The sequence below is a fragment of the Homo sapiens genome, chromosome 7, assembly GCF_000001405.40.
Source record: "Homo sapiens chromosome 7, GRCh38.p14 Primary Assembly".
NCBI classification, from domain to species: domain Eukaryota; kingdom Metazoa; phylum Chordata; class Mammalia; order Primates; family Hominidae; genus Homo; species Homo sapiens.
In genome coordinates this window covers 88,383,028-89,536,460 of record NC_000007.14, presented here as the reverse complement: position 1 = coordinate 89,536,460, position 1,153,433 = coordinate 88,383,028, and the positions used below count along the sequence as shown (strand labels likewise).

At 35.5% G+C, this 1,153,433-nt stretch overlaps 2 protein-coding genes, 2 long non-coding RNA genes, 1 other non-coding gene and 7 pseudogenes across 18 annotated transcripts, besides 8 other annotated features; 7 read left to right on the top strand and 5 right to left on the bottom strand.

Annotated features, from left to right (window-relative positions):
* Window positions 1-39,542: 39,542 nt before the first annotated feature.
* LOC105375387 (uncharacterized) lies at window positions 39,543-92,531 on the bottom strand. Of its 14 annotated transcripts, NR_187924.1 has the most exons (8): window positions 92,404-92,531; window positions 66,802-66,858; window positions 61,418-61,566; window positions 45,848-46,341; window positions 45,637-45,753; window positions 44,751-44,826; window positions 41,728-42,348; window positions 39,543-39,827 (listed from the first exon to the last, which is right to left on the bottom strand). It is a non-coding gene; the product is annotated as an uncharacterized LOC105375387 (long non-coding RNA). The 14 variants fall into 14 exon arrangements; NR_187919.1 differs by lacking the exon at window positions 45,637-45,753 and having other exon boundaries at window positions 41,728-42,225; NR_187922.1 differs by lacking the exon at window positions 45,637-45,753 and having other exon boundaries at window positions 41,728-42,225; window positions 46,187-46,341.
* Window positions 147,005-147,201: a silencer, noted in NCBI's record as "fragment chr7:89018574-89018770 (GRCh37/hg19 assembly coordinates)". NCBI's record gives its function as "represses an EF-1alpha promoter that drives an FKBP-Casp9 reporter gene in an ReSE screen in K562 erythroleukemia cells {active_cell/tissue: K562}" and the evidence as "EXISTENCE:reporter gene assay evidence [ECO:0000049][PMID:32094911]".
* Window positions 197,933-776,761, bottom strand: ZNF804B (zinc finger protein 804B). Its single transcript, NM_181646.5, has 4 exons — window positions 776,377-776,761; window positions 318,166-318,306; window positions 208,987-209,117; window positions 197,933-203,098 (listed from the first exon to the last, which is right to left on the bottom strand). The coding sequence occupies exons 1-4, from the start codon at window positions 776,482-776,484 to the stop codon at window positions 199,429-199,431; spliced, it is 4,050 nt and encodes a 1,349-aa protein (NP_857597.1). The 5' UTR covers window positions 776,485-776,761; the 3' UTR covers window positions 197,933-199,428.
* Window positions 432,279-432,971: an enhancer, noted in NCBI's record as "OCT4-NANOG hESC enhancer chr7:88732804-88733496 (GRCh37/hg19 assembly coordinates)". NCBI's record gives its function as "activates a minimal SCP1, AML or CMV promoter by ChIP-STARR-seq in naive H9 embryonic stem cells {active_cell/tissue: H9 hESC(naive)}" and the evidence as "EXISTENCE:reporter gene assay evidence [ECO:0000049][PMID:30033119]".
* Window positions 440,392-440,554: a silencer, noted in NCBI's record as "fragment chr7:88725221-88725383 (GRCh37/hg19 assembly coordinates)". NCBI's record gives its function as "represses an EF-1alpha promoter that drives an FKBP-Casp9 reporter gene in an ReSE screen in K562 erythroleukemia cells {active_cell/tissue: K562}" and the evidence as "EXISTENCE:reporter gene assay evidence [ECO:0000049][PMID:32094911]".
* Window positions 740,724-742,355, top strand: TEX47 (testis expressed 47). The gene is made up of 2 exons (NM_152706.4): window positions 740,724-740,821; window positions 741,415-742,355. The coding sequence occupies exon 2, from the start codon at window positions 741,519-741,521 to the stop codon at window positions 742,278-742,280; it is 762 nt and encodes a 253-aa protein (NP_689919.1). The 5' UTR covers window positions 740,724-740,821; window positions 741,415-741,518; the 3' UTR covers window positions 742,281-742,355.
* Window positions 776,071-776,615: an enhancer, noted in NCBI's record as "H3K4me1 hESC enhancer chr7:88389160-88389704 (GRCh37/hg19 assembly coordinates)". NCBI's record gives its function as "activates a minimal SCP1, AML or CMV promoter by ChIP-STARR-seq in naive H9 embryonic stem cells {active_cell/tissue: H9 hESC(naive)}" and the evidence as "EXISTENCE:reporter gene assay evidence [ECO:0000049][PMID:30033119]".
* Window positions 786,767-786,991, bottom strand: COX6A1P7 (COX6A1 pseudogene 7; annotated as a pseudogene).
* On the bottom strand, window positions 792,264-855,290 carry LOC107986816 (uncharacterized). Its single transcript, XR_001745261.2, has 3 exons — window positions 854,914-855,290; window positions 839,663-839,708; window positions 792,264-794,444 (listed from the first exon to the last, which is right to left on the bottom strand). It is a non-coding gene; the product is annotated as an uncharacterized LOC107986816 (long non-coding RNA).
* Window positions 855,291-895,838: 40,548 nt separating this feature from the next.
* EEF1A1P28 (eukaryotic translation elongation factor 1 alpha 1 pseudogene 28) lies at window positions 895,839-897,509 on the bottom strand (annotated as a pseudogene).
* Window positions 900,577-901,569: an enhancer, noted in NCBI's record as "OCT4-NANOG hESC enhancer chr7:88264206-88265198 (GRCh37/hg19 assembly coordinates)". NCBI's record gives its function as "activates a minimal SCP1, AML or CMV promoter by ChIP-STARR-seq in primed H9 embryonic stem cells {active_cell/tissue: H9 hESC(primed)}" and the evidence as "EXISTENCE:reporter gene assay evidence [ECO:0000049][PMID:30033119]".
* On the top strand, window positions 925,792-926,220 carry SLC66A2P1 (SLC66A2 pseudogene 1; annotated as a pseudogene).
* Window positions 936,514-937,054: an enhancer, noted in NCBI's record as "NANOG hESC enhancer chr7:88228721-88229261 (GRCh37/hg19 assembly coordinates)". NCBI's record gives its function as "activates a minimal SCP1, AML or CMV promoter by ChIP-STARR-seq in naive H9 embryonic stem cells {active_cell/tissue: H9 hESC(naive)}" and the evidence as "EXISTENCE:reporter gene assay evidence [ECO:0000049][PMID:30033119]".
* KPNA2P2 (karyopherin subunit alpha 2 pseudogene 2) lies at window positions 970,055-971,987 on the top strand (annotated as a pseudogene).
* Window positions 989,413-989,707: an enhancer, noted in NCBI's record as "tiled region #5591; K562 Activating DNase matched - State 12:CtcfO, and HepG2 Activating non-DNase unmatched - State 12:CtcfO". NCBI's record gives its function as "activates a minimal TATA promoter and a strong SV40 promoter by Sharpr-MPRA in K562 cells, with weak activation in HepG2 cells {active_cell/tissue: HepG2 | K562}" and the evidence as "EXISTENCE:reporter gene assay evidence [ECO:0000049][PMID:27701403]".
* Window positions 995,085-996,284: an enhancer, noted in NCBI's record as "CDK7 strongly-dependent group 2 enhancer chr7:88169492-88170691 (GRCh37/hg19 assembly coordinates)". NCBI's record gives its function as "activates an origin of replication core promoter dependent on BRD2, BRD4, P300/CBP, MED14 and CDK7 cofactors, with strong dependence on CDK7, by STARR-seq in HCT116 cells {active_cell/tissue: HCT116}" and the evidence as "EXISTENCE:reporter gene assay evidence [ECO:0000049][PMID:35650434]".
* On the top strand, window positions 1,022,712-1,022,954 carry PET117P1 (PET117 pseudogene 1; annotated as a pseudogene).
* LOC100419447 (lysine acetyltransferase 14 pseudogene) lies at window positions 1,023,074-1,024,432 on the top strand (annotated as a pseudogene).
* On the top strand, window positions 1,087,230-1,087,369 carry LOC124900238 (small nucleolar RNA SNORA67). The gene has a single exon (XR_007060653.1). It is a non-coding gene; the product is annotated as a small nucleolar RNA SNORA67 (small nucleolar RNA).
* EIF4A1P13 (eukaryotic translation initiation factor 4A1 pseudogene 13) lies at window positions 1,087,443-1,087,873 on the top strand (annotated as a pseudogene).
* The last annotated feature ends 65,560 nt before the right edge of the window (window positions 1,087,874-1,153,433 follow it).

Below are 1,153,433 nucleotides of genomic sequence, written 5' to 3'. Positions count from 1 at the left end.
ACTAAAAGTAAGATGATTTCTAACAGGAGTCATCATGGCAGACAAGATTCTACAGGCAGAGAGGGCAGGCTGAGATTTGACTAATGGTGAAATTCAGATGTTGATAATTAATCATTTTTTCTAGTGTTGCTGAGGCTTCTCTTGTGTCAAACACTGGTTACAGCTTTTACAAGGCACTCAGTTTAATGAAGAACCAAAGGGCAACTGTAGCGCCATGTTTTGTTTTGGAAATTTTGATTATTTGGGTACGTTATACAAAACGTTTCCGTCAACTGATGAGTTAAAATATCACATCTAACCTCTTTGGTCACATTAGGCTCAAGACAAGAGGGGAACAAGACTTCATAGCCTCTCTTTCAATTAAGTGATATCTTCATAGCACTCCCAAATGCTTGGGCAGCTAAACGAAAACATCTTCAGCATTCACTCTTTCTCCAAATTGCGTTTTCTGTGAAAGCAAGACAAATGAAAGACATATTTTCTTAACTACCATATGCTGCTCAGAGCACCACAGTTTGTGAATTTTTAAGTGAAAATGGAAATTGTTTTTATTTCCCTGATTTTTATTTGCATGTTTCATGCCCCAAACCGGTGTGTCTTATGATCAAATGTGACAGATAGAAGTAGTAACCCATTTAAGAGTGACATATTGTGTTACACTCAGCACATCTCTAGTTTAGAGAAATAAAGAACAAAATATGCAAACAGAGGAGGGAAGACTATCATTTATCTTCATTTTCCCCCATAACCAAGTTAAAATAAAGGTAAAGCTACATGCTATGACTCCAAATATGATTCAAAATAAATAAATTAACAGGGTTAGTTTTCTTTTCCTGAATACTCTACCTCAACTTACTAAACTTCTCTTCTGAACACCCTCTATGAAAAACAAAGAGAAATGAAGAAGCCACACAAAATAGTAGAGAAAATAGAAATAGTCTCATTTAAAAATCTGATTTGTGTTTTCATCTGTGAAAAACAAATTGCCTTTTAGTTTAATTTCTTTATACAGAGGTTCAGAGGCATCATTTAAGTTACTTGGAATTATATCAAATACTGCTGACCAGTTCAGCTTACAGACTCATTTGATTATATTTGACTCCTAAATCTGTATTCAAATACATCGTTTTCATTTCTATGAGAAAGAAAAGGAGATTCATTGTTCCACATTCTTTGTTGTATCTAAAATTAGGTTTTGGGGGGGATATTATGTTTCTTCATAAATAAATGCATGCAGAAATAAAAACTTCTTTGTTCTTATCTTGGAAGATTGGAATATAATGCAATTTTGCCTTTTGCATTTTAAAACAGTTTTAATAGGACATCTTGCACTGAGTTCCCTTGAAATAAGTTTCTGAGATGAGCATTTGATACAGGTGGTGTTTTGGGGAAGGTAATCTCAGAATGATCAGTAGAGAGATGAAGAAAGCAAAATGCAGAAGGGGAAACAAATACAAGCCTATGTAACTGAGTTGGCCGTGACTATGAGCAACTAGTACTGTCAAGCAGAAAATTCTGAGAAGTCTTATAAAATATCTATTAAAACTATGTACTCAGGTGATAAAAGACAAAAACATCTGACCATTATTTCCTGTACTCTGTGGATCAAAGCTGGCACTGAAAGTGTTAATTACTCTGGACTTTCTGCATGTTTTTATATGAGTGCTGATCAGGATGCTACAGGGTTTCATTTACAACAGTGTCAGAGAAGTTTCATAGCAGAAATCAAGAGGTCCCCATTGTGTTCTGCGGCAAGGATCTGCTTATCACTTTGTAAAATACATCTTTTTGAGGGGTTCTCCAGAAGCTCCCTCCAGCATCTTATGCATGACGGCTAAGGCTAGTATCATGACATCCACTTGGTCATATTGTCTTAGTGATAGAGAAACTGTTACCCCAGTCTAGACCTGTGGCCTGAACTTGGAACTATAAAGCAGTATCTTCTGAACACTACTTTAGACTAGTAGAGTTCCATGTCACCCATTAATATAGGAGTCTGCAAGCTATGGCCCATGTTCTAAATCTGGTCTGCCACCTGTTTTATTTTTAAGTAAAACGTTATTGGAACACAACCACGCTAATTTGTAACGGAATACTTCCAAAATTCCACTTTTAAGCATTTCCCTGTACTCCTGCCTCCTCCTCATTTTTCTATTAATTCAGCTGGACAAATTTACTATTTTCTTTTCTGTTATCAATCATTAGTTTCATCTTCCAATTAAAATTCCAGTTCAAGATCTGGTGTTTCATCAAAATTATTAGGAAAATCCTTATTTCTTGACATTTCCCCTTCTTATTCACCTAGCTGAACTGCAAATCTATTTAATCCAACACTTCTTCTATACTACACTTATATGTGAAAAGTTGAATTTTGCTGTAGAAAATTATTCAATCAGGTTACACGAATTATCTTTCCATTTATACCCACACAGCTGAAATGGGTAATCAACATATTCAGACAATTTTTTACATTTCCCCAATAAGTGAGAATTCCCATTCCCAGGGACAACAATTGTATTTTTCTTCTCTCTTCCAACCTCTCCAATCCCCTAGCTACTCTCAGATGAGATCTTCACCTCATATTTGCTTATCAAGATATAGACAGGAATGATTTAATCTTCCTGTAAACAAACCTATAACCTACCGAATTTGTAACGCACATGCTCTGTTTCTCTTCCTGACACTACAAAGAAGTGTCTGTGGTCCTACTAAAGGCCAATCCTGTACTTGTGACCCAGATTTTCACCCTCCTTCCTTCCTAAATATTTCAGTCTTTCTTGACCCGTCCTTTCTCTCTCACACCAACAATTTTTCTGCTATACTGAATAATTAAACCAATGTGCTTTGGTATCTCAAATCTTGCAAGAAAAAAACAATGCATTTTAATCTAAAAATCTCCACTGTTTATGCTACATTTTATTCCAGCATTTGCCTTTTTTTCTCACCTTTTCACAGAATAATTTAAAAGTAATCTATCTTGCCATCTCTTTGTCCTCATCTCCCATTTTCTTTCAAATTCTCTTTGATCAGGCTTTTGTCCTCTATGCTTTGCTGAAGTTGCATTAAATTCCCTAGTGTTCTGCCTGCTTCTTTGTTGAATTTCACACAGTTGACAACTACCTGATTCCTGACTTTTTCTTGCTTTTTCTGTGATAGTACATTTCTTGTTTTTTTTTCTTAACTTTTTGAACCTTTTATTTCTTGGTTGTAAGCTCTATTTTATTACTTCTCTAAAACGTTTTTCTATTTAATCTTAGTTGTATTGCTTAAAATACTATAAATTGGGTGAAGAGTTCCAAACATATGTCCTCTTGTCTAACTTTTCTGCTGAGCTCCAAATTCATAAACCCAGCTGTCACTTGAATGATTAATAGGCATCTCAAGTTAAACATGTCTAAAATAGAACTTTTTGATTTGTGCCTCTCACCTCATAATGTGATTTTCCATCAATCTTTCCTATTTCAGCAAAAAGTACTATTATTCACTCAGTTTCTCAAGACAAAAGAACAAGGACCCTGTCATCATTCTTAATACCTTTCTTTCCCTTACTACCACTACACACACACACACACACACACACACACACACACACACACTTAATCCAGTGCTACATCATGCCAGGTCTACGTCTAATATACATGCCAAATTTTATCACATTTTAACTTCTTGTTTGTAAGTGCCTAATTATCATGTTGAAGCTTATGAGCCCTTGGATGGGTATAATTTTATTGGACATTTTTCAATTGTCTTAGGACATTTTATGCTTGTATAGAGAATCTCGAGGCCAATTTGATTTCTCTTCCTTGTAAGTGATTTGCTTGTCATACCTGGATGCCTTTAAAATGTTTTTATTTTTTATTTATTTTTATTTTATTGTTTTGAGACAGAGTCTCACTCTGTCACCCAGGCTGGAGTGCAGTGGCCTGATCTCGGCTCACTGCAAACTTTGCCTCCTGAGTTCAAGCGATTCTCCTGCCTCAGCCTCCTGAGTAGCTGGGATTACAGGTACCACCATCACGCCTGGCTAATTTTTGTATTTTTAGTAGAGATGGGGTTTTACTATGTTGGCCAGGTTGGTCTCGAACTCCTGACCTCAGGTGATCCACCCACCTTGGCCTCCCAAAGTGCTGGAATTACAGGTGTGAGCCACCACGCCCGGCTGAAAATGTTTATCTTAAAATTTAAATACTTAATGAAACTACGTCACTGTGCTGATTTTTGTAATCAGAAATGAAGTCTGGTCATGTCAGTCTACATAATAAAAAATATAAATATCAACAGAGCACATATCAACTATATTGTTGGAGGCTAAGTTATTTGTCATATTTTTAGCCAGTCATGGACTCACTTTGAGTTTATTCAAGCCAACTAAATATTAAATAAGGTCAATGTCCTCCAAGGAGATACAAGGGAAACCCACTCTTCTAACTATGACAGGAAATTGGAGAAAGATTTAGCTGCCATTCACCAGTTAAGAAGAAATCAGCTAAAATTTTAACACGTTCTTAAAGGCCATGTTTAGAACAGCTGGGGAACCTAGGGGAAAAAAAAGAGTTTTCACTCACTTGCAAGCTCTTCCTCAGCGTCCTCAGATTGGGACAAGGCAGAAGATCTAAAAAGCTCATAGAAATGCTGAGGTGCTTGGCAGTTTTGAAAGTGACAGATCAAAAACTTGTACTCTTTCCTGGATTTACCATTTATACAAAGAAAATTCTTACCCAGCTGGAAGAGGAGGAACAAAACTTTTTACTATCAGGGCACAGGCAAAAAATCCATTTGTGCAAGAGAGACATATAAGCAAAATGCATCTACAGGAGAGGTGTGGGACCAGTTTTTTTCCCTGGAAGCTACATTTATAATCCACTGAAATTGAGATATAAAGCTCCTGTTCAAGATCAACCACAGATACAAACTCAGTTTGGATGCCAGTAGAAGAAAGGCCAGAAATGCTAAACATGCCTAACTTTAGAGGTATAGGTTCTTAGGACCTGCCTAAGACAGAAGCTGGACAAAGACAACAGAGAAAATCTATCTTGCCTAAAACAAAAGCCTAGCATTGAGAAAGAAACAGCATCAGTCTAACACTGAGGGAGGATGTGGAGACTCTTAGCTGTAGCACAGGACTGAAGGAACTGTTGAAAGCTCAGAGTAAGCATAAATGTTGAGAGGATTCTCTAGCTTGCCAAACACGCACTAAGAACAAAGTAACAGGCAGACCACCACTGAAGCAATTTGAATCATGATAAAAAATAAAACTCAAACCAAACTCAACTGGCTACGTTAATCCAAAGCTTATACTAGATGCCTGATGATACAAGAGTTGTGCCTATCAATGAGCAGAAACTCTATCTTTACCAGCTTCTACTCTTCACTACATAATATCCAGCATTCCATAAAAAATTATGAAACATGTAAAGCAAGCAAATAAAATGTGATTTATTTTCAACAAATAAGTAATCACCAAGACCAAAAAAGGGTGAGCAGTCAAAGACTTTAGAATAACTATGATTAACATGTTAAAGAATTTATTGGAAAAAGAGGACAGCATTTGTTAACAGATAAACAAGGAGTTTTGGCAGAGAGACTAAAACTGTAGAATAAAGTCAAATGAAAATGCTAGAAATAAAAGCTAGAAACGCTTTTAGAAAATGCGAGAAATAAAATATCAATATCATTGATAGAGAATTCATGCAGTGGGATTATTAGAAGAATGAACAAAGCTAAAGAATCAGGAAACTTTAATTTTGATCAATAAAAATCCCCAAAATGAAACAAAAGAGAAAAAATAATGAAAAGACCAGAGCATCCAAGAGTCATGACATCAGACTTTTTATCAGAAATTATGCAAACCAGGCCTAAACTGCTGAAAGAAGAAACAACCAGTCAACTTCAAATTCTATTTTTCCATCAAAAAATCATGAAAAATAAAATGAAGGCAAAATAAAATGAAGGCAAAATAAAGGCTGTTAGAAAAAAGTTAAAAAAAAATACCAGCAAAATTGAGCTACAAGAAACATTATTCTTCAGGCAAAAGATAAAAATTTGGATCTGCACAAATAGAAGAAGTGTGCCTAGTAATGGTAAAATGAGAGTAATTATAAAATACTTTTTTTCTTTCATTACTTATTTTAAAAGACAATCATCAAGCAAAAAGTACTATCTTGTGATGCTTATAACATATAAAATTCAAATGTATTACAAACAGTATAAAGGATAACTTGGAGGAGTTAGAGTATATTGTTGCAAGGTTTTAATAATATGTGTGAAATTATATCATATTGTTTGAAAGTAGACTGTTATATTAAAGTTGTATACTTTAAGTGTTAATGAAACTAAAACATTCTAAACAAGTAAACCTAATAAGCTAGTAGGGAAAAATGTGTAATCATAAAAATAATCATTTTTGTGTGTTTCAAAACAAGGAGTAAAATAAAACAAAAATGATGGGAAAAGCAAGAACATCTAGAAAGATGACAGATTTAAATTCAATCATATTAATAACTATTAAAAAACTATATAGGTTTATGTTATGTGAAACTATGTGAAATATTCTAAATTGCCAATAGAAAAAAGTTTGGAAGATTAGATTCAAAAGCCAGAAATTCGATACTTTTAAAAGAAATCTGCTTTTAATATATAAACATATATATGTTAAAATTATAATGATTAAAAATGCCATATAATACAAACAGTTATCAGAAGAAAGATAGGCTATATTACTATCAAAACAAACTCTGAACAAACAATATTAGCAGAGGTAAATGAAAACTTACAATGATAATGAAAGCAATTCCTTAAAAAGATTTAATAATTTTATGCCTACATGTACATTTCCTTCAAAACTATATGAAGAAACTGACAGAACAGAGAGAAAAATCAGACAAGTTTGCAATTACATGTAGAGACTTCATGACCTCTCTCCTAAAGACACAAAGACATTAAGAATATATGAGACTTGAACAACATAATCAATCAACTTGACATACTTGAACAGTCCACCAAACAGCAGAAGACACATTCTCTTCAACCACACATGAAACATTCACCAGGAGACTATATTTTCTACCTTAACATAAACTAACAGATATAAAGAATTGAAAACCAAATGAGTAAACTAGAGTACATAATGAAAAGATGTTGGAAATATTTCCCAAACACTTAGAAAATAAAAATACACTTCTCAATAACTTTGGGTCAAAGAGAAAGTCACAAGGGAAATTGGTAAATACATTGGATTGAATAAAATTTTAAAAATATATAAAAATATGTAAAGTGGAGGTATAGGATTCGAAAGAAAATTTATACATTACATCCTTATATTAGGATAATAGGGAAAATGTCAAAGTGAATCTAACCCTGCATCTCAAGGAATTAGTAATTGAACAGAAAAGTAAGCTCAATGGAAGCAGGAGGAAGAAAATAAAAATTAGAGCAAACATGAATATAAATATTAAAATAAAAAAATTTGTAAAGAAATATTAATAAAAGATGTGTACAGAAAATATAAAGAACTATTACAATTTACCAAGGAGAACATAAACACACAATAAGAAAAAATGGAAAAAGATTTGAACAGACACACTAGCGAAGACATAGACAGCTAATAAACATGTAAAATTACTCAATATCATTACTTATTATGGAAATTAAAATTGAAACTATACTGAGATATCACTTCATATCTAATAGAATGGCTATAAAATGAAAATAAATTCAACAATTCCAACTTCTGGGAATGATGAGGTGCAGTGAGCATCCTCTTATGGATTGGGAGAAATGCAAAACAACATAACCACTTTGGAAAACAGTTTTTGTAATATTATAAGAAGTTAAACACACTCCTATCATATGATTTAGCAATCTTACATCTAGGAATATAATGTTCCTCCAAGAGAAAATTTCTCTAAGAGAAATGAAATCGATTTCCATTCAAAAACTGTTTGTAAACATTTATAGCAGCTTCATTCATAATTGCCAGAATCTGGAGAGAAACCAAAGGTCCATCAACTGTTGAATGGATAATCAAATTGGGGTACAGTTGAATAATGGAGTAATATTCAGCAAATAAGAAATAACTACAAATACATGTATGACATGTTAGTTAAATAGTTGACATGTATGACATGACATTGATGAATTTGAATGGCATTAAATTAAAAAAAAAGTCAAATCCAGAAAGCTATATACTGTAAGATTCTGATATGGTTTGGCTCTGTGTCCCCACTCAAATCTCATCTTGTAGATCCCATAATTCCTACCTGTTATGGGAGGGACCCTGTGGGAGATAATTGAATCATGAGGTCGGGTCTTTCCCATACTGTTCTCCTGATAGTGAGTAAGTCTCAGGAGATCTAATGATTTTAAAAATGAGAGTCTCCATGAAAAAGCTCTCCTTCTGCCTGCTGCCATCCATGTAAGACGTGACTTGCTCCTCCTTGCCTTCTGTCATGATTGTGAGGCCTCCCCAGCATGTAAAACTGTAAGTCCAATAAACCACTTTCTTTTGTAAATTCCTCAGTCTTGGGTATGTCTTTATTAGCAGCATGAAAATGGACTAATACAGATTCCATTTATATAACATTCTGGAAAACATAAAACTATAGCATCTCACCACAAAAACATAACAAACAAACCAAAAAACCACGTGGGGTACTGGATATGTTAATTTCCTTGATTTAGCCATTCCACAATGTGTGTGTTTGTGTGTGTGTGTATATATATATATATATATATATATATATATATATATATATATATACACACACACACACACAAACATACAATATCACATCACCATAAATATATGCTATTTTCGTTTGTCAATTTAGGAAAACTAATACTTTCAAAGAAACAAAAACTTTCAAGGGAAAAGAAATCATATCTGAGGTTGCTAGGAGCTGGAAGTAGGGGAAGGAAATGATTACCAACTGGCATTTGATAACCGTTTGGGAAAATGAAAATGAAAATACATATCTTCATTTTGGTGGTAGTTATGCAAATGTATTTGTGTGTCAAAACTCTTAAGGCTGTACACTTACATAGGTGAATTGTACTCCATGTAAAGAAATTACCTATATGAAAAAAGCAATAGAAAATGGGAGAATGTAGGTGGTAGATACAGAGGATTACTGCAAATTTTTTTCCACTTTGTTCTATATTTGAAAGTTTTTATCTAAAACATTGAAAATTTGGAAAAAACAATTTATTTTTCAAAAACAAAAATCTCTATGTTAAGACCAGGTGTAAAAACTTATTAACAAAGGCAAAAATAAATAAATTTAGCATAAACAAATTGCACAGTGTATTAATCATTTTCCACTCAGGGTCATGTGAGCAATTAAGGAACTCTAAATAAAATATTATATTATAAATACAAACATGTCAACACATTATAACAATAACAATAATGTTATAAATATTAATATATTCATAAAACTCACATTTGTTTAACTTAGAGTTTTATGTAGTATACTTTCCATATATGATCCCTTTTGATTTATGTTAACTAGTAGTTTAGGTAAATGACATTACATTATAGATGCAGGAACTAAGACACAGAGCAATTAAGCAATTTGCCTTAGGCGTCTAATGCAGAAACTGTAATTTCAAATCTCATATCACTGGTTGTATATCTTCTTTTACCAAAGGATAATAGATATATAGAAAAATGATTATCTTGAAATATATATGAGAAAAGTGATATATAAAGGTGCATCTCAGTGAATTACTAAACACCTGTGTAACTAGAACTGCGATCAAGGAAGAGATTATCCCCAAAACACCAAAAATAACTTACTTTTAAAAGGGGAACCAGATTAGGAAATAAATTTTTATAAAACATTTAATTTTGTGGTATTATACAAAATATGTACAGTCTTCTCTTTAAGGGTTCTTTAAATACTCAACTATTTCACAACATTTAAAATATGGTTTTGTTAATACAATTTTTTTATGCACACAGCTTTGTAGGAACATAGATTTAGGTAGACTACTATAAAAATATTCCCAAGATAACAACAATCGGTAGTCACCATTTATATGCTTAGTATGTCTATATAGAAAGGTCAAAGTATTAATTGCTTTTAGCCATAAATGATTTTAGAATGCATATAACTAATGGGATTCACATCACTGGTGACAAACACAAACAATTCTTAAGACATTTGTCAAACATGACCAAGATGGCCTTAAAGTTCCCCTTAGTTTAACTGTAAACTGGTTTCTTTTTTTTTTTTTTTAATACTTTAAGTTTTAGGGTACATGTGCACAATGTGCAGGTTTGTTACATATGTATACATGTGCCATGTTGGTGTGCTGTACCCATTAGCTTGTCATTTACATTAGATATATCTCCTAATGCTATCCCTCCCCCCTCCCCCCACCCGGCAACAGGCCCCAGGGTATGGTGTTCCCCTTCCTGTGTCCATGTGTTCTCATTGTTCAATTCCCACCTACAAGTAACAACATGCGGTGTTTGGTTTTTTTGTTCTTGCGATAGTTTGCTGAGAATAATGGTTTCCAGCTTCATCCATGTCCCTACAAAGGACATGAACTCATCATTTTTTATGGCTGCATAGTATTCCATGGTGTATATGTGCCACATTTTCTTAATACAGTCTATCATTGTTGGACATTTGGGTTGGTTCCAACTCTTGGCTATTGTGAATAGTGCCGCAGTAAACATACATGTGCATGTGTCTCTATAGCAGCATGATTTATAATCCTTTGGGTATATACCCAGTAATGGGATGGCTGGGTCAAATGGTATTTCTAGTTCTAGATCCCTGAGGAATCGCCACACTGACTTCCACAATGGTTGAACTAGTTTACAGTCCCACCAACAGTGTAAAAATGTTCCTATTTCTCCACTCCTCTCCAGCACCTGTTGTTTCCTGACTTTTTAATGATCGCCATTCTGACTGGTGTGAGATGGTATCTCATTGTGGTTTTGATTTGCATTTCTCTGATGGCCAGTGATGATGAGCATTTTTTCATGTGTCTTTTGGCTGCATAAATGTCTTCTTTTGAGAAATGTCTGTTCATATCCTTTGCCCAGTTGTTGATGGGGTTGTTTGTTGATTTCTTGTAAATTTGTTTGAGTTCTTTGTAGACTCTGAATATTAGCTCTTTCTCAGATGAGTAGATTGCAAAAATGTTCTCCCATTCTGTAGGTTGCCTGTTCACTCTGATGGTAGTTTATTTTGCTGTGCAGAAGCTCTTTAATTTAATTAGATCCCATTTGTCAATTTTGGCTTTTGTTGCCATTGCTTTTGGTGTTTTAGACATGAAGTCCATGCCCATGCCTATGTCCTGAATGGTATTGCCTAGGTTTTCTTCTAGGGTTTTTATGGTTTTAGGTCTAATGTTTAAGTCTTTAATCCATCTTGAATTAATTTTTATATAAGGTGTAAGGAAGGGATCCAGTTCCAGCTTTCTACATATGGCTAGCTAGTTTTCCCAGCACCATTTGTTAGGTAGGGAATCCTTTCCCCATTTCTTGTTTTTGTCAGGTTTGTCAAAGATCAGATGGTTGTAGATGTGTGACATTATTTCTTAGTCCTCTGTTCTGTTCCATTGGTCTATATCTGTGTCTTGGTACCAGTACCATGCTGTTTTGGTTACTGTACCCTTGTAGCATAGTTTGAAGTCAGGTAGCATGATGTCTCCAGCTTTGTTCTTTTGGCTTAGGATTGTCTTGGCAATGCAGGCTGTTTTTTGGTTCCATGTGAACTTTAAAGTAGTTTTTTCCAATTCTGTGAAGAAAGTCATTGGTAGCTTGATGGGGATGGCATTGAATCTATAAATTACCTTGGGCAGTATGGCCATTTTCACAATATTGATTCTTCCTATCCATGAGCATGGAATGTTCTTCCATTTGTTTGTATCCTCTTTTATTTCATTGAGCAGTGGTTTGTAATTCTCCTTGAAGAGGTCCTTCACATCCCTTGTAAGTTCGATTCCTAGGTATTTTATTCTCTTTGAAGCAATTGTGAATGGGAGTTCACTCATGACTTGGCTCTCTGTTTGTCTGTTATTGGCGTATAAGAATGCTTGTGATTTTTGCACATTGATTTTGTATCCTGAGACTTTGCTGAAGTTGCTTATCAGCTTAAGGAGACTTTGGGCTGAGACGATGGGGTTTGCTAGATATACAATCATGCCATCTGCAAACAAGGACAATTTGACTTCCTCTTTTCCTAACTGAATACCCTTTATTTCCTTCTCCTGCCTGATTGCCCTGGCCAGAAGTTCCAACACTATGTTGAATAGGAGTGATGAGAGAGGGCATCCCTGTCTTGTGCCAGTTTTCAAAGGGAATGCTTCCAGTTTTTGCCCATTCAGTATGATATTGGCTGTGGGTTTGCCATAGATAGCTCTTATTATTTTGAGATACGTCCCATCAATCCCTAATTTATTGAGAGTTTTTAGCATGAAGGGCTGTTGAATTTTGTCAAAGGCCTTCTCTGCATCTATTGAGATAATCATGTGGTTTTTGTCATTGGTTCTGTTTATATGCTGGATTACATTTATTGATTTTCATATGTTGAACCAGCCTTGCATCCCAGGGATGAAGCCCACTTAATCATGGTGGATAAGCTTTTTGATGTGTTGCTGGATTCGGTATGCCAGTATTTTATTGAGGATTTTTGCATCGATGTTCATCAGGGATATTGATCTAAAATTCTCTTTTTTTATTGTGGATCCAGCCAAACTGAGCTTCATAAGTGAGGGAGAAAAAAAAATCCTTTACAGACAAGCAAATGCTGAGAGATTTTGTCACCATCAGGCCTGCCCTACAAGAGCTCCTGAAGGAAGCACCAAATATGGAAATGAACAACCGGTACCAGCCACTGCAAAAACATGCCGAATTGTAAAGACCATCGAGACTAGGAAGAAACTGCATCAAGTAACGAGCAAAATAACCAGCTAACATCATAATGACAGGAGCAAATTCACACATAACAATATGAACCTTAAATGTAAATGGGCTAAATGCTCCAATTAAAAGACGCAGACTGGCAAATTGGATAAAGAGTCAAGACCCATCAGTGTGCTGTATTCAGGAAACCCATCTCATGTGCAATGACACACGCAGGCTCAAAATAAAGGGATTGAGGAAGATCTACCAAGCAAATGGAAAACAAAAAAAGGCAGGGGTTGCAATCCTAGTTTCTGATAAAACAGACTTTAAACCAATAAAGATCAAAAGAGACAAAGAAGGGCATTTCATAATGGTAAAGAGATCAATTCAACAAGAAGAACTAACTACCCTAAATATATATGCACCCAATACAGGAGCATCCAGATTCATAAAGCACATCCTTAGAGACCTACAAAGAGACTTAGACTCCCACACAATAATAATGGGAGACTTTAACACCCCACTGTCAACATTAGACAGATCCACGAGACAGAAAGTTAACAAGAATATCCAGGAATTGAACTCAGCTCTGCACCAAGCAAACCTAATAGATATCTACAGAACTCTCCATCCCAAATCAACAGAATATACATTCTTCTCAGCACCACATCACACTTATTCCAAAATTGACCACATAGTTGGAAATAAAGCACACTCCTCAGCAAATGTAAAAGAACAGAAATTATAACAAACTGTCTCTCAGACCACAGTGCAATCAAACTAGAACTCAGGATTCAGAAACTCACTCAAAACCGCTCAACTACATGGAAACTGAACAACCTGCTCCTGAATGATACTGGGTACAAAACGAAATGAAGGCCGAAATAAAGATGTTCTTTGAAACCAATGAGAACAAAGATACAACATACCAGAGTCTCTGGGACACATTTAAAGCAGTGTGTAGAGGGAAATTTATAGCACTAAATGCCCACAAGAGAAAGCAGGAAAGATCTAAAATTGACACCCTAACATCACAATTAAAATAACTAGAGAAGCAAGGGCAAATACATTCAAAAGCTAGCAGAAGGCAAGAAATACTAAGATCAGACAAGCACAAGGAGACAGAGACACAAAAAACCCTTCAAAAAATCAATGAATCCAGGAGCTCGTTTTTTGAAAAGATCAACAAAATTGATAGACCACTAGCAAGACTAATAAAGAAGAAAAGAGAGAAGAATCAAATAGATGCAATAAAAAATGATAAAGGGGATATCACCACCGATCCCACAAAAATACAGACTACCATCAGAGAATACTATAAACACCTCTACGCAAATAAACTAGAAAATCTAGAAGAAATGGATAAATTCCTGGACACATACACCCTCCCAAGACTAAACCAGGAAGAAGTTGAATGTCTGAATAGACCAATAACAAACTCTGAAATTGAGGCAATAATTAGTAGCTTACCAACCAAAAAAAGTCCAGGACCAGACGGATTCACAGACGAATTCTACCAGAGGTACAAGAGGAGCTGGTACCATTCCTTCTGAAACTATTCCACTCAATGGAAAAAGAGGGAATCCTCCCTAACTCATTTTATGAGGCCAGCATCATCCTGATACCAAAGCCTGGCATAAACTGGTTTCTTTCTGACTTTAGGTCCCTGATCTCCCTTTTTTAGAGTATTTACTTTAGAAAATCTGAAATTGTAAATTCTTTCTCTGTCCCTTTGAGAAGCAAATCTTTGCTGGGCTCTTGTGTGTTTTACAAATCAGGAATTTCTTTCTCAAGGATCTGGGAGCCATTTCTTTCAAATATAATCATTAAGAAAGATAGAGCCTCCATACCTGTTTCTGTGAAAGGGTAGAAGCCTAACTTTGATAATACAATTAGCAAACACAGGTGGCCTAATCACAATGACCAACACTGCTTCCGCAAGGTCCTCCAGCACTTTTCCCCTAGATCACCTCAATGCTTAAAGGCTCTCCTATCTTTTGTTTTAGAAGGGTTCAGTTCAGTCTGTCTACCCTATTGCAGTAGTCTTGACTCCTATTGCAATAGTCTTGAGTAGAGTTTTCCTTACCTGCTAACTACCTAAAGAGAACTTTTTCTCTGATAAGCGCCTACTATACTCTAGGTAATAAGCCACAGTCTCACATCCTGGATCTGTTTAGCTAGACACCTAGGCAAATATAAATTAAGGTGATAAGTTTAAGGTTCACATTTACAAATGTGCTATTAAAAAGAGCAGAGGGAGGAATTTCTTTTTTCCTGAAGTGAGAAAGGATTTAGGGAAGTTATACAGATTAGAAAACAAAATTGAATCATGAAGAACAAGGAAGAAATATCCTAATATACATCATATGAAGACAATTCTAGGCAAATGAAACTATGAATGACAATATGTGCAGAGTTCATAATACATTTGGGGAATGTTAAGAAGTCAAGAGTTATTGTAACATAGTATACATTTGTTGTTTGATGAAAGAAATGAGAGTTGGAGTAGCTGGGAAGATTGCCTATTATTAAGTTATGAAAATGATTACAAGTAATTTTAAGTAATTTGGGTTCCAGGAACTGGGAAGTCAGTAGAAGTACAGTATGTAAAAAAGTGACCAGATGTGTGCTTTTGAATATTACTAGGCTAGCAGAGTAGGATTAATTTGCTGGTAAACTGGATCTCCAGCAGGCGATGGGGAGAAGGAAAAGCACAGATTTGTAGAATTTACAGATTTCTCTGGTGTAAACACTCCCACTGTGGCTGATTTCAAATTGCCAATTGTTTAATAACCAGATTTCAGAATTCCTGAATTTTAACAATTGTAATTTTATGAGCCGGTACAGCTTGTTCTAAAACACCACTGGTAGTAGAGGAAGAGAATAAGTTTTGTCTAGGTGAGATAGATGAAGTTACAGACTCATAAAACAACTGTGAATGTGGGTAGGAGGAAACCAAATCAAAACACATTTCAGAAGTAAAGCTGACAGTTCATGTTAGAAATACTATTCATATTATAAAGAGGCTTCACTTTAAGGGTCTTTTAAATGGTCAGCTATTTACAGTTCAATTAATGTGTGTCAGAGATCAAGTAATGTTCCCATGGTTATCCACCTTGTCAGTGGCAGAGCCTGGATTTGAATCCAATCTGCTTATTCCAGAGTCCCATATATAGGTTTAGGCGCTCATCTCAGATTCATCTGGAAAATGAACCTAATGAGATTGTTCTAATGATAATGCGTATATCCAAAGCATTTAGAACAATTTTGACACCTATAAACACTTATGAAATTGCAGCTATATTATTAATATTGTAATTACCATTATCCTTGTTTTTACCACAATTGTCATTATATCTGATTGAATAGGTTAGGGGGGTTATGACACAATAAATCATGAGCTCCTAGTATAAAAAGCAATTTTCTATGCTAAAAAGTTTACAATTGGGGGAAAATAATACATTTAAAATGCTGTGGGTTTTGAATTGTATTTCTTAATCTTTTTTCTCCTAGTATAAACTAAGTCTTATAAATGAAACTATGTGACATAGAATATCAGCTTCCTTTATATCATCACAGCATGGGATAGGCTTGCTAGGTGATGATAAGCTCATCAAATATTCCTCTATGTTAAAAGCTAAGATATTGGCCCTGTAAACTTTAAACCTTATTCTTCCTTGTCCTGATAAAATCAGGAGTAGAATTAAATTTTGAATTATGCTAGTAGTGACTTGTAATCCTCAAGTAGCTAAAACCTCTGTTTTTCAAGGAATATTTCACAAAGGAGGCTGACATCAGTCTCTAGCCAAGCTTTGACCACTGAAGATGATATAACTTGTGCATATTGCACACCATTGGATTTTGGCATCTGTGTAAAGCGTTAGCTTTTCTTCTAGTGAGATAAAAACCTTTTAATCTATTCACAGAGCAAGAATCTTTTGGGCCACAGCTTTATAGCCTCTACTGTTTTGGACCTACAGATAAATCACTCATAAGATAGAAAATTTAACAGAAAATTTTGGACTCTAAAATAGGCTGCAAACTATTTAATTTTAAAAATTCAATAACTGCTATCAAACACACATGATGAAGATGAATGTATCTCCTGCAATTTTCTCAGTTGGCACACCAGAGAATACCTGAAAGACAAGGTCACTAGAGCTGGGACTGTGTTCACACTTTTGAATTTAAAGTCTTTGATAAAAAAAAATCTTTACTCAAAATTGAAACATATATTCATGAACAAGTATTAGCACATAATAAAGCAATGTTGCTGACTCTGGGCAATTTGTAGAAATATCCAATGCAAATCAATGCCAAAGGATGCATGTCACGTTAGTTATTGTGGGAAAATAGCTTCATTACATAATTACACTCCTTTTACATTGGTACTTGTGTTTAATATTTATTATTATTTGTCACCCAAAGTGTCAGCCTTGGCATAACCATTCACACCGTGAAAACAAAGAGCACATAATTGTTTGTTTTGACAAAAAGTATACATATTACAGTCTTTATAATAAAATTAAAACTGTGTTCTGCATGTGAGCACAAAGGGAGTTTGCAACTGAAGTGTGATGCTTCAAAGGAAAATCTATGTAAATTCTGGCACAGAGGACAGTTGAATTTCTTCTCTAGGCCAACTCTTATGTGGTAAATGCAAATACTTTCCCTATCTTTGTGTGAACTTTGATTATGCTTGTTTAAAATAAAAGGGGGATTCACATTATAAGAAATCGTATGAGGTATAATTTTATATTCTCTTTGGAATCTCTCTTCCTCTAACTGCCCGAAATTGAAATTTTAACTCCAAACCAGTGGAGGTAATGGAATCACACACACTGGTATAACTCTTCATACCTCCTGGGTATGAATCTTGTGTGCACCACAAGGGAGTGGATTGTGGTAGAGATAGATTTGAAAATATAGTGAATTAATAGAAAATTTGAGATACGGTAAGTCCAACAGATCAGAAAACAATTGCCATTGAAAAGATAGTTTATTACTCACAGTTTCTTAAAGCAGGAGGTGTGTTACGTCATGGGGGGAATACATCAGAGGTTGGTCATGCAGCAGAGGGATGGGAAGGAGCTTTAAGGCAGAGGACTTTATTATTGTTTTGGTGGGAAAGAATAGGTGAGACAGCATAAATAGATTTAGGATTGGCTGGTTAAAATAATTTCAGTGGGCTCTAGAACAAAGGAGGTATTTCTAGTTGTCCAGTTCCCTTGCTGTGGGGGTGATTAGAGCAGATGTGAGAGTACAATAAATGAGGTGATCGAGAGTGAACTCTGGAGTAGCTGGTTTGTATTTGAAAAGTGCCCTCCCAGAAGGAGGAAGGGAGGGGTGAGGAGTGAGGTAGGAAGCCAAAGCAAGGTGATTTAGACATACTATTGGATTGTCCAGAACAAAGAGTCTTCTGGACACTAGCATAGGGCAGATGTTAAATTATCAAGTTTACAGAAGCTACAAATAGTTAATACAAGAGAGGGATGATTTACTATAATACAACTAAAGCATTTAACATGTAGTGGGTGCTGTTGGTGGCTGATCTGGACTTCCTTCACAGAGTTGTTAAGTCAGCATTTAATGCTGTGAGGACTGGATGCTAGGAGCTCACAGCTTTGTCATTCTCTGGAAGATTGCCCTAGGCCAGTGGTTCTCAAACTTCAAGATACATCAGAGTCACCTGGAGAGCCTATGCAATCACAAATCGGTTGGCCCCACTTCCAGAGTTTCTGATGTAGTATGTGTCATGTCTTACAAATTCTCAGGTGATGCTGACCCTGCTGGTCTTGGGACCACACATTAATAACAACTGGTCTAGATTGACAGAAATCACCTTCCCCGGAGATTCTTGAGGGGTTACACCCTCCTGGGTCAATGACTGTACAAGTCTTGCCACCTTGCCTTAAATCAGGGCACTCTGTGGAGCTATTCATTCTCCAGAGATCCCCTGGGACCAGGGTGTGGCTAGACTGTCACTGACTCCTCACCAAGTTGCTTCCTCTATCCAGTACTGCTTCCAACTTCACCAAGTTGCTTTCCCTATCCAGGACTGCTTCCCTACTGCCTATTGGGTTTCTCCTTAGTAAATTACCTGTGCAACATACACCCTTCTGTTTCTGATTTTAGAAAACTCAGGCTACGTAACATATTTTTACCAAAATTATGTTCTTATTACTGCAACTACTCCAAGAATTACTTTACTATTTTAGAGTTTTGTTTAGTCTCAATATTCCTATTGATTCTCAGACACAGCAATGGTTTTGAGAGTGGTCAGTAGTAAATAAAATGCACCAAATGAAAATTATGTATAGCAAAATATATATATATAATAAAAAATTAAGGCAATGGGCTATGTATTTGGAGAGTTGAATGGGAAAAGGGGTCTTAATTAGTTTTCTTTGCCAAGAATATTTAGTGTCTATTCACTGTTGGTGTTGTTCTTATAAGGCAAGTTAAAAAGAAATTATCCTGCCTTTCACCACTTTAGATTATAATGTGTTATCTGAAAACAAATTTACATTTTGTGAGGAGGTGACAAATTCATTCAGTGAGTATCACGGGCAATATTTTGGCATCTAAATTAGCTCCCATAGCTGATTTGTTTCCATTAATAAAATGTAATTAAATCATATGCATGAATGAATAAATAAATTAGTATACATTTAATAATATACATATGTCGCACATTGGGCTCTCCACTTTCTCATACTTTAATTATTTAATCTTCATGAGGAAGGGCTCCAAACGAGTTTCCTGAAAACAAAAGAAATTCTGCAAATTTTTAAAACTAGGGTAAAGAAACTTGGTAAATAGCTCAAATTCATGTAGAATTGCTATTTTCCTTTCAATAATATAATACTGTTAGGCAATTTCCATGAATTAACATATTATTGAAAAATGATTAACGTCATGCCTGCCACTGATTTTGACAAAACACTACAGATTATAGGTCTATCTCTACCTCACACTATTCCAAGCTTTGAAACAGAACTTACTACATTTTAATTCTGATTCTGGTAGGAAAAAAGACAAGTAATTTTTATTTGCACTTTCTTATTAGAGATGAGAACATATGATGAATGAGACGAATAGTGTGAAAAAAATTTGATTAGAGTTTCTTAAATCACTATTAAAGAAAATTTATTACATAAATTGTCACAAACCCAGGAACCTGATTAAAAACAGATAGTTTTGTGTTTTAGTCTCATCTGACTTTTGCGTGAGGCAATATGTTGTCATGAAAAGAACGAAATACACATGATTTCAAATTCTAGTTTTCCCACTAAACATCTGTGTGATCTAAATTAAGTTATAGTAGCTCTGGGTCTTTTAAAATCCTCATCTTTAAGTTGGTGATGATTATGCCTATCTTGATAGTATGGTTGGGAAGATAAATGAAGTAATTTACGTAAATTTGTATACCGCATGGCCAGAATGTTGAAGGCTCACAAAAATATTGATTTTCTCCACTTTTAATTCTATACCCACCTCCTTCTCTTTCTGAACACATATTCTGTGCTCCAGTTAAACTAAGATACTACCACCTCTAAACACATCTGGTATTATTCAGCTTATCTGCTTCTTTATACCTCCTACTGTTCATCTTATTTGGTTTTCTCTCTATTTCATCCAGCCTTTATAAACCAGATTTCCTTAATCTCTAATGAAGTGAGATTTCTTCCTCCTATGTCTGTCCAAAGACACAACTCTCATGACTTTGAACGTGTTTTGCCATGCATTATTCTTGCACACACATTATTTCTTTGATATTATCTAGTGTGATGTTTTATTCTGCCTACAGTAGGTGCTTATCACATGCATCCCCAAAGTTATCACAATAAATAACTTAGTAACTATTTGAATGGTTATAGCTTTTTCTGCCTCCCACCATATATTATAAGCTCTTGAAAAGTACTATGCATTTTATCTTTCTATTTCTGTGCCCCACTTCGATGGTATATTCCTGTTCGTATATAAGAGTTATGCAATAAATTTTTACAACAATATATAGAATTTTCTATTTTACAGGCATATACAAGAGGGCTTCAAAAAGCTCATGACAAAATAAAAGTAAAAGATAAGTATAAAAATAAACTTTATTTTTCAATATAAACTCCAAAATAAAAGATAAGCATAAAACGTAAACTTTATTTTTCAATATAAACTCCATCAGAGTAATACACATTTATAAGTGATGATACCAGCCATTTAGTGCATCTCTAAAGAACTGAGGATCCTGGGAAGTTAACTATGTCAATGCTGTCTTTTTGACATTATTAACTAAAGAAAGACAGATGCCCTTTAAAGATTGCTTAACATCAGGAACCAAAAAGAAATCAGAAGGAGCCAAATCAGAATGGTGACGTGGTTGCCTAATGATTTCCCGTAGGAACTCTTGCAAAATTACCCTTGTTTGCTGAGAGGAATTAGCAGAAGCATTGCTGTGGTGGACAAAGACTCTCTGGCGAGACTGTCCTGGACATTTTTCTGCTAAAGCTTTGGCTAACTTTCTCAAAACACCCTCATAATAAGCAGATGTTACCATTCTTTGGTCCTTCAGAAAGTCAACAAGAAAATGCCTTGAGTATCACACAAAATAAACAGTGCTGTGACCTTTGTTCCTGACCAGGCTACTTTTGCTGTGACTGGACCATGTCCACCTCTTGGTAGCCATTGCTTTGATTGTGTTTTGTCTTCAGGATCATACTGGTAAAGCCATATTTTATCTCCTGTTACAATTCTTGAAAGAAACACTTTAGGATCTTTATCCTACTTGTTTAAAATTTCCATTGAAAACTCTGCTCTTGTCTACAGTTGATCTGGGTACAATGGTTTTGGTACACATTCAGTGGAAATTTTGCTCAGCTTTAATTTTTCAGTCACAATTGTGTAAGCTAAAACAATGGAGATGTCTATGATATTGGCTATTGTTTCTGCCATGAATTGCCAGTCCTATTCAATTTGAGAACAGACAAATATTTTTTTCTTGCAAATAGATGTGGATGGTTTGCCACTGTAGGCTTCATCTTCAACATCATCTCAACCCATCTTAAAATAAGTTTCTATAAACTGCTGATTTATATGGGGCATTGTTCCCATAAACTTTTTGTAAAGAATCCATGAATTCACCATTCATCCACTCAAGCTTCACCATACATTTGATGTTTGTTCTTGCTTCAATTTTAGCATATTAAGGTTGCTCTTATAGGGGCTCTTTTCAAATTGATGTGTTATTCTTCTTAGTATCTCAAACTATATTCTATTCAGACATGTCATAATAAGTTAGCAGGAGTTTATTTTGGTGCAAAAAATGGAAATCCATACATACTTTTTTCATAATACACATTTTCCACAAACATTTTGAAGATCGCTTATATGTCCAAGCCTATGGTTTATTCTGCCAAAGAAATTTTCATATGTTTAATGATTTAATAATTAACATTAGTGACTGTAATCTGAAAAAGGGACATTTGATAACATATCTTCAAGCAATGATTGGACAGCTCTTATTATCCTCTATCTTCTCTGTGAGATAGTCATACATGTAGTTTATGAGGCCATAGGTTATTAAATCCCCAAAAGGTAACTTATAAGCTACAGTCAGGTGGAGTTAGAAGCACCCATCAAGTCATTGAAGTTAGTGTTCCCAGGCACCTTCATCTTAACTTGTAACACTTTTACCTTTCTCTTGAACTTATTCAACCTCTGTAGCTACCCTTGCTGACTTTTGCTTAGTAGATTTGACTGTACTTCCCTGTGCTTCTCACTATGACTTGTCATCCTCATTTGGATCTTTGGATTACTTTTTCACTCCAGAGTGAGATTATTGTATTTTGACCCTCGTTGATAACCAATGCCATATTGTTTTCCATTCATCTTTTTTAGTACTTATAATACACTAGCCTGACTAGTCAATTCATCTGAGCATTATAGCCAGAAGTAATTTTTTAATGAAAATTACCCTGTAAAAATATGGATGTGAAAGATTTATCTTTTCTTTTCCCAGCCACAACAAGACTTATACTAGGTTACTTGTGTCTTTGTCATCATTTTACCACTTTATTTTATTTATTGTGTCTGCAACATTGGAGATGAGGAGTACACTTTTCAATAGACATCCTAGGGAGCAGGAACTGTAAGATTGTCTAGGGTTTCCCCAGGTCTTCATAGGCAATAAATCTAGAAACCAATTCACAAGGAAAATTTGAATCTTCATTTGCCATGTAGAAGCCATGAAGAAACGCCTGCATAAACATTTTGTAAACATGCAAACTATGGTTGTGTTTCATAAATCACCTATTGAGAAGTCATAGGAAATGGCAAGCAAGGTTCCCAAAACTTGAAGCAGGAACTCCTCTAATAGTATTAAGTAGCAAATGGGAAACATGTGTGGACAGGTAACAGATCTCACCTCTTGGCAGAAATATGAAAGAAAGTGTGTCTTTTTTTTAGTAATATGAAGCGTATTAAATTTCTCAATACAGATACTGACTCCAAAAGACCACACATTTTATAGCTGGAGAATATGGTAAAAACAAGTTGTTCACAAGTGTTAAATGGAGAGTTGAATCATATAACCCAATATTTTAAGCAAAACAAAATGGATTTACTCAAATAAAATATGTTAGTGGATTACGTTAACATGGCCTAGGCAAAACAAAGGACAAGGCCAAGGTTGTAGAAAAAAATCTCTGAAATGGGATGAGAGGGCAGAGAGAAGAAGGAGATGATGCAGTCATACTCAGAGATAAATTACATAGCCTTTGCATAGAACAAATCTGGGCATACCAGGAAAACATCACCAAAGAAAAGAAAACAAAGAGTCCCTGTTAGACAAACACACACACACACACACACACACACACACACACACACACACACACACCAACTTCAACAAAGTGACCCATTTCCAATTTTGGGTATTCTATGAGCATGACGCCAAATATTCCAGATGGTTTTGCTTCCATTGGTCTGCTTAGCTTTGGCTTTGTAGTCAGATTGTCTGGGTTTCATTTGGCCTTGTCATTCTTCTAATAAAAATATATACTCTAATCCCTGAAATGCAAATTGTTTTCATGGTCATTGGGGAAACATACCCTGCAGACTATTTTTTTTATTTCATCTAATTAGAAATCACTTTCTCTGTAGCAATAAATGTGATGTTTGGATAAAAATAATTCTGTGAGATATGTAATTTAAAGTTATATTTATGTTATAATTTAGAAATGTAATTCCATTTTTAAATAAAAAAGCTGTCTGGCTCTTTATTGAAATACATTTTAACTTTGTGAATTTATGGGTCTTACAGACAAGGCTTGAGTAATACATAAAAATTGGACTTCACAATTTGTTTAAAATTTAAAATCAAGATGCATTTTGCTTTCATCTCAAGCATTAGTAGAGGAGGTGAGAAACATAATTTTCTTAACTCTGAAGTCCAATTCCATGGCTAATCAAGGTTGATTGATTGGAGATGTCAAAAAGAGTGGCAGCTGATATCCTCCAGTCTGCTGACCTTGCGTTTCAGAAGACAGATTAAGCCAGGCTGTCTCTTTCTAAATTCAAATGGATTGGGGGAAAAAAAAATCTTTGTGCCTTGATCCATTATGGGTCTTGTGCTTAATTGATCTTTGACTCATTACTGCAGCTGAACAATTTAGTGTCACTGACATGAATACTTGTTTACAAAATGGTAAACCAGGGTAATTGTTCATCCTCAACTTTGAAACAGAGTAACAACTTAATAACCTAATGAAAACAAACTGCAAGAAAATTATAAAACAGTCCCCAATCCAGCAGTATCCTATTTATTTATCTCCATTTAAAAATTACTGGTAGCAGGAATGAGTTGCAAATATTGGTATTCTCCATATCCATATACTTCACATATTTTGCTGATAATTTTTCAATATTTAATTTAGGCAGGAATATCAGCTTGTTACAATGCAAAACAACTCCTGTATATGACAAATGTACAATGACTATATACTGCTAACTACTTTTTGATAAAATAATGAGTTGTTTACTACTTCCAGTTACATAACAATTTTGGATAGCTGTATAGTTTACATTCACTTCCAAGGCCAATTTTCATTATAAGAGCAATTATTAAATATTTGAAGATACAATTTTGTTGCAAAATTACCATGAACAAAAGTTTTTTTCTAGCATGTGCCATAATTTTCTTTATTTCTAGTAAATTGAAAGTAATCATTAACATTTTATCAAGATATGTTTTAGTTGTGAAATTTATAAGAATAGTTTAAATGTATTGCTTGATAAATAACAGAGTAAGTTTTCATTTGATGGATTTATAATCAGAGCATAACACAGATAATCCCCAGTTTATAATGGATTGACTTTGAATTGTTCTATTTCATGATGGTGCAAAAGTGGTATTTATTCAGTAGAAACTGTATTTCAAATTTTGAATTTTGATCTTTCCCCAGGCTAGGGATATGTGGTACGATATTCTTAAGATGCTACGCAGCAGTTGTGAGCCTCAGCTCCCAGTCAGCTACAGTCATGAGCGTAAACAACTGACACTGTACAATGTACTGTGTCATGAGATGATTTTGCTCGACTGTAGGCTACTAAGTGTTCTGGGCACATTTACAGTAGGTGAGGCTAAGCTATTGTGTTTGGTGGTTTAGGTGTATTAAATACATTTTTATTTACAATATTTCAACTTATAATGGGTTTATTGGGATGTAAACCCACTGTAATTCAAGGAACATCTGTATATTTATCCTCCCTTTATGAAGTATTATATGTGATGATAAACATACAGATAATATACCATGGGAATTTATCCTTCTTCTCAAATATCATATGTAGGAACTCATTAATTTGTTGCCTACTTATTATTTTCGATTAGGAAAATAAATTTTCTCTTAAGAAATTCTCAAGAATCCTTAAGTATTCAAATAATTAAATATGGTAATGGTAATGGAGAAAGAGACAAGAGACAGTGAGAAACAGAGAAAGAGAGAAATATCTCTAACCTGTGTTTGTGCTGTGTTGTATAGTCATCTTATTAAATTTCATTGGATCTAAAAGAATTAGATCTAAAAGAAATAGATCCAAAAGAATTAGATCCAATAAAATTTGTATACAAATTACAAAATGCACTATTATTTTATGTACCAGCATTAAAAACTCTGCCAATTAAATTGTGACACAATCTGAAGACACCAGTATTACAAGATGCATGCTGATATCAGTGATGTAAATGTGGAAAACAAAGGCCATCTTAGACTAGATGAACTGTGGTCACTTCTTATTGGAGGTAACACTACCTCACACTCCCCAAAATGATTCCTGCAGCCAAAGTGAATATGAACAAAAAAACACTATCCTGATTTTCCTCTTATTTTACTCATGACTTAGTCTCCTTTCATGAATCAGCCTCTTCACTTAGCATTTCTGACTAACTGCTCCAAAGTTAAACCCTTAGACTTCACTTCTCTGTCTACTCTCACCCCATAACTGATTTTACTTAATCTCATAGATTTAAATATCACCTATATGGTAGATGGATGAATCTTCAATTTGCAGCTTCATCCTGAACCTCTCTCGGATCTGTATATCCAACTGCCAATGTAATAATTCTACTGCATGTCTACAAGGCATTCATAATTCTAGACCTAATATAGAACTCTTAGTTGCTGCCATCCCTTAAGTTCTCCTGATTTCAGCATGTAGCACCAGCCATCCAGCTGTTTAGAGAAATTTAAGAGCTTTTCTGGATTGTTTTCTCAAGCCCCACGTTCACTTTTCTTAGATCTAACTTCAAAATTGTTCAAAATTGGTAAATTTTTAACCCCCTTGACAATCTTACCCTAGTCTTAAATACCTTCAGTTCGTTCCAACACTTGTCTTGAACTCCCAACTGGTTGCTCTACTTCTGTATTTTCTCACATTCTTCACAGTGAAGCCAAAGGGATATGTCTACAGAGTAAATCTGATCATGTTCTTTTCCTGCTCAGATGTTTTCTTTAGCTTCTAATCAAACTTAGAAAAGTATATGAATATATTTTTTTTTATTTTATGGCCATGAAGTTCTACATTATATCTGGCTCATGGTTACCTATTAATACTATTTTACACACACACACACACACACACACACTCTCTCTCTCTCTCTCTCTCTCTCCCCCTCTCCCTATAACCCCACTAGACTTGGATCTGCTCATAGAACTTGATTTTATCTTACCACTCCATAGCCATACCACTGACTAACATATAATGGATGCCCAATAAATACTGATGATTAACTGAATAAATGAATGGATGGATAAAACAGGAAAATGCTTTGTAAATACCAACCCATTGCCATCTCTCTTTCCACTACTTTTCTGTTATTTTGGACCTGGTAGAATAAAGAGTGGAAATATGTCTGCTGTTGGATCTAGGAATGCTGGAAGTTTATAAAGATGAAAGGCTTTTGGTGTCTGTCCAAGAATACAGACATTTTGGTAAAGAACTGACGAGACTATTGGTGTTTTTAGGTCAGCATTGTTAACTTTAATATAATGGTCAGTTAGAATATAAGCTTTTTAAAGTCCCTGACTAACATTAAAAACAAGGCATTCCTAATATCAAGCACTCTTCAGAGTGTGCTTTCCCCTTGTTTGTCATTCTGACAATTCTGAAGTTAATAATCTGCCACATATCAAGCACTAAGGCGGGGAAGTGTCTACCAGACATTCAAGGAGATTGCTGTCCTGACTGCTGAACCTAAGGCTAGGAATTTGGTGTCAAGGCTCTTCATTGCTGCCTGGCTGTTAGGCTTGTGAACAGCAGAATAACTGTTGTTGCTGAAATTCATCACAGGATACTCTTTCCAAAACTTACACTGAGGTAGTCAGTGAAATCGGTCTCCGTAGGGCAGAGGGTCATCTGTCATTTTGAAACAAGCTTGTGTGGGCTCTGAGGCTCTGAAACAGTTTCTTTAATATGAAATATTTATGTGAGAATGGGGATTGAGTTTGACTTTGGGCCTGTGGAGCACATTATGGCACTATTTTTGCTGAAAGGCAGAATGTCGGGTGGTAGATAAAGCAGCCCAGGATTCTGAATCTGTTCTAGTCATGTGATTTTCTGTCCTCACGATTCCCATTTGTTACTGTGTGCTCCTTCTGCACTGCTGTGAGTTTGTCACCCTCTAATCTTAAGGGGATTACTAGCAAATGCACTGCCAATGGAGAGATACCAATTATAAAGGATTTGTGTGATGAAATGACCATCTTTTCTCCTTGGTAGGAATTATGTCTTTTAATAGTTCTGTGTTTTTAAGAAAATTTTATATTGAAAACTGTGGTCTATTTTTAAATCCTTTACTTTAGGTGGAGATGAGGATTCTGAAAGTTTGAGGATGTAGGTGGAACTAATAACCCTAGCTCAGGATAGCTGAATAACTCATTTAGTCTCAGGATATGTTAGTCAAGAAAGAGAAAACATTACATTCTAAGAATTTTGTTAGTTATTACAAGGAGACCAAATAATAAACATTAGTGGAAGGATTTGTTTAGCAGAAATGAGATGGCTAGTCAGGATCATTCCTCAGAACATTTAGGAAGTTCTAGGCTGATAATGAACTTAAAGTAATTGTAAAAGGAACTATATCTAACAAATAAACACTTTCTCATTTGAAACTTAGGGATAATCATGGAATAATGGATAATTCACAAAATTATTGTGAAAACTTAAAAGAGAAAACACATATAAAAGTACCCAGCAGATTGTGAATAGTAAAGCAATATTCAAAAGTTACATTTTTGTTACTTTTATTGAGTGTATTAGAACCTTAATTATTGCCATAGCATCCAAAGGCATGTTGAACTTCAACTTGAGAAGAAAATAGCTAATTAATTGGACACTTATTTGGATTTAGAGCATCAAGCATAGTCTGTATCTACAAGTATCTATCATCTGTCTATCTATCTATCTATCTATCATATATCTATTCATCCATTAATCCATTTATTTCTCTATCTTCCTGAAGTATATACAGAGATATTTCTTTAGCTGTTTCTTGTTGAAATATAGTAAGAGATATGTGGTCAAGAATTGGTATATGATCTAAAGAGAGAAATGCACTTTAGGTAAGGCCACATGATAAGATTTAATAACTTAATATCAGGATGTGTTTAGAATAGAGAACACTTATTTAGGTAAATGTCTCTAGGAGACACTGGTGGCCTGTAGCAATACTTTCCAACTATGTTTCTATTAAGGGATACATGTAAAAATGACGATATGTATATGGCCCACAGGTCTAAAGAATGAGGTTTCTCGCAGATAAAGACAACTGGCTAGATGATTAATGGCACATAAACTCTGCCTGGCAGCCTAAAACCTGAGGAGATAAAATTATTGGAACACACTGCTCAGAGATCTCTAGCTTTAGGTCTGGAAACCATCAGATTGTGCGATTTCACTTACTAGCTTGGGAAAGTGACTGAATCTCTCTGAATATTTATTCCCATGTGTGTAAGATTAGGATAATAATCTTTTCCTTTAGGTACTCTATATCATCTATATGAGGTTCAAATAACATGGTACCTGTGAAAGATTATAATAAAGTAAAATATTATATAAATATTTGATATTAATACCAAAATAATATGGGGTTTTGCTTATTTTTTAAAGTTTAGATGCAATTGAGCAAGTTGGAGTAGTAACTGTACTTAAAAATAAACAAGTTGTATATGGAAAGTGGTAAAATCATATTGGACAGGATGAAAATTAAAGAAAATGAGCATAATTTTATTAATATGTTTGTTGTTGCAATTACCATCATTCAAGTGAGATGAAATTTTGCTTTTCAAAACAGAAGAAGAATGTTTTCCCACATATGGAAACATAAAATTTCTGCTCTTTCTTAGCCATATTATCTTTAAATGTCTAGGTCTCTGAAATGGTATTGCCTAGGTTTTCTTCTAGGGTTTCTATGGTTTTAGGTCTAACATGTAAGTCTTGAAACCATCTTGAATCAATTTTTGTATAAGGTGTAAGGAAGGGATCCAGTTTCAGCTTTCCACATATGGCTAGCCAGTTTTCCCAGCACCATTTATTAAATAGAAAATCCTTTCCCCATTGCTTGTTTTTGTCAGATTTGTCAAAGATCAGATAGTTGTAGATATGGGGCATTATTTCTGAGGGCTCTGTTCTGTTCCATTGATCTATATCTCTGTTTCGGTACCAGTACCATGCTGTTTTGGTTACTGTAACCTTGTAGTATAGTTTGAAGTCAGGTAGTGTGATGCCTCCAGCTTTGTTCTTTTGGCTTAGGATTGACTTGGCGATGCGGGCTCTTTGTTGGTTCCATATGAACTTTAAAGTAGTTTTTTCCGATTCTGTGAAGAAAGTCATTGGTAGCTTGATGGGGATGGCATTGAATCTATAAATTACCTTGGGCAGTATGGCCATTTTCACGATATTGATTCTTCCTACCCATGAGCATGGAATGTTCTTCTATTTGTTTGTATCCTCTTTTATTTCCTTGAGCAGTGGTTTGTAGTTCTCCTTGAAGAGGTCCTTCACATCCCTTTTAAGTTCGATTCCTAGATATTTTATTCTCTTTGAAGCAATTGTGAATGGGAGTTCACTCATGATTTGGCTCTCTGTTTGTCTGTTGTTGGTGTATAAGAATGCTTGTGATTTTTGTACATTGATTTTATATCCTGAGACTGCTGAAGTTGCTTATCAGTTTAAGGATATTTTGGGCTGAGACATTAGGGTTTTCTAGATATACAATCATGTCATCTGCAAACAGGGACAATTTGACTTCCTCTTTTCCTAATTGAATACCCTTTATTTCCTTCTCCTGCCTAATTGCCCTGGCCAGAACTTCCAACACTGTGTTGAATAGGAGTGGTGAGAGAGGGCATCCCTGTCTTATGCCAGTTTTCAAAGGGAATGCTTCCAGTTTTTGCCTATTCAGTATGATATTGGCTGTGGGTTTGTCATAGATAGCTCATATTATTTTGAGATACATCCCATCAATACCTAATTTATTGAGAGTTTTTAGCATGAAGCATTGTTGAATTTTGTCAAAGGCCTTTTCTGCATCTATTGAGATAATCATGTGGTTTTTGTCTTTGGTTCTGTTTATATGCTGGATTACATTTACTGATTTGCGTATGTTGAACCAGCCTTGCATCCCAGGGATGAAGCCCACTTGATCATGGTGGATAAGCTTTTTGATGTGCTGCTGGATTCGGTTTGCCAGTATTTCATTGAGGATTTTTGCATCCATGTACAATAGCAAAGACTTGGAACCAACCCAAATGTCCAACAACGATAGACTGGATTAAGAAAATGTGGCACATATACACCATGGAATACTATGCAGCCATAAAAAATGATGAGTTCATGTCCTTTGTAGGGACATGGATGAAACCGGAAACCATCATTCTCAGCAAACTATCGCAAAGACAAAAAACCAGACACTGCATGTTCTCACTCATAGGTGGGAATTGAACAATGAGAACACTTGGACACAGGAAGGGGAACATCACACTCCGGGGACTGTTGTGGGGTGGGGGGAGGGGGAGGGATAGCATTAGGAGATATACCTAATGCTAAATGACGAGTTAATGGGTGCAGCATACCAACATGGCACATGTATACATATGTAACAAACCTGCACATTGTGCACATGTACCCTAAAACTTAAAGTATAATAATAATAAAATTTTAAAAAAAGAGGCAACTGATTAGGGAAAAGGACTTACATGTACAACGGTGGAGGAAATTCATACATAATATTTAGATTAACCCAATTTCTAATTGTTAAAATAGAAATAAATGGTTAAGGATAATTCAGCAAATGAAGAAAATTAACAGCAATAAGGTGAAAAACTAACAGAATAGCTAATTCAAAAGACCAAAAATTACAAAGGTAACTCAGGAATTAGAAGAGAATTTAAAAATTATGATTGATATGTAAAGACAAATTTATAAAGTAAGAATCAAATGCTATAAACAGGCAACATTTAGAGACCAGGAAAAAGCCCTTTGAAATAAAAGAAATACACACACATAACACATATACCCAAATATAAGTCTGGCAGAATGCAAAATTCAAAAACTGAGAGAAAAGAGATAAAAATTCATAGAAAATTAATCCAGGAGGTTGTTTTTGATTTTACAGACTCATAGGTGGAAGGGAATTGCCTTGTCTTAGATGAGACTTTAGACTGTGGGTTTTTGCGTTAATGCTGAAATGAGTTATGACTTTAGGGGACTGTTAGGAAGCCATCTTTTGAAATGTGAGGACGTGAGATTTGGGAGGGGCCAGGGGCGGAATGATATGGTTTGGCTGTGTCCCTACCCAAATCTCATCCTGACTTTTAGCTCCAATAATTCCCACATGTGTGGGAGAGACCTGGTGGAAGGTAATTGAATCATGGGGGTTGGTTTTTCCCATGCTGTTCTCATGATAGTGAATAAGTCTCACAATATCTGATGGTTTTATAAAGGGGAGCTCCCCTGCACTTCTTCTGTACACCATGTAAGACATGACTTTTCTCCTTCTTTGCCTTCTGCCATGATTGTGAGGACTCCCCAGCCATGTGGAACTATGAACCAATTAAACCTCTTTCCTTCATAAATAAATTTTTAAAAGAAGAAAATACATTAATAAAAATATCAGAAAAATGGATAAAAATATTTCATAATAAATATTTGAATTAATTTCTCATTGTTGAAGAAAGTAAAAAATCATTAGATTGCATAGCCCTCCAAGGGCCTATAGAAAAAAAATGAAGAAAGGCCCATATATTGATAAACCTTCTAAACTTTCAGTGGAAAAAGTTTTAAAAAATTCCAAGAGATTGTAAAAATGTTTCCAGAGAAAAATGACATGTCACTAATAAATGTACAACTATTCAAGTAGCACTAGACTTTGATCACTAATGTAGTATGAGTGAGGACAAAGAAGCAGTGTCTTCTAAGTTTTAATAGAAAATAATTGTATACCAGTATTTCCAGCCACTCAGCATTAAAGTTTCACAGCACAATACAGTCATTTTTCAGACAAGAAAATAGAAATGTTATCTGAGTCATTCTTTCTAAGAAATTTATTTGTGGCTGTACTCCAGCAAACATGATGGGAGAAACTAAGAGGAACATGTGCAATAGTGCAGTTGTTCTAGGAATGCCAAGAAAAGTATTCAAGAATGATGGCTCTGGAATGGGCCTAGAATGAAAGAGACATGAATAACAACAACAAGTAAAAATAATATATAACACTAATTACAGCATATTTTGTGGAAGTCACTGATCTAAGTACATTAGAAGTCACTGTTCTAAGTATACTCATATAAACTGAATCCCTCTCATCAGTCCCAACAGTAGGATTACTATTATTACCATTGTACAATGGGGAAATCAAGACACACGCATAATTCAATGACTTTCCCAAGTCGTGGCACTGAATTCAAGCCCAGACAATTTGGTTTCTGTGTCTGTAGGCAGTCAGTGGTTCTGAAAAAAAAAGAAAGCCTTTAACAAGATTGAGATAAAATCTATTCAACCCGAAAAATTTTGGTGATGTGATTAGAAGATAAATGCTTCTTCTTTCATAGAAATAAGATAATTCGATCACACAGGGGACAAAAAAACAGTCGTGGTATTTGAATGAAGGAGAATATAATTTGACATATTGTTGGTATGTACACAGCCTTCAAAGGAAATTGATTATTGGTTTCTGGGTTGGCTTGAGAAATCAACGACAGTTTATCTCAATCCTTTCCTACCTCTTCTGCTTTTTCAAAAAACCAAGTTAAGCCATCTTTGCACAAATGATTTAAAATTGAAACAAGTCTTATTTATTTTGGTGTTTTGAACATAAAGATAAAAATAAAATGCCCCAAATGTCACATTGAATCTTCATCCTTACTCTCAAGGTAAGAGCTTTTCTTGAGAATTTTTATCTCAGTATGAATGCTTTGGGAAATAAAATTAATAGTCATTCCTCCTGGACTATGGTTAGTCAGATTCTGGCCACTGTTTTGACTGAGTAGCTTATTCTTGAGTGAGAAGTTGTAAGGGATAGGGATGGGTCTCCATGAACCAACTTAATGGGGCAAGCTGTGCCTTCAGAGACAAGCTTCCTACTTCCTTTTCTTAGAGTGCGCTAAGGTGCGTAATTCCCCAACAAACCACAGTCCTCTCCAGTGCTGCAGAAACAAGCCAGTTCCTGATTTCCTTTCTTCCGGTACTACCATACCAGAAAGGGAAGACAGGATCAGAAGCATGGGTGGGGTGCTTATATTTTATGTTTTTTTGTTTGTTTGTTTGCTCCCGAAACCCAGTCTGAGGAGGGAGCATCCCATTTTTCTTAACTGCCTTTTCTGTTTTATGGAGACACGTGTAGTTGTAGCAGAAGTCAAAACAGTGTATCTGGATTTGATTATTTTATGGCTATTTTGTGTAATTTTATATAAAATACACAATATAAACACTAGAGTACTGAGTCTTGGTTGTAACAGTATTATCATTTTAAAAAAATTATCTGGTTCACGTTGGTGCTTGAATAAAAAATAAATAAATAAAATAAAATAAAAATTAGTCTTGATTATTTTATTTAACTTCATGGTCTTAATCCCCTTGTGTTTAAAATGGTGATAATGCCTGTTCTACCAGCTCAAAATGTAGTTATGAGGATGACTTAATTTGTTTGCAAATGCTTTTTTTTTTTTTTTTGAGACGGAGTCTTGCTCTTTCGCCCGGGCCCGAGTTCAGTGGTGCTATCTCGGCTCACTGCAAGCTCCGCCTCCCAGGTTCATGCCATTCTCCTGCCTCAGCCTCCCGAATAGCTGGTACTACAGGCGCCCGCCACCGCGCCCGGCTAATTTTTTGTATTTTTAGTAGAGACGGTGTTTCACTGTGTTAGCCAGGATGGTCGCGATCTCCTGACCTTGTGATCCGCCCGCCTCGGCCTCCCAAAGTGCTGGGATTACAGGCGTGAGCCACTGTGCCTGGCTGCAAATGCTTTTTATAATGCTAAGCACTATATAAAAATAAGTTTCAATATTTTATCAGTATATTGGGGTGTAACATTTCTTTTGAAATTTTGATTTTTAGATGTTAGGTCTTCTGATGCCTCTAAGACTGGGAGCTATGGTACTTAGGAGGGAAAGGAAAGTGTTTTGAAATGGTGTTAATTATCTATATTCTGTACTAGTAAAAAAGTTTGATTTTTGTATAACAATTTAAGTGAAAATGGTTAACTTCCACTGTTATCAGCTTACTTTTACATCGGTAGTCCCCAGTCTCTTTGCAATGGATTTGGTAAATTGAGTGAGTAGAGATCTAATTCTTGAGTACTGGAATAATTCCAGGCGCTAAGATAACTTGAATGCTCTCTTTTTCTATGAAGCATCTTTCTAAATTATTCCAGGGGCAATTTAGAGCACATACTGGATTCAGAAAGTGATCCAGGTTAAGTTGTTTAGTGAATGGTGAAATGCTTTTCCTTGTTTTAAAAGCTTGAAATATCCTAGTTCCTCAGCCTTCCTTACTCAAGCCTGATGGTCAATTTCTCTTTTTATAGTTTCTAGTCTCTAAGGACCCAATGATGCTTGTATTCCTTTCATTGAAAATGTTAACCCAGTTCCTCTAAGTATTATCCTATAAACTGCTCTTTTCTCCACATTTTCTATTTTTATTCACTTCAGGGAACAAACACTATGTGTTTTTCAACATACATTCCTATGGCTTTTTCATTATGAGTTGATGAAAGTTTCAGATAGATTCTTTTTTATTCAATATATTACTCTGTCATCAGAACTTAATTTCATTATAGTAGTAATGAGGGGCAACTGAACATTTTTCCTTGGATATCTACTATACAAATGTAATGCAGAATTCAGTAGAAGACTGAATAGAATATATAAATAAACTCATATATTTAAGACTAATCAGAATAAGGTTTTCCTGTTATAGATTGTCCACATTTATAAATATATTTGCATATAAATGATTTTCGATAAGACTCTTTAATTGCACTATATAATTTTCCAAATTAACTTACGTTATTTTTCAATTGTTTCTTATGTTTCAGCATTACTAAGGTGGGGTATGGGTGTGTGTATGTGTATGTAGGCGCCCTTTGAAATATTATTGTTTAGTCTCTGCCATCAAAACAGGAACAGGAATGTGATATTATTTTCAGCTAAAATAATTTATATTAGAGTTATATTATTTTCACAAATGGATAAATGTGTCACATTCAAAAGTCTCAGTTATTATACATCCAAGAAAGGAAGCAGTGGTCACAAGGGGAAGTTATTGTGCAATGTTGTCAGCCATTTATTTTATCAGATGTCTTTAAAATGCCTATCAGTTCCATTTGCTTGTCTGCATGCAGAGCTCATGCATATAGTTGTGCCTCTCTGGTGGTCAATTTTGTTCGAAGGTTATACATTTCCTTTGTAAGTCTACTCTCCTTACCTGTTTCCTATTATCTTTGTGTGACTGATAAGGTCTGTTACATTTTTATCCCTAATAACATTAGAAATAAATGATTTAATTCACATCAATGAATTTCTTATTGGAATACATTAGATAAGCAACTCTCTAAGGGAAAGTGACTTGTACATTTAATTGAATCTGATAAAGAAGTTGCAAAATACATTTGCCAAATTAATTTATTTCTCTATTATTAATTCCCTACTTCCTCACAAATATATCCGTTGCAAGTTAAAACAAAGGACACAAAATCAAAGAGACATTAAAACAAGCGTTAAATAATAAGCCAATAGCATGTCCTCTTCCTAAGGTGCATAGGTGTGTTATAGAAAAATAGCTTAAAGAGAATACATGATAACATTAACAATAGTTATTTCTGTACCATAGTTATGTTGATAATTCTAATTTTCTTCTCCATAAATTCTACATTAAAAATACTCAGCAACAAGTACTGAAGACTTTTATGATCAAGATAATAGTTTTAAAAATTAATGCTTTCTTAAATTTAAATTTTCAATAAAAAATTATTTGAAAACAAAAGCTTACATAAATGCAACCAAAAAAACATGGCTGCATAAAATCCCTGGTGCCTCCAACTACAAAAATCACAGAAATCATAGCGTGTCTATTTTTTAATTTTGTTTTACTTTCATTTTAAGTTCAGGGGTACAAGTGCAGGTTTGTTACATGGATAAACTTCTGTCATGGTGGTTTTTTATACAGATTGTTTCATCACCCAGGGATTAAGCCTAGTACCCATCAATTATTTTTCCTGATCCCCTCCCTTCTGCACCCTCCATGCTCAGATAGGCTCCCAGTGTGTGTTGTACCCCTCTATGTGTCCATGAGTTCTCATCATTTAGCTCCTTTTTATAAGACAGAACATGCGGTATTTGGTTTTCTGTTCCTTTGTTAGTTTGCTAAGGATAATGCCCTCTAGCTCCATCCATGTCCCTGCTCAGACAATGCAACTATTTTTTTTAACACACGAATAGTTGGGTTCCCAAAATGTTAAATTATTTTTCTGTTGTTTTAGTGGTGAAATCTAGGATTTCTAACCTCTCTACAAAATGTTTTAAACAATAAAATCTTCCTCTTTTCAGGAAGAGATACTTTTGGAAATACCATTACACCTTAAAAAAGGTTAAGAAAAAAATTCATAATTTATATCTTACCTGTTATTTCTTTATTTCTTTTTCTTCTTGATTTTCATGCTCAAATAAAAATATCCATATTTGTCTCCACCATAACAGAGAACAATATAGAAAAGAGAGAAATCGCACTGAATAAATTATCAATTCTTCAACTATTCTTACCCACTTACCTCTCTAGTTAAGCAGCTTTCCAAGTTGTTTCCAGCTGTTTGAAATAACTGGCAATAATTAAGTAACGCTGGTAATACGGGAGGTAAAACCTATGTTGCTATGATCCTGAGAAAGAAGAGGTAGTTTAACTTTCTTTAATTGCTGGTTGCAGCTTTCTTAAAGCTGGAATTGTTAAGTCCCATCTTATTTTCATTTGAAGAGAGCTCGCCAGGGTAAAAAACCAACCCGAAGCAAGAAGTAGCAACGAGAGCCAGAGTTAGAGTTAAACTCCTGATAGTATCATTTAACTACCTGAATCAACATATGCTCAGAACATGTACACTCCTGAGAGTTTCATTTACTGATCCTACACATTTCACATTTAGAGTTAAGTTCATAAAAGGGATTTTGTTTTGTTTTCATCATTTATTTTTTTAAAAATCTTAACTAATACAGGGATCTTGTCAACTTCTGTATTAGTTTTCTAGGGTTGCTGAAACAATGTGCCACAAACTGGGTGGCATACAACATAAATTTATTGTCTCACAGTTCTGGAGGCTAGAATTAAGCAATCAAGGTGTCAGCAGGATTGGGTCCTTTGGAACATCGTGAGGAAGAATCTGTTCCGTGCCTCTCATCTAGCTTCTGGAGGTTTCCTGGCAATCTTTGTGTTCCTGGGCTAGTAGGAGCATCACTTCAATCTCTGCCTCTCTCTTCACATGCATTGTCTCTTTGTGTGAATCTGTCTCCAAATTTCCCCTTTTTATTGGTTTAAAGCCCACCCCAATGGTCTCATTTTAACTTGCTTATCTCTGTAAATACCCTGCCTCTGAATAAGGTCACATTTTGAGATACTGGGAGTTAGGACTTCAACATGTGAATTTTGGAGGGGTGCAATTCAACACATAGCAGCTCCAATCTGAGATCCAACTGAGCTACTGATATTTCTAACCTTCAAAGAAGTATGGTCCAGAGACTAGAATTGGAATTTCAATATCCGGATATAAGAGGTAATTACCTTCTACTCTGTCACATATTCAAGAGTGACTGATTCTGTTACCCTGAGGGTTCCTCTCTTGCTTTTTGTTTATAACTCTGTTTCTCATTCCCATGTTGGCTCCTCTCTGTTCACTGTCCCTTGCCACAGAAATGTGGCTCTCCTGGCATCATGGGATGCAGGTAGGTATAGCGTGTATGTGAGTTTTGGGACACAGTGCTTGGTGAACTTTAGCTACTTGCCCACCTGAGGCAGCTATTCTGCTTTGGGGCCCACCAACTGCCTTTGTATCATGAGTATGGGCTTTCTTAGAAATCAGTCCTCTCTACCAAAAGTACTATTTCAAACTCTAATTCTTCTGCTAATGTCATCACCTTTTGGTAATTAGAGTAAGTTTGATGATCTCTTTCTTCTCTGAACTTTCATCAAGGGTGACTTTGTGCTTCCCATGTGAACCATCCCTCATTCCTGTCCCCCAAGCAAATGAGTCTGCCATTTTGCAGTCAGAGTTGCTTGCTTGCCACACCAGCAATTTCTCAGCCATCTGTCTGAGGGCAAAATGGGTCCACTGGATTCCATTGTCACTCACAATCTGATTACAGGAACTAATATATATTTTATTAGTGGAACATACACTTTCCTTCCTTAACTGTTCTACTTTGAATTTCCCATCTTTCCAAAGCTCATATAGACTAACCTTGTGTACATACAATCAATTAAAACCTTGAGTAAGGGTAATAGTGTGGTTTTGTCAGAGACTGCAAAACACTTTAAAGATACTGCCTTTTTAGTCCACAAGAAGTCCTCATGAAGGATATACTATTGTTTGTATGTTTTGGATGGAGAAATAAGTAACATTTTTGAGTAATTACTATAAACTAGGCACAGCTTCATGTATTAAATATGCATTAATTTATTTAAACCTTACAAATAGCTTATGAAGTAGTTATCTCATTCAGTTAGGATCTTTGCAGGAAAAGAATGGCTCAAAATAAGATAATACAGAGACTATGACAAAGAAACAATGCTGAGGCACCTAGATCAGCAATTTTGTTAAGCTATTGCACCCTGAGAGCCAAAGGGACTGAGAGAGAAGATATGTGATGAAGCCAGCGTTGGAGCCATGATGTGGGGGTCAGTTGGCAGGTGCTGTAGTCCAGAAAGGTTGAAGATGCTATCAAAGACAAGAAGGAGAAAAGAAAAGCAAATTATCTCTCTGAAAAACTGATTCTTGATGTTACGCACATCATTTCTGCTTACATCCCATTGACTAGAACTTAGCCTTGGTCCCATGCCTAGATGCAAGAGCTCCTGAGGAATTTAAATTCCATTGCTAATTATCAGTAGTCATGTACCTAAATGAAATCTGGGGAGAAATTATACTGGAGGACCAAGGGGAGCTGTTGACATACTACTCATTCAAGGAAACTGAAAATAGGGTGTGGTAGAATCTGGCACTAACTGGCTTTATCAATTTGGGAATCTATTAATCTCTCACTTTTAAAGTTTATTATTTAAAACAACAATTTTCATTCATTTACAATGATGCTTGATACCAACTATTTGCTGATTTAATAGCTTTGAGAAAAGTGAGTAGAGTTTAGTACTGAAATCTAATTTCTATGTACCAAAATGTGCTACTTAAGTGTCTGTCCTTAAGGATTAGAGGCAAATGTCTTTTATAAAAATGCCTTTAGGATTCCTGTCTGTCATGGTACATGAATAATTTAGTTTGATGAGGTTTGGATTCAGCATCAATCAATATCTACGGAATGAACATCACGTTTTGTGTGTTCATATGTTGGTTAAAGTCTCAGGATTCAGACAATTGCTAACACCATTAGGAGAGCAGTAGTTTTCAAAGTGTGGTCCTCTGACCAGAAGCATCAGCAAATTTTTGGGCTGAATTAGATCTTCTGGTGTTGAAACCAGGGAACTCTTTTAATAACTTTTCAAGGTGTTTCATAAACGTGTTAAAAATAGAACTACTGGCCTAGACCAGTAGTCTATAGTGACTTGAACTTATAGAGCCTCAGTTCCATCCTTTCTCAGAAACAATAACTGTAACTACATTTTAGAGTTATTTGGAGAGTTAAACAGTGTAACAAAGGTAAAGCGTTTAATAAGGCCTGGCAAAGAGTAAAGGCACAATAAATATTAGCAGCTTGCTTTTTTTTTCTTTTTACAATTAGTAGTCTTTGATCTATTATTTTTTATAGGAAATATGCAATGAAAAATATTGGGTAAAATTTTTATGAATAATGATTTAGAATTCAGAAACTATGCCTTCTAAGTATACTCCTGTATAATTTTTTTTAACTCTTACTTTAGATTTTAGGTACATGTGCAGGTTTGTTATATAGGTAAATGTTTGTCATGAGGTTTTGTTGTACAGATTATTTCCTCACCCAGGTACTAAGCTGATACCGTTTGACTCTTTGTCCCCCCGGTAAATTTCATGTTGAATTGTAATCCTCAGTGTTGGGGGAAGGATCTGGTGGGACGTGATTGGATCATGCGGACAGTTTCCCCTTGTTGTTTTTGTGATAGTGAGTTCTCATGAGATCTGGTTGTTTGAAAGTGTGTAGCACTTTCCCCTTTGTTTTGCTCTCTCTTTCTCCTGCTGCCACGTGAAGACTTGCTTGCTTCCCCTAGCCCTTCTGCCATGATTTTAAGATTCCTGAGGTCTCCCCAGCCATGCCTCCTGTACATGTACAGCCTGCAGAAGTGTGAGTCAATTAAACCTCTTTTCTCTGTAAATTACCCAGTCTCAGGCATGTCTTTATAGCAGTATGAGAAGGGACTAATACATAAGCCAATTACCCAACAGTTATTTTTTCTGATCCTTTCCCTCCTCCTACCTTCCACCCTCAAGTAGGCCACAGTGTCTGTTGTTACTTTGTGTTCATAAATTCTCATCATTTAGTTCCCACTTATAAGTGAAAACATGCACTATTTGCTTTTCTGTTCCTTTGTTAGTTTGCAAAGGATGATGGTCTCCAGCTCCATCCATGTTCCCACAAAATATCTCATTCTTTTTTATGGCTGCACAGTATTGCATGGTGTATACGTACCATATTTTCTTTATCCGATCTGTCATTGATGAGCATTTAGGTTGATTCCATGTCTTTGCTATTGTAAATAGTGCTACAATGAAAATTTGCATGCGTGTGTGTTTATAGTAGAGTGACTTATATTCCTCTGAGTATATACCCAGTAATGGGATTGCTGAGTCCAATGGTAGTTCTTTTTTAGCTCTTTGAGGAATTGACATATTGCTTTACACAATAGTTGAACTAATTTACACTCCCACCAACAGTGTATAAGTGTTCCCTTTTCTCTGCAACCTCGCCAGCATCTGTTATTTTTTGAGTTTTTAATAATAGCCATTCTGACTGGTGTGAGATGGTCTCTCATTGTGATTTTCATTTGCATTTCTCTAATGATCAGTGATATTGAGCTTTTTTTCACATGCTTGTTGGCCATGTGTATATCTTCTTTAGAAAAGTGTACGTTCATGTCCAGGTCCAGACCTCCAAGGTCTATTCTTATTAAGTAAGAAAAGGAAGTATCTGTTCAGGAGACAATAAAATGTAGTTGTTACAGCCCCAGAAGCAATATTGCCTTGACTCAAATCTCAGCTCAACTCAGATCTGGGAAAGTTGCTAATCCTCTTCCTTTCTGTGTTTCTGCATCTGCATAGTAAGCATAATAAACAAAGTTCCTTCTATCATAGAGCTGTCGTTAGCACAGATAGTTAAGATAGTTGCTTTCACAAAAAAAAATTTAATTTAAATGTTATCCTTCACAAAATAAAATTTGAATTTAAATCTACTATTATTCCCAGGCAATTATGCTTGAAGAAAAAGTGTTTGATGCATTTATTCCAGTACATTATTGCACATACAATAAATTCATTTCTTTCTTCTAATATTTATTTCAATAATTCTATCTTGTTCTTTCCCTTAAGAAAAACTCTCCCCGCTCCCCACTTCATAAAACAATTCTTCAAAACATACACTTTTTGTAATTGTTTACTTTCAATTAGCTCCTAAGCACCTCTCCCAGGTGAATTAAAGCTGAGGAAGAATAAAATAGAGAGACTTTAAATAATTATAAATAAAAATGTATGTCTGGTCATGTTAAAGGCTCAGAATAATCCTTAAATATTCCTTTAAAGTCTACTTAATTTTTTTCCACAGGTAATATGTACTTTTCTATAAATATAAGCTTTCTATGCTGAAGAAAATCAGGGTGTATACCTACATAAAATACTTTTCTGAACCCTAAAGCCAATTTAACATTTCATGTCACTTTTAAAGTTTTTCTCACTTCAACTAGAGCCAATCATGTTGTCTGGGATGTTTGGTAATTGAGTTTCTCAAGGAATATGTGACACATTGTGATGTACTGTAAAAGGATTTCAGAGTTATCCATTCCCAGACCCTTCATAATCCACTAAAAATACATTTCAGTGTCCCCTGACTGTGCCTCAGGAGGCCCTACCAACCTCATATTTCTTAATCTGATCTTATTTTCTGGTCATCAAGTTGATTTCTCAGTGACTGGCAGCACTAGGTCTTCTTGAATAGCCTCATGCCTATAAATCTTTATCTCTATTTTTAAAATTTTACTCCCAGTCTATGTTGATCTTAACGCCTAAATTTTTATCACTTGTAGCCTGAATTACAGGTGACCTTTTCAATGCTATCGGTCAAGTTTCCACTTAATAAGGCTGGAATGGCCCTTGTCATTTATAAAATGAAAAATGAGCAGTTCTGAATGAAAAGTGTGGGATAGAAGGAATAGAAATACACAGAAGGAGGGAGAGGGAGAGAAAAAGAGGACAGAACAAAACAGTGCTGAAGAAGTTGAGGGCCTCACTGCCTGTATATTTTCCCTTCATGTTTAATCTATTCTGTTCCCTGTTTTAAATGAAAGATTGTTCACCATTTCTGGAAAAATAGGCAATTAGAATCCCATAACAAGCTGCTGTGAATAAACTAAATATTTTATATGGTGAATTAACTATTAGGAGAAAGAAACTCAACAATTTTACTACTGGCCTAAGTGTGTCTTTTTATAATAATAAAAAATGAATCACTTACAATTTTGTATTTTCTCTGTAATTTTAAAAAATACTTTTGGAAAGAATTTATGTATAACAGTGCTTCAAAGAAGGTGGGTATTTCCTTTTACAAAATATTTTCTGTCTAGTACCCAACCCTAATTGAACAGAACAAATGTAATTATGATGCTGGAGAGCACGTGATCAACATCCATCTTATACAAACTAGGCTTTTCTTTTTAAGTGATCACCTTCTCTCATCCTGATTCTCTGATAAATATGTCAGTTATGAAGTTCATTGTTCAACACGCATGTATGTAGCAGGCATTTCCGCAAGTCTATGGCAACTGTTAAAAGAATAAACCACAGATTTCACTGTCTAAAATTTGGGTTCAAAAGAAATAGACACATAGCTAAAATGGATGTTCACCTGGGGAGAGTGATACTTTGACTTGTTTCTTTAACTGTTTGTTATTGTATAAACCTCCTATATAATTCAGAGTATTCCAATAACATGAAACAAATGCTAGATTAAAATAATGACAACAAATACAATTTGGAAAGAAAACAGATTGCTGCCTGTGTGTGAATCAAATAGAACAAGCAATTGGATCACTATGCATCTAAGGAATTCAATTTGAATTCTTGGTAATTTTAGATAGGAAGGTTGATTTTGAACAGACTTAATGGAGTGATAAATATAGAAAAGTGATACATAGTATGATGTGTGTGTAAGAGCCCTAGCAATGACCCTATCCTGCCCCACCTCCACCAGTCATTACTAGATTGACTCTTTTGTGCAGTCTGGAAATGAAGTTAGTTTATGATTCTATTCAATGGGCATTTATTGAGCAACTACTGTATAATCTAGGTATAGTTAAGCCTTCTAGATTAATACAAATATATTATAAAGTAGCTATCTAACTTAAGTTCCAATTTGTAGCAGTTGTCGAGGAAAATGACATTGGTAAAACAAATAATATATTTTCCTTTGTTAAATAGTACAGTGTATAAAATATTAAAAATTACCTCAGAGCTTCCTGACATGAAAGAAGTTAGAGCAATATTATTCAAACCATGTTCCAAGGTATCTCAGTAAGAGAATCTGTCAGAAAAAATGTTCATGGTGAAATATGGATCATGGAAAATGCTGAATACTGTAATATCGTCTTGGAAATTCTGCATGTGCATTCACATAGTAAAGGCTTTGAGAATTGCTCCAGATAATCTTTTTATATTTGTTACTTAAACTCCTGGTACCTACATGCTTTATATGAATTGCAAAGCAATTCTTCAATTCCAAACAAAAGTATCTACTGTTTTCTGTGATGCCTTGAATAATTAATCAAGACTACATAAGCACAAGATAGGAGATATATACATACACATACACACACCAAAGAAAATGCCCATTATTAAGAAGTATGAATAAAAGATACACTGCCAATTCAACCATGGTACATGCTTTCTTATCACAGGTATTTTACTTTATAATTACTGAAAGATACATTTTCATGGAATTTCATCGCATAATACTTCTGTGCTTTTATTTTATTTTTTTTTGAGACAGAGTCTCGCTCTGTCGCCCAGGCTGGAGTGCAGTGGCGCGATCTCGACTCACTGCAAGCTCCGCCTCCCGGGTTCATGCCATTCTCCTGCCTCAGCCTCCTGAGTAGCTGGGACTACAGGCACCCGCCACCACGCATGGGTAATTAATTTTTTGTATTTTTAGTAGAGATGGGGTTTCACCGTGTTAGCCAGGATGGTCTCGATCTCCTGACCTCGTGATCCACCCGCCTCGGCCTCCCAAAGCTGTGCATTTATAAAACTACAAACTATACATGCAATAAATTGGTTAAGATATTCCTGAATAATTATTTATATTTCGGGTTTGAACTTTGAAATCTCTTTTTACCAGGTTCACAGGGGGAAACTGGAGAATGGAAGCTATATGTGAAGGAAGGCTAGGCAGAAAGCTTGAAGGAAATTGGATTTTGATGGCTCCTTAAGACCAATCATGGTTTGCTAACTTCTGTAGAAGAATAAAATAAACTGATTAGTAATTTAGGCCACCATTTGCCAGGCTATTTCTTGTAGAAAAATACAATCCTAGTGGATATACTTGCCATTCTGTGTTCCATGCCCTTGCAGGAGTGTGACTTGTTCAGTGTTTCTTTCAGCTATTAAATTAAGGCAGTGAGTTAGATTTGAATGTGATGCAGGTATTCAGATATGCAAGGAAACAGTAAGAACAAGCTTTCTAGTGTGATCACCATTTTTCACACATGGATGAATATGAGTGTAGTTAAATCAAAAGTGAGATGAGACCCTGAATCTTGAGTCCATTTCAGAAGAGTGATACGGTGCACATAAACTTGACATTCCAAAAGAAACAATTCCATGATAACTTTGGCTCTAACTCTTGATGTCAGAGAGAGACTTAACCATCTGTCATCTCAACAAACCAGAGTGTTCAGAGAGGTAGACTTTGTATGGCCTATTTCTCTGTGCTTCTTAGCCTCCCGTTGACAGCAGCATAGGAGTGAGGGATCTTAGGGTTTCTTGAGGTTAAAATACAGCTGAAGCATCATTGCGGGAGTGTCCCATCAGATTAGAGGAACTTTAAAAAATAAAGGAAAGTGTAAATTATTTTATTGTGAGTTTAAATTCTTGAAATATTTTATATTCTCCATCAGATTATTGTTGTCATAAAATAGCCATAATTCCTTAGAAAATTCTTATATTTTAGGAAATTTTGACATACTACTTCATGTTTGCACTTTTCCTTTGCAAATGAATCTTTGGGTCCCTCATTTGTTAGGTACTACTGGGTTCAGTAACTGTCACATTCTTTAATGTCATGTGCCCATTTTTCTTATGGTATTTATCATATTCTAAACTTATCAGGTTTATTTCTATGCTTGTTTAATGTTTGTTTCTGACAACTAGAATGCTCATTTTATAAGAGCAGAAAATTCATCTAACTTGTTCATCCCTGATTTCCCAAATATTATCATGTAGTAGGTTGAGAATGTGTTTGTTGAATAAATGAAGGTATGAATTATTAAGGAAAAATAAAAGGATTATAGTAATTTCAAGACTAAACGTACATCTTTAAAAGTATTGTGAAATGACTTGAAACATTACCTGATATCCTGACCTGCCTGGTATTATAAAAGCTCATAGAATCATACTGGCAAAATAAATGAAAATTTCCTGCTAAGTGACCACTGAAATCTTTGAATATGCCTTTTTTTAGATGTTCTAAATGTTGTTGTAATAATACTTTCAATTCTTCTATGTAGTTTCAAGAAACTTATTAAGTTACCTGGGTTTAGTGAAGAGAAGAATATTGCTACAATGGCCAAATATATCTCAGCTACAATGCTACATGCACAAAGAAACTTAAAGAATTACAAATGACAGTACAGCAGAAAATACTGGTTAACTGATTTTTTTTTTCCAAAAATGATCTGAAACCATGGATTGTCCTTTGCAGAAGTCTTCAAATTTATCATACAACTTTTTAATAAAATAGCTTTAGTCTTATTTGAAAACCCATGGTTTTCTGACAAGTTCCAAAGATAAAACATCTATTCAAGCTAGAATTGCAAAAATAAATGTAATTTTACAGTCTACATATAACCACAGATACAAAAACATTAACCAAGAAAGAATTGCTCCTTTGTTAGAAAGAAAATTGCAATTATTCATTAAAGTTAGTTAACAGAAACTTATTTTTGTGTTCCTCTATCTAACTGAGACTTATGGCTTATATATTGATTTCCATGTGGATATTTTAGGGAAGATAATTTCTCCACTCATACAACTTGGACAATCATTTTGCAAAATTAATGAGACCTTTTAAAAATGGGAATCCAAATAATTTAGCAAACTCTAATATCTGATCACTACATACTTTCTGTTATTTTTAAAGTTTCCCAACTACCACAATCATCAGTTGACAATATTTGGAAAGATTAATATAAATTATTATTCTTTTTGAGTTGCTTTTTTTGAACTTCAGTCAGTGTTAGACTTTTATATAGTGCTTATAGTAAATATAAACTGTTTTTTCATGCCGTATTTTCATTGGCATCTGTATCTGTTTAATAATCCAATTTGCTGGATGCTGAATGGCTTAAAAATATATTACTAACAACAGTTCGGCCAATGAACCTGAAATTGTCGCCATTAAAGTGCACCTTTGACATTGAGTTATAGTGTTTCCCTGAGTCATGTGTTAAAATCCCAGCATACAGCTTTGGGAAGGATAACCTTTTAAACTAATGTTCAGAAAATTATGGCCCACAAGCCAAACATAACCCATTGCCTATTTTTGTACATAAAGCTTTAATGGAACACATTAAAGAGAGGCACATGCAGCACTAGCCATCTCAAAGGTAAAAGTGAGGAGGAAGAGTTGAAATCAATAACAGTGGACCAAAAATTAACTTCTACTACTAAATCAATCATTTTGCCAATCACAGCAAAAAATAAAGGGGTAAAATTTGAAAAAAAAAAGTGAATTTTTAAATGAGTTTCTATGTGAGTCACTATAAATTTCCATGGCTGTTTAATAATTCCCTAGTTTAGCACAAAGTTCATAGGATTACACATATTTTGAGCTTTAGTTGATCCAGCAAAAACAGTCTTGCAAAGAAGTACAAATTCACACTGCAAGCAGCAGTATGTGAGACTATTTTTCATCTTTTTCATTTTAACATTTTTAGGGTATAGTAGGTATGCTACCATGGTTTTGATTTGCATTTCCCTAATGACTAATATCTTTAAGGACCTTTTTAAATGTGCATTGATTATTTGGATATCATTGGGGATGTAAAAGATCATTTACATTTTTTTCTTTGGCTTGACTTTTGTTTCTGATTGATTTGCGAGAATATTTGTGTGTTTTTTCTTTGTACTGCAAATATCTTCTCTCACTCTCTGACTTGCCTTTTCACTCTTTTAATGGTGTCTTTTGATTGACCGAAGTTTGTAATTTTAATTACATTCCATGTGTTCCATGTTTATGCTGGATACTTTTCACATTCTTTTCAAGAAATATTTACTCTGTAGTGATGGAGTTTTAAATGATCCACTAGACAGAAGTTAGTAAGGATACAGAAAATCTCAAAAACAAGTAATAAGTTCATCTGACTCAGTAGTATAGAACCCTATACCAAATGATGAGATAAAACATACTTTTTAAAAGCAGATCTTCTTTGGGTCTCTTTCATAATAGCTAGGTAAGCACAGCCAATACCAATCAATATGTGCCAATATTGTTTTTATTTTCAAATACTTCTTGTAGTGCTACAAGTTTATTAGATACATGTTTAAGCAAGTTATAGCACATAACAGCTTCATAAGTGTTGCTCATGTGTAACATGGATTGTCACCTTTCTCACCACTAGGACTCTAATATTACCCCACATCCACCACATTAGCATTGGCTGATAATCCTGCAGTTACAAAAACACCCAAACTCTCACTGGGTTAGTGAAAATATATTTCATGCTACTGCCACATGCCAATGCAATTAAGCATTGTGTCACAGTCGTTATAGAGACAAGGGATACAGGCAATATAAGCTTCATCACAACTGAGAAGATCTAGAAACACTTGTTAAATAGCATTGCTGACTACTATGTATGTGTAACACTTGGAAAACTTTCCCAAGTAACAGGTTACATGACATATCGTAAGAAATATTCAAGAAACTGGATCACATAGAATTATATGCCTGGGGTAGTTTTGTTTGGGTTGCATCTGTTTGGTGATCTCTGACCTGCCTGTACCTGGATATGTATATCATTCTGTAGGTTTAGAAAGATTTTTGTTACTATTTCTTTGAATAAGCTTTCTACTCCTTGTTCTTTCTCACCTCACTCTTGAAAGACAATGACTCAGATTTGCTCTTCTGGGATTATTTTCTGTATCTCATAGGCATTCTTCCTTCCTTTTCTTTCTTTTTTTTTTCTCCTCTGTATGTTGTCAAATAGCCTATCTTCAATCTCACTGATTATTTTTGATCAATTCTGCTGTTGAGACCTTTTGATGAGTTTTTCATTTCAGCCAATGTTTTCCTCATTTCCAAGATTCTGTTTGTTTGTTTTAATTATTTCAACCTCTTTGTTAAATTTTTCTGATAAATTGCTTTTGTGCTTTATCTTGGAGTTTGCTGAGTTTCCTCAAAACTGTTATTTTGAATTATTGATCTAAGAGTTCTTATATTGCTGTCTCATTGGGTTGGTCACTGGCTCCTGGCTTTGTCCATTTGGGAAGGTCATAATTCCTTGTTTGCTGTTGTTTCTAATGGACACCTGTTTCTAATGGACACATGTTGTTTATGTCTTTGCACTGAAGGATTAGTTATGTATTCCCAGCTTTCCTGTCTGGGTTAGTTTGGCCTTTCTAGTCTATGTATGTTTAGAGTATCTATGCAGTTTGACTGTTGATTTCCCTTATTCCTAATTTGCTGCCTCCTTCTTGGCACTACATGGTGCCCTAATTTCAAGTTTGCCTCAGCTTTTACAAAAGTTTGATGTGCCATTTGTCCTGAATTGGGGTCGGGGGTAGGAACCCAAAGGGGATTCCCTGGCTGTGTAGAGAGGCTGGTTAGGGGTTCATGCCAAGTGTTGCACTACCTCTTTGATTTGGCATCTCCTTTGTCTGAGCTGGAGAGCAGTGCCCATGTTTTGTGCACTGGGACTGCTAACCCCACCTCCACTGTCTATTTCCAGCAGCCTTTTAGGGGTTCCTCTCCCTAAAGGCACTCAAGTTGCTTTAAGTGGGTTGAAGAAAAAACAGCTTTTCTGTGTAGGAACCCAAGATGATGGGGAAACCAGCTGTCTGCTGCAACATCGCATTTTCCAGAGATAGTGACTCCAGGAGAACTTTTCTGTGAAGTGCCTGATAGTTTGGAGGAAGCATGTAGCACATGGAAAAGTCCATTTCTTCTACCCTCCCCATGCAGTTTACTTCCCTGTGGCTCAAGGATTATCACAGCCTCAGTTTTGAGTTCTGGAGTACTGGTGGTGATAATTTTGGCACTGGACAGGATTTTGTTTTGTTTTGTTTTCTGTGGGGAGGGTGAAAGCAGATTACTTCTACTTCACCATTTTGTTGTTGTTGTTGTTGTTGTCATTGTTGGTTTGAGACACAGTCTCGCTCTGTCACTCTGGCTGGAGTGCAGTGGTGCGATCTTAGCTCACTTTAACCTCTGCTTCCCATGATCAAGCGATTCTCGTGCCTCAGCTTCTCAAGTAGATGGGATTACAGGCGTGCACCACGATGGGCCAGCTAATTTTTTTTTTTTTTAATTTTTAGTAGAGACAGAGTTTTGCCATGTTGGCCAGGGTGGTCTCGAACTCCTGGCCTCAAGTGATCTGCCAGCCTCAGCCTCCCAAAGGGCTGGCATTACAGGTGTGAGCCACCACACAAGACCCAACTCCACCATTTTGGTGACATCACTCTCTTGGGTCACAAAGAAGTAATCAAAGTTTAGTTATATTTAAAAGTTAGAAATTAATAGAAAGTTAACACACACTTCCCAATGTATTTGGGTTAAAATATAATCAGGTATAATCTTCCAAAAAATTCACAGACCAGATAAGGAGTTATATTAATAATAAAGATTAAAATACATTTTGAACTAATAACAATGAAAATACAATGTGTCCAAATTTGTTAAATGTGTATAAAGCAATAGTTTCACAAAACTGGCATGAAATGCTTACATCAGAAAAAAATAAATATTGAATATTTCTTGAAGTTTTCCAACTCAAGAAATTAGAAGAAAATAGAGAAGGTAAAGAAGATAAACAAATAAAACAAAGTTAAAGAGCAAGAGGTAATTAAATAGAAACTTTAAAATAGAGATTAAAGACACCAAAATATTTTATTTTAAAATAACTCAAAATGTTGGCAAAATTGACCAAGTAACAAGGTTAATTAGTAACTGAATAATTACCAAGTAATTTCATAAGTGTGAAAAGCAAAATTGAAAATTTATAGAAAAAACAGAAGTGAAAAATATTTGTTAGATGTTAGGGGAGAGAAATAATTTTTAAAAAAATAACAGGAAAAACAAACCAAATTTAAAAAGATTTACAACTAAGATTACATTAAAATGAAAACTTTTATATGATGTAATGCACAATTAAAGTGAAAAGAAAAGCTGAAAAGCACAATACTAAAATAATTCATTTCAATAATTTACAGATACCTTTGGAATCAGTAAGAAAATAAAAACAACCCAAGGAAAAACTGGGCAAAATTATGAAAATGTAATGCACGTAGGAGTAAACTAAATTCCGTAATACTCAAAAAGATGCTAAACCTCAGCAGTAATCATGGAAATGTAATTAAAACTAAAATGGAATACAATTTCATATTATCTCAATTGGCAAGTGTACTAGATCCAATAACACCAAGGGAGATCATGGGTAAAAAGGAACCAAGCAATTACATTAAGTATGAATCATGAAGAACCTCTTGTACAAATGCACAAGCTTACAAACAGAAACAAGATCATTACCAAATTAGTTTGTAATAGAATAAAAATCAAAAAGACATATGCATGAAAATGGGTAAACATGCTATGAAATACTCTATGAAAACGGACAAATAAACATGCAATAAACTACTAAATAGTTAAAATAGATGAATTATAACTACTGAAAAAAACATGAATAGAACTCAAAAAAATTTATGTAAAAATAAAAAAGAAGAAAGAACATGATACTAATATGTTAAAATATATGCATATTTAAACTCTTTAAACAGTACTTTATATTATTTATGGATACATACAAATCTGGTAAAACACAAAAGCATGCCTGGGAATGATAGTACCATTTTCAGAGTGGAACTTAAGTTGAAGGCAATCATATGAAGGGTTGGAAAGCTGACCCTAGCATTTCTAAGATTTTATTTTAAAAGAAAAACAGAGATATGAATCAAATATGGCAGTGTTATAATTTATTCAATTAACTCTCAGTGGTATTTAATTAGATGTTAGTTTTATTATTTTCATATTGTATATATTTTATAGTTTAAAATATTAAATATTAGTTTATGATAAAAAATCAGAATTAATGATAAAATACGTATCTAAATTTTCAAAATTTTCATACTACTATTCAGTCTCATTCTTGGTGACCTATATTCTAAAAATATTTATCAGAAAAAAGAAGCAAAGCATGAAGAGAATATATATGTATTTCTTGAAAGTCTAAATGTAGCAGCATAAATTTTAAGCCACCTATTTGTTCCACAGAAGAGAAACAGTTAACTAAATTATGATACAGGTATATAAATACAATGGATCATTGTGCACTCTTTTTTGTTAAAGCAATGTGAAAATAGAAAATATTTAACACATAATCCTTTTAGCTTGAATTTTACTTTTTTCTATGGATACATGATACTTGTACATGTTTATGGGGTACATGTGATATTTTGTTACATGCATATAATGTATAATGATCAAGTCAGGGTATTTAGGATATCAGTCACCCTGAGCACTTAGCACTTTTATGTGTTGGGAACATTTAAAATCTCTTCTAGCTATTTTGAAATGTGTAATATGTTGTAATTATAGTTATCCTGTTGTACTATTGAACATTAGAACTTATTCCTTCTATTTAACTGTATGTCGGCATCCATTTTCCTACCTTTTTTCATCCCCCCATCACCACACCCTTTCTATCCACAGGTAAATGTCATTCTACACTCTACCTCCATGAGAACAAACTTTTTTAGATCTCACATATGAGTGAGAACAAGCAATATTTGTCTTCTGTGCCTGGCATGTTTCACTAAACACAATGACCTCCAGTTCTATTCCTATTACTGCAAATCACTGGATTTCATTCTTTTTATGGCCAAATAGTATTCCATTGTAAATATATGCCACATTTTCTTTATTCATTCATCAGATGATGGACACTTAAGTAGATTCCATATCTTTGCTGTTATGAATAGTGCTGCAAGAAACATGGGAGTGCCTGTAGCTCTTTGATGCACTGACTTCATTTCCTTTGGATAAACATCCAGTAGTGGGATTGTTGAATCATATGGTAGTTTTATTTGTAGTTTTTTGAGAAATCTATGTACTGTTTTCCATAATAGTTGTGTTAATTTACATTCCCATCAACAGTGCATAAGAGTTCCCATTTCTCTGTATTCTTGCCGGAATCTGTTATTTTTTTTTCTGATAATAGCCATTCTAACTGTGGTGTAATTCTATCTCACTGTGGTTTTGATTTGCATTTCCCTGATGACTAGTGATGCTGATCATTTTTTCATGTACTTGTTGGCCATTTGTATGTCTTCTTTTGAACAATGCTTATTGCAACCCTTTGCCCGCTTTTTAATGGGATTATTTACTTTTTTTGGTGTTGCATTGAGTTCCTTGTATATTCCGGATATAGTCCCTTGTTGGATGAATATAATCTTACTAAAAGTATAAAATTTTGTGATTGCAACTATATGAAGCTATAAATCCATGTAGACAAAATGAAAACAATTGTGTTTCAATTCAGAAGTAATAAGTTAAAAATCATTTGAAAATTAATACTTGAGAATGCAGGGAAATTATAAAGCAGATACACATGATACAAAAACAGATGAAAATATCAACATTACAATGGAATATGGGTCTTTGTACTGAGTGGTACCAATCAAATTTTGGAAATGGATTCTGATGCTTTGCTTCTCTAAATTTTGATTCTAGCAGGAAAAAAATGAAGCAAAGTTCTTATCAGATATTATTTGGTACTTATTTTATGGTTACAAGAAATGTAATGATTACCAGGAAATATCCTGCAACTACAAATGAAGGCAAATGGAATATTCGTTGCAGGGCAATGATAATCCAATGTTGAGAGATGGAAATGAGGAAGTGTTTGAATTCCAAAGCTGATCTAGTTCCAAGGCGTAATACACATTGAGGTCTTGTGGCAAAATCTGCCATAAAATTTGCTGCCATTCTTTCTAGCACAGTGTGTTCCACAGAGCATATTGAGGCCTCCTTTATTCTGGACTTTCCATTGTAAACACAAGTGCCCAATAATATAATAATCTTTACCTTCCTACAGGAAGAACAAGTTATTTGACTTCCTGCCCACATTCTCATTAAATGCTGAAAATTTGTCAGAGTACTCTCTGGTACAATGATTTCTATTGCTATATTCAGAGTGAAAACAAACCTTTTCATATATATATATGAAAACAAACCTTTTCATATATATATATATATGAAAACAAACCTTTTCATATATATATATATGAAAACAAACCTTTTCATATATATATATATATGAAAACAAACCTTTTCATATATATATATATGAAAACAAACCTTTTCATATATATATATATGAAAACAAACCTTTTCATATATATATATATATATATGAAAACAAACCTTTTCATATATATATATATATATATATAATACTTTAAGTTCTAGGGTACATGTGCACAACGTGCAATTTTGTTACATCTGTATACATGTGCCATGTTGGTGTGCTGCACCCATTAACTCGTCATTTACAAAGAAACTCAAAGGATAAAGTTAAGTTTAAAGTGGAGTTAAAATTGATATGTCTCACAAATGTTTTCGTTATTTCAAATGTACAAAATATAAAAGCTGAAGAAAGTCAATAAAATTAAAGAAACTATGAAATTGATTTGATTTTACACAATTCCAAGTGGTAGCTTTAAATAAGCCTCCCTGTTTCAAATAAATTGCCTTGAGCAGAGCTCTTTATAAAGTAATGTGCCATTTACCAAAAGCTTGTCTTAGTGTTCTGCTCAGTGAATACCTTCCATTAAGGTTGGACCAATTACAGAGTACAAATGCTGTTTCAATTTTTTTATTTCCTGCAGACACAAAGGTCAAATGTCTGAGAAACTCTTAGGTGGACTGAGTTTTCATTTTGTTCCAAATGAGACTGTATAATTTCTTGGGATGCTCCTAGTTCTTAGAGAAGGGTTTTGAAGCTCATGACACATTCATCCATTTTCAGGCTAGAGTTGAACAAGAGACGGATTAGTTATAGGGATTTTTTGCATGATATAGCAACTCTTGAACTAGTGGCATGTTGTTAGTAACAAATAAATTTCCCAGTACAAATTGTTGGTTTTGTTTCAATTTGCAAAATTAATTTATAAGAGCAGTAGGTGGATAATGTCTACCTCTTTGCTTATTAATTACACAGCTGATACATTAATTTTTATTGATAGATTTTCAGTACCGTTTTATACTAATTGCACTAGATGCTGTTGCTTTTGATGTCTCTTTGGCTACAGTCTTTCTGACCAGAATATTTTATAGTATTCTGAGCATATTTCTATGGTGATTTCATGCATCCAGTGAATACCGGATTTCTATTTCCTATTTCAATACCAACTTCACCGTCTTGAAATGATCAACTTTTTATAAATTGTATCTGAGGGGAGACAAAATAATGAATAAAAGAGTCAATACATTTAACATTCTTTAGTAGAGGTTAACATCTCTATTAAGATGTAATCCCCAAGAGGTTAACATACAAATATAACTAGCGCAGCAAGAGTAGAGACACATTAAGTGAACTCTGCTACAGTTGGCTATTTTTCTACTACTGGTCTATTTTTTCACTTATTTTGTACATACAAACTCAGTGTTCTTGTCAGCAATGAATAGATACTTAATTATTCAATACATTTCACATTTGAGTGAGTTCAAGTTAACTTGACTGCCAACTTCTAAAGATGATAACTTTGCAAAGGCCCTTGAGAAATATGATTTAAAATGCTGTACTGTTCTATGGGTAAAAATGTGATTTCAGTCAACCCTCTCTTCCTGTTCCTAGTTAAGTAAGTAGAGTGATGACAGAGATAATCTATAACATCAGGGATATTCCTGTGTCATACAGGTTTGACTTGAAGAATACTGAATTTTCTAAAGCAAATTTATTTTCTGGTTTGGCTTGGTTGAAGTTAACATTCAAATGTGTTGGTTTTCCCTTGGAGAGTAAAACTTGAAATATGTTTCCATGGAAAGTGGAATTTGAACTATGTTGGGTGCCAGGGTAAATGAGCCTGGAATTGCTGTATGGTGTAGCTCACTGGTCAAAATATTGATGGTCTGTATTGACTTATAATGGATAAAAAACTATATGAGCGTGGCTTTTCTAAATCCATTACATGCAAATAATGTGCATTAATTTCATTTTTCTTAATTCATTTTAAAGCACTTTTGAGGTTATGTCAGTTGAACTTTTCAATAAATTATGAGGCCTTAACATAGACCATTATAAAAAGAAACAATTTGAGAAAAATTTTAATATATATAATAGCCATAAAAAATCCACTTTTTGCTTATAATAATGCCACTTTTTTCTTCTAAAGAGTTGTTCCAAAGATGATACTAGTAATGCTTAGCAAATTTACAGCACTTTTAACATTTCATGTACTCTCAGAGTTTTATAATCTGCATATATAGTTTGTCTTTAGTCCTACATTTGGTATAAAACTTACTTTAAATAAAAAGTATAATTAATTGATATGTGACCAACCAATCTGTGAACCTATACATCTTCAGTTCCTTGACTTCAGAATCAATTGTTATTTTCTTGATTCCCTCTTTAAGGGCTGCCTTCAACTTTTCCTCTTTGAGGAAATAACTTTAAAAAGAAATGATAAGGGCCAGGGCAAAAAAAGTATCTAGGACTACGGTAAATAGTGGAATTTCTCCCATGTAATTTATATACAAAAAATACAAGGGGTTATACACTTGGGTTCTTCTAGTTACCTTTAGACTCTCAGTCTTTTAGGGTTATTCTTTTTTCATGATTATCATGTTATATTCTCAGGGTATGTTCTAAACTTTATTCATTTTCACAAACAATTTATCTCTGGTTTAATGATATCTTTTATTGAAATCATTGGTATACATCCACCTGGTGGTATTTATTAATAATATTTGTATCTACATTATTACTTAAGTTTAAGACAGTCTTTATTCTGGGTTTCGCAGTCCAGGTAAAATATTATTTTTCATTAAACCACTCCATTTTGTACATTTTTAAATGATTTTTCTTTTATTTTAGTAATTTTTCTATTCTTTAAATTTAAACTTTCTCTATGGATCCCAAAATTTTAATGTTTATTTTTCTTCCCTATTATCAGTCATCATTTACTAAGGAAAATATAGCCACTACCAGAATTATGATAATAGGTTATTTAATGTAGGAACCAGAACTTATGAAGTGGGAAAAGGTGGGAAAACAAAGGTCTGTAAGCCAGCACCACAGAACTGGAGAAGCAATCACTCAATCACTGATGTCAACCAGAAGCCAGATTTGGTGATGAAGCCCAAGAAGGCATTATGCCTGCCTGCCATGACCATACGGTGAGAGCTCATAGAGAAGTCTGTTAAGTCAAGTCATGCATTTGACTGCCACAGGAACAAGGGCCTTTTTTTTTCACTGCTATCTTCTAAATGTTGTGAATTTCTCTGATTGGCAAACCAACCCAAAACCATACAGGGGAGGTGATTCTGGGAAATGTAGTTCCCAGCCTTAGAAGGGGTTTATGGAGGTGCCACGTTTACAACTGACAATCCAGCTTTCAGAAAAAGAACAACATAGGCAACATACAAACACAAAACAAGTGAGAAATGTACAAGTATTTTCTTATTTGTTTTGGGATATATTCGTGGGCATTACTAAGGTCATCCAAATTTATGAAATATCAATTATGAAGTTAATCTTTATTCTGTATATTTGTAATAACCAATTAGATAATAACCAATTGTTCACAACATACTTTTATAGTTTAATGTGATTTGGAGAATTAATAAACTGATAATTCAACACCAAGACCCAAATTCAATGGTAATAGTCAGATAAGTAATAGTCAGAAAAGACAAATATTTATTTTGATATTAAAATGAGTGCTAAAAATATTTCCCAAGTAGGGAACCTGGACTTCTATCCTGATCTGACAGTTAGGAGACCTATGGAGTTAATATAATTATGAGGCTAATTGAATACATAATGCCCATGTCATATAAAAATAAATAGTTTGATCCTCCCTATTGATAGGGACAGAGAAGGACAAAATTGCCAACACAATATCAAGTACTAGGATATGTGTTGATTTGCTGTAGTAAAGTTATCACATCTAGTACAGTAGCTACGATTGGGGCATGACCTAGGTAATATATAGTAGATTACTGCCATCTGAATTTTGCAAATATTAAATCGGTAATTTGAATAGAGACATGGTAGAGACCAACTACCTTGCATCTTTTAATGCTTTTTACATTTTGAGACAGGGTCTCATTCTATCACCCAGGCTGGAGTGAAGTGACAAGATCATGGCTCACTGCAGCCTCAACTTTCAGGTTCAAGTGATCCTTCCACCTCAGCCTCCCAGGTAGCTGGGACTACAGGCACATGACACCATGCCAGGTATTTTAAAAAAATTTTTGTAGAGATGGGGTCTCACTGTGTTGCCCAGGCTGGTCTCGAACTCCTCCCCTCAAGCAATCCTTCCCTCTTGGCCTCCCAAATTGTTGGGATTACAAGTATGAGACATTGTGCAAAGCTGCCTTCAATTCTTTTAATAGTGATGCTAATTTCTGCAACTACTCAAAGTATGCAATATTGCTCCTAATTTATTCTCTGTGACCAGTGAATATATAGGAAGTAATTTTAGGATCTTTTATTTGACTATTCCTACCATATTCAAGTCAGCTAACCAATACAAGATATGAGAATCCTTCCAGATGGTGGTATATATATTCCAATTATGCATTCAAGGACAAGAGGAGTAACACCATGGTTTTCCATGGACCTGCTGGACCAACTGTCAGAATGACTTGAAAAACTCCATTTGTCACCTGTTATTCATAAACTCCATTCTAGCAACAGAACTGAGAGGGATTTTTGTTTGCTGTTGGATTGATTGATTGGCTTTTGTTTGAAGATTTGTTTGGTTCCATTCTATCTTTCTTGGCGCATGACAGTCTCTAGCAATCCTTAAAAACTTCAGTAATCCATTCTTCCCACTTGGTGGTTACCCTGGGAAATGCCTGTACTCACTTTGGGGAAAACTGGAGGACTATTTCTTTCATAAATACTTGTGGTGGCACAGTAGGGTCCTCCCTCAAGTGTTGTAGGCTTCCTTTCAATCAGTGGGCCTTGGTCTCTAAACTGACTTAAGTATTCAAAAGAGTGGGAGCCTATAATTTTTCACTGCAGGACTGTTAACTTTCTTCTTGCCAGACCTTGACCATTTTGTTACACAAATGGAAGGATATCCTTGCCAGATGTCTATCTGTCAAACTCCTAGGAACATCATGATTGATTAACCATCATCTTATCTCCTGTAGGAAAAAAACATTATTGCCTGAAGTAATTACGCCTTCCTTGCTTCTCACAGCTATGTTCTGCTCTTCGGGCTATGCTTTCCTGGAATCCCATTATCCCTATTGATATTAAATACCCTAATTCCGTGGCAGTCCCTCCTCCTGCCTCTGGACTGCAGAGGTCAGTCATCACTGAAATTCTCAAAGTTCAGATGCTTCCCTCGTCAAGGCATTCCCTACCACCTTAATTTTTTTTTTAAGTATCTTCTGGACCTACTGGACCTACAGATAGAAAGATTGATTCTTCTTAGTTATTACAGAGTAGATTCATTCTGAATTTACTCATCTACTAAAATCTGAGACTTTCTTCAATACAATGTCAAAGAATTTATATCATCTCTATGTCATTTGCTCTAGATTGTTATACCCAGGCTTCAAGAAGCGATTCCAGAAAATTATGTCCAGTTACAGATATTTTTGCCAACATTTCAATCCTAAGTCATAGGTGAATACCTTCTTGTCGATGAATTTTTTTCTATTTAATTTCCACATTTTCATCTCTTGTTATAACACCTTCAGGATCCATGAGCATTCATTTCAATCTGTGTGTGCTAGTTCATATTTTCCAGGCTTCCTCTTTCTTTGACATTTAGAGAATTGTCTTTCAGCCTACATGGGATGTGCTGAAACCTGATTCTGGTTAGCCTGGAGACAATAAGTGTTGGTGGAGTGAGAAGAAGAGCAACATTTTATTTGATATCTACCTCAAATGAGGTCTTTGTGTGGTCTACTGGCAAAAAGGAGGCTCCGATAAGTGGTAAGGAACTGCCTCTGCCAGCCAGGAGGGGTAAGAGGAACTTGGAGATTCCATAGTCTTTGGCTCTTCTACTCAAATATTTCCATTCTAATCAATTTTCCTATTATGATCCTGGCATTGACATCAGAGATGCTTCCGATTTCATATCTACTGAGGATATGACACCCTTATGCTTATAATCTGGAGTTAAGTTTAAGCATTTTCTGCTATGCAGCTGCAGCATATTAGAATCTCGTTTAAACTGCAGAAGATCTCTGGCTTTCACAGCATCTTTTATGCAGCTGCATCGATCCTATTATTTTATTTTGCTAGATCTCTGATGTCATTAAAATAGGCATCTGAAATTACAATCTTCATAAGTATCATTGTCTCCACAGTGATCAAATGATGTACCCATTTGATTTCCCCAAGCCTTGTTCACAATTAACCATAGGCCAGTGTTTAACAATTGTGGTACCACTGCATGTCAAGTTATTATCATCTTCACTTTGTTATTGTCATCTCACTTACCAACAGACAGGTGAGCAATCCAATAATAAAATCTCACTCTGAAGATCTGCATTTGTGGGATACTCTTGGAGCAAACTGTCTTGGTCCAGATTTCTTAAAATTTACAGCCTGATTAAAGATTGTGAGTGGCTTTATTTGGAAATGCAGTACTGGGAAAAAGGAAATGAAATGAAAGGAAAGGAAAAAGTGAGGCAAGGCAGAGCAGAAGAGAAAATACAAATTGATACATTATCCAACTGGCCACAGCTTCAAAAATATAACACAGCCAGTTTCAAGGTCATAAGGCTCATTTTTCGGACAGGATGTATAAGCCCACCCCATCTTGAACAGTTTCACAGGCAGCGAAAATGAAAGGGATTAATTGTTCATTCTTTTGTCTATCTCTGGTTCACTACAGTGTATTATCTTTCCCAGGCTTCTAGGTTCTGTTACCCAGGCCTTTACTTGGGTAAACCAGATTGCGTGAGGTGATTTTTCACCTGAGTCAGGAAGAGTTAGAGGAGACAAGAGCCTCTGTGAATCTGACCAAGTTGTGCTTTGTGCATCTCACTGAGGCATGTACAAAAGAGAACACACCAAAGTCCATCCTTTACCCTGGAAGAGACTGAGAAAGAGATGTTAGGAGAAAAAGTGAAGAAAGTAGTAACAAGGTCACTTGGTTGGTCCAAGATTTTGGAGACAGGCAAAACTGAGATATCTTGAGAGGCATATAAACTTGCTTCAGTTCATTATCTATTTTTGAAATCTCCTTACTTTCATTTTTAACCTCTTTTACTGTCTATATTTCTGCAAATCATTGAATCATGTTTTAATGAAACTGGACATATAACCCGAATTCAAAGTGTCTTGCATTTGTAGGAGTTTTTTGAGCTAATTAACATATGAACTATCCACAACTTATTTTTTTATGCTGAGAACACTTAAAACCTACTCTCTTAGCAATTTTCAAGACTACAATACATTGATATTAACCATAGTCACCATATTGTACAATAGATTTCATTAATTTATTCCTCCTGTCTAACTTAAATTTTGTGTCCTTTGACCAATATCTCCCTAATTCCCATCCCCAAGATGTCTTGAATTTGGAGAAAATTAATTATGAAGTAAATTTAGAACATCTTAGTTGAAGATACCTGATATATAAGATGAAATTTCAAAGCTTAAGGTCGGAGTGAAAAGTATGAATTTAAGAGTTACAAGTTGTAATGTGGGTATGCAACTGATAGCATAGAAAGAGAAGGGAAAACTGCCAAGGGCTGAAAAGTCTATATTTTACTGACTACAGATGTATGGATTTGACAGAGGGCTTCTCATCCAACCTTCATCAGTTTTCCCATTAATGAAACCTAAGAGTAAAGGAGAAGAAGCAATTTTTCAAGCTACATAGACCTGAAGATTAGAAGTGAAACTAACATTTGACTAGCAGTTAAGGAAACACTTCCACAAATATTATTTTATTTAATTCTTACTACGGCCCTAAAAGAAAAGTATTAGTGTAGTTGGTAATATGTATTTCCTCTAAAAATTTCCATTCCAACTGCCTTCTAGGTGGAGAATTTGGAAATTTAAAAACTAACTTTCAAGATTTCCTTAATCTGGACCGTTGTATATAAATTAACTTTCACAAATTAGTTATACTGGTTTGAGATTAAAAGGTCACAAATGTGATGGAGCCCATTCTCTTGGTCTCTTGGTGATATGGTTGCTGGCTAGCACAAATGTAGGGATCGGGAAATTTCGGGATAACTATAGTGACTGGTTTGATCCAGGGCCTGATGAGTAATTGGGGGTGGCAATTTTCTGACCTCAGATTTGTAGCTCTATTGGACATAGCCTAGAAATCAATAGTCAAATCAGTTATTTAAGATTCTACAATTTTGCTTTCCCAAATATTCTGTACAGTCTCTATTAAATCCCTTCTGCCTGAATATTGACATAATATCTCATATTTAGTTTAACTTCTTCCTATGTTGGGATAATTGTAGACACATGGAATGGTAAGAAATAATACAAAGCAAGCCTTTGTACCCTTTAAACAGTCCCCCCAACCATGGTAATATCTTGCAAATTATAGTACAATATCTCAACTGGGATATTAATATTGAAACAGTCAAGATACAGGACATTTACATCATCACAAAGATCCCTCATTTTGCTTTTTTATAATTACACCCAATCCCCTTACACTCTGTTTCTTAACCCCTGACAACCACTAATATGTTCCATATTTCTATAATTTTTTCATTGCAGGATGGTTATTGTATTCATTGGCTAGGGCTTCCATAACAAAGTACCACAGACTTGGTGGCTTAAACAAGAGAAATTTATGCCCTCATAGTTCTAGAGCCTAGAAGTCCAAGTTCAAGGTGTTGGCAGGAATTTTTTTTTCCCTGAAGCCTTCTCTTTGACTGTTAGATGCCTATCTTCTCCTGGTGTCTTCACATAGTCTTGCCACTGTGTGTGTGTGTGTCCTAATCACCTCTTATTTTAAAGACACCAGGCATATTAGCTTAGGACCCACCTTAATGACCTATTACCTTACTAATCTCTTTAAAGACCTTGTGTCCAAATATAGTCACATTCTGAGGTACTAGAATTAAGATTTAAGCATACAAAATTTGAAGAAACATATTAAGTCCATAACAGTTTTTAAATGGAATCATTTAGTATGAAACCTTTGGGGATTAACTGTTTTTCACTCACCATAATTCTCTGGAGGTTCATTGAGCTCATTGTGTGTATCAATAGTTTGTTCTTTTTGGTGCTAAGCAGTATTTCATGATAAAGATATCCAAGTTTCCTTAACAATTCACTCTTTGAAGATCATCTGGGTCCTTTCTAGTTTTTAACTATTTTGAATAAAACTAATAAACGTTCATGTACATGTTTTTGTATGAATGTCAGTTTTTTTTTTTTCTATGGAAAATTGCTCAAGAGTACAATTGCTGGGTTATATGGTAGTTCTATGTGAGGTTTTTTAAAAAAATTTCAAAATGCTTCTTAGAGTAATTGAACCATTTATATTCTTACAAGTAATTTAGGAGTGACCTAGTTTCTCTGTGTCCTCACCAGCATTTGGTGTTGTCACTTTTTTCTCTTAGCCATTCTGATAGATGTATAGTGATACCTACTGTGATTTACATTTGCATTTCCCTGAAGGCTAATGATGTTGAATAGCTTTTCATGTGCTTATTTTCCATTTGTAAATGCCTTTTGGTGAAATGCCTCTGCCTGTGATTGCTCGTTTTCTAATCAGATTGTTTATTTCTTTATTGTTCAGTTTGAGAGTTTTTATAAATTCTAGATACTTGTTGTTAGATATATTGTTTTCAAATACTTTCTCCTGGTCTGTAGCTTGTCTTTTCATCCTCTTGGCAGCTTTTTGCAGACCAAAATTTTTCATTTCAATGAATTCCAACGTATCAGTTTTTCCTGTTACTATCATGCTTTTGGTTTAAAATCTAAGAGTTCTTTGCCTAACTCTACATTCTGAAGACGTTCTTTATCCAATTCTTCTAAGAGTCTTAATTTCGCTTTTTACACTTAAGTTTGTGATCTATTATGTGTTAATTTTTGTGTACAGTGTAAGATTTGATTATTTTGGTCTATGGAGTTGTGTGTCCAATTGCTTCACTATTATTTGTTGAAAGAGTTATCCTTCCTCATTGAATCGCTTTTGCACCTTTGTCAAAAATCAGTTGGGTAGATTTGTGGGTGTCTGTTTCTTGGTTCTCTATTCTGTTCCGTTGATCTATATAACTATTCTTCTACCACAGTCACATAGTACTGATTACTATACCTATATGTTAAATCTTGAAACCAGAGAAACAGATTCCTTCCATTTTATTATTCTTTTTCAAAATTGATTTAGCTATTCTATATATCTTGTCTATATCTACAAAAAATATAGAATTTTGGTAAGAAGTTTTTTATACCTGTATATTAACTCGGCAAAAATTCATGCTTGCTATGTTGAGCCTTCTAGCCCATAAATATGGTATGTCTCCTCTTCATTTACTTAGCTCTTTCTTTTTTGATTTTTTTAATAAAGTATTTTTAGTTTTCAGGATACAGTTACTATAAATTATTGTTAAATATACTTGTAAGTCATTTTTTTAGAAGTTATAAAAGATATTGTATTTTCAATTTTGGTATCCACGTTTGTTGCTAGTAGATAGGAATATAATTGATTTTTGAATTTTATCTCGTGTCATGTGACCTTGCTAAACTGATTAATTCTAGAATTTTTAGATTGAATTTAAATTTTTACATTGACAATCATGTCATCTGCAAATAAAACACTTTCATTTTCCCTTTCTGATCTGCATGCCCTTAATTTTTATTTTCTTGCCTTAATCCACTAGCTACAATTTCTAGTGCTTATTGAATAAAAATTCTGAGAGCATATATACTTGCCTTGTTACAGATCTTAGGAGGAAATGTTTCAAACTTTCACCATTGAAGGAAAATGTTAGATGTAGGATTTCTGTAGGTGCTGCTTATCAAACTGAAGATTTTTCTACATCAATTGATATGTTTTTTAAAATTAGCTAATTAATGTGGTGGACTATATTGATTATCAAATATTGACCTTGTTTTGCATCCCTGGAATGAACTTCACTTGGCTATGGTGTATAACATTTTTATATTGTTAAATTGTATGTGCTAATAGTTTTAGTACTTTGTGTGTATTTCAAAAAAGGGCCCATTTCATCTATTTTGTCCAATTTATGTGCATAGAGTTTTTCATATCTTCTTGATGTTTGCAGGAATTATAGTGATATTCCTGTTTCATTCATGATATTTGTACTTTGTTTTCTCTGTTTCTCTTTTTCTTTCTCTGTTGTGCTACATATTTGTCAGTTTTATTGATGTTTTGCAAAGAACCAGATCTTTGTTGTATTGGTTTTCTCTATTGTTTTTCTGTTTTCTATTTCATTTATTTCTGCTCGTATCTTTATTATTTCTCCAATTCTACTTGGTTTGGATTTATTTTGCTTTTCTTTTTCTAGATACTTGAAGTACGAACTTAGAATATTTCCTTTTTCTATTTCATGCATTTAATGCTGTAGATTTTTCACTCAACACTACTTGAGATGTGTTCCACAAATATTGATATATTTTCTTTTATATGCAGTACAATGCATTTTTATATCTGACCTGAAACATAGTCTTTATGAATTACTTAGAAGTGTGTTGTTTAGCTAAAATGATGTTTATTAAATGAATATATTAATCTGCAGCTACTATGCCTTAGATGAAACTATGTACCTGACTATGGAACATCAAGTAATTACGCAACTAAAGTTGTCATCCTGTGGGTAACAGACTTGCTAACTTGTAAGTTATGAACAGGTGTTCTACATTCCTTTGACACTTACCTCTTTTGCACTGATGCTTCTATCTTGCTTCACACCTGTAGTCTCATGGGGGTTTCCCTACAACATAATTAAAGTGAAGAAAAATGCTCAGGCCTGGTTTACAGAAATGTAAGCATGATATGATGATACTAACTGGAGTTAATCTGTTATTCATTATAGTTCCACTAAAGGGTGATTTTTAAGAATAAGGGTAAAGAAAAATCCTTCCAGTGACTAGATCTATGAGGGGTGCACTTCAACATCCACTTTATATGAAAAGAGAAACAGTCATAGATAAAGATATGCACTTATTCCTAGGAAATAATATCTTGGATATTTAATCAGGCATCTGAAAAAAAATCTGATACATTAAAGGAAAGTAGGCCAGGAGACTAGCAGCCCAAGAGCAAACTTATTTTACTGAGTTGGGAAAGTGACTTTGACCAGGGATACCTACAGTTACAACTGCACCATGGGGGAAGACAAGAATAGACCTGGAGCCTAAGTGATTAACTAGACTGTCTTATGGTATTTCCATGACCAATGAAAATTGTGAATAGATATTGGCACAACAACAAATCATACTTCTCTGAGTTTGAATTTAATATCTAGGTCACTCCAGAAAGCAAGCAAACCATATGAGGGAAGATGATGGCTAAGGATGAAGGAAATCTTGACACCATGGCTAGCTGCTGCATTGCAGACTATAGTTTCAGTTTGCTAAAGTTTGTTAAGATTTTTAAAGAGGTTGAACCTGCATGTTCCCTTTTATGGAAGATATGATACCATCCTGTTCTTATATAAGATCCAGATATCATAAGAGGATGCAAGCAGAAAGGCACAAGGGATGAACTGTACCAGCCTCAGTTTATCTGCCTCTTTAAGCCTCTGCCTTTTGCTTATTGGAGAATATAGCATGCCACTGCCTTTATTTTCCCTTCTGACACTATTTACTGCTAAAGCTTGTTTGGAGGTAAGAAGTGGAATGTACCAACCAGAGTCCCTCTTGGTATCACCATAGTGGGCCACCGCAACTCTAACACCGAAGTCTCACCCAGAGGAACACACACAAGTTCTGTTCCTGTCCAAAGCTTTCTGACCTAGAGGAAGACATCCAGCCTTAGGGAGTGACATACAGCTTTTCCAGCAATTGCCTGGACAGGGAAAGGAAGAAAATCCAGGAAAGCAAGAACTTTAACGCCCATGGGGAGAATAAAAACGAGGGACCGGAGACTTTAAGAATCTGGAAAGTGAATGTCTTTTCCATCCTCCTCCTGATGGACTATACTGAAGCAACGTGATTCTACGTGTCTTTTCTGGAAGACACTGCTTTTGGCAAACAGCCAGCTGTGTTTTCTAACTCCATGGCCAGGTTTGTATCACACTCCCAAATACTTTTACTTTCCCGTCTTCTAACCTCACTTCCTTTTCCTTCCTAACTAACTCCTCTGGCCTGGAATTTTACCTCTCAATAAACCCTTTGCATATAAGCTTTTCCTCATGTTCTATTTTCCAAGCTAACGCTGGGCAAAAAGTAAAATATAGTAACAAAATTAGTATGAAGTAAAATAGGAAATGTAAAATAAGGATATTGAATTTATGAAACAAAATACATATGTATTTTCCATATAAATATTGGAGGTCTACATTCTGGAAGCCAGCATAAAGAAGGAAAAACACAATTCTTGAATAATTCACAAGTCTAGTAACAAAGAGAATGATCAGAATTAAATTACTCTGCGAAGTGACAACACTTTGGACAATTCTGGACTTCTTAAATGACAGAAAATACCTTGTCTTAATCAATGTGTTAATATTTATGAGGTCCTAGTACTACTAAGTAATCCTGAAATGTTTCCAATTATTGTCATGGAGATTGGAAAATAATCCAGGTAGTATGCCAGGTGCTGTAGTACATGCTATGTTCTGACGAAACAAAGCTTGCCATCCAAAACGTCTATAAACAAACGTGTGTTTGTGTGTGTGTCGGGGGTGTGTGTATAAGATAGAATAGCATAGTTTCTAACACAGGTAAACTGGGAATTTAGAGGGCGCACAGAGAATAAATTAGTTACTTCTACAACAGAACAGCAGGGAAAAAAAAAAACATTTAAGTATAGTGCATATGGAAACTTAAAAAAAAGTGTAACAACTATCATGTGAGGTGTGCAACCATGAAACCTTATGGAAGATTTGAGCAACTCAAAGTTGGACCTTTGGGGTCTAGAATATGACTGAATATGAGTGGTGAGTGATGATGTTTAGTAGGTAAACATAAGGCAGATTGATAGACTGCACAGAACCATTCATAGCATGTAAAAGTTTTAGTTCTCCTGTTGAGAAATGGGAGGGGTAAGATATAACATTTAATAGGAAAAGGGAGGGCACATTGCATAGGACCATTTATACCATGAAAGGGTCTGTACTTTCCTGTTAGGAATCATCGAGGGACCCGAAACAGTAATGTAACATATATTTCATTTTAGAAAAATCATGGTGTCACTAATATTAAGGATATAAATGGTTTTGGAAAAAACAAAACAGGCAAAACTAGAGGTGAGAAATCACTTTGTACTTTATTATGACAATCAAGTCAAGTCAGGAGGCAACAGAAGCTTGAGTTAAGGCACAGCAAGAGCTGTAGAAAGGAACTGCTAAGAGAGATAGCAGGTAGAAATTATGGAGGGAAGTGTAGCACTACGTGGATGCAAAAGAGAATCCAAATATGATGATGATTATCATCATAAAAAATTATAGAAAGCTAACTTTTTGTAGGTATTGCATTAAGCACTTTTCATGAACCCATATATTTATGTTTGATTTATGTTTACTGATCAGCAAGATAGCAGTACCATTCATAGTAATTCAGTAAATTTAGGAAAAACAAGTTTATAGGACAAATGCACACAGTGGATACTCTTCTACTTTTTGATTTGAAAAATGCATTCACAACAGAAAGCCCCCTCTTTTTTTGTAAAATAAAGGTACTATAATCATAATAAATATTATAATGTGAGGCTATGCTATTATTGGCCTAAGGTGTTCAAATTTGGGTTCATGATGGCAATTCCAGTCATTGCGACTGAATATTTTCAATTTGTTTTTTGCTAAAATTCTATTAAAGCAATAAGTTAAAAACTTAATATTAGGGAGGGAGCCAAGATGGCCAGATAGGAACAGCTCTGGTCTACAGCTCCCAGAGTGAGCTACACAGAAGACTGGTGATTTCTGCATTTCCATCTGACATACCGGGTTCATCTTACTAGGGAGTGCCAGAAAGCGGGTGCAGGACAGTGGGTGCAGCGCACCGTGGGCGAGCCGAAGCAGGGCGAGGCATTGCCTCACTCGGGAAGCGCAAGGGGTCAGGGAGTTCCCTTTCCTAGTCAAACAAAGGGGTGACAGATGGCACCTGGAAAATCGGGTCACTCCCACCCGAATACTGCAATTTTCCAACAGCCTTAAAAAAATGGCGCACCAGGAGATTATATCCTGCACCTAGCTCGGAGGGTCCTATGCCCACAGAGTCTCGATGATTGCTAGCACAGCAGTCTGAGATCAAACTGCAAGGCAGCAGCGAGGCTGGTGGAGGGGCGCCTGCCATTGCCCAGGCTTGCTTAGGTAAACAAAGCGGCCGGGAAGCTCGAAATGGGTGGAACCCACCACAGCTCAAGGAGGCCTGCCTGCCTCTGTAGGCTCCACCTCTGGGGGCAGGGCACAGACAGAAAAACAAAAAGACAGCAGTAACCTCTGCAGACTTAAATGTCCCTGTCTGACAGCTTTGAAGAGAGTAGTGGCTCTCCCAGCATGCAGGTGGAGATCTGAGAACCGGAAGACTGCCTCCTCAAGTGGGTCTCTGACCCCCGAGCAGCCTAACTGGGAGGCACCCCCCAGTAGGGGCAGACTAACACCTCACACGGCCCGGTAATCCTCTGAGACAAAAATTCCAAAGGACCAATCAGGCAGCAGCAATTGCGGTTCACGAAAAGCCACTGTTCCACAGCCACTGCTGTTCTACAGCCACCACTGTTCTACAGCCACTGCTGCAGATACCCAGGCAAACAGGGTCTGGAGTGGACCTCTAGCAAACTCCAACAGACCTGCAGCTGAGGGTCCTGTCTGTTAGAAGGAAAACTAACAAACAGAAAGGACATCCACACCAAAAACCCATCTGTACGTCACCATCATCAAAGACCAAAAGTAGATAAAACCACAAAGATGGGGAAAAAACAGAGCAGAAAAACTGGAAACTCTAAAAAGCAGAGTGCCTCTCCTCCAAAGGAATGCAGTTCCTCACCAGCACTGGAACAAAGCTGGATGGAGAATGACTTTCACGAGTTGAGAGAAGAAGGCTTCAGACGATCAAACTACTCCAAGCTACAGGAAGAAATTCAAACCAATGGCAAAGAATTTAAAACCTTTGAAAAAAAATTAGACAAATGTATAACTAGAATAACCAATGCAGAGAAGTACTTAAAGGAGCTGATGGAGCTGAAAGCCAAGGCTAGAGAACTACGTGAAAAATGCAGAAGCCTCAGGAGCCGACGCGATCAACTGGAAGAAAGGGTATCAGTGATGGAAGATGAAATGAATGAAACGAAGCGAGAAGGGAAGTTTAGAGAAAAAAGAATAAAAAGAAACGAACAAACTCTCAAAGAAATATGGGACTATGTGAGAAGACCAAATCTGCGTCTGATTGGTGTACCTGAAAGTGATGGGGAGAATGGAACCAAGTTGGAAAACACTCTGCAGGATATTATCCAGGAGAACTTCCCCAATCTAGCAAGGCAGGCCAACATTCAGATTCAGGAAATACAGAGAACGCCACAAAGATACTCCTCAAGAAGAGCAACTCCAAGACACAGAATTGTCAGATTCACCAAAGTTGAAATGAAGGAAAAAACGTTAAGGGCAGCCAGAGAGAAAGGTCGGGTTACCCACAAAGGGAGGCTCATCAGACTAACAGCTGATCTCTTGGCAGAAACTCTACAAGCGAGAAGAGAGGGGGGGCCAATATTCAACATTCTTAAAGAAAAGAATTTTCACCCCAGAATTTCATATCCAGCCAAACCAGGCTTCATAAGTGAAGGAGAAATAAAATACTTTACAGACAAGCAAATGCTGAGAGATTTGTCACCACCAGGCCTGCCCTACAAGAGCTCCTGAAGGAAGCACTAAACGTGGAAAGGAACAAATGGCACCAGCCACTGCAAAAACATGCCAAATTGTAAAGACCATCAAGGCTAGGAAGAAACCGCATCAACTAACGAGCAAAATAACCAGCTAACGTCATAATGACAGGATCAAATTCACACATAACAATATTAACTTTAAATGTAAATGGGCTAAATGCTCCAATTAAAAGACAAAGACTGGCAAATTGGATAGAGTCAAGACCCATCAGTGTGCTGTATTCAGGAAACCCATCTCACGGGCAGAGACACATATAAGCTCAAAATAAAGGGATGGAGGAAGATCTACCAAGCAAATGGAAAACAAAAAAAGGCAGGGGTTGCAATCCTAGTCTCTGATAAAACAGACTTTAAACCAACCAAGATCAAAAGAGACAAAGAAGGCCATTACATAATGGTAAAGGGATCAATTCAACAAGAGGAGCTAACTATCCTAAATATATATGCACCCAATACAGGAGCACCCAGATTCATAAAGCAAGTCCTGAGTGACCTACAAAGAGACTTAGACTCCCACACAATAATAATGGGAGACTTTAACACCCCATTGTCAACATTAGACAGATCAACGAGACAGAAAGTTAACAAAGATACACAGGAATTGAACTCAGCTCTGCACCAAGCGGACCTAATAGACAACTACAGAACTCTCCACCCCAAATCAACAGAATATACATTTTTTTCAGCACCACACCACACCTATTCCAAAATTGACCAAATAGTTGGAAGTAAAGCAAAGCACTCCTCAGCAAATGTAAAAGAACAGAAATTATAACAAACTGTCTCTCAGACCACAGTGCAATCAAACTAGAACTCAGGATTCAGAAACTCACTCAAAACCGCTCAACTACATGGAAACTGAACAACCTGCTCCTGAATGACTACTGGGTACATAACGAAATGAAGGCAGAAATAAAGATGTTCTTTGAAACCAATGAGAACAAAGACACAACATACCAGAATCTCTGGGACGCATTCAAAGCAGTGTGTAGAGGGAAATTTATAGCACTAAATGCCCACAAGAGAAAGCAGGAAAGATCCAAAATTGACACCCTAACATCACAATTAAAAGAACTAGAAAAGCAAGGGCAAACACATTCAAAAGCTAGCAGAAGGCAAGAAATAACTAAAATCAGAGCAGAACTGAAGGAAATAGAGACACAAAAAACCCTTCAAAAAATTAATGAATCCAGGAGCTGGTTTTTTGAAAAGATCAACAAAATTGATAGACCGCTAGCAAGACTAATGAAGAAAAGAGAGAAGAATCAAATAGACACAATAAAAAGTGATAAAGGGGATATCACCATATCACCACTGATCCCACAGAAATACAAACTACCATCAGAGAATACTACAAACATCTCTACGCAAATAAACTAGAAAATCTAAAGCCCTCAGAAATAACGCCGCATATCTACAACTATCTGATCTTTGACAAACCTGACAAAAACAAGCAATAGGGAAAGGATTCCCTATTTAATAAATGGTGCTGGGAAAACTGGCTAGCCATATGTAGAAAGCTGAAACTGGATCCCTTCCTTACACCTTATACAAAAATCAATTCAAGATGGATTAAAGACTTAATCGTTAGACCTAAAACCATAAAAACCCTGGAAGAAAACCTAGGCATTACCATTCAGGACATAGGCATGGGCAAGGACTTCATGTCTAAAACACCAAAAGCAATGGCAAAAAAAGACAAGATTGACAAATGGGATCTAATTAAACTAAAGAGCTTCTGCACAGCAAAAGAAACTACCATCAGAGTGAACAGGCAACCTACAGAATGGAAGAAAATTTTCACAACCTACTTATCTGACAAAGGGCTAATATCCAGAATCTACAATGAACTCAAACAAATTTACAAGAAAAAAACAAACAACCCCATCAAAAAGTGGGCAAAGGATATGAACAGACACTTCTCCAAACAAGACATTTATGCAGCCAAAAAACACATGAAAAAATGCTCATCATCACTGGCCATCAGAGAAATGCAAATGAAAACCACAATGAGATACCATCTCACACCAGTTAGAATGGCAATCATTAAAAAGTCAGGAAACAACAGGTGCTGGAGAGGATGTGGAGAAATAGGAACACTTTTACACTGTTGGTGGGACTGTAAACTAGTTCAACCATTGTGGAAGTCAGTGTGGTGATTCCTCAGGGATCTAGAACTGGAAATACCATTTGACCCAGCCATCCCATTACTGGGTATATGCCCAAAGGACTACAAATCATGCTGCTATAAAGACACAGGCACACTTATGTTTATTGCAGCATTATTCACAATAGCAAAGACTTGGAACCAACCCAAATGTCCAACAATGACAGACTGGATTAAGAAAATGTGGCACATATACACCATGGAATACTATGCAGCCATAAAAAAATGATGAGTTCATGTCCTTTGTAGGGACATGGATGAAATTGCAAATCATCATTGTCAGTAAACTATCTCAAGAACAAAAAACCAAACACCGCATATTCTCACTCATAGGTGGGAATTGAACAATGAGATCACATGGACACAGGAAGGGGAATATCACACTCTGGGGACTGTGGTGGGGTGGGGGGAGGGGGGAGGGATAGCATCAGGAGATATACCTAATGCTAGATGACGAGTTAGTGGGTGCAGCGCACCAGCATGGCACATGTATACATATGTAACTAACCTGCACAATGTGCACATGTACCCTAAAACTTAAAGTATAAAAAGAAAAAGAAAATCTAGAAGAAATGGATAAATTCCTTGACACATACACCCTCCCAAGACTAAACCAAGAAGAAGTTGAATCTCTGAATAGACCAATAACAGGCTCTGAAATTGTGGCAATAATCAATAGCTTACCAACCAAAAAGAGTCCAGGACCAGATGGATTCACAGCCACATTCTACCAGAGGTACAAGGAGGAGCTGGTACCATTCCTTCTGAAACTATTCCAATCAATAGAAAAAACCTCCTTTTATGAGGCCAGCATCATCCTGATACCAAAGCCTGGCAGAGACACAACCAAAAAAGAGAATTTTAGACCAATATCCTTGATGAACATTGATGCAAAAATCCTCAATAAAATAATGGCAAACCGAATCCAGCAGCACATCAAAAAGCTTATCCACCATGATCAAGTGGGCTTCATCCCTGGGATGCAAGGCTGGTTCAACATACGCAAATCAATAAATGTAATCCAGCATATAAACAGAACCAAAGACAAAAACCACATGATATCTCAATAGATGCAGAAAAGGCCTTTGACAAAATTCAACAACCCTTCATGCTAAAAACTCTCAATAAATTAGGTATTGATGGGATGTATCTCAAAATAATATGAGCTATCTATGACAAACCCCCAGCCAATATCATACTGAATGGGCAAAAACTGGAAGCATTCCCTTTGAAAACTGGCATAAGACAGGGATGCCCTCTCTCACCACTCCTATTCAACATAATGTTGGAAGTTCTGGCCAGGGTAATTAGGCAGGAGAAGGAAATAAAGGGTATTCAATTAGGAATAGAGGAAGTCAAATTGTCCCTGTTTGCAGATGACATGATTGTATGTCTAGAAAACCCCATTTTCTCAGCCCAAAATCTCCTTAAACTGATAAGCAACTTCAGCAAAGTCTCAGGATACAAAATCAATGTGCAAAAATCACAAGCATTCTTCTACACCAATAACAGACAAACAGAAAGCCAAATCATGAGTGAACTCCCATTCACAATTGCTTCAAAGAGAATAAAATACCTAGGAATCCAACTTACAAGGGATGTGAAGGAGCTCTTCAAGGAGAACTACAAACCACTGCTCAAAGGAATAAAAGAGGATACAAACAAATGGAAGAACATTCCATGCTCATGGGTTGGAAGAATCAATATCATGAAAATGGCCATGCTGCCCAAGGTAATTTATAGATTCAACGCCATCCCCATCAAGCTACCAATGACTTTCTTCACAGAATTGGAAAAAGTACTTTAAAGTTCATATGGAACCAAGAAAGAGCCCACATTGCCAAGTCAATCCTAAGCCAAAAGAACAAAGCTGGAGGCATCATGCTACCTGACTTCAAACTATACTACAAGGGTACGGTAACCAAAACAGCATGGTACTGGTACCAAAACAGAGATATAGACCAATGGAACAGAACAGAGCCCTCAGAAATAATGCCCCATATCTACAACTATCTGATCTTTGACAAATCTGACAAAAACAAGCAATGGGGAAAGGAATCCCTATTTAATAAATGGTGCTGGGAAAACTGGCTAGCCATATGTAGAAAGCTGAAACTGGATCCCTTCCTTACACCTTATATAAAAATTAATTCAAGACGGATTAAAGACTTACATGTTAGACCTAAAACCATACAAACCCTAGAAGGAAACCTAGGCAATACCATTCAGGACATAGGCACGGGCAAGGACTTCATCTCTAAAACACCAAAAGCAATGGCAACAAAAGCCAAAATTGACAAATGGGATCTAATTAAACTAAAGAGCTTCTGCACAGCAAAAGAAAAGAAACTACCATCAGAGTGAACAGGCAACCTATAAAATGGGAGAAAATTTTTGCAACCTACTCATCTGACAAAGGGCTAATATCCAGAATCTACAATGAACTCAAACAAATTTACGAGAAAAAAACAAACAACCCCATCAAGAAGTGAGCAAAGGATATGAACAGACACTTCTCAAAAGAAGACATTTATGCAGCCAAAAAACACATGAAAAAATGCTCATCATCACTGGCCATCAGAGAAATGCAAATCAAAACCGCAATGAGATACCATCTCACACCAGTTAGAATGGCGATCATTAAAAAGTCAGGAAACAACAGGTGATGCAGAGGATGTGGAGAAATAGGAACACTCTTACACTGTTGGTGGGACTGTAAACTAGTTGAATCATTGTGGAAGTCAGTGTGGTGATTCCTCAGGGATCTAGAACTAGAAATGCCATTTGACCCAGCCATCCCATTACTGGGTATATACCAAAGGACTATAAATCATGCTGCTATAAAGACACATGTACATGTATGTTTCTTGCGGCACTATTCACAATAGCAAAGACTTGGAACCAACCCAAATGTCCAACAACGATAGGCTGGATTAAGAAAATGTGGCATATATACACCATGGAATACTATGCAGCCATAAAAAATGATGAGTTTATGTCCTTTGTAGGGACATGGATGAAACTGGAAATCATCATTCTCAGCAAACTATCGCAAAGACAAAAAACCAAACACCACATGTTCTCACTCATAGGTGGGAATTGAACAACGAGAACACATGGACACAGGAAGGGGAACATCACACACCGGGGACTGTTGTGGGGTGGGCGGAGGGGGGAGGGATAGCATTAGGAGATATACCTAATGCTAAATGACGTGTTAATGGGTGCAGCACACCAACATGGCACATGTATACATATGTAAGAATCCTGCACATTGTGCACATGTACCCTAAAACTTAAAGTATAATAATAATAAAATTAAATTAAATTAAAAAAAACAAACTTAATATTGTGCATTTTGAATTTGAAGCTATAGCAAAACTACTGCAACATTCTATCCCAACAGACATGGAAGACATTTATTGAGGATATTATGTAGGTTTTCTCCCTTTTTATAAATCGAAGTATAGCTTTGGATTAGAATAAACTGCTATGTAGCCGCTGTGTCTTATTAGACTTGTGATTTTTGCTTAAATAAGCTATTCTTTTTATCTTACTTTCCTTATTTCTTTGATTTAACAACTCATTAGCAGGTCACTCACTGTTGTACCCACTAAACTTTTCATTTAAATTTACCAGTCAGTTTGTTATGAAAATATGAGCTACTATAAGGCATCCTCACTGGGTGGGTAGCACTGCTTAATTGTGCAAAGCATGGATTCAGTCTTCTTGAAAGTACTTCTGCTCTGTCTATGATCAGTGGCTATTTTTTCCAGGTAAATTTTATTTGTATCTTTAACACATGAAGATGTTGAGTGCAGTGCATCCATTTTGTGAATTTATTTCTGAAATTCTCATGACCTTGACTGAGGACAAGCAGAGAGCTTTTACAAATAATACTCTGCCTTCATCTATAAAGTTCTGGAGAGAAGAGAAAGTGTCCTGTGGAGTCCTTGGGAATTAATTATACACTCACCGCTGGGATCTTAGCCATTCCCTTGCTGGCTGTTAGCTTTCATAGATGACCAGACTCTCCTAATATGGGCAAGTAGTCACTGGGATTATGATATCCATGTGGAAGTCTGTGCTAGTATTCCAACCACAAGTGACCAATTATCACACGTTGTTATTTTACCTGACTAAATCAATCACACAAGCATTACATTGCTTTTCTAGTAACAACCAGTTCACGGAATTTACTGAAGGCAAACTGTGAATTAGCCACTCGGTGTTCCTCCGGGCAGACAGTCCAGAGAAAATGAGGAGGTTTCCAAGGGAAAGCTCATATTGTAAATTGTCAGGTATTAAAAAGAAAAATATAAGGTTGAAGTCAATTACCCCTGACAACTTCTGACTAGCAACATTTTGGCTTTATACTGACTAGACATTGTCAAATGTAAATTATCCTGTTTATATTTTAAAAATACAGACAGCTTGTCTATTGGATTACTACACTTAAGCAGCTAAAATATTTACAGACATAGAAATTGTATTTCTTGTAAACAACTATTATCTCTCTTGAGCAACCTAATCCCATGTTTTAACCTATTTTGAGGAGGTAATTAGCTACCTCTTTATTCCCAAATTGAAAATAGTTAATAAGATTTTCTTCATCAAATGATTGTCATAAATTATTTGAATAAAACCCCCCAACTCCATATATACTTTAGCTTTTATTTTTATTAAACCATACTAAACATTTCATCAACATTTTTGTTTTAACCAAGAATGTCTGACTTATTAAAAAGTAGTTTTTCTGAAGAACCATTAATTTTTCTCTGGATTTATAATGATAGATAGAAAAAGAAAGATAAAGTGATCTTTTTTTGCTTGCACTACTGTATAAAAATTGCCTTGTGTAGTAGATACAGCTTAAATAACTAATTGCAGCTGGTTACTTATGCAGGCTGAGTTTTTGTTTTAATCAATGAGAATTTGGTTACAATAACAAGAAGCATTGTGCTCCTGCTAAGGAAAAATTTATGTCTTTGGAAGTGGCATGTCATGGAGCACCATCTTGTACACTGTGTTGGGATTCTGTTTTCCTAAATCTACAGCAATAATCCTGCTACATGTCAGCAAGAAACATTAGAGATCATACTCACAAGGTACTTTCCAGACACAAATTGAGAAGAAAATATTGAAATAAGTAAATCAACCTGCTTTTCCCTTAAGTGAACAATAGGGTGGAAAAAATCTGGGAAGAGGAGGGAATCAATGTACATTTGTTAATAATGACCCCTTATAAAATATTTACTTGTTTTAACTTTTTAGCTTAGGATAATAATAACTCCTAATAAATCTACCCAGCGTAGAGATTAATTTTCCTGGTTATGAGGCAGAGTTTCTGGTTTTGTTAAGAAGTCAATTACATTTTCTATAATGTGTGCATTAAAATAATAGACTTCTCATATTGTAGCTCTATTGTAGCTCTATAGTAAGTACATTTTAATTATATTTTATTCAGGTTTATAAAAGTATAATTAAAATATATGCTATAGTAGACAGAGTCTTAATTCTCAACATATCATTATTGGGTTGAGATACAACAGAAGCTGAGTCAGCAGAAGAGTTTTATTTTGTATGCATCTTTTGGAATGTTTCATAATATTGTGATATCTAAAAACAGGCAACAAGGACACTTAGAAGCAGGAGTAGAAATTTTAGAGGCCAAAATAGTCGCATCTATTGGCTAAATGCAGCTAGACTTTTTATATCACATTGGCCAGTGATATTGAGGTATCATTTTCTATTAAACCTGTATAATTTATTTTAAAGATATATTGTTTGCTTTTCAAGCTATACCATTATGTCACCGATACTCTTATTTTAACAAGTATTAATATGTTGGGACTCCATGTATCTTTGAAATAGCCCCAAACAGGTACTTTTTCAATAGTCCAAGAAAATACCTTTTTTATTTTCTTAAATTATAAGGTTCTAATACAAAATCCAGTAAGAACTGAGCTGTAAAAACTTACAGGACAATATGAGTTATCTAAGTCAAGTAGTCATACACAGAGGGGCCAGAAAAAGCATGTTGTACCTTTTTTAGTAGTGGAAGGGAGTAACACATGATGCTGTTTTACAAAATCATTGTTTTACAATAATCTAGAAAGCCACTTCTTCATTCATCAGTAGGGCCTTTCTGTTGGATTCTGTATGAAGATCAGTGTTTCTGAAATCCCAACCAATTATTTTACTCTTTTCAAGTTTCAACAGTGTTTTTAATGCCTATAGACCTAGGTTCTTGGTGTTCATAGCAAAGAAAGGGTGGGGGGTGGCAGGTTACATATAAGATGAAGTTATTTGCAACTTTTGGTATTCTATCTATTTATCCATCTGTCTATGTATCTATGATCAGGTCACTGAATAAGAGGCAGAAGAAAATCAGAGATTTTGTGAAGGATTTGACTGGCTTTTTTAAATAAAAACTTTGTGCTTGAGGTGTTATGATATATGATATAAATGTGACAAGAGATTTGTAAACAGATCTGGTGTCAATTTTATGAGCTAACATGAAATACCATGAATTTGAGATAGAGCAAAGGGAATTGTGCCAACATTACTCATTATCATAGTTCATAATCCACTTACATTTGTAAAAATATAAGAATTTTCAATGAAAATAATGCTTCAAATATTTTGTAGTAATCAAATCCCATTATGTTTATGGAAGTGATATGTAAATTATAAAGTCATTTATGCATTTTGGTTGTTATTAAGCCTATAATATGGTAAGGAGGCAGTGGTTTGACCAGCTGACTATTTGTCTCACCTAGGGAGGGGTAACAACATACTGACTTGGGGCCAGCCTCCAAATTTAGATGGGAATGGCTTGGGATGCAGCTGGACATCAGATCTCTAGGTAATTCTAATGTGCATTTAGGATGAGAAGCCTATTTTGAGTATGCAATATGTCTAAGTAATTTACCTATATTATTTCTAATCCTTTTAATGACTAGGAGTAATTATTAATATCATGAGGGACTTGAAAATCGAGAAGTTAAAAATAAATTCCAAGTTTGTAAATGGTTAAATACGAAACCAGGATTTGATCCCAAGTATATTTGCCTTCATACATAGCCCTGGCGTTTTGACTATATCATACAACATATGTGATAATAAAACAATGTACATAAGAGAACTTATGTTTTCTGGATGAAAATAAATATAAAAGATTTCTAAAGGCAGGCCTTTGTTAAACATTTTAGGATGGTGTGAAATGCTCAATAATTATGGAAAGTCATTTGTAAAAATCTATAAAAAGATTATCTTATAATAACAATAATTGCATGCTTCCCTTATGATGATCCACTCCCAGGCACTGCATTTGTGCTATTTCATTTACTTGTCACAGCAACTTTAAGAGACAGATGCTACTATTATTATTTTGCAAAATGAAAATATTTTACAAAAAATGCTTGGAGGGTTACCCAACTACCTGAAGAATACAGACAATCAATGGTAGAACTTGATTCAAACCCATCAGTTGGAGTCTGACCCTATTCTTTTTTAAAGAAGTATTTTGTATTTATGGACCTGTCCTAAGGAAGTAATACTGAATAAAAAATAAGCTATGTGCATAAACATACTTACTGCAATTTCTTTCTTAATGGTAAAAAAGTGGAAAAAAACATTTAACAACAGTGCAATAGTCAAGTAAATTATGGTAGATAATTGCTGTGGAATATTATGTACCTATTGTGAACAATGTTTACAACAATTAAAAATATAAACAAGTGTGGCCAGGCACGGTGGCTCACACCTGTAATCCCAGCACTTTGGGAGGCCGAGGCAGATGGATCAGGGGGTCAGGAGATTGAGACCATCCTGACTAACACAGTGAAACCCCGTCTCTACTAAAAATACAAAATATAAGCCAGATGTGGTGGCGGGCGCCTGTAGTCCCAGCTACTGGGGAGGCAGAGGCAGGAGAATGGCGTGGACCCGCGAGGCGGAGCTTGCAGTGAGCCGAGATAGCGCCACTGCACTCCAGCCTGGGCTACAGAGCCAGACTTCATCTCAAAAAAAAAAAATTATATATATATGTGTGTGTATATATACACGTATATATATGTATATATACATATATACGTATGTATGTATTTTTTTACATATATACACGTGTATATATGTATATATGTATATATACATATATACATATATACGTATATACGTGTGTATATACGTATATATACACATGTGTATATATGTATATATACTATATACATATATATATATACGCGCACACACACACACACAAATGTTTATTAGGTCACCTCTAGTTCTGCATAGTATGTAGGAAACTATTAAAATAGTGTCTTCTTCACTTGCAACAAGAAAAATCTAGATAATTGGTGGAATCATAACTTTTTTTGAGCCCATCAGAGAGCTGAGGCTAGTAAACCTGAATCATGTTTAAAGATTCCAAAGATGGACAAACCCCTCTTAGGAGAGACAAGACATGCAATATGTCTGACCTTTGACAAAGCATGGGAGAGAGTGTTGGCTGCCTTACTAATCACTAAGAAGATACTGACCAACCTTTTAATGGATTTTAAAAGGCCAAATGGGTGCTGATTTGTTCTGGAGCCCCAAAAGAAGGGTAGTTCAAACTCACTTGAAAGCATTTCTTTATGTGTATATACTATGTTCTCATTTAGTACAATGTATGCAATGCATGATACTGGTAAAAGCTTACTAATTTGGGTTTTGCTGTAATTGGATTGATGGGTGATAAGAGAAGGGAATCTGTTTAAATGAATTAGGCATACATTTTACCTATCATTAACATTATTGTCTATTATATTATGTGAATTATAGAATTTTTTTGATTTTGGCATTAGCTGTTAATAGATATTATGCCAACTTCAGGTAGCGGAATTAGGGTACCTGCCTTGTCAAAGAAAGAATATTGACTATTGTTTAAACTATTTTTTTCTAAATTCACCTGGAATAGAATTTGAGATTCCATAAATACCTGTAAATATGTACATTCTAGGTTCCCTGATTTCATATTTTGTAATAAATTTTTTCAGTTCACAAGGAAAACAGTCATACAGTAAGTGAAATGATTGTTTACTATTTTAATTGCAACATGCAAGTTGTGATTTGGCTCCATAACCAGCTAATTATCCATTGAATTAATTCTGGAACTCCTTAGTGAATTTCAAAGAACTGCCGTATCATTTTTCAAATATGTCACTTCTTTAGTGGTGAGTGAAATCATTTTACATAACATTTAGCACTAAAGCCTTTCTTTCAGGAAGGCTAAAATGAGCCCCTCCCCCCTTCCCTGGTTTTATTACATTTATATGATACAAAGGAGAGGTGTATATACAGAAATAGATCCCCCAAAAGGAAAATCTCTCTCTTTTTCTCTCTTTCCCTGGTTCTTTCTCTCTGGTTCTCTCTCGCTCTCTCTCTCTCTCTCTCTCACACACACACACACACACACATATGCTCACACACTATTGTATCAGCATTTTTTTTGAACTAAAGCTTCCTTAACACAAATTTCAAACAATAGCTTTTTTCTGCCATCCATATTCAATATTTAGAGATGGTGAGATGTAGCAAAATCCAATGACAGTAAGTTTAGTTCTTCACACTCATTGCATCAGGGAGACAGGTTTGAATTAATTTTGACTGGTATGAAATAAATCTTCAGAATAAAATGGAATTGACTGTGCCTGTGTTTTCACAAGTCTTTTTAGGATGAAATTTGACATTTTTCCCTCTCCTGGGGGTGGCAGTTTACTTACTGCTGGTTATTATTGCTGTTTAATGAAACTTAGAGTTTTCAAATAGAGAAACTAATTACTATTATTATTTCAAGAGATTTTCATTTTCCCCTCCATTTCCCTCCCCCCTCCACACTCCATCCCTTATGTGCAATGTGGGAGAATAGAGTTACATTCATTTGCATTGAATAGCAGGCTCTGGCCATAAGGTATTTCATAAAGTACAAAGTAATTGAAAAGAGTGTTAAGTTTACAGTTTCTCAGGAACCTAGGACCCCTTTCTAACCTAAAAACTAGGATCAAGCTCAGAGAAATATATCAATGACATGAGTCTTCCCTTCTGGGTTCTCAGATGACTCTTTAACTAGCAGAAACTAAATACATCCTGTGTTTCTTTGAGCTGACAATTTAAATTCTAATTCTGGCTACTCATCTTTGAAGAAACAGGAGGCACCCAGCTAGATCCCTGCACATAATTGGACCTAAGTCAGTTTCTGCCTGTAATTATGTCCCTGAAGTCAGATGGTTTAAACCTGAGCAGGGCCATGTTTTTGGCTTCTTTGCTGGATGCTTTTATTTTTGGAATAAAAAATGTTGTCAAATTTCTGGGAGATATATATATATATATATATATAATATATATATATATATATAATGTTATATATACTATATATGTTATATATAATGTTATATATACTATATATCATGTTATATATACTATATATCATGTTATATATACTATATATCATGTTATATATAGTATATATAACAAATATATTTAAAACATAAATATAATTAATATTTAAAACTTGGCTGTTAAACCGTAATAATTGGTAAATTGGAATCAGACATAAGAGATGTGATGATAAACATAGAAAAATATAAGTTAAACCAATAAAAACCATTCCTACTATTGGAAACAAGCTATTATTGGAAAAAAATGACCACAGGACTTAATTAGTATCTACATTATATAGACTAGAAAACCATGCTGAAAATATATACTTGGAACAGTAGGCTGAAGACTTTTGATGTGAGCTGGAGAGTACTCAAGCCTAGCAATTAATTTTGTTAATATTAAGTTACACTGTTAAACATGGGTAGCCATTCCCCACCAGCAGAGATGCCACACGCCTGCTTTAATTTATTCTTACAGTCTTAGAGAAGAATTTTGATGAAGCCCCAGGATAACCTTTTCTCCATGTCACTTGGAAAATTCCACAAATGGGAATAAATCATATAATAAAATAAGGGAAAGTGTGTCAAGCTGGGGAGATGAAGGGAGGGAGGCAAGACAGGTAATGAGCAGCATACAGTTTAGGGGACAGAGGAAAAGAGAGAGAAAGAGAGAATGAAGGTGGCATATTGTCTTAAAATTCTAGCAAGATGGATTGGCATGTTTTCCTCTTAGTTTTTGTTCTAGTCATTGCCCTTACTTTAACAACCACTGAGTACTCATTAAGACATGTTTTCCACTCTGTGGAGTTCAGATATACTTCTTTAATTTTAGTTTAAGAAAATCTAAGAATCTAATCTCTTCTAAATAATGGGGACTAGGAGTATTTCTTTTTAGCTTTTTTTTTTTTTTTTTTTTTTTTTTGAGACAGAATCTCCCTTTGTCGCCCAGGCTGGAGTGCAGTGGCGTGATCTCCGCTCACTGCAAGCCCCGCCTCCTGGGTTCACGCCATTCTCCTGCCTCAGCCTCCCGAGTAGCTGGGACTACAGGCGCCCGCCACCACGCCCAGCTAATTGTTTGTATTTTTAGTAGAGACAGGGTTTCACCATGTTAGCCAGGATGGTCTCGATCTCCTGACCTCGTGATCCACCCGCCTCGGCCTCCCAAAGTTCTGGAATTACAGGCATGAGCCACCGCGCCTGGCAACTGTGAGTATTTCAACTCCAATACACATTATGTCACAGCCTATCTCAATATATGGTCAGTGCACTAACCTGAAGGGAAATAACATGACTTAATTTCTGCTTATTCTGAGAGTTTTCTAGATCGGTGGTCTTACAGCCCTATTTTTATTCACATTATGGATATCTATATCTATATCTGTATCTATATCTATACCATCTATATCTCTATAAACCAGGGGCAGGGCCATGTTTTTGGCTTCATAACCAGCTAATTATCCATTGAATTAATTCTGGAAATCCTTAGTGTGTGTGTGAGTGTGTGTGTGTGTGTGTGTGTGTGTATGGGTGTGTGTGTGTATGTTTTCTTTTTTCACATCAACTTTTAAGTTCCAGGGTACATGTGCAGGATGTGCACGTTTATTACATAGGTAAACGTGTGCCACAGTTATTTACTGCACAGACCAACCCATCACCCAGGTATTAAGCCCCACACCCATTAGCTGTTCTTCCCGGTATTCTCCCTCCCCCTGCTCCCCACAACAGGCCCCAGTGTGTGTTGTTCTGCCCCATGTGTCCATGTATTCTCATCGTTCATCTCCCACTACAGTCTTATTTTTATCTTTAAAAAAATCTTAAATAAAGGGCATTCATTTAGGAAAAGAGGAAGTCAAATTGTCCCTGTTTGCAGATGACATGATTGTATATCTAGAAAACCCCATTGTCTCAGCCCAAAATCTCCTTAAACTGATAAGCAACTTCAGCAAAGTCTCAGGATACAAAATCAATGTGCAAAAATCACAAGCATTCTTCTACACCAATAACAGACAAACAGAAAGCCAAATCATGAGTGAACTCCCATTGACAATTGCTTCAAAGAGAATAAAACAGCTAGGAATCCAACTTACAAGGGATGTGAAGGACCTCTTCAAGGAGAACTACAAACCACTGCTCAATGAAATAAAAGAGGATACAAACAAATGGAAGAACATTCCATACTCATGGGTAGGAAGAATCACTATCGTGAAAATGGCCATACTGCTGAAGGTAATTTATAGATTTAATGCCATCCCTATCAAGCTACCAATGACTTTCTTCACAGAATTGGCAAAAACTACTTTAAAGTTCATATGGAACCAACAAAGAGCCCGCATTGCCAAGTCAATCCTAAGCCAAAAGAACAAAGCTGGAGGCATCACGCTACCTGACTTCAAACTATACTACAAGGCTACAGTAACCAAAACAGCATGGTACTGGTACCAAAACAGAGATATAGATCAATGGAACAGAACAGAGCCCTCAGAAATAATGCCCCATATCTACAACTATCTGATCTTTGACAAATCTGACAAAAACAAGCAATGGGGAAAGGATTTTCTATTTAATAAATGGTGCTGGGAAAACTGGCTAGCCATATGTGGAAAGCTGAAACTGGATCCCTTCCTTACACCTTATACAAAAATTGATTCAAGATGGTTTCAAGACTTACATGTTAGACCTAAAACCATAGAAACCCTAGAAGAAAACCTAGGCAATACCATTCAGGACATAGGCATGGGCAAGGACTTCATGTCTAAAACACCAAAAGCAATGGCAACAAAAGCCAAAATTGACAAATGGGATCTAATTAAACTAAAGAGCTTCTGCACAGCAAAATAAACCACCATCAGAGTGAACAGGCAACATACAGAATGGGAGAAAATTTTTGCAACCTACTCATCTGACAAAGGGCTAATATTCAGAATCTACAATGAGCTCACTCAAACAAATTTACAAGAAAAAAACAAACAACCCCATCAAAAAGTGGGTGAAGGATATGAACAGACACTTCTCAAAAGAAGACATTTATGCAGCCAAAAAACACATGAAAAAATGCTCATCATCACTGGCCATCAGAGAAATGCAAATCAAAACCACAATGAGATACCATCTCACACCAGTTAGAATGGCGATCATTAAAAAGTCAGGAAACAACAGGTGATGCAGAGGATGTGGAGAAATAGGAACACTCTTACACTGTTGGTGGGACTGTAAACTAGTTGAATCATTGTGGAAGTCAGTGTGGTGATTCCTCAGGGATCTAGAACTAGAAATGCCATTTGACCCAGCCATCCCATTACTGGGTATATACCAAAGGACTATAAATCATGCTGCTATAAAGACACATGCACATGTATGTTTCTTGCGGCATTATTCACTACAGCAAAGACTTGGAACCAACCCAAATGTCCAACAACGATAGGCTGGATTAAGAAAATGTGGCATATATACACCATGGAATACTATGCAGCCATAAAAAATGATGAGTTCATGTCCTCTGTAGGGACATGGATGAAGCTGGAAACCATCATCCTCAGCAAACTATTGCAAGGACAAAAAACCAAACACCACATGTTCTCACTCATAGGCGGGAATTGAACAATGAGAACACATGGACACAGGAAGGGAAACATCACACACCGGGGACTGTTGTGGGGTGGGGGGAGGGGGGAGGGATAGCATTAGGAGATATACCTAATGCTAAATGACGAGTTAATTGGTGCAGCACACCAACATGGCCCATGTATACATATGTAACAAACCTGCACATTGTGCAAATGTACCCTAAAACTTAAAGTATTAAAAAAAAAAATCTTATCCAAGGGGCCGGGCATGCTGGCTCATGCCTGTAAACCCAGCAACTGGGGAGGCCGAGGCAGGCAAATCACTTGAGCTCAGAAGTTTGAGACCAGCCTGGGCAATATGTCAAAACCCCATCTCTGGAAAAAAAAAAAAAAAGAAAACTTTCCAAGGGCATTCTGGTTACCTCTAAAAATACTGAATCTCTTCTGCATCCTATTATTTCTCCTCAAAAAGAAATATAAGATAAATCATTGTTGTCATATTCTAAATTAAGCAATGGATATCAATAACCACTTAGCCTGTTTTGACTTATTACCTATTTATGTTTTTAGCCACACAATCTAAGCCATATTAAGTCTAAGTCATGTAAAGTCTTTCCATTTGAAACACAAAATTTATGAGACACTACTCTTGATGTTTCATATTTTTACATGAGTAACTTTACATGAATAAGGAAAATGTCTTTTTCAACAACGTGAATTTTAGATAAGACTTTGCACTGAATGTGTTTATATTGAACTTTGAGGTAAACAAGAAGGATTAAAGTTTTCTGGAAGGCAGAATATATCAGACACTGAATCATCAACAGTTTGGACTGATAACTGTAAAGGTCCAACATAAGAAATGAAATAAAGCTTGTGAGCCAAAATTTTTCTTGGAATTTAACCATTTATTAAAGATATTAACCATTTGCCAAAGTATACAAAAATATTAGTGTGGCAAATGTGTGTAGTTAGGTTTTCAAACTAGACTATATTATCCATCAAAACTCAGACCCAAAGTAATTGTTTTACTTCCTTATTTTCCAGATTTACTCTAAAAAAAAATGGTTTTAATAAAAGTTTTGTCACTTGTATAGTGGTACAAGTTGGTGAAACAGTATTTGGAAAGCTTTTCAAATTTAATAAATGGAAAAAAAGAGAGGGAAGTTGTGATATAAATCTAAACAAAATGGTTTTGAAGAGGCTGGAAAAATAAATCCAATACAGGTGAAATTAGTTGTTCTGAAATCTGCTAACAAATGAACTGTACTTGAGGCTTTGACCTTTGGACTGACCCTGTGGCCAAACCATAAGCCATTTTTATATTGTGCCCCCATTTGGATCAGTACTATCTCATAAAAACAAGTATATTATTCTTCTGTGGGTACCTTGGATGCAGGGCTGGCATAAATCAAATTTCCTGTGGTTTCTGATCCTCTTTTCAAATCAAATTCTTAGGTGATAAAATATAAAATGACCTCTTTGTCCATTTGAGCTGGGCTGGAGAGAAACTTGACATTCTCTTGTCTGCACAGATCCTAAGCTATACCATCCAGGTGGCACGGCACTGGAGGAGAGCCTTGTTGCAGCTAAAACCTCACATACCAGAAGATATTTACTTTTGTTTTATAAAATTTGCAGTTGGAATAATTATGGCTCAGGATATGTAATAATTTCCTACCTCTCATTGGCTGGAAGGTTACTTAGGCCATGATAAGCCTTCCACATTTCAGAGAAGGAAGAAACTCTAAACACTGAAAATATCTGATAGTCATTCTGCAAGAGGTGCATTATACAAAGCAATGCATAATATGTTTATATCTATGGTAATACACAAGGTTCCTTTTAATGTATTTGAGATTTTTCAAGAGTGCCAGGCCATCCCATTTAGGACAGCCAACATCAGCATTGTCCTTGCCTGAATGGATCATTCAAGTCTGCAGAAGTTTTGTTTTATTGTCTCTTCATACATGTCTGTAGTGGATACTCTGGGTATAACCCAACTCTCATTTCAAGGAAAGACTTGGTGTCCCAGTTGCTGGGAGTGCTGACAGTAGACAGCTTTCAGATGTCAGCACTTCAGGGAATTGTCTCAGCTTCAGAAAGCCACTTTCCGCGAGGTTATGTCCTTCCTGGGATGGCTCACGTGCAGTCTAGACAACTCTGGATGGCCATTCTAACTCAAGAACTGCCCAGGCTGACACTGATATTGGGACTGCAGGTAGCTTCACTTCCTACTCTGCCCAATCCTGCTTTCTTCCCTTCCCTTCCACAAGTGTTAGTGGATGCTCAACTGTGTGCTCAACTGTTTTCAAATCTGCTTGCTCAAAAAAAACCCCAACCTATGGCAGTATCTTGCCATAGTTTTTATTCACTTCAAGGCCCTTGGGCAAAGATGAACTTTGACAAGAAAATTATTACAACTTCTGGATGGGATATCAACCTGAGCATACCTGTCTAAGTACTTCTACCCAGTGCCTTAAGATGATTCAAATAATGTCCAGTAAGATATAAAACTAAGAGAAAACACTCATCATAGGTAGATTCTAGAGATAAGTGACAAGTACATATTATTAGCTTAATATAGAATAATAGAAATGTAATCATGATCCAGAAATGCAGGGCAGATTCAGTATTAGAAAATGAAACACTACTAATATCCAGAGTAACATATCAAAAGAGAAATATGATATGATTATATTACAGATGCAGAAAAGCATTAAACATAATTTTACATTGATTTTTAATTTAAACAATCATAAATGAGAAACAGAAACAAAGTTTCTTAATTTGATAAAATATATTTACTAGGATCCTAAAGAAAACATCTGACATAATTGTAGAGCATTTAACTTATTAAAGTTAGAAGCAAGTCAATTGTATTAGTTTTCTATTGCTGCATAACAAATTATTACAAACTTAATAGCTTAAAACAGTATTTGTTAACTCACAGTTCTATGACCAAATACATTGGATTGAAGATTTACATCTAAAAAAAACCTCATTCTTGTCCATCAGAAATAACCAAGTTATACTATAGTAGATGGAAAATATACAATAATTAAAAAATATTAACTGGGAAATAACTAGAACAAAATGTTATTTATGAACATAAATATCTGTATGATTTGGGACATATTATTTTTAATGAGAAGAACATTCAATATTGAAAAGATAATTAGCTACAAATTATTTACATATTTATGAAAGAAGAAGGAAATCTTCAGTTATTTATGGAACATGAATCAATAATTTTAAAATTTATATAGAGAATTTAAGTTCAAACATTATGAAAGAATGGACCCAAACCAACAGACTTCTCTTCTTTTCTGGGAAGAATATAGTATAAACCATATCTTTAAAAAATTAAATACATTGCTGAGCTAGAAAGAAAAAAAATGAAAATTTTCAGGTGCCAGTAATAAAGCTTAAGTACAACCAGATGCTGCTGCAACCCAATGGGATGTTTATCCTAGCTATAACCATTAATGCCTGTAGAAAAGGTTAACATACAACTATAAGTAATAATTTTCTACATATATTGCAGACAATTAAAATTATAATTTCAGTATAAACCTACTTTAAATAGCAAAAAACCACCAAAGAGAGTATTTTTAAATATATATATATCTACAAAGCTTTTATGGGAAAAATTAAACAACTTTTTGAAGGTCATAAAAATGAACTAAAGATGAATAAATATCCTATGGTGAGGAATACTGATATCATAAATACCTTTTTAATGTCATTACAAAACTCAAACTGATGCAATGCTAATAGGCAGAATTATAAGGATTAAGTAGCCAAAAAAAATTTTAAGACAAAAAAAAAATAAGAGCACAGAAAAATTTGCTGAACAGAACTTCAAGGCTTGCTATAAAGTTTATGCTAAATAAAATAACAGTTTTGGCACAAAAATAGAGAAAGCAATGGAACAGAAAAGAATATCTAAAATTATATAGACAAAAACTTCAAGATGAAAATAATATACATTATTCATCTGAAGAATGTTTAGTTATTTGGATATGCATGTGAAAGATGATAGAACAGATTCATCATATAATATATGTACAGTAACCAACCAAAAAAAGAAAACACAGCTAAACATTTAGAATGATAATAGCTAACATAGCATGCTGAATGTTGTACTAACTCTTCCATTTTGTTAACACGTGTAAACCTCAGAACAATTCTGTGAGGTAAGTATTATTAATATCGTCATTTCTATCTTTTTTGTCATTACAGACAAAGGCACTGAAACACCAAGTTGACTAACTTACCTGATTCTTCAAAAGCAATGAGGTGATTTTGAAAGAAACAGACTGGCTCCAGAACCTATGTGCTTAATCACTGTATACACAGAACTATCCCCACTAGTGTATTCTCCCAGTAGACATAGCAGAATACATTTGTGACATCATAATAAGAAAAGGTTCCTTAGGAAAGGCACTAACACTTGAAACAATGAGGGAAAATATAGATATGTATCAAAAATTTAAACAACTATGTAACAAAAGACTACAGATTCAAGTGAATGAGAAGCCTCAGACTTTTAAGTATGACCTTTTATCAAGTAAAATGACAAGTTTATGAAGAACTCCCACAATGAAAAAAAGATGACGCTTACAAAGAAAAAATAAGTAGATAATTTTAAAGGGAGGAAAAAAGAGTCCTTGATAGATGTATGAGTATTACAGCACCACAAAGGGAATTACAAATCAACCGTTAATGAGATACAATTTTATACTCATCAAATTATCTAAAAAATGTATAAACTAATAAAACTAAGTATATAGCCAAGGAGATGGGGAAATAGATCATTGCATATTACAGGCAGTTGAAAACAAACATTGGAGTCTATTCTGGAGAGCAATTCTACATTAGCTAGTAATGCTTAAATATGCATACCTGATTATCTAATAATTCTGTTCCTTGGAATAGACCTGTACTCTCTAAATATGGTAGACACCAGCCACATGTAGCTATTTAAATTATGTTTATTTAAAATTTATAAAATTTGGTGTTTTAGACATGAAGTCCTTGCCCATGCCTATGTCCTGAATGGTATTCCTAGGTTTTCTTCTAGGGTTTTTATGGTTTTAGGTCTAACATTTAAGTCTTTAATCCATCTTGAATTAATTTTTGTATAAGGTGTAAGGAAGGGATCCAGTTTCAGCTTTCTACACATGGCTAGCCAGTTTTCCCAGTACCATTTATTAAATAGGGATTCCTTTCCCCATTCTTGTTTTTGTCAGGTTTGTCAAAGATCAGATGGTTGTAGATGTGTGGTATTATTTCTGAGGGCTCTGTTCTGTTCCATTGGTCTATATCTCTGTTTTGGTACCAGTACCATGCTTTTTTTGGTTACTGTAGCCTTGTAGTATAGTTTGAAGTCAGGTAGCATGATGCCTCCAGCTTTGTTCTTTTGGCTTAGGATTGTCTTGGCAATGTGGGCTCTTTTTTGGTTCCATATGAACTTTAAAGTAGTTTTTTTCCAATTCTGTGAAGAAAGACTTTGGTAGCTTGATGGGGATGGCATTGAATCTACAAATTACCTTTGGCGGTATGGCCATTTTCACAATATTGATTCTTCCTACCCATGAGCATGGAATGTTCTTCCATTTGTTTGTGTCCTCTTTTATTTCATTGAGCAGTGGTTTATAGTTCTCCCTGAAGAGGTCCTTCACATCCCTTGTAAGTTGGATTCGTAGGTATTTTATTCTCTTTGAAGCAGTTGTGAATGGGAGTTCACTCATGATTTGGCTGTTTGTCTGTTATTAGTGTATAAGAATGCTTGTGATTTTTGCACATTGATTTTGTATCGTGAGACTCTGCTGAAGTTGCTTATCAGCTTAAGGAGATTTTGGGCTGAGACGATGGGGTTTTCTAGATATACAATCATGTCATCTGCAAACAGGGACAATTTGACTTCCTCTTTTCCTAATTGAATAAAAGCCAAAATTGACAAATGGGATCTAATTAAACTAAAGAGCTTCTGCACAGCGAAAGAAACCTGCTTCATCAGAGTGAACAGGCAACCTACAGAATGGGAGAAAATTTTTGCAATCTACTCATCTGACAAAGGGCTAATATCCAGAAACTATAAAGAACTCAAACAAATTTACAAGAAAAAAACAAACAACCCCATCAAAAAGTGGGCGAAGGATATGAACAGACACTTCTCAAAAGGAGACATTTATGCAGCCAAAAGACACATGAAAAAATGCTCATCATCACTGGCCATCAGAGAAATGCAAATCAAAACCACAATGAGATACCATCTCACACCAGTTAGAATGGCGATCATTAAAAAGTCAGGAAACAACAGGTGCTGGGGAGGATGTGGAGAAATAGGAACACTTTTACAGTGTTGGTGGGACTGTAAACTGGTTTAACCATTGTGGAAGACAGTGTGGCAATTCCTCAAGGATCTAGAACTAGAAATACCATTTGACCCAGCCATCCCATTACTGGGTATATACCCAAAGGATTATAAATCATGCTGCTATAAAGACACTTGCACACATTATGTTTATTGCAGCACTATTCACAATAGCAAAGACTTGGAACCAACCCAAATGTCCAACAATGATAGACGGGATCAAGAAAATGTGGCACATATACACCATGGAATACTATACAGCCATAAAAAATGATGAGTTCATGTCCTTTGTAGGAACATGGATGAAGCTGGAAACCATCATTCTCAGCAAACTGTCGCAAGGACAAAAAACCAAACACCCCATGTTCTCACTCATAGGTGGGAATTGAACAATGAGAACACCTGGACACAGGAGGGGAACATCACACACCCGGGCCTGTCGTGGGGTGGGGGGAGGGGGGAGGGATAACTTTAGGAGATATACCTAATGTTAAATGATGAGTTAATGGGTGCAGCACACCAACATGGCACATGTATACATATGTAACAACCTGCATGTTGTGCACATGTAACCTAGAACTTAGAGTATAATGAAAAATAATAATAAAATTAAAAATGTAGTTATTCAGTCTCACTACCCATATTTCTTTTTTTTTTTTTTTTTTTTTTTTTTTTGAGACGGAGTCTTGCTCTGTCGCCCAGGCTGGAGTGCAGTGGCGGGATCTCGGCTCACTGCAAGCTCCGCCTCCCGGGTTCACGCCATTCTCCTGCCTCAGCCTCCCAAGTAGCTGGGACTACAGGCGCCCGCCACTACGCCCGGCTAATTTTTTGTATTTTTAGTAGAGACGGGGTTTCACCGTTTTAGCCGGGATGGTCTCGATCTCCTGACCTCGTGATCCGCCCGCCTCGGCCTCCCAAAGTGCTGGGATTACAGGCGTGAGCCACCGCGCCCGGCCTCACTACCCATATTTCAAGAGCTCAGGAAGCCACCTGTGCCTAATGGAAACCATATTGAACAGCACAGATCATAGAACAGTCCCATTATCACAGAAAATTCCTATTAGACTGGTATGGACCTTGAAGAAACTCTAATACATGTGTTTCAGAAAATTAATAAAATGTTGCATATTGTGGCTCTGGTTGTGATTACCAAAACAAACAAATAAATAACACAAAACAAAAAACAAGAAAGGAAAGAAAGGAAATTATCTAACTGTTTATCATATATAATAGATAAATTAAGATGTATTTATAATAGCGTATATGTTAAAATCAATTAATTAGATCTGTATATGAACATAAATAAATCTTGAAAAGTATCATTTTTGAAAACAGAGTTATTTGCACACTATGATACTGTTTAGCAGAATTTTTTAGAAGTAATATTAGCTTTATTGCTTTATGCCTGTGGTTAAAGTGTGAGGTGAATACACAGTAAATTTATAGCAGTGAAATCTCTGGGAATAAGAGGACAAGGGGAGGGTGGAGTGAGGACAGGTTTGTGGTTCTTTGATTTTATTTAAAATGCTTTAATCTTACAAAAATTAACTAATGGCATTATAAGGATTTTTTTTTTAATTTTTGGTGGTGGGACCATTAGTATAACATTAATTATTCTTTGTATTTGTACAAACTTTTAAAATAATAAACATAATATTGATTTTATAATTACAAAGAACCACAATAAAAAGAGGATTTCTGCTTCCTCTTAGGCTGGAGAAGTTTTCAAATGAGAATTTCTCCTCCCCTACTAATGAGAATAAGCCAACTAAAAAAAAAATACTTGTTTTTTCTTCTAAGGTCATCAGAGAGCAGAGTTTGCAAAAAAAAAAAAAAAAGAATGAACTAAATACCAAAAATGACTATCTCTACTCTATAAAAGAATGGACACAGGATGGCTTTCATGCTTGGCTGGTTACCTGAAAGAGAATTAAGTTGCAATAGATAACAAGAAAATGTAGATGATATAATTGTCTGTATAGAATATCCTAAATAATTTACCAAAAAATAATCATAATTACTAGGTGAATTTAGCAGTCTTAAAATACCAAATAAATATAAAAATATATTGTTTTTCTATATAGTAACAATGAATAATTGGGAAATGTAATAAAATTACAATATGAAAATACTTTCTAAAACCATAACGTGATTAGACATTTACCAAATGTCTACTTGTCTACCAAATGTCTCTCTACTTTTATACTGAAAAGTGGGAAACATTGTTGAGAGAAATTACAGAAGACCTAAACAAATACAGATACATATCACACTCATGTATTGGAAGACACAATTAAATCTAACTCCTCAAGTTGGGGTAGAGATTTAGTACAATCCATATCAAAATCCTAGCTTGCTTGTTTTTTGTAAAAATGGACAAGATGGTCTGTAAAACATACAGAAATATAAAAAGACTAGAATAGCCAAAACAATCTTGAAATGGAGGAACTGAGTTCGAGTACTTACTATATCTGAATTTTATTATTACAATAAAGCCACAGGAATGAAGACAGGATATAGGCTCATAATTGTTGGGATGAAAAAGAGACAGAGACAAGGGGGTGGGAGGCATGGCTCCACAGCAACACAGGTTTATTGGAGGAAGATGCTTGCAGAGGGGGACAACAGCGAGTGCCAAAGCCCAAGCCCCACTTATAGACGAGGGCAGTTATAGGTCTGGATGGGTAGGGGAGTGTTGCAAAATGGGACGGGGTGGTGTGGGTAGCTGCTGCTAAGAGAGAAATTTCCCATGGTCAGGCACTTAGTCCTGGGACCTGCCCAACAGGATGTTTCTCATGGCCCAGACCCAGTGGAATTTTTCACTCTGTCCAGGGTGTGTAAAATGGCGGGGTCTACAAGATGGCACAGGTTGGGCTAACATTCCTGTCCTTTACTTTAGTATAAAAGGAAGGGGACATGGCTGCTTCCTGCTGAATAGGGGCATTGTAATCAGGGTTCAGGTTTTAAAGTGGTAGGTGTTTGATTTCAGAGTCGCTTTCCTGGAGGCTCTGACAATGGACTTGGTGGAGGAGGAGGACAGTATCAATACATTTCTGGGTGATTGCCTGGATAAGAGAGTTCAGTCTTTGGGAGATGAAGTGAGATATAACATTAAGTATGCACTGGCCAATTGTTAGTCACAGAAGGAAAAAGATTAGGGGCCCAAAGAAAAGGGCAACCCACATCATCCATTTTAGAAGGGATTACCCTTGCCACTAGAAGTCTCTGACTTGACGTTGGATTTCTGTGGCCCTATCAAGGAGCCTGCGGGCTGCGTCATGAACAATGGCAGATTCATTAACATAAAAGCAGCATTCTTCTTGGAGATATATACATGTGTCCCCTTTCTCAGCGGCTAGTAGGTCTAGGGCTCACCAGTGGATTGCCAATTCCACATGTGGCCTTCAGTCATCCGGTGTCCCCCTCAAGGCAGGCACCTTGGCCAGCTCCCTAATCAAACCAAAAAGCTCTATACCACCACCTGTCTGCAAGTAGTCCTTGAGCTGGAACAGCTGGGTGAGACTGGGTCAAGCAGCATCATCCTGCCCCCATTTTCTGGAATTGCTGCTTTGGGGACAATTGCCTCCACAAAGTTAACAGCACTTCATTGGGTTGCCTATCAATTTTCTCTCTGGCAACCCCAGCCAAAATTAAATCAACCCATATCTGCATGTGGGTAACCTGCTGGCGCCCCTTCTTGTTCCATGAGGTGGTCCCCTGCAGAAGTGGTGCTTTCCCCTTTTTTATGGCACATACCCCCAGTCCTGCCAATGGCCCTCTGCTTCCCTGAGGGCTGCCATGGCAGTAGTCACCTCATGTATGTGACGCCCCACATATGGAGTGAGGACAGCAGCCCCTAATTCACATTCCAAGCTGTGTATCCGGGCCTCCAGGTGTCCTGCTTGTGTCTGGAAATCCCTTACCTGTACTGCATCCCACAGGGACTGAGCATGCACTTCCTGTATCACAGTCAAAAATGCCCATCCAACTCTGCTGGCAAAGGCGTGCTCCTTCTCAGTGCTCTATGCTTCCAGGTGCTTCAGTGCCTTCTCTATACTCACAGGGGACCCATCCACCACCACCCATGTTTTCACCAGAGCCCATCCTAGCAGCATGGCTCTGTATCCTGATGACTACATCAATTGTCAGGTTCCAATCCGAGCTGGGGCCTGAGAGGAGCTGGTGGACAGGTGGCAGGTAGCTGAAAGTACACTCGAGGGACTGTAGGCAGTTGGGACATGGCTTTATTCTGTCTCTCTCCTACAGAGTCAGCAGTGCAGTTATATTTCTCACAGACAAAAGAGACTCAAAGCCAGATATGAGCTCACACAAACAGGTTACATTAAATGGCTACATAAATCTGATTACATAGAGCAGGGGTTTATGCACCTGCACTCGAAACCTGCTGTGTCATGCTGTACCAGATATCTGCCTCAGCCTACTCCTGACTGAAGCACAACCATTTTCCTTATACCCTCTTGGACATTTTTCTTATTCTCCCATATTGAAAAGTTACCTTCAAGGACAGCTCTGGTGAGTGACTGATAAAGTATGTTAGTGGGGGAAGGAGTGAAGGAAGTGTGATTTTGTAAAAAGGAAATAATGGGTTTTGTCCATTAACAGCCATTGTGAGTTGGAAGAAGGGCTAGGCAGGAGGAAGCATGAGAGAGAGGAGTTATTGCATTCCCTCCAGTGGATTTCCTCAACCTGAGTACATGTGAGTCTCGCCTACAGAGAGAGGTGGGGAGGAGATGGAAGAAGTGGGTGCCAAGATGGAAGGGGGGGTTGCAGAAAATCGCAGTGGATTTTTGAAGGCTGAGGAAGATCCTGTTCAGTGATTTATTTGGTGATTTTGATGATCCTGACATGGGTTGAAAGTGAGGGTAAAGTTGTACAGGGATGGAGGTAGACTGCCCACCAGAGTCCCATGGTTGGGGTTGGAGAAAGATCTGCAAAAGCAGAGGGGGACCTGAACTGTGAGTGATGTCTGGGTGGAAATGAAACTTCCAGTGGGTGGTCTGAGGGAATTTGCCTGTATTAGGGATAGACCAGGAGTAAGGAGTCATAGGAGGGTAACGGCCCTGAGTTTAGAGTTTTGAAAAGAAAAAAATGTCTGTGGGGGGAAGGTGTTTAGATGGCCGAGGGTATAAAAAGTTTCAGAAAATGGAACAGCCTTATATATGAGGTGCAGGGTCATGCTAGACTGAGTCCAGGTGTGTAAGTCTGTGGGGATGGCAGGAAAACTGTTGGGTTTGTGTGGATAAGCATATTCAGCAACTAGAGGAGAGGGGAGACTGGGCTTGGCTGAGGAGGTAGTGCATTAGGTTGGCAAAGGGTGCTCAACTGTCAAAGGTTGTGGGTGGGGACTTAGAGCATCTCACAAACAAAGAAGACAAAGGGAGCAAAGGGAGATTTGAGTAGGAGTGAAATTTTGGAAGGTGATTTGCAACCATAGCTTCTGGATTAGTGTGAGAAATTGAAGTGGACTGTTTCAGGACATGGGAAAGGGGTACCAGGAAAGATCTGAAACAAGTTATCAAATGAAAGATTTAAAATTGGAGATGGAAAGTGTTATGGGCCAGGGCCTTTAGGGCTGACAACCTCTGGAATTCTTGTTAAGTGCAGTGATTTGAGGGAGGAAGAATATCTTTGGGTTAAGGAAATTTTTGGATGTGGGTCTGGTGCTCTTTTTAGTTTGGAATGGTGTATCCATTGTGGAAAAGATGCTAGATTTGCCACCATGGAAATACCTAGGATAACTTGGTGAGGACCCATTTACTTAGTTTGGAGAAGGGAGGAGGAGTCTGCAATCCAGACTCAGTCCCCTGGTTGCAGGGAGGGGGAGGAGTATTCAGAGGATCAGCCTTCAGGCTTGGGCAAGTAAGTGTTAGCGTAGTGTTTTATTAGATGTTTAATGAAGTGTAATGCTGGCCAAGTATCCCATATAGACAGAAGGGGAATAGAGAGAGATTCTGGAGGATAAAGGGGTGTCTGTACATGAGTTCAAATGGGCTTAGGCTGAGGGGCTTGCAGGGAATGGCTTGTAAATACATGAGGGCCAATGGGAGAAGTGAAGTCCAGGCCATCTTAACCTCTAGGGAGAGTTTGGTCAGTTGCTGCTTTAAAAGGGCATTGGCCGGTGCAACTTTACCTGAAGATTGGAGGTGGTAGGGGATATGGAAGACTCATTTGATGTTTAGAGCCTCTACCAGCTGTTGGTTAACCTATGAAACAAATGCTGACCTGTTGTCTGGCTGGGTGGAAGAGGGGAGTTCAAACTGGGGAATAATATGAGTGAAGAGAATAGAACTGATAGTGTGTGCCTTTTTGGTGGTAGTAGGAAAACATTTTGTTTATCCAGTGGATGTATTTACTATTGTCAGAAGATACTGGACCAGTTTTACAGGGGGCATGTGGGTGAAGTTGATTTGTCAGTCCTGTTCTGGCAGGTGTACTTGGGCCTGGTGTGTGGGGAAAGGAGGGGCCTCATGGTTCCCTGAGGGGGAAGTTTGAGTGCAAATGGAACAGACCTTAGTAATACCTTTGAGATTGGCAGCCATGGTGGGACAATGTATGTAAGTTTTTAAGAGCTGGAGTAGGGGGCACTAAGTGGCATGGAATGCTCGTGTACATATGAGAGAACAGAGGGTTCCTGGGACTTGGGCAGGAGAATTTTGTTATTGAGATAGAATTCTCCTTCCTGAATGGCGCCAGCCTGGGAGAGTGAGGTTTGTTCCTCCTGGGTATATACAGGGTGTATGCTGGGAAAAAAATGGATAGTAGTCAGGGGATTTTAAGAGCTGCCTGCTAGGCTACGAATCCACCAAGGTGTTCCTCTTAGCAATGGTGTTTGTAGCCCGTTGATGTTCTTTGTAATGGATAATGGCAATCTCTAGTGGTAGTTTAGCTGCCTCCAGCAGCTTACCTATTAGCCTGCCATTTACTATTGGGGTTCCTTTGGTGGTCAGAAAACCTCTTTCCTGCCAGATTAGGACATGGGAATGTAGCATGTAGTATGCATACTTAGAGTCGGTGTATATATTAACCCTCTTTCCTTTTGCTAGGGTGAGAGCCCTGGTTAGGGCAACTAGTTCTACTTGTTGGGAGGTGGTATGGGATGGGAGGAGATTGGACTCCAAGAGTCCATTTTTTTTGTCAGTGATGGTGTAGTCTACTCAGGATGTGGTTCCTTAAAAGCACTTCCATTAATAAGCCATGTAGGTGTCCCAGGTTAGGGGTTTCTTCTACGTGTTGGAAAGGGAAAGAAAGGGAATCTAAAAGGTCCAAGCAAGAGTGAGACAGTTCAGAGTTGGAGGTACTCATAGGAAGGAGGGTGGCCAGGTTGAGAGATTTGCATCTTTGGAAGGCGACTAAAGATTGATTATGAGTAAGGCATGTATTTGCTGTAGGCAGGATGGCAGTAGGGAAAGGAGGGAGTGATGGCTCATGAGTTCCTGTAGGTTATGAGAGGATGCAACAGTAAGGTGTTAGTAGATGTTTAGTTTTTGTGCTTCTGAGGCCAGCAGCATGGCCACATCCAAAATCCTTAAACAGGATGGCCAACCTTGGATGACAGAGTCCGGTTATGTTGAGAGGTATGTAGTGGCTTGCAGGACATTGCCATATGTCTGACAGAGTAGCCCAAGAGCAAGCCCTTGGTTGGAATAAGCATACAGAGTAAAGGGCTTGGTGGGGTTGAGTAGTCCCAGTGCTGGGGCCATTAAAAGAGCATTTTTTCAGTTTTTTTGAAATGGGAGTTAATGGGGCAAGCTGGGTCCAGGGTTTTTAGGATGGACCCACATGATGCCATGTAGAGTGGCTTGGTCAGTAAGCTGAAGATGGGAATTCACAGCTGGACGGATCCCACGAGGCCTAAGAAGGAGAAGAGGTTTTTCTTTGTATGAGGAAGGGACATATCCCAAATTAGCTTTTTGTCAGGTTGGTATGGCCTGAGATTGAGGGGTGTAAACCAAAAATAAAATTCTAAGGCCCCCCAACCATCTAAATGGACTTCCTCTTCAGTCAAGACTCTTAAACTTTAACCTGAAAGACTGGTTCAAGCCATGAAGGGAAGTGGGGTTCAGACATGCCTCATTATACTTCTCTGGCATTAACATCAACACAGACTTTAAGTCTGATAAGAAACATCTTACAGCCTGTTCTCTCTGAAGCCTGCTAGCTAAAAGCTTCATCTGTAAGATAAGACTTTGGTCTCCACAACCTCTTATTGCAACCCAAACATTCCTTTCTACTGATCCCAGGTCTTTAGACAAACTCAACCAATTGTCAACCAGAAAATGTTTAAATATACCTATAGCCTGGAAGCCCCTGCTTTGAGTTGTCCCGCCTTTCTGTACCAAATCAATGTATTTATTAAATGTACTTGATTGATGTCTCATGTCTCCCTAAAATGCATAAAACCAAGCTACACCCCAACCACCTTGGGCACATGTCGTCAGGACTTCCTGAGACTGTGTCAGTGGCATGTGTCCTCAACCTTGGCAAAATAAACTTCCTAAATTAACTGAGACCTGTCTCAGATTTTCTGGATCTACAGGGGTTAGGATGAGTCCAATGTAGGTGACCTGGGTTTAGGCCACCTGAGCTTTTGTAGGTGAGACCTAATATCCATGAGTATGTTGAAAGTTTAGAAGTTGAATGGGTGTTGGATAGATAGATTAAGGGAGGGGCTACAGAGAAGGGTTGGTTATTGATGTATTGGAGGAAGGTTCTAGAAGCATATTTTATGAAAATATGTGACAAATAATTTTTATTCAGAGTACTAAAAACTACTATAAAAGAGGTAATATATAGACCAAGAAGCCACTAAATAAATGGGAAAAATTTAAGTAGATATTTTACAAAAGAAGTTACGTAAATGGTCAATAACCACACGGAAGAGTGCTTAACATCATTAGCAATCAGAGAAAGGCAAATTAAAACTATACTGAGCCACTAAGCACACTTACTAAAATGATTCCAGTTAAAAAGCCTGACATTAGATGTTGGAGAGGATGTGAAACAGCCAGAACTCATACTTTGTTGATGAAAATGTAAAGCAATGCAATTTGGGAAACTCTTAGGCAGTTTCTTAACAGTTTAAACTTACATTTTCTCTTATGACCCAATTCTGTTCCTGAGGATTCATCTCCCAAACATAAAAATGTAAGTTTATAAAACAAAAGCGTTATACACGAATGTTCCTAGCAGCCTCATGCATAATAACCCCCAACTGGAGAAACCACAGCTATCTATCAACCAACAGATATAGTCACACTGTGGCATACTACTCACTAATACAAAGGCATAAAATACTGGTATAAATAGCATCACGAATAAATCTCAAAAACATCAAGCTGTGTAAATTAACCCAGAAAGAAAAGAGCACACACATCCTGTATAAATCTATGCATATGCATTTCTGGAATAAATGGAATTAGTCATAATGGTGGAAATAAATCAGCAGTTGTTTCTATGAAGCTGGAGTTTGGAAGAAAGCACATGAGAAGGAACTTCCTAGGATGATGAGAATATTCTACAACTAGAGAGGGATAGGGATTGCATGGACTCACACATTTGTTGAAACTTCTTGAAATGCCACTTAAGATCCCTGCATTTTACTGTTAGTTAATTCAACCTGCTGAAGCAAAAATGGCTCTGGAGAAAGGTAAAGAGGCAACGAAGAGTTTATTGAACACTATTGTTGAAGGGGAGTGAAACCAGAACTGAGTCTGAACTCAATTCAGCTGAAACCAACAGCAGGATTATTAGTAGCCGAGGTGAAGGAGGATATTTCAGGCCATTTGTGTAAACTTGTATCTTCAGACAGGAAGTAGTTTTACAAATTGGAACACGGCTCCCTCTAGTTAGCTTTCATAGACACTGGAAGATAGGGGCACTATCATTCTTGATAATCACATTTCAAAGGGATGGCTCCCACTTCTTCGAAAAAGACAGTCCTGGATAAGAGGCTAAAAAGCCTCTTAAATTTACATCTCAAAGGGAAGAGAAAGGATTTTCCATTGAAAGTTTTCTAAAGTAAATGCTATAAGGAAAGAGAGGCTGGGTGGGCCTAGCTAGAGAAGGAAGAAGCCTGTCTAAAGCATGGTCCAGCTGAAGACATTAAGTTTGTCCTGGTCATGCTTCAACAAAGAGTCACTTATTTACTAAAAAATAAAATTTTGGACAAGCACAGCAAAAAACAATAGAATACTTTAGGCAAAAGTAAATGCTGCATGTATTTGACTGGAAACAATGAACCTGCCGTTTAATCTTATGGATATCTGCCATTAAAGTTTATCACAGGTCATGACTGGGGTGATCTCAGAAATTTGCTGACTTTTTGGAAGAATAAATTTTGAATATTTACTCAGTGCCTGATGTTGGATATACAGTGAACAGAACAAATGAGTTCCTTGCTCTCAGAGAACTAACATTCAAATGGAGAGAAAGATGGGCCATAAGTAAATCAAATAAATATAACATTCTATTAATATTAGAACAGATAAATATGGCATTCTAGTATCAGACAGTTATGTTCAATTACTGAGAAGAAATAGTGATATACTGGTTACTGACAAAGCTGAGAGTCAGTAGGGGGATCCTTCAAGAGAAAATAAAGTTTGACTTGATACCTGATATGGTTTGGCTGTGTCCCCACCCAAATTTCACCTTGAATTGTAATAATCCCCACAAGTCAAGGGTGAGGCCAGGTGGAGACAACTGAATCATGGGGGAGGCTTCTCCACACTGTTCTCATGGTAGTGAATAAATCTCATGAGATCTGATGGTTTTATAATTGGGAGTTTCCCTGCACAAGCTCTCTTGCCTGCTGCTGTGTAAGAGGTGATTTTGCTCCTCATTTGCCTTCAGCCATAATTGTGGGGCCTCCCCAGCCATGTGGAACTTTGAGTCAACTAAACTTCTTTCCTTTATAAATTACCCAGCCTTGGATATGTCTTTATTAGCAGTGTGGGAACAGACTAATACAATACCTGAATGAAAAATGTAAATTTAGAGCATTTATGCAAAGAAGAAATGTACAAATACTCTGAGGGAAGAAGGAGCTTGGCTTCTGATGGACTAGAAAGAATACTAGTTTGTTTGAAAGTCAGTGAACAAAGCAAAATGTGAGACAAATTAGATCAAGAAAGTGGCAGTGGCCTAGAACATAAACATATATGTTCCAAACAGATCCCTTTAGCTGGCCTTTAGGGAATATGCTTTAACAGGTCAAGAATGAAAACAAGGAGTTCGTTTAGGAGACAAATGTAGTAAATCATACAAACAATGATAAGGGAGGTAGAATAATACAATCCAATAAACTAACTATATGGGAGAGGGAGTGCTGGCAGCATGAAGGTAGTAGAGAAGAAAAGAGTCAAAGCTATCCACTACATTTTTGGGCTGCAAAAGTGTTGATAAAGGTCTCATGAACTGAAAATTTGGTAGGGAATCAAAGAACAGTAGCTCCGGACAGGTAGAATGTATCAAAAATTCTGTCTGAGGCATGTTCAAGTTCGATATGCCCATTACACATCCCAGTAGGTATCCTGAGTAGGAATTACACATAGTTGGAACTCAGGAGAATGTGATTAAAGGCCACAGTAAATGCAATCTAACTTGTTCAGTTGACACCGGACAACAAGGAAGTTTTCACGAATAGTTTTGTATCTCTGTATTGTTCCTACCATAAAATGAAATAAATGATGAGGTATTATCTGTCCTTTTCTTTTCTCCCGTTGCTAACACTATGAAAAGTTAGTTGTGTGTGTGTGTGTGTGTGTGTGTCTGTGTGTGTGCGTATGTTTTGGAGGGATGGAGTCTAAGATTTTAATGAGGATACAAAGGTATTTTTAAGTAGATACATTGCAATGCAAATGTTCTGAACCTCATTTCAATAATGTCTTTACGTACAACAAACTTGCTGAAATGCCGTATCTACAAACTTAACTTACTCAAATGTCACATTCATAAAATGAAAGGGTCCATTGTACACTCATCCCAAACACCAAGTAATTGGAAACATTTGCTATTTTTCTTATAAATGTGAGGTGGATGAAAGGGATGGAATTATTCTTATGTTCAGGTTTTATAAACATATAGTCGAGACTCGGAAGTCCATTTCTATGAAGTATATATTATTGGAATAAAACCTAAATTACTTTTAACCCTTTTTCCAAGACAGCCTAGACTTTTGCCTCTGCTTTGTAAGGCAATCTTAAACAGGCATGCTGGGAGTCTATCTAAATAACATTATGAAAAATTCTAATAAAAGGCTTAAGGATGACTTTTCTTTTGACTGTGAACAATATTTTATATTGAGTAATAGTTGAATAAAATAAAAGCATCTAATATTTTACAATGTAACTAGAATGTATTGGTTCTTTTGCTGGTGTGTTCTTCTAAAACAGCTTCCAGAAATGTATTCCCTGTGCCTGGATACCACGGTTTCTCCTTCTTTTTCTAATGGAAAAAAAAAAAAAAAAAAACCCAGCAGGGTCTACAAAATTCTGTATCCCTTATTCTTGTCAAGCTTTAGCCTATTGAAACATCTGAACATTTTCATTAGAGCAGGGATTTTCTTGACACTATAGTCAAATATCTATTAGCATTTCTATTTAAAAGTGCTTATGCCCAGGATTCATAAATTTAGGTCCTAGACATATTTTGGCACATGCTTAGTAAGAGACACTCCTAGTTTTCGTCAGATGTTTCCATCTGGCTATGAACTTTTCGATGCTAAATACAGTGAACAAGCTGTAATTATGTGTTATGCTCAATTCATTATACATCTTCCTTTTGAAACATTAAGCAACAAAACAATGTGCTTTCTCAAAGGAACTTGCCATCTGCATTTTGCACTTCAAGCTGGGAAGAGTGAACGTAAAAGGTAATGTGATGATAATGAAAATGAGAGTTGTTACAGACCTAATAAATTACCCAAATTATTCTCTGCTATTTTTGCATTGCTCCCTTATACATCATCTTTAGAACTCTTTAGACCAGGGAAGATATGGGTGCACGCAACCAGGGAACAGAAGGAGCCATAAAACTCAGCTTCACTCTCCTGCTTTCTTGCTTTGCACCTTTTCCTCTTTCGTTTTTCCCTTTGGCTATTTCTGTGATTTCTTTCTCTTCTCTCTCCTTTCTTCCCCAAGCAGAAGACTGCGTGTTTTTAGGAGGGTCGGGGGCAATAATTATTGTTCTATTTTTCACCATTACTTGAAGTCCTGGATCATGAGTGGTGGTGATTTACAGCTCTGTTTTTGTTCCTAAACTGTTTATTATCTTGCTGTAGCCAAAAAATCCACATATCTGGAAATAATTTTCAATGGTGAAAAACTTCATCTTTACATTTCGACTGATTTCGAATCAGTCCCCTTAATAACAAATGTGCAGCATGCAGCTCTTTTTCTAGTTTTCCCTTTGGAAAATAAGGTTTGAAAATTCTGGGTTTTGCTATTGACATACATTACAGAAATAGTTGAGAAGTGATTTTCAGTTTTCTCCCACAATTTCAGTTCTTTTGCCCATGAAGTTGTCAATTGTAAGTCATTTCTTTATTTTGCAAATTTACTAATAATTTGATTAATAAGGCTTAGGGACTTTACCAGCATAGATGCCTGAACTGTAGTTCTAACTTTTAGCCTTGTTTCTGTATGTTATTAGAAAGCATTTTTTTTTGAATTTATGAGTTTTCATCATGTGCAATGTCGGTAGATCTGTTTCCTATACTTTCCTGGAACATAATGTTATAAACAGTTTTGCTGCAGATAGAGTGGTAGGAGCAAGTAGCGCTGAGGTCATTTCTCAAATTTCAAAATATAATACTCTTACACACTTAATCTTCAGCTTCCAGCTGTCTCTTATCTTGCCAACCAGCCAACTTTATTGTTCTTGGAGCAGAAAAGCCAGCTTTCATAACAATACACATTCTTATTTTGTCATCTAAGAATTACCTACTTGCCTACATCTATTGATATTTGAAGCCAAGCTTACGAACACAGTGAACTCCTTCCTCCCTGCCCCAGATATATATGATTTAAAAAATTTTAAAGATTTTAAGAATAAGATCTTGCTATGTGTAATAAGAAATACATTAAGATCCTCAGCTGAATTTCTTGTTTTCACTGGACTATTTTATATCTCCCTTTGCTAAGTACAAATATGTACTTACTGAAGTAGTAAAGACCTTTAATTTAATAAGTGGTGGTTTGTGAGGCAATGATTAAAATCCATGAAGGGGCCGGGCATGGTGGCTCATGCCTGTAATCCCAGCACTTTGGGAGGCTGAGGTGGGTAGATCACCTGAGGACAGGAGTTCAAGACCACCCTGGCCAACACGGAGAAACCCTGTCTCTACTAAAAATACAAAATTAGCTGGGCGTGGTGGCACATGCCTGTAATCCCAGCTACTTGGGAGGCTGAGGCAGGAGAATCCCTTGAACCAGGGAGGCGGAGGTTGCAGTGAGCTGAGATCGCGCCATTGCACTTTAGCCTGGGCAACAAAAGCGAAACTCTGCCTCAAAAAAAAAAAAAAAAAAAAAAAAAATTCCATGAAGGAACAACTTATGAACTCAGCTATACAAGGTGAGAGACTGGCAGAACTTTTTATTCCGTTCACAACCCCGATGACCAAAACAAAATCTTGTCCAGCCAGGATAAAATGAAGAAACTGACAGTAACAAGCAGATGGCAAAGAAAACGACCTTTAGCTGCCCTCATTGCTCAATGGCATAAGACACACCCACCAGTGCCATGACAGTTTACAAATGCCATGGCAATGGCCCAAAAGTTACTACCATTTTCCAAGGCAACAACCCAGAAATGACTGCTCCTTTCTTAGAAAGTTTTAAGTAACCCGTTCCCCAATTTGCATTGACCCACCCATTAATTTGCACATAATTGAAAGTGGATTTACAGGAGTTAAGTACAGTTGCCAAGAGCCCATACATTAGCAAATCTGGGTGCATTGCCTATGAGTTAGCCCTGCTCTGCAAAGAGCAGTACCATTCAAAAAAGATTGCTGTCTAACTCCGCCAGCAGCTTGCCCTTGAATTCCTTCCTGGGTGAAGCCAAGAACTCTTTTGGGCTAAACCCCAATTTTGGGGCTTGCCTGTCCTGAAACAATACATCTGAAACAGAGAGGTAATGGAATTATCTTTCATAAAGGTCTCTATGCCATACATTCCAAAAGACCAAGAATTCTACAAGTTAGGTAGGGGTGACATCTAAAAAGTTTCATAGCAAATAATTGCTTTATTTCCAACCAATTTCCTCTATATATTATACCTGTAAATAACTGTTTTTCAAACAAAATTATATTATTTTTGCTACAAATAATCCATTAAGAGAAATAAAGTCATAGTCCTTTTCTATAGTATTAACTAGGCTTAATTTATTTATCAAATAAAATTATATTGTGATAATGAATATGACATAAAAATATATATATTATATATTTATATGCCTGTGATTACACTTTCTTCTGAGTTTGTGGCATAATTACCAGATGAGACTTATATATACAAAAGGGATAGATTATAAATAATAATTTCACATTTTTACATATATAAATATTCTACTGTTACAAGTACTTGGAGTGAGCAATTGTGCATTCTCTAAGTTCTCTTGCTTGAAAGTTTTAAATGTGAAGTTCAGGTGAAAAAACAATTATTGGTTGTGAAGTCATCCAAAGATCAAATATAGTAGGACTTTTACTTACATTCATCTTCTAATTATATATTAAGGCAGTATATAAAGTAAAAACGTATAAGCTTATACCATATTAACTGTTTTTTTTTTTCCCAGAATATTACTGGCAAGTAGGAAAGACAACTAATTGGATTCCATTTTACTACCCTTTCTCTTTCTATCTGATGGACATAATAATATTATTCAAATTATTAAGAGGCTGGCCGTAAGATATAAATACTAGCAAAGTAAATAATAGTTCATACATGGAATTACAAGGAGTTTAACCACTGAGTACAAAACCCAGGAGATCCAACTTATAAATTATATATAATTTAAATAATTTATATAAAAACCATTTTATAGGTTTTCTGTCTTCAAATTCTGTTCATTCTACTTCTGTAGTATTCATATATGTTTCCTTTTTATATCCTTCCAGTACAGAGTTTATTCTTTTATTTCTCATGGATGAATTATTTCATTAGTTTTTAACCTAGACACCCTTCTCGTATGTTCTTGCCATTTCCATTTCTTTACTACCATCAATATGATCTTTCTAAAAGAGGATTCTGGTTTAGATGATTTCACTACTTAAAAAAAAAAAAGGAAAGAAAAGAAAAGAGAAAACATTTTCATCTTCCCCACTAACTCTTGACTAAAGTCTAAACATCTTAGTAAAGGCATTTAAGAGCTCTTTGCAATATCCATTTCATATGTAAACTTTTCATTAAACACTTCTGCAGTCATGATTTGTTACACTCGAGTACTAATTTTATTCCTTATTTAGCATTTGGATTCGATTTGCACTTTACTTTTGTCAAATATCATAGTACTTTGTATTATCACCACTTCAGTTATTACATATCATACCCCATAAATAAAAACTATTTAGGGATAGATGCCACTGTAACTGCTAAATTACATATTGAAGTTACTAAAAATGTGACTGAATTTTAATTGATTTAATTAAGTAGATATATGTGGGTTTTGTGTTTGTGTGTATATGTATATATATACTATGAGTTTATGTACGTATACATACACACGAATGCCAATTGATGAGATGAAAAATTTCATCTTTGTAACTTTACCTTCACTATTCTGTATTACTTCCCAGCATTGGATTTCTGAAATGGGTCTCAATTAACTAAAATGAAGTTATCAGTAGGACTGCTTTTCTTCTGTGAAAGAATCCAAACAGCTTTTTCTTTTTCAGTTTATAGAGGTTGCCCATATTCCTTGCCTATTGATCACTTTTGTATATCAAAATTGGGCCAAGCCCTTTTTATGCCACAGTCTCTCCCTTCCACTTCCCTATTCCAGTATTAAGGACCCTGTAATTAATTAAATAAGATAATCTCCCTATTTTCAGGTCAACTCATTATTAACCTCAACTTCATCTGCAACATAATGTAATCCCCTTTATCATGTACGTTCTCAGATCCTGTGGATTAGGCTGTGGATATCTTTGGGTATGGCATTATTTGGCCAACCACAAATATTATCACTTTACCTTACATTTATATGGTCTAAATATTCCAATTAAAATGCAGAGATTGTCATATTGGCTTTAAAAAAAAAAGCAAGACCAAAAGTATTCTGTCTATAGAACAATCCCCTTTAAGCATAAAAATATAGAAAGTTTAAAAATTAAAAATAACATATGCAAATACTATTGAAAAGAGAGCTGGAAGACTATATTAATATCACACAAAGCATATTTCAAAATGACTTTTATAAGGGATAAAGAGATGGCCAGGCACAGTGGCTCATGCCTGTAATCCCAGCACGTTGGGAGGCTGAGGCGGGCAGATCGCCTGAGCTCAGGAGTTCAAGATGAGCCTGACCAACACAGTGAAACTCTATCTCTACTAAAAATACAAAAATTAGCTGGGTATGGTGGCCCATGTCTGTAGTCCCAGCCACTTGGGAGGCTGAGGCATGGAATCACTTGAGTCCCAGAGGTAGAGGTTGCAATGAGGCAAGATCTTGCCATTGCACTTCAGCCTGGGTGACAGAGAAAGAGCAAGACTCTGTCAAAAAAAAAAAAAAGGGGATAAAGAAAAATTTTAATTTTATAGTGATAAAGGGTCTATCTGGAGAAGACATAAAAATATCAAATATGCATGGAACCAATAACAAAACATTGAAGTACTTATAGAACTTTAAAGACTGATAGAACTAAAAGGAAAAAATGGACAAACCAAATATATATTGTACTCCTTTTGCAGTAATTGATAAGACAGAAAAAGTAAATAGAAAATCTCTAACGATATAGAAGCCTTGAACATCAATATCAACCAAATTATTCAAATTGATATTTATAAAGAACTCTATCAAATGAGAGAAAAGATAGTCTTTCCAAGTGTACATGGAGCAAAGGGATAGGCCATCTCCTGTACCACAAAAGAAGCCCCCAAAACGTTACAAATGGAAATAATACAAAGTATGTTATACGAATGTAATGGAATTGAACTATACATCAAAAAATAGAAGGACAACTGGAAAATCCCCGAATGTTTGGCAAGGTCACAAAATAAATAAGTCACCACAGAAACAATCCCAAATAAATGAAAACATATGTCCACACAAAGAGGTATACCCAACTCTTCCTAACATTCATAGCAGAGAGAAAAAATTGTACCATAAACTAGATGTTATGCATTTTCTCCGCTTCTCTGATATAATCTTTTCAAATGCTTTTTTTTTTTGCATATTACAATGAACCAAAAGATGATACTATTTCCTTTGAAAATTTCTTCCAACTGGAACTATACAATTTAATCTAATTTTTAAAAAATGTGTTTGTTCATGGATTGTGTTTTATTTGCTCTTTTGTTTTTATTTTTGACCTACAGATGTCAGCTTCACAGATTTGGTGTTCCAGTAACTTCTGGCTCAAATCCCCCATGGCAAATTAAAAGCCATTCTTGTCCTCATCAATAAATTGCTTATATCTCCTCAAGGTCTTTATCATGTTTGCTAAGAAAGGAAAATCATGTTTCTTTTAGATGGCCTGTGAAAACTGAAGGCAATTTGGAAGGCATTTTTAAATTCCGTGGAGCCACTGGAGAAATGTTTACAGGAATGATAACTTAAAATTCCTCAGTGGTAAGGTAGGAACTGAGCTTCCATTCTTCCATTTTGTTTTTAGTTGTCGTGTGTTCACCCAGAGCTATTTTTAAGCTGCTTTAAGCTTTTTATTATTTGGAAAGTTATAATTTCCTTGTTATTTAAATGAGGCTGCATTACCATTTAGACTCTAATAGTGGATTTATTTCATGATTTCTTTTTTCTTTTGGGAAATTGTGAATTCTTTAACCCTTTCATTAGTCTTTCACACATAGACTGGTGAAACTCCATATTAAATGACTGCAGTTTCAATAATTAATGTACAAGGATTTCAAAATGCTTTATAATTTAAAATATACACACTTACATATATATTGCCACTACCAGCACCATCACAAACAAGAACCAAATACCTTGGGTTTTGAAAGCTGATGGAATTGAATTGTTCATTCAATATTTGCTATGTGTTAGTATGAAGAAAAACTATTGTTTTTCTTCCTTTCTCAATGTTTTATGGGTTTCTTCGGAATAAATAACACATTTTAAAACTCTTTTGAAAAAATTAACAAATTGTTGCCAATTTATGAAATAAACAAACTAGAAAAGTGATCTTTTTTCTTTTTTCTTTTTTACTTGGAGACAAAGTCTCGTTCTGTCACCCAGGCTGGAGTGCAATGGCACCATCTCAGCTCACTGCAACCTTCACCTCTCAGGCTGAAGCCATCCTCCCACCTCAGCCTCCCAGATACCTGGGACCACAGGCATGCACCACCATGCTTAGGTAATTTTTTTGTTTTTTTTGAGACAGAGTTTCACTTTGTCACCCAGGCTGGAGTGCAGTAGTGTGATGGCAGCTCACTGTAACCTCAGCTTCCTGCGTTCAAGTGATCCTTCTGTCTCAGTCTCCAAGCAGCTTAACTATAGGCATGCACAACCACGCCCACCTAATTTTTGTATATTTTGTAGATACAGAGTTTTGCCATGTTGGCCAGGCTGGTCTTGAACTCCTGAGCTCAAGCCATCCTCCTGCCTCAGTCTCCCAAAATGCTTAGATTACAGGAGTGAGCCATCGTGCCTAGCCTGATTTTTCTTTTCTGTTGAATTTCTTTATATCTGATTTTGTGTGGATTTCTGAAAAGAAGTATTCAACTAAAGGAATACCCTCTTGCATTATTAAATGTGGGAATGTCTATGTTCTCAGCCTCTACCATTTTCTGTACAGGGCTCATAGGGCCACAAGCTGGATGAGACACACACACACACACACACACACACACTAACACACTAACACACATGCAAACATGATATATTTCTTCCATCTAAGGCTTGAGATCCCTTACTCAGGGATCCTTTACAAAATCCTTGTTGCAATATCCTTATACTACTCCTTATGCTATCTGTAACTCTCAATTCCCTAGTTAGAAACATGACCCCAAATACCAGTATTTCTGGAATGGCAATATAGAGAGGTATAAAAGACTGCTGGCAGTCTTTTCAAGAGAGCAGAGTTTGATTGGAGGACATCTAAAGTTTCTGAGAGTATTTGGAAAGGTCTAATCTGGAGTGGAAACGAACACTAAAATAGAGTCCCAAGGAACCTGGAAACAAACTTTAATTGTTATCAAATTTGGCCAAGATGAAGTGCTTAAATACCACACTACCTAAAACGTATTCAGGAGTGGAGCCATCTCTGCCTCCTCCTTTCTTTCTCCTCCTCCTCTTCCCCTTCCTCCTCCTCTATTTTATTTTTTTGAGACAGAGTCTCGCTCTGTCGCCCAGGCTGGAGTGCAGTGGCGCCATCTTGGCTCACTGCAAGCTCCGCCTCCTGGCTTCATGCCATCCTCCTGTCCCAGCCTCCCGAGTAGCTGGGACTACAGGTGCCCGCCACCAAGCCCGGCTAATTTTTGTGTAGTTTTAGTAGAGATGAGGTTTCACCGTGTTAGCCAGGATGGTCTCCATCTTCTGACCTCGTGATCCGCCCGCCTCGGCCTCCCAAAGTGCTGGGATTACAGGCGTGAGCCACCGCGCCCAGCCCTTCCTCCTATTTTTATTTCAGGAAGAAGCATCATGCTATCTGGAGGTATGAGTAGAAATAGAGTAGCAGATCTTTCTCTATTCATTTCAAATGCAAGTTGTGATGGTTTTTAATGAAATATATCTTTGCAAGAAAACTTTTACACATTAACAATAATTATAGTTATCACTTATTGAATATCTATCATTCTGCATTAGTTATTTTGATGAGCCAAATTAAACATTTCAACAATTCTTCCAGTTAAATATTAGTGTATCCATTTTAAGGTTAAGGAAACCAAGGATTAGAGAGGTTGTATAACTCATTGAAGCTGCATAGCAAGTTCAGGATTCAAATTCAGGTACTTCTCTCTCTAATGCCATATTTTTCCACTTTAATATTTTACCTACTTTTTCTCAACAAGTAGAAGACAGGGTTATTTTATTTTCTGTACTGAAAGTATATATTTTACTAGGGAGTTAGGTGTTAGTATTTTCGTTCTGTCAATATGTTGGAATGAGTGTTGACCAGTGACACTCGAGAAATCTCTCATCATTCACAGAAGTCCTTGTGCTTTAACATTCAAGATAAAATTTTAGCATTTTCTTTTACTATGCTTGAATGTCAATGGCCTATGTAATCCAGATAAAGGGAAATTAGGATACCAAAGCATTATAGATAAAGCACTTTAAATTTTTGAAAGAATGAGGAACTATTTTACTTGAGAGAATACTCCTTTCTGGTTAGAAGAGGTGGTATGTGAAACTTACTGAAGTGATGAGTCCTTTTTTCATCTGTCTGTATTAAAATAACTAACTTGAGATTAATATTATCAATTTTGTTTGACCAGTTTTATACTTTAAAGTAGAAATAATTGCACTCTTGGTAATATGTTACTATTATGTTTCTGTCTAATTATATTGGGTTATAAGGAAAGCCTTACATGAAGAAGAGGGGTAAGAAAAGGAAAACAGAGACAAGGATGATGAAAAAGAAAAAGCAGCAGCTATAACTGTCTTATTTAATGGGGTTGTATTTTTTTCCTTTTTTTCTTTTTGAAGATCTGAGTACCATGTAGAAGATGCTGACTCCTGGACCACATTTAGGTTCATCTTATTTGCAAGAATCAATATTCTTATAGAAGGAAGAAATCTGGGCTTGGGCAGTCTCGGGTGAGTGGCAGCCAAGTTGTGAATCACCTGAAGTCCTAACTCCAGACATTCCCTTGGCCTTTCACTGCTTATCTCCTTGTTCCATTGTACAAGGATTATATAGGAGAAGGAAATGAAAGCCTTCGTCAGTTAACCCAAATATCTAAAAATGAGTGACTGATCACTGAATATTGTTTTGATTTTGTCTGAGTGTGAAGGATAGATGATATATATTTAACAGTGAATTTGATAAAAACAGAATATGAGCATTACCTCCAGTTTTAGCCCAAATCTTTAAAGAGCTTAGCATTTCCAATTCCCATCCTTACAATAAGAAATAGTTAAAGAAACTTAAAATTGATGGCTTGTCTTGGACCCGTCAGAGAACTGATATTACAGGGCAAACTGTCACCTTAAAATCTAGAAATACAAGCAAATTCAGAGTTGCAGAGAACTGCTTACCTGGAGTAGAAGCCTCTGGGGCCATAAACTAGTAGGAAAACTTAAGAGGTAATTTTGAAAACTTCTGGATCCTGAATGTGGGAAATCCTTAGAGTTGGAAAGTCCTGGGGTTCCTGTCTTAGGGAATGTTACCTCAGAGAACCTCACCTTGTTCCCATGATGAAGAAAAAAAAAAAGGTTTCCTCCTGTCTCTGGCAAGAACAGAGGAATAGCAATCATTGTAAAATATGCCCAGTGCATTATCTGTAACAAAGGTCTATCCTCCGGGAGAAAGACTTTACCAGAGCCTTGTCTAAACTTGGAAATGACATTCTTTTCATGCTAGCACCTTCTAGCAGTCTTGTCTTACATAAATGGCACAGAGGAGGGAAAGATATATCATGAGAAAAATACTTGTGAAGGTCACAGCTCAGAGACACAGGCCCACTAAAAGAATGAGATTTCATGTGAGATTATAATGTGCTTTTCCTACCCCATACCTGACCATTATTAGGTCAGGGCTTCAGTTAATAACTGAAGGGGATTACATCTGAAATTATTACAACATGCAGAATCTGTCTGAAGAAGACTTAGGGAATCCCAAAGTCAAAAAAATAAACACAAATAAGAGTACTGCAGGAATATAAAGGACTATGGCATCTAAAACTATAACAAACATTGAACACAGCCCAACTCCTACCCAGATTAATATAAATCCTGACATTAAAGGCTGATATACCTCAGTTCTGTTAACTGATACAAGTTGGACTTTAAACCAAAAATTATAAGACATTTTAAAGGGCCAAAAAAAGTATTTAAAGCCACAGTAAGCAGCAGAAACAGTCATCTGAGGAAAGAGACAGATGTTGGAATCATCAGAGGATTTTTTTAAAATAATTAAGATGTTAAGAACTCATGGAAAAAAGTAGTCAACATTCAATAACAGATAGTTATGTAAGCAGAGACACACACAAACTCTAAGAGAGCATTTTGTAGCCATTCTGAAGGTGCAGGATTCACTCTCAGTCAATATTTAATTCAGATGTTGAGACTGAGGATGTGAAACCCACTCCAAAAGAGCTTAAAAAATTATTACTTACAGAATTCAAGTTTTTGTGGACAATGGGGTGCAGGCCTCCCAAGTAGGTCCGCAATGGTTTATGGGAGAAAGGAAAGGAGACTGCCTTTGGGTTTTGCTTGTGGTTAGAAAGTGAGATTGAGGTGAGAGTTCCTGTGTGCAAGCAGAGGGTTGTATGGTTTGGATCTCCTGTAAGCACCAAAGCAGAAAGCACCCAGGCTTTCTTATTAGCTTGCTCAGATGTGGAACAAAAGACATACAGAGGAGTAAGACTTAGAAGTTATCAGAAGTCAAACACTAAAAAAAAAAAAAAAAAAAAAAAAAAAAAAAAAAAAAAAAAAAAAAAAAAAAAATAGAGTCAGAATTCTTAATACAAAGGGTTCAAAATAAATTTTAAAAATCAAAAACATTACAGTGATTTAAGAACGACTTTGGGCTGGGTGTGGTGGCTCATGGCCTATAATCCCAGCACTTTGGGAGGCCGAGGCGGGTGGATCACTTGAGGTCAGAAGTTCGAGACCAGCCTGATCAACATGGTGAAAACCTGTCTCTACTAAAAAAAAAAAAAATACAAAATTAGCCAGGCGTGGTGGCATGCACTGGTAATCCCAGCTACTTGGGAGGCTGAGGCAGGAGAATCACTGGAACCTAGGAGGTGGAGGTTGCAGTGAGCCGAGATCACACCATTGCACTCCAACCTGGGCAACAAGAGTAAAACTCCATCTCAGTGAATCAGTCCACTGGATACAACCAAGGGAAGAAACAGTGAACTTGAAGATATATCAATAGAAACTTCTGAATGCAAAGAAGAGAATAAAACTGAACACCCAAGAACTGTGGGGATAATTACAAAAGGTAAATGAAAATGTAATTGGAATGCCAGGGGGGAGAAGAAAGAGAGGCAAAAGCAGACAAAATAGTTGAAGTAATAATGGTCAAGAGCATTCAAAATTAATGACATACACAAAACCATAGATCCAGGAAGCTCAAGGAAAACCAAGCAGGATAAATTCCAAAAATATTACACCTAAGGATAACATATTCTCACTTCAGAAAACTAAGATAATAAGAAAATCTTGAAATAAATTAGACAGGGAAAATAACCACTGTACCTAGCAAAGAACAAGGAGTTACAGTGAGAAACACAGCATGGTGATTCCATTCAAGCAGGAAGAGAGAATAGTGAATATTTAAAATTTTAAAAAACCTCCCAAACAGAAATTCTGTATCCAGCAAACTTAACCTTCTCCTTCAACAGTGAAGCAGAAATAAAGACTTTCAGACAAACAAAAACTGAGAAAATACACCATCAAAAGACCTGTCGGCAAAAAAATTTTAAAAGAGGTTCTTCAGGGAAAAGGAAAATTATATCCATCAGGAACTTGGATCTCCATTAAAAAGAAAAGAATATCAGAAAAGGAATAAATAATGATTAAATAAAATCATTTATTTTTCTTCTTAATCTAAAAGATAACCTTTTTTAAAGTAACAGTAATAATGTGTTGGGTGATTATAGTATACAAATCAGTGAATGAGTAACAGAAATATCATCAGCAATGGGAGGAATTAGAATTTTCTGTCATATATAATATGTCATGTATATGTCATATATATGTATACATCTGTATACATAAACATACCTATGTAAGACATATGTATACATACCTATGTATATATAAGCATACATATAAGACATATGCATAAATACATATATGCATACATATATGTCTGTATGATGTATATGTGGCATATGTATATATGACAAAATAATCTATACATACATATATGTGTATATGTAGATAATTTGCATATGTATACATATTTGTATATGTATATGTAGAAAGAATTTTATATAGATATACACATATATACACACATATACATATATAAATAAACATAGGCATTACACATTAAGTCATATAGTGTCATTTGAAAATACACTTTACTGGTTAAAAAATGTATATTGAAACTCTAGAACAATCAATGTAAAATTTAAAAGGAAGTATCATTGACATGCTAATAGAGGAGATAAAGTGGAATTATATAAAATGCTGAATTAAAGCTAGAGAAAGCAGAAAAGTGGTGGAGGGGAAAGAACAACTGCCAAAAAAGAGAAAACAGCTACATATATGGAGAATATTGAGCCAACTATATCAAGAGTCACTTTAAATGTCGATGATCTAAATATGCCAGTTTTAAATAAAGATTTTCAGTATGGATTTAAAGAAAAACAGACAAAAAATATGTTGTCTACAAGAAACAGTTTAATATAAGGATTCCAATAGCTTAAAGGTAAACTGAGGAAGAAATTTATAACACTAATCAAAAGTATCTGAAGTAGTTATATTAATTTCAAACAAAGCAGATTTCAGAACAAGAAAATCATCCACAATAACATAGATATGATATATGTTAAAGGGGTGAATTCTCTAGGACAATATAATAGTCCCAAATGTGTAGGCACCTAATAACAGAGCAGCAAAATATATAAGGCAAAAACTGCAAAGAGAATTAGGCATGTCTCCTATTAGAGTTGGAGATTCAATACTCTTCTTTCAGTAGACAATAGATCCAGCAGATAGAAAATCATTGAGAATATAGATGAATTGAATAGCCCCATCAATTAATTTAATCTAATCGACAATTTTAGAATATTCCATGTAACAATAGCAAAATACACATAGTTTGAAAGATTATATGAATAATTTACCAGGATATACTATGTTCTGGGCCATAAAATACATATTAAAACTGAAAAAGAATAGAAATAATAGAAAGTATCTCACACTACAGTAGAGTTGAACTAGAAATAAAAAAATAGTAACACTGCAAATGTTTACAAGTTTAACATCATATATCCAAGTAACCTATAAGTCAAAAAAGTAGATTCAACAAAAATTTAGAAATATTTTGAACTGAGTAAAATACAAATACAACTTACCAAAATGTATGGGATATAGTTAAAGCAGGGGTATGACAGAAATTTTTAATACTAAATGCATATATAAGAAAGTAAGAAATATCTAAATCAGTAATTTTAATCCATATTTCACATAGAAAACTATAGAAAGAAGGTCAATTTAAGCCCAAAACAAAGAGAAGAAATAAAAGTTAGAGCAGAAATCCATAACATTTTAAACAGTAAAACACTAGGGACAATCAAGTTAACCAAAAGGTGCCTCTATGAAAATATTTTTAAAAATCAATAAATGTCTAGCTAAGGTAACCAGGGTAATTGGAATATCTATCACCTCAAGCGTTTATCACTTCTTTGTGTTAGAAACTTTCCAATTCTACTTTTTTAGTTATTTTGAAATATACAATGTGCTATTGTTAACTTTAGTTGTCCTGTTGTGCTATCAAACATTAGATTTAGTTGCTTCTACCTAACTGTATCTTTGTGCTCATCAACCTTCCCCTCTATATTCCCCATGCCCTACTACCCTTCCCAGCTGCTGGTAACCATCATTCTACTCTCTATCTCCATGAGTTCAGTTTTTTTTGGCTCTCACATATGAGTGAGAACATGTAATATTTGTCTTTCTGTGCTTGGTTTATTTCATTTAACACAATGTCCTCCAGTTCCATCCATGTGCCAGCAAATTACAGGGTTTCATTATTTTTTATGTCTAAGTAGTATTACATTGTCTAAATGTACCACTTTTTCTTTCTCCATTCATCCACTGATGGACACTTAGGCTGATTTCATATCTTGAAAACTCACAATTTTTATATTAGATGAAATGGACTTATTCTTTGGAAGATACAAACCACCAAGGTTTATAGAAAGAGAATGAGAAAATATAAATGGGCTTATATCTACTTAGAAAACTGAATCAATAATTAATAACTTTCTAAAAGAAAAATCACCATACTGTCTCATCTTTGTGGGCTTTATGGTGATTTTTCTTTTGGGAAGTTGTTAATTATTCATTCAGTTTTTAAAGTATGGTACGTTTACACAATGGAATACTATGCAGCCATTAAAAAAGAACAGGATCACGTCCTTTGCAAGGACATGGGTGGAGCTGGAGGCCATTATCCTTAGCAAACTAACATAGGAACAGAAAACCAAATACCACAAGTTCTCACCTATAAGTGGGAGCTAAATGGTGAGAACACATGGACACATAGAGTGGAAAGAACAACACACACTGGGGCCTTTTGATGGTGAGGTGGAAGGTGGGAGGAGGGGGAGGATCAGGAAAAATAACTAATGGTACTAGGCTTAATACCTGGGTGATGAAATATTCTGTACAACAAACTGTCATGACACAACTTTACCTATGTAACAAACCTGCACTTGTACCCCTGAACTTAAAATAACAGTTAAAAACAAAATCAGCATACTCATATGGCTTTGGTGGTTAATTCTACCAAATACTTGAATAAGACATGCTACCAATTCTTCACAATTTTTGGCAGTAAATAGAAGCAAAGGGAACACTTTCTAACTCCTTGTTATAAGGGCAACATTATCCTAATAAAAGCTAATAAAGACATTACAAGAAAGGAAAATTATAGAACAGTATGTCTTATGAACATATACAAAATATTATCAACAAATCACATCCAAAAAGATACAAAAATAATTTTACTCCACAACTAAATGGAGTTTATTCCAGGTTTAATACTGAAAAAAACTCAATGTAATTTTCCATATCAACAGGCTTAATGGTGAGAAAATATTCTCTTTTCACCTAAGATCAGTAATAAGGCAAGGATGCATTCCCTTACGACTCCTACCCAATGTCATAGTGGAAGTCCTATCTACTGAAGTAAGACAAGAAAAAAGAAATAAAAGACATAACATTTAGAAAGGAAAATATAAAATTATCTTTGTTGGCATATGACATAATTGTCTATGCATCTACAAAAACTTCTGGAACTAATGAGTGCGTGTGGTAAACTGACCTAGTGAAAGGTCAACATATAAGATTCAATTGCTTGCCTATACACCAGCAGCAAAATATGAGAACTTGAAACTAAAAGGAAGAAAATTTAAATAGCACCAAAACTTTGAAATCTTGTCGTATAAAATTAAAATATATATAGCTTTCTATATGCAGAAAGCTATAAAACACTGACAAAATAAATCCAAGAAGACCTAAATATTTGAGATATATTTCATATTTGTAGATAGGTAGAATATAAAATGATGTGGCCACTTTGGGAAACAATCTGGCAGTTCCTCAAATGGTTCAACATAGAGTTACCATATGATCCAGTTATATATTCTACTCCTAGTTACATATCCATAAGAAATATAAATGTATGTCCTCACAAATACTTTTACATGAATGTCCATAGCAACATTATTTATAACAGGCAAAAAGTGGATATAATCCAAATAATCATCAACTAATTAATAAAATATGGTTGGCCATAAAATGAAATATTATTTAGAGACAAAAGTAAATGAGTTCTCAAGTTATGAAAAGACATGGATGCATGTTAAGTACATGTTGCTAAGTGAAAGAGCTAGTCTGAAAAAGCTGCATACTAGATGGGACCAATTATATGGCACTGTAGAGAAGGCAAAACTAAATAAATTATATCCAGTCAGTTGTTGCCAGAGGTTCAGATGGGAGTTAAGATGGTTGAAAAGATAAAAAACTAAATTTTATGGAAACTGAATTTATTCTGTGTTATGTTCTTACGGCAAATACATGAAACTATGAATTTATAAAAACCCATAGAATTTAAAATGCAAAGAGTGAGCTTTAATATATGACAATTTAAAAAAACACTATTTTCAGGAGGTATGGGGGAATCCCAGGATGAGATGTAAAATGTGATAAAATAATATGCCTAGTACAAAAGTATAATGCAGCCTTACTTAAGGGGATTGGAAGAAAACGTGGCAACCTAAGTAATTTTGTAAATGAGTAGAGGCTGTGAAACTAAAGGCAGAAGTAACTGTACATAGACATTATAATTTTGTTGATAAAGTTGTTCCTATGGGGGTATGGGTTAATGATTTTTGTATTGCTCCTGTGCACACTGGAATTGAGGAGAACAAATGGATGGTGGACACTGGGAGTCAGATTTCTCTCTGCTGGAATGAAGCCATACTGACAGAAATAAAAAATGGATTAATAGAAGCATAGATTACTAATACATAAATAGATAAATAGGGGAAAGTGACAGAATAAATCTACCTAGGTATTATTCTGCCTTAAGGAGGTGGAACGTGACTCCTCTCCTCTCAAGCGTGGGTTATGCATAGTGACTTCCTTTCAAAGAGTACTACATGGAAAGGGGAGGAAAAATGACCTTACAGTGGAGAAACCTAAAAAACATTATGGCACATCAGTGATTAAGGTCAACATTAACAGTTGTAAATCATCCCTTTAGCATCTATCTTAGATATGATATGATGACGGTGGCACTTTATGTCTATGATATTCTTCCCCAAACCCTAACTCCAGTCTAATCATGAGTAAAAACATCAGAAAAATTGCAGTAGAGGGGCATCCTTCAAAATATCTGATAAGTACTCCTCAAAATCGTCAAGGTTATCAAAACCAAAAAAAAAAAGTCTGAAAAACTGTCACAGTTAAGATGAACATAAAGAGACTTGGCAACTATGTGTCATAGGGTATCCTAGATAGAATCCTGGAACAGAAAAAGGACATTGGGTAAAAACTAAGGCTATCTGAATAGAGTATGGGCTTTAGTTAATACTTATGTATCAATGTAAGCTAATTTTCCTTCATTCCATCTTTCAGTTAACTAATTTTAACCAATGTAGCATAATATTGTAAGATATTCATAATAGGGAAAGCTGGGTGTGGGATATATGAGAAGTACTCTATTATATCTATCATAAAAATTATATCAGAACATGTTAGATATTCCAGTTTTACTTAATGATATGTATGATATGTATATATGTTCCTAAACTGCAATCGTGTATGAAGAAAACAACTAAATATGATATAGTATTAAAATATTAATAAATTATGTTGTCATTTTCTGAATTAAAGTTTAAATATTGACTGTTTAAATTTTGATATATGGGGAAAGATTGTTTATATTAATTTTTACTTTGTTCAAAATAATATATTTTCTACTTTCTTTGTACAAATACATATTTTCTGTGTGAAATAGTAAAAATACTTGTTTCTTGTTCTTTATTTTGCAATAAATGATGTTGTAGACAAGGCCAGCTTCATGATTGCATGTCCTTTGCAATTGCACAAGTCCCTGAACTTAGAAGGCCTCGCACTTGGTGTAATGCTCTGCTATCACTGTCTCAGCTGATCCTGGTTAAAAAATGACTAAAACCCTTATGACTATCCTTGAAAGTATAAGAGTCCAGGGCCAAAAATCTGCAATGAAAACAAAAAAGATCTATATTCACTTTATTATATGTCATTATGCATGCTTCTAAGGATATCCAGTCTTTAACCCAGTAATCATTTGTTCTATCTCTAAAATTGTAAGTTCAGATAATTTTCGAAAAGGGACAAGAAAAGTACATAATACTTTGTAAAAATAAGAGCTTTCCTCATACCCCTTCACCCCTAGCTTTGAAGGACAATACCAAGGACTACCGCTTTACAAGCTCTCCTGTAGCCAAATATTCCCAAGTTGCACAAATTGGCAGTCTAACAGCTAATTTTCCCATATCCCACAGAAACATTATTTCAGAGATTTGTATCATCAGCATAGACTATGTCATATGAGTTCTCCATTACAAGTTGCTAGTTTGGCTTCATTTAGAATGAAATGTCTAATATCTCAAATCATTAAAAGTCAAACATATTATCTGATGTAATGATAAAACTTATCAATCCAGAAAAAATATACTATTAGCTCTCCAATACTATATATTTTCACCCTTCCAGTTCCCTTTTCTACCAGTTTCCTCCTCCAGGCCTTCTTGGCTTTCTTCCTAATTAATTACAGCCTTAGCACTGCTAGAGACCATAGAGCCTGATAAACAGCATTAATTGAAAACAATTATTGTTACAAATGAGGACTTGATGAATAGACCCATAAAGTTTCTGTCCTCTTCAAAGTCTGCCCAGATAGGCCTCAAAGTGTGGGGAGTTAATGCTTATGTGGCCGACATTGCTCAATGAGACACAGGAAATAAGGAATATGCAATAGTTGAATTGCTTGAACTTTCTCTTGATGTGTCCTCTCAACCTCACCACTACTCCCTCACATATACAAAACAGACTGTTTTGAGAAGTGGAGGTTCTAGACTGAATTGAATCCCTCCCCCACAAATTCATATTATGAAGCTCTAACCTCCAATATGACTGTATTTGGAGACAGGGACTTTAAGGAGGCAATGAAGGCTAAATGAGGTCACAAAGGTGGGGCTTTAGTCCCATATGATTGGTGTCCTCATAGAAAGAAAAAGACACTAGGGATGCACACACTCAGAGGAAAGGCCATGTGAGAACACAGTGAGAAGGTGGCCATCTGCAAGCCAAGGAGAGAGCCTCGGGAGAAATCAAACCTGCTGACATCTTGATCTTGGACTTCCAGCCTTCAGAGCTGTGACAAAATAAACTTCTGTTGTTGAAGCCATCTAGTCAGTGGTATTTTCTTTTGGCAGCCTAAGCAGACTACTACATGGGGGTTTTATGCTGTGTCTCTGGATATGTTCCCTGTGAACATATCAGCTGTTCACATCTGAACCAACCAGCTGTTTTTCTGGTGATGCTGTCAACTCCATTAGACACCTTTTGTATTTACTCTTCCTCTTTGTTTCACTTCCCTCTTTGCTCTTATTCTTTTCCTCAGGCTCTGTGTTTGAGGAAATCCTAGACTAGTTCTAGACAGCACACATCCTTCAGGAGGGTATTTTGGAATTGGATTCCCTGCCTGTTTGAAGGCAAAAGCAATCACAAAGCTCATGGTAAGTCGGGGAGGATAATAATTTTTGGTGTTCAGAGATATCATAATTATTCACACCTTGAGCTGGGGTTAATTGGAATGGAGTACAGGTAAGTAAAGTGCTGGAATACAAGCAGCTGCTACATTGATCATTATGGGGACAATAATAACTGAGCTTTTAGTAATGTTGGAAACTTTGAGAAAGATAAAAATGACAGTCTAACAACAGCTGTTTTCTATGAAAACCAAAGAGTCTTTATGGGAGCTTTCAAGGAGTTGTTTGTTTATATATTGTTCCTCTGGTAGATTGTGCTAAAGATCAAGTCTCAGATCTGAACATAGAATGGGAAAATTGTAGAGGAGATGAAAGGTGTCCTCTTAGTAAGTTTCCTACATCAAACTAGGGCCTTGATAGAGAAAGAGTGAGACCCTAAAACCTGGGGTAGTTGTGTTTAGATAAATGAACCTGGGAATATCAACTTACTAAATTTTCTTTAATCTTCTTGGTCAGTAGAGACAGCCCTAAAACAACTTGTCATAGGAGAACAGCTTGCCGTTTTCTAGGGACTGTCTACCGAATTGACCTAAGTAGGAGTGTAAAAAGATAATGTTTGTTCTCAAAATAATCAGTCCCCAATATCCCTCATTGGCCCCAGGACCAAATGAGGGGCCAATGATCAAATCTCCTCACAATCCAAAAAGAGAAGAATAGACTTTGCTTTGGGGAGAAAAAACTTAAACAGCAAAGAAATGAAATGCCTGATTAGTATATGGCAGCAGTAACCAGGGAAACATGTGAGGAAATGGATCTAACTGAAGGTTATGAAGCAGGAATGTAAGGCTGGATAAGTTTGTTATTACACAATGGAGGGATAGTAGAGTATGTTCTTATCCTAGGGTATTCACCAATGTGTCTTTTGGTTCTTCTATGACCATTGATAATTGTGAGTGAAATATTTCAGCAGCCACAGCCCAACAAAGGCAAGGCAAGGAAGGCCTCAAATACATTAAGAAAAAAGAAGTTGAATCTCTGAATAGACCAAAAACAGGCTCTGAAATTCAGGAAATAATTGATAGCTTACCAACCAAAAAAAGTCCAGGACCAGACGGATTCACAGCTGAATTCTACCAGAGGTACAAGGAGGAGCTGGTACCATTCCTTCTGAAACCATTCCAATCAATAGAAAAAGAAGGAATCCTCCCTAACTTATTTTATGAGGCCAGCATCATCCTGATACCAAAGCTGGGCAGAGACACAACAAAAAAAGAGAATTTTAGACCAATATCCCTGATGAACATCAATGCAAAAATCCTCAATAAAATACTGGCAAACTGAATCCAGCAACACATAAAAAAGCTTATCCACATGATCAAGTGGGCTTCATCCCTGGGATGCAGGGCTGGTTCAACATATGCAAATCAGTAAATGTAATCCAGCATATAAAGAGAACCAAAGACAAAAACCACATGATTATCTCAAAAGATGCAGAAAAGGCCTTTCACAAAATTCAACAGCCCTTCATGCTAAAAACTCTCAATAAATTAGGGATTGATGGGACGTATCTCAAAATAATAAGAGCTATCTATGACAAACCCACAGCCAATATCATACTGAATGGGCAAAAACTGGAAACATTCCCTCTGAAAACTGGCACAAGACAGGGATGCCCTCTCTCACCACTCCTATTCAACATAATGTTGGAAGTTCTGGCCAGGGCAATCAGGCAGGAGAAAGAAATAAAGGTATTCATTAGGAAAAGAGGAAGTCAAATTGTCCCTGTTTGCAGATGACATGATTGTATATCTAGAAAACCCCATTGTGTAAGCCCAAAATCTCCTTAAGCTGATAAGCAACTTCAGCAAAGTCTCAGGATACAAAATCAAAGTGCAAAAATCACAAGCATTCTTATACACCAATAACAGACAAACAGAGAGCCAAATCATGAGTGAATTCCCATTCACAATTGCTTCAGAGAGAATAAAAATACCTAGGAATCCAACTTACAAGGGATGTGAAGGAGCTCTTCAAGGAGAACTACAAACCACTGCTCAATGAAATAAAAGAGGATACAAACAAATTGAAGAACATTCCATGCTCATGGATAGGAAGAATCAATATCATGAAAATGGCCATACTGCTCAAGGTGATTTATAGATTCAATGCCATCCCCATCAAGTTACCAATGACTTTCTTCAGAGAATTGGAAAAAACTACTTTAAAGTTCATACGGAACCAACAAAGAGCCCGCATTGCCAAGTCAATCCTAAGCCAAAAGAACAAAGCTGGAGGCATCATGCTACCTGACTTCAAACTATACTACAAGGCTACAGTAACCAAAACAGCATGGTACTGGTACCAAAACAGAGATATAGACCAATGGAACAGAACAGAGCCCTCAGAAATAATACCACACACCTACAACTATCTGATCTTTGACAAACCTGACAGAAACAAGAAATGGGGAAAGGATTCCCTACCTAACAAATGGTGCTGGGAAAACTGGCTAGCCATGTGTAGAAAGCTGAAACTGGATCCCTTCCTTACACCTTATACAAAAATTAATTCAAGATGGATTAAAGACTTAAACGTTAGACCTAATACCATACAAACCCTAGAAGAAAACCTAGGCAATACCATTGAAGACATAGGCATGGGCAAGGACTTCATGTCTTAAACACCAAAAGCAATGGCAACAAAAGCCAAAATTGACAAATGGGATCTAATTAAATGAAAGAGCTTCTGCACAGCAAAAGAAACTACCATCAGAGTGAACAGGCAACCTACAGAATGGGAGAAAATTTTTGCAATCTACTCATCTGACAAAAAGCTAATATTCAGAATCTACAATGAACTCCAACAAATTTACAAGAAAAAAACAAACAACCCCATCAAGAAGTGGGCAAAGGATATGAACAGACACTTCTCAAAAGAAGACATTTATGCAGCCAAAAGACACATGAAAAAATGCTCACCATCACTGGCCATCAGAGAAATGCAAATCAAAACCACAATGAGATACCATCTCACACCAGTTAGAATGGCGATCATTAAAAAGTCAGGCAACAACAGGTGCTGGAGAGGATGTGGAGAAATAGGATCACTTTTTCACTGTTGGTGGGACTGTAAACTAGTTCAACCATTGTGGAAGACAGTGTGGCCATTCCTCAGGGATATAGAACTAGAAATACCATTTGACCCAGCCATCCCATTACTGGGTATATACCCAAAGAATTATAAATCATGCTGCTATAAAGACATATGCACACATATGTTTATTGTGGCACTATTCACAATAGCAAAGACTTGGAACCAACCCAAATGTCCACCAATGATAGACTGGATTAAGAAAATGTGGCACATATACACCATGGAATACTGTGCAGCCATAAAAAATGATGAGTTCATGTCCTTTGTACGGACATGGATGAAGCTGGAAACCATCATTCTCAGCAAACTATCGCAAGGACAGAAAACCAAACACTGCATGTTCTCACTCATAGGTGGGAATTGAACAATGAGAACACTCGGACACAGGAAAGGGAACATCACACACCAGGGCCTGTCAGGGAGTGGGGGGCAGGGGGAGGGATAGCATTAGGAGATATACCTAATGTAAATGACGAGTTAATGGGTGCAGCACACCAACATGGCACATGTATACATATGTAACAAACCTGCACGTTGTGCACATGTACCCTAGAACTTAAAGTATAATAAACAAAAAAGAAAGAAAGATACGTCATCTCCTGACCTGCTGAAGGGCTGAGAGGGAGTGAGGGGAATCTAGGGAGTCTGAGTGAAGAAGAATGATGAGAAACATCTATTCTGTACCACCTGCAATAGTTTGAACATGGCTTGGTTTCTAGTCCTCTTTAGTTTTTTTTAGGAGATTGCAACTAATTATCACCTTGAAGAATTAGATTTGCACCTCCCCTCCTAGGCAAGAATTGAATGCAAAGTGTTCTTATGTGAGATCTGAAGATCACTAAAGAGTGAGAGCGAAAATGAGTTTCTGCCCTCTGATTCTACCTGACTTCCCCTGACCCTCAGGACTTGGCAGATTGCTTTCCTTCCTGGCCCGAATGGCATTAGGAATGACTGATGAAATTACTTCAACCATAAAGCTTAGGTTATTGCCACTGCTGTCATCACCACCACCATCAAAACAGATGAAATATCCCCCAACCAGCATACACACACATTTACACACATACTTGGAGGAGTCCACAGAACCACATACTGACTTCACTGGACCACTGGAACCCTCATTTCTTCCACAGCTGCCTAGGGAACCCAGGAAACACAACCTGCAGCTACAGGACAGTTAACCTATGAGCTTGCCTTTTACCAGTAGGAAAAATGGACAAAAAAGAACCAGTAATTCACTAGCCTTCCTTCCCTACTTACTTCAGCATCCAATAGATCAATGCAATGGACTTTCACAGTTTCTCTGGAAACAACTCACAACTTACAGCTATCAACTGTACTGCCTCTTGAAGCTGTGGTCTGAATGGTAGCAAACCAATGGGTATTTTCTCTCCTTCCATTATAGTCTCTCTTTCTTTTATCATTGATGTTTACTTCCAGGGATTGTTTTCTCATCTACCCTATTAAACCTTCAGGTTATAAGTTTTTGCCTCAGAAACTTTTCCTTCTTTCCTTCCCTCCGTCCCTCCCCTCCCCCTTCCCTCTCTCCCCTTCCCCCTCCCTCCCTCTCTCCCCTTTCCCCCACCCTCCCTTCCCTCCGTCCCTCCCTCCCTTCCTCCCTTCCTTCGTTCCTTCTTGCTTGCTTTTGACAGCAGTGTCCAAAATTTATTCTATCAGAGATTTATTTATATTTATGCAAACACTTCACGTTTGCAGATAAGTTTCAGCAGAAATGTATCTTGACACAGTATGAAAAAGTTAATTTGAGGGTTCAACTTCATTTTCTTCCTTTCTAGTTAAAATAGAGTTTATGTGAAGAAAGGAGCCATTGACTGAAACATTCTGGTCAAAACCTGTTGATAGACCTCTCTACTTTCTCTTCAGAATAAGTAGCAGCTATGGTGGATAGTATTACTTGTAGAAAGAAAAAACATATTTTAGAGTGAAAAAAGAAGATTCAACTCACACAAAGAATGGGAAAAATACTGAGTTAAATAAAACAAATTCTTTTTACAAGTCAAAGGAAATTTTTTTTCTTCTGCCGTCAATAAAACCATTGTGCTGTTATATACATTGTTTTACTGTGTGTTTTATTTGCCTGATGTTATCTTTCTTGTTCATCTGGTATTAACCCCATACTAATTGCCTTCTATAGCAAGGGTCCCCAACCCTTAGGCTGCAAGACTGAAAATGGTCCGTGGCTTGTTAGAAACCGGGTCACACAGCAAGAGATGAGGGGTGGGCAAGGGAGCATTACTGCCTGAGCTCTACTTCCTGTCAGATCAGCTGTGGCATTAGATTCTCATAGAAGCACAAACCCTATTATGAACTGTGCATGCCTGGGATCTAGGTTGTGTGCTCCTTATGAGCCAAAAAGTTTGGGGACCATGGACTGCTGTTCTATAGGATAGGAATTACAGCATACTGAAACATCCCCCTATAATTACAGAATAAACTGACTTACACCGTTCACCACATTTATTTTTGTCTTCGATTTCTAATTTTATTTTTAAACAAAAACGTATGAAAAAGCTCAACATCACTGATCTGTAGAGAAATACAAATCCAAACCCCAGTGAGGTACCATCTAACACCAGTCAGAAAGACTATCATATAAAAGTCAAAAAATAACAGATGCTGGCAAGGTTGTGGAGGAAAAAAGACCACTTATTCACTGTTGGTGGGAGTGTAAATTAGTTCAGTCATTGTGGAAGACAGTGTGGTGATTCCTCAAAGACCTAAAGATAGAAATACCATTTGACCTAGCAATCCTATTACTGGGTATATGCCCAAAGGAATATAAATCATACTATCATAAAGTCACATGCACATGTACGTTTACTGCATCACTATTCACGATAGCAAAGACATGGAATCAAACTAAATGATAGACTGGATAAAGAAAATAAAGACTGGATAAAGAAAATGTGGTCCATACACATCATGGAATAATATGCAGCCATAAAAAAGAGTGGGATCACATCCTTTGCAGGCCATTACCCTTAGCAAACTAACACAGGAACAGAGAACCAAATACTGCATGTTCTCACTTACAAGTGCAAACTAACACAGGAACAGAGAACCAAATACTGCATGTTCTCACTTACAAGTGCAAACTAACACAAGAACAGAAAACAAAATACTGCATATTCTCACTTACAAGTGAGAACTAAATCATGAGAACACGTGGACATGTAGAGGGGAACAACACATACCGTGGCCTTTCGGAGGGTGGAGGGTGAGAGGAGGGAGAGATCAGGAAACATAACTAATGGATACTAGGCTTAATACCTGGGTGATTAAATAATTTGTACAACAAAGCCCTATGACACAAATTTACCTATGTAACAAACCCACACTTGTAACCCTGAACTTAAAATAAAATTTAAAAAAATAATAAAAAGCTGGAATTGGAAAGAAAAGCAACAACAACAACAAAAGCCTAGTGGTTTAAAAATGTGCTGACACAGTTCTTCACGATTCCAAAATACATGGTATTTCTTTAAAAATAGAAGTAATACTCTAGTGCTTTTACTAATCCATTTAAAATCTGCTTAAGCCCATTTCTTACTGTATTTTAAGCATTTTTTTGTGACAAGAAATTAGTGAACACAATTCAGAATAATTACAGCCATATGAAATACAATTCACAATAACAATCAGATGTGGTTTTCTAGGGTCCAGGACAACACATTCTTCTTCCAGTCTTGGCCTGGCCAATATTAAATCAATGTGAAGCTGTCATTGGAAATATGTGATGTAGTTAGAACAATGCAAATTCATTCATAATACCATTTTATTTATTTCTCAGTAGTCATCAGTTCTTGGCTTTATCTAGTTAGTACATTTTAAGTTTTATTGTATTGATATATTTTCAGTCTGTTTTCTGATAAGGTATATATCCTGATATAGTTGTCTATATAATTATAGACACAGATCTGTATCACACCTATATATTTACTGATATAGAATATATATGTTCTCTTACATGTAAATTTTTCTTAATGATTTCTTTCCAAAAATTTTAAAGTTTTTTCTGTCATTAGAGTATAAGTGAGATATTAATCCATGTCAGTTTAATTTCAAGGAGGCTGGTTTTTAAGAAAGATGAATTGGATGATTATTAAAATAAAAAAACTATAGAACTTGCAAAAGGCAAGATATTATTGTTTTCTGTGTATACACAGATGATGAAAGTCTAATGAAAGACTTGTGAAATTTCATAGCTGAAAAGGACTTTAGATACCATTCTAATATAGATCATTTTATTTTATATAAAAGATATTGAGGGCTAGAAATGTGAGTAGGAGTCAGGTTTAGATCCAGGGTTGCTAGTTCATTTTTCCTAGTTATTGCTTTGATCAAGTTCATATGCATGCATTTTTATTGTCAAAAGTTAAAAATAAGATGAGAAAGAGCAAGAGGCTTATTTCACAGAAACTGAGAAATTTGATTTGTTCTTGGTGGACAGCCACAATTAGAGTAAGTTGAAGTAAACAACATTTTTTTGTGTGTCAGCATGTATTACAAACATTTAAATAAAACGCAAGCTCAAGCGGGAAGATAGAACAGAGGAATTTTTGGAAGTGTGGAGGAGTAAACAGTGCTTCTGGCTGACACCGAAAATAGGCCTCACATCTATTCTGCACTAATGATTATTTGGTAACTGAGTAAAAACATTTTCAGCTATTAGGTAATATCAGTATATATCCGTTTATCAGGCAAGATTATTGCTCAATGCTAAAGCCAAGAAACTCTAGGTTTTGAAGGTGTTTGGACTGTGTAAGGAACTTTTGGACAATATAATTTAAGCTGTTTGTTCAAGTACCTTCTCCTATTTTTTTCCACAGCATTAGTTTCCAGAAGTAAGTTAAAGAGCAAGTGATAAGGTCAAAGCTTAGTGAAAAGCTTTGCAGGGTGTTTCATATTATTTTCATGAGCACTGCCATGTAATTCCCTTGAGTGGGTGCTTTGCAAATTTCGGATACTTCTCTTAACTTTTTAAAGTCCCTTAATCAAACTGTGGCCATCTCTGTCTGGCATGGGCAAATTTATTTTCTCCTGGCCATGAAGCTGAGGAAGCTTCTAACATTTTATCCTAATTTAAAACCCATGCAGTATACACTGTGACTATTGCCCAGTTTGAGAGCTGTCTAAATGCAGAGTGGATAGTGACACACATCCTGAAAAATGTAGGCAAAGGAATAATCTTAACAATTGGCTCCTCACTCATTCCTCAGGGTCCAGAGCATACTCTTCCTGTGAGCTAAGCTATCCAAGTGGCAATTTGTTTTGAAATCTATCCATCCTACAAAATGGATGAATGGAAATGATTAGTTGAATTTGTTTAGAAAACACATTTAAAACCATTGCTTTGTGCTAGCTGGGTCAACAAAGCCATATAATATTGCCATGGTTGTTCCTCTCTTTTCACCTGAGACTGTTCTCAATTTCCTCCCCAGCAAGAGAACTCTAACATGGCACCAATCCTTGAAATGACAGTTATTTATTCACTTTTTGGCACTAACCCTTTAGGAGAGAAGACTTTGTCTAGTCAGGCCATTTGCAGCTCTACACAAATTTTTCTGTTGATGATAAAGTAAAATTGTCTTCAATAAATGTCTAAATGTCAGTAAAATTTCAAATAGCAGATTACTGACTCTATTTTCACATAGAGCATTAGACAGTATCCATTTTTGCCTAAGTCGTGGCAAAACTAATTTTGTTCCCCTCATTTATTTAAACGACCATGGGTGGTGGTATCAAGCTGACCAACTGCATGCTTGTCCTTCAGTTTTCACACAGAGCAGCTGTTGTTAGTTACTGCATACTCAATAAACTGGTGCAGAGGGTGACTCTACTTTTAAAATCCAGACTCACAGGATAGCCTGAAATCAAACATTATATGTTCTTTTTTCCCAGAATGCCAGCACCCTGGTGGGAAAATGTTTAAATCACTGTATAAATTCAGAAGCTATAATTATTTCCTAATCAAGAGCAAAAAGTGGGAACTGAATGTAGTATCTGTGTTCTTTTTGTTAGAGAGTAAATATTCACCAAATTTAAACCCCAAGAACATTTGTCAGCCTAGCAACTATCCTCAATTCCTGGCACAAACCAATAGGGAGGTTGATTGATCAAAAATAGGACCCACAATACTGATTGCTGAGAGATCTCAAAATAGAGATATGAAATGATAAAATCCTACTGTGTTCTCAGAAGGCCGATGAAAAATTCGCTGGCCTGAAACCTTATAAACACTGCATATTTTAGCACCACTATCCTTTGAATACTTCAGAGGGAGCCTCTTTTCTGAACTCAACACCTTTGAAATAATTCCTTTAACTGAGAGCAGTTAAACCTAGGAGGATATTTAATGCCCAGAATAGCTACTGAAATGTCTGGCACTGGTAGGGAATTGGAGGATCAAATAACTTATATATTTCTTATAGAAAAGAAAATAAATAACACTTTAAATTTAAGTGGGATTTATTTGAACTGATAATACATTTAGACCTATATGTAAAGCAAGGTCTTAATCATTTCATGCAGAAGCACTAGCAATAAATGTTTTGAGTAAAGACCATATCCTTTCCTTAGGCCTTCTAGTTTGATGTTCTTGCTGTTCATGTTTTAGTTAGATATAAAAGAGCTAATAATATACAGGGATATCTGAATGTGGTTGATATGTAGGTTTGTGAGAAAAAAAGATGTTCATATATTGACTTTTATCAGTACTAAAATAACATAATTACTGAAGTAAATAATATATCAGTTGCCTCTTATATGCTATATGATAGGGATTATTATTTCCATTCTACAAAGGAAGTTGAAGAAACTGAATCTGTGGCCCAAGGCCATAGTGGTAGTTAAGCAGAGGAGGCAGAATTTGAACCAGTACATGTAATGATTCCAGTACACTGAAAATACTGCATTGCAAAATAAGCTCACTGATTTATGCTTTGTTAGCAAAATGAAACACGAATCAGCCATTCCCGGTGGATACTCATATACACAGGCCTCTAGGTTCAACACCAATACTTCCCTACTGTTCTTTTGCTGAGGAATTGTGTTCGTATTCTGAGCTTTTTTTTTGTCTGTTAAAGTAGTACATAACCTTCACTAAGTCCTCCTTGCACTAGTAATGTTCTCCATTTGCTGCCTATTAACTGTGAAAAAATCTACTAATCACACTATTTCACTGAAGATTCTTTTCATTTGTCCTCTCTCACATATTTCCTACTGCACTGAAATATTCAACAAATTTGTCTTTTGGCATTAAATTTTAATTTCTTACATTTCTGATTGTGACCTCTTTTCTACACACATCATTGTGTAACCCTTCTGATCCCTATTTTTGGTACCTTTATTTATCAGTTTCTAGCTGGCTGTAGTTCTAGATGGCCAACACATCTCCAAATATGTATTTCCTAGTTTGTTCTGGAGTGGTGTGACCTTGATGTTAGCTTCTGAGCTTTTCCAGTCACTGGTACTTTCTAAAACTCTATGATGTTTACATAAACGTACCTACTAGCTATCTTAAAAGCCAATTATCTTGAGTTTATTTCCATCCTACTGTCAGGTAAAAGAGGCAGGTTGTTTTATTCTTGTTGGCTTTTATATCTCCAGGTGCTTTGGAGAGATAGGAAGCACTAAAGAAGGTGAGATGCTAAATTCAACAAACTCAAAACCTGTGAATTTATCAAGAGACATGAAGCTTTCAGGATATGATATAGAGACTCTCAGAGAGGTTTCTTGGTAAACCAGTCTTTTATTTTTGTCACTGTAGTTAGTTAGCATAAATGTTATTCCAAGCATCTTTTTCTCCTTTCCCTTCTGGCTCTTTAGCTATGCTGTGAAACAAACTGGATATCGAAAGATAAAAAATTAAATGTAATAAAGAAAGGAAATTAACATATTTGTTGCATGACTTATGGAAAGCTTCTTAGTGCCTTAGAAATGCTGCATTATCCGGTGTATCACCTGAGGTCAGGAGTTCGAGACCAGCCTGGCCAACATGGTGAAACTCCGTCTCTACAAAAATACAAAAATTAGCCGGGCATGATGGCGGGTGCCTGTAATCCTAGCTACTTGGGAGGCTGAGGCAGGAGAATTGCTTGAACTTGGGAGGCAGAGGTTGCAGTGAGCCGAGATCGTGCCATTGCACTCCAGCCTGGGATACAGAGAAAGACTCCATCTCAAAAAAAAAAAAAAAAAAAAAGTTGCCTTATTTAATTTGATATATATAACAATTTTGTGTGTTAAGTTTTATTTTTTCTAATTTTACAAATAGGAAACTAGAGTGAGGAATATTTAAGTAACTTTCACCATGATCACATGAGCAATAAGGGGCAGAACAAAATTTGAATCCAGGACTGAGTGACTTGAAGGTCTGTACTCTTTCACTAGACCACACTTATTTTAAATAGGCAAGTGCATCTTTATAAATTAATTTAAATTTTTATTCTAGTCAGCCAAAGGAGAGAATGAAATCATGTCTTGTGCAGTAAGATGGACGGAACTAGAGGCCAGTTTCTTAAGTAAAATAACTCAGAAATAGAAAGTCAAATACTTCATGCTGTTACTTATAAATGGGAGTTAACAATGGGTACACATGGACACACAGAGTGGAATAAGAGACATTGGAGACTACAAAAGGTGGGAGGGGAGGATGTGGGGGAAGATTGAAAAATCACCTGTTGGGGACAATGTTCACTATTCAGGTGATGAGTACACGAAAAGCCCAGACTTCACTGCTACACAATGTACACATGTAATAAATCTGCACTTCTATTCACTAAATGTATAAAACTAAAAAAGAGGAAATGTTTATCTAAAAAAAACTGACTCATTTTTCTGAATGTATGTTGCTTAACAATATAGTTCTTAAACTTTTTAACTTAGTTTACCTAATTGCAAAAGATACCGTACAAATAAGAGGTTGGGAAACTTAATCTAAATTGTCCACAAATTTAAACTATCCTTAGGGACTCACGTAATAACTTTCAAATTCCTGCAAAATCAGCATTCTACTATGTTTCTCTTTATTTTAATATAAAACTATTTTTAAATTATGTTAATAAAAAGCCACAAAACTAAATGTTCTAACTTGTCACTTTGATTAATGAGCATTATATTATTAGGTTGATTCTAAGGATTTTGTAAAACAGGCTGAATACTCACCATATCTATCTATCTATCTATCTATCTATCTATCTATCTACCTACCTACCTATCTATCTATCTACCTACCTACCTACCTATCTATCTATCTAACAATCAACCAATCACCTATCTATGCTATGGTCTACAATGATCTACATAATTCTGACCCCTAGCTATCCCTCAGACCTAATTTTATCTAAATTTATCTGGACTTAGTCCAGCCACATTAACTTTCTTGCTGTTCTTCAGATATTCTAAGCAAAGTCCCACCTCAGCAACTTTGCATTTAAGTGTTCTCTGCTAGATAGCTAACTCCCTATCTCCGTGGCTAACTCCCTCTTCTCTGTCACATCTCACTTAGTTTTAAATGCTATCTTCTCTGGGAGGTCTGCCCTTGCCTTTTAAAATGGTATCCCCTCATTCACTATCCATCCTCTTTTTGAAAAAATGTCTGGTACTGATCAGTTTAAGAATTCATCAGTTTGCCCTCCTAGAATGCCAGCCAATGAGGTCAGAAACTTTTTTTCACTTTTTATATGATTCAGAGTTGTTAATTGCAGAAACACATAGGTATCACAGAAAGTAATAAATTTATTAAAAGCTGAAACTTTGCTTATGGACTCTCCAAAGGGCAAGATCATTAGACTTGGAGGCTAAGCCACCAGGAACCTCACAGTAGGGATGCTCTAATAAAGATCCCACCTCTGTTGCCAGGGGAGTCAGATAACCACAGTTTATATACTGATCACTTGCTGCTTCGGGAACTCCAACTTCTCAGCTACTGGCAATGACTCCACAGCTAAAACATTTAGAAAAATGTCCCTTTCAGTGTTTTCTTCCTCTAGTTGTTCCTTCTGGACAAAAGTCTTGGGTGAGTTCATCTGTTTAGCAAATTGTAAGTGACATACACGAGCCCTAGATGAAGAGCGTCTAGAAGAGCAAGTTGCAGACTTCTAATTTGAGAAGAGCAGCTCTGACCTAGGAAATCCATCTCCTAAACATAAGGAAGCTCTTCAGAACATGCCGCATAGTAAAAAAATTAAGGCAAATGTCCATGTCACCACTGCATTTTCAGCACCTGAAGCAGTGCCAGACACACTTTAAGCATTTTGTAATAGTTGCTAATTGAATGAATGAATATATCATATTCATGTTTCAGGTAATGTATTTTCTTCACTTTGTTGTCACAATATTTTGAGGGCTGAATTTACATATATTTCTGGTTTCATACAGCAATAGTATTTTCCAGTATTTTGGAGCTCCAAAGTGCCATTAAGAATGGAAAAGCAGTATTTTCCAGATTTCTGTTGTTAACTGCTTATTTAGGTACACTCTTTTGGTGAGTTCAGATGAACTACTCCCTATGATGGCTGAAGTGTGCCTTCATCTGCCAATTGGGTTCTTTCACCAACTCAGGGAAACCTGAGTCAAAGGTCTTTTCAGTGTAGAAAAATGACTACTGATTCCTGTAGTTTATTTTACATCAATATTCTGAGCAGGTCAACAGTTTCCTTTATAAATTCTTTGCTGACACATATGTTTTGATATTCATAATTTTCAGACATTACAATGTTAGTAGAGTACATACACCATAAATTATATAAATTCTCAGTAGGGTCTAGGGAAGTGCCCTGTACTCAAACTAATAACTATCTCTGTAAGGAAACATATAACAATATATCATACTAAGTTTGATAAAGTAAGATAAAAGCTGTAAATAGCCACACATCTGTTTATATCAGGTCTTGTTTCCAAATAAGTTATAAAACTGTTTTGGTTTTTCAGAAGTTTTTGGACTCTGGAATTAATAATGAGATTATAGACCTATAATCTTATCAAATATCAATGACTGAAGACACTTGTTCATTGTTGCTGTGATCAAATTTCCTCATTCAACTTTCAATGTATTTTTAAGGCTCTAATTTTGACATGGACATTACACATATTTACTTTGTTTTGCCTTTTGATTGGGAATGTTCAGCCCAGAAAAATAAGTCAATAAATTTGTATGTATTTTCTATACTGACTTACTTACTTTTTTTTTTTTTTTTTTTTTTTTAGAGAGTCTTGTTCTGTCCTGGGCTGGAGTGCAGTGGTGTGATCTCAGTTCACTGCAATCTCCACCTCTGAGGTTCAAGTGATTCTCCTGCCTCAGTGTCCTGAGTAGCTGGGATTACAGGTGTGCACCACCATGCCCGGCATATTTTTGCATTAGTAGAGAAAGCATTTCACCATGTTGGCGAGGCTGGTCTCAAACCCCTGACTTCAAGTGATCCACCCACCTTGGCCTCCCAAAGTGCTGGGATTAAAGGCATGAGCCACCACACCCAGGCTATACTTACTTTACTCTTCATAAATGTAAAACTCATGTCTTACTAAAGCTTCCAACTACATTCCACAATTTCCAGATTGACTATTTCTGTTGTACTTTACTAGCTCCTCATGAATGCCTAATTTAAAACATCAGCACATACATTTCTTCATATCTACTCAGATTCTTACATTGCTATAATCTACTATTTTAAGATATTTGAATTTCTGTTTTTTCAATACTGACCAATGTATACAGTTGACACATAATTTAAAGAGATTATTTTAAAAATAGCATTCCTCAAATAAGGTAATTTTTAAAGTGGAAGGATGAACAGTAAACCATTCTTGTGCCTGATCACTGCCCATCCAGCCAGAATCTACTCAAACAACAGTGATAGTGTTCTGGACATATGTTTATAGGATAATATTATTTGACAAGAATTGCACATCACACATAGTCATTAATGAAGATTTTCTTTAAAATACATATGAATATCCAATTTTAATAGATAGAGATTGGAAACATCCCTGGACCTCATCACTCAAATTGTACTCTTTATTTACAGCAAGTTTTGACAAAATGTATTGAACAATGTTCTCTCCTGTTTTCTGATATCTGTAAAGTATAGTTCTGTATTCACAGGATACCAATTTAATTTCCATGATAGACTTTGCATCTAATATTTTTAAACTATCAATAGTGCAACAGATATTATAATTTTTCCTACACTAAGTCCTAGCTTTCACACTGGGAAAAGCTAATTTAAAAGGCTCCCAAGATAATGTTGGTGGCTAAATGAGATTTCTAGCTTTACTTACACTTTTACTAATATTAATGTTTTATAATTAAAAATTAATAGCTTTTTCGTAGATTTCAGAAATTTTGTAAGTAATATTTTTAGAAGGAGATGGATTCATAGCATTAAAAAAAAACTTTTGCCAAAATTCTCAAATAACTGTTCTTCAGGAATAATGTACTATTTGACAATAGTTATTGAAGAGTAGAGGGAAAGACATTAAAGGGAATTTTTCCTTAATTCTACCACCATGCTCTACAATATTCATGAATTCAGATTATCCAACTGTCTTAGTCTATTTAGCGTTTCTATAAAGGAATAACTGAGGTTGAGTAATTTATAGAGAAGGGATTTACTAGGCCTACAGCTTTGCGGGCTGTACAAGAAGCACGGCACCAGCATCTGCTTCTGATGAAGGCTGCAGGCTGCTTCCACTTGTGGTAGCAGGAAAGGGAGAGCTGGGATGTGCAGAGTTCACATGAGAGAGGATGTAAGAAGCGGGGGGAGGTGGCAGATTCTTTTTAAAAATCAACTTTCTTGGGAACTAATAAAAAGAGAACTCATTACTGCAAGGATGGCACCAAGCCGTTCATGAGGGAATGGCTGTCCCCATGAGCCGAAACACCTCCCATTAGGTCCCACCTTCAACATTGAGGACCAAAGTTTAACATGAAGTTTGCGGGGACAAACTCCATGGTATCGCACTTACACAGGCCAAAATATCCTATCGCTAATACCATCCATTGTCCTGAACAAAAATATGTAAAAAGCATAGAAAGATACAAAACACACTAAAGGTTTTTGTTGTCTTGATTGAAGGAGGCCCCTCAACACTAATAATTAGAATTGTCCCTTTGTTCCCGAGAATTTTGTGCACTCCACTGCTGAGCAACACTGAAAACTTGAAGAGTGCTAAAAAGTTCTGGCAGGCTGGACAAATGTGCCTTTCTTTTGTAAAGTGAGAGAAGAGTAATTTTGAAAAGAGAAAGGGAAATGGAAAATGAACAAGAGACCTGGACTGTAGCTATATCTTTTAGGAAGGAGTAAAAATGGAAATTAGAATCCACTGATTAATTATCTTAATATTTATGGCTATGTTGTTCTTTGAAAAGTTTTAGTGTAACCCATAGTCTGTGTACCCTATTTTAAGACTATTTATCCTTCTTCTAACTCCATCTCTTCTCACACCACACTGGAGTCTATTCTTAAGTGCCCTAATTTGAGAATCCTGGATTTATAGTTTTGGTATTCATGAAGTTTATTTTTGGACTATCTAGAAGGGCTTGTTAGGTGTGTGTAATTCATACACATGGGGTCACACTCTTTTTAAAATTTAAAATAAAATGAAATGGATCAAGACTCCAAACTGTGGGTTTATAAAACCCTGGCTCCTTCTTGGCCTGATACCCTCTTCCCACTCCTACGTAGTTATTCCCTTGCCTCTCTTCAAAGGCAAATCAAATCCTACAAGAGTCCTTCTTCCCTTCTCAGACTGTTGCTGGCGATCTACCATGTTGTTGAGGCTTTTTTTTCCCCCATGAGTCTACCGGGTTGTCCCAAGAAGCTAAAAATTCCCCAACTTTAATCATTGTAACTCAACTATCTCTTTATCCTTCATTCTAGCTATGAGGATGGGCATCTGTCACATTTGACATTCAAAAAGACCGTCTATAAATTTTCCTAAAGAAAAAGAGTTGTCTTTTGAAATGGAGTTCTTACATAAACATATTCTCTAAACCTGATGCTCAAAAGTCATCTTCATATTGTTTTCCTTTATGTCTCTTGAGTCATCATATTTTGTTTTATTAACTGAAATGATACAGATCCTATTTTCCAGAGCATCTTCCTTTCTTGCTATATTTTAAATAATGTCTTTTTTATATGGATTATTTTTATAAATATTCTAAAAATTTAACCATACAAAAGCCCATAGCAAAGGGCTTTTTTTTCCTCCTTGATGAATATTGTGATGTTCAGAACATTTAGTTTTATTTTCCATGGAAATTGTACACTGGCTAGTGAGTTTAATTGCATATCCTTTAGTCTCAAAGATTTTTTTCCCCAATTTTAAACAATTAAAAACTAAAATGATAGTTTGGTTATTTCTGAATACATTTAAAGACCCATTATAGGAAGTAAATATTGGAACATAATAATTATTTTAATTAGCTATGAAATATAGAGGGTCTAAATCCAAATATATATTATATACACACACACACATATATAATTAAAGCCTGCACATTTAATATGTTAATTACCATCTAATAGTGTTGCTTATTAACATTTGATTTTAAATACTTTTCTGGTGAGTATTTCAACACTCACTCCTTGTAACTTAGGAGATAATTTTAAAATTACCAACACCTGAGCCCAGCCCTCAGCGATTCTGAATTAGTTGGTGTTAGATGGGTCCTAGTGTTTGCTTTCTCGTTTTTTTTTTTGTCTTGTATCTAACATGCCATATAGTTGAAAAAAACAATTGTAAAGTGAAGTTAATGTTTCCATTTTACTTCCCAATATGGTAACGTCTAAATTACTTACTTAACTTTCAAATTCTAAATTCTTTACTTAACTATTATTAGTGTAATATTCCATTTTCATGCTGCTGATAAAGACATACCCAAGACTAGGCAATTTACAAAAGAGAGACGTTTAATTGAACTTACGGATCCACATGGCTGGGGAAGCCTCACAATCATGGCAGAAGGCAAGGAGGAGCAAGTCACATCTTATGTGGATGGCGGCAGGCAATAAATGAGAGCTTGTGTAGGGAAACTCCCATTTTAAAGTCGTCAGATCTCGTGAGACTCATTCACTATCCAGAGAACAGTGCAGGAAAGACCTGCCCCCATAATTCAATCACCTCCCACCTGGCCCTCTGATAACACATGGAAATTGTAGGGGTTATAATTCAAGATGAGATTTGGGTGTGGACACAGGCAAACGCTATCAACTAGTTTCTAGGATAACAACAATCTCATCCTTCCTCATCCCATCTTTAACTCATGTTCCAGTATGTGCACTTATGATCTGAATCTTACATAAAAATTGCTAAGTGGAAAATTCCAACTTGCTTCAAGGAAATATTAGATGCAACTAAATATTGATAAATTCCAAACTATGGAATATATAATATATATTGCCTCTGAATAATACTGAAGCATGGCATTTCTGTCTCTTTTAACAAAGAACAAATCTTAGAAAGGAGAGAAAAAAAAGACAAAAAAAAACCAGCACCACTCTTACCCTAACATGATGTTGCGAGGAGAAGAAAATAATAGGTATGGTTTTTAAAAAAATTGGTCAGTCATCTAAAATAGTGTTTTCTATTCATAAACAGTGAAGTAGAATTATAGCTCCGCCCAAATTATTCGCAACGCCATGCCTTGTCATTCCATCTCATATCAAACTCTAAATGTTAAATCCCTTCTTTTTATTTCTAGAGGGAATTTGAACTCTAAGGTTTAAATCCCTCCTAGTACTGAAAAGACATTGGATTGAACTTTTTGGGAGATAATGCCCTGTGTGAACCCTAAAACCAGAAACTAGGTGCCCTCTGCCAGCAATTTGAAAAGGAAGACATCAGAACTAAAATGCCATACAAGTTGCTGCAGACTGTGAGGACATAATAAAACATAAGAACAGTTTTGGAAGGGATAACAGTGAAATTATCGCAGAATTGAGCAGTAGTATTAAAACTAGCCTATAGCAATATTTTTGTGATATATTTTCTTAAATATTAGCTATAAATTATTACATCTAAACTTAAATGATGTTCTATCATACACATCTGGGAATTTGCATCTGTTATACAACTCTTTCGAGAATCATAGCTATTCATATAAGTTGTTCTAGTTAATTAACTTTAATTTCTGTAGAATTATTTATTTATTGATGCAATGCACATAAACTGATAGATGTGTATACATGGGAGTTTGTGACAGTATTTTATCTACGTTTGTGGATGTCTTATTTTTACATAATAAAAAGCTAAAAGTAAAATGCAATATATACAATGTTCCCATAGATGATTAAAAGAAAAAACATATATCCTTTTAAAAATTAGAAATAATGAACAATTCCTGAAACCACATTAACCAAAATTGAATCAGGAGAAACAAAAAGACTAAATAGTCCTAAAATTATTAACAAAATTGAAACAGCAATTGGTAATTCTTCTGTAGGGGAAAATTTCAGACTGAGATGGTTTTTAGAGTGAGTTCAATATATAGTAACATAATGTAATACATATGTCAAAATATACATAAGCTATTCCAGGAAAAAATAAACAAAAACCCCTCCTAATTTATTTTATGGGATATTTTTATCTTTAACACCAAACTCAAAGCCAAATGAGAAAAGACTAATAAAGACTGTTTTTATTATACATACATAATATATATGTAAGAATATACATAAAAATTATTTAAAGATTAACAAGTAATATACAAAAGTATACTACAATATTATGACTTAAGTCTTATTCTAGCATTATAATGCTGTCTACAGAACATAAAAATGGAAGTCACAATAACAGTCTAAATAACACATTAATAGAGTTTTAAAATATTCTTTTTTAATAAAAATATGAAGTAAATAAGTCAAATAAAAAATTTTAATCTGAAAAAGAATACCCCCAGGAAAACTCCTACAACAAATATAACTTCAGTGGTGAATTTGTAAATGCTATTGTTAAAATAAGGAGAAAGATAAAACTGACTTATGGTTTTCATTCAACAACTTATTAGAGGTATTCACCATCATATTAAGACAAAAGAATACACAAGAAGAGACAAAGTACATCTGTGTTTGAAATAGAAAATAAAACTCATTTTTCAGTCTGTATTTTAAAAACCTAATTTAACCTCTATAAAAAAATTTAGGCCCCAGCATTTTGGGGGGCAGAGGCAGGCGGATCACCTGAGGTTGGGAGTTTGAGACCAGCCTGACCAACATGGAGAAACCCCGTCTCTACTAAAAACACAAAATTAGCTGGACGTGGTGGCGCATGCCTGTAATCCCAGCTACTTGGGAGGCTGAGGCAAGAGAATCGCTTGAACCGGGGAGGCAGAGGTTGCTGTGAGCAGAGATCGCGCCATTTCACTCCAGCCTGGGCAACAAGAGTGAAACTCCATCTCAAAAATAAATAAATAAATAAAAATTATCATTTACAACAGCAACAAATACAAAATGAACTTAAGAAACACACTAGCAAAATGTATGCAAGAATTGTATATACAAAATTACAAATATTCTTAAAGGCAATTAAATAAGACCTACACAACTAAAGAGATAAACAATATTTGTGGAAAAGAAGTCTCAATGTAAAAAATTTTCAGTTTCTCCCAAATTGGTATGCTGATTTAACATCCCCCTAAATAGGGTATTTTTTATAGCTGTGCAAGTAAATTTAACCCAGTTCCAAGATACTCTCAGTGAAGAAGACCAGGTGAATAGATTGAGATACAAAATATTGACACATTGTAAAATAATAATTAAGACATTTTGTATAGGAATGGCAAAAAACATACAGACTATAAATTTCATGAGTTAATATGTTTTTAGCACTTATTGTATTCTAATTTTGTTTGAAAGTTTAGTGATACAGCAACAATAGAGCAAATAAAACTCTATTCTTATGGAGATGTGGTATAGCTGAGGGAAAATAAATCAATGAGATGAATAACTAAAACATATAATACATCAGTAGTGATAATTGCTACAGAGAAAAATTATCCAAGAAAGGTACATAGAAAGCTTATCTGTGATTGTGTGAAGGGTAGAGTATAATTATAGGAAAATAAGTAAAGTCCTCATTGGGAAGGTGGCAGTGGAGTCAAAAGCTAATAGAAATGATAAATGACAAGAGACTCTGATGTATTAACAATGGGCATCAGTGGGGAAATGACTATTTAATAAATGGTTCTGAGACAATTTTAACAATATAAAAGGTGGCATCCGTTTTTGATTTTATATAACACTTTAAAAAATGCAATTGAATTAAAGACTTAAATATGAATGACAAAACTTCAAAGTGTAAGGAAACAAATATAGAATATATACTTAAATATTAGAATAGAGAAAGAACTAAAAAATTAGACCTACAAAATATCAAACTCTAAAACAGATCATTCACCAACTTGACTACATTAAAATGATTTGAAAATACCGTAAGCCACAAACTTGGAGAATATATTTTAAAATGTTTTTTATTGAAGGAGAATTAGTATTCAAAATACATAAAAATAACATACAAATTAATAAGAAATCAACATTAATAGAAGCAATTTAATAAGAAAAGGACCTTGTTTTTACCCACTAAAAGGTTATGAACTGAGGAGTGATGCGGACTGAAGCGTGCTTTACAAGAACTTGCTGGTTGGTTGCTTTTTTGAGCACTGATTCCAGGAGAGTCAGAGTGGCATCAGTTCAATTTCTTGGGAAATGTCTAACACTGGATATGCCAAGCAGAGTTAGGACAACGAAAAATGTCCCATTAGGCTTTGCTTTGATATCTCTTTTTAAAAGAGATCTCTCTTACTGAAAGAGGAAGACCAATCTGCGGGAATCACTTATTTCAGGTGCTATAACCAACAATAATGTCCTTCACTTGTTTCAAAAAGGTCCAGGGACTGCAGGTGAGACCGGGAATAGCAACGGATATAATTAGGAAATAAACTGCACATATTCTAGAAAAGTACACATTCGATTGGTTGTTGTGCTATCATATTATGCAAAAACCTTAAGACTAATATAGGGCATTAACCCACAGTGAAGAGGACAGTATGTGTTTAGGACACCCATTTTGTTTCTAATGGGTATACTGCAGGGGATAAAATAGTTACAATCAAGGATAAATATAATAATGTGATTCAATAGAGGGTATTTTACTGTTCTTAATGTATGCATTCTTTTCCTGATCCATATACTAGCAAACCACGTCAGAATGGAGTGCAGTAATATTTTCTCTTTAAAAACAAAACCTTTTGAATCAATGTGAAATCAACATTTAGGTGAGAAACTACAGTGCGATGCTGATATTTTGGCCAGTCACTACTGCTGATTAGTGATGTTATAAGGCTTATTTTAAAAATAGCTTCTCAGGCTTTCTCTACAGCCTAATCTTTACAAATCACTGATGATTATGTTTCCCTGAAATTCCCTGATTGCTGTCTGAGCTTCCTTTCTTCAACCATAGCCCATCCAACTTTTACTACAGTTTAAGGCTCTATTCATTTCCATTGTCTTTATAATATTGTGTATTTACGTGAGTTTGTGTGTGTGTGTTTGTGTGTGTGAGAAAGAGAAATTGTCATCTATTATACATGCTTTACTTGTAAACACACAGCTTCTTTCTATTTTAAACGTAATTCTTACTGGTTGAGAATTTATCTTCCTGCTTATTTTTTAAATAATAAGTATTCATATTTCCCCTTATAAGATTAGAATTTCTCTCAATATCTTTTGCGTGAAAAGATATGAACTCCATCCCTATGTAGTCCAAACAAAGGCAAAAGGAGCAGTGATGATACAAGTCAGGAAGGGAATTTTCTGTGAAGGATGAACTAAAAATAAGAATGAGAACCCTCTCTTAAATCATGAAAATGTTCTATATCTTGCTTTGGGTAGTGGCCACATGGGTGTATATGATTGTAAAACTCCTTGAGATAAACAGTTAATACCTGTACATTCTGATGAAGGTAAATTCTACTTTAATAAACAATAAATATTAGTTATTTCCCCTGATCATCCTTCTGCTTCTCAATCCCTGTCTATTTAGATCACATAATCACTTCTTCAGTGTCTCTGCTATTTTAAACACATCACTGGTCTCTGTCTCCTTCAGATACACGTTTAATACGTGGCAGGTACAAAAAATAATAAGTGGATAATTTAAAAGTTATTATCAGGTACCAAAGTTATGCTAAAAAATCAAGGGTTAGTATTGAATCTTCAAAAAACATTTCTTAAAATGAATGCCATTGCATATGGAAATAAAAATCAGCAGAGGAGAAATCATTTTGTATCAATTGTATGGGAATGTCTGAAGAATCACCTTGTTATCTACAAAAGGCTATATAAACATTGCCAATCTCTGTTAGAAATGCCTAATTTTGTTGGTGGCCAATGAGAGAGGAGGTCCTCAAGAAGTTTCCTCAAATTCTATTTATGTCTGTATCTATAGATTTGTGTTTTTTTCTGTGTCTATATCTATATAAAAGATTTATAAATAATAATAGACACTTCAGAGTTCTAAAAAAAATAGGCATTAAATGTTATGGTATAAAGATAGGAATGAGTGGCTGAGATAGACCAGAAGTCAAGGCCATTGGAGAACAGGAGGACAAGGAACTGGAAGACCAAGTTATTGGAAATATTTTCTAAAAATGTGGAAAAGATTTGGAGAAAAGGGTGCAAGTATCTTTGATGTTAGAGGGTTTGGATTCTAAAGAAGTGGTTATTCTTTGGATCTCATGACACTTACAATTTTTCCAGATGAATAAATAAAACTATTCATAGCAATGTATGTCTGCTAGGAACAGCTAACTGTGACAAATCATCACATTATAATGAGTGACAGCTAAAGTCACCAAGGAATGAATTGTCAAAGTTTTGTAGGAAATTGTGCCAAAGTGGGTAGTCAGTGTGAGAGTTACGGGATGATAGAGATAAAATGAGATGAAAAGAAATGAGAAGCAAGATAGACATCTATCTTTGGGCTCAGTGAGACAGAATATGTGAAAGATAAAACAGCTTCCATGTGAAAATTTTTTTTTCAGTGGGTAGTGCCTCAGAAGAAAATCAGGTTACAGTTAAAAAAAGTTACTGTGAAAATCATTCAGAAAAAAAAAATGTCAGAGAAACATAGCATTATGCTGATTATATCCTCCGAGTACTAAGGGCACAGTAGAAGCATTAGAAATCTCAGGAGGGGTATGGAATAAAAGCAGATAAGGTAATACTGGAGCCCTATTGGGAAGAGAATCTGGAAGGGAATGATGTGGGAATTTGGGACGTCTTGTGGTGCCATGATATTTGTCAAGAAAATTGTGGTGATAAGACTGAGTTTGGGAGAACATTTGATACTGACAATGTTCTAAGAGGCAGGATATAAACAGATGATCAAGCAATCACAAAGATCATATTATCAAATCAGATTCACATGAATAAGGTAAGGTAATGTCAGAATTTTGATTTGCTACATAATTCAAGGATACATTCTATCAAGACACACAAGCAAAGCAAAGGGAGGTTTGAGACATCAAGGATAGCCTCCCAAATCTTTGTCATATCAGGCCTATACTCTGGGCCAGAATATTACATTTAGTCTCTATTGAACTATGTGAGCTAACTCATGGAGTAAGGAGTGTTTAAGTTATAAGACATATTCATTTTATAGTTAGATAGCTACACAGCTTATATGACATTGTATTAGTCCATTTTCATGCTGCTGATAAAAACATACCCAAGACTGGCCAATTTACAAAAGAAAGAGGTTTATTGGACTTATAGTTCCACATAGCTTGGAAGGCCTCACAATCATGGTGGAAGGCAAGGAGGAGCAAGTCACATCTTACATGGATGGTAGCAGGCAAAGAGAGAGCTTGTACAGAGAAACTCCCAATTTAAAAACCATCAGATCTTGTGAGACCCATTCACTATCACAAGAACAGCACGAGAAACACCTGCACTCATGATTCAATCATCTCCCACTGTGTCCATCCCACAACACATGGGGATTATGGGAGCTACAAGATGAGATTTGGGTGAGGACATAGAGTCAAACCAAATAATTCTGCCCAGCCTCTCCCAAATCTCATATCCTCATATTTCAAAACCAATCATGTCATACCCACAGTCCCCCAAAGTATCAACTCATTTCAGCATTAACTCAAAAGTCCACAGTCCAAAGTCTCATTAGAGACAAGGCAATTCCCTTCCACATATGAGCCTATAAAATTAAAAGCAAGTTAGTTACTTCCTAGATACAATGAGGGTACAGGCATTGGGTAAATACAGCCATTCCAAGTGGGAGAAATTGGGCAAAACAAAGGGGCTACAAGCCCTATGCAAGTCCATAATCCAGTGGGGCTGTCAAATCTTAAAGGTCCAAAATGATCTCCTTTGACTCCAGGTCTCATATCCAGGTCACACTGATGCATGAAGTGGGTTCCCATAGTCTTGCGCAGCTCTACCCCTGTGGCTTTGCAGTGCACAGCCTCCCTCCCAGCTACTTTCTTGGGCTGGCATTGAGTGTCTGCGGCTTTTCCAGGTGCATGGTGTAAGCTGTCAGTAGATCTACCATTCTGGGATCTGGAGAATGGTGGCCCTCTTCTCACAGCTTCACTAGGCGGTGCCCCAGTAGGGACTCTGTGGTGGCTGCCACTTCACATTTCCCTTCTGCACTGACCTAGCAGAGAGTCTCCATGAGGAGCCTGCTCCTACAGCAAACTGCTGCCCAGGCATCCAGGTGTTTCCATATATCCTCTGAAATCTTGTCAGAGGTTCCCAAACCTTAATTCTTGACTTCTGTGCACTTGCAGGCTCAAGACCATGTGGAAGCCTCCAAGGCTTGAGGCTTGCACCCTTTGAAGCCATGACCTGAGCTCTACATTGGCCCCTTTCAGCTACTGGCTGGAGAGGCTGGGACACAGAGCACCAAGTCCCTAGGCTGCACACATCATAGGGACCCTGGGCATGGCCCACAAAAACACTTTTTCCTCCTAGGCCTCTGGGCCTGTGATACGAGGAGCTGCCTCAAAGGTCCCTGACATGCCCTGGAGACATATTCCCCATTGTCTTGGGGATTAACATTCCACTTCTTGTTACTTATGCAAATTTCTGAAGCAGGCTTGGATTTTTGCCTCAGAAAATGGGATTTGCTTTTCTATTGCATTGTCAGGCTGCAAATTTTCCAAACTTTTATGTTCTGTTTTTCTTTTGAAACTCAATGCCTTTAATAGCACCCAAGTCATCTCTTGAATGCTTTGCTGCTTAGAAATTTCTTCCACCAGATACCCTAAATCATCTCTCTCAAGTTCAAAGTTCCACAAATCTCTAGGGCAGGGGCAAAATGTCACCAGTCTCTTTGCTAAAACATAACAAGAGTCACCTTTGCTTCAGTTCCCATCAAGTTTCTCATTTCCATCTGAGACCAACTCAGCCTGGACTTTATTGTCCATTTTGCTAATCTGCATTTTGGGCAAAGCCATTCAGCAAGTCTCTAGGATGTTCCAAACAGTCCCACATTTTCTTGTCTTCTTCTGAGACCTCCAAACTCTTCCAACCTCTGCTTGTTACTCAGTTCCAAAGTCGTTTCTATATTTTCAGGTATCTTATCAAAGGCACTCCACTTCTAGTACCAATTGATTGTATTAGTTTGTTTTCTCACCACTGATAAAGACAAACCTGAGACTGGCTAATTTACAAAAGAAGGAGGTTTATTGGATTTACAGTTTCACATGGCTTGGGAGGCCTCACAATTATAGCAGAAGGCAAGGAGGAGCAAGTTACATCTTACATGGATGGCAGCAGGCAAAGAGAGAGCTTATACAGAGAAGCTCCTGTTTTTAAAACCATCAGATCTCGTGAGACCCATTCACTATCACCAGAACAACACAGGAAAGACCCGCCCTCATGATTCAATCATCTGCCACTGGGTCCCTCCACAACACATGGGGATTACAAGATGAGCTACAAGATGAGATTTGGGTGGGAATACAGAGCCAAACCATATCAGACATTTTCCATGGAGTCATGCCTGCTGAATCCACAGGTTCTATATTTGTTTACTATAAGCAATCTTAATCCAGGATTCTCTTAATAAAACCTTTCTATAGATAAAGGCTCTTCTCTTAGCAAACACAAATAGTCTATATATCAGGAAGTCCAATTACCATCAAATTTATAAGGAAATTAATCTGAGTCATCTGCTTTTTTTTTTTCTTTCCCAGAGAAATGAGAAAGAAATTAATCATAGGCAGCAGCTTTAATGCTTTCCTCTATTTTCATTTTCTGGACACTTTTTAAATTTCAACTTTCATGCCTGGTTATTATTTTGCAAATAAAGATAAATTACAAACAAATATTTGAGAATGTGTCTAATAATCACAATATAACTTCAAAATAATATCAACCCACAAGCATCATTTGACAGCTTCTGATTTTGAGATGCAAAGACTATAATGTACTTCCTGCCTATAATCAAGTTATCAATGATGATTTGCATTATATTTTTTAGGGGGATAATCTAATTTTGCATCAACTCAATTTTAAGCTTTTTTATTTTTATTTCTTTACAACCCCCTCTCCCCTTGTAGTGCTTTTGATAGTTTATTAAAAACAGCTTTTAATGACAAGTTGTCACTGACATGAATTATAGAAGTACTGATAAAATTTTGGAGAATGACAGTGTTGTATTTTGATGAATATATAGAATTGATGGAAGAAAGTTTTTCTACTAAGTCAGTATTTTCAATATTTTACAAAGTTGTTAAATGTGGTTGAAATATTGGAAAAATATCTAATTTTTGAGAATGATTTCATATTCTGGTTAAATTATGTTTACATAGTTGCTTTTTGGATTCTCTCTTTGATTGAAAATATATATATATGTGTGGCTATACATATGCAAATATGCTAGATTATAGCAAGTCCTATTAAAACTTGTGTTTACCTTATCTTAGTTATTGTATTACCATAGGCATAGCTCAATAAGACAAAAGACAATAAAACAAAGGTAGTCACTTATTTTAGTGATTTATACATTATGATATGATAAATACACACTTGAGTTGTACTTAATAGCATAAAAACACATCTTTACTCTGAAACATTAATTTCTTGCTCCTGCCAACACACACACACACACACACACACACACACACACACGTATGCACTCATCAAAATATTTTCCTTAAAAAATACATTTTTATATATAATATTACCATAATTCTACTTTAAAAATCACATCTTCACTTAAATTTCTCACATAAAAAGAATATCCACATAACTTCAAGATATTACATAAAAATGCAGAATATCAAAGAATGAATGAAGGGGTATATAAATATTTTGAAGACTACAAGTAGGAAAAATCTGAGTTTTCATTTTGATTTTGACACTGGACAGTTGTTTTGTGACAATCAATTCCTACATCTTTTTGAGTCTCAGGGTTTTGTTGCTGTTGTTGTGTTTTATTTTGTTTTGCATTTTTATCTCCAGGTTGAGAGACTTGAACAAATTTGCTATGATTGCCTCAAACACTAATATTCTGTATTTTGTTAACCTGGGAAATACTTCAGCTGATGCAAAGGCACAAGTGGGGTTAAGAATATTCTAGTTACATAGCTACTGTCCTGTGGGGCCTTCTGACCAGCACCTTAAATGGCCTTTTGTAGTCTTAGTCATTTAGGTTTGTATTCTGTGGGTTAAAATAAAGTAAAATGAGTGCTTTCTGGATTCTCTTTTTGACTGAATGTGTATATGCGTGTATATATGTTTGCAGATGTGCTAGGTTATAGCATGTACAACTCAAGTTTGTATTTATCTTATTGTAGTGTATACATCACTAAAATAATAGCATCATTTGTCTTATTGAACTATTCCTATGGTGATACAGTAGCTAAGATAAGGTAAATACAAGTTTTAAGAGCAACAAAATAAAATTAAGTGCTTTTAAAATACAAATGTACCTGAGATCACTATGAGTTGTATGAGTCTCTCAGCTTTCTTCTTTAGAAAGATTTTAACAGGAGAAGGGGAAAGAGACCCTAGAGTTTCTGGACACTTAAAGAACACATGGGAAAAAGAGATGACTGCTAATCAGAAAGGCAGAAAATAAATTTTTTCCCCAAGAACACATGGGAAAAAGAGATGACTGCTAATCAGAACGGCAGAAAATAACTTATTTCCCATTGGACACGTTTTAGTAGGATTTCAGAGGGTGCTGATATTTAGCAAGACTTAGCTATTATCTGTGGCTGTACGGCTGCTGCCCTTGACCCTCAATGACCCACAATTCAAACTGAGAAATTATCTGGTTAACTGTAAGTAGCAATTTCATCTTAGAAGAAATATCTGATCTGTAGATATTTAGAACTCCTTCCAACCATTAGGTGATTGTAATTCCTTTTGTTCAAGCAAAATCCCATATGTGTCATCTACTCCAAGCCCAGACAATCGTTTATTCTCTCATTATACTCCAAAATGAAGACTACATTCAGCAGATAATACATTAGTGATATGATATCCTGTACCCTGAAGAACTCCCTCAATGTGGAAGATTTCTGCTATCTTATGCAGAGCACACTGAACCAGTGGAAATTTAACTTGCTCAGCCCTAATGATAGAATGTTAATGGGAGAAAAATGTTAAATTTCTCATTGTCTCTGCATTCTGGCTAAAGGGTTGATGTACACTGCAGAGAGCTAATCAAATGAAAATAGAACAATAAAAGCAATATAAATTTTGGCAAAGTCCTATTGAAGTTTTTTGGTATTTACTTAGAATTCATAACAATATAATTTAGAAGAAAGCATATTTTTAAAATTTCTTTTCTGGAAACTTTTAGAAACTCATTTTCAGCCAGCTGAACTGTCTAGGCAAATGTTTCCTTGCAAGATAAGAGATCATACAGAGGCCTGCAACGTTCTAAAGATTATACTTTTGTGACATTGCCCAGAATCTTACATGTACTTCAAAAGTATTTTTGAGATAATCTTGTAAGATATTTGAATATAGGAAGCCCTTTCATGACATCCTGCTGAAATACTTCCTGGGATGAGGAATTCATCACCTTGCAAGACAATCCATTTTGTTTTTAGACAGAATTTAGCATTTTGAATTATAATTAGAGCCATGTTTTTTAACATAAAACTAAGTCGTTTTTTAATTTATTTATTTTTTCTCATTTAAGCCCCAGTTTTTCCCATGGCAATTATGGATTTTTTTATACTACTTGACTCCACTGATTTTTTTTTTCTCTTCTTGGATAAAGATCTCTATTTCTTTAACTAATAAACAGGCTTTTCAGAACCTCACATTTTTTACTTCCCTTCCTCTTGACATAGGCATGTTGGCCCACAACTCTAGAAAACATAGCCTCTAGAAATACAGGCTCTAGAAAAGGTTTCAGAAGTGTTCAGCATTGTGTAGAGCGCAATAAAGTGTATCAAGTCAATTTGTTAGAAGACACGTATTGATGGTTCTTATAAGATGGTTCTTATAAACATTCCACTGTGGAATGTTTACCAGGCTATTTCTGCTTCTCATTTCAAGCTATCATGCTTTTCTTTGATTTGCATTCCTGCTCCTCTCCAAGGGCCTCTAAGAATGAACAGCCTTTGAGATGGTGTATCTGATTTTCATAAGCAAGTGACGCTCACCGGAACCCAGTGCTTAACTGCTATACTCCTATTGCAGTTAGTGCTTCAGACCCTACTTTTCTGCGGGAAAAGCAAGGTGCTAAACCCAGAGAAAATGACCATAACTAAACTGGATACTTCTTGAAGCTCTGCCCTTGGGCTGTAGTGAAAAGATAAGTTGCCTGGGAATCTGAAACCTAGGGTTCTTGTTTGATGGTAACTGTACTTTCAGAAACATATTGCTTTTTACACCATTTCGGCTCTTAACTGATTTCAGATAATCTTGTTTCTCCTTGTCACTCAAGCCTAGAGGTATGATAACTTTTTACTGTTCCTAGTCTTGTACCTTGTTGGTTCCTTTAACACCTTCCTTCACCTCTCTTCAGCAACTTCTTATTTGTTTTCAGACAGATCCTGATAGCCTCTATAAGCCACAGTTTTATCATCTATAAAATGGGATAACAATAGTACTTACTTTATAGGATTGCCCCAAGTATTAGTAAAATAATAACATAAACATTTGGCATAGAACCTGGCAAATGTGTAATAAATGTAAAATATTAGTATTATTATCATGGATCATTTATACAGGTTATGATGTAATATTTTAGCAATGAAAAACTTTGTTGGATAATCTGCATGGTCCTTTTAGCACAACAATGTGTTTTATACCTCACCTCTGATTCTTGCCCAACAAAATATTTAACTCAACTCTCAAGGCCAAATACAGTACTTAGTGGTGAATGTTAGTTAATGCTAAAATTATAAATGTTGAGAAAAAATATCATTTTATATTTTTAGAAAATTTAATATGAATAACTAGACAGATTTATACTAATGTTTCCTGGAAAAGCAGGGTGTAAAGTCAGTGGATTTCTAAGCAGAAACCTTGCAGGCCAGAAAGGAGTGTGATGGTATATTCAAAGTGCTAAAAGAAAAAACCTCCAACCAAGAATATTATACCTGACAAAATCATTCTTAAAAAAAAAATAGGAGATATAAAAAACTTACCACAAAACAAAAGCTAAGGATGTTCATCAGTACTAGACTTGTCCTGTAAGAAATGCTAAAGGAAGTTATTTTCTGGTCATTTTCACAATATTGATTCTACCCCTCTATATTTGTGGCATCTGTGATTTCTTTCAGCCATGTTTCATAGGTTTTCTTGTACAGATTTTTTACATCCTTGGCTAAGTATGGTACTAAGTTTGTTTGTTTGTTTGTTTTTGCAGCCTTTGTAAAATGGATAGATTTCTCGATTTGATACTCAGCTTTGTCACTGTTGGTATAAAGCAGTGCTACTTGTTTGTGTGCATTGGTTTTGTACCCTGAGACTTTACTGAATTTGTTTATCAGATCTAGGAGCTTTTCGGATGAATCTTTTGAGTTTTCTAGGTATACAATCATATCATTGGTGAACAGTGACAGTTTCATTTCCTCTTTTCCAATGTGGATGCCCTTTATTTCTCTCTCTTGTCTGATTGCTCTCGCCAGGACTTCCAGTACTATGTTGAATAGAAGTGGTGAAAGTGGGCATCCTTGTCTTATTCCAGTTCTAAGGGAAATGCTTTCAACTTTCCCCCATTCAGTATTATCTTGGCTGTGGGTTTGTCACAGATGGCTTTTATTACTTTCAGGAATGTCCCTTCTATTCCTATTTTGTTGAGGGTCTTTATCATAAAAAGATGCTGGATTTTATCAAGTTATTTTTCTGCTTCTATTGAGATGATAATGATTTTTGTTTATAATTTTGTTTATGTGATATGTCACATAAACACAATTATTGACTTGTATATGCTAAACCATCCCTGCATTCCTGGTATGAAACCCACTTAATAATGATGTATTATCCTTTTGATATGCTGTTGGATTCAGTTAGCTAGTATTTTGTTGAGGATTTTTGTATCCATGTTCATCAGGGATATTGACAGCCTGCATAACTAAAGCAATTCTAAGCAAAAAGAACAAATTTGGAGGCATTAAATTAACTGACTTCACACTACAAGGCTATAGTTACCAAAACAGCATGGTACTGGTATAGAAATAGGCATGAAGGCCAATGGAACAGAACAGAGAATCAATTAAAAAAATCCAAATACTTACAGCCCACTGATCTTTGACAAAGCCTGCAAAAACATAAGTCGGGAAAAGGATATCCTGTTCAACAAATGGGGCTGGGAAACAGGCAAGCCACATGTAGAAGAATGAAACTGGATTCTCATCTCTTAACTAATATAAAAATCAGCTACAGCTGGATCAAAGACTCAAATCTAAGACCCAAAACCATAAATATTCTAGACGATAACATCAGAAAAACTCTTCTAGACATTGGCTTAGGCAAAGAATTCATGAACAATAACCCAAAAGCAAATGCAATAAAAATAAAAATAAATAAATGGGAACTAATTAAACTGGAAAGCTTCAGTGCAGCAAAAGAAATAATCAGCAGGGTAAACAGAAAACCTACAGAGTGGGAGAAAATATTCACAAACTGCATCTAACAAAGGATTAATATCCAGAATCTACAGGAACTCAAACAGATCAGCAAGAAAAAGACAAGTAATCCCATGAAAGAGTGGGCAAAGGACATGAATAGACAATTCTCAAAAGAGGATATACAATAGCCAACAAACACATGAAAAAATGCTCAGTATCACTAATTATCAGAGAAATACAAATTAAAACCACAATGAGATACTACCTTACTCCTGCAAGAATAGCCATAATTAAAAAGTCAAAAAATAATAGATGTTGGTGTGGATGTGGTGAAAAGGGAACACTTTTATACTGCTGGTGAGAATGTAAACTACTACAACCACTGTGGAAAACAGTATGGAGTACCTTCTATAACTAACAGTAGTACTACCATTCAATCCAGCAATCCCACTGCTGGGTATCTGCCTAAGGATTAAAAAAATCATTATATGAAAAAGATACACACACACACGTTTATAGCAGCATGATTCACAGTTGGAAAAATATGGAACCAACCTAAGTGCCCATTAACTAGCGAGTGGAATAAAATGTGAGATAGATATATGTGTGTGTGTGTGTGTGTGTGTGTGTGTGTATGTATATATATGTGTGCGTGTGTGTGTGTGTGTGTGTGTGTATATATATATATATATATATATATAGCCCATGGAGTACTACTTAGTCATAGAAAGGAACAAAATAATGTTTTTTGCAGCAACCTGGATGGAGCTGGAGGACATTATTCTAAGTGAAGTAACTGAGGAATGGAAAAGCAAATATCATATATGTTCTCACTTATAAGAGGAAGCTAATCTGTGAGGATACAAAGCCATAAGAATGATATAGTGGACTTTGGAGACTTGGAGGGGAAGGGTAGGAGGGGGTTGAGGAATAAAAGACTACACATTGGGTACAGTGTACAATGCTCAGATGATATGTTGCACCAAAATCCCAGAAATCGCCACTAAAGAACTTATCTATGTAACCGAAAAACCACCTGTACACTAAAAACTATGGAAATGAAAAATTAAATTAAATTTAAAGAATTAAGCTTGTCAGTGGTAGGGAAAGTAATCTGAAATCAATAAATTTTCCACATAAACTATGGGAACAGAGGAAAGGAAAATAGTTGCAAATCTAAAATTGAAGCAACATCTCTCTGATGTGGTTTATCTGGCATAAAAATGAATCAAAATAACAGATAATGTTAACATTTAACTGCGTTATTACTCTATTGCCCTGAGCTGCTCTATGTTGTTTTTAAGTAACGTGTACTTTTAGGAAGGTATTGTATCATACAAAATCATTCTATGGACACATTGGCCATGAGGTTGTGGCAAGTATTTTAGGGAACACAGAGCATTTAGAGGAAACCTGAGCCCTGAAGTATGAAGAATACAACTGGCTGGGTGTGGTGGCTCAGGGCTGTAATCTCACCACTTTGGGAGTCCGAGGCGGGTGGATCATCTGAGGTCAGGAGTTCGAAACCAGCCTGGCTAACATAGTGAAACCCTGTTTCTACTAAAAATACAAAAATTAGCCACGCGTGGTGGCACATGTTTGTAATCCCAGCTATTTGGGAAGCTGAGGCAGGAGAATCGCTTGAACCCAGAAGGCAGAGGTTGCAGTGGGCCAAGATCGCACCACTGCACTCCAACCTAGGCAACAGAGCAAAACTGCATCTCAATAAATGAATGAATAAATAAATAAATAAATAAATAAATAAATAAATAAATACGTATAAATAGAAGAAAAATAATACAACTAGCTTGAGAGTTCAAAGTACTTTGCCAGGTCTATAAAGCATTTCTACAAGGTTCTTAAAAGGGATTGACATTTTTCTTAGCATATGGTCTCTCTATGGTTCAAACTTTGGGAGATAACATTCTATATATGAGAAGAATATGAAAATCTCCCTTTCTTTGAGACAGCCCAATATATGATAATACTGAATTGTTCAGATGCTTTAAGGTGTGCCTACTTTTGTAGAAAGCTAACTTCAGAGTTTATCTCAAAAGCAAACTTCTTTATATCTTCAGGTTACATTCCATTACTTTTGAGCAAAGGTTATTGTGGAACTTATGGAGCAAGAGGGAAGTAAAGTGTAATCATTGGAAAAAGTTGTCAAGTAAGAGTGAGTTTCCGAGCATGGACATCTATAACTTTTTAGGTCATACCATAAAAGGTATGAGCAAAGAAAATATTTCTCCCCTCTGTCAAGTAAAGGCCAATTTTTAATTTGCAATATATGATTATGATTTGAGGATAGTCAATGAAAAAAGACACACTAAAATGTTATATGTTTTTTCGTGTAAAAAATAGATGAATTGTGAAACTGATAATAGAAAAATATTAGAATTTCTATGAAAAGAGCATGTGATAGATCCAGATTTTATGGCTAGGAAGCTGTACTCTGGCATACTCTGTCATTCAGTAAACTAAATGGCATTATATTATTATAAGAGTGTGTATTGTCTGGAAATTGACAGTAGTAAAGGATTGTTTGATTTTGAAAAAGATAAATTGGATCAAGCATCAAATTCTATGCTTATCAAATTTAATTATTTGAAACTATAATATTTATTTCAGTTCAACAGACATTTACAAGGAAATTAATATATTCCAGGCACTGTGTAGATATTTTAAGCTTAAAATATTTTTATTACAAAAGTGATATGGTAAATTCATCTTACCAGATAGTGAACTCATGCTGAAATCTCCCTCACCTGCATGTAACCTGAAAAAGCCCAGATAAACATTAAGCTAAGTGATATACAGGCAAGCTCCTGAAGAGGAAGAGGAATTCACAGTGGACTGAAGCTGTAAGGCATGCCTGACAAGTGATATTGCATGGGTAAGCCAAGTGCTTGCCATAGACAAGGCTATTTCAAAAGGCTGCACAGTCCCACGGGGGAACACTGAATAGTCCAACCACTGCAGGTCACTCCACTATAGCCACAGAAGAAACAGATGCAGCTTCCCAAAGACAGGCCAGATCGGGTTCGTAGAAATTGAGAGAAAGAGCATCTGAGAAAGACCAATATGACAGAACCACAACAATAAGGAGATCTTACATAGAAAAAAGGTAGTTACTAGTAAAACAGAAAAGCACTTTAAATTGATTATATGAAGCAATGAAAGGAATCAGCACTGTTAAGTAAAAACAAGATGCTATGAAACAAAAACTGAGGACAATAAAATAAAACAAATTAGAGATATAATAAATTAAGAATTTAATTGTTGAATTGAAAACAAAACAACTAGATGAAGAGCAGATTATATAGAGTTAAAAAAATAAATTAGAGAACTAAAAGCTCAAATTAAGAAATGTTTCCTGAATCAAGGGAAACAAAGTTAGAAATAATTTTTCAAAAGAGCAGAAAATTATGGAGAAAATTATAAGTGGTTATTTGAAAAGAATAACAACTTAGAAAATTTGTAATTTAATCAAAGAGAGAAATAAAAAGACACCAGGAGTGATTAAAAAGAAAAAAGTAATTAAACATTGGTAGATTAAAGAACAAAAATTATAGGAGTGCAATACCAGTATAATTGTACCGTTTAAATTGAAAACCTAGATAAAGTGGACAAACTTCTAGGGACTTAATACTAAAAATCATCAAAAACATTTAAAATATCATTCAAAGTTATATACTACTCAACATTCACACACACACATACAAATGATCAAAAGTTGAAATATCTTTATAAACATTTTCAAGATAAAGGTAACTATTGTCCTATATGAATGTTAGAGCAAAAAATTAGATAGATGACTAACCAATTGATTTTACAGGGTATTTTTTTTAACCAAAGCCCTAAGACCAAAAGAGACAAAAATTGAACAAAATAAAATGTATGATTTATTTCTTCAACTCTAAGTAAAGAAAATAAGCAAATTCAAGAAATAAAGTAATAAAATTCAACAAGATTACTACATACATGATCAACAATAAAATTCCATTATGTTTATATAGAAGAGCAGTAACCAATTAAAACTTGCAGTAGAAAATTATTACATGTCATAATAACAAAAGAAACTAATGTGTTTAGGAATATCATGACAAAAAGTGGTGCAAGATTATTCTGAAGACAATCTACAAAGATTTATAAAAACACAGAAAAACTTTGAACTCTACAGCTACGCTATTGTGAGGATGAAAGATTCAGCTCTATACAGATATCAATTTCCTTTAAGTCACGCTATATCTCCAAAATAATACCTTTCAAATTCCCAACATAATTTCTTTTCTTTTCTTTTCTTTTTTTTTTTTTGAGACAGAGTCTCCCTCTGTCACCCAGGCTGGAGTGCAGTGCAGTGGCTCGATCTCGGCTCACTGCAACCTCCGCCTCCCAGGTTCAAGCGATTCTCCCGCCTCAGCTTCCCAAGTAGCTGGGATCACAGGCCCATGCCAATACGCCTGGCTAATTTTTTTTATTTTTAGTAGAGACAGGGTTTCACCATGCTGGCCAACCTAGTCTTGAACTCCGGACCTCAGGTGATCCGCCAGCCTCAGCCTCTGAAAGTACTGAGATTACAGACATGAGCCACTGCTCCCGGCTCTCCCAACATAATTTCTGTGATACTTCACAAGCTAATTATAAAGTTAATTGGAAGAATAAATATGTACATACAATCAAGGCAATTATTTTAAAGCATGAGTTTGGGTTGACATAAAATCATACATCATATAAAAATGAAGTATAAAAATGAAGATATGAAGCTTTAAATCCATAGAGTGTTAGAGAATAACTAAATGAATGAAATGCTGCCAAGATGGCATTTGCTATCAATATGGAGTGTATATTTCATGAATATTCATAAACAATCACTCATAGGCATATTCGTAATCTGTATTCATATTAATATATATAGCATCTCTATCATATACTCCGACAACTTGCCTTGTTTCACTTATTAAAAAATACTCTCTGTTTTTCTGTACCCAGAGTTCTATTTCATTATTTTTGATGACAGTGTAATATTTAATCTCATTATACAACTTTATAATAAATAATTTCATTACTTATGTTCAGTTATGTTATTTCAGTGTAAAACCTTGTTCACAACCTTTTCATTCACATTAGGATATGAATGAGAAAAATTCCCTGAAGCGGAACTTCTGGGTCAAAGTATATGCACATTTAAGTTATGACAGAGAGTGTTACATTTTCTTTACAGAAGGTTATTTACAATCCTACTAGCAATATTTATAATAGTATCTATCATCAGTCTTTTTTGTTGTTTTTTTACTTTTTGCCTTCTGGCTATTAAATTATGATACGAAAACTCTATTTTAATGTTAGGTTCACTCATATGTTTTGTTTAAAATACCTACAAGAAGGGTATTAGGAATACGTCCTTATATTAAGCAGCAAAGTAGTTCCTAACAAAAGTTTGTTAAACAGTGTCTACTTTTTCCACTGCTATGAAACTCTATCACACTTATGTGCTAGACAGTCTTATAATTTTGGGTTATACCATAAACCTGACTTGTTTTCTAGTACCAAACATTAATATTGTGAAGTTTCATTTCATATATTTTAAAAACAGGGCTACAATATCCTCTTCATTCCCACATTCATTACCAGATTTCTTTCAAAGTACATTTTACATTTGTGTGTGTGTGTGTGACTGCTTTATTTTTTTAATTTTATTGATTGATTGATTGATTTTTTTGATCTGGAGTTTGGCTTTTGTCGCCCAGGCTGGAGTGCAGTGGCAGATCTCAGCTCACTACAGCCTCCGCCTCTCAGGTTCAAGCGATTCTCCTGCCTCAGCTTCCCAAGTAGCAGGGATTACAGGCGCCTGCCGCCAAGCCCGGCTAAATTTTTGGATTTTCAGTAGAGACGGGGTTTCGCCATGTTGGCCAGGCTGGTCTCAACCTCAGATCATCCACCCGCCTCGGCCTCCCAAAGTGCTGGGATTACAGGCATGAGCCACCGCGCCCAGCCGTGACTGCTTTATAAATAATTGACGTAATCATATTGCTCTTTCTGCCTAAGAAAAGCATGCCTCTCAATTTCCTCAAGATGCCTTTGGTACACTTCAGTAGAGTTTTAAATTTTTCCTGATATGGGTATTGAAATTTTTGTTCACTTTATCCTGAGGTATATGTTTAGCAATGCAAATGTCATAACTATTCATAATATTTTCTAAATTATTATAATTTTCAGAAAGGAAACCTGTGGATTTAAACATGTTAATCTTTAACCAATTAAATAACTAATTCTCATTTAGTTCTGATGGCTATTTGATGCTCTTGGATTCAATGTGTATAAAATCATATTTCTGGCAAATAAAACTGTTTAAATCTTATTTTCCAATATTTGTGCCTTTTATTTAATTCTACGTTGAAATTTATTTGGCCAGTACTTCTATAACAATGTTAAATATCGTAAAGAAAATAGATATTTTTTTCTTATTCCTGAATTGATGGAAATATTCCAATGTTTGACTATTAAAAAAATAATGCTGGCTTTAGGAATAAATGTAAAAACACAAACATACATACTAGTAAAGGAAGTATACACTGTTTATATTTCACGTGTTTGTTAATGAAGGAGGAGTGTTGAGTTTATCAAAAAGAACAAATTGTTTAAAAGTACCGGGCAGTAACTACTGAATTATCTTTCAAAAAAAAAAAAGAAGGTGAGTTTGGCTGGAGGGAAGGACAAATACAAGGCTGGTAAAAACTGAAAAAAAGGAAGTCATAGGCAGAACCTTTTAAAAGTGTATTAACTAGGGTTATGATTTTACCTGTTTTCAAGCATTTGGAGGGTTTCAAATACAAGAGTGATATAACCACCTAATATATAAAAAAAATCACTCTGCTTGCCATGAGAAAATGATAATGGTGGTGACGGGTTTATGCAAGAACAGAAGCAATGAGACTGGTGACCCTAATAATGCAGGCAACATATGAGTGGATTGGACTAGGTAGTAATAGTGGAGATGGATACATTGAATAGACTGGGTCACATTTTAATGGGAGAGCTTACTGAACCTGATGCCATCAATGTAGAAGGTGAGAAAAGTCACTCAAGAAAACCTGGAATTTTGGCTAACACAATTGAGTGGATTTTGGTGCCTTTTACTGAGATGAGTAAAATGGTAGAAGTAACAGCTTTGAGATTTATGAATTTGAGATTTCTCATTTCCATCTTAATAAGACTAAGATGCCAAGTAAACTCTCTCAGTGAACATAACAAGTAGAAGGTTGATATAGTTGTCTAGGCTTTGAGAGGGTGATCAGGATGGGAAATAAGAATTTGGGAGACATTTGCTCATAAACAGGATTTCAAGCCATGAGACTGGGTAAAGCTGCTTAGAAATGCACATAAAAAAGAAAAAAAATTCAGGGAAGATTCTTGAAACAGTAAAATTGTACAGGTTAATAAGAGGGACTAGGAAAGGAAACTGAAATATAGCCAGTGATGATAAGTAGGAGAATTATAACTGAAAAGAAATACATTTTTAAGAAAGAAAATTGAGAACTCTATTTCACTTCAGAACAGAGAAATTAGTCCTGAACCATCACTTTTGCTGAGGAAACTAGGAAAGGCATACAAAACCAAAAACAAGGCATTGGAGAGCTCCTGAGACACGAGATCTCATGAGTTAAAGTAATGGAGAGAAAAATCTGCAGAGAGGTAAGCTAGCATTCTGTGTGTTACCTTACCCTTCAGGGAATTTGTTGATTTTGGAATGGGTCATGAGTCAGAGGGACAAGGCTAAGGGGGAAAAAAGCCAGTAGAGCATGTGAAAATCTCTTGAAACTGGTGAGATAAAAAAATGGAGTTTGGAATTCCCAGTTTGCTAGAAGTTTGAGGGTGAATATATTGGTGAGTAGAGATGAACAACAAATTGAACATTATTCTTGTATATCCCCCATCAGGACATTTAAGACATTCTGAAACTTTGCAGAAGGTGACTAACATGCTAAAAGCAGAAAGATATTGAAAAACAGAATAAAGATTTTGGCAAGCTCATAGTGTTAAAATTTAAAATAATCTTGTCAATTTTTGCAAAAAAGCAAGTTGAGATTTTGATAGGCATTGCATTGAATCTGCAGATCAATTTGAGGAGTATTACCATCTTCTATTAAGATTTCTTGGCCGGGCGCAGTGGCTCATGCCTGTAATCCAAGAACTTTGGGCGGCTGAGGGGGGTGGATCACCTGAGGTCAGGAGTTCGAGAACAGCTTAATCAACTTGGTGAAACCTTGTTTCTACTAAAAATACAAAAATTAGCTGTGCGCGGTCGTGGGCACCTATAATCCCAGCTACTCGGGAGGCTGAGGCAGAACAATTGCATGAACCTGGGAGGTGAAGGTTGCAGTGAGCTGCTGAGATCATGCCATTGCACTCCAGCCTGGGCAACAAGAGCAAAACTTCGTCTCAAAAAAAAAAAAAACAAAAACTTACCTTTCTTATCTATAAGCATGGGATGTTTTTCCTTTTTTGATCTTATTAAGTTTCTTTAAATAATGTATAATTTTGGCATACAATTCTTTCACTTCTTATGTTTATTTTATTTCTAAGTTTTTATTTTAATATTATTATAAATGAGGTGTTTCTTTAATTTTATTCTCAGATTTTTCACTGCTAGCATGTAGAAATACAATTGATTTTGTTCATCTTGTATCATATAATCTTACTATCCTCCTTTATTAGGGGTAGTAGTGTGTGTGTGTGTGTGTCTGCGTGTCTGTGTGATTTCTTAGAAGTTTCTTTATACCAAATGATGCCATCTGTCAATAAAAATAGTGCTGTGGTTTGAATGTCCCCTCCAAGATTAATGTTGAAATTTCATTGCCATTGTGATATTAAGAGGTGAGTCCTTTAAGAAGGGGATTAGATCATAAGGGCAGCCCTTATGAATGAATTAATGTCATTACTGTTATCAGGGAGGGGGTTAGTTATCATAAAAGTGAGTTCATAAGAAAAAGGATGACTTTGGCCCTCTTTCTCTTTCTGTCTCATGCATTCAGTAGCTCTTCCATCTTCTGTCATTGGAATGACACAGCAATATGGCCCTCACCAGATGACAAGCAGATGCTGGTTCCATGCCTCTGGACTTTCCAGCCTCCAAAATTGTGAGCCAGATACATTTCTTTTCTTTATAAATTTCTCAGTCTCAGATGTTGTAGAAACACAAAACAAATGAAGACATAGTTTTACTTCTTCTTTTCCAATGTGTATGGTTTTTATTTATTTTCTTGCTTAATATCTCTGGCTAGAATCACAGTGTAGTGTTGAATAGAAGCAGTCAGTATGGACATCCTTATTTTCTTCTCGATTTTAGAAGAATATATTCAATTTTTCCCCATTAAGTATGATGTTATCTGTGGGTTTTTTTTCATGTGCCCTTTATCAGCTTCAGGAAGTTTCCTTCTATTCTTAAGTTGTTGAGTATTATCATGAAAGTATATTAGATTTTGTGAATGCTTCTCCTATTTCTACTATGATGATAATGTGATTTTTTGTCCTTTATTTTATTAACATGGTACATCATTTTCACTGATTTTCAGATGTTAAACCAGTCTTACATTCCTGGGCTATATCTCACTTGGTCATGGTGTATAATCTCTTTTTGTATGTTTCTGGAGTCAAGTTGCTATATTTTATTGAAAATTTTTGCATCTATGTTCATAAGTCATATTGGTCTATAGTTTTCCTTTCTAGTGGTACCTTTGCCTGACTTGATAATCAGGCTAACACTAGCCTTCTAGAATAAAGAGAAAGTTTTCCTTCGCTCTTGTTTTTTGGAAGAGTTTGTGAAGTGTAGGTATTACTTTTTTAAGTATTTGTAGATTATAGTAAAGCCTGAATTTTGATATGTGTGTGTGTGCGTGCGAAGTTTTTAAATCCCAAGAGAACTATTGTACAGCAAGAATACTATAATTCATGATAGTGCATTGTATTCTTGAAAAATCTAAAAAGAATGTTGTGTGCTATTATCATAAAAATGATTACTATGTGAGGTAATGTACTTGTTAATTAGCTAGGTTTAACCACTCCACAATTTATATATACCTTCAAAAATGTTGTAAATAATTAAAAAACAATGTTATTTGTCAATTTAAAAAAATAAATTTTAAAATAAATTACTAATTTACTCTAATTACTAGTTATAGGTCTTTTCAGATTTTGTATTTGTTCTTGTATCAGTTTTAGTAGTTTGTGTCCTCCTAGGAATTTAACCATTTTATCTAAGTTATCAAATTTGTTGACTTACAGTATTCTCTTATAATCCTTTTTGTTTCTTTAAATTAGGTCATGGTGTTGAAGATGTATAAATTTTGTTGAGGCCCTGACAAGGAAGAGGATCCCATATACATTCCAGTTTTCAGTTGGGATTCTTAGTGAGGGAACAAGAGAATATCCAGGCTTACACAAATGCCAACTCACATTCAAGACAATTCAGTATGGTTGGATGTTAAAAATGTTTGTCCCTAACTCAGGCATCCAAAGAGAAGACAGGATAAAAATAAATTTTACTTTACTAAAAATTACTCTGGAAAGATAAATCATGCAAAGTATCTATACTTTTTAATAGTTTTAAGAAATTGAAAAAAATTACTGAGTCTAAGAAATATATCTGAAAGAAAAGCAGACAATAGTAACAAACATATAAATAACCCAGTTTTTGGTGATAATCTGTCTTGGGTTTTAAAGTTAATATGATAAGATATTCAAGAAAATATATGATATATGAATAATTTTACCACAGAGATAGAATCTATTTTAAAATTCCAATTCCAATTCTGGAACAGAAAAATCCAACAATGGATAGTAAGATATCAACAACTTAATGTAAGTATTTACCATGGCAAGACAAGAGAGTTAGAATTAATGAACTAGAAGACGGGCCAGCAGAAAACATTCGGGCTGTAGCTTAAAGAATAAAAGTATGGAAAATACAGATAAGAATAGAAATTCATATATATATATATATATATATATATATATATATATATATATTCCAAAAGAGAAGAGCAGAATCAGCAGAAGCAAGATTTTATGTAGTACTGACCAATCATTTTCAAAAATAAGTAAAAGGCATTGAGGCACATATTCAAGAAGTCTTATGAAACCCAAGCAGAATAAATTCAAAGTAAAAGATCTAGGCACACTTTAGGAAAACCGCTAAAGCAGAAAACAGAGAAAATCTTAGAAGTATTCAGAAGAAACACACACACACACACACACACAAACACACACACATACACAAACACACCACACATCCCCCACTAACCACAAAGGAAAAGATTGATAAGTTGGTTTACATTAAAACAAAAGTATTCATTAAAAGACAGCATTAAGGGAATGAAAATGGGAACCACTGAGTAAGAGAAAATAATTGCAATTCACTTATTTCATAAAGGATTCATATGCAGAATATATAATTCCTGGAGTCTATAAGAAAAACCTAGTCACATGATTAAAAGTGGACAAAAGACCTGTTAGGGACTTTAAAACAAGGACACGTAAGTGAACATTAACAGTTTTAAAAAAGTACAAAACGTAATTTGTCATCAGGGAATTGCAAATTTAAACTACAATAAAATGCATAAATCAATCAATCAGTGACTGAAAACAGCAACTGGTGGTGAAGATGTAGATCAAGCGGAACTCTCATACACTACCTGTGAAAACTGTAAATTGACAGGCCAGGCACGGTGGCTCATGCCTGTAATCCCAGCACTTTGGGAGGCCGAGGCAGGCAGATCACCTGAGGTCAGGAGTTCGAGACCAGCCTTAACACGGAGAAACCCTGTCTCTACTAAAAATACAAAATTAGCCAGACATGGTGGTGCATGCCTGTAATCCCAGCTACCCAGGAGGCTGAGGCAGGAGAATTGCTTGAACCTGGGAGGTAGAGGCTGCGGTGAGCCAAGATCGCACCATTGCACTCCAGCCTGGGCAACAAGAGTGAAACTCCGTCTCAAAAAAAAAAAAGAAACAAACAAAAAAAGAAAACTGTAAATTGACATAACCGGTCTGAAAAACTGTTTGGCAGTATCTAATAAAGATTAACATATGCATATCATGTGACCTGACTTTATACTCCTAGGCATATACCCAGCAGAAATGCATACATATTTGTACCAAAAGACAAGTACAAAAATGTGCAGAGATTGATTCTTCTCACTAGCCACAAACTGTAAAGAAACCAAATAACCATCAACCAAAGAATATGCAAACTGTATTATATTCATATAAGGGAATACTAAACAGCTCTGTAAAATAATAAACTATTTCTACACGGGGGCCACGGGCAAATCTCATAAACCCAAACTTGAGGGAATTAATCCAAATACAACAGAGTTGTGTTATTTCATTTATATAAAGTTAAACATCATGCAAAATTTCAGCAGGAATTAATGATTATGAGAGGGAGGTCCAGGATTAGGTTTCTGTGGTGCCGAAAATATTTTATACCTCAATATCTTGATCTATGTGATAATTACATGGGTATCTTCAATTTGTAAAAATTTATGTTGATCTGTTTATATTTACAACATGGAGTTTTCTGCAGCTTTATATTTTATAATTTATTATTTTAATAAAAATTACAGAAGTTTCAACTATATATTGCACCTAGTCAAGCAACATAGCAACATTTAAATGGTGATTTACATTTAGCATCAATTTTTGTTGTCATTCAGCCATTTGAAAGAAGTGGTGAGAATGGATACACTTTTGGAATAAAGTGACGACAGATGTGATTCTGAAATTAGGTAAAGTGATGTAACTGGATATGAATGAAGTCAATTGTAAATGGAATAGAAGCATCCACAGAGTGCATGGAATTATCAACTAAAGACAGTTAACTAAGGCTCAAGATATGGGGAAGGTATCCTTAAGGAGATGATGTGTAACTTTATCTTGAAGATAAAGTAAGATTTAGCAAACAGAGGAAGTAAGAAGGTAGAATAAGCAAGGTGGGCATTTTGGGCAGCATGAGTAGAGGCAAGCAATTGTCTCTACTATAAACAGTTAGTACTGATACATTATTAAGCGAGAATTAAGCAAGGCACTAGCAATAGAGAATGTTAAAAGCAAGGTTTAGAAGGTTGGTCTTCTTCAGTTGATTCTTGAGAGCTACTAACTGTTTATTAGTAGTGGAGAGTTACCATCAGATCTGCCTTTTAAATATACTCTGCAGAATTGAAGGGGAGGTCAGATGAGGGCCATCTGATAAAAATAAGATGTGGGGACACATTATTACAATTTTTCCTTAAGTTTTACTGCAAGTAATATAGAGAAGTCATAAGAGATAAAAACAGCACCCAACTCTTGAATTAAAAAAAAAGATGATCTTGCTCAGAGTGACTTTTTTTTCTGACATTTGCCAGAGGTTGCAGTTGGCACTGATATATCTGGTTTTCTACTTGTCCAGTGGCATGTATTTGCAAATTGTATGTGACCATCAGCATCTAACACATTAGGTACTGAATAATTATATTGTTGATTTGTTGTGGTTGCTACACAGGATTGAGAGTATGGCATGGATCCATGTAATCGTTATTTTTTTGCCTTTCCTCTGTGTGAAATTAATTGGACTATGTGGAAATTCAATTCTCAACTTAGTCTTAGAGAACCCTTTTTATCATCTCTGCAGGAATCTCGTTTTAAGCTTTTTAAACATACTTTCATGATCTTAATGTGATTATCATTATCCTAATCATTATTATTATCCCTTATTAAGTTTTTGGAATACAAGGGCATACCATCTCAAGACAGGAAGTCTTTAAATAGCCTTTACTATTTATTAACTGCAATAATTACAGTAAATTCTGAATTATGAGGCTTTTTATATTGTCTGGGTTAAAATGCTTAGGTGCTTTGGTTAGTAGTTGTCTTCATTTATACAGAGATGTGCTGATAACCTTAAGCCACCAAAAAGCAACAACGAACAATACTAATAGCTGAGTTCGGAAATATGTATAATCTATCAAGTTTAACAGGTCTTAAAGGATAGATTTACTTTAGCTTAAAACATGTTTATAGTTTAAACAGCTAATATATTGTACAAATAAATAAAAATTAAAGCAATATCAGCAAAACCATATAGAAATTACATGTATGTGTGTGTATATATATATATATATATATATATATATATATATATATATATATATATATATACACAAACACCCACACAGCCACACATACATTTAAAACATCTTATTTTTAGTCTTTCTGACCCAGGATCTCTCTTTTCAGTTCCAGACTGCATGTTGCCACAAACATAATTTCTCTGAGGCCCAATTCTGGACCTCTGTTCTCCCATAGCTGAAAAAATTCCAGTAGATCCGTTTTGTCCACCAGAAATGCCTTGGTATTACAAGCCCTTTACTTGTATCAGTAAGGTGGCCACACAGTTACTCTTGGCCAAGAGCTATTCTAGGTGCTGCTGATCTAGCAGTGAAAAAAAAGGAGGTGAATGGAAAGAGTGTATACGTTATGGCGTAGAGAGATGGCAACAATTAAGAAAAAAATACCAATATTGATTCTTCCTACACATGAGCATGGAATGTTCTTCTATTTGTTTGTATCCTCTTTTATTTCGTTGAGCCGTGGTTTGTAGTTGTCCCGGTCCTTCACATCCCTTGTAAGTTGGATTCCTAGGTATTTTATTCTCTTTGAAGCAATTGTGAATGGGAGTTCACTCATGATTTGGCTCTCTGTTTGTCTGTTATTGGTGTATAAGAATGCTTGTGATTTTTGCACATTGATTTTGTATCCTGAAACTTTGCTGAAATTCCTTATCAGCTTAAGGAGATTTTGGGCTGAGATGATGGGGTTTTCCAGATACACAATCATGTCATCTGCAAACAGGGACAATTTGATGTCCTCTTTTCCTAATTGCATACCCTTTATTTCCTTCTCCTGCCTGATTGCCCTGGCCAGAACTTCCAACACTATGTTGAATAGGAGTGGTGAGAGAGGGCATCCCTGTCTTGTGCCAGTTTTCAAAGGGAATACTTCCAGTTTTTGCACATTCAGTATGATATTGTGAAAATGGCCATAGTGCCCAAGGTAATTTATAGATTCAATGCCATCCCCATCAAGCTACCAATGACTTTCTTCACAGAATTGGAAAAAATACTTTAAAGTTCATATGGAAAGAAAAGAGAGCCCACATTGCCAAGTCAATCCTAAGCCAGAACAACAAAGATGGAGGCATCATGCTACCTGACTTCAAACTATACTACAAGGCTACGGTAACCAAAACAGCATGGTACTGGTACCAAAACAGAGATATAGAACAATGGAACAGAACAGAGCCCTCAGAAATAATACCACACATCTACAACTATCAGATCTTTGACAAACCTGACAAAAACAAGAAATGGGGAAAGGATTCCCTATTTAATAAATGGTGCTGGGAAAACTGGCTAGCCATATGTAGAAAGCTGAAACTGGATCCCTTCCTTACACCTTATATAAAAATTAATTCAAGATGGATTAAAGACTTAAATGTTAGACCTAAAACCATACAAACCCTAGAAGAAAACCTTGGCAATACCATTCAGGACATAGGCATGGGCAAGGACTTCATGTCTAAAACACCAAAAGCAATGGCAACAAAAGCCAAAATTGACAAATGTGATCTAATTAAACTAAAGAGCTTCTGCACAGCAAAAGAAACTACCATCAGAGTGAACAGGCAGCCTACAAAATGGGAGAAAATTTTTGCAATCTACTCACCTGACAAAAGGCTAATATCCAGAATCTATAATGAACTCCCACAAATTTACAAGAAAAAAACAAACAACCCCTTCAACAAGTGGGCAAAGGATATGAACAGACACTTCTCAAAAGAAGACATTTATGCAGCCAAAAGACACATGAAAAAATGCTCATCATCACTGGCCATCAGAGAAATGCAAATCAAAACCACAGTAAGATACCATCTCACACCAGTTAGAATGGCAATCATTAAAAAGTCAGGCAACAACAGGTGCTGGAGAGGATGTGGAGAAATAGGAACACTTTTACACATTGATGGGACTGTAAACTAGTTCAACTATTGTGGAAGTCAGTGTGGTGATTCCTCAGGGATCTAGAACTGGGAATACCATTTGACCCAGCCATCTCATTACTGGGTATATACCCAAAGGATTATAAATCATGCTGCTATAAAGATACGTGCACATGTATCTTTATTGCAGCACTATTCACAATAGCAAAGACTTGGAACCAACCCAAATGTCCAAGAATGATAGACTGGATTAAGGAAATGTGGCACATATACACCATGGCATACTATGCAGCCATAAAAAATGATGAGTTCATGTCCTTTGTAGGGACATGGATGAAGCTGGAAACCATCATTCTCAGCAAACTGTCACAAGGATAAAAAACCAAATGCCACATGTTCTCACTCATAGGTGGGAATTGAACAATGAGAACACTTGGACACAGGAAGGGAAACATCACACACTGGGGCCTGTTGTGGGGTGGGGGGAGGGGGGAGGGGGGAGGGATAGCATTAGGAGATACACCTAATGTTAAATGACAAGTTAATGGGTGCAGCATACCAACATGGCACATGTATACATATGCAACAAACCTGCACGTTGTGCACATGTACCCTAAAACTTAAAGTATAATTTAAAAAAAGAAAAAAATACCATTAGTTCTATGAAGACTATAGAATAGGCTAATGTTTCATAATGACATAGGAGGTAATTTAAATAGATAGTCAAGGAAGGATCTCTGAGGAGAGAACATTTGAGTTGTATCTGTAATTGTAAAATAAAAAATCAGTCATGCAATAATGTAGATAAATATCATTCCAAAAAGAAGAAACAGCAAAGACACTGATATGGGATGACTTCACTACATCAAGGAAAAAAAAAAGAAAAGCAGATTGGTCTCACCCAAACCTATCTGTTCACACATCAATTCTTCTTTCACAGAATACCCCAACCTCCAACTGAAAGATGTTTCTCGCCTTTCTCTAAATGTGTTGTGTGTTTTTTCTCTCAGGAGTTTACTCATGAGCATCTTCCATTATCGACAATGATGCCTGTCCCTGCACTGGGAAGCTCTCTCTGTTTTTACAATTCAGTGGAACCTGACATCAATCAGAAAAAAACATACAGTGCCTCTAGCAAGTGTTTGGACTGAATTATGTGTCAGGATCCTCATATTAGTGAGCTTGAATGAAAGTCCCTCCCCCTCCAAAAGAAAATAGTGTAGCACTGAAGAAGTAATAGAAATGTGGACACTTCCATGGTTCTTCCAATGTTAAGATTGTGCCCATGGCTCACTTGAGGGAGTCCACTAAGTAGAGCACGCAGGTGAAGGCATGTCAAGCCTGCATTCTGGAAGTAGGGGATGCAGCAGAGCTAATCAGTGAGTATGCTCGAAGTAAAAAATCTTCTCATTGCTATGATTTTCCAGAGCCTATGAATGGTAAGGATTGCATTTAAGGAAAGGTGGTATATCAAGATTCTTTATATTCACATGCTGTATATAATGTGTTGCTTCTTGTGTATTTCCGTATATGTAACCTATTTCTGTCACTTCATTTTGGAATAAATAAAATAAGGTAATGTTAGATTTTAATTTTTCCCAGATGTGCTTGGGGGTCTTAATTGAGGAGAGTTCACCCAAAGTGTGACTCATGGTTCCCTGATAAGGGCAGTAAATGATCACAAGAGGTGGAGTGTTTTCTTTTCCTAAGCACGTGCCATTTTCTTATACCATTCATTCATTCATTCATTTGATAAATAATGAGGGCTCCCTATGTGCCAAAGTCTATAATATTTTCCAGAGATACAATGGTGAGCAAAACAAGCGGTAGACTGCTGTCTTTATTTTAGATGACAAAGATATTTAAGAATGTGATCTCATGTCTCATTATAATTCTCTATATTACCTGTTCATTCATTCCTTTGGCAAAAAAAATAAAATAAAATATATAGTTTGAGAATGTCTGAATAACGAAAAAGGAAGAGCCAGAGTGAATGTATACCTGCATTCAGATCCTGTGAAAAAAATCCTAGGGAGAGTTGCAGTCTTGAAAGAGCTGCAGATTGTTGGCTAACAGAAAAGCTGAGCTATTCTTTCACAATGCAAGAAAATTTTGGGTCAGAAACAAGGACAGGTCTCCTGAACTATATTTTAGCTCAGGAAGGCCATAGAAGAAGAGAAATCTAATCACACATAAAAACCCTAGAACCCTAGATTCTTAGGCACTTTATTGATACTCCTGTTGGAGGTACATCTTAACACTCAGAGAAAATTTACTTAGGAAAAATGATTTTGTAATCAAAGAATGAAACATTTGGGTAATTTGTTTAGTGTGCAGAAAGATAACTTCCAACAAAGTTATGGAGCTTTTTGCTTTATTTCTAGGTTTCTAGTCTTGATGAGTTAGTGTAATTCCACTGTCATTTTAAGTAGAGAAATATCAAAAAAAAAAAAAAAAAACTACACAGCACTTGACCTGAAAAGCGAAGTCTCTTTATGATTAAATAGTTTATGATATTACCCTTTGTCAACACAAATGAAGTACTTCATATGGCATGTATATTTCAATACTGTTTTCTGTTAACTAAGCTTGAGAATGCAGAGTATGCTTTGTTACAAATTATAATTTCTTGATCTTTATGTATAGAGATCTAAGTATAAGAAATCCTCATGGAAAACAATTCATATGGTAGGGGGACAGGTTGAACACTTGTTAAAGGCAAGAAGTAGAGGGAAGTGGGGGATAGTTGTGAGAAGGCTTGATTGCAGTTGCTGCAAGCCTGACTCTGGATGAGGGAAGGATTCGTCTGGGCATCAGTGAGTCTGAGGATGCCACAGGGGCTGTTGCATCTTTTATATGAGGACATTTCCTGTTTTTAGTGGCATCCGTGATTATTTGGGGCTCCTGAATATTTCTGAGGGGTGTGATTCCTAGGGCTGCCCCCATTGCAATTCTGTCATTTTTCATTGCATATAAAGACAAAACATCAGCTCTTATTTTATGGTCTTCTAAGTCATATCATCCTGTGGTAAGCAGTTGTGGTTTTGAAGGTAGAAGTTTTTCTTTGAAAAAAGTTATTGGTATTTTAACTGGAGTCAGGTAGTTCAGATATTGGTCTCTATCATTGCCTCATTTTCTGGGAGTACTTACTTCACTTGCACTTCAACATGTAACCCAAATGCTAACATGTGCTCTTATTCTGCAACTGGTGGAGTTTGCATTTATTTCCAAATTTACTACAAAATTATCCAAATTCTTGCATAATTTATACCTAGTTACCTGTTTTGCTGAAGTCTCTGATAGAAAATTTCAGAAGCCTTACCACTCACAGGCTTACTATAGATAAGATAGTGATACTGATATCTTATGTTTGAATAGGATTTTATGATCTGCAAAGCGTTTCTGTATTATTTTACATCAGATACATAAAAATCCAGAGAAAAGAAGATATTATTTTACTCATTTTGCAGATAAGAAGCTAAGGTTCAGAAATGTTAAGTGTTCAAGTAACATAATTACTTAAAATTACTCAAAATGACACTGAATTCTCACCATTTACATGAGCTATACCTTCACCCTAATGTGGGCAGACCACATCAGATCCCTAATGACAATATAACAAGCTATATACTTCTCCATTGGGAGATCAAAACGGGGACATCTATGCCTACACCCCTCAAATACTCAGTTGCAGCATGTCATGAGGAGTCTAAGATTTCATGGGTCCCCCTACTCCCACTGTACCCAACCCAGGCAGAAGGCCAAGGCATGGTCAGCACACCGTTATCAGATTAGTCACAGGTAAATGCTGACACCTGGACCAGGAATTCTGCATTGTTGCCTCCAGGAAGCAGTTTAAATGGAGGTTTGGCAAGTCTTTTAAAATTGATTTCTAAAAATTAAATACTTTTGGATCACCTACAATGTCCCAGGAATTATGCTAGGTGCTACAGAGCTATAGACAAGAGGATGTGGCCTCTATCCTGGAAGGGCCTACAGTTTAGGAAATGAGGCCAACATGTGAACTTTGAAACTGGATACTAGCTTGGCATTACTCCAGTGAGGACAACGAGACAGTCAGAGGCATAAAGACAGCAAAAGTAAGAGTAAAGATTAATGAGAGTAATAAGCAGTTGAACTTTCATGCCATTGTATCTACAAATTTGCTGCTACAAGTATTGCTGCTGTGACTAGATGCTGTTGAATTCCCAAAGCCTGTGTACTCTCTCTTCTTAAAGTTTAAAATGTGAGATTTTATTTTCATATTAAGAAATAAAACTTAAGGAGGCCAATATGGCATACATTTCAGATTCCCAAGAAACCTGATATAACTTAGCTTTAATTTCAGAGCTAAAGTGTTTTTAATGATAAAATTAGACTACCTAGAAAACAAATTCAGAATTGACTGAGTTCAAACAGGGAAAGTTCACAGCAACCTCCACCTGATTGATGTTAAAGAAATGCCAATGGTTCAGGAGGAAGAAATAAAACTGAAAATGGAAATGCATCATTAGGTTTTTTAACAAAAGCCTGGTGGGACTTGCCACATTTAATTTTAAGTGACAAGTACTGAAGGACAGTTTTTCACCTAGAACCTTCTTCCTGACGACCATGCTCCATAGGGCAAAGACAAAGACGCATGGGTCTCCTGCAGAGCATTGCTTCATCAGCCTCATCTCCAGATCTCCACTTGCTTTTGACCCCATACCTCTCAGCTTCTTTTTGGGCTTTGGGCCATGAAGGAATTTCAGTGCCTGGTATTGAGTAGGGGAACTATTCCCTTAGATACTAGGCAGAAGCATTGCAAGGCAATATTTGAGCCAGAAGAGTACATTCCTTTGGAGCTCAGATACTTGCCTGTGGGTATCTTTAACTTAGAAAGCTTTCTCAAAAAGTCAGACCTATTGATTCTAAGACTCAGTGAGTTTAGAATTTTCCCCTGCGAATGAAGAATTCAAAGCAAATTGGTGGAAAACACATATCAAAATAGAAGTGTCATGATTTCTATTTATTTGTATTTCAACTTTGTAATGTAGCAATAATGTGGGAGTTAGAGGCAAAGAGGTCCAGGGTATCAAAGCTACTTCTCTAGGGCATCAAGGACTACAATAAGGCTGTGTCATTATTACTTTTTGGTTCATATAATGCAGTGTTTTTTATCATATTAAATTTTCAAATTAAGAACCCACATCTATCATCTAGCTATATCTATCTATCATCTATCTATCTATCTATCTATCTATCTATCTATCTATCTAATCTATATCTATCATCTATCTGTCTATGTTGATATGTCTTACATCAAGTTGATATAAGTAATGTATTCATTTCGTTATGAAGAATATAATAGAAACTTCTGGCTGAAGGTGGAATCAGACAAACTTTGTCAAAAGATTCTGAATTTTTTTTTTTTTTTGAAACAAAGTCTCGCTCTGTCACCCAGGCTGGAATGCAGTGGCACAAATCTTGGCTCACTGCAAACTTCACCTCCTGGGTGCAAGCAAATCTCCTTCCTCAGCCTCCCGAGTAGCTGGGATTACAGCGCAAGCCACCACACCAGGCTAATTTTTGTATTTTTAGTAGAGATGGGGTTTCGCCATGTTGGCCAGGCTGGTCTTGAACTCCTGACCTCAGGTGATCCGTTCCCTCGTCCTCCCAAAGTGCTGGGATTACAGTCTCACTGTGCCCAGTGAGTTAATCCCACTGTGCCCAGCCTCTCTCTGAAATTTTAAGTGTACTGAAATCTATAGGATTAAACAGGAGGAGCCTAAGACATACAGAAGCAAAATAAAACCTCAGAGGTAAGCTTCACTATAAGGGAGGAAAAGTCTGGACTTGTGCTTAACACTCTATACCAGCCATGTATTAGGGCAGAAGTAGTTTGGGCTCTGCCTTGCAAGTACCTGGTGATGTCATCCTAGGCATCTTGTTGAGAAAACAGCTGTGTGTGTGTGTGTGTGTGTGTGCGTGTGCTTGTGTGCACGCATGCACATGCATGTGTACACCTGCACATGTGTGGATGAAAGCTGTGATAGCTGGGGTTCAGGTAATTTTTGCTGTAGGATGTTACTGACTGAGTTTGACACTAGAGTTACTCACAGAATCCTGGGAGAATCAGCAGAGCTTCACATCAGCACCGTGGTGACAGCAAGATGGCACTGGGACTGCAGTGATGCTGTACTAAATATGGGGCATTGCTTCTTGCTATAATGGTTTAATCAGTAACCCAGGATTCCAATTTGGTCATGGTGGCCCTGGAAGTAATCAAGACCAACAGACAGGAGGTCACTATTGCATCAACTGGCTTTAAAGAATATCCTTGAAATCCCAATCTCTTAGCAGACAGTTTTCAGTACAAAGGAGGAATGAAACGCTGATCTTTGTAAAGAACCCTGGGGAACCATGGGAGAATTTGCAAAGAGCAACTGCAGAGGGAAAAGAGTGTACCTCCCATTGACCTGGGAAATATTGTCATTTGATCATGTTGTGAATTTGTGCTGTGTTACAGATTGAGATCCGAGGCTATGGCAGTTCCTCTATGGTATAGACTGAATGTTTGTGTGCCCCCACCCCCACATTCACATGTTGAAGCCCTAATCACACATGTGACAGTATTTGGAGAGGGGCCTTTGGGAGATGATTAGAGTTAAATGATGTCATGAGGGTGGGGCCCTCATGTAGCGTCTGTAAAGGAGAGACACCAGAGAGTTTGTTCTCTCTCTGTCTTTCTGTGGGTGTGTACAAAGAGGTCATTTGAGCAGTGAGATACCAGTGCCTGCCTACAAGCCAAGAGAAGAGATCTCAGAATAAAACCTACTTTTTGGGAACTTTGATCTTGGACTTCTCGGCCTCTAGCACTGTAAGAAATAAATTTATGTTGTTTAAGCCACCCAATGTATAGTATTTTGTTATAGCAGCTTGAACTGATTAAATCACTCTAGAAAAAAAAAAGGCAAATCTTTACCTTATTTAGGCAAATGGAATTAATAAAACTAACTGCAAAGCACTCTAAGCTTAGCTCTGAGTTTCTCTTTTTGTTTCCCTAGAAAGTGGCTGACTACCAATTGTCATTTTCATAAATTATTATAACTTGTTACAAAATTATACCAAATTTGAATGTTTTGAAATGTTCATGAGAAAAGTTTAGCCTATGTACATTTGGAAGCATGGTAAATTGATTATTGTCACTGATTTATAATGTCTAATGCCCTTTGCTGTAAATCTGTTTTGAAAATGATTTTATTATCATCATTGATTATCATTTTAAATAATTGTTTACATTATAAACGCTAATGAATAAAAAATACAACTAAACAGTATTTTTTATAGGTTCGGAGAAACTTTGGAATATCTAAATGCTGATTTGTTTTTACAATCAGATCACAAGCAGCATAAGTGAACAAAACACAATATTAATGCAGACCGTTGCTTAAGCCCTGTTTTAACATTCTGCTCTGCTTTCCTGAGTCTATAATATTTCATGTAATTAGTCAATCATTTATCAGTCTTGGCAAAGATTAATAACAACTGGAGACTGTGCTTGCTCTGGGAATTATTATTTATGTTCTATATCTCTTGATTAATAGTTAATTCTAAACAAAAAATAATTTAAACATTGCTGTTGTCTTTGGAATTTATTGTGATACATTCAACAGCATAAGGGATGATCTGGGTATTATTTGAGATAGATTAAAAGGCAGAGAGAGGGAACAAAGGGTAAATGCTAAACTGGTACCTCAGCAGAGGGGGTGATGGAACTCTAGCATTGCAGAGAGGAGATAGTGTAGAAGAGACTCAAGCATCAGGTCGTTTGGTGGTCATTAAGTATTCTCTGTCTCCCATTGAAGGGAGCATAATTGAAAGATGGGCCCAGCTGATATACTAGGAAATCCAGGGATATGTTTGATTAGAGGCCATGCCTCCCACCAGGTGCTCATAGCCAATGATTAAATACAACAGGGAGTCTAGGCGAGGCCTTATTTAAGGAAATATAAGATTCCAATAATGAATGGCTTTGGCTCAAGTGCTCCCCATTAGCTTTGTGGAAACAGTCTTAGAGTTGCACAACTTCTCCTACTCAACTTTCCTTGCTTTTTTCTTTCTTTTACGGGAATTATACCTACATCTTTGTCTGATAATTCTCCTGATCCCTTCTAACTCCCTCCTGGTGATTTTTCCTCACAGATGTTTTCTCCAAGAAATCCTTTATACATGTAATTACCAATCTGGCATCTGCTTCTCAGGTGACAAGCACAGGTGGAAAGATAGAAATCAATAAAATAATTTTTAATAAGATTGTATGATCCTTGTGGATATTAATACTTTGGATAGTAAGTTGCCCAATTAGAGATTTTCTGCAAAATAATAAAGGCTGAATCTCCAGGACATATCAGGATGCTATTTTATATATTCATAGCAGTGTGCAGTATGAAGAAGCAGGTGTGTTTAGGGCCTGGTTACTTGGGACAGTTCAGGAAAGCAGGAGTTCTGTTCTTATCTTACACTAAAGTCCATAGACTAAGCCCAAAGACAGGAAAAAAATGAGTGAGTGAATCTATCTAAGGTGGCAGTGAGGGGCATGGCTTTTTCCTTTTAGAAAAATCCAAACTGTGGGTTTTTCCTTCCCATTTTTATTATCTTGTCATAGTATATTGCTTTCAAATGAAAGATATACTTTAAAATATGCTTTTAAATTGGTATGCTGCTTAATCAAACCATTAGCCAATACGACTACACCTCCATATGTACCAAACACTTTTACAAAATGCTAACTATAACCTCCTAAGGTAGAACCTACGTTTATTACTCTCATTTAGATGAGGAAATGGAAGTTAACAAAGGTCAAGTAGTTTCCCAAGTATCCATAGCTGGTAAAGGATGGAGCTGGAATCTGAAATCAGATAGTATCAGTCCAAAGGTTTTGTTCTTTACTCGATAGCACTGCCTGTTAGGAGGCATACTTTCTAAGATAAAAAATTTGGAGGTCAAAACAAATTAGAATTTTTCAACTATCACCTCTTATTTTATTTTAGTCACATTGTGTGTAAATCATCCAAGACATTCATTATTATTTATAGGTTCTTATAGCACCTGTAGTCTCGTTGCTCCCTAGAGATACTGAAGGGACACTTTTCTGACAGCAAATGTCCACTTGGCATAGGTCACTCAGTCTTAAAATCAGTAAGGACTTGACCTGAATATGTATCTTTTAACGTGAATATAAGCTATTAGCATGTTATGCTAACTTATGTGACCTTAAGCAGGTTTTTATTTTGTCCAAAGTCATTCTTTTAAAAATAATACCCAAATGAACCAGAATGAAGAGAAAGCAAAACTGCATGTTTGTAAAAATACTGGACTAAAAAGCCAGAAGTCTCTTAACTAATCTAAAACTTTGTTTAGTTCAAACTATTTTTTTAAAAAAGAATCTCTATTTTTCTATTACCTTTATGCCTGGTTGAAAACAAGCCTGTATGAAAAACAAAAACAAAAAAATGAAATAAAAACAACACTGTGTGTGTGTGTGTGTGTGTGTGTGTGTGTGTTTACAGAATTCTAAATAAAAAAGTAAAATATATGCAAAAGAAATGATAGAAACATTTTGGCATTAGCTAAAATGTATTCAGACACTTAAAATGTGCACACTTTCTTTGGGGAAAAATTTTAGTATGAAAGTTCATTGCCTTAATTTTTTAATGGAAGTTAACAAAGGTCAAATAGTTTTCCAAGTATCCAAAAGCTTTAAATAATAATGAATGTCTTGGATGATTTATACATTTTTGCCTTGATTTTTGATATATTTCATACTCCTACCAATTTTTGTTTTATTGATCAAACTGTGGGAATATCTACATTTCATTATAAGAATGCACCACTTTCCTAGAAATCAGAGGTGAAACCTAATTCTTAATGCTTCTCCATCCTCTCCTGGTCTTCAGTTGTATTCCACACTTAGAGTATTGGTTCCCAGGCATAACAGTTCTGAAATGATGATTCAGGGCAACATTCTGCCAAGAATATGCCTTTTCCCAGGATAGGTCACATACTGCAAAGTGTACAAAGTGTAGTTGTGACATTCTAAGTGATCATTTTGGTGATTTTTTTTCTTTTCTTATTTCAAGAATGATAAAGCTTCTGTTGAAAGGGAATTCAGCTGATTATATATGCTAAGTTGTTGGGAATGTAAAGTAAAAGAAAGCATGATAACCATAAGCAGTTGATCAATTATAAATATGTAATTTCATAGGTCAATTGAACATCACCAAGCACCTAAAGGTAAGGACTTTTATAAAGCCTGTGCTTGTCTATTTTGTAGACTTTTGAAGCAAATCTGCAAGATGAGGAATTATACAATGAAATAGACTATCTCTCATTGAACTGGCAGGTGCGGTATGGAAAATTCAGTAATGAGTGCAATGTTTAAGAAACTGCTGTGCAACAGGACAGTGCTAGGTATTTATTATTTTATAGTTTTCTAAGGTAATATTTTGAAACCAAAGGACAAGAAGTGTCAGAAGAAAGAGGGGTGAGGGTCAGAGGATGAATAACTGACCTGCTATAAAATAGAGCCTGGATCATGCTCTTAGCACAACATTCCCTTAGAAAACCCTGGGATTCTGAAATTACACATTTCCATTTTCTCAGGACCAGCAAACATCATTTCCCCACCCCCCTTTTTTAATCACATGATATGGGTCAAGAGAAGGAGAAAGAAAAGCAAGTGTTAAGGCTTGGGATAAGAAGCCAGAAACAATAAGAAAAAGAGCAAGCACAATCTTAAACATTTTGGTTTTCATTCACTCAGAAGAAGAAACAAATATTTAAATTTGCCAGAATCAGAACTACAATTTCACCTGTGAAAAAGAGAGACTTTTAGTCGTGATAGGCAAGTAGGGTATTTCACTGAAGGAAAGGATTTTAATAAAATAATCAGCATTGAATTGTTATGGACTACTTCCTGCAAGGACTTGATAGGGCAGCAAAGCATATGAAAAATTAAGAATGAAATATTAAACTATTAGTATTGCATTTTCTCCTCTTCTTCCACAGACATGCTGTATTTCCCAGCCTCCCTTGCGCTTAGATGGGTCCACCTGACTGAGATCTAGTCAATGGAATGTGAGCTGAAATTACTTCTAGGCTTAAACCATATTAAATGTTTTATATTTTTTCCCATTCCTCTCCTGCATGTCCTCTTGCTCCCCACTTCCTTCCCCACCTCTGTTCAGTTGAATTAAAGATGACACTCAAGAAAGCATTGGGAGCCAGAATTTGAAGACGAAGAACACCTATCAGCCTGCTGGCTTCAAGAGACTTGTGGATTTATTTATTCATTCAGTGCTTCTATTACAAATACATTTTAATAAATTTTATTTTTAAAATAGTCACTTATTGAGTTTGCACTATTATAATTTCTGGAATCTATTGGCTATGACAGATAGCTGAACATTCAGTACAGTGAGTCAGTTAGCTTAGATTGTACAGAAATCTGGAAGTAAACTTTCCATTCTTTTGTCAGCAAAAGATCAGCCAAAAAATTTTTAAGTGATTATAAATGTAATAGTTGTTTCTAGAAAATGAGATTTTAGCCTTTGGTTGGAATAAGTGGGAAAGGCTATATATTACATTGTAATGAAGAACACAGACCTTTTATTCTTTTTTTAATGTCAGAACTACCACTCACTAGATGTTTCCTTAAAACAGACAACTGGGAAAATGGCCATATGGAAACATTTTATAGAACTGTTTTAATGGTTAAATAAAAAGTACTAAGTAAAAAATGACCAATGCTTATTATATGGACATTATATTTATCAGTCATGAGAAAACCTGAACTTTTAATGATAATTACAATATCTAACACTTACACAGTGTTTATTACATATGGTTACTATTCTAAGCATTATTTAATTCTCATAACTCTATGAGATGTTGCAATTTTTTACACCAATTACCCAGAGGTTGTGATAAGCTTCACAGGTTAAAGACACAATCCTTCACAAGACTACCTTTACTTCAGACACCAGCTGAAAGTTCAAGGGTCCAAAGGCCATCTTTATTTCTGACCAACTGGCAACAAATCTGGGGATTCCTACTACCCCTTCAGGCTCAATTCACGACAAACAACTCACAGAACTCACTAAAGTACTATACATTTGATGACAATGTTAGTACAGCAAAAAGGATACAAATCGGAACCAGCTAAAAGAAGAGTTGCATAGAACAACCTCTAAGAGGATTCGAAATGCAAAGCTTCCATTGTTCTCTTCCTGGAGTCATGACACAGAGTGTTAACAACCAAGGAAGCACACCAGAACATTGTATGCATAGGTTATGTCAGGGCTTAATTACATAGGCACAATTGATTAAATTCTTGCCCATGTCACTCAACCTCCATTTCTCCTCTCCCCTCTCTGGAGGTTGGGCTGATATCATCTGGCTCAAAGCCACAACTCGCTAACCACATGTTGTCTTTTTGGCACGGCCGGCTTCCATCCTGAGTAATCTCATTACTTTAAACTGTCTAGGAGCAGACCATGGGTCACCTCATAAGGATAAACTATCAAGGCTAACCACAAATATCAAAGACACACATATCACTCAGGGAAGTCCTAGAATTTAGAGACTACCTTCTAGAAACCCAGGACATAGGCCAGCCAAATTTCTTATTCCAAGGGTTTAGAGGCTACAATTCCAGTCAAATTCCTTATTATACAGATTGTACTATCATTATATACATCTTTAAATAAAGAAACTGAGGCTGTGAGAGGTTAACTGATTTGCCTCAGGTCACACATCTAGAAAATGAAAGGGGGTTTGAAACTGAGTAGTTCAGTTCTAAGGTCCATCATCTAAGTTATCACTAACGCTCTTAACTTTTGCCATCAATCTAAATCTGGATGGCACAGTATTATAGTTAAGAGTTAAATTTCTTTATTCAATACCAGCTTACACTGGCAAATTCATTTGTATTCCTGGGACACACTTTAGAAAATTCATTGTTTATAAAAATGAAAGCACAATATTAGATTCAGTCATTCATTCAGTAAGTCAAACAGGGTGTCTACAAGATTGTAGTTGCTGTTCTTGGCCCCAGATGATCTCTAAATTCTCTCCTAATTATAAGATTCTATGACTTTCTACTATATGGGAACAGCATTTTTACCATTATTGATATCTTTGAAAGAACTAGTTAGCATTTATTGTTAGTATAATTTTTTCTTTCTAAAGGAAATATGTGTAATACAATGACAAGAGACAAGATCCTACAGGAAGATATTTGATTCCTAGACAGGCAATTAGACATTTCGATGGGGTATAAAGTGTAGGTATGCAAGTTTAGGAGTAAAATTGTGAAGCATAATGATTAAGGCTTATTTGTAGTCCATTAAAGAACAAGAGCTATAAACTCCCACACACATTCTTATTTTACATAGATTCCGAAAGATATTGACAGATAATTCAAAAAGTAGAAACTATAACTATTTTTTAACTTACAAAGGACAAAAGAACATACCAAAGTCTTTTTAAATCTTCAATCATTATATAATTATGGTATAATTATAGTATAGCTAGAATAATAATAATAGGATGATGATTATAATGATAATGATAGGAGAAGGAAGAGTTGAATGAATTATAGCACATTACTGTTTTTGATATGGTTTTTGATATATTTATATTTATGACCTTGATAAAACTCATTGGAAAGCAATTTGGTAATATATACAAAACATTAATATGTGTGTTTTGATCTCCTTTTCCAAGAACCAATCATATATCAGTAATGATAAGAAGAAAAAATACCACATCTACAAAAATGTTCATTGAAGCATTCTTTATATTTGCAAAAAGCTGGGGGAAAGTCTAAATAACAATAACATGGGGAATGGTTATGTAAATTATAGTATATACACTCCATGCACTTTTCTTCCTAATTCAAAATGCTAATTAAGAAACAATGTAGCAAGAAGGAAAATGTTATAATAGTAAGTTAAAAAAAAAAGGAGGATGCAAAATGACAAGTACACCACTGTTCTAGATCTTGACAATCCTGGCATAGCCAATTAAATGTTTATCATTTTTGTGGGGGAAAGTAGATGAGACAAATAGATTGTGACCATTTCTCTTTAACCTGCTAGTCAACTATGATTGCTATGTTTTTCCTGATATGTCTGTACATCTTGACTGAGGAAACATGAATAACATTGAAAAGTTTTGGATAAGCTCACTCCTCTATGAAAATATTTAAGCTCTTATCTCTCTGAAATCTTCATTAATGACACGCCTCTCAAATTGGCACATGAACTCATTTTCTCTTAATAGAACACTATCATACATCAGATCTCAAGTTGACAAAGTAACTGTGTGGTTACAAACACTCAATTTATAAGAATTTGACTCCTTGTCACAGCTAGTTACTAAATTCTAGTGCAACTACCACCCATGCAACCTCAGTAGGCAGAATAAAATTCACACTAGTCAGGGTTCAGGATGCATTTGTTTCTTTATATTTTTCACAATTATTGTGAAAACTCAATTCCAACAGGATTGGCATGTGAGAAAAATTGATGAGGGCAGAATATCTAAGGAGCAGAAGGAGAACAGGCATGCCCAAGAGGGCCAGTGTAATCCTTCAAGGACATGCCAGAAATCAGCCTGAAGCACTGAAACATCTATATATATAAGTGGTGACAACCAACCCCATGCTGCCATCAAGAATGGGACAGCTCAATTTGAAATAAGAAACCAAGGCCAGGCAGTGCTGCAATTCAGAGTCTGGCTTTCCAAGGAGAAACACTTGATATCATCCCCAAAGATACATTTTTCTGTGTAACAACAATCCAAAAAGCTTCATTTATTAGACAGCCTCACTTATTGATAATTAATTTATTTATCATTTGCAAAGATAATCAATTAGAAATCAAGAAGTAACATTTCTCATATAGTTTAGATTTTCATATGGGATGATTTTACAGTTTTCATTCTGCTCCTAGACGGAGAAAAAAGGAATTGTGCTATTGTTTAAGTCAGTGGGGGAAAAAAAAGAAATAACTAGGATAACAGAAAACAAAAAGCCCAGTAAATAATTATTGATTGTGGGATTTAGGAAAATGGCTTCACATCAAAGAGACATGAAACAGTCACACTTTAATAAATACAGCAACTAGTTAGACAATGGCAGCAAACCCTGAGGAGCCTATCCTTTTGATGAAATGGAATTTCCCTGTAGATTTTGCCAAAAGCTAGAGGTTTTCCTCACACCTAACTGCCTTCCTAAAACAGAGAACTCAGATGACTACTGCACTTGTCATTCTCTGAAATCATTTTTTTCTTTTTGAACATGCATTAATTACTGATGACTACAATGTTGCATTCATATCTTCGTAAATATGCCATCGTCTCTCCTATAACCATATATTGCATTTTAAATTATTCAATAGCAACACATTTTGAAGCAGTGCAATTACGGAATTCCAGGCTCAAAGTCAAAATAGGCTTAACATGGCGAACATTAGGGTAAATTTTATAACTATTCTCTACAGGCCATTCAAAATAGATGAATTTCTTTAAACTCATCATTCTTCTTTAGTGGAGCAACCAAACAAACATGCATCATTGCCCAGATAATCATCACTATCTTATACCATTTCATGTAGAAGAATAAGCATAGATTTCATAATAAAACAGATTTTGGAACAAATATAGGCTCTTCCATTATGTGTAGATGGCCATTGGCTTCTTCAGCACTTACTAATTTTGATCACATCTTTTGCTTATTTATTTTGTTCTTTTTCTTACCCCTCCACTAAAATGGAAGCTCGGTAAGAGCAGAAATTTTAGATAGTTTATTTACTGCTATATTTGTGCCTTGCATGCAGTAGCTACGTAATGTATATTAGTTTTGCTCTCTCTCCTTCCACCATGTGGCAGACATGCTTGCTTCCCCTTCACCCTTCCACCATGATTTTAAGTTTCCTGAGGCTTCCCAAGCCATGCTTCCTGTATAGCCTTGGAACTGTGTATATCTGTAAACATCTTTTCTTTGTAAATGACTCAGTCTCAGGTAGTTCTTTATAGCAGTATGAAACAGAATAATACAATTTCCCAAGCAACTATTTGGGGAGTTAGGGGTTTAAAGAACAGAGAGTTACATCCCAGTTATTTCCTAATTGCCTATTTTTAGAATATATTTTCTTTAAGTCTTGGAAATATGGAAGAAATATTTTTGCCCACAAACTATGAATAAAATATAACAAAAGACAAAAGCATCTGTTAAAATATCCTGATAATGAATGAAGCAATTCCATGAATAGGTATCAGAGTTTGCTTCCTCTTCTGAAGATGTCATGCTGTATCCCAGACAAATAATTGAAATCCTGTGTCTTTGAAATCTCTTTCTGATAAACAAAATATAAAGAAAACATTTAACTTGTAAGGTGTTTGACTGATGATTCTTTATAAAGTATAGTATTCTCTTGAGTGTGCCAGTCTGCTGAGTGGTTTCATTTATTTATTTATTGCTAAGCACCTTCAGAAAGTTCTGCTATGTTTCCTCTCTAGAATTCAAAGTATTAATAAAGTGATATTTGGGAAATGACTCAAGTCTACCAGTAAATGTAGTAAAAGAAAACAACCTCAGGAGTATGTGTTGGGTTGGGCACAGTGGCTCACACCTGTAATTCCAGCACTTTGGGATGAAGAGCTCAGAGGATAATTTAGGCAGGGGTTTGCAGCCAGCCTGAGCAACCTAGTGAGACCCCTGTCTCAACAAAAAAATTTAAAAAATTAGCCAGAGTGTGGTGGCATGTGCCTGTAGTCCCAGCTACTCTGGAGGATGAGGCAGGAATATTGCTTGAGCCCAGGAATTTGAGGCTGCAGTGAGCTATGATGGTGCCACTGCATTCCAGCCTAGGTGACAGAGTGAGGTCCTGTCTCTTAAAAAAATTTAAAAAAAGAGTATGCGACAGTCATTTTCTATTGGTGCAAAAATTTTTATGATGAGCCAAAAAATGACACAGAGTGAACAAAGGCAGAAGGCTCACACATTATGAAGAGCAGGCTCTGAGTATAGAGACCATAGATTACCATTTGCTCCTTTGTCTTAGTGTAATTATTAATATAATCTACTTTCGGCCGGGCGCGGTGGCTTACGCCTGTAATCCCAGCACTTTGGGAGGCCGAGGCGGGCGGATCACGAGGTCAGGAGATCGAGACCACGGTGAAACCCCGTCTCTACTAAAAATACAAAAAATTAGCCGGGCGCAGTGGCGGGCGCCTGTAGTCCCAGCTACTCGGGAGGCTGAGGCAGGAGAATGGCGTGAACCCGGAAGGCGGAGCTTGCAGTGAGCGGAGATCGCGCCACAGCACTCCCGCCTGGGCGACAGAACGAGACTCCGTCTCAAAAAAAAAAAAAAAAAAAAAAAAAAAAAAATATATATATATATATATATATATATATATATAAAATCTACTTTCATTTTCAGGAGAAACTTATTTTTCTCCTCAGGGGGAATCCAGGAATATAGCTAGTGGGGAGGACATAAACAGTATTTGGCTCATATTAGGTACTCAATAAATGGTGACAATTTTATTAAGAAAGGACAGTTTCTGTCATGACTCCACCAACAATGTAGGTATGCACATGTGTGCATGTAGTTGTGTGTGGATGTGTATGTATTGTGTGAAAAGATACTTTTTTATTACATAGCAGAATTCTAATAAATGATCTAGCATAAAAGTAGGGAATCTAGGCTGGAAGTGTAGGGCAGCAGGTGACTGGCCTCTGAAACATTTATCTACTGAAAACTCAAACTCTACCACTAGTTGAGAGTGCATTGCAAAGTTCTGCTCCATTGAAATGCACAGGTAGTGACAGCTCATTCAATTAAAACACTAAAGTAAGGAGATTTAGGATTTGGTTAAAGCTTATTGAAGGGTAAAGGGAAGGATAAGGATAGATGTAATTCAAGAACAAGGGAGTATCTAGTGGTTATTTCTAACAACACCTGGTTCTGATATTTTGCACAAATATCAGAGTAGCATCCAGGTACTCTGGAGTGCAAAGATTAAGAAAGTAAAGATGAATGGGAGTTGTATGAAATGTCATTTTCCCACAACATTGGTCATGCTTGATTAAAGAGATTTCCTAGTGAGTTGAGTCCTATTGAGACTAACAACTTACTGGGGTTTCTTTTAATTAAAGTATCTCTAGAGTTCATATGAAAGTTATAATAAATGTGTAGAATGCTACCATATTATATGATATTACCAGCTAGAGAATACATTCCTGAGACTATTTATGAAGCTTTGTTAGAACATTGCAAAGCATTAGTTCACATTTTTAAAAGCAAATAAAAAGAAACAGATTTTACAGTATATGTATATATATGATAGGTTTCAACAAAGAATACATCCATAGAATTTTTAAAGTTATATTTATTTTCAGCTTGAGGAAACAGCTTATTTTAATAACACTAAAATTTTAAGAAATAGTCTAAGAAATCCCAGCCTTTAAATATATAATATAAATACATACAGTAATAAATAAAATGATAAATGCACTTTAATTCAGCAGTGTAAAACACAGAATATTTCCACACCATTTTGCATTTGAGTTTGTTCTTATATTTTGGTATGCTTTTTGTTAGAAATACATGACTAACACTCCTATATCATTAAGCTTTTTATCGAAAAAAATATTATTGCATTGAACTACAGTCCAAGTAATTTATTGAATAACCTAAAAAAGCTGCTTTGCATGTACAATAGTGCAATTTACTTAGCCACAGTATAGTTTAAAAAGACAATTTATACAGAAAATGCAACATAAAATTATTGGTTTATGTGTCATATTGCCAGAGGATCACCAAGTTTAATTACAAATTTAGTACTTTAAATAGAATTGAGTAAGATGGGAATTTGCTTTAAACAGCTATACGACTAATTTACATTGTCAACTATTTTATCTCACATATGGAAGGAACTAACAATTTTGCTTGGGGATAAGAAACCTCTTCTTGAAGTTGTTGTTTCAATATGTGAATATGTTTTAAAAAACACTATTTTCAACAAAGATCAAGATGTACAATTAAAGACTAAAGAGTATATTTATTAAAAACACACACAGATTCACACTCACATGTGCACTCATACATATTTTAAGTTTTCCAATTTGCCTGATTTTATTTTAATGCTTCTCACAAGATATTCTTACTCTTGCTATTTAAGAAAAATGGGGGGTTGCAAAAAGAGGAAGTGACTTTGAGAAAATAATTTTAAAAGTGGATTGGGAGCTCTCCCCCCTATATATAGCTCCATAGAATGAAAATGACCCTTTGGCTTCTCTTTCTAATATTGGCTTATTCTAAACCTAACCCATTCAGCTGCTGCTTCCATTTTAATATAGCTTAATCCAAAGATACAACAATCACTTTCAATGTCTACCTAATAGAAGAAGTGGATAATATTTTTGCTGGAATGAAATGATAACCTTTGAAAATCCTCTAGACCCAGGCTTATTGGCACGAGAACTAGTATTTTAGTAGGAAATGCTCATCTTATTGAAGTGGTTTCAGTCTGAAACACAAAAGGCAACTATCTGTTTTCCTGACTATTGTGTGGAACTAGCCACTCACATGCTTTTTAATAATGTTTCTATTTGCCAATGAGAGCACATTTTCCTTCAGAATTTCATCTAATTTAAAGAATCAAAACTAAACCTTTTCATGAGCTTTGCTGAGCCAGAGATGAGCATTAGGTCCATTTTGCCCCTGAGTATCTTATCTGCATACATTGATATGTAAGATTTAGATCTTTTAAATTGTGTTTTTACAAAACTGGATATGACATTTACATGTTTTTTTCAGAATGTTAACTATGTTTCTGAAAACTCAGAAACTGAAAACGTGGAGAACTTTTTAGGAATGATTAAGAAATGTGCTACTGATTTGAGATGATCAGCAGTACTATTTCACCACTAAAGAGTTAAACATCCACACATCCTGGGGAGGGGATCTGGACGTTTCATTCATATACATCTAGGACACTTGAATACCAATCGGTATCCTAATGGGTAGAGCCATCTCCATATCTCCAATTATTGTATCAAATGATTTGAAATGTATAATGTTTTAGGATCAACTTAAAAGTATGGTGGTAAAATTCAGAAAGCTCTGTTGCTGCCAGCATTTTGAGCTGTGTAAGTAATAACTTCATGCACTAAGGAGATAGTCAGATTCAGCAATATAATCTTGAGTAATTGTACTGGTTAAGTGTTTCATTTAACAGAAACGTTTTACAGAATTAGTTTCTTTAAGTGTATTTCCATTTAGAGATAACAGAGAGATTCCATTAAGTCCTGGCAGAAACTAAAGAAAAGGAGTCACTGTAAAATCCATTTTCGGGAAGTGAAACAAATTTCAAGGGATTATTTTATAAAATGTCTACCTAAGCAAAAACTCTGGGAATTGGAGACTTTTTAAATCATTCTCTATATTCTAATCACTTCCAATATTTCATTTATAACGTCTTAAAGATGAACCTTAAGTTTACCTTTGCATTTTTATAGGCCCATTGTATTTTTTTTCTTGCTGAATTTGGCAGGCAATTATTAAGAAGATGAACATTCCCAAATTTTCAGTGCTTCATACAAAGCATTTATTTCATTTACCTCGAATCCAATGATGCTATCTGATGCTAGACTGGTTCATAATCTGTAAGAAAGACATATAGATAGATAAATGTGTGTTTGTGCATGCATGTGTGTGTACTTGTGTGGAAAGATTTCACAGCCTTTCTTAAGCATTTAGAGCTTAAGACAGATTTTTTAAAAACTGCCTCCATGAGCCACTTGTGAAACAGTAATCCCATAAAGAAAATTAACCTGTAAATATCAGGCAATAGTCATAAAATAAATTTAATGCTAAAAGTCACCTGTCAAATAATTATGTAAATGGAAGGAAACACTGCTAAAAATACAATCCATCACAGTGACAATTTTTTTAAAATCGAACTATTTTAGGGTTCAATATATATTAAAATTTTTTTTTTCCCAAAGTGTGTTTATCTCAAGGTAAAATGGAAAATAAAACAGTGTTTCAGCCTACAGTTACTGATTTGGGGGGAAGTAAGTTGCATAATTGCATCTTTCCTCACGTGATGCCACAACTTTTCCAATTTCTCACCCTGGAGTACAAATTATCTTTTATTTAAAGGGAGATGTTTGCTTTCCACATAGTCCAAATTAGTTTGTCCAGTGAACACCTCATCACTGTTAATACAAGATGGAATAGTCACTTCCATGTCATCCGTTCATATCAATCTGTCTTTGTTAGTCAAAATTAAGTGCTCAGTAGAGGTGCTCGGGTCTAACCTTCTGAGAGTTTAAATTGTCACCAAGGCAATTATAAAAATCAATCAAGTGGTCAGTGTTTTTTATAATAGGACATCTAGTGAGTTTCCATGATTACTCTATCTTGGCTCTGCATCAGCTTTGTAATTTGCTTTAGGAAATAATTATCCACAGGACTTAAAAAATCTGCTAGACCATTTGTCATCCATTTTATAAGAAATATTTCGTTTGTCTTGCTTCTTTTTGGATTTACTCAATGTTCATCAGTGATCTTTTATAATCATTTTTATGGAATTCCATGCAAGTATAGCTCCTTGCTATTTGATGGTTTTTCTTCATTTCTCCATTCATTTTAAATTTAGATTCTGTCAGTGTTATGTACCAGTCAGAACTCTCATCTCACAAGTTTCTAGTGATATCTTGGGAACTGCAGTTTTTCTTTCTGTTAAAATTTCAAATTTACTTTATCTCCTTTTATTCTTTTTCTTCCCTCCACCCTTTCTTTCTCTTTCTCTCTCACCAGTCTCTCCTGAATCAACGATGTCCTTTCCTACTGTTTACCAAGTATTTAGTATTTAACCTTTCTATTTCATTTTCCTTATCTGTAATGAGGAATGATAATACTGATTTCAAAATACAGTTGTGAAAATTAAAGAAGATAATGCAAACAAGTGGATAGGGTAACTGTACCTGAATCACAACAAGCCTTAAATATAGCTATCTTCCTTTTGCAGCCAAGGCTGAAGAAGACATCCTCTAATCTTCTAGTGGTAGAGGAGTTTGCATCTTCGTATAGACAGCATTAGATAAATGATTACCTCCATTTCTGTTAAGTTTGATTTTCTCTGAAACTCATGCTTAAGAACATAAAATAATAAACCTAACTGTAGGATTATGCACCAATATAGATGTATGAAATGCAAATTTTGGCGGCCAAAAACCATTTTGAATGAATGTTTGAAATTATTTGCAACATTACATGGATGGTGAATTTATTCATCATTATTCATTGTTTCATAAATATCTAGTACAATTGAATAAAACACACCAGATATTTAATAAGATATCCTCAATAAACATGTAAAAACACTGACATTTTCAAACCTTTACCTCTATCCTTATACATGTATTGGCTGAACGTAGTAAAATTTTTGAGTAGAAGAATAATAAACAATATTTTAGTTCCTGTTATATTTGACAGATTGACCAATATATTTAAAAGGTTATTCTGAGCACGTTTTATTTTTGAGTTTGCATTATCAAATACTAATGATAGTTTGTATATGTTTTTATACAAAAGTTAAACATTCTTAGTTTTAGATTTTGCTGATTCTTACAATTACAAAATTATCTTGACATAGATTTGTGTGAAATGAAGATAATTTATTTTTCACAGAAACTCAAAAGTATAATCTATAAAGATTGTTTTTCATTAAAATGTAATTTTCAACCTAAATTAATCAGAAAATGTCTTGTTCTTATTTCCTATGAAAATACAGTAACAGACTACATTAATTGAAAACTTAGTCAATAGTTAACGACATAAATTACTTTAAATAATTGCTTCATTTCACTGACCTTTTATTATCTAACAAATAAGCCAAATCAACACTCATTCATTCACACAACAAATACTTAGAACGCAGGGTGCCATATTTCATTTGATTTTTCTTTTTAATTTTAATGCTCTGCTTGAATGTTTTCTGTTGCTATTTTATAACATTATGCGAGAACCCATCCAAAACAAATCTTTAACTCTTTCCCTCTTCCCTCTACGCTTTCATAAAATTATTCAAATTTGCCTATTATTTTGGCAAGCTAAAAAATTATTAAAATGCTCTTGTTTTAGTATTAGCAATTCAGATCATATTTATATATTTGTCACATTTTGAATTGGCAGCAATATTTTAAATCTTATAATTGACAGACTTCTTTAAATGTATGATTTTATAGGTAGTGACAATTAAAAAAATTATCCACAGGAGGGGCTTTAACACTTATTAGTTCAAGTGTGTGGACACATTTAAGGCCTCTTTCACTTCATTTAGCTGTTGCATCTGGCTAGAGCAAGAATGATGGCAAAAATCTTGACCTTGGAATACTGGTTGGATTAAAGGATTCAAGTGGATGATAGAAGTTGTGGCTGGATTTAAGTGAGGACCAAACAATGTAGGAATAAATGCTGTAGGGGGCAGAGGCTGAAGTGTTATGTGAGATGGGTGGAAGGGGGTAGCAGCTACTAAATGCAGGGGATGACCTGCTAAGAAAGTGGGGTGTGCAGGGATAATGGTTGGAGTCAGAGTCGAAAATGAAATAGGACTGAAATGTGCCTGTGAAAGAGGATGTAGATGAGCAATAGGGAGGTGACTGCTATGAGAACTTAAGGAAGCAGAAACAGCAAAATGCTGCAGGAACGTGTGGTGGATGGTGGTGATAGAAGTGTGCTGGTGAACTGGAACTGTCTGTACGGTTGAGGCCGGAGAGAAGGCAGTAGGCCCTGCAGCAGGCAAAACTCGAAGATGCTTTGATAGGAGTTGCTTCTGCATATGCTGCTGGGCTTGTAGCTGTAGGATCTTATATTTATCTATTTCGTCAGGAGAAAATGTTATGGGCTGTTGAATTAAAGGGGGAGAGATAGATTTATGACACATTTCTAATCCGTCTTCGACTTTGTCAGGTTTCTGCATAGTTCTGTCATAGTAAGAGTTTATATTTCCCTCTACATGATTTATATGCATGCTTACATCCTGTAAGTCTAGATTTATTTGGTCTTCTTGGGTCTCTGTTGAATCAGTCACACCAGTATATTTATTAGACGGAAAAGCACCAGGGAATTCATTTGGTACTGGGTCACAGCTTTGAATAAAAGGTTGGATTTCACTAATTAAAGGTTTTGATTGTTCTTTTGTTGTTGCATCCCTTTTTATGTTTAGTGACTGAGACTCTGTTACTAGGTGAATTATACCTTTAGAAAGATGGTTATCACAATCAGTGTCTGCTAAAATTGTAAAATTATTTGTGTGTGAACTTTTGCTTTTGTCTTTCTCCGTAGTCCTTGGAATTGCACTGTCTTGATCATTTCTGCTCTCACTTGCATACTGTATTTTTTCAGACAAAGGCAATGCTTGTCTGTTACAGCCTGATGGTGCAAGTTGAATTGTGCATGGGACTTGCGAAGGAGCCTCTAATTCACTTTTACAACTGTTTGAAGAGATCTCAACATTACTTGATTGTTCTTGACATTTCTTGGCTTGTACTCTTTCTAAAAGGATTTTTGCTGTTAGAGGGGTCCTCTCTCCTTCTGCAGTGTTTGATTCTGTGGTTTCTGAAGGGCCACTGGAACAGTTCTTTAGAAGGCAGCTGATATTCCCGGAGTTACACTTCATGGGCCTGACTTTTCCCAGATCACAAATGTGAGGGCTGCCCAAAGACTCTTGATTTCTCTTGCTTTTATTCAAGTAATACATTTTCTCTATTGAGTAAGAGTCCAATCTGTCGTGCTGAGTTCCCTGGCAATTAGGTGGTTTTTTACTGCTTCCAGTACAGGAAATCTGTGAGTTAGAATCACAATAGATGATTCTCGTAGATTTTAGCCCTGAAAATTGTTGTTGATTTTTGCCCAGTTTTTGTCTTTCTCTGCAGTGACAATATCTACGTTTTGAGTATTTTTCATTTTTAAATGATTCCCACAATTTGCAGTTCCTCTCTTTCTGTGGTTCAGACTGCATTTGGCTGCTCTTTGTTATATCATCAGACAAGTAGAAGCAGTTGTGCTTTAGACATTTCCGTTTGTGCCTTTCAACTGAGTGGTGTTCTCTTTTATGGAAGCAGAGCAAATTACCTCTGCTATTACCATTGAATCTATGACTTGAACAAGTACTTCTCAAGCTAGACATGCTGCTAGGGGATGTGTCCAAAGAGGAAGAATATCTACTCAAACATGACTGTGGAGAGTATCTCTTGTATCTTTGGTTTCCACATCCGGAAACCTTGCTGGTCATGCTGATGTGGTTACTCTTCAAAATTACACTGAAGTCTTTCCCATGGTCACTGTGACCCCCTACTGTACAAGGACTGGACTTGCAGTTGAATTGTCTTTCATCTTCAAATTCCAAATGAGGACTGCAGGGAATCAATTTATGCTTTTTAAACCTAGAGATGTAGGAAGGAAAAGATAGGTCCTCATCTATATCATTTAGAACTGCCTTTCTGCAGCCTTGCCAATGGGCCCTTGAAGCTTCCTTAAGTTTGTTCTCACTACTATTATTCTTTCCAGCACAATCCTTTAGAGATGTGTTGAGGTAAAGAGGCACTTTAGGATTTTTCATTTCCAAATCATTTGCACTGAAAGTATATTCACTCTTATTTGGCTCAGAATCACTGTAGTCCAAATTATATTTCCTCTGGAATTTTTCCCAATCCGGATTAGCTATCATCGTCTTTGGTTTCGGATATTGATAATCTTCTTGGATCAATTTTTGTTGGTCTTCAGTTAAACCTGAGACTTGGCTCTCTCTTTTAGTCTTCAATTCCAAGGGCTTCTTACCCAATTCTGTTTTTAAGTCCTCTAGATTGTGGTCTTCCTTTGTGTTCCGAGAAAGCTTAAAATCAAAATACAGTGGGTTGCAGCCATAAGAGATACAGGGTTCTGTTTTTGTAAAGAGCAGAAGTTCCGTAGGCCATTGAAGAGTGGTGTGGCCATCCTTGCTTTGAACGTGGAGAAAAGGTAGTGGTTTAGATGCCACATTATGGGTACATGCTTCTTTTACAAGTCTTTGAACATTTTTGCTAACTCTTTCTGTTTTATCTAAAGATTTTTCTCTGTTCTCTATTCTGGAATTTGGATTCAGATGCACTGTACTCTTTTGTTCACTTGGCTCCAGTGATGAAAACTCATCCAGGCATTCAGATATCCTGGCATCACTATGGTTGTAAATGTTTGGTGGGCTGAAGGAAGCATTTGCTTGGCATGGGTGATTAACACAATTTTCTAAAGTGTTCTTCAATGTATTTCTAGTTTCTTTTTCTCTGCTGGTAGGAGTAAAATCTACATCTGAAAGATGAATGTTAGATTTAGAGAATGAAGCATGAATGCCAATTGAATCTTCTAGTGTCTCATCAATAGAGTCGTGTTTGTCTTGCAAAATTTTAGAGTTTATGGAGATGGTATTGTGTAAAACACTTTCCAGATGGCTTGGTGAGATATTTACCTCTTTTTCCTTGGTAAGGTGTGTATCTTTATTTGCAAACCTGCAGCACTTGCACTTATCTGCAGTTTGTTTTGTTTTATAAATGGGTGACTTGTTACAATCATGGGTTTCTTCTGTGTTCTCACTGAAAACTGATGCTGAAGATTCTAATTTTAGGTGCACTTTTTTGGAAAAAGTAAATGATACTCCTGTTCTGTGATTTGCATTGCTGAGATCTGAAGATGTTTGCAGTACCTGATTTCCAAACAAACAACGCCTGTCTGATTGTAATTGGTGTCGATTTGGCATGGTGGACCGCTGTTTATCGGATATGATTCTGGGGAGATTTTTTCCTTTAAGGAGAAGAGCACTCTTCATGCATGATACCTTTCTGCCATTCTTAATGGGGAAAATTCCTTGCTGGAGTTGCTTTTCTATGGCTACCCTGGGGGCTTTGTATGCTGGTCCATTTCCAGAAACACTGTAAATACAATAAATATTTAAATGATTAAGAGATTAGCTTTGGAATCATATCTACATATGAACATTTCATAGTGTTTCTAAGATGAGTTATTTTACATTTTATGAGCTACATCTTCTAAAACATAACCTTTTGTTGTCCTTATATAGCTTAGCATAAATTGTATAGTGGCTATTTCTAAAATGAATTGTTTACATGTAGTATTTTGCAATTACCAAAAAGCAATAGCAAGTGAATTATCTTATGCTACTGCTTCTAAAGCATTTACATCACAATATATGTCCTATAGAATCTATCAATCTTTGGAATACAGATTTAACATGATTTCACTAATAGTTTTCCAATCAGTGCATTCACATTAAATAAGAAATTAAATAGAATTAAAAGCCACTTTAAAAATATAAAAATTTTTTTAAATTTGCTTTTATGTGCTATTTCTAACATTTTATAATGTTTAGCTCCTTGGGTTTAAAATTCCCTCATATTCACTTACTTTTGAAACACAGTGGTAAGTTCTTTCTTTATGACTTGTCAGTAATTTGACTAATTATAATAAATGCATAATAAAATAAGACATATGTACAATCTATCTAAATACCTTCAATGATTTTGAAATCTTTTCTTCTGCTTCTTACTCACCAAAATATTTTTTCTACCATTTCTGCATTATATGTTTTATCTTTTAAAGGTCTCAAAAGGTTATTTGTTCTACTGAGCTTCATTAGCAATTCATACAGAAGATTGAAAATATCAACATATATAAGAGATAAAATTCTTTAGATTAAAATTATATGCCCTTTAACAGTCTATCTATATACCCTCTACTATAAAAGAAGGCTTCACTGGAAAGAAGACAATACAAATCACATCATTTTTCTTATTGTTTGCTTTGAACTGGCATTCTTTTTCTTGTTCCATATACTTGGATGTGTTTGTTTGCTTATTTCTAATTTTGATTTTTATTTTACTTTCCTCTAGTCATTTGTTGCTTGAATATAAAATACTAAGCCAACTGGTATCTCTTCCATATGTTGCTCAAGTTCTAATGTAGAGTAGTGCTTTCTGAGTCCTTGTCTAACAAATTCTTGTTGGTTTCTTTTACCATTCTTTGGCAAATCAGCATCGAACTCTAGAGTCATCACATTCCTTTTGTCCACCAAATTTCATGTACTTTGCTTCATTGTCTCTAGATGAATCATATTATAGACATATTGAATTAGCTTCCCTTTATTTATCTTTGAGATGAATCTGCTTGTGTGCTTGTATGCTTTTCCCTTCTTATAAAGTGTAAAAATATAAATATATATAATTCATTAGATTTGTTACATAAAGAGTATATATACATGTATATTAATATATACATATATGTATGTATAACATTTTAATAGAACATAGTTAAGGTTGATTAATTTGGGTGAATTTTTGTTCTTGGGCACTTTCAATTTAACTTTCTTCAGTTCAGATACATTTTTTTCCCTTGATTTATCTGATTATTGCTTCCTTTGGAATTTATGTTTTAAAATCATTGGCTCTCCTGAATATATCCTTTAGGTATTGATATTTATCTCAGTACTTTATTCTGTCTTCAGTCTTTTTCTATAGTTCAGGGAGAATTTCTTTGATTTTATTTCTATTTTACTGACTCAGTTTTTTTTACAATATTCAATCTGTTTACAAATTATGACCATATGGATTTTAACTTGCAAACACTAATTTTAGCCACCATTTAGCTTTTAATGATTTTAGAACGTCTCCTCTTCATGAATGGCTGTAATTTTAGAATTACAGAGTTCCTTTAAATCTTGTAAAAAACTAAATTTAGACGTTTTTAAAAGCTGTATTATCTTCCTTACAGTAACTCTTTCATAACGGAAAGTTCTTATTCATCACATTAATCTCCTTTTATTGAGTAAATTTTTGATGTTCATTAGGCATATTTAATAAAATGAATAGTGAGGAGCATTCTAAGATAGTATATGAGTTACTGAATGTTTCTTTCAAGCATAAAAGTAAATAAGGAGCGTAGAGACTTTATTACAACATTATTGGCCTTTGAAAGTGCCTCCAGCCTGCAGATAGAAGGAAGTGATCCAGAAACAGCTGCAGCATTCAACTTTGCCTTGGTACCAAAGAGATTATTTTCCATATTTGTAGCCACAATTTGGATTAAGTAGGAACTATACTTCTGGATTAAGTTAATCTTCTCCAGAAGCTTCAATCGATCTGACATTATCACCTGTATGAAACACAGTTGAAATTATTCCACAAGTCTAGTGTATGGATACTATTGTTCTTCCTTTCCCAATTCCATTATTATGCAGTTATTTTAGTATTTATTATATCATGTTAAATATATTATATATATACTTTTCTTAATAATAATTTTGCTGATTATCCTGACACTGTTTTATTCATTTTCTTGCTTTATGTTAATCTAAATGTTCTTTTCTGTACTGCTGTTTTATTTTACCATGTAGCTCTCTAATATGCAAGCTTCTTCTTTTTACATTCTTTTAAATATTTTAAAATTTCTTTGCTCTTATTGTTTTTCTAATACAATGTTCTCTAGCTTCTTGTCCTTAATTCTAGTTCTCATTTTCCAATTTAAACTGCATTTATAATTACAGATTTTTCACAAGTTTTAACATTTTGTCCTTATTGTTAATCTTTGACACTTCTTACTTTTATTCTTTAAACTTTTTATCTTGTTGCTTTATAAATTTTAATTTGCTTTTTCTTAAATCAAAGTTATTCTTATTATTTTGGAAAATCCTGTTTTTATCTTTGTGGGGTTTTAAATTCTACTATTTTAATACAAGTTTGGGTATTATAACATTATTAAAGCTTTAACTTTTTCTAGGTTTATTGAGATATAACTGGAAAAAAATTGTATATATTCAAGGTATACAATGTGATCATTTGATGTATGCAAACAAATTAATTTGTGCATCTATCATACACGTAGTTACCATTTTGTGTGAGATAAGGGCACTAGATTCACTCTCTTGGCAAATTTCAAGTAAACAATACGGTATTATTAGCTAAGATAATCATGCTCTACATTAGATCCTCAAAACTTATTCATCTTACATCGGAAAGTTTATAAACTTTGAACAATACCTTCACATTTCTCCCACCAGCCCGCCCCTTGAAACCACAGTTGCATTCTCAATGAAACTTCAATTTTTATAGTTTTCTCCACATTTAATATTTCCCTCACTTCTTTGGAACTTTCTTTAGTTTTGAAAATATATTCTTACTTATATTAAAATAATGGTTAATAAAGTGTCTGTAGAGTTTGGTTTTTAATTCTTATTGATGGATTTTCCATTCAAATTGTTCTCCAAAAATTCTAATACTCTGCAGCTTAACAAATGCACATTTTGATTCTCTCCTGTTCAAAAAGCATCCTTACCAAACAGAAAGAAAAACATATCAAAACAACATGATTTTTTAAAATGGTGTCATTCTTTCGTGTTCCATTTTCCAGCTCTTATATGAAAAACTTCATATAAGAGCTAGATAACGTGGAACATTAAGAAATGACACCACTTAAAAAATTCATAGTCTCAGAATCAGTGGCCCTAAAATTTTTAAATTTTGGAAAAATTTCCATATTAAGATGTACTAAAACTTACATACATAAGAAGTTCACATACAGAGAGGGACTAAACCCTCAGCCCCATATAATAACTGCTATTGCTGAGGAAACAGGTTGGCTGGAACTAGTTAAGAGACGGTCAAATTTGATGACCCTTTATAAGATCTGTTACCATTTTTTTGCCATCATTTTATGCACTACCAGTAAATTCACCTCTCTTCTCCCAAAGGGTCACAGAAGAATTGTGTTACCTGGATCATCCTATTCAGAAGCCCTCATTATGAGGAAAAAGGACAAAGAAAAGATTGTCCAGGAGAAGGGTAATGCCAGTGATTTTTTCTTTTTATTTTATTTTTAACTTTCACTTGTCAATTCACCTACTAAAATAAAGTATTTAATAATTCTGTTAAGTGACTTTCCTTCAACCATGAGTCTGTTTAAGCAGAGAGAGCAATTGGCTAAGAGGCAGGTGATGGGCAGTAGACGATAAAAAAAAATTATTTTCCTAGTTTCAGGCTCTATATCTAGAAAGCTGAACACTTGTCTTTTCCATAACAATACGGGCACATTGTGACCTAGAGAGTTTGCCTATTTTATCAAATCACCAAAAGGAGTGGTTAGGTTTGTGTTTGTTTAGTGAATAAGGCTTCCAGAGGGACAGCTGAAACTTAATAGAGTGGACCTTTTTATTTGAAAGAAACTTAATGGGTAGCTCTAGCAAACTTGGAACTTCTAAATAAACCATCATCATCACCATCATTATCATCATCAGCATCATTATCATCATCAGCATCATTATCATCATCACCATCACCATGACCACTGCCATCAGCAAGGCACCTCTGATTCTTTGTTATTTACTCCAGAGGAAAATATAGAATGGGTAAGCAGAAATGTAGAAGTGTGACAACTTTCATAATAACAAACAACCAAAATTATATTTGTTAAGACTATTTAGATTTACTGTTGTGCCCTTAAGGGACCTGTCTAAAGACGTATATCTATGTTAGAACTTGTACCATTTGTTATGATCTGACTTACTGCATCTCCTTATTAATCACAGGAATTAACACTTTCCCTAGATTTTTTCCTGCATGCTACCCTAACAACAATAGAACTTTTCCTTCTAAGCCCTATTTTGGCAAGGACTGAGTTCTCATTAACAGTATGTTTGCACAACATATTGTAAGTCCCTCATTGTGTTGGCTGTAGAAAGCTCAGTACCAAATGTATGCGTTGCTTCTAGAGTTGTATAAGACCCCAGAGCATGCATTTTTGTATTAACCTTACTTCTGGCTACATGTTGTACCTTTATTTTGTCTTCATATGAAATTTCTCATTTCTTGTTAATATGATTATCTTTTATGTATTTTCATAAATTAATTAGATTATTCTAAAAGTTATAAATAAATACATGCAAGCTGAATATTAATTGCATTTTTACTCATAATTGGTCCTACAAAAATAAATGTTTCCTTAAAATTACCTTTTAAGTCTAATATTTTGTGGTAACTAATTGAGCCACTCACTCCTGTTTATTATATATTACTTTCCATTTAAGCAATAGGTGTTTAAATTCTGGCACAGAGGCATAAGTTTCACAATTCACTAGGTTGCTGTCAAACACATTAATTAGCTACATTAGTGTTTTACATTATGATTCATATGAACACAAATCACAATCCACAAATTTAATTGCATTCCAGGTAACAACTTTGAAACATCCAGTGGTTCCAAGCTTTGGTAAAACTGCTATTTTTCAGCTACAAGAATGTATTAGTATAAAACTTGTTATATTATAATTATCAATTTAAATGGCACTGTGTGGTAAATTTAACTGCATTAATTACATCTTGTTTGTCAGCCAGACAATGATCGTGTTATTTGTACTAGACACAGGTGTGTACACGGAAATGTTCAGAAGACTTATTCCCCACCCCCTAAGATATATTGTTAATTATGGTTTTTAAAATTATTATTACAAAATTTAAAAAATATATTAAGAAGTGATATTAATCCATTTAGTCAACTGGATAGAATAAATGCTAATGTATTTGAATCATTCTGGGATCATTTCATTATAGAGTACATTAAATTAACAATATTAGGAAAGAAAAATATCAAAGGCCAAAAGTTATTAATTTATGTATGTTTAACTATATTTGCCCTTCAGACATATCTATTAGTTAGTTATTATTTGTTTACATTGTTACAGTAGATTTGCCTTTAAAATTTCCCCATAGGTTGACGAGAGTTTTGAAGCATCCCAGACACCTTTAATTCTTACCATTCAGATTGCTGCCTTAACTCAGCCAGCTGATGAAGTCGTTTAAGTGCTTTTTCTTGTTTTTTCTCATCTTTCCATGACTTAGAAGCTACATTTCGAGCAAATTCCCGTTGCTTTAATTCTTTCAGTCTCTTGAAAAAGAAGAAAAACCAAAAAGGTACTATAAATAAATAATATATTCTTTTCCATCCACAAGGCTCCTTATTATTCTTTATCCTAAGTGCAGAGGTGACTTTCTGGGCAGAAAGAGTAAAAGTATCTTCTCCATTGTTGCTATTCTCTGCTCCAAGACACATTTAGCAGATAAATGTGTTGTCAACCAGGTTATTTTTCCAAGCTTGTCACAGTCACTGCAAAGCTGGGCCCCAGGCCTCGCTGGTATCACCCTGGCTATGCAAGTATAATAATCTGTGTGCTTATAAAAACACAAATGGGAAAAACATGCAATATATGAATGAGTATGAAGGGAGGCAGGTTATGAGATGCATGTTCTTCCACCCACCTGCCCCTCACTTGTAAAAGTGATGCTATTAAATACACTGGGTGGAATAAGCTTGTTTCAGGAAAGAGCATCTGTTACTGTGAAAGATTTGGTTCAAAGCTCTAAATGTGATTTTGAATTCATTTTTCTGGATGGAGATATTTATCAAATACATATTTCTATATTGTATCCAGGAAGACAGAAAAAAATGAGTCAGGGATTTAAACTCAGAATAGAGGCATGGCCCTGCTTGATTTAAATTCACTCACCACTTATTTTAATTAATATTTTCTCTAAAACAATTGACTTACATGCAAGTAAGACCTCTTCTTAAGAATCTGCCACTAAGCACAGCTAATGATATTGAATGAACTGAGAAACAGCCAAAATCAAATGAACCTCTTGAAGTTTGGGGCTTAATCCTGAATTGGAAGTGTATTTAAAGATTATCCTCTTAACTCATACAAAGTGATTTTAAACAGTCTAAAATCTGTATCTGTTGAAATTATTTTCACTTCCCATATCAAGTATAAGAGATGTTTCCCAGGTATGGAGAAAACTACATAGTTATCATGTGACGTAATAATACTGGAGCCGACTGTTACTCACTTGCAGAGCAAGGGCCAAAACCTTTCATTAGCTTCATTCTTTAAATGAAACATGCTCATGGTAGACAGTGGTGAGATAACTACATCTAAGCTAAGGATTTGAAGAAGAAGGCAGATCGGTCTTTCAAAGAGAGAATATTCTCAGCACAAAGAACAAGAACCTCACGGAATTAGAAACAGCTACAGGGAGAACAGTGGACTCAACCTGAATTCAATTTTTGACAAATAATTCAAATCCTTCTAAAAATAGAAAATTTCAAGAAATATAATTATGCTCTATATGTTATCAGAAAAAAAAGATCAATAGTTCTCTGGAAATTATAAACAACAGATGATCTGAGCATTAAAGCGTGGATAGCCTTGGTCAGAAGACAGGAAGAAAGGCTTATAAAATCCTTATTGCTACGTACCCTGCTACTCACTTCCTCGGACCCTATGTACTTGAAAGCCTATTTCTTAGAGTGAAGCCTTGTCTTACAAGCAAAGACCTTTTGGAAATTGTCCTAAATGATTTAAGAACAAACATAAACTATAGTACAACTGTGTCAGAGAGAGAAAATTGCTATTTTGGAAAAAAAGGAGAGGGTTTTTTTAATACTCTGTTAGTACTGAATATAAATACCCCATATTATACTTATTTAATATTAGGTATTACCAGCACACAAAACTTGTATAATAAAGAGAAGGAAATTGATTCATTTACTCACAACAATTGACACTTGACTCATTTTTGGAATCCTGTTTGAAAATTTGGGGTACCTCTGTTTCTTTTATTAGCCTTCTAGATTCCAGGACTATACTTTTATTTTTGAGTTACAGAAATGATTGAGAATTCTGTATTGTTTATCTAACAACAAATATTGTTAATTGCTACTATGTTAATCCTTATTATTCTTACTATGAAGTGTAAAAATGTACAAATCAACAAATCAATTTTTTTTTCCCTTCAAGGAAGACAGACAAGTGCTTACACTTCTGTAAGATAGTGTTGAGTTTCTTAATAAGGGTGTACACAATGTGCTTTGGAAATATACAGGAATAGTTAAAAGATTAATTGTGTTTAGGAAGTTTGCAAAGTTAAAATGTTTTTAAGGAACACAGAAAACTGGAAGAAGAGATTTTGTTTAAAGACATCTAGCCACAAATTTGGTTTAGTCAGTGCTGAGTGCTCAAGTTTAAGTAGAGAAAAAAAAACCCAGAGATCTGCTGCAAGTTTTCAGTGTACTGAACAATGCATCTCTGTGAGGAAACTGTTCCAGTTTAGGAAAAAAAAATCATCTGAAACAGTTTAAGAAAAACAGTGTCTAGCATTCATATAAAGCCAGGAATAGTGGCTGTTTTCACTAACAAAACTGGAAAAAAATGACAGGATATTGAATAGATAATTCAGAAAAGTCATGCATCAGTAGAGGATAATTAGTCATAGATTCAGCACTACTTTGGAGTTGCTTTAAAAAAATCATAAAAGCAGGAAATAAAAGTATAAAACTGACTCCACATAACTAGCTGAATCATAGTACCAAACACTGGGATATGTATTGCAATACAAAAAAAAATAGCCAACAGAAATGAGAAAAATTAATATTTTGTATCCAATCAAATATTATCAGGATGTAATAGCAGTTGAAACTGGTCTGTAAGTTAAAGAAAAATATACTATGAACTCTACAGCAGCCATTAAAATGATAAAGTGTTTTAGCCAGGAGGACAACAAAGGAGATAAAAGAAAATCATTAAATGTACTCAGTGCAAGAAAATGCAAAAAAAAAAAAAAAAAAGTAAGAAGGTAAGGTAGACTGGACAATTATAAAATAAATAACAAGATAATAAATAAAATTTAAACATAATAATAATATATTAAATGTAAATGGTCTAAACACCAAAATTAAAAGACAGAGAGTATTCATTTGGATAAAAGCGTGAGGTCAACTCTGTTGACTACACAAACAAGCTTTTTTAAAAATGAGGACAAAATGAGTCAAAAGAAAAGAATGTAAGAACACATATTATGTCAACACTTGTCAAAAGAAAGCTAGGGGGGCCATATCACTGTAAGACAGATTAGATCTCAGAGCAAAGATATTTTACCAGGAATAAGAAAGGTTTCTTCATAATGATGATGGAGCATTAAAATACACAAAGTGAAAATGGATACCCACTGCATGGAGGAAAAAATGGACAATTATTATAGAATATTTCAACGTCTTGCTATTAAACATCAACAAAATACTAATTGCAAATCCAATACTTACGGAAAACGTTACACCAAAGTGATTGTATCTCTTATAAAAGACCCTTCCAAAAGTGTCTTTGTATGATGAAAAGAGGACTATCAATCACTGGACAGATGGGGAGGACTTCTAAGAATCCAGAGGCCAAATTTTGCCAGCCTCATGTTTTGGCTTAGCCCAAATTTCTATTTTTCTCCCCTTGTTCTGACAAGAACTCATTTACTTCAGCCATGGCACATACAATGATTGTCAGTAACCTTCCTCCATTTAAAGAGAACATAATCCATTTGGAAGGAAAATGTTCTTTGAGGGTGTGTAATGAATCAGCTCTTATTGAGAACAGACAGCACATGGCATACATATTTCAGAAAAAAATGCTACTTTACACATTTACACACAATAATGGGAAAACAAATAGGGTATTGTGCAAAGCGGGTGGTAAAGAGTGAATCTGCTTTATTACCTTACAGTCTAGGTAATAAACAAAGAGGTAACATAGGTAAGATTAGAACAATACCTTGCATTCTTATCCTTTAATGATAAAGGTAGATGGCCATATAGTAAAGAAAACTAAGCAACATAATTATGATACAAGTGTGTTATATTATTAAATACATTTTTGCATCTATTAAAAGGATCACATTATTAATTTCCCTTTATGTAGTGAATAACTTCTATGCATTTTATTGTGTTAAACTTCACATTCATAGGATAAATATTGCTTGGTTTTTATATTAACATTTTGAAATATTGATGAATTTGATTTGCTAACATTCATTATGAACTTTGCATCTATGTTCATGTGTGATATTGGTCTGTATTATCTTTCAAAGTTCTTGTGTCATTCTAGTGTGGTTTTAGTCAATTCAGTTTGCTATAATAGAATACCACAGACTGGGTGGCTTAGCTAACAAACATTTATTTCTAACAGTTCTGAAAGCTGGGAAGTTCAAGATCAAGTTGCCTGCAGACAGATCCAGTGTCTAGTTATGAAATTCTTCCTGGTTTGCAGATGGACATCTTTTTGTTATATCCTCACATGGCCTAGGCCAGAGAGAAGAGGCAAGCTCTCTTGTCTTATTTGTAAGGGCACTAATCCCACTCACGAAGGCTACGCCCTCATGTCCAATCACCTCCCAAAGAGTCTACTTACTTCATAATACTATTATATTGGGGTTTGAGGGAACATAAACTTATGGTCTATAACAAATACCATGGTAATAATGGCCTCATAAAATGAGTTAGAGAATGTTTTATCCTCTATTTTCTAAAAGACTGTGCATACAATTAATATTACATATTCCTAAAATACTAGAGTCACCACTGAAGCCATGTTTTCCTGGAGTATTTTTTCTGGTTGTTGTCGGAACTTGTTAAATCATGAATTCAGTTTATGCAAGATATATAAGACAAAATAGATTTTTTATTCTTTTCTGAGTGAGTTTTGGTAATGTGTTTCTTTCAAGATTGTTTCACATTTTATTTAAATTAGCTTTTTAATTGTCAAAACATTGTTCCAAAAATTTTCTTTTTATTCTTTTGATATTTGAAGCATCTAATGCAATGTTACCTCATTTAAACCTGATATTGGCAATCTGTGTATTCTATATTATTCACCAGTCTTTCTAGTGATTATTAATTTTATTAATATTTTAAAGGAACCAGATATTATTTAGTAGTATGCTTTCAATAACATCTAAATATTCACACATTTTCTGGATATCTTATTGTTACTAATTTCTATTTTAATACAATTTTGGTCAGAGAACATATTCTGCATGATGTCAGGTCTTGGACAGTTTCATAAATGTTTTTAAGATAGTTGTAGAAACGTTTATACTGACTCAGCCTATGGTCTATCTTGGCAAATATACCATGTGCACTTGAAAGCAGAAAATATTTATTCTGTTTGCTGTATTTCAAGTTCTATAAATATCATTATGTCAAGCGGTTAACAGTTTTGCTTAAATCATGTATTACCTTACGGAAATTTGTGCCTACTTGTTTTATCAATTACTAGTGAAAAGATATAAAATTCTGCACTTACATTTTGTGATTGGTCCATAGTTCCCTTTGTTTCCATCAATCTTTACTACGTGTTTTTGAGAACTTTCGCATCAGATGCATACATATTCAGGAATTTAGAATTGCTATATCTTGTTATTTAGTTAACTTTTTATAACTATGAAATATCCCACTTTTCATCTCAAAATACTCTTTCCTTTGAAGTCTACTTTGTCTGATATTAGTACTGTCATATCTCTTTTCTATTACTTAGTGTTGGTATGGTATATCATTTTTTATTCATTTAATTTAAAACAGATTGTGTCTTTAAAATGTATTTATTTTAAAAGCCATTTATTTGGATCTTGTGTTTTTATTCATTCAGGATTTTTTTCCTTTTAATTTAGGTATTTATTTACCTTTAATGTAATTATTTCAATGTTTGTATTTCTGTATACCATCTGTATACTTAAAATACCATCTGTATACTTGGTGAATCTGCTCTTTTCTCTCTTTTCTCTTTTTTCTATATGCTTTTTAGTAGATCTAACATTTGTAGAATTCTGTTTTATCTTTTCTATTGATTATTTAGTTACGTCTACCTATGTCACTTTCATAGTTGCACTAGACATTAAAATATGTAACATAAAATTATTATTATTATTATTTTTTGAGATGGGGTCTCGCTCTGTTGCCCAAGCTGGAGTACAGTGGTGCAATCTCAGCTCACTGAAAGCTCCACCTCTCGGGTTCATGCCATTCTCCTGTCTCAGCCTCCTGAGTAGCTGGGACTACAGGCACCTGCCACCACGCCTGGCTAATTTTTGTATTTTTAGTAGAGACGGGGTTTCATCTTGTTAGCCAGGACAGTCTCGATCTCCTGACCTCGTGATCCGCCCGCCTCAGCCTCCCAAAGTGCTGGGATTACAGGCGTGAGCCAACGTGCCTGGCCGCATCATAAATTTATTACAGTTTATGTTAAAATTCTATAATATGATCCATTTAAAATAATATTAATGTATATTTTCAACTAATACTCTTCAATATGTCATGTTTTGGTGTCATATACTTCATTTCAGTATACATGGTAAACTATTTCTTATTATTTTACTTGATGCATTCAAAAATCATATGTTAAGAATACTTTTAAAGGAACTTTTGTATTTCCTAACATATTTACTCTGTCTTGTTTTATTTATACATTTTTGTATGAGTTCTTCATCTTACCTACTTTTTAGGAAACATATTTTTTGGATATGTATTTCTAGTTTCTTTTTTAATTGAAGCACTTTAAAAACATCATTTAGTTGCATGCTTTTTCTAAAATGTCTGCTATCTTCTTATTATTGCTTTCTTGTATGTAAAGTTTCTTTTTTATCCCCTTGGTTGGATTAAAGATTTTCTCTTTATTTTTTATAAGTTTGACTATGGTGTACCTTGGCATGTTTTTCATTATATCTGTCCTTTTAGGGATACTCTGAGCTTCTGGAATCTGTAGTTTTGTATCTTTTATTAATTTTGGTAAATCCTCAAATAGTATCTTTTCCATTTTTTTCTACCTCATGCTCTCTTATCCTTCTTGCACTCCAATAGTGTATATGCTAAATGATTTTATACTGTGCTAAATATCACAAGTGCTCCATTACAGTTATTTGGCACTGTTTTTTTGTGTGTGTTTTTATTTAGTTAGGTTATAAGCATGGATTCAAGTTCATTGATTATTTCCTCTCCTATATCTAGTCAGCAGATAAGACTATCAGAAAAATTCTTTATCTTTGATACCATGTTTTTAGTTTCTAGCATTTTTATTTATTCTTTTTTATAGTACTTTAAAAATTTTTCATTTTTGTTGTATATCATTACTTTTTCCACTAAATCCTTTAATATATTATTATTTGTTAAAGTTTCTGATAATTCTAACATGTAGGCTATTTGTTTTTATTTATTCATTTATTTATATTTTAAGTTCTGGGGTACATGTGCAGAATGTGTAGTTTTGTTACATAGATATACACATGCCATGGTGGTTTGCTGCACCCATCAACCCATCACCTACATTAGGTATTTCCCCTAATGCTATCCCTCCCCTAGCCCCCCACCCCATTTCTGAATCTAGTTGTATTGACTATTATACCTCTTGATGATGAGCAATATGTTCTTGACTTATATGTGCCAAATAATTTTTAAATTAAATACTGAACATTGTTTGTAGATGAACAGTACAGATTAATGCATATAATATTTATACCCAGAAACAGACATGCTTCTTTTTCTGTGAGCCCTCAAGTACGAGTGTTGGGCTAACTCAATCTCTAGTTGAGCTGCATTTGGTCTTTGTTGCTTTATTTAAGATCAGTGTCCACAGCCTTCAAGTACCTGATTTGCATATAGACACTACCTTATCATTAGTTCTCTACACTAATACTTCAGCTGGCCCTGTGTGCGTGCATCACAGAAGTACTTTCTATCAGTATTCTTCTATCTCAGAAGTACATTGCTACTGTGTAGTACTTGCTAAAAGTCCTAGAGTATGTGTTTGTGTGAAGTTTTGTTTCAATGTGTATGTTTTCACGCGTAAACAGGCTCTGTGCACCTGTGACTTGGACACAGGAGTAGAGCTATATCTTTCTCAGTGCTCTTGTCTACCAGCGGCAGACAGCTGCCTCTTGGTACTCTGTGCAGTTCCATGTATGGGAGGGGTTTTCAGTTGCCCATAAAGTTTTTGGATGAGGGTTTTTGAGTTTTTGGTTTTACAATGCCAATATTCATCACAAAACATTTATTATTGATAGTGAATGGCGTGAATATAACAGTATTTATGGTAAAGGAGAAGTTGTGTAAGCCAAAATTCCCTTAATTTTTTAAAATTAATTAATTAATTATTTATTTTTGAGATGGAGTGTTGGGAGCAAGCCCCCCCAAATCTGGCCATAAACTGGCCCCAAGACTGGCCATAAATAAAATCTCTGCAGCACTATAGCCTGTCCATAATGGCCCTAATGCCCAAGCTGGAAGGTTGTGGGTTTACAGGAACGAGGGCAAGGAACACCTGGCCTGCCCAGGGCGGAAAACCACTTAAAGGCATTCTTAAGCCACAGACAATTAGCATGAGCGATCTGTGTCTTAAGGGCGTGTTCCTGCTTCAATTAAGTCGGCCCATCCCTTCGTTTCCCTTAAGGAATACTTATAGTTAATTTAATATCTATAGAAACAATGCTAATGACTGGTTTGCTGTTAATAAATATGTGGGTAAATCTCTGTTCGGGGCTGTCAGCTCTGAAGGCTGTGAGACCCCTGATTTCCCACTTCACACCTCTATATTTCTGTGCGTGTGTCTTTAATTCCTCTAGCGCCGCTGGGTTAGAGTCTCTCCGAATGAGCTGGTCTCAGCAATGGAGTCTTGCTCTGTCACCCAGGCTGGAATGCAGTGGCACCATCTCAGGTCACTGCAACCTCTGCCTCCGAGTTCAAGCAATTCTCCTGCCTCAGTCTCCCAGGTAGCTGGGATTACAGGTGCTCGCCACCACACGCGGTTAATTTTTGTATTTTCAGTAGACACAGGGTTTCGCCATGTTGGCCAGTCTGGTCTCAAACTCCTGACCTCAGGTGATCTGCCCACCTTGACCTCTCAAAGTGCTGGGATTATAGGTGTAAGCCATTGTGCCTGGCTAAAATTGCCTTTATATTGACAAAAATGCCTTGTTTGACTTTTAATCATAAATACTATTCCAGTAAAAAGGTACATCTTTTCTCCTTTTTGTCTTTTTGTTTGCATGATCACTATTAGAAGTTAAAATGAGATAGCTCTTAAGTAATCAAAGGAAAAAAGCAAAAGAGAGAAAATCAACATGCCACAGTCTAGACAATTCCACATAGCACTGTTGCCCCAAGATTGTTTGCCTCCTCCTCTTTCCATTCCTATTAGCCCCTGCCACCCAAACTCCAAATTTGCTAGAATGTAGGTTCACCGAATGATGGAGCTGAATTACAAGAGAAATAATTTATAATCAGTAGAAGTTAAGTTAAAAATACAAAAATGTGGAGAGAGCTGTCCTTCTCTTTTAATCACCATAAATGAGGTTTATTAATATTGAAGAGTGTTCTTTGATGACTGATCCCTGATCTAGGCCTTGGCTTTTTAAACTGTTGCTGATTAAGATGTAATATAATTCTGTTGAATCTGCTACATAATACTTTTTGATGCTCTTCTCTTCAAATAGGTTATTTTCTTACTAGGAAAAAAAATATGTTGCATCCCTTGAATTAATGTTGAAGAAATTTTGCATGCTCTAAAAGTTCATTTTATCTTCCCTTCACAAGCATGCTCTGTCTATACTGGTTGGCCAGAGCAGAGCAGCTGAGAGTTTTGGGTTGTTCTGGTGATAATACTGGAGAATTGTGGCATATGGATCAGTAAAGACTGGATGAGACTTATGCACTTGAACTTTCCTGCCACCTCTTCAGCAGCTTTCTAATTATGTTGAGTGGTGACCTTGCAGAACTCTGAGTTCCTTTCCTCTACTCTAGCCAGCTGCTCTTTGCAAAATGCATCCGTTTCTTTATCACTCCATCTGTCTTTTCCAGCTTCTTAGCCAGGTGCTTTGTCTTAGAATATTCCTCCTTACTTGATATTCTCTCTCATAGAAAAGCTCTAGTTAACTGCTCATTGGCAGTAGCCCTCACTTAGTCCAGTTCTTTGCTTCGCATTTAGTCATATTGGGTGCAGGCTCACCCTGCACCTACACCCCAGAGGAAATCACTCTCAATTTTTCTGCTCTTTTCCCAGAAGCATACACTTCTTCCTAGTCATTGCAGACTTTACACCATGTGCATGTTTTCCACCCCTTCACTTAGTAACAGATGACTTCTGCCTCATGGTTCAACCTATAATCAAGAGTATAGGCAGGAGAAAACCTTTGTCTTCTTCTCTGTACAAGTTCTGGAATACAAATAGAATTCTTGTCCCTCCCACTGTGGCTAATGACCTCCTACCTCACTCTCAGGCAGAATCTAAATCATAAGAAGACTTCTTTTGGCTCTCTTGTTTCAGCCTTAGTCTTAGTCTCTGTATACCTATGCCCTGGGGTTGGGCTTTCTCAATAGTCCTGACCTCCCTCCATTGTAGATAACATTTCTCTGTACTTGCTGCTAGGCTGAAAGTAAAGGGAGTGTTTGCTGGCCCCTCTTTAAGTGACAAAAGATCTTTGCCTTTAAACTCATGCAGAATCCAGAATGTGGGAGGGTTTTCCTTGTTTTTCCTGTTTCACACTCAAACTTAGGCAGACTTCTCCTGTTTGCAGTACAAAGGGTCTTTTTCATGCCTCCGTGCTGCTCAGAATCTTCATGAGCTCTCTTTTAAGTAAAGACCACATAAAAGAGTGGGTTGTGTGGATGAGTGCAGACTTGCCTGTGGAAGGATTTCTTCTCAACTAGTCCATCATTAGCCTTTCATTTCATTAGTTTACATTACAACCTCAGCTTTCTGATGGTCTTTACAAAATTTAGGTTTTGTAGAACATCTAGCATGTTCTTGCTGTGATGAGAGGTGATCTTTTGTTGTGATTTTCCATAACCTAAGTGGAAGACTCAGCTTACATATCTTAATTTCCCTTCCTTTTTCTGCGTTTGTGGCTTTTCCCTTTATTTTTGCAATCTCCCCAAAAAAGTGTGTACTTGCCTGTGGCCCAAGGGTTGGGGACCCCGGGTATATTTGATATTATGATATTATCATATTATGATAAAGGGAGCCCTTTTACATTGGTCCACAAAATTTATAGGTTGCCATTTCCTGATTAGATTTTGTCAGCATTGTGACTTAAATGCCAGGATGATGAGGGTCAGAGATAGCAGTACATTTAGGGAAACTGAAAAGAGGAAAATTCTTTTAGAATTTTATTAGGGTTCAAGTATGCTTCCTCATAATGTTAGGAAGAACACAGCTTCATTTTTATATTTCCCTTCAACATATTAATCTTGCTAACCCCTATCCAGAACCACCTTTGTAACACAGAGATCCACTGATTAAGAACATCTTAATGGGCATGAAGACCAACAGAATTAATATTAAGTCACATGCTTAGTTTTGTTTGGAAAATATTTTAATATTTTTTGGTGATACCCACATGCATACACAGACACACACACACAATTGTACAGAGGTATTTCTTATTTTCTGGTTCTACATAATTCCTACAATGCAGACAATAAATATGAGTTAGCCAGTTCTCCTAGGAATTTTAGTGTTTTCACAAGACAAAGAAATTATCATTATATAGCACATATTTTTACCAGTGATGATCAGGCCCCAGTTAGTTCCCCAAACTGATAAAATTCTGCCAGCGCAGGATCAATTGGTAAGTCTTCTGACTTTAAATAACTTGACATGATCAGCTTGTGTGTGTGTGTGTGTTTGTGTGTGTGTGTATTTAGAGCCATGTGTCTATTCAGATACTTTTTTAGCAGTGACTCATTTAAAAGGATGATGAGACTGTTTTCACCATCAAGATGACAAAACTCCATCAGAGCTAAATTTTCTGCTAAAATCAATAAAATCAATGTATATAATATAAAAATCAACAATATATAATAAGCACAAAACTAAAACAATGCTATATTTAATTATTATCTTCTCTTCTTGGATGTATCAATATTTTAAAAAGAAAAGCTTACTAACTTCAGATTCCTAAACTACTTAGCATCTGTAATCAAATGCAGAGGTATAATTTATAGATAATCATTTATAAACTTTTTCAAAAACTACTAGAACAATAATCACTTGCTTACCTTGATATGGTTTGGATCTATGTCAACCCAAATCTTATGTTGAATTATAATCCCCAGTGGTGGAGCTGCGGCCTCGTGTGAAGTGACTGCATCATGGGGGCAGTTCCTCATGAATGGCTTAGAACCATCAACTTGGTGCTGTCCTCATCATAGTGAGTGAGTTCTCATGAGACATGATTGTATAAAAGTGTGTAGCACCTCCGCCCCGCCTTGCTCTCGCTCTCACCATGTGACATGCCTGCTCCCCATTCGTCTTCCACAATGATTGTAAGTTTCCTGAGGCTGCCCCAGAAGCCAAGCAGATGCCAGCATCATACTTCCTGTGCAGTCTGCAGAACTGTAAGCCAATTAAACCTCTTTTCTTTATAAATTATCCAGCCTCAGGTATTTCTTTATAGCAATGCAAGATGGACTAATACACACCTGTTCACCAGTAGGAACTTGGTGAACAGGTTAGAGCAGTTAAGAGCTTGAAGTTTTCTGGAAGTGGAAGTGAGGAAGACAGAGAGTAGCAACTAACAACAGGGAGAATAAAACAATTTCCAGAGTTATTTGGACAGGAGACAAGACAGTGTAAGTATTAAGAAAACCATCCCAAATCAGGCAGATCCGAGTTTATATTTTGTTTCTGTCACTTACTAACCTTGAGCCTCTTGCAAAGTTACTCAGTTTTCTCTAGATTTAGTTACACATTTGTAACTTAGCAAACTATCAGTGTCTACCTTGTGGAATTCTTGGGATTATTATTTAAGTTTGGAAAAGTAAATCGTTTGCATAGCACCTGATATGTAGCAAATGCTCAGTATGTATGAATTATAATCATGTTAAAATATAAGGAATGGTCAGATTTTGTGGAACTTTGTGAAGCAGGATGTGCAAAGAATGCTTGACTCAACCAGCAGTGGGATTCCATTGAGAGTATTTAATTCATGTTCTTATTGAAAGCAGACTGAGTGGCTTTCATCTGGACAGTATGACTGGTAGGTGTAGTTTTTTTGCAAAGGAGAAGTCGAAAAAAAGGAAGTATGTTGGGCATACTTCTACCTTGCCACACTTTAGATTTGAGCCTAAGAATTTAAGGTTGTCAGTTGTCTATGGTCAATTTTATGTAAGAAATGGTCTTTCTTGTCTTAAATAATTTATGTGTTTAATCCAAACATCTATAATTTCCATAAATCCAAGATTTCATGTCACTTTAGAGTAAAATTATAAAATTTGAATTAAAATGTGATTTGTTATCAGGGTTTTCTTTGATAAATTTTTTTTGAATTGTGCTGTTGGGTATTAATACTACACAAAATTTATATTAATCACAGAAGGGGGAAAAACTGGATTTCTTATATTTCCTAGAGGGAAATAGGGAAATAGAGGTATGTAAAGTAAAAGACATGTCCAAGCATCTAATTCATGTCTTTAGATTTTTTTAAAGGGACTTAAAGAGAAACGACAAAGCAGATAGGCTTCATAGTTCTGGAGAGTAGTTACCTTCCATAACCTCTACCCAGATCAAAAACAATGCAATAAAGGACAGTTGCAGAGGTCAAGGAAAAGAAAGGGAAGGTGGTCTTCACATATCCTCTCCACTTTTCACAATGCATTTGATTTTCTCTCAGCAAGAGGTAAACTAAAATTTATAGAAACATATTTGTAAAAATATATTTATGAAGTATCTGGAATTTAATTTTCTTCTTGAGTTCATTTTAAAAACACAAACTAAAAAATCTTTATTCCCCTACCTGCCAGCAAGAATGCTTTGCATGTGTACTGCAAGCAGAATTCAGCTGTGAATAAATAAGTGAAGAATCAAATTGATCAGGCCAGTAAGTCTCTATGTGTTAGGAATAGTAATATTTTCAATATCATTGCTTACCAGTCCAAACATGCATGTAAACATCTGTCTATTCCAGTAACCACTTTCTTTCAACTTCACTGAAGCAGAACACACATGTGAAGTGAATTCACTGAAGTATGTCTAATTTTTTCTTTTAAATAGAATAACTCCTTCCATCTCTGCACATTTCATCTACAGATCCCAGGATAATTTCCATGTGTTAATGTTTTTCTTTAGTTCAGAGTAAAACGCCAAGGCAAAAGGTCAAAATTATTAACCTAATTTTAAAGATGAAGAAACAAACACATAGAAGGTTAAGTGACTTGATCCACACCAAATGAGAGACCAGAAAAAGGACTGTGACTTGAAAACAGACTATCTAATCTTCCTAAGAGTAAGGAAAAATAAGCAGAGTTTATGCAGAATCCTGGACATTTATAACAGTGTCATTTTGTGGATTCAAAAGTCCAGCCTGTTCTGAAATCAAGCAGTAGCTCACTGTTAGAAAGTGTTTTTATCAAATGATTTGGAAGACATTTACAGATCACTAACAATAATCTAGAACAGGATAAGTTGTAATTTGAATAACACTACAATCAAAATAAAATAATTAAATTCTATTAAAAAGTCTACTATTTCCCAGATGAATTCTCATGATTAAAATGGGACTTTCTTTATTTTCTGCCTCTTTGCATGTCATTATCTTTTTTTTTTTTTCTTTTCTTGATAAGGTGTTGCTATGTTACCCAGGCTGGCCTCAGGCAATCTTCCTTCTTCAGCCTTCCTAGTAGCTGGGACTACAGGCATGCATCACAGCACCCAGCTGCATGCCATTATTTTTTATGTGTTCTGGTTGCAATACAAACACATAGTGAAATGGGCTAAAGTATTTTTAAAAGATCTCCCATGTTAGAAGCTACAGTTTGGGCTACTAACCAGGATGAGTTTCCTGACATTGCTGGAATAAATGCATCCAAGCATACTTTCTCTGATGTGACTCTTGCTCTAAGGACCAATTGTGCCACAAGCAAGCTAAAAGAATGAGTGAGAAGAAATTACTCTGGTGTGCACATCTTAATCCTCTTCCTTGGAAGTGTTGAGTTAAATTGGTTATGATAATTCCTGGAGGATTCGTTCGACATGTGCTAGAATGTGAATTGCTGGATGCTATGTTTAATTGCTGATGGTCAGCCATTTGTGCTTGGACAATCAGGACATAAAGATTGCTTGTCAGAGTTTAACTGGCTGAGCCCAATGTTCTGGAGCGATACAGCCAGGCCTACAGACACCGCTGTTGGTTTAATGTTAGTTTGAGGATATTTCTAGATTTTAGGAGAAGCTGAAAATGTGGTGCGTGAAAGAAAAAATTCTTTATAACTCAGAGTGGACTAGAGTCACCTCCCTGGCTGAGGGAGTGGCATATGGTAAGGTGTTGAAGGTATGTGCCCCAGGCAAGCCACACCATTCCTTTTCAAGGCTCAGGATCATCTGAGAAATTCTTAAATGGCAAATGGGTAGCTCTAGTTTCCCACTACCTCTGAGGCATTACCGAGATCCTTTCATCTTTTAGCTATTGTGGCCAAGATCCAAGTCAGCTGTGGTACAAAGCATGAACTTTTATCTGGTTTTAATTACAAGGTTTATTTAATTTCTACCCATGGCATATCCAAAGTTAAACTTTGTAGTGTCATTGTAACCCATATTATATCAGACATGAATATAACCAATACTATATCAACATAAATATCTCTATTGATTATTGTTCTGAAATGCATTCCTAAGAAGTGCCTTGGTGATGAGTAAGTGGATAATTGCTTTTCCAACTGAGTTAGTAGTAGTAGTCACAGGGCTTTTAATTGCCATGTTCATAGCATGATAAGAACATACATGTGATAGTGCAATAATATTAATTCCCATGAAGTATCTACAGAGAGTGTGTTCAGGTTTGGAAATATCCAGCACTTCTGTAATGAACAAATAAAAATTCAGTAATGGAAGATTATGTCTTGACTAAATATTTGATTAGACTAATATTTACTAATAAGGCTTCAGAAGAAATAATTTGGCATTCCATCACAGTCTATACCATGGAGAATAAATTCAATGTGAGAAAAAAAAAGGAAAGATTCCAGAACAGAAAAATTCAGACACTTTCTCATGCAGCAGCATTTCAAAATTATCACCATTTCTTTGAGACGAAGTGGAGAGTGTTTGAATGTTACGTATATTCTCTATAGTCTAGTATATAATCTACCTTTTAAATTCCTTACAGTTAATATTTGAAAAGTATTCGTTATTTTAAAACAAAGTACTCAAATAAATTTCTCAAATCTCTGACTGTCAGAAATACTTCCAAGCATTATAATGTAGAGTTAAGAGAATCAGTAAGGATTTTTTTGTGTGTGAGGTTCATTTCTACCTCTATTGCTTCAAGTCACGTGTGGACAAGACCAAGGTCTTAAGGGAATCTTTATTTATTTATTTGTAAAGATCAGGAGAATTAGTCATGCTTCTTGTGGGAAAGAAATGCATTTGCACTAGGCCCCAAAAATTAAAAAAAAAAAAATCTTAAGAGAATCCTTTAGCAAACCTCTGCTCTCCCAGAAGATTGTGTGGTTCCTGACATGAAGCCGTCTTTATTTGGCAGGCTGTTACCTGCTCTGCAGCAATCTTTCCCTGCTGTGCAGCTCCTTCATGGTCACAACCTCCCTGCTCAGTTCATAAAAAGGACTTGACCTACTGCACTCTGACCTAGCTATCTAGCTGTTTTCTTAAGAGCAATGTCTTGTATTTCAATATCTTGTACAACCTAACATTTTATTGATTTTTAAGAGCTTTTTCAATTTCTGTTTCATCCTCCCACTCTTTTATACTCTAGTTTAGGGTCAGCGATGCCTGCTGCTGAGAATATTGCAGACAGAAGTATTTAGTTTGAACATACCTGCAAAGTAAGAGCACCTTAGCACAGTGAAAGGGTTTTTGCAATTTCCTTAATTTCCTACCTAAATCTTCTGAAATAGAACTCTCTTTGAAAAAATAACTATTAAAATAGAAGCAGGAAGAGAAACATGAAATTAATGAAATTAGACTCTGGTGTAAAATTGAATTTTAGATCATGTTCATCTTATATAAAATAGAGACACTATTTTAAATCTAAAGATAGTATTGAGTTGAGCTATACATATCAGAATCTTGGCTTCAGTGGCTTAATCAAATAAGGTTTCTTTTACTCCTAACCAAGAATCTATATTCAATCACACCATGATACTTACACCTCCTCAAGGGAGTCCACAGCTCAGTCTTCTCCCAGTTTTCAGTTTCCTCCAACTTAAACATGTGGCTTTATCCTCAAGGTCACAATATGCCTGAGAAATGTCAAGCATCAGAACTGCATTCCATGAAGGCAGGAAGAAGGGCTCAGAGCAAAAGCTGACTCTTTTTTTTTTTTTTTGCCTTAAAAACAACAGCTTTGGAAGTCAACCTGAGTAGACTTCCACTCTCACACGACTTGTTAGAAGAACTTCACTTGCTATTGATATTTAAGTAAGAAATGTGAGACATCCAGGTTTTTAGCCAGCTATATGGCCATCCCTCAAAATAAATATGTGTTTTGTCCGTGAGGAGAGAGAGTGGAATGGACATTGATTAAGTGACCAGCATTGTCTGCCCTACTAAAATTATTAAATGATGCCAGAAGGAAGGGTTACAGTTGTTAGTGTTCAACCAAGCATACTGCTTCTTTTTTTTTTTTTTTTTTTTTTTTTTTTTTTTTTTTTTGAGACAGGGTCTCACTCTGTAGCCCAGGCTGGAGTGCAGTGGCACAATCTCGGCTCATTGTAACCTCCGCCTGCATGGTTCAAGCGATTCTTCTGCCTCAGCCTCCCAAGTAGCTGGGACTACAGGTGTGTGCCACCACACCCGACTAATTTTTGTATTTTTAGTAGAGATGGGGTTTTACCATATTGGCCAGGCTAGTCTCCAACTCCTGACATTGTGATCTGCCTGCTTTGGCTTCCCAAAGTGCTGGGATTACAGGCATGAGCCACCATGCCTGGCCTCTGCATATTGCTTCTTTAAAATCTAAAACTCCTCTCCACATAGTTTAAGTCACTGAACTGCCAAATAAAATACAGATAAGTTTCTAGATCATTTTACTCTACATCCTTAGTTAAAAATTACTAATTCTCACTACACAGCCATAAAAATGAATGAAATCACGCCCTTTGCAGCAACATGGATGCAGCTGGAGGCCCTCATCCTAAGTGAATTAACGCAGAAACAGAAAGCCAAATACCACATGTTCTGTTTTCACTTATAAGCAGGAGCTAAACATTGGGTACACATGGACACAGAGATGGGAACAATAGACACTGGGATTTCAAAGTGGGGAAGGAAGGGAAGGGGGCAAGGGTTAAATAACTACCTATCAGGTACTATGTTCACTACTTGGATGATGGGATCATTAGAAACCTAAACCTCAGTATCAGGCAATATACTTATGTAGCAAACCTGCACATGTACCCCCTGATTCTAAAATAAAAGTTAAATAAATAAATAAAATTACTAATTCTCTCAAAAGAAGTTTTAGGATTAGTTTCTTCTTAGGCATGTTGTGTTACAGGTAGGAGTCAGCAAACTAAGACCCATGGGCCAAATCTGGCCTTCAGCCTCCTTTTGTAAATAAATATAAAAACAGCCACTTCTACTTTTTTACATAAGGCTACTTTCAGACTGTATTGGCAGAGTTGAATCCTTGCCACAGGAACTGTATGAGCTGCAAAACTGAAAATATTTACTATCTGAGCCTTTCCAAGATGTTTGCCAACAATGGGTAGAGAAACACCCTGTTCTTGTTAGTTCAGGATGAGGGAGGTGGTTAGTTCCACATTTGTATACCTTATGGGAGAATTTCCCTGAGTGATATCCATGTGAATGGAAAACTAGAAGAGCAGATGGTGGTAAAAGAAAGAGGTAATTATATTTGCAGAAAAATATCAGTATTATTTAACTGTTAGTAATATATTTGAGTCTCTAGAATGCAAAAATACCAGTGCATATAGGGAATAACTGGGAATTCCTATTAGGATGTTGACTTAGCCTTTATATTCCCAACTTCCTTCAGGAGTCTAACTGAATCAAATTTGACTTTGTTATCAAAACAAGCCCTGAATATTCTCACTGAATAGGATCTCACAGAACTATTAAATGCACAACTAATTTTCAGAACTCAAAATAATGAACCATCTCTTATTTCATGCATTTCACTAGTATTGCTCACAGAAAACAGCATGAGGCAGTTGAGAGATTCATCGTCTTTTCTAATGCCTTACCTATTTTTGCATGAAGGTACTGCAGAACAAACAAATAAGGAAAATATAGTTCTGTCAAGAGCGTTCAAATATTCCAAGAGTAAGGAGCATTGTATTTGAAAAATACTCAGAAGACTCACTTTTTTTCTTGCAAGTGAAACTGATCAGAAGTCTTTTAAAAATACTTTTATTCTGTGTTTGTTTTTCAAAAGTACAACTCTATTTATTAAGCACATTTGGGAAACTATTGTCATATGCCTCCCTACTAATTGCAAGAACCTGGGAATCTAAGGTTTTAGCTGAGTATATACTTGAGGAAAAAAGGTTATTAGGCAAGGCTGTGCAAGCATCTTTTCCTTTAAATCAACTCTTGAGTTATCTGTGTTCCTAAATAAACTGGGTTGTATTTTCAGAGTGGAATTTCTTTTTAAATTTCTCATTTTCTGAACTATAAAAACAAATGTTTCTATAAGTTTATATTAGTTATTTTCTCAATAATTAGTGCCTCATGTAAAGGCAAATAACGTGACTGGAAATGTATTGTTTTTAAAATTAAAATTATTTGAATAAAACTTTACATATATAGCTCTTACTGCTCAAAAATAAGATTTTATATACTGTTTCTTTTAGTTAATGCAAAATCTCTTGAAAAGATACTCTAAATGAATGAATTGCCACTAGAATCAAATTTATAATTTAAGTGGCAATATATTTCATAAATACGTGGGAAGAGCTGCATTGTTCCAATATTGGCCATTCTCAGATTTTCCAGTAAAGTATGAAATTCAAGGAGAATATAAACATGTGTGCATTTATGCAAATTTAGAATGTTTATATAAAACTTGGATAGTGTTTAACTGACTTAATAATTTCATGAATGCAATTAACCACTTTAAAATATTATTTTAAAAGGACATTTTGGATTATGTCTATACTTTTTCTAATATTCTATGCATGGTTCATTGTGTGCTTTATATCTTCAAATATTTATTATGTAAAACTTTTAGTTTGAAATGCAGAGGCACTAAGAAAGTTTCCTTAGATTTATTCTGACTTTTAAAAATAAAATAATGTTACTTATAAAGAAATTTAATGGAAACATTAGAGGCTTCATGTTTTTCTCTCATTAAACTAAGTCATAATGTTTTTATACAACCTAGTATCATTGAGTGTATGAAGAAACAAGCACATTCATTTACTCTTGGGAGTGTAAACAGATGCATGCAGTCCTTTTAGAGGGTAATTTGGCAATAGCAATTACATTTCTATATGTATCATCATCCTCATTCTGCAGTTCCACATCTAAAAATGCATCTCTCACCTATCATTACACATCTGAACAATGGCTGTTCCTTGTAATAGTGATGGAACTAAGTTTGGGGGCAAAATGTCTGTATAATTCCTAAATCTGTGTTCTAAACCGCTACTGAAGTTGCCTGTGATTGCTTCTTTTGGGGAATGATATACAAGTTATAACCATTTCTATAAACTGTATTTTCTTCATTCATTTTTATGTATCTTCCCTACACCCAGTCCTAAAATTAGCTTAAGTTAACAAAGAAAGTCAACTACATAACTTTTGCTGTTTTTGTTGCCTTCGGAAATATTTGAGTATAGAGCAGAATTCATCAAACTCAGTGCTAAAGTATCAGTGGCCCCCAAAATTTTACTTCTCAAGGCCAGACTCACATAATTTCACAGCTTTCAATACTTCTAGAAAAAATAAAATAAAAGACACGATCAGTTGAGATGACAATGTTTTAAGCAACTAAAATTGAAAATTCAATATTATGTGTCAAAGCAAAAATAATGATTGCAGGTGTTGAGTTTTAATAAGAGCAGAGTGAGACACAGGCACGGTCATGCATGGAATCCTTGACTTTGTGAAAATATCATGGGCCTCTTTCTGTTTCCTTCCTTATGAAGTATTTGACCTGCTTTCACATTCAAATCTCAGAAAACTATTATGAATACACAACGATAATGGGATAAGATATTTCGTTAATATGATTATGCAATTAACTGTAATTTGTAATTCAGGTAAAAATCATCTTCTTTGATCTCTGAATTGTTTGCTGATTGGATACAAATTGTGCTTGGAGATGAAATCTGTTTGGGTAAGTCAGCTGTTTGGTGATACTTAATGGTGCTCTTTATATATCCCTTATTTTGTTTAGTCTATTTTAAAACAAAATTCCTAAACTGTATTAACTACACTAATTCAAAATTGGGACAATTATTACATCTATTAAAAATGATAATTTCAGAAAGCCATACATTTTAATTTTCCTAAACAAAGCAATCTAACCTTTAGTATCTTTACAAAGTATCAGAATAAAAATGGCTACCATAAAAAGTACACATCTTTATTCAATGTACATAGATGTAAATCTATGGATGAATAAATGTCATTGGATCTTCAAATAAATATGTGTATCAAAAAATATCCTCTTTCAAAAATTAATACCAGAAGTATAGGGAAAAAAAAGAATTTACAAAATAATCTGCTGAAGATTGATATTTTATCATTATATGTTTTTATTTCCCTTGTGGATGTATAACATTTATGTTTATCACATTTATTATAATGATAAAAAATTGGAAACTATCCAGAATATTTCAACTATAGGAAATTTGTTATTCAAATTATAATGCAGTCATTTAATAAAAGACATGCTACAAACAACAACAACAACAACAAACTATGTTGAGGAAGAACACCTAATTACCTTGGAAATGGACACTATGACAGAGACACTACCTACTCAAAATTACACCAGCCTCTTTTCTACTTTGTTAACACATTTTTTCTTTCAAACTATATGATGTAGTAATTTCTTGATCTCAGAAGTGCATGTGACCCTCATCTTGTCATGGTTATAATAAAATCCTACAATTTTGCCAAAAGAAAATCATAACAGACTCTGCTTTCATGTTCAAAATCAAATTGACTGGTGGCCACTGTTTCTCCTTAACGTGTATCAAAATATTTAATAATAATAATGATATAAGAGCAAACATATAAAGCTAGGATGACTTCAAAGTACTATGTACAAGGCACATTAAAAGTGCAAGTTCTCTATTAGTATTAATCCCTTTAATCTCCACAAGAAAACTATGACATAAATGCTGTTAGAATCATTCTCATTACACAGTGGAGGCACAGACACTTAAAGGCATAACCAGGCAGCCAGCCCACTTTAGAGAGTGGCTCTAACCAGCCATGCTATTCTGTCTCTAATGCAAGTCCGTCTTGCATACCAAAGGAGAGAAAATCTTTCTAGGTGAAAATATTTTATTCTTTTTTCAATTTTGAATTTTGTACTTCTTCTCAGAACCTCTTTTTTCTCTTTTATAAGCAGGAAAATGAGACCCAGGTAAGATTAAGACCGTCTTTTGCCAAATGCTACTCTATAAATCAGTAGCCAGTGGGGACTTGGACTTAGATGGGAGGTCTGTGCTTTAGAAAGAAATCTATTAGCTGCTAAGTCTCTGGGACTGACACTATACTGCCATGACATAGCTGACTGTTTGAATTTAGCAGGTTCTCCTAAAATACAATCATTGTAATCTATTAAGAGATAAGTTTGAAGACAAACACTTTAACAACATTGAACTTCAGTTCCTCTTTAGCTTTTTTAGCTAACAAAAATTTTCTTATGTCTACACAGATAGACACACACATACACACACACACATACACACACATACCCACACATCCTCTGCACTTCTATTTTACCATAGATATAATCCTTGTAATGTAAAAGACAAAACTGCACCAGATAAGTTAAACAAGCAAGGAAGGCTTCATTCAAGACTATTACAATAAAGGAGAGAGACTATTGAAATAGGGGAGAGAAATTGAACTCAACCCCATTGAACTAAGGCAGGTAATTTTTAAAGGCAGGAGTGAACTAATGGAAAAATACTGGAGGATGTTTTGGGAGAAGTCCATCAGTGAGATTAGGTCATCTGTGCTTGTCAATTGTTGCTTATTAAAGTTAGGTTCCTATGGTCCCACAGAGACTGGGAGACAATGATCCTATGTCCTTCCATGATTATATTTCAAAGGGATGACTCCCAGGACTTTGGGAAAGACATTTGTGGATTATAGAATGTTTACATTTCAAAGAGGCAGATAAATAATTTATAATTAAAAGTTTTCATTAAAAAGTGCTCTAAAAAGGGAGGTCAAGTCAAGGTCCTATAGTCCGGAATAAACCTGTCTAAAGTTCACTTAAGCTGAGGGCAAATTAAGTCTGTCTTGGTTAGTAGAGCCTTGGAAAATATATGTGTACCAGCAGAAATAATTGAAAATGTTTCTTATCTTTATTAACAAAGATCCCTGTTAAAATATTGGAGTTTGCCCTTTCAATGTTTATGCATAATTAATTTATAAATATAATTTTTGTCACAGATGCAGTTTTATAGTCTTTTTCATCTAATTCTTATTGAAGCCAGGAAAAAAGTAAAATCAGATGAAAATCTGTCCATAATGATTACTACAATGAAATACCACCAATAGCCCACATGAATTGTAAGATTTTCACATGTCAGATATAATGCCAAAACTTTTGCTTAAATAGCTTGATTTAATTTTTCCCAAACTCTGTGAGTACTATTTGCATCTACATCCTGATGTTTAAGATAAGAAAACTGAGGCTAAGAGATGTTGGATAACTTGCTCAGAATTATACAAGTAGCAATTAATTTTACAGAATTTATTTGAGGTCCAAGCTGCTTGACTCCTGAGCCCTAGCTGGTAACCTCTGCAATCTATTTTCTCTGATTAACTTTTTGTGTACCTTTTAACACATCATTACTCTCCCTTGGAATCACGACATTGCCATCTTCACAGGACCAATAATTTTAAATTATATTTCAAAATAGTTATATTTTCTAGTCTACATAAATTGAAGTTTCAAAAAATACAACTATGAAAGCTTTGAAATATCCATTTGAGATTTAGAATGTGAAATTTAGAATGTCTTCATGCCAGCAATATACAAATATCTGCCTTCTCCTTGGTTAATAAGTGAAATGTCTGGAATACAACACAGCTTCAAAGAAGCTATTATTTACTAGAAGAAGATCTCAATCCAGAAACATCTTGGCTTTTTCCAAATGTATGAGACACACTCATATGTAAAGCCAGTTTTGATACTTACTACACTTTGGTTTAATATAGTAATTCCCAGCCCAGGATCTCAGAGAAAATCTCAAGGATTTTTATAAAACACTACCAACGTTTTCAAAGAAAATTAATTTAAATTTACTTTTAAATCAGCTTGATTTTGTGCCTGAATAGTATTGTGTTAAATTCTAGACTGTGAGCAATGGTAAAACCAATTTATTGCCATCAGGTTGTTACTGCTGCTCTGTGTTAGGCACTGACCTAGATGAAGATGGAAAAGATATTCATGCAGCTACAGTGCTTGAAGGGAATGGAGATAGGCATGTGGCCTCTTACAAAGATGGTTTATGTGTTAGTAACAAAATCTACTAAAACTGAAGATAATTTCATGGAAGACTATAGGCTATTTCACCAAAAGACCTGGCAGGAAGTGTAGCTAGATTGCAAAATGGACTGACACCAGGAACAAGGAAGCTATGAATTGAAATTATTTTATCTGTCAATAAAGGACTGCATGGTCTCCCATCTCTCCTTCTCTGTGATCAACTATATCATTCTTCTGTCTCTTTCTCTCTCTCTCTCTAGCATAACTTCCTCTATTTTATAATGCATTAGATCTGAACATGGCCATTCCAAGCTCTAGGTTAACATTGCCCAAGATGACATATTCTCAGGCTCTGATTTCTAAGTAATGGAGGAAAAGAATGTACCTGAAACAACTAACACCAAGGGTCCATCCATGTCCCCGATAGCTGTGACAGGGTTGGAGAGAGCTGAGGCTTAACTCTCATGTAGAGTTCAGAGAGCTGAGGCTTAACTCTAATACAGGTACAAGCAATGTGAAAGGAGGGTATAAATCTTTATCTAAGAATTGGATATGGGACAAAAAAAATTATCATATATTTGGTATACACACAATCTTATTGCACAGCAGAATGTGGAAAGAATGATGCAACAGATGTAGACAATTGGTTATGATAATGAACATGTAAGACATTGTTTGTGCTTATGTATATATGTCTCATAATATATATAACAGCAATGGGAATATATAACATCACATTCAAGTTGATAGTTCAAGCTGATGCCATGGGTTTTTCATATAAAGTCATAGCATTTAAAGTGAACCTTAATAAAGATATTGATACCTATCATTTGTTCGGTGCTTAATTTATGTCAAACAATGTTATAAAATGTGTTGCAGGTAAGATCTTATTTAATTTTTAGTGCAACATCATAAAGTAGATACTCTCATCTTCCCCATCTCAGAGAAAGGGAAACTGGTCCTTAGGCTAAGAACTTGCTGGGGTCACGCATCTATTAAGTGACAGAGGCAGAATTCTCACCTATGATTCTTTAACTGCAAAGCTAATTTTCTTAACTACTATGCATTACTCTCATTCCAAGCTCTAAGGGTAGTAGAATTTTGTTTTAGAGATACGATATTAATATGTCCTGTGAAAGACTGCAAGAGTAAAGACAAAATAATGATAAAATTCTGGAGGATTCAAGGAATACTAACTAGCTATTTTTAGCTGAAACATTGCATTCATGAGGAAAAGAAAAGAGAAATGAAGCCTGAAAGATAAACCTAGTCCTGAGTATAGTGGGCTATAAAAACTATATTAAGCAGAAAAGAAAATTAATTGAAATGGTTCTTGAGGAAATTGTGATGGTGGTGCATAGGGTTCACAGGGTGAGTTTGGAAGAGAAAATAATGAGTCACATCAGCAAGAAAGCTATTGCATTGTCCTGTCAAGATCAACGACTGCAGGCCACTTTATTTAGTTGATATAAATAATAAGCATGTTTCAGCCATCCATGAATAAACTTGTTTATCAAGGAGATCAGCTAAACTCTAAAAAATAAGACGAAAAGCTGTCAAAATAAGTGTGTGGTAAGTTTAAGGTATCTATCAGAATTTTTTGTTGATGCATTGTTACTGTTGCGGAAAAAAAGAGAACCACCACCAAAAAAAAAAAAAAAAAAAAAAACACGCTTGAAAAATTCCAATCTCTGAAATTCTCTACATAAATATAAGAGGATTTTTATCAACTCCCTATTCCTCAGCAAGTTCTGTTTAGCTCATCCCCTAAGTTATATATTAGTAGCTTTTATCCCTGTGCAATGCTTACACCTACCCAAGCCATCATTATTTTCTTCCTGGATGCCACCTACTGCTAGAGAGATCTAGCAGATCTCTCAGCTGCCAATTTCACCCTCCTCCACTTCTATCCACTGTTTACAATACAAACAGAGCAATCTCTTCAAAACTTTTTTCAGATTAAGCCTTTTGCCTGATTAAAGCTTATTAGTGGCTTAGAAATGATCTTAGACTAAAATCCAAGGTCTTTGGAATGGTCTGTGATATCACACATGATTTAGGCACTCAGTATATACCTCTCCAGTTTCATCTTCTGTCATTCTCTCTACTCTGCCTCTCTCTCCATTCCAATGCTCTCCAGCTATGCTGACTTTTTTCTATGACTCAAATATGCCATAATCTTCCCCAGTTCAGGACTTCTGCCCTTTCTAGACCACTCATATTTCTCCTTAGAAGGCTGTTTTCTCATCTTCAGAATCCAATATCATGCTGTCAGAGGCTTACCTTCACCACTAATTAAAAATAGCTCTAACTTTTTCCTCTACTCAGTAGTACATCACAGGAAGAGTAGTCATTAAGTGCATGAAGTATAAAAGCTGCTGTAGAGTGTTCCAGGTTAAAAAAAAAAGAGGGCATACACAAAGATTCACATGGAAGAGAAGGACATTTATAAGGCTAGAAAATGGTTATAAATGGAGTAGGGGTGCAAAATAGGGGAAGGTAAGAGATGAGACAGAAATAACTTGAATTATGAAGGGCTTTTAAGCCAACATAAAGAGGTTAGGCTTTATTTTGAACTATACAGTGGTATGAGAAGGAAGACAATGGAATGTCTCATACAGCAGAGTGACATGGCCGTAACTGTACTTTATAAAGATGAAAGGTAGTAGCGTAGATAAAGTGGGCAAGACTGGAGGCAAAGAAATAATCAAGCAGGAGATGGTGATGTGCTGATCTAAAATGAGAGGCAACATGGAGCTAGCTGGGGAATACTTAAGCAGCAGAATTAATTGTTGGGAAATTATCTAGCAATTAGGGATCTATTTGCACTTTTGACACTTCTATTACCAAGACAAATCATTTATTTCAGTAAGATGTTTTCCTTTGGCTAAGGCAATTAGTGGTTTAATTAAACAAGTAGTTCTATTTTTATAGAATAAGAAGGTCCTAATATATGTATGTTAAATACTGTAAATAAACTGATACATTTTAAGAGCTAAATGGGAGAAAGCAGTTAACCCTCAGTCTCTTAGGACAAATAAAACAAAATATTACTTCAAAACTGGGAATTTTAGAGCAGTGAGTCACGTCAGACGTGTTTAATCCACAAAGAAAACTAGATATTCCCAAAGTGAGTAAATTGCTGAAAAGCACTCTGAATAAGCCAGCTGAGTTTTGTTGTTGTTGTTGTGGATATTTTTCTTTTAACTTGTATTTGAAGGTTTAAAACTGTGATATTTCACTTCAGAAATGCCTTTAGTTGGCATATATGAATAAAACTGAAATAGTAATCAGAATCCTAGAGAGGAGAAAAAAGCAAGTATTTTCATTATAAACATCAATAGAATTTCAACTGTCAAACAAGCAAATAAAAAATAAGAACTTTTATTTTGAATTGCAATCTAGCAACATAGATTTTTTATATGCAAAATAACATGTTACAGATAACTGACATTTGGGCTGTGTGACCTGATAATAGGACATAACATAGAATTCCTAGAGTAATACATGAATAGTTGGTCAAATAGACCATCTTCCTTGAATATCAATTCTCTTAGTTAAGTTTGTGATTAAAAACTGAAAAGCAGACAGTTTGCTCATAAAATCTTGCACATGAGTTTAAAATGCTAGCAATCTATATATATGGTAGTTCTTAAGCTTTGGAAAACAAAGAGGTGAAAAGAAGGATGGAATATCTATTATGAAAGTTGAGAAGTCTGACTGGAATTCTTAATAAGAAGTAGGTGTGGTATCTGAGAAAAATGGGCCATAAAGGTCTCCAAGTTAAGTCCAAAATTCACTTTATTAGTCACTCTGAAATTATCGCAACCCTGAGACAATCCATTTTCTAATTTTTTTTTTCACATCGATCCATTTTGCCTGTTCTTTAGAACTGGCAACTTTCACACATAGCTGGTAGGGATGTAATATGGATCAACCACTTTGAAAAAGGTTTTGCCAGGTTTTAGTAAAATTGAACATATATTTACCTTATGATATAGTGATTCTGTTTCTATTTACTAAAAATATATATATGAAAATACATATGCACCAAATATAATAAAATTTGTACAAAAAGTTACAAAGAAGCTTTTTCGTAACAGTCTAAACAGCTGTCAACACAGGAATAAGTTATTTTTGCCATATATAGATAATTAATTATTGCTTTGTAATACAAGGTATGAACAACAGATACATGCAAAGACACAGATGTATTATCACATAGTCATTATGCTGAACTAAAAAAGCCAAACATAAAATAGCATATACTACGTAATCCCACTTTTGAGGAGAACAGAGATGTCCTGTATATTAATAGTAGTGCTGATTATAGAAATAGAGGGAACATCACACACCAGGGCCTGTTGTGGGGTGGGGGCTAGGGGAGGGAGAGCATTAGGAGAAATACCTAATGTAGATGATGGGTTGATGGGTGCAGCAAACCACCATGGCACGTGTATACCTATGTAATAAACCTGCACGTTCTGCACATGTAACCTAGAACTTAAAGTATATATATATATATATATATATATATATATATATATATATACACACACACACACACTATATAGATATATATACACACTATATATATATGAAATATATATATATACTATATATATGATATATATATATATATTTATATGAAATAGAGGCCTTTGTCAACTCTCTAAATATGTGTAGTTCACTGAATGGAAATTTTACCTGAAGAAAAAGAAACTGCAGACATATGGGCATAGGTTAACAGTGTTCTAGATTAGAGGAACTAAAAAAAAAAAAAAATTAAGTAAATGTAATGCCTGATCCTAGATTAGATCCTAGACCCAGGAAACAATATCTCTAAAGAATATTATTGATACAGTTTATGGAATTTGAATATGGGGATTAAAAATAGTGCTATCTAAATTTCCCAACTTTGGAATTGCTCTGTGTTTATGTAAAATAATGTCCTTACTCTTCAAAAGTGCACATGAATATTTAGGCTTAAAGGTCTCCAATATCCTCTCAAATGGTTAGAAAAAATATTACATCCATATCTTCATAGAGAGTAATACAGAATATAGAGAAAATATAAATAACTGGTGAATCTAGGGATATATGAGAGTTCTTTGTACTATTTCTGTAAATCTGAAACTACATCAAAAGGAAAGGTACCCTACCCCCAAATAAAGTGATAAATGCTCAGAAATGTCAAAGTTCTGCAGCATATTTAATTTGGGCCTCAACTCTTTCAAAAAATATATTACGATTTACCTATCATAGATATAGCAACATAGGCTTCTGTGGACTATGTACATTTGTCTCCAGTACGTTTGTCTCCAGAACTGATGTATGACTAAAATGAATGCTTCATTTTTGGAGAATAACTTTTAAGAATGATGGTTATTATTTAGCATAGTTAATAGTAAGCAATTCTTATCTATTTAGACAGCAAGACCAGTTGCCTCTGGTAATAACTTTTAGACCCTAAAGAGAAAACATTTCATCAACATAAAAACACACATATTTTTAAGTTTGCTACTCCGGGACAGCATGTGTCCAATTAATTGAACTTAGTAGGAAGCCATTAAAAAGGAGCTAAAAAAGGAGAATTAAAACATAGTTTTAGTACATGCTACTTGAAATTGTGACCTGGTCAGGCAGAACACATCTACCTATACTAATTAAGATAGTTTTATATGATTTAGTATTCATGAAAGCATTTACAGCTGAGGGGCTATGTTAAGCTTATATTTCTTGACCGCTCAATTTTGTACACATAATTATTGGTTAGTGCAAAGCAATAAAAACTATAAGTAGTCATATTTGACTCAGTTGATTTCTTAACAAAATGAGTATAAAAGAAGTCAATATTAAAATAGTTGACATGAAAACCATGCTCTTCTCATTTAAGGAAGTGGACTCTGAGACACAGGCCAGCAGCTCATTAAGGAGAAAGCTATCAGAAAGTGTTACAGAATTACCTATTAAGTTCTCTGTTTTACAGTTTAGGGAGAGGAAAGGTGGCTGGCTCTTTTTAAAAATTTAGCAGGCTACATGCTGAGACTCTACATTAAAGAACTTACGTTAATAGTTAATTGGAGTGGATAATTTGTCAAGTATTGGGGTCTACTACACACAACAATTCAAAAGTTTAGTCTGGTTTAGGACGCTGAGATCTCCTATGTATTTTGTAGGAAAATGAGCTCTGAAAGGAATCAGTAATGAGCCTTGTAGAAAAACCTACAATTTATGAGAAAACGACAGTCATCTTATTCTTTAGAGCCAGGGAAAATGTGGCTCTCAAAAGTAGAAGGAGTTCTGTCCTCCCAAAGACTCTCTAACAAGACATAACTTAAATAAGGATATCCATCATATATCCTAGTTTTTAGAACTAATAGCCAAGCAGAAAGCTTCATAACACCAAAAATTATATGAAAATAAAGAGGTCAAACATTTTATTTTAAAATTACATATCTATAAATCTAGATAAATTAAGAATCATCAATAGATAGAGATTTTTTTCCTGTATAATCGAATTTTGCAATATTAACTGATTTATTTAACAAGGAAGTTTAGTGTTTTAGAAGAGCCTATTTTATTTATGTATTTATGTATGTACATATGTATTTATTTTTGTTTCAATAGCTTTTAGGTACAAGTGGTTTTGGTTACATGGATGAATTATATAGTGATGAATTCTGACATTTTAGTGTACCTATCACCCAAGTAGTGCACATTGTATCTAATGTGTAGTTTTTTATCCGTTCCCTCTTCCACCCTACTCCTTCCGAGTCTCTAAAGTCCATTATACCACTCTGTATGCCTTTGCGTATTCAAAGCTTAGCTCCCACTTATAAGTGAGAACAGTTTGTGGTTTTCCACTCATGTGTTACTTTACTTAGAATAGTGTCCTCCAGCTCCATCCACATTGCTGCAAAATACATTGTTTTGTTCCTTTTAATGGCTCAACAGTATTCCAAAGTGTATATATACCACATTTTCTTTATCTACCCATTAGTTGATGGGTACTTAGATTGACTTCACATTAAAGGGGCCTATTTTAATCTAAATAAGTCAAATATATTTTTAGGACCTTGAGATCGATTCAAATTTGCAGACTGTGTACATAATCTGTATTTTTCAATATGCCCCAAATCAAATAAAATGAGAACAAAGTATAATTTATAAAATATAAATTATTGATAACTGTGAAAAACAAACACAAAAGAGTACCATTAGCAGATTGATTGTTTTGATCATTTCAGGAATAAGAGAAACTGATGGAAACAAAAAGAGATTTGGAGAAAAACCATTCAGCATAAAATAGGAGTATAAAGCATTTGCACGAAAAGATGGTCTTCATGGTGAGAAAAATTACCAGGGAATATGCAAAGTAAGAGTCAACAAGAAAGCTTTGAGGCAATCTGAAAGGTGAGTCACTGCAGAATTGCATTTTGAGCAACTGTACTACATAGCATCTTGTACTGAGCAGTGGGCAGCAGTGATATTTTCTCCTACAACAAATATAGGGTGCACGCACTGAGACCAGAGAAATATAAAAATGGGCCCAGATAATTACTCTCAGAAGAAGCAAGAAACCCTCACTGTCAAAATAAAAACTATCAGAATCCCCAGATAATAATACATTAATACATTCAGGGTGCTCATATAATTGCAGAGGCAGGAAAGGTATATTGAACTACCACCCAAAGAATAGGCAGCAGGAATTCTCAAATACAAAAATTATATACTGCCAAGAATTGGCAAGCAGTTGAGGAAAACTAGTATCATGAAAGTCCTCACACAAAGAACATGAGGAAACAGAGTAAGTAAACACATAAATATTATAATTAATGTCCTTAGATATATGAAAGTGAATCCCCATTAATTGGAAAAACCAAAATAAGTAATGAAAATTGTGTGAAAGGAAAAAATGTAGATAGAACCGAATGTCAGAATGAATGGAGCTAAAGAGTAAAACTAGGAATTCTCCCAGAACTTAAAAAATTAACATATACATTAATATATATGAAAAATAGTATAAAGAATTAAGACATGAAACTAAGGCCCTAAAATTTTAATATCAGTGAATTAAGAGTGATAAAAGGAAATAACAGAGACAGGAAAATAATTATCAAAGAATTAACAGGAGAAAATTGATCAGAACAGAAGGGAAGCATTGAGGAGACCCAGCAGGTATAGAGAAGCATTTTTTTAAAAAAAAAGTAACAAGAGATAAAAGCAATTAGACATATTTCAAGTGAGATTTCAGAACATAGGTGAGAAAAATTCTAAACTCTCTGAAAAAAACACTGAACAAACAAACCCAACTGATCTCTTATAGAGCAAGAATTAGTGTCATTATATTTCTCATTATCGAAACTGGTTACTGGGCTACAATGAAGCAGTATCATTCTGAGGGAAAATCATTTTGAATCTCAAATTTTGTACTTGGCTAAATTAGCATTTACATGTGAGGGTAAAATATAACTATTTACAAAGACATTTGGCATTACAGAGTTTAAAGTTTAAAGTTTAAAGAGTTTATGGTTTTTACCTAAAATGCAGAAATCTGATAAGGTCACTGTGCTCACCAACCATAAGAAAAGGCTAGAAGATCTACTGAATCGTAACTACTTTTCTTGAATGCATCAAAGAGTTGCAGTGTCAGGAAAACCAATTAACCCAAAATCTAAGGAGAGAGAAGAACCTCCAAGAAGAGAAAGAATGTGAGCCTTGACTCACTTAAGGCAGACTACCAAATGATGACAGAGTTGCCATAGAAATGGGTAGGACAATTTCAGCTAAAAGAATGTTGGTACAAACTTTTAACAAAACCGGAAAACAATTTTAATTAAAATTAACTAATAGTGTGTAAATTAAAACAAATGGAAAAATATTGCATGTGATCTCAAAATAAGAGGTGGAGATTGCAAAATGCAATTGAGCTTCTCATGTTTCCATTTCTGCATTCTTTTTTTTTTTCTTTTTTTTTGAGACGGAGTCTCACTCTGTCGCCCAGGCTGGAGTGCAGTGGCACAATCTCGGCTCACTGCAAGCTCCGCCTCCTGGGTTCACGCCATTCTCCTGCCTCAGCCTCCCTCCCAAGTAGCTGGGACTACAGGTGCCTGCCACCAGGCCTGGCTAATTTTTTTGTATTTTTAGTAGAGATGGGGTTTCACCATATTAGCCAGGATGGTCTCGATCTCCTGACCTCGTGATCTGCCTGCCTACACCTCCCAAAGTGCTGGGATTACAGGTGTGAGACACCACGCCTGGCCCATTTCTGCATTATTACTGATGGAGGATATAAATATCTAGTAATTCCAGACATTGAAAGAAAACAGTTTATTTATTTAAAAATTTACTTTTATTTTATTTTTAATTGGGACAAATAACAATTGTATAACTTTTGGAGTAAATGTCATATTTTCATACATGTATATATGGTGGAATTATCAAATCAATCTAATTAACGTATCCATCACCTCAAATACTCATCTTTTTTGTGGTGAGAACATTTGACCATACTTATTAATAACGTATTATACATTTCAAAAAAGCTAAAAGAAAAGTGTATAATTAAACATGTTGGCTAAATACTGTGGGTAACTGTAGAATGAATAGAAAAAATGATATATAACTTCCAAATCATTAAAAAAAATTAAAACATTCAAAAGTTCAGAAGATAAAAAATGACCTCCAGAAAAATGTAACAAATGTAAAGCATGAAACAATAGAGTAGAAATAACTACAGATGTATATAATCACAGGACTCATGCTTTTAATTATAACTATGAAATATCCTTCCATTTATTTAAGTCTCTAAATTTTTCTCACCACTGTTTTATAGTTTTAAGTGTGGGGTCCTAGATACCTTTGGTTAAATTTGTTCCTGAGTTTTTAGGTTTTTTGATGCTATTTCAGATGTTACAAAAAAAAGTCCAGTTGTTTATTACTAATATATAAAAATACAATTAATTTTTATTATGTTGACCTTTCATCCAATTATTTCATTACATTAAGATAATTTTAACAATTTGTAGAATGTAAATAACATTTACATTCGATGTTATTGGTAAGTAAGGATTCACTAGTGCCATTTTTTAATTTGTTTTCTGGTTGTTTTGTGGTCTTCGTTCTTTACTTCTTTTTTTGTCTATTTTCAGTGAAGGTGATTTTTTCTCATGGTATGATTTAATTTCTTGCTTTCTATTTTTTGTGTATTTGTTGTATGTTTGTAGATTTGAAGTTACCATGAGGCTTGCAAATACTGTATTATAAAATATTATTTTAAGCTGATAAAAATGTAACACTGCATAAACAAACAAATGAACAAGCAAAAAGAAAACTAATAAAAATTCTACACCTTAACTTTGTCTCCTGCTTTGTAACTTTTTTGTTTCTATTTATATCTTATTGTACTATGTCTTGAAAAGTTGTTGTAGCTATTATTTTTGATTCATTCAACTTTTTGTCTTTCTACTTAAGATGAGAGTAGTTTATACACCACAGTTGCAGTGTTAAAATAGTCTGTGTTTCTCTGTGTACTTACTGTTACCAGTGAGTTTTATACCTTCACATGATTTCTTATTGCTCATTAACATCCATTTATTTCAGTTTGAAAAAGTTCCTTTATTATTTCTTGTAGGACAGACAGGTATGGTGTTGGTAATATCCCTCAGCTTTTGTTTGTCTGGGAAAGTCCTTATTTCTCTTTCATTTTTGAAGAATTTTTTTCACTAGGAATTTTTTACTCTTTTAGGATGAAAGTATTTTGTTTTTCTTTCAGCACTTTAAATATCTTATGCCTGTCTTTCTCGTCATGTAAGGTTTCCCTAAAAAGTCTTCTGCCAATCATATTAGAACTCCATTGTATGTTACTTGTTTCTTTTCTCTTGCTGCTTTTAGGATCCTTTCCTTATCCTTGACCTTTGGGAGTTTGATTGTTAAATGCCTTGAGATAGTCTTCTTTGGGTAAAACCTGTTTGGTATTGTATAACTTTCTTGTACTTCGATATTAATATCTTTCTCTAGGATTAGGAAGTTCTCTATTATTACCCATTTGAATAAACTTTCTACCCTAATCCCTCTCTCTCTTTCCTCTTTAAGTCCAATCACTTTTAGACTTGCCCCTCTGAGGCTATTTTATAGATTTTGTAAGTGTGCTTCATCCTTTTTTATTCTTTTTTCTTTTGTGTCCTCTGTGTATTTTTAAATAACCTGTCTTCAAGTTCACTAATTCTTTCTTCTGTTTGATCAATTCTGATATTAAAAGACTGATCCATTCTTCAGTACATTAATTGCATTTTTCAACTAAAGAATTTCTGCTTAATTCTTTATAATTATTTCAATCTCTTTGTTAAATTTTCCTTATAGAATTCTGAATTCCTTCTCTGTGTTATGAATGTCTATGAGTTTACTAAAAACAACTATTTTAAATTCTCTGTCTGAAAAGTCACATATCACTGTTTCAATATGATTGGTTTCTGTCTTATTTAGTTTGTTTGGTGAGGTGATATTTTCTAGATGGTGTCAATGCTTGTGGATATTTGTCAGTGTCTGGGCATTGAAGGGTTGGGTACTCATTGTATTCTTCACAGTCTGGACTTCTTCATACCTGCCCTTCTTGGGAAGATTTTTCAGGTATTTGACAGGACTTGGGTGTTGTGATCTAAGCTGTATCTGTATTAGGTGGGACTCCAAGCCCAGTAACACTGTGGTTCTTGCAGACCTATAGAGGTACTGCCACAGTAGTCTTGGATAAAATCTAGAAAAATTCTCTGGATTACCAGTTAGAGACTCTTGATTTCTTCCATTATGTTCTTCCAAAAAAACAGAGTCTCTCTGTGGTGAGTCACTTGTAGCTGGGTTGGAGTGACTGTAGTACCCCTGTGGCCACTGGGACTCTACTAGGTCTTACTTGAAGCCAGCACAGCACTGGGTCTTACCCAAGGCTCACTGTAACTACTACCCAACTATCACCTATATTCATTCAAGGCTCTCAGAAGTGATGCCATCCAGGAGCCAGGGACTGGTCAGAAACTTTAGAAAATTATCTAGTGTTCTGTTGTACCGTGGCTGAGCTGGCACTCAAACCACAAGACACAGTCCTTCCCCCTTTTACCTCTCCTTTCTACAGTCAAAGGAGCCTCTACTACCAAAGGTGTAATGGCTACCACCACTACAGACCCCCGGGGAGTACTGCCAGGCTACTGATGATGTTCAGTTAAGACCAAAGGGCTCTTTAGTCAGCTTGTGGTGAATACTGCCAGGCCTGGGACCCACCTTTCAGTGAATTGGGCTGCTCTCTGGCTCCAGGAAGGCCCAGAAAATGCCATCAAAGAGTCAAAGCTTGAAATCGGGGACCCCAAGAGCCCACTTTTGCTATACTCCATTGTGGCTGGGATGGTGCCTAAGGTGCAAGACAGTGTTCCCTTTGCTTTTCCTTCTGCTTTTCTCAAGCAGAAGTTCTCTCTCACTGTAGCCATCAGATCTTGGAATGTGCTGGGTCTCACCTGAAGCCAGCACATCTCAGAGTCTCATCAAAGGTTTTTGATACTAACTGGGTATTGCTGCCTGTTATTCCGTGCCCATGTGCTCTTTAGTTAGGAAGTGATAGATCCTCCTGAAACTGGTTCCTCCCTTTCAAGGCAGCAGATTTCCTTCTGGCCTAGGGTATGTCTAGAAATGTCATCATCCCAGTTAGGGACTGGAAGGGTGGCCTCACAATCCTGACCGGTGTCCAATCCTACTTTGGCTGAATTGGTATCCAAGATGCAAGACAAAGTCCTCTTTACTCTTCTCTCTCCCTTCCTCAAGTGAAAGGAAGAAATCTCTCTTGGATCCACAAGCTGTGCTGCCTGGGATTGGGAAAGGGATGGTGCAAATGCTTTCTTAGCCACCTGTCTGGTATCTTAGTAGGTCATATGTCCCCCAAGTCCACTGGCTCTGAGCTCAGCTCAGCACTAGGCCTTGCCTAAGAGTTGGAGTCTTTGTGGCCTAGACTACTTTTTAAGTTTATTTAGTGCCACAGAGTACTTTAGCCCATGGTGACAAGGCTTGCAGCAACTCAAGTTCCCACCACTGAGATGAGTGATTCCCCTTCGTGTAGGGCTGGTCTAAATGCTCCCTCCATGAATGGGCACCAGCTGAGTTCAGCTGGGTTTTGCTTTTTGCTATGACAGGGCAGCACTGAGCTTAATGCAATGTCTCTCAATGACTGCACTCTCCCTCTCTCAAGTACACAGATTCTCTCTGTACCACATGGCTGCTGCTAGGGGTGGGAAAGGGGTGGCATTAGCAATTTAAGACTACCTTTTCTATCCTCTTCAGTACCTCTTTCAGGGATATTAATTTAAAACCAGATACTGTGAGTGCTCACCTGATTTTTATTCTTAAGAAGGTTTTTTGTTGTTGTTGTTTGTTGGTTTTTTTTTGCGTAGACAGTTGTTGAATTTGGTGTTCCTATGGGGCAGACGATCAACGGAGCCTTCTATTTGGCCATCTTGCTGCACTCCTCCTCCATTATATTTAACGTAACGACAACTGCAGTTGAGTTTATGGCTACTACTTTGCTAATATTTAAAATTTCTTCTACCTGTTTTGTTTCTTCATTCTTCATTTCTTACCATTGTAATAGATTAACCAAATCATTTTATCGTTACATTTTACCTCCTCTATTTTCTTTTAATTTGTGTCTTGTTTCATTATTCTTTTAGTATTCACACTAGAGATTAAAGTATGCACTCTTAACTTATTATGGTCTACCATATGTTAGCATTTTTATCACTTCTAAAAACAATGCAAGAAACTTTTAATAATATTTTGCTTTTCCATAATGAAACTCTATTTCTTCTCATTGACCTATTATTATCATACTTTAGAGATACAAAAATATATTTTATTGTTCCTTCTTCAAAAGTCAATCATCTTTTATATTTACCAATATATTTACCCTTTCTGATGTTCTTCGCTTTTTTCTACATGTTCATGCATCTACATGCCATAATTAACCTTTATCCTGAATCATTCCCTTTAGTATTTTTATGCACATGTGGGCTGCCGAAAATCCCTTCAGTCTTATTTTTTTGTTTTCTTGAAATGTAATTATTTTTACAATATTTTTGAAGGATTCATCTGAGTGTCAAATTATGGTTGACAATTATTTGTTCTTTCAACATTTTAAAGATGTGTTTCCATTATTTTATGTTTACTGCTAGAAAGTAAGCCAAAAGCTTTATTGTTGATTATTGCATCGTTAAAAGTAACCTGTCTTATAAGGTCTTCTCTTTTTCGTAGATCTTGTCAGCTGTGTTCTTTTGTGCTTAGTTGTAGTTTTTGCTGTATTTATTGTTTTGATGGTTTGCTTAGTTGCTTGAATCCATGAGATAATATATTTTATCAGATTTGAAAAATTCTCAGCTACTATTTCTTCAGATATTAATTCTGTCCCTTTCTCTCTCTTCTTTCTTTCTGGAACTCCTTATATATCTGTTAGATCTTCTGACTGTGTTCTACCCACATTTTCATATTCTTATCGGTTCTTTCCATTTTTTTCTCTTTATGCGTCACAATAAACATTTTCTATTTAAATACAGTATTCTTACCTTCTGCTGTGTAAATTACTACACTTTCATACATAGATTTTACTCATATTTTTCTTTTTTCAACTCATTAAGCATAATTATTTTGAAGCCCTTATCTGTTAACTGTAATATCTAGATCATCTTTGGTTGTATTCTTTGCATATCTAGTAATTTTGATGGTATGCTGAACATTGTAATGATATACTGTACAGGCTCTGGATATTTATCTTTTGCTAGAAAGTGGTATGTGGTTTTTTTTTTCCTGAAAATCTATTAAATTATCTGAAATACTTTGATGCTGTTGAGACTTAGTTTTAGGCTTTGTTAGGGAAAGCTTATTTTAGCATTGTTCTTACTGCTAGATATTTGATCTTATTTCAAGATTTTTTTTCTGAGTTTGCACATAAATGCCCAGTGTTCACTGAGGTTTCTCCCTTTGGCTGGATCCAAATTTTAGTGTCTCCTCAGCATTGTGTAACTTTTACTCATTTCTCAGCCTCCTAGTCTGACTGTTTTATCTAGTACTATGGAATCTCACTACATTTGTGAGCAACTCAAAAGTTAGCCAAGGCCTGAGGGAAATATCTATCCTATCCAGTCTTCTAGAGTTTTCTTTAGGTGCCCCCAACAAATAGTTTATCCGTTAACCATTAGTTTATTTAATAGTCCAGAAATTTACTATTAGTCTCTGACACCCTGCAAGATTGTTGCTGCTAGAGTTAGCTTTATTTTTTGGCACCACAACCTTCAGAAAATGACTTCAGGGAGAAAATCTGAGAAAATTTGAGATTCATGTCACTTACCTCCTTTCTCACAAAGACAATAGCCTTGAGCTCTCTAATGTCTGAATACATACATACGTGTGTGTGCACGTGTATGTATACATATGTATATATATAGTTGGCCATGGAAAAATGCAGGGGTTAGGGGTACCAACCCCATGCTGAGTATAACTTCTGATTCCCCAAAAACATAACTACTAATAGCCTACTCTTTACCAGAAGCCTTACAAATAATATAAACATTCATTAACACATATTTTGTATGTCATATATAGTATGTATTATATTCTTAAAGCTGGAAAAATAAACTGTTATCAAGAAAATTATAAGAAAAATAAAATATATTTACTATTCATTAAGTGGAAGTGGATCACCATAAAAATCTTCATCCTCATTGTGTCCATATTGAGTAGGCTGAGAAGGAGGAAAAGGAGGGGTCGGCATTGCTATCTCAATGTGACAGAGGCAAAAGAAGTGGAGAAGGTGGAAGGGGAGGCAGGAGAGACCGGAACACCTAGTGTAAATTTATGGAAATACATTGTATTTCTGTCTATATTTTGCTTTCTCAATTGCTCTAAAAAATATTTTTATTTAGTATCAATATTTCTGCCATTTTCTTTAGTTTCAATGCTCATATGATAGAAGGGCCCATGTCACAAAAGTGGTCTTGAATAATCAGAGCCCTTCAGACAGATTGTCTAAGGTCATTCTTTTTCTGGCACTGCTTCTTCTATGTCTTCTTCCTCATTGTCCAGCATTAGCTTGGAAGCATTCATCTTCAGCAAGTTGTCTTCTGTTAACTCCTCTCATTGGTATCTGTTAGCTATTGAATTTCCCCAGGATCGATATCTTGAAAACCTCACCGACTCCGTATTTTGCCATATTCACAGTCTATTTTGTCATTTCTTGACTGGCTCTGTTGTAAATCCTATGAAGTCATGCACAATATTTCAGCAGTTTTCTCCAGTAGTAATTAATTGTTTCAGGCTTGGTGGCTTTCACAGCTTTTTCTATAACAATGATGGCATCTTCAATGATATAATTCTTTCAGACTTTCATGTTGTTCTCACTTTCAGGTTTATCTTTCATACTGTTGACAGCTTTTTTCTTTTCTTCTTCTTCTTCTTTTCTTTTGAGACAGAATTGCACTTTGTCCTTTCCATAGAGGATTGTGTGTAATGAGCCTTAAAGTCCTAATGATAAAGTCCTAAAGTCCCGATTTAGAGGCTACAGAAGAGACACTGTATTTGAGGACAAGCAGACCACCTCAACACCTTAGTTGCTGAATTCATGGGATTCTGGGAAGCCAGGGGCATTTTTCAACATCAAAAGAACTTTAGAAATGTAGTCTCTTAGTGGAAACACCTTCCTGACTTCAGGGAGAAAACACTGATTGAACCAATCCAGAAAAAGTGTTCATTAAGTGGAATTGGATCATCATAAAAATCTTCATCCTCATTGTGCCCATATTGAGTAGGCTGAGGAGAAGGAAGAAGAAGAGGGATTGGTATTGCTGTCTCAGGGTGACAGAGGCAAAAGAGGTGGAGGCTTTGTCCAGGTTTTCTTGTAAAACAAAAACTGGCAGCTGGTGTCTATCTTTTCTTTCAAGACTTGAGGTTTAAAAGCATTGTGGATAAGGGAAGTCCTGATTACAAACCCAACTGCATTTGCACAGAAAAGTAAACTTATTCCTTCTTATCTTAAATTCTGGTACTCATTTCTCTTTCTTACTAATAATTGTCCTTTGTGGCTTTTTTTTTCTAAAATAGGGCACTTTTGTCTGAATTAAAAATCTGTTCAGGCAGATATCCCTTCTCTTCAATAATCATTTTATTTTCTTCTTCTTCTTCTTCTTCTTCTTCTTCTTTTTTTTTTTTTTTTTTTTTTTTTTGAGACAGAGTCTCGCTCTCTCGCCCAGGCTGGAGTGCAGTGGCATGATCTCGGCTCACTGCAAGCTCTGCCTCCCAGGTTCATGCCATTCTCCTGCCTCAGCCTCCCAAGTAGCTAGGACTACAGGCACCCGCCACCATGCCCAGCTAATTTTTTTGTATTTTTAGTAGAGACGGGGTTTCATCGTGTTAGTCAGGATGGTCTCGATCTCCTGACCTCATGATCCACCCGCCTCGGGCTCCCAAAGTGCTGGGATTACAGGCGTGAGCCACCGTGCCCAGCCTATTTTCTTCTTTTATTTTTTTGTGACAGGGTCTTGCTCTGTTGCCCAAGCTTGAGTACAGTCACATGATCACAGCTCACTGCAGCCTCAACCTCCAGGACTCAAGCTATCCTCCTGCCTCAGCCTTCCAAATAGTTGGGACTATAGGAGTGCACCACCATGCCTGGCTATTTTTTTTAAATTTAAATTTAAATTTTTTTATTTAGTGGAGACAGGGTCTCACTACATTACTCAGACTAACCTTGCTCTCCTGGGCTCAAGTAATCCTCCTGCCTCCGCCTCTCAAAGTGCTGAGATTACAGGTATGAGCTGCCATGCCCTGCCTCCAATTATTTTCTTAATGGCCCCTCAGAACTCATCTGCTGCCACTTGGTTGCCAGAAGCCATTTGTCCTGATATCTTGATTTTTTTTTTAATCAAAAATGTTTCTAAAATTATCACACCATCCTTTGTTAGCATTAAATTAGCTAGCTTTAGATCTTTCACCTTACTTTTGCTTGAAGTCATCATATAATAACTTTATTTTTTTTCCAAATCCTGTTAGAGTCTACAGATGTGCCTTTCTTATAGCAATCCTGCCCCCACATAAAAGTTGCACTTTCCAGAGGAGATAAAAATGGTAGTTCACAAAAACTGCAAGGTTTCTCCAGCTGATGAGGTAGCTGCAATGATGGCTTTGTGAGTTTCCTTTTCTTTCTTTCTTTTTTTACAGCGGTCCTTATGCTGTGTTCATTTATCATCAAATAGTGGGCAACCACGCTGCAGACCTCAATCTATGGTACATGTCAAGCAATTCAAATTTTTCCTATAATATCATGATTTTTCCTTTGCAGAGCACTTTTGGCATCACTAGTGCTACTTCATATGGGTCCCATGGTTACTCAAGGTACAGCACTGAACACAATAAAAATATGTGAGAACTGAGAGATATCGTTTTTTACTGCAATAGGCAATTGGAGAGATGAACTTCCCACATGAAGATGATCAGCATCACAAGGCATTTTTAAGTGGATACTTACAATATTTGTGCTCACTGCAATAGCAACAGGAAGTTGCTATAAAATTATTACAGCAATATAGTATGTACTACGGTCACTTTTATTCAGTTATGATTTAATAATGCATCTTTGTGTTTGTTTACATTTACCTCAACTGTGAATGGGGCTATGTATGGTCTGTGTGTGTACATTTTGATAAATTTTTACATTTTATAACAGATTTGTGTATATTTTATGGCAGTAAATGATAAAATAGACAAGTATCTCCTTGTATTTTATGCATTTATGACATATCTAACTTTTTCTTAACCTTTTTGATATTTCTAAGTTACATAGTATGTCTGAGACTTGAAGTTTTTTAAACCATCAAAAGTCTCCAAAAATGTTTCAATAAATTTACTGAAAAAAATCTATGTATAAGTGGCCCCATGCAATGCTAATCTATGCTACCTAGGGTCAACTGTATATGTATGTATATATAGGATAATTTGTATAAATTCATAATATTAGGGAATTTTTAGTTAATAAAATTAAAAATATAAAATAATAAAAACAATTATAATTTCTGGTCTAGATGATATATTATAAGCTGAAATCATGACACAACACTCTGATTTAAACACATGGCAAAGCCGAGTACAATGTGAATATAAATAGTAACAACAAAAAGTGACACAGCAGGGATCAAATGAAATAAATAGCCCTGCAGATTATATAGACAGGTTCTTGCTGTGTCACCCAGGCTGGAGTGCAGTGGCTCATTTGTAGTCCACACACTATAAATACATCAGAAACACAAAGCAAGATATAGTGTTAATGGGCTCTAATACACATACACATTTATAGTTTTTTTACTGCAAGCATACGTGTGATACCAAGTATTATGTGATCATTGGAACCACCTGATGCTTAACTGTTTTTTACAAAACTTTCATCTCTTTTTTTAATGCTTCTCAATACCACATTTTAATTTATTAATATTTCCTTCAGTAGTGTCAGTTTTAGAGATTCTTCTTGAATATTTTAATTTTCTTTTTTTATAAAATAATTTTTATGACAACATTGGGATTACTTTCAGGACCTTCTGTTGTTAATTTATCGAATGTTTAAAGTATCCTGAACATATTTCAAATTTTTGTCTTTTCAGAGTATGAATTCATTATGGAGACAATTAATTTTATTTAATTTCATGTTCTGATTGGTTTTCTTAGCTGTATCTCTTATTGTATTAATTTCCTATGGCTGATATAACATATCACTACAAACTTGGTAGCTTAAAACAACAGAAATTTATTCTTTCAAAGTTCTGGCAGCCAGGATTATAAAATTAGTTTCACTGGGCTCAAATCAAGATATTGGCAGGGCCACGCTTCCTTCAGAGGGTCTAGGGGAAACTCTGGGTCTTGCCTCTTAGAGGTTCTGGTGGCTGCTGGCATTCCCTGGCTTGTGACTGCATCACTCCAGTGTCTGCCTCCATGATCGCACCAGAAAAGAGGCTCTTCTGTGTATCATCAAATATCCCTCTGCCTCTTATTATAAGGACATATTTTACTTTATTTACAACCCCCTTGAATCCAGGTTAATCGTACCCCCTCAAGACACACATTTTGATCACAGCAGCAAAGACCATTTTTCCAAATAAGATAGCATATACAGATTGCAGAGATTAGGACCTCCTGTTTAAGAGGAGAGGGGGTATTATTCAGCCCATCACATTTATTATTTGATTTCTTACTTGTTTTGGCATTTTATTTTGAGGTTCACGTTGAGTGGAAAGTCTTTTTTTGCTGTTGTTGTTTTGTTATTTTTGTCAACTTTTTTAAAATAAGTTTTTAAATTACCTGTCCTTGGGGCCTCCATCCAAATCATGTCTTAGGTAGTAATTAGCCTCTCTGTGTTGATGATATTTGCAATACCATAGGCACATGTGTCATTTCATAGTCATGAATTTGGTAGCTTCCATAGGCTGGGATCTGGTTAAAAGCAGTAACCAGATTTGTGCTTTGCCACTGTTTAAGTTACATTTTTTTTTTTTTTTTTTTTAGACGGAGTCTCGCTCTGTCGCCCAGGCTGGAGTGCAGTGGCGGGATCTCGGCTCACTGCAAGCTCCGCCTCCCAGGTTCACACCATTCTCCTGCCTCAGCCTCCCAAGTAGCTGGGACTACAGGCGCCCGCCACCACGCCCGGCTAATTTTTTGTATTTTTAGTAGAGACGGGGTTTCACCGTTTTAGCCGGGATGGTTTCGATCTCCTGACCTCGTGATCCGCCCGCCTCGGCCTCCCAAAAGGTTACATTGTTTTAGGCTCTCTTCTTTCTACTGTGGGAAAGCCTACCCCAGGGCCACATGTTAAGCTGAGACTTTTGGACTCTGTCTGAGTGGATTATATTTATTATCCTTTACTTTACAATTCTGGAAGTACTTTTGCTTGCTTTTAGATCCAGAGCCCATTAATACTATATCTTACTTTGGGTTTCTTACCTGTTTATAGTCTATAGACAATGATCCAACCACTACACTTCAGTCTGGGCAACACAGAAAGACCTTGTTTATAAAGTCTACAGAGATATTTATTTCATTTTGATTCTTGCCATGGCACTTTTTGTTGTTATCCATATTCATATTATACTTGACTTTGCCATATGCTTCAAGCAGAGAGTTGTGTAGTAATCTAGGCTTATAAACATCATATAGAGCAGAAACGATAGTTGTTTTTATTATTTTACATTTTTAATTGTATTATCTAAAAAACTCCTAATTTTATGAATTTTTACAAATCATCCTAAATTATTCTGGTTGAAATAAATTCATGTTAATATCAGACATATAATTTCTTATGGGTTCTACTGCAATGTAGCACTAGTTAGTAACCTTTAAATGTTTTCACATCATTTGAGAAAATGCTGATGAAAATGCAGTTCTTCAAAATTTGTAAGACTCTCTCATAAAATAATTAATACAGAGCTATTGGTTTTTTCTCCCCTGGGAGCCAAAATAAAAGATTATTAATTAATATTTTAAACCCAACTTTGATAATAAATTTATAACCATGCCAACTTATCATCTATAGCAATCATAATTATATACAGGTCTTAAAGAAGAATACCTTAAAGTAATGCATTCCACAATATAAATCCATGAACAACAGGATATATGATATGACTACCTTTTCAGAATACAATTATGCTGTTAAATTTTCAACATCAATCATGAAGTGAAAGAATGGTGCAGATGGTCATGATATTTTTGAAATTTACTACAAAACACTGATGGTAGAACAAAGATTAGACTTAATGTTACAGACATTAAAATATAAACATCTTGAAAAAAACTCCTTTATAAAATGAGTTAGGGAGGATTCCCTCTTTTTCTATTGATTGGAATAGTTTCAGAAGGAATGGTACCAGTTCCTCCTTATACCTCTGGTAGAATTCGGCTGTGAATCCATCTGGTCCTGGACTCTTTTTGATTGGTAAGCCATTGATTATTGCCACAATTTCAGCTACTGTTATTGGTCTATTCAGAGATTCAACTTCTTCCTGGTTTAGTCTTGGGAGAGTGTATGTGTCGAGGAATTTATCCATTTCTTCTAGATTTTCTAGTTTATTTGCATAGAGGTGTTTGTAGAATTATCTGATGGTAGTTTGTATTTCTGTGGGATCGGTGGTGATATCCCCTTTATCATTTTTTATTGCGTCTATTTGATTCTTCTCTTTTTCTTCATTAGTCTTGCTAGCGGTCTATCAATTTTGTTGATCCTTTCAAAAAACCAGCTCCTGGATTCATTAATTTTTTGAAGGGTTTTTTGTGTCTCTATTTCCTTCAGTTCTGCTCTGATTTTAGTTATTTCTTGCCTACTGCTAGCTTTTGAATGTGTTTGCTCTTGCTTTTCTAGTTCTTTTAATTGTGATGTTAGAGTGTCAATTTTGGATCTTTCCTGCTTCCTCTTGTGGACATTTAGTGCTATAAATTTCTCTCTACACACTGCTTTGAATGTGTCCCAGAGATTCTGGTATGTTGTGTCTTTGTTCTCATTGGTTTCAAAGAACATCTTTATTTCTGCCTTCATTTCGTTATGTACCCAGTAGTCTTTCAGGAGCAGGTTGTTCAGTTTCCATGTGGTTAAGTGGTTTTGAGTGAGTTTCTTAATCCCGAGTTCTAGTTTGATTGCACTGTGGTCTGAGAGATAGTTTGTTATAATTTCTGTTCTTTTACATTTGCTGAGGACAGCTTTACTTCCAACTATGTGGTCAATTTTGGAATAGGTGTGGTGTGGTGTTGAAAAAAATGTATATTCTGTTGATTTGGGGTGGAGAGTTCTGTAGATGTCTATTAGGTCTGCTTGGTGCAGAGCTGAGTTCAATTCCTGGGTATCCTATGAGGCCCGCATCACCCTGATACCAAAGCCTGGCAGAGACACAACCAAAAAAGAGAATTTTAGACCAATATCCTTGATGAACATTGATGCAAAAATCCTCAATAAAATACTGGCAAACCGAATCCAGCAGCACATCAAAAAGCTTACCCACCATGATCAAGTGGGCTTCATCCCTGGGATGCAAGGCTGGTTCAACATATGAAAATCAATAAACGTAATCCAGCATATAAACAGAACCAATGACAAAAACCACAAGATTATCTCAATAGATGCAGAAAAGGCCTTTGACAAAATTCAACAACGCTTCATGCTAAAAACTCTCAATAAATTAGGTATTGATGGGACGTATTTCAAAATAATAAGAGCTATCTATGACAAACCCACAGCCAATATCATACTGAATGGGCAAAAACTGGAAGCATTCCCTTTGAAAACTGGCACAAGACAGGGATGCCCTCTCTCACCACTCCTATTCAACATAGTGTTGGAAATTCTGGCCAGGGCAATTAGGCAGGAGAAGGAAATAAAGGGTATTCAATTAGGAAAAGAGGAAGTCAAATTGTCCCTGTTTGCAGACAACATGATTGTATATCTAGAAAACCCCACTGTCTCAGCCCAAAATCTCCTTAAGCTGATAAGCAACTTCAGCAAAGTCTCAGGATACAAAATCAATGTGCAAAAATCACAAGCATTCTTATACACCAATAACAGACAAACAGAAAGCCAAATCATGAGTGAACTCCCATTCACAATTGCTTCAAAGAGAATAAAATACCTAGGAATCCACCTTACAAGGGATGTGAAGGACCTCTTCAAGGAGAACTACAAACCACTGCTCAATGAAATTAAAGAGGATACAAACAAATGGAAGAACATTCCATGCTCATGGATAGGAAGAATCAATATCGTGAAAATGGCCATACTGCCCAAGGTAATTTACAGATTCAATGCCATCCCCATCAAGCTACCAATGACTTTCTTCACAGAATTGGAAAATACTACTTTAAAGTTCATATGGAACCAAAAAAGAGCCTGCATCGCCAAGTCAATCCTAAGCCAAAAGAACAAAGCTGGAGGCATCATGCTACCTGACTTCAAACTATACTACAAGGCTACAGTAACCAAAACAGCATGGTACTGGTACCAAAACAGAGATATAGATCAATGGAACAGAACAGAGCCCTCAGAAATAACGCCACATATCTACAACTATCTGATCTTTGACAAACCTGAGAAAAACAAGCAATGGGGAAAGGATTCCTTATTTAATAAATGGTGCTGGGAAAACTAGCTAGCCATATGTAGAAAGCTGAAACTGGATCCCTTCCTTACACCTTATACAAAAATCAATTCAAGATGCATTAAAGACTGAAACGTTAGACCTAAAACCATAAAAACCCTAGAAGAAAACCTAGGCATTACCATTCAGGACATAGGCACGGGCAAGGACTTCATGTCTAAAACACCGAAAGCAATGGCAACAAAAGCCAAAATTGACAAATGGGATCTAATTAAACTAAAGAGCTTCTGCACAGCAAAAGAAACTACCAGCAGAGTGAACAGGCAACCTACAAAATGGGAGAAATTTTTCACAACCTACTCATCTGACAAAGGGTTAATATCCAGAATCTATAATGAACTCCAACAAATTTACAAGAAAAAAACAAACAACCCCATCAAAAAGTGGGCAAAGGATATGAACAGACACTTCTGAAAAGAAGACATTTATGCAGCCAAGAAACATATGAAAAAATGCTCACCATCACTGGCCATCAGAGAAATGCAAATCAAAACCACAATGAGATATCATCTTACACCAGTTAGAATGGCAATCATTACAAAGTCAGGAAACAACAGGTGCTGGAGAGGATGTGGAGAAATAAGAACACTTTTACACTGTTGGTGGGACTGTAAACTAGTTCAACCATTGTGGAAGTCAGTGTGGCGACTCTTCATGGACCTAGAACTAGAAATACCATTTGACCCAGCCATCCCATTACTGGGTATATACCCAAAGGATTATAAATCATGCTGCTATAAAGACACATGCACACGTATGTTTATTTCGGCACTATTAACAGTAGCAAAGACTTGGAACCAACACAAATGTCCAAAAATGATAGATGGGATTAAGAAAATGTGGCACATATACACCATGGAATACTATGCAGCCATAAAAAATGATGAGTTCATGTCCTTTGTAGGGACATGGATGAAATTGGAAATCATCATTCTCAGTAAAGTATCGGAAGAACAAAAAACCAAACACCGCATATTCTCACTCATAGGTGGGAATTAAACAATGAGAACACCTGGACACAGGAAGGGGAACATCACACTCTGGGGACTGTTGTGGGGTGGGGGTAGGGGGGAGGGGGGAGGGGGGAGGGGGGAGGGATAGCATTGGGAGATATACCTAATGCTAGATGACAAGTTAGTGGGTGCAGCGCACCAGCATGTCACATGTATAAATATGTAACTAACCTGCACATTGTGCACATGTACCCTAAAACTTAAAGTATAATAATAAAAAAAAGAAAAAAAAAAGAAAAAAACTCCTTTAGATGTTTTTGATGGTAGATCTTAGCATCAGATATGACTAATAAGCTAAATATACTCACAAATGTTTGTTTATTGGTGCATTAGCTCTGCATTTGAGGAATTTCTCTTCTGTGTGTATGTAAAATTTTGTATCTATATATAACATTTTATATTTATGTGTTTATATATTTTATATTTTTGTATATATTTATATATAATAAATATTTGTATACATAATAAACTGAAAATGTCTATTAAATTTGACAACAGACCAAAGTTGCTTCAAATCACTTGAGTGTACATTTCTGTGTGCTAATGCTAGCAAATTCCAGATGTACACCTATAGCCCAAAAGACACAAACATATACACTAAAACACAGACATAATATTTTTCAGAAGGAGGGAAAAAACAACTTGTGAACACTTCTTGGTGATATACAGTATACTGTCTACATTGTTTAGTAGATTAAAGTGATAAAAAGACTACAGAATACCTCTAGAGTCATACTAAGTACAAATATATGATTAAGTTTAAAATGATATAGTTGACAAACATTTTAATGCTAGGAAATTAATTTTAATGTTATTTAAAATGTAGTCAAATATCCATTAAAGAGGTATTGTGATTATTAACAAATATACTTTCAAAGAAAGCAAAACTCAATTACATTTACTGAATTTTTTATGATTTTATTTTGATTGTCACAGACATAGTTAAATGTTCCCTTTGAAACATGCATAAAATAGCATTTTAAAATATATTTTCAATTTATCTCATAATTTATCTCAGAAGTCCACTGTAGTCTCCCAAATAAACACATATTATATTGTACATTTGAAATTATTTTTGTTTATATTTTAGTGAACCCCTTATAAAACAAAGTATAGTCTCTGAGACTTTTTATTCTGAACCAGTGTAACACTAAACTTATATATACTACATGTGTGTATATCCAAGGGGTCTTTTACCTATATAACTGCACATGGAGTAATTTTTATTTTAAGTTCCAGGGTACATGTGCAGGATGTGCAGGTTTGTTCCATAGGTAACCACGTGCCATGGTGTTTTGTTGCACCTATCAACCCATCACCTAAGTACTAAGCCCAGCATGCATTACCTATTTTTCCTGATGCTCTCCCTACCCTCACACCCTTGCCACAGGCCACAGTGTGTGTTATTTTCTCTCCCTGTGTCCATGTGTTCTCATTTTTCATCTCCCACTTATACATGAAAATATATGGTGTTTGGTTTTCTGTTCCTGTGTTAGTTTGCTAAGGATAATGGCTTCCAGATCCATTCGTGTCCCTGCAAAGAACACGCTCTCATTCCTTTTTATGGCTGCATAGTATTCCATGGTGTTTATGTACCACATTTTTTTATCTAGTCTATCACTGATGGGCGTTTGGGTTGATTCCATGTCTTTGCAAATCCAAGAGGTTTTGCACTTTAGAATGCCTAGTAGGTGCAGGTAACATTTCTAGGCGATGGGGATATATTCATAAGTGGGATAAAGAAAAGTCTTTATCCTCCTATAGCTCACTTTCTTGTAGGGAGAAAATAAAAAGTTCATAAGTAAAATATCTAGCATAACACAATAAAATCTACTTAAAATGGTTGGAAATGAGAAATGTGAAATGGCAAAGAAAGAGATTGCAAATTTAATAGGTATAAAAGACTATATTAAGAAAGATGGAATTGGATCAGAGATCTGAAATAGAGAGGGGAATAAACTGTGTAGATATCTGTGGCCAGAATGTTCAAGCCAAAGAGAACTACAAGTGCAAGAGCCTGGAGGACAGAGTAGCTAGAAGGTTGATGTGTCTAGCCAGCACTGGATTCAAAGAAAGCAGCAGGAAGCACCAGATCATTATCCATTTTGATTTCTACTTTGAGTGATATGGAAAAGAGCTGGAGGGTTTTGACCCAATCATAAGAATAAGTTGACTACTCTTTTGGGAATAGATTAAAAGTGAGATGTACAAGGGCAGAAGCAGGTAGATTGGTTATAAAGCTATTACAGTATTTCTGGGTGTTAACAAGGTGATTGGAAATTGCTAAATTTTTAAAGTAGAGAAACATGTTTTCCTGATTTCATGTGTAATGAGAAAGAAAAAGAGAAGATGGAGTTTTTGGCCAGAGAAGCTGGAAGGCTGAACTTTCCACTTCCTTGGAATGGAAAGACTTGAAGAAAAACAGGTTTTTGAGAAGAAAGATCAAGAGTAAGGTCTAGATAATTTTCAGATGCCTATTAGACGTCCAAATACAGATGCAAGTCTGTTGACTTACATAAAATCTGGAATCAGGAGACAAATTCATTTCAGAGCTACACATTTGAGAGTTTTCTATTCTCTGTCTCACTGAGAACAGAAGAGATTACTAAGGATAAATAAGGATAGAAGTGAGAGGACACCATGGCTTGAGCCCAAGAACACTTCCAATATTTGGAGGATGGGAGATGTGAAGGAATCCACAGTGAGACTGAAAAAGAGTGGTTAGCAACAATGGAGGAAAGTCAGGGTAGAGTGATGTCCTACAAGGGAAACCTGAATAAGTAAATGAGAAGGGAAGAACTGCAAGTGGAAGAGTTGATATAAGACTCTAGATGGATACACAAACTTTTTCATAATATTAGACTGCAGTTAAAAGAGATAAGTACAAAAGTAAGCAGGTCAGTTACATGGTGTTGGGAGTTTGGGGAACATGTCTTCTAAGGATCATTATGTGTATTTTCTCACTTAAATAGGAAAAATGTCACCAGTTAAGAATGAAGCAGGGAGTAAGAAAATGTGGCACATATACACCATGGAATACTATGCAGCCATAAAAAATGATGAGTTCATGTCCTTTGTAGGGACATGGATGAAATTGGAAATCATCATTCTCAGTAAACTATCACAAGAACAAAAAACCAAACACCGCATATTCTCACTCATAGGTGGGAATTGAACAATGAGATCGCATGGACACAGGAAGGGGAATATCACACTCTGGGGACTGTGGTGGGGTGGGGGGAGGGGGGAGGGATAGCACTGGGAGATATACCTAATGCTAGATGACGAGTTAGTGGGTGCAGCGCACCAGCATGGCACATGTATACATATGTAACTAACCTGCACAATGTGCACATGTACCCTAAAACTTAAAGTATAATAAAAAAAAAGAAAAAGAAAATAAAATAAAATAAAAAGAAAAAAAAAAGAATGAAGCAGGGAGATAGTGCTGCCGATTTTGGTAGAGATGAGAGGTTGTGGAATAGTCATCAGTCACAGGGGAAGAGTGCATTAAGAATGGATTTTTAGTATGTCTACTCTTTGTGGCCAAGACGCGAATTTGAAAGACTGTTATCTGAAACAGAAAAAGCAGAATGTGGCTACTGACTTGAGAAAAAGAAAAAAATCTCTTATTGAGATTAATGTGTAACATTATTGATGCAGAAAAATAACTTTTCCAAACATGTAAACTCATTTTATCGTTATTTAGAGAAATGCCAAAGCCTTGTTTTGTTTATTGGAAATGCTGATGGCCTAGGAAATGAGAATTAAATTGAAGTTTGGGAGCAAATTTAAATCTACCACTCAGGAGATCTGCCATGCAATGGCACATCAATAAAACATTAAGTATTTGAGCTCTTAATATGTGCTAGACATCAAGGTGATAGTTATAAAACAAGCTTCATAAATATAAAATAATACTCCAGAAATAATGAATTGGGTCCCATTTGTTTCTTCAATTGTGTCATACTTTGCAAATGGAAAATATTAAACTGAGCATGTTGTTTGTAAGCTTCTAGCAGTAAATATTTATAAGTTGGCTATAACTGAATAAAATTTTAATATTTAATTAGAACTTGACCACTTTAAGTAATTTTAACTTGAAAATTAATTGTAACAAAATAAAACATTTAACCAACAACTCCACCTAGCTATTTGGTCTACCTTTCATCTATAACCCTTGAGATGTCATTAGAAATGCTGATGAAACCATTTTTTTGAAAGAAAGAAAGCTTATTGTCTTCCTTTCATTTAGCTTGGCATGGTTTTCATTTTGATGACCCTATTGTCTACTGTTGCCTCTTTGTAGTGAGTAGCATGAGGTCATTGCTTTAGTCTGTCTTTTGAAGTTAATTTTTTGTTTCAGAATCTGGTTTTAGTAAAAAATCCTCAAAACTACTTTTGAAGGGTTGTGCATTTTTATGATGACATAGTGCTTAGGTTTGTTATAAAAATTGATTACATGTTTTTATAATTATCTATATGTGAGAAGTAGTCTTTTAATCAGTTAAAGCATTTTTGAAGATTACAAAAAACAACTGTTTATTTTTAAAACTGCAGCTACATAGCATTTGAAAATCAATGTAATAGTATTTTTTTTTCCGTGCATTACAAACACTGTGAGAAAACAAGAGGGCAGTATAAAGGCAACATTTGTCCCAAAGCTGGGGAATAGGTAGACAGAATTGGAGTTGGCCTTTCCAATGTTCTGTCTAAGACAGTTAATTAAACGCTTGTTTTGTTTTCCTGATCTGATGGTAGGTGGTGTATACATTGTTTCTTTTAAGAAAACTTTCCACCTATAAATCTATAAGAGGGAAAAAGATGAAGATTAAAGCATTTTTTCCCTTCTCCAACTCTCTGAGACTTGCTGTGCTACAAATAAAGCTCAAAAGATCATTTTTAAAAGTGACAGGAACATAAAGGGGTAGCGGGAAAACTTAGTTATTTTGTGAAATGTACTGAAAGTCATATTTTGAGAATGTATCTGTTGTTTAGAACCCTGCATTTCACTTCAATTACCTTTGTTTTGATTTATTAAGAACAACTTTCTAATGATTTTCCCATAGTATTTTTGGCTCCTGTTCTATCTGTGTTTTATGGAACAAGTTCACTACGTTAGGCTAATTAAGACATAAATTTTAATTAATCAATTTTAACAAAACCTTCTTGAATTTGCCTGTGAAGTACTCAAGGCATAAATTATGATTCCAATTTAGAAAATGTAAAACAAAAATAAATTAAGTATGATCAAATTTATTCATACATGCAACACATATTTATTGACCATTTGCTATGTGCTAGGTGCTTTCTTGGTCCTATGGCTTAGAAGACTGAGATCAAATTCAATAAAAAAGGGTGCTGCTAGTAGAAAGAACAATATGAGCGCAGATACTGAAGCATTAAGGAGAATGATATGTTGGGAGAATGGCAAATTTCTCAGTGTGGTTGAAATATGGAATGTGAAATTGCAAGACTATTGAGAAAAAATGAGAATAATTTAAAAATTTCATACTAAGAATTTTGAACCTTATGTTGTAAGCTAAAAAGACACAATGAAGGTTTTTAAAAAATCCTTAACTTCCTAAAAGACAAATTTTTTCATGTAGAAAAATAAATCAAATATGATACAGGGGATATCACCACCGATCCCACAGAAATACAAACTACCATTAGAGAATACTAAAAACACCTCTACGCAAATAAACTAGAAAATCTAGAAGAAATGGATAAATTTCTGGACACATACAGCCTCCCAAGACTAAACCAGGAAGAAGTTGAATCCCTGAATAGACCAGTAACAGGCTCTGAAATTGAGGCAATAATTAATAGCTTATCAACCAAAAAAAGTCCAGGACCAGACGGATTCACAGCCGAATTCTACCAGAGGTACAAAGAGGAGCTGGTACCATTCCTTCTGAAACTATTCCAATCAATAGGAACAGAGGGAATCCTCCCTAACTCATTTTATGAGGCCAGCATCATCCTCATACCAAAGCCTGGCAGAGACACAACAACAAAAAAAAGAATTTTAGACCAATATCCCTGATGAACATCGATGCAAAAATCCTCAATAAAATACTGGCAAACTGAATCCAGCAACATATCAAAAAGCTTATCCACCATGATCAAGTGGGCTTCATCCCTGGGATGCAAGGCTGGTTGAACATATGCAAATCAATAAACGTAATCCAGCATATAAACAGAACCAAAGACAAAAACCACATGATTATCTCAATAGATGCAGAAAAGGCCTTTGACAAAATTCAACAGCCCTTCATGCTAAAAACTCTCAATAAATTAGGTACTGATGGGATGTATCTCAAAATAATAAGAGCTATTTATGACAAACCCACAACCAGTATCATACTGAATAAGCAAAAACTGGAAGCATTCCCTTTGAAAACTGGCACAAGACAGGGATGCTCTCTCTCACCACACCTGTTCAACATAGTGTTGGAAGTTCTAGCCAGGACAATCAGGCAGGAGAAAGAAATAAAGGGTATTCAATTAGGAAAAGAGGAAGTCAAATTGTCCCTGTTTGCAGATGACATGATTGTATATCTAGAAAACCCCATTGTCTCAGCCCAAAATCTCCTTAAGCTGACAAGCAACTTCAGCAAAGTCTCAGGATACAAAATCAATGTACAAAATTCACAAGCATTCTTATATACCAATAACAGACAAACAGAGAGCCAAATCATGAGTGAACTCCCATTCACAATTTCTTCAAACATACTAAAATATCTAGGAATCCAACTTACAATGGAGGTGAAGGACCTCTTCAAGAAGAACTACAAACCATTGCTCAACGAAATAAAAGAGGACACAAACAAATGGAAAAATAGTCCATGCTCATGGATAGGAAGAATCAATATCATGAAAATGGCCATATTGCCCAAGGTAATTTATAGATTCAATGCCATCCCCATCAAGCTACCAATGACTGTCTTCACAGAATTGGAAAATACTACTTTAAAGTTCATAGGGAACCAAAAAGGAGCCCTCATTGCCAAGTCAATCCTAAGCCAAAAGGGCAAAGCTGGAGGCATCAGACTACCTGACTTCAAACTATACTACAAGGCTACAGTAACCAAAACAGCATGATACTGGTACCAAAACAGAAATATAGACCAATGGGACAGAACAGAGCCCTCAAAAATAATAACACCCATCTACAACCATCTGCTCTTTGACAAACCTGACAAAAACAAGAAATGAGGAAAGGATTCCCTATTTAATAAATGGTGCTGGGGAAACTGGCTAGCCATATGTAGGAAGCTGAAAGTGGATCCCTTCCTTACACCTTATACAAAAATTAATTCAAGATGGATTAAAGACTTAAATGTTTAGACCTAAAACCATACAAACCCTAGAAGAAAACCTAGGCAATACCATTCAGGACATAGGCATGGGCAAGGACTTCATGTCTAGAACACCAAAAGCAATGGCAGCAAAAGCCAAAACTGATGAATGGGATCTAATTAATCTAAAGAGTTTCTGCACAGCAAAAGAAACTACCATCAGAGTGAACAGGCAACCCACAAAATGGAAGAAAATTTTTGCAATCTACTCATCTGACAAAGGGCTAATATCCAGAATCTACAAAGAACTCAAACAAATTTACAAGAAAAAAACAAACAACCCCATCAAAAAGTGGGCAAAGGATATGAACAGACACTTCTCAAAAGAAGACATTTAGGCAGCCAACAGACACATGAAAACTTACTCATCATCACCGGCCATCAGAGAAATGCAAATCAAAACCACAATGAGATACCATCTCACACCAGTTAGAATGGTGATCATTACAAAGTCAGGAAACAACAGGTGCTGGAGAGGATGTGGAGAAATAGGAACACTTTTACACTATTGGTGGGACTGTAAACTAGTTCAACCATTGTGGAAGTCAGTGTGGCGATTCCTCATGGACCTAGAACTAGAAATACCATTTGACCCAGCCATCCCATTACTGGGTATATACCCAAAGGATTATAAATCATGCTGCTATAAAGACACATGCACATATATGTTTACTGTGGCACTATTCACAACAGCAAAGACTTGGAACTAACCCAAATGTCCACCAATGACAGACTGGATTAAGAAAATGTGGCACATATACACCATGGAATACTATGCAGCCATAAAAAAGGATGAGTTCATGTCCTTTGTAGGGACATGGATGAAGCTGGAAACCATCATTCTCAGCAAACTATCACAAGGACAAAAAACCAAACACAACATGTTCTCACTCATAGGTGGGAATTGAACAATGAGAACACATGGACACAGGAAGGGGAACATCACACACCAGAGCCTGTTGTGGGGTAGGGGGAAGGGGGAGGGATAGTATTAGGAGATGTACCTAATGTAAATGACGAGTTAATGGGTGCAGTACACCAACATGGCACATGTATACATATATAACAAACCTGCATGTTGTGCACATGTACCCTAGAACTTAAAGTATAATAAACAAAGAAGAAAACATGTTAATTTGAAAAAATAAATTTTTCTATTACCAAAAAATAAAAAATAAAAAAGAACAATCTAGGCAAGGCACTGAATGCCAACCAGATGTTGACAAAACATTTGGATTTCATTTGAATTAAGGTAATTGCTTGAAAAATAATAGGCACCATCTGCCTGATCTGAGTCTTCTCTTTATACAGCACTTGTCTAAAGAGTGTACTTAAATTAAAAATTTACTAAGTGTTTATATGTATGAGGAAAGCTTATCCCTTCCAGAGAATACTATGAAAATTCCTCTGGTAAAGAAAAGAAGCATTCACTCTGTGAAGTGAATCTCTTGCCCCAGATCTGATGGGTACACATCCCCATTTTCACATACTGGATTTGCTTTAAAGCCAGGTACTCACACCCGAGCTGCGTGAAGGAAAAATGTTGAATCCCATTACAAGACTCTTAAATTTGCGCTCTGTTTTATTAAAAAGAAAATGTCTACTTGAAAAAAAAAGAAAAATAAATCAAATAGCTTTGTGCCTTGCTGCCTGGAATAGAAAAGAATGAAGACTGCAGACTGTTAAAAAGCTGTTGGAATAGTTTAAGAAAGATCTCGTCATGAAATGTTTGCAATGTTGTTGGAAAGCAGAGAAGAGACTCTAAAGAAGTCTAACATAGGTGGGATTTGTTGGGATGCTGAATGTACACATGAGAAAGAGGAAAGCCAATATTGACTGACTTCCCTAGATGTTTTAAAAAAGAATTGTTAAAATCGTTGAATATGATAAAAACATAGAAAGAGGAGGAATCTGGAAGTGATTATTAAAAATTGGATTTGTGAGATATTGTGATTTGTGTGTGTCTGTTGATAGGGAGTTGGAAATACAGCATTGAATAATGTCAAAGACAATGTAATCAAGTACTATGAAGAAAGAAAAGTAGTCATTACTTTTAGTAAGAATGCTGTTTTTAATAAACATAGGAGAAAGATACTCATTAGACTTTTGGTCCAAAAGGTTCATCACAGCAACATGTGTAGGAAGAGCAAAGTGAAATGTGGGCAGCCTTTAGATTACCAAAGAGAGATTATTTCCAGAAAAGATATAATTAAATAGAGAGTAATATATTGAAGACAGTGAATTTCATTATCCTAAAGTGCAATCTGTATTTTCAGCTACCTATCACCAGACATACAGAAACCCCACAATATGTCACAAATCAGATTTTTAATCTCTCCAAATTCTCTTCCTCTTTTATGTTTCTATCCTACCCAAGGTACTTTCTATGTTAAGAAACAAATATATTTAGAGGACACCTATTGCTTCACTATTCAGCATTTCTTCTCTTATTCAAATGAAAAAGCAAAAACATCCTTCTATTAGAAAATGACTCCTTCCTTGCTACCGATTTCAGCAGTAGTTCAAGAACTTAAGAACCATTAACTGACTGTGGACAACCAGAAGTCCTGTCTTCTGCAATGCCTGGCTTGTAGGATAAGGTCTGAAGACATCTATGGTCACTCCAGGTCCCATATATAACTAGACCATATTTGGTGGAAATAAGTTTGATCAACACATAGAGGGAAGTAGAGTGAAGAGATGAAAGAAAAAAATGTTATCATCTGAGCCCATGGATGCAGTCATGTTTAAAACTAATTATTGCTTTGGTCTTTTCAAATTTGTGAACCAATAAATTTCCACACTTACAAATTTGATTTGTCACTTGCAACCACCAGAATCCTGATAACATAGGCTGATATCAAATAGCTACTATAAAAGGTGTAGAATATACAAAACAGAGAAATTACAATGGATAGAGCAAGTTCACAAAGGAGAGAGGGAATCCAGTCACTAGCAGGTGGGAAATATAGCCTTGGAAAGAAGAAAGAAGCATTTCATATTTTGAGGGAATGGGTTAAAAAGGTGAAACAAAGGATCAATATCAACAAATGAAAAGGAGGGAATATAAGGACATAAAATGTGGTTTAAATCAAGGTCTGCAGAATGATAAAATAACCAGTTGGTCAAATCACTCCAAACAGTGAACTCCTCAATTCTCAGGGAAGTCCTTTTTCTAATAAATAATGTTCCCAATTTAGTAGCACAGAATTATCTAAATTGATTCACAAAATATTGGTACAACTTAGTGTATGCAATTTCAGTTTAACTTCTTTCCATTGCCAACACTCCCAAAGACACACACACACACAAACACAGACACACAAACATTAGTACTAAGTTTTTGGAGCCATTTCCTCACTTTTTTGATTTCCTGAAAAGGATAAATAATTATTTTTATGATATACCTGATAAAATCTCTACTTATTACAATGCCAATATTTTTGGAACCAAATAAAGAAACATAAAGAGAAAGCATATGTGGATAAAATGACCAATGAAGTACAAAGTCCGATTTCACAGAGGGAAATAGAGCATACTTTGAAGTTAAATGAAAGATCAATGTTAGGATAACATATGTGAGAAGGCTATTCATGCAAGAGGAACTTTGGAATTACTTGAACTGTACTTGCCACTTTGGTTTTTATATGAAAAACTGTATCTTACAGGAAATCATATTATAGTTTATTAAAAGTATATCTTTAAAACTGGAAACAATCATTGATAGGTGAGCCTCCTATAGTTCCTACCTAGATATATTTATTTATAGTCAATGCTGCTACTTGGAAATTTGAGTCCATATTATTTATAATATATATTAATATCAGGCAGTACAGTCACTCAAAATTTTGAAATGCAAATATGACCTTTATCATGAAGAATGGTTCTTTTTTCATAGCTGGCTGATGATGAGAAAAGAGAAAAAATAAGTAAACCTTGGTGCTAGACTAGTAATATCAGAAATAGCAACAGCAGGGGTGTTAGGGCAGCTGTTCTGGTGGCTTGTTAAAGTCAAATAGGCAAGCTGCTCAGAAGAAGAATGGAAATGGCCCTGTTCTGGAGGTCAGTGAAAGTCCCAAATGACATCTTAAAAATCTATTTGCAAACCTCAAATTCTCTGATAAATTATGTGAAGAAAAAAAATCTAAGCCTAGGCAATAGCAGAATACTTTCATTAATTGTACTCATGGTTGTAGAGAATACTATCACTTCTTCAATTAGCTGAGCTGTCTGCCATGAAGTCGAGTGACCAGAGGTCTCTCCCTAAAAGAACTGCAATATGGAAACTTACTATGAAGCCCTAGTGAAAATTAATGTGGCTGCACCCACTGCAGGGATGATTTCTATCCATGCCTGGGACTATTGCCAGGGGTCAAGAAACACACAGATGGTGGGTGACACTGCAGGCAGAAGATATATTACTGCTGTTACTACCATTCTTAATTAAAATAGAGAAATAATCTGTATTTTCACAACATGTTTCTATTTTTTTGAATAATTGTTATTGTTTTAAACTGCGTCATTTTATTTTGAGATTACCCTGTAAGGGAAGTGTTTAAAAATAAATTTAAATGGAATTTGTAAAGTTCCACAATGCCAGAAAGAATGAGATTTTACTATCCTTCTGTATTATCTTAGATAAAGATTATTTAACTTGGCACAAATGGCTTTAACTAATTTGAGTCCAATCTAAATTTCTCTCATCAACTACAAACTTCCCTCTATGCAAATTAAATTATGGAGTTCTATTAGTATCCCCTAAGTTCCACTTGACTCCTCTCTGACTTTGTTCTTCCTGCCTAAAGCATCCTTTTTGTGCTTATCTGTTTATTTACTAAAATATCCCAAATCAAGTGTGTGCCTGTGCACGTGCATGTGTGCGCGCGCGCACGCGCACACACACACACACACACACACACACACTGACTTAACCTGTGAACTTTATAATCTAAGATCATGGATAACACATTCAGAGCTAGATGCTTCACTTTTCTTCACCCTTGCCATTTCATCTATCATCAATTGTGGAAGTCTTTCCTCTCACTCTAGAGGTGATCACACTATCTTTCTCAACTTTGTACTCTTGGCAGCCCCTACAAATCAATGGCACATGGTGATTGAGATAAAAACTATTTATCATTCTAGATCCAATTTTACATGATATACAGCAGAATAAAATGATTGCTTAAATCACATACAAAGATATGATATAAGAGAACACAAAAAGGACTTCTAGATAATAACAATATTCTGTTTCAGTTGTTTGAATGAAGAATCTGTTGACTAAAAAAGGTAATACAGAGTAACAAGTCTGAAGTCAGGATGAGAAGATGTCAAAAATAAAGATTAAAGTGTCCTTGGGACATCCTAATGGAGATGTGCCAGTGAGAGTTGGATGTTCAATATTGAAGCCCAAAGTGAGTTCTAAATTATGAGAATATATTTGAGAGTCTCCAGTATATCAAATAAAGATAAAATCATGAGTATGAATGTGGTCACCTTGAGATCACACAATGTAGCAAGAAGTGAGGGACAAAGGCAGAACCTTGGATTATACTCCTGATATTTAACAGGCACTGGGGAGAGAAAGAAACCTATGTGTGAGATTGGGAAGAAACAGTCAATCAGAAGAAACAGAAGAAGAGGGTAAACAGAGATTGAAGGGTGGTGTGCAATGGCCGGAGTCAAATATCAAAGTGAGGGCAATTGATATAAGCAAAGGAAATGTGTACAGGCTTTGGCAATGTGAAGGACCTTGGTACTGTTAGCTTTCAGTGGCATATTAGCCTCAAGAGAAAGACTGTATTAGTTTGAGATATGTGATACAGACAGGACGGTGTGTGCTGGCTGCTCTCCCTCAACGATTGGCTGTAAAATGAAGACAGAATCCAGAGCAGAAGTTGAAGGGTGATTTGTTAAACCTGCAGGATTTTTTATTTCAAAGAGGCTTGGCTCTGTTCACATGTAAAAGGAAAATGTCTACCAGATTACAAAGACGTTTGTTGGTAAAGCAGAGGCAGAAATGGCAGAGGTTCCCTAACACAAATGTAACTTTGAACAGTAGGTGGGATGTGGAAGGTAGGTATGGTTGTGGATATAAACATGTTTGTAAGTGACAAGGAGGAAATTAAGGAAGGTTTTATGTACTGTCTTAATATTTTCTGTGAAATGAGAGACAATATTTTCTGCTAAAATTGTGTATTAATAGAAGAAGATACCTTTATTAATTTCCTAGGACTTCCATTAAAAATTACCACAAACTTGGTTAATTGAAACAAGAGAAATTTATTATTTCATAGCCCGGCAGCCAGAAGTCCAAAATCAAAATGTCAGCAGGGCTACACTTCCTCTAAAATCTTAAAGTTGAATCCCTCCCTGCCTCTTCCAGCTCCAGTGGTTAATGGAGTTCCTTGGCTTGTGACCACATAACTCCCATCTTTGCCTCTATCTTTACATGATCTTCTGTTCCTTCTCCCTGTGTGTTTCAGGTGAGGACATTTATCACTAACTTTAGGGTCCACCCAGATAATCGAGGATGACCTGATTTCCAGATTCTAAACTTAATGACACCTGCATAAGTCACCTTAAAAAAAAAAAAGGTCACATTCACAGGTTCGTGTGGTTAGAACATATCTTTTTGAAGGTCACTATTGAATTCTATTTCAACATAGCAGACTTGAATACATTAGGCAATTTTCTCCTTCTGCATCAAATTCATAGACATTATTTTGTCATATATAAAAATAAGTCATAGCTCCACTAAAAACAAAAAGTCACTCTAGATGCGCTACAGAGTCTAGAGAATCCTGAGAAACAACAAGCAGCGGAAAAAAGCCATATCAAAGCACAACTTTAAAATAAAACATTAACTGGTCTGTGCTGGTAGGGCGTGGAACCAGTGAATAAGATGCTAAGGATCAACGACCAGAATTATTAGCATGGTCTCACAGCTGGAGTAGTCAGGTAAGTTAACCTTGGCAAACAACAATGGAAAAGTCCCGAGGTAGGAATATTAACTGAAGGAGGTCAGGAAGACGGAGGCATAATGTGTCCCGAATGGCTCACAACATTTGGTTGCAAGTGCCCATACTCAGAAAAACAGCTGCCAAGGGATGCCACTTTCTCACAGTCACTAACGAAGTATCCAAGCCACATTTCAGCTCACACCCATCTCCCTGAATGAAAAGAGGAGATAGTCGTACAGGACAACTAAGCTACAAAGTGCACAAGAAAGCAGCAAATATCAGAACCATGACAGAGACACTTACAGGTGTTGAAAGAGTTAGCAAAAAGTGTGTTTCGTAAAATGTCCAAAATATGTCCAAATATCTGGAGAGAGATTAGGAAGATATTATACCTATATAAGACTAAGCAATTGTACAATAAGAAATTATTAGAGATTTTTGAAATATAAAAGTATAATGATTGAGATTGTAACAAAAAACTAAGCAAACTCTAATTATATAGACTAAAAAAGAAAGGTGGACACAGCTATTGGGCACACAAATATTCTGGAGCACCAAGCCTAGTAGCTCATAATGCAATTCCAAATGTTATACAGACAGAAAGTATGAAAGAGGAATGGAAAAAAAGATAAAAAGATTTACACCTCTATATAAAAGTAATCATTATAATAAGAGCAAGCACTTACATAATACTTAAAATATACTGAGCACTGTCTGAGCACTTTACATATATTCATTTACTTACTCATCGCAGCAAGCCTTTGAGGAAGAGAAAGTAATTAACTTACCCATGGTCATATAGCTAATAAATAGAGAAGCCAGGAATTGGACCTGAGGCTCAAGAGGGCATGCTCTTAACCATTATGCTAAACTGCCAGAGCAAGAAAATAATGAGCATGGGCCAGAGGCATAATTGAAATTGAATAAATGATAGTAGAGAAACTCCCATGACTGACGAAAGACATGAAACTTCCCTGAGAGAAAAAACTATTAAAAAATAAAACAAACCAAAATTACACTTGATCCAGCTCTACTTGATAGATTCTTTTTCTCCTTTAAGGGTTCCAGGTCAATCAACGAAGTTGAAAAAGGGGGAAATATGAGTGTTTTGGAAGTTCACAAGGTATTTTCATTTCCTTAAAAGACTTTCTAAAGCTCCCTCTTTAAAATTAGAGTTCATTAAGGTAGAGTACGTAAGTTCTAGAGTTGTACTTTCCAAAAATATTTCTAATTAATCAACATAAAAACAAATACAAGCATTATAATAAACCCAGAAAGTGAGAAGGATTCTGATGAAAAGCGGATTCAAATGACTAAGCTATATAATAACACACCTCATGGAAAATAAAGTCAGGCACTGCATAACAATGTTTCAGTTGATGCACACTGCATGTACAACAATGGTCCCATAATACTGTACTTTACTATACCTTCTCTATGTTTAGATAATCAACATTTAGATATGTTTAGATACACAAATACTTACCATTGTGTTACAATTGCCTGCAATATTCAGTGCAATGACATGTGGTACAGGTTTTTAGCCTAGGGATAACAGGCTATACCATATAGATTAGGTGTGTAGTAGGCTATACCATCTAGGTTTTTTAAGTGCAGTTTTTGGTGTTCCCACAATGATGAAACTGCCTAACAACACATTTCTCAGAACATATGCATGTCTTTAAAAAGATGCATGACTGTATGTGTACTATTGACCCTTGAACAACACAGATTTGGACTGCACAGGTCACTTATGCACAGTATTTTTTCAATAACTATATAAGAAACATTTGGGGAGACTTTGGACAATTTGAAAAAACTTGAAGACAAATATATATAAAATATAGGTCAAAAAATATCAAAAATTAAGAAAAAGGTATGTCATGTTGCACAAAATACATGTATATACTAGTCTGCTTTATCATTTACCACTAAAAATATCACAAGTCTATTACAAAAAGTTAAAATTTATCAAAACTTATACATACAAATGGATTATTCATGGCTCTATTACAGTTCAGAGAAATGCAAATGAAGATACAGATGCAATAGTAAAGCATAACTGCATAAAATTAACTATAGTACTTACTCTATTGCTGTAATAATTTTATAGTCACCTCCTGTTGCTATTGCCTTGAGCTGAAGTGTTTTATCTGCTTAAAATGCCCTTGTAACAGTACTCATTTCAATTGAGCAGTTCCTGTCTACAGTAAATTGCATATAGCAGTAAAAGGTAAACTATCATGGTTTTCTCATATTTTTATTGTGCTTAGTGCAAATGCCATAAACCTTGAAGAACAACATCGAACCCATATGAAGTGCCACTAGTGATGCTGGAAGTGTTCCCAAGAAGCAGAGAAAACTCATGACATTGCAAGAAAAAGTTGAATTGCTTGATACGATACAGCTGTAGCTGCCTACTTTTACAAGATAAATGAATCCAACATAAGAACCATGGTAAAGACAGAATAAGAAATTCATGAAGTTGTCATTGCAGTTATACCAACAGACACAAAATCTTACTGTTTTTGTGAAATACTTGTTTTACCGTTTACTGAAAACATAGCTTTTATGTGGCTTCAGGATTGGTATAAGAAAAGCATGCCTATAAATTCTAATGTGATTTGAGAAAAAATGAAGTCATTATGTGAAAACTTAAATCAAAAGGACAGTGAAGGATATAAAGCAAAGGATGGTTTGATGATTATAGAAATAGCTTTAGGCTTTACAAAATGTCAAGACAGCAGGGGAAACAACTTTTGCAGACCAAGCAGCAGCAAAATTCCCAGATCCCATTAAGAAAATCATTGAGGGGAAAGTATATCTACCTAAATAGGTTTTTAACAAGGAAAAAAGTACCTTATTCAAAAAAAAAAGTGCCACAAAGGACATTTATTAGTAAGGAAGAGAAGTGAGCATTAGTATTTAAGACAAGAAGGGATAGGCTAACTTTACTGTTTACTGTAAATGCACTTGGGTTTATTATTAGGACTGCCCTTACCTATAAAGCTGCTAACCCCAGAACGATGAAAGGAAAAAAATAAGCACCAGCTGGCAGTCTTCGTTGTACCACAAGAAAGCCTGGACAATGAGAATTCTGGATTAATTTCACTGATGCTTTGTCCATGAAGACACAAGCCCCAGTAAGGGGCTGCCTTTCTTGCTTTTCTTCCTTTCCTTCCTTTCTTTCTTTCTCTCCCTCTCTCCCTCTCTCCCTCTCTCTCTCTCTTTTTATTTTTTTGACGGAGTTTCGCTTTGTCGCCCAGGTTGGAATGCAGTGGTGTGATCTCAGGTCACTACAATCTCCACCTCCTGGGTTGCATTCAAGCAATTCTCCTGTCTCAGGCTCCCGAGTAGCTGGGATTACAGGCATCTGCCACCATGCCTGGCTAATTTTTGTATTTTTATTAGAGACAGGGTTTCACCATGTTGACCATGGTCTTGAATTCCTGACTTCAGGTGATCTGCCTGCCTCGACCTCCCAAAGTGCTGGGATCCAATACAGGACTGCCTTTCTAACATTCTTTTGCTATTGGACAATGCCCCTAGCACCCAGAACTTCATGAGCTCAACATTGAAGGCAATGACTTAGTCTACTTGCTAAATCAGGGGGTCATTAGGACGCTTAAGGCTCATTACACATGGCATTCTATGGAAAGTCTTGTCAATGCAATAGAAGAGAACCCTGATAGAGAATACATCATGAAAGTCTGGAAGGATTATACCATTGAAGATGCCATCATTGTTATAGAAAAAGCTGTGAAAGTCATCAAGTCTGAAACAATAAATTACTGCTGGAGAAAACTGTACCCAGGTATTATGCGTGACATCACAGGATTTACAACAGAGCCAATCAAGGAAATCATAAAAGAGATTGTGGATGTGGCAAAAACCAAAAACAAAACTAAATCAACCACAACAATAAAACAGTTGGGGTGCAAGGTTACAAGATATGGATCTTAGAAAAAGTAGAGCCAATAGACACCACACTAAAGGAATTAACAAAAGATGATGAGGGAAATTAAGGCTTCTGAACCACAGCTAGATGATGAGGAAGAAGACATCAAATAAGCAGTGCCAGAAAACAAAACTGACGTTAGACAATCTGGTAGAAGGGTTCTGATTATTTAAGACTACTTTTGACTTATCTTATGACATGAACCCTTCTATGATATGGGCAAATTTTGGAGAAAGGATTGGTAACTGTAGAAACATTTTTTTAGAAATGAAAAAGCAAAAAAAAAATCAGACAGAAATTATGATGTATTTTTGTAAAATTACAGTGAGTATGTTTGCCTCTCCTGCCTCCTCTTCCACCTCCTTCACTATTTCATCCTATTTCCTTCTCAGCCTACTCAATGTGAAGATGAGGAAGATGAAAACCTTTATAATGATCCAATTTGACTTAATAGTCAATATATTTTTTCTTTCCTATGATTTTAATAAAATATTGTCTCTCTAGCTTACTTTATTGTAAGAATACAGTACATAATACATTTACAAAATATGTGTTAACTGTTTATGTTATTGTTAAGGCTTGTGGTCAACAGTAGACTTTTAATGGCTAAGTTTTTGAGGAGTTAAAAGTTATACATGGATGTCTGACTGGAAGAGAGGTTGGTTTCCCTAACCCCCATTTGTTCAAGGGTAAATTGTATATCTATTGCTACCATCTTCACCTGTTTTTGATTCTACAATTACAGAGCATTGCAGCTTATGGAATAACCATTTATTCAACTATATGGCTTTTCCTAAATTATTTTGTTATAATTCAACTATGTAACCAAAATTAAGCTGCCATGCTATTATTACACATAGCCACACTGACACAGTTAAATTTTCATTATTCATTAGACTAGCAGAGCAGGATTCTGAGCAATTAAGGGGGTGAAAAATATACACAGTTGCTCCTGGTATCTTCAGAGGATTAGTTCCAGGATCCCTATGGTTACCAAAATCTGCAGATGCTCAAGTTCCTTACTTAAATTGGTGTAGTATTTTCAGATAGCCTATACACATCCTCTAGTATACTTTAAATCATCTCCAGATATTTATAATACCTAATAAAATGTAAAGTTTATATAAATAGTTGTTATACTATATTTTATTTATATTATTTTTATTGTTGCATTATTTTTATTGTATTTTTTTCCAAATATGTTCAGTCTTCAGTTTGTTGAATCCACAGATGTGGAACCAATGAATATGAAGGGCCAATCATATTTTGATGACATATTATACAAGGTTGGCAAATTTGGATGGGGTGACTTTATGAGATATCAATATCTGTATAATGCACCTGAAAACATGTAAAACTTCTCACTGGAAAAAAAAGAGTGATTACAGGAACAGAAAACCAAATGTCACATGTTCTCACATATAAGTGGGAGCTAAACATAGAGTACATAGGAACACAAGAAGGGAATAACAGAAACCAGAGCCAACTTGATGGAGAGTTGGAGGAAGGTGAGAATAAAACAACTACCTATTAGGTACTATGCTCATTACCTGAGTAGTGAAATAATCTGCAAACCAAAGCCCTACAACATGCAATTTACTTCTATAACAAACCTGCACATGTATCCCTTAACCTAAAATAAAAGTTAAAAATATATATATACAATTATAAATATATGCCAATTATTCATTTAAAAGAGTGATTAAATACAAAGAGTAGTGACTCCTTTTATATGTAAAGGACATTACTATTAGCATAATTTCATGTAAACATTATGTAATACAACATGATCTGGGCATTGGATAGATAATGCATTAAATTAGGACTCAGAGATTAAGCTTATAAGAAATAAAAGCAAAACAAGAACTGAAATTTTGTGATTTCTATCACAGTATTCTTTCTAGTGCATTATAAAATATAGTATTTTATGAAGGAACAACCATGCAGAACTTTACATATAATATGCTATATTCAAAGCATATTTTAAAAAATTCGTGGAAGGATAATCTCTAATTTCCTTCAGAAATTGACTCCAGTATTTAGTCACTACAAAACTGAGGGACACTTCTCCAGCTACAGGAGAAACTCCATCCTATAGTTCAGTATAATAAGTGTGTTTTTAATTAAACTCAGCACAGATGATGAGAAAAAAAATCCCAAAATTTGTTCTTTAATGAGCCATTTTACAGGGTAGTAACACACTAGGAGCAGCAGTAACTTGTCTAACTCAATCACCTGGCTCACAATGGCATTTTAAGTTTCATATACATGTTCTCTTTTTTAAAAAAGTTTTAATTCTTATATCTATCATAAATGAAAAGTATTAAACATATGTAGTTTAGAGAATAATTGTAAACACACCTGAATAATCGCCACCAGATGTTATGAAAGTGAATGTCACCAGCTGCTAGTGCCATAAAGGCCTCTGTTGTAGCCAGCTGCACCATCCTCCTCCTCCAGAGGAAATTATAATTCTGAAGAGTATGGAAAACACTCACTTAACTTTCATGTAATTTTTCCACCTATGAGCAAGCCTAGATGTGTTGTTTCATATGTTTTGGATATTTATGCAAATGAAATAATATCCTATGCATCCTTGAGTTGGCTTGTTTGCTGAGTATTATGTTTTTAAGCTTCATCTATTTGGATGTGATAGTGATAGAATGTTTATTTTAAGTGCTTTACAGTATTTGAATGTATAACTAGTCCACTTTTTTTTTTTTTTGACAGTCTTGCTCTGTTGCCTAGGCTGGCATACAGCGGCCCAAACACAGCTCACTGCAGCCTCAATCTTCTGGGCTGAAGCAATCCTTCTACCCCAGTCTCCCATGTAGCTGGGACCACAGGCACATACCAGCATGCCCAGCTTGCATATATATATTTAGCACCTTGCTATTTTTCCCAGGCTGGTCTTCAATTCCTGGGCTTAAGCAATCCTTTCGCCTCAGCCTTCCAAAGTGCTGGGATTACAGGCTTGAGCCACTGTGCCCAGCAGCCAGACCCTTTTAATGGCTTATTTGAGTGGTTTCCAATTTTTTACTATTATAAACAGTTTTGATAAGAATAGAATATTGTAAAAGTCTCTTGGTACAAATGTGAAAGTGTTACTATAGTCTACGTACATGATTATGAATTTGCTTGGTCACAAAGCAGACCCATGCTAAATTATTTTAAGAAAAATAAAGTGTTTCTTATCATTAAAATCATCCCAGCACACTAGTATTGAACAAATACTAATGTGCTTTTAATACTTTTTGCAATCAGGTCATTATGTTTTGGAATTGGGTTTTGGTTTTAATTTGCAGTTTGCTAATTAGTATTAAGCTTAAGCATTAAAAAAATTATGAGCAATTTATATTACCCCCTCTGCAAAATGCCTATTTTTATCTTTTACTCACTTTTATGAATCTTTTTTTACTGATTTATGGTCTGAATACTAGTTCTCTGACAGTTGTAAATATTAGAAACACTTTTTTACAGATTATTACTTATATTTCCCTCTCTGTAAAGTTTTTGGTTTTTTTGTATCATTTAAATTATCGTTTTCCTTAGGCTATCTGCTTTTTATGATTTTATTAAAAAATTATTTCCTCCACTACAATTATAAAGATATTTTCCTATACTCTTGCAGATAAGTCTTTAATCTACATGATATTTATTTGTGTACAGTATGATGTAGGAGTCCAATTTTATTTTATTGTTCAAATAGATGACTATGTTTTCCAGTATTATTAATGAAATGGGCTCTCTTTTCCCACACTAACCAGCAACGCCCACTGGGCTGTAAATCCAATTTGCATCCATGAATGGAATAGTTTCAAGGCTGCTATTTTGTCCCATTTTTTTACTTGTCTATCTCTTCCTCACCACTGTTCTGTTTTAATCACTATAATATGGTTTTGCTGTGTGTGCCCAACAAAATCTCACCTCGAATTGTAATCCCCATAATCCCCATGTGTCAAGGGCAGGACCAGGGGAGGTGACTGGATCACGGGGGCAGTTTCTCCCGTGCTGTTCTCATAATAGCGAGTGAGTCTTATGAAATCTGAGGGTTTTGTAAGCGTCTGGCATTTCCCCTGCTTGCACTCACTCTGTTCTGCCACCCCTGTGAAGAAGGCGCCTACTTCTCCTCTTCCTTCCTCCATGACTGTAAGTTTCCTGAGGCCTCCCAGCAATGTGGAACTGTGAGTCAATTAAATCTGTCTCCTTTATAAAGTAGCCAGTCTCAGTTATTTCTTCATAGCAGTGTGAGAACAGATTAATATATTACAATACTTCAAACAAAAAGTCCCCTCTTTATTTTTCTTCTTTAACAGTCCTGGCTGAGCGTGGTGGCTCATGCCTGTAATCCCAGCACTTTGGGAGGCCAAGGTGGGTGGATTGCCTGGGGTCAGGAGTTCCCAACCAGCTTGGCCAACATGGTGAAACCCCGTCTCTACTAAAAATACAAAAATTAGTTGGGTGTGGTGGCGGGCGCCTGTAATCCCAGCTACTGGGGACGCTGAGGCAGGAGAATTGCTTGAACCTGGGAGGCGGAGGCTGCAATGAGCCAAGATTGTGCCACCACACTCCAGCCTGGGCCCCAGAGTGAGATTCTGACTCAAAAAAAAAAAATAATAAAAATAAAAATAAAAATAAATAGTGTCCTGGCTGTTTTCATCCTTTATATGGAGTAAATTTTCCACATTCCACAGGAAATCCTGGTGGGATTTTTATTTGAAGGAGTATTTTAAGTTAAGGGACTATCCATGCATTTATATTACTGAAATTTTCTAAGAATGTGTTGTGGGTTTTTTTTTTAATTTAGGTATTCTTTAATATCCTTCCATAAAATTGTATGTAGTCTTCTTCCTAAAGGATTTACTCATCTTATGGTAGTTTAATTATTAGGCATTTCATATTTTTGATGTTATTGTAATTTTCTTTTAATACAATTATATTCTGCAAGTGATTTTTACTGTTATCTAAAAATGCGGTTTTCTTCTGAATATTAATATTTATCTAGTAACATGACTAAATTATTAATTCTAATAATCAGTAAGTTTATGTTTTGTAGATATAGTGACAGCATTGTTTCTTCCTTTCTGATTATTAAACATTTTAATCCTATCTCACCGCACTAGCTAGAACCGTCAATGCAATGTTAAATAGAAATTGTGATAACAGAAACTTTCCACTGACTTGTTTCTTGTTCACAATTTTAAAAGAAGGTTTCAACATGTGCCATTAATAACATATTCATTGTATTTTAGTAGAAATCATTTACTATGCTAGGGGAGTTCCCTTCTTTTTTAGTTTCCTAAGGTTTTCATTCTGAATGGATATTGAATATTAATTTTTCCCCTCCATCTAAAGTAGGAATAATGAGGTGAACTACATTCATCCATTTTCTAGTATAAACGGGGTTTGCATTCTTTGGAGAAATTCAGCTTAGATTATACCTATATATTTTTATTTTTTAAATTGATGGATTGAGATGCAAATAACGTATTTACTATTTTTGTATCTGTTAATGACTAGGTGGGCCTGTAATATACATTTTTTATTTTTTATAATCTTCTGTTTCTGTCGTCTTTCTTTTTAAAATGGTCTGCAGAATTTTGTGTAATATTAGAATTACCTGAAAATCTTACCTTGAAACCATCTGGAACTGGTGTTTACACAATGAGAGGATTTTAAAAGAAATTTCAGTTATTTTGATTCTGACTGAACCATTAAGGTTTACTATTTCTTCTGGAATCAGTTTCGGTGAAATCAATTTTTATGAGAATGTATTCATTTCATATATATGTTTACATGAATAAAGTTTTTCCTAATACTCTTTTATTAGCTGCATAACATCAATAGCATCTCTACTTATACCTATATTGTCTTTCATATTAATGTACTTTTGGCTGATGCCTCTTTATTAATTTAACAAGGCATGTTTTTAGTTTATAAAAATTGCCTTCTTTTGACTCCATTGATCTTCTGTTTCAATTTTTATTAGTTTTTACATTTTAGTTTTTTATGCTTAAATTACTCTCTTGTTTATAAAAATACTTAAATTTTAAGTTGGATACTTAGCTTTAACTTTTAGCATTATTTCTGTTCTAAAGCAAGCTCTTAAAACTAGAATACCTATAAGTATTACCTTAGCTATATCCCAGAAGTTTTGAAAAGCAGCATTTTCATATTTATTTAATTATAGATTTTTTTCTGTCCTTATTTATGTTAACTTTTTCTTTTTAATAATGTCAACTTTCATCTTAGATATAGTGGGTACACATGCAGGTTTGTTACCTGGGAATATCTGACACATGAGGTTTGGGATCGATAGATTCCCGTCACCCAGTTACTGAGCATAGTAACCAATAGTTTTTGAAAAATTGTCCCCCTCCTTCCCCAGTATTTCCAGTGTCTATGGTTGCCATCTTTATGTCCATGTGTAACTAGTATTTAGCTCCCAATTGTAAGTGCAAACACGAGGCATCTGATTTTCTGCTTCTGTGCTAATTCGTTTAGGATAATGGTCTCCAGCTGCATTCATGTTGCTGCAAAGAACAAGATTTCATTCTTTTATATGGCTGCATAGTATTCTATGGTGTATATGTACTACATTGTCTTTACCCAATCCACCATTGATGAACATCTAGATTGATTCCATGTCTTCTCTATTGTGAATAGTGCTGTGATGAACAAATGGGTGCATGTGTCTATTTGGTAGAATGATTTCTTTTCTTTGGGACATCCACCCACTAATGGGATTGCTGGATCAAATGGTAGTCCTGTTTTAAGTTCTAGGGAAATGTCCAAACTTCTTTCCACTGTAGTTGAACTAATTTATGTTCCAACACTGTATATGCATTCCCTTTTTTCCACAGCCTCTCAAGCATCTACTGTTTTCTGTTTGTTTGCTTTTTACTTTTAATAATAGCCATTCTGACTGATGTGAGATGGTATCTCATTGTGGTTTTGATATTTTTTCATATGTTTGCTGGCTGCTTATAAATCTTCTTTTGGGAATTGTCTGTTCATGTCTTTTGCACACTTTTTAAGGGGGTTATTTGTTTATGTTTTTTCAGTTATTTAAGTTTTTTATAGATTCTCGACATTAGACCTTTGTTGGATGCACAGTTTGCGAATACTTTCTCTCATTCTGTATGTTGTCTGTGTACTCTTATTGATAGGTTCTTTTGCTGTGCAGAAGCTCTTGAGTTAAATAGATCCCATTTGTCAAATGTTGTTTTTGTTGCAATTGATTTTAGGACTTAGTCATAGATTATTTCTGAAGGCCGGCATCCAGAATGCCATTTCTTAGGTTCTCTTCTAGGATTTTTATAGTTTGAGGTCTTACATTTAAATCTTTAATACATCTTGACTTAATTTTTGTATGGTAAAAGGTAGGGGTCCAGTTTCATTCCTCTACATATGGCTGGCCACGTATCCCACCACCATTTATTGACTAGAGAGTCCTTTCCCCATTGCTTGTTTTTGTTGACCTTGTCAAAGATCAGATGGTTATAGGTGTGCAGCTTCATTTCTGGGTTCTCCATTGTGTTCCATTGGTCTTTCTATTTTTGTAATAGAAAGTACAGTAACCAATACCATACCGTTTTGGTTACTGTAGCCTTATGGTATGGTTTGAAGAGCTATTTTGGCTTTTTATGGTTCCATATGAATTTTAGAATAGTTTTTTTCTAGCTCTGTGAAAAATAACATTGGTAGCTTGATAGAAATAGCATTGAATCTGTACATTGCTTTGGGCAGTATGGATTTTTAATGATATTGGTACTTCCAGTCTATGAGCATGGAATGATTTTCTATTTGTTTGTATTACCTATGCTTTCTTTCAGCAGTATTTTGTAGATGTCTTGTTTCTTTCACTTCCTTGGTTAGATGTATTCCTAGTTGTTTTTTAATTTGTTTTTTGTTTTGTGGCTATTGTAAATGAAATTGTGTTTTTGATTTGGGTCTCACCTTGAATATTATTGGTGTATAGAAGTGCTGTTAATTTATGTACATTCATTTTGTATCCTGAAACTTTGCTGCTGTCATTTATGTGTTCCAAGAACCTTTTTGTAGAGTCTTTAGAGTTTTGTAGCTATAGAATCATATTATCAGCAAAAAGAGATGGTTTGACTTCTTCTTTACTTCTTTGGATGCCTTTTATTTCTTTATCTTGCCTGATTATTCTGGGAAGGACTTCCAGTACTATGTTGAATAAGAGTGGTGAGAGTGGGCATTCTTGCCTTGTTCCAGTTCTCAAGGGGGAATGCCTCTAGTTTTTGCCCATTCACTATGATGTTGGCTATGGGTTTGTCATAGATGGCTCTTATTATTTTGAGGTACAATCTTTTGATGCCTAGTTCCTTGAATGTTTTTAACATGAAGACATGTTAGATTTTGTCAAAAGCTTTTTCTCACGTCTATTGAGATGATCATATTTTTTGTTTTTCATTCTGTTTATGTGGTGAATCACATTTATTGATTTGCATATGTTGAACCAGCAGTGAATCTTAGGAATGAAGCCTATTTGATCATGCTGAATTAACATTTTGATGTGCTGCTGGATTCACTGTGCTAGTATTTTGTTGAGAAATTTTTGTGTCTGTGTTCATCAGGGATATTGGTCTGTAGTTTTGTTTTCTTGCTGTGTCTTTGCCAAGTTTTGGTATCGGGGGATGCTGGTTTTGTAGAATGAGTTAGGGAGGAGTCCCTCCTCCTTGATTTTCTGGAATAGTTTCAGGAAGATTAGTACCAGCTCTTATTTGTATGTCTGGTAGAATTCTGCTGTGAATCCATCTGATCCAGGGCTTTTTTTAGTTGGTAGATTTTTTCTTTTTATTTCTGATTCCATTTCAGAACATGATATTGGTTTGTTAAGGGTTTCAATTTCTTCCTGATTCAATCTAGGGAGATTGTGTGATTCCAAGAATTTATTCATTTTCTCTAGATTTCCTAATTTGTGTGTATGGGAGTGTTCATAACAATATCTGAGGGTCTTTGGTATCTGTGGAATCAATTGTAACATCACGTTTGTCATTTCCGATTGTGCTTATTTGGATCTTCTCTCTTTTTACCTATATTTTTTTTTAATGAAACAAAATCTTGCTCTGTCACCCAGGCTGGAGTGCAGTGGCGTGATCTCAGCTCAATGCAACCTCTGCCTCCTGGGTTCAAGCAGTTCTCTCCCTCAGCCTCCTGAGTAGCTGGGATTACAGGCACCCGCCAACACACCTGGCTAATTTTTTTGTATTTTCAGTAGAGATAGGGTTTCACCATCTTGGCCTGGCTGGTCTTGAACTCCTCAACTTGTGATTCACCAGCCTCGGCCTCCCAAAGTGCTGGGATTACTGGTGTGAACCACCACAGCTGGCCTACCTATGTTAGTCTAGTTAGCAGTCTATCAATCCTACTTATTCTTCAGAGACCCAACTTTTGGTTTCATAAATTATTTGGGTAGATTTTGGGGTCTCAATTTCATTCACTTCTGGTGTGATTTTAGTTATTTTTTTTCTTCAGCTACCTTAGGAGTTAGTTTGTTCTTGTTTTTTATTTCCTGTAGGTGCGATGTTTGATTGTTAATTTGAGGTATTTCTAACTTTTTTGTGGTAGGCATTTAGCACTGTAAATTTCCCTCTTAATACTGCTTTTGCTGCATCCCAGAGATTTTTAGTATATTGTATCTGTGTTTTCATTTATTTCAAATAATTTTTTTTAATTTCTGCCTTAGTTTTGTTATTTACCCAAAAGTCATTGAGTAGCAAGGTGTTTAATTTCCATGTAATTTTGTAGTTTTGAGAGATCTTCCTGTTATTGATTTCTGTTTTTATTCCCCTTTGGTTCAAGAGTATGTTTGGTATGATTTTGATTTTTTGAACAATTTGTTAAAACTGCTATATGGCTGAACATGTGGTCAACCTTGGTGTATGATCTATGTGCAGGTGAGAATAATGTATATTCTGTGGTTGATGTGTAGAGTGTTCTGTACATATATATTAGGTCCAACTGGCCAATTGTTAAATTTAAACTGAGAATTTGTTAGTTCCTTGCCTAATGCTGTCAGCGGAGTGTTCAAGTCCCCCACTGTTATTGTGTGGCTATCTACATCTTTCCATAGGTCTAGAAGTACTTGTTTTATGAATCTGGGTGTTCCAATGTTAGGTGAGTATATATTTAGGATAGTTAAGTCTTCTTGTTGTGTCAAACACTTTATTATGTAATGCCCTTCTTTGTCCTTTTTTTTTTTTTTTTACTGTTATTGGTTTAAAATCTGATTTGTTTCATATAAGAATAGCTACCCTGCCTTTTTTTGTGTGTTCTGTTCTTATGATGCTTCTTTTTCCAATCCTTTACTTTGACAGTATAGGTGCTGCTACTGTGAGGTGGTTGTCTTGAAGAGAGCAGATACATGGATCTTCTGTGTGCTTTTTTTAAATTCAGCTTACCACTCTATGACTTTCAAGGGGGGCATTTAGCCTACATTCAAGATTAATATTGATACGTGAGGTTGATCCTGTCGTGAGTTTTTAGTTGGTTGCTTTGTAGTTTCAATTGTGTGTTTGCTTTATAGGGGCTGTGGGCTAGGTACTTAAGTGTATTTTTGTGGTAGCAGGTATTGTACTTTTGTTTCTCTATTTAGAACTCCCTTATGTATTACTTGTAAGAATAATCTAGTGATTATAAATTGCCTTACTTCTTGCTTTTCTGAAAAAGATTTTATTTCTCCTTTGCTTAAGAAGCTTAGTTTGGGAGGATATGAAATTCTTGGCTGGAATTTCATTAATTCCTTCTTTCTTTCTTTTTTCTTTTTTTTTCAAAGAATGCTGAAAATAGGCCTCCAAACTCTCCTGGTTTGTAAGGCTTCTGCTGAGAACTCTCACTGTTAGCCTGATAGTGTTCCCTTTGTACATAATTTGACCTTTTTCTCTAACTACTTTTAAGATTTTTTCTTTAGCATTCACCGTGAACAGACTGGTGACTACATGCCTTGGTGTTGTTCGTTTTGTATAGTATCTCACAGATGTTCTCTGGATTTCTTGTATCTTGCTGTCTACTGTGTAGCAAGATTAGGAAAAATTCTCTTGAAGTATTCCCTTATGTATGTTTTCTAGGTTGTTCATCTTTTCTCTATCTCTTTCAGGAATGCCAGGAATTCATAGATTTGGTTGCTTTACATCATCCCATATTTCTTGAAGACTTTGTTCATTGTTTTTAAAACTTTTTTTTTCTTTATTTTGGTTTAACTGGCTTACTCCAAAAGACCAGTCTGCAAGCTCTGAAATTCTTACTTTGGCTTGGTTCAGTCTATTGATAAAGCTTTCCATTGTATTTTGAAATTCCTTTAAGTGAGTTTTTCAATTCCAGAAGATCTGATTAATTTTTCTTTAATATGCTTATCTCTTCTTTCCTTTCCTGAATTGCATTAGAAATTCCTTTGTGTTGCTTTTCAACCTTGTCTTGGATCTTGTTGAGCTTCCTTGTAATCCATGCTTTGAATTCCTTGTGTCATTTCTGAGTTTTCATTTTGGTTAGGGATGTGGCTGAAGAGCTATTGTGATCCTTTGGTGTTGCTACATTCAGATATTTCATGGTGCCTTAATTTTTGCACTGGTTCCTTGTCATCTGGAGACTAGGACTTCTAATTTTTGTAATTATATTCCTGTGGGTAGATTTTTTTTCTTTTTCTTTATTTCTCTGTAATATTATTATTATTTTTTTATTTCCCTTTCCCTTTACCCATCCCTGGTTATGTGATTGTAGACAATGTTGGGTAGGTTGTTTTGGTTTTACTTCTATAGCCTTATGCGCTTCTGTCAGCAGTTGAATATTGGGCTCTGTGGTTGGACCTACCAGCCAGTAGATGGTGCTTATAGTTAAGAGCTAGCTGCGACCAACACAGCTCGGTATACACCTGATCCTTGTTTAATGGCAGAAGCCCTCTGTTGCCTCAGGCAATGGCCTGATTTGTGGAGTGCACAATGGCCTGAACACCCTACTCATCCCTGGAGGGGTGGGGGCCCTGATAAACAAGGCTAGACCAGGCAGGTCCAGTTTCTGTTCTCCTGATGTCAGGCACAGACATCAGTGTCAAAGGAGAATCCACTGGGCAGCCACCAAGTGCCCAGAGGTGTGCCTAGGTGTGTGGAACTAGGAAATCTCCTCAGCCCTGAGTTCTCTGCACAGGTAGGAGGGAAGCCTAAACTCCTAATCCAGGAGAGTGGGTGCTCCAGATGTCTGGAGATCTGTGCAGGCATGTAGTGGAGAGGAGCCCCCTGCACCAAGATCTCCTCACAGGAATGGTGGGGCAACTCAGGCTGCTGAACCAGGCAAGCAGGTGGTCTGAATTCCTGGAGATTTGCCTGGACATGAAGCAGAGATGGCACCCATGCATACAGATCTCTGCACAGGAAGGGTGGGGCAGCTCAGGTTGCCAATCTGCTCAAGTATATGCTTTTAATATCTGGAGATATGCCTAAGTATGGAGTAGAGAGGGTCCTATTGCACCACAATCTATGCCCATAAAGGGTGGGACAGTTCAGGCTGCTTATCCAGGTGAGTGGTTGCTCAGAATGTCTGGAGATCTGCCTGGGTGGGCAGCAGAGAGGACCCTACTGCATCATGATCTATTGCCAGGAAGAATGAAATGGCTCAGGCTGCTGAACCAAGTGAGCAGGTGCTCAAATGCCTGGAGATCTCACTGGGTATAAAACACAGAGGAGCTCCTTACACCAGGATCTCTGCACAGGAAATGTGGGGCAGGTCAGGCTGCTAATCCAGATGAGTAGCTGCTTCAAATGCCTGGAAATCTGAGAGGGCCCTGCTGCACCACAGTCTATGTCCATGAAGTGTGAGGAGGCTTAAGCTGCTGGTCCAGGCAAGCAGGTGTTCCAAATGCCTAGACTTCTGCCTTGTGATGGAAAAGAAAGAGGCCTGCTGCACCATGATCTCAGGGTAGCAGCTGGGGCACTGAAAAATGACAGTTCCAGGTTGACAAACTGCTCCTGGCTGCAAGTCTTATTGTTCAGGAGAAACTGCAGCTGTCATATATCTCCTCTTGTCCCACAGTGGGGAGCACAATTCCAGCACCTGCTGCTGAGACACTTTCTATTGTTCTAGTTGTGGAGGTCTGTACCCTGGTCCACAGCAGGTACTTCTATCTCTGCCCCAAGACTAAAATGCCCAAGTGGCCACATTGCGGAGTCACCACAAAATGGCTGACTTTGTGTGCACCCAGGTTATAATGACATCCTGCTCTCGGTCTCAGGTCTGGGAAAATGTCTGCAGCTTTTCCCAGTGTTTATTCCTCACAGCACCTCCAAGCCTCTCCCCAAGTTAGCTCCATGGCTTGAGTGAAACAAAGGGCTCTCCCTCTCCCTGGGTTACTTAGATCCTCAGTGGAAAGTTGAGTCACAGAAGGAGGCTGTCTGCCTTTCTCGTGTGCTAGGGTTTCACTCACTTTTAACAGCTGGATGCTGTCACAGGGGCTTTTTGCTCATGTTCTCCTTCCCAGGATTTAGGGTGTCCTTCATTATTCTGGTGGATTCCCATTGTCTTTCTTGAATCAAACCTCACAGAGTTAATATTTATGCACTGTTCCTATTTCAAAGCAGCTGAAGCATGCTAAAAGCCTCTAATCCACCATCTTGGAAAAATAAAATATCTTAATTTCCATCATTATTTTTGATATTTTCTTTGATTCATGAAATTTTAGGTGTAATTCTTACAATTTCCAAGTATGTAAAATTTCCTACTTAAAACTTATTGGTTTCTGATTTAATTTCATTGTGTTCAAATACTGGCCACTTGAAACTCTTCTGCTATTTAAACGGCTATAATTTTTACATTTTATTATTTTCCCTTAGCTAGTTAAGAGCAGTATGTCTATTATTCCTTTTTCATATTTTTCCAACCAAAGTCTCTGTGAGAAATTCTGTGAAATTTCTTCAAGTCTATTTTTTAGGCCACAGCTTATTATTCATTGATGTTTCTTTCTCATTTTAATTTATATTTTTCAATCCTAGAAGTTTATTTTTTGTTTTCTAAATATTTCTGAGTTTTTATTTACTTGCTTGTATTTTCAAGCTTCTCATTTATTAAAATCTCCTAGTCATAGTTATGTTTGTAATTTTGGTTGTAATATTTTCAGTATGTTAACATCTTTGTGGGTACGATTTTGATGTTTGTATTAATCTCTTATTAATCACACCTTATTCCTGTTGCACTTTGTGAATTTTGTCCATGAGATTTTTATTTTTCTTAGAACTTTAACTTGAGTATTATGTGATGTCATAGTTTAATTTGTCATTCCTCTAGGAAACATTTGCCTCTTGCCAGTGTAAGTTGCCTGACACAATTTTAAAATAAGTAAATTTGAGATTGTTCACATCATAAAGATTGTGAATTATACTAAAACTCTGCTGAGAACTTAATTCTCAGATTGATTGTTTTTTCACATTCCCTTAGCACTATGGATGATGGACAAGGTTCTTTGTAATGTTTTGATCCATACTTTGTCACACCTTAGTTTTGCACCATCTCCTTTGAAGCTGAGGATGTAAACCTTATGTCCGGGGTTTATCTTCTTAGACTCTATAGCTTGGGCATTCCCCAGTATTTATCTTTTGTCTCCAGGTGCTATGAAGCTGTTTTTTAAAAGATGAAGTTTTCTAGGATAATACAAAATTCTTTAAGTGATAGCCATCTTCAATCCTCACTTTTCACTCAGAGTTACAGCTTTTTTATTATTTTCGATTTTGCATACCTTTTATTTTTGTGCAATTTCAGCAATGGATTTTTACTTTATTCAGTGTTATCTTTAGAGGGTTATCTAGCAAAACATATCTGAAAAGGAAGTGTTTATGTGATTTTTCAAATATACTAATATTTTAAAACTCGTAATATTAAAGTATACAATGTTTGCAAAGCATGAGGCAAAGTGCTTCACATGTAGTAAGTTTTGAAACATTTCATCTATATATAATCATCATAATTCAGAAGTGGTTCACATTGAATTCTTTGTCATAAGCTGTATAGCAAATTCTGAGAGATAAACAAACATTACTCCAGATTTCCCAACTGTTGAATACCACAATTTTACAATGTTGAAAACAGCATTATAAATGTGCAGACTTGGTGTTAGATTTACATTATCTACATAATTAAAAGTTTCATTAAATAATATTGTCAGTTCTGATTTTTCTCCTCTAAACCACATTATACAAAAATGAAAATGAAGGAATTTTAAAGGGGTAGTAAAATAGAAGCTGTAATCCTTTTTCCTCTCATGTTATTATATAATGGATGTGTTAAAGCTAGTTAAAATGCAAACACTTTCCAATTTACATCTTATGTATTTGGAAATATAAAAGCTGCTCTGACATTTTATACTGAATAAATTTGCTTTTGAAGCATTGATCCTTGGTTTACATTTATAGTGTTTATTTACCACATGAACTTTTGACTCCTAAGTAAATACATATTGTATGTTCAAAAGTGATAAGAAATTGAAGTTAATAAAAAAAAACAAAACAAAACAAAATATGACTTTCCCCCTTCTTTATCTTAACACAATAGATAAGACTGCTTTCCAAACTTCGCTGGAAAATATTTCAGAAATAGTCCTTTGTTTATGTTTCCTTAAATAATCATATTACTAGGTTAATCAGTATTTTAAAAATGTACACAACATTCTTTCCTACTAGGTAGGGTTACCAGATAAAGGAGGCCCAGTCACATATGAATTTCAGATGAATAATGATTATTTTTGAGTATAAGTATATCCCATGCAATATTTTGAACACTCAATATTAAAAACTATTTGGTTCTTCTCAACTCAAATACAGCTGAGAATGGTGCATTCTGGTCTGATAAAAATAGCAACACTACAAATATGCCAAAATACTATAATTTTATAATATGTATACCTAGAGAGAAGCCCCATTATTTCTTTCTATTTTATCTGAAGTGCCAGTAAATTATATCCTCGTGTTTTCTTAACTCTTCAGCTTGCCCCAAATGACTAATTTTCTTATTTGTAACTGCCTGATTTCATTTATGTTTTAGTTACATATTTATGTTTACTCATAAAGGCCATTTTTTTGCAGTATCAAGAGTAATGATAGGACTTCTTTTAATTAACAAATAATTTTATAGAAGACCAAGTGATTATATAAGAAGATTAATGTTAAGTAGGGAAAATACTATCAGATTGTATTTTGTAAAATCTTCCAATGCCAGCAGATAGGATTCTCAGGCATTCTTGTCAGCATCCATTAAAAAGAAAACAAGAATCTACTCCTATGTAACATTGTGATAGCCAACTCTTCCAACATATATGAAAATTTTGATTTTTGGAAGACTAGTTTTCCTCCTACAGCACTGCTATACTATATAGTGATTTAATTGGTAAGTAAAACACATTATTCAACCTTTTATTAAACTAATATGCTTTGTATTCCAACATTTAGAAGATCAATACATTATAAATTAGGTGATAAATTATGACAAATATAACAAAATGAAATAAATGTAATTTTATATTACATATGCTTTGGAAAAAGTATGCATTTTGATATCTAGTTTCTTTGCTTTTACTTAAGCAGAAATTGAGTCAAATCCTAATACTGTATTATTTTAAGTTATCTTTTTTTTTCAATGTATAATATGACCTAAAGGCTTCTTTGTGTCTAAAGTAAAAAATATTCACAGATCAACCATTAGCAAGTTAAATGTTGTCCACACATTAGAAACAGGAGAATATGGTTAATTACATGATAACATAAAAGTAGGGGTGGTAAATGAGAAATAGTCAGCTGTGTCTATTTGAGGCAGTGGAATAATACATATTCCATAACTATTTATTAGGTTGGTACAAAAGTAATTACAATTTTTGCAATTAAAAGTAATTTTAATATATAGGGGAAAAAAGCAAGGTAAAAAAGCAAAATCAATTGAGATGTACCAATTTATTCAATTAAAATTTAGATTCAATTAAAGCCACTTTAAGGCCTAACAATAGCTTACTTCTTTCCAACAGTATTTATAAATTTAATCCATTCATCTAACAGTTGAGTGTCAGTATGCATAAACATTGTTCTAGGTGTTGAGTTGCAATAATAAATAACCCAGCCTCATCAATTAAGGATCTTGCTAATGAGATAAATAAGTTAACAGTTCAGGAGATTATGCACTTTGATTGAAATAAATATTAAAAGCTATGGCAACTTAGAGTAAAAGTAACTAAAAGCTTTGGAGGATGAGGTCAAGCTTTGTAGAAGACCTGTAAATTAAGTTTTACAGGATAAGTAGGAAAAGCCTGGAGAAGAGAAGTTGGTGGAAAGTGTGAAAGATCATAGCATATTGTTCCTTTAAGAGAAAAAAAAAAAAAAGAAAAAGGTAGACTCTTCCAATAACCATTCATTGAACATTACCCTGTAGTGTTTGTAGTGATTAAAATAGGACTGCAGAAAAAAAAAAAAAGACTATTCTCACTGCGTGAAAATGTGTGACTAGCAATGGAGTTGCAGGCATAAAAGAAAAATGTGTGAACTCTTCATATGCAACCCTCAGATTTATCACATTGGTGACCACTGGCATGGCTCTGTCCATGCAGTAAAAAATAGCTCATTCTATTGAGATATAGAGGGAGCAAAATTATATTTGGGAGAAAGTACTCAGAGGTTAAAGACAGCATTTATTTTAACTAGGTACAATAGTATTAGAGTACCTATTATGAATCAGGTTCTGCACATTTATTTAATTCTGCCAAAACTCAAGTGTTGTCACTACTTCATAAATCAGAGAGCTATAGCTTCAAGGAAATTAGTGAGACAGACTCTGAAACAAAGATTTGAGGGTAAATAGTGTATTTCAGGGGGCCAGGAAACACTGGCAGGGAGTAGAGGTAGTGGTTCAGAGAAGGAAAAAAGCACCAACAAAGGTTGTTATGAAATCAGCTACCTGGAGTGAATAATTGAAGCTTCATCTCATGGAAAAGTACTGGAACTTGGGATAAAACCTATGCTTCAGAATTCTCCTGTTTATAAAGGGAATGGAATGTTTATATTCAGTAGGGTTATTTGTTAGGGATTTGGGGGAGTAAAGTTGTATTAAGTCCAGCCTCATATCTCTTCTACGTAAGAGCAGAATGGCCTTCAGTGGTTTTAGGAAGTAAAACAACAGTAAAAACAAAAACGAATGCCTCAGACACAGAGACAGAGATGTAGGTACTGACAGTTGGGAGAAAGTTAGAGGACACTTGAAAGGCTTGAGTAATACAGACACGGCAGTGCCAGCATCTGCTACAGACACTGTAGAGTTTGGAATAGCAATTAAAAGTTAAACAAAGAATAAAGCATGGCTAGAAATGGACTAAAGTGGGGTGAGCCTATTGTGTCTTTTAAACAATAAACCAAGCATACTTTGGAATAATGAAGGCCTATCTTCTGAAAACCAGTGGGTAAAGCAATTATAAAATAGAATGAAATAGGAAAATTTTAAGTACTCAGCAAGAAATTATGCTCTGCTCCCATGGGTTGAAACTATGGTCTAGTATTTATACTCAGTGTAGAGAGCCAAGGAAGATGAAGATAAAAGTGGAAAAAAATGCAAGGTAAAGAAGAAAAATCAATTGAGATGCACTAAATATAAAATGAAGAATATAAGCAGAAAATATAGGAACTATGTCGATTATAAATCAAGCAAGAGGTCAAGTAAGGAGGGAATTCATTTCTAAATCATAAATAGTAGAGGTTATTTAGGGAGAGGTGAGATACATTGACAACTATGTAATGATTTTTCACTTAGAATATATAAGAATTATGTTAGCAGTACAAAACGCTCATTTTACAGAAAAAAAAGAGAAAGAGAGAAAAAAAAACTTTCACCTCAGCATGGGATTTACATGAACAAACCCACGCAAAGCTCACATAACCAAAAGGGAATCTGATAGACATAGCCTTTCTATTGCAGTATCAGACCTAACCCACAAGAGTTTGAGGAAGCTAAAGTACTTATTCAAGCTAGAAATACAGGCTAGGTTCTGTTACTACTGACTAGCAAAATGACTTTGAAAATTATTAAATATCTGTAGAACTCAGTTTCCTACTTATAAAATGACAATTTGAATATGATTATTTGTAAGTTATTGTCTGAAAAATAAATCATGCTTCTCTTTTAAAAATACTAGTAGTAACTAGAAATCAAGACATTTTATTCAAAATATTTACAATTAATTAATTATTATTTTATCCTAATTTAATGTGCAATACATAACTCACAAGAATAGAGAATTTATTTTAATTGAGAAGTTAGATACCATTAATGACATAAGAATGTATTTGCCCAATATTAAACACTCAGTTGAATTATAAGAGACCATATATAATACAGTTATTTCAATGAAACACTAGATTTTTCAATGAAAGTTTCAAAACTAATGTAATAAAAATGTCAATCTATTAAATTTTATATATATATATAAAGAAAAATGACATAATATAGACAGAAAGTCCACATTGTTAAAAGTGAGTAAAATTATAGGCGAAACTTCTATTCCCCACTCAATGTATCTGTAGATATAAATAAACTAATCTACATATGGGAACCCTCATAGATAAATGGGTCTATCGATGTGACCAAACACAGAATCAGTCATTCAAAAACAGCTGATTTATCCAAATATTTTTAAGTAGCTTAATTTTATATTCAATTGATAAGTTCCTTACATGTTCAGAAGCACAGTAAACTGGCCAGTGATATACATTTAAGGTATTCTAAATAGCTGGATTTAGAAAAGTTGAAGGGCTGTGCTGTTCTGAGGACATATGAAGGGCTGAAAACCCATGAGAAAAAGCTGAAGAAAAAGCAGGAATGAAGATTTAAGAGCGACTTGAACTCTGGGGTATCAGGCCCTCTCTCAAGGCATATTGCCAATTCAAAGAGAGGGAGAAGAGTTCAGAAATGATGTTGTGGTTGCCATCTCATTTCCTGATTGGCAGTTCTGCATATGTGTGTGCCCTCTGCTGACCCACACACCTGTCCCATTCAGTTTGGGCATCCTCAGATTTGACAGACTCTGTCCTGCACAAACCAGTCCCTTATCATGCCTACAGTTTCAACTAAATTTTTGTACTCACTCTTATAAGATTCCAGGCCTCTAGGGCTCCCTGAACTAGCATTACATTTAGACCCAAGTGAACCCAAATGACAATAGCTATTTTTAAAAACATAAAACTCCTTGTTGTAGAGAAGTGATTAGATTTATGGTGTGTGGCACCAGAAGACAAAATCATAGATATTAAGAGTAGATATTACAAGAAGGTAGACTTGAAGCTCAATGGAAAAGATATTTTCCAACAACTGAAGCTTTAATAATTGAGGATCCTCCTGCAATAGTCTGGAAAGTCAGGTCTGCCACCTTGACCTAGCCTCAACAACACCCAGGGCATCTTCATTTCCCTAACAGCCCTAACTCCACTGGGTCTAATTTCTAACCTTTGATCAACATCACTAGTTCCTTAATGTGTGCTTCTGGCCTTCTGAGAACCACTGGAATAAGGCAGACATTGTATTAACTACTCAACACAAATCTAAACCAGCATGATACGTACAAGCTTTATTTGCCCCTTGGCAATATTTCTGTTCAGTTTATAGAGATTCTCTAGTTGAGTGGTTTTTGGGATTTTTTAACTGCACCCCACAGAAAATATCCTTTTTATTTCATGACCCAGGATACACATACATATAAATTTAACTGCAACAAAATTTCACAAAACAAATTTGCTCTTACAAAATGCAGTGGGATGTAATATTGTCTGTTTCAGCCTATTTTATTTTTGAACATTACTAGTTGCAACCCACTAAAATGATTCAATGACTCCATAATGAGTCATGACCCACTCACAGATCACAACCCTTAGTTTAGAAAACTAGTAGTTTCATGAATTTAGGGATGATGTTCATCAGATGTAGTTTCATAAATTTAGGGATTATGTTCATCAGATGATTCATAAAATCAACATCAGACATCAGTTTTCTCATCTTCCTCTCTCCATTTCAAAATATACATTTCTATAAACATTCCCTCATTAATGCCCTTGTTCTCAGAGTTCTGCCCCTCCTCCTTTCCATGTCTGCTTTACTTGTGCTTTGATCTAATTCCACTTTGCCTACTGAAAACCCCTTGCTCTATTATCCTCCCTCTCCTTACCTGCATTCATTCGTGCATTTTGAATCTTTTTTGCCTTACTTGATTCTTCCCATCTGCAGACAGATATGCTCAGATCTCTAGTATTTGTGAGAGGGGCAATTATTTTCTTAACTTGTCATTTGTCAATTAACAGTTTCTTCTTTGTGAAACTTGGTAAATGGTTTTAAACTCTTTATTCTTATTAGAGTACTTTTGTGTTTATTATCTCTCTGTCTGGATTGTGAGTATCTGGAATAAAGCAATTGTATATGACAGATCTTTGGTGTGTAATTTTCCCATAGCATATAGAGAAGTGCTGGCAGCAATCACCTTGCACCGAATAGTTGGAATAGTTATAAAACTTCATGACAGGCAGTTCCTATGGTCCAGTTTCTCTGGAGCACACCCAGCTGTGAACCTAAGATTGACAGTTCTGACTCAGGCTTGGAAGCCATTGACTACCCCACTACAGCTTCTCTGAACTGTACTTATTCCTGCACCTTCTGCCTAGAGCTAACATACTACACAAATGAATTTGTTTAGAAAATCAAGATAAGAAAAATAAAGTTATATTTGTTTAGGAACTTATGAAGTACTTTAACATGCTTCATCTGAACTCATCATCATCATCACATCAACATTTTCAAGTGGATGGGACAGATCTATGAGCCTCAGATAGATCACACCTAAGGAAACTGAAGGTATTCAGTAAGGATGAATGATGTGACAGAAACCAGAAAACTAAAAAGTGATTGGACTAGGGCTCAAATCTAAGTCTTCTAACTGAAAACATGGCCTTTTCACTGTATCAGGCTATTTCCACAGTAATGAGTCAACCATATTTTCTTCTAATCAGCTAACTATATACACATATTTTGAAAATTACAAGGCCTGAAAAAACATCAAGCTATAAATGTTATTGTTATTCATGTTTACATTATACCTTATATTTTTAGAACTTCTAAGTTTCTTCACAATTTTTTTTTCTTCTGGGTGAGATATGTGTTATTATCGTAATTTTCACATGAATATTAAAACTAAGAAACACAATGTGACATTACTAAATTCTAAGTGTTTATTAATGGTGGAGTCATAGCTTTAGACTTTGGGTTGCTATTCTGCCTACTTTTCCATACTACCTTCATGTCATTAGCAATGTATTAATCTTTCCTAATGTTTCACATGTAAAATCTGAAAAATAAATTTAAACTTTAAAATTATATTAATTAGAAAACAATAGTCTAACCCCAAAAACAAGACTTCCAGATTCTAAAATTACTTGTCAGAATATTTTTATGGAATTGCAAAAAGAATACAGCGAGATGAGCCATGTTCATTTCCTTATATAAAAGCACCATCTATTAAATCTAAGAGAATGATTTCATAAAACTTAAATTATGTATGCTAATCTCAATTTATTCTCTCAAACATAAACATAATTTTAAATCTCACTATGGTTTGGGATTCTGAACTCTTTGTATTTTACCATGAATTTAATATGACTAATGTGAATTTCTAATTACACTAAATGACCAGGTGAATGTCACATGTGCATCAGATAAATTGGAAAGTTCTAATTTTAATTGCCTTGAGAATTATTTCTTTTCTCTATATATGTATGAATGGAACTTTGCTGTCCATTAATGATTTTCATATTGATCTTATTTTCTCTTATTTTAATCACCATGGGGAATTTTGTAATTTTCATAACAGTTGGCTCAATATGTTAGATTTACATGTATACTTATCTTACATGCTCTCCTCTTCTCACCTCACCGCTCTAGGAATCATTACATATGCTCAAGAGTCTACTGGTTTCCAAATGAAATCTGGATATCTAGTTACCGTGCATATGGAAGCTTCCTAAAGACTAGAGACATGTCTTACTTCAGTTTTCTCCTCAAATCACATTAGGCAGATCTTTGCAAATGGTAGGAGCTAAATAAATGTTGATTGAATTTAATCAAATATGGAGGCCAAGTAATGATAAAAATTTACCTGCTGAGGTCATTGACAAATATTATTACACCTACTAAGCATTATAACTTGATGTGTATTTGAGAAGCTACAAAAATTTGGGAGCCAACTTTGAAAACAGATATATGGTTTCCCCCACAAAACATACATAAAGAATGTGGTTTTGATACAAAATTTGTTTAAAATTTTCTTTTTATCTTATTTTAATGTTAATAGACTTTATTCTTTTGATACACATTTATTTACTACCTATTTCTAAATATTTGTTCTGAGTACAAAGACATTGTGGGAAGCATTCAAATAAGAGTATTTCATTTCAGTTTAGTCAATTGTTACATTCCTCAGAAAAAAAAAAAATTGGGGCCTAAATTAATATGGTCATCAGGTTTTGCCCACAGAAGGCAAATATATTTCAGCCTCAAACAGTTTTTTAAAAAACTGTCCTAAAGAATAGGTGACCATCACTGCTATTATTATAGCCAATTAAGTTCTTTTTTTCAAATATATATCTGGATCCAGGATGTTTTTGCAAAGGGCAGCTTTTATACTGCTCAAATTTAACACACATTAGTTATTCAAAATTGAATCTCAAATGTATTCCAGTTTCCTTAATTGTGTTTGAAACATATGGAATTATTTTAAGTGGAGGGTAACTCAGATTTTTGATATGGATTTAGTCCATGTGTACCACCATGGACCATTGTGTCCCACCATTACTTCGTGTGAAGTTCTCTTTTCGTTTACTTCCATTTAGCTTTTGACTTTATGGAGAAGACTTGACAATAATTTAATATGTGAAAGTGCAATATACACCTGCATCTGCTAATACCTAATGGTTTTATAAGGTTCTTTAAGATTCAGATATTTCTATATTTCTCTGGAAAAAATAAACAGAAATTTCTAGTTGAGTGAGGAAAGGTTTGATTATATTTTTACTTTTTTGTTTTGTCATTTTATGATATTGGATAAACTGGAAAACTGATGCTCTCATAGAGAATAAAAAGATAAGGAGACAATTACATGCAGATTAAAAATAAAAATAAAAAATATATTTTTACTATAGAAGTATTTATTGGATTAAGCACTGCATTGAGAGAGTTTATGATGGTGTAATAGTCCAAATTCTCCAGAGAGAGAGAACCAATAAGAAATAAGAGAGAGGGTTTATTAGGGAAATGAACTCACAGAGTCAGGGAAATTTCATGAGAGGCCATCTGCAAGGTGGAGAACCAGAGAAGCCAGTGGCATGGATCAGTCCTAGTCTGAAAGCTTTAGAATCAGGAAAGACAACAGTGCATCTCCCAGTCTGAGGCTGAACACCCGAGAGACCCCAGGAGGCTGCTAATTCAAGTCACATAATTCAAGAGCCAAAGAACCTGGAGTCTGATGTCCAAGGAAAGGAGGAGAAAGGTGTTTCCTTATGGAATGGGGAGAGAGAAATGGGAGTGGGGAGAGACGAGGAAACAGAAAGAGAAACAGACAGAAACCCCTCGCTTTCATCTGCTTGTTTCTATTGGTCCTGTATGACACACCAATTTCCTCTGGAAATGCCCTCACTGACATACCCAAAAACAATGCTTCACCAGCCATCTTGGCATCCCTCTAGCCAGTCATACTGACACTTAATATTAACCATCACAGGTGGTATTTAATTTCATGGAAATCTTATATAGTAGGTATCATTTACTATTCAAAGAGGTTAAGTAGATTATACCTAAAGTTAGAATCTAGTTTGATATTAAGAGTGGGTAAAGACTCTGGGTATGGAGTAGTAGTCAATTTAATACACTTCCTCCCATTTAGCTAGCTATTATGAAAGAAAAGGGGGTTGACCACAATAAAAAAAAAAAGAAAAGGGAATATCACAGAAGTATAATTCAAAAGAAACAGATCATTTAACATATATACACCTCAACAATTAATTGCCATATCTTTAATACCTCTACTTAAAAACAAGCTCATTATATTAGCTAGGCTTATCTTGGATTATAAGTCAAAAAATTATATTGAGTTAAAACTCCTAATGATTACTTACTTACATGGCTTTTTGGCTAAGTTGAAGAATTAGCTCCCTTTTGCAAACAGGTATGACATTATGTCTAAAATTAATAGATTCACACTCCATTGTGGAAAATGCTAAGGCTTTTACTCTATGCACTGGAGTAGACACAAAACTACTTCTTAAGAAAAAACTGGCAGGGAGCAATGGCCACACATGTGATCCCAGCACTTTGGGAGGCCGAGGCAGGCGGATCACCTGAAGTCAGCCTGACCAACATGGAGAAACCCTGTCTCTACTAAAAATACAAAATTAGCTGGGCATGGTGGCATGTGCCTGTAATCCCAGCTACTCAGGAGGCTGAGGCAGGAGAATCACTTGAACCCAGGAGGCAGAGGGTGCAGTGAGCCAAGATCACACCATTGCACTCCGGCCTGGGCAACAAGAGTGAAAGTCCATCTCAAAAAAAAAAAGAGAAGAAAAAAAGTTAGCTCTCTTTTTCAGTGTTCCTCCAGCCTACCCCTCAAACTGAAGCCCACCCCCACATTGAGGTAGGCTTATTTGGCCTTCATTTATTTCATAATATGGCCAAACCATGTAAGTACACCTTTAAAATGCAAACAAAATGGCTATAATCAATACTTCTCAAGAAAATATCAAATTCATGATTGTAAAATATTTATCAAAAGAGGATTTCATAAAAAATACATTATATATTTATTTTTCTGTTCAGAGTTACTTTCTAAGTCAGACAACCACATGTCTGTGTGCTCTGGCACAATTTTATTGGTTCCCCATAGAATTACTTTAAGAAACTCATTATTATATTAACAGTTACTCTAAGGGTTCAGGTTTGGTTAAAAGCAAATAAACCTTTAAAAAAGAATAAATTGGCCAGGCACGGTGGCTCACGCCTGTAATCCCAGCACTCTGGGAGGCCGAGGCGGATGGATCACGAGGTCAGGAGATGGAGACCATCCTGGCTAACACGGGGAAACCCCGTCTCTACTAAAAATACAAAAAAAAAAATTAGCCAGGCGTGGTGGCGGGCGCCTGTAGTCCCAGCTACTCGGGAGGCTGAGGCAGGAAAATGGCGTGAACCCGGGAGGCGGAGCTTGCAGTGAGTGGAGATCGCGCCACTGCACTCCAGCCTGGGCGACAGAGCGAGACTCCATCTCAAAAATAAATTAATAAAAATAAATAAATTACACACAAAATAAGGAGAAAGTATATTATACATATCAAAAGAGAAATCAGAAATCAATGGCAAGTAGATTTTTAAAAAGAAAATAAATGAAAACAGATTTTGTTTGTAAAGATTACTAATGTTCATAAACCTTTAGCTAGACTTACTGAGAAAAATAGAGAAGACAGGCGTCACCAAAGCAAATAATGTAGGGGATATTAGATAGGGTATATTAAAAGTATTATGATAAAATATTGCATATAATTTTATGCCAACAAGTTTTTGACAACATACATGAACTGGACAATACCTACACAAAGACAGAAATTGCCAAAATCGAGCCAAGAAGAAATAGAATGATCTCAATAAATTTTCAGTAAGTAAAGAAAAGAGTACCTAAAAGTAGCTTCACTGGTAAATTCTATTAAACATTTAAAGAATGAATAATAACTCTACAGAAACTCAGGAATTGGAAGAGCAAGAAACATTTCCCACTCATTTCTAATTCTAGTATTCGATACCAGAGCCACACACATATCTCAAGAAAGTGAACTATATTTCTCTCAAGAACAGAAACACAAAAATCCTTAACAAATCATCATCAATTTTAAATCCTATAAATTATAAAAAAGATGTTATCCACCATGAGTGAGATTTACTCCAGAAATGCAAGGTTGAATTAATATCCAAAAATTCAATTAATATCTTATACCACATTAACAGAATAAAGAGCAAGCACCACGCATTCATCTCAGTAGATGCAAAAAAAAGCATCTGGCTAAACGGAAGCCCGTTTATAATTTCAAAATAAATAAAACACCCTCTCAATAAACTAGGAGTAAAAAAAATGCTTTCATTCTCATAAAGGGTTTCTATTAAAAACTTATAACTAACATCATACTCAATGTCAAAAGAATTATCTCTACCTACGATTCAGAACACAAAAGTGGCCATTTCTGCATCTTTTATTCAACACCACATTGGAATTCTGTGCAAGAAAGAACATAAGTGCAGGCATATAGCTCAAAAAGAAAGAAGTAAGACTGGCTTTATTTGTAGATGACATGTTCTTATATACATAAAATCCTAAAAGTCTAACAAAAAAGATGCTAGAACTAACAACCAAGTTGAACAAAATTACAGGATCGATATAAAATAGTAATATTAATATAAAAAATCTATTGGATATTCATGTAGTGGCAACAAACAGAAAGTCAAATTAAAATTCCCTTTCAAATAGCATAAAAATCACTAAAATATGTGTCATATTTAACAAGAAAAAATGTGTAAAATAAAAACTACACAAGATTTCTGCAATAAATTAAAGGCAATTTAAGTAAACAGAGACATATATGTATAAATTGGGAGACTCAATATGGTTAAGGATTAAAATTCCATCAAATTAATCTAAATTTAGTGCAATTCCTATCAAAATCCAAATAGGTTTGCTTTAGAAATTGCAAACAGAATCCAAAAGTTATATCAAAATTCAAATGACTTAGAATCGCTATGACAATTGTTAAAAACAAGAGCAAATTTGGAGAACTCATACTATCTAATTTCAAAACTTGCTATAAAGTTACAGCAAATAAGATAGCGTGGTAATGGCATAAGCATAAACATATAAGTCAAAGTAATGAAATAGAGAATCTAGAAATAAACTTATACATTTATGAATAATAATCTTCAAACAGTGCTTCCAAAGTAAATCCATGAGACACAAATAGCATTTTCCTCAAGTTATGTTGGAACAACTGGATATCTATAAGAAAAAAATTGAACTTGGGCCCTTGCCTCACATCATGCACAAAAATTAATACTCAAAATTAGATCATAGACCTATATTAGGAAACTAAAATTATAAAATATTCAGAGAAATATAAAAATACTTTGCAATTCTGGGAGAAAATATTTATACACCTTGTATCTCATAAAGGATTTGCATTCAAAATATATGAAGAACTGTAAAAATTCTTAAACAATAAGGCAAGCAACCAAGTTAGAAAAATTAGCACAATTTGTGAATAGAAACTTCACCAAAGAAGATATGTAAATGTTAAATAAGCAAATGAAAATATGTTGCATATTATTAGTTTTTGGAGGAATCAAAACAAATCACAGTGAGATACCACTACACACATACTATAATGATTGAATAATGTACAGTTAGGAAAAGGCCTGTAGCTTCTTTTAGAAAATCAGATGTATGTGGATGTCCAGGTGTTTCAGCACCATTTGTTCAACAGAATATCTTCTCCATGGAATTACCTTTACTTCTTTGTCAAAGAGCAAGAGTTGACTATATTAGTGCATGTCTATTTCTGGGATTTCTACTCTGCTCTGTTGATCTATTGATCTATTCTCTTGACGATACCATACCGTCTTATTTACTTATTTACATACTTAGTTTTATAGTACTTTTTGAAACTGGATCGTGTTAGCTCACCAACTTTAGTTTTCTCCTTTAATATTCAGATAATCTGTTTTCTTCTTGTATGAGTTTGGATAGATTGTGTCTTTTAAGAAATTAACATTTCATCAAAGTTATCAAATTTGGGGGGACAGAGTCACTTATACTATTTCTTTATTATCCTAACTCGCTCATTCTCTCTCTCTCTCTCTCCCCCTCCCCATGTCTATCTCTCTCCTTAGTTAACCTGATTAAAGATACATTAACTGTATCTTTTTAAGAGAGTCAGCTTTTAGTTTCATTGATTTTCACCATTGGTTCTTATTTTTAGTGTTATTGATTTCTGCTCTAATTTTTATCTCTTCTGTTTACTTTGAATTTAATTTGCTGTTCTTTTTGCAGTTTTTTTGGTAAGATCTTAGATTATCAATTTTTGATATTTCTTTTTTCAATATAACATTCAACACTATAATTTTTTCTAAGCACTCTTTGCCGCATTCCACAAATTTTACTAAGACATATTTTCATTTTCATTTGGCTTGAAATATTTGTACTTTTTTGATATTTATTTAATTCGTGTGTTTTTAATCTCCAAGGGTTTTGTGAGTTTCCAAATATTTATTACAGGTGTCTAGTTTAATTACATTGTGATTTGAGAGCATATTTTGTATGATTTTTTATTTAAAAACTTTTAATGTGTATTTTTTAATCATAATTTAGTCTTTCTTGGTGAATGTTTTACGTGAGTTGGAGACGAATGTATACTCTTATGCTGTTGGATGAAGTATTCTATAGATATAAGTTAGATCCAATTGATTGATGTAACTGTTCAGTTCAACTATGTTCTTACTGATTTTATGCCTGCTAGATGTGTCAGTTACTGACAAACAGGTATTGGTATCTCCAAGTAAAATAGTGGATTCATCTGTTTCTCTTTGCATTTCTATCAGGTTTTGCATCACATATTTTCATGCTCTGTTGTGAGTTGAATACATACACATAAAAGATTATGTCTTCTTGGAGACATAATTCCTTTATCATTATGCAATGTTCCTCTTTATCTCTGAAAATTTTGCTTCTTGCTCAACTCAGCTTTGCCTGAAATTAATGCTGCTCTTCCAGCTAGTATTCACGGTGCATGTTTCTCTATTAGTTTTCTTTTAATCGGTCTTTATATTTGAAGTGGGTTTCTTGTAGACATCTCAGAGTTGAGTCTTTTTTGTGAACTATTGAGAGGTGACAGCGTGCTGGCAGTCCTCACAGCCCTCGCTCACTCTCAGCGCCTCCTCTGCCTGGGCTTCCACTTTGGCGGCACTTGAGGAGCCCTTCAGCCCGCCGCTGCACAGTGAGAGCCCCTTCCTGGGCTGGCCAAGGCCGGAGCTGGGTCCCTCAGCTTGCGGGGAGGTGTGGAGGGAGAGGCGCGGGCGGGAACCGGGTCTGTGCGTGGTGCTTGCGTGCCAGCGCGAGTTCCAGGTGGGCGTGGGCTCCGCGGGCCCCACACTCGGAGCAGCCGGCCGGCCCCGCCGGCACTGGGCAGTGAGGGGCCTAGCACCTGGGCCAGCAGCTGCTGTGCTCAATTTCTCCCCCGGCCTTAGCTGCCTTCCCGCGGGGCAGGGCTCCGGACCTGCAGTCTGCCATGCCTGAGCCTCCCCCTACCTGCTCCGTGCGCCCCTGTGCCGCCGGAGCCTCCCCAACGAGTGCCACCCCCTGCTCCATAGCGCCCAGTCCCATCGACCACCCAAGGGCTGAGGAGTGTGGGCGCATGGTGCAGGACTGGCAGGCAGCTCCACCTGCACCCCGGTGTGGGATCCACTGGGTGAAGCCAGCTGGGCTCCTGAGTCTGGTGGGGACATGAAGAATCTTTATGTCTAGCTCAGGGATTGTAAATACACCAATCAGCACTCTGTAACTAGCTCAAGGTTTGTAAACACACCAATCAGCACCCTGTGTCTAGCTCAGGGTTTGTGAATGCACCAATCGACACTCTGTATCTAGCTACTCTGGTAGGGACTTGGAGAACCTTTGTGTGGACACTCTGTATCTAGCTACTCTGGTGGGGAGGTGGAGAACCTATGTGTCTAGCTCAGGGATTGTAAACACACCAATCAGCGCCCTGCTAAAACAGACCACTCGGCTCTACCAATCAGCAGGATGTGGGTGGGGCCAGATAAGAGAATAAAAGCAGGCTGCCTGAGCCAGCAGTGGCAACCTGCTGGGGTCCCCTTCCACACTGTGGAAGCTTTGTTCTTGCGCTCTTTGCAATAAATCCTGCTGCTGCTCACTCTTTGGGTACACACTGCCTTTATGAGCTGTAACACTCACTGCGAAGGTCTGCAGCTTCACTCCTGAGCCAGAGAGACCACGTACCCACCAGAAGGAAGAAACTCCAAACACATCCGAACATCAGAAGGAACAAACTCCAGACGTGCCACCTTAAGAGCTGTAACACTCACCGCGAGGGTCTGCAGCTTCATTCTTGAAGTCAGTGAGACCAAGAACCCGCCAATTCTGGACACACTATGACAGTCTTTGTCTTTTAATTGTGTATTCAGATTTTGAAAGAAAACAGAGAAATAGATTGTAGAGGAAGATATTATCAAAGAAATAATATTAAAATACCACTTTTCTAAAACAAATGACATATTTTTTTCCCTGTTGAGAGATCTCATGGAATGCCCTGCACAATAACTGGAAAGCCATCCAAAGGCAAGTTGTTCTAGACTGTTAATGTGTTAGGAGTATTTGGAACACTAAATGGCCCTATTTCCCAAACTTTCCATTTGGCATTCCCTCTGTGTGGAACACTCTCTCTCTCTCAGAGAGATGGCTCTATGGGTTGCTCCTTCATATCCTTTAGGCCCTTGTTCATAATTGCTGTTTAATTAAGGTCTTTACTAAAACCCCTAATGAAAATGCTATTTACCCCACTGTATTCTCTGTACACTTCAATCCTTTATTTTTCTCCATAGCATGTAGAACATCTGATATCCTATATATTTTTTCATATTTTATATGTTCACTTTCTTTTTTATACACTCTCTATAATGTTAGCTCCATGAGGATGGAGATGATTGTCTGGTTCACTCCATAATGAATCTCCAGCATTTGGAATGGTGCTGGGCATACAGAAGGCACTAGACCAATTTTTGTTGTAGGAAGAGATGATGAAAAGTTTAAAGGTTTCCTGAAAGGAACAATTAGGATACAAGATGGCATATAGCTTCTCAACAATAAAACTGAAAGTTACAACTCAGTTTGAAAATAAATCAACTGCGAGGGTAGAATAAACACATTTACTGATAGACAAGGATCCCCAAATTTTATCTCATATGTATCCTTTGTTAGGAAGCCCTAGAGGATAGGTTCCACCAAAATCAGGAAATAAAGAAAACATAGCCATGGGATCAAGGAAACAAGAAGTGTAATCCAGGATAGAAGCAAAAGCATTTACAAAATAATGGTGAAAATAAGTCCTAGAACAATAGCTATGCATCTGACCTGATGAACAAATTGTCAGGATTGGAGCAGAAAGACGGAGGCCTTTACTATATATGTGTAAGGGAAGAGGGAGAAAGGACTAATTGATTATCTGACTTATGTGATGTTTTTAATGAAACTTTGTTCTTATATATGGTATATAATTCAGGAAAGAATGAGTAATAGGCAGTGATGCAAAATTGATGAAATATAAGAGTCAAGCAATTTCTAACTCCAGGAAGAAGATATACTCATAAAGTCATCATAGTATGTTATGAAGCTCAGTTGGAAAAATATTTACAAGTCACAATAATGTAAATTCCGAGTATTTATTTAACAACACAATAAAATATAGATCTCTATGGACTTATGAGATATAACATTAAGTGAAAATATATGAAGACTATTATGTATAGCATAACCACATTTTATGTTGTTACATCATAGTTTGTGATTGGATAGTAAACATTTAGAGACTTATCTGAAAAGATGTGAACCAAATTATTATTAAATAATTTTAAATATTTTTCTACACTTCTGTATTTCTTGATTTTTAACATAAATTATCTAATAATAACTTTTAAGAATTACATTTTACATCATCTATTTTTAGTAGACCCAAAACATTAAGTTTAATTCTAGCATATTATTCCAGTTTAAGTCCACCATAATTTAGCCACTCTCTCTTCATTGTATGTTTAGATTGTTTCTAGTATTTTTCTAGTTTAAATATCCTTATACATAAATATTTGAAATTCATCTGATTATTTTCCTAGGATACTTACCAAATGGAACTGTTAGTAAGAAAAATTTAAATTTAAGCCTTTTCATAATAATCAAAAGTGGAACGCTGAAGAATTAAGACAATTTATACTCTCATAAGCAATGTTTTCTCACACCTTGTCAACACCGGGTGGTATGATTCTTTTTTTCACGCTTGACATATTTACCTTTTAAAATCTCTTCAAATTTGTATTAGTTGATTACTAGTTATGCAAAACATGTGTTCACATTTTGTAATCCATTGACAATTTTTAGAATCTATCCCTTTCTCTTCCCTCATTGTCATTGTTATAAAGACTCCTATTGTCTCTCTTGAACTCTTGAACGCTTATCTCATCACAGAGCCAAGCTCTCCTTCTTGTGTACCAACATAAACTGCTTTTAGGATTATTTTTCTAAATCACAAATCTAGTCATATCATTTGCTTGCTTAAAAGTCCTTGAAGATTAGCAATTTTCCACAAAGTCAAGTCTGAACATACTGGGGTGGCACACCTTGTCAACAATAATATGGGATCAAATATTTTCTTAAATTATAAAAATGTCATTTCATGACACCTTTTGTTCAATAATCATAAATAACTTGAGATTAGGCACCCCATATGTTTACCACAGTATTTACTCTGTTCACTTAAGAAATGATTAGTCAATGATAGGTCAATGTATTGACATAGGACAGAGTGAAATGGTCTACTCTAAAAACCAAGTTATTCAGCTACTTTTTCATTTAAAAAAAATCTACTGAATGTTACTATGTGCCAGAAATTGCTCTAAGTTCTAGAGACACAGTGGCTAATAGAACCATGCCCTTCCCTTTATAAGGTTAATAGCTGGGAGTGGAGTATGAGGACAAAATTTAAAAAGTAATTTTTTTTCTTTTTAAAGAATAATAAGCAGTTTTCTGCTGGTCTATCAACTCTTTCAAAAAACCAAACAAAACACAGAAAGCCCTGACTTGTAGTGTTTGTAGATATCCTATTATGGCTGATTTCAATCTACCAATAGTTAAACAACCAGCTCACAAAGTTCTTGAATATTGAACAGCTGGCTCTGGCCATTACAAGGTACACCCCCACTGATAGTGGCAACAGGACATTAGAACTGGAAAATTGGTAACTGACTACTTAAGGTAAAAGGGAAATGTCCTACTGAAGAGGTGACATCTAAGCTGAGACACAAATGAAGAGAACGAGAACACTGAAGGTCAGATAGAAGAATTTTCCAGACAGAGGGAACAGTCAGCTATAGCCAGTGTCATAAGGTAGAAGGAAACTACTTGATATATCTGGAAGTCAGAAGGAGCCAGAATGCAGAATTTTTAATATATTTTTCAGTAAGGAGAACCTTGAGAGCAAAAAGCCTCTTGGCTAAGATACAGACAGTAATTTGGGAGAGTTAAATAGGAGCAGGAAGCTAAGATCACCTTTGGTTCTTTTGTCTTATACTTCTCTGCTAATAAAGGTTGCAACTACTGCTGGGTGATTCCAGGATACACACACACACACACTCATACACACACACACACACACACACACACACACACACACACATACTTTGCCAGAAATATTGGTTTACAGAATGCAAAATGGAACAGGAGAGAGTATTATTTTATGGTACTGAAGGTATTCATTCCAGGCACTCCAGTCTTTATTTCTTCAATGTTGCTGACCCTACCACTCATCTACACTTTGACATTTTGTTAGCACTTTTAGAGGACTAATAACTTAAACATACTATATATCACTTGGGCAGTATTTGGGGAAAATATAAATCAAATTGCAGAAACAAAAAAAGGGAATTAGATTAAATTCTTTTAGCAATTTTGGGGTATTTTCCTCTTAAGGTCAAGATGACAATGGTAGTTCTGTTTTGATATGTTATCCAGAGCAAGTAGAGATGGGGTGAATCCAAAACAGTATTTTAAACAATGAATCCGTTGGAGTTCAAATCCAGGGCTTGACAAGTGAACAGCTCCTTCTGGGTAAAAATAAATCCTATTGTGAAGCAAATGGAGATTAGAAGGATGAAGCGTCACATGTGGAGGGTTTCAAAGTGGATTTGTTTTTTATTATTAAAGATATTTTTTATGGGTTAATTGTACAGGGATCTGGCTCATTTGTTTTTTCAAAATTGAGATGAGTCAGAATGTCCCTGGGGCAGGAGAGAGTTCTGCTGCATGTGAGGATGTGTATTATTCATCCCAGTAATACATTTGCAGCTAACAATCTTGAGAAAGGGATTATGACTTCTAGGTAGTCTCACAAGGAATTAGCTGTTATTGACATGTTACCTATATTAATAGTTACAGTTCTGTCTTTATCTAAGTGATTATAATTTGTATACACATTCAAACTGCATTAGGAATAATACTCAACATTTACACAGAATTTTAAGAAGTTCAAGGCAATAGCTAAGATATTGAGTTGTTTCCAAAAACGTGAGCTATATATAGAGTGGCTTGTCAAAGCTAGAAATTCATTATTTTTCCTCACTGAAGAAATTTAAAAAATCAGGTGTGTTATTGATGAGCTGCCTTTCTCTACAAATAATACTTAAGAAAATATCTTAATTTTTTTTTTGGAGACAGGTCTCACTGTGTTGCCCATAGTGGAGTGCCATGAGGCAAAAATAAATAAATAAATAAATAAATAAATAATCTTAATTTTTATTCAAATTATAGAAAAATATTTTTAAAGCTCCAATGGAATTCATTTAAATATATGTATCACATACTCTTTTACTTTATTTCTTGAAGTTGTGTGTTGACTTACTCGTCTAGAATTACAATATAACCATGAAAATATAATCTTTGTGATAAAATAAACACATGATGCTGACAGACGATAATAACAAATGCTTCAGAAATTACTTATTAAGCGGTGGGATCCTGAGTAATTATACATGAATGAAGGAAAAGCAGAGAAGAGTATTCATAGATTATTTCGTTATCAGATCTAAGATGTTCTATTGATGAGTAATAGAATGGATTTCATGAGCATTTGGATTTACTTCTAAGTGTACCAAAAAGAGCATATTTTTGGAAGGTCAACAGAAGAAGCCAGCTAGTTCATCTGAATCTACATGGAAAGTAAAATTATGGCAACTGTTCACGTTACTCAGGCCAAAAAATAGCCAAATTTCCACCACCACCATTATAATCATTATCATAATCAAGAAGAGCTCTTAAAGAAGAAAGAACCAAATGGACAGATTTAGCTTTGAAATTTGAAAAAATATATACTTTTGCATGATTTACTTCAGTGTAACTCAGCTTCATCCAAAATTGAGGTAATTTTCAAAATATTTTGGGCTAAAATAAATCTTTAAATGGAAGTATTTCAATATTATCCAAGAAAGCAGTCTAACAAAGTTTATAGCAAATTTAATTATTCCAATGTTTTTTAAAGTGGGAAGCGTATACAAAAATTCTCAATAATATTAATAGATTTCAAGCAAAAGGTATTTTTAAAATTCTGTGTTAAATTAGTTTACCATGAAATCTCAGCTATTTTAATATCCCATATAAGTTGTCAATTTCTGCATTAAATATGCAGAAGTATGTGTTGAAAAAGAGACACAAGACAAGAGGGCACTTCAGGGAGAGAGAAGATAATGATCCAAGATGAGCATGTGGGAAAGCATAAGACATGTTTGAAGAAACTGTAAGGAAATTCTGGATTTGCAGAAGATAAATCTGGAAACGGAGTCAAGAGCCAGATTGTGGATTTGAATAGCATGATAAGCAGTTCAGACCCTTTCCAAAATCAGTCATCAAGCACTAAAGATTTCCTAGGAAAAGAGTGATCATATAAATGGGATAGTTTGAAAAGACTTATCTGGTCATAAGTGGATGGATTGGTGTGGAACAGGAAAAATACTGGAGGTGGGGAGTCCAGTTTGAAGACCTCAGCAATAATTTAGAAGTGAGATTAATTATGATGGTGGAAATGAGAATGCAAAATGAAAAATGAGGACAAGATGCACTGCAAAAAGCAGAGGTAAATAGGATGCAGTTTCAAAGATTTCTAAAGTGATCCCCAAGATAGTGATGATGGCCTTAAGCAGCCATAGTGAATCATTTGCTTCTTCATAGATTACGCTTTTTAACTGCCCCCATGCCTTGATAATAGGTTTTCTACCATATAGGACCTATTATTCTTGAGTACACAGTTAGCTTCTATTCAGTCTTTAAGAAATCCAGCTCATTTATCTTCTCTTCTTTCTGGAATCAGTTTTGTGTGCTCTCTTTTAAGTGTCCTACGTATAAAATTTTTACAACACTTAAATTAATGTATCACAAGATCTACTGATTTGTCTTCTCCTCATTTAGATTACCAGCTCCCTGAAGGTGGAAGCCAAATGTGTCGCTTTTTCACAATGGACACAGTAGCACACAGTAGAAACCGAATCATTGTTTAATGAAGGAGAATACCCAGGAAAGTTAGAATGACAGAAAGTCAATAAACAAATGAAACAAGCAAATAAATGAAAGATGGAAGTGTGCATATAGATAGAATAGAATAGAATAGAATAGAATAGAATAGAATAGAATAGAATAGAATAGAATAGAAATATTGAGGAAGGTTGTTTATCAACATGTTAGATAGCTAATAGAAATAAGATTGAAGAAAATGATAAAAAAACAAATTGATTAGGCAGGATTCCAGAGTACACGGGATGCTGTGGCATGCAGACCTGATATGGAAGATTCACCCCAGGTAGTTCAATACTTCCTACAGTTCTCAAAAGATGCCTCATGCTCTTCGATTTTCTCACCTTAGCTTCTATTCCCACTGACAAGAATGCCATCTCACCTTGATCCTCTATTTTAACATCCATTTATACGTGTGTAAGGCACAAATCAAATTCCACTGTTGCATGAGACCTTTCCTGGTCTTTTATTTCTCCAAATCCCTGAATAAATTTTTCTTAATATTCAGCCTGAAAGCCACCTGCATAAAATCCCACAGGCGGTGGTGCTTATAAGAAGTTTCTCTTTACAGACGTAATCTATCTAATATATGTAGCAGGGGTAAAAGAATTTGAATCATCATTTTATAAATACAAATAAAGATATTTGAGCAAATGATCATTGATGTCTACGAAATCATTAGTGAGAAAAAAGCCAGTGGAAACTTAATGATAAATGGATCAATAATCTGATAGTACCTCAACTCACTCATCAAACTTAAGATTATAAAAAGAGAGACAACCAGACATTATATGCCTCCTTATGGAAGGACACAAAATACCCTCTAATATATTCTTGCCATGAAAAAAATATGTCTGAATTTGGCCAAATCTCTATCCATAAAAACCAGTGAAAAGGAAACCAAGGAAAATGTTGAAAGATAACAGTGAGTAGAATTTTGCATAATCCCAAATGTGAAAAGGAACTGCAAAATGTACAATTTTAAAAGAGATGGAAAAACCTATAGATTAAAATATACCAAAATAAACTTCAAGACATGCCAACCAAAAGTGTGGATATTTAGGGATCCTAATTTCAATGAACTCAAATTTACAAATCATTTATAAGACCACTAAGGTAACAAGAGCACTAACTGGTATTTAAAAATTTACTGTTGATTTTTAGGTTAGATAATAATCAAAGCATCAATTTTAAAGCATGACCATATATCTTGAAATACTTTTAGATAAAATGATATACCATCTGGCACTTGCTTCAAAATAATGTAACAATGGTGGAGGTGTGGTGAGCGATGATGGTATAAATCAAGCAAGATTGATTATCATTGAAGTTGGGTGATAGCCATTAGTTCACATTTATATACGTTTGAAATTTTTCATTTTCAATTCATTTTAAAATATAGATTGCTAGATCCTATCTCAGAATTATTGAACTAGAATATCTGAGGAAGATTCTGTGAATCTGAACAATTAACATATTCTGAGGTCATTGTTATGCACACTAGGATTTGGGAATTACAATCCTAAAACAGTTTATCTCATTATCTTGCCCTTGTCAGAGAAACGAAGCCAACTATATACATATATCTTACGTTTAGGGATAAAAGCTGTGTCTTCGTCAGGCTGGCATTTCCCAAGGATATATATATATACACACATATATATGTGCGTATATATATATGTATATACACACATATATGTGTGCGTATATATATGTATATACACACATATATATGTGCGTATATATATGTATATACACATATATGTGCGTATATATGTATATATGCACATATATGTGCGTATATATATGTATACACACATATATGTGCATATACATATATGCACACATATGTATATACATATATATGCACACATATATGTATATACATATATATGCACACATATATGTATATACATATATATGCACACACATATATACATATATACACACATATACTACATATACACACATATATACATATATATACATATATATTTAGTATACACTCAATATAATGCTAGTGATGTCTGACGAAAGATTTATTTTTGTTTAATCTGAATAAATATTTGAGATAGAGTATACAAGACTTACCCACACATTCCAACATGCCAGGTCCATTTGGTATCAGGAATGTGTACCTTGTTACAGCTGTTAGCAATAATCTTTGGCCACATGAAATTTTTTTTCTCAGTCGGTGGTATTTAACATTCCTAAATTGCCAGTATCGCCATACCTCAATCAGCAAGGATAACATCTAACCAGATGAGAACAATAGCCTCTTCCTTCACATTTGGAGAGTAGGTAATTTAGGCAGCCATATGTAGTATATCCACACTAATAATATAGATGCCCATATGATCTTTCAAGTAAATAAACTGAAATGTTTTCACCTGTGATTACCCCTAGGCTTTTCCCTTTTGGATTTTTTGTTTGCCTGTTTTCAATGTTTCATTTATTAAATAACAACTTTGACTTTCTTAAGAGAGTATGCTTAGGAAAATGTAATCTTTTATTGAGAATTGCTTTCCCAAAGACCTAATATTTCCTATAACTTAGAATCCTTGAAAGATGTAGACTATAATAGATTCTGTAATAGATTCTGTCCTAATACTAGTCCAGGATTCTAAATCTGTCACTAACTAGTTAAGTAACTTTGAATAAGACATTATTTTTCCTGGGTCCTGGTTTCCCTACATACAGTTGACCCTTGAACAAAGATGTAGACTATAATAATAGATTCTGTCCTAGTACTAGTCCAGGATTCTAAATCTGTCACTAACTAGTTAAGTAACTTTGAATAAGACATTATTTTTCCTGGGTCCTGGTTTCCCTACATACAGTTGACCTTTGAACTGAATGGGTCCACTTACATGTGGATTTTCTTTGACCTCTGCCACCCCTGAGACAGCAAGACCAACTCCTCCTCTTTCTCTTCCTCCCCAGCCTACTCATCATGAAGACAATGAAGATGAAGACCTTTATGATGATCCACTTCCACTTAATGAATAGTAACAATATTTTCTATTCCTTATTTTCTTAATAACATTTTCTTTTCTCTGGCTTACTTTATTGTAATAATATAGTATATAATACATGTAACATATATAAAACATGCATTAATGGATTGTTTATGTTACAGTAAACTTCTTCCTGGTCAACAGTAGGCTATTAGTAAATTTCTGAGGGAATTAAAAATCATATGCAGATTTTTAACTGCAAAAGTTATATGTGGATTTTTGACTGACATTCCTAACCACTGTGTTGTTTAAGGGTTAACTGAATATAATTCTAAAATAAATATGTCAGTCTACTCTCAGATTATCTCTAAGTTTACCTCCAGCTTTATAGTAGTTCTAGGAAAAAATGACTTTGGATAACATTTAAACACAAAACACAACCTTTCCAGGGGGGAAAAAAGACATAAAATGTTCTTACCTCACAGTCTTATATGGCAGTAAATAAGGTCAAATTCATACAGTTCTGTTCTGAAGGTATAAATACAGGAATATGAAGGACTTTTCCCACTTTGCCTTACCTGCTTATGAGCATGGTCATAAGAATTAATATGATTGTCAAACTCCTGGTGTTTGTGATACTGCTTGTCACATAATTCACAGTAAAAGTTTGCCTTTACATCTTCCAGGGCCTTTGCTGTGGACTTCTTTTCTGCAAAATCCTTTAAGAAAAAATACATAAATGTTGGTTAGACTTCTCTCTAATAGCATAACCAGATCTCGTATTAATCAAGGTGGTATTTAACTTAAAGAAATATGACGGAGCACATTGTTTTCTGGGAATTCATGACACTGTGAGAATAACTTTTAGTTTTGCATCATCCCTAACTTATCAACTGACATATCATGATTTCTAAAGTAGCCCTGGTCTGGAGCTTGGTTTTTCCTCATCCTTCTTCTTGCCACCCATTTCTAGGTTGTGATTGTGCCTATTACCAAGCACATCACTGGCCATTCTTCTTTATATCCTCCATAGCCCTCTGTTTTTCTGATATTATCCCTTAAATTTTAGTGTCCTATGCAATTCTATCTTCAGCCAAATGATTTATCCATTTCATATGCTCTCCCATGGGTGTCCCCATTCACACTATAGATAGAGCCTGATGTATCCATTATGTTCAACATTGCCAAAGCCTCCTCCACAAGCATCAGTTCCTGCTGCACATTACCAATGGGTTTATGTCCATGTTCTTCAAAATATTCTCCTGAAAATTTGTAGTATGCTCCACTTAAAACAGTTTTGGCTACATAATTCTCCTGCTTAAAATCCTCTTTTGATTATAGAATCTCTTTGATTATAGAATAATAGTGGCAAATGTTTACTGAGTATAAACTATGCACAAGGTGTATGAATTATCTCATCATTCCTCACAACAACCCTATGAGTAAGGTTCTATTTTAGTCTGCATTATAGATGCATCAACCAGTGCTTAGAGAGATTACACACTCATGGGCTCCAAGTTAACAAGCGGAGAAGGAATTTGAATTCAAACAACCTATGCCTGGCTCCTTTGTTAGTAAACAGCTGTGATTTGCTATATTCCTTTAAAGCCAACCTTCTCAATATACCAGAAAAACTTCTTACCTTGCCTGTATCATATTTTATCAAACCCTGCTTCTATATTTTCCTCTTTAATTCTATTACCAGATATGTCACATAGCATTAAATTATCTGTTTTCATGTCTATTTATTCCACCAATTTTTTGAGGGAAGAAGCTATTTTATTCATTTTTGTTACACAATACTAAACAACATGTTGTCTAGCCCAGAATATGTGCTACTTAATATGCACTACGCAAATTAATGGATAATCATGGTTTATATATTTATGCCTCATACCATTCTATAACTTCTGCTCTATTATCCCAATACCAAATAAAAGAGTGACTGGCACTTTGAGAATACCAAGTAAATATGTATAAAGAATGAATGAACAAACTAAAGAATGGATTTTATCTTTGTTTCTCCAAAACGACTACCCTCAATAGAAAGAAATCGGGTCATAAGTGTACATCATAGGCAAATAGCTGACCAGAAAAGAAAGTAAGCAGAAATAATTTACGCATATTTTCAGAATGGGGTGAAGTAATGGGACAATTAATTTAGACGTGTGTAACATAATGATTTAAGCCCAAATATAAGAGGGTAAAACACATGGCAAAAAGAAAGAAGGGAATGATACCATTAACTAACAGCACAACTAGACCAAGTATATGGATTGCCTACCTAAGAGAGTTAAAGTAAGAATTTGGTTACATTCTAGAATAATGGAGGATATAAAAAATTAGTGGACAGGCTGTAGCCAGTAATGAGAATGGAGACTGATTTCAAGGTCAAAACCCAGTTGTTGAAAGAACTAGGAAAATTGCCAGCTGATACAATCACTATTGAGAAGTGAGACGGGAATACAGCATTGAGATGGTGCTAAATCCCTTGATTTAGTAGACTTAGAATCAAGGGAAACCATTATTTCTCCACTCTTTCTCACTAAGTTATTTTTCTTTTTTTGAGATGGAGTTTCACTCTGTCGTGCAGGCTGGAGTGCAATGGCGCGATCTCGGCTCACCGCGACCTCCCCCTCCCGGAGTTCAAGCGATTCTCCCGTCTCAGCCCCTCCAGCAGCTGGGATTATAGGCGCGCGCCACCGCGCCCAGCTACGTTTTTTTGTATTTTTAGTAGAGACGGGGTTTCACCATGTTAGCTAGGCTGGTCTCAAACTCCTCACCTCAGATGATCCACCTGCCGCGGCCTCCCAAAGCACTGGCATTATAGGCGTGAGCCACTACGCCCAGCCGGTATTTATTTATTTATTTTTCATGTCCTTTCTTAGTATAATCACAGGGACTGGATTGAAACTAGGGATTCCTTTGTTTTAATCATAGTTCTTATTTATTTATTTATTTATTTATTTATTTATTTATTTATTTATTTAGAGACGGAGTCTCTCTCTGTTGCCCAGGCTGGAGTGCAGTGGCGTGATCTCGGCTGACTGTAAGCTCCACCTCCCGTTTTCACGCCATTCTCCTGCCTCAGCCTCCCGCAGTAGCTTGCACTACAGGAGCCCGCTGCCACGCCCGGCTAATTTTTTGTATTTTTAGTAGAGGCGGGATTTCACCGTGTTAGCCAGGATGGTCTTGATCTCCGGACCTCGTGATGCGCCCGCCTCGGCTTCCCAAAGTGCTAGGATTACAGGCGCGAGCCACCGCCCCCGGCCTAATCATAGTTCTTCTTTCTTCCTTATGACAGCAGCCTTAGAAAACTGACAATGTTCTTAGACATTGGTCAACACTGCCTTAGTGCTCAAAAATACCTTAGCCTCATGAGCTGGTGTAGGGGAACAACTGAAAATTCAGGATAGATTTGAGGCTAAAAATGTATTTTTATATTCTTTCAGATTATGTAGGTGATTTTATGACAGTAGTTCAATGGTCAAGAGTGAATGTTTACCTTCATCTAAACATTCTATATTTCTAAAACGTTCTTTAAGTATCATATTGATGATTCTTAATTCAAAATTTTACAATTTTAAGACAGCTTCACCAAAATTTAAGTTTAATACCATCTTTTTCTGAACACTTATATTTTACAAGGTCGTTAGACTAAACTACATATCACATTTCTTGCTTCATTATTCTTGCCAGGAAATTATGCAGATATTCTTATCTTTCTTACCTCTAAGGTGCTAATGACAATCTCCAGGGCATATTCTGGCCTCTTTATTAAGAGAGAAAGAGTGAACAGGAGGAGTATAAATTCTACCACAAAACATACAAACATAGACTGAATTATAAGGATAGAAATCTCTATTATTTTTCAAAAGAGGCAACTGATATTTAGTAATTTCATGTTTTGTATAAAATCTAATGGCTAGGTAATGGTAAAGGGGGGCATGCTTTTCACTGTCTCCATGCTACCTCATCCATCCAACGATCTATCCACACATGTAACCATCCATTCATTCAACTGTTTATTAAGTATTCATATATTCAAGAATCTCTTATTTAGCAACTTCTAAATGTCAATTTCTTACTGGGTCTTACACTCATTAGTTTACAGTTTAATGGGAAAGAATTACATGTAAAGAGGTAAAAACTATAAGTTGTGATAGAGTGATAATCACAAATTGCTATTAAGGGTTACCTAGATCAGACTACTTAAGAATAATTAGAAGTTAATGTCTCTCTCACATAGCATTATATACACATTATTAGCACACACTATTTCTTGGCTTTTTGTTGAATGACAGGATACTTTTACTGAAAAAATAGGCCTGAAGGTAAATAAGACGATTTACTCTCTGAAATAATTACACAATCTTTAAATATATTTAGAGATGAAGTGTCATATATGAAAGGAGTAAAAAATGATGACCTATTCTCAGTATCAGTAAAGTTTTAAAATAAAGAAAGAATTATAGATACAAGATTTGATATATAATGAATTCATTCATTTGCCAGTTATTTAAATTTCCCTTCTTACAGTTTGCCTAGAGGAAGAGGTTTTGAAAGCTTATCTGACAGAAAAAAAATGTATGACATAAAAGAAAGCTTCTTGTTAATCACTCTCAATGATTCATTAAAGGTTGAAAATAAATTACAAATTGAATATTGAATATGACAGTTATCTTAACAAGAGTCATTTTTAAAACATTCGGTAATGCCAATGGGCATTTTTTGTTGTCATTCAGTATGAATTCTGTAGTATTTAATTACTTTTTATAATTAATGTTTTGGGTACAAGGAGAGAATATGTACTTTTTCACACCAAAAATTTTACATTAATGCGTAAAACACGTATGTTTTTTAAAGTGGCTAGTGTTGACTAGAGTAATGCACTTAGAAATATGAATGTTTGCTATCAAATTGTTACTATTATTGTAATTATTACACATTAACTCCTCATGAACTACATTGTAAACTAGAAATGTGCCAAGCACTTCACACTTGTTCACCCACTTAATCTTCACAATAACCCTATGAAGTATGTTCTATTATTATCTCATTTAAAGATATGGAAAATAAGGCACAAACATGTTTAGAAATTCATTCACTGGATTAAAGCTCAGATCTGCCTGACTTCAGAGGCGTGATTCACCATACTCAAGGCTGTTCCAATTGCTAAGCATTTATCCAGATGCCATATAACTCCAGGCTGTCTCCGCTAACTCATTTGTGGGTTTGGGATGATATGGAGCAGTTAACTCCCAGGAAGAGTGAGAGAACTAATTATAATTTTAAAAATGCATAATGCTCTTGAAGCTGAGAGATGGGTACTAGGAAAATGCAAGGTAGTAGTCTTGTTGCATTGGTTGTGAATATGTGCTCTGATTATGGAAAAGAAAGGGAAGAAATCAATTGCTGTTCTTCATAGCTCCTTATGGGTAATACCAGCACAGAGCTGTGAGAATTGAATTCATATTCTTTGCATGAAAGCCCACATTTGACCCTTCACTGTTATGTGTAAGAGATTGCTTTAAGAATTCTAATATTCTCTAACTCGTTCTATTATATTAGCCCCAAATGAAATCCTACTTCAAAGAGAGTGAATTTTCCCCTCTTCCAATCAAGTGGCTGCTGCTGAGTCAGAACACTCTTTTGGCATCCATCATCTTTCTGCATCTCTGTAACAGCTTGGATAACAGAAAACTTGCTTTGGAGGTTTCATTTACTTATTTATTCTGTTTTTATAATAGGAAAAAAAAATCTTTGTCTTTGAGACCTGACTAGCTTGAATGTCAGCCTCTGTCTTACAGAAGTTCAAACTCTACAGGTTTCAGTTATCTCAGAATAGATTAAGGGGGATAATAATAAGTAGCTTACAAGATTGTTGTGAAGAAAAAATTGGATAATTTTTAGGGAAGTACTAAGTATACCACATGGCAAATATAGGTGATGGGGCTCAGAATATGCCACCCCAAAATATGACTGTAGGAAACCTAACTATGCCACTCCAGTATGCCTCCTTAGCATAAGGATAATTGTGAACTAGTTATTTTAAGAAATTATAGACACAGGAGAAGGTTTGAAAAGTTACCTACCCTTTTCTAGATAAATTTACACCTATAAAGGAAATCTTTACTTGTAAAGGTGTCTCCTAAGACACCTAAGACAACCTAAGAGAGGGCTAGCTCTAAATTACTAGAGACTCTTAATCAATGGAAAAGGCATAGATTTAAATCTGCATAACAAACACTTTCCTGTTTTGTAGTAGCACTTTTCATGGGTCTTAACCTGACCTTTCACTGCGTACTTACCTTACCTTTCACTGCGTACTTCTTTGTTTTGGAGAATGATGATATTTAAGCCTGAAGTCTAAGACAATTGTTTGAAATTTAGTCTATAAGTTTATTTATTTCTCCAGGTTATCTCCCATGTGCACAAGAGGTATACATGTTATCAAACTTCTGTTTCTTATCTTGTTAATTTGTCTTTTGTTACAGGAAGTCACAGCAGAACGCTTGAGAAGAAGAAAATTATTTTTCTTCCCCTATATAGGTACTCAATGTTTGGATGTTCTGCAGTCTGTTTGTGTGTGTGTGTGTGTGTGTGTGTGTGTGTGTGTGTATCACTGAATGCATGTGACACTATAAAATTATTTTTCACAAAATACTATTTTCCCCTGAGTCTACAAAGCAAATTCCTGATGGAAATTTGGGCAGGTGAGAGGAATTTTTATCACCTTTAGTCCACTATCTCATACAAAGCTAGCAAATTTACAAAGAGAATAAAATACCTAGGAATACAGCTAACAAGGGAAGTGAGGGACCTCTTCAAGGAGGACTACAAACCACTGGTCAAGTAACTCAGAGAGGACACAAACAAATGGAAAAACATTCCATGCTCATGGATAGGAAAAATCAATGTCATGAAAATGGCCATACTGCTCAAAGTAATTTACAAATTCAGTGCTGTTCCCATTAAACTACCATGGACATTCTTCACAGAATTAGAAGAAACTATTGTAAAATTCATATAGATTCAAAAAAGAGCTTGTGTAGCAATGACAATCCTAAGCTAAAAGAACAAAGCTGGAGTCATCATGCTACTGGACTTCAAAGTATACTACAAGGCTACAGTAACCAAAACAGTATGGTACTGGTATAAAAACAGGCACATAGACCCATGGAACAGAATAGAGAACTCAGAAATAAGACCACAAATCTACAACCATCTGATCTTCAATGAACCTGACAAAAACAAGTAATTGGGAAAGGACTGGGAGAACTGGCCAGCCATATGCAGAAAATTGAAACTGGACCCCTTCCTTTCACCTTATACAAAAATTAACTCAATATGGATTAAGGACTTATATATAAAACCCAAAACAACAAAAATCCTAGAAGAAAATCTAGGCAATAGCATTCAAGACACAGGCACAGGCAAAGATTTCATGATGAAATTGCCAAAAACAATTGCAACAAAAGCAAAAATTGACAAATGGGATCTAATCAGAGAGCTTCTGCACAGCAAACAAACAAACAACAACAACAACAAAAAACCCACTATCATCAGAGAAAACAGGCAGCCTAAAGAGTGGGAGAAAATTTTTGCAATCTATCCATCTGACAAAAGTCTAATATCCAGAATCTACAAATAACTTAAACGAATTAACAAGAAAAAAACAAACAACCCTATTAAAAAGTGGGCAAAGGGCATGAACAGACACTCCTCAAAAGAAGACATTCATGTGGCCAATAAACATATGAATGAAAGCTCAACATCACTGATCATTAGAGAAATGCAAGTCAAAACCACAATGAAATACCATCTCTCACCAGTCAGAATGGAGATGCTTAAAAAGTCAAGAAACAACAGTTGCTGTCAAGGTTGCAGAGAAATAGGAATACTTTTACACTGTTGGTGGGAATGTAAATTAGCAACCATTGTGGAAAACAGTGTAGTAATTCATCAAAGATCTAGAACTAGAAATACCATTTGATCCAGCAATCCCATTACTGGGTATATACCCAAAGGAATATAAGTCATTCTATTACAGAAATACACGCATACCATGTTCATTGCAGCACTATTCACAATCGCAAAGACATGGAATCAACTCAAATGCCCATCAGTGATAGACTGGATAAAGAAAATGTGGTACATAGACACCATGGAATACTATGCAGCCATGAAAATGAATGAGATCATGTCCTTTGCAGGGACATGGATGGAGTGGAAGCCATTATCCTCAGCAAACTAATGCAGGAACAGAAAACCAAATGTCACATGTTCTTACTTATAAGTGGGAGCTGAATGATGAGAACACATGGACACAGGGAGGAGAGCAACACATACTGGGGCTTCTCCAGGGGTTGGGTGGGGGATGGGAGTGCATTAGGATAAACAGCTGATGTATGCTGGGCTTAATACCTAGGTGATGGGTTAATAGGTGCAGCAAACCACCATGGCACACGTTTACCTATGTAACAAACCTGCACATCCTGCGCATGTACCCAGGAACGTAAAATAAAAATAAAAATAAAGCTAGCAAATTTAATTTTCTTTGCATAATTAGGGTTTTCAGGAGTTTTTAATCTCTGTTTTTTTTACTTTTACCTATTTAAGAATTCCAAACATAGTCAAGAGAGCATAATATGTACTTAATTAACATTAATATTACTAATGTTGATTTCTCCAAAGTTATGATTGATTTCTTTCTTTTTTTTTTTTTGATATGAAGTCTCACTCTCACCCAGGCTGGGGTACAGTGGCATGATCTCAGCTCACTAAAACCTCTGCTTCCCGGTTCAAGCGATTCTCCTGCCTCAGCCTCCTGAGTAGCTGGGACTACAGGTGCATGCCACCACGCTCAGCTAATTTTTGTATTTTTAGTAGAGATGGGGTTTCACCATGTTGACCAGGCTGTTCTAGAACTCCTGACCTCAGGTGATCCACCTGCCTCAGCCTCCCAAAGTGTTGAGATTACAGGTGTGAGCCACCGTGCTGGGCTGATTGACTTCTTTTGTAAAAAGGATAGTCTTTGCATTCCACAACATCTAACATGGTACTTATTACTTAGAAAAACTCAGTAACTATTTATTGAAAAGTGAAATTAATAATAATAATAAAAAGGCAGAGAATGCTTTTCTCTTACACACATAGACAGTATGGCCTACCCTGGCAACACAATTCATATCACGGAGAATTAGACTGTTGGAATAATGTTAGAGTAGGTAGGTAAGTATAATTCCAAACACATGGTAGTTTTAGACTTTTAGAACAATCTTTTTTATGTAGATTCTGAGATCTATGTTGCATATTGAAGAGTTTTCCTAAAGTAATGGAGAGTGGCAATTGCACACAAATCCATAATCAGAACTGCAGATTCTTGTTTTCCAATGCTGTTCCCATTTTACCATAATCAATTGTTTTTCTTATAGTTCAGTGTGAACCAACTATCCATTAGCCAGACTTGGAATGAGACATAAACAAAATTTGACTTTTCCATCAATGCCCAGGTAAGGTGTGATGTCAGCCACTAACTAGTTTTGAAAGGGATTTTTTTCTCCTCCTATTAATGATTCATCAAAGATGCCCACATTAAAAGATAAATAAAAGCACATTAAACATGTGAAATTGTCTCTCGGTGGCGTTCCCTAGGGACAACTCAGCATTGTTTCTAATTTGGAAAGAATGACAAATTTCTGACTTACAGGCAGGATGCCAGACTGTTGACTACATTTCTGTACATGAAGAAACAATTAAATATTTAAAGTTTGCTTAAATAATTGCCTATTTTGGAGATGTTTCTTAACTGACTGCAATTGAACAGGGATTATTATTATTATTATTATTTTATTTTTTTGAGAAAGAGTCTCACTCTGTCGCCCAGGCTGGAGTGCAGTGGCGCGATCTCAGCTCACTGCAAGCTCCGCCTCCCAGGTTCAAGTGATTCTCCTGCCTCAGCCTCCCGAATAGCTGGTACTACACGGGCCTGCCAGCTCGCCCGGCTAATTTTTTGTATTTTCAGTACAGACGGGGTTTCACCGTGTTAGCCAGGATGGTCTCGATCTCCTGACCTTGTGATCCACCCACCTCGGCCTCTCAAAGTGCTGGGATTACAGGCGTGAGCCACCGTGCCCAGTCTAAACAGGGATTATTTTTTAGGAACACATGCATTTCTGTTAGGACCACAGTTATCAACGTTGGCCACCACCAATTTCATCTTCCTCAGCATGAATTAATATACAGTTCCTCCACCAGAAAAACAAGTTAGAAAGGAAATAAGGAAGTGCAGGTGAATCCAAAGATAATCATAACAGCAGCTACTGCTTTATTGCTTAATCGCTTAATCATGCTTATCTGTCTAATGGAAGGAAAAAGAGGGAAGATATAATTTCCAGATTTCTTAATGATCAGATACAGATGCTACATTGCACAAGTTTATAAAGGCTGTAGATTGTTTTGCAGAGTTGCTTAACAACCAATAAAACAGGGCTAGGCGCGGTGGCTCATGCCTGTAATCCCAGCACTCTGGGAGGCCAAGGCGGGTGGATCACGAGGTCAGGAGATTGAGACCATCCTGGCTAACATGGTGAAACACCGTCTCTATTAAAAATACAAAAAAATTAGCCAGGCGTGGTGGCTGGCACCTGTAGTCCCAGCTACTCGGGAGGCTGAGGCAGGAGAACGGCATGAACCTGGGAGGCAGAGCTTGCAGTGAGCCGAGATTGTGCCACTGCACTCCAGCCTGGACGACAGAGAGAGACTCTGTCTCAAAAAAAAAAAAAAAAACCCAATAAAATAGTAAATATAACACACATAAACCAATGAACTTTTGCTGACACAACGCAGTATTAGCCCACCAAAATGGAAAGACTATCAGTTTCTCTAATACAGAACATATCAGCGCTCACCAGTAAAATCAGACAATATCCTTGAGTGAGGAAGGAAAAAGAGTGACTAAAAAATATGCATATTAAGCCTGAGTCGGGAAAACGCTTGAAGCAATTAAATTACAGTGAATTCTTGACCTAGAGTTTATGTTTACCAAATGTCTATTAAAGAATACATGAATTAATAAATGTAGTGACTGAAAGAACGAATACATTTGACTGATTGATTGATTTATTTTTATCCAGTTATTTAATATGCTAAAGGGGAGAGAACTGGAATTCCTGAAATATATATGGTGGTATAAAAACTCATATAACTGTAAAACACAAAGACTGAGTCTTAATGTAAACTGTAGATTTTGCTAATAATAATGTATAAATACGGGTTCATCAACTACAATATACTAACTGATATTGTTTGGCTCTATGTCCCCACCCAAATCTCACCTTGAATTGTAATAATCCCCATGTATCATGGGAGGGACTCAGTGGGAAGTAATCAAGTCACTGGGGGTGGGTTTTTTCCTGTGCTGTTCTCATGATAGTGAATAAGTCTCATGAGATCTGATGGTTTTATAAAAGGGAGTTCCCCTGAACATGCCCTCTTGCCTGCAGGCATGTGAGATGTGACCTTGCTCCTCATTAACCTCCTGTCATGATTGTGAGGCCTCCCCAGCCATGTGGAACTGTGAGTCAATTAAACTGCTTTCCTCTGTAAATTACCCAGTCTTAGGTATGTCTTTATTAGCAGCATGATAGCAGACTAATACAGTAAACTGGTACTAGTAGAGTGGGGTGCTGCTGTAAAGATACCCAAAAATGTGGAGGCCACTTTGGAACTGGGTAACAGGCAGAAGTTCAAATAATTTGGAGGGCTCAGAAGAAAACAGGAAAATATGGGAAAGTATGGAACTTTCTAGAGACTTGTTGAATGGCTTTGACCAAAATGCTGACAGCAACATGGACAATAAAGCCCAGGCTGAGGGTCTCAGATGGAGATGAGGAACTCATTGGGAACTGGAGCAATGGTGACTCTTGTTATGTTTTAGCAAAGAGACTGGCAGCACTTTGCTCCTGCCATAGGGATTTGTGAAACTTTGAACTTGAGAGAGATGATTTAGGGCATCTGGCAGAAGAAATTTCTAAGCAGCAACCCATTCAAAAGCTGACTTGGGTGCTGTTAAAAGTATTCATTTTTGTGGGTTTGTTTGTTTTTTGTTTTGTTTTTTGAGATGGAGTTTTGTTCTTGTGACCCAGGCTGGAGTGCAATGGCGTGATCTCAGCTCACTGCAACTTCCACCTCCTGGGTTCAAGCAATTCTCCTGCCTCAGCCTCCTGAGTAGCTAGGATCACAGGCACCAGCCACCATGCCTGACTAATTTTTGTATTTTTAGTAGAGACAGGGTTTCACCACATTGGCCAGGCTGGTCTCGAACTCCTGACCTCAGGTGATCCACTCTCCTCGGCCTCCCAAAGCGTTGGGATTACAGGCATGAGCCACCGTGCCTGGCCAGCATTCAGTTTTATGTATTCACAAATACATAGTTTGGAAATGGAGCTTATGTTTACAAGGGAAGCAAAGCATAAAAGTTCAGAAAATTTGCAGCCTGATAATTCAATAGAAAATAAAACCCCATTTTCTGGGAAGAAATTCAAGCTGGCTGCAGAAATTTGCATAAGTAATGAGATGCAAAATGTTAATCGCCAAGCCATGGGAAAAACCTCTCCAGGGCATGTCAGATACCTTCATGGCAGCCCCTCTCATCACAGGCCCAAAGACCTAGGAGGGAAAAATGGTTTTATGGGCCGGGCCCAAGCCCCTCTTCCAGTGTGCAGTCTTGGGACTTGGTGTCTTGTGTCCCAGCTGCTCCAGCCATGGCTAAAAGTGGACAAAGTACAGCTCAGGTCATGGCTTTAGAGGGTGTAAGCCCCAAGCCTTGGCAGCTTCCACGTGGTATTAAGCCTGCAGATGCACAGAAGTCAAGAATTGAGATTTGGGAACCTCCGCCTAGATTTCAGAGGATGTATGGAAATGCCTGTATGTCCAGGTAGAAGTTTGCTGCAGGGGTGGGGCCTTGTGGAGAACCTCTGCTAGGGCAATGAAGAAGGGAAATGTGGGATTTGAGCCCCCCACATAGAATCCCCACTGGGAAACTGCCTAGTGGAGCTGTGAGAAGAGGGCCACCATCCTCCAGACCCCAGAATAGTAGATCCACCAACAGCTTGCACTGTGTGCCTGGAAAAGCTGCAGACACTCAATGTCTGCCCATGAAAACAGCCAGGAGGGGGAATGTACCCTGCAAAGTCACAGGGAAGGAGCTGCCCAAGATCATGGGAACCCACCTTTGGCATCACTGTGACCTGGATGTGAGACATGAGGTCAAAGGAGATCATTTTGGAGCTTTAAGATTTGACAGCCCCACTGGATTTTGGACTTGCATGGGGCCTAAACCCCCTTTGTTTTCTCCAATTTCTCCCATTTGGAATGAATGTATTTAACCATTGCCTGTACCCACTTTGTATCTAGGAAGTAACTAAGTTGCTTTTGATTTTACAGGATCATAGGTGAAAGGGACTTGCCTTTTCTCAGATGAGACTTTGGATTTGAACTTTTGGGTTAATGCTGGAATGAGTTAAGACTTTGAGGGGCAGTGGAAGGCATAATTGGTTTTGAAATGTGAGGACATGAGATTTGGGAGGAACCAGGGGCAGAATGATATAGTTTGGCTCTGTGTCCCCACCCAAATCTCACCTTGAATTATAATAATCCCCATGTGTCATTGGAGGGACCTGGTGGGAGGTGATTGAATCATGGAGGGTAGGTTTTTCCTGTGCTGTTCTCGTGATAGTGAATATAAATTATGAGATCAGATGGTTTTATAAATGGGAGTTCTCCTGCACATGCGCTCTTGCCTGCTGCCATGTAAGACATGACCTTGCTCCTCATTCGCCTTTCGTCATGATTGTGAGGTCTCCCCAGCCATGTGGACCTGTGAGTCAATTAAGCCTCTTTCCTTTATAAATCATCCAGTCTTGGGTATGTCTTTGTTAGCAGCATAAGAACAGTCTAATACACTAACTCACCACACAATGCCAAATAATAATAAGAGAAACTATTTAGGGTTGGGCAGAGTGTATAGGAACTATGTGTACTTGCTTTTTCTAATTAGCAGACTATATTTTTAGAACAGTGTTCTAAAAATAAAAGTATTCAACAAAGTCACATTTTAATAGTCCTACCTTCATTGAACTCAGAAAACAATGTATGGTATAAGAATAATCAAATCCATGCCACATGATGACTACAGCTGCACTGCAGGCATGCAGAATAACAAACATGAGACTTACTTTGCATGAAGAGATTTTGAGACTCTCAGTTCCCCTCCATCATATCCCATGAGACCAACCCTTTGCAACCCTCCGGAAAAGCAGGACCTACTGAGTGATCATGTTTACAATCATTAGGTCCACTGGAAATTCAAGGGTAAAATCTTTATGATTGGAAGAAAGATTTTGGAATGTGTCTACTGTGTGGGTGTGTGAAACATGATAAGAAAATGAGTTTTCTTCCTCCAGACTCACAATGCTGTTCCATTTATAAAGGTAGTAATTACCACCTCATCAATTCAGCCCACAGGTAGGTATAACTGTAATGAATATAGACATATTGCATTCATCTAAATTGAATACATTTAAATGAATATATCTATTGTGCATTAGACAGGAAGTACTTTCGTTTAGCCATTACTCCTGATGTAGCTACTTATTGTAAAAATGCAATTAATAGCATCTGACATTTCATTTTCTAATATAAGAAAAGTCAATGAAAAACGTTGGACAACTAAGTTTTCTGGAAAGTTGCTAGTGATACCTGCTCAGTTACAAACCATTTTTCTTTTAATTTAAAATTTGTGAGAGTCATCTATGAGAGAAATGACCATTAAACAATGCTGATCTAGCCACTGCTTCACCTTTCCTTGGGAATTGATTGCAAATATGTTCCCTTCAAATAGATTCAGTGAATTTCAAGTAAGATTTCCTCCTCTGAACTTCTTAAATTGTTCTGGTATTAATCTCTGCTGTGTTTATGTTCTACATGTGCTAAACACAGGCCTGCAAACTCCTAAGATGACATATTAAAATAGTATAAAGCCAATGGCTTTGCTTTTAAGAAAAAGCAAGTCAGATGAATTACAAAACACCAAGGACATCTCTCTATTCTCCTGAACGTCTGCTATTATGTCTAATAATAAGTCTGCTGCTTGGTTTACTTGTTCTGTACCAGAGATGTTTAAAAAGTGATTGTGTTCACAAAGGCACACCATTATTTCAAACTGGCGGCTCCAGGCTTCTATCTGTTGAAATTCTAGTGGGTAATTTAATTTCAAACTTAGAGAATACTAGAAATTGTGAAAAAAATTATGCTTTACAGAAGCTCTATGTCTTAAATCTAAAATACTAACTTTAAGCTGAGAAAATGTGCCAAAGTGAGAAAAAAATTTAAAAAATGCTAGTTTACTTTGAGAGAAAGATATTTACAAGGGCCAAAAGAGCCGCTATAAACTACTTATGCTTGTCTATTAAATAGTCTTCGCATACAACTGCAAAACTTGGATAAGTGACGTCAGAAAACCTCAAAAAGAAGTTCTGTACATCAGTTTATGCACATATACCTGCATTTATGAGAACTAACTAAAAATGCTTGTGAGCTGGAGTCAGAAAGCCTAATTATCTGGAAACTGGGGCCAATGTTTATCTGTATTCTAATGGCAGCGCTGATGGTGTAGCCCACCCATACTGTGGCAAACAGCCTACATTTGTCCAAGATTGTCACAGCTGCTTCAGCTCTTGGAGAATCCATACTTACTGTTACCACTGGTGTCAACTCAACAAGCCATACTGAGTTGGGCTCCAATCTATTCTGTATGTGCATTTGTGTGAGTATGTACATGTGTGTGTATGTGTGTGTGTGTGCTGTGTAGAGAACTAGTCTAAAAAGAGACGTATTGTAGCTACAATACGTCTAGAATACGTCTAGCTACAATACGTCTATTGTAGCTACAATACGAATAGAAGTTGTGGGCCCATTGTAAAAAAGTAAAATAGAAAGTTAGAATAATCACACAGGTAGGTAATTGGAAGCAATCTCCACAATCTTTTAAGAAAATTAATCCAGGAAAAGTTCTTTGGCTTGTCAAACGTTTATGCAAGATGATAAATAGCAGATCTGGAATGAGAATTCAAGTCCTGACTCCTGTCTTTGAGACCAATGGCAGAGCAATTAATTCAGGAGGGTCTATTTCCTCATCTGGAAAATGAGGTTGGTCTAAGGAATAGAATTTTTGTGTCTCTAAAACTCAAGACATATACATGGATCTCTGGAATCTTTAAAATGTAGATGTAGAATTTTTTTCTTTCTTCAAACCATGTAATCAAAATCAAAGTCTATTTAACAACATATTTAGAAATAACATTCATATTCTTGGGATGCCATAGATAAAAGTTTTCTGTTTCAAGCCATCTCCTAGAGAAGACAGAATCATCCCCAATAGAGACCTCCTCTTTCCTTTATCCCCCTAAGCTTTAAAAAATGCATTTAGAGTTTTGCTAGTCCATAGATCACTAGTTGTAGCTATAATAAATTCAGCACTGAACTTAGCCAGTTCTAAAAACTGGTTTTAGAAAGGAGGAAGCTACACCTTTCTCTGATATAGGAGGGATGTCTAACATGAAAGGAAAACATCAAATCAAAAGATAAAAGAATTCACACCTAAAATTATTTTTAAAATTGTCTTCACATTTCTATGGTGCTCTTGAAAGAGCCTGGTTTAGGGTAGGGATTTAGTTATGATATGAATGCTTGGATGAGTTACTGTGCCATTTTACTGTGCATGATAATAATACACAATCCCTATTTTCAAGAAACTCACAGACCACCTGCAAGGATAGGATTAATTCATAAGATACAAAGGACAACATAAAGGGTACAAAATCGTATGTTAGGCATTTAAAGTACTGTGTGTATTTAGAGAAAGGAAATAGTCATGCTGCTCTGGAACACAGGTACATACCTAAGCAGAATAAGCCTCATTAAGTTACAATTTTATAATGGGTCTAAATTAATAGGCTTGAATTTGACTCTTAGATATATAAGAAATGAATGACACTTGATGAGATTTTTAATTCTGGGGCTTAAGAAGGTGACCAAAGTATTCCTGAGAAATAATAAACCTACATTTGGTAATGAGAATGATACAGATTTTACTCCATGTATTAATAAAGAGGAAGTCATACAAACTTTAGAGAGTATATTATTACTATCTCCCATTTTCTCTTTTATTACAGCTGGTCACTATTTCTGACCAGTAGCTTAGGTAGTAGTTATGATCCTTTTCATATTATTCCACTACATGCTCCTTTTGATTATTTTCCCAGCACTTCTTTCTTGGACTTTCTGCTTCTTGGAAGTCTCGGCTTTTGGTGGACCAATCAACCAAGTAGTGTACAATATATCTAATAGGTAATATTTCATCCCTCACTCTCCTTCCAATGCTGACACTTTTGGAGTCTCCAGTGTCTGTTATTCCATTTTGTATGTCCTGAGTTCACTTCGAATTGGTCAAAGCACAAGTAAGTGATTTTAAAAATTGATTTCTATAGAATCTTTTGCTTCTGTCCATTATGCTATAAAAAATCCTAATTCTGGAATTTGTCAGCTTACATGCTCTGTTACTACTCTGGGTTGGAATCTGTGTCCTCATTAGTGGTTATATTTATCAGCAAATCTCTATTCTGTGAAACTGCAGTGATGGCAGGGAACATTTACACTCTTTTTAGTAGAAAATGTCTCTTCTGTAATATAAAATGAAAAAAATAACTTTCATTGATAAGAAACAACTATATCTTAAAAAATCTAAATAAATACGATGAAGCTTTCCCTAAGAGTGTCAGCAAAAGCTCAGATAAGAATCTGCCTCTTCATTAGTTGCATGCCTGAATATCACTATGGTTTCACACTGGAATGCCCATGTAGGGAGGAATGCCAAGTGAAAGAAAAAAGGGGAAGTAAAACATACATGAGAAGTATGATGAAAACATGGAGATAGAAAGAGAAAACAGATGCCTCAGGTGGGCAAAAGAATCCAGATTTCCCTTGTGACCAAAGGGTAAAAAAGAAAATGAATGGAGGAAAGAATCAGGGTTGCGGTGCTGTAAAGTACAATTTAAAAATCATATGTTGGCGGTGGACAGAAGAAAGAAACCATAAATGATTTCCTCAGTCCTAGATAATTTTTTAGCCAAAGGCTATTTGTGTGGGAGTGGGGGACATATTTCTTCTAAGATTGTTCATGATTTGAAATTTATTGGTAGAAACTTGAAAGTATAGGAAGGTCAACAATATTTACATCTATGGGCATCAATATTTTGTTGTATCAATCTTCACCTTGACATTCTCTGGGTCTGATCAAAATCATCAGTGCTCCTTGGTAAGAAGTTTGTCGTCATGAGACATTTTTCAGGAGTCTAAGTATTTGTAGTAAATTTAAGAGGAGATTTATGATCTCAGCTGGAGATTCTACAAACCAGGACAGGAATCCTAAGGGTGGAAATAAATTCACCAACTATGTATTAAACTCTTACTGTGTTAGGGGCTATAGGAATTGTATATGACTTGGAAGGTATTGTCCCTATATTAAATAATGTATAGTTAACTAATAGAGATAAAACTTGAGAAACGAAGGAAGCATGTTACATCTAATTAAGAGTAAAGAGCATTTGGGTTGTACAGAGATTGGGACAAAAGTCTTTTAATCCAAGCTCAACCATATGCAAACTCAATGATCTTCAGTGCATCACTTAACCTCTATAAAATGAGGATAACAATATCACTCTCACAGAATGGTTCTAATGATTAAATAAGTTCAAACATGAAAAGCACAAGGCACAGTTCTGAGCACCACACAAAGGTGAACAAATACATTTTTAAATATATATATGTATATTATAGATGTATTTATATCTATATATGTGTATATATAACATATACACACATATTGTATAATATACACATATACCTATATATTATACATATATTATATAATATACTACATATATAATGTATACATATATTATATATACACACACACATATATGGATGTTTATATGTATATGTATGTGTGTATATGTATATAAAATGTCATAAATTCTGAGGAAGTGACAAAAATAGAAAGATGCCAGTAGGAATAATATCTAGGAACATCTGAGTTTTGAAACTAGTTATTAAAAATGAAAAGGCAGTACATCCTTGTGGTTAGGAGTATCGTTCTGGAGTCAGCCTGAGTTTAAATCAGAGCTTCGGTTTCTCATGGGTGTGGGGCACTCAGCAATTTGATCTGTTTTGTCATCTGTTAAATGAATGTGTAAGTGTAACTAACACATCAGGCCAATATATTGATTATAGAAACAATTCAAGTAAATACTTAGTATAGTAAAAGCCTTATATTTCTATTATGCTGTTAATTTGTTCATATTTCCTAAGTTTTGTTTTGGGTTATTTTGTCTTTTTCAGATTTTAACAGCAATATAAAAACATGACATTAGATTTGAATGTGCTGTACTGTAATAATTTTTTAAAAATTGGCAGGTTAGAGTAGAAGAGTCTGGTTTGGGAATGGAGTCTTGCAGGAGTTTTGAGGATTGCCCTGAAGAATGCTGACTCCAGTGGGAAAGGGAAAGCCTGGCCTCCCATAACTGGCACCCAAACAATGTAAGTAAAGAATGGGCCCACAAAGCCTAATAAAAAGGATTTCTTCCCACAAGGAAGAGATGTAGTTATCTGTACCCAACTGAGTGATACACTATATGGATAACAAGTTTTTCTTCCAGTGGGGCCAGTCTTTGTGCTGCAAACTAAGAGAGGGAAGAAAAAATCCTGTGCAAGCAGAAGCCTCAGCCAGACACTTAATCATGGCCTTTTAGGGACACCAGTGCCCTTTATTGCTGACTTTTTTACTTCTAAACTCCTTATGGCTCCATATTCCCGATAAGTTACTTGTTAGAAATAATGTTCTTTGCATTAAACATACATTTTCCTTACTGAAAACAGGCTCTGCTTTCTGCTACAGATGGTGAGCTAGCATCCTGACATGACCTTTTGCTACTGTGTCTTTTGGATTTCTGCCTTTGGCTGGAGTACACATGGACTAGGTTTTTTGTTTTTCTGTACTTGTTTTTGTTATTGATAGAAAGCTTTATATATTTTCTATTGTATTCTTACTACTTTATAAAAAAGCAGTTATTTAAAATTTTATCAATTTATAACAGATAAATCTACTCAAAGATGAACAATAAATAATGTTTAATCACTCTGTAATTACATGTATTAACTTTTATTGCATTTACAGTGAAAATATTCCTTGAGTAGTGACAGGTAACCTCAAGGTCACATTATTTTTTATTTAGTATAAAACACACTAGCTTATAGTGTTTTTCACTAATTGCAATGTGATCTAATTGATTCTATAATGCTTTCATTAGAAGAAAATATGTAGTCTTACAAACGCTATTAATATTATTGTAAACATAAATAGTGAGCATGAACATGCAAGGTGATTAGAAATTACTTTGGGCTTTATGCATTTACTATAAATAGTAAAATGAAAGGTATCAATTTATAACATTTCTAACTAAAAGAATGTCTAGATTCACACCAATTATTTTGCCTGTTTAATAGTTAAAAGCTTTAAAAATTACATATGACTCCATATGTGTGAGTAGCATTTCCATAAACTATCCCCATTTTAACCTATATGCCTTAAATCATATCATTAGTTGATCAAGCTAGTATTGCAATAAAAATATGTATTTGCAAAGATTTAATAATCTATTTGCAAAGGTTTAATAATCCGTTTGTTTGCTAATCCTATTGTTCATTTAGTGAATATTTTCATGAAAACTTGGACATTCTAAGGTCAGTGTTCTACTCATCAATATTTAATGGCCAGATCTGTATGTGGAAACATACTAATAAGGTGTCATTATTTAAATAACTTTTAGTAATGTCTAAGCATCCAATTTGCTACTCAATTGAAGAATAATTTATTCACATAGAAATGAGGTATTTCTTCAGTATTCAAAACTAAAGTGTACAAAAATGTCAACTATCTTTAACTAAAGATATCTTTAACTCTATATAACGAAACTAAATCTAAATCCACTAACCTGTGCATATACTATTATAACAAGAAAAGGAAAAATCAAGAATCTAAGCGTGCTGTTAAGAGAAAAATATAAATTCTAATGAGTAACCGAGTGACATAGATTGAATCAAGATCTAAGATTCCTGGTTTTCTCATAATTAAAATTTCAAAAGTGCTTCTCTTTTTATTTTCATGTAGCAGTTACAAAAAAGTAGATAATATGAAAACTCTTATAGTATATACAAAATATTATAATCAAACAGCCAATGGAAGAAAAGAGGAAGAAAAATGAAAGGATTTTTATGCAGACTACATTACTTAGTGGAAGACAATTTGCAAAAGGAAGCCATCAACAAAGGCAGAGCTGGTAGTGTCACTTTTATTTTCACATATTTTGCATCTGCTTTTTATTTTCTTCCTGTCAGATTTTTGTGGCAACGCATATTGTCCCTGGAAAAACTTTTAAAACTGCTGCAGTCAGGCACTGAGGCCTTTTTGTTCTGTTCCGTTTTGTTTTGTTTTAGGTGTTAGTAGTTGAAAGATATAAAGATAATTTTTTTTCTTCAGCTTTTATTTTAAGTTCAGGGCTATCTCTGCAGGATGTGCAGGATTGTTACATAGGTAAATGTGTGACACAGTGGTTTGCTGCACAAATCATCCCATCACCTAGGTATTAAGATTGCTGGGTCAAATAGTATTTCTGCCACTAGCTCTTTGAGGAATCACCACAGTCTCCCATAATGGTTGAACTAATTTACACTCCCACCAACAGTGTAAAAGCATTCCTATTTCTCTGCAAACTTGCCAGCATCTGTTGTTTTTTGACTTTTTACTAATAGCCATTCTGATTGGCGTGAGATGCTCTCTCATTGTAGATTTGATCTGCATTTTTATAATGATCAGTGATGTTGAGCTTTTTTTCATATGTTTGTTGATCGTACATATGTCTTATTTTGAGAAGTGTCTATTCATGTCCTTTGCCCATTTTTTAATAGGGTTTTTTTCCTGTTATTTTGTTTAAGTTCCTTGTAGATGCTGGATATTACCCTTTTTTGGATGGATAGATTGCAAAAATGTTCTCCCATTTTGTAGGTTGTCTGTTCACTCTGATGATAGTTTCTTTTGCTATACAGAAGCTCTTTAGTTTAATTAGATCCCATTTGTCAATTTTTGCTTTTGTTGCAATTGCTTTTGGCATCTCTCTCATGAAATCTTTGCCTCTGCCTATGTCAGATGTTATTGCCTAGATTTTCTCCTGGGTTTTTATGGTTTTGGGTTTTACATTTAAGTCTTTAATCCATCTCGAGTTAATTTTTGTATAAGGTGTAAGGAGGGGGTCCAGATACAATTTTCTGCATATGGCTAGCCAGCTTTCCCAGCACCATTTATTAAATAGGAGTCCTTTCCCTATTGCTTATCACTGTCAGGTTTGTCAAAGATCTCATGGTTGTAGGTGTGTGGTCTTATTTCCGAATTCTCTATTCTGTTCCATTGGTCTACGTGTTGTCAAAGATCAGATGGTTTTAAGTGTGTGGCCTTATTTCCAAAGTTTCTATTCTATTTCATTGGCCTATGGGTCTGTTTTAATACTGGTATCATGCTCTTTTGGTTATTGTAGTCTTGAAGTATAGTTTGAAGTCAGGTGGTGTGGTGCCTCCAGCTTTGTTCTTTACACTTAGGATTGTATTGGCTATTCAGGCTCTTTTTTTGGTTCCATATGAATTCTAAGATAGTTTTTTCTAATTCTGTGAAGAATGTCGATGGTAGTTTAATGGGAATAGCTTCAAATCTATAAATTACTTTGGGCAGTATGGCCATTTTCATGATGTTGATTCTTCTTATTCATGAGCATGGAATAATTTTCCATTTGCCTGTGTCCTCTCTGATTTTTTGAGCAGTGGTTTATAGTTCTCTTTCAAGAGGTCCTTCACTTCTCTTGTAAATTATATTTCTAGGTATTTTCTTCTTTTTTTTAAGCAATTGTGAATGGGAGTTCTTTCATGATTTGGCTCTCTGCTTGCCTACTGTAGGTGTATAGAAATGCTAGAAATTTTTGCACATTGATTTTGCATCCTAAGATTTGCTGAAGTTTCTTATCAGCTTAAGAAGCTTTTGGTTTGTAGTTCTCCTTGAAGAGGTCCTTCACATCCCCTGTAAGTTGGATTCCTAGGTATTTTATTCTCTTTGAAGCAATTGTGAATGGGAGTTCACTCATGATTTGGCTCTCTGTTTGTCTGTTATTGGTGTATAAGAATGCTTGTGATTTTTGTACATTGATTTTGTATCCTGAGACTTTGCTGAAGTTGCTTATCAGCTTAAGGAGATTTTGGGCTGAGACAATGGGGTTTTCTAGATATACAATCATGTCATCTGCAAACAGGGACAATTTGACTTCCTCTTTTCCTAATTGAATACCCTTTATTTCCTTCTCCTGCCTAATTGCCCTGGCCAGAACTTCCAACACTATGTTGAATAGGAATGGTGAGAGAGGGCATCCCTGTCTTGTGCCAGTTTTCAAAGGGAATGCTTCCAGTTTTTGCCCATTCAGTATGATATTGGCTGTGGGTTTGTCATAGATAGCTCTTATTATTTTGAGATATGTCCCATCAATACCTAATTTATTGAGAGTTTTTAGCATGAAGGTTGTTGAATTTTGTCAAAGGCCTTTTCTGCATCTATTGAGATAATCATGTGGTTTTTGTCTTTGGTTCTGTTTATATGCTGGATTACATTTATTGATTTGCATATATTGAACCAGCCTTGCATCCCAGGGATGAAGCCCACTTGATCATGGTGGAAATAAAAGAGGATACAAACAAATGGAAGAACATTCCATGCTCATGGGTAGGAAGAATCAATATCATGAAAATGGCCATACTGCCCAAGGTAATTTATAGATTCAATGCCATCCCCATCAAGCAACCAATGACTTTCTTCACAGAATTGGAAAAAACTACTTTAAAGTTCATATGGAAGCAAAAAAGAGCCCGCATCGCCAAGTCAATCCTAAGCCAAAAGAACAAAGCTGGAGGCATCACACTACCTGACTTCAAACTATACTACAAGGCTACAGTAACCAAAACAGCATGGTACTGGTACCAAAACAGAGATATAGATCAATGGAACAGGACAGAGCCCTCAGAAATAACACCGCATATCTACAACTATCTGATCTTTGACAAACCTGAGAAAAACAAGCAATGGGGAAAGGATTCCTTATTTAATAAATGATGCTGGGAAAACTGGCTAGCCATATATAGAAAGCTGAAACTGGATCCCTTCCTTACACCTTATACAAAAATTAATTCAAGATGGATTAAAGACTTAAATGTTAGATCTAAAATCATAAAAACCCTAGAAGAAAACCTAGGCATTACCATTCAGGACATAGGCATGGGCAAGGACTTCATGTCTAAAACACCAAAAGCAATGGCAACAAAAGCCAAAATTGACAAATGGGATCTAATTAAACTAAAGAGCTTCTGCACAGCAAAAGAAATACCATCAGAGTGAACAGGCAACCTACAAAATGGGAGAAAATTTTCGCAACCTACTTATCCGACAAAGGGCTAATATCCAGAATCTACAATGAACTCAAACAAATTTACAAGAAAAAAACAAACAACCCCATCAAAAAGTGGGCAAAGGACAAGAACAGACACTTCTGAAAAGAAGACATTTATGCAGCCAAAAAACATATGAAAAAATGCTCACCATCACTGGCCATCAGAGAAATGCAAATCAAAACCACAATGAGATACCATCTCACACTAGTTAGAATGGCAATCATTAAAAAGTCAGGAAACAACAGGTGCTGGAGAGGATGTGGAGAAAAAGGAACTCTTTTACACTGTTGGTGGGACTGTAAACTAGTTCAACCATTGTGGAAGTCAGTGTGGCGATTCCTCAGGGATCTAGAACTAGAAATACCATTTGACCCAGCCATCCCGTTACTGGGCATATACCCAAAGGACTATAAATCATGCTGCTATAAAGACACATGCACACGTATGTTTATTGTGGCACTATTCACAATAGCAAAGACTTGGAATCAACCCAAATGTCCAACAGTGATAGACTGGATTAAGAAAACGTGGCACATATACACCATGGAATACTATGCAGCCATAAAAAATGATGAGTTCATGTCCTTTGTAGGAACATGGATGAAGCTGGAAACCATCATTCTCAGCAAACTATCACAAGGACAAAAAACCAAACACAACATGTTATCACTCATAGGTGGGAATTGAACAATGAGAACAAATGGACACATGAAGGGGAACATCACACTCTGGGGACTGTTGTGGGGTGGGGGGAGGGGTGAGGGATAGCATTAGGATGTATACCTAATGCTAAATGACGAGTTAATGGGTGCAGCACACCAGCATGGCACATGTATACATGTGTAACTAACCTGCACATTGTGCACACGTACCCTAAAACTTAAAGTATAATAATACGAATAAAAAAAAATAAAGATAGAAAGTAGACTATAAAAAAAAAAAACGAAGCTTTTGGGCTGAGATGATAGGGTTTTCTAGATATAGGATCATGTTATTTGCAAACAAAGATGGTTTGACTTCCTCTCTTCCTGTTTAGAAGCCCTTTATTTCTTTCTCTTGCCTGATTTCCCTGTCCAGGACTTCCAATACTATGCTGAATAGGAGTGGTGAAAGAGGGCATCCCTGTCTTTTGCCAGTTTTCAAGGTGAATGTTCCCAGCTTTTGCCCATTCAGTATGATATTGGCTGTGGGTTTGCCATGTATGGCTCTTATTATTTTAAGGCATGTTCCTTCAATACCTAGTTTATTGAGTTTTTAACATGAAAGGATGTTGAATTTTTTTGAAGGCCATTTCTGCATCTATTGAGATAATCATGTGGTTAGTTTGTAGTTCTGTTTATGTGATTAATCATGTTTATTTATTTATGAATGTTGAACTAACCTTGCATCCTGGGATAAATACTATTTGATCATGGTGGATAGGCTTTTTGATGTGCTGCTGGATTTGGTTTTCTAGTATTTTGTTGAGGATGTTTGCATTGATATTCATCATGGACACTGGCTTGAAGTTTTCTTTTTTTGTTGTGTCCCTGCTAGGTATGGTGTCAGAATGATGATGGCCTCATAGAATGAATTGGGTAGGAGTCCTTCCTTCCCAATTTTCTGGAATAGTTTCAGTATAAATGGTAATGGTAATATACATCTGGTAGTTTCAAAAACAATAAGTCGCTATAGGTTACTTTGCATTTCATAAGATTTTATATAAATGGAATCATAGAACATGCACTATATTTGTCTGACTTCACTTAGCTTTTTTTTTTAGTTTAATCCATTTTGTGCATATCAGTTCTTCATTTCCATTGTTGAATGGCATTCTATTGTATGGACATACCACCGTTTTTTATCCATTCCCCTGTGGATGGGTAATTAGCTTGTTTTCAGTGGTACTTTGAACTCAGGGAGGGGTGGAAGGGAAAGAAGCGGTACAGGGGTAAAGGGGGTGAAAAGAGAGAAGGAAGGAATTTTAAAAAGGCATTAGATAACTCTCAAGGGTGATAGATACATTAAACTATCTTGATTTTAGTGATGCATGGATGCATACATTTGTCACAACTGGTTAAACTGTGCACTTTAAATATGTGTAGTGTATTATATCTCAACAAACTGTTAACAGTTAATGATAAGTCTAATTTATTTTTCATCCTCCTAATAAGAATCCTTAAGCTCCCATTTTTAGAAAAGTTCTAGACAGATATTATCTCATACATAACAGGATCAATTTTTTTTAGAGTTTATAATTATTTCTTATTTCATTCAAAAAATGAAAATTATATTCATAGTTTTTGTAAATTATACCTTTCTGTAAGCAAAGTATAATTTAACATGTAAGCTATTCTTACGGGATGAACTGCTAAAACATCCAGTTTACATTTCTCTCTCTGCCACCTATCACACTTTGACATTTCTGCTTTCTACATAATGTCCTCAGGCAATTAATTTTCTCCGTTTTCATACAGGCTGTTTGTCCTGGTGGTAAATTTTATTTTTGCTTTATGGTGGTGGTAATGAATGTTTAATTTCATGATGCAAATACCACTGAATGTCATTCAAATACTTTTTTAAAATATAGATTTCATGATTCATTACAGAGAGATTAAAATATTGCTAAAGTTATAACAACTGCTTCAGTGGGTAAGACAGTTAATCGATACCCTCTAGTCATAACCTTAAAAGTTGATGAGTTATTCAGAATTTAGTTGATAGCAAACTCAATAATTTGTGGGCTATTTCTTACACTCTATCAGGGTTTATGAGGCCTTAAAAGCATTCAGATGGCAATTTTGTGTTATTAAAGATAATTTCTTGCACCTTATGGCCACTTATCAGTTGCTGCTGAGCTAATCAACAATCATATTGAAATTAATCATATTGTCCTTGTTTGCATATTTCATAGATTCATAATGAATGCTGGAAATTAAATATATTGACAAATATTTATTTTATAATTTCAAAATTTACTTTTCTTAAATATATGTGATAATTTTGTCTTTTATATGAATACTTTACATAGCTAGTTTTTAATTTATGTTGTTCTTGAAGACTTGTTTCTATTTAGTTTGGGTATTTGTTTTAGATTCTCTGTTTAGGAAACATTTTTATTTCCTAAATCGAATGTATAACTTTAAAAATTCATTCGTATGAAGAAAATGCAACACAGGCAGAACTCGGAGATATCATTGGTTCAGTTGCAGATCACTGAAAATAAAGCAAACATTGCAATGAAGCAAGTCACATGTATTTGTTGGTTTCCTGTGCACATAAAAGTTCTATTTACAGTATCCTATAGTCTATTATGTGTGCAATAGCATTACTTCCATAAAGCAAGGTACCTGGCATAATTTTAAAATATTTTATTGCTAAAAAATGCTAACAATCATCTGAGCCTTCAGCGAGTAAAAATCTTTTTGCTGAGGGAGGGTCTTCTTGCCTTGATGTTGATTTCTGCTGACTGATCAGGGTGGTGATTGCCAAAGGTTGGGGTATCTGTGGCAATTTCTTAAAATTAGATAATAATACAGTTGACAATTTTGATTTACTCTTCCTTTCATGAAAAGTTCCTCTGGAGCATGCAGTGCTGTTTGATAGCAGTTTGCCCACAGTAGAACTTCTTTCGAATTTGGAGTGAAACCTCTCAAAACCTGCAGCTGCGTTATCAACTAAGTTTATGTAATATTCTAAATTATTTGTTGTCATTTGAACAATGTTCATAGCACCTTCACCAGAAGTAGATTCATTTCAGGCATGTCAAGAAACCACTTTCTTTGCTCATTCATAAGAAGCAACTCCTTGTCTGTTAAAATTTTATTAAGAAATCACAATAATTCAGTCATATCTTCAGGCCCCTATTTTAATTCTAGTTTTCTTGCTTTTTTTTTTTTTTTAAGACGGAGTTTTGCTCTTGTTGCCCAGGCTGGAGTGAAATGGCACGATCTCGGCTCACTGCAGCCTCTGCTTCCCAGGTTCAAGTGATTATCCTGCCTCAGCCTACTGAGTAGCTGGGATTACAGGTGTGCGCCACTATGCCCGGCTAATTTTTGTATTTTTAGTAAAGATAGGGTTTCGTCACCGCGCCTGGCTGTTTTCTTGCTATTAAAACCATATCTGCAGTGATTTCCTCCACTGAAGTTTTGAACCCCTCAAAGTCGTTTATGAGGGCTGGAAACAACTTATTTAAACTTCTGTTAATATTGATATTTCAACCTCTTTCTATGAAACATGAATATTCTTAATGGCATCTAGAATAATTAATTCTTTGGAGAAGGTGTTCAATTTACCTTTCCCGGATCCATCAAAGAAATCACTATCTATGGCATTATAAATTTATGAAATGTATTTCATTAAATAGTAGGGCTTGATAGTTGAAATTACATAGGCTACAGAGTGGATGTTGTGTTAGCAAGCATAAAAACATTAATTTTAAGAAAGAAAAAAATTTATCTGAGGAATTCCAACCATTTGGAATTATCAGTCCCAGAGAGAAATGGGAATGAGGCAGCAGTCACAATCTGCTTCCCCGCTTGAAGCTGCTTGCTGTATGCACTCTAGACTGTCACCACAAATAGCTGTAAATTAACCTAAGAATGCCACATGCTGGACACTGTGGCCCATACACTCTAGTTCACAATGTATAGATAATCACTAATCATTGTCATTTCTGTAAACCGATGAGGATTCCTAAAAAATAACTTTGTATCAGCCCGCTCATTGTCTTTTTTGCCTCTAAAAACCTGCTTGTAACAAAGGCCAAATGGGGCTCATACCACAAGGTTACTTGGATCGAGGCTTCCGAGCAGCTGCCTCATCTTGGTTCAAGTAAACTACCTAAAATTATATTTTGTGCCTTGGCTTCTTCTTTTAGGTCAACAGTCTCCTTATACATCTTCATCAGAGCTCTTGGGTGAATAGGTACATTGTCAATGGGCAGAAACACTTTGAAATTAATCTTTTTTTTTCTGAGTAATAGGGCTCAACAGTGGGCTTAAAGTATTCAGTAAGCCATGATGTAAAATGTTGTGTTGTCTTCCATGCTTTGTTGTTGCATTTATAGAGCACAGTCAGAATAGATTTAGCATAATTATCAAGAGTCTGGGATTTTCTGAATGGTAAATGAATGCTGGCTTCAACTTAAAGTCACCAGCCACATTATCCCCTGTTAGGAATTCTTCTCTTTAGCTATGAAAGTTGTATATGGTATCTTCTTCCAATAGAAGCCTCTTTCATCTGCCATTGAAAACCGGTTGCCTGGTATAGCCACCTTCATCAGTGATCTTAGCTAGATATTCTGGATCACTTGCTGCAGTTTCTACATCATCACCTTGTAACTTTAATGTTATAGAGATGGCTTCTTTCTTTAAACCTCATGAACTACCCTCTCCTAGCTTCAATCTTTTCTTCTACAGCTTCCTCACCTCTCCTAGCTTTCACAGAATTAAAGAGAGTTAAGGCCTTGCTCTGGATTAGGCTTTTGCTTAAGGGAATGTTGTGACTGATTTGATCTTCTCTTTAGTCCACTCAAACTTTCTCCATATTAGCAATAAAGCTGTTTTGCTTTTTCATCATTCGTGTGTTCACTGGAGTAGCACTGTTAATTTTCTTTGAAAACTTTTCCTTTGCATTCAGAACTTTGCTAACTGTTTGATTCAAGTGGCCACGCTTTCAGCATATCTCAGCTTTTGCCATGCCTTCCTGACTAAGCTTAATAATTTCTAGCTTTTGCTTTGAAGTGAGAGAACTATGACTTTCCTATTTCTTAAACACTTAGAGGTCATTGCAGGATTAAAAATCGACGTAATTTCAATATTATTGTGTCTCAGGGAATAGGGAGGGCCAAGGAGAAGGAGAGAGATAGGGGAACTGCTGCTCAGTGAAGCAGTCAGAACACTTACAACATTTATTGGTTAAGTTCACAGTTCTATATGAACATGGTTCTTGGTGCCTCCAAACAATTACAATATAAACATCAAAGATCACTGATCATGGATCAGCATAACAAATAGAATAATAATGAAAGGGTTTGAAATATTGTAAGAATTACCGAAGTGTAACACAGAGACAAGAAGTGAGCACAGGCTGTCGGGAGAATGGCACATGTAGACTTGTTTGATGCGGCATTGCCACAAACCTTCAATTTGTCAATTTGTAAAAAAAAAGAAAAAAAATGCAGTATCTGAGAAACACAGTAAAATGAAACACAATCAAATGACTTTCCCAACCCACACAAGCAAATGTGGTATAAGTCCTGTTTTCAGGTAGGAGATCAAGGAGACTTCTGGTCTATATCTGGCCTTACTACCAGCTAGAAGTGATGACTTCCTTCATTCACAATTTTCCTACCTCTAAAAGAGGGGTTTGGTTAATTGACAAGTTTCTTTTGAACTCTAACACAGTGTCATTAACTTTTGTTACTTTGGAACAAGATCCTTACATGTCAAAGTTATGTTTGAGGAGAAAAAGAAGTCAGTTAATATAATATTTTTGACAATAAAATATGAAAGTGAGACAAGAATTCGAGGGAAAGGAATCTGAATATTCAGGCTCACTAGTTTCCACAATGATTTACTCAGTAGAAAAAATGAATACTCACTTGCTTCTCCAAACTTTGCCACTGCAGACAAAGTCCAAGACACAAGAAGAGATTACAGTAAATTTTATGTCTCACATTAATATCTCCCACATTTCTTTAATCTAATAATTTGTGCCAAAAGACATCTGATTTACAATTATAGTTTGAATGTGTGAAAACCACTTGTTCAGACTGTTTTTACTTTATTTTGGTTTTCTGCATGGTTTGTTTGTTTGGAGCTCCCTTAGTTTCTACTCATTCAAGATAAGTGACTAAAATGTAATGATTTTACTGATGTACTTTCCCATTTGCAATCGACTGGTGAGAAAGAATATGATCCATCAAAATTTGTACAAAAGAAAATATATTCTCTTTCATTTAAATGAGTTTCTATGTTAGAAACAAAAGAAAAAGATTTGGAAACTGAGGGGGTCAATTCCAACCACTAAGGGCTAAAGTTAATTCCCTGCCAAGTGTTTTGCTTTCAAATGTAGAGCCCCACATAGCAACATTCCAAGTCTAGTGTTAAAGATTAAGCCAATCTCTAAAAAAATCAAAGGACTCTGATATTTGTGCTCTTGCAAATAAAATGCTGAGAGTAAATTTGGAATTACATTCCAAGACAGTCATCAAGGTTGACAGAATATATCAGATATTGATGGAAAGATTTAGATTAGAAAGGCAGGGGCTAGAAAAGTGGTTTGCCTGTGGAGGTCCCCGTGTTGTTTCCTCAGGGAGATTACATTGCAAAGGGCTCTTATTATTTTCAAAGTGAGCAGAAGAAAAATGATTTTCTCAGTTCCCCAAAAATGCAACACAACTGCTATATCATATTACTCCAGGCTCATGTAGGTGAACAAGTATTTTGTTTTCTTTTTCTAAACATCTTTTTAAAATCAAGAACAGATTACTATTGCAGAAGGAGTGAAAGTCATTTATTTCAAAACCAGGTGGCTGAAAGAGGGTTTACCAGGAACTATTCCTCAGACACGAACAAAGTTGTTTGCCCTTTTATATACAAAAGAAGATTGTAAAAAAAAAAAGTAACACTTAAAAGCAATGCAAATACAGGGGAAAATAAAATCTGAAAGTATTCATACTTAAGTGTTTAGTTTTGGCTACATGCATTTGGCCACATGACAGAAATTGCTTTATTTCTTTCTGTTTTCACCTTTTTTTCTGCTAATATGGGGCTAGTTCTTATAAAATACTATCATATAAATCTTACTATATCAAACAAGCAAAGACTTTTTCTATACAAAATAAAAAAGGTGTTATATCTTCTTATTCACCCAAAGCCTAACTTTTAGGTAGGTCAGAGCAAACTTGCTTTTAAAAATGCATCCATTTTATTTTATTTTTTTAGATAGAATAGGAATTAGTCTTTTAGCTATACTGTGTATAATATTTCTAAGATAGTCTCATTTGTGTTAGGGATAATTTGTTTTATAAATACTTTCTTTTTATTTGTGCATAAATGGTGTTCTTATAATTTCTATTTACAAAATTATTTTATCACTAATAAAATTGATAATATGTACATATTCTTTCTGATTGTTAATTTTTCATATTTTTCTTCCTAAGAGTTAACTTTTCACTATATAAGTATCAACTTCAAATGGTCAGTTTTTCCTGTCAATATCTGTGTGCAGCCATAATAGATTTTAATATAAGAACGTATTATTCTACATGACTTCCACAGTTTTGGATGCACTAAGTCTTATATAAGGACTAACTTTTTAAAATTGTGTCTTTTTTTTTTCTTTTTTTCTTATTGAGACAGGGTCTCAGTCTGTTGCTGGAATGCAGTCAGTAGTCTGAGGCTGGAGTGCAGTGGTGTGATTTTGGCTCACTGCAACCTCCGTCTCCAGGATTCACGCGATTTTCATGCTTCAGCTTCCCAAGTAGCTGGGATTACAGGCAGAAGCCACCACATCTGGCTAATTTGTGTATTTTTAGTAAGACAGGTTTTCACCATGTTGGCCAGGCTTGTCTCTAACTCCCAACCTCAGTTGATCCACCTGCCTCGTCCTTTCAAAGTGCGGGGATTACAAGCATGAGCCACCGCGCCCGACCAGATCCTGTCTTTTCAATACGTCGTTTTAGTAGCTTACTTTGAGACTTGAAGACGAACTTTCTCTCACTTTCACTATTTACTGGACTAACTGTTTTATAAATGGGTAAGTCTAAGGTACACAGAAAAGGTTCAGAGTTACTATGGCACAGGGGTGTTCTCTCTGTTCCCACTGTTTTATAGGAACAGTGAAACTTCATGGTCACTCCATGCTTTTCCTGCTTCTCTGGAAGAATGTTTACTTCAAGAAATATTTTGTATCTTCTATGCGTAAGACTTCTGTGTTAGGTACTATATCCAAACTACATTTTTCCTTCAAAGTCCAAATCAAGTTTATAGCTTCAGCCATGTGTTTAATGGACTCCTTGTCCCAAACTCTCTTTCACTTTCTGAAATCGATCTGTTCACATATATGGTAAGCTGTAATTACATTTGTGTATCATTCTCTAATTGCTATCTTTAAATATGCTTTATTTTGCTCATTATTTTGTAAAATTGAGAAGATTCTTTCTGCTACTTATTTTGTATCCCTTAGAGTCCATAATTCAATAATGGATACTTATCATTGATCAATACTTGTCAGTCTAAGTCATTAGCTAAGTCACTGTTGACTTAAGACCTGTCTAAGCCAAGTCACTGTTAAATCCACATAAATATATTAAAATTTTCTCCCAGATTTTCTGGAACAGTCAAATATTCTGTCTAGTTGCCCATAGGAATATACACGTTTTTGTCAAAATGTACATTTCAATTAGTTTTGGCAAATATGTTAATTATAATATGGATATTAAATTGGTATCTAAGTTCATACATAACTTGTGGGTTGTTCCAAATATAGCTCTCTAGAGTAACTTGAGTCACTTCCTAAAAATGATAAAAGGTGGATAGAATAACTTGCATAAAGATAACACAGAGTGATAGAAACAACAGAAATCAGTGATCAAATCCATTTCTGTAGTAAAGGGAGAGAATTATGAGTATTCCTTAAATAAAAGAGAAACATATGCACTAAATTATTATTAATAAATAGAAAGCATGAAATCACATGAACACGAAACTGATAAAGAACTTAACAAGAGAAAGAACTGACATTTAAAGTTAACTTACGCTATCATAAATACTACAGACTACATTGTTAACCATTTTTTCTTCTCTAAGAGAAGGCTGAGGGGAAATAACCTGTGATCCTACACATGCCATTTATTCTTTTTCTAACTGTTGCATAATCTATAAGATGAATCTAGAACCTGGATTCCATAAGCTGCTGGACTTGGTTTGCAGATTTCTGAATTATTCATCAGATGAAAATCTAGAAATGTATTTAAATTAGATCAGATCAGAGGACATTGCTTTGATTAAAATATGTGTGTGTGAGATTGCAGTCCTACCACTCCATAAGTTTGTCCATAGTACTCCACAACATGTCTGCACAGTGTCAATGCTCAAGTAGGCCATCTCTAAGGGCTCCTTACATCACAAACTAAATGATTCCATCATTCTATTCTGATTTAATTTGGAGCCGGCCTCCATATGTCTAATCTTAGACCAGACCAGCCTTTGCATGTTAGAGAGCCAAGAAGCTGTTTGCCTGTTTACTGGTGTTTGCTTGGTTCCACAGTGACATCAGCTTATAAAAAGGCTAACTCTATAAAAGACTGAAATTAAGGACCCACAAAAAGATTTTCCAGCGCTTGTCATTTCTGCTGGATTCTGAATGACTCATGCCTCCCGACAAGATCCTGAATTTGGAAGCTGTATATTCAAATGCCAGAAGGATTTAGACGTGAATGTGCAGACAGACGCATAAATAAAATGACTGTCACTGACTTCATATTTTTCTTCATAAAATGAGTGCTGTGATTCTGGCTAATCTTGTCACAGCCATTGTGCCATAAAAGAAGGTATTATTTGAAAATTAAAATCATTCAACTTTTTATACACATCTAAGATTTGCTCTACCTGAACTTGTGGATGTACTTAGGAATGCAGTATTTGAAGCTAAGGGGAAAAATGTTTAGGCACATTGGAAAGAAATCTACAGCATTTCTCCCTGAGAGAAAGAACAAATAATTTTTAAAAGAAAATGATTTTTGCAGACTTTTTAATATCAGTATTTATCCTTACTTTTCTCCTGCATAGATGAACAGACCAAATTCGATTACTTCTTTGGCGTTTTTAGGATCTTTTTTTTTACTCTCTAGTTTAATTTAAATATAATTACCATAAAATGAATACCATTTAGGTCACTTATCTAATGAACAACATACAAATGTTTAATTTCTCCAGGATCTGGCTTCGGTACACTTTTTGGTCTGTTCCTCAGGGTGCTCCCATACATAGCTTATGTTCCTGTCAAGGTTTATGACTCATTATTACTATTAATACCCATTTTTTTTCTCCACTGCACCTTGTTCTAACTCTTCTTCCAGGAATGCTATCCTCCTATTGCCACATGTTTATATTTTAGCCAACATGAAAGGCTCAACTTATTAGCCTTCTCCGGTCACTTTTGCCAAAACTAATTTTTACCAGACATGAGCCCCCATTGTATTTTATTCTTTACATATAACCTGTATCAATTTCTTAATTTCTTCCTTGCATTTATGCCTTGTCTTTAGTATAAATTTATTGAAAACACAGATAATGCATTCATTCCAGTATCTTGCTAGAATTTAACAAATTTTCTGGTGCAGAGTAGACATGCAATGCACTCATATATGTTTTTGAAAAAATATCTTCCCCTAAGAAATGGGCAAAGTAACTCTAGATGTAACCAAAGTACAATCCTGTGCAGAAGCAGATGATTGGCGCTCAAATCAGAGTATATGAATCAGCAATAAAAACATTCCATTCAATTCTAATAATTTCCAGAGAATAATAATTTTCCATAACCATTGCACAGCTCTATACTACCTACTGTTACAGTAATGGAGAGAAGAAACTCAGCTCCTTTTTGAGTTCTCTGGAGTAATGGGCAAGTTTATTTTGTACAAGGTCATCAAGAAAAAGTGAACTTAATTGTTCTTCTTTTATGTAATTTCAAAATTGTGCTTCTGATAATTAATTAGAAAACACATTCCCTCAAGAGTGTTGGTCAACAGCAAGAGGGAAATATTAATGGGGTTTTTATTATCATGGGATTATCAAGGACAGTAGCTACAACTGTGTTAGTCTTCCCTCTCCATGTTTTGATATATATTGAACTAAATTTTTCTATTGTCACATATCTTTTTATGAACAGGAAAATATGCTGTATTAGCAGAATTTTGATTGCTGAAAAGGTCAAATTCAAATTAGCTTAGTCTTCGGAATAAGTGCTTTAACATATCTCTAAGTGTCTTTTACATGGCATCTCAATTTTAGACGCATAAATTATATCCACAATACTATGCTTCTTGAAAACAGAATGAATAAAAATTAGTGATTTAATATCTATGATTAGGTAGCATACCTCTTTGTAATAGCACTTTAAAGAAAGGGTAATTTCCTATTTGATACTGTTTGAATTAAATGTCATCTGCTCAATGTTAATTTGCTGCAGTTTCCATTTCAATTAGTTGTCAATTCAGAAAGATTACAGGTTGAAATATTAAAGCATTCTATTGGTCTGGTTCAAAATAGAGAATAAACTGGTATATAAAGGGTCTCTTAGGATGTTGCTCTTAGCACACAAATTTTTTAAAGTGCATATTTTATTACAACATAAATTATACACAATAAGGGAACAAATCATAAGATCAGTGAGTTTTCATGAAGTAAACACATCCTTATAGCCAGCAACCCGATCAATAGAACTTTAAGGGAGTAGGCAAAACAAGATGGCTAAATAGAATCCTTTAGTGATTTTTAACCCCTATAGGAATAGCAAATTGAGCAACTATCCTCACAAAAAATAACTTCATAAGAATTGAAAACAAGGTGAGCAATCACAGTACCTGGTTTTAACATGATATCAAGGAAAGAGCCACTGAAGAAAGACAGTCTTGAATTGTGGAGACCACCCCTCCCCCATTCCGCAGAAGTGTCTGCATGGCACGAAGAAATAATCTGTGTGCTTGGGGAAGGGAGACTGCAGGGACCGTGGGACATTGCATTGGAACTCAGTGCTGCTCTATTATAGCGCAAGCAACACAAGGCATAATTTGGCCTGCACTCATGGTGGCAGCATTTAGACTAGCCCTAGCCAGAGAGGAATTGTCCATCCCAGAAGTCAGAACATAAGTTATGGCTAGCCCCGTCAACATGGGCTAAAGTGCGCTGGGGTCCTACGTAAATTTGAAAGAATGTCTAAGCCACAAGGAATGCAATTCCTAGGCAAGTCCTGGTGCCATGCTGGGCTTGCAGTCAGTGGACTTGGGGTTCACACAACCCAGTGAGACACCAACTGGGGCAGCCAAGGGAGTGCTTATGTTACCCCATCCCCAACCCTAGATAGTGCAGCTCACAGTTTAGGAAGAGACTCTTTCCTTCCACTTGAGGAAAAGATAGGGGAGAATAAGGAGGACATTACCTTTCAACTTGGATACTAGCTCAGCCACAGTAGAGTAGGGTACCAGGCAGAGTTTTAAGGCCCCCATTTCAGACCAATACCCACAGAGGGAGCATTCAGGCCAGCACTAGCCAGAGGGTGACTCCCCATCTCACTTGTCAGAACCTGAGTTCCAGTTAGCCTCATTACCACAGGCTAAAGCACTCTGGTGTCCTAAATAAACACAAAAGGCATTCTAGATCACAAGGAATGCAATTCCTGGGCAAGTCTTGGTGCTGTCCTCTGTTCACAGGGCACATGACCTAGTGAGACACCAGCCAGGGCAGCCAGGAGAGTGCTTGCATCACCCTTTCCCTAACCCCAGGCAGTGCAGCTAACATTTCCAGGAGAGACTATTTTCTTCCACTTGAGCAGAGGAAGGAGAGGAGTAAAGAAGTCTTTGTCATACAACTTGGATAACAGCTTAGCTACAGTAAAATAAAGCACCAAGCAGAGTCCTGAAACCCCCATTGTAGGCTTAGCTCTTGGACAACATTTCTAGACACACCTTGAGCCAGGAGGGAGCCCATTGCCTTGAAAGAAAGGACCCAGTTCTTTCTTGGGTCTTGAATATGCATTATCAGGATTCAGGCAGTACCCACCATTGGCCTGGGGTGGGCGTGAACATGGGGCAAGACTCACTCTGCTTGATGAAAGGAAACAGAAGAGTAAAAAGGACTTAGTCTTTCAATTTGGGTATAAGTTCAGCTGCAGCAAACTAAAGCACCAAGTAAATTCCTAATGTTCCTGACTTCAGGCCCTAGCTATCAGACAGCATTTCTAGACCAACCCTGGGCCAGAAAGGAACCTGTTGCCCTGCAGAGAAAGACACAACCCTGGCTGGCTTTACCATCTGCTATCTAAAGAGCCCTTGGACCTTGAATAAATCTCAATGGTAGCTAAGCAATAGTCAACACAGGCTTTGGGTGAGACTCAGTACTGTGCTGACGTCAAGTCTGGCCCAGCATGGTCCCAGTGTGGTGGACACAGGGACTCCTGTTTCACTCCTCCCCAAACTCCAGGCAGGATAGCATGGAGAAAGAGACTCAGTTAGTTTAGGAAAAGGTAAGGGAAGAGGACAAGAGACTCTGAATGATAATCTGGGTAATTCTCCAGGATAGTAGCCAAGATGACCAGGGAAGTATCTCTACAAGTCAATAAGAGTCACAGTGTTACTGGGCTTGGGGCACCCTCTAATGCAGATGTGGCTGCAGAGACCAAACTTAGATCACAACACACAATTCCCTTTGAATATTTGGAAAGTCTTCTAAAGAAACACGTGTACAAACAAGCCCAGACTGTGATGAGGACAACAAATACATAAGTCGTCAATGCCCACACATTGATGAACACCCACAAGCATCAAGATCATCCAGAAAATCATGACCTCACAAAACAAACCAAGTAAGGCACCAGTGACTAATCCTGGAGTGTCAGAAATATGTGACCTTTCAGGCAGATAAGTTAAAATAGCTGTTTTAAGAAAGTTAAACAAAATTCAAGATACCACAGATTAGGAATTAATTATATGAGATAAATTTAACAGAAAGATTTAAATACTTTTAAAAAATCAACCAAATTCTGGAGCTGAAAAATTTAATTGCTATACTGAAGAATGCATCAGAGTCTCTCAATAGCAGATTTTTTTTTTAACAGAAGAAAGAAATAGTGAGCTTAAAGACAGTCGGAGGAGACAAAAAAAGAATATAAAAGAATTCAACATGCCTACGAATGTAGGAAGTAGCCTCAAAAGGGCAAATCTAAGTTATTGGCCTTACAGTGGAAGTAGAGAGATTGGAGTAGAAAGTTTATTCAAAGAGATAATAACAGAGAACTTCTCAAACCTAGAGAAAGATATCAATATCCAAGTACAAGAAGGTTATTAAATACCATGCAGATTTAACCCAAATAAAACTACCTCAAAACATTTAGTAATCAAGCTCCCAAAGGCCAAGGATAAAGAAAGAATCCTAAAAGTGACAAAAGAAACAAATACATACAAAGAAGTTCCAAAATATCTGACAACAGACTTATCAATAGAAACCTTACAGGTTAGGAGAGTGGCATGACATATTTTAAATGCTGAAGGAAAAAATATTTTCTCTTAGAATCAATTGTTCCAGAAAAATATCCTTCAAACATGAAGGAGAGATAAAGACTTTCCCAGACGAACAAAAGGTGAAGGATTTTATAAACAGGAGACCTGTTCTGCAGGAAATGCTAAAGAGAGCTATTCAATATGAAAGAAACAGATGTTAATAAGCAATAAGAAATCTTTTAAATGCAAAAAGCTCACTGGGAATAGTAAGCACAAAGAAAAATATGAATATTATAACACCGTAATTGTGGTATCTAAACTTCTCATATCTTGAGTAGAAAGACTTAAAGATGAAATGATCAAAAATAATAACTGTGACAACTTTTCAAGATATAAACAGTATAATAAGACACAAAAAGAAACAAAAGTCAAAAAGTGGAAAGATGAAGTTAAAGTGTAGAGTTTTTATTAGTTTTCACTTTGCATGTTTTATTGTTTGTTTTTGCAATCAGTGTCACCATCAGTTTAAAATGATGGGTTATAAGAAGTAATTTGCAAGCTTCATAGTCCTCTCAAATTTTAAAAACTACAACAGATACACAAAAAATAAAAATCAAGAAATTAAAATATAGCACTATAAAAAATAAATTTTATAAGAAGGAAGGAAGAAAGGAAGGAAAAGAAACCACAAAACCACCAGAAAAAAAAAATGGCAGGAGTAAATCCTTGCTTATCGATAATAACCTCAAATGTAAATGGATGAAACTACCCAATCAAAAGACATAGAGTATGTAAATGGATGAAATGCAATCCCAACAATCTGCTGCCTACAAGAAATATACTTCACCTATAGAGACACACAAAGACTAAAAATGAAAGAATAGAAAAAGATACTTCATGCAAATAGAAGCCACAAAGCAGGAGCAGCTATATTTATAGCAAATAAAATAAATTTCAAGACAACAAACAAAAAAGGAGACAAAAATGTCATTAAATATTGATAAAGGGGTCAATTCATCAAGAGGATATAGTAATTATAAACATAAAGCAAATATTTGTTTTTTGTTCTTTTTTTTTTTTGAGACAGAGTCTCGCTCTGTCACCCAGGCTGGAGTGCAGTGGCGCTGTGTCGGCTCACTGTAAGCTCTGCCTCCCAGGTTCATGCCATTCTCTTGACCTCGTGATCCGCCCGCCTTGGCCTCCAAAAGTGCTGGGATTACAGGCGTGAGCAACGCACCTGGCCAATATAAAGCAAATATTATTAGAGCCAAAGAGAGAGACCTCAACACAATAATAGCTGGAGAATTCAACACCCCATTTTCATCATTGAACAGATCACCTAGACAGATAATCAACAAAGAAACCTAAGACTTATTCTGCAGTATTGACCAAATGGACCTAATAGATGTCTATATAACATGTCATTCAATGGCTGCAGAATACACATTGTCCTCAGCACATGTAAAATTCTTAAGGATATAACATATTTGGCCACAAAACGAGCATTAAAACATTCGAAAAAATGGAAATCACATCAAGTATCTAATCACAAGGGAATAAAACTACAAATCAGTAACAAGAGGAACTTCAGAAACTATACAAACGCATGGTAATTGAACAATATGCTTCTAAAAGACCAGTGAGCCAATGAAGAAATTAAGAAGAAAAATTTTTAAAGTGTCTTAAATGAAAATGAAAACACAACACACCAATACCTGTGAGATACAGCTAAGGTAGTACTAAGAGGAAAGTTTATGTTTTAGCTATAAGTGCTTATGTCAAAAAAGAAGATAAACTTCAAATAAACAACCTAATGATGCATCTTAAATAACTAAAAAAGCAAAAGCAAACTATTCCCAAAATTAGTAGAGAAAATATAAATCAGAGCAGAAATAAATTCGAACAAAAAATACAAAATATCAATGAAATGAAGTTTCTTCTTGAAAAGATAAGCAAAATAAACAAAAGCTTAGCCAGACTAACAAAAAAAGGAGAAGACTGAAGTAAATAAAATCAGACAGGAAAAAGGAGATATTACAACTAATGCCACAGAAATTCAAATAATCATTACAGACTACTATGAGCAACTATATGCCAGTTAATTTGAAAACCTAGAAGAAATGGCCAAATTCTACATACATACAACCTACCAAGATTGAACCATGAAGATATTCAAAACCTGAGAAGATGAATAACAAATAATGAGATCAAGGCTGTAATAAAAAGTCTCCCACCAAGGAAAAACTTGGGATCATATAACTTCACAGCTGAATTACACCAAACTTTTAAAGAACTAATACCAATCCTACTCAAACTATTCCAAAAAATAGAGAAAAATGAAATACTTCCAAACTTGTTCAGTGAGGCTAGTATTACCCTAATACCAAAACCAGGCAAGGAAACATGAAAAAAAAAAAAAAAAAGAAAGAAAGAAAGAAAGAAAAAAAAGAAAAGAAAGAAAACCACAGGCCAATATTTCTGATAAACACTGATGCAAAAATCCTCAAAAAAATATTTTTTAAAAATAAATTCAACAACACATTAAAAAGATCATTCATCATGACCAAGTGAGATTTATTCCAATCACGCAAAGATGGTTTAACATATGCAAGTCAGTCAATGTGCTACATCATATCAACAGAATGAAAAACACAATCATATGATCACTTCAACTGATACTGACAAGACATTTCATAAAATTCAACCTCTCTTCATGATTAAAAACAAATCCCTCAAAAAACTGGGTATGGAATGAACATACCTCTACACAATAAAAGCTGTATATGACAGACCCATATACAGACCATACACCCATATACCATGATACCCATTCATGGTATCATGAATGGGGAGAAACTGAAAGCCTTTCCTCTAAGATCTAGAGCACAACATGGAGGCTCACTTTCAGCACTGTTATTCAACATCATACTGGAAGTCCTAATTAGAGCAATTAGACATGAGAAAGAAATTGAGAGCCTCCAAACTTGATAGGAAGTCAAATTATCCTTGTTTTCAGATGATATGATCTTATATTTGGGAAAAATCTAAGTAATCTACCAGAAACTATTAGAACTAATCAACAAATTCATTAAAGATGCTGGATACAAAGTCATTATAGAAAAATTGGTAGCATTTAAATGTGAACAATATGAAAAAGAAATCAAGAAAGTAATCTAATTTACAAAAGCTATAAACAAAATAAAATACCTAGGAATACATTTAACCAAATAAGTGAAAGATTGCTACAATAAAAATTATAAAATATTGATGAAAAATATTGAAAAGGACACAGAAAGTGAAAAGATATTTTATGCTCATGGATTGGAAGAGTTAATATTGTTAAAATGTGCATACTACCAAAAGCAATCTACACATTGAATGCATCCCTGCCAAAATACCAATGAACTTCTTCACAGAAATAGCAACAGTCATCCTAAAATGTATATGGAATCACAGAGCTAGAATAGCCAAAGCTATCCTGAGCAAAAAGAACAAAACTGGAAGAATCACATTACCTAGCTTCAAATTATCTTACTGAAATATAGCAACCAAAAGAGCATGGTACTGACATAAAAACACATAGACCAATGAAATAGAATGGAGCACCCGGAAAAAAATATCCCTACATCTACAATGAACTCATTTTCGACAAAGGTGCCAAGAACATACATTAGGGAAAGGACAGTCTTCAATAAATGGTGCTGAGAAAATTGGATATCCATATGCAGAAGAATAAAACTAGGCCCCTATTGCTCATCATATGAAAAAATCAAAACAAAATGAATTAAAGACTTAAATTAAGACCTCCAACCATAAAAATATGAAAAGAAAACTTTGGGGAAACTCTCCAGGTCATTAGTCTGGGCAAAGATTTATTGAGCACAGGCAACCAAAGCAAACATGGATAAATAAGATCACATCAACTTAAAAAGCTTCTGCATGGCAAAGGAAACAATCAACAAAGTGAAGAAACAATGCACAAAATGAGGGAAAATATTTGCAAACTATCCATCTGACAAGAATTTAATAAGTAGAATATATAAGGAGCTCAAACAACTCAATAGAAAAATAATGTTTCAATTTAAAAATTGGCAAAATATCTGAATAGACATTTCTCAAAAGTAGACATAAACATGGCATACAGGTATGTAAAAAGGCACTCTACATCCTTGAACATCATAGGAATGCAAATCAAAACTAAAATGAGTTATAATGTCACCCTAGTTATGTGTTTTTTATACAAAAGACAGGCAATAACAAATGTTGGCAAAGATATGGAAAAGGAAACCCTCATACCCTGTTGGTGGGTATGTAAATTAGTACAGCTACTATGGAGAGTACTATGGAGGTTCCTCAAAAAAGCAAAAATAGAACTACCATAAGATCCAGCAATCTAACTTTTAAGTATATACCCAGAAGAAAGTAAATGAGTATGTTGAAGAGATACCTATACTCCCATGTTTATTGCAGCACTATTCACAGTAAGCAAAATTTGGAATTAACTTGTGTGTCCATCAACAGAGAGATAAAGAAAATGTGGTACATATGCACAATGGAGTACTATTCAGCCATAAAAAAGGAAAGGGATGACATCCTGTCATTTTCAACAACATAGATGGAACTGTAGAATATATTAAGTGAAATAAATAAGGCACACAAAAACAAATTTTGCATGCTCTCACTCATTTGTGGGAGCCAAAAATTAAAACAATTAAACTCAGGGAGATGGAGAGTAGAAGGATGGTTACCAGAGGCTGGGAAGGGTAGTGAGTGGTGGGATGAGAGTAAGTGGAGATTGTTAATGGGCAGAAAAGTATATAGTTAGATGGAATAAATAAGACCTAGTACTTGATAGCACAAAAAGTTGTGTACATTCAACATTGATCTCTTATACATTTTAAAAGAACTAAAACAGTATAATCGGAATGTCTGTAACACAAAGAAATGATAAATGCTTGAGGCGATGGATCCTTACTTACCCTGATGTAATTACTACACATTGAATGCCTGTAACAAAATATCTCACATACCCCATAAATATATATACCTACTAAGTACCTGTAAAAATTAAAAATATAAATAAAAATATCATTTGAACATTAAAAAAGATAAATAGAATATTGTTAGAGTTCTGTAATATCCATCATGCTGTGTCACAGTCCCTTTTCATCATAAGAATCACTACTCTAACTTTTCATCCCACTATAGGCCAATTTTGCTTGTGTTGATTAGATATACAGCTAGATGATGGATGGATGGATGGATGGATAAATGGATGGATGATAAATGGATGGATAGACAGAAGACAGATAACAGGTGGATTCATCAGCATATGTGTCTGGTTTCTTTTGCTCACATTTATGGTTTTCAGAGCCATTCATATGACCGCCTGTGACAATATTTTATTCATTTCACTCTGATACAGTATTCTATTTTAGAAATATAGCACTATTTATTTATCCATTTCATTCTTGAAGCACATTCAGGTTAATTCTAGTTTGAAACTAAATTGAACAAAACTGCAATAAATATTCTTTAACTTGTTTTCTAAAGTGGGATTGCTGAGTCATAGGGTACACATAGGATCAGCTTTATTAAATATTTGATGTATAGATTTAACATAATTATTTTCATACTTATGTGATATTCTAAAATCTAAAATAATTTAACTTATTTAAATTACTCAAATATTAAAATTCAGGTAAATATAAAAAAACAGCTACCTCTATAACAATTAATAAATACAGAGAAGAGAGGAACTTATTGTGGAATGGTGTAGGCTGGATTATAAAATAATAAAAGCTCATAATGTTGAATCTAACTTTATAAGGAGAGCCAGACACATGTTTCACATAGTCAGGGATTAACTTTTTGAGTCAAAGAGGTATTACCATTAATTTTAGGTCCTTTGTTAAATAATGTGAAACAGAAAGGTTCAAAGGATTAATTCATACCCCAGGAGGGCCCATGCAGCAGCCTCAAATTGTAATCATTGCCTTGAATTATCGTCTCTCAAAGCCCTGGTTTTCTTTGGTACCACTAGACATACTATACTCCTTACCTTCTGTTGAATGCGTTTTCACCAAGCACTGTGATATAATTAGCTCTACTTATTAAAGTTTATTCCTTTTGAGGGAGGTGAGAATGAAATATACACTACTAGTGGATCAAAATGTTTACTTAAATTTTTATTCTAGTCAAAGACCAATTCCAAAGCTAAGATCATGTTTTATTACTTCAAAATGAGATGGAGAAAACGAAGATTCAAATGATTTAAATTTCAAATTATAAGTGAGATACAATTCCCTGAATTTTGCTTAACCATAATAAACTCTGGTTATTTATAAATACCTATATTTCAATTTTCAAGTTCTACAAGGGTATATTAAGAACATTAAATTTGTTACATTGCTATAAAACATGTCAGAAAGAAATTTTTAGTTTACTGTATTCAGGAAGGAGAAAAAGTGGCTGTACAGTTAGTAAAACACTTGACAAGGCAAAAGAAAATAATTTCATAGGCGAGAAGAATCAACAAGGAGTATGGTAAATGACCTCCTGTGTATAGATTAACTTGACCGACATAGCCACAATCACTCTCAACATTTTTGCTTAACTGAATTGCTTAACTAGGATATCTTGCTAAACATTTTGAAAGGTAGATTATACTAACTGCTGTCATTTTCTCACTTCCCATTTACTCTTTTACTACTGCAAACTGGTGCCCTCTTCCATCTTTTGCTTGAACTATTCTCTTGAATGTTGTCAAAAAGTCATATTTTACAAATCAAATGACATATTCTAAATCCTCATCCAGATATTCTAGAATGTTCTCTGTTTCTTCAATTGGTCTCTGAGTGTCATAGTTACTAGTTCACAACTTATTATGCTTCCTTCCTTTGTCTGATTTTATTATATAGTGCCATGAACTCAAAGTGCCCTTTCAGCTACAGGGTTTGATGAGACCATGACATCTTTTGCCAGTCACCCCTTACTTTAGGTCAATTATACAACAAGTCAATTTCTGTAAGTGTCAGGGACTATATTTCAAATAGATCCTTTTGTGATTTCAAAATCCTATTGTTTGGCATCTCAGAGTTCCCCCAAGTCTAAAATAACTCAATTATTAATTAGAGACAGCAATGTCTTTCAGGATTAAGATCTCAGACTTCAAAATAAGATGATCCAGGCTCGGATCACATTTGCCAACACTAGCTATTGGAATTTGAACAAATTAATCCCCCAAAGCCCTAGTCTCTTAATCTATAAAAATATGGAGCTGCCCACACATGGGGATCACACCTGTAATCCCAGCACTTTGGGAGGCCAAGGCAGGCGGATCACTTGAGGTCAGGAGTTCGAGACCAGCCTGGCCAACATGGTGAAACCCATTTTCTACTAAAACTACAAAAATTAGCCAGGTGTGGTGGCACAAGGTTGTAGTCCCAGCTACTCCGGAGGCTGAGGCAGAAGAAATGCTTGAACCCGGGAGGCAGAGATTGCAGTGAGCTAAGACAGCGCCACTGCACTCCAGCCTGGGTGACAGAGGAAGACTCTGTCGAAGAAGAAGAAGAAGGAGAAGGAGAAGGAGAAGGAGAAGAAGAAGAAGAAGAAGAAGAGGAAGAAGAGGAAGAAGAGGAAGAAGAGGAAGAGGAGGAAGAAGAAGAAGAAGAAGAAGAAGAAGAAGAAGAAGAAGAAGAAGAAGAAGAAGAAGAAGAAGAAGAAGCAGCAGCAGCATTATTTGTGCCTACTTCATTGAGTTACTACAAGGAACAAATAAGGTAATAGACATAAATGCCCTAATGAATACTTTGAACCCCAAATAATTTATTACTGCTGTTGTTGCATTTTTAAATAGAAATTCACACCATAACCACATGTTATAAATTGACCGGAAACCACAGTTCAGTTAAGGCTAGAGGCAGACCAGCCTTATTGGTCATTCATATAAACACTTTTTTTCCTGGTGCATTTTGTTCCATAGTGTTAATCCTACCAAGAATAAGCCCAGGATTTGATCATGCCAGATTTTTCTGGGTAAATAATGCAAGGCCAGGAGATGTTTGTTTTGGGGCTGAGAGGTGAAAGATGAGTAAAAAAATGGTTGGGTTTCTGAATGAGCAAAGTATTGTTGAAGCAGAGGAAACCCATCTGCGAAGTGTGAAGGCAGAACAGAGATAACTTGGGAAAGCCCATTGGCAGTGTGCTGCTGGTGGTGGCACCTGTAGGGGAGAAAGTGTTGAAGCAGAGCTGAGTGTTCTCTTTTGCTTCAAACAATATAATGGGGATTATGTGACTTTTTCTTTACAAACCTACCACCAAGGCAAGGACCTCAGGGAAAACCAAATAAACAAGCACATAAAAGGCAACAAGAAAACAAGAAAAAATTCAGCCTCAGTAAGAGATTGTGTTACAAAGCTTGATTCTACTGGAGACTCACAAATCCTTCTACTGAAGGGGGTAGACTGTCCAATACTTCTCCCTACAACTCCCTCAACTTCAATATTCCCAGCTCACTCCAGATATAAACTAAAAGAAAGAAACCTTTACTTTTTCACATTTCATAGGTTTATTAACAAAGATTTACCCATGCTCAGGGAGGTCTAGAAGCAGTTTGTCATTTGTGTTTACTATTGCAAAGAACAAGGCCGTAGTTTCTGCATCTACAAAGGCAATGGATTGACACTTTCATTGGTTAGGTAAATCAATTTGGGCCATGACATAAAACTTAAAGTATCACTGTGGCCTAAATGAGATAAAATATCCATTTTTCCCTATTTTGAAATGAATAGTAAAATTTTGGATTTCTGGTCATACCCAATTTCAACTTGAAATGTGTTTTCATACAAAATTTATCAAAGAAAATAAAGTGTTTAGTGACTTCATTTTAAAATCAGTAAATGCATGCCTTCTAAATAACTATTCCACAGATCTGCACAGTCTGGGGTCTAAGTGTCCAAACAGAATGTTGAAGTATATTTGAAGTGTATTAAAAGTTGGTTTCTTATTTTATCCAAGGCCTTCGAAATTTTTCAGTAAAATCTCTCTTAACTTATCACTAAATAACTGACTTGCAGGCTTACCAATAGCTTCTTATTTCTCTGTAAACCATAGTATCTAGAGCTCGGATGAGGTGACAGGTATACCATCCTTGGGCACTTGAGCACTTGACTTCCCACCATCCAAACCTGTATGCTTATAAGAATATATATTTCTTCCCCAACCTGTTTGTGGCAGTTATACTTGTTACTTCTAATTATATAAGTTAATTGAATATTTTTTTACTGATAAAATATTTTTGAAATGAAAGAGCTATTTCTATGAAAACTAGGTTCAGTGCTTTCGAAAGGCTCAGGAATAGATATTATCGAATTATGTATGAGAACAATGACCTTAGACTATTGAAGAAATAGTATAAATCTAGAAAGATTTTACATTCCTATTGAGAGACAGGACTAGCTGGATTTCCTAGGCCGACTAAGAATTCCTAAGCCTAGCTGGGGAAGGTGACCACACCTAACTTTAAACACAGGGCTTGTAACTCAGCTCACACCCGACCAATCAGGTAGTAAAGAGGGCTCACTAAAATACAAATTAGGCTAAAAGCAGGAGGTAAAGAAATAGTCAAATCATATATTGCCTGAGAGCACAGGTGGAGGGACAATGATTGGGATATAAATCTCAGGCATTCGAGCCGCGAGTGGCAACCCCCTTGGGTCCCCTATGGGAGCTCTGTTTTCACTCTATTAAATCTTGCAAGTGTACACTGTTCAGGTCCGTGTTTGTTCCAGCTCGAGCTGAGGTTTCGTTCACTGTCCACCACTGCTGTTCCCCACCATCACAGACCTGCCATTGACTTTCACTCCTCCGGATGGGGCAGGGTGTCCACTGTGCTCCCAATCCAGCTAAAGGTTCGCAATTGTTCCTGCAAGGCTAAGTGCCCGGGTTCGTCCTGATTGAGCTGAACACTAGTCACTGGGTTCCACGGTTCTCTTCTTTGACCCATGGCTTCTAATAGAGCTATAACACTCACCACATGGCCCAAGGTTCCATTCCTTGGAATCTGTGAGGCCAAGAACCCCAGGTCAGAGAACAAAAGGCTTCCTGCCATCTTGGGAGTGGCCCGCCCCCATCTTGGGAGCTCCAAGAACAAAGACTGGCCTGTAACAATATAGCTTCACAAGTATCAATTAAGTTCTCACTGTACTTTGAAGAACCCAAATTAGTAGTTATTGTTGATGAATAAGGATATGTTTTATGCAAGAAAAGACAATGTGCAACTCCACTTTGAGCATGAGCAGGCCCGTGCAAAAAAAAAAAAAAAAAAAAAAAGTATTCAGCTCTACTACAAGGGATTCAGGGATAGTCTTAAGTTAAAATGGTTAGCTCTGTGTGTATCATCTTACAATTTCTTTAAGCTTTAAGGGGTTACTTTTTACTAACCAACTGACCACAAGTCCTAATAGCATTAGCTAGAAAGGTTTTCATTGCCCATTAGGACTTTTGAGGCACACAGCAAGAAATATAAAGTTTGCTCTTAAACACCTAAAATAAATAAAAATTAAGTATCTTAGTACAACTACAGCTGAATCCTTTTACTTTTTCCCTCCTTCAGTTTAGCTCACAGATATGCTAAAATAATGCAGTGGAACAGTTTGTATATATATCTACATATATAGATATATATATATACACACACACAGTACACACACATATGCACAAACACACTAAAAAGACTTCATGTAGCTTTAAGTTATTTTAGTACCATTGATTTGTGTTTTCTTAACAGGAGTTACTACTGAAAAAGCTTATGATAATCAGTTTATAAATACTATAAAGGCTACAAAGAGAAATACAGAAGAAAAATGCCCGTTCTGAGAAAGAGTACTGGGATAGTTATTTTCTTTTCTCTGTGGATAAGGCTTTCTTTGCTAACAAGACAGTTAGTGTCCCTAATCATTTCATTGAATAGAAACAAGCTTAAATATATATTATTGGTACTTAAAGTCAACTACAATGTACTATTTCTGTTGAAATAGATATTGTATGATATTATTAAATCTTCATATCTATGCTTTAATGATTATTTTGCTTTACTGCTATTGCCACAGAAGGTCTTATTTTGTGGTTTCTTTAGTTTCCATTTAAGATATAATAAAAGATGAGGTTACTTATATAATAAGGAACTTTATGACAAGTTATATAACTTAACAATCACCATTTGGACCTCTCATTTTTCTGTTTGAGATTTTAGCTTAGTTTAATAATAGCTACCATAATTTGCAGTTTCACCTGAGCTGGAATACACAGAGTTCAAACTCTAAGACATTTTTACTGCAGTATTTTTCTTTTATTCTCCTTATAAAAATCATTAATTCTAGAAACTATTTTCCCAATTGTTCACAATCCTTTAAAAGCGTTATAGAAAGTACACCCTGCTTATATTCCAACTTCATTTTTCAAGAATTGGTTGCTTTGTTCAAAATACAGTTGACTCCTGAACAACACTAGTTTGAACTGCGAGAGTTCACTTATACAGGGATTATTTATTTATTTATTTATTTATTTATAAGACACTGTCTTGCTGTTTTCGGCCCGGAGTGGAATGCAATGGCACGATCGTGGCTCACTGCAACCTCCACCTCCCGGGTTCCAGCAATTCTCCTGCCTCAGCCTCCCAAGTAGCTGAGATTACAGACACCTGCCACCACGCCCGGCTAATTTTTTTTTTTTTAATTTTTAGCAGAGACAGAGTTTCACCATGTTGGCCAGGCTGGTCTCGAACTCTTGACCTCAGGTGATCCACCCATCTCAGCCTCCCATACATGAATTATTTTCTAGAAATATACTGGAAAGTTCTTTGGAAATTTGTGGCAATTCAAAAAAACTAGCAGACAAACCACATAGTCTAAGAATATATATAAAAAGGAAAAAGGTATGTCATAAATGCATTAAAAAATGCAAAAAATTAGTCTATTTTATCATTTAAAATATACACAAATCTATTATAAAAAGTTAAAATTTATGAAAACTCATTCACACAAATACCGACCCTACCTGGTACCATTCAGTCCAGAGAAATATAACCAAATGTAAAGATGCAGTATTAATTCATAACTGGATAAAACATAACTGTGGTACGTACATACTGCTGTAATAATTTCATAACCCTCTCCTACTACTATTGTGGTGAGCTCAAATATTACAAGAATCTGTTAATCATCTCCACTTGGGAAGTTCATCTCTCCAATAAATTGTGTATGGAAGTAAAAAGTGATCTTTCCACTTTTCACATACTTTTCGTCATGTTTAGTGCAATACCATAAACCTTAAATAACGCTATGGGACTTACATAAAGCACCAGTAGTGATGCTCAAAGTACTCTCAAAAATCAGAGAAAAGTCATGATATTACAAGAAAAAGTTGAATTGCTTGATATGTACCATGGATTAAAGTCTGCAGCTGTGGTTGCCTACTATTGCAGACAGACAATTCGTCTTGCAAACAGACAACACAAACTTAAGGTGTTGATAAATATACTAGAGTATTTCCTTATGATCTTCTTACTAACATTTTTCCTAGCTCACTTTATTGTATGAATACAGTATGTGATACACATAACATATAAAATATGTGTTAATATATTGTTATTGGTAAAACTTCCTGTCAACAGCAGGTTATTAGTAGTTACGTTTTAAAATTATACCTGGATTTTCGACTGTGCAGGGGTTTGGTGCCCCTAACTCCCACATTGCTCAAAGGTTAAATGTACAACTTGGTGATTAAGTTCTATATTTTCTTGAAGCACAGGAATTCACTTTATGTTGGAATCCCAATGCATAAAAATGAATATTCAATAAAATAATTGCACACTAAGCAGTCTAACTTGAAGGCATTGCATTTGTGGACGCCAGGGGACAGGACACCAATCTAGAAAGTCTTTTTCACAATTGTGGAAAATATGGTGACATTCTGAAATTATTTCTTTAACAGAAAATAGCCACCAGTAATATAAAACTTATATACAAATAAAATGTCATTTTCAAGGTATAAATTAAAATGTTTTGTAAAACTTTCCCAAAACACATTCTGATAACAAACACATGGTATGATATACAATAGGTCAACATTGAGATGCAGTGATTCTGTTTAGAAACTCTCTCATTTCTTTTCTGAAAGCATCTAACAGCATAATTGTATGTTTGGCTTGTTTTACTTCCTAGTTCCTAAGAAAAGTTGAACCAAGTTGAAGTTGCCTTTTAATTCTGGTTCCCGGAGTCTAAACTAGATACAGTACTTCATAATCACACTCTTTAAACCAAATCTTCCGTTTGAAGTGCAGGAGTTCTTTACAGACTGTGTATATAAAGACATTTAATTTTACGTACAGTGTGTTTATTAATTTTAGCATGACATGGGTTTGCACATATGTCTTCCCTTAAGTTACATGCTAAAACTCCTATCTTAAGGGATTCTGCCTTCCAAAAAATTATTCATATATACATTTTTTGACAAATGTGCCAAAAAAGCTTTCTCATTTGTTCTTGGTTTCTCCCATTCTGCTTTGCAATTTTCTTATGTTTTTCTTTTTTGTGAAATACAATTTTATCATTTTATTCATCAATTCAATTTAACCTGCTTGCATATATCACCTTCTGAAGTCATTCTTTGTGTATCCTCTATCTTTTGTATAAACCCCAGACATATCACCATCTGTATAGTTCATGTCTCATCAGCAGAACACTTGAAATTCAGAGATAGCTGAGTGGTAAATGTAATACCCCAATTATGCTTAAAATTTCAGACTGTAAGAATGGCAGAAAAGCACTACAAAAGTCAAATTGATTTCTTTTTTTAGCCATACAGTTGTAGCATGAAGCAGAATAATCAGTTTGGAACACCAGCTCTGAATATGATAGACCAAGATTTGAATCCCGAAAGTTCTACGCAACAGCCTTGTGATAATGGGTAAGTTATTATCTCTTAATGAATCACATTTTCTTCATATTTTAAAGTAACACAGAAATGTATACCTTGAAATGACATGTGCCTCATATGGCTGTTCTGAGGATTAAATAACACAACATATGTAAAATATATGGTATAGAGCAAGACAAATAAAAAACACCAAATACATTTGTGCTATTATTATCCTTAATCTCATTATTTAGCCTAGAGACAATGGTACTGATATCTAAAAGTTTACAGATATTATTTTAATGCTTCAGACAGCAACATAATGTTATGCTGTGTATCTAATACATCCAAATTATATGATTACAACATGAAAGAAGAAATTTTAGAAAGTTCTTAATCAAAATGGTAAAGATAAAGCTAAGTTTGGTATTGAGTAAACACATGGGAACATATTTTCAGTATTGTTTAAAGACATGGTGGACAGTGTTATCAGTAAGTAACATTATCATCAAGAATAATAAAAACCACGGATTTTGTACCTATTGTGTCCCTGTGCCAACCATCAAAATAAGAGCTTCATGTAAACTCCTGAGTTCTTCTCCCTGTGAGCTGACCATTCATTCTATGGCAACCGACACAGAATTGTCTAGCATTTTGATTGCTTTACAAAATACCAATCCACCTAAGTTTATTTACTGACTTTCCCCCCAGTTTTCCACGATAGTTTCTTTCAAAATAAAAAGAAACAAGGCACTTGTGAGAACATATGGGTCCTGATGTATAACTACAATTGGCTGAGTTTAGTGTTTCTCAAATTACTGTCCTGGACACATAGGACATCTTGTGACACTTCACAAGATGGTAATAGTCAAGAAAGGGGTATTTTTGATCAGGTTTTCTTAATATAGTAATTCTAGGAGTCACTTACATGCTAATAAGGTTATTCTATAGTAGAATATGTAGTGTTATCAAAGCTCATTTTATAACAAAATGAGTATTTTCGGTGGTACATTTTAAAACCCTTGAAGAATGCTTGAAGAAGCATTATTTGAGAGATAGTAATTTAGGTGTAGAAAAAAAAATCCTTTCAAACTAACAAAATGTAAAAATGGTCATTCCCTTGCGTAAAAATATCAGCTTATATTTGCCAACCTATCTAGTGGGAAGGAATGGAGGGAGGAGAGGAAGAAGAAAGAAACAAAGGAAGAAAAATGAAAAGGGGAAGGAAATAAGAAGAAAGGGAGAGAAGAGGAAAATAGATCTAATTCATTTAAAGGACGACACCTGCATTTAGAATTATTGTCTCTTTTCAACTGAAGATCTATGCAGAAAATGTTTATGAAGCAGGTATAGGTTCAACACACTGCTCTACTATCCACTTCAACTTTAGTCATTGAAAATTCATAAATTATTAAAAATACATTTTTTTTTGCTAAAAGTGACCAATGCTGTTTCCGTTATAACTGCTTTTGACTAGACTTATTACTGATAACCCAGAAGTGATAGAAATCAAACAGATAAGCAAAGGAAAAAAAGATAACACTAAATGAAATGGAAACATTAGAGTTAACTCTCCTATTTTTCATAAAACACATAATAAGCCATTGCATTTGGCTGATTCTTTAATAATTTATCTGTTCTGAAGGCAAAAAATTGATAAATTAAGCCCTTTACTTCTCACCCCCACCAAAAAATCAAAAGAAGAAAGGAATAACAGAAACAAGGTTTCACAATTCAAAAAGTGACATTCAACAAACAAAACTTGTAAGTTAAAAAATACTGAGCTTTAACTATAAAGCTTTTACATGAAGCTCTTATTTTGGTGGTTGGCATAGGGACACAATAGGTACAAAATCCGTGGTTTTTATTATTCTTGATGATAATGTTACTTACTGGTAACACTCTCCATCATGTCTTTAAACAATACTGAAAATATGTTCCCATGTGTTTACTCAATACCAAACTTGGCTTTATCTTTACCATTTTGATTAAGAACTTTCTAAAAAAATCTGTGGCTTTAACTATAAAAGTTCTGGATTAAGAAAATGTGGCACATATACACCATGGAATTCTATGCAGCCATAAAAAATGATGAGTTCATGTCCTTTGTAGGGACATGGATGAAATTGGAAATCATCATTCTCAGTAAACTATCGGAAGAACAAAAAACCGAACACCACATATTCTCACTCATAGTGAATATGAGAATTCATAGGTGGGAATTGAACAATGAGAACACATGGACACAGGAAGGGGAACATCACACTCTGGGGACTGTTGTGGGGTGGGGGGAGGGGGGAGGGATGGCATTGGGAGATATACCTAATGCTAGATGACGAGTTAGTGGGTGCAGCGCACCAGCATGGCACATGTATACATATGTAACTAACCTGCACATTGTGCACATGTACCCTAAAACTTAAAGTATAATAATAATAATAATAAAAGAATATTTAAAGCCCATAAATATAAAAAGATGCCCAACCTATTAAAAAAAAAAAGTTCAACCCAACAAATGCTTTTGCTGGTAGCTGTGGTTTCACTTTAGGAACAAAATTAAAGGTATTAGTAAATGAGAAGTATTAGGATTATTTTCCCAAACAATTGGGAATTTTATTTCAGATCTACCTTACATTGCATTGAATCAACAAATGAACTATATTTTTCTAGATTCTATTTTTGGGTCAAAAGCTATTTAGGAATTTGACTTTGGTTAGACAGATAAAATGCATTTGGAAAAACTACACAGTTAGATGGTATCTTCATAGTCATTTTCAATCCCAATATTTAAAGTTTTGTATTTGTTTATGAGATGAAATCATGATAAATCTTCAGAACTCATTGGGGAATTGAATGTTTTTAAAAAAAGTAAAAGAAAGTGGGCTAGGGAGATGTGTATCTATACTTGTTAAAAAATGGTGACCAGCTGTAGCAAATTATATTCCCATTCAATAAGACTTCCCCCCGCCCCTGAAAAGGGATGTTGTCCACATGCTACAGACTGAAATATACAGATACTAATCTTAAACTAGAGAGTGAAGAATATTATTAGCTTTTCAAAGATGACATATCATATGACAAATCCTAAATATGTTCCTCTTATTCATCACATTACTCATTCATTATCTGTGTAGATCATTATCAACATGCTGTTTATGACAAATCATATATAATAAATGTGGATAAAATTTACTATCTCATATTGCTACAGAAACTACCCCTAAAAATCACTATGATATTGCATTTTCTAGATCAGAAAAAGTATTACAAATAACAAACATATGAGTGAATGTTTTGATAATATTTATCCAAACTGGAATATATAATGTCAACTTTAACCAGATATTAGGATATTTTACCAATTCTCCATAAAAAGCAAGAAATTCTTTACAAAAACTTGCCTATTAAGGCCAGGTGTGGTGGTTCATGCCTTGTAATTCCAGCACTTTGGGAGGCTAAGGTGGGAGGATCGCTTGAGCCCAGGACTTTGAGACCAGTCTGGGTAACATAATGAAACCCCATCTCTGTAAAAGATACATATAAAATGAAGCCAACAGAACATTACCTGGGTGACATGATCTCAATAGTCTACAGTATATATTCCACTTTCACCACTTCCAAGTTAAATAGTAGTAAAATCAGGAATAGTTTATATTACATAAGCCATTATTTCATGTGGATTAGTTTATTCCAATGGGGAAGTGGTTTTTAATATAAAACTGTAGACTATTGAGATCATGTAACATAGGTAATGTTCTGTTGGCTTCATTTTCAAAGCTTAGCACCAAATCTAGTATATATAAGTTCAAGAAGAGTGTAAAGAGGACTTCCTCTAGATGCATCCTGCTGGGTTTTAGAGACTGCTTTACTTCAGAAATCATAATGTGCTACTAATCAGAGTAGGCTTGCCCAGTGTGCTTTCACAGGCTGCGGAGGTTTCTCTGCACAGTTGTAGGAGTCAGCTCTCAGTTCTCAGATAGAGATCTCTAGCCCTTCTTCTCTTGGTGAAGAGAATCCTAACCACAAGGCAATCTCTCCAGGAAAGGTGGTTGGAGTCCCACAAGGATATGGTGTCCTGGGAAAATGTTCAGCTCCAAGGGGCACAAGAGACTGGAAGGATCTGGAAATTGCAGTGTTTGGACACAGCACAAAATATCTGAATTCTAGTTTTAATTCTGCTACTTATCAGCTATGTGAATTTCAGCTTGTTAATTCCATTTCTTCAGTCTCTGTTTAGTCAACTAGTAAATGGGAATAATGACGCAGAATGTTGACAAAGACTAGATGATATGATGTTCTTAGCATGAAGAGGGGATTTAGTTCAGAAGCCAGATTAGTAGTTATAGAAATAATGACTATTTTAGGAGATATAATAATAAAGAAGATAATAACAACCACAAAAGTCCCAAATGGTTATTATTTTAAACCTATGATAAATGTCTTTGTTTTTCCTTATCAGTGTCTTACAGCTTTGGTCTGCTCATTCACATGAAATATGGTAGAGCTTTTTTGAAATATTAGGTGTACTCTATTTTATGATCCTGTGTTATTTAGTGATTACTAATCAGCTTAAATGTTAATTTCGTTTAGTGACATTGGTGCTAAAGAACTAAATTGATCTTTTCATGGCTGGAACAATGTATTTAGTTAAGGTTACTTAGACAACTTGGAAGTATACATAAGGTTTTGAAACCATCACAGAGCATCATTTTTAAGCATTCCCCAAGGTGTCATCACATACGGTTATTCATCGCCACATCCCTGAGCATGTCAAATTTTATTAGTGTGACATGATGGAATGTGACAGGAAAGACACTATTGAGCCTGATTTATTGCACACAGGCACAGATGTAGAGTGTAAACAAAAATATCATGTGAAGCATGGTCTCAAAGTACAGTTGCCAAAATGATAGGTTTTCTTGGCCAAATTAAAATAGAATAATTAATTATCAATTAATAACTTCCTCTGAAGTATGTTTAACAATGGAATATTCTAAATGATATGGCTTACCTTGGAATTACTATTGTTCAAGTCTATCAAGATTAAGAGAGAGTGATGAGTAGATATAAATGCTGCAACATCATTCCATCATACACAAATGTTCTTATATCATCGCTCAGCTAGACGTATCTCTACACCACATATTAGTGTGAGTGGACTCTTCTTTCCTTTGGGAGCTCAGAAAGTGTTCCAGTGGCCTTGTACAAAGGATAGGTGTCCAAAGACTTTCCCAAATATTTTATATCCCCTAAATTGGTCTTCATTCTTTAACCTTCCCTAGACGAAAGCAGGACTGTAGACCATAGATGCGGAGTTATTTTACCCTTGATGTTTTCCTCTTGAATGATAATTGAGTGAGAGCTGTGTATCTTATTTCAAATTGGTGAGCAAAATTCTGTGCCTATAGTTACAGATTTAATGTGTTAAATATTGGAAGAAAGAGTTCATTGATGAACTATTATCAGATGTTAACTCATGAAGTTAGTGAAAATGACTAAAGATTTGTTGTAATAGGAACCTCCATATGATACATGCCCACTCTGTTCCATGCTTTACCTTCACCATCTCCTTTAACTTAATTCTCCCTGCTCTCTTCTCTGTAGCATTTAATCTAATCACCATTTTACATGTGAAGTAACTGGGGCTCAGCCTGATTAGGTAATGTGTCCAAGATCATAGTACTAAAAAAAGTAAAGCCAAGCATGAATCCAGTTCTATTTCTAAAGCCCTTGCTCAATTCACTTTAACAGGGTCTCTTTAACACTACAGAGGTCTGTGAGCCAAAGGATCTCCAAATACCCTCGTCAAGTTTCAGTAGACACTAGCCCAACCTACCCCAGATTTAGGATGGAGAGTAGGGCAGAATGAGCTTGTAGATTTGAATGAAAAACTAAATAACTAATTAGTTCATCTTTTATTTTGCAACTACTCATTAAGATACTTTTTTGTACAAAGAATCATCCAGGAGATTGAGAATAGAGAGATGACTTAGTAAATTCACTCCTCTCAAGGTACTAGGGAGCCTGTAGGACCTCATCTTCAGAATAATAACTCAGAAATTTATAGTGGAATCTAGGCATGTGAAATTCAGTTGTTTAAAATTCCTCAAGTTATTCTGGGAATTACCAAGTTTGGGGACAATCTCTGTATTATATGATATGAAAAATATTTTCTCAAACTATTGATGAGGTTCACAATAGAGAGAGGTTCAATTTTTGGGGGGATCTTAATAAATGGAACATTTTAACTGTCTTAAAATGACTATCAATGTGATAGGTAAAGAAAGGTACAAGTCAAGTCACAAAAGGGAATTTTTAATAGAAAGAAAGTTTGTGCAAAGACCTGGAGGATGAAAAGTTGGGCTGGAAAGAGAAGTAAGAAGTGCAGGAGATGCCCTTAGGAAAATAGTTTGGGGTCATACACTAACTTACATACTTTAATGAGTATAAACTATAATTCATCGAGAAAAACTAGGTATTTAAGCAAGATGAAGAAGATTTGTATTCTATTCCATTAAGTTGGTGGCAGTTAAAATAAAAATAAATTAGGTAAGGGTGAAGCAGATACACCAGTTAGAAAACAAGAGCAATAATCAAGGTCAGAGAAGGTGGGAGCAGGAATTGACACAATGGTCCTGAGACCGGAAAAGAGAAAATGATCTGAGAAGTATTTCAGAGATGAAGCTAACGGGATATGGTCAGGGAATGGGTGTGGAGGGCTAAGGGAGGAAGAGGACTAAAGAGCACTCTGAGAATTTTAGCTGGGAAGATTATACGGAGGGCAGTGCCATTAATTTAAAGAGAATGCAGTCTGATGTTTGCATTAAGAAGATAAGAAAGTCAGTGACAAATCTTTTTCATTGAAGAACTTCAGAACATTTAGTAGATGTTTGAACCAGAATCTGGAGCTGAAGAGAGTTTGAGGCCAGAGCCAAGAAAGTGATTCAAACCAGAATCATGTTATGAGATTGTTGAGATGCATCCTTTTGTTAAGCCCCAATTTAAGGTTAGGGTTAAGTTGGTTTCATTGCCATGAAAAAAAACAGCGCTTATGAGGCTTCCTGAAATTAACATACATATTCCAAAACATTAGAAGAATAGGCTATTACTTTACAATAATTGTATTTTATGCTGTGAGTCATTAAACCAAGTATATTTGAGCAAGAAATTATTTGCTCAACTTACGGTATTAACTTTCAGTACATTTTCCACTTTAGTTTCAATTACTTATTTTCAGACTTTTTTGAAAGCAATTTTTCAAATCAAAACTGCTTTCCTGGCAGAGAATTCTAGTACAGGTCACAGTCACACACCTGACCTGTCTTTTACCTTCTCTAAATAAGTGTGCACAAACCAAAAAAAAGATGGAAAAACATTTGAACTAGACACTAGAAAAGATTTGGATGTGTACTTACAGATCTTTCTCTGTAATAACTCTATAATAAAATTCACTTTTGGACTGGCTTTTCAAAACTCAGAGAAAGATGACTGCTCAAGATAATTAGTCCACTGTGTTTAATGAATCCCTTTAAAATTGCAGTCACTGGACTGGAAACCTGATCACTTTTATAAAATCAAAGAATATGTTCATCAAAAGACTTTATCATTTTGATGAAAAAAAATAATGTGCCATTATATTGGTAGATGACAATATGTTCACCAAAGATGTGTCCTAGTACATGTTTTACAACTTATAAAAAGAAAAATGATAGCTACAACAATCAAAAGCTTTCTCTCTAATTGTGGATGAAAAATGATAGTTGAGAAAGATGAATCACTAATTAGCTTAGGAGACCTTGACATTTTCTTTTGTTAAATAGGATGTGTTAATTAATTTATATTTCAGATAACATGATTTTGGTTTAAAGTGACTTTACAGAATAAGAGAAATATTGAACCTAACTATGTCCAACCTAAATGTATCCCATATTCACAGGAAGCTACCCTAGGCATTTGTTTTAAGCAAATCTTATTTTACTGCTGACTTAAATATAAACAGTATCACCAATAGAGAGCCTGTACCAAAAAAGATTTTCTTACTATTTCTCCTGCATCTGTGGCAGTCTCGAGTAAATGAGGGTGATTTCAAGTGGCAGGTGTGTTGGAAAGGAAGAGATAAGCGAAAAGGGTAGACCCCACAACTCCTTCTCCCTCCTCCTTCCTCCCTCACTGGTTATCAAGTTCCGAATCTTTCTTAATGCAGCAATTAAATATTCAGTAATTGCCATCTTTGAAAAAGAAATGTAAGAAACACCTTGATAGGTGTTGTTCTTTGTATATCTAGGCGCCAGCATTCACAATTCTGTCATTATCTTCCAAACATACAGACACTTCAAAATAAAATATATTTTTAAATTTTTGCATTAGAGAAATGGTGCAAAAGCAACCATTTAATTAGAGAAACCAATAAAAATAACAAAAATTGCTCCAGAGATAGTCAGTTTCTGTAAATATATAGATAGAAAAAAAAAAGTTCATGCTTTTCTGAGCACCTGCTATGTTCCTGGCATTTTCACATACTTATCTCATTTTACACTCCCAGCAATTTTCAGAGTTCTATATTATTTCCATGTTGTAGTTGTAAAGTGAATTATTAGGACTGCAGTATTGATGTACACAAACGTTACAATGGAAGTAACACTGAAATAAAGCTGAGTAAATTCCTTCTGAGAAAGAGGTGGTCGGCCAGGTGCAGTGGCTCAGGCCTGTAATCCCAGCACTTTGGGAGCCCAAGGCAGGTGGATCACCAGAGGTCGGGAGTTTGAGATCAGCCAGACCAACATGGAGAAACCCCGTCTCTACTAAAAATACAAAAAATTTGCCAGGTGTGATGGCTCATGGCTGTAATCCCAGCTACTCGGGAGGCTGAGGCAGGAGAATTGCTTGAACCTGGGAGGTGGAGGTTGTGGGGAGCCAAGATTGTGCCACTGCACTCCAGCCTGGGCAACAAGAGTGAAACTCCATGAAAGAAGGAAAGAAGGAAAGAGAGAAAGAGAGAAAGAAAGAAAGGAAAGAGAGAAAGAGAGAAAGAAAGAAAGAAAGAAAGAAAGAAAGAAAGAAAGAAAGAAAGAAAGAAAGGAAAGAGAGAAAGAAAGAAAGAAAGAAGGAAAGGAAGGAAGGAAAGAGAGAGAGACAGAGGAGGGAAGGTAGGAAGGGAGAGAAAGGGAAAGCAAGGGAAAGAAAGAGAAAGAAAGAAAGAAGAAAGAGAGAGAAGGAAGGAGGAAGAAAGGGGTGGTCAAGGAATTTTTTAGAAAAGACAATATTTAAACAAAGTGCTGGGAAGAAAAAAAGCAAATGTTCCTATTGAGAGGAAGGCATTCTAGAGAAAGATAATAGAATGGGCAATGATATAAAGACACAACAACTCAACAGAGTTTGTTATCTTCCGAAAACTGGTAAGAATTCAGGGTGCTTGAAGTTCAAACTGCAAGGCGGGACAGAGTGAAAGGAAGGCACAGAGCCAGATAATGAAGGGCCCCCATTTGCCATGATACATACCTGATTCAGGAGAAAATGGACCAAAACAATGAAAGAGAACAAAATTATTAGTTTTGTGTTTTAGAAGCCTTACTGACAGCAGAGTACAGGACAGATCTGAGGATATAAGGTTTGAAGCTGAGAGACCAGGTAGGAGTCCATTGCAATTATCCAGGTGAGAGAGATGGTAAGATGTTGAGCGAAGAGAACAGCATGGGTTTTTAGGTGAAAGATGAGATATTATGGATGAGAAATCATATCATTTATAAAATTAGAGGCTGTTCGAAAGTGGAACATTCAGCAAAGGGAAAAATCTGAGCTAACTCCTTTTTTCTTGTTGGATGATAAAATGGCTCTGTTGGATTTATCCAGTGTGAAGTAACATGCAGCAGCCAGCCAGTGATATCAAACCAAAAACTGAGTAGATATTAACAGTTATAAACCCCAAGAGAGAAATCTGAAACAATTTATCAACAAATAGGTAGTTTTTGAAAGCATCAGGGTGGAGCCGGTGACTCTAGAAGAAACATACAATAAGATATATGGATTTTTTAAATAGAATATTTTTTAATTTTTAATTTTTTGTGTACATAGTTGGTACATACATTGATGGAGCATATCACATTTTTCATATAGGCATGTAATATGTAATAATCGCATCATGGGAAATGGGTATCCATCCTCTCAAGCATTTATCCTTTGTGTTACAAAAAATCCTGTAACACAATTACAGGATTTTTTAAATGTATATTTATACTATTGTAGTTATTTTTAAATGTATATTGATTATTGACTATATTTACTCTGATGTGCTATCAAATAGTAGGTCTTATTCATTCTCTCTTACTATTTGTTTGGTACACATTAACCATCCCGACTTTTCCCTCCCAGCCCCCCATTACTCTCCCTAGCCTCTGGTAACCATCCTTTTACTCATTATGTCCATGAGGTCAATTGCTTTGATTTTTAGATCCTACAAATAAGTGAGAACATGTGATGTTTGTCTTTCTGTGGGTAGCTTATTTCACTTAACATAATGATCTCCAGTTCCATCCATGTTGTTGCAAATGACAGGATCTCATTGTTTTTTATGGCTGAATAGTACTCCATTGTGTGTAAGTACCACATTTTCTTTATCCATTCATCTGTTTATGGAGACAGGTTGCTTCCAAATGTTGGCTATTGTAAACAGTGCTGCAACCAACATGGAAATACAGATATCTCTCTGATATACTGATACCCAGCAGAGGGATTGCTGGATCATATGGTAGCTCTAATTTTGGTTTTTTGAGGAAACTCCAAACTGTCCTCTATAGTGGATGTACTAATTGACATTCTCACCAGTGGTGTATAAGTGTTCCCTTTTCTATACATCTTTACTAGCATTTGTTATTGCCTGTGTTTTGGATATAAGCCATTTTAACTGGTGAGATGATATCTCACTGTAGTTTTAACTTGCATTTTTATTATAATCAATGATGTTGAGCACATTTTCATATGCCTGTTTGCCATTTGTATGTCTTCTTTTGAGAAATATCCATTTAAAACTTCTGCCCATTTTTTGATTGGATTATTAGATTTTTTCCTATGGATTTGTTTGTGTTCCTTACATATTCTGAACAGAATAATTTTTAAAAGGTGATGGGGAAGGCTACAGCATATAAGCAAAGAAGCATCTGAGTGAATGGTCAAAACGGAAAGAAATGAGAGAAGTTGTCTCAGCATCTATGAAGAACCTTTCACAGATAACAGAATAGGCTACTGTCTCAAGTGCCTAGAGAAATGAAATAATTTCAGTCAAAAGCTGAAAGGTGTATATACTTAATTCTTGCATTGATATAACTGAAGACCTTCAATAGAACAGTCTCAGAGGAGAGATACAAGTAGAAGCAAGCAAAGAACTAGAAAGTAAAATCTGATGTGAGAAAGTGATTCTACTTTTCCACAGAACTGGTCCTAGGTCTGATTCCAGTTTTCATCGTGACCACTTGTCTTATGATACCTAGAAATGTTAAATTTTTCTTTGCTATTATTGCTAGTAGTGAAAAACCTTATTATATCTCTAGAGACTAATAACCAGGCTTCGGAAATTCATTTTTGCTCTTGGGTAAGGTACAAAAGTAAACGTCTATTCAGAAAAAGAAAATAGAGCAAAAATTATTATTATTATTATTATTATTATTATTATTATCATCATCATCATCATTAGTAGTAGTGTTAAAGTACCAGCATCAGAAAAAGAAGCAGATTCACCGGTCCCTGACTGCCACAAGAAAGGAGCAGGGAGACGGGAAGATCTGAGAGCCAACTCAGAATCAACATCTTGCTATGGTAATTGATAGCTTCTTCTTCTTTCCTTTGGGTGACCTCTGTTGGTTTCAAATCTGGAACTCAAGTCATTTTTCCTCATGATTCTTTTTTTACCCCTCCTCATTGCCTCATTCTGCTAGAACTATGAGCGAGGTCATCTGGTCAGTTTTCCTCAGGTTTCAAACAAGCAAATAATAAATGAACTCTTAGTTCACACATTATTTTCATGCTGATGGTGAAAAATAAAATATAGTATTTGCTTTTGAGTCTTAGTTTATAATAATATTATTTTATAATCTTTATTTACAAAGATTTATGACATTTAAGTTTAGTTAATATTTTCTTTCATACACCTGTGGATGACAGCCCAAATGTTTAAAGACAAAGGTGGCAGGGGCAAAGGCCAATCAGAACAGATGGTCATGGATCTCAAGCAGACCCTAGCCTTCAGACCCTAAGGGTGCTTGTCGTTGGAACATCAGCCCAGCATATGCGCAGGTTATGCACAAAGATGTCAATTTGCAGTGATAATAATTTAGACTTAATTGTAGAAAAAGAAAATATTGAGGCACATTGCCTCAACATTGATGTTAAAGGCAAGAAAACAGGTAACTATATATTTTATTTTAAAAAGAATTACAGCTTTCTTTGCTGATAAAACCATGTATGATTATGACATAAATTTATGAACTAGAAATGACTAAATAAAATTTTGAATCACCTAAAACTGAAACATAAAGATCATAATAATGTACAAACATTATTTAGACACCTCTTTCTGCATATGTTCAGATAGAATGCATAATGAATTGAAAAATGGGACACATTCATACACATTTTTTAATAAAAATGTTTTAATTTTAATTGAATTTAATAGAAAAAAACTGAAGCTGAAAAATTTTCTAAACTTCTGACAACTGTTTCCTTAAAAAGACCTATTAGTTCCTAAAATATCTCTCCACAGTAAGAAGAAAATTTTTGCAAAGCAAATAGGTAGTTTCAGGGAAACTAAATCATACCTCTTCCCCATAAATGTATACAAATACAAAAAAAAAAAGAAAAAACCATGCAGTAGTCTGAAACATTACTTGACTATTTGCTATGAAATATTTTTAAAACTTAGCTCTCTTATCTCACTTAAAATAGATGGAAAAATTCTAAGCAAAAGATGGTAAGCCAAATCCATATAAATAATACTGCATAATATCCCAGTTGGGTTAATCACAGGAACACCAGGGTAGTTTAACACTGATAGTTCTGCTAGTTCTATTCATATGTTAACACATACAAAATAGAGACAGAGAAAAAACAAGAACAAAAGATTATAAAAATTGATGCCAAAAAAGCCCAACATTCAATAATATTCCACACCCATACAAGACTAAAACAGGGAAACCAATAAACAAACCCACTTAGGTATCTTATCATGTGACCCTCAGACAGTAGTTCCTGCCTAGGAGGTAGATCATAGCCTATGAGTGTGAATTTTCATGTATCCCCTCTTCCCCCAACATCATACCATTGCCATGTTAAAGAGCCTAACAAAAGGTTCTTTAAATTTGGCTTATGGGGCTGTGCCACTCACTTTCAGGAAAATTATTTTTTTTTTTCAGGAGATCTGAAGAAGTTTACTTAGATGCTTATTCTCAGCCACATTTTATTTTATATTCCTGAATATGTAGCAGTTTTACATTTCACAGTAAATTCATTTATCATTCTGTAGCCAGAAACACATAATGAATGATGAAATTTAATGGCAATAATCATGGACAACATCCATGGTCTCTCTTCTCAGTGAAACAAATTATTTTCTGTGAGTTCAATTCTACGTTGATGATTAAGTCATGAAGTGATTACAGGTGTTTTCAATGTTTACCAGTGTTATTTCTAGATTGTACAATATGTCTCAAAATCATATGGGGATGGGAGGATGATGACGTTAATGCTAGATCAGATTATTGTTGAGTGAATAAATATAAATGGCATCAAAAAGTTTCTAATAAAATAAAAGCAATACAATTCCTGTTCAGACTTTACTAATAATGATAAATGTTCAATGGCCATTATATACCACATTTTGTTTCCTTAAATTGCTAGAAGAGGAGTCAATTGTAGTATTCCAAATTTCAGATTTAGTGATGGTTGGATATATTTAATTGATTATGCTGCCTTTAAATTTATATTTTATAATCTAACCGTTTGATTTCCAGATCTCTTACATCTAAACTTTCTTTCCTTTCTAAAGCACCTACTACATCATATGCAATAGGAGCTGTACTATTAATAGTTCTGATGTACAAAGTCAATCTTATTTTTAATAATATTTCCTTTGCTCTTCAGACTAATTACACCTTAAGCACAAGAGTTCAGTTATTTAAGTGCTTAAACTGTGCACTAATTACTGAAGTAGAAACTCGTCAAATGATAACTAAAGGCCTCACAATATCTGTATACCATCCAAAGAGCCTACCATGCTCTCTGGGAAGGACTGGCCTCTTAGAAAGCCTCAGCCAAGCTCTCTGTCTTTCCTTCCCCTCCAGCGTCTCTCACTCTTCATTTGGACTTTTTTCAACATTTCTCATTTTGTCCACTGATAGGTAAGCATTTCATTTTTCAACTGCATCTCTTCTACTTAGCAATGACCCAAAATGGAAATATAATTTTTAAATGAAAAGCATATTAGATGGACATATATCCTCTCTATAAATCTTAAATCTTTTATATACACTTAAAACTTTCACACTTTCCAGATGAAATGGAATGCAGACAGGGTTAAATGATCTACCTAAGGGCAGAAATTTAATTAATGCAAAAATGCGTCTGGAGGCCAGGATGACAAATTCCCAGGCCCATGCTTTTTCTAACAAGACAATGCTTTTCTCTCTAAGTGCACTCACTAGAATCTGAAAGAGAAATAATGCGTGTGCATATACATTTGTAGCTTCCTGGGCCTCAACATAGCATCAGGTTTTCTAGTGGGGCAACAATACATATTACAGTAGCTTCCCCTTATCCTAGGGGCATATATTCCAAGACTCCTAGTGAATACCTAAAATCTCGGATGGTACCGAACTCTGTATCTCCTAGGCTTTTTCAATCTAGTAACCTAGATGGCTCCTGACTCCTGGGCAAATAGTAAATACAGCTGAATAGGCCAGGTAACAGAATGATTCATGACTGAAAGGGATGGAGTGGGACAATGCAGGATTTCATCACACTCCTGAAAATGGCGTGGAATTTAAAACATGAATTGTTTATTTCTGATATTTTCTGCTTAATATTTTTGGATCAAGGTTGACTGCAAGTAACTGAAACCATGGATAGTGGGGGTAGACTACTGCATTCAAAATTAACAATTATCATGGCACAGATATGGACCAATGAGAGTGGAATCAAGTCTAGTCCTAAAGGAGACCAGTAGTTGAGTCCAACTGTCAACAGTGAATATGTGAAATAAGTACCTACTGGGCAAATATCAGTAATGACTTCATGTAATTTTAGGAATCCCTGCAAAAGCCTCTTGCTCCTGCCAATCTGGTATGCCAAAATGGGGATCACCATTTGCTTCATTGGGTCAGGAATGTGGGAAATTTTGGAAGGGTGAAATCTCAGAGATTAAGTACTTACAATGAAAATAGAATTAAGAATTCTTTTTCACTATATGTTAAGTAATGAAACTCTTATCTCAAGTTTTAGATAATGACTATTCTAACATTAAGATTTGAAAAGTGACTTGGTATTTTTGCAATAGAATAGTTGATGAAATAAAACTGCCTGTGCATATTAATTCACTATGTATCAATTAATTACTTTCAAAGAAGTAAAATAATAACTTTATTTGTAATGTTAATTTATAACCAATTTTATATACACTATAAGGCTGGCAAACATAGGGTAACTATAATTAACTTAAGGGAATGACAGATTTGTGAGTTTCTTTATATAAGGTTTAAAAAACTGAAATTCTTGACCAAGGCTTTGTACCTTTATTTGGACTGGATCCTACTTGCAAAGACAAGACAAGTAAGTTCATGAGTGGCATCTCAAATTCTGTTCTTTTGTGCTTGTTTTCCTAGGAAGCCCCTGAGAAATTGATTTAAAATACTGAAAGGGAATTCAGTGAATAGACACTACAAATTTACAATGGACAAATAAGATGTGACCCATCCCAGAGAACAAAATGAAAGGTTCATGCCATGGGGTCAGTGGAGACTATTTCAGTTTCAGCTTGGTGGTAACCTTCTGATGCCTTCTTCTATTGAGTGACAAGATAAGGAGCCAAAAGCAAAAAATCAGCCTAAGTCTGCAGGGCAGCAACTCAGGGAGTTTCCCAATAACTCTGAAAGAGCCTCATAATTCTCATAGGCAGCTGTGGACCTGATTGTTTATGGCTAGCTTCTTTCAGCCAATAATAGAAAGAAAAGAAATAAAAATTGAGACTTTTTTTAGAACAAGGATATTCATCAAAGAATGGAATAGATTGAATGAATTCACATAAGGGACTATTCAGCAGATGTAGTCAATACAACATAATTTATTAGATTTTCTAGGTATTGTCTCTCTGACATGATGGTTTGTGGACTGGGATTTTTAAAAATTCTGTTCACAAACCTCTTAAGTGACTACATTTCAATAGCAGAAGTTTTCCTGGGTAAATCTGGGATTTTTATATCTTTAGAGATAATATTGATTTAATTTTCAAATTAGCTTTATTTTGTTCAACTACTTGTATTAATATTTTTAAATACATAACATTATTTTAGAATAACTTCAAATAGTATAAGTGACATTTTTCTGTGTTTCAAGCAGAGATAGTTAAATGTAAAATGCAAATAGAATGACATGGAATTTTCCAAGAGAATGAATGCCTTGCCTATTTCTCTTTCCTTTCCTGCTCAAATACTCTTATTTGCTATCTGTATGCTACAAGTATCTGGAAGCCACAGTTATACCATACACACTGCAAACACTTTCACTAGTAACTAATATGATTAAATAATAATCACTAATAATAGCTAATAATTTTGGAAGAGTACTATGTGTGAGGTGGTCTACTAAGTATTTTATAAGAAGTAACCATATATAACAATCCTAAGATATAGATATTATATACCTTGTGCAGATGAGAACATTTAAATTTAGAAAGTTTAATAGATTTGTCTCAGATTACAGGTATAAAAAATAGCAGAGCTGGCATATTCATCTATATCAAAATGACTCCTAAGCACAGCCTATGTAGGTGGTCCCTAACCTTTTTGGCACCAGGGATTGGTTTCATGAAAGACAATTTTTCCACAGACAGGGCAAGGGATGCTTTCGGGATGAATCAAATGCATTATATTTATGGTGCACTTTATTTCTATTATATATTTCATTGTAATATATAATGAAATAATTATACAACTCAGCATATTGTAGAATTGGTGGGAGCCCTGAGCGTGTTTTCCTGCAACTAGATGGTCCCATCTGGGGGTGATGGGAGACAGTGACAGATCATCAGACATTAGATTCTCATAAGGAACGCACAACCTAGCTTCCTCGCATGCACAGTTCACAATAGGGTTCGTTCTCCTATGAGAATCTAATTCTGCTGCTGATCTGACAGGTGGCAGAGCTCAGGTGGTAATGTGAGCCATGCAGAGTAGCTGTAAATAAAGATGAAGATTTCTCGCTCATGGCTCACCTCCTGCTGTATGGCCTGGTTCCTAACAGGCAACAGACTGGTAGCAGCCCAGGGCATGGGGACCACTGCTCTATACTCTACATTTTTTCTTGTTCTGTGTATGTGAAATAATGTAATAATTGCTAGTTTCTACATTCAATAATTTAAAACAATGATTTAATTCAACATGAAAACAATTTTGACACCTTGATCTGTAATATTAGATCACTTTTTATATTATGTTAATACTTGCTAATAGGAAAGCAAACACAATTTTAAGATGAGAAAAGAAATCTTTACCATCCTTTTAATTGCCAACAAAGCCAATAGGGATCTGGTCATTGCTCTCCAATACCTGGGTTAAAGATTCAGGTGATAATTGTTCAACATTTTGAAACATACTCACAGCGTAGCTGTAATATGACAGATGTTTTTAAGGACTGCTCACAGAATCACTTTGTGGTCCTGTACTTTTTAAACATTAAATGTATATTAATGTTTATTATTACACTAAATGTATATTAATGTTAATATTTTAAACATTAAATATATATATATATATATACCTGATTATCCTATTTTTTGATACAAGGTCTCACTCTGGGGTTTTTTTGTTTGTTTTTTGAGACAGGGTCTCACTGCAACAGACTATGGTGCAGTGGCGCAATCTTGGCTCATGCAACCCGCACTTCCCAGGCTTAAGTGATCATTCCCATTTTGACCTCCCAAGTAGTTGGGATTAACAGGTGCAAACAACCATGCCCAGCTAATTTCTGTTATTTTTTGTAGAGACAGGGTTTTGCCATATTGCCCATGCTGGTCTTGAACTTCTGAGCTCAAGCAATCTACCCCGTCTCAGCCTCCCGAAGTACTCAGATTACAGGCATGAACCAACACACCTGGCCAATTATCTTATTAATTTTTAATATCTTAATTTAATTTACATAAAGTTCTTTTTATCCTAATTCGACTGAGCCACAGAATACAGTTCTATCTCATTTACAGTTATTCTGAATATTTTGATTTCCTTAGTTTTAGGAAAGCTGAAAGAACTTCTGAAATATTTCAAGGTTGATCATTTTGAGAGTTTTCTATTTATCTGAAAGATTTTAGGAAGAAAAATTGACTATTAATATTTGAATGACTTTATTTTATTTCCATAAGTCTACAAGACCTCTAACAGGGAAGCTACTTCCAGCTTGTCAATTATATCCATTGTTGATTTCCAATTTATTTCATTTAGATGGCTCATAATTTCAATGCATTCACTCTTACAAATTCCTGATTGTCAATTTCTATAGCTATGTTCATTATCCCCACATTTAGATTAATGTCACATCCTAATAGGCTTATAAGTAATTCTGTAGTTTTATGGGTACATTACTACATCCTACAAAATGGGCTTAAGCTATAAGATCTTTTTTCTCTCATTACTTATAAATGTTCATTGATTTTCTTCATCTTTTGAATATATTTAAACCTACAAAAAAGTGGATCTCATCAATCTCTGACCATGTACTGATGTTTGCAGATGTTTCATAGTAATAATGTTTCCAGGGGATAATGGCTTAATGCTTCCCTGTTGGAGGATAATGAGTTTCAACATCATTTGGAAGCTCAATGATCTCTTTATTTGGAGACTGATTCAAAGCATGCTGAAGATCTCAGTTCATTTTGGTATCATGCCAGAAAGTTTTTGAGATTAGCTAATGCAGCACAGAATTGAGAAAATAAATAGAAAATCTCTTGTGTCTTTAAAGGTTAAGAAATAGCTTTTTTTTAAATTCCTTATCCTAAGCTTTATATAACTAACCAAAAATGAAAAAAGAGGATTTATCCTCTGGATTAGTGCACTGATCCAGAATCAATTATAATGAAATGTCTCTGAACTATTTAGGGAGGGAAAAGCATCATACCTGCTCACTAACATGGAGCATAAGGTCTGGTCCAGAGTGGGAAATAAGTATATGTTTGTGGAATTAGTCAATGAATGTATTAAATTGATTATAAGTTGTTACTTCATTTAAGGTTACAATTAGTTTAGGTAGTACAAGCCATTTCTTAAATAAAAATATGATGGCTGTAAAGAATTGAATAATACCTGAATTAGAAAACCAAAGAATTGTTTGAGTCTGCTCTTGCCTAGCACAGTACTGGACACATAGTAGATATTAAGTAAATTTTAAATGTATGAATGCATTAGGTCATTAAAGCAATCAAAACCTCATGTTTAAAATATCTCTATTTTAAGATAGTGCCTTCATTTGTGGAAAAGCCCCTTACTGTTTATATTATTGTCTTATCAAGAAATAGCTATGGTTCTACTCCTGAATCTTTAAATGTGCCCATCTGTTATCTATGAATAATGGCTCCTTCTCTGCTTTTCAGTTGTCAGTTAATTGGCAATATTTTTTAAACTATTAAATATATAATTAAGTGTAATTTGATTTATTAAAATTATATTGTCATTTTAGATGTCAGTCTTATTTGTTGTAGTTTATATCATTTATTTTCGTTTTTTTGAATTAAATTAAATTTTATTTGAGACAGAGTCTCACTCTGTCACCCAGGCTGGAGTGCAATGACAAAAACATGGCTCACTGCAACCTCCACTTCCCAAGCTTAAGCAATCCTCCCATCTCAACCTCTCAAGTAGCTGGGACTACAGGAATGCACCATCACACCCAGCTAATTTTTATATTTTCTATAGAGATGGAGTTTCTCCATTTGGCCCAAGGTGGACTATAACTCCTGAGCTCCAACTCCTGGCCTCCTAACATGCTTGGGATTATAGGCACCCAGCCTAAATTTTATTTTTAATTGGCAAATAATAATTGTATATATTCATAGGATACAATGTGACATTTTGATATATGTTTATAATGTTGGATGATTAAATCAAGCTAATTAACAAATTCATTAACTCATATACTTAATTTTTAGTGAAAACATTTAAAATCTATTATGTTAGCAATTTTGAAATCTACCTTATTATTTCTTCTAGTCACCATGTTGCATAATAGATCACTAAATCTTATTTCTCCTGTCTAACTGAAACCTTATACCTTTTGATCAACATCTCCCTTTTCCTTGTCCATCACCCTTCCCCGCCTCTGATAACCATTTTCTAGTCTGCATTCCTATTAGTTCCACTTTTTCTAATTCTCTATATAGCTAAGATCATTCAATATTTTTCTTTCTATGCCTGGCTAATAGTCTTCTTAAAATATGTTACTTACAGTTGTAATTTCTTTTTTGAAAGAGCAGAATAAGATCAAATTCCATGCTAGATAACACTGACTTTCACCTACTCATTACTTTAAAATAAAATAATGCATATTAATCCAGATCTTAAAGCTTACGACTATTTGTATGACTTTTTTCTCAAAATAGAAATGACATATATATGTTATAGGATCCATTGAAAATAAAGAAAAATATAAAGAGGGGATTAAGTTTATGTGATCTATCTGAATCAAATTGAAATTGTTTTGTTTCTTTAAATGAATTCAAATGTATATTCTCTGCTTTTGGAGAATTGTGGAGGTTTCATAAATACTGTATTATAAGAATTTACACAAATAAATATCTACTTTTTTTCATTCAGTAGGAGTAATTATGACTAGACACTTTTTAGAAAAGGAGACGGGTGTAATAAGATGTAGCTAATATTATTGGAGAGAATATAGCTACTTGGTTTGACTTTTATACCAGCATTAATTTAAGGCTATTGCCACCAGCCCATGTTAGAATAATGGGAAGAGAATGTGATACAAGGGGTTTTCAAAAAGTTCATGAAAAATGCATATTATGAAAAAACTATGCATACATTTTAAACATTTTTGTACCTAAATAAACTCATACTTACTTGTTATAGCATTTCTGAACAGAATCTAGTTTGAGACACTAAAAAGAATAAGACATCAATTTGAAGAGAGTTCCTATCAGAACAAATTGAATTCTGCTAAAACTAAAGCAAGAACAAACATCAAATTTATGGTGAAGATTAGTGGAAGAATGTGAAATCATTTATGTCTTAAAAAAGTTTTTGGGGAAAATGCTCTAAAGAAATAAGCACTTTACAAATAGATAATTCATTTTAAAAAGGATAAGTTGATGTTGAAGATGAATCCCAAAGTGGCAGATCATCCACATCTATGTCTTTAAAAATATAATTTTGTTAGTGTTAGGTAGTTAGATAGATATTAGAAGCTGGGAGCGGGTAAGAAAAGAGAACAAAAAGGTTATCACTAAGACAGCCCATAGCTCATCTAAATTCAGCCCCAGAACTTCCCTAACTCCATCCATCCTAAAGGATGGAGTTTGTAATAAAATCTGTGTCCAACATGTCCTGGAGAAGGAGAAACTAGGGCACAGGTGGAAATCCCCTAACACAGAACTGTGTCCTCAAGTTCATCCCAAGCTCATTATACCATCGTTATAATAAAATTTACATGTGGCTTTACCAACCCCCCCACCCTCCAACTTGGCTTTTCTTAACAAATTATGGGTAAAAACATGTACAGTTTAATTTTAGCTATGTATCCGTAAACTGCCAATCAAATGACTTCATCTTGTCACTCACACATAGCCCAAACCTCAACTCCTCCCACAAAACCTCCATGAAAGTCCTCTGAGTTTTGTAAAGAGGGGCTGATTTCACTTCACAGAAATAGGTCTGCTCTCCCTCTGAGAGTATATTACAGTGCTTCAATAAACTCTGCTTTGAACTTGCATTTTGGTGTTAGTTTGCAATTCTTTGTTCACTATCACAAAAACTGAGATTGCTGGTCCAATGCTCCAGTTCTGTGGATGTCCTCAGTTAAATAATACATCTCAACCCAGAATTCCTGGTAACATCAGTATTCTAACTGAAGAGAACTAAGAATTAATAGCACAAAAAAATAGCCAACATCATAAACATCTCAACCCAATTCTGACTGAAAAAGTTGAACTAACTTTCCACTGAATGGGTGCCAGAACCATTGTGCCCAGGCAAGCCACAGGCAACAGTAGAGCTTTTAATGGAAATTTTAAACAAGTGGGATCAAGATCCTGAAAATTTACTCCAAGAATTATAATAGGAGATGAAACATAGCTTTACTGGTACAATCCTGAAGACAAAGCACAATCAAAGCAATGGATACCAAGAGGAGGAAGTCACTTGAAGCAAAACCACATCTGCCAAGAGCAAAGGTCATGGCAATGGTATTTGGAATGTTCAAGGCATTTTGTTTGTTGACTTTCTGGATGGTCAAAGAACAATAATATGTTCTTATTGTAAGAGTGCTTTGAGAAATTTAGCCAAATCTTTAGCAAAAACAAACAACAACAACAACAACAAAAGAAAAATAAAACAAAAAACAACAAAAAACAAACAAACAAAAAAGAAACCCTGAAGAAACCTTCACCAGAGAATCCTTCTTTTTTTTTAGGACAATGCTCCGTCTCAGTCCTATCATCCAATAAAGGCAATTTTGCAAGAGTTTTGATGGGAAATCATTAGGCATACACTTTACAGTCCTGATTTGGCTCCTCTGGCTACTGCTTTGTTTCTTAATCTTAAAAAAATCTTTAAAGGCACTTGTTTTTCTTCCATTAATAATGTAAAAAAGATAGCATTGACATGGTTACATTCTCAGGACCCTCAATTCTTTAGGGATGGAATAAATGTCTGGTATCATTGTTTACAAAACTATCTTGAACTTGATGAAGTTTATGTTGAGAAATACAGTTATTATTATTATTATTATTATATATTTTTTCTTTTTTTATCTTTCAATTCTATTATTTCAGGAGCTTTTGGAAGTCCCCTCCTAGATATTGCTGTGGTCAAAATTCCTAGAAAAAAAATATACTTACAAATCTCCCATATATTGTTTTTGGCACTTAAAATTCTTTACTTAAAAAGAGAAAAACAGAAGATGAGTGTTGGCAAGATGTGGAAAAATTGGAACTCTTGGACATTGCTGGTAGGAATATAAAGTGGTAAAGCTATTGCAAAAGACAATATGGTGATTCCTCAAAAAAGTTAAACATAGAATTACCATGTAATCCAGCAATACCATGTCTAGGCATATTCCCAAAAGAATTGAAAGTAAGGACTTGAACAGATGCTTGAGCACTAATGTTCATAACAGCATTATATACAATAACCAAAAGGTGAGCATTACCCAAATGTCCATTGATGAATATATCAATAAAAAATGGAATACACACACATATATGAACAAGATACCACACTTTATTGTGCTTCACTTTATTATACTTCACAGAAGGTGTCTTTTTTAACAAATGGAATATCTGTGGCAATCCTGTGTTGACCAAGGGTATTAGCCCAATTACTCCAAAAGCATGCGCTCACTTCTCTCTCTGTCACATTTTGGTAACTCTTGCAATATTTAAATGTTTTAATTATTATTATATTTGTTATGGTGATCTTTAATCAGTGATCTTTGATGTTACTATTGTAATTGTTTTGGGATGACATGAACTGTACTCATCTAAGATGGCCAACTTAATCCATAAGTGCTGTGTGTTCTCTCTGCTCCACTGACAGGCTGTTCCCCATCTCCCCTCCTCTCCTTTGGCCCTCCTATTCCTGGGGATATAACAATATTGAAATTAGGCCAATTAATAATCCTACAATGTCCTCTAAGGGTTCAAATGAAAAGAAGAGTTGCATTTCTCTCATTTTTAATCAAAAGCTAGAAATGATTAAGCTCATTGAAGAAGGCATATTGAAAGCTGACATAGATTGAATGCCAGGTCTCTTTATCAAACACTTAGCCAAGCTGTTAGTGTAAAAAAAAATTATTGAAGAAAATTAAAAGTTCTCCTACAATGAACACATGAATGACAAAAAAGCAAAAAAGCCTATTGCTGATAACAAGAAAGTTTTACATTGAAGATCAACCAGCCACAACATTCCCTTAAACAAAAGCCCAATCTAGAGCAAGGCCATAACTCACTTCAATTCTATGAAGGCTGAGGGAGGTAAGGAATCTGCAGAAGAAAAGTCAGCAGCTAGCAGAGGTTGGTTCATTAGGAGCCATCTACATAACATAAAATTGCAAGGTGAAGCAGCAAGTGATAATGTAGAAGCACAGCAAGTAATCCAGGAGATCTAGTTAAGATCATTGATAGACTACATTAAACAACACATTTTCAATGTAGCATAAGGAACCTTCTATTGCCTTTTATTGGATAAAGATAAGAAATACTAGGACTTTCATAGTTAGAGAGTAAAAGTCAAAATCTGGCTCTAAAGCTTTCAATGACAGGCCGCCTCTCTTGTTATAGGCTAAAGCACCTATAAGTTGAAGCCAATGCACCTTTACCATTCCGAAAATGCTAGAGCCACTAAGAATTATGGTAAATCTGCTTTGCTTGTGCTCTATATGTGGAAGAACAAATCCTGGAATGCAACACAACTTTTTACAGCATGGTTTTATATATTTTAAGTCCAGGATTTTTTTTCTACTCAGAAAAAAGATTTATTTCATAATATTTCTGCTCATTGACAGCATATTTGGTCATCCTGTTTCTCTGGTGGATCTCTACAAGATTAATGCCATTTGATGCCCACTAACACAAACATTCATTCTGCAGCTCATGGATCAAAAAGTAATTTGCACTTTCAAGTCTTATTATTGAAGTAAGACATTTTGTAAGGCTATAGTTGCTACAGATAGTCATTCCTCTGATGGATGTGAGCAAGGTAAATTGAATACCTTCCAGAAAAGATTCACCATTCTAGATGCTATCAAGAACGTGTGTGATTCATAAGAGAAGATCAAAATATCTACATTAATAGGAGTTTAGAATAAGTTGATTCTAACCATCATGGATGACTTTGAGCAGTTCAAGATTTCAGTAGAGGAAGTAACTGCAGATGTGGTGGACACAGCAAGAGAATTAGAACTACAAGCGGAGCCTGAAGAGATGACTGAATTGCTGCAATCACATGACAAAACTTGAATGGATGAGGAGTGTTTTTTTATGGATGAGCAAAGAAAGTGTTTTTTTTCTTTTTTTTGAGATGTAATCTATTCCTGGTGAAGATGCTGTGAACATTGATGAAATGACAGCAGAGGATTTGGAATATTACCTCAATTTAGTTAATAAGGCGGTGGCAGGTTTTGAAAGGGTTGATTCCATTTTTAAAGGTGTTCTGCTGTGGATGAAATGCTATCAAACAGCATTGCAGGTTACAGAGAAATCTTTTGTGAAAGGAGGAGTCAGCTGATGTGACAAAGATCATCATTGTTTTATTTTAAGAAATTTACACAGCCACCACAACCTTTAACACCCACCACCCTGATGAATGAGCAGCTATCAATATCAAGGCAAGAGCCGCAACCAGCAAAAAGATTATGACTTACTGAATGCTGATATAATTATTAGCAATTTTAAGCAATAAAGTATTCAAAAGATATTTACATTGTTTTCAGATATGATGCTATTGCACATTGAATAGACTACAGCATAGTGTAAACATAACTTTTATATGCATGAGAGAACAAAAAAAAATTCCTTGACTCACTGTATTGCAAAATTTGCTTTATTGTAGTGGTCTGGAGCAAAACCTGCAATATCTCTGAGGTATGCCTGTATACACACACATGCGTGCACGTGCACACATATAGACACACACACACACAGTATTAGTCCACTTTCACGCTGCTAATAAAGACATACCAGAGACTGGGCAATTTACAAGAGAAAGACATTTAATTAAACTTATAGTTCCATGTGGCTGGGGAAGCCTCACAATCATGGTGGAAGATAAAGAAGAGTAAGTCATGTCTCACATGAATGGCAGCAGGCAAAAAAAGAGAGCTTGTGCAGAGAAACTCTGCCTTATAAAGCCATCAGATCTCATGAGACTTATTCACTATCACAAGAACAGCACGGGAAAGACCTCCCCCTATGATTCAATTACCTCCCATCAGTACCTCCCACAACATGTGGGAACTGGAGATGAGATTTGGGTGGGGGCACAGCCAAACCATATTATTTCATCTCTAGCCCCTCCCAAATCTCATGTCCTCACATTTTAAAACCAATCATGCCTTCCCAACAGTCCCCCAAAGTCTTAACTCATTTCACCATTAACTCCAAAGTCCCCCGAAGTCTTAACTCATTTCAGCATTAACTCAAAAGTCTACAGTACAAAGTCTCATCTGAGACATGGCAAGTCCCTTCTGCTTATGAGCCTGTAAATAAAAAGCAAGTAAGTTACTTCCTAGATACAACGGTCACATCGTAAAGCTGCAAAATGATCTCCTTTGACTCCGTATCTCACATCCAGGTCACGCTGAAGCAAGAGGTCACACGGTGCAAGCTGTTGGTGAATCTACCATTCTGAGGTCTGGAGGACAATGGCCCTCTTCTCACAGCTCCACTAGGCAGTGCCCCAGTAAAGACTCTGTGTGCGGGGGCTCTGATCCCACATTTCCCTTCTGCACTGCCCTAGCAGAGATTCTCCATGAAAGCCCTGCCCCTACAGCAAACTTCTGCCTGGATGTCCAGGTGTTTCCATACATCCTCTGAAATCTAAGCAGAGGTTCCCAAACCTCAATTTTTTACTTCTGTGCACCTGAAGGCTCAACACCACATAGAAGCTGCCAAGGCTCGGGCTTGCACCCTCTGAAGCCATGGCCTGAGCTGTACCTTGGCCCTTTTAGTCATGGCTAGAGTAGCCTGGACACAGGGCACCAAGTCCCTAGAATGCATACAGCTTGGGGACTCATGGTCTGACCCATAAAACCATGCTTTTCTACTAGGCCTCTCGGTGTGTGATGAGGGGTGCTGCCTTGTCTGAAGACCTCTGACATGCCCTGGAGGCATTTTCCCCATTGCCTTGGTGATTAACATTAGGCTTCTCATTATTTATGCTCATTTCTGCAGCCAGCTTAAATTTCTCACCAGAAAATGGGATTTTCTTTTCTATCACATTGTCAGGCTGCAAATTTTCCAAACTTTTATGCTCTGTTACCCTTTTAAAACTTTTAAAACTGAATGCCTTTAACAGCACCCAAGTCACCTCTTAAATGCTTTGCTGCTTAAAAATTTCTTCCACCAGATACCCTAAATCATCTCTCCAAATTTCAAAGTTCCACAGATCTCTAGGGCAGGGACAAAATGCTGCCAGTCTCTTTGCTAAAACATAACAAGAGTCACCTTTAACTCCAGTTCTCAACAAATTCCTCATCTCCATCTGAGACCACCTCAGCCTGGACCTTATTGTTCATATAACTATTAGAATTTTCGCCAAAGCCATTCCACAAGTCTCTAGGAAGTTCCAAATTTCAGAGATATGTAATACTTTTTTATAACAAAAATATATTGAAAATCAAGTCTGACTGTGAAAGTAAAATGAAAATTACATAATAAAAAGCTTTCACCTTAACATCATCTGAGCACTCCAAACCGTTCCAGCCCCTGCATGTTACCCAGTTCCATAATATCTTCCATATTTTTGTGTATCTTTTCAACAACACCCCACTCTACTGGTACCAATTTATTGTATTAGTCTGTTTTCATGCTGCTGATAAAGACATACCTGAGAAAGAAAGAGGTTTAATTGGACTTATAGTTCCATGTGCCTGGGAAAGCCTCACAATCATGGTAGAAGGCAAGGAAGGGCAAGTCATTTCTTACGTGGTTGTTACCAGGCAAAAAAAAAGAGAGCTTTTGCAGGGAAGCTCTGCCTCACAAAGCCATCATGTCTCATGAGACTTACTCACTATCATGAGAACAGCACAGGAAAGACCTCCCCCAATTATTCAATTACCTCCCACCCAGTGCCTCCTACAACTTGTGGGAATTCAAGATGAGATATCGGTGGGGACATAGCCAAATCATCACACACGTGCGCGCACACACACACACACACACACACACACACTCACACACACACAAATATAATTCAGCCTTAAAAAGAAAAAATTCTGATACATCCTACAACAAAAATGACCCTTGAAAACATTATGCTAAGTGAAATAAGCCAGATACAAAATGATTGTATGATTTGTAGAATTCCACTGATGTGAAGCACCTAGAATCATCAAGTTATACAGATAAAGTAGAATAGTGCTTATTAAAAGCTGGGGGAAAGGTGGCAGGGGAATTATTGTATTATGAATCCAGAGTTTCAGTTTAGAAAGATGAAAAATTTCTTGACATAGAGAGTAGTGATAAATGCACAAAAATGTGAATGAACTTAATGCCATTGAATTGTACATTCAACAATTATTAAAGTAACAAATGTTATATTATTCATATTTTATCACAGTAAAGAAATTGAGACCCCCCCAAAAAAATACACACACAAAGAAATAGCATTCTTACCTGAATACAGTGAATATGGTAAGTATTCTTTTCAATGGAATTAATTAGGCTGCACACAACACAAACAGGCAAGAGATCTTCAACTAAAAGAGATACTCATGCCTGAGCTTGCTTTCTCTTCAATAGGAAGCAAAGAAGAATATTTAAAATATTTGAAGTTATACTAAAAATCTTATAAATTCTAATAATCAACATTATATCTACAGCTATATTGTTAGTTTTCAGGACATGATGTTAGCAAGCTACAAATAAATTCAAAGTTTATAAATTTTGAAATATTTTTGAAGGTTAAGAAATTCAAAAACATAAATTTTTGCTATTTCTCAGTTTTCTACTTTATCTGATCTATCAATAAAGAATATTAAGCCAAAAGATAGCTTTATATTCTTTTAACCAGTCTCAAATGTGTTTAGAAATATAAAAATAACTGATCTTGTCTTCTCTCTTATAGAACATCATCTAAGCTAGTGAGAGGCCTATTCGCATTTCCTGTTATACAGGAATAGGTGGAATGATGCCTAAAGTAGACAAGAGATATGTAATAGTTTTTTATAACAAAAATATATTGAAAATCCAGTCTGACTGTGAAAGTAAAATGAAAATTAGATGATAAAAAGCTTTCACCTTAATATCATCCTTGTGCATCAGATAGGACACGTTTTATGGAAAGAACAAGAAAGATGTAAGAGTATGTACACATCTAATGGCTTGTGTAGTTAAAAAAATTTACAACCTAACAAAGACCTTTGTAAAGTGATAGGAAATAGCTACATAAGCTAAAACAAATATTACTCAATTATAATGTTTTAAAGTAAAAAAATGTGATAAATCACATGAAATCTTGATACAAACAGAAGAAAATCTGACTATCAGTAGATGTGAAGGAGGAGTCATGGAGCAGACTTAGTAGGTGATCATGCAGAGAAGACAATTGCATAGACATTTCAAGCAACATTTGGGCTGTATTCAAGATCAGCAAATAATTAAGCAATTTCTTGGCTTCTGTTAGGCTTTACACTATATGGAAATATGCAAATTAAAGCAGCCATAAGAGAATGCCCAACTTTCTCAGGTTTTACAAATCAGGAAAAGTATCTTGGTGATTAACATCTGTAGATTTCTATTGTAAGTCAGTCATGGAAAAGAAATGGTGATGGATGCTTGAGCTTGGTCTTGATTCGCTTTGAAACAGTTCATTAATGACCAAATACAACGAATATTTTCTAATCACTTTGTAGCTGAAAACTAGTGCCTATGTAGAACGATTTAACAAAACACTAATGTAGAATTTACGGTTCAAATATCTCTTTTTCCACCACTGAAATATTTATTGAAAGGAGTAAGGTCAATGCAATAAAACTGACCAAAAATAACAGGCACATTACCTTTCCTAATTATTAGCCAGAGATCAGCATTCACAGTACATAGTAGCTCAAAAACATTTTCTCTTTGAAAGACGGTTAAAAAAAAAACAGGATGTTTGGTTATACATAAAATTAAGAGCAATAAAATATGGGTTATTATATCTGGTAATAAAGATGAGTTAAGTTGTTCTACAAAGAATTTACCCAAAAGGATCAACCAAGAAGACAAGCACTAGCATCTTCCAGAACTATGCTGCAACTTAAGTAATTCCTGAATCTATTCAACTGAGTCAAGGCAGGAAATTGGGGAAGCAGGAACGCTGTGGGAAAGGTGGGCAGAGAAGCAGCAACATCAAACCCTCCAGCTATGCATGAAGAGGTAGGTGCTTTAGGGAGTCACATGCCTGAAAGAGTTAGTAGGCTCTGTTACAATTTCCTTAGAAACTCTAAGGAAGTGATCTACCATTCTTCATTCATTGTTTCTGGATGCAGAGATTATGCTCTGTTAGGGATGTTGATATGTCATTGATTAGGGTTGGCCTCACTGAGATAGCAGAAAACAGAAAAAAGCAGCTCCATTCCCACTGTTTTACACATTTATCTGGAAACCTCAAGTCTCCTAATTTTTTTCTTAAAAATTTCATCTTACTTATCAACAACTTTCACCTAACAATGTGGTTGGTTACTTAGCAGATAAAGTCAGAAAAACACATTCTGTTCCTGGCTGTATTTATGACGTTCAAACAAGTCTACAAAATGTTGCCAAAACATGTATTGAAATAGATTAACAGGGTATTTTTTGTTTGCTTATTTGTTTTTGTTGGGGACAGTGTTCTTTTTTTGTTTTTCTTAAATTGGGTGACTAATCTTACCAGACAATCAGCCATTCACTGAAACAATCCTCTCTGTGAAAAGGAGTAATCCACTTTCATCCACTGAAAAGCTGCATAAATTCCGTGACTTAGATCCTTAAACAAAAATTGGAGAAAATGCTTTCTGCATATTTTTCAGAGGTACTCAAAATAGTAATGAGATAGTGTCTTTAGAGCACTTGGAGTTCCCCAAGGAGAGACACAATGAGATACAAAATAAACTGAAATTACCACTCCATTATGATTTATCTTTTCTATATATAAACAGTTTACTGTTAGCAGTATTTTCCTTGTAGAAACCTTTTATATTACCGAAGTGCATTAGCCATGACGTTTATTTCTACTATTTGCTTGTAAAGGGTCTAAGGCTACAAAGCATAGAATTCTCAACTGTATTAGGAGCAATCACTGTCTTCCAGGACAACTTTGTTATTTCTTAAGTGACTTTTGTATGGAACACAGCTCAGAGAACGTGAACATGAGCTCCCATGGGGCAAGTGAAATGCAATACAAGGTAACAGGAAAGCTCATTACCAGTCTCATGAAGGCAATGGTAGATGCACCCAGCCAGCACTGTGAAAAGTATATGGGCTAACACCAGACTCTCTTAACCCTGGCCTTATGTGAAAGGAACCTAGGTCCCTTGTGCAGGCTTTCTCAGTGTTGGCCTTTCAGAAGCAACCATATCCTTAGTCAGGTGGGCTCTACAAACAAGAGTCATACTTAACTGAAGTCTCATCTTCAGGGCCCAGACTAAAATAGTGTAAATTTTATTTGAAAATTAGTGTGAAAAATTTGTGGTGAACCAATCTAGCATCCTGGTTCTGCCTTTGCAGGTCTCAGCACTGCCAATAGACAAGAAGCTCATTTACCTCCCTTCCTAGAGTATTCCAACAGCCTCCAGCTGCCACCTGGCTGGTTTTCCAGAATATGAACTCTTTTCTGCTTCAAACCCATCCAGTAAATTTCGGTCTGAGATACACGCCCCCTGCCTAAATCTCAGAGCCCTCTTAGATTTAGGTTAAGGCATTATAATGCAGCAGATAAAAACACTGGTGCATAGGCCAAAAGATCTGACTGCAAATCTTTGGCTGTATTTTACCAGCAGTGGAATTCTTAAGAAAATTGCTTCTTGAAATCTCAGCCCCTTCCTCTCTAAAGTGAGAGAAATGATGTTTCCCTCTCAGCACTGTGGTTGGGAATAAGGAAGAAAATGTACACGAAGCATTGAGCCTAGGGTCTATTGCTCAGTTAGTCTATAACAAGTGGCATTTGCTATTGTTACATAATTTGGCTTCATTCTAGCCATGACAATTACATCTTCTACCATTGCACAACAATAATAACAATATTGTTGGATGCTTTCTAGGTACTGAGTCCTAGCATAAGTTTATACATATATCAACTCATTAATTCTCAAAACTGCTCACATAAAAAATTGATATGATAGTTTACCTCCATTTTACTGACAATGGAAGTGTGTACAGAATGATGACATAATACCTAAGGTCACAGCAGTAGGTAGTGGAGCTGAGACTCTCAGGTAAATCTGGCTCCTGACTCTGTTTGTAGCCACTGTGCTATGCTGCTTCCCTAGTCCAGTTTCCTTGTCATTTCCTCCATTGGACCTGTGGGATTTTATTTCTCTTTCTTGAAATTTCCTCACTTCCAGTCTGGTTTTCTATAACTTACTCACTTTTCAAGGCACACTTCAAGATAGCGTCTTTGTTTTGTTTTGTTTTGTTTTCAGAAAATTCCTCTGCAGTATTCCAGTTCTCACTGATTTATTTTTTTCTGAACACCTATAGTCTTGTGTTCTATAATGTAGCACTTAATTACTCATTGCATCAAACTGTGTGTGTGTGTGTGTGTGTGTGTGTGTGTGTGTATGTGTGCGTGTGTTCTCATTCCTGTTATTTTCTTTTCCCTACAGGCCTTTCAGCACATTGAAAGCTAGGACTTCCTTATCCTTCCCATGAAGAGAACAGTATTGAGTTTATTTCAATAAACTCTCAGTGAATAAGTGGAGATTGTTATATGCATGTAATAATCATATAGGTAATATCACCTTGCCTTTATGCAGTTTATATATGCTATCTGCATTTGAATTTGCATTTAGTTATTCATGTACAAAATTATCCAATTAGGTTTTAATGGGGTCTTAGCCTAAGATTCGTGTTATCAGGCTTGAATGGGAAACAGGTTGAGTACGTCTCCAGAACCCTCAAACTCAGACAAATCCTAAGTCTTCCTCAGGAGAATGAGGAGTTATGACAGGTAAAAACAAGTTTTCTAATGTCTGACCACAATATAGAATATTCAGTTATGTCTATTTTTATTTAAGACATTTTGAGAACACAATTTCCTAAGGAGACAATTTTCTTAAGAATCACACATAAGTAGTTCATACTATCAAGCAATTTCCTCTGACATTTTCCTTAAAATGTCCCATATTTTCCCCTTCGTCAAATGAGTCTATGTTGCAAATTTGGTGTTGTGCATTTCCTTCACCCATCTTCTATGATTATAGCCTTCAAATGTGGCTAGCCAGTTATGGGGTCTATCTACCTTTCAACCAACATCGGTCCATGTTAGGCATAACTGGGTCTTTTCTTCTTATTTAGTTTTAACAGTGATGATGAGTTGCCTATGAAGGCTGGCAATATTTTATTACTTCTCACTAATATCTGTCTTCTAAAATCAAAATAAGTTAATGTTTATACCACTTTGGCAGACTTTCTGGTTTTCAAATAAATTGTGCTAAATATAAATCCATGTTTACTGGGAGACTTCCCATAGTGTTGAAGATATTTTGATTATCTTTTAAATTAGAACAAAGCAGACTTTGATATTGGGCTTTCAAAAAACATAATTCTCTATAAAAATGCTGCATAAAGTCAATTTGATTTTTATGTTCCCACAAATCAAAGATCTCAGATACATGAACTTCCCTTTATAAGGAGGGCAGACAAGATTCTGAAGAAGGGACAACTTATGAAATGTGCTCCCCTGCTTCTATACAGAAAATAGAAATGAGTGAGTTTAAAAGTAGCTGATGTAACACTTCTTCAAAAGTATAAGCTATATTCCAGTTTTACACAAAACTAATAAAAGAATTTCATAAACTTTGGTCGTTCAGTTCCTAAAATACAGGAAGATTGGGATAAGACTGCTTAGATGATTGTTTCTTTAGTAATAAGACACCCCCTAGACGCTTTGTAGGGATGATCTTCTCTACCTTGGTATAAAAATCACCTCATGTTTCTTAGTTATTCCTGTCATTCTGAAAAAGTAAATAGTCATTTTGTTTTCTAGTTAAAATGAAAAGAAGGAATCAAATTCATTCTTATTAAAAATGTTCAATGTATTCTTTAAAGGCGTCCCCTCTCCTCAGCATGGGCCAGTCCCAGTCTCGTAATGCTGTATTTGGAGATGTGTCTTCTCTCGTATTCATTTCACCCCTTTTATCCTTCATGATGCTATTTCTAACCTTCAGGGGTCAGAACAAGGAGAAATAGAAGATTCACGAAGATGAGCAAAGTTTCATGGAGCTGGAGTGGTTGTCAGTTGCATCATAGGCAGATGTGACAGATGCCCCCTCTCTAGTTCCTTCTTGGGGTTCATCTGGGGTTTCTAAGGAACATTTCCTATAGGTCATCTTCCATATAACTATTCCCTTACTATGGTCAATGTCTCCTTCAGAAAGCTGCTTTCTTCCAAGCTGGCTTCCTACTCCTTTCCTGGGTAACTTCTGTTTCAGCCATTCTCCAGGAGCAAGTCCCTTTTAGGATGGCAAATGGGCCACAGTCAGCTTCCAAACATAACTCTCTCATACAGCCTGCAAGATAAAGGGACCCGCAGCCACCTTTCAATTGGGATGCAGATCCTCCCTCTTCACTCTGTGGCCAGGAAAACCACTCCAGTAGTCTTTTCTGTTTCATTTTCTCTTGGTGAAAATTGACACTAATCTCTGTATAACCCTCCAACAGCTGGGAATATATATTACAGTTTCCAAGAGGTTCACTTTAAACTTCTTCCTTATTTAAGGTGAAGGAGAAGTCTACACACAATTTTACCATGAAAAATTAAAGGGAATATAATTCTTCTCTGAATAATGAATTCCTCATCATTAGCCTTAAGAATCTTCTTACTCACCCAAATATATATTTTTGTCTTCATGGGCTAATGCCACTGGCACTAATTTTATAATCTCCCAGGATATAAAGTATCCAGCATGGATTGGTAGCTAAGAGCACGTGCTCTGGAGCCCAGTGGCCTGTGTTTAAATCCCAGCTTTCCTAGCAGACTGCTTAATAACCATGAGGAAGTTACTGAAACTCTCTATGCCTAACATTCTAATTTGTGAATGGAAATAATAGTAAATAATAGTATTCTACCTCATCAAATCATTTGAGGGGTTAATAAATTTAGAGGTCTTAGCAGAGTGCCTGGCATGTAATGAGCACTGAAAATGTTAGCTATTACTCATCTAAGACTCTGAGAACTACTGTATTGTTCTCAATCTTGGAAGCCTTAGTCCAGCTAGAAAGAGAGGAGCCCATTTTAATATCCTGTTATGTTAGGTTGCTTGGGAAGTGCACATTTATTTTCATTTCTTCCTGGCTTCCCAAATGTTTTGTTGTACTTTGTGGTTTAAAGAAATGTAAATCAATGAGATTTCTTAAACTGAGCATTGATTTTAATTTTGGACTTACTGGAAGCCATACTGACAAGGGAAATATGATGATATATTATTCTCATCTAACAAAACAATAATATCACTTTATTGAATTACTTAAATGTTTTAATGTATTGAATATATAAGGTGGATCTCTTTCCATAATGATCCATTCATGGAGGAGGGGGCACTGAACGTAAAAAATAGTCTTCAAATGATGTCCTGAATTTATCTAGGGATTAATACCCAAGAATTATTCAACTTACAGGTTATCAAACTTTAGCAGGTATAAGAAATACCTAATTATTAAATGCAGGTTCTAGGCCTGTCCCTGGAAATAACAAGGATACAGAGGGAACAGGAATCTATTGTGGAGCAGTCAGCACAATGAATTCTGCTGCAAGGAGGGCTAAGACCACACTCTCAGAAACACTCAACCAAACATGAACGTGAATGCTTTCACCTTGGCATGAGGCACTTAGCCACAGACATGATACAACTAGGGTCTCATTTTACGTGTATCAGGGTCTCTTTTACAGAGCTGGTTCTCACTCCCTTAGGGATTCCTGTCATTTACAGAATAAAAAGAGTATTTGATTTTTAATGAAATGCAAAGATAGTGATTTAGTTACACAGAGAAGTAGAAAAAACAGAGAGATGAGAAAATATGTTAAACTAGTTATGTGTTAATATCCATTAGAAAAATATGAGCAAATTAACATGAAAAAGAGAAAAAATAGAAATTAACATATTTCACACACAGCAAAAGAATGGCTGATAAACATAAAAAGATGTTCAACCTCATTATTAATAAAATAAATGCAGACTGAGCTAATGAGATTTCACATTTTCTGCATCTGACTGGGAAAGAAAAAAACATTCTTGTTAACACTTTCATAATGATAAAAGGATGGGCTAAAGGCCATTCTCACATACTTTTCAAATTAATGTATTTATTTTAAATTGGCACATAAAATTCTATATAACTAATTGTGTACAATACTATGTTTTAAAGTATATATACATTGTGAAATGGTTAAATCTAGCTTTCATTGGGGAGAAATTGCTACAATTTATTAATGAAGATCCAGCAATAAGTATACAATTTTATATGTGTTCAATTTTAATATTGCTTAACAACTACATGTCTAGGACTTTAACCCAAATAAATAATTGTCTAAAGTACAAAGATGTTAGTTTAACAATGTTCACCAATTAGATTTTATACTAAAAAAAATCAAAACATTCAAACGCCCAAAAGGAATTTATTAAAAATTACACTATTAATTACAATAGAATTGGATATACATACTAAATACTATGCTGCATAATTATGATGTTCACAAAAATACCTACAAAAGTACTTCAGTGCCAAACAAGTTATAAAAGATTATGCACAGTATTATTTCATTTTTCTAAAGTAAAACTGATCAAAAATGGTAGAAAAAAATCCTGAAGTTTTTATATGAAAATAATAATTATACATACTTACAGATACAAATGGATTTTAAATAATCTTTTACCTTTTTTATTGTCTGAATTTATCATCAGAAAGTATTAGGTTGGTGCAAAAGTAATTGCTGTTTTGCCATTACTTAATGGCAAACCTAATACCGTCATGTTTATTTTGAAAAATATTAAATATATTAATTATATTTAAGACAGATTTATATGTGAATTGTGTGAACCTCAAAATATTTTATTCAGTAACATGACACTATGGCTTCCTATGGGACTAAAAAGAACTATATGTTATCTGCGCTTACATTTTTCTTTTCTTAACTACTTCCTTAGAGATCCAGCTGTGGTAGAAACATCTAGGATTTTATATAAAAATCAAAATTGAGTGCAAAGACATACTCTGACCTGTACTTTTAAAAGTACTATATAACTTTCTCAAGAAGAAAACATTCTGATCATTGAGGCACTTTCAGTATATTTTCTTTACTGCTTCAGAGATTTTTCACTTAAGATAACTCTGCCTTGGACAACACAATAACGTTCAAAAAAATACCGTTTTGGGATTTGTGCTCTTCCAATGTTATAAGAAGAAAAATAGTTGAAAAACAGACCAAAAACAAACAAACAAAGATTACTCATCTCAATTCTTTTTGTATTCATAGATTCTTAAAGAGCTGATTTCTGAATTTTTAGAAATATCTTGAACATCAATATCGATATTTATTTTTCTCCTCTAGTGTTTTCCTAAAATGAATTATGTTTTAAAGGAAACATATTCTTTGACACAATCTCTATTTGAGCCAGAGGATGTTTGTCTTTGGCTAACTTATAAGCTGTTCTATTTTCCAGAAATGATCAGGTACAGTTGGGAGTCATGATCATTATCATTATTAAAGTTCTTTGTCTTTGTAGGCTGCTTTGCAATTTACAAAAGATTTTCACACATATTGCATTATTTTCATGTTTGTTTTCTGGCATCCCTGTGAGGTAGGCAGAGCAGGTACCATTTTCCTGTGAGAGATCTGAGTTGCAAAAGTTAAATCTATCTGTGTGAGATCTATTTATCATGTTACCATCTCAGTATACTAATGATGCTTTTATGGCCTACAAATCTTCATGTGGATCACACAGTGTATAATTTAAAGAAGAGAAATAGCTTAGTTTCAGAAAAGGTTGATAAATAAAGAATCTCCGTACTCCGAATCTATAAAAGGATGTGAATTAGTCTTATGTGTTCCAAAAATAAAAGGGCCACCACACACACACACACAAATACCATAATTCAAAAATCTGCAGAAAGCAGAAGAAAAATTTCTAATAATGAGAGGTAAAATTCTGGTACTTCTTTTTCAATAATTAATGATATTCTCTTGATGGACATTCTAAGTTTTTGTCATGAAGAAGTTCCAAAGTATATTATTTGTAAGACAGTAGAGATTATTAATAAAGCAGAGACTCCACAATGTGTGTGGGGATTTCTTTGTGTATTGATTGGAGATTGATTTTAACCCAAAATATTGTTAGCTTCACTTCCCAGTAGTCTCAAGACGGTGTAATTCAGTATTTCTCCCATGGCTGTGGTTTACTCAGCCATCAAGAATTTCCTCCTAAAGAGAGATTTGAGAAATACCTTTATTCCAAAAATATATTGGGAAAACCCAGTATACAGCACTGTTCTCTTTGATATTCATCAAGAAAACTGTCATATTGTACACTAATATGTTAAAAAAGCTGAAATGTCAAGTTACTCAATTCCCTCCAAGAAATTCATTTTCTTAAAAAAAAAATCCATTAACATTTCATGAAACCAGAATACCAATATGTTAGTCAAGTCATTTTTTGCCAGAAACTCAAATCAGTTGAATTGCCATGGACAATCTGAAGATATTGATTTACAATACATCACTGATGCATCTGTAATATATCTGATCATCAGGGGGAACCTTGACACAGGCAGAGTAATGTGCTTGCCATCATAGTGTATCTTCTTGAGTGCCCTACAGTCTTGAGCATGTAGCCGACATGCATTAAAATATATATCTGGCATAAAATGCATTTTATTTTTTCATAAATATTATGTATTATTCATTTTAAATTATTTTAGATTATTGGAGTTTCAACATGGACCTCTAAAATTTGCAGTTAGTTGCAGTCACTTGAACAAAGGAGGCATAGACAGGCTACTGTTGTTAACTCATTCTGTTCTGTACCAAACACGCTAAGATACTGAAGGAAGAAGTAGCACCCATTACATTGGAAATAATAAAAACTTACTTTTTAAGCATTCGAAGAACAATTTACTCAATTTTTAAATTTTATTTGTTAAGCTAAGAAAATTTAAATTAAAACCCACAGCCTGGTTTCTTTCTTTTTTAATGGAATGCTTATGAATGGACAATAGTAATCAATTATGGCTAAGACTGTTAGAATTTTTTTAATGAAAGCAAGAATTGGTAGAAATTGGTTTCTTTGAGATATGAGATTAAGAAAAATAATAAAAATAAGAAGTTTGAAAGTTAGTCCAGGCATAAATTATTTTGATCATTTTACATATATTCACATATACACATAGATATATAATATATATACATTCATATCAATATCTATATCTTCATGATAGAGTATATTCATGAAACCACTTCAGAAAATGGACTGCTTCTGTTCACAATAATTCTACCAATATACCCTTAAGTTTCAAAAATCTTTTTATCTATTCTCCTTGGCGCTACTTACAGCTGTGACAGCCAGCTCATCACCAAAATCAGGCTGCCAGACACCCCCTTAAGCTGAAGAGATTAAGAAAAAAAGCCAAGAAGTTTCCTTGACATCTGTCATATTGACACACCAAAATTAAATACAGCTTGATAAAACTAAAAAAAAAAAAAAACAACAATTGTCTCCAAAGTCCTTTTCTTCAGGAGAGTGACGGTCAATCACATGCTAAACATTGGTATGAGAGCAATAAAAAACATAACGCTATCCAGCCAGTCCTGGCATTTCCTGATAGACAAAAAGAGGATGGACTCTTGAATGAGAACAAGTCTTTCTGACCTGAGACTACTCCCAATATTTTCATCAAGGTCTTTAAAGTTATCAAGAACTGAAAAAAAAAATTCTATTAGTCACCAACAAGATCCTCTACTGCATTTGGCCATAAATAAAACCACAAGTCTCTATTGACCTTTACCTACAACCCTTCAATTCTTTCCACATTTACCTGCAGACAACATTGCAAAAATCATAATCACCTATTTTTGAGACAGGGTGATAGCGCTTCTCTATTTTCTCTTCATCTAAGTTTTGACGAATTACTTCTTCTCACTAAGCCTCAATGTTCTCAGTTATAAATGAAGGGAAACTGATTTCATGGGGTTGTTATGTGGATAAATATTACATACCTGAAGTGCTGAACACATTTACTGGCTTAGAGTAATTAATGTCATTTCAAGTCCACCCCTTGTCCCAGCAGAGCACTAGGAAAACAGCCTTTGTTTCTGCAGTTTTGTATATGCTTTCACTCATGGATCATCAGTATGCTTTTTCCCAAACTTTTCTCCCTTGTATCCCCATCACCATGATTAGCTCTTCTGCGTAGGATAGAGTAAATACAAAGCTAGACTGAGAATTATTGTTTCTTATTTCTGGAGATGCCTGGATGACTGGCTTTGAATCTTTTTCAAGATAAGAATAGTGGGATTTATGATGTGCTGTTTAAAGTCCAGAACTCCCTAGCTAACTGCAGTACAAGTTTGTTTACTGATGCTTTGCACCCAGCATAACCTGTTAGACAGTCCAGCTTGACCAGAAGCCAGAGGGACATGACATATCCTCCTGGTAACTTCTACCTTGAGTTCACTTGGAGCCAAGAGTTATGGCACAATTCAACGTGGTTCCTTCTGGAGGCAAAGTCCATCCATGTGTGACTAAGAACCTGGGAGGAGTTTGCACTTTGTTGTGTTTCAGACTTCCCATGCTTGCCTGTACACTCCTTCTCTTGCCACATCGTATATTTGGGTTAAAATGAAAGTCTTATATAAATATATTCCATGGAGTCTTATAAATCCTTACAAATATTCCAAGTTTCCAGGCTACCTGGATACAATTCCAACTAAACCAATTACTACTTGTATTATCTTTGGCAATTTACTCATCCTCTCTGTCTCAGTTTCCTCACCTATAAAAGGGTAATAACATTAATACTTATATGCTGTTAAGTAAATTATATAGTAAAATATATGAGAAGCATTTAGTGCTGGAAAATTAGGAGAACTAAATGAACATTAACTATCATTATCATCATAATTATTTTAAATATTTGTGTCTTGTTCCTAACAAATAAATTTACCTCTTAAGGGCAGGTGAAATGTCTTAGTCATCTTGCTATCCTCAGTTTCTAGCACAATGCTTAGCATAAAGCAAACCCTTCATTATACTTCTTACATTAAATGAATAGAGCCATGGACAATTTCAAGGTATCGATTTACAGTGTATCACTGATGCATCTGTAATACATCTGATCATTGGAGGAGGTGCATCTTCACAAATGCAGAGTAATTTGCTTGCCATCATAGTATATCATCTTGAGGACTCCATAGTCTTGAGGATAGCAGACATGCATGGTCTTTATTTTAATTGCTTGTCTTCTTGCCCCCTACTTGAGTTCACAACTAGGTTATTCAAAATAATATCAAAATTCCCTCCCTTCTTCCCTTCCTTCTACAAATATTTGCTTAGTGATCTCTACATTAAAAAAAAAAAAAAGCTGAACTTGGTCCTGGGGCTCAGAATTACTTACATATTCTAGGAGTTTACATTGTCCTGCCCATAAGAGACAAACAAATCCACCTTTCAAGTATACCGTGACAAGTTTTATAGACACCACGGGATCATGGTGTCAGGGCTCAGTCCATAGGGTTCGGTCAGGGATGAGTTCTTGTAGAGATTGGGATGGCAATAGCCAGGACAGATTAGGCGGAAGGCAGATTATAATGAAACTAGGAATGACTGGGAGGCAAACAGAATCATAAAATTCAATTTCAGAAAAGTAGGATATGAAAATGGTTCAAAGTTGACTAGACAGAGAAAATAAACCAAGGCACAATAATGTAAATTTGTATGAAGGTAAGACACAGCTTGCTTCGATTCATGGTGAATTGACAGTAAAGAGAGAAAAGATGGAGAATGATTGATGGGGTGTGTCCTCTGAGGAAGTAGAACAACTTGGCATCAAAACCACACCAATAATACTCTGCATAAGGTCTGATTAAGTGGCAAGGCACCAGTTGTCTACAAGAATGTGAAAGCCATAGAAGCATTAATGGGTCACTGGAGCAACAGCAACCGCAGGACAAGGTGGTGGGAATGGATGGCCCCCATTGAAAGGAATAAGGGTTGCACTGCCTGTAGACAAATGTTATGTAATAATAATACCTACTAAAAGTCAGTTTGATTTTTCATCTTCTCCCACTGGTAATTCTAAACAACGTTAGTAATAAAGTATTTCTAATCAAGAAAATCTTTGGACGATATAAATTCTAAATCAATGCAGCCCAACCAACTTTCTGCAGTAATGGAAATGTTCTGTATCTATGAGGTCATATACAGTAGTTACTAGCCACATGAGCTATGTAGCATGTGAAACATGGCTAATGTGACTGAAGAATTGAAATTTTATTTTCTTTAAGTAAGTTTTAATATTCTTGAGTTTCTTTAAATATTGACAAATTTAAGTTTAGTATAAGTAGCTACATGTGGCCAATGGCTGTCATATCAGACAGGACAGTTCTAAAAAACTGCTGTGGTTACTATTGTATTTTAACTATATAAATAAGTAGTTTAATATATATATTACTTTACACATAATTTAACATATAGCATAATTAATATATACATATACTTATATACATATATAGGCACATAAATTTTAAATTAGCACATTTTTACTAATCTTCTAATAAACACTGTATAGTACATGGAAGTTAATTCAAATAACTATTGCCTACACAGCTGATATCCAACACTCACAGACCCAGCTACACAAAAATTGTCTTTAGGGTAAGTTCATAATATTTTGTCCCGATTTTTTCTGTGCATTTTGTGCCTCTGTGGTACCACCTGGTTCTGCATTTAAATGATAAATTAGAAATAAACACTAATAACACAATTACCAAAATAAAGGAAGGGCTTGATTTACTTTAATTCTATACCTCTGGGTAAATCTTTAGATTCTTTATTAATTAAAAGTATAGAAATTTGCAGAAGCTAAAACAAGAAACAGAAATGTCAATATTTTAATCCATTACTATGATAACTAATACTTAGTTTAGTCCAATACATTAATGTAATTTAAAAGTATTAACATGTTACTTTCTTTTTCATACTATATCATTTATTGTAGGTATTTTTCTGGCAGATTATACATAAAAGTTCAATAATTTTTTAACTGTTTGTATTATTTTTATGGCCATTATTATCATTTATTTTATTCCATGGCTATTAATGAAAATAATTTTGTATTATAGAGAAAAATGTTAAAAATGAGCTGTCAAATATGCTAGGTATTTCACCATACTAGAGACATCTTAACAACTCACATACAGTCTTTATAGAATATATTTATTCCCAGGTAAAATTGTAGGAAATACATTAGTCTTATATATAGTTCCAACCCAATAGAAAGTCAAAGAGGATTTCATGACTCCTAAACAAATAAGCAAATAGTTGATCTAGCCAGACAGCAATGAGCTCTCTACCAATGTGTCATAAAGCCTTGAGGAGCAAAAAGCCTGCTGGTGTGGGGTGTGACACAGGTGGGGAATCACCTGGTCTACCTCTCAGGCAGTTCGTTAACCTCTCTGGATTTCGTTTATCATCCTTACAAAATGGAAATAAGGAGCACATTTTATGATGACTAAGTCGTTTAATATATGCAAAATGTCTTGGACAGTAGGTGTCACAGAAATAGTGGCTATATTTTTGTTGGATAAAGCAATGTAGCTTCTCAAGTATCTGTCTCAGCATGTTGGTCATTAACATATTTGAACGTCTACCTCTATTGAAAAGCCCACTTTTACATAATAATCATTACTGCTACTATTATTTTCTTTTGCAAACTATTTGAAGTGTAATTAAAAAGTAGTATCTTCTGCCACACAAACAAAATGGAAATTAAAAACAATAAAACTAAAAACCAATTCATTGGACATAAGGTGCTGACGACTAAAAGTAGATTTTTGGATTTTTAATTTTTTTTTTTTTTTTTGAGGCGGAGTCTCGCTCTGTCGCCCAGGCTGGAGTGCAGTGGCGCGATCTCCACTCACTGCAAGCTCCGCCTCCCGGGTTCACGCCATTCTCCTGCCTCAGCCTCCTGAGGAGCTGGGACTACAGGCACCCACCACCACGCCCGGCTAATTTTTTTGTATTTTTAGTAGAGACGGGGTTTCACCATGTTAGCCAGGATGGTCTCGATGTCCTGACCTCGTGATCTGCCCGCCTCGGCCTCTCAGAGTGTTGGGATTACACGCGTGAGCCACCGCACCCGGCCAGATTTTTAATTTTTTAGAAATCTTTGGTAAGTGTGTTTTCTGCTTTGTTTTGTTTTGGTTTGGTTTGGTTTTCTTTCTTTGTTTTTTAGATGGAGTTCTTGCTCGGTTGCCCAGGCTGGAGTGCAGTGGTGCGATCTCCGCTCACTGCAACCTCTGCCTCCTAGGTTCAAGCAAGCAATTCTCCTGCCTCGGCCTACCAAGTAGCTGGGATTACAGGTAAGTGTGTAGACTTCAGTTTTAAGTCTTCATTTTTAAATGGATAGATAAAGGTGATAAAGGTGCCCCTGACAGTATCATTTTATGATGGCTGATTTTCTGTTTGTGAGATCTCTTCTGTGCTTCTTCTGTGAAGAGCATTAGCTGAATTTTTCTAGTAACTCTATGTCTGCTCCATTAAAAAAAAAAATATTTAGATAAAAAAAGGTGCTACACAAGTCAAAGGAACTCAACCCACTTGGGAATAAACCTTGCTATCCATATGAGCATGTTAGATAAACAAACAAACAATATAGAAACTCATTTAAAACACGTATTTTTTTAATTATGTATTTTTAATTGATTTTTATGTCTTAGTAACTTTCCATGCCAGGATTATCAAACAAGGCTAGTTGGTTCTACCTGAGTTATTAGCTTGCTTGATTTAAGTAACTGGGCACAGCCAGGTGCTATGTTTTATGTTCCTCATTCTAATTTTGAATTCTCTTCACTTGAATTCCCTAGACCAGACACATGCTTTTGACTTATAAAAGGAAACAGTAAATTTAGTACAGAAAAGACATACAAAAGCATATCAGACTCAGAGGCAAGAGTCCTTGGGTGAATAATTTTATAATTATTGATTTATTTTGACTATGAGGAAGAACGGAGAAAAGCAAAGCAAATTAATATTTCAATATCTCATACTTCATAGGGTTATTTTTTGCTGGAAAGGTAGTTTAGTGAAGAAAGTCTCCCTGAACTTTCTAAACTGGCCAAATAGAGATAAGAGGGAATAACATTTTTATCTTGAAGGTGATGATACTTCCTTTCCCTTGGCTTCAAATTTTAATTTAATTTTTAAAAAATACTGATGGCTGTAACTGACCTTTTGAAATGTTCTGTTGTAATTTTTCTGTCATAGAGCCTAAGCCATCAATAATTTTTAATGTCCCTTGATAAGCCTGACATGCAGCAAGGGCAGAAAACCACCATTAATGATACTAAAGATGACAGTGGCCATTTGAGGTCAGGTAGGTCAAGGGGCTAGCCCAGTGCTTAAAACATAATAAGCACTCAAAATGTTATACCCTTACTCTTTCATTAAACTCAGTCTAATGATGATGAATTAACTGATACAATTGGCTTATAAGATCAAAAAAGTATATATGATGAAAAAAATCTGACTTTGACCTAGAGGTGACTGGAAATGCACAATAGAATTCGCCACAGTTGAACTTTCTTTAATGTCAGATTTGTCATCATCATCACCATCATCATCGCCATTATCACTGACCTCATCTTATCTCTGTAGTCCTCTTTCAGAGGGAAACTCTACAGTAATGAATGGAGAATGTTGGTCAGAAGACTGAAAGGACAAATTTTGCAGTTCTTAATGAGAACTCGAAGTTTTAATACTTTCCCACAAAAAATTTTTAACCTTGCTCACATTTCAGATAACAATTGAAATAATTAAAAAGTAACAAATAGCTTGTTAGTGTGCTTTGGAATGGAATTTTCAAGGTAAGGTCAAAGGAACTTAATTTAATAACATTAAAAGTATGAGAGCCGGGGGCACTTCTTATTACGGCCATTTTTTTTTCTTGTGAAAAACTCATTATACCACATTGCAAAACTCAGAACAGAACATTTTGTTTTTATTTAATCTACACTGGGCACTGTTTTACTGTCTGTTGAATGACATTTTCCCTGTCATTTCTAAAAGAAGATGGATTTTGAAAGAGGTGTTGGTATTCAAAATTTAATTTCTTATGTGTAAATAAAGTTAAAGTGCCTAGAAACTATGGAGATTATCTCACTAATTGATAAAGTGGCTATATTACTTAAGATAGTGCTGCATGGAGACAGAAAAGACATAGGCAGACCTGGTTACCTAATTCCGACTTAGTACTCCAAGGAGGCGATATTTAACTACTCTGAGACTTAGTTATTTTAACTTTAAAATGGGAATATGAATAATTATGTCGTAAAACAATTGTAAGATTATGAGTTTAGCATAAGTTGGTATTCAAAAAGTTTGATCTTCAAAAAAAGTCAGTTAGTTTTCAGGATGTGAAAGAAGGTTCATCCAGTTTCTTTCTGGTCTAAGATTAGCTGTTCCTTGATTGTGCTTTGCTGCTCTCAAATGTAGAAACCTTCTTACAGATACAAAATAATTCATGCTTTTGTATGTCAAGCCTACAGGACTTTCAAAAGTCTGCTAACAAATGATACATTTTCCATCATTTTTTAACAGTAGTTGAAAAAAAGACTAAGTATTCACGATCAATCTTAACAAAATGTTACCAAACTCAAAATGTAAAAACTTTTCTGGAATAGTTTTAAAGTTTCAAAGTGTGGTTTTACATTTATATGCCAGCTATGAAATAAAGCAACATGATTACAAGCCTTCAAAACTTATTTTTCAATAGTTACATATGTAATGAGTATGATAATTTGAATAAAAAATTTTCTCACTGCCAAAAATAGCACAAGTATAATATAATTACAATTTAGTCAATATAGCATCAACATTATGGCTAAAAAGGCATCACAATTTAAACCGTTTGAGATTTCTCCCCATTGAGCAAATTACTTGAACTCATCCAACTGGGTATCATACTGAGTAATGGCTGCTTTTTGATTAGTGATTGGATATAGTCTTTCAAAAGTACAACCAGAGAGTTAATCAATTATGGTAAGTAAGCATAGCAACACAGAATGCAGGTTTTTATAAGAATAATAGAAACTTAGAAGGAAAATTTTCTTATTGGTTAATACTGAATTTGGAAGAGACATATGAGAATTATATTGGCTTAACTTAACCCAGTTGCTACTATAGTTTTCTGTATACATGATGCATGGTACCTATATTAGATTCCTATGACTGCTGTAACAGATTACCAAAACTTGGTGGCTTAAAACAACAAAAATTTATTCTGTCATATTTCTGGAGGCCAGAAGTCTAAAACAGTATCACTTGGCCAAAATTGACTTATCAAAGGGACCACACTCCTTTTAGAAGCTCTAGTGGAGAATGTGTCCTTTGCCTCTTCCAGCTTGTAATGGCTACTAGAATTCTTTGGTTTATCATCTGGCACATCATCCAATTTTCAAGGTTCGTATCTTCAAACCTCTCTCAGTTCTATTTTCTCCTGTTGCCTTCTCTGTGTGGTCAAAGCTGCCTCTTCCGCCCTCTTATAAATATACATGTGATTGCATTTAAGGCCACTCAGATAATCAGGATAACATCTCAGTCTCAAAATTCTTAATCATATCTGCAATATATTTGCCACATAAAGTAATATTTACATGTTCTGGACAATAGGCTTTATATCTCTGGTGCCATTATTCAACTTACTATATAGCACTCTAGTGGAATCTAGGTAATTTAAAATTCGTGTAAAAAATATCTCTCAATAATTATGCCGAAATGTAGTTGCTAGAGGAAGGACAGATAAGGAAATACGCTGGTAAATAAATTAGAAGTAAAGACTATGGGTATATATCACTAATCTTTATGAAAATGGAGTCTCTACACTACAAACCAGACTATTTGTTGAGAAAGGCTTTATAATTTTATAACTAAAGCTTAATATTTGAACCTTTAAAATGGATTTTAGGTCCAATTGATTTATTATATTTCAAAGCTATGCAAGAAATAGTTGTAGGTTAGTTACTTTCTCACAGGGTTCATGAAGACTCAAAACACGCTGTCTGAGGTTCTAAGGGACAAATATAGAAATGGAGACCCACTCTTTCAAAGTCTTTTTATTTGGAGCAGGAAATGCAGAATACTATTATAATTGAACAACCTTGTATTTTCTAAGTTTTTAAGGAGTAATATGTGTTTTAATAGCCATACCTGTCTTAAATCATAAACATTTTGAACCATAGACATCACAAATACCTTATTCAAGAATCACGGTCTTTACTTTCTGTTTCAATTAAAAAAACAAAAACCGTGGCTTGGCACGGTGGCTCATGCCTGTAATCCCAGGACTCTGGGAGGCCTAGGTGGGTGGATCGCCTGAATCCAGGAGTTCAAGACCAGCTTGGGGAACATGGCGAAACACTGTTTTTACTAAAAATACAAAAAAAAAAAATAATAACTGGGCATGGTGGCATGTGCCTGTAGTCCCAGCTACTCAGGAGGCTGAGGTGGGAGAATCATCTGAGCCCGGGAGGTCGAAGCTGCAGTAAGCCAAGATCACGCCACTGCTCCAGTCTGGGCAACTGGAGTGAGACTCTTGTCAAAAAAAAGAAAAAAAAAAACAAAAAAACCTGTTGACCTTTAAATACGTGATTAATTAATGCTCAGTAATAATGTTGACTTGACTTTAAAGAGGCAAAATCTTGATTCTCCCTTCAGAAATTGAATATGTTTGCAATAGGCTAAAAACTACAAAGAACTATCATTTCATACTAAAGTTCATTGCACAACCTTTTAGAGCTTTATTATTATTTAAATATACACAATTTCTTAATCATCTATAAGAGCAGTTTTCAAGGTGAAGTATACATAGAGAAGTTCATAAGACTTTCCAAGAGGTACAGGATTGTGGTATTTTTATAGAAACCAATTTTTAGATCATCAACTTCCATCCATTATCTTTCCTAAATGTATGTGCCTAAAAATACATCTGGGCTCAAGATGTCTTACTCTTCTCCACTGTATGACCCTGTCTCCTACTGTACCCAATACTGCTGTAATCTCATCTATGTGTTGTCTTAATAGGATGCATCTCCCTGGGGTGGGAAAACCTTCAGGACACCAAACAATGAGCCAGTTCAAAATACAGTCTCTGTGAATCCTCCTGAGTATACACTTGTTGTAGATGTTTTCCTTATTTTCCTGTTAAGAGTAAAGCTCTCATTAAAAATTAGGTCTTCTGGCCCATGTTTGGAATGTCTTGAATTCAAATATACTGTTGAGTGGATGACAGAGGTAATGGTTATTTTCATTTAAAACCCTCTTTCATTCGGGAATCTTGTCAAACAATGCTCCAGGTGGAGAGTTCATTTTGCCAATCATAAATGTGCTTGACCTTGATTCCCTCTTCTATCCCTCTATGTTCTATTATGCATTTTAAGGGAGTTAGGGCCCTGTTAACTATGTTTTCCACATTCCTTGGCCAGCTGACTTCTAGTTAAGTTTCTTCCATTAGAGGAACTCATAGGAAAAAGGAAAGCAGGAAGACAGAAAAAAAATACTTGGTTATGGTCTCTATAAACGTGTAAAGCTAAATGTTTAATAGTTTTTGTTTTTGTTTTTTGCAGTTCTAGTAGCTACAACACAGAACATTTATCTTAGCCTACCATCAGTGCTCAGACCCTCTCGAAGTTCCCAACACCTTCATGAATTTACCTTTCCTGGTTTCAGCACTGGCTCAACCCTCCATGATTCTAAGCACTGGTGACCCCATAGCCTACTATTCTTCCCTCAGCCTTAAGAATGATTATGCAGTTAAAATCTGGAATGTTTCTTTTTCCTCTATTCTGTTTTTTCAGGCCTTTTCACATCTGTGTAATCAATTACCTGCATTAAATTCTCTATGAGTGAATCCTGACTGACAAAGAGCAATGCAAAAAGAGCATCAATAAGAAAGATTGAAACTAGTGGCACCAGATATCATTCAAGGAGCAAACCCATATCTAAACTTCATGTCTTATTCATCCATCTATGTGAGATTTGTACAAAGTATACTGGGAGATTCAAATGTGCTGCAATGTCTGACATCTCTGCATTGTCATTATTCTCAGTAATGACAAAGAGCCTGGTGAATTGCTTCATTGAACCATGGCTCAATTTCATTTGCATATTTTGCATGATTTTAGGGAGAAGGAGTTGAAAATTTCCACACTTTATATCCAATATGCCAAAGCTAAATTTTGAAGTAAAACATATTGGAAGTAAGTTAAATATTTTCTTGAACATTTATTCAGGTTGAGAGGAGAAATATTTTGATTAACATTTATTAGTTAATTTACTTTTAATTAACTTTTACTAGTGTCCAATAATCAAATGATTAGTATCCAAGTGATTATTAGATACTAATAATTTATATTTTTTTCTTTATTTTTTGGCTAAGGTTTAAACATCAAGCTTGTTCTCATTCTTCAACCACTTCTGTTTACTTATTAATTGCTTGAGAGAAAAGTGTCTTGTCCAGTTTAAGCTTAATTCTTGCACCTATCCCTGGAAGGAAATTCCTTTTAATTACTTTGGGAAAATGTGTTCCCTTTTTTTTTTTTATGGCTGGAGTGCAGTGGCACGATCTCGGCTGACTACAACCTCTGCCTCCTTGGTTCAAGCGATTCTCGTGCCTCAGCCTCCTGAATAGCTAGGATTACAGGCATGCCACCATGTCCGGCTAATTTTTGTATTTTTAGTAGAGACGAGGTTTCACTATGTTGGCCAGGATGGTCTCAATCTCCTGACCTCATGATCTGCCCGCCTTGGCCTCCCAAAGTGCTGGGATTACAGGTATGAGCCACAGCGCCTGGCCTGTTTTTTACCTTTCAATTTTGAACTAGTTATTTGCCCTCAATATATAAATATACACCAATTTGTCCCAGCTAAATAATGAGACTGATGGCAATGATGGTAATGATGAAAATGAGCGTGAGATGATTACAAAATACCCTCCCTAGTCCTTTTATCATCCTCCTTTAATTATATTGATCCTTCTCTCAAGTTAAGCATTTGTTTTATAAGAGTTATTCATACTTGTGTCTCCATTATTTCATGTCCATGAAATTTGGTTTCCCCTTGCGCTTTCACTCTTTATGCTATTTTTTTCTTCTTTTATGACTTTTATTTTAGGTTCAGGTTTATTACATGTGCAGGTTTATTACATGGGTAAATTGCATGCCATTGAGGCCCGTTGTACGATGATCCCATCACACAGATATAGTGAACAAACTATCTTCATGCTATGTTAATTTGGCATACTGACAAGTTCCTTTTGGAATCATTTTCTCATGTGGCTTCCAAAACAACCTCATCTGCTGTGGATTGTTTTATTTTATTTCACCTCTGACATTTTCACTATAGTTCCTTCCAGGGCAACTTCTTCTATATTCACACTGAACATTTTTATATTTCCTAACATCTTCTCACATATTCTCCCCCACATCTATTTTCTCCATAAGCAATAAATTATATGTATGTTGAAGATTTTTAAATCTTTATATCCAGGCCAGGCCCCTGTATTCCATATCTGATTATTCAATTGCATGGTGATTATATCTATCTGGTTGCCCTTTGGCAATTCAAATTCTAAATATCTAACATCTAATTTATCATCATCACTTCAAAATCTGTACCTCCGTTTATACCCAACTGAGGGTCAAGACGCACCTAGTTGTCCTAATTTGAGGTATAGAAGTAATCCCTAATTCCTCTCTCTTCACTCTTTACTTAAAATAAGCACTATGCAGCCTCAATATTATTAAGATGTCAATTCTTCCCAACTTGATCTATAGATTTAACACAATTCCAATCAAAATCCCAGCAAATTACTTTGTGTTTATTGACAAACTGATTCTAGAGCTTGTATGAAAAGGCAAAAATCCCAAAATAGCAAACACAAAATTACATAAAAAGAAGAAAGTTGGAAGACTGACAAAAACCAATTTCAAGACTTACTATAAAGGTACAGTAATCAAGACAATGTGGTAATGGCAAAAGAACAGACAAATAGATCAATTGAACAAAATAGAGAGCCCAGAAATAGACTCAAATAAATAAGGTCCACTTATTTTTGACAAAGGAGCAAAGGATATTCAGTGGGGAAAAGACAGCCTTTTCAACAAATGGTAGAGGAATAATTGGGCATCCACATGCAAGAAAATGAACCTAGCCACTGACCTTTATGCCTTTCACAAAAATTATCTCAAAATAAATCATAGACCTAGATGTCATATCTAAGACTATTAAAGTTTTATAAGATAGCTTAGGAGAAAATCTATGTGATCTTCAGTTTGGCAATGAGTTTTTGTGTAGTCTGTCCATTGTAAAATGTATATGACATAAAAGTGTTGCCATTTTAACTTTTTTTTTTTTTTTTTTGAGATAGAGTCCCACTCTGTCACCTAGGCTGGAGCGCAGTGGCATGATCTAAGCTCACTGCAACCTAGGTCTCCCAGGTTCAAGCGATTCTCCGGCCTCAGCCTCCCAAACAGCTGTGGGACTACAGGCACGCCCCACCACTCTGCCTAATTTCTCTAGTTTTTGGTAGAGATGGAGTCTCACCATATTGGCCAGACTGGTGTCAAACTCCTGACTTCAAGTGATCTGCCCACCTTGATCTCCCAAAGTGCACCTAGCCCTATTTTAACTATTTTAAGAATACAATTTTATAGCATTAAATATATTCACATTTTTGTGTTGGCAATCAGTTTTTAGATGCAACACTAAAAGGACAATCCGTGAAAGAAAAAATTAATAAGTTGATTTTTATTAAAATGAAAAACTTCTACTCTGAGAAAGAAACTTAAAATTAAGGAAAGATAAGCTACAGACTGAGAGAAAATATTTGCAAAACACATATGTGATAAGACTTTTATCTAAGCCATACAAACAATTCTTAAAATGCAACAATAAAAATACAACTAAAAAGTGTGAAAAACTCTCAACAGACAACTCACTAAAGACATTCATGTGGCAAATAAGCATAAGAAAAGATACTCAACGTTATCTGTCATTACAGAGCTACAAATTAAAACAACAAGGCAATACTACACACCTACTAGAATGGCTAGAATCCAGAACACTGACACGAAATGCTGGAGAGGTTGTGGAGCTACAAGAACTCTCAGTCATTGCTGAAGGGAATGCAAATTCATACCAGCCACTTTGGAAGACAGTTTGACAGTTTCTTACAAAGTGAAATAAAACCCTTAGCAAATGATTCAGCATTCATTCTTTGATCTTTGTCCAGGTGAGTTTAAAAATACTTTTATGTCCATACAAAAACCTTCACACAAATGTTTATAGCAGCTTTATTCATAATTGTCAAAACTTGGAAGCAACCAAGATATTCTTCAATGGTTGGAGATAAACTGTGGTGTATCCAGCCAACAGAATATTATTTAAAAATGACAAGAAATGAGCTACCGAGCCATAAAAAGACATGGAGGAAACTTAGAATCATATTACGAAGTGAAAGAAGGCCATCTGTAAAAGCTGTATATTATATGATTCCCACTATATGACAACCTTGAAAAAGAAAAACTATAGAAACAGTAAAAAGATCAGTGGTTGCCTGAGATTTAGGGTGGTGGTGGGAGGAGAGGAGAGATGAATGAAAAAAAATAGTAGATATTTAGGGCAGGAAAACTATTCTGTACAATACTGTAACTGTAATGGTTCACATATTATATTGTGCATTTTTGTTTCTCTACATTCCATAAAATTGAATAATACAAAGACTGAAACCCGATGTAAACTATTGACTGTAGTTAATAATGTATCAATTTTGGTTCATTAATTGTAACAAATATACCACATTAATTCAAGATGTTAATAATAGGAGAAACTCAGGCAGCATTTAAGAAAGCATATAGAACCCTCTATACTTTCTGTTCAACTTTTCTGTAAACCTAAAATTACTATGAAATATAAAGTATATTTGTTTTTAAAGTCTTTGAGCTGTCACTTATATCTGTCTCCTTAACTCTGTTCATGCTGACACTCCCTTTGTCCAGAACCACATTATTCCTTTTCCACATTGCTGTGATAGCTCTCTACCTAGTTAACTTGACTTTGGTTCATTCAACTCAAACCCATCTACCACATTGCTTCCAAAATGATGTTTTTAAATTGCAAATTTTACCATGGTACTTCCCTGTTTAAACTCTGTGAGGACCTCTCATCAGCTCACTAGATAACCTATCTGGTTTCTCATGAATTAGTATTATTGAACTACTGTAATTAGTTTTCTGAATATACTATATTGTATGGCAGTTTTGTTGTGCTATACAACACACCTGGTACACCTCCTGGTGACTCACCTTTACCTAGCACCCCACCTACCACTGAAAATTTTCTGAAACATTATCCTTTCCTGTCTGTACTCTCGTTTTTTTCTCAATTCTATTTTGGAATCACTGGTTTTATCATCTGCTGCCATAACAAACTGGTGGTCTCTTCAAAGGCAAATGCTGTGTATTTTTGTCTTTTTTTTCCCTCAACTGCATATCCACCTTCATATTACTGGGACCTAAAACAGAGTTTGGCCCAAATAGTTATATAATGCATTTACTTTCAACATATAAATAAGTTAAAAGTGTATCAGGTGAGATGAATTATGCACTAGTAAGACATATAAACTCACTTTAGGAGTAGAGTGACAAAATAAAATATTTCATCTCCCAGAAAAGAGCAAAATAAAAATTCAACTAAAGGCTAACAAAATAGAAGGTCAGAGGTGCTACTGATTTTTGAAAAAGAGAGTAGAATGATTTAAGCTATGCTTAAAGAAGATTAATTAGGCATTTGAGTAAAGAGGGAATGAAAGAACAATGTGATGAAGACTAATTTCCAGACTTCAGCAGTAATGCAAAAATGTGGGAATGAGAGTCTGTGAAAGAGAAGTTACCAAGAAAATGAAATCAAAATGTGGAAAACTGATGAATTTCAATTATTCCTAGTAACTGGGTGCAAAGGGCTGTGTTATGGCCCAAATCTGCCTAGGAGATCAACAGCCAGCATTGGGACAATTGACAGCTTGCAGAAACCTTGGCAGAGAAAGCCATTCTCATTGGAATGACAGAGTAAATTTAAAATAAATTAACATCATGATATAAAATTTAATGTGAAGTTTGAACATTTTGGCTATTCTCATAACTCTTCAAGAGAACAAGTAGTTCTTTACTATCTCATGGTATTCTCATTATTATCTCAATGTGCTTGTGTAACGAATAGACAGTAAAATACATTGCAAGCATTATGTTTCCATTTAAAATAGGTTGGTAAATTAAACAGAACCATGTTGTCAAATCATTTGCCATGATCCAAGTATTTTCCTGGTAATTACAAGTAATGCGTGATTTATTCTAGGTCTATTAGATTTAAAAAATTTTTCTCCTTTATTGATGTTCTCTTACTAATTATACCCAAACATGATTTACTTCATCCCTATTAATAGATTATAACTATTAGTTGGACTTTTTTCCCCTCCAATACTAATGACACAGCTCTGCATGAAAGCCTGAACTTATTAAATATATATGCAGTTTAAATGCAACAGAAATTCAGGAACTAATTTTCTTTTCTTCCTCTGGTGTTTTCAAGCAATGTATTTCTCCTTTTTAGCCTGAATTTTATATAGGTTAACCTTTCTAACTCTTGCCCTTTTGCTTACCACTTATTTTTTTGTGAGCACTCTTCTTGATCTTCAGTCATTTCTTCTCTACTTTTCACACTTATTTCTTCTTTGTTCCCTTGCAATTTGTCTCCTGCCAGGCCTTCTACAGAAATGTTTCTCTAAAAGGTCACCATTGACCTAGATCTTGCCACATCCAATAGGATCAGTTTCCTTTGCCTTTTGTCATGTCAGAGAGACCATTAAACGTGTTGCATTGCTACTGTATTTCCAAATAAGATCACTTTTCCAGAGATGACCTGTGAGATTGTTCAAAGAGAGTGAAATCATTCTAGAATAATAAAAAGTTTCTAAAAGTGAGGCTCTTTTGAGCTAAGGTCTGAAAACTATTCTATAATATAAAAAGTAAGATACTTTTCCTTCCCTCCTCATGTATGTAGATGGCCAGTCATGATCTGTCTTTCATTAGAAGCCAGTGACTCCACAACTTCTTCCTCTCTCTGTAGCAGAGAATACCCAGAAGAATCAGCCTCCAAGCCTATGTTCTTCCCTCCGTGTACTTTCTGTCGAGATAAAAGCCACCTATCATCACTCCCTAGCAGGTGGAAGAAAAGAAAAAAAAAAAAGCAGCTAATTATATAACTTCATAACTAATGCCCACAAAGAGGTTAAAAGGAGGAAAATCATCAAACTGTTCTAATCTTAAGTTGTTTTTGCCTACATGTCCTGTTTTTCATACAGTAAAACTGCATTCTATTACCAATCGGTTCAGATGTTTCATGATTGCTTTCTCTTCCCTCTGTGGTTCAGCCCCCTTTGACTTCCTGGCTGTGACAGTCTTAGGAGATTGAGACATTTCCTTCTTTAGCTTCAGGCTTATGGCCCACAGTACAACTTTTTAATGCTCATCTCTTCTTTGTAGTCAGGCGACCTTCCGGGAAGGACCCACTGTTTCTCTCAATTCCCCAGCCTGCATAGAACCCAAAGGAAATTCAGAGAATACCCCCCATGCCGCTTAGTAATAGCGGTGAAGTTTTGGAAATTGTCTGTGGCTCTCTAAGCTTGTTCTTTTTGTATGGATTATGTCTGAGACATAGGATACAACTCCATTGTTCTATAAACACTTTCAAGGAAATTATCATTCTTTTCAAGCCACCCAGATTCATCGGGTAAAGGAAAAGAATGCACATACACTGATTCTCTCCAGTTGAAGGGTCAAATATCTTGTTTGACAGGAAGAGAAATGCTGGTTTTTCCTGTTCACATGTATCCGCTAATGAGTTTATAATTTCTGTCTTTTAGACTTAGAATCCTAAAAAGATGTGAAGTTATTATTCTCAGCTACGGATAATTCCTAAGGCACTAAGAGTATCCCCATAGATTTGCTAAGAAAGGAGTGTTGGTGGCTGAAATAGGAAAGCTGGAAAATACTCATCAATTTATATTTTACAATCCACTCCATTATAGATATCTCAAACATATGGAAACTATTACTAATGTATCTAGCAGCAGTGATTACATAAATTCATGTAAAAGGATCATTAAATTTATAATTCATCACTATATTCTCAAATCACACACATTAAAATAACTATCATCATGCATGATATCAAAAAGTTATTCTAAATATCAAAAGAATAATAAACTACTCCACTATTATAATCTAAAACTTTATGAATACATTATAAATAAAAAGTGGTTTACTTATTAACTAATATGTAAAACTACCAGGGCAATTTCCAATTGGAATATGTTCTTGAAGAATTCATTCATTTTCTTCACTTCATTTTCCCTTTAATAACTGTGCCTTTAACAACTGTAATAACATCTCCATAGATGTTCTTTATCTGAGTTTCAGTACTGTATTTACAACTCCTGTTAAATATTTCTGTGAGTCACATAGCTGTCAAATCCTTACAGCTCCAAAACCAAATTCATCATCTTACTCCCTCCAACAACATGCTGTCCTCAGTTTATTCAAAGATATAATGTATCTCCTACTTGAAAACATGGGATATTCTCTGTTCTGCCACTCCAGTTCTTCCTCCATATTAGCTTGGTCTTGTTTTTGTATTCTAAAACATATCACTTACCTATCTCTTTATTCACAGATTTCTCTAGCCATCCTCCCAATCCAGTCTGTTTTAAACCTTAGGCCTACATTGCTACAGGATTTTTCTATGTTGTCTTCCTACCTTCTAGTTCCTTTTGGTGGAAGTAAGGGACTTTCTTAAAGAATGGCTTCTTCTAATTGTATTTCTTTTCATTAGATTGTAATAGTATTATCAATTCTTCATTCAGAAGTGTAATAGATCAATATGGATCCATTTTTCTCATCTAACTCTCCAATTTCTCTCTACACAAGCCATCAATCTCGGGCTAGTTTCCAAAAGCATTCATTACTATATCACCCAGTTTAAAACACAGAGGATCTAGCACATAATACTAGAAGTCATTACTAATTCTGTAGTATAAACACTGGTGCCCAATCTTTTAAAGTATAAAAAACTCCTTTAAATATGTAAAGTTTCACAGACCAGCTCAGGATAATGGCTATGCTTTTAGCACATGTTGACTGAGAAAACAAAAACATGTAACAGTAAGTGATATATCACAAATCTTTGAAATTTTCTTTGAATTCATACATCTTACAAGTTTTTCTTGAGTACCCATAGATGCTGGGCTCCATGCCACACACTAGGTGTAAAACAGGGAATAGTACTGACACCATCTCTGCCATTTGGAACTTATATTTTATTTGTAAGTGCTTTTAAATAAATGTATGGATCTTCCAGAGAGCTGAACACATGGGTGTCCCTAGAGGGTGTTGTACCTGAGGAAGCATGGAAGCTCCATGACTCTTCTTGCAGACCACACCCTATGCATCTCTTCATCTGTATGTTTTGTAATATCCTTTGTAATGAAACAGCAAATATAAGTGTTTCCCTGAGTTCTGTGAACCACTACATCAAATTAATTGAACCTAACAAAGGGGTCATGGGAACCCCAACATGAAGCTGGTTGGTTAGAAGTTTCAGAGGTCTGGCTGGGCTTGCTACTGGTATCTGGGAATGTCAGAGGTATCCTTGGGGACCTGTGAGATCAGAAACTATTTCCAGGTAAATACTGACAAAACTGAATTGGGGAACACCCAACACGTGTGTGTTGCTTGCTGTGTGAGACGAAAGCCCCGTACCTTTGGTTACATAAGTCTTCTGTGTTGATGATGGTTATAGTTGTGTGAGAGTGGAGGCAAACATGGGTTGAGATAGTTTTCCCCTACCCAGTTGGTGTCAGTGAAGTTGGATTTGCTGGACTGGCCCACGGTCAAGGAAACATATGGGCTGGGGAAAGAATGCATATAAGGGTAGGGAATAAAAAACCTCAAATTCCTGGGTGGCCATGTGGTCACCCATGGTATGAAACAACAACTGTGCTTTAGTTCAGTTACTAAAGTTAAAAGCTATCCATGGAATTTAGAGATAAATCTGACTCCCAAGGAGTCCGTTCATTGGATGCATGAGGAAATGCAAACTAATAAAAAAGTGAAATGTTTAATTCCTTGGTTATTGTTATCTATAACAGTTACAATGAAATTAAAAGAGAGTGCTGGGTCAAGCCTTAAGACTGGACCATGCTCAGATATGAGTCTTTCTGAGCTAGACTCAGAGACAACCCCTGAAGGGCAGAATTATACAGAGACAACAGAAACTACCTCTGAGACCTGTGGTTACTAAGAAGGTAGTAAATGTAGGAGAAGGGCAAAACCAAGTAACCATTGAAATCAGAAGGTATAGTTTAAGCGAATTGTTCCATTCTTTAGATTGGTATCATCAGCTTCCTGAGAAACCTTTACTAAAATGGGTTGTGAGTAACTAATTTGGCAGCAGTGTCTTTAGTTTTTTATGCTGCACAGTAGAAGAACATGTTTGCGTTGACTCAGGACAAACAGCTCACTACTGAACAATCACAGATAAGTATTTGATTCCTGCAGAATCAAGTAGCAGTTCCAGAAGCATTGTCAAATTTATGGCCTCAGAGTCACCTCACAGATCTTACAAATATTAATAAAAACATTAGGCTAATTAACAAGAGAAGAGTGAAGGATAGAGCAGAGAATCAAAGGACTCATCCCAAGAAGGTGGAAAAAATTTAAAGGTTATTTAAAAATAAGGTAAATAAAGAAAACATTGATAGAGGTGAAAATAAGAGGGAAAAAAAGGAGAGAGTCATGGGACTTGTCCCAACAGAAAAATAAGGTGACATGACAACTGATACCAAAGAAATATGAAACATCATCAGAGACTACTATGAACATCTCTATTCACACAAACTAGAAAACTTAGGGAAAATGGATAAATTTCTGGAAACACACAAACTCCCAAAATTGAACCAGGTGGAAATATTAATAGAAACCCTGAACAAACCAATAATGAAGAAGAACATTGAATCAGTAGTAGAAAAATCTCCCAACAAAAAATGCCCAGGACCAGATAGATTCACAGCTGAATTTTACCAGGTGTATGAAGAAGAGCTGGTGCCAATCTTACTCAAACTATTTCTAAGAAATTGAAGAGGAGAGATCCTTTCCTAACTCATTCTATGAATCCAGTATAACCCTAATAGTAAAATCAGGCAAGGACACAACAACAAAAAAAGACAACTACAGGCCAATAACCCTGATGAACATAGATGCAAAAATCTTCCACAAAATACTAGCAAACTGAATCCAACAGTACATCAAAAAGACAATTCAGCATGATAAAGAGGTCTTTATTCCAGGGATGCAAGGATGGTTCAGCAAATGCAAATCAATTAACATTGTCCACTATATAAACAATGCTGAGAACAAAAACCATATGGTTATCTCAATTAGATGCAGAAAAAGCATTTAATAAGATTAAACATGCCTTCATGATTAAAAACCCTCAACAAACTAGCTGTACATAAAACACCTCAAAATAGTAACAGCCATATATTTCAAACCCATAACCAATGTCATACTGAATGAGGAACAGTTGAAAGCATTTCCTCTAAGAATTAGAACAAGACAATTATGTTTGCTCTCACCACTCCTATTTAACATAATAATGGAAGTCCTAGCCAGAGCAATCAGGCAGGAGAAAGAAATAAAAGGAATCCAAATTGTAAAGAGGAAGTCAAAGTTCTCTATTCACTAATAACATAATTATATACCTAGAAAACCCTAAAGACCTCTTTAGAAGACTCACAGACCTCAAGATACAGAAAGTCTCAAGATACAAAATCAGCAAACAAAAATCAGTAGCACTTCTGTACACCAATAGCATTCAAGGTGAAAACCAAATCAAGAACTTGATCCCTTTTACAGTAGACACACACACACATGCACACACACAAAATACCTAGAAATACATTTAACCAAGGAAATGGAATATCTCTACAAGAAGAACTACAAATCACTGATGAAATAAATTATGAATGACACAAATAAATGGAAAAATACCCAATGTTCATTGATTGGAAGAATCAATATCATTAAAATAACCACATTACCCAAAGCAACCTCTAGATTCAATATAATTTCTGACAAATTACCAACATCATTTTTCTCAGAATTTGAAAAAACAATTTTCAAGTTCATAGCAGAAAAAAAAGAACCAGGAAAAAAAAAAAGCCTGAATAACCAAAGCATTCCTAAGTTAAAAGAACAATTCTGGAGACATTGCATTGCCTGATTTCAAATTATACTACAAGTTTATTATAACCAAACACCACAGTATTGGTAAAAAAAAAAAAAAAAAAAAAAAAAAAAAAAAAAACAGACACATAGGTCAATGGAATAGAATAGAGAACCCAGAAATAAAACCACTGTCTATAACCAACTGATCTTTGATAATGTCAACAAAAATAAACAATTGGGAAAGGACATCCTATTCAATAAATGGTTCTGTGAAAACTGGCTAGCCATATGCAGAAGAATGAAGCTGGACACCTATCTCTCACCCACCATATACAAAAATTAATTCAAGATGGATTAAACACCTAAATGTAGGACCTGAAACTATAAAAATATTAGAAGAAAACCTAGGAAAATATTGTCTAGACATTGGCCTAAGCAAATAATTTATGACAAAGACTCCAAAAGCAAATCTAACTAAACCAAAAATAGACAAATAAAATTTAAACTAAAAAGCTTCTGCATAGCAAATGAAGTAACCAGCAGAATAAACAGACAACCTACAGAATGGGAGAACCTGTTTACAAATTATACCTCTGACAAAGGACTAATATGCACAATCTACAAAGAACCCAAAACAACTCAAGATGCAACAAACAACCCCATTCAAAACTGAGCAAAGGACATGAACGGGTATTTCTCAAAAGAAGAAACACAAGCGACCAACAAACACATGAAAAAACGCTCAACATTACTAACCAGAGAAATGCAACATCTATACTGAGATATCATTTTATACCACTCATAATGGTTTTTATTAAAAAGTAAACAAAACAAAACAAAACAGAAAAACAAACATTGGCACAGATATGAAGAAAAAGGAATGCTCACATACTGTTGGTGGGAATGCAAATTAATTCAACCTCTATGGAAAAAACAGTTTGGAAATATCTCAAAGAACTAGCAATAGAACTACTATTCTATCCAGCCATCCTTCTACTGAATATCTACCCAAAGGAAAGGAAATCATGTAAAACCGACACCTGCATTCACATGTTTATCACAGCACCATTTACAATAGCAAAGTCATGGAATCAACCTGTGTCCCCAATGGTTGATTGGATTAAAAAAATGTGGTGTATATATACCATGGAATACTACACAGCTATAAATGAATGGAGCTGGAGGCCATTATCCTAAGTGAACTAACACAGAAGCAGAAAATCAAATATTGCATGTTCTCACTTATAAGTGGGAGCTAAACAAAGGGCACACATGTAGATAAAGATGGAAGGAATAGACTCTGGAGACTCTAAAAGGAGGGAAAAAGGAAGGGGGATGAGGATTAAAAAATTACCTATTGGGTATAATATCCAACACTTAAATAATGTGTACACTAAAAGCCCAATCCCTACCATTAAGCATGTAATATCCATGTATAAACAAGCACTTGTATCCCCGAATCTAAAACAAATAAATGAATACATAAATAAATTTGTAATATCATATATAAATTAAGTGTGAAAAGAAAGGTAGTTTTTACATTACCTTTACATCAGTTACTTATAATCAATTATTCCTGATTTTACGTAATAAAACTAGTAAAATTTTGTATGCTTTTTAGGTTGTGAGAAATTGAATTTTTCACACCTTTTATAAATGTGAGTTAGACTTCTTTATAGTCTTAAAAGTGAGAAATAATTAATATATTTTATTACCATAAGTAGATCCAATTTTATATTTTAAACAGGAGTAGCCGTTTATGTTCATCATTAAAACTACACTGTATATCAAATAGAGAATATCACTTTGAGAGTTTTATAAAAATAGAAATATTGTCATAAATGAATATATCTGATAAGTATACAAAATATTCACTTCTGATACTTCTGTTTGAATGCCAACCTCGCCAAATTGGTGATATGCACACCATGAAAATAGCTCAAAGCTAAACATGCCTGCCGGAGGAACTGTTTTATATAATGAATACAGATTATGGAGTTTTGCCATAGTGCCCATGAGTAAATGAAATGCTCTTGAATCAGACTGTGTGCACTAAAACTGCTACATTAAATGATTTCTTTTGAAATTGCATTGCTTTTTGAATTACATTAATGAATTTCAGTTTGAAGAAAAATGATGACAATAGAATGTATCATTTCTTTTTGTGGGTGGTTTGGTATGAATTACATTTGGTTTTCCAATGGAACAGAGGTTAAATATATACATACCTGTGTATATACACATACACACAGACACACACACACATATAACCTTGAAACTTCATTTTTATATTATGGTTTCTTTTAATTATTTAATATTTTTGAGTACATAGTGGGTATATGTATTTATGTAGTATGTGAGATAATTTGTTACAGGCATACAATGGAATATTCCATTAATGAATTTAAGTTTGAAGAAAAATGATTAAAATAGAACATATTCATATCTCTTTATGGGTGACAATATGAACCACATTTATATTGTGAATGTGTTTGCCATTTGTGTGTCTTCTTTTAAAAAATGTCTATTTAGGTCTTTTACCCATATTTAATCAGATTATTAGATTTTTTCCTATTGAGTAGTTTGAACACCTTATATATTATTGTAATCAATCTTTTGTCAGAGAGATAGTTTGCAAATATTTTCTCCCATTCTATAGGTTGTCTCTTCACTTTGTTGATTGTTTCCTTTGCTGCACAGAAGGCTTTTAACTTGATGTAATCCAATTTGTTCATTTTTGCTTTGGCTGCCTGTGTTTTTGGGGTAGTACTCAAGAAATCTTTGCCCAGATCAATGTCCTGGAGAAGTTCTCCAATGATTTATTGTAGTAGTTTCATAGTTGGATGGCTTCGATTTAAGTCTTCAATACATTTTGATTTGATTTTTATAAATGGTAAGTGATATGGGTCTAGTTTCATTCTTCTGCATATGGATATCCAGTTTTCCCAGCACTATTTATTGAAGAGACTGCCTTTTCCCCAATGTCTGTTCTTGGCACTTTGGTAGAAAATGAGTTCACTGTAGATGTATGGATTTACTTCTGGGTTCTCTATTCTGTTCCATTAGTCTAAAAAATATGGTTTCTTGTCATTTTTCCCAAGGGAAAAACTGTCAATAAAATACATGTGTTTGAAACACTCATTTAATTAATCTGAGGTTTCTGAAATACACCTTGTTAACCTCTACCTAGGTTCTAGCCTTAGAGATTTACCTCTTCTTTCAGATGAGCCATATGACCCAATACCTAAAAGATTGAAGCCTCTCCAAGATCAAGGATGGTACCAGTCTGGGTATCAACATGAAGTCACTCTTGTTGTTAGTTCAGTCCAGTCCTCACTGTCACCCAGTATTGTCCTGAGCTGCTTCTGTATTACATCTCATCTCTAAGCCTGACCTTTGTCTTTATGAGTTACCTAATACTTCTAGAACTAAAGTTTGCCTTATTCTTACAAGTTCACCTAGATGGGATGATGGCTTACCTCAAAACCCCAACACAACCGTTACTGAGAAATTTCCCTATGTAGAGCTCTAAAAACCCCCAAATTGTGGACATGACTTTTGAACTCTTGATCACCATGCCTATCAATTGCAACATTTCCATTATGGTGGTTTGATATCCATGAAGCCCACCGTCTACCTGAACTGCGAACTCCTCTTGTTTGTCACATTAGAACATCATATTCCTTTCACTGAACTGGACCTTTTCCCAGCCCCTAGAGGTGCATCTATTTCTTAGTGGCTGCTGCTTCCCAGTGAGCAGGTGGATTTTAAACCATGTACCCAAACTGTGAAACATGTGGACTTCTATTGTAACATTTTTGGGAAAATAATTTTTGCTTTACATTATTTTTTCTTCCCCTTTTATTATATATTTGTATATAGCTGTCCTTAGATCATCCTTTCAAAGAAAGAGCTCTAGATTTCAAGTTATGATATAGTAGTGAGTTGGAAGTTCCACAGGTTTTAGCTCTGTAATCTCACCTTCTGGAGGTGTCCTCAAGGATGAAATCATCACAGCCAAAATTAGCCTTTTTATTTTTCTTAAACATTCCATTCCCATGCCACCTTTAAGGTGTGTGTGTATGTGTGTGTGTGTGTGTGAATATATGTTATTCAAATAGGTACATATATAATATATATATAATATATAATATATATAATATAAATATTCAAACGTATATAATTGTACTGCACTGTTGAATTATAGTTTTCATTCAAGATTTCATTTCAGTTTGCTTGTTAAAACAACACAACCTACTTTTCAGTAAGAAATTTTCATCTTATGACCAGGTATAAAAATACAAAATTTAGTGAAGTTTAGGCAGGTACTTGAGCTTATAAACAAATAAATGCATATTAACTTATTTATTTTGGCAGTTTACAGTTCAGAGTCATTAATTCATCTCCTTCATCCCCATTTAAAAAGAAATAAGGAATGACAAGTTTTAGATAAGATGAGGCAAATGTCATGTAGGAGCAGCACAGAGTTTAAAGTTAGAATGAAATTTGAATCCAAAGTTATTTAAGAACTCTATAACCTTAGCATTGTTTTTTGTTTGTTTCTTTGTTTTTAGCTACTCCTCATCTCAGTTTCTTCATTAAAAAAAGTTGTTATGGGCCGGACGCAATGGCTCACGCCTGCAATCCCAGCACTTTGGGAGGCTGAAGTGGGAGGATCACGAGGTCAGGAGTTTCAGACCAGCCTGACCAACGTTGGTGAAACCCCATCTCTACTAAAAATACAAAAATTAGCTGGGTGTGGTGGCACGCACCTGCAATCCAAGATACTCAGGAGACTGAGGTAGGAGAATTGCTTGAACCCCGGGAGGCAGAGGTTGCAGTGAGTCAAGATCATACCACTGCACTCCAGCCTGGGCAAAAGAGCAAGACTCTATCTCAAAAAAAAAAAAAAAAATTATGATGATGCTTTTTGCCTTGCACTGAATTTGTAAGGATAACATGGTGATTAAGAACATGGATTCTGAAGCAAAAACTGCCAGGGTTTGAATCCAGGCTCTTTTTCTAATTGTGTAGAGCCTTACACAGCTTACTTAACTTCCTAGTCTCCCCATCAATAAAAGAAAATGTTAATTGTTCCTACCTTAAAGAAATTTTATAAATTATATGTAAAGTGCTTAGGTCTGTATCCAAGCTAGTGCACGATAAGAATGTGCTAAACATTATTATGTTATTATATAGCTTCTGAATATGTATTTTACCTGCTAGGTAAATGACAGCTAAGCAATATGACATAATAAGCACAACCTTATCAAAGTAGATAATTGTACTAAGACAAGCAGCTTATAGAAAAAAGCAGGTGATGCATTTGTAGGAAAATGAAATGAATTTGCAGAAAGAAGATTCATTATAAAATAAATCAGAGTTTGCATCTTTGTGGGCTTTCCAACTCAAGAAACCCTCTCACAAATTTAAGCAAATGAGAATATTTCTACAGTAACATAATCAGAGTCCTGTATTATAATTTTTTAATGTTTTGATAGGTATTTCATCACTTTCAAAATACACACTATTATTATATTTCTATTAATTTCTTGTTAGGTTTTATTTGAGTTGATAGCTTTAGTGATTTTTCCATAATAACTTTCAAACCATATAATGATTGAACTGCTGATTCATTATTCTATTTAAGAAATAGTCTCCAGCTTGGTTCTTCGCTCTTAAATTATTTAATATTTGCCTTCATTTAAAATGATTTGGTGCCTGTTGGCACTCTTACTCAAAACTTCTCCTTGAATCAGTTTTCATTGCCTTTCATTATTTTCTCTGATTTCAATTCCAGCTTAATTTGCAGACTCAAAAATTTTATTTCAATGCCTTCATCCAACACATTTATGTATATTACAAACATCCACACTGCAGAAATTGATCTGTGAGCCATGTACAAGTAAATTCGGGCTTCCTGTGAAATGAGCCAGCAAGAAAGAGTCACAGAAACATAGTTCATTCTGAAGTAGTCACAACAGTTCTCAAAGCACTTTAGGCAAGTGAGGGACGGGGATTGCAGAAAGCAAGATGAGGTGTGGTCTGTCCAGAGATGCAGCTGCACGTATCCCATTAATTTTCGTTGGGGATTCAACATGAACCTGAATACAGGATTTAGCCTGAATCAATCTGTGAGGATTTCAGGAAGTTAGCCCTGGAACTGAAAATGACTTTCTGGATAAGCAGAGATTAAGGATCAGAAATGCTAGGAATGAAACCTAGGGAGGGAATAATTCAACATTACAGGTGTGAGGATGATCTAAGGACAATGTCTACAGAGAAGGTTTACAGCTCACCGAAGTGCCAGTTTCATTGCATAATTTTAACCTTATTTTATTTTGTGTAGACATAGTTCCCTAGAAAGGGCCTATCATTTGGCCACTTGCAATAAAAATAAATAAACTTAGAAAAAACAACACATAATGAAAATTACTTCGATGAGGAGTGCAACAGAAAGCCCATGTTCAAAAATATCAATGAGTTAGACAATCTAATGATTTAAAAAACAAAGAAAAGATTATGACATCTGTTTTTGAAATATCATGCATATCACTTTGAACTGGATTATCGTAAAATCAGGAACTGGGAAAAACATCTATCCAAGTAATAACGTGGACAGCAATGACTGCAAATATATGATCTCTCACACTACAATAAACAGATCACTTTTGAGTCGAAAGCAACCACTAAAAACAACCAAAGAAGGCTCTAAGCAAGGCCAGCAAAGAGGAGCATTTGATAAGAATCATCAGTCACATCAGTCTCGGGATCAACTCTTCCACCTGGTTCCCCTCCAGTCCTGGGGCAACTCTTTCCTTTATGATTATTCTCTACCTATTAAACTTTCTCTCAGCCCATTCTTCCCTAGTGACACTGAATTTCCACACTTACATTCTGATCCTACTTGTATTGTCAGAGCTGCCATGCATCATCACAGTGTTCAGTTTTAACATTAACTTGTCTAGTCACACCATAGATTGATCCATTTCTCATCTGCTGAGGTACTGATTTTCTTTTTTTTTTTTTTTTTTAAATGGAGTCTGGCTCTGTCACCCAGGCTGGAGTGCAGTGGCGTGATCTCCACTCACTGCAAGCTCCGCCTCCTGGGTTCACGCCATTCTCCTGCCTCAGCCTCCCGAGTAGCTGGGACTACAGGCACCCGCCACCATGCCCGGCTAATTTTTTTTTTATATTTTTAGTAGAGACGGGGTTTCACCATGTTAGCCAAGATGGTCTCGATCTCCTGACCTCGTGATCCGCCTGCCTTGGCCTGCCAAAGGGCTGGGATTACAGGCGTGAGTTGATTTTCAAACTCAGTTCTATAGAGATGCACTGTTGATGAGTTCTATAGAGAAGTTCTAGGGGAGTGGCAAAGGTTTAACTAAAAATATTTTTGTATCTATTTTTAAAGAGTTTAAAAACTTAACAGGAAACAAATGTAAATGCAAATATTTTATACCAAATTTTGACTTGTTGGGATTCTCATTTGTTAATTTTTGCAATTATCTGATAATTTAGTTTTACGCTAAACTAGTAACAGAGTTTTTCCTGTGTTCCCATTGCATATATGTATACCTTCACAAATTTATTATTAAACATACTGATGATTTACACTGACCTGTGTTATGTTTTAGACTTGTGCATGACTACATAATCACTAATCCAAATGCCAGACAAGGTTCAGATGTATCTTATCAATGTATGCTCTCATTTTGTTATAATTGTCTCTTGCACAGTTACATAAAATACAACACTGTCTTAGTTTGTGTACTACAACTGATTACCACAGACTGGGTAATTTACAAAAAAATAAATGTTTATTTCTCACAGTTCTAGAGGCTGGGAAGTCTAAGGTCAAGTCACTGGCAGGTTGTGTGTCTGGCAAGGGCTGCTCTCTGCTTCCAAGATGGCATTTTGTGACCGCATCCTCCAGAGGGAAGAAATGCTGTGTCCTCACACGGTGGAATGGGCAAAAAAGACAAAGCCTCTCCATCAAATCCCTTTATAAGGGCATTTAGTCTCATTAATGAAGGTGGAGGGCTCATGCTTCTATCACCTCCCAAAAGCCACACTTCCTACTACTATTTCATTGGGGATGAAGTTTCAACATGAATTTTGGAGGCAACAAAAACATTCAAACCATAGCAAAAACATTGTATCACAAGAAGAGCACATTATAAGAGTTTTCATGTTCATATTCTTGGGGGTAATACTTACATTTTAACTTTCGTATTTATTGAAAATAAATGAAGACCATGATAGATATTGCTAGGGACTCAACTTTAAAACAAATATGATTTTCTGCTGTTCCCCTCCAAAGTTACTCAATCAGTTTTAATTGAATCAAATCCTGACACGGTAAGGCAACTATTCTTTTTAGGTCTATTTCCATATGTAATGACTTTTTAATGTGAATAGGTTTATCAATACTTGCATAAGCAAAATAAAGAATTTAACTGAAAATTAATCATCATTTTTGTTTTGAAAAAGTCTACAAACTGAAAAAAAAATGTATAAACAACTCTTTGGTTTTCATCAGAAACACACTGTAGCAAAGGAGAAGAGTTTCCATCAATCAGGGTAGGAAAACTACTGCATCTCAGCGACTAACGTATTAAAATTCCAGGATTTTTTTTTAAAAAAGTGAGTGTACCCATATCTTCTCCAATATTTGTTTTATGGACAGCAGTGGAGGCAATTTCATATGACTCAAACAGGAAAGAGCAGACAATTCAATGTTTAGTAGGCGTAAGAAAGGTAGACTTTCTCAGCATTTAGGAAACCTCAAAAAGACAACTGGAAAGAGTTCCTGATATGGCATATTTTAAAGAAAGTAAATGTATATATACACACACACATACAGAGGTTAAATAAACATTTGAAAACAAAGTCACAGTACTGATTCAGAAGAAGGGAGATAATGATTTATACAGGCATCGTGACATTGGTTCAACAAAGTAAAATCTTTGTTACTTGAGATTTTTAGAACTTTTAGAATGAACATGTGACCTAAATGGCCTAGAATGATATCTACAATTCAATAGCTTGCAATAAATATTAGCCGCATCTTCATTTTTCTGTCCTCCCAAATGTTTGACAATAGTATAAAGTGTTTGTAAGGTCTTTGACTAAAATCTTTCTATTTGTATATGGAATTATTGCCTAAAGACATTTAACTAGCTAACAGTAGGTCACCTATCCTGGTGGGCTTCTGAGCCCTGTGAACTCAGGGTAAGCTGCCAATCAGTAGTGAAGGGAGCTATCCCACAACAATTTGAGTGGTTTCTCAAAGTTCTAACTCACTTCCAGGTAAATTGTGGTCATTTGCTTGAATGCCTGAGCTAAAATATGTTTCAGTATCTGAACTAGTAAATGACCAACCTTGGATAATTGGACCTTTCTATACCTGTTGAAGGGGGTCCTCCCCAAGGAAACCTGCAAAATAATTTGGCAGTTCCTTCAGACACATGGACTTCAATGCATAGAAGTCTGCAGATTGAACGTTTTCTTGGCCAAAGACAGAGTCGAGTTTACCAATGTTAGTCTTTAAGATAATCGTACAAACAGGGCAATGTGTGTGTGCACACATACACATAGAACATTTTTAGGGTAACAGAACTATTCTGTCTGACACCATAGTGGTCAATTCATGAAACTTTACATTTGTTGATATACCTAGAACTTTAAAACACAAAGAGTGAACCTTGATGTATACAAATTTTTTAAAACTCCTTTAGAAGTTTTGGGGGGATCCCAGCATGGAATGCTGAATTTGACAAAAGAATCTCACTGTATGAGGAATTATGAAACAACCTCACTGAAAAGGGTAGAGGAAAAGGGAAAAGTTACCTAAATAACTTTGGAAATGGAAGTTTCATCAAGACAAAAGGCACAAGGTAGTATACACAGCACTATACTCTAATTGATAAGGTGTTTCCCACAGAGGTACAGGTAGCAGTTTTAAAAGCATCATTTATGTATACTAGAATTTAACAGTTAGATAAATAAGTGGAAGATGGTTAGAGCCAGTTTTCTCAGAGTTAGAGTGGGAGGCTACAAATAAGTTAAGGGAGATAGCTGGAACAATCCATGCAGTAATGGATTAGCAATGGAAATAGCAATATGAACTCATTTTTATTTTCATACAAATACAAATGGTTACATATATACAGATTTATGAATATATGTATATGTATGATTTAGTATATACATAAATATTCCCTTGCTCTTTCAGGAAAAAGGGCCTAGAAGCAACAATACCTCAGTAACAATGAATACATCTAGCACCCAGATCTTGGTTTCTAATACTACCCTCCAATAAAAGGAACCAGGACTCTTTAAAAATGTATAAGATGAACTGTACCATCTTTTGGTGTGAGCAAGTAAAGAAGTGTTCAAAAATAATCATAATCACAATAATGGGAATATGTCAAAGGAGCTGAGGAGACAATTGCAAAAGTTTCCAATAGCCAAAGCTGGTACAGTTTGAGGAAGAAAATAAATCAACGCACTTTGGGAGGCCAAGGCGGGTGGATCACAAGGTCAGGATTTCGAGATCATCCTGGCCAATATGGTGAAACACTGTCTCTGCTAAAAATGCACAAATTAGCTGGGCATGGTGGCACGTGCCTGTAGTCCCAGTTGCTCGGGAGGCTGAGGCAGGAGAATCACTTGAACTCGGGAGGCGGAGCTTGCAGTGAGCCAAGATGGCACTACTGTACTCCAGCCTGGGCAAGAGAGTGAGACTCCATCTCAAAAAAAAAAAAAAAAAAAAAACAGAAAAGAAAAGAAATCAATGTTAGAGTAAAATCCAAAGTATAACGTAAGTGTCCACGATGCTATCGTCTGAATGTGTGTTCCCCCAAAATTCATATGTTGAAATGTTAAGCCTAAAGCAATGCTTTTAGAAGGTAGGGACTTTGGGAGGTGATTAGTAATGAAGGTAGAGCCCACATATGGGATTACTGCCCGTAGAGAGACCCCCGAGAAATCCTTTGTTTATTTCACCATGTGAGGATACAGCTAAAAGGCACCATCTAATAACCAGGAAAAGGGCCCTCACCAGACACCACATGTTTTGGCCCCTTGATTTTGGATTTCTCAGCCTCCAGAACAATGGGAAATAAATGTTTGTTGTTTATATGGCACTTAATCTACAGTGTTTTGTTATAATAGCCTACACAAACTAAGACACATGAGATACATTTATTAACAGATGTAAATAAATGCTTGAATATATAAGTAAATATAAAGAATAAAAAAAAACTGTGCATAAGAATTCCCCTTAACTTACACGGCTACTGCCTTCTCAAGGAGGTAAAACAAGACTCTGAATAGGCACATGTTGATGGAGACAAGGAGAGAAGAAAACCTCTGAAACTCATAGTATCACTCATTCACCAAAACCCCAGGAGGGAAGCCCTCAGTATGAAGTGCCATAGAAAGGCACTGAATCCTTGTAGGTGGTTACAGTGAGAGGGAGAATGAGCCACACAAGGGAAAGTGGAAAGATAAAAGTATGTTTTATTTGTGCTCTTTGTGGGATGTATTGTCTATCCTTGAAAAATTTAAAATCCTCAGGAATCAAATGCTTGTTTATTTGCTTTTGATTATGACCAAGACCACCATATCATGCTTTCATTCCCTTTTGCACACACTTTTAGCTTTCCTGAGGCTAGTTATCTACTTTCGACTTTTACCGAGAAAACTTGTTTAAATTCCAGTATTCATTCAAAGCTCTGAAAATACTCAACCCAAGAAATTGAGGCAAATCTAATAGAGAAATATTGTAAAATAATAAACTTTTTGCCACCTGTTACTACATATTTGTTTCTGTTGCTGACTTGGCTAGGTCTCACCATGTTTGAAAGGAAATTGTTTTTCTCTCTTTAAAATGATGTGTGATTTACATCTAATTTACATCTAAGTCACTTAATTTGAAAGACTTTACTTTTTTTTTTTTCCTAGCTGGCATTATTATCCTGAGATAATTAGCATCCCTAAACTCATGAATTTTTAGATATGCTGTGGTTTGCTAAAGCCAATCTTTCATATTATTCAATGACAAAAGCTATCATTAAATTTACTGATAAAAAATGAAGTAAATTTTGGAAGAAGAAAACAGGAAAGATAAATTTAGACGAAGCATTATGTATGGAAAGCTCATCCACATACTCAATACTTACGTCCAAACTTTCCTCAAAATGTGTTACTTATTGCCTGATTCTGATCACCCCTTTATTTTTAATTACGTGTGCAGTTCTCAGCATTTTTGCATTTGGTATAGTCTGTATCAGTCTTTATTAATAGCTTTTTAAATATTTTCAGTTCCTTTATACTCTCTGTGGGTATATGTATATTTTTACTTGCATACATGTGCCTGTATGCAGCCTGCCAAAACAAATTAAAAATCTTTAAAGACCAGAATAGTATTTTTGTATTTTTTGAAGGGGAAAAGGAAGAAAGCCATTGAAAAACTGTGTATTTGTATTACTGGTGGCTAGGCAGTCCAAAGTCCTCAAATTACTAGCTAGGTAATTGTTTTTTCAATAAAGTAGACAATTAGTAATGCTGAATTTCCTATTTTTTCATCTTTATAATCCAATAATCATCATGAGGCTACTAAATACCTATAAGTAGTCAACAAACTAAAACTATACCTATATACAATATTTTGGGTTACATTTATTTTATCAAATACATGTTGATTATTTTCCTTTGTGCCAAACATTGTACTATTTATTTAGGAGATAAAGAGGAACTAACTAATCACATCCTGAAAATACATCCCAAGTCTCTCTTATTCTATCCTGAAACTTTTCATTTCTTCTTACATTTTTTTCTAGCATTTTAAAAAATTTTCATATTTACTTAGGCCACAAAAATTCGCTGAACATCTACTGCATTCCAGGAACCTTCTATGAGGTAAAGACGTAGCAATAAACAAAACAGACAAAAATGGTATCCCAGTGAAGTTTTTATTCTTTGTATTTAAATATTGAGGATGTGATGAGAAATGTTCAGTACATGCAACATAAATGTTATCTATTATTAATTAATGATGATGGGAAGAGAAAGCCCAATTGCAATTAGATGTTGGAAACTAAGAATATCCTTTGTGCTTATTTTCCTATTGTGTTTCACAGTTGTAATGGCCAGATCTATTTATTTTACTGTCCGTAAATGTAACAACTACTTTTAAAATTTGAGAAAAAATCTTAGGCTATTTTTTTCTCTTTAAACAATTCAAACACATAGATCTTTGGGTTCTTCACCTTATATATCAGTTAGCACAGCCTACAATCCATTCTAAGTCAATGCTGTGTAGCTGAGAATTATTGAGTATAATTTTCCATAAGAAATGATATGTTGAAAGTCTTTCAAAAGTAAAGTTAGCAGAAAATACAACACCTGCATTTTAAATATGTACTTGCCACCTGCACATTTCAGGCAAGTATCAAACTAAAATAACTTTGACTTAAAAATAAATTTAATTTCATTTTAATTATATTTCAATATTTAAATTTTAATATATTTAGATGTTTTGTTTGATGTTGTTTCTGCTTTTGTGATTGGTGTGTTTGGGTATGTGTGTGCATTTGTATTGGTATGTGTGGGTGCAAAAAAAAATTTTTTTTCTCTACCTCTTATGAAGCATTTTAAAGTGGTTGAGTTAAATTACCACTCATTTCCATTTTACAGAGGAGGCTATTAAGAAATTGTTAAGACAACATTTGCTGCCAAAGGTTAATATATACATATAAACATTATATACTTACACATGTGATTCTATATATACCTATTCAGAGAAATGGGAAAAAAAATTTTTCCGAAAACATAGCCATCTGTATCTGAGCACAGCACATTTTTAGGTAACAAATACAACATAATGAAGTATTATGTCTTGTTACATCAAGAGAATGGTAATTTTAACACTGAAGAATTCCTTGTTCAAGAATTAGCAATGAGCTGAGAAATAGAGTTAATCATATAAAAATCAATAAAAAGTAGTTATTAAGGAAAACTTTTGAAGGGAACTGCATGTAATCTTCATAGAAATTAAACTACATTTAAGCTAGTATGCTATACTTTAGCTCTCCTTAGACTCCCTAGGAAAAAAAAAAAAAAGAAAAAAAAAGGAAAAAAAGGCTTATGTGATAACACCTTACCCAGGAGCACATGGAGAGAAATGAGAGCAAAGGGGAATGTGGCAAGGGAGGTGGAATAGCAAATATAAAGAAGGAGAGCCTTGCTGGGCTGGCCATGGTTCTGTAGCAGGACGACTGTTCAGTCTTTAGAGAGGCTTTATGTAGCTGCTACACCTTTGAAAATCTAGCTAGGGGAAGAAGAAGGAAGAAAACATCAACTGCCTCCCATTTCACATTGTTCAATGTTTGCCTCCACAAGGTGTTAACTCTCAGCATGTCCATACTGTGCAGAGGTGGTCTGAGGCAACAAGGAAGCCCAGAGGTAGAGGACATGGAGCATGACAGGGGGTTTGCTCCCAAACAAGAGCAACATCAGAGACAGCAGCTGTGACTCTTATCTAGGATGCAGGAGTGATAGAAGTTAGTACCAGGGATATTCTGGCTAGAGAGCAAGGCAAGGCAAGTGCAAGGACCTAGGGCGATGAATAAACTGAATCCAGTCCTTATTACATGGGGCCTTTACTCATAGATCTGACTCACAATACATTGCTTTGCTCTTTTTGAAAATTAATTACAAAGCATTTTCAAAAGTGAGAAAAAGCATGTCACAAATAAGCAATAACTTGTTATAGATTTCAAGTGGCTACCATATTCTAGACTTTTTAAGGGTTCCAGATCTCATTCTCAGCTCCTATATCCACCTTGCCTTTGTTTTCTAGGTTTTCATAAATGGGAATTTATTTACATGTCATTTCCCTTTTAGTGTTTATCTGAGGGTCAGTTCTTGCTTCTAGATATTTCCACCTTTCAGTTTGGCCTTATTTCTCAAGGTTTAACAGTAATAATCATGAAACTATAAACTTAATAGAGAATCAGAACAGAACACTGAGAGGAACAATTCTTGATTCAGCCAGACTGGGTTGGGTTTGTGGTTCTTTCTGTTAGAAACTGTGTGATCCTGGGCAAATTAATTTTCTTGTCTGTAAAATCAAATATACTCTCTTGAAGAGTTATGGTGGAAACGAAATAAATTAATATATATATATATTTATATACATATATGTGTAAGCTTATATATATAAGCACATAACACTACCATGATTTTGTTGAGAGATCTTTATTTCCAGAGATTTTCTAATTGAACATGGACATTTCCTGTATAACCTCTTGTAATTTAGCTTTGGCCAAGAAGAGAGGACTCTGCCCAGTACATAGTACATATATTTCTTACGGTAGGAAAGTAGAAGAAAGCAATGAAAGATTTGGGAAAAGAAAGAAAGTAGAAAGTAGAATTACTAGTTTTATGTGTCACACAGAAGATAAACATAAATGAAATACTTGAGAGTCAATGTCTTCTACCAATGGGTTCCACATTTTAACAAAATTTTAGTTTAATATGTAAAGTTCAACAGACACTAACATATAGAATCAAATATATGATTTTCTGGTGAATCTATGAATAAAAATCATTTAAAGAGATATCAAAACTAGTTAAATTTGCAAAGCACTTGCATATTTAAATAACTGTAATATTTACTTAGTGTATTTTGATGTTGTATTTATGTGTTATTAATGTTAATATTTATGTATTCCTTTTCTACATAATTACTCAAATGATTTGAGGTCACTTCTGGGACTTTGAAGCATTATAATATCTCATAAGCACATTTAGTACTTAACATTTGGACCCTTTTTTTTTATAATCAGAAAATATATGATAGTTGAGGTTAGAGTCACACAACCATTTTGGGCAGCTACAATTTAAACAAGGGCAAATCAAGAATTGAAAATGATCACTGTTTGTCTTACTTATTTTCATACTTATGCTTTAAAACTCTTAGTTACGTTACCAAAAATGAAATTCATTTAAGCTTCCAAATATACACCAATTTTGACTTACCACTTCACTGGTACATCTTAAAAACCAATGAGTGCACTGAGTCCTTCGAAAATTGTGCTTCCTTTCTTTTTTTTTTTTTTTGAATTTAAAAAAAGTTATTATGTATTTTATTTATTTATTTTTTGCCTTTTGGCACTACAATTTTTTTTTATTATCATTATACTTTAAGTTTTAGGGTACATGTGCACAACGTGCAGGTTTGTTACATATGTATACATGTGCCATGTTGGTGTGCTGCACCCATTAACTCATCATTTAGCATTAGGTATAGATTCAATTTTATACAAAGACAAATTTTTATTATAACTGTTTTGTCAAATTACTTACACACAAGCTTCTAGGAAGAATTAATTTATTATAAAAACCATGCACTAGATCTCACTTTAGCAAACTCTGAAAAGGCATCCCATAAAATTTTGCATTCTGTAATTCCACCATCTGCTGCATGGTTCAGCATCATACAACCTTTGCCAAATATGATTGTTAAATGACTCAATTGTATTTGAAACCAAGGTAGGACAATTTATCCCAATTTATTAAACATTAAAAAGGCCAGATATTCTATCTTGTCTCTTTCCCACAAATGTTTGCAGTTTTTATTTTTAATAGTTGTTATTACATCAATAAATTATTTCCACTAACCAGACACCTTGACTGCATAATTCAGTAATTACAGTACACCTTATAAAGAGCTGTTTGGTAAATGCACTAGCTATAGAGGAGTGAGATATGATTAAAGATATGCATTTGTATGTAAATTGTCATTTTCATAGGTAGGGGAACATATGCAAAACCTAAAAATGCTCTATTATAGAATAAATGATGACTTAACATTACATTTCTGCATCACGAAATGCATAATGAACCATTTTTACAAGTTTACTTTTCTGTTATCCCCAGATCCTAAAAGGTTTACAAATATTTTTGTCAGTACCTGAATCATCTCTTAGAAAACTGCAGTTAAAGCCTATTGCTTGTAAATTAAATAAATAAATAAATAAAATCACAGCAGGTAAGCAGAATAGAAAATGATAACAGGCTCTTTCCTAACTGCCTCACCAACTATCTCCTATTTAGTCAATAGATTAAGTCATGGAAGATTAAAGCAGAAACTTGCTCAGGGCATGTAGAAAATGCAAAATACTTGATTTGCAAAAATGTGAAGTGTAAAAGAGAAAAAATGGGTTGGAAAAGCAATCGTGTTTTAAAAATCCCGGAAGAATCTAAATATCACTCTATTATATTTTTGAGGGATTGTCATAGTTGGAAGATAACCCATTAAATCTTATCAGAATAACCAACAGGAGGGCAATCCAAATGATAAAGCCATTCTAATGAAATGCAGACAAAGATTAAAAAGAATTAAAAGTGACAAGTAAAATCCATTAGAGAACAGCCTTTAACTACTGTAATCAGAAGACAATTACTTACCTTGTCAATTAACAGCTGTGTGCCTCCTTTGCACATAGACAAAAAATCCTGCAGAGTGTCACAGAGACACTTGTAAGGCATATGGAATGAGGTCATTTGAGTGGCATATAGAGTGTTCATGCATCCAAGTGAAATATCCAAACATCATTGAATTTACCCACCTCACAATTAACCACGGTTCCATGGATTAATACTCACTCTTGCAGAGTGAACATAGCAGACTTGGGGAGCAATTAAAAGCAGAAAAAAAATTGTACTTCAATTCATCAACTCCAAGAACATTTTTCAACTACTAAAACAGGCTTACTTATGGAGGAAAAAGAGTTCTGCCCCAAACTATTCAGAAACTTTAACCAGGGATCCAAGAGAAACAACAAATTAGATTTCTTATTTGGAGTTCTATAAAACTAGGAAGGCAATCATTTCTTCTGACAATCTGTAATAAATCTTGAAGTGTGCAGGTGAAAGGGAAGAAAGTAGAAAATCTCAAACATAGAAAACATGTCAATTTATGAATGTTCCCCAACAAAGGCAGCTTCGATTTTTCAAAAGAGCTTTGATTTGGCGAGCATATTCTAAACTTACAGAATGAATGCTGAACAGGGTTACTTGATTTGGAAAGATTAACCTAAAGAAAGTTCAAGGAAAATGAAACCATGTACAGAAACAGTCTGTCCCCTTGAAATAAAAAGAGCTACAGGGCAATTTTTCAAAGTCCATATTTGTCTTTTTCTTTCAGTAATATTATTTTATAAATGATTATTTATAGAAATTGTCATGCTGCAGTTTTTCACCATAGTATTTTTACTTATTAGAAACCAGTAATAAATAACATTTTATTGAAGAAGTAAAAATCCAGTCCGAATAGAACAAAAATGTGAAAAATAGAAATCATATAAATAGTAATTATTTTAGAGAACTCATTTGTTTTAAAGAAGATGGTTTGTTTTATATCTATGTAGGTAGTTAAATATGTGTGTGTGTGTATTACTATTGTTATCTAAACATTTGAAGACATTTATAGACATTAAGAAATCAGTGTCAGCAATGTATCCTTCATACCTGACCTTGTTGATACAAAAATCTAAGTCAGATCTGGAAGTATAAATATAATTGTTTAGAGTTCTAATACTAATGGAATAAGCTGATTTGCTGGTGTCACTGAAACCAATTTTCCATGCTTACCACTGTAAACACTTGCCACAGTGGGAAATATTATTAGCAGCCAATACCTGAAAAATCTGATATAATCTGGTATCCAATGTGCCTGGGGTGAGAGTTATTTTCTGTAGACTTCTGCTTAAACCTATAGTATGGTTTACACTGTACCATTTAACCTCTCTTTCAGTATCTTGACTTCACTATGGTTGGTCCTCCTAGGATTTGAGCTTTCTCTTGAAATTCAATCAGCTTGCTGATTCTAAGATTCTAAGGATTCTAAGATTCTGCTTCCCACTCCCACTCCCTGAGACTGGCAACAGATTCTCACTGGCTGTGCAAATCTCCTAGAATCATACTCCTCACATAACTCAGGGCATTGCTACAGTTGAGAAAATCCATCTGCTGTGCTCTGCCTATAGATCAAGCTTCTTTGTGTGTCCACCCAGATTTTGATCAGAGTGATTTAGATAGCTTGACAGCTCATCAAGACTTGCCAGACCTACATCCTGTCTAGATATCTTTGTCCTATTCCATCTATCCCCAGCTTCTGCCATTTCTTTGACTGTTCTGATGAGGCTTTGTAAATTAACCCAATGAAGAAACAATCATGTGGCTAAAATCACAGTGTTATATTGACTCCAGGCCTCAGGCATCATTAAATGGGTCCTACTCATATCTGAAGTATATTTGGAGCCATTTGGTTATATCGTCCAATCCTTTAGGATGCAACACAAAGACAAATAGAAGAAATACACTCTTTTTCAGGTATAAACTTAATCCATAGGTTATAGCTTTTAATTTCTGAAAAAAAAATCTTCAAAGTTTAACGGTCTCAATATGTTTCACTTTTATTATTGTACTTAAGTTATATGAAATTTTGTTTTTATATTGGTTTCAGTTCTTTCCAAAGTGTAACGGTTTTGCTACACTTGGAATATTGCTTGAGTATGAGTAAGTATTATTCAGACATATAAAGTTAGGTACATCCTCAAACACATGTGTTTCTGAATATATATTATAAAATTATTAGGAATGTACAATAATAATCAATGCCATTTATTCTTGCCTTAGTCTTTTATTTATTTATGATCCTGCTGAGCCACTAACATTATAGACATTCCCCCAAATGATCAGAAACCCAGAACCAAGAGAGTGCATTTGGAGAAAGGAACAGAAATTATTAACAGATATGATTATAAACATGTATTGTTTCTTGTAGAGCTCATGATATTTCAGAAAGTCCAAATAATTGCACATAGTCATTCCAAAAATCTTGTAATATTATACTGTGTAGGTATGTGTGTGTAAAAATAGATTCCATAACAGTAAGCTATATTTTCTGTTTCTAGGTTAATTAGCAGAATTTCAAATTTTGTGGCAGTCAAAACATAGTTTCTTCTTTAAAGTCTTCTTTGCTGTAAAGGGGATCTTTATTTCAAGAGGCATTTACAAAAGGCATTTACAAAACTTCAAAGGACATTTACAAAAATAAAATGCCCTTGGAAATCCTTTACTCAAAATAATATTACATGAACAAAACACAGATTATTATTAAAATAATTTTTCTGTTAATAGTAAAAATCAATCTTCAAAGTGCCAATAATATGTAATTATCTACATATCAAATATTAAAAGAATTGTCAACTACAAGTAATATAGTAGAAAAACAAAAATTCTCTTTAGGTCACTCATTTCCTTTGCACCCCAGAAGAATTACCATTTTTACACTTATTTAGATCGCTACACATGTCTTCCATTGAATAGTGTGGGATTCCCTGGGTACCATGCAAATGATAGCTACAAATGAGCTGGTGATTTATTTTGTGTTTAACCACTTATATCAGTCATAAAAGTTAGTTTAATAAGAAGGAGAATAATGGTAAGATTTTGAAATCAGGAATAAGTCCACCTCTACCTCATCTGCAACCTAGTGATAGATGGCATTTCAAAGAAGAAGAGTTACTAGTTTTATTATTTTTACTATATGTGGGTGATGCAACAAACTGTGTAATATAATTTTCTACTCCTTAGTGTAATTTATATTAAAAGTATTTTGTTTTGCTTTGAATTTTGGATTTAAATGGAAAATTTAAATCCAATTTAAATTTAAATGGAAAATAGAGAACATTACTATAATAGGTGCTTGTAAGAAAAATAATAAAAAAACACTAATATATCAGATAAGAAATGCTTATAACCAAGTTTGCCTACTTTATAATTGTAATTTCAAAAAAGCCTAACCAGTAAATATATGCGGATAAAAATTATCTATTTTGCATTTGAACATCTATTTATATTCAAATTTTAATATAATTTAGGATGGCTGTTGAGTTGTCATTTGGCATTTGTTCCCTTTCATCAGCGTAATATTATTAGTTGGCATTTATTAATAATCTGTAGGAAGCTTTTACCAATGTTCTTCACACAAAGTTGGGTAATATTTTGGTAGATAAGTGTTGTATAATTCTTAAACTATTGATATAACTTAAGTTGCAAAATTATAAGCAGAAAAATAAACTGACATTTACTTCATATCCTATCAAAAATAATTATGAGAATGGGTGAATATTAGAGTTTCCAGGAAACCTGGAAATAATTTAGGTAAATTTATGAAATTGAAAGGAAGTGAAGATGTTCCCTTGGATTTGAAGAAAGGAAGAGTTTCAGACAAAAGGGATATTTCAGAGAAGAAACTAAAGTATAGAAAGTTGAAAATAAGGTCATTTGCTTTTCATAGGTCATTGACAACATGATCTATAACACCCAAATACAACAAGATGAACAATTTGGTCAATAGACATGGGAAGGAGTAAAGAATGAGAGCAGTTAGATTTTAAAATAGTGAAGGGGTGTAAGAAAAGTCCATTTTCCAAAGATGTCTATGTTAGAGATTATGTGAATCCCCAGCTATATCTCAGGATGGTCTTCATTTAATTTGCTTAAATGTTGATGACCTGTTTTTCTTTTTTATCTCTTCCTCACTTTCTTCCATAAGTGATTGAGTTATATGTGCCATGTATTGTGCTTATTCTTAGTTCATAATGGGGATCTAAACCAGCCTTAGGGGAAATTATAGACCTAGAATGGATTGGAAGTAAGCAATATTGATCAAATAACAAAATAAATGTAAATTTGTTACTCTAAAAAGGACAAGTACATCAAGTTATGAGAGCACCTGGTTGGGGGGCAGGGTAGTATATCTAATTGGAGAGATCCAGAGTTATTTCTGAAGAACACCTGACCCTGTTCAGTACTTACCCTGCCTAATATCTAATTAAACTCAGTTCTGCCTTCAATTCTAATTATTATTTTCTATATTCCTGGCACTGAATAAGTTTCAAATTTCTAGCCCTGAGCTGTCTAGTGTCCCTGAAGAAGGCTGACTTTTTTTCTCAATCTAAGGAGCAATCTTGGCTCTATTAGATACAGGATAGCAAAGCCCAATTCATCTCTATTGCTCCAACATCCCTCGGTTAACTCTTCTTTATCTCTGAAAGCCTAGCTTTGTAATAGCAACTGTAGATTCTCCTTATCAAATTGTATATATCAAGCAAAAATATTTGGAATGCATCAAGCTTTTCACATTTCAGTGTGGAGAAAATTATCTATTCATTTAGTTGTTGATAGATTTCTGTAGATGGATTTTAGCACATATTTAGGACTTAGACACTTTTTCCTAAAAATGTAGGGGATGTGTGGGGAATTCCTTATTATGACAAAAAGCATCAAAACACCCTGCTTTAACTTGCTACAAAATGCACTTAAAATTTATAAGAATAAGGCAGCTCTTCATGGTCGATGTCACCTCCTATTCCTTGGGATTTCTAGATTGAGCATGCTGAGGCAGAACTGAATAGTTCACTATGTTCACCAGTGAAAGGGACTCTTCCTCAAGATGTTCAACCAAATGGAAAGTGACTGGATGAGACGCCTTCCATGGATAAAAGGCTCAATTATGAAGAGTCACTTGGATCTCTACAGATCATAACCTTTACTAATCAAAATCATATAAATATAGAAGAAGAAATGTTTCTTGAGCATAAAGAGCTAATTAGAGGTTCTCCTGCTCTCAGAACGGAAGTATTACTTCCTAAAAGCTATGTTATAAAATGGCATGTTCAGTCTTTGGCATAGTCTAAATATAACTAGTGCAAATAGCTCAAATAATAACTACCATTTATTTAATTTTTATAATATGTTTCTACAACAACCCACAAGGCAAATGAGCAAATGATATACTTTTTTTTTTTTAAGGTGAAGAGACTGAAGCTATGTGATTTTTCTCATTCTCTCAAAAACACAATAGTCTTGCAAATCTAATTAACTTCAGTAGGATTTGATTGAGGTTTCTTCAAATTAGACCCAATCTTTGATTACCTGTCACCACCACCACTGCCCTGGTCCAAGGCACCATCTTTATCCTTGATTATTGCAATGCCTTCTAATCAGTTTCCTTATTTCAGGACTAGCCTACCTTCACTCTATTTTCATTCTAGTAGGTTGTGTCATTCTAAAAAAAAAATAAAAATGTAAGTTATCCTGTCATGCCAAAGCTCAAAGCCTTCATGGTTTCTCATAACCTCCAAGGTGCTCCATAATCCAGTTCCCTGATGATTCTCTATTTTCCTCTTTTTATCTCCTAATACTCTTCATAGTGTACTGGCCACATGGGCCTCTTGCTGCTCCCTGAATATACCAGTATTGATCTCATCTCAGAGTTGTTGGACATCTATTTCCTTTATTTGGAAAGCTTTTCCCCTGGATATCGGCAAGTCATGTTTACGCAAAAGTCACCTCTGAGAAGGGCCTTTCTGGCACACACTATCTAAAATATTAGTCCTCCTATATTAGTTCTTGTCTCCTATGTTGTTTTTGTTTTTGTTTTTTGACTTACACTTATTATCTAAATTTCATGTATTTTTCACCCTTTTTAATGCCTGTCTGCCCCAACTGGAATGTGAGCTTCATAAAGGCAGATTCACTGCAGTATCTATATCACCCATAAGAGAATTTTGCAGAGAGTAAGTGTTTAACAGGTGTTGAGTAAATAAGTCAAGTTTCCAGATATTGAAAAATTTACCAAAGGGTTACCTGCCTAAGAGTGAAGGACTCTGTATTCAAATCAGGTCTTTATTTAATGGTATTTTACTTATTAATTTGTGACACTTGCCAAACTATCTTATGTTTTACTTTTTACTTGCTAAACATAGAACTGCAAAGGAAATGTCAAAATAAAAAACATTTAGCCTAGAGGCTGCCCCTGGGTAGAAAAAAAAATGACCATGTAATATTTAATGCTTCAGCTGTGGTTAGAACATCTAATAGCCATGTTCTAGAACAACTGCAAGAACCTCATGTTATCTTATCCCTCATTCACAAATGGTGCCTCTATATTTTGTGGCCTCTATGAAATTTATTTGTTGCTAAATGGATACACATATCTTGACAAATCACTGGGAATTTGATATACTTAAAAGCAAAAGTGGCAGGTACATTTTGAGCCATTCAAAGCTGAAAGAGTTATGGATTTTAAAAATTAGAAGTATAAAAGCATGGAAAAAGAGTAACAAGAACTACAACTACTACGTCAGAATTTCCGTAATAAACAATTGGCCCCATACTCCATCTCCTTTAATCTACCTGAATGAATAAAGTAGGCCTTTATATATCTTATAATATCATGGTTTGAAAGTTTGAAATATTTTGAGTAAATGGTGGAAGAAAGAAGAAGGGAGGTTAGAAAGACCAATTGTATTTCTCAGACTCCCTAATTCCTTCTTCTTAAATTGTTATTTTAATCCCTTACAGAGGAGAAAATAATACTGGACATACTTTTAGAGGCAATAGAAAAATCTTAGTTAGAAAATATGTAAGAGAGGTAACAAACTGCAAAAAAAAAAAAAAATCGTGTTAGACAAATTGCAATATTGTGTTTTTTTTATATTGCCCTAACATCTCATTTTATCATTTTATTTATCTGATTGCAAAATATTTAGGTAATATTGAAGGGAAAGGAAAACCTTCCTCTGGTAAAGAATGGTAGGAAAACAAATAAAACACATTTTCCTAGCCCAAATGAAGAAGAATTTTATTTTCTCAGCAATATATTAATTTCAAAGACTCTTGCATACTGGTCTTTAGAGGCTGCATCAAATTAGAAGCATGACCAACAATTTTCAAAGTTCTTAATTGAGCATTTCTAGTAAGCACATGCTATGCTAAAGGGAGATAAAGCTTAGCATTTGTTTTTCCTAGCACAAAATATACTGATTAAACTTGATTTCCCGCAGTGCTCAAGTCATTGATGCAATAATATATTGTAAATTACTGAGCAAGTCTGAAAAAGTTAGTCATCACACTGAGATTCACCTTAATAATGGTAAATATTTAGACAGGAAGGAATTCCAAATGGAGCTCACTATCCCATTACTAAGTTCGTAAACATTTAACGTTAATTGATAAAATTATGTCTTCTTAACTCTCAGTAGCCATAGAATTTTTTAATTAGAGTAATGCCTTTACAGTATTGCTCTTATTAGCCTTATTTATGTATTACAGAAATATTTTAATACAAAGTGGTTCTAAGAAAATTTTCAACTGGTTAACCTGAATAAGAGTGAGCACAATAATTCAATTAGAGGTCATATGATAAAAACCCTTGCGGTTTTTCTGGAAATACTTTTAAGGTGAATAGCACTTTAGGTATTTTTATTTATATTGATACAGTTAAGTAGTTTTAATTGTTTATTCACCTAATTTCACTTGAATCCCACTGATTAGCTTAAGAAAGAGAGAACCTTGGGGAAGCTAATATAACATCTTTTATTCAAAAATATACAGTTAGGAAGAAGCAACATTTTAAATGTAATTGCAAAGACAGAAATTTTTTAAGTATTTTGAAATCATATTTTCAAATTCAGAACTTTAAAAAAGTTATCTTTTGAACTTGAGCAGAACATAAAGTGCTATATCACCAGGCACCACAAGGTTTTATCTTCCTCTTCCTTTCAATTATTTCAGAAATCTTACTCAAGAATAAACGATCTCGTTAAATTATCTTTCTCTAAACAATACCTAATCAAAACACAGGTTGCTCTAAATAAGATTGTAATTAAGGCTGTTAAAAAATGTGTAATTTTTGTAAGTGATTTTATATCTTACAGCTATCAGAAACATCTACATTTGAAAAAAAAATGTCAACCTTCTTTCTTCACTTTCCTCATTTACTGACATACCATGACCCATTATTCAACGAATTACCCTTCTGCCAAAAATCTAGAATTCCTTACCTCTAGGCTTTTATACTTTCCCTCCACTTCTGAATTTCTCCAGGTCTGGATGATCCCAAGAACCTGCTTTTCCTGTACCTGCCCTACAGCAGTTAAGTTTATTGAAGAGCATTACACAATAGGATTGATTACTGACCATTATGACAGGGAAAGCAACATCAAGGGAACATCATCATCACTGTTTCAGATATCCTCCATTCTCCCTCAACTTCAGTCTCCACATATATGCTCTGACCCTGCAGATTATGTCACCGAATATTGAAGCCATTAGACAGCGCCATTCTCACTGGCATATGACACTATATACTTGCCTATGTGGGCCACCCCTGTGTTCTTCTCCCCATTGCCCTGAGGTTCATTCCCCCAGCAGTGCTTTAATTGTAAATCCCTCCTATTCCCAGGGACTCTCTCAGCATCCTTCTCTCTCCTGTATGTCCACCCACTAATACTGAATTTTATCCACCCTTTCAGTTTGCATGTATGCTTAATTAAGCCTCTATTATTTTTTAACAATAGTTCTGGTATAACATCACTCTACTAGCTACAATATTTTAATTTATACAAAAATTTCTCTTAAGAATCTTTGAATAAAAATTTCTGTAAATGTCACAGTCATATTATCAGAAATCATTTGGATCTAACTGGTTGTATTATTTGACAATATTTTTCTTATGTACATAAGAGAGGTTCTTTATAACTGATTGTATTAGTCCATTTTCATGCTGCTGATGAAGACATACCTGAGACTGGGAAGAAAAAGAGGTTTAATGGATTTACAATTCCACATGGCTGGGGAGGACTCAGAATCATGGCAGAAGGCAAGGAGAAGCAAGTCACGTCTTACATGGATGGAGTTAGGCAAAGAGAGAGCTTGTGTAGGGAAACTACCCTTTTTAAAAACATCAGATCTTATGAGACTCATTCACTCTCACGAGAACAGCACAGGAAAGACCCGCCCACTGGGTTCCTCCCATGACACAGGGGGATTGTGGAATTTACAATTCAAGATGAGATTTGGGTGGGGATGCAGCCAAACCATATAATTCCACCCCAGCCCCTTCCAAATCCCATGTCTTCACATTTCAAAACCAATCATGCCTTCCCAACGGTTTCTCAAAGTCTTAACTCATTTCAGCATTAACTCAAAAGTCCACAGTCCAACATCATATCAAAGACAAGGCAAGGCCCTTCCACCTAGGAGCCTGTAAAATCAAAAGCAAGTTAGTTTCTTCCTAGATACAATGGTGATACAGGCACTGGGTAAATACAGCTGTTCCAAATGGATGAAATTGGCCAAAACAAAGGGGCTACAGGCCCCATGCAAATCTTAACTCTAGCAGGGCAATCAAATCTTAAAGCTTCAAAATGATCTCCTTTGACATCAGGTCATGCTGATCCAAGAGATGGGTTCCCATGGTCTCGGGCACCTTTGCCCCATGGCTGTTAAGGGTACAGCCTCCCTCCTGGCTGCCTTTATGGGCTGGTGTTGAGTATCTATGGCTTTTCCAGGCACATGGTACAAACTGTCAGTGTTATCTACCATTCTGGGGTCTGGAGGATTGTGGCCTTCTTCTCATACTCTACTAGGCGGTGCGCCAGTAGGGACTCTGTGTGAGGGCTTTGATTCCACATTTCCGTTCTACACTGGGCTAGCAGATGTTCTCTATGAGAGCTCCACCCCTGCAGCAAACTTCTGTCTGGACATCCAGGCATTTCCACACATCCTCTGAAATCCAGGTGGAGGTTCCTGAAGCTCAGTTCTTCACTTCTGTGCACCTGCAGGCTCAACACCACATGGAAGCTGCCAAGGCTTGAGGCTTGCACCCTCTGAAGCCACAGCTGGAGCTGTACCTGGGCCCCTTTTAGTCATGGCTGGAGTGGCTGGGATGCAGGGCACCAAGTCCCTAGATGGCACGCAGCACAGGGACCCAGGGCCTGGCCTATGAAACCATTTTTTCCTCCTAGGCCTCTGGTCTGTGATGGGAGGGGCTGCCGTAGAGACGTCTGACATGCCCTAGAGACATTTTCTTCACTGTCTTGGGGATTAACATTTGGCTCCTCATTACTTATGCAAATTTCTGAAGCCAGCTTGAATTTGTCCTTAGAAAATGGGATTTTCTTCTCTATTGCATTGTCAGGCTGCAAATTTTCTGAACTTTTAGGCTCTGCTTCCTTTATAAAACTGAATGCCTTTAACAGTACCCAAGTCACCTATTGAATGCTTTGCTGCTTAGAAATTTTTTCTGCCAGATACCCTAAATCATCTTTCTCAAGTTCAAAGTTCACGAATCTCTAGGGCATGGGCAAAATGCTGCCAGTCTCTTTGCAAAAACATAAGAAGAGTTACCTTTGCTCCAGTTCCCAACAAGTTCCTCATCTCCATCTGAGACCACCTCAGCCTGGAAGTTATTGTTCATATCACTATCATTATTTTTGTCAAAGCCATTCAACAAGTCTCTAGGAAATTCCAAACTTTTCCATATTTTCCTGTCTTCTTCTGTGCCCTCCAAACTGTTCCAACCTCTGCCTGTTACCCAGTTCCAAAGTCACTTCCATATTTTCAGGTATCTTTTGAGCAGCACCCCACTCTACTGGTACCAATTTACTGTATTAGTTCATTTTCATGCTGCTGATAAAGACATACCAGAGACTGGGAATAAAAAGAGGTTTAATGGACTTATAGTTCCACATGGCATGGGAGGCCTCACAATTGTGGTGGAAGACAAGGAGGAGCAATTCACATATTACATGGATGAGGGCAGGCAAAGAGAGAGCTTGTGCAAGGAAACTCCCCTTTTTAAGACCATCAGATCTCATAAGACTCATTCACTATCACAAGAACAGCACAGGAAAGACCTGCCGCTTAATTCAGTCACCTCCCACTGGGTTCCTCTCATGACACATGGGAATTGTGGGACTTATAATTCAAGATTAGATTTGGGTGGAGGCACAGCCAAACTATATTATTGATTTTTTCATTTGCCTGGAATATGTATTTATTTTCTCCTAGAAAGAGAGGGAAGAATATTTTAATCCAAATCCTTTGACTTTACAAGAAATTCAACTCAAGTTGGCATAAAACAATTAGAATGTATTGGCTCACGTAAATGAACACTCCAGGAGGTAGTTTTTGCTTCAGGAATGGCTGTATCCAGACACTTAACAAATATCATCAGTACTTTACCTTCCCCATTTCTCATCTTTACTTCCCTCAATATTCCTCCCACCCCATCCTCTATAAACTGGTACTTCCCTTGTGGTAGGCTTTGGCAGTCCTACAAATTGAAAAATCCTTTTAGTACTATGACAAGCTCTGGGCTGTTGCTAAATCCCTGACTTGTATTATGTGATCATCTCAAAATCAGAGGAACTTCTGAGATTGACATCATTTTGAATATTACCTGAATCCCTATTAACAAAGTTAAAAATTTAGAATAAAAAGCGGATTTTTTAATTACAATTAAATGACCAGAAGTTAAACACAGATCAAAAGTATTTTAAGATGTACACAGATTATTTCACAGATGAGTTCCACATAACTCATAAGAAAAATAATTCTGATGCTACAAATATCACATTTGATTACGAATCTAGTGACACCAATACCACAAAATTGAAGGTGGTATAAAACAAAATAATAGACTAATTTTACTTATGAATATAGAAAAAGTTCTTAAAAAATAAGAATCTATCAACATATCAAATGCAAAATTTCAAGAATGATCTGATACAGGAAATCTAGCAAAATAAATGGGATGATCAGATAATTATGGTAATATATTCAGAAAACCTATTAGATAAAAATAAGCAGCCTTTTCTAATAAAAACTTTATGTGGAATAAAAATAGAATAATTTCTTTCTACTGAAAATCTATCAGAGTGAGCATATTTTTGTTCACTCAGTGCACTTGAAAACCCTTCCCCATGGTAGGACAGGACTCACTTTCTAAATTCCTACCTCCCCAAAATACAAGGTGAAAATTTATTTTCCAATCTGTATTAATAAAAGGCTATTGTGGAGAATATAAGAAACAGTTTCTACCAACTGATTAGAAACTCAATTGAATGGGTTCTTGGGGTGCCTATGCTGACTTCCAGTGCTCACTAATTTATTTCAGGTAGTGATAACTAGTCTTTTAAAAATTCTCATGACATGTTTTGACAGAAATTACTAGAAATATTTCTGAAATTTATTATTTTATCAGTTGTTAATAATGGGTCAACAGTCTTTATTTCAAACTTGATTATCCATAATCTCTGATTGAGGGCTAGTAACTATGTCCTAATTGAATAAGCTCTTTGATACCCTGGCTTGAACTCATTTCAGAAACCTAATAGTTTATTGCCCAGGTGCATTTCTGAGCTCTCATATATCTTTATGATATATAGTTTAAGAGAAGATAAAATAAAATGAGCTCACATTTGCAATTCCCAAGCAGTAGCCTTATTTCTTCATTGCATTTTTTTATTCCCTAAATAGAGTTGAAATAAGAAAAAGGCAAAAATAACCTTTATAATTCTTCTCAAACAACATATTATTCTCTGTTGTCTTCCTGGTTATATTTACATAGTCTCATGTCACTCTCCTGAATTTCTTCCTTTATTTGGAGGCCCTTTATTCATTTTGCATAGAATATTTATTCATACTGTTATTTTTATACAACTTATTCATATACTCCAAAAGAGAGTACATGATCTGGTCCCTCTGAGGCAGTAGCCCCAACTTTCAGGTAAAGCTCAGATTGGATGAGATAGTGCAAGTTCATACTATATCAGATATCCAAATGTTTAAGAGTTATTCAAAGAATAGTTGAAATGTAGTACAGAGCTCATTCTTTAATTTAAAAGGCAGTTGTTGAGTAGTTATGCAATCTTCTGGCAAGTAGAAACCAAAAGAGGAAAATAAGGCATAGTAATTTCAACTAGTCTTGATTCCTACAGTTTCAAGTGGCAGTGAGCCAAACCATTCTAACCATGAGAAAGAAATGTTACCTAGGCCTCAGAGAAAACTGGAATTGAGACTGTGAAAGACATGTGTTCTCTTTCTATCATTTGTGTGGGCTTTTCTCCTTTGCCAAGTGATCTCATTCTCCCTATTGGAGATTGAATTCTTCCAAAAGCAAGATCATGGAAACCATTTCTCTAAAGCCTCACATCTGTACCTACAGAGAAGAGCTAAAAGTCAGACCCTCTCTTTCGAGGTCAAAACTCTGAAGAATGGCCTCTATCAGACTAGCTTAGGTTAGCTTCTCTTTCCCATTTTTATCACCTGCAGCAAGGATTATGGTCTTTGACCCAGCTTGAGATAGGTCATCACCCTGAAAAATTGGCCAGAACAAGTAGGATTTGTAAGAAAACTTATAGAAGTAACAATAAGGATCTCACAATTAGGTAGGAAAAGTAAGTATTTCTTAGTAGGATGCCATGTTATGTTTTTGGAAGACAAATTAAATGTGTGTGTGTGTGTGTGTGTGTACATTTGTGTGTGCATAAATATCTACTACTTGAAAAATCTCTACTTAAAAAATTTCAAATATTTCTGCTCATAGAGAAGCATATTTCCTTTTGTTAAAATTAGCATTTTAAATTGGAATGATAGCAAAATTGACCTGAATTTGAGAACAAGAACATTGTAATTGAATGAGTCAGAAAATAGGCTATAAGTTAGTGATGGAATTGGACATTTACTGATTATCCCCGTGATTGTTTGTTCTGTGGGCACTACTGCTTCCTGATATCATAGTTTCATTTATATTTTTTATAACTATGCCTTTGGGTGAGTGTCCTTACCTCTCAATCACGTGAAATGACCCTGTAAAGACTTTCTTAATTAATTAAAAACACACTTTCTATACTTCTTGAGTGAAATTTTTAAAAATAAAAATAAATAAAAACACATTTAAGTCAGATGCATACATTTTAAAATTAACATTTTTGTCAAAGCATTATTTAGGTACTGAAATTTCCTGATTGAGTCGGTCTTTACAATTTAATACAGACAACCCTTGAATTGAGTGGGTTCCACATGCATGGGGTGAACCAACCTCAGATCAAAAACACTCAGAAAAAGGGCAATTGTGTCTGTATTGAACATGTACATAGTTTTTTCTTGTCAATACTCCTGAAACAACACAGTATAACAAATATGTACATAATATTATGTACATAGTATTAGTATGATAAGTAATTTAGGGATGATTTAAATTATACAAGAGGATGTGCATAGGTTATATGCAAATATTACACCATTTTATATGGGAGACTTGAGCATCTATGAATTTTGGTATCCACAGGGGTCCTGGAATCAATCCCCCACTCCTCCATTGATACTGGGGGATGACTATATTTTGAAATCTTGATAACTAGGAATGGAGAAATGCCATTATAAGAGAGTATACAGTTTTTCTCTTTCTCTACAAATGAAGACTTGAATGCCCATTAAGGGGCAGCGAGCTCCTTGAGTTCGAGAAAAAAAATCAATGGTCCTTATAAAATCAATTTATAAGGTCAAAATCAATTTGACCTTATAAAATTTGCCATTGAGCCTGAGGTTAAATCTTACTAAATTCTTACTGTAGGCCAGGCACAGTGGTTAGAATTGCTACATGCTGCATCTCATTCTGTCTTCACAACAAAACAAGGACATAGATCCTATTATTACCATCAATTTACAGATGAAGAAACCATCCCTCAGAGAACTTAGTTAACTTGCTCTCAGCTCACACAGCTAAGAAGTAATTGAGATGGTATTAGCAGACAGCAGCCTGATTCTAACACTCACCTCATCTCTGCATAAACCCTCCAGTGTTATTACATCATTCTGGGAGCCAGATCTGAGCTGTTATCATGACCTGGGGGCACCTCCAGGTCTAGCCTGGATCCCCGTGTCACACCCCAGCTCATTCTGAGTGTGTCCCTGCCACCTAGATCAATTTTCTGTTTCTCAGACTTGCTAAGCTTATTCTCAAGCCAGCGCCTTTTGCATTTGCTGTTCTCTCAAAAACAAAACATAATAATCTTGATATTTGGGACCATAGTACTTGAAATAATTTATATCTGCCATCTACTCCTGCAAGTAAGGTTACCTTCTAATGTGCCTTGCCACTTTACTTCATAACACAGAACAGAGTCTAAAAAATCTTGTCTACTGATTTGTTTGCTGTTAATTGTCTGGGTGTTTGAAAACACACTTTGGCAGTAGGTAACAAGAAACACATTAAATAAAACCTTTACACCCTTTAGACACAATAATTTTGCTTTTCCCAAGGGAAATACACTTAATAATAAGGTACCATTTATCAAGCACTAAGTTTGTAGCAGGCATCTTGCTTTCATGCATATCTCATTTAACCTCACTCCAATCCTGCCAGCAGGTATTATTATCTTAATTTTCAGATGATAATACTGAAATATTTTAAAAAGAAATAATCTTCCAAGGTCATTCAAATATTAAGTGGCTTAAAATTGAGTTTATTCAATTCTAGCATCTAGGCTTTTAAGTACAGTGCTAAATACTGGGGGAAAATTCGACTAAAAAGATATATAGCAGACTATTTCCAAAAGTGTAAATATAGACCATACTGTATACAGTTCCAAACATAATGCAATCATAAAATGGAATATTGTGCAGCCATTAAGATAATGTTCATAAGATATCATAGCATAACACTCAAAATGCTTATCGTATATCATACTTTGAAAAGTACAAAATTTTTATGTGATATAATTACAAAATTGAAATAAACATTAAAAAAAATTAAAGGAATGAATCAAATAGTGATTGTATTTGAATGACTGAAGTATGCATGATATTTCTTTTTTCTGGTTTCAAAAATTCCCTAATTATACTTAATAAGCTCATATTAGTTCTATAATGGTGTGATTTTAATTTCACATACATAGTCTCATTTGAGACATTTAGACTTTAATGGTACATGAGTTTTCCTTCTGTGGGGACGGCCTTGCCCTTTAACACTTTGTGCCCCATCAAACTCCATTTAACTGAAGCTCTCTAGGTAAAGAGACATAAGAGATTTCTCTTGCCATCTTGGCCACAGTAATTATGACAGGTAGGCCTTACAAGTTTTCTTCTTTCATAAAGCACAGTCACATTAAGAATAAGTAAGCCAGTCCTGGAGAATCACCCTCTTGTGTCTTTTGCCTACAGGGTACTGGTAAGGTCACAACTGATTTTATTGACATAAAAGAGTACCTGCTCATGCTTTTTGTTGTCCAATCACAAGCCATGCTGAATGATTCCCAGTCACCATTCTTGAGCAAGGAACTGAAGTCAGATATTTCAGAGGCACTGGCCCCTTCCCCTAGGGCACAAACTCATCTCAGTTCTAGCCTTGAAGACTGTTTCTAAAACAGGCTTAGGGAGACCCATCTGTAGTCTTCTAAGTGCCTCTAGTGTCTTGTCCCTCACAGTCCAAATTTCCTAGACTAGTCTAACAAAACACTGGTGCTTTTCTCAATTACACATTCTGATAACTTTCAAATTAATCTATTCATATACTGCTTAACAGAGTCTCGTTCACAATGTAGATTTATAAAGGCCAAATTAAAAATGTTAAAACATTCCAGGTAGACCTATTATGCGCCAGTACTATAGCATCTCCCGTTTATAATGTTGTTTCTTGCTCTTCCAGTAGTTTGCTCTCTATTCCCAACATAGAATGCAGCCAATGCCTTGCATAAAAGAGCAGTTTGAAAAATGTCAGGGTAACTTTTTTAAACATCATGTGTTTCTTTTTAGTAATACATTAAACATTGTGATCATATTTACTCTCCTTACAGAAAAATCAGTGAATAAAAATATTTATAAATAGGTAATAACTTTATGCAGATATTTGGTTTTATGAGACATTGTTTCTATTTCATAAAACATTCATATAATAAAACATCTTAATTAAGAATATACTAAAAATGATATCAGGCTTCAGTAATATATAAAATATTCTAGACATGTACTCTTATTATGGAAAGTAACAAAACGGGAATATATTGCTACAACTTTAAGAAGAAAATGCTCACAGTATTTTTCTTATTTACCCAATTCTGCCTTAATAACTTCACAACACTAATTATAAAGACCAAATTAACTAGTATAAATAAAAGCATCTAGTATGCTCTCTGGTTGAAAATAGTTGATATTTAACTCTTAACTACTAACATTTGAGTGCACTGTCATCCATACTGGTTTAAGCATTTTGCATGGATTATCTTGTTTAAACTTTTAAAAAATATTTTAACATAAACACTCTCAAAAAAAGATAGCATAGTTTGGGCGTGGTGGCAGGCACCTGTAGTCCCAGCTACTCGTGAGGCTGAGGCAGGAGAATGGTGTGAACCTGGGAGGTGGAGCTTGCAGTGAGCCGAGATTAACCTGGGTGACAGAGTAAGACTCTGTCTCAAAAAAAAAAAAAGAAAAGAAAAGAAAAAAATTAGCATAGTTTGGAAATGTGCCTAAAGTCACACAGATAGAATATGATGAAACCTGGCTTTGAACTCAGGCTGTTTGACTTCACAGCCCCTGTGGCTAACTACTGGTATTGACCTGCTTCCCTTTGTAAAATTTTACTAGCTAAAATACACATGCAGCTAATAAGGTAATGAGTATGAATTCCAAGACAACAGAAGTCTTCCAACTCTCACTGTTCCAGGAAGAGACAACTTTGGCCAATAACACTGAGTGTTGGCATGGGTGTTTGCTGTGTCCGCTGGGCTAGACTAGGCTTATGAAAGGGAAGAGCAATCATTTGGTAGCATGCATACACCTCTGCCAGTGACTCAATCAGACACAAACTGAGGTGCTGCTGTTAAGGAGTTTGTACATATATAATGAAAGTCTCTGAGTATCTGGAGTATCTGCCACTAAATGAAGGAGATTATCCTGGATGGGCCTAACTCAATCAAGTAAGCCCTACGAAGGCCTGGGCTCCTCCCAGTGATAGAGATTCCAATCAACAACTCGGTCTACAATTGCTTCCCCCTTCCTGGATCTTCCCTTCCTAACCACCTGCCCTGTTGATTTCAGACTTGCTTAGTCAGCAGCTACAGACAATTACACAAGCCAATTCCTTATAATACATGTTTCTTTATAGGTAGGTAGGTTGGTAGACAGATAGATTGATCGGTAGCTTATCAGCTTCTCTGACTGAACCCTGACTGATACAAGTGTAACCAGTGTTGGATCCCAATTTTATGAGATGTGAAGCTTATACAATTTGGTGTAGAAAAAAGAGTTAGATATTTAGGTATTAAATATGTAGGATGATAAAATAACCACAAGATATATATATACTTATATATATATTAGAAATTGACAAATACCACAAACATCACATAAACCAGAATAAGAACACTCAGGAGGCTGAGGCAGGAGAACTGCTTGAACCCAGGAGGCGGAGGTTGCGGTGAGCTGAGATCATGTCATTGCACTCCAGCCTGGGCAACAAGAGCAAAACTCCGTCTCAAAAAATCAAAACAAAACAAAACAAATAAACAAGCAAAAGAATGTAATATTTTTATTATGAACTGCCTGGCATAGCTTAAAAATAATTTTTCTATACAATTTTTGGCTGCATACTCATTAATTGTTACGCCAGATGACAAATATTTGGTAATATCATTTTATATAAAGACAATTTTTTTAAAAAAAGTCCAGTCTGTCTTCTAGCATGTTTGATTAAAACTGGTTTTTAATTAAGGATAATTTTGGCCAGGCGTCAATGAAAAACAAATTCATCACTTACATTTTTAACCTGCTAATGGTTCCCATCATTTTCTACAGACTTGTTTTCAGGCTCCAGGTATTTTGAACACTGATTCCCCTCCACTCCCTATATACTTAAGAGTTCCAGGCACCATAGGACATGATTTTATTGCAATTTGATCCTTGGTCCAGGATCAAGGCTTCATTGTGCCCTGTAGCTTCAGGGCACAATGTTGAGTGAGTTAGCATAACAGGCAGTAGGACTACTCCTGGGAAGCCATTACTACACCAGCTAGCCAGCAACACCTTAAAAATACACGCTGTGACTGTGATCAATATGTCCCATGAAAACAAACCAAATGTGTTCTCAAACCAAATTCTCCTTAGAACCCTGAATGCTTGAAACTATCCAACACTACCAAACCTTAGGTAAAGTGTGACATCAGAAGTTATTAGGGATGGCCATTTTAACTGAGTGTGTATGCAATGTCTTCTACAAATTGTACTTAAACATATGATTGTGTTGTGGTGGGCAGAATAATGGTTCCCCAAGATGTCTACTTTCTAATCCTCAAAATTTACAAGTCACTATCTACAACAGAAGACTGCAGATGTGATTAAATTAAGCACTTAGAAATGGGAAGATTATCCTGGGTTATCAGGAGATGGGCATAAGGAAGTTGTAAGAGTCTTTATAAAGGGAGGCAGGAGATCGGAGGGACAAAAGAGGATCCGAAGATGGAAGTAAAAGGTTGAGATGATGTGAAGAAGGAGTTACAACCCTGGGAATGCAGGCAGCCAGCCTCTAGAAGCTGGAAAAAGCAAGGAAACAAAAACCCCTCCCCAACCCCACCAGAAGCCTTTAGAAGAAACACAGGCCTGCCAACACTTTGGTTTTAGACTTCTGACCTCCAGATCTATAAGAGAATAAATTGGTGTTTTAACCCACTGTGTGTTGTGGGAATTTGTTACAGCAATAAGAAAAGACTAATTAATACACATGTGTATAAATTGCTGGGCCCCTTTCAAGGTTTTAAAGGGGTCCCATACTGGTGAGGGGTTCTGAAGCCTAAGCTTTATTGCATCATCAGAATACAAAAAGAAAAAAAAATACATACGATGCATCCATGCAGAAGCCCTATGGGCTGAGAGATAGGGTGAGAATTACTTTGGCCCAGCTGGTAACATGGGACTCCAATCAACACACCTGTTTGACATATGTTTAAGAAGAAAGCTCAATGCTGGCACCAACAGGCTGCCTTCAGGGCTGAGAAGAAAGGCAGCCAGTGGTAATACCACTGAATGATTTAGTTCTAGCTCACAGTGGAGGCCTCATTCATCCAAACTCATGCTCTGTAGTTTACTTGCTCACATGACCTAGAGGGGCTGCTCTGGCAAGCTCCTATCGGAGGGTTCTTTCTCTTGACAGGTGGCTCATGGAAGTATTTCTTCTGACCACAAGCAGTACCCTTCCCTGAGAGGAATTCTAGTGATTTTTTTCCTCCAAACTGTTTCCAGTGATATTTTAGTGGCTTTTGTGGTCTGGCACCAAGGCAATTTCCCTTCTAGCCTTCTCCTTAATTCTGTTCTGGAGACAATCATGAAAATCTGTGCCCAGCCTGATTCTTGCCTTTCTCGATGACTCTTAAGTGAAGCTAGTGTGATGCAGAGAACAGGTAATCAGCATGGGTGTCCACCAGACAATCGAATTCTGCTTCTGGCACTTATGATGTGACCACCTTCCACTGAAGTTAAGAATATTTACCACCAACATTCAGGGAGGATGAGAGATAATTACAAGGAAGCCTCCAGTTTGCTATAGGCACCTACTGGGTGGAGAACAGGAATTCTGTCAAATATCTTACTGTGCACATGACATGCCCCACCAGAAGGGAACCTTAGGGGTTAGAAATCTTAAAAAGGGGGAAAGGATCAGGATTTTTGTTCCATGGTTGTATGACCAGACTTTCATAAAGGAACAATCAATCCATCAACCAAGAAATAAACCTCAAGATGTGAGCTCTAATCTAAACCACATTTAAAGTTTACTTAGTTCTCAACTTTTCAGTTATGTGAGCTAATTATTATATAAGCCAATTTGAGTTGTTCTTAGGTTATTGCTCCTGAAACCTAAAGCGACTATGGTAGACACGGGTTATACCGAGCAGCTTCCTTGTCAAGGAAGGACTTGCTGCCCCAGCTTCAGGGAGGGCTGTCAGTGGATAGTCAGCTATTTGCCCTTAAGGGATTGTTTCCAGGAGAGAGAACAGCTTCACTCAAAGTTATGTTCTTCTGGAGCAGACAATATCCAGTGGCTGAATCAGGCACTCTTATAAAAGCCCAGTCATTTGGACCCAAGGTAGGACAACTCTGGGTAACCATTAAACGTCCAGAGCTCCACGGAGGGTCTGCCAATGCTGCAGTGCATCTTGACCTCTCCCTCTGCCCAATCCTGCTTCAGCTCCTTCTCTAATAAATATTCTGAACGCTAAACTCTGTCTCAGAGTCTGCTTCCTCGAGAACCCAACCTGCTTCACTGACACAACCACCAACTCTAAACTACCCAATAAATCTTAGTTGATAGTTTATTGAGAGTAACACACAATACTACTAATTTGAAAATATATTTTTTTCTGAGGGCACTTTGTCTGATTTCTCCACTGGCTGTAACCAACACCGAGGACAGTCCTAGCTATTGACGCATTCATTCACCCAATTGTGATTCAGTGTATTCTACTTGCCTAGATACTTAGTACGTGTTTACTGAATGAATGAACAAATGAATGGGTGACTGAATTAAATATTGGGGACTTCCTCCACTGATGCAGACAATTTTAGTTAAATAATTTGAAAACAAAGAAAATATTTTAAACATTGTGATGGTCTTCCTCTTTCTTCACATGAAGCTATTCTACATTCTCATTTCCTTTACATCATAAAGCACAAGGTGGTCTATATTTGCTTCCCCCAGTTTCCCACCTTGATTACTACCAGTTTCTCTCTCTAATAATTAACTGAATGGCATGAAACTTCTTCCTGTGAGTTCTGCATAGCATGATACCCAACAGGTATCTGTTGATTGGTGATTTGTTCTACTGATACATCAGTTTGATTTACATTTGAGCTAGGTTCCTATTTTCTTTTGCTTCTAATATGTATTCTAAAGATGAACATTTTTGAAACCATAGACTATGAGCTAATTGACTAAAGAATTTATTCTCATAAGTAAATAGCTATATGTTTTCCAAGTCTTGCACAGCATCAGACATGCAATAGGTCCTCAAAATGCCCCAAATTTAACCATTTTCATGATGATAAAGAAAAAAATATATAGCTTAGTTTGACCAGCAATTTTGTATCATTTCTTTCTAATTGGGGAGGATACTTCTACTATAGTTGAACAAATAATAACGATTGCTAATACTTACAATATACTTACTTTCATGTCTAACATTGTACTAAGTACTGCAAATACATTATCCTACTTCTTACAACAATCATGAAATAAAGTATTACTATTATGTCAAATTTTCAGATGTATCTTAGAAGGTACACCTATCCTAAGGTCAAAAGCTAATAAGGGCAAAGTAAAATTTCAGAACAACTCTGCCTTTAATCCACTATTAAGCTTCTATTCATAGCAAGTTTCTTCTGATAATGTAAATTTATTATTTCATAAGTGGATCCTTAAAATATCAGAAGGTAGGAAAAAAGCATACAAATATAAATAAGTATGTAGGAATTACCTGTCACTTTGAATTGATTATACTCGCCTCAATGAATCTGGAAAATAAAAGCATGAGTTGACTGGGTCCACTCAATAGGAAATAATGGGCAGGTGATGATGTGTTAGTCGTCAGCAGTCAATTCCCTGACTTACCTCAGACTACTTTCTTCACTAATTGAAAAGATATTAACTGAACACCTACTGTATAGCAGGCTCTACTTTAAGTATCAGGAAACAAAAATAATACGGTATAGTCTTGCCTTCAAAGAGCTAATAGTCAAAATGAGAAAAAAATATCAATATATAAATAAAAATAACAAAATAATATGACAAAAGTCATTTTGGAGAGACTGCCAAGAAAACGCAGAGAGGAGTGCTAACTCTTTTTGAGGTGGAGGCTGGGTAGAAGTCAGGTCAATATTGCTTAGGGCAAGGGTTTGGGAGTGGTAAAAATGGGGTGTGAAGGGAGTTAACAAGGTCCAGCTGGAGATGGGAGCAAAAGCAAGAGGCTGCTGATGAAGTAATTACAGGGGTGACTATGAGTGCCTTGTATTCCATGTCACGAAGTTCAAATGTTCTGTAAAGAATGGAGATCCACAGAATGATTTCTAAGTATGTGAGTGGCAGGATTGTATATTTCTGTTTACTATTTAAGAAAGACTTCCTATTGACAGAGTAAAGGGTAGATGAGAAGGGCCTTCTTTCTGGAAGTAGTGGTCATCAGGAAGATATCATGATGATGCCTCCTGGATACGGTATCCAGTCTGCCTCGAGCACTAGCAGCTGGGAAGACAAGTGCTTTTGATGAGTATATGAAGAATAACTGACCCCCTAGGAATTGGGAGTGATGAATGTTTGAAGGAAACCAAGATAACTGACTTGGCCAAGAGTATACATATAGTATACAGAAGAGGAGGTGATTGGGAGAGAGGTAGAGACGAGAAGATAAAGTTAATTTGAGAACACACTAAGTTTCGTTGTTTGTGAGACATCCTGATGATGGAGATGTGCAATAGACAGTAAGATATGATATTAATAATGATAAATGTGATCATTTATATAGCACTATTACCAGACACTGATGTGAGCATTTTATATATATTAACTCTCTTAATTTTTATAAAACTTATGAAATGAAACTGAGTGAAGCACAAAGAGGTGAGTAACTCACACAAGGTTACACAGCTGGGATATGACACGGTTAGAACTATCTTACTTCAAAATCCCTGCTCTTATCCACAATAGTGCTGCCTCTAGGAAATATGTGTGGGTCTCAGGAGAGGGCATGGACTGTTTTGAATATAAACATTTCAGAGTTATAAAATGCGTAGGTGGTAGTTGAAATTTTGAACATAAGCTTAAATTCACACTTTCTAGTGTGTCGTTTCCCTGATATGAATACACCACACACACACACACACATTTTCATGGGGTTTGGGCCAGAGTCACAAAAGATATAATTCCAAACACCATAATCCCAAATGCTGAAGTCCCAAAAGATCAAAATTTCAAAAATATAATTCTGGACATTTTTAAAAAATTATTTGAAAGACACATATTTACATTTTTAAAGGGAGATATTTGAGAATAATATGCAAACACAACAGAACACTTTATAGGCTACATTAACCATAAAATAGGCAATAATAACATACATATTTTGCAAGCATAAACATTCAGGTATACTAACAACAGTCATAAGGGTATAACAGTTACGAGCAGACAAACCATAGTGATAAAAAAGTTAAAAAGTGAAATGTATAAATACATATTACTACGGTTGGTAATTGTGTGCACCCAGCTTTATAACTGTGTTCATCTGAAATACCAGGACAGACAACCAAAATCTTGATGACATTGACCAAAAACTTTATTGTGTCACCACTCCATATGCAGTTGCCAATAAAGCCAGGATATCAAGAAATGTATTTCACAAATGCCGATGTACAAAAAAGACATCTTTTCATTTATTAAGTTTCAGTGTTTTTTATGTACATGCACAGTGCTTACACACGAAGTCAACATTGTGTTAACTCACTTTTGTGGAGTCAATTTCGCAAAAATGTATAAGATAAATTAAAACTCTAAAAATCTTCGTACAATATATATCTCAGTACTGGAAATGATGCAAAGATGAAATACATAGCACATCAAATTGGCATTATGTGTGGAGGAGTAGAATTAATATATGATTAAATAACTTGGCAGGGGAGATTTCTTGTATTTTTTCACCTGCATTTTCTCCTCTTCTGTGATCTTTAAACCACGGCATATAGATTAGCAGAGTGGTTGTGATCGACAAATTTTGTAAGTAGATGCTGTCCACTTGACAGTCTGGTTATTGCTCTGCCATTTCAATTAAGTGATTTTCTGCTTTCATAGCACCAATAATAATTCACTTTTAAGCTTTTATCTTTACCATTAAGTAGACTCCTTCACTTATCACAGCCTTTTTGCAAGAGAACAATTTCACAGCTCTCTTCCATTATGTTGTAAGGAATACAGTAAGAAGAAATGATATTCAGCTTTCCCAGTACCAAATCTGAATTAGGGCTCTTCAGAGAGACAGAACCAATATGACATGTATATAGATATAGTGGACTTATTAGCAGAATTGACTTATGCAATTATGGTGGCTGAGAAGTCCCATGACAGGCTATCTGCAAGCTGGAGACCCTGGGATGCCGATAGTATGGCTCAGTCCAAGTCCCAAGGCCTCAGAACCAGGGAAGCCAATGGTGTAACTCTCAGTCAGAGGGCTCTGAAAGCCTGAGGACCCAGGTTACCACTGGTGTAAGTCCTGGAGTCCAAAGCCTAGTGAGTCAGTCCAGAGCTCTAATTTCCAAGGCAGCAGAAGAATGTCTCAAAGAAAGACAATTCACCTTCTGTATTCATTCTCTCCAGGCCCAGCCAATTAGATGGTGCTCTCCAACACTGACAGCATGTCCCATCTAGTCTGCTCAACCTCACACACTAATATCCTCTAGAAACACCCTCACAGACACACCCAAAATAATGCTTTACCAGGTTTTTAGGTATTCCTTAATCCACTCAAGTTGACATCCAAAATTAAGTCCCACAAGTCAGAATAGCCCTTGTCAACTTGGTATGCATACATATGTCTTTAAACTATATTTTATTTCCAAATAAAAACAATAACAAAGTGATATGGTCTGGATGTGTGCCCCTTCTAAATCTCATGTTGAAATGTGATCTTTGGTCCTGGAGATGGGGCCTGGTGGGAGGTACTGGATCATGGTGAATCCCTCATGAATGGCTTAGTGCAGTCCCCTTGGTGATGAGTGAGTTCTTGCTCAGTTCACTTAGGATCTGGTTGTTTAAGAGTCTAAGATCTCCTCCTTTTCTCTCTCTGGCTTCTACTCTTGCCATGTGACACGCCTACTATCCTTTTGCCTCCCACCATTATTGTAAGCTTCCTGAGGCCTTCACCAGAAGTAGAGGCCCACGCCACACTTCCTGTACAGCCTGCAGAATGTGAGCCAATTAAATCTCTTTTCTTTATATATTACCCAGCCTCAGGTATTTCTTTATTGCAATGAAAGAACAGACTAATGCACAAAGTAATAATTTCACTTAATGTGATGAAACTAACATGAAGCAACCATCCTGCATACAACTGAAAATGCAATAATACCTTCCCCAGAATTTGGGTTTCAGGATTTCGATATTTATATTTAGGATTTTGTTTTTTGGGATTATGATAGCCATCTGGTTTCATGAGTACAGTCTCAATACACTAGAATGAAGCAAATGAATTTGACCAAAAGAGAATTATTTAGCCTGAAAGGAACCATTCCAGCTGGGCATGATGGCTCACACCTGTAAATCCTAGCACTTTAGGAGGCCAAACTTCGAAGATCACTTGAACGCAGGAGTTAGAGACCAGCCTGGGCAACATGGCGAAAGCCTGTCTCCAAAAAAAATGCAAAGATTAGCTGGATATGGTGGCACAGGCCTGTAGTCCTAGCTACTCTGGAGGCTGAGGTGGGAGGATCACCTGAGCCTGGGAGGTCAAGGTTGCGGTGAGCTGAAATTGTACCACTGCACTCCAGATGGACAAGAGTGAAACCCTATCTAAAAACAAACAAACAAACAAACAAAACCCTTCACTGCCACATTTCTGAGGGGTAAATTTGACTTTCCCCAGTGGGAAGTGTCACCCTGTCTTTTTCCCTTCATGTACTACCAGACCCCCCATTCCTTATTTTGCATCAACAGGGTAAGCCTGGTAAAAGTTAAAACCTTAAAAAATGCTTGTTTCTAAATAAAAACAGAGTGTTTGTTTAGTAGGAATGTTATGCTACAGACTACATAGTATATTATAGTTAAAATAATAATCAAAGGTGTAGAAAGTAAAATCCATTGTTAATCTTTTTATAGTGATAATATCAATATAAAATTATGTTATACCATAAAATATCTTTCTCAAGCTTGTGCTAAATTTTCTGTTTTATGATCTTTAAACAATTAAGAAGCCATAAAGGTAGAAACCTGATGACAGTAATTATAAAGATGTAACTGAAATCATTAACTTTCACCATACCTAAGCAGTTTCAAAATATCCCCATATTTCAACACATTATTTTATTTGCAGATCTTTAACATAAAGGTTGCTTTCCTAATAAATATAGGGAAAACATCTTACTAACAGTCACTAAGGGCAAGTAAGCATCCAGAGGAGTGTAATCAAAGTTAATGAAATGGGCTGCTATGTTAATGTTGTTTTGTATTATTAAACCACTGGCCTGAGAATTGACCTCCCCCAAGAGACTCTGGAACGTTTCTCTTTTTCTGGGATAGAATATTGATAAATGCCTCAGTTGTTCTCTTTACTTGCACACTTAATCTGTGTCATTTTCTAGATTAGTTTTTGTAATAATGATGTACTTCTTTGTCCACCCCTGCATTTCATAATGTTTGAAATTAGGATCCCTTGACCAAGCTCCTCAAAGACAGGAAATCAACTTCTTGATCTGGGGAGGAAATCAAGGAGATTTAGACCAAAAATTTAATAGTACAGAATAATAAAACACATCACATCACTTGCTTCTACTCTAACCCCACTCCACAGTGGCCTGCTTCCTTCATTGGCCATTTGCCACTGGGCTCCTTTCTGCCTCTACTCAGCCTCACCTCTCTTCATCCCTCACACCCCCACTGAATGCCTTTATTACACTGGACATCGATAAAGTCAGAAACAATGTAAATTCCACTAACACTTCTCTGTGCCCAGCAGTGACTTCGAATGGTATAGTTTTAATTAATTAATTAATGAGTTTTTAAATAAATGAAGAGGGTTTTTCCTTGCTTTCCTAGTCCTTCAAGGAACTGTAGCCCTCACTCTGAGCTCCAGTCATTGGATGGTCTGAGCAAACTGTTTTTGGCCTCCCTATCTCTTTAGTCTTGAAACTGCCCCCTCCCCAGGGTTGATAAGAATTGCATGCCACTTTCTGGACAGAAATATAGTTATAGTTAAGCATCAATCCGGCTGCATTTTGACCTATTTTCTTGGCGCTGAAAGTCATGTTAGCATTGGTTACTGACCATTTGTATCCCCACTGTTCCTACAGACAGGATTCCTGACACTGGGGTCATAAGACTGTTTAAGAATTGACTTTCATCCCCATTGTTCCTATAGACAGGATCTCTGACTTTACAATCATAAAGCTTTTGTTTAAGAATCTATCGCTTAAGATGTTTTTTGGACTCCAAATTCCAGCAACAAGTTGGAGGACCCCCTCAGAGAAATGGGACCAGCATGAAAATACAGCTTCTTCCTCTCCCTGTCCCATGACTTCTCCCTGCACTCTTTGACCAATCAACGATCTTCACACTTTAGCCCACTCCAAAACCTTTAAAACCCTAACCCCAAATTCCCCTGGAAGATAGATTTGAGGTTTCTTCCCATCTCTTCATTCAGTGACACGATGACTAAACCTCTTCCTCTGTTGCAACCCAGAGTCTTAGTGTATTGACTTGCTGTGTGCATCAGGCAATGAACCTATTCTTGTTATAGTGTTTCCCCCACTCCTATCTGCTTAGAGGTATGTGGTGATTTCAGGAATTAGGCAAAACTGGTAAGATCCAACCTTGTTGTGACAGGTTATTAACCTTCGATCCCATTTATTTTCTGGAAAAGTATTATGTTGACTATTTGAGATTTGGTTGGTATTATGCTTTTCCTACAGAAGTTTAGTCCTATTTCAGTGTCATATCAAAAATACTGCAAGAAAAAGGCATCTAGGACTGGAGGCAGGAGGGATTTTCTTTGCTGTATTCAATTTTAACAGGTCTTCCCCTGACCTTACGTCTCCTTTCCTTGCTACATCATAAGCTCTAAGAAGACACATACTGTCTATTTTCCTCAAACCCCGTTTTCAACTTGGTTGATTTTACTTCTAAACATACATAGCACCTCTCTACTTTTCTCTATGTTTAATGTTATCAGTAATGACACTTCCCTTAGAGCTCAGCAACCAGGGTATGTGCCCCTGGGCTTCAGGCTTTACTGGGCCCAATTTTGCCCACCTCTACATTTATCCTATGCTACAGGACAAGGAATCTTTGAGACCAAGTGTTTACATCCTTGAAAGTTCACAAACCCACTTATCCATCCCTTTTGTTGGGACTCAAAAAGCAATATCCCAAAGACTGGCACTCTGATATACTGAGAGGCTTTTGAAGATGACTCAGAATCAATGCTCCTCTAACCTTGTCTTGCATCTCCACTTCCAATTACAGGGAGAGAGTCTCTTTGGAATTTCCTCATCTGACCAAGAAAGCTTCTTTCCAAAAGAAATACAATTGTCTTAAATCCTCACCCTAAGTGATCTCATCAAATAACCAGGAAAAATCAACCACCTGAGAAGAGACTTGGAGTTATCACCACATCCAGACAGAGCTTTCATCTATTCTTCTAAGAGCAGCGCCAAGAAATTACTTGAGGAAATGAATCTGCATAATTATACACTTGTTCCTGTGCAGCTCTACCCCTCACCTTTTTCTGATTGATTTTTTGCAGCAAACCTCCAGAGCAATAAGGGGAAGGTTTCCCTGGCTGCCATATTTTCCAAATGCAAAGGACCATGGAATTTCCTGCCTAAATAGCTACAGTGTTCACTCGCATGTGTGAGACTTTTCACTGGACAAAGGAAGCGGGTGGGCAGTCTTTCCCCCACTTCTAACTGCTTAGAGGTGAAGTTGATATCAGGAATTAGACAAAACTGGTAAGATCCAACCTTGTTGTGACATGTGATTAACCTTCCATCCCATTTATTTCCCTCCATTTTTCCTCTTGCGCTAGGCCCACAAATATTACTGATGGACCTAATCACCCCAATCCCGGTGCTCATTCTTTTAACCTATACCTAACCCCTTTTCCATATAGCATCCAAACTACAAATCAGATCTTAGCGTTTTGCTATTATAACAGCCCTTTGGCTTCTCATTGAACTTACAGGAGTCTTCAAGGTTTAGAAAACCTGGACCTTCACTTTCTACCATTCTTGTCTTCACTTTCCACCATTCTTGTCTTCACTTTCCAAGTTCCAGTCACATAAGCCTCCTCTTTGTACTCAGCCTTTCCTCAGAAGGATTCTTCCCTCTGCCACAGATTTCCCCATAACCGAACTTTCTTGGTCAAGTCATCCCTCAAAATTAACCTTTTCAAGAAGGTCTTCCATAGCCAGTCAATCTAAGTCAACACTTAACATCACTTTCACCCCATCACTCTTTAACTCATTACTCTGTTTATAATAGTAATTATTACTATCTTAAATTTTGGTATTTGAGTGTTTGCTTTATTTTAGTTTTCTTCCTGTTGTAGAAGGTAATGACTACATGGTAGCAAAGTTCTTGGCCATTGTATTTACTGATAAGTATCAATGCCTTGAACAGGTATTCAAGTAGACATTCAAAATGTAGTTTTAAAGAAAGGAAAAAAATGAGGATGACAGGGAGGAAGGGGAAAAAGTATGAGGTCCAGCAGGGTTGGTCTATGTTGACAGAGACTTAGAAATCCACCTTTTGTAAACCACCTGACTACCTCCTCTTCCTCCACTCCAAAAATAAATAAATAAATGAATAAGCGTGCTCTAGCTGTAAATATGTCAGTTGAAAGACTGGGACATCTGGAAAAATAGAGTTGTTTTTTCCTAATGCTTTATGCCAGATAACAAAAATGAAAAAAAAGCTTACTCAGTGCTTAACCATCCTTTACTACTTCTTGTTCCTCTTTCCTTCCTTTCTAAGCCACAATCATTTCCTTAGAAGTGGTATGGTCTGAGCATCTCTCTGAAATGCTAATCTTTAAAAGAAAATGTATTGTGCCATCATTCATGTAGGAAATAATGCAACAAATATTTATCAAATAGGCTATCCCAGGCACGACTCTGATGTCTGTTTTTTTTCTCTCCAGAAAGTGTTTTATTCATATATAGTAAGAATATATAAGGTTTCAAATAATATATAAATATATATTAGTAATAATATATATTTATATTATATATAAGTATATATGAATATATGAGAATTATTTTATTCTTGTATAATAGGCACATATAAGACAGCAATTAATTTCCTAAAATACAGGGCAAATGCCAGAGAAGAGAAGAACACAGCAGGAGAGAACCAGGCTAACTACTTATGAACTTCTACCTATCAAATGACTCAAATCTCCAAGGAGATCAGGCTTAGAATTCCACATGAAATTTGGTGAACAATTTTAAGACAAATAACCACATTTTAAGTGGCACCATAGCTATAGTTGTGAAAATGTAATTGTGCAGGTTAAAAGAGGTTAAAGCCATATATGAGTACTGTAATTGAATAGTGAGTGACAAATAACACTTCAACATAGACAAAACCTGTTACCTATATTCTCCCCATCTGAGACAAGGGAGGACCAACATTCAACATCCAATTAGGTAAGATCTTCAATTTCTGCCTACAATTTTCATATTACTCTCTTCAATACAAAGTATCAGTTCAGATAAGAGGTTTTAAGACTTTTTTCTGAGTGCATAAGAGTATACAATCAATTATATTAAACCAGAGAGAGAGAGAGAAAGAGAGAGCAAGAAATGCAAAGAAGAAAAGCGATTGAAGGAAAAAATGAAGGAAGGAAGAAAAGAGAAGAGGAAGGAAATCAAAAGTGATCATCTGAAACAGGAAAAACTATGACTATAGCCAAAAACAATCAAAAATTTATGATACTGAAAAATAATATAGTAACATTTATGCAAAACTCTTCCTTGATCCCTGCTGCAAAGTTCAGTTGCAAATTAGTTTACTTTTAATGTTGATATTATTAATATTGACTTGAAGTTCAAAATGAATAGCTCAAGAAAAAATTCACACAAGTCTACTTTATTATTCAGTGTAAATTGCCATTATGTATGATTTTCTAGATACTGGAGTCAAATGCAGAAATGAAAGCACCTGAGGTAAAGAGAGAGTGACAAGAAACACCACTGAGTACAGCAACAAGACTCAAGTGTCTGTCAAATTAGAAATTATGACTAGGTACTATAAATACAACAAGGAGGTAAAAGCAATAAAAGTGTAGTTTTGACTACAGTAATGTCACTTATTCATTCGACAGACCAGCTTTCTGACAGCTTTACTATAGAAATCACAACCAGAACGTCTTTTACAAAATTCTGTAAGAAACATTCTATTTAATTTTATAAAAACAATATACCATAAAACTGTTATAATTATACCTGAATTAAATTGTATGTATCAAGAGAAGTTGGCGATTCTTTTGGAATACGATTTAATGTTAAAGAAGAAATCAATGACTTTGTTAAGCACAGTTGATCTTAATTAAGCTGGAGGAATACAGACAAGTTTTACACTAACTAGGTGACAGAAAAATGTGAAAGCCCAAATATGTCTTTCAAACATGGATGACCAAAGGGTAAGTAGTGTTCATACACTCTTAAACTGCAGTGCAAAGAAGTGAGTGTGGGAAATATCAGTTTTCATAGAAAATCTGAATATCATTATTCCACATGCCTGAAAAAGAATGAATTGGGCTAAATGTGAGTACGTTTTGTTGAGGCAATGCTTGGATAGGAAAGCCATAGTAAGATGGGTTCCTTGTGTACGAGGTTTGAGTTCTGTGCTTCCTGTCATTAACCAGGGACACAAAATCAGAAACTATATGCCATTCAATGTTTTTGTACCCATGAAGTTGCTAGTTTGGTGAAAATGACCTCAAATAAATAAAATAATAAATGCTTCTTTGATGTGTACTTTTAAATTGTAATGTTCAATGTAGCAATTTTGCCTTAGTTTCAAAATCTATAATAATGAAAATTATTTACTATTTTAATTACTTCTTGTTTTACAGCTATTTCATATATGCAATCTAGCACCAGCAATCACTGAGCATAGCTTTGGTTATCCTGTAATTTACTAGTTATTTAGAAACTTAGGAAATACACAGAAAAATTATAAAACTGATGGTAAACAATTAAAAAATATTAGCTGGGAATGGTGGCACACACCTGTAGTCCCAGCTACTCAGGAGGCTGATGTGGCAGGATCACTTGAGCCCAGGAGCTGGAGGCTGCAGTGAGTCATAATCACACCACTGCATTCCAGCCTTGGTGACGGACTGAGACCTTGTCTCAAAAAAATAAAAAATAAAAAATAAAGTTAATACCTGAACAATAAAAGAGTTAGGAGTGGGAGAGATCTTTAAATGAAAGAAAATGCATAATCCATAAAACAAATTAGACATATTTAACAACAAAAAAACCTTTAAGTTGGTAAAATGAAAGATATCCCAAAGTTCAAAGACAAACAAAATCACAAGGGGAAAATGTGTATATATTAATAGCTAACACTTCTTCCTCAAAACAGCCCAGTGAGGGAGGTCTTGGTATTCTTTCCATTTTATAAATGAAGAAACTGGACAACAGGGAAGACAAGACACTTCCCTAAAGACACACTGGTAAGAGATGTGGAAGACAGGATTTGAAGGCAGGTAGTCTGACACCAGTCTGTGCTTGTAACCATGACACTATACTGCAAATTGTTAATATATTTGATAAACAAAGGAAACTCATAAATTTATAAGATGAAATAAAACTCAAAAATTAAAAGATTAAAGGGAATTAACTGAAACATAATTGACAAAATAAAATTCAAAATAGACTCTTAGTATATGAAAAGATGTTAAATCTCACTAGTGGACATGAAGATCATGTTTTTCTTATCAGATTGGCATATATTAAAATTGGTATTTGCTGGACTCAGAAGCTTGAATGGTAAAATAGCAAACTTTGGGCTTTTGAATCCAGTAAAAATGAACAGGAACAATAAAATCCAGCACTTGATAACATGTGGAGAAATTCATTCTCATATCCTTTTAATAATTCCGTATTAATGGTTGAAATTCTACATTTAAATCACTTGGTAATAGTATCAATTTCTTTTGGCCATTGAAAGTAAATGGTTCCTAAAAGTTTACTTGTGAGACTATCAACTGATACAATTATTTGAAAAACAATTTGGTAATACCTACTTAAAAATTTATAGTAGTAACTCTTCTGGAATTTTTTTTTTACTGAAATAACTGTATACATGCACACACACCTACACACAGGCAAGGATCTTTAACACAGCATTTCTTGTAGAAGAGATAAAATGAAAAAGTAATCTGAAGGTTTATAAATAAATGAATAGTTGAAAACATTGATACATCTATATTATGGAACATTGTGTAGCCATTAAGAATGAGTAGGATCAGTATCTATTGCCCAGGAGTGATATCCATAATACATTTTATGTTAAAAAAAAGAAACAAACTCATAAAACGAGGTTTATTTTGTGCTTCTACCTTAATAAAACCTCAACAAAATGATAATGAGTTATATCCATTTGTTTGGCTATAACTTGGAAAATGATATGAAATAATATATGTATATAAAAAGTTGTTATGACAGAAAGGTAATCATTAAGAGGGACTTAGGTGGGAATTATTAGCTTTTTCTCTGTTCATCTCTATCATTTCACTTGTTATAATGAGCCGGTTTTGATATATGAAAATGAACTGTTTTGAAAAAGCAGAAAGAGGAAGAAAATTTCCTATTTTCTTGGAAGGTCTTTCAATAAATAAGACCCTGGTAGATGACGATATCTAATGCACCTTTAGAAGATGAGAATTGTATTCTCTTGTAAAATTTAAACCATCTGAAGGAAGAATAAGGTATCACAATTGAGTCCTGATGGACAGGTGAATTAACAAAATGACTAACCATCAGGGACATTAATCCAAGGATCACGCACTATGATACAAGGAATTAATTGTAAAACCACTAACCATACAGCAAGCATTGGAATTTTGCCAATTCCCCGTTTGAATTATATTTTTGATTGAAAATGGTACGACTTTATTACAGGAGGAATCATTTTAGACCACATGAATATTGATTTATTTTAAGACTCTGATCCCATGCTTTCTTAGGTGGCAATAACCCATAATCCCTTCATCTGAGACCAGAAAGGAAATTATAGGAAGTTCATGATGCTGCATTAATGGATAAAATTTTATATCTAGGTCACTTGGTAATAATACTAAAATCTTTTTTTTTGTCATTGCCTTTAAAATTTTTTTAAAACTTTATCTTCCGAAATACGATTTTAAATAGAAAGCGTTAGTACTTTGGACCTAGAAGAGCCAAATTGTGGTAAACTCATAATTGGAAAAAAACTATTTCTTTTTCCATCTACTTAGACTAGTGAGAAATTTTTTGTTTTCGTTTTTGTTTTGAGACAGAGTTTTACTCTGCCATCCAGTCTGGAGTGCAGTGGCATGATCTCAGCTCACTGCAACCTCCACCTCGTGGGTTCAAGTGATTCTCCTGCCTCAACCTCCCGAGTAGCTGGGACTACAGGCACATGCCACCATGCATGGCTAATTTTTGTATTTTTAGTAGAGATGAAGTTTCACCATGTTGGCCAGGCTTGTCTTGAACCTCTGACTTTACATTATATGCCCACCTTGGCCTCCCAAAGTGCTGGGATTACAGGCCTGAGCCACCATGCCTGGCCAGACTGTGGGAAATTTTTAACTGTTCAAAGGAAGTTATACCCAGAGCAGTGTAGTTTCTGCAGTATTTTTTTTTTTAATTTCTGTCACTTGAAACTTCATAGTAAAGAACAAATACATTCATCAGGGACTTTTCCGGTAATAGCTGAGTACTAAAGTTGTGGAAGTAAACCAGATGTGCTAATAAATGTTTAACAATAAGATCTTTGGGGAATAGAAGGGCAGAGGCATTTTCCAGTTTCTGTGGTGTAAGTATTCACATTATAACCAATTTCAAGCTACCAAGTATTCAAAAACCAGCTGGCAAGTTTTCTAAAATTTTAAGAGCCAGCTTTTGCAAACCCATGCAGGCCAACTCCAACACATCAGAGAAGTGAACCATAAGATCATTCACACTTCTCAGTTGTGAATCGTGCTAATAAGAAGCAAACTGAAAATCTCCCTTTGGTGGAGCATTGGGCTGAGTGAGAAGATTCCATTCTTATCAGTCAGTGTCTCCCACATGGCCTGTCAATGACCTTGTACTAAAAAAGCTGATTCAACATTTTCATTGTACATATGGTAAGTCAAGGAGTCTCAGCATGAAGGTACATAATTATTAAGTGTTCACATAATATGATTGTTAATGATATGTTAATGATAGACAATAGCGACTTTGTACAATACAAAGCAAATGCGTTTGGGAAAACTGACTACAAATACTCTTGGCTATTTACAAGAACCTGAAATTGTGTTTCTTCCTTGTCAGCAAATATTTTATAAGAAGTATACCCCTGAAACAGAAGCAAAGGGCAAGATAAGTTGTCATACAAATTCCATATTTAAGACCCTACTTTGCCTTCTCTAAAAGCATCTTTTTCTACCTTAAACTTGACCTTGGTTTATTTCATAAAATTCATAAGAAGAGAAAAACCACTAGCCAATCCAAGTAAGGAAATAATTAAGAGCAGTACTTAAGGAATGACGAGACCTGTACTAAAACCAATTAATTGAAATGAGTTTTTTAAATCAAAAAATTATATAAACAGTCTCTATAATCTTTACATAATTTCTTCTGTGTTTCAAGACCATCTTTCAAAATACTAGCAGGAGTATTTCTAATTAAATTACCTAATTAAGGTAACTGAATTAAGGGCTTTTTATTATTTTTAATGATAATATATTATCATTCATTGCAACAATCATAATATTGATAAATAAAAATAAAATTCTAAGCATCCCAACCAACTGAACAGACCATCTCTTGGCCAACTGGGCTACAAAGAGACCATGAAAGCTGAGTTGCCTGTCAGGACTAGATAGGAGGTTACAGACCCCTCATTATATCCCCTCCCAGGTGGCTAACAGCTATTAGGCTTTCTTCCCTGAAGGTTAAACAGAAACCAGTCCTTTTAAAAAAGACTTCATTCCTTCGTTACTTCACTTAGAATAATAATCTCTTATCTCATTCAGGTTGCTGCAAATGCCATTAATTCATTCCTTTTTACAGCTGAGTAGTATTCCATTGTGTGTGTGTGTGTGTGTGTGTTTGTGAACATCATATGTTCTCACTAATAAGCGGGGGCTAAGCTATGAGGATGCAAAGGCATAAGAATGACACAATGGACTTTGGGAACTCAGGGGGAAAGGATGGGAAGGGGTAAGGGATAAAAGACTACGAATAGTGTGCAGTGTATGCTTCTCAGGTGATGTGTGCACCAAAATCACCACTAAAGAACTTACTCATGTAAGAAAACACCACCTGTTCCCAAATAACCTATGGAAATTAATAAAAAGAAAAGAAAGGAAAAAGAAAACAAACCAAAAGGCTCTATATCCAAAGGGGGAAAAAAAAAAAAGGATTTAGCCACTGAGATCAACCAATCGCCTGATGCTGCCCTTCCTTTTTTGCCTAAGAGACCACTGATCACGGAGTGGTTCTAGACAGTCTAGAGAGAATGCACAGTGCAGTGAGGGTGTTCATGCCTTCTGCTTCACTTTTTAACATCAGAGAGTGCCCTGAGTTCATGCTGTTGTCACCATTTTTTGAACATGGGTCCTGTGGAGAGGCATGAAGCTCAATTGCACATGTGCATGTTTCTCCATTTGTGAACATTTACGACTCCTCCCATAGCTTATTGAACATTTATATTTGGCTACCTCATTCAGCATAAATTACTATCTTATTCTTCCCACCCTTGAAGTATCTGTTTCTGACTTCTGGCTGGAGGCTATGCTTCCCAGCCAGTCAGAATGGCAACCCTGAAGGCTGCAATATTTTATGAGTAATAAAGCGCTCCTTTCCAAATTTCACTCTTCAGTTGATAATATGTAACAAATGCCAATCATTATTTTTGGTAATTTAATACACATTATCCCTAATTCATATGGAAAATCAACTAGGCAATTGTAAGTTTCCCTATAATCTGGTGAAAGAAATTTGAGTTTGGATAAATTAATATCCAATGTTAATAATAATTAACATTCAAAATCACACAACTAGTAAATATTACTACATCACTTCCTTAACTTTACAAAGTCCAAGGCAGAGAATACTACAATGACGATGTTTGCTGTTGTTACAAAATCACCCATAGATGTTAATGCTTGTCAGCAGAAAGGAGTGATATGGTAAAGTGACATAATCCATAACTTGCAGATAAACATGGAAATTTAACATAATTTTAAAACCCTCAAAGGATAAATTCAGCTATTTATGAAAATTATCTGCCCTAAGGAATAGCCAGAAAATAGATGATTGCAAGCAAACGTCAAAATTTAAGTTATTTAAGTTATGAAGGTAAGGTTATAGAAAGCTATTAAAATAAATAAGGAATGATTACAAGAAATAAATAATAATTGATCATAATAACTGGACTGCACCAGTGATATAATTGATTATATTCTATTTATGGGTATACTTGCATCAGAATCACTCTCTAGGGATTCTAAAAAAAAATGATAAGTAATAGGGTATCTCCAACAATGTTTAGGGGACCAGAAACTATATGAGTAACTATCTCAAACTTTCCGCTTCCTTTTTTTGAATTGGAAAAAAAAGGAAAATCAAAATCAAAATTTTCAAGATCAGAAACATATCTTCTAAATCCCTGGCAATAACAATAACATTTATGTTTTTAACAAGCCTGAATGTTTTAAGGAGGTATATTTGGTTAGATAACTAACCATAATAATGTCCAGCTACCTAGACAGCATTTCAGACAATGAGAGAAGAGAGGCCTTTATTTAGTCCATCAAAACCCTTTTGTTCAGACTTTAAGTTACAAACTTTTTTGTTTATAATTTCATTTATTTGTGACATTTTGAAATACAGAAAGAATAAACTTATCAAAAGACACAAATGGTCCCATGTCTTTGACATTCTATTTCTCCTGTAATAAATACAGCAGCATTCTATTTTACACAACTTTTTTCAGAGGTGTATTAGTCCATTCTGATGCTGCTATAAAGAACTGCTTGAGACTGGGTAATTTATAAAGGAAAGAGGATTAACTTACCCACACTTCTGCTTGGCTGGGGAGGCCTCAGTAAACTTACAATCATGGTGAAAAGAGGAAAAAAAACACCCTTCTTCACATGATGGCAGGAAGGAGAAGTGCCAAGCAAAAAGGAAAAAGCCCCTTGTAAAATCAGATCTCGGGAGAACTCACTCACTTATCACGGGAATAGCATGGGGGTAACGTCTCCATGATTCAATTACCTCCCATGGGGTCCATCCCATGAAACCTGGGGATTATGGGAACTACAATTCAAGATGAGATTTGGGTGGGGACACAGAGCGAAACCATATCATTCCACCTCCAGTCCCTCTGAAATCTCATCTCCTCACATTTCAAAAGATAATTGTGCCCTTTCCAACATTCCCACAATGTCTTAGCTAATTCCAGCATTAACCCAAAAGTCCAAGTCCAAAGTCTCATCTGAGACAAGGCAAGTCCCTTCCACCTAAGAGCCTATGAAATCAAAAGCAAAGGAGTTACTTCCTAGATACATTGGGGGTACAGGGATTGGGTAAATACACCAGTTCCAAATGAGACGAAATGGCCAAAATAAAGGAGCTACAGGCTCAATGCAAGTCTGAAATCCAATAGAGCAATCATTAAAACTAAAAGTTCCAAAATGATCTCCTTGGACTCCATGTCTCACATCCAAGTCATGCTGATGCAAGTGTTGGGCTCCCACCACCTTGAGAAGCTCCACCCCTGTGGCTTTGCAGGACATGGTCCCCCTCCAGGCTGCCTTCATGACTGACATTGAGTGTCTGTGGATTTTCCAGGTACATGGTGCAAGCTGTCAGTGGATCTAACATTCTGGGGTCTGGAGAATGGTGGTCCTTTTCTAACAGCTCTACTAGGCAGTGCCCAGTGGGGACCCTGTGTGGGATCTAACCCCACATTTCCCCTCCACACTGCCCTAGTAAAGGTTTTCTATGAGGGTTCCGCCCCTGCAGCAGACTTCTGCCTGGACATCCAGGCATTTCCATACGTCGTCTGAAATCTAGGTGGAGGTTCCCAAACATCAATTCTTGTCTTCTGTGCACCCACAGATGCCCAACACCTCCTGGAAGCTGCCAAGGCTTGGGGCTTGCACCCTCTGAAGCAATGGCCTGAGATGTACCTTTGTTCCTTTTAGCCCTGGCTGGAGCTGAATCAGCTGGGACACAGGACACCATGTCCCAACTGCAGAGAGCAGGGGGCCCCTAGGTCCAGCACAGGAAACCATTTTTCCCTCATAGGCTACCCGGCCTGTGATGGATGGGGCTACTGTGAAGGTCTCTGACATGACCTGGAAATATTTTCCCCATTGTCTTGCTGATTAACATTCGGCTCCTTGTTACTTATGCAAATTTCTGCAGCCTGCTTGAATTTCTCTCCAGAAAATGGGGTTTTCTTTTCTATCGCACTGTCAGGCTGTAAATTTTCCAAACTTTTATTCTCTGCTTCTTCTTGAATATTTTGCCACATAGAAATTTCTTCTGCCAGATACCCTAAGTCATCTAACTGAAGTTCAAAGTTCCTCAGATCTCTAGGGAAGGGGCAAAATGTCACCAGTCTCTTTGCATAGCAAGAGTCATTTTTACTCCAGTTCCCAAAAAGTTCCTCATCTCCATCTGAGACCACCTCAACCTGGACTTCATTGTCCATGTCGCTATCAGCATTTTGGTCAAAGTGATTTGGCAAGTCTCTAGGAAGTCCCAAACTTTCCCATATTTTCTTATCTTCTTGTAAGCCCCCACCACAAACAGTTCCAACCTCTGCCTGTTACCCAGTTCCAAAGTTCTTCTACATTTTTGGGTATCTTTGCAGCAGCACCCCACTTTCTGTGATACCAATTTACTGTATTAGTCCGTTCTCATGCTGCTATAAAGAAATGTCCAAGACTGGGTAATTTATAAAGGAAAGATGATTAATTGACTCACTGTTCCACAGGGCTGGGAAGGCCTCAGGAAACTTACAATCATGGCGAAAGGGGAAGCAAACACATCCTTCTTCACATGATGGCAGGAAGAAGTGTTGAGCAAAGAGGGAAAAGCCCTTTATAAAACCATCAGATCTCATGAGAACTCACTACCAGGAAAACAACAGCATGGGGGTAACCATCTCTATGGTTCAGTTACCTTCCACTGAATGCCTCCCAGGACATGTGGGGATTATGCAGTGTCTGTCTTTCTGTGTCTGGCTTATTTCACTTGTCATAATAACATAATCCATGTTGTTACAAATAGCAGGATTTCATTTTCTATGGGTGAATAGTATTCTATTGTGTATATATACCATAAATTCTTTAGAATGTACTCTTTTGATGTTTTCTTTTCTATTAACTTACTTTAGCTCCTGATATCTCTTAATATATATTCACTGAAGCTGGTCTTATTAAAGGAGGTCCCTGGCCCAGTTTGGAAGGAGGCTGATACTCTGAATTTTAACAACAATCTTTACTGTTCTTAAGAGTCTTGTGTTCAGTGAAGACCTTCCCTTTAGTGAGTTCAGCAGACAGAGTGAATCATAATTGCTTTTAACTATAAACCACATAGTGCTTTTAAATATAAACCACAGTACATTTGTTAAAATGTGTTCCCATAAAGATTTATGAATTCAAAGTGTGCATTTGCAAAAGTTAATACAGAATTCCTTTGAATGGCTTTCAGTGAGCATCAACCATGACATTTTATGGCTGATGCTATATTATGTTTCTCAATGACATTATTCCAGGAACTTTCAGAACTAAATTTACTCTATAGCCTACTCAGAAAATATTCCATTTTGTTATAACTCACAAAAATTAGATGTTTGTAATTAAAAGTAGAAATGTTTTATTTTGAAAAATTTGAGACAATGAAGGTTAATTATGTGCAGCAATACAAAGACTACTGTGTTTAATTGTAAAAAATTCACATTGAATTAATTTCTGCTACAGGTTACAACTATTTGTGATTAAGTGATGCGACTGAGTCATGAATATCTTCAAACTGACCCTCATCTTATGGCAAGAAATTCCATTTTTCCTTGTTTATCCTATTAGTATGCCTCAAAGGACACCGGCATTAATCAGTGGAAATGTCAGGCAACCATGAGTTGATTTACAAGTCATTTTTTTAAAGGAGCGTCTCAAGTTTCTGCTTTCAGCATTGTGACTTTGATTTATTGTACAGCTGTCCTTGATTTCCATATTTGTTTTACACATACAATTCCTGCCCAAAGAAGTCAATAAAAAAGGCATATTTTATGAAATGGCATATAGAAATGAATATGAGATTGTATGTTAAAAAAGAATAGCTTATTTAAATTGGCCTGCGTACATAACATATGCATTATTTCATTACCTGTAGGCCAGATTTTAAAAACCTGCTCCTATCTCACATCCATAATATAAATACAGGATACTCAGATCTATGAAAAAAATGTTTTGAACTATTTTTGCCTAAGAAACAGGAGAGGATTAAACTCATTCAGAAACTCTAGATTTCAAAGTTGTCACTGATTCACTGGTAGAATCTCGGATAAGATGAAGAATTCAAGGAGTAAAACACATTCGTATCCAATCCTTCAGAGCAGGGCTAGCTCTGCATTAGTCCCAAATTATGATAGCTGAAATTAGGGCTTATTTTTACAGTGAAAGCTTTTTACCCTAAGATCTATTCAGAAAGGTTATAACTTAACTATATAGGAAAACAAAGTTTACATATCATTAGAAATTCAAGCCTTTAAATTTGACTCAGTATCAGTAGTGAAAAAAAATCTCAGATTTGGTAAATATTTTAGGGCAAATCATTTTCAGTGTCTGAACTAATACTAAGTGTGAGTTCCACATATTATTCAAGTAAGACAACTTTAACCACTTTTCATATTCTCTATGAAAAACCCTCATGAAACACCTCAAACTGGTTTCTTTCATCTCCCAAAGTGAGAAGACTTCAAACAGAACTTTCAGAAATATTATAACATTTCTGATTGCATTTTGAAACACTGTTACATTATTATCCCTCATATTATTATTAGAGGAAACTGAAGTTTATCTACATTGAATAACTTGTTCGAAGTGCACAGCAAGTAAATATTAAAGCTGAGACTCATGTCCATCTCCTTCTCTGTCTGGTTCCAGAGCTAGAATCTATTCTTTACCAATACTTGCTACTATTTATAGTTGAGCTGAACTAGAAAAAGTATAACACATTTCTCAGCCTTCACTGATCTGTTATAACACTTTGACTCCTCTGGTAGGAATAGTTTATTTTAAAAATGACTTTGAATCCTTATTTTAAGTCATATATGATGATACTGGTGATGTCTGCAAGATGGTAGAATAAGACTTTGCAGTGCTGATTCCCTTACAGAAACATTAATTTGAACAACTATCTATGGATAAAAATACCTTCACAAAAGCTAAGAAATTTAGCTGACAAATTATAGCAAGTGGTGGGGCACAGATATGAGAAAAGACACATTGTAAAAAGTAGCAAGGACAGTTCACATTATTCATGAAACCCTTCCCACAAGCCTGAACAGCACAGTGTGAAAAGAGTTGTGTCCTGCTCGAGGAAAGGAAAGGGAAGTGAATACCTGATGTTACCACAAACTTCGACACCAGCCCCATCCCACCAAATCCCAGTGTCCCAGTGTTAGGCAAGGCCCCGTGGTCTCAGAATCTAGGCTTAGCTTGGTGCCAGGCCAGTCCTTAAAGACCAAGTCTCCAGACTCAATCACATGAGCCCAGGTTCCAAGGACACTCCAGTGCCAGGTCAGCCCTCATGGCCTCAGGCTCCAGGCTGGCACTTGCAGACTGAAGCCCCAGGCCAACTCCTACACACTCAAGCTTAAGACCTGTCCCAGCATCAGGCTGGCCACTGTGGGCCCAGGATCTAGAATTGCCCTTGTGGTTCCCTGGCACCAGGCCTGCCCACAAAGATACAGGTAGCAGGCCTACCAGGGCAGACCCAGACTCCAGGCCCACTCTAGTAAACTGCAGTTTCAGGCTGACTCCCACAGACTCAGGAACAGATCTGTTTCCTTGGATCCAGTTTCCAGGTACATCTCAGAGTCAGGCCAAGCCCCTTCGAATCAGGCTTAAAGCCTGACACAGTGTGAGGTTAGTCCTCATGGACCCATGCTTCAGGCCAGTCCCTATAGACCAAGGTTCCAGGCCAGCTACCAAGGACCAAGGCTCCATGGACCCAGGGTTCAGGCCTACCCCAGGAGATCTTCACAAGACTGGCCCCACAGATCCAGACTCCAGACCCACCTTTATGGTCCCAATAACCAGACCTACCCCAGTTGACCTCAGCACAAGATGGTTCCCACAAACTCAGGACATCTCCATAGACCCAGATAACAGTTCCACTTTAGCACCAGGCCAGCTTCCACAGTCTCAGGCTCTAGGCCCTGTCCCAACACCAGGCTGGCACACACAGACCCCATCAGATAAACTGCACGTAATAACTGGAAAGGCTGACTGATGAAGGACATTCCCTGGTGAAGCCAGTTTACAAAGACTAGAAGAGGTGTCCACTTCTTTAAAACCACAGACACCAATGCAAGTCCACAGGATTACAAATAATCAAAGAAACACAATACCATAATAGGAATAAAAGAAATCACCATTAACTGGCCCTAAAGAAATGAAGATCTACAAACTGTCTGGCAAATAATTCAAAATTGTCTTAAAGAAGCCCAGTGAGCTATAAGAGAACATAGACATACGACTAACCAAAAATAAGAAAACAATGTATCAATGAAATCAGAGTTTTAAGAAAGGGATAGAATCCATAGAAAAGAACCAAACAAAAATTCTGGAGCTGAATAACACAATAATTAAACTGAAAAATCCAACAGATAGCTCAGTCAAGTAGAAGCAAGATTCAATCAAGTAGAAGCAAGAACTAGTGAGTTCAAAGACAGGTCATTTGAAATTATCCAAAAGAATAAAAAGAAATAAAGGATAAAAAAGAGTAAAGAAATAAAAGATAAAAAGAGTAAAGGATAAAAAAGAGTAAAGAAAGTCAATGGGATTTATGAGATATAAATAAATAAGAGATTTATGAGATGAAAAAGAAATAAAGGATAAAAAAGAGTAAAGAAAGCCTATGGGATTTATGAGATATCATTAAATGCATCAATGCATGCACTATAGAACTCCTAGAATGAGCAGAGAAAGAGAAAAAGTATAAAAGTATATTTGAATAAATAATAACAGAAAAATCTCCAGATCTGGAGAGGAAAATGAATATCCAGATCCATGATGATCAAAAAACCCAAAATAGATTAAACATAAACAGATCATCATCAAGACATACGGTAACAAAATTCTCAAAAGTCAAAGATAAAGAGAATTTCGAAAGCAGCATGAGAAAAGCAACTTATCACATATGAAAGAAACTCTGTTAGAACCATCAGTGAATTTCTCAACAGTAACCATGCACTCCAGGAGAGTATGAGACGATAAATTCAGTGTGTTACAATAAAAAAACTGGCAACCAAAAAAACTATACCCAGAAAAGATGGAGGACATAGGATAAGAATGCTCTTTCCTTCTATTGCAATGCTATACTGAAAGTTCTAGATAGTGCCTACAAGAAAAAAAAAAGACACTTGAAGAGAAAAAAATAAATTTTTTCTGTTTTTAGATGATTATACAGAACACCTTAAAATTTCCACCAAAAAAAACTGTGAGAATAAATAAATTCAATTTGCAGAAGACAAAATCAACATATATGAATTAGTAGCATGTAATAGTAAATTATCTAAAAAAATTATGAAAACAATTTCATTTATAATAGCATAAAACAAAATGCTTAGAAATATATTTAATCAAGGAGGTGAAAGATCTGTACACTAAAAACTAAAACACAATAATAAAAGAAATTTAAAGAACACAAAATAATGGAAAGATAACCCATGTTAATTGATTAGAAGAATTAATATTGTTTATACTACCCAAAGTTTATACTACCCAAACAAACAAAAAATGTTTACACTACCCAAAGCAATCTACAGAAACAATAAAATCCCTATTAAAATTGTAATGGCATTTTTCACAGAAACAAGAAGAAAATTCCTAAAAGTAGTATAAAACCACAAACGGCAGCAAACAGCCAAACAAATCTTAAGAAAAAAGAACACAGCCATAGGCATCATAGTACCTTATTTTAAAATACACTACAAAGGTACCGTAATCAAAATGTCGTGATATTGGCAATAAAAAAAATAGAAAATCACCATACTGGCCAATAAAACAGAATAAAGAGCCTAAAAATAAGTCATCACTTTTATGGTCAATTGTTCATCAGTAAAAATGCCACAAATACATGGTGGAGATAGGACAGTTTCATTAATAAATGGTACTGGGAAAACTGGATATCCACTTCCAGAAGAATTAAATTGTACCTTTGTATCACATCATATACAAAAATCAACTGAAAAAGGATTAAAAACTTAACAGGAAGACTTAAAACTTTAAATATTCTAGAAGACAACATAGGGGAAATGCTTCTTGATATTGGTCTGATTATTTGAATATAACCCCAAAACAAAGGCAATAAAAGCAAAACTAGGTGAATGGGATTATATCAAACTGAATAGCTTCCACACTGCAAAGGTAACAAATCAATAGAGTAAAGAGACATCCTACAGAATGAGCAAAAATATTTGCAAACCATATATCTGATAAGGAGTTAATAACCAAAATACATACGGAACTCAAACAATCCAATAGCAAGAAAACAAATAACCCAACTAAAAACTGAGCAAAGGACCTGAATAAATGTTTCTCAAAAGAATACATACAGATGGCCAATAGATATGTTAAAAGATGCTTAACATTACTAATCATTAGAGAAATATGCATTAAAACCACAATGAGATATCACCTCACACTCGTTTTGATGTTTTTTATCAAAAAGACAAAAAGTAAGTGTTGGCAAGGATGTGGAGAGAAGGGAACTCTCGTACACTGTTGGTAGAAATGTAAATTAGTATACACATTATGGAAAAGAGTATGGAGGTTTCTCACAAATTAAAAACAATCCAGCAATCCCACTTCTGAGGATACATCTAAAGTAAGTAAGTAAAATCAGTATATCAAGGGGATACCTGCACCCCAGTGTTTATTGCACCATTATTGACACAAGACAAGATATGGAATCAATGTAAGTGCACATCAATAGATTAATGGATAAAGAAAATATGATATGCATGTGTGTGTATGTGCATGTGTACAGAATTTAGTATTATTCAGCCTTACAAAAGAAGAAAATTCAGCCATTTGAGACAACATGAATGAACCTGTAAGACATTATGCTAAGTGAAATAAGCCAGGCATAGTAAGACAATGCTGCATAATCTTATTCATGCGTGGTATCTAAACAAGTTGAACTTATAAAAGTTCATTTGCCGCTTAGAACGGCAGATGCCAGGGGCTGGGGCATAGGGGAAGTGGGAAGAGTTGGTCAAAGGGTAGAAAGTTCCAGTTAGGCAGGATGAACAAATTCTGGAGATCTAATATATAGCATGGTGACTATACTTAATAATGTATTGTATACTTGAAATTTACAAAGAGAGTAGAACTTAAATGATCTTATCACACACAAAAACTGATAACTGTGTGAGGCAATGGATACAATAATTAGCTTGATCGTAGTAATCATTTCAAAATATATATATATATATATATCCATGCATTACATTGTGCACTATAAACATATACAATTTTCATTTGTCAATTATAGGTCAATAAGGCTAGGTAAAAATAAATATATACATATATAACTAATACTATAATCTAAATGTGCACCCTCAAATTTTAAGTTTATATTTAAATAATTGGTACATGTGTTAAATTGATTTGGTTTGATTACAACAAATACCACAATCAACAGCTTTTTCTAGTGTGATGATATATACACTGGTAAAACACAACTAAAAGCAGCAATTATGCTATTTAGTGGACATTCTTAAGCATGTTGGTGGTCTGTACATTCTAAATGATTACTATATTTGATTTTCTATTGGTATTGCAAGGAACCAACTCATTCTGGCAGGTCAACTTGAATACATTTCTACTGAAATGTGAGCATTGCCCATAGGACTCAGAGGAATATTTTTTTCTTTTTGGTTAGAATGATTAACTGATAACATCTGCCCTTACATTTTCTTTAGGTTAAAATTGTCTCATTCGTGTAATGTGGCAAGTAATTAAAAAGATTTAAAGTTCATTCTGCAGGAAAATGTCAGCTATACCCAGAGGCATTTTGGAGACTCACTGATGTGAAAAAGTAGATTAAACATCATAGCAAGAACCAATTTTGATTTCCACATCTTCACAACAGAATGCCAACTCTGACTGTTTATTGTCTGACAATTTAAGCATACAGACCTTACCATAGTCATCAAACAATATTGGCCCTTTATTCAAAAAAATTCAGCTTGGAAGTGAGTCCAACCCAACACCAGCTACTTCAGACTCCTAGTGATTGGAAGGGACAGCATAATGTGTCCAACATCCAAGTTTTACCACTGTATTAAATTAGATTACCAGGAAATCAGGTGTCCACACCATATTGTTTCAGCACTTTGTCATGAAAAACTCTTTTCTAAGTTATACATTAAGACTAAGGTCTCAGTTTCTGTATAGAGTTGATAAAAGAAACATAGTTTTGTAAAATACAATCATTTGTCTTTTTCAAAAACCACACTTAAATAAAAATCATATTAACTAATTTCCGTTTTACCCTTATCATAAATGCTTTATTTAAATTTAGTTGCTGGGGTAGGAGAAGCAGGAAGAAGGAATCCCCTCACATAAATTACCATAATTTTATTTACCATAATACTAATATTAATAACATTATTAACTGCTAATATTCATTAATATTAAGCATTTTGTCTGTGCACATCAGTGTTAAGGGTCTTACATATAGTATTACCTGCAATTCTTACAATATCCTCATGATTAAGGTAATATTCTTTTCTCTTTTCATGGATAAAGTTTAGCCAAGAATAAAGTCAATAATTTGCAAATAACTAATAAGTGGATAATTCGGAATTTTGTCTCAGGCAGCTTAAGAACTATATATCTCTATATATGACCCATTTTGGTTTTATTTCAAGGGAATTAAGAGTTAATACTGAATGTTCAATTGCAGTGAGCACTGCAGGTACCACATACTGTGTTTTGTTCTATTGCTTTAACTTGGATTATATATATATAACATATTAATATATACTATATATTAATATATCATATAATATATACTATACTACAATATATAATATGTATTGTATATAATATAAATATATAATATAATATATTAATATATTATATATAATATATAAATATATAATAATATAATGTATATGAATATATAATATAATATATATATTTGGAATGACTGCAAATATCCCAGTATATTATTTTTCCCATACCCTACGGGTCCAATGTACTAACAAAAATATGACATTTGAATGTTTTTCCTGTTCTTAAATCAGTATATTCATAGATTTTGGAATCTGCCAACCCATTTTTTTTGGCTCATTACATTTTTGAAATAGGATCATGCCATCTAAGCCATGTCTGAAATTCTAATTGATTGTTAATTGATCAAGAAATTACTCCATGATAAGAAACACTGATCAAAAGTTCGTCACGCTGTCACTTAAAGTCTTCACTGGAACATACACTTTGCTTCCGGGCTTTAATTCTGAAGATTTATGTCTTACTCATTTTTTTCCATCATGTGTGAAACATACACACACACACATAATTTCCTATCATCAGAATAAAAAGCCAACGTAGCTGATTTTTTTAAAATACACCATTTTCTTATTCTAATAACACAATTGGCTCCTGTGACAAAAAATCAGAATTACACCCTGGGGAGGATTTTGAACTACAGTAAAATGAAATTAAACTATTTTCTTTGCTGGTGATAGAAGCTACCAAAAGAGTTTTTTAATGAATTGCCTGTGATTTTCCTACATACATAACATCCCCTCTGAATCAATAATTATAACAGTAACCATGTTTGTTCTTTCTTTTCAGCAGGTGGGTCTTTTCAAAATATTGTCTAATAAAAAATGTGATATCTAGTTTAGAACACTTATTGAAAATTTAGGTAAAATCTCGTCTTCTAAAATACTCCTTTCACCATCATATTTCTCCAAAATGCTCATTCACATGTAATTTCTTCCCCCAAAATGTAATTGTCTATGGTGATATGTGAATGTGCAATGTGCAGTTGTAGAAATTCACACTGCAGTTTCCTCAATAGATCTTAGAGTATAATAAACTAACATCTCAGTGGTGATCATTAAAAAGTCAAGAAACAACAGATGTTGGAGAGGATGTGGAGAAACAGGAATGCTTTTACACTTTTGGTGGGAGTGTAAATCAGTTCAAACATTGTGGAAGACAGTCTGGCAATTCCTCAAGGATCTACAACCAGAAATACCATTTGACCCAGCAATCCCATTACTGGGTATACACCCAAAGGATTATAAATCATTCCACTATAAAGATATATGCACATGTATGTATATTGCAGCACTATTCACAATAGCAAAGACTTGGAACCAACCCAAATGCCCATCAGTGATAGACTGGATAAAGAAAATGTGGCACACATACACCATGAAATACTATGCAACCATAAAAAAGGATGAGTTCATGCCTTTTGCAGGGACATGGATGAAGCTGGAAGCCATCATTCTCACCAAACTAACACAGATACAGAAAACCAAACACCGCATGTTCTCACTCATAAGTGGGAGTTAAACAATGAGAACACATGGACAGAGGGAGGGGAACATCACACACCAGGGCCTGGCGGGGGGTAGGGGGCTAGGGGAGGGATAGCATTAGGAGAAATTGTGGGTTGATGGTTGCAGCAAACAACCACGGCACATGTATACCTATGTAACAAACCTGCACATTCTGTACATGTATCCCAGAACTTAAAGTAGAATAAAAATAAATAAATAAATAAATGTAAAACTTCAAAAAAAGTCTTCTTTCTAATTATATGGCAGTGACTTTGCTTTATTAACCTATAATCTCCACCCTCCAGGACCTAATATATGCAGTACTCAATAAATGCTTATTAAGTGAATTAAACATAAAACAACTTTGAAATTCTTCAGCTGGGATTCAATAACAAATAAATACAATAGATACAACTACAGCAAATGAATATGTAGGAAGAGATCAATTAGACCTAAAAAATTATTTAACACATTATTATGTTTTCTTCGTGTTTAAAAAGGAACAATGAAACTTGTATTGTAAATGTTGATGCTACACTAATAATAAAAGTTATGAAAAATGATGCAATAAATGATCATAGTTCTTTAATCAGATAATTAATCTTCTAAATAACATAACTGAAAAAAATGAAGATACAAAGCAGAAAGACCTTTCACCTATTTATTAATAAATTTTCAATATTTTCTTCTTTAAATTCTTAAATTTAACCCTAATTAGTTTTTAGAACAATATTTCCTTTCATATTTATTTAATTATGTCATTCATCAGGAAAGGTATTCTTTTCCTTTGTTGAAAATGTATTTACATAATTTTTTTTTTACAAATTCATGTTTTAAGTTTCACATTCAATGGGAAACGAACTATATTTTTTATTAGCATAGAGGGTTTTGCTTGTACACTGTTGGCGGGAATTTAAGTCAGTACATTAATTATGGAAAACTGTGTGTAGGTTCCACAAAATACTAAAAATAGAATTACTCTATGATCCAGCACTCCCACTTTTCAGTATTTATCCAAAATATTTGAAACCAGTTGGTCAAATGATGACTGCACCCCTATGTTTGTGGTGGCACTATTTATAATAACCAAGTCATGAAATCAACCTAAGTGTACATCAACAGATGAATGGCTAAACAACATGAAATATGTACACATGACTGAATACTAATTCAGCCTTTATAAAGAAATTCCTTCATTTGTGACAACGTGAATTGGAGAACATTATGCTAAGTGAAATAAGCCAGGTACAGAAAGACAAATACCACATGATCTCATTTACACATGGATTCTAAAACAATAGAACTCAAAGTAGCAGAGGTTAGAATGGTGGTTACCAGAGGCTGGGGAGTAGGAGTGGAAGTGGTGGGGGGTGATGGAAAGATGAAGGTCAAAGGATACAAAGCCTCAATTAGACAGGAGGGATACGGTTTTTTTTTTTCCTTTTAAATATATTGCACAAGAAGTGACCATAGTCATAAATAATTTATTGTATATTTAAATATAACCAGGAGAATAAATTTCAAATGTTTTTATCACAAAACATGATAACTATTTGAGGTAATGAATATGCTAATTAGAATCATTTAATTATTCCACATTATATTCATAAATTATAACATCACCTTGTATGCCATAAATATATGCAACCATATTTGTGTATTTATAATTAAAATTTTTAAAAATAAAGTAAAAGTTTCTGCATTCCCAGGTAGGTTATGTCTGCAAACCTAACAATTTCCCTATGTGCCTACCTCCTACTCCCTGATGTCTCTCTTATTTTCAAACTGACTTTCATCCTCAAGGCTGATCAACTTGTGAAGCCCCTGTGCCTTCACCAATGATGCAGGTATTTACACTGCTCTTAAAATCCAGCTCTATGTATATTTTCATGTTTCTCAATGTGACAGACTTTTAAATGTAAACACCCTTATTGAAATAAAGATAACCTTGTAATTTTGAAAATATTCTGAAATGAAGAAAAGAAAGTAAGTAAACCTGTACTATCTATCTCATATAAAATTAAAGACTCATTAATCTTATATCTCATTTATTAGTTTCTGACATGTAACATTTACTTTAAAATCTAGTTGAATCTTTTCCAGAAACATTTAAATATTTATTGAGTCTGAATTTATCCCCCTTAACTCATTCTCTCCCCCACCCCACATCCTGTCCCCCCAACACAAGAATGTATTATAAAGAGTTTTCGGGGCATACATTTCCTACAAGCCACAAAAATTTGAAACCATTTCTGGTCTTCTTTGAAATGCTCCTATCACTATGACATAAAACTTGAGGGGGAAAAAAATCAACGTTCTGAAAATGTTGCAAAAGATTAACTAATCCTATCATATTTAGTATCTTAGGATTTATTTCAACTCAAAATAAAATAGCTGTGTGATCTTGAGCTGATATATCATTTATTCTCCAAAAAGGAAAGCTTGCAAATAAATGAGATCACACAGTATTTGCCTCTAAGCCACTGAACAGGTTGTATCAAGAAAAAAAAAAACCTATTGCACAAATATTATAAGCATTTGTCAATATGAAATAAAATCTAGCTACGCTAAACAATTCCATTTGCTTTATGAATCTCAGCCTCAGAACGACATTGATTTTTGAAAAGGTTGCCTATTACCTAAAGATGTAAATTCACTTTCAACATGAAATGATATAAATTAAATTATAAAATAAGGTCATACTACTATTTTAAGAGAGTGTCTCAGTATAGACAAAGTCATAATACATGTTTGTAAAAAAGGGACTTGGGTATTAGTTATTCAAATCTTTCGCTGTACATTTGGGAAAAAAAAAAAAACAAAAACCAGAAGCCTAAAGAAAATATTTGCCTTTTCCACATCCTGTAAATTTTAATGGCAGAACAAGGAAAAAAAATTAGGATGTATGTTTTTGCTGCCATTTACACTACTCCACTGAAAAAGTTTTTCATTATCCATATTATATCACTTAGAAATTAAGTTCAACAAAATTTTATTTGTCTTCTACCTTGTGACAAGCTTTTTGGAGACTGAGAGAAAAATGTTCCCTGTTCTTAAATAGCTCAGGGTTTATTGAAGAAGGCAGTTGTACAAAGAAATGATTATAAGAGTGTGTGAAGACTGCCATAATGAAATATTGTGCATGGTGACACAGGGGCCGTGCGCAAAGGGTAATTGAGTCTAGGTGGGTATAGTCAGAGAAAGTTTTACAGAAGAGGAAATGTCTGAGCAGGGTTTTTTTTTTCCTATTTCTGATATATATATATATACACACACACACATATATATATATACACATATATATTTTTATTATTATACTTTAAGTTGCAGGGTACATGTGCGTAATGTGCAGGTTTGTTACATAAGTATACATGTGCCATGTTGGTTTGCTGCACGCATCAACTCATCATTTACATTAGGTATTTCTCCTTACACTATCCCTCCCCCAACCCCCCAGCCCCCAAAAGGCCCCAGTGTGTAATGCAGGGTTTTTAAGGGAAAACCAGCATTTGCTAAGTAATGAAGGCCAAAGGAAGGGCATTCCAAGAAAAGCTCACAACATTTACAAAGGAACATCACCAAGAAACTGAATAATACATTTAGCAGCTACCACTATAGCTGGAGCATAATATTGCAGGGAGAAACCACACTTCATTAAAACTGGAGGGTCAAGGTCAGATCACAAATGGCCCTTTATTATGTGCTAAGTGAACCTATAAGACAAAAGGGAGCAATTGAATAGAAATTATGTGACTGATTTGGGTTTCAGAATATTTTTCACATAATGTGGAAAATAAATTAGGAAAAAGACAAGGGAAATGGAAAACACCGTTTTCTAAAATTTACTTGAGAGATGAGGCTGGACCAAAAAAAGTTAAGATATTTGACAGATTAGAATCATAAAACTCAAGACTGATGAGTGAGGGAGATGTAGGCAACACATAACAGCAGAATGGAAAGTCATGAGGCTAACAGAAGTCTTGATAAATCTACATGTTTTCATCTTGTTTTTTTTGTCATGATCAAGCATACATATTAATTAATAAATCAATATACTCTCTGATATAGCAATATTATTTAGTATGGGAAGAAATTACTCATTATACCCAAACCCACTCTTCAACAGCAATAGTCATGAATCCAAGGACGTTTATTCTCCTATGGTCCTTGAAAATATGCTAAATAAAATTGCATACACAAATTCAAACTGCTTATGTATTGATGAGACTTCAGATGACACTAAACTATTTTGTCTGAGCTTCCTATTGGTCAGTGGCTTTTCACACAGGCTGATCCTGCAATATGGCATCAGTCTGGGACCCAGACTTTCTTCAGCTCCTGTGCTTTTTTCTGATATGATCACAGTGACTCATCTCATCAGAAGACTGTGTTGACTTCCTTCTGCACCTCCTTCACCCAAAGAATTTAATTAACTCTTTTATAACACAGTCATGACTAATGCTTGCAGCTGGTAACGTAACCACAACCCTGATATATTTAGTTGTTTTGTTCCCAAAATAAGACTCTTTATATATCAGATTTTTACGTCAAAACAGAGCCTTTTCTTTTTGTACTGAATTGCTGCTCTCATTAAGTAGACAAATATCAGAATATTACTAATACAGTACCACCTGAAATTCCTAAGCAGCAGCCCCCATTCCAGCTTCTAACACTCAATTACATTACTGAAAGGATAATCTAATTAAAATGAAAGTTACATTTTAGGAAGCTGTTACTGAGGTGTTTTGTATCATTATGTTAAGTCTGGTAATCAAAAGGTCAATCTGATGACCATAAGAATGACAATAATGACCCCGCTGATGAAGTTGGTGATGAGAGTAATAACCAAACATCTACATCTTTAGTATAAAATACATGCAATCATCATTACTCTATGAGTTGAGTACAGTTATATTGATTTTACAGATGAACAACTTGAGGCTCAAGAAAATTAAATAGCTTGCTTAGGATTTCCCAGCTAGAAACTTAGTCTGATTCCAAAGCCTGTGTGTATGTTTTCCCTTAATCCCATATTACATCTCAGGATATTCTTCTTCTGTGAATATTAGCTTTTCTAGGCCAGGCACAGTGGCTCACACCTGTAATCCCAGCATTTTGGGAGGCCAAGGTGGGTGGATCATTTGAGGTCAGGAGTTCGAAACCAGCCTGGCCAACATGGTGAAACCCCATTTCTAGTAAAAATATAAAAATTAGCTGGGTGTGATGGTGCATGCCTGTAATCCCAGCTACTCGGGAGGCTGAGGCAGGAGAATTGCTTGAGCCCGGGAGGTGGAGGTTACAGTGAGCAGAGATCGCATCATTGCACTCCAGCTTTGGCAACAGAGCGAGACTCTGTCTCAAAACAAACAAACAAATATTAGCTTTTCCAAAAAACATTCAGCTATTATTCATTGTCATTCATTTGTTCATAAGCACTTATGTGTGCTGGTTCTATGTCAAGCTCATAGTAAGTTCTTGAAAACAAAAGGACCACTTTGCTAAATAATTTGCAGGCTAGTAGGAGATCAATTCCTGTAAATAAGTGATGGACATAGAATTAAATATAATAATAACAATTGCTTGATAATAATAATTATCATGATTAATTTTAATTGAGCACTTAAATTGTTCCAGGTACTACTTCAGGTTCTTTATATGTGTGAACTCATTTAATCCACAAAACAACCCTATGAAATAGGCATTGTTATTATTCATGTTTGACAAGTAAGGAAGCTGAAGAACAAAGAACATAAGTAGTTGACTAAAATCACTGTAAAAGGGTCAGCACAAACAAAGCATAATTTTAATCATTTCAAGAAACATTTATGGCACGCTTACTGTATGGCATGCCCTGCTCGATGATTAGAGAAGAAATCACAGAGAATGAGGCACATGAGTTGATTCTTAAAGGATTAAGTTTCTCTACATGAATGAACAGATGAAGTAGAAAACGGCATTCAAAAACCACAAAATGGCCCCACAAATGCACCACCCACACGGTATATTTTATAATTGCACACAGTAAGTTAACTATATCTTCATAGTTTCCAACCTCAACTGGTGTTTGAAGCTGCTCAGCAATCTTGTTTACCTTTCTAGAGCTTTCTCCTCAATGCCATTTTAATGTTTTCTATCATCCTGAAATTTCCAAATGCACAACTTTCTTGCTCACTCTTTTCATATGACTGCTTTCTATTTCACAAGCTAATCAAGTTGCTGTTTGTAATTAACTCAAGTTCCTGCCAATATTGGGTTAAGATTATTGTATAAAATGCTCACTTCAGGGTATTCCTTACTATTTATATTATTTGTTATATATTGACATTTTAAAAATATATCACTATCATAACAAACCACTCTATAATTATGTACCACTCAAATGTTTCAAAGGTCACATGCTGGATATACATGATGAGGTCAGGAATCATGGGTTGAGTAAATATGTAAAGAAAGCACTTTATTAGACAAGCAAGAACAAACAAATTCCAGTGGTAAAACGTTGAAGGATTCACAAACTGACATTCCAGTACAGCCTTCTTTGTCTGCAGAAAAGGCAAACAAGGAGATGACCAACTGCCTAATTTTACCCACTAGAAAAAGCAGAACATTGAGGGCATAAGCACTTGCACCAAGTAATATAAGAGCTCTTGGGCTGGACACTCATCTGACCAGTTCAGGGATGAGACCAAAATTTGCATCTTCCCTGAATTGATCTCTAGATTTTAGGGCCTTGCCGTTCAAAAAGTATTGTATTGTCTGAGAAGAGCTTTCATGACCTTCTTCGTTTTCACATTGAAGGCTCACATATAACAGTGCAGACCCACCTGGGAGAGGTTCTCTCTTCCTATACATAATGAGAGAGGGAGAGCGAGAGAATATGAATAAGAATATTCTCTATTTTGGCCACTGAACTCTCATAAAAGTGTCTGTAGTTTTACTGAATAGATGTTGAAAGTATAAAATGTAATTAGCTTCTTGTAGGGTGGAAAGAAGGGCTGAGAAATCTAAGGTTATTGTTTTTCTGTTATAAATGCTAAACTCACAACCTCAACTGCATCTTTTTGTTTTGTTTTGTTTTATTACAATGGAAGAAATTCTCTTATTTTAAGGTTAGTCCATCTACCATTGTGCAGAATCCTTTTCCTATCGAACATCCTCAGAGAGCTAGCTTTAAGGACTCTTATTTTTATTCCCTGTATCTTCCAGAGAAGATTCTCTCTGTCTCTCTCTCTCTCTGGCTTTTTTTCTGCAGCATTTAAACATGTTCAACTTTATCATTATCTTGCATGTAAAAAATGATTTGCTTTTTATACAATCCAGTGGATACTTTTCAGTCAGTGTTTTACTTTCTTTGATCTATTATTCTAAACTCTCTCTCATGGGTTTTTTATAATCACTTTCTTCTTGCCTCACCTTTATTTCATTTGTCAACTCTTTATTTCTTATTGATGTTCCAAATATTGATATTTCTCAGGAATTTTATTCTAAGGCCAACTTTTCTTCTCACTCTAAATTATCCTTGGATATTGTTATCCACTTTCTTAGAATATCTTTATGCTAAAGATTTCTGAATATGAATCAGTGGTTCAGACTTTTTTCCTAAGAGCCAGACCACCATATTCATCTCTTCACCAAAAGCTCCATTTGGGTGTCCAACCAAATCTTAAAATCATCGTGTCTAAATTGGAACTTCTATCTTTTATTACAGGCTTCTCACTTCTCCTGGGTTTGCTCTACTAGTATGTGATACCATCAGGAAACTCATTTGCTAAGCCACAAACCAGGACAATATCCTCTCTATCTCATTCTCCTTTTTCCCAAGATCATTTCAGTCGTTAGGTTCTATCATTTGTGCCTCTGAAATGTTTACCAAATTTATCCTTTTCTCACCACACCCAGGGTTATACCCAGGTCAAGTCACCATTATTTCATAACCAAATTTTTGGAATAGTTTCCAGTTTGTCTTCCTGCATCTAATGTGGCCTTTCTTCAATTTATTCTCTACAAAGAAATCAAATAAACCTTATAAAAATACAAATGTAATCATATTATGCCACTTCACTGTGCTCTTCCCCCTGTGTGTACCCCCGTGCTTTAGCAAAACCGTGTCCCAGCTCTTTGTATATTCCATGCTGTCTCTGATACAAACATAATTACAAATGTGTAAGCTATTGTCCCCTACATGGGCAACCCCGTTCCATTCTCTTGACCTATCTAATTATTGAGCATTACTCCTAAGCACATCATATCACTTGTTATGGTATATTACTATTGCCAATTTTGTTATATTCATGCCTAGAACATTGTAGCTTCCTGAGGACATATTTCACTTGCCTGCTATTAAATTACCAATGCTTAGCACAGCACTTGGCACATTACGGGGATTTAATGCACATTTGTTGAAGGAATGCATCATGCATACAGCTGATGTAATTAAAAGTAAACCATGTAATAAGGAGAAGGAAGTTGTGGTTTCAGGGTGAAGGGGTAGATAGGGGCCAGTTAATCAATAAATTTGCTAAGGAGTTTGAAACATAACTTGTAGATTATAGGAAACTTTGGCAGTGAATTTATAATTAAGTCAGTGAATAATATAATTAGCTTTGCCTTTTAAAAATCGTAATTTCAGTAGAGTAAAAAATAGTTTGGACACATAGTTAATTACTACCATGATCCAAGAGCAAGAGGGCAAGAAACTGAATCACTGTGGAAACAAAAGGATTTAAATAGTATGATGGATTCAAATAACACATGAGACATAATAGCTGAACTTAGGGAATATTTTGATCTCAAGATGGGAGAGGAAGAGAAGTCAAATTATTTATGAACTGTTAGCACTTTGTATTGACAACATGCCAATAGCTAAGAGTGAGTATATAGATGAATGGGCAATGTCAGATAACATATAATAAGTTTGTTTTTTAAAAAACAAGTTTTTCTGGGACGTTTATAGTATCAGGAAGTTTGTTCTAAATAACACTGGGCAAACGTGCATAATTGCTTTTGAAACATTAAACATATGGAAATTTCATTTTTTTATAATAGTATAATTTTTGGAGACATTGCCTTAATTACTTGGTAGACTCCAAGCTCTTAAGATAGATAATAGCTTCATAAAAAATTAATAAGCTAATGACTCAAACTGTAATATGTTTAAGTTTGCATTTAGACTTTAACTCATTACAAATAACAAAACTTATGTCATTCAATAATTACAGTATCCACCCACTTAAATTCCACATAAGAGCAAAAAGTCTATGACTACTATCATAATTGAGTTAATTTAAAACATCTCTGACTCTGAGTTCTGCTAACTCAAACTCAGTTTATGAGTACTTGAGAATCAATAAAATGCTTAAGACTAATCATTATATCACAAATTTAAATGTATAGTAAGCTTTGAAAAGAAAATTGGAAAGACTTTAGAAGAGGAGTGGAGTGGTATAAGTGAGCAAATCACACACTGGTCATGTGGGTTGTACGGCTGCATCTATAGGTATGGGTGTAATTAGTCGCTCAAAGCTTTCATCTGTCCTCATTCCCTCCTGGACAAAAATGTGGACCATTTTTGTTTGTTTTTTTCATTTCTTATATTCTGGGATAATTGTGATTGAGGTAGAACAGTAATCTCAGAGATTACTCTCCATAAATTTTAACATGCGAGAATCTTCAATATCATTTTGTATAACCAGAAGAATGGGGAGTTGATGGCTCCATAGACTACACAGGTCCATGGAATGTGGTATCAGCCAGGACTTCTAGACAACCTAAAGGACTGGATACTCTCTTAATTTCACATCTTTTTTTTTTTTTTTTTTTCAAGAATGATACTCTTCTCTGAGAGGACTTTGAAAACTTTTTGTAAAAAAAAAAAAAAAAAAAAGTAATAGCTTTCTTAGCAACTGTCAGTAAAGAGGTAGTTACAAAGCCTCCTAATGAATATGCCACTAATAAACAGCCAAATGTATACTAATATAATGATTGTCCAGACTTTGTAGTGAACAGAACCTTAGAGACAGCCTCATTTTACTCCGATGCCAATATGCCAAACAAATATTATCATCTGCATGTTTCATGACATATAAAAGGAAGGGAAACACTAAGTTTGTGAGCTAAAATTATCAAGTGAGTAGGGAGAAGCTAAAGCCCCATAATAAGTTGACATGAGTTAAGCAATGAAATACACTTCTTTGTACCCTAAGTATTATCCTGAAAAATTAATAGCTATCTAATATTGCAAAGGAAAGTACAGAGTGGACACTATCAGAAGCAGAAGCCATGTATGCTTTTTCTTAACCACAAATAAGTGGTTATTCATAGTCTACGTTATATCTCATCTAGCCAGTGGGATATTATTAGACATGAGAGCTCTGCAAAATCACAGCTGTTTGGCAGTGAGGTCTTCACTGTTTTAATGCAAAATGTGAAGCATTAAGAAATATAGTCATGGAATGTAGGAGAACATATGTGATGGTCACAGTGCAGCTCTAGACACCTTCCACTTGGCAGGGTGCTGCCCACAATTTAGCAAGCTAGGAATTCTATGTCAGCTTGGTTTCATTGTAATTTATTATCAGTTTAAAACTTCCTATTCTGTGGGAAAATTGTGACATGAAAAATGAGGCAAGAGTGATGTTGTGCTTCAGTCAAAAACTCCTAGGCATATGAGCTCAGGTCTGACAGGAAAGAGCAGCTAAAATAGGAATCAAGAACAGAGATGAAAGATATTTAATGAAAAAGCATTGTAAAGAACATTGTCTCTGCATGGATTTTCTGTGTTTCTCATGCAAATCTATACAAATGCTGAACCTTGTGGTTAGGAACAAATGAATTTTTTCTTTATCTAGTGATATGGAGAGACTTTTAAGACTTTCGCAAGTCTACATACCCAGTGAAAAAATAAATAAACTCTAGTAAAATGCTCAAATATTCTGAAATGGTTATTAGAGAGGAATTAACCAATTTAAGGACCAAAATGCCATCTACAGTTTAGACAAACTTCATGTATCATCTTATTTTATTTCTATACCACCAACAGAGCAAAGTATTTGTGGTATTTTCCACAGAAGTAGGAGAATGTTAATCTGTGTCAAGTCATACTGGCCAGCATACTCAGTAAATGAATTCATCTATTGTCTCAACACATTTTTACACTAGGAACTTAAATACATGTCTTTAGTTTCTTCAGTGGGGAATTTGAACAAACAGCCAATTGAGTTCACTGGTGAAAAAGTCAGCACTATAGAGGAAAACTCACATGATACAGCTAACTGTTGGAAATTGCATTTATAAAATGAATATCTAGAGTGGCCACCACCCATCTATTCAAATATTAGAAATGGGATGGTAGAACTGGTGGAATATTACTAATATATGAAGAAACAAATATTCCTATCAAATTCCTATACTATCTCATTTTGTTATATATGTTGGTATTTATGGATTTTGAAATCAGAAGTATGGGTCAGGCTAACTTCTCTAAATGTATTTAATGACAAAATCCTGTGAAAGTTATTTTTTTATGTGCATGTGTATTTATCCAACTAGTTATTTTTTCTCCTAATGTGTAAGATTTTTCTTATGAATTAACATGGGTTAAGATGGAGTCCTTAAAATATTCGAGTTCCCATTTATTTTCCCTTCTAGTTGCATTTCCTATCTAACCATTCCTTTCTCCTACTTATCGTTCTGCCTTGCTTCACTCACATGTGATAGCTCATGTTCTCTTTCATCGATAAGCAAAAGGTAGATGTTAACAACAGTTAAGTATTTCTGTGATATCTTGCTCTTATTTAAGAATTAGGAAAGCAACACATAAGCTTTCTTTCATAGAATGACACTCCTGATGAAGAAACCTTCTTTCTAGGGAGTTACAGAAAACACTGTCCTACAAGCCTATGTGCCCTTTAGTAATCCTTCAGAGCAAAACCACACTGACATACTTAAATCACATTTTCATAAACAATTTGAAATTTTAGGAAAAATATATAGTAATTGAAGGCAAAACAAAACAACAATAAAAACAAAGACATAACCGGATAATAAAGAAAATCAGGATCATCTCCACCTTCATCAAGGTCCAATTGTTTGTTTACAGATTTTACTGGGATTTCATATAAACTATTTAAAACATACCTATTTAAAAGTTCGTAATGTAAAGTCAGCAAGATGGCTGACTAGAGGCACATGACACTCATCCTCCCCATAAGAAAAGAAACAAGGCAAAGAATAAACAGATAGAATTTAACTGGAGTATTGAAGAGAGAGCACTAGAAGGCAGCAGGGGAGATGAGAGGTCCCTGTGGTGCTCCGAAGTCCAGGAGGGCACTGTAGAGAGACTAATGAGCCATCCTGCCTCTACTATCCTGTCTCCTATGATGAGATCAACCTGAAGTCAAGAGAGACTTCCCCTCGTGGAAAAAAAAGTAAGTGGAGAAACTCCACCAACCCCCACTGTCACCACAAACACTTGTAGTCCTTACTACAGGAGAATCCCACAGTCCTTGAAAGCCCTGAGCCCAGTTTAGAGAGCTGCCAGGAATTCACACAGCAGCATTACTACTGATTAGGAGAACAAGGTGTGAATTCCCCATTCCCTACTGACCCTTTGTGTCCCAAGCCACTGCAACATGGTACAATCTTAAGACTGGACCTACTTCTAGAGAGCACTATGCTCTGGGAGCCAGTAGCCACTTTACCTCCCCAGCACTGGGGCTGTATCTTCATTCCAGCAAGCCCACATGGGTGGCTGTGTTGTCGCAACTCTGGCTACTCAAAACCTAGGTTTAGGATTGACTGACTCCTGTCCTACACAGCAGAGAAACCAGCACCCACTGCAACTGCACCCAGGGCCTGAGAAACAACCTGACAGGCCACCTCCAGCAAACATGCCACCAGACTGGCCTAGCAGTGATGTACCTGTGCCCAGAGTGTGACAAACAGTTTGGCATGCCCACCATCAGCAGACACACAATCAGGTTGGCAGGAGTGGCCTTGTGCCCATATCTAGGGCTTGAGAAACAGCCCAGTGGACACACCCTTGAGACAACCAAGCAACAGTGGCCCTAGCCAGAGTAACCACCCTGCACCCCAACCATAGTGAATCACACCCTCAGTTGGCTGATCCATCATGTTCATGTTTGTACCCTTGGCCTGAGACATAGTCCTGTGAGTTCACCTCCTGCAAAGCCACAGCATTGCCACCATATATTCAGCCCAGGCCACTGAGACATTTGAAAACATCACTAAAATGGATTGCTGCTGAAGAAAATGTACAAAGACTGCACTACTGCATCCACCTAGAATCAAAGCCCGTGCACCTCATTCAACTGATATTCTAAGACCATCTATAGAAATAAGTCTTTCTCTATGAACCCAACTCCATAAAACTGGAAAAGATGACTATTCTACCACATGTATAGATATCAGTGTAGGGATGCCTCAGATATTAAAAAGCAGGAAAATATTACGTATCCAAAAGAACACAGTAATTTTCTAGTAACAGATAATAATCATCAGGATATAGATGAAATGCCAGGAAAAAAATGTCAAAATAATAATCTTAAGGAAATTCAGTGCGATATAATATAGATAATTAAATGAAGTCAGGGAAACAATTCATGTTTTGAAAGAGAAATTAAGCCAAGAAATAGACATCATAAAAATAACCCAAAACACTTACAGCTGAAGAATTCAATGAGCAAAATTAAAATATACAACATAAAAGAATAAAAAACAAAGAAAGCCTACAGGATTTATGGGACACCATTAAGCAAACAAATATGCACATTATGGGAATTCCTAAACAAGAAAATAAGTGAAAAGGTATAGAAAACCTATTAAATGAAATAATAGCTGAAAACTTCCAAGTCTTGGGAAAGGTGTATATCCACATCCAGAAAGCTCAAGGATTACAAAATAGATTTAAGCCAAACAGACCCTCTCTGAGACAGATTATAGTCTAATTGACAGAAGTCAAAGATAAACAAATAATTCTAAAAACAGCAAGAGAAAAGCATCAAATCACATATAAGAAAATCCCCATTACACTAACAGATTTCTCAGCAGAAATCTTAAAGGTCAGGTGAGAACGGAATAATATATTCAAAATACTAAAACAAACAGACAAAAAATTGAAAGTGAAGAACACTACACCCAGCAAAGCTACACTTTAGAAATGAATAAGAAATAAATTATTTTCCTGGCAAGGAAAAACTAAAAGAATTTATCATCACTAGATTGGCCTTACAAGAAATGCTTAAGAGAGTCCTGCATCTGGAAGCAAAAAGACAGTAAATATCATCATGAAAACACACTAAATTATGAAACTCACTAATATTGCTTATGTACAAAAAAGAAAGAGAAAGGTTCTATCTTTATTACAGCAAGCCCACATGGGTGGCTGCATTGTCACAACTTATAACTACTAAAAACCATCAAACTTCAAAAATAAACAATAAGAGAGAAAATATGAAGCGAAATGATGAGAAAAGAATAAAAAACAGTAGTAAGTGTTCACATATTAATAATATCCTTGGGTATAAATTGATTATATTTCCACAATCAAAAATATCCACTGGCTGAATAAATAAGACCCAATTATATACTGTCTACATGAAACTCAGCTCACCTGTATAGAAACATATAAAGTGAAGTTATGGAAAAACATATTTCACACAAATAGAAACCAAAGAAGAGCAAAAGTAGCTATACTAAAACAGACTAAGTCAAAAATTGTAAAAAGAAACAAAAAGGACATTGTATAATAAATAAGGGATCAATTCAGTAAGAGGATATAATAATTATATATGTATCTAACATTGGAGGGTCCAGATTTATAAGGTAAATACTACTGGATCTAAAGAGATGGTTGTGCCACAAAACAGTAATAGGAACTTCAACCCACCCACAACTTTCAGAATTGGATAGCTCATCTATACAGAAAATCCACAAAGAAACATCAAAGTTACAGTGCACGATAGACCAGATGGACTTAATAGATATTTACAAAACATTTCAACCAACAGCTGCAGAAAACATTATTTTCATCAGTGTATGGAACATTCTTCACATTTGACCATATGTTAGAATACAAAACACATCTCAAAAAGTTTTCAAAAACTGAAATAACATCAAGTATGTTTTAGACCACAATAGAATAAAACTAAAAATCTATACCAAGAGGAATATCTGAAAATATGCATACATAAAAATTAAGCAACATGTTCCTGAACATCCAATGCATTAAGGAAGAAACTGAGAAGGAAATTTAAAAAATTATTGAAACAAATTAAAATAAAAACACAGCACACCAAAACTTATGGGATGCAGCAAAAGCAGTAGTAAGAGGCAAGTTTATAGCAATAAATGCCTGCATCAATAAAGTAGAAAAGCTTCAAACAAACAAACTAACAATGCTCCCTAAAGAACTAGAAAAGCAAGAATAAAGCAAACCGAAAACTGGTAGAATGAAATGAGAAGGCTCAGAAAAGAACTAAACAAAACTGAGACTAACAAAATAGAAAAGATCAATGAAACAAAAAGTTAGCTTTTTTGAAAGATAAACAAATTCAATAAACCATTAGCTAGACTAAAAAGAGAGAAGACACACATAAATAAGGTCAGGAATAAAACAGGAGACATTACAACTGATAGAACAGGAGTGCAAGAGGTTATTAGAGATTCTAATGAACAACTGTATCCAACAAATTGAACAACCTAGAGAAAAAGTAAATTTCTGGACATATACAACCTACCAAGATTGAACCAAGGAGAAATAGAAAATATGAACAGACCAATACTAAGAAGACTGAGTCAATAACAAAAACCATTCCAGCACAGTCCAGCTTCACTGCTGAATTCTATCAAAATTTTGAAAAACTAATAACAATTCTTCTCAAACGATTCCAAAAATTGAAGGGGAAGGAATTCTTCCAAGCTAATTGTGCAAGGCCAGCAAAACTCTGATACCAAAATCCAATAAGGACATAATAACTACAAAAAAACTCCATAAAAACTACAGACCAATATTCCTGAAGAGCATGGATGCAATCCTCAACAAAATATTAGCAAATTGAATTCAAAAACATGTCAAAGAGATCACAAACCATGATCTAGTGAGATTTACTCAAGGAACACAAAAATGGTACAAGATATGCAAATCAATAAATATGATACATCACATCAACAGAATAAAAGAGTAAAATCATATGATCTTCTCAATAGATGCAGAAACATTTGATAACATTAAAATCTGTTTATAACAAAAATTCTCAACAAACTGGATATAGAAGGAACATACCTCAAAACAATAAAGTTCATGTATGATGAACCCACAGCTAGCATCATACTGTATAGGGAAAAACGGAAAGCCTGTCCTCTAATATATCGAACATGCGAAGAATGCCCACTTTCATTCCTTTTATTAAACACAATACTGAAAATCCTAGCTCGAACAATTAGGCAAGATAATAAAATAAAGGGCATCCCAACTAAAAAGGAAGAAGTCAGCTTGTTCCTCTTGGCTGATGACACAATCTTATGCATAGAAAAATCTAAAGGCTCTTCCCAAAAACTTTTAGAACTAATGAACAGAGTCAGCAAAATTGCAGAAGAAAAAAATCAACCAACAAAAATCAACATAATTTCTATACACAAACAAGGAACTAGCTGAAATAAAAACTGAAAAAAGAAATCCCATTTAAAATGGCTACAAAAATTACCTAGGAACAAATTTAACCAAGAAGGTGATCAATCTCTATAAGAAAAATGATACAACACTGATGAAAGAAATTGATGAACACACAAAAATAACAGAAAGACATCCCATGTTTATGGACTAGAAAAATTATTAACGATAAAATGGCCATACTATCCAAAGCTATCTACAGATTCAATCTAATCTCTATTAAAATACCAATGATATTCTTCACAGAAAAAGAAAAATAAATAATCCTCAACTCCATGTGGAATCATAAAAATCCCAAATAGCCAAAGCAATTCTGATGACAAACATAGCCAATATCATACTGAATGGGCAAAAACTGGAAGCATTCCCTTTGAAAACTGGCACAAGACAGGGATGCCCTCTCTCAACACTCCTATTCAACATAGTGTTGGAAGTTCTGGCCAGGGCAGTAAGGCAGGAGAAGGAAATAAAGTGTATTCAATTAGGAAAAGAGGAAGTCAAATTGTCCCTGTTTGCAGATGACATGACTGTATATCTAGAAAACCCCATTGTCTCAGCCCAAAATCTCCTTACGCTGATAAGCAACTTCAGCAAAGTCTCACGATACAATATCAATGTACAAAAATCACAAGCATTCTTATACACCAATAGCAGACAAACAGAGAGCCAAATCATGAGTGAACTCCCATTCACAATTGCTTCAAAGAGAATAAAATACCTAGGAATCTAACTTACAAGGGATGTGAAGGACCTCTTCAAGGAGAACTACAAACCACAGCTCAATGAAATAAAAGAGGACACAAACAAATGAAAGAACATTCCATGCTCATGGGTAGGAAGAATCAATATCGTGAAAACGGCCATAATGCCAAGGTAATTTATAGATTCAATGCCATCCCCATCAAGCTACCAATGACTTTCTTCACAGAATTGGAAAATATTACTTTAAAGTTCATACGGAACCAAAAAGGAGCCCGCATCGCCAAGTCAATCTAAGCTAAAAGAACAAAGCTGGAGGCATCACACTACCTGACTTCAAACTATACTACAAGGCTACAGTAACCAAAACAGCATGGTACTGGTACCAAAACAGACATATAAATCAATGGAACAGAACAGAGCCCTCAGAAATAATGCCACATATCTACAACTATCTGATCTTTGACAAACCTGAGAAAAACAAGCAATGGGGAAAGGATTCCCTATTTAATAAATGGTGCCGGCAAAACTGGCTAGCCATATGTAGAAAGCTGAAACTGGATCCCTTCCTTACACCTTATATAAAAATTAATTCAAGATGGATTAAAGACTTAAACGTTAGACCTAAAACCATAAAAACCCTAGAAGAAAACCTAGGCATTACCATTCAGGACATAGGCATGGGCAAGGACTTCATGTCTAAAACACCAAAAGCAATGGCAACAAAAGCCAAAATTGACAAATGGGATCTAATTAAACTAAAGAGCTTCTGCACAGCAAAAGAAACTACCAGCAGAGTGAACAGGCAACCTACAAAATGGGAGAAAATTTTTGCAACCTACTCATCTGACAAAGCGCTAATATCCAGAATCTACAATGAACTCAAACAAATTTACAAGAAAAAAACAAACAACCCCATCAAAAAGTAGGCAAAGGACATGAACAGACACTTCTCAAAAGAAGACATTTATGCAGCCAAAAAACACATGAAAAAATGCTCACCATCACTGGCTATCAGAGAAATGCAAATCAAAACCACAATGAGATACCATCTCACACCAGTTAGAATGGCAATCATTACAAAGCCAGGAAACAACAGGTGCTGGAGAGGATGTGGAGAAATAGGAACACTTTTACACTGTTGGTGGGACTGTAAACTAGTTCAACCATTGTGGAAGTCAGTGTGGCGATTCCTCAGGGATCTAGAACTAGAAATACCATTTGACCCAGCCATCCCATTACTGGGTGTATACCCAAAGGACTATAAATCATGCTGCTATGAAGACACATGCACACGTATGTTTATTGCGGCACTATTCACAATAGCAAAGACTTGGAACCAACCCAAATGTCCAACAATGATAGACTGGATTAAGAAAATGTGACACATATACACCATGGAATACTATGCAGCCATAAAAAATGATGAGTTCATGTCCTTTGTAGGGACATGGATGAAATTGGAAATCATCATTCTCAGTAAACTATCGCAAGGACAAAAAACCAAACACTGCATGTTCTCACTCATAGGTGGGAATTGAACAATGAGAACACATGGACACAGGAAGGGGAACATTACACTCTGGGGACTGTTGTGGGGTGGGGGGAGCGGGGAGGGATAGCTTTAAGAGATATACCTAATGCTAAATGACGAGTTAATGGGTGCAGCACACCAGCATAGCACATGTATACATATGTAACTAACCTGCACATTGTGCCCATGTACCCTAAAATCTTAAAGTATAATAATAATTAAATAAAATAAAAATAAAATAATTAAAAAAAAAGAAAAAAGAAACAAAGCTACAGTCATCACATTACCAGATTTCAAAATATACTACCAAGTTATGTGAACCAAAACAGAATGATACTGGCATAAAAACAGAAACAAAGATTAATGGAACAAAATAAAGAACCCAGGAAGTAATTCACATAGCTGCAGCCAACTAACTTTTGACAAAGGTGTCAAGTATATCCACTAAGGAAAGTACACCCTCTTAAGTTGTTCTGGGAACACTTGATATCTATATGCAGAAGAATGAAAGCAGACCTCCATTTCTTACTTTATGCAAAAAATCAACTCAAAATGGGTTAAAGATCTAAATGTAAATCCCCATACTGTAAGACTACTAGGGGAAAACATAGGGGAAATGCTTCAGAACATCGGTCTGGGAAAAGGTTTTATGAATAAGGTCTCAGAAGAACAGGTGATAAAAACAAAAACAAGTGTGATTATATCAAGCAACAAAACTTCTGCACAACAAAGCAAACAATTAACAGAGTGGAAAGCCAACCTATGAAATGGGAGAAAATGTTTGCAAACTATTCTTCTGATGAACATTAACATCTAGAATATACAAGGATATCAAACATCTCAACAGCAAATAAACAATTTGATTTTAAAATGGGCAAATGATCTGAACAGACATTTCTCAGAGACATACAAATGGCCAAGAAATATATTTTTCAAAAGTTCAATCGCTGGGCGCGGTGGCTCACACCTGTAATCCCAGCACTTTGGGAGGCCAAGGCGGGTGGATCACAAGGTCAGGAGATCAAAACCATTCTGGCTAACACGGTGAAACCCCGTCTCTACTAAAAATACAAAAAATTAGCCAGGCGTCGCAGCGGGCGCCTGTAGTCTCAGCAACTCGGGAGGCTGAGGCAGGAGAATGGCATGAACCCAGGAGGCGGAGCTTGCAGTGAGCCAACATCACACCACACCACTGCACTCCAGCCTGGGCAACAGAGTGAGACTCCATCTAAAAAAACAACAAAAACAAAGTTCAATCACTAATCATCAGGGAAACGTAAATCAAAATCACAGTGAGATATCATCTGACCACAGTTAGAATGGCTATTATCAAAAAGAAAAAAAATTAATGTTGGTGAGGGTGCAGAGAGTAGGAAACTCTTATACACTGTGGGTGGGAATGTAAACTATTATAGCCACTATAAAGAACAGTATAGAGGCTCCTAAAAAACTACAAATAGAACTACCATATGATTCAACAATTCCACTACTAAGTATTTATCCAAAGGAAGGCAATAAAAATATCAAAGACATATCTGCACCCCCATATTTATTGCAGCAGTATTCATAATGCCAAGATACTTAGTCAACTCAAGTGCTTAACTCTTAAAAAGGAATGAAACCTGTCACTCGCAGTGACATAAATGACCCTGCGGTTGTTAAATAAAATAAGCTGGTAACAGAAAGTTAAACGGTGTATGTTCTCATTCATATGTGGAACCTAAAAGAGTTGATTGTATAGAAGTAAAGAGTAGAACAGAGATTACTAAAGGCTGGAAAGGGTAGGAGAAAGGAGGAGAAAGGGAGAGATTTGTCAAAGGACACAAAATTACAGCTAGTTAGGAGAACTACGTTCTAACGGTCTAGACTAGAGTTATCAATTATATATAATTTCAAATAGCTAAAGAGAGAATATTGAATGTTCCCCCTACAAAGAAATGATAAATGTTTGAGATGCTGTGAATATTAACCTGTTTTAATCACTATACATTGCATGTATCAAAACATCACTATGTGCCCCATAAATATGCACAATTATTATGTGTCAATTAAAAAATAAAAATAAAGAATCTCAGATATCCCAACTTAATTGCAGAAAGGAAGGTATGTTCTACATAAATAGATTCTCATTGTATATAGAAGTTACCTTTCCACCATCAGGCCAAAATTAGAGATCATGCTGGTAGATTCAATATCTCATTTTTAAGTGAAGTATATTCATTAACTAGATTTTTTTTTATAGTGAGTACTAGCTTTCTAATTCTCATATGTTTCTTCTCTCTTAACTGCTCGCAGGAGCATGGCTTATTTAAAATTACCTTTCTCTGATAAAATCTTACCACTTTCAGGACAAAATATTGAAATAACTTGATATGGTTTGGCTCTGTGTCCCTACCCAAATCTCACCTTGAATTGTAATAATTTCCATGTGTCAAGGGCAGGACCAGGTGGAGGTAATTGGATCTTGGGGGCGGTTCCCCTATGGTGTCATCATGATGATGAGTGAGTCTCATGAGATCTGATGGTTTTATAAGTGTCTGGCATTTCCCCTGCTTGCATTCATTCTCTCTCCTGCCATCCTGGGAAGATGTGCCTTCTGCCATGATTGTTAAGTTTCCTGAGGGCTACCCAGCCATAAGGAACTGTGAATCAATTAAACCTCTTTTCTTTATAAATTACCCAGTCTTGCGTATTTATTCATAGCAGCATGAGAACAGATTAATACAGAAAATTGGTACTGGGAGTAGTGGGGCGTTGGCTGTAAAAATACCCAAAAATGTGGAAGTGACTTCAGAACTGGGTAACAGGCAGAGGTTTGAACAGTTTAGAGGGCTCAGAATAAGACAAGAAAATATGGGAAAGTTTGGAACTTCCTAGAGACTTGTTGAATGGCTTTGACCAAAACGCTGATAGTGATATGGACAATGAAGTTCAGGATGAGGTGGTCTCAAGAAGACAATGAGGAACTTCTTGGGAAGTGGAGCAAAGGTCACCCTTGTTATGCTTTAGCAAAAAGACTGATGGCCTCTTGCCCCTGTACTAGAGATTTATGGAATTTTGAACTTGAGTGAGATGGCTTGGAATGTTTAAAAGGAAAGCAGAGCATAAAACTTTGGAAAATTTGTAGCCTAATGATGCAATAGAAAAGAAAAATCCATTTTCTGAGGAGAAATTCAAGCAGTCTGCAGAAATTTGCATGAGTGATGAGAGGCCAAATGTTGATCACCAAGACAATGGGGAAAATGTCTCTGTGGCACGGCAGAAGTCTTCACGGCAGCCCCTCCTATCACAGGCCCTGATGATTAGGAGGAAAAAATGGTTTTGTGGCCAGGGCCCAGGGCCTTTCAGCTTTATGCAGTCTTAGGACTTGGTGTCCTGTGTCCCAGCCATGGCTAGAAGGGTCAAGGTACAGCTCAGGCCATTGCCTCAGAGAGCGCAAGCCCCAAACTTCGGTGGCTTAAACATGTTATTGAAAGTGTGAGTACACAGAAGTCAAGAATTGAGGTTTGGGAGCCACTGCCTAGCTTTCAGAGGATGTACGGAAATGCTTGGATATTCAGTCAGAAGTTTGCTGCAGGGGTAGAGCCCTCATTGAGAACCTCTTCTAGGGCACTGCAGAGGGAAAATGTAGGGTTTGATCCCCCACAGTGTCCCCACTGGAGCACTACTGAGTGGAGCTGTGCGAAGAGGCCCACCATAATCCAGATCCCAAAACAATAGATCCACCAACAGCTTGCACTGTGCACCTAGTAAAGCTACAGACAGTCAAAGCCAGCCCATAAAAGCTGCGAGGGGGGCTGTACTCTCAAAGACATAGGGGCAGAGCTCCCCAAGGCCATAGGAGCCCACTTATTTCATCAGTGTGACCTGCATGAGAGACATGAAGTCAAAGGAGATCATTTTGGAACTTTAAGGTTTACTGACTGCCCTATTGGGTTGTGGAGTTGCATGGAATCTGTAGCCCTTTATTTTAGCCAATTGCTCCCATTTGGAACAGCTGTATTTACCCAATGCCTGTATCTCTATTGTATCTAGGAAGCAACTAACTTGCTTTTGATTTTACAGGTTCATAGGTGGAAAAGACTTCCTTGTCTCAGATGAGACATTTAACCTGGACTTTTGGGTTAATGCTGGAATAAGTTAAGACTTTCGGGTACTGTTTGTAGGGCACCATTGTGTTTTGAAATGTGAGGACATGAGATATGGAAGGTGCCAGGGGCAGAATGATATGGTTTGGCTCTGTGTCCCCACCCAAACCTCATCTTGAATTGTAATGATTCCCATGTGTCAAGGGCAGGACCAGGTGGAGGTAATTGGATCATGGGAAGGGTTTTCCCCATGCTGTTAGCATGATAATGGGTGAGTCTCACAAGATCTGATAGTTCTATAAGTGTCTGACATTTCCCCTGCTTGCACTCATTCTCCACTCATTCTCCCTCCTGCCACCATGTGAAGAGGTGCCTTCTGCCATGATTGTAAGTTTCCTGAGGCCTCCCCAGCCATGGAGAACTCTGAGTCAATTGAATCTCTTTTCTTTACAAATTACCCAGTCTCTGGTATTTCTTCATAGCAGCATGAGAATGGACTAATACATAATTTTATTTGGAGTCAATCAAAAACTTTTGCCCAATAATAAATTAACTCTTTACAACAGAACATTGTGGACTTTTCCTGTGTAGGAACACAGCAATCAAACTCTAGGATTTTATAGGAGAAACATGTTCCAACATAACATTTGAAACACTAAATTTTATCTGACTTTTCCACAGCCTTAGATTCTGGTTTGAAACACAAAATAATGTTTGCTTTATAATGGTAGAAAAGAAATGCAGCCCTTAAAAGAGAGAGCTTTACAACATGTAACTCTTTACATCAAAAATATCTACTTTTATTGTTTTGGGTGGGAAAACAAAGTAAATAATACAGAAAGATTTGCCTTTCTGAGTAGTGCAAAAAAACCCATTAAGTGCTTTTATTGAAACTATTTTCAGTGAGCAAATTGTTGTTACCCAGTTAGTATGGAAGCTTCTCAAGTTTCTAAATTTTTACTTGCTTTAGGAACCCTCCAAGGAAATTTCATGTTACCTAAATACCAGAAGTAAAAGAGACAGAGAGAAAGAGAGAACCTCTCTACTAAGAATGAGTAACAATCAACTTTAACGGGTAAATATGGGTTACTTTTTTCCCCACTTTATATCATTTTGTTGACCAGCCACTTAATCAATACTGTAATGAAGAAGTATCCTAGAAACAATTCCTGGTTCCGTTTCTGTCCCTTATAGGCTGTGAATCCTATAGCAATGCCTCTTTGACTTCTCTGAGTGTCAGTTATGAAATTAAATTTAAAAATAAATGTTAATGTCACTTGAAAAAGGTAAGGCTTCGCAATGTATTATTAGTATTATTATCTTTTATTATTCAGTAATTGTTCCAAAGGTCCAAGAAAAGATAAGAGAAACAGTCCTTTTGTTTAGGTGGCTTATAATCTAGATGGGAAATAACATATGTATATACAATAATAGATATAAAAAATAGTAAATATAAACTTAATAAAAGAATTTGGTGATAGATTTAGAGCTGAGGAAATAATGGAAAATGAGATTTAGTAAAAATGTGTATAGGGAATTAAAAGACATTCTTCTCTCCCATGGGATTTGGAAAGATGTGTTAACACTGCCTTAGTTCATTTCAGCTTCTATAACAAAACACCATAGAATAGTATAACACTGTGGCTTATTAACAACAGACATTTATTTCTCACAGTTCACAGTTCTGGAGGCTGGGAAGTCCAAGAGGAAGTTGCCAGTAGATTTGGTGTTTGATGAGGTCCCACTTTCTGGTTCATAAACAGCATCTTCTCCCTGTGTCCTCACATGGTGGAAGAGATTAGGGATCTCTTTGAGGCCTCTTTTATAAGGGCACTGATCTAACTCATAAAAGCTCTGCCTTCATGCCCTCATCACTTTTCAAATGCCCCACCTTCTCCTAATACCATCACTCTGGGGGTTAAGATTTCAAATTTGAACTTGAGGGGACACATAAACATTCAGTCCATTGCACATCAATTAAAATTAGGTTGACACGAAAGAAGCTCCATTGTCAAGATATATAGTGTTTTCAATTTGACAGGTATTAAATTTCCCTAAGAAAATATTTATCTTGTGAGCAAATGGAATTATGTGATTGAAATTGAGAAGATTGAGAGTGGATACATATATTTGATTCAATAATTGAAACAATGAAATTATGACTATGGATCACATATTGAGAATGATTAGAAATCAAGAATAAAGGATAACAGATAAATGTTTTAGTAAATAGATTAAGAAAGTGATAAAGAAGTCAGAGAACCAAGAAAGTGCTGTGTTATAGATAAAAGAAGAAAAGTGAAAATCAAAATGTCAAAAATTGCAGAAGAATTCTGAGACCAAAGGATAACCTTTGAAAACAGAATTTTAGTCACATGTCAAGCAAATGTGGACCTCAAATCCAGAAATTTAATGATAAAATGGGCAAGTACCTTGTGGAAGCAGCAAATTAGGATACTCATGATCCAGGAGTCTGGCAGGTATATGACCCTGTATCACAGTGAGAAGGGTAGCTAATCTAGGTAAAAATGTCGAGCATGAGAGAAACCTGAACATGTTCAAGGGTAACAAGGAAAACATCACTGGAAAAGAAAAATGAAAGTTACTTAAGACAGAGGGGCTAAACATGGGCTACATTCAAGGAGATGGGAGCAGATAGAGTGTAAGGGTCTACTTGAAAGTGAAAGGAAAGCTTTTCCTTTTTGGTAGGATTCTATGAGCAGTGCTCTGAGTGAAAGATGGGAATAAAGGCGGGATATCATGCCAGATGGTCTCAATATTTCTTCTTAAGTAGGGGTAAGGTATTCTCATAATGGTGAGAATGTGGAGAGTGGGAGATATTGGAAGCTAATGAGAGAGAACCAAGTCTGCCACCAGCTGCATGAACTGTGCTGGAATCAGTGAGTGATTGAGGGACAGTGTTGGGGGAATGTTATAAGCATCAGGAAAGACCTGGTAAGAAATGTGTGGCAATAATATGTGTTTGTTAGATCAATACAGCTCTTTGTCTTTCTCAGAATTGATCTGAGACTTAGTAGCATGGGCAGATGTAGTATCTGTGGAGAAAACAAGGCTCATCAATGAAATTCTCAGTGAAATGGCGAGCATACTGAGGATAGTCTGTTTTTTTTGGGTGCTCACAGATTAACTTTATATGATTCAGAGTAGGACTTCAAGAATCTGTTTGGTTTTTTGTGTAATGAAAAAATACATAGAAACTGTGATTTTTTTTTAACTTTAGAGACTGGTTGTCTGATGCAATATATTTGGGTGTGTCAAGAAAAATGTCTAAGATTTGGAAATCAGCAAATGAAATTACTGGGCATCATTTCAACAAAGTGGTAGAAGCTGTCTGATAGACTATCTGGGGATTATCTAATTCAATAGGGATGAATAACTTTAACCGATTTTCTATTATCTAGACTAATGTAAAAGTAGAAGTTAACTTGCACAAGACTGATTGTCATGAGAATAATTATTGTTCATAGAAATGCAAATAAATTACATCTGATAAATTGAGATATAATTGGTTTTCCTTTTCTAGAAAACTGACATTTTATTACTTTATAGGTTATTAACTAATTTTGCATATATTAACAAACTTATTTCCACTTAATGGAAGCCTATGTTCTTTAAATGTTTCCTTTGAGCTGGTCCTAAGATTTTACTGAATCTCTTATTAATTAATGAGTTAAATAAAAGATTTGACATATATTCACCTTATAGTTTCATGAGTCATGATTTTGCCTTTTGTTCCATGCTGTCAACATAAGACAGTGAATAATTATTTGCTTCTATACAGCTGCTTTTTATAAATACTTCAAAGCTTTTTACAAAAATATATATATTTATAAATATATATAATCATATATAATTATAATATATAAATATATATTATATATAATTATAATAGATAAATATATATTATATATAATTATAATAGATATATTATATTATATATAATTATATGTATTATATTAGGTTGACATATATATATATATATATATATATATATATATATATATAAAATCATGGATAACTTTAGATAACATGTTCAAAGTATGATTTCCTTTGAAGTGTTTCCTGAACCCGGAAAACCCAATCCTATACTCACCCTAACCTTGTGAGCTGGATTAAATAGAAACATAAACTAGCTTAACGAGAAGATACACTTTGTAAACATTTTGTAAAATGCCTCTTATGTTTTGTAAAATGTAATTAAGAGATGGAATCTCATTTAGCGTAGGTAGTAAGAGATGCCTCCTCTAGATTCTTTATGAAATCTAATTTTAAAACGTCATTCCTCATCCATTATATGCAACTTCTTGTGCCCAAAGACTGCCAAGCTTTCCTCTGCAGTGGAGGCTGAGAATGAATTAAAGGAAACTTAGGCATTGAAATCAGAAAGAGGGACCAGGTAAGACAGCTGCTGCATATAGTGCTGAAGGTCGTGTCCCAGCCCAGAAGCACACAGTTGGAAGACGATGGAGGCCAACACGCACTTCATCTGCTGGTCAAGCCACCTGCCCAGTGCAGTATTGACCCTGTCATGAAGAAGGAACACCTTCTGTCAGTCCACAAAGAAGTGCTCAATGGCCTGTGGTGACATTGTTAGCACCCTAAGAAAATAATAATGTGATCAGTTAAGAAAAAAAAATTAATCTACATTTGCAGAGGAGCTCAGGTGAGTTGAATAGTCTGGAGAAGCCTCTCCTGAAAATATGCCTCCTTGTGAAGTCTCTGTTAACAGTGTTTGCTGGTGAGAGAACTATTTATTAGAACTATGTCTTACCTCTTAAGTGAATATGTACTGACATTGAAAGTAGCTTTAAAAACTTTAATATGGCCATGGCATCTAACCACATCAATTGTGCTATACTTTAAATTATTAATATGATAAATATAATAACTATTATTTTATCTAATTTTTGTTATATTTTTCAAAGTTTTACTCCATACAAGATTGAAAATCAGACAAACAAAACATAATCATTCTTCACAATGCATGATATAAATGAGGTTTCAAGACTGGTTTGTATAATGTCACTGCACATTCTTCTGAATGCCTTTACAATTGTGAACAGATAAAATATGAGGTGTTTTAAAAATGGATTGATAAATTCTCCCATCTATGATAAGAGGCACGATATTGTTATTACCTTCCAAATACATGGAATTAAGCAGAGGGAAAATATTGGTCTAAAAGATTTTTTTAATGGAGGAAGACAATTGAGATGTCTCTGGATTATAATCTGAGAGATTAAAAAGGATTTTGTAGTGAAAATAAAAGCCATTATTTTACCTAGAAAAAAAATGCCCTTGCTTTGAGACCTGTTTAAATGTAAAGGTTTTGTTACCAAATTCCAGCACAGTCAGCTATACTGTTGCATGATATATATATTCCCATAAAAATTGTTTTCAAAAATCTAATTACAAAAACCATTATTTTTGTGATTGAAAAGAATTAACTGGAGATTGTTCATAGATATCCACACCTTTTCCATCCAGCCAGAGTATCTAGTCCCATCTTCTCCTTTCTTCTGTAAATTAAAGACTAATTATGTCTTGTAGAGAACTGCCACTTATGTTTACATAATAAAGAATCTGGTGTAGAAAAGGAGAAAAATCACTTAGAGCTGGTGAAAGAATAAGTTTCTAAGGAGTGTGGAAGGTCTGCAATGTAATGACAGAGGTGAGAAGGAAAGAGAATTTTATTAGTGTTGTGTTTGGAAACACTTCTGCTTTTTGAGATATGCAAGTAAAGACTGAGCTATTTGCTATAACTATTGATTATCAGATTTTGTCATAACTCTGCTATCAGAGTCAATAAGTGGATCTAGGATTTGTAAGAGTAGTTTTCATGTAATGAAGGGAACATTCTACAACTGCAATAACAGAATAATTTTACCTCAATATGAAGTTTCAATAATGAATAATTTTATTATCTCAAGTAATTTATGTTACCAGAGAATAAAAAATTGGTGCATCAAAATTAGCAGCTATAACTTATTTGTATTTCCATCTACATACACAGTAGTATTAAAAATGTTCTATAACCTTTGACCTTGACCTTGTGATTCTGCTTGCAGTAGACTTCATAACTATAAAAGGAACAACAACAACAACAAAATCTGTGATGTTCTCTGTGATATACACTGCTATGTAGCCTAAAAAGCCTCCAAGGCTTCTGACACTCAGTGCTTTGTAACCTTGTAACCCATCAGTTGGAGTGTCTGTAAAGAAAATAATGCTCCTTACAGAATAAATATTTTTATATTCACTTTGAGATCTACAGTCTCTGAAAGAATAAATGTTTAGCTTTGGAACAGTTTTGTGATGAGTTTTTGTGAGTTTTATATTACTTTAGAATGCAGTCAAGCCAAAAGGATTAGTAAGAAAAGATGAAGCCCAGGATAGATACTGTTAAGAATAAAATGAAGGCCACTCAGAATGGTACTTTAATAATCCAAGTATGAGTGGTGAAGGCCTAAACAATAATAGTGTTTGTGTGAATGAAACAGAAGAGGAAGTTTTCAGAAATCTGATACACAAAATATAGCCAAGAATTAATGATTACACAGAGAAGAAGGCTAGAAAAAAATGTCCAGAAATGCAAATATTACAGTCAGAAAAATGAAGATGGTGGCCCCACTGATACACATTTTTGTTTAAATTAGAAATCTCTTTCCATGAGCTTCCTTTTTGATATTCCATACCTAAGTATCTAAAAGGAGGACCCTGTAAAATTATGCAAGACTTTTTTTTAATAGAGATGACTTATAATTTTGGTTCTAAGTTTTAAAAGAGCAAATAATAGAACCACTAAAAATATTCACCACTGCATAAAGAAGCAAAAATTGATGGAAGAACAGTAGTAGTCATGGTTACCTGCATGCCGTCACCACACTATAATTATACAATTCATTCCTATGAATAACACAATTATAGCCTAACATAATACAACATAATCTTTCAACCAGGAACAAAAAAAACCCCAGAAACTATTTAAATCAACAAGACCCACAGCTTCATAAAATAAAGTCACATTCCCTGTGTAAGTAATTCAACTGTTCTATATGCATCCTCTTAATTTTTATGATCATACTTTATATGAATAACTAAATTATTCATGAGATTCCAAAGTTTACAAAGTATTTTCTGAAAAGATATAGCCAAAGTCAGATGGGAAACAAAAAAAAAATCACCCTTTCTTATATAGGTCTGTCTTATAATGGTAGCTGTTTTAATTATGATGGCTAAGTATTATTTATAGATTGTTTAATTTTCATTGATTTGCTTTTTTGAATACATTTTAAAATCTCTAACCAGATATTACCAGTGCCAAGTCCACCAGTCCTTGCCCACAATAAAAATAAAATCTGACCTGCTGTAATTTCCCTTTTTTTTTTTTTTTTTTGCTCATTCAGGATCACATTTTCACATTATACTGCAAAACTCCTCTCTTTTTGTTACATACTTTTTAATTTAAATAAACAATTATGCATGAAAGTTTGTTTTAAGAATGCCTATACAAAACTACTCTTCCTGAAACTATGGCACTCACAAACAGGCTAGATTTTACCACTTTTAAACATAATTGACATAATAAAGGAAGTGGTACCATAAAGGCATGGGTTTTCACCTGTATGATTCATGTTGTGGCTATGAAAAGAGAACACTATTTATAAGTCGAAAAATTGAATGTAATCTGTGGGTCAGAAGTAGTCTAATGTAAGAGGCAGCACGAGGCACTCAGAAGAGCACTTGGCTTTGAATCTGAACATTTTGATTTCATTCTGATTCTGGCATCCATTTAGTAATAATTTCCAGCAAGTCACTTAATTTCTTTGAGCCTTAGTTTCTTCATCAATAAATTGAAAGAGTTGATGCTAAATGACTCATTCTCATACTAAAATATTATGATTGAAAGTAATTCTATATTCTGGTTACATAGCTCTTCAGTTTCTAGGAACTGCAAGTAAAAGGTTTGCCAATATCTCCTCTCTGTTGATGTGCCTCAGCTCTTACATACATTGGGCAAGTTCCAGATCACACATTATCCCACTGTGCATTCTGAACTTAGCAAAATAAAGCACACTCTTCCAAAATATTTACACAATGTCCAGCAAAACAACTAAATGTATTATTCTGACTTTTCAGAGTCAAGGGTCTGGGCTAAATCTGCAGTGCCTTAGTCCCATATTTCACTATGGCACTGTCTCCTCTGGAGAACTGTTACATTGCTGCCTCCTAAAGAAGCTGATGAGCCTCTGAATAAATCACACAAAATCACGCATGTACTATTATAGTCTCAGAAAACCTTCCCACATATGAAACAATTACTATCACTCTGAAAATGAAACTGAAAGGGATCTAGTGGTACATTAGCTTACCGTAACCCTTTCCTCTGAAAATTGGTAAGGATTTTGAAAAAAAAAAAAAGTATATAGCTGTGTGAAAACAAATGTAATTGGTAACCTTGTGCAATAACTGCCTTTAATCACCATTGCAGACTCCTTCAGAGTTATACTGAAATCACATTCAAGAATTGAGTTTACTTCTCTATCACAATAGACTCAAATTGTACTTACATAGAAAGTAGTTTGAACAGTTGATTTTTAAGAGTTGTTGAATTCATTAATCCTCTATTTTTTGTTAACATTTTTTCCATTAACATATTTGGTTCACTTCCTTTTTTTCTCATCCATTCACTTATTATTTATAGAGCCAGCTTGAAGATACTATTCAACATGAGATAAGAAGACTATAGCTGATTTAAGTCCTTAAATACCATATAAGGGCTTTTAAATCTGTGAAAATTGTCAATTAGAGGTAAATAACATGATAGTAGATAAAATGACTACATTCCACCCCCTTCTCTAGTAGTTATAAAAAAGAATGCCACCTTTCATAACATAACTTTTGTCATTTAGACAGTATTTCCATGAAAATTGCTATCTATTTAATTGGCTTGTTATAGATAAATGAGACAACATACACTGCATGTAAACTGCTTAAAACAGGACCTAAACATAGTCAATATTCAATAATAAGAAAAGCAAGAAAAATGCAAGCATGTTATTGTGGGAAAATATATGAGGTTTAAAGGATTAGGTTTTGTATGTGAATTTCTCAAAAATTTTTAACTATTTTTCAATGTGAGTATCAATAAATCTATATTTTATTTCTAGCTTAACTAAATTAAGCACTAAATGCAAACATTAGTGCCCATCTATAAATTGTACTCACAAATCTTTCATCCAATAGTTGCTTAAAAGTTCTTTAAATTTAAATATATTACTGTATTTGTACTTTTTATTAGTTTAACAGTGTTTTAGTTTTTGATCTCAATGTTAAAAATATATGTGTTATAATATTACTCACACATTTTATATATCTAAATATATAATACATTACAAAAAAGTGGTTTTGATTAAATGAGTTGGGCATTTATGATTCATTGTTTCAACATCTAAGGGTCATTTGATTTTTATGTTTTAAAATATTTAATTTAATTTAAAAATTTTTAATTGACAAAATTGTATGTATTCTGTATAACATGATGCTTTTAAGAATATATTTATTGTGATAAGAAAAGGACAATAATAATACAAAATACACTTTCAAAATGCCCAAAAAACCCTACAAATTTATTCCATTACATATATCTTCATCATGTACATGACAGGCATTTCAATTCTCAATACTATAAGATTATCTGACATAACAGTGTATTAATATTTTTATTTAAATGAAAGTAACTATTTAGCCCTAATCATCATACAGTTTTATAATGGTGAGTCTTGCTTTGAATTATCAAAGCCTCATCTTCATATTTTCTACCATAATTTGGTTTCAGAAGACCTCTGTGTCAGTTTAGCCTTGGGCTTAGATCTGGTATTTTTATTGGTTGTGTTTTCAAAAGACTGCTGCTGGCTACCAAGCTATCTGACACAGGCTGACAGATAACTACGCCTTGAACTGTCTGCCAGTGCAAAATGTAATAGCATGATTGTGAAACTTGCACATGTTCATACTAGAGAAGTTTTTATTGTGTTTCTGTCTTTTTTCCCAAGACTAATAAAATCTTTCATTTAGCTTTTAAAAAAAAAAGAAAAGGAAAGGAAAAAAAAGAATATATTCATTGTGAAATGACTAAATATAGCTAACTAACATATATGTTACTTCACAGTTATTTTTTCAGTAAGAATAAATATAGCTAATTAGCATGTGCATTATCTCCCATGGTTCCTTTTGTGGTGAGAACACTTTACATCCACTTTCTTGGCATTTTCTAGAATATAATATATATATTGTATAATATAATATAGTCACCATGTTGTACAATAGAGTTCTTAAACTTACTCCTGCTATCTGAAATTGTGTATCTTTGACCAACATCATTCCAACCCCATCCCCACCCCTGAATAATATATATAATATTATATATTATATTATACTATACATTATATATAATTATAGATTGTACATTTATTATATGATTATATAAAATTTGGACCTATCTTTTGGATCACTATACATATATTATATTAGATATATTATTCTATATATGAATATATATTGTGGCATATAATATATATCATATATGATATCTCTCTATATATATAAATGTCATATATATGATGCCATAAAAAAGAAAGAAATCTTGCCATTTGCAACAACATGAGTGAAATGTGAAGGCACTGTCCTAAGTGAAATAAGTCATACAGAGAAAGACAAATACTGCATGATCTCACTTAAATGTGGAATCTAAACACGTTATACTCATTGAAACAGACAGTAGAATGGTGGCTATCAGAGGCAGTGAGCAGGAAAAAAAGGGAGATGGTCAAAGAGTACAAACTTTCAGTTGGAAGATAAATATGTTCAGGGGATCTAATATACAGCACAGTGAGGCAAAACATGTAAACTAATTTGATTAATTCACGAAATATATGTATATCAAATCATCACCTTGTATACCTTACAATCATTTGGTTTTATTTGACAACTATATCAAAATTTGGGAAACAGTTAAAATGAATAAGTAAACACCTGATGTACTGAAATAACCAAATTACTAGGACATTACCTTTCACAATTCATTGCTTAATGATTTGTTATTGCTGCAGATTATATGTGAATCAGTCATAATTATAAATTATTACCTTGCTTAAAGATAAAATAAATGCTAACAGTGCATCTTTCCTCAAATGAGACACCCTGACTTTTGTATTACATTCAGAAAAATTCTCTACCTTGTTTGTTTGTGTCATGCAGTACATGAAAATACTTTGAATTAGGACAGAACCAGTTAAAGGATATTTAGTAACAACTGTAACAGATCTCTAGGCTTCTTTGATTCCTCATGAGACAACTGGATTGTATCACACAGTCTATGTCATGCCAAGAGTCAGCTAGAACTTTTTATCTTTTCTTGGTAAATAATATATTTATCATTTTTACTCAAGGAAATGATGAAAATATTAAATAAACAAAGGATCTCTCACTTATGCATTGAGTAAAAATCACATTTTACTGTTACATATCACTAGGACATGAAATAAGGAATCTAGTTGTTAACAATTTTCAAAGGGACTAGGCTAGGTTGAATATTAATATGTGGCTAAAGAAAATATCTGGAAATAAATGTTTTATTTAGTAAGTGACTTATAAAATACACACAGCCAAACTTTGCTTCTGCTTATCCCTTTGTATTTTTTGGAATTGAATATTAAAAATTAAATAAGCTTCTTGTAAAATGAAAAAATATTTTTACATGCTGGCTCATTAATACTCTGTTCTCCATAAAATGCTATTTTAAATTTCAAATTACTATTTATTTTTTATTTAAGAAAAAATTTAACTACATGAGACATTAGGCAACAAAAATGCTGATTACAATTAATTTTTGTGTGCACTGAACGAAAGATAGAATTCCTCATTGGAGGAAAAATGACAGAGTAGACTACAAAGTGTTTAATGAAAAGTTCCCTTTAAATATGAATTTGCCCTTGTTCATACTTTTCTCTTTGAAAAGTCCAGTGCATAAGTCCAGTTGAAAGAAATCAATTTAAATCTGTAAGAATTATGTAATTCTTGTCAAGTTTTAACATCCTCACTAACTATACTAGTCTTCAGACTGAAACAAAAACAGCAATTTTATATAGTACTGATATAAGACATTTTAATACCAATATTATAAAATGTACTTTTTATAGAACTTTGAGTTAAATTCTGCTGTATTTAAATATTTTCAGTAAGAAATAGTCTAGTGTGAGTCTCTGAAAATAATTTGACAGTCTCTAAAACATCACCTTTCAGCTCTGTTGTAAAACTGATTGAAATCTCATGATTTCATCATATCATGTTACTCTAATAATGTTTTCAGTTCTTCTGCAGTAGGTTGAAGAAACTAAGAACATAAGAGCTAGTGAAGTAAACTTATGACTAAAATGCTAATAGGAAATGATTGTTTCAGGAGTAGAAAATATCTCACAACTTTTCACATTTTTCCCTTAATGGTCAAACACACTTAACAAAATCTTAGTAATCTTATTGTAAAAGCCTTTTGCCCTATTTTACTGAGAAATATTTTCAGCTGGCAGAGTTAATGCAGGCTCATTAAGGAGGCCAAAGCACTTTGTGCATTAGGACTCTGCCCTGCACCCCTGCTTTTGGCCCAATTATCCCGTATTGTAAGAGGAAGAAATTGTCCCACCTCCTATCCCTACTCCATCCCCAGTTCTCTTAACATTTTATGTTTCTGTGACATTACCATCAATTTCTCCAGGTTTTCTCAAAATTCATATCATAGGGATCACTGAGAAGCTTCTTAAAATCAGATTTGCAGGCTGTCTCAAGGGATTATAATTTGCTAGACTGTGGCGGGTCTCAGGAATCTACATCTTAACACGTTGGTAAGATACTTCTTATGATCAGGTAAATTTGGAGATAATATCATCTCCTCTGTTCTTCTTGAACATCACTTAAGGATGATTTCTCACTTCTCTGCTCTCCCAATCCATGGAATCTTCTTTCATTTGCACATTTCCATCCAGTGTCTTTCTGCTTTCTTCCAATGTCATTTATGCACATTCAGGACTGTCACCTGCATGCATGCTTTCATTCTGTTTGACAAATCCCACTTCCCCACTTTATTCCAAACCCTCTCAGTTTAAGATATCTTCCCTTAAAGTGATGAGCGTTGTGGTTAAGAAGTGAGTAGAGGCTAGCCAGGATTATATGGATGGGGAGCATATTAAAAATAATACATGCTCAAAGAAGGAGGACCAGAGGAAAATGTAGTTCTAAAGAAAGACAGGAGACAGCAGGGAAGTGAGATGGAAGAACGTGAGTATACAACGCAGGATAGAAACATAAGGTGACAGGCAGTGACATCACATGGAGGGCATAGTGTCGTGTGTCAGATGAGGCCAAGGATGACAAAGGGGCAGACAGCCCTTTCCAGGCGTGGTAGGCTAATAAGAGTGCTAAGATCTGTACAGGAACAACTGTCATTCAAGACACAACATAAGAGAATGTCAAAAGAGTAAAAAAGTTACTAGCATTCTGAAAAGGGATAGATCATAAATATTTGAGAGGATTTCAATCAACTTAATGGCAAAATGGCATTTCAACTGAGTTCCGAAAGATGGGCCAAATTTTGAGTGGTGCGATAGGAGAGGAAGGTGCCTTAGCAGAGAAAACTTCTAAATGAATAAATGGCTGTATAAGCCAATCTGTGAACAATAGAAATAAAGCAAAAATTAGTACCACAGATATGCCCTATCACTTTTTCTGGGTAGATGATTCCTTCAGGTTTCCAGGTGGCTGCCCCTGCCAGTAGAAATGACACTCCTGATGGCAATACAGATGTTGATGTCATACAAATGTTTTACTCAAAGAATCTAGAAATGTATGCCACATGTAGGCACTTAAATGTATCATTATGATTAGAAACAGAACTTCAGTTAATATCCAATAGTGATTAAAAATTTTCAACTTCTGTAATAAGAATTCTGTTGTTCTATGATAAAACAAAAATACAGTAGTTTAAATAAAACTCCATGTCTTCAGAAGAAATAGTTACAAATTTATATGAAGACCTAAGTGAGGATAATCTAACAAAATAAGACTTGTTAAGTTAGAAAACTTTTGAAATTCAACCACATCCCTTATTGTCTGGATGTAATGATAACTACAAAATGAGGTAACCACTTTAAATAAATGACAACAAACTCTAAAAAAAAGATGTTAACTTAATGACTGATTAGATAATTCTCAAGGTGTCTCCCAAATCTGGATCTAGTGCTGGGTGAAACCACCACTTTATTCATAGTTTGGAACAGTGTCCCTAATTCACACTTTCACCATTCCAAGTGTGTATCAGTTAAACATATTGCCTTAAAAGCATTATGCAAATATTTCTAAGAAGTAATTCAATTTTTACATGCTACAGCATGTCCAGTTTATACACACACACATACACATACTCTCATACACACCATGCGCACATAACTTTTACCGTGTCCATCTGTTGAGTCTGATGGAAGGAAACTCCAGATATGGACATCTTCCAACCTAAATGTCCTGGTAGGTAGGGCTTCACTCCTGGCTCAATTTCAACCATCTTTGTACTTTATACCTCACTAGGTCAAGTTTGTTCAGATTCCTTCTGAGGCTACTTTGCTGCTTTTAGTCAAGTACTTCTGATTCACTGTTTTCTAATTTATTTTGTTTTATAAATGCTTTAATTCATGTATAAGACAAAGCTCTATATAGCTTTAAAGTAAACAGCATGTGATAATCACTCTTTAGCACAGAGTTTAAACACTTGCCAATTTAAATTGTTTGGTTTAAACTGTATTATTTCAGAATCTTGCATTCAGAGTTATCATCCAAAACCACAATGATTCAAGATTCAAGTACACATGGTAAAGACAAAGTTAAAAGCTGATAACCTCTTGAGAAAGATAGACAACCATAAATCTGTTCATTAAGATGTGTCAGAGGGATACTCCAACAGCACTGAATATAAGGAAGAATTGCAATCAAGAGCCGGTAAACAAGAACATAAGAGAAGAACAATGGAGTAGTTGGGTAGAAATTAATGCAACGTTCTTCTGAAAGAATTAAACATTTAACTTTGTATGGTACAAGTTATTTTAGGCAGAAATATATAACATAGGGTCACTATTTCTATGCAGAAAATAGAGAAAGGAAGTGCAAGGCACTGTCTTTTAAAATGCCTACAATCTACAGTTAGAGAAATTTTCCTTTATCTCCTATTTTTAATATTATATTAGTAGAGTACATTTGCAATGAAATTAATGAATCAATATTGATATACAAATTATCTACTGAAGTCCATACTTCGTGCAGCTTTCCTTAGATTTTATTTAATTTCTGTTTTTGTTCCAGGATCCCATCTACAATGCCACACTATGTTTAGCTGCCATGGCTTCTTAGATCCTCTAAGGTCTGACAATTTCTCAGACTTGCCTTGTTTTTAATGACCTTCACAGCTTTGAGTATTGGTCAGGTATTTTGCAGAATGTCATTCAACTGAGAATTGTCTCATGTTTTTCTCATGATTAAGCTAGGGTTATAAAGTTTGGGGAGGAGGACAACAGAGGTAAAAATTCTCATAACAACATAACAAAGGCATATATTATAGACATAATTTATCACTACTAATGCTCAACTTTCTCACTTTGATCGGGTGGTGTTTTTCAGGTTTCTCTACTGTGAAGTTACTCTTTCCCACATTTCCATACAGCACTCTTTGGAAGGAGGTCACGAAGCACATCTCCCCCTTAAAGAGTGAGGAGTTATGTTCTATAACATAAGTCATAAAACCAGACTCTAGCCAGGAATTGACACCTTCAGTCCAACTGGAGGTGAGAATGCTTGGGATTTAGGGAAAGGATGGCCTAGGGGAAGAAATGTACAATGTGCCTGATTTGTACAAAACCAATCTTGAGTCAGATGCATACTTTTATGATAGTGAAATAATACCATACATCATTTTTGTTGGAATTTCTACACCTAAGGGTTTCCTAGATATGTCCTTGAAATATAATTTGATAAAATTAAAATCTTGTCAATTAGTAAGTATATCTATTATATGCTCTGCTAATATCATATATATTGTTTATCACTTAAGTTTCATAGCTACTTACACGTTTTTGGTTTTCTGATATAGGTTCAACTTTCTACCAACTTACTCTCATCCTTGACCTATCTATTTTTCTACTTGCAAATCAAAGAGCCTTCCTCCTACAACACCTCTATCCCTCTCTCATCCAGTCTGCTCCTGCTTATCAGTGATGTGCACAGGGAGAACAGAACCATGGCAATAGATAGGCAGGCGATATGCAAGGACCTCTGAAAATCTGAAGCTCTTAAAGGAGTAGTCATCCCTTATTCATTTTTTTCCAGGAACTAAAACAAAGCCAATGACATAACAACAAAATCAAACAATCTAGCCCAGACCATCTGATGTTTCTTATGTGTGTGTTGATGCAACTCCAATTCCGGAAGCTGGTATATACTCTGGAATTAATTTTTATGGTTGATTTCCTCTCTATGCAAAATGAATCCAGAGGAAATTGATGAAGAGGATAAGTTGTTTTTATAAACTTCTCATACATGACCCAATTAGATTAATGAATAAGATAAAAAATAAATAAATGTGATTAAAAGAAGGCAAACTCCAATTTAATGTATGTTGTTGAGAAACTGTAGCATCAAATCTATGATGAACCAACAAAGTAGGGAAAATCTCTAAACAGAATCATTATTCCGAAAAGATGGTATTAAAGATAGGATAGCTTTTATGAAAGACTACTGAAGTGTAAACTTGAGTTGGATATAACCTGAATATATATAATAGTATTATCTTTGTTGAAGCAATTAGTGACTTAAGTAGCCAAAGGCTACAGTGAAAAAGTTAAAAATCACTAACCTAAATTTTCGCTAAGAATTCATCAGTTTTTGGCATTTGTTTTCTGGAATCAAATTGATTGTGTCATGAAATAGCTGAAAAACACTGTCACTTGCATGTTTCAATCTGTCAAAGGTACATAAATAAATGCATATCCATCATCTTTGCATGTTTAATGAGTACAAAAGAGCTTTTGCAAAAATAAATGGGAAAACTATTTTATAAAAACATTGTCACTCAATTTTACATAAACAACCTGTGCCATAGCATATCTCAATGATTTCTAGAACTGAAAGCATTAGGCAAGAGGCAGCTGAATAAAAAAAATTAATGAAGAAGAGTTAGCATATGATGAAAGAATTAAATCACTCAGATACAAAGACATTCACTCAAGCACAGAGAAAATTAAGTGTGAGATAATATTTATTATAAAATGTATGTAAGATGAAGAATCAATAAGGAAAAACTGATTTTATGAAGAGATTGTAATAACATAGAAAAATACTTGTTACAATATTAAGTGAATACATCAGCCTATACATATATGATCAAAACTGAAAAACCTGCTTAGAAAGTCTAGAATAAACACATCTAATATTATAGTCACAGTAAAATATTTTGGGAGAGAGCCTGTATAATCACTTGTTTCTTTCAAATTTTCTATCTTTTTTCCTATTGTTCAGAATACACACTGACCAGTTTTATAATAAGAATAAATCAAATAAATATTTTAAATAAATATAGCAGAGCCTTAATCCAATAATATCATTGCTTTTCTCAAAATCCTCTAGTGAGATCCTGTAGTTATGTCTATACAATACATAGATGTTTTGGCATGTACATGAATTTTCACATATTTTAAATAAACGAATGCTTAATTCTGGTTTCTTTGTTCGTTAGCACTGCTTGGGACGTTGGATAGTAAGCTTTGTAGAAAGTAATTGGAAGAGGATAATTCTAGCATTTGTTCAGTGCAGATAGGAACTATTCTTTTTGGGTCATTGACCTTTTTTCTGTTCATTAAATTATGTAAGCCAAGTAGTGAATAAACAAGGTATTTATTTCACTAGTTCTAAATTTACTTTTTTATTTCTCATAAGTTTTTTGTCATCAAATGTCAATGTAGTCTTATCCTCACTTTGCAAAACATTATTCTGCTCCTCAAGGATTTGGTAAAACGTCAACATAATCTGGCTTAAATTTTCTAGACTTCAACATTCTCAGAAGAAGGTGGTCCAAGTGATGTTTGGAATAATGAATAAACAAATTACACAAAATATAGTGTTATTTCTTTCATACCTTCTTCCTAATGGATATAACAATATTCCAAAGAAATAAAATCAGTATGTTTTCTATATTTTAAATGCATTAGAATTATATGCCAGATTTCATAATGGATAAAGCATATATATAAAGAATACCAAAAAAGTAAATATTTAAAAGCTAGTATTTTATAAGTAGTTTGGCCATTTTCTTATGTTGTGCTGCTTTTTTCTTTTAATAAAATATGTGATCTTTGTAATATCACTCATAATTAAATACAACAAATAAAAAATTCTTATTTTTAAAATAAAAGTTAAAAAAGCATAAATTCAATTTTATCACTAGAATAATCTCCTCACAGGTAACTGTGAACTCTGAGAAGGACTATTTTGATTACTATACACAAAGAGTTACAGAAATCCCAAGAGTTAGCTTTCTGATTTAAAATAAGAAATTATTTTAGGCAGAATTCTAAAAGTGGTCCACCAAGATTCTGTATCCTAATATCTGGGACTGTGAATATAATGAGATATCACACCTTGATTATATTACTTTATGTAACAAAAAGATTTTGTAGATGTACTTAAAGTTACTAATCAGTTGACTTTGAGTTAATGAAAAGGCAGATTATCCCACTGAGTGTAATCTAATCACACCAGCCATTTAAAAGTCATTTTCTCTAAAATGAGCTTGAAAGTAGATTTTTTAACCATAGCCCCCGCTTAAGGCCAGCCCAGATGATATCTTATGACATCCTGAGTAGAAAACCCAGTTGAACCCACACTGATTTTTGGTCTATAGAACTATGAGATAATAACTGGGTGTTCTTGTATGCCACTAAATTTGTGGCACAGTGATTTGTTAAGCAACCATAATAATGTAATCTAGATGGGTAGCTTATTTAAACCTGCATGGAAATTTAAACAAGCACATGACTTTCTCTTTAGTCCAAGGTATAAAGAAAGGTAGGAGAAATTGACAAGCAATGTAAAGAGAAAAAGGAGAGTTAATATTTAATTTTGGTATGCAAAATAGGACTTTAAAGCAACATAATCTGCCTTAAACCACACTTTTGGAAGAGAGAGAGACTGAAGATTTTCTAAGATTCTTTAGCACCATTTAAGCCGTCAATGGCTAATTCTCACATTAAACTTTTCCTCATCACTGTCATCCTCAGGTTTAATCTGCAACCAGACTCAGAAAGAAGAAAGAGCTGATATAGAAGAAGTAAAAGAATAGCCAAGGCTTTATGATACCTGAGAATTGTGGAAGAGTACAGCAAAGGAGGGAAATAAACGTAGAGAAAGAGAAATGCCAATATTGTAATTTTTTGCCTCATTTTAGAAAATTATCTCAAGAGATTCTGTGTGTTCAGCTCTATGTTTCAGGCCATTGAATGAAAGACCTCATGGTAGTAGCTATATCATATGTAAGCCTCATAATGTGAAATGTTGAGGTACAAGGCTCTGGCATGTAGCTTCATTGACCCACTTTGTTTTTTTCTTGGCTTTGCACAGGAAAGAACTGAAGGACAAGTTAGTGGTAGGGTAGAAGAAAACAGCTTTACTGAAGTGGCAGTGTTACTGCTCTATTACTGCTCTATGACTGCTCCAGCAGAGGAGGGCTACCCCACAGGCAGAGAGTAGCCCCTTGAGCCATTGTTCATTCTCATGTTGTAGGTTAGATTCCTGGATTTTCTGAGAAACTGGTTGAAGAACACAGCTCAGAAGCTCACCAGAGGAGCTGCTGGGGCAAAGCCAGGTACCTAAGCAGCAGGCTCACGGGAAGGATCCCCTCCAGAGCGTCACAGAGTCAAGCCCAGCAGGGCATATACATCATCCACTGAATCCACTATAGGAACCTCCCGGAGGATCTCTGAAGTCAGCAGCAGTGGTTGTGTACTACACAGGAACCACAACCTGACGGGCTATGTTCACATTGCAGGCTTGTACCTTCATAATGACAATTTTCCGACAGAGGGAAATCAATATCTTGAGGCAGGGATACTTTTTCAAACATACATAAAAGCATCATGAGGACTAGCAGTGGCACTGCCTTCTGGGATCTGACTAAAATCATGAGGAAAATCAAATCAGTGTTAAATAGCTTCAAAAAATTGTTTCCTCTGTACCTAAAAGTAGTAGAATGACTACATTTTCAACCCCAGTGTTTTTAAGCAGATTTTTGACTTCACCCAGTATAGTATTTCTTAATTTTTCTATTCCTAGAAGATCAATGACTGGTGATACTGATGCAAAATAACTTTGTGATTTTCTAGATCTTTAATATTATTTGGGTTTGATCATTCCTACCTATGACCAAAGAACAAAATGTTAAAAAAGAAACAAAACTAAAACAGCCAAAATATATTTATCATAGCCATTGCTTAGTTTAGGCAGTGGTATAATAGGGCTCAAAAATTAAGGACTGATACACATAAAAATAATATAGATAAATGGATGGATATCAAGATGAGTAGAAACAAAGGTATGTGATAAAACTCATACAGTAAAAGTGTTAATGGCAAAATATAGATATTAAGGATAGGAGTGCTCACTCTCACTAGAAAATTCTTCACCTTTACTCTGTGCTTCAAAATATTTATATGAAACTGTTGGAGAAAATCAAGATAAATTTCCTTAGCTGTAATATCTGGGATACAATATGGTAGAGTGGTGAAAATGTTTTGAACATTAACGTCAGAGGAACCTGATCTTTAGAAATTTATTTGATCTGAACCTTTATTTTTTACTCTGTAAAAATAATAATGCTTAACTGCTTAACTCAAAGGATTGGTGGAGGATTAAATGAGATAATCTGCAAAAAGAGTTTAACAGTGATGGATATCTATTTATCTGTATATCCAGAGAGAGAGAAAGTATGTGTGTGTATCTGTACAAGTGTTTCTAAAACTAAATTTGGAAAAGGATACAATCCACTTATTTTAAAAAATACCCAAAGACCTAAAATAATTCATAATAATTATGTAATTAAAATTAAATCTAATGCTTCCCATGATGTGCCCAAGAAGTATACTATATTTCTACAGTAGATAGTCTTATAAGCATCAAGCTTTTATTACATTGAAAAATATTTTTATATATTTGTTACATGAAAAGTATATGATATAAAATTATATACATAGTATCATCCTAATATTTTTAAATTACTAACAAGATGGACAACTAAGTAATATTAGTTATCATTGGCTAGAACCACAATAGGTGATTTATATTCTTTTTGTTTTTCTGAATTTTCCAAATTTGCTATTATGAACTTTGTTGTCTTCATAAGAAAAAAATTATAGATAGAAGGGATAAATAATAGGTAGGTAGGTGTGTAGATAAATAGATAGAAAGATGATATAAATAACACTATCATTCCTCAGAGGGAAGATTAGGGGAGAGGAAAATATGAGAAAGAATGAGGGAAGGTCAATTTTAGATTTCGTAGTGATTCATTTGGGCTTCAGACTGAAAATATACATGATGCCATGTCATTAATTAGTAGTTTTTTATAATGGTACATGACAGGGCTACTTTGGTTTCTTGTCATAAAAGAGCAAAATTATAAGCTATCTCTGAATGTCATTAGGTATCATTGGGAAAATGGCCAATGGAGGTATCTGACTATGGTGATGATTATATTCTAAAATCATCTGGGGAGAAGAGGAGTTGCATTACTTATCATTCTTTTGTAGAAACTCTAAGCCTGAGCATTCTGAGGCCTTTGGTTAGAGCAACCAGAAGTACACCTCAGGCTATTCCTTGAGAGAAATAGGAGATTAGCTTTAGAAGAATGGTATAGTTGTTTTGTGTCTCTGTTGGACAAGCACTATGATGCAAAGATGCCAACGTGGCTCAGTGTTTTGTTATCTTATAGGAATAAAGACTGAGGACTAGTCTCTCCTAATATGAACAAAACAAAATCTCCTTTGAAATTACATATTGAAATGGTTGCCAACCCTGGAGATAATTTAAAACTCTGGTAATAATCCCAGCACTTTGGGAAGCCAAGGTGGGCAGATCACGAGGTCAGGAGATCAAGACCATCCTGGCCAACATGGTGAAACCCCGTCTCTACTAAAATACAAAAAATTAAGTCCTAGCTACTTGGGAGGCTGAGGCAGGAGAATCCCTTGAACCCGGGAGGCAGAGGTTGCAGTGAGCCGAGATCATGCCACTGCACTCCAGCATAGTGACAGAGTGAGACTCCGTCTCAAATAATAATAATAATAATAATAAATAAAACCCTGGGAAATTTTAATTGAATCAGAATATCTGAGGGTGTGATCTGGGCATCAGTATTTTGCAAATCTTCCCCTGGATATTTTAAGATACATTTAAGGTTGGAACCCACTGATTTAATGGGAGGGCTAGCCATGTTTACATAGACAGCAAGTTATATAAATCCTTCTTGCATGAATTCGTTTTAAAAGGTTCTTCTCTCACTTCTCCAAGTTTCCTTTAGTCTTACTCATATATTAACCTTCCTTCTCCCTATAGAGATACTCTTCTTCATCTTATGTCATTCCCCTCTTCTGCAGTTTTAAAAATCACATTTTCAGAGTGGTTTAATCAATCAGTCTCTAAACCTCACATTCTTTTGTTGTTGTTTTTCAAGAGTACTGGAAGTGGTAATGAAATAATTCTTTGTGTTAGACATAATCCTTCTCAAAAGAGCAGTTGCAGACCATCTACACTCCTTGTCTGATCTATGCTCCTTTTGTTATTCTATGAAGCATTTGCAATAGTTGTTATTAACACCTGTTGATGCTGTATATACGTCAGTGAATGCATGATGCCCTTTGCCTTTTTCACAATGATATATCAACTGATCAAGTGTCATTATATGCAAAATAGAGCAGCACATCTCTCTCTTGCTGACAAACAAGTCAGATGATAATGCTCAGAAACCAAGTCTCCACATTTTCAATAGAGAAAATAAAATTCTGATCTTCCCTTAGTGACTTTTTTTACTACATACTTCATTTATTTGTATGTGAATCCACACTTTCATGATATAGACAGCTCCTTTTCGTTTTTATTTTTCTTGGTGGTAAAATGTGTTTTAGTGTTTTCTTACTCATTAGGCTACAAACAAATTTTGTTTAATAAACTAATAAGAACATGGATGGAACTGGAGGACATTATGTTAAATGACATAAGCCAGGCATACAAGGACAAATATCGCATGTTCTCATTCTTAAATGGGAGCTAAAGAAAATTATTTTATGGATGTAGAGAGTAGAATAATGGTTATTAGAGGCTGAGAAGAAAAGGAAGGAGGAGGGATGATTTTATGGATGTAGAGAGTAGAACAATGGTTACCAGAGGCTGGGAAGAAAAGGGAGGAGGAGGGGATTAAGAAGGTTTGGTTAATGGGTCCAAAAATACAGTTACAACGAATAAGATCCAGCATTCAGTAGCACAATAAGACAACTATTGTTAAGAATAATTTATTATCTCTTTCAAAGTAGCTAGAAGAGAAGACTTGGAATGTTCCCAACCCAAATAAATGATAAATGCTTTGGGTGATGGATATCCCAATTACCCAGGCTTATTTGTTACACATTGTATGCTTGTATCAAAATATCAAATGTACCTCACATATATGTATCATTATCTATTCCTAAAAATTAAAAACTGGAAAAAGGAATGCCTATTTAACTAGTGTTGTTTAAAAAAAAAGTGTTTTTATCTTGCCCTGCCTATACTTAAAGAAATTACAAAAGAAATTAAAGTACTTTAAGTTCCTGGGGAAAAAGAAATATGTTCTCATAATAAAATGTAAATATGAAAAGAGAGACTAATGATTCTTTACAAAGAAAGACTAATGATTCTTTACAAAGCCAGACTTCAATGTTTATTATGTTCCTATCAGGAAGGATCCAGAAATGTGCTGGGTTTTTAACCCATCTGGAGACAAAGGGACATAGTTATTTTCTTTCTGGTACTTGGAGTCCAGTTCAGGAGACAAATCTTGGTTTTAACAATTTTCCTCACAATGGTGTAATAATATAAATACTGTACAAATCAAGCTCTACAGTATTCACTCAGAAATAGCTGAGGTCATGTGGATGTTGTGGTGAGGGTATGCTTGGTTGTTTGATGAAGAGAGCTTAGTAAGGAATAAAATTTCATGCAATTGTAATAATCAAGTAGTTGAGGGACAAGTAAGTAGCCATCCTTATGGGAAAGGCAGAACAAAATCAGACTATATTACATAGAGCTATTTGATAGAGAATTTTGAATAACAGGCTCCAAAGAAAGAAATGACTCAAGTTATCTCAAATTATCACTGTTACTTCAAACATTGATTTACTTGGAAATGAGGTACTGTTAAAACAAAACAAAACAAAACAAAACAACTTTATTTGGCAAATAGTTTAGCTTTGTTCAACTTTGTTCAGCTCTGAGCTTACTCTTCTTTTGTAGGATGGAAGAGGCCTGGGATGAGGTCCCAAGGTCCAGGACTAGGTTTGGGAATAGGAAAGAAGATACACAAAGATCTAGAAATAGGCCATGATAAGGACAAATGCAGATTTATATCTCTGGTGAATCAAAGGTGATTGCTAGAGAAGCTATATCAAGTAAAAGGTAAACTAGGCGCCACGCCAAACAAAGGACAGCATTGCACGAGGTCAGGAACAGAGAACAAAGCCCACTACAAGAGAAGGCAAAGTGAAAGAGTGCTGACATTTCTCAGTGCACTAGGATTCCTACAGTTTATTTTTACCAGATCCCAGTGTGTTAGATAGAGAAGACTGTTTTTAATTTTTAATTTTTAGACCTAAAAACTGTATTAACTTTTCTGTGTTGGCAGGAGCATGAAGCACTTTGGGAGGATATTCAGTTTTGCTTCTCTGGATAAAAAACTAAACAGCAAAAGCAGGGAAATAGACAAGGTATTTTTTGTGCTGTGGGATAGGAAATAAATTTCATAATTGTTAAAAGTAACAAATCATCAGTCATCACTAGCTCCATCTTGCTTTGAAGAGGTTGGAAGTATGAGAATAAATACAGTGAGGCATGAGAGGAAGTAAATCATGTTGGAAAACAATTATTGGGATAGAACTAGAGAAAAGCAGAAGAAATTTAGATAATTAGTCATTCTGTCTTGGCTTTGTTGCTTTGAATATTATATTAATGTAGTTCATGGCCATCAAAGCCTTTATGTTTGCCAGAATTTGCAGATCTCCTGCTAGCATTTTATAAATGGAGGATCCATCCAGAGAAATAATTAGTTGCAAATTATGTTTCCAGTTTTGTGCAAATATTTGAGGCATGTGACGAATCATTTTGAAAGACTATGAGAGTTTATTGGTTCCTATTAGAAGAAAGTATATCCTCCTGTAATGGTATTATCTACATCTGAATTTACTTCTGCTTCCATTCAGTTAATCTTGGCAAGTACATAATGACTTTACTAATGAGGAATGATCAACAGGTGACCCATGGTGGTTATAGAACACTTTTCTCCTTTCAAAAAGTCTATGGTTACTCTGCCTGTTAAAATCTTCCAGTATCTCTGATCCTTGCCCTATATACAAAGTATGTTGGTTCACATCTTTCCATTAAAGGAGGAGCTAACGTTTTACAGCTTAAATGTTTGTGGCTTTTTCCTCTTTCTATAATGGCAGTTTTACTAAGCCAAAGATAAAAGGGTAACTAGCTCAAATAGGTGAGCTGACTACGAAAGCACTCCTGCTGTGTGTAGTGAACAGAGGCCGCACAAAGGAGAGGGAATCATGAGACTCTCCCATCGCCCTTCACACCCTTTACACTCTGACCTTGCATCTCAAACAAGCGGTTCTGTCCTAATAGTCCACAGACAACTAACAACTAGAGTCCATGGAATGTGATAGGGTAGTGCCTTGAATTTTAAAATAAAAATAAATTTATGTTTTCAAAATTTGATTTTTATTCTGAGATTATATCTTTTCTATACTTTAGTTTTTAGAATGTCCTTCATAAAATGACAAAGATAATAGAATTTTTTTTTTTTTTTGGTTAAACAAACACAAATGTTTACTGGTCTCTCATGTTAATTTAAAAATCCAGTTTTCAATAATTTTTTGGAAATTCATTCATCCATTAATTCATATAGTTATCAAAAACTACTATAGACTATAGGGCTTCTAAAATAGATACAGTCAGACTTTCTAAAGAATAAGAAAATTTTACTATCATAAGACCTTAGATATTCCTCTTGAACAGTCAAATGAAAACTATGAATGAAGGTAAAGAGTTTCTCTGAGTTATTTATTTTTTACTTTTTATTTGTTTCTTTTTAAATCACCCACTTCTAGTGTCAAGGGTTTTAGTGTAAGGTAAGTCCAAGGCAGACCATTTATTGCATGCCTACATGTCTCTGGAGATTAAAAAAAATATACAATCTGTGTCCTCAAGATTACCATTGAATCAGGGATATTGACATACAATGGACAACTGCAATATGGTTTTCTAAGTGATTTAATTAGAAGTTTAAAAAGAAACAATCTAATATCTTAGGAAATATACTGCCTACCTTGTTATAGAAAGTGTCATAGAGAAAATGTATTTGGCCTGAGTCAATTTGCTCTGGAGAGCTAACTTGGAATGTAGAATTCAAGAATTTTTGCATTGATACTCCCTATTGCACTGCACTATTACTTGTGTCTGGACCACTCATAAAGTCAGAGAAAAAAGGGCTATTCAGAAGTCTGGCACAAACAAAGAGGAAAGAGTCAAAGTTAGCATCCAGTTACACAGAATGAATATACTTACATTAAATAATTATTATAAATATAATAATAATATAACATAGCCAGTGCTGCCCCAGGTCTGAGAACAGTCTGAGTTGGCAAGAGTCTAAGTAAACAACAAACAAAGAAACAAAAACATGCAAAAACACAATTACTTGATTACACCATCCTTAAAGATGGTAACATTTGCAATCTAGTTAAATTCCTCCATTAAGAAGAAATGATTGTCTTGTTAAACACTAAGCTGCTGCTAGATATATTTACTTTTATATGAAACTCCTACAAAGGTGCAGTTATACATACTTAAGCAGACAGTTTTCAAAAAATTCACAAGATCGAGCATCCACATATCTCTGTGCTAGAGTGAAGGCTGCATGGTTAACTGGAAAAGCATGGACTTGGAAGGCAGACAAATCTATATTTGCATCTTACTTGCTAGTTAGAGAAAGTTAGGTAAGTTATTTTCATTTAGGTTTCTCATTTGGAGAAATGCAGATAATAATGTCTTATTTATGGATTTGATGAAGATTATCCAAAATATTATACATGTAACCTGGAATGTTAAAACTGGAATTTTCACTGAGGTGCCAAGATTTGTCAGATATAGCATATTAAAGTAAGATACAAGAGCAAATAATAAATTTTCAAGGTAAATGATCAAGAATCAGCTTTAGACACACTTCAGGGACCCCTGAGCCAAATGGAGATCAAGATGAACGGTGCCAATCAACAGAAATATAATGTGAACCATATATATAATTTTATATTTTCTAGTATTCAGATTATAAAAATTAAAAAGTAAAACTAATTTTAATATGTTTTATTTAACTCAACAATATTAAGATACTAGCCTTTCAGCATATAATCAATAAAAAATCATAAATGTGATATGCTGCCTTGTCATACTGTCTTTTTGAAATCTGATGCATATTTTTTACTTATAGCACATCTCAATGCAAAGCACATTTCAAATAACTATAACATGTGCATAGTGGCTGCAGTATTGGACAGTGTAGTATCTACACATGGTGGTTTCAAAGAGTGATTCCCAAACTAGTAGCATCAGCATCACCATGAAATTTGACTAGAAGTGCAAATTATCAGGGTCCATCCTAGATGTACTGAATTGAAAACTCTGAAGATAGGGCCTAACATTCTGTGTTTTAAAAAGCTGTCCAGATGATTATGATGTCCACTAAAATTTAGGAACCACTAGTCTATAACAGCAAACTTCTCAAATTTTAATGGGCACACATATCACTTGAGGATCTTGTTAAATGTAGAACCTGATTCAATAGGTCTCATGCTGGACCTGAGAGTCTTCATTGCTAGCAAGCTTCCAGGAATGTAAGGCTTTTGATCCAGACCACAGTTGTACTTCTGAGGGTCTGAGCATTGGTGCTCAATCCCAATGGCATCCCTAAGGTTGAAAATCACAGGCTTAGAATATGAGAGTGGGGTGAGAGAATTTTATAAGGAGGATTTTTGGAATGAGAACTGCTAGTCCCATTTCCTCTCCCATAGCAAGACAGAACATTATTTCTTCCACCTAAAGCTTAGTAAGAAGGACTTTATGGGTATCACTGGAAGCATTTCAGCTGTCTCTCTTGGGAGTTTGGAGGACTTGGTGATCTGGAGTCAGATTCCTTCCCATGACATCTAGGTAGTAAGAGTGATGAAGGTGAGTCACTCTGGCAGAGGAGCCAAGGTGGGTTGTGCTGTTTCTGGGAATACATTCTGTCATAATGTGGGTGATATAGGTTGAATACTGTTCCCCTAAATTCATAAATTGAAGTCTTAATCCTCAGTACCTCAGAATAAGAATTGTATTTGAACATAGAGCCTTTAGAGGGGTGTAACTAAGGTAAAATAAGGTCTCATGGGTGGGCTCTAATCTAATCTGACTGGTGTCCTTATAAAAAGGAAAGATTAGGACACAGTCAATACAGACCTGGGGACAACTATGTGAGGGCACAGTAAGAAGGCAGCCATCTGCATGCCAAAGAGAGAGGCCCCATTAAAAGTAAAACTTCCAATGCCCTAATCATGGATTTCTAGTTTCAAGAAGCATTGAGAAAATAAATTTCTGTTAGTTAAGCCATTCAGTTTATGGTAGTTTGTTATGGCAGCCTGAGAAAACAAATACAGTGAAAGATATTATAACTAAGGATGCCTGTGGGTCTCTTGTGGTCCAAAGATGAACTCTACAAGAAAGAAACTCAACCTCAGACTATTAAAGTGTTGACCAAGAGAATATCATTAAAGATGCTAGGCGACTTTACAGCCAGAGCCTGCATTCAATAGAGTATAGAAGACCGCTGGCTGGTATGGATGGGCAGCCAGGGAAAACACCCAGCCTGGTATGGGAGTTGCAGCTAGAGGCCTCACAAAGGAGCCCCCAAGTCACAGATAGCAGACATGAGAGAAAGAATCAGCTTGAAAGAAGGCAGAGCAAGACAGTCAAATAGAACCCTCCAGTGATCATCCTCCCGAGAATAAAAAACAAACTGAATAACTATCCACATAAGAAAGCTCCTTTATAAGAATCAAAAATGAGGTGAGCAGAGTACCTAGTTTTAACATCATATCAAGGAAAGAGGCACTAAAGAGGGTATGAAAGACAGTGTTGCATTATCTACACCACCACTCCCTGATCCCCCAGCAGGAGCCTCTTGGCCCAGAGAGATAATCTGTATATGCTTGCGGGAGGAGAGCACAGTGATCTTGGGACTTTGCATTAGAGTTCAGTGCAACCCTATCACAAGGAAAGCAATAGAGGGCAGAATTCAGGTGGCGTCCATGGAGGAAGCATTTAGACCAGCCTAGCCAGAGGGGAATCATCCACCCTAGCAGTCAGAATCTAAATTTTGGCTAGTCCCACCACTGTGGGCTAAAGTTCTCTGGCATTCTAAATAAACCTGAAGGTAGTCTAGGCCACTAGGACTGCAGTCCTGGTGCTATGCTGGATTCAGAGCCAGTGGACTTGGAGTACATGCAACCCAGTGAGAGACCAGCTAGGCAGTCAAGGGAGTGCTGTGTTACTCTTTCCTCAACCCCAGGCAGTGTAGCTCACAGCTCGGAGAGAGATTCCTTCCTTCCACCTGAGGAGAGGAGAGGGGAGAGCAAGAAGACTTTGTCTTGGAACTTAGATAATAGCTCAACCACAGTAGAATAGAGCATCAGGTAGAGTCCTAAGCCCCCATTTTGGAGCCTAGCTCCCAGACATTTCTGGACACACCATGGGCCAGAATGGAGCACACTGCCTTGAAGGGAAGTACTCACTCCTGGCAGGATTTATCATCTTCTGACCAAGAGCCCCTGGGCCTTGAATAAACGTCAGTGGTAGGCAGGCAGTATGCGCTGTGAACCTTGGGTAAGACCCAGCACCATGCTGGCTTCAGGTGTGACACAGCACATTCCTACTGTGGTGGCTATGAGAAGAGACTCCTATTTGAGGAAAGAAGAGGGAAGAGTGACAAGGACTTTGTCTTAGAGTTTGGGTGTCAGCTCAGTTGCAGAACAGAGCGCCAAGTAGATTCCTAAGTTTCCACATTCCAGGCCTTGGATTCCAGATGGCATTTACAGACCTGCTTGGGCTTGGGAGAAGCTCACTGGTCTGAAGGGAAGGACAATAGGCTGGCTGGAATAAGCAGCTGTAAATTGTACAGCACTTGGGCCTTGAATGAACATCAGCAGTAGCAAGGCAGTGGTCACTGTGGGCTTTAGGTGAAACCCAGTGCTGAACTGTCTTCAGGTATGACCTAGCACAGTCCCAATGGTGATGGCCATGGCGATGCTTGTGTCACCCCCTCCCCAGCTTCATGGAGTTCAGCATGAAGAGAGAGACTCTGTTTGAAGGAAAGTAAGGGAAAGAAACAAAAGTCTCTGCCTGGAAATCCAGAGAATTCTTCCTGATCTTATCCAAGAAAACAAAGATGGTTAACTCTAAGAGTCTGCAAGAGTCACAACATGACTGGTCTTGGAGTGCCTCCTATTGCAGATATGGCTGCAGTGAACAAAGACTTAGATCACAACAATTAATTCCCTTTGAGTATTTGGAAAACCTTCCTAAGAAGGACAGATACAAACCAGCCAAGACTGTGAAGACTACGATGAATATCTAACTCCTCAATGCCCAAACACCAACAATCCACAAGTATCAAGACCATCCAGGAACACATGAACTCAAAAATCAAACTAAATAAGGCACCAGTGACCAAACCATGACTGACAGAGATATGTGACCTTTCAGACAGAGAATTCAAAATAGCTTTTCTGAAGAAGCTCAACAAAATTCAACATAATGCAGAGAAGGAATTCAAATGCTACCAGATAATTGTAATAAAGAGATTAAAATAACCTAAAAGAATCAAGCATGTATACACATGTAACTAACCTGCACATTGTGCACATGTACCCTAAAACTTAAAGTATAATAATAAAAAAAAAAGAATCAAGCAGAAATTCTGCAGCTGAAAAATCCAACTTATATACTAAAGAATGCATAGGAGTTTCTCAACAACACAAGTGATCAAGCAGACGAAAAAATTAGTGAGCTGAAAGACAGGGTATTTAAAATACAGAGTAAGAGGAAAAAGAAGAAAAAAAAAAGAAAAGAATGAAGCACACCTACAAAATCTATAAAATACCCTCAAAAGGGCAAATTTAAGAGTTATTGGCCTTAAAGAGGATGTAGAGAGAGAGTTTGGGATAGAAAGCTTTCATTCAAAAGGATATTAACAGAGAACTTTCCAAACATAGAGAAACATATCAATATTGAAAAGTACAAGAAGGTTATAGAACACGAAGCAGATACAACTAAAGAAGACTATCTCAAGATACTTAATAATCAAACTCTCAAAGTTCAAGAATAAAGAAAGAATTCTAAAAACAGCAAAAAAAAAAAAGAAAGAAAAAGAAAAAAGAAAGAAAGGAAAAAGCAAATAACATAAAAAGGAGCTCCAATACATCTGTCAGCAGGCTTTTCTGTGGAAGTCTTACAGGCCAGGAGAGAGTAGCATAACATGTTTAAAGTGCCAAAGGGGAAAAAAACCTTTATCTATAGTATATCCAGTGAATTGTCCTTCAAACATGAAAGAGAAATAAAGACTTTCCCAGAAAAACAAGAGCTGAGGGATTTCATCATCACAGACATGTCCTACAAGAAATGCTAAAGAGAGTACTTCAATCAGAAGGAAAAGGGACTTACTGAGCAAAAAGAAATCATCTGAAGTTACAAAACTTACTGATGATATTAAATACAAAGAAAAACATGGGTGTTTTGTACAACACTGTATTTGTGGTGTATAAATTACTCATATATTGAGTAGAAAGACTAAAAAATGAACTGATCAAAAATAATAACTACAATAACTTTTCAAGACATACACATAATATAAATAGAACCAATAAATGTTTAAAAGCAGAGGATGAAATTAAAGTGTAAAGTTTTACTAGCTTTCTCTTGCATGTTTGGTCTTTTGTTTGTTTTTGCAATCAGTGTTGTCAATAGTATAAAATAATGGAATATAAGATGTTACTTGCAAGTCTCATGGTAACTTCAAATTTAAAACCCACAATGGATACACAAACATATATATCAAGAAATTAAAAATACCACCATAGAAAATAACCTTCACAAAAAGAAAGATGGGAAGGAAGAAAGGAAGGAAAGAAGGAAAGAAGGAAGGAAGGAGGGAGGGAGGGAGGGAGGCAGGGAGGGAGAGAGGGAGGAAGGGAGAGAATGAATCACAAAACAACCAGAAAACAGACAACAAAATGGCAGTAGTAAGTCTTTACTTAATATTGAATATAAATAGACTAAGTTTTCCAATTAAATGACACAGAGTAGATGACTAAATTAAAAAAAAACAAGAGCAAATGGTCTGTTGCCTAGAAGAAACACACTTCACCTAGAAAGACACACATAGACTGAAAATAAAGGGAGGGAAAAAGATATTACATGGCAATGGAAACCAAAAAGAGAGCAGTAGTAGACATATTAGAAAAAAATAGATTTCAAGACAAAAACTGTAAGAAGAGATAAAGAAATAACAAAGGTGTCAATTCAGCAAGGGGATATAACAATTGCAAATGTATATTCACCCAAAACTGGAGCACTCAGATATACAAAGCAAATATTATTAGCGCTAAAGAGAGAGGTAAACCCCAGTACAATAATAGACGAAGACCAACACCTCACTTTCAGCATTGGATAGATTTTCCAGGCAGAAAATCAACAAAGAAAACTCAGACTGAATGTTCACTATATAAAAATAGACCTAATTTACAGAACACTTAACTCAATGGCTACAGAATCCACATTAGTCTCTTCAGCACAAGAATCATTCTCAAAGATATGCCATACTTTAAGCAACAAAAAAAGGCTTTAACATTTAAAAATATTAAGATTATATCAAGTGTCTTCTCTGGCCACAATGGAATAAAACTAGAAATCAATGACAAGAGAAACTTTGAAAATTACACAAACACATGAAAATTAAACAATATGTTCCTGAATGACAACTGAGTCAACGAAGAAATTAAAAAGAAAGTTTTAAAATGTCTTGAAACAAACGAAAATCAAAACACAACACACAAAATCTATGGAGTACAGAGAAAGCAGCATTAGGAGGAAAGTTTGCAGTAATAAGGGCAAACATTAAAAAAAAGAAAAAACTTTAAATACACAACCTAATGATGCATCTTAAAGAACTAGAAGACCAGGAGCAAACCAAATCCAAAGTTAGTAGAAGGAAAAGAAAATAAAGATCAAATCAGAAATAAATGAAATTGAAATGAAAAAAGAAAACAACAGAATAAAAAGTTAGTTTATTGAAAAGAAAAACACAATTGCCAAAACTCCAGCAAGACTAATAAAAAGGAGAGGAGACCCAAACGAAGAAAATCAGAGATAAAATAGAGACATTACTATGGATATTGCAAAAATTCAAAGGCTCATTAGAGACTACCATGAGCTACTCTATGCTAATAAATTGAGTAAGCTAGAAGAAATGGATAAATTCCTTGACATTACAACCTACTAAGAATGAACCATGAAGAAATTCAAAACTTGAGCAGACCAATAACAAGTAGTAAAATAGAGGCTATACTAAAAAGTCTACCATCAAAGAAAAACTCAGGATCTGATGGCTTCATTGTAAAATTTTATCAAACATTTAAAAAAGAACTAATACCAATGCTACCCAAACTATTCAAAAAAAAAAATAGAGGATGAAGGAATACTTCCAAACTCATTCTACAAGGCCAGTATTACCCTGATACCAAAACGAGGCAGAGACAGAGACTCATCAAAAAAAAAAGAATTTATGGGCCAATATCCCTGATCAACAGTGATGCAAAAATCCTCTACAAAATACTAGCAAACCAAATTCAATAACACATTAAAAAGGTCCTTCATCAGGACCAAGTGAGATCTATCGCAGTAATGTAAGAATGGTTCAACATACACAAATCAATCAATGTGATACATCGTATCAACAGAATGAAGTACAAAAACCATATGATCATTTCAATTGATGCTGAAAAACCATTTGATAAACTTTAACATCTCTTCATGATAAAAACCATCAAAGCCTGCATATAGAAAGAACATACCACACACAAAGAAAGCCATGTACCACAGACCCACTGGTAGTATCATAGTGAATGGGAAAAACCTGAAAGCTTTTCCTCTAATATATGAAACCTGAAACAGATGCCCATTTTTATCCCTGTTATTTAATATAGTACTGGAAGCCCTAGCTAGAGCAATCAGACAAGAGAAAGAAATCAAGAGCATCCATACTGGAAAGGAAGAATTCAAATTATGTATGCCTGTTTGCAGATGACATAATCATATATTTGGAAAAACTGAAAGAGTTCACCAAAAAAATTAAAACTAATAAATTCAGTAGAGTTGCAGGATACAAAATCAACATACAAAAACCAGTAGCATTTCCATATGCCAGCGACGAACAGTCTGAAAAAGAAATGTAAAAATAATCTCATTGACAATAAGTACAAATAAAATCAAGTATCTGGGAATTAACCAAAAAAATCTCTACATTGAAAATTTAAAACATTGATGCAAGAAATTGAAGAGGACACAAAAAATGGAAAAATATTCCATCTTTATAAATGGGAAGAAACAATATTGTTAAAAATATCAATACTAACCAAAGAAATCTACAAATTCAATTCAATCCCTATCAAAATACCAATGGACATTCTTCACAGAAATAGAAAAAATAATCCTAAAATTGTTATAGGACCATAAAAAACAGAATATCCAAAGCCATTCTGAGCAATAAGAACAAAAACGGAAGAATTACATTACCTGACTTCAAAATATACTACAGAACTAATACTTGACTTCAAATTATGCTACAGACCAATGGAACAGAATAGAGAACCCAAAAATAAACCTATACATCCACAGTGAACTCATTTTCAACAAAGGTACCAAGAACATACACTGGAGAAAGGACAGTCTCTTCAATAAATGGCACTGGGAAAACTGGATATGCATATGCAGAAGAATGAACCCCTATCTCTCACCATATACAAAAATCAAATCAAAATGGGTTAAAAACCTAAATCTGAGATCCCAAACTATTAAACTACTAAAAGGAAACATTGGGCAAAATTCTGCAGGACACTGGATTTGGTTGCATGCACTTTGGGGGTATTACTCAACTTTGTATGCAACCAAAGCAAAAATGGACAAGTGCAATCACATCAAATTAAAAAGCTTCTGCAGAGCAAAGGAAACAATCAACAAAATGAAGAGACAACCCACAGATTGGGAGAATAACTTGCAAACTACCCATCCAACAAAGGCTTAATAACCAGAATATATAAGGAGTTCAAACAACTCAATGAGAAAAAATTTCATAATCTGATTAAGAATGGGCAATGATCTGAATATAGATTTCTCAAAAGCAGACATACAAATGGCAAACAGGTATATCTCAGTGTCAAGGATCATGAGAGATATGCAAATCAAAACAACAATGAGATACTTTCTCATCCTTGTTAAAATCACTTTTTTTTTCCTAAAAGACAAGCAATATCAAATATTGGTGAGGATGTGCGAAAAAGGGAACCCTAGTACACTGTTGGTGAAAATGTAACTTAGTAACATCACTATGAAGAATGGAATGAAGGTTCCTCAAAAGACTAAAAATAGAATGGTCATATGGTCTAGCAATCCCACAGCTAGGAATATACCCAAAAGACAGGAAATCAGTATATTGAAGAGACATCTGCCCTCCCATGTTTATTGCAGCACTATTCACAACAGCCAAAGTTTACAGGCAATCTAAGTGTCCATCCACAGACTGAATGGATAAGAAAAATGTGGTACATATGCCCAATGGAGTACTATTCAGCTATAAAAAAATGCCATTCTGTCATCTGCAACGAAATGGATAGAACTGGAAGACATTATTTTAAGTGAAATAAGCCAGGCATGGAAAGACAAATTTCACATATTCTCACTTATTTTGGGGAGCTAAAAATTAAAACAATAGAACTGCTGGAGGTAGAGAGTAGAGTGATGGTTACAAGAAGCTGGGAAAAGTCAGGGGGTGGAAATGGTTAATGGGTACAGAAATATTGTTAGAAAGAAAGAAAAAGATCCAGTACTTGCTTACACAACAGGGTGACTGCCGTCAACAATAATTTATTATACATTTTGTAATAAAGTATAAGTGGAATGTTTATAACAAAGAAATGGTAAATATTTGAGGTGATGGATACCCAATTTACCCTCCTGTGATTATTACATACTGTATGCCTGTATGAAAATATCTCATGTACCCTATAAATATGTACACCTACTACATACCCATAAAAATTAAAAATAATTTTAAAATTTAAAGAATCAGCTTGAATTTTAATTTTTAAACCTTTTGTTCATAGTAAATATGATTTAACTTCAGATTTCAAACAGACTATAACATGAGATAAACTATCAATATTGATTTTTTAAAATTATTTTTCTAAGGGCCAGATAAAATTATATATATTTATCATGTACCACATGATGTTTTAAAGTATATGTACATTAGTGGAATGACTAAATCTAACTGATACATGCTTTACCTCACATAATTATCATTTATGTTGTAAGAATGCTTTACATCCACTTTCTTAACATCTTTCAATAATACAATATATTGTCAACTGTAGTCAACATGTTGTCCAACTTGAGTATTTTAAATATCTCTAAAGATTTTATATTTATATCTGATATATTTTCATATATATGTATTTACATATTTGTGTTTACTATTTTTCATATTTTCATGAGGCCCAGAGAGTTTCACTAAGAAACTGTCTTGAACACTTTTCTTCACTATCTGCAGTTGGCAGTCAGGGAGAAGGTGACTTCTGCCACTTCGGGAATCCCTATATATCCCCTATAGGAGGAATGACTATGCAACCTTTATCATATGACTTTGGATTATTGTCAGAAATTAGACACTGAAACTTCAGAATTGTACTAAGTGTGAGACTTCAAATAAACTCAGGGCTTTGTACTTTCTATGGTAGTCCAGAAAAGTAATGAACATCTCACTATTTTCTCATAAGAACAGGAAAAAGAGCCATAAGGAATTTAAAAAAAGTTGTGTCAATGGGATGATGGCATCTTACGAATTCTTGTTCAACAAGATCATTTAATACATAAACAGCTATACACATTATATTCCTGTTTCTTTTCCTCTAATAAGCAAAATGCTAGACACAAAAAGAAACCACTGACTATTAAGTTTAACACTGAGCTTTATCATGGTCTCATAAATACTCAATAAAATACACCTTTTCTCCCAAGATCAAAAGCATAGGTCACTGTAGCATAAAAGTGTGTACAAAAATAATTCACTTTTCAATCTCTTGCTAATGGCATATCTATGTCTTGTAACTTTGAGTCAACAGCCTTAAAAAAAAAAAGATTATACTTCGAAGTGTTCTAGAAGAGAACATTGCTAGCTAGAAAATTAAAAAGCACAGTTAAGTATGTTTCCAGGTTTTATTGATACATGTTCATCTTTGATCAAAACACATCACACTTCAGATTTAAAAAGAGAGAGAGAGATTTACAGAAAACATACCAGGATTGGCCTGTTTTCCCTGAACATTCTTCTTGTGGCTTTTGGTACCTATTATTCTATATCTTACAAGCTCTGAAGTAAGCAGCTTTGTGTTTTCTATAATAAACTAAACTTATTCACAGGGATACAAGTTTTCTCCCCAGAGACAATAGCTTTATATCACTTAAGGTACATAATGGATTACAATATGTAAAAAAAAAGATTGCACATTATTTTAATGAATATGTAAAACTTGGCATCATGCAAAAAAAAAAAACCCTTGAGTGGGAGTAGAGAGTGGCAGAATTTTCTTAAAGAGAAGAACATTAAAATACCAATAGTTACTTCAATATTCAGTCAATAACTTGCATTAGCAATCTCTTACTGCAGGATATCTATGTGTCATTCACTGTCTTTGGAAAATATGGATATTTACCTCTTAGAAATCATGAAATAAGAATAGTATCAGAGGGCAGAATCCCATACTAAGGCCTTGTTAACAAAGAAGTTTGTAGAAATTCAATCTGCAAGTCTGTCACTCATAACGCTATATGTACTCCTGTATTTCTCCTTTCCTTCTTTTTCCAAACACATCTTCTATTTTTGACTTAAAGGCAGGTATACTATTAGTGAGAAGAATTATGGAACCCTTGGAGTTCTGGTTTTTTTTTTGTCAGACTCAGTAATCTTCAAATAGTGTAGAGATTATCACTCCTAACTATATTTTTTTAAAGGACAGTTTCAAAGATGATAAAAATTTCAATCTGAAAGTACCTCTTATATCAACACTTTCTTCCATTTTTCAATAGAATGTTGTATTTTGTGATTAAATGTGTGTTTATGAAAAACTGATAATTAACAGGGGACTTTTTTTCTATCACAATCCTACACTAATCTTCATTAAGTACATAGGCTATGCTAGGTACACCTAGGACACATTATGTTGGAACCTGGCAGGGAAAAAGACTGAATAAAATACAGCTTCCTAACCTTGGAAAGCTGGCCATTTAGGAAGACAGTCTGACATATAAATACATGATTTATAATAAAATAAATTGGGTATTACTACCAAGAGATAAATAACAGGCTACTTTAAGACAGGTTAGAACAATAAAAACTGCCTGGAGAAACTGGAAACAGTTTAAAAGAGTAGACATTTTAAGCTGGTGAGAAATGAGACAGTATAAGTAGATTGGAGCACACTTGTGGTGTACAAGTCATTGAAAGATGGAGAAAAAATACACAATTCAAATTCCATTTTTAGTGAAGCTTTGAGCTCAATGTCATCTCTTAGCAAAGTGCTGGACATGTAATGGCTTCTCAATAAAGACTTTACAACTAAATACTTCTGGAGGAACTGGGATAAGGAAATACTGTTTCCTTATCTTGTTTTTATTTCTCAATATATCACTATGTCAAATTTGATCTCCTTTAGAAAAACCTGCAGCTCTAGATCTACAACTCTGGTAAACTGGAAAAGCGGTAAAAGATAAACCAAATGAAACAGTAAATGGAGTCCTACTTAATCTCTTCCACTCCAGGTCCCTAGAGTATCTATTTCCCCCAAAGAACACTGAGAATGTCCTCACAGAGTGAATGCACATTCTGCTAGAAGGAAATTCTGGTGCAATGCATTTTCTGTTTAAATAATAATAAAAGGGTAATATTGTAAAAATTATGTATCTTCATGTGTGAGTAGAATATAGGTGGATAAGGCAGGCACAAATCAGAAAAATTATGCCACTAAAAAGAATACAATTTTTATCTTAGGTTACAATTATGTGTCCCATTAGCTATGAAATTTATCTCCATATCTTAACATTTTGCAGAACTGTAATTTCAGAAGTTAAAGGCTACTGCTTTATTCTGCAGATAATTATTTTGGAGAATTGGAAGGGTGAATGGAACAAGTATGACTTCCACAGTACTCCTTACAAACTGTAGAAGAGTGACAGAATATATATACAAACTGTAGAAGAATGACAGAATATATCTCAGAGTTTTGTACATGATAATATATATTTATACATTTCTTTATTGTCAAAAATTGTCTTATTGAGTTTTGTCTTCTTATTGCCTGGCAAAAGAAACATTTGATATGGCTGAATGAAGGAATAAATGTCCATATGCTGACTTATATAGTATGCAGCAATGACCTTCAAACCAATGCTATATGAAACTTCAGTCATTGACCAAACGGTCAAAATATCAAGCTAAGTGAACACTCTAGTGCAGCATTTGGCAAATCTTTGCTGAAAGAGCTATAGAGTAAATAGGTTAGGCTTTTAAGACCATCTGCTAGCTGTTGCAACTACTCAATTCTGCCATTGCTTGAAGTGTGAAAGCAGCCTAGCAATAAGTAAAGAAATAATAGGCAAGGCTGTTTTTTTTTTATTTTTTTATTCTTTATTTTATTTATTTTTTTTTGTTCTTTTTTTAAATTTTATTATTATTATACTTTAAGTTTTAGGGTACATGTGCACAACATGCAGGTTTGTTACATATGTATACATGTGCCATGTTGGTGTGCTGCACCCATTAACTTGTCATTTAGCGTTAGGTATACCTCCTAATGCTATCCCTCCCCCCTCCCCCCACCCCACAACAGTCCCCGGTGTATGATGTTCCCCTTCCTGTGTCCTTGTGTTCTCATTGTTCAATTCCCACCTAAGAGTGAGAACATGCGGTGTTTGGTTTTTTTGTCCTTGCGATAGTTTGCTGAGAATGATGGTTTCCAGCTGTGTTCCAATAGAACTTTATTTACAGAAACAGGCAGTGGGCAAGATTTCTTCCATGGGCTACAGTTTCCCAACCCTGTATATTCTGTACAATTTTCTTAACGACATAGGTAAGAAATAAAATATTTAATTTATATCAGTAAAATCTGCTTTGATTTTGCAAAAGAAAAATTAATATTAGACCTGCAAAATTACAAAAGGAAATCTTAGAATATCTGGTTTACTTATTATAAAATGTTTGGAATATAAAGTTTTTATTTTTCAGTGTCATTTGATCCAGAGGCATAGACAAAATTATAATACAACAGTGTAGAGGGTTGTGGGGGTGGGGGGGGGGCATCAGAATAAATAGCTAATGCATGTGGGGCTTTAATACCTAGGTGATGGGTTGATGGGTGCAGCAAACCACCATGGCACATGTTTACCTATGTAACAAGCCTGCACATCCTGCACATGTATCCCAGAACTTAAAACAAAATAAAATAAAATACAATTATTATACAATAATGTCACTTAAATGTCTACTGTCATTGAAAACAGCATAGACTTTGCACAATTACTGCTTTGGGGAAGAAAGGTGGATGGAGAAGTAAAAAAGGAAGGAAAGGAAGGAAAGGAAGGAGAAAAGGGAAATGAAGGGAAGGAGAAAAGGGAAATGAAGGGAAAGAGAAAAGGAGCAAAGGAGGAAGAGACCAGTTGAGTGTTACCTCTTCAGGTTTTATAACTGTATTCAGACGTATTTGCCAGTCAAGATTCTCATTTTTGGAAATAATTCTATTATATGTTATATTACAATACTAAGCGAAACAATTTTTAAACCCCTAATATTTATGCAATTTATATAGAAGGTTTATATCTTGTTTCAAAAATTGGAAGAAAATGACTACCAGTGTGATATAAAATACAGCTTTAGAAAAAAATCTCCCCTCTCTAAGCAATCATGTATATAGCAAATAATTTTAGCTAATAAATGCAAAGTGTTTCAGGTGCAAAGTACCAGCTGTGAAAATTTATTGGTTGTTTCAGCTACAAAAGCATAATTAGTTTGACTCACAGGCACCACAACTTAATGTTAGAAGTAAACAGTTTGTCCTCCTTTCTTCCTCTCTCTTGTTTTTCTAGAATTGAGTGGGGATGGAAGAAAAAAATGTCATCACTCTAATGACAGGAATTGTTGCCTAATGGCAAGCATGCTGTCAAATTAGCCTAAGTGTCCATTTAAAGGCAAACTTTTATATGGTTTGCTAAACTATTAAGGCTATTAGTTGTAACATGGAATTGATGTATTTTACCCATTGCATTAACCTCATCTCACATACTCATCAATTTCTTATACAAGGCAAAGTAAATGCACCTTGATGTTTTATAAAACGCAATTGAACATCAAGTCATTCACTTTTAAAAGCTATGCACTGCTATAACAACAAGAGAGTGACTAAGACTCCCAGAATCTTTATTATTATTAACTAAATGAAGCCTCAGTAATAGAGTCTTCATGGAAAATTAATTTAATATCACTATATACTAAATGTAATTAGTAGCAAATATGCTTTATTTTGATGAGGTTATAGGTTATTTGATCTGTAAAACCAAGAGATAGACACTTTCTAACCTGGATAAAGGAAATTAGAGAAACATTAGCTGCTTTAATAAAAACCCAATTTTCAGTTGACAGAGAGAAAGTAATTACTTGATCTGATAAAGAGTTAATATAAACAGTGTATGTAAGACTGTAATTGTAAACATATAAAATATGCATTTAACAATAAACATATATGTAGAAAAGATACGTGTCCAAGAAAAATTATATATATTCAAAAATAAATCTAACCTATGTAATATGGATTAAGGATGTACACAGTATATTGTGAACTACCTGAGGTAGCACAGTACTTCTTTTTATAACTCTTGATAAGGAGGCAGTTTAGTTCTCATCAGTCCAGTCTTAATGCTGTAATTAAATATTTTGGTGTGACATTTCCTATCTGAAAAGTCTCCTTACAATTTGAAAGCAATGTATGCACCTTATTCTTCCATAACTGCATTGATTTATTCATTCATTCATTGTCTAGCTCATTTTATTCATTCTAGACAATCAGTTTCAGGCAGTGTTCAAGGCACTCACCATATCAGTCTCAACACAATCTTGTAGGCAAAGAAAGACATGAAAACACAACAAATTAAAATGTTTAAGCCTAGGAACGTGGATGGATCCATCAGGATAGTAAGAGAGCAAAGTGTTGAGAATGCTATTTGGAAAGCATTCATAGGAAGGAAAAAAGAATACAAATTAGTGACAAGAGCAAAAATGATACAATCAGAAAAAGATGATGAATCAGGGTTTTCCGTATCAGGGAAGGTACAACATGTGCACTAATTTCTGCCCATCCGAAACCTCCTTGCCACTTTGACAAAAGTTATCGCTTAAAAAAGGACAATAGTATTAGTAAATTTCAACATAAGGTCCCTAACAACTTAATATTGCCTTATTAAATATCATTAACATGACAAATTTCTAACACCATTTTAGTTCTTGAAAAATTCGGTTAACTTTGACTTAATTTTTGTTATTAAATTTTAAGAATATCTAGAAGACTCTCTTGATGAATTTTTTTTGAAAGGTTAGAATATAGTCACACTCTTATTTTTTAAATGTTTCCTTTTATAAAAAAGTGTCCTGTATTCCCAGGCAGTGTCCAGTTAAATTACCAACCAAGCCAAAGACCCTGCTCAGCTTCCAAGATCAGATGAAGGTGTATTTGGGGTGGTATGGCTGTAGACTAAATATTTCCATTAACTCTAATGAAGTTACTGGTAGCAAAGGCCTACAGTACTCTTTCACACCCTTCTCTGGCTCCAGGAACAATTTTGGATGAGGATGGTTGAAAAACAGTAAATTTTCTCGTGTTAAAGTTCCTAATTATAATCTCATCTTTACACATGATTTTTTTTTTTTTTTTTTTTTGCTTTTTCAATTCTAGTCATCATTCATGACTTCCTACCCTGAAAGATAAGAATGTATTCGTTTGTTATTCATCAGCTGCTCTAGACTGCCTCCCCACGGTGTTTTACTATTGTTCTATTAGTAATACTATTGGTTACCTTTGCAATTTAAATCATTTTCTTAAATTTCTGCTTATTTCATCAACCTGAGACATTAACATGAAGTGGTCTGTCCCTTGTCCATTGGTGTGGTTTGGCTCTGTGTCCCCACCCAAATCTCACATCGAAGTGTAATTCCCAGTGTTGGGGGAAGGACCTGGTAGGACATGATTGGATCATGGGGGTGGATTTCCCCCTCGTAATAGTGAGTGAGTTCTCACCAGATCTGGTTGTTTACAAGTGTGTAGCACTTCCCCCTTTGCTCTCTCACTCCTGCCAGCATGTGAAGATGTTCTTGCTTCCCTTCACCTTTCTGCAATGAAAGTCTCCTGAGGTCCCCCAGCCATGACAGCTGTACAGCCTGTGGAACTGTGAGTCAATTAAACCTCTTTTCTCCATAAATTACCCAGTCTTAGATAGTTCTTCATAGCAATGTGCATCATCTCCTTCATCTTTCCTTTTATACTATCAAAAACTGAAAGGTTTCTATTTAACTCTGTAAGGCATATGTAAGTAAAATTAAAGGGACTCCAAAGTGACCATTTAAAAGCCTGGTGTTTCCCAGAGTTTGGGGGTCACAGTGGACTGGTGTATTACACTTGAAAAAAAAAAAAAAGTCCAGAATTCTAGATCCTGTAAGTGTCAGGCTCCTGTGAAGTGCAACAAGCTGCAATGGAATCAGTACACCTATGGTGGAGCAAAGGGAGGCCCAGACTTACTTGCAACATTACACGTGTCTTGAAATATTAATAATTGAACTGAGAATGTTTTTTTAATCTCTCTCTGTATATGTATTGTGTGTGTTTGTGTGTGTGTGTATGTATGTGTGTGTCTAGATGCCTTTTATTATTTGTAAATGACTCTAAAAGTCATGGAGACTACCCTCAACTTCACATACAGACAGGAAAAGACTAGCACCTTAGTATGAGTTTAGAAGGACAGCAAGGAAAATAAATAACTCATCTTCTCTTATTTATTCTACAAATAGGTTACAACAATAACACATATGTTAGAGTGCAATTATCTAATACATAAAGGCTGAGCCGTCACTCTTCTATATCAATAAATATTAACTGGAGGAAGAGCACTGAGAATTTTCAGGAGTTCTTTTAAAACTACAGGTCATACTTGGCATCAGTTCAAACGTACCAAACCAATTTCAAGAAGTGAGGCCCAGGCTACTCTTGTGGTTCAGATGTACAGTTATGATTAGTTGCAATAGTTATAGATTAATGTTACAATCATTTTGTCCATTATTACATCTGCTCTTTCCACACCTCACCAAAAAGCTGGTTTTATTGCACATACATTAATATTACTTAAGAAGTATATGCAACAAAATTATACATAACACTATATTGTTTAGGAAAGTATTATAATATCTGTACACACATATAATTCTAGTTATTATATGATAATATTAATAAAGAATTCCTTCAAAACATGCTGGAAAGATGTGGGCTACTGCATGGTTTAGTCAATGCAAAAAAATTATGAAAGCTTCTATCTTTTCTCTGGAACTGACTTATGAATTAGATATATAATAGAATTTGACAATTCCCACTTAAGATAACACATATATTAAAAGAATTTTACTTAATTGAGGTGATTTAAACTTAGGACTTTTTGCTTGCAAAAATTTTTCCTCTTAATCACCCGTATTTACTACTTCATAGTTGTTTGTCATTCAGGATTATGCACTTTTTAAAGACATTTGAGAAAGGTGAAATGATTCTGATTGATTGTCATCTTAATCCTTGTTTGCTTAGTGTTGCTTAAAGATAAATGATATGCTATTAGATAGCAAAATAATCTTTACAAGTAGCAAATACTCTCAATTCACTGCAATAAGAAAAAGATACGGCAGTGATTCACAATGGCTTGTAAGGACAAACTTAGGGAATTGTAGAGTGCTCTTAGAATTCAATTTACATGATTGGCATTTCTTTCAAATGCTCCACAATTCATACAGACAGAAACAGATGGGCCATCTGTTTTCAAGTTTCTCATCTCTTTATAGCTCAGACGTATTTGTGATAGCCAAACGTAAATGGAAAAATGGCAATCCTCACATAAGGCTCCTCATCACTGATTGTCACCCTTTCAAGGTTAAACTTCTTATGGATGAAGATTCAACTTTCTAACAGCAAAAAAATAGCTCCTAGCCCTATATCCACTCTACGCATGGACTTACAAAGATTCATGCAGGGCTATTTTAAAATAACAGGGTTGAGAAATTCCATTGATTCCAGCTTCCAAAACAAAGAGAGAAACAAAAGAGAGAATCTCTTTAACCTATTCTCTCTGCAAGTCCTCTGAACACATGATTTCACTCCATTATAATGCAGGAAAAAAGTTATTTTGTAAGGAAAGAAGGTACTAAGTCAAGGTGAAATTTGTGAAGACACCATGATGGGGTAGAGGTAGAATGAAGATATTGTTTTACCAAGAAAATTATCTTTATTAGTTTTATTGTTTCTACCCTTTAATATTTAAGAGTTCAAATGTTTAACTTATTTCCTGGGTTATTAAAACAATATTCTTTTCAAGTATTGGCACCTTATATGTTATAAACCCTCATACCCTATAAAATAAATTTTCTTCAACAGTAAAATTTTGCCCAAAATTTCTCTCTGAACTACAATATATACTTAGGGAAATCATAGGGGTAGATTCTTTAAGAAGCTTTATATAATTGTTTCTGCTGTATGCAAGACTTCCTTGCAGCTGTGGAGCTCTGCTCTCTTCAAATTTCAGGTGAGCTTCTAAGAGCCTGTTTTGCTCCCACAGTAGTACAGAAAGCAAAGGTGAGTGCTCACAACACTGGTTATATGAATACCAGACATGTTGTTTCACATGAGTTTTCTTCTTTTTGTTTTGTTGTAAAATATATGCAACATCAACTTCACCATTTAACTGTTGTTAAGTTTACAATTCAGTGGCACTGAGTACATTCACATTGTTGCACAATCATCACCACTGTTTATCTCCAGAAATTTTCAGCATTCCCAATTGAAACTCTGTATGCATAAAACAATAACTCCTCACCATCTTTCCTCCTGACTCCTGGTAAACCACTATCCTACTTTCTGTCTTTATGAATTTGACTATTCTATGTATCTCACTTAATGGAATTATATAATATTTCCCATTTTGTGTGCAGCTTACTTCACTTAGCGTAATGTTTTCCAGGTTCACCCATGTTGTATTATAGATCAGAATTTCTTTGTAAGATCAAAAATATTTCATTGTATGTATATACCACATTTTGTTTATTCACTCATCTGTTGATAGACATTTGGGTAATTTCCACCTTTTTGGCAATTGTGAATAACACAGCTATGAAAATTGGTGTAAAAATATCTGTTCAAGTTCTTGCTTTCAGTTATTTTGGGTGTATATCTAGTAAAATGGAATTGTTGGATCATATGACAATTCTATGTTTTCTGAGGAACTGCCACACTTTTTATCCACAGCAGCTGCACCATTTTGCATTCCCAGCAACAGTGCACAAGTGTTTCAATTTCTCCACATCCTTGCCAACACTTGTTATATTCAGTTTTCTTGGGGATTGTTCAGCTTTCTTTTAGTAATAGCCATATTAATAGTTGTAAGGTGGTTTTAATTTGCATTTCCCTACTGATTAATGATGTTCATCATCTTTTCATGCATTTGTTGGGCATTTATCTTTTTTAGAGAAAAGTGTATTCAATCCTTTGTCATTTTATTATTTTACTTTTTTGTTTATTTGTTTGTTCATAATTTGTAGAAGTCCTTGATATATTGTTACTCTCTTGTCAGGTATATGATTTACAGATACCTTTTCTCATTCCATAGGTTGTCCTTTAAATCTCCTAACAGGATTCTATGATGTAAAAAAAAGTTTTTAATTTTGATGATATACAACTTATCATTCTTTTTCTGTTGTTGCCTTTATCTTTGGAGTCATAGCAAAGAAATAACAGGCAAATGCAATTATAAACATTTTGCCCCATGTTTTCTTCTGCAGCTTTCATAGTTTTTACTCATATGTTTAGATTTTTCATTCGAGTCAATTTGTGTATATGATGTGTGTATAAGGTATAAGGTAAAGGATTCAACTTCATTTTTTTGCATTTGGATAGCCATGTTTCCTAGCACCATCTGTTGAAAGTACTGCCTTTTCCTCACTGAAAAGTTTGGGCACTTTTATTGAAAATCATTTGACCATATACATGAGGACTTACTTTCGTGCTCTCTGTTCTATTCCATGGGTGTATATATCTGGCTTTGTGCCAGCACCACACTGTTTGGATTACTGTACCTTTGTACATGTTTTTAAATCAGGAAGTATGAGTCTCTCAACTTTGTTTTTTTATAGATTGTTTTGGCTATTCAGTGCCCCTTTCAGAGTCCGTATGAATTTTAGCATTATTTTTGTACTCCTGAAAATACATCATTGGGATTTTGGTAGGAATTATACTGAAAGTGTAGATTACTTTGGGTAGTGCTAACATCTTCATAATATTAAGTCTTCTAGTCCATGAAAAGGGAATGTCCTTCCCTCCTCCTTGCTTTTGAGACCGTCTTAGATGGCACCTTTCTAATTAGGCTGCATTCATGTAACTCAGAAGCTAAACATGTTAATTGTCTAGGGTATTTTTCTGTGTGATGTTATGAAAATACATTATAAAAATAAAAGTGGCTGTACCTACTGAGTGCATACCTTCATAATAGCACTGTACACATTTCTGTTACAGAAAAAAACTACTAAGCTAATGTTTGAATGAAATGCTTTCTCTCTTTTTAAGACTATAAATTTATAATTATGTAATTATATAAATACGTATTCATATATATATATATATATATATATATATATATATATATATGTGAGTTTAACAACATTTATAACTTTTCTGTGAAAAGCAGACAATCCATCCCACAAGGTCACTTCGTTAACTGCACACATCCATAAATGAAATAAATTTCCAAAAACATGGTTTATATATTCTTAGACCCCAATTCTTAGGTATACTTCCTAAGCAAGACATTCATGGAGAATGTTCCTTCTAATTATCGATTCGCAGCCACCTCGTTAGGAACTCTTCTTTCTGTGCTTTTTCAAAAATGACCTAAGATGGAGCAATACTGAGTTCAATGAGGAGCAAGTTTAAATCAGAACACTGCCCATAACACTACTCTTTTTCAGAAACCTGAATAGCAATGCATGACTGCTACACTGATACAACTACATATCGTCATCTGGCTGGATGCTTGCTACATAAACTGTAGAATTAGATGGTATCCTGAGTGGAGAGAAGAGCAAATGATGCTGTGTGAAGAGAAACCATAATTTACCAGTATAAACAGCGTTCTATACAAATTCTACAAAACAACTTCTGGTCCTTAAGGAAGTGAGTGCAGAGATAAACCATTTTAGGTCTATAAAAACCTCAGGACAATGAATTGTCATTACCAGTTTCTTCAATGCAATTAAAGATATTGCAGTCGAATACCATTTTGACAATAAAACTAGGCAGCTTTACAAGGAAAAGCTTTTCCAGGCAGCAGAGTATATTTTAATCAAATTCTACACTAAAACCTTGTGTATTACAGAGAAAATTCTAATGTAAAATGTAAAAGGAGCCTCTATTTAAAAACTTTACTGTTTGGTATTCGTTAAGTGACTATGAAGTCCCCTTTTCATAGGAGATATGTCTCAGACCAGATTGATGAAATGTGGCAGGGCAGCGTCAAGGCTTTGGGACCATTAATTTAAAATGCCTTTCCCTTTCATCCTCTGGTGTAAATTGCTGAGCAATCATCATTTTTCTTTACTTTTTGCTTTTGGTGATATAGTTTGTGTCATGCCAGGATCATAGTTTCCTGACATTAATCATGAACCACTGAGTTCTTTTTTACCTCATGCCCATGAGGGCAAATTCTGTGAAGAGATATGGAAAAACTCAATCTCATGAGCTCTTCTTGAGGAATTTCATTTCAGCTAGGTACTTTACAAACCAGTGCTTGAATTTTTTCTTTTCATTTTAAAAGCTGTAAAGAGGTCACTGCTGCATTTAGGGATATAAAAACTTCAAAAATAGTCATGCAGAAAAAATACTAAAGATGTTTCCTTTGTGGATACCTCAAACTGAAGTGCAGGACAGCAATCAATCTTCATTTAGCATCTAAACATTCATAAATTACACAACCTATGAGGCTTAATTGGAGAACACCAGCAAACAACCACGTTAAAGATTAGTGAATGATGGTTCCACCCAAACAAAGAAAACGTATGCTGTCTTTAAAATAATAAGACACTAAAAATTCTAACAGTAATTTAAAAATACATGGATAAATTATTTATACAACACACGACATAATTATTGTTTATTTAGAAAACTTTCCTTTAAACTGCAATAGATGTGTTCAATTTCAAGTTAAAAGCTTTTTGGAATAGAATTGGGTGTTTTTTCATTATTTTATTGTGCCTAAGAGCACATGTGATAGAATCAGAGGTTTTGATTCACATTCAGTTCTTTAATGTCTAAAATATATTTCATACACTAAAACTCTCTGAAGTTCCTACCTTGCAGAGGTTTTATCCTCAATAAATCTTAATTATCCAAGGTTATTTGTCAATGACAAAATCATTGGTGGATTCAGAAGGAAAAAGTATCAAACTTTTTGTTTGTTTCTGTTTAAACAGAAAACTGACAGGCAATTGAATATTTTCTTTTTTTCAATAAATATTTGTTCCAAAAACAGCTACACCATGTCTGATGGAGATGAAAAGTCTACTCAGGCACACTAATTATATCATGTAAGTAATTTTTCAACAAAACATATTTTCACAAAGCTCGTGGAATTCAGTACTATATTTCAGAAAGGAGAAAAGTATCTTGACATCATGGAAATAAATAGAAGAAACTATTAACTTAAAAAAATCACAAAGATAATATGTTAAATAAATAGATCTCTAAGAGAGCTAACAATACTCTATGTATATTTTTAACTTAGCCCTCACCTAAGAGTCACCTAAGAGAGTACTTTGCCCCATTTCTTATCCCTCCTTATTTCTACGTTTCTCCTTTGTACCTTCTCTTATTCCTCCCTCTCATGCCCAAATATCTCAAATAACTTTTTCTCCTAGAAGCCTTCTGTGAGCACCATCCCCCACTCCCGCACATACACATTTTCCTTTCCAGGCCAGATAACACCACTGGTGCTGCCACATTATTTTTGGTATAGCTCAAGTCAAACTACATCATAGTTCTCTGTTTACCACTTCTCCATCTGCCAACCAGTAGACTGAGCATTTTGACGGTAGGGGTGGGGTCTTATTTCTGGTGCTGTCTTTCAGAACAGATCATAGCCCATAATCTTCACCTAGTTATTTTTAAAATACATTTTGAAATATATTTTGAAAATAATTGAATAAACAACTGTAACAATAAATGTATAACAAAATTTATGTAATAATTTGTACAACAGACACATTTGATTTAAAAAAGGGGAAACAGTCTTTGTTTAAAAAAACATTTTAAAGACTTTTTTGTCTTCTTCAGGGCAAATTATTAAAGGTCAAAATTTTCATTGCAGAGGACAGTGCAAGCTAATTTTTGTGTACAAGGAGTTATCAAGAATATTTGTGCCAAAACTTAGAAAAAAAGGAAAATTTCACAGAGGCTCAGAAGATAACAATAAACTGGGGCCATAGAAGGAGCATGACCTGTAAAAGGTTTCCCCTGGCATGGGATGGATGAATTTTTGCGTGGTAGCTAATATGACATTTTAAGCTGCTGCCCACAGTGTACAGTGCTATAAACCACTTCCATCCCTCCAAATAATTAATACTTTGACTATACACAGCTATCATGAATTTGTGTCAATAGAGGTGGGAGGAGATGAGAGCAGCTATCAGTATGCAAACACGTTATAAATCTATGAGGGAAGTACTTGCAGATGAGATTCAGTGTGGGGATGGACAAATTGGCAGAAACCAGGTATCAGAGGAAGAGCTTAGAAGGAGAAATGACAGCTCTCAGATATTCTCAAGAAAGTAGAATAAAGGTTCCAGCCATATTATTTGAATATTAAAATAAAAATAAGAGTTTCCAGGAGGCTAAAAGATTTCAGGACAGTAAGACTGCAGTTATGTGTATTAAAAACACATAAACATTTCTAGTCTAAGAAAGTTTTAATGTCTTGGAGCTAGTTAATAACCAGCAAAACATTCCCTCAAACAATCTGGACCCACATATTTATTTAACTAATACTTAAGCTTATGTGTAAAATGTAGTAACAAGGTAACATAACACACTTGAATAGTCCTCTTCACAAAGTTCACCTGTAAGGGTAAACTTGCCATAAACACTGACAATGACAATACATAAGAAATGTGTACTACATAACAAGAAAGAAACATGAATCTTACCAAATTGAAGGGGAACACTTCAGAGAGGATGATCTTGGTATACAAATGAAAAGTCAAAAGTCAGACAACCTCTAGAGTAAGAGCTCACAAAGCAGTCAAAAAAGCTGAATGCATGAGGCAGGTGAATGATACTCACTACCAAAGATAATGAACTCTTTTCAATCACAGGTGAAACCTTGAAAGAATACTACATGTCTATACAGGAACAAAGATTCCACTTTCGGAGATTTAGTTGGAATTATAATTCCTTAGTGGGAAGACAATATGAAAGAAATAATATGTCCACCTCTCCAGTTTTTAGATTAATGCAGATTGAAATGAGTGCCGTAGAATTCCTCCCAACACTATCATTAGTCTGTATTTGTCTTGAGCAAGTGAAGGGTAATGAATAATGTAAGCATCCTACATCATGAGAATCAGTATCTAAAATGCAACAAGTTACTCTTCGATGTGACATTAAATCTGAAAGTCTCCAGAGGTAGGTTAAAGGCCAAACTGTGTGACACCTCCTTCGATTCAAAGTCAGAAATATTATAATCACACATATGGTGAGCCACAAGGTGGCCAGCCATTTTAAGAGTACTATACATAGTTCATAGTGACTAGAGACAACAGCATAAGGCAAATGCCAAGACAACAGGCATATTTCATGGTGATATCTATGGATGGCTCTGTGTGACTCAGCCCTAGCTATTATTACTTGCCACAAGTCAAAATTAGTTACATAAATAAAATAAGATACATGAAAAGATTTTGGTCTTTTAGTAAAACATGTAACATGAGCATTGGAATTATTGTTGAATTGTGTATTTGTCATATGCACGAGGAGCCTCCATTTTTATGAATAATTTTCAAGGTAATGAACTTTTTGGACATATTTTATGTGTTTATATCCATTGAATTTATAAAATAAAATTTTCCTATGAGAGAAATAAAAACATACAAAGAAATTACTGTCATTATCATTTGAATTTCTAAGGAAAATTCTAGATCCAAGTGGGCTCCAATTGTTTAGCTCATGTTTTCCATGATAAGTATTCACAGAAATGAATACTTTGTATTGAACACTTACTTTTGCTGCTCAGAAATCTAGAAAGCAATCACCTGATGTCAGATTCACTGCTGTGAGGTACAATCTGCCATTAACAAAATGTGTTCTTCTGTTTTTCTATTTCATATTGAGCAAATCTGTAACTACAGATATAATAGTACTCTGTATATATATACACACACACACACATATGCACACACATTTACTCGTATTTATATAAATGAAGAGACTAAGTATTTTAGAAGTAAATGATCAATTATCATCTTCTTTTACATTTATTTTTGTTATTAAATAATTTTTTAAGACTAAGAAGAAAGTTTAGGGACCCAGAGAAGGAATAACAATTAAATAAATCAATAAAATAACAGTATAGAGTTGAATTTAATCATACATATTAAGGAAAATTTCAGTTCAAAATAATACTTTTTTTCTCAAAATCTCATCCACCTAAAAGTCAAATTCCTCAATTGTGAGAATAATATAAAATTTTTCAAAACTTCAGTCACAATCTTCTTTCATAATTAATGCAAGAATACCAGAAAATATTTTTATCTACTTATTATAGACCTTGAATATTTGCTTAATTCATGTGTTTGATAATCTCTGCATGAAAGAAACACACACATATACAGATTACTTTTCAGGTAATATTTATACAATGATACTGTATCAGTGTATAATTGTGCTTGAGGTTACCAATATGAATTCACTTTAGCCTCTTTATTCTGCCTTGAAGTAAGTATGCATTGATGCTAGAAGTATTGTTCAAATAGAAAATCATAATGCAATGGTTGTCAATCCAAGGTTTCTTAAGTATCAAATTAGAAAGAAAGCAAGGTTTAAGACATCTCAATAAACACAAGCTGTGAGTATGTTCTCTTATTATACCACAAAATGTGTTCTGGATAAACTCTAAGATGTGGGGAACATAAAGCGCCAAAGGGGCCAGAAGTTTCTACTTTAAATGGGCTTCCTTTCATAAACAGAAAATATTAATGCTGAGTCACAAAATGAAGAATGGTAGAGTGACATGTTCAAAGTCTAATCATTGAGCTTTCATTCAGTTGCAATTCAAAGTGTATCAAAAAATTTTTTCATCAATAAGAGACAGATTGTCAGAACTCCTATTTTTAGGCAGTATTCATCTATAAGGAAGAAAATAAGTTGCTCTAATTAATGCAGCATGAATAAGTCAAGGCACAGTTTGCTCTGTCTGAAATTGAAGCTTCATGCCACAAGAAAAGTGTATGCAACAAAAGTAAAATAGAGTTGCTAGCATTTGTACAGAATTTTAGAGAAATACAGAATGGCATGGAGTCTTACCAATATGATTTTCACAGTATGAGATAACATTTTATATTAACATGTTCATAATTAATTCCAGAAGAAATATACTACATTTAATATTTTTTCTGTGTTCCTTGGTCCATCATATTAAAAAACTATCCCAGTTAGAAGTAGTCCAGTTGAGGGTAATTTTTTCTGCTTTCAGACTACTTTAGCTTAGAAAATTAAAAGTTTAGATGGCAGACATTTCTCTAACACTTAAGATATTATAATTTTATTTATTTTTAAATATAAAACTAAAATTTTGAAATATGGTAATAGAGTGCCATAAACATTATTATTGCTATGTTATTAATTTTAGTGATAAGCAAGGTGCTAATAGCAAAGCCAATGACATAAACCATGTTTTTGAAATTTTCTTTTATTTATGTATGTGTGCAATTAACAATGACATAATTTGGTTGATGTAAAAGACACTTAGGACACTTAGATTGATTCCATATCTTGGCAATTGTTAATAGTGGTGCAATAAACATAAGGGTGCATGCATCCCTTTGATACACTGGTTTTCTTTCCTTTGGATAAATACCTAATGCTGGGATTGCTGGATCATATGGTAGTTCCATTTTTAGTTTTTTGAGAAACCTCCATACTGTTTTCCAAGATGACTGTACTAATTTGCATTCTCACCAACAGGGAATAGGAGTTCTCTCTTCTCCACATCCTCACCAGCATTTGTTATTTTTTGTCTTTTTGATAATAGCCATTCTTACTGGAGTAAGATGATAGCTTGTTGTGGTTTATTTGCATTTTCCTGATGATGTATGATGTTGCTCATCTTTTAATCTACCTGTTTGCCATGTGTATATCTTCTTTTCAGAAATGTCTATTCAGATCCTTTGCCTACTTTTAAATTAATTTTTTTTTGCCTTTGAGTTTCTCGTATATTCTGGATATTAGTCCCTAGTTGGATGAGTAGTTTGCGAATATTTTCTCCCATTCAGCAGGTTGTCTTTTCACTCTGTTGATTGTTTCCTGTGCTGTGCAGAAGGCCTTTTAGTTTAATATAGTCTCATTTGTCTATTTTTGTTTATGCTGTCTGTGTTTCCCAGGTCTTAGCCACAAAATCTTGGCCTAGACCAATGTCCTGGACTGTTTCCCTAGTATTTTAACTAGATGAGTCTGAATTCAATTATAAGTGTTAATAGTTTAATATCCAAAAATAGGCTTTTTACTAAAGATTTGGGTAGAATGTAAAATGATGAAAAGGAAAAAATTTAAAATCTAGAATATAAATCATAACCAGTTGGGATTTGGATTACAGAAAAGTTAAGAATATGAGATTGAAATATACACACCAGGTTCCTAAGACAAAGGCTTGCTTTTCCAGCTAGATAGAATTCTTAATATTCTTCACATTTGTTCTATAAATTTGAGGGCTTCTGGATAATATTCAGCTCCAAAAAGACATTAAAGCCTCTCATGTAGATAAAATAATACTTTTCTTAAGGAGAAATTTTAGCTACTCTTTATAGTAAAAAGCAACATACTTGTTTATATGGAATATCCTTTAAAAACTCATTTTTTCTATTGAGGACTCAGAAATATGAGGCTCCTCATGGAAAATATATTGCATCAGGTAGTTATGTAAACTCATTCAAAAAGTATTTACCACATAGTTATTTTAAAAAGAAAAAAACTTTTTTTTCCTTTTTTTTTTTTTTAAATAGAGACAAGGGCTCACGATATTGCCCATGCTGGTTTAAACTCCTGAGCTCAAGAGATCCTCCCGCCTCAGCCACCCTAAGAGCTAGGATTATAACCGTGAGCCGCAACTGCCCAAAAATCTCCTTTTCTAAGATGTATTCAAAATGACTTTGTTCTCCAATCTTCCCTCGCTATACTTAATAATTCCTGTCAGACTCACGTAATTCTTATCTTGGGGAAGTGTCTTCTAAAATATGCTCATTTTTCAAATTGTAAAACCAAATAGTGAAAATAAGTGAATTACCCACTGTTAAGAATTTAAACTCCATCCTTTCACCCATTAACTTTTCTTAAAAGCAAAGCTGAAATATTATCAGTGAAGAAAATCATTTTTCTAGGAAAGGAAACTAAAGATACCTTAACAGGTGACCCCAAAACCACACATTTTAAATGTTGCCCCTTTTTTACTTGGACATTTTTGGAGTACAATGTGATTGATATTTTTGCAAGGCAGCAGGTGCATTAAATATCTGCTCATGCCACCCGTGGTGGGGGGGGGGCATGTTTTAGAAAGAGTTTCTCTTATAGCATGCTAATTGACATCTTTGTGAGATAAAACGTAACATTTAACTTTTAAGAAAAGAGATACACATCCCTCAAAGTTAGCTTAAAGGATTCTATTCATTAAAACAATGAGCAATATGAATACAATCTCTTGCTGATGTGTTTCAAGCCTTATTTTTCGGTTACCCTCAATTATTTTAAGAGTAACAGTAAACAGAAGTAAGAAAGAATGACAATTTGAAACAATTCACATTCCTATTTTGGCTAAAATGGCTATAGAGTGAGACAGACAAATTAGTTTTCTCTGATTCTCACTTTGGAAAAAAAAGTCAATCTTTATTCACTTTAACAATGCAGTTAAATTAAAAAAAACTGAAAACTCAAAAAATTGTATCCAAGAATTTCAAACTTTTCTGAAAATATCTATTTTTCCTTATGAGTGTTTAAACCATAAGTATTTAATCAGTCAAACTTTCAAATGGTAGTATGGAAAATACTGAAAGAGGGGCATACATTTTAATATAGCAATTTCATTTCAACAAATGTAGTCTATGGAAATAATCAGAGTTTTACACAAATATGTGGACAAAAATATCCACAGAGGTGACATTCATAATACAGAACAACTGGAAGAAAATAAAATGATCAACAGTAAAATGTTAGTGATTAAAAATATTTTATATCCATATAATAGAATGCAATCAATAAAAATTATGTGTAGTATTAAACATATATTTATATTATGAAGGAATGAAAATCCTCCTTATTTTCTATGGGGAAGGTAGACAACCTTTTTGTTTTGGGAGACTAGGTCCTCTTTGTCTTGAGTGAGTATAAAGAAGAATCTTAAGATTCTATGATCTGGAACTTATCTAATAATCACATTCATGCAAACAGATAACCAAGCTCTATTATCCAACATTCATTCAGTATTTACTTATTAGGCATTGCCTCTGTGCTAAAATTATCTAAACAATGAAGATACAAAGATGTACAAAATAAACAACCTCAATTCTAATATCACAGTGCTCGGAGGTTGGGGGAACGTGACAGAAAATCAAGACAGACAATAAATACATAAATAAAAACCTCAAAGCAATTTTAAATAATGTGTTCTATTTTTTAAATGGGGTCAAACAAAAAGATAGGTGTTAACTGGAGGGTTATTTAGAGAGAGTAGTGAAGGGAGGTCTATCTGAGAAAGTGACATTAGAGCAGGGAAATGGACATTCCAGATTATGTTAATACAGCCTAAGATCTCTGAACAAGGAATGAGTTTGACATGTTTCAGAGCAAATCAGAAAGAAGGAATGTATCACTGTATCTGATTGAGCAAACTGGAGAATGAAAGTACATAAATTTGGAGTGGAATACTGGAATCGAATCACATAGGGCCTTTAGGTCTCCATAAGTTTCAAGAGAAGAACAAACATAAAGGAAATAAAAAATTAGGAGAAGCTCTGAGTCTAGTGGACCAGACAAATAACTCAATCCTGACACCAGGTAAGAGTTGGTCTACAGCGGTAGGAAACACTTCGAATTCCTATACCAATGCTAGTCTTTTTATATAATAGGTTAACAGGATTCCTCCCACTGCCTGTACCCAGAAGTAACACTTGCAAATCAATCAGGTACCATGTGATCAGTATTCTTACTGTAGTTGCCACTCTTCCATGTATCCATTCAATGTGTGAGGTGGACTCAGCCCAACAAAAATCGAGGAAGAGTGTGAGTGTTTTTATTCTTTAGAAACCCAACTTTTTTGCCACAGTGTTCCCTAAGCTGGGAAAGACAAACAGATCAAAATATCAAAGGCATCTATGGGAATTATAGATTACGGTGTCTTTTGTTTGGAGTTTCTTGCTCTAGTACTTTCCAAGTTTTCTGGCATGAACTCTTTTATTTTGATCATTAAGAACAAAAGCTGTTAAAAATCAATCAATAAAAGGAAGGTCTTTCCCCTTCTGTAACCTGCATTAATATTAGATTTATAAAAGCCTGACTACATCACTATAATCAGCTATATCAAAGTACTAAAACATAAAAGATATTTTAACAGATAAGACAAAAAATAACACAAATCAAATTTGCACATAAAAATGATTTTGTTATGAACCACATAATTGTAACATGGTTTTCCTAGTTATCCACCTTGGTCCCATGCATGGTTATTAATAAATTGCTTTTATTTTTAAAATAAAAATGCACACAGTCATCAGTTTGAGGCCTCGCCAGTATTCTATTTCTCTAAAAATTTCAGACAGATCCAAAGAACAACAAGGAGAATGCATGCATATTAATGATACTAATGACAATAATTCTCACAATGTGAATATGGCACAAGCCCAGTCAAATCATACTGATATGTACAGCTCAGTCAACAAAGCCAATAGGACTTTACGAGACCCATCAATCTGAGAAGTGAGCTTTACCAAGTCTGCCAAAGAACAGCCACATTTCTCCCCCATGGAATCAGGGACTCCTCCAAATGACATTTCAGAGCTTGAAATGCCATTGCTTTGTAGCTAAATGAATATTCTCTTAAGCATTTCCTTTCCAATACATGAATTTCCAGGAATGAGATACCACCCACTACCAGCTGGATACAGATATAAATAAAGAGAAATTCACCCTTGGATATGAAATCAATTTTTTTAGTGTTTATATATTTTAAACTTGAAGTTTCATCATTTATTGAAGAAAAACTTATCCTTTTAGAAGTTATTCAGAAATATGTTAAAGAATGCAGGAGTTGCCTACATTTGCATATTAATGGGTTTTGTTTTGTTTTAAAGTTTGAGTTCAGTGCAATTGGTGAGTGTCTGATGGTCATTTTGCTCATCTCCATAAACCAATCTCCTGTGTCCATGTATATATAGTTTATAGAAATCTATATTTTTCCCAGAAACCTTTTGTAATAAAGATGTTGAACTTCTTGAATGTAAAAGTAATTTTTGCAACAGAAAGTAAGTACATCTTAAAACTTTCAACGTTTTTTGGAGATATTATCAAATAAAATATATTATTGCTATCATTGCAGAATCAATTACAGAAATAATAGACATTATATATGTGCGTGCGCGTGCGCACGCGCATGTGTGTGTATGTACACAAAATATATTTTCCTTTGAAGAAGAAATGTACAGGTAACAGGTAAGATTCAAATTCAGTTTCTATTCTAAATCATATTCAGCATAATTACTGACCAATGGTTCTATATTAATACAAAATGTTGAAGCAATGTCTGCAAGTGCATACCTATCAGATTTTCTTTAATTTTTTATTTGGAAATGTTTTTAAGGAGACAGAGAAAGCATTAAATGTGGAATAGCAGAGACTAAGCACTAACATAGAAAAGAAGCATCATCCTTCCGATGTATGGTCCTAGACAATTCAGACCCACTGAGGTTTTCTGCCATGCTAGAGTCCTCCAAATATTTCTTATTTGGAGAAATTGCACAAATTCCTGCAAAGTAGAAAAATTCAACTATGTGCACTGGATAGGTGGCATTTAAAAGAACACTGTCAATCTCATAAAACAACTCTGTCCTAATTGCTTAGTAATATTTTCAGAGGTACGTTATGTACCAGTAACTAGAGTAAAAGCTGAGCCAAAAAAAAAAAATTAGCTCACTTCTCTTTCTTCTTGAGGCTTTTAAGGTTCAATGGAAATTTTCTGTATATCTGAAAAGGACTAGCAATTCAAAAACTATATATGGAGTATTTACTGCATGCGTAAGCCATATCTAGCTAGCATTTGCCTCTCATTTTACAGCTTAAAATAGGATTTTATATACATAATCTAATTTGATCCTTATACCAAATGTAAGAATTCAAATATGGGTAGCAATTTCTTAAAACCTGCAAAGGCATAAAGAGAAAAAAAAAACATATTTTCTATACGTATATAATATGATCCTCTTACTTCTTTGACTGAACTTCTGTTTGTATACAAAGACTTACAAAATAGCACAGAGGCTTAAAAATAGAAGAAAATGGGCATTAAGTCTTATATGTTCTACAGAGGTACAGTCTATATCAGCCACTGGAAGGAAATAAATAATCTGTTTTCATGAATTCAAAATTTATGTGACTGTTATCTCTCAATGCAAGAATGAGATAGTAAATAATTAGAAAATATGCTAAACCTCTAACTTAAAACAGACTCTAGTTAGCTTTCTTATTGAATCATCTATTTTTTGAAATGCCTTACTGAAAACTACTTAATGGCAGAGACAGTTTAGTTACATAAATAGACAATCTAATTAAATTAATTACAGTGCAATTAAACTGATAAACAATTTAGATAGATAAATAGATAAAAATTAAACAAACAACATGGAAATATTTCTACTGCTGCAGATAACAACGTAAATCTTTTCATTGGAGAAAAAATATCTTTATTCACTTATGACATGATTGTCCAAGTAGAAAATCCTAAGGTATCTATCAGAGATTTACCAGGTCTAACAGGAGAGTTTAGCAAGGTTGCAGGATATATGGTTAACATACAAAAATAAATTGCATGTCTATATAAGTCATGCATTGCTTAATAACAGGTATACATTCTGAGAAACGCATTGTTAGGCAAACTTGCCATTGTGTGAACATGATAGTGTGTACTGACACAAATCTAGATGATATAACCTACTATACTTTACATGATATAGCCTACCGCTCCTAGGCTACAAACCTGTACAGCATGTTACTGTACTGAATACTGCAGGCAATTGTAGCATAATGGTAAATATTTATGTATCTAAACATAAGGAACAGTAAAAATACCATATTATAACCTTAAAGGACCATTTTCATATATGTGGTTGATGAAAACATCTTTACGCAGCACATGACTGTATTACAAACAACAATCAGAAAGTAAATTTTAAAGCACCATTTATAATAGTATCAAATATATAAGGTATTTTTAGATAAATTGGTCAATAGAGCTGCAATTTCTATATGATAAAAACTATAAAACCCTGCTAAAGGAAATTAAAAACCTAAGTAAATGGAAGATATGCCACATACAAGGATTAGAAAAGTTACTAAAGTTATGTCAGTTCTTTGCCACATTTTCAAGCCAATTCTAGAATGTAAATGAAATAGCAAAGAACTGGAATAATGGTTCTCAATCAGAGGACAGCTTTGTCTCCCAGGGGATTTTTGGCATTGTCTGGAGACATTTTTGGTGATCACAATTGGGAAAGATGCTATTAGCATCCAGTGAGTAGAGGCCAGGGATGCTGCTAAACATTCTAAAGTGTCCCAGGCAGCCCTCCCATAGCAAATAATTATCAAGCGCAAATGGTCAATTGTCCCAAGGGTTGAGAAACCTTGGACTAGAATCACCAAAACAATTTTGAAAAAGAACAAGATTGGATGACTTACACGCCATGATCATATTACCTTATCTCTGGTATTAGTGGAAAAGTAGTTGTAAAGATTAACAGAACAGAATAGAACAATCCAAAAAAAATCAAAATATGTATGACGTTAATTTAAAAAAAAAACACACCAACGCTTTCTCAACTCATACTTCACATAGTATACAAAAGTAATCACATACAAAATTAATTTTAAAAAATAAAATGGTCAGAGATCAAAATGTAAAATCTAAATCTGAAACTCTAGAGAAGTTAAGATAAAACTTCTGTGATCGCGGACTAGAAAAATATTTCCTAAACAGGACTCAAAAAGCACAAACCTAAAATATAAATTGGTAAATAGGACTCCATCAACATTAGAAATAGCAACAACAACAAAAACCACCTCTCCTTTTTGTAAAGATAATGTCACTTCGGTGGTCCCCAGTTGTCCTAGTTGACCAGCTTCCCTGGGGTGACTTCTCTTCTTCCATCCATTACACATGAAAGATGAGTCTTAGACACCAGCTAATGCTCAAGAGGTCTATTTAGGCAGGGCTCTTATCAGATGGACAGCAGGAGCAGGCTGGTGGCATGGGCCAGGTACAGGCAGGGGGTCAGTCAGGGAGGATCTCTGTTTGGAGGCTATTCTCAGAGTTTGGGGGATTCTTCTCCTCTTCTTATACTGGCATTAAATCTAGGTCAGTTACCAGGTATTTCTTTCATAAAGGGACTTTAAGCTATTCTTGGAAGGGTAAGCTTTGTTTTAAAGTTCATAGCCTTGGAGGTTGAGGCTGCGATGGCCCATGATCATACCGCTGCACTCCAGCCTTGACAAGAGAGACCCTCATCTCAAAAAAAAAAAAAAAAAAAAAAAAATGGATGGGTGGCTAGTACACGAAGGTTGTTTCTGTGCTGAGGCGACCTTGTCTCTAGAACAACTAGGGTTTTTTAGGACTCATTATCATAGAGACCCAGTAATACCCAGGCATGTTTGCTATGAGGGTCTTAAAATCCCATCCTGGTGGGGTCTCTGGGAAGTCCCCATCTCCGGTTATCAAGGAGATCTGGAAAGTCTCCTGGGCCCTTTTACCATCTACCATTAAGTAGCAGGTAGTATTGTCCTTGCAAGACACTTAATTAGATATTTTGTCTATCACTAATTTTATAACCATGAAATATCACTTGTAGCACACTACAGATATTATTAAGAAAATTACAACACAATTTACAAAGAGATAAAATGTGTGAAAACATATACAATTGTTCCTCAGTATCCTTGAGAATTGGTTGCATGACCCCTGTGGATACCAAAATCCACAGATGCTTAAGTTGCTTATGTGAAATGGCACAGTGTAGATTGGGTACTCCTTATCTGAAATGCTTGGGACCAGAATTGTTTGGGATTTTAGATTTCTTTTGGATTTTTGAATATTTTCATATACATAGTGAGATTTATTGGGGATGGAACCCAAGTCTAAACACAAAATTCTTTTAAGTTTTTTTTTCTTTTTTATATATACTTTAAGTTCTGTGATACATATACAGAACATGCAGGTTTGTTAGGTAGGTATACACGTGCCATGGTGGTTTGCTGCACCCATCAACCTGTCATCTACATTAGGTATGTCTCCTAATGCTACCCCTCCCTTCCCCTAGCCCCCCACCACCTGACAGGCCCTGGTGTTTGATGTTCCCCTCCCTGTGTCCACGTGTTCTCATTGTTCAACTCCCACTTATGAGTGAGAACATGCAGTGTTTCATTTTCTGTTCCTGTGTTAGTCTGCTGAGAACCATGGTTTCCAGCTTCATCCATGTCCCTGCAAAAGACATGAATTCATCCTTTTTAATGGCTGCTGGGTATTCCATGTTGTATATATGCCACATTTTCTCTATCCGGTCTATCACTGATGAGCATTTGGGTTGGTTCCAAGTCTTTGCTATTGTGAACAGTGCTGCAATAAACAAATGTGTGCATGTGTCTTTATAGTAGAATGATTTATAATGTTTTGGGTATATACCCAGTAATGGGATTGCTGGGTCAAATGGTATTTCTGGTTCTAGATCCTTGAGGAATTGCCACACTGTCTTCCACAATGGTTTAACTAATTTACACTCCCAAAAAAAGTGTAAAAGCATTCCTAATTCTCTATATCCTCTCCAGCATCTGTTGCTTCCTGACTTTTTAATTACCACCCTTCTAACTGGCGTGAGATGGTATCTCATTATGGTTTTGATTTGCATTTCTCTAATGACAAGTGATGATGAGCTTTTTTTTCGTATGTTTATTGGCCACATAAATGTCTTCTTTTGAGAAGTGTCCGTTCATATCTCTTGCCCACTTTTTGACACCATCCCAAGACTAAACCAGGAAGAATCAAATCCCTGAAGAGACCAATAACAAGTTCTGAAATTGAGGCAGTAATTAATAGCCTACCAATCAAAAAAAGCACAGGAACAGATGGATTCACAGCCTAATTCTACCAGAGATACAAAGAGGAAATGGTACCATTCCTTCTGAAACTATTCCAAAGAATAGAAAAAGAGGGACTCCTTCCTAACTCATTTTATGAGGCCAGCATCATCCTGATACCAAAACCTAGCAGAGATAAAACAAAAAAAAAAAAAAAAGAAAATTTCAGCCCAATATCCCTGATGAACATCGACGCAATAAACCTCAATAAAATACTGGCAAACAGAATCCATCAGCACATCAAAAAGCTTATCCACCACAATCAAGTCGGCTTCATCCCTGGGATGCAAGGCTGGTTCAACATACACAAATCAATAAATGTAATGCATCACATAAACAGAACCAATGACAAAAACCACATAATTATCTAAATAGATGCAGAAAAGGCCTTCGATAAAATTCAACACCCTTTCATGCTAAAAAAAAAAACTCTCAATAAACTAGGTATCGATGGAATGTATCTCAAAATAATAAGAGCTATTTATGACAAACCCACAGCCAATATGATACTGAATGGGCAAAAGTGGACATTCCCTTTGAAAACCGGCACAGGACAAGGATGCTCTCTTTCACCACTCCTATTCAACATAGCATTGGAAGTTCTAGCCAGGGAAATAAGGCAAGAGAAAGAAATAAAGTGTATTCACATAGGAAGAGAGGAAGTCAAATAGTCTCTGTTTGCAGATGTCATGATTGCATATTTAGAAAACCCTGTCATCTCAGCCCAAAATCTCCTTAAGTGGATAAGCAACTTCAGCAAAGTCTCAGGATACAAAATCAATGTGCAAAAATCACAAGCATTCCTATACACCAATAATAGACAAACGGAGAGCCAAATCATGAGTGAACTCCCATTCACAATTGCTACAAAGAGAATAAAATAACCTAGGAATACAACTTACAAGGGATGTGAAGGATCTCTTCAAGGAGAACTACAAACCACTGCTCAAGGAAATGAGAGGACACAAACAAATGGAAAAATATTCCATGCTGATGTATAGGAAGAATCAATATCATGAAAATGGCCATATGGCCCAAAGTAATTTATAGATTTAATGCTAACCCCATCAAGCTACCATTGACTTTCTTCACAGAATTAGAAAAAACTACTTTAAATTTCATATGGAACCAAAACAGAGCCCATATAGCCAAGGCAATCCTCAGCAAAAAGAACAAAGCTGGAGGAATCATGCTACCTGACTTCAAAGTATACTGCAAGGCTACAGTAAACAAAACAGCATGGTACTGGTACCAAAACAGATATATAGACCAATGGAAAAAGAACAGAGTCCTGAGAAATAACGCCACACATCTACAACTAACTGATCTTTGACAAACCTGACAAAAACAAGCAATAGGGAAAGGATCCCTTATTTAAAAAATGGTGTTGGGAAAACTGGCTAGCCATCTACAGAAAACTGAAACTGGACCCCTTCCTTACACCTTATACAAAAATTAACTCAAGATGGATTAAAGACTTAAACGTAATACCTAAAGCCATAAAAACCCTAGAAGGAAACCTAGGCAATACCATTCAGGACATAGACATGTGCAAAGACTTCATGACTAAAACACCAAAGCAATGGCAACAGAAGTCAAAATTGAGAAATGGGATCTAATTAAACTAAAGAGCTTCCACAAAGGAAAAGAAACTATCATCAGAGTGAACATGTAACCTACAGAATGGGAGAAAATTTTTGCAATCTATCCATCTAACAAAGGGCTAATATCCAGAACCCACAAGGAACTTAAACAAATTTACAAGAAAAAAACAACCCCATCTTTTATGTTTTATATATACATTACACACATAGCCCAAAGGTAATTTTATACAATATATTTAATACTTTCGTGCATGAAACAAATTTTGTGTTAAGTACTAATTATAGAATTTTCTACTTGAGTCTGTCAGCACTCAAAAAGTTTTGGATTTTGGAGTATTTCAGATTTCCAGTTTTTGAATTAAAATTAGGGATGCTCAACCTATATTTGCATATAACTAATACACATCCTTTTGTATATTTTAAATGACTCTGGTTACTTTTATTACCTAATACTATGTAAATACTATGTAAATAGTTGTTATAATATTTTTGTATTTTTATCTGTTTTATTGTTGTATTATTATTTTTTAGTGTTTTTTTCTGAATATTTTCCATCTGCAGTTGGTTAAATCTCCAGATGCAGAACCCATGGCTACATATGTATGTGTGTATGATAAAACTTGCATCCAGAATGCAAATATTAACCTTGCAACTCAATAATTATAAAATTTTAAAATACAATAAAAATAAGCAAAATATTTGAACACTTTATAAACAAAAATACAAAAGTGAAACAAATAAATTATATTCAGTATCATTAGTCATTAGAAAATGCAAACAAAAATTGCACTGTGATACCTTTACATACTTTTTACAATGGCAAAAATTAATTTTTTAATGGCAATTCCAAGTCCTAACAACGATATGGAATAACCTAAACTCTCACAGACTACTGGTGGGAGTGCAACATGATATAGCCACTTTGGAAAACACTCTGAGATACCAGTACAATGTTAAACATTTACTCACCAAAATCCCATAAATATCTCCTGGATTTTTATTCAACATAAAGGAAAATATATTTCTACACACAAATTTATTTGTAAATATTTATAGCACTTTTATGCATAATGATCACAAACTGAAAATAACCTAAATGTCTAACAAACTGTAAATGGATAAATTTTTATACAGCCACGCATTGCAATACTATTCAGTTATAAAAAGGAACTGATACATACGATGAAATGAATGAATATGAAAAGCATATGCTAAGTGACGGAAGACAAATACAGAAAGGTACACAGCCCTTTAAATTTTCTTTTAAAAGAAAATGTGGCTCCCATTTATATAACATTCTAGAAAATTCAAAGTTATAGGTGCAGAAATCAGATCTGTGTTTTCCAGGGGCTAACTTTGGGGAGGAGATTGAAAACACAGAGCCACAAGGCAACTCTTTGGGGTAATGAGAATGTTGCATATCTTCATTGTAGTGGTAGTCACATTGTTTATATTTATCAGAACTCATTGAAATGTACTCTATAAAGGATGAGTTTTACTTTGTATTATCTCAATAAACTAAACTAAGCAAGAAAACAAAGGCTATACTTTTGCTTCTCTACAAAAGTGAAGACTCCAGGTCAGAGGAAGTTAAACTCAAAACTTTTTATTACAAATTTAATTTACTGCTGTATGGCTTGAGATTTTACATAATTGGAAATTACAAAGAAAAATACTACAATGTAAGCAAGTGCTTGCTAACAGAAAAGTCCAAATAGAATCTATCATATGGAAAGGATATTGTGGTGCATTTCCCCCAATACCTATGCTGGTAATCATACTCCTGTAGTTTACATACCACTACTTTCAAGGCCTGGAGATGGGTGAAAGGGCTGCTGCTGTGTAACAAGCTCCAGTGGAAACTGTTTCCAACTTCAATTATTAATACATAAAATAGAGAAATACCTTTTCTGTAACAACAAAAATTTACTAAGTCCTGATTTTTATTTTTGACTTCCCGTATTCACGAAAGCTAAGCAGAGAGAAAGAAGATTTTCCTCTTTTTAATTTGTTCTATTATAATTACTAGGGGTTTTCTGATTGTGGTTTGCAGCTGGCAAGCATAACAATGGTAGAATACATCAGCATGCATGACAAGTCACACCCATACATTTAAGCATGCAACTGTTTTTCTGTTCTTTGGGAAAGAATGCCATTAATAAACCTTTTTGCATTTAAATGTTACATGACTGCAAATCAATACAGGTTAATATTGCTCCTATAAATGAGGTCTGCTATATTCAGTGCCATAAGATACTCAGTGGTGAATATAAAAGAGGCAGTGATAAAATCACTTAAAGGAGAATGGAAATGTTTAAGAAATAAATGCCAAGAAGAACCAACACACATAATATATAAGGTCCCAAGACTAGAAAAGACTTTATATTTTCATTTGATGGTAACACGTGGTCTAACCTAAATACCATTGGTTTTTTTTAAGTGTAATACATCACTGTTTATTCATGCATTCATTCAAGATGATCAATCAAGCACCTAGAATATGCCAGGCTTTTTTTTTTCAAGCTTAAAAGATATATCAGTGAACAGAACAAAGACCTTACGATAATTCAATGCAAAACACACACACACACACACACACACACACACTCACTCAAATATCTTTTATACCAAAACATAATCTCCCTTCACTCTATTCCACTCTACTTCAATCTCTATTTCATTCACTCTCCTCATTTATACATATAAAGTCAACTCATAAAATTAAAAGGAAACTTAAATGTTCTTATACATATTATGAAAACTATAATAGCACTATTTGTTAATTTTTGTCACAATTTACTAAGCACCAATTGTATGACAGAATGTTGCCTGCGATGGCACAATGAAAAAGATGAATGTAGTCTAATGAGGAGGTAGAAGCACATAGATCCTTTCAAAATCTTGATGAATTTGGGGATTTTTTTATACAAGACCATAGAGAGTCTAGGATATGAGATAAGACTATATTAATACAGATAACTATGAGTAGATACATATTTCATGGGAGTTTGTAGATTTTCTTAGGATTATTTTAATTTTCTTGGCAAAGTGGGAAACTGAATTTCTGTTTCAGAGAAAACGGAAGAGCTTCCTTCATCTAGGCACAACTAAAAACCTTAGATATTGTCTATAAAATAAACATAAGGAAACTCTAAGGGACTTCAGGGCCCAAGGAATGACATGAGGATAAGTTACCTTGGATTTCCTTTTGCCTTATATATACTTAAATTTAAGTTGACAACCCAGAAATGTCAATGGGCACAACCACAAAAAGCCACATCAAAGATCTTGGTCCTCTCTAGCCAAAGGACCAAGAACAACCTTCATCCACACAACATTATCTTCTAAAGTCCACAATTTATATTAGGGTTCATTCCTGGTATTGTATATTTTGTGGATTTTGACGAATGTATAATGACATGTACCTACCATTATATATTATACAAAATAGATCCACTGTCTTAAAAATCATCTGTGCTCTGTCTGTTCATCTCTTTCTCCTCCTAATCCCTAACAACCACTGATCTTTTTTACTGTCTCCATAATTTTTCCTTTTCCAGAAGGTCATATAGTTGGAATTATACAACATGTTGTCTTTTCAAATTGGCTTCTTTTATTTAGTAATATACAGTTAAATTTCCACCACGTCTTTTTATTGCTTGATAGTTCATTTTCTTTTAGCACTGAATAATATTCCCTTATCTAAATGCATTACAGTTTATTTATCCACTCAACGAAGGACATCTTGGTTACTTCCAAGTTTTAGCAATTATGAATAAAGCTGCTATAAATATCTGTGTGCAGGATTTTGTGCAGACATATGTTTTCATCTCCTCTGGGTAAATACCAAGGAGTCCAACTGATAGACTGTATGGTAAGAGCACACTTAGTTTTATAAGAAACTGCCAAATTGTTTCCTAAAGTCATTGTACCATTTTGGAGTCCCACTAGCAAAGAATGAGAGATTCTATTGCTCCACATTTTTGGCCACTTTTTATGTTGTCAGTAATTTACATTTTTGCTATAATAATATTAAATAGCTGTTAGTTATTTTAATTTGCAATTCCCTAATAACATGATGTTAAGCATCTTTTCATATGCTTATTTGCCCTCTGAATATCTTATTTGGTGAGATGTCTGTTCATTTTTTTAAACCCAATTTTTAATCAGGTTATTTTCTTATTGTTGAATTTTAAGACTTCATCACATTATTTTAGATAACAGTTCTTTATCAGATTGTCTTTTGTAAATATTTTCTCCCAGTATGTAGGTTTTCTTCTCATTGTCTTGAGATACATTCTATTATTATTATTATTATTATTATTATTATTATTATTATTTTAAATAGGGTCCCACTTTGTTGCCCAGGCTGGCATGCAGTTGCATGATCATGGCTCACTGCAGCTCTACCTCCCTAGCTCAAGCAATCCTCTCACCTTACCCTCCAGAGTAGCTGGGACCACAAGTGCACACCACCATGCCCAGCTAATCTTTTAAGTTTTGTAGAGACACTGTCTTGCTATGTTGTCCAGGCTGATCTCAAGCTCCTGGACTCAAGCAATCCTCCTGCCTCGTCCTCAAACTGTTAGGGTTATAGGCGTGAGCCACCACACCTGGCCATTCTATTTTTAATCATTTGTTTCTATTAATTTCTGCTTTTAGCTTATGTATGTATTATTTATTAAGGTTAACTTTGGCCTTTTGAATTTCTTTAGTTGAATACTTATCTAATTTTTATTCTTACTCCTTTATAAAAATCTCATTTAAGACCATATAATTTTTTTCCATAAAATTAGCTTGTCTTCCTTAAGTTTTGGTTTTATTATTTTGAAGATTTAAACATTTAATAATTGCCATTATACTTTTTTATTTGATTCTTGGATTACTTGGAAGTATGTTTCTCAGTGTTTGAATGTATCTGATTGCTCTCCTCATAATTTTTTTCTAATTTTATTACATTTAGATCTGAGTATATTTAGTTCATCCTTTGGTATTTATGAATAAGTACATAATTAATTTGTGAGAACACTTAAAAAGAATAAAGAGTTCTTTCAAATACATGAATTAATTTAAGATTTTTTAATTGTGTTTTTAATTTTCCATATTATTACTTTTGTCTGTTTGATAAGATAGTTTCTGAAAGAAGTACAATAGTATCTTCCCCTCTGACTGTAGACTTATCAATCTAAACTTATAATTCTTGTACATCTTTATCATGTATTTTGGGATTATAATGCAAAATACATTCAGGAGTGGTGTATGTTCCTGATGAAATGTGCTGTCTATTATTTCATACTGACCCACTTTAGCAATGTCTTTTGCTTTCAAGCTTTTTTTTTTTATTAGATCACTACAGCTTTAACAACTTTATTTGGATTATCGTTTTCCTATTATATCTTTTTCAATCTTTTTATTTTTATCTTTTCTGCATCATGTTTTAAATAGTGTATTTGTGGATTTATTATTTCTAATCTAGTGCACGACTGTGGCTTTTAATGGGAGAATTTGTTTATATTCATTGTAATTCATTGGAATGACATGATAGATTCATTTCCAACACAATGGTTGGTGGCTTTTATTTATTATTACTTTTTAATTGGTTTCTTTATTCCTCTTTTGACAAGTAAGCTTGATTTAACAAACTAAACTAAAAATAAAAACAATATTTTCATACAGTTGGCCCTCCATATTTGTGGATTCTGTCTGTGGATTCAACCAAACACAGATTAAAAATATTAAAAATAAATATTAACATTACAACAACAAAAATACAGTGTAAAAAGCCATAGAGCACAATAACTATTTATATAATATTTATATTTGATTGGGTATTATATGTAATCTAGAGTTGATTTAAAATGTAAAGGAGGATGCACACAGGTCATATGCAAATACAGTGCATTTGATATACAGAATTTGAACATCTATAAATTTTGGTATCCCAGGGGGGTTCCTGAAAACAATCCCCAATGGATACCAAGGAACAACTGTACATTTCTTAGACAACAGAAAATAGAACACTTTTATTTTCAATCTTCCTCATTCTATCTTTCTACTTTACTATTGTCTACTATTTAATTCCTCTTGTTTTAGACACTCAAAACTAGTCAGTATATTTAACAGTAATATTGAACTTAGTGACAAGAATTCCTTAGGTTAATCAAAATTTTTGTCTATTTTTTTCTAGAAACAAACTTGTTCCTTAAGGTTTAATTAACTTCTTTCTGAAATAATTCCGGTGGTTTTTCTGTCAGTGAGGATTTTTGAATGATAGATTCTTAAGTCTTGTTTTTTCCTTTCTTGGGCTTGCTATATATTCACTTCAGTTTTATTCTTGTTAATTTGCTGGGTATTGTTCTGAGTTGGTTATTTTATCTCAGTACTTTCTACTTTTCCTCCTGTTTTGCTGATGAGACTTCCACTTTTGCTCTAACCATCATTCATTTTTTAGAAAGCCAGTATATACCTGAGGACTAAACTGATTTTTTAATCTTGCCCAAATTCCTATCTAAAGAGACTGGGGAGTCATGCCCTACAAATCATACATTCTCATCAGATGGCTTTTATTTAACCCTATATATCATGATTTTCCAACCTGACTCTGGTATAACATTACCAGACAAGGAAGAAAATAAAAATATTTTACCCCAAAACATGTTTATTTGCCGTATTTTGAAATAGCCCCGCAAAGTTGTTCTTTGTGGGGAAGAACATGCATCTATAAAAGAAGCTCTATTAACATAGCTAGATCTTTTTCTTCCAGACCCTCCCAATCCTAAAGAGATTAACTAAGATCTGAATAGGAAACACTTGTCATCTATTTTCTCTAAGGGCAGCCATTATAAGACTTCAAAAGAACTTTGGTCTGCACAATCTTTTATCTTAACCTGAACATTCCCTTTCTATCAATCCTAGATCTTTAGACAAACTCAACCAATTGTCAACCAGAAAATGTTTAAATTCACCTATAGCCTGGAAACCTCCCCCTCCCCACTTCCAACCCTGCTTTGAGTTGGCCCACCTTTCTGGACCAAACCAATATATTTCTTAAGTGTATTTGACTGATGTCTCATGCTCTCTAAAATGTATAAAACCAATCTGCGCCCCTACCACCTTGGGCACATGTTCCCAGGACCTCCTGAGGGCTGTCACAGCCCACGGTCACCCATATTTGGCTCAGAATAAATCTCTTCCAATATTTTACACAGTTCAATTCTTTTTGTCTACATACCTCTCTCAATCTCTCTCTCTCAAAGATGTAAAGTTTTTTCTTTGTTTTAACATGCTGCAGTTAAACTTGGGTAGGGCTTTGGACTATCCTATTTGGGACTCACTGTGACCCTTCAATATGAAAGGTGCACACATATTGATTTTTCTTTTCTGAAAACATTGTTTGCCACTATGTCATTGACTTTTGCTTCTAATTCATTTTTTTTCTTTTGGATATCTTACAAGAAATTAGATTATTTATTTATGAAACTTGCTTTTGCCTAGAGCTCAAATAGCATCAGTTACCCCGACTCTATTTTTATATCATTTCTCATCCTGTAGATTACTGTGTTCTATGGTTAACATAACTTCAAAACTTTCATTCATTTATAGGGAAGCTGGGGTTTTGATGCTTGTCAGTGATTCTCCCTCACACTGACTCAAATCCCTAGATTAAATAGCTTCCCTAATATTTTGCAGGTCGATGGATAGATTTTTCCTATTCAGAGCAAAGAATAAGCTTAGGCTCTTTATTTGATGTAGAGGCCTAAATTCTAGTCCATTGTTTGAGATGAAGTATTTCTTTATCTATAAATGGGCATTAGGGACTGCAGCCTACAGTCCTGTTGCCGGTATCTAATGCCAGAATGCCAGCGGACTATCAGAGATTTGGCCTTCCCCTGTCATTTTCTTTTTCATTATTTGTTTTTCACCCCTGGGAAATCTTTCTTTCTGTCAAATTCAGTTATGTGGAGAGCAATAATACTTTTTTTTTTTTTTTTTTGCTATTCTCATAGTTTTTTCAAAGCATTTATGTGTTTGGGGCAGAAAGCAGGCCTATTTCCAACAGCCTAATCTGCTATTTTGCTAGAATTATCCAATATATCTTTATATCCATGTCTTTAAATACATTGTTCTCATTATATCTATTTTATTTATTAATACTTTGTGGCTATATTTTTCAGTCTAGCTTAAATGTAATTGTTGAAGCTCAAGAGAGCAACGCTCCACAGTATGGTGCTTCGGCATGCTGAGCACTTTTGAACTCAAGGAAATTAAAAGACCTTAGAAACAGCCTCAGCACCAAGGACTTTTTGACCTTCTCCTGTTTCTTCCCACCAAGCATAAGGTAGAACTCTATTTATGAAGTTCCCTTATCTGAAGCTCTTCCTGAAGGAACGCAATTTCCTTCTATTCCCTCCCTGAAATTTCATTATCTAACACAAGAAGGAAGATTGAAGAATGTAACCAACACCTAGACACACTTTGTCACAAGACATTGTCTCTTTCAGTGTCACTCATATTCCAAAGAGAATCATTTACAAGCTAATTTCTGTCTCCTGGGCCCATTGATTTCTCCTAAAGGTCATTTACTACCCCTCTCAATTGCCTACATCCCCCATTTCCCTCTTCGCTATGAAGAGGTTATTTAAGCTTCAGCTATCTGGCCCTTCAAGTCTTAGATTTGCAGGACTCCCATGTTTATATGCATCTTAATAAATTGCTATGCCTTTTGCTTTGATCATCTGTCTATTGTCAGTTTAATTTGGCAGGGTGACTCTGTTATTGAAACCTCAGAGGGAAAGTTCCTCTACATAAACTTCCCTACATAATAAAGATATCTTTAAATTAGGAATCACTAGCTATTTCCAAGTTTTTATTCTGACATTAAAATGATAGTGTAATGCTGGGAACATCATTGCTTTTAACTTTTTTATTCTTAAAGTGCTTTCCAAGGACATTTCAGCAATAGTATTCTAGGACCACAGGCATATGTTATTTTTTTTAAAAAAAAAAAGGAAGAAAGATGAAGGAAGGAAGGAGAGAGAAGGGGAAAGGAAAGGAAGGAAGAAAGAGAGGGAAGAGGGAGGGTGGGCAGGAGGAAGAAAAAAAGAAATGGAGGAAGGGAGGGAGAAAGAGAGAAAAAGAAAAATCGGAAAACAGAAAGATGAAAGAATGAAGAGAAGGAAAGAGAAAAGAAGGAAAGGAAGAGAAAAGAAAAAAGAAAGAAAAGGAAACAAGAAAAGAAGCAGAGAAAAGAAGAGATTCTAAGGAGGTTCAGTCCTGTAACTGTCATTAGTAGTTGAACAGACTTCCAAATAGGATAAAAAAATTTTTTTAGTAATTTTCCTGAAAACTTATGGCACCTACTAAGCAAATGAGGAATTAGAATAAATACATATATTTAATTTTCTCCTTGATAGGATTTTAGAGAGACTACTCAAAATATGGCATCTTGGACATTGAGTATTTTTAGCTGAAGGAATTTGAGAAACAGCATGTGCAGGAAAGACTTTCTGACCCTAATGTGGAAGGTGCCCACCCTACACTTGAAAGTAAGGAGCATTCTTTTTATTAAAAAAAAATTAATAAAAAATAAATAGAGTGAGGTCTCACCATGTTGCCCATGCTGGTCTCAAATTCCTACCCTCAAGTGATCCTCTCACCTCAGCCTCCCAAAGTGCTAAGATTGCAGCTGTGAGCCACTATGGCTGGCCAGAAAAGGTGTATTCTTTTTTTTTTTTTTTTTAATTACTTTTACTTCAATAGTTTTTTGAGTAGAGGTAGTTTTTGGTTACATGAGTAAGTTCTTTAGTGGTGATTTCTGAGATTCTGGTGCACCTGTCACCTGAGCTATATACATTGTATCATTCTTATGCCTTCACATCCTCATAGCTTAGCTCTCACTTATAAGTGAGAACATATGATATTTGGTTTTCCATTTCTGAATTACTCCACCTAGAATAATGGCCTCCAATCCATCCAAGTTGCTGCAAAAGACATTCTTTTGTTCCTTTTTATGGCTGAATAGTATTCCATGGTATGTGTATGTGTGTATGTGTGTGTGTATATATATATACACACACACACATATATCTATATATATAACCTTTTCTTTACCCACTCTGTTTGATGGGTACTTAGCTTGGTTCCATGTCTTTGCAATTATGAATTGTGCTGCTATAAACATGCATGTGCATGTGTCTTTTTGTATAACAATATATTTTCCTCTGGGTAGATACCCAGTAGTGGGATCGCTGGATTGAATGGTAGTTCTACGTTTAGTCTTTAAGGAATTGTCACAGTGTTTTTCATAGTTTACATTCCCACCAGGAATGTAAAGGTGTTCACTTTTCAACACATCGACACCAACATCTATCGGTTTTTTACTTTTTAATTGTTACCACTTTTGCAGGAGTAAGGTGGTATCTCATTGTGGTTTTAATTTGCACCTCCCTAATAATTGGTAATGTTTAGCATGTTTTTTCTTATGTTTGTTGGTTGTTTATCCTTTCTTGAGAATTGTCTATTCATATCATTTGCCTTCTGTTTGATGGGATTATTTTTTTCTTGCCGATTTGAGTTCCTTGTAGATTCTGGATATTATTCCTTTGTTGGACTCACAGTTTGTGAATGTTTTCTCCCATTCTGTGGGTTGTCTGTTTACCCTGCTGATTATTTCTTTTGCTGTGCAGAAAGTTTTTCATTTTATTAAGTACCATTTATTCATTTTTGTTTTTGTTGCATTTGCTTTTGGAGTCTTAGGAATGAATCCTTTGCCTAAGTCCATGTGTAGAAGAGTTTCTCTGAAATTATCTTCTAGAATTTTTGACTTCAGGTCTTTGATCCATATTGAGCTGATTTTTGTAAAAAGTGAGAGATGAGGAACCATTTATATTTATCTACATGTGGCTTGTCAGTTTTCCAGCCCCATTTATTGAATAGATTATCCTTTCCCCAATTTATGTTTTTGTATGCTTTGTTGAAGATCAGTTGGCTCTATTTGGCTTTATTTTTGGGTTCTCTATTCTGTCCTATTGGTCTACATGTCTATTTTTATACCAGTACCATGTCGTTTTGGTAACTATAGCCATGTAGTATAGTTTGAAGTTGGGTAATGTGATGCCTCCAAATTTGTTCTTTCTCCTTAGTATTGCTTTGGCTATGTGGGCTTTTTTTTTTTTTTTGGTTTAATACAAATTTTACGATTGTTTTTCCAGTTCTGTGAAGAATGATGATGGTATTTTGATGGGAATTGCATTTTATTTGTAGGTTGATTTTGGCAGTATGGTCATTTTCACAATATTGATTCTACTCATCCATGAGAATGGGATGTGTTTTTGTTTGTTTGTGTCATCTATGATTTCTTTCAGCAGTGGTTTGTAGTTTTCATCGTAAAGATCTTTCAACTCCTTGTTTGTTTTTTGCAGCTGTTGCAAAATGGATTGAGTTCATGATTTGATACTCAGCTTGGTCACTGTTGGTGTAAAGCAGTGCTACTGATTCACGTACGTTGATTTTGTATCTTGAGACTTTACTGAATTTATCAGATATAGGAGCTTTTTGAACGAAACTTTAGAGTTTTCTAGGTATACAATCATATCATTGGTGATTAGCGACAGTTTCATTTCCTCTTTTCAAATTTGGATGCCCTTTGTTTCTTTCTCTTGTTTGATTGCGCTGCCTATGACTTCCAGTACTAGGTTCAATAGAAGTGGTTAAAGTGTGCATCCTTGTCTTGTTCCAGTTCTCAGGGGAAATGCTTTCAACTTTTCCTGATTCAATATGATGTTGGTTTGTCATATATGTCTTTTATTACTTTGAGATAAGTTTCTACTATGTCTATTTGGTTGAGGTTTTTTATTATAAAGGGATATTAAATTTTATCAAATGCTTTTTCTGCATCTATTGAGATAATCATGTGGTTTTTGTTTTTAATTCTCTTTATGTGACATATCACATTTATTGTCATGTATATATTAAGCCATCCCTGCATCCCTGGTATAAAACCCACTTGATCATGGTGTATTATATTTTTGATATTCTGTTGGATTTGGTTAGCTAATATTTTGTTGGGAATTTTTGCATCTATGTCCATCAGGGATATTGGTCTGTAATTTTTGTTGTTGTTATGTGCTTTCATGGTTTTGGTATTAGGGTGATACTAGATTCATATAAAAATTTAGGGAGGATTCCCTCTTTATCTTTTGGAATCGTTTATCTTTTGGAATCATTTCAGTAGGAATGTTACCAATTCTTCTTTGAGAATTTGAAAAGAAGAATTCAAAGAATTCTTCTTGAATGTCTGATAGAATTCATCTGTGAATCCATCTAGTTCTGGACTTTTTGTGGGCATTTTTTATTATTATTACTGATTCAATCTCGCTGCTTGTTATTGGTCTGCTTAGTGTCTCTAGTTCTTCCTGATTTAATCTAGGAGCCTGTATATTTTCAGGAATTTACCCATCTCCTCTAGATTTTTTAGTTTGTGTGCATAAAGGTGTTCACAGTAGCCTTGAATGATCTTTGGAATTTCTATGGTGTTGGTTTTAAAATCTCCAGTTTCATTTTTAATTGAGCTCATTTGGATCATCTGTCTTCTTTTCTTGGTTAATCTCACTAATGGTCAATGAATTTTGTTTATCTTTTCAAAGAATCAGCTTTTTGTTTCATTTATCTTTTGTATTTTTTTTGTTTCAATTTCATTTATTTTTGCTCTGATCTTTGTGATTTCTTTTCTTATGCTGGGTTTGGATTTAGTTTGTTCTGTTTCTCTGGTTCCTTAAGGTGTGACATTAGGTTGTCTAAGCTGTACTCTTTCAGACTTTTTGATGTAGTCATTTAATGCTATGAACTAGGAAATGAGTATTCTTATGTACAATGGCAGAGGGATGCTGAGAGGGATCTGAATGCACAGACCTTGCCAAGTTTCCCTCAGCTTAATACTCTTAGCTCATACCCATTTTGTCTGTGACTTTCCACTCTTCATCAAGCCTAGCATAAAAGCACTCAAGTTTAATCATTTCTTCATTTCCTTATGAAGACTCCTGTGTCATATTAACCTACATTAGATGCATTTATATGCTTTTCTCTTGTTAATATGTCTTTTTTTTTTTACAGAGGCCTCTGCCAAGAACTTAGAAGGGCAGACAGAAAACACATTTTTCCTCTCCTATATACACTTTTGCTTCTGGGAAACACCAATAGTACTAGCATTAAATTACACAGTCTAATTTTGTATTTTTATTAACAAGTTTCAATTGATCAAGTGTGAACAAGTGTTTTGAAGTTTTTTAAAAAAAACATTGAATCACTTTTCTTATAATTTGCTCGTTAATTCAACAGACATTTATTGATCATTTACTAGATTCCAGGCAAGGTGATAGATTCAGAGAATACAATGATAAGCAAGATCTGACTGGACTCATTTTATGGAGCATACAATCAAAGGGAGAAGACAGATAATCAGATGATAACACAAGTAAATATAAAACTGAAGTCAGAGCCGTTAAGATGTTTATGCCAGATTACACTAAGGAGATATGTCCATTATCCCTTATCAGTTTTTCTTAATGAGGAAAATAAATATACATAGACAACTAATGTAGTATTTAAAGATTCATAAAACTTATTTCCATGATGGCAGATGCAGCCTTCCTTTGCATTCCACCTGTATCCTTATGTAAATAATGCTATAAGCAACTTTTGCATTTTAGTTAAACTGACCTTCATGAATTCAGAGAACAATAACAGCAATCCCAATTTTACAGACAGATGCATAAAACCTTTGCATTGAAACACTGAGCTTGCTTCAAATATAAATACCAATTATTTACTTATCTATCATGCATGAATTAACTATGGATTTGATTCTTTGGTATTTGTTCTTAAATTTAGATCACTTAGATTAAAATTAGAATTATTTTATGAATAGTTTTAAGCCTTATGGCAAAGAAGTATCTTTCTCAGGAAAGTTTATACTGTGTATGCAACTTTTGCAAGAACGTCAATGAAACTGACTCACTGAGGCAAAACATGCACATCAAAATCCCCTGAGCCAGTGACAAAGTAGACAGGTGTGCAGAAACTACTGAATTATAAATGTTATGGTTCAATTCTTAAGCTACTGACCAAAAAGAGAAGGCTAATATAATGGCTAACGATGGCTGGGCTATAATAGCTACTGATTACAGGAAGGACATTTCCTTGCAGGGGAAAAAATCATTTGATAGCTCTCTTTATTATTTTAGTACTTGCAGTATTATCATAGGTGTATCTATAAAATAAAGGAACGCCTGCATGATTCTGCATGTTGGTAAGAGGAAGATTTTATAATTCTTAATTTCTCTGACAAATTTGATGAATGCCATCAAAAGTTTTCCTTTCCCTGGTGAACGCTGTCTTGAAGAACCCATGAAACGTCAGCATTCTAGGCCATTAACTCTCCTTCTCTTTCTTATCAACTACCACAAAACACGATGTCTTAATTCACTCATGCATACACATCCAATAAGTCTCTTTAATGGTAATGAAAGTTCAATATATGAATCATAAACATAATTTAAGAGACATAATTTGAAGCAGTTTTTAAATATGGTCTGGGACATTTTTTGGAAACATAAGCCTAGAATTATATTCAGATATTTGTTCAACTAGAAAATATTGCTGATGCATATTTCTTGCCAACCTTCCCTCTGCTTTAAAGATGATGAAGTAGGTTGCCTTTTAAATTGTTGGAGGTTTAGCTGGCTGTTTGTGATGCCACAGAAACACTTTTCATTTCTCCTCAGTTAATGCAGATCACTGGCCAAATTTCAACATTGCTATTATCTTTAATTTTTGCAACTATATCCCAACACATAATCAAATAAATTTCTCTTTCTGCTGAGTTTTTAAAGGAGATTTAAAACCTGAGACATTTGTAACACAATATCAAAATAGAAACTAAAAAGCATATAGGTAATATTATAGGTGCCCATACCTATAATTCACCTCCTAGTGCATTCTGAAAACTAAACATTTGTTTAATGATCTCAACAAATTATCTAAAAAATAATTTAATATATAAATTTAAGACTATGTGGACACTCCACAATTACACTGAATAGAACCAAAACATACATTTTGGAACCACCTTTCTTTAAAAACAATCTAAATTTTTAAGATACATTTTTTTTGAAAGTTCGAGAAAAAATGCTTAGTCGTTAAAAACTTGAAATGGTTGTAAAGACATAAATATATTAACAAATAGTTTATGATATTTACAAATGAGTTGGATTTTTTATAAACTAAATCTCTGTGAAAAGACATCACAAAATTGTAATACCTTAAACGTATTTTTAAATCACCATTACACTAATGATAGTATTGCAATAGGATTTCTCAGATTATTTTTCAGAGATTTTTGTTGTTGTTGTTCAAAGACTAACAGTCTCTTGTCAGACAGAATCAGGAAATGTTTACAGCAAACCAATACTATCACTAGAGGAGACTGAAAATTTTAAGAACATACAGAGAAAGTGACAGATTCCTTGAGGAAGTCTGGGATATCAAGTGTCTTTATACAAACTGTACAAGACGTGACATGGGGCTGACAAGAAATAAAAGGTTTAATAATCCATGGCATTATTGGAAATCAGAGGTGATAACTGTATAAAGACTTGCTGATAATCAATACTTACCTTTTAACTCAAAACTCTATTAATTAACAAATTGTACTGGTAAGTGTGTAAGTTTCAGGCATTTCTTAACCCATGAGCTAATTTTTTTTTTTTCAGAACCTTAGGGATATAGTAGAAAAGTAAGATTCACTAAGATTTTTTGACTGGACTCTCTGTTGCCTCTTACCCCAATTCAATACATGAGCACACTCACACCCATCCCCAGTCTCTCTCCCCGTTTTTAATACTAATTAGGAGGCTTGGGAGTTAAATTTCTATTGATGGCCACAGGAGATCTTCCAGCAAGAGATCTGTATATGATAAAGAGAGCTTATCTAGGAGCTCCATACTGTATTCAAGTTACTGTATTTCCTGAGACTAGAAATCAGGAAATATTCTGAGGATTGGTAATATTAGAACTTGAACCAAAAGACAAACTTGCATCACTAAATTTTATTTTTCCTTTGGTTATATTCTTTATTTATTGAGCCACAATGACAAGGGCTCAATTGAATATACTGTCCAAAATAAGTGTCATATATGAGCCAACTAAAAAGAATTAGCTAGAAGATTTTGTAATGATTAGTCAATAATAATAACTAGGAAAAAAATAATGGCAGTGATAACCTCAGAGCTGTAACCAAAAAGCAAGATACTTAACTGTTACAAGCAGTGTTTTCTTATTCATAATTGCACATTACAGAACACTTTTCTTCTAAAGATTTCAGAGTGATTTATGATTTAAGAATAATGCCAGGCATCATGCCAATTTTAATTTGAAGGGCAGAGGGAAGAGAGAAAGAATACTTCAGAAATTACCTTGTTCTCTAAAGGCATTTCTGTCACTTTTGCTTCTTTTTAAGGGAAACACCCCTGGATCTCTTCAGAAATCAAAACACAGACTAAAAATAGAACATTCTAAAAATGTGTGCCAGATGTATCATATCTAGGGCTTTTCTCACCCCAGGGTATTTGCCAACTCCCACTTGACACTTCCCAAATATTTTTAGCACTTCAAAGTCTCTTACTTATTGCTTGCACAGCTGGTAGCTAAAAATACTTAAAACTGTATAATGCTACTTTGTAAGTCAGAGTTTGTTCTTCCAAGTGTCATTTATTCAGAATAAGTTTTCCTAATTAGAGCTCAGGTGGAAGCAAGAGAAACACACAGGGTCAAGGATACAAGCAGTTCTCTATACATGGCTCAGAGTGGAAAAGGGGAGGATAAGAGGTCCTGCTCTAAAGAGAAATAAAGTCAGGAGTAGATTATTTTAGGACAGACAACTGATTCTGTAAATCTAAAGGACCGTACCAAAGGCTAACAGTATTCTACAAGAAAGAAGAGGTTGATTTGACCAGCTTCTGGAAGACTGGTCAACAAAATGTTAAGGAGGCTGTCTGTAGCAGCCAGAGTAGACCAAGAAACTTAGAGATATACAAATGGGCAATGACTCATGCTGATGAGGTTTGGTAGGAGATATTGGGGATAGACTCATGGATAAACTGGGGTTCAGGGACAGAAAATGCAGGCTCCTAGAAGGCTGGTCCACATATTAATTCAGTTATAAGAAGAATTAAACATGCATGGCTAAAAAAAACCCATAAGTGCATGTTAATTTAAGGACAAGGTAGGAATACAGTTTATATAATGGTAGGTGAGAAGATAATGAGGATATAACTGTGAAATCATTAAGGGTACAAAAGTTAGAGAAATAAGGGTGGCTGAAAGAGAAGTGTTGATCACTTGGGGAAGGGGCTAGAAACCAATTATTGGAAACTGTAACACCTAGATCAAAGAGAGAACAAGACAGAGAGAGAGAGAGAGCAAGAGAGAAAGAAATATTCTGCAGAATCAATGTCAATGAACTTGAGTCCTATGACAATACTTGTCTTAAGGACAGGGATAAGGCAATTTTCAGGCTGCTTATAAGATGAGTAACGTATAGGGTCTAGGATCCAAGCAGTTCTCTATGCATGCTCAAATTACAACTCAGACTGAGCATGGTGTCTCAGGCCTTCAATAAGTGATGTTTCTCTTCATGTGTTTGAACGTATTAGATAAAAATGCCTCTCAGATCAAACCACAATATTGTTTGCTATTTCAAGTGTCAGTAGTTTGTGCTTTTACTAGAATGAGACTGTTTTTTTCAGAAATGTATCTGATTATCTGAAGCACTTTTGAAAAACATCTTCATTTATATGTCTAATTTAATCAGAGTAGTTAACAGTATTTTATTCTAAAACGCCACTCTTCCAATGCTTTCAATAGGGCCACTTTGAAAGTCTCCTCTGTGACTTACCATATACAGCTTATAGATGCTAAAAAACATGTCTGTTAATTTTGGCACTGCTTTCATAATCAAGGCACACTTGGGAATACAGGAACATTTCCAACAACACCATGAAGGGCACTTCTTTTCACTAAGTCCCCAAAATGTATGCGCTGCCACTCACTTTTTAATTCTTTTGAGGAGCCCTGCACTTGTACAACAAACTACAGAACAGCTTTCCCCCCGCTCCCCACCACCCGGCAGACATCTAAGTGTGGTCTATAATTTATTTTAAAATGAGAAAAAAAAATTTAGCAAAAAATAAAAAGTCTACACAATTGCTAGTTGCTGTTATCTTACATTGGCTGTAAGGGTAATTCGGAAGCTGGACTTAGGAAAATCACCTAGCAGCTGGCATCATGTATGTTTCAATGTTGGGTATGGGGAAAGATGGATTAGGAAACACTAGCTAAGAAAATTGGGATATGATTTTACTCCCCTCCCACTTCCATATGGGGCTTTGCATATCAGGTAGACAGTTCCTTTTAATTAATTAATTTATGTATTTACTTACTTATTTTGAGATGGAGTCTCACTCTGTCACCCAGGCTGGAGTGCTATGGCGTGATCTCGGCTCAGTGTAACCTCCTCCGCCTCCCGGGTTCAAGTAATTCTCCCACCTCAGCCCACCTCAGCCTCCTGAGTAACTGGGACTACAGGCATGCACCACTACGCCCGGCTATTTTTTTTTTTTTTGTATTTTTAATAGACATGGGGTTTCGCCATGTTGACCAGGCTGCTCTTGAACTCCTGACCTCAAGTGATCCGCCTGCCTCAGCCTCCCAAAGTGCTAGGATTACAGGCATGAGCCACCACACCCGGCCTCCTTTGATTTTAAATAAAAGAACAGAACAGAATTAAACATGTCTGCCTAGGATTTCCCAGATCTTCGTGACTAAAATCACAGATGAATTCTACCTTTTTCCGTAAGATGTGCCTGCATTAAAAGGTTTATCAGATGCTTCAGCTTAACATCCAGAATGCAGTAATGAATTCTAAATTGTCACATATTTCCATAGTCACAGTATTTCCAATCTGCTGCCTTCCTTGATGACTTGGTCTAGAACAAGATTTCTGTTTTACATTTTTGACCTAGAAAATCCATTTCTTTCTAGTACCTGACTCCAGTCTATGGGCAGGTCTCCCAACATCCTGGCTAGATTTTCTTCCCCAAGCCTTCTACTTTATTCTCCTGCATAGGAAGCATGTCACAATTCTGAAGATCACCTAGCATCATAACTTTGTCACTGTCTCTAATTTTAGACTTTCCTACTTTCAGAGCTTCCTCTTCTGCCATGCTCTCCTTTGCCTGCTAGATCAGAATCTTTGCCATTGACACTGGACTGTTTTTAGCTAACCTGCACCATCCTTTCTACTCTCCGTGTTTAATGGCACACCTGCTCCTACAAAGCCGGCTGCTGCAGCTAGATAGAATTCCTCAGCTTCTTGGAGAAGGGCATCAGCAATGACTTTTTTCTCTTTTCTATTATCATCGACTTTTTAATATCCTAGTATTCTTCATATTCAAGCTGTCAACAGGTTTATCTTCTCCCAAGGCCTCTCTCCATGGCTTGCAGATGACCACTTTCTCTGTGTCCTCATGTGGTCTTTCCACCGCACACATGCATCTTTAGTGTCCCTTTCTGTAAACCCAAATTTTCTATTTTTATAAGTACACTAATCAGGTTAAATTAGAACCCACCCTAATGGCCTCATGTTAATGTAGTCGCCTATTTAGAGATCTTATCTTCAAAATGGTTACTTTTTGAAGTACTGGGGTTAGGTCTTTGACATATGAATTTGGGGGAACAAGATTCTGCCTACAACAGGTAGGAAGCAGCAGTCGCCTCGGCAGTGGCACAGGGCCTGAGATTGGAGTGTGTAAGTGTTAAGAGTAAGAGATGTGTAAATGGTGATGGCCTCAGAGGACAGTGAGTGGGGTAATTATGCTCAGCTCTAAGATCTAATTATTGCTAAAAACTTTACAATGTGAGACTAAGGACTAGTAAATAATGAAGAGTCCACTGATAGGTATTTGAGAATACTGAGTAGTGCCTATATTACTACAAACAAAGATTTGGAAAGGGAAATGCCCTAACTAAAAGTACAGACATAATGCAGTCCTAGGCCAGAAGTTTTAATACAAGTTATTTGAGAGATTTCAGTGATTTTTAGATTTTTAAAAATTGGGATATCATCAATAAAAACAAAAAACAAATTATTTATTCATCAAATCTAAATATGTATTTACTGTGTACTAGGCAGTGTTTTAAATGTTGGGTGTGCGGGGGCACAAAGTAAACAAAATAGACACTCCTGTTGTCATGGAGATTGTATAACATAAGTGATAGCACACAGGAGATACATAATACACAGTAATGAGAAATACTACTTCTATGAGTAAAAATAACACCAAATGAGGAGAGAGAGTTACAACAGTGTTATTTTAGTCTTGAATGAAATGAGTGAGCCATGTAAATTTCTTGTGGAAGAGCTTTCCCAGGTTGAGGACTTAATACAAAGGCTTGTCTTGTTTGACAGTTAAGTCAGGAAATCAGAGTAGCTGGAAGTAAATGCAGGGGGTATAGAGGTAAAGGTATGATGTAGGAGAGGTAGCTAGTCCCCTACCACAAAGGCTTATAGGGAAAAATATTTGTCACACACTTGAGATACATGATTAATGTCTCATAAAAGAACATCTATACATTGATAAGAAAAGTATAAACTAAAGTATAAGAACAGGAAAATCAGACACAGGGAAACCTAATATGTCAAAGAAAGCAAAAACACATGCTCAAGGTATCATGCAGACAAAGAATTGCAAATATAAATAATAATTAGATATGATAGATTTTTTAACCAATCAGATTAGTCAAAAAGAAAAATGAAAATAAAATAAAATCATTAACAGCATTTAGAATGGCAAGAACATACATAAATTGTAAATCTCACATATGACTGGTGGGGATGTAAATTACTACAGCCATTTATGAAGGTAATACAGTAATATTTTTAAAAAACACATACATCCTCTGACCCAGAAACTCCATTCTCGGAACTCTATCCTGGAGAAAAAGGTGTGCCAGTTGGAAATGTGTTTATTGAAGCATATTTATAGCAGCAAAGCCAAAACAAATCTAAAAACAACACAAATTGGTATCACTAGAATGATCACACAAATTATATTACATTCAATTTATGAAATGCTATGTGGCTGCTTAAAATAATATTTTAATTATTTCTATTGACCTGTAGGGATATCATGGTACCTTAAAAACAGAAAGCAAACTTATCTACTATGACCTTATTTTTGTAAAATAAACTTAAAGTCACTTCTATTTTATATATGTCTATACATATTTCTATGTTTATTAGCATAGAATAAGGTGTAATAAGATGTATATCAAGTTGATAATACCTATTACCTCAGGAAAAATGAGAAAGATGACAGAATTAATCATTATTACTTTTAACTAAAAGAAAAACACATTTGAGAGACATTTGCACTAAATCATATCATTTCAGAGATTTCAGAAGGCAAACATTGTCAACCATATTTTTGTCTCTACAGCATCATATAACTAGGGTGAACATTTCAATGAATGGTCCATTTTGAACAAGTTGAATCAGTTACTTTGTCTTTGATAAACACAGTCTTCATTATATAAAATTTTAATTGGATGACAAACATTATAGACTTATTTTCCATTTATGTAGAGAACAAAAAAATTAGAAGACAATTGTCCAGAAGTGACCTGAATTTAATTTTTAAGTGAAACTCATCAATAAGCAGATTTTAACAAGGAGAATGACTTAATGGCATCTTGGTCCACTGATGAGAAATCATTATCAGAGAGTTCTATGGCAGATACCCCCAAAGCAACGCTACAGAGGAGCTCTTATGTACAATTAAGTTCAGTAAGGAACACTCACTCTCTCTCATTTCCCTTTATGCTGTGAGTCAGCTCACGTCACACACAATGCCATACCAGAAAGCCTGCAACCATCTTATCTTTGCTTCCAGATGCCAGTAATGAAATTCTAATATTCTATACCTCATAATTAAATAAGAATATTAAATGAGGAGAGACTGGAAAAATATGGAATATATAGGGCTTCTCTATGAGTTATTTTGTCTTCAATAATTACTTAATTAGCAGAATTGGATGTAATTTAAAATTACAGTTTTATTTCCTTCATTGATACTCAAATATATTTTTCCAATTTTAGAGATGTAAGAGGAATAACTTGCATCTGTCTGATTTATTGAAAGGCTATATATTGAAATCATTATACTAAAAAAATGAAGTCATAATTGAAAAAAATGCCTAAATGCAGCATCTCATGTTGGCCTTTTTAATTAATTTCATAAATTACTATTATGAAAATCAAAATTACATAATAGATTGATTGCTGTCACTTTGGTAAATAGCACATTACACATTCCCTACAGACTATGTGATAAATTTTTCTGTGAGGCTAATTAGAAAAAGTGTGTGTGTATATATATATATATATGTATCTGTAATTAGCTTTTAGTTACAATTAAAATAAGTCCCATTTTGTATAAGGGTTGACAAGAATTAGCTTTAGTACATAAATATCCTTTAATACATAAATGTCTATACATATGAATTATAGAGACAACTTTCATTAAAGTAATTTTAAGAATGCAACAGTTTAGTAAAAATCTAATTCGTGAAAAGTAAAAATTCAAATGTAAACTTTAGTTCGATATGTGAGTTCTGGTGACCACAAAATAAATTTAAAGGGACAGAGGATGTCTTTTAGTTGAAATCTCATAAAAAGGCATATTTTTAAATTATTACATCAAATTCAGAAATATGACAGTTCCCAGCAAAACTGCTGATAACTTTTTCCAGTAGTAAAAGCTAATAGCGATAAAATGAGTAACAAATGCACATCTCATGCTTTACTTTGCATATTAACTTTAACAAAATATAGACAGTAACAGAATGGGACTAATAGGTTGAGAAAATTCTGAATCTGAAAATTCTGAACAGAATCAAATTCTGTTGATCCTGAAGTTGTGCCATAATCTTGAGTCATTTCTTTCTCCCTACCGACTGTTCCCACAAAGTGCCATCTAAGCATGTATTCTGAAATAAAGTTAGAAGAATCAATTTTAAATAAAATCTCTTTTCTTTTACAATATTTTACATTTTCAAACTTTAAATTCTTCTTTAGTGAGGCACAGCTAGTTATATATCAGTAGAAATTAACCCCAATCAATTTTTTAAATGTTGATACAATTAAAATAGAGATTTATCTTCAAATTAGATCCTGACATCTTGCTATACCATGTTTATTCCTAAACATATACATTTTTCCCTGGGAAAGAAAGACTTTGGAAGCTAGTCTATGATCTATTTTTCTACCTATTACTGGGGACACTAATGAGAATGAAAGAAAGCAGGTTAACCTAGTCTCACCCTCTAGTAAACATGCTAGTAATCATTCTCACGGGAAGCAAATGAATTAAGAATCCTAATGTATATAAATGTTTTATTAGGTGGTCCATGGTTTAGGATTTCTGGATTTCTTCTAGGAAACAAATCTAGGGTCTATACATTTGTGGAATATGGTTCCCTATAAATGTCACATAAGCTATGTAATTATTTGTACATACAATAGAAATGTTTTATAATTTAAAATACTCCCTTTGGGTGAGGTAACTCACTTCTCAGAGGAACCTCTTCTACTACTCTGGGCCAAAAATGTGAATTTGATGAAAGGACGGACCTCGGGAGCTCCTTTTGGAGTCCCAGGTCCCTCCTATTCACCTGTGTCTCTCAAGTGCTTATATGTTTGAAATTATTAGTAAAACTTGATACTTCACCATCCAGTTTTTTGTCTTAACTCACTCCTCTCCTTCCACCAACTTTGCATTCTCCCAACTCGCTCTCCTACTTTATCCATCTACCAGTCTCAAGTCCTATTTTTTCACAATTCCACCATCCTTCCACCTCACACTCACCCTTCTCTGAAATAACATAATTTTAAGATTATTGTGCTAAAAAGAATCTTGGAAATAATCTAAATTAGTGCATTCGTTTTATCAGCAAGGATACTGATTTTTAGAAAAATTACATGAGCTACAATCATGATATCTAGTTCAGATCTTTTCCATGATATCACAACTCTTGCTATCCATACCACTAACAATACATTGATAATTTATTCTCTGTTGACATGGGTTGCACGCAAATACTTACATAACTCATGACTTTAGGTTATAAAGTCTCTGCCGATAGGGATGATATCTAATTTTTATTTTAATTATTTTTAATTACATATTTGCATTGAAATGCTGAGTAAATATATGCATGGATGAATTAATTAATATCTGTATCTATAAAATGAGTTTTTTTACTAGATAATGTTCTATATATTTAAATCATCAAAATCTAGTGATTTATTTCAAATTTCAATTTTCTAGTATTTTCCATTCCATCCTCTTTGATTCCATGCCACACCCCTTCTGCTAAGTAGATTCAGATTCAGTAGGTTGGTAATGAAGCCTGGAACTCTTTTTTTAATATAATACGGGATAATGACCCAGGATATGGTGATGATAAACTAAGTTTAAGAGAAAATGAATTAGATTGTTCAATAAGCTGCTTTCTAAATCCAAATTTGAAATTTGTCTAATACATTATGGAAGAAATTATTCACAAATATAGGAGTTTATTCTACTTTACATGTATTTGTACAATGCATTTTACTCATAAGGATATCCAGGTAAATTAGTATAAAATCACCAAGTAAATGTTAGTAGTAATGTTGCTAGGAGTAACATGGTCTCTAATGTGATTCCAGTCATGCAAAATTAATACTGTACTATAAGCCAGGAGTTAATTTACTTTGAATAACAACACAATTGCATAGATGATAATCTCTAAATTATCAGGCCTTTATGAAGGAGAGTTCTGATTTATGATAATTCTTTAAAATAGTTCTACATTTTAAAGTTTTGTTTTGTTTTGCTTTTTTAACCTTGTGCATCAAATTCCAGGACATGGGGTGGTTGTATTTTAGTGATGAGAAGTAATGTTATACTTTACTGTACCTGAATTGTATTTAGCCAAAGTTCCTCTTTGTACATCTGTCAAGCCTCCCTCGTAATATGCAGGCTCAGAGCTCTTGGATGTTTTCTCTTTTGAACTGCTCTGAAGGATAGACCTTCACCTCTGGTGGCTTCTGTACTTAACACATGTCTGAGTACAAATTCAACTACTTTTCTTCTCTACTGAACTGTGTAATGATTAGGATATAAGAGGTCATGACTGACATTTAGAATCAGGCCTGTCTCAGAACTTACGCTGTTAATCAGAATTATTACAGTAGGGAAATCTGTTACTTTTGCAGTTTAAGAAATGCTACGATAACAATGTGCCTGGATCATAGATTCTGAGTCAGCCTAAGACAGTCCTACGTGACCACAGGAAACACTGTACTAAAACCACTTTAATCAGTTTGCAAATGAGGAATCACAGAAATGAAAATATACTTGTTAGCCAAAATAACAAGTCAAAAAATATCTCATTCTCCTGACATGTATAGGCTTAAAATCATTCTAATCTTTGTTTTAATAGAGAGTGCTTCCTCTAGAAGAGACCAAATGGATGTTAAAGTGTCTTGCTTTAAAAAGACTGTCCCTCTCAATGTATAGGCTCCTTTATCATCGTGCCTTTATTTGAGAATACAACATCCTTTTCTGGTTAACAATTGAACCTAACTTCCATTTTCTCATGAATCATTAAAACTTCTTTTCCTATTTATTCCAATGAATGAATCAGTTTCATATTACCCATCAATTCAATCACAAATATTTTAAGATGTTTTATTTTCACTACACTTCTTTGTGAGTAAGTATGGCTTAAGGCATCATCAATGGTTTACATGAATAAGCTTCAGCTCTATCCAAGACACCCCAAGTAGGGAAGAAAGGCATCTAGAAATATGGTTTATAATGATGCCTCCTTGGTTATATCTAAACATATAGCTTTAATGTGAAATGTAACATATCCAGACATAATAAAATATATGATTGAGATTTGAAAACTGAGCAGTATAAACACTCCTTCCATAAAAAAAAATTAAGTAACTTGATTTTCATGCCCCAAGTAAAATGAAAATTGTCCATCATCCTTTTTTCTTGTCTTTTGCTGATGAAGGACACATATTCCTTTGATGTGTTTCAATTGCTCCTCACTCTGTATGTAAGAAATATAGTCAGAGGATTTATCACAAACATATGTGTATACATCCAAGCTCACAGGGAACTGCTGAGTCATTTTATTATAGAATCAGGAAGAATCTATCGTCCCCCTCACCCCCCAATCCCACTCTTAGGCCTTGGACACCGATGCCAGGGAGTATTTAACTGAAATAAAAATTCATCTTGGTTTTCCAATATGTGTAAAACAAGTCTAAGTTGCATTCTGAAAACTGCTATATAACAGTCAAAAATTGTACCATTATTTACATTACTTTTGGCTATGTAGAGACATGAGTGACAACACACAATTCATTTTCCATTATGAGTGTTTAAATCTTATGTACAACTTTATTGTGATGTAAACATTTTCTACAAATGTTTAAAATTAAAGTTAAATTCGAGGGAAACAAGACACTCTCAACAGATAGAGCAATAACTCATGCGAAAATCATAAAATTTAATGTAACAGATGTTCCTTGAACCAGCCGGCAATGCTCCTGAATTTTGACTTGACAGTAAGAGATCTAAAGTTCCCTAATTATAACTTAACTGAACCAAAAAATTACAAACACAATAGTGTATATAATTCAAATAGTGCCAATAATTCTAACGCATTGCATATCTTAAAGAGCACATGCCAACGGATTATACTTATTTGAAAGTATTTATTGAACCATGAATACTAGATCTAAGGCTCACTGTTTATCTAGTCCTTTTGGTACCACATTGGCACTGCTGCTGAAGGTTTAGCTTGCTGAGTTTCAGATTCTCTAAATGAAGAGAAATTGCATTATCTTTCCATGAGAGATTATTCTCTTTTATTACTCAAGTTTCATTACCAAGGTAGTTTTTGCTAATAATAATGCCCACATATTTCTCATATTATTTTTATTATTTCTGGATAAATTTCAAATCATTAATTTCTTTCCTTAACTAGTGCTTTCCTCTCTTTCAGATATTGACTAATTTTGAACTGTCTTATTCATTTCCTGATCTATCTGTGTATTCTGAGTAATTCTCATCTTTAAAACTTTTCTGGATTTCCTTCAATTTGCTCACGTTTTTCTTCTACTAAAACAGAATGGAAACAGAGGTGTCAGGGTTTACTGTCACTAGAATATTGTGGCAATGAACAACCCATCCCTCTTTTGTGTATTATAACATCAAAATTTAGTCCCTAGCTCTTACATTTAACCTGGCAATCTTGATGTAATTTGCAAAATTCCCAGAAAAATGTCTTATAATCACTATTTTACTCAGAAAATAGTTGACTGCTATGAGGGCCATATAATGGATGCCTCTCTATTCCAAGAATAGCATCTCAGTCCCCTGATTCCAAAGACATACTTAAAAGAGTAAGCTGTTGAATCACTACTTCCACTTGAGTCAATAGTGTACCAGACCAAAATATTGTACATGACTATAGAAGGTTCATGACAGAAATGTTTAACTGTATTTTCTGTAGAATCACCATATTCTTCATTAGTTTCAACATGTACAACTGCAGCCTTGACAAAAATCTTAACATTTTAACATGTTCCAACCAAACAATGACACTATTACATTCAACATGGTTCAGACCATTTGAATATTATTTTTATTTTTATTTTTAGTTTTTTTTTGAGACAGAGTCTTATCCTGTCCCCCAGGCTGGAGTGCAATGGTGCGATCTCGGCTCACTGCAACCTCCGCCTCCTGGGTTCTAGCAATTCTCCTGCCTCAGCCTTCCAAGTAGCTGGGATTACACACACCTGCCACCACATCCGGCTAATTTTTGTATTTTTAGTAGAGACAGAGTTTCACCATGTTGGTCAGGCTGGTCTCAAACTCCTGACTTCAGGTGATCCACCTGCTTCGGCCTCCCAAAGTGCTAGGATTACAGGCGTGAGCCACCGCACCCAGCCCAATATTAATTTTTTTGAAACACATTATATTACAGCTAATTTTAAAGCTTCTAGACCTGCATATTTCAACACACCATCTTTCATTAAAAACACTAAACAAAGTACTATTAACACTCTTAAGTACATATATAACCTTAAGACAAATGATATTCCTCTCAAAACAATTTTCTTAAATTTCAGATAGATATTGGGGATTTATATTACAATATGTCTTTGAAAATATACAGTATTCCATTTCATAATATAACATCCTAAAGTGTTACTATAGGACTGTACAATATTTCAATGCCATATGACAGAAACAAAAGGCACAGAAAAGTTTGATATAATCTAACTTGTATATATTAAATAAGCATTCTTCTACATTTCTAAATAGCAAAAAAGAAATAATCAGCAACCCATGATGTTTACATCTTATTTTATAGAGTCTAAGTCTTAATTGTCATCAATCATTAATTTTTTAATCAATCTAAGGCTTCTAAGATGAATGGAATCTGCTAAACGGTTCACTAGCAATACAATAGAGTGTGCAATTATGGTCAGTTAGAACCTCAGACATTGTTTTCATTACCAATACCATTATGCCAGATTTTAATATACAAGAATCTCAGAAAATACCTTATAATCATAATTTTATTTAAAAAATAATTTTGTGTTGGTGAGAGTTAATGGTCATCATTCATTCATATTTCCTAGGTGAGTTTACATAAATCTGAGCTCTCCATATGTTCATCCAATATTCAATACAACCCAAATATAAAGAAGGTGGGATCTAGTTCTATTAATTAATTTGGAAAATAAATAATGGAAAATGTAAATTCAGTAGCCTTCTATATTCTTTCTCCTGAAGTCAAAGAGCCTTTGAAACCAACATTGCTCAAGAATTTCTCACAAGAGTTTTCATTTTAAGTGATCAATATTTTTTTTAAGCCCACAGATACATTTTGCTTTCTTTACAGGAAAAATTTAAGGTGATTTATAATCATAAATGTATTCACTCAAAATATACATTATAGGAGCCATTTGAATTATTTTCATTAATATGACTTAACTAAACCTTTTGTAGTATAGGGAACAAATTCTTTCACAACATGTTTAAATACATGATTTTAAATATATTATATCATAGATATTGTTACACTATCCTTATTTTTATGATAAAACTATAATGTCAGCAAATATTTAATTTTTAGTAATGAATCTTAACATTAAATAAATAACTTTGTTCCCATTCTTCCAATTCTTCCCTGTTTCCAATATAACACAATATTTAAATTTTTCCTAGAATATGTTTTCAGGATCATGTGGCTAAGTTCTGTCTATTGAAAATAATTTAGTGTCTATTAACCTACACTTAGAGTACAACTTCTACAAAATCTTTTACATATGTAGTCATTATGAAGCAAAAACTCTGTTTTTGAAAATTAATTCATTAATACATACCTAATATATTTTTTTCCATTAATTTTCATCTATTTATAAAAGTATAAGGCCATTTCAATCATTAAGTTCATCTATTTAATTTGTCCATAATGTGAACTTATTTTTAAGTTTCTGTTTAAGTTGGAATAGAATCTATTGGTAATATTTTGTGAGAGCATTTTATGAGTTAACCCCGTATAGTTTTAATATGTCACTGATTCTGTTTGTGAAAATATGTCCCTTTGGAATTTAGAATTCACAAGCCAACATTATTAATCAGGAAAGGCAAAATCTATTGGCAGGCAGTGTATAGTATAAGTACATGTTATCTGAAAAATGTTTCTATTGTCAGAAAATTGTACTTTTAAAATAAAAATCAGTAATAGAAGAAACTCTCATTAAAGATAAGCAATTATTTTCTCTTAAAATGTGATTGATATCAAAATGGTGCTCAGTTACCTAAAAGTATACACATAATATTTCTAACACAACTCCTGTTTCATCAATCAATAAAAACTACTCATTAAAAAAGGGTGGGAAGAGATAATGTGCTATATTCTACTTAAGTTTTTTAAAAATAGATTCAGTTAAATCTGAACAGCTCAGAAATGAGGTTCCAAATTAGAAACGCCTTAAATTTTAACTTAAAGGATTTTTATTATAACAAGGTAATACTTTGTTCTACTAAATCTTTAGATTCACATTTTCTTTCTCAACACAAATTGCTTAATAAACTCAACAAAGACTTATAAACCAAAATAATAAATATCCTTTCTACATTAAAATGAAATCTGTCAACAATGTCCTTTGAAGTAATTAGCTCCTACATTTAATTTCCAAAATGTACTGTTTCCATTTTTTTTATCAATTATTGTCAGGAGTTTTGATATAACTTAATTGTAAAACATAATTATTGAAACATATACTGTATTAGTGAATTGTGCAAGGAAACCAAAATTGAACATTTTCTGGCCATTATTTGAGAGCAGGATTCTACTATTTACTATGTTAGTGGTTCAGCAGGCAAGGGAGTTGCTAAAATACGCGAGGGAATGATCAGGCACTGCTGGCTAGGGTCAAAAAATTGGTATTCCACTTCAAGTGTTGCTCATTTGTCCTCAGGAAAGAAACCCTCTTCAAGTCACATGTTTTTCATTTTGTAACTAGAGGGAGAGTATTAGCAGGGGCAATCGTGAAAGAAAAAACAAATGAAGGAGCAGGAGAGAGCACGCCAAACATGGACCCTATCGGCAACTTAAAAAAGTCCTATAAAATCCTCTCTGTAAGCCATTTTAGATTACCCTTTACGGGCTAAATTCAAGACAAATTTTCCATGAGAAGATTCATTTCCATTTCCAAACTTCTTTTTCATTTCTCAGTGTTCATTACCTGACGTGCTGAGTTTGAAGGTGAACTGATATAAGGGAATTTGCAAAGGGATAGATAAGCAGAGCATATGTCCACAAACCCACCTATTCTCTAGCAGCCTGGTAGGCACATTCAATAGGAGGCAGAAGGACTTTCTCTCAGACCCCAGACTTCAACTACTATCAATGCTTTTGGTTCAGTTTCCGTTTTTGGAAAAGTCTACAAGTTTCCCATGGCAACTTTGCTCAGTCAGCTCTATTTACAGCCTGCCACTTTAGCAATACTTATAATGTTATTGCCTCTTAGCAATCCTCAGGCATTCACAAAAGTAAAGTTGGGCTTCTTGGAAAACAGGTTATCTTTTGCTATTTTTTGCTAGAAATAATTACCGTTTTGACAGGTAGCTAAATTATTTCATCCGCATATACACTTGTGTCATGTAGAGGACAACACACTGTTTAAGAGTACATATGATGCTTAAAAATACACCAGATTCTGGCCAGTCGTGGTGGCTCATGCCTGTAATCCCAGCACTTTGGGAGGCCGAGGCGGGTGGATCACCTGAGGTCAGGATTTCGAGACCAGCCTGGCCAAGATGGTGAAACCCCATATCTACTAAAAAACAAAAAAATTAACCGGGCCTGGTGACAGGCACCTGTAATCCCAGCTCCTCCAGAGGTTGAGGCAGAAGAATCACTTGAACCCAGGAGGCAGAGGTTGCAGTAAGCCAAGATTGCACCACTGCACTCCAGCTTGGGCAACAAAAGCAAAACTCCATCTCGAAGAAAAAGCATCAGACTCTAACCTCCTTGAGAATATAAAAGATACTGCTTGTTGTGCTATCTCCAGAGAAACTTGCAGAAGTAATGAATTTGAATTTAAGTAATAAGGTTTCCTAAATACACTACATCTGATTTCTCCATAAAAAGATATATAATATGCTTAACTATTTCAATAATTTAATTAGCACATTACATTCCTGTCTTAACTGGTAGGAATCATACAGCAAAGTGAAAATTAAATAAATGAGAATATATGCCATCAAGACATTAAGGTAATCCCACTAGATATCACTCTTTGCCAGTCTGTGAACCCACTTCTTTTGTGTAAATAAAGGAGTAATGCTGGCTTTGTTGACCAGGAAGCTACCTATGTTGACATTTCGAAAAACCTTATCTAATGTTTTGATAACATCGAAAACAATCTAAATGCAAAAGGTTGCTTCTAAAAGAAAATATCTTGTAAATACTACTCTTTCCTTTTCTAGTTTTCTTTAGTTGTTCCATGTAACACTCCTATTAGAATTTTTGATTTATTTAATCAATCACAAATCAATATTAATGCGCACAATATTTGGAATCATTGTTTCAAATACAATTTGCTTTTTAAAAACAAAGTAAAATCCACACTGTAAAGTTATGGAAAAATATTAAAAAATAATTTTGGTTCTCAATATACTTACAAACGTATTGAGAAGATAGGCTATTATGTGAAAATTTGACTAAGAAAAATGAAGAGCCGGATTAGTATATTTGCTTTAAAAACTCACAAAGCTTCATGGAAAACATAAACTTTGGAGATAAATATGCTTTGGCCTTTATCTCACTCTATACACAAAAGTTTACCCAAGACGAACATAGACAAAATGTGAAATTCAAAACCATATAGCTTTCAGAAGAATGCATAAAATATTTGTGAACTTAGCGTCAGCAATGACACTAATTATACAAGAAAGAAATTAATAACTTATACTTCATCTAAATTAAAAAATGTTGCTCACCAACAAACAATGTTAAGAAACCTAAGAATTTAAGAAAATGAATAGGCATGCCATAGATTAGAAAAAATATATTTCCTGTACCTCTCTAATGAAAGATTATATCCAGATTATATAATAAACTCCTAACAGTCAATAATGAAAAGACAAGCAAGCCAATTAAAAATAGCCTAAAGCCTTGTAGAGAAAGTTTACAAAAGACTACAATGAGTAAGAAAGACTAGCAACAACAATTGTTGATGACTATATGGAGCAAAAGGAACTCTCATATATTTCTGATGAGAGTGCAAAATAGTACAATTACTTTGGAAGATTGTTTTTGTGGTTGCTTATACAATTAACACACACCAACCATTTTCTCATTGGAAACATTACAAAGCATTACAAATGTGTGACAGGAAAATGGATAAGCAAATTACTGTATATTTATAGGATGAGATATTACTTGGAAATACACAGGAAAAAAGTTAAAAATATAAGCATGAACTTTAAAAACATGTCACTTAAAAGATACTAGATATACACATATAACATATATATAATGCAATTCCATAAATATAAATAACCAGAAAAACTAATCTTATAACAACAAAATTCAGAAAAGGGACATCAACTAGAAAAGGGCAAAACAGAACTTTCTGAGTGATGAAAATGTTCTAATCTTGATGTGGATGTAGTTATATGGCTGTGTATAATTTATAAAACTCATAGAACTGAACACTTAAGATCTTCATTTTATTTTGTATGTAAAGTATTCCTCAATTAAAAATAACAACAAAACTAAAAGCTTGCATCAATAGAATAAATGATTAATTGCTGAGAGATCCAGAAAGAGATATCGCTCTGTGCTGGTGGTGTAGCCTTACAATATATTAGGTGAAAAGAAGTTTAAGAAATATATAAATTATATAAAAATAATGTTGGTATAAATATAAATACATAAGAATAATATAAATATATATAAATCATATAAATAAGATATAATATTATAACTACTTATATAATGATATATACATTTGTACTGGGCCTTAGAGAATGACTAGAATTTGAATGGTAGAGTGTAGGCAAAAATATTTCTTTCAAGAGGCAAGAGATGTAAGAAACATTCATACACTACAAAGCTTTAAATGTCATTAAAAAAAGCATCATTTTATTGTTGATTAAGGTAAAATCCTACTTAGGGAATGATTCTGAACCTTTCTGCAAATGTCCTTTCGCACTTACATAAATTCCTGTATTTTAGGCTCTTGTGCCCACTTTAACCTCTCGGCCTTCAGATAAACTGTTATCCTAACATTGTTTCACTGTTCTTTTCTTTAATACCAAATCATTCATAAGCTTCTTCAAGACCTGATTGAAAACAACAAATCACATTCTCTAAGTTTTCTCTGATTATTTGACCACCCTCTTATTTCCTAATACAAATGCCAGTTAACCTATCGCCTCTATTCTAAAGTTACTTCAATGATACAATTATTTATTACTCTTAAATTTGAAACTTTTTAGCTCTTATGGCACCTGCATACTCTGGCATGCAGAAAGGCTTGCTGGAAGAATATTGTGAGTTTTACAACTACTGATAACATTACTAGATGTAGAGACATGGCTCTCATTTTGCAGAACATCTTCCCTTACGATTCTTCAATCACGCTTGCATTGGATCTAGTCTCCATAAATATTGAGCAGAAGGCAGGATTATACAACAGTCTGCTTAAGGTAGAGAGCAGATGAAACATTCTCTCACCTAAATGTGGAGAAGGAACATGCAAAGATTCACAGCTTGAGTGTCTTAAATTGTAAAATAGATCCAAGAACAGTTTATCTACATTGAATGAGCATCTACTATTTACCAGCCACTGAATGGGGCCCTCTAGAGAATTAATTTTTCATGTTTTTAAGACATTGTAGGATTATTTGATGGTTAAAATATTTATTAAAATAAATACAACGGTTCATAGAATTAAGCAAAGCAGTTTTTTCTAATCTAATAGACACTTAATTACCTTTCTTAGGGAACTATTAGAAATATGGCATTCCAAGGAAGTTTCTGCTTCACCTTGAAGCAATTTAAATTGGGAGACGTTTGCTTCAGGCTCTCGGAAATACTGAAGACATTATTCAGTTTATCAGTGCTGTCTGAAATTACTCTCAGAAACAGAGAACATTATTAGTGACCTAGTTTTTGTTTGGTATTTTGTGTTTTTTAATTCCCAATGGTGAGAGATAAACCTGATGTTCAGGTTAAGCTTGCTGTGTTCTAAGGGAGCCTAAGGCTGTCTCCACAGTTTACCTGTATGTACCTATTCACTTTTTGCCCTGGTTATGTTTTTAAATCTAATGTGATTGTTTTTATAATAGTTATAATGTATCTCATGATAATATATACATGTTTTATGTTCTAAGTTAGAAGTAAGCAAATATACATTCAAACCATTGTCTATATTCACAACAAATGCATTAAAACTGCATTAAAGAGGCTATTATTTACCAAAAGGCAGCTAATAACAGAAATATGAAATATGTGAGTAAAACTAAATTTGCAGTGGACATAAAGGTAATTAGGACGTTTATGCAGTCTTGCAATATCAAGAAGTCAGGAAGTAAATAGCAATCAAGACAAACTGATTGCTAAGGAAGTAAGTTAAAAAAAAAAACCTGTAAATGAAATTCAAGTGAAGGAACTAACTAGGCTGCATAACAAATATCAATCAAACTAAATTGATTGCTAGGAAATAAGAGCATTAACAAGGCAATCAAGAAAACTCCAAGCCTGTGCGACATAAAATCTCCTGAATTAGAGAAAGTTGAACAAGCAAACTGGTGAACAACTTGAGTTAATAACAAAACATGAGCTAACTCTGGCAGTGGAATATTTACTAGGAAATAAAATGAAGTCTGCTCTGTAATTTTAGGAGAAGAAAAACAAAGAGGAAGATTTTTTTTAAATCACCTATTTAAAGACCTACCCTGCCATCTTCTGCCTTTTCAGTGCTTACTGAAGCAAAATGAAACACACTCTAGCAACACAGCTCTTTCATCCTTACGCATTTCCATCAGATTGAAAAATAATTAGCAATTGGAATATAGGCACCTACAAGTGTCATAGAAACAGTATTCTTCACCTTTGTTAATCTTCTCATGCAGATGAGGAAAAACAGTTTTTCATAAGATGAACATGTTTTAAATTATAATCATCTTCCTAACGGAAAGCAAAAACTACAACTGAAGACCATATAGGGAGGGAACAATTTGGTTTGGGGTTCTGTAACTCTTCTGAGAATACCTGTATTTAATATGCACCAATATCTGCCATAGGCTTACTCATCAATTAGGTTGAATAGTAATTTCTTAAAAATAAAGATTGATTTTTTCCATCTATCTTCAGTAAGTAGTAAGCTTTTTCAGGTCAAGATACTTGCCATAAAAATGTTTTAATTTCTCACATCTGCAGTGGTATATATCTCAATAAATACTCCTGATAGCTACATAATTTTATACTTTATCTTGAACAATATAATCATTTCTTAGAAAAAATAAACTGAAATGTTCAAAGAGAAGCAAACTTGCATCTAATCAAACTGCAAGAGTGGCCAGTAGAAGACATGACAGATTACTAATTTCAAAGCTGGCATTCTCATGACATTATGCTACCTTGAATGAATGATGAATAAATCTTTAAAAATAGTCAGATGACACTTGCAGTGAGCAAAAAATGTTCCCCTTCTTCTAAAACGTCTTCTCTAAAGTCAAATGTGGGTGGGGGTGTTTGAAAGTATTACTAAGTCAGCATTAAAAGAAAAAGTGGTTCAATTTTTTTAAAAAAACACTGGGAAGATTCTCTCAAGTTCTTGCAAATATTCTTTGAAAATGATGCATGAATATGTAAACGAAGGTAGAAGTATTTTTGGTCAGTTTGAAACCCATTCTCAACAACGTTTATTCATAATAAAAGATGTGCTTGTCTAAGTTTAATTTTATTGTTTTAGTCATCTGTGAAAGAAAAGGTACAATATGTGTTACTTTTTCAAATTATATGTACAGGTGTTCATTATTTTTCTGGGAGTAACTATCATTCATTAAAAAAAACAGGATCAAACAAGTAGAAAAACAACCAGAGTATAACACATATACACATTACGTTTCAGCATGCACATATACCCTAAAACTTAAAGTAAAATAAAAAAATTATTTAAAAATATGATCTGTGTAATGTATCTTAAAGATCTCAGAATAATATCACCAATCAACCATCAAATTCAAATGTTTAGAGATCAAGAATATAAGTTTCCTACTAGATTGTAATTACTTTATCGTCTGAGACTACATGTCTAATATATCTTTTTCACCTTCCCAACCCCTCAGAGTGCATTTGGTAAATGTTATTGATTAACTGACTAACTAAGGAATCTCAGCAAGAATGCTTGTTCCCAAGCTTCTAATTCATAACAAAGTTGTTTTTGCATGTAGTCCCAGCCAATTTAGTCAAATAGTCAATACAGTTTTAAAAAATTAAAGTTAAACCAGCTCTCTTACTAAACAACCTGATTTTTCTGACTGAATGAATTAAGTCGGCTAGCATGGATTTATTTAGTAGGTGATTAAAATTAATCTTTTTAGTAAATACAAGTTTGGTAGAAGACAATTGGAAGTTAAAATTCAAACACATGGAATTTGCTTCCATATTTTGTAAAAATGTGGTAATGGCTTAGAACATGATGAAGCCATGCTCCCTCATTTTAAATGTTGCCTCTACCACTTACAAAGTTAAAGGCCCCAAACTTTGGGCTACTTAGTTAGTCCGTGCTTCAGTTTCATCATCTACAAAATGGTCATAGTAATAGTACCTCACTCATAAAATTATCATAAGGGATTAAATTAGTTTAAATTAGATTTAAATTAGTTTAAATGCTATAGCAATGTTAGCTTCTGTTGTTCTCCTTAGTAGCAGTAGAAGCAGTCATGTATTTAATTATACAAAAACTAAATGACTTTTAAAATCACACATCTACAAAATCAAGTCTACATAACAATCAGCTAACAAGATGATGACATAAACAAGTCACATATTAATATTAACTCTGAATTTAAATGGGCAAAACACACCAGTTAAAAAACATAGAGTGAAGAACTGGATAAAAAGACAAGACTCAACCTTGTGCTATCTTCGAGGGACCTATCTCACACATAACAACACCCACAGGCTTCTCTAAACAATTATTATGTTTAAAACTGCATTAAGGAGGCAATTATTTATAAAAAGACAGCTAATAGTAAAAATATGAAATATATGGGTAAAACCAAATTTGTAGTGGACATGAAGTTAAATATCTATCATGCAAATGGAAAACAAAAAAGACCAAGAGTCACTATTCTTATATCAGATAAAACAGACTGTAAGCCTATAACAATTAAGAAGGACAAAGAAAGCCATTATATAATGACAAAGGGTACAATTCAACAAGAAGAATTAATTATCCTAAATATAAATGAACCCAACATCAGAGCACTCAGATTTATAAAATGAATTCTTCTTGACCTATGAAAAGACTTAAACAGCTATACAATAATAGTGGGAAACTTTAACACACCATTAACAGCATTATATACATTGTTGAGGCAGAAAACTAGCAAAGAAACTCTAGACTTAAACTCAACACCTGACCAATTAGAACTAGTAGACACCTATAGAACACTCCACCCAACAACCAGAATATACATTATTTTCATCTGCACATGGAACATATCCTAAGATTGACCACATGCTTGGTAATAAACCAAATCTCAATAAATTCAACAGAATATAATTCATACCAAGCCTACCCTCAGACCATAATACAAAAATAGAAAGCAAAATCAAGAAGATCTCCCAAAACTACATAAACACATGGAAATTAAACAACTTGCTCCTGAATAACTCCTGGGTGAACATTACAATTAAGGCAGAAATTTAAAAATTCTTTGAAATTAATGAAAATAGGGACACAACTTACCAAAATCTCTGGGCAGTGCTAACAGGGAATTTTTAGTGCTAACTGCCTTCATCAAGAAGTTAGAAAGATCTCAAGTTAACAACTGAACTTTGCACCTAAAGGAACTAGAAGAAAAGAACAAACCAATCCCAGGATAAGAAATAACTAAAAGTGGAGAATAACTGAACAAAATTGAGATGTAAAAATTCACACAAAACATCAGTGAAATCAACAGTTCTTCAAAAGAACAAAAACGGTTGATAGACTGTGAGCTAGAGAAACAAAGAAAAAAAAGATCCAAATAAGTACAATCAGAAATGACAAATATTACAACCCATTCTACAGAAATACAAAAGATCTTCAGACTACTACAAACAATTCTATATGCAACAAATCAGAAAATCTAGAGAAAATGGATAAATTCCTGGAAACACACAATCTTCCAGATTTAATCAGGAAGAAATTGAAACCCTGAATAGACCAATACTGAATTCTGAAATTGAATCAGTAATTAAAAAAAAAAACTATCAACCCCAAAAAAAAAAAAAAAAGCCTCAACCCAAATGGATTAACAGCTGAATTCTACTAGATTTACAAAGAGGAACTGCTACGAGTCCCACTGAAACTATTTCAAATTGTCAGGGAGAAGGAGCTTATCCCTAACTCATTCTATGAAGCCAGCATCCAATACCAAAATCTGGCAGAGACACACCAAAAAATGAAAACTTTAGGCCAACATCCCTGATGAACATAGATGCAAAAATACTTATCAAAAAACTAGCAAACTATGGCCAGGTGTGGTGGCTCCTGCCTGTAAGCCCAGCACTTGGGAGGTCAAGGCGGAGAGATCACCTGAGGTCAGCAGTTCAAGGCTAGCCTGGCCAACATGGTGAAACCCCATCTCTACTAAAAATAGAAAAAATTAGCCAGGGATGGTGGCAGATGCCTGTAATCTCAGACATTTGGGAGGTTGAGGCAGGAGAATTGCCTGAACCAGGGAGGCCGAGGTTACAGTGAGCTGAGATCGTGTTACTGCACTCCAGCCTGGGTGACAGAGTGAGACTCCATCTAAAAAAAAAACAAAAAACAAAAAACTAGCATACTGTATTCAACAGCACATCAAAAAGTTAATTCGCCACAATCAAGTAGGCTTTACCTCTGGGATGCAAGGTTGGTTCTACATATGCAAATAAATAACTGTGATTCAGCACATACACAGGATTAAAAGCAAAAACCTTATGATTATCTCAATAGACACAGGAAAAGCATTTGATAAAATCCAACATCCCTTCATGATAAAAACCCTTAACAGGCTAGGTGTCAAAGGAAGATGACTCAAAATAACAAGAGCCATATACAACATACCAAAAGCTAACATTATACTAAACAGGCAAAAGTTGGAAACATTTCCCTTGAGAACTGGAACAAGACAAGGATGCCTACTCTCACCACTCCTATTCAACATAGGACTGCAAGTCCTTGCCAGAGCAGTAAGTTAAGAGAAAGAAATAAAAGGCATCCAAATAGGAAAAGAAGACGTCAAACTATCTCTTTTCACTGATAAAATAATTCTATACATGGAAAACCCTAAAAACTCGCAAAAGACTCCTAGAACTGATACACATCTTTTGTAATGTTCCAGGATACAAAATCAACGTATAAAAATCAGTAGCATTTCTACGTACCAATAATATCCAGGCTGAGAGTTAAATTAAGAACACAATCCCATTTACAATAGCAAAAAGTAAAATAAAATACCTTGAAATACAGCTAACCAAAGAGATGAAAATTCTCTACAAAGGGACTACAAAAGACTGCTGAAAGAAATCAGAGATGACACAAATAAATAAAAAATATTCCATGCTCATGGATTGGAAGAATCAATATAATTAAAATTGCCATACTACCCAAAGCAATTTACAGATTCAATGCCATTTCTATCAAGCTATCAATGTAATTTTTCACAGAATTAGAAAAAAAATTTTTTAATTCATGTGGAACCAAAAAAGGCCTGAATAGCCAAAGCAATCCTAAGCAATAGTATTAAAAGCTGGAAGCATCACACTCTCCAACTTCAAACTATGCTATAAGGCTACAGGAACCAAAACAGCATGGCACTGTTACAAAAATGAACACATAGACCAGTGGAACAGAATATAAAACTCAGAAATAAGTCCACACACCTAAAACTATCTGATCTTTGACAAGGCTGACAAAAATTAGCAATGGGGAAAGGACTCCCTGTTGAATAAATGTTGTTGGGATACCTGACTAGCCAAATGCAGAAGAATGAAACTGGAGCCCTATCTTTTACCACATACAAAAATTAAGTCAAGATGGATTAAAGATTTAAATATAAGACCTCAAACTATAAGAATCCTAGAAGAAAAGCTAAGAAATACCCATCTTGACATCAGCCATGGCAAAGAATTTTTGGCTAAGCCCCAAAAGCAATTGCAACAAAACCAAATATTGACAAGTGGGACCTAGTTAAGCTCTTTTTCTGAGCTTCTGCACAACAATAGAAACTATCAGCAGAGTAAACAGAAAACCTACAGAATGGCAGAAAATATTCACAAACTATGCATCAACAAGGTCTAATATCCAGAGTCCATAAGGAGCTTAAAGCAACAAACAAAAAACCAAATAACTCATTAAAAAAGGGCGAAGGGCATGGACGGATACTTCTCAAAAGAAGACATGCAAGTGGCCAACAGACATGAAAAAATTGTCATCGTCACTAATCATCAGGGAAGTGCAAATCAAAATAACAATGAGATACCATCTCACACTACTCAGAATGGCTATTAATAAAAAGTCAAAAAATAACAGATGCTGGCGAGGCTATGGAGAAAAGGGAATGATTTTACACTGTTGATGGGAATGTAAAGCAGTTCAGCCACTGTGAAAAGCAGTTTTGGAGATTTCTCAAATAACTTCCAACAGAACTACGATTCAACACAGCAATCCCAGTACTGGGTATATACCCAAAGGAAAATAAATTGTTACACCAAAAAGACACATGCATGTGCATATTCATCACAGTTCTATTCACAATCACAAAGATATGGAATCAAGCTAGGTGCCCATCAATGGTGGACTGGATAAAGAAAACGTGGTACAGATACACTATGGAAGAATACTATACAGCCATTAAAAAGAATGAAACCATATGTCCTTTGCAGCAATATGGTTGGAACTGGAGGCCATAATCCCCTAAGACAATTAATGCAGGAACAGAAAAGCAACTACCACATTTTCTCAGTTGTAAGTGGGAGCAACATTGAGCACATGTGGACGTAAAGATGGAATCAATTAACACTGGAGACTATTAGAGGGGGGAGGAAGGGGGAAGGGTGATGGGTTGAAAAACTATCTATTGGGTACTATGCTTATTACTTGTTTGACAGGATCCATACCTTAAACCTCAGCATCATGCAATATATCCATGTAACAAACCTGCACACGTACTCCCATATGTAAAATAAAAGTTGAAATTTTAAAAAATAATAACATAAATAAAATCAAAAACTGGCATTTTACGTTTGAAACAGAAAATTTGCATAGTTTTATTTGTGCTGAAAAATAGCAAATGCCATCTTGGAATTTACTGCATTTGTTTCTTATTTTTACTGAATCTCAAAAATAGATACGTATCCATATTTTAAAATAATGTAGGCACAGTTTTATGCATTTAAATAAACTTTCATTTATAACATAGTGTATTTAAATATATTTACTTTCAGAATTGATTATATTTAAAGTAGAAAGAGTTAGGAAATTACATTTTCTCTTATAAACATATATTTTAAAATCTAAGCTCCTGAAAAAAATTAATCATTATCTCTTTAATGGACTCAACACATTAACTTTTGCTTAACATAAAAATGCCTCTTTTTAATGTATTTATTCAGGAAAGAAAAAATGTTATATACTCACTGATGCTCACTTACTCCAAAGTGAGTTTTGGGCATCCAGAATCAGTAGCCTCTGTTTCCCCAAATAAATTACCAATTTTTCTTTTATTGTGCTTAAATAATTTATTTGTAAAGTGAGCAAATGTACTAGAACGAGAAATGGAAGTAATAGCTCTAGGGTATTAATTTGAATGCTTTGGGAAGTCTCTATAGAGATGCGCTGCTGGAAAAACAGATATGCATAAGACAACTATGAAATGTTTTGGGAAATAATAAAAACTTAGGATTGTATCTTAAAATTGATTCTAATAGTCATGTATCCCACTCTAAAAAATCAAAATGAAAATTTATATACAATGTATGAGGTATGTGGCTTAGTCAAGAAAGTCTTTGTGAGTCCCCCAAACTAAAGAGAAAGTGTATCGGGTTTAGAGCTAAATCAAAAGAATGATGAATGTTGTAATATCTATGCAATTATGACTAAAGTTAGAATATCTAAGTTTTGCATGTATCATTTTTTAAATGATCCCCTGCTTTGATGACTGTGTTCTAATCACATTTTATAAGAGGCTTCCTCTAGAATTGTAATAAGGACATAGGCTCAAAATAAGTTATTTTAGGTTTTAGTATCATACCAAGCCAGCATTAATTGGGATACATGGACAAAGCTTATCAAAAGAAAACATATCTCTAAGTGCTCATTATAATTATTCCAACAATAGTAAATATTATATGTGAATTCAAATTCTAAATCTTTTCAGCTTAACTATGTATCGTGAGGCCAATTTATTCAAGACCCCTAGCTTCTAGCTTCATTTTCTAAAAATTTGTCTTTGGATCAAATCTAACCAAAACCAGTACTCTTTTTTTTCTCTCTTTCTCTCTCTCTCTCTTTCTCTCTCTAATATAACCACTTTAAGATCACATAAATATCTAGATGAGTGATGGCAGAGAAAAAAAATTATCAAGAGAACTGCAGATACCTTCTCTAGTTAAGCCTAAAACCATGTACAAGGATAATGGAATGCAAATAGTAAAGTTGTTTTTACTATTTCTAATTTGCAAGCTTGGTTTATGCTGATAATGGACGTTTCATGGAATAAGAAATAAACACTCATCCTAAGATGTGGTGAATTTTATGGAAACATAATTTAAAAGTCCTTGAAAATTCTCAGTAATTAAATGAGTTGAGAAGATGAATTTTTAATATATGGAATGGAAAATAATTCTTTTAAAGCCTTTAGTTTAGATAACTACATTTCAGACAAGTACAATTAATGTCCTACATGCTCACTTTTATTTTAGACTGAAATGCTAACTTTGAAAGAATATTGAAAAGGGAAAACTGTTAAGTTATAATTTTAATGAATTATACGGAAAATAGCTCACAACACTTTTTTTCTGTTGAATAAAAAAGTCAATTTTCACTGTGATTATACCTTTTATGTACCAAAATTAGTCTGGATAATGGCTGAAAAAGCCACTAATAACTTGAAAAAGCAAATTAAAATAGAGTATATAAATGCTATATTGAAAATAGGAGGTCACTACTTCTAGAAGTATTTATCATTAAATTACTTTTTGAGAATTCTGTATGTACTACGGCTATTTTAAATATAATATTTTACCTTTGTTTGCCTTGAACATAAGCAACAAGCAGAGCAATTCTGTATAATGTTTTTTTTTCCGTGGGTCAATTCAATAACACAACTAATCTTCTTTGCATTGTAATTTATTTCCATTAACTTAATAGGAAAGAAACAAAAATATGATGGCCATCTAAAGTACAAAAGAGATTGCATAAATACTTTTTATATCATTCTATTATAGGAATTATTAGTTTATATTATGAATATTTGTTCAAATATCTGTCTAAACCCACATGGGAGTATACTGCATACTCCTCAATAATAAAGAGATTTTTTTTTCTCTTTTCCCCAATATTGATCACAGTGCCTGACACATACTAGATGCTTGACCAATGTTTTTGGAATGACCAAATTTAATTGAAATTTATTGTTGAAAATTTAATAGATCAAATGGAAAAATACTGTCTATTTGAAATAGTCTTTAATCTCAAACTATTTCTTAAGTTTCTGGCTTATGTAAATCTTTGAATATATTTTGTTCTACATGCTTTTTTAAAGCAAGTAAAATCTAATAGGAATGCAATATCCATAGTTTTATTCATTCCATTTAAATATGTTTTTAAGGGGTCTGAATAGTTCATCATGTGTAACGATTGCCAATTTTTAAAAATCCTAGAATCAAATAAAACAATCTAAAGAAAAATGTGCACTGAACTAACATCTTTGTTCATTCACAATCTTATTGCTGTATCATATGAATTTACAAAATTCTAAATCTGTATACATAAAGTATGCCAGCCAATCTTGTTCTAAAATAAGTATTTTAAATATACATCTTTTTCGTAATCTCAAAATAAATTAGAACTCTCAACCTTCAATGTTAAACACAGCCTTAGAACATGTTTACTGTTTCACTGTACTATTCATAAAATTTGAATTTTGAGAAACACCAATTCACAATACCTTTTGTCAAGTAAAACTCAGTGTTTCATCCTGAACGCATTTTAACCTACATATGAAATCCATATGTTAATTATCTCATAAAATATGTAAACTACCAATGTAGAAAGAAAGGACTTGCCTTCTTTTCCGTCTTAAAAGTAGATTTTTATTACTATATACATACTTTGGAGAAAATGGATTTTAGTACATAGAAGGAGATATGGGTATCTGAGGATGATGGTCCTGGGAGCTAACAGTAGAAAGTTATGTTGTAGCCCCTTTCTAGAGGACCTTGTCTTGAATAAATTGAAGTAAGTTGGAATTGATTCCAGAAGTAATGAGAAGTAAAAAAGGGCTTTTAAACAAAAAAGCAAATAATCCATTATGTTTGTTTCGAGAACTGTTAAAGTAGTGGGTAGACAAAAAAAGGGAGAGTCTGGAGGCAAGATGATTGGCTAGGAGCTGAGGCAATTCTTAAGTGAGAGGTGAGGCAAACTTGAATGAAGAATATGACAGTGAAGAAAGAGATCAGAGCTGGGTGATACAGTGACAAGGTGAAACAGAATGCCTAATAAGGCTCAGTTTTAGAAACCTTGTCACCTATTTATTGTCCATATTTGGAAATGTATGTAACCTTAGAGCAGATTTTTTTTATGGGATTTTGTATAAGGTGACTAGGTAACCACCGTCCCCAGAAAGTTTTGATAGGATCATTTATTTGGCTTATTTTAGCTACTCTTCTTGAATATCTCTTGGTGTGCATAAGAAGTGTAAGAAAAAAAATTGTTGAAGATATCATATATAAAGAATGCGGAATTTCTCTGAATACAACCTTGAACATCTTAGGAATGAAGTGTTGATCTATTTTACACTGATCAAATATCAGAAGCTCTGGCACTGTGGACCAGAATGGAATCTAAAGAAAGGAAAGGGCTCTAAAATGGAACTCACCAAAAATTGGGGATGGGGATGTGTACCTGCATTGTTTCTTAGACTCAGAACTGGAACTTAAGGGTTGGCTCTGATTGGCTCTAGAAGAGACAAGGGTTAAGACTGTGACCATTCAGGACCCACCGCTCTGTCTTTTGTGTGCAGTTCTAGGAAACAATGGCTGAGCATGATGATGTGAACCAGTGAAGCTATCACCCTGAAGCAGGAGCCCAGAGGCACGTGTGACCTGTGTTGGGACTAAACCAGTAATAGCATCACTGCAGAGCAAACAAGCACCAGGCCTCTCTTCAGCACCAACATAAAGGGCAGTGAGGCATCTAGCATTTGAAAGCAAAAGTAAATTGAATCCTCTTGAAGAAAATTATCTTCGACAATATCAAGGGGAAGGTAAAGACTGAGATGTTGAAAATACTGTTAATAACAGCGGGAGGGTCCTCTAGACTGTGGGAGAGAGAAGCGGGGGAGAGGTGTGACCATATAAATGAGACATGATAACTATATTTGGATTCCAAGTGAAGAATTTCACATGTGAACAATTAGATTTCTAGCATGTGTGTGCAGCAGAAGGGGGCGTCATGGATAACAAAGTATCTAGTAGGAGGTCAGAAGAGAAGACGAGATGCAGAGAATGTAAGATGATGAAGCCATAAGAATGGAGAACTGGCCGGGCGCTGTGGCTCACGCCTGTAATCCCAGCACGTTGGGAGGCCGAGGCGGGTGGATCACAAGGTCAGGAGATCGAGACCATCCTTGCGAACAGGGTGAAACCCCGTCTCTACTAAAAATACAAAAAATTAGCTGGGCGTGGTGGCGGGCGCCTGTAGTTCCAGCTACTCGGGAGGCTGAGGCAGGAGAATGGCGTGAACCCGGGAGGCGGAGCTTGCAGTGAGCCGAGATCCCGCCATTGCACTAGAGCCTGGGCTACAGAGTGAGACTCTATCTCAAAAAAAAAAAAAAAAAAAAAAAAAAAAAAAGATGGAGAAGTAATATAGGAAGGAGGTGGGGTAGCTTGAGAGTTTGGATAATAAATTCAATTTTGGACATTTCTGGTTTAAAAGACCTTCAGGCTATTTCAGTAGATATGAAGGTATGCTGCTAAATACTTAGATTGTTTTGACAATAATGCAGGTTAAGTACTGTTATTCATTTTATCATGAATCTGACGCAAAAAAAAAAAAAAGTACTATTCTTCCCCCAAGCTGTTAACTAACTTCACCCAGCAAGTAGTAAAGTAGGATTCCAATAGAGACAGCTTAACTCCAGGACCACTGCACTAATCTGGCAGTATTAGAGCTGAAAGGGTATAGGCTTCAGAGGAAGAGAGACTTTGATTTAAATCTCAGCTTTGCCACTCAACAGAGAAGAGAAGCTGAATACAAATACATTCCTTAATTTAGCTGAGACTCTGATTCTTTATCTGTAAATTGAGGAATCCGAGTTCCAATCTATAGAGTTCTGGTGAGGTTTCATGACATAATGTATTAGTTTCCTATTGTAGGGTAACAAATTACCAGTTAGTGGTATGAAACAGCACATATTTAATCCCCTACATTTCTGGAATTCAGAAGTCCAAAATTAAGGTGTCAGCAAGACTGCATTCCTTCTGGAGACTTTAGGAGAGAATTTGTTACCTTGTCTTTTCCAGCCTGTAGAAGCCACCCACATGCCTGCATTTGAGCCCCTTCCATGGTCTTTAAGGCGTATTACTTCAACCTCTGGTTCCACTGTGACATCTTTTGCCAAAGACATCTGTGACATCTTTTCCCATTCCCTCTGCATCCCTCTTACAAGAACCCATTTGATTATTTGGGCCTACTTAGATAATCCAGGATGATCTCCCCATTTTAAGATCCTTAACTTAAGCCTCTCTGCAAAGTTCCTTATGCTACGTAAGGTAACACATGCACAGGTTCTGGGGGTTAATGCATGGATATCTTTAGTGGTGGCATCAGTCAGTCTATCGCAGTTTATGTACAGTAAGAGTAATAATATCAACAACAGGCAATAAGTTTATCGAACATCTCTCTTGATTATCAATTATCCATGCACAGCCTTTGAGAAGAATTGGAAGGCAGTCAACTTGTGATTAACTCATAATAGGCATGAATTATAGCTATTATTATCACTATGAGCATTATTATTCACTTTTATGAGAAAAATTAACATGCATAATTCTCAAAGCATACCCTTTCAAATGCCCTGCCAAATAAATTTCTCACTTCTGAAAGACAACCTTTCTATCTTTCCTCTTACAAAGGCACTGGGCATAACACATAATTGCAATGTCATACTCCATCTTCAATTCCAAATCAATTATAGCTTTAGCATTCCAATTATTTATTTGGCCAAATGATTAAGTATTACCTCCCAGAGAAACCTCTCTGATAAACTTATCTCTTAGAATTTCTTCCATTTCTGTATCACGTATTCTTTAGGCGACTGTTACTTTATAAATAATTGGCATATCAACATACAAAATCATACATGAAGTATACATGAATATAAAAATAAAAAATAAAAATGTAAACATCACCCACTTTATGAACTATTGATAATCTTTTTGAAGCCTCCATGTGCCTTATTTCTTTCCCTCCCCTGCCAGAAGTAATCAATATCCCAAATTTTAGTTTCATTATTCCTTTTATTTTCTATGCAAATGAGCCTTCCATTTTAGAATAGTTTACATTCACAAAACAGTTCCAGAGGCAGTACAATGAGTTCCTTTGTACTTCTCACCCATTTTTCCATATTACTGGCATCTTATATTAGTATGATATATTTGAAACAGCTAATGAATCCATCTTGATAAATTACCATGAACTAAACTCTATGCTTCATTTGGATTTCTTCAGAAGTTTTTCACATGGTTACACTAGGGTAGTGGATTTTGGAGACAAAAACCAGAGAGATAATCATTCTCAGCACATCATATTAAAGGTAACATGACTTATCACTAATCACCTGCCTAAGGTAGTGCTTGTCAGATTTCTCCAACGTACAATTACTATCTCTCCCCCAGTCCATTACTCTACTCTTTGAAATTAAATCAAAGTGTGTAGTCTGCACATAAGCAGTAAGGAGTTATAATCCAACATCTTGATGGAACAGTGTCTACATAATTTATTTGGTGTTCTTCTGCATGAAAACTTGTCTATTTCCCCCACCTGTTTAATTATTCAATAATGTATTTATATAAGTACAAACTCATAGATATTTATTTTACACTTTTGGTTATAATCCAATACAGTTTATTCTGTTGCACAACTTGTTCCAGCTTTGAATATTCGGAGCTCTTTCAGTTGTCTTCCGTGTCCTTTGGACAAACCTTCATAGTTTTCTTTACTGAGCACATCCTTACTTTCTGGTACCACAAGACAAGACAGGATAGTCTCATCTTGTGTATACCCTGTCCTAGTCCCATAACCATGCATTTCACTAAGGAGTGCTGGTTTCTTTCGTTGGAGGATGGTATTAGAAACCAAGATCTTGGTGCTGGATGTGCTCATTGCTAATGGGGTATCATCGCTTCTAGGCCCTCTGAAGGGACAGTGTTAGGAAATACATGCATGAACACTAACTCACATGCATACTAGCACATACCTATAAATATTGCTAGGTATATCTATCAGTATCTAATTAAGCTAAACATGAAGTCATATTGATCCATCCAACTCTAATCCAGTATGGCAAGGTTTATTCTAGCCTTCCTCCTTGCTTATATGTAACTTCCCACTTTAACAGTGAGAAGCTTCGCTTCTACCATCTGCCACCCATTTACTTATTTGTTCCACTTCCATGTACAAGTATAGTGATTTCATAATTGTTAAATTTCTAATGTGAGAACCAACATTGTCAACTAGAACCTAGTAGTTATATACAGTTTCTTTTGGCTTTACTCTTGACAATCTCCCTTCATTTCCAAAATTACTTAGGTCAGTTTAAAAAGAAAAGCAAAACAAAATAAAAAAATCTATACCCCCATCAGTGAGATTGTTTTATACATTTTAATAGTTTTTGTCATTTTGCACTTTATTAGGTATACCCTGACTTCTTAAAGTGTATACATTAATGTTCACCATTTGTGTTATAGAGTTCTAGAAGTTTTTAAAAATGCATAGGGTCAAGTATCCTCCAGCTCAATATTATACAGGATAGTTTAACTACCCTAAAAAATCCCCAGTGTTTCATATATTTAACCACCCCCCTCCCCAAACCTCTGATCTATTTTTATCTTCATAATTGCATCTTTTCTAGAATATTATATCATCAAAATAATGCAGTATATAGCCTATTTAGACTGGCTTCCTTCCTGTAGCAATAGCATTTAAGTTTCCTTCATGTCTTTTTGAGGCTTCACAGCTCATTTCTTTTTATCATTGAATAGTATTTTATCATATGGATTTACCAAAGTTTGTTTATCCATTTACCTAATGAAGGATATCTTGGTTGCCTCCATTCTTTGATAAATAAAATTGTTATCTGATGGTTTTTCTTAGGATTTTCAATCTAAAATATGCTATTAATAGCGTATGATTGGGCCAGGGGCGGTGGCTCACATCTGTAATCCCAGCACTTTGGGAGGCTGACGTGGGTGGATCACTTAAGGTCAGGAGTTTAAGACCAGCCTGACCAACATGGTGAAACCCCATCTCTACTAAAAATACAAAGTTAGTTGGGCATGGTGGTGCATATCTGTATCCCAGCTACTTGGGAGGCTGAGGCAGGAAAATCACTTCAACCCGGGAGGCAGAGGTTGCAATAAGCTGAGATTGCGCCATTGCACTCCAGCCTGGGCAACAAGAGTGAAACTCCATCTCAAAAAAAAAAAAGGGATTGCATAGTTTTAAAATTTAACTCATTGAAGCCCACAACTGAGAAATTCACTGTAATGTTTAATCTAAAATTAACTATTTTCCAACACTTATAAAGAGTGTTTTATCCATACTTTGATAATGCTATAGTTTATATACAGTATTTTTGAAAACTTAAAGGAGACAAGCAGGGTATGTATTTATTAAATACATATATCTTAATATTTTGGAGAATAGACTGGGTGGTATTATTTATTTCAGATACATGCTAATAATAAATTTATCTAATTTTCCATGATGTTTCCTTATTTTAAAGAAAATCATCAGAATGCTTCATCCTTTTTCCACATTAAGTTAACTTGTAATAATGTCCCCAATGAATGTTAATTTCAAATTATCTGATGGACATTGAGAATAAAAGTTAAAAATAGCCATGTAATTACTGTTTCCTCTGTTTTATAAAGTTATTGGAAGCTATTGTCTATTATATCTTTCAAAATGTCGCTTCACATTGTGACACACAGCTTTTCAAGCTAAATGCTGGGAAGTGTTGGTATCTGAGTGTTTTTCCTTATTAAGTTTCCTTATGCCTATTACCTTTGGCAGCCACACTTTTAAGTCAAATCTATTAAGTTCAACACTCTATTTTAATAAGTATTATTTGCATAAGCTTTAGTATAATTTACTTTCTACTGTATGGTTTTTGATATTTTATCCATACTTTGATAATGCTATAGTTTATATATAGTATTTTTTTGAAATCTTAAAGGAGACAGGCAGGGTATGTATTTATTAAATACATACATCAATATTTTTAAAATAATTTTAAAGGGTTTATATAAATAATGGGTTCATATTTCAATAATAAAATTTTAAATCTGTGTAATAAAGCAATACGGATGATAGATGTTCAGATAAGTATGTCCCAAAAATGGTAGATGACATATTTTTGAAATGCCTTTTTAAATACTTGCTTAGGTGGTGAGAAAGCAACTATATTCCTTGGAGGTCAGAAACTATAATAAAATAGTAATCCATATGTGCTTACCATATCAAATGCTGAAAGTGGCATTTACCCTGGAGGTATCTTTTGATAGCTGTTGACCTAGATTTAGGATATAATGACCAAAGTGCTTGAGGGATAAGAAGCAAAATCTGGAACCTCAGCAAATAGGTTAAATTTAAAACCCACATTAAAACCCCATACAAGCCCCCACAAAAGGCAACACACTCTGCAAATAAACTAAGTTTAAAAAATTACTCTGATAGGAAGACAATGGGAGAAGAATCAAAAAGTTTCCTCTAAGAACTTCTGACCATAATTCAACATTTAAACAAGTTTAGAGTTATAACTAACAATACCAATATAATTCAAAATACCTGAACTGAAATCTGAAATTTCAAATCTGAAATTGTCTTTTAATTGATCCCAAATTAGTGTTCCCACTAATGTGTGTTTCCAGGAACGAAGTGACCAGGAGATGAAAGGTACAAAGTTTAACAAAAACAGGAGAAAGAAAAAACATTTTGGAGGGAGATGAGAGGGAGAAGTTGATATTGAAAGAAAGTAATGGCTAGGACTTTTCCAGAATTGATTAATGATGTGAATTTGCCTTTTTAGGAATCTCAAAGAACAACAAGGATACATTTTTTTAGAAGTCTGCAATGAGGCAAATGGTAGTGAAACTATAGAACTTACAGAAGAAGTCAAAGAGAAAAGATACTCTATACAAAAAACTGACACTTAAAATGACAATGACTTTTCAAGAATAATGGAAGCCAGAGACATAGGAGAGAAGGAAAAAACTTGTTTATAAAGCTAGAAAGATACTCCCCAAAAAAACTATTTTCTACAAGTTAGAGTGGAAATTAAGATATCTACAGATAGACACAAACCCTTCATAAACAAACCCAAAAAACAAATACTCCCTAAAGCACCACATAACTTCTATACTTCAAGAATAAAGAAAAATATCTGAGAAGGAAGGCCTATGATGCTGGAAATAACAGAGATCATACAAATTAGAAAATAAATGTAGATCTAAATACACACTTACTGTATTAAACAACAATATCTAATTTGTAGCATCAAAATTAATATATTTAAATATATTTCTGGACAGTAAAGGCATTTATGTTAACAGTAGGGTGGCTGGAGGTAACACATGCTAAGGATCTTTGGTTTAGAAGAAAGATGGTAAAAATATTGTATAACTTTAGGCTTTTATATGTTAAATTTGCACATGAAAATATTTGGGGTAAACACTGAAAACAGAAAATGATTTGTGGGAATTGAACAATGAGAACACTTGGACACAGGAAGGGGAACATCACACACCAGGGCCTGTCGTGGGGTAGGGGAGGGATAGCATATACCTAATGTAAATGATGAGTTAATGGGTGAAGCACACCAACATGGCACATGTATACATATGTAACAAACCTGCACGTTGTGCACATGTACCCTAGAAATTAAAGTATAAAAAAAAGAAACATCAAAATTCAAAAAACAAAACAAAACAAAACAAAGACTAGTAGAGAGAAAGAAATAAAATAAAAAGGGGAATTAAAGCCTCAACTAGCCAAAGAAAGGCTAAAAGTTAAAAAAAAAAAATCTACTTAGAAAAGTCAGGACAAATATAATGTAAAAAATAAAATAATAGAATTGTTCTCAAATTTATAATTCAAACGAGGTAAAGGCAATAAATACTTCAAGTTAAAGAGATTATCAGATTGGATTACAGTGAATTACATGATAGTCTAATAGACATATAATGCATAAGGACATGTAAGGTTTGAATAATAGGGTAGAAAATTATATAAAAGGCAAACAAAATAAAAATGGATATAGCTATTATTATTGGACAAAATAGACTTTAATTAAAATATTTGTTAGAAATAAATACATAGTGATTAAAATTTCCATTCACTAGAAAGAGAGAGCAATACCAAAAGTGTATACCCTACAAATATAGTCTCAACACACTTAAAGCAAAAATAGATGTATCTACAATCAGTGCATAAGGATAGAATTAACGATCATTATCAAGGTCATAATATATAAGGATAACATGGAAAACTCAATTATGTTTCTATATCATTCATTAACTTAAATATTTATTGAGGGTCTCTTACATGTCATGCACTGTTGTGTGTGGTAGGGGTATATCAGTAAACAACACAAACAATTAACGCTGTTTTCAAAAAGCCTATATTCTATTGAGGAGGATAAAACAAAACAAAACAAAACAAAACAGATAAATACGTATGTCAGTTGATGAGAACTGAAAAAAGTTAAACAAGGCACTATTTACAGTGACCACAGAAGATCACTGTTATCTAGGAATAAATCTAACATATGCATGATTTGTATGATAAATACTATAAATGTGTTATGAATAAGTGAAAAATTGGAATCAACTCAAATGTTATTTATAATAAAATGAATAAATTGTGTTACATTTTATACAGTGGGATAATATACAGAACTGAAAATTAAGAACATGCAGTTATATGTATCCACCAATAACTCAGCAAAACATTTTTAAGCAAAATGTCACCATAAAACGTGGTTCCATTAATAAAATTTTGGGAAAAAAAGCAACTAAACAATAAAATGCTTAAACATCCTATGTGGTAAAACTGCACAGAAATCTACCAAACTCCTATTAGAATGACTAAAATCCAACCTGACAATATCAATTACTGGTAAAAATGTGGAGCAACAAGAACTCTCATTCATGGATAGTGAGAAGGCAAATGGTACAGCCACTTTGGAAGACATTTTGGCAATTTACAAAGCTGAACATGGTCTTACCATGCAATACCAGCTCTCATGCTCCTAGGCATGTACTCAATTGATATGCAAACTCCTGTCTATGTAAAAACCTGCAAACAAATACTTACAGGAGATTTATTCATTAAAAAATTGTTTGAACACTTTACTTAATATCATACATACAAATAATTTTAAAATTCAAAGTTAAAATTGAAGAGCTAATACTAAAAATAGTTCAGAGAAATATAGTCATTATTTCTGAAGAGTACCTTTGGACTTATGTGAAGGTGTTATTATGATGTGTTCTATAAAAATTATAGATATCTACTGTCTTCACGTAAATTTCTAAAATTACTCCTAATTCAAAAATGTATTATGAAATAACTTATTGTCAATATAATTTTATTTTCCAATTTTGTTAAAGGACTCCTTGTTCAATAAGTGATGCTGGGTTACCTGGCTAGCCACATGTAGAAGAATGAAACTAGACCCCTATCTCTCACAATATACAAAAATTAACTGAAGAAGGATGAAAGATGTAAATGTCAGACCTCAAATTATAAAAATCCTAGAAGAAAAGCTAGGAAACACTTTTCTGAACATTGGCCCTGGGAAAGAATTTATGACTGTCTTCAAATGGAATTGCAACAAAAATAAAAATCGACAAGTGAGACTTAATTAAATTCAAAAACTTCTGCACAGCAAAAGAAACTATCAACTGAGTAAACAGGTAACTTACAGAATGGCAGTAAATATTCCCCAACTATGCAAGTGGCATATGTCTAATATCCAGAATCTACAAGGAACTTAAACAAAACAAGAACCCATCAAAAAGTGGGCAAAGGGCATGAAAAGACACTTCTCAAAAGAAGACATACAAATGGCCAACAAACATCACAAACATGAAAAAAATGCTCATCATCACTAATCATCAGAGAAATGTAAATTAAAACCACAATGAAACACTAACTCATGCTAGTCAGAATGGCAATTATTAAAAAGTCAAAAAATAACAGACGTTGATAAGGCTGCAAAGAAAAGGGAATGCTTATCTACTGTTGGTGGGAATGTAAATTAATTTAGCCATCGTTATGGAGATCTCTCAAGTAACTCAAAATAGAGTTCCTTGGACCCAGCAATCTCATTACTGGATATATACCCCTCCCCCAAAATAAGCCATTCTACCAGAAAGACACATGTACTCCTATGTTCATTACAGCACAATTCACAATAACAAAAACATGGAATCAACCTCGGTGCCCATCAGTGGTGGACTGGATAAAGAAAATATGGTATATATACACCATGGAAGAATACTATGTAGTCATAAAAAAGAATGAAACCATATCCTTTGCAGCAACATGGATTCAACTGGAGACTATTACCCTAAGCAAAATTCAGGAACAGGAAACCAAATACTACACATTCTCACTAATAAGTGGGAGTTAAACAATGAGCACACAGGAGCATAAAGATGGGAACAACAGACACTGGGGACTACTTGAGGCAGGAGAGAGGAAGAGGGCAAGGGCTGAACAACTATTAGGCATTATGCTCACTACCTGGGTGATGCAATCAATTGTAACCCAAACCTCAGCTTTACGCAATATATCTATGTAACAAACCGGTAAGTGTCTTGTGACTTTAAAACAAAAGTTGAAGTTAAAAAAACAAAACAAAACAAAACGAAAAACAAAAAACAGGGTCAGGGATTACAATCCTACCTCTTTAAAATACTAAAATGCTTAAGTAAAACAGAGTAGCATGATCAAAATAATGAAATTTTTTCATTGTAAAACATTCAAACAGTTATAGTAATAAAAATATCAATTTTTCAATATTGTCTGATAGGCAATCAGTCTTTTTTTTCTACTTGTGATAAAATGTTTCAGGTGTGTTAATTGCTCTACAGTTTCTGGCATTAATCATCTTTCAGAGCTAAATTATGGATACGGTGTCTGTAAACATAGAAGACCAACTGTAAAAGTATCATAAATACGTAAATCATTGGTGATGATAACTAATTGTATTAATAGATGATCATAAAACTAATATATATATATTTTTGAGGCAGACTCTCCCTCTGTCGCCCAGGCTGGAGTGCGGTGCCATGGTCTCGGCTCACTGCAACCTCTGCATCCCAGGTTCAAGTGATTCTCTTGCCTCAACCTCCCAAGTAGCCAGGATTACAGGCACCCCCCACCACGCCTGGCTAATTTTTTATACTTTTCATAGAGATGGGGTTTCGCCATGTTGGCCAGACTGGTCTCGAAGTCCTGACCTCGTGATCTGCCCACTTCAGCCACCCAAAGCGCTGGGATTACAGGCGTGAGCCACCATGCCCAGCCCATAAAACTAAATTTTTAAAATTATCATTTGGGCATAATGATGTCCATCTATAGGAACATATTAAAGTAAAATATAATAGATTTATATAACTGCAACTATAGAGCCAGTAAAAAAGTGACAATATGTATTACTAGCACTGAAATTTTCAGTAATACATATATTTTTGAAATAGCAATTCTCAGATATATATATACATTCCTGTGTTTTTTAAAGAATATACATATATAAGCAAATGTAAAACTTAATATCAAAGCCACATCTGTGTGTGTTTGTGGAGACTGGGTAGGATCGTAGTAATGAGCAGAAAGTGTACAAAGATATGCATGGGGTAAATACAAATCTGCACTTTTTTTTTTTTTACAATGAACTCATGCAGAGCTTATTTTAACACTTTGTAAAACATAAGCTGGGCATAATATAATTATGATCAAGATTCACAATTAGAATATATGGAAAGGGCTCATTATTTTTTAAAAAGTGGTTTACAGTGGAACAGAATAGAGAGCTCAGAAATAAGGCTGCACACCTATGACCAGCTGATCTTTGACAAAGCTAGCAAGAACAAGGAATAGGGAAAAGACTCCCTGTTCAATAAATGGTGCTGGGGTAACTGGCTAGCCATATGCAGAAGATTAAAGCTGGATCCCTTCATTACACCATATACAAAAATGAACTCAAGATGGATTAAAGACTTAAATGTAAAACCCCAAACTATAAAAACAGACAACCTACAGACTTGGAGAAAATATTTGCAAAGTATGCATCCGACAAAGGTCTAATATCCAGCATCTATATGGAACTTAAACAAATTTACAAGAGAAAAACAACCCCATTAAAAAGTGGGCAGAGGACTTAAACAGACACTTCTCAAAAGAAGACATACAAATGGCCAACAAACATCACAAACATGAAAAAAATGCATTTTTGTTTTCTAAAGAAATGATTTAATGATGGTGCTGCCTATTACAGGGAAGAGTTCCCTTGTCTCCGCAATCTTGTCAGCATCTGCTATTTTTTGACTTTTTATAGTAGCCATTCTGACAGGTGTGAGACAGTATCATTGTGGTTTTGATTTGCATTTCCTTAATGATCAGTGATATTGAGCTAAAATCTGGCTAAGAAGAGGACCATATCAGATAATTCAGTAGAACTGTATATCATTTTCTATTAGAGAATTTATGTTTTTCCCCTTGAATAGTCTATTTTTCCTAAGTTTGGACCATATTAAATATGCAGATGTACAAAGAACAACTATAAGCAATTACAATATACTAGATATGAAAAATGTTTTGATAAAAAGTCTATTAGGAATTATATCTCCTTTCTGCATCTTTCAGAAATTAGTTTTTTACTTTTCATAAGTTTTACTTTTCATAGTTTTCTTAAGATTACTTAAAGAGAATATCTTCTTGTCATTGTGAAATCGATAAAATATAAAAGCCATCTTATATGCGTCTGTTTAAACCTGCTGAAACATTATAATGAAATTGAAAATCACCATACATTGTGTGCAATAAAATAATGCATTATTAGTTATATTAGCACTCAGATCATTAAGAAAATAAAATGTTCTTTATCAAATTTCAAGTCAACCTTTTGCTCTGAAATTTATCACTGCAGAAAATATTTAAATGGGAAGTCTGAATTTAATGCAAAAATATGTTTTTAAACAACAGGTGAAGGTTCGTTACATAGGTAAACTCATGTCACAGGGGTTTGTTGTAAAGATTACTTCATCACCCAGGTATTAAGCCCAATACACAATAGTTATCTTTTCTGCTCCTCTCCTCCCACCCTCCACTGTCAAGTAGACATCAACACCTACCCACACCTACAAATATACATCCATGCAGAGCAAGAAATCTGTATAGGAAGAGTATCATCCCTAATCCATCTACCATCACCACAAAACCTCCCAAATTTCAGATAAAATTTTGGAATAAATGTACAACTGCTCCTTTATTTGCATTAATGATCCTATAAATATGGTCCATTGTTTTGAACTAATTCGTCTCCTAAATTATGTTCATATCTTATGGTGAAATGTAAGATATATATTTGTGGTTAATGGAAAACTAACAAAATGCCTCAAATTCCTGAAAAGAACAGATAGATACAAAAGCATTAAATTCAGACTTCCCATTTAAATATTTTCTGCAGTGATAAATTTCAGAGCAAAAGGTTGACTTGAAAATTTGATAAAGAACATTTTATTTTCTTAATGATCTGAGTGCTAATATAACTAATAATGCATTATTTTATTGCACACAATGTATGGTGATTTTCAATTTCATTATAATGTTTCAGCAGGTTTAAACAGACGCATATAAGATGGCTTTTATATTTTATCGATTTCACAATGACAAGAAGATATTCTCTTTAAGTAATCTTAAGAAAACTATGAAAAGTAAAACTTATGAAAAGTAAAAAACTAATTTCTGAAAGATGCAGAAAGGAGATATAATTCCTAATAGACTTTTTATCAAAACATTTTTCATATCTAGTATGTTGTAATTGCTTATAGTTGTTCTTTGTACATCTGCATATTTAATATGGTCCAAACTTAGGAAAAATAGACTATTCAAGGGGAAAACATAAATTCTCTAATAGAAAATGATATACAGTTCTACTGAATTATCTGATATGGTCCTCTTCTTAGCCAGATTTTAGCAATATTGTATTGTTTAGCCAAAATCAGATCAATACGTCACTGAAAAGCAGCAGTCACAGAGAAAACCCGGTATTGTTCTATGAGAAAAGATAAATTAGCATAGTAAATACAAGCTAGTGATCTCATTTAGAGATTTGGACTCTAAACCATGAACATTTCAATACTCAGGGAAAAACAAAGGACATTTTTATGCAAAATAAAAATTCCTGCTCTGAGGAAGGTAGCAGATAATGTAATATAATGCCCAACTATTTTCACTTTGGTGATGGAATCTTTAGTACATAAACTGAATTTTACCCAAAAATAAGAATAATCCAATATGAGGTGACTAGAAATCTAATGCTGCATTTCAAGTAGGGATACAAATTATATATGCATTGAAATGCTTCCTCTTTTGCATTGGTTGATGGCAGGATTTAGTGTAGTAATTTATTCGGGAGCACCTTAAGCTCAAAGTGGAAAAGCATTGAGAGAAAATTATTATTAGTAGCCTTCTAGAAGGGAAATATGTGCACCTTGATTCAATGGACGAGACTAATAAACATAATTGTAGACTGCCATTATGGTGACTTCCACTCAAAGACAACATAATTCTGGTTAAAATTCATTTCATAATGAAATAAAAATTATCTATATAAGGATGTTCATTATAAAAATTTTTCTCATAAGCTTTAATTTTTTTAAGACAAAAGAGCATGAAAACATGTTAAATTACAATGCAATTTACTAGGTAAATGATATTGGGCAAGTAAGTTATTACATATCAATCTCATTTCTCCATCTGTCATATAATAGGCAATATAAATTGCTATTTGAAATATGAAATTTATATAAAATGCCAAGCTTCTTGTCTAAAATATAATAGCTCCTCAACATACAAATAGGAAACCACTGGAGGAGAATCAAGGTCATATAGGTGTATATAGTGCCATAGATTTTTTTAAACTTTAAGATAAAACGCCAAAATTAGATAGATAGAAGATAGATAGATACAGATGATAAATAGATATATAGATATAAAGCAAAATAAATATATGAGAAGCAAAAGATAACCAATGTAAGTCAGACATATAAAAATGAACAAGATACATGTACTTTTCATTTTAAAGTCTCCAATACATTAAGGAAATTAAATAATATCCTCTGTATTTAAAATACATATAATATAAATAATGGCTACTTATGTAAAGCCTATAAATTATTTTTGTGTAATACTCTGCATTAATAACATTTATCAATATATTTACTTTGCTCTCCTTATTTTTTAAGGAGGTAAAGAATATGGAGAGTGCTCAGAAAAAAAAAAGATAAAATCATTATAGACATATAAAATAATACCCTAAGGGAAGAGTTGAAGTAGCTGGTATTATTTAGTTTGAGAAAAAGTGAGATTAGACATCTGCCTTCATTAGGATCTCCATTAAACTAGATGATTTCTTGAGATCCAATTTTCTTTTTCTGTAATCTATAATGTGATTTCTGGAGATCCAGTTTTTTCTGTAACCTATAATGTTATTGTCTTCTAAAATAAATATATAAAAAGATGCAGAAATAGATGTAGTTTGATAAGTGACATATAATTAGTAACCAACACTAGCATTAACTACACTATTACTTAAACACACACATACACACATACACACATTCAGTGCTTCTCAACTTATAGAACCAGAATCACACAAATCGGAATTGCCTCATGATTTTTAAAATACGGATTCCTGTGCATTTCTTCTAGACCTATCAAATCAAAATCTTTGGTGGTAGAATTTTATAATCTGTGGGTTTAACAAGCATATGATTTGATTTGTGTCTGTGCTGAAGTTGAGGAGAACTGCTAACTTAGAAGATGTTTGCTCCTATACATTTTGTTGACTTTCAATGCCACCATAGTGGTCACCTCCACTTAAGCTAGGCTGAAAGGGGAAAAGAGCTTGGACAAGTGTGTTGAGTAAGGTTTTATGAGTCAGGACCAATAATTGCCTTCCACTCACTTTCCATTGTCTACAGCTCAGTTATATGGCCATGCCTTATGTAACAATGTCTGGTAAATCTAGTCTAGTTGTATGCACAAAGAGGAAACACCAACTCTCTGCCTAATTTTAAACACGTGGAAGACAAAGAAAAAAAGGATTCTTTTTCACTGTTTGTCAAAATGTGATGCATGCAGTCTCTGGAGTTCCCTGGATCCCAACCTGATGAGATCAAAATCTCTGGCAGTGGAGGCTGTAAATAATCATTTTAAACAATTTCCTTATGAGATTCCTAGACATCTTGAAATTTGCAAATGATGGCTGGCAAATGCTTCTTTTGTGTGACAATTCTCTACCATGTTTAACCCAGAGGGAATTTTTTTAAAATTTTTTTCTTCTATTTTTGTAGAAAGCATAGTCATTTAAAAAATTATTTGGAAGACATTTTTTAATTTCAATTTTCATTTTAGATTCAGGGGGTACATGTGCAGATTTGTTACATGGGGGTATTACATGACACTGAGGTTTGAGATATGAGTGATCCTGTGACCCAGGTGCATAGTACTCAATAGGTAATTTTTCAACCCTTGTCCCCTTCCTCCTTCCCCGCTGTAATAGTCCCCCCAGTATCTACTGTTCCCACTTTTATGTCCGTGTGTAATGCTAAATGTTTAGCTCCCACTTGTAAGCAAGAAAATTCAGTATTTGTTTTTCCATTCCTGCATTAATTCACTTAGACTTATGGTCTAGCTGCACTCGTGTTGCCACAAATGACATGATCTCATTCTTTTCCATGGCGCATATTTGCCACATTTTCTTTATCCAGTCAACCACTGATGGGCACCTGGGTTGATTTCTTGTCTTTGTTATTGTGAATAGTACTGCAACCAACATACAAGTGCATGTTGTTTCTTCGTAGAACAATTTATTTTCTTTTGGGTATACACCCACTAATGAGATTGCTGGGTCAAATGGAAGCTCTGTTTTAAGTTCTTTGAGAAATCTCCAAACTGCTTTCCACAGTGGCTAAACTAATTTACATTCCCACCATCAGTGTATAAGCGTCCCCTTTTCTCTGCAGCCTCACCAATAACTGTAAGTTTTTACTTTTTAATAATAGCAATTCTAACTGGTGTGAAATGGTATTTCATTGTGGTTTTAATTTGCATTTCTCTGATGATTACTGACGTTGAGCATTTTTTAATATATTATTGGCCATTTGTATGTCTTCTTTTGAAAAGTGTCTGCTCATGTTCTTTAGGCATACATGTTTTAATGAAGAATTGCACCATTGTTAATTCTAAAAATGAAGCCCTTCTGCATACAATCTTAAACACTAAGTGAGGCAAATGTGCTCATGAGCTGGTGCTGAGCACTGGAGCTTTCGTTATGTTTTCTCCTACAGAGGCAATGGGGTGAAAGAGAACAGACTCAGAGTTACAGCTTTGTTTTGGTTTTATTGAGAATAATAGTGTCTATATTAGCTATATTTTCTACTGAAGAGCTCTTCTCAAACAAATGTTAATACTCTGCACTGAAAGATGATTATGTGAACCTTTATTTCTAAGATAAGACATAACAGTTGTTCATTTACTTGGCCATTTGGGGTAAGCAGCTAAATGTTACTTACAGTTCCCAGAATATAAGTTGTACATAGTAATGTAGTATTCTCAGTGATATCTTAACAAGACCAACATCTTCCAAAAATAAGCTGAATAAATATATAATGGAAAATTGCAAATCTATTATGACGTTTTTAGAAAAAGAAACAAGTTTACTAATTTATTTTTTTTGTCCTGATATGAAGCACCCTACAATTGGATTCCCCAAACAATGGGATGGATTTGTAAGGAAAGAATCTGTAGCCTAAGCCATTTTAAAATATGTTCACAATAATTAGTGAATATTCTGATACATGTTCAGATGTCTTGGACTGAAGAACTTTATTTATGAAGCAGTAAAATAGAACACAAAGAGTGCTGATTGTTCTATTCTTAGACCATGAAATCTCTGCATTCTTATTTAAAGAATTGGGCTAAATTTAAATTCTAACAAATATTGGTGAAGAATCTGCTGTGGGGTGGGCACCTAGAAGAAAAAATTTGCAGAAACACTGTTCTCATGGTGCTAACTCAGCAATATAATCTCATAGTATTTTTATGAGTACAGACTGAAATTCTTTTTCAGAGATCTAGGTTTCAATTGTCCAAAAAATATTATTTGGATGGCAAAATAAAGTTGTATGAAAATTAGCTTTATAAATATTCTTTCTAAATGCAATCCATTCATTTATTTTTATAAATAACCTATAGTCCATTAAGAATCCTAAACCTTCTATCATAATTTTAAATATCTCCACAATAATTTAATAATGATGAAGACATATTATTCATTTTATCTTTAAAACACTATTTGGGAAATGGAGAGATCAATATACTCATTTTACTATGAGTTAGAGTTATGAGATGCCTTTTGTGCAATGGTTAGATAATAATATAAATCTTAAATAGTGTTTATTTGCTTCTATTATCTACCTCACTAAATGCCTTAACGTTTAAAGAATTTTCCATTAAAATAATGTTCACTAGCCATTAAATTAAGGTAATAGATGTTAGAACAGTACAAATATTCATACATGAAAGGAAGACAAAAGAAGCAAAATTAATAATCACCATATTGAAAATGGAAAGTCATCAATTTTTAATCAATATCCTCAATTACACATAAGAAAAATTTAATTAAAATTTTCTTCCTTGGTTTGTCTCATTGTGTATAAATTGCTCCTGCCCAGTGTCTTCCCTTAGTTTACTGTATCAGATTGGTAAATTCTACTGCATAATATTTTAAACTTTGAAATGACAAAACCAAAAGAACATTAAATTAAAAATAAAATTAAGACAACAAAGCAATTTTTATAAAGACTTTAAAATATGTAATAAATTCAGTAATGTTTAAATTACAAGACATTGTTATGTATCAGTAAGAAAATGACAATCCAACAGATGTTAGACAAAAGATTATAACCACGGTGTTTTTGGGAAAAAATAGAAATTAGATAATCTATATAGAATAAACTATTTCTACTGTAATCTGTTTTCAACTTGTCATCTGCTTTGCCAAAACCAATGAACTCCATTTTGTTAAATCCAGTAAATATTTTTATGGCATTCTTCAAATTCTCAGCAAAAGCTGAAACTGATTATGAACTGCAGATTCTGTACAATTCAGATTACAAACTGCACAACTCAGCCTCTTTATAGCAAATTTTCCCTTGACTCTGCTAGCAAAACACCATATTTTCTGAAGTTCCAAATTATCTTTCATATCAGTTGCTCTGGGAACTAATTCCATAAGACTGTCACAGAACAACTTTTATTCGTTAATTACTCCTCTCCCCAGATAAGTGGTTTTTTTTTTTCTTTTTTAAGACAGTCTCGCTGTGTAGCCCAGGGTAGAGGCTAGAGTGCAGTGGCACGATCTTGGCTCACTGCAATCTCCACCTCCTGGGCTCAAGCAATTCTCCTGCCTCAGTCTCCTGCATAGCTCGGAATACAGGTGTCTGCCACTACACCCGACTAATTTTTGTATTTTTTGGAGAAACGGGGTTTCACCATGTTTCCCAGGCTGGTCTCTAACTTCTGAGCTCAAGCAATCCGCCTGCCTCAGCCTCTCAAAGTGCTGGCATGACAGGCATGAGCCACCATGCCTGCCTTCAAGTGGCTTTTAACTCTACCTACACTTTAGACTTAACTCGGGAAGCTTTAAAAATTGAATTTCCACAGGGTGCGGTCCAGAAAGATTTTTAAACCTCTCCTAATGTTCTTAATGTGAGTTGGAATTTACTGACCCTGGTAAACTCTTCTATGCATGGGGCTTCAATTCCTGTGTGTACACTGACTTCCTTTAGATGTATATGTGTATGTGCATACATACACACATATGATCTCCCACACATATTCTCACATAAATTCCATACTTCTTGAATAACTTCATACTTCTTCACATTATCTGTGCTTCCCATAAGTGTTATAGACAATATTTTCCTAATTGCCCTCCATGAAATTTTGATAAATATGCAGTAGCATAAATGTTTATGTACTATATGCCTTTCTATACTTTGTGCATAAAAAGTAAGATTTTTTTTACTCCCCAGCAACCAATTTTTACCCCCTTTGGTGGCAATATCATCCTTGTTGAGGATGCATGGGTAAAACATATTATAGGCCCTTTAAATTGTACACATCCAGAACAGAAGTCATTAACTTTGCTCAAACGAGGTCTCCTCCAAAGATGTTTATATCAGTAATTGACGCTAACATTCAATCTACAAGGAAGGCTTCTTTGTAATCTCTTGCATCTTAAATCCTGTTTCAAACCACTTGGTCCTTTTTATACTGTTTTCTGAGTATCGCGGGAATCTGCCAACATTTCTTCTTCTCCCTTTTCATCGTGAACCTAATATTGCCTGGCAGAGTGGTCTGTGACGCTGATGTACTGAAGCATGAGTAGAATGAGGACTAGAGGAGCGGAAGCATAAGGTATTTGGGCATAACTGCAAAAGTTAAGACATGGGAACAGGAATTTAAGTAGTATATTTAGAAGATGGTGTAGACAACAAATTAATTGGAAAAGTCACTAAATTAAGTCACTAAATTTAGATACATTTAAAGTTTTACAAAGGCAAACTGATTTATTTATCTCATTAAGATTTTACTAATTTATCTATATTGGATGCATTTGTATTAGTTAAAAGCAGCCTTCAGCATAAAAGTACATTATTATCCCAAATGGCCAATTTCTTCATGATTATTTCAAGTACAATTTTGTTTTCATTGTCAAAAATAGCATAGTATAGGTGATTAAAAAAATGCAAAAGAAATCTAGTTTTTATTTAACAAATAGGTTTGAATATATGCCAGACACTCTTCTAAGCATTTTACTTATGTTTACTCTTGATTCCTATACCATTCTCATCAGGCAGACACCCTTATTATATCTGTTTTACAGATGAGAATACTGAGTAATCTATCCTCTATAAAATTAAAATTGAGTTGTTAAGACATATATCCATGAGGTAGTAAGTTGCAAGACAAGGCCTCAAATTACCAAATTTTTTAAAATGTGATATAAATAATAAATTCTAAAGGGAAATAGGGCAATCTTTGGTGTTATCTAATGGAGAAAGTGAGACCAGAGTCTGGTTTTAAATCTGAGTTGAATTCTGACAGGAGGATCCAAAACCCTTGTCATAAAAAAGGTACCAATGGGATTATAGCCCATTTCAAATTACCACCAGTGGAAGAATTTTAAGTTCAAATGAGAATAATGAGTTATCTTAAGTTAGAAGTATTATCTAAGCTAATTATTTATTTCAGTTAAAATGTACATATTGACTAATTTAACAGTATACTTAATCCCAAAATTTTACTTGCAATGGCCAATGATGATTTAACCGCATCTTTTTTACAATAGTATTTTTCAGTATTTTCTGTCATATTCTGTTGTTTCACCTCTGAAATAATGAGGAATATTCTCAAAACCTCTATTTTTGTAAGGAAGAAGTATAAATTCCTTATGTATTGAAACGAGTAACATATTATCACACAACTTTTCATTTAATTCCAAAACAATACAGTTTATAGAAATATTGGCTCTGGTTCTGAGTGAATGTAAAAGATAATATATTTTATGAAAATAATAATAGCAATAACAGCAAACATGTATTTAATACTTTCATATGCCAAGAATTTTTCCCCGCTATAAATTCTGTATCACATTTAATCTTCTACTCACTCTATGAGGTAGACACTATTATTATGCTTATTTTATAAAGACTGAAACTGGGTGGGGAAGCTAAGTAACTAGGCCACAATCACACCTTAATTAATAGAAGAGACAGGATTTTATCTCAGATACTTCTAAGTCCCAAAGAGATTTTAACCACTGGTTCACACTCCCTTAATATCCATTTAACCCCTAAAATAAGAGGGACTGGAATTCAAATTATAATACCTTCAGATAGATATGTATTACAGATTTCATCTCTTTTAATATAAATCAATCAATTATTTAACAGTTGTTTCCAAATTGCTTCTTTCTAATTCTACATATACCTACAAATTCATGACTTGGCTAATGTTGATCTCAGGGTTCTAATGCTGAGAGAGAGTGAGAAATGTTCTACTTTCTACTTATCAGTCAGTATCTACACAGACTTGATTAGTCATTTTGCTTTTTAAAATTCTATTTTCCCTAGTGGCACACACCTGTAATCCCAGCTACTCAGGAGGCTGAGGCATGAGAATCACTTGAACCTGGGAGGTGGAGGTTTCAGTGAGCTGAGATCGTGCCACTGCACTCCAGCCTGGGTGACAGAGGGAGACTCTGCCTCAAAAAAAAAAAAAAAAAAAAAAAAAAAATATATATATATATATATATATATTATATATATATATATATATTTTTTTTTTCAAATATTCTCTGTATAATTTCCTGTACTACCTCAGATGATGTTTTTAAGGTAAAGCTCATTGTGATGTTTGTCTTTATTACTTATTTTTAATTCATATTTCTAAAATTTCACTTTAATCAACATACTTTTTAAGTGGTGTATATTTTATTAACATTTCTAGGTCATTTATATTCTCTTATAAAGATTTTATTAGAGCTAAAGCATAATATTGAAAACTCCTGGAAAGTGACCTATGAGCTAGTTATTGCTTTTAATTAAGAAGATGAAAGCACAGCCCATGTTTTCAAGGAGTTTACAGCTTTTTGCAGGACAATTGATTAAAACACATGAACTTAACAGCAAACAATATAAGACAGAATTATTCTAAATGCAACAAGAGAGTAAAGAAGTGAGGGAGCGGGTGGATTAAAATAGACCTAGTGGTCAGAGAACTCATTGATAGATAAGAAAAGTTTGGCCTAGGATCTCCAGAAGTGTTGAGGATTTGGTAACTGAATAAATGACAGACAGATATTTTGATCAAAGGGATAATTGTAAATAAAGGTATAGATGCTGGAATAAGCATTATAGTTTTATTTAAATTAAAGAAGCCTAGACTCATTAGACTCACAGAAGTGCATTCAGAAAGAGCAGCAAAAATTAATTCAACTAATTTAAACATATCCCTATTAGAGAATTCAAAAAGAGCAAGTTAGATCTAATGTGATAGGAAAGAGTCACTTAAGGAATTTGCTCAAGAGAGAACACTGATCTGACAGGTCTGCAAAGACTGGGTCAAGTCCCAGAGGTTGCTATGGTAAGCTAAAACTGATCTGTCTGGGAAAGCAGTAAAAGAGATAGACTTGAGAGAAAGTAAAGAGGGGACATGATTTCATTAGCCAAAATGCAAAGCAATTCCTCCGAGAAGAGAGTACAAGAAGCATGATAGAAATATCATGGATTTGTCTTTGGTTCTGTTTATATGCTGGATTACATTTATTGATTTGCATATATTGAACCAGCCTTGCATCCCAGGGATGAAGCCCACTTGCTCACAGTGGATAAGCTTTTTGATGTGCTGCTGGATTTGGTTTGCCAGTATTTTATTTAGGATTTTTGCATCAATGTTCATCAAGGATATTGGTCTAAAATTCTCTTTTTTGGTTGTGTCTCTGCCCAGCTTTAGTATCAGGACGATGCTGGCCTCATAAAATGAGTTAGCGAGGATTCCCTCTTTTTCTATTGATTGGAATAGTTTCAGATGGAATGGTACCAGTTCCTCCTTGTACCTCTGGTAGAATTCGGCTGTGAATCCATCTGGTCCTGGACTCTTTTTGGTTGGTAAGCTATTGATTATTGCCACAATTTCAGAGCCTGTTATTGGTCTATTCAGAGATTCAACTTCTTCCTGGTTTAGTCTTGGGAGAGTGTATGTGTCGAGGAATTTATCCATTTCTTCTAGATTTTCTAGTTTATTTGCGTAGAGGTGTTTGTAGTATTCTCTGATGGTAGTTTGTATTTCTGTGGGATCGGTGGTGATATCTCCTTTATGATTTTTTATTGCGTCTATTTGATTCTTCTCTCTTTTTTTCTTTATTAGTCTTGCTAGCAGTTTATCAATTTTGTTGATCCTTTCAAAAAACCAGCTCCTGGATTCATGAATTTTTTGAAGGGTTTTTTGTGTCTCTATTTCCTTCAGTTCTGCTCTGATTTTAGTTATTTCTTGCCTTCAGCTAGCTTTTGAATGTGTTTGCTCTTGCTTTTCTAGTTCTTTTAATTGTGATATTAGGGTGTCAATTTTGGATGTTTCCTGCTTTCTCTTGTGGGCATTTAGTGCTATAAATTTCCCTCTACACACTGCTTTGAATGTGTCCCAGAGATTCTGGTATGTGGTGTCTTTGTTCTCATTGGTTTCAAAGAACATCTTTATTTCTGCCTTCATTTCGTTATGTACCCAGTAGTCATTCAGGAGCAGGTTGTTCAGTTTCCATGTAGTTGAGCGGTTTTGAGTGAGATTCTTAATCCTCAGTTCTAGTTTGATTGCACTGTGGTCTGAGAGATAGTTTGTTATAATTTCTGTTCTTTTACATTTGCTGAGGAGAGCTTTACTTCCAAGTATGTGGTCAATTTTGGAATAGGTGTGGTGTGGTGCTGAAAAAAATGTATATTCTGTTGATTTGGGGTGGGGAGTTCTGTAGATGTCTATTAGGTCCGCTTGGTGCAGAGCTGAGTTCAATTCCTGGGTATCCTTGTTGACTTTCTGTCTCGTTGATGTGTCTAATATTCATGATTATCTCAATAGATGCAGAAAAGGCCTTTGACAAAATTCAACAGCCCTTCATGCTAAAAACTCTCAATAAATTAGGTATTGATGGGACGTATCTCAAAATAATAAGAGCTATCTATGACAAACCCACAGCCAATATCATACTGAATGGGCAAAAACTGGAAGCATTCCCTTTGAAAACTGGCACAAGACAGGGATGCTCTCTCTCACCACTCCTATTCAACATAGTGTTGGAAGTTCTAGCCAGGGCAATTAGGCAGGAGAAGAAAACAAAGGGTATTCAATTAGGAAAAGAGGAAGTCAAATTGTCCCTGTTTGCAGACGACATGATTGTATATCTAGAAAACCCCATTGTCTCAGCCCAAAATCTCCTTAAGCTGATAAGCAACTTCAGCAAAGTCTCAGGATACAAAATCAATGTACAAAAATCAAAAGCATTCTTATACACCAACAACAGACAAACAGAAAGCCAAATCATGAGTGAACTCCCATTCACAATTGCTTCAAAGAGAATAAAATACCTAGGAATCCAACTTACAAGGGATGTGAAGGACCTCTTTAAGGAGAACTACAAACCACTGCTCAAGGAAATAAAAGAGGATACAAACAAATGGAAGAACATTCCATGCTCATGGGTAGGAAGAATCAACATCATGAAAATGGCCATACTGCCCAAGGTAATTTACAGATTCAATGCCATCCCCATCAAACTACCAAAGACTTTCTTCCCAGAACTGGAAAAAACTACTTTAAAGTTCATATGGAACCAAAAAAGAGCCCGCATTGCCAAGTCAATCCTAAGCCAAAAGGACAAAGCTGGAGGCATCATGCTACCTGACTTCAAACTATACTACAAGGCTACAGTAACCAAAACAGTGTGGTACTGGTACCAAAACAAAGATATAGATCAATGGAACAGAACAGAGCCCTCAGAAATAATGCCGCATATCTATGACTATCTGATCTTTGACAAACCTGAGAAAAACAAGCAATGCAAAAGGGATTCCATATTTAATAAATGGTGCTGGGAGAACTGGCTCGCCATATGTAGAAAGCTGAAACTGGATCCCTTCCTTACACCTTGTATAAAAATCAATTCAAGATGGATTAAAGACTTAAACATTCAACCTAAAACCATAAAAACCCTAGAAGAAAACCTAGGCATTACCATTCAGGACATAGGCATGGGCAAGGACTTCATGTCTAAAACACCAAAAGGAATGGCAACAAAAGCCAAAATTGACAAATGGGATCTAATTAAACTAAAGAGCTTCTGCACAGCAAAAGAAACTACCATCAGAGTGAACAGGCAACCTACAGAATGGGAGAACATTTTCACAACCTACTCATCTGACAAAGGGCTAATATCAAGAATCTACAATGAACTCAAACAAATTTACAAGAAAAATCAAACAACCCCATCAAAAAGTGTGCAAAGGACATGAACAGACACTTCTCAAAATAAGACATTTATCCAGCCAAAAAACACATGAAAAAATGCTCACCATCAATGGCCATCAGAGAAATGCAAATCAAAACCACAATGAGATACCATCTCACACCAGTTAGAATGGCAATCATTAAAAAGCCAGGAAACAACAGGTGCTGGAGAGGATGTGGAGAAATAGGAACACTTTTACACTGTTGGTGGGACTGTAAACTAGTTCAACCATTGTGGAAGTCAGTGTGGCGATTCCTCAGGGATCTAGAACTAGAAATGCCATTTGACCCAGCCATCCCATTACTGGGTATATACCCAAAGGACTATAAATCATGCTGCTATAAAGACACATGCACACGTATATTTATTGCGGCATTATTCACAATAGCAAAGACTTGGAACCAACCCAAATGTCCAACAATGATAGACTGGATTAAGAAAATGTGGCACATATACACCATGGAATACTATGCAGCCATAAAAAATGATGAGTTCATGTCCTTTGTAGGGACATGGATGAAATTGGAAATCATCATTCTCAGTAAACTATCGCAAGAACAAAAAACCAAACGCCACATATTCTCACTCATAGGTGGGAATTGAACAATGAGAACACATGGACACAGGAAGGGGAACATCACACTCTGGGTACTGTTGTGGGGTGGGGGCAGGGGGGAGGGATGGCATTGGGAGATATACCTAATGCTAGATGACGAGTTAATGGGTGCAGTGCACCAGCATGGCACATGTATACATATGTAACTAACCTGCACATTGTGCACACGTACCCTAAAACTTAAAGTATAATAATAATAAATAAAATAAAACATAAAGAAAAAAAAGAAATATCATGGATTTTATTTTTTTCTTTTAGGGAGAGGTTCTTGCTCTGTCACTCAGGCTGGAGTGAAGTGGCGCAATCATAGCTCACTGCAGCCTCAAACTGCTAGGTTAAAGCCATTTTCCTGCCTTGGCCTCCCAAGGTGTTCAGATTACAGGCATGATCGTGGATTTTAAAGCACCAGTTCAATTTTGTACAGGTCCATTATTTATCTGTGTAATACTGAACTGTGCTTAAACCGCCTGAATCCCAATTAAATGTGTTTGCCTATTTTATAGCATTTCAATAAATAAGATACACAAAATTTCCAGTTAAGTTCCCCTGAGACACTTAAGAATTAATCCATTTTTGTCTGAGTTTTAAAAATTCTTGTGTTTGAATACAAAACACAGTTCACCATGAAAATCCATTATACACATTTGGAAAATCATAAAATTTCCTACATATTACTACTTTCACTTCAGTTTTCACTTTTTTTTTGAGACAGAGTTTCACCCTTGTTGCCCAGGCTGGAGTGTAATGGCGCAATCTTGGCTTACCACAACCTCCACTTCCCGGGTTGAAGCAATTCTCCTGCCTCAGCCTCCGTAGTAGCTGGGATTACAGGCATGCACCACCACGCCCGGCTAACTTTTGTATTTTTTTATAGTTGAGATGGAGTTTCTCCATGTTGGTCAGGCTGGTCTCGAACTCCTGACCTCAGGTGATCTGCCAGCCTTGGCCTTCCAAAGTGCTGGGATTACAGGTGTGAGCCACAGCACCCAGCCCAGTTTTCACTTTTATCATTGCCTTCGACAAATGGAAAAATGCTACAATAGCATCATATTGTGTACTGAAGTTTAAATATATATTTTATGTTTGTTTCTTTATAATATTTACATTTTGCTCAGTTCCACTAAAGTATAGTGTAATTATTCTCTTATTAGTATATATTTTCAGCTATATAATTAATGAATTTTATATTATCTTTCAATTGTTATTGATAATTGAAAAATTTTAAAAGCACTTTTCCTCTACTATTTTCAGGTTTTTGTAGTGCCTTTTTTTTTACTGGGGTAAATTGCACTTTTACTTTTTTATTATAATAATAATGTGTTCCCTCTTCTTCCCCCTTAATTGTACTGAACTTAGGAGCCTTTGTATGCCTGCATAGTCTTCAGTTCAGATTCCCTAATAGATAGAGTAGCTTATTAAAGTTCACAGGGATAATTCAGATAGCCATACTTGTTCTCATTTAATCACCTCAGTAAGAATGAAAGATACCATGTTTTATTTTTCAGGTATCTTCACCTATTTGCAGGAGACAATTCAACATATCAATCATTTATTCCTAAATGGTTCTCGGGTTTAATAAAAAATCAGTTTATGTTGTTCTCCCTTCCTTGCAGAATTGAGAATTATCAATCTTTTAATAGAAAAATTTTTTGAAATCTAGAACTTAACTATGAGAAACAAATGGCATTAAATTATATCATTACTGAATCTTATTAACACAATTAATATCTTTCCTTATGACAAACATATTAGATATTCATATCTAATTGCCATCATCAATAATACAGACAGAAAAAGTGTTCCAAGTAAATAGAGTAAAGGCCTAGAAATAATATCCTAGTTTAGAGCAAATGATTCAAGAATATTTTGTTTATCTAGGCAATGCCTTTTTTTGCAATGTGTAACTGTTTTGATCAGGGGTCATAAAAATGACTCAAGCACTTGCATTTTTAAAAAATATGTCAGGATTGACTCCTTTTGGCATCTTTTCTCACCTTTTTCTGTACTATAAGGCCCAGACAGCTAAAAATCTGCATTTTCAAGACTCCCTTGCAGCTACACCTCTGAAAGTGACTTAGGTTCTGACAGTCATTTGTCATTAAAGAAAAATCATTTATTTGAATGTGAATTGAGATTGAGAGGGAAGCCATGGCTTCTAGGAATTCAATGTCAGCTGATGCAGTTCTAATGAAATAGTGCAGCAGTTTCCTGATCTTGGAATTTCATCTAAGACAACCGGGAAGTGGCTGTTTTCCAATCACCCACCTTTTTTTTTTTTTTTTTTTTTTTGAGACGGAGTTTCGCTCTGTCGCCCAGGCTGGAGTGCAGTGGCGCGATCTCGACTCACTGCAAGCTCCGCCTCCCGGGTTCACGCCATTCTCCTGCCTCAGCCTCCCGTGTAGCTGGGACTACAGGCGCGCGCCACCATGCCCGGCTAATTTTTGTATTTTTAGTAGAGACGGGGTTTCACCGTGTTAGCCAGGATGGTCTCGATCTCCTGACCTCGTGATCCGCCCGTCTCGGCCTCCCAAAGTGCTGGGATTACAGGCGTGAGCCACCGCGCCCGGCCCAATCACCCACCTTTCTAATGGTGACAGTTGGCAGCATCCCTGGAGGGCCTGGTCTGTGGTAGAATTACAGAGGCCATCCCAGAGCCTGTCCTTCAGTACTTCCAACTATTTTATAATTGTATATTTCCCTATATTTAAGCCATTTCTTCTTAAAATTGCTAGGCTGGTTTTACTAATTTATCTGCAGCTGACCTCTGGCTGATACATCTTCCAAATGCAAGGGAAACCTAGGTAAGAAGCCTTGGCTGGACCTGCACTTGCTTGTCCTCCTTGGGAAGGCATTAGGAGATTTTCCCTTCCCCACTACACTGCTTCATTCTGAAGTCAGTAATACTTGCAAGTCTACCTTTGGATTAAACATGCAACTCCAGGGGTTCCTTATCTTTGAGACATACCCCCACACATATTCTCATACTCAAAAGTATATTTAAAGGAGGCTGAAACCTAACATTGCCACCATTAAAACTCAGAAATTGAACTTAAAGTACAAATTTTGATATATATTTGGTTAAAAGATATTTGTTTTAGCTTATGATTAGGTAATAAAATAATAAATATTGCTGTTAATTCCCCTATCTGATGGAGTGAGAGGGGATATTTTAAAAAGATTTTCTAACACCTGAAGGAAGAGAAAGTAAGCAGGGGTGGGAAATGTTGAAAAGTGTCATAAAGATCAAAGGAGGGCTGACTAACTTCTTAATTTTGCCCAGAGAAAACACCCTTTATTTTAAAAGTAATAGGTTATTGCTGAGAGCTGAAGCACTGATAGATGGGCCCCAAGGTAGGTATACCTGGTGGGTAATACAAAGGACTGGAAGAAAGATGACAGGGAACCAAAAATAAATGCCATGTTTTATAGTTGTGACCAATACTAGCCCTATTCTCAAAAGAATTATGCTGAAAAGTTTTTTAAAATATTTGTAAGCCTTATATTAAAGAATTACTGTATTACTAAGATATCATGTAAGATGAAAGCATGTGATTTATAAAAATATCTTGCCTCTGTAGTGTGTGATGGGTTTAAACTTTTTAAAAAAACAGACTAAATATGTGAATTTAAGAAAGATTCTTCAATAGGTGATTCTTCTCACTCCACTAAAAATAAAATAAATATGTGGATATAAGAAAGCATCTTCAATAGGTGATTCTTCTCACTCCACTAAAAATAAAATAAACAGGCTGCACTTGTGATATACCTAGACTTGAATCATTAAAATGCGATTCCTGTCTCTTTTCTCCCAGGAGGAACTGACACCTAAGAAAGCTTTTTGAGTCTTTTTCAAACTAGCATTTCAAAGCTACTTTGCTGGCTGAAACCTGGGTTTGACTTAGCAGATTCAACTACTGAGTTCAAAGATAGCTGTAAATTTGACCCAATATGTTTTCCTGTCTTTAGAAATGTTGTAAAGCATCTGAGATTAATGGGAAACATGAATAAAAAGGTCTTGGGTCCTGAAAACATCAATAAAGGCAGCAAGCCAATTGAAGCTGGCAGTGGTTGCCCACAGTGTGAGTTAAATAAATTGCCAAGAACATTAAGCTGATGGGTGGAATAGGGTTTGTTATGTGTGTATGGGAGTATGTGCCTGAATGTTTAAAATCACTTCTACAACCCCGCTTGTGATTTCAAAAGAGGTAAAAATTATTTTCTCCTATTTGGAGAACTAAGGAATAACAGTTGAGGTAGAAGTAATGAGAAAATAATAGATTACATATTATACTCAAATACCTTTATTCTGTCCTAACATCAGGTTCTTGTTCTTTAATAATGGATATACATAGCCCAGTTGGTTCATGAGCTGTTCAATGAGCAGCAAGGAGGACTGGAGAAGGTAATTCCAGTTACAACATCCAAATAAGGGATAGAAGGAAGGGGAAAGTAGGTACAGTCAGGCTATCAGTAAAGGGAAGTCATTTACCAAAGCTATGTACTACCTTCGACATTGAAATATAGAGGACCTTGGTATTCCAAAACATCTTGTCATGGCAGCATTTGTTGCTTAAAGAAAAGCATAATACACACACACACACACACACACACACACACACACACACTCACACACACACACAGTAGAATTATGAATATTGCACATTTATATACATATATATAATAGGTGATTATGCTAACAGACATTATATATTAGTATAACCAGCAGTTAACAATTGAGGGGTCTAGTATCAGACAATCTGCTTTCAGCCAGACTCTACCACTTGTCATGTGGCTTGGTACAAGTTACTCAATTTCTCTATATTTCAGTTTAATTAACTGTGAAGTAGCTATAATTATAGCAACTGTCTCATATGGTTATTCTGAGTATTAAATGAGATACTATTTTCTAGACATATATAAGAACTCAATAAAATGTGCTTTTTTATTGTTATTGTTATTACTAACATTATTTTCAACATATTGTTAGAAAGTTGCATGATTGCAAGTAAGCAAGGTGTCAACTTGACTGGATTAGGGGATACCAAGAAAACTGGTACAACATGATTTCTAGATGTGTCTTTGAGAGTATTTCCCTAGGAGATTGGCATGTGAGTCTGTACACTTAGTGAGGAAAATCCCCCCTTAATGTGGGTGTGCACCATTCAATTAGTGAAGCATGCAGATGAACAAAGACGCAGAGAAAAGGCAAATTTGTTTACTCTTTCTTGGATCTGGGACACCCTTTTTCTCCTGCCCCTGGATATTAAAACTCCAGGTTCTCTGGTCTTTGGACTCTGTGGCTTTCATCCACAAATGGAGTTACACCACAGGCTTCCCTGTTTCTAAGGCTTTCAGCCTTGGACAGTAAGGCAACTGGCTTCCCTGGTTCTCCAGCTTGCAGACAGCCTATTGTCTATCATGAGACTTCTCAGTCTCCATAATACTGTAAGCCAATTTCCCTAAAAAAATCGCCTCTCTCATATATATATATCTCCTATTGGTCTGTCTCTCTGGAGAACCCTAATACAGCAAGTTTACTCCTAATGATGTCAAGGGTTTTCCTTTACTTAGAGTCTTCCCCACCAGCTATTATTTTTCTCATGTTTCTTATGTACTCATCATTCCACTAATAAGAGTCTACTGTGTGCATATGGCCACAAAGCAATGCACACAATTCTGTTGTGCCCATCTTATAATGCATTCTATAATGTTCTACTTTCACAGAAACACTTGGTGGACTCTTGTAAACTGAATGATCAGGCTTGACTGTAATCAATTCTAGGGTCATTATCAGAAGCCAACCATTTTGGTACTAAGTCATAAAGTTAAGACTCATTTTTAAAGGAAATGCCAAGCTAAATATGGGTATTTCCATTATCTATCAATATTCAACAAATCACCCTAAACCTTGTAGATTAGAACAATGATCTATTATTTTTTCATGGTTCTGTAGGTTAGATGAGCTGAGCTGAGAGGTTGTTCTGTTCCAGGTGGCACTGGCTGGGATTACTCATTTGGGTGCATTTTACTTGGCTGCAGACCTGGGCGGAAAAGTTCAAAAAGCTTCATGTCAGGTCACAAGTCAGGGTTTTTGTTTGTTTGTTTTGTTTTGTTTTGTTTGTTTTTTAATGTGACCTCTTTCTCTTCACACGACTAGATTAGTCATTCTCACAATACCACATGGTGATATTGGGAAGATACACTACTCATATTGCAGCTGAATGCCTCAAAAGAGAAAGTGGAAGCTTTTCACCTCCTTTCAGGTATTTCTTTCACATTCTGTTAACCAAGACAAGTTATAAACCCAGCCTGAATTCTGAAATTAAGGGGAAGGGAATAAACACAACCTCTTGATGGAAAAGAAACAAAGTCACAAAGGAAAGGAAATAATTGATCATGGCCATCTTGAAGACTCTATCACAGATAATCATCACTTTAACATATTTTCATAATATAATTTTAAATCACAATTAAATCAAGAGTTTATTAATTATAAGGTGAAATTTTATGTATTATTTTCTGGCCTTTTTTTCCAGGTTAAAATTAAATAAGATCTTCTGGTCAGTCGCCTATTCTATTAGTCTTAACTAGTATAGTTTTGCTTAGCTAACATGTATTTACTACTTACTGTGGACAAGACATTGAACCAAAAATCAATACACAAAGATGAATCTAAAAGTGAGAGAATTCGGTCTCACAATATTTTTGGAAGGATGTATAAAACATACCATATTAAACCAATGTGATAAGTATTATGATTCAGGGAAGGGCAGGATGCCATTTTAAGTAAGGAGGGGCGTGACATTCAGACTAAGCTGGGAAAAGGGTCAGCAAGTGGCATAGATGACATTTGGTCCGAGTTACAAAGACATAAAAAAGTAGAAAAGATCACTCTAGGCGCAGATGACAGCAAGACCAAAGAGATGGGAGCCATATAAGAGCACAGCAGATGTAAAACCCTAAAGGGGGCTGGCCCTCCATGGTGTGTCAAGGGTGAGGCATAGACACATGGAACAAAAGTTTTGGTAGAAAGGAGAGAGGGAACTAAGAGGAAATTAAAAGGGAATTTGGGGTCACAGAAGTTTGTTTCTTGTTTTCATTTTATATATGCATTTATGTATGTATTTATTTAATATTTTGAAGAAACAGGGTCTTGCTCTGTCACCCAGGATGGAGTACAGTGGTGCAATCATAGCTCACTACAGCTTTGACCTCTTGGGCTCAAGCATTTCTCCCACCTCAGCCTCAGGAGTAGCTGGGACCACAGGTGCATACCACCATGCCCAGCTAATTTTTTTACTTTCTGTAGAGACAAGGTTTCCCTATGTTGCCCAGGCTGATCTAGAACTCCTAGGCCCAAGTGATCCTCCTGCCTCAGCCTCCCAAAGTGCTGAGATAATGGGTGTAAGCCACCGTAACTGGTCTATTTTTTTTTTTTTTTTTTTGATACGAAGTCTTGCTCTTGTTGCTCAGGCTGGAGTGCAATGGTGCCATCTCGACTCACCACAACCTTCGCCTCCTGGGTTCAAGTGATTCTTCTGCCTCAGCCTCCCAAGTAGCTGGGATTACAGGCATGGGTCACCACGCCTGTCTAATTTTGTATTTTTAGTAGAGACGGGGTTTCTCTATGTTAGTCTGGGTGGCCTTGAACTCCTGACCTCAGGTGATCCACCTGCCTTGGCCTCCCAAAGTGCTGGGATTACAGGCATGAGCCACTGTGTCCGGCCAAGTTAAATATTTTTATGGGTGGAGAAGAAAGAGCTTAGAAGAAAATCAAGTTTGCAGATTTTATTAGTCACTTCTTATGCACTTTCTCAGAGCAGCTCAAATTTGCCTGCAATCTCATGTCCTTGGCCATTTGTTCCACCATAGCTGCCACTGCCACAACTGACCCTGTGGGCCCCTGTTGACCAACTGCCTGAGACCAACACTGAATCTCCAGTTCTTCCCATTGCTTTCGGTCCCAGATGAAGTACAGGCAAGAGATCTTACTTCTCCATAGGGTACCCGTGGGGCCAGTTGACCCAGGGGAGTTAACATCAATACATTGATAAATAATAGAAAACTAGAGGCAAGAGGAAGTCAGCAGATAAATTCCCTCTCTATCATGCCTCTGGTGAATACTCCTCTAGGGGTGGATTTTCCAAACAGCCTATCTGGAGACATCTCATATGGCCAAGCAACTAGTTGAGAGCCAGTTGTGTAACATCATCTCATTCTCATCCTGCCTGGCATCACTTCCATTTGCCTGGCCCTGAGATTGTACATCTCAATAACCACATTACCATTTAAGGTACCTAACCTCAGGTTCTGTTTTCCAAGAAACCTTGACCAAGACAAAAATAGAAGCCATAGCAGAGATAAGGCAGTATATATTCGTTGTCTCATTCATTGCAACAAAATTTGATTGCATGCTTAAGAGCTTATTACACTAGGCATTTGAAACATGTAACTGAATCAGAAATAGTCCCTACTCTCAAGACATTGTTAGAAGTGAGAGGTATAAAAACAAACAAATACGAGAAAATGTTCCACATGTTAAGAAAAAATATATGAAGGCAGTAGCATTGAATTACAAAAAGAAAGCAGTCATTTCTACCCAGGATGAATGCAGGTGTGTGTTTCTGTGGTGGGGATGGGCAGAGAGCAGGAGAGAAGACATCAAATTCTTCCCAAAAGAATTAACTGCTGAGCAGAGTTTTAAAGTGTGATTTTGTACAATAAACTTCAGACATAAAGGAGACAGAGCCCCACCCTACAGACACTTGCAGTCTAGTGGAGGAGACAGGCACGTGACGGCCAATTTTAATTAAATCTGCCACACTGGTCTTCTTCTTCCAACTGCCATGCTTGTTTCTGCCTCCAGACAGACATTTTCACTGGCCTTTCCCTTTCCTTGAAAGTTCTGCCACCTGGCCCTCCTGTGATTGGCATTCTCTTAGCAATAAAATCACAGTCCAAATGTCACTTCCTTAGAAAGCCTTACTTGATATCCACTCTAAATAACCCACTTGTCCCTCTCTGCTTTGTGCTTTTTACCAAATCACCTTGTTTTATTTCATCTACAGAAACTATGTGTGAAATTCAGTTTTTAAAGTATTATTCATTTCATTTTTTTCAACCATTAAACTATAAACTTCGTTAAAAAAAATAGGGCTTCTTTGTCTTTTGTAACTCCAGTTACATGTAACATGGACATGGACATAAGACCATGTAACTCCAGTGTCTGGAACATAGTAAATGTTCAATAAATACCTGTTCAATGAGTGAATATAATTATATTAAAATGGCAAAAACAGATTGATATTCAAGCTATGAATGGGCATGGCACACCAACAAAGACAACCAGCTTTTTCTGGAGGACAAGAAAAATGTTTGTAGAGGAAGGGTCATTTGGACTGACATCAGGATAAATAAGTATTAAGGAAGCCGAGGTAGGGTTCGGGGGCAGGGGTATCAGAGCATTGTAGGGAGAGAGAACAGCATGTGAAAAGCTATGAGACAAGATGCCATAGGATGTATTCCAGGATTTGAAAACAGGCAAGTGTTGCTGTAGCATAGTGAGCACGGAGACAGTAGTACAAGATGAAGCTAGAAGGAGAGGCGTGGATTAGACCACTGCAGGGCCTTGTAGACATGTTATAGGCTTTTATCATCATGGCCACTAATAGATATTATGAGGGGAAGTGACATGATTAGGCTTATCATTCAAAAATTTTACTTTAACTGCAGTGAGATGTGGGATGACGAATAGAGAGCACTGCATTGATACAGGTGTGAAATGGTTTCTCAGCGTGAGACAGGAGTGGAAGCAAAGTGAAAAGCAGAGTGCAGGATAGTGAATAGTATAATTAGTGTGAAGCAGGAAAAGCTAAAAAAAAATGACAGCGTAAACATCGATGAATCAAAACAACAAAACCTGGGTTCATAGTTGGCACCTACAAACTACAAGAGGGTGGGTTAGCCCAGTATGCAACAATAACATTTTCTGACTGGGAAATTACTCTCTTGTCTTAGTCAATACCATGCAAAAATTACATAGTGATCACGTATTTCATAAAAATACAAGTAATGTTACAAGTAATCTACAAAGGGGTGACTTTAGGACCCGTGGAATAAATTTTCAACTAGAACATTCTATTACTTTCAATTTTGTTGTATCTATAGTATTAGCTACAGCTCATAACATTGTTTTCCATGTTGCTTGGGTTTAATTTTCCATTCTGTCTTCCTGTATACCTCCATCATTATTCCTAGGCTGGTCATGTACCTTGACATAAATACTCAGATGCTCTATAATCAATGTAATTATTGCACGATTGGCTAAATGGCGAGCTCCTTAAGGGTAGGGGCTATAGGATTTCATCTTTGCATTCCCAGTGTCAGACATGGTGCCTTGAAAGTATGAGGGTTTTTTCCCCCAAATTTATGAAGATCCAAGGGACTGAGTAGGCCTGAAGTAGTTTTAGATGTTCAAAGAAAGTTTAAAATATGGGCTGCATAATTTTATACTACATGTCCTTTAGTCTACTTATTTGAAAGCACATAATTCAACCCAAAAGTTCTATTAAACTGAGTACGTTATTTAGTAAAACATCTCATTTCTTAGCCATGCCAGATGGTAGTTTACTATAGAAGTGATGTTGCTAGTGAGGTTGGCAGATGGGAGATGTTGAAGTGATTGTCAGTTGTCCTTAGCATTGGGTCCCCCCAGCCCCAACACAGCATTCACTTCTCTTGCTTCTCCTCCATCCCACATGGCTGCATCTCCTTCTTGTTCCCATAATTCTAATCTTATGCTACTGAAAAATATGCAAGGGTTATTATGATAGCTGCTGGAACACTCAGCATTTCTCCCTTCTCCAAAATAGTTAAAGTATGTGCTACATATCTCAGATTCCTGTAAGAATAAGATATCTTATTCTTTAAGATACTTATTTTGAAAGTACACTGAAACTGTAAATTGTACACTGAAACTGTAAAGAGTAAGTGCAGACCTACGATAGAAGATATGTTATTACAGTGACACTGTACTGGAGACACTGGGTATCAAAGGTTTTAGGAACCACAGTAGAAAATGTGACAGATATCGCTGAGAGATCAATAAAATCCATACAAAAATATGTAGTAGTTTCCCATTTCTGCTGAGGATAAAGTATGAAATCTTAAGCACCCTATATTAAATGCCTTATTTTATCAGTTAGATATTAACTGGTATTTGTACTATTCCAGTTCCAGCCACTGGATCCTTCCAGAACATGTCTTAAGGTCTTTCCTCAGCAGCTCTGCTGGCAAGGTTGTTTCCTTCCTGTGTGTTGCTGGCTAGTTTCAGAAGCCTCCTGGCTTCATCTTTTTCTTTAATTCCATGGAAATGTTAAGGGAGTTGGTGAAAACATTTAATAATGCCTAATACATGACTAGTGCTTAAAATGGTAGCCATTAATGTTATAAGCCCATTTAAAAAATTACAATACTTCTCATTTAGTAGACTGGGATCCTCATAACGACAAGGACCGTGTCTCATTCATCTTTATGTTCTCTAGCACTTAAAAATATATCTGGAACACTCTAGTAGATTAATATATATCTATTGAAGGAAAAGAAACTGTAGATGAGGTAAAGACTAACAGTTTAAACCAAGGCAGTCAGCATCCTGGGCAGAAATTTAGCATAATTGACTAGTGTGATTCTGTAATAGACTTTGCCCAACTTTATTTCTTCCAGGAATAATAACTTACTTTGCCCAGGGAATAAAAAGCATAAAACTGTACCATTCAAAGCAACACTACTTAATCAATATTCTGGTGCTATTTTATTAAATGGCATTTGACGATGCCAAATACAGACCAAAATTTTTTCTGGAGGTACACTGCTTTAAACAAATTAATTATTCATATTCCTTTATATCTCACATTGGTTAATGTAGTGCCTAACTTTTTTCTTGTATTCGTGTCTATTTGTATGTATCAAGTTCCTTCTTTTCTTCCTCTGCCTCATTTTCCTTTTGTTAGCACAATTCTTTACCAAAACAATCCAATTATCTCAGACACAGGACTGTAAATATGAAACTCAGATTCTCATAATACAATAATCCTGCTGATAAAGAATTCACATGAACCTTGGGTAAGTTGCTTTGATCCAATTAAAGAGATTATTTATTTGTGAATATGAAGACTAAAAAACTTACTGAAGCCAGAAATTTCCAAGCATAATTTTGCTACCCACCAGGGCATACATAAAAATATGCAAATAAATCCCATTTTAATTCACTTATTGTATCAAAAATAAATATGTCACCTGTAACAATTTAAAGGAAGGATAAAATATACTCCAATGTCAAGCAAACAACTGAAAAATTAAAATATTAAATCTGCTAAATGATACACATACAAACTGCAAACACAAGTCTTTACCCATTTTTTATTTCTTCAAAGAAAAAGGTTTTGAATATACTATTGCCCTCTACAATATTTTATATTGTAATACTCTGAGCAAGAGCATTTTCTTTTTCTATCAGCTCAAATCTGGTATGTTTTGATTTTCCAAATATAACAAAGCAGAGTTCTTAATTATATCTGAAGTCAGTGTAACCAGATTTTAAAAGAAAACAGACGCAAGAGAACATTATATTTTTGAAAGTTTAGGTATAAAACATCAAATATTAACCTTACTTTTTCTATAATTTAAAAATATTTATAAAATATTGATTTTTCTCAATAGAGAAATTTACACAGCTCCATAACTTTATTCTTTTTGAAGTACATAAGGAAATTTATATTTTTTAAATGAAGGTAATAAATTTCAGGAATTATCCTTTTGACTAAAAGCACATTTTTAAGTTGTTTCTGAATACTCAGATATCTATTATATAATATTAGCTTAAACAATAGATATTAGTTTATATCTAAATAACACTATATTTCCATATGCATGCACATGGACATAGAGTCAAATGTTTCCTTGAGGAAACATTTAGCTGCACATAATTGCTATGGAAAGCATTTCTGTCCTAATGGGCCTGATTATTTATAAATTATCTTATTAATTGTTAGATTTAAGTTGTCAGATCAAAACTAGAAAACATTATGTCTGTAAATTATGGTGCTAAGTTGTTATTCAAACTAATGAAAGAGAGAATTAAAGAGAATAGTATATTCTTATTCCCCAAATAAAATTTTGCTGAATCATGATTCACATAACTCACATAAATCATGACCCACATAAAAGTAGATTGAATTATTATTTTTAAATGTCTTATAAAATTACCATTTAGAGAAAAGCTTGTGCCCTTTTATTAAACTGGCTTATATCAGTTTTTGTAAAACAGATGAAAAAATGGCCTAATCCAATTTTTCTGCTAAACTCATTAGTTGTATCTGATGAGTTGTCATTAAGTCATAAGTTTTTAGATAAATATAGACAAAACACTACACCTAAATATTACCCATACAGAAACAGCACACACACACAAACACACACATGCACGCACACCCATAGCTCCTAAAGTAAGCAAAAATTCCTCATTCTTATTCATTTGATTGGTGAAGAGCGTTGCCTGAAAATAAACCCAATAAAACCTATATGCTCATTAGACAGAGGTCCAATGATAAGTAAAATATATACTTAAATATCAATATTAATATTTAATGCGTTCATAATGGTGTTCATTTATATATCCATTCCTAAACATTCAGGGAATGTTCATAAGCCTCCTCATTAATAATCTTCCATCTCAAGCTGTTTTATTTCCTAAAATTACTGTTGAAAATATGCCTACCTTATAGCTATAGAACCAGAAAAACAAAAAGTCAGAAAATATTGGCATCAAGTTCACAGTTGTTGCCGCTGTGTTTTCTCAAATACATAATGCTAACAGTTATTTTCAAAATCATTATTCTGGAAAATAACTATGTTTATCCACGCTAAAATGTCTCCAAAAGTCTTTCAAATGATATTATTATTATCTCAATATTACTATAAATATAATTCATTATGGCCTTTCTGTTAACGAGATTTTTTAATCATGTCTGTACTTGGCCTCAAAGTACCCCAGTATGTTCATTCTGCTCTACCACTTCAGGGATCCTACAGCAGCACATCATCTGGCAGTGTTTAGTAACTGCTTTTCTATTTTCACCAACTATAAAATATTCATCAAATTCTATTGCATGCCCCATTCTCTCTGTCCCTCTCTGATAATCACCAACTGTATAAAAAGTAATGGCTTTAATTTTAAACAAAGAATCATCACCCCATCTCTAACTACCCTTTGACTTCAAGTAATATTCATGCTTATTTTCATATTTTTGTTGCTAAAGTTACTTTCTATCCTTCCAATAAGTGATAAAATTTATCAAATTTAACTAATTGCTACAAGAGGCTTTATGTTGGTGAAAGTACCTTGAAGAAAGGAAACTAGGAAAGTAATACCCAGCAAGAAAAACTCAGAGGTTAGCCTAATTTGAGGAGAAGTATTTAGACTTTTTTGCTATTTATGAATTAGTGACATTAGAGGTCAAGAGAGATAGATAATTATAGGTAAAGAAATGCAGGCCAGGTGCCGTGGCTCTCACCTGTAATCCCAGCACTTTGGGAGGCTGAGGTGGGCAGATCACCTGAGGTCAGGAGTTGGAGACCAGCATAGCCAACATGGCAAAACCCTGTCTCTACTAAAACTACAAAAATTAGCTGGGCATGATGGCACAAGCCTGTAATCCCAACTATTCAGGAGGCTGACGCATGAAATCGCTTGATCCTGGGAGGTGGAGGTTGCAGTGAGCCGAGATTGTGTGCCACTGCCCTCCAGTCTGGGCAGCAGTGACAAAAAAAAAAAAAAAAAAAAAAAAAAAAAGAAAAGAAAGGAAAGGAGAAAGAAAGGGAAGAAAGAATTTGGTATCAGGATTATGCTGGCCTCATAAAATGAAGGAGGATTCCCTCTTTTTCTATTGATTGGAATACTTTCAGCAGTTATGGTACCAGCTCCTCCTTGTACCTCTGGTAGAATGAGGCTGTGAATCCATCTGGTCCTGGACTTTTTTTGGTTGGTAAGCTATTAATTATTGCCTCAATTTCAGAGCCTGTTATTGGTCTATTCACAGATTCAATGTCTTCCTGGTTTACTCTTGGGAGGGTGTAGGTGTCCAGGAATTTATCCATTTCTTCTAGATTTTCTAGTTTTTTTGTGTAGAGTTGTTGATAGTATTCTCTGATGGTAGTTTGTATTTCTGTGGGATCGGTGGTGATATCCCCTTTATCATTTTTTATTGCATCTATTTGATTCTTCTCTCTTTTCTTCTTTATTAGTCTTCCTAGTGGTCTATCAATTTCGTTGAGCTTTTCAAAAAACCAGCTCCTGGATTCATTGATTTTTTGGAGGGTTTTTTTGTGTCTCTATTTCTGTCAGTTCTGCTCTGATCTTAGTTATTTCTTGCCTTCTGCTAGCTTTTGAATGTGTTTGCTCTTGCTTCTCTAGTTCTTTTAATTGTGATGTTAGGGTGTCAATTTTAGATCTTTCCTGCTTTCTCTTGTGGGCATTTAGTGCCATAAATTTCCCTCCACGCACTGCTTTGAATGTGTCCCAGAGATTCTGGTATGTTGTGTCTTTGTTCTCGTTGGTTTCAAAATCCCTGATGAACATGGATGCAAAAATCCTCAATAAAATACTGGCGAACCGAATCCAGCAGCACATCAAAAAGCTTATCCACCATGATCAAGTGGGCTTCATCCCTGGGATGCAAGGCTGGTTCAACATACACAAATCAATAAACGTAATCCAGCATATAAACAGAACCAACGACAAAAAACATACGATTATCTCAATAGATGCAGAAAAGGCCTTTGACAAAATTCAACAGCCCTTCATACTAAAAACTCTCAATAAACTAGGTATTGATGGGACGTATCTCAAAATAATAAGAGCTATCTATGACAAACCCACAGCCAATATCATACTGAATGGGCAAAAACTGGAAGCATTCCCTTTGAAAACTGGCACAAGACAGGGATGCTCTCTCTCACCACTCCTATTCAACATAGTGTTGGAAGTTCTAGCCAGGGCAATTAGGCAGGAGAAGAAAACAAAGGGTATTCAATTAGGAAAAGAGGAAGTCAAATTGTCCCTGTTTGCAGACGACATGATTGTGTATCTAGAAAACCCCATTGTCTCAGCCCAAAATCTCCTTAAGCTGATAGGCAACTTCAGCAAAGTCTCAGGATACAAAATCAATGTGCAAAAATCACAAGCATTCTTATACACCAACAACAGACAAACAGAGAGCCAAATCATGAGTGAACTCCCATTCACAGTTGCTTCAAAGAGAATAAAATACCTATGAATACAACTTACAAGGGATGTGAAGGACCTCTTCAAGGAGAACTACAAACCACTGCTCAAGGAAATAAAAGAGGATACAAACAAATGGAAGAACATTCCATGCTCGTGGGTAGGAAGAATCAATATCGTGAAAATGGCCATGCTGCCCAAGGTAATTTACAGATTCATTGCCATCCCCCATCAAGCTACCAATGACTTTCTTCACAGAATTGGAAAAAACTACTTTAAAGTTCATATGGAATGAAAAAAGAGCCCGCATCGCCAAGTCAATCCTAAGCCAAAAGAACAAAGCTGGAGGCATCATGCTACCTGATTTCAAACTATACTACAAGGCTACAGTAACCAAAACAGCATGGTACTGGTACCAAAACAGAGATATAGATCAATGGAACAGAATAGAGCCCTCAGAAATAATGCCACATATCTACAACTATCTGATCTTTGACAAACCTGACAAAAACAAGCAATGGGGAAAGGATTCCCTATTTAATAAATGGTGCTGGGAAAACTGGCTAGCCATATGCAGAAAGCTGAAACTGGATCCCTTCCTTGCACCTTATACAAAAATTAATTCAAGATGGATTAAAGACTTAAATGTTAGACCTAAAACCATACAAACCCTAGAAGAAAACCTAGGCAATACCATTCAGGACATAGGCATGGGCAAGGACTTCATGTCCAAAACACCAAAAGCAATGGCAACAAAAGCCAAAATTGACAAATGCGATCTAATTAAACTAAAGAACTTCTGCACAGCAAAAGAAACTACCATCAGAGTGAACAGGCAACCTACAGAATGGGAGAAAATTTTTGCAATCTACTCATCTGACAAAGGGCTAATATCCAGAATCTACGATGAACTCAAACAAATTTACAAGAAAAAAACAAACAACCCCATCAACAAGTGGGCAAAGGATATGAACAGACACTTCTCAAAAGAAGACATTTATGCAGCCAACAGACACATGAAAAAATGCTCATCATCACTGGCCATCAGAGAAATGCAAATCAAAACCACAATGAGATACCATCTCACACCAGTTAGAATGGCGATCATTAAAAAGTCAGGAAACAACAGGTGCTGGAGAGGATGTGGAGAAATAGGAACACTTTTACAATGTTGGTGAGACTGTAAACTAGTTCAACCATTGTGGAAGTCAGTGTGGTGATTTCTCAGGGATCTAGAACTAGAAATACCATTTGACCCAGCAATGCCATTACTGGGTATATACCCAAAGGATTATAAATCATGCTGCTATAAGACACATGCACAGGTATGTTTATTGTGGCACTATTCACAATAGCAAAGACTTGGAACCAACCCAAATGTCCAACCATGATAGACTGGATTAAGAAAATGTGGCACATATACACCATGGAATACTATGCAGCCATAAAAAATGATGAGTTCATGTCCTTTGTAGGGACATGGATGAAGCTGGAAACCATCATTCTCAACAAACTATCTCAAGGACAAAAAACCAAACACCACGTGTTCTCACTCATAGGTGGGAATTGAACACTGAGAACACATGGACACAGGAAGGGGAACATCACACACTGGGGCCTGTTGTGGGGTCGGGGGAGGGGGGAGGGATAGTATTAGGAGATATACCTAATGTTAAATGATGAGTTAATGGGTGCAGCACACCAACATGGCACATGTATACACATGTAACTAACCTGCACGTTGTGCACATGTACCCAAAAACTGAAAGCATAAAAAAAAAGCGAAGAAAGGGAAGGAATAAAGGGAAGGAAGGAAGGAAGGAAGGAAGGAAGGAAGGAAGGAAGGAAGGAAGGAAGGAAGGAAAGGAAGGAAAGGAAAGGAAAGGAAAGGAAAGGAAAGGAAAGGAAAGGAAAGAGAAAGAAAGAAAGAAAGAAAGAAAGAAAGAAAGAAAGAAAGAAAGAAAGAAAGAAAGAAAGGAAGAAAGAAAGAAAGAAAGAAAGAAATGCAGTACAGAAAGAAAAATGCAGTACTTAAGAGCACAGCCTCTGGAATAAAACTTGGTGGTTTGAATTTGCTCCCCCTTATTTTCTGTGTGTGTGAAATTAGCCAAACGATGACTTAAGCTTCTGTTTTGTACATATAAAATGAAGGTAAAATGGTGAATTCATCATCGAGTTATTTAAGGTTTTAATAAGATAACTTGTTCAAGTGTCTAACACATTTTCCTGGCTTATAGTAAAAATAAACAAAGGTTAGCTATTATTATTATGTTGATAGACCCAAGAAATACGGAAACCACTACCAAGATATTAAAATGTTAATTTTCACATTTAGTTAAAGAATTAAAAATAGTTGAAAAACGCAGTAAAAATATTATTAACTATGTACTTGAAATATTTTCTTTATGGAATTTGTGGTTTTTAAACAATGTGCTAAATCTAATTTTAACAGCCCTCGAAACGTTTTAATCTTATCATTAGCACCAATAAACACACATTTATTAAGTCCTTATGCATGCTTAAAGCTCTGAATGTTAGAATTAAGTAAGCATAATCTATTTTCAAGAAGGTCATACCATCTTAATATCTATGGTTCTGTGCATACTCAGCTTTATGAAGGTTATTATACATTGGTGAAATTTTTAGCCAAAATTTAAATTTAAAATTTGGAGAAACTTGGTACATTGATAGTTCAGTGAAAATATATATACACATTTATACAATATTTGGGGACTAACTTTCTATATTTGAGTTATATATAGCATTTTAATGTGATATAATGTCACATATTTAAAGTTAAGCATTTTAGAGAGATATTGACTACTGAGCACAAAAAAATCTTGGAATAGAATGTGAAAAATCAATGTTAGCATAATCCAGCTATCTTTCAATGACCACTTCTTTGAAACTGGCATCTCTACATTTCCCGGAATACATTCTAACTTTACCAAGAACTCTAGGAGAGCAGTGCCAATTTTAGTTAAGATTTTATGGAGCCTTGACATCACAAAACCCTCAACACAAAACTAAATAAATCCTTTACATATTTCTTCTGCCAACTCTGTTAACTCTGCTTCCAATTGTGTTCCTCCTTATTCACCCTTCAGCTGTTAGAAAATCTAACAGTGCGTGAGGGCCACTACTTAAGCTTGTCCCAGAATACGTTTGTCTGACTGATGAAAGACTGACTTTTTAATGCCAGAAGAAGCTAAAGCAGGTTATCTTTTCTCCAGATGATTGGATATTTTAACAGAGACACCAATTCACAGAATATGGATAAAAACACACATGTGCAAATACCTATCTAATGTTGCCTTTCATTCCTCCTTAGTTTGAGCTAGAGAAGAGTGCAGGGGTATAGCTTCTTTTCACTCCAAGCAGGGTAGGGTCACTCCTCTGGTACAGAAATGGGTTGGAGGAGAGGAAAACCATTGTTTGATGATTAGCCATGGGTCCTCAAAAAGCTATATCTTTTCTATTTCAGCAAGAAAAGAGAGCAGTTTTTATCAGTTTAGAGAAGAGGCAGTTTGGTATTGGGATAAAGTGCATAACCTTGGAGTCAGGCTGCCTGCATTGAATCAAAACTCCATCATTTACTAGATGTGTGAATTTGCAGTTACTTCAGTGCTTCAGGTTTCTCACCTGCAAAAATAAAATGTTAACACCGTCCTCAAAGTGATTATTTGATGTTTATATGAAGATTGATGTCTTGTACACTGCTTAAATCATAATGGAACAGAGTAAACACTCATTAAATGTTAGCCATTGTTATCAGATGTTTTCTTGGATTCCATCATGAAGAGGGCATAAGTCAGCTGTGTGTCTTGGAGAGTCAGCCAATGGGTCCTTTTCCTCATGGGGTCAGTCATTTTTAATCTGAGTCTTATTGGGAGTGGCCAGGTAACAAGGATTGGGCAGCAGAACTACAATGTGATTGTTGGGTACTCATAAATCAGGCTATCTGAGCAACACAAAGGTATTTAGCCTTCTAGGGCCTTAATCAGTCTAGGTAAAAAAAATCCCTGAAGCTGTCTTAAAACACATCAGTAAAATATCCTCAAACGAATACCAACTATTCTGACCATGACTCATAGTAAGAAATATATCTAACATTACAACTAGGAAATACATACTAGTTGGAAGCTAGGGATCAAATACCACTAGACTGGTCCTCTGATAATACATCATGATGGATGCTCTTGGGGTGTCAGGCTTCAACTTTGCCCTGTCTGCAAGTACAACCAGATGCTGAATTGTGTTTTTAACTTTTGCATTCCCTCTTTGAGGCAAAGTTTTAAAAACTTATCTTTTCATCTTGGGCTTCATTTCTTCCATGGTATCTACCATGACAAAACTCCCTGCCCTCTTTTCACCACCACTATATGCCAATTAGACTTGAAGAAACTATCAATGGAAAACAAGAGATGTTCCTTTTTCAGAGCAGACACTTGCATCTCTGAAGTATTTCATATCACATGGTACTCAATGCTATAACACTTCACATATAAGAACCAAGTATGTATCCATTTCTCCCTTACCAAATTTTGCATCACTGTTTTCACACATTTCAATTCTGCATATGTTATAAATTCCATGATGCATTGTTATTGCTGTTGCTTTAAACAGTTGACTATAAAGGGTATTAAATAATAAGAAAAAAAACTCTTTATATTTACTCATATAGTTACTGATCCATGCTGTTCATTTCTTCCTGTAGAACCATATTTCCATGTGGTAATGTTTTGTTTCTACTTAAGAATTCCTTCAACATTTCTTATAATGTAGGTCTGCTAGTGTTACACTCATTTAGTCTTTGTCTGGAAAAAAAAATCTTTATTTCATCTCTGTTTTTAAATGGTATTTTTGGTAGGTGAAGAATTCTAGATTATGGTTTCTTTGTTTCGATATTTTAAAGATGTTGCTCCACTGTCTTTTAGCTTGCATTGTTTCCAAAGAAATCTGCTGTCAGTGGTGTCTTTGTTCCTCTCTCCCAAAATGTGTCTTTTTTCCTTTGGCTGCTTTTAAGATTTTATCACTTCTTTTATGCAATTTGATGGTAATGTGCTTTGGTGTGCTTTTTTATGTTTCTTATGTTTGTTGTTGAGGTTATTATATCTGCAGATGTATAGCTTTTATAAAATTGAGAAAATATTCAGCTATTATTCCTTGAGATATTTTTATGCCCTACTCCTTCTTCAGGCACTTCATTTATACATATATTAGGCTACCTGAAGTTGTTTCACAACTCACCAACAATCTACTCATTTTTCTTTTCCAGGCTTTTTGCTTTATGTTTCACATTAGATATTTTCTACTGCTGTTTCCAAGTTCTCTAATATTTTCTTCTGCAATGTTTAATCTTCTGTTAATCTCAACCAGTGTATTTTTCATCTCAGACACTGAAACTTTTTATCTTTGGAAGCCTGATTTGAATCTTTTAAAAAATCTTTCATGATTGTTTAGCATGTTCAACCTTTCCTCTGGCTTTCTAAACATATGGAATACAGTTATAATAAATGTTTTAATACAGTTTTACTAATTCTATAATCTGTGTCATTTATGGATTAGTTTTGAATGATTTTTGTTGTTTTTGTTTGTTTGTCTTGCTTTTTTGTATGCTTGGTACTTCTTGTTTGAATGCCATTCATTGTAAATGTTTAAGTTATTGGGTAATAAATATTTTTTCTATAAATATTATTGATCTTTGCTCTATAGTATGTTTAAATTTCTTAGAAACAGTTTGGTCTTTTTGGATCTTGCTATTAAGTTTCTTAGGCATTTTGTCTAGGGTAAATTTTGCCCCACTGGGGCAAAGATTTCTGAGAACTGTCCCCTGTAAATTACAAGATTTTTCACTCTGATTGATGGAAATAGGACTATTCCCAGATGTTTCCGCTAATCCTTTTGGGTGTTTTTTCCACGAGTCTCAGATGATTTTCACATATACACGCACTGATCAGAACTCTACTGAATAATCACGGGAGACTGTATGCAGATTTTCAGGTTTCTGTCTGTGTGTCTCTCACCTCTGATACTCTATTCTGCAAACTTTAGCCACCTTGTATTCCCTGGATGACCAGTTTTATCTCCTTAACTCCAAAAAAGAGCCAGGCTCTACCTGGGTTCCCTCTCCCCATGTTGTGCCTGGAAACTTTATCCAGGAAGTAAACTGAAGCACTCACATGGCAGAAGGCTCACCTTATTTGTTTTTACCTCACAGGGATCTTTGCCCTCTTTGCCTAACGTAAAATGTCTTGAGAATTATTGTTTCCCATATTTTAACTTGAAAAACTTATTTCAAATAGGAAGATAAATCTAGTCTATTATCTGATATAGAATTTCTTCCTATTATTTGAATCATTTAATCCGTCCTGGGCTTGTGGAAAAAAGTCTTTTCATGTATTTATACTCAGGTATTTTGCTGGTACATTTTTATTATATTTATAATGAAAGGCAGAAGGAGGTCAAATTTTTTTCTCTAGGCCTGAATACAGGGAGAACTTAACTCCATAAGTTTAAAATAATTTTGCCTTATTTTTAAATAAGGCAAATATTTTTTTAAAATAACCTTGCAATTATTTTTTTAAATTTTCATATATTTAAATGAGGCTTGAATGGAAATGTCCATCTATAAACACTAAAGACAAGCTTAAATTTTAAGAAAATTTAAATTTAAATAATAAATTAATAAAATTTAAATTTAAATTTTAAGAAGTAACTTTTAATTAGCTAGGTGTGGTGGCGGGCACCTGTGATCTCAGTTACTTGGGAGTCTGAGGCAGAAGAATTACTTGAACTGAGGAGGTGGAGGTTGCAGTGAGCCAAAATCATGCCACTGCACTCCAGTCTAGGCAACAGAGTGAGACTCTGTCTCAAAAAAATAAAAATAAAAAAATACCTTTTAATACAGTAGCTTATACATTTACTAATCAGTTATTCATATCTTGTTACTCAATATTTATAATTAAAAATATAAAATGTTGGATTAAGCCCACTCTTTTCATTTTTCTTAATCTTCAATTCCTTAAAAAATAAAAAATAAATATTTTATTTTAAATAGATAAGACCCTTTCCTTCTACTCAGTTTTGATCTGAACTTTATTAGAATACTCTGTTCAATTTGAATCATGGTAAATGAAGTGAGATATGGAAAAATAAAATTGGAGAGTACAAAGGCAAGAGCAAAATAAATCACTGCAGTGTTGGGAAATGTGCCTGATGAGAAAAGGCTAAAGGACTAAGTGTACATACCCAAGAAAATTGAAAGGAAACGTAATAGCACGTTTCATGTATATAAAGGAATATTTTATGGGGAGCAGTGAGCAGCTATTTTGTTTGTAAATTGAGGGCAGAACTTCACTAGTCTCCTAGCTGATCACCCTGTCATGCCTCATTTTCTTCATGCTATGATCTATCTAACACACGGCTGGAAAAACAATATTACTCAAAGGCCATTTTCATCCATCTCTCTCCTGTTCAGGAACTTACAAGGACTTTTTCTAACCTACTGCATGAAATCTAAACTTCCAACAACTAGTATCCAAATCTCTTTGTCAAGCAATGTTAAACTTTCCTGCCTCATGGCTCAGCACCTCCCATACTAGTTCCTCTATTTGTGTCACCATTTTTATGACATAATTCTTGATCTTTCTTGTCCCCGAAACTTTTTCCCATTTTTTTACCAATCTATATGCCCTTCTTAATCCTTTCTCCTAATCAAGTCCGTAATTTCTAAAACTAGACACGTTTTTTAAAAAAAAAAAAAAAAAAGAAAATGCATTTTCATATGAAACATCTCAATCTAAATATACTTTACAATCATTTCAGATTTCACAGTTTCTTCAGGTTTTACATCTGCAAAAAGGTTTCTTCCCTGAGACTGATGGTGCAGTTTGCTCACTGCACAACTCCAGGAAAAACTAAGTGCACTGTAACCTCTGTGAATGCACTCCTTAGCTGTGCCATTCACACCTATGCAGTTGTGTTTGGGCCTGCATCTTTCCTTTAATTTCTTCATCACTGATAATACTCATGCTACTCATTTGTTCCTGAAGCAGGTATTCAAAGCCATCCCAGCTCCTCCTTCTGCCCCCATAATGTGGACACTCTGCCTGTTGAGCTTCATCTCTTTTTATCACCTAAGCTTTCATGCTCTAACCCAGCATTTCTCAACCTTGATGTTATTGACATTTTGGCCTAGGTAATTATTTGCTGTGGAGGATGTCCTGTTTGTACCGTAGGATGTTATAGCAGCATCCCTGTTCTCTCCCTATTGGATGCTGTAGTACTGTTCCCCACTCCCTTTGTGAAAGCCAAAAATGTTTCCAGCCATTGCCAAATTTCCCTGTGGGGGCAAAATCACTTCTGATTGGAAACCATTGCTCTAGCCATACCAAATTAGTAATAATTCCCCAAATGCTATATGCTGATTCATGTCTGTGAATCATGGTTTTTCAACATGGTTCCTCCTCCCTTTTATATTATTCCTATATATGAAAGCTTAAAGAACTTGTATCCATATTAGAAAACAAACCAACTAAGAACCAAAGCAACTACTGAAAAACAACCACAACAAGAACAACTGCAATAGTTTAGGTGTCACTACTTAAGGAAGCATAGCCAGGTCCTTAGAATTTCTTTTTCTCTTCTCCATGCTAAGTGCATTTAGATTTTGCATATTTCCCCACTGCTGCACTCATCACACTTTATCATAATTTATTTTATTAAAATCCATCTCACCTCATGGAATGCAAACATTGTGAAGATAATATGAGCCCCAACCATCCCTGTACCCCCACATTTAGATAACTTTAATTGAAGAAAATATTTAATATTATCTATTCCACTGATTCTCCTGATCAAACCTGTGTAGACATTATTCCAAGTTTATTAAAAATTTCCTTTTATTTTATATTTTAATAATTCAGTTTTAAAATTAAGCTTAAAAATTAGTAGCTAAAGAAATGGTTTACAAATTAAGCTCCTAAAGCTAAATATATTTTTTAAAAAACGGATCCTCTTATTCAAGGAAGAAATATTTTGATTTCTTAACAAGTCATTGGAAACCCAGTTTTTCTTGAACAAATTTTTTTTGATGGAATATTAACATAGTTGAGAAAAATGTTATGCTCACAGAATGAGACTGAATACTATCAGAGTGAAGAGAATTTTGCTAAAGAGTTTTCTGTGCTTTGCTTTTTCACTTCATTGATATATATTAATATTTTTCTTATATTTTCTAAAAGATAGTCAATTCTGCTAAATTTAATAAACTAATTTACACTGAGAGTATCTTCAAGTATTCCAGATACCATGTCAAATTAAAAATAGTTTGCCAAAAATCAAAGGATTGTTTTCCATTTCTTTGCTGCCATTTTCTATTTTCTTCTTAGTTTCTGGAACAATAATTACTGTATATCCTTAAGTAATTGTTAGTGTGTGTGTGTGTGTGTGTGTATACACATTTATATATATGTATGTGTATATAATTACATATAAAATATGTGTATATTTATGTGTATATATACACTAATATATACATATACAACAACATATATATACACACATATGGTAGTCTCACATGTAGACATATATACACACATATATACATATATATGATAGTCTCACATATAGACATATATATACACACATATATATGGTAGTCTCACATATAGACATATACCCTTTTTTTGTTTTTCATCTTCCCTCTGAAAAGAATGTTATACCAAAAAGGAAATGGGCCTCCATTCTTCCTGTTCCTTCCTGGGCCTTAGGAAATAAGCATTGTGTGTGAGCAGTTGAGCTCCAATCCCAGGTTATTTTTCTCCAGGTCATATCTGACTGTGCCAGGCCTTGAGGCGTCTAAAGTCGATGTGTGGATAAATGTCTACTTACACACTCTGACTAGCACATCCCTGGTGGCACTGAGGAGATAACATATAACATTTGTCCTGAGGTGTTTCTTATCCCCCACTTTTCATTCCTCCTTTTTGTAGTGGCTCTATAAACTTCCAGAAAGCTACAGATTATCTGGTTTCTCACTGGAATTGTTTTTTCATGAATATTCTTTTTTGGCACATAGTTTTTTTCTACTCAGTTCAATAAGCATATCTAGTACCTACCAGTGACTCTGCGGGTGGTTTTACAGATGCAAAATGTATTCGACTGTGCTCCAGTAAATCATATTGCAAATAATGCTTATTGGAAAATTTAAAACAATAACAGATTTATTGGACATCAAGAGTTATGGCATTATTAAGTTAATGTCATAAGTAAATAAATTAAATTTTCAACTTAATGCAAAATGTTCTGCCAGTGTCAGCATATCTTTGACCACCAGTGCCTTTCTGCACTGAAAGCTGGTGATATTCCAAAGTCAGAGATTTAAATAAGATCTCAGACTTCTATGTTGATGATTTCTCTCTTTCTCCCCTTTTCTTTCCTTTTTTTCCTCTTTTCCAGTTTTACAGAAGGCTTACAATATTTTTTATCCATTAAACAAATATTTATTGCTTATTATAACCTAAGAACTGACTAACAGGGATGAAAAGGACATGCCACCCAACTTTGAGGGCCTCTCACTTTAGGGAGGAAAACAATTATACCAGCAATCAGTTGCAAACTGGAAAGTTCTTGTGATAAGACAGAAGAGAGGCTCAGGGAAGATTTTAGAGATGAGGTGACTTGTATTCTGCTTTTGAAGGATAATTAAGATTTTCTCAAAGGAAGTGAGATCCTGTCTCATAAAGAAAAAAGAAAATTTTTCTTGGCAGAAAAACAAGGAAGAACAGTAGCAAGAGAAAAAAAAAAACCCTGAGCAAAAGTCAGCAGCTTGAAATAGCCAGTTCCATTTGAAAAATAACAGAAACATTTTATGCACCATGCCTGTGGGTTACACTAGCAAAGCATACATGGTTACCCATTGTCCCTCATCTGAAGAGGAGCTAGGGTCAGGATTTCCAGATTCTTCTCCAGTGGCAATGCCATCTAGGTGATTCTCAGGCTCCTACACCATGTACTAAGATCCAGGTGGACAAGAGGTGGCATATTTTGTATACTGTGTGTTGTTATTGTGTGTGTGTGTGTGTGTGCGCGCGCGTGCGCGCGCGCGTGCGCACACATGCGCATATGTGTGTGCTTTTATTATTCTGTTTATACCTTTCTACCTTTTAAACCAAATGTTACACAGAATCAGAAGTTCAACACGTAATAGATTAAAACAGAACTGATCTGGCTAAGGCAAGAGCTATTGCTACATGCTTTTCCATTGAACCACCCCTTGCCTTATTAAAGCATCAATGTCTCCCTTTGTAAGTTTTCCAGAAGCAAATCCTGATCTTCATGGGATTGGAAAGAAGGAGGAAACTAAGTTCTTTTAAAAATAAACCTACAGAAAAGGATTTCTATGATGGTTTTGCTTTAATGAGAGAACTTCCAGCTCGCAGATCCACAAATATTAAGAGCAGTTTCACATTTTAAAGATGTTTATTCAAGAGACAAAATGGTCTGCAACAATTAAGGATTATTTAACTCCCCATATATCCTATTATAAATCTCAAAATTATGTGTTAAACCAGGGGAAATATAAGAATATGGTACTGGTATTACAGAGATTGGCATGAAACAGAAAATTAAAAATATACAGCCTCCAATTGCATTTTTCACAGCAAGATTCAGACGGGGAAGGGAAAACCACAAATCTACCATGAAGGAATCATGCTGCAGCCACCTGAATTCCCAGATCACTCTTAGTAAAAGTAATAATGGGACAATTGGACATTGTATCCATCAGATGAAATGCAGTAGGTTTACAGAATCACTTATGAAGAATCATTTCCAAAATACTATAATATGAATTTAACCAAGCTGCTAAATCTAACTTCTTGTTTATCAATAATACAGGGAGTAGAGAAACAGATTGGATGATACTATGAGGCCAAAGAAGGAATTAGACAAATAGGTGGAACTTTCTCTTCAACTAGTCAATGTCACAAAAAAGAAGGTTGGGGGTGATGCAGAAGCTAAAGAGACCAGAGAAACATACCAACTAAAAATAATGCCTCATTAATTGGATCTTGGTTTAAACAAATTAACTTTAAAAGACATTCATGGTTAATTAGTGAAACTGAAAAATGCAAAAGATATTAGACAATATTAAGGAAATTTAGTTAACATTTTTGGGTATAGTAATGATACTCTTTGGCATTATAATGGGAGAAATGTTAAGTTGATAAAAAGTATTTAAGTTTGAGGTATCATATCTGTAATTTATGTTAAAATAATTTAGCAAAAAGGTTATAGAAACAAATTTGCAAAATATTAACATTTGTTAACTCTACATAATGGGTTTATGGGAGTCATGTTAGGATCTATATGTTTTCCATGTGTTTTAACATTTTCATATTAAAAAACAAGATTTTTTAATCTTTATAAACAATTTTTTAATCTTTATAAACAATTAGAAGTTTACCAGGTATTGTTAAAAGAGTTTATTTTTTTCTAGATCGATGAACGGCATCAATAGGGATCTTTTTGCATAAAATGTTTTTAAATTAGCTTAAAATATTACAATTGCCATTGTGATTTAGAAGTAAGATACAATAAGTTTGACATTGTCTTCATTTGTTATTTTATTATTTATTATTTTTTTTCTTTTGAGACAGAGTCTCGCTCTGTCAGCCAGGCTGGAGTACAGTAGTGCAATCTTGGCTCACTGCAACCTCCACCTCCCAGGTTCAAGTGATTCTCCTGCCTCAGCCTCCCGAACAGCTGGGACTACAGGCACCTGCCACCATGCCCAGCTAATTTTTTGTATTTTTAGTAGAGACGGGGTTTGACCGTGTTAGCCAGGATGGGCTCGATCTCCTGACCTTGTGATCTGCCCATCTCAGCCTCCCCAAGTGCTGGGATTACAGGCGTGAGCTACCGCGCCCAGCCTTTGTTATTAATTTAATTATTTATTCTACTCTTTAAGAATTATTTATAGTGACATCATAAAAAAAATTCTCAGGAAATTAATGAATGTTTTATTTTGATGCCCATAGATCTACTTACTTAAGTTACCACAATCATTTGAGTTTCAATTTCTTCATGTATAAAATGAGAATATTAATAAATTCCTCATAATTACATGAGGAATAAATGAGCTAATAAGTAAATAGTGCTAGAATTCAACAATAACTGAGTGAATGATGGAACTGTTGTAAATAGGGGTACCACAAACACCAATAATACAATTTCAAATGTTCCCTTACTAGAGTATTTTCCAAAAGATACTTTCTACTACAAAGCATTCCTCAGCTTTTGTTTCTAACAGTCCTTCTACTGAAGAATCACAGCAAACTTCATTGCATGTGTCAAATTATTTATTAAAAAGCAGAAAATAAATTCTAATTTTTTTCCTATAATTTAAGGATTATAGAAATTATTATGAACATATTTCAATTAGAGATGTATTTTCTGTATTGCAGAATCATGAATATTATTTCTATTAGTGAACAACTAAAATAAAAATTATAAAATGCCCAAATGATTTGAGAATGAATCTTAAAAAAGTTATATTACATTTTAAGAGGGTACCAGGTGAGTTTCTTTAACAAGCTTGGGTCAGGTTATACCATTTGTGCAAAGGAGTGCAATTATTTCTTAAATTCTTAGTTCGTTTGAAGCAGCAGAGCCCAGTAAATATCTGAACTATTTCTTCTAAGGAAAATTGCATGCTGTTGAAAAGTCTTAGTTTCCAGAAACATTTGATTTCAGAAACACACTACCTAATTAAACAGATTATGTGCAGGCAGATCAGGTGGCAACCTTCCTTAACTGATTTTTAACAATTCTGTAGCTCTAGTGCTGCCATTTGTGCAGCTGTAATTAAAGGCACAGTGTTTCCATTTACACTCTTCATTTTCTGACCTGTTCATAAATGTCTGCTGCAGGCTGAAGCCCACAGTGCAAAGTTTTATTAATAATGGATTTGAGATATAACTGTGATATGATTTATGTTCTCCCAACAGAGTTGGCAGTGTTCCACTTCATGGGAGAGCTGGTTTCTGTAATCTCACTTCCCAACAAATGACAATGGCTGAAGCAGAGTGAGTGGGAGCTAATCAAATGGAACCAGCTTATTTGGCTGGTTCAATTTATTTGTACAATTGATGAGGACATAACAAAATAATTAGTCTTGCTATTCACAGGTCATTAAGACAACCTTAGGGAAAATCAGACAGAAAAAAATACAAACTTTTATTTGATTTGCCCCATATAAAAACTGAGATGGATTTAGACCAGAATATGAATATTTTACTTAAATATTTGTATTGAATCATTTAATGAAAAAGTATATATTGTTTAGTCCAATCAGAAAGCAGAGCATAGCTGAGATTATGACATATCTCAATCAGTGAAATATCTGGACTAATAAAATAATCTTACATGTTAGCTAGACATGCCTAGTAGGCAACTGATAAATTCTGTATTACACGAGTGTTTGATTACCTCTTTCTGAGAAATACAGTATGTCCAAAATAACAGCAAAATTCTACTGAATATAATTTAGGCTGAGAAAATTCAGAAGTCAATACAGGTTTTAGTGACGCTTATAATGTTTATTATGAATCCCTGGAGTTAACCAAACTGTGAGGTTTGAGAGCACAGCCCTCAACTGTCCTTACTTCTGACACCAACCAAAAGCTCAGGAGGGAGGGGTCCCCAAATCACCCTCAGGTTGAATAATTTTCTAGAAGGATTTACACAACTCTCTGAAAGCTTTTGTACTTATGGTTACTGTTTATTACGGAGAAAGGACACAAACTGAAATCAGCCAAAGGAAGAGCTACAAAGAGTCTAGGAAGGTTCCAAATAAAAATTTCCATTGTCTTCTCCCAGTGGAGTCAAGACATATTACCTTCCCAGCATTGATGAGTAACAATATGCACAGATTACCACTAAGAAAGCTCACCCAAGTTTCTATGTCCATAGTTTTTATTGTGGCTTTATTATGTGGGCTTACTTAATAGATTGATTGCCCATTGTTTGGACTCAGTCTCCAGACCAACTGATACAATGTGACCAAAAGTCCTCACCCTAAGTCACATTGTTGGTCTTTCTGGCATGAATAGCTCCCACTCTAAGACTATGGGGTGTGGCTGGCATCACCCTAAGATCCAGTGTAAATCCAGATCCAAATTCATCCTAAACAATGACATTCCTATTATGTGTGATGTAAATAACCTCCCAAAAGCCTAGGGCAAAGGCCATATCTTTCTTTGGACAGGCCAAATTATGTGCTATACAAGGAATGTTAACAATCATTTCCTATCTAAGTGTGAAGTTAAAGAAGATAGATAAGAGTTGAGTGTAATAGAATATCTCTAGTTTTACCCATGTGATTATTTTAACTAGGACAGTATAATAATCTGCTATTAAATATTATATTCCCTAGCAGTCAATGAGTATATTTTAAGTATTTGGATGTATAACCCTTCCAAATTTGGGACTTATGAAAGCATTATAATCTCAAGTCATTTTATTTTATAGTCAGTCAATTTTGTTTATAGATCAATGTGTACTTTGAGCTGTTTTCTCACTCATTAAGAAAGCTTGTTCATCACACCTCATAACACTTTATCCTACCTCCCAAAACACAAATACTACAATACTAATTATTGGTTTTCTGTATGTCCAATCTAGTGCTTATTAGTTAATGTATTCAATTCAATCTCATCTCAGTTCAAAACTATCCCGGAAAAGTTAATCTGATAGAAAATGGTTTAATGGTTAATGTCCTACAAATGAAGTTGAGTTAAGTATTTTGAGAATCTTGTTTACTGAGTTTGACAGGTTTCAACACAACTACTAATATCCCCAATTTTAAGGAGATTACTCAAAATAATACTTTTAATATTATCTATTGCTATTCTGAAGTAAATAAAATTCATGGCATTCTTATTTTACAGACAATTGTTGCATAAACAAGGCTAGATATTGTTACTCTTCCAAAAGAAGTTCCATTTAAAACATATTTATCCAGATGGGAAATACTCATTAGCAGAGGACCCGGTAATAGGAAATAATAAGCTGCCAATCAAGCAAATTACCTTCATGATGATGATCATTAGAAAGGAAATGCTTTAGATGAACAACTGATTGAAGGATGATGAGGTCAGAGCATAGCTTTGCCATGGACAGGGACAAAGAAACATGCCTGTGTCTGTGGAAGGCTGCAGAACTCTGCCTCTGTGCCAGAACTTTGTTCTGGTCAGTGGGAACATTTTTCTCCTAAAATGTGCCTTCTCAATGGATATCAATTTGTATTGTACTTTTCTATAGTATTATCTAAAATTCTTTGACATCTTCCATGAAGGGGCTAACACAAGAACCAGAGCTTTCAGAAACCTGGAGAACAGCTTCTTTGCAAACTCTCTTCTAATGGAAAAGGGCTAGCACCCAAGGAGCCAAACTAAAAATAGTCCCAGTTAATAGGAGGTGAGATATTATATGTTGAATGCTTATTATATGCCACGTGCTATGTATAGATTATTTGATTTAGTCCTCCTGACTATCCTGTGAGGTATAAATTATTATGCCTATTTTTGTTTTTAGATGAAGAAATGATGTGCACAAGAGTTGAAGAACCTGCTCTCGGTGAAGAACCTGCTCTCGGTTAAACTGCTAACATGGCTGGTTAAGGATTCAATCTTCACTTTATATGATTCCAAAGACTGTGTTATTCTCCATACTCCTGTCTCAACTGTTGCAGAATCACAGGATCTAATATTGCAAATAAGCTTATAGATGGATCTAATTATTTCAATTTCAATCTAATTATTTCAATTTCTTGAAGCTAAGAAAGTCAAAGTAGTTAGCTTTCAAAGGATGAGATGATTCGCCTGGCCTTAAATCTCAGATTTGCCACCTAATAGCTGTGCAACATTGAGCATATTACTCTACTTTCTGGACAGCAGTATTCCTCCTAAGGAAACTAGGAGGTATACCTTATGTTATACCTAAGGTAGGTTATATTTAGTCAGATAACATAACGAATTTATGGGTTTGCTATCTGACTAAATATAAAAAGGTATATAAAGCACTTAGCCTGGTACCTAATATTAAGATGTGGACAACTTAGCAGCTTCTCAAGGTGCCAAATGTAAGGGACTCCATCACAAGAATTGATCAGAGATAAGATGCTAGGAACCCAGGTTTTTCTATAACTCTAAATAGCAGGTAAAAATAAACTGGCCTCAATCCTACTGGAAAAGGAGTGAGGATAAGCTAAGCATACGTTAACATTTTGGCTCAACTATTTTTATAAAGCTAACAAATTGAGAGTTGTGATTACGCCAACTATGTAGTTATCAGGCATTGAAGATGGAAAATACAGTTAACCGTAATTGTATGAGGTCTGGTTACATGTATTAGTAACTGAAATTATACATCAAAGGGTGCAAGTTATCATTCTACTTAAAAGACTTTATTTATGGAGGTTACATTCGTGACCACCTAATACTATCTAGTTATTATAACAAGTATAGTTAGTATTTATTGGAAGCCTTACTATGTTAAGGGCAGGTTTCTGAGACTTTTATATTTATTAGTTCAAGGAACTCACAAAAGTTCTTTACAAGATAGATTCTATTTCTCTCAGTTTTCAAGATTAAGAAACAAAGGCACAAAGAGTTTACAGGGTTTGACCATGGCCCTAAAATGTCAAATCAAGAAAGTCTGAGCCCCTGCTCTTACCACTATAATGTACTCTGTAAATTAGGAGAAACTAAAAAATGTGTAATAAAAGATATTTAGTATGTTAAAATCTACTTAATAGTATAGGTAACAAATCTATTTTGAGCTTTAAAAATAAGCAAACACTTTTTAATTATAGAAAAATACTTTCAAGCCCCTTCCAAATAAATACTTCAAATAATTTTCCAAACACTTCAACAAGGATATCCCATGTGTTCTACTCTAAAATATTGAAACCACTGTAACATGTAACAAAACACTTAGCAGAATAATATAAAATGGTGTTTAAGAATACAAACTTGAGAGACAGTCTGCCTGTGTTTAAATTTTGACTTTTTTCACATTAGCTTATGATTTGGGAAAATTATGTCTCATTTTTCCATTATCTATAAGGAGGCTATAATAGTATTTATCTTATTGTACTTTCCTTACAAACAAAAGAATTGAGCGTATTTTAACAGAGCTTTGATTGGACCAGGCATGTGATACATACTTGAATAATACTGGCTTTATCTGTATATGATATTACAGTGATTAAAAAAGCAATTTTAAAATGTTTTTGTCTGTGAATCCCTTAATACCCTGAAATTAATTGAAAATCCCAAAGATTTTTTTAAGTCAGTTATATTTATCAGTATTTCTCATAAAAGAAAAAGTTGAAAAATTAAAATACTTATTAATTTAATTTAAAACAATAATACATGTATTATATTTTTAAATAAATAACACATTTTAGTAGAAAGTAAATATATTTTCTTAAAAAACTTGGGGAGATTAGTGGTGGTATTTTACATTTTTGCACATCTCTTTAATAGATGGCCATCGAAAGTCAGCTAAATTCTCATATATACTTGTGAGTACAATCTGTTGCAATATGTTATTTTGAAGTACTTGAAGAAAATTCAGTCTCACATAGATACGCAGTTGGAAAAAGAGGAATATTTTAATATAATTTCCAGATAACTGTGAACGTTCTCCCTTGATACTACACTAAAACTTGACAATTGGTGACTTATTAAAGCTTCATTACAATGTGCAATCTGAAATCCATTTAATAAATATTATTATGCCCTGTTACATTATACTGTTATATTAAATTGTATATTCCACTCTTTAAATGGTCTTTCACATTTGCATAATTTTCTACCATTGATCACTGAAAAATATGATTTCACTGAGTTATGCAGTTCTTCCAATACTAACATGTTTTATTAAACAATAAAAAATTTATTTGTTAATATCACCACATCCTTATCAGAAAAATCTAAGTATTGGGAAGCTCTCAACTCACAGTGGATGTCACACAAGTTTTCCAAAATTTCGATTTCATTTGACAGCTTCAATTTTATCACTGGCAACAAATATTGATCACTTATTTTGTCTTGAAGTTACAGGATCACTTCTTTCATTTTAAAGTAAATGTTTGCCATATAGCCAAGCATGAATAACCATAATTTGTCTGTCAGTTACTCTTTACAAAAAAAAATATATTGTGTACCATGAAGAAAGGGGATTGTTTAGCTCTCAACTCAATCAATTGGACAAGTGCTTTTTTGGGGGCAACCATCTTATTTTGATATGCAGCAGAAAAACTTTATGAGGACTTCCTATTTTGTTACAATAATAGTAAACATATATGTCCTTTCTGGCTTGTGGCAAAGAAGAACTAACAGAAAATAGTTTTGCCCTCCCTGAAACAAACAAAAGAAAAACCAAAAACTATTAATCAAGGTTTTTCAAAACACTGGACATCAGCCAACAAAGAACAGAGTTCCTTGTCAGACAGGAAATAAATGAAGTGATTCCTACATCGGCCCCCTGTTCACTCCTCTGAATAAGGCTGATGGACTTCCAAAGGTGAGGAGACTTGGAATCCAGGTGGCAAGTGTTTGCAGGACAGAATACTGGGAAAGAGCGAATTGCATAGAGAGAGAGAGAGATAGCATGCTCTGGAAATCTGCATAGAGACCCTCAAGTATTCAGTAGAATGTTGATCAACATTCATTTACTCATTTGTGCATTTATACATTTTTATATATTTATAATTTATTATTTCTAGTATTATGCCCTCTAAAGGGTAAGTATTTGAAGTAGATACTTCGTTTAGCAACTTCCTAGAATGATAATAATTTTACTTAATTTAAAAATAGAACTCTATCTGAATGTAAATGTTATTGTTGTTCTTGCTTGACTACCAAGTGATTCTTTGTGTAGTCCAGAGTGATTTGATTTGCTGCCCCATGGGACTTTTAAGTCCAAGCCTTTCACATCTTTTCCAGAAAACATGTGATCTCTACTTTTGAAATGATCAATGCTACCTCATTATTCTTGTGTTGTTACCTAGTCACTTATTGTGATTCAAAACTTCTGTGGAATTTATCTATAACTTCAACAGAATGAGAATCAAGGCAATTTATCTACTAGAAAATGAAGGTTCAAGTCTGCCCCAACAATTCTTCTTTTTGGAACCTGGCTAACCTATTATCTCAAAACGTGGTGTTAACTAATTAATGTGTATGACCGCCAGAGGTGATCAAAGGATCACCTTGATCCCTTGTATATACCTTGGCTGTCCCTTTGATACAGTATCTTTCTAAGTGGTTATCATATACCAGGATTGTTTAGTAAGAAAATATCTGCTACAACATCCTGTCATTTATAAATTGTTTTTACCTTTACAGAGAATGTTTGGCTCACTCAAATTTAATCCTCTTTACTCTTTCCCATAGACTAGCTACACAAAGATGCACAAACACATATACATGCACACAATCTGCATATGCAGAGCTTATATGAGCTCAAATATTTATATTTTCTTTTTCTTTTAGGTATTTGCTTTCATTTTGCTTATAATTAATAACTATATATACATGAAACAATCTTAAACACTGAAAAAGGATATATGTATATGCATATATAGAATACCTGTACACACACATTCTACATAGTTGATAAAATAAATAAAAAGCAAATATCTACTATCGAAGTTACCCTTTCTTGGCATCATAACTACACCATTGCAAATTTTATTGTAACTTTTCCTTTAAATTATATTTTGAACTCATGGCTTTTTACAGATTCAAATTATTTTCATTTGAATTCAAGCTTATTTAAGCTTACATTTTTATCCATTGGCCAGTGATAGCCTTCTTCAGTGGGGTTCTTTGTCCATTCAGGAATAGGTTTGATATATTTAAAAACACTTTTTGCTTTTTGCAATAATAGAAAATTCTGTGCTCATTCTGAATGATCTCTCCTCCAACAACAGAATGAGATCTCTAAGAAGGCCTGGTTCCCCTTTTTTGACGGGGATTAAAATTCAATATATCGACACAAGGGGGCAATCAGGAGTACTGGTGATGTGAAGGTGTAGCTACTTCTATTGCCAGCTTCAGAAGCTTTCAGCAACAGAGATAGAAAAGTGATTTCATGATCTTGGGTTCACACTAACTTCTAAAAATTAAAGCAGTATGCTACTGTATCCTGATTTCCTTGCAGCATGTAATTTTATTACCACTAAAAAATGTTAATATTACCAATGTGTAAACTCCAATTTTAAAGTAATATAAAAATAGAATAAAACTCCAATTGATTAAAATACAATGAGTACTACAGTTCCGTTCGTAGGAGACCTCTGAAAGTTCAGTAGTGTCTTTTCTATATGAGCATTATTTCCTTGTACAAAAGAAAATGCTGCAGAAATCCAAAGAGGGCTGGTGCCTTTCATAGATGTCAAAATTCTGTCATATGTTGTTCTGGACATTTTGCAAGTGAGTATTTCATCATACTTTTATTAAGAATGTATTATTTTTATTTTTTCCCAAGAGCTACATTTCTAGCAACCAAAGTATCAAAGTATAAAGAACAAGGAGATTGAATGGCGAAAAATAGTTTGGCAAACAGAGCATCTGACATCAATATAGCATCGTTCAACTTAAGGTGATGTTTTGTTCAAACTACTTTATTGGGATATAATATATATATATAGTAAAATATATACACAAAGTGAGCGTATAGTTCAATAAATTTTGACAAATATAAAAACCCATAATACCATCACGCCAATCAAGATAATCTATAAATCATTATAAAGTAAATCTCAGAAGGGGTTCATAAGTTTCTTCAAGAACTTTCTATTACTTTAACTCCATTATCCATTATCATGTGCGTTTTCAATTCTGCATTCACAAGATTATTAGAATTACTTGTCTTTTAAGCAACTGGAGATGACTAGTTTTTCTTGTATAGACTATATTGGAATTCTAAAGCACGAATTAATATGTGTGATCAGCTTATTGTCTTAATACATAATACTAGGTTTTTAGCTACACTCCTGGTTATAATAGCTGTAACAGTCACAATTCAAAAATAATTCGCAATATAGCCTACATTCCTTCATGTCATTCGTATATTATTACATTTGGTTAAAATAATAGTTACCTATAAAGGCATTTTGTGTAAAATTGTTTTAACAAAAAATAATTCCATATAGAACAGCCATTTACTCTCAAGGTAACTTTAATTTCTGGAGTTCTAATTCTTTCTGATTATAACCTCCCACTTGACCTTATATTTCAAATACAGGCTAATCTGCTTGGAGTTCACTAGAATGCATTTAAATTCCAAATAGATGCTGAAAACTAGCCCCATTTCTGGATAAGAGCTTTCTCTGTAATTGTTTTTTCTTTTTTTAATTGTACTCTACCTGAAAAAACATCTGATCTCATTTTCTGAATAGTGTTTCTGATAAAAAGAAAATAAGTAATTTTGGCATAAGTATAAAAATGCACTAAGTTACATAAATCTACTGGAAATTTGGACCTAGCCTTGATCTTGTCACTAAAGCCTTAAGAAAATCACCCCAAGTCTCTGGTTCTCAATTTCCTCACCCTAGTGAAATAAATTCACAGAGATGCAATCAAATTATTTGAGAAGCTTGGCTTTCTCACATGAGGTCAATAGACTTAAGGCTCTCCATTAAGTTAATAATAAAACAAACATTCAAATATGATGGCAACTGATTTTTTGCATTATATTATTAGCAGAAATAATGAATTGCTCTTCTAGAACCAGTCTCTTTCAAACTCGCAGACTCTAAATTTTCCTATCTTTTACTGGTCCTAAAATTTATTGAGGGCCAAGTCCCTGACTTTCTACCTTCTTCATCTTAATATTGTAACTCCCTAGCAACATGTCAGATACATGTAATCACTTGACTTTTTTGTAAGAGCTAAAGAACCTGTTAACCCTCACTACTGCCTTACAAGACAGCAGTTTTCATCCCATTTTACGGATTAGAAAAATAGAATCAGAAAAGTTAAGTAATTTCCTCAAATTCTCACAGTAAATAACAGAGGTGAGATTGCATCCTCAAATATTCTGAAGTTAGAAAGGGGAGATAACTAGTTAGAAAAACAAACCTCTTTTTCCTATCATCCTTGAAACTGATTAATGTCAACAATACTTACTTTTTTTTAAGCGGAAGATAGAATAGCAAAAAAAAAAAGCAGAAAGGAAATATTGAAAGAGGATATAAAATATTAAATTGCAAATTTATATTATGCAAATATAAATTTACAACAGGTTAAAAAATAAAAGCATTCAATAAAAACAATCAGATTTTAGCATGAAGACGACCATTCAAACTGCCCTGGCCTCACTGCACTGACACTGATGTATTTTCAAATCGATGGTCCAGCCTAAATTCCTCAGAGTTCATAGTGCAAGAAATGGCTACATCAGATATGGTGCAACTATGCTTTTTTCAATGTGGCTATCAGGCCTGTTCCTAAGGACATTATTATGGGAGAAGGTTGATTTCTGTGCCAGTATTGTTTTGTTTTGCTTCCCCACAGGATGATAGTGCAAGCAGTGAGCTATAGGCTAGGTTCGGCCTAAGGGAAATTTCAAACAGCAATGACTGAAGTCAGCAACAGTTAAGATGGAACCAAACACATCTTCGGCCAAACAATTTGATTCTGATTCAGGAAATGCCATAAAAAAATCAAATCTATTTTATATCAATAATTCTTCCCTAGATTTTTTTTTTTGCAGGACCAAGACTATTTGTATTCTAATTATAAACCCAGAGCAGAAAGGAAAAACAAACAAACAAAAAATAGCTCCCGCTTTTATCTCAGGTACAGAAGGAGACTGTGTTGTGCAGGTCTAAAATTCTCTGATTTCTCCACAAAACTTAAGAACAAGCCATGCGCATCTTCCATATACAGATTCAAATCAATTTTAAATTACACTGAAATTAGCTTGGGTGGGAAGGTGTGCTGGTTGTCTGCATCTTTAAAAACATTCAGTATGTGTTTTAAGGTATACAAAATATAATGATTAATGTTTGATATTCTAAGTTAGCAAATTATTAGTAATGTGCTGACTGAAATAACTTTAAGCACAGGCAAATGATTATGATAATTGTTTGTATTTATGGCATAAGAGTACGTTAGACAAATTTCACTGATTTTTTTTTTTGAGCAGGAATAGTTCCTGTGGAAATGCATCACCATTGGCTTCTACAGAATGCATATGCCACAATTGTTTAATTAGGGAAACACAGAGCTCCCCCTAATATTTATACAAGTCAAAAAGTTCCACATATACTAATGGATAAAATAAAAATAAAGGAATTAGAAAAAGGCTTTCCTTCAGGTGTATACATAATATGTGTAATTTTCAAGATTAAAACACAAAAGATTAATATATTTATAAAAATGTTTTCACATCTATAGAACAAAAAGAGCAGAAACAAAATTTTAAAAGGCAACATGGAGACAAATTGGCAATATATTTGACAAAACTTGTGAATATATTTCATATATAAGCTCTTAGGAATCAGTAAGAAACTATCATTTCAATTATAAATGGTCAAAGAGCAAGGTCAGTCTGTCATAAGAATATCTAATAAATGTGATTATAAAAAATTTGAATTCCTGTTAATCAGAGAGTTAGAAGCATCTTTCAAATAAGATAATTTTTTAAATAATCTCTAATTATAGTTTTTGGTAAAGGTTCAAGAATTATCCATTCTCAAAGGGAGTTCAAATTGAAAACATCTTTCAATTTTTTTTTTGTTTGTTTTTGTCAAAACGTGACAAAAGCTTTAAAAATGTGCCCAGTCCTTGACCAAACAATTTGATTTCTCAAAATTTATCTTTAGGAAATGAACAGAAAAGTAGTCATAACTTAATCAAATGCATCGTTTATAAGGTTAAATTTGGAAACAACCAAAATATTTAATAATCATGATGGCTTAAATAAATATGGCAACATTTTACCATAGAATACATTATAGCTCTTCAAAATATCATGTCTGTTAGACCTATTAAGTCTTAGGATATAAGGAGAAATTTCAAGAATAGGCAAATCCTTAGCAATAGAAAGTAGGTTGGTCTTTACCTAAAGTTGGAAAATTTGGGAAGGAAATAGTGACTGCTAATGACTGTAAGGTTTGTTTGTTTCCAGGAAAGAAGTGACAATAATATTCTAAAACTAATTGTGGTGATGGTTGCACAACTCTGAATATACTGGAAAACATTCAAATGTCTGCTTTAGATGTGTGAAATATATGGTATATGAACTATATTTTAACACAACTGTTATCTTTTCAAAAAAATTTTTTAATCTAAATAAAACTGACAAACTAAAATATTTGCAACATATATCACAAATAAAGAGCTGATATTCCTAATGCTTAAAGAATTGTTAAAATTTAAGAAAAAGAATATGAAAACCAGATACAAAAGTGGGCAAATACATGAACAAATAATTCACATAAAAGATATAAAAATTGTAATTAAACTTATGAAAAGATATTTAACTCATTCACCATAAAAGAAATGCAAATTAAAGCTACATTGAAGATAAAATTTCAAAGAAATACACACACATATGCACCCACACAAAAGGGGCATACATAAAAACTGGTGAAATCTAAATAAGGGCTATAGTGTAGACCAATAATGTTTCACCAATGTCAGTTTCCTATTTCTGATCACTGTATTCTGGTTATGTAAAATGTTATCATTGGAAGAAGCTGGGTACACTGAAAACATACTATTTTTACAAATTTTATATGAGTCTAAAATTATTTCAAAATAAAAGTTTAAAAAAAGATGTAAGGGTGTGTTAACATTTTGAGTATAAAAAGAAGGTTATAAAAATGCATGAATATAGGAGCCCAATATGTTGAAAAACACGGGTTTCAAAAGAAATAGAATGAAAAATTATCTTTATGTGGTGAGTTTTAAAGTGATTTGTATTTGTCTATATATGTGTAGCAGGTGGATATTTCTTTTTTTTGCTAAATTTCTAACTTGTACATGTTAATAACTTTTGAATTAACTTGAATAACTTCATTTTTGTTATGGACTGCTTTGTACTCTGGCTAATTTGATCAACATAAACATTTTAATTACATAATTTGAGTTCTTAAATGCCTTTTGGCAACACAAGCCCCAGTCTAATTCTTTTTAGTAATTGAGTATGATTTGGTTTGTATGAAAGCCTTCAGCAGCATTTGCATTATTTTCTCTTTCCCTCTTATTCTCATTTGAGCACACTCCCTAAACAAATCCTGCCAGGGCCACACCATGGCAAAACGTCAGTAGAAACACAAGAAATTGTAAAATCATAAACCAAGGGATAAAATAGCAGCTTAACTAGCTTTCTTCAAACAACTGAAATAAATGGTTTAGAAATGTATTTGAGATGTGAAAAATTTTGATTCAAGGTAAATAAAGAGGACTAAAATCAACATAACTGATGATACTATTACAAACAGTACAATCACAAATATTCAGAGTAAAATATTATAGCACAATTTATGATTAAAGCAAATAATCTTCCTTTATTTTCATCTCATAGAGGATTTTATATGAAACAATAAATATTTTACTTTTTAGCATTTTAACAAATGAATGTTTCCAGGCTACACAAGGTCTTTGGAGAGCACATAAATACAAATCACATCAGTCACTAACATAACACACTTCCAACTTCTTCTCTTTTTTATCTTTAATTGTGGAAGAGTATCCAGCTTTATTATATGAGACTTTCTTCAATTTCCTTAGAAAAAAATTATTTTAAAATTTTTAATTTATTTACAAAGTTTAATGTCAAATTCTGGCTAAAACGATTTTTCTCAGTTTCCCTTTAATAGGATCACATTGGTTTAATAGCTGCTCCTTCAACTGTCTTCTTTGAGCTTTATGATTTATTAATCACCAGAAGGGATATCCCACCAAGAAGATTTCCTAAAATAATTCTTGATATTTAATTAGAGAGCAAGCTCACATCTATGTGGCTTTGGGAGAATTAATCCAGAACTATGGCCTGGTCAATGTAGCCTTCACAATGACATAATAGATCATTTAAAAAAATTAAAAATGTTCAGGTGCAGGGACACACACCTGTAGTCCCAGCTACTTGGGAGGTTGAGGTGGGAGGAGCCCAGGAGTTTGAGCACAGGAGTTCAAGGCTACAGTGAGCTATGATGGCACCAGTGCACCCCAGCCTGGGTGACAGAGAGAGATCTTGTCTTAAAAATAGCAAAAAGTATCAAAACAATAGATATGTAATAATAGACAAAGGATAATGGATGGGATAAGCCCCAACAAAGTAATTACTTCCTTTTCTTTCTCTTTCTCTTCCACATAACAGTTCAGTAGCTGGGTAAACATAGACCTTTTTTTGTGCATTAAGAACACAGAGTTAAGGCACCCTACAACTACAGAAGATATTATCTGTAAGGTGATCTAATGGGTTTTTTCTCTAAATTCTACCTTTGATGGCATCTAAGAAAATGTATTGACCAATAACAGACTAAAGAAAAACACAGAGAGCTCTTCTGGTTTCAAAGCAAATGTCAGAATGAACAATATACCCTCATCAAAACTGTCTCACTTTGTAAATCATATGATCATCTCAATAGATGCAAATTAGTATTTTTATTTTAAACTGTTATCCATTTTTCTATAATTTTATTGCAGGAAAACCCAATAGGTTTCAAGCTACCAATTTATAATTCATTATAATAACTAACATTTCTTGAGTGCTTTATATGTGGCCAGGCACTCTTCCAAATGACTCAGGAAATGATGTTTAAATTGAAAATGGATGGATAAGAGTTGGTGGGCAATTGGGTATGTGTTTGGCATTAGAGGCAGAGAGGAGGATCCCAGGCAGAGGAAACAACACTAGGGAAGACCCTGCATTGCATGAACATGTCAAGGACTCTTCCACTTAAACTGAAGGAAAAAAAAATACACTGAATCATAGAAACCAGAAAGGCCTGGGGTAGAGTTTGAAGTTGACTGAGAAGGAGCCCAAGGGACATTTCTGGTGTGATAGAAATGTCCTATACCCTAAATATATAAAGTTATAAATTTGTCAAAATTGCAAAATGTGCACTTAAAATGGTTGCATTTATTGCATATTAATTACACCTCTATAAAGTTAATTTTTAAAAAATAGAAAGGGGATATGGCATCAGAAAGCATTAGAGTGCAAATGTCACTGACGACCTTGTAGGCCATAGTAAGGACTTTGGCATTTTCTACAAAGGAAGAAGCTATGAGAGGCTATGAAGGGAAGAAAAGGTATGATCACATTTGTGTTTTAAATATGCATTGTGACAAAAAGAAAAAAGAGCTTGGAAAAGTATATGTGATGAATAATTAGGAGGCAATTACAATCATGCAGCAGAGATAGAAAAAAAGAAGATTTTTGTATCTGATACTAGAAAAGGCTCCAGTTTCATTCTTTTTCAGGTAGCTATCTATTAGCAGGTAAAATCAACAAGACTTATTAACTATTTGGCAGTAATCAGTGGAGAAAGAAAGGAGTTCAGAATGGTCCTACGCTTCTGGCAGGGTGTGTTGCAGCACTACTAATGGAAATACGGCATGCTGCACAGAGAACGCCTTTATGTGGTTTTCAGAGTGGAGGGAAAACGAGGTGGGCAATGGATAAATAAATTAGGTTGAGCCAAATTCAGTTTGAGGTTATGAGAGTGAAGTAAGATAGTAAAGTACAGATAAAAGTAAACTGTTAAAAGTGCACCTAGAGCCCAAATGAGTGGCAAAAACTAAAGACATAACCCCGGAACCCAGACTGGAACACCATGAAGACAAATAGCAGCATAAAAACGAACATTAACATAAAAGTTTTTCTGAATATGTTCCCAAGTTGTCTTTTAGTTAAAAAAAAAAACACATATATGTAAATACAAAGACACATATATAGTTGCACAAGTAACTGCAACTACAAATATTTTAAGCTGAATGTTTTCCAAGATAGCATAGATCAGAATTTAAAATTTTATAGTACTCTTTCTTTATAATTATTATATATATTTTAATCTGTATCAAAAATTTTTAAAGTTCCCTAGTTAATGAGTTTATTTTTAAAACTGTGTATACTGTATCCTCTTGGAAATTAACAGTAAATATCACACTAAAATATTAAGGCTTCTAAAAGTTCTATAATTAAAATATGATTTAACTTTGTTTAAAATAGTGTTTCCCAAATTTATTTGAATACAGTGCCCATTTTTGAGCAATAGGTTTTTGCAGACATAATGGTCACAAAATATAATCTGAAAAATATTTATCTACACAATTTTCAAAATTATTTTCTGTTTTGCTGCTTATTTCTCCACATGACATCTGGTAGGAATAATGGGGACAACTGTTTTATCTTGGAAACATATTCACTTTTATTATTTAATCCCAAAATATTCCTTTCTGTTAGAAAATTATCCATATAAATCTTCTGATTAATGAATCAGGTACATGTATTTCCTTATTTTAGCATTGTTCTTATCCTGGTAATACTGCATAAATTTTCCAGGATCGCTTCTGGCTCTGAAATTATGTAACCTATGCAAAATATATTCATCATTTTTCATTTAAAAATAATTCCCATTGCCAAAGTCTTTCTACACTATGAACTTATAAATTAGTATGACTCTATTGAAAAGTAAAAATACTGCTATAAAATAAAGATGCTTTGGAATTCACCCAACCCCAATAATATTCTGTAAAGCCGCCATCCAACTAAGGCCCATGAGAAAGACCTTAGCATAAATTGAATTTATATCTAAAAGCTCCAATTAGACCCCTGCTGAAGTCATTATCATTAGGTTTTCGATTGTGCCTAGCCACTAAAATAGTTGTTCTCACTGTATACAATAAATGAGAAGCAAAACTGAATCATAACATTTTCAAACCGGAAGGCACTTTAGAGATTAGCTATTTCAAACTCTGCAGTTTACAGATGAGGAAAAGTAGTTGCAGGGAGGTTAAGTGACTTGTTTAGAAGCAGTTTTCAAAACTAAAATTTGTTATGAGTAGGATATATTATGTGAGTTAAAAGGTTTTGAAATGTTGTGGAATATTTTCTCTAATCAAATACATAACATCAGTTGTAGAACATTTTTTAGAAGTAGTAAAATTATTGAATTTATTCATGATGGCTGAGATTACAATGTTTTTCAGACAATTCTGTATCATTCACTTCTAAGTATTTTCTTTTTCAACATAATTCGTTTATCACTTCAAGTGCATATATCATTAAACCTTTCAGCAATCTTGAATCACCTGTGTTATCAGAAATCTTCCTATTTTATTATAAAGCAAAAGGAGTTATTCACAGAAGATTTGCTGGTTTTGCAGTCAAAACTGACTTCACAAAAAGGAAATGTACAAATAAAATAGGAACTATTTGTTCTATATTTCACCATCTTAGAGGAGGCAGGAATCACCCAAGCCAGCACTGATACAAAGAGGAAACTGAGTCACACGGCACTTGGTGGATATTGGATGAGACAGAGGAAGAGTTTAAGTGAGCAGCATCATCATACAGGTACAGATGGAACTGAGCAAAATTTTCTCAAATGATTTATGAATTTAAAAATTCAAAGTGCTGGGAAAGATGTGAGGAGTCATCCAGACTCAATCTCTTTTATAAAAAGTGAGAAAAATGAGGACCAGCAAGGAAAAGTGACATGGCCTTTGTATTAGCCAGGGACACAGTGATGCTGAAGGCCAGGCCTTCTGGATTCTGTTATATTACTTTGACCTCTCTCTACTGTGGAGACAGAGGACACAGGTATCTGTGGGAAACTGTACATGTGAAGTCAGGGACAGAGTAGCAGGCTGGGGAGCATGCAGGCTGCAATCTGAGAGTGCTGCTGGGGTCTCAGAGTGTCTGATTGGTATGTCTGGTTCTCCATATACTAGATGCTCAGAGACTAGTGACCTATGGTCTTTGGACTCTGTAAATTAAAGTCATTTCTTTTTCTAGTAAAATTCTCATTGTTAGTCGATTTTTGGAGATTATTGAGAGAGAGTCCATAGCACATAAGCTGTGGAGTTACCACCACCACTGCCAGGACCTCTAGCTTTGCTGATAAAGTAGCTGATATTTTGAGCAATGTGATTCTGGAAAATGAGATATGCACTTATGCACTATTATCATCTCTCACAGGATCCCACTCAGCTCCTTCTGCACTCCCCAATCCACGCTTCCATCCAATTTTTTGAAATGGTGCTGCCTTTGAATACAGAACCAGATGAGGACATAAATGTACCAGAAAATCTCTAATATGTCATTGACTTTGTTTAGGCTTAGAAGTTTCTAAGGCCGTTTTCAAAGCCAGGATCATTTGGATTTCCCCTCAGTGATATAGCTATACATGATTAAGATTGCCTTCTCCATTCAGAACTTTTATAACCCATTAGCTATTTATTCTAAACTTCCTTCATAGACCTGTTTGATCATTACTACTGATTGTAAGTCTTTGATCGTATTATTTTGTCTGCCTACTCCACACTTATAAAGGCTAAGACAAACTTAACTTTAATTCTGGGATAGGGTTCCACGATCTGGAATGCATCAGATGCAATGTTTGAAATCAAGGACAGAGCCAGAAAGTCAATGATAACACAAAATGAGCTTTATTCACCATCAAGCTTATGGGAGATAGTGAAGAAATAGATGAAAGGGCCAGGAACAGGTCAAGAAGTGGTGTTTAAACAACATTGATTTGAAGGTGCTAGATAAGGTAAAGTTTGTACATATGTTGATTTAGTAGCCCCACGTATCAGTCTGTTCTCACAGTGCTATGAAGAAATACCTGAGACTGGATAACTCACAAAAGAAAGAGGTTTAATTGACTTAAAGTTCTGCATGGCTGGGGAGGTCTCAGGAAACTTACAATCATGGTGGAAGGAACAGGAAGCATGTCCTTCTTCACATGGAGGCAGCAAGGAGAAATGTGGAGGAAGTGGGGGAAATGCCTCTTATGTAACCATCAACAACACAAGAACACAAGAACAGCATGAGGCTAACCGCCCCCATGATGCAATTACTTCCCTCTGGGTCCCTTCCACAACATGTGGGATTATGGGATTACAATTCAAGATGAGATATGGGTGGGGAAACAAAGGCAAACCATATCACCCTCATATACCAAATGCTTAGCACTCCCATTTCTTTTGTCTTTTCTAATGCTCTCAGAAAAATTGGGATTGTAGAGAAGGCTAAACCAGACCAGTGTACTTTGACCTCTCTGCACCATGGAGACCAGAGGACACAGGCTATTGTACATGTGAAGTCAGGGATAGAGTAGCAGGCCAGCGAGCATCTAGGCTGCAATCTGTGAGTTGCCATCTGCAGCTGTCCCATTTTCCTTTCTCTCTGAGCATTCAGGCTGCTGCTCATTCTTTCTGGGGTGGCCACCATAGGACCTCCTGCATTCTGTAGCCTCTTCAGGTCTTATGCTTCCATCAGTGCTTTTCTTTTTTACTGACATTTTCTTCCTCTTCTTCTCATTGTTCTCTCAAGCCAGTAAGCAAACACCTTCCTTTTCTAGTGTCCAGCCATCAGTGAGCACATCCATAGATCCCAATAGTAGAAGCTGTCCTTGTCCAACTAGTGATTTACAATTTGCCACATGCTCATGGTACCTGGGGACTGAGAAGGGTGGTACCCAATTGTACTCAGCTCACTGCACTGGAAACCACTGCCATTCCCCACTGAAATCTCGTACCTGCCGCCTTCCTTCCCACCATCTATGCCCTGATTCTGAGCCTGGCACCCCCTGTCAGACCCCTAAAATTCTCCTGGTGACCTTTATCTATTAGAAAATCCTTTATCCCATCTTGAATTGTGGCATCAGTCAGGAGATAATTTGTCAAACACCTTTGTCAGTATAATACATCTGAATCTCAAGTACATCTAAGTTCATATTCTTGCATTCTCAGGAAAAATTACTGTCCAGGCTGTTTATACCTGTGCAAGAGGCATCATGGAGATCACTGAGTATTTTGTGTTTTGAGTATTTCACTCACTACTGTATATATGCACTATGACTTCACTGAATGTATTTGTATATTTATATATGTATTGGTTTTTTGTTTTGTTTTGTTTTGTTTTTTAGACAGTCTCACCCTGTCGCCTAGGCTGTGCAGTGATGCGATCTTGGCTCATTGCAACCTCTGCCTCCCAGGTTTAAGCAATTCTCCTGCCTCAGCCTCTCAAGTAGCTGGGATTACAGGCATCTGCCACTACGCCAGGCTAATTTTTGTATTTTTTTGTAGAGATGGGGTTTCACCATATTGGCCAGGCTGGTCTTGAACTCCTTACCTTGTGGTACACCCGCCTCAGCCTCCCAAAGTGCTGACATTACAGGCATGAGCAACTGTGTCCGGCCTATTTATTGCATTTTTATAACTAGACTTACATAGAAAATTCTAACAATATATCTGCCATCCCTTACACAATTCTTTGTACCAAGTAAATGCTTCATTAGAGGACTCTGTCAAAATAATGGACAAAACAAATGATGTGACTAAATCAAAGTGGAAAATAATTTAAATTGTGTTTGCTTATTTTATTTGTATTTACTAGTGGCCATGAACAGAGCTATTCTTGGAATCTATGCCACTACAAGATTGTGGTGCTGCTGTCAAGTCCTATTGAATGGTACCATTTTCCACCTCACTTCTCTGCAGCATTACCTTTTTTTCTCTCTACACTATTGATCAAGAGAATCAATTTTACAATTGAGGAAAACCATCAGACTAAATAGAACTTTGTTCAATTGTTCTTATGCTAAAGTTCACTATCTTTCTGCCCATACTTTCCCAAGCTGAAAGAAGTAATTAAACATTATAGGATAAAAGGTCTTCCCTTTCAGCACCAACTGGCCTGTGGGCTGTATTTAGCGATAACTATAAACAGTAATGACAATAATATTAATAAACTTTAAGTAGAGAAAATGACTCGATAAACAAGAAACCAAGATTAGTTGTATTTAAACTATCATGAGGTTAATCGAGGTTGAGTATCCATGTTTTTAGTTCCCATAAAAATAAATCTGGCTTTGGTTCTCACTTAAAAAAATTCTTCATACAACCAAGGCTATTTCAGAAGTTTCAACTAGCACTAGTAAAAGATCTTTCCTATATAGTTGCATTGCCTTAAGAACTCTGATAAGAAAATCACTGTGATAAAAAGAAAATGGATAAGTATAATTAGTTGGTCTTACAGTCCCACAATCTTTCTAAACAGTGTTGCAGCTTAATTTGTACAGGAGTCAATGACCGTTTGTACTAGCACCATACCATACAGAACATTTTGGATTTCCACCTTAAATTAATAATTTCATTACAATAACAGAATAGAATGGTTCCAAAAGCCAATGGTGCTCCAGCATTCCTCATACTTTTTGCTTCTATATGAAGTAAAAAAGTGTTTCAAATAGAGCGCAAATAGCATAAATTGCAATGAACTAAAATCAGTACTAGAACAGTAATAAAAATGCTACATATATAAGATGAACTATGTTACGTGAGCTGAATAATAACTGACTTTCCTCAACTAGCCAAAACAGATACTTTTAAAACTATAGTGGTTTCCTTTGATTTTATAATTAGTTAGAAATGGTATTTTGAAAGAAAAGAAGCCAATATTTTTCTAAAAGAATGTTTGACTTTGGTATTTCTCCTTCAGAAGTACCTGTGAGAGATGGTTATAAGGTTTTAATTCTATAATTTCTGCAAGTTTACAATAACCTTGCACGTGGCCAAAGGATATTGTTTAAATATACTATATTCAATATTATATTCTCCTCCTTTCCATGGTACTGCATATACAAGAAATACATTTTAAAATTTAAAGTATATCCGTATTGGAAATATTGGGATTTTATGAACACCATTTGTAATTATTGGCAACACACAGAAAAACAACTGAAAATATCGAGTAAAGTCACATATAGATTCATCATATCTATCTGGTCATTTAATTCTTTTATTTAAAGTAGGATTTAAGTAAATACAAACTGTACTTTGGAATTAATGTGAGCACTTAGCAATGCTCGCTAGACTTGGACTTGATATAGATTTGACTTGTTCAGGAGCTATTGTGACCAGGGAATTATGGTGTATAACAGTTTTTTCAATACACTCACATGGAAAAGGTGATTCTTGACATTTACATAATAGATATGTTTGTATATTTTAAGTCATGCCCTAAACCACCTTCTGTAGGCCAAATTCACAATTTTATTCCAGAATTGACTGACAATGATTTAGAGATACCCATGGAGGTTTGAGCAAGGGAAGAAAAGTCAGCCCTCATGAGGTAGCTGTGACACTTTTAGGCTATTAATTGTAGCAGCACCAGCCAAGCCAAAAAACAAACTGCTTTCTGACAATTCTCACTGCAGCATATTCACAGTCTTTTCTCCCCTCCCTTCTCTCTTCAATGCTGAGGGGTCCCATGCAGATTCCTAGGACTCTCAGACACCTATCAGTTCACACATTGTCACCGTCACTGCCAGCACCCCCTTACCCAACTTATTCTCTTTCTTTCCAAATCCTTCCCTCCTCCTCAGTCCTCATTCAATTGCAGGCAGTGAGAACAGCAATAAGAAAAGGCAACTTGCAGTGCTGCTTTAGAAGACAGCTAGAGAGTTTCCCACAGGCAGCCACATACATAAGCCTGGCATATCCCACTCACTTTTCCCTTCACCATGCTCCAGAACATTACAGGCATCTACTTCAAGTGACTTAACAACTGCAAGCCACCCAGAATTCAGATCAAGTCCCCATGGAAAGGATCAGACAGAGACAACGTTCCTATGAGAAAGGGAGGCTCATGGCTTGACTTCTCTTTTTCCCAGGAGATAATGGGCAGGCAATTGCCTCTCCTGCTGCCTGTGAAGGTCTGAACCCACTCACTGGAACACCTGAACCCTAGGAGGCAAAGGCACTGCCAGCAGGGATGATGCTTAAGAAATGGTACTCATTGATAGCTTCCCAAAAGTGAAATATTATACCCATACCATAAAAAAGTCTATTGTATTTTTTTAGACATTTGACTTCTCAAACATATTTTTGTAGAATGTTTTGTATCATGAAGTACAGGCTGGCTGTATCCTACAAAAGATGCAACAAGTTATGAATCTATATGCCCTCCTTAGAATTCTTAAATTGCTTTGTAATTTAAAACATTCTCCCATTTCAGCAGGACTTGCTAAAAAATAAGTGGCAAAAATATATATCTTTATTTATTATCTTGTCCTTTCAGGGCACAGCATTTGAGTAGAGCTTTCATTACAACTTAAATGACATTAAGTTCAACCAATTGATTTAAAATATTTATAATGTGTTGAAAAGTTACCCTTAAGAAGCTTCACAGGACAAACTATGCTTCCTGAGCAAAACTCTGAGCAGTTTTATGACCCTGCCAATACAAATGGGTCAGTTCTTTTGAGGAATCTTCAATAAATGCCAGGATTTCAAGCAGTGGAATCATAATTTCTTTTAATTTTCAGAATAATTGCGCTAAATTTTTTGGAAAACAATGAAACTGTTAAATGTATATGTATTTTTATAATGACTTTCTACCTAGCAATTCATGTTCTTCATATAATTATTGAAGGGGAAATTTTTTAATAGTTTTTTAATTTTATTTGTGGATTTTTAAAACTTATGATAAAAGTGTATACACTTAGCACTTTTGTGTCCCTAGGACAAGTCAGTAAGCAGGAAACATTCAAGATGGGTATATATCTTCCAAGAGAGCAGGCAGAAAGAAGTTGGTGGGATCTATCATGAGGTGTCTGCCCCAAAATGCCTCAGGTAACCCCCTCTTCATTGGAACCATCAATAAATCAAGGAGACATAGAAAATGTGGACATACTGGCCAGGCACGGTGGCTCACACCTGTAATTCCAGCACTTTGGGAGGCTGAGGCAGGCTGATCACTTGAAGTCAGGAGTTCGAGGCCAGCCTCACCAACATGGTGAAACCTCGTCTCTACTAAAAATACAAGAAAAAAAAAATAGCCAGGTGTGGAGGCATGCACCAGTGGTCCTAGCTACTCAAGAGGCTGAGGCAGGAGAATTGCTTGAACCTGGGAGGTGGAGGTTACAGTGAGCCACGATCGCGCCACTGCATTCCAGCCTGGGTGACGGAAAGAGACTTTGTCTCAAAAAACAAAACAAAACAAAAAAAAGAAAATGTGGATATACTTTCACAGGGTATCACAATGGGCAGTGAAGAAAATACAGTCAATCACGCTACTATCTCCTGCTGCTGTTTATTTAAATAATCTGTATTTTTCTGAAAATTGACATTGAAAGCTGTATGAGGAGCCTAAAATGTTCTAATTATATCAACCTCACTGGTTCTGACATACTTCTAAAGAAAGGACATAGTAGTACAACAACAAGAATAATGACCAGCAATTTCATCTAATATTGTGATAGACCTGACAGTTCATTGAGTGATTTCATGAGCAGTACTTTAGTGTTGATACACAGATATGATTAGCATTCCCACTATACAGATAATGATATCAAAGCTCTGAGGCAACACACAGCCTTCTAACATTAATGAGTAACTAAGTGGCAGAGGAGAAAGTCACCCAGGGCTTCTGACTACAAGTCTAAGTTTATTTTTCCTATATCCTATGCTATGGAATCCCCTCAAAATGAACTCAAATAATCAAATCTCCTGTTGGAATTTGCCAATGCATGCATTTTCTACATTATTATCTTATAATTCCCCATGATACAAAATATTTGTTTATAGAAGAAAGAAAGAGAAGTAAAATTTGCTGATCACTCACTACATTGTAGGTGGGACATTTTTATTACTTTCATGTGCATCATAACGGTATATTAAAATTGACTATCTTTCATTAATATATATTTTTCTAAGAAAAAAATGGACATAATTATTATCCCCTTTGCTTCCAAAATTTTTGGCTATATGTTATTTATTTAATTAGGATAATCCCTAATTTATCAGCAATGACTTTATGCCAACTCGAGATTTTTGGTGAAGAAAATCTAACCTACAGATATTTTTTCAAGTATAATGACATTTTTGTGACTAATAAGTTTAATAGCTCATGAAGTTGATATAATGTTATGCTTCATGGACATTTAATAAAACATTTATTCATTTATTATAGATTTTGCTGTTTTAAAAATAGGTTCCAGGGACAATTTCTTTTCCTCATCTCAAACTTTTTCTTTTACAGTCACTGAAAAACCTATAGTCCCCTAGCACTCTGCTCCAGTGCCTGAGAAATAAAGTGGCCTGAGCACAATGCCAAGCACTTTACAGGCCTCATCTCACAAAATTATCTGTCCAGTAAAAAAGGAATGCTGGGCTGCAGATTATAGGTTACAATAGCAACTCCCCACAAAAATCTATAAAGAGGAGGACAATATCCTAGGGAATTCCTATCACACCAGTAATTTCAGTGTTCCTCTATTGGAATAACAGTTCAGTTCAGGGGGGGAAATTGTAAGATACAGGATAAATGCAAAAAAACAGATGAAATCCTTTTCTCCTCTTTAAAAATGTTACTGGAAATCATAGTCAATTATGGATGTTGATACAAAATGTACCATAATATTGGTTTATTAGTTGTGATGAATATATCACACCAATGGAAGATCTTAGGTATACTGGGTGCAGGGTATACCAGAACTCCCTGAACAACCTTTGCAAGCCTTCTGCAAACCTGAAGCTATTCTAGAATAAAATATTTACTTTTATAAATGCAATTAAATATTTAAAATAGAGAGCAAGTCACTAATAATCTTTTCTGTATCCTCTCCCTTTCTTTCCTTTCCCTTCATGGACAATTCCACCATAGAGCCATTAGGTTGGTAGCGCTAACTGCCTATGGAGAGAGCAGCCTTTTAAGGGATGGTGGAATTTTTTTTTAATTTTTTTATTATACTTTAAGTTCTAGCGTACATGTGCACAAGGTGCAGGTTTGTTACATATGTATACATGTGCCATGTTGGTGTGCTGCACCCATTAACTCATTATTTACATTAAGTATATCTCCCAATGCTATCCCTCCCCCATCCCCCCATCCCACAACAGGCCCCACTGTGTGATGTTCCCCTTCTTGTGTCCATGTGTTCTCATTGTTCAGTTCTCACTATGAATGAGAACATGCGGTACTTGGTTTTCTGTCCTTGAGATAGTTTGCTGAGAATGATGGTTTCCAGCTTCATCCATGTCCCTACAAAGGACATGAACTCATCATTTTTTATGGCTGCATAGTATTCCATGGTGTATATGTGCCACATTTTCTTAATCCAGTCTATAATGGTTGGACATTTGGGTTGGTTCCAAGTCTTTGCTATTGTCAATAGTGCCACAATAAACATACCTGTGCATGTGTCTTATAGCAGCATGATTTATAATCCTTTGGGTATATACCCAGTAATGGCATTGCTGGGTCAAATGGTATTTCTAGTTCTAGATCCCTGAGAAATCACCACACTGACTTCCACAATGGTTGAACTAGTTTACAGTCCCACCAACAGCATAAAAGTGTTCCTATTTCTCCACATCCTCTCCAGCACCTGTTGTTTCCTGACTTTTTAATGATCGCCATTCTAACTGGTGTGAGATGGTATCTCATTGTGGTTTTGATTTGCATTTCTCTGATGGCCAGTGATGATGAGCATTTTTTCATGTGTCTGTTGGCTGCATAAATGTCTTCTTTTGAGAAGTGTCTGTTCATATCCTTTGCCCACTTGTTGATGGGGTTGTTTGTTTTTTTCTTGTAAATTTGTTTGAGTTCATCGTAGATTCTGGATATTAGCCTTTTGTCAGATGAGTAGATTGCAAAAATGTTCTCCCATTCTGTAGGTTGCCTGTTCACTCTGATGGTAGTTTCTTTTGCTGTGCAGAAGCTCTTTAGTTTAATTAGATCCCATTTGTCAATTTTGACTTTTGTTGCCATTGCTTTTGGTGTTTTAGACACGAAGTCCCTGCCCATGCCTATATCCTGAATGGTATTGCCTAGGTTTTCTTCTGCAGCTTTTATGGTTTTAGGTCTAAGCAAGGTGAATGAAGCATCCACACAGGAAGAAGGCACAGCAAAGGGGATTTGGAACCCAGTGTAATAGGAAGGGAATCTGCATGTGAGTGCAGCTTGGCATGGGGTAACGGAGTCTGAGCAGGGTGATGAGGACATTCATGCAAGAGGAAAGCTCAATGAGGGGTGTTAAATTTGAAGTTGGGTGCGGAGGATATCCTGCCAAAAGAGGGAGGAATTGCCTGGTGTGAAATATTTAGAGTCGGAGTAGGATAGCAAGAGCATTCAACAGCAAGAGGCCTGGTACGGGGTGACAGAAACCAAGAAGGGTGGAAAGTGTCCACATTTTGAGAAAGAATGACCAAAATGGGATTCTGGAGCTTGACAAAGGTAAAGAGGGCTATGTGAATGGGTGTCCTAGAGTGTGCTGACAGAGCATGAGCAGGTTAAAAATGGTGACCATGCAGTGGGAGAGGAAGGCAGCTTGGCATGGGAAGACAGAGCCCCAAAAGAGCAGGGAGGTACACATATGCAAAAGAGGAAAGCCGAGTGCGGTGTGTGGGAACCTAAGCAGGCTGAGAAAGTGTTATCCAGTGGGTGGAACTACACAGTGAAAGTGTCAGAAAGGTGTCAGAGCCTGAGAAGGTGAAGGAGGACATTGGGAAGGAGGAGCTACCTTGCATGGGATATCAGAGCATGACCAAGTGGGGAAAGGTGCCCACAAGGGGGAAGGAACAGCAACAATGTGAGATTGGTTACATACAAGGGACATTATATATCATAATAATAATATATATAATATATTCTAATAACATACCTAACATATAGTTATATACATATCCTAATAATAACACAGCCTCACACTAATTTTAACTGGTATTCTAATATGGAAAAAACTTGACTTGAAAAACTGTACTGGGTTTCTGGTATTAAACACAATAAATTGTATTCTATGCCTAGCTTTTGTCCAAGTTATATTTTGTTATACTGAGTTTCTACAGAATCATATGGATAGCATAGATAAGAGATTACAATTAAATAATAAAATAACTTTTAAAATGTTATATATAGAGAATATATAAAAATATATATTTTATATATTTTATTATATATAACATTTAGAATATTCTTTTATTGTAATTTATCTATGCCATACATACATATATGTGAGAATATACATAATACATATATGTATGAACACATATATACATATATGTAAGAATATATACACACACACACACATATATGTATATATAAGAATATATATATTATTTTTAAACCAAGAAATTTGCAGGACAAGATTAATCCTCAGAAATAATTCCACTAAAAGCTCAGGATTATAAACAGGGTACTATTCAAAATTTTTCTTATCTGTCTTCAGTTATAAACTTGACATGTTTGTTTGTGTTTTTTCAAGATGAAAGAAAAGTAAGGGGAAACAAAAGTAAAAAATTCAAATCTTTCTGTAGGAAATGAAGGAGAAGGAAGAAACTTTTATTGGATGTCAGAGTTTACATTAGACACTTAATATTATCAAATTTTGCTCTACACAACAACTTTAGGTAGGCATTGGCATCTATTCCCATTTTTTAAATTAGAAAATTGTCTAAGATTTCATTCATAGCTTAATGTTCCAATTATAATAAAATATAGAGGCCAAATTTAAACCCCAAATTGTCTTTACATGAAATCCATGGTCTTTTCAATGAACTAAGTTGCCTCAACTGAGTCTCATCATAATCTATGAGTATATGAGTAGAAAAAGTGCTATTATCATTAAACTTTCTGTGTGTGTGTGTGTGTGTGTGTGTGTGTGTGTGTGTGTGTGTGTTTGAAGGGAGGTAAGAGACAGTGATTGGTTCATATGGTTCTATGACTAGAAAGATTATACATCAAACCTCAGAATGGAAATAAACTTGCTCTGTAACAGAGTCATGTAAGAATTAAAATAACACATTATTCCAAAGAGTCTACATTCTTTCATGCATTATTCAGTCTGGTTAAATAATAGCCAGATGTACACCTTTTTAAAGCTGTTTGATCTTTGGAAACATGTATAAAAGTATATATACTGTTCTTTTACCAGAAATATGAAAAGTCTTATTCACTTGACAAAATGTTTTCCAGATACAGCATTTACTGACATGATAATTAGCCAATATCCAAGAGCAGAATATATAACATATTAGAGCCAGAAAATAAGTACTATAAATATCAATTCTGCATACATTTCTCTCAAATCAGAATTTTCACACTTCCAGAAGTGTCTTATCTCTGTTTCTTCATGAGTACTATTTAGCCTGATGGTGCATTGGCTATGCATGTCAAGAATTCACTACAAAACCTAGTGAGTGCAAATTCACCATTTTTCTTTAGCATTTAAAACTCCAAGCAATTATGCATGGACTGTTGCTAAGGGTCTTAGAGTAGTTAAGTGTATAACAACTATATAACTAATGTAGCATCTTTAATGGATAAAATACCCTGTAGATAAGAAAATATATAAGTTTATGTGGATCTTAAGAATATTTCCAAATTACATTTCAAAAAGGACGGGTATGACTTGAAAAATTGTCCTAAGTTTCTAGTATTTAACACAATAAACTTCTTTCCTATGTCTAGACTTTATCCAAGATACATTTTGTTATGTTGAATTTCAACAGAATAATATGGATCTCATATATTAGTAGCGAGAAAAGAGTTTATATCAAAAACATGAAGAAATTGATGCCATGTAAAAACAACTACAGTAAGAAACCTTAGTCTACATAAGAAAATATAATAACACTTAAAAATATTTAGCAAACCGCACACAGAGAATTAAACATTTTTTTCTTTTCTTTTTTTTTTTTTTTAGATGGAGTCTCGCTCTTTGGCCCAGGCTGGAGTGCTGTGGCGTGATCTCGGCTCACTGCAAGCTCCGCCTCCCAGGTTCGCCATTCTCCTGCCTCAGCCTCCGGAGTAGCTGGGACTACATGCGCCCGCCACCACGCCTGGCTAATTTTTTGTATTTTTAGTAGAGACAGGGTTTCACCGTGTTAACCAGGATGGTCTCGATCTCATGACCTCATGATCCAACCGCCTAAGCATCCCAAAGTGCTGGTATTATAGGCGTGAGAGAATTAAACATGTTTTTAAAACTCTATATAAGATTTATGGGAAACTATTTTTTAATTTTAAAATTAAAATATAATTGACATTACATGTAATTCACCATTTTTTAATTGTGGTAAAAACCACCTAACATAAAATTTACCATTTTAATTATTTTTAAGTTTACAGTTCAATAGTGTGAGGTACATTCACATCTCCAGAACTTTTTTTTTTTTGCAAAATAGAAATGTTATATCCATTAAACAACTCCCCATTTTCCCCTCTCCTTGGTCCCTAGTAACCACCATTCTACTTTCTGTTTCTAGGAATTTGACTAATTTAGATACCTCATATATGTGGACTCAAACAGTATTTGGTTGTGTGTGTGTGTGACTGGCTTATTTCACTTGGCATGTCTTCCAGGTTCATTCGTGTTGTAGTGTGTGACAGGATTTCCTTCCTTTTTAAGGCTGAATAATATTGTGTATATGTATATATACGTACATACACATGTACATATATATACATACACACACCACATTTTTAAATCAATTCATTCATCAGTGTCCAGTTGTGTTGCTTCCACTTCTTAGCTATTGTGAATAGTGCTGGTATAAACATGGGTGGGCAAATATCTCTTGGAGACCCTACTTTTGATTCTTTTGGCTACATACCTAGAAGTGGGATTGTTGACTCATCTGGTAAATCTATTTTTGTGCTTTGAGGAACCTCCATACAGTTTTCCATGGTGGTTGCACCATTTTACAATCCCATCAACAGTGTACAAGCATTCCAATGTTTCCACATTCTTGTCAACAGTTGTTATTTTCTGTTTTTTTGATAGTAGCCATCGTAATGGATGTTAAGTGCACACTAATTTTTCACATGGGTAATGGACACTATATTACCAGAAATATTAAAGACAAAATTAAATGACTTTTGGACTGGATAAAGGTCAATTTCTTTGGAATGGATGAAGGACAATCTTCCTTGGATTCATAGGGATGGATTATTGGCTGGTGCCTAAGTACTCAACTATTATACCATGAAATCTATATTGGCTGTGTTAAGAAAGGTTGTACCACTCCTACATGATTTTAATTACTCTGGTAGAGGCTACTGTAACAAGAAGCGGAGATTTCCAGTGTATATGAGAATTTATCGACAAAAGATATTACATGGTATATGATCATCAAAAAGTTCTCAATTTTTTTTAAAGTTCTGGGGTACATGTGCAGGGTGTGCAGGTTTGTTACAGAGATAAATGTGTACCATGGTGGTTTGCTGCACCTATCAACTCATCACCTAAGTATTAAGCCCAGCATACATTAGCTATTTTCTTCTGATGCTCTCCCTCCCCTGTCTCACAGGCCCTAGTGTGTGTTATTCCCCTTCCTATGTCTATATGTTCTCATTGTTCAGCTCCTACTTATGAATGAGAGCATACGGCATTTGGTTTTCTGTTCCTGTGTTAGTTTGCTGAGGATAATGGCTTCCAATTCCATTTATGCCCCTGTAAATGACATGATTTCATTCTTTTTTATAGCTGCATAGTACTCCAGGTGTATATGTACCACCTTTTCTTTATCCAATCTATCACTGATGGGCATCTGGGTTGATTCCATATCTTTGATATTGTAAATAGTGCTGCAGTAAACATATATGTGCATGTACCTTTATAATAGAATGTTTTATAGTCCTTTGGGTATATACACAGTAATGGGATTGCTAGGTCAAATGGTATTTATGGTTCTTGGCCTTCCACAATAGCTGAACTAATTTACATGCCCGCCAACAGTGTAAAAGTGTTCGTATCTCTCCGCACCATCTGTTGTTCCTTGACTTTTTAATAATTGTCATTCTGACTGGTGTGAAATTGTATCTCATTGTGGTTTTAATTTTCTCTAAAGATCAGTGATGTTGAGCTTTTTTGCTTGTTTATTGGCTGCAAACCAACAGCCATACAGTTGGTATTTCTGACAACCCCAGTGCAACACTTTGATGTAATGGCAGGATCTTTGCTAGGTTTGGTCAGAGAATTAACATAAGAGCACCTCACACCTTAAACTCAACTGTTTCTGATAACAAAACTAGTATCTATTTAGTCTGTTTTTTAATGTTTTTTTTTTTTAATTCTGAGATGGGCATTCTAATTTTGGTGGGTTTCTCAGTTTATCCTATCAAGGTTTTAACTAAGAAGCAACTCCTGGGCATAAACTGGTTCATCTTTCTGTAGGATAACTTGAAAATATTTGTCAAACTCTTACAAAATACATAATCATTTTGCCACATATTTTACATCTGAAATTACTTAAATTGTAAAATGAATTAGCTAAGATTCAAAGATGTTCATAGACTGTTGCTTATTTTAACAAAAAAGTAGGCAATTTAAAATGCTGAAGATTGGAAGGTTATTTAACAAAGTGCATTTGTACATTGGAATTTATGCAGCCATTAAACATAAAGCTATTGCTTTATTGTTTACGCTTTAATACTTTTTTATGCTTTTTTTTTTTTAAATGTGAGACAGGGTCTCGCCCTGCTGCCCAGGCTAGAGTGCAGTGAAGCAATCACAGCTTACTGAAACTTTAATCTCCCTGGACTCAGGTGATCCTTCCACCTCAGCCTCTCGAGTAGCTGGGACTACAGGTGTGCAGCACCACACCTTGATAATTTTTTTTTTTTTTTGGACTTTTGTAGAGATGAGGTTTTGCCATATTGCCCAGGCTGGTCTCGAACTCCTGGGCTCAGGCAATCCACTTGCCTTGGCCTCCTTAAGTGCTGGATTACAGGCATGAGGCCCTGGGCTCAGCTCTTTTTAATGATTTTTATACACTTTTACATTGTCTTTAAATATATTTTAAAGTACTTTTAGTTCTTATTTTTATTTTACTAATAACAGGAATTCATAACATGTTACTAAGTGGTAAAAGCAAGGTAGAAAACCATAATTATAATACAAGGCAGAAAAAAAAAAGCATGACTGTGTGAGTGAGAGTGTGCAACATTATCAGGGATACCTGTTAACTAAAACTCATTATATTTCAAACTAAACACATCTGTACGCAATTGCAATTACAGAGGAGCATCACGGAACATTGGTAGTGGTTAATTTATCTGGGTTACGAGATACAAGTGAATATCATCTTCTTGTTGGCTATGTTTGTTTTCTAAATGTTCTATAAGAAATGTATATTACCTGTGTCATATAAAACAATAAAGGAGTGGAAACTTGGCATGAATACATGAGAGCAATTTCTCAGGTTGGTCCATCGCTACTTGGCCTTTGGTCTCAGAAAGGTCAGGATGGTTACTGATATTGAAGATGGCCACCTTCCACTGCTAAGAGAAGCAACTGTGCTGAAAGACTGGGAACATTTGGGGCAGGAAGCACTCACTCTTAACTAACTATGTGTGTTGACTTCTATCTCCTCACATTCTCATAAGGGAGAAGACAAATCAATACTGTCAATAAAAAGTGTTTCTGTGTCCTTGAGAGAAGCTGTTATGCATAAAAAAATTCATGGGTTTACTTTGGTTTTAAAGCTTAATATAAATTTGTCAAATTAGCAAATTCAAAACCTGACTTACCCTCAAGTTTTTAAAATCAATTTATAAATTATTAGTCTAGCATATTTTAATAGTATAAGAGGATTTCAATTGATCATTGGCCCAATTTTTAAAAATCCTTCCTTTAAAGACAATTCCTTTAAAATTGCCTGGCTGACAAATCAAATAGCTCAGAAGGAAGGTAGATAGGTAGGTAGGTTGGTAGATAGGTAGGTAGGTTGGTAGATTGGTAAGTAAGTAGGTAGGTAGATAGATAGGTAGATAGATAGATAGATAGATAGATAGATAGATAGATAGATAGATAGATAGATGACAAGCAATAATAGATTCTGTATACATACATAAAATCTTAAATGTTTCAATGTTATATAAAACTTGGTAAGATTTCTATTTAAAATTATAGATCTAAATCACTCAGTTATGCATTTTAAGATGGAATTAAAAAGCTAACCTGTTACTTAGTAAGGCAGATTCTTTCACATTAGAAATCCTTAAAATACCAAGTGTGTACACCTCCTCTTAATACAAAAATATGCTGCCAAATTTAGTTATTTTAGATACTTCTACTATAAATTACAAATCCTCCAGAGTTAAAAGAATTTTATCTAAGAAGGAAATGATATCACTACAAACAGTTTTGAGGTTACCTTCTTAGCCAATTGAAGATCTATATTGATCTGGGATTTCAACCCAGTTGCTGACTATTTTGTCAGTGTGACTAAGGGTCACCTTGAGCCCTATGCATAGTCTATAAAAGGGATTTCATAACTTACCAATGGTTGAGTTCTTAACTCTTATAAGCCACATAGCCTTACCTAATTTTTAAGTTAGGTTAACTTTCATCCTGCTATCAGTACCACTTAACTAAATCTGATATGTTGAGTCATTGCTCCATTCCTTTCTGAATTCTTTTTAGATGCTTTTCCAGGAGGACCAAAATTTCATTGTATTTTACATATTTTTCACAGCTTTTAATCACAATGTCTAATGTCTACTGACAAATATTTGTATATCCACATATATTCTTGAGACATAATGCGAGAGTTAGAAGATGGTTAAATCCCAGTACACTGTTCAATTTAGAGGTGAGGAGATCTCACTTCCTTCTTGCTACTCTACCCTCTACCCTAGACAAGATGATAATATAATACTTACTGACAATGCCTAGGAAAGAAGACCTACTTAAAAAAAAATCCAGACTACTTTCCTGGTTTACTTTTTTTTTTTTTTTTTGAGATGATGTCTCACTCTTGTCCCCCAGGCTGGAGTGCAATGGTGCAATCTCGGCTCACTGCAACCTCCGTCTCCTGGGTTCAAGTGATTCTCCTGCCTCAGCCTCCTGAGTAGCTGGGATTACAGGCGCATGCCACCATGCCTGGCTAATTTTTAGTAGAAGGGTTTTCACCATGTTGGCCAGACGGGTCTCAAACTCCTGACCTCAGGTGATCCGCCCGCCTCAGCCTCCTAAAGTTCTGGGATTACAGGCATGAGCCACCGTGCCTGGCCTGGTTTTCTTTTCAGAAGAGATAAAGTGAGTACATATTTGAATGTAAGCCTGATTGCTGGGCCTTCAATGTGGTGTCATTTGAGGTTCACTGCATCAGAGGCACCATGCTGCTCTTCACCCTATGGCTCACACTAACAGCAACCAGACAGTTTACAATTTAGTGAAGGCTTTTCCACTTCAGTTGTAGGAACTTCTTTGACCAGAGAATTTAATAATGAAGAAGAAAAATTACTGCCTTATATTTAGAATACCTTGTTTATACTTTCCTGAGGGCAGAAAGGTAAAATAGACTTGATTATGCACAAGATTTTACTTTAGATACAATTATTTACTGATTCTCAATCCCAAAATCATGTTGCAAATCTATAAAGCTGTCTATAATCTTACAGAAGAGTTACAGCTTGAGACCTTTTGTATTGTATAGCTCTCACCAACATAGGAGTGCTCTAGTTTTATCTATGGCATGAATAAAAAGACACTGGCACCCAGCACCAGGATTATCATCCACTTACTCAGAAAAAAAAATGATTAATTTAAGATAAATAGATGCTGGCTTCAGACACACTGATTGTATTTCCCAGATATTGCTGCAGCAACATTCTCTCCTCTTAGAGGTTATAAAGTATTCAGAGCGATCATTCTTTTCTACTCACGTAACACAAAGCATTCAAGATTTAATCTAGCTCTTCTGTATGGTGTGGTTGAATTTTATTTGACTTTGCCATCACCCTACCCATACAAAATTCTTCCTCTTTAATTTTATTTTTTATAACATAAACTTATTTTTGTTCTTTTTATTGTTCACCTTTATATCTTATTATTAAAAAAATGCTTAACTATTAAATAGTAAAATTATGCCAATTAAAACTAACTTGAAAGTCAAATAGAAAACAGCAATCACAGCCTGAAACTAATGTTTTAAAAGTTTGCAGAGCATGGCTATGCTTTAGTTTTCCCTTAAAATATTTCATTTTCTCTAAAGATTGGCTTTCTGAAATATAGGTTAAAAGTATAAAGTTATCTTCAGTCAAAAAAGATATGGATTTTTCATTTTTTAAGTCACAAAGAAAACAGTTTTTTGAAGGCAGAGAAGATATACACTAGGCCAGAGACCTGCACTTGAATTCCAATATAATAATATGACCGTGAAGAATTTTCCTTTTTTTAAGAGGCATAGGTCTTGGAGAATGACCTTATAAAAAATGTAAAACTAGCCTGGTTCTCAAATAGATCACTGGAGGCAAATTTCTAACAACAATGAGTCACTGAACACAGGTCACACCATTGGCCTTAACCTCTAGAAACTTATTAAATATCACCTCCCTGGACCCTGTGAGCCTGAGATCTAAAATGGGCCTTCAGTTTGCTCAAGAGGCAAAGCTTAAAAGTATGCTTTCTTTCTACTATGATAATGGCTTATTACTGAAAAGTTTTAAGAACTTTTCTAACAACACACACACATACACACACATACACACACACACACACACACCCCTCAAATGAGATAGGCATTAAATGTGGGTCCATGGTAGATAGATGCATTATTTTGAGAAGCAGATGAGAGATTTAACCCATATAACAATGACTAGGCCAGGCTATTTCTCTACCTTATATTAAGGTAGAGTAAATGCCAGATACGAAAGTTAACTTACACTTGCAACTCTGTTAATGATTAAAACAAAGTTACTCTTCCCAGAAAACCAAACCAAAAAAGTGTGGCCTCTCTTAAATCCAAACTATCCTTAATAAAAATTATAATTAGGAGCAAATATAATCACAGCAACTGCAATCTATACTCAAGTTGTATAGCTAAAAGAGTTGACAATTTTAAGGACTGGGTAATCCAAATAATTTTAATATTTGACTCTGAAACTAATTATATGATTTTGAGAACTTTGCCTTTATAGTTATGCTTTTATTCACCTTGTATGATTAATGTTTAGATTTTTCTGAGTATACCACAACTGAACAGTGGGAGGGATATAGCCAATTTAAAATTTAAAAATTTAAATAGAAAATACATAGAAATAATGATTCCTACTAGCTAAATCAATGGGTTAGAAATAAGGTCCTCATAGTTAGATCAGCCACTATCTTACAAAATGTGGCACTTAAAACTTCCTGAGTTAGGAAAAAAAAAAAAAAGCACAAAGCTATTATCTATATTTCAGCACGCAAGGCACACAGAGCCCAGAACAGCTTTGCCTGGGAACTCTTGGAACACGTACCACTATTGAAATGGTTTCCATGAGGCCAACAGTGGCACATATGTAGTTAAGAGGTACTTGTCATTGAGACAAAGAACTATAATGACAGGTGAGACATGGACCAGAGAGGCATTCATGATGATGATGGAGGACAGGTGCCTATACTTCCCATACCACTGCATTCTTACTCTAGACCCCCAGGAATGTGCTGTCCTTAATGAAGCAGGCACCATCAACACTGTGCTCTACTTCATCACCCTTTTATATTTTCACAAAATTGTCTTCACAAAAAAAGTGATCGTACCTTATGTTCACATATATTAAAACAGTGATACATAAGTCTCTCAATTGTCCACAACTGCTAGTGTTAGTAGGTACAGTTTCCAAAGAAATGTGGAGGTACCTTGAGTTAAAATGGACAAAGGGCTTTAAATTTAATAGATGCTGGGAAGGTTTCAGGATAATAAAGGCTTGTTGGATAAATTAAAGGCAATCTGCTTAGGCATCTAGCACATAGCTAATATTTAAAAATATTTTATTATGTTGTTTTTACTATACTGCTACTCTAGTTACATGGAATAAAAACAATATGTTATTTAGACTTGGATTAATATTGCTGTTACTTTAAAAAGAAATACATTTTAAAGTTCTAAATTCTAGCCTAGACCCTCATTGCATATTTGGAATACAATAATGTTTTAGTAGGGCATACCTGACTATAAAATTTCTGTCTTCCCAAAACTAGTCACCATTAAATGTGTAACTCATCATATAACTTTACTGCTTAAAACATTTAATGGTTCTCAATATTAAGTGTCATAAAATTCAGATTCCTACAACTTCTTTCAGAATAGCTCTAACACCACTTTATCCACTGAAACTTTTATAATATATTAAAAAATACTCTAGTGTGAAATATTATCTCCCTGTTTTAGTATTTCATGAGTACACATTTTTCGGCAACTTTACAAGTAAGCAACTTGAAATCAGTAATATCTATCTCTTTTTGCCATGGTTTTCTTAATTGCAAACGGAGTATGTTATGTCAGGGGTACCAAGTTCCCCTCCAGCTCTAAACTTCTACTAGTCAAATTTTCTCCATTCCATGTGACAATTGTTCAAAGCTGAACCAAAAGGAAGCACTAAAATAGATATTAGCTTATCGATAACACATTTTAGCATAATAGGTTATATGGGCCTGAGTAATGAAATTGTGAAGATATTACTCCAATCATAATAAAATTTGTATGTGTAAAGCAACTTTGCTATTACACAAAGATTTTAAGTCATAAAAAAATAAATTCAAATTTGTGTTTATGTCACCTCATCATAATGTGCACTGTGTGTTAGTTAAGTCATAAAGCTTTAGTGTTCTGTCCTGCAAAGAAGCTGAAAAAAAACTGATTAAAAGAAGATAAAAGAAACATAACTGAGAGTTTAGTGTTATATGTAGTCTCCAAATCTCTGTATAGAAGCTGACAATCTTAAGGTATTTTCGAAGCATACCATACAGTATTCCATTTTCAGATTCCACCTTCCTGGCTGGACACAATGATAGAAAAGACAAAAAGAAACCCAGCATGCTAGTTTTTAATAGGTAAAAACCTAGGATTACTATACAACTATTAATCTACTATCTTCCTCCTCTATAGTTTACTATCAGAGTGCTTTCATTCTTCTTACTGACAAATGTGGAGGAGTGGTCGACCCTCTGACCACTTATTCTCCTTTGATCCACTCAATGCTTGCAACCTGGCTTTGCTCAACTATTTTACCAGATCTATTTTTCTTTAAATCCCTAGTAAACGTAATTGCCAATATTAAATGGTCACCCCAGTCCTTAGGCTTTTTTATTTTTGTTTAGAATTTTACCTCAACCACCAACTTTTAAACGTTTCTCCTGCAGTGACCTTCATAAGCCTGTGTTTTCTTAATTCTCTGCCTATTTCTGATTTGTTGTTGCCTCTTTCACTGCCTCTTATTTGCCTACTCCCTAAAACTGGATGTTCCATAATGTGCTCCTCCACCTTCTTCTTTCCTTTCACTATCTCATGACTTCATTGTTTCCCATGGTTTCAGTTCTACCCTCAATGCAGACAACTACCAAATTTTCATCATAAGTCCAGACTTCCTCAGATCTTCAGATTCACAGTTACATATATACCTGGATATTTCCATGGCCACTCCACTTCAAGATAATCTACACAAACTATTTTTCTTCCCAAATCTGGGCATCCTCCTGTATCTTCCATCTTTATTTAAAGAAAAAATGTTAGTCCTCCCAGTAACTGATATTCAAACCTTCAGTGTCATCTCTAAATCCTTGCATTCCTAACCTCCCATATCCAGTGAATCAGGTCTTGTCTACCTTGGTGATGGCTTGCACATTTTCAGTCTTAGCAACTGCTTTAGTTCAGACTGTATCCAACTGGTGCAAATTCTTTAAAGACTCACCTTTTACTCAGTAGTATGCAAGGTGTCTGGACTAAAATTCCTGGACTGTTTCTTAGTAATTTCCCTATCTTATACCCTTATATTTTCCTATCTTGACTCCTAGTTGGTAGGTACAGATTTCCCAGAGTGAAGCTTCTCTTTGTTCAATTTGGTTCATGATCCATCATTCTACAAGTTCTACTCAATAGCAGGCTCTCAGGCTAGACTATCCTAGACTTACAAACAAAGCAACACATGTATCATCATTCACCAAACCATTGCAATAGCCTTATTTTTTAACGTTTTTTTTTCTGAACATAATAACATAGACACACTTGAAAAAATTGGAAAATACAAAACAAATATCCGTCCGAAATTCTACCAGTTAAAACATGGCTAGATTTCTCTCTATTCTTGTTTCTGTGACTTTTTAAAAATAAGGTTGGGAATCCAATTTAAACTTAAAATGTTTTTCAAAAAAACATTTTAAAATTATGCACAGTTGCAGACTGGAAAACTTAAGGGGGTGCCTTATAGTATCAATGTTAGGAGTTTTATTTAGTGCATTTAACGTAACTGGCAATTGCAAAATCCACTTTGCCTGCATATGTGAAAAATATAGACGGTTATCTTGTTTGCTCTATGAAATTCTGCACTTGATATTCAGTATATACTCCACCTTCATTAATTTCTTCTGCCACAATGTTCTGCCTTAGCACTCAGTTGCATTCTTTCCCTTTTTTTTTTTCCTGTTCATTATGGTTTAAATCTGAGAACCACATGAGGGTAGAATATATTATCTTTAAAAAAATTACGAAAAATTATATAGGCAAATTATTTTCTTAAATTTGATGGACAAATGTCAAAATGTTATTTTTCATATCATTTATAATCTTGTCCCAATCCACTTAACAAAGTTCGGTTAGATCTCAGAGAAAATTACATTCCAGAGTAGTTTTTTTTCTTTTCCCTGAGATAGGGGGAAACTTTACTACAATTAGTAAGTGTGGTACAGAATTTCATGCAAATGAGGTGTGCCAGCAGTGTGACAATTTTAACGTATTTTAACAAAAACAAAAATGAATGCATAAACTTGCTGCTGCTTAGACCACTGTAGCTTCTAGGACCCAGTTTCTTTTACTGATTTAAAAACAAAACAGAAAAAAGTTGTGCCTGAAGAAAGATATTACTAGTTCACTTTCGCACTGTTATAAAGATACTACCTGAGACTGGGCAATTTATAAACAAAAGATGTTTAATTGACTCACAGTTTCGCATGATTGAGGAGGTCTCAGGAAACTTGCAGTCATGGCAGAAGGTGAAGCAGAACAAGGAGCTTCTTCACTTGAGGCGGGAGGGAGCGAGCACAGGAGATACCGCCATTTTTAAAGCCATCAGATTTCCTGAGAATTCCCTCGCTATCACCAGAGCAGCATGAGGGAAACTGCCCCAAGATCCAATCACCTCCCACCAGATCCCTCCCTCAACACATGGAGATTACAATTCGAAATGAGATTTGGGTGGGGCCACACAGCCAAACCATATCAGATCCAAATTTTATTTTTAAATATCTATAATTTTTCATATTATGCTATTCGTTTCAGTGAATAACTATTTTTCCTCCCTTGAAATATTCTTCAAAATTAATTTCAAGGGCATCATAGTAGTTGTTCATTAATACATATATTCATTTTTTCAAAGTTCTTTTTTTCTATAAAAACTGTCTTTATATTTCAAATGTTTGTCAGTAATTTTGTTTCTTTTTTAAAATTTTTTCTTCACTTAGCTTCAACGTGAAACTCATAATTTTATTTACTTACCATGGGATCTAGAAGAGGCATTACTTAGTCAAAGAGTAGATTTTTAAGCTTATGATTTACATTTGCAAATTGGTTTTCAGCAAAGTTGAAACAATTTACTGTTAAGCTGGCAGAAGATAAGAGGGATCACTTGCCAACTGCAGAGTTCTTAAAAGGGCTCTGGGTGCCTCTAGTATTTCCCATCTCCAATTCCTCTGCACTTCAGGGCAACTTCCTAAACAGTTATAATTACAGGCACTCAGGAAATTCTCATGATTCTCTATTATCCACGGAGTAAAATTCAAACTTCTGAGCGTGGCATAGAAGTCCTCCACAAACTGCTTCCAAGTTACTTTTTTTTTTTTTCCCCTCTCCTCCCACCACTCACCTTCTAGCAGTTCTGCTCCAGGCTACATTTAAAATCACCTGGAGAGGTTTTAACAAACTACACACCAGGGTTCCATTCCTGGTGGAATTCCTAATTAAGTAAGACTGGGAACTGGCTTTTGGGGTGCTGGGTGGGCGCACTAGAATCTTGCAAATCACCACTAAAGAACTTACTCATGTAACCAAATACCACCTGTTCCCCAAAAACCTATGGAAATAAAATAAAATAAAATAAAAAATTCTCCACTAGATTATTCTAATAGACAGTCAGGGTTTGAATCACTGTGAGTTAGCCTCTTCTTTCTTAAAGTGAGGTATGTAGAGAGACTGGGAGATTACTTGTCAAAAATGCAAATTCTTGGGTCTCACTTTAAGCCTACTAACTTAGACATTTTTGGCCTAGAGACCAGGAATCTTCAGTTTAACAAATTTGCAGATTCTGTGGTTTGAGGACTAGTGCTTTAGCCAGAACAGATTGTTTCCATTTTCTTAATGGTGTGCCACACTTCCTATCTTTAACATATGCCCTCTGCTGTTTATGCTTTAAGCACACACACACACACACACACACACACACACACACACACACAAATCATATCTATTTTTTAATTCCCAGCTTAAATGCTCATTCTTCCAGCCAAATTTAAATGTTTCCAAATTTTGTGCTTTCATTGTTCATTGTTTATATCTTAGCACTCTTGTATACGCCCATCCAGCCCTGTACTAAACATAGTCATGGGGATCTTAAGATCTACTAACAGAATTAAATTTTTCATGTGCAGATAAAATATCTGATTCACAAGAATATTTCCATAGAGCCTGGCACATTTTTCTACAAATAGTAAATAGATGAAAACTATGTGAAATGTTGTAATCAATTAACTAAATGTTCCTAGCCTGCGCTCTCCTTGATAAGTAATTACCAAACACTGTTCCGTAATACTATTGGTGAAGAGAGTCAATGCCAGAGAAAGTAATGTAGTTTGTTTTTTTTTCTTGGAGGGGGAATGTCTTTTTCAATAAATGTTCAAATACCTAGTGATTTGATAACTAAGCTCACTCAGATTTGCTATGCTAAATCAAATATATTTTTTGTCTACTCAATAGCTTATTATATGTGCTCTTAGTGAAAGGCTGTACCCAAGTTGTAAGCCATTTATTTAGATGATTAGTTCTCTTTGGCTGATCATTTTGATATAAGACATAAAGTGAAAGGAAATGATTTAGAGTGTTTTGTTTCGCTAGGACCTGAGCACAGGTGAGAGTTTAAAGCCTGGTATTCCAGATGGAAATCAAGTTTAGTAAGTGCACAACCTCACATTTTAAAGGAATGTATGTGAGACCAATTCATGAGGCTGTCCTTCAATCCTGTTTCTCTGAAGGCCACGCTCAAATGAGAACTCTTTCACTAACGTTTCTAAGAAAACTCCAGAGTTACCCTTTCTAAATTGGTGTTTCTAAAGCACTAAACATCATTTGCATGATATTTATTGTTTTTCCCTGCTCTGTCTCAAGAACATCTCAGATTCATGTACATTTCATCACCTGTACCTGACTCTAAGCTCCTGAAATCTGGACTCTAAGCTCCAGACTTACATTTCTTATAGTGCCTAATGATATCACCTGGCACACCAAAGGCGTCAATAAATCTGAGACAAATGAGTAGATAATAACAGTAGATAAATGTTGCTGAAACCTAGGTATAATGTAGAAGTTTTTCTTTAAATTTACTTTATCCAAACCATAAGGTATCCTTTGGTTCCAGAGGAATCATCTCATAGACAGGGGGAAGAATGACACTATGGTCATGGATAGAAATAGGAGATAATTTACCTCCTCTTTACCCAGGTAGACAGAATATGGAGGCTGCTGAGAGAAGATTTTAATTGTGTGCAAAATACTTAACTACTCTAAATTTTGGTTTCCTCCCATATAAACTGTAGAAAAGATTCTATCTATCATATAGGGTTACTGTTAAAAGTAGCTTAGTTACTGTATGTAAAAGTATCTAGTGCATGGCACATGGTAAATAATAAATGGTATTTAATTGTTTTAATCCTTTCTGTCTGGCTTACAAAAACAAAAAGGACATGATAAATTTGTTATTCAGGAGCATTTGGTTCTGAAAAAGGAAACCAGGGCATAAGTATATCAGTAATAGTAAGGTGTACTCTTTGACACGAGTTACAAGTATATGCTATGTATTAACATCAGATAAGTTGAATTAAAAAGGTAGATAAGTAGAATAATTGAAAGAAGACTTGGCATCCTAAGCTTCTATTAAGGTTCTGTGACTTATCAGTTGTTTGAACTTGAACTTGGATAGCTATTCTAAACAGATCACTCTGGGTAGAATAACACAAATGCTTCTTTATCCAGATACGTAGACAGACAGATAGAAGAGTTCTCTTGAGTCACCATCTGAAGGTAAATAACTTGCCCTTAATAGATGGCACATAAGGATTGTGGCACCTGGGCACTTAAAGCTGAATGTCCATTGAGCAGAGAGTGTACAATTCTAATTACACAAGACAATGAATCAAAAACTGTCTGAATTGCATGTTGCTTCTATTTCTATCTAGTCAGAACTTACTCTTGACAGTTCAGAGTGTGATTGATGAATGATAAGAAAACAAGTTGCCTTTAAACCTTTCAGATAGCCATGTGACAATGAAGCTAAAATTTTTAGGAAGCAACCCAATAGCAAAAAAATAATTTGAAAATGGAAAATTACATTGGGAAAATGGAATAAAGATGTCAAACCATCCATGGAGATTAAAAACTATTGCTTCTGAATGTATTAGTTTGAACCATGCAACATTGTCTCTACTTGCCTTTTTTGACTTACAGAAATGATAGTTCATATGTTTTTCAAGATAACAACAATTAGGCTTTGTTAAGATATTATCACTCTTTTGAAGAAAGGAGAGCTTAGTTGATTTTCTATAGAGTTTATATGTTTATCATGATGAAATATCATTCTTCTATTAGGTTTATATTGGAGGAATCTAGATATATGAAATAAAAGGAAAACAAAAAGCACACATGGTGAGAAAAGATGACCACTAAGCTTCTTTTGATAGGAGTAAAAGGTAGAAAGACACATGTGATTATCAGAGAGATATTGTGTTGGAAGTATTGATCAGAGTGGGGAGCTATGATTTAGAAGAAGGGGGAAGCCATCAAGGTTCTGATACCCATGGAAATAGAACTCTTAAAAAAGAGATTTGGAAAAAGCAGTGCACAAAAACTAGACCTGGAGGAGAATGAGCAAAGCCAGAAGATAAAACAAGCAGAACTATGAAATAGTTTTTATTATTTATTCTGAGATTCAGGGAATCCAAGAAGATAGTGGGAAACTGACAAGGTGAGTTAACAATCTTGTTCAAAACTTGATAGTACATCACTCTCATTTGCTGTGGCAATTCTTTATATTTTGAGAACATAATTATAATAAAAATATGTAAATGAAGTCAACAGAAAGTTGAGGTGGAACAGTACATCCTGGGGTTAGCCTTATCTTGAGGGATAGTTCTCAGCCATGTTAGGGAAGAAATTGGGCTGTCAGTAAGGAACAGTTTCATGAAGAGGAAGAATCTCACCTGTGTATAAAAGACTAGTTTGAGTTTGTGCACTGAAAAGGGGCTCCTGGGTAGCAGTACCTCATAAATTCTCCTACTGACTTTGATCAGTAGCTGTGTTAGGTAACAAATCACACCATTGCCTGTCCCCATGTTCTCTCTGGTTTAATCCATGACTGGAAATTGGAAATAAATACCAGAAGTCACTCTGGATGTGGTGAAGGCAGAGGCTTTGCCTCCCAGCATTCTATGGAGGGAAAGAAAGCAGGGAGGACTTTGTAAAATGAGAATCTTTTTAACTTTATAAAGTAGATGTATCAAAGGGCTTATGGTTTCACACTCTTAGCTGAATTTGTGGGGTGGAGAAATCTAGAAATACTGTGGGTAGAGACCCTTATTATAATCCAAATAAAGAAGTAGGACTATGAAAGAGGTAGTGTAAATCAAGAACCCTTAAGGCATATTAAAGTGAGTAAAAAGACTTAGTAAAAAGAATAGAGTTGGAGTATATAACTTGGATGAAACATGAACAAATAATACCAAGGATTTTGGCCTGGGAACTGAGAGGAAAAAACATGTTAATTTAGACACAAGTGGGGTATTTGTAAAGGGAAACATGTTTAATAAGGAAAATAATTGTTTAAATGTTTTCATTTTAAATTTGAAAAGACAGAGTTACATCCAAGGAGAGAAGAGTTGTGAATAAGTGACTGGAGATAATAATTTGAGAATTTTCTGTGCAAAAATAATCTAGAATGGGAGCTCAGTTTTTTCTTCTTTCTCAACCCCAATTAACTAGTTGTGTCTACCTTGAGACTCAGATTGAAAAATATTTTTAGTCCACAGGTAAGCTCAGAAGGAAAGCCCCATGATCAATTTCCAATTTCAAACGTGCAATCTAGTGGCAAGAGTGGCTTTAAGGACCACTTACCTGCCCTCACAAAAGAGACATATAGATGGTGCTGAGCTAACTGGGCAAAGAAGTAGAGCGAGAGATCCAACCACATCATGAGCGCAGAGCCTAAGTATTTTCCAGAGTTGGATGTGAGAAGGTATTGCCGGGCAAGGCCTCATACAGAGATTTAGAAAGAAATCCAAGAAAGTGCAGTATCATAGAAACCAGGAGAGGAGAGAAGGCCATAATGAAGGCTCTGGTCAACATGGACACTTTCTTCCAACAAAGCTGTAAGAAGAATGAGAGTGAGATAATAACTAGACTGGGCAATGACATGGTTTGGCACCATGGTTTACATCTTCGGAAAGATTGTATTGCTTCAGGGAGTGATAAAGTGAATCACAATGAGGAAGAATAGTCCATTTTTATGTATTACACAATTAATTAATTATTAAGTCACCTCTCTGCCTTCATTTACTTGGATAATTTATCATTGTATTATCATTAAAATTAGATCATTAGTTTGGATAATACAGAACTCAGGGAAAAAATTATTCTTAGGTTTCATTGTTAAAAATTGAATAAACGTTTTTTAAACTTGTTTTAAAATTACTGTTTAGAACTCATGTGGATGCAATTTTAAGAGATGCATCTCTTAAGACACAATTTTAAGAGGTGCATCTCTTAAAATCACATTAAGTTAAGTAAGCCAAATCTTACTATAGAACTTTCTCATCATATATTCACCATTAGATAGATTCAGATATGTGTTCCTGAAGTCTTTAGTTAGTGTCTAAGTAGAACAGAGGAGTTCTACAACCATACTTTTTATTTATCAAACGGAAAAAAAGAAAGGAAAAAGATGTCCAGATTCTCACCATCTGTCTGACTTACAAATGCACCTGACTAAAAATAAACCATTCAGGAATAAGCCATTCACACTTCCTCTGCAGTGACTTTGAAGTGTTTGTCGAGATACCCGTATTAAGAAACTTGGCGCTCTGGTCCTTTAATGGTGCTGACATTCTGACTCACGTATGCCCGAGGGAAGGCAGAACACAGGACAGCTGAGAACACCAGAGGACTGGCAGTTGGGAGCCTGATGGAGGACAAGTAGGGCCTCGAGGACAGGTGCGTGACAGAAGCACAGGAAAAAAAAGAAAAATGGTAAGTTGACCTGGAAAAAAAAATTGAGGAGATTTGTAAGCAGAGTAAGTTAAAGTAGCAGAATACTTTCATGTAGCCCTTACAACAACAAAAACAACAAGAAAACAAATAAAGGGGGGAGAAATGAATCATTTCTGAGATTCGTCGATAGGAGAAAAAACAAAGAACCAAAACTTTTCCCTTGAAATGTTTACTGTTATTATTCAAGGAACATTATTAACTATTAGTGACATGACTAAAGGTTACATAAGCTAATTAGGACTTAAAAAGCCTTGGATTTTTTTTTAAAAGTTATAGATCAGTTAGATTTGTAAAAGAAACTGGAAGAATTACCATAAAATACCATTTTTAAAAAATTTGGCTTATAAAGGACAATCTGTAATCACCATTACATGACATTTACAAAGTTTTTTCCTAGGATATTATTTAACTCTTTCGTTGTAAACTTTTAAAAAAGTCTATAGTTTGAGTATTGTTTTAACATTGTCTTTCATTTCAAATACATTGTTTCCTGATAAAACTGGCAAAAGATTGGGATTTTACTATTTAGTAACATTTGACAAACCGTGATTTACTCTTTTTTTTTTTGTCAGAAGAAATAAAAACACGAGTTCATCAGTAAAGAGGTACCCTGGCAGCATAAATATTATGATAAGCTAAAAGCTGGAATCATCTGGAAAAATAAATAAGACTCCTCATGTCCTTTTCGGTCCATAACCAGAAGGGCAGCAAAAGGCCTTTGCCACTGGAACCTCTTCTTTTTCTCCAAGTCCCACGTAGCAATTACCTGCACTTTCAAGAAGAGAAACAACGACTACACCTAAAGAAATTCCTTCTTGATAGGATGTTTCTAGTGGCCAAGATACAAGCAAATGTAGAAAGAAAAGATGTTGCTGACTACTATGAACAAATGTTTCAGTCAGTTTTGAAACATCACCTAGGAGAAGCAGTGACAGGATTGCTGCTCATCTATCCCACTTCCATTCTGCATATCCTCGAGTCCTCCAGCGACACTCTCTACAAAGTTCTTTTAGATTATATTGGCCATGTCAAAGATGAAACAGTATTTTTTATTCAACAAATGAAAATTATAGTCATTTCTCATAACATTCCAATGAGGCTTTTTATGCAATGGCATGTTTCAGTGATAAAAGTTCCAGTTATGTATCTCGACGATGTGACACAGTCACAGTCCCTAAAGGAGGTCATCACAGATTTTCTCACACAAACTCATAAACTGTCACTCTACCTTTGCCAGACTATGAAAGTAGGCACTAAAGGACCAGGCGATAACTTACACCAAGTTGCACCTGACCTACTCCTCCCAGAACAAATCATAAAGTACTTGTGCAAATCCGAAGAATTCATGGACCCGGCAACATTTATAAACATGTATAATAGACCCATACACATCACTCTGGATTCTGAGGTGGTATGGCCTGCTCCTTCACGTTTCTAGGATTGAGAGGGATAATGTGCCCATGTCTCTTAAGGAGTTTGTGCTACTTAAATAAAAAAAACATTTTTAAAGTTACTGGTGTCTTTTAAAAGAAACAGAACATTGCAATATACACAGAGGTAATATATTAATCTTTATAGAGTATGTTGAGCTAAACTTTAAAATGTATCTATTTGTTGTGGTATTAAGTTCAATACATTATTTTACTAGGTAGATGGGTTTAATAAGTTTATCATAAGCTCTCAAATATTAACATCATTTTCATGAATTGACACTTTTCAAAAAAAAGTATGGCTGAAAAAAGACAAACGGAATTCAGATTATCATCCAATCCCTCAAGAGTTAATAAACAGTCACTACTACATAGCAGAAGTATAGTGTTCTGAGGGTACAAAATCGAGAAGAAAAATCCCACCCTTGAGTTGCTTGCAACCTCAGGTTAGAGGCAAGTACATGTAGAAGTAGTTACGATATGACATATAATGTAATATAATATATCATTATAGTAGCAGTATATAGGAAGGGCTTTGAGAGCACAAGTAAAGGAATAATCACTGTATAATTCCTGCATTCAGAAAACAAAATCTAATTATTGAAAATATTTCCAAAGCCCACATATTCTGGCCTATATAATCAAGAATATTGAGACCATTATAAAGCTACAGAAAACAATAGCTATTCGGAATGAAATGAAAATACATTATCAGGTGGCATTGTGCTACTCCATGCAACATCATTTATTGAACATCCCTCTATGTTACAAACATTTGCCAGGCACTGAGGAATATGGCAGGGTACACAGAAAACATTATCTGCCCACTATTAACACTTACTTCTAAATGATTTTATGTAAAATAAACAATCTGGTTATTTTCTCAATTCACTTTCTAGAAAGCAACTAATTATATATAATTTCTATGTGACCAATTTCAAGTTGATCCCTTCTTTTATCCAGATGAATATTTTTTGCATTGTTTAAAAGTTTTTAGCTTGTTTAAACAATTAATTGACATCAATATTTTGAAAACTGCAATGATATTTGTCCCAAATCACCTTAACATCTTACGAAACCAACTTTGGAGTTAATGGAGAAAATACTTATCATTATAGTTTTATTTTTTATTATTTTTTTTTCATTTTTAGCTTCTTTGAGGACAAACCAATCTCAGTGTGCACCTCAATTTTTCATTTGAAGAAAATTTTGTTCTGCATATGAAAATACTGACCAAATTGTATGTAACAAACAAAATGTATATAATAAACAAAAATGATATGCATCATTGTTACATAACAGAATCAAATTTTAGGGAAGACCATTCTATTTTCCAAATTTTGTAATACTTCATTAATTAGAATGGTATTTTTCAGTTTTAACTGAAGTTTCTTTCAAGTTAGTAACAGAAAAAAATGTTTAAGATAAAATGAGAATTCTTCTAGCTAAGAAAGAGTATATAACTTTCAAAATTTATATCAATTTAGAAAAAAACACCTAATATTAAACAGCATTATGCTGTCTATTCTTTGAACTGTGAAAAAGACACAGGGGCATGTCAATAGTAAATGATTAGTGATAAACTGACTGGAAACGTAAGTAAATATTTTCCCAGCAAAAAAGGAATAGAGAAAACGTTCAACAAAGATACAATCCTTGGTCCAGGATTAGCATGAATGTGAAAGTGGTTTGGGAGAGAAGACGAGCATATGTAAGAGAATAATGGATAATAAATGTTTATTGGATCAGATAGAATTCCTTTAGCAGGGTGAATTTTGTTTGGGAATATTATTTTCTAAAGTTATCTAGTGAATAGAAGTTTGAATTTTGGATAAAAATTATATATTTATAAATCAGAAAATATGGCATATTGTATTTTCCAGAAATGGTTACTGCAATATATCCAATCCCACATGCCTTTCTTACAACATGAGCTTGATATTCCTCCCATTGTGTAGTGGCTTCTAACTCTCTCCCCTTGAATGCAGGCAGACCTCTTCTGTGACTGCCTTAACCGATAAAATACAAAAGAAGTTATTCCGTGTGATCTCGAAGGCTAGGTCATAAAAATGTGCACTTTGCCTTGCTCACTTGAATGCTAGCTCCTGGAATTCAAACACTATGCTGTGAGCAATCCAGCAATTTCAGACAACATCCCCAGCTAAGGTCGCAGCCAACAGCCCCTATCATCCACTAGACATGTGAGTGAGTGAGACTTCAGGTGACCCCAGACCCCAGGCTTCCAGTAAACCTGGGAAGCCAGCTCAGTTGACATTGTGTGGAGAAGAAATGAGCTGTTTCCACTGAGTCCTGCCCAAATCAGAGTTCTGTGAACATTAGTGATTATTGTTTATTTAACCACTAAGGTTTGGGTGAATGATTACGCAGCACTGTGGAAAAATAATACATATGTAATGGGAAAAATAATATATACGTGTATAAGCTCTTTGTATCACTTATTATTCATTAATTTATGTACCAAAATTTATTGGATAGCTACTGGTAAAAATGTACTAGTAGGCCAATCACTGTGCTAGTCACTGGGTGTACAAGTAGCAATAGGGGGTATATTCAACACACTGCCTGGCATAGATTTTTTATGGGTCTATAATACTTTTTGGTGTGAGAATACCAATAGAAACCTAATTCACTAAGCCAAAAAGAGAATTATTAACAATCTTAATCATTTTTGGAAGAAGTTATAGAATATCTCTCAACGATAAAATTGCTGATTTACTTAGCATATCGTAATTTTAAAGAATTCATGAAGGCTCACTATGAAAATAACTGGAAAATAAACACAGTGTGACTATAAACAATTTCATTTATATAGTTATTTGTTCATTTTTGTGAACACATCAGAATGAATGTATTCAAATAAATTTACCCCGTATAGGAGTCACTTCAGGAAGATTTATATTTGTCCAGGTAGCAACACCATTGCTGAAAACATTTTGGGACCCTTTGGCAGTTGAATAAAGGAGGTTTATAAATCAAAGGGAGCTTAAATATTTTAATTATATCTAATTTTTGATCTCCAAATTATTGTTATACTCCAACTTAATTAGTAACTTTAAGATTTGATCTCCATTGATAGAATTTTTTTAATTTATACTCACTCTCAAAGACAGATCTGCTGTCACTGAACATATTAAAAAGAGCGTGACAATGCTTCTAAGGGGAAGTACAAATTGTCTTCAGTAACAAATGAGTTATTGAGATACTTATATAGGTCACTGATATAATGTCTTTAAATTGGACTCATTTAGCTGTGTATGTTTGGGTACATTTGATAAAATCCAGAAATCTTACATTTATACCTTACAAATTTAGCTTAATGAAATCCAAAATGTAAACTTTTAAGCCTTAGTATGACTGATAAGGTAATTCTTAACTCAATGAAAGTTATAATAGAATGCAGATACATGCACGCGTATGTTCATTGCAGCCCTATTCACAATAGCAAAGACATGGAATCAACTCAAATGCCCATCAGTGATAGACTGGATAAAGAAAATGTGATATATGTATATGTGATATGTGATATGGAATACTATGAATATATACTATACAGAAAAAGGAACAAGATCATGTCCTTTGCAGGGACATGGATGGAGAAGGGAGGGCATTATCCTTAGCAGACTAATGCAGGAACAGAAAACCAAATACCTCATGTTCTCACTTATAAATGGGAGCTGAACATTGAGAACACATAGACACAAGGAGGGAAACAACACCCACTAGGGCCTGTCAGGGGTGCAAGGGGAGGGAGAGCATCAGGGTAAATAGCTAATGCACGTGGGGCTTGATACCTAAGGGATGGGAAGACAGGTGCAGCAAACCACCATGGCATACATTTACCTACGTAAAAAATCTGCACGTCCTGCACTTGTACCTGGAACTTCAAATAAAATATTTTAAAAATAAAGAAAGCTATAGTTGCCTTAAAATAAAATTTTAAATAAGAGTACATAACTTAACCCACAGAAAAATGAATATTTAACAGTGTGAACATATAATATTTAATATTCATATAACAGCGAACATATATATAAAGCCAATGATCACATAACATTCAAATGATGTGGCCAGCACCATTCTAATTCTTTTCTTTTTATATGAATACTTGAGTACAGACTGCCCCGTTGATAATCCTATGCTTGTTTCAGAGTTGACATTCAAGAAGGTAATAGATTTCTTGCAGAATAACTTAAATAATATTACTTGAAAGGAAAAACTCTTCCAGGGTGAATTCTAACATTCTACTATCATAAATTTAATAAAAAAGGCATCTGGATCCCTTCATGGAGCATTATTGCTTAATACAAATAGAATTTGACATCCAGTGACTGTATCATAACTCTACAAACACAAAACCACATTTCAATTAAGTTAAACCTATCGTTAGCAGTAGAATGCCCCAACTTCCACAAGGAAGTGGAAATGAAGCAGCCTATCACCAACCTCACATAGCCAAGTACTTTCAAATCATTTCATATTGTATTAAATAATTTAATGCAGAATTAAAGTTCTCCCCCTTGTGGTCAGTTACTTAAATTTCCTGATTACCTGTGGACAGGATGTATGTAGTAAAAACAGTGCATAGATTTTAAGAGCATACAGAGAGAACCCAAAAAGTACCTTTCAAATATCTGTTTGACTCCTCTTATTCCACAGATAAAGATTCTGAGACCTAAAGACATTAAGGTGTTTTGCCAATGGTAAAAGGAAATGTAACAGTATACTGGTATAACAGTGTAACAACAGTAACAATAAAAGCAAGATAACAGTATTCTCCCATTTAGGGTCTTGTGATTATTAACTTCACCACATTAATTATGCAGACCTTTATTCCTCTACAAGTAAGTAACTTTAAGCAAATTATGCCTGTCTACTCACTTTTTCTCATTAGTTTAGAACTTTTTATTGGTATGGACAGTTTATAATATCTGAGAAAAATTTTATATTAGCTGGCCTCATGTTGAGTTGCTATACAAAAAAACTAGTTCTTATTACCATTTCTGTGTTTTCTTATATTTTTGAAAGACCAACTTTGATACATTTTATTTTGGTTATTTGTTTAGTTGTTAATTTCTAACAATGGTTGGACTTTGGATTTATTAAAATACTTTTGCTAGTATGTTTCTATATAGGCAGAAATGTAAAAGAGATTTTCCATACAATTTAGACCAAATATATTTTATTTAAGCATAAGTAGATATAAATTTCAAATGAAAAAGAAACCATTTTTAACTGAATGTGAATATTTATAGAATTAGTTCACCTGTAATTTCAGTTGAAAAGATTACCATTTATCCTTAAAGAGGATATGAAGAGAATAATAGTGTTGTCAAGGCATTCTTCTCTTTCCCTGATCACTCTAGTTGCACACTTCTCTAATTCATTCTAATTAATGCCATGACCTCAACTCCCATCTAAGAGATAATGACTTCAAATACATGTTTGTATCTTCATTAATTCATTTAACAAATATGTGTTATACAACTATGTTGTTTGCATTCCTGCCTACACCCTGAAGATACAATGGTAAAAAAGACAAGGCCAGTGTTTCCAGTGAGCATATACTCTGGAAGAGGAAACAAAAAACAAATAAACAAATAGAGAAAATGACTTCAGATGGTTTCATGTGCTATGAAAAAAGTCATAATGTTGACAGTAACTAATGGGTCTGGTTTACATTCGGTGGTCAGTGAAGCCTTCTCAAACTGAGATCTGAATGAAAAGAGGTGGGGTGGTAACGGTCAGAACATTCTATATGACAGAACAACAAGTGTAAAGGCTCTGGGGGAGGAGCAAGCTTGGTGTGTTGAAGGACAGAAGGAATACCAGAGAGACCAGAGTACTGGAAGCAAGAGGGGAGTGAGGTTGGTGACAGTGGCCAGGGTTACACTATGTAGGGCCTTGTTGCCATGATTAGGGGTTCTGGATTTAATTCTACATGTTTTCTTCACTACTACACCAAATTCCACCTGGCCTCCAGTCCTCATGCAGGGCCTTCTCAAGAAGTCCCACTGGAACCCCACAGGCATCTGCACCTCCACATGCACTAGATGAATGCATCATTCCCTGCCGCCACATTCCTTCAACCTACCCCTCCCTATACCCTCTTTGTTGCTATAAAATGAACCACTCTCCAAACGGCTGCTAAGTCAGAAATTCAAAAATTATCCTAGATTCCTTTCTTTCTTTTTATGATTGACAGCCAATCAATCCAATCCTCATCTGTTTTCCACAGTGTTCCCATTGTCTGATCTTGTTTCTGTGCCCTGCTTAGGCATTTTCCTCACTCCAATTTCTTCTTCCTACTCTCTCTTCTCAGTTATGTCATGTTTCTATCAAACATAAAGACAGTATAGCAGAAGGTTTAATCAAGAGAGCCACTCTGGTGTCAAATTGCTGAACTGAAACCGGGTTCTACAACTTTTTAGAAGTGTAATTTGTTTCTTTACCTTTCTGTACCTCAGTTTCCTCATCTGCACAATGAGAGTGATAACAGGATCTGTATTTTACGATTAGTTATTGGTGTTAACCCATAAAACAATGGTGTAAAGTTCCCATCATATGGTGACATCTTTGAAGAACGTTTAAACACTTCATTACAGAATTCACAGTTTGAAACAGTTAAATTCACTGCAACAAAACTGTGCAAACCTCATCTTTTAAGTAATATTCTCAGATTCATCTGTCACATATATATATGTAAACTCCTAGTAATAAGGCCTTTAAACTCAATGAGAAGGAACATCTTTAAAGAAGTGTGCATAAACACTTACTCACAGAGTTCACTATTTGGTTAACAGGTAAATTCACAGTAATTTGAGTATAGTCAGCACTCAATAAATATTATTCCCCTGATCAAAATTATTCAATGGATTCCATTTCACCTTCAGGATAAAAAGCAAAATTCTATAATAAATAATCTGCAAAGCCTTGATTCTCTGATCCATGCTTACTTTGCTACCCAGATTCACCTTATGGTTTTCTCTTGTCTCTTTCTCCTTTCTCATAGTCTTTTCTCACACTTTGTTCTCTAACAGTTCCCTAATTTTTCCATGCTCTTTGCTTCTATCACCCTTCCTCACTTCTCTTAGCAAAATTCTGCTTAGCAATCAAATTATGTCCTCTGTGAAGACTGGCAAACTCAAGGAACTTTTTTCTGTCCTCACTGTACATGGTACTCAACCACATTCTAGAAATTCTGCTGCCATGTTTGTGTGCACACTCATCTTCCTGCCAGCAACTTGTAAACAATTGCCATGGCCTTTTTTCATTTGTATATTTAGTGTCTTATCACAAAAAGGAATCATTTAAAATATCTGTAAGAATTATTCCATAAGGTTAATTTTACTTTTATCAAAAGTGTTATGCAATCTCATAAACAGGCCATTATCAATATTTTCATTATTGAAATGGAAATCAAACAATTTTTGTTGGAATTATCAAGCAAAAATTGCTCCTTCCTGGTTGGATATCTCCAGTATTGCTATCTTTAGATGAGGTGTAGGTCATATAAATTATATTAAATTTTATTCTTTGTTGAAATAGCTAGGCACTAACAGTATTTTCTGATATAAGTGAGGAACTCCTAGGAAAGAAAAACAGAATAAAAGCAGTTTGATAAATTAAAATAAATTAAGCTAAAAGAGGAATTAGCCCAAAGATTATTCTTAGCCTGAAATCTCCTACATCTCCCCTTAATCTTATATCTGCATTCAGTAAAGAGAAAAAAAATCAGCAGTGCTTATTGAGCTTAATTTCTTCCTTTAGTCAAATAAAAGTCATTCAAACATTAATCCAAGAATTATTTATTGATTGCCCATTATATGCAGAGTCATATCCTAGGGACTATGGAAGACACAAACACATAAAGGGCTCTCTATAGCTCTCCCCAAATTCACTGGTATAGCATCTACTCTATTTGCAATTAAAATTTAGGTGCCAAGGTGTCCTTTGGTACTATATTGAAATAGCTTGCCCACTATTTCTCTCAAATGGTACTGGGAGTATATGACAAATATTACATTTTATTTTCTCTCTGCATTTAGTTATTCAGCAAGGATGAGCTGAAAAACAGTGTCAGGCACTTTGCCAAGCATCAGCAGGGGTACAATCATAAGCAAAATAAGCATAATTTCTACCTTAGAGAGCATGCAGGATCTTTCTCCCTTCACCCCAGACATATAAAAGGAAATTAAACAATTATAATAAGTGTTGTCATCCTGGATATACAAGTTACAATGGTTTCCTAACTTCACCTAATTTAGAGGATCAGGAATGCCTCTAAGAGAACAAAGACACAGGGATTTCTGAAAGTTAAATAGAAGTAAGCCAATTAAAAGTCAAGGAGTAGGAGGGGAATGTTCCTGGCAGAGGAGATTTTATGTACTTATCTATATATGTATGTATTCTAGCAGAGGGATATTCTAAAATCTGAAGGCAAGAAGAAGCATACTGTGTTGGGAGAACTGAAAGAATTTCTACAAGGCAGGGCCTCAAGTACAAAGGGGAGTCATAAGAGATGAGGCTGGATAGCAAGGTATGGGGCCAGATTATGCAAACATTTAAAGCGGAATAAAGAAGTATCATGACCTTATCTTAATAGAAATGGAAAGCAGTTTTATTTTTATGAGAGAAATACTATGGTTAGTTATGCATTATAGAAGGACCACTCTGAATTGTGGGAAACAGATCGGATGAGAACTAGGTAACGAGACTGTATAGATACACCTTAAGAGAAGAGGCTATTACAACAATCTAGGAAAGAGATAATAGAAGTCTGTACAAAAACAGACTCCTATAGTGTCCTTTACTGAATAGAAAGAGGTGGAAAGAATCAAGAGACGTGTCCAATACCTTGGTATTTGTCTGAAAATAGAATGTTAAGAAGAGGAAAGAGTCTAGGATGAAGTACCAGGCAGGTGAAGATGCCATTCCCTAAGATCAAGAATATTGGAGGAGCAACAGTTTGGGTTTCACAGGGAGTGAGATGAGGTTTGTCGTTTTGAACATGCCGAATTTGAGGTGTCTGAGAATCATCAACGTTATACTGTCCAATACAGAGTTTGATGTATTTCCTCAAAGCTCATAGGTAGATCTGTCAAGAACATGAAGATTTGTAAATCAATTTCTGGATAATGACTGAGACTTCAGGAATGGTGCTATCTATTACCCACACAAATATATAGAATAAGCAGAGAAGAAAGCCTCATTCTAAATCTTGAGAAATGCCTACGGAAAATAAAAAGAGCCATCTACAAAGAAATCTAAGATAACATAATTTAAATTGCCAAGAAGCAGAAAAAGAAAAGCAGAGAAAGAAAAGAACATTCCCTAAAGAGGAGAATACTCAACAACATCAATTTCTGCCTCAAAGTCAAGTAACAAAGAAATGTAAAAGTAAGTTTAATAACAAGAAGGTCACTGGTGACTTGGAGAGGGTGACCTATGCAAAGTGGCAGAGGCAGAAGCAGGATTTGGTGGGTTGAGGAGCGAGAGTCTGGTGAGGAAACAAGTATAGACAGTATTTCCAAAAGCTTGGCCGTTGGCAGTGAATGTGCGGAGTATATTTAAAAATATAAAGGTCACTTTTAGGATTCTAAAGTTTTTGGTAAAAGGAAGATCACCTCTTTATTCTGGTTTCCAGTGAGGTTGGTTCTGTCCTTTCATGTGAGATTCAATGTCCAATTGTGGCCCCAGGGTAAAAGGGCTCTATCCAGTTTTGAATGGCAGTGTATAATAATCCTGGACTTTAAAGGTCCCCGAGTGACTATGTACACAGCTCAGGAACAGCATGTTGTCTTCTTAATAAACATTTGTTTAGATAAATAATTGCACTAATCTCTAGAAGAAACTAAGCTGTGCAGAAAGTGAGTTTAGAATATGTGCAAGCTCTAATGTTACAGCTCAAGCCTTGGGTTAATACACTGCTATTTCCATGGTCAAACTTTTACAGTTAATTGCAGATTGTCTCCTGTGTTCTATATACTTTATGGATCAGCCACATTGTATTTATAAATTTTGCTCTGAAATTTGGCCCTTATCCAGGTCACTTCTTTTTTTGCCCAGTTAGGGCATGCTAGCAAGTCACAAATTATAATCAAATCTCACTTTTCCAAACTAATGACTTTAAAGAGCAATAATGCATGATCCAAAATGATGGTGAATTCATGAACCATTTATCTCTGTAATGTATATTCATTAATTATATTCATGAAACTTGTAATGTATATTCATTAAATGTATATTCATTAAACTTGACTATGAATATGTCTTATATGACATTCATAACAAAATGATAAAGCATTTCAACCAAAATGACCCAAGGGGCCTTGGAAATTTTTCCAACTTCTCTGTTCCCATTTCCTACTATGTTCTACCGTTTATATCACATTTTATGTTGCAGTAACTTCTTAGAATAAACTAACGTATCATGTTTTTTAGGATGGAAGATGCAAGGAAGTTCAATCTACTCTTTTACCATTCCCATATTATTGTAACGATTCTCTGCAGCTATGTTTCTCTTTCCCTGTTTCTCTGAACATTTTTATTCACAAAAGTGAAGACAGTAGTATAACAAACCTATTTACCCATCACTCACCTTCGACAATGATCAGCATCTCTTTTCAAAATGTACTATTTTTTAAGAAATATGACTATCATACCTCTAAGATATTATGGATGAAGACATCACACTAAGGGAACTTCTAATACTGTCTATTCCAGCCCAGTGTCTCAGTGAGGAAAATGAAGCATGTAGAGATGCGCCCAAAGTCACAGCACTAATCAATAGGAGTGTGGAAGCTAGAGGTAGTCCCCATCTTTCTCATTCTCCCCTTGAAATCAGGACTACACTTCTACTGCCTTATTTTGGGTATAGAATTTTTCCCAAAATCCACACATTACTGTTACTTTCTACAATCTCACAAAGCACAAACGACATGCAAAAACTTCAAGTATTTATAAGTCTGGCACTTTAGCCACGTGCTTAGTGGGTTGACTTATGGGGTGAGGGAGCTGAATAATAAACTGTAAGAGACAAAGTTTTGAATTATTTTTAACCAGGATGATTTTTATGAAGGTACTCAATATTACCTTTTAATGAGATGATTTCCACAGTTTCTATATTCCTTTTACCACATAAAGGGAAGGTAATTATCAGTTTGACATTTGCACGTTTGGCCTTTTTGCAGAAGTGCCAGTGATTCTGTAACTGAAGAAATGTTTAGTGATCTCACATAATATTAAGTTGAAATAAGTATGATGCTTCCCCCAAGAGTCCTCTTGTACACAAATGCTTATTTGTGCGATGATTCTTAGGAAGACCACTCACCCATGCTTGCTGCTAAAGATATTTACACAGAATACTGTACCATATCAGAGGAGCTGGAAAACCATAGCTAAGCAAGTTCTACTCACAGAAGCACCATTTCTTATTTCTCACACTACCTTGTTCTCCCTGCTAATATTAACCAAGTGATGGTTGCATAAACATAAGTAATTACTTTATAAATGACAATAAGGCAATGTTTTCCCACTGTGTGTTTCTACAAGAAGCATCAAAATATCTCTTTGATGAAGGAGACTCCTAGTTAATTAATGGAAATAAAATGCCTGTGTAAATAAAATTACATACATTTGCATATTTGAAATATAATTATATAGAGGTGGAGATATTAGTGTATATAAATACATGTGCACGTATATACATATATGTATATATATAACTAAATTGAAATAAAGAAACCAATTAAGATTCATAAAATGGCTCCTAATCAAGTGGAAGAACCAGGGGGTTAACTATCAGTGTTTAACAGTGCTGTACGAGAAAGGCTTTGCATAAATAATGCAGATTATTTCTATTAATTATGTCCTCCCTGTCCCTCCTCTGATCTCCTTCTGATAGAGCTGCCCATGGACTTTTCTCAGAGTGTATCTTTCCATAGTTCCCTGAGTGAGATACAGATGTGTGACCCTGTCACCCTCTCCTCCCCAACCCAATCTCTTTTTCTCTCCTCTCTTGCCCTATTACACAACACACACACACACACACACACACACACACACACGCACTCACACAAAAGCTGGGATAGTCACTACTTACAAATTGGTGTAGAAAGCCCTTTTATAAGGCAGCAAATTATGAAACTAAAGTAAGAAGCAGAGATGAGATATTTGGAAATAGACTATAAACAATGAGTCACCTCAGCTCCCAATTTCCTTTCCCATCTTGGCCAAGGCCTGGAGACATTTTCTACCCCTGAGTCCTCTCAATCAATTAATTCTTTTATGCTTAAGTCAGGTAAAGTGTCGCGGGGGTTTTTGTCTCTTGAAGCTAATAAGAGCCTGAGTAACCTGAGGATATTTTCAAAGGAACCTACTCACACATGGCAGAAAGAATCCCAGGTTTCATATTTGAGGATCTGTGTTCAAATCTCAGATTTTTCACTCACTAACTGTGACTTTGAGTAGTTTGTTTAGCCTCTGGGTCTCAGCATTTTGTAAATTGAATGAGTACAGAAATATTAAATAAAATAAATGATATAAGAAAATTATCAGCAACTCCATAAATGTTTATTGAATTAAGCTGTGTTTGGCATATAGTCTGCTGGCCCACACTTTCCATAATGCAGTTATGATGATCAACTTTGTGACAAGGACATAAAAAGTTTTGAATTCTGACCAGTAGCCCTGGGTGACCTCAAGAATGTTAGACCAATTAGTCAAGCTGCTGATATATAATGTCTCTACAACAAGGAGTCAGTAGGCTGAAGATACTCTAGAACATGTTTTAGCAAGTCAAAGCCCAGGGTAAGTCCTTAAGCAGGCTTCTGCTGCTGCTCTTAATATCCTCAGGAAGAACATGAGCTACACTTCAATAAACGCTTGAATGCCAATTCAGATAACCAGACCCTGATCATTTAATTAACTTCTATTAGTATGCATTATGGAAACCCTTCTTATATTCTTCAATAATAATGTGAATATCAGAAAATTACTCCACTCTTTCAATTAAATGGCTTAATATACATACGAAGGAATTTTTATTGTTTTTTAAAGAACTCAAATTCTAAGATTAAAATAGACTTGTGTCGCTTTTATGGGGTTTTGTTTCCATTATGTGTTTCTAACAAGAAATGTGTTGCTTAACTACATGTGCCTAAAAGAATGAGATAATAATACTACTGTGCCTTGTTGCCTGATGTATAAATTAGATTTTAATATTCATACCCATGAACAGAATTAGTACATTATAAAATAAGTAAAAGTGCATAATGATAAGGGAAGCAAAATACACATTTTTATTTCTTCCTGTGAAGAAAGATAAGAGATTTCAAATTATATCATTATTTGCAGTTTACGTGAGATAAAATTGTTGAAAAGTATTTGCTTCACTTTTGAATTTACACACTTTTGATGTCTTTGGGTTCTCAGAAAGCGTCTTTATAGTTTTTTGTAATTGTCAATTAGAGTCTTTACCATTAGGCCACATGCAGTGGCTTATGCCTGTAATCCTAGCATTTTGGGAGGCTGAAGTGGGCGGATCGCTTGAGCCCAGGTGTTTGAGACCAGTGTGGGCAATATGGTGGAACCCTTTCTCTACAAAAAATCAAAAATTAGCCAGGCATAGTGGTGCACCTGTAGTCCCAGCTACTCAGGAGGCTCAGGTGGGAGGATCACCTGAGTCCTGGGAGGTCAAGGCTGCAATGAGCCATGCTCATGCCACTGCACTCCCTCCTGAGTGACAGAGTGAGATCCTCTCTCAAAAAAAAAAAAAAAAAAAAGACAAAAAAGTATTTACCATTAATTTCTTACTTAAAAAAAGTCTGAATATCAGTTCATTATACATACAAATTAACTGCTGAAGATATGAGTATGTCTCTAATTTTTAGTTTTTTGAGGAACCTCCAAACTTTTCTTTTTAGTGAATGTACTAATTTACATTCCCACCAGCAGTGTACAAGGGTTCCCTTTTCTCCACATCCTCACCAGTATTTTGTATTCCCTGTCTTTTGGATATAAGCCATTTTAACTGGAGTGAGATGACATCTTATTGTAGTTTTGATTTGCATTTCTCTGATGATCAGTGATGTTGCACACCTTTTCATATAAGTTTTATCTTTTAATTTTGTTGATTATGTATATACCCAAATTTTACTTTTACTTAATATTTACATTTTGACCCACTCTAAATCAGCTGAGATTGAATGAATGAATGACCAGTTGGACAGTTTTTTGAGTATCTTCTAACGCATAGACCCTGTAGCACCTTAGGGCTATCATTTACTTGGATAAAGAAGACACTGATCCTATTGCTGGGGGAATCGAAGAAAGGAGAACAGATATGTGAATCAACAATTTAAATGCCATTATTCTGTAATAAAAGAATATGAAAATTTTCATGGTGGCACAGAGAGGGAATAATAGTCAATTCTCAGAGAAGTAGTTTCACATTTGAGCTTTGTAATTTGAAAGCCCTGGAATGAAGCCCCAGCACTCTTCCATGCAATGTAGTAAAATGTGAAGTTAAAGTTCGATCTTTAATCTGCAAATGAAAGATAACAGTGTCTCCAGCTTAAGGTTGTGTTAAGGATTAAATATGACAACACGTGAAAGGCTGACTTTAGCACCGTATGTCTGGCATATAGTGAGTGCTTCCTGCATGTTACTCTGATTGTGAACTGGGCACTAGGGAGATATTTAGTCACCATGGAAGCTTCACAGAGAATATTCACAGGAGTTACTAGCGGAAAAAGGAGAGAACAGACAGTGAGCCAGCCATGAAACCTTCCTCATCCTCTGGCCTCAGTGTTATAAATCCAGGGATTATTCATGAGTTGACATTGGTTCAATAATTTCATAATGTCAATGGGCACAAAAAATTCATGGAATACTTGTTTAAAATGCATAGCCCAGGCCCTACTCCAGACATTCTGATTCATTAAGTCTAGTGTGGGGGCCTAAAATCTTCAACTTAATCTCATTTAAACAACAATTGATGGAGATGAGCCCTAAAGCCATTCTAGCTGGATTTTATTAAAATTAAATTGCCATACTTGACATGTCATTTAGTAGTCTTTTTTGCCATCTTTATATCTCAGAATCAGGGAAAAGTGACACACATGCACAAAAAGTACTTACTTTGATTACTTTTAAATAACACAAATTGTCCTCTCTTTAGAATATTCAGAAATTTTAAAACCCCAATTTTTGAAAATGGAACTGGGGAGCCATGAGCAGAAAGATCAGAAATGGACATTTACCACAGATTTATTTGTTTAATGTGCACTTTCCATGCTAGACTGCACATTCCATTGGAGCAGACAACATGGATACCTTATGCATATCGGCGGCTCCACCAGCTAGTACAATGCTAGGCACCATTAATCAAGAAGTACTTTCAGGGTAATGCCTGCCTTCCTTGGCAGGATATAGGAGTGGTAAGAGAAGTGCAGGGTAGGGGTAGATTGGAGATATATTTAGGAATGAAAATTAGCAGATTTCCCAATCTAATGAGGGACTACAGAAAAATATTCTCAAGCTTCAAGCCTAGGCTGCTAGATGAAGACAATGTCCCCAACCAAGGGGGAAGAATATTTGTTGGAAGAGTAATTTTGTTTTAAAGATTACATGTTTGAGATTTCTAAGGAAAACAATAGCCAGTGAATAACTACAGATGTATAGGAGTCTAAAATTCTGAGATATAGTAAGCAGAATAATGATCTTCATAGATGTCCACGATCAGGACCTGTGAGTGCTGTCTTGCATGTCAAAAGAGACTTTATAGATGGGATTAAAACTAAAGACCTTGACATGGGAAGAGTATCCTGGCTTATCCAAGTGGGCCCGATCGAACCATGAGTTATTTAAAGCAAAGAGTTTTTCCCAATACAGAGAATCATAAAGATGGCAGCATGAGAGGAAGTTTCTAGCTTGAAAATGGAGATAGGTTGCAATGAGCCTAAGAATGTAGGGAACTTCTATCTAGAAGCTGGAAAAAAAACATTAAAATGAATTCTCTTTTGAGAGAATACCTGTAGAAAGCAGGGCAGCTTTACCTATAACTTGATTATAGCCTAGTGACACTGACCCACAGAATGGCAAAATAATAAACTTATGTTATTTTTTTCACTAAATGTGTGGTAGTTCATTACAGTAGCAGTGGGAAACTAATACATGAGGTGTGAGTTGAATATAAATATTTGTACCCATTCTTTAGATTTCTGTATAACAGATATATACATATATATTCAGAAAATAATTTCCTTCATTAGTTAATGCCACTTCCTCTCAGTTTCTGCAATTTTTTTTTTTTTTTTTTTTTAGATGGAGTCTCACTCTGTCACCCATGCTGGAGTGCAGTGGTGTGATCTCGGCTCACTGCAACCTCTGCCTCTGGGTCTCAAATTATTCTCGTCCCTCAGCCTCCAGAGTAGCTGGGATTACAGACACATGCCACCACACCTGGCTAATTTTTATATTTTTAGTAGAGATGGGGTTTCACCATGTTGGCCAGGCCAGGCTGATCTCGAATTCCTGACCTTAAGTGATCCACCCACCTTAGCCTCCCAAAGTGCTGGTATTACAGGCGTGAGCCACTGCACCCGGCCAGTTTCTGCAATCTTATATTAAATGGTCTAAATACAGTGCTGGGTATTTGTCTGATAGCATTCAGCTCTATTCTCACTCTTTCAACTTTACTCTGGGACTGCATGCCTGTAAACTGCTGGCTTGAAGCCAGTAAAGTACCTATTCCAGATCCCCTTGCTAGCTGGTCTCTGGTTGGGTCTTCCAAAGGAAAGGACTGGTGGGAGAGTGGAAGTTAGGAGAAGAAAAGAAGCCATGATTAATTTTCTTCTGCTTCTGTGTCCAACTGCCTTAGCATCTTAGCGCTCATGAGTTTTGGCGGTGGCAGAATCAGCACCAGGCCAGTGGTTGCCTCTCTGCAATACCAGCATCATTATGGCAGCAGCCAGTGGTTGTAGGCACCAGTCGCTCACCTTGTCAGTGAGTCCAGTAGCACCAGCAGGACTGTGGGCTCATGGATGCCTGCAAAGCAAAGGTCAGGTGGTTTCAGCAGCAGCTGCAGCACTCCCAGGTACATGCTTGTAAGGTCCACATAATACTGCTTATACCACTTTCCCCTTTGCCCTTCCAGCTCTAGGGGCAATAGTGACTTCCTGCAATTACTAATTCTGGGTAATAGCAACTAACTCTTTTCTCTCCCTCAGGCTTTTTAACACATCGGTAAACAATTACTTGGTATTGGATTACCTCTGTTTGAAAAGCTGAGAATAATTTCTGTTATCCTGACTAGACACTGATACAAATGTTTTTGCACTAATATTTCCTTATTTTAAATAACGAAGTGAACAGGGTGGGGGGGGGGGTTTATGGGTTACTAATTGGGGTTCATCAGAATTTCCAAAGACAGTAAGACATTTAAACAGTAATGAGGTTGGATGCTTCCCAGCACAGAGACAGTAGTTTTAGATTAAATATCTAGCCTTATAGAAAAGAGAGAAAAAATCCTTCCACTTGGCAGCAAGTTCATGAAAACAACTGGTCTACTTAACTCAATTTGCTCTGAAAAAAAAAAAAAAAAAAAAACAAAACACCACGAGAAATAGAAAAGCCACTACAAATGTATCATTATCTTGAATTAAAGCTGTACCAGGAAAGTAGGGCACACACTGAACATTTTTTTATTATGAGAGTTGTGAAAACACAGGGCTGCTATTTGCAATAGTTGTGCTCAACATGATGCTAACTGGCCCTCATGCCTGAACTTCTCTTCCCAATAAAAACCAACTACAGTATAATGTGATCTGATAGGGCCATCCAGAAGAGCAACAATTTCAACAATTTGATACAACAATTTTAAGTTCCCCGTCACTACTGAGAACATTTTAAGGAGTCATGAAAACCTGTTTTTAACAGAATAAGCCAACTGTGATCAAAGTAATCATCAGCTCCTTTCATTGTACACTTACTATTGTGCAAGACCCTGTGTTAAGCCCTCAACATTAATTAGCTCATTCACTGCCTGCAAAGGCCCTATAAGACAAGTAACACCACAAGTGAACAACCTGAGCCTGATAATGGTGAAGTAGTCACACAGCTGGTCAGAGCTGGAATAGAAGGTCAAACCAGCTCAGTCCAACTCTAAAATCAATACCTGTAAGCACCTCTCTGTACTTAGTACAAAGAAGGGAAAATTTCCATGTTCCCACCTTAAAATTGGAGGGACAACATGCAGAAATGCATGAATCAAGGCAACTTACATATATAAACTATACCACAAAGCCCTACACACATCACAATTTTATTTTCAAATTTTAAATAAATATAGAAAGAGACAAGCTTTGTCACCAAGCAACACTGGAAAGGGCTCATATTTCAGTGGTCATACATGCTTTTCAGGAATGAGGAGAGTTGCCTCGTCTGTTGACTCTTATAAGAAGAGAAGAACTGAAAATTAACTTTATAGAGCTATACACAGGAATGGATCCTGAATTTACTGCACATGTAATTAAATTAGTGATGACTCAACTTTGGAACTCCTATTTTCTTGTTTATAAATTATTTCTGATTTTTGTTCCAAATAATAAAAACAACAACAAAAAAGTCATGGTTACCTATCTCATTTGGCATGACTGAGAAGAAGTAGAAAAGCTTCTGTTGGGACTATGGAATGATCACGTTTAGTTCTGTAGTTGGATTAAAGGCCATATATCTATCTACTTGAGATGATTTTCTTATTTCCTTGTTACAGGGCCTACAGGGTCCTGCATGGTTGTTCCTCACCTATCAGCCTTTGCTTTCTTGTTGCCCCTCGGCCTCTGAGCCAACCTCCAAAGAACCATTCCTTGGGTCCTGACTCAGAGCTCTATGCCAAAATAGCTCCTCCTCATTCTTCATGTCTCAGATTAGGCATCATTTACTCTGGGAAGTCTTACCCAATTCTAGGACTAGGTAGGGTCACCCTGTTTATTCTTCTTTAGAATCAGTTACTTATCTTCACAAGAATTTTAAATTCTTATACATTTTTATATAAGGCATTAAGAAATAAAAATCTGTTTGTTGCCTATCTTCCTTAGTCTCCACTAACACAGACAGCATGTCTGTTGTGTTGACTTCACTATCACCGGTACCTGTAACAGTACCCAGTATGTAGTAAGGACCCCAAAATGTTTGTGAAAACTTACTATCTGAATTCCACCCAGCCTCAAGGCATAGCCATAATCCCCCTGAGAGCTTTTCACTGGGAACTTTGGTGACAGGGTCTTCCACAAAGAACAGCACAGAGCTCTTCCATCCAGTGCCCTTTCCTTTAAGTCCTCATTTTTCTATTAGGAGCTTCCTTTTTGTGGTCTCTACAATTTAGAGGCCCCTAAACCTACCCCATCAAAGCAGAACCTTACAATAACACTCATCTTCAGCTCTCATTATTCTCTTCAGTGGTTTCCCACATTTTCTTTCAGAGATCCAACACCTGAGGTATTAGATTAACAGAATTGTTTCCAGATCCTTTATTCACATTGAAGAATAAATACTTAGTAGGATGAATAGATACCTCTAATGTATATTTTCATTTAGCAGCATCTAAATTGAAATGTCTGGCATTGACCACTAGGAACAGAGAATCCTCCATAGAGTAGAAACAGTACCTTCACTATGGACAGGGGCCAACTGTGCTTCTCTTACACACAGATACCCAATGAAAAAGAGGTACTCTGGACCTCACACTAGACCAGGTCCAATCTAGTGCTCTATTGCTTTCTTTCCTCTCAGTCTTACATCTAGAACATCCCCTCAGCCTCTAGCTGATCACACTTTTGGTACTGGCCCATAGGCTGCACCCCACAACCAAACTAAGAGGATTAACAGGAGCCTTTCAATTGCTGTAATCCCCTTCGTCACTTGGAGGTGGCCGAAGTTTCAAAATTAAAAAAAAAAAAAAAAAAACTTAAAAAACAAAAGAGCAAAATTGAAAAGTCTCTAGATAAAAATTTAGAATTGTATAGATCTAAATTAATTTTAAACTCTGACCTAAGTGCTTTGTGCATGAGTCAACTGACCCATGACAACAGAGATAACTATCTCAGTCCATCCATTTCAGATGCCCCTTACCTCACTTTTTTCTTTTTTCTGTTTTATCCAAAGGAGTTTGGTCACTGATACAGTTTGGATATTTGTCCCCACCCAAATCTCATGTTGAATTGTAATTTCCAGTACTGGAAGTGGGGCCTGGTGAGAGGTGTTCAGATCACTGGGGCGGATCCCTCATGGCTTTGTGCTGTCCTCATGATATGAGTTCTCAGGTGATCCGATCATTTAAAAGAGAGTGGCATCTCCCTCACCCCCCTTTCTTGCCCCTGTTCTGGCCATATGACATGCAGGCTCCCACTTTACCTTCCACCATGATTGTAAGCTTCCTAAAACCTCCCCAGAAGCCAAGCAGATGCCAGCACCATGCTACCTGTAAAGCCTGCAGAACCGTGAGCCAATTAAATCTGTTTTCTTTATACATAACCCAGTCTCAGGTATTTCTTTATAGCAATACAAGAATGACCTAATACAGTCATTTATCCAAGTAGTGTTACTTCCCAGTATTATTTGGTTTATGTAAAACATATCTGCTCTTCCCACAATGTGATTTATCTTTCAGTTTTGCTACATGGCCAGCAAGTGTCTGACAGACAATATACTCTTAAAAAATACTTGTTGAATGTATGATTGATTGACTGACTGACAGAATGAATGAATGACTTGGACTCCCCAGTTGAAATATTTTTGTTTTTAATTCTAGAACTCTTTGGCTTCTTCCAGATGTTAGTTCTATATCCAGGTTTCTGCTACACATACTGCTAATTCCTGCTTTACTCTTTAAAGTGGGCCTCCCCTCCTACTTGAGCACTTAGCTCAGGGGAAAATTTCTTGTGCTTTCTTGAATTTACCCACTCAGTAGTTCCTGAGGGCTGAGCTCCCAAAGTCACTTTAACATTTTTCATAAAAACTGCAAACAGAATGAAACTAATATATAATCAACACTTAGAGGTGGAATTAATTGGCAGTGTATCAGATAGCTAATTTAATTACTCCAGGTAAGATGTATGAATTTTAACCATGTTTTAGAAACAGCAGCTGCTTCCTGTTCATGGTCCATCTAAGTGTTATTCAGATCAAAGTATTCTGGGCTTATGCCAAAAGCACCTTTCCTGCCCAGATACAGAGGAAAAGGAAGAAGCTTTCACCATTCAAGACCTTCCCCCCACCTTTAAATAAAGTAGTTCTGCTTATGACTATTTTGCCTGGCTCCTAGAATTTCCTTTGAACAAAGGATATCATAGCTTTAAAAATAAAGCAACCACCACCTGAAATACACTGGTCAAGTATTACTGAGTTGTTTCCAAACACGGGAGTAAGAAATTTTGAGTTTGCAGTTCTTTCCTTGCCTCATGAAACAGCACTCAACAAGATCAGAAATTAAATCCTAGGGCTAGCTTAATATTCATGACTTAATGAAGAATTTAGAACTTCATGTACCCAAATTTGTCATACAATCAGATCACATGTTGTATTCCAGTTACTATGTATTTGGTCTACTTCTAAGACCTTCAGACTTAGGGATGCTTATGTACTATGTAAATCCACCCAAGTCCACTCCTTATGAATATTTTAGGCCAATTATCATTTCTCTTTAACTGTGCTTTCTCACCTTCTCTATTCCCTGTGGAAGACCGGTTTGCCCTGTCACTTCAGGGGTGGAATGCATCCTGATGATCATAGAGATTTAAACAGAGTGTGATATATAAAAACAACAACAAATCCACAGTAAAGTGACCTACTATTGGAAGAAACACATAAAGAAGATTTATGGTTTTTTTGTAACACAATTTCACAAATCTTCTTTCAATGATGACAGGAAAGCAAATCATCAGTGGTGGTCACCAAGGATTCTCCCAGGGATATTATACACACTTCCTAAACGTATAGTATGTAGCACATGAATACTGAAAGAAGAACATTAAACGTAGTTTAAAATACATGATCAATTCTTTAAATCTATTTAAATTCATTTAAATCAGCATTGTTTGGGCTTTATCTACAATCTTCTTGGCAATAACCCTGCTTCCATAGTGACAAAAATTTGTATTTTATCTTCATGCATGCTTGTGGAAGTATAACAACTTTTGTAGTAAAGTTTACATATTATTTTCACATAAATTTCATTTTTGTGAGAAGTCCAAGCTACAGGTTTCTTTCCTTTAATCATTTATTGCTGTCTTGCCATTAAATACATAATTCATATCTCCTCTCAAGTAATGAAAACTCAACAGAGGGCCATTCCTAACCACTTGCAAAACAGTTCTAAATCTACATGATGATCAGATCTTTGAAAATTGGCATGTAATATTAAGGAAAAGATAATGAAATCCTTCACAGATGTCACTCTTCATATAATATATATGTTTTATTAGCATAAATCCATTCATTTGTGCCTAATCAGTATTCTCTTATTTAATTGTTTCAAGTGGTTAGTAAGTTTGCTTTGGCCAGTCAAAGTGAAACAGAAAAGTGAAGCAACAGAGACGTTGTGCAGTTACCTATCCACACCCAGAAATGAGGGCTTTATTTCAATAGTTTGCTGTCAATTGAGCTGCAAATCTGTGTGTTCTTTACTAAAATTCCTTTTAATATTAATTTTTAAAATAAAACTTCCAGGGCCTATACTGTTCTCTGTTCACATTCGTGGCATCAAAAAGCTGTACACATATGATTAGTGATAATTTATATATTATTTTATTCTTTAATACAAAAATTAAAAATAAGTTTCCATTTATATGCCACTATGTCTAGAATAGAATTTTTTTATTTTATGAAATTATAGCTATTACTTCAATTCATACATCACATTTTATTTAAAACTAATGCTTTTTTCCCTAGGAATTCACAAATCTGTAAGCAGAAGAGTAAAAAACCAAAAGAGAAAGCCTTAAAATATCCCCTTAAAATGATTTGATTTTTCTGTTTACCCTCTGGATACAGGATGTAGATGGTATGACAGGGAAACATCTGGGTAAAGTAGGCAATATTTAAAAATGTGAACAGTATTTTTAATATATGATAGTGTTGTACTGAGTTTACCACCTTATCAAGAATATAAGAACTATCAGTATGTTATATTTCAAACCTGCACTACATTAAAATGTGTAGTAAAGCATTTCGAATTGCATAAATTTCAACTTATAAGGAAATAATGCAAGTGATATACATTGCATAGGATGTTCTTTGTTCTCACAAATGTTTCAGTCCCTTTTATGTCTTAACAATGAAATTTACCAGCTGTCTCTGAATATTTAAAGGGATATTATGTTGAACAGAGAGCTCTTCTTGTTTCCCTACACTCTTGCTTCAAAAAGGCATACTGAAGTCCAGTGAGTAAAAGAAAGAAGGAGGAAGGGACATTTGCGCAGAGACAGGAGACTGGCATTAATTCACTCATCTCACAGGAGAAGAAATCACCTTGATAAGCAGAGAGCTCCCACACCATTGGAAATATTCATCCATGTTAAGGTTGAGTGAGGTTGAATTAACAGTCTTACTGGCTTAATGCAACATCAATTTATTATCTTATAGTCCTCTAGGTCAGAAGCTCCACTGGGCACAAATCAACATGTTAGTAAGGCTGTGATTTTTCTTGAGCCTCTATGGGAGAATCCATTTACTTGCCCTTTCCAGATTCAAGAAGTCACTTGCATTCCCTGGCTTGTGACTTCTTCCTCTAACTTCAGACCTAGAAGCATAGCATCCTCAAAGCTTTCTCTCTGACATTCATGCCTCCCTCTTATGACCCTTGTGATTAAGTTGGACCCCACTGTGTGATCCAGGATAATCATCTCATCCTCTTTAATTCAATCATAACCGGAAAGTCCCTTTTGTCATGTAAGATATTGGATTTGTAGGTTTTGGGGACTCAAATATAAACATCTTTGGGGATATCATTAATCTGCCTACCATAGTGATATATTTAAGTATATAGATTGGTAAAAGAATCTAGATTGCTAAGGGTCTTTCCAATGTTTATATTCTATAAATAAGGCAAAGAATTTAACTATCTATTAACAACTGATAAAAAGTTTATTTGGATTAAGAAACTGACCATAAAAATAAACAGATTCTCTTCACTCCTAAGAGTATTACTTTCTTTCTGTATGTCTACCCTAGATGACTAAATATTTTAGATAAAATTTATTATTTAGAAGAAGACCAAGCTTCTCTTACATACTGTGGTCCCATCCTAACTGGCCTGAGAAGGGACAATTGCTAACAAAACCTTGCTGAAAAGTATGTGACTGATAAACTCAGGCAATTGGAGATTCTTAACAATTATGATACAACCACACTGTGGCTTTTCCAGGATGTTGCTATCTCAAAGGCTGCAGTGGTCGTTGGTCAGGGAATTATTGTCTCTCTTTCAAAAAAAAGAAAAAGATTACAAAACACTATTTTTCCTTCTTCTTATGTACCTCCTATAAACTCCTAAATAGGAAAGAAATGATCAAGTTCCTAACTTGTAATTCATTTATCAGAAGCTGTTAAATATGCCACCAATGAAAAAATACGGCTTAACTAACTCATGTACAAATTACACCAATTTATATATACCAGTCTTCAGTTTCTTGTGGCCTTCAGCAAAAGATGTTCTGAAATGCTACATAGAATAAAGCACTCTGCAATTTGGATTGATAAGTGACACTAAATTATACCTAAAGCAATTGACCAAATGATCTTGGTAGATCTTAAAGTGATAAAAATTGCCATGAAAACAGTGACCACTTAATCCATCAGTAGAATAGTCTGCATTCTAAAAAATTATAACTGGGGAAAAAATTCTCTATGGAAAAATCTTCTTTGTGGACCTACCACCAGGACAAAAGGGAACATATTTATACTAATTAAATTTCCATTGAAATCTATTTATTTTCTATTGAAATCATTAAATTAACTAAGACAAGGATAATTATCCCAATTGGAGTTTGATAAAACTTGTTGGAAGTTTTCCCCCACTACAACATCAGGTGTATATACGCATGCACACATATCAACACACACAATCTGAGTAATAATCACTGTTAATGTTTACTGAACACTCAATGAATGTCAAGCACTAGGCTCAAAACACCATATTAGGAACCATTGTTTCCCACTGTGAAGAAGTTAAAACTGAAGTTAAGAGAAGTTATAAAATTACTAGTCAATGGCAAAACTAGAATTCGAAAATAGGAGGTTTAACTCCAGGGCCTTCATTTTTGATCCTCATGTAATATTGTCCCTCTATCAGTGGCCAGAAGTAATACCCAAAGAGAGAAATACATTTAGGTATAATATATCATAGAAACTGAACACATAAAAATCAGTATTTGTAAGTTTTGTTTGTTTGTTTTCTGAGACAGAGTCTCACTCTGCCACCCAGGCTGGAGTGCAGTGGTGCTATCTCGGCTCATGGCAACTTCTGCCTCCCAGTTTCAAGCGATTCTCCGGCCTCAGCCTCCTGAGTAGCTGGAATTACAGGCTCGTGCCACCATGCCGAGCTAACTTTTTGTATTTTTAGTAGAGATGGGTTTTGCCATCTTGCCCAGGTTGATCTCAAACTCCTGAGCCCAGGCAATCTGCCCACCTGGGCCTCCCAAAGTGCTAGGATTAAAGGCGTGAGCCACTGCGCCTAGCCAAATATTTGTGAGTTAATGTTCTTAATGCCTAAATATGTACTTAAGATTTCCTTAAATTTCACTAATTTCAATATAAATATATAGCTAAACTGTAGAGCTAGCCCCAATTTTCTGGAGGCTTCTTGCAGTGAAATTGCAGAAGAGGTATTCACAGTAATTCATTAAGTTTAAGTGGTTTTTAAATCATAAGCTAAACATTGAAGTCAATGACTAGGTGGAAATTTCCAATATTCCTCATACCAGCTACACTATTGTCAAATGTATCAGTGGGAATGTCCTGAATGATGAAGAATCTAATAATATATTGTTCATCATTCATTTTTATTCACACCTCCGTTCATTCATTCTACAGATATTTATTGAGTAAAATAAGGCAGAATATTTGCAGACATAAGGATGACAGCAGACTTACCCCAAGGATTTCAATGGATGTGATGGCAATTGATGGATGTAATGGCAGGCTATAAGAGATGCACTTGACCTGTGAAAGGAAATGCAGGACTGAACTCCTTAGTTAAGTCTGTAAGAATATACAAGATATGGCCCAACAAATGAAGGGTAAAAAATTTTTGGGGTAGAGGGAACAGCGTCTGCAATGGCAGAAACATCTGCGAACATGTCATAGTCAAGAACTCTTCAGTATAAGTGGACAATAGTAGAATCATGTGGACGGATACACAGTGAAAGCTGAAAATGTAGGTGAAGGCTGGATCATGCACCTACACTTAAAATATTATTCAAGGATTTTGAACGTTTTTAGAGAATGTGAATGCAAGTAATATGGCCACCTCCATGCCTCTTCCTTTCATATCAGATGAAGCAAATGAATAGGACAAGTCTAATTTAAGGCATGCCTCTATCCTCCCTGTCATTTAAAAAAAGAGGCCCCATGGCCATTTTTGTTTGGAATATGGCATTTATTTCATTCACAAAAAGAAAATGCATATAGCCTTTGCTTGCCAAGGAAGACGTTAGAGAACATAATTATTCACAGCAAAATAAAGAACTGGAAGGGACATATGTGAGTGGAAAGAGGGGAAGCTGACTGTATTTGTCTGGTGCTGAGAAGTACACAGGACAAGTGAAGTGCTGAGTAATAGCTGTGGGAAGAAGGGCAGGGGAAGAACACTGGTAGGTGGGTTCTGAATGGAGATATGGGGAAAGCTGTAAATTCTGAACTAAAGATGAAAGTTACGTGTGGATGGTGAACAGGGGAGAAACTTGTAAGGTTGGGTGAAAGAGCGCACAGAATAGAGTAGTTCTTACCATTTGCGAGGGCTAGTATCTCTGGAGTTAGAAGTATATGCCAACATTTATGTGTGAACCAAAAAAAGATGCTGAAAAACTTGATAATTATGTGAATGAAATGAATAAGGACTGATGGCAAGAAGAATAGAGAGGAAGAAGATTGTTTAAGAAAAGAAAAAACTGGCAATATCCATTTCAAAATAAGCTATATTCTGCCTCTTACACCCACACAAAAGTGAAATAAAATTTGCCAAAAGGAAATTGCCAATTGTCAAAGAAAAAAAGAAAACTGGCAGTCCTAATTATACTTGCTAGAAATGAACAAACTGAATAATCTCTATGAATCATTCTCATTGCTGTCCAGTACAAAATCCTGAGTAGCATCCTTAATTTGGACATTCAATATTTTATTATTGATTTACAACCCAACTTGTTTTCACAACAGATCTAAGTCATGTGAAAGAAACTTTGTACATTAAAACAGCAAAATATAAATGTAAAAATAACGAGAGTCATTGGAAATAGAATCAGAGCTGGACTAGGAACAGGAGATGAGCAGAGAAGGGTATATCATGTTGCTTTTAAGGCCAACATCAATTCCTATCCCTTTGCTAAGCCACAGATTTGTCTCTTCCTCCCAGCCAAAGAAGAAAAGAAAATGATTCAACTATATGGTTATCCTTTTCTGTGAAGAGAAAAATATATTATCAGTTCTTCAGAAGTATATGTTTAGAATTTAGATATCAAATTTGAACAAAATAAGAGATTAGTTGAATACATGTTATCTGAGTGTCATCTCAGGAAAATTAATATCATTAGCGAATATTTTAAAAAGCAAATCAAAACCCCCTTTTATGTTTTATTTATTTATTTTTGAGACAAGGTTTCCCTTTGTTGCCTGGGGGCTGCAGTGAAGTGGCCTTATTATGGTTCACTGCAGCCTCCAGCTCCTGGGCTCAAGCTGTCCTCCTTCCTCAGCCTTCCAAGTGGCTACGACTATAGGTATGAGCCACTGAGCCCAGCTGATTTTTTTCTTTTATAGAAATGTGGTCTTGCTTTGTTGCCCAACCTGGTCTAGAACACCTGGCTTCAAGCTCTGGCTTCAAGGGATCCTCACACCTCAGCCTCCCAAAGTGCTGGGATTACAGGTCCTGCTCCAATTTAAACACCATAATACTCTTTTGTGTTTTTTTATCTTCAATTAAGTTTAGAGTGTCTTAGCTACAACTGAAAATGCTGTCTAAGGTAGAAAGTAATTTATTTTTCCAGAATTTCCTTCCAAGTTTAGTACTTCCAAAACAAGAGAGACTACGTAACTTGGAAATTGGTATATCACTATTATCACTATAACTACACTTTTTCTTGAAAACATATCAAATATTTAATTTCTCTCTCCAGATCTTATTCTCTAAGTAAACCTGATTTGTGAAATCAATCTACAAAAGGCTTTTTCAGCTGTCATTTTATAAGGGCTACTTGAATTTTTATGAAAAACTACATTTGTTATAACCCAAAGGCATTTTCAAGCAAAGTAGCATTTTTATTTCAATTTTTATTCAAATTATTTTATACAAAATATGTTCATATATACCAAAGAATTATGACAATGTGTATCTTGAAAAAATCAACTTCACACTGAAAGGCACTTGATAGTTATTTGAGATATATATTATTGTTCTTGCTGTCTGCTTCCAACACAGCCTAAAACCAACTGGCATTTCAAGCTCTGTTATTACTTAACACATAAAAATACGTATTTTAGTGCATACACTTTATACAGCAAAAATTTCACAGTTACAACTAACATTATGTTTTCTTTTAAGTCACAAATAGTTAAGTTCTATGTTAAATGTCATGCACATTTAGCCTACCCATGATACCAAAATGTTTCATTTTTATTTTAGTTCCAAATTATGGAGCAGAAACCTAAAACAGAGAGTTCATTTTAGTCATATATCTAAAAGAAACTAATCAAGGTATATGAGCCCTCTAATTTCAATTATGAAATAAATGTAGTGTAATCTAATAAAAGCCAAAATTATAGCGCTCAAATACCTATTTAAGTCTTCTTAATATGGAAACTTTCTGAAGTCAAATAAACACAAATTTGTTTAGGTTCTGGAAGGTACCAACTAGCATAGGTGCTAACTAAAAAGTTATTGAAATCAGTTAGGGGAAAGAAGAAATGGCTGTAAAGGCAATTACAAGAAAGGAGGTTGCTTTATATGATACTTGACATAAAAAAGAGAACATGTATTATAAGAATTGTAACTAAGTCGTCTTTATTGAAAACGTCTGAAAATTCCAACATGAAAGGTAGTATTATGCATTCATGAATTCAAGAAGAGGATGCAGGTGACTTCTCTACAGGAGGGCATGTCTTCATAATTATATTTTGCACTTGAAAAGTGCATCACTTTAAGAGCAATTTTGAAAGTCTTTAATGTGTATTTATTAGGCATAATGAAAATATACACAGTCAGATATTATAGGCATTAGAAAAAAAGGACAAGGGTTTAACTGCACTCATTTCCTCATTTAAGAAGTTCTCTGGATGGATGGATGTATCTTCAAGGTAGTTCATCTCTTCTAGAACTTCTTTCATTTATAGATATACATTTGTAATTTATCAAGAGAATTCTGTAGCAGATTGTTGGTCCATTTAAAATGCTTGTTTGTTTATATTCCACATCCTCCTATTAGCCAATTTAATCAGCTATACAACTTAAGATAAGATAACATAAAACATTCAGCGACCCTGATTTTTCACTTTGATGACAATCCCCAAAATTTCCTTTATACCCAATGCATTAAGACAATAGGCATTCCCAGAAAAAGATATTCCAGGATGTCTAACTATGGTGCTCCCAGGAATAAGCACTTCTTAAGAAATATAACCTTATCTAAACTTCAAAAGAGTAATAATAAGCTAAATATGTACCACAGATAAAATATATATCTACCATTATTATTAACATGTAATCAATAGGTATCCCGAATGATAGTCTCACTATTAACGGCACTACATTCGAATATAAACTTGAGATGCTATTTCAGATCACATAACTAAAAGTCAAGTCAAATATATTTTTCTTATTACATAGAAGCTATTTGTTTTATTGAATTCAAACATGGTGATAGAACTTAGAAGTTCATGAACACTGAATTAATCTATAGACTATGTTCTCAATGAATAGCTTAATTACTGATTAAGTTATTAAATTTAATTATTAAATTGAGCAGCCAACTTTTCAGAGCAGCCCATGTGGACTGGCTTGCTGGGTCCCCTAAGTGCTCCCAATTATTAAAACAAAGTTTTACCATTAATATATTTGATGGTAGAAGACTATATAACATAATATATAAAAAACTTCTTTGGCTTGAGCACAGATAGCAATGTGTATCTATCTATCTATCTATCTATCTATTTTTCTGTCTATAATGTATATATGTGTATCTCATAATGATTTTTAAAGTCATCATGTAGTCATATTATTTTAGAGTTTAGATAGAGTCGGGGATAGGTATAAATTGTGGTAGAATTTAGAAAATGCACAGTTTCTAAAAATAGAGACTTTTATCATTAAGCACCATAAAATCCTCTCTCATTTTTCTTTTTTTTTTTTACTTTCTTTAATATGTCCCTGGATTTAAAGTAGTATAAACTATCTCTACTCAATTATTCCCATTTTAATTAGGTTTAAAAAGCAGTATGCTATTTTTTCACACACAGTCTCTAAAAAGAAGAAAGATGCAATAGATAAAAGACATTACCATGTTTTCACTTTGAAGATAGAAGCTGAATTTCACTCTGGGATTTTCAGTTTACTGATCTGCAAAAACTGTTTGGGGGTAAAATGCTTTATTTCTCAAATAACTCATTAAGAATTTATTACAACAATTCCATATAATGATTCAACATGTTTTCTAAATTAAATCCTTTGAAATAAATATAATCATTCTTTTTTACTTTTAGCTTAAAATTGCATGTTTGGATTTTACAGACATGTGATTTGAACATAAATGTACACAACTACTTTACCTATATAATTGAAGAATTATGTCTATAGGAAAGTGAAATGTTTTATCCATAATATCCAGATATCAGATATCCATAATATCAGAACTACAAAAGAAGAAATCCTTATTATGTCAAAAAGGGATTGTAGCTTTCTCCTTTCTGTAGCAGAGGTAGAAAGTAGTCTTAACCAATAATTGTTTTATTGAATATTAAGACCATGTTCTACATGCAAACAGTTCTAATAAAACAGAAAAATGTGGAGCAAAAGTAATAGGAGAGACACTTGGATAAAAAGGGCAAAGACCAAAGTTGAAGTATTGGAAATCTTAGTGAAAGTTAGTTAAGTCAACTAAGAATATCTCTATACTAAATAAACTGAGTTTCAGTGAGTGGAAATAATTAAAGTCATTGATGTAAAGGTCAATTTTAGGTCATTCCTGGCACTAAATTTGAAAAAAAAAAAAAGTCAGAGTAGCTATGTTTTTTTAAGGAAATAGATGAATGTATTTTATGGATCTCTGAGTTTAACATTTATACTAAAGGAAAAAAATCAATAAAGTTATGTCAACCTGAAAATAACTGGGGAATGTGTATTGCTGAATTAAAAAAAGATCTATAACCACAGTTTACAGTTTCATATTTTGCAATTAATTAGTAAGGAAGGCAAACACACATTTATCTAGATTAGGAAAGTTTTCAAGTGTGTAAGGGTCTAAGGTCCAGAAGGTAGTGATCCACTTCACCTTAGGGAGAAAGGCTAAGTGTTATGTAATGGGAAGAGGACCTCAACTTGTTGGAAGACTCATCTCAACCACCTGCCAATGATAGAGAATGAATAAACACAAATTTTCATACAGTGCCCAGCTCACATGAGAAACTATTCAAATATTGAAAAAGCCATGCAAATTCCATAATAAAATGTAAAAGAAGACCAAGTAAATCAAATAGTGTTGAGAAAGTACATATATCATTTAATTTAGATATTTTTAAATGATGCATATGTAATTTAAGTACATCCAAATGTGTAAATAAATATTGGAGAGAACCTTCCAGTGAGTCAAAGTGTAGATCCTAGATAACAAAGTAAATTAATTTGTACTTTAGTAAAAACCAGCCCAGCAGTGAATAAAAATAGTGCCCTGAGGGTGGGGAGTACCTGGTGAACCCTGGTCAACCAGCACAGCCATGTGGTCAATGGGCTGTCTTCTCCCATCCACATTCACACATCCAGTCTCTATAGTGTCAGTCAGGCTCTTGGGAGATGACTGACCAAAGTGGGAGAGAAAGGACACTTTTTGACCATGTAACAGAAATTCTTCTGCAAGCCCTACAGATTTGGGAAGATGAACACCATAGTCTAACCAACTTGAATAGAACTAAACCGTGTAAGATTATGAAGCAATTCTCCCTTTATACTGAGAAGTCTTAAGGCACAAACAGTACAATGCCCTACCCAATTTAGTTTTCCATAACCAAAAGGAGGGCAAGGGAGACAGGCACGGAGATTACCAAAGCGTTGAAAAATAATACCTGTGAGAAAGGCAGAACATTGTATGTTTTCTAGATGAAATAGACTTAAAGAAGAATTTAAAGGATTTAAGTTGGCTGTAAGAAAGATTCTCCTGGCACTGTGAGTTGTTAAACATTAAAGTGGTTTGCTGAGACTGCAGGAACTCCAATTCTGAGAATCTTTAGAAATGGGAAAGATTCAGACCTGCTACTTAGAGGGACTGAATGTGGGCTTTATTAAACTAGAACTCTGCAAGTGCCTGCTAACCCTGTGAGTTTAATTGTTAAGTACTTATACAAACAGTATTTTCCATCTAACAGTTCTGACTCAGTACTGTATACAGTTGTTGGGGGGAGCAGTTGCAACAACCCACTTTTTATAGTACATAAAAGCATGTGAAGGAATAGTTTGTCATGAGGAATCCTAGTGATATCTCTGGGCACCTGTACTTTCTGATCTTAGATTTCTCATGTAAATTACATATAGCATTTATTAATAATCAAAGGCTTTTATAATATGTTGCAGTTTTGAATAATTCATGCTAAAGAAGCATTAAACCATGATGGAAAATATCAAACATAAAAAAATTAAAGTTGGGCAATTTCAGTTTTCCCTCTTGATATCATACAGACTTAAATACTGTTTTTTATATGAAACCTCAAAAGTTGGTCTTTAAGTTTGGATACTTAGTCACTAGTAGTCCAAAACTAATATATATATATATTTATTATATATATATTTATTATATATATATTTATTATATATATATATAAATTACACACACATACACATTCACACACATTTTCTTGAAACATATTTGGAGCCTTAAAACATAATAGCATGTACCAAGAAATGAATTAATAATGTATTTAACTCATATAATCTGGATGAAATTATTTTATAAAAAGAATGTGAATAAACTGAATAGTAACTAAATTGAATAGTTTACTAAGTTAAAAAGCAATCACGTTAATTGCATGTTAATATATTTGTATATTATACAATAAATTATCCAACTCAGATTTCCATAAAGAATTCTCTTACTTCCCCTTAAAGAATGTGCATAGTTGAGCATTAGATATAATCAAGTTTTCACTACCTATAACTTTCCTTTTGCCAATGATTTGAGGGAAAATCTTTGAGTTTTTCTCACAAAGTAACAGTAGCATTATTAAACTAATCTCAACTGATGACTTTACAAAAGCACATTATAACGTGCCACTCAAACTTTCTACACTGCTCAAATCAGCAGATTCGTAAGTTGACATAGCACAGAGGAGCTACCTTCTGAGCCCTGCAGTTGACTGCATTCAGTAAGTATTTACATCCGTAGCACTATAGATCCTACTGACTGAATTGAAAATACACATGTAAATACACACCCCTCTCTGTGTCACAGTCTGTCAATAAATTGTATAAACGGACACGATGTATCTCCATACCTATGGATAAGGTATACGTTTTAGATGTCCACCACCTACTCATTGTATCAGGATACTATCTCTCAATATCTTTTTGTTTGTGTTGAGTTGGAACGTTTGTGTATGTATGTGTGTGCGCGCGCACATTACCGGAGAGGGAGATCCGTTCTTGCACAGGGGTCCCCTGAAGACTCCTTTAATGCCCCGGTAGTGCCCATTGCTGAGATGTCTCGAACTGATGACCAGGTAACAAGCCATGTGGGTCCGGGCGGAGGCGCAGAGTCTCAACTCCTCACCAGGCGACCAGCCGTGGAAAGCGGGCGGGTTTCTCAGCGGCAACAGCGACTACCACCTCCCGAGAAGACGCGGCCAGCAGGACGCAGGGGGAGGCGGTGGCAGCGCGTCCCTGCTCCGCGCCCCGTGCGGGGCTCCTGCTGCCGACAGCTGCTGCTCTGACAGAGGCGGCGGCGGCGACAGCACAGAGCACGGAGGGGACCCGGCGAGCCAGTCCACATGCTGCTCTGACGAGGTGGCTGCTCAACCGCGGGCCAGCGATATATTTATTTAAGGACAACTTCCAGGGTCCACCAGGGAATCAGGAATTCCCCCGCCCCTTTCCTCCCGCCCCCTGCCTTCGCGCCTGGCGCCTGCCCGGGGGATGCTCAGGCGCGGGTACCCATCGTCCGGCCGGGGGCGTCCTGGGCTGCTGGCTGCAGTGTGAAGATCCAGCAGCAGCCGCCGCCACCGCCGCTGCTTTGTGGGGAGAGTGGCGGGGAGTCCTTGGGAGCGCCAAAGCGCTGCCCCCGCTGCAGTCGGGAGAGGGCGGAGGAGGAGACGGGCGGGCCGGGGTGAGGACAGGGAGTTGGGGACGCGGCGACCTGTGCTTGAGGAGGGCAGTTAGCGCCTCTGCTGGGAGCTGTGGGCTCGGGGCTGCCCAGGAGGCTCAGGTGTGCTGTGGGGCGAGGCCAGGAGGTGACAGCTGCCGCTGCAGCCGCGGGGGGCTCTCGGGGCTGCAGGACCCGCCTCTCCCACCTCCCGGCCTCAGCCGCCCAGCCCCCCGGTTCTTCTGCCCTATCTCTGAGCCAACTTTCTACTGTTTGGGAGTCACCTGGGAGGACTGGGGAGGCTGTGGTGGAGGAGATGGGCAGGAGGAGGGCGTTTTCTTTACTCTTTCGTTGCCTGCTGGCCTTCAGCTTTTCTTCAGCGCTCTGGCTGACGGCGGCGTTGGCAGAAGCAACAGCTCCCCAGCCGGTTGCAAGAATGAGCTGTGCAGCCACAAATAGGGCAGACAGATTAGATGCGCCGTGGTAGGGAACGCACGGACGAGGAAAGTTTTGGGCAGAAAACTTATATAAGGTATAGAAACGAGACATGCATACGTATATGTGCATATACATGCACGTACCCAGAGTTATGAAGATTCACTTACAAGCCTTTCTGTATCTTAGCGAGGCACATATTTTTGGTCTCTATAAGACCTCTGTGCTTTCAAAACCCCCAATAATCACCCCTCTCAGAAGTGGTTTTTAACGGACCTTATTTCGTTTACCGTAATTTAAGCCACCAGGGAGCGAGCTGCACTGAGAATAAAAAGACCTGGGCAGAAATGTGCTCTGAAAGGAGAAGATAGCCCTCCCAGGGTTTGGAGACACCCTGCACTCTCCTCCACCCCGCGGTTGCTTAATGCGGTTCTGCAATCCATCTCTGCCTCACCTCGCCTTGTCTGTGCCTGGGAGAAGGTAAAGGTTCACCTCCTCTCAGTCTGTTGCTTCAGCGCTGGAATTGAAAGGCTACCGCCAATGCGCTAATTCTCCCCAGTATTGTCCTCTCCTGTCTCCCACAATGCCCCATTCGCATCCCGGTTGACATTGACACAAAAGCAGAAACAGGTTAAAAGGAAAAAAAAACTGTTAATTTAATTTTTCCTATTCAGGCAACTCATAAAATTCTTAAGCAAAAAAGGAACAAAAAAGAATCTAATTATAACTTTTGTAACTACCCAATAAAAGCTTGACTTTTTGTTTACATCATTACAATGGCTTAATATCCTTAATATTTTATTTAAAAAATACATAGATGTACTTCTCATTTTAAAGGTTTTATATAGTCTTTTAAAGTGTTTGCAAAGCTTCTGAGTATATAAGGGAAAAATGCCAATTCCTTGCAAACCTTCAGAATAAAAATTACTGAAACTGGGATAGTGCAATGTAAATCTCAGGAATTGTTTATTTTAAATAAATTGTTGGTAAGAACTTTTGAAATAAAAATAAATTTATAGAGCAGTGGCAGCAGATGCAACAGATCCATCTTCTCCTTTCTATTGATGTATTTAACACCACAACAATGGCATGTTTAACAACGTAGTGTTTGTTCAACTTACAGCTGTAAAGTGTTTCCTGAAGCTGAGAACAAGTAATATTACTAGTGTATAGACATTAGATGTATTTTATACAAAGAAAACAATGTATTTGCAAATAGTAAAACTTCAAAAATAGGTGAAATATTGACCAAAAAATGAATAAAGTGGAATTTTTGAAGAAGATAGTGTGGCTCAGTTGATAGTTACTATTTCACTCTGGATAAATAAATGTAGGTAGCAAACAGCATTGAGGACCAACGCATAAGCAACTTAGAATGGATTAGAAAGATGAATGATGTCATTTCTGTAAATAACAGCCCAAGGGTACTATGTCTTCTTCATTGAGCAAATATACTTCCTAATACTGCTTAATTATTTTTACGAATCAGCCATATTTTTATAAAATGGAAGGATGGATAAGAGTAATCAAAATATAAAATTCAAACACACTATTCTGTTTTATATCTTATTCAAAGTACTTGTTAGCTATCCTGACATTCTTGTTCATTAGACCATTATCCTGTGTCTATTTGAGTTTTTCCCAGAGGAAACAAAATAATCTACTTTTTATAGTAATGTTTCAAAGACTACTGTAATTTTGCTGAATTTCTTAAAAATTTTTAAATTTCGAAATACTTTTCCTTTAGAAATGGATAATACAGAATTTGTTCATTTGCCATATTTTAAGCATTAGATTGTCCTTTTCTTTCTAATTTTTGCCATTCATCTTAAAATATTGAGGCAAAAAATTGGCACAATTGTCACATTTATCTAGTTTTAAGAATAATTCTAAAAACAAACAGAAAATGAAAGCAACTCCCTTCTTTTCCTTGCCAGATTGTGACTGATATCTATCAGTGTGGTGTCGTCATATTTCACAGCTCCCCAGTTTTGCTAGCATATATTTTAGATGTGGCTCACCAAATGTAAATAAAAGAAAGATGTGTATATTTATTTACATAGTTGCTAAAGATATCAAGTTGCTCAGTTGTATTAACTTTTCTCTCTACTAAAAGAGATACTTTCTTTCCAACTCCAGTAATTAAAAATTTTCAGTGAAAAGTGAAAGAAAATTGGAAATATGTCTATGCCAAATGAGTTTTAGATACGAGTAAAATTCTATTACAGCAAACATTATGAAAAGCAAATATCATGTGCAATTTCACAAGGTCCATTTATTTAAAACAATATTTTATCTGATGAGTCCTCATTCCATGGAAGAGGATGTGAATGGCAAAGGGCATGGACTTCAGCCTGCAACCAAGTTGATATTTCCATATATTTCCAGATTCATAGCTGTGTCATAGATGATTGACACAGTGAGAAGTCCTCTCTTCTATTACCTTTATCAACATATCTTAAATACACCCCACACCTCTATATCCCCTGCCTCCACCTTAGTCCAAACCAGTATTATCTTCTGCTTGGGCCATTGCAATATCTGCCTAACCAGTCTTCCTGCCTCCAGTGTTGCCCCCATACACAATTTATTCTTTATATCCAAAGGCCATAGTGATATTTATTTTAATATATTATATCCTAGTACATCGCTATTTAGCCATCCAATGATTTCATATCACACTCAGAATAAAATCCAAACTATACTCTGTTTTAAAAGTCCTGTTCTATCAAGTCCCTGTCTGCCTCCTTCTTCTGCCTTCCCCTGGGAAATCCCTGTGCTCCTCACAGTGTTCCTCAGGCACATGCAGCTTTTCACTGCAGAGTCCCTTTTCCAGCTCTCTTTTTACTAGAAATCCTCCTATCTGCATGTCACAAGGGAAACATATTCTTGTCCTTCAGGTCAGATATAAAGGTTGTCTCTTCAGAGAGGCCCTTCCTTCTGACCAGTGAAGCTAATGGAGCTACTTAGAACCTGGAACTTTTTTTTGTTGTTGTTAAATAAATTAATAGACTTTATTTTTTAGAGCAGTTTTAGGTTTGCAGAAAAATTGAACAGAAAGTACAGAGAGATCCTATATCCCCTTACTGCTCCAGCAGACAGGTTTTTCTATTATTAACATCTTGCATTTATGTAGTACATTGTTACAATTGAAGACCCAATGTTGATATAATATTATGAACAAAAGTTCATGGTTTACATTAGAGTTCACTCTTTGTCTACAGGTTTTGACAAATGTATAACAACACGTATTAACCATTACAGTATCATACAGAATAGTTTCACAGCACTAATATTCCCTGTGCTCCATCTGTTCATCCTTCCCTGTCTCCCTCTGAATCCTTGGCAACCACTGATCTTTCTACTCTTTCCTTAATTTTACCTGTTCAAGAATGTTGTGTAGGTGGAATCATACAATAGTTAGCTCTGTCACACTGGCCTCTTTGATTCAGCAACAGACATTTAAGTTTCTTCCGTATCTTTTTAGTGGCTTGACTATCTCCTTAATTTTTGTTAATGAATAATATTCCACTATGTTAGGGGTTGAATTCTGCACCCCCCACCTAAAATGGCAAAGTCCTTATCACCTGTGAATGCTACCTTATTTGGAAATATGGTTTTTGCAGATGATCAAGTTGAAGTGATGTCATTGGGGTGGACCCTAATCCAAAATGACTCTTGTCATTATCCAAAAAAAAAAAAAAAAAAAGGTTTGGGAAGGATTTGAATGCAGAGACAGAGGCACAAGGAGAATGTCATGCGAAGATTGTAGTCCTTATGCCATGAGCCAATGCCATGAACCAAAGAATGCCAGAAGATTGCTAGCAAACCATCAGATGTTAGGAAAGAGACAAGGAACAAATTATCCTTCAGAAGAACCAACCCTGCCAATACCTTGATTTCAGACTTCTAGCCTCCAGAATTGTGTTACAATTAATTTCTGTTGTTTAAGGCACCCAATTTGTGATACTTTGTTACAGCATCCCTAAGAAACTAATGCACCACAGTTTATCTATTTACCTACTGATTAATATTTTGGTCACTTTGAAGTTATGGCAATTATGAATAGAGCTGCTATAAAACATTCATATGCTAGTTTTTGTGTGGACATAAGTTTTCAACTTATTTGGCTAAATGCTAAGAAATACAATTGCTGAATCTTAGGTTTAGTTTTGTAAAATATTGCCAAATTGTCTCCCAATGTGACTGTGCCATATTTCAATCCCACCAATAGTGGATGAGAGTTCCTTTTGTTCCATGTGCTCATCAACATTTATTGTTGTCAGTGTTTTGGATTTTGACAATTTAAATGGATATGTAATAGCATTGCACTGTTGTTTTAATTCACAATTTCCTAATGACTTATGATGTTGAACATCTCAATATGCTTATTTGCCATCTATATATCTTTTTTGCTGAATTATCTGTTCATGTCATTTGCCCATTTTTAATTAAGTTGTTTGTTTCACTGTTGCTAACTTTTAAGAGTTCTTATATTTTAGATACCAATCCTTTATCAGATATGTTTTGCAATTATTTTCTCCACGTCCATGGTTGATCTTTTCATTCTTTCAACTGTGTCTTTTGCAGAGCAGATATTTTTAATTTGAGTTCAACTTACCAATTTTCTCTTTCCTGAATCATGTTTTCAGTGCTCTATTTAAAAAGTCATTACCAGACCCAAGGCCAACTAGATTTTTCTCTGTATTTTCTTCTAGGGTCTTATGGTTTTGCCCTTAAAAGTAAAGGGCAAAGTCTATTATCCTTTTTGAGTTAAATTTTATAAATGTGGAAAGTCTGTGTCTAGATTCTTTTTCAATTTTTTTCACGTTGATCCAGTACCATTTGTTGAAAAGACTATACTTTCTCCATTAAACTGCCTTTCCTCTTTTGTCCAAGATCAATTGACTGCATTTGTGTGAGCTATTTCTGGGCTGTATTCAATTCAATTGATCTATTTGTCTATTCTTTCACAAATATCATACTGTCTTGATTACTATAAAAACTTGTTTAGCAGCTTAAACTACTGTATATTTTAATATTTGCTTGTACATTTATGTATTGACTTATTATTTTTGAATTACAAGTCCATGAAAGCAGAGAATTTCTCTATTATGTCCACTTCTATGGTTCCAACACCCAAAGCAATATGGGGATATATATGTGTGTATATATACATATATGTATATATATGAACACACATATATAGGACAAATTCTGAAATTTAGGTTATGATATTTTTGCCTTTTTACATCTGCATCCTATGAAACATCTAATCAAATTCCACTGATTCTACTATTTAAACTCTATTTAAGCTAATTCCACTATTATTAAATTCTCACTTTCTCTATTTAAAGTCTCAACTTCTCCTCCCAGATATGATGCTTTATATCCTGCCACTTAAAAAATGAATTATTGTAAAAACTATGCATTCAATTACATTAAAGTTTTTATTACTTGGTAGTCAGAGATTTGGCATTCTTAAGTATGTATCATCCAAAAGGGACCTTCGTTGTCCCTTAAACTATTGAACCTGTCAGGCAAAAAACTCTGGTAGGTACAGCTCATAAATTTAAAAAAGGGAGACCTTAGATCAGGCTCTCACACTAGGCACCAACAGAACTGGGCTGGTATTATGAACCTGTGAAGTAGGTTGGTGTAGGAAGCAACAGGGACCATAGTAGGCATCTCATGGGAGTAGCTACCATGCAGCCTAAGGTATATGAGATCTCAAGCAAAATGTTGCAGGATCCTCCTACTACTTTAAAAGAAATTAAAAATCCAGATTTTTCTATAAATCCTCCTAATATTTAAATACTGGTAACTAACAGAGCATCTTTTTTTTTTATACTGTGGTTTTTCTTTTGATCACAAATGAAAAAGCAAACTGCACTGGGAAAACATGCAGACAATATAGAGATACAATAAAGAATTTATGCCTTGAATATAAAGAACTTATATCTTGAATATAAAGAACTCCTACAAACCAATAACAAAGAAAAACATTAAAAAAGAAAAGAAGAATTTCAAAGGCACTTCACAAAAGAGGATATTGAAACTCTTAATATGAAGCATAAGAAAAGATGCTCAATATATTTTTTCATCAGAGAAATGCAAATTTAAAAAGCAATGACAAATCTCAACCCACCCTTCAGAATGATTAAAACTAAAAAGACCAAACTACAAAATGATGACCAGGATCTGGAATTATCTCACATTGCTGGTGGGAGTTTAAATTGGAAAAACATGCTGTATGATAGATCTCTTGAAGTTAGTCCTCCTATCTAAAACTCTGTATCCTTTGACCAACATCTCACCAACTGCCCACAACCACTACCACTCCAGCCTCTGGTCACCACTTTTCTACTCTCTACTTTTATGAGATCAACATTTTTAGATTCCACATGTTAGTGACATCACGTGGTATTTGTCCTGTGCCTAGCTTATTTCCCTTAACATAATGTCTTCCAGATTTATCCATGTTGTCACAAATGACAGAATTTCCTTCTTTATTATGGCTGAATAATATTCCACTGTGTATGTGTAACACATTTTCTTTATCCATTCATCCACTGACAGACACTTAAGTTGATTCAATTTCTTGGTTACTGTGAATAATGCAATAAACATGTGAGTGCAGTTACCTCTTTAACATACTGATTTTATTGCCTTTGGATGTATATACCCAGGACTGGGATTGCTGCATCATATGGTAGCTCTATTTTTAATTCTTTGAGGAATCTCCATGCTGTTTTCTATAGTGGCTGTACTAATTTCCATTCTCGCCAACAGTGTACCTTTTCTTCACATCCTCCCCAACACTTGTTATCTTATGCCTTTTTTGTTAATAGTCATTCTAATAGGTGTAGGTGATATCTCATGGTGGTTTTAATTTGCATTTCCCTGATGATTAGTAAGGTAAAGCCTTTTATAAATCTACCTGTTGATTATTTGTATGTCTTCTTTTGAGAAATGTCTATTCAAATACTTTGCCAATTTTTAATCAAGTTATTCGGGTTTTTTTCCTATTAAGTTGAATTCCTTATATATTTTGGATATTAAGTTTTTATCAGACATACGGTTTGCAAATATTTCTCTCATTCCATAGGTTGTCTCTTTACTTTTTAATTATTTCCTTTGCTGTTCAGAAGCATTTTAGTTTAATGTAATCCCATTTGCCCATTTACTTGTTGCCTGTGCTTTGGGGGTTATAGCCACAAAAATCATTCCCCATATCAGTGCCACAGAGCTTTTCCCTTACGTTTTCTTCTGGTAGTTTTATATTATAGTTTTGGGTCTTACATTTACTAATCTGATTTTTTTTTATATAATATGACATAAGGATCTAATTTCAAATTTTAGTATTGACAAATGCTGAGAATGGGTTTTAAATATTCTTACCACAAAAATGATAACTGAGGTAATGCATATATTAATTAGCTCCTTTTAGCATTCCATAATGTATTTCTATTTCAAAATATTATGTTGTATACAACAAGTATATACAATTTTGTAAATTTAAATAAAATAAAATTAAGAATGAAATGTTAAAAATAAACTGAAATCTTCCTGGTCCTCTTTTCTCAATAAATTAATTGCTGTTATAGAAAAAATACTTAAGTTGGAAAAACTCATTTGAGAAACTGCTTGGCAATATCTAGTAAAGCTAAACTTATATTATCTATTCCATGACCAGCAATCCTTTTCCTAGAAAAACAGTAAACATAAATGAGTGTTTATACCCACTAAAGGCACACATAGGAATATTTATAGCTGCTTTATTCCCAATAGCCAAAATTTGGAACAATGCAAGTGTCCATGATCAAAAGAGGGGAAAAATAAAATGTAATATATCAATCAAGGGAATATTACACAGCAATATAAAATAAAACTTGCTTGCAATGTTCATATCTTAACACATATTAATATCCTAGACATAAAAATAAGCAAAAGAATTGAGACACAAATGGCTACAAACTGTCATTTCATTTACATACAATTCAAGAACAGACAAAAATAATTTATGTTGATGGAAGTTGGGATAGCTGTTATTTCTTGGGTGGGGTATATTGACTAGGAAGAGATAGGGCTATACTGACTAGGAAGATATAAGAGAGTGTTCTTGAATGCTGTCAATGCTCTGTATGTTTATCTTGGGGGTGTGTGTGTGTGTCTGTATAAAAACTCTTTGAGAGGTACACTGAAGAGTCAATGAGATAGCAAGACCCATCCAACAGAATGGCTACAATTAAAGAGACTAACAGTACTAAGTGTTGGCAAGGATGAAAAATAATTTAAACTTTCATATAGCATGTACTGAGATTAGTGCAAGTATTCCAGAAAACTGTTGACAACATCTCCTAGAGCTGAATACTCATATACCCTATGACCCAGCAATTCCATGCCATGTGTGCATGCAGGTGATCACCAAAATACACATATAAGAATGTTTATTGAAGAAGTATTCATAGAAACCTCAAAATGGAAACAATCCAAATGTCCCTCAACCATAGCATGGATAGAAACTGTGGTCTATTCATATAGTAAAATATTAGATAACAATAAAAGCAAGTAACTGCTACACAAAAGAAAATGAATGAATTTCATGGACATGAAGTTGAACAAAAGAAACAAGGCACAAAGAAGGAACAATATGCTTAGAGTCATTCAAGCTGAGAATAGAGTTCATGTCCCACTACCTGATTCTCTGGTGTTTGTTTTGTTTTATTTCCTCATGACCAATCTAAGTTTATGTATTTATTTATGCCATCTCTTGCCACAAGCAAAGAGATGGAAGATCAGTACAGATACTACTTAACTTACAATGGGGTTATGGCCTGAGAAACTCATCCTAAATTGAAAATATTGTAAGTCAAAAATGCATGTAACACACCTGACTTACCAGACATAGCCTAGTCTGGCCTACCTTACATGTGCTCGGAACACTTGCATTAGCCTAGAGTAGAGCAAAATCATCTAATATGATGCCTATTTAATAATAAAGTATTGGCTGTATCATGTAATTTATTGAATACTGTTCTGAAAACAAAGACCAGAATAAGTGTATGAATGTTCAAAGCACAGTTTCTACTTAATGGTATCACTTTCATAATATTATACATTTGAAAGTAAAAAGATTTTAAGTCAAACCATCCTAAGTGGGGGACCATCTGTATACTGGTCACCACTTGATACAAGTAAAGAAAATGGGCACAAGGTCCCATATACTTTTCTAGCCCATATAGAAAGTCGTGGTCCAAATCAATGCTATCCCCTTTACAGCCAATCAGAAGCAGATTCATATAAGGGTTATGGAATAGAATTTGGTTACAGTCTCACCAGGGAAAGAGCCTAGATCTGATGCAGAGATAGGGTAGGTAATGTTCCTGGATCTCAGAGTTCTTCACAGGGCTGCTTCAGGAAAGTATTAAGCATGCTCACTTTCCCCTAGGAAAGTGCAACAGATAGGTGAGGCCCTTCCACATGTAAGCTGAGCCCTCTTCCCCGGGGTACTACTGGACATAGATCTCCTCAGCTGTAGCTGGGACCAAGCCAGCAAGCCAGAAATTCAGGACCCAGCCACTGCCATTCTTGACCTGGACTACACAGCACTGGAAACCAAAATAGTTCAGTGTTTTAAAAGTTTTGTCAGATGTATCTATAAAAGAGACTACAATATGAAAAGCTATGAAAATTTTAAAATAACTTAATTGAACAAAATACTTTTTTGAGAAAGTCTTCAGAAACTACATATTTTAATCTAGTTTTTGTTTTTCCCTAACAGTTCTAAATTCTTTCACTCTAGGCTGCCTTATTAGCTTACTGATTGCACTCTTTCTTCATAGCGACCATTTTTCATTTTTGATAGATCTGTTCTGTTTTACCCTAATATTTAACTGAACAGAGGTTTAAAACTTTGAAATAAGAAAAAACAATGTTTTGCAATTGCCTAATGTCTAACTCAGTTTAGGTTCCAAATAGAACTAAGAAAGGAAGGAAGGAGAGAAAGAAAGAAGGGAGAGAGGGAGGGACCAAGAAAAAGAGAAGGCATTTTTAGCAGCAATTTGAAAATCCTTAAGATAGTGATGTGTACTCCTGAAATGAACCCAACAGGATTAAAAAGTGGAGTGAGAGTGCCTGTACAGTACTGAGGTCCCTAAGCAAAAGAGGGACCTGTAGAGTCCTGAGGTCCCTATGCAATATTTTTAGTACTGCCCCCTAGCAAATCAAGTAACAAAGACAGGGATGATGATTTAATCAAAGTCAAGAAAAGAATTTAGGATGAGGTTTTCTCAGACTTAGTTTCAATTACTTATTTTGCAAAAGCATATCAGTTAAGTCAGACAGTAAAGTTGTACAGTGATAGCTGAGAACACATGGCAAATGATAAGAAACAAAACTGATTTCATGAGTTTATATGCCTTGAAATTTTAAAAGAAAAGTTTCAGTTCAATGATTTGGATTCATTAAGCCTACATCATCAAGAAGCCATTGATCCTGACTGATGTTTCTCTGAGTCATCAAGAGAAAGACACTGCCTTTCCAAAATAATTCATGGATTCACAACCAAGCAAATAAGACCTATCTATAAATCTCCAATAGTAGAGCACCCAATCCCATTCCACACGCCTCCCTCTCCTCAAAGAAGAATTCCATAAGCACAGGAGGTAGAGAAAGACTTCAGATGACAGAATGATAAAGAAAGAAAAACAGGAGTCCCTGCTGTTTACACAGCACTTATGTGTTCTCATTTCACCGTTTGCAAAGTTATGGTGCCAGCTTGACAAAACCATGGAGAGAGAAGAGGGCTCAGCTCCCAGCAAATGCCAAGCAATGTGATCACCACCGTGTCTGCTGGCTCAGAGAAACCCAGTGAAGTCTGGAAGGATGGCGGTATCATTCACTGCGGCTTGGACCCTCTTCTACTTTTCCTGGACCCTTCCCATGTCATATTCAAGGGAAGGAACCATTCATTTAAAGACAAAGTGTATATTCCAAATTTATAATTTCTGATTTCCAGATGCCACACTTAGTTTAAAACACAACCTAATTGAATATACTTCTCACATTTAAAATAAATTTCAGTACACTGGGGCTATTATACAATCTGTTCTTATTACCTTGAAGATAATACAAGGCTTATAGCTTCTCAAGACGAGCAGACAGAAAATTTTCTTTTTTGTCTTTCCCTCAATTCCACACACCACATTGGAGAAAAAGAAAATATACCTACCTTCATCAAGCTTAACATCCTCTTCAGGAAAAATCACAAGTATAGATATTTTTTATTAAACTAGAGACATGTGAATCAAAGGTAATGCATAATTCTGGGTTGGATCCTAGAGGTTTTTTAAATCAATAAAAAATATTTGGGGACAATTGGAGAAATTTGAATTGAAATAATATTAGGTATATTTTATCAATTTTAAATATTTTGGATGGCACTGAGGTCATGCAGGAGAATTTTCTTAGGAGATACAAGCTGAAATATTTTGGAGTGAAATGTCAAAATACTTGTAATTTACTTTCAAATGAATCCGAAGAAAAATGTGTCTATGTGTGTGAGAGAGAGACAAAGCAAATGGTGTAAATGTTAATAATCACTGAATCCAGGTGAAGGAGATAAAAGTACTTACTATGTTATACATACTTTTTTGTCAGTGGAAGAAAATATGAGGCCACGTAATGCAGCTTGCAGTTGCAACAGCATTTACAACATTATCTTATTAATACATTTTCTAAGAGGAAGAAAAGTGCAAGAGTTGTAGCCTAAAACCAAAAGTCATGTGATCAGAAAAATAAAACAATTCACACATGCCAGTATGCCCCTAAATGAGTTCTCTTTTTGAACTTTAAGGAAAAGAAAGTATACATAAAAAAAAAAAACAAGAAGAAAACCCCCCAAATATCAGAGGACTGTAGTCTTTTGCTTAAAGGGAACTGTAACACAAGAGGGTCTCAGAAATAGTATTTGGTTACAGACAGGATGAGCTATATAATTTTAGGAGCCCAATGCGAAATGAAAAGGAGGTTTCTTTAATTAAAATATTATTAAGAATTTCAAGAAAGTAATAGCAGAACATTAAAGTGTGGGTCCCTTCAGAGCGTGGATTCCTGGGCAACCACATTGGTGGCATGCCCATAAAGCCCACCCTTATTACAAGTAAAAATACTGAATATGCCACAGTTCTCTTCTTATAATTATAAAAAATCCATAGCCACTCAGCCAAAATAAAGGCTGTATTAAACCACTGTACATGTGTCAAGAACCAAAGTTGAAATAAATGAGCTTTATAATACATTCATTCAATATATAAGTTCTATAATTTTAGCAATATTATTTTGAGTTAATAGCATTTATTATACTATCTTTTGTATTCTAAATATAAACTCATATATTAACTATTCATATCACATGACCCAAGGCTTTTATATTTTAGACTATATGGGAGACTTATAAAAACACTTATGCTGTCAGCCACATAAAACATTATGTGTGAGTTGTAAAATGGATTTGATTTTCTCAAAAGCATTCACCCTTTGAAAGTAAAGAAACTGAGATTGTAATCTAGCAATTTAACAACAACAAACATGAATTTTTACTATGTTTAGTTTCACATCTTCAATTACTCATAGATGAACTGATTTATAATGTTTGCATTTGTCTTGTCAAATTGTCTTGATCTGGTAATTTGCCTCATGACCTTGTGCAGTTTGTAGAAAGAAGTGGAACGTTAAGCCTTTGTCCTAGAAAACTCAAGACTGGGGTAAACAAATCAAATTAACAAACACTGGCTAATAAGTTTATCTTATTACGAGTTCACATAGTTGTTTAATGTCACAAAATCGCAATGAATCATTTTTTAATGTTGAAATGCTTACCCTGTGAAGTGTTATTTTATGAGGATAATTTTTCATCTCCTTCTACCTGGTAAAACTATTTCCTTAATTATCATTAATCATGCTTCATGCAAATCAACTACACAGGCAAATCGCCAACACAAAAAATATCCTATGAAAATTTAAATCTTTTTTTTTTTTTGCAAAATTCTTTCATTATGAATTAGATCATATTGGTTATAAGTCACAATATCTAATTAACTTCCAGATATAAATGTAGTTCCATTCCTCCAAAACAAAGCTGTATTTCCTGACTTCTTGCAATATTAGAACATTTCCCTTTAACTCCTGAGCTTTGTAAGATATTTTATCTTTTGTTGTAGGTTGCTAGACTCCTATGTTAAAAGAATGGCAGAATATAAAACCCATACAATTTTCAGGGATGATAGCCTGACATCCGGTGATATTTCAAGTAAGCCAAAATTCCTACAAAATACCTGTATATTCGAATTTAAAAACAAAAAAAGCCCCTAATATAGTACAGTAATATTAATTTTCATTTTATCTTAACCAATAAATAATCACATATTTCTTAGTTCCCATTTGAAAACACCTGTTTTAGTATGAAAATACTCCTTGGATATTTTCTGATTCTTCTATAATGCAAATATTGACTATTGACTAATATATTTTAAAGGTACTCTCACATAAGTTGCTCTGTGGGGTTGGCACACTACCCATTAAAATAGTCCTTAATTATTTTCTTGCCAATTCACAAAACTTTTTAAAATGCAAAAAAAAAGATATTATTTTTTAAATGTTTAATAGCATAACTGTGAGGTGGGGCTGCCGACTCTGCCAGATATCAAGTCACATTTTAAAACAGTGATAATCAAAACAGCATGCTGTTAGAACAAAAATAAGTGTGATGATAAATAGAACATAGTGAAAATGCCTGAACAAAACTATAGAAAATTTTTTAGACATAGGCAACATAAAGTAACAGAGAAGGACTACTAATAAATAAAGATTATTAATTAGCAATCTGTGGAAATTGACCTTATATCAATCTAAATTCTTTATAGACTAATAAATTGAGTAAAAACAAATCATAGGAAATTTAAATAGATAAAGATCACCAGAGGGACGATCTATCTGCAATAAAAACACAATTTATTCAAATTAAGCCTCCCAAAAATAAGTAGACAAAAATAAATTACATTAAATGAGTTTAAAGCTATTTAGGAACTTATATAAACTTCAATTCTGAGACAGAAGCAATGCAATTAAACTAATCTTATGGTGGAATTCTATTACTTTTATATTAAAAATACTGATGTTAATATCAAAATACAACAATGATAATGAACTTGAGGTAAAACCGGTTTACTCTTATACTCTGATGAAACTGTCTTCATATAACCCTTATAAAAGGCAAACTGCAATCTGTATGAAGACTAGATTTATTTCCACAATTTCCCTGAATACCCACATTTCTGGGAAATTTATGTAACTGAATAATTTAGCTGCAGAGAAATCAATATGTATAAACATAACAATAAAAAATTAGAAATATATACAAGGTTTAATGATGGAAGAATGGTTAAATTAATAATTTTGCATTCATTATAGTATTAACATTATTTGCATCCATTGTAGCCTTAACAATCTCACTTAACACTTTTTAGGAAAATTGGCAACATGATAAAATAAGAGAATCTCTAGAAAGTGTTGTCAGACATTCTCTAATAAATATTAAAATTGATAACATTTGATTCTAAGATTGTCATTATAATCTTGGTTAAGAAGCAGTAGGGATTATCATCTGTGCTTAGGCTTTGAGAAATGTCATTCAACAATATGTTTCAAAACTTATAAAAACAAGTGTATTCATTCATAGAGGAGGTTGCAGTACTTTTTAAAAGACCACAAAATATGTAATAATTCAAAAACAATAGAAGTTTATTTTTTAGTCAACTAGTTCCTGAAATGGGGTTATAGCCAAAACTAAATAAATGTAGATACAGCTACAGATATAGATTCATACAAACATGAAGATATAATTAAATTAAAAAATACAGAGGCTGGGTGCAGTGGCTCACGCCTGTAATCCCAGTACTTTGGGAGGCCGAGGCAGGTGGATCACAAGGTCAGGAGATTGAGACCATCCTGGCCAACATGGTGAAACCCCGTCTCTACTAAAAATACAAAAATTATCTGGGTGTGGGGCCGCATGCCTGTAATACCAGCTACTCAAGAGGCTGAAGCAAGAGAATCACTTGAACCCAGGAGAGGGAGCCTGCAGTTAGCTGAGATCGCTCCACTGCACTCCCGGCTGGCCACAGAGCGAGACTCCGTCTCAAAAAACAAAACAAAACAAAACAAAACAGATGTATGTGTCTCCAGATTGGCTTTCTTTTTTAAAAGAATTTCAGGTGATTCATTTTTCTTTTAGTTTATTTGTATTTTCTACAATGACTAATACTTTCTTAAATCATTAAGATTAAAAAATTAAAAAGTGGTAAATTAAAACATACGTTAAAACATTGAAAAAACTTATTTAATATGCTAAGATTAAACACAATCTGCAGTTGTTAAGTACATCATGATTACAAGTATGTATTTATACATTCACATGTATATATACACACATATACACAAAGATTATAAAGGCATTTGTATAAATATGTAGTTGTGTTAAGTTTTTGATATTACAATTACTTTTCCGTCTTTTAAAATGTTAGGTCATTTTAACAATTTTTAAAGAGAAATCTTTAAAATGAGAAGAAAAGCATTCTTTTAAATCTAACTGTAATTTGCTCTAAGAACTGGGCTGCAGAATTATTCTGAGAGACAGAAATACTGTTTTTATTTTTAAATTAAATCAAAAACTTATTTGATTGATTGTCTCTGTTAAAGCTGAGAAAACTGGAGTCTGTTTAGATTATGTCGTGCATTGAATGATGGCTCCCCAAAAGATATGCCTAAATCCTAATTCCCAGAACCCGTGAAGGTGACCTTACTTGGATAAGGGATCTTTGTAGATGTAATTAGATTAGGGGTCTTGGCATGAGATCATCCTGAATTACCTGAGTGGGCCCTGAATGCAACGAAGTGTCCTTGTAAGAGAAAGGAGAAGACACGCGGAAGAAGAGCCACATGAACACGGAAGCGGAAATCAGTGATGCAGCCACAAGCCAAGGAGAATCAAAGAACGCCTGGAGCCACAAGAAGCTGGAGGGAGGCAGAAAAATGAATCTTCTCTAGAGCCTCTGAAAAGAGCATGGTCTTCCTGACACCTTGATTTCAGATTTCTGGCCTCCAAAACTGAGAAAAATAAATTTCTGTTGCTTTAAGCCACCCAGTTTGTAGTAAGTTGTTAAGGAAGCCATGGGAAACTAACACACAGTGGTTATACAAAATGAAATAAATTTTTCTCCATAATGAAGTATTAAGAATATAAAATATTTTCCTGGTCACTGAAGAACATGCTTTGGGGTCCCTGAATGGGGAGGAGAGGTGCGGGAAACAGTCACCAGGAAAAAAATAATCTAGCACAAATTGGCAAGCAGGACTAAGGAGGGTCTGACCAAGAAGCTCTAAACTAAATAACTTAGTTTTACTTGTACATTTTCTCCCTGTGCTGTTCTGAGCTTACGCTCCATCTTTTATCCCCCATTCTTCAGTAAAAGTTTATTCTTAAAAGAACAGTGCTTTAGAGATTGAATAACCAGCATCTGTGTTTCATGCCAGGGATGAGAGGAGAAAGCAATGTTGAAAAGGCTAGAAACAGAGAAGGAGAGCGGAATTCAGCGGCACCATGAAAATAGCAATGAGCAGTGAGCAGAATCAAACCTATTAAGGGATTTGGAGGAGGCAGGGGATGGGGCTTCAACAAATGCATTTGGATAATTAGAGAAGTGAGACTCCAAAGACTACTGAACTTGGCCACACACAAGCAATAGAGGTTTGGATTAAATTACAGGAGAGGTCAATTTTAGCCAAAGTAAAATTTTAAGTTCCTTTTAAAATCAGCTATGTAGGGCTACATCTCTGACCTTTTGTTTTCTCTTCTTCCTCCATCTCTTCCGTGTCACGATGTGGATTTTTCTTACCAGGCTGTAAGATAGGAATAGCCAAGTTAAATTAAGTAGAGTAAACACCAAGAACTTGCTACCCCACCCCAGGGTTGTTAATGTGAACAAACTATTAAAACAGAGATCATGAGGACTCAAAGTGAGAAAAAACAATTAACACAACAATCTTTAAAACATCAAAGAGGTTTGTCTTTTTGTGCCTGGCTAATTTCACTTAACATAATGACCTCCAGTTTCATCCATGTTGTTGTAAATGACTGAAGGATAGTTATCAGAGGCAGGAAAGGGTAGTGGAGAGCTGAGGGGGAAGTGGGGATGGTTAATGGGTACAAAAAAATAGAATGAATGAATAAGGCCTAGTATTTGATAGCATAACAGGATGACTACAGTCAATAATAATTTAATTGTGCATTTTAAAATAAATAAAAGAGTATAATTATATTGTTTGTAACACAAAGGATAAATGCTTTAGGAGATGAATACCCCATTTACCCTGATGTGATTATTACTCATTGCATGCCTGTATCAAAACATCTCATGTACCTCATAAATATGTACACGTACTATGTAACCACAAAAATTAAAACTAAAGTATTATAAAATTAAAAAATATCAACAAGGGTGAACAAAAGGAGAGTGGTGCAAGCGAGAAAGGAAGACAAGCCGGTGAAAAATGGTCAGAGGGGTGAAAAGATAGGAAGATAAAAGAATAAAATAGTGATGAGTATGTTTCAATCAAATAAATAATGAGGTAAGAAGAAGATGAAAGAAATGGGGAAAGAATTTAGCAGGAAAGGGAAGTAGAAAAAGCTTTGAATGCAGAACACAATATCACCATAACAAATCAGATTATATTAAACATGAGTGCTTTTAGAGCATATATAAAATCATTTCAACTTTCTGACTTTAATTAGAGGATAGTATAATCAATTTAAATTTTAATTTAAATGACACTTTCCAAAGATCATAAAATTTTAGAGTCAACAAAGATTTATTACACTCTGGGAGAAGTTAGAAATTTGGAAATGCATTAATTCTCTTATGACATTTGGAGTAGTTACAAAGCCAGTTGTTTGGTAAATAACTCCATGACCTAAAAGAGCTCATTTATTTTTCAAAGTGAATATTCACTCTAAGGGAGCATCTTTCATAAAAGGAAGCTCCAATTCAGGTTTTAGGAAGAAAGGCTAATGATGAAACAGCACTTTAGTGCTTCTATTTTGAATAAATTATTAGCCTTTTCCAGTTCCAACATTAATTTTGTTATTTATGTGAATTAATATAAACTGAAGAAAAACTATCTAATGTTATTAATTCGAAAAATGTGGCTTTGGAAAACTTTTAGTCTTCCATTTTAGTTTTATAGGAAAGAAGTTCTCAAAAAGATGAAATGTGAAGGTGATGAATATGTAATAATGTTTTCATACACTTGCCAATTTAATATGTTTGCATAAATATTTAATACATCAATATTTTCAAGAAGAACATGTTCTGCATTTCAATGTGTCTTTTCTTTTTCATTAGATTGGCCTATTTCTAAAGTCCCCAGAGAAAATTGTATTATTTGGTGGACATTTCCAAAACAGGGATCAAACCTCCTTATTTTGTGAGTGCATAAGAAAATGTAATTTTTATCTGGACTCCATGCAGTCTCATTATTATACATATGTGTACATGATTTGTAAGAGTAAAATCTGCTTTAGTTGATTTGGCATTATATAAAATTATGAAAAACATAATTTGAATCAAATATTAAGAGTGAAGCAAGTGTGTTGAAAGTACCTTAAATTTCAATCAAAGAAGAAATGTTTGTGGCTAATTCCTGACATTACAACTTTGTCCAGGTTTGAGGTACTTGCATAAAGTATGTAAACTTTTATCTTGAAATTTAATTTAACTCTATTAAATTGTTCTCATTTTAAGGTTCTATTCAGCTAAACACAATTCTTTATTAAACTGCTCTCCCTAAATCTCATTCAAATTTAACTACTTTTCCAATATACCTTCTCAAGTCATAAATATGCCTGACTACTCCACACATAGTTCCTCTCAATGACACCTTGAATCTGTTAGTTGATTTCTTTTTCTTTTCTTTCTTTTTTTTGGAGGGGGCGGTGGGGACAGAGTCTTGTTTTGTCTCCCACGCTGGCATACAGTGGCGTGATCTTAGCTCACTGCAGCCTCAAACTCCTGGGCTCAAGCAATCCTCCCAACCCAGCTTTCTGAGTATCTGGGACTACGGGTGTGCACCAACAGACTCAGCTAACTTTTAAAATTTTTGTGAAGGGGAGGTCTTGCTATGTTTCTCAGGCTGGTCTCAAACTCGCGGCCTCAAGCAATCCTCCTGCCTGGGCCTTCTAGTTTCTTTCTTTACACGTGCTCTTTGAGGTGATATTTTACATATATGTACTTGCTGCCTTAGAAAAACCATCTAATTTATCTCTGATGTTACTATTCTTGTCTCATGTTTCTATATACGTCTTTTACTGGTGTACATATCAAAATTTTTATAAAACAAAACTGCTGACCAGGAATCAACTACTGAGGATCTGCCTAGGACTTACCAAGCTTATGAGGCAGTAGTCTTTCAGCTTTCAATTTTCCTGCAAGTCCTCAAGGTCTAGCAAGACATAGTCGACCTTCCCAGGACTCTGCACAAGCAGGTTAGCATGACTTTTCTCCAGCAGGGAAATCACAAGTACACAAAGGCTAATCACCTCTAAGAGTGGCAGAGAATACATGCTATCTCTTTAGACAGACAAATGATTGGGAGTAGAAGAGTTGATAAACACTCAAGCTGTCATTTTCTTCAGAGTCCCCTAGCAAAAGTTTTAAGTTAGTAGTTGTAAAATTTCAAGACATGAGCACTACAGGTGTAGAACATAAGCTCCTCTGGGGATGAAGATTTTTGTCTAGTTTACTATTCCTCTGTGGTTAGAAAAACGGTCCTCCTGCATGCTAAGTGTTCAATAGTTAATTGTAAAATAAATGAATCAGAGGAGGACAATAATTTTAAAAGGAAAAAAAGTGACCAGTTTTTTTAATGTTCCATTTACATGATTGAATAATGAAATGAATTGTTCAATGGGTGAAGCGCATCAGGATTGGACAGGCCTAACCCCAGAGCACATTTGGCAAAATTATGGGGACTTGCTCTTCTCTGAGAATATGCTACCAAACAACAATCTTCTATTACCTTATACTCTGACAGCCTTGGTTTTCTATCACAGTAGTCAACAAACATTTCAGTGTGAAAATAGAAGAAAACACAATATATGGAGTTTTCTCAAAAAAATTAGTAGAATTACCACTACCATATGATCTAGCATCACACTTCTGAATATCCATCCAAAAGAATTGAAATCAGGATCTTAAAGAGACATCTGAAGCCGCATCAATATTCACAACAGCCAAGATGTAGAAACAACCCAAATGTCATAAACAGATGAATGGATAATTGTATTCTCAACTTTTGTTTTAGATTCAGGGATACATGTGCAGGCTTGTTATGTAGGTATATTGTGTGATGCTGAGGGTTGGGGTAAAAATGATCCATCACTCAGGTAGTGAGCATAGTACTCAACCCCTCCCTCCCTCCCAATTCGAGAAGCCCGAAGTGTCTATTGTTGCCATATTTATGTATATAAGTACTCAATGTTTAGCTCCCGCTTATAAGTGAAAAGGCACAGTATTTGGTTTTCTGTTCCTGTGTTAATTTCCTTAGGATAATGACCTCCAGCTACATCCATGTTACTGCAAAGGACGTAATTTATTCTTTTTTTATGGCTACTTAGTAATTCATGGTGTATATGTACCAGATTTTCTTCATTCAATCCACCAACAATGGGCACCTAGGTTGATTCCATGTCTTTACTATTGTGAAAGTGCCGTGATGAATGTATGAGTGCACGTGTCATTTTAGTAGAATAATTTATTTTCTTTTGTATATATACCCAGTAATGGGATTGCTGGGTCAGAGAGTAATTCTGTTGTAAGTTCTTTGAGAAGTCTCCAAACTGCTTTCCACAGTAGTGGAACTAATTTACATTCCCACCAACAGTGTATAAGCATTCCCTTTTCTCCTTAGCCTGGCCAACACCTGTTGTTTTTTGACTTTTTGATAAAGTCATTCTGACTGGTGTGAGATGGTATCTCACTGTGATTTTGAAATACATTTCTCTGATGATTAGTGGTGTTGGGCATGTTTTATATGTTTATTGACCACTTGCCAGTCTTCCTTTGAGGAGTGTTTGTTCATGTCTATTGCCCAATTTTTAATGGGATTATTATTTTTTTTGCTTGTTCAATTGCTTAAATTCTTTACAGACTCTGGATATTGGTCCTTTGTTGGATGCACAGTTTGTGAATATTTTCTCTCAGTCTGTAGGGTATATTTTTACTCTCTTAATAGTTTATTTTGCTGTGCTGAAGCTCTTGAGTTTAATTAGGTTTCATTTTTCAGTTTTAATTTTTATTACAATTGCTTTTGAGGACTTAGTCATAAATTATTTCCCAAGGCCGATGTCCAGAATGATGTTCACTAGGTGTTCTTCTAGGATTCTTGTAGTTTGAGGTCTTACATTTACATCTTTAATCCCTCTTAAGTTAACGTTTGTATGTGGTGAAAGCAAGGGTCCAGTTTTGTTCCTTTGCATATGGTCTTTATTGCAACTACTGAATTCTGCTGCAGGATGAAAGCAGCCCTAGACAATGCATAAAAGAATGAGTGCCACTGCATTTTAATAAAACTATTTACAAAAACAAGCAGCTGTCCAGAATGGGACCATGGGTTACTGTTGGCCAAATCCTGTATCATAACACATAAAAATTCAAAATATAACAATATTTTCTATTACAATTTCACATTTGAAACACATGGGGCCATCCCTAATTTACTACTTGTTCATATTCTCTCTCCCTCCTCCCTTTCCCTCCTCTCCCAATCTCTCTCTCCCACCCTCTGTTCCAATCTCATCTCTCTCTTTCTCTCTCTCTCTTCCCCACTCTATTCCCAAGTGTTATGGGAACAACCTACCCCAGTGGGTAGGAATTTTGTCCAGCAGTATAATGAACTGTTAATTCTCCTATCTAAACTCAGATGTTCCTGAGTTTACTGGATATCATGCACTATTCACCGATACCATCCACTTATTGTCTACTCAGAGGCATAACTCCCGCATTTGTCCCCTTTCTTTCTCTCTTCCTTCATTATCTGCAACATTGATATTCCTTAGGACTCTTTTCCTGTACTCATGTCCTCTTTATCTATGTTCACTCCCTAAGAGATCTCATGTAAACTCATAACCACAAATACTGTCAATCTCCTGAAAAATTGCTAACTTGCATCACCAAGCCAAACCTGACTTGTGAACTCTAAATGAATATGTTCAAATTGTTTTCTTTTTTTTTTTTTTTTTTTTTTTTTTTGAGACGGAGTCTCGCTCTGTCGCCCAGGCTGGAGTGCAGTGGCGGGATCTCGGCTCACTGCAAGCTCTGCCTCCCGGGTTCACGCCATTCTTCTGCCTCAGCCTCCCAAATTGTTTTCTTAACATCTTCAGCTAGGCAACTAAGAGGCAACATGTTTAAAACTGACTCTTGATCTCTTCCATATCTTTTCCTCTCATAGTCCTATATGTCAGTAAATGGCAATTCTATTTTTTTTCTGATTTCTGAGATCAAAACATTTATAGGCATAACTTAATTCTTGCTTTTCCTCATAACTATATACAACTAACTATAAATACTCTCAACTTTTTCTTCAAATATCCAGAATCTAATAGTTCAAGATAATCTAATTCTAACTACCCCCATATCTACTACTCTAGTCTAAGCTACTGTCATGATCCACTTCAACTATCTGGGCTGCTTCTCTTACCTTTGTTTCAATGTAGTGTGATACAGTAATGATCGTTTTCTTTTTAAAACAAAATACAGATTACGTCATGTTTGCTTTAAAACCTTCAATGGCTTTCTAGCTTCCTCTGAGTGAAAACTAAAGTACAAGACCCTACATGATCTAGACAAATAAGATCTCTCTCTGATCTTATCTCTTACCACTCCCTCCTTGTTCACTTCCAGCCACAAACTGGACAAATTTGCTATTGCTCAGGACACATCTAGCCATCTCTCATCTCAGGAGTTTGTATTCCCTTTGCCTCTCCTTTCTGTATAGACAACTTTGCAGGCACCTCCACTTTCTTCAATTTTTCTGTCATAGAGCCATGATATAAAATAGAATACCAACATTGATATTAATTCTATTAATAAAAATGTTAATATTAATGCAATAGAATATTAATAAAGACTAGGACATCCATAATAGCAAATGCATGTATGGGTAGCTAGATAAACATAGCTTCAGTGTATAACTGAAATCTAGTAGATTACAAAACAGAATTAATATCTTCCAGGTAACTGTGAAAGATAAATACTAACAGCTAACACTTAATAACTGTTATTCTTTTGGACTGTATTGTGTGTGTCTTGTGCATATTAATTCACTTAGTCATCAAAACAGCCCTATGGAGCAGGTAATACTATTCTCATTTACAGATGAGACACTGAGGCAAGAGTGGTTAAATAACTTGCCCCATTTCACATAAGTAGTAAGAGCTATGATTTAAGTCTAAATAATGGCTCTAAAATTATGCCCTTGATCATCGTACTCTTGACCACTGTTCAAACTATCTTTATAGTATAAAGGTTTTTAATAAAGTAAAATTTCTTTAGAAAAAAATTAAGAGGGCCAAATACATTGTAAAGTAAGATTACAAAAGTAAAGACAACTGTGCTAGGCATAATTCTAAGATGTTCCCATTATACCCGCCTTTCAGTGTGCACCTCTGTATAAACCCCTCCATTGATGGTGGACAGGCTTTGTGAATGTGATGGAATAGTCTCTTCCATGACTGGGTTATGATACCTGGCACAGCTGACCTTAATAAGGGCAGATTATCCTCAGTGGGCTTAACCTAGGTAGTTGAGCTCTGTTCGTAAAGAAGAGTTTCAAATTTGAGAATGGGTATTTGATATGCAGGAAGTTCCCCATTGCTGTCTTTGAAGAGAAAGAGGGTCATGTGGCAAGGGACCTAGAGGACCCTTAAAGAGACGAAAGTGACACCTTAGCAGATACCCATTAAGGAACTGAACTCTGCCAACAATGTGAATGAGTTTGGAGGAGTACCCTGATCTTCAAATGAAAACATAACCAGCTCAACAGTGAACAGAGAATTCAGTCACTCCATTCCTGACCTTATAACTACATAATAGTGAGATCATAAATTGGTATTGTTTTAAGCCATTATGTGTGCAGTAATTTGTTACTCAGTGATTGAAAACTAGTACAACAGGAATCTGTTATATCAATGTATATGATTCATTTAAATTTATTTAAAAATTGATTTGTCTGATTTGGTTTAAAGATTAAAGGAATAGGAGGAGGAGGTGGAGCAAGATGTCTCGATTGAAGATTCCACCAATCATTCTCCCCACAGAAACACCAAATTGAACAACTACCTACAGAAAAAAGCACCTTTATGAGAATCAAAAATCAGGTGATTAATCACAGTACCTGGTTTTAGCTTCGTATCACTGAAAGAAGCACTGAAGAAGATAGCAAAGACCGTCTTGAATTGCCGATGCTACCCCTTCCCCACCCCCTGGCAGCAGCCATGTGGTGTAGACAGAGAATCAGAATCTGTGCACTTAGGGGAGGAAGACTGTAGTGATTATGGGACTTTGTCTTGGAAGTTAGTGCTGCCCTGTCAGGGTGGAAAGCAACACCAGACAGAACTCAGCTGTTGTCCACAGAGGGAGCATTTAGAACAGCCTAGCCAGAGGGGAATCACCCATCTCAACAATAGGAACCTCACTTCTAGCAAGCCTTGCCACCACAGGGAAAATGCTCTTGAGTCCCATATAAACTGGAGAGGTAGTCTAGGCCACAAAGACTGCAATTCCTGGAAAAGTCCTGGTACTGTGCTGGACTTGGAGCCAGTGGACTTGGGGGTACATGACCCTGTGAAACACCAACTGGGGTGGCCAAAGAAGTGCTTGCATCACCCTTCCCCTAACCCCAGGGAAGTAGCTCACAGCTCTGAGAGAGACTCCTTCCCTCTGCTTGAGGAAAGGGGGGGGACAGTAAAGTGGACTTTGTCTTGCAACTTGGACACCAGCTCAGCCACAGTAGAAGAGGGTGCCAGGCAGAGTTCTGAGGCTCCCATTCCAGGCCCTTGCTCCTGGAAAACATTTCTAGACATACCCTGGGTCAGAAGGGAACCCTCTGCCTTGAAGGGAAGGATCCAGTCCTGGCAGGATTAATCATCTGATGACTGAAGAGCCCTTCGACTTTAAATAATCAGCAGTGGTAGTCGGGCAATACTCACTGTGGGCCTTGGATGAGACTTAGATGTGTGCTAGCTTCAGATATGACCCAGCACAATCCCAGCTGTGGTGGATATGTGGAGAGACTCCTTCTGCTTGAGAAAAACAGAGGGAAGAGTAAAGGGGACTTTGCCTTGCAGCTTAGGTACCCAGTGCAGCCACAGTGGTGTAAGGCATCAGACACGTTCTTGGGGTCCCCATTTCCAGGTCTTGGCTCTTGCATGGTATTTTTGGACCTTCCCTGGGTCAGAGGGGAGCCCACTTCCCTGAAGGGAGAGTCCCAGGAAGAGAATCATTCACTAAAAGCTGACTGAAGAGTGAACATCAGTGACAGCTGGGCAGTTCTTGCCACAGGCCTTGGGTGATGGTGGCCATGGGGAGAGACGCCTCTGCTTGTGGAAATGGGAGGGAAGAGTCATAAGAACTTTATCTTGAGGTTTTTACGCCAGCTGAGCCACAGTAGATTACAGCATCAGATAGATCCCTAAGGTTTCCAACCCCAGGCACTAGCTCCAAGATGGCACCGCTAGACCTGTCCAGGGCTGGGGGAACTCTCTGCCCTGAAAGGAAGGACACAAGGCTGGCTGGGCTTTGCCACCTGTTGATTGTAGAGACCCAGTACCTTGAGTGAACATAAGTGGTCACCAGGCAGTGATTACCGCAGGCCTTGGATAAGACCCAGTCCTGTGTTGGCTTCAGATCTGATCCAGCACACTCCCAGTGGTGGTGGCCACAGGTGTGCTTGTGTCACCCCTCCCACAGCTCCGGCAGCTCAGCACAGAGAGAGACTCCATTTGTTTGGGAGAAAGTAAGAAAAGAAAGCAATACTCTCTGCTGGTAATCCAGAGAATTCTTCCACATCTTATCCAAGACAACCAAGGTGGTACCTCTATGAGTCTATAAGAACCACAGCGTTACTGGGCTTAGGGTGCTCCCTCATGCAAATATGGCTGCAATGACAAAAAACTTAGGTCACAACACCCAGGTTTCTTGAAATACCCGTAAAGTCTTGACACGAAGAATAGTTACAAACAAGCCCAGACTGCAAAGACTACAATATATGCTTAACTCTTCAATGCCCAGACACTAATGAATACCCAAAAGAAAAATATGGCCTTACCAAATGAACTAAATAAGGCACCAGTAACCTCCTGGAGAAACAGAGATTTGTGACTTTTCAGACAGAGAATTCAAAATAGCTGTTTTAAGGAAACTCAGAGAAATTCAAGATAACACAGAGAAGGAATTCAGATTGGTATTAGATAAATTGAACGACAAGATTGAAATAATTTAGAAGAATCAAACAGAAATTCTGAAGTTGAAAAGTGCAATTTACATATTGAGGAATGCACCAGAATCTCTTAACAGCAGAATTAATAAAGCAGAATAAAGAATCAGTGAGCTTGAAGACAGGTTATTTGAAAATATACAGCCAGAAGACACAAAAGAAAAAAGGATAAAAAGAATGAAGCGTAAATACAAGAGTTATTCGTTTTTGTTTTTGTTCTTTTTTTTTTTTGAGATGGAGTCTCTCTGTCGCCCAGGCTGGAGTGCAGTGGCGCGATCTCGGCTCACTGCAAGCTCCGCCTCCCGGGTTCACGCCATCCTCCTGCCTCAACCTCCCGAATAGCTGGGAATACAGACGCATGCCACCACGCCCGGCTAATTTTTTTTTGTATTTTTAGTAGAGATGGTGTTTCACTGTGTTAGCCAGGATGGTCTTGATCTCCTGACCTCGTGATCTGCCCCCCTCGGCCTCCCAAAGTGCTGGGATTACAGGCGTGAGCCACCGCGCCCAGCTAGTTATTAGTCTTAAAGAGCAGACAGAGAGAGAGAGAGAGAGAGAGAGAGAGAGAGAAATTTTATTCAAAGGGACAACAAAAAACACTTCCCAAACCCAGAGAAAGATATAACATTCAAGTACAAGAAGATTATAGAACAACAAGCAGATTTAAACTAAAGAAGACTACGTCAAGACATTTAACAATCAAACTCCCAAGGATAAAGAAAGGATTCTAAAAGCAGCAAGAAAAAAGAAACAACATACAATGGAGCTCTAATATGGCTGGCAGCAGACTTTTCAGTAGAAACCTTACAGGCCAGAAGGGAGAGAGGCATGACATATTTAAAGTACTGAAGAATAAAAATTGTTATCCTAGAATAGCACATCCAGGAAAAATATCCTTGAAATGTAAAAGAAAAATAAGGTCTTTTCCAAACAAAAGCTGAGGGCCATTATCAACACCAGACCTGTCCTACAAGAAATGCAAAAGGGAGTTCTTCAATCTGAAAGAAAAGGATGTTAATGAACAATAAGGAACCACCTGAACACATAAAACTCACCGGTAATAGTAAGTACACAGTAAAACACAGAATATTATAACACAGTAATTGTAGTGTGCAAACTACTTATATCTTGAGTAAAAATACCGAAATATGAACCTATCAAAAAAATAACTACAGCAATTCTTCAACACATAGTCAATACAGTAAAATATAAATACAAACAATAAAGAGTTTTTTAAAAAAGCAGCGGGACCAAGTTAAAGTGTAGAGTTTTTATTAGTTGTATCTTTGCTTGTTTTTTAGTTTGTTTATTTGTTCATGCAATAATTCATTGTCATCAGTATAAAATAATGGCTTATATTATTTGCAAACCCCATGGTAACTTCAAATAAAAAATCAAACAACAGACGCAAAAAAAAAAGTAAAAAGGAAAAAATTAAAACATACAACCAGAGAAGATCACCTTTACTGAAAGAAAGACAGGAAGGAATGAAAGAAGGAAAAGCAGACCACAAAGCAACCAAAAAACAAATAACAAAATGGCAAGAGTAAGTCCTTACATATCAATAACAATATTGAATGTAAATGGACTAAACTCTCCGATCAAAAGTCATAGAATGAATGAATGGACACAAACACAAGACCCAACAATTCATTACCCGAAAGAAATACACTTCACCTATAAAGACACACGGAGACTGAAAATAATGGACTGGAAAAAGATATTCCATGCCAAGGGAAACCAAAAAAAAAAAAAAAAAAAAGAGCAGCAGTAGCTATACTTATATCAGACAAAATAGATTAAAAACACTATTAAGAAGAGACAAAGAAAGTCATTATATAATGATAAAGGAATCAATTCAGCAAGAGGATATAGCAATTGTAAATATATATATGCACCCAACACTAGAGCACCCAGATATATAAAGCAAATATTGTTAGAGCTAAAGAGGGACATAGATCCCAATACAATAATAGCTGGAAACTTCAACACTTGATTTTCAGCATGAGACAGATCATCCAGACAGAGAATCAACAAGGAAACATCAGACTCAGTCTGCACTATAGGCCAAATGGACCTAATAGATATTTACAGAACATTTCATCAATGTGTGCAGAGCACACATGCTTTCCTCAGTACATGGATCATTCTCAAGGACAGACCATACGTCAGGCCACAAAGTAAGTCTTAAAAAATTCAAAAAAAAAATGAAATTACATCCAATATCTTCGCTGACTGCAATGGAATAAAACCTGAAAACAATAACAAAAGGATTTTGGAAATTATAAAAACAAATGGAAGTTAAACAATATGCTCCTGAATGACCTGTGGGTCAATGAAGAAATTAAGAAAAAAATTGTAAATTTTCTTAAAACCAATGACATTGGAAACACAACATACTAAAACCTATGAGATACAGTAAAAGCAGTAGTAAGAGGGAAGTTTATAGCTACAAATATCTACATGAGAAAAGAAAAATAACTTCAAATTAATAACCTAACCATGCACCTTAAAGAACTAGAAAAACAAAAGCAATCCAAAGCAAAAATTAGTAGAAGAAATAATAAAAATCAGAGTAGAAATAAATGAATTTGAAATGAAGAAAACAATTCAAAAGACTGATGAAACAAAGTTTTTTTGAAAAAATAAACAAAATTGACAAACTTTTAGGCAGACTAAAAAAAAAGAGAGAAGATTATAATAAATAAAATCAGAGATGAAAAAGGAGACATTATAATACAACTGATACTGCAGAAATTCAAAGCATCACTAGAGACTTCCATGAGCAACTATATTGCAATAAATTGGAAAACCTAGAAGAAATGGATAATTTCCTAGACATAAACAACGTACAAAGATTGAACCACGAAGAAATCCAAAAACTGAATGGACCAATAACAAGATCAAACCCACAATAAAAAGTCTCACAGGAAAGAAAAGCCCAGGACCTGATGGCTTCACTGACAAATTTTACCAAGCATTCATAAAAGAAAGGAGGAGGGAATACTTCAAAACTCACTTAATGAGTCCAGTATTACCCTGATATCAAAACCAAAGGAAGAACATTGAACAAAACAACTACTTCTAGATGAATATTGGCACAAAAATCCTCAACAAAATATTTGCAAACCAAATTCAAACATACATTAAAAAGATCATGCGGCCAGGCGCAGTGGCTCACGCCTGTAATCCCAGCACTTTGGGAGGCCTAGGCAGGTGGATCACCAAGTCAGGAGATGGAGACCATCCTAGCTAACACGGTGAAAACCCGTCTCTACTAAAAATACAAAAAATTAGCTGGGCGTGGCGGCATGCTCCTGTATTCCCCGCTACTCAGGAGGCTGAAGCAGGAGGATGGTGTGAACCTGGGAGGCGGAGCTTGTAGTGAGCCAAGATCGTGCCACTGCACTCCAGCCTGGGTGACAGAGCAAGACTCTGTCTCAAAAAAAAAAAAAAATCATTCACCATAACCAAGTGGGATTTATACTAGGATGCAAAGATGGTTCAACATATGTAAATCAATCAATGTGATACATCATATCAACAGAAAGAAGGACAAAAACCATATGATCATTTCAATTGATGCTGAAAAATCATTTGATAAAATCCAACATCGCTTCAGAATAAAAACTCTTAAAAAATTGGCTATAGAAGAAACATACCCTAACACAATAAAATCCATATACAACAGACCCACGGCTAGTATCATACTAAATAGGGAAAAACTGAAAGCCTCTCCTCTAAGATCTGGAACATGACAAGCATGCCCACTTTCACCACTGGTATTCAACATATTTCTCGAAGTCCTAGCTAAAGCAATCAGACAAGAGAAAGAAATAAAGGGTATCCAAAATGAAAAGGAAGACATAAAATTATCCTTGTTTGCAGATGATATAGTCTTATATTTGGAAAAACCTAAAGTCTCCACCAAAAATCTATGAGAATAAACTAATTCAGTAAAGTTGCAGGATACACAATCAACATACACAAATCAGTAGCATGTCTGTAGCCAACAACAAACAATCTGAAAAAGAAATCAAGAAAGTAATCCCGTTTACAGTAGCTACAAATAAAATAAAATAACTGGGAATTAACTAAAGAAGTGAAAAATCTCTACAATGAAAACTACAAAACTTTGAAAAAGGAAATTGAACAGGACACCATGTTCACGGATTAAAATAATCAATATTGTTAAAATGCCCATACTATCCAAAGCAATCTACAAATTCAATGCAATCCCTATTAAAATACCAATTACATTCTTCACAAAATACAAAAAACAATCCTAAAATTTACGTGGAACCACAAAAGACCCAGAATAGTCAAAGCTATCTTGAACAAAAGCAAAGCAAAAAAAAAAAAAACAAGCAAAACTGGAGGAATCACATTACCTGACCTCAAATTATTCTATATAGCTATAGTAACAAAAACAGCATGGTATTAACATGAAAACAGCATGGTATTATCCAACAGAATGGTTAATGTTCACTGTAGATGTATGGATTTGTTTTTGGGTTTCCTTTTCTCTTCCACTGATCTTTTATTTTATTTTTGAATTTGGTTTGCAAATACTTTGTCGAGGATTTTTCCGCCAATATTCATCTAGAAGTAGTTTTCTGTTCCAGAAAAGAGAACAGAAAAGAGAACTCAGAAACAAATCCATCATCTACAGTTAACTCATTTTTGACAAAGGTGCCAAGAACATACACTGCGGAAATGACAGTTTCTTCAATAAATGGTGCTGGGAAAACTGGATATCCATATGCAGAAGAATGAAACTAGACCCCTGTCTCTCAACATATACAAAAATCAAATGAAAGTGCATTAAAGACCTAAATATAAGACCTCAAGCTATGAAACTACTAAAAGAAAACGTTAAGGAATCTCTCCATTATATGGGACTGGGCAAAGACTTGTTGAGTAATACCCCATGGGTACAGGCAACCAAAGCAAAAATTGACAAATAGGATCACATCAATTTAAAAAGCTTCTGCACTGCAAAGGAAACAGTCAGCAAAGTGATGTGACAACCCACAGAGTGGGAGAAAATCTTTGCAAACTATCCATCTGACAACAGATTAATAACCAGAATATATGAGTACAAACAACCTTACAGGAAAAGGATCTACAAACCTGATTAAAAAGGGACACAATATTTGAATAGATATTTCTTTAAAAATGATATAAAAATGCCAAACAGCCATAAGAAAATGTGCTCTGCATCACTGATCACTAGAAAAATGCAAATTAAAACTACAATAAGATACCATCTCACCCCAATTAAAATGCCTTATATCCAAAAAGCAAGCAATACAAAATGCTGGAGAGCATGTGGAGAAAAGTGAACCCTTGTACACTGTTGGTTCAAACGTTGTAATGTAAATTAGTACAACCACTATGGAGAACAGTTTGGAGGATCCTCAAAAAAATTAAAATAGAGCTACCATATAATCCAGACAACTCACTGCTAGGTATATCCCCAAAGAAAGGAAATCAGTATATCGAAGAGACATCTTCACTCTCATGTTTACTGCAATATTATTCATAATAGTGAAGATTTCAAAGTAACCTAAGCGTCCATCAACAGATGAATGAATAAAGAAAATGTGGTACATATTTACAATGAAGCCATAAAAAAGAATGAGATTCTATCATTTGCAAAAACATGGATGGAATTGGAGGTCATTATATTAAGTGTAATAAGCCAGGCACAGAAAGACAAACATAGAATGTTATCACTTATTTGTGGAAGCTAAAAATTAAAACAATTGAATTCATGGTAACAGAGAACAGAATGCAGTTACCTAAGGCTGTGAAGGGTAATGGTGGAGAGGGAAATGGGGATGGTTAATGGGCACAAAAATATAGCTAGATAGAATGAATAAGATTTGGTATTTGATAACATAACAGGGTGGCTACAGTCAACAATAATTTATCATACATTTTCAAATAACTAAAAGAGTATAATTGGATTGTTTGTAACATAAAGAAAGGTTAAATGCCTGAGGTGATGGATACCCCATTTACCCTGATATGATTATTGCACATTGAATGCCTGTATCAAATATCTCATGTATTCTATAAATATATACACTCATAAATATATATCTCTACTATATACCAACAAAAATTAAAAATTTAAAAAATTTAAAAATATATTCTGCCTAGAAGAGATATATGTAAAACAAAATTCTGCACGAATGTTAAAAATATAAGAATATATAAAAGTTTGCCAAATAAAAACCAGCATAAATGGTAGAAGTATTAATATTAACTGAGTGGACAGAAAAATTGCAGAGGCAAGGATTGTTTCTATTGACCAAAGGGTTATAACCAAAGGTTATTTCTATTGACCATGTAACTATGTGATGGTTAACTTCATGGGTCAACTTGACTGGGGTAAGGAATTCCCACATAGCTCTGGGTAAACATTATTTCTGGGTGTGTCTGTGAGGATGTTCCCACAGGGGATCAGTATTTGAACTAGTAGGATGAGTAAAGAAGATCACACTAGCCCATGTGAGCAGGCATCGTTCAGTTTATTAAGGGCCTGTATACAAACAAAAAGGCAGAAAGAGTGTGAATTTGATCACTCTGCCTGATCTGAGACATCTATTTTTCTCTTGCCCTTGGACTTCAGTGCTCCTGGTTCTCAGAGTTTTGGACTCAGACCAGCTCTAACACCATCACCAACCTCAATCACATTCTCCTCAGACCAAATTACTCCCTCTGCTTTCTCTGCTTTCCTGGTTCTGCAGCTTGCAAACAGAAGATTGTGGGACTTCTATAACCATACGAGCCAACCCCGGTAATAAATCTGCTCTTATATATCTCTCTGTATATCCCGTTGGTGCTGTTTTTCTGGAGAACCCCAGCTGACACAAATTTTAACAGCCATTCACTTCTATGACATAAACAATATGTGTGTGTACTTTCTAAAAAATAAATGATGAAGAGCATCAAATCATTGTGATATTTAGATGCAATTGGACATTTTTAAGTGAGTGATCTGGAGATAAATTTTTAAATGCCAATATTTGCAATATGTCAAAAGCACATTATTTATAATAACTTATTTGTGATGAAAAAAATTTGGGTTTCAACTTAAACATGCATGAGAGGGAGCATAGTTTTCATAATTCATTCAGAGTATACGTATGATCAAAGAAATATGAAGATGCTACAATAAACAAAAGGGCTTTGCATTTTGGCATTGCTGGTATCTAATAATTTCTCTACTATTTCTTAACCATCAGCCTATATCATCAGCTATAAAAATGGAACTAATGCCCCGTTCAACATTGTTGGGAATAAATAAAATAATATCTATAACTGACTAGCCCAGTACTTGGTGCCAGCATCTTCATATTTTCTACTACAGCCAGCATGGCACCTAATATATGGTACTAGTCAGTAAATTTGTTGATTTGATTTCAAATAATCCGCTTTATCCATAATAATGCCTATTGAAAAAAAATGTCTTGGGTTGACAAGACAGTTCTGGTCTCTGACCAATATCTGAAGACATGAGTGTTATTAAAATAGACTCATTTTCTTTTTAAAACTAGTTTATCTCCCACCTAGATTAATTCATTAATTACACAGAGAATCTCTGAACTTCACATGTATTATCCACATATCATAAAACATGCTTGTCATTAAAAATAATAAGAAGTCATTTTATAAGAAAGAACATGGGGGTGTTTTCTTCAGGAATATTAGGCTGACCTTATAAAATGGCACATGAATACACTTATTTCTTGGAATTAGTATATTCTGTTATGGTTAGTGAATATTTCAATCCAGAATTTTTTTGAGCCTAATGCGGAAGTCAAAAATGATTATGTCTTTGTGTTTGGCAGTGAGGTTAGCGTTTGCCTGAGACTGATGAATGTCATGTGTCAGTAATCTTTAAATAAATACAAGTAAAGAGAGAGATTGCAAATTTGTCAGAAATATGAACAAACTTTAGGTTACAGAGTATCAGTAGGTCCTTAAAACCGATGAACCACCAGTGAGGGGCAAACCATGCTTCTCTGAATTTTATCTCTCAAATTAGAAATGAGAATAAAGAAATTAATAATCCTCAGAAGTGAATTAATAGGGGCCAAATCTACGGCCCAAAGGACTAAGATGTATACATAAACAATGGCATACCTATCTAATAATGGTTTTGATCATAACTATCAACTATAATTTATTAGCCTCTGTAAACTAGGGTGTTCTGTAAATTAATCCATCTAAAATAACCTCCAGCAAATGGTTCATAGATTAGTTTTCTGATTCATCATGACAGCTGAATGTCCTGTGCCTATTCTTGACTTTCATAGAGAGAATTTTTAAATCTTTCTGGTTGGATGGTCTCTTGGCAAATAGGAAGAAGGAATTCAGTATGTACAATTGTGGCTTAAACAGACAAAAGAAAAACTGTTCCTAAATCTACCTCATGCAAATAAACCTTTTTAAAAACTATTTCACCATCCTTTTAAAGTTTTTCTTTTAAATGTAGACAAGTAAAATTGGGCTAGAACTGTGAGTTTAAATATTTGAAAGTATTACATATATTATAAATCTATATATTTATAATAAACCTATCTAATTATGGCTCAGTCTTAGGAAAAATTAAAACATGGTTATGTATAGTTTACTTAATCATCTTTATACACATCTCTTTAATATTCCTTGTCTCTAGAATCTTTTTTAGAAATGATTTTGCAAAAGCAATCGTTTAAGACGAAGCACTGGCAACGGCGAGAGTCAAGTGAGCCATTCAGTACTAGTAAAATGTTTTATTCCCAAAGATTCTACAACATTCATTTTCATGAAAAGATATAAAAGATATGTTAGCATATAAATTCAGCCTTCTTTATGCACATTGTGTGTTCTAATTATAACAATCTAATTTATAAACAACACATGCTATGGTTCTGACAGTGAATTGTGATGAAACACAGTACAAATTTTAATTACATACAGTTCTAATACAGTGAGCACTGCAGCATTTCTGTCATCTTTGAAATGGTAACAGAATGAAAAAAATTTTTCTGAAATATGAGCATGAAGGTAATGAGATCAATAAATGTCAGCTAGAAAAAGTAATCACAACTCCTGAGACTCACTGACCTTTCTACAAATTCCAAAGTAATAGAGTAGCTGGGGATGAGGAATTCTTTAACAATGAGAATCTGATACCATTATAATAAGAAAGGGAAGCCAAGATTGCTCTATGACATCAAAAACACTGCCTATACAGGTAATTTTGGCACAACAATTTATTCCCTTGATTTTTCTTCTATGATCACCACCAACATAGATCACAAATCTTTGGTCTTCACAGAAACAAAATTCCCATTGCAGCTTCTGAATACTGAAAAAGCTGCTTTATAAACTTTAAGCTTGCTTCATAATGTTTAGCATTCTAATAGAGTTTGATAATACATTTAGTTAATTTAAATGCCCACAATGAAAAAATATTTTATTTTGGTACTTGTGAAATCACTCTATCAGTATTTGAGTATAATTTACAAAAATTCAATTTGGGAAAGTGTCTAAAGGAATCTTTGGAAAGATTTAATTATCATGAAATAGTTTGTATTTGAATATAAAATGAAATTATGATATTGTGAAACTCTAAGTTATGATATTAAAATATTTTTTAAAGCCCACAACAGTTTAGACAATAATGCAAAATAAGGCTTCCAGTAAGGCTAAGATTCTACAGGGCCAAAAGGGACTAGAATGGAGTGCATTTTCAGTTTTTATGGCTTTTCCCCTATGGGCAAACTGAAGTTGGAAACATAAAATTTGCTAAAATTACAACAGAAAAATCCACAGTCTTTCTATCCTAGAAAATCAGAGAAAAGTTCAGGTAAATTATAGATATTCATAAATAGGAGAGGAATCAGGGAAATGAAAAGGCACAGATTTGAGCCCCAAATTATCCTCCGAAACCCTGTCCATGTATTTGACCCCTAAAACTACAAATGCACTAGGCAAACTCAGAGCAGTATAGGTTAAAGATGAAAAAACTGAACCGAGATCTGAGCTGCCAGTTAAGAGGCAGAGTTTACCATTTGACTCCAACCAATTAATTATATCAACATACTTCAGAGAAATACAGCCAAATTCAGTCTCTATAACATTCACAATGCCCCAGACACAATTCTAAATTACTTGACACATGAAGAATCAGAAATGTCTAGCCCAGATCAAGAGAAAATACATCAACTGAGACATATTACAAGAAAAACCAAGTAGTAAAATTATCACAAAAGGATTTTAAAAGAATTATTATAATTATTCTCAATGAAAATAGTATCACAATGAGAAATTGTTTAAAAAAATCTTGGAGAAGAGTTAAAAAGTGATTTTTAAACTCTAAATGCAAATTTTAGAACTGAAAGGGACAATATCTGAGATTTCTTAAATTGAATTTACTTAAAAACAGAATGGAAACGACAGAAAAATAAATGAGCCTTAAAATGAATCAATACAAGTTACCTAACATGAAGACAGAACAAAAAAAGATAGATAAAAGGTGAATAGTAACTCAGAGAACTTTTGGACAAAAGCAAAAGTGCTGATGTACATAATTGCAGTTCCAGAAGAAGTAATTTTTTAAAGCACAAAAATATTTGAACAAATAGTGACTAAAACTTTCCCATATTGGGCAAAAAATAAGTGTGCATATTCAAGAAGCTCAGTGAACCCCAAGCAGAGTAAATATGAAAAGAACAATTCCTAAACACATCACAGTCAGATTTCTGAGTGATAAAATCATGAAAGCAGTCAGAGAAAAATGATAAGGGAACAACAACTTGAATGGCCAATAACTCTTCATCAGAAATGGCTAAGTCCAAAAAGTAGTGGAAAAGTATTATTTGAAGTACTGAAACTAAAAAAAAAAAATCAAAAATTCTATACTCGGTGAAAATATTCTTTAAGAATAAAAGTAAAAATATTTTATTCTAAAAGTAAAACTAAGAGAATTCATTGTCAACAGAAATTCACTGCTATAACAAATGATGTGGAAAGCAGTTTAGAAATTTCTCAAAGAACTTAAAACAGAACTACCAATTGACCCAGCAATCCCATTACTGGGTATATAAAAAGTAAATCATTCTACCAAAAGACAATAGGTACTCATATGTTTATTGCAGCATCATTTGCAATAGCAAAGACATGGAAGCAACCTAGGTGCCCATCAACAGGCCATTGGATTTTAAATATGTGGTACATAGAACACTAAGCAATACTATACATCCATAACAAGGAATAAAATCATGTCCTTTGCAGCAACATGGATGCAGCTGGAGGTTATTATGCTAGGTGGAGAAACAAACAAACAAACAAAAAAACAAATATTGCATGTTCTCACTTATAAGTGGTAGCTAGCCATTGGGTACACGTGAACATAAAGATGAGAACAATAGACACTGAAGACTACCAGAGGAGGGGAAGGGCTGGAAATCTACCTATTGGATATTATGCTCACTACTTGGGTGAAGGGATCATTCATATCCCAAATCTCAGAATCACATACTATACCCATGTAACAAACCTGTACATGTACCACCTGAATCTAAAATAAAAGCTGAAATTATTTTTTAAAGTCTCAAATTAGATTAAAAAGTAAATGCAGATGTCTGTTGTTTACAGAAAAACTATACACTTAAAGCCAATGGCCCAGAAACAATAAAAATAAGAAACAGAGTATATGAGTGGGCAAAAATAAAAATAAATGATAAAGGGGGTTCCACAGGCTTAAGATATACCATATAAAAACCTGGATCTTTAGGAAGAAATAAAAAGCCTTAAAAATGTTTTTATAAAAAGTGGGGAGCCAAATATAAAAAGCTACATTTCCTTTTAATTTCATTAAAATCCATAGGACATTTTAAAGAAAATATTATAGCATCATCCTGTGAGGCTGTAAAATGTATGTAAATGTAATAAATATGACAGCCTAGCACAGAGGATTACAGGAAGAAGAATCAGATTTATATAGTTGCAAGTTTATTGCCCATTACATTAAGTGACAAATGCTGTTTCTAAGTAGGTGCTTATGGTAATTTGTAGAAAAAGCACAAAAAAAAGAGTGCAAGAGATATAGCTAAAAAGTCAATAGTTACATTAAAATCATATGCAAAAATTACTAGAGTAATCCAAGAGATGGCAGGAAAAAAACAAAGGAACAAAAACAGATGGGACAAACAGAACCAAATAAAAAACTGGTACGGAAGCCCAAAGTCAATCCTTTCAGCAATAATTAATTGTTAACAAACTAAACATGCCAACTTTAAGACAGATATTATCAAAAATGGGTTAAAAAAGAGAGCAAAACCCAAGTATATATTAGCTAGAAGAGACATATTTTAGTATAAAAATACAACTAGGCTGAAGGTAAGTAAGCAAATGGGAAGGGTAAGAAAGCTTGTGTGGTTATACAAATATCAGAAAAAATGGACTACAAGCTACAGTATTACCAGCAGTAAAGTGGCACATTTCATAACACTGGTCAGGTCAATTCATCAGGAAGACATAATGATCATAAATATGTATGTGCCTAATAACAGAGCTTCAAAATACATGAAGTCAAAAGAAGAGACAAAACTCAAGGGAGAAATATATAATTCCACAATCATAGTAATTTTACCACCCCTCTCTCAGCAACTGATATTATAATAAAATTAAATTCATAGTCTGAAAAACACTATCAACCACTTTAACATAATTTTTATGTTTAGGTTACAACACCTAACTTACCCTGCAAAGTTTACATTCTTTTTAAGTGCACGTAGAATATTCACTGAGATGAGCCCTATTCTGTGCCATTTTAAAAGGTCTCAAATTTTGCAAAATTATTGTATTTGTCTGTTCTGACACTGCTAATAAAGGCATACCCAAGACTGGGTAATTTGTAAAGGAAAGAGGTTTAACTGACTCACATTTTCACATTGCTGGGGAGGCCTCACAATCGTGGTGGAAGGCAAAAGAGGAGCAGAGTCACATCTTACATGGCAGCGGGCAAGAGACCATGTACAAGGGAACTTCCCTTTATAAAACCGTCAGATCTCGTAAGACTTATTCACCACCACAAGAACAGCATGGGAAAGACCCACCCCCATGACTGAATTACCTCCCACTGGGTCCCTCCCACGACATTTGAGAATTACCGGAGCTACAATTCAAGATGAGATTTGGGTGGGGACACAGCCAAACCATATCGATTATGAATCATTGAAGTGGCAGTCAAGACACCTGAATGCAGCCATTTACCAGCTGAATGACCCTGGGAAGTTCACATTGTCTATCTGAGAAGTAGTTTATTAATCTTACAGATAACAGTACTATCTATCAGCCAGGTTTGTTTTGAGGACTGGAAGATAATAAAAGTTGGAAGACCCAGAATAGTGTTTAGTACCCAAATGGAATTTAAGAAATGTTTATTACATTTTTTGGACCAGAATTTTTACTGTTCTTACCAGTGCCTAAACCCAGGTGAGAAATGAAGACTTGATAAACAGCAAGTAGTATGATAAGCAGAAAATATTGGTCATTTTTAATATTATTATTTAGGAAGCAATATGGCCCTTTGCATCTATTCCTGAGCTAAAATTCCAACTCAAAAGGGATTCTTCCCAAGAAAAGGGTCTTCCTGGTCACATCTATGTATCAAAAGCCAACACAAGGACATACATTCAAGATCAAATGAAAGTTGCAGAGCCTGACAGACAGAAGTCAGTGCTGGGATTAATAGACAAACCAGGGAGCCAGCATTTTGTAGAGCATATTAGCAAGAAGCAAAATCACTACAGAACTTACCTAAGCTACAGTATTAGACTCAACTTTGAGTACTTGTTGATGTAAAGATTGAAAATTTGGGGCAACTAATAATACAAATAATGACTATCCAAGTATCAAAATGTAGTACAAAAAATGACATGAGATACATATAAGTGGAATGAAGAGAACAGAATAATGCAAGATGTGCCAGCTAAATACAAAGTGAGTTTACTGCCCTGGAAGTACCATATTTGAAAGATAAGAAGATAACTAGGTATTGATGTCAGAAATCTTTCCATTATATTCATAGATTTTATATATGTTTACACATGTATCAATGAATACTAAAAAATTTATAGTTTTATTCCTAAATACATGCTCATTCCCAATTACTTTTTTTTTTTTTTTTGAGATGGAGTCTCGCTCTGTTGCCCAGGCTGGAGTGCAGTGGCATGATCTCGGCTCACTGCAAGATCCGCCTCCCAGGTTCACGCCATTCTTCTGCCTCAGCCTCCCAAGTAGCTGGGACTACAGGCGCCCGCCACCACACCCGGTTAATTTTTTGTATTTTTAGTAGAGACAGGGTTTCACTGTGTTAGCTAGGATGGTCTAGATCTCCTGACCTCGTGATCCGCCCGCCTCAACCTCCCAAAGTCCTGGGATTACAGGCGTGAGCCATCGCACCCGGCCCCCAATTACTATTTTTATTCTGCTATTAAATCCCCAAGATAGAAAATCCAGCCTACTATAGCTATATCTGGATATTTGGCTCTGGCAAAAATCTAAATCCTTAAAACAGTAGATAGCAGTCTGATACTCAGAGTGGTCAGGAACAGAATAGAGCATCTTCACGTTTCTTTCTTTCTGGGGGTGCTACATACACCAACTGCATTTTCTAAAAAGGATATTGCTAACACAAGTCTGTATGTTCCTATTCCAGAGCCATGTCTGATATTTCCTACTTGAATAAAATTATGAAAATCTTGAAAATTTCCTCATGTTTCCAGAAACTTAAAAGCTTTTATAAAGCAATCTTTACTTTGCTATATAAAAGATAATTACCTGACATACATGCAACCTCTGAAAGATCTCAAGAAAGAAACACACGTATCAAACTGTCATACTTTGATTTCTTGATAGGTCAAATTTCATTCCCAATGTTTTGCAAAATGGTGAGCATATTACAACCTGCTATATAAGTGTAAAATAATATTAGCTTCAGTAACAACTCAGGATCTACCTATGACTTTGCAGGAAATCAAGCCATGACAACTTTTTCATGAATTAGAGTTACTTATTCATCTAGAAAATTATAATTCTACCATAAATAATTTTACTATGCATATATATTACTATTTAATTCTTAATATACATATAGGCCATCATGATTGTACATATACACCATAGAATATTACACAGCCATAAAAAAGGATATCATATTCTTTGCAGCAAAATGGATGAAGCTGGAGGCTATTGTCCTAAGTGAATTAATTCAGAAACAGAAACCCAAATATCTCATGTTCTCACTTATACGTATGAGCTAAACATTGAGCACTCATGGACATAACATGGGAACAATAGACATTGCAGACTATGCAGGGTGGCTTGTTGCGGGGAAGGCATTGAAAATCTCCCTATTGGGTACTATGCTTAATACCTGGGTGACAGAATCCATACATCAAACTTCAGCATCACACAATACACCCATGTAACAAACCTACACATGTACCCCCTATATATGGAACTTAAAAAAATACAAAAAAGTCTTACAAATATTAATGGAAGGCAAAAGGACCATAATGTGTTGCCACTCACCTGCCGAGTGGTAAATCAAAGAGGATTGTCCTAAATGTGGTAAATGTGAGAAAACTTTTATTTCTGCTTGAGGTTAAAAGTCCACAAAAGAATCACTTGATCTGATTGACATAGTTGCTAAAAGTGTCCTATATGTGGCACCTACAGACCACACTGACAAGAGGAAAGCATAGACAGGGTAGTTGTGTTTGAGTGTAAATATCAGGCAGCTTGAAGGGCAGAGTCAGTATGTTGTTAATAAGGGACTCCACAGGTAAGAGTAACATTCACTAAGTGGAGAGCTGGATTACAGGTCACTCACTGAGCATTTTAGACAGACCTGCAGGAAGTACCATTAGTAGGGATATTTCTGTATAGAATAGCAAAGTATATGCATAGATAAAATAGTATGGAGTTTAATAATTGCCATTTGCGATTTGGTGGAAGAAAATTAAGAAGGGTTAAATGACTTGTCCAATTTCACAGCAAGGCAGTTATAAAGCTAAAACCATAACCCATGGTAGAGAAAAATTCCAGCTTTCAAATACCTGAAATATATCTGATGTTGTGTATAATAGTTGTCTCATGCTGAGCTGCCATTTTATTCTTATTGTGTTACAGGAAAAAAAAAAACACCAAATGCATTACAGCTTTAGGATTTCCTTAAGAGTATAACCACTGAAAATATATATTTCAGCAATAAAGAAGGCATGTTTCTCCCATGTTCCCACTGCTTTTGTTTTGAAAAAAAGTCATACATTTTTACCATAGACGAGTCCTTAAATGAAGAAAAATGCACACATTTTTCTTACATGCTTTAGTTCAAGTGGCATTAGGTATATAATTACTCAAAAATAGAGTTTTTGTACATTCGCCAGTAAGTGCTCTCTTAATAGTTGCTTGAGAAAAGGCTTAATATAGCATTTTATATTTCAAAAATGAAAGAAATGGTTTTGTTTTTAGAAAGTTAACCAGTAGTCTTCTGCCTATAATGAAAATGGTCAAACCACTCAGATTTATAACTGGATTATACCATTCTGACCCTCTAAGTTCACCTTTTTTTTTAATGTTGCTTTAATTCACTACATTTTGAAAATAAGGTAACCAAAAGAGATCTGATTGGAAAACATAAGGAAAAGGCCGGGCGCAGTGGCTCACACCTGTAATCCCAGCACTTTGGGAGGCCAAGGCAGGCAGAGGTCAAGAGTTCGAGACCAGCCTGGCCAACATGGTGAAACCCCATCTCTCCTAAAAATACAAAAAAAAATTAGCTGGGCATGGTGGCATGCACCTGTAGTCCCAGCTACTCGGGGGGCTGAGAGGAGAATTGCTTGAACCCAGGAGGCGGAGGTTGCAGTGAGCTGACTGCACCACAGCACTCCAGCTTGGGCAACAGAGCAAGACTACATTTCAAAAAAAAAAAAGGAAAAATAACTTTGTTATATTATAGTAGCAGCATTGTATTACTTTAGGAGTATATCCCCATTACCTCCATCCACAAACCACAAATATTTATGATTGCTATCCTTTAATGCAGTATTTGATACAGCATCCCATTATGTCATTTTCTCTTTTAATTAGTATCTTCATGAAAATTATTTGCAATTTTTTATCCTCTCTGTTATAGTGAATGACAATATCTTATTGACAGGCAAAATGGAAGTGCACTGACTCTTTTCAAAGAAAAATCATTTTCATCAAAGTATATAATAAAAACATGCATTGTTGTATTTATGAGTATCCACTTAAAACATATTTTTAATTACCATCAATTATTCATTATATATAGATATTTATGATTTCCATCTTAAATATGTAACATAGATCCTCAAAAGTTTGGTCATTGACTTGCTCTCTCTAAAATAATGCTTAGAAAATAAGAAATAATTGGCCAGCTATAATGGCTCAGGCCGGTAATGCCAGCATTTGAGGAGGCCAAGGTGAGATAATCACTGGAGGCCAGCAGTTCTAGACCAACTTGGACAAGACAGTGAGATCCAGTCTCTAAAAACAAATCTTAAATTAACTGGGTGTGGTAGTGCAAGCCCATAGTTCTAGCCACTCAGGAAGCTGAGGTGGGGAGATCCCTTGAGCCCAGGAGTTTCAAGAGCTATAATTGTGCCACCGCACTTCAACTTGGGCAACAGAGTGAGATCCTTTCTTTAAAAATAATAATAATTGATGAGTAATTACTTATGCACATATTATATTATAAATAGCTGACAGAAATATGCTCAACATTTACAAACCATTAGTAGTAAAAATTTTGATGTACTAAGAAATCAGAATATGACAGGTTGATCTTTGGGCAGATATTTATTTATTATAATTAAGTAAATGATATTTATGACTGATCCATGTAGTATACTATATATACTTTTCCTTTCCTACAAAAAATATTTTATTGGCTTAATTTTTATGTAATTACTATTCTTCATCCCTAAAAAAAATCTCAGTTATATAAATCTTTATTCAATATATCCCAACATGTCAGGAATCCTAACAATTCCATCTTCACAGAGACATCTCTTCCAGACACCTCTTACTTGCAAAGCCTGGTCAAGTTGCACTCTAGTTATCTTCCTCATATTCTCCTTTGCCGTCATCCTAGGAATTCTCTTTACCTTTCCCTTGTACTAGATCTTCCATTTCCTGGATCCCATGTATTCTCTTTTATTGGTTTACTCTGTGTTGGGGGAGCATATGCTACAGTAGTTTCCTAGAAAAGGATGCATGTGAGTTTTTTTTCCACATCTTGTGTGTCTGAAAATGTTTATTTTTATGTTTACATTTGATTGATAGTACAGAATTCTAGATTGGAAATCATTTTCACTGTGCATTTTCAGAACAGCCTTCTAGCTTTCAGTACTGCCAAAAAGTCTATGCAAATTCTTGATCTTTTAAAGGAAATTTTTTCTCTCTGTCTCTCTGGAAACTTGTACAATCTCCTCAGGGCTCAGGTATTCCTGCTTTGGCCTTATCTTTTATCAATGGTCTCTAGCTCATGATCTACCCATATTGCCCTGCTCACATTATTTGTGTACTTAAGGGAGAAGTCAAAGGAGTTCATTCATACCTTAAATATCACATTTTAAGAAAAGCAGTGATCTCAGAAGCAGTATTTCCTGATCAGAGATCTAATAAGTGTTTGTACCAGTTCTCCTAACCATTAAAACCAGGTCATATTCTTTCTTGGTCCACCTCTTACTAGGTTGTTACATTGGGAGTAGGGACTTCATTTTCATTGGCTCATTTAAGATTCAATCAGAGAGTAGAGGTCTATTTGTTTGTGGCTGAACATTTCATTATGCCTAAAGACATTAATCTTAATAATACGGGAAACTAATATTTTATTTAGATGGCTAGGTCATGGTGTGGAATAAAAACTTATCTTTTAGTCATTATAATCACCATATGCTGATGATGACTTTCAGTGCCACTTTTCCCAAAGAGAAATATTTTTAAAATACTTTTTAAAGAAAACTCAGAGTAATATTATAAAAGAAGGCCACATAGATCTTTTATGTTAGATATTTGTTTATACCATCCTTTCCTCAATTATATCTCCAAAATTATGGATTTTATACAGCTTTCAGAAGCTACAAGAATTCAATCAATGCTCAGGATAATGAATTAGAAGATAAGCTAGAGATCTCTTTGAGATTCAGTATACTTTATTAGCTTGATTACAATTTTCTTTTTAAAAATTTCAGATGAGGTTTACAATGCATCTTAGAACTTTTAATCCATTGTCTCTATTATCTATCACAATTTGAAGATATTAAACCATTTTATCTTCTGTATATATTACCATGATGCCTTCTTGGGGCAAAACAGTAAACTTCACTCTCCATGTTTTTAGCAGATTTTTCTTGGTATTTGATTTTCCTATGCTTCACAGACATCTTTATGTGCATGAAGCAACATTAAGGAAGTCACTTTTAGAAAATTTTCTAGTTATCCAAAGGAGAGCGTTTAAAAAAAAAATGAACAAGTACTGTATAGTAGGCACTATAGTAGTCATCTTCATTTGTCTACCTCATAATATTTAATTCTTACTTGACTATTGCATAGTAAATATTCACACCCACATTTAAAAATGTTTTAAAAACTGAAGCTCAGAGGGAGTAATTTGCTTCACCTTCCAAAGTTATAAGTGGCAACATCAAAATTTGCATACAAGTTTTCTTCTAACTAAAAAACCCTTACATTTTTCCAATTTTGATGTGTAGGTTTAAATAGAAAATGATGATGTTTGCTTGTCTGCCAGGGATAAAACATTCAAGAGTTTAAAATACTTTTCCTCTAAGGAGAAAAAAGGTATAAGCTTTAAAAAGATTTATTTTAAAAACTTCACAATTATTAAAATTTAGATAAGCCTTTAACATATTAAATGGCCAGATATATCACTTTTATGACAGACAGCATTTCTTCTTCAGCTTCTGCTTCTGAAGACCAAGCAATTCAAGTAAGACCCTGGCTAAAGATCTAGACTGGAAAAAAAGCCTCTGTCTCCGTACATTCTAATGAAATGAAAGAATAGATATAACCATCAGGATATACTTGTGGAGTGTCACTAGTATGTCAAGAAGTTAAACAAATTTCTGGAAGACAGAAGGATAATTGGAGCATTTCTCAATAAAAACAGGAGAGAGAGAATACACCGTATAAGAACTATAAGGCCAAAGTTGCCCAATCTGTTTATGGAAACCTAAAAGCAGCAGGTGTAATGGAGGATAGGAGTGAGATATAGGTTTGAAAACAGCAAAATCAACCGAAGACGTGTACAGAACAACTGGAGCAGATGTCCCTCTATTCTTCCCCCATCACAACTCAGACGTAGGCATCAGGCATTTATCCAAGCCTTATACCAATTGTAAATGGCTCCTCTCTAAAGAAATTATAAGGAAAACTACTGCAGATGTTTTCCTGATAATTTCTTTATTCTCCCCATTCTGACATTTAAGGATCTGTAGCCTGATTTCCAGTTCCCTACCTGCTCATTCTGTCTGTCTGATGTCAGTACTGAAACAAAAACAACTCTGTTTTTTTTTAAAGCAACTCAAGATTAAGTAAAGGGAATTAGGTGATTGTAAAATGAATGGAAGTGATGGAGCAGCAGGATCTACAACTGGCTTTCAGAAATGATTTCCAGAGCAGTGCAGAACTGATCCACAAGAGCAATTGCTACTTCCGTAACAAGCAGAACTATGAAAACTGTTGAGCTCATGAACTCACAGGTCAAAAGACAGGACTCAGTAAAGAGTGCCTACCTACACTCTGACAAACAGAAAGCTGGAGATTGGAGATTGGAACATTCCTGCAGAGATACATCTCTAACACCTTTATTGCCAGCAGAAAAGAGCCATAAGACAGTAGGAAGATGGTTTTTTCTCTCTCCTACTTTACAAATCTGATACAATTGTATCTAATGCACAGAACCTACTTTACTCCCAAAATCATGTCTGCTGTGGAGTCTAGGGAATACGCAGTCGTTAGATTTTCAGCCAGTACATAAATAAATAAATAAATAAGACTTACTAGAAAGAAGTGAATCCTGATGCTGACAGCAATTAGACTACATCCACCAAACTCTCCCACTAAGGAATAAAAATCATGCACTGGCACTCCCATGCGTCATTCCATAGAGAGTTCCTAGTCAAAATACCAATTAAGGCAGAGACCTGAAAGAAAACACACTTATTTACATAATAGCAAAGAACACCCCAAAGCACCTACTCACCCCATCACCTAATCATCTTTAAGGACAACCAAGGATCATTGGGTATAAGAGAAGCATCAAATCATGAAAGAGAATAATGACCAAAACAAGAAAATAGAAAATTTAACATCAGAGAAAAACAGATCACTCAGGAAGCAGAAGAGAAACCTCTGATATGATCAGAGAGATCAAATAAAGCTAGGATTCTTGACAAAAGTATCAGCTAGGGAATGGCAAAGCATTCTTATGGATTTATAATAATATTACCAGAATGAAAAAGCAATAATATATTTTAAAGTGCAGGAAAGAAAGTGTGGACAGAAAATGTGAATGAAAAGAAGCAGATAAAAGAACATTCCAGGAGATACAGACTTGGAATAGCAGGAGTTCCAGATAAAAAAGGAGCATCCTCAAATGCAGCAGACATGGAGAGTATGTAATCCAGACTGGAGCAGGAAATAGAAGACCTCCAGGGGGAGAAAATTCTAGGACAAGGGAAACTTTACATGCTAGCATTATGACGCAAAGGGTACAAAGATGCTAGAAACGTTCTTCCTAGGAGCAACCCAAGTATGTGACATTGTTCCTATAGAAAAGAAATCTAATCCTAGCGCGTTATTTGACAATGAAGAAACAGGATAAATACTGTTCACTTGCTCTTTAAGAGTAAACCTAAAATCATCTAGCTTTTAAATACTGACTCAAATGTATAAAATATTACCAATGCCAAATAAAACAAAACTACAGGGTAAGTCCAGGCCACAGTCCTCAGCTGACAACTCAGCAGATGATATTTAGCCACTAGAACCTCTGAGATGGTAGTCTTAAACCAGTGGTTTCAAAAGTTTCATTTATTTGAACAGTTTGTAGCCATTATCACATTTGATCCTGAGACGCAAGGGAGGAAAAGCATGGTTGTGGTTTCAGAAACAGAATATAAATGTCAATAAATTTAACAATATAAAAGTAAAGCTATAGAAGATAGATGCTGGGAAGCAGAAAGCAGGAAAAGGTAAAGGAAACTCATGAGAGTCCTTATTGTATGAATCAGGAAGTGAGTGATGCTGTTAGCAGTTGAGGGCACATACAATTTTTAAAAAATGGTGTAAACATAGCATTTGAATTAGAGAAGAGATCAATAGACAAATTAAACATAATAATTAAGCTATAAATATTTGAGAGCAGGGGTAAGAAAAGTAAGCCAAATCCTCATCTTTCACAGAAGAAGTCAATAAATGTTTATTAAATACCATCTCTGTGCCAGGCAGTATTCAAGCACTGAGGATGCAATAATGCACATAAAAGAAGGGGAAAACTGATGTTTAAAATGCATCTCATTGTTGTTTACTGTATTAGCCCATTTTCACACTGCTGATAAAGACATACCTGAGACTGGGCAATTTACAAAGGAAACAGGTTTAATGGAGAACTCACAGTTCCACATGGCTGGGGAAGCCTCACATCATGGTGGAAGGCAAGGAGGAGCAAGTCACATCTTACATGGATGATGGCAGGCAAAGAGAGAGCTTGTGCAGGGAAACTCTGCCTTATAAAGCCATCAGATAACGAGACCAACATGGGAAAGACCCTCGTGATTCACTCATCTCCCACCGGGTCCCTCCCACAATACGTTGGAATTATGAGAGCTACAAGATGAGATTTGGGTGGGGACATAGAACCAAACCATATCATTCACCCTCTCTCTTTTTCCTAGAATGTTTTATGATTTTGATTTTCTGGTAAACTTTCATTCCTCCAACATAAACCCATGTTTACAAGCATGGAACCTGATTATGACTGAAGAAATACTGAAGAAATATAGGTAAAGCTATGTAATCCTGTGCTTAAGGACTAACCACTAGAAAATATCAAAATAGAAACCATAGAATAAGATTAGCTATGGGTAGCAGCACTGGTAATACAGAAAGGTGGAAAAGGAGACTACTCCTTTTTCTGAAGTGTTCTTTATGTTATTTGATAGGTGACTATGGTAGGAATGGATGTGTGGCCCCTTCAGTGACAAACTTCTTGCCCTCACTGCTGGAAGTGCTGTTGTCAGACTGCCTTTGGCTGTCAGCCTCTTCAGGAATTGTTTCAGATGCAGAAAGCCATTTCTCCCAAAGTAAAGCAGCTTTCCAGGCAGCTCACATTTAATGAACAACTGACGTTGAAGATGGGCTTGGCCATCTCAACCAAACTTGGAACAGATGACTCTTAAGGGCCATTCTAGCTCCTGAGCACTCCTTGGGGTCAGCAGACACTGTCATTGGACCTGTGTCATAGCCTGACTTCTTCTTCTCCATTTCTGCTTTCTTCTATTCCTTTTCAAAGGGTTGATCCCACAATTTCTCACTCATTAAATTGTTAATTCCACAATTTCTCAGTAATCCCACAATTTTCTCACTAACAATAAATACTGCTTGCAAGTATTACATTGATTAATATAAGTTTAAATGCTAGAAAAGTGCCAGTAATGATTTATTCAATGTTATGCAGAACACAGGAATAATTAGTAAAACAAAGAATTCATGTGGCAATAAAATTCACTTTCACTTTTTATTAATATAAGTTCCTCTTTATTTTATTCCACTTTGTTGCTTTCTTAAATTTGTATTTTTGCCAAGGATGGATAGCTTTCTACTCAATATCTAGCCCTTGACACAAAATTTTATGTTGCTTTTGCACATACACAAAATATTGCTATTTGTTTATTGCTGTGTTTCCTTTCTAATGTACATACACTTCAATCTCATCAATGCTCATATAATGGCAAGGAAGTGTCACTGACCAGCCAAAAAACAACTTTTCTATTGATTTCTATGCATGTATGTCACTTTCTCACCAAATTATACTGAATTCTATTCACCTATGTTATTAAAAAGATAATGATTTCTGACATGCAAATATCATAATAAATTATGGTAATTTTATTGGTGTAAAAAATGCTAAAATTCCCTTAATTTTTAATGCTGATGTATGTCAACAGAGATAATTGCTTTATTTTATTGTCTAAGTAACAGCTTAATAGCTTTTATTTTTGTAAATGCTGTCAGTAAATGCAATAATTTCTGTGACTTTATTCTTCAAAGGACTTGCTTAAAATATTTAAAGTCTATGCCTCTAATGCAGAGTGTAGCTCCATTATTTATATATCTCTGATTCTTAAATATTTTGTATAAGGCAAATGGTCAATAAATTTTTAAAGAATGTATGAATAAATGAATGAATGAGCTTGCTTTATATAATATTTTATCTAGAAATCTTTATTCATTTAATATTGTATACTGACTTCTTTATATTTTTCCAGTCATGTTCTAAGTTCTGTATATATCAGTTTTCTTATGGCCTCCTGAGCATTTAATAATTGAAGTCTCCACTTTTCATTTATTAAATTCATAAGTATTTATTAAATACCTACTTTGTGCCAAGCAGCATGCCAGATGCTGAGGGTATAATAATGTACATGAAATGGGAGAACAGATGCTTTAAATGCATTTTATTGTTTTTCACATTCTCTTTTCTGCCTGGGATGCTTTATTACTTTTATTTTCTGGCAAACTTCTATTTCTCCAAAATAAAGCCATGCGTAAGGGCACAGAGTCAGACTGCTAGTGTTCAAATCCTGGCTCGAGAGTTAGTAGTTAAATAACTTTTGGCAAGTTTCTTAGCCTGTGAATTTTCCATTTTCTCATATTTAGAATGGTATCTACCTCATACCACTGATGTCAGAATTAAGCAATTAAAATGTATGTAAAAGTCTCAGTTTAGTGCCCGGTACATACTTGTTCAATAATCGTTAGCTATTATTCCAGCATCACTATGCCTTGCTGTTAGAAAAACAGTTAAATCCTGACAACAAATTCCAAGATATAACAGCTGCCACCAAAATAGAGTGACTTTAGAATATCAAAAAAGCCCTTTTATTCACTATTTTTAATAGAAAACTTGAAGGTTCTATTAAAAATAAAATATCGTCCATGTTGATGCATATTGCAGAATTTCCTTCTTTTTTAAAGGTTAAATAATATACTATTGTATGTATAAATTATGTTTTCTTTATATATTTTTCTATCAATAAACATTTAGTTTATTTCCTTAAGGACATTATGCTAAGTTTAGTAAGCCAGTCACAGGAAGACAAATACTGCATGATCCCACTTATATGAGGTATCTAAAATACTTAAGTTGTTAGAATTTAAGTATCCCACTCTTTAGAATTAGAAAGACTAATTCCACTCTTTAGAATCAGAAAGACTAATTCTACTCTTTAGAATTAGAGTGGAATGTTGGTTACTAGGGGCTGGAAGGAGGAGAAAATGAGGAGTTACTCATCAATGGGCGTAAAATTTCAGTCAAGAAAGATAAATAAGAAGTGAAGCAAGATGGCAGAATAGAAGACTCTACCAATCATTCCCTCAGCAAATATCTACATAGAAAAAAACACCTTCATAAGAACCAAAAATCAGGTGAGCATTCATAGTGCCTGGTTTTAACTTTATATTCACTGAAAGAGGCACTGGGATAGATAGAAAAAACAATCCTGAATAGCCATTGCCACCCCACCCCTACCCTGGCAGTGGTGGCTTGGTGCAGAGGGCATCTCTGGGTGCTCGGGGAGGGAGAGCACAGCAATTGTAAAGCATTGAAGTCAGTGCTGTCCTGTTAAAGCAGAAAGAAAAACCAAACCAAATTAGCTAATGTCCACTCACAGAGGGAGCAAAAGACAGCCCTAGCCAGAGGGGAATCAAGAATCCCCAGTGGTCAAAACTTGAGTGCTTGCAAACCTCGCCACCATGGGCTACAGTACTCTGAATCTCCAAGTAAATTGGAAAGGTAATCTAGGCCATAAGGACTGCAACTCTTAGGCAAGTCCTGGTGTTGAACTAGGCCCAATGACATTAGATAGAGCGGGAAGACAACATACTGAGACACAAGCTTGGGCAGCCAAGGGAGTGCTGGCATCACCCCTACTCTAACCTCAGGCAGCACAGCCCACAGCTCCAAAAGAGATCCCTTCCTTCTGCATGAAGAGAGGAGAGGGAAGAGTTGGGAGGACTTGGCCTTGCATGCTGGATACCAGCTCAGTCACAGCAGCATAGGGTTAGAGTCGTGAGGCCTCCATTCCAGGCCCTAGCTCGACATTTCTAGACACACTCTGGCCAGAAGGGAACCCACCGTCTTGAAGGAAAGGACCCAGTCCTGAGAGCATTCATCACCTGCTAACTAAAGTGCCATTGGGCCCTGAATATCAGCATTGATACCCAGGTGCTATATCAAGGGCCTGGGGTGAGCCTCTGAGACTTGCTGGCTTCAGGTGAGACTCAGCACATTACCAGCTCTGGTGGTTATGGGGCAAAACTCCTTGTGCTTGAGATAAGGAGAGGAAAAAGTAAAGGAGAGTTTGTCTTGTTCCATAGGTAACAGCACGACCACAGTGAGGCAGAGAACCAAGCAGGCTCTTCAGGTCCTCAACTCTAGGACTTGATTTTTGGATGGCATTTCTGTACCTGCCCTGGGCCAGAGGGGAGCCCACTGCCCTAAAAGGTGAGTCCCAGGCCAGAAAGAATTCACCACAAGCTAACTTAAGAGCCCACGGGCCTTAAGGAAACATTGACTGGTAGTTTGGCAGTATTCCTCATGGCCTGGGGGTGGTGGTAGCTACAGGATGAGGCTCTCTGCCTTTAGAAATGGAAGGCAAGAGTGAGGACTAAATCTTGTGGTTTAAGTGCCAGCTCAGCCCAATACAATAGAACACCAGGTAGACTTCTAACATTCTTGACTCTAGTCCTTGACTCCTAGATGGCACCTCTGGACCCAGCTGGAGCCTGGGGCACCTTACCATCCTGAAAGGAAGGACACAGACCTGGCTGGCTTTGCCACCTGCTGATGGTAGAGCCCAAGGACCTTGAGTGAACATAGGCAGTAGCCAGGAGTGGTTACAGCAGGCCTTGCATGAGACCCAGTGCTATGCTGGCTTCAGGTCTGACCCAGTGCAGTCATAGTGGTGGTGGACTGAAAGCCATTCTTCTATGACATGGAACAAGATGAGAATGCCCACTGTCACCACTGTTATTAAACATGGTACTGGAAGCTCTAGCTAGAGCAACCAGACAAGAGAAAGATACAAAGGACATCAAAATTGCAAAGGAAGATGTCAAATTATTCTTGTTTGCAGATGATATGATTTTATATTTGGAAAAAATTAAAGACTCCAACAAAAAACTATTAGAACTGATAAATTCTGTAAAGTTGCAGGATACAAAATCAACATACAGCGGGAGGGGGGAGGGATAGCATCGGGAGATATACCTAATGCTAGATGACGAGTTAGTGGGTGCAGCACACCAGCATGGCACATGTATACATATGTAACTAACCTGCACAATGTGCACATGTACCCTAAAACTTAAAGTATAATAAAAAAAATCAACATACAAAAATCAATAGCATTTCTATATACCAACAGTGAACAATGTGAAAAACAAATTTAAAAAGTAATCCCATTAAGATATTCACATATAAAATGAAATACTTAGAAATTAAACAAAGAAGTAAAAGATCTCTACAATGAAAACTATAAAATATTTATGCAGGAAATTGAAGATGACACCAAAAAATGGATATTCCATGTTTATGTATTAGAAGAATCAATATTGTTAAAACATCCATACTACACAAAGAAATCTACAGATTCAATGCAATTCCCATCAAAATACCAATGACATTCTTCACAGAAATAGAAAAAAAAAATCTAAAATTTATATGTATCCACAAAAGTCCCAGAATAAACAAAGCTATCCTAAGCAAAAAGATCAAAACTGGAGGAATCAGATTAACTGATTTCAAATTATTCTATAGCATGGTACAGGGATAAAAAGAGACACATAAACCAATGGAGCAGAATGGAGAACCCAGAAACAAATCCACACACATACACTGAATTAATTTTTGACAAAAGTGCCAAGAACATACACTGGGGAAAAGACAATCTCTTCAATAAATGGGGCTGGGAAAATTGGATATTCATATGCAGAAGAATAAATCTAGACCCCTATCTCTTGCCATACACAAAAATCAAATCAAAATGAATTAAAGAAGTAAATCTAAGGACTCAAGCTATGTAACTACTAAATGAAAACATTGGGGAAAATCTCCAGGACATTGATCTGAGCAAAAATTTCTTGAGTAATATTCTACCATCATAGACAACCAAAGCAAAAATGGACAAATACGGCCAGGTGGGGTGGCTCATGCCTGTAATCCCAGCACTTTGGGAGGCTGAGGTGGGGGTATTACCTGAGGTCAAAAGTTCAAGACCAGCCTGGCCAACATGGCAAAACCTAGTCTCTACTAAAAATACAAAAAATTAGCTGGACTGGACGTGGTGGCATGTGCCTGTAATCCCAGCTACTTAGGAGGCTGAAACAGGAGAATCACTTGAACCTGGGAGACGGAGGTTGCAGTGAGCTGCGATGGTGCCATTGCACTCCCGCCTGGCCCACAGAGTGAGGCTCTGTCTCAAAAAAAAAAAGGACAAATGGGAAAATGGGATGACATCAATTTGAAAAGCAAAGGAAACAACAAAGTGAAGAGACAACCTACAGAATAGAAGAAAATATTTGCAAACCACCAATCTGACAAGGGATTAATAACCAGAATATATAAAGAGCTGGAACAGCTCTACAGGAAAAAGCTAATAATCCAATTTTTAAATGGATAATAGACATTTCTCAAAAGAAGACATAAAATGGCAAACGGATAAGAAAACGTGCTCAAGATCATTGATCATTGGCAAAATGCAAATCAAAACTACAATGAGATATCCTCTCACCTATCAGCAGGGTGACTATAGTCAATAATAACTTAATTGTATATTTAAAAGCGACTTAAAGAGTGTAATTGGATTGTTCATAATTCAAAGGATAAATAATTGAGGGGACAGATTCCCCCCTACCCCAAAGTGATATCTTGGGTAATTTTCTGTTTATTCTATATGTAGTAGATGTGGAATATGTTTTTTCCTTGGTCTTCCTTTATTCCTAGGAAGGAATTATTTTCAGATCTCAATGGACTGCTTCTTATAATTTACTGGAAATTTATTTCCATGCTGACTATACATTGCTATGGTTTGCATATTTGTCCCCTCCAAAACTCATGTTGAAATTTAATTTCCTTTGTAAAAGTATTAAGAGGTAGGACTTTTAGGAGGTGATTAGGCCATAAGAACTCCACCTTTATGAGTGGGATTTGTGCATTATAAAAGGGCAAGTTCAGTACCCTCTTGCTATCTCTATTGTCCTGTTGTTTTCTGCCCTGGAATGATACAGAAGAAGGCCTTTGCCAGATGCTGGTACCTTTGTACTGAGACTTCCCAGCCTTCAGAACTGGGAACCAATCAATTTCATTCATTATAAATTTTTTAAAAGATTAATAACTCTATAGAACTGTTGTACAACATTGTACCTATAGTCAACAGTAAGGTATTGTACGCTTAGAAATTTATTAAGATCGTTTATCTCATGTTGTGTTCTTACCATAACAAAAAATAAAATATTGCCTATTATATGTAATAAAACAGAGAATTGTCAATCGGTCTAGTCTGCCACCTAATCCAGCAGTCACTCCAAGGTTGTGGAAGGAATGGGAAAAATAGTAAAATTTGGAAAGGAGCAAAGGAAGAGAGCCTACATTGTTCTAGGTTTCAGGAAGCAAATGTTTCAAAACAGATCCCTATTGCTTTACTGACTCTTTCAGCAGTCCTATGAAGCAAGTAAAGCTTCCAATGATTGCCCTTATTATAACTCTGAATATTCCGATTGAAAACACTACATTGCTCCTTTTATTACAGAATAGGAACAGTACTATAAACCAGATTATATGGCCTCTGGCCAAATGTTCTTTCTACTACCCAAACTTCTCACATATGGATATGGAATTTTAGATCAAAACTTCAAAAACTTTTTCCTATGAGTGCAGTTATGTTTTTAATATAATGATTTATTTTCCTTTGGGTAAATACCCAGATCCACATGGGCATCCTTGTCTTGCTCCAGATCTTAGTATCCTAACTGGATCAACAGATGATCAGACATATATATATATATATATATATATATATATAAAATCTCAGGTATATATATATATATAGGTGTATATATATATATCAGGTGTGTGTATATATATATGTATATATATATATACACACATACACAATGGAATACCATTCAGCCATGGAAAAGAATGAAATGAAATCATATATTTTGCAGAAACATGGATAGAATTAGAGGCCATTATCTTAAGTGAAAACTCAGAAACAGAAAGGCAAATATCACATGTTCTCACTTATAAGTGATAATTTATAAGTAGGAGCTAAATGATATGTATACATGGACATAGGGTTTGGAATAATAGACTTTGAAGACTTGGAATGGTGAGGGGTTGGGAGGTGGGTGAAGGATGAGAAATAACTTAATGGGTACAATATATATTATTGGGTGATGGTTATACTAAAAGTCTAAACTTCATCACTATGCAATACATCAGCATAACAAAACTACACTTGTGCCCCTTAAATTTATACAAATGGAGGAAAAAAGTTATCTCCTGAGTCAAGTTTAAATGAGCTAAATGATTATTCTGATATCATATATTTGAGTGCATGGATGGTATCAACCTCTCTATCAAGATAGCACAGAGTCCACAGGAAGTATGATGTGGGCAGATGCATTGTCAAGAAGATAGTGGATTTCTACCCCTTCTAGCTTCCTCTCCCAATTCAATCAAGTAATCACTCAGCAGCATGTATGAAGGACCAATCATGTTCTCAGGTTGTGGGTAAATTAAGATACTAAGCCTGACCTAAGTAACCTGAAACGGAATTGAATGGCAATGTTCTACCTATGAAACAACAATAAATAATGGTTCTTATGCTTTTGTGTCTTGACTGCAAGTATCATCTGTCATAATATCTAACTCCCTGAGTTGTCATGAGGATTAGTTGAGATATCATATGAAAATCACTAGCTCATCACTTAGCGCATAACAGGGGCTCAAAAAATAGTAAACTAGTGGCATGGGTAACAGCCAGTAAGAGCAATATCTGTGGTAGTGGAGGACAGCTAAAATTTGAATACTTTGAACTTTGTGGGTTCAAAGGAGAACGACATGTTCATAGGAATATTAGTTTGCATTAGTTTCATGTCTATTTTCAGAGGTAGAGTCAGAATCAGATTTTTTTTTCTCCTAAACAAATGAGCCTCATGTATTAGTTTGCTAGAGTTGCCAAAACAAAATACCACAGACTGGGTGGTTCAAACAACAGACATTTATTTTCTCACAGTTCTGGAGGTTAAAAATTTGAGATCAAGCGTTCAGCAGGTTTGATTTTTTCTCAGGCCCCTCTCACTGCCTTGCAGATGACTCCCTTCTCACTAAGTATTCACTTGGTCATCTCTCTGTGAGTGCATGTCTGCTATTTCTCTGCACGTACAAATTTTCTCTTCTGATAAGGGCACCCCTATCATATTAAATGACCGTCCACCCTAGACCTCATTTTAACCTTAAACACCTCCTAAAAGACTTTATATCCAAATATGACTATATTCTATATTTCTAGGGGTAAGGACTTCAATATACATTTGTTGGGGACATAAGTCAGCCAATAACACCTTTTCTGGAGACACAGATGCGCAGAGATTGGTTAAGTACAATAAGCTTTACTAATGCCTAGTTCAAGGACTCCGGTGGAGAAGAAGAGAAAGGATCCTTAGCCAAATGAGAGAGATAAGAGAACAGTCTCTGATCATTGCAGAATAACCTGGCACATGTCAAAAATACAGAGGGGTGGACTGATCTGCGGACTTAGTTTGATTTTACATGGGAAAGAAGGATGGAATTCCTTTCAGTAGGTCTCAGAAGGTGTAACTGCAGGACACAGAATGAGTACATGCTTTAATATCTCGAAGTCTGGAGAGTAGTCATTGGAACAAGCCAGTCTGCAGCTTACAGGCCAGCTTTGTGGAATACTGATTTCTTTCCAGAGCAGTCAGGGAACAGAGAAGAGGAGGCCTAATAATATTTCTGGTGTCCATGCACTCAGGGTCTATGAATACCCGGGCAAAATGAATATGTCAATACTTTTAAAATGTGCTTACATTCCTAGGAGTTCATATTTATGAAAGTGCCATATGAAGTGTGACTATCAAGTACTATTTTCTGGAGCAATCTTAGGCATCTGTAAAAGGTATGTTGCTCCACAGAAGCTATCATATGTAATGGTTAAAACACTGGATACGAAGTCATTGGCTCGTACCCAGTACTGACACTTACTAGCTTGGTGAGTGGGCAAGTTCCTTGATATCTGCATCTCAACACACTTATGTTTAAAGTGAGATAATACTATTCTTACAGCATTGGATATATTTGAGGATTACTTGAGTTAAGATATATAAAGTGCTAAGAATATTGTATTATTACCAAGAAATTCTGAGTGAATCACACAATTTCATACAAAGAAGCAAAGTTCCAAAATGTTCCTTGCCAGATTTAAAAAGTGAAAATACAGACTTCCCAGTTAAATTTTATTAACAAACAATTTTTGAATATAAATATGTCCCAAACATTTTATAAACACTCTTATACTAAAAATTTATTTGTTGCTTATCTTGAAATTCAAACTAACTGGGCATTCTGTATTTTATTTGGCAACTGTAAAAAACACATTTTGAATGATATTGAAAGAGAATATCAGAAAGCAATACTTTAAATGTCATCAGTGTTTAATAAGCACATACCTAATAACTATAATAACTGAATGAGTTGGTAGACCCAAGGGCTATAATGTGGACAGCCTTTATTGAAATACAAGCAGTCAAATTGACTTGAGGAATTAGGAGAAATGGGAGCTAGTTAAGATTTGAGTAGAAAAATGAATTACCAAACCTCATGAAAATGGCAACTGAGTTATAATTTCAGCTCTCTACCAGAATTTATGGCATATAGAAGGTATTTGACAAAAGTTTGATGTATGAAAAGATAGCGAATGATTAAGCAAATGAATAAACAATGAACAAATAAATATGTAAATGGATCAACTATTTAAGAATGGTAAATTATAAAGGATGGGGTAAATGAAAAGAATCATAAGTTCAGAGAAATAAATTAAGAATGACTTGTGGTAATCCCGTTAGAGGAAATGAGAAACAACCTAGAATAAATGAAGTTGAAATGGAGACGAGAGAGAAAATTCTAAAAGCATGTCAACACAAAAGTCATAGGATAGGAAGACTGTGCACAAACTAATATTACCATCTGTCAGCTGTGAATACTCCTCCATAGAAATAGCTAGGTTTGGTCTCCTCAGACTTTCTACAAAACACAGTCTGGAGGGAAACACTCCAAGGGAATCCATCAAGGCTTTCCATTTCAAGGAATCTGGGTAGACTGTAATACACCAAAAGAGGAAAGAGGAGGAGGAAGATGAGGAGGAGTAAAAAGAAAAGTTTCTGCTATTGTTGTATTTATTTTTTGTAAGCACAAAAGAAGATAGCTTACTCATAATCTAAAGTAAATATTTATTAGACAATGAAGAGTCACATTGTCTCCAAGAGGATTTCTAAAAGTAAAAGATAGGATATGTATGCAAGTATTTGAAAGTCTCAATATAAAAAAGTTTCATCTAAGATTATTGCAGTATCTTGAGCTCTACACACAACAGAACACTTTCAAACACTCTTTTCCTCTTGAATATAATACAAAATAACAATATAATTCAGCCTATTCAAAGCAGCAAATCACCAAAGACCTTATCTTCCAACAGGTACACATGTAGTGCTTAGTACTGTTGCTCTACCATCACAATTGCTGATGCATGAACCAACAAAGGAATAAAAAGAAATGAAATAAAGTCCTAAGATTTATTTATATAAATGAAATATGTCTCTCATAAGTACATAGAGGTGTTGAATTTTTCAAATTAGTCAGAAATATGTGTAACTTTTCCTTAAACTTTATAACCATGGATAATCTGCAGTAGGAATAATTTTTCTTTCTATTAAAAATAAGTATTATCATTAATATAATTGGATCTTTTAGAACTCATGAAGTAATTGCAGCCATTTATTTTTTAAAACATTTGATGGTTTTGGCATATCATAAAACAATTTTGTAGGCATTGTTCTATAATTTTCAAATTCATTTATTTCAAAAGAAATATAATCATGTTTTATGGTATAATTAAACTTAGCTCAAATTTTTGAACTCTTATTGATCTCATTAACACATGTTTAGCCCTATAATTAAAAGGGGATCAAAGTCTTTTACAAAAATCTCCAAAACAATCATGGAGTTGAACTTTGAAATTTTCTTTATGGAAGTTCTAAAAGGAAAACAGTTTGCCTAATGCCACACATTTAGTTGGATGGTATAAAGCAATGATGTTCACAACCCCAAAATGATCAGGCCTTGCATTCACTTTTTCATTCTCCTCATGGTTTTGCTAAAAAGTATTGTTCTTTCATTGCCTCATGATTAGAAATCCAGTCTCGTATTTTCTGGATAGTCTATAATCCAGCACTTGAAGAGTGTAATTGCAATAAGGTTAGAACAGAATTAGAGGGGAGTGCCAAATGCAGATACCAACAAGACAGTACTAATTCTTCCTCAAAAGTCACACCAAATTAAAAGTTTCTATTAAGGATATGAAAGTTTGAAGTTGAAACTCAGCCTATATTCTATGATAAAATTGAATATTGGATATTAATATCAGCCTACTAACTTTAGCAATATTCAAAATTAACAGCTAAGAATCAAAATAATACAAATAATTATTTTCAGACCCTTACTCTTGTTATAATCCTAACACTTAATTGGAATTCACCAAGTGTTTAGTTCCCCTAAAAATGATTGATAATGTTGTTACAAGTGATTCATAAGGTAATAATAGCAATAAGCCAAACTTTATTTATTCATGCAATATTCATGGAACTATATAATTCAGTATGTCAGTAATTATATTAAGTATATTAATATCATATCAATTAATATACTTGCACTGTATTAAGTATGGGACATAAATAAGTTTCTAAAATGGCTTCAAGAAGATTTTGACATAAGAAATATTATTAGAAGTACATGCATGATGGTGGTCATAGCCACCATTCTATGAATGCAGATGCTGTGTACTTACTTCTGTGAAGTGTAGCTCTTAGCCTGTGATAAAGTAAGAATTTGTTACCTAAATTAACATGTCTTCCCAAATGAAACAACTTACCTTCCAGTAGAAAGATCAGGTTCCTATGATGTTAAGGACAGACATGCTAGGCCATGGGAAAAAATGAATAAATAAATGAGACATCTTCATCTGGAAAACATATATATAATATTCAATACTACCTTAAATCAGAATCATAAACCTGGCTTCAAGTCAGTATAAAATCTATCAGGGAAAGTACCTAATATCTAAATAGTAATAATCCAAAATAGAATATAATTAAATACCATAAAAGAGGACCAGACTATGAGATGATATTTCAAAGAAGGAAGAGAAGGTATCCAGCTGAATAATCTGGCATAATCCATTGAAGAGAAAGTATTTGAGTTGTGTGTTGAAGTATCTGGTAGGATTAGGACCCATGGAACTGAGAAGGATATTCTGGATAGAGGAAATATCATAAGCAAAGTTGGAGTGAAAATTCCTGAAACATATAAAATGTCCAGAGAATAGTCCCATTGGTCAAACATGCTGTATATGAAGGGCAGCCCTGAGTGATAATATTGAGAGGATGGTGAGAGCATGTGGGGAAATAAAACTTCTCTAGATTTCTCCTGTAAAAATTTTGAGCCACCTGAGACACATAAATGTATACAACATAAAAATAATGTTTGCTTTCCCTTCCCCTAGAAACATATAACTATCCACATATTATGAGGATTAGATCTGCAGTCATTTGTTGAGTTAATCATGCTGATCCAAGAGTATGATAAAACTTCTCTTCTCTCTCCTACAGGAACAATTGGTTACAGCCTAGATTAGGCCCTTAGGTTAAGCAATCAAGATGTCAAGAAGACTGTCTTCCTAGGAATTTACATTTCAAAATGATGAAGCCCAAACCCTGGGGATATGTTTAGGTCATAAAAGCCATAGACACTAGGGCTTACTTGTTCCTTGGAAAGGTGTATTTACATATTAAAAACAGTGAGTGCAATCCAGGATCCTATCTATCCCATCTTTCAGAAGGGAAGAGTGAAAGCTGATAAATCCATTGCTGTTTCTGTTATCATCTCTCCTCTACCAGTGAAACTTAACCACTTGCCTGGAAAGTTTTCATTAGAACTCATCATGTTGCCTATAGGTCTAGGTGTGAGGGACCAATGCAACAATGTTACTGTTGATGTGGTTGTGAGCATCAATATAGAATGCTTTTCTCTACCCAAATGCCTTGTGTTTCTGCAGTATTCAGATAGACATATAAGTAGGTACAGACATACATGAATGAGATGGGTAACATCTCAGAAACCTCAAGCTTCATGATAAAACAGAGTCATATCATGAAGAATTTTAATTGTCAAGTGTCTAGTTTTCATTTTAAAATGTTTCCTTTTGAGCAGTGTCAATACCTTCCAAAAGCTTCTCTGGATTTCTCAGTGCTCCTCTAAAAAGGAAAGTGGTACATTATCCCCACAGACATTACAACTGCTTCCAGAGAAACAGCTCAGTAAAATAACAACTCTATAAAATGTTGCTGCAGCTCACAACAGAGAAAGTAGAAGGTTAGGAAAATCACAACAAGGGTTGAAACCTGGGACAGGTTGGTTCAACAAAACTCAATTCTATGAGATTAACCTCCATTTGGGAATTGGAGCATACTAAAGAAATATACAGTCATGTGTCACTTAACAACATGTATAGGTTCTGAGAAATGTATCCTTAGGCAATTTCATTATTACACAGGTTTCATAGAGTGTACTTCCCAAAACCTACATGGTATAGCCTACTACACGCCTTGGATATATGCTATAGCCTATTGCCCCTAGGCTACAAACCTGTACAGCATATTCTAGTGAATACTGTAGGCAATTAAAACACAATGGTAAGTATCTGTGTGTCTAAACATATCTAAACATGGAGAATGTATAGTAAAAATATAATATAATCTTATGGGACCACTGTCAGATACGCAGTTTGTCATTGATTAAAACGTTGCTATATGGTGCATGACTGTATATATCAAGACTGCTGCCTTCAAAGAACTTTTCTGGTAAAACAAGACAAATACATATTTTAACTAGATTAGTGCTGAGATTTTTAGTTCAGATAATAGTTTTTAGAGATGGTTAGGAAGGAAAAATTCAATGTGGTTAGGATACTATATTTCTGAAGGAAAGATGAATGTTCACAAAGACTCTTTTCCTTTCTCACTTCGTAATTAGTAATTTTGTTATTTTGCAATCTTCCAAATGGAACTGATAATTCTATACCTAGTTACCCACCACCCTCAACACTCTCTCAAAGTCTCTAATGTCAAAGATCACAAGAATAGGAAAGGCTGGGTTAACCAGATTTAAAAATCATTTAAAAGAGCATTCAGAATTTTCTTGCTTTTTCTCATATCATGTTCTTGTACTACTTGGCTTTGGATTAAGATAAGCTTGAATTTGTCTTGGAAAGCTTACCTAACCTCTTTGAGACACAATGTTCTCTTCCATGAAATAATAAGATGAAATTAGATGGCAGGTTTAAAATGTCCATCACAACATCTGACTCTTAGATACTCAATATTGTTCTCTGCCCTATTCAAGCCACTTGTCCCATATACTCTGGTTATAGAAGTGTCTTTGAAGTAAAACCAGAGATGTGGGACAATATAGATGTCATTGTATTGGGCAGAGGTGGATAGTTAGCAGTATGTAAGGACATAAAATTGCTTGGGATTTTCAACTTCAGACACAGACATAGGAAAAAAATATTGAGAGGATTCCCTAAGGTATGGCAAGCTACCAAGTCAGGGAACACATAAATTGTTCCTCCTCAATGAAGTAATACCAATGCTAAATATACAAGTGGTGATAGACAGGGATATAATTGAATTTTTAAAATATATAAACAAACAGAAATGTATTCAGTTATAGGAAAAGTATCACCACCTCATAGGCTAATCAAAAATGTTTCCAGGTTAAGGGACAAAAAAATTTATAATAATTCCAAGGTCTCTTAGATATATTTTTGAAAAATGCAATAACATAATTGGCTCTAATTTTCAATAAACTGCATTTTTTTTTCCAGGGGGAAAGAACAAAGATTAGAACTTGACCAGATACTAAAAAGTGAAAAATGCCCCTAGTTGAACACAGAATTGAACCTGAAAGCGCTCTGGAAACTCAGGGAAGTCTGATTCACAATCAAATGGTTTGCAGATTAATATCTGCAAATTAATAAAGATAATGCTCCTTGTGTCTTTGTATTTTCGGGGTGTGGGATTACTGCCATCATTTGATGGAGAAGAAGTTTTAACTACTAAGTCAGCATGTTTCCATGGTGCTACCTGGTTGCAAATCTGGGATGACATAAGGCACCAGCTTTCTTTACAAACCTTCAAGCTTGGAGGAGGTACAAATCAAATTTGGTCTGAATATTGTAGTTTTGTTTTTCAAGAAGTACTATTTCTGTTTAAGAGTTTTTGTTTGTTTTATAGAGATCTCCTTGGTTAATCCTTTAGCCACACTGATTTGATGCCAAGTTATTGTTTTCCAAATAGTAAATTTTTAAACTTCTTATCTGATTAGTTTTACCTGTTGAGGACAGGTGTTTTATGCCTCATAATTTTCCCCTCCATACTCATTTATACTTGAATAATTTTCAAGATTCTTGGTGAATTTCCCTTTGAAGGTTTCAAGTCCCTTTAATCCCCAGAATAAATTTATTAATTTATTAATGTTTCCCAAATAAAGAAAAAACCCTATTGGGAATATAGTGTTAATTATTTTTCTCAAGTACATCCACCAATATTGGTGCATACATTTCTCAGGAAATTAAATTTTCCATTAGTTCAATATGCTTGGAATGTTTGAATTAAAAAGAATTTTCCAAAAATGGTCCCAGGCTTCTTTTAAATGATGTTATTAAAAATATAAAGTTCATATTCTAATAGATTACCCAAGAAGGTTACTGCATACAAATTTACCTAAGTTCTTGCTTGTTATTATCTATTTTCCTGTAGTCTTGCTTGGTTCTGGAGGGACAGTTTGGCTGAATATCAAATACTTAATTTACACTAGTTTTTCTCATTAAGCATTTTTTTATACTACTGCTTTAAAATTGGGTTATCAAAAGACCAATGCCAGTCCAATATATCTGTCATTGCAAGTTACATGTTTGTTTATTTAGGCCATGAGGTCATGAGAATTTTTCTTTTAACTCTGAAACCTAATGGTTATTAGAATATGTCTTAAAGTTTATCAGTCTGGGTTAATGATAAACTAAATTTTCTCATAAACTGTATTTTCCCAAGTACCCAGTGGGGTCTTCCCATTTTTAGGTTCAAACTTTTTATTAAATGTCTGGGAAGTTTTCTGTGATTATAATTTCAAACATTATTTTCCAATGTTTTTGTTAATAGTTATTTTCTAATGTCTAATGTCCTAAAGTTTTGCTTTTCACTCTTTGTTTTGTTCAGGGATTGCAATAATACACATATTACTCCTTCTCTTTCTATCTTTGTATCATATTCACTTCTTCACTCATTTTTATTCTCTTAATTATTTTTCTGTTTTTCTTCAATGCTCCTTATTTAATTTTTTAAAATCAATTCTCTCATGGGCGTCTTAAAATCCATTCTTCATTTCTATGTTAATTTTGTCTTTTAATTCCATTTCTTTTTTGAATTCAATCAACTTTCTTTTAATTTTTACTGGTTTTTTCCATGTCTAGCCTCAGATTTTGAATTTCTGATTTAGATTATTTTTTCAAATCTTCATTTACTTGTGAGACTATCTCATTCCATTTATAGTTTTGACTTGGAGTTTTCTTCTGCTTCATGGTTATTAGTCTGAGGGAAAATTTCCTCAGTTAATATGTGTTGAATTTTGTTTTCAGATTTCTTTCAAAAGCTCATTTTGAATCTGTTAATCTTCTCTTGTCTATTTTTTTATGTGTGGTATTACAGTGTTTTACAAGATTTTTAATTTAATGATACTCCTGTCTCACAGTATTTCAAAACTCGAAAACTTCAATGGTTTTGTTTGTTTGCTTTTATGATAGGCAATGGGATTGTGAATTATCTAGTTTTGTGTTCCCCTTTTGTCTTGCGGGATTCAAAAATGTCCTCTTTCATTTAATTCACTATCCCATTGGCCAGAGGTGCCTTCTTTATGGTTTCTTTCTCCTCCAAAGAAGCTTTGTGTTTTAAATTCTGCTTCTTTAAGTTGTGAAACTCTTAAATATCTTTTCTGTGGCTCATGCTCTGTCTTACCTGGACATTATTTTAGTATTTTTAGAAAAGAGTGGACTTAGTTTTTCTGGCAGAGATTTTAGACCTTATGCCTCATTGTTTATTTCTTTATCTCTTTTCTGTAGGTTTTCTAGGTCTGTGTTTTCTTTCCAGAAATGTCTTGCGGTGGGGTTGGAGTGGGACAACTGTGTAAAAGACCACACACTAAAACATCTTACAGCTATTAAGAATGTAGGCATTCTCTGTATGCTAATTAGGTTTAGAAGTAGTTTTTTTCCATAACTTAATTTGTTCCTCTTATTTTCTATCTTATTAATATATAGAAAATGTTGGAATGAAATACTGAAAGACAAGAATATAGGGAAAAGCTACCATTGTCTTTGTGCATACTTATGATTTTTAACTTAGCAATATATTTATATTTAAAACGTGGCTTTTAGGCCACATGCAGTGGCACTCACCTGTAATCTCAGCACTCTGGGAAGCCGAGGCCAGCAGATCACTTGAGGTCAGGAGTTCTAGACCAGCCTGGCCAACATGGTGAAACCCCATCTCTACTAAAAATACAAAAATTAGCTGGGCATGGTGGTGGGTGCCTGTAATCCCAGCTATTCAAGAGGCTGAGGCAGGAGAATCACTTGAACCAGGAGGCAGAAGTTGCAGTGAACTGAGATCGTATCACTGCACTCCAGCCTGGGTGACAGAGAGAGACTTCATCTCAAAAACAAAAAATAAAATAAAATAAAATGTGGTTTTTATAGACAGACTATAGTTAGGTCTTGCTTTTTTAACACATTATGACAATCTCTATATTTTTATTGATTTTTATATTTTATTGATCATTTACATTTAATATAATTATTAATATGGCAGGGTTAAAATCTATTATATTGTTTGTTCTTCTATACTTGTATTGTATATTCTTTATTCACGTTTTTCTTTTTACTGCCTGCTTTTGTATTAATTGAACGTTTGTTATGATGCCATTTTATTTTTACTACTGTCTTATTAATAATACTTCATTGTTAAAACAGTTGCATTAAGGTTTACAATTTATATCTTGGTTTTATCACAATCTATCTTTTAATATGAATAATGTTAGAACTTTACAACTGTATCCTTTCAATTCTTGCCTCAAATTCATTGTACTACTATTATGCATTTTATTTTGCCTATAAATATCACAATACACTATTATTATTTTTGTTTTAAATATTTATTTATAGTTTAGAGACACTGAAAATTAGGGAAAATGTTTATATTCATTTTTACCATTTCTAGAGCTCTTTATTTTTGTGGTAAATTCAAGTTTGCATCTGGTCTCATAATCCTTTTGCCTGAAAAACTTCCTTGATCATACCTTGTAGCATTGGTCCATTGGCAATAAATGCACGTACCTGTTGGTTTTTTTCTGAAAAACAAATCTTCATTGAGACTTTACTCTTGAAAGATATTTTCACTGTGAATAAATTTCTAGGATTACTTTTTCTGATACTTTAAAGATGTCACTTCATTGCTTTTCTGAATTGTGCAGTTTTTGACAATAACTCTTCTACGATTCTTATCTTTCATTCTCCCTGTGTAGTGTTTCTTTTTCCCTAGCTGCCTTTAGTGATTCTGCTTTATCTTTGCTTTTCAGCTGTTTCAGCTGTTGTAAATCAAGCATTGTGAAAAATTACAAAGTACTCTTTGCAGATAAGTTTCTACATAATATTTACCCTAAAATACATGTAAGTATTTGAAATAACTTAATTTCTAGTAAGTATACTAAGTCTCTGAGAATAAAATTGGTTACTTTAATTTAAAAATAATATGAAGATTTTCATAGCTATGGTAGCATTTTACTTAACAATATTAAGAATGAAGTATCCCTTTAGAGTTTAGGATATTTTTTAATTTGTCTCTGCTCAAAGATACAAGCTAATAACAGATTGTACCTTATACTAAAACACTCTGATAATAAGAAATGATTTTGGATATTCTAGAAGGGCATGTATGCAAAAGAGATTTAAAAAGAACTAAATCATATATTGAGAACAAAAAAATATAAAATTTTCACTAGAAAGTATTCATTTTATTACCACATGACTACTCTTTGTAGAATGATTTATAACATGCTAGAAAAACAATACTTATATCATTATCTCTAACCTCATATTTCAGAGTTGCAGATAGTGTAGGTGTGATTTCAGGGTCTTACAATATCCTGATATCTAGTTTTCTTTTTTTTATTAACTTCTCTAGCACAACTGAATCTACATTAAGTGGGAACAAAGTTTTCCTTTCCACAAAGAGGTAAAAATAATTTTTAAGTCCTAAATTTTAAGAGAGGAAACACAATTGAACACCCATTCTAATATATGCTCTTGTAAAATTTGTTGACAAATTGAGGGTTTATGTTGTGATTTCTTTTTAAATTAAGGATACAATGTAGTACTGGGCACCTGAAATTAAGATAGCGAAATAAAGATCAGAACAGGTTACAAAAGAGTAATGAGTGGGAAGACAGGGAGGACCCTCAGAAAAGCTGAACTACAAAGAATTTTGCTTGGCAGTTTTAGTTTTTGGTATCACTAAAAAAGACTGTGGAAATTAGAGATGTATTTATTTCACTGATAACCTCAAACCTAATTTTATATATGAAAATAAAGTTTTTCTACATTTAACTGAGGAAAACCATATGCCTTCTAAAATACAATTTTATAAAAGGCTATATGTATTTGCTAGAGCTATTGTATCACAAATACTACAAACTGAGTGGTTTACACAACAGATATGCATTATTTTACAGTTCTGAAGACTAGAAATGTGAGATCAAGAAGTCAGAAGGCTTGGCTCCTTCTGAGGGCTTCTGGTGGTAGGCTGGCAATCTTTAGCATCCCCAATCTCTGTCTATCTTCACATGGCACTTTCCCTATGTGCTTTTCTGTGTCCAAATCGTCCCGTTTTTTGTAAGAATAGTGGTCGTATTGAATTAGGACCACATCTTACTAGTATACCCTCATCCAAACTTAACTAATTACATCTGCAAAAACCCTATTTCCAAATAAGTTTAGATTCTGAGATATTGGGATTAGAGCTGAAATATATGAACCTATAACAAAACTATTTCCATTTCACATTTAGAGCAGTTTTGTTGAAGTTTTACCAAATATATTACTTGCAGGATGATTGCTAACTGATGGATGTAAATTTGTTTTTACATCCATCAGCAGTTTTAGTTCTTTATTAATGAGAAATTAAACTTGGGAGTACACTCTGTTATTTTTTAGTTTGAAAATATTTAAATTCTAAAATTAAGGGATCAACTTGATTCATAAACCTTATAATAATGTGTTGATTTGCACTCATGATTTTGGAAATACGGAGATAAGGTTTAAGGTTTAGCTTTACCTGGAATATATTCTCATCAAAGACATACATCACACCCAACCAGGCATCCTGAATTAAAAATAAGTATTAAGTACATATAACTAATGTTTAATTGTAATATAAATATTACTTTAACATAAATATCAAATAAACCATAGTACATGGAATTAAATTGAATTAACATTAACTTTTGATAAATTGTTATTTGAATGAATACTAGTTAAATAATACATACTATAAATCAATATTATTGAGAAATTTTTATTATATTCTACATTGCCTATAAGTATCTGGAAAGGGGACCTGAGAATCAATAGGATTAGCTGGGTTTTCACCAAATAATGGGTGAAAAATGTACATAGAAATGTCCAAATTGCATTTTCATGTCAAGGAAGAGTGAAGTTGTATCATGTAAAGGTCTGTTCTGTCTTGGTACTCTGTAATATACATTTATCCAGGCCACTGTTTCTTATGTAAGTAAAAAGTCAGGATGCTAATTATTCACCTTACATTCTCCTATCTCAAAAGTGACATAAGTGTGGAATGGTTAGTTATGAAGTGCCTCCCCTCTAAAAGTGGTTGGTTATATACATGGGTTCACCGTGTTGCTCAGGCTGGAGTGCAATGGTGCTATCTGGACTCACTGCAACCTCCACCTCCCAGGTTCAAGCTATTCTCCTGCTTCAGCCTCCCCAGTAGCTGGGATTACAGCCGCCCACCACCACGCCAAGCTAATTTTTGTATTTTTAGTAGAGATGGGGTTTCACCATGTTCGACCAGGCTGGTCTCGAACTCATGACCTCAGGTGATCCACCTGCCTTGGCCTCCCAAAGTGCTGGGATTACAGGCGTGAGCCACCATGCCAGGCAAATATTTAAAATATTGATTTCCACTGAGGCTTCCAGTGGACAGTGAGCTCAGATCATGGCTTGACACACCTGAGCAAGGCCAGAGGAGCAGGAGGACTGAATTTGACAAATATCTAAACACATTCTAATTGAGGCCTTCCAAAGGGACGCTTATCCTGATATTACTGTCATAGAATAACTGGCCAGAAAACACAGATTCCCAAGCCATGAATCCAGGTTTGGTTTCAGAACCAGAGAGCTCGGATACCAAAGAGAAGCCAGGGAAGCCCCAGTGTGGAGGCAGCCTGGGCGCAGGCCCCGATCCCACTCCCCGGTCAGCCCGGGTTGCTGGCCCCTGACTACTCCTGCCAGCACAGATTCCCAGGGGTTCAGAGCAATGTGGGCAACTTCTCCTGGGAACCAGAGGAGGCTTGGGGCCAAGTTCTCCTCTGAGGGCACGCTGGCGTCCCGGGCCCAAATGCCCCGGCCACCACCACCTTGACCTGGAGATGGTAGCCAGTGTGCCAGGCCAGCCTTACGCAAACGTCTCTTTCCGCCCTTCAGCTCAGCGCTGCTTCCAGGTCCCGCTTGCCACCAGCCCTTTCCACAGCTAGAAGCTGTCAGTGCTGGGCCTCAAGTTCCTCCCAGGGCACCTGGCCTGCTCCCAGCATGGGGCAGGCCCCTGTGGGGACCTAGGCTGCGGCCTGTCACCGCAGAGCTGCAGCCATTGTGGGTCTGGCAGCCAGGGAAGGCGCCCGGGTAGGGTGCGCGGGGACCTGAAAGCAGCCCTCTCCGCCACCGCCCCAGCAGCTTTGGCCGCATCCCACCTCTCGGGCCGCTTTCCTGGCCGCTGCGCAGCCGTTGTGCAGGGCCCTGCTAAGCGCTAGGAGCATTTTCCTTCTCTTCCTCTCTAACCCAACCAGCTCGGGAGGCCCCGGAGCACCTGCTGCAGGATCTGCACCTCTGGGGGAGCTGCAAGGCAAACCCGTGGAAATCACCTTAGTCTGTGTCCTGCGCTCATCTGTAGTGTTCACATTATGAAAATTGAAGAGGAATATCAAGATTTGTATACTTTATAGTGGAAGGGCCTCCAGACACACTTTCCAGGGAAATGAAGTTGTCAGAATGGAAGGGCCTCAGGGTGCACAGGACTTTGGGGTTTTTCTTAGATGGGAGAAAAAAGGATTCGGGTGTCCTTCTGTTTATTAACCAAATAAACATGGCGCGTTTACAATGTACAAAGGCTGCTAGAGAGAGGGGCTTGGCAGGATGAGGACTGTTTCGTAGAAATGTATTATTTTGTAATCAGTAAACCACAATCAGTTCTATTCTAGCCATTTCTGTGTCCCCATAACGGATTCTTCTCTTTTCTGTGCATAGTGATGACTTCCCCCAGCCTGGCTTTTGTGCTGCTCCCTGATCCGACCTTGCATCTCCAGCTTTATCCAGCCTTCTTTTCCCTGTGTCCAGCCAAATGGGGTTCTTTATGGAAGCTGAACCTGCACCTGTCCCTAGGCATTTTCCTGAAACAATCCCCTCCTTGCAACTCACCTTGTAGGGGCCTAGCAGCAAACTCCACAGTAAAATTCCTACCCAGCCTACGTCTTTCTCCCATGCTGGATGCTTCCTGCCTTCGAAAGAAAGAAATTCATGTCTTCTGTCTAAGAGTTCACAGGGTCTAGCACATAGTGTTTCTCCCCACTCCAACATTTGCCCAGCCATGCTAAAAGAAAGAAAGAAGGAGGATGGAGGAAGGGGGCACGCCAGCACAGAGGTGATTCACTCAAGGAGGGAAGGCGGACAGTGATCCCTCATGGTCCCAGAAATAAACACCCCTCTCATTTTGGGGGGATACTATACCTTTGGGGTTACTGAATAAGTATGTGGTGTAAGTTAGAGATGAAATTAGGGAGACAAATGGCTCAGCACAGTCTAAAACCAGAAGCCAAGTGCAGTGCTGCTTGTCCACAGAAGTGCTTGCCTGGTGGTTAATACTGAGTGTCAACAACTGGACTGAAGGACACAAAAAATTGATTCTAGGTGTGTCTGTGAGGGTGTTGCCAAAAGAGATTAACATTTGAGTCAGTGGGCTGGGGAAGGCAGATCCACCCTTAATCTGGTGGGCTCAATCTAATCAGCTGCCAGCAAATATAAAGCAGGCAGAAAATGTGAAAAGGAGAGACGGGCCTAGCTATTCAGCCTACATCTTTCTCCTGTGCTGGTTGCTTCCTGCCTTCAAACATCGGACTCCAAGTTTTCAGTCTGGGGACTTGGACTGGCTCTCTTTGCTCCTCAGGTTGCAGAGAGCCTATTGTGGGACCTTGTGATTGTGTAAATTAATACTTAATAAACTCCCCACCATTTTTTTTTTTTTTGAGGGGGAGTCTCGCTCTGTCGCCCAGGCTGGAGTGCAGTGGTGCAATGTCAGTTCACTGCAACCTCCGCCTCCCGGATTCAAGTGATTCACCTGCCTCAGCCTCCCAAGTAGCTGGGATTACAGGTGCGCTCCATCACGCCCAGCTAATTTTTGTATTTTTTTCTTTAGTAGAGTCGGGGTTTCACCATGTTTGCCAGGCTGGTTTTGAACTCCTGACCTCGTGATCTACCCACCTCAGCCTCCCAAAGTGCTGGGATTACTGCGCCCAGCCTTTGTTCGTTTGTTTGTTTGTTTTGTTTTGTTTTGTTTTTTAGACTGAGTTTCACTCTTGTTGCCCAGGCTGGAGTGCAGTGGCATGATCTCAGCTCACCACAACCTCTGCCTCCTGGGTTCAAGCGAGTCTCAGCCTCCCGAGTAGCTGGGATTACAGGCATGAGCCACCACACCTGGATAATTTTGTATTTTTAGTAGAGACGGGCTTTCTCCATGAGGTCAGATCACCTGACATCAGGTGATCTGCCCGCCTTGGCCTCCCAAAATGCTGGGATTATAGGTGTGACCACCATGCCCGGCCAAACTCCTGTACATATATATATATATATATATATAGTTCTGTTCCTCTAAGAGAACCCTGACTAATATAGTTTGTCACATGTTTCATCCTCTGCATCACCTTATCAATCTGGGAAGTTAGGAAAGAGCCGACACATTTAGAAATTGAGCATGTGACTGTGGAGCATGTAACTGACATGGTAATGAGCATGTAGTCTATCTGTTCTCCCCAATTGTCTGATGCAAGGATTGGTAGTGGGGTGGGGGTGGAGATGGGCTCCTGGTTCTCATGCCCTGGCCACACAGCCTGAAGTCCAACACCAGACTACATCAGTGCTTCAGGCTCTGATGCCAAAAGCCTCCAGCGTTCATCAGTAGAATTCTTTGGGGCCTACAACTGCAGTTCCTGCACACCCATTGCCACTTACCTTCCTAAAATGACAGTCTAAACTGAAGAGGGCTATAGGATTTTCCAACAACCTGTGAGCTCCTGGAAGGCAAAGTCCCACAGTACAGTGTACCGTGGTCACTGTGAGGGATCTATTGAGTGAGGGGAGGTTCTGGACATCCCATTGCCAATGCCAGAAGAAGGTATGAGAACAGAGCTGCCCGGCAGCGGGAGTGGGCAGTAGTCCTCTGTTGGCTTGCTCTTCCATGGCCCTTGTGAGTTTTAACAGCCCCTTGAACCCTCCTCTTCACTTCTCAGGCCTCTTCTGGACTGTCTCTGGCCTAGGCACCTGACCTGAGAAAGACCCTTGCAGGCTCTTCCCTACATGGGACTGGGTTTCCATTCTGGTTCCCACACTTTCTTGAGGTAGGGACCTGGGCAACCTTTCTTCTCTCATGGATCCTGGTTTCTTAACTACAAGGTGGCCTGTGAGTGCCCAGGCCAGTCAGGGAGCAATAAAATAAAGAAATACATAAACAGAGAAAAACATAAAAATAAAAACTATAGAAAAGAGCCAACTCTGCTGTTAATGTAGGGAAGATAGGAAAAACAGAACTAGAAAGGCAAATGACAAGCTGGAAAAAAAAAATTAGAACATTTACAATGGCAGATAAATTAGTAAGTTCACATAATGATTGTTAAACAAAAATCCTGAGAAGCAATTGTTTTAGTCTGAGCTCCTGAACTGGACCTCAGCAGACCAAACTAAACTGATATGGAGTCACTCAGGCTTAATGCCAAATAATCAAACTGGAAAAGCAGATAGACCCCCAAGATACCAATTTTTCTTTGAAAACAGGATATTCCGGTCGACATGAGTCAGCATAATATGGAAGATTCCTCTGCTTTAGTTCTTACAAAAAACTAACCTGAAGTAACCTTACTTGATGTTAACAAGTCAGTTTTTTAAAATGTATTTATTTATTTATTTATTTATTTTTTTGTGGAGAAGGCGTCTTGCTCTGTTGCCCAGGCTAGAGTGCAGTGGCACCATCTGGGCTCACTGCAACCTCCGCCTCCCAGATTGAAGCAATTCTCTGCCTCAGCCTCCCAAGTAGCTGGGACTACAGGCACATGCCGCCACATCTGGCTAATTTTTTGTATTTTCATAGAGACGGGGTTTCACCGTGTTGCCCGGGCTGGTCTCACTCCTGAACTCAGGAAATCCACCCGCTTCGGCCTCCCAAAGTGCTAGGATTACAGGCGTGAGCCACTGCACCAGGACAGCTTTTTCTTTCTGTTGTTCTTCCCTGTTCCCACCTTACAGAACCCACTGTTCTGCCATTGCCCAGTGGGAACTCTCATTCTACTTTGTAGAATGGAGCCTGCACCAATTCATGAATTTCAAATAAAAGTCAACTAAATTTGTTGAAAAATAAAATAAAATATTATTAAATTATGGGAAGATAATAATCTATCACTAAAGGGAACTTTCCAAAACTTTAGCCTTCAAAATCTCCAAAATAGTCTATCAAATATCTTTATTACAGAAAAAAATAGCATTTATGCAAGAAACAATAGATTTTGTATGGGTAATAAGTTCGGATCTAATGCAACAAATTTTGGAAATTTACATTACTCATTATTGTTTAGCATTCTCCATCTTTGAAATGGCAAATTTCATGTGAATATCAAAATATATTAACAGCTTCGTAGACCATTTTCATCTATTTTTCCACAAAAGCTATTGAGATAACTGTAATACACAAAGAAATACTGTTCAAGGTTAAGGAGAAAAACTGTGGGACAAGGATAAAACCTTTGTGTCACCAAGTTATATGGCTGATAGCAGCTGGAAAACTACTGTGCAGACCTTCTCAAACTGGCATCTCAGAAAACTTTTGTGTATGACTAACTGCCTTGATAAACTGCAATTACACTTATAGCAAAAGGTCCTGGAGAGGAAAGGTACTGACCCAGAGAAAATGAAAAAATCCCAAGGCATTCTTTGAAGGCCATTTGTGGCCAAACTTAAATAATTACAATGTGAGCCCAGCTCCTTTAACCATATAGCTCTTGAATTCATTTGTGAAGCAACAAGTGCATACTGTAGGCTAACACTTTTTTAGTAAGAGTATAGCAAACAATGCAGTAAAAGTAAAATCAAACTGTAATACAGAAATATTACACTACTGCAAATTGCAAGGTCAGCTAGATAATGCTAAAGAGCTACTTTTCTTTTGTGATAAAGGAGTTTATTGGTAGTCATTTAAACATTTAAATTAGTGTTTATTTTTATCAAAGTTACACAGGTACATAGTCTCCAGAGTCAAATCGATATGTAAGGCTTATCGTAAGAAACCATTTTCTGAATTACTTCATCTCTGTTTCCCAATCTTGAAACAACAAAATTCAATCATTTTAGGTGATACTTCAATATATAATTCTGATAACCTTTTATATATCTATATGTACTTATTTTATTATAACAGTAAATATTGGTTTTCTGCATCAGAGGCAAACCTATTATTTACTTACAGAATATTTTGCTTTCTTTCTTCACACCCCATTATTCACACACCAGGTGAAAAGAAGATGGAGAATGTCACTTGCACATCCAGGAGATCTGTGTTACAGTAGAGGACCCCTGAAATTATGAAAACGGGATATTATATAGGAGCTGTCACGTTCATTCCTCCTCTTCTCCAGAAAGAGAGAGAGAGCACAAGAGCATGCCTTTTTGGCAGGTGCAGGAAAAGATCTCTACTCTCAAATATAAGCATTAGGCTCTGGGGGAGACAAGAAAGGTTTTGTTACCCTGTTACCCTTTGAGTGGCAGCAGATGGCTTCACAGTGAAGCAGACAAGTAGTTAGGGTGTAAAGAGCAAATGGAGAAGGCAGGGAAAAAAAGGACATTATCTTTATCCATGTCAATTTCCATTGTTCAGAAAGCCTTGACCATGCAGAAATATGAAAATATTCCTGATGTATTCAACATTTCTAAATGATATATTTATGTTGTTACTTCTTAACTTTAAAATTTTTAGTCATTGTCTATTGACACCTCATTCTTTCACCCCCCACCCCTAATTGCATACTCAATGTATCATAATTTTTAGCTCAGTATTCAAAATGTATATCATTATTGCCTTGTAAGTGATATTCACTAATGAGGCATGTAAGAAACTATGACAATTTCTCATTATTGCTTAATAAATTTTTTCCTCAGAGTTAATAATTTTCTTTTTTCCTTATTACTTAGTATTCTATTTACTAATCACTAACTCATGCCCACACTCTCCCCTCAGTTGTGTGTGACTTCACTTATTATGTTAAAAAGTCAAGATAGTCCAACCATTTCAATTTGAAGTACTATTTTGAAGAATTATGACTTGCTTCTGTCACAGATGGCAGCTTGGTGGGCCTGAACCTATGGGCCTATAGCAGCCACCCTTGCTGTCTCACCTCATACTCTCTCCATCTCTGATTTCAGCTGTTGCTGGGGTAGAAAGTGCCCTGAGATCTCAGACTAATGCCATCATCCCACCTCAAGTTTTCTTGGTAGGGCTTTCTACTCTCTGCCTCACCTACTCCAGAATGAGGCCCAGAAGTAAGGAAGAGTTAACAATTCAGTGTTAATATTGAACAATGGGGAAGGTGGCCACTGGATTAATATTTCAGCCTCCTCTCTTACAAGGGAACAATTCTTGGGGTCATTACAGATGCTTCTCACAGAGGTGCTCTGTAATTGAACCATGTTTGCTTACAATGTGAGACCAATAAAGGTATTCTTTTTAAAATTTTTTTATTTATTTCAATAGGTTTTTGGGGAACAGGTGGTGTTTGGTTACCTGAATAAGTTATTTAGTGGCGATTTCTGAGATTTTGGTGCACCCATCACCTGAGCAGTAAACACTGTGCCCAATGTGTAGTCTTTTAACCCACAACCCCTTCCCACCCTTTCCCCCGAGTCCCCAAAGTCCATTGTATCATTCTTATGCTTTTGTGTCCTCATAGTATAGTTCTCACTTATGAGTGAGAACATACAATATTTGGTTTTCCATTCCTGAGTTACTTCACTTGGAGTAATGGTCTCCAATTCCATCCAGGTTGATGTGAATGACATTATTTTGTTCCTTTTTATGGCTGAGCAGTATTCCATGGTAAATATATACACCACATTTTCTTTATCCACTTGTTGATTGATGGACATTTGGGCTGGTTCCATATTTTTGCAATTGCAAATTGTGTTGCTATAAACATGCATAAGCAAGTGTTTTTTTTCATATAATGATTTCTTTTCCTCTGGGTAGATACCCAGGAGTGGGATTGCTGGATCAAATGGTCTTTAGCTCTTTAAAGAATCTCCACACTGTTTTCTATGGTGATTGTTTATATTCCCACCATTAGTGTAAAAGTGTTCCCTTTTCACACCCATAATCCCAACACTTTGGGAGGCCAAGGCCGGTGGATCACGAGGTCAGGGCATCGAGACCATCTTGGCCAACATGGTGAAACCCCGTCTCTACAAATAATACAAAAATTAGCTGAGTGTGGTGACACATGCCTGTAATCCCAGCTACTCAGGAGGCTGAGGCAGGAGAATTGCTTGAACCAGGGAGGCAGAGGTTGCAGTGAGCTGAGATTGTGCCACTGCACTCCAGCCTGGTAACAGAGCGAGACTCTGTCTCAAAGAAAAAAAAATTGTTCCCTTTTCATCACATCCATGCCAACATCTATTTTTTTTTTATTTTTAAATTATGGCCATTCTCACAGGAATAAGGTGGTATTGCATTGTGGTTTTGATTTGCATTTCCCTGATAATTAGTGATGTTGAGCATTTTTTCATATGTTTGTTGGCCACTTGTATATCTTTTTTTGAGGATGGTGTAGTCGTGTCCTCGGCCCACTTTTTGATGAGATTGTTTGTTTTTTTCTTCTTGATTTGTTTGAGTTCCTTGTAGATTCTAAGTATTAGTCCTTTGTTGGATGTATAGATTGTGAAGATTTTCTCCCACTCTGAGGAATGTCTGTTTACTCTGCTAATTATTTATTTTGCTGTGCAGAAGCATTTCAGTTTAATTAAGTCCCACCTATTTATCTTTAGGTATTTGTTGCATTTGCTTTTGGGTTCTTGATCATAAAGTCTTTGCCTAAGCTAATGTCTAAAAGGGTTTTTCCAATGTTATCTTCTAGAATTTTTATGGTTTCAGGACTTAGACTTAAGTCTTTGATCCACCTTAAGTTGGTTTTCGTATAGGGTGAGAGATGAAGATCCAGTTTCATTCTTCTACACGTGACTTGCCAATTATCCCAGAATCATTTGTTGAATAGGGTGTCTTTTCCCAAGTTTATGTTTTTATTTGCTTTGTCAAAGATCAGTTAACTGTATTTGGCTTTATTTCTGGATTCTCTATTCTGTTCCATTGGTCTATATGCCTATTTTTATACCAGTATCATGCTGTTTTGGTGACTATGCTTTATAGTACAGTTTGAAGTCAGGTGATGTAATGCCTCCATATTTGTTGTTGTTGTTTGCTTTTTTAAAAAAAATTTTGCTTAGTCTTGCTTTGGCAATGTAGGCTCTTTTTTGGTTCCATATGAATTTTAGGATCGTTTTTTCTAGTTCTGTGAAGAATGATGGTGGTATTTTGATGGGAATTGCATTGAATTTGTAGATTGCTTTTGGCAGTATGATCATTTTCACAATATTGATTCTACCCATCCATGAGCATAGGATGTGTTTCCATTTGTTTGTATCATCTATGATTTCTTTCAGCAGTGTTTTGTGTTTTTTCTTGTAGATGCCTTTCACCTCCTTGGTTAAGTTTATTTCTAAGTATTTGATTTTTATTTTCACTTTTTGCAGCTATTGTAAAAAGGGTTGAGTTATTGATTTGAGTCTCAGCTTGGTCGCTGTTGGCTTATAGCAGAGCTACTGATTTGTGTACATTAATTTTGTATCCTGAAACTTTGCTGAATTCATTTACCAGCTCTAGGAGCTTTTTGGATGAGTCTTTAGGGTTTTCTAGATATACAGTCATGTCATCAGCAAATGGCAACACTTTGACTTCCTCATTACCAATTCAAATGCCCTTTATTTCTTTCTCTTGTCTGATTGCTCTGGCTAGGACTTCCGATACTATGTTGAATAGAAGTGGTGAAAGTGGGCATACTTGTCTTGTTCCAGTTTTCAGGGGAAATGCTTTCAATTTTTCCCCATTCAGTATAATGTTGGCTGTGGGATTGTCATAGATGGTCTTTATTGCCTTAAGTTATGTCCCTTCTATGCCAATTTTGCTGAGGGTTTTAATCACAAAGGGACGCTGGATTTTGTCAAATGCTTTTTTCTGTGTCTATTGAGGTGATCATGTGATTTTTGTTTTTAATGCTGTTTATATGGTGTATCACATTTATTGACTTGCTGATGTTAAACCATCCCTGCATCCCTGGTATGAAACCCAATTGATCATGGTGGATTATCTTTTTGATATGCTGTTGGATTCAGTCAGCTAGTATTTTATTGAAGATTTTTGCATCTATGTTCATCAGGGATATTGGTGTATAGTTGTTTTTCGTTGTTGTTGGTGGTGGTGGTTTTGTTGTTGTTGTTGTTGCTACGTCCTTTCCTGGTTTTGCTATTAGGGTGATACTGGCTTCACAGAATGATTTAGGGAGAATTCCCTCTTTCTCTATCTTTTGGAATAGTATCAATAGCATTGGTACCAATTCTTTTTGAATGTCTGATAGATGTCAGCTGTGAATCCTTCTGGTCCTGAACTTTTTTTTTTTAGTAACTTTCTAATTACCATTTCAATCTTGCTGCTTGTTATTGGTCTGTTTGGAGTTTCTATTTCCTGCTGGCTCAATCTAGGAAGGTTGTATATTTCCAGAAATTTATCCACCCCCTCTTGGTTTTCTAGGTTATGTGCATAAAGGTGTTCATAGTAGCCTTGAATTATCTTTTGCAATTCTGTGTTATGGGTTGTAATATCTCCCATTTCATTTGTAATTGAGCTTATTTGGATCTTCTGCCTTCTTGGTCCATCTTGCTAATGGTCTAACAATTTTATCTTTTCAAAGAACAGGTTTATCGTTTCATTTATCTTTTGAATTTTTTTTGTTTCAACTTCATTTAGGTCTGCTCTGATCTTGGTTATTTCTTCTCCTCTGCTGGGTTTGGATTTGGTTTGTTCTTATTTCTCTAGTTCCTTCAGGTGTGACTTGAGATTGTCTGTTTGTGCTCTTTCAGACTTTTTGATGTATTTAAGACTATGAAATTTCTTCTTAGCACCGCTTTTGCTGTATCCCAGAGGTTTTGATAGGTTGTGTCACTATTATTTTTCAGTTCAAAGAAGTTTTTAATTTCCATCTTGATTTCATTGTTTACCTAACAATCAATCAGAAGCAGATTATTTAATTTCCATGTATTTATATGATTTTGAGGGTTCCTTTTGGAGTTGATTTCCAACTTTATTCCACTCTGGTCTGAGAGAGTACTTGATATAATTTCGATATTCTTAAATTTGTTGAGACTTGTTTTGTGGTCTATCATATGTTCTATCTTGGAGAATGTTACATATGCTGATGAATAAAATGTATATTCTGCAGTTGTTGAGTAGAATGTTCTGTAAATATCTGTTAAGTCCATTTATTCTAGGGTACAGTTTGTTTCTTTGTTGACTTTCTGTCTTGTTTCTTTGTTGACTTTCTGTCTTGATGACTGTCTAGTGCTGTCTATAGAGTATTGAAGTCCCCCACTATTATTGTGTTGCCATCTATCTTATTTCTTAGGTCTAGTAGTAATTGTTGTATAAATTTGGGAGCTCCAGTGTTAGATGCATATATAATTAGGATGAAGACATTTTCCTGTTGGACTAGTCCCTTTATCATTATATAATGTCCCTCTTTGACTTTTTTAACTGCTGTTGCTTTAAAGTTTGTTTGTTCTGATATAAGAATAGCTACTCCTGCTCACTTTGACTGTCCATTTGCATGGGATACCTTTTTTCACCCCTTTACCTTAAGTTTATGTGAGTCCTTATGTGTCAGGTGACTCTTTTGAAGACAGCAGATACTTGGTTGATGAGTTCTGAATCATTCTGCCATTCTGTATCTTTTAAGTAGAGCATTTAGTCCATTTACATTCAATGTCAGTATTGATATGTGAGGTACTATTCTATTCATTGTGCTATTTGTTGCTTGAATACCTTTTTTTCATTGTATTTTTATTTTATAGGTCATATAAAATATATGCTTTAAAGAGATTCTATTTTGGTGTATTGTGAGGATTTGTTTCAAGATTTAGAGCTCCCTTTAGCAGTTTTTGTAGTGCTGGCTTGGTAGTGGCAAATTCTCTCAGCATTTGTTTGTCATAAAAAGACTGTATCTTTCCATCATTTATGAAGCTTAGTTTCACTGGATAAAAATTCTTGGCTGATAATTGTTTTAAGGAGGCTGAAGATCAGACCCCAATCCCTTCTAGCTTGTAGGGTTTCTGCTGATAAATCTGCTGTTAATCAGATAGGTTTTCCTTTATAGCTTGCCTGATGCTTTTGCCTCACAGCTCTTAAGATTATTTCCTTCCTCTTGACTTTAGATAACCTGATGACTATGTGCCTAGGCAATTGTCTTTTTGCGATGTATTTCCTAGGTGTTCTTTGAGCTTCTTGTATTTGAATGTCTAGATCTCTAGCAAGGCCAAGGAAGTTTCCTCGATTATTCCCTCAAGTATATTTCTCTTTTAGATTTCTCTTTTAGATTTCTTTTAGATTTCTCTTCTTCCTCAGGAATACCAATTATTCTTAGGTTTGATCATTTAACATAATCACAAACTTCTTGGAGTCTTTGTTCATGTTTTTAAAATTATTTTCTCTTTGTCTTTGATGGATTGGGTTAATTCAAAAGCCTTATCTTCAAGCTCTGAAGTGATTTCTTCTACTTGTTTGATTCTATTGCTGAGACTTTCCAGGGCGTTTTTAATTTCTCTAAGTGTGTCCTTGATTTCCTGAAATTGTTATTTTTTAATCGATGCTATCTATTTCACTAGAGATTTTTCCATTCATATCCTGTATCATGTTTTTGATTTCTTTAAGTTGGACTTCACCTCTCTCTGGTGCCTCCTTAATTGGTTAATAATCAACCTTCTGAATTCTTTTTCTGGAAATTCAGAAATTTCTTCTTGGTTGGATTCATTGTTGGTGGGCTATTGTGATCCTCTGGGGGCGTTAAAGAGCCTCGTTTTGTCATATTACCAGAATTGTTTTTCTGGTTTCTTCTCATTTGGGTAGACTATGTCAAAGGGAAGATCTGAGACTCAAGGCTGCTGCCCAGATACTTTTGTCCCACAGGGGTTCTCCCTTGATATGATGCTCTTCCCTTTCCCCTAGGAATGGGGCTTCCTGAGAGCCAGACTGCAGTGATTGTTATTTCTCTTCTGGATCTAGCCACCCAGCGGAGTTACCAGGCTCCAGGCTGGTACTGGGGAGTGTCCACAAAGAGTTCTGTGATGTGATCCATCTTCAGGTCTCTCAGCCATGGATACCAGCACCTGCTCTGGTGGAGGCAGCAAGGGAGTGAAGTGGACTCTGTGAAGATCCTTGGTTGTGTTTTTGTTAAGTGCTCTGGTTTTGTGTTGGTTGGCCTCCATCTAGGAGGTGGCACTTTCAAGAGCACATCATCTGTGATTGTACAGGGAGGATACAAACTTGCCCAACATTGCCTTTGGATAAGTATTCAGGTTTCTCAGGTGGTGGGCAGGGCCATAGTGCTACTAAGAGACTATGACCTTTGTCTTCAGCTACCAGGGTGGGTAGAGAAAGACCATCGGATGGAGGCAGGGTTAGTTGTTTCTCAGCTCAGACTCTCCTTGGGTGAGGCTGGCTGTGGCTGCTGTGGGGGTCCAGCATGTGGTTCCCAGGCCAATGGAGTTATATTCCCAGGAGGATTATGGCCATCCCTGCTGCGTCACACAGATTGCCAGGGAAGTGGGGGAAAGTGGCAGCCACAGGCCTCAGCCAGCTCCCAGGCAGCCTGCAGTCCAAAAGGCCAGTCTCACTCTCACTGTGTCCCTGCAACAGCACTGAGTTTATTTCTAGGCAGCCGGTGAGCAGAGCTGAGAATTCACCCCAGGCTACAAGCCCCCCAGGTGAGAAAGCAGACAGACTCACAGTTCCTTGGCTGTCCCATGGAGCCTGCAGCAGCAACCCACCTCCTTCAAAGGGTCTGTGGATTCTCTCAGCTGTCCTGATATGTTCCTGCAGTAGTTCTTGGAGAATAAGTTCACAATCTGGGTCTCCACACACTGCTGTGTCACTCCAAGTGAGAACTACAAGTTAGCGCTGTCTCCTATCTGCCATTTTCAATAATGTCTTCCCCCAGTAAAGGTATTCTTATATTGACTTTTCCTCTTTCTTTTTCTCACTCACCCTTTCCTTCATTCCTGTCTGCTGGGATTATCTCCCACATAAACCATACCCAAGTCCTTGTTGCAGGCTCTGCTTTGGGGGAAACTAATCTGAGATTTCCCTCCACCATCAACCAGGAAATTTTCTTGCCTTTTCCCTTGGGTTGAGTCCCAGGTTTATGAATCACTTGTCTTTCTCTTTCTTGGTTTTACTCTCTTTTTTGTGGAGCACATCCCTCAGGAGTGTCCTGAGTCACTATTTTCCTTAGAATTTTGAGGCCATTCTCCAGTATTTCTAGCTTCTAACAATGTTTCTAAGACATACCATGCCATTCTAATATGAGATACTTTGTATCACACTGATTTTTGTTTCAGAATCTTCTCATTTTCTTTGATGTTCTGAAATATATCAGTGATGTGCTTGATCAGTTATTTTCATCCACTCAGGGAATTGATAGAAAATGCTGGAATCTCATATCCCTGTTCTAGAAAATTTACTCAAATCAATTTTTTTTAATGATTTCTTTTCCACCATTTACTTTTCTTTCTTTCTAGAACTCTTATTTTTTAGATGGTGGACTTCCTGGAATAGCCTTCTAATTTCTTTATATTTTCTCTTCTATTTCTCTTCTCTGTTTTAGAAACTGTTTTACTGTCTGGGAGATTTCTTCCATTTTTATCTTGCAATTCTTTTATTGAGGTTTTTAGTTTTTTATTGCATATTTTAAATTTCCAAGAGCTCTTTCTGATCTTTGAATAATTCTTCTTTTAAACATCAGGGTGTTCTTCACAGACTTTCTAGATATTGTACAATTACATATAATTCATCGATTATGCACATAATAGTAATTGGGGGAGAGATTTTTTTACATCCATAAATTTACTTCCTTAGAGCTGTTGTTATTGTTGATTTAACTTTGAAGCACTAGAAAGCTGATTGGGGCCTTTTTTTTATTGACCATGGAATTTTCTGTATGGTAACCCATTTTGGTCAGTTTGCAGGGGCACCTTCCTTCTGACTGTTACGTCTGCATAGAATAGTCAGCCATCTCTGCCTGGGAGGTATAAGCCTGGCTGCCAGTGCTAGAGACTGGAGTAGAGGAAGAAAACTAGAGATCTCATCTGAATTATGCAGAAATTGTCAGTACCTCTGTTTTACCATTTAAGAAAATAAATCACTCTTTTTTGCTAGTATGAGAGAAGAGTAGTGACCAAGTTAGGTGGAATGGGAGAAGGGAGCTTGGGTATGTAATTGTTTCTTAAAGAGTGTTTCAACCAATCATTTTGGTTTTAGCCCCTCCTTCATCTCTATTATCAGAGGTAACAAGTGCCACCAAAACCTCTGGTGAGCCTTTGGGAAAAATTTTTTGGCAAGTCAGGTGTCTTCTCAAGAGCTGCTTTAAAATCCAGCTTTCTTCAGTCTGCTGAAGCACTTGTCCATCTGTTTTCCAGCTAACAGGATTTTTTACATCCCCCTTCTCCGCTCCCAACTCTTAGTCCATGCGCCTTACACCTTTTTTAAAAATCCCATTTCTATCATTTTAGTGGTATTTCAGCAGGATGTGATATAAATTTGTGTGCTCAATGTCAAAGTTTTCACTGGATATATTGTATGTTTTCCAAGTTAATAAAATATTCTTATGTTATTTGGCAGAAACATTTATTCTCTTCTGTTTATTTTCTTAGACAGTGTTTATCGTAAAATAACTTTATCATTTTTGTCATTTGATTTATTAATTATAGTATTTTGGTACAGTAGATGATATCCTCAAGATTTTATTCTTTAAAATGTGAGGCTAGTTATCTCTAAATAACCCTCAATTTCTATCTTTTCTAAAATTTAATACTTGTATTCTATAATTCTTTGGTTTATTTTTAATAAACTTCTATATCTCATTGTCGACAGATGAATTAGTGGCTTCTGTTCTACTTTATTTCACAAATAATTTTGAAGACTAAGGTGGCTCTATTTTAGAAAGTAAGAAAATATGAAAGCTTTTTGATAGCTATTTCTTTGGAGGCCCATAGCCCTCAATTTTTTCTCTCTTACTTATGGATTGAGAACTATTTTTACCATTATTGATATTATTAAAATATAATATTTGAATTAATGTACCTTAATAACAAAAATAAAGATGATAATGGTAGCAATAGTAATTTCTAAAACTTATTGAGAACCCACTGAGTGTCAAGCACTGTTTTACATGCCTTATATGCATGGGTTATAACAACCCTATAAAATAGTCAAAATAATTATTTGTACTATTGTATAGAAAAAAAAGAGAGAAGTAGAGGAATGATGTTGCCTGTTCCTAGAATATGAGTCTGGTATTTTACTTCCAGTTCAACTGACTCCAAAGTCTCTGTTTTCTCATTACCATGCTATACTGACTCTGCAAAATATTGCAGTAGATGTCATGAATGGACAATGTATATCATAAATTCACTTTTATATAGTTTATAAAGTTTGGTTCTTAATTATTTAGGTTGCAGGCTAAGATTAAATCAGTGTCAGGAAGTTCAATAAAAAAAGACACTGAGGTCATAAGGATGAATGCATATGTAGTGGCTGCCAATACTCAATCTTGTAAGTCACAAGCCTGCTCCCAGGCATAACATGGAATGTGATATAAAACGTTTAACATCCTCTGTGATACTTCTTAAATCTAATCAAATTAATATGTGCTTACTAACAAGTCTCGGCATACTAAACTATGCATAGTAACTGTGAAAAAATAGGGATAAAAAGAAAACAAGATATGTGTCTTATTTTTCCCCAGGACTTACTGTTTATTTGGAAATATAAAACACATATGAAAATTCTAAGAACTTTACAATTTATTTTTAAAAGGTTTGAAATGAATGTAATACAGCATTACTTCAAAGGAGAGATCTTCATAGGGGATAGCTTGAGATAGCTGGTGGTTTGCAGCAGGTGATTCTCTAATACAGTGTGAAAGGCTATGCAGCTCTCAGATTGGCAAAAAGGAATTTCTAATTTGCTCATCAAGTGAAGATATCAGTAGATAAGAAATTAGAATCATGCAGATAATTGCAATAACAGAGAGGAAGGGAAACAGCAAGAAGCTTCTCTAGCTAGAGCAGAGGAGTATGAGCAATGTAGTCACAGAAGAGAGGCAAGGTGATGTAGCGAAATGTCTTACCCAGGGATACATTCCATAAATACTGGTCAGAATGGAAGGCACCCAACAAACAGGATGAGGAAACTGAGCAGTGTCCTTTGGCTAAAGGGAGCTATCTTATATTCTTTCTAGGAGGAATGACAATGAATCCTGAGGGTTAGGAAGACTAATCAGTAAGTAAGGTGTTAGGAAGAAGGAAAAGGAGCCTGGCAGCTGATGAGATATCAACCAGAAGAAAGTCACAGAAATCTGTGTTTGAGGTTCGGATGACCTGGATATAAGAACGGAAGAATAGAGAATAGGGGGATCTACTTATTTAAAAAGAAAGATTTGGAAGTTCCCCTGGATGTATTTTTAAGTTAAAAAGACACCTCAGGTTTCAAAATAAAGTCACCGGAAATATTTATGAAGTCCCCAGCACTCAGAATATGTAACACTTAGTCATCACCATTGAACAGGTTCCATGCCTCTCTGAATTGATTTATTATTTTGATTTTGACTGAGCTTGTGATTCTGGGACTTTTGCCAAAAGATCTAGAGACCAATTTAATAAGTATATGTTAGTTAGTCTATGTAATTTAAGAAAATAAATTGAAAAACTAAACAATATACAATGAAATAAACCTTATTAATCACAGTAATACATTTAATTTAGGTAATTTGAGTCTACGCTGGAAAAGAGAGTAAACTGTCGTAACGAATTATATACAAAACCCAAAAACTATTCATTTAATTAATCAGGTAAGTAAATAACATATTCATTCAAAAAATATTATGTTGAGTACCTACTACATGTAAGGAACTGTACCAGCTGCTAGAGGTGGAAATGATAGTAGGACAATATCATTCCTTAAGAGACTTACAGGCTGGGTGCAGTGGCTCACGCCTGTAATCCCAGCACTTTGGGAGGCTGAGGCGGGCGGATCACAAGGTCAGGAGATTGAGACCATCCTTGCTAACACGGTGAAACCCCGTCTCTACTAAAAATACAAAAAATTAGCCAGGCGTGGTGGCAGGCGCCTGTAGTCCCAGCTACTCGGGAGGCTGAGGCAGGAGAATGGCAGGAACCTGGGAGGTGGAGCTTGCAGTGAGCCGAGATCCCGCCACTGCTCTCTAGCCTGGGCGACAGAGCGGAACTCTGTCTCAAAAAAAAAAAAAAAAAAAAAAAAAAAAAAAAAAAAAGAGACTTACAGATTGGTCAAAAGGATCACTCAGGACATCAGGGAATCACAGAGGTGCTGCCTCAGACACCATGGAGAGGAATAGGACTCTGATGTGGGAGAGCAAGAACAGGTATTGTATCACTTAAGTGAGGTTAACTTTGCTTTTTTCCTCTTAGAGTCATTTTTGACTTCTTTTTTTCTCTCATATCCAATATTCAATCCATCAGCAAATTTTGCTAGGTCTACCTGCACAATCTATCCCGAATCACACGCTCCCTTGCTGCGAACCTAGGTCAAATTCCAATTACCTCACATGTGAAATCACTGCAATAGTCTCCTCACTGGTTGCCTTGCTTCCATCCTTGCCTTCCAGAATCTCTTCTCCATCCAACATCCAGAATGAATTTTTGTAATTAAGTCAGATCACATCACTTCTCTTGTCAAAGCCTACACTCCTTTAGAGAGCAATGCAAAGTACTCATAATGACCTATAGAGCCCTGCATAGACTGCATTTGTCTCCAATCTCCTTTCCATTCCCCTTGTAACTTTGCTTGTGCCATATGGCCACCTTGCTGTTTCCCAGCAAATCAAGCATATGCTCACCCCAGGGATCCATTGTTACTCTTCCCTCTGTGAGGAATGCTTTTCCCTAGATTTCTTGTCTTACTTTTTTCTGTCTGCATAGACATCACTTAATGTGAATGTCTTTTTCCAACTAACCTACAGAAAATAGCATCACCCATCAATTTCGAGTCACCTGTTTTATTCTTCTTTATCTTATATTTGTTTATTGTTTGTCTCTCCATACTGGAATAAAAATGCCACAAGAAGAGAAACTCAGCATATTTTTGTCCTCTGCAGTATTCTTAGAAGAATGTTTGGTCCATATGGAATGTCCACAGTCACTATTTGTTGAATTAGTGAGTCAAATGTAACTGACATGAGCTTAAGGCTTTTGTTATTTTCATCCTACCTAAATGGGCATTTAAGCAAAAGATAACTATTAAAGAGATAGCCCCCCCATTACACCCAGTAAATTGTTTGCCTGTAATCCCTCTAAATGTTTAAGAAGCCCATGTATTACTACTTTGTGTTTTAACATTTAAATAGGATTTCACAGAGATTTTGAGCAAAAAAGGTTATGTTAGTCATGCTAGGAAAATTCTAAAACAGAAAAGTGTGCTTTAAAAAATCACTTAAAAATTTTTACCCTGTTATCCATGACTTACTTTATATAGATATCATATTGTATGTAAAACTGTGTGCTCTGATTTTCAATACTTAATATTTAGGCTTTCGTTGTGTTATGTAGTTAACGTTCTATGGGACTGTGATGTATGTATGTCTGTGTTTGTATATAAATTGTTTTTCAGACATGGCGTGTCCAAATATGCTCTGACGAGCACATGTGATATCTCTCTCACTTCACTCTTGCTAAGAGTTGAGGAGCAGGTAGTAGAGAGGTTGAGAGCTCAAAAACAAAAGAGAAACTGTCCAAGTTCTGGTACCAGCTTCACCACTTGTTACCTTTGTGATCCTGGAAAATATTTAATCTCTTAGTGCCTCACTTTTTCTATCTGTAAAAAGGTAATAATAATGATACCAGTCTCATAGGTTTATTAAGAGAATTAAATTGAATATATGCAAAGTGCTTAGAATAGTTCCTAGCAAATATTGAGCACATATAAATGTTAGATGTTAACATGAAGAAAGTAAAATTCAATATCTTGTAAGAACATTTCAAATATTTACCAATATGAGTAAAAAAGTGATAATATTCAATTATTTATTTTATTATAAATGAAATTAAATAATTTTCCATTTCTTGATCATTTCAATTTCTTCTTTTGTAATTAGTCTGCTTAAGTCCTTTGCTTATTTCTTATTCATTTATGAATACTATTAATATATTAAGATTAACTGTTTACATATTTATTAAAACTATTTCTCTAACTTATTACATAATTAATACTACTTATTATTTTGTATTGTACAGAAATTCTTAAATTTACATTGTAAAACCTATCAATTTAGGACTAAAATTTTTCCATTACTTTCTGCTTCTAAATATTTTCCAGCATGTTATGATTTAAAATTTTAGAGTTAGCTCTTTATCTGGAAATTATTTGAGTATGTGGTATGATGTGAGATTTTACTTTGAATTTTCCTGGAACCAATATTCTCAATATCATGTATTTAAAAATTCATCCATTTCCACTTTTACATTACTTCTCTTATATTAAGTTTTAATTTATGATATGTATATATATGCACACACATATTTATGTATGAATACACACATCATATAAAATTAAATTCTATATCTTAAAGATTATTTTTAATTTTATAGCAATATTGTGGAATAAACAAATAAATAGATACATTTGAGCTGAATTGACAGTAAGGATAAAAATTGCATTACTGTGGTTTTCTGTTGTCTGTCCAATTGAGACTAAATATTCCCTTCACAGGGAACTCTTAATATAAAATTCCAATTAAAGCTGGAAAGCAATGTGTGAGTACCTCCTGCAGTGTTTGCTGCATGTGGATGATCTGTGCAATGCTAACAGCTTCATACACTCAGTGTGCTTGTGCATGAGCCTGTTACTAACAAGCCCACTCAAATAATCTGGCTAATGTGTAGCACAATAAATAGAACAATTAGAAATATCACAGTGTCAAACAAAGCATTTGTTTCTAGCCACTTAAGCTAGTTTACCTGCTGTTGTTTTAAAAGCCCATACTCTCATTAACACTGAAAAGGATAGAGGTTTTCAATAGTTATGTAGACCTGCTGCTCACCAGTGGCCCTCATATTTTAATGAACTTGACATTTTTAAACTAAATAAATTTCAAGTACCATGTCTTTAACTCATCTCAAAATGAGCATGGAAATCTTGTTTCAAGTCTTTCAGTTATTAAATATAGATGGATAAATAAACACATACATACATACATACTTACATGGAATGGTGGTCCATTGCTGCCTAGAGCTTTGGGACTGGATGACTGCAGGTATGTTAGAGGTTCCTCCACTAGGGAGAAGCACAACCTCCTTCTGGACAGCCAAGAAGAGAAACGCCAGGGCTGAGGCAAAGATTGCTTTTGGAACATCATAGAGCCCTTGGTGAATTTAGCAAAAAAAGTTAAGGGCCCTTTCATCCACATCACATCGCCCTTTTTGATTCACTTTTGGCTAATTCTTCCTACTCAAAGCTGCTGTAGTAAGATAAGCCAACCTCCTACATGAGTTTTCACGGCATGTAAGAGCCAATCCTAAACCACAAAATTCTGGCTTTCATTTTGTAGTGAAAGGTTCTGTGTTTTCAGTAGATTTATGCATGTCAGTAGATATTATTGGTTCTTTTTCAGGTTTTACTTGTTTTTCAGGTTTTACTTGTTTTTCTGCAAATATCTGTGGTAGATTTTCCAAAGAACTTTGTAGCAATAATGGACTTATTTTGTTAAAAACTTGCTTACTCTTTGTTCGTTTGTGTAATTCAACATAATATTACCTGATAACAAGAATAGACTCTAATTAGGGAAGAAACTGGAGAACCTGTTTTAGAAGGTAAATACATACTGCGTAAACTCATGCTAATATACAACTTGTAAATCAGGAATACACAGTTTCAAAGGTCAACTTGAAGAGAGATAGTTACTCAAAGCTCCTTACAAAATGCAGAAACTTTACGTATATATTATATTCAAACAGTCCAGAGTAAGCTATAACAGAAAACTAGACCATAGGTAGATGTATCCATTAATGGCTAGAAGAAAAAGATTTAAGTCATTCAAAGTTGTAATTTTCGAGACTCCCGAACCTATGCTCTTTCAGGGTACAGTCCACCAGATACAGGATGAGAATATAGTGAAGGCTTTGAGTGAACTTCAAATAAGGCCTTTATGAGAGAGACATTTCCAAAGGCTAAATTAATCAAGTATTTTATTTTCCCAGGAGAAATGTAGTTAAATTATTAATCATGTCAAACCTATAAAGAATTGGTCATCAAGGCTCCTTCTACTAAATTATCTCAGACCAAGGAATATTCCACATTTAAATACCTCTCATCAGAGTACCTTGTCATCTCTTACATTCTCCAACGTATCATCAAAGCTTTCTAGGATTCTAAATATGGTTGCTTATTTCAATGAGAGGCTAATCACCAGAGTAACTTTTTTTTTTTAATGTGGGAAGCATCATCCACAGAGTTCTTTACTACATCAGGAATCCAGGTGGAAAGAGGGAAATAGGAAATCAGACCTTCCAATAGAACCTTCTCAGTTAACCTCATCAGTGCAGCTGTGGTTAAGAAAAGGGACAGGATACACAGTGCCACACACTATGAACAGCGCACAGGGTTAGCTCTCATAAGGTTGACTAGCAATGCAAGACCAGAACACAAGGATTCTCTGGTCCTTCATTGCTACTCCATGAATAGAAGTGCTTTTGCTGCAGAGCTTGACCTGCTGGTGGAGGGAATGCAGTCCTATGCCATTTGACAAGTTCATGAGCTAGCTGGGTGACACCCAGCTTTCTACATTACAAAGGATCTCCTGCTCCAGGAAATAGCTTCAGTGTTACTCAGTATCTTGTGATGTCAACACTGCTGACTTCAGCCAGAAGCTTTGCTTTGCTTCCTAGTCCTCACTATCAATCCACCAAAATTAAAATGTGGGAAGGTAGACATATGAGCTCTGAGACTAAAGATGAGTATTTCCTCAGGAACACAAACCCATATTTTTCCTACCCCAGATTTAATAAATAATTTAAAAAAAAAAACACCATACTCTGACTTCTCTGTTTTAACACTTTTGAGCTGTTTCACTGACCCCTGAAAAAAGATACTTCTTGATGTTGGTCTCTCTGGCAGAAAGACATTTTTCAGAATGCCAAGAGGTTATGAACTTTTGTGTCTGTCCAACATTCTATAATAAATAATGACCACTGTTTTCTTCCCCTGATACTTCATACTACAGCAGTCTTTCACAGAAAGTTTTTCTTCATGGCACACTGAGAAAATCATGATACCTATACTACATAATGGACAAATTGGGATGAGTTTTGAAATAGTCAGAGGGAAATGGTGTAAAAATTAATTACATGTTCTAACAAAAACAAATTATTAATAATGGGCACATTTACTTGTGTATTTATATAACTTATAAATAACTTTTATAATTTATATAACTTATAAATAACTTTTATAATTTATATAACTTATAAATAACTTTTATAATTTATATAACTTATAAATAACTTATAAAACTTCCAAAGGAAATCTTAAAACAAATTTAAAGAGAAACTTGAGTTTGTTTTCATGATGATAATTTTTTTAACATTTGTAATGTCTACACACAATTTCTGATCAAGATATATTAATAACACATCTTCAAATTCTTGGTAGTTACCATGATAAGAAACTTTTTTCCACACATGATAGAAAACTGCAGAATATTTTTTGTTTTATTTAGCTGTGAATGAACACTTCTTTTTCTGCACTAACATGATTTTGGTTAGTTCCATCTCTTATCATTGTACTTTAGAGTTTGATTATTCTTCAATATTAATAGTTCTTCCTTGTCTTTCACTGATATATAAAATATTATAAAACTGTGTGATAATTCAAATGTATTTATATTCCTTTAGAAGTTTTTCAGATTAAATATTTTAAGAGACTTCCAGTTTCAGCTCTGACATGTAAAGAGATTAGAAGTCATCACCCCCAACCTTAACAAGAAAAAGCTGGACAAACTGAAAATCAGTGACTGTTTTTGGACTCATCACAGAACTATACATCACTAGACAAACCAAAACCCCAAAATATGAAAAGACATGTGTACCTAAAGACACACAGGACAGACCTGCTTACCTGGAACCAAAGCCCCTGGAGCCATATACTGATAATTTTGAGGAATTGCTGGAGGCGACTAATCCTAGTTTGTGGAATATGGCAACAAAATGAAATAAAAGTTATACAGTTTGGAAATGAAGTAACATAAACCATCTTTATTTAAAGATGGCATGATTTTCAATGTAACAATTCCCAAAGAATCTACAACAGCCTCCTTTAAGTAATAAGCAAGAAATATCAAATTCACATGATACAAGGTCAACATACAGAAGTCAATTGCTTTACTTTACACTGGCATTGGACAATTGGCATTTGAAATTTAAAAAGCAATATCATTTACAATAGCATCCCAAAATTGAAGTACTTTGGTATAAAGACCATATATTCTGTGCTTATGGGTTAGAAGACTCAAAATTATTAAGATATCAGTTTTTCCTAACTTGACCTCAATCCTAATCAAAATTCTGGTAGGCTATTCTGTAGATATTGACAAACTTATTTAAAATTTATACAAAAAAGCAAAGGATCTAAAATGGCCAACACAATACTGAAGAACAAAGTTGAAAAACTTATACTACCTAATTTCAATACTTATTACAAAGCTACAGTAATCAAGACACATAAATCAGTGGGACAGAAGAGAAGGTCTAGAAATAAAACCATATACATATATAAACTGATTTTGACAAAGGTGCAAAGGCAATTCAATGGAAAAAGGATAGTCTTTTCAAGAAATGGTGTTGGAACTGTAGATTAGATAAACTACATCTATTACGCACCTGACGAGCTCGGATTTTAAGATGCTAGCCTGCCGATGCTCCCAGCTGATTAAAGCCACTCCCTTCACTATCTCGGTGTCTGAGAGGTTTTGTCTGTGGCTCATCCTGCTACAGAACCTTTAGATATTCATATGTGAAAAAGAAAAAAAACCTTAGACACAGACTTTACACAAAAATATTTGCCAAATATATCTGATAAAGGACTTTTATACAAAATATATAAATATTTAAAACTCAACAATAAGAAAAAACAAAAAGTAGGCAAGAGTTTAAATAGACACCTCATCAAAGAAAATCTACAAATGGCAAATATGCAAATGGGATGATATTCAACCTTATTTGTTATTAGAGAAATGTAAAATAAAACAATGAGATATCACTACACAAGTAGCAGAATAACTACGGTCTAAAAATTGACAATAGCAATTGCTGGAGGAGATATGGAACAAGAACTCTCAGCCATTGTTGGTGGAAATGCAAATGATATGACCACATTGGAAGACCATTTAGCAGTTTCTTACAATACCAAACATATTCACCATACAATCCAGCAGTCGTGTTCCTCATTATTTACCCAACTGATCTGAAAACACTTCCACTTAAAAATCTGCACTCCAGGTTAATAGCAGCTTTCATTCACAGTTGCCAAAAGTGATGAGCGGCCAAAATGTTATTTAATAGGCGAATGGATAAACAAAGTACAGTATATCTATATAATGGAATATTATTTAATAACTAAAAATAATCTATCAAGCCATGTGAATAACAAAGCTGAATCTTAAATTTATACTTCTAGTGAAAGAAGTCAGTCTGAAAAGGCTAGATACGCTATAATTATATTTACATGATATCCTTAAAAAAAGGCAAAACAATAGAGATAGTAAACAGATCAGTGGTTGCAAGAGTTTGGAGGGAGGGGGAGGGCTAAATCAAGGAATTTTATAGGGTGGTGAAACTCTTCTGTGTGGTGCTGTAATAGTAGATACGTGACATTATATATTTGTCAAAATCATAGAAATTCACAGCACACAGAGTGGACCCTAATAGATGCAAATTTTAAAAATCTTTTAGGGGGCTAGACATGATGGCTTGTGCCTGTACTTCCAGCACTTTGAGAGACCAAGGCAGGAAGATCACTAGATGCCAGGGTTTGACACTAGCCTGGGTATATAGTAAGACCTCTTCTTTTAAAAAAAAATTAAATTAAATTAAATTATCTGGATGTGGTGACATGTGCCTGTAGTTCTAGCTACTTGGGAGGCTGAGGTGCAGAATTGCTGGAGCCCAGGAGTTCAAGGCTACATAACATGGGCTATGATTGTGCCACTGCACTCTACCCTGGGCAACAGAGCAAACCTTGTCTCTAAAAAAATTAAAATAAAAAATAAAAGTAAATCATTTAGGAGGTTGAAGGATCCTAAGCCAAAATACAGATGGGGACAAAATAACATAACTGTATCACAAGTATATGAAGCGATCTCAGAAGAAGCTTGGTGAAAATGAGGCTCACCTAAGTAATTTTGGAAGTGAGCAGAAATTGTAAGACTAAAATCAAAAGGGACAGTACATAAACACTATACTACAGATGATAACATTGTTTCCCTCCACAGGGGTACAGTTTAACATTCTGCAACCATTATAAATCTGTACTGCACTTGAACAGTAAAGTCCATGGCTGGCAGATGGTGGGAAGCCAGGTTTCTTAATGTTGGAATGGAAGCAAGGGGAGAAGACTAAAATTATTCACGGAGTAATATAACAGAGCTAGAGACCTCAGGATAAACTCGTATTTTGCTTAATATAGGTACAGATAGAAATAGTTATATATAAATACATGGATTAGTATACGCATATATATTTATTTGCTCTGTCAATTGACAGGTCTTAGAAACTAGGACATTCCAGTAGCAGTGAGCACACCTAGTGCTCAGACCTAGGTTTCTAATGCCATTCTCCAATAAAATGAACCAGGGCTTCTTAGAACAAAGCTGATTCTAGAATTGGGGCAGGAAGTATAAAACATAAGCCTAGAAGATACTGTAATGCCAGAAAGTAAGAAGGTGCATGAATGAGGGGAGGAAAGAGGAAGGGATGTAAGGAGAGAGAGAAGAAAGGAGAAAATACAATAATGAGATTATGTTAATGACACATAAGAGCCAAGTAAAAGAGCTCTCCATAGCCAAGATGGACCCATTTGAGCTACCCATAAAGTATTATGGATACTTACTCAAAGTGTAAAGTAAGTAACCTGAATCCATACTAATAAGAAAATGATTGAATAATTAAAGAGAATAGTCCATGTAGATAAATTTAAATAATTTATGTATATACTCTGCCTTTATGGAGGTCAACCATAACCCCCTAATTCTTAAGCATGGACTGCATATAGTGACTTCCTTACATAATACTTTTAATTTACAAACTCTTGATAAATTTCTTTTTACAATCAGCATACTTCAGTATAAAACAGTGGAATGTTGTGTTCTGCTCCCATTGCTTTAAATAAAACTAAAAATAGAATTGGAGTGTAGAGGCTTGAATTTTAATAGATGTATCATTTTGACAACATTTTTATTATGGATTCCAGAACTCCAGGCAAACCTTTACATATAAAAGAGTGTCTGTGAATAGAAAAATGTATTACTTCAATTTTAGAGTTTTCAAATTGAACTTATTGTGTAAAGCTTTTACACCTTCCTATCATTGCTGCTGAACCATCAATATACAAACTTATGCATTCTCAATACTATCTTTTTTTTTTTTTTACAAAGGGATCATCTACCATGTAAACATGTCATCTCCAAAAGTTGTTTTATTGTTTCTTTCAAATCACAGAATCGTTTCTCATTATATCTCTTCAGCAATTCTATAGTTTCTTTTTTTTAATTTTATGTTTTAAAAAGAGATGAGGTCTCACTATGTTGCTCAGGCTGGTCTCAAACTCCTGGGCTCAAGCAATCTGCCCACCTCAGCCTTCCAAATAGTTCGGATTATGGGCATGAGCCACTGTGCCTGGCCTCTTCAGCAATTCTGCATGAGAGATAAGAAGAGTTAATTGTTTCTATATCTGATCCCCTGCAAGTGGTCTTTCTGAGAAGGTGTGGACTGCTTACAGGGCAGAACCAACTGAAAACTCAAATTGCTCCACGGAAAAGAGATACAGCCAAATACTAAAGATGTTTAATTCTATGAGGATGCTGTGCTAGTGGTGGATCAGGGTTGGAAGGCAGTGGCTTTTTTTGTCACACGTCTATAAGGGCAAGGCGTGGGCCCCAATTCTTCATCACAGAAGAGGGACTTGTGCTCTCCTAGCCAAAAAATAAACAGATCAGTACTGATGGCCTAAGTTATGTTACATTATACAGCTATGACTACATTATTTGATCTACAATTCAATTCAAGTCATGCCATGGTGCTTTTTCAGCCAGAGACCCTCTCTCAGAAAATGACATCTAGCTTTGTTAGATTCCTGTGGGCTTTTCCAGAGTGCCACAAATATACTAGTCCTCTTATTTCAGTAAGTTTCTCATTATAAACATTTGCTGTGTTTATACAACAGGTTTGCTGTATGTGCTGCTAGGTTTTTGCTTTTTTTTTTGTTGGGGGGGAGGTTGTTTCTTTTGTGTAGAGACAGGGTCTCACTCTATCACCCAGGCTGGAGTGAAGGAGTACAGTGACCCAATCATAGCTCATGGTAACCTTAAATTCCTGAGCTCAAGTAATCCTTCCACCACTTCTGCCTCCAGAATAGCTAGGAATACAGGCACAGGCCTCTATGCCTGGCTATTTTTGTTTGTTTGTTTTTAGAGGCAGGGTCTCACTATGTCGCCCAGTCTGAACTCCTGGCCTCAGGCAATCCTCCCAACTAGGCCTCCCAAGATGCTGGGGTTACAGACATGGGCCACTGTGCCTGGCCTACATTATTTGCTCATTTTTTCTCATTTATTTTGCAATTTGGTACAAAAAGCTAGACATATGGTCTCAAAACCCATCCTAAGCTTCAGGAAAAGAGCTAAGGCACTAGAGCAATAGCATATCCAGGGGAGTTTAAAAAGTCATCTTCTGGGGGCAGTGTAGTCAATCAATGTTAAGCATTTAAATTACAGTTTACTAATTTGATATATACCTCTTGTGATGACTCTACCATGAACCAAAGACCAAATATAACATTCTTTTATTATTATTAATAGTCTTGAAGGGAGTTTACTGGGAGTGAACAGACTCCATTGGAGGGATTAGAGTTATACTTTAATAATCCTAATGGGAGACATTATGCCTTTTTTATCCCACCCTTAACCACCTTCTGAAACTGTGCAGGCTAGTGCAAGGCAGGATAGTGTTGCTAGGGTGCTACACGCCTCATGTAAATAGAATTGTATTTGGAAAAGAGAAAAGACCTAAATCTCATGGACTGTGTGACAACCGTACCCCCTAAAAATAATTTAACCCCTAAGGGTACAAAGTAATTTGACAAAGTTCCTAGATAGAGTTTTAAAGAAATCTCCCTCTTATAAGGCTGTATAGTTATGACTTTTAGATCAAAAAGCCAAATATTATGACATTGATGATGTTTCCATCTTTATTTTCTGTTAAAAGGTTTTTTTTTTAATACTGGGAGGTGGGAATGGGGATTTCTTGCAATTGACAAAAGACTGCTTAATACATATGATACAGAGCATATAAGGAGCCAGCTCAGAACTTTCCAGAAAAGGAGATAAAAAGGATGTCAAAACTATAGCTTCTCCTTGTGAGATTTAGATCATAAATTGATTTATCCAACAGGGTAGCCCTTGAGGGGTCTCTAGCCAAGAGCCTCTGATACACAGAAAAGTTACCTATCCAACTGTAGATACAGCCCAACACAGTTTAAGCATCGGAGATATTATTCTGTCAAACATTGGAATATCTAGAGATCATCCAAACAAACAAGAAGACATTATTTTCGACCAGGAAATATAGTGTTTTAGTTCTGGTGTGAGATCTATTGTTATGTTTCTCATTAGCCACAGAATGCAATGCACAGGAAAAACTTCCTCCAAAATCCTAGGAGTCTGTACTCTTGTTCTCTCTTTGTCAAGAAGCAGAGGTTCTATGTAGCATCTCTTTCTATACTTTAAGTACGATTCGATCTACTGGGTCAAGAAAGTTTGTCCTGAAATCTTGACCTATTGCAGATCCTTCTCTTCTGATTCCCCTTTAAAATCTGCAGTTTGGTCAGTAAATAGGTTGAAATAGCATTTCTAAATTTGAAATATGTTGACTTTAGTACTCAAAGAAGTCCACTAATTATTGCAATTGTTTTATGTGGAGCAGTACAAAGTACAGCAACCTCTTTCTCACATAAGAGAAGGTACCCTGACATTTCTGAGACCACTCAATCCTTGGAAATATCATCATGCAGCTGTCTCTAAAATTGTATCCTCCATCCTCTGGCTTAGATGTTCCTTGATGAGACATTTAGATACTTGATCATTACTGGTCACCAAATCTAATTAGCATAATGTTATACATGCAATGGACCATAGTGAGGTTCTATAGGATGGTCACAGTCCCCATAGAATGTTATGTTTATATTATGGCCAAGATCAAGAGCTTTCTTATCCTGGAGTCGAGAAAATGAAAGCATAAATTTAATCCTATTAGTCAAAGGCAAAGTACCTCTGATTGTCTCTGCTGACTGGTATATAACAGGAAATTTTTGCTAGGACAATAGTTCCATAAAGCTGTTAGAAGCTGAGTTGATTTGATACAAGAAAGATACCGTAACAGACTACAGTTATAATTGTATTCACCACTGGATTAATAATACACAGGCATTCTACAGGGCCTATCTGGCTTTTTTACCAATCAAACAGGAGAGCTAAACATGCATGTTTTAGAAATCACCATCTCTGTATCTTATAAGTATTAAGCCCATTATTCCCTAACATCAAGGAACTCAATCCACAGTAGCATCTTCCACTATCATCATATCTAAAAGAGGCTGCTTTTACTAGCAAGGAAAGTTCACAGAGATTTGGTGTTCAAAATGATCAGCTTCATATTTTCATCCCTCTTTTTGCCCAGTGTTGGCTTTTTATTAGTACAATAGACTTGGAGAGTTTGTATATTTAACAGTTTTTGCAACTTATCAACCCAGACAATCAGGCTTTGCACTCGATTCTTAACCATATCTTCCCTATTGCTACATGAGTCTAGGGAATTCCTTTAAGGCCTCTCAAAAGACTTTATGATTATCTATAATGTCTTGAGTTGGGAGTTGAAAGATTTTACGTTATGTTTTTCTTTGTGTATGCTGTCTAGGAAAATCAGAAGTAGCATTCCCAGGACAGAAGAAACAGCCTGCAATCTATCAGCACACCGTCATCTCACACTCCAACCAATGAAAATGAGTGTCATGGCATGCCAAAGACTACCTGTCTCCCATCTCCTATGGTGAAGAGGAATCCAGTTGCCTTCATTAAATGAAGGAATCCCATTTTCTGCACCTGTTTCCTCAGCCTACCCTTAAAATCAATGGGGCAAGACAAGGCGGAGGTGTGAAGATTATTACAGAGCCTGTCGAGAGCTGGAGATTGAAGGGAAGCTGCGCAATACATGCTGTGTAGCCACTTCCAGAACTGCACAAGGCAGGAAAGAGCAGAGGGGATGAATACCATAGTCTCTCTCTCTCTCTCTCTTTCTATTGTCCTTTCTGTGCCTATGACTGGTTGAAATCAAGCAGAAGGCAAAGAGTTTCTAGGGATCAGTTTCCCAGGACACAGAGAAGATCAGACAATGGATGGAGGGGACAAAGTGAAAAAAAAAAGTACAATAACTAAAGTCACAATTTCTCACATATGTGAAAATTGTTTGTCTTACCAGTTTCTATGGTAATTCTCAACTATATTTACAAATGAAAAAAGGTAAAGAAAATTTTCAAATGAGCCTTTCAAAACAACTATTAATATAAGCTTTGATAACATGACAAGAGGAAATATTATTGAAGAAAAAAGATTTCTGTAACAGCTTGATGAGTATAGGGATATCAGTAAGTATCAATAGGTAATACTAAACAAAAGATGGTTTAAAAACAAAAGTATATACACCTGACCTGAAACATGTAACTGATAAAGCTTACAGAGATGGGGACAATAGGAGTTACGTAGTGCTGGTATTGCCCACTGCCTTCTGGGATAGTGAAGAGAGACCCAGCAGAGCCCTCAGAGACAGGGAACAAGTCCCTAAGTTGCGTAGCTTATAAACTGTAAAATGGGGAACCACTAATCTCACCTGCCACATGATCAGCAGCGCAATCACAAATATATTGTGTATTACAAACTGAGCCTCCAACTCTGCTCTGCCATCTCAACATTCATAGTTAGGGACACAAAGCCACTTCCCTTATGTGATCAATATCTGGGATCTAGGTTTTACAGTTGTAGCACTACGACATAGCAAATCACTGCCTTCCAGCCCCTATCTACCACCACCATCTCAGCATTTTCACAGGTTGGTTTCCATCTGAGTAAATAAATAGATTCTTCTCCCATTGGTCCTGTATGGTATATTTGATGATTGGGTGCAAAAATTATACCATTGTCCACTGGGATTTTCAACATAAGGAGATGTAATACATGCCAACTCTAACATATAGGGAGGAGGGTAAAGAGACTTACATGGTGGTAAGGTTTTAAATCCTGGTTGCAGTGTTCATTACACAAATCTATGTATGTGTTAAAATTCAGAGAACTTCACACCAAAAAGGTAAATTTTACAGTATAATTTTAAAAAATAAAATTTACAAAAAATATTTCTAAAAATGAAACCAGAGAGTCCATGATCTGGCCTAGTGTAGTCTCCTGGACAAGTAAATTTCCAGTATACCTTTCCCCTACTGATGCCTTTTTTAGAAATTGGCTCACATTTCTGCTTTACATCACTGATGCTTCTGTATTTGTAAGTGAATGAATTAGTCTATCCTGGAGCCACTTGGAGTCTGGGACTTCTTATTTATTAGATAAATTCTGCTAATTGCCAAAGAAAGAAGAACCAATTGGAAATTCTGAAATGCATGTGCGTGTGCGTGTCTGTATGTGTGTGTGAGTTCATAAAATAACAACACAAAAGATGAAATATAATCTAAAGTGGATATAATCATAAAGAGAATTAATCAGAAAATAGTGCTTGCCTTAATTAGAGTTCTCCCTGAAGACCCTGAACCAAAAGTTCGGTCTATCGGAATCCTTAAGGGAAGAAAGCTAAACAAATGAAACATTTTATATGAAATTCTAGACTCAGCCTGATCCAGGCTCTGAAAATAACTCAGGAGGCAGTTAGCAGTAAAGCATTCAGAAAGTGGGGGATGGAGGCCATAGCTGGTTAAAAGGATTTGGTTTAATGGTCATCAACCATTAAATCAACCATTAAATACTTAAATAATAATACTGTTAAATTCAGCCTGAATTCAGGTCAGGGAGATAAAATGATGAAAAATATGAACCAGTTTATTAAAAACTTGAAGGATAGAAAGATCATCTAATAAAAGTTTTAGAAGAAAAGAATAAGAAAAATGATGGTGCAGCAACATTTGAAAAGTTGATGACTGAAAATTTCCAGGACTAACGAAGTAATGATTCCTCAGACTGAAAGTGAAAACAGAGTGTTAAAAAGGATGAACAATAATAAATACACACAGAAATATGCCATGCTAAAATTTCAGTATATCAGGGATAAAAAAAAATACCTTTAAAATAACCTAAAAGATGGGCCAGATTAACTATAAAGGAGCAATCACTAGAATGACATGAGCTAAAATAGATGTGAGAACACAATGAGTTATTTTCAAAGTGCTGAGAGAAAAGGATGTCAACCTAGAGTTCCATATCTAACTAAACTACTTTAAAGAGAAATGGTGAAACGAAGACATTTCTAGATGCTCAAATGTTAAGAAGAGTTCAGGAATTATAGAGGTTTGCTCAAAGAGATATAAAAGGAAAAACTTAAGTCAGAAGAAAAGAGGTCCTAGAAGCCAAGAATGAAATGCAAAAAAAGATAAATATATTATTTGTTGGAATATTTAATTAACATCTGATTATGTTATGCTAAGGAAAGTTAGAACTAATATTTTAAAACAAATGATAAGGAAAATGGAAAGGCTTGGTGAAAAGTTTAAGTATACCTAAATTCTCATCTTTCTGGGGAGATGAATAATGATATTGTAGACAAATCTTATGTAGACTTGGAGAGAAAATATTATTTTTATTTTTTTAATTTCATTTTTAATTTTTGTGGGTACATCATAGGCATATATATTTATGGATTACTTGAGATATTTTGATATAGGCATGGAATGCATAATAATCACACCAGGGTAAATGGGGTATTCATCACCTCGAGAATTTATATTTTGTGTTACAAACAATTCAATTATACCCTTTTGCTGTTGTTATAACGTACAATTCAATTATTTTTTACTATAGTCACCCTGTTGTGCTAGAAATATTTGTTCTTATTCATTCTTTCTATTTGTTAGTAACCATTTACCATCTCCACTTGCCACCCATTAACCATCCCCACTTGCCTCTGACTCCCCCACTACTGGTAACCATTGTTCTACTCTCTAACGTCATGAGTTCAATCGTTTTAATTTTTAGCTCGCACAAATAAGTGAGAATATGCAAATTTTGTCTTTCTTTGCCTGGCTTATTTCAATTAACACAGTGATCTCCACTTCCATTCATGTTGTTGAAATGACTGGATCTCATTCCTTTTTAATCGCTGAATATTAGTACTCCATTATGAATATGTACAATTTTATTGATCTATTCATCTGTTGATGAACACTCAGGTTTCTTCCAAAGCATGGCTATGGTGGATAATGCTGCAATAAACATGAAAGTGCATATGTCTCTTTGATATACTGATTTCCTTTATTTTGGGCACATATCTAGGAGTGGGATTGCTGGATCCTATAGTAGCTCTATTATTAGTTTTTTGGAGGATCCTCCAAACTGTTCTCCATAATAGTTGTATTAATTTACATTCTCATCAACAGTGTACAAGAGTTCCCTTTCCTCGACATCCTCACCAGCATTTGTTGTTGCCTGACATTTGGATGAAAGCCATTTTAACTAGGGTGAGATGACATCTCATTGTAGTTTTGATTTGTATTTCTCTGATGATCAGTGATGTTGAGCACCTTTTCTTACGACTGTTTGCCATTTGTATGTCATCTTTTGAGAAATATCTATCCAGAAATTTTGCTCATGCTTTAACTGGATGATTAGATTTTCTCCTATAGAGTTTTTTGAGCTACTTATATATTCTGGTTATTAATTCCTTGTAAGACAAGTCATTTGCAAATATTTTCTCCCATTCTTTGGGTTGTCTCTTCACTTTGTTGTTTGTTTCCTTGCTATACAGAAACTCTTTAATTTGATGTGGCCCCAACTGTCCATTTTTCCTTTGGTTGCCTGTGCTTATGGGGTATTAACCAAAAAATCTTTGCCCAGACCAATGTCCTGAAGAGTTTCCCCAATGTTTTCTTGTAGTAGCTTTATAGTTTGAGGTGTTAGATTTAAGACTTTAATCAATTTTGATTTGATTTTTGTATATTGCAAGAGATATATTGTAGAGATTCATTCTTTTCCATATGAATATCCAGGTTTTACAGCACCATTTATTAAAGAGACTGTTCTTTCTCTCAAAGTATGTTCTTGGCACCTTTCTCAAAAATGAGTTCACTGAAGATGTATGGATTTACCTCTGTGTTCTCCATTCTGTTCCACAGATCTGTATCTGTTTTTATGCCAATACCATGCTGTTTTGGTTACTATAGCTCTGTGGTATAATTTAAAGTCAGAAATGTGATTCCTCCAGTTTTGTTCCTTTTGATCAGGATAGCTTTGGGTATTCTGAGTCTTTTGTGGTTCCATATAAATTTTAGGACTTCTTTTTTCTATTTCTGTGAAGAATGTCATTGGTATTTTGATGGGGATTGTATTAAATCTGTAGATTGATTTAGGTAGTATGGACGCTTTAACAATATTGATTCTTCCCACCTATGAACTTGAAATATATTTCCATTTCTTTAATCAATGTTTTATAGTTTTTATTGTAGAGATCTTTCAATTCTTGGTTAAATTTAATTCTAGATATTTTATTTTACGTGTAGCTGTTGTAAATGGAATTACTTTCTTGATTTCTTTTTCAGATTGTTTACTGTTGGTGATAGAAATGCTACTGATTTTTGTAAGCTGATTTTGTATCCTGAAAATTTATTGATTTACTGAATTTATTTATCAGTTCAAACAGTTTCTTTGGTGGAGTCTTTAAGTTTTTTCAAATATAAGACCATAACATTTGCAAACAAGGACAATTTGACTTCTTTCTTTCCAATTTGGATGCCTTTTATTTTTTTCTCTTGTCTGATTGCTCTAGCTAGGACTTCCAGTACTATGTTGAATAACAGTTTGAAATTGTACATCTATGTCATGTTCCTGATCTTAGAGGAAAGGCTTTCAGTTTTTCCCCATTCAGTATGATACTAGTTGTGGCTCTGTTGTATATGGATTTTATTATGTTGAGGTATGTTCCTTCTATAGACAGTTTTATAAGAGTTTTTTTATTATGAAGGGATATTAAATTTTATGAAATGCTTTTTGGCATCAATTGAAATGATCATATGATTTTTTCCTTCATTCTGTTGATATAACGCATCACACTGTTTGATTTGATTTGCATATGTTGAATGATCTTTGCATCCCTATAATAAATTCCACTTGGTCATAATGACTGATCTGTTTAATGTGTTGTTGAGTTTGGTTTGCTAATATTTTGTTGAGGATTTTTACATCAATATTCATCAGTGATATTGGCCTGTAGTTTTTCATTTTTTAAATGTACCTTTCTCTGGTTTTAGTATCAGGATAATGCTGGCCTTGAAGAATTAGTTTGGAAGTATTCCCTGCTCATTTATTTTTAAGAGTTTGAGTAGGATTGATACTAGTTCATCTTTTAAAGTTTTGTAGAACTCAGCAGTGAAGCCATCAGATGCTGGGTTTTTCTTGCTCTTGCTCTGGGAGACTTTTTATATTATAGTTTCAATCTCATTACTTGTTATTGGTCTGTTCAGATTTTGGATTTCTTCATGATTCAATCTTGGTAGATTGTATGTGTGAAGAAATTATCCATTTTTTTCTAGATTTTTCAATTTATTGGCATATAGTAGCCACTAAGGATCCTCTAAATTTCTGTGGTAATGGTTGTAATGTCTCAGTTTTTATCTCTGATTTTATTTATTTGAGTTTTTTCCCTTTTTCTCTTAGTCTGCCTAAGGTTTCATCAATTTTGTTACTCTTTCCAAAAAAAAAAAACAACTTTTTGTTTCATTGATATTTTGTACTGTTTTATTCACTTCAAATTTATTTATTTCTGCTTTAATCATTATTATTTCTCTTCTCCTACTAATTTTGGGTTTGGTTTCCTCTTGCTTTTTTAGTTCTTTAAGATGTGTCATTATGTTGTTTATCTAAAGTTGTTCTTGTTTTTTGATGTAGGCACTTACAGCTATAAACTTCCCACTTAGTACTGCTTTTCCTGTATCCCATAGGGTTTACTATATTGTGTTTTCATTATCATTTGCTTGAAGAAATTTTTAAATTTCCTTCTAAATTTCTTCATTGACCCATTGGTCATTCAGCAGCATATTGTTTAATTTCCATTTGTTTGTATAATTTCCAAAATTCCTCTTGTTATTGGCTTCTAGTTTTTTTCCATCATGGTCAGAGAAGATGCTTGATATTATTTCAACTTTTTTGAATTTTTTAAGATTTGTTTTGTGACCAAACATATGGCCTATCCTTGGTAATGACCCATGTACTGAGGAAAAGAATGAGTATTCTGCAGCCATTGGGTGAAACACTCTATAAATATCTACTAAGTCCACTTGTTCTATAGTGCAGATTAAGTCTGATGTTTCTTTTTTTGATTTTCTGCCTGGAAGAGCTGTCAAATGCTGAAAGTGGGATGTTGAAGTTACCAGCTATTTTTGTATTGGAATCTCTCTCTCTCTTTAGCTCTAATAATATTTGCTTTATATATCTAGGTGCTCAAGTGTTAGATGTATATATTTAAAATTATTATATCTGCTGCTGAGTTGGCCCTTTTATCATTACATAATGACCTTCTCTGTTGCTTCTTATAGTTTCTTTCCTGAAATGTGTTTTCTCTGATAAAAATGTAACTACTCCTGCTGTTTTTTGGGTTTTGTTTGCATGGAATATCTTTTCTCATGCCTTTATTTTCAGTCTATGTGTGTCTTTATAGGTGAAGTATGTTTCTTGTAGGCAGTAGATCACTGGGCTTTGTTTCCTAATTCATTCGTCCACTCCATGTATTTTTTAAACTGAGGATTAAAGGAATGCAAAGGTAACTACTAAAAAATTCAGTCCATTTCATCAAACCAGGGCAGGAAATTAAAAGTTAGATTAGGAAATGATCACTAATCTACCACGAGTTAGAAAAGAAATTCAAAGCATGTTAAGAAAGAACATAAAAAATAAGGAAAGGCCAGGCGCGGTGTTTCAAGTCTGTAATCCCAGCACTTTGGGAGGCTGAGGCGGGTGGATCATGAGGTCAGGAGATCGCGACCATCCTGGCTAACACGGTGAAACCCCGTCTCTACCAAAAAAATACAAAAAAATTAGCTGGGCGTGGTGGCAGGCGCCTGTAGTCCCAGCTACTCGGGAGGCTGAGGCAGGAGAATGGCATGAACCCAGGAGGCGGAGCTTGCAGTGAGCGGAGATAGAGCCACTGCACTGCAGCCTGGGTGACTGAGCGAGACTCTGTCTCAAAAAAAAAAAAAAAAAAAAAAAAAAAAAGGAAAAAAATGGAGGAAATAGTAAGTACACATGTACAAGTAATAAAGATAATATAAGTGAACTAAGATGAGCCATGGAAGGATAAATTTCATCAGAGTAGAAAAAATAATTAGTCATTGAATTAATTACATCTTTTTTTTCCTAACATCTCTGCTGGTGGTATCTTGACATAGAGACATGGCATGTCACTTAAATTATGTAGCTAGGAGGGAAGGCTATCTACGATGCATGTCAGGGTCACTATAGTTCAATGTAAATAACATAAATACATATTACAGTGTTTTAGTTTAGGTTTATCTAGAGTAACATTTTTCAGAAATGAAAGAACTGATATCAAAGGTCTATTATCCCCTCCCCAGTTAGCAGTAGCCAAAATAATTCATATTTAAATTATTCAATTGAAATTGTATAAATGGCATTTGCTATATATATGTATATACACACACACACATATATACATATATAAAAATTTGAGTGTCACACTGATTGTATTGCTAATATTATCAGATAATTTTTCTGGATACAGTTACAGTGTTGTTTGTTTTAAAGAAAAATATTTTACCCATGCTTCATCTTTCATACCTCCTGCTACTTAATCTTGTGGCTGATTGTCTGTGTTTTCATGTTTATACACATATACACATTAGCCTCTTTTGCTCATTAAATGTTATGTTCCTTGGAGTCTAACAACACATATATTTTTCTTCCTACTGCAGAGCTTTGTTCATAATGGATGGCCTTCTTGTTTTTCTACAGGAGAATAATAATAACAATGCCAGTGCTGGTGGCAGGGTGTCCACCAGAAAGCCTCATGCTCTGTGAGACCTGTTCTATTTCTATAAGCAGGCACCACCATCAGAATGATTTACTTACCTTGACTCTACATGGGATTACACCCAAGGGAATGAATATACATAAAAATCCTAAACAATGGCAGTAAATTTGCCTAGCAATTATGCATGTGGGTCGTGTAATGTTTTGGCGTACCTTAAATTCATCATAATAGTTTTGGATACCTTTTCACAATAATTTACTTAGAAAAAAACATTCAGATTTTCACATCCTCAGATAATGCAATTCATGTCAAGAGAAGGATTACTAATTCCCTTAATGATTCATTTTATACTCCACTGAATGCAGGAGTCTAGAAAAAAGTATTATTTTGCAATAAATGTCAAAAACATGTTTTATTTAAATAGCTCAACACATAGTACTGACAAAATTTAGTTAAAGATCATTTATACCCTTCTGTGGCCAAAGTCATCTATGGGTTTCCTCAATTTGCTTTTGTCTATAAAACAGACTCAATTTGCTTTACCACATGAAGCATAAATTTAAAACAATGTTTCATAAATCTCTGTCAGTGAAGATTAAAGGGTTCCTTAATTTACAAATACCACTACCAGCCTATGAGCTCTATGTTGCCAGCTTTGAAAATTGAATTAGACAACAGAATGCTGATTTTCAACCTCACCTGCTAGTAAAGACAAGATTTCTAATAAAAGAAGAATATGTAAGTCATTATTAAATGTCCCTAGAGATCTTATATGTACCCTAATATGATTCTAAACTTCTGTTTGTCCAAACAGGATTATTTTAATAGAGCACTGAAGATAAGGCATTTAAGTTGCATTCATAGTTGTCTGTCATAGTAACTCCACTTGGTACATTGTTCACATCTGCTGCATAATGTTAGGAGCTGTATAAGATCATTTAAACCTTGTTTAAGAAAATGCACATTACCAAGAGTAAATTCTCTAATTTTGGATGACTGTTTCAACACTATGTACCAGTCACAAACAAGCCCAGTGTGAAATGTAATGAAATTAGACTTCATACTATATATTAAAGTACTAATTGGCCAGTATCTAGCTATTTCAAAAACTTCCACTTTAAAAATAGATGCTAGTATGTGACCTATAAAATTCTTCTTTCTCTTTAAAACACGCTTGAGTACTTATAAGTACAAGGCATTGTGCTAAGTGTTTTACCTGTATTATTGCATTTGATTCTCACAACTCTATAAGGTTGTTGTTCTGTTATTAGTCCCTTTTTACAGAGGAGAAAACCAAGTTACCAGAAAGACAAATCATTCAAGGACACACAGCTAGTAAATGTTGGATTACATTTTACTTTAATTAGTAGACTTCAGTTTTTTTAACTACCCTGATTTAATTACTATGCCATGCATACATGATTGAAACTTCACACTGTACCCCGTAAATATGTACAACTATGCATCAATTTAAAACAAAATAAAAATTTAAAACTAAAATACTTAGTTTTTAGAGCGGTTTAAGGTTTACAGAAAATTGAACAGAAAGTACAGAAAGTGACATTATACCCTCTTGTTACATCTCCTTTCTCCCCTGCACATAGCTTTGCCTGTTATTAAAATCTTACAATAGTATGGTACATTTGTTACAGTTGATGATACATAACTATTAACTAAAACACTTAGTTTACATTAGGGTTTACTTTTGAGTTGTACAGTTGCCTGGGATTTAATGCATGCATAATATCATGTATCTGCTATTAATGTATTACACAGAATAGTTTCACTGTCTTAAAAATTACCTGTGCTTCACATGTTCGTCCTTCCTGCCAAATCCCTAGAAACCAGTGATCATTTTACTGTCTCTATAGTTTTGCTTTTTTCAAAATATAATATAGTTGGAATCATACAATATTTAGTCTTTTCAGACTGGCTTCTCTCACTAAGTAATATGCATTTAAGGTGCTTCCATGTCTTTTCATGGCTGGATATCCATTTTTGAAAATCATTGAATAATATTCCATTGCATTGTTCTATTACCAATGGAAGGGCATTTTGCTTGTTTTCAAGTTGTGGCAATTATGAATAAAGCTGCTAAGATATGTATCCAGGAGTTCTGTATTAGTTTTCTATGGCTGCCATAACAAAATATTACAAACTGAGAGGCTTAAAGCAATAGAAATGTATTGTGTCACAGTTGTGGAGGGTAGGAGTCTGAAGTCAAGATGTCAGCAGCACAGGTTTTTTTTCTTATGGCCATAATCATGCTTATCTAATAGTGTCTAGAGAATTAGCAGCAATCTTTAGTGTTCCTTGGCTTGCAGATGCTAATCTCTGCCTTCATTTTACATGGAGTTCTCCCCCGTGTCATCACATAGTCTTTCCCTTGTGCATGTCTGTGTCTGTGTACAAACTTTCCATTTTTATAAGGACATTAGTTATGTTGAATTAGGGCTGACCCAAATGACCTCATTTTAACTTGGTAACCTCAGTAAAGATCTTATTTCTAAACAAGATCATATTCTAAGGTACTTAGGACTTCAACATACCTTTCTGGGGAGACACAAATTAACCCTCAACAAATGCAATAGCTAGACTGTGTGGTAAGACAATGCTTAGCTTCATTTTGGGGGAAAAAATTTGCCAGATTGTCTTTCAAAGTGGCTATACCATATTAAATTCCCACAAACAATGAGAGTTCCTGTTGCCCCACATGCTCATCAGCATTTGGTGTTGTCAGGGTACTGGATTGTAGTTATTCTAGTAGGTGTGTAGTGGTATCTTATTGCTGTTTTCATTCGCAATTCCCTTAAGCATGATATTGAGCATCATGTCACCCTATTTGCCATCTGTATATCTTCTTTGTTGAGTTGTCTGTTCTCATAATTTGCCTGTTTTTTTTAATCGGATAGCTTGTTTTCTTATCGTTAAGTTTTAAGCATTCTTTGTCTATTTTGGATATGAGTCCTTTAGCAGATATTTGTTTTGCAAAGGTTTTTCTCCAAGTTTGTATCTTTTAATTTTCTTAATAGTATATTTTGCAGATCAGAAGGCTTTAATTTTAATGAAGCCCAACTTATTATTTTTGTATTTTTTTGATTATGTTTTTGGTTTGTATCTAAAAAGTCATCACTAAACACAAGATCACCTAGATTTTCTTCCATATTATCTTCTAGCAGCTTTATAGTTTGTTTGTTTTACACTTAGATCTATGATCTGTTTTTAGTTAATTTTTGCTAAAAACATAAGGTTTGAGTCTATGTTCAGTTTTTGTGTGTGAATAGACTACCTTTTTTTAAAGACTATGATTTTTGCAAGAAGTTGTGTTTGCTCCTTTGTCAAGGATCAGTTGTCCTCATTTGTATTAACTGGGTCTATATCTAGTTTCTCTATTCTGTGCTATTCACCTATTTGTCTATTTTGCCAATATCACATTGTCTCTATTACTTACTATACCATTATATTAAGTCTTGAAGTCAGGTAGAATCAATCCTCCAACTATTTCTGTTTGATATTGTTTTGGTTATTCCTTGTCTTTTGCATTTCTGTTTCAACTTTCAAATCAGTTTGTCAACATCCACAAAATAATTTTCTAAGATTTTGATTGGGATGCATTGACTCTGTAGACTAAGGTAGGAAGAACTGACATCTTAAGAATATTGAATCTTTCTACACATTAACAGGGAATATTTTCATTTATTTAAATTGTCTGATTTTTAATCAGAGTTTTATAATTTTTCTCAGACAGTTTTCTATGTTTTTGATAAATTCATACCTATTTCATTTTTGGAAAAAATATTTTGTGTGGTTTTTAATTTTCATATAAATGACTTTGTGTTTTATATTTCAAATGCAGTCATTCACTGCTTGTATATAGGAAAGCAACTGACTTTTGTATGTTAACAAAAGGAGATTTAATTGGACTTACAGTTCCACCTTGCTGGGGAGGCCTCAGAATCATGGCGAGAGGTGAAAGGCACTTCTTACATGGTGGCAGCAAGAGAAAATGAGAGATAAGCAAAAGCAGAAACCCCTGATAAACCCATGAGATCTTGTGAGACTTATTCACTATCACAGGAATAACATGGGAAAGACTGGCTCCCATGATTCAATTGCCTCCCCCTGGGTCCCTCCCACAACACATGGGAATTCTGGGAGATACAATTCAAGTTGAGATCTGGTGGGACACAGCTAAACCATATCACCTTGTATCCTGCAAATCTGCTATAATCACTTATAAGTTCTAAGGCTTGTTTGTTGATTCTTTGGGATTTTCTATATAAATAATGATATATGTGAATAGAGATAATTTTATTTTTTCCTTCCCAATTTGTGCACTTTTTACTTCCTTTTTTCTTTGCTTTCTTTTTGTTGTTTTATTGCATTAGCTGGGACTTCCAGTGCAATATGGAATATGAGTAGTGAGAGGATATGTTCTTGCTTTACTCCTAATCTTAGAGAGAAAGCTTCTAGTTTGTCACTGTTAAGTGTGATACTAGCCATAGGTTTTTTTGTAAATGTTCTTTAGCAGATTGAGGAAGTCCACCAATATTTCTAGTTTGTAGAGTTTTTACCATAAATGAGTGTTCAATTTTTTCAAATACTTTTTCTACATCTATTGTTATGATTATGTGATTTTTCTTCTTTAACCTGTTAATGTGACGAATTACATTAATTAATTTTCAAATGTCAAACCAGTCTTGCATACCTAGGATAATTCCCACTTGGTCATAGTGTATAATTACTTTTATTTTATCCGCTAATATTTTGCTGAGGATAGTTGCACTGTATTCATGCGATACTGGTCTGTAGTTTTCCTCTTTTATAATGTCATTGTCTGGTTTTGGCATTGGAGTGCATTTGAAACCACAGTCTGATTCCGGAGCCTACAGTCCTAACTACTATATTCTACTGTCACACTGCTTTGAGTTTTAATACTTGAGTTTTTATCATGAACTAGGCACTGCTTGATGTTTTCACATATATTATTGCATTTTTCTGGATCATATAGTAGTAGAAAAGATGATCCTGGCAGAAGTAAGCAAATGTGCCTCATTTCTAAAATGGGTGTAATAATAGTGTCTTCTCCATGAGATTTTTGTGAGGAATAAACTATGTAGTGAATGACAAACACCCAACAGTGCTTAAACACTTTACAAACACATCATGTGTTATTGAGATAAGTCAAATCACAGTTGAATTATTTTATGCTCCAAACTAATATACATATAATACTATACTACTTATTAGCATAGTGTTTGCCACATAGCTAATATTTAACAAATCTTGTTGAACTGAATGTATAAATATTTTAGATAATTTTTCTAAATTTTTCTTTTCTGTTTTTAAAGCAAAATTAAGATTAGAAACTTCATATTTACTATTACCAGTGGTGATAGCTAAAGGAGAAATATAAAATATTTAGAACTTTAGTAATAGAAGAATAGTAGCAATGATCACATTTTTATGATGCAAAATATACACGTAAATTTAAACTCTCACTATAAATATAAAATATCTTTTTAAATGAGCATAAATACCCTATAAGATGTTCCACTTCATTGCATTAAATAGAGAATGCCTTTTTAGATTAATTATAATGATATTATAACAGAGCATGTGAATCTTTCATCAATATGTATTTTTAGTAATTTATTCATCTGAAAATGCCATGGACAAAAAGACTGATGCTTCCAAAGCAATCACATTGTAATACATTTTCTCAGGTAACACCATCCATGAGCACTGAGATTAAAAATACGGCCCTGCTCACCAGGGCTTGGTAGAGGAAATCTATAGACCAATCACAGTTCTTAGCAGAGGTAGAAAGGATCATGCTCCTATTCTTGCTGAAATTTCAACGTGAGGCATAAGTACCCATTTTAGGATCAAGAAAACCTCTGTAATCATGAATGTACCTCTGACCTCCTAACCTGCTCTTCATTAGAGGAAAAGGATGAGATGTTCCAGAACAGGGTTTAACCAACGGTGACTAGCCTCTAATTTTTTATTGTACAATTCATGAGCTAATAATGTTTCTAATATTTGTAAAGGTTGTGGAAAAAAGGGGAATATGAGACACAGATCATGGCCCACTAAGCCTAAAATACTTACTGTTGGCTTCTTTACCTAATACATCTTCTATAGTGATGAAAATGTTCTGTATCTCTGCTGTCCAATATGGTAGTCACAAAACAAACGTAGCATTGAGTAGTTGAAATGTAGTAGTGCAACTGAGGAAATAAATTTTAGTTGTATTTAATTTTAATTAATTCAAATTTAAATAACCACATGTGTCTCGTGGCTACCAAATTGGACCGCACAGCTTTAGAGCACCATCTCTCCTATCCCAAAAATTCTGAACCATCAAAAACCAAAAACAATAGATGAGACAGAGGCCGCTATAACCTGAAGTGTCCTTATTCAGCTCATCTAACTCCTCCAAAAACATTTTCCTTTTCTGCCATTTCTTATCCCCTTTGATTCCATTTCTTTCCAATGTATCTTCAGACGCCTTCCTATCCCATTTACCTTGTGTTTTTACGGAAATGCAGAATAAAATGGCAAGCTAAGATCCTGCTTCAGGGTCCTTTTGCAAGACCAAGTCAAAACTCTAAATCATTGCCCTTAAAGGAGTGTGGCAAATGGATTCTTTTGGTACCTGATTGAAGGATATGGATATTTCTCTGATGGGTTATGAATTGATCACTATGTATAAAGCAATTTCTGTAGGAAATTCTGAGTTCCAAACAGTTGACTTAAAAAACTGGCCACACACTTTTTGATAAATTAGGAATCAATTGTGTATGGTTTACAATAAGCAATTACTTATAAGTTGAGGTTTCTACTATTTTTTTTTCTCACTAAACTTTGTTTTAATGGGTCTAAAAATTCTGTGACAGATTTTTGGTCAAGTTGTTTCCATTAAAAAGTACTGATTTTAGTGAAACCCTGTCTCTACTAAAAATACAAAAAAATTAGCCGGGCATGGTGGCGGGCGCCTGTAGTCCCAGCTACTCAGGGGGCTGAGGCAGGAGAATGGCGTGAACCCAGGAGGCGAGCTTGCAGTGAGCGGAGATCACACCACTGCACTCCAGTCTGGGCGACAGAGCGAGACTCCATCTCAAAAAAAAAAAAAAAAAAAAGTACTGATTTTAGGCTGGACGAGGCAGCTCACACCTGTAATCCCAGTACTTTGGGAGGCTGAGGCTGGTAGATCACCTGAGGTCAGGATTTGGAGACCAGCCTGGCCAACATGGGAAAACCCCATCTATACTAAAAATACAAAAAAAAAAAAAAAAAATAGCCAGGCACGGTGGCAAGCGCCTGTTAGTACCAGCTACTAGGGAGGCTGAGGCAGGAGATTCACTTGAACCCAGGAGGCGGAGGTTGCAGTGAGCCGAGGTCACGCCACTGCACTCCAACCTGGGCAACAGAGTGAGATTCTGTCTCAAAAAAAAAAAAAAAAAAGTAGTACAGATTTTAAAAACTAATAACAAAACTGCCACTTGCCAAAAAAAAAAAAAGTGCTCCTTCTTTCCTTCTGAAGGTTTTATGAGGCATTGTTATTGTTAACCAGTCTTTTACTATTAAACTTAAATGGCCAATTGAAACAAACCGTTCTGAGACCATTCTTCTACCACTGAGTAAGACTGGGGTGGCAGGTATTAGGGATAATATTTATTTAGCCTTCTGAACTTTCTGGGCAGACGTGGTGATCTTTCCAGCTCCAGCAGCCTTCTTGTCCACTGCTTTGATGACATCCATGGCAATTCTCCATCTCATATCATGAACAGCAAAGCAACCCAAAGGAGGATAGTCTGAGAAGACCTCAACACACATGGGCTTGCCAAGAACCATATCAACATCACCAGAGTTCAAGAATTTGGTGGCAACATCACCAGACTTCAAGAATTTAGGGCCATCTTTCAGCTTCTTACCAGAATGGCAATCAATCTTTTCCTTCAGCTCAGCAAATTTGCATGCAATGTGATCTGTGTGGCAATCCAGTAGAGGGGAATAGCCAGCACTGATTTGGACTGGATGCTTCAGGATAATCACCTGAGCAGCGAAGCCAGTTGTTTCCGTTGGTGGATCATTTTTGTTGTCACCAGCAACATTGCCACAATGAACATTTTTGACAGACACATTCTTGACATTGAAGGCCACATTGTTCTGAGGAAGAGTCACTCAAAGCTTCATGGTGCATTTCAACAGACTTTACTTCAGGTGTGTAACACTGACTGGAGCAAAGGTGATCACCCTACCAGGTTTGAGAACACCAGTCTCCACTCCGCCAATAGGCAAAGTAGCAACACCACCAATTTTGTAGACATCCTGGAGAGGCAAGGGCGAGGGCCTGTCGGTTGGACAAGCTGGTGTTAGGATGCAGTCCAGTGCCTCAAGCAACTTGGTTCCACTGGCATTGACATCTTTATGAGTGACTTTCCATCCCTTGAACCAAGGCATGTTAGCACTTGGCTCCAGCATGGTGTCACCATTCCAACCAGAAACTGGCACAAATGCTACTACTGTGCCAGGGGCTGTAGTTAATTTTCTTAATGAAAGTGCTGACTTCTTTAAGGATTTGTATTTTTTCTGGCTGTAGGGTGTCTCAGTGGGATCCATTTTGTTAACATCAACAATTAGTTGTTTCCCACCCAGTGTGTAAGCCAGAAGGGCATGCTCATGGGTGTGCCCATTCTTAGAGATACCAGCTTCAGATTCACCAGCACCAGCAGCAACAATCAGGACAGCACGGTCAGCCTGAGATGTCCCTATAATCATGTTTTTGATAAAGTGTCTGTGTCCTGGGGAATCAATGATAGTCATGTAGTACTTGCTGGTCTCAAATTTTGGCAGGGAGATATCAATAGTCATACCATGTTCACATTCAGCTTTCAGTTTATCCAAGACCCAGGCATACTTGAACGAGCCCGTTCCCATCTCAGCAGCCTCCTTCTCAAATTTTTCAATGGTTCTTTGGTCGACGCCTCCTCATTTGTGGATCAGATGGCCAGTAGTGGTGGACTTGCCCCATCTACGTGTCCAATGACAACAATGCTGATATGAGTGTGTTCCTTTCCCATTTTGGCTCTTGGGGTAGTTTTCACAATACTTGTTTTCTGGTGGCAAACCCACTGGGGGAAAGAAAGCGCTACTATTTTTATAGAACACTTTTTGTTTCCTTGTTAATTCTACGGGAAAATATATTATACCAGCCTATTGTTGTAAATATCAAAGAGGACTCTTTCAAAAAATGCAAATGCGCTCTGTTTCAGTAGGTCTCAGATGAAACCAAAAGCTTTTCTGTTTGACAAGTACACTTAAGCTAAGCCGATGTCGGCAGAGGAGATTGACAGCCCAACCATTCAGTAACACGGCATTAACAGATTCAGAGAAAGATTTGTTGAAAAGTAAGTCAGAACCATTCACTAAATAAATTTTAGGACTATCAGTTTTCTATATTATGACACCTTATGTTTTCATGGTTTGTACATTCTGTTTCTTGGGTCTTATATTCCTAGAAAATGACTACTTTTCATTTTTGTCATCTTCTTTCAGAAAGAACCAAATGTCCCTTCTTCTGTGAGACCCTACTTGAATTCCCAAGAAAAATTTGGCTTTCTTTTTTAAATATTCTGAATTATACTTTGTATGTAAACTCTATTACAGTCTATCACATTGTGTTAAATTTATTTCACATTAAGAGGAGGAGTCATGTCTTATCATGCATGTAATTTCATACCTAAAATATTTTATAGTGCATAATTAATGCTCTATAAATGTTTGATAAACAGAAAATGAGAAAAAAATCAGAGCTGACTATAGTTAACCGACATTTTAGTTAAACATGATAAGTATTTACAATCTTTGCCAGTTTCTAAATTATAATTTTACTCATACATTTTAAGGTATCAGATTTTAATCTTAAAAAAGTCCTCAAGGCAAAATAAAAACATTAATTTAAAAAATTGCTTTAGAGTTAACTTTATGTCATCTTTCATTCCAAGTATATAGACTAGGAATTAAAATTTTAACTTAATTTTTTTAAAATTTAATTTAAAACACATAAATAAATTTAAATAATTTAAATTTTTTTAATTATTATTATTTATTAATTAATTATTATTTAAATAAATAATTTAAAACACATAAAGAGAAATGCTATTTGTAATGAACTGGAAAAGTGCATTCCCTCTCTATCTAATATAGGAGCTTCATGAGAGCAGGGACCTTCTATATTTCCAATTCCTACATCAGTGTGTGGCATATAATTAGTTTTCAATAAACATTTATTCACTAATTGAAAAGATGGATACATAAATAAATGGGTATATGAATGCCATGTGGGGCAGGGGCCCGACACAGTTGGAGTTTCAATTTTTCAAGAAATACCAAGATATTTAAATAAATACAATTTTTAAATGTTAACACATTTTAAAATTCAGAAAAAGAACAAAGAAAAACAAAAATATGCAGACTGAACAAAACTTATTAAATGCAGCCTATGGGTCATGAGTTTACAATATTTAATAAAAACAAGCAGCAGGAACAAATATTTGTTCAGTACTACAAATCACAAAATATATTTAGTTAGGTTATGTGGGAATTCTTTACAACTTCATATATGATACAAATACTCTGCATGTAGAATCAGCTAGTGCTTTGGTACCTGTTTGCCCTTAACAATCTCTTCTTTTCTGAGGTGGCTTTATTCTATCAGAGTGACACTTTTGAAATCAATCACATTTTCCTCAACCTGACAGATTAAAAAGTTTACCGAAAAAGAATTGGAGCACAATACTACATTTAAAACATTTTCCAAAGCTACATTTTTTTCAATAGTTTATTTCATTAACTACAAGCTTCAGGGCAAGATTCTCTGTGTAATGCATGTGCATTATGTCTTAGGACTTAAAATTATGGTTCCAGTTTGCTGATTCCCAAATCAACTAATTCAAGAAGTGAAATACAGTTTTTGTGCCAAAGTAATTGTTTCTCCTGGAGTTTCTTTTGAACTGTAAGTCTATCTTCAATGCATTTCTTTGTTAAGCAAAATATAAAATGGGTAATGGATAAATGTTGAGAATATCATCCAATCATTTTTTAAGTAGTTGTCAAATGCTCTCTTTAGAAAGCTTCTCAAGGGGAAATGTTTATGTCTAGAGTAAGTGGTACAAAGCATCATAAAAATATGCCAAATGATTATTATCTGCCAAAAATGGAAATGGTAGAGGAAGTGGAAATTCTACTCTTGAAAAAATGAAAAGAACAAAAAAGACCCATTTGTTTACAATCTTTGGAAGTAGTCTTTATGCAATAAAATTGTAGGGGAAAATGAATGTTTGGAAACTCCAGGGTCCTTTTCATTAGAAAGACAATGTACCAGACAACTGACTGAATTTTTTAACTTTTTCAGAATACTTTACTATAATTTATATTCAGCCAAATTATCAATAAAAAAGAATGTATTAAAAATTCAACACAAACCCCTTAGATAGGATTTTAAAATACTAACTACTGCCAAATTATTGGGAGAAACTTTGTATATACAAACCAGTGATAATTTCAGTTATGAAAATTTTCTTCAGGAAGCTAAGGGCCTTCAAAGTTTCTATTGCTTTACATTACCTACTAATTATGACTTTTCAACTGCATGTTAATTTGGGCAAATAGAGAGCTAGAAGACTTTTGTTTCTGTTTTGCATATGTTTAGAACAAATACATTCAAGGCGTAATACTTCATTTAATATTCTAACTAAATCTATGAAACAAAAACATGGGAATTCAAAGAATTATAACTAGCATTCAAGCAATAATAATTGAATAAGAAAGTGGTAATAACTTTGGCTGGACAGATGGCAAATCTAAATACTGTGAAGTTAAAAAGAGGGCCTTAGAGGTCAATAATACTTTTTTTTCAACCAATTTATTGATTCTTTTGATTATGTCTTATATGAAGTTTCAGTTCGAATACTCTGATTAACAGAGAGTTCTCTACCTCCCAACCCAATCAATTCTACCTTTGGAACATTCTAAATTAGAAAAGTCTTTTTGACAAAGGTATAAATCTACCCACAATTTCACCTTATTTTTCCCACCTTAAATTCTAGGTTAATTCTATTATACTCCAGTGATAATTTACATAATTAACTGAAAGCCTGATATTGGAGGTTACAGAGGCCCACTGTACATCATAACAGTCCACCATGAAAATGATGGGCTACAAGGATTCGAAGTATAAATACGGTCCATTTTGTGTCAGATTAACAAAGATTATGAAAACACGTGCAATTTAAAAATGTTCCATGTTTTTCTCACACATTTCTGTGGGAGGGGTGAGAATTAATGAGAGGTCTGACTCACATGTACATGGACACAATACACTTTCACCTTATGAATGGGGTTCATGGTGATTTCTTAAATGCACCTAATGAGTACATCATCATAATCATAATAAACTCTGGTAAGATTAAACACTGGGATAGCTTCTGCATCCCAACCATTTGCCATTATTATAGGGTTCTCATCAGTTTTCACAACTGAATCTCTGTTAATACTTGCGATCAAGATGGGCTTAAAGTTCTTTCCAGCTTGATTAAGCTTTAGACAGGCTCTTTCTTGACTCTAGCTAGGCCCCTTGACCTCCCTTTTCTTACAGCATTTACTTCAGAAAACTTTAATTGTAAATCCTTTATCTGCCCCTTTGAGATGTAAATCTTTCTAAAAGCCTCTTACCAGTTTCACAACTCAGGATTGTCTTTCTCAAGGATCCAGGAGCCATCCCTTTGATATGTAACTATCAAGGAAGATAAAGTGTTACCTCCAGGTCTCTGTAAGAACATTGGAGCTTAACTTCCTGAGTGGGTGGCTTGCTCCAAATTGTAAAATTACCTCCTGTCACAAAGATAAAAGAAAGTTTACTTGTCCTTTGGGTAAAGCCAATGAGCCAATACAAATGGCCTATGTTTTCCCTCTTACTCCAGCGCTTTAAACTTTCTCACCCCTTGTTTCAGCAAAGGTGAGTTCAGATTGTATTATGGTCTTGCTCCCCTATTGTAACGGCCCTGAATAAAGTCTTCCTTACTTATTTAACTTTGTCCAGTGCAATTTTTGCATTGACACACACACAAAATACTTCTTCAGATTTGCAGTCATGCTTTCTAAGACAGAAAAAAATACTCCTTCAGATTTGCAATCATGAAAAAGCCGACTAGATAGAGCAGCATTTGATAAAGATATAAACAGAAGCTACTCTTTGAGTAAAGGCTGCTAGCAGTCATATAAATTAGCATGAAACTTGAAATTCTTAATTTACAAAAGGTCTACATGTAATTAGTCATGGGCAAGGAAAAAATTTAAGAAAAATTGTAACACTGCCCTGTAGAACTAGTACTATCTTCTCTAGACTGCCAAAACTCACTCATCACAGGGCTAATAACGGGAGCTTTGGCCAACATTAAAAAATGTTAAAGAAAATGTTGCCATCTAGTAAAAGAGGGGAAGATGTTGGGTTATAGGCTTTTTCAATTTTTGTGAGACTTTACATATCCTGTTAAACCAAAATGAACGTATCCAAGTTTTTAAAATTCTATGTTTTTATCTTAATAAATTTAAATATAAAGGAATTCTCTAGGTTATTGTACTCTACTTTTAGCATTTTTACATTATATTTAATAATTAAAACGTGGTCTGGCATATATGCTGCTCTATGCAAGTGTAGGGTGTAGCTATAACTATTAGTATATCATGCTGCCTTTCCATTACTGCAATTTTATGTGGTCCTGCAAATAAATGTGCCTGATCAGTTTTAACTTAGCTGAAATATATTTCAAGCTATTTTAAAATTGTGTTTTAAAACATGTATACTTTTTTTTAAAAGTGTTATGCTATACCATACAATCTCATTACTGGCTTGGCAGTTTGACCACTTGAAAACCATCTAACCTTTCCTCTTTTTGTTATGTTTAATTGGCAGGGAGAGTCATAGTTTACAGTTAAAGACTGTGTGTGACGAATATCCATCATTACTAGATGTGACTGAATTTTTAATCCTTTTATTTGTGGTAGATCTCTTTGCCTTAATTGCTGATTTAGTAGTTAATTGAGAAAACCTTTATTAATGATCTCATATAGCTCTAAGGAATTTTGAATGAATGAGATTCTTCTCCAGAAATAATTTTCCCAACTACCTATGTCAGATCTGCGGAAAGATGAGTAGAATGGGTAGTGAAATCCACTGGTTCAATGGTTTCGTCAGCCACACAATCACACATAACATACACATAAAAAAAATGCATTAGGAATTCTTGATCTTAATGACAATTCTGAGCAATGGTACTCTCAAAAATTGGAAAAAAAACTAAAAAATAATTTTTCCTATAACTTTTTTTTGAGGGGAACATATGGAACATCTTTTGATATAGGGTATGTCTGTTCCTACTTTCTAAATCTAGCTGCCTTTTGCTTGACTTCTTGCTTCTCAGCCTCTCGCTTCTTACTTGCCACTCACATACCTGTTATTAGGGAAGAGATTTTTTTTTTAATTATTATTATTATACTTTAAGTTCTAGGGTACATGTGCTCAACGTGCAGGTTTGTTACGTATGTATACATGTGCCACGTTGGTGTGCTGCACCCATTAACTCGTCATTTAGCATTAGGTATATCTCCGAATACTATCCATCCCCCCTCCCCCCACCCCACAACAGGCCCTGGTGTGTGATGTTCCCCTTCCTGTGTCCATGTGTTCTCATTGTTCAGTTCCCACCTATGAGTGAGAACATGCGGTGTTTGGTTTTCTGTCCTTGCGATAGTTTGCTGAGAAGGATGGTTTCCAGCTTCATCCATGTTTCTACAAAGGACATGAACTCATCTTTTTTTATGGCTGCATAGTATTCCATGGTGTATATGTGCCACATTTTCTTAATCCAGTCTATCATTGTTGGACATCTGGGTTGGTTCCAAGTCTTTGCTATTGTGAATAGTGCCACAATAAACATACGTGTGCATGTGTCTTTATAGCAGCATGATTTATAATCCTTTGGGTATATACCCAGTAATGGGATGGCTGGGTCAAATGGTATTTCTAGTTCTAGATCCCTGAGGAATCGCCACACCGTCTTCCACAATGGTTGAACTAGTTTACAGTCCCACCAACAGTGTAAAAGTGTTCCTATTTCTCCACATCCTCTCCAGCACCTGTTGTTTCCTGACTTTTTAATGATCACCATTCTAACTGGTGTGAGATGGTATCTCATTGTGGTTTTGATTTGCATTTCTCTGATGGCCAGTGATGATAAGCATTTTTTCATGAGTCTGTTGGCTGCATAAATGTCTTCTTTTGAGAAGTGTCTGTTCATATCCTTCGCCCAGTTTTTGATGGGGTTGTTTGTTTTTTTCTTGTAAATTTGTTTAAGTTCTTTGTAGATTCTGGATATTAGCCCTTTGTCAGATGGGTAGATTGCAAAAATTTTCTCCTATTCTGTAGGTTGCCTCTTCATTCTGATGGTAGTTTCTTTTGCTGTGCAGAAGCTCTTTAGTTTAATTGGATCCCATTTGTCAATTTTGGCTTTTGTTGCCATTGCTTTTGGTGTTTTAGTCATGAAGTCCTTGACCATGCCTATGTCCTGAATGGTATTGCCTAGGTTTTCTTATAGGGTTTTTATGGTTTTAGGTCTAACGTTTAAGTCTTTAATCCATCTTGAATTAATTTTTGTATAAGGTGTAAGGAAGGATTCAGTTTCAGCTTTCTACATATGGCTAGCCAGTTTTCCCAGCACCATTTACTAAATAGGGAATCCTTTCCCCATTGCTTATTTTTGTCAGGTTTGTCAAAGGTCAGATGGTTGTAGATGTGTGGTATTATTTCTGAGGGCTCTGTTCTGTTCCATTGGTCTATATCTCTGTTTTGGTACCAGTACCATGCTGTTTTGATTACTGTAGCCTATGGTATAGTTTGAAGTCAGGTAGCGTGATGCCTCCAGCTTTGTTCTTTTGGCTTAGAATTGTCTTGGCAATCAGGGCTCTTTTTTGGTTCCACATGAATTTTAAAGTAGTTTTTCCAATTCTGTGAAGAAAGTCATTGGTAGTTTGATGGGGATGGCATTGAATCTATAAATTACCTGGGGCAGCATGGCCATTTTCAGGATATTGATTCTTCCTATCCATGAGCATGGAATGTTCTTCCATTTGTTTGTGTCCTCTTTTATTTCGTTGAGCAGTGGTTTGTAGCTCTCCTTGAAGAGGTCCTTCACATCCCTTGTAAGTTGGATTCCTAGGTATTTTATTCCCTTTGAAACAATTGTGAATGGGAGTTCACTCATGATTTGGTTCTCTGTTTGTCTGTTATTGGTGTATAGGAATGCTTGTGATTTTTGCACATTGATTTTGTATCCTGAGACTTTGCTGAAGTTGCTTATCAGCTTAAGGAGATTTTGGGCTGAGACAATGGGGTTTTCTAGATATACAATCATGTCATCTGCAAACATGGACAATTTGACTTCTTCTTTTCCTAATTGAATGCCCTTTATTTCTTTCTCCTGACTGAGTGCCCTGTCCAAAACTTCCAACACTATGTTGAATAGGAGTAGTGACAGAGGGCATCCCTGTTTTCTGCCAGTTTTCAAAGGGAATGCTTCCAGTTTTTGCCCATTCAGTATGATATTGGCTGTTGGTTTGTCATAAATAGCTCTTTTTATTTTGAGATACATCCCATCAATACCTAATTTATAGAGAATTTTTAGCATGAAGGGCTATTGAACTTTGTCAAAGGCCTTTTCTGCATCTATTGAGATAATCATGTGGTTTTTGTCTTTGGTTCTGTTTATACGATGGATTACGTTTATTGATTTGTGTATGTTGAACCAGCCTTGCATCCCAGGGATGAAGCCCACTTCATCATGGTGGACAAGCTTTTTGATGTGCTGCTGGATTTGGTTTGCCAGTATTTTACTGAGGATTTTTGCATCAATGTTCATCAGGGATATTGGTCTAATATTCTCTTTTTTTGTTGTGTCTCTGCCAGGCTTTGGTATCAGGATGATGCTGGCCTCATAAAATGAGTTAGGGAGGATTCCCTCTTTTTCTATTGATTGGAATAGTTTCAGAAGGAATGGTATCAGCTCCTCCTTGTACCTCTGGTAGAATTCGGCTGTGAATCTGTCTGGTCCTGGAATTTTTGGTTGGTAGTCTATTTATTATTGACTCAATTTCAGAGCCTGTTACTGGTCTATTCAGGGATTCAACTTCTTCCTGGTTTAGTCTTCGGACGGTGTATGTGTCCAGGAATTTATCCATTTATTCTAGATTTTCTAGTTTATTTGCGTAGACGTGTTAAAGATGTTCTTTGAAACCAATGAGAACACAGACACAAAATACCAGAATATCTGGGACACATTTAAAGCAGTGTGTAGAGGGAAATTTATAGCCCTAAATGCCCACAAGAGAAAGCAGGAAAGATCTAAAATTGACACCCTAACATCACAATTAAAATAACTAGAGAAGCAAGAGCAAACACATTCAAAAGCTAGCAGAAGGCAAGAAATAACTAAGATCAGAGCAGAACTGAAGGAAATAGAGACACAAAAAACCTTTCAAAAAATAATGAATCCAGGAGCTAGTTTTTTGAAAAGATCAACAAAATTGGTAGACTGCTAGCAAGACTCATAAAGAAGAAAAGAGAGAAGAATCAAATAGATGCAATAAAAAAATGATAAAGGGGATATCACCACTGATCCCACAGAAATGCAAACTACCATCAGGAAAGACATTGTTAATGGTTGCAATGGCATAAATCCTCCAGAATTAAACATCTGATCTCCTATGTGTTAGTCTCCATTTTGCTAATTTACGAATCATTGCCCTCATGGTATTTACAGAAAGATTTCTCATTTTATATATGGTGTTATTCAAAATAGAAACTTGGTTAACTTCATGAGGAAATCTCTCTTTGTAGAGAAAATAAGAAAGAAAATAACATTCACTGTAGCCCCAAAGGTGCCAAATACTGTACTGGGTACTCGAAGTATAATATTTACTATAATTCTGACAACTACTATGAGATGTGCCTATTATTATTATTTCCACATTATATATGAAGGAACTAGGCTCAAAGGTCTTAGATAACTTGCTCAGAGACAAACTTCTAGCTAATGAATAGTGAAACAAGGATTTCAAACTTGATTTGAATCCATACTTTTAGTCCCCCAAACAACATAATGCATCTATGGGATAATCTATCTGAAATAAAAACATTAGGGTTGGAATATGTGTTTTGAATCCAGTATGTTTGGATGCAAATTGAAATGTGCTCAGGTCAAATTCTAAAAATGTGCTGAATCATGTATACTGATGTTTCACTACCTGTGCAATTGTGTCCTGGGTTAAAACCACAAAATTCACCCAGAACCGTGGAATATTTTAAAGTTTTAAGGGAAACACAATGATACTTAACATCTGTCAGATACTGCAAACTAGTAGGTTGAAGTAGTTCAGTTTTAACAGTAGTTTATACTACATTCCTTTCAATGGCATATCTTTGCAAAGTTTTGTTTTCAGTGATTACTACAATGATAAGCAAGTAAGCAGTAAAAAAACACAATGTAGAACTGATAAAATGGGGGTCCCGGCTATGTCTAGTCTGGATCTAGTATCTGAGAAGTTGTGCAGTATTCACTAGATACATACATATCATTAGTAAGTAATTGTGCTTATCTAAAAATTAAATGTCATATTATTTTTGTAACTTATGTGTATTATTTTCCCTAAACATCTAAGACATTGCTAGGACACAAGCATTTATAAAGTTTAGACTTTATTGCTTAATAAATGAAACTCTAAAGTATTCCTTTCAGTCTTATAACATTGTGAAAACATGACTAAGGCCCAATGAAACGAAAAGCTTGGGAATCTCTGGAAACACTGAGCTTCCTTTTCCTCGGCAATAAAGTTACTGAAACTTGTACATGTAAGTTAATCATGTGAGCAAACTAGAAATAAATGAAGATTTGTCTAATTACGCTTCAATCTGTTGTACTTTAGAATTCGGATCAAGGCAATCTTAGAGAAGATTGAATTTCAAAGAAATATTTATTTCAAAACATTTCTCAACACAAGTATGTGATCAACCATTTTAAGGCTGTGAACTTTCCTTCTGAGCTGGGCACTGCCCCCAGGGCTGCAGATTGTTAAAGGAAAGAGAAGAATGAACTCTACATTTCAGTTCTCTATTTTGCTTATTATGGAATCCTCACAATTAGTCATACTGTTCTCAGAATGAATACAATTCAAAGAAACCCTGTTTCATATCATTGTATTGTGAGGATTAAAAACAATGTGAACCAAAGTCTATGCCAGTCCCAAAATATAAGTCTAACAAACATTAACAAACATTGCCAAACACTAATGTTTATTACTCCCTTTGGAGCCCATCTCCCACTGCAGAAAGGATCAATAATTAATACTCATACTCTTATGCAAAGAATTGCAAACTTGGCCTTCTATTTCATTTTACCCTAAATATACACTGTAGATGAGCAAACTAGAATCTCAGATTACTTCCTCAGTGCTTTATTCACTATCTATCCAGTCAGGGTTCATAGTGATCCCCTTTGGGTTCTGTACATTTAAGCAAGTTTCTTGTCCTCTCCATGCCTCAATTTCCTCATCTGAATATGGGAAAAATAATAGAATCTCCCTGAAATAGTGACTGTAAAGAGTAAATGAGCTAAGATAAATATTTAGGCCAGTATTTGGTGCAGAGTCAATACTGTTTAAGTGTTCAACGAACAGAATTGCATGATACTCTCTGAACAAATCCCACATTTTTGGATGCCTGTGATTTTTCTTATGTTTCTCCTATACTTAAATTTCCTTTCTAAGCTTATCTTTAGCCAAAATCTTTACAAATTCTATCAGCCTATTGAAATCTTCTCTATAAATTTTTCCTTTTGCCTCTTATGGAAATTTATTTCTATCTTCCATTTTTCTGGTCATTTTCCACCTGATATGGCTATCTGCTCATTTTCTTCCCAGCCCTAATCACAGTTTATAAGCAAATATGTCTTTGGTGGCTAAACTATTTAGAGTCTATTATTAAAATTCTAGAAATCCATGTGTGTATTTGGTCACCCCCCACACATAGATTAGAATGTCTAGCATATCATTGATTCAAAATAACAATTACATAATTAACAAATGAATGAATGAACATGTATCTACTCTCAAAGAAAGGTTTCCTTTCCATCTAACATATACTACAGATTCTTTCACTAGTGGATTTTCCCCCAGTGTGTTCCAGTATTCTGTATCTTTAATAATGTCCATTTTGTTTACAAAATTATATGAAGATAATGTTAGATTAAAATATGGTTTCAAATTGTTAAATTATATAAAAATAGATAATAGTGAAACAAGACATAATGCTTATTTAATTTTATGATTGAATAAATAGTGAATTAAAATCACTAAATCTAGCTCACATTGACAGCTTATGTTGACATATTTATATATAACATTATCAGACATCTTTGAAGAATCTTTAAGAACATGTGAATTGCTGTAGAATCTCAGCTTAAAAATATTGTGCTTCTTTTGACTATAGTCCCTATATGTTTTTTTCCATGATACAATTGTGCTAGCATATTACTGGATATTTTTTTCAAGTTTTCAGAGGAAACTTAATCGGTTGGCCAGGAAATACAAACAATAAGTTGGGTGTAAATATATTACACTAGATAATAAGAAAACTAAAAACAAAAAAATTATATAATATATTGTTTAGGGATACTTGAGTATGTAATGAAATTGTAGCAGTTCCTCAAATAACATTGTTTCGTTCAATGTCGATTACCTTTAAACTTGATGAGAAAAAAATTCCACTCCTGGCAGGGCCACCATGAGGAGTTTGCAAATTTTTCCACGTCTGCGTAGGTTTTCTTGTGTACACCAGTTTTTTCCCACATCCTAAAGATGTACACGGTTAGGTGACTTGGCATGTCCAAATTGTCCCAATATAAATGAGTAGGGGTATGTCTGTGTACCTGTGCACCCTGCAATGGATTGGCGTCCCCATCCAGGGTTGGTTTCCATCCTATGCCCTGAGCTTATGGGATAGGCTCTGGCCATCCTTGACCCTGAACTAAAATAAGCTGGTTGGGAAATGAATGAATAAATTAATACAAGTTATTGTAAAATAAAAATCTGCAAGATATACAATAAAAATACAAATGCATGACAATAAATGATGTGGTACAAAAGTGCTCAGCGAGCCTCCGATATTCATTATTGTATCTGTTTGAACTACACGGTTGTAGGAGGTACTCCTTAAAATTATTCTTTGCAAACATTTATTTCTTCATTTAACCCACCATCACTATGACCATGATCACTCACTTATCCACCAAAAATTGGATAAATGATTATCTTACTTCTTATTAATCTTTCTTAAATGTATGTAGAGCTCACATTCATTTATTTCAATGTTTAATATTAGACGTGTTTGGGGTCTTTATTAAGAAGTTTGGTGATGTCTTTGTGACCAGAAATATGTCATGGAACTTGACTTGTTTAGGTAAATTAGCCCAGATAAAATTGGTTTCATTATACATCATTTTGTTTAAAGTTGTAGTTTCAAAGAACCTACCCCAACAAAGTTAAGTGAGGACTTATGTATCGGAAACATTCAAGGGAGGATAAACAGAAAATTCAGTACAGAGATTGCTCTGGGGGAGTGGCAGAGCAATGGGATGTGAGGGACACAGGACAAGAATAAAGTTATTGGTAACACTGAGTTCTTAGTTGTGTGATGGGTTCAGAGATGGCTTAATATTTTCTATTTTTAATACACACAGAAAAAGAGTATTATTACTCACAATGTTAAATATTTAATAGATAAATTGAAAACAATTGAGTAACACTGAAAAAGTGAAGAAAAGAAAGATGATGAGAAAGAAAAATAAGAGAAGAATTGAATTAAAGCCACACAAAGCAAAAAAAAATAGGAATTTTCCAAACTCTATAGAATAAAATTGGCATCTGAACAAGCCAGAAACCCAGGATTGCTTACATTTTATTCATGTGTGTGATTACTCTCTATTATGGGAAGTGATTATGGGTTTTCCATTCATTAGTGTAAAATACAATTTTCTTTTAAAATAAATGTACTTACTTAAACATTTTAAACCCCAGGTATTTTTTAAAACTGCTAGTAGTTTGAACCTTAAAAATTTTTTTAAGTGACGAACCATTATATCAACAAATATTTTCAGCAGCCAGACTCTTACAGACTCTTGACAGTAAGACTATACATATATTATATATACATATATATGTGTATGTGTGCATGTATATGTGTGTGTGTGTATATATATATATACACATATACGTATATGTATATATATACACATATACGTATATGTATATATATATACATATACGTATATGTATATATATATATACATATACGTATATGTGTATATATATATATAAATACATATACGTATATGTGTGTGTATATATATATATATATATATATATATAATATTTGTGATGGAGTCTCTCTCTGTCGCCCAGGCTGGAGAGCAGTGGCCCAATCTCGGCTAGCTGCAACGTTGCCTTCCAGGCTCAAGCGATTCTCATGCCTCAGCCGCCTGAGTAGCTGGTAATACAGGCGTGCGCCACCACGCCAGGCTAATTTTTGTATTTTTGTATTTTTAGTAGAGATGGAGTCTCACCATGTTGGCCAGGCTGATGACTCCTGACCTCAAGTGATCCGCCCGCCTCGGCCTTTCAAAGTGCTGGGATTACAGGCGTGAGCCCCCGTGCCCGGCCAGTAAGACTATTTGTAATACTAGGCAAATCGGTTTTCTTTAAAAAGAAGCCAGTGGAATTCTGTGGCATTTCAGAAATGGATACTTTTCTCTTAATATTTGCCCTTATTCCGAATTCACAGATTTCCCTCTAATATGTAGTTGGACCATGGTGTCCCAGAACAGAAGCCACAGTTCTCAGCCTACCTTGTAGCAATATGGAAGTAGACCTATGAGTCCTGGCAATGGAGTGTAAACAGAAAAAAAGTATAAAATTTCTAGAACATGCCCTTTCAACTGGCAGGAATGAGGGTACAATGTTAGAACTGAAGCATTCATTTCCTGCCATGTGTTCATATTGGGAACCCTGGTCTTTATAGAGGGAAAAGAGAAAAGTAATGTGGTTTTCCGACACTGTGTAGCATCATAACATCCTTCAACTAACTTATTCCATACTCTTGATAAAAATATTGTCATGAAGTCTTTGCCCATGTCTATGTTCTGAATGGTATTGCCTAGGTTTTCTTCTAGGGTTTTTACGGTTTTAGGTCTTACATTTAAGTCTTTAATCCATCTTGAGTTAATTTTTGTATAAGGTATAAGGAAGGGGTCCAGTTTCAGTTTTCTGCATATGGCTAGCCAGTTTTTCCAACACCATTTATCATTCTCAGCACACTAACACAAAAACAGAAAACCAAACACTGCATGTTCTCATTCATAAGTGGGAGCTAAACAATGAGAACACGTGGACACAGGGAGGGGAACATCACACACTGGAGCCTGTTGGGGGATAGCATTAGGAGAAATACCTAATGTAAATGACAGGTTGATGGGTGCAGCAAACCACCATGGCATGTGTATACCTATGTAACAAACCTGCATGTTCTGCATATGTATCTCAGAACTTAAAGTATAATAATAGAAAAATTTAAATTTTAAAAAAATAGACTTATCATTCTTATTAAAACCATTGTTGTATGGGTGTTTTGTTAGTTGTAGTCAAACCTAATCCAATTAATACACATGCACAAGAAATCAGATTGCTTTATCCACTTTTTTCCTCTTTCTTTTTTTGGACAACTTTGTAAATCTAAGAGCAAAAGTGATAAATAGTCCCTTAAATTCCTACCCATGATGCACTTATTATTTCACTTCTAAAAATATAATTCTTTTAGATTTTGTTTAAATTTGGAAATATATTATCAATTATTTGAATTAAAATGAGATAATTATATTACACCAAATATAGATTAGAACTATTTTGGCCTACTTCAGTTTCATCTAGCAATTTTAAGAGAATGTTGACTCCTAGTGTTCTAAGCTGAACCGACCATATTATTTTGTCGTTTATGTAATTTCAACTTTTATTTTAGATTCAGGGTATATATTTGCAGGTTTGTTCCCCGGGCATATTGAGTGCTGCTAAGGTTTGGGATATGATAGCTGTCATCACCCAGGTAATGAGCGTAGTACCTAACCGTTATAGTTTTTCAACTCTTGCCTTGCTTCCTTCCTACCACCTCTGATAGTCCCCAGTGTCTGTTGCTGCCATTTTTATGTCCACGAGTATCCAATGTTTAGCTCCCACTTATAATAAGTGAGAACACGAGGTATTTGGTTTTCTCTTCCTGCACTAATTTGCTTAGAATAATGGCTTCCAGCTGCCTCCATGTTGCTGCAAAGGATATGATTTCATTCTTTTTTATGGCTGTGTGGTATCCCACGGTATATATGTACCACATTTTCTTTATTCAGTTTGCCACTGATGGGCGCCTAGGTTGATTCTACATCTTTACTATTGTGAATAGTACTGTGATGAATATTTTAGTACATGTGTCTTTTTGGTAGAAGAATTTATTTTCCATTGGGTATATGCCCAGTAATGTGATTGCTGGGTGAAATGATAGTTCTGCTGCAGATTCTTGGAATAATCTCCAAAGTTTTCCACAGTGGCTGCACTAATTAACATTCCCACCAACAGTGTATCATGTTCCCTTTTCTCTGCAGCCTCACGAGCATCTGTTATTTTTTGACTTTTTAGTAATAGCCATTCTGACTTGTATTAGACTGTATCTCACTGTGGTTTTGACTTGCATTTCTCCAATGATTAGTGATGTTGAACGTTTTTTCACATGCTTCTTGGCCATTTGTCTGTCTTTTGAGAAGTATCTGTTCATGTCTTTTGCCTAATTTTTAATGCAGTTATTTGCTTTTTGCTTCTTGAATTAAGTTCCTTTTAGATTCTCTATAGTAGACCTTTGTCACATGCCTAGTTTGCAAATATTTTCTCCCATTATATAGGTTGTCTCTTTCCTCTGTTGATTGTTTTGTTGTGCAGAGGCTATTGAGTTTATGAGGTCCCACTTGCCAAGTTTTTTGTTTTTGTTGCAATTGCTTTTGAGGGCTTAATCATAAATTCTTTCCCAAGACTGATGTCCAGAATAGTATTTCATAGCTTTTCTTCTAGGATTCTTATAATTTGAGATCTTACATTTAAGTATTTAATCCATCTTCAGTTGAATTTTGTATATAGTGAGAGATAGTGGTTCAGTTTAATTCTTCTGCATATGGCTAGCCAGCTATCCTAACATCATTTATTCAATAGGAAGTCCTTTCTCCATTGCTTGTTTTTGTCAAGTTTGTTAAAGATCAGATGACTGTAGCTGTGTGGCTTTATTTCTGGGTTCTCTATTCTGTTCCATTTGTCTATGTGTCTTTGTTTTTGTACCAGTACCATGCTGTTTTGATTATGTGTTATAGCATAGTTTGAAGTCAGATAATGTGATGCCCCCATCTTTGTTCCTTTTGTTAGGAAAGCTCTAGCTGTTCAGGCTCTTTTTTGGTTCCATATGAATTTAGAATAGTTTTTCTATTTCTGTGAAAGATAACATTGCTGGGCTTGATAGGAATAGCACTGAGTCTGTAGATTGCTTTGAGCAGTATGGCCATTTTAATGATATTAATTCTTTCAACCCATGAGCATGGAATGCTTTTCCATTTGTTTGTGTCATCTATGATCTCTTTAAACTGTGATTTGTAGTTCTCCTTATAGAGATCTTTCATCTCCTTGGTTAGAGGTACTCCTAGGTATTTTATTTTTTCTGTAGCTATTGTAAATGGGATTGCATTCTTGATTTGGCTCTCAGCTTGAATGTTATTGGTGTATAGAAATGCTACTGATAGTTTTACACTAATTTTGTATCCTGAAACTTTACTGAACTTGTTTATAGTTCCAGGAGCCTTTTGGTGGAGTCTTTAGGGTTTTCTAGGTATCGAATCATATTGTCAGTGAAGAGAGATAGTTTGCCTTCTTCTTTCCTATTGGATGCTTTATATTTCTTCCTCTTGCCTGATTGCTCTGGTGAGGACTTCTAATACTATGTTGAATAGAAGTGGTGAGAGAAGGCATCCTGTCTTATTCCAGTTCTTGAGGGGAATACTTCCAGCTTTTGCCCATTAACTCTGATGTTGTCAATCATATTTTTCTCCCAGGAACTATAAAGTTGAGCAGAGTCACACAACCTTCGTGTGATAGTTAATTTTATGTGTCAACTTGACTGGGTCACATGATGCCCAAAATATTTTTTAAACATCATTTTTAGGTATGTCTGGATGAAATTAACATTTAAATGGGTAGACAGTAAAGCAGATCGCCCTCCCCAATGTAGTGGGCCTCATCCCATGTTTTGAAGACCTAAATAGAATAGAATAAAAGGCTGAGTAAGAAATAATCTCCTGCTGCCTGACTGTCATCAAACTGAGACATTGGTCTCCTCTTGCCTTGAGACTCAGACTTCATTTGGAACAGTACCATTGACTCTCATGAGTCTGGACTTCTCAGTCTCTGTAATAACGTGAGACAACTCCTTAGAATAAATCTCTCTCTCTCTCTCCCTTTCTCTCTTTCTCTATCTCTGTCTCTCTCTCTCTCTCTGCACACACACACACACACACACACACACACACACACACACGCTGAGTTATGCCAATGCAGCACTTTAGCAAAGGCTCCCAAGTTCCTGCTGCAACAGTCCCTGGGGATGCCTGGGCTCCTGTTGGTGGCAAACTGTGTGTGTGTGTGTGTGTGTGTGTGTGTGTGGTGTGTTTCATATATATATATTATACTTTAAGTTCTAGGGTACATGTGCACAACGTGCAGGTTTGTTACATATGTATACATGTGCCATGTTGGTGTGCTGCACCCATTAACTCATCATTTACATTAGGTATATCTCCTAATGCTATCCCTCCCCACTCTCCCCACCCCACAACAGGTCCTGGTGTGTGATGTTCCCTTTTTTTGCTTGCCTCCCCAGCATCAGTTTTCCCCTTCTTAGCAGTATCTCAGTGTTCCATTCATGTGGTTTGGATGATATTATCTGACCACTAGTTCAAGATTTGTCTTAATTTGCTAAAGTCAACAGCATAATCCACCCCCATGCCACAGTTTCTGAGTCTGGGGTGAGGACATAACCTGTACCTCAGCCTACAGTGTACTAGAGCTAGCTCATACCAGCTCATGAGAGCCAATTGCTAAATTTCTTGAAAATTTGCAAGTCAGTTACTAAACACAGCCATTATTTTAAAAATTATATGAACTTATAACTAAAATATATTAAAGCAAAAATATATTAATTCATACCTTTAAAATATTTTACTAAATTTTATAGTACTTATGATCTTGAAATTTATATTTACTTTAACAGTGAAAACAGAAGAAAATACTGTATAAAGGTATGCTACTGCACATCTTTTCCTAACTCTGGAGTCAGAGACATTGTATTGGTATGCAAACAAAATATATCTTTCTGTTATTTAAATATTATTGTCCAAATGAGCAAATAATTCCCTCACATTACCAATGAAAGAATCAATGGGATTTCCCAACAATTAGGATATTTTCAAATCATAGTTTAATTACAACCACCTTTGAGAGGCCAAGGTGGGCAGATCACCTGAGGCCAGGATTTTGAGAACAGCCTGCCAACATGGTGAAACCCTGTCTCTACTAAAAAATATAAAAAATTAGCTGGGTGTGGTGGTGTGTGCCTGTAGTCTCAGTTATTCAGGAGGCTGAGGCAGGAGAATCTCTTGAATGTGGGAGGCGGAGATTGCAGCAAGCTGAGATCACACCATGGCACTCCAGCCTGGGCAACAGAGCAAGACTCCATCTCAAAAAAGAAAAAAACAAAGAGTTTAGCAAATGTATTCTGTGGGAATTAATTGGTCATATGGAATTTACAGTGAAAGTATAGTATATTCTATTATTTTGTAAATTGAGAGCTAAATATATTTTACATCAATAAAAATTTTTGTACTTTTGGAAGACTTTGTTTTTATAATTTGTTTTAATTGACAAATATTGTATATATTTATGGTATATAACATGATGTTTTGCAGTATGTGTACATTTTAGAATGACTAAATCAAGTTTAATTAACATATATATTACTTCACATACTTACCATTTATTTGTGGTGAAAAAACTTAAAATCTACTCTTTTAGCAATGTTAAAATATAAAATACATTACTATTGATTATATACATCAGTAAAATTTATAGTAAACTTGTGTATATATACATGTTTACTTTTTTGAGATATTATTTTAAACACTTACCAGCATACTAATGCCTATGTCAGCTAGTTAGTATTTGACATTCTATGAATGAACAAGTGCTAAATTAGTTCAGTTACAGTAAATCTCAGGACTTTTATTCAATGATTAAGGCAGAAATTTCTCTTTCTCTCTCTCTCTGACTCTCTGAATAAGGAAGAATGTAGCTTTAGGAGCTTATGAATGTTATCTTATGACACAACAAAAGAAGTCAACTTTAGAATGAGACATGATACACGAAGGAGATATAGAAGGAAGCAAATTTCTAGGGGAAAGTTTTGAAGTGCTGGATAAAACCAATGCTAATGTGCTCCTATAGCAGCCACATTAACCAATAAATTTTCTCATTGTCTAAGTTGTATTTTCTGCTCTTCCTGAGACCTGGTTGTCCAGCTATTTGATTGTAAACTATACCATTTTCCTTCCAAAAAACACTCTATTTTTTAAATCATGTGAATCAAAGTTTCTGAATTAGTCCTTTAGAAGAGTTGGCGAGATAGAGATTGGGAGAAAAACAATTCTGGCATAGCATTCTTATCGAAGTTACAATTCATCATAAAAAATACAGAAGATGTATTATCAAGAGGGAATACTAGGAGATACAAAGGTAGAAGATTTGGGATGAGTGGTACTTTTCAAGACTCTCCAGTTTGTCAAGGATAATATTCTCAGGATAGTGGAGAAGATATTCTACTTAGGCCTCAGATTCTGAAAGGTCACAGGAAGCCATAAGAAGCGACTCACAGGCTTCTAACACCATCAATTTATGGCCCTGAAATTACATAAAAATGACCTATTATGATGCTAAAATTATTTAGCAAGCCACTTCACCTGGATCTAATGCCTAAGCTCTATGTATAATTTTGCATTATGCCTCCAATGCCATGTTGCTATATTGTCAACAGGTTGTAAAGGAATGAAAATACATATTATTGGGTCCACATTATATGCAACATAACCATGTAATGATGGTCAATCTGTAGGAACTTAGGATCAGAAGGCACTACCACAGTGTGTCTATCGTTTGCAACCATAACACCTAAACACGTACAGAAGTAGATACTAGGAGCAGGGCAAGGGCCACAGATCCTCAGAGAAAGTTAACTTCCTTGAATTTTTCTTAGGTTGGTGTGAAGCAAAAAGCATTGAGATACTCTCTCATTTTTCCAGGATGAGAAAATACCAGCCCATGGTACAATGCAGCAAATTAGCCAATCAATTTATTAACTGTGGTTACAAGAGAAAAAACAATGGATGAAAAATTTCTCAGCCACAGTAGTATCTTTGCTACATCCAATGGCATCAAGTAATTTAAAGTGAAAGCATGCTAAAAGCAAGTCTTAAAAATCTTACCTCAAGGCTCAGATTGATACTTGGGTACTGCATGTTAACCATACTAGAAACAACCAAACAAATCTCCTATCGCTTTTAGCCATAGAGCTAAAGCTGCTAAAAGTCAAATGCCGATATTGATTCCATCAGTGGCTTAACTACAATATCAATTAAATTCACAACTCACTAATTATTTTATATGAAAGATATGATACCAATAGGAAATTAGGAAAATTCTGGTAATTGAAATAAAGATATCTAGGAGCATTCATATGATTTAGAGAATCCCAACCCTTCAAACTGCTCTGAAATGTTCCCATTATGCCTTTCTTGCTGTACAAATCTAATAATTTGCCCAATCCTGCCACTTATATCCCCAAAATTTCCCCAATTGGTGAAATGCAAAATTAGAGTAGAGAGTAAGTGCTACGCTCTGAAGAAGTTTCATGGATTTAAATTTTCTTATCTCTAAAACTGAAAATTTTAGATGGGTATTTTAAGAGTACCCAGTCATAAAGAGCAGAGTATGATTTGAGATCAGGCTTAATTCTTTACTACAGGTGAATACACGGAGATTTGGAATTCAACAGCTTTTAGACAGCTAACCATGATGAGTGTAGCAATTTGTTGGGTTAGTTGAAGCAAAACTAGATCAAAAGGTGACCCAAGACATATAATATTAAAAAATCAGAAAGTCATTAATCTGATATAAAAGAAAGAATTTGAAAACTATAGGAGAAAATAATACTAGACTGGATTTATTCCATACTTTTCATCCATCCATTTCCTCCCGATTTTTATTACCAGGGTTCAGACAATTCTTCACTCTACTTTTCAGTTAGGAGCAGACATGACGTAAGTCCTAGTTTCTTTGAAAGATGCATCTCTAGGCTGATGATTCAGATGAGTAAGCCTAGGCTAAAAATGTGATCCATCTTTTTGCTAGGGATGGAGTAAATTCAGTGTGGCTAAGATTGTATTGACTATTAGCCTCCAGAAACATTACACAGATCTTATGACCTCCATCTTCCAGATGACTCTGTTCAAATTCAAATCCCAGTGACAGCAAATCTGATTATTCATACATGGCTCTGGTGTGTACCCTAGAATTAATCAGCTATGGCAAGAAGCAAGAGCTATATCATAGTCACTGAGGCATCACTTTGAACATAAAGGGTCACCCGACTTTGTCTATTATATTATTTTTCCTTCCATTCTAGAAGAGCCAATTTCATATTATTTTTTACTTGGCTTCTCAACACATGTACACTTACATACACGTATTTGTGCACAAACACACACATACACATACACACAACGCACTGAAGACAGACTGGAACAATTTTCACAGTTACTATATATACTCTCAGTGTGATTATGATGGCATTTCCTTAATTAACTTATCCTACTTAAAAAATGCCACTACTTAATAAGATCTAATTATCCCTTGGCTCATACTCTTCCTCTCCATAAGCACACACAATTTCTAGTTTATATCCCCCAACTAACCATAATTATTTGCCCTTTGGAAATATTCAAATAATATCCACTTCACCTTCCCAATATAATAGCTCATATTAAAAAAATAAAGGGAGACAGTGTAGCGATTTGCTATTTGCCAATGATATTCATTCACAGTGTTGTGCTGGCAAATTTAATAACAGCGTTCTGGGAACGGAAGGTCATGATTTGTAGCATTTGCTGATTTCTATAAGCACTTCAATATGTCCAAGTTCAAACTACCAACGTAAAGTCACTAAACCATGGAGTTGGAAAAAGATGCCCACAATCGGCTCCATGAGTAGATATAAGCTGGCTCCTGCACACCTATGTAGTTGTATTAATCAGGAACTCTAGAAACTGGAGTTCCATGTCCTGTTGATTCTGTCCTTAGGCTTACTTAGTTCACTTTCATGTCACTCCTGCCTACAAAAATCTCTCCTTCTTACTGGTAGAATTCAGTGATCTTCTGTGATACCAGGAATTAGTGCAAGTATAGAGTCAGGATTCAATAGTCTTCCCAAAGTTTTTATATTTGTTTCCCTAGATATGTAATAAATTAACTTATTGAAGACAGACTGGAACAAGTTTCACAGTACTACACATACTTTTACTGTTATTATAACTGCATTTTCTTAAGCTTCCTTTTTCAAAAAGGAGAGCTGCTCAGTTCAGAAAATTGGTAAAAAAACAGGAGTCTCTGGCTGTGTCTCAGGCCTCTTAGTCATATCAAAAATTTGTTAGCAGTTTTTCTGCAAATCAAGTAGGAGCTTAATAACAGTCCATTTTATTCCTTTTGAACACATAATTATTGATCGAAACAGACCATGTTCTACCGTGTTCATATTGCACTGACCCTACTCACCTGCCATTAAGTAACCTTATGCTTATTTTGCCTCCACGTACCATCAATATAATGTAAGCTCTAAAAAGACAGAGATGTTGTATGTTTTCTTCCAAGAAGTTTCTGGCATCAAAAGGAAGGAGAGAAGAGAGAAAGGGAAAAAAGAAAGAGACAATGCTGAATAATTGATCAACTATGATAGATTCATAGAATCTTGGAGCTTGAAAGTGCCTGGTGTTAACTCATCCAGCAGCCTCATTTATAGATTAGGAAATGGAAGCCTGATTAAATCAAAATACTTTTCCATGGGTAGTTCATTTGTAAACTCCAAGTCAGAATTTAGGTTATATAAAGAACATAAACACCCTGATCCTCAGGAAAATATTTCAGTGATACTTAACACGGAGGTAATGAGAAAATCTGAAACAGGCCTGTTGAACCAGAAATACTTCTGCCCCCAAATTTTCCCCACCCACACACACCTTTTTGGGCCTTCTATACACACACATCTAGAAGAATGATTAAAGAAGAGGTGGTGGGAAGAACTTTTAAAAATATGCTAGAAAATAAAATTATTTAGCTCTCTCTGTATAGGAAAAAAAATTCTGGGTTTATTTTGTTTTCAATTCAGCAAACATCCATTAACAACCTATGTGCGATTCTCTGAGCCTAAAGCTGTGATATATATAAAGTGTGGTAAGATGTTGGTCCTGCCCTCCAGGAACTCATAATCTAGTTAGGAAGATAGATGAGTACATAAGTAACGATCATAAAAAGGCACTCTGCTTTTAGGAAAAGGTGTGAAATTGAGACAGAGAGTGGGAAATTGCCATGAGGGGTACAAAGATAAGACAAGATGGAGCAGGAGATAATCGATTTTTTTTCTTATGCATCATAGTTGTGTAAAAAAAAATCCCTTCTAATTAGAGTAGATAAAACACACCAAAACTCTTGAATTCTTGCTTTCTCCTTTATGAATCCCGGCCTTCTGAGTGAATCCTACCATGATGAAGTTAACAATGGAGTTTCTTTTACCAAAGACAGATGACCTCCCTCCACATGACCGCTAGTACATTCTATGAGGAAAGAGCATTCCAAACTGTCTGGGTTCTTTTGATAATTCACTGTCTGGAAGGTCAGAAACTATTCATAGAAGTAAGTAGATTCTACATGTTTGTCTGAAAGACAAAGTTCATTCTTTTCTTTCATTTCTCCTAAGTAATCTGACTTTTTATACCTCATAAATGGAAAATAAAAGAATCATCTGATTATACTCAGCAAGATTGTTTCTTTGAAACACTAAACCTCTACTAAAATTTCACTAATATATTAAAACATTGGATTTTGTTTGAATATTTTGATCTCTGGATATATAAATCTTTCCTTATCAAAAGGCTAAATTAAAGAAAAACAGAAAGTAAACAACTTTGATTGAATATCAGAAAAGATCCAATTCTCTCATCTCATCTGATCATGAAATAAATCATTATAGGTTATAACAACCAATTAAGCTTTCTTGGAATTTTAGGAAGCTTCTGTTCTAGGCCATAGTTCTGTAATGATACCCAGTAAATGAAGCTTTTGCTTTCCATAGTTAAAAGCTGCTTTTTTCCTAGAGAAGAAAATCGTGCCAATCAAATTTGAATTTTTCTAGAACAAGTAGATGATTTAGGAAAAGGCCAGTGCATATCATTTGTAGCACTTTAAGAAATTATGTTATTTCAGTAATTCTTTCAATATAACCTTAGAGGCACAGGCACCTGAAGATTCTAAACAACAACAAAAACCTGAATAAAAATAGTGACTGAATATGCCAAGTGAAGGATGGGTGAGTTATGGCTGACAAAGTTGACACCGTAGAATGAGTTAGATAAGTTGCATAATAATTCACTCAACGGTTCTGTGATCCAGGTAACCTAATTTATCATTCATAGAATGACGATGAAGAGAGAGAGAGAGAATTATTAACCAAGCACATACCTTGCAAGGGACTGGGTAACCTAAAAGTCTCTGATTTTAATATAATCTAGTAAAAAAGATATGTCAAAAAGATATTAACAAAGAAGCAGCTTTGTGGGCTGATGTGTTCAGACAAAACTTTAGCAGAAGACAAAAGATTGAGCTAATCTTTTGCTAGTGAAGCAAACGGAAAAGATGATAATATTACAGGTTGGAGAAAAATCTATCACACTGATATGGTTTGGGTCTGTGTCCCCACCCAAATCTCATGTTGAACTGTAATCCCCAATGCTGGAAGTGGCGCCTGGTGGGAGGTGATTGGCTCATGGGGTGATTTCTAATGGTTTAGCACCATTCCCCTAGTGCTGCTCTCATGATACAGTTTTCAGGAGATCTGTTGTTTTTTTTTCTTAAGTGTGCAGCACCTCCCCCAACCCTTCTTCCTGCTTTGGCCATATAAGATGTGCCGCTCCCCCTTCACCTTCCCTCATGATTGTAAGTTTCATGAGACCTCACCAGTCATGCCTCCTGTACAGTCCACAGAACCGTAAGCCAATTAAACCTCTTTTCTTTATAAATTACCCAGTCTCAGGTATTTTTTAACAGCAGTGTAAGAACGGACTAATACAAACATGTACATGAATTTAGAGTCAGATTCAAGTGTCTGTGCTAATGCCTACAAGATAGAGGAACCTAGTTATTTAACTGCAATGTAAAATAACAAAAGCTAATAAATGCTAAGTGCTAATTACCTGCCAATGATTGTTTAAAATATTTTTACATGCATGAATTCATATTATCTTCACAAAACCTGTGAAAATATTGGTCTAATTATCTCTTTTACAGATCCTGGAATTAAGACATAGAGATGTTAAGAAATTTGCCCAAATTCAAATACAGCTAGTAAGTGATACAGCAATGATTCAAACAAAGGTACTCAATAATGTAAGCTATTATTTATGCTTAAAATACATTAGAATAATAAACTAAACAGCTTTATAAAACACTGGATGAAAGAACTTTCCAAATAGCACAAACTTTGCAAACTCATCACATTCTTTTCTCTTTTTTTTTTTTTTGAGACGGAGTCTTGTTCTGTCACCCAGTCTGGAATGCAGTGGCATGATCTCGGCTCACTGTAACCTCCACCTCCCAGGTTCAACCGATTGTCCTGACTCAGCCTCCCAAGTAGCTGGGAGTACAGGTATGCACCACCATGCCCAGCTAATTTTTGTATTTTTAATAGAGACGGGGTTTCACTATGTTGGTCAGCCTGGTCTTGAACTCCTGACCTCAAGTGATCCACTCAGCTCAGCCTCCCAAAGTGTTGGGATTACAGGCATGAGCCACTGCACCTGGCCTCATCACATTTTTATTACAGGTTTTTCCCATTTTATTGACTCAGATTAGTGTAATATGTATCTCTTATATAATGACAATTCAAAGGCAGAACAGGTTACACAGAAATGGAAAGCAGCCTAAAATATTTGTTAACCAGTAGTTATTGCTCTACTCAATGTTACTAGATACAGTAAATTAAGCTAGGGCAATATTGCACTTCTGTGTTGAAATGATAAAAAATGTGAGTAATTTCATGAATCATTTATCAAGTGCAACTGAATAAATTACTAAGAATTCAACTAAAGTATAGGCCAGCACAAGTTAGGGAAAAATTAACAAATGCTTAGGAAAGAAAGGATTTAATATCATGTATATATATTTGTGGTGTGTGTACGTGTATAAATTCACAACAATCTGTATGCACATTATGGAATGTTTGCAAATTTTGATATTTTAAATATTTATAGCATATAGTGTTTTGTGTGTTTGCATTTGAAGTGCGATATTGTTATTTTCAACAAAATGAACTAATAAAAAGTAATGCAACGAAGCAACTCAATTACATAAAAATATGTACAAAATATTTATAAAACCAATGTTTTCTTAATCACTTGTGAACAAGGGTTCCAAAGGTAGCAGTCTGCTTTTTAATTTTCAGGGTTTATTACTTACAAAGATAAAATATGTCTCTTAGCTTAGGATACTTTTTCATATTTAAGGCAAAGTGTAATTTCCTAGAAATGTCTATCATTTTACTATAGAAAATAGATTATATCTTTAATCATGGTGGTCTAAATAGGATTTCAGTATCTCCCTATAACTTTCAGGATAAAATTTAGAATCTTCATCTATAACGAGACCCCTCCAGGATCTGGTCCTGGCACTAACTTTCTCAGTGTCAGCTCCACCACTCTTCCACAGTCACTTGTTAGAGTTCCTGCTTTGATGTAATATTTATAATTCCAAGTGTCATATTCATGAACCATGGCCCTGGCACATGCTCTTCTGTCATTTTTGAAAAGTCCATCCTTCCCTTATTTATAATCTACCTAAACCATACTCATTCCCTTACCAGTGTTACCTTCCTCCAGAGACTTTCCTCATCAACCAAGTATAATTCATCCATGGTTCTCAGAGACCTATATATCATAGCACTTATACAGTGTTGTGCCATTGTAGTTGATTATTTTTCTTTGTAGAACTAAGCTATCTAAGGGCAAATATGTCTTATTTGACTTTGCCTTATAGGGCACTTGGTTGTTGCAGAATGACTTATGGCCAATTTCAATAATTCATTGTCTGGTTTAGTTCTTCATAGTCAATCTATGGGGTTCAAATTAAGGCATGTTTTCACAGTGGATGTCCATTTACTCGGTATGTGTATAAAAAGGAAAAGACAAATTGTACCACAGCAATTTCTCAATCTTTGCTCCCTCAGCATAATTCCCTTTCACCTTCTCTCATTCCCTGGTCCCAGGTTAGAAGGTGCTAATGAGTCTGAGAACACTCTCTGTGGGAACAACGTGACTTAGAGCAGATGTGATGTCAATTGCGTATGCTTGGTGCAGGACTCACCTTTCTAATCCAAAGAGAAAATACACGGCTGATGTTTAAACAAAGCAAGGATTAGGGCTGCCTACCCCTGTGCAGCTGAAAATCCATGTATAACTTTTGACTCCCTGTAAACTTAACTGCTAATAGCCTACCATTGACTCAAAGCCTTATTGATGATATAAAGTCATTTAAAACATATTATGTACATTATATGTATTACCTACTGTATTCCTACAATAAAGTAAGCTAGAGAAAAGAAAATGTTAGGAAAATCATAAAGGTCCCTGGCATGAAAGGACTGACAGACAAGCAGAGTGCACTGGTCCAGTGGGAGGAGGTGGTGTCGGGTCCTGTTGGTAGAGAATTGTACAGAATAGCTGCAACAATGGGGAGGTGCCTGTGGTGTGTAGTTGCAGGAGCCTGTGAGAATGGAGGGGCTTCTGCCAGGTGGACCTCAGGCATCCAGCAGGGCAGCACAGGTGCGTGGGCTGGGTTGGTTTCTGGTGCCCTTGAACCTGCTGGTTTCCTGGAGTCAACTGCAGCCATGGTCTTTAGAGGAGTGCTCCCATGTATCCTGCAGTACACTGTGGGGAGCACTCAAAATGCCAATGGCTTCTCTACCTGCTTGTGTCTAGTGAAACTAGTGGCCAATATTTTACGGATACTCTTCTGGTTCAGAAGTCATTTTGACTCACCTCTCCTGTGGCAGAGCATAATCATGATCTTGACCATGTTGCTAATGTTGAAACTCTGCACTGAAGTCTGTGTGGCAAATAAGCTGAACAAAACTCGCTTCTTTGCAGACTTCTGGCCCCACCACTTACAGCACTGGAGCCAGAAGTTTAGGGGACTATAGGCAGTGCATCTTGGCCTTCATAGCATGGCAGAGTACGTCAGGTACCTGTCTAAGACTTGGCCCTGCTGGGCATGTTGGGTGCCACAGTTCTGAGTCTGTTGCAGCTGTTGTTCTGACACTTTTCACCCCACCCCATATTCTGCTCCCCCTTAACAGGAGATCATACCGTGCTTAGCAGCCTTATGCTGACCCATCGGCCCCTAGGCCCTAGAGTTCTACGTGCTTTGGAGTGGCTCCCACAGATGGTGTCTTCCCTCCTGCTGGCCAGAGGAGCCGCTTTTCATGCAGATGTTGACATTCTCAGCGCTAAAGCTCTATGACTTTAGTGTTTGTTGCTTACTGTGGCTAGTGGGAAAATCTTCAAAGCTGTTTACTCCCCTGAGTTTTCCTCAGAGAAATTCTTGAGTATTTGAGTGAGGATCTTATTCAGCTCTTTGGCCTGTAAGATGCTTTGAAAATTTTTATATTTTTTAAATGAAGTGAGGTATCTGTAGTGGCCATTTCCTCTAAGGAAAAATGTCACCAATTGCAGGAATGGTGACTGGTGAATGCATGTATCCCCATGTGGTGACTTTGAATCAGTAAGAAAAGAAAAAAGAAAAGATAAAATGCTATAAGAAAGTGAAAATATATTTACTGTTGGTTAACTGGAAGTGTATCATCATAAAGATCTTCACCCTCATCATCTTCATTTTGAGTAGGTTGAGGAGGGAAAGAGGAGGGATTCATCTTGCTGTCTCAGGGGTGGCAGAGATGGAAAAAAATCCACATATAAGTAGACTCTTGCAGCACAAATTTGTGTTGTTAAAGGGTAAATTGTAGATATTTTATGAGATATCACCATAATGGAATAAACGTAATGCTAAAGGCAGACAACTTTTACAACAATCCCTCAGAACTCTTATACAGTCATGCACTGTATAAGGATGTTTCAGTGAACAACAGACCACATATATAACAGTGGTTCCAGGAGATTAAAATGGAGCTGAAAAGTTCTTATTGCCTAGTGATATCATGGACATGATAAAGTCTTAGCGCAATGCATTACTCATGTGTTTGTGGGGATGCTGGCATAAACAAACCTACTGCACTGCCAGTCAAAGAAAAGTAACACACATATAATTATGTACAGTACATAATACTCAATAATAAATTACTATGTTACTGGTTTATGCATTTATTATGCTGTATTTTTATCTTATTTTAGAATGTACTCATTTTACTTATTAAAAAAAAAGTTAACTGTAAAACAGTCTCAGGAAGGTCCTTCTATTCCAAAAGAAGGCATTGTTGTGATAGGAGATGACAGCTCCATCCATGTTATTTCTCCCAAAGACCATTCAGTGACACAGGATGTAAAGGTGGAAGACAGTGAAATTGATGATACTGACCCTAGGTAGGCCTGGGCTAATGTGTGTGTTTTAGTTTTAACATAAAAGTTTTAAAAGTAAAAAAAAAAGATAAGACAAAAATTTTACAAGTAGAAAAAAGCTTATAGAATAAGGATCAAAGAAAGAAAACACTTTTGTAGAGCTGTACAGTATGTTTCTGTTTTAATATGTTATTATGAAAGAGTCAAAAAGTTAAAAAAATAAAAATTTCTGAAGTTAAATGTTACAGTAAGCCAAGGTTAATTTATTATTGAAGAAAGAAAAATAATTTTTGCAAATTTAGTATAGCCTAAGTGTACAGTGTTTATCAAGTCTACAGTAGTATACAGCAATGCCCTAGGCCCTCATTCAGTCACCACTCACTTAATGACTCACCCAGAGCAATTTCTAGTCCTGTAAGCTCCTGGTAAGTGCCCTATATAGGTATGCCATTTTTTTTAACCCTTTATAATAGTGTTTTTGTGGGGTTTTTTTTTGTTTTTTTTTTTTTTGAGACGGAGTCTTGCTCACCCAGGCTGGAGTGCAGTGGCACGATCTCGGCTCACTGCAAGCTCTGCCTCTCAGGCTCTCGCCATTCTCTTGCCTCAACCTCCCGAGTAGCTGGGACTACAGGCGTCCGCCACCATGTCTGGCTAATTTTTTTGTATTTTTAGTAGAGACGGGGTTTTACCATGTTAGCCAAGATGGTCTTGATCTCCTGACCTCGTGATCTGCCCAACTTGGCCTCCCAAAGTGCTGGGATTACAGGGGTGAGCCACCGCGCTTGGCCTATAATGGTATTTTTATTGTACCTTTTCTATGTTTAGATATGTTTACATACATAAATACTTGCCATTGTGTTACAGTTGTGCACAGTATTCAGTAGAGTAACCTTCTGTACTGGTTTGTAGCCTAGGAGCAACAAGGTATACCATCTAGCCTGGATGTGTAGTAGGCTGTACTATAATGTTCACATAATGACAAAATAGCCTAATGGTGCATTTTTCAGAATGTATCCCTGTTGTTAAGCAATACACGACTGTACATCAAAGTATAGTTGCTTTCTCAACCAGTGTCTCAATCCAGTATTGTTACCTCAGAAATAGCAGTTGAAATGGTTACTGGTTTTTGATGTATTTCCTCCTAAGACCTGTTGGTTCAACAACCTTATCAATGACTTCAATAGACAGATGTAATAAATGAGAAATTCTTCCAGCCGGGGTCTTTTGAACTAGTATAAAATTATCTTTAGTTCCTAAACACATTTTGAGTCAAAATATGCTTGAAATTTAAATATTAATATGGTTTATTCTATCTTTTCCAAGACAGATAAAATTTCAAAAAGAGATTCCTTACAAGGACTATTATCAACTTTTCTTTCTAATCCCCAAACTCAGATAATCACAAGCAGAATATAAAATAACATTATTTTCTCTACATATATTAGACACTGTTATTTTTCTAGACAATTTCTTCAGCTGTGAGATATCTTCTGAAAAGTAATATCAATTTGGCATCTTTGTCGTTGTTTTTGATATTTAATACCACACTATCAGAAAATAATTGTTAAAACAAATCTTACTAAAAAACACCCCAGCTCCTTGTCAGTAATGTTGATATGATTAGTATTAAATAATGCCCCCCAAAACAGAGCAAGAGTAAATTGCTTAAAAGTGTGAGTGATAAACTCAATACTTATTTCTTGAATAAAACCTAACTTAACTTACCAGATAGATTATAAATGAATTGCACTATAATTCCAAATCCAATATACCTCATCTTATATATTAGCTTTTAAAAGTTTTGTGATTAAATTCAACCATACTTTTTAAAAGAAAATAAGGGAAGACTTGTTTAAATAATTTTTAATGACCACTTTTGTAAAGCAAATAACTTGTCCCTAATTTGTTTCCTTCACATACTTTTTATCCTCAGTTTTTACATTTATGATTATCCACCCTCTTCATTCACTACTAGGAGATAAGTAAACCTTCAGTCAAAATAATTTCTATTTGTCTTGTATAATTAGGTCAAGGATGGAAAAGGTCATAAAGTTTTGGGAGATGGCAAAGAAAATTTATGTTAACATGAGCATTTTTTAGCACTTCAGGACACAGGAAGGGAATATATGATATTTGGGTTGTGGATCAGGATATTTTTTTCGTTTGAATAGGTCAACATGCATCCTTGAAAGAGTTATAACTTCTGGGATTTGAATGGCTCTCAAATGCCAGGATATTTTCATCTGTTTCATACTTTATATATATTATAATACTTTTCCTTTTACATGATTTCTACAAGATAAAATTCTGTTATATTGTCAATCATTTTAAATTCCAATCAGTGTTATTTAGTCTTAGATTCTCACATGAAATTTAGACTAAAATTAATTCTTGCTTATCAAAAATTTGTTTTTCAGGAATGCCAAAGGCCATATATAATGCCTTAAGCAGTTTACTTTCAAAATAAGAGAAGGAAGCACCACACTAATTATACAAAAGCCAACAAGTCACATTGCTCAAGAGTGAATATTAATAGTGGCTACATTAGGGACATAAAGCTATGGGTGATATTTATTTTTTCCACTTTCTGATTTCTCTAATTTTTACCAACAAAAGTAGAAAAATATGTGTTTTAAGCAATAATCTCTTGCATGTAGATGGTAAAAAGCAAATGTAGAATCAGTGTATAACTTGTATAAGCAATATGATAGAGATATTTGGAAGTCGCAATAACAATACTGGCACAGATCATGATCATTATTTCTATTGTCACTATATACATGAAAACACTAGAAACCATGTGGCAGATACTTGTACTAAGAAACCATCTCATGGTAGAAAAACAACAATAATAAAAAAGGAGAATATTCAAGTGAGAAGTGTCCATTGGAAATGCATAAAGATGATAATTTTGTGGCCAAAATACCATGTCTCAACAGTCAGAGATTCATTGGATTTGTTACTGCCACTCCATTCATTTTTATTAATATGGACTATAAACAGTTAATACAACAATCATGATAATAATTAAAAATAGTGCAAATTACCAATTCCTCACACTCTGGTTTCCGTGGTTTTACATAAGTGTAAATAGCTAAAGATTTTTAAAGATGGTACTAACGATGAAAAGTATTATTTTTAAGGGAAGTCCATGAGTCTTGTTTTTTGAACAGAAAAATTCAAATTGTTGCCTTTCAACCATGAGATCAGAAGAAAATGTTAAGCAGAAAAATTATTTTAAATTATTAACTCTAGAGAGAACATAACCCACAAGGGTATAATGAATAGGTTTTCAAAAGAGAAGAGCAAGATGATAACAATTGTCCAAGACAGAAATTAAATATTTTATTTAGAAAAGAAAAAGGATAAAGTATCCCCACATTGTTTATGCATATACAATGAAATATCATGATGGAATTTATTTTGCTCAACATTTTTCAAATGAAATGGAAAATAATAGCATTAGTTAGTTTTGCAACAAATACAGATTTTCAAGGGGTCTGAGTTGTGGTTCTATTCCACAAAAATGTATGTCAAACTAGTGCTGTCAAAGCTATTTTGTCACCTTTTATGTTCAAAATTAAACTCTTCAGGCACAACTAAACCCAACTGGCACATATAGAAAATGATTGAGTCTAGCTTCAGTTGATTTCTGGATACACAGAGGGATGAAACTATGTGAGGAAACAACATATAGTGTGTTGCCAGATAGACATAATAAAGCTAATTATCACCTTCCAATAAAAATGAGTAGCACCTGGAAACTTCGTATGTTGACTCATTTATGTATGGCAACCACAATCAAATATTTCATATCTTCAGATCCCACTTAGAATTATGTAGACTTAAATACATTGTAGGTTTCATTCATGTTGTCAGAAATTTATTAGAAAATAAATGAAGTGTGATAATAGTTTTAATGTGAATTTGACAGGTATCAAAGAGAAAATATCATTAAATAAATGAATTAAACATTTAAATTGTAGGATAATTCATTTTAGAGCTCAAGGAAACTTTAGAAATCACTGGTGCTGATCTTCCTATTTTCCCACTGAGAAAACTAAGGACCACAGAGGTGAATTTACTTTGTCTACGTCACATAATATATTTAGATCATCTAGATACTGTATACCAAGGGAGTAATAATAATAAAAAAAAAACCGTATTAGTCCATTTTCACACTCCTATAAAACACTGCCAAAGACAGGGTAATTTATAAAGAAAAGAGGTTTAAGTGACTCACAATTCTGCATGGCTGGGGAGGCCTCAGAAAACTTGTGATCATGGTAGAAGGGGAGGCAGGCACAAATTACATGGTGGCATGCAAGAGAGAGTGTGAGTGTGAAGGAGGAATTGTCAAACACTTATAAAACCATCAAATCTCATGAGAACTCGCTCCTGTCACGAGAATACCGTAGGGGAAACCACCCCCATGATACAATCACTTCCCACCAGGTCCCTTCCTTGACACGTGGCGATTACAATTTGAGATGAGATTTCACTGGGGACACAGAGCCAAACCATATCACCAACCATTGAGAGGGTCCCTTCAGATATATCACATTTGTTAAAGCTTACTGTACTGAGCACTTTACATGCGTTGGCTCATTTGGTTTTCAAAGAAGCTCTACAAGTTATGCATTATTATCTCCATTTGATGGGTGAGAAAATGGAGGTTCAAGCTATAAATAATTTTCTCTATAGTAGTGGTGCAGACAAGATTTGATCTCACACGTCTGACTGAAAATTTCAGTCTTTCCACAACACCTTACTGACTGCTATAGAAGTTTACGTTCTCTTTTTTGAAATTGAAGTCACATTTATAAGCACTTACTTGCTGGCAGCAACCCCATACCACAGATAATGATTATAAAATTTAGGGTGTCCTAACAGTAAATCTTAAATGAAAGAACCTCTTTCATTAACATGACCCTAAAACAAGGAAAATTCACATGACTCCAAAACAAGACACTTCTAATCTGAGTGCAGGCTTCTTCATGTTAGATGCTTCTCCCTTTTATTAGGAGGACTGAAGAGAATTTGTTGCAGGGGGTGTATCCACTGTTTTAAAATATTAGTTCCCACCAATAGACACAACTACCAGAGAAGGCCTTGACTTGGTCCAAATTCAGATTGCTTTTATGGGGTCAGCAACCTCTCAGGAATCTACATACATTGATTTGTGTAAGAGGAAATGGAACCAGTGAGGAATATTTATGCATGGATTCTGTGGCCGTAAAAGACAGACACAGGAAAATGAAGAAGCCTTCACAGCTCAGGCCCCATGGGGTGAGTCCAAAGCCTCCTGAGGAAAAGGTGTTTCTAAACTACTTCTAATGCAGTGACACCCCACCTACAAGAAACACAGCATGATTTTTGCCCCTCATGGGTCTCCAGGTTAGGAATTGCAGGAGACAGTAACTGGACAGGGTGGCAATTGGCTATCAGAGCAACAGCAAAGCTTGAAGAGCTTCGGCAGGCTGAGATTTATCCACAGGCATATGTAAGACATCTTAGCAACATCCAGAAATACAAAGGTGACCTTTTCAGAGGACTGAAGTCTGTTGTGAAAAGGTAAAAGAAACAATGCTCAGTGAAATGTGAGCAGAAATGCTAAAATAAACTTATTTATATCCACAGGCTGCTGAGGGAATCAAATTACTTTATAGGATTCTGATCTGCCAAGTAATACTATAAAATATAGGTTTTATGGCCAGAGATTATTAAAGCTGAAATGGTGTTTACATGTTATCTAGCCTACTCCTTTTTATTTCAGATGAAGAAGTTGAGGTTTAGAGACATCATTTCCTGCTCAAGGTTATACAACTAGACAGTGATAGGCCCAGAGCTTGTAATCACTCCTATCTCCTGAAACATGCTACAGCTTTTTCTCACTGCTGGTCTGTTGCACTATTTAAAATAGCTTTGCATTTAGCATTCTAGGGGTTCTTCAAATTTCTGAGAAGTGAGAATTTTTTTTAATATAACGTGGGCTTTGCAGTTTTAGAAATACTAGTTATTATAAATACCAAATGTTTTCCTGAACTAGCTCTTTGTAAAAGCTTTGATATAAAAAGTTCTTTCTAAAATGACTCATTTATGATGCCAGAAAGGGCACCTGAGGATAATTTATCTGTTCTATGCCATTCATCTAATACCCTTATATTTTAAGTGCTGATATGGAGTTTTGATTACAAAACAGAAAATGTTGAAATAGAATGCATCATTTACCTAAAAATATGTCCAGTTAAATCTTGCTGCTGCCTCTGGTCTTTTTTATTCTTTTAGAATGAAATAGTTTAAAGTTATAAACAAGAATGTACACACTGACTGGGAAGTTAATGATAATTTTAACTTGTGTCTTATGCTAATGTGTAGTTAAATATTGAATTGAGAAGGAAATGGTCATAGTCTACCATGTATACACAGAAGCTCATACTTCTACATTGTATAATTATTGGAAACCATCTTTCTTGTAAACATCAGAATAAGAGTAAGAGTTTTGAGTTCTAACTTTAGCTCTCTTTCTAATTGCTTTGTTTTCCTGTGTGATTTAATTGCTGTCTTCACTCTTTGGTTTTCAGAATAGTATGTGGCATTCCTAATCCTACAAAATACAGTGCTACAGATATATTCACAAAGACAATAAATTAGTTATTGATGTCCAATATAATATGGGCTGATATTGTTTCATACAGATTATGAGTTGTAACCAGGGGATAGTGGCTGTAGTTTTCCTGCCATATAAATTTACTATATAGTTCAAAATAATAAAATAATATATGTGAAAGATTGGTTTATATTTTAAATTTCCATAGATATATATGGTATTATTATTATTATTATTAGATTATGAGCTACTGAGTAAATGTTCCCATATAGCTGATAAGGCTACTGTGCTTGCAATTCCTTCTGTCAGTGTGCTGATGGCTTACAATTGAATAGCAGTACTCGGAGGTTGAGTTAGAAAGACCTATTATTTCTATTTCATATTCAAAGCATAAGTGCTTCTTGATTTACAATGGGGTTTCGTCCCAATAAGTCCATTGTAAATAAAAAATACTGTAAGTTGAAAATGCACCTTATCCTGGCAACAGAGCAAACCATCCTCTATTTAGGATGGTTTGACTTACTATTTTTTCAATTTTATGGATGTGAATGCAATAACATTCAGTAGAAACAATAACCCCATTATAAGTCCTAAGGGGGTCCTTGACTTTTGATGGAGTTACATTCCAATAAACCTATTGTAAAGTTGAAAAATCCTAAGTCAAACCACGGTAAGTCAGAGACCATCTGTACTCTACGGGTTCCTGATAACTTGGCTACATTTTGTCTTGGCTGACATACACTATTCTATTCTCCTCATCAAATCAACTCTGTGGTCACTTCTTCCTCTGTTAATCCAAATCCTAAAATTCTATGTGAGCTTTGACTTTCAAAAGCCCTGTTTAGGGTAAATAATTGATTATTTTATCCCAAGACTACTTAAGAACCGAAGCAAAGACAAAGGAAGGCTCCTCTGAAATCAGTGTCCTACATTTCTATTTACCGAGAGAACACCACCACAACACAAAATAGAGGGATATAAGGAGGGAGAGGAAGGCGGCAGACAGATGATCTTTTAATTTTACTCATTGGCTTGAAGGAGAGACACCCACATTCCATCTCCCACCATACACACACACACATACAACCTACAATGCGGCAAGTCCAAACAAATGTCTCCCCAGGATGCCTAGACAAGTGACTAGAGAAGTTAAGAACTCACCTCACAGAATGCTAAGCTGGCTGTAGTCTGTATCTCTGTTTTATTTTGAGGTTGCTCTTTCCTCAATTGGACATCAGCTAATGCATAAAGTAACAATCATCAAATGTCATTCTATAGACACACAATGTGACTTATTCATCTATCTATGCGGATGTCCCACCCATTTTCTCAGTCTTCTAAATCTTCTGTCTTGACAGATGGTTTTTATTATGTACTAAAAGTAATTTTCTATCTGTCAGTATGTCAGTACCTTATTCATGCTTAACATTTTTTAGCCAACCCCTGCTCTGTCATCATTCGGGAAGTTTAGAAGACAGCATGTACAAATCACTCCCTATTCTGCATATATCTTTCCCTTATGTTTTCTACACGTATCAGCTTGTTCGTTATCTTTAGCACAGCCCCAATGAGCCAGCCTAATTGCCTGAATTAATTCTACTTCTTCACTTATTTTTAATGAAACCTCGCTAATTACAATCTTCAAAAAAGCAAATGAGAGATGAGAAATATACACCATGTAGGAAGTACATGTAGGAAGTGGCAAAAATTAAATTCTCTAAAAGGGATAATGTAACACTAATAGAGCTAAGGAACAGCTTGAATTCACTCATCTGAACTCTCATAACTCTTTTAATCTGCCACTCTTCTGTTATCTACTGTGTTCTTTAAGCTTCAGTTGCTTGTGTGCTCACTTTGTCTCATTTATCAGCCTCATGCGCAGTGGATACACTTTTATCATCCTAGGTAAGCCCACATAGCAGCAGAAAAGCATCATATATTGTAATTATCTGATAATTAGGAATCTAACCTTTTGCACTTAGAGTGACAGCATGGATAAACAGCTCCTTATGTTGGACCTACAATAAGATTTCATATAAAGTTGTCCAGTGAGCTCTTTATTAAACAAAAATAAAATGCTCCTTATTAAATAAATTAAAATAAAGAAAAAACTCAGCCTAGCCATTATGGTTCCATTTTGAAATGACTATTTTATAAATTGCCACCTGTGAGGTTTGGTGAATGATACCTCAGTGCCATGAATTAATTTGCATTCAACAAGTGAATAATTTTACCCCCTTCCAATTCATACTATCAGCAGCAATACAATATCCAAGGGGGGAACAGCATAAAACATGTTTGGCTGTTGTAATGAATTTGATTACAACAACAAATTAAGCCTATTTTCATTTTGATATTATAAAAAATGCAGCAGGAGGTTTGACTAGATAACTTGCTTTTATTTTATTAAATTCCTTATGTTACAGTCAGCTGGATTGAGTGCTCCCTGGGAGTGAATTAAGAACATTTGAGCCTTGTCTTTACATTCAAAACAGTGTGGCTTCAAGTCAGGCTTTTACAATCCACCTTACTTGGTTTGCCAGAGGGAGATTAAGGAGAGCTTCCTAGTTCCTTAGCTGTTTATTGCCTTCTTTATGCGGAGACTTTTCCTCCTACCTTCAGGCCGTGAAATATCATGCTGTGCCGTTAGCCAAATGGAATACTGAAGTAAATACAATGATTGTCCACATCTCAGATCACTTTTAGAGGGAGCTAAAGCCCTGTTTCTTTTTGGTCAACAGGCATTCAAGGCTGTTTTGCTTCACCTCAACAACACTAATCAGTTAAATGTTTTCTTAGTGGCCTAAAAGAGTTAGTAATTTTGGTTATAAAAGCAAAAGACCCTCTAAAATATTAGAATCCTTATTCATAATGGCAGGCTAGTACATAAAGGAAAAAAAGCACCTAAATAAACCTGAGTCGACTTAAATTATCCTTAAATAGTTCACACTACTACCATCAAACACATCCCCATCCTCAGCCAAGTCTAATGGAAGCTCGAATGTGTGGCTTTCCAATGGCCCTGCCACTTTCCCTTCTCAGCCTCCTGTTTTCCTTACATTGCGGTGTTCAAACCTATTTTTGTAGTTGGCTCATTACATTTTATTTCATAACAGTTGGCACATTCTGCCTGACTGCCGCCATGTTATGAAGTCAGCCACACATTATCCTATCATCAATTGCTAGGAACGTGAATCTCTTTGTCTATTGCTAAGGATTTGATTTATTCTAGTATGATTTGCTTTCCTGCAGCAACCACAGAACAGTATTCATTGCATCTGAGAAGGAAAAACAGAGGCAGGGGCACCTACTAACCCAAAAAGAACACTGGTGGGTCTAATGGGGCAGTTTTCTTTTCCAAGACAGTAACAGCATTTTCCTCAATGGTTTCCACTCAATGCATGCCTTCTGGATTTTTCACAGGGCCAGATTCTGCACTGAAGAAAAACACTTTGTCCTGATCAAGAACAATCAGTTTTAAAAGTCACTGGTTAACCTGATTGTAGAGAAAAGGCCCTTGGTACCTAGTAAGATAGTCCATAAATGTTTATTGAAGTAAGCACAGAAAAAGCAATCCCAACTTATTGTAGTATATTCTACATGTTTGAAGGTGGGAAGAGTTCTACTAGAAAAAAATGAGACTGTTGACTTTGACACCCATCAAAAATGATTATGCACTGATGGGACATTTTGGGTATATTATAAATTGTGCTGTGTAGGAATATTGACGGACATCATACATTTTCACATTACACGATAAAGTAGAATGTTCCCTATAATTGCTAATCACTGCTTTTCATATCCCCTCCGCTTTCTTGTTCTTCTTTCTCTATGATAACCACTTGACAGAATGTGAGTTCAGGCTAAATCCAACTGTCTGGCTAATCCATTCCTGCATCTGAGCATCAGAGAATGGCAGAAGGAAAGCACTCAACCCTCCTGACCGAGTTTATCTAATATTTTTAAGCACAAATCTCAAGTCAATTCTCAGCATGTGTCAAGTAATTTGGTTCTCCCACAAACCAAAATGCTATTTCAGAACCTCTCTCAATTCCAACTGCCAATATCCACGCCCCCTCCTCCCTCTCAGTTAAAGATAATCTTCTCACAGCCTAATCTGCCTGCTGGCCTTTCTGCATGTATATGTAAATGTTCTCCTTTCTCTCCCATTCTAATAAAACACACTGTCCCTTATCCTGTGTAAATCCAAATACTCTCCTTATACCCTGGCTTCTTTCCTTCTTCATTCAATGACTTTGCTGCTGCATCTAAGCCCTTCACCCAGGTACATCTTTCTGTCTCTCTCCCCTTCCTCCCTCCCTATCCTTGTCTCCATCTCTATATTACCCAATCCCATGGCTTAAGTATATGTGTTCAATGAAAACTCAATATTTGTATACTAAGCAATGATTTATCTCCTGAACTATAGATTTCTGTAAATAAAATAACAGTTGCATTAGTTGCACATGTTCTATATACAATAGCCAACTTATATGTATTATAACCAAAATTAATTATTTATTCTCTCCTCAGACATCCTCCTCATGACTATTCTCCTTCTCAAGGAATGGTACTATCATCGTTCCTATGGCTCACACCAAAAAACTTAGAGTCATTCTTTAAAAAAAAAAATAGAATCAGGGGGTACGTAGGCAGGTTTGTTATATGGATATACTGTGTAGTGGTGAGGTATGGGCTTTTGGTGTACCCATCACTTAATTAGTAAACAGTGTACCCAATAGATAATTTTTCTTTGAGACAGAGTCTCGCTTTGTCGCCCAGGTTTAGAGTGCAGTGGCGCGATCTCAGCTCACTGCAAGCTCCGCCTCCCAGGTTCACACCATTCTCCAGCCTCAGGCTCCCAAGTAGCTGGGACTACAGGCGCCCGCCACCACGCCCGGGTAATTTTTTTTTGTATTTTTAGTAGAGACAGGGTTTCACCGTGTTAGCCAGGATGGTCTCAATCTTGACCTCGTGATCCACCCACCTTGGCCTCCCAAAGTGCTGGGATTACAAGTGTGACCCACCGCGCCCGGCCCCCAGTAGATAATTTTTCAACCCTTACTCTGCTTCTGCCCTCCCCTTTGGAGTCTGCAGTGTGTGTCATTCCCCTCTGTATGTACACGTGTACCCATTTTTTATCTCCCACTTATAAATGAGCATTTGATTTCTGTTTCTGAGTTATCTCACATAAAATAATGGCTTCCAGCTCCATCTGTGTTGCTGCAAAATACATGATTTCATTCTTTTTTATGACTCAGTAGTATTACATAATGTATATATATCATCATTTCTTTATCCAATCATCCATTGATGGACACCTAGGTTGATTCTGTGACTTTGCTTTTGAGAATAGTGCTGTGATAAACATACAATGCAGTTGTACTTTTGATATAAAGATTTCTTTTCCCTTGGTTATATACCCAGAAGTGGGGTTGCTGGTTCAAATGGCAGTTTTAGTTTCAATTTTTTGAGAAATTTTTGTACTGTTTTCCAAGAGGTTGTACTAATTTACTCTGCCACTAGCAGTGTATAAGCATTCCCTTTTCTTCACATTCTCACCAGCACTGGTCGTTTTTTGACTTTTTAATAAAAGCCATTCTGATTGGTTTGAGATGGCATCTCATTGTGATTTCAATGTGCATTTCTCTTATGATTACTGATGTTGAACATTTTTCCATATGTTTTTGGGCTTCTTGTATGTCTTCTTTTGAGAAGTGTTTGTTCACGTTATTTGCCCACTTTTTAATGGGGTTATTTTTGTTGGTGTTGAGTTGTTTGAGTTCCCTATAGATTCTGCATATTAGCCCTTTGTCAGATAACATACATTGCAAGTATCTTCTCCCATTCTGTAGGTTGTCTCTTTACTGTGTTGATAGTTTCTTTTGTTGTGCAGAAGTTTTTAGCTTAATTAAGTCCCATTTGTCTTTTTTTGTTTTTGGTGCATTTGCTTTTGAGGTCTTAGTCATAAATTCTTTGCATAGGCCAATGTTCAGAAGAGGTTTTTCTAGAATTTCTTCCAGAATTTTTCTAGTTTCAGGTCTTACATTTAAACCTTTAATTCATCTTAGTTAATTATGTATATAGTGAGAGATAGAGGTCCAGTTTCATTCTTCTGCATATGGCTATCCAATTTTTCCAGCACCATTTATTGAATAGGTTGTCCTTTCTCTAGAATATATTTTTGCCAACTTTGTTAAATATCACTTGGTTGTAGGTATGTGGATTTATTTCTAGGGTACATATTTTATTTCATTTATCTATATGTCTACTTTTGTACCAGTACCATGCTATTTTGGTTATTATAGCCTTGTAGTATAGTTTGAAGTCAGGTAATGTGACACCTGCAGCTTTGTTCTTTTTGCTTAAGGTTTCCATGGCTATTCAGGCTCTGTTTTGATTTCATATGAATTTTGGGATTGCTTTTGTCTAACTCTGTGAAAAATTGTTAGTAATTTAATAGGAATTGCATTGAATCTGTATATTGTTATGGGCAGTATTGTCATTTTAACGATATTGATTCTTCCAGTTCATGAGCATGAGATTTTTTTTCATTTGTGTCATCTATGACTTCTTTATTATTGTTTTGTAGTTCCACTTGTAGAGCTCTTTCACCTCCTTGGTTAAACGTATTCCTAGGTATTTTATTATTTTGTGTGGCTATTGTAAATGGTATTGAGTTCTTAGTTTAGTTCACAGCTTTCACCTTGTTGGTGTATAGAAATGCTACTGATTTTTGTACCTTGACTTTGTATCCTAAAACTTTACTAAAGTCATTTATCAAATCTGGGTGTCCTCTGACAGAGTCTTTAAAATTTTCTAGGTATAAGATTATCTTACTAGTGAACAGAAATAATTTGATTTCCTCTTTCTTAATTTAGATGCCTTTTTTTTTTTCTTTATCTTGAATGATTTCTCTGGCTAGGACTTCTAGTACTATATTGAATAGGAATGGTGAAAGTGGCATCCTTCTCTCGTTCCAGTTCTTAGGAGAAATGTTTTCTGCTTTTCCCCATTTAATATGATTCTGGCTGTGGGTTTGTCATATGTGACTTTTATTACTTTCAGATATGTTCCTTTGATGCCTTTGTTGAAGGTTTTTATCATGAAGGGATGCTGAATTTTCTCAAATGTTTTTCCTGCATCTATTGAGATGATCACATGGTTTTTGTTTTACTTCTACTTACGTAGTGAATCACATTTATTGATTTGTGTATGCTGAACTATCATTGCATCCCTAGGATAAAACACACCTGATCATGGTGAATTATCTATTTGATGTGCTGTTGGAATTTGTTTGCTAGTATTTGGTTGAGGATTTTTGCGTCTATGTTTATCAGATATATTGGCCTGTAATTTTCTTTTTTGTTGTCCCCTTGCTTGATTTTAATATCAGGGTAGTACTGGTTTCATAGAATAAGGGAGGAATCCCTCTTCCTCAATTTTCTGGAACAACTCCAGCAAAATTGGCACCAGTCCTTGTACATCTGGTAAAATGTGGCTGTGAATCCATTTGGCCCTGGGCTTTTTTTAACTGAGAGATTTTTATTACTGATTCAATGTCATTACTCATTATTGGTCTGTTAAGAATTTCTTCATGGTTTAATCTTTGGAGGTAGTATGTTTCCAGGAATTCATCCTTTTTTTCTAGCTTTTCTAGTTTCTGCATATAGAGATGCTCATAGTAGTCTGTGATAATCTTTTGTATTTCTGTGGTATCAGTGGTAATCTCGCCTTTATTATTTCTTACTGTGCTTATTTAAATCTTCTTCCTTTTTTTTCTTGGTGATCCAACTAGAGGTCTACAAATTTTACTCATCTCTTCAAAGAACAAACTTTTCTTTCATTGATCCTTTGTATCATTTTTTATTCTCAATATAATTTTGCTCTGATCTAATCTTTGTTATTTCTTTGCTTGTGCTAGCATTCTGTTTGGTTTAGTCTTGTTTTTCTAGTTCATTGAGGTGCAGCATTAGGTTGTTAATTTGAGATCTTTTTCATGTAGGCATTTAATGCTATAAACTTTTCTCTTAGCACTGCTTTTGCTGTATCCCAGAAGTTTTGGTGTGTTGTCGCCCTATTTTCATTTGTTTCATTTTGTTTTAATTTCTGCCTTAATTTCATCATTTACCTAAAGATCATTCAAGAGCAGGTTGTTAAGTTTCTATGTATTTGTATAGTTTTAAGAGTTCCTCTTAATATTAATTTTTAATTTTATTCGATTGTAGTCTAAGAAGATATGCAATATGACTTTGAATTTTCTTAATGTATTAAGATGCTTTATGGCCAAGCTTATGGTCTATTTTGGAGAATGTTTCATGAGTAGATTAGAAAAATGTATATTCTGCAATTGTTGGGTAAAATGATCTGTAATAGTCTATTAGGTTTATTTTGTCTAGAGTCCAATTTCAGTCAGAGTTTCTTTGTCAATTGTCTCTCTCAGTGATTTATCTAATGCTGCCAGTGGAGTGTTGAAGTCTCCCACTATTATTGTATTGCTTTCTATCTCTTTTTGTGAGATTGTAGTATTTGTTTTATGAATCTTGGTGTTCTGGTGTTGGGTGCATATATATTCAGGATTGTTATGTATGTTCTTGTTGACTAGAACTCTTTATCATATAATGACCTTGTCTTTTTTTAACTGTTTTTTTATTTAAAATCTGTTTTATCTGATATTAGCATAGCTATTACTGCTCACTTTTAGTTTTCATTTCTATGGTATAACTTTTTTCACACCTATACTCTGAGTCTGTGGATGTCTTTACCTGTTAGGTGGGTTTACTGTAGGCAGTGTGGGGTTGGATCTTGTTTTTTTTTTTCTTTAATCCAATTTGCAATTCTTTGTCTTTTAAGTGGAGCATTTAGACCATTTACATTGAAGGTTAATATTGATATATGAGGTTTTGTTCCTGTCATAATATGAATTGCTACCTACTTCTTTTGTACTCTTAATTTTGTAATTGCTTTATGGGATCTGTGAACCTTGTTCTTTCACGTACTTTTATGATTGCTAGTATCATTCTTTCATTTTCATGTTTAGAACTCCTTTGAGCATTTCTTGCAGGACCAGTCTAGTGGTGATGAATTTCCTCAGTGTTTGCTTATCTGGGAAAGAGTTCATTTCTCCATCATTTATGAAGTTTGGTTTAGCAGAATATAAAATTCATGGCTGATGTATTTTTTTCTTTAAGAAAAATGAAAATAGTCCCCCACTCTCTTCCAGTTTATAACATTTCTGCTGAGAAGTCTGCTGTTAATCTGATAGGATTTCCTTTATAAGTAATTAAATGTGTCTCTCTTGCTGCTTTTATGATTTTTACTTTCACATTGACTTTGAATAGTCTCATGACTATATGCTTCGATGAGGTTCATCTTGCAGAGTACCTCCCAGGCATTTTCTGAGCTTCATGTATCTGAATGTCCAATTCTTTAGCTAGACCAGGGAAGCTTTCCTGAATTGTTTTGTTAAATATGTTTTCCAAGCTTTTTACTTTTTCTTCTTCTCCCTCAGAATATCTATAATTCATAGGTTTGGTTGCTTTACATAATGCCCTATTTCCTGAATCCTTTGTTTAGTTTTAACTTCTTTTTTCTTTATTGTCATCTGACTGAGTTAATTGAAAGTACCAGTCTTCAAGTTCTGAAATTTTTATTCTGCTCACTCTAGCATCTGTCAACTATATTTTGCAATTCCTTCAATAAATAAATAATAAATAGTTTATTTCCAGAAGATTTGTTTTAAGTGTATCCCTTTAGTAAATGTTTCATTTATATTCTGAATTATTTTTCTTATTTGTGTTAGTGTTCAACTTTCTCTTAGATCTCACTGAGATTCATTACAATTCATATTTTGAATTATCTGTCATTGCAAAATTTTCATTTTGGTTAATATCAATTGCTAGAGAGCGAATGTGATTCTTTGGGGGTATCAAAACACTCTATTTTTTTCTAATGCTGGAATTCTTGCACTGATTCCTTCTCATCTGAATAAGCTGTTACTTCTTATTTTTTATTTTACTTTCATTTTGATGGGATTCTTTTCTCCTCTTGAGGGTGTGCTGTAATGTATGTTGTGTATGATTGTTTTGATTACAGGTTCTTTCAGGGGGCCAAGGCTCTGTAGAAGTTCCTTGGTTATAGATAGCTTTTGTGTAGTGGCTTTCTCAATGTTAATTGTAGTAGCAATGTATTCAGAATATGAGCAGATTCATTCTCTTCTTCAGGGCTGGAAGTATGGAGGTCTCAGGGAGCTTATCGTCTTCCTTATCACTATGCCCTCTGTCAGCAGGCTTTTTTATTTGGTGGTGTGGTTTGATCTGCAGTCTAGTAGGTGATGTTTATGAGTAAAAGCCAGCTTGCCCTCAGCTACCCAAAAGAGGAGCAGAAGCACCTGTCCTGATGGGCACTACAGGGGGGAACTCATAGTCAGATGAGCTGAGGTCTCCACAGAGAGTGGGAAGGGGGCTGCAGCAGCCTCATATACTTGGCAGGCAAGAAAGTGATCCTCTTCTCATCATACTCCTCTTCCAGGGTTCATGACTTTCAGTTCAGATAGACATTGTCCTTTATCTCCAGACCACAATGTAACTGAAATCCCTGGAAAATGCCTGTCCTACAGCTACAACTGAAATGACTTCAGGGCAGAATCCCTTTTTTCTCACCCAAAACGGACAGCTCTGTGGCTGGCCCACACTCCACTGCAGGAATACTGCTGTCCCATGTAGGGAGGGAGAAATGGGCCCCAGGCTTCATGGAAGCTCAGGCTGGTTCTAAATTTACAGAGCAAGAGAATCTCCAAATCTGAGATGTGTGTATTATATTCTGTTAATTTAACTTCAAAAGTAATCAAAGGGAAGGATTTCATTTAGAAAACCAGCCATATCAGAGATAGTAGGAGATTTCTAGGTTGATTCTAAAACTACCATCAAGTTTGGGGCACCATTCATAAATATTAAGACATAGAAAACTCAAGCAAAAGCATGAAAACTTCAAATAAAATCAAAGGCCCTGTTAGAATGTAGTTTTACCACAGAACTACTGAACAGCCTGGAGTCATAAAGAGAAGCACCAGGGAACTGATTAACTAGAACTGTAGTGACGGTAGGCTAGGAAATACGTTTGTCTTCAAAGGCAAAGCATCTGATGGCCCTGCATGATACACTGCAATGTCTTATGCCTCATGGACACCAATTTAAATCCAAGCAGGGTCAGCTGTCAGAGCAGAAGTCATTTGTGCCCAATAGTGTTTTATTAGCCAGTGTGAAATGTTTCAAAATTCTGAACCTAGTTCTTAAGGGATGTGACTACATCATGAAGAATACTACTCCACTTGCTCTCAACTTGAACCACCAACAATAAACCATGTCCATGCAACACAAGAGAACACATTAACAAATAATGAGTAGCAGAGTAGTTCAATTTTATAATAATAATAACAGCAACAAGACACCTTGTATTTATGCAGCACTTTATATTTTATGATGCATTTTCATGGTAATTATTTTTTGTTTCTTATAACAACTATGAGATTAACTGGTTTATAAGGTATTACTGCTTTTATTTTTACAGAGGTAGAAAACTGAAGTTCAGTTTTGCTAAGTAACTTGTACCTTGTATTTATCACCTAAAATAAAAAACTAACTATGATCAGAATAGAAGTAGGGCTCTAACTCAGTCCTTCTGATTCCAAGATTACTGTTCTTCCTCTGGTAGCATGCTGTCTCTTTATAAGGGTATTTGTAACAACTCAGTTTTTTTTAGAAAGAAGTAATTTTCTCAATTGGACAATTTAGAAAATAAACAGTTGTCCAGATATATTTTTCCTAGTATAGAAACATTATGTTCTTTCATCGTATAGAAATTACGTGCTACTTTTAGAATAACTAGTTGAGCTCATTATGATTACTCACAGTAATAAATTTCCATGTGTTCTTTCTTCAAGTTAATAATAATAAAACTAATACATAACAGCAAATATTTACTAATTATTTGACAAGTTTTTTATTGTTTATTTTTAAGTTTATTTTTAAAATTCATAGCAACTTAACAAAGTGGACATTATACCTTATTTTTCAGACAGAAACTCAGGCATAAAAAGGTTAAGTAACTTGAACAAGCCCAGAGAAAAAGTGACAAAGCTGGGATACAATTCCTGTTAGTCTGGTTTCAGAGTTTGTATTCTTAATCATTACACTTTCACCAAGATAAGCAGCACATGGCAGAATCATAGAGGAACCTTCTCTGGATCGTACAAGGAAAACCAGACTGTGAAAAATTGCATTACTTTCTGAGGATTCATATGATCAAGAGAAAATATAGAACATTATTTTCTCAAATACTAGGAAAATTATCAAATGGTATATATTTCACAAATACTATTAATATTATATACTAACAGAGAGGACAAATTCAAGTGTGATATCAGTTTAACAGCATTCATTGAGTTACTACTGAGTGCAAAATACTATGAGTGCAAAATACTACTGAGTGCAAAATACTCCATGGTCTTAGCAATATGAGGAATGCAGGATTCTAAAAATCGAATCGTTCCATTTTTAGAATGTCTTATTCATTCTAAAAAATGAGTAAGACACACTTGCAGTCTTGGAGAGCCCTTGGAGTAAAATGCAAACTATAACAAAATACAAGATGAAATACAAATTGTGGTAGCCATGGTTCTCAAACTTTAGTGGGCATTAGAATCACTTGAAGGACTTGCTAACAGATTATTGGACTCCATCCCCTGAGTTTCTGACTCAGTGGACTGTGGGGTGGACAAGTGGCTGTTTGAAAATTTGCATTTCTAGCAAGTTTTCAAGTGATGCTGATGTTGTTGATCCAGGGACCAGACTCTGTGAGCCACTGAGATAGAGGTTCAACAGAATTTTAAGGGAGCATAGAGGAAGGTATAATAAGCCTTCTAAAGCAGAACATTTTATGCTGGGCTCAGCCTCTGAACTGTGCTTTGACAAAGGAGCAGAATTTCAGATTTTGAAAGATAATGTGCTTCAGGCTCAAGAAGAAACATAATCCTCCAGGCTCTTCCTTCTTTCATCCTAGTGATTTGGTGGCCTCATTCTACTCTTATAGAATGAAATAAAAATTAAGAAATCCTTTCTCCTTGCCCCACAACCCAATATACATAAATGTTTTCTTTGGTTCAACCAGGGTCCTGACATTTCAATAAGAAATGAAAGAGAAGTTTTACCACATTTCAAGATTTGTTAAAATCTTTCTTTATTCTGTTTCAGGTCATTTCAATTTCCTCAAAAACTACGTTTTTAAAAAAAAAATTGGTCCTAACTAGACTCACACATTTTAGGGAAGATTAAGAATGAATGAATTGTTGGTCAAGTTTTCTTTCGTAGATTAGTTTTATTGATTGTAATGGGTGAAACAGTCACAACTTTCCCAGTAAATATTCTTTCCACCCTTATCACAGGAGAAGGAAAAATAAATGGAAACAATTCTAAAATTATTTTATCTGTGTGCTAGAGCTGGAGAATAAAATTATTTTATCTGTGTGCTAGAGCTGGAGAATAATCAAAGAAGTAATGCACCGACTCATGAGGATAATTTTATTTCCACTTCCTCTATCATTTTACCACATCCTCCTAAATAACTAATTTAAATTCTCACTGCTATAATTTTTGTATTTGTAAAAGGGGGATGATATTTGCCATGAGGCTTAGTTAATACTTGGAAATGCTCCTGAGATCACCGAGAAAGGAGAGGAATAAAATACTATTACTCTACATTAAACTTTGGAACTTAAACTATAAAACAAGAGGTATCTACATTCCTTCAGCAACAAACCAATTGAAAAGACATTTTTCTACTACTAAGCTGCTCATTGTCATGACAAATGTGTATTAGATGCCAATATTGTCAAGTACTTTACAATAATTTCTTCTAATGGATTTTATTCCATTTCTCACATGGATGAAATAACTAAAGGGCAGATAATTCAAATGCTAACTGCCAGTCTAAACTTTTTCTATAAAGGACCAGATAGTAAATATTTCAGGCTTTGGAGGCCATGAGTGATCATATGATGACATATGATCATGAGAATAAGGCATGTTTAAAACTGGAATAAATAATTGCCACCAGTCATTATCATTTTTTATTTTCTCTTTATTAGCAGCAGTACACTTTCCTTCTGTCATCTCATTTTATTACTTTTCAGAATTGGTTAGTAATAAATATTTAGGTAGAATTCATAGTTCTTCCTTGCTTTCTTTTAAAAAGTGGGCAAATTTTTGAAATAGTTCTGTTGTTTTCCAATTCCATTTGGCTTCCCCCAAATAAGTTATTAAATCAGCCTAGTTGATTTCAATACCTCAAACACAAGCCATTTTGTTTCATTCACATTTTCTATTTTATTTTGCCTACTGCTTCATTACTTGTATTTCCTCATGTGCCTTTAGAGAAAATGTTATTTCTTCATTTGCGCAAATTGGAAACCTATTTTTAAAGAGCTGTGTGTCAACCATTTTGATTATTCTGCATTTTATTCCCCTTCTCATTTATTTAAAAAAGGAGACAATACATAAGCCACCATCTCCCTCCTGAGTGTAATTGTAGAAGCCTGTTGTTGTCTCACTGACACTTTTGCATACTTTTTATTTTGTTTCCTTATTACAATCAGAGTTTACCTTCCTGCTTAGTTTTCTGTTTGCTTCTCATTTGGGAATTCTTGCCTAAGGTGTTTTTGATAAAAATCTCTAATTAGATTTCTTTTTAAAATGATATAAAGTAGAAATAGAGAATTTCACAAATTAAGTTACAAGAGTTTACAAAATGGTAAGTAGTTAAAGATTTTTGCTTCCTTCTGATTATAATTAAGATTTTAAAGATTAAGAACTCTTTCCTGTTTAACTGAGATGGCTTCTCCCTAAACATCCTCATAAATCTATATGCATCAATAAAATATTTGTAGTTACTTTAAAGTAATATAGAAGTAATTATATTTAGTATTATGTTATGGAAAATGGGAAAAGGCACCTAATTTTAATATTTAACTATAATTTCACAACGTAATGTATTTAAAATCTTTTTTTTTTCAGGTTTTTCTCTCCCTGCAGTGTGCACTTCAGAGATAAAAGTGTCAGTTCTGACACATGGAAGTCTGTCATGCTTTCCTCAGGTTTATGCTGTAATTGGAAATCAATAAATTATAGAAATGTCTTCACAGCACTTGATTTAGCCTTATGTCCTCAGTTTTTATTGAGGGCTGATGTAATAAATGGTTTTATGAAGAAACGCTCTGCAGTAATTTGATGAAACTGCTACTGAAGGTACTGCCATTATATTGCTCATTGTCTACATACAAATTCTGACATTTCATGTTTTACTCAATGTTCGAAGCAAAAAAGGAGGAGGTCTCTCCCAATGATTTTATCTGATCCCCTTTCCTATAATTTAAAGAGTTATGAAACTTTGGGTTTTTTATGTTGGTGTTCAGAAAATTCAAAGCTAAGCTTTTTTATGTTTTGTAATTTTGCCTGATTTGTTCCAGTCTAGGTTTTCTGAGATTAAGAAGTATGTCATTACTGCCTCCTCTAATTTCTGCCCTTGTATCCTTGTAGGTCAGTTATAATTGTTTGTTCCAATTTTGTACAAACAATTGTTTGCACAATTGTTTGCACAACTGTTTGCACAACTGCATAATTGTTTCCACAATTATTCCAATCTCGTGCAAATTGGCTAATTTGCACAAAAAGCAAAATCATCAGAAATATCGAGAGTTCAGAGAATAAAGCTTGGTGGGAGGCAGGAACCAAGGCAACTCTACAGCCTTGAAAATAGGAATCACAACAATAATCTAGGAAGAAGGACAGTCTGGTCAGAGGGAAATGAAGTTGCAAAAGCTTGGGTCCCATGACTGACTTGTGGTTACAGGAACCTGATTTAATCTCGCTAGTGTGGATACAATGTGGAATAGATAATTCCAGGAACTGAAACAGCAATGCCATTAGGAAGTTAAGAGGAGAAAAAGTCTAGGCAAACTCAACAATATTTACTACATATTGTTTTATAGTTTTGCTGGGGAAAGCAGTTGTATATGCTATTATAAGTAATTCTACATTGCTTTTATAAGTGGATAAGAAGTTATTAGTAAATGATTAGAGGAAGAATTATTAATGAATAAAAAAGTTTTTTACAAACCACTGCTCAATGAAATAAAAGAGGATACAAACAAATGGAAGAACATTCCATGCTCATGGGTAGGAAGAATCAATATCGTGAAAATGGCCATACTGCCCAAGGTAATTTATAGATTTAATGCCATCCCCATCAAGCAACCAATGACTTTCTTCAATGAATTGGAAAAAACTTCTTTAAAGTTCATATGGAACCAAAAAAGAGCCCGCATTGCCAAGTCAATCCTAAGCCAAAAGAACAAAGCTGGAGGCATCACGCTACCTGACTTCAAACTATACTACAAGGCTACAGTAACCAAAACAGCATGGTACTGGTACCAAAACAGAGATATAGATCAATGGAACAGAACAGAGCCCTCAGGAATAATGCTGCGTATCTACAACCATCTGATCTTTGACAAACCTGAGAAAAACAAGCAATGGGGAAAGGATTCCCTATTTAATAAATGGTGCTGGGAAAACTCGCTAGCCATATGTAGAAAGGTGAAACTGGATCCCTTCCTTATACCTTATACAAAAATTAACTCAAGATGGGTTAAAGACTTAAATGTTAGACCTAAAACCATAAAAACCCTAGAAGAAAACCTAGGCAATACCATTCAGGACATAGGCATGGGCAAGGACTTCATGTCTAAAACATCAAAAGCAATGGTAACAAAAGCCAACATTGACAAATGGGATCTAATTAAACTAAAGAGCTTCTGCACAGCAAAAGAAACTACCACCAGAGTGAACAGGCAACCTACAGAATGGGAGAACATTTTTGCAATCTACTCATCTGACAAAGGGCTAATATCCAGAATCTACAATGAACTCAAACAAATTTACAAGAAAAAATAACCCCATCAACAAGTGGGCGAAGGATATGAACAGACACTTCTCAAAAGAAGACATTTATGCAGCCAAAAAACACATGAAAAAATGCTCATCATCACTGGCCATCAGAGAAATGCAAATCAAAACCACAATGAGATACCATCTCACACCAGTTAGAATGGTGATCATTAAAAAGTCAGGAAACAACAGGTGCTGGAGAGGATGTGGAGAAATAGGAACACTTTTACACTGTTGGTGGGACTGTAAACTAGTTCAACCATTCTGCAAGTCAGTGTGGTGATTCCTCAGGGATCTAGAACTAGAAATACCATTTGACCCAGCCATCCCATTACTGAGTATATACTCAAAGGATTATAAATCATGCTGCTATAAAGACACATGCACAAGTATGTTTATTGCGGCACTATTCACAATAGCAAAGACTTGGAACCAACCCAAATGTCCAACAATGATAGACTGGATTAAGAAAATGTGGCACAAATACACCATGGAATACTATGCAGCCATAAAAAATGATGAGTTCATGTCCTTTGTAGGGACATGGATGAAGCTGGAAACCATCATTCTCAGCAAACTATTGCAAGGACAAAAAAACCAAACACCCCATGTTCTCACTCATAGGTGGGAACTGTACGATGAGAACACATGGACACAGGAAGGGGAACATCACACACTGGGGCCTGTTGTGGGGTGGGGAGCTAGGGGAAGGATAGCATTAAGAGATATACCTAATGTAAATGACGAGTTAATGGGTGCAGCACACCAACATGGCACATGTATACATATGTAACAAACCTGCACGTTATGCACATGTACCCTAAAACTTAAAGTATAATTAAAAAATAAATAAATAAAATAAATAAATAAAAAAGTTTTTAAACTGAATATCTCTATGTTCAATTAATTATGCTGCAGTCCAGGATGGATTGGAAGGGATCTAAAAGTATATAATGTGGTTCTGTCCACAAACAGCTTAATAACTATATGTAAAAAAAGATAAGCATACATAAAATAACAAATTAATACTATAGGAAATTAAGTATTAATTTTTTATCTAAGAGGCACTTAGCACAGAGATTAATAGAGTAGCCTCTAGAATTAGACTGCCTTGGTTCCAATCCCAGCAACACTACTTAAAGTAACTTGGTGAAGTTACTTAACATTTGCCATTTACAAAATCAATATATTAATTTATACGTCACAAGGCTATTTTGATAAGTAAATACAGATAAAACATTTATAATTATATCTGACATGCAATGAGTGCTATATAAATGTTAGCTAATATTGTGCATAGAAAAAAAAAGACATTATATAACCACCTTATACATTAAAGTATATTTATTTATTCAAATATATTTGGTACTAACTACCTATATGACAAATATTACAGATATTAGACACAAAGAGTGATGATTCACAATTGCACTCAGATGCCATATAAAATACAAAGTAGGATAAGAAAACATAGACTGATACTATGAAATTCTAACAGTAGAAATTATTTAAACAAGCATTTTTATGAAAGATTTGGTTAGGAAGCGCTCTTTGAGCTTAGTGTTGCAATATATTGCCATGTGGAAATGGTAGAAAATATTTCAAGTGTAGGGAACAATATAAAAGCATACAGACACACGAAAGGGTAGAACTTAATAATACAATGAACATAATGTAGTTTCATTGGCAGAAATATAAGGCTTAGAAAGTAACAATGAAAAAGAAGTTTGGAAAAACATGCTAGAGATACAATATGGAGAATTTTGCTTTATCACATCAGATTATTGAATCAGACCTAATTACAAGCTTAAAAATCACACAAAGAAGCCTCAAAGTTTATAAAAATGAGAAGAATATTTGTCAAGGGAGAGAGTATATAGAGCCCAACTTCCACCTCAATTAAAATAGTAGTTCTTATGTCCACACTTCTGTATGGAAGTTCACTTACAAAATGCACATAAATAGTTACAGAACAAATATTAGAAATTCTTATGCTGATTTCTGCTTCTGGAAAAGATGGAGTAACAGGGCCTAGATGTAACCTCTTGCCTGAAACAAAGAATTGGACAAATACATGAAACAATAGTTTTAAATATTTGGTACATCAGGCAACATAGAGCAGTAGCCACAAAGAGATAGAAAATAAACAAGACAACTCCAACGATGGTAACTTTACTGTTTGGAGAGAGATTTCCAGCTATAGTGCAAGGGAGGGGAACCCAGGTACCAGCAATGTCTCTGAGTTGCAGAGATAGAGCTAGGAGCCCAGGAAGGTCAAGGTGGCTAGAGTTCCTGGGGCTGAGCACTGGAAAAAAAAGAGATTCATTGAAAGAGGGAGAGAGAGAATATATGCATGCTTCAGAGATCTGCAGAAGTTGCTATTGCATTGTAAGCTAAGTAGTAATGAGCACAATTGTGTAAAAAAATTATTTAGGCCTGGAAAAAGAGCCATTTGAAAGGAATAAATGGAAAAATAACCACAACTCAAACAAGATCAAGAAGAGTTTCTGCTTATAGCAGTCATATTAGAAATCTCAATAATTCATAGAACATCAGAGAGAATTGTAGAAGAGATTTGTATCACAGATTGAGCAAAATTAGTGCTAAACAATGCTATAGCCCCAAAAAGAAGCATAAAGCCCAGATTCAAAAGGATCAAACTTCAAGTAACCTAACTGAATTCCAGAAGACAGCTCAAGAATATCCATGGGAACACAAAATATCCATCACTGTACAAGGTAAAATATCCAATGTTAGATGAAATAGAAAATAGAAAAATTCATTTAAGGACAAAAACTACAAAAGATCACAAACAAAGAAATAGATAACATGAGTACTTAATATCTATGAATGAATTTGTAGTTTAAAACTTTCCTACACAGAAGACTCCAGATCTATTTGGCTTTATGGGGAATTCTAATTTGTGAATGGAATAATATCTATCCTACAAAAACTCTTCCATAAATTTTAAGAGGAAAGAATATTTCCAAACTTTCTATGAGGACAGTATTCCTCTGATACCAAAACCAAAGACATTATTTTAAAAACAGTGTAAAAAATTCTATTGAATCTACAAAAAAAAGCTCCTAGAACTAATAAGTCAGCTGAAAAAATTGTAAGATATAAGATCATAAACACAAATCAATTGTATTTCTACATATTAGCAAGGAACAGTAAGAAATTAATTATTTTAAAAATTTACAATAATATAATAAATATGAAATACTTAGGAATAAATCTGACAAAATTGTGCCAAAATTGTGCACTGAATTCTTGAGAGAAATCAAAGATGACTTGAATAAGTGGAGAGCTACACTGTGTTAACAGTTCAAAGGCACAATAGTAATGAGATGTCAACTCATCAAAATTGATCTACAGAGTCATCATAATCCCAATCAAAATAGAAACTGACATACCAGCATTAAAATTCATATGTAAATACAAAAGGCCTAGGAAAGACAATACTCCTTTGACAAAAAATAACAAATCTATGGAATTTATATTCCTTGACTTCAATAAATATCATAAAACTATAGTAATCAAGAGAGTGTTGTACTGTAGTAAGACATACTAATCGATCAGTGGAACAAAGAGTACATAAATAGACCCATACTTAAGTTTAGCAAAAAAAAATACAACAGCAATTCAGTAGAGAAAGGATAATCTCTTACACAAATAGTGATTTTTTAAATGCTGTTTTCAGTGGACAATTGATAATCTCTTAAACAATTGACCATCCATATGAAGATAAAGAATAACAACAACAACAACTTCCCTGTGTATCTAATTGCATTTTTTAAAAACTAACTCATGGGTTGTAGGAATAAATGCAAAAACTTAAAACAATAACATCAGCAAGATAGTGGAATAGGAAGCCCCTGACTATCTCTCTCTCCCCACAGAGACATTGACTCAACAATACATGGACCAATTCCCTTTATGGTAAATCCAGAAATCAGGTAAGAGGCTTTTGCATCCCAGATCATGTGAAAAAACAAACTTAAAATTTAGATGTAACCACAAAGGACCCCAAGTAACCAAACAATGTTGAGGAAAAAATACAAAGATGGAGGCATCATACTTCTTGACTTCAAAACATAATGCAAACCTACAGTAATCAAAATAGTATAGTACTGGTATAAAAATGGACACATAGACCAATGAAACAGAATAGAGTTCAGAAATAAATTCATGCATATAGGGTCTACTAATTTTTGACAAGGGTGCCAAGAATATACAGTGGGGGAAGGATGATCTCTTTAACAAATTGTGCTGGACAAATGAGATATCCACATGCAAAGAATTAAATTGGACCTTTATATGACACCAGGCACATAATTCAAAATGGCTTAAAGACTTAAATAAGATGTGAAACTCTAAAATTCCTAGAAGAAATCATAGGAGGAAGCTTTATAACACTGATCTTGGCAATAATTTCCTGGATATGACACCAACAGCACAGGCAAAAAATATAAAAATAGCCAAGTAGGACTATATAAATTTAAAAGCTTATGTATAGCAAAGGAAACAACAGAGTAAAAGGCAACCTATAAAACTAGAGAAAATGTTTCCAAATCATATATCTGATAAGTGATTAATATGCAAAGTACACCAGCAACTCCTACAACTCAATAGCAAAAATTCCAAATAACCCAACTAAAAAATGAGCAAGGAACTTGAACAGATATTTCTCCAAAGAAGACATCAAAATGGCCAATGGGTATATGAGAAGATTCTTACTTCTAATAATCAGGGAAATGCAATTCAAAACTGCTATGAGATATCAAATCAAACGTATTAGGATGGCCAGGATCAAAAGTAAAAACAAAACAAGTGGTGTAAATGTGGAGAAACCGAAACAATTTTACACAGTTGATGGAAAAATAAAGTGGTTCAGCTACTGTGGAAAACAGTATGTATGCTCCTCAAAAATATTATATATATTATATTATATAAATATAACTACTATGTATGTGACCTAGCAGTTCAACTCCTGAGTATTTCTGCAAAAGAATTTGAAACAGAATCTTGGAGAGATGTTTGCACTTCCATGTTCATTGCAGCATTAGTCACAATAGCCAAGAGGTGAAAACAACCTACATGTCCATTGAAGAATAAAGAAAATGTGGTATACGCATACAATGGAATACTGTTTAGCCTTATAAATGAAGGAAAACCTGTCAAATGCAACAACATGGATTAAACTTGAAGATATGCTAAGTGAAACAAGCCAGTCATAGAAGGACAAATGATACTGCATAATTCTACCCATATGAAGTATCTAAAGTAGTCAAACTCATAGGAGTAGAATTGAGGCTTCCAGGCTGAGAAGGGATGGGGAGTTCATGTTCAATAGGTATAGAGTTTTACTCACTCAAAACAGTACTAGAGAACTGTTGTACCACAATACACATATAGTTAACAACAATGTACTGTACACTTAAAAATGCATTAATAGGGTAGATCACATGTTGTATCTTTTTATTACAATAAAAAGCTTAAAGTGCAAAACTTCTACAGAAAAACACATTAGAAAATTTTGATTTAGAGATAGAAAAATATTAACAGACACAGATACACCACCAAAAGCATGATCCATCAAATAAAAACTTGATATTCAAACTTCATCAAAATTATGTATTTCTGCTCTTTGAAAGATGCTGCCAAGGGTATTAAAAGACCAGCCACAAACTGGAAGGAAATATTTACAAATATTTACAAATACATCTAATAAAAGATGTATATCCTGAATATATAAAGAATAAAAATTTACAAAAAACGGGGAAAAGATTTGAATAGACAGTCCACCAGACAAGATATTGAGATGGTAAATAAGGACACAAATGTATACTCAGTGGAATTAGTCAGCCTCAAATTCCTGGGCTCAAGAAATCCTCGTGCCTTAGCCTCTCAAGTAGCCAGGACTATATCACACATCACTGCACCCAGCTGATTTTTTATTTTTTATTTTTTGTAGTAACAGGGTCTCACTATATTGCCCAAGCTGGTCTCGAACTTCTGGCCTCAAGTGATCCTCCCACCTTAACCTCCCAAAGTGCTAGGATTATAGGAGTGAGTCATTGTGCCCAGCCAGAATTTTTTAAATTAAAAATTCTCACCATGCAAAGTGATGATAAGGCTGTGGAGTCACTAGAACTCTCACATATTGCTGATGGGTATATAAAATGGCAAAACCGCTTTTGAAAACAGTTGGGAAATTTCTAAAAATAGTTAAATATACACATACCCCATGACCTAGCTATTTCAACCCCTGTATTTACCTAAGAGAAATGAAAGAGTATGTCCACAGAAAGACTTGTACCTCATTTAGAGTAGCTTCATTAATATAAGCCAAAACTCAAAATATTTCAAATGTCCATAACATTTATATGTTATCCATCAGCAAGCCAATGGATAAATAACTGAGGCATATTCATAGAATGGAATACCACTAACCTGTACAAAAGAAGCTATTGGATGAATCTTGAAATAATTATGTTGAGTGAAAGAAGCCAGAAAAAGAGAGTACATACATTTGATTCCACTTACATAGAACTCTATGAAATGCAAACTAATCTATAGTGACAGAAAGCAGGTAAGTGGCTGGCTGGGGACAGGAGTAGGGTGGAATGAGGTGGGAAGGGTTAGTGGACTAGATTACAAAGAGGCAGGAAGAAGCTGTCAAGAGGTAGTGGTGATGTTCACTATCAACTGTGGTGAAGAATTTGCAGATCAAAACTCACCAAATTGTACACTTTAAATATGTGCACTGTATTGTATATCAATTATACCTCAATAAATCTGTTAAAAATTTTCCTCATGCAGCTCTCAAATGATCTGAGCTATGCTTAAAGAGAGCTAAGGAGATAATATTCCCTGAGGCAAGGTTGTCCAGCCTGCGGCCCATGGGCCTCATGAGGCCCAGGAGAGCTTCAAATGTGGCCCAGAATGAATTCTTAAACTTTCTTAAAACACTATGAGATTTTTTTGCTATTTCTTCCTTGTTTTTTTTTTTTTTTTAAGCTCATTAGCTACTATTAGTGTTAGCATTTTTATGTGTGGCCCAGGACAATTCTTCTTCCAATGTGGCCCAGGGAAGCCAAAAAATTGGACGCCCCTGCTCTAAGGTAAAGGAAAGACCCGAGGCTAGGACCTCAACAAAAAAGCAATTTGTAGCTGTCCAGTGAGAGTTAACAGGAGACTGAGTTGGGATAGTTTTTGTTGGAATGGAAAAGAATGAACTTGGTACCATTGGCTCACCTAAAAGGATATTTCCCTATCCCCAAAACAAAAGCTGAAAACTCATTTGACTACTAAAAGTTCACTGTAGTTTCGTGAAGCATAAACATTTTTTTGCTCAGATTTGTCAGGTTCAGTCTCAGGGTTGGATAATTCTTCGAGTCTGGGAAGACATAGGAATGTTGCATAAAAATCATTTTATTAATTAGATTCACCATCATATATTTCACCAAGAAGTATCTTTTGACAATCTACTTCCTCTGTGAAAGGCTCTATACTAGTCATTAAGGTATAGGGGGTTTGACTGCCATTTACATATGCAAGGAAAAAAGACAGAATCAAATGATTGTCCTTCAGAGCTAGTAGTGAATTATGTGTCTGGTGTTGGTGTGCAAGGTTTCCAGATTTGGCTTTTAACTTGTGTGCATGTAATTATATAATCATTAGGGTGGTGTAACTGTACCAATCACTGTGCTAACAGGTATTGTCCAAAAGGCCACCATCTATCTTGAGCAAAAGCCTTTGTTTCTCTGTAGTAAGCCTGGCCTCAGGACAATAAGATTACATATAAATGCAACCCTGAGTTTTATTTCCCCCCATAGGTTATAAATAATTTGGCTGTAACTCTTTGGGGATGACGTTCATGAAAAACTCTATAATCTTTGTTATTGTATTTCTCAGTTGCAGGTACTTCCAAAGCTGTGATCTATCTAAATTGTATTTTTGTCAAAGGGTTATAAAGGGGATAATGTGAAAAGTCTGTTGGAATATTGTTAGTAAATTTATAAAATTACTTTTTGTATCCAGTTAGACCAAGTAATTTTTTTATTCATTGTTTTTAGGGCAGGCTTAAGTATCATTGAAGACTTTAAGGGAATAAAATTTATACATCCAAACTAGAGATTCTTTGTCTAAAAGTGTGTCTGTTAGGACAAAGTTATCATTTACAGGGCTTGGAGATACTATTTAGAGGAGTGAACAATCTAGGCCTAAAACTACACAACTGCATGCAGATATTTTCAAAATTCTTTCTCTTGCCTGCTTTATGCTGTTCCCTCAAATCCAGTAGTGAATTATTGGTCCTAGTGTCATATGCACTCCACTGGGGCACATTCTCACTGCTGCTTGATCTAAGGTCATAGCTCATATATTAGCATTAACTCCTAAAAGACGTTTGTCTTGTACAAAGTGACACTCCTTAGCATTGTTATTCCATCCTATGGCCAGCAAGTAGCTGATGGTACTAAATACTGAAAGGGGTCTGCTGTCTTCTCATCTTGTGGACATGAAATCTACTGCATTTACATTGCTAGACCTCCGTGAAATTTTGGAATCCCATCTTACCACTTGATCTTATATTGAATGGTGCCTCTGAAATGTTTTAGATTCTCAGTTTTGTAACCTCTAATCTTATTTACTTTATTAATAATTATTTAATTAAAAGGCCTAAACCTTTTAATTAAATTCATCCAGGAAATTACTGTGGACCCAGAAGAAATGGAAAAGGCCTATGAGCCAGAAGTAGCTAACATAAAGTCCAGAGGTAAAGTTGCTGGGACTGGTAGCCAGATCATTTGTGTGCAGTACAAAGCAGCGATTTTTAGTAGCAGTTAGAAAATAAAGGGCAAATAGCAAAATGAGAATGCAGAAAAGCTAGCAAAACCAGAATAATTTATTCTCTATTTTCTCACTTACTTTACTTTAGGTCACTTAGTTGCTGGGTTACAAAATGGAATAAGAAAAACAATGAAAAGCTGATAAATTGTTAGAGATAAGAGGAAACTGAGAAAAATAACAACTAAATGCATTGTGGTATCCTGGATTGGATTCTGAAACACGAGGACTGCAATGCAGTATCCTGGATTGGATTCTGGAACAGGAAGACATTAACAGATAAACTGTTGAAATCTGGAAAAAAATGGAGTTGAGTTCATAGTAATGTATCAATGTTAATGTTAGTTTCTTAGTTTTGACAAATATATCAGTAATGTAAGATGATCACATTAAGGAAACTAAAACTGAGTGGAGATTTTACAGGGATTCTCTGTACTACCTTTGCAACTTTTTCTGGAACTCAAACATTGGTGCCCAAAACTGAGCAAAGTTTAAAACTAGCCCAGTCTGGGAGTTTAATGAAGAATACCTGAGATCAATTCTGAAAGATATGTAGGATTGCTCAGGAATAGGAAAGAGTGACCAGAATTATGGGCAGAAGGAAGTGCATGAGGCATGTGGGGAACCGAGGTGATTTGGAAGACTAGAGATGGGCACAGATCAGGCCATGTAAGGCTTGTGTGCCTCAGTAGGAAGCTAGACCTCCACCTGGGGGAGAGGAGACATAAAATGGTCAGATCTGAAGGAGCCTATGGGATATATATTTTGGAGGCAGACCTGAAGATAGGGAGACAAATTAGGAATCTCATGATAGTCTGAATTAGGCAGAAACTGTAGCTACAGAGAGGAGAGTACAAATTTGAAAAATACATAGGAAGTAACATAAGCAGCTTTTAGTGATTTGACTGGAGGTTATTTAGCGGAAAGGGGAATTACTTAAAAAATGTTTTGAGAATACAACTGTGCTATCGCATGATACAATAATTAATTTTCAAACACCAGTTACCTAACTCGTGAAGAAAAGTTGAAGTTATGCTTAGTATTTTCTACTGAAGATATACAAAAACTTACAGTGAACAAGACATAATAAATTCATATTTTTAAACCCTGTGTTTGAAATGCATAATGGTAATAGACGAAGCACAAAAAGAGAAAACCAAAAGCACATAGCTGATTTGAAAATAAGCTAAGCATCTCTGTGAACCCGAAACATCTCTGTGAACCCAAAACATCTCTGTGAACAAAAACCCACCAAGCAGTAAGCAATGGTGAAGTCACAGTGGCTTACAGGGAGCTATGGCCCCCGCCACGCAGAAACACAGCCTTACCATTTTAAATACTATCAGAAGACAGGACCACCAACCACCATTATAGAGCCTAATTCTGAACTGGCGGTCCTGAAGCCCAAATAAGGTAAAATCAAAGTCAAAAGATAGGGAAAACAAAGGGGAGAAACAAAAAGCTAGAGAAACAAAAATCCGCTAATCGAAAATAAATCTGCAAAGGAAAACACATTTTACAGAATTACTGAAAAGAAAGAAAGTCAAACAAATTAACTATCAGAATACTGATTCATTCTAGATAAATTATAGTCCCACCACTAAAATATCTATTCTAGAACACTCAAAGAGGGATAAAAATTAACATCATTTTTTAATTGAAAAACAAAATCAATGAGAAATGAAGCAAGAACTGTAGCTACAGAAATAAATTTAAAAGATTAGAAAAATATAATCGACTTTAAACACATTAGCAGTAAGTATGAAAACAGTTTTCCTAATGTCAATATTTAATTAAATTTACTGAATTTTTAAAAAGTCAATTTCTGAATTATAGCATTATTCTTATATTCATGGTTTTTCAGTGGGTTTACTTTCTTACTAATTATATCCTTGTTGAGAGTCTGTGGCTTTAAGTTCTATCAGCCTTTGCATACCTGATATCGTCTACATTTTGCCCTCTTCTGGAAATATAATTTAGCTTAGAAAAAACTGTAAATTGATAAATATATTCCCTCTAAACTTGGAATATTTAACTTCATTGTTTTCAGTTTTAGTATAACTGCTAAAAGACCTGCTGTCAGAAAGTATAAATTTAAGTACTCATTTTCAAAAACTAAAAAATACTATACATAAGTAAAATAGAAGAAAAACATGAACCAATATAAAAATCATATGAATGATAAAGAAATAATATTAACAAGGTGGTTTCTTAGAGAAAATTTTAAGAAGTAACAAATCTCTACAAGTATTGACAAAGCAAAAAGGCACAATAAGCAACATCAGAAGGGACAATGGGGATACATTATGGAAATAGAAATCGATGTTTAAACAATGAATTGTCATGAAATGAAAAACATGAGATAAGTTCTGGAAAAAATAAATTACAAAACCTGATTCAAGAAGAAATAAAACAGTTAAATTTAAAACTAAATAAACAAAATGCCATTGAAAAATAATAACTTCTACCTCTGAAACACATTATATCTAGATAATATTATAGACTAATTTTACTAAAACGTTTGGACTATTCTGTTATAACCATAAGCATAAAATTTGAAAATCTGTGATTTTTTAAAGTTCTAGCCAATGTAGTAAAATTTTTTAAAAAATGAAATTATAAAAATTGAAAAGAAATAAGCAAAATTGCCATTTTCCACAGGAGATATAACTGTCTGCATAGAAAATTCAAGATTAACCATGGAAAAATTATTAGAACTAATAACAGAGCTCAACAAGTTTACTGTATGTATACATAAATAACATAAAAATCAATAGCATGCCTCTACATCAGAGATATACAAATAGATAAGCATAATGGAGAGAATGATTCCATTTATAATAGCAACAAATTTATATAGGACTTAGGAATGAATTTTACAAATATTGCACAAAAGTTTTATAACGAAATTGTGAAACATAATTAGAGGATGTAAAAGATTTAAGTAAATGTAGCATATTTGTGGATGGAAAGACTGGCTATGAAAAATGTCAATATTCATAAATAAATCACCAAAATGAATACAATAACAATAAAATCCTAACAAAAGTGTACATGGAATTTGACAGTTTAATCCTGAAATTTAAATGAAAAATAAAGGTACCAAGATTACTCAAGACAATTTTGAAGAAAAAATAGGATAATGTAGCTACTTTTCTAGTTGGTATCAAGATTCACTATAATGTCCGAGTCATTAAAACAACATGTTATTGGCTCATGAATGGAAAAAAAAGTAATAAAATGAGAATTAAATACATATTTAAATAAAATATGTAAACCTACATATATATGGAAACATATATACATAATAGTTTTGACATAAATCTGTGAGAAAGACTGAAACATTCAAGAAATTCATCTGGGGAATTATTTATCCACATAGACAAAATACTAGATTTCTACCTCATGCTATATAAAACTAAATCAGTGGTTTAAGGGCAAAGTGGACCAAAAACAATGAAGAAGAAAAAATATAGATAAATTGGTGAATTGTTTTTGACATTAATGAAGAAAATAATTTCTTTATCAAGATAGAGAAAGTATAAGACTCAGAGTAAAAGGTTAATATATTTAAATATTACATTAATATGAAAATACTCTTTACAAAAAAGAGCAAAGTTAAAAAAAAACTCAAGGAAATATTTGCAATAACCATAAATTGCAAAGGATTCAAATCCAGAATACCTAAAGACATTTTATGAGCCTATTTTTAAAAGATGATCAACCCAACAGAGGAGTGGATAAAGGATCTCAATGGGCAATTCACAGAATAGAACTCAAATGGCCAAGAAAATCATTAAATGATACATTACTCACTAATCAGGAAATTACAAATTAATAAGATTTCACATATATGTTGTCAAAATCTTTAGATCTTGGCAAAGCTGTCTAACAAAAGGAATGTCTATGCACTACCAGTGGGATTGTAAACCAGAACAACCATTTTGAAAAGCAATTTGATGATATGCAGGAAACTTGAAGATGTGCATAGCCTAAAACTCAGAAAATTCTACTCCTAGATATATAGTCTAGAAAAATTTCTGCACATGAGCACAGAAAAATGTGCACAAAATGATTTGCTACAGTATTCTTTCTCTAAAAACAGAAAACCATCTATGTATCTATCAACCAACTATGCATCTAGCAAATAGGGAAATGAATTACAAAATTAACATTTACTTAACAATTAGCAGCATGAATAGATCTCAAAAACAACATAGGAATAAGGTGCAAAGAGACCTACGATATACTATTTTTAGAACAATAATTTGCAGTACTATTCTATATATTCTGTCTATATACATATCTATGACAGAAGACTGTAAAAACATGTGAGAGAATGATAAGCACCAGACTCAGGATGATGATCATATGATTATATCTGGGGAGGGAGGAGTGAATAAAAACATATGGGTACACTGAAGATTTTAACGTTATTTTTAAATTGGACAAATGTAGTAAATAACACAAGTTGTTAAACTTGAATGATTGTATACAAGTGCTTTTAAACACATATCTAGAACTTCCTGTGGGTATAATTATTTTATAGTTTTTATATTTTAAAAATATAAGAACTATATAAATAAAAACTACACTTGTATAAAAACTATAAAATTATAAATTTTATAAACGTTTCAAGAAGATGAATCAAAAGGATAAAATGTTCTAATGTATAAATTCCAGTAACAGTTTAAAGCTGCCCTTGTGCACAACATGTTTTCCTACCCCCAAACTTGGCAGGACTATCTGCAATCAAACACACCATAGGGACTGGGCTTTTAAAAAGCAGTTCACACTATAACACCAGTGTCCTGGTATGGAAACTTAAGTCTGCCTCATTCCATACTTATCCTAGGTTCAGCACTACCCCCATTACACATCCCTCCATCTCTTTCACAACTTGCTTCAAGGAGTGATAATTTATGTGCATGCTTGATTCCATGATTTTAAGGTCAAGAACTAGATCTTGATCATCTTTGCATTCCCGCTACGTCATATGTAATTGAGTGTAATTCACAACTCAGTAAGCCTGTAAAGGCCATCACAATTTGCCTCCAATCTAACTTTACAACTGCTTCCTTCCATATTATTTACATATTCTTCACTCTAATAATACTGGGATTAACATTGTTACAGAACCTGGAATAACCCTGGTACTGGACATATCCTTGTGAAATGAATGTATTATACCCAGTATTGGGATAAATGGGAAAACATAACCCATGATTCTTGCTAAGACACATTCCACTCCCATGTAGAGGGTGCTAATAAATCCAAGTTCAATAAATAAACAACTTGAGTGGTGAAGGTAGATGACATTCATGTCTTCTGACTACCAACTATATACTTGGGATTATTCTATGTACCTTACAGAGGTTAAATCATGTTTTCCTCATAACATAAAATCATAATATGCTATACATCTGTTCTATGTATAATACATGCCACAAAAGCAATTTTCTCCAATAGTATGTAAGCTTCATGAAGATAAAAAACTACCTTTCTTGATCCTTTCTGCATGCCTGGGCCTATTAAAATATCTGGCATGGAGCAGCATACGTATGTGTGCATGTGGAATACACATATACACAAAGACAAATTGTAACTTTTGAGCTTTTTTCAAATAACTGAAGTGACTGATATTAAAAAAGATACTGGGGATGGTTGATTAGGTGGAGCACAGAGGATGTATTAGGGCAGTGAAGCCATTCTTTTTAGTACTGTAATGGTTAATACATGACAATAAGCAAAACCCATAGAGCTCTACAGCATGAAAAGTGAACTATAACGTAAGCAATTTTAAAAACAATCATTCAGAAAGTTGGCAGATGTCAGAATGAAATGCAGAATATGGCAAAGACAGCAAAATTTATTACGAATGTGTGAACCCCACTGAAGGGAGTGAGAGAGTAAGATGTTGATCTAAGTAACTTTGGAAATGAGTGGGTTATTTTAGACTAAAGGCAAAGTGAAATGTTCATAAGCACTGTATATACTCTACTGGATAAAGGTTTTTTTTGCCCAAGGGTATGGGTTAACAATTATTGAACCACTATTCATGTATACTGGAATTGAAAAATTAAATTTATGAATGGTGAATGGTGAGAGTCAGATTTCTTATGGTTAGAGTAGAAAGAAATAAGAAATAAGATAAGCAAGAAAGGAGGCTAAAATGATCAATGTGGTACTAGATTAGAGTTGGAGATATCAGTACAAACTCATGCTTAATTAATATAGCTATAGATGGTTACACATAGAAAACATCATAGATATGGGCATATACATGGGTTGATACATACACATATATCTCCTTGTTCTATTCATTGAGAGGGTACAGAAGCACTGACACACAGAAAGCAAGGAACACACCTAGTGTCCAGATATTGCTTTCTAATTGCTTTATCCAATAAAAGGAACCAGGGTTCCTTGGATAAATTGCTGATTCTAAGACTATGGCAAAAAAAGTATTCAAGATGAGCCCAAAGCCAGAAAAATAAGAAAGTACTCACACGCAAAAATGACAGTGGTAAGCCAAAGAGATACAAGAACCAACTGAAAAAGCTCCCAATGGCCAAACCTGGAACAATTTGAGCAATAAAATAAATAAATTATCATCCAAAATATAAACAATACCATTAGTCCATACTGATATAACAAATAGTTGAACCAATAAATAAATGCAGGTGTATAGACAAATTTCTCATGCAGAAGAATTCCAAATAATGTTTGTAGATACTCTGCTGTCAAGGAGGGGGAGCATAGCTCCCCACTGCTTTTAGTGTGGGTTGCATGTACTGGCTTTCTTCCAAAGCATGTAATATGAAAAGGAATAAATTAAAAAGTAACTTTGCAGTGTAGATACCTAACAAACACCATCTCAGCCAGGTAATCAAGGTCAATGTAAACAGAGATAAGTCATGTAGATGGAATATACCCTTGATATGATGTGATGAGAATGGCCCCTAATCTTTGTGGTCTTCGTCACTAAGAACTCATAATCCCAGTCTAATAATGAGATAAATATCAAACAAATCCAAATTGAGAAACATTCTACAAAATAACTGGCCAGTCCAGTATTCCTCAAAACTGTCAAGATGATAAAAAACAAAGAATGTCTAAGAAATTGTCACAACATAGAAGCTCCATGAAGCTGTGACAACTAAATGTAACACAGTACCCTGGGTGGGATCCTGAACAGAAAAATCACATTACAGGAAAAATCTAGAAAAATGTGAATAAAGTATGAACTTTAGATGCAAATAATATACCAATATTGGCTCATTAATTGTAACAAGCCTACTATACAAATGTATGATGTTAATAATAGAGGAAAGCAGGTGTGGGGTCTACAGGAGCTCTCTGTACTATCTTCACAATAATTCTGTAAACTTAAAACTATTCTAAATTTAAAAGCTTGTATTTTTTTAAGAAAAAGAGATTGGAAGATAAGTTTCAGAGATAATAGTTGCATGCAAAATCAGGATATGGGAGCCAAAACCACAATATATTATTATTATTAAAAACAAGAAATTAAGAGGCAAGTTTCAAATTCAACTTTTATTTTAGGTTCAGGGAGTACATGTGCAGGTTTGTTTCATGGGTAAATTACATGTTCCTGAGGTTCAGTGTATGAATGATCCTGTCATTTAGGTAGTGAGCATAGTAACCGACAGGTAGGTTTTCTACCCTCGCCCCCCGCCCCCAACCCCACTAGTAGTCCCAAGTTTCTCTGTTCCATCTTTATGTCCAAGTATAATCTTATATGCTTATTTCTTTTGGAAATTGATCATTTCCATATCTGATGGTTCCCTTGGGACATAATCAGTACCAGAATCTTTAATTGATAATAAATAACTGACTTCAGTAAGTTCCCTAAACTCACTGTCTCCTATTCCTTTTCTATAAAGTAAGTATAATAGTACTACAGACTAAAGAATGCTGTCCTAAATTAAATGAGATGGTACATTTAGTGCACTCCCATGGTGCCTGGCACATAGTAAGCCCTCAATAATTTTATTAGTATTCCCCCAAGCACCAATGATATAAATTGTGATTATTGTTATTATTCAGGAGTGAGCATTTTGGAGATAATATACATTCTGTAGTAAACTATTTCCCCTCTTCACTATTTCACAATCTTCTGTGAAATCCTACCTGCTCCTATTTTGTTTCTGAGACCCAAGAACCTCTGAATTTTTCTCTTTTTATTTAGTGTTACTTCCCAAAGCACATTCATTTTTTCCTCATTTATCCCTTTATTTTCCCAATATTAAGGTCATTTTGATTACTCTATTTTTTTTAAATGGTGTCACCAATATTCCAGGCTTGAAACCTCAAACTAATCTTTTAATCTTCTATCTTCTTACTCAATCCAGTTAGCCATCATCCCCTGCCAAAAATTGTCCTTTAAATCTCTCTCACATCTATCTCTCTCACATCTGTCCTTTTTGTTTCTATTTCATCACAAGCTTTAGGGTTTTTAAAACTCATTCCTTGCTAGCTGTTATTATATCCTATCTGACTTTCTTGTTTTCCATGTCTCCTCATACTGGACTCTTTCCCCTTCACACAACAATATGTAAATATTTTATTGAATCAGCTGGACTCAGCAGGATAAAAGCAGAAAACAGCTTTATTCTTTCTTCCATTCAACTTCAAACAAGCTCATGAACTAATTCCTTGGCTACATCTGCCACAAGTTTCAGGCAGATCCTCTCAATTGTCTAGGCCCTTTTGATCACAAACAATCTCAATATAGTCCACCACAATTTACACACCTTCACTTTCCTTGTTTTATCCCCATGTCCCAGATAGGGAACTCATAAAGCTTGTGCCTGCAATAAGGGTGAGAGCTTTTTTGCTCCTCTATTCCTCATTCTCCTTCTTCCCCAGTCCTGGCTATTCTGACTGATAACTTGAGGCACAGTACTGGGAGAAAAGGTAATTAGAGATAAACAAAGCATGTCACAGGGCTGATAGAAGAGTTCCTATTTCTGGATATAATGAATGCACAAGTACTGTTTTGTTTCAACTCACTTCTCCTTTGAAAAGCACTTTTGTGTTTTGTTTTGTTTTGTTTTTTAAATTTTCTCTGCTAGGACCTTTGACTGCAGTTCCCAGGACACATTCCATGTAATTCCCTCATGGAAGGCGACAGATAACACACAGGTACCTTTTTCCAGAAAAATCTTCTCTCTCTCTGGTCTCTTCCACTCCACACATTTAAAAAGTGGAAGTGGGAGGTCACAAACACTAGCAGTGGTAGGTTTCCAGTCTGCTGGCATGCTCAGTGCAGGGAGCCCTGCAGGATCCAAAGCAGGTATTTGATCCCTATCAAGTCATTCTCAATTTGCACTGAAATTAAGGTTTAAAAAAGTTTCATTTTTACAGTGTTATAAGACTAGCTTTGTCAACTCATACTTTTATTTAAAAAAAAATCATCAAATACTTATAAAGCCCATAGGATGTTTTTTAAATCTGAGATTATTAATTTAAAGCCCTCTCTTATCTTTCCTGATCAGTCATTCTCATCCATTTCCTCTACTTAGCTAATCCAAAAATTATTTGCTCCCCCAAACGTAATTATTGTTTTCTAAATTTTTATTTTATTGCATCACCATCCTCCACCCTACACTCTACCCTGTCAGGATTCTTTGTTGAAGACAACTGAAACTAAATGCAGTTAATTCACACAGAAAATGAATTAATTAGAAGGATACTGGAGAGTTTACAGAATCAACTAGAAAGCTGGAGAACTGCATTTGAAAGGAAATTTAAAAAAGGAGAAAGCTCAGATCCTTTTCTAACCATGATCTGTTGAAGAGGCCCACAGCTTCATCAAGCACTCATCATTAAACCACCAGGCTCTCAACTGCTCTACAGCTACAGCAAACAATCTCTCTCCCTGGCCTGTCTGTTGGCTTCACTTCCACAAGATTTAAAGTCGCAGGCAGGGGCTCACACTCAGCCATGGCTAAATCACATGCTCACAACTCAAAAACCGTGAGGCAAGGGAAAGTGATTTAGCATCAGATAAAAGTCAAATTTGACGCGGTCTTAGTGCTGCACTGAGGTGGATGTTTGAGTTCAGCCACCCCTCAGCTGCTGAGGCCTCTGCTGCCTCCCATGGAAACCTGGGCCCCCTGTGCAGCTTCCTCCCTTTGTCTCATATCCATGCGCACCAATGAGAATGCTAATACACCAGCCACCCGACTTAACAGATTCAAGAACAAAGAAAAAGACAGCACAGAAATGAGGCATCACAGAATAGAAGTCAATGTGGAGCTGAGGAAAGCTAAGAAGGAGAAATATAAGCTCATTTCCTGATGATGCTACTTCTCCGCTGCAGAAGAACTGCAACAACCAGGATACTGTAAATTGGTCTGTTGATGACATTGTCAAAGGTATAAATAACAACAATGTGGAAAGTCAGCTGTAAGCTACTCAAGCTGCCAGGAAACTACCTTCTGGAGAAAACCAGCCCCCCCCCCCCCCCCCCCCCAAAGACAACATAATCCAGGCTGGTTTGATTCCAACATTTCTGTCCTTCTTGGGAAGAACTGATTGTAGTCCCATTCAGTTTGAATCTGCTTGGGCACTCACTAACATTGCTTCTGGGGCATTAGAACAGACCAAGGCTGTGGTAGACGGAGGTGCCATCCCAGCATTCATTTTTCTGTTGGCATCTCCCCATGCTCACATCAGTGAACAAGCTGTATGGGCTGTAGGAAACATTGCAGGTGATGGTTCCATTTTCCGAGACTTGGTTATCAACTGCGGTGCAGTTGACGCACTGTTGGCTCTTCTTGCAGTTCCTGATATGTCATCTTTAGCATGCGATTACTTACGTAATCTTATGTGGACACTTTCAAACCTTTGCCGCAAGAATACTGGCACCTCCTTTAGATTCTGTTGAGCAAATTTTTCCTACGTTAGTTTGATTCCTGCATCATGATGATCCAGAAATATTAGCAGATATCTGCTAGGTTATTCCTTACCTTTCTGGTGGTCCAAATGAATGAATTGACATGGTCGTGAAAACGGGAGTTTTGCCCCAACTTGTGAAGTCTCTAGGAGCTTCCGAATTGCCATTTGTGACTCCAGCACTAAGAGCCATTGGGAATATTGTCACTGGTACAGATGAACAGACTCAGGTTGTGATCAATGCAGGAGCACTCACCGTCTTTCCTAGCCTGCTAATCAACCCCAAAACTAACAGTCAAATATCACAGCTGGCCACCAGGATCAGATAGAGCAAGTCGTGAATCATGGATTAGTTCCATTCTTCGTCAATGTTCTCTCTAAGGCAGATTTTAAGACAAAAAAGGAATCTGTATGGGCCGTGACCAACTATTCCAGCAGTGGAACAGTTGAACAGATTGTATATCCCGTTCATTGTGGCATAATAAAGCCACTGATGAACCTCTTAACAGCAAGAGATACCAAGTTTATTCTGGTTATCCTGGATGCCATCTCAAATATCTTTCAGGCTCCTGAGAAACTAGGTGAAACTGAGAAACCCAGTATGAGTAAAGAATGTGGAGGCTTAGAAAAAATTGAAGCTCTACAAAACCATGAAAATGAGTCTGTGTGTAAGGCTTTGTTAAGCTTAATTGAGAAGTATTTCTCTGTAGAGGAAGAGGAAGATCAGTTTCTGTGCCAGAAACTACCTCTGAAGGCTGTACCTTCCAAGTTCAGGATGGGACTGCTGGGACCTTTAACTTTTAGATCATGTAACTGAGGCAAAAAGTTGTGTACTATGTTTGGTATAAGTTTGTTTTACTGTTTCTCTACTAAGAACTCTTTTTAAATGGGGTTTGTTATTGTACCACTTTTTATGCTGAAACGATACTTGAACAGTTCCAAATTGTACATACTGTATGAAGCTTGTCTTTTGAATGGGTTTCTTATTTCTATATGGAATTTCATATCTCTCAGTGTCCTGTAAATAAAGATTAAAGTCTACCCTTTTATTTACTTCAAAAAAAGAAAGAAGTCAAATTTATTATGTTTTGTACATAATAAGACTGTTTACAAAAAAAAATCCTAAGAGACTATATTAAAAATGATTAGACTTTATGGAAAATATCTGCAAAATGATTGGGAACAAGACTTTTATGCAAAAAGTGAATGTCTTCCATATACAAAAACAAAGAGAAAATATGAGAAATTAATCATTTAAACAACAAGGACAAACACACCAAAATGCCTAAATTAAAGTTAAATATAGACCCATATAAAAAACTACAATTAAATTCAGATATGTAACCAAATAATTTAATAAATTAAGACACTCAATATTCTTTAATGGAAAGACTATTTTAAAGTAGCTCTTTTTTTTTTTACCTCACTTATAATCCTGGATGAATTTGGATTAATATTTGTAATCACATGCCTTACTAAATACTGGGAATTTAGTATGTGAATTAAATTTTGTTAATTTGATTGAGTCTACTCATTTTTTGGAGAGGGGTAGTATTTATTGGTTCTGTGTGTGTCTGTGGGTATGTTCTCAAAATGGTTTGAAGTCAGTTTATAGAGATATACATTAGCTTATACAGAGTCTATATAGAGATATATAGAATTTTAGAGACTTATTATACTTAATATTAAACATAAAATAATTAATCAGAAAAAATACCTAAGCTCATAGTAAAGTTATGGCATCCATATTTGAACCCAAATAGGTGTTCATATTTTAAATCTGCACTATCACTAAAAATTATGTTAATTTTAGCCTAATTCCAACCTGTCCTTATTAAATATATCTTATTCATTGATGCACTCCATTATATTTCTGTCTAATTCAGAATCTAGATTGTTAGATTACGCTTACTTTTTTGTACCATTTTGTTCTGCTATTAGAGGTTGGGTAGATGACAAAATAGGTTAAGATGGCCAAATCTCAACTGGAAGAACCTCATGTCTAATAATCAGCTTATAGCCATAACACAATGCCATAATTGATCAAGATTTGAGGAGGGTAGAGAATTAAGGCAAAAATTAATAAAGTTGAGAACAATTAAGGAACTTTTGTCAAACTGCTGGCAAACAAGGGGTATACAGTGGATGCCCAGATTATTTTTTACTTACTTTTCATTTCCAGAATTATTTGCTGCTAATTGTAATCAGAAATTGCCGTCACTAAAGAATATCAGACTGCCAAAATCCCCGTGTAACCATATGAAACCTTCAGATCCTGCCTGATATCACTATTACTGTCCTAAAATGCTTTAGCTACATCTCCAAATTCTCACACGTTGTTTGCTTGCTCTAGAGCCATCTTGACCCTAAATAACCCCACACTGCGTGCAACCCATTGTGCCCCAGTCCCTGTGTTCTCTCAAGAATATGTTGATGTGCTTTCATTATTCATTTCATCCTGGTAAAGTGAGGGGTGGGTTTGCTTACAAAAACAAAACAAAGAACAACAACAATAAAAATCTGGAGTATTTTTTAGCTAGAAAGTTCCCCTTCAGATACAGTTACAGTCAAATGGATCTCTTGGTTACTTATACCCTTTTTGGTGATCTCTACTGACTGAAAAGATATTTTTGATTTACTGAGAATGTTTAAGTTCCCATAGTCAAATTGCCTTCATTCCCAGTGTTACAAAGCAGCCTCATAAGTAATTCCTGGTGTGGAAGGCATGTTTCCCAACACACTCATTCAGAAGGACAAGGCATCCATTCATTCATTCAACAAATATTTATTGAACGAATACCGTGTGCCAAACACAGGGTATTTGGTGGTGAATTAAAAAGGATAAAACCCCATGTTTTCATAGATTTTTACACCCTGGTAGGGAGAAACAAATAATAAACAAAATAAATAGGTAAGCCACTTTCTGGATCTATGTCAGACTATTTCAACGACATTGTTCCTTGAGGACACAAAGATTACAGTGTCCACTGACTTCTGGCTCGTCAATATCTTATTCCTAGGAATTTTCTCTGCTACTTTTCCTTCTTGCTCGGTATAGCTGCTCCAGGGTTTTTCTTTGCTACTACACACAATTCCCGAAATGTCTGCAATTTAATGAGTTTCTGCTAAAAACAGTCCTCCCTCCAGCAAGGCCCATTAAACACACATAGGTACAATGATTGGAAAAGAATCGCTGTTTTTTATATTTCAAGAAGTAAGGTGAGAATGTGTAATATTTATGAAATGTTTATGATATCATCCAAAAATTGTCATAAACTATAATAAATACAGCAGCTGCTTCTTCCACCATTTCACTGCTCAACTGTTTTAACTGGCAATTCAGGTTTTAATATTTTCAGTCTTTACCTTTTTATGATACTGATTGGCCTAGTGATACACTAATCAATCTTCATAAAAAATCTTATCACATAGCCAGTTAAATACAATAAATCATATGTTCAAGATGTAAAAAGATAACACACATTATTGAAACAACTTTATCAGAAATGAAAGTATGAAACTTTATTGGGCACTGTGAATCTGGCGGGTGTGAAGATTAAGCTCTGAGCTCAAAAGCTAAATTTTTAATTTGGCTGTTTTTGAAGTGATGGAGTTTCTGTCTGTTTTAACACTTGTGGTGTGAAGATAAGTTTTGCAGAATTAGAGATAAGTTAACATTGCTTTGAAAGTATTGCACTTTATCTTTTTGATAACTGTCTTTTAAGAACAATAAAGAGATTTATTTCTGTAAAGTACTAGTGAAAATATTATGAGTGTTCTCAACTGCTTTGGTATTTTATCAAAGGCATGGTGTATATGTGGCAGTTGAAGTCTGAAAGATGGGATACTAGATAAAGTTTGACAAGTAATAGAGTAGAGCAGGGAGGGGAGAAGAAGAGAGGTAATAAATCTTCCATTTGTCTTTTTCTAATGGACTACATATTAAGAAAAATCAAACCAAGCATATCTGTAAGAGAATGTCAATTAACAAGTTCATTGATTATGGTACTTTTTATAGTTCCGTGAAGGGCAACCATTTTTTAGATTATAATTCTATACCATAATCAGTGAGTTTGCTAATAGACACTCTCTTACAGATATGGTTAGTTTGCTTTATTAAAAATGTTGGCTTTTTATAAAATGTAAATTTACCCTTATAGTTAAATTAAACACTTACTGACTTATGATAGAGAAACTGGTAATGACTAGTTGACTCTTTAGGAGTTGAAAATAGAAGGGTTATAAGTCATTCAAAACAAAAGGTTTGTTCATATTTGTTTCTCTCTCTCTTTTTTTTTTTTTGAGTATTAACCTTCAAAACGCAATGACACCTTATCTAAGTCACAGCATTCTGCACACTGTTGTCCATGACTGTTTGCTATTGGTCTACACAAGTAGAGGAACTGAGTGGATGGGTTTCTAAATCTTTAGAGCTATTTAACAGAGCAATTTAATACCTGCTTAATAAAAAATAGGAGCTATTAAACTTTATGTATTTCATTTTTCTAGTTATTTATTCTCATTGTAGTTTACAAATATATTTGTCTGCAACATAAGGAAGTTTTTCTTTTTTAAAAATGTTCCTTCACCAAAGATAGAGAACAAAATAAAAGACAGTAGGTATGGGGAAATGGAGGTTCAGTTTGTTTTCTTTTACTTGTAAAGGACAAGTTTTTCAAAAATTCTGCCATAGAGGTTAAGACAATTTCTTAGAGGATCTTTTCTTCCTTTTATTTCCTTTTCCTTCCCCTTTTGCTTTCAAGTTTATGTAATTTGCTCTAGCATTGATTTCATTGGGTCAAATATATTGCTTCCAAGGTCTTCTGCAAAACAATTTTTTTTTTTTTACTTTACTTCATTTGTTCATTATTTCAACAACTTTCCTTTAAATTTTTGACATATGCACATATTTTTAACAGCAGTTTTACACCTTAACTAGAGCCAATTTCATATCCTTGGTAATACGGTAGTAATTGGTTGCTTATCTCTGTTTTTCATTCCCGCCATAGATTTATCCATACTCAATGAGTGTTGGTTGCAGAATGTGGCCTTTGTCAAGCTTTCTTTTCATAAGCTTTCAGTGGTTTAGAATTAGAAATAATGGAAAAATTCTTGCAGTCACAAAACTATACTCTCTCTGCTATCACATCAATTTAATGACAGAAGCAAATAGTTATATATATTTAGGTTCCTCTACTTCTTCACCCCATGCATTGCCACAGCTGTCTATGGATGATAAGGATATGCAAAAATATTCAAGGAGCAAAGAAAAAGAATAAGTAAGGAAGGCTCTCTATTTTCAATCCCATGAAATAATCAAGTTATTCATCTTAGGAACAAATTCCTGTTGTAGTGTTGACAACTGGAAGTTAGATTTCTAACAAACTAGAAAAGTACCCTCAAGCAGCAGATTCTGACATATGGAAACTCAGTTAAAAATCTGCTTATAGCTTTTTTTCTATTTTGTTTAAAACTGTTATAGGTTAGTGTATTAGTCTGTTTTCACACTGCTGATAAAGACATATCTGAGACTGGGAAGAAAAAGAGCTTTAATTGGACTTACAGTTCCACATGGCTAAGGAGGCCTCAGGAACATAGTGGGAGGCAAAAGGCACTTCTTATATGGTGGCAGCAAGAGAAATAAGAGAGAAGCAAAAGCAGAAACCCCTGATAAACCCATCAGATCTCATGAGACTTACTCACTATCACAAGAATAGCACGGCAAAGACGGGCTCCCACAATTCAATTACCTCCCTCTGGGTCCTTCCCACAACACGTGGTAATTCTGGGAGATAAAATTCAAGTCAAGATTTGGGTGAGGACACAGTCAAACCATATCATTCCACTCCTGCCCCTCCAAATCTTATGTCCTCACATTTTAAAACCAATCATGCATTCCCCCACAGTTCCCCAAAGTCTTAACTCTTTCAGCATTAACCCAAAAGTCCACAATCCAAAGTTTTATCTGAGACAAGGCAAGTCCCTTCCTCCTATGAGCCTGTAAAATTGAAAGCAATCTAGTTACTTCCTAGATACAATAGTGGTACAGGTATTGGGTAAATACAGCCATTCCAAATGGGAAAACTTGGCCAAAACAAAAGGGTTACAGGGCCCATGCCAGTCTGAAATCCAGTGAGGCGGTCAAATTTTACAGCTCCAAAATGATCTCCTTTGACTCCAGGTCTCACATCCAGGTCACGCTGCTATAAAAGATAGCAGCAGTCTTGGGCAGCTCTGCCCCTGTGGCTTTGTAGGGTACAGACTCCCTCCTGGCTGCTTTCATGGGCTGGCATTGAGTGTCTGTGGCTTTTCCAGGAACATGGTGCAAGCTACCAGTGGATCTACCATTCTGGGATCTGGAGGACTGTGGCCCTCTTCTCACAGCTCCACTAGGCAGTGCCCCAGTAGGGACTCTATGTGGGGGCTCTGACCCCACATTTCCCTTCTGCACTGCCCTAGCAGAGGTTCTCCATGAGGGCGCTGCCCCTGTAGCAAACTTTTGTCTGGGAATCCAGGCATTTCCATACATCTGCTGAAATCTAGGCAGAGGTTCCCAAACCTCAATCATTGACTTCTGTATACCTGCAGAATCAATACCACACGGAAGCTGCCAAGGCTTGGGGCTTCCACCCTCTGAAGCCACAGCCTGAGCTGTACATTGGCCCCTTTCAGCCATGGCTGGAGTGGCTGTGACACAGGGCACCAGGTTGCCAGACTGTGCACAGCACAGGGACCCAGGTCCCTGCCCATGAAAACACATTTTCCTCCTAGGCCTCTGGGTCTGTGATGGGAGGGGCTTCTGTGAAGGTCTCTGATATGGCCTGGAAACATTTTCCCCATGGTCTTGGGATTTAACATTAGGCTCCTTGCTACTTATGCAAATTTCTGCTGCCAGCTTGAATTTCTTCTCAAAAAATGGGCTTTTTCTTTTCTACTTCATCATCAGGCTGCAAATTTTCTGAACTTTTATGCTGTTTCCCTTTTAAAACTGAATGCTTTTAACAGCACCAAAGTCACCTTTTGCATGTTTTGCTGCTTGGAAATGTCTTCCACCAGATACCTTAAATCATCTCTCTCAAGTTCAAAGTTCCATAAATCTATAGGGCAGGGGAAAAATGCCACCAGTCTCATTGCTTAAACATAACAAGAGTCACCTTTGCTCCAGTTCCCAATAAGTTCCTTATCTCCATCTGAGACCACCTCAGCCTGGACCTTATTGTTCATCTCACTACCAGCATTTTTTTCAAAGCCATTCAAGTCCTTAGGAGGTTCCAAACTTTCCCACATTTCCCTGTCTTCTTCTGAGGCCTCCAAACTGTTCCAATTTCTGTCTGTTACCCAGTTCTAAAGTCACTTTTACATTTTGGGGTATCTCTTCAGCAATCCCCCACTCTACTGGTACCAACTTACTGTATTAGTTTGTTATCATGCTGCCTAAAGACATACCCAAGACTAGGAAGAAAACGAGGTTTAATAGGACTTACAGTTCCACATAGCTGAGGACGCCTCAGAATCATGGTGGGAGGCAAAATGTACTTCTTATGTGGTAGCAGCAAGAGAAAATGAGAGAGAAGCAAAAGCAATAACCCCTGATAAACCCATCAGATTTTGTGAGACTTATTCACTATCATGAGACTAGCATGGGAAAGACTGGCTTCCATGCTTCAATTATCTCCCCTTGGATCCCTCCCACAACACATAATTCTGGGAGATACAATTCAAGTTGAGATTTGAGTGGGGACACAGCCAAACCATATCAGTTAGCTTTAACCTTGAGCAGAGAAAGAAAATGTCTTTGAGATATAAATTAAAGAGGCTCCTAAAAGGCAATTCTTGAAATGCATTCGAAAGCCAAGATAAATTGATAGAGGTGAGGATAGATGAAAAGATGTGTGATTAAGCAAATATAGCAAATATTAATTATAGAATTTAGGTAGTGGGACTATGCGTGTTCACCATACAATCTTTTCAACTTTCGTGCATGTCTGAAATTTTTTCATAATAAATGATTTGGTAGGAAAAAGGCAATTTTTCCTCCCTGGACCTAAAAGTATCTCTGCGGGCCCAAATGTGTCTTCCCAAAGTTCTGTCAGGCCCTCTGAAATGCCCCATTAAATACTATAAAGTCTTGTTAGATTATTTCACAGTATCTTTCTTTTGAAATGCTAACTCAGACAGGATATGAAAAAATATTGTTAGAAGAAAACTTATGATTAATCAACTTATATAGCTGATATTGCTATCATTTCATTTAATTCTTCAGAGAACCTTTTAAAATCAGGCATAATTTTGGTGACAAGACCATATTTTTAGTAACAGTAGCTCCTTGGGTCCTATAATTTAACAGAAATCACAACACCATAGATTTTACTAATGTGTTAATGACTTTGGGGCAATGGGAGCAAAGAAATGAAAAGAAAACTCCCAAGTAAACATTATGAATAATTATTTAAGAAAGAGAATAGGTTAATGGAGCCAAGATGGCCGAATAGGAACAGCTCCGGTCTACGGCTCCCAGCTTGAGCGACGCAGAAGACGGGTGATTTCTGCATTTCTATCTGAGGTACCGGGTTCATCTCACTAGGGAGTGCCAGACAGTGGGCGCAGGTCAGGGGGTGCGCACACTGTGTGCAAACCGAAGCAGGGTGAGCCATTGCCTCACTCGGGAAGGGCAAGGGGTCAGGGAGTTCCCTTTCCTAGTCAAAGAAAGTGGTGACAGACGGCACCTGGAAAATCGGGTCACTCCCACACGAATACCACGCTTTTCCGACAGGCTTAAAAAATGGCGCACCAGGAGATTATATCCCGCACATGGCTCAGAGGGTCCTACGCCCACGGAGTCTCGCTGATTGCTAGCACGGCAGTCTGAGATCAAACTGCAAGGCGGCGGCGAGGCTGGGGGAGGGGCGCCCGCCATTGCCCAGGCTTGCTTAGGTAAAGAAAGCAGCCAGGAAGCTCGAACTGGGTGGAGCCCACCACAGCTCAAGGAGGCCTGCCTGCCTCTGTAGGCTCCACCTCTGGGGGCAGGGCACAGACAAAGAAAAAGACAGCATAACCTCTGCAGACTTAAATGTCCCTGTCTGACAGCTTTGAAGAGAGCAGTGGTTCTCCCAGCACGCAGCTGGAGATCTGAGAATGGGCCGACTGCCTCCTCAAGTGGGTCCCTGACCCCTGACCCCCGAGCATCCTAACTGGGAGGCACCCCCCAGCAGGGGCAGACTGACACCTCACACAGCCGGGTACTCCAACAGACCTGCAGCTGAGGGTCCTGTCTGTTAGAAGGAAAACTAACAAACTGAAAGGACATCCACACCAAAAACCCATCTGTACATCACCATCATCAAAGACCAAAAGTAGATAAAACCACAAAGGTGGGGAAAAAACAGAGCAGAAAAACTGGAAACTCTAAAAAGCAGAGCGCCTCTCCTCCTCCAAAGGAACGCAGTTCCTCACCAGCAATGGAACAAAGCTGGACGGAGAAAGACTTTGACGAGCTGAGAGAAGAAGGCTTCAGATGATCAAATTACTCCGAGCTACGGGAGAACACTCAAACCAAAGGCAAAGAAGTTGAAAACTTTGAAAAAAATTTAGAAGAATGTATAACGAGAATAACCAATACAGAGAAGTGCTTAAAGGAGCTGATGGAGCTGAAAACCAAGGCTCGAGAACTACGTGAAGAATGCAGAAGCCTCAGGAGCCGATGTGATAAACTGGAAGAAAGGGTATCAGCGATGGAAGATGAAATGAATGAAATGAAGCGAGAAGGGAAGTTTAGAGAAAAAGGAATAAAAAGAAATGAGCAAAGCCTCCAAGAAATATGGGACCATGTGAAAAGACCAAATCTACATCTGATTGGTGTACCTGAAAGTGACGGGGAGAATGGAACCAAGATGGAAAACACTCTGCAGGATATTATCCAGGAGAACTTCCCCAATCTAGCAAGGCAGGCCAACATTCAGATTCAGGAAATACAGAGAACGCCACAAGGATACCCCTCGAGAAGAGCAACACCAAGACACATAATTGTCAGATTCACCAAAGTTGAAATGAAGGAAAAAATGCTAAGGGCAGCCAGAGAGAAAGGTCGGGTTACCCTCAAAGGGAAGCCCATCAGACTAACAGCAGATCTCTTGGCAGAAACTCTACAAGCCAGAAGAGAGTGGGGGCCAATATTCAATATTCTTAAAGAAAAGAATTTTCAACCCAGAATTTCATATCCAGTCAAACTAAGCTTCATAAGTGAAGGAGAAATAAAATACTTTACAGACAAGCAAATGCTGAGAGATTTTGTCACCACCAGGCCTGCCCTAAAAGAGCTCCTGAAGGAAGCGCTAAACATGGAAAGGAACAACCGGTACCAGCTGCTGCAAAATCATGCCAAAATGTACAGACCATTGAGACTAGGAAGAAACTGCATGAACTAATGAGAAAAATAACCAGCTAACATCATAATGACAGGATCAAATTCACACATAACAATATTAACTTTAAATGTAAATGGACTAAATCCTCCAATTAAAAGACACAGACTGGCGAATTGGATAAAGAGTCAAGACCCATCAGTGTGCTGTATTCAGGAAACCCATCTCACGGGCAGAGACACACATAGGCTCAAAATAAAAGGAAGGAGGAAGATCTACCAAGCCAATGGAAAACAAAAAAAGGCAGGGGTTGCAATCCTAGTCTCTGATAAAACAGACTTTAAGCCAACAAAGATCAAAAGAGACAAAGAAGGCCATTACTTAATGGTAAAGGGATCAATTCAACAAGAAGAGCTAACTAACCTAAATATATATGCACCCAATACAGGAGCACCCAGATTCATAAAGCAAGTCCTGAGTGACGTAAAAAGAGACTTAGACTCCCACACATTAATAATGGGAGACTTTAACACTCCACTGTCAACATTAGACAGAGCAACGAGACAGAAAGTCAACAAGGATACCCAGGAATTGAACTCAGCTCTGCACCAAGTGGACTTAATAGACATCTACAGAACTCTCCACCCCAAATCAACAGAATATACATTTTTTTCAGCACCACACCACACCTATTCCAAAATTGACCACATACTTGGAAGTAAAGCTCTCCTCAGCAAATGTAAAAGAACAGAAATTATAACAAACTATCTCTCAGACCACAGTGCAATCAAACTAGAACTCAGGATTAAGAATCTCACTCAAAACCGCTCAATTACATGGAAACTGAACAACCTGCTCCTGAATGACTACTGGGTACATAACGAAATGAAGGCAGACATAAAGATGTTCTTTGAAACCAATGAGAACAAAGACACAACATACCAGAACCTCTGGGACACATTCAAAGCAGTGTGTAGAGGGAAATTTTTAGCACTAAATGCCCACAAGAAAAAGCAGGAAAGATCCAAAATTGACACCCTAACATCACAATTAAAAGAACTAGAAAAGCAAGAGCAAACACATTCAAAAGCTAGCTGAAGGCAAGAAATAACTAAAATCGGAGCAGAACTGAAGGAAATAGAGACACAAAAAACCCTTCAAAAAATTAACGAATCCAGGAGCTGGTTTTTTGAAAGGATCAACAAAATTGATAAACCGCTAGCAAGACTAATAAAGAAAAAAAGAGAGAAGAATCAAATAGACGCAATAAAAAATGATAAAGGGGATATCACCACCGATCCCACAGAAATACAAACTACCATCAGAGAATACAACAAACACCTCTATGCAAATAAACTAGAAAATCTAGAAGAAATGGATAAATTCCTCGACACATACACTCTCCCAAGACTAAACCAGGAAGAAGTTGAATCTCTGAATAGACCAATAACAGGAGCTGAAATTGTGGCAATAATCAATAGCTTACCAACTAAAAAGAGTCCAGGACCAGATGGATTCACAGCCAAATTCTACCAGAGGTACAAGGAGGAATGGTACCATTCCTTCTGAAACTATTCCAATCAATAGAAAAAGAGGGAATCCTCCCTAACTCCTTTTATGAGGCCAGCAACATCCTGATACCAAAGCCGGGCAGAGACACAACCAAAAAAGAGAATTCTAGACCAATATCCTTGATGAACACTGATGCAAAAATCCTCAGTAAAATACTGGCAAACCAAATCCAGCAGCACATCAAAAAGCTTACCCACCAGGATCAAGTGGACTTCATCCCTGGGATGCAAGGCTGGTTCAATATACGCAAATCAATAAATGTAATCCAGCATATAAACAGAAGCAAAGACAAAAACCACATGATTATCTCAATAGATGCAGAAAAGGCCTTTGACAAAATTCAACAACACTTCATGCTAAAAACTCTCAATAAATTACGTATTGATGGGACGTATCTCAAAATAATAAGAGCTATCTATGACAAACCCACAGCCAATATCATACTGAATGGGCAAAAACTGGAAGCATTCCCTTTGAAAACTGGCACAAGACAGGGATGCTCTCTCTCACCACTCCTATTCAACATAGTGTTGGAAGTTCTGGCCAGGGCAATTAGGCAGGAGAAGGAAATAAAGGGTATTCAATTAGGAAAAGAGGAAGTCAAATTGTCCCTGTTTGCAGATGACATGATTGTATATCTAGAAAACCCCATTGTCTCAGCCCAAAATCTCCTTAAGCTGATAAGCAACTTCAGCAAAGTCTCAGGATACAAAATCAATGTACAAAAATCACAAGCATTCTTATACACCAACAACAGACAAACAGAGAGCCAAATCATGAGTGAACTCCCATTCACAATTGCTTCAAAGAGAATAAAATACCTAGGAATCCAACTTACAAGGGATGTGAAGGACCTCTTCAAGGAGAACTACAAACCACTGCTCAAGGAAATAAAAGAGGATACAAACAAATGGAAGAACATCCCATGCTCATGGGTAGGAAGAATCAATATCGTGAAAATGGCCATACTGCCCAAGATAATTTACAGATTCAATGCCATCCCCATCAAACTACCAATGACTTTCTTCACAGAATTGGAAAAAACTACTTTAAAGTTCATATGGAACCAAAAAAGAGCCCGCATTGCCAAGGCAATCCTAAGCCAAAAGAACAAAGCTGGAGGCATCACGCTACCTGACTTCAAACTATACTACAAGGCTACAGTAACCAAAACAGCATGGTACTGGTACCAAAACAGAGATATAGATCAATGGAACAGAACAGAGCCCTCAGAAATAACGCTGCATATCTACAACTTTCTGATCTTTGACAAACCTGAGAAAAACGAGCAATGGGGAAAGGATTCCCTATTTAATAAATGGTGCTGGGAAAACTGGCTAGCCATATGTAGAAAGCTGAAACTGGATCCCTTCCTTACACCTTATACAAAAATCAATTCAAGATGGATTAAAGACTTAAACGTTAGACCTAAAACCATAAAAACCCTAGAAGAAAACCTAGGCATTACCATTCAGGACATAGGCATGGGCAAGGACTTCATGTCTAAAACACCAAAAGCAATGGCAACAAAAGCCAAAATTGACAAATGGGATCTAATTAAACTAAAGAACTTCTGCACAGCAAAAGAAACTACCATCAGAGTGAACAGGCAACCTACAAAATGGGAGAAAATTTTCACAACCTACTCATCTGACAAAGGGCTAATATCCAGAATCTACAATGAACTCCAACAAATTTACAAGAAAAAAACAAACAACCCCATCAAAAAGTGGGCAAAGGACATGAACAGACACTTCTCAAAAGAAGACATTTATGCAGCCAAAAAACACATGAAAAAATGCTCACCATCACTGGCCATCAGAGAAATGCAAATCAAAACCACAATGAGATACCATGTCACACCAGTTAGAATGGCAACCATTAAAAAGTCAGGAAACAACAGGTGCTGGAGAGGATGTGGAGAAATAGGAACACTTTTACACTGTTGGTGGGACTGTAAACTAGTTCAACCATTGTGGAAGTCAGTGTGGCGATTCCTCATGGATCTAGAACTAGAAATACCATTTGACCCAGCCATCCCATTACTGGGTATATACACAAAGGACTATAAATCATGCTGCTATAAAGACACATGCACAAGTATGTTTATTGCAGCATTATTCACAATAGCAAAGACTTGGAACCAACCCAAATGTCCAACAATGATAGACTGGATTAAGAAAATGTGGCACATATACACCATGGAATACTATGAAGCCATAAAAAATGATGAGTTCATGTCCTTTGTAGGGACATGGATGAAATTGGAAATCATCATTCTCAGTAAACTATCGCAAGAACAAAAAACCAAACACCGCATATTCTCACTTATAGGTGGGAATTGAACAATGAGAACACATGGACACAGGAAGGGGAACATCACACTCTGGGGACTGTTGTGGGGTGGGGGAAGGGGGGAGGGATAGCATTGGGAGATATACCTAATGCTAGATGACGAGTTAGTGGGTGCAGTGCACCAGCATGGCACAGGTATACATATGTAACTAACCTGCACATTGTGCACATGTACCCTAAAACTTAAAGTAAAATATTAATAAATAAATAAATAAATAGCAATTGAAATATACATTTAAAATGCATGTTATAATATGAAAAAAAACTGCTAAATTATGACCAGATGTGTAGAATTCTTGCTCTGTACTTAAAAAAAAAAAGGACTCTTTTACGTTTATGATTATCATGTTTTGTTTCTGACTGCATAGATAAGAAGAGATTCAAATTGTTATTGAAATGTCTGCAAATAACACATTGTTTGCGGGTTAATTTTTTTATTTCTCATGATTCAAAGCCATGTTTAATAATCATTACATTAGTTTATGCTTTTCAAATGGATTTTTGAAGTACTAAATACACATAAGAATTTTGATCTGATGAAGAGAAAATGAACAAAATTTGCAGAATTATTTAAAAAAAAAAAGAAAGAGAATAATACCTTCCTCATCTTTCCATCATAATCCAATTACTTACCTTGTTAGAGAATACCTTAGGAGACCCTGTCCTGTCTTCTGGTGAGTTACAGCATTTTGGTTTTTGTTTGTTTGTTTTTGCTTTGTTAGAGACAGAGCCTTGCTTTGTCATCCAGGCTGGAGTGCAATGGTGCAATCTCAGCTCACTGCAACCTCCATCTCCCAGGTTCAAGCGATTCTCCTGCCTTAGCCTCTCAAGTGGCTGGGTCTACAGGAGCACGCCACCAAGCCTGGTTAATGTTTGCATTTTTAGTGGAGACAGGGTTTCGCCATGTGCAGGCTGGTTTCAAACTCCTGACCTCAAGTTATTCACCCACCTCAGCGTCTCAAAGTGCTGGGATTAGAGGCATGAGGCGCTGTGCCTGACATCTCAGCATTTTGAAACATTCATCTCAACATCTTGGTACTGGGTGATTATAGTAAAGCCAAATATTAATTCTTAAAATGAAAGAATTACAATCATACAGTCTTTCCTCTATCTATATCTCAAATCATGGAGGACTACAAGTGACTTCAAGTAAAGGAGCAAAAGGAAAAGAAGGATCATTGTTGTGTGACAAAATGACACTTTGGCTTGGGAGATAAAATGTCCTGTCTTTGGCTTAACCTCATATAACGGGTAGAGAATAGATTCTCAAGTCCACAGCTCTTTGAGTTGGGTATCTAGCAGAGCTCATCCCATTCTAACTGAACATACTCCTTTAAGCTCCTCAATAGATGGCATTATCCAGAAATTTATACAAAAATAAGGAAAAGAGTGGTTATGTAACTTGTCCAAAGCTACACAGCTAGAGAGTGGGGGAATGAAGCTCAAACATAGAACTGTTTGACATTAAAAATGTTCTTGTACTCTGCACCAAGTTATGATTTAAATTTAATATAAGCATTGAGGAGAACAGCAGCTTTCACCTGAAAAGGGAATAATATTGGTGTGCACAACAGTACCTAGAGACAGCATCAAGACACCCCATGGTAGGGTATCAAGAGAGGCTGAAGCACAATAAAAGATAAGGCATCAGAAGTAGTGAAAAGTACAAAGAAAGGAAAATGAGAAGGCATCAATAGTAACTTCACCTTTTCCCATTTTGTTAACCCTATGCATTATTTCAGTTATGCCCTTAACAATACCATATAGTGTGGTTTTCCCAGGATAATTTATACCTATTGTCCTGCATAATTATTAGCAAAAATTTTTTATTTAGATTATAATTTATATGTCCACTCTATTTAGACTGGAACGATGTGTATTAGCAAATGATTCTTTAGAGAAAAAAATGTATCTTATGAGAAGGATCCCTTTTAAGTTGGGTGTAATTATAATTAAATGGTAACCAAAAATATTTTGTGCAGCTATCATTTAAGTAACTCTGTAACTCATTGGCTTCTACTTTTTAGTAAATCAATCCAACTAGGATGACTGTTTTGTGAAGAATCCTTGAACTCATAGAAATATTGTTATTCTCATTTCAGAAAGTGGTCTCTCTGGTCTGGGCATATTGCCCACATTCACAGGTAATTGTTCTCCATCTATCACACTTACATGATTATGTAAATGGTAATTCTATGTTCAGTATAAATTTTCACTTATGCTTTCAAATATGAAATAAAGCCTGTTTAGAGAATGAGAAACTACCAACTCTGATTCTTAAAGTTTAGTCCCCAATTTACCTTGTATTTATATCTTAATTTATATATGTGGTAAAATAAATGGTGACAATGTTTTTAAAATGAAATGGGCTAAAATATATTTAACTGCCTGCAAAAGCTAGATAAAATTTCTAAGTTTGTTTAAATGTTATATAGTTACAGTTTATAATAAGTCATACTTTGTCAAACTGCTACACAAAAATATGTTATCTAGATCAGGCAAAAGGAGCCTTTGGGCAGAGTTCAAGGTAAATTCTGATTGTGCATGTCAAGTCACTGATAAACCTAAGAGAGGAAATTGGGAAATATAGGTGCATATCTCCCTAAGAGATCTCTGTAAGAAATGGAGTCTCTCCTGCCAACATCAGATCACTAATTAACTATGCCACCTTGGACACATCATCTCACTTCATTAGAGCTGTTCCTTCATTTACAGAATTAAGATTTGTGGTTTAAGGCTTTTCTGGCTGTAAAATTCTAGAAAATATAATATTTTGACCACAGTTTGAAAAAAAACTCATTATTGTATGTTAAGCTTTTTGAATCCTGAATAAAAGAAATCAGTATGACTGTAGGACATACTGAATGTTTACTGTGCATCAAACACTGTGCCAGGTACTCTCTTTATGTTGTAGCTTTTGATACTTAAATAATCCTGTGAAGGGCTGAGGAGGAATGCTATACCTGAGAACAAGACACTGCTACAGGAGTTAAGAAGAAATCACTTAGGCAGGTAGCAAGGGTATGGGAGTCTTCAGTAAGGCTTTCTTTTTAATGAAAAGCAGCCCCAAACCATTTTCTAACAAAGAGCAGCCTGTAAAGTCCAGCTGCAGACGCAGACAAGCAAGCTGGGAGTTTGCACGGGTGAATGCTGGCAGGAACTAGGGACTAGACATGTTCAAGATGGCAGCTCCATCTTCCCTCTCTGCCAGCCATGTGTACAGTAAGGAGCAGACAAGATGGTGCTGGCCAAGGGGAAAGTTCATTTCCATTACAGGATTAGGGTGGAGAGACCAGCCTTCCCCACACACTATGTAAACGTCATACCTGATCAAACCAATCCATGAGCCCTACATAAATCAGACACCACCTCCTCAAGCTGAACTATAAAATCTGGCACATGTGCCACCAGCTGGTCTTTTCCACTTTTCCACTCAAAGAACCCTCTCTCTAGAGAGAGAGAGAGCTGTTTTTCTTTCTCTTTTCTTCTGCCTATTAAACCTCCACTCCTAAACTCCTCATGTGTGTTCATGTCCTAAATTTTCCTGGTGAGAGAAGACGAATCCTGGGTGTATACCCCAGACAATGTAGCCACTTCATATGGGGGACCTCGTCTAGGATACCAAAGCACAACATTCACTGAAACAGTGAGTAGAGGAGCGGACTCCAACTTTGTCCTCTGTTTTCAGGGCTCTCAGCCTCTATTTTAGAAGCAAATCAAATCAATAATGGGCATCCGTTAGCCAGTTAAAAACACAGCATGGCTGTCATTCTTAAAGACTTGCATGTGAGGCTCGCTGGGGAGAACATGGAGAATCCCCCAGTACCCACGAGTTCCTGGGCATATTAGCTATGTTTGAACCAGCTTACTTTCATGGAGGACTTAGATGTTACGGGGGGCTGGAAGAGGTTTTGAAGTGACTGAAGATTTCTGGCTGGGGCTACTCCCCAGTGTTATCCAAAGGCTTCTAGACTGACCCCAGCCTCCGACCACCCAATGGGGTGCCAGCAACAGGATCTCCAACTTTCCTATCATAATTTCCTCCTTTCCTATCTGCAACCACCATATCTCCTATCCTCTCTGTGTATGCAATGTGTGGGAAGTTTTACAGTTCAGGGAAGTAATCTTGTTTGGCAAGATCAGGGAATGTCGTAGTAACCAGGGATATAACTCAAAGGGTGTCTTTGTGATTTTCTAGGAAGAGAGGGTCCCCCCTCCCACAGTGAGTATCACTCTCTGCCGTTGGTCTGGAGAGCACATGGAACTTCCAGGTCTCTCTCTGCCCTTGGTCTGGACAGCACATGGCATTTCAAGGTCAACAGCACCACCTAGTGGAATAGGGATCCTCTCCATGAGGCACATTGTAGGTCCTTTACCAAAACACTCTAGCTTCCCAATTCTCTTCTTTTTTTGCACTTCTCTACTAGAAATCAGGCTTCATGTTGCTTCTGTAAACTGGAAAATTCTGCCTTCAACAACTAGGAGTAAAATATCCTCCAAAGCCAAATTTTAGTCTCTATACTGTCCCATCAATAGTCATTTAGTCCCTATGTTATTTTAAGGCACCTATTCTGCCTCCAATTAGAATGGTACTTAATTAGTAAGGGAATTTTAAGTTCAGAAGTTAACCAGAACCATTCTCTAAGGGTGAAGGCTTTAGCATGGGCTATAACAGCAGTATATAGAGCTCAAACTAGCACACTACCTCTGTTAAGGAGGGAAGTGCAACAGTTGCCTGAATGCAACTGTCACATTGTCTCTCCCAAGATCCTTTTTTTTTTTTTTTTTTTTCCTGAGGAGCCAGGTAGGTCACAAAAGTCTAGGAAGTCAAAGGGAAATCACAGGCAGAGGACTAAAATCACATGGATGACTATGACTAATCCCAGTCTCTTAGTTCCTCTGTTTCCACAGCTGGAGGTCATGCCTGCAACCATGGGCAGCACATTCAACAACTTACCGGCACCCAGGAACCATGGAGAAAAAAACCAGCAGCGGGGACACCCCCACTGTCTTCCCATCCACCCTGGGTCGCAAGAAAAGTAAGGAGACTAAAGGAATGCCTTTTTCTCACTTCTCTTTCTAAATGGGTAACAGACCATCTTCAGCCTGCACCCCTCTGGAGTGCATTCTGAAACACAAGGACTCTTTGACCCTGAGACTTTGAACAAAAAGCAGTTCATTTTCTTTTGCATGAGGGCATGACCTTCTTATGCTCTTGAACCAGCCTGACCTTTGGAAGGGAGCCTTAATTTTAATATTATCCAACAATTAGATCTTTTCTGCAGACAGGAGGAAAATGGTCCAAGGTAACTTATGCATAGGCTTTCTTTGCCCTGCAAGACAACCCAGACTTTGCAAGCATTGCACAATCAACCCAGCCCTTTTAGCAATCATATCTGGCAGGACCAAACTGAATGATTCCCCAAGACTAGAAAAGCAACTTCTGGGGAAACCATCTGAGGCAGCTGTTGGGTATCCCAGCCCTTCTAGTTCCCCTTATCTGGGGCCACTTCCAACCACACCACCAGCTCTTCTACCTCCACCATCTCCAAAATTTCCCACTCCCCGACCTTCACTCTTACCCCTACAGGAAATGCACAATGGAGGTGATGTCACTAGGGTTCAAGTTCCCTTCTCATTTTAGGACCTCGGGCAAGTAAAGGGAGACTTAGGCCAATTTTCCGATGACCCTAATAAATATGTAAAAGCCTTCCAAAATTTAACTCGGGTATTTGACCTCTCATGGAGGGATGTTACACTGCTCCTAAGCCAAACCCTAGGTCTAAAAGGAAAAGAGAAAATAGGAAAGGGAAACACCATTCCCAATAGAAGCAGTTCCTCTTGACAACCCTAACTGGAATCCCAGTGGTGCTACAGATGAATGGAAAAGAAAACATTTTTTAATGTGTGTATTGGAGGGCCTATAAAGAACTAGGGCCAAACCCCTTAATTACCCTAAACTGTCCATGAGAAGAAAATACTGCAGCCTTTATGGAATGACTGAGAGAGGCACTAATAAAGCACACAACCCTATTCCCTGAGTCAGTGGAGGGACAATTCATCCTAAAATACAATTTTATTACACAGGCAGCTCCCAATATTAAAAGGAAACTGCAGAAGCAGGCTATAGGACCAGATAGTACCTTAGAGAACTCTCTGAAGGTGGCCACCTCAGTCTTTTATAATAGGAACCAGGAGGAGAACCAGGAGAAAGAAAGGAAGAAAAGGGAAGGACAGAGGCTCTAATAGCTGCTTTGAAGCCTGGCAAAGTCCAGGATCCCCAAGGTGCATCCACTAGTTGCTATCAGTGTGGCAAGTCAGGGCACTTTAAGAAGGAGTGTCCAGGTAGCAAGAAGAAACCACCATGACCCTGTTCAGCATGTGGCAGGGACCACTGGAAATCAGACTGCCCTTGAAGATGAAGGTCACTGGGTTCAGAACCAGTCTCACAGATGGCCCAACAGGACTGATGGATCCCAGGGTTCAAACGCCTGGCTTCAGCAGCTCAAGCTGCCATTACAGCACTGGAGCCTGAGATGATTCTGGAAATTGAAGGAATGAAGGTAGATCTCCTTCTGGACACTGAAGCCAGCCTCTCTCCTTTCCTCTCTAATCCAGGCCTCTGCTCTTCTTATAACACAACCATCAGGGGCATCTCAAAAAAAACTCTAAATTGATATTTTTCTCAACTCCTTAGTTGCAGATGAGGAAACCTAATGTTTACACATGGCTTTTTAATCATGCCAGAAAGCCCCACTCATTTATTAGGTAGAGACGTTTTAGCTTGCATGAGGGCCAGCATCCTTATAGCCCCAGGACAATAGCTTTGTCTCCCACTGGTAGAAGCTAATATCAATCCGTAAGTGTGGACAACTCAAGGGAAAATTGGTCAAGCTTTAACCACTAGCCAGTTCAGATATATCTTAGGGATCCCACTTCTTTTCCTAACCAGGAGCAATATTCCCTAAACCCAGAGGCTAAGAAAGGGCTAGAAGCTATTATTAATAACCTGAAGATACAGGGTCCTCTCAAACCCTGTAACAGCTCCTACAAAAACCTAATATTAGGAGTGCAAAAACCCAATGGGTAATGAAGAGTAGTTCAGGACCTCTGCCTCATTAATGCGGCCAAAGTCCCAATCCATCCAGTAGTACCTAATCGCTATACCTTGCTGACCCAAATATCTGAGGGAACTAAATGGTTTACAGTCCTAGATTTAAAGAACGCCTTCTTCTTTATACCATTACATCTTTACTCTCAATACCTGTCTGCCTTCAAAGATGCCTCTGACCAAACCATCCAGTTAACATGGATGGTGCTGCCTTGGGGATTTTGAGATATCCTTCATTTGTTTGGACAGGCATTATCAAAAGACCTCACTGAGTTTTCACATCTTCAGGTCAAGATTTTGCAATATGTGGGTGATATATTGCTCTGTACCCCAACTGAGGAAGCTTCTCAGGAAGGCACTGAAGCTCTTTTTAATTTATTAGCTGACAGAGGATATAAGGTTTCAAAATCCAAGGCCCAGCTTTGCAAAACCTCAGTGAAGTTTCTGGGTTTAGTGCTGTCTGAAGGGACCAAAGCATTAGGGGAAGAAAGGATTAAGCACATTTCCTCCTTCCCCCTCCCCAAACCCTCCAGCAACTAAGAGGATTTTGGGGCATTACAGAATTTTGCAGGCTGAGTACAGTGAGATAGCTCATTTTCTGTGTCACCTCATAAGAGAAACTCCATCAGCTTACAACTCATCTCCTAACCTGGGAACCTGAAGCTCAAAAGGCCTTTAACCAGCTAAAGCAGGCCCTACTTAAGGCACCAGCTCTTAGCCTTCCCATAGGAAAGGCCTTCAATCTCTAAGTATCAGAAAGGAAGGGGATGGCCCTGAGAGTCTTAACGCAGACCTGAGGACAAACAACAGCCAGTGGGTTATTTGAGTAAGGAACTTGATTTGGTGGCTAAAGGATGGCCAGCATGCCTCTGAGCCATTGCCCCGGTGGCCCTACTGGTCCCAGAAGCCTCCAAATTAAACTTGGGAAATGACTTGACTGTTTATACCCCACATAATATGGCGGGTTTCCTGTCCTCTAAGGGAAGCCTTTGGTGAACAGACAGCAGTTTCCTTAAATATCAAGCTTTATTGTTAGAGGGTTCCACCATCCAGTTAAAAACTTTCTCTGACTTAAACCCAGACACTTTCCTCCCTGAGGGAGCTGGGAAACCTAAATGTGACTGTGAACAAGTCGTGGTACAGATCTATGCAGCCAGGGAAGATCTCAGGGAAACTCCCCTAGAAAAATCCAGATTGGACCCTCTTCATGGATGGAAGCTCCTTTGTAGAGCAAAGAATCCATAAGGCAGGATATGCAGTAGTCACTCTGAATGATGTTATTGTCTCTCTCTCCAGGCACAAGTGCTCAACTAACTGAACTGACAGCTCTTACACTTGAGTTAAGCAAGGGAAAGGTAGCTAACATTTACACTGACTCAAGTATGCTTTCCTAGTTCTCCATGCTCATGCTACCATTTGGAAGGAAAGGTACTTTCTTACCACCAATGGGTCTTCTATTAAATACCATCAGGAAATTAACAAGTAATTATCCTCAGTTTTCCCTCCACAAGAGGTAGCAGTGATGCATTGTAAGGGACATCAGAAGGGAGTAAATGAAATAGCCTAAGGAAACAAGCTAGCTGATCAGGCAGCCAAGTCAGCAGCAAGGAAGTCTTATGACATCAACACACTTCAAGCCCCTCTACTCTGGGAAGGCTCCATAAGAGAAATCTAGCCTCAGTATTCCCCTGCAGAAATAGAACGGGCCACTTCTCAAGGGTATACCTTCCAGCCCTCAGAATGGCTGTAGTCAGAGGATGGCAAGGTCCACTTGCCAGCCTCCAGCCAGTGGAAAGTCTTTAAATTCCATCACCAAGCTTTTCACTTGGGAAAGGATAAAACTTATCAATGTGCCCAAAGATTGTTTTCAGGAGAGAACTTACTAAGAACAGTAAAACAGGTTGTTAATGCTTGCGAAGTCTTTCTTAATAGTAATCCCATGAACAGACAGTCCCTTCCTCCTCAAATCCAAAGGATGGGATGCTCTCTAGGGGAGGACTGGTAGATAGACTTCACCGACATGCCAAAGATGAAGGACATCCAATACCTCCTGGTATGGGTATCTACATTCACTAACTGGGTAGAAGCATTTCCATAGCATACAGAAAAGGCCTCTGAGGTAGTAAAGATGTTAGTTAATGAAATTATTCCCTGTGTTGGTCTACTTAAGTGCCTCCAAAGTGAAATGGCCCCTCATTTGAAGCAGCCATCACACAGGTAGCCTCAAAGGCACTAGGTATACAGTATCATCTCCATTGAGTTTGGAGACCCCAGTCCTCAGGAAAACTACAGAAGACAAACGATGTCATCAAAAGACACCTCAGGAAACTGTCCCAAGAAACTCATCTTCCTTGGGTTACTCTTCTTCCTATGGCTTTACTGCAGGTAAGAAACGCCCCTTCAAAGTTAGATCTAAGCCCTTTTGAGATGCTGTATGGATGGCCTTTTCTCACCAATGATTTCTTATTAGACCAAGAGACCTCTGAATTGGGCAAGCATGTAAACTCTCTGGCTCGTTTTCAACAGGAATTAACTCAAGTAGCAGAAGCCCAACCCCAAGAAGTAGGACCACCTTTATTTAACCCAGGATATTTGGTATTGGTAAAGTCTCTACCTTCTCTCTCTCCTTCTCTAAGCCCAAGCAGGGAGGGCCTTACACCATTCTCCTTTCAATGCCCTCAGCAGTAAAAGTTACAGGTATTGATTCCTGGATACATCATGCTCAAGTTAAAGCCTGGAAAACTGAGAGAGCAATCCCCGGCAGCCCAGCGGAATGTCTTGGATACCAATGTGAGGAAATAAGAGACCTGAAGCTGAAAATCAAAAGAGATAAGAAAATGAGCAAGGGCTACTCATCCTACTCAGTTCCAGTCATCCATTCAGTCATCCAGTCATCCAGTCTTTGTACAACTGGTTAGTTCCACTATTAAGCCTCCTCTTGCTCATGTGTTTTATATTAATGTTTGGACCTTGTCTACTCAATACTATAATTTGAATTGTTTCCTCTCACCTAGAAGCAATCAAACTCCAAATGGTGCTACAGACTTAACCACACATGACACGCCTTTCTTCCAAGGACACTTAGATCAACCCTAGAAGCCCTAGCTGCTGTTCCCCACACAACACCCCTTTTCAGCAGGAAGTAGCCAGAAAGAGTTGTCGCCCAACACCCTCTAACAGCAGTTAGGGTTACCACTCCTGAGAAGGGGAATGATATCGAAGCTGATATGGTTTGGCTGTATCCACACCCAAATCTCATCTTGAATTCCCATGTGTTGTGGGAGGCACCCAGTGGTAGGTAATTGAATCATGGGGGCAAGTCTTTCCCGTGCTGTTGTCATGATAATGAATATGTCTAACGAGATCTGATGGTTATAAAAAGGGAGCTTACCTGCACAAGCGCTCCTTTCTTTGCTTGCCGCCATCCACGTAAGATGTGACTTGCTCCTCCTTGCTTTCTGCCATGATTGTGAGGCATCCCCAGCCACATGAAACTGTAATTCTAATGAAACCTCTTTCTTTTGTGAATTGCCCAGTCTCTGGTAAGTCTTTATCAGCAGTGTGAAAACAGACTAACATAGGAGTTAAGAAGAAATCACTTAGGCAGATAGTAAGGGTATGGGAGTCCTCAGTAAGGCTTTTCTTTTTAATGAAAAGCAGCCTCAAAACATTTTCTAACAAAGAGCAGCCTGTAAAGTCCAGCTGCAGACATAGACAAGCAAGCTGGGGGCTTGCACGGGTGAATGCTGGCAGGAACTAGGGACTAGACGTGTTCGAGATGGTGGCTTCATATTCCCTTCTCTGCCAGTCACATGTACAGTAGGGAGCAGACAAGATGGAGCTGGCCAAGGGGAAAGTTCATTTGCATAATAAGATTAGGGTAGAGAGACCAGCCTTCCCCATGCACTATGTAAATGTCATACTTGATTAAGCCAATCTGTGAGCCCTGCATAAATCAGACACCACCTCCTCAAGCCAGACTATAAAATCCAGCACATCTGCCACCAGCTGGTCTTTTTCACTCAGAAGGCCCCTCTCTCGAGAGAGAGAGAGCTGTTTTTCTTTTGCTTTTCTTCTGCCTATTAAACCTCTGCTCCTAAGCTCCTCATGTGTGTTTGTGTCCAAAATTTTCCAGGCACGAGATGACAAACCCTGGGTATATACCCTAGACAATGTAGCCACTTCAATACTGAAGAGGAAATAGACCAAATAATTGCCCAAAACTATATAATTAGTAAATGGAAGCACCACTACTGCAGGAACATACCAGGAAAGCCAAGAGAATCAACAAACCTTTTGAAGGAGGTGGATTGCTGCTGCAGGCTCCATCAAACAGCCAAGGAACTGTGAGCCTGCCTGCTTTCTCCACAGGGAGGCTTATGGTCTAGGGCAAGTTTTCAGCTGGGGTTACTGGCTGCCTGGAAATAGACTCAGTGCTGTTGTGGGAGCACACTGGGAGTGAGACCAGCCTTTAGGACTGCAGGCTACATGGGAGGAGGGTGAGGCCTAAGCCTGCTGGCTTTCCCCCATTTCCTTGGAAACCTGCATTACTTAGCAGAGGCAGCCAAAATCCCCCTGGCAATATAACTCTATTGGACCGCGAACCACACCACCAACTCCCACAGTAGCTATAGCAAGCCCTGTCCAAGGAGAGGCTGAGCTCAGACACCACCAGGTGGTCTTTCTCTACCTGCCGTGGTAGCTGAAGACAAAGGTCATAATGTCTTGAGAGCTCTATGACCCTGCGCGCTGCCAGAGAAAACTGAATACTTAACCAGGTGTCCACAGGGGAAGGCTGAATTCTCCCTTAGGACCGCAGCTGATGCTCTCTTGAAAGCGTGACCTCCTGGCTGTAGGCCAGCTAATGGAAAACCGGCACACTTAACGAAAACACAAACAAGTACCCTCATAGAGTCCACCTCACTCTCACGCTACTTCCACCAGAGCAGGTGCTGGTATCCATGGCTGCAAGACCTGAAGATGGATCACATCATGGGACTCCTTGCAGACACCCTCAAGTACTAGCCCAGAGCCTGGTAGCTTCACTGGGTAGCTAGACCAAGAAGAGCAAAAACAATTACTACAGTTCAGCTCTCAGAAAGCCCCATTCCTAGAGGAAGGGGAGAACACCACATCAAAGGAGCACCCTGTGGGACAAAAGAATCTGAATAGCAGTCTTTGAATCCCAGATCTTCCCTCTGACATAGTCTACCCAAATGAGAAGGAACTAGACCAACAGTTCTAGTACTATGACAAAACAAGGTTGTTTAACACCCCCAAAAGATCATACCAGCTAACTAGCAATGGATCCAAACCAAGAAGATAGCTCTGAATTGCCAAAACAATTTAGGAGGTTGATTAATAAGCTATCAAGGAGGTACCAGAGAAAGGTGAAGTCGAACTTAAAGAAGTCAAAAACATGATACAGGTATGAAAGAAAAATTCTTCAGTGAAATAGATAGCATAAATTAAAAAAAACACAACTTCTGGAAATCAAGAATACACTTACAGAAGTACAAAATGCACTGGAAAATCTCAGCAACAGAATTGAACAAGCAGAAGAAAGAACCTCAGAACTCGAAGACAAGGCTTTCAAATTAACCCAATCTATCAAAGATGGAAAAAAGAATTTTTAAAAATGAAGAAAGCCTCAAAGAAGTCTGGGACTATGGTAAGCACCCAAACCTAAGAATAATTGGTGTTCCTGAGAAAGAAGATAAATCTCAAAGTTTGGAAGATATATTTGAGGGAATAATCAAGGAAAACTTCCCTGGCCTTACTGGAGATCTAGACAGCTAAATACTAGAAGCTTAAAGAACACCTGTGAAATCTGTCACAAAAACATAATTGACTAGGCACATAATCATCAAGTTATCTAAAGTCAAGACAAAGAAAATAATCTTAAGAGCTGTGAGGCAAAAACATCAGGTAACCTATAAAGGAAAACCTATCTGAGTAACAGTAAATTTCTCAGCAGAAACCCTACAAGCTAGAAGGGATTGGGGTCCTATTTTTAGCCTCCTTAAACAAAACAATGATCAGCCAAGAATTATGTATCCAGCAAAACTAAGCTTCACAAATAAAGGAAAGATACAGTCTTTTCCAGACAAAGAAATGCTGAGAGAATTTGCCACTACCAAGCCAGCATTACAAGAACTGTTAAAAGCAGCTCTAAATCTTTAAACACATCCATGAAATACACCAAAATAGAACCTCCTTAAAGCATAAAACTCACAGGATCTATATAACAATAACAACAACAACAATAACCAAAAAACAAAACAAAACAAGGTATTCAGGCAACAAATAGCACAATGAATAGAATAGTACTTGACATATCAATACTAACATTGAATGTAAATGGCCTAAATGCTCCACTTGAAGGATACAGGATTGCAGAATGGATAAAAACTCACCAAATTTCTGCTGTCTTTGGGATACTCACGTAACACCTAAGGACTCACATAAACTTAAGGTAAAGAGTTAGAAAAAGATATTCCATGCAAATGGACACCAAAAGTGATCAGCAGTAGTTATTCTCATATCAGAGAAAATCAAACTTTAAAGCAACAGCTGTTTAAAAAGATGTAGAGCAACAAGGAATATTATATAATGTTAAAAGAACTAGTCCAACAGGAAAATATCATAATTCTAAATATATATGCAGCTAACACTGAGGCTCCCAAATTTATAACACAATCACTACTAGATCTAAGAAATGAGAGCCGCAGCAACATAATAATAGTGATGGACTTTAATACTCCACTGACAGCACTAGACCAGTCATCAAGACAGAAAGTCAACAAAGAAACAATGGACTTAAACTATATGCTACAACAAATGGATTTAACAAATACTTACAGAACATTCTACCCAACAACTACAGAATATACATTCTATTCATCAGCACATGGAATATTCTCCAAGATAGACCGTATAATAGGCCCCAATCAAGTCTCAGTAAATTTAAGAAAATCAAATTATATCAAGTACTCTCTCTGATCACAGAGGAATAAAATTGGAAATCAACTCCAAAAGCAACTCTCAAAACCATGCAAATACATAGAAATAAAATAACCTGCTTCTGAAACATCATTGGGTCAACAATGAAATCAAGATGGAAATAAAAAAATTCTTTGAACTGAATAATAGTGTCACAACCTATCAAAACCTCTGGGATACAGCAAAAGTAGTAGTACTAAGAGGAAAGTTCCTAGTGTTAAATGCCTACATCAAAAAGTCTGAAAGAACACAAATAGACAATCTAAGGTCATGCCTCATGAAACCAGAGAAACAACAATCCAAACTCAAACCCAGCAGAAAAAAATAAATAATGAAGATCATAGCAGAACTAAATGAAATTGAAACAAAAAAATACAAAAGATAAATGAAACAAAAAGCTGGTTCTTTGAAAAGATAAATAAAATTTATAGACCATTAGTGAGATTAACCAAGAAAAGAAGAGGGAAGATCCAAGTAAGCTCCATTAGAAACAAAACAAGAGATATTATAACTCATACCATAGAAATACATAAGATCAATCAAGGCTACTATGAACACCTTGATATGCATAACCTAGAAAACCTAGAGGAGATGGATAAATTCCTGGAAATATACAACCCTCCTAAATTAAACCAGGAAAATATGGAATCTCTGAACATACCAATAACAAGCAGTGAGACTGAAAGGGTGATTTTTAAAATTGCCAACAAAAAACAAGTCCAGGACCAGACAGATTTGCAGCTGAATTCTATCAGACATTCAAAGAAGAATTGGTACCAATCCTATTGACATTATTCCACAAGATAGAGAAAGAGGAAATACCCCCTAAATCATTCTATGAAGCCATTCTATGTAAACTCCATGGAGAGAGATAATTTTTTTTGGTCCACCTATGGGTTCTTAGTTTCTGGCATTAAAAATGGCATTCAGAACATTTATCAACTTAATATTGGCTAAGTGTGTTTCCTGAACTATGAATTACTAGGTTAATATCAACTGTTATGATTAGTCATAACAAATATATTATTTATCTATTGTTGCATAACAAACTACCCCAAAACTTAGTGGGGTCAAACAACAATTATTCACTATTTCAGAGGTTCTATGGGTCAGAAACTTGGGCAGAGCTCAGCTGAATGCCTCCACTTTGAGTTCTCTCACAAGCTGCAATGAAAATGTTACCCAGAGATGCAATCTCATCTGAAAGCTCAAATGGGGAGGATCTACTTCCAAGATCAATTTTTTTGGTTTCTGGCAAGATTCAGTTCCTCATGAATTGTAGGAATAAAGGCCTCCTTTCCTCACTTTCTCAGTTTCTTGACACACAGGCCTCAGTTTCTGAGGCCTTTCTCAGTTTCTTGACACACAGGCCTCTCCATAAGCCAGCTCACAACATGGTAACTGGCTTCTACCAGAGAGAGTAAGAGAGCAAAAGAGATGAGTTTATGTCAGTGTTGGCCCATAACCAAATCTCACAGTGACATTTTTGGTGAATTTTGCTCATATTTGAGTAGGATGAGAAATAATGTCTATTTTAGGGAGTTTTTGTGAAGATAATATATTTCTGATTCTATTTGTTAGAAATAAGTTACTAGGTCCAACTTTCACCCAAAGGTAGGGTTTTACACAAGGGCATGAATACCAGGAGGCAGGAATTATTGGAAGCCATCTTAGAGCTGCTTACCATAACAATTTTGATGACTGTTCACATGCCTAATACTAGTATAGTCATGAAAACAATTACTTTATCAGTACTACTTTGAATATAATAAACATTCATTCATGTGTATAACAAAGTTAAATATAACACATAAAACAGAATTAAACACTATTTCACGGCAGAGGTCATCCACTGTCCCACTTGAATCTACCAGAGAAAATCTATAATATTCCCTCTCACACAAAAACAGTATTGCAAATGTGGATTGAGATGTGGGTGAAAGAAATATTGGTTTGCTGGATTCTTAATTAAAAAATGTTATGAATTAATAGTCTAAGAACATTTCTTACCATTTGTTCTACTGGGTTAATATCTAATGTCTCAATCTACACCATACAAATGTGTGATACACCCTTATATGTTGACTGATCATAATCAGGTATTCTGCACTTTTACAATGTTGCCTAACACCATGTGTGTTTTTACAAAGTAAATGAAACAGCCTAAGTCAAAGGTTTGAAGAAAGGGAGAGTTAGGAATGAACTCAAATCCTAATTCTCACTTCCTTCTGCTGTTATTTGTCATAAAGTAGTGAATTACCTAGTGCCACTTTTAATAAAATATTTCTATATAGTAGTGTGCAATCTGTGTACAAATGTGATTTTTACGAATAAATTCACTAATTCAACAAATATTTAATTTGTGCCACTAATATAAAAGGCACCTTGCTAGACATTAGCAATACAGAGCATAACAAGATAAACAGGTTTTCTTCCCTTTGAGAGTGTGCATACTAATGAAGGAGGCATATATCAAACAATTAGTCATATAAAATGGTATTAAGTGGCATGAAGAATAATTACAAGGTGTCTATTATTCAGCTTGGGCTTCCATAACAAAGTATCGGCCAGGCACGGTGGCTCACGCCTGTAATCCCAGCACTTTGGGAGGCTGAGGCGGGCAGATCATGAGGTAAAGAGATCGAGACCATCCTGGCCAACATGGTGAAACCCTGTCTCTACTAAAAAATACAAAAATTAGCTGGGCGTGGTGACATGTGCCTGTGGTCCCAGCTACTTGGGAGGCTGAGGCAGGAGAATCACTTGAACCCACGAGGCAGAGGTTGCAGTGAGCCGAGATCACGCCACTGCACTCCAGCCTGGTGACAGAGTGAGACTCTGTCTCAAAAAAAAAAAAAAAAAAAAAAAAAACGTATCATCGACAGGTGGCTTAAACGACAGAAATTTATTTACTCACCATTATGGAGGCTGGAAGCCTAAGGTCAGGGTGCCCCAGCATGGCAGGACTCTGGTGAGGGATCTCTTCCTGGCTGGTAGATGGCCACCTTCTTGGTGTATCCTCATATGACAGAGAGAGAAGAAGATTGATCTTGCTTCCTCTTCCTATAAGGTCACTAAGCCTATCCCATTAGAACCTTACCCTTATGACCTCATTTAGTTTTAACTGCCTACTAAAATCCCTCTCTATAACCAGTCATATTGGGAGTTAGAGCTCTGGCATATGAATTTTGGGGATACAGAATGCAGTCCATAGCAGGGTGCTATGAAACCAAATAATAAAATCACATGACTTAGCATTGGGTAGGAGAGGATGATTAATGAATTTTGAGCTCAGCTATGAAAATTGACAAAGTATGGATAGAAAAATATCTGAGTAGAGGAAAGAGCATGTATGTGGGGTGCAGGCCCTCAAGAGAAAGGGTAACCTCAGGCTCAAAGGCATGCCAATAGGGCCAGTGAGCCTAGGTCACTGAGAAGAAAAAAAAAATGGAATGACAGGTGCCTATGAAGACAGTAAGAACCAGAGCATGCAAGGTCTTGCAGGCAGGTCAAGGATTTAAGAGTTTTTCTCAATAGCATCAGGAAAAGGTATCAGCAAGGAACTGATATTATCAGATTTGGATTTTACAAAGATGACTGTGCTGTAACATTGAGAATAGACAGGAAAGCGGTTGGGTCAATAAGAGGCAAATGGTCAAGAGACTTTTTTTCCCAGAGAATTAGACAGATCCCATTCAATGGATACCTAGGAGATAAAATTGATTAAATATGGGGGGATGAGTGAGGGGAAATGGAGGTATTACGAATGGCCCCCATTTCTGTTAGTAGATTACTTAATACAGGAAAGTAGAAATGAGGAATAAGTTACAAAAGTTGTAAATTTGAAGGATTTATAAGAAATCTGGGTGGAGATAAAAGTTAGAGTCTTAAATATAGGTCTATGCTCAGAAAAGAAGTTCCTAGAAGAGCTGTAATTTGAGTCATAGCACTTATTTAATTTTAACTATACAAGAGAACAAAATCAGCTAGGAAAAAGTATACAGTGAAAAGAGAAGAAGGCCCAGGATGGAGCCTGAGTTTCTCCAACCTATAATTGCTAAGTAGAGGAGGAATAACTGGCAAAGTAGGAGAGGAGAAGATGGATAATCCAAGTCATGGGATGTCCCAGACACCGAAGGAAGAGTGTGTTTCAGAAGGAAGGCATAATTGATAGTGTTGAATGCGGCTGCTACTGCTGTTCTCTCCAGTAAGAATAATAGTAAGGCTTTTTTGCATTTAGGTATTAATATATGCATGTATGTGTGCATTTATTGCATTCTTTGTACATTCATTTATTTGTACCTATATTTATTGAATGTCTACTTTGTCATAGTCACAGGAGAAACAGCAGGAGTAAAATCGACATGGTGATAGAACTTACCTGGTCTTTCCTCCAGAAATAAATTAAGAGTCTCATTTAATCCCAGTAACCCTAGTGAGGTAAGTAATATTTTCTATAATTAACGATGCAAAAAGAATTTTCTCCTGTATCTCTTAGAGCAACCTATTCCCACTGACTTTGTGTACAGAAGGAATAAATGCCTCCAAGCTCAGAGTCAAGAATATAAAAATATCAAGTGTTCTAATTTAGGACTCAGTTTGACTGAAACATGAGTCCCTGAAGGTACTAGGAAATGATGTTCAGGCAAGCATCTGAAGAAAGGAAGAGCTAGACATCCCACACAGGACAGAAAGGATAGGAAAGTTTCCAATGATGCATATGGATGTGGGAACGGAAAGTCCTCTCTATCCTCAAACTCTTTTCTGAACATTCCCTTTACCTCTTGCTCTTCTACCTGACAATGCTGCTTTTCTTGCCCAGGTTTTCTATTCTACTCATGGGCCTTGAAGAGGAGTGTCTATCCTTTCTGTGCCTTATTTCTGCTTTAAGAACATTCTTATCTTCTGTTTGAATTTGTCATTAGACTCTACCTACTACCATCCCATTTTGCTACAATCTTCTCCAGAACTCCTGGGAGCATATGCCCTCATTTTTTGAATAATTTAGCTTGTGGCCCCCTGTCACTTCATCCAATACTACTCATGTCATAATGACTGGTAACTTCAGAATTCATGAAGCGTTTTCTTCTAATATCCCAGCCTTTCATTTTTTTTAACTTCCACTCCTCCAATAAATCTGTCTTCCATTATTTTGTGGGGGCTGTTGTTATTTTTTTTTTACACGTTCACAACAATGTAAGCCTCCTAATCTTAATCTCAATCCTTTCTCTTTCCAACTGCCCCCTAGCTTTCTGGGTGACCTCTTCCTTACTCCAACTCTAATAATTCTTCAACACCTTGAGACTCTACAATACATTGATCCTACCACCATTTCATTGATATATACTCTTTTGTCTTCTCACATCCTTCCTTGCCAAATTTAAATCTCATTATCTCTCATTATAATAATTTCCCTGTAGCACTCAGAACTTAATTGCTCCATCTCTCTTCTTCACACTTACCTGAATAGCTCCCCACTTGGTTAAACCCAACTTTCCATTTACATTCTCTCTGCTTCTATAGCACTGTATGTAGCTAGAAAATAAAACCATACAGCCATGTGTACTAGTCCATTTTCATGCTGCTGATAAAGACATACCTGAGACTGGGCAATTTATGAAAGAAAGAGGTTTATTGGACTTACAGTTCCACATGGCTGGGGAGGTCTCACAATCATGACTGAAGGCAAGGAGGACCAAGTCACATCTTATGTGGATGGCACCAGGCAAAGAGAGAGAACTTGTGTGGAGAAACTCCCGTTTTAAAAACCATCAGATCTCATGAGACCCATTCACTATCACGAGACCAGCAGAGGAAAGACCCGCCCCCATGATTCAATCATCTCCCACTGGGTTCCTCCCACAGCAGGTGAGAATTATGGGAGCTACAAGATGAGATTTGGGTGGGAACACAGAGCCAAACCATATCACCACGCAAAACTATTAAGAGTAACTTAAGAGCAATTGGGTCCTCTGTGCTCCAAGAATCTGATCACCTCTACCTAATCCACTCATTCTTCTACTCTTCTACACAAATATTTCAAACCTTTTATTTTTTTCTCAAAAGTTCAATAACTCTTCCCCTACCCTCGCTCTAATCTGATTCCTTGCTGTTTACTTTTCTAAGAAAATAAAAGCAATCAGAAGATAGCTTTCAGAAGCTTGGCTATTAAATTCTGTGCCTTTATTCTATACACAATATTCTATACCACACAATATTCTGTACCTTTATTCTCTGCCTTTTTTCCTATTACTCTGAATCAACAGTTTTATCTAAGCCCAATCCCTCCATTTAAGCACTGTGTCTCATCTGATCACACTCACTCACAAAAGTTGGTTCATCAGAATCTTCCCTCTTCCACATCAATAATTTTTCTTTCTATTGAAACAACCTCATCAGTATACAAACATGTCATTATTTATTCCTTCTTAAAAACTCTCTTGACCCTATTCCTTCCTCTATTTACCACCCCTTTACCCTGTTCCCCTTTATAGCAAAACCCTAAAAGACTTACCTATACCCACTCTCTGTGATTCATGGTCTCCTTTTCTCTCTTGATGTAAAACCACTTGACTTTTACCTCTATTCTCCACCAAAATTTATTTCATTAAGGTCAACAATAATTTCTATGTTTCTAAATCCAATGGTCAAGTGTCAGTCTTCTTTCTAGTTTTCTAGTTGGTCCCTAAGCTGTATTTGACACAATTGGCTCCCTGAAGGCTTCCTTCACTTGGCTTCCAGGACATTCCATTCTCCTGGTTTTCCTTCCACTTCAATGGCTGCTTTTTCCCAGTCTTCTTTTGCCAATTTTCTGTCATCTGTGCAACCCTAGTGTTTCTTCATCTTGCCTATAACTTAGAACTACACAGGGGGCTTTTTTTTTTTGAGATGGATTCTAGCTCTGTCACCCTGGCTGGAGTGCAGTGGTGCAATCTTGGCTCACCGCAACCTCTGCCTCCTGTGTTCAAGCAACTCTTCTGCCTCAGCCTCCCTAGTAGCTGGGATTACAGGCACCCACCACCACGCCTGGCTAATTTTTTGTATTTTTAGTAGAGACGGGGTTTCACCATGTTGGCTAGGCTGGTTTCAAACTCCTGACCTCAGGTGATCTGCCCACCTTGGCATCCCAAAGTGCTGGGATTACACGTGTGAGCCACTGTGCTCGGCCGAGCACTTTGGGAGGCCGAGGCAGGCAGATCTTGAGGTCAGGAGATTGAAACCACCCTGGCTAACACAGTGAAACCCCATCTCTACTAATAATACAAAAAATTAGCTGGGTGTGGTGGTGGGCGCCTGTAGTCCCAGCTACTTGGGAGGCTGAGGCAGGAGAATTGCTTGAACCCAGGAGGCAGAGGTTGCAGTGAGCAGAGAACCCACCACTGCACTCTAGCCTGGGCAATAGACTGAGACTTTGTCTCAAAAAAAAAAAAATCCCAATACTCAGTCTGTACCCCGAACTGCACAATTAAATCCGATGAGTGGGATGCCAGCATCAATATTTTTTAAGAGTCTTCAGAAAATTCTGATGTGTATTTTAAGTTGAGAAATGCTACCTGAAATTTTGTAGTGCACCAGGGCACACTTAGGGCTTCTCTTTATCAATGATGATGCCTTTAGTGATCTCAAAGTTTTACTGCTTTAAATATTTCCTATGTTCCCAAGACTACTAATTTACATCTCCAGCCTAGATTTCTCCCCTGAAATCTAGATTCTTATACCCAACTAAAAACTCAATCAGATACTACCTCAAATTCAGTGTTATAAAACTGAACTATTGACCTTATCCCAAACTTGCTCCTCCATTCTGTCCCCTGACAGTAATTGGCAACTCCACTCTTCAAAAACTCAGAATATAAAAAGTATATCTCACATGTAATGTATCAGAAAATCATGTTGATTCTGTTTTTAAAATATATCCAGAATTCCACCTCTTCCTGTCACCTCCACTACTACCACCTGTGTCCACGCCACTATCACAACTCACCTGAAATATAGCAAAGCCTCCTCAATCTCCAACCACTATCCTCAACCTGCTTTCTTTTTTGCCCCTTACTGTATATAACCCACACAGTGTCCAGGGCAATCCTTTCAAAATATTTTAGGCTATTTCACTTATGACAGCAATGGTTTTCACTCATGCTTAAAAAGTCAAAAAGTCATTATGGTGACCTGTGAGGCTCTACAATATCTACTTTTCCCAGCTATAATCTCCCTAACTTCATTTTCTATTATACTCTCCAGCCACACCTGCCAACTTGACATTCATCAACTAAGGGTTGTTTTCTGTTGCTTTCTATCAAAGAAACTTAGAGAATGTGTGGCCTTAGATGCTGTGGATCTAATTCTCATGGATGTACTAAATTCATCTGTCACAGATTGCATTGCTAGAATCACCCATGGAGTCAAACATTAAAATAAATCTGTATAAATGTTTGGTTATGGCTAGCTTCCCATTCCTGTCCCATAAAATACATGTTTTGGTACAGTAAAGAAAAATAACATCCATACACTTTGTTACTAATTACTATTGCGTTTTTTTTATTTGTCAGTAACATCATTTTTCAACCTGATGTGGTGGCACTCCAAGTAACCAAGCCATCTCCTAAATATGCACTTTACTTTTTTAGGTTCTAATGTTCACAAATTAACTACTTAAATTTCTACCAAGTTCTCATCTAAGCACCAAAAAAAGGTGTTTCTGGTTCATTTAAGTGAAATTTCTTTTTCCGTATGTTAATGTTTAATACGGACTTCTTTTTTTCTAAAAGAAAATTTTGTTTTAGAAAGTTGTTACTAAAAATCTATTTTAACACATAATTAAACAATCAAGTTGTGGTTTACATTGATAGGTTAGAGAAGGTTATTCCAAGATAAGTGATTCTAAATAAAGCAAATTGACAGAATTCTTGTATCTTTGCCTTAAGCCTGAGACAAAGAGCAATCATTTCTAATATGATAATGGCTACAGTTTAGTGTTTAATAAGCCAGGACTGTCACATATGTTTACTCATATACCCCACACAATATTCTTTGAGATGGGTCTAATTGTCCCACATTATAATCACAAAAGGGATGAGGCTTGCCAAGAACACACAGCTGACAGGATACCAAAATTCCAACTTGTTTTCTTTTAAAAAATAATTGCCCTTAGGTACTTCATTATGTTGATTTCATTGTCAAAATACAACAAACAATTCAAAAGCAGCTAAGAACAGACTTCACTTACTCAAAGTAAACTGTATGACTGTGATGTTATTAAAAATATTTGGATCAAAAAGTTACCCCATAATTAAAATATTTTCAGGGGTCTCTGTGAAATTGAGGCTGCCATGATCCAACCAAAATCAGCCCTGGACTTGGGCAGCATTCAAATCAGCTACTTTGATATTTTGCAAAAGGCAGAGGCTCTTCGTTTGTAATAATAGTGTCCTCACCATGACACTTTCAGACATTGGGTATGATTTTTTCACAGACAGAATTCTATCAAGATTCCCTTCTGATTCTACTTCCTAGTAGATCTCTCTTTGTACTTTCCTCTCCTATTTCTGTCCAATTGTAACACTTACGAAGCCAGAGATAGTTGGAGTAGCATCAAAGAATTAGACTTTGCAAAGTGCATTTGAAGTGGGTCATACGGTTTTGTTGTTTCCCCACCCAAATCTCAACTTGAATTGTATCTCCCAGAATTTTCACGTGTTGTGGGAGGGACCCAAGGGGAGGTAATTGAATCATGGGGGCTGGTCTTTCCTGTGTTATTCTTGTGCTAGTGAATAACTATCATGAGAGCCGATGGTTTATCAGGTATTTCTACTTTTGCTGCTTCCTCATTTTTCTCTTGCCACCACCATGTAAAAAGTGTCTTTTGCCTCATGCCATGATTCTGAGGCCTTCCCAGCCATATGGAACTGTAAGTCCAATTAAACCTCTTTTTCTTCCCAGTCTCAGGTATGTCTTTATTAGCAGCATGAAAATGAGCTATTACAGTAAATTGGCACCAGTAGAGTGGGGCATTGTTGAAAAGACACCTGAAAATGTGGAAGCGACTTTGGAAATGGGTAACAGGCAGAGGTTGGAACAGTTTGGAGGGCTCAGAAGAAGACAGAAAAATGTGGGAAAGTTTGGAACCTCCCAGAGACTTGTTGAATGGCTTTGACAAAAATGCTGATAGTGATACGAGCAATAAGGTCCAGGCTGAGGTGATCTCAGATGGAAATAAGGAACTTATTGGGAACTGGAGCAAAGGTGGCTCTTGTTATGTTTTAACAAAGAGACTGGGAGCATTTTGCCCCTGCCCTAGAGATCTGTGAAACTTTGAACTTGAGAGAGATGATTTAGAGTATCTGGCGGAAGAAATTTCTAGGCAGCAAAGCATTCAAAAGTTGCCTTGGGTGCTGTTAAAAGCATTCCATTTTAAAAGGGAGACAGCATAAAAGTTCAGAAAATTTTCAGCTTGATGATACAGTAGAAAAGAAAAACCCATTTTTGAGGAGAAATTCAAGCTGGCAGCAGAAATTTACATAAGTAGCAACGAGCCTAATGTTAAATCCCAAGACCATGGGGAAAATGTCTCCAGGCCATATCAGAGACCTTCACAGAAGCCCCTCCCATCACAGACCCAGAGGCCCAGGAGGAAAAAGTGATTTTGTGGGCCTGTGCTGTGTGCAGCCCAGGGACTTGGTGCCCTATGTCTCAGCTACTCCAGACATGGCTGAAAAGGGCCAACAAACAGCTCGGGCTATGGCTTCGGAGGATGGAAATCCCAAGCCTAGGTAGCTTCCACGCCATGTTCGGCCTGCAGGTACACAGAAGTCAAGAATTGAGGTTTGGGAACCTCTGCCTAGATTTCCGAAGATGTATGGATATGCCTGGATTCCTAGACAAAAGTTTGCTGCAGGGGCAGGGCCCTCATGGAGAACCTCTGTTAAGGCAGTGCAGAAGGGAAATGTGGGGTCGAAGCCCCACCACAGAGACCCTACTGGGGCACTGCCTAGTGGAGCTGTGAGAAGAGGACCACCATCCTCCAGACCTCAGAATGGTAGATCCACTGGCAGCTTGCACCGTGTGCCTGGAAAAGCCAGACCTCAACACCAGCCTGTGAAAGCAGCCAGGAGGGAGGCCGTGCCCTACAAAGCCACAGGGGTAGAGCTGCCCAAGACCATGGGAACCCACCTATTGCATCAGTGTGACCTGGATGTGAGACCTGGAGTCAAAGGAGATCATTTTGGAGCTTTAAAATTTGACTGCCCCATGGGACTTGGGACTTGCATGGGCCCTGTAACCTTTTTTTTTTTTTTTTTGGCCAATTTCTCCCATTTGGAATGGCTGTATTTTCCCAATACCTGTACCCACATTGTATCTAAGAAGTAACTAGCTTGCTTTTGATTTTACAGGTTCATAGGTAGAAGGAACTTGCCTCGTCTCAGATGAGACTTTAGATTGTGGACTTTTCAGTTAATACTGAAATAAGACTTTGGGGGCTGTTGTGAAGGCATAATTGGTTTTGAAATGTGAGGACATGAGATTTGGAGGAGCCAGGGGCAGAATGATATGGTTTGACTGTGTCCCCACCCAAATCTCAACTTGAACTGTATCTCGCAGAATTACCATGCATTGTGGGAGTGACCCAGGAACAGGTAATTGAATCACGGGGGCCGGTCTTTCCCATGCTATTCTTTTGATAGTGAATATGTCTCATAAGATCTGATGGGTTTATTGGGGATTTCTGCTTTTGCTTCTTCCTCATTTTTCTCTTGCTGCTGCCATGTAAGAAATGTCATTCACCTCTCACCATTATTCTGTGGCCTCCCCAGCCATGTGGAACTGTAAGTCCTATTAAAACTTTTTTCTTCCCAGTCTTTGCTATGTCTTTATCAGCAGCATGAAAACAAACTAATACAGTGGGACTAATTGCTTCCCATCATGTATTTTATCAATTAAGAGAAATAGAATAAGGCAGATAGGCATTTTGTTTGGCACTCCATAGCTCTCACCAACAGCAAGAATTTACACCTGCAAAGAAGTGCTCCTTCTAATGGATTTCTACCAGCCATAGAGGCTAGCATATGATGGTCATTGAGCTCTAGGAGGCTTTATCACAAAGAATGCTGAGGCCTCATAAGAGGAAGCCAAGCTCAAAGCAGAAAGAACTGAGCCAGTCAATGGGTGAGCCTGCCTTACACTGGCCAGGAATGCAGTGTTCTGATAGTGTCCAAAAAACATAATATTTTCTATATCTCCTACCAGATTTATGAGTACAAGTTGAACTGCTCCAGGAAGTTTTAGCTGGCCTTCCCTCATGGTTTCCATTGAATCAGGTCCCCCTCCCATTATAGAAATTATCATAGTCTAATAATAATAATAATAATAACACTGAGTATTTACTATGTGCCAGATACTTCACTACATGGATTATCTCATTAGAGGGTCACAAGAGAGGTCTGAGATAAATATGGATAGTATCATATTTTACAGATAAGGATACCAAAGGAGCTTGTCTCAATTTACATAGCAAGAAAGTATTAGAGCCAGAATTTAAACTGTGGCTATCTGACTCCAGGGTCAAGCAATATGCTATATTATATATTATACTGTATAGTATAGTATAGTATAGTATATAGTACTACAGTATACTATAGTATATTGTATGTACTATTGTATAGTATACTATATAGTACAATATACTATAGTATAGTATATTCATTTCTCTGACTCAATATTATAGTCATAGTATCTGGCAAAGAGCCTAGTAGGAATTCAATAAAGACCAACTGAATACATTAATGATAGAGATAGTATCTAGACCACAAAATTATTTATCAGACGTGTTTGTCTATCAAAAAAACTTAAATGTAAAGTGTCAAAGTCAAAACTTTGCTGCTTTAAATAATTTAAGTCCACTGAAGAGCAATGAGAATGAAACTAAACATATGGTAACATAATATATCCAAGGACTACCTCTAAACCAGGCATCAGCAATGTTTTTCCATAAAGGACCAGATAGTAAATATTTTAGGCTTTGCAGGCCATGCAGGTGTCTGTTACAACCACTCAATTCTGACACTGTAAGGAGAAACCGCTCAGACAATACATAAGTGAGTGTGGTGTGTCACAAAAAAACTTTAATTGTGGACTCTAAAATTATAATTCCCTATAATTTTCACTGGTCGTGAAATATTGTTGTTTCACTTCTGATTTTTTTCGAGCATTTAGGAATGTAACACTCATTCTTAGCTTGTGGGCTGGATACACTGAGACCAGGCAGACAGCAGTCTAGAGCTGGCACAAAGGCAGTGGTTTGTTGCCTCCTATGCTAAACTACTCTTGCAGTCTCCTTACACATAGTGAGATTTTGAAAGAGAAAGGAGATGTGATTCCAAACTGAAGGAGATTCACTCAAATGTGCTGTGTTTTGTTCCTGTCGTTGTGGTTGATGTTTTTGTGAAATCACATGTAGGAAGTAGAGCCATTTAAAGATCAGAGTTGTGACAGATGAACAAGGCAAAGATCAGTGAAGTAGTGAAAATGGGAGGAAGAATTGCTCTCCAGTTAACCAGCAAGAATTATGTCATTTATAAGATAATGACGGAGACAGGGGACACTTATTTTAAGCACCAGACATGTTCAGAAACAGGTCGGAAAGATAGCATCAGTCACCTAAGGCCTAATTACATCTCCTTCAGCAACCATCGCAATTAAATGATTCTTTTTAAATGAGCTGATTCAAATGCTTCATGCCCAATAGTTAAAATGTACCTAAAACAGTTAAAACGTGCATAAGAGAGAATACAGATTTGGATGTTCTATTTTTCCATTTACAGCAGAAGACTGAAGGAGCCTCCATTTCTAGCAAACCAGATTTTTTTTTCCTTTCAAAAGAATTTCTCCACCCAGACTGCTGACTTTTGCCAGAAAAAAACACACAATTGTGCAGGTGGGACTGACGTAAAACCTTTTATCCTTTGATGGCTAGAGCCTTCTCCGTGTCCTCAAAAGCCACACAGAGTTCTTCACCCTTCTCAAGGGCTACTCCATCCCCCTCCCTCTCTCCAGCTTTCCTTTCTGCCAATGACCTTGTTTCTGTTTCACAGAGAAATTGAAGCTGTCAGGAAGAATAGTCTTCAACTTCCTGCCCTCTGAGTGACAAACATCAGGATCTTGTTTACCTCCTTCTCTCAAGTCTCAGAAGATGAAATAGCCCTTTGTCTCATTTCAAGCCAGTCTCTCTTCCTGTGACCTTTTTTCCAACTACCCTCTCCTGCTTCAAAGGGAGTAAGAACTTTGTTCATCTATTATTATCCTCTCTCTTCTGGATTTTCAAATCTCTTTTTCCCTGCTCCTTCTCCACAGCCTGTGAATACACTCAGCTCTATCCTGGGTTAAAAACAAATACACAATCTCCAATCCCCTCTAACCTGGTGTCATCCTCCAGCTACCTGCCACCTTCTCTCTCAGCCTTCACATCAAGTACCTCAAACATCGACATTCTTATTCCCCACATCTCCACCTCCTATTCACCGTCATGGGCCCCCATGGTACACCACGGCACAGAAACATCTTGGGCAAATATCCCCAATACCCTTCCATCCTTTGCATTAAACGTGTAATTTTATTGTATTAATATAAAATTGTAAACATAAATATCCTTTATTCCTCAATGGTTTAGTTATCCTATTTTTAATTCTCATTATGTAAGTTCAAACTAAAATTTAAACTTCAGTATGACCTTCTTATAAAATCTCTGACAAAATGACATGCAATAAGAATGCAACATGTAAATTTATATATGTTTAAGACAATTTGGGGTTTAAATTGACCCAAATTTGGACCACACTAGTTTCACCATGAGATAATCAACCACTCATAATTCCAGTGCTTAAAACACACAAAAGCAAAAAATAAAAATAAAAATTTATTTTCTCTTTTTAAACAATTTCTGTTGTGCCTGTTTTTAAACTAATAACCGGAATTCAGTAGAACTGTAGGAAGTAAGATTTTTTCATACTTTTATTTCCCACAGCTATTATAATTGCCACTAATTCTTCTAGACCTTTACCCATATATAACATATATGTGTAGGTATGTGTGTGTGTAACGTAGTTACAAATCATAACTAATTTTTTTTCAGTTCACCTTCTACTTGGCACCTTCTTAACATTTGATGAAACTGTTTCTTATTCTTCTCTTGAAACTCTCATTTCTCTTATTTAATGACAGGGATCTTAAAAAGTTATCTTAAAGTCCTCCTTTCCTTTACTATCTTTAGTACCATATTTCCTTCAGTACTATACTTCAAACGATGAATAAAATCTGCAAATGCTACAATCTGCTTCTTCTCTTACACATTACACTCTAAAAGGTTAGTTTAGGCAGTCATTACAGCTCAGCTGGACAGCTACATTAGACTTCTGACTAGTGTCCCAGCCTTTATTCTTGTCCCTCTTTAATATATATTTCATACTGCAACTAGCATAATATTTTTTTCCAATAAAATATAGTCATGGCACTTCTGCAGTTGAAGTCCTCCAATGACTTTCTTGTGCCCACAGGATGAAGTTCATACTAAAATGTAGGACTCTACGTGATTTGGCCCCTGCCTAACTTGTCATTCTTACCTTTCACCAAGCCACCCTTTCATATCCTTGATGCAGCAATTTTAAACTATGTATAGTTTCGGATAGTACCTGCTCCTTCTACCTGGATTTCCACCATCTCATCCTCTCCTTCCTGTCTCTAGAGTATATTTAATAAGCATCTTATCTTTCAACACTCAGTTTAAGCATTACCATTTTTTACATGTTCCTGCCTTCAAGGATTTTTATTTTTTAATTATTTTTATTTCAATAGGTTTTTGGGGAACAAGTGGTGTTTGGTTACATAAATAAGTTCTTTAGCAGTGACTTCTGAGATTTTGGTGCATTCATCACCCGAGCAGCATACACTGTACCCACTGCGTAGCCTTTCATCCCTCACCCCCTCCCAGCCTTTCCCCCGAGTCCCCAAAGTCCATTGTATCATTCTCACAAGCATTATCATTTAGATGAAAACTTTCTTTTCCCCTAAATCATCAGGTAAAATTCACCATTCCAGTTTCACAGTTTCATGTATTTTATTTTTATTTTCATACCTACCTACACTTAATGAACTATAAGCTACTTGAAAGAAGAGACTGAGTTGTTGCTATAACCCCAGCAAAGATTTTTATGGAATACTCTGTCTTTTCATTTTTCTCATAAAATACATCGTTTACTGAGCATCTACTATGAGTTAGATATTATTCTAGATACTGTATATGTATGATATCTAATATCCACAATAATTTTTCCCATATTTATAGAATTAAAAACTGAAAGACTTAGATAGTGTAAGTTACTCATTCAAAGGTATACTGCTAGTAAATATAGAGCCATAATTCTAATTTAAGTATCACAGTTTCTCCCACAAGGTAGCTCTGATTTAGCATTTAATATTGTTATTATTTATTCTACCCTATTTGAAATAACTAATTTATGTACCATTGTCAATAAAAGAAAATGGATCCCACTATCTTTTTTCAGCTTGAGATATTATTCAATATTACAATCTTCTTTTTTTTTTCTTTTTCACCAGAGCTGCCTACATGAAAACCAGAGGAGAACAGTACCTCTTTTACCAATCAATGTTTTAGGTTATTTTATCAAGTTTAGAAGAAAATATGAAGCCAGTGAATTCTAGGAGAATTTTCAGACCAATGAGCTCCTCTAAATGCATCCTGCCTTTTCTTCAGAGAGCTTTTGTAGACGTGAAGGAAATACTCCTTCACGCTGGTCCATTAATTATGTACTTAACCTGTTCTACCAAGCAGAACCATGTAGATTTACTAAGTTGTGTGTTGCCCTGGCTGTTTCAGTAAAATGTTATATCATTATAAAGTAATTTGTGATGTTCTAGCTATAATTCTAATGTTCTAAATATGTCCTAGCTTAGTCCTAATTTGTTAGCTATTTTTTTTTTTACCAGAAAAATAGCTGTAAGTTCCCAGCAAATGGAATTTTGTGTTCAGTGTAGGTCATAATTTTGAACTCTGGAAAAAAAGTAAATTGGAGCCACAGAAATATCTCTTTATAAATTTCTTGGTGATTAATTAATGTTTACCAAGTATAATTTCTCTAAAATTATATACTAACTCATCACACATTTTATTCTAGTTAAATCATTTATATCATTGTCTATACCTCTGAACTTCCATCCCAAATCTTAATACTACAGTGTAGACATTAAATTTATTTATCTTCGTGGGGCCAAGAAAATGAGAAAATATTTATATTTGCAAATTGGAATTGCACATAGCATTGTTTACCTGCAATAAGAGACAATAATAATAGTGTGCCAAGAGAACACCAATTATGAACTAAGCAGGAAATATATCCTGTGAGTTGAACACTAAAATAATCCATTTTATTTATAAATAAGTAGTGGAGTAATTTTCTTTAAAATACAAAATTGAAAGGAAATTAGCAACAGTTCTTTTATTCATAAGAGAGAAGTTAAATACGTTATCTATAAATAAAAATTTAGGCAATAATGGAAACAGCAGTATAAAGAGGAAAAATACTGCCACCAGCACAGTGGATCTAGTCAAGGCTTGTGAAGCAAGTTTTTTTATATGCAACTTTACCTCTTTGCCTCAGGAATAACCATCCTATTCTAGAGAGGCAATACATTTTTCCAGAATAATCTGATTATCATTGTCGATTTAAAGGAATCTTTTAAAATGGCCTATTCTTTAAAATGTGCTTTAACAATTTCTGAATAATTCCTTCTGTATGTTTGACTTGTTACGAAGTATTACATATAGAGCAATAACCATTTATTGAAAGCCTACTATATGTCTAGAATTTATAAACCAAAGCTTCTGTATACTTTCAATTACTTTATGTTAGTTCTAATTTTCTTTGATGTTGACTAAACATCATCTCAATAGACCCAACATAGTCAAATACCCCTGCGGTTAAAACATCAAAGTAAAAATATCCTGCTTTGCTCAACTACTGTGCAAGGGGCTAAGCTCATTATATATTATAAATCTTGCTATCCCAGAGCTCACAGTGTTGCTGGGAGGCAAGAGGCAAGGGATTATGGTAGTTGGCCATCACATATAGCCAGAAGAAAACCGACATGTTGCTCAGGTACTCAACTCATTAACCACCTTCAAGTTGACTTGAATGAGAAATTCTAAGCTCTAATAAAATTAATTTTGAAAAAAATAATTTTCAAAGCCAAGACTGTCGTCTGGACTGACCTTTTTATAGTAGTCTACTTCATGAGTTCCATTTTGCCTCTATCATCAAGTAACTTGTTTATAAACCCAGAGTTTTGGAGAAACTTTCTTAATGCAAGGTACAAATTCTTCTTTTTAGAGATCTATCTTTAAGAAAGTGTTTTACATCCCTAAGTATATTCTTAAACCCTCAATCCATCATCTAATAGCTATAAAATTCATAATTCTTAACAATAGCTTTAAAAAACAATGGGTAAAGTGCATTTATTCTGTTCCAGGAAGTGTGCTATGAATTTTACCTCTAATTGCATATTTTGAACACTATACGAACCACATTAAATTGATTATACTATTACAATAATACTGTAAAATTACAATCCCAATCTTATAGATGAGGAAACTGAACCAAAAGGCACAGAGATGGTGTAAACTTAAAATTTGGTCTAAGCAATCTCGCTTCACAGCCTGTGCTGTTAATAAATATATTATTTCCTCCTAAGAGTTGAACAAGGTATAGAGTGAAGTAGTTTTATAATACATGGCACATAGATAGATGATTGACAGATAGATAGATAGCCTTATAATCCTTTAAATTTACTTAGATATTTCTATCATACATGAGCTTGACTGAGTTGCCATGACCTGCTAGAAAATACTAGGTCCATGCTATCTATTTTATTGTATACTTGAGAAACTATTGAACATCTGCTTTCTTCTTACCAAAGGTTTTATGTTCTGAGTATTATCTACCTGGCCAAAATTAATACTGCAAATGGAAATGTTAATAACTCTTTTAATCTCATTTATATTTATTACCTAATATTACCTAATGTAAATTCTACATTCCAAATATTCATTCCAGAAAAGCTCCTTTTGTCATATCCAGGACTGAACTTTATTGAAAGAGAAATAAAAGAACCTACTTATTCTACATTAGAGGATAGATAATAATTATAACCAATTTTAGAAGCCAACTAAAATCTACTAAAAATTGGCAGTAAATATGAGTCTTAGCTGTCTCCTGCCATGCCCCAAGCTTATTTAAAGATCAAGTGTATGGGGAAGTATTTTCCTATCAGTTTTGTTTCTTAAAACCCTGTTTCAAAAATCTGATGCCTTTGCTAAAACTAACATTAGTCCTCCTAAAACCGTACAGCCATCATCTAAAACCACGGTTCTCAAAGTGTGGTCTTGGGACTCTCAGGACACTGTCTAGGGGTCTAGGAAGTTAAAACTACTTTCAAAATAATACTATTTTTACTCATTCTTCCTTAAATGTACATGAAGTTTCATAGAGACTACATAATGTATGATATCATAACAGAGTGCAGAAGGTAATGTGAGAATTCAGCTGTCTTCTATCAGCCAGATATTAAAGAGAATTTCAAAAATATTTTAAAAAGCCCTCATCCTCACTAATTGTTTCATTATCACTATAGTCATTTTTAATAAAAATGTATTATTCATGTTAACAGGTATGGGCTTATTGCTCTTTTTAGATTAATAAACACATACATGTATATTCAATTTTCCCAGCTCCAATTACCATAATAAAGATAGATATTATGTACATAAACAAAAGTTCTTTTAAGAGTACAAAGGGGTCCTGAGAATGAAATGTTTGAGAACTACTGATGTAAAATATCCATAACCTGTTTTCTCTAGTTCCTTCTAGTCTTTGTCTTTAGCTTATTAACAATTATCATCCGTGGTATGTTGTTCCACTTTAGGTTTTCTGTTACTTTACAAAGTCTAAGATATTGCAGTGTCTTCTGATTCTTACTTGTGAACAGACAAATTAGTCTCAGTCAACAATTCCACCCTAGGAAATGATATATCAGATGGTGCTATTACACAACAGACTTCACAGAATCTGTTCTGAAAAAATGTCATCATGAAAGTCTAGGAGCTTTATTGTTAGAGAAAGAACTTCTTGGTATCTGAGAATTTTCATGTTGTTACTGTGTAAGATGATGAGTTTTCTTAAAATTATTTAGACGCTTGGCAAATCAGACTCAATACTGGGCCTCCAGCAATTCCAATAAAAAATAAAGCCTGGCCGAGACCATCTATGTGCCCTACTTGGAGTCTGGCCTGAACAAGTCAAACAGAAAGAAGTATTCCTTCACCTCTCAGCAGTTCTTAACATTCTTTCCTTGATTCTCCTGTCTGAAACATTCTCTTGCTTTATAATTGTCCCACCACACCCTTCTAAGTCAACTGTAATCTCTAATTACAACTTGTCCATTCCTTGAACAAAGGTCTCCCACTCATTTCTCCTCAGCCCTTTGCACTACTCATCCCACACTGGTGTACATGTATCAGCTATGTACAAATGACTCCCAAACCAGAAGTCAAGCTTTGACTTAGCTTATCAATGCAAGACCACAACTGTTAAATCACCCCAGATAAGTGTATTGTTAGCTCCTCTCCTAACATACACAACCAAAATCATTACTTTCACCATAAACAGCAAAACTTAAACTGTTTCTCTTACTCTATTCCACTAGTTCTCCACTGTGTGTGATTTTGCCTCCAGAGGACATTTGGCAATTTCTAGAGACTTTTTTTGTTTTTACAACCAGGAAATGGGGTTTCTACTGGCATCCAATGGATGGAGGCCACTGATGCTGAAAATATCCTACAATGTACAGGACAGACTCCCACAACAAAGAATTATCTGACCCACAATGTTAACAGTGCTGAAGTTACAACACATTTCTCTATTCCCATCACTTCCCTATCTCCCCTCCAGCCAGGCAAATGATTCGCATCTCTGGCATAGATGTTGACACCAGGAACCTGTATAAGCTGAATTTGAAAGTAAAGTGGCTGGAGGTTTTGGATCAAGAGGAACCTGAATACAGTAGAACAACCTCCAGGAAGAAGGTGGGCTTGGGAATCAAATGGACAATGATTGAAACCAATGTTAAATTTGGAAGTTTCAACTGAAATATCAAAATATTAAAAATTCTGCATTGGAAAGGGGGTGCTAAACCATATAAAAATTTTAATGAATTTGGTTAATGACTGATTCCATGATTCTCTCAAATGTCTCAGCCTTTTTAAGTTTAAAAATAGTCATGAGAGCAAAAGTAGAAACTATCTTTGTACGGAAAATGTCTTTGCAGATTACTGCTTCCATCCTCAAGCCCACCTCTTGAGGAACAAAGGAAAGTTGATGGCTGTTTGTGCCTCATCGCAAACTAGTGAGAGGGAGTTTATAGGGGTTGCCTAGAGTTTGATGAGTCTTATGTATTATGGAGACATGGCAGCCTATTGCTTGACTCATACTCAGAAAATCTAGGGATTGGGATGGTCTGGCCAGAAGCTTTAGGAGCATGTTGCTGCTGATTTATTATCTGCTAATTTATTATCTGCTGATTTATTGTCTGAGCCAAGAATGTGTTTATGCTTCCCATGGACCAGATGAGGGTCAGCCAGCATGTGAGTTGTATTAGAGCCTCCCCTATAAGGACTGCCTGTGCTGAGACCTCAGCAGACAAGAGTTCAAGGTGAACCAAAGAATTGCTAAGAGCTGCAGAGGAAGTAAGTGAACAGATAAAATAGGGAAACTTTCATCTGTATCAAGGGAACTATAGATGAGATGATACACAAGGGTTTCCAATGACTCCACCAAAGTGCCCACTAAAGAATTAGCTTTCATCATCATTCAGGCTTCAAGGGAGTAAACTCATGTTACAATGAGAACAAAGGTAACAACTTTTCCGTCTCCCTTCTTTCTCCTCTCTTCCCATTAGTCTAAAAAACTGAAGGAAGAGAAGAAATGCTAGGAGTTGAGTTGCCAGCACCCATTGCAGAGCAGACCCCAGCTTGGGAAGGGGTGGTGGGAGAATGTTTTTATACTTTAAATGACATTCTAAGTTTTGTTATTTGACTACACATTCTTTTTACCTAATTGAGACAAGTCATTTAAAGTGGCTATAACTCTTTCTCTTACTTAAGGATGAACAGAAGAGTTATGGTGCTTCCTCAAGTCTGCATACAGTGGTAGGTAAAGTACTACTCCTACTGATCAGTATTAAAAGATCACTTTCATAAGGTTGCTTCTATGATTATAGACCCTGTATGTACATCAATGCCCAAAGCATGGGCAGTGAGGCAAAATCTGTATGCCCAACAACATGAATGAATTTAGGAAGGAAAAACTAAAGAAGAGACCAGGGACATTGACTGAATTCGGTGGAGTCATTGCATGACCCCCTAGTGGGAGGGGAGTAAATGCTGAGAAAATGTGAATATCACCCAAGTAAAAAACTCCCACCTCTCCTTTGCCGTCCATATGTAGGCAGTTGTCAAGTCCAATTGAGTCCACTTCCACAATATTCCATATCAGTCCCTCTCCATTCTCTCTGCCCTCCTGGTTTCTTTCTCACATTCTTATCGCTGGATCTCCTAGCTTGAATTTATTCCACAAGATCTAACTGTCATTCTATCATTCTATCAATCACTCTTCACTCAGCTTCAAGAGCTATATATATTCTTAAAGCAAAAGTTCGCACATATCATTCCCTAGCTGGGCAACCTTTTAGGACATCTATTTTAAGGGATAAAATCTAAACACTTTAGCATGGCATTCAGGGCTCTTCATGGTCCAGTCACACACACACAGACACACACACACACACACACACACACACACACAGACAAAATGTTTCTGTCATGCTAGACTGTTTGACATTGCCCAAATAGGCCATAAATTTTGTTATCACTATGATTTTTCTCATATTTTGACTCTAACCTGAAATATTTTTTCCTCTGCCCCACCTTGCATACACCTCCCCTCCTCCTGCTTTTGAAACTCTACTCATTGTTCTAGGCCCAGCTTATATTAGAGTTCTGTGAAACATTATCTGGTCCCCAAGTCAGAATATTATTCCTTCTCTTTCCCTAGATGTTTCTTTTATTGCACTTATTTCCACCACTTACTCTACTCTGACTTATAATATAGATCATTTTTGTTTGTATACCTCCTCCACTAGTTAGTAAATCTTTTGATGCCTTACCTATAACAGACAGTCGATAGATGTTTGTTGAACTAAATTAAATGCTACTGACCAGCCTTGAGAGGTGGGAGAAAGAGGCCTTGGAAGCTGGCACAGAGATGTCGAGGAGTTTGAAGGCACTGCTGGGCCTCTCGGTGGTGATGCTGATGGCAGCCACAGTGGCCAGCATGCATCTGGAGCAATGGCAGGACCAGCAGAGGCTTCATGATGGAGTTATCAGAGACACTGAGAGACAAAATTAGAAAAAAGGAGACATTTGTGTTTTGGGAGAACAGATTATTTTAACTGAGCAACTTGAAGCAGAAAGACAGATGTTATTCGCAAAAGGATTTCAAAGAACTTAACTTGAAATGAATGTGAAATATCAATGGGACAGATGACACTGTGTGTGTGTGTATCTGTGCCTGTTGATGGAGAATAGCTTAGTGGTATCTTAATCTTTTTTTAGTCACTGTCTTTTTAAACTTGATCAAATAAAGGACAGTGGATCATATATTGTAAATTACTGCTTTCAAAGTTCCTTATGTCTGAATAAAGAAGTATGGGCATACAGTCTCCTAAAGAGTTTCTGCCTATGTGATCCTGGTAAAAGTCCTGTTAAGTTCATGGCCCTGAGCTTAGGTTTGTGACTGAAAAGCACTGCTAAATCTGTGAGAAGGAATAGATAGTTACATCCACCTAAGTAGTTTGATCAGTCAACATAGTGATGAAGCCATAATAACATCTACCTCGGAAGGGCTGGATGAAGGTGAAGTGGAGAGAGAGACTCCCCTGATTGTCAAATTGGAGGATCAGACATCAGTAGACTTATGTCATGACTACAGCAGGGATTCCCTAACAGCGATGAAGAAGATGTATTGTGGATGGAGAAGCAGCTGTCCTGCTTCTGTGACAAGTACCAAAAATGGATACCAACCAGACAGCTGAAGGGACAGCTCAGTTACGTTAAGGGTGATAATTTTTTTAGATTTACTTTTTCTGATTGCTCAGCAGATGGCAAGGAACAGTATGAAAGGCTGAGGCTGACATAGCAGCAAAGTCATCATGTTGGCAATGTACAACTTGTCTCTGGAAGGAAGTGGACATCAAGGTTATTTCAGATAGAACGAAGATATCTGCATTTTTATTGGGAAACATTGGACTTTTTTGCTAGGGAAAAATAAAAAGACTTCAAACTAATGGAGCACAGTAGCAGGTTGCCTCAGTATGGAAAATCCCATATACTTCTGTTCAGGTGCTCAGGAATTTGGATAACCAGGATGGTAGAAACTTGTTCATAAGAAACCCTCAACATTGAAACCTGAAGGAAAAAAAGTTGTCTGCCTCAAGTTTGAAGTAAAAGCCGCCTCAAAACCAACTTTAGATCCCATCTTTACTGTTCAGGGACTTAGAAAACAGGCAAGTTAGAATCCTGTGGAATCTGCCATGGAATTAAAAGAGAAAAGGTCTTGAGCTCAGGAAGCAAAAGACAGAAGAGGCCAGAAGGAAGTGGCTGGCTTTCTTGACAGGAGTATGTCTTCTATCCCTGTAAAATCCATAAGCCAAGGCCACAAGGCAGATCTGATTCTTGAAAAAGAAGAGATTGACTTTTCATCTTTGAGCTCCTCTGACCACACCCTGTTGACAAGCCCATCTACTTCTCCTCTGGATTTCTCGGCGCCCCCCCGCCCCTCCCAGGACAGCTGCCTCTCATTGGGCAATGCCTGGTTTTCTTTTAGAAGCAGATCTGATTCCAGATGTAATGCCCCCACAAGCTTTGTTCCATGATGATGATGAGATGGAAGGCAATGGAGCCATAGACGCAGGGATGGAGTATGTCTACAACATTGACACGTTGCTTAGGTGAGCAGTAAAAAAAAAAGAGGATGTTCTTTTAAAGCCACTGAAACTTGGAGGTAATTTGTTAGCACAGCATAACTTACCCTATTTAACTGATACAGGTAGGCAAAATTTAATCAATAACACATTGAATTAATAACAAAACTGAATCTCAGAGAAACTAAGGGACATTTTCAAGACAGCATTTCTTAGTCAGTTACTAGAAGGGTAGTAGGATTCATCACCGGATTTTCTGACTGTAAGTGTAAGACATTGTTTCATCAACTTTAAAGGGGAAAAAAAACCTTTAAAATGTATTTATTTAAATTTTACATTGAACACAATTGTATACATATACATATGTATGTATATGCATATGATTGAAACAGTCTTTGCAAAAATTATGGCAGTGAGAGAAATCTGACATAGAAAAACAATGACAGTGAAAAAAAATGTGACCTAACTGACTCCATCTTGCTTCTAGCCTCCAAGTTGCCCTTGTTCATTCCTTGGTGCAGGCCAAGGTAACTACGGGAGGAATTTATTTCATAGTTTAACCTTCAAGCAAAGATGATAATAGCCCCTTCCCAAAACTATCCTCTTTTTGCTTGGTGACCAAAAACCACATTTGTAAAACTAACAAATTAGCCACAGGATTAGAACTGTGGTCAGGAATTATAGAGCCAGAGGTTACAAGATTCCTAACCTTTCCAATTTTTTCTATAGATAACATTACTGTAAAACCTACAATTGGTGTTCGAGGTGGTGTTTAGACTCTGCATTCTGATGGACGAGCTGGCACCATCCAGATAAGTAACCCATACCAACAAACTGGCTCAACTGATCATGTGGTCCCACCCAGGAACTGACTCAGTGCAAGAAGACAGCTTTGACCTCCTATAATTTCATCTTCAACCCAATCAATCAGCATTCCCCATTCCCTAGTGCCCACCAAATTATCCTTGAAAAACCCTAGCCTCTGAATTTTTGGGGAGGCTGATTTGAGTAATAATAACTCCAGTCTTTCCACCTGGCTGGCCCTGCAATTATTAAACTCTTTCTCTACTGCAATACCATTGTCTCAGAGAATTGGCTTTTTATCTGTGCAGCAAGGAAGAAGAATCTGCTGGGTGATTACACATACATACATATATAATTTTAGAATAGATACAAGATAAAATGGAAGTAATACAAATGATAAATTTCAGTTTAATTATATTAAAATATTGTTTCATTTTGGTCTTCTTTAGTGAAAATTTTTACATTTATTTTTAAACCTAAATAATTTATAGTTTTACATAACAAAATGTCTAACATTTATAATTGTTTATACATTACAACTTATTTTGAGCCTTTAAAATTATCTCTTCATAATGAATTAACGGCATTTTCAGCAACCTGGATGAGCCTGGAGACTATTATTTTAAGTGAAGTAACTCAGGAATGGAAAACCTAACATTGTGTGTTCTCACTCATAAGTGGGAGCTAGACTATGAGGATGCAAAGGCACAAGAATGACACAATAGACTTGGGGGACTCAAAGGGAAAGGGTGGGAAGAAGGTGAGGGATAAAAGACTACAAACTGGGGGCAGTGTATACCGCTCGGGTGATGGTGCACCAAAATCTCACAAATCACCACTAAAGAATTGACTCATGTAACCAAACACCACTTGTTCTCCAATAACCTATGGAAATAATTTTTTTAAAGTATCTCCTTGTTTAGAAAATACATATAGATTTTGTTTGTATATAGATTTTGTTTTTGACAGGAGTATGTCTTCTATCACTGTAAAATTCATAAGCCAGAGTTGAAAGACAGATGTGATTCTGGCTTGCGGTCTTGGCTGATGAATTTTACAGGGATAGAAAAGAAATGAACTTAGAAATGAGATGTTTGGAAATGAACTTGGAATTTTGAAAGAAAGGATTTGGAAAAGTACTTGATTTCTAGTTAAGCCATTTTCAGCTACTTTACAGTACTTAGACATCTTATATATTTGTGTCAAAGTTGTATGTATTTTAGAAGTATTACCAAAATAACAAGAGATGTGTTATATATTTAAAATTATTAAACTCAATGTTACGTGTATTATGAACTAAAATAGACTGTTTTGGGTTTTTTCTATAACCTTAAAATTTACATTTTTCTTGTTGAAATTTGGGATGCTTTTTCTCCCCCTTATTATGACAAATAATATATAAACAAGTGAATATTTTTCTTGAACAATAAAATGTGTTTTCAAAAACATTAATTAAATATCATTTATATTGTGCTGTATAGGCTACCATGAATGTCCTTCCCTTTTCTACCAGCAATTTTCATTTTCAGGGAACAGAAAACATTCCCTCTAGTTTTAATCTTATTCTTCAAGGACAGTGTACAAAGAGACTGAGGAACAATGTAAATTGTTGAGAAGCCATTTAAATTCAAAAGTATTTCCATACCCTAAAGTTAAAACCCTGTGTGGTTTTCATAACTATTATGCTTCAATGCAGAATTTAACCACTATTGATCCAGAGTTAATTGCTAAAGTACTTTACTTAGATGATTTTGAGAGGAAAAAAGTCTTCAAAACAATATTTATCAAATAAGTAATTTAAATGCCCTACTACCATTGTTATCCCCAGAAATACCAGCATCAGAATACTAAAAAACTTTAAATGGGATGGTATGCTGAATTAGTTAAGAATCTTCAATTGAAAGCAGCAGAAAACAACCCTTACTAACTTATGAAAATCTAATCCACTGGTAACTGAGTATTTCACAGCACCAAAAGAGAAGTTAAGGTCTTTGGAAAGACAGGAACAGGCAATTCTGAGGCTCTTATAACCAGTAACAAAAGGACAGTCTTTTCAGGCCATCACCATGAAAATAAATTGATTCCAAATGTTTCTGTTCTTGTGACAAGGTCCAAATTCCCACAAGAAAGCATCTGATTGTTTTAGTCTCTGTGACATGCACAAACCCCGGCAAGAGAAGGAGATGTGGGTCCTCCATTGACTGTCCCTCCAAGGCCAAGCAGGATGAGGAAGGGATCCTTTCCCAGGGAACACTTTGGTGTGGCCTTAGCAAAATAAAAGAATAGATGCTGAGCACTCAAAAATCAGATGTCTGACTGTTTTAGGGTCCAAATCTGTATGATAAACTCTGTTGGGGGGGCACTGTTATGCTCCCATCTTAATTCTTCTGAGATACCAACGAAGTTTTGAAAAAAAAACAGGGTAACAGGCAGAGTTGAGATGCAGAGATGGATTTTTTTAATGCCCCATCCTCCTTCTCAAGATTTCACGTTTAGGATTTCATGAAAACTAATAAAAGGGGATAAGATGAGTATTGAGTCCTCCTTTTCACTGGATCAGTTTATCTGTACATTCTGGGATCTTAGCTGTGGAAGCACCTTAGCTAAGTGCCAAGGAAAGTGAGTTTAGCAAATTATGTAGCTATATTGCATCCAATCCTCTGTGGACTTATTCTAGTTCACTGTTATATATGCTCATGCCAAGCTTCTCTTCATCCCTATATCAGCCTCAGCAAGGTGAATGCATTACTTTGCTAGGGCTGTCATAACAAAATAACATAAACTGTGTTATTTGGATAACAGAAATTTATTGTCTCATAGTTCTGGAGGCTAGAAGTTCTCAAGATGTTGGCAGGGACATGCTTCCTCTGGATGTATTAGGGAAGGATCTGTCCCAAATTTATCTCCTTGCTTCTTCTAGTTCCTTGGCTTATGGCAGCATAACTCCAATATTTACATGGTTTTCTCCTTGTGTATGTGTCTGTGTTGAAATTTCCCCTTTTGTATGGTTCATCATGATGGACATATTGGAACAGGAGGCCCACCATACTTTAGTATGACCTCATCCTAACAAATTATATTTGCAATGATCCTATTTCTAAATAAGACACATTCGAAGGTACTTGGGAGTTAGGACTTTACTATATGAATGGCCTTATGATAGACTAGGGGTTATAGTGGTTTTTGTTACCCAATTTCTAACAGCTAACCACTTGTCTCCTATTTCTGACAGCAAATATCTGTAGCTTTCTGTATCTCATATTTAGGCATAAGCTTGAAACAACTTAACAGAATTTTACCCTTCCTACAATTCCCATGTTGTACCATAACTACTCTCACACAATACTTTTCTAGTGTACATGTACTGGCACCCCTTAAATGCATTAGTTAAATGCAGGGAGAAGGGCTAGAACTGGATTCAGGGAAAAGCAGTCACATGGTTCTGTGAGGCTGAGAAAGATCCGACTGCTTGCATTGAAAAAATGTCTAGTTTCCCAGAGCCACGCTACTACACAAGCTTCAGTTTGCTCCCTATTCTCCTCAAGTGTGAAAACTGCTGACCATCTCTGCCACCATTGAGAAATGCCCCATTTCCCTCATCATAGTCAATTCTGTCACAAATTTTATGATTTCTCGGCGATGTTCAGAGAGATAGGACTTCCTGCCAGATCTCCAAAAATATAAGAGTTGTTACTCTAGAAAGGAGGAGGTTAATATTTAAGCATGTCATGAATACAGATATAATAAATGAACATGATATTTCTACTTTATTTATATTGACTTCATTGTAGAGAAACTTTATCAAAAATCCATACGTTGCTGTTCAGTCAGTCTACATGGCTCTTCATATAATCTCTTAGTAACATGTGATCCTTTATTCTCCTATTAGAATGGTATCTCTAATTATGTTGTTTAATTTACTCTGGCTGCAAACTTATAATTTTGGTGATCAAACATATCGGGAGAAAAAAAATTCTGTTTCTGTTTTAATGCGTTGAATATTTTCCAGTAGAAGTTTTCCCTCCAAATTTTAAACTTAGTCTTATAAAAGCACTCTTGAACTCCTTTGTGTATAATTAATATTGTGTTCAAAATTTGTATGACTTCTTCAAGAATTAGAAGAAAAAGGAGAAACACAATGGAGGAAATATTCTACTAATAATTAAACCCCTGTGGAAACAATTTCACTAAAATTCAGCTTACTTGAAAAGATCCCTGCTTTAGCTTGCACTTGAATTTAAAATCAGGAACACTGCCTGATTAGTTTTAAAATAGAACTTCAGGATTAATTTCAATATTCAATAAGTTTTCAAGAGGAAAAGCCTCCACCAAATTCCTTTGAAATGCAGAAGTATGTGGAAAAGTATATATCCTATATATTTTATATAGGTATACTTTTATACCTATATACAGGTCCATTCATAGGGGAGTAACTTCAAGTCATCTTTGTCACATACAAATATGAAATATTGAGTTCAAATAAAATTGGCAGCCATTTTATTTAGAAGCATTAAGAGTTAAATCACATAAATAATATGTGTGTGACTTGGTTAATCATGTTTATTATTTTTGTGAGGTCAAAAAGCGGTACAAGATATAGTGAAGTCTAATTCTGACTTCATTTTCTTATTTAAAGTGTTTTGAATAATTTTCCTTAGCTATTTCTTACCATCTAATTGTGTAGAGTTTAAATTCCTTTACCTTTAGCTTTTCTTAAATAAGTTTAGTAATATAATCACAAAGTAGGTTAAGAGTAGCTCTAATTTCTCCCTCCAGTTCCACTCTCTATTCTTTCTCTCCTTGCTCTGTGAAAGGTGGGTGTAGGAGAGAAGTCATCTGTATCAACTGCATTAATATTTTCTAGTGGATCCAAACAACATTGAACACCATGGAGAGATAGAAAGAAGTAGTAGAATATGGTAGCAGTACTTATTCTGCTCATTCCTTAATGGAGGGTTGCTAGGGGCTGCCTGTGTCTATCCAGCTCCAGTTTTTTCAGTAAATATTTAACAAAATAATGTTTATACATGATATTTCAAATGCTAAAGTTAGGATGAGAATTTCAATTTATTAAAAATTTTTATTTAAATATAGATATTTTTATTTTCTTGGAACAGTTGTAAATATGTGTCAATAATTTGAGATTGTATAATTGCACTCCAGCCTGGGCTACAGAGTGAGACTCCATCTCAAAAAAAAAAAAAGAAAAAAGAAAAAAAGAAAATGGAGGTGGGCTGGGGGAAGGAGTAAGACAACTCAACAGAACACTGCCCCTGTGGTCCCCTCTAGGGACACCAAATTAAACAACTATCCACATAAGAAAGCACCTTCATAGGAACTAAAAAATCAAGTGAGCAATCACAGTACCTCATTTTAACCTAATAACAAGGAAAGAGGCACTGGAGAAGGTAGGAAAGACAGTCTTGCATTGCCTTCACCACCCCTCTCCCAACCTCAATAAGCAAAGCATGGAGAGAAAATCTGTGTATTTGGGGCAAAGAGAACAAATTGAATATGGGACTCTGCACTGAAACTCAGTGCTGCCCTGAGAAAAAGAAACTACAGGCCAATATCTCTGAGTAACATTGAGGCCAAGTATCTCTGATGAACATTGAAGCAAAAATCTTCAACAAAATACTAGTAAACTAAATTCAACAACACATTAAAAAGGTCATTCATCATGGTCAACTGGGATTCATCTCAGGGATGCAATGATGGCTCAACATATTCAAATCAATAAACGTGATATATCATGTCAACATAGTGAAAGACATAACCATATGATCATTTCAATATATGCTGAAAAAGCATTTGGTTAATTTCATCATTCTTCATAAAAAAAAACTTTCAAAAAGTTAATAAAAAGAACATACTTCAATATGATAAAAGGTATATATGACAAACTCACAGATAGTATCATACACGGAAAAGGGAAAAACGAAAAGCTGTTCCTCTAAGATCTGGAATAAGACAAGACTTTTGCCACTTTTGTTCAACATAGTACTAGAAGTCCTAGCAAGAGTAATTAGACAAGAGAAAGGAATAAGGGGCATCCAAATTGGAAAGGAAGAAGTCAAATTATCCTTGTTTGCAGATGACATGGTCTTATATTTAGTAAAACCTAAAGATTTCACCAAAGAAAACTATTAGAACTTATAAATTCAGTAAAGTTGCAGGACACAAAATCAACATGCAAAAGATCAATAGCATTTCTATATGTCAATAATGAACAATCTGAAAAACAAACAAAGAAAGTAATTCTATTTACATTAGTGACACTAAAATGAAATACTTACGATTAAACTTAACCAAATACATAAAAGATCTGTATAATGAAAACCATAAAACATTGGTGAAATTGAAGAGGACACACATAAAAAAGGAATGATATTCCATGTTCATGGATTGAAAGTATAAATATTGTTAAAATGTCCATACTACCCAAAGCTATTTGCATATTCAATGCAATCTCTATCAAAATACCACTGACATTCTTCACATAATTAGAAAAATTAATCCTAAAATTAATATGGAACCACAAAAGACGCAGAATAACCAAAGCTATCTGGAGCAAAAACAACAAAGCTGGAAGCATTCCATTATCTGACTTTCAAATTACACTACAGAGCTATAGTAATGAAAATAACATGGCACTGTCATAGGAAAAAAAAAAAAAACCACATAGACTAATGGAACAGAATAGAGAACCCAGAAATAAATTCATGCATTTACATTCAGCTCATTTTTAACAAAGCACCAAGAATATACATTGGGGAAAAGGCAGTCTCTTAAATAAAAAGTGCTGTGAAAACCAGATATCTATATGCAAAGAATTAAACTAGGCCCCTTTCTCTCACCATATAGAAAAACTGAATCAAAATGGATTAAAGACTTAAACCTAAGACCTCAAACTATTACAAGGAAACACTGGAGAAACACTCCAGGATATTAGCCTTGGCAAAGATTTCTTGAGTACTTGCACAGGAAACCAAAGCAAAAACGGACAAATGGAAACACATCAAGTTAAAAAGCTTCTGCACAGCAAAGGAAACAATCAACGAAGTGAAGAGACAATCTGTTTAAAGGGAGAAAATATTTGCAAATATCCAGTTGACAAGGGATTGATGATTATAATATATGAGAAATCCAAACAAATCAATAGGAAAGAAAAACAAATAATCCTATTTAAAAATGGGCAAAAGATCTGAATAGACATTTTTCAAAAGAAGACACGCAAATGGCAAACAGGCGTATGAAAAATGCTCAACATCACTAATCATCAGGGAAATGCAAACCAAAACTACAATAAGATATCATCTCACCTCAATTAAAATGGCTTTTATCCAAAAGGCAGGCAATAATGAATGCTGCCAAGAATGTGGAGAAAGGGGAACCCTTGTGGAAATGTAAATTAATATAGTCACTGTGATGAACAGTATGAAGATTCCTTAAAAAACTAAAAATAGAATTACCATATGATCCAGAAATCCCACTGCTGGGTATATATTCAAAAGAAAGGAAATCAGTATGTCAAAGAGATATCTGCAGTCCCATGTTTATTGCAGCACTGTTCACAATAGCCAAAATATGGAATCAGCCTAAGTGTCCATAAATGGATGAATGAATAAAGAAATGTAGCATATATACACAATGGAATATTATTTACATATAAAAAATGAAATCCTATCATTTGCAACAAGGATGGAACTGGAGGACATTAAGTGAAATAAGCCAGGCACAGAAAGACAAATACCACGTTTTCTCACTCATACATGTGGCTACAAAGAAAATTGAACTCAGAGAGAGTAGAAGAATGGTTACCAGAGGTTGGGAAGTGTAGTGGAGAGTGGGGTATAAAGGGTGAATGTTTAATGGCTACAAAAATGCAGTTAGATAGAAGGAATACAATCTAATATTTGGTAGCACAATAGGGCACCTATAGTTAACAATAATTTATTTTACATGTCAAAATAACTAAAAGGGTGGAATTGGGATGTTCCTAACACATAGAAATGATAAATGCTTGAGGTGATGGATATGTTAATTACCTTGATTTGATCATCACACATTGTTTGCTTGTATCAAAATATCACATGTGGCTGGGCACAGTGGCTCATGCCTGTAACCGTAGGACTTTGGGAGGCTGAGGCGGGTGGATTACCAGAGGTTGGGAGTTTAAGACCAGCCTGGCCAAGATGGTGAAACCCTGTCTCCATTACAAAATACAAAAAATTTAGCCAAGTACAGTGGTGTGCACCTGTAATTCCAGCTACTCTGGAGGCTGAGGCAGGAGAATCACTTGACCCCAGGAGGCGGAGGTTGCAGTGAGCCAAGATTGTGCCACCACACTCTAGCCTGGGCTACAGAGTGAGATTTCATCTCAAACAAACAAACAAAAAAATCACATGTACTTCATATATATATGTACAATTATTATGTATCCAGAACAGTTTAAAATTTTTAAATGAAAAATAATACTAAAAAGTAAATCTAAAGGGAAAAATACTGAAAAACTGAATCCTAGGGCTGGTAGTAGAATAAACCAGGAAGAAATTGATTTACACAATATAATTTTAAAATATCTCTGATTATACAGGCAAAAATGGCCAAAAATAGGAGGAATGGTTGAAAAATCTGTTAAAGAACCACTTGGACTTCCAGATCCCATTTCCCCACTCCATGCAGCCAGTGACTGCCTTTCCTCAGCTCTGACAAAAAACCAGGGGTTAGTGCAAATCAGTCTCACTTAAAAGTTTATAGCACTTTATAGTAAACACGGGAATTAAGGGAAGATAAATATCTTGAATATTTACACTGAAATAACTTCTTAGGTTTGGAAGAATCCTTCAGAAACGTGTTTAAAATAATACCTGGAAAATTCAAAAGTCTCCAGAGAAAAGACTCAAAGACACTGATATCAGGAATTTCTTAAGCAAATAACAACTAGAATAACTCTACAAGGAATTCTACAATTACCAAATCCCATCTATTAGAACACATTACCTGATATTGATGAACGTCTCTAATATGGAAAATAAGGATCAAAACAACTTGCAGAAATAAGCAACATGGAGATAACAAAAACTGTGCAGAAAAAACCTAACAGTAGTGTCTTTAGATGGGTAAGAAAAGATCTTGCATCCATGAACAATAACAAAATGCTATGAAAAATAAGTGTTCTGCAAACAAAAATATGAAGACTTGTCCATTTAAAAATTATAGCAGAAAAAATGGATCAAAAAGAGACCAAAGCATATTTATAGCACTAGGAACAAAGGGAAAATACTACAAGCTTGTAGAAGGGGAAAAAAGTGCTTAAAAAGTCTCAAAAATTATGTCATAAGACTTCTCAACAACTCTAGATACTTACATATAAAAAACCAAGGCTTTTAACAGCATGAAAGAAAATGTTGTCCAGCCTAGAATTCTACATCCAGCCAAATTATTAATCAAATATGAGGGTAAACTAATGTCTTTTTCAGGCCTGATAGATCTCTAAAATTCAACTGTGCCCTCTTATAGAGGGGCAGCCAATCTAGGCAGAAGCAAGTCAGAAGGCTTTGATAAAGACACTTCTTAAGCAGGTGATGCTGGTAAAATGCTTGAAGGGAATATACATCATCTTGAAAAGAAGTTTACATATCTAACAGAAAATGAGAGATAAAATTACTGATAAATATATTTTTCAAAAATCAAGGAATACGGCACAGTCATTAATATCACAGAATAAGTGAGGTTATATTAGTGATACATATATTTTAAAACTAAACAGAAACAATATAATTATTAACTCCAATCGAGCAAGCAAGAAAGAATAATTATAGTTTACTACATGGCTCCGTTATAAATAATTTGCATTGCTTAAGAAAGTTAATATGAATACTAATATAGTCAAAGTGACAATAGAAATGTATTTGGGAAACTGGAGCTACGGAAAGTGTGTTTCTCAGTAGTCAGCAGAGAAGGATTTGGTAAAACAAAGCTAAGTCTTTATTAGAAAGTCAATAGATAATGCCTGAACTTTTTTAAAACAATAAAATATCAATAAAAGTATGTTATTTAGAGTGAGAGAAGTCAATACCAAAAGAATCAACCAAATAAATTATAATTTTATTAACTGATTTATTATTTCCAGCTTGAAATCTTTAACTAGTTCCTGCTTCAGTTTGCACTCTACTCAACCACTTTTACTAACTTCAGAACAAGCAGTGGTTAATTCAGCCCATACACTTCAATCCAAATTTTTATGGGCATAGATCCTTAATGAGTGTTATTCAACAAAAATTGAATTCGTTTATTCATTAACATAGTCGCATGATGAAAATACATCTTCTCAACCTAAATTATTGTGAATTGTAAGCAAATGTGAAAAATCCAGATGAGATTTCTATCCTTTCCCAAGTTATCTACCATCTGACTTTTCAGAGTTAGTATAATGCTATCTGGGAGCTGGCTTCATCAACACATTTTTCAAAATTTCCTAAATCATGAGAAATGTTTGTATCTGTCTATCTTTTAAATGTTAATGGTTAGGGTTTCATGTAATATATATACATAAAATATATGTTATATATATTATACATGTTATATATATATATATATATATATATATATATATATATCACTGAAAGTTCTATCGTCCTTCATATAAGAGTTAGTTTCAACATCAGAACAAGAAAAGGATTGTTTCTAATTCCCATACTAATAGGGTATTATGTCGTCTATGAAGGGCTTTAACCAATAGTTAAAAGATGAGAGGCTTCTTAAGAGGATAAATGTTTCAGCTGCACACAAGTTATTCAGCTCCTGTCATCAACCACAAGCGTTACAGTGCCAGACTTCATGAGCACAAGATGAACAGCCTGGAATAAGCAATGCATGAGAACTTTCCCAGATGTATAGTCAACCCACTTTCTGCCTGCTCACAATTTTACATACCTTTCAGTTACTCTGAGTCCTAGATGTAAAATGCAGTAGTCAGGGATATCGCATGGATTTATGGCCTTTTCTGGCGTGCTGGGAGACTCCTGCCTTGGGCGAGGATTATAATCATTCATATATGTACGGTTTCTTTTTTCCTCTGTGGCAGATGTAGCATTGATGTCTTATTTCAGGAAGTCACTTCAAAATAATTCAAGTCAAAGATATACGTGAGAAATCCACTTAACTATTTCCTAGCTCAAGTACAAAAATTAAGCTAAATAAAACGGAGAATATGAGATTGCTTTGTAGCAGGTAGCAACGCCTTTACTGAAGCAACTACATCGTAGTTCCCTGTAGGCAATGACCACTGGACATTTTCGCACAAAGTAACGCACTTCAGCCTCTGTGGTGACACAGAGGCTGGTGGAGGGGAGCAGGCTTATGGGTAGACTTAGAATTTGCCATGCTTTAAGATCAAACCAAATCCAAACATTCTGGATTTTATAATAATCCCCTAAAAATCTCAGGGGCACATTTATGGCACTCACACATTCAGAAGGCAGTGCTCCTGCAACAAGAGAACAACACTGAATCATCTGGTCTATTATGATCCATTCCAGTTCCTCAGTTGCTGTGCTAACAGCATTAACAGGTACAATTTATTGAGCGCCTACTAGATGGCAGACTCTGATCCAGACACTTCACCTACATTATCTCAAGGCATCATCACAATTCTTAAGGTAGGTACGGAGATGCCCACTCTACAAATGAGAAAACTAAATTTATAGAGGTTAAGTACCTTGCTTGTAAGTGTCATGGCCATGATTAGAAATCACTTTGTTATATTGCATACTCCTCACAAGACAGTGATTCCGTCTTCTAAGGAATAAAATGATAAATAACGTGGAGGTTTTGTGCTGAGAGAAGTCATGTGTGCTCAGATCATCTCCTTAGAGAACCATCTCTAGATCTTCTCACCTTAAACATCACCTCTCTTTCACCTCACTACCCCCCAAGAGCATAGGGTATGACAAAGAAAGGGGAAAATAAGGTTGGTAGATACCAGGGATGGTGGGGAAAGGGATGAGGAGGTAGGACTTTGGTTTTATTTAAACATGTGTAAATATAACAAAAATATGAGGCAAATATGGAAAATATCAATGAATTATAATTCTAATTAGCCAGTATATTGGTTTCTGTTACATAATCTTTATACTTATCTCTAAGTTTGAAAAGTTTTATATTTAATTAAAGAAATTTTATTTAAAAAGTAGGTCTGGGCAAAATCAGGACATAAATATTAATACCACACTACTGTTTTACAGTTTGGTCTGAAAGTGATAGTTATTGAAGTTTCTGACAAGTGAAACGACAGTCTTGAGACTGTGATAACTCTCATAGCTGAGTGAAGAATGGATTGAAAAGGGAAGAGATGGATGAAGGTCAGGTGAATAAGTAAAAGGTCACCTCCATAATTATGGAGGAAGGTAACTAGATCTGTGCCCTGTTAAGGGCAGAGGAAGTTAAAGATGGGATAAAAGTGAGAGATTTCTGGTGGCAGTGTCCATGGAACTTTGTGGCTGACAGACTATCAAGGACAGGAGTACTGATAAGAATCGAATATAACTCCAAGCTTTCTGGGACAGTCAGTTAAACTGACCCAAAAGCCACGAAGAAAGTGGTGCAGGTTTGGAAGGAAAAGTTATTAGTTCAGTTTGGGGCCCCTATTCAGATATGTTGACAGGATATTAAAGTGAGATATCCACAGATAATACAAATAGGAGCCTAGAGCTCCAGAGGAAGATGAGGGCTAAAGACAGACAAACCAGGGTCTTCTGTGGATGTCATCATCAAGGCCATGTAACTCAATAGGACTGACCAAAAAGGAGAGCAGAATGAAAGTAGAAAGGTATACAGAGAATGGGGGGAAAAATTTAGACTCCAAAACACAGTATAGCTAAGAAATGTGGACCTTGTGTAAACACATCCTCAGCAAGGAAATTCTCAGGATCTTGAATAACTCCTCAGGGCATCAGGGTAGAATAGAATTAACATCATACCTATTACGTTCCAGAAACTACTGTAAGTATTAATGTAATACTACTTTTTTTTCCTCACAATAGCTCTCCGAGGTGATATAATGATGTCTGTTTTATAAAAAAGGAAACTGAAACTCAGAGATAGACAGCAATTTGCCCAAGTTCACACAGCAAGTGCCAGACCTAGGATTCAAATCCATATTTGAATAATTTCAAAGCAGATATTCTTTTGTTTATGCATTCTACAATGATCCATCTGGGGAGCAATGTACATGTTTCTAATGGGTCCTATCTTTCAGAAGTACATGGAGTAATTCAAGTATGCTGAACTTCTTACGGCATAGTTGAAAGTATTTTATTATTACTCCAAATAACCAATTGTTTGAATTTAGATTGAGCCTGTTTATGACTTAATTATTTGTATGTTTGAGATTTTTTTTTTCGTGGGAAGAGGAGAATAGTTGCAAAGAATTTATGCATTTGGGCCCAGATACTAATTTTTCTAACAAAGCAATAACATGAATACATTTGTTTCAAATCCGTTTTCCTTCCATGCTAAAGTAAAGTGTTTAGTCAAAGAAATAAATTAGCAGCAAACTTGGGAAGCCCTGTCTCAGCCTGCCAGTTGTGCATAACTAAGAAACGAGTAAAAAATGGAAAACTAAGATTTCTGAATCAGGAGAAGTTAATGGATAAACCCTGATGTAGCCTGATCTTTAGCAGGTGCCTAGTGAGGTCACTATCCAATTTAACACCCCCTAAACACTCTCTCTGCAATCCTTAGCACAAACAGAGTAGGTAAGAAATATGCTTTAGAAATAGTAGTATCGTGGATAAATCCTGCCTCTCACAAACAGGACCCATGAGTGTGTGGGTTTTAAGCCTACCATTCCATTTATAATTCACATTTCGACCCATTCCAAATGGTTCAAGATGTGAATTAGCAGCTTATAATCATACAGGAGGAAAAAACTTAGGAGGTAAACAAAAACAAAAACAAAAACAAAACAGAACAGAAACCAATATTATTGTTCCCACTCTACCAATGAGCAAGATTCACTAAGAATTGGGATTTCTGAAAGATCAAAATAATTAACAAAATGAGTCAAGTTCCAAATCTGTGCTTAATTCATGCTTCTGCTCAAGAGATAGGATAATACTGACCAAGTCTACACTCTCCATGTTAGCACTCATGACACACAGTAACATTTTTTAACCCAAAATGTAAAAGTTTACACAAAAAGATATCCTTTTAAAATCTGTCACACTCTTTGTAAATGGTTCCTTGATATTGTAATGTCATAAATAGCCTGACATATTTTGTCTCTTATAACATTCAAAATCCCAGGACCCTTAACTAACCACATATAGAATACCTTTTGAATAGAAAAGCAGAAAATATCTTGTAACTTGGTCATTAACCTTGAAGGATAAAAACTTTTAGAAAACGAAAGTACTAGTGGATTGTTGCAAACATATATTTGTTTACTGCCATTCTGGGTAAGCCGCATCAGATAGTACCACACAAAATATTTAAAAGACATAGGATCCGGCACAAGACTGTAAGATCTAGCTGTTGCCAGCACAATGTTAGTAAAGTGTACAAATCATTCCAGAGAGACTAAAGAACTATGCAAATGTTAAGTCACTTTTTTCTCTCCTCTGGTGTGAAAGTGATAAACAGACTGAAAATCAACCTTGTGTTGATTCCTTGCTTTAATGCACTGACTTGTTAATCCAACAGCTTAGTTTTATGGGCCAGCTATTTCAAATCAAAAGTCTCACTCCACAAACCCATATTTTATGATATCAACTGTGTACCAGATATAAATAAGAATGTTAAGAACATGAATCAATGAGACACATGAATAAACATGTCCATGTGGCAGTAGAGTACTATTAAAAGAAAAAGAAAGAGTAGTTGAAGAAAAAAATAACTCTGCTTAGAGGAATTTATATTCAGTCTTTCTATTTAATGGCTTTGAAAATCGAGAGCAGAGAAGTACAATACATTACTAAAAGAGTCGTAATTCCTGTGTGTTATTTTGCATAAAGTGTGCATATTCATTGTGGTTTCTTTAAATCTCTCGTTCTTATAAGTGCTACCCAAATAAAAGAAATACTGATACAATTAAGATGCTTTGCAGAGTTTATTTTAATCTTTTGGCTTTGCATTAAGAAGTAGCTTTTGCAAACTGTATGTTCTGCAAGCCAGTTCTGTAAACCACTGTGCATACACATCCAGGAGTATACGCTTCAAGTGTTGTAAACAAAAACGTTTTGACTTGCTAGTGCCTTAGAAAGACATCAGAATTTGAATGTGGATTGAAATTCAGCAACTTCATACCGGTTTAGTTTTCTGGACATAGTTCACGTCCATGACCAAGGAACACTTTTGTGGAATGAATGATCCATACTAATTTCCCAGATTTGGCCCATTTGGAGCAGAAGCGTATTTGTACTGTCAAGAGTGTCTTGGAAATCACTAATACAGCTCAAAAATATGGAATGTCTTGCATGCTGCCTATCTGGTTTAATCTCAAACTATCCCAACTTATGGGTGAAAGGGAAAAATCAAACTCATTAATTTTATTACCATATTTCATCAGCTCTAAGACATTTTTCACATATTTAACCCTTTTGAAATTGTGATGCATCTTTAATCCACAGCATCTTGGAATTAATTAGAAGCATTTTTTTCTTAATGGCATAAAAATAAATGTGTATGCTACTATTAATGGCATTTTAGATTACATGAAATATGGTATGGTTAAGTCTCACAATTTTAGTATAATAAATATCACTTCACTAGCAAAAGCAAAAGATCTGAATTTTAGCATTTCAAAAATACAGTTTTAGTACTTTTACTTACTATAATAGCAATTTGCAATTTAAATAGCTTAAAAGAATTGTAAAGTATAAGTTTGCTAGAGGGATTATGTTAAAGCAATAACAATAAACTTGACAAGTGCTTAATATTTACCAAGGTCTATGTTATAACCTTTCTATATCCATTTGTTTACTTAACCCTCTTAGCAACCCTATCTGTAAGAATTTGAAGGGGGAAAAATATTTTCCATGCCTAAGTCGTGAAACAATTGAGAAACAAAACAAATGATAAGATAGATGAAAGATCCAAATGCTAACTTTATTACTGATGGAGCTGATGTGTGAAAATATGGCCTATCTGTAGATAGCAGTGCTAATACAGAAAGAAGCGGCAAGGTTGGAAAATAATCTAACACATATGAGGCAGTAATATTATTCCCACTATAAAGAAGAAAACTGAGATGTAGAGAGGTCCAACTGTCAGGTATGAAGAGTAGTAGAATATGCCACACCAAAATATGCCACATTTGCATCAGGATTATTTTGAGCTGAAGACAATTGAGAAGAAGCAAATATGAGAAAAGCTCTCTGCCTTTCCTCCTATTTGCCTAAAAGCAAGGCATAAATTTACAAAGGTAGCACTCCTACTCTCTCTCTAACAGAAAGGACAGCTTGATCACAAGGACAACTTTAGACCCTTATCAGCCTGGAGAAGGCAGCAGAGGATTCTACATAATAAGCTTTATTAATTAGCCTCAGAGGATTCTACATAACAAGATTTATTAACTAGCTTTTATCTACCATTAGTTTCCTTATATTTGCCATCCCACAAGTTGGCATGCCTAGAGACTCAAGATTGCTGTTTTTTGTCTTGTCACTTCTCTAAAAGTTTATTGTTCATTTTTAAAGATGCTATATAAGCTGGAGTTCTAAGCTACCTTTTTGAGAATTACTCGTTCCCCAGGTATTTCCCATGTACATATGAAATATGCATGTTAATAAACCTCAGTTTGTTAATCTATCTTTTGCTACAGGGGCTCAAGCTGAGAACTTGGAAAGGTGAAAATTATTTTTTCCTCCTCTACCAATTGTTAGAATACAAAAACAAGACTGACTTTTCTAAAATCGTATAAACAGTCTCTCCAGTCGTTAAGTGTTCTAATTTTTTCTTCACGAACACAATAAAGATAAATTTCATGCCCTTCTCTTGTAATCCCTATGAAATGAACATTGGACAAGTTGCTTACCTTCTCTGTGCCTCAGTTTTCTAATCTACGAAATGGGGAATAGTAATAGTTCTCACCTTAGAAGGATGTTACAAAAAAGATAACTGACACAAGTAACATGCATAGTGAAGAATCTGGCAGCAGTAAGTACTCAATATATGTTCACTGCTAACAGGTTGAACCATATGTACTTGCCATTTTCAAGTTGAAAATAGGCAAATGTGGGCAAGTTCAAGCCACTATTATCTGAAAGAATCATGTGTGGCTATCATTTTAGGGTTAAACATGGACTCAGTGTGATTGCTTTAACGAAAAAATGTTTCGGTTAGCTAAACAGAAACTGGCAAAGCCAGGGTTCAAACATAACAAAAAGGAAGTTTCTCCAGTGTGATACCATCTTGTTCAAAAACCTCACCAGATGATGGTGGTGTTCTGATCAGTCGGGTTTCTCTTCTAATGTTTCTACAGATAAATTGGACAGGTGTGAAAATTAAGTAAAGATAGTAAATTACCTTTATGAAATGCTTAACAACTCTGAGTAACCTCTCTGGCTCCTTTTCACTTTAATATGCTTGTTAGCAAAATTACTGAACATGCAATGAAGCCACTGCCCATAATGTAGTATAACCCCTAATAATGTAAATAGCACACTAATGAGTATGCAAACCTTTCTGTTGGAAAGTTTTTAATGCTCCTGAGTTTAGGGAAGAAAATAAAATGTTATTATTTTATATTTCTTATCTTTATCAAATTTGTAGAGGTAAGTTAGATGAAATAAAAACACATAAAAATGCTTGGAATGTACTTAAAGCCCACCTCACCTCAATTGCCCTTTTCCAAACAGAGTGCTTGATTTTGTTTAATTTACTGATAACCAGTTTCATCTTCCGGTTGTTTCCGTTTCTTTTGAACATTAGAGGCTGGAAGCAACTATCTTGTGACTTAGATGAGCATTTACATATTTGAAAGCTTAAAGAAAAGTTATGTTCATCCCATTTTTCTAGTCATAATATTTCTTTATCTGGTTTTGTTGTTTTCATTAATTCCTTCAATTAATGAAACCAATTCAACCATTTTATTACATTATTGGTGTGAGTGAAGTTCATTATAAATTCTGAGATACACAATAAATTTTTTTACGTCCCTCATTCCTTTGTGAACACTAAATTCAGTATTTATTTAATGGAAGAAGAGTTTATTTTATGCCTACTCCTGATAATTCTAGTTCTTGTAAGCCATATTTAGGCCTTTGAGAGTAAGCTCTTAATGAAAATATCACATTAATATTCCCCCTTTTTACTGTCTTCGCTATATACACATTTCTTACCTACTTTTCTGATATTTATCACAACTCATTATGGCAAAGTTTAAAAAGTAGAGATCTTTGAATATTTATTTTCCCCATAGAAATGAGCATAGCTGCAGCATATTTTATATGTTTAATGCATAGTTGGTAAATGAATTCACTTCTGAAAAGATTCCACACAGCTGAAATCTCTTGGAGAATTTCATGCTATTTGAGCTCTGAGTTTACAAGGTGACTTGCAGGCTGGTGTCCTGGAGGAAGTAATCTTTCAGTGCTATTTTTTATATATGGGAAGGAAATAGCCAGATACATGGGAAAGGAGGGAGGAAACCATTTAACTAAAGTAATGAGAATGACAATGTAGCCATGAAAAAATTAAAAATTGCATTGTTATGAGGTGACTGGCCAAAAGTGTTAAAACAAGGAATCATTAATGCAGGAAATAAGAGGCTATAGAATATAATGAGACTTGATCAGACAAACTTACCAGACACCCAGGATACTTAATACTTAGCATGCCCTACACACTTTCAGCAGCAGCATTGATACACTGAATGGATGTTAGGCTAATTGGAGTAAACACCCATTCATTTTATTTGAGTAACATGGCTTTGATGACATTGTAAGATTTATGGGTGCTGCCATCTGGACTTTACCATGGTTCTTTTGTCATATATTTCTAATAATAGGTGTGTTTCTCTGCTGAACTCACTCACAAATTTACTGATTTGGAGCTGTTTACAGGGCAATCTTTAAGATAGCATTGTCGGTCTATATATTAAACTGACAAATTAGTTTTGTGCACGTGGCTTTTTGTGCAGATGCAAAAATGTAACCCAGATTCTTTGGAACAATTCCAGGTCTCAAGCCACTTACTAAAAGATCAAGGTTGTAGCCTAAAACTCTTGAAGCTCTAGCTTGAAGCACAGCTTTTGTTATAAAGTATGGACACAGCCAAAGCACTTTCTATGATCAACTATATAGAGTATCTAAATACTATTTCTAATGCTACCTAGAGTATCTAAATATCTATTTCTTTAAAGAAGTTACATGTAAAGACATATTTAATAAACCTTTATAGTCATGTAGATTTATAGGTCTGAGAGATGTTTGGTAGAAAGGTTCTTTATTTTAGGAAGAATAGCATTGAAGTATTTCAGAAAAAAAATGTTTTAGTGAGCATTTATTTCTCCTGGTTGTATAACTCAAAATAGCACATACAAAGTAGTGAGAAGCATTGCTTACATAATGAATTAAACCAAAGAACTTCAGAAACCAGCTGAACTTTGAACTTCCCCTCATGTTAATGCTTTTGGCTTTGAGGACAGCTCATGTTTATATACCAATTTTATTTCCTAAATTTAATTAGGAAGCCCATGTCTCTAAATGCATACAGTAACTAAACCTGACCGAAGGGTTATTTCATTATTTTATAATAATTTAAATGTAGTAAACTAAAACAGTAGAATTTTGAAAGTGACTGAGATAATAACCTCAAAGGCCAATACTTCAGCATTATTTTATTTTTGCCAGTTAAAATAGCAGGGGTACAGTTACTGCCTAAAGAGATGTTCAAGGGTGACAGAGGAAATATAAATTTGTAGAAGCTGCATCATTGTTCAGCATTGATTCCTGCCTTTGTTCTTAGTTTGCTGTACAAGCCTGGCCAAATTATTTCAGTCCTTTTTACTATGGTTCTTTCTCCACCAAATAGAGAATTGGAAGTTACCCTGTGAACTAGTACTATGTGGTCAGTAAATCAAAGAATTTGTACTAAGATGTGGAATTTTAATCCTAGATAATATAGTGACCCTGTCTCTGTGTATGGAGATTTTGCATTAGAATAGGGAAGAGCAATTAACTTTCACAGGACAGATGGCATTAGGTTACAAATAACACCAGCGTCCTCTAAATAATGCAAGGAGGTTAAATCAAAGGACAGCACTATTTTAACCCCAATATCTTTTTTTTTTTTTTTTTTTTTTTTTGAGACTGAGTCTCGCTCTGTCGCCAGGCTAGAGTACAGTGGTGTGATCTCAGCTCACTGCAACCTCCACCTCCTGGGTTCAGGCGATTCTCCTGCCTCAGCATCCTGAGTAGCTGGGACTATAGGTGAGCGTCACCACGCCCAGCTAATTTTTGTATTTTTCAGTAGAGACGGGGCTTTACCATGTTATCTTTAAAAGTCCTTGGAAATCAAGTGACCAGAAAAAAAAATTCCTAACACTTGTATTTCTATATTTTAAGAAACCTCTAAATAATCAAAAAAGAGTTTACTCAGCTCGGTATTATTTATTTGGAAAGACAATGTAGTTTGTCTTCTGACTGACCCTAGTTCTCCTGCCTCCACGTGCCATTCCTCAGCATAGGTGAGTTCAGCCATAAGATGCAAGCTTCAGATGGGCCTTTCAGGAGCCTCACCCAAATATGCATGCTGTCGTAACTCCGTCCCAAACTCGTATTGAGAACCCACCATTCGCTAGGCTCTAGAAATACCAAAGTGAATAAGGAGCTCACATTTTAATCCTTTCCCATGTGTGTTATTTGAGACAACATTTGTTCTCCTAAGTGAAAAGAAAAGACTCTAGCCCAACAGTTGAGTGCAGGAGGACATGGAGTCCTCTGATACAGCTGAATCAAAGTAGGCTCACAAATCACTGCCATTGTGAAAAGATTCTCTCTGGGCTAGGACCTGTAATGGGATTATGCAAAAACTTGGAGCTTCCCATGGCTACCTTACAGTGAAGGTTCCTATTACATTTTAGGATCATTTTTAATAAGTATCTGCTGAGCCTATAGACACTAGATTCCTCATATATTTATTTGATAAATATCAATGAAGCAGGGACTATGTGCAAAGCATAGCACATATACTGGGTTTGGGAGAAGAGAATGCAGTAATGAATAAAAATTAGGGTCCCTAATCACAAGGAAATTACATTTAAGGGAGGAGAAACAGATAAAAAATTATGTAATACACACTATTCATTATGGATTACAGAGGAGAAAGCAAATGTATTTTTGTGGAGATTTGTGGGGTAGATTTATGAAAGCATTGGCATTGAACTGAGCATAGAGAAATGACAGAATTTTGTTTAGTAAATGAAGAAGGAAATTCCAGGCAGAGAGAATGTCATAATTATATTCATGGAGCTAATACTGTATTTCATTACAGATGGTCTGATGGTGAGGAGGAAGGAGAAGGAGGAGAAGAAGGAAGAGGAGGAGGAAGAGGAGGAGAAGGAGGAGGAAAGAGGGAGGAGGGAGAAGGAAAAAAAGAAGAAGAACAAGGAGGATGGGGAGGAGGACAGGAAGTGGAAGAAGAAGGAGGAGGAGGAGGGGGAAATTAATGCTGGAAATGCAGTTTGTAAGCAAAGCAGGAAGATCTTTGAATGTCATGCTTAGGGATATGTATGCACTATATAGGCAATGAGGAATCAAAAGTACAGAACTAATCTTTTTGCTAGGAGCATTCAGTCCTACTTCTCATGGTAGAGATTTGGAAACTAAAACAAGAGAAATTTAGTGACTTTTGTGATGCCACACAAATGATTAATAGTTGAATGACTGAATATTTGCCAGTATGGGCTGTAATTATTTGGATTCTGTTTCTGGAATGTTAATTTTGAAATGTGTTATAGAATTAAGTAGCATAGGAAGAGATCAAGAGATTGAGAATGAGAGAAACCTGTTAGAAGAGATCTATCAAAGGCCAAATAGGACATAATGAGAAACAGATTTTCCATGGAAATGAAAAGATTATAGATGATGATGATGTATAAACTAATATATATGGTGATTACTATAATAGGCACTATTTTAAATACTTTACATATGTTGATGTATTTAGTCATCACAACAACCCTACGGGTAGATGCTATTATTGTCCCACTTACAGAAGAGAAAATATAACCTTAGAAAGAGAAAGTGATAACTAAGACCACAGAATTTCATTGTAGGAGCCAGGATTCAAACCCTAGCCTTCTGGTCAAAGTCTAATTTCCTAACCGATGGATGTCAGAAACCTCATGAAGTGAAGTCTACCGGTAGAAATAGGTACTTTGAAGATTCAAAGCAATGTCAACAGGTTCAAATTGGGAAAATGGCAGTTTTTTAAGTGAAAATAGGATGACCTCAAAGGAGTATTTGACGTATGTTAGGTTTTAGATACTGATGTGATATCAAGGGAGTAAAGGAGAAATCAAGAAATAAAAGTGTAACATTTGAGAGAGAGATTTTTAATTTAGAATAGATGACAGAGATAAACATTGGAAGAGAACCTTACAGAGGCGAGAGTCCAACTCACGGGCATGACTGAAAGCCTTAAGGAAAAAGACCTGAAAAGGACTTATCAATAAGAAGCCAATACACAAGGAGTTCATTATAGAGTCTAAGAGCCTTTCAGAGAACAATGAGGGGAACCAAGCAAGTGTAGTGTCATGGAACGCAGGAGAAGAGCAGGTCTCGTAATGAGCAAAGACCAATCAAAGAAGAGGAGAATGAGAAAGGGTGGTGTCATGGGTAGCTGGGAGTCACTGGTAATCTCTGATACGGCTGGTACAGGACAGCTATGGGGGAATAAATCAGATTAGAAACCATTAAGAAGAAATGGATAGGCCATGGTGTTGGATACCCTGGTGATAAAAGGAAGAAGAAGAGTCTGGTAACTTGAGAGTAGTGGAGAATCCCATGAGGTTTTTTGAATTTGCTAAAAGTCGATTATATCTGTAGACAAAAAAAAAATTATGATGTAATTTTTAATATCAGCATTAACATCCTTTCTTAAAAAATGGTACCCAAGTTACTGAATAAGTTCAGAGAAGGCCTAACATATCTAGGAATAAAGTGATTCAACAAAGCAACCAGTGAAAACAATAATGATATTAATGCATAGCTGAAATGTATTTTAATTTTAATCCTGAATTAATCAGTATTGTTTCTGCACATAAATATGATATCAAGCATAGGGGACATAGAGGCTAATAATTTTTAAAAAAATATAATAAAACATAAAAATATTTAAGAGCAAAACTAAAATGGTGAATCATTCTCTTGTCTTCACCAACACCACCACAACCACCACCAACAGAATTTGTGTCATTCCTTCCTCTCTACCTTCATCATTCTTGTATTACTGCAGTTGTCTTTAGTTCTACTACTACTAGATTCTACTTTGAGCAAAAGTGTCTTTCACATTCACAGTGAGATCCTGAGGAAATGTTTACTGGGTTGAACTCTTCTAACTATCACAGATTTGAAAACACCAGCTTGAGCTGGAAAACATGAAAACTACAATTTCACTTTTCTGAGGGCTTTGACTCCATCAAATATAGTATATAAAGTTTAAAAGTATGAGCTATGATCTCTGACAGACTTGGGCTCAAATTTTACCTCTCTTTTGCCCACATATGTGACCTTAGAAAAAGGTCGTGTCATATCTTCTACATTGCGTCTAGGCATCATCTGATCATGTTTTCTTCTCTTAACTTCCTCTTTCTTTTTCTTCCTTCCCTTCTCCTTCTCCTCCTCTTTCTCCTCCTTCTTTCTTTCCTTCTCTTCCCCCCCGCCTTCTTTTCTCTCTCTCTCCCTCTTATCTTTTTTCTTTTTGAGATGGAGTCTCGCTCTGTTGCCCATGCTGGAGTACAGTGGCACGATCTCGGCTCACTGCAAGCTCCGCCTCCCGAGTTCACGCCATTCTCCTGCCTCAGCCTCCCGAGTAGCTGGGACCACAGGCGCCCGCCACCATGCCCAGCTAATTTTTTTTGTATTTTTAGTAGAGACGGTGTTTCACTGTGTTAGCCAGGATGGTCTTGATCTCCTGACCTCGCGATCTGCCCGCCTCGGCCTCCCAAAGTGCTGGGATTACAGGCGTGGGCCACCACGCCCGGCCCTCTCACCCTTATCTTTTAAGGAGAATGAGTATCATCAAATTTCGTTAAAGAAATAAAAGGGAGGGCATTTTTCGCTAGAACTTCCATAAAAGAATACCAAAGACTGGGTGGTTTGAACAATAGAAACTTAGTATTATTATTATTATTATTACAGTTCTGAAAGATAGAAGTCAAAAACCAAGGTATCAGCAGGTTTTGTTTCTTTTGAGGCCTTGGAAAACTTCCAGATGACCACCTTGCTGTCCTCACAGCAAATGTGACCTTTCCTCTGTGCAAGCATACCTGGTAGCTCTTCCTCCTCTTATAAGAGCACCAGTCATATTAAATTAAGGCCTATAACCTATTTAACCTCATTTAACCTAAATTACCTCTTTAGAAATCCTATTTCTAAATACAGTCACATTTTAGGAAGTAGAACTTCAGCATCGGAACTTGGAGGGGTTGGGGGCACAGCTCAGTTTTTACAGGGAGAATAAGTCATCCTTTTCATTCATTGTGCATATATATACATTACTTTAAATTAGGATGGAAGAATGCCACTTCTTAAAAATAACATTGAATATTGGTAAATAATTTGTTTCCATGTAGTCATTGTTTATAAGAAAATATATAAAGAGATGAAATATAATTTCTCTATATTATAAAGAAATATTCATTTTTACAATGTTTTAATTTAAGCTGGCATTTACTTGGAAAAAGCAAAATGGCATTAGCACATTCAGAACTATATTAAAGATATTTAGATGAATTCCTAAGTTCATAGTATAGACATTGGCATTTCACTTATACTTTGTTGAGAAGTGAAAACTAAATGCCAATGTAGGCATTGCTGAACTATAAAACATTGAAAAGGGATTCTTTACTAATGTACAACAATTGGCAAAGTGTAAACACAGAATGTTGATTTTTTCATGTTTCTCTTAAAATGCTGATTCAAGTTCAGTGCCAGAAGCAGAGTGCCAGGCCATCAGCTTCGACAAGCTCAGCTGAAGTGAAGCCTGCCTTCCAAAATGGGAAGGGCAAGGTGCCCAGAAAAATACCTCATCCCCGAAACACATGAACATGTTTAAGTACTTGATTTTTTCTTGATACACAATAGCTTGGTTGCAAATCTAGAGAAATTATTTTAACAAATAAATTTGCTTATGTGAATTTTACATATGTGCTTTGTATTTATGAAACACCAGGCATTAAATCAGTATGAAGTTTCCTTCTACTGTACACTGGGAAAAACAATCTTCAATCCAACATTTAGATTCTTCCATTATTTAATGGAAATTAAGATTTTAATACACAGTGTGTTTTGAATTATATTTTGATTCCCTTAAATATCATATACTGAAGAACATCTTAAAAATTACTGAGATGTCCTAAAGGATGAGGCAAAATCACAGGATATGTAACTCTTGGCTGCTTATTAGTGTCAGAGCCAATTTGGCACACAACAAATGTAAAAAAGTAAATGTAAAGATCATATTATTGGATGGTAGATTTAAAAATATTGAATACAAACCAAGAATCTTTCTAAAAAAGTATAAAGGTCTAAATTTTATCTATTTTCTCTGTATATAAAATTATTCTACATTTAAATTGAAGAAAGTTAAGAATAACATCAAATGACAAAAGACAAAATTCAGCTTGGAATTAACTCAGCAGTTTTATGCAATAAATCCCACTCCTGTTAATTTAACTTTACAGTTAGAAAATTCAATCAAGTTATATATCCCCCAAATAATAATTAAATATTGAGAGTTCAATTAGCAAAATAGATAAATTATTTAGTAGAATGGTCCTCTCATAACCACATTATCTTATTTCTCCACTTTCTTTCACTAATGCACTGAAGCTTTTCAAAGTAATCGAACTCTCTAAATGAATAGTAGGAGAAACCACCTTTACTGACAGGTAGTAATCGACCAAAATGGGATTGCCAGGGTAAAAAGTTTATCTGCCTCATCACATTCTTGATGTAGGCATGCAGTTTTGCAGTTTGTCTCATTGACCCAGCTATTGAACCAATAAAAAAGTGGAGGAGAGGAGTGGAAGAGAAGAGGGGAAGAGAAGCAAAAGGAAGAGAAAGGGAGAAAAAGCAAGTCCAAGGAACTCCAAATATACAGAGCAAAAAGAAATGTAGAAAGGGACTAAGTCGTCTGTGGACCTTGCCTTGCACATTCTCCAGGCTTGCTGGATGCTTAATATTTATAGAAATGACATAAGGTACTCATGTGTACATGCTGTCATAAGGCAAAACTGAGGCTCCCTGGAATCAATCTTTAATCGGCAATTATGCTCAGGAATGTAAAGAGGACAGCATGTTAAAGCAACCTAGATAATAATATGCACTCACTCAATGATTTATAACAGACCAGTTACAAACAACACCAATTCAATTTATTTAAGTGTCTGTGCGCCTCCTCAGGGAAAGGAAGACTTAGAAACTTTGGTAAGCTGATAAATGATGTGTACTTACTTAGAAGGTTGTGTTAAGTTGTGTGTGGTTATTTCCCCAGATATTCCAATAGGAGCAACCTCAGCAAGTAGAATGCTTGGAATGTTCTTTCCTGTCGTCTTCCATATCTGAATTCAGGATAGCTTGATACCCTACCAAGAATGGCAAAGCAGACTAGACTATACAGGAATTACTACAGTAGGGTTCCTGGTACACTCAATTTAGAAATGTAGATAGTTCTTGTTTCCAAATAAATTCTTCCTGAATATTTACTTGTATATATATATATATATATGCACACACACATATATATACACTCACACACATATCTATATCAGACATTTAAATGAACTTATGCTTTGTTCATTCAATAAGCATCTATAAAACATTTCTAGGTGCCAGAGAATGTACTAGTTGCTATGAATAAATTAAAAAAACGTAATTCCTGTCTTCAGAGAAGATGAAAGAGAAAGGAAATATAATTTATTGTGCACTTGTTATGTACCTAATATAAGTGATCCTAAAACTCCTGTGAAGTTGGTACTATTTTCCCCATTTTACTGATAAAGAAATTAAGGCTTTAAAGAAAATTAAATGACTGTTTATTGTCAATTACCCAGTTACAAGTAGCAAAGTCAGTATTTAAACCAAGATCTGTCAGACTGCTAAGTCCAATCTCTCTTCCCTATTCTGCCATTAGTTTTAAGTAGGGAAGGTGGTCAAATAAATAAGATATTTAATGTGACATAAATAAATGTGTACAATGTAAAGTAATGACAATAAAGAGTAGTAAAAATTCTACCTTGGGTAAAAGAAAGAAGAAAAGTTCTGAGAAGTCTTCTTCAAAAATATAATATGTGAGCAGTGTGTTTAAGAATGATCGGCAGTTCTCTAGTGAGTAGTGAGGCACATGGAGCCATGTCCTTATTAAAACCTTTATAGTCCCTAAAATACACTTTATTTTCACCCTCTTTTCCCTTTGTCCAATGTGATGTATTTTTCCAGAAACATTTCATCCTCTTTGTCTGCCTTGCAAATTCCCAGAATTAAATCTAATGGACTTAGAGATGTGGGAATTTATAGATATTTCCCAATAATTTATTCATTCAGAAAATATTTATGATTCCCTACTTACATACCAGATACTGAATGTTCAGGCAAAAACCAAATAGATTTTGGCCTGCTTAAAATCTAGTTGGGGATACAGAAAACTAAAATTATGATTGCAACACAATATGTGCCACAATAAAGGGAACCACAAGTGGTATAAGGGAACAGTGGAAGGCACTGAAGGAAGCTTCCCAAAGGAGACCCTGCTCTGTGTCTTAAAGGCTGAGTGTTTGTTGTTATGTACTGAAAAGAATTAAAAAAAAACACACACTTCTTGGTGTGTTTCGTATTGTTGAACAATATCATTAAAATCTTTGCAACACTGCAGCTGATTGCTAATTGTGTAATAAACAAAATAGCTGATTAAATGCATAAGACCAGCAAAGTGACATAGAAATAACAATGCTGTAGTGTAATCATGTCTTCCATATGCACTAGTGAGAAGAAATTTGACAGTGATGTGCTTATTAGTGGAAAGATCATTCTGAACCTAAGACACCATCAGACTTAATTTATTAACAATATCAATCTCCTGATATAATCTCCAAATGAAGGGAAATTTAGTTGATTGGCATCAAAGAGGAAAAATAATCATGGCTACATTGACAATCGGAATGATAACTCTATTTTGACCTAAAATATAAGCCAATGTGAAGAACTTTTCTAGAACTGCTTAGCCCAAGAGGATATTTACTCCAGATTCTGCAGTCCTCTCTCTCAATACATATACATATCTTCCTTTCTTCATATTTACTGAATCATTGCAATCAATAAAGTACCAGATATTGCACTATCTGAAGCCTGGATCTGAGCTTACAATATCATTGATTGCTTTACTTCCCAATTTTCTCCACCTGAGATAGCATTTACTTTCTAGCTAAATAATTTTCTTCAGTATACAGCGTACATGTTTTCAGAAGTACTAAAGGCTACTTTTAAGTGTCTAGTAATAAAATTATAATAAGTAATATGTAGAGAGCATTAACTTGTTATAGGTCTTCTACTTGTATTAATTTTTAATCCATACAACCCTATTACATAGGTACTCTTATTATCCCCATTCTAAAAGTAAGAGCCTGAGCCACAGAGTAGTTAAATAACTTTCCAAAGTCATACCACATTTCAAAAAGAAATTGGATATCATGCTCACTGCCTTTCAGAACATGAAGTTTACTGAAGGGATGTATAGGAAACTTGTCCTGTTTAAGGTGTTAAAAATAATCTTATTTTAAAAAATATATATGGATAATATATCAAGAAAAATGTTTGTATTCTGAAAAGATAGACAATTCATATCCCATTGACAATAATTTCCTCTGAATTTCTCTTATTATCACAATTTAATTTTAAGAATTTTAATTTTTAATGCTGTATAGTCTCAAATATCTTTGCCTTTTACATCTGAATTATAAGGACTAGCCTGTAATTTATCTAACTTCGTAGCTAAGCATAGCCTAGCTTTGAAGCCTTTTACCTTTGTATTTAGGTTTTCAATTATTGGTCTTAATTCCATCTTTTAGTTTCTTTACTGGCAATAAATACTGTCCTATTTTTCAAGTCAAGTACTTTTCTAAATAAGTGTACAAAGTTACCTGCAAAAACTCCTGTGCGTTGTAAGGACTATGGTAATAACATGTCATGATATTATAAGTGATATTCTCCATTTCATAATAAAATTTCCCTGTATTCATGTCTATACTAGCAAAACAAAATATAGATATAAACTAATTCTAAAATTCAAAAGGGGGACAAATAGCATGTAAGAGCTAGAAAGACCTAAAGGTAATACTTGAATTAAAATGCACATTTTGCTTTAAATATCTGGAAAATACATTCAAATCTTTGTTTTCTTTGCTGGCGTACACCTACCCATATCTTTAGGAGACTTTTACATGATTTTTTCATTAAACACTAATAATAATATTCTCATTATTTATGCTTATTTTTCAGATGTTTAAGACATAAAAGATAGAAATGTAAAGCCTCCATTTTAGGATCGTGGAAGACAAAATTAGCTAACTTCTCATTAAACAAGAAGTTTGTTTTACATTGTTATATTTTAATAACAGGACACCTGTTTGTTTATAGAAAAATGTTCCATTATCAACTAGGCATCAAGTAACCACTACAGAATTTAAAACCTGGAAGAATTTCCACCAAAAAACTGAAGCCAAATAAAATGTTGGCATATTTTTCCCTACAATTTTAGCATTGAAGTATATTATATGCCCCTCTCAACATCTTCTACATGAGAGCAAAGGCACACATTTCTACTAATGTTTTCCAGAAATGCAAATTAAGACATGTTACTTGGCAGCTTCCTGGAAAGATGAAAGAGACTTTGCAGCCCAAGCTGTGTGCCTGGCCAGATTCCAGGTGAGAGGTTTCTTCCTGAGATGAGGCTGAATCAGCCAAGAATAGCCTAAAAGCAGTAAAAGTGAATGGCAATTAAGCAAAATGTGGAAAAATGACAGAAGATTAAGGGACCACAAAATATTTGATCTCTAATGTTATACCAAAGACTTGTTAATTATGAAAATCTGATCCTTTGTGTTTGTTGTATTTATGTTCAGAAATAGTCTAAAAGAATGAGAAATGTGTGTTACATAGTGAAACTCAATAAGCAATACATTTCTTTAAAATCCTCTTCTTTCAAAATGGAGCAATATTCATTCCAAGAAGCAAAACCAGTTTATAAGAATAGGCCTGTAATGCCAGCAAAGAGTTTGTCTTCATTTGCTAAAATAGCTGTTTAAAAATCATTAACATGTGTATTAATCAAAGTTGTCTAGAGAAACATAACCAGTAAGATATATATGTAGAAAGAGATTTATTATAAGGAATTGGCTCGCATGATTGTGGAAGCTGACAAGTCTCAAGATCTGTAATAATCAAGCTGGAGACCCATAAGAGCGAATAATGTAGTTCCAGTCCAGGTTCAACACCCCGAGAACCAGGAGAGCAGATGGTACAGCTCCAGTCTGAAGGCCCGCAAGCTTGACACCTAGGAATTGCTCATGTTTCCATTTGAATCCAAAGACAGGAGAAATCTAATGTACCAGCTCAAGGCAGTCAGGCAGGAGGAAATTTTCTCTGACTTTCAGGAAGGTCAGCCTTTTTGTTCTACTCAGGCCTTCAGTGGATTGAATGAGTTCCTCCCACAATGCAGGGGGCAATCTGCTTTACTCAGTCTACCAATTCAAATGTTACTCTCATCAAGAAACATGCTCACAGACTCACCCAGAATAATGTTTGACCAAATGTCACTCAAAGATGTATTTTTCTAAATATTTATGAACAGCTTATTTAAAATGTGCCAAAAATTCATGTTCAGTTTATCAATCTGTAATTGTTAGGGTTTGGGCAACATGACAGTTCGATAAAGAAAAAGATATAAATTTGGATTTGAATAGGAAGGCAGTCCAACACCCAAAGAACTAATGTACAGAAGTCGATAATAGTTCCCTCGATGTCCATCCTTTGCTTCACTCTCAGAGTATTAAGAATCTACTGTTTACCTCAGCATTTGACTGTGCAGAATAAAGACAAAATTCCTCCTTATTGTTTACAGCAATAGTAGACCTTTGACAAAGGTCTGCCGTGGAGATATAAGAAGTAGACTGTGTAATTTCTAGATTACATCCTTAAAGGAAGATGCTTGTTCTTTTTCCATCCACCACTTGAAACATAATCATGGTTGTAAACCATATTGGGCTGTGCAGATAATGGCAGCATCCTAGCAGATCATGAAGATGGAAGGCATATGGCTCTCTGAAAGATTGACTGGTGCAGAGAAATCATATTAGCTGTAAGACAGACACCTCCTTACACATTTTTACATGTTTGAGAAAATGAACTTCTCTCAGTTTAACCACTGTTTTTGAGTTTCTTTTACGTTTAGTTGAACTTATATTTTAACCAGCACAGTAAGTTTAATTTTGACTTATTTTCTTAACTAGTCAAGAGTTTAATCAATGTCATGGGTACTCATGGGAATATCATGTATATGAATTTCATCAGTTCTGGATGTTGCAATGAAAAACAAAGCACCATTGAAAGCACCTATGTATTCTTCTATTGTTTTCTCACATTAGTGAAGCCAAATCATTTTGGGAGTATTTTTTTTCATTCTTTCTAGTTATTATGTATTTCTGTAGAATATGAACACAAAATAATTCAGCAATCTCACTAAGTCTTACCTTCTTTAAGCAGTTAGTCATTCCCTTTTTTGTTACTATTATTGCTACTATTAATACATAAAGTTATTATTCAATTTAAAATGTTACAACAATGTGCTTTCAACTGTTATCATCATCATTTAACAGACTTTCTTTTAAACTGAGACCAAAAGATGCTAAATAATGTGTAAGCTTATTCATTAGAAAGTTTCAAATGCAGTTAAGACACAGACTCTTAGATCCTCACTCCTGAATCCTGGGTTTTTCTTGTTCCAAAAAACTCCTTTAAAGACTTCTTTTAAAATTTTTAAGCAATTTTTATAAGCCTTAAGTCTTAGGAATTATCTCCCTATTACCAGTCATTGATGGTTATGCCTTTTATATTTGTTGAATAGGATGTTTACTTTTTTTATCAGGATGCTCACTACACATGTATATCCTATATAGTTAAATGATTTAAATATTTCCTGTCATGGACTTCATATCCCTAGAATTTTCTAAGATTAAAATTAATGAAGGATATCACAAAGGAAATTCTATATATATAATTATCTACATTGAAAGTATACATTTTCTTTTATTAGCAATATGTAAAAGACAAGCAAAAATTTAAAAAAAACATTCAATATTTGCATTTAAAATGTTTGCATTAAAATGTCAGGAAATGTAATGATATTCATAATAGATAAATAGCTCATATAAGTTAATTTAAAAAAACAAAGACCCAGAGGATAAGTGGGCAAAAGAATGAACAGATGTCTTTAAAACAGGACATCAGCTTGTGAAAAAAATATTTACTCAACATAGTAGGAACTTCTGGTTCCTGCCCATATGGCAACTTAACATGGGGCTTCTGGCTTCCTCTGTAAAATTAAACCTGGAATAACTATAGAAGTGGGAGGGAAAATATATTACAGAAACAAATTTTCCACTGGGATGCTAAAGCTGATTTAAATGACATGTTGAGGGGAGGGCTTTGCCTGAAGCTTGGGACAGAGAACAGCTAGAGGAGCAGTGAGAGGATCTGTTAAAGTAAAGCTTTGTAAATACTCCTCTGGCCTCTCCTCTGTGTGTGGGACAATCATTTCCTAGGCCTTCACCATAAAAACCAGTGCCAACCATTCATATTGCCAGTGCAGATGTTCCAAGGCATTATCAGGAGACTGCCAAAGCCCTGCTGAGATATGTGATCTATATAAACAAGTGTCCATGAAACAGCTGCCCCCAGACATTCACATTTACCCACCCTGCAATCCAATCACCCAGGACTAGTGAGTTACAACCTAGAGAAACAGTGTCCTAATGCTGTTTCTCTCTAAGCCTTTACAGGAGGCAGAACAGAGATGATATATGCAGTGCCTTGGAGGGAAATGAGCGTAATCAAGACTGTGTTTGTCTCCTCCACCCTTCTTAAATTCAACAGATTAACAGGCCATGTGCAGTGGCTCATGCCTATAATCCCAGCACTTTGGGAGGCCAAGGCCAGTGAATCACGAGGTCAAGAGATGGAGGCCATCCTGGCCAACATGGTGAAACCCTGTCTCTACTAAAAATACAAAAATTAGCCAGCCGTGGTGGTGTGCACCTGTAGTCCCAGCTACTCAGGAGGCTGAAGCAGGGGAATTGCTTGAACCTGGAAGGCTGAGGTTTCAGTGAGCCGTGGGTGCACCACTGCACTCTGGCCTGGTGACACAGCAAGACTCTGTCTCAAAAAACAAAACAAAACAAAACAAACAAACAAACAAAATAGATTAGCAAACACTGGAAGGTGGCCTTCAACCTGCCCTCATCTCACATTACTAAACAAACGAGCTCATGTGCCAGGTGATAATAAGTTCACAGGTCATAATAAGATGTATAAGTATCTCCATGAAAATTCTTAAAATAACTGGATAAAATATGTTTTCTTAGTGCATTCAGGTTGCTACAACAAAATATTATAGATTTGGTGGCTTATAAACAACAGGAATTTATTTCTCATAGTTCTGGAGTCTGGAAAGTTCAAGATCAAGGTACCAGCAGATTCAGTGTCCAATGAGGTCCGACTTTCTCATCGACAGCCTTCTTCCCACTCTCATCTCAGCAGGTGGAAGGGATGAGGCGTCTTTTTTAGGCCTCTTTTATAAGGGCACTAATCTCATTCATGATGGCTTCACCCCTATGAACTAATCACCTACCAAAGGCCACACCTACCAATGCCATCACCTTGAGAGTGAGGATTTCAACATATGAATTTGGGAGGGACATAAACATTTAGACACACTCAGAATTCGAAATAAATATTTACAAAGTTCTATGTGGCAATACATACAAGGGTATCCTTCACACAATTTATTTATGATTGGTGGAAAATGGAAGGCACCCTGAAAATCTATCATAGGAAAAAAACAATGGCCAAAATATGGCACAGCCTTGAGAATTTAGACCATAGCATATGCCAACTGAATTTATCTGAAAAATTAAATCTTAAAATAAGCCTTAAAATGTACTAGGGAGCTAAAGAAAAAGCCATCTAAATTTCAATAGAAGACTTCAGATTGAAAAGGCTCATAGGGTGCTATGCTTTTAAAGTTAAGATCAAAGAGCAAGAAAATAGAACAGATAAATAACTCTCAAATTGATTGTGACTGACCTGGAGAATAATTGGGAAAGTAATAATGATCTTTCAAAAAACCCCAATAGATAAAACACATGACAGAGATGAATAGGCAATTAAAAATGCACACATGTACACACAAAGTTAGCAAGCATATTATAAGATCCTAAAAATCATTGATATTTCAAAAATGCAAATTAAATCACTGAGACAATACATGTTTCAGCATGGAAAATTAGAACACCAAGTGTTGATGAGAATACGGTGATATAGAAAGACTATTGCACTGCCTACAGATAGAAATCCTATGGCACTATTTAGTAAAATTATTACTTACACATGCTCAGAATTCCAAATAAATGTTTACAAAGGTATATGTGGAAATGGGTAGACAACATTTATTTATGATTGGTAGAAAATGGAAGGCACCCTGGAAATCCATCACAGGAAAAAAGTAATGGCCAAAATATGGCACACCATGGAGAATTTTGCAGTAGAGCAAAAGATTCGCTATACAAATAACATGGACAGATTTTATAGCAACATTTAGTGGGGAAAAATGGGAAATAGAATGAGATGCATAACAATATTATTAACATAAATTATAATAAATGTTCATAAAATAATACACATTTTAGAAAACATTTGAGTCAGAAGCTATCCATGATACATAATAAAATGGTTACATTTACTAGTAAGAAAATGGGATTGAAGTATGGAAATACATGGAAATAGACACATTGGTAGATAGAGATATATGATGGATGGATGGATGGATATATGAAGACAGGTAACATAGATAGATGAATGGTGGGTAGATGGATGGATAAATAGCAGAGTCTTACGTATATACATAATAAGTAGGTTTCATGATCCAAGAAGTAAAATTAACTTAAAAACTTGCTTTTGCATTTCAAAAGGAAAATGTCCCCACTTTCACTAATAAGAAAGGCAAAGTAAAATAAGGTTTCATTTTCTTCTTCTCCTTTTTAATTTGTTAAGGATAATAGCAATTTGACAGGAGAATAAAACAACTTTACTTATAAATACTCCTGGTAAAAGCATAAATTGGTGTAACCTTTTTAAAAAGATGACAATATGAAACAACAGCATTAGAAATGATTATGCTCTATGATACGGTAATTCATAAAATCTATCCTACAAATTATCAAAAATTAAGAAAGATTTAGGCACAAAGATGCTATTTCTGAAATATTTATATAATTGAAAGCTTTATAGTAATCTAAATATCTAATACAGTTTTAAAGTTTGATATGATTTTCCCCTAAATGGTACTATGGCAGTAAGGAGAAATGGCTGCTTCCACTTCTAGATAAGAAATACAAAAGAATAGGAATATTTTTCTTTGTGTCAGAAAGCAAAACAAACATCCAGTATAAGTGGCATCATGTCAACGGGACACAGAAACCAAGCTAAAGGGACTCCCACTAAACAAAGATGGCAGTTGAATAATCAAAAAACTCTAGTATAAAAACTCTTTCATTTATAATGAAATTAGAAAAGCAAAACACCTCTTTGGTCACCATTAGAGATTGTTTGGGCACCAACTCATCATCATAAAAAGTAACAAATAAAGGGAAAGAATCAGACCTTACTCATCTGCACAATCTATCTTTGGGGGTGACAAAATTGTTAATTAGGGAAAGTTCTTTGGGGATAATAGATGCAGCAGGGAGATAAAAATTAGGAAATTAGCATTTTCAACCCCTAATGAAGTCATAGATCTAGTCAATATTCATCAATAGATGTTAAAATGATGAAAGCATGAGGGGGACTTGTATGGAGCTGATAACATCTGATCTATCTTAAGATTACTAAATGTGGGTAACCAGGCAGTATGGGCCTTTTTGTGCAATATAAGAAGTAACCAGCACAAACTATGACATTCTTGACAAAAAGAAATGGAAACTGACCCCAACCCAGGCTCTAGATATAACTAAATGTGTACAGAAAATATAGGGGGGACGGGAAGAAATATAACAAACCGTGAAGAATCAATTAGCCACATTAAGAATGTGGGACACACTAGAGGACAAACAGGACAAACAACAAGGTTCCTTTTCAAGTAAATGACATAAGAAGTGGGGGCTGGGAGCTTGTTGGAAACTAACTGAGGTTTAACAACTATGGCAACTAAATGCAGCATTTGGCTTCTATTTAAAAAAGCCAACTATAAAAAAGATATTTATGAGGCTGGGCGCAGTGGCTCACGCCTATAATCCTAGCACTTTGGGAGGCCAAGGTGGGTGGATCACCTGAACCCAGGAGGCGGAGGTTGCAGTGAGCTGAGATCACACCACTGCACTCCAACCTTAGTGACAGAGCCAGACTTTGTCTCAATTTAAAAAAAAAAAAAAAAAAAAAAAAAGATGTTTATGGAGACTATGGGGATATTTAAATATACATTAAGTATTGGATGAATTAAGAAATTAACTTTTTAAGATGTGCTAATGGCATTTTAGCTATACAAAAGAAAAAGTTTTATCAGATGTACATTTGGAAGTATTTACAAGTAAAATGATGTCTGATGTTTAACATATCTGAGATTTAAAAGAAAATACTTGACTTCTTAAGAATATATGTATATCATTGGGATCAATGAAACAAGACTGGTTAAATGTGCCTAAATGCAGAAATTTGTTGATGAGTATTTGATGGGAATTTGTTATACTGTTTTCTCTATTTCTATATGTGTTTGATAATGTCCTTTAAAATAAAAAATAATAAAATTTAAAAGTGATGCATTAATTTGATAGCCTCATATGCTATGCTATCCAAAATGGCATTTTATCAACTTTCTAATAATATCATGAAATGTGTTTTTTATGGTATGGCAAAAAAAAAAAGGGCAGAAAACAAAATATTAGTATGTTCTCATGTGTATAACAAATTTACATTATAACAAAAGGCCTAAAAAGAAATCTGAAAAATATTCTGCCTTGGATTAGATGGATAATTTATAATGTGTTTTACTTACTATATATGCAGGACAGTTCTTCAGGTAGGCTTGGGCTGACCTAGTTTTTCTCCCTTTCTTGCTTGTAGCTCTCAAGAATAACTGTAGTATGTGCTGGGAACGCAATATCCTCAGATAAGGAGAAGCTGCCTGAAACAGCTCAAGCCTTGTTCCTGCCCTTCCAACATCCTGAGTTGGAAAGGAACTGCTCAGGATAGCCTGGGCTTTGCTTCTCTCTTTCCTGGATGCAGGATGTCTGTCAAAACTTTGCCCAATGAATCACATGGTTCCCGAGGCAGGTAATCCACAGCAGGCTCACTTTCAGGGTCCCTCAGCTGTGCTGCAAGTGGAGCACACGCACTCAAGACTTCATCCACCATGGGCAGGTTTTTTGCACTGGGACACCAGCTCCCAATGGCTCCTAGACTTCTTTTGTCCTTTGCAGCCTATCTGTAAGTAGCAAGCCAGCTTCATGTAACTTGTTGCATATGAGTATGTTCAATCTCAGCCAGCTCGAACAAGTTGGTAATCAGAGCACAGTGAACCTGTTCTACACTATACTTTTCTGTAGTTTCCAAATTTAGAAATTTATCATCAAAAAATACTTTTAAGGATATATCCTTTCCTCTTTTTTTTCTCATTTGGTTGGATGAAGATTGCCCAATCAGGATTTTATTTTTAGAATTTCCTATACTTTAAGGGTCATATACATTCAGGTGTCACTTAAGGACAGAGACACTTTTTGAGAAATACATCCTTTGGCAATTTTGTCATTGTGCAAACATCATAGAGTGTACACAAACATAGATGGTATAGCCTACTACACACCTACTCTTGATGGTATAACCTATTCCTTCTAAGCCACAAACCGGTACTGTATGTTACGGTACTGAATACTGCAGGCATTTATAACACAATGGTAAGTATTTGTGTATCTAAACATAACTAAATAGAAAAGATACAGTAAAGTACAGTATTATAATCTTATGGAACCACCATTGTATATGTGTTCTGTCATTAACCAAAATGTCATTATGCAGGGCATGACTGTACTTTTCAAAAAATCCTCATCATGACAACGTATCTATGTTTCTCAAGATTTTCTAAAGTCTGAGCTTTAAGTCAAAACATCTTTACAAATCCTTTACTAAGTGCACTGATCTTCAAAATTGCCTATTCGTTTCCTCCACAGACGTCTATCACTTCGCATAGCAAGCAGTTTTCCACAGTAACTGACTGATTGAGGTGCAGCATCACAATGTCTACACGCTAATACCTGAGACCCCAAAATTGCAATAATTTGGTTTTGGTCAAAAGTCATCTATTGAGTCCCAGCTAAATAATTAATATACACTAATGATTAAAATGTTATGTGAAAATTAGCTGGGCGTGGTGGCTCACACCTGTAATCCCAGCACTTTGGGATGCCAAGGCAGGTGGATCACTTGAGGTCAGGAGTTTGAGACCAGCCTGGCTAACATGGTGAAACCCCGTCTCTACTAAAAGCACAAAGCCAAGTGTGGTGGCACATGCCTGTAATCCCAGCTACTGGGGAGGCTGAGGCATGAGAATCGTTTGAATCCAGGAGACAGAGGTTGCACTGTGCCAAGATCATGCCACTGCACTCCAGCCTGGGTGATAGAGTAAGACTCTATCTCAAAAAAAAATAAATAAAAATAAATAACATGTTATGTAAAAATAATAAACACGATATCTGATAGAAGTCTATTCCTAATCAACTCTTCTTCATCAATAAGTTATGTAAGTTAGAATTTAAAACATATCTCAGGAATGATTGTACCAATGTATTTATTCCTTCCAGCAAAGTTGAAATTGCTAAATAACTTATCCCAAGGTAAGACTCTCCTCAACTTGTGGTCTCTCTACTCTTTGAAGAATAGCAATAACATCCATCTTCTTTTTCTTCCTGAACTAAAAATCTCACTTGATATGTCAAGTTTGGTGCCATGAATTCTCCTGAATGGAGGATATTAGGAAATATTATGAGAAAGTCTTTTAGACTTCATCACCCTACTGTAAGGCACCATCATTTCTCACATGCACAATTTAAAATAGTCTCCTAACCCATCATCTGGCATTTCTTCTTGCCTAATCCACTCTCCAGGGTAAAGATACAATAAAATATAAAGGAAGTCTTACCGTGTAACCCTCCTTAAACTCCATTTCCATACTCCTGCATTTAGGATAAAGTCCAACGTTTCAAGTATGACCTATCAGGCCGTGCTGGACCTGGGCCTGATTGCCTATTTCTGTTTGATTTCTTGTCACTCTTACTTTTGCACTGTATACTGCCTGATGGTTTTAGCTTTTCCCAAATGCCAAGCACCATTCCCTAGGTTTGGAAAACTATTCCCTATGCCTTCATCTCTAACAACTTGTCGTCTGCCTAACTTACATTCCAGGTTTAAGATTAAATATCACTTCTTCAGAGGCCTCAGGAAAGTTTTCCACAGTCCTCCTTGTTTCTTGTTGTGTGGTCTCATAGCTGCATCTTTCTCTTGATAAGTGGATTTTTAAACTATGCTTAAGTAATGGGTAAGTACATCTTCAGTTCTGTTCCCTCCTGCACACTATAAATGTAAATTCCTGAACTTGTTTAATTCTAGATCCCCAGTGTCTAACACAGTTTCTAATGATGGTCAATCAAAATGCTTCTTCTATCCTTGCTTATTTTCCTCCAAAGTAAATTTCTTTGTGGATGAAATATGCAGTCTTTGTGGTAGGAATAACTATGAAGGCACTCAAAGGTCTAAGTTTATTAGGGAGAGATTTCAGGCAAAGACATTAAGAGGGTAGATGTCACCTGGGAAGATATCATGCGCTATACCTTTCACCCTACACTTAGATGCTGCTGAGTGAAATTTTGCAAACTCGCACTTTCGCAGCATCTCCGCAGACTGATACCTGTGTGTATGTGTGTCCCCTTCTGCCCTCCTTTATTGTCAAAGGAAACTCTCAGCTAGCCAGGGAATTCTTCTCATACACAATCATTTTAATGACTCCATATCCAGTTCGGACATGTTTTAGAAACATCATTGGAGGGTAGGTTGTAGTGGGTATGTGAAAATGTATAGTAGGAAATAATTTATATTAGTCAAAACATACATGTTATATCTGTAATATAAATTTGCCATTCAAAACTGCCCAACACTAGAAAGAAAAGCATTAGGTAAGATGTGAAGTGTAAGTTGATGACTATGATAAACACTTTATTTAATAATAAGTTTTAAAAAATGAGCTTGGGAGAGAAGGAGAGAGAGAGGTGCCCAGAATACTGAGAAATAATAAGATGGGTCCTTAAGTCAGAGAGTGGGGAAAGAAACAGGATTCTTGATCTGGAATTGCTTTGAACAGCTGGGTCTAAAAATTTTAGCCCCTGGGTTTTGTTTCATATGTCAAATGATGCACTGTGGGAGGTATAAAAACCGTTAGCAAGCCAACACAAAAGGAAATCATTTTGTGAGACACTTTTACCTTGAAAAATTGACTCTTCACCTCTTAGAATTGTTCTATAATTTTTATGACTTTTCAATTCCTTGAGCCAAGGATTTAAGCATACACATGCGTGCACGTACACACACACACACACACACATCTTGCACTCTCTTCATCTCCATTTTTACTATCTTTCTCTATAAAAAGAAGAATGAGAGTAGGGAATATTGCAGGGTTTAAGAATATTTTAAAGAAGGCTTTATCTTAGTTCTTCAGTAGTACGGGGTCAAAGTATCTTTTACACAGGGAATTGTTTGTTCTAATCGGGATAATGGACTTTGAAGCTCAAATCCAGCTCAGGGAGACATAGAATATCTTTAAGGCAAAAAAGATCACATCACCTTGCATATAAGTAGGTAGCTTGATATAGTTTGGAATGTTTGGTTTTGTTCGTTTTTGCCTGCGGTTTAGTTTTATTTGGTGTGACATTATGTAACGCAGTTTGGTTTGTTTTTAATAAGAGAAGTTTTATACTTTATCTTGGGAATGGCCAATTAAGAAGTTAACATATTTATGCACATTTAAGGGGAACACACCCTCTGTTCTGAATTGGGGCATGTTTGAAGGATACTACTACCATAGCTCTTGTACTCAGAAATTGTTGATAAGGCAAAATAAGGTCAATGTGTGGGACCCAGGGATCTTTTAGAATAGAGAGTATTTAGATCTTAATGCCCACTCACTAAAACTTGAAACCAGGGAAAATTGTTAGAGTATATTAGATAACCCTGACCACAGTCTGGTAGCAGATTATGGTTATGAGAACCCTAAAATAATCAGACCATTTCAGCTGGTGATGATAATTTCATACTGAGTTCAGGGGAAGAACTGATTTCTGAAGAATGTATGTCCAGTGCTAGAAGACTCTCAGGGCCCAGCCTGCCTGGTAGAGCAATTGAGGACAATGAGAAACAATCACTGGGCAAAAAGGGTAAACTATAGAGCTGGGGTCCTGGGAGGCCTAGTATACAGACGCTTTGGCAGCACTTAGCACTTGGTAGTGTGATGAGGTTGGAGCGGAGGAGTGAATTTCAAGTTTCCCCCATGGAAGATGAAGCACATTTGCCTGCAGAATTGAGCCCAGGTTCCAATGGAGACGTGTCCATAGGACTGTATAGACTAAATGTATGATTTGTCTGTTCTCACACTGCTATGAAGAAATACCTAAGACTGGATTATTTTTAAAGAAATGAGATTTAATTGACTCACAGTTCTGCATGGCTGGGAAGGCCTCAGGAAACTTACAATCATGATGGAAGGCACCTGTTCCCAGGGTGGCAGGTGAGAGAATGAGTGCCAAGCAAAGGGGGAAGCCCCTTATGAAACCATCAGATCTCATGATAACTCACTCACTATCATGAGAACAGTATGGAGGAACCACCCCATGATTCAATAACCTCCACCTGGTCCTGCCCTTGACACGAGGGGATTATAACAATTCAAGGTGAGATTTGGGTGGGGACACAGAGCCAAACCATATCAATAAGCATCAACAGTGACACCATGATTGATTTCCTAGGTCCTTAGATAGTTTGACAAAGGAGAGTGTGCTCATGATGGAAATGCTGGACCTCCTGGCCAGTACGAAGGTGGAGTTCAAAGGAACTATTTAAAACTATAAAAGAAATGACCAAATTTTTCCTATAACTTTGAGAAGCAAACAGTGCTTGTCATAAATGTAATGTAGACTATTAAGGAGTCTTCAATATTATTCCTGGGACATTACTGAGCCTCTCTTTCATGATAATAATGGCTTTGAAAACTATTGGGACATGAACTCTGTATGTAATAGCATAATTTATGGGATGATACATGATATGGTTTGGATTTGTGTCCCTGCCCAAATCTCATGTCAAATTGTAATCCCCTGTGTTGGAGAAGGGGCCCGGTGGGAAGTGATGGTATCATGAGGGCGGATTTCCCTCTTGCTGTTCTTGTGATAGTGAGTGAGTTCTCAGGAGACCTGGTTGTTTAAAAGTGTGTAGCACCTCCCCCGATCTCTCTTCCTCCTCCCGTCATGTAAGAAGTGCCTTGCTTCCCCTTCACCTTCTGCCATGACTGTATGTTTCGTGAGGCTTCCGCAGCCATGCTTTCTGTGGAGCCCACGGAACCATGAGCCAATTAAACCTCTTTACTTGATAAATTACCCAGACCCAAGTAGTTCTTTATAGCAATGTGAGAACAGACTAATACAACATACCAGTGAATTCAAATGAGTTGATATTGGGAAAGACTTGACACTTGCCAGACACACAGTCCTGTAAAAGTATTTGCTATTAGATGCTACATTTATTTTCTCATACCATCATGGGTTGAAAACTGTCCACAATGCTCAATTAAGTCACTGATGTGTTTTAAAATAGAAAGACATAAAACAAAATAGAGAGTCATAGAAACCCATCAGTTGTGCTCTGCTTTGCATGTACTGGAGCATATCTTTATCATTAACATGGGTGGAATTGAGTGTGCCATGTAACCTGATAAATCAGTACCACTCAATAAATTTCCATTCCATTATTTCTTAACAGGCACTGAAATAAACACAAAATATTTCCAAATGATTACCTAGGCTTTACCTTATCCTACCTAGGATTACCTTATGTTTTTTGAATACACCAAAAATGTGTATGAGGAAAGAGAAATGAGTTCCTTCCAAATTTTAATTAACTTACACCAGAAAGGTAAAATCATCTCTGGACTATTGTACATTATGAACTATCTGTGAGTATCCTAAATGGATGTAATAACCCTGGTACTAGATGAAAGATTTCATAATTTGCTGAAGTCCTAAAATGCTATATACAGATTTAGTTTTTAAATATATTTCAATTCACAGAAGATAATTATTTTTTAACATGTTCTGAATGCCTGATAATCCATGGTTCTAAATAAGGACAGGTCAAGTTATTTTTTTTAATGTGACTTCAGTCTAAGAAAATTAAATATTCCTGGTATATTAAAAATTCCTATAGCTACACATGCAGGAAGAAATGTTCAGTAATCAATTTAAAATATTTCCATTTTTATTAAATTTATTATCATAGCTTGTATTCTATATGAATTTCTGAAGATGTTTCTACAAGTTAGCTCCACACTATATTAAATGGATGATACTGAAATAATAATTGATAAAATATATGTAAGGAAAAAGACAATTTTCCATTAACATAAATTTATCTTCCTCCACAGAAAATATGAATTCCTATGAAGGATAATAATGTCATCACAACACAATACATAATTGTTACTTTTCTATAAACTGAGGTGCAGTAGGTGCTCCCTTTCCTGCATAAACTTCTATAGAGTTCCTTAAAGGGTTTCTTGCCTCTATTTACATTTCTTTTCAAACCTCATGGCAACACAGGTGAAATTTCTAAAATGATAATCTGATAATGTCTCTTCCCTGCTTCTAATACTTCACTGGATTCCAATCCCCTAGAGAACAAATTCCAAATTTTTTAGCATCACAGGAAAAGCCCATCATGATATAGATGGATGGACTAACTTTCCAATCTTATCTCCTGCTATGCCTTTCTCACACTTTACGCTCCAGCAATTCTGAACAGCTTACAGCATCTCAAGCACACCATACTGTTTACATGTCAATGCCACTGGGCATCTCCCGTTATTTGCACATGATGTTGCCTGTATTGGAATGCCCACCTTCTTGTGCTCCTGCCTCAAACTACCTACACTTCTTGCAAGTGGAGCCTGTGTCTGATTTATATTTATCCCAAGACCTAGCACAGGGGAACACAGATGGTGCTCCATCAATATCTGCTTGATTGATTAGATTCAAGGGGAACTTCAAAGTATTTTCTTGCTTTTCTTCCTTTCAAAGTTAAAATATAAACCCTGAGATCTCTGCAGGCCCCATTGTTCTGTATGAAAAGGCCTTTATCAGTACCGAGGCATTTAACAAAGAAGCTCTTTCTGAAAATATTAAACCATCTTCATTTATTTAAATTTCCAGAAACCTGCAGTAGTAAGCAAACCTAACAGCAGTGCTTAAGCAAATGCACAACCTATTTCCATTTCTGAACTTTCATAATTTCTAAGGGCAGATGCAAGAAGAAAAAGAAAAATGCCTCCTCAGATAAAGGTTGTGAGCATGCTTTAAATCACTTCGAAACTCTGCTCTATGGGGCACAAAAATCATATTGAAACAAAATATTTTTACCAAAAATGGAAATTCTAAGATATTATACACTTCAAAATGACAATATAATGGTAAATTATGACCTAACAATCTCAGAGGAGCAACATTATGTCTGAAGAAATACACATCAAATCGATGCTAAGTAGCGAGCCTTTTTCATGGAAAATTAACAAGGTAATCACCCAGGCTCCTGGGAGCTGAATCACTTGCTCTCTGATGGAGTACCAGTCCTGAAGAACAGCATTGCATAATCTTAGACTGTCCCAGGGCAACCACGAGTTGATTTGTCATGATTTAAAAAGTAATGATGGTGCCAGGTACAGTGGCTAACGCCTGTGGTCCCAGCACTTTAGAGGCTGAAGCAGGAGAGTTGCTTGAGGCCAGGAGTTCAAGACCAGTTTGGACAATGTAGTGAGACCCTGTCTCTACAAAAAATAAAAATAAACTAGCTTGGTGTGGTAGTACACACCTGTAGCCTCAGCTACTTGGGAGGCTGAGGTGGGAGGATCACTTGAGCCCAAGAGGTTAAGCCTGCAGTGAGTTAAGATTGCAACATTGTACTCCAGCCTGGGCAATAGAGTGAGACCCTGTCTCCCCACCCCCCAAAAATAGTAATGATGGGGTCATCAATAATCATTTAGTATGTGTTTTTTGACCTCTCTCTATATATAGATATACTCTGAAGATGGCAGGAATCCTTGTATCCAAGTGATATAAAACCTAATCCTTGCCTTCAATGAGTTTATAGTCTGGAAAGGGAAATGAGGCTTAAGCAGAAAAAGCATAAATGACACAAAAATGATGTGATTCTCAAACAAAATGCAAGGCAAAAAAAGATTGTTTCTGACTTACTCATGCAACTAATATTGATTGAATTTGATTGAATACCTAATACTTTACCTCAAAGTGATACAGATAATAGAAACAATGAGAATGCAAAGAAAGGGGATCTGTACAGGTTAGACTGTTGTCAGAAAATGTAAAGGAAAGACTTGTCCTATATATTCAGATGCCAATAATCTATAGATTTGTGGAGAAGAGGAGGAATGGCCCAGAGGTGGGAAAACAGGTGTGAATCAAAACATATTATGAAGTTACATTTCTCATTTTTATTCAAATTCCAACATGACTTGTGGTTTGATGTGTTTTAAGTCCTGGCTCTTTGCCTATATGTACAACAGCACTCTCCTTGCCTTCATGCTTAAGACTAATTCCTTGAGATTACTGTCTTCTCTCTATGATTCTACTTACTCTTCTGACTCTTAAACAAGTAACAGGAAAGGGATGGATGAAACCTGTCCTGAATAAGAGAAAATAACAGTCTATAAAATGGTTTGTCCTCAGAGCGTGTGAAGATACAGGGACACACAAAGAATCTGGTTTGAATGTTTACTTGCTGAAAAGTTTTAAATTCCCCATGGCCAAATGGCTCATCTAATAAACATATTCAACACTTCAATAAATAGCATATATTTCTACTTGCTTCTTAGTGACTTTTTTCATCAGACTTACTCAAAGCTCTTCAAAGACCCTGAGCTGGATTTTTTCACAGTTCTAAGTCACTGCCTGAAGGTAATTTGAGCAGTTAAAGAGGTGCATTAATTCTTTCCGGCCACAAGTGGCCCATTTACTGAATATATAGTGAAAAACCAAGAGGGAAACAGTATTCCCCTGAGCTCTAGAGATGGGTGAGAGCCTTTCCCTGGGCTTGTCTGGAGCATCAGGCTGTCTGCAACATGTTAATTAGCACAGAGGGAGTAGAATTTTGATTTTAGTTTTACTGAACCCAAGCAGAATGTTCACCAGTGACACTCCTATTATGAATTGAATTATTTCTTCACACTGTAAACATTATATAAAAGCAAGTGCCAGCTATTGCTATAACTTTAGCCACCAATCAAAAATAACAAAAATGGTGAATCAACATGACTCCATTGATAAATTGTACCCAAAGTTTAGAGATATCAATTTCTACTAATTGTTTTGTTCCTACCCTTCGATTTTATTTCTCCTTACTTAGATATAAGGCAGTTTGCAAAGATGCTTACTTACTCCAGAGGTATCCTACAGATATTTCTAGCGTTTGAGCCTTACTCAAATCTGATCTTGAAAGCACCTTGGGGGTATCATTTAAGTTTGGTAAAACAAATCTAGGCAGGTATCCACTAAGACAATAAAAAAAGTAAGATTCTCTTCTCTGGCTGGATTTGTGCATAACTCCTGATAAAGTCAGGGCAGATTTGCATCAAAAGGAAGAGAAGCATGTCCTTCAACGAGCTTCTGGGGCAGGAAAAGTATTAAATTTGTAGTTCATTTTAGCCCTCTACTCTTGTCATATCTGTTTTACAATCCCTATTAGGAAAGAACTGTTAAGAATTTTTTCAGCTATATGGTCCAAATGTTTATAAGCATTAATGAAACTGCTTAACTAGGAACAATAAAGAAAGAATGTGAGGGAAATGACAATTTTGCATCTATGTTTTGTAGTTTGTAATTCCATAAGATTTGATTATCAAAAATCATTTTAAGCTTTCTAGAATTAAGTTGTCTCATTTTTGGAAAATGTAATCTTATCAAAATAACTGGTGACAAGACTCATTATTTTCCATAAAGGTGTTTAAATGCATCTGCAAATTTTAGGCTTATTGAGTGTATCAGTTCAGGTGAAATGAAGAAAACATTATTTAATCCAAATATCTCAATAAAGGAAACAATATGGGTAACTATTTAAAGACATATTGGAAGAACTGAATACATATAAAGTTAAAGCAAACAGAAAATTAACACAGCAGGATGTTGCTACCCTTTTTAGGGCAGGTGAACAAATGGAGCAGATGATGTTATCAAAGGCAAAGAGTGGAGGTTTCACATATGAGCTGGAACCAGGGATTAGGGACTATGGTGACAGGGGCTTTATGACTGAATCTAGAACCACAGAAGAGATGTAGCCACTGTCCTAAACACCACTGGAAGCACCATCAGCTTCTCCCCAACTTCTGCTTGCCAGTATTCTGGCAGTGCCTCCCACTGGCCAAAATATATAGTAAGCCAGTGGGAAGGGAGCCTGGGAAATCACAGGGAGGGGGAGGAAAGGGGGACTAGATCTGAGAGCAAAGGGGCAAATGTCTACACAGCTTATCATGTTTGCTCTTCAGCATCAGTCTCTACAATCTACTATATTTAAGTCTCATAGAGCAAAAACTGCTTGTATCTGCCTGTCATGATGGAACCATCCTTCATACAAACTAAGCCAGATATCCTCACCTTCACCTTCAAACAGAAGATGCCCCATTAATGTTAATTTCTCATCTAGCTCTGTCAAAATCCTACCAGAGTATTCTGTAACCTAAAAACTAAATTGTAGGCTGGGCGCGGTGGCTCACACCTATAATCCCAGCACTTTGGGAGGCCGAGGTGGGCAGATCACTTGAGGTCAGGAGTTTGAGACCAGCCTGGCCAACGTGATGAAACCCTGTCTCTACTAAAAAAAAAAAACAAAAAAAAAAAAAACCCAAATTAAAGATAACAATCCTTACGTGAAATAGTAGTAGTAGAAGAAGGGATGGAGGAAAGAAAAATGAGTGGTTAATATTGTGGCACATATACACCATGGAATACTATGCAGCCATAAAAAATGATGAGTTCATATCCTTTGTAGGGACATGGATGAAATTGGAAACCATCATTCTCAGTAAACTATCGCAAGAACAAAAAACCAAACACCGCATATTCTCACTCATAGGTGGGAATTGAACAATGAGATCACATGGACACAGGAAGGGGAATATCACACTCTGGGGACTGTGGTGGGGTCGGGGGAGGGGGGAGGGATAGCATTGGGAGATATACCTAATGCTAGATGACACATTAGTGGGTGCAGCGCACCAGCATGGCACATGTATACATATGTAACTAACCTGCACAATGTGCACATGTACCCTAAAACTGAGAGTATAATAAAAAAAAAAAAAAAAGAAAAAAAAAATAAAGAAAATGTGGTATAAATACACAATCAAATACTAAAAAAAAAAAAAAAAAATATTGTTAACATTCTTCAGCGAAAGACCACCAGGTGAATAAGATGAACAAGTCAGGCTTGTACTGCTGCAGAAGGCGAGCACACATACCACAGAGAACACTTATCTGGGCATCTCAGCAAGAGGGTATTAGAAAGAACCTATTTTAGGAGAGGGTCTGGGCTTCAGTTGGGTGATTTGGATAGGACATGACAGAACAGGAGTTCACCAGAAATGAAATCCTGTCAGAAAGCAGGGGTAATTCTAAGATTGAGTATTTTAGTAAATCTTGTCTGCACAGAGAGCAGACTAGAGTGAGGACAAATCTGTAATTAAAGCAGCAGTCACTCATCCTATCTGGAAGAGGGAGATACTCGGTTTTTTGTGGCTTACTCAGTTACCCTGCTTTTGTCTCGTTTTAACATGGCCTCAGAGTGACCTTGTCTGATGGTGATGTTTCATGAGTTCATTCATGTCCAGCAGGAGAATAACATGGCCCAGCTGTGAGCATTAAACCAGTTACCAGATGTCAGGGGTTGCTTTTATTCTTTCTCAATATATACAAACCTTATATTCATAATATATACCTCAAATAACATATCTTTTCTGCTCTACCTTCTAGTAACTGATTATGGTGACAGTTACCACTTAAACACATTCTTTTCCCACCATCCATTTCACATCTGTAGCCAGCACCTTGACAGTAGAGATTCTCTACCTGGTGGAGTGATCGACACATTCTTCTTTAAAGAGGCTAAGCCTCTACTAGTCCAGCCCTTATTGGATTGTTCTAATCTCCCATTGACATTTGCTCTTCCATATAGAAGTACTAAGTGGATCCTCTGGGTCCCAGACGTCTTCAGATGCAAGAACAATCCAACTTTTCCTTGTCAATTGGAATCAGTTTTCCCAGCCAGTTTAGCAACCTCCTGTCTGTCAGTTTAGTGGAATAATAAGCCCAAAATAGCCAGGTGGTAATCTGAATTCTAATTCAATCCAATAATCTATCTTTATGCCACTCTACATCTAACCCCAAAGGAAGCATTCTTCTCTGATAACAAAGACATTTCAAATATCTAAAACAAAGTTTGTGGGAATTAGGGCAAAAAGTCACCACAGACAGAAGTTGTGGGAAAGGGAAAGGTCATCAAATATAATAGAGGAACTGCTCCTACTACTTTCTACTACTACCTCTACCCCTTGGATTTAGCTATGGGGGAAAGAGAACTATACACTTGCTGCCCATTCAAAGCATATACAGTATCCTGTAATACAGCATCACCAACTTATTGTCCTCATGTGTGAATAATATTGAGTTTTTAGCAGGCCATTCCACATGCCTATGAGGCCAACTTTTTCTGGGTGATAAGGTATACATATGACTAATAGATTCTGTTGCCTATGGGCTCACTTCTACTGTGAAATGATTTCCTTTGCCAGAAACACTATTGTGTGAGATAACTTTAGGTTGAATGAAGTCATTCCAGGAGTCTATCAATTGTGCATTGTCAGAAGCATTTTTCAGAGGGAAGCTGGGTGAAGGGTATGCAGAACTCTGTATTATTTTTGCAGATTTTTGTAAGTTTAAAATTCTTTCAAAATTAAAAGTTTAAAAAAGGGAGAAGTCATACAGGATAAAAGAATTTGCTTCTGCTGACAAGAAGATTCAAGAGGAAAGCAAGGATGTAATGTTTAACACAGACAGTGAGAAACTTATTATATTAATCAAAATCATGTATTTTCTTTATGTTCAAAATAAGTAATTATTAGATATACTGATGCATCATAGTATTTTAACTTACTCGAAATTTCCTTGAGTGAGAGTTATTGGTCTTTTTCTTCATCAGGCCTATTCAAAATATGTTTTAATTTTTTTCTTTCATTTCCATAACAACAAAGTATTTTCACCTTTTCTGTAGATGTTGTTCTATCTTTGGGTTTTTCTTAAATGTTTGAGGTTTTTAGGGAGGAAAGGTGTGTATTTTCCAAAAAGAGTTTAAAATGTAAATACCAAAACAAACACACTTATTACTAATAAATACTAATGTTTGAACTCTTCGGTTTTAGAATTTCAACTAACTGTTTGTCTGGTTGTTGTCTGGGTTGGTAGCCTGTCCTATTGCTTCAGCTTGCAACTTGAATCTGTTTAACCTATTGAGAAAGTGCTTAGTGGATAAATCAGTGTGTGGTGTCTATACCAAGGGTTGTGTTTTTATTTCCATACACAAACACCAACTCTTTGGCAGGAGGAGGAACAATTTTTATTTTGTCCACTTATAAAACAAATTGTCCTTAGATATCTGAGTTAACTGACGTACCATACTTCTGATTTATTCTAATCACATTTTAGCAACCTCAATTAACAGGTAGTTGGAACAGCCAGGCAACTGACCTACGCCTTACATTACTCCTGACATTACTGACAACTGACCTTCTCCTGACATTAGCACAGGTAAGAATATAATTGTGAGACCCAAACAGTCATGTCCTTGACATCATTTTTCCCTTAAAAAAATGCCACACTCAACTTACGTTACTTGGGGTTTCTTGGTAATTAAACTCTTAAATAACAGAAGGACAAATGGTGTGAGATGAGGGAGGCAGGAGGGGAAAGAAAAGATGATCGAATGATGCTAAGCCTGGCAAGCAGTGCTAAATGCAGGGAGTTTACAATTGAACTTGAGGCCCTGATGAACAAGAAAAGGGCACCAAGTAGGAAACTGGTTTCAACAAATTGGCATTTTCAAAAGTTATTTGAATTACAAACTTCTTTTTCAATATGCAAATATGCCTGAGAAAGTGAAGTCTGTCATTCACAACTTGCTGAGAGTTATTCTGATCAGCTAATCAGAGGGCAGCTGGAGAGGACTAGGTTTTGAGGAAGTGGAGGTGGACAGTGCCTAGAATAGATTTTTGTCTAGAGCTCTGCTGTCTGCTGTGTCACTCCTAAAAACTGTCCTGGCACCTTCAGCAAATGTCATAAGTTGCATATATCTTAGTGTTTAAGGCCAGTATGCATAATTTTTCCCCAGGATATGGTCCTAAAACAACTATCTAGGCTCCATTTTTAATTAATTAATTGTGAGATTAGAATAATTGGAAGGTGATTCAGTAAAAAATTCTCATGAGTGAGAGACTCTTTACATACAACATGACCCAAAACAATACCTAATCTAACCTGCTCACTCCACTTCTTCAAAAGAGTAAACCTTTCCCTGATCAAAAGTTACTAAATACACTTCTGGCAAGAGAGAAAGAGCAGTGTACTTTTAAAAGCAAAATTTCAAAAAAAAAAAAAAAAAAAGCCAAGGCTTGTCTGTTACTTAAATTGTCTTTTCCATCATTACTCTGCTAAACATTAAGAATATGTAATATTTAAATATTTTTAAATATTTCTTATTTACTTCCTATACATCATTTCCTGAAAAAAAAAAAATGTCTCTGTGATGTCTTTATAAGCAGCTCCAGTTTTGAATTGGTGATTTGTGCATCCAGAGTATGCTCAGCAGAGCATGAATCATATAGATCCCATTATGTGATTATGCAAATGCACACTAAACATATAATTACAAGCATATATGGGCAGTGAAATTTAATTAATTATTATGACTTAGCTTACTTTCTGAGTGTAGTTTTATTAACTAAGAGTCCACAGATGTGTTTCCTCTCTTGATTCATTTACATTTTAATACCATGTAGAAATGATAAATTATTGTAACAGCAGATGATAAAAACAGATGGAATAAACATAATTGAACCAAACTTGATTTATGTAGGTTTAAATTGAACAGTTTGTGTATTTAAGCCACTTTTAAATGCTTCATCCTTGCATTGTGGATATTTAGGAAGAACCTCACACACACACACACATACACACAAAGACATTCAAACCAGCCAAGTGCATTTAGAAGTGCATATTTAAAGATTATTAAATAGCTCTGCAAATTGGTGAGTAATCAGTCATTATATTTTTTAAAGTGATCAAAAAAATCAGACATAGTAACCTGGATATTATAAAAATTATCAGTAAACACTAATGCTAAGTGAAGTGAATATTTGAGAAATTACTAGATATAACTGAAAATCTCAGCCACTTATAGATTACATTGTTCCCTGGAGGGCTGCATTCCAAGCTTCAATAATGGATGATCTTTCCAAAGAAGAAAACTAAAACCATTAGAATCACTTCAGTTCATCCAAAAAGAATATTTGTGTGTGTATGCACATACGAATCACCTATTCTTTTAACTGATATATATTTGAATTTATGTACATATGACTATTACTTCCATTTGTTTGGAATTCCTTCAGATAAAATTGCAATTACATTAGAAAATCAATATTTGGGGCATCAAATTTCTCTGGTGCCCAAAAACTGAAAGAATTTGCTGTAGTTTGTCAAAAATTATTACAGAAATAGGATAGGACATGAAGTGGTTACCATAAAATTATTGCTCAATGGTCTGTGGGAAGACTTCCTTCCCACTCTTTATCTCACATGGTATTCCTGGAAGAATCCTCCTTTAGCAGAAAGTAAAACATTATAAATGGGTGGATTTCAGGCTACCTTTGCTCTTCTTGGACAGATATTTTAATCGTAATTCATTTATCAAGGTGTATCTTCAACCCTAATGCTTCTAGTTTTATGTAAATCATGCTAAAAGAATGAACCAAAATTGTGAAAAGGAAGAGTGTGTTTTCTAAAATCAAGTTATTTTATACTCAAATAAGCCAACTTTTAAAAAAGATTAAAACATATTTCTACTGATGACTTCATTTTGCCACATGGCAAAAAATAATTTTTCAGCGCTAGCTTGCCTTTGGGAATCAGAGATATGTGAGAACTAGGCTTACCCCTTGAGATTGAAAAGGCCAAGTTTATCTGATGGGAGGTCAGCAAAGCTGGACCAATATTGCAATGCCAGAAGTGGGCCTTTGAAGCTATACCATCTAGGGAAGAGGGGACTGGCTGGAGACCAGTCAGCTGCAAAGAACTAAGATACAACTTCATTAGAAGCAGCAGAACTGAAGTAAGATTCAACCACTTGCTGTCAACAGAGGAAAGCTTTTTGTTTGTTTTATTTTAAAACTTCCAAGAAATTTTAAAGCAAAGCAGGTACAGTGAAAGTATTCCTTCTAAAGAAAGAATGATAATATTTATGCAATGAAATCATTTTATACCCTTGGTCATAGTCACCATTTGTGCTTGAAGTAACTACAGTGGTTTATTTTTTATGTCTAATTGTATCTCTGAAATAAAAGGATATAATGGAGATGGAAAATGAATGCCACACCTCTCCCCATACCCACACCCCAGCTCTGTATCACTGCCCTGGTAACCCTTGTCCTCACTACTTTTATGTTCTTCTTAGTGTCGTTGAGAAACTGCTATTATGGTTAAAGTAAAACAGAATGGTTGTGATGAATCAGATATAAAAACCAGCTAAAACCTCATGAACAACTTAAAACCTGATCATTCTTATGCTTTAGATTCAACCAAAGTTCTTGGCAAATATATACTTGCTGTCATTTCTTTCCTTAAGTAACCATAAGAAAGTCTTTTATTTTCAGTTTGATAAGCTCTTCCATGTATTAGAAGAATTATCTGTATTATATACTACTAAGGCACTGTTACCAGTAGCAATACAAATTTTTCATAAGTAAATATTTTATAAGAGCAAGTCTGTACTGTGTAAAGTTTATTTCTAATAATATTGATGCCGATAATGAACTAAACCTATTTGCACTCAAAGTGTTTTCATTTGCTATGCTTGTGCAAATTCATAACTGCACAATCCTCATTAATATTCTTACTACTACATCATGTGAAATACATTTGATAGTGATCTCACATAAACTTTGTGCCAATGCTCGAAATCTGGGCAGATACCTTATGCAAATGGCCTGTATGATGGATTGATGCATTGCACAGGTTCATCAGGATAACGTTCTGTCTACATTGTGTCAATTGTGCCTGCATTTGCAGCAGCAATTGTCATTTCCACTTTTCTATAATAAGTAAATATGTTCAAAATGGTTTGCATGTTTTCCATGGAAAAGACTACCTTGCTACTTCCTGTTCACAAATATATTTCTACACATTTCTAACAAAGCAAATGAGTCATATTAATGGAATCCTGTTTCTGCCTTCATTCATTGAAATTTAAAACCCTACTGCTGTAGCACCTTCACAAATTGTGACTCTAAACCTTAGTTGCTGTGCCAGGCTCCAGCACTCAAGCAACTAGACTGCAGATTACATTGAACATACAGCTTCTTTGGGGCTCTGGAGATTTAATAGCTTGGTTAATTTGTTTTGATCTGTTTTGTTCTTGTCCTACTAAGTTCTTATAAGTTTTCTTTATTTCTGTTGAGAACAAATCGCTTATATGTAGATATCTTAGCTCTACATCTTCTATGATTTGAAATGCTAGTGTTTCTTGGTTATTGAATCCTTTAATTTATCAGCATTTTGAGATTTTTTAAAAAATCCCTATAGAAGACCAAAAGAGATCCAACTCACCCATGTTCAGTGGGTTATGGACAGCCCTGTGCCCTTGCTGGGCTTACTATGAGGCCTTTCATCCCAAATTATTTTGTCTGTGATACCTTGAGGGAAACTTGAGACATAATTCCATAAACCTATTTTCTATTTCAATTAGATGCATGTCCATTTGGCTAATTCCTAACCTTCAACTCAGCCATATGGAAACAGTTCTGACTCTTCAAACTCAGTGATGTAATTTTGTTTATTATGTGCTAATGTTAGTACCTTCCCGGGTCTGTGTTAAGTGTTTAACATGCCTTCTTTCATAATCTAACCAATGACTAGCTATCTCCAGAATTTACCTCTTGGTGCCCTCCTGCCACATTATGCTTCAGATCCTTCTGACCACCTTTCCTTCTTCTAACAAAGGAGCTAACTTCTGAGGTAGTATCCTTACTGTCACTGTTCCTGGAAATCTCTGCTCCAAAATCTTCCAACTTGCACCTTCCTACCATTTAAATCTCTGATGAAATGTCACCTGTCAGTCAGATCTTGCTTTATCTCTCATTCTAAATTACTGTCGCCACCCCCACATGCCCATCACACAAACAAGGACGTTTCCAAAGAAACTATTGGTATGGGGTTTCCAATAGACCTTAAGAATGATTGGGAGCTTAAACTGGCAATCATGCCATCAATTTGTTAGGCCAAGACGCTGAACATAAATGTAAGATTAAAGTCTTTTATTTTCCACAATATCGTCTCGAAGTATCTCTGTAACAGAATAATAATCATTTTCATGATGAGGGCATTCAATTTCATTTTAGTTCTTCACGAAACAGCATTGTATATAAGAATTTTCATGAGATGAAGAATAAATCTGAAACAATTTGTGAAGGCACTTAGCACTGTGCCTAAAACATAGTAGATGCTCAGCAATGCTTGTTGCCTGGACAGGGTGGCTCACACCTGTAATCCCATCACTTTGGGAGGCTGAGGGGGGCAGATTACTTGAAGCCAGGAGTTCCAGACCAGGCTGGCCAACAGGGCAAAACCATGTCTCTACTAAAATTACAACAATTAGCCGATTTTGGTGGCACATGCCTCTAATCTCAGCTACTCAGGAGGCTGAGGCATGAAAATCACTGGAACCCAAGAGGCAGAGGTTACAGTGAGCCGAGATTGGGCCACTGCACTCCAGCCTGGGTGACAAAGCGAGACGCTGTCAAAAAAAATAAAAATAAAAAAAAAGGCTTGTTAATTGGCTACACATACAGCATATTTTAAAGGGCCAATTATATTATCTGACAGGCCCAGAGTTATTCAAGTCAACATCACAATATGAATTGAAGAGTGCTAAAATGCATAGCAACAAAATGTTTCTCATACTCTGATTCTACCAACCATATATCATCTTGGAGTCATTTCCTTGCTTTCCATTAGGGACCTCTTTTTAAAATTCAAAGACTTCAGGAAAATTGTAGCAAACCTCCATCAGGTTGTATATGCAGGCTCTGTTCTGCAGGAAATCCCACTTGACCCAACCAGTAATAGGGCTCCTGAAGACAACTGTCTGTGATTTTTGCCCTAACTAGGCCAGCCACATTTTTTCTTCCAGGAATTTAAAATTCTGACCTAAAGACACAAAAATTGGAAGTTTTAAATCTTGGTCAGATAAATAGAAGATCTCTAGGTCTATTCAATAAGGCAGCCACTAGTCACAGGTGGCTATTTAAAATTAAATTTACAATCCAATTAATTAAAATTCAAAATGCAGTTCCTCCATTGAATTGCTACATTTCAAGTGCTCAATATTATAGAACGTTTCAACCATCACAGAAGTTTCTGTTAGATAGAGGTCATTTAGAACAGGGGTCAACAAGCTGCTGCAGCCCATAGGCCAAGTAGAACCCACTGCCTGTTTCTGTATGAACCATGAGATAAAAATGTTTTTTTTTCATTTTCAAATGGTTGAGAAAAAAAGAAGAAGAATATTTTACGACATTTGAAAATTATGTGAAATTCAAATTTCAAAGTTCACAAGTGAACACAGCCATGCTCATTCATTTACAGATTGTTATGAGTGCATTTGAGTTACAACCATAGAGTCAACAGAAAGCATATGACCAGCAAGTTCAAAATGTTTACTATCTGGCCCTTTACAAGAAAACACTGCTGACCCCCCTGCTCTAGAGGTAGGTACTAAAGTCTCCATAGCTGCCCTGACACTTTCCCAGATTCTGAGAATTTATGAGTAGACCAGATAATCCTTACATTGAAGTGTTAATAACTTGTCCAGTATACAGAATGGCTTTTCACTTCTGGGCTGAAGATTGGAAAGGAGAAAAACCACTGTTAGAAATATGTTTTGGTGGAGGAGGGGAGACATTACAAGGAAAAGTGTCTTCTTCCCCATTACAAACTGCCAGGTGCTAGAGCATCATACTTTACTTTGCTTACCCCAATGTATACCCAGGCCTGCCGCTGCCAAAAAAAGAGTGAAAATAAAACAGAAGCCCTAGCATTTCTCTAGTCTAAACAAGGAGCTCCTTGATATTCTCTGTGAAAGTCCACTAAATTCCCTGTAAGTGAGCCCAGCACCAACTCTCCCTGCAGCTGCACAGCCAGACATCTGGGCCAGAGCTGATGGCATAATTAGGCCTCAAACCAGGTGTAAGTGCAATCAGAGTGGAAAATATGTGACCACATCCTTGGTGAACCTTGTGCTCCTCCCTACACCGAAAGGAGGCACGCTGATTGTATGTGAGTGTTTCTTGAAAAGATTTCATTACATAAGGGTAATTCTCACAAGTCAAAGAATGTACAGGGTCACCCACACTGTAGGAGTTATATTTTACTGGAACTTGCCATAAATTGACAGAGAAAGAGATCCCAGGCAGAAGGATAAAAGAGATCAAAATAGAGTTCCTCAAATGAGGACAGAGAGGAATATACCTAGGGGCTCAGAAGGGAGGCTGTGCTTCTCAGAGATTCTGGGTCACTTGCCATGACACGTAGTTCAATGTTCAGGATTCTCATATAAAAGACTCCAGAGATTCTTCTCTCTAGTAATAGCCTGACAAATCACATTTCATTTTCTCAAGGAGGGGTCAGGTAATCACTTTGCCTCTAGCTCTAATATAATTGCATGGACAGGTGGGGGTTAGCACTAGCGTGACATCAGATGGCCTTAGCCTGAATCCCATCTTCACCACCTATTAGCTGCCTCATTTTTCTGCACTGTAAAAAGGGGTACCTATTTATACTATTGTTTATTAATAATGAAGATAATTCAAGTAAAAGCGCTTACCACTGAGACAGGCAAGATTAACCAGTATGAAAGCTACTATAGAAGACATTGCTAATGGTCTGGCTAATGCCCATCCCTCCCCACATTTTATTTGAAAACAGATGCCTGAGAATGCTCAGAGTCAGTGCCCAGTTCCAAGCAAAAGAGCATGATCTGTTTAGACCAATTCTGAGTACTCTATTCACCACTTTCCCAAGCTCCCTTGCAGTTGGGGTTTGCAGATGCCCCATTTCTAGCCAATGAGAACTTTAGCAGAAAGTTCTTGGGTATGAGGGGAGGGAGGGAGGTGGGAGGGGTAGTTCTGAGTAAGCTTTTGTTTTCTCAGGCAGAAGGAAACAGACAAAGAGGCAACAAACATGAGGAAAAGGCCACAAGAATCTCAGAGTCAAAGTGCTGACACCCCTGAGCCACTGAACCAATACTCTAGATTCCCTAGGTTGTGAGAAAAGTAAAACTCTATCTGTTGCGCATTATCTTACTTTCAGCCATTTTTTAAAATGGATTAGACCAAATAAAAATATCAAATTGTACTGATGAAAAATTATTTTTACTTTTCCTAGAAATTTGCTAGTCATCGCTATGGGAATGGGAAAATAAAAAAGTGAAAAGGGTCCACTAGAGTTTCCTCACCTCAAAGTACACCCAAGTGAGTGTGTGTTTAGGCTCCCCTTCTCTCCTGCCCTGCTAGAAACTTACAATGCCATGAGAGGGAGTCCTGGCTGCCACAAGGAGCACGTTTTCCTTTAAGGCTACAGGGATACAGACACAGGACAATAAAAAGTAGCTAACACTTTTTGAGTGTTTACGGTATGCCAGAGACTGTTCTAAAAGTATTACACAAATTGACCTATTTAATACAATCTTCTATCCACTGATATGGGTACTATTATGAACTCCATTTTACAAAATTCTGCTTAGAAACTGAAAAGACACAGAAAAGTTAAGTTACTTGCCTAAGCTCACACAGCTAGAAAATGCGTGTGATTCAAACTCAAGCACTGAGTCTATGAATTTAAGCACTACACATTAGTTCCTCTCCCTCTAAGAAGAATGGCAACAGGTCCAAGTTCAGCAAGATAAGGAGTTAAAATTGATCTGGAACATTGATCTGGCAAACCTTTTAAAAATCCCAGTCTCAAATTTTGCCAAGTCATCTATTTCTCTAGCTCTTAGAAGTATCCACCATGTGAGGAAATAGGTCAGTTGATTTAGAAAGATAAACAATCTAAATGCCTACAAACAAATAGAGAGTAGATGTTTAGGTTTAAAAAGGATGATGAAGAGACCCATTCAAGGGGAGAGAAATGTATGGAGAGATAAAGATGTAAAAGTAGCAGTCCAGAATTTAGAAGTTTTGGGTAACATTTATTCCTTCCAGTACCAGCTCTCTTGGCTGTCAGGATGTGTGTTTACTCTCACGTTTTCCTCCCAAATATTGAATTAAAATGTGCCCACCACAAGCATTCCAGCATCTAACCTGGGAAACTACCCATCTATCTACTTAAGCAACAGTCTAGAAATAGCCTAGAATTAGAGTAATCTTAAGTTCATCTGATCTTACATAAACCTATTATTGGATAGATGCTGTGGCTCACACCTGCAATCCCAGCACTTTGGGACACCAAGGGTGGGGGGCAGATCACTTGAGGCCAGGAGTTCAAGACCAGCCTAGCCAACATGGTGAAACCCCATCTCTACCAAAAATACAAAAATTAGCCAGGTGTGGTGACACGCGCCTATAGTCCCAGCTACTTGGGAGGCTGAGGCAAGAGAATCCCTTGAACCCAGGAGTGGGAGGTTGCAGTGAGCTGAGATCGTGCCACTGCACTCCAGTCTGGGTGACAGATTGAGACTGTCTCAAAAAAAACAACAACTTACTGAAGAACAAACATACATTAGTGTGAGCTAAGTTGTCCTGTTTGGGGTGAATAACAGGGTTAAATAAGACAATTTTGAAATTCCCTTTTCATATGGTACCTGAAGTAAATTATGTAAAATTTCATTGTAAGATAAATAAATGGCTTAAGTAATCAGTAAAAGCACCTTTTGTTTCTATTGGCCCTTGGTAACCATTGCAGTATTTCTAGTGGAGACCAAATTCATGTTTGTTTGCATGCTCATCTGTTCAAGATATAAACTATTGAGTTCTTGCAAGGTAACAGACACTGTATAAAACCATTAACAAAGAAAGAGATGTGCCTCGTATTCCTTCTATTTCTTCCTAGAGCTCTTAGGAGTAGAAAATAACTTGTATGCTGGTACATTAATGTGTCTTCTACTTGCCTGTACCCATGAAACAGAACCATGAATTCTCTCATAATCATAATAGTGGCAGAGTTAACTCTTTCAGAAAGGGTCTGTTTGAAAAGTAATTAGCATTTGAATTGAGAAATGATTGATGACTTAAAGACAATAAAGTGTTTATTTATTTATTTTTTATTTTTTTGGTTTTAAGGAACAGAGAGTTTAATAGGCAAGAAGGAAGGGAGAAGAGAGAAGGAAGAAGTTTCCCTGTACAGAGAGAGGGAGAGGGGCTCCAAAGCCGAAAGAGGAAGTCCTCACCTGATGCAGATACCAGCTAGGTATATATGCAGAGGCTGGATGAGGCAATGTCTGGTTTGCATAGGGCTCAGGGGATTGGTTTGACCAGGCATGTCATTGACATAGCTGCAAAAAAGCTGGCTCTCCCACTGTAGCCTTTTAATATGCAAATGCAGGGTGCCCTGGATGTTCTACACATGTGGAGATATGTGGGGAGATATGTTGAGAGCCAGGTAGGCAAACTTTGATATGCAAATGCAGGCCATTAGAAACTGGGTCCACCCAACATGGTGATTCCCATGGCCTTCATGCCCTTGCCTGACAATAAAGTGTTTAATTCAGGGACTCCAAAAAGACAAGATTGACTTTTAAAATCATTTGATAAATGCCCAGAGGATTCACCTAACTGATTTCATTCTTTCTTGCTTTAAAACACATATTCCTATCCAAGGCGATTCCCTCTCCAAGGGGACATCTAGTGCCCCTCTCAGGAAAGTAGCAACTTGGAATAGAATCTGGCATGCCTAAGGTCTTTGAGGAACAGGGATGCTTATTTCCTCTGCCTTCCTTGGCTGCCTACATAGATACCTAAGTGTCTTCCCTTCGGGATAGATTGTCCTCTGGTGCACATGCTGAAGAGTTGTCTTTCTTGACATAGGCCAGAGGCATTGATGTGCAGCAGGTTTCTTTAGTCATCAACTATGACCTTCCGACCAACAGAGAAAACTATACCCGTAGAACTGTTTGAAGTGGACGGTTTGGCCGTAAGGGTGTGGCTATTAACGTGGTGACAGAAGAAGACAAGAGGACTCTTCAAGACATAGAGATTTTCTACAATACCTCCATACCTTCACTGAGGAAATCCCCCTCAATGTTGCTGACCTCATCTGAGGGGCTGTCCTGCTACCTAGCCCCAGCCAGGGTTCAATCTTGGGGGTCAGAGGAGCTGCAGGAGGCGGGAGGGAAGGGAGCCAAGGGATGGACATCTTGTCATTTTTTTTCTTTGAATAAATGTCACTTTTTGAGGCAAAAGAAGGAACCGTGAACATTTTAGATACCCTTTCTTTAGGGTAGGCTCTTGCCCCAGGCACTGGCTCTTCTCCCAAAAAAATACTAATCCATTTCCCTAACCTAGTAACCTCCAGATCCCAGAGGCTTTCTTCACCTCAGCTGAGCTCCTTTGAAAGTGATTCAAGGGACTATGTCACTCAGCCTCACTTGCTGGACCAAATCTAGAGGGAGAACCCCTAAAACCCCGGAGTGAGTTTGCCCAGGGGATTGAGTCCCCAGGTCCGGGGAAGCTGGGGAGAGAAAATAGTAGCCATTTTTTACATTGTTTTGTATAGTATCTATTGATTCAGGAAACAAACACAAAATTCTAAATAAAAAGACTTGGAAGCTGCAAAAAAAAAAAAAAAAAAGAAAAAAAGAAAGAAAAAGAAAACCACCTATTACTTCCTTTATTCCCTAGCATCCTCAGAACTGTCTACTGCCTTCAAGGACACACACACACACACACACACACACACACACAAATAAGGACTATCATCAACCACTCTAATCCTGTTCCCAAAAAAACACAGATTTAGAGTATTAAAAATTGTTTTCTCCCCACACACACCAAAAACAAGCCCACTGGATTAATGTCATCACTAAATTGCCTGTTCAGTGGGTGATAACTGTTCTGAAGAAAATTGTCTGCATGTATTTTATTGATCACCTTTAAGGAACCAAGCAGCCTACTGAATTTCAGCTACATTTTAAGGAACCAAAACAGGTTATGTCATCCCAAAGCATAAGAGTCCACATTAGGGCTATATTTTTTTATTTCAATTTTTATTGTAGATACAGGGAGTATATTGCAGATTTGTTACATGGGAACATTTTGTAACGCTGAGGTTTGGAGTACAAATCCCATAACCCAGGTAGTGAGCACAGTATCCCATAGGTAGTTTTTTAACCCACTTCCTCTAGACTCTCTAGTAGTCCACAGTGTCTATTTTTCACCAGGGCTATTTTCTAAGGTGAAAAAAAAAACCATAACTGCCTACTATTAAAAAAAAAATTTATGTCAATAAACGAGGTAAAAGCAGACCAATTAAATTCAGATCCTTGTTGTTTCTCGCCATCAAGAAAAGAAAAAGTGTCTAGGATCATGAAGAGCATAATTACCTCTTAATTCTGGAAGAATGACACTGAATGAGACATGAAGAGACTATGTGACTAGTTGGAACACAGGTTTATCTCCAATTTGGGGATGTTTCCTTCATTGCAGCCCTGTGACTATTACTTTATCTAAAGTCTTATGAGCAGGCATTATTTCCTGACAGCATAATGTAAAGTATTTTTCATACTGACTCAGTGGAAGTCTCCAACTCTCACAGAAATGAAGGGGCGATTCAGAAAGGAAACTACAGGTGGTAACATGGTTCACCTCTCCTCCGGATTCAAAACAATTACTTTGTGTTCAGGTTTTCAAGCCCTTGGCAGCGCCACTTGCCAGCAACCCTCAATAGAGCGGAAGAGAAGCAAAACTCTCAGCTGCAATAGCAGGCCACAACAGATGAATAACATATTTCCAGATTAATTGAGTAAGAACATTTGGCCATGTCTGTCTGATTTATTTTATTGTATGATTTGCAGGCGAATAATGAAGACTGAGTTCTTGATTATAAGATTTGCATTCCTCCACTCTATTGTAAAAACTCATACAAGAACTGTCTTTTCCTACATTGATACAAGAGTTTAAATACATGGTGGAAAAAAAGATGGGCTGGCAAACCACAAGTTTCCTGTCTAGTATTTTTAAGGATTCAGTTCCTCCTCAAGTTACTAAAAGCCATCAATGACAAATTTCATCTCCTTACCTCACAATTCTAGATGTTCCATTTTCTGTACTACAGATGGGCAAGAAAATGTGGTATACTTTTTCATATATGAAGAAATCCATGTCAAGTCATCATGGCTTAAGATATGCACTGTAAGCCAGTGCAGATTTTAGTTTGAGCTAACCCCCAAGTATAACTGATTTAGTAAGTGTGAGATTTGAGAGCAGACTACAAACTACAGCCCCAAATTACAGGACTGTAAATGAAACTAATGGGTTCAAAGCTAGAAAGAACTCAGGCTGCTAACTTCAAAAGCCCTTTGATGCAACATACGGAGCAGCTGCATAAACTTCCAACTACCAGCTCTGACTTTTTGCAGGACAAGCTACAGCTTTATATAAATTCATGGGATAGACTAATTGTGATAGACCAAAGCATAGGGTTGACTACTGTCGATCTCTTACAACAACACAACAGAAGAGAACACAGATTGTTCCTGGCAAGGGGACTTCTTTGGGCCAGAGGACTGGAGAGAGGCCCTTACCCAAGAATGTTCTTGTGGGTAGAAGAAGTTGGAGCTTGTAAATAGGCTCCATTTCAAACATCAGCCACTGCTCAAAGAAAAAGGTTGAGTAGAAAGTAAGAATTCATATTTTTTAAAGTGACTGAAAAAGAAGATTTAAATATTTGTTTCAGTGGTTTTCAAACATACATGCTTCAGAATCACCTAGAGTAATCAACGAAACACAAATGCTGGAGCCCACTCTGATTAAGAGGCCCAAGTTGAGACCCAACACTGTACACGTCTAAGTACCAGGAGATACTGATGCTGCTGGTCTGGGCATCACACTATGAGAGCCACTCATCTACACCAGGGTTTCTCATTTTCAATATGACTGACATTTTGGGACAGATAATTCTTTGTTGTGGGGTACTGTCCTGTGCATTGTTGGATGTTTAACAGTACCTGTGGCCTCTATGCATTGGAGGCCAGTAGCAACATGGCCCCAGATATGACAACTGAACATGCCTCTGCAGAAAACGCCACTCCCCTCCACTCCCAGATGTTCTGCAGGGGGAATATTGCCCACTAAGAACCACTGATCTAGACAGATAACAAAAGAATATCACTCTATTGCTGAATTCAACTTTTTCTAATTTTTAAAATGTGAAGAGGTTTACCTTGGTCTTATTTTAATTTTTTTGAAAACCTATTTAGTATTTGGTAACTGTAAATATTCCTCTTTTGTTTAAAGTTCTGATAGGAATATGCGGCAAATTCTTCAGACTAAGAAATAAGATTCATGTCTCAGTTCTGATTTATTAGGCAACAAGGACATAAAGCAACTTTTGGCTAGCCATTCTATGACATTTGATCTTCCCTAAATATCAGATATTTGTATATGATTGAGATGTGTTCTCTAAAGTGCTTTCAGATTCAAATATTTTACCCACCTCCCTAGAGTAATCAATAAAGAGTAGATTCCTGAGTCACCTTAAACAAAGAAAATAATGCTTAACACAACCATGACAAAAAAAAAGAAGGAATTAACATACTCTGGGTAAAAAAATCCCAGAGTGAAAAAATAATTAACAAAGACAGGTGAAATGCCTCAGGAAGGAGGTGATGCCCTGATGCCCTGACACTAAAAACAAATAACAGGCATCAGTTCATACACTAATATTTTATTGAAAAAATAAATCAAGTGTGAGCATACACCTTTGGGACAGAGACACTACTGAACACATAAAAAAACCCCAACCAACTGCCTCAGGAAATAAAAAGTGTAAATACTTCTCCTTTAAAGTTCATGTGAATACTGTTAATTTAATATGAAATTTAACATTAAAGATTTTAAAGATTCATGTTTTTAAAAAGGGGCACAGAAAGTCATTCTAGCAGTTCATAGGCCAACAGCAGGCAAGATCTTCAATTAATCTCTCTATTCTTTCTGGCACAAATTTCTGTTTCTGTTGGTTAGAAAGAACTAATGAGGGTTTTTATCACTGGAGGAATTTAACATACAAATTATGGTAAGAGTAGCAGGAACTCCGTTTCTAATTCAATATCTTTCCAAGCATTACTCTTTTTTTTTCTTTACCTCGGAGCACTCCTATTCTGTAGATTTGCTATATTTTCCAGTATTTGTTCAGTCTGCTTAGTGTAAATCAACGTGTGCAAGCCACACATGGAAAATCCCTGTAACATTAAAAAGCAAATATAATCAAGCCAAGGTTTCAACACATGCCCTAAAGCCTTAAGATGTGCCCCTAAACTACAGTTTTGTGACCTTTTATAGAGGAGAATTCTGGAGCGAGATTTACTTTTGTTTCCTACATATACAGAGTGGCCACAAGGCCCAAAAAGAATGTTACAGTAGAGCAATGAGGACTATGCAGAGAAATTTGTCAGACTTTTGAGAAAGAATAAGAGGACAGTGGATCAATGGACCTAAATGAGACTTGGACTTAGACACCAGCCCTGCCCCACCATCCCCCAGATCACATTCCAATGATACAGGATTGAAAGTCAAAACTTATTCACATTTGTGGCTCAAAATAATTGTTTTCGGCCAGGCGCGGTAGCTCACGCCTGTAATCCCAGCACTTTGGGAGATTGAGGCAGGTGGATCACTTGAGGTCAGGAGTTCCAGACCAGCCTGGCCAAAATGGTGAAACCCCGTCTCTACTAAAAATACAAAAATTAGTCAGGTGTGGTGGTGGGTGCCTGTAATCCCAGCTACTCCGGAGGCTGAGGCAGGAGAATTGCTTGAGCCCAGAAGACCGAGGTTGCAGTGAGTGGAGCTCATGCCACCCTACTCCAGCCTGGGTGACAAAGCAAGACTCCTCCTCAAAAAAAACAAAAACAAACAGACTATCTATTTGCAACACTACTATGTAAGTTTCCTCACACCAACCAATTCTCCAGCTATCTAGAAACTAACTGGGTGTCCTACAATTCAATTCAATCTTGATACTAGCTACCTGGAGCTAGTGTGAGACTACACAGGTTTAAGGGCTTAGCCCAACAAGAGTGCCCCCACTTCAGATGCTAGTCACAACATTGGGTCCCCAGGTTTTCACACTTCCATACTTCTGTCTGACTTGGCTACACATTGGAGATTCCCATGAACCACCCACTTGGGGCTCAGTGTTTTTGCTCAAACAGCTCACAGAACTCAGAAAAATTGTTTACTTACTATTAGCAGTTTTTTAATAAAAGATACAACTCAGGAACAACCAAATGAATAAGGTGCAAAGGACGATATTTGGGAGTGGAAGGCAGGATGGTGCAGAGCTTCCATGCCCTCTCCTAGAATGCCACCACCCTCCCAGAACCTCCATGTGTTCACCAATCTAGAAGCTCTCTGGACTCCACTGTTTAGTAGTTTTCATGGAGGTTTCATTACATAGGCATGATTGATTAAATCATTCACCATTGGTGATTGAACTCAATCTGTGGTTGCTCTCGTTATACCAGAGGTCAGGAGGTCATGCTGGAAGTTCCAACCTTCTAATTACATGGTCTTTCTGGTGACCAGCTCCTATCCTGGTCACCAGAAAGAAACCAGCTAAAGACCCCAGCCACCAATCATCTCATCAACCCACAAAAGATACTCCAGCTGTGCACCAGGAACCAGGGACAAAGACCAAATATATGTTTTGCATTGTACCACAACTACTCACTAGAGAGTAATGTGAGAACTATAGAATTTACCTCCAAATTACATATGCACCATATCCAACAAGTCCCATGTTCAGAATATTGTTTTAATACATTTTTGTTTTTGAGTCTCTTCCATGGAATGAAACTCTGTGGACTATTAGTAGATGTTAAGTTAAAAAAGTAAAACAAAATAAAGTTCCATTTTCAAGTGGGATTACTCTCTGGAATAAACTAATTAAAAATATTTCTTTACTGCACATGTGTTCAGCCTTTTAATATCTTACTGTCTCTAAAACCCTTTGAAATAAATATACACATGATACCTACATATATATGTATAATGTAAAATTTACCAAAATCATAAGCCTCCATTTGTAACCAATAAAGCATCTTGAGAGAGTAGATATCAGTAGAACACAGCTTGGGAAACACTGAAGGGCATGCCTTTCATTGTATTTTATATTTTAATGCCATAGTTATTTTGGGACTAAGAATTATGATAGTGCATGTAGCAGTCAGTAATACTACCCATAACCCTCTTCTCTTTTCCACGTGGAATTTCACCTCTGGACTCATTCTGATATTCCTGGTTGTGCAAGATTAGTGCTGAAGAAAGTGGGAATTTTATCTGTGTAAGGTTTTCTGGATTGGACCCAGGGGTTTTTAACTGCTTTAGTCAATTACTTGTTCCTTAAAGCCTGGGGTATCACACCCAAATTGTTTAATTGATTTGAAAAAGTTTATTTACAGTATTTTCCACATAACTGACTTTTTCAGCCAACTGATTTGCCTAGAGTACAACATTGCTAATTTATACTAATGACTAAGAGAACACTGGAGATTACAAATTTAAGAATTAGCAAGTACTATAAGTGAAAGCATGCAATTAAAAGCAATTAGAGCTGTCTCATCACAAAAGGGACTTGATTAGTCCATGCTTATTATTTATGGTAGTGATTTATAATATGCTATCATTTATTTTGTGATGAAACCTCCATAATGTGACATTTTATTATCATCCTACAAGAAAGATGGACAAAGCTGCCAGAGAGTTGGTAAAGCTTGTCAGCTTTTCTGATGGATCCATTTGTTCACTCAGCACTTACTGTACTCTGCTCCTGCTCTGTGTGAAGTACCATATTCAAGCACAATTTTAATGACTTTTTTCTAATACTATAAGACTAATAGATTTCACCAGCACCTAGAAAGCACTGAAAATAGTAAGAAAAAGACAGAAAAAAATACATCAATAAGTCCATCACCTAGAGATGACCACTGCTAAGATTTTCTGTGCTTACTTCCAATATTTTCTTATACATACATGTAAAGAAAATGTGATGAATGTAAATATGTTTACATAATTGAGATTTTTTTATTTTCAATTTTGTATTGTGATTTTTCACTTAGCTGTTGATGAAGGCATACCAAATTATATCCTTCATTATTACTGCCTATTTAAAGTATATCATAAATTTATGTATTTATGTCCAGTTAATACTCAGAAATCAGCAGTTTAGTTGCTATTACATATTTTAAATAAATTAAAGTCAATAGTCTAAACTGGTTTTGCACCATTAGAGGTAGTTATTTGCATATTTTTCTGAATAGCTGAAAATAACTCATTTTGGAAGATGAGACAAACTCAATTTAAACCTGGTATTAGTCATACTTGCTATTGGAGTGTTACCTTCCAGGTATAGGCAGCAGTAACTTCAGGCAAACAGGAACAAGTACTGGCTTAATCTATATTTAGCCTTATAATGAAATGGAGCTTCCTCAGTCATTGAGTTGCATTACAATTTCCATAATCAATTTCAGCCCACTTCCATTTTGGGGAACTTCAATTAGAAGTTCCAGGAAAAATAATTTTTATTTTCATTGTTACTATTTCTGTTTCATAGGTGAAGTAATTGTAGCACTGAATGGGTAGATGATTTTTATACGGCTTTGGAGAAATCTAATTTCTTAGCATTCCTAAGGGTTTTTTAATGCTAGATCTCCTACACACTCCCTCAAATGAAGACTAAAGCTGTGCCTGCCTGAAGGAAACAGATGTGGTACAGTCATTCTCAACTGAAGCTATGGCTACCACATGAGAATAATTGGCATTAATTAATGCATCTAACAGCTTTAAGCTGACTATGCATTTGCACAACTCCCCTAAAAGCTTCCTAACAGGATCCTCTGAAGTGTACTAACAGTCTCTTAGAAGTCCCTCAGAAGCCCTTTAGCAGTCTTAATAGAAATATTTTGCCCAGTACTAGGAAGGCATATAACGTTTAAGCCAGCAATTTAGTAGTTCTGGAATCCACAAGTCTCATCTCTTCTAAGGTCAGTTCTACAAAGCACCTAATGCCTGCTCACAGTAGATTCTCAATAAGTATTCATAATCACATATTCTTAGTAGAAATTTAAATAGCTACTGTGTTATTTTCATCTCCAGAATTGATGATTCATGATCCTTTTATTGATATTCCCTGGAAAGTTCCTATAGTCTTATAACATCTGTTGTAAATCTGAAGCATTCAGTTTGTAAAAGAGAGGCAAGAAGGCCTTCGTTCCATTTCTTCCAATTTATAAATTAATCTTCTTAGTGTACAATCATGCACTGAGGCAAGTTAAATTCCTTTGTGATACCCAGGGAATTATACAATAGAAGTTAATGCAGATGATTCTTGCCTAGGGAAAAAAAAAACACCCTTAGTGGTCCTGCTCTGTTCCCGCCCTGGGCTAGGAACTTTACACATAGTATCTCACTTGAGCCTCACAATGGCTTACAGTTGAAGGAAAGAGAAGCTTGGAGAAATTAAGTCCAAGCTCTGACCTGATCCTACAACTTCCTGACTTCAAATTTGTGTTGTTTACACCTCAACATGAATTATTTAAAAATCATTGCATCCTCCAGTAGATTTCCAATGCCCCAGTATATACTATGTGGCCATTAGGTCCAAGCTGGCCACAGAGGAGACCCAGCTGGTTCCCTGGCCCTCTACTAAATATATTCTAGAACTCATGTCACTTTACAAAACCACAACGTCTACAAAAAGTCTGCAGCTTTGCTCCTCTATTTATTCATGTATCAGGTAAGATACTAAAGACATGGGTTAAAGGATATGAACAGACACTTCTCAAAAGCAGACATTTATGCAGCCAACAGACACATGAAAAAATGCTCATCATCACTGATCATCAGGGAAATGCAAAACCACAATGAGATACCATCTCACACCAGTTAGAATGGCAATCATTACTAAAAATACAAAAAATTAGCCGGGCGTAGTGGCGGGCGCCTGTAGTCCCAGCTACTTGGGAGGCTGAGGCAGGAGAATGGCGTGAACCCGGGAGGCGGAGCTTGCAGTGAGCCGAGATCCCGCCACTGCACTCCAGCCTGGGCGACAGAACGAGACTCCGTCTCAAAAAAAAAAAAGAAAAAAAAAAAAAAAAAAAAAAAAAAAGTCAGGAAACAACAGATGCTGGAGAGGATGTGGAGAAATAGGAACACTTTTACACTGTTGGTGGGACTGTAAATTAGGTCAACCATTGTGGAAGACACGATTCTTCAAGGATCTAGAACTAGAATTACCACTTGACCCAGCAATCCCATTACTGGGTATATACCCAAAGGATTATAAATCATGCTACTATAAAGACACATGCACATGTATGTTTATTGCGGCATTATCCACAATAGCAAAGACTTGGAACCAACCCAAATGTCCAACAATGATAGACTGGATTAAGAAAATGTGGCACATATACACCATGGAATACTACGCAGCCATAAAAAAGAATGAGTTCATGTCCTTTGTAGGGACATGGATGACTGGAAACCATCATTCTAAGCAAACTATCACAAGGACAAAAAACCAAACACCGCATGTTCTCACTCATAGGTGGGAACTGAACAATGAGATCACTTGGACACAGGGCGGGGAACATCACACACCAGTGCCTGTCAGGAGGTGGGAGGCTAGGAGAGGGATAGCATTAGGAGAAATACCTAATGTAAATGATGAGTTGATGGGTGCAGCAAACCAACAAAGCACATGTATACCTATGTATCAAACCTGCACATTGTGCACATGTACCCTAGAACCTAAAGTATAATTTTTAAAAATTAAATAAAGACGTGGGTTACTTTCATAAAATCTTAGGAAAAGAGAATTTTGGAGTCCACAAATGAAATCTATACTGGGCCAAGGATCCCCAAAACTCCCCCATAAAATATCTTGATTTTCTTCAACAAAGAATCATCTTGGCTTAGGAATATATAACCATAAATCCCAAAATGCTCTAATGTCACCCCTGTCTATAACTGTATCCCTAGGGCAGTGAGGTCTCTAAAGTCATTTATTCATTCAACAAATGTGCTTTGAGCATTCACTTTTTGCCAGGCACAATTGCAGAAACTTGGAATACATCAGTGAACAGAGCAAATGAAAATTCCAGCCCTCAGGGAGTCTACATTCTGGCAGGATAGAGAAGAGGAATAATAGATATAATAAGTAAGCAAATTATGCATTGTATATCAAGACATGATAAGGGCTATAGAAAGCAATCCAGTATTGCAAGCGGACTCAGGAATGTGCAGATGGCACAGATTGCAATTTTAAATAGGACCATCAGATTAGACTCCATTGAGAAGTGGATATTTAATTTAAAAAAAAACTTAAATGAAGTCATGGATCAGCCATGTGCACATCTGGGGGAAGAAAGTTCCTGAAAGATGTATGAAAGACAAAGGACAGAAGCATGCTTGACACATTTGAAGAAGCAAGGGGGCCGGTGTGGCTGCAGTAGAGTATACATGAGGGAGAGTAATGGGATATATATAGAGAGAGATGGGGCCAGACTATGAAGGGCTTTATAGAACAGTGGAAGTACTCTGAGTTTTAGTTCAAGTGGGATATATTTCTAGATTTCTATCATTGAAATGACATAATATGACTTACACATTTAAAAGGCTCACTCTGGGTGCTATATTGAGAGTAGAGAATAAAGGAGTGGGCAGTGGTTGAGGGGATAGGGTTGCAGCAGGGATCCATGTTACAAGGCTGGAAGTAATCAAGGTGGAAGGTGATGGTGCCCCAGGCCAGTAGGAGCAGTAAAGGTGATGAGAAGTGGTTGAATTCTAAAGATATATTGAAGAAAGAACTAAAAGCATTTTCTGATGAAATGGATATGGAATATGAGAGAAAGAAGAGTGAATGATGACTCCTCTGGTCTGAACCTGAACAGCTGGAAAGATGGATTTGCTATCACCTACAACGGGGGGGAGCAGAGCTTATTAAGAGGGGATCAGGAGTTCTGTTTTAGATGTATTAAATTTGAAATGTCTATTAGATACATAAGTAGAGAATAATTAAGCAGTCAAAAGTATCACTTTTAAGTTAATAAGAGAGGTGTGATAGGGTGATGCAAATTTGGGTGTCCTTCTTGGTTTGCTTGTTCCTTGAAACCACAAGATTGCATGAGATGGAGTGAATGCAGATCGAGATGGCATCCAAGGACTGATGGGAAGACCATGTTAAGAGGTCTGGAAATGAGGAGGGATCAGCAAAGGCACCTGAGAAAGAATAACCAGTGTTATAAAAGAAAAGCAGAGAATATAGTGTACTGGAAGACAAGGGTAGAAGTTTACTAAGAAGAAGGGAGAGATCAATGTGTCAACTGCTGCAGAATTATGTAAGATGTGAAATGAGAATTCACCACTGAATTTAGCAACAAGGGAGACACTGGTGATACAGACAAGAGAAGTCTGAGTATAATAGTGGGGATAAAAGCCACATATTTGAATGCTAAAGGGAATGACCCAGTAGACCAGTAAAAACCAACCAACCAACCAACAAAAACCCTAAAATGTCAGAAAGTAGAATTGCTAAATGAGTCACCTTGAGAAAGTGAAAGAGGATGGGACTTGGTGGCTCAGATAGGGGTATAGATCACCTGTGGTCATAGGTAAGGAGGAAGAGTATGTGGGTATAGGTGCTGGAAGGCTTTGAAAGTAGATATCATGAGAGGCTATGGAAACCCTCTTCCAATGTTTCAATTTCCCCTGTGAAAATGGAGGTAGGGAAGAACGTGTTGAAGATTAGGGAGGAGCAAAGAGTGAAGTAGTTATCAAGTAGAGTAAAAGAGTGAATGAATTGTCAATGTTTGCCAATTCATGGCAAACATGAATAAGGTATGATTATCAGTGGAGCATTTAGAGCCCAACTTAGGTTCAAGGCCATGAATTTAAAGAGAGACTAGTCAGTGTGATTATTTTTCTTAAGCCACATGGGTACTGGCCTGGAGAAGTTAGTTGTACTTAACATGAGTTGTGGTTTGGGAAAAAGAGTATGATGAAGGGCAAAGGAGAGGCTACAGCTCCTGGCCATGGAGGTTAAGCTGGATATGGGGACAGTGAAAATGGGAGATCACTGGTTGATTAATTCCTCCTCTTTAACAGATGCTGAGAAGGAGTCCCAAGGTGGTATCTGTTACATTCTTGAATAGTGGCAGGTGGCCCTATACATTCAGGCCCCTGAACCAAAACAATGAAGGCTTGGACACAGCCAGCAAGAGCCAAATGAGTGGATATTTTAGTCTCTGCCTCTGATTCATTGGGTGAATTTGCTCAAATCACATTGTTTCTATGTACCTTTTTTCCTCTCATCTACAATTTAGAGAAAATATCTTCCTCATGTGCTTCTGAAAAGCAATAAAAACATTGGTAAAGACTTCAAAATCCTTGAAAAAGCATTTTGCATTATACTAAATATGCATTATACTAAATTTTATTTAAAATGCTTTTATATTTGCATTGTTTGCAGAGGTGTGTTCCCCTCATAGTTTATACCAAAATACATTTATCCTTCGCATCTGGATAAATGAATCTTATTCTTGACATCAGTTGTTTCAATTGCCCTTCTTTTAAATTTCTTTCATTTTTGTCACTTTAACATGTTGCTGATGTTAGTTGAGATGCCAAAATTGAATTTAGTATAGACATACAAGTTTCCTGACAGATTTATTATATTAAAAAACAAGAGAATGGGGACTAGTGTTTTTGAGAGTCTATTATGTGGCAGATGCTACACATTTAATATTGATTTAATCTCCAAAACAATGCTATGAGTTTGTTATTATTATCAGCCTCATTTTATAATGATAAAACTAAGTTTAGAGAGATTATATAATTTACCCCAGTACACATAGATTGTAACTGGTAAGCTTAGATTTGAACACAGTTATGCATGATTCCAAATTACATGCTCTTAGATGTCATTCCATTATATTTCAATAAAACTCTAAACACATGAAATGGATTAAAACCAATGTTGTCTCACTTTTTAAAACATGTTCCCAAAATGTAGACATTGTGAAATCTGAAGAAACTCTACTACAGCCCTCAGGGAAGCTTAAATTCTTATATTCTTTATATCCCCACACAGCATGAGTTCTGATACCGTCTTTCCCACCTCACCTGTATCACCCATATCCCTACTGCAGGAGAAGTGGAGAAAAGGGAAATACTCACAGAAAAGAAATTCAAAAAATTTCTCACTACAGGTGACATGGGAAGCTACAGGATTATTTGGTGGTGAGCTGCACTCAGGAAAGTCAATGCAGAGTTAGGTAAAGGTATTCTTGCCAGTGGTTGGCACTGAGTGCTTAGGGAAGGTCTGTTAAATGACTGAAGGGACCCATCACACTGGTGAAAAAGGTGAGGGGAAACCCGGGTTCAACCTGTGTGAGTGAGCTGGAATGCTTCCATGAACTGACTTCTACTGTGGCTTTGTTTTCATTGGTGTTTCTAAAGGGTGCTTTATGTCTTTTCATTTAAGGGCTCTGTATCATAGAAAAAGCTCATAAATAAGAGAAGGGGGCAATGTCACCTTCAGGGCCAGCAAGTTTCCCAAATACCTGCAGCCAAATTGTGAAGTGTTTTTAGTTGCTAGAAGCCTAGAATTAAGGCTGGTAGTGGGGAGCTAGCCAAATATAGTACTTCACAGTAATATTTTAACAGTGCAACTATTTCTTGAAAATCAGAATTCTTTTCCTGAAGCAATGAACTTCCCCTAGTGAAAACATGCATATATCTGTAAATTCCTAAACATTTTGCCCTACAAATAATATCATTATATCTTTATAAAAAAGTGCATTAAAAACAGATTCTATTTGAATGAAGCAGAAGCCCTGACATAGAAGAAAACCACAGCTTTTTGAATTCCTTCTATCAGGCATCAAAGTAACAGAAAAACTGAAAGAATTCAGATTGTCAGGTTGCCACAGTTACATTGATTTTATAGAACTAGAGTTTCCTTAGGAAATGTAGTATGGTAAAATGATTATTTTACTACAGTCCCCATCCATGCTAAGAGAATATGTTTTCTTTCTTGATAGAAATTTTTTTTATTATACTTTAAGTTCTGGGTTACTTGTGCAGAACATGCAGTTTCGTTACATAGGTATACACGTGCCATGGTGGTTTGCTGCACCCATCAATCCATCACCTACATTAGGCATTTCTCCTAACATTATCCGTCCCCTAGCCCCCTACCCAAACAGGCCCCAGTGTGTGATGTTCGCCTCCCTGTGTCCATGTGTTCTCACTGTTCAACTCCCACTTATGAGTGAGAACATGTGGTGTTTGGTTTTCTGATCTTGTGATAGTTTGCTGAGAATGATTGCTTCCAGCTTCATCCATGTCCCTGAAAAGGACATGAACTCATCCTTTTTTATGGCTGCATAGTATTCCATGGAGTATATGTGCCACATTTTCTTAATCCAGTCTATCATTGATGGACATTTGGGTTGGTTCCAAGTCTTTGCTATTGTGAATAGCACCACAATAAACATATATGTGCATGTGTCTTTATAATAAGTAGCATGATTTATAATCCTTTGGGTATATACCTAGTAATGGGATTGATGGGTCAAATGGTATTTCTAGTTCTATATCCTAGAACTGCCTAGCAAATTATCCCACAGCTCTCCAAAAGATAGAGCAGATGGGGCAAGTGAGTGTTTAAAGTCTCTTCCTGCTTAACTGCCCCTACTCGTGGACAATTATCTGCTATCCCACAGCCCAGCCACAGTGCCTATCTCTTCTGAAATAACATGTGGACCCACTGTGTCAGTAAACTCACACCCTGTAATGTTCTCATCAACCAAGTAGACCATTTTCCTCAATCGGCCTTGAAAGAGAGAGAACCGTGGTTTAAGCCCAACCACATCAATCTAATTATCAAACTTTGAGAAAACCTCTAGTGAAAAATAAATGTTCGTGGTTCAAAACTAGTATCTCCTCATTCTTATTGACTGCAAGGGTGCTTCTCTCAGAATCTGTGCTCTAAGCAGAGAAGCATCTTTTCAGCACATCCTTGAATTAAATCAGCACATCAGTGTAAGCAGCCCAGGGAGCCATGAGCAACCACTTTGCCATCCTCATCACATTCTCCCCCAAATACATCCCCAGTGAGGGTCCAGAGCCCCCACAAAATTGTTTTTGCAGTCACTTACAGTGCAAATTGGAATTCCTATCATTAAAAAGGAAGACACTCATTTCTTAACAGTTTCTCTGCATCTGAGGCCCCGTTCCATGGGAGATGTCTCTTAAGAGAAAACAGTGTTAACTTAGAAACACCAAAGACAGTTTTCTGAGTCCAGTGGCAAATCTCAGTTTACACTATGTCTAGCCACAGACTTGGCTCATCTGCTCTAGGCAAAGAATTCTTGAGGCAGGAGTAACTAACTTGTTCCTTTCCATACCATAACAATCAGGTGTATGGTTTATTCCTAAGGTTTATAGCCAAATGCATAGTTGAGTACAGTAAGGAATGATGAGGTCTGAAATTGCAGCAAAAACCCAGCCTCCTCTCATTATTCCAGTCAATCATAAGTTGAAGGTTTCCAGTAGTGCTTTGTTGATTGGTGTGTGATACTGTTTATTTTCTAAAAACGCATAGTGCAGTTGTTTTTTACCTAGTGAAAAGATGGTGTAAAGTTATCTTTTATCACTGTCAAGAGACTTAAATAATTTAAGAGACTTTTATTCATGGCCCAACAGCAGTTCATATAAAAGATGGAAGCATTCTACCAAAGACTATAAAGGCTAGGGAAAAAAAGGTATTTCCAAAGGCTTGGATGACTTTTGAGTATGAAAACCGACTAGAGGGAAAGTAGGAAAGTACTAAGATTACAGTAGGGTAGGGAAAGAAGAGAAAGAACATTCAAGAAAGTCAACTGTTGGATGAAATCCAAACCTTTAATCCCTGAACTCAAAGAGAAAAAAACAAAACTTTAACATCACTCGGCAATGACTACTCCAGCCAATATGGATGCGACACTCATGGACTTTGAATAAAATCAAATTGTCTGCTGGGAAGATTGGATTATGGCAAAGAAATACTCTGAAGGAAAAGGGCAGCTGGAATAAGATAGTGATTCTCTAGAACTAAAGAAAAACTTTCCTGACTTCCTAAAAAGAAAAATATAGCACACAATAATCACACAATGGATGTGCAGCTAGAAAATAGGGGTATACAAAAAGCCCAGAACTGCATGTCAGATTATTTTACCAGTATTTTGTGGCTTTCTTGTAGCTCACTGTTCTCAGGGCAGCAAACACAGGGCAAGGCATTTTACAGATAGATGATAATGGCTTTCAGTGTTTCTCAAATTGGCTCAAAGCCCATACTGTGTAAATTGCTAAAAGCCCATATGTAATTCTGAACCTCTTGCAGGCTGAGACTCTGTGTGCTGGTAATAATTACATAGACTGGGATAATTAACTTCTGACACGAAAAGGGATGAAGGTGAGAGATGAAAATGCAGACCGTAACAACTTTTACTTAAAGCAAGGGCACAAATTGACAAAAACCCTGGGGCATTCACTTGGAAAAATTTACTGTAGTCTATGTCTCTAATGTTTTCCTATAAGAAGAAATTTCTCCATGCTCCCATGATTATTCTTTTCTGATATTTATGGGTTTTACGGCCTTATCCATTTTAATTTTTGTCTGGACAGTCTAGCTTTGTCAATGTTCAGATTCTTAAGAGAAGACATAGGCCCAAGGCACACAAGCACATTCAGCGCTTGAACACTCCCACAGGAAAAGAATTGACCTCAGCCTGCAATAAGCAAAGCAGCTGAAACTGAGCCCCCTGCATAACACATGTGAGTGTTGAAGAGCTGTCGCTTCCACAAAAAAAGAATTAGAAAAGCCTGGGGAAAGGATGAGAAAGTTTTCCATCTGTCCGAGGCTCTCAGGGAGGATAAAAAGAAACTCATGAGACATCAAATCTAGGGCACTCAGGGTCTCAATCTACACTAATCACAGGGTAAGGGTCCCAAAGAGAATACATTAAGATAGATCTATTTACAACCATTGAAAACATTAAGGCTCTTGCAGAAGTATCCTAAAACTTCTCTAGAAATATTTTCACAATTAGGGATTCAAGGAACTCCTATGCGGGAAAAGTAGCCCAGCTCAAACTAAAAATGTTAAATCACTCGAGAAAAGGAAGTGTCATGAGGGACAGAATAGATTTCAAAAACAGACCCAAATCCCTATAAGACAAACCTTTTAGCATAATTAAGGAGGTAAAAGAATAAATAGAAACCATAATGAAAGACCAGAACCTGTGATGAAAGCTCTGGCTGAGCTTTAATAACTAAATAAATGTCTGCAAATGTAAAAATGCAGTTATGATTTAAAATGTAATAGATAATAATAATCTTCACAACAGATTGGAAAATATATATTTTCCTAAGTAAAAATAACAACCAGGTATAAAACAGAATGGAATAAGAAATCCAATATGTAGGCCAGGCATGGTGGCTCACACCCGTAATCCCAGTACTTTGGGAAATGGAGGCCAGTGGATCTCCTGAGGTTAGGAGTTCAAAACCATCCTGGCCAACATGGTGAAACCCCGTCTCTACTAAAAGTATGAAATTAGCCTGGCGTGGTGGTGCACACCTGTAACCCCAGCTACTTGGGAGGCTGAGGCAGGAGAATTGCTTGAACCTGGGAAGTGGAGGTTGCAGTGAGCCAAGACCACACCATTGCACAGCCTGGGCAAGAAGAGCAAGACTCCATGAAGAGGAGAGGAGAGGAGATAAAGGAAAATCTAATATGTAATAGCATTGAAAAAGACAAAACAACTAAGATAACAGTATAAGAAATACACAAGATCATTATGAAAAAAACTTCTAAGCACTAACTACTAAAAGACACAAAAGAAGATACGAACAAATGGAAAGACATGCCATGTTCTTGAGGAGAAAGACTCAATACCATTATCTTAATTCTTCTTGAGCTGATTCATAAATTTGCACAACCTAAAATATCAACCTTTTTAACTAGATGAGTTGATCATAAAGTTCATATAAAAATCACATAGAATCATCAGCACGCAGGCATTAAAAGAATGAAATTGTGTCTTTTGCAGAAACATGAATGGAGCTGGTGGCCACTGTCCTAAGTGAACTAACACAGAAGCAGAAAATCAAATACCACATGTTCTCATTTATAAGTGGGAGCTAAACAATGGGTACATGTGAACGTACAGAGGAAAGTATTAGACACTCGGGACTGCATAAGTAGGGAGGGTGAGAAGGAGATGAGGGCTGAAACATTATCTACTGGGTACAATGTTCACTATTCAGGTAATAGTGAATAGAGTCTCACTAAAGCCCAAACTTAATCACTATGCAATATATCCATTTTATAAAACTGCACTGGTACCCTCTAAATCCACAAAAATTTTAAAATTAAATAGAATAGTCAGGAAAACACTGAACAAAAAATCAAAAGGGGGATTACTACTACCAGATATTAAAACAATTTATTATATATTAATAATCATATCAGTGTTGTAATGGGACATAAACAGACCAGTGATGTAGAAAAGAAAATCCAGAAATTGACCCAGATCCTGATAATTCACAATATGAGATAATAAAAACGGAGTTTCACACCAGCGGGGGAAGTAGACTAATCAAGAAGTGAAGTCATGTTGGGACAATGTAATGGCCATTTGATTATTACTCATTGCATGCCTGTATCAGAACATCTCATGTAACCTATAAATATATATACCATTAAGTGTATAAAATTAAGAATAAATTTTTAAAACAATAATTTTCAACTGATATCAGAGACAAAGATAATCTATTTAATACTTACAAAGCTTTTATGATAAGGAAAATAACAACTCAATATAATGGTCAATAGATATGAACAGAGTTCACATTAATACAATAGCTCTCGAACATATGAAAAGATGCTCAGTTCACTTAAAGTAAAAGAAAATTAAGACAGAAATACCCTGAGAAAACTTTTTCCATCTATTGGACTGACCAGATTTCAAAAGTTTGATCACACCATGCTTAATTGGCTAGGAAAACAGACAGTCCATGCATTCTCTTTTGTTGTATTTTACATTTACATATACTTCATGCATTCTTGAGTAAATTGGTGCAACATCGAAGGAGGACAATATGACAATATCTATCAAAATTTTAGTGAATACACTATTTGACTCAGCAAATTCACTGTCACTCATTTGAAATGACTCATGGAAAAGTCATGTTTAATAGCAAGAGCAAGAAAACAATACAAATATCCACCAATAGGGGCTATTTAAGTAAATTACAACACATGTGTGCAGCAGAATACTGTGCACCATAAAAAAATAAGCAAAGGAAATTTCCATGTACTATTACAGATACATCCCCAAGCTATATGGTAATGTGAAAAAAATCGAGGTACAGACAGTGAATAAATATGCCACCTTTGGAGTATCAAGGGTAAGAGAAGATAAAAATCTACTGAAATAATGATGTTTGCCTGCACATGCATAAACAAACTCTAGAAATAGGCAAAATAATTAAAAAGCAGTAGTTAACTCTGAGAGGAGATGTCAAAGATAGAAGAGTGAATTTTCACTATATACTTCCTGATTTTTTAACATTATGAATGTATTACTGTATTCAAAAAATTAGATTTAAAAATATATTTAAAATGTTCAAATTCAATTATAATAATTAAGTTTAAAATTCAAACAGTACCACCTACACCTATCAAATTAGGAATTATTGTTCATGACAAATTTCCAATTTGGCAATGGTCTGGCAGAAAAGTGCACGCTGATATACAGCTGGCAATGGTATAAATTGATACCCTCTTTCTCTGAAGCAATTTTGGCAAGACTTTGAAAGCTTACATCCTCCAACTCATCAATTAGAATTCTGGAAATGTATTCTAAGGAAAAAATATGCATATTAATTAAGAACTACAAGAATGTAAGGGGGGAATAGAAATTGGAGAGGTGGGGGTCCAAATGACACTTCAATTTTATCTATAATGTATTCTTAAAAATAAAAGAAATGTGATATAAATATAGCAACAAGGCAACGCTTAAATACAGGTGGTAGGTATCCGAGTATTTGTTATGTTATTTTCCCTAGTTTGCTGTATGTTTCCATTTCATTTTTAATTTATTGCACAAAATTACCCACGTAAGTGAACAACATAGCTTTTTTTAGTATATATAAGAAAATTTGCTCCAGCATGGAAAGAATTATATTATATACATGTTTTATACATTGTTTAATATTGTGTGAATACCTTTTACATACTAGATACAACAATTAAGACATTAAAGTGTTGACTTCAAGCAAAGAGGAATTAAATAACTTGAAATTTATGGAGAAGATTAGAGATGACTTCATGCTATTGATCTCAGACATTGGTAAACATTATTACCAGGAATGTTTCTATGAATTCCAAGGTCCAATTTCAGATCTGTGAAGTGTGATTATTCAGAAGGAAGGCTAGGCAAGTATATTAAACTTAGCAAATCCTGTTCTAAATTCTGGAGCTCACTGGTCTAAGGTATAGAGCAGTGCTTCTGCAAGTATGGAAAAGCCACCTCCTCCAGTGCTTGAGAACATTACAGATTCCTTGGTCCTACCCAAGATCTTTCTAATCTACAATTCTGCAGCTGGTGCCCTAGGAATCTGCATCCTAACAAGAACCTCAGGTTATTCTAATGCAAGACTTTAGAAGCACTGATGTAGATCATTGATTTTTTTTTTCTTGCTCACATAGAAAAAACTGTGCTCAAGATACGGCTGGAGGGATGCAAGCTAAGTAGAAGGCAAGAACCAATTAAATGCCAAAAGGTGTTTCCAAAGGAGGTTATAAAATCTACTGTTCTGGAAATGCTAAAAAATATACTTTTGCCTGGTAGCAGAAGGCTAAACTAATGACCCCTGAAAAGCTTTCATAGCCTTATAGTTTTAGATATAATTAAATGCCCGAAGGTAAAAGAGAATAAGAAATTGAATGGGTTTTGGATGATGAGTTAATAATACAATAATGGGCTAGGCAGGGACAATTTTGGTGCGCCTTTGAAGCTGTGCAATGAGATTTCAAAAACTTTAGGACTGAAGAAGTATGTGAGAGTAAGAATTATGGTGTCCCAAACTTCTTTAATGACCTCACTGAATAATAGGTGAGCAGAACATGTGCTTTGCTTTATTTCAGCTGCACAAGTTGCCCTGGCCATTTTTAGCTTGCCTTCCCCTAAGCATTACCTCTGGTTCCAAGTAAACAGAGAATATACATCTGAATCTAGTACATACACACATGCTTCAGCACTTTCTCATAAATACAATTTCTAGCCAAATAAAAATGGCCTGAAATTGAAAGAAGAAAGATGTTAATTTTTTTAAGCTCAGAGCCCATTTTTTTGCAGCCCTACTCTGGCTATGTTAACAAGGTTATCAATTTTAAGCAACCCCTCAGCCCCTTTTGAAACTCCACAGCAACCCATGGGTGCGGGGTATACACATACACTCACACCAAGAAGTCTGTTTTTTGAAAAAGAAAATAAATTTACATTAGGCATATCTCCTAATGCTATCCCTCCACCCTCCCCCCACCCCATGATAGGCCCCGGTGTGTGATGTTCCCCACCCTGTGTCCAAGTGTTCTCATTGTTCAATTCCCACCTGTGAGTGAGAACATGCAGTGTTTGGTTTTCTGTCCTTGCGATAGTTTGCTCAGAATGCATGGCACATGTATACATATGTAACAAACTTGCACATTGTGCACATGTACCCTAGAACTTAAAGTATAATAACAAAAAATAAAAAGAAAAAAGAAAAATAAATAAATAATAATAATAAAAAGAAAATAAATTGCACTGAACTGAAACAACTACACATACCTTCCAATCTAACTACTCATAGTTTCAGAGACTGCAGACAAGAGTAAATTGTGTCATAAAAGGAGAGAAGACTGGACTTAGAATTGAAGTTCCGGGTTTAAACTCAGATTCTAACCTTCTAACACTTCCTAGATGTATCATTTATATCGTGTGTGTGTGTGTATTTTCAAGAAAAAGTAAGTGGAGTAAAGATAATATACGAGCAGGAAATAAAATAAAACCACTATAAGATCAGTACCCAAATAATAAGCAATCATCTTAATACTTTATTATAGGCCACAAATGCGGCTCTGAGCTTTCTAGAAGGCACATGAAAAACCATGGTCCATCACATGATTGACACGGTCCATAAGACTAAAACAAAGTTTTTCATGAGAAGTGCAACTATTACTGGTGTTGAGTTTAGGCAGAAATTTTTTCTATCAAGTTTTTATAATGAGGATTAATGTGGTGAACAATATTCTCTAAATAGCCTTAGAATAAAAGTAAGAATTTGTTTATTATCATGTACTTCACACACCTCAGTGTAAGTCAAAGTACAATGTTCCAAAAGCACAATGCCATAAAACCAGTTCTACAGAACAGATTAAGTGATGCCTTAGGTACACAGTCCTTTGATGGAGGCTTAAAGTATCCAGAGTGGAAGTCACAAATGGGCAGCAAATAGATCCATAGATGTACTTTCATTGGTTCATGAGCTTTGGGGGGTTTTCCCCACATTTAAACTGGGAAATTTCAAATAAGATTCAATACCGGGGTTTGTTTTTATTTAGTAGCTCTAGCCCCACATGAAGCAATGATTGGGAACTAAAGACCGGCTATTGTCCCCTGTCTTCCCACTACAGTCATTAACTCTGCCTGTTTGGTCCCTGTACTCACATGAGTTTGAAACTCTTGACCTGGAAGAATGGGTAGAGTATGTTTACTAAACACAGTACAGCATCAATATTTCTCTCACCAAGCTTTGACTCAGTATTGAACAGCAGCAAAATTCACTGTGTGGCCTTAAGCAAGAGATCTCATCATTGTTCAGACTCCATTTCCTCATCTTGGAGTTATTGTGAGGATTAAATGAGATGTCTTCAAAAGCACTTGACTGCTAATTACTATTCCAATGAACCATATTATTACCAGAAATTATCCACAATACTATTTACTTCATCTTAATTATAATGGACTCAATAATATTTTCCTCACCATGTTACTTCTGGCCTTTTCATAAACTTCTAGGATTTCTGTTGCCTATTAGAATGGACATCTCTTGTATTACACCTCAAATTCTCTTGGTCCCACCTGTTACTCCAGCCACCACTGAATGACAAGCTCAATGGAGGTTTAACCTGCATAATGTAGGTGCCACTGGACAGACTTTGCCTGGGGGTCTACAGAACACACCTCTTGCTCCCTGTCCCAGGGATCCTCTGACATGCACATAAGACGCCATCAGAAACCAGTTTGGCACTCATCATGCACATCCCAGAAGTTTAATGCCCTTGGAACCATCCTTGACAAGTTAGTGAATGAGGATTGATGGTTAAATATTCCCCCCACCTTTGTGCTGCGGATGGACAGTTCTGAAACAGGTTTTATAAAACTACTCAGAAAGTCCCAACAATAATCACATGCCAGTCACCCATGCCAGTGGCCACCTCAGTTACACATTATCCTTTTGTCTTTCCCGTCTTCCCTGGTTCAATCCCCCTGTACCTCACTCTAGCTCTCTAAAATCACTTCAAGAAAACCCCTTGTGTATAAACCTTGTCTCCAGCTTTGCTTTTGGGGAAGTTCAGGTACAGATATTACCCAAAATATGCTCTTAGATAGAAATCATCCTTTACAGGACCAATCAAAAACTGAAAAGATAATCCACAGAATGAGTGAAAATTCTTGCAAATAATATACCTGATAAAAGATTTATAAGACATACAAATGGCCAATAAGCACAAGAAAAGCTGTTCAACATCATTAGTCATTATGGAAGTGTAAATCAAAACCACAATGAGATGGTTACACTAAAAAAACCATTCTCAGCCACGAGAATGGTTATAACAAAAAAATCAAATAACAACAAGTGTCGACAAGGATATGGAAAAATTGGAACCTTCATATACTGTTCATGGGAATGTAAAATAGCACATCCACTTTGGAAGACACTCTGGCAGTTCCTCAAAATTTAAAAATGCAGTTACCATGTGATCCAACAATTCTATTCCTAGGTGTATACTCAAGAGAAACAAAAACATATGTCCACACAAAAACTTGTAGAGAAGTGTTCATAACAACTATTATTATTCATAATAGTCAAAAAGTGGAAACAACCCAAATGTCCATCAACCGATGAATAAATAAAATGTGGTATATACATACAATGGAACATTTTTCAGCAAAAAAATAATAATAAATAAGAAATACTGACACATGCTACAACATGGATGATCCTTGAAACATTATGCTAAGTCCAAGAAACCAGCCACAAGGGACCATATATTGTTTGCTTCACTTATATGAAATGTCCAGAATAAGCAAATATATAGACAGAAAAATTAGTGGTTGCCTAGCTCTTGTGGGGATGAGGGATTGGGAGGTTCAGCTAAGGGACACGGGGTTTCTTTTGGGGATAATAAAAGTATTGTAAATTCGATTTGTGGTATTGAATGCACAACTCCATCAATATACTAAAAGCCATTCAACTGTATACTTTAAATGGGTGAATTATATGGTTATGTAAATTATACATCAATAAACCTATTAAAATAGAAATAATCATATTTTTTAGCATATAACAGCCTGTAAATTGTGGTTGCTGCTCCTTATTACAAAACACCACTGGATTCTCCATTTGCCCATTTCTTCAATTGCAGGGAAATTTTCAACTGGTTCAAAGAGCAGTGTCCAGACCAAAGAACATTTCTGCCACATTGTTCAGCTCTACCTTTCTGGCTTTCTCAAAATGTTATGGCAGTTCTGTCATCTATTATATAGGGCATCGGTAGTTTGACCACAAACTCACCATGATTGTAATGGTCATTTATAATAAATATACTAAAGGCAGTCACATTTTATCACCCAGATCCCTGCCATGCCCACTTCCACAGTGACCATCCTTCCCTCCCACATGGCCATGATTAAATTCATCTTCACATCATCACTCTTACACAACAACCATGTGATTAAATTCAGGCTTAGAATACTTTGAGGTTACCGTGATTGAGGACTGAAACTTTGGAAGTGAGTGGTAAGGTAGCCCCACACACAAACTTTGAATCATGAAACATGAAGCAAGATGGGCATCTCCATTTAGTCAACATCAAAAACAACATAGGAAGTATGGAAAGGATGATGAAAAATTCATCCATATTGGTTTCACTGTGAATCACTCTGAATATCCTATACCTTGGATTCTACTTTACGTCTCATTCTCAGGGAAAAAGAAAGAATGAGTGTTCATGCCTTTCTGGAAAAGGTTATTTTACTGTGTTTCAGCATAACTATAGCCATTTCTGACATTTGTGCTAGTCCAGTCCAAAACTTCTGAAGTTCCATTGATGAGTATTCTTAGCCTTATACTGTAAGAAATTTATACCAAGAAGTTATTCCCATGGTAACAGAAGTAGAAGATGTATTGCCTACAATCTTAGCTCTTGGTTAAAAGAGTAGCTGTATTTTTCAGAAAGAGTTTAAGAATGGCATTAGACCTAAATTTCTCAATTTTAACTTTAGAAAATATTGTCCAGACAAACGATGAATCCCATATAGCCAATGAGTTGAAATAAGCTGACTTAATTGCCTAATGTCAGTACTGTGAGTAATGGAAGCCTGATCCAAGAGAGATGGTTCAAGAATTAAGATAAGTTTCATTGGATGGTACCAGTTATTGCTACTATTTATTATTCCTAGTTTCTGTATTTTCTTCCCTCCTGGACCTTAGGCCAGACCTGCTGGGAAACTGGAAGAGTAGAGAAACAAAACATGCTTATCATAATCTCTTTTCAAGCTGTGCATGGAGTTTTTGCAGTTTCAGTTCAGAAACAGCCTGACTTTAACTACAGGGAAGAGACCTATCCCTCACTTCCACCTTTCAATTTTCAGACAAGGTGGGCTTAGAAATAGAGATTTAGCTTTTCACCTTCTTCAAATTAAAAAAAAATTAATTCACCCCATCAGAAAAAGAAACCTTGCCCCACTAATATATTACATATATTTATTATTGTGCTCATATTATACACACTATAAGCAGACACAGAAATAGAAATTATAAATGAAAAGATTAAGATGGAATAAGCAACATTTTAAGCAGAACTGTTTTTCTTACACTGAAAATAATAATGTTTTGTGAGGTAAAACCGGGGCAGTGTAATCACCTCATAACAGCAAAAAAGAAAACTTGTACTTAGAATAGTGTCTACTCTGCCACTTTCTTGCTGTTCATTTGTGTTAGGATAATCTTCAATCTACAGTTTCTTTCCTAGAATATTTTATAGTCATTTAGCCACATTGTAAAGGTCAGTTTAGTTAAATTTAGAAAATGTGATCTGTAACTCTTCTTAACCAGCACAAGTAACATGCTAAATATTGCAATATGCTAAAAATAGACTGAGAATCTAGTCTGTGACCACTGAATCCTCCATTTTTAGACCTTCCCTTAGGATATACAATTGTTCCACATACAGAGTCAAGGTGCCACAGTCAATCTGTTAATGTGAATAAATCTTAATTTTTTTCTTATTAGATTATTATTAGACTTTTTAAAAAGGAAATGTTCTAATATTTCCTCCTATTTCCCCTTGGATCATCTTGTACACACTGTAGTATATACTGACCTCATTTTGGAGAATACTACTTTAGAGGTCAGTCTAGTAAACAGCTCTTTGATTATATCAAATCCTTGGAATAAAAGTACACGTGTCGTTAAAAATGGATTTTGCTGCATGTTACAAAAAGCCTAAAATAGAGTCAGTTAAGGAAGATAGAAGCTTATTTCCTTTTCACATAAATGAAGTTTGAATATAAGTAACCAAGAGCTCCCTTGGCATCCTATGCTGTCAGGGTCCTTCTGTCTTGCTCCTCTACCATTGCTGCTGCACATGCTCCCTAGTCATGGTCCAAGATGGATCCTGGAGCCCCAGACATCACGTCTGTATTCCATTCTGCGATAAAGAGACACTGGTCATGAATTTTGTACAACACTTCGATAACATTCCACTGGTGAGAAATTACTGGAAAGTCCACACCTAACCGTGAAGAATAGTCAGAGTCCTATTAGGAAAGAGGACAGCAAAGGATCTCAGCCACAATGCATAAAGATGTATAAATATATATATACAAAGGAACAAAGCAGCATTAACCTCTTAATCTACCACTATGGTCCATCTTAAAAAAAAAAAAAAAAAAAACTTGGTCTGCAATGACGATCTAGCCAAAATGGTCCATAGACTAGCATGCTTCTCAAACTCATAATATAACAATATATTTAGAAATGATCAAATTCCACAAAATACATTCATAGTTCTGATTACAAGGTACTTTAAGAACTATGGAATTTTATGGTAACAGACAACTTTTTTCCCCCATAAACAACCTTATCTGCCTTCTAAGGAAAGTACAGAGCTTTGCTTTGATGAGCGCCTTTCTGAGTTTGTGTACACAATGTTACAGGTGGCAGTCAGATCAGAACTGAATTGATCCGTATAATAGAAGGCAAAAGGTATGAGTTGAAGGAGGGCAGGGAGCAGAATACAGAAAGGAAGAAGAGGGGGCATGAAAGCAGATTATTAATAGGAAAATGAAAGATTACATGGCAGAACTACTGAGATTTTTATTTAAAATCGATTTTTAAACTGTTTTCTGCAGGGCGTAAGATATAAATACACCCCTTCCTCTTCTTTCCTTCAATAAAACCTATTGTGTTCATTCATGCATTTCTTGCCACTGCTTCTTGGTGAGAAACTTGAATTCTGAATTCTGAATTCCACCTTCAGTTGACTTTGGGCTTTAATAGAACAGATTCACGGCCCCAGGAATTAAAGGACAAGGAAGTGCAAGCATCAGAATGACAATAATAATGGGCAAAAAAAAAAAGATCAGGGCATTCTCGGCAATGCTGAATTTATATATGATTAGATAAAACTGATAAGAGATTTTCTTACCCTCCATATTTCCTCTACTAGAATTGAAATTTGAATATAGATCCATTTATATGCCTTGATACATTTTTAAATGCCTTTCAAATTTACATGGAATATTTTGCTTGAGGTTAGAGAGATTCACCACACTGTAAAATCTTCGGAGTTCATTTGAGTAAATATACTGTAGTTTAAGGCATTGGATAAGGAACTTCCTATAAATAGGATCTGACTGAACAAAGCAGAAGCAGGAGAAAATGGGTAGAGAAAATGATGCTGATTCAGAGTGAAGGAGAGCAGCAGCAGGCTTACTGCAGGGACTGAGCCAGGGAGCTCTACACCACTAAACCAAAGGTTGGAAGAACCCACTAATCTGTATACAATCAGGCTGGATCTTGGTCAGGAGAGAAGGCACTTCCAAGAGAGCTCAAATAAAAGGTCAGCACAGACAGGCTCAGGCACAGTGGCCATGTAGACACTACTGACTGACTAACACAACTTCTATCCAGAGCACACTTATCCCATCCACAGAATGGGCTAATGGTGACCACATGACCAGTGACAAGTTACTCACATATAAGCAGAAGTTGCAGGTGGGACTTTTGGGAAAGCTTTCTCAAAGGGAGAGAAGCAGGTGACATCCCTTTGCCTTTCCCCTTCTCCCTAGAAAGAAAAAGCTACAGCAGTCATTTTACAATCACAAGACTGAAAAGTACACTTTAAAGATGGCAAATGGAGAACACAAAAGGAGCCTGGGCCACTGAGGATAACTTTGAGCAGCCGCACTAGCCCTGGACTATGAACTTCCAGACATGCTAAGTGAAAAAAAGAAAGAAAGAAAGAAAAAGAAAGAAAGAAAGAGAAAGAAAGAAAGAAAGAAAGAAAGAAAGAAAGAAAGAAAGAAAGAAAAGAAAAGAAAGAGAAGAAAGAAAGAGAAAGAAAGAAAGAAAGAAAGAAAGAAAGAAAGAAAGAAAAGAAAGATAAAGAAAGAAAAGAAAGAAAGAAAGAGAAAGAAAGAAAGAAAGAAAGAAAGAAAGAAAGAAAGAAAGAAAGAAAGAAAGAAAGAAACCCTCACCTGTTTAAACTACTGCTGCTTTGGTTTTCCGTTACTAAGAGCTGAATGAATCAATAACTGATTAGGATAGAATTTGGTTCCCGAAAGCAGGATACTGCAAGTAACAGAACCTAAAACATGAAGTTGCCTGAAAGGAGAAGCTACAACCAACTGTTGGAGACTCAGACATTCCATGCTGCAATATGGAAGCCTTTGCTATGTGGCAGCAGAACACTTGATCAAAGTGTGGCTTGACCATTCCAGATCACAGACTGGGAGTTCAATATAGGATGTAGTTTTTAAATTCTTGAGACCTTTCAGAATGTGGGAATATGATGGTTAATTATTGTAATTTTCAACCAAGTTCAACAACCAAAAAAGGATAAATTCAGACTAGAGTGAGCCAGTCTGCTTGCAGACACAGAAAGTAATACAGCATTACTGAGATACACTCCACTTTCAGCAAGCAATCTAGATTGACTGCGAGTTCCCAATGCTTGCAGGGTGAAAAAGCCAATTGCTTCTGTATGCCATATTGAAACTCTTACAAGTTGTGAAGTGGCAGCCTTGACAGAAAATGAGGTTGGTGACCCTGGACTTACTTAAGCACTTTCCATTAAAAGTTGTCTGGCAGAAGAAGAACTTGGCCTACAGTAAGGATGGTCGCACCACCCAAGAGGATATTTCAAATTCCTGCAAAGCAGCAGCCTTTAAGCTAATGAAAATGTTCAAAACAAAAGCCAAACACCAACAATTCTCAGGCTTCAAACTTAGGCAAATTTGTTGTAGCTCCTTGCACTTAAATCTATTGGACACAACTAGACTATAAACCTGCTAAGTTTCTGAGGGAACCAAAGTGCAAAAAACAAAAACAAAAACAAAACCCAAATCCAAACCCAAACCCAAACCCAAACCCAAACCCAAGCCTGACTGGCAATGGGCGGTAACTAATCCTAAGACAATCAATCATTAGAGCCACAGTGAGAGCCGCATGCTATAAACAGAGAAACACTCAGAGAACCGAAAAAAAAAAAAGAGATATTTAAATTAAAAATCTAGGCCGGCGCGGTGGCTCATGCCTGTAATCCCAGGACTTTAGGAGGCCAAGGCGGGCGGATCACGAGGTCAGGAGATTGAGACCACGGTGAAACCCTGTCTCTACTAAAAAAAAAAAAAAAAAATACAAAAAATTAGCCGGGTGTGGTGGCGGGTACCTGTAGTCCCAGCTACTCGGGAGGCTGGGGCAGGAGAATGGCGTGAACCCAGGAGGCGGAGCTTGCAGTGAGCCGAGGTCGCACCACTGCACTCCGGCCTGGGCGACAGAGCGCGATTCCGTCTCAAAAAATAAAAAAATAAAAATTAAAAATCTAACAACATATTTTTAATTCATTAGAAGATCACAATTGGAAGATAAATTTGAGGAAATCAACCAAAAGAGATTAAAAATAAAAAAGAAGGAAAATAAACATGAAAAACGACATGGAGAAATAAACAAACTGGGAAAAAGATAAAATGAGAAAGCCCAGAGAATCCAACAGCCAAATAATAGGAAAATCAAAGAGAAAGCACTGAGGCGGGAGAAGAGTAGGAAAGAAATTATTTTAAAAAGTTGTATGTGTCCAAATTAACTGACCCATCAAGTTCTCAACACTAGATTTTATAAGTGAATCTCCAACAAGACATATTATTGCAAAATTTCAAAATAGTGGAAACAAAGAGATCCCATAAGTGTCCAGAGGAAAAAAAAAGCAGATCATAGTCAAATGATTAGGAGAAAGAATAGCTTCAGATTAGAAACTGGAAGCAATTCTTCAAAATTCTTGTGAAGTTATTTCTGGCCCAGAATTCTCTATCCCGCCAATGATCCAGCCAAGTGGGAAGGTGGAAATAAAGACATTATCAGACCAGTAAAATCTAAAATTTTAACCTCATGCCCCCTCACTCTGGAAAATACAAAGGATGCACTGCATCAGAAATGAGGGAGTAAACAAATAATGAGAGATTTGAGGTATAGGAAATAAGAAATGCAACACAAAAGAAAAATGAAAGAAATCATATGGATGAGACTATAAGGAGATGCTGAGACACCATCTGTGCTACCAGTCCATATTGGTGTAGGTTATAACGTTCCAGGAAAGACTTTTTCAGGAAGATTAATTTGATAGAATATCTAATATAAATGAGAATAAAAACTTGGAAATATAATTTGGGGTTGTTATTAATTAATAACTATTAAAGCAAATTAAATATGGTCTGAGAAGGACTTAGTAGTTCTATATTTGAGTCCTCGTGGATGAACTGTAACCTAGCTTAATAGACAAAATTGAAAACCTAACTTAATAGTATGCACCAGTAACAATAGCTGAGTGTTGGCCAAACCCAGTGGCCATACTTCAACCACTCAGACTTCTGAATGTTCAAACTCTGTTCAAATAAGGCAAACGCTGAGCTGTAACCAATCTTGCTGTTTCTGTACCTCACTTCTGATTTCTGTACATCACTTTGCCTTTTTGTCTACAAATTTCTTCTGACCACGAGGCACCCCAGGAGTCTCTGAGAATCGGCCGTGATTCTGGGGGCTGCCTGATTCGCAAATCGTTCATAGCTCATAATATTACAAACCAAGCAAATAAACAAGCGAAAAAGGCTATTTAAAAAAAAAGATGTTTAATCCAAGGGAAACAAAATAGTTGTGCAAAAATGGAAAGAAATCATAGTTTAACATGGTTCTTCTCCAAAAATGTGTATCTGTAAGAAACAATTGAATCTTAATTTAACCAAAATAAAGCTGTAGCTATATTATGAGAATGGAAAAATGAGAATTCACCTGCTGGAGGGGAGAGAATAATGAGAAAAAGAGCTGAATCTTCATATTCCATAGTGGAAAATCAATTGAATCACATGTTTTAGAAATGTAGAGATAAGTACAAGAAAAATCAACTCAAAGTATTAAAAGTGGTTGCCTCTAGGGAAAAGGAAATGGAGGTCAGGAGGAATGGGCACTACTGTCTTCATTAACAAACTTTACAGCTAGTGACTCCCTAAATTATGTGTAGTGTAACTTGAGTTAAAAATAAACAGATATTCAATAATACAAACATTCTAATGAAAAAATAGGCAAAACGCATTGAGACATTTCAACACATAAATGATAATAAACACATTAAATGTTCTCAGTCACAATAGCAACTAAAGAAATGCTACAAGATATTTTTCAACTACTATTATTATTATTAGGAAAGACTAATACTAACAACGATAACCTGTTTGGGTAAGGTATATAGAAACACTATTACGCTACTGACGTAAGTAGAAATTGATACAACTCTCAGTAATGTTCTTTAGAGTAATTTCAAAGGTCTTAAAATGTTTACATCCTTTGACCTTGTAATTCCAGGCACTAGAATTTATTCTAAAGAAGTAATTAGAAATGTGCCAAAGATTTATATACAAGGATGTTTTTCATCAGTTTGTTCACGACAGCGAAAAACTAAAAACAACTGTTATATCCAACAATAGCAGAATGCACATATACAATATAAAATGCAATATTTTGCTTTTGTTAAAAGTGATGATGTAGATCATGTTGCAGATCACATAGGCCTGGAGAAATGATAACATGTATTTGAGGTGAAAAAAATTAGATTACAGAATAATACACCTAACAAGTTCTTATTTTTGTTAAAAAAATAACTGTGCCTTATTGCATAAGAAAAATCAAAAGATATACAACAAAATTCTTTGTCTCTCTATATACAGTATTTAGATTTTTTCTAATTGATACATGTATTAATAAAACACCAAGAGTAGTCAATGTAGAGTATGCCCTGCCTATAAATGTTGACAATGATTAGTTATAATAATTATCTGTAATTTCTAATTTTTCTACAACTACTTTTTACTTAGGCATTTAAAACTCTAAATGGAAATTAAAAGAATACATGAAGGGTCTCAGTAAGGGCCTAATTCCCACTTCAAAACTTTTGTGATACTCAGGCACAACACAGAGAGTCCTTATATGCATGAAAACCATGAAAGTCCTCAGAATAAAGGATGAATTTCACTTTGAGAACTATGAGTCTTTTGAGAATGAAGATAAAGACTGCCCCCAGTGATTGCACTGGAAAAAAATAGATGAAGAAAGAAAAGTTGAAGAGATAAGAAAATAGGTACCTCTAGTAGTCAGACCCCTAGTAGGAAACAAAATGGCACTGTCTGATGGAGTAATTAAGGGTAATTTATTAAAGGAACCATTTACAAAAGTGTGAGCAGGCTCAGGGGAACTAACAAGGGAAGGTGCAGTATTCACAGCCAGAAAGAGCAGAGTGCTTCTACTGTATTTCAGCCAGAAGGGACAATAAGAGGGACCAATTACTTCTCCCCTGGGAAAATGGCTGTCTAGAGAGAGTCCATGTGACAAGCTGTGGCTTTGGGTAGAGGGATGTAACCAACCCACAGCAACTTAGCAGCAATACAGCCAGTACACTACATATTTCTGCTTCACTGTCCTTTTATTCTTGATCTTCTGATGGACTCTCCCATTGCCCAAACTTAATTAGCAGCCAGGGGACAAGGAAACTCATATAGCTCAGAGTCCCAGTGCAAAGAATAGCATTAAAAAGGATGTAGAGTGCTTCAGGAGGAGCAAATGTAAAGTAGTCAACCAAGTATCACATACTGGGGCATGGGTTGCATTAGAGAAGAATGTTATTTGTCCATCCCTCACCAGTGCTTTTACTTGCCACTCTAATCCTGTAGCAAAGATTATCAGATACTATATAAAAGAAATATTCTGCCACATGCCTAGGGTTTCTTACATGTCTGACCTTACTGACATCCTAATAGTCACCCCATTTGTTTTCCCATCTTGGTGGTTAAAGACCATTGATATCATTTCAATGTCTTCAGCTTGATGTAAGACCCAGTTTCTCCTGGTCTTCTCCAGTTCTTGCCTAGCTACACCGCCATCTCATCTTTTCATGGATGATATTGCTCCTGGCTCAGTGGAAACCTTTTACAGGTAAATGGCAAAGTGGCCACTCCTACCCTTGTGCATGGAACGAGAACACGCTCTACTCTGTTGAATCAGCCAGTAAATGTAACTGCCTCAACAAACACCCAAATCTTAGTGAGTTTAAACAACAAAGTTTATTTCTTGTTCACACTATTATAGGCAAGCCAGGGACCCCAACTCAATATTACCACTTAGGAACCCAGCTAACAGAAGACTCTTTCTCAACACATACTCTCCATAATCTCAGAGGCATGGGGAAAACATGGTGAAATATGAAATGGCTCTTAAAGCTTCTTCCTGGAAGCGGCATACATCAATCATCTCAGCTCACATTTTATTGTCCAAAAGAAATCTCATGGCCAAGGCTGAGTTCAAATAGGCGGGGAAAAACAATTTTACCAATAAAGCTGGAGTGAGAGAAATTTCATTTTTGAGCATCCCTAATGACTAACATGTATGTTCCAAGATATTTGTTCCACATTCTTCTTGGGAGACCATAACACTGGAAAAATAAATAAAACTATACTATGAGATCAAAAAATTGTCCTTAAAGTAGCAAAGGTTATCATAACTTATTATAGATGCCATCAAACTTTTGAAACTACTGTACCAAGCTGAGAGATTTGTTAGAGGCTGTATAGGGCCAAAAGGCCCTCACAAAATAGTTTCTGCTTTAAGATTTCTCTTGAATTGAATAAATATTAACATCATCAGTCACCCTACAAAGCAGCAAATCATGGGCAGAAAATGTGACCTTAGAGGTTAGGCCTTACAATAGAAACAGAAGGTGTCACATTACTCTTTCTGACTTGATAGGGTGTGGAAAAATATGGACATGTAATGATGGGACTCTCTTACTTTCTCTGGGTCTCAGCAGAAATGTCATTTGGAAAGAGACACCTAACCTGCACACTTTATACAGAATAGCATCACCCACCCATCTCTTGATCCTGCTTACTGTTTTATCTTCATAGCACTTATCACCATCTGAAATGTCTTATATTTATTTATGTCTGCCTACCTACTAGAATTTAAACTTTAAAAGTAAGATTTTTGATATATCCCCATTGTCTAGAAGAGTGCCTAGCACGTAGTAGGAACTTTGTAAACATTTGTGAACAAATGAATGTCTGCATGAGAGCTCTCCCAGGTGTTTGAAGGAAAGGCCAGACTCCTCCTCTGAGAGAGATTCAGCAAGGCCCTGGTGGGACTCGGAAAGCAGGCCTTTACCCCAGGAGGAAGCACGTGTGATGGGCCTGGAGCTCATGGACTCTGAGTGCATCCATACTGCAAGTCCTATTGCTATAAGAATTTCTGTAATGTACGTCCTTTTTGATAACTCCACACCTTCACCATGGATGGCCTTGCTGAATGTTTTCTCCTGGTCTCTAGTATTACACTTCATTCATTTAATGGAGAATAAAGACAGCATTATATATAATATAATATAATATTATGTATTATATTACATATAAAATATAAAATTTTATATATATATATAAAATTTTCTTCTTCTCCTACTCCATAGGAAGTGGGTCTGAACTGGAGTTAGGTCTATGGGCACTGGCTGTCTTAGCACAATGCCCATTCTCCTATAACCTTCCTAAAACTTGCTCATCCTTCCAGTCTCAGATGAGTCATCAACTCAAGAAGCATTGCTTGACCTCTAAACTAGGCCAAGTACCAGTACTAATGCCCTCTTAGTATCCTTTAAATTTTCTCCATCACACATGTTATGTTCTGAGCTTCAAGAATTCAGGAACCTGCCTATCTAGCCTCTGCTGCATGTCCACTGCCTAACATGGTATCTGGCATGTGCTGTCAACATATGTTAAATGAAAAGTTAATGTTGTGAATGAATGAATGAAGTGGAATTACAGCAATTGAAAAGAATCCATAATCACATCAGGTATTGTCTACATACTGAACAAATAGTTCCTTTACATGTGTGTACTACCGCTTCTCAAATGTGTGGAGATGCTTCTGACATTCATGAAATACAAATTTATTTAAAAGTTATTGAAATTGTGTATTTACTGAGTTAGTGAATGCTAAAAATATTACTATTATCATGTAGAAATTCCAGTAATGCTTTGATTTTTTTAGAAAGATTCTTATACTTGAAGAAGTTGGAAAATTAGTGAGCTAGAAAAAGGTGATGAAATTAAATTCACATACAAAAAAAGTATGATATGGGCTGTAAATATACTGGCTTCACTGTGGTAGGCATGTGGAGTATACAGAAAATTAATTCAGTCATGATTTTGATGGACTCAATATAAATAAAAAAGCAGATTCATGTTAATTCCTCCCACTAACTATAGATTTTCACTTCCTTTCGATGAGTCTCTCAGATGCATCACAATTATATATTGACTCCCAATAAAGGTGACAATCTCCTCACCGACAGCATAGAAATAGAAACACACAGCAGCAGACTCTTAGGTGATCTCACATGGGTTATAACCAAACAGAAACTCCTAAAACATTTACTCTATAAAGCAAGAGGATCCAGCCACGTGATCTTTAACATTTTTCCTTACGTTTTTAAATTTCATAACTTTCTAAGAAACCTAGTTGGGAGGTTAATTTCAACTTTGCTCAGAGGAGTATATTAATTAAATCAACTAGAATATAGTCAATCTAAAATTACTGTAAAGCCTATGAAAACAACCATGTAGATTTTATTCATGACCACTTGTTCTTGCTTTCATAATAAGAGAGCATAGTCATTTTTTCAGAGAGGTGAGGGTATTTCTGCTTCATCAACTTCCTAACAAATTTTATAACTTCAATGGGCTGTTGGAGTGAAGCAATTATGAGCACAAGTTTGGAATCATGCAGTCCAAGACTGAACCCTACTTCTCTGTCACTTATAAGTAATCGGTTATTGGACAAATCACTCAAGCACTCTAGGACTATTTTCTTCACTATAAAAAGTAAGTAACAATTTATACTTGACAGGATATAGCACGGTGCCTGGCACTTGGAAAACACTGAATAAATGACACCTTCTTACACACTTACCAGATATATTTTGACCTCATCTTGAGCAGGCATAATTAGAACACGTTACCTGGTCAAGCCCTCCATTTTTGAGCTACACAACAGGTCTGCCACTTTGGGGCCTTGAAATGAGTAACGATTGTTTTAACTTTCTCATCAATTATAAATAAATGATTAGTGCTGGGCCCAAATCTTGTTAATGACAGGACCCTTGTCTGGACACTTGGATATAAGGCATACTTTGTGCTTGGCAGCAGGCATCCCCTAACGTGTACATCTGGTGGATAGAATGAAGACTCCTTTCTTGATAGTCTTCTCCAGTAGTCTGATTTTTTATCATTAAGAAAGGGAGGAAAAATCCTTCAGAAGTTTTTATATAGAAGCCTAATATTGTAATGTGTGAGCTTATCCAGGAGGCAATTACTATGTTCATATTTTGTTAATTTTAGGAGGATATATTTAAAGTCACATATACAAAGGTATGACACAGATTGCAAGTGCACATCATCTCTACTGAATACAAATTTGGAGTTTAGAGCAAATTAATTCAGTCATAATTTTCATAATTTACTCAATGTAAATGGAGATACAGACACATGTAGAAATAATTTAAATGCTTGTAGTTTCATATCTTAACAAAGTGGAGGTTTATTTACTCGTCTCTGGCTCTCTCTCTCTCACACACACACACACACACACACACACGCACACACACAAACACATTTCAAGGATTTTCTGTAATAGCCCATAAGTCTATATGTACCAGGGGGTTGAAAGTTAAAATACTCTAAGAGACAATTGTACATCCCAGGGATGTTTCTGCAGTTGCTCTATTGAGATCCAAAAATTTGAAGCCACCACTGGAGGCCCAAAATTACATAAAGGAATGAACTAAGTAAAATCCTTTTTACAGAAGGCTCTGGCTGGACTACACTCATGGGAGCATCAATCTGAATTCTAACCCTGAGGCTAGAAATGGAAAATAATAGAGCAATTTTTCCCTAGAGGAGAAAGCTTTTGATCCCACCACCTGTAAAATACTATTGCCTCCGTTCTTTGCAGATTCTGATTTATCCAAGCTCCAAAAGGCCTGACTCTCACCAGAAATGAGGTAGCCAGGTTTATCAAATACATGATGTTCCTCTTTCCTGTGCTACCTGCACTCCAATGGGCTTCCTTTAATGGGTTGAAGTACTTAGGTGAGTTAAGAATAGATCCCAAGTTTATTTTGAGCCCAGAAGTTCTTAATTTGCTCTCTTTCTACACATTATAATCTCTACCACTGCATTCTCTTGGAGTTTGCTAACAGTTCACACTCATTTAATCAATTTCTAACTGTTATCCCACTGGGATTTTTTTTTTTTTTTTTTTTTTTTTTTTTTTTTTTTGAGACGAAGTCTCGCTCTGTCGCCCAGGCTGGAGTGCAGTGGCGGGATCTTGGCTCACTGCAAGCTCCGCCTCCCGGGTTCACGCCATTCTCCTGCCTCAGCCTCCCAAGTAGCTGGGACTACAGGCGCCCGCCACTACGCCCGGCTAATTTTTTGTATTTTTAGTAGAGACGGGGTTTCACCGTTTTAGCCGGGATGGTCTCGATCTCCTGACCTCGTGATCCGCCCGCCTCGGCCTCCCAAAGTGCTGGGATTACAGGCGTGAGCCACCGCGCCCGGCCCCCACTGGGATTTTGAGCAAGAAAATACGGGGTGTGTGTTGAGGGGGGTATTAATTAAACATACTCTAAAGGAATATTTTAGAGTTGCAAGTGCAAAATTTTCATTCTGAAAGGATTCCTATTTTTGGAGAAATTCTGTACAGAGAATATAGATTGCTAAAGGCAGTTAGTAAATAATGAAGGAGAAGGTGAAGAAAATTAGAGAATTCAAAGGTCAGGAAGTTAGCAAGTTGAACCTGCTATATCTTGCCATAAAGAGAAGCTGGTCATTTTACCAGAATAAGACTGTGTCAATGTCAGCTGAGCAAATGGGATTTGTAACAGAAACTATTGGGAAGAAAAGGTAACACTTCTGGACTAAAAGAGCATTTCAGAAAGAAATAAAACATTTTTCCAGTTATCTAATTTGTTTAATGGATGTGGTTTCTCATCAAATCCATCTCACTGGTTATTATATAGTCATATATTTATTTAAAAATTAAAATGTTAAATATAAAATATCCCTAAACATACTAGCTAGACAAAAAGTGAGAAACTCTTTTTAGTATTGATTTCAGTGACTGATCACATATTGGAAAGTTGTTTCATTTTAAGCATTAATGAAAGCATACCATGTTTTACAAGGCTCCTACTCCATTATTGTCTGTTCTAAATGCAATATTTGTGACCCATGTGATGTACTAGTTGGCCGTATTGTCGACTGATAGGTACATAATGTGCCATATAAATATACATATGACATTCAATTACAGTGAGTTATTTCTTATACACTATCTGCAATTTATGTTACCTAATTGCTCTATTTAAAAACATAGCTTGCCGGATGCAGTGGCTCATGCTTGTAATCCTAGCACTTTCGGAAGCCAAGGTGAGTGGATTACCTGAGGTCAGGAGTTCAAGAACAGCCTGGCCAACATGGTGAAACCCCGTCTCTACTAAAACTACAAAAAATTAGCCAGGCGTGGTGGCGGGCACCTGTAATCCCAGCTCCTTGGGTTGCTGAGGCAGGAGAATTGCTTGACCCCCGGAGGCGGAGGTTGCAGTGAGCCGAGATCACACCACTGCACTCCAGCCTGAGTGATAGAGCGAGACTCCATCAAAAAAAAAAAAAGAAAGAAAAAGAAAAAAAATAGCTGTATTTCCATGTATGTGTGGTTCTTATCACAAAATTTCAAAATAAGTTGCTGGGTACCTACTAGGCATAACACTAGTGGAAATACACCTAATGTCTACTTCTCTATTAAAAGGGAAAATGTATATATACAAAATTGGTATAATAAATCTATGGATCTGAAACTCCACAATGTCTGGTCAGTTTAAATTGAACAAGGAACTGATTAAGCATGAAACAACTGGGCCCTATACTCACACTATTATGTGTACACATAGAACCAACACTTTCCAGAAAGGTCACTGACCAGAGGCTGCTACATGGACTCACTATCAGAACAAAAATTCACAGAACCAACAGAATATAATTCATCAATTTTCTACTTATATATTGTGAATTCAATGGTGACCTTACTATTAAATACATGGATATAGTTGAAGGTAATTAAAGAATTGCAGTTACTACTGCTTTCCACCATTAGGTTGTCAATATAACTAACATCATTTAAACATAGACTTGTACTTACTGACAAACTTTAGTGATAAATCATGAAGTAAGTAGTCAGACTTTACATACTTCATGGCAATGAACATCAGAATAGCTTTGATCGGCTACTTTTTGAAACCTCCAATCTTCAGCTTCCTTGAAAAACTAGGAAAAACTCTTATGTAAGTAGAGTATGAATATGGTGAGGGAACAGACTCATCTAATTGTCATTTATTCTCCCAGGCAACTAGTTCATTCAGATAAAAAATAACCTACTGTCATGGTAGCATACCTCTATGACAGAAGTTCGGGAATCTAAAATGTAATATTAGCCTCTTTATTCTTGCTTTCTCCTCTTATCTAGTCTAGTCTTACACATAATGTAGGCGCCCCTAACCTCTCCACATTGCCCTAACCTCCACCACTGCCCACCCTCATACATGACTTTATTGTTTCCCATAATATGAATTACACTGATGGTTTATTTTATGTTTATGCAGAAGCATTTGTTCATTTGTAGTTCTCACCATTTGTTCATTCACTCAACATATATGTATTTCATGAGTTGCACCTTTTTTCATCAACGAGAACACACATGTAAACAAGAATAAAAAAGACAAGCTATAACAAGTGTTGGTGAAGATGTGGAGAAAGGGGAACCATTGTACACTGTTGGTAGGAATGTAAATTAGTACAGCCATTATGGAAAGAAGTATGGAGTTTCCTCAAAAAATAAAAATAGAACTACCATATGATCTAGCAATCCCACTTCTGGGTATATATCCAAAGCAAATGAAATCAGTATGTTGAAGAGATATCTGCACTCTTAACGTTTACTGCAGCTTTATTCACAATTGCCAACATATGGAAACAACCTAAGTGTCCATGGATAGATGAATGGATTTAAAAAAATGTGGCATATACACAATGGAATATTATTCAACCATGAAAAAGAAGGAAATTCTGTCACTTGTGACAACATGGATAAACTAGGAGGACATTATGCTAAGTGAAATAAGCCAGACACAGAAAGAAAAATGCATAATCTCACTTATATGAGGAATCCAAGAAAGTTGAACTCATAGAAGCAGAGGATAGAGTAGTGGTTGCCAGATGCTGAGGCATGGAGAAAATGGGGAAGTGTTGATCAAAGGATACAAACTTTCTGTTATAAAATTAATAAATTTTGGGAATCTGATAAACAGCATGGTAACTATACTTAATAATAATTCCATATTGTTTACTTGAAATTTACTAAAAGTAGATCTTAAATGTCCTCACTCACCACACACACACACATACACACATGTATGGTGATGGATATGTTGTTTAATTTTATTGCAGTAATTATTACATAATGTATGTCTATATCAAGAGTATGTATATCAAAACATGGTACACCTTGAATATATACCATTTTTGTCAATTATACCTCAATAAAGCTTGGAGGAAGGAACAAGAAACTTATGACTTGCTCTAATGCACTCAAAAATGCCACCATTCTGCCAGATATCATGGCAGCAGGGCTGAGAGAGGGAGGGGGGAACGGGAGAAGTGATTAATGGAGCATGAGCCTCAGCCCCCAATCTACAGTGCTGAGAAGAAATCAGAGAGTAGTTGTATGAAAGAATCATCACTGCTGTTGGCTGGCTCCATCCTTTTTATCCATTGAGTTTCCAGGACAGATCTCTAGTGTCCACGAGAAATGGCCCTTAGCAGCATCCTTACCCACAGCCATTTAGAATTATGGAGCACTGGACTTCCTATTAAAGGAAAACATAAAATAGGTATCTCCTGTTTTCTATTTTACCTTTAAACTGTGGCCCAAAAATGAACTGTGTCTTCAACTTCTTTGGTAACTTTCCAAGCAACTGTATTCCGTTCCCTACGCAGAAGGGAATATGATACATTTCTCTAATCACCTTTTTCTTGGACTTAGTTGAGAAAAGGCTTGAACTAATTACATTTATTTCAAGATCCTGGAGTTTCTACTTGAAACAAAAATGTCTACCGAGTGACTGGATTTTGGTAGTTTTTCTTGGTGGGTCACATTTTATGCCTTGTGATTGCTTGAATTGAGCTGACAGTTTTATATATAACAGGAGATACATCCTATGGACCTCTTTTGTTTTGGAATGGTGTATATTAACGTGCTATTAAAAGCATATTGGTACTGACAGAAATGAATAGCTTGAGAGTCACAATTTCTTCTCTTATAATAAACATTAAAAGTTGAGACATACGAAAAAACATTTGGAAATGTGTTATATATACCCATCTTTCCTGCAGGCAAAATGACTAAAAGTACCTTTAAAATGTCATGAGTGGGCCACAATTTACATTTCCAAAAATCATGGATGTTTTCAAGCCTATGATAAACTTTATTTGGACGCTTAAAAAACAGCCCTCTATTCAAACTTTATCAACAATCCAAACTTGAATTTACATGTAGAAAGTTTCCTAATTTAGGAGCATTTTTTAAACGTATTGTTACTGTCTTTAGTCATGTATAAGCTGGAGGGAGAGTGAAAGAAGAGGAATGGATATTTCTAATCACCTAATGTTTTGTGTTTTTATACCAATAACTTATAATATATGAGGAAATAGTATTTCCTGACATAAAATATTTGGACTTTCACACAACATAATTTAGCTAGATCATCCATGCCAAAAGTGGCACAAAGTATCTTTTACTTTTCTTTCTTAGGTTAGTTTTATCAAGGTATAATTTACATACAATAAAATGCAACTACATTATATGTACAAGTTCTATGAGTTTTGATAAACGTGTACAACCATGTAACCAACTAATCAACCCTGCAACCTAGATATAGAGCATTTCCATCCCACCAAAAGCTCATTCATACTCTCTTGCAATCAATCTCCCATTCCCCAGCCCCAGGCTACCACTAATCCACTCTTGTTATAGATTAGTTTTATCTATTCTACAATTTCATATAAATAGAGTCAGACAGCATGTACATTGTATGTCTGGTTACTTCTACTCAACATAATATTGTTAAGATTCATCCATGCTATTGTACGTAATGGTGGTTTATTCCTTTCCATTGGTGAGTGGCCTTCTATTATATGATACACCACAATTTGTTTATCCATTCATCTATCGATAGGCATTTGGGTTGTTACAAGATATTTCTTAGTGGCACATTGTTATTGCTATTAGCACAGCTGTGTGTGCACATACATGTGTGCATGTTGTACTGTAATGTGGTGTGTTTGGGGAGAGTTGGGGGGTGTGTAAAATGTGGTGTGTTTGGTTGTATATATGCTGGAGGGAGAGTGAAAGAAGACTTAATATGCACCAAGCTCTAACATGGTGGTGCCTGGATGATCACCCCTGACTCCCTTCTAAGATGGTCACTGGAGGGCATGACTAGTGAGTCAAAGACCACTAGAGCTTCTTCCCTGCCTCTAACTGGTCTTTCATGAAGACTATTTGAAAGGGAAAAAAGGATAGTTTTCCATAAAGGAATCTCGCCAAGGACCTGAAGATGCTAACAAGGTGGACTGCTGACTCTGGTGAAATTTTGTTTTTTTCTGAGACTCTTCAAAGTGAGAGTTCACAAATTTATTGGGCCTCTGTACTAGTTTCCTAGAGCTGCCATAACAAATTACCACAAACTGGGTGGCTTAAAACAATAGATAGTATTTGTTTTCTATATTAGATAGTATTTATGCATTAGTTCTATAGGACAGAAGTCTAAAATCAAGGTGTTGGCAGGGATGCACTCTCTAGAGGGAGTTCCATTCCTTGCCTCCTTTAACCTGTGGCAGCTGTCCTTAGCTGTGGCTGCAGCCCCCTCTGCTCCAAATTCACCTTATCTTCTCCTCTATGTGTCTCCTCCTCTATGTGTCTGTGTCATCTCCCTTTGCTCCTCTAAGGACATATATGGTGGCATTTAGGGCCCACCCACATAATGCAGAGTTGTCTCCTCATCTCAAGATTTTTAACTTAATGACATCTACAAAGACCCTTTTTCCAAACAAAATAATATCCAAAGTTCCAGGGATCAGGACTTGATAACTTTGGATGAGCATTATTCAACCTGCCACAGCCTCATCCATTCTCTTCTGTCTTGCCCAAGTCCTTGGTCTACCTGAGGCTCAATGTTCTCATATACAAAATATGACAGTATCATATAGTTCTTTATCCATCAACCAGTTAGATTTCAAGTTTACCTGTTTGTAGTCCAAAATGACAGAGAAAGGATTAATCTTGCAGGCATCAATGCATTTCTACAACATGAGAGTATGAGTTTATTCCTTTAAAGTTTTAAATTCAGCTATTTTCTTCTTTGCTGTCATATGTCTTTATTAATTTATTCAATAAATATTTATTCACCAGTCTTTCCCTGGAACACTTTGAGATACTAAACAAAGCCCCTGTCCTTATGGAGCTAATATTCTGAAGAAGAAGACAATCTCTAAGTAAATGTGCTATCAGGCAGTAGAGAAGGATAGGGAAGGAAGAAAAGCCAATAAAAGGGTTTATTACTGAACTAAGTGCTGTAGCACCAGGGGCTCGATTTGACCAGGACTCACAGGAATGATTTAAGAATTGTCTACTAGGCCGGGTGTGGTGGCTCATGTCTGTAATCCCAGCACTTTGGGAAGCCGAGGTGGGCGGATCACGACATCGGGAGTTCAAGACCAGCCTGGCCAACATGGTGAAACCCTGTCTCTACTAAAAATACAAAAATTAGCTGGGTGTGGTGGCAGGAGCCTGTAATCCCAGCTGTTCGGGAGGCTGAGGCAGCAGAATTGCTTGAACCCAGGAGGCAGAGGTTGCAGTGAGCCAAGATCACGCCACTGCACTCCAGCCTGGGTGACAAAACAAGACTCCATCTAGGAAAAAAAAAAAAATAATAATAATAATAATAATAATAATAATAATTGTCTACTGAAAGGACAAGAAGATTTATCCATAGGCTCCTCCCAACATCGGTTGAGGGTTGCCTTCAATACATTAACTTCCCAGTACCCAAGAGGGCTGCATTTGGATGTGGTCTGAGTGAGCTTCTATAACTCCAGAGAAGGCCCTGAAGCAGAATACAATGCACTCTTGAGGGGTGACACTGGTATGTGATAGATGTCTGTGCCTGCACAGAACTGTACACTATGGCTGCAGCTAACATCAAAAGCAGGCCAGGGGGACGTGATGGGGGCACCATCATGCTATAAACACCTTACCAACATTTGCCACATTCTCTCTGTCTTTGCACTTACTGTACATAACACAGTTAATAAAACAGTCATGCGCTGCATAAAGGACCTTTCAGTCAACAATGAACAGCATATATGGTGGTCTCACAAGATTATAATGGGGCTGAAAAATTCCTATCACCTAGTGACATTGTATCCATTATAACATTACAGCATTCTTGGTGACACTGGTGTAAAGAAGCCCATTGTGTTGCCAGTCATATAAAAGTATACTACATACAATTACATATAGTACATAATACTTGATAATAATAAACAACTGTGTTACTGGTTTATGTACTTACTATACTTATTATTAGAAAGTATACTCCTTTTACATATATACATACATATATATGTATGTATATGTGTATATATACATGTATATGCATGTATATACGTGCATATATACATATATACATGTGTATATACATACATGCATGCATGTAGATATACACGTGTATATCTACATGCACATGTATGTATACATATATGCATAGCTACATACACATGTATATACATGCATGTGGATATGCATACACATGTGTATCTGCATACATGTGTGTAGATATGCATGTGCATGTGTATCTACATATACATACGCATGTATATATACATACACATGTAGATATACATACACATGTATACCTACATACATGTATGTATATACGCATGTATATATGTATATACGTGCATATATACATATGTGTATATATGCACATATATACATGCATATATATATACATATATGTATATATACACATACGTGTGTGTGTATGTGTGTGTGTATATGTGTGTGTGTGTGTGTGTATATATATTTGAGACAAAATCTCGCTCTGTCACCCAGGCTGGAGTGCAGTGGTATGATCTCGGCTCACTACAACCTCTGTCTCCTGAGTTCAAGCAATTCTCCTACCTCAGCCTCCCAAGTAGCTGGGATTATAGGTGCCCACCACCACACCCAGCTAATTTGCATTTTTAGTAGAGATGGGGTTTCACCAAGTTAGCCAGGCTGGTCTCGAACTCCTGACCTCAGGTGATCTGCCACCCTTGGCCTCCCAAAGTGCTGAGATTACAGGCATGAGCCTCTGCGCCTAGCCTACTTATATTTTTAAAAAGTTAACTGTAGAACAGCCTCAGTCAGGTCCTTCAGGAGGTATTCCAGAAAAAGACGTTATTATCATAAGAGATGACAGCTCCATGCCTGTTGTTGTCCCTGAAGATCCTCCAGTGGGACAAGACATAGAGGTAGAAGACAGTGTTATCAATGATCCTGACCCTGGGTAGACGTAGGTTAATGTATATGTTTGTGTCTTAATTTTTAACAAAAGTAATTAAAGAAAATTTTAGGAAAAAGGCTTATAGCATAAATATATTTTAAAAGATAATATTTTTGTACAGCTGTACAATGTGTTTGTGTTTTAAGTTATATTATTACAAAACGGTCAAAAAGTTGAAAATTAAAAGTGTATAAACTAGAAAAGTTACAGTAAGTTAAGGTTAATTTATTATTAATTAAAGATAATATTTTTATAAATGTAGTGTAGCTTGAGTGTACAGCATTTATAAAATCTACAGTAGTGTACAGTAATGTCCTAGGCCTTCACTCACCACTCAGTCACTGACTCACTCAGAGAAACTTCAAGTACTGCAAGCTCCATTCATGGTAAGTGCTCCACACAGGCATACTAGCTTTTATTTTCTATACCATATTTTGACTGTACCTTTTCTATGTTTAGATGCACAAATACTTACCATTGTATTACAACTGCCTGCACTATTCAGTACAGTAACAAGTTTGTAGCCTAGGAGCAATAGACTATACCCTCTAGCCTAGGTGTGTGGTAAGCTGTACCATCTAGGTTTGTGTAAGTACCCTCCATGATGTTCGCAATTTGATGAAATGGACTAACGAGGTATTTCTCAGAATGTATAACCATTATTAAGTGAAGCATGACTGTACTTGTGAAATACTTAAAACTAACACAAATGTTATGTATACAATTGATTATGAGCAAACTACAGAGGCCCAGAGCGGCTACCAACCATATGCAACCACTATCGCCATCTGTTGGTAGCAAACAGAATTGATAGATTTTTATTCTGCAGAGGAACTGTATGGATTAGGAAACATTTGTAATCTGAATATACTGAAGCAAAGGAATGTCTGTAATTCTTACTTCACAGAGTTTCTGTGAGGGGTAAATGCTATAATTCACAGGAAAGCACTTTTCTATTATAAAACAATATATAAATGTTAGTTTACAGATTGATGGGAGAGATTTAATCCTCATCTCTGATGCCAGATTAAGTCTTAGTGCATTGTAGCCAGATACCTAGCAGGTAATCTAAAGTTTATGGAATGTTGTTTTTATTTTTTGACTTCTGCTGAAACAGCCTTTCCAGGTTTTCACCTGCTAAGATTCAAAGTCCAGTTCGGCTGTCACCCAAGAATAGAAATCATTTTTTTCCTCACATTCTCTTTGCATTGGCACTAAGAGACCACTTACCACATGAATTCTGGCTAATCATAAACAATTCTCTGGCCTCACTCAATAGTGAACCTCTTGAAAACAAGAACGATACCTGATTCCTCTTTGTATGCCTAGCACGTAGCATTATATTTGGTGTATAGTAGGCATTCGATAAATGTTTGTTGAAATTGTTGAATTAATTTGCTATCAAATAACAACAGCCTCTTTCCTACTTAGCTGTGTCTCACAGCAAGCACCCGGGCCCAGCAGGGTGAAAGAGATGAAGGGAATTCATCTAAAATCAATTTATTTGGGGAGAAAATGTACTGTAGTCAATGAAATGATTCAGTTTCATCTTTTTGTACATAGCTTTAGAGTTGTACATGATCATAATTTCATGTCAACTATCAAGTCCCTTAAGTCATGTGGTGATATATTACTTTTTCATATTAATATATAGTATAACACTGTACAAGCAATATTAACAATTCCGCACGAACTAAATCCTGGCATAGAAAGTGACAGTACTAGCAGTTCACTGGGTAATGGCTAGGTTTTGTGCAGTTTGGAAAAAAAAAAAAAACTCCTACAGATTTATAGATACTTACAAAATGCCTATGTTCATAAAATTATCAATTTTAAGAAAAAGAAAGACATCTCTTCCAAGAGAAAAACAGATGACTCATTTTGAAATCGGTAGGCTCCATTCCAATTAAACAGATTGCAAACCAGAAGACAGCTCAAGATTGTTGTGAGGACTTCATGAGGCCCTTTCCTTTCTTTTCCGAAACTAATGAGAAATACTCAGGATATGTGAAGCCATGAATCAGAAAAATATGCAAACCTGGCTGGGTGATAACTCCCCTGAACTGGATGAACTGGAGAAAGGCCTTATTGAAATGAAGCATCCAAATGGACTGGAACAATGCCTCAGTGTGGTTAGTTCAATAGAGCCACGCTATAGATCATGCTTTCTTACCAGGAGATGAAAACAACTGCCAAGTAGGATTCAGAAAACCAAAAAGAAAAAAAAAAAAAAAAAAGCTTTTTTCTCCCTTGAAGTTCAGCAGTGGTTCGCTCCGCACAGATATCTGGGGTTTGACACTAGCTAGTTTACAATACCATTTTAATACAAGCAATATGAATGCTTAAAGAGTTACCCCACCCAGGACAAACCAGCTGGTCTTCTAGTCACTGCTCTCCCACTTCTGTGCCTTTATCTGCCACTTGGAGTCTGAGGTCCTCTGCTAAGGAGAGGGCAATTGCAAAGCCCCTCTGCACTTTGCTCACCATACTCTATCTCCCAAACCCTTCTACAAAATGTGCTAGCCTTGTTCACACCCTCAGCCCCTCAAACCCACAGCTCTCTCCCTGCACATACTATTTTCAAGCTAGTGTCTGGGCTAATATGCCACTGCCTCCAAGGTAACATTTCTTCTGAATAGAGGTTTTTCTGGTGACCATCCTTAGAGGCATTCTAATGGTGAAGACTGCCAGCTCCATGGCAAGCCAATGAGGAAGATACTATCTGACCTCATTAGCACCTCACAGGTCACACCGTAAGCAGCTTATCACTCCCCCTCTCCCAGGGGAAGCCTTCTTTGTCGACCAAAAGAAAAAAAAAAAAAAGAACCATAAAGGTTCTCGGGTCTTGATGACCTTCCAAACGCACTTCGGGTAGCCGCTCGAACAGGAATCCCCGGCTCCTGGTCCCCACGAGTCTCTTTATCACTTTTATCCCACAGTCCTTGTAACCCATTCATAAGAAAACAGTGAAGCAGCTCCTGAAAACTTGGAAATAAGGTTGCAGTCAAGAGCTAGCCAGTAAAATTCACACAATAATTTTGTTTGGGTTTTTGTTTGTTTGCTTTCCACAAAGTAGCATCTGAAATTATTTGGGGACAAAGGATATATACTTCCCTGTTTTCCCAGAAGAATAAAGGAATTTATTTTCTTGTAAATGGAACTATGTGGAAAGTTACCCCACGTTGAAAAATAATAGAGTTGGAAGAGAGTATCTTTTTTTCTCTCCTTGCAATTCCTTTAGGAGCTGTACCTCACTCACAGCCATGATCTGTTCTCTACAGCCATCTATTTATCATTTATCTTCTTTCTCTCCAACTGCTTCTGCTTTCTTCATGTCATCCTTTAAAATTCCTGGAAAATGTTGGACAGGAAACAGACTTCTGGGATTAAGAAGAACAACCATGCTTTTTTATAGAATATTTGCTCAGGCCCAGGATCCCTTCCACAAAAGACTCTGGCTGTCCTTTGCTAGTGGTTAGAAAAATTCTGAGGAGAATATCCACAAACATGTAACTGAAGAGTCTTAAAGTACCCCAGACTCAAACACAGAGAAATAATTATCCTCCAAAGGAAAAGACTATGTAATTGAAGTCTACTAAACTGAAATTAACTGATTGCATTCTAACATCTCAGGAGAAAGACTATAAATAGAAGGCAGAGTCAACATAAACATGAAAGGAAAAAATGAAACCTGAGTAATTCCTGAGACCTTAAGGTGGTACTGTTTACCCAGCACTTTCCAGGTGAGGCTTACTCTGCATGTGACCCAAAGGAGCATATATAGTTACGTGGGTAGTGGAAATGAACTCATCAAGCCTCACTTTTGAATGGCCTGAAATACTCTCTTCCTCTCTGAATTCATGATCCCAAGCATTTTTTGATAAAGTTGAAATTGGTAGGTCCCTCAATACCAGAAAAATCAATGCTCTGGATAAGGGCACCAGCATTCCATCATTGGAAAAAGTTATCACCCCTTGGGTACTAATAAATTACTCATAAGGATTATACATCTTTTCACACGTTTGATTAGTTTCCATCTATTACTGTGATACTCTGTGTCCACCTAGTTCAAAGCCGAAGACCATACCTTGGTAACTTCCTCAACAAACAACAAGGGTTAACGTATAATGTGTCCTTTCCACATACCAGACATTTTCTAAGCAATTTATATGCATTAACATATTTTAGCCTCACAATAATCCTACATGGTAGAAGTAGAAATTATTTTTACCCCCATTTTACAGATGAGGAAAATGGGGAACTTGCTTATGATTATACAGATGGTAGGTGGCAGAGTCTGTGCCCTTAAGCCTTACACAATGCTGCCTTTTAAAGTGGCATGCGCCCTGGAGAGCACGAATTAATTTGCTAGGGCTGCTACGACAAAATGTCATAGATTGGGTGGCTTAAACAACAGACATGTATAGTTCCAGGGATTGGAAAATCCAAAATCAAGGTGCCAACCTATGAGCTTCCTGGTGAGGCCCTCTTGTTCACTTGCAAATGGCCACCTTCTCACTCTATCCTCACATGGCAGACAGAGAGCTCTCTTTCTTCCTCTTCTCATAAAGCCACTAATGCCATCATAAAGGCCCTACCCTCCAAGGCCTCATCTAACCCTAATTACCTCCCAAAGTTCCCATCTCCACATATCATCACACTGAGGGTCAGGGCTTCAATACATTAATTGGATGGGGGTGTGGTGATGGGGACACAATTGAGTCCACAGCAGGGAGAAATGTGAAAACTCCCATGTGATCATAATAGTCATTCAGCACAAACTGTTAAACAAGTGTCTATGCTCTAATCAGCATTGCACACATAATATGAGTTCATCTCCAGGTCTGATTATTCTTGTCATGCAAAAAGCCCATCTCTAGGCTTTTATAATGTTAGGAAAATCCTGTAATTAGTCACCTGAACAAAGTTATTACTGAGTGAAAGTCTGCCTGTACCAAACAGCTTCCCATAGGTGACAGTTGTGGTTTCTAGGGTGAAATCCATCAACCAAACTCTTCAACCCCCTTGTATATTAATAATTAAACACATTTTATTATCTATAAGTGCAAACAGGACATACAAAGTTCTGATGGCAACTTCCAATTTCTGTTCACTAAGGAATTGAGGAGGCCTCTCAGTCACAGTCATCACAAAAATATTGTATTCTCTGCTCAGTTCTATAGTCCTCTTCTTTCAAGTCTGGTGATCATGTGTACCCTATGTAAGTCCTATTTTGATATTTCTAGCATATTGCACAAAATGTTTCATTGTCACTCATGCACTGCTTACAGTAAAATCATTAAGCACTAGGTATTAACCACTGATTCTTACTTTGTTTTCCTCCATCATGTTCTGTGAGACACTGACTTCGTCCTCTACTTGCTAAAGGAAAAGTCTGAATGAGTCAGTGACCTTCCTTTCTCCAAGTAACCTCATACGTTGGGTCTTTGTTCTCTCTGCTATGATAAACATCAGTATTCTTCATATTTTGACAATATCATAGTATTTTTACTCTTTTTGCCAGAAATGTTACTTCCTGTTTAGCATCAAAACTGAAAATACCTTCTTCCACATGGTAAAGCCCCTGAATATTTGCAAGTGACATCATTAGCCAACCCTCTGCCTGTAACACCCACCACCATCCCACATCCTGCCATTAGGGGCAATATGGCTTAATAAATTTCATTACTATATGTGTTAATATAAGTTTTATAAATAAGTTTTCTGTATCTCAAAGAAAATGTGTTAGACTTATTAATAACTTCATTCCTAGTATTGTGAGGCTACTTAGGTATGTGTTCTCACAACAACACATTGTTTTCAGACTTAGTCGAGCAACTTACTTTTGTTTTTTATATGTTTTAATTCACCATTTTTTAAATTTTTCTAGACAGAGCTTTTGATTTCCACATTTCACTTTTCAGTGGTTATCTCTGTTAACTTTCTTCCTGCTTTGGAGTGTAATATTTTGCTACTTCCTCAGGATTCAGCCACAGCACAGATCTGACCTGTCCATCGCCCATGTCTTCCTTTCTGAATCAGCTGTTGTTTCTTAAACTCATCGATTGCATCAATACCCTATTTCTCAAATACATATCTGCAACGTAGCTATATGTCAAGTCTATTTTGTCACTGCCACAATTTGGTCATTTCGCAACTGATTTAGACCTAAACAGTGTCATTCATTTTGCAGAAGCATGAGGCTGTGGCAGTTTTTTGTAACAAAAACAACACTGCTTACTGGTTAAAAAAAAAAATAATAGATTATAAAATATTGTTTCCTTTTTCTTGACTCTAATAATGCTTTTTAAAAAAACTGAAAATCAACTATCATAAATTTAACTATGTATTTTCTTAATTAAATGCGTTCATCCTTTTTGGTTTAAGTAATTGATGAGCAACTTTATTCCAAATTTCTAGTTTTCACAATATCTGCTCCCATAATCATACATTACTATGCTCACTCTAATGATTGACTTTATTAATAAAATACAATATCACCCAGACCTTGGTTTCCAAATATCTTTCCCCACTAAAAGGAACCAGGGGTCCTTGGAGAAATGGTTAAATCCTAGGGCTGGGACATGGAAGGTATGAAATGAATCAGAAACATCTTCATGTTCCAGAATAAAAATAAGTGCTAAAAAGTATAAGAGAATAACAAGAAGATATAGAAGCCAACTTGAAGGGACTCTCACTGGTCAAATCTAGAATAATTTTATTATCAAAATAAATATGAAGAGTGATACATTATAACTCATTGAGTTGAATAAGAATCCCTGGATCTTTATTGATAATAAATAGCCAAATAAATGGGAAAGTAAGAAACTTTCTTATAGTAGAATGTCAATTAATAAAGAAAGGAAAGCTTTCGAGTTAGAAAAATCACTATTTTACAACCAACCTTGTAAAAATTGACTTAGGCAAGAATCATCAGTGGGTGCTAATTCTAGTGGTGAAAACTTTAAAAAGAACAAAAATTTTAAGGTATCTTCCCACAAATTACTTCTTAGCTCCAAAACAAAATTATGGGAATAACAGTACAGTGGGAAGACTGGCAACAACTTAACCAAGAGATCAAAATTAATGTCACCAATAAAATGTGCTTCTGGATAGGAGAAAAAATTACAGCTCATATGACGTATTCCACCAAAAATACATAACCTGAATGTAATCATAAAGAAATATCAGAGATACCCAAGTAGAAAGACATTCTGTAAAATAACTGTCCTGTGTTCTTCAAAAAAATTGTCAGTGATGTGAAAGACAAAGAAAGGCTGAGGAACTGTTCCAGTTTAAAGAAGACTAAAGACATATGGATCTAAACGCAGCCTACAATCCTGGACTGGATCCTGTGCTGGGGGGAAAAAACAACAACAACAACAACAACCACCTGTGGAGGAATATGTACAGTCAGTGTTCTCCAGAGAAGAACCAGTAGGCAATCCTTTATAATAAATCTGTTCCTGTATAGAAATAATGGAGGCTGGCAAGTCCCAAGATCTGCAGAGTACAAGTAGTCACCGAGCTGCAGAACTAGGAGAGCCAACAGTGTAGCTCTAGTCTGAAGGCCAGCAGACTCAAGATCCAGGAAGAGCCAATGTTTCAGTTCTAATCTAATGGCAGGAAAAAGTCAATATTCCATTTCAGAGACCATCAGACACGATGAATTATCTCTTACCTGGGAGGGAGGGTTAACAGCCTTTTTGATCTATTCAGGCCTTCAACTGACTGGATGGTGTCACCCACATTATGGAAGGCAATCTGCTGTACTAGGTCTCCTGATTTAAATGTTAATCTCATCCCAAAACACTCTAATAGAAATACTCAGAATGTCTGAACAAGTATCTGGGCACCCCCTGGCCCAGTCAAGCTGACACATAAATTAAACATCACAGACACTTATTGGGTCAGTTGACAAAATTAGAATTTGGTTTGCAGATTAAGGTATTGTATATTGATACAATACTTTTTGCCATAATAAGAAAGAATAAAGTCTACTAATTTAAAAACTATGTTCATTAATTTTCCTGAATTTGATCATTGTAATTTGGCTATGTAAAAGAACATTCTAATTCTTAGGAAATATACACTGAATAATCATTAGGTAAAGAGGCATATTGTATGCAGTCTACTTTCATACATTTCAGAAAAAAAAAATCAAGATACATAAAAAGAGAAAATGATAAAGCAAATGTGACAAAACCTTAAAAATGGATGAAAGTAGGTAGCAGTTATACTTAAGTTCTTACAACTTTTCTTTAAGACATATATAATTTTAAACAAAAAATTATGAGTGAGACCCAGCCTTGCTAGACCAGACTTGCTAAACCAGAAATCCTAGAAGTTATAATCTGATCCAGGTTGAGGTCTGGATTTAGGATTTTTCAAAGCTCTCCAGGTGATTCAAAAGTACAACAGGACCTAATCTCACAATATGTTACACTGAATTCAAACCCTACATCTCTCCCCTAAATTTTTAAAATAAAGTCCAATTTAATAATAATTATAACCAATAAGTACTCATTGACATACTAATAAATCAAATATTAGTAAAGCATTTCTGGGGTTTATTTTGCATATGAAATCCAGGGTCTATGCCTACTTAGCATCTATGTGTCTTCTCTCACATCACCTATGGGGTCCCCACATACAAGCAAAGCACTGAAGCCACATGGCTCTGAGTGGACTAACTTTCATTCCCCAAATCACCCTTGCTTAAGGCTTTGGGAATAACAAGAGCTCTTCTTTCTAAGCATGACAGTTAATCCTGAAACAACCAGCTGCAGATAACCTAGTGAGTAATGAACTTGAGCAGGTAAGTAGAGGACCACATGATTTACATTCATTAAAACTAATTAAAATCACAAGCAGGAACTAAAAGCTGGTGACTTTCATAATCAACAATTATTGGACTATACCACAAGCTACTTCTAACAACTCCTTAAAAACTTTTCTCTACTCTCTCTCTACTCCACACCCTAGACCAGAATTGTTAGCTCTCTCTACTCCACACCCTAGACCAGAATTTAGTGTTGGATTTCAAATTCTGCCTGGGAGGATATTTTATTATTCCGGAACAGGGACTCAGGATCATGACATTTATCTCCATTGTAAAATGTAAACAGTCTCAGCAGAGATTTGTGGCTTTATCTGATCCAGTGGAGATGCTGTGTTCTCCTATATCCCTTCATACTTTTCTCAAATATTTGTTGAACACGTGCTCTCTGATAGGTACAATATGGGTTATGTTTGTGATCTAAGAACCACAATATTTGGAAGGTACACAGATAAAAAAAAGCTCAACCTCCATGCTGAAGCTATCTGCCAGAAATCTTACACTACTTTTCAGTCAGTGCTCCAAAGTAAGGCTCTGATTTAATCTTTAGCCCAACTTCATAATCAATCCTCCAGTGAAGTTTTTTGACTAGAAAAAATTAACAGCAGCTTCAATTCCAAGGTTTTTAATGAATGCTGTAACATTTATAAACTCAAATGGTGCATCCCAGCAAAAAAACTGAGTGACACCATAGATCAATTTCTAATCCAGCATTCAGTGATTATAGTTCTACATCCTCTAAATATATAGGGGGTTATACAGGCGACACACTATAGGACTCATAAAAGAAAAGGTAGGAAGCAGTCAGTGAAGATGACCAAGCCCTTGGATTGTATCAAAAGTGGTGAACAGGCTACGTTATAATTTGCTACATGTTGGACTACACGTTGTTTCCTATTGGCGGTATGAACTGTCACACCTCTATACCTTGGCACGTTGTATACCTCAAGAATAGGAATCCCCTTTCCTCTTTCTCTGCCTGCAGAAAAATCTATCTCAACTAAGTCAAGCCTCCATCTTTAATGTTTACTTTAGTCTAGCAAACCACCTTATGCTTAGCATGTTTGTTTTTGTTTTGTTTTTAGAAGTCCATATCACCCATATATTCTTAACTCCTTTAAGACTGGACTGAGCCATATTCACTTTTATAGCCCCAAGTATTTAACAATGTGCTTGGTATAGTGTAGGACCCCAATAAATGTTTGCTAAATTTGAAATAAATACTATAATTCTGAACTACTATGAAAATGATTTTTCAGTTCATTGAGCAGTTGCTGTCAGAGAAGAAAAACATTTTTAAAAATTGTCTGCCCTTAGGTTTTGACCAAAAAAGAAAAAGAAAAAAAAGATATTATAGCAAATATTGCTTCTGTTCAACCCAACTAGCAAGACATATGGTCTATACACAACCACTGCCTTTAGAGATTGCTTAAGGACTTATACAAGTTATTTTCCCAATGAGATGTAGCATATAGTTAGCTTTAAATGATAGTCACATTGTGGTCTGAGGCAAGATATAGCATTTAATAACACATATACTGCAGCAGGCTCCATTTCTTCAGCTTAAGGCTGCAGATTCAAATAAAGAAAAACAGTTCCATGTTCCCTCTGGGAATTCAAACCAAGTCAAAATTATTAACTTTTTGGTCCTGGAATGTTTACCAATGTACTGCTTCCCTTCAGTCAACAATGAGTATTTAGCTAGTCCCATAAAACTGACAATCCCAGTCAATCATGAGAGCTCTGTCAACAGTCAGAATGGTCAAACATGAAGTTATCCTATGCTTTTGTGGCTTTTTAAAAACCATTTATAATTCCAGTTTGCATACTTTCTGTCACTTTGGCCAAACACTGTCACTTTAGCCAAAGCTGAAGGTGTTGAGTCAAACCTACTTCTATGAATATTCTTTATTCCAAAAAGGATTATATCTAAGCATTCATTTTTAGTTTTTCCTATTCAAGGTCATCCCCATAATCAATTCACTGGTCTGCATCATTTGGAAGCTTACATAGTTACATAGGAAAGCATTTTCATTTATTTCTAAGGAGTCTGCTTTCAATGCCAGGTGAGGGTATCATGTCCCCTTAAGAAACTAAAGTGCAGTTTCTACAATGTTACCTGGTTAGAATATTCATATTTAGAAATCAGATGAAAATAATTCAAACAGACTTTCAAAGATCTACCATTATTCAATAAGATAAAACAAATACTTTTAGTTATTCATAAATGTACTTGGTGTCATTATAATTTGGTACAAAACTGAATCTATTTTGCAATTTAAATTTTTTAAACCTGAAGAATATGAGAAGTATGGTCAATAAATGACTTAAATGCCAATGTTTAAGATGAAATAAAACACTATAGGAAGAACATCCTATTCTTTGTCAATTTCATGCTAAACAATGAGAATTCATTACTGCATTGCAACTGAAGCCAACATTGAATTTCTTTCTTCTGCTCAATTATTTTAATTATCTAAATGGACTGTCATTCTTTTTTCCATCCATTCCACTTCTGCAAATCAATATCAGACCATGGTGATAAAAAGACTTAGAATGAGAGATTGAAATTTATATTCTTCACATATATTTTTGTGGTCTTCCAGATACTCTGACCTCAACTAGTAATTCAGATCACACAACAAAATTCAGTAATAAGAAAATTGTATTTTATCCAAATAATTCATATACATATTTTCACTTCAAGTGTGAAATTAGAAAATGACCATTGCAGAATTTATTTCAATTAGAAAGTGGTTGAAGGGAGAGAGGAGAATAAAATTAACTAGAAATTTATGTGATTTTAACTAAGCGTCACTATCAATTAATCAGAAGTTGAATTCTAGGAGAAAATATTCCAGTCCCAGAGGATCCATCTTAGTTCCTCATATGTTTGAAACATTTGGCTAGGCAGTATTTAATCGCTCATGGTAACAGTAATAACTAGAAACTCTAAATGTGATATGGTTTGGCTGTGTCCCTGCCTAAATCTCATCTTGAATTGTAGTTCCCATAATTCTCATGTGTAGTGGGGACCCAGCAGGGCCTCACGCTGTTCTTGTGACAACGAGTTCTCATTAGATCTGATGGTTTTATAAGGGGCTTTTTCCTTTTTTGCTTGACACTTTTTTTCCTGCCACTAAATGAAGAAGGACATGTTTGCTTCCCCTTTCACCATGATTGCAAGTTTCCTAAGACCTCTCCAGCCATGCTGAACTGTGAGTCAATTAAACCTTTTTCCTTTATAAATTACCCAGTTTCAGGTATGTCTTTATTAGCGGTGTGAGAACGGACTACTACAAAATGCTTCACAACAACCAAAAAAGATAGGTACTATCATTACTCTTACGTTATATGTTAGAGAAAGTGAAGTTTGGTGAGGCTAAATAAACTGTAAGTGAACTGAGATTCAAGGTCCAGGCATCTTACTTCAGTGCCTCCACTTCTTACCAGTCCTGTAAGTCCCTCCCAAAGAGCACACGTTCTTAGATCCAGCCCTCATCTATTGCCCAAGTCCCAGAGAGGACAAAGGTGGGGACTAGGAAGAGCACACTCAATAGAAAAAGAGGAGAAAGTCGTCTATTTCTTTTGGTGCTAACAATTCTAATCTTAGATGATATGAACCAAGAATAATTAACTCTTTACATTTGTTTTCTACCCAATTCTAAAACTTGGTGTCTCTGAGTTTTTTTGAAACCCAGTATTTTATGTAGTTTTATGGATTGTGAATAAGGAGCCCCTTTCACTTCTAAGAAATATTTTATTCCAAAAAGCTTTGATTTATTGATCCAAATCTGCATGTTGGCAATATGACACGAACTTACCTTTCATGGGGGAATTCAAACTATCAAACTGCTGCCAAATAGAAGAGATTTTTTAAGTGATAAATAAGAATAGTAGAAGAAAGGAGGGAATTTCCAGAGTTTTCAGGGCAAGGATGAGAAAGAAGAAACAGATTTATGCTAATTGAGTTTATGAATGAAGAGATCTGAAGGGGTGTATTGGACATATTGTTGTTATTCTGCCTCAGTTATGGTATGAGATGTGTGAAAAAAATGCAGTGGGACAGAGGAAATAAATGGACCTGATGCTCATAAAGCTGTGTCAAGCATTTAATTCAATCCACTGCTGAAATTGACTATGTCGCTTTGAATAGACAAAAGGGTAGAATAGATGGTATTTTTAAAACAGGAAAGAGAAAAACTGTCAGATCATTTCCTGACTTCACTACTGCTGCTTGTTGCTAAATTAACAGAACGTTTTATACATGAACAAATTATCAAATCTTTAAATACAATTAAAGCACTTTTTAAAATAGTTCTAATTTTATTTTCTTTTGACAAAGTAATTATACTTCAAGAAACTGTGATCAGAACAATTTTTCACTGCCAATTCTGAGAACAGAAGGTGGAAAAGGTGCTTTTAGATTATCTTACAAAAAGCGAGCTAAACTTTGTATAACCTTATTTCCTAGCCTTATAAAAGAAAGGCTTAAAAATAGACCAACAAACACAAATTTTAATCTCCTTTCAAGTCACTCATTGATTTGTAATTTAATGTTACTTAGGACACCAGTGGTCACATACTGTAGCTCGATTTTCCTTCCATGGACTTGTTTTCTTTATATTTAAAATCACAGGGTTGCTCTGGGAGCCTTTTTGTTATTAGTCCAAAACAAATGAATTGAACCTTAGGCCTCTTTTCCTCAAGAGGAAGCAATACAATGCCCTCGGCTTGTACTTTCAACTTCAGATTCTCCTACAATATATCTTTCTAGGAATCTATAACTATTTCCTTTCTTCAGAGGTCTCTAGCCTCTTCTACTTCCTCTTCCCCCTAACTTACATGTTAATGAATAAACATTTCTCTGTTCACCTGAATGGGATTCATTTTGCCTTTCTCTGCCCTGAAATTGCTCCCTCAGGATTCTACCTGACTTGCCTGCAAAATCCTTCCCACAAAGGTTTAGGGGTAGCCTACAGCTATGAGCCCTAATATTCCTCAGCTTTACCCTTTCATTTGTAGTTTGTCTTCCTCCGTGAGGAAAAAAAGTTCACAAAATGCAAATGCACAACGAATGAACCAAAGAGTGCAGATGTACCAGCAAATTTGTTGGTACAGATTTTTCCTTTCTATAGTTAGAGAAATTGTCAATTTAATTCCTCAAGAGTTTTGCAGTGAATATTAAGAATAATCTGTATCTTCTGAATTAGGGAGGACATTGTGGAGAAGGATAAAAGAGCAAGTGCCACACTGATGGCAAGAAGGAGGGAAGTAAGTAAAAAGAAATATAGTCTCTGCCCCCAGAAGACTTGCAATCTGGAAGGGTATATTTATATGCATGAAAAACTGAGAAGGGTAGAAGAAAGCATATAAACTGCCAACTTATGCAATACTTTGGCTTTTTTAGGTGGGTCTAGACATTTTAATAAGCCTCACTAAACTATCAGATGCTTCAGGGTTTAGAGTGTTCTCTGACAAAGATAGGAAGAATTGAGAATGACACAACCCTGAAAGTGGAAATAGAGGAGGAGTGATGTACGGATTTCAGTTCCAAGAATTTTATTCCCAGCTGAGAGCAAATCATTGGCTGGCATACCAGTAATTTACAAGTAACAGAGAGATCCCAATTACATTGTTTCCATTCCATTCCTATACTGTTGAAGATCATAAATGACAGCGCATTTTTGCATATGGGCTAAGAATAAAATATCTTAGGGTTGAAATATGGAAAGCTTACAGCACGCAATGAACTTTGCCTTCTTATGTGACTCCTCCTAATCTTAGGAAATGAGTCCATTTTACTTTTAAAGACCTAGCGGTATCATTATCTTTTTCCTCTTTCTTTAAGTATCTACTGGTATTTTGCACATCAGAAAACTATAGTATTCTCATTTTATGGAACTGGTAACTCAATATTTTGGTCTGTCCTATCCTGACAAGTCATATACTTTAAAAAGTAATACTAAAACTTGAATTACATACTTGCTTTTCTCCTCTTCTGACATTTGTATATAACTTGTATTCATGACAAACTACAAGGAAGTTCTATTATTCGTTTTTTAAAAGTCTAGTGGAGAAGAACCTTGCTTAAACTTATTCATATTCATTTTTCAATGCAAAACACAGCCCTAAAACTCTCCTTGATTTATTACATTGTTTTATTACGTTCTGTGAGTTGGTCCTTTATGCAATAGTTAAATGACTAGGCCATATAATTTCTCTCCTTGATAGCTAGGACTAGAAAAAACAATCTCTTTTCAGTGAGAATCATGAATATTGGGTGTGTCAAGAGGACCGTTGTGGTTTCTTGGTTAGATTACAGTATTATTTTCTACACATTCTGGAAATTCTAGCACAAGCCCTGATACAATAAACATTTTTTGCCTTTCTTTTATCTCCACCCAAAAAAGTTACTGACAAGTATAAGGAGATTAATTACATAATCAAGAAGAATTCAGTGAGGCAGTATCTCAAGATACCTAAACACTCATAAGGTCATACATTTGCCACCTAGGGAAGCATCATGGAATCAGTTAAAGTCTCTAGAGTACAGTACAGCAAATGGAAACATCAGTGAACTAACTAAAGGTCATACGAGACCTTTGGACAAGCCTACACATTTATTATCTTTTCTAATCCAGTTCCTAATATGTGTTTAACAGTGAGTACAATGCCTGACACAGCTTCGCTGCTTAGAGTTCTTTATTCCCTGGAAGTCTCCCTGAAGAAGTCTTGCCAGGCCCAGATAACCTATGCTCCTCTTCACCTTTCTCTTACTTTGAATTCCTACCACACTTAAGAATTCTTCCCATTCTTGACTATCAGGTATTTGACTTGGAATCTTTCTGAAGTTATTCCATGGATTTCTGTCTTGTGTTCCTCAACTTGACTGTAACAGAGAGAGAGATATCAAATATTTTGTCTTTCTCACAAATCCTAGCAGTAAATCACTAAATAAATGCATCTGAAACATTGAATGAGTAAACAGAGCAAAGAAACCGATTCATTACTTTATAACCCCCGTTGTTCTAGTAACATTGTATTAGTCAGGATTCTCTTAGAGGGACAAAACTAATAGGAGATATATATATTATATATATCTATGATATATATTATATATAACTATTATATATAATATATAATATATATCTATGATATATATAACATATTTTATATATATATATAACATATTTTATATATATATAACATATGTTATATATATATAACATATTTTATATATATATATAACATATGTTTTATATATATATATATATATATATATATATATATACCTGCGAGCAAATCATTGGCTCTCTCTCTATATATATATCAAGCTGAGCAGCAAGGAGAGCCAGTCTGAGTCCCAAAACTGGAGAATTTGAAGTCTGATGTTCAAGGGCAAGAAGCATCCAGCATGGAAGATGTAGGCCGGGAGGCTAAGCACATCTTGCCTTTTTCACAATTTTCTACCTACTTTACATTTGCTTGAAGCTGATTAGATTGTGCCCACCAGATTAAGGGCAGATCTGCCTTCTTCAGCCCACTGACTCAAATGTTAACCTCTTTTGGCAACACCCTCACAGACATGCCCAGGATTAATACTTTGTATCCTTCAATCCAATCAAGTTGACACTCAGTTATTAACCATCACAAGTCCACCCCTTGTCAGCTTGAACCCATACGCATCTCCTGAGATCATACATAATCTTCAAATAAAGACAATAATGAGGTCGTAATTACACCTAACATAATACAACTATCCTTCATAAAACTGGAAATGCATCAATCCCCAACCCAAATACTATTTTAAAAAGTTAACAATACTTAAATGCTGATATGAAGTCAATAAATCTTATGTCACATGATAAAGGAAAAGGAAATAAAATGAAGATATTTTCTTAGTACAAGTGTATACATGCACAAATGTTTTTAACAAAAGAGGGAGGAAATACTCATGACAGTTATAGTCCTCGTTTCTGCAGCTGGTCACCTGGTCATATCTGGTATTGATGACTACCTTCTTCTATTACCCATTCTGTATTCCCTTTGCCTCCAGCAAGCACCTCAGCAGGTCATGGTTTTTTTTTTTTTTGCTTGGTGGAGTGACCCAAAACTTCATTCCTGAAGGGTCTGAACCATTCATAGTCCTGCCTGGATTGAGCTGTTGTAGTTTTCCATTAACCTTAATCATAGGGCATGGTAATACTAAGAGATGCCCTAATGGATCTCCCGTATTTCATGTGTACTCTTCCTTACCACCATTGTGGAGTACTAGACTGATTTTGTCTTCATAGCCTGGGTCAATCACCCCAGCCAACATTGTAAATCCCTCCTTAGCCTGTTGACTTAAAGGTAGAAGGAGCCCAAAGTGTCCAGGTGGCAATCTTAATCTCCAGTTTAATGAATCATGGTTGTGTCTCCTGGTGGCAGTGTTCCTCCCTCTGGAAGTAAGACCTCTAGGCCAGCAGAACATAATGTCATGGGAACAGGAAGCAAAAATTTTACTAGTGGATCACTAGGGGTGATAGTGAATGGTGCCACTTCCATTTCCACCCTTGATTCACGGATCGGTGAATCCTGACTATGGGAGAAAGAGTACCGTATATTGGACGCTGATTCAGAACATACATGGCCTTCTGGAGAACTTTGCCCCAGCCCTGCAAAGTATTGTCACCCAGTTGGGGTTGTAATTGTGACTTCAAAAGGCCATTCCACCATTCTATCAATCCAGCTGCTTCAGGATGATGGGGAACATGGTAAGACCAGTGAATACCATGAGCAAGAACCCACTGCTGCACTTTTCTTTTTTTTCTTTTTTCTTTTTTTTTTTTTGAGACAGAGTCTCACTCTGCCGCCAGACTGGAGTGCTGTGGCGCAATCTCAGCTAACTGCAACCTCCAACTCCCTTGGTCAAGTGATTCTCCTGCCTCAGCCTCTCAAGTTGCTGGGATTACAGGCATGCGTCACCACACCCAGCTAATCTTTATATTTTTAGTAGAGATGGGGTTTCACCATGTTGGCCAGGATGGTCTCGATCTCCTGACCTCGTGATCTGCCCACCTCGGCCTCACAAAGTGCTGGGATTACAGGTGTGAGCCACCACGCACGGCCTTTAGCTGTAAAGTGAGTGCCTTGGTCAGTGGCAATGCTGTGTGGAATACTATGATGGTGGATAAGGCATTCCATGAGTCCAGGATGGTAGTCTTGGCAGAAACACTGCGTGCAGGATAGGCAAACCCATATCCAGAGTAAGTGTCTATTCCAGTGAGGAGAAGTCTCTGCCCTTTCCATAATGGAAGAGGTCCAATATAATCAACTTGCCACCAGGTAGCTGGCTGATCACCCCAAGAAATGGTGCTATATCAAGGGCAGTGTTGGTCTCTACTACTGGCAAATTGGGCACTCAGCAGTGGCTATAGCCAGGTCAGCCTTGGTGAGTGGAAGTCTATGTTGCTGAGCCCATGAGTAACCTCCCTCCCTGCCACCATGGCCACTTTATTCATGAGCCCATTGGGCGATGACAGGGGTGGTTGGGTAAAGAGGCTGAGTGGTGTCCATAGAACGGGTCATCCTATCCACTTGATTATTAAACTCCTCCTCTGCTGAGGTCACTCGTTGGTGAGCACTCACATGGGACACAAATATCTTCAGTTTTTGACCACTCAGAGAGGTCCATCCACATACCTCTTCTCCAAATTTCTTTGTCACCAATTTTCCAATCATGCTTCTTCCCAGTCCCTGACCATCCAGCCAAACCATTGGCTACAGTCCATGAATCAGTATATAATCACACATCTGGCCATTTCTCCTTCCATGCAAAGTGCACAACCAGGTGCACTGCTCGAAGTTCTGCCCACTGGGAAGATTTCCCTTCATTGCTGTCCTTCAGGGATGTCCTAGAAAGGGGCTGCGGTGCTGCAGCTCTCCACTTTTGGGTGGTGCCTGCATATCATGCAGAACCATTTGCGAACCAGGCCCTACTCTTCTCTTCCTCTGTCAACTGATCATAGGGAACTCCCCATAAGGCCATTGGTGAAGGCTGGGGGAGAGAATGCAGGGTGGCAGGAGTGGAGGCCATGGCCATTTGAGCCACTTCCTCATGTAACTTACTTGTGCCTT

Bases quoted from the DNA above. Each gene is read 5' to 3' on its own strand.
- ZNF804B (NM_181646.5), bottom strand. From the start codon at position 776,484: ATGGCTTGTTACCTGGTCATCAGTTCGAGACATCTCAGCAATGGGCAC. The intron at 209,118-318,165 runs GTAAGGCAAAGT...TTCTTTTTCAAG, and splicing joins ATGACCATGCTCATAAGCAG to AGACTGAAAGAATTAAAGCA. The intron at 203,099-208,986 runs GTAAGAATTAAA...TTGTATTTACAG, and splicing joins TTAAGGCAGCAATCTGAATG to TGTTTCTGGAAATGGACCAG.
- TEX47 (NM_152706.4), top strand. From the start codon at position 741,519: ATGTCCTTTTCGGTCCATAACCAGAAGGGCAGCAAAAGGCCTTTGCCA.